At 44.4% G+C, this 1,153,433-nt stretch overlaps 1 protein-coding gene across 1 annotated transcript; it reads right to left on the reverse strand.

Moving 5' to 3' along the window:
- Nucleotides 1-15,913: 15,913 nt before the first annotated feature.
- USH1C (USH1 protein network component harmonin) lies at nucleotides 15,914-914,891 on the reverse strand. Its single transcript, XM_078681063.1, has 21 exons — nucleotides 914,681-914,891; nucleotides 798,458-798,525; nucleotides 770,434-770,577; nucleotides 700,828-700,966; nucleotides 582,757-582,865; nucleotides 582,593-582,617; nucleotides 548,077-548,134; nucleotides 533,613-533,716; nucleotides 507,831-507,915; nucleotides 470,291-470,350; nucleotides 469,366-469,422; nucleotides 459,176-459,318; nucleotides 454,882-454,947; nucleotides 443,271-443,395; nucleotides 395,202-395,278; nucleotides 272,204-272,245; nucleotides 127,395-127,448; nucleotides 114,783-114,882; nucleotides 89,931-90,040; nucleotides 52,248-52,303; nucleotides 15,914-16,749 (listed from the first exon to the last, which is right to left on the reverse strand). The coding sequence occupies exons 1-21, from the start codon at nucleotides 914,714-914,716 to the stop codon at nucleotides 16,737-16,739; spliced, it is 1,671 nt and encodes a 556-aa protein (XP_078537189.1). The 5' UTR covers nucleotides 914,717-914,891; the 3' UTR covers nucleotides 15,914-16,736.
- Between the last annotated feature and the right edge of the window lie 238,542 nt (nucleotides 914,892-1,153,433).

Consider the following 1,153,433-nt stretch of genomic DNA (forward strand, 5'->3'; position numbering starts at 1 on the left):
CCCAATGGGGTCGCAAAATGCGAGGCTCATGAATATTAATGAGCCCCTCGCAATTTGAGCCTCTTATTGAGAATGGCTGGCCCTCCCAGGGATGGTGGACTGCTGGGCTCAGCAGACCTCCATGTTTGGGACTGCTTGTCAATAAAGAAGTTTTTTGTTTTTTAAATGCAGCCTGTTTCCCTTAAAGGAAAACGGGATGCATTTAATAAAAAAAAAATCTTTTTCTTTCATTTTTAAAGGGCAGGTAGTGGTCCCTGGGACCACTGTCTGCCCTTAAAAAATATTTCTAGAGCCAATCACAAAGGGGAAGGGGTCCCAATTCCCACTCTATTTCTACCCTCTTGAAGAGGGTGGGAAATTGTGAGTGTTTTGCGACTGCAATTGCGGTTGCCAAAGAATCATGCATGGCTAGAGAGTCGCTATTAAGAAAGGAACAACCCTTCCTAATAGTGAGTCGCAAAACACTATTGTGCGAGTAGCAACTTTTTGAGACTCGCAAAATAGTGTTTGTGCATGGCCATGTAGGTTTTTGCGTGCGCAAATGGGTCACAAACCCGCACACGCAAAAACTGGTAATAGATCTGGCCCCTAGGTGTTTGCGTGTGAAGTGGCACAGGTGCTGGATGGTTATTTTACTGAAAATTGGAGCAGCGCATCCACCAGCGCTATGGACTGGGTTGCAATGAAGGTTGTATTGAAAGGGAAATGTATGAAAATAACATATGGGGTCTAACAGCAACTCACTAAAACTCTATATGGCCTTGATAAATGCTTGGGCACCCTGGAAAAGGAATTGAATGAAAGGCCCCTCAGCCTGCACGCATGGCAGGATTGTAAAAAGGAATTGCTAGACACCTGGGACAGGCTTGACAAATATGCACGATTGAACTATAGGAAGAGGCTACATAGGGAGGGGGACAAGCTGGATGCTTGCCATGCTCATTTGTGGCGAGAATAGAAGTGCACCAATAGTGGGGCTCCATAACCGTCAGGGACGACTGGTATTCTCGCAACAGGATATTGTTGAGGTGTTTAAGGAACACCTCCAAGAGGTGTATATGGCACTGGATCTCGTGTTCCCTCCAGCAGCAATATCATATCTGGCTATGATCCAAATGCCAATGTTAACTGGCGAAAACAGGGACAATCCAGATGCACCCATTGCTAAAGGTGAGATAATAGCAGCAATGAAAGCGTTCAAGACGTCCAAAGCCCCAGGCGGGAATTGCTTATCAGCTGAGTTTTATCATACTAGACTGTGGGACCTGGCTGAGTGTCTGTTGGAGGTTTACACAGACACATATGAAAGGGGGCTGCTTCCGGAGTCCATGAGGTAGGCACTAATAGTGATGCTGCCCAAGCCCATTATCAATGCTTAATGTAGATGTAAAAATCCTCAGTAAGGTATTAGCTACAAGACTGTTGGCTTACTTACCTCAGCTGATAGCAGAGGATCAGAGCGGGTTCATCCCAAATCAGAACATTCGATTGCTGTCACTGGTACTGCAGTCGCCTACTTTTCAAGATAACCAGTATGAGCTTGCTCTGCTGGACATTGAACGTGCTTTTGATTCCTTATCTTGGAAGTTTCTGTCGGAGGTGTCACACAAGGTAGGCATCGGGGGAAGTAATATAAAATGCATGCAATTGCTGTATAGAGACCCCACGGCTAGGGTGCAAGTGGGGAGGACGGTGTTGCAGAGATTTGTGCTGAGTCGGGGGACCCGCCAGGGGTGCCCCCTGTCACCATTGCTTTCTGCTTTGACTATGGCGCTGCTGGCTTGCCAACTCAGAATGATGCTTCAGGTGTGGGGTGTCCAAATTGGGGAGGCCACCCTCATGGTTTCCTTTACACGGACGACACATTGATATATCTACGATGACCAAGGTAGTCTTTCCCCGTCATTCTGGCAGTTCTGGACGAATTTGGTGAACACATTAGGCTGCATGTAAGCTGCACCAAGTCTAAATTGTTTCTCTTGGGTGTACTGGCAGGGAGGCCAGAACAAGATCTGCCACCTCTTGATCTCCCCTGGGAATTGAGGATGGCCAGGTATCTGGGAATCCGAATTATACACTTGGCTCAGGACTTTGAGGAGGCAAACGTGGATAGGGTAATGGATGGCCTGAAATGCACTATAACATTCTGGAACACCCTTCGATTCTCACTGATGGGTAAGATCGCCCTGGTAAAGATGGCAATACTTCTCAGGTACCTTTACGTCTTCCAGGGAACCCTATTTGCTAGATATAGACAGATCTTTACAGATCTGGATAAACTGATAGTTGAGCAATTGTGGGACACCTCGAGGAAAAGACAGTATGGTGACATTGAAACGCACATGGCGGAGGGGTGGACTGGAATTGCCATTCTTAGAGTATTATTACCTGACCGCGCAGCTCCAACATGTGGTTCACTGGTTGGATGAACATGATAGTTGGGAATGCAATCTGTTGTGGGGCACTTGCAGTGTGTATCCCCCGCCTGAAATTCTCATGATGGGATCAGGGTCGCTGGCGCATTTGCCCTATGTAGTTCGTATGGTCAGCGGGGCAAGGGAATGAGCAGTTAAGACTGTACTGAAGAGGGCTCTGTATGTGCCGGATATGAGTAGCTGAGCACTGCGCCCTTACTAGAATATCGAACCGTCCATGTCCCTATGCAAATGGCATGAAGGCGGCTCAAATTCTTTGGGGGATTTATACCCCAACAATTAGTTTATTACCCTGGCAGATGTAATAGAAGTGTTTCAGCTTGGTGCGGGCATTTCCTATAATTTGCTAAAATAGCAGTAACAGTTAAGGACGTTTGGCTGAGGTTCCATGAGGCACCACGGACCTTCCGGACACTGGAAATCCTGATAGCCATGGCTGGGGCAGGAAACTAGTCTCACACATATATAGGGCCTTGGGGGAGGACGCTCCCACAGACACACAGTCAGTGCAGAGTAACTGGGAGGAACACATCGAGACGCCTATGGCAAGTGCTTGGGAGGCAATACACGAGGGAGTAAAAGCCACCTCCATTAATGAGTAGTTCAAACTGTTATATTGTGATGTGATTCATCAAGTATATCTAGCTCCCAGTAGGTTACATGCCATGAATCCGGAGCAGTCAGCGGATTTCCCTAAGGATGGGGGGGCGGGCTGCCAATTTTTTGCACATAATATGGAGATGTCCCAATATAGATAGCTACTGGCAATTCGTGCTACTTAGACTTGATACTGCCACGGAGTGGGGGATTCCCAGGGAGATGGGCCAGTGCCTGCTGGGGTATATTCCTTTTCGGATGAAAAAAGAATTGAGTATAAAATTCCTTATCCTGGGGCTCAAAGTGGAGGATTTTAATGGGGAGGTGTTCTTCAAGACAACCGAAAATTGATGACTGGCTAAGGGATATGGCTGAATGGATAAATGCTGAGGGGCGCCATATGAAATGATATGTAGGGATAAAAAGCTGGAGGATTATATGAGGGCCAGGGCAGCAATGCTTGCATTACTACTGATGCCACCAGATGAGTTAGCCCCATAGATTAGAGGTACAAAGAAATTTCGGCACAGATATTATGGGGACCCTTTCAAGGGGGAACGTCTGAATTTGATTATCTTCTTCAAGACATGTTATGAATGTAGACCATTGTTCCAGTGCAAATGCTACTACACTAATGTAATTTTGTTTTGTTCCTATATGTGATGATCTGAGTCTGAGGGGTTGGGGGAGGAGGGGAGGGAGTTGCTCCTGTATAATCTGCATGCCGATAAAGTTGGCCCTCTGTACACTTGGAAATGCTAATATAAACTATATTTAAAAAAAATATTATTTATATTGGACATCAATTAAAGACTATCATCAAAGTCATGTACAAACATTAGGACATTGGTATTCCTAATGTATGAAACTAATTGACTAATTGAAACTAATTGACTAATTGAGCAAGACCACTGACTCATTGTCAGTGAAATTGCTCTCCCACCCTCGCAGCTCCACCATTAAGTGAGGTGCCCCTGCCCCTGCACTCTTGAGTGTTGGTGATCGAGGCCCTCCTCCACCCGCAGGTTTCCCTGCGCCTCATCCCTGGTGGTCCAGTGGACCTGTCTCCTTTCTTTCTTTCTGCTCCTTCACTCGTTTTTCTCCCTTTCTATCTTTCACCTTTCTGCACCTCTGTTCTTTTGCGCCTTATTTCTGCCCATTTCCCTTTCTCTCCCTCTGCTCCTTCACTCGTTTTCACTCGTTGTTTTCCCCTTTCTATCTTTCACCTTTCTGCACCTCTGCTCTTTTGTGCCTTATTTTTGCCCATTTTCCCTTTCTCTCCCTCTGCTCCTTCTCTCGTTTTCACTCGTTTTTTTACCCTTTCTATCTTTCACCTTTCTGCTCTTTTCTGCATCTCTGCTCTTTTGTGCCTTATTTCTGCCTATTTTCCCTTTTTTCTTTATCCCTTCTTTCCTCCCTTTACCTTTCCCCGCCGCTGCTGCCCCCGCGGCCCCTCCCCCCCAGCACGACCGGCCCAATCCAGCTCCCCTCCCCGCTCCCGCCTCCCAGCTGTCCAGCCCTCCCCGACTCCTACTTAATGGCGGCCACTGCGGGGACAGGCGAGCAAGACCACTGACTCATTGTCAGTGAAATTGCTCTCCCACCCTTGCAGCTCCACCATTAAGTGAGGTGCCCCTGCACTCTTGAGTGTTGGTGATCGAGGCCCTCCTCCACCCGCAGGTTTCCCTGCGCCTCATCCCTGGTGGTCCAGTGGACCTCTGTCTCCTTTCTTTCTTTCTGCTCCTTCACTCGTTTTTCTCCCCTTTCTATCTTTCACCTTTCTGCACCTCTGTTCTTTTGCACCTTATTTCTGCCCATTTCCCTTTCTCTCCCTCTGCTCCTTCACTCGTTTTCACTCGTTTTTCCCCCTTTCTATCTTTCACCTTTCTGCACCTCTGCTCTTTTGTGCCTTATTTTTGCCCATTTTCCCTTTCTCTCCCTCTGCTCCTTCTCTCGTTTTCACTCGTTTTTTTACCCTTTCTATCTTTCACCTTTCTGCTCTTTTCTGCATCTCTGCTCTTTTGTGCCTTATTTCTGCCTATTTTCCCTTTTTTCTTTATCCCTTCTTTCCTCCCTTTACCTTTCCCCGCCGCTGCTGCCCCCGCGGCCCCTCCCCCCCTAGCACGACTGGCCCAATCCAGCTCCCCTCCCTTCTCCCGCCTCCCAGCTGTCCAGCCCTCCCCGACCCCTACTTAATGGCGGCCACTGCGGGGACAGGCGAGCAAGACCACTGACTCATTGTCAGTGAAATTGCTCTCCCACCAGCCGACACCCATGGACCCTTCAGCTGTCACCGCTGCCGGCACACCTGCAGCACCGCCAAGAACACGGATCCAGCACAACCCGCCCACAAGAACACAACCGAACTGAAGACCCTGCAATGCATCCTCCTCAACGTCCGATCCCTCCACAAACACGCCACAGAAATCTGGGACCTCCTCGACAGCACAACCCCAGACGTAGCATTCTTCACCGAAACCTGGACCAACACCACCTCGGGACCGGACATCGCCATCGCCATCCCCCAAAGATACAAGATCTCCAGGAAGGACCGCCCCATCCACTCAGGAGGAGGAATCGCCATCGTCCACAAATCCAGCCTTCGCATGAGCACACTCCCTGACGAGTCCACAGAACTGATGGAACACCTTCACTTCAAGATACTGGCCAGCCCCACCGCCGCCCTCCGAGGAACCCTCATCTACCGACCCCCTGGACCCCGCGGACCCTTCGCCAACTCCATCACGGACATTATCTCCCCGCAGGCCATCGCATCCACCAACTACACCCTGCTGGGAGACCTCAACTTCCACCTCGACAATCAACTGGACCCCAACACCACATCCCTCCTGGACAACCTCCACAACATTGGACTCCGCCAGATCGTGACCGAGCCCACGCACTCAGCAGGGCACACCCTCGACCCCCTCTTCACTACAGGAAACTCCATCACCTTCAGCCACACCATCAAACTCCCATGGACCGACCATCGTTGCGTCCACTTCACCTTCAGAACACCCACCATCCACAGACACCAGCACCTGCTTCCACAAAGAAACTGGACCAAAATCACCGATGACCAGCTCACCTCCTCACTCAACAACTCCACCCCAACCATCGCGGAAAACGACGACCCCAACACCGCAGCCCGAACCCTGCATAGATGGATCTCGGACCGCACCAACACCATAGCCCCCCTCAAGAAAAACAACAATACCCGTGCCAAGAAAGCCAGATGGTTTACCACCGAACTTCGAGAGTCCAGGCGCACATGCCGCCGCCTCGAAAAGGCCTGGAGAAACACCAAATCCACAGAAGCCCACAACAACTTCAGAGCCGCCACCAACGCCCACCATCAACTCATCAGTGAAACGAGGAAAAAAGCGATTGAAGACAGAATCTCCACCCACGCACACAACAGCAAGGAACTCTTCAGCATCATCAAGGAGTTCGCCCAACCCACCAGCGAGTCTACCGACATCCCTCCCTCACAAGACCTCTGCGACAAACTCAGCATCTTTTTCCACCACAAAATCAAGAGCATCTACGACAACTTCGACGAAGACAACCAACACACTGAACCCTCGCCAACCACCCCCGACACCCGGAAACCAGCGATTGATGACTGGACAGCCCTCACCACCGAAGACACACTGAAGACAATGAAGTCAATCCACTCAGGGGCCCCCACGGACCCCTGCCCCCACCACATCTTCAACAGAGCCGCCAACACCATCGCACCCATGCTCCGCCAAACCATCAACCGCTCCCTGGCGACCGCCTCATTCCCCGACGACTGGAAACACGCCGAGGTCAACCCCCTCCTAAAGAAACCCTCAGCGGACCCCACCGACCTCAAAAACTACAGACCCATCTCCCTGCTCCCGTTCCCAGTGAAAGTCATCGAGAAAGCCATCAACAGCCAACTCGCCACATTCATTGAAAAACACAACATCCTCGACTCCTCCCAATCCGGCTTCAGAAAAAACCACAGTACGGAAACCGCCCTCCTCGCCGCAACAGACGACATCCGCACCTTACTGGACAAAGGAGAAACAGTAGCCCTCATCCTCCTCGACCTATCAGCGGCGTTAGACACAGTCTCCCACCACACCCTAATACGCAGACTCTACGATGCAGGAATCCAGGACAAGGCCCTCCACTGGATCTGCTCCTTCCTCTCCAGCAGGACGCAGCGGGTCAGACTCCCCCCTTTCCTCTCGGACCCCACACCTATCACCTGCGGAGTCCCCCAGGGCTCCTCCCTCAGCCCGACGCTCTTCAATGTCTACATGGCTCCACTTGCCCCCATCGTCAGAACCTACGGACTCAACATCGTGTCATATGCAGACGACACCCAGCTCATCCTCTCCCTATCCAACGAGCCCAACACCGCCAGACGCAACTTTCGAGAAGGCATGGAAGCCGTCGCCAAATGGATGAAAAACAGCTGCCTACAACTAAACACCAACAAAACAGAAGTACTCATCATGGGCCCAAACCCCGACGCCTGGAGTGACACCTGGTGGCCCACCGCCCTCGGAAACTCGCCAACCCCCACAGACCACGCACGCAACCTGGGAATCATCCTGGACTCCGAGCTCAAAATGGACCGCCAGATCAACTCTGTCTCATCTTCCTGCTTCCACACCCTCCGCCTCCTTTGTAAGACCTTCAAATGGATCCCCCTCGAACACCGAAAGACAGTCACTCACGCCCTGGTCACCAGCAGACTCGACTACGGCAACGCACTCTACGCCAGAATAAACAAAAACCTCATCCGCAAGCTACAGAACATCCAGAACGCCGCTGCAAGACTGGTCCTCAACCTGCCAAAACACTGCCACATCTCCCAGCACCTGCGCACACTCCACTGGCTCCCCGTCGAGGCGAGAATCATCTTTAAGATGCTCACCCACGCACACAAGGCCCTCCACGGCACCGGACCAGCATACCTGAACAGCCGACTCAAATTCCACGCACCCCAAAGGACCCTACGATCAGCCCAGCTTTCCTACGCTGTGGTCTCCCGCACCAGAAAGACCAGATCGGGAGGCCGCTCCTTCTCCTTCCTCGCGGCCAAAGCATGGAACGCCCTTCCGCTCCACCTCAGACAGACAACATCGCTCCCCATCTTCGCAAGAAACCTCAAAACCTGGCTCTTTGACAGACCCCTTCCTTGATGGAATGGAACCTGCACCCCCCCCCCCAACCCCCCCCACCCCTAGCGCCTTGAGACCCTTACGGGTGAGTAGTCGCGCTTTAACAAACTCCTGATTGATTGATTTGATTGATTGATTGACTTTCATTTTTGGCATTCCTTGTGGATCACATATAAACCTACCTTATTAGTACTAAAGAGGTAGGTCACAGTTTGAAACCCAATGGAATCACAGGGATGGTGACCTGCTGAGGTCAAAAGACTACCATGTCTATGACTGCTTTTTAATAAACCAATCTTTTTGTTTTAAATGCACCCCGTTTTCCTTGAAGAGAAATAGGATGCATTTAAAAAAGAAACTTGGAAGTTTCATTTTTTTAAGAGTAGGTAGTACTTCGTGGGACCACTGCTTGATCTTAAAAAATATATTTATTTACATTCTCAAAGAGGAAGGGGTCCATTGAGCAACTCCTCCCCTTTGACAATGGGTTAACAGCAGTTTTAAACTGGTAGTAAAGTATTAGTGTTTATTTGTGACCAGAATTTGATTGCAAAACAGTAATGTATGCCATACTGATTTGGTTTTTCGCAAGGACACCCTAAACCCACTCCTTCTAAATACTGTATCACGTTTGCTTTTTGTACATTTGAAACAGCATCTTTCCAAATGCAAGCTACCAGTTTCTACGAATCAGGCCATTTGCAACAAGAAACATGCTTTGTATATCTTACCAAACAATAAATGTGATGGTTCCTCTATGTTATAAATTGGGAAGCTGTATTAATGTCTGGAAGATTAAAATGAAATAAGTATTACAAAATAAGCATTGTAATGATGCATACTTAAAGGTGTACGTAATGTAGTCCAAAACCTTTTCTTTTACTGATTTTATAAATGGTTTTGTCTGCATTGCCTTAATTGACTTAAAACAAACAAACACCTGTGCCAGCTGTTCTACCATCTTACTATGGACTCCTTTTTGGCAGCTGAAATGTACACTTGTAATTTTGGCTCCACCCTCTGTTTTAGGGGGTGGAGGAATGTAAGTCCAAAGTAAGCCTACACTATTAAGTAACTTTACACTTGGATTATGTGACTAGCCCAAAGTAGAAAAGTTTCTCAAAATTGAAAGTACCAGTTTCACAAACTGCATTTTATAGTACATAAATTAGTAAAGTACAGTTGTACTACTTACTACTAGGTTGTGGTTACAACTAGAAAAGCAACAATGACTATTGAACTCATGAATGTTAAACAAGAATAGCAGCAATGAATGTTTTAGTTAAGAATGGATAATATTTATAAAGCACACAGTTACCCTCAGGAAGGTGTCCTGGCACTATGCACACATAATTTGCACAACTGCAAATTTTGTTCCCATCAGGTAGAAATCACAAAAGCAGCAGGCTTAAGTTATGTCATAAAAATGGCTCTTAACCACAATGCCTGGGTAAGGCCTGGATAAGTCTAAAGGCAGATGGAGGGAGGTGAATTAGAAGGGGTTTCGAATTTGGTTTTGCCCAGGTCACTATTTGCGCAAAGTCGTGCCCTGACCAGACCCCTGACCTGCAGACTACAGGGGTTAATGTAGGAGCAGCAAAATGGCCAGTCTGGTCCTAGTAAAGTTTAAAATCCAGTTGAATGTGTATGTTTGATGTTCTGCATAATGTTTCGGCTCCAGGTCCTGCAATGCAGGCCCAAGACCACCCTGTTCCATCGCAATTCATCTTCTGCAAGTCCTTCACATGTATTCCATTTTTGACACTCCATAGCATCAACCAGCACTGGCAGTAGGTACTTACTATAGACCACATTTTTCAGGACCATTCTCAAAAATGGGTACATCTGCATCCAAAAAGGTTGACTATCCATACCAGATTGCTGGTCAGAAAAATATAAATATGATTTAAAGCACTTTGGACCAGTTTGAAGCATTTGACTATGCCAAACGAACAATAAAATACAAATGAGATTAAATATTTATTTATTTATTTATTTATTGACATTTATAAAGCGCGACATATACCCGAAGGTGTCTTGGCGCTGATTAATTTGCAAGCTACAGGTGATACTTAGCTTAAATGCTCTAACCCGGTGCCCCATAAACTGAGACTTATTTGGCAAACAGCCATGTTTTCAGTTTCTTGCGAAATTGGAGCAGAGTAGGACATGTTCTTATGTCCTGAGGCAGGGTGTTCCAAAGTTTGGAAGCTGCTACCACAAAACGGCGATCTCCCCAGGCGACTGTCTTGGTGCGAAGAACCGTCAATTGGTTGCTGTTGGAGGATCGAAGATGACGAGATGGTTGGTATGGACACAGCTGGTCTGTTAAGAAATGCGGGCCTTGCCTATTTAGTGCCTTATAAACTATACAGTGTGATTTGAATCTGATTCTGTTCTGAATCGTCAACCAGTGGAGTCTTGTAATTGCGTCTGATATAGGTGCGAACTTTGGAATTCCAAAGAGCAGGCGAGCTGCCGCGTTTTGGATCGTCTGCATTTTTTTTATGACTCTGACTTGGGTATTTAGGAAGAGCCCATTACAATAGTCCAGTGATGTAAGGACCAGAGAACTCACCAGTGTTTTAATGGCAGTCGTTGGGAGGTAAGGGCTTATTTTCCGAATCATGCGCAGTTTGTAGTGGGCTGTAGAAGCCACTTTGTTGGCATGATCCATGAAATTTAGACGGTCGTCAAAAATAACTCCCAGATTTCTTACTTTAGTCACTGGTTTAGGAGGGGCACCAAACGTTTGGGGCCACCAAGAGAAGGGCCAGTCCGGTGAAAGTTGTCCAAAAATCATAACCTCAGTTTTTTCTGAGTTGAGTTTCAGGCAATTTACAGCCATCCACTCTCCTATCTCTATCATTCCATTTTGGAAGCGTTGGGCGACCTCCCCTCCGTCACCTCTTATGGCCATAACCAGTTGTGTGTCATCCGCGTAGGAGGTTAGGCTCATCCCATGTGCCTTGATGACCTTGGCAAGGTCCGACACATAGATATTAAATAGTGTCGGACTCAGGGATGAGCCTTGAGGTACCCCACACGGCTGTGTCAACTTGGCAGATTGGTAGGGTCCAAGAGTGACGGCCTGAGTTCTATCAAGAAGAAAGGAGGAGAGGAGATCTCTTGCCGTGGAGGAGATGCCTATCTTTTCGACCCGGTCGACCAAAATACTGTGGTCGACCGTGTCGAAAGCCGCCGAGAGGTCCAACAATACCAAGACTGCTGTCCCGCCCTGATCTCTTATTGATCTGACATCATCAGATGCTTTAGTGAGGGCGGTCTCGGTCCCATGGTATTTCCGAAAACCGAACTGAGTGTCATCTAGCAGTCTGTGTGTCTCGATATACTCGGATAATTGTATATTCATAGCCTTTTCCACCACTTTGGCTATGAAAGGAAGACTGGCAATTGGCCGGTAGTTTTTTAACTCGGTCTTATCCGCGCCAGGTTTCTTTAAGAGTGGTTTGAGCAATGTAGTTTTTAAATTATGGGGGTATATCCCTGAAAGCAAGATGGAATTTCATACTTTCGTCAAAAACGGTATAATTGAGTCCATCACTGGTAAAAGAGCCGACAGTGGGCAAGGATCCAACATGGATCCAGTTTTAACTGTCGAAATGATGTTTGATATATGTGGTCTTCGGTTAGTGGAGTGAAGCCAGTGAAAGATGGTGCTAACAGGGATTTTGGGACCGCAGGAATAACGGTGGTGGCCTTTATAAGGGTGGTTTTAGCAGTGAAGGCTTGATAGATGTCATCAACCTTGGAAAAGAAAAAGTTAGCCAGAGCGACGCACATGTCTTGGGAAGGGGGTGGGGTCAGGTCAGGGGTGTTGCCTGAAAGAGATTTATTAATGTCATATAGTTTTTTGCTGGAGTTCTTTGCCTGCTCAATTTGAGTCAGGTAGAAAGATGTTTTCGTCTTTATAATCATGATTTTGTATACCGCCAGTGAGTCTTTATATCGAGTCTTGCTCGCTGGGTTGTAAGTCTTTCTCCATTGTCTTTCCCAATGTCTATTCTGTTGTTTTTGTTGTTTTAGTTCGTCCGTATACCACGGTGCAGTTGGGATAGATCTATTCTTAGATATTGACTTGGTGGGAGCCAAAAGATTCATAGCATGTCCCAACCAGTCCTGGAATAGTTGTGTGGCCATATTCGAGTTAGACGTAATTAGCGGGCGAGTACTGTCCAGCTGGTTTTTTAGGTCTGACTGATTAATATTATGCCATGCTTTAAAAGAAACTGGCCCAGGGGGAGTGGTGACCTTTGTTGGGATTTTATTTATAGCCAAGGTACAGAAAACCGCGTAGTGGTCTGTCCATGGCATAGGTAAAATATCCGATACCTGGAGCCCCTGGACACTGGAAAAAATACCGTCTAAAATGTGTCCCGCTCGATGAGTGGCTGATGTGACCAATTGTTGGAGCCCCAGGGTTTCCATATCAGAGATGAGGGCCAGTGTCTCTTTATGGTTATTATCGTCTAAGTGAAAATTCATGTCACCTAACACTGTGATAGAATCCTCTAAGGCCAGAGATTCTAAAATTGTACTCAAACTGGTTAAGAAGCCTGTCTTGGCTCCTGGGGGCCGATATAAAAGTAGCCCCTTGAAATTAAAATGCGGGTTAAGTTTAATTACAAACATCAGAGCCTCACATGAGGTGTCCGGTGTTTGAGTAACTATGACCTCAAACTTTTCTCTGGCTATAATGGCAATCCCGCCACCTTTCTTTCTGGGTCTATCTTGTCTATAGGCTTTGTAACCACTAGGTGTTGCAATGACTACGTCCGGGTCAGACGATTCGTCTGTCCATATCTCCGTGATGAAGAGTATGTCTAGCTGAAAATCCGTTATTAAATCGGCGATTTCCTGGCTATGTTTACATAGGGATCGTGCGTTGATAAGGGCCATAACAACATTCTTGACTTTAATATGTCGCTTTGTGAGGTTCCTCTCACAATTATTTGATGTCGTGAACTGGCAATGTGGACAGCACCTTTCAGCTTTATTTACCGTGTTACTCAAATCGAATAAGGTACAAGCCTGGTTTACCGGCGGTCTGAGATTGCGCAAAGCAGCATCTGAGTAGACCCTATGGAGCTCTTTAGGACTAGGGCCAGGGGTCGTGGCCCTCGGCCCGGTCCTGGCGCGGACGGGCGCAGACGGGCTTGCCTTTGGCGCGCCTTTGGCGCGCCAAAGGCAAGCCCGCTGCGCTCGCCCGCTGCGCTCGCCCGCTGCGCTCGCCCGCTGCGCTCGCCCGCTGCGCCCGCCCGCTGCGCGGACGGGATGATCCCATGGCTTTATTCATGGTTGGGCAGAGGAGGGCGGGAGGGTTCGAGCAACTACAGCGCTGACCTTCCCTCTCCAAGATGGCGACTGCGGAGAGTCAGGGCGCCTGAATGCAGCGCGCTGTGCCGGGCAGCTAAGCGTGGAACCTCGAGGCGAAGCAAATCTCACCCGCGAGGTAACATCAGTTTAAAAAACACCATTAAAATATTAAACAGTCTTTAAAATGCACGTAGTTCTTAAATCAAAAACGTGCAGTGGCTTCAAGAAATGTGGCAAAGGAAGAGCAAGATTCCCCCGGCTTTCCGCCTCAGGGGAGAAAACAAAAGCAAATTACTCGCGCACAATTCTATCCTGCCTTAAATATCCTGGGAGGGCGGGAGGGTTCGAGCAACTACAGCGCTGACCTTCCACTCCAAGATGGCGACTGCGGAGGGTCAGGTGAGGTCAGGGCGCCTGAATGCAGCGCGCTGTGCCGGGCAGCTAAGCGTGGAACCTCGAGGCGAAGCAAATCTCACCCGCGAGGTAACATCAGTTTAAAAAACACCATTAAAATATTTATACAGTCTTTAAAATGCACGTAGTTCTTAAATCAAAAACGTGCAGTGGCTTCAAGAAATGTGGCAACGGTAGAGCAAGATTCCCCCGGCTTTCCGCCTCAGGGGAGAAAACAAAAGCAAATTACTCGCGCACAATTCTATCCTGCCTTAAATATGCTGGGAGGGCGGGAGGGTTCAAGCAACTACAGCGCTGACCTTCCCTCTCCAAGATGGCGACTGCGGAGGGTCAGGTGAGGTCAGGGCGCCTGAATGCAGCGCGCTGTGCCGGGCAGCTAAGCGTGGAACCTCGAGGCGAAGCAAATCTCACCCGCGAGGTAACATCAGTTTAAAAAACACCATTAAAATATTATACAGTCTTTAAAATGCACGTAGTTCTTAAATCAAAAACGTGCAGTGGCTTCAAGAAATGTGGCAAAGGTAGAGCAAGATTCCCCCGGCTTTCCGCCTCAGGGGAGAAAACAAAAGCAAATTACTCGCGCACAATTCTATCCTGCCTTAAATATCCTGGGAGGGCGGGAGGGTTCGAGCAACTACAGCGCTGACCTTCCCTCTCCAAGATGGCGACTGCGGAGGGTCAGGTGAGGTCAGGGCGCCTGAATACAGCGCGCTGTGCCGGGCAGCTAAGCGTGGAACCTCGAGGCGAAGCAAATCTCACCCGCGAGGTAACATCAGTTTAAAAAACACCATTAAAATATTTATACAGTCTTTAAAATGCACGTAGTTCTTAAATCAAAAACGTGCAGTGGCTTCAAGAAATGTGGCAAAGGTAGAGCAAGATTCCCCCGGCTTTCCGCCTCAGGGGAGAAAACAAAAGCAAATAGAAAACGTGCAACGTTATTCTCTCATTTGGCACTATTTATTTTTAGAACACACAGCTGCAAGGTAAACAAATAAAATGATCTCAATGTATAGATAAACTATTGTTGTGTCATACCTGAGGAATATAAAATGTATTCAATTCAATGACAGTGCAATACAATGGAACGCCTTATTGTGTCTGCACGTTTAAATCATAATCGAAGGACATTTGGTAAGCTTATAATATTGGCAATAGCTCTAATTCATAGAGCCAGCCATTTAAAGGTGTGCAAGCAAAGCAAAGCACGGCCACATCAGGATATGAGGTATTTAATTGCACAGATGAAAACGTATGTTTTACTGAAACAAAACTAAAATCCTGCTCTGGCGTTAACATTCAGACACACAAACACCACAACTCCTATGTAGACCTGCAGTTTACCAGTACAGTTCCTATTGTAACTGGAAATCACCCTGAGGGGGGAAAAGAGTTCGTGGTATTTAAATACAAACTTGCAATTTAAATTAATGTTGCATAAATGTGGATCATTTGTACAAATAGTTTGGTTGAGGGGAATTGTGTGGCAAGGTTGAGTAAATTATGCAGCAAGACAATGTAATTATGCAGCATAATGCAGCACTTTTTGTGATAATATTACTATTTTGTAATTTGTAAACTTGTTAACACCGTCTGAGCATTGGTTGAACCTCATTAGTACCAGTTCATCATGCAAATATAGAAGTAGGCAACAGAAAGGTAACCAGTCAACCTTTACAAAGGGCCGACCGCTGAGCGGCAACATGTGTTGCTGTGTTTTTAGTAACTCTTGAACCGTTTGAGCTAGGTTAACAAATTGTTATTGTTAATGATGGATTATGTGGCAAATGCGGCAAATGTATAATTATGCGAAAATCTCCATGCCCGCACAAGCGCATAATTCCAGTGGCCCTGATTATAGCGTATTTTGGAGCAAAGTATAAGGAGCAACGGTGAAAAATAAGCTTCCTCTGTTCCTAAAACATAATAAAAAAGTATTAATTAACACCAAAAGGACAAACCTTGGTACCCAATTAACTTCTCCTTTATTTGTTTTGGCACATCGTTTTCAATCGTTTGGGGCTTTGGTACATTTGAAAGTCATAGAAAGGACAACATCTGTCTCTGTGACCAGCCCTCATGAAATAACAATCTATTCTATCCAGATTTCAGTTTGAAAATCTCAGTTATGATATTTATGGCGAAAATACGATATTTTTCAGATTTCCATCGAATCAGGCCTCTTGTGATATATTGAATACTTATTACTTAGGAGCACATATGGAGTGAATTATTCCAGAATCCACCCTTGCAAGAAATGCATTGTTAGTTATTTAAAGGGAAGCTATCATTTACCCTCCTGAATGGTTGGATGTACTTGCTTAAGTTTATATTGCCTTCAAAATCAACCGCACCTGCACCATGTCAATCATGATTATTTAATTGTTTAAGCACAAGTTCGCAAATTAGTCAACCATCAATTCAATATGCTGAGAATTCGAAAAAAGTGAATATACAATCTATGAAAAACAAGAATGCCTCATACAATACCACTGTATTAGTATAATGCTTATTCTGGCACTTGGATGTTTGAAAAAAAAAAATGCATAAGCATGAAGCAACATTTGCTTTGATTGATACATTCTAGTACCTCAGAAATAAGTATGTCCTCTTTACATATTAAATGTTTTGCCAGGCAGAGTAGGATCTAAAAAGATCAAATGCTAGCCCAATAGGCTAAAAATATGTTTGATACATTCTCTTAAAGCAAATACATTTTGGCAGTGTTCATTTGTGAAAGGGTTGCTTGTAATCGTTCTTCTTTGTATACGTTGCCTGTTCTTGCTTCACATTAAAAAAATGTCCTGAAAAAAAGAAAAATATATATTTTTAACTTTTGGGTAATTCAAACGTCAACACAATACAAAATGGTAACTGGCTGCACTTACAAAAAGCAGAACTAAAGGAATAGGGCTGCCCATAGATAATATACCATTCACAGGTATTAAGATGTAAACTTGAGGAGATGTTACTCCATATGCTCACCAAGCACTGTGAACTTAATAGTTAGATGTACGAAGGCTGTTTGCAGTCACAAACAACAGATTTGCAGAATCGGGCCATTTGAAATCACCAAAATGCCTTTTGGTATGTACAAACCACATAGTGCGATTCTGTAAAACTTACTATTGAGTCACAATTTGGGTTTGTGACTCAAAACTGATTTGATTTAGAAGGGGCATGTTTCATATAGAATCTGAATGGTATGTATTAATATTTTGTGACCGAAATTTTGCGACCAGTGCTTTGTATATCTGTCCCCAAATCACTGAAAATTTGATATTGTGGTAATCAGTCGCAGCTGGCATGGCTCTCGGGTGGGGGGATGGGGAGTCGCACCAGGAGGGGAGTTTCCGCGGGGAGGGGGGGTTTGCGCGGGGAGGTCACGCGTGGGGGATTCATTTAATAATATTAATAAAAAAATTAAACTTACCATTCTACCGGCCGGGTCACGCGTCTACTCTGCTCCTGCTCTCCTGCCTACGGCAGGAACAGGAAGCAGGCAGCTAGGCTTCCTTCCCTAAGCCAATCACAAAGCTGCATGCAACGTTGTGATTGGTTAGGACGCCGTCCAGCCAGGGGCTTATGGGGAGGCCATGTTCTCCATGCAGGCTGCGTTGCAGCCTGCATGGAGAACGGCAGAGTGTGCATATCTGGTTTGGGTGGCCCGAGAGGGCCGACCAAACAATCTGTATGCACTTAGGAGTAGGCACACCATACCACTCCTCCCCTGCCCTGCTCACAGAGCAACCCCGCCCACAAGCTCGCCCACAGCCAAACATAAAATGTCAATAACTGAAAGTTATTATCATTTTATGTTTCTGCTTCTCGCACTGCGTGGAAGCAGTAGGGCAACGCTCCTCCGCCCTAGTTGAGGAGCTGCCCCTGGTGATAATGGGAGTATACCACGTTCAAATCTATTATTGGAAACCAAAGATTGAAAGTCAAACTGCTGTCATTTTCCCGTGAACACTAGGTGCAAGTGTCTGTGCTGGTAAAGATTGCAAAACTGTTTCATAGGAATTAACATAATTATCGTCCCTTCCGCAATTCAACATATGTGTTTTCCTTTCTTTTCTCTTGTAAATTGTACTGAGATCGTAGAATGGCACATTTGGAAACACTGGAACTTCCAGCTTCAAAAAATCTTAAATGAAAGAGATGGCAACTTTAGAGTTTCATTCCCTGGTGAGTTTTATAAGTTTCAATCAAAGAACAAAATTGAATATATAATATACGGTCGCACTTTAATTACAGACTGGTTGAAAGAAGCATACTGTCTGCCCTAAACCAATCAATTGTAGACAGAGGTCGAGTACTGCAGAAAGTGACAAAAGGCGAAGAATCATAGCGTGTAAGCATATTTCAGCATTTTAAAAAATTGTGTTGTAAAGTGAAGAGACTGAAAAGGGGGGGCCCTCGGCCCCCCCGCACGCATGGCGGCGCGGCGACCATCGCCCCCACTGTCTCCTTGGTCGCCATTCGGCGGTGGGGGCGTGCCCTGGGGGGCGCGGCCCACCGCCGATTGGCTGGCGGCCTCCTTGACCCGGATCCTGGGAAGTGGGTCCGGGTCAGGGGGGGCGGGCTATAGGAGGGGCCACCTGGCCCCTCGGGAATAAAGAGATAGGGAGCGCCCAGGAGACCCTCTTGTCCCTGGACGCTCCCTCGCCGAAACGGTGTGCCCCGCGCTCGGGGCTTCTTTGTTTTATTAATGATTGCCTTTTCTTTTGCAGGTTTTTTACGTTTGGCGTCGTTCGCAGGCTAGCGGTTCCAGAGCCGCTTCGTTCCAGCCGCGTGGGCCCCATCGTGAGAGCGGAGACGCGGGGAAGCATCGCTTCGCCGGTTGAGGAACACCGCGAGGAGACCCGTCTGGGAATCTACGGCGCCAGTGTGCAGAGCGGCGGGGTATCGGGACATGGGACAGCCACGGAGGGCGTCTGAGCACGGTGAGGAAGCCCTTCATAGGGGCAGAGCAGTGGTGTGCAGTGGGAGGGGCGCCTGTGGGTTGCGCAAGATCCTGAGTTCGGATCGGAGGCAGAGTGGCCATGCCACGTGTTTTTCTTTTTGGCCCCATGTGCAGAGGCGTGACTGTGGCTTGGTAGATACGGCGCCATACTGTGTGGGAGGTCACGAACAAGGCAGCACTCTGGCATGTCTGTTGCTTCTGTTCGTGGGAGACTCAGGACTGATTAGAGAGAGCCGTTTTGTATGGGGTAAGAGGCTGGCTCCGTACGTCTCCAGAGTATTCATTGTCCTTTGTCCTTTGTGTGCTTGAGGCTGTCGCGTGAACGTAACTAGCTCGGCTCCTGGAGTATTTACACGCTATACAGATCTGTTAATACAACCTCTTTGCTAAAGCCTGAGGGGGTGATTTTCATAATATGATCCGTAAATTGGAATGTTACTCATATTGTGGCAGGAGACTTTACTGGCAAGGGACGGGATGAGAAAAATAAGTGAGTGGAGGTTAGGAGCGATGTTGATGTGTTTGCCTTCGGGAGCGCTTTAAAACGGGAGCCTGATCAAAGGCAGTAAATGGAGTAAGCAATCATCGGAGGCAGGGGAGATAACAGCTGTTTCTGTGAAAAGTCGGGTTCGGTCTAGTGTGCTCGGGTGTAGGGCCACAGCCTTTGTTTTGAAGTTATACGCTGTCAAGGAAGTGAAGCAGGGTCGTCCAGGGCAGCCCCTGGAGGGGAGACCCCTTTGCAGAAAGTGTACAAATAGGGATAGGTAATTATTATTGCCTGAAAAGTGTAATTTTGTGCTTGAAGAGACGTTTCACGACTGTTTTTTCCCCTTAAAAGAGATCTGTGACATTTTCATTTTTATTGTTAAAGAACAGTGGATTGGCTTTTTATAACTGCTTATGCCGGTTGTGTTAGTAAGTAACAAAGGGGGCAATTGTTGGTAAGAATTTAATTCAATAGGTATTTTAGGCACCCTTTTCGCTGTGCTAAGGAGAGAGTGTTGTGTTTTATCTACACTAAAGTGGTGTACATCACCAGAAAGTTAACGGGGGGGCTTCAAGCCTCCATTATTGGTGAGTTGGGGGTTTAAGCCTGCTGTGTTATCGCAGAAACCGAAAGTTGCGGGTCCTATTTAAAATGCCCCCTTATGTCTCTCTCCTCTGAAGTCAAAGTTGATGCCACTACCTAAACTCATTTTGCATCAAAACGTCTGTCGACGCAAATCTTTGATTAGATGGCATGTTAAGTTACGAATTCTGTAGTCATGCAAAGCTCTCGACTTCCTATCTAGTGTTGAAGCCCATATACCCTGTCAGGATTATATCCTGTCAAAGTGCAGTTTAATAAACTAGTTTCCAGAAGGAGGAAACTGAATTTGTTTTTGAGATAGTGTGTTAGGACCCTCTGACTCCAGGCATACTTAGCGAAAGGCTCTGTTCCGGAAATTCATTGTTTGGCTCTGTCTTACTAAAAATGTTCAAACCTGCTGGTGTGGCTTCTGGGAGGCACTGGGTTCCCTATTAGAAGTGGTTGATCTTGGGAAAAGGGCTATTGTCATATTGCGGATTGCCCTTTATTCTATGTGAACCTTCAAAGCTGGTGTCAGGACATATTGTCTTACCTTCGACTGCTCTGGGGCAGATCCCCCTCTTTAACAGTACGTTAAATTTTGTGAGGAACTCTTTCTAAGGTGCTTTCTGTCTACTGAAGGTCGCCAGGCAGGACGTTACACGAGGAGTGCCCTGAGTGCTGAAGCCCGACCACCACATTTCTCCAGGCTAAAACGGGGGAAATTACGAGGCAATTCTGATTCTGCAAACGTAGAGCTCCGAGTAGGATATATCAGTTGCATCTTTATGTCGGGGAACGTGGGCCGATTTACATGCCATGTTTCATATTATGCACAGGGCTTTAAAACCTGCAGTATGTTGGACTGGTGGCCAATGCAGGCCCTCAACATTAGATGTCCTCTAACGATTGTTTAGGAGGAATGGCTTTGGCCATGGTGCGTCTCGTAAACATGTGCAGGAGCAAAAGGAATGAGTGTGCTTTTGTTGAACTTGCAACTTGACTGTCATTACAGTTTGTTAAATTGGAGACAACTGGTGTTAGCATTTACAATCTGTGGCTGTGGATTTCTCTCATGATAATTTAGGCATAACTAATAGTTTTCAAATTTGATACTGCGGAGGCTGAACTTATCCTGACTTAAGCTAAATAGCAGTATAGGGATGGATAAGGAGGGAGCTTGAGTTCAAAGTAGGGTCAGTGCCTTTCTTGAGTTGCTCCAGATATAGAACACTTTTATAACTCTATTTCCTACGTACATTCTTTATGTGGGTTCCCTTAGCTTCTCATTCCATGCACGATTGGGAGATGGAAACCAATGTTAGTGACAGTGGGAAGTGGGAAATGCCTAGAAGTAGTCGTTGTGAGCGACTTAGCATCAGGAAGGCATGAAAACATAAAGGGTGTTTTCACTCCATATCACCATGATCTGACTGTGTCCTGTATTTGGGGTGAAGCTTGACTGGCAACACGTAATGCTATTGGCGTTTGTTTTGAGTGGGGACTGGCTAAATTAGAAATCTTCATGCCAAATTTTTCACAGCCTTTTAAGGGCAAATGCCCAGTAATCCAGGCAGGTGCAATTTTCTGAACCATAGCATATACCGGACATTTGACTCTTCTCAACTCTGCCCACCTTTCGACATGTGTCAGGGGTTAGGGCTTATTATCCGACAGAGAGTGTACAGCAGGCTGTCCCAGTTCCAGGGTACTCAGTGGGGCACAGACACAGAGCCTGAAAGTAAATGTTAGTAGTAACATGGGATCAGGTCTCTCCAATAGATCACTGCACCGCAGGGGGGGCTAAAGCTATTTAGTTATAATACGACATCTCCACACCAGTGACACGTGAGATTGCAGCACTGCTTCACTTAGGAGCCAGATGGGGATGGGAGAGTCCAAGCAATATTCCAGAATTCACGTCCAGGGATCTCAACAGACCTCTACAGCAGTAGTGCACAGTAGAGGACGAGGTACTGACAAGAACGGTCAATGCCAATAAAGACGCAATGGGTCACGATGCAAAGGTTAATCTACATCTGAGGTGCTGTTCATTATCCTAGGGGGGGACATTGCACCAGTCCAAACGACTCTTCATTGAGGATAGGTTAAAGCCAACTTTTATTGGACAGCTATCCTAGTGGTAGCTGTATTGCGGGCAGCCTCCAGGCTAAGTCTTGAAGGAATGTAGAGCAGCTGGCTTTACCAGTCTATATTGGCATGGATGAGTAAAGGGAAGGGAACAGGTGGATAACAATATATGTATTTGTTTTAAACACATTCCTTTAGTTCCTTTACGAGGCTATAGGCAAGAAATTACAGTCGGTAAACTTATTCTAACACAGGGCATAGAGCCAGTAGAAAGACTACCGGGGGGTCCTGATAATGCTACACACCCTTATGCGCACATCCAGAGGGGAGGCGCAGCTTGTAGGACCTGACACCGGTAGTGACCCTGCCATATGGCCAGAAATGTACAAAAATTCTAGATGAGGATGTTTAGTCTAAGTTAGGAAACAACATGTATTAGAGTTTTGTTAAAGTCAGGCTCTCAAACTTGTTGCTAAGAATTATGTACCTAAATGTCCTGCTGAATTTTTGTATACATTGTTGATTATGCAATTAAAACCTTTTTTAATTTCATACTTTAATAAATACGGCCGGGCGACTAGCGCCCGCCTTCCAAAAAGTAAAGACGTCTCGTGTCCACGTTCCTGGGTATTGGGTGCCGGATTGGGGGGGAGGCGGCAGCTAGTCGCTGACCATGATTTGTAGGTCTCGTTTCAAGTCCCAGAGGGCCTTAAAATGTTTTCGTTTTTTTAATTACCCATGGAAGTGAATTAGAAGTGTGCAATTTTGGTTTTATTTCAGAAAAGTGTTTGCTTCAATTCTACTTGAACTCACCAGTACGGTGCACCCAGAACGATATCCTAACAATGGGCTGGGTAACCAGTACACTATCAAAACCAACAAAAGTGCCCCTCGTGCATCAAACAAAATCTATTAATTAATTTTGCATTTCATGTTATACATTTCACAAACAGAGGAGAGAAATATTTTGATTATTCAATACTTTAATGTAGAACAAAGTTTTAGCATACAAGTCCCCTTTAGGGTGGGACAATTGAACTCCATCACTACTTCCTTATAAAAAAAAGAACTATAAAAATACAACACATATGGACAGTTAAAAAAATTATATATACATATATATATATATATATATATATATATATATATATATATACATACACAAATTAGAGCTTGGAACTCCTCGTTCATTCAGATTCAGTACTGCCCTCCAAAGCTCATATTGTGTTGACCTTTCAGTCTCCCTGAATAGATAATAAGTAGACTCAAACGTCAACATAATACGGTTACTTTTGTTGGTTTCAATTCTACTTGAAACATTAACTTCAGAGTGTACAGTACCTTTTTGGATTACACTGCAAAAAATCCTATCATATATTATTTGTTTACTTTTGTTGAAGAGGTGCCATATACTTTCATTGAACAAAGGATAGACAATGTTACGCAGGAATTCTGATTCCTAAACCAACAGCTGATCAACACTGACTAAACCATTCTTTGAATGAGTCAATGCCTTTTCCGAGGGAAGAGGTATATTTACTGCTAGCATTTTTGGTTTAGACATGGTTCTATCTTGAGTTCCTAAAGGCAATTCATACCTAAGCAACTGGCATAACTGTGTATTATAATATAACATATATGCATGATTCACAAACAAAATATAGGTTTGGAGTTACATGCCCTCCTGAATTAATTTCACATTTTCATTCTAAATTCATGCTAGGAAACTTAGGGGCCAATTACGATGACGTGTGGAAAGCATTCTTACCGAATCAGTCTTGGAATGGCTTCCAACCGAATCAGATTCGAGGAGTCCGATTGACTGATTACAATGGTTTCGGATACCATTCGGTCAGACACCCATTGACTTCAATGGGAGCCTGTATTCCGACTGATAACACAGACTGCCATTGAAGAAAGGGGTGGGTGGTGAAAATTGTGCACCCTGTGGCGAGCACTTCTTGGTGTCTGCCACACTATGCATGGTCTGAATGGGGGGGTCCTTTGGTTACCCCCACAGGCCCCATTCGGAAGGCTTCAGGTGAAGGGGGACCTGCTATGGGCCCCTAAAGTCAGATTCTGACAGCCGATCCTTGTCGGACAAACCAAATTGCAACGGCTGTTTGAATCTGACATTTACTTCCATTGAACAAAGGATAGACAATGTTACGCAGGAATTCTGATTCCTAAACCAATAGCTGATCAACACTGACTAAACCATTCTTTGAATGAGTCAATGCCTTTTCCGAGGGAAGAGGTATATTTACTGCTAGCATTTTTGGTTTAGACATGGTTCTATCTTGAGTTCCTAAAGGCAATACATACCTAAGCAACTGGCATAACTGTGTATTATACTATAACATATATGCATGATTCACAAACAAAATATAGGTTTGGAGTTAGATGTCCTCCTGAATTAATTTCACATTTTCATTCTAAATTCATGCTAGGAAACTTAGGGGCCAATTACGATGACGTGTGGAAAGCATTCTGACCGAATCAGTCTTGGAATGGCTTCCAACCGAATCGGACTCGAGGAGTCCGATTGACTGATTACAATGGTTTCGGATACCATTCGGTCAGACACCCATTGACTTCAATGGGAGCCTGTAGTCCGACTGATAACACAGACTCCCATTGAAGAAAGGGGTGGGTGGGGAAAATTGTGCACCCTGTGGCGAGCACTTCTTGGTGTTTGCCACACTATGCATGGTCTGAATGGGGGGGTCCTTTGGTTACCCCCACAGGCCCATTCGGAAGGCTTCAGGTGAAGGGGGGCCTGCTACGGGCCCCTAAAGTCAGATTCTGACAGCCGATCCTTGTCGGACAAACCAATTTGCAGCGGCTGTTTGAATCCGACATTTAATAGCTCAGTCGGAAACACGGTCCATAGAACAGTACGAGTCAGCTACGAATGACACTGTTCTTTCGAATGCCATCCAGATCCAACTCGGAAAGTCCGACCACTTTCCGAACATCGTAATAGGTCATTCCGAAGGCCTTCTGAATTGGTCGGAAAGACGGGCTCCGTATCGGATTCGGCAAGCCCGAATACGATTTGTAGCCTTTCAAACGACATCATAATCGACCCCTTAGACAGTTTCAGGTCTCTAGGCCTAGTACTTGAAAAGTCACTTGACATGTCTAGCACTCTAGGTAGCTCCTATGTCCCCTATGCAGAAATCTACATAACATATTTTAAAGCACCAGAGGGAATGGAAAAAACTGTGCAAATACACATTTTTCCCTATGGGGAAAACATTTATTTTGTTTTAGAAAACCCTTCCTGTATTTTCTCTCCAAATCTGTGGGGTGATTGATTTCTCTTCTGAACCCAGGAGGAAGGCTGTTCCAGGCCATGACTAGAGTAAATTACATACCTATTCTATGGTGGGAAGGGGTTGATTTTGAGTTTGTCAATTTACTCAGATGTACAGATTTGGGGGTGCTCCAAACTTACAATGCAAACCACATCTTCTAAAGGCCACTTCCCACCCCTTTTGTGGGATTATTTTATTGAGAATGTCTTTGCATTAATAGAGGAGAAATACAGATGAGTAAATTCATTAACACTGGATAGGAATCCTTTTATGAATTTCAGTCAGATGTAAATGGAGAATTTTATGGCTGAAAATATCTTTTGATTCAGGCCCTATTAACTAAATATTGTGACCCTTTTCTGTACTTCTGCATGTAATATTAAACATTACCTTTAACACATATCACAACAAAGGCATGCACAAGAGTGATTTTGTGTATTTCTGCATTTGCATGCAATAGCACGTTTAACACCACATACCTTGCACTCACAAAATCCTTAGTTCTCCCTGTACTCCCACAAAAAATACTGTTCAACCTTCACTCTCTCAGTCATATCCCTCATCCTGCAGTCACATTGAAGCACTACTCACCCAGTTGCGGCCCGTGGAGGGAGTTGCGGTGGGGCAGAGAGTTGGGGCGGGGAGGGATAGAGTGGGGGGTGCTAAAAACCGGCATATGGATATTTGGAGGTAAATAAACAATTTAATTGAAAAAATGAATTTCGTAGCGTGCCCTGCATCGCAAAATGTGATGCAGTGATCGCTACGAAAGTTTTTGGTATTAATTATATTGTCTACTTACCTCCAAATATCCATATGCCAGTTTTTAGCCCACCCCCCCCCCCCGCCCCACCCTGCGCCGCCTCTCTGCCCCACCGCAACTCCCTCCACGGGCCGCGGCTGCATTCACACTATTCTTCTGTAGGAACACTGTTTACCCTCCACTCACAAAGGGCTTCATTCCCCTTTATGACCCTCTGCTCCTTCCTGTCTTCTAGTGCATGAACATTTTTAACTGTTAAATATCCTGTTTATATTCTCCTATGAGGTTGAAATGTTGACGATCTTGATGGCTTTAAACTATTGATAAAATACTGTTAAACTAGGAACCATATATGGATTGTACCTAATATGCCTGGGGATTTTATCTGTGCTTTGGGATCAAGCTTTTCTATTTTACAATAATTTGTTGTCACTTGAGCACCATTCATCTGCACTACATTGCTTCATTTTTGTATTGTTGGAGCACATTTTGTGTATGAAAGGTATGTATCTTTTTTTAATTGCGCATATAAAACATCGAGGGATATTATTCTTAATTAAATAGCACTTTCAAGCTCTCGTTAATATTCTAAACATGATATAAACGAGTTTGCAAGACTTTGATTTGTTTTATTATATGATTACCAGTTTTTTTGTAATAAAGAGCTTACCTGTTTTTTATTAGTCCTGGTGTAGACTAATAACACACTGGGCTCCATTCACAAAGTCACATTTATGTTTGGAGATCTTCACACAGGTAGACTTCTGCCTACACCTATAGAGAGATTTCTGCCTGTATGTTTTTCACGAATCTTTGTGGAAATATCCAACTATGGTAGGATTTACAAGTCTCCATATCTGTAAATACATGGGTGGAGACTCCTATGACTGACTTTATGACTGTACAGTCCCTATTAGTAACTTAGCAACCGTATGTATGCCTCTGTAGTGGAAAACTCTGAGTTGAAAAGCAAGAAGAAACACCATTCCACTGTTGTACATTACACACCTGACAAACAATCCTGCAAGCGCTAAATATAGCCTGCACAAAATCCATTACAAGCCATCAACTTCGGTTGCTGATGGCTTGTAAGAGATAATGTGAAGGATTTCTGGGTATTAAAGTCTCTTGCTCCAGTGGTCCCACCACCCCATTACGAGTTGGGCAGTCAGACTGCCCTGGGACCACTGCCAGGGAAACGCCGTTCCCTGGTAGTGGTGCGGCGGTCCTGGAGCAACAATATCCTTGGCCGGACCACGGTGGTCCAGCCAAGCATATTACAAGTTTCCTCCCTGCCATGGGTTTCACGATGGAGAGAAAATAAAGGGGGGGGGGTAGAGGGCCCCTTGCTGCTTCACGCCATGTGGATGCACTCAGAGGGGCATAACATGTGCCTCCCTGTATGCATGCACAGCAGTTTTTGCATTGGATGGACTTTACAGTCCATGCCGTGCAGGAACCTTGTGTGGCGTTCCCATTGCGGTGCCTTTTTCAAAGGCACCACCACCTTTGAAGGAGGCACGACCGCAGGACCCTACGCCGTCTGCCCGCCAGACTACTTTTAAGTCGTAATCTGGCAGGCGGGTGGTGGTGAGTCCTCGTGGTGTGGGAGCGTGGCGGCCCACCCCTTTCCTGCACCACTGAAACTTGGGGGCATATTACCAAGCAATAGCGATAATTATCGCTATTGCTTGGTTAGAGACAAAAATTTACCGCTGAGCTACGGCGATTTTTATCGCAGATAAACCTTGGTATTACCAAGGTTTATCGCAAATGCGATAAAAAATGTCCGCAATGCATGAATATCGTTGAAAAGTCAGCGATATTCATGCATTACCGAGCTAATGCTCTTAGCCTAGCCATGTTATCCACCTGCCATTGGATAACATGGCTAAGAACTGCTCAGGGCAGGTGTTAGCTTTTGGAGATATTCGCGCTTAGCGCGAATATCTCCAAAAGTTGGTAATAGGAGATAGCGATGTTAGCGACCGTTTCCAGTCGCTAACATCTTGGCACACTTAACTGGTGTTAGCGACAGCTAGGTAATAGGGAGATAATTTTATCTCCGCTTTCTTGGCTTTTAAAGCCAAAAAAGCGGAGATAAACCCCCTTGATAATATGCCCCTGGGAGCCTTGGAGTGCACCCAATGCGGCCTGGTGTCCTCGGGCAGAAGACAGCATTTTTTTGATAACATAAATATAGCCCAAACTTAGGATCTGTCTTCTTGCCTTGAATTGTGTTAGTTTGCTTGTTGACCTTGAACACTTCTACAGCATTCAGGGTACAACAAACGCCACTCATAAGGAAGAGGAACTTCCTTGAGGAGGAGACAGACCTTACAGTTAATAACTTTGATGGTGATAATTACAGGAAACTACATCGCCTGCCTCCATACAAAATCAGTGGAGTAGAGAAGGCGGCCATGTGGCAGAAGGTGATAGACTTTGTCAATGCATTGAGAATGAAGGTAAGCGCAATAGGGACTTTAAACAAAAGTTACAGGACAAGAAGAGGCAGGTGAAGAAGAAGCTCTCCAGGATTCATGGGCTCATGACTCTCCCTGGAGGCGTGTCCTAATTCTGTCTACTTCTCACTCACCTCGATGAATGTATCCTGTCTACCATGCACACTGACGTGTTATATGGCTCACGTATTCTGGGAAATCCCAATGTCAGGCAAGGTAAGAAACAAAACTCCTGTACCTATCTACCATATTACTAATACCTACTTATGTCACATACCTCTCCCATGTTACTTAAACTCAGCTTTACCCGACATGTCTTATATTCTTATGGAACTCTAGATTTCATTTATACTGTATCCATATCAGCATAGAGCTGTAGCAGACGTAACCTCTGCTGTGTCAAGTCGAAAATCAGGCCCCACCTTCAATCATATTCTACCACTCACAATGCCACTACCACATTCTAAGGAACTGCAAAGCTCTTCTTGTTATATGACAATACGGGCAGTAATATCTCATTATTATAAATGCCAAGATAAAATGCTCTCAACATATTCATGTGGTAATTTATAGGCTTCTATATTTGTCAAAGATATCGTCATCTATTGTATTTTGATGGTCCTGTGTTGTCTGCCCATGTCTGAACTGCCACCACTTACTCTTCTGCTCCAACTAGTGTACCAACATGTGGACTGACCAGAAACAACAAAGGGATACAACAGCTGTGTCCGCAGTCAGCTGATGTCAAAATATGTAATATATAATTCCATTACATCGTTTAGTTACCATTTTTTGGATGGTTTAAATACATTTTTTAAAGGTTGAATTTACAAGTCAAATCTTGCTATCTTTGTGTTACTAAATACATCCTTACACTGAGCTGCTTTACATATCTGTAGATGTTCCTTATTAGGAACTCTACCCACTCATGTCCCCATCTGACAGAATTAGTGAGTGAAATTTCAATTTATACTACCCATCATGTAAGTACTCAAAAAACTTTAGCAAAATGATTTTGAGGGGTTTCAAAAATGATTTACCTTAGATGTGGGAAGCCCTTGAGTGTGTGTATATGAGTGTACATAGCACCCCGGAATTACAAAACGTTGTATGGCAAACACTCACTCACCAACCTAGGTGTCTTGCTTCATCGTGGGGCTGCCACATTTGTCAGAAATGGTTAGAGTGACGAATGGGCTCCCTAGTTTACAGGGAGTACTTTTCTGAAAAGAGGTGAGGATGTATGGTCCAGTGTCTGAGCTAAAAATTTCAGGTTCATGCTGAATTATACTTCTTTATTACAGGAGGGCCAAAGAGATGAAAACAAAATGGGGATATTTAGGGTCATTATTCATAGATCGACATGTTATAGTTACAAACTGCCTCCAATCGGCTTTTATTAGTACCAAGACCCCTAGTTTTATATAAATGCCTCACTCGTACAGCATGCAAAAGTCATTCAATATTCATGCAATGGGCCAAGTATACTCGCTCTTATCACGTTTTTGTAAAGGGAGCCCTATAAAGTATAAAATACAATAATCATATCTATGAGACATAAAAGGCAAGTAGCCAAATATCTTATTATTTTATGAACTTGTTTAGATGCCACTGGAAAACACACAAGCGGCGTACACATCAAACTAAATAGCAAGTGTGTGTCAAATGTCGAGAGTCTCAATATATAGTGCAATAATGCCACCTTTATTCTTACCTTATATTAAGGGGATATGTGCCACGTGGAAGAACACACAATTGGGAACATTGTAGTCACACTCTGAAAGGGTGATATGATGGGTTTTCAATGAAGATATTATCAATTTAAAAGTACCCAGTTAAATCAGTGGCCTAAAACGTACTTCATCAAAGATTTCGCCCTGTTCAGTACCTTTACTGCCGTTTGTTTCCTCCAGATATTGCAAACTGGAGGAGCGCTTGAACCTTTATGGAGTCTTGTGAAGAGCAGTGATCCCAATGCGTGTGACGAGATGTGTGCGCAATGAGTCCACATGTTTTATCACGCAGTGCAGGCAACAAGGGATTCGTAGTACAATCCCTGGACCGTACGCCCATGCACAGCATGTGGCAGTAAATGGCAAACATATGTCTAGGTGCAGGCTTGATATGACTTTGCTTTGGTATTAATACATTCCACACTAAAAGGCTCATTAGCATCAGTTGAAAAAAATGTATGCTTATTGCATTAATATTTAGGTATTCATGGGGCTGTATTTATGATTTTATACCTCCAAAAGGAATGTGCGGTTTCACAAAAGGAGTGGGTATTTGGCATCATGATACAAAGGTGCCATGTGAGAATGTAAATATAATATTATTACGCTTATTGCACATGCAACTACAATTCTGATTTCATTATACCCCCTTGTGGATAATGTGCTATCACAAATAGAATGTGTAGTCAAACTGACCTGTCTGGCAGTACAATCCCACAATTACTTTCCAATAGGTGACATGCCTAGGCGCTATTGAGGTGGAAAGAGAAAGAACTAAGTAAACTTGAGTCAAAATACATAATGGAACTGGAGAGCAAGTCCCTGGGTGACTGAAGATTTGTATGCGTATTTATAATGCCATGCCCTTTAATGGACTCCTGTTACTTTGCTGGATAGGTACATGCACAATGTCAGTGTTGCAGTGATTATAAGATATAGAGTCACTGATTTGAAACCATTTGAGATCGAACTATCTCCCACTTTGGATTAATATACTGGTCATACATTGCATAAAAACATTTCACAGTGCCCTTAATGAATTCTCTAATACTTTTCTATTGTTTATTTATCGTCGTCCTATTGTGCATGGTATTTTATTGCTATAGAAATTCTTGCATGATGTAAAATATGCATGAATTATTATTTATTAAATCTAACCGATTGTGAAATGTTGTTTGTATATATTTATTTGATTGTTCGCAATTATCAAGTGCATTGTGCACTTAGTAGTTCTTGGAACTGTAGCTACGTGTAGTATTTATTTTAGTTTCATGGTTGGGCCATCATGTGAGCATGTGTTAGACCTTACCGCCTTTGGGTGGTCTTCCCCTAAAATGTTTGCCCATTCACCTCCAAATTTGCTGAATTATTTTTGTTTACCCTAGGACTCTGAGCACTTTATCACTGCAAGCCAGTGCTAAAGTACTTGTGTTTCTCCAATAAAACATTGTTTGATTGACTTATCCATAATGGGTATATTCAGTTTATCTACAAGTCCCTAGTGGAGTGCACTACCTGTGCCCAGGGCCTATAAACCAAATACTACCAGTGGGCCTGCAGCACTGATTATGCCACCTACACAAGTAGCAGTTTAAACATGTCTAAGGCCTGCCAATGCAGAGCTGATGTATGAAGTTTGCACTGCCATGTGGACATGGCATTTAAAATCCCTTGCTAAGCCTTGAACTTCCCTTTTATTACATGTAAGTCACCCCTAAGGTAGGTCCTAGGTAGCCCATTGGGCAGGGTACTGTGTAATTAAAAGGTAGGACATGTACTTTTAAGTTTTGCATGTCCTGGTAGTGTAAAACCCCCAAAAGTGTTTTCCACTACCGTGAGACCTACCCCTCTGATAGGTTGACATTGGGCATTCCTTGGTATACTTATAAGCTGTGATTCCTGATTGAGAAGAAGTAGATCTGTCATATTTCATATCATTGGAATGGTACATCCTCTTTACTGGTAAACTTGAATTAGTCACTACCCTCTTAAAAATGCCACTTTTAGAAAGATGCAAGACAACAGTTGATGGACAGAATGCAGAACAATGTCATACATTCACCCCAGTACAGGGATCTGGGCCTAAATCCATCGGTTTTTTGCACTCCACACCACCCCAGTTCAGACATGGCCATATGCAAATCAGCCTTGACCCTGTGCCTCATGGGAACAGTCCAGCCCGAACTGCCAAGCCATGTCTTTCCTGGACCGGAATCAAGCATCCTAGGACCGCGTTCTGGCTATCAGCCATCTTCAGCCAGGATAGCTTGACTCCAGTGGTGTGGAGAGCATGGGACTCACGTCTGAGCATACCCATCCCACTCGGGGTGACAAATGCAAAACAACAGTTGCTCACTTTGCCACTGGATTCAAGCAAACAGTTTCCTAAATTCCAGAAGGGGGTGAATTTTTCTAAGATGTGAACGGGAGGTAGTTCCATTCCTTGATAGTGTTAAAGGTAAGACTCCTCCCCCCAAATTCATCTTTTTAATCCTAACTGGCTGCATTAAATGTGCATTAGCTGAACGCAGAGTTCTGTTTGGAGAATACCATCTGAACAGGTCCTCTAAAAATGTTGTCCCTTCTTTGTGTAGTGCCTTGTGTGCCATGCAGAGAGTCTCAAATTGTATCCGTTTGCAGACTGGCAGCCAGTGGAGTTCTCGCAGTGCTGATCTGACAGACTGATATTTTGGAATATCCAGAATCAGTCTTGCAGCCACGTTTTGCACTGCCTGTAACTTCCTAAGGAGGGTGGATTGCACCTTAATGTACAATCCAGTGCAATAGGCAAGTTTAGACACTTTCTGCAAGGTTTGGGAATAAAAGGCAATATTTTCCCAATAGTCTTAATCATAAAAAACGAAGAAAACACAACCTTAGAGACTTGAGCTTTAAAACTAAGCTTTTCATCTATGATAACCCCGAGATTTTTTTGCTTTAACTACCGGTGTAGGGGGAGGCCAAGATTGTCTGGCCACCAAGCTGGGGACCGAGTAGGAAAGAGGTTTCCGAACATAATCGCCTCAGTTTTGCTTGAGTTTAATTTCAAGCAAGGAGTGCTCATCCAGTGGCTTAATGAAAGTATACAGTCATGACGTTTTAACGAGTGATTAATGTCCTTATCCACTGTTGAGATCACCAACTGGGTGTCGTCAGCATAGGATGTCAGAATCAGGTAAAGCTTCTTATCAGTGGTGCTAATTCTGCTACATAGATATTAAAAAGTGTAGGGCTCAATAATGAGCCCTGCGGAACACCACATGGGAGAGAAAAAGGTGCCGACTTAAATTTGCCCAAATGAACTGATTGGGTCCTCTCCGATAAGAACGATGTCCACAGGGCAAGGGCTTTACCTCCTATCCCAGTTTCTTGTAGACGGTGAACCAGAAGAGTATGATCTACTGTATCAAATGCAGCGGATAGGTCAAGCAGCACCAAGGCTGCTGACCCACCTGCTGTCTAGCGAGGAGCGGATTTCTTTTGTGGTCTTAATCAGAGCGGCTTCGGTACTGTGGTTCGCTCCAAAGCCAAACTGGCTATGATCTAAAATCTGATTGGTTGCGATAAAAGTTGAGAGTTCCATTCTCAATTATCTTGGCCGGAAGTGGGATTCTCCAGATTGTTTTTTTTTTAGAAGAGGCAGGATACAGGCCTGCTTTCACACAGAGGGAAAATATCCTTGTTCTATCATCTAATTGAATATCTTGGATAGATGTGGACCAATAAGATTGCAAATATTTTGTAGAATGTTGGCAGGGCAAGGATCTTCCGGAGAACCTGACTTAGCCATGGAGATTAAATTAGTGATTTGCATAGGAGAGGTCAGTGAGAAGTTAAAAAAAGAAATATTTTCACTAATTCCTTGTACAGATTTTTTACCATTTGATGTAGAATGAGTAAACTGATCATAGATTTGGTCTAGCTTTGATCCAAAGGAGAGAGAGCTAAAGCATCAAAAAATTCTTGATTAAAATTCGTAGAATCATCCTTCTTAATTGTGGTTACGTTTTTCATGGTGCAAAATAATTCTTTACTGGAACCACTAGCATTTTCTATTCTATCTTTGCTATGTAGTAAAGAGTTTTCTCTCCAATCAGTCTTTTAAAAAAATCTGAGAGCATGGATTTATATCTATTTTGTTCTAATAGTTCATAATATTATTTTTTTTATAACTCATTTTATTTGCAAAAAGAATAACGTTGGTCATTACACATATATATATTCACAGTCATTGCAGTGTTGCATTCACAGATTCTTGTACAAGTATACTTCTCCAGATATCATTATACACAGGATGGTAGTAGTACCTGGATCATTACGGCGTTAAAGGTTCGTCAAGCAAGGGGATCTCAGGTGGTTCACACAGGTTTCCACGATACTCATTCCATTTTGACCAAATTGCCACCCATTTCCTGGGACACCCCCGGGCCACATAGACTGTCTTCTCTTGCAACATACACCAGTCCATATCATTCTTCCATGCACTTATCTTTGGAGGTGTACCTGCTCCCCATAGGCGTGCTATTTTGCCTTTAGCAATTACCTGTCCGAGCGTCGTCCATATTCTGCCTTTTGCGGACAAGTCTGTGGGCTCCCAGATGTTCAAGAGGCACCTTTTAATTTCGGGTCGCAAGTCGACCCCCAGACAGTCTGCATACAGTTGTGTACCAGCTTCCAGTATTCTTGTATTAGAGGGCATTCCCATAGTATGTGAAGGAATGTCCCCACCTCCCCACACTGTCTCCTACAAAGCCCGTCCTTGCTCCTACCCATCAGTACTAGCCATGTACCCGAGATGTAAATCCGGTGTAATATTTTTTGTTGTATCAGTCTCAGTTTTGCTGATATCGCTACTTCTTTGGGGGAGAACAGCGCCTCCCTCCATTCCTCATCATCAATCTCCAGACCGTCATTCTCCCATTTTCTCCTAAGTGTGAGCAAGGGGTCAGAGGTGTGATGTATGAGTTTTTTATATGTGAGGAAGATAGCCCTCTCCGGCAAATGGGCATCAAGCAGTCTGTCTTCCAGAGAGGAGGCCTCCGGGATAGTTGTTCCAGGTGAAATGTTGGACTGGAGAGAGTGCCTGATTTGTATGTAACGAAAGTACTCTGTTTGTGCTAAGTCGTACGTTTGCTGTAGTGAGGCAAATGTCACCATTCCCTTGAGTCCCCATAGTCTTTTATAAGGGAGATCCCTATCAAATCCCAATTGCGAAACCCTTTTGTATGACCCAGTGTACCCATCCTTTCGGAAACCCAGAGCGGGGTAGCCAACGTGAGTTTGTCCGCCCATCCTAGTTTGGGGCTGACAACATGCCAAAATTGGACAGAGTGCCTTGTAGGTCCCGTGAGGGGGTATTTGTAAGCGTTAGAATAGAGCGCAGCCTCGAAGTTTCCTCCCGGGAGGAGCCACCTCTCCATCCCATACCCGGGGTTGTTCCCACCACTATACGTGCTCTGATTTATGGCCGAGAGGTGTGCTGCCCAGTAGTACTATCGGATGTCCGGGAGTGCTATACCCCCATCGTACCCTCCTACTGTGAGTTTCTGGAGCGATACGCGCAGTGTTCCATCCCACAACAGGTCTCTCTGAGTGGCCTCAATATCTGTAAAATATTTATGTGGGACTAAATCTGGGTAGTTCTGGAGGGCATACAAAAAACGTGGTAGTGCCATCCTCTTAAATAGAGCTGCCCGACCCAGTAGGGACAGCGGGAGCCTTTTCCAAACGGCGGTGTCCCTTTTGAATCTCTGTAGAGGTGGTAAGAGATTCCTCTCATTTCGAGTCATCTCGTTCCTCGAGATAAATATTCCAAAATACTTGAGCCCCTCATAACCATCTTGATCGGGCAGTCACGAGGTATCGACGGGAGGTGCCATGTAGGATGTATAGTAGTGATTTCCACCAGTTGATGCTGTAACCTTAATTTTTTTCCAAAACTGGTAAAAATGTCTAGGCGACTCTTAGGGATTTGGAGGGGAGGCGAGGTACAAGAGGATATCATCCGCATATAGCAAAATCCGGCCCTCCTAGCCATCCGCCCATCTGAGCCCCCGTAATGAGAGGTCCTGACGTATCCAGGCTGCGAGAGGCTTCAGGGGGAGGGCGAACAGCAGGGGGGAGAGAGGGCTGCCCTGCCGCGTCCCTCTTTCTAGTGTGAAAATTTCTGAGATATTGTTGTTCACGACCACCTAGGCTAATGGCTTAGTGTAGAGGAGGCGCACCCACCCAATGAAGTTAGGACCGAAGCCCATCTTCTTGAGGACCGCTATCATATAAGGCCATTCCAGCGTGTCGAAGGCCATAGTGGCATCCATCGAGACCACCACCGCGTCTTCCTGGATCGTGTGGCAGCGTCCTAGTACTCTGTGGAGTCGTTGCAGGTTGAGCACAGTGTTCGGTGAGGCATGAAGCCTGATTGGTCTGGGTGGATAAGCTTGGTAACTATAGGCTTTATCCTATTTGCGAGAAGCTTCCAGAGAAAAGTTCATAATTTTTATGCCAAATCCTTTCTTGCCTTCTGCAAGCCTGTTTGTCTATCCTCAAGGCTTAAGAAAACCAAGGTGCAGAAGGTGATTTCCTATTTTTAATAATATGCATACTAGGGGCTAGATTTGCAAAATTGGTCTCAAGCCAGATGGTATATTTTTGGGCTGAGATTTCTACATACTTCTCTACCTCCTGTTCACTTTTTGCAAGCTCGTTGACCAAAGTTGTATGGTCAATTTTTCCATCTTCTGCCTATAATCTTTAAATTTGCATTATTTAGGCTATTACTTTGTAGAAGCTTGTATTTAAAAAGAATGGCTTGATGGTCCGACCAAATTAACGGGAGAGTAGTTACGTTAGAGATGGCCGGATTATTGGTGAACAAGCCATCCAGGGTGTGACCTGCCAAATGCATGGCACCCCGGCTGAACTGACTGAGGCTATACTCTGATGTTATATCTAGTATTTCCTCAGTGTCTCTGTCATCAGTTGTTTCTTGGTGGAAGTTCATGTCACCTAGAATTGTAAAGAAATTTGAGTAAAGACTAAGCTGTAGCAAAGAGTGGAAGTTAACTAGAAAGTCAGATCTAGGGCTTGCAGGGCGATAGATCAGGAGACCTTTAAAAGAATCTTGACCAGAGGAAGTGATTTTAAAAAGCAGAGCTTCACAGTCGGGTGTGTCTATTTCTGAACAGAAAGAACTTAATTCCGCTTTATGTATCAAAGCCAATCCACCACCTCTTTATAGCTGCCTGTCTAATCTGAAAATACTGTAGCCTTGTGGCGTTGCTATGTTAAAATCAGAGTCTGATGAGTCATCACCCCAAGTTTCTGTAACAAATAATACATCAATTTTATAGTCTGTAATAAAGTCACCAATTTCGTATTTGTGTCTGACTAAAGATCTGGCCTTGATAAGCTCTAGTGATTATTTACTTGAGTTGTTAGGCTTTTCAGGGGGCTTAAGCGGCAAGTCTAGAAAATCAGGTAATTTGCTATCACAACCTGGACATAGGGGGTGCTCAGGTTTTGTTATGTGTTTGCAATTCAACTGATAGCATTTCTTGTGCAACGGCGGACGTAAAAGCAAAAGGCTCTTACCTGAATATGAAATCAAAGCATTATTTAGCGTGTGAGAGGCAGGGTTGCTTGCCCTGGGCCCTGTCCCGGCGCGGACAGGTGCAGACGGGCTTGCCTTTGGTGCGCCGCTGCACGCATCCGCTGCGCATCGGTTCCAGTGTGGCCCTAAATAGGAAACTCCCAAGACTAGAGCGCTAACCGCCGGAAGTGGATAGGCAAAGTGAAAGCCTCGCAATGAATCTGAAATGAGGTTCTTCCCTCCGCAGCAATCGGTACAGACCGTGGCGGACCGGGGAAGCCTCCCTACTGGATTACAGGTGAATTCCACAGGACACTTTTAATAACGCGTTAATTAAAAGATTAAAAACCTTATCAAGAACGTAAAGGCTGAAAATGAATAAAAAACTTTACAGGGTTGAGATATGTGCAAAACAAGCAGGTAGCAGCATTCCAAACATTAGCAAATGATTGGTGAGAGCCCTGTGCGAATTACAGCATGTCGTAGTTTGGCAGCAGTAGTATGAGACTGCTGCGTGGCCATTCCAGTGTGGCCCTAAATAGGAAACTCCCCAGACTAGAGCGCTAAGTGCCGGAAGTGGATACACAAAGTGAAAGCCTCGCAATGAATCTGAAATTAGGTTCTTCCCTCAGCAGCAATCAGTACAGACCGTGGCGGACCGGGGAAGCCTCCCTACTAGATCACAGGTGAATACCACAGTACACTTTTAATAACACGTTAATAAAAAGATTAAAACCTTATCAAGATCGTAATGGCTGAAAATGACAGGTTTTATCCTGTCCCCACGCAAAGGGCTACATACCCCTTGTAGTGATTTTAGAGCCAGACATAGGAGGGGGGGACCTCTGAGCACCTCAAATCCTTTCTGTAACGTCACCTCCACTTCAAAGATACAATTAGAAATAAGCACTGGGTCTCTGACCCCACCAAATCAGACACTATTCTACCTGTAAAGAAATTCTGCCAGGAGGAAGGACTGCTGTGCTACTGCAAAGACAGCCACTCTGCTGGACTGCTGCCCTGGAAGAACTGCTTTTATGCTGTACTTCCCTACTGCCTGCCACCCTCTGCCCTGCTGAGGAACGACTGGACCCATCTCACTTGAACACAGAGTGACTCCAAGGGCATGCTGTTTTGCCCCCAGTTCTAAGTCTCAGGGACATCACAGACTTTTCATCACCCTGCAGCAGCATCTGGATTTTGCTTGCTGCAAATTTTGCCCTGCCAAGTAGTGCTAATTAAGTCCTGGGGCCTTGGATGTGGGTATATAGTGCTGCAACTACTGAAATCCACACATCTTAGCATTGAGCCGATGGGACCGGAACATCTCCCTCGACGACGACGCATCGTCGCAGCTACACAGACCGCGTATCTTGCAGCAACATCTGCGCATTTACTCCAGGTTCTGATGCATCATTTGGTAATGTTCGCATTGCCTACAATCCAGTGGTTCAACGTCAACGTATCACTTCGGTGCTCCTCGCATCTCAACTCTCAACCAATCTTCGATGTTGTGCAGTTTGGACCTGATGCATCGCCTAACACGAAAGAATCAATGACCATGCATCGCCTCCCTTGCTCTTCGCATCATCTTTGACATTGTCACATCCAAGGTACTGTTTTCAAAGGGCCAAGGCTGGTCCCTGTATCCAGCCTGCACTCCATGGTGGTCCAGTGATTTATGCTGGTCAAGCACAACCAAATGTCCCCGGTTGATGCTTTAAGAACTATATTGCAATTTATTCTTTAAAATGAATTACTCCGGTTATACTTATTGGATTTTTGTCATTTTGGTCATATTTTGTTCATAGGAGTGTAAGCGATTTGTCTAACTTTGTGTGGAGTCTTTTTGTGGTGTTATCAGAGTGCTACTGTTTGAACTATTGCACAAATAATTTGCACATTGCCTCTTACGTTCAGTCTGACTGCCCTCTGCGAAGCAACCAAAGGGTGAGCACAGGTTGATTAATGGTGAATCACACATCTTTTAGGGAAGATGGTTTTTAAATTCTAAGTTTGGAAATAGCACTTTTAGAAAGTGGCTATTTTCTTGTTCAGCCTTTCTGTGTGCCTCTGCCTGTTTGTGGATTGACTGTCCGTTTTATGAGTGACAGAGGCTGGGGTGGCTCCAGGAGACTGGCTGAGTCAGCAATAGGCTGAATAGACCTATCTGCATGTAGAGTGGTGGGAGGAGTGGCACCTGGGTCTGAATAGGGCTGTGCCTGACTTGCACAATGCTGGCTCCACCTCCAGCGGTCCGTCTGATGGCTCTGGCCCACACTCACAAAGGAAGAAGATGTGCACTGGCAAGTGCACCCAGAACTGGTTTTGACTGGGTCTAGGACCCCTCACACAGGAAGAACAAAGACTTTTGAGGTACAAAAGTAGAGCTGAGACCCCTGTAAAATTAGATTAGGAAACTTTGTGATCAAGAAGGAATCCCTGCCAAAGAAGAACAGCCAGGAAGACTGAGGAAAAGTGCTGCCATTGCTGAGTGTCTGGGAGCTGACCTGCATTTGCTGTGATTGATGAGGAAGAGGACCAAGGGACTGTCTGCTGTGTGCTGTGTCCCCCTTACTTGAAGAGGAGCTGTGCTGTGTGCTTTGACCCCCTCTGAGGGCCTGGAAAGAGCTGTCCCCCTGTTATCAAACTCAGGGACACAAACGTTTGCAGAAGTAACCATCGTGTTGGTGCTGAGTGCATGTTGGTGCACACTACCTGTGGCCTTGTGAACTCTACGTGTAATTAACTCAGTGTGCTTTCGGCACACAGGGGGCTCTGTGAGGTCTGCCAGGCCTCCTGAACAACTGACCCGGCGCTCAAGAGTGCATGCCTGTGCACTAACCGAGTCTGTCACCAAGGGGCCGAGATCTCCGCTGCCGGCCCGGTGCGAGGGAAAATCACTGCCGTTGGACTGGGAGCCTCGTAAGCATTGTGCCCATTCACCAGCCTACGTCACAGACAAACTGCGCTGGAATTGGCCCCAGCGTCGCGAGTTGCCTTGCAACCAGGAGGCTCATCCTCCTGAAGCCGCATCAAGAAGAAGTACAGCGTAGGCGTCTCCTAGCAACATGGGCTTCCTCACGTTCAGTATCGAGGACGGACCCGGACCGGAAGCCAGGGAGCACCGCCAAGGAGAGAGCTGCCACGAAGGAAGATCAGCGCAGACTGCCGAGCCCCCTCCACATTCAGAAAGGTAACCGGAGCTAGTGCAGAGGGGAATTGTGTTTGAATGCCCTGCTTGGGGGCCGCCTAGAAAGACGTGGAAGTCTGCGTGTGCCTGGCGCGTGCCCTCGCATTGAAGAAGGGGTTGATTTCAAGTGAAGCGGGACAATATTTAAGGACAGCGTCCTTTTTGTTACTAGCACGCATCCACGCATTTGTGAGGGGTGAATTCCTGATTTTAAAGTGGGCACATCAGTACAGCACATTCCCTGCTACAGCAGGGGCGTTTTATCGCCAAGGACAGTGTGTTTGCAGTGATACTCCCTATGCCAGGAGCATCATTATTGAGAGGCACATTATCAATGTTTTTCAAGTAACTGCCCCACTCCAGCCAGAAGGGCTCACAGCCGTACTGAGCCTACAAGTGTTTTTGTGCTTACTAGTACATTTTGAGAACATTACTAAACTGAACTTCTTCCACAAGAAGACATTTCTAAAGACAAGATTGATTGTTTACATGATTTTTATGTTGTTTTGACTCTGCCTAATCCAGATCAAGTGATTTATATTTTTATAAATAACTTATGTAGTGTCCTTTTGTGGTATTTCATTATATTACTGTGAGTGTTGGTACAAATACTTTACACATTGCCTTGGGGATAAGCCTGTCTGCTCTTGCCAAGCTACCGACCGGGTGAGCATGGGTTATCAACAGTGTGTATCCACCTTACCCTGACTAGAAGTAAGGGTCCCTATTTGGAAAAAGGTACTTACCTCTGCCAACTAGAGACCCCCAGATCTAACAGCAGGGGAAAGGGTTCCAATACCAAACTGGCCATCAGGGCACCAGAAAAAGAACTTCCCTGACAAGAGTCAGACAAAAAATCCCAAATATTATGAGTGCTTTGAGTCTGGACATTACAAGGGGGATCCCAAGTGCTCATAAAGAACACAGACTCCCACTGGAGGTAGGACATCAGGGGTGGCAGGTACAGTGTTTATGGAGGATTTTGTTCCAGTAAGTGGTAGAGAGCTCAGTGAGGTCACCCAACTGTCTCTATATGACATTTGTATGACATTGAGATGGTTCCTAAAACCCATGTGCCTTCCAACACTAAAAGGTATGGTGACCATTAATGGGCAAGATGTTGACAATCTGAAGCACACAAGAGGCAGCATGACTATGGTAGGTTGTCTGCTGGTGGCCCCAGAACAAGTTATACCCAATGCCTTGCACCAGGTTGTGGTGGCTGAAAATCATGAGAATCCCTGTCCAGACGCACTTGTTCCATTTGAGTGGCAGGGGCAGTCTCAGTTATTGTTGAAGTTGCTGTGAGACCTGCCATGCTTGTGGACTGTTTGTTAAGGAATGATCTTGAGCACACTTCCGGGAAGGAAGTGGAGCTCAATTCACTCCAGGAAATGTTAGGGTTGCCCGAGTGCATATGTGCTAGCACCAGGTCCATGGCTGCCCATGAAGGGAGTCAAGGAGGTCTGGAGGCTGTAAAAATGGCACAGACAGCTGTCAAAAGAGGGAAGGGCAAGGGGCATGGGAAACAAGTCCCTGAATGTCTGCCTGCTGAGGTGATGGGACATCAGAGGAGGCTGTCCTGGAGCCCAGTGAGGACATGCCTGAACTTGCTGGATAGCATGTGGAGGGAGGACCCAACATGGAGGAGTTCTGAAAGGCACACAGAGAGTGCTCAACCCTGGAGGGCATGAGGCAATAGCCTGAAGCCAACGCAGCACTTGATGCCTCTGGGAATCACTGCATTTACTGGGAGGGAAACCTCCTGTATAGTGGCCTGAGGCACGTGTGCATGAGGCAACAAGGGCACTAGTCATTCTTAATGATACAGGTTCTTCCTACTGGAGTTGGCTCATGAGAGGATTGTTTCTGGGCCAACCGCTACCTTTCTGCCAAATGTGGTGTAATTCCGTCCAGCGGTTCAGGCTGTAGATGTGACTAAAATCTCTATGGAAGTTGACATTGGAGTAAAACTATTAACAGCCCCCTTTTTTTTGGCCCCTTCTTGACGTATCACCCCCAAACAAGAATCACTGGGCAAGTTTTTGGGGAAATTTCATGAAGATTTGTCAAACAGCCCCAAAGATATACACAAGTAAAAAAAACACTATGTATATGTGCATTAATACATATTGATATATATATCCACAAACAAGCTCCTGATTGAAGCAGACACCACCTGTAGTTTACAATATTTCATTGGTCTGCCTTGGTCACATGACATGCACGCATGCTGACAACACATCAACGTTTTTTGAATCATAGACTTTGAAACAAGACTCGCGTCAAGAAGCGCATACATCACATACGCCTGAAAAACACATTATTGCCATAGAATCACTTTTACAGTTGCTATTGATCCTAATCACTCTGACTTTTTTTGCAGTTAATATTCTTGGTTTATATGATTGTTGCCACAATTTTTCAAGATTGTTCTATATTTCCCATCTGTTGTTGACACCAACACGCGTTTGAGATAGCAATTTGTATCTTAGTGCACAATTTGCTCACACCTGGCTGCATGATCTCATTCACACTGCCCATCCAGCTTGCACAGCTTATATTTAATAGTGGCTATATAGGTCTCACAAGTAGTTGGACTACTGTCATTAATGAGCTGAATATACTCAGGGGCACATTCTCAAGAACGTGTGATAACCATTGCAACAGTAACTTAACGCAACTTCCAACATCGCAGTCTATCGCAGGAAAATAACGATGTGTTAATGAAGCATTCTCAACACGTCGGCACCTTGCGATAGTCCCCAAATAACGTGTCAACTGACCACGTTAAAATCAACGCCACGCCGCAAAAATAATAACGCAAATGCAAATTAAGCTGCAATGAGGCCAATTGCGATACAAAAATCATCTTGAACCAGCTACAGGCCTACAATTCACATGCGTCAGGAGGTAAAAATCACCATAAAAGTAGAAAACAAACTGACAAACAAATGCCAGACAACAGCGAAGAACAATGGATGTTGCCGGTACAAGTACGGAGGAGAACCAGAACCCCACAAGCCCCCCGGAGGACCTGGCTGGGACCTCCAGGTCAGGGAAGGCCAAGGAGAAGAGTATGAAGAAGCGCTTCAGTCCGCAGGAAAACAGGATCCTGATAACTGAGATGTTCGAACACCATCAACAACTGTTCGTCACCTCCACTGTGTTATTAGCAACAAAAAATATGGCAGTCTATCGTGGACAAGGTGAATGCAGTCGGAGTGCTGAAGAGGACAATGGAAGAGGTCAAGAGGCGCTGGAATAACGTCAAGCGCAAAACCAAGCGGAAACTTGCCAACAACTGGAAGGCAGCAATGCAGACTGGAGTTGGGAGTCCTGCGCCACAGGATGAGCTGGACGACATGGAGGAAATGGTGTCCGTAGTCATCAGTGGGGAGGCAGTGACTGGAGTCGGGGGACCGGACACTGCTCAACATGACAGGACACAACAGCACCAGGGTGAGTAACGACCAGGGACTGGGGGGACGGGGGAGATGGCCACAATGGCACACATGCACAATTGAGCTGAGCACATCTGCAGACAAACCATGCCCCAGACCCCAACTCCCACCAAGAGACCAATGTACCCAAGTATGCAACATCTCAGCACTATATAAGCACAGAAGTCAAAGGTACATCGCAGAAAATGGATAAAGGGCAGCAAAACAGAGCAGCAGGGGCCACACCCCCAAACTGCAGCACACACACATAACATGCAGAGCACATCAACACTGACAACAATGTGGCAAAAACCGCAACATGTCCACAACAGAACACAGGACACAACTTGTGCCGACTGGGTGTAGACACTGGCAAATCACAAGTGGCATTGCAGGGAAATGTGAGATGATGATGTACGAGTACAAACACACACACGTCTGTTGTCGAAATGTCCACTGTCCCCAATCAAATAGGTAGCTCCTCCCAAACAGCCACGATGTATACAGTCATGCAGTCTGTATGTAAACATGTACAATGCGACAATACACATGTGCACATATTGTTAAACTGCATCTCACCTTCACATTGCAGAGGGACAATCAACACCTCCTGCAGAGCAGCCCAAACCTCTCTTCTCTGATGACGAAGAGGACCACCACAACTTTGACTCCGACGCCATCCAAGAGTTCATTGACAGTCTCCGCAGCCCACCTCCAGGAGCAGGGCAGCCATGCTGCAACAAGGAAACCCCACCCCCTGCACAGACCACACAGCAGGCAGCACCCACCACCACGGCTGCCTCCCAGGACCGCCACAAAGAACACATGGTCTTCCAAAGCGTGTGTTGGGATGCCAGGAGCAGCTGGCTGAACAGGTGCGGGTGGGCTTTGACCGCATGGCAGACAAACTAGATGCCATACGTGGTTGTCTAAGTCCCATCAGGGACCACTCACAGTCCCTAATGGACACCCACAGTCCGCTCCATGCTCTCCAACGAACCATGGCTGACATCGCCTGTCTGTCTAGTCAGAGTGGCTCCAGCGAGCTCTCCCGAGAGGTGGAAAACATGCGGAGGCTCATGGAGACCATGGAGCGGGCCAATGCAGAAAGTGCGGCTGCCATGGCTACACACCAGCGAGTGGTGGCTGGGTTCCTCAATGACCTCAAAACCATCCTCGTGGCACAAGGCCTGGCGCTGATGCATGCTGCTGCTACCACTACATCCACATCTCCGCCCCCGGAAGTGTCAGTGCCACACAGTGCGGCAGACATTCCACCTCTGGCCCCTGAGGTGTCACTGCCATACAGTGCTTGAGAAAGGCTAGCACCACCCACACATGAGGCACATGGAACAGCAGAGGATGAAGAGGCGGATGAAAGCACCATTGTGGTAAGAAGGGCGCAGTAGCATTCATCTGCGCCGTATGGCCGGTTTCAGCTAGGTTCTGCCATCTGCATCATCACCTTCTACTGTCCCCCGATACACTCTGCAACACTCACCTTTGACCTCGCAATGGACTGCCATTTTCTGTTTGATTGCCAATGACACAGCAAACAGACTGCAGACTGAACTCTTCCTCTTCCTTTGGACTTGTCATTCCCTGAAGGACTCTGGCTGGCCCTCCACGGGCCAACATTGTAAAGTGGGATTTGCATGGCCCCTATACTGCTCCAGATACAACACTCCACTGAATGTGCATTAAACATTCTAAATTACACTGTTGTGTTGTGTCTATGGTCTTTCAAGTGTGGTAGTATTGATAAATGTGGGGTCAGTGAATTCCTCCTATGTCCATGTGGCTCATGTCATTGGACTTGGGTCACAGTGTGACATATCGCCGAATGTTGTCCGGGTGGTGCCGACGCAACACCAGCAACACCAGCGACACACGCATTTGTTACTTCCTTGCCCAGCTCCATATGTAACAACGCCCAGAGCCCCGGGGTCATTGTTCAAACCCTTATGCTGGACTGGCATACACCAGGCCAGCCCACTACGCTTACGCTCCATGGGGGGGGACAAAAACGCTACATGTGTCAGGACTTCCCTCTAGTGATCTGCTGCTCACGGGTCTGGATGTCAGCATGCCACAGCCACTCCCTCACGGCTGGTGTACACCCAAATCACACCCATCCAGCACACTCGTCACAGCACATGTGACCCTGCCAATAAAAAGGGCTGAGCGCACGTGCTCGACGCCATTTCCAACCTCTCACTCGGGATGTATCTGTGTGGTATGCATGTAGGCATGGGGGCCCAGGGGCCTGCAACATCACATTCTGCAGGCCCAGAGGTGACATTATGGTGTCCTCACCACAATACCCAATCATAGAGGGTCCATGACTAGCAGGGCAAGACTTGGTGGCACCGCATACACTGCGGCTGGCACAGACACACCGCCACGGGACGGTGACTTTCGGTGCACTGAGGTAGGGGCACTGTAAGTGCTGAGTGGGTGTCAGTCGCGGCTCCTGCAGGTAAGTGAGGTGGGGCGGGGCAGGGCGGGCAAGCATGTCGACAGACGACGGAATAAGGAAAACTAAATCAATAAATAAATCCTATTCCTCCGTCTGTCGACACCCACGCCCCACCACCCTTACCTGCAGGAACCGCTACTGGTGGGTGTGCAGCCTGCTATGATGCCCCATCCCGGTAGCCTGCACTGCTCAGGTTTTGTGTGCCCTGTGGGACCGCAGTGAAGGTCTGAGCCAGAGGACAGCGGGGGCCTACCACCACGTGTCGTCGCCTCGCGGGTCACAGAGTTAGTGGCACCTCAAGGGCTGAGCGGATGTGCAGCCTGCGATGATGCCCTGTGCAGTGGTATATCCTCTGCCATGGCAAAATCAAGACCCCGCATCAAAAGTTAGACCTGGTGGCCTGCGGAGCGGAGCTGCATGATGTGGCGGGGGCCATGTCCACGGGCCCCAGGCTTGTGGCTTGCAGCGGCACGTGGTAGGCCATCTTTTCTACACGCCGGTGGCGGAAGGTAAGCAGTGAGGCCTGGGTGTGCAGGGACGGGCATGCACTGCTGGGCAGCGAGAGGGGCTGGGGTGCAGCTGTGCAGGGGCGAACAGGCAATGATGTTGTGTGCAATTGTATGTACTGTGCCATTCATGTATCTGGACTCTGTTTCAGATGATGGGGCTGTCTCAGATGTGGGACCAGGTGTACTGCACTACATACCTTCACGTGGTTGGAGACACACCAGTGGCAGCAGGTGAGCAGTGTGGCCTGGGTGCGCAGTGTTAGCACTCTCTCTCTCTGTCCCTCTCTTCTTTTCTCTGTGTCTCTCTTCCCCTCTCTGTCTGGCTATCTCTCTCTCCCCCAATCTGTCCGGCTATCTCTCTCTCTCCCTCTCTGTCCGGCTATCTCTCTCTCTCCCTCTTTGTCCGTATACCTCTCTCTCCCTCTCTCTGTCGTCTATCTCTCTCTCCCCTCTCTGTCAGTCTTTCTCTCTCTCCCTCTTCTTCTCTCTCTCTTCTTCGCTCTCTCTCTTTACCTTGATGTGCGCAGGACACACCTTCTCATCATGATTTTTGTCTTGCAGGCTGTGACCTACGCATTGTCCCGAGGGGATCCGCCATGTGTCTTTATTTCTGTTCTGTGTTTGTTTTAATACATTTTCATTTGTTGCTTCGAAGGTGAATGTGTGATGCTCATTTTTGTGACGATACATGCATGTAGCCAGATGTGATTGTGCGAAATCAGGCGGATTATTTGATACATGATTCCGTGTAGTTGATGTGGCATGTCTTTGGCCGAGAGGTGGGGGACCTGGAGAGGGGGGTCCTGGGGGTGATGGCGATGGGTGTTGTGGTCCTGTGGTCCTAAGCTGCATGATCAGTGGCTCCATGGCATCTGTTGCCCTCCAAATGTGGCTCTGGGTTGGGCTCCCTTTTCGGGTGCAGGCTGTGGTCTGACTTTGCACCAGGTCAGAGCAGGTGTTAGTTTCCTGCTGCTAACGCACCTTATTGCATGTTATGTTGTCGTATCACCGATCTGGCTGGTGGCTGAGAATGTTGCGGAGTGGTGTTGTTGCGGCTTTTTGCTCGGGAATGCCTACTCTGCATCTCATTAGCGATAGTTGCGGGGTCTTCTGTGGTGATGTTTTTTTCGGCTGCTATCGCAGGTAAACTGGTGCTATGGCCTGTTAGCACCAGCTTGTGAATGGGGCGATACATTTATTGAGACTTTGGCTTCGATAAAGTGCCGTTAACTCAGCGATAGCTCCTTGAGAATATGCCCCTCAGTGTCCATAGCACTATATTAATCACAAAATTGAGCTTAAGTGGGAAATCACAATAACAGTTTTCCAATGCACACAACCTCTAGTGTAACAGATTATACATTCAGTTCATACTTTGTAAAGAAAAAAAGACAAGAGAAGATGAAAAAAGGAAAAGGCAAGAAAAGAAAATGCAAGAAAATTAAAATGTGAACACAATCTAGGCCATGTGTGCATTTATACAGTCATTGTAATATACTTACTTAGAGGCAGGAGTGTAACTCCTTGCCATGATTGAGACCATTCAGTGCTTTGCTTTGCAATTAAGACTTATTATGTACCTCATCTCAAGTTCCCCTAGTGCTTGAACACAGTCCCCACCTCTCCTGTTCAGAGGCATTGGATCAATCACAAAATATTTGAATTGATTCATGTCATTCTGGTGATGTGTTTCACAGTGTCTTGCAACTGGGTAGGTTTAGTCATTGTTGATAATAGCATGCATGTGCTGTAATATCCTTTTGTAGACTGCTAGTGTACTGCTGCCTGCGTAAAAACAAGTAACATGTGCATGTCAGCATATAAACTGCGTACTCAGTTCTACAGTTATATGCACCTTTGATTTTGAATGAACTAATTATGAAGGGTGATGTATAAGTAGTTGTGTTCTGGCTTATGGTACAGGCCTTACACCTCAAGCATTTTTAAAACACGCCTGGAGCTGCAGTCAGCTCACCTGACGTAATTTCTGGGCTGCTTTGTACAAGGGCATCCTTGAGTGAGGATGCGCATTTGTATGTGATCTGAGGGCTCTTGGGTTTAAGTGTGCCAATTACAGGATCAGCCTTAACAATATGCCAGTTCTTCATGAGTAAGTCCCTCAATTTATTTTCTTGATTGTTGTATGAGGTTGTGAATCTAACTTTTGTTTTACATTTTCTTCACTCATTCCTATTGTTTCTGGCAAATAGGATGGTCTCCCTTTCTTTCTTGTTAGCTGATCTCAGTGCTTCCTCAATCATTCTAAAGCAAAAATTCGCACCTAAAGATGCCTATAACTCGTGCCCTCGCCATGCACTGCTAATTACCTCACATATTACATCCCTCATGTCATCTTCTATGACATCATTGATAATATCACTGCAACTTTTCCAATAAAATTATTGATGAGAAAACTGTGCATAGTGGGAGCACAAGTAATAGTTACCCGAAGGCACACGTTATATTTAATATAGTTAACTGGTGAATTTCTTACATATTTATAAATAATTTAATTAATTCAATATTAGTTCCTTCAGGGTGTTATTTAGTTTCCCTGCCTCTATTGTTTTCCATGTGGGTGTGGTGCAGTGCCTCTAAATTGTCATGTGTGGTGCTTGTCTTACTTCAAGGCTGGGCTGGAGATTTTTTGAGCCTGCTTTGCCGCCCTTATACTAACTTGACAAATATTCCTCATTTTCCAGCCTCTCCTTCTTGTCCCTACCACATGTATTACTGGTCTCTGCCCATAGGCCTGTAAAAACCAAAATTGTGATATGTGAGCAGTACTTCTGTAGTACTTCTTTATCTGCTACAAAATGAAGCTTGGTGATTGGGAATATTGATCTTTGTTCCGCAAATCATTACTGAGCATCCAAAAAAAGATATGCATCAAAGCAGTAATAAGACACTACTGAGCACCATCATATACAATGCAAGGGTCGGATATTTTTCACCAATACTTTTTGCAGTGGTCAATGCTGTTTTGAGGCAGCAAAAATCTATGTGTATATTTTGTTTATGTAAGTAAAATATGAATATTGACTTTGGCTTATGCAAAACAGATCTTACCAACGCAAAAATAAGTAAATCACAAACAAATGATGCGCAGTGACACAAAGGGCCGAATTACGATATTGTACAAACTGACACTTACAGTCTGTCGTGGCAGTCCTCCCATCATCCAGGGATGCGGTCCGACCGCCGGTTTACAATGCGGGCAGTCGGAATGCTGCAGGTCGGGGAAAAGACTGTCACCTTGACAGGATTGAATTTCCCTTCGGGCGGGGGTCGGACAGGTAATCCCTGAATGTCGGCGATGCCTGAGTAGGCACTGACGTTGGGATTGCGATGTCCCTTTCACTGTGCCTTTTCATGGCGATCCAACTGCCATGTAAGGACAGACGAAAAGTGAGTTTGATGTCCCCTAGAAGGGTCCGTGTCCCACCAGGGCCTCCGCTATGAGGTTTGGGGGCCACCATAGCGTCCAGGGGCACCCATGGTGCCCCCTGAAACATCCATGCACCCTGTGCCACACACCATATCGTGCCTGGCACACGGTGCAGGGATGTTTCTAAACATGCCTTTTTCCATGGAGACTTGTGCTGCAGCCCTTTTCTGGGCCGCAGCACAAGCCTCAATGGAAAAAGGCATGTTGCCAACTTCCTACACGGGGGTCGGATAGCAAATCATGGGTCGGGACTGACGCTTACTTATTGGGTGGTCCCAATCCCGAAACAATGGCGGTTGGACGCTCGTCTAACCACCATCGTTATCAGCACCCAAGGTGTTGTTTTGGATTTACTTTCTAGAGCTGGAAAGTTGGACTAAAGTGATCCAAAACCGGCCCCCACCCTTGCGGCGCACCAGGGGATTGCCCGGTGCCCGCAACGGCCAGTCCGGGTCTGGGAGTCTGTGGAGTTTCTCCAACCTGGCTGTTCAATGCAGCTAGGTTGGAGAAACCTAAGTGCGCATATGTATTTGGCCAGTCTAAGACAGCCGGCCAAATACCCATGCACACTTAGAAGTGCACATAGCACTCCTCCTCTCCCCTCTCCTGCCGCGGCCCTGCCTCTATCTGCACGCGCTGGCTCAGAGCCCGCAAATTAAAAATAAAATGATAATAGAAAATCGTTTTATTTTTCACCTGCTGGCCTGATGGCAGTTGGGTGACCATCCTCGCCATTGCGCAGGAGCCGCTGCAGAAATTAGAAATTAGAAAGGGAAATATTGAGGAAAAAATACAAATTTGTGGAGTTTTCTTAAGGAAAGTAAATGATGCATGGACATGCGTGGCCTGTTCTGTACGAGACGCAGTAAGAGGAAATAAATGCAATTCTTCCGTGAAACCGAGCTTGGAGTATAGCCGTGGTAATATCAAACAAGACAGGGGGCAAGGTGTAGTTTTAACCAACATCAGCGTTTCGGGAGCAATGAACGGCAGTACCTTTAATGATTCATGAGACCAAAGGCAATCTATTCCTGAAGCTGGCGATCAAAGCAAGTAGAAGCCGTCAGGCGTCGGAAATGTAGAAGAGAAGGGGAGCCAAGCGAGAACCCTGGAGCGCGAGGAAAACTACAGCATATCCCTATGGGAACCCACGATTTTCACAGCAGGCTGAAGACCCTGGAAGGCCTTTCGCAATGTAATTCATGTACTCTTATTTAAATATATCACACACTTACATTTCGTCGTCATACTCTTTTGGTGGTGACACAGCAATAACCAGATCTATCCAGTCCTGTAAAGCAAACACATGATATCTTGTCAAGCATTCAATGAAACTTGATACATGAAGCAATAGGTGTTTTATTAAGTCAATCATCTCATAGTCGAAAAGAGCAAAATACTGCAAGAATCGCAATAAAAAACAAGCATGGATAAGGCCAATAGGAGTGAGCTTGGCAAGCTATTGCGAATGAGCTTCTTTTTTCTTGCAAATATATGCCACAAAAATAAAAAGAACATCCATCGCCCACCTAAACGTGGTGGCCATATGTTTCTCCAAAAAGATTTGAGGTAAAAAAATAAACATAGCATATCATTTTAATAGTACAGAGCAGGTACTTCTTAGCAGCCAGGTGTACTTAGAACAGGTTTAGAAACCTTTTTTATTTTAATGTACAGCACAGGAAAATGATTCGTTTTGGCTTGAAGAAAAGGTAAGATTGGCTTTGACGTTCTGTAGTCTGAAGACATATTCGAATGTACAGGGATGTCTAAAAATAAAAAAAAGGATGTAGAATGGAATGTCAACACATTGAAAATGTTTTGGCCTACCAGCCCTGGTACTGAAGAGCAGTTCTTTATTTGCATATATGCACACATTATCAGGCATATGCTGTCACTCACAGTACAAGAAAGCCAATAATTAAAGTGAACTGACCCATCTTCCCTGCTGAATGTTGTGGTAGGTGGGATCAATATGTGGATTATTGTTAAACAGACCAATATATGAAGAGGGCTGATCCTCTCTGATTATGTAAATATGTATATATTATTTATGAATTGTTTTGATTACTTGAGGCTGATATGAAAGCTAAAGCTTTTTCTAGTTAAACCTACAAATTCTGTGCTGTAAATCAAACCTTACAGGGTAAAGTCGTAATTTAGAAATCTGATGCCAAGGTGTTTTCTTATGTGCAACACATGTTGTGGCAAAATGAGGTTGATATTCTGTTTCATATGGATGAAAAGTTTAGTAAAACATTCTAGGACTCATGCAGCCCAAAATAAATTGCCTTCCTACAGTGCCGACTCACAACAAGGGTCACACCCTTGATCAGGTGTTTTCCACCATTCCACTTGATATGGCCGGCCCTGTCCCTGTCCTTTGGTCAGACCATTTTCTGATTAGGTTTCAGATTTTGGGTATGAGCCAATCATCTTGTATAACGCTGAGTCATCCTAGCCACACTTGTCGGGCTTTTCATCGGGTGACTCCAGAAAGTCTGGCCCAGGCTTGTTTGGATCCTCCCTGTCTGATGTCAGGAGACCTGGAGAGGGATCTCGATCTGCTGCAGCGGTGGTTAGTGGAGCGATTAGACGAACTAGCACCTGAGATTGCTCCTCAGAAAACATCTAGACGAACCTCTGCTCCTTGGTATACGGAGGCTTTGGCTCGGTCTCGGCGCAATTGTAAGTTGGCAGAGAGGCTCTGGCGCCAGCAGTATGATCTTGGGGCTAAGGCTGTCTATAGGGCGGCCATTAAAGCCTATCATGTAGACATCCTGTCTGCAAAGAAGAATTATTTCTCTACGAGAATTGAGACTGCTTCGAGTTCCTGTAGGGAATTTTTCACCATTGTGAAGGAGTTTGTGACCCCTAATGCAAATGCGGTGCGTCATGAGCTCTCTGAGACGTGGGTGATCTCGCTAGCTAGCTTTTTTAATTCTAAGATCAAGCGGATCCAGGAGTCTTTTTCTTCTTTGGGCCCGAGTGATGCCATCAGTCCGGGAGACCAGCTGAGTCGGATAGCTGGATCTGGACCCATTCTCTCAGAGTTTCCATCTCTCTCTGACTCCGCATCTCAGGACTTCCTGATTAAACTTAAATCGGGCTCACCTTTAGATCCCTGCCCGGCTAAATTTTTGGCTAGGGTGGCGGAGGTTTTGAACCCTTTGATTAATCCCATCCTTAATCTGTCTCTGACTAGGGGTGTGGTGCCTGTGGCCTGGAAGCAGGCGATGGTTGTCCCATTACTCAAAAAGCCGGGTCTGGACCCTGAGCTACATGCCAACTATAGGCCGATTTCTCTCCTGCCTGCTCTCGCAAAGATAGTGGAGAAGCATGTGCACACTGTGCTCTCTACTTTTCTGGAAACTCACAGTTTGCTGCACTCCACCCAGTCTGGCTTCCGGACCAACCTAAGCACTGAGACGGTGCTTTTGGAGGTCAATGATAAATCAGAGGTGCTCTTCTTCGGGTGTCAGTCGGACCCGAATTGGCAGGAGTGGTGGCCGGTGAATATGTTCCCTCCTATGTCATCTTCTCTGATTGCCAAGAACTTGGGGGTCAGGAGTGACAACGGCTTGACACTTAAGTCCCAGATCCTTGGGCTGGCCGGCACCTGTTATGGCCTTCTTAAAATGTTATGTAAGTTCCTTCCCCTGCTCCCGTTGGCGCATAGGAAGATTACGGTCCAGGCCCTTATTGGTTCGCGGCTGGACTATTCAAACGTCTTATATTTGGGTTTGCCCGAATATCTTCTCCAAAGACTACAGGTGGTCCAGAACTCGGCGGCTCGGGCCATTTTTGGCCTGCATCGCCGAGCCAGAGCTTCGGACATTTTACACTCCTTACATTGGCTGCCTATTCAGAAGCGGATTGTTTTTAAAGCACTTACGCTGGCGCATAAGGCATTTCATTCTGTGGGAGCTGAATATATCCAGAAACGGCTTGCCTTCTACAAACCGGCTAGAGCCTTAAGATCAGAATCTCTCTGCCTTGCCGTTGTTCCTGTTATCAGGAAAGTACGGGTGGGGGGACGTTCTTTTAAACGCTTGGCGCCCCAGCTTTGGAATGCCCTGCCTTTGCTGCTTCGCAGTACATCTAATCTGTTGGCCTTCAGAAAGGGTCTGAAGACGTGGCTCTATGGTCAGTAATCTGTTTGCTCTTTCTCTCCTTGTGCTTGCCCTATGCAGTTTGTTGTGGGTTAGAAAGCGCCGGGACACTCTTCGGAGTAGCCGAGCGCTATATAAGACACCCATAACATAATATATCATAACATACAATGCTCTCTATGACAACTTGCCTGGAGCAGTTTCACTCAGTGATATGTCTCAAATCAACTCAGCAAGTTCAGGTCTTTCTACTCCAGAAACACCAGATTCGGTTTTACCTCAGAGGAAAATACTTGGTTGGGAGAGGGGGCAGGTACTGCATCCAGGCAGAGGAATAGCCAGCCCCCTGCAGAACTACAGAGGGAACAGACGGTGCTTACCCCAGAAATGCCAGCCACCTCCCTCATACGGACCCTGCAGATATTTACTACCAACACAGAGCAGATGGCAACTATAATTTGGTTAACTCCTTGGAACTGAGGGAAACCTGCATCAAAATTCTGGTTCTGACTAGCTATACGCCATTCCAGGAAGTTTAACTTGTGATCCCCTTTAACTCCTGAAGAGATACGAGCCGGAATTAGGGGCATATTAACAAGAATGGCGTTAAAAATTATCACCGGTTTAGCGGCAGAAAAAGCGGCGATAATGGGCTTGATAATATGCTATTGAGAATTCCAATAGAAGTCCATGTTCTGGTGTGAATATGGGCTTCTATTAGAATTCTCTAGGGCTTATTATCAAGACCATTATGGCTGCTTTAGCAGCAGTTTTTTGCCGCTAAACCGGCGATAATTTTAACGCTGTTCTTGATAATATGCACCAGAGTCATTCTGGGTCCAGTATGCACCCACGGATTTTAAGAGGAACTCAGAATGAGGGTCAAAGTATCCGTGGAAAATACGAATGCGCAGCCTTTCCTGTAAACTCCATGGGGCATATTAGCAAGGGCTTCATCACCGCTTTAGCAGCACTTTTGCAGCTAAAGCAGCGATTTTTTTATCGCCCTATCAGCAAGCTGTCGCTATCAGGCGTTAGCGACAGCTTTCTGGCAATAGCGCCCGGTTTTCCTATCACCTTGCATGCCAGCGATGGTTATCGCTAATGACATGCAAGGTAGGCATTCCCAACTAGAAGTGACTGAAAAACAGTCACTAACACTACTTCCCCCTATTACCAACACAGGTGAAGCGATAAAAAAAGCTGCGCTAAGAGCGATTATCGCTAGTATTGAAAACCTGCTGAAAACCTGACTTAACTGTATCCTCAATGGGAGGTGGATTCTCAGGCTAAGTCCAACATGGCGCTAATGCGTGAATATCGCTGGATTTCCAGCGATATTCAGGCATTTCGCCACTATCGATAGATCTTTTATCGCACTGGAGATAAATGTTGCTAATAGCATGTTTTCTCCGCTAAAGTATCCAGTGATAGGCAGCGATAAAAATAAACGTGCTAAGCGCGTTTTGCAATAAATATCGCAACTTCTTGCTAATATGCCCTCATGATCTCTGAAAGGGACTGACTCAGCGCGAGAAGGATACTCTCTCGAGCAGATATCTAGACTGTGAAAGTTTAAAGACTTTCAAAGCTACATTGTAGGCTAAAAATGGCTTCAATTTGCATTAAAGTCCCCTCCCCCCTTTCTCTGCTCATTACTGTAGAAGAAATTCAGTCGCAGATATTTTAGTTTAATGGTGGTTCAGGAGCTAAAAGAATCCAGTACTCACCACTCGCTCTCTAAAGTAATTCAATACAGACTTCCTTTGGCGCGGGACACGTAACTCTCTCTGCATAGCTTGTCAAGGCCCTCTGGAATGGAAGGGATGCTGATCACTCACCAACCGCAGTCCCTCCCCTCACACTGGAGATGGCTTTGGTGACTGTCTTGAATTTCACTTCTATTTTATAGGTTAATCAGAAAAGGCCACCTCACATTGGGTGGATGTGTATCCAGATGTCATTGGAATACAACATCTTTGTTAAAATACCCCTCACACACCAAAAGGGCCCTTGGTGTCATGCTTCATCATCGGGGTCTTCCCGTCCCGCTGCGGGGCGGGGCAGTGCTGCGACAAGCGGATACGCTGGAGCACCTTTTAGATGGAGGTGCTATGTGTTAGGAGTGAGTGTCAGTGGGGTCAGGGGTGATATAAGGTGTGAGTTAAAAAATACCTGGCCTAGTGGAAAAAAGAATTTTATTAAACACTGGCTGGTATTATTAAAAGGAAAAAGTGAAGCGGAGAGATGGAGCAGGTTAATGGGCTCTCTCTCCTAAGTGGGTCAACATGTTTCGAGGCGCAAGGCCTCTTCGTCAGGACCTAGGGGAGATCCCCCTGTCACTCACTAATGTTTCTCCACACAGGTAGAAAAAGGTGTATGTACAAAAAGTGAACAAAAAAGGACTATGTGAGTAACTACAATTTAATAATTACAACACATATATGCTACCACACTAATAATGTAGTTTGCCTGCAAGGTAAGAATAATAGATTAAAATGCGCCGATCCCAAGGTGCGCTTAATTCTAATTTACCTGTAATAGAAAATGAGAAACACACAGAAATATACAAGATATGGGATCATGCGTAAATAGTGAGGATTGTTGAAGTATTCCTTCAGAAAACACACAGTCAGTCACACACTTAGTAAGTAACACACAGATATTGAGAATAGCCAGGGGTTAGAGGTATTGAAATGCATACTTATCAATAGGGGGGTCAATGCCTCATGAGCCAGCATAAGACTGAAGGGTATGGTGGGGTCTCAACTGCAGAGAGGGAGAAGAGGGGGTATAATGTAAATCTGTCCCCAAAGTAGTATAGTTTAGCTCAACCAGGTTAGGCTGGGATACAGGCTTCATCTCAGTGGAGACGGCTATGCCGTACTTACTGTGCCCCTAGCACGCTTGTGCTTCCTCCTTCGTCCGCGGCTTCCGTGGATATGAGGGAGGCAGAGGGCGGCGTGTTTATATATCAGGTAGTGATTGGATAATTGATCAATTAAGCGTGGCGAAAAGCCCACCGAATATACAAGGGCCATAATGGTAAATAAAGCGGGCGGCCATGTTGGAGTGTTAGGTAAGACCTATAGATATTGGTTTCTCAGATCGGGTACCCGGTTACTGTCGGTTGTTGACACTCTGCTTAAGTCTGAAGCAAAACATAGCCAGCCGGGTTGACGAACCGGGAAGTTTAATCCGCAGCGGCGCAAGGCGCAGTCCGTTTAGTCACCGCGCATGCGCCGGAGCATCTGCACCTAGCGCATGCGCGTCGGGCAGTCACTGATTCCTGCGCGCATGCGCACAGTGATCTCCGCGTTGTGTCCCCAGTTGACACTTGCGCTAGTACAGACTTGGCAATACCTTCAGGTTAAACACATGATGGCTCGAGAAGCTAATATAGATGGAAATGAATACCTTCCACAATGATATGTAGACTGCATCTAAATGAGTGAATGGAACTGCAAAGTCCATTATAAGAGGACTAGTGGGGTTAGAGTTAAAATGGTGCTGTGATATTAAAGACGAGGATATTAAAGAAAGAGTGTGCCAATCGTTATGATGTATTCATGTATATACACACATTAAGTTACAGGGGGGGGTTGTTTGGAAAGGGTGGGACCTATGGGGAACTTTTGTAGTACATTTATGCTTCAGTGGCCATTCTTTCAAAAGGGAAATTATCTTTTTGGAAATAGAGGTGTCTACAGTGGCATAACGTACAGCGAGCCCTAAGTATTCAATTGGGACCACGGGATGTCATCGTTCAAGCCAGTGCGATGTGTCCCCAAACGGAACACCCAATGTTGTTCTTTTGATAGAAGGTCTCTATCATTGGGAAAGGCCTCAATGACAGTCCACTTAAGGTCATGGACACTGTGTCCTACAGTGGCAAAATGAGCAGACATTTTTGTGGTTGACCTTTTGCAGCGTACATTGCTGCGGTGTTCACCCATTCGAATTTTCACGGGTCTACTGGTCATACCTACATACTCCTTGTCGCACGGACAAGTGATTAAGTACACCACGTTGCGACTGTTGCAATTTGTGAAAGCTCTCTGCTCCCATGTAGACTGGTTAGAATTTCACTTCATCACATTCTGAATTAATGGGATCGTCGTTTGGCCTTCTCAGGTTTTTTGAATGTGTGTGTCCAATGAAAATACAAGACAAGGCCAGATCTGCTAAGGTAGGTGCAGTGGTGTAGCCTACTTCCACTGTTTGCCACATGATAATATCAGACCAATATCCCTTCATTCATTTTTACAAAGTGACTTGCATTGCTCTATGATTATTAAGCATAAATATTTCACTAAAGTGTATAACCTGTAATGTATGAATCATTATTAAAAAATACCTTATGAACACAACTGGTGCTTCCTTAAAGTAAGGCAAGACACCAGCCATAGCTAACTCACAACGAAATGCCAGAGAAATTGTCTTTTTTACTGTATGGGGATCACTGAAAATTGCCACTTCTTTTTTACAAGCAAGAGGCAAAAACATTAGTTTATAATACAGGACACAGCTACTTAAAAAGTGAGGGTTTGTAACAAACAAAATATAAACCATTGTTAGCGATATGAGAGGACGAATAGCCAAAAAGAGACTTGCAGAAATGACCAACGTGTATCAGACAGTGATTATGATGGGGATGAAAGCCCCTGTTACTTACCAGTAATCTTCATTACACCAAGTCCAATGTTTCACCGATACAGTCCTTGCCTGTGAGATTACACCTCCATCCTGCAGAACCTGTTTCCTAGCTGACATCGAAAATCCTCCCAACATGGCTGCCACTACCCATCAGGCAGCAGAAAAGGGAGGGTCTATTACATCACATCCTGTACATTTTACTAGCTTCCTAAAGTGAAACAAATATATAATCATTCCCATCCATATATACAGGACTGTATTGGGGAAGACTTGGGCCCCCTTTAGGATGGCGGGCGGATTGCCCCCGCCAGGCCGGCGGTAGCCACCAGCCCGCCATCCGTGCCGGAATGGCCCCCTGCCATATTATTATGGCTGGGGGATCTGCGGCAGACGGAAAGACCGTCCACCGCTTTTCCGCCCGATCGCAAGAAAAAGATCATCCCAGGTTACCGGTCCAGGTGGGGCTGGGGATCAGACCAGCATCCCTGGAGGGGTCCCCCTGGCTGGGAGGGATCCATGGAACAGCATAGGCAACTCAGGAGGTAGTGATCTCGAGGATCACCTGGGGTCAGGAAGGCGAGGAACAGGAGAGTGTGCCTGTGGTAGAGGGCCTGCGTCCTTGTTCTACCGCCCTAAGCAGGGGAGTCCATCATGGGAATGATTGCTCTTCCCTGGCTTTTGGTTGGGAGGGAGTTGTGTTGGACTTGGCCTTGTTGGCTAAAGTTCACTTAAACGTTTTCCTTTTCCCCTAGACCGTTTTCCTCACAGAGAGATGCTCTAGTTAGAAGCTGTAGGTACTTGCCACTGCTAATCAGTGTGTAAGTACAGATGTTCCCTGTATAAATTGTAGTGGTGTTTGGTTGTCTCTGATTGGTATGTTTGCCTTACTAGCAAGATCTCTAGGTGATGTGCACTGTGTGTACTAGAACTAGGACTAAAGAAACGCGCAGAGAGGGAACACAGGTCCTCAGTGTAAGGTCTGTATGCATTATGCTAAATTAGCATGTTGTCCTGACAAGTGCTACCACTTGTCAGGCTTTACTTTCCCTTTTGCATACACATGGGGAACCCCTGTAGGACGTCCTGGCTAACCCCTAGGCAGGGTGCAGTGTAGGTAAAAGGCAGGACCTGTGCCAGTGTGGGTGCTAGGCCCTGACAGTGGAAAATGCTCCATTTCATTTTCCCTGGTTAAAGGCCATCCTGCCCATAGGACAGAATGGCAGAATGGGGGGGGGGGGGGCTGGGTGTAGTATTGTTAGCCTAGTTTCCCAAGAATTGGAAATGGAACAGTGAAGCTTGGTATGTTTGAACTCACAGCGTCATAACACATCTTTTTGGGTAGATGGTTTTGTCGCTGTGTGTCCAGAAACCACTGTTTGAGAAAATGGGCGAGTTTGTGCTTTAGACCTTTTTGTGTGTCTCAGCAGAATGTGAATTGCCTGACTGGATCTGGGAGAGGTGAGAAAGGCTGAGGGAGGTCATGCCCCAGGGGAGGGGTGGAGATGGCGCCAGGCTCTCCTGCACCTTGAGAGGGGGGCGAAGGAGAGGCTTTGCGAGGTGAAGAGGCCTGGTTCAGAACCATAAAACAATAGACCCATTTCCCTCTGAGTGATTCAAGATCCAGGCCCCCAGTATTAAAGAGAAGATGGAGACACTGTGGGGGAGATATGCAAGACTGATTTAGGGAGGGGTCAGGGCCCCCTGAGCACAAGGAAACGTCAAAGACAATGAGGGATATAACTGGAAGAACTGTAACCCCAAGACTTTGGTTATGTTGATGATGTTGTTGAGAACGGTCTCGGTATCGTTCAGAGAAGTGCTGGGAGCGCTTTAAAGACGCCGTGGACTGGTCGAGTCTCTGGCGGCTTTGACAGGTCTGCAATCGGGAAGAAAACCTATGCCTCAGGAAGAGTTGCTGAATAGGCTACGGGAGACACTTGACCCTTGCTTTGTGATCTGGGGCATGTGGGCAGTTTGTAGCTCTTGACTGAGGAGAGACTGAAGGGGCGCTGCAGTGGGTCATGTCCCCCCTTCTTCCTGAGCATGACTTTGCTGTGTGCTGTGTCCTGTACCCCAAGGGCCCGAGGTGAGCTGGCTCCCTGTTCAGAAACACAGGAACATAAAATTTTCCAGGACCTCTCAAGTGGCGCGTTGGTGGGACCGTGTCGTGGCAGCCTGAGACCTCCGAAGGGGTGCCTAAGGTGATCATGGGCACCCGGAGCGAATCAAGACTCTGACGCGCAGGGTGCATGTCTTGGTGCGGCTACAGGTGTTGGAGCGCCTGTGAATTGTGGGCATCGTGGAAGAGAGCCGAGATTCAGGACGAGCAGGGGATGTGTGTCGCAGTGCAGTCCAGGCACTAGTGAAGAGTGCCGGGACATCGTGAGCACTAAGAAGGAGTGAATCTCTGACACGCAGATCGGCGTGTGGTGGTGCAGCCATGGCGTTACTGGAGAGCGTCTGGTACCTAGTGTACACCAGGAGGAGAGGTGAGACTTAGACGCGCAGTGTGCATGTCGTGGTGCGACCCGGGCGTTAGTGGAGAGTGCCTGAAGACCATGTGCACCAGGAGACGGAGTGAGTTTCGGATGTGCCGGGGGTGCGTGTCGAAGGTGCCACCGGAGGTGCTGGTGAGGAGTACCGAGGAGCGGTAAGCACCAGGGAGTGAAGAAGTCCTAACAGCACTGGTGAGGAGGGCCAAGTGATCAGGCCCTTAAAGGCAACGTGAGGTAGCACCAGCGTCGTTTGGAAGGCTTCGTGGAAGGAGTTTGTGCTGACCGTTGGTGGCCCGGACCAGCAGCCCGCAGGAGCTGAACTACCGGCCCGAGAATGCCTTGCCCCTGGTGACAAGGTTCTGGAGTGAGGCCAAGCCATTGCAGCAGGTGAGGAGAGTGGGGTCGTGCCCCCCAGGTAAAGTGGATCATCACCTGGGGAGGGGTGCGGGCCCGGAGGGACACTCTCTCAGCCTCTCACTGCTGACAGCTGTGTGCGCCTGTTGCTTCGGCCCAGGTCTCGGTCCGTGCTGGTTCCGGACAGGGCAGTACAGGGGCCCTGGCCCGGAGTGGAACTTGGGTGTCATTGTTTATCTGTGTTGGGGTCAACCAGTGCACAACTTCTAAACACAGTCGTATAACACTTTCCATATTTGCTGCTAACGAACTATCGAACTATTGGACAATGTCTGACACTAGAGGTGCTTAAGGAACTCAGGTGTTAGTGCGCTACACACTACGTTATATTTCTCTTGGGGGATACAGGATCATAGCGTAGCGCACTGCATTGGTTGCTTACTGCTCTGTACTGAATTGCACTGGGAAAGTGTTCAACTTTGGAGGGGTAAAATGTACTATATTCACTCCAAACAGGGTGAAGGTTGGGAAAGTGTCAATTTGCAAAGGTTCATTTTACTATTGTGCTGTTTGTAGTGGGAATAGAAAATTTCACCTCCTCCCAAATACAACGCTTTCTGTACCGTTGTGCTGTTTGGAGAGGAAAAAGTAAATTTCACCACTCTGAATTCTAACGTTTTCTCTAGTGTTGCACATACTGGAGTGAAAATAGTAAATTTCACCCCTCCAAAATGCAACACTTTCCCTACTTTTGGGCAGACTGTATAGAAATAGTAAATTTAATTCCTCCGAAATCCAACACTTTCCCTACTGCTGCCCTAACTGGAGTGAGAAGAGTAAATTTTACCCCACCAAGGTCCAACACTTTCCCTACTGTGCCAATGACTGGAGTGGGAATAGTAAATGTCATCCCTCTGCAATCCAAACCTTTGCCTACTGTTGCATAGACTGGAGTGGGTATAGTAAGTTTTACCCCTCCAAAGTCCAACGCTTTCCCTTCGGCTGTGCTGTTCAGAGTGGAATCAGTAACTTTCACCGCTCTGAAATCCAACAATTTCTCTACTGTTTCCCAGACTGGAGTAGGATTAGTTAATTTAACCCCTCCAAATTCCAACAATTTCCCTAATGTTGCACAGACTGGAGTGGGAATGGTACATTTCACCACTCCAAAATCCAATGCTTGTCCTACTGTTGTACAGACTGGAGTGAGAATAGTAAATTATACCTCTCTAAAGTCTAAAACTTTTCCTACTCCTACACTGATTGGAGTGGGAATAGTAAATTTCACCCTTCCGAAATCCAATGCTTTCCCTACTTTTGTGCTGTTTAGAGTGGGAAAAGTAAATTCCATGCCTCCGAAATCCAGCGCTTTTTCTACTGTTGCACATACGGAGTCGGAATAGTACATTTCCCCCCTTTGAATTGTTGTGTTGACTGGAGTGGTAATAGTAAATTTTATTTCTCCGAAATTCAACGCTTTTCCTACTGCTGCATACACTGGAGTGGAAATAGCAAATTTTTCCCCTTTAAAGTCCAACACTTTCCCTTCTGCTCTGCTGTTTGGAGTTAAAAATAGTAAATTTCACCCCTGCTGCACAAACTGGAGTGAGAAGAGTAAATGTTACCCCATCTAAGTCCAACATATTCCCTACTGTTGCATTGACTGGAGTAGGAATAGTAAATGTTACCCCTCCAAAGTCCAACACTTTCCCTACCACGGTGCTGATCAGATTGGAATTAGTAAGTTTCCCCCCTCTGAAATCCAACATTTTCTATACTGATGCCCAGACTGGAGTGGGAATAGTAAATGTCACCCCTCCGTAATGCGACACTTTCCCTACAGTTGCACAGACTGGAGTGGGAATTGTACATTTAAACCCTCTGAAATCCAACGCTTTCCCTACTGTTGTACAAACTGGAGGGAGAATAGTAAATTTTACCTATCTAAAGTCCATAACCTTCCCTACTATTGTGCTGTTTAGAGTGGGAAAAGTAAATTGTACTCCTCTGAATTCCAACGCTTTTTCTACAGTTGTACATACTGGAGAGGGAATAGTTAATTTCACCCCTCCGAAATACAACACTTTCCCTACTGTTGTACAGACTGGAGTGAGAATAGTACATTTCAGTGGAGAAGTGTGGCTCAATGGTTAGAGCGACAGACCCTGATGCAGAGGTCTAGCCTGGGACCAGGGTTCCATTCCCCGCCTCGGCGGGTCTTGAGCTCAAAAATTCCACGGACCTGATAATTCTCGCCTCGGTGCCTATTCCAATCATGGAGTGCAACTCTGGGCAATAGCTTGCTTAATCTCCACAACGGCCCCCACAATGCTAAGGATGCCTGCCCTCCACCTTGGGGGTGCCCAGGAGTGGACACCTCACAGGGAAAGCCAGGATGGGTTCCACAGCGGTATTCGTACAAGCGCCTTGAGACCCTTGCGGGTGAGTAGTGCGCTATACAAGTATCAATTTACAATTTTACACCCGTCTGAAATTCAACACTTTCCCTAATGTGGCACTGACTGGAGAGAGAATAGTACATTTGTACCCCACCAAAGTCCAACACTTTCCATACCCTAGTCAATTTTACCCCTTCAAAGTCCAACACTTTCCCTACTGCTGTGCTGTTTGGAGGGAAAATAGTAAACTTTACCGCTCTGAAATCCAATATTTTATATACTGTTGCCCAGACTAAAGTGGGAGGAACAAATTTCACCCGTCTGGAATCCAACACTTTCTCTACTGTTGCACAGACTGGAGTTGTAAATTTCATCCCTCTGAAATCCAACGCTTTTCCTGATCTTGACCATACTGGAGTCAGAATAGTCAATTATACCTCTCTGAAGTCCAAAACCTTCCCTACTGTTGCGTTGATTGGAGTGGGAATAGTACATTTCACCCCTGTGAAATCCAATGCTTTTACTAGGGCCTTATTACGCTTTCGGCAGTTCTTGGATGGCTGTCCCGGCGTTGGCGGTCTGAAGGCAGCTAGCCGTCCACCGTATTATGAGTTGGACAAATTGGCTTTGCGAAGACCGCACGTGGACCACTGGCAGTGCCAGCACAACTCTGACCACTGGGGTCACAGTCGGGGAAAGGCAGCCTTAATTGGGTGCTACAGAGGTGTAACACTGCCATCCATGTTACAAGTTGACTTCCCAAAAAGCCGACCACTGCGGTGCCTACTCACCCCTTTCCAGTTCTTCCCAGTAGTTTTCGATGTAGATTCATTTCTCCAGGTCGCCTCTACACAGGAGCATCTTCACCCCAAGGAATACAACCCCCGTCTTCGGCAAAAGATAGGTAAGTGTGTTGGTACCATGCACCGATTACCAGGACTGCCCACATATGGGTCAACCTCCAGCAATGGGTAGGTGGTATTTTTCCACATATATCATGCATATGTGTGAATTTGACACAAATGTAGTCAAAATGCACACAAGCATCACTAAATATATGGAACCACCACTGCAAGACCGCCACAGCTACATCCCTGGCCCATGGGGAAACTCATTACATGGTGGTCGGAAGGCCACAGGCACAGCGGACGCGGATGAGGTCCTTTTGGTGGTTGGACCGCCAAACCCGTAATAAGGCCCCTACTGTTGAAGAGGATGGAGGGAGAATAGTATATTTCACCCCTCCAAATTCAACACTTTCCTTAACATTGCATAAACTAAAGTGGGAATACTATATATAACATTCTTAGACTCCACTAGTTTAAATAGTGTTGGTTAATAGCACTAACTGTTTTATTTTTTATATTTGAAATTAATTGTTTTAATTTTTAAATGTATTTTATTGTGTATTATATTTTTAGCTGAGGTGTTTTTTTATTTTTTCGATATTTAGTATTTTATTTATTGTGTTCCTTAATTAGATTACTTCCTATATTTAATCCTATTAATGTTTTTAGTTTTTTGTGGGTTTTATTGTGTATGAATGTTGTGTATATATAATAACGAATTTGTTATATAATTTGTTTCACTATCTGTTTCTATATTTATATCTGTATGTATATATATATTTTTTTCACAGCAGAAGTGGCTCCCTTTAGCTGGATATAATTAGCGCATTTGTGGTGGTGCGGGTCCGTTACAAAGGAAGAGCCATGCTGTAACAACATCACCAACAATGCTTCAAAAGAAGTCGGATCGCGCTCATGCGTGAGAGAGAACATGTGTCCAAGGTCTCAGAGAGACCGAAACACGTAGTTAAACCTTATGGTCCCTAAAATATGATTATTCTGATATCATGAAATTAAGGAATAAAACAATTGCTCACTTTCACTTGTGAGTGCGATCCAACTTCTTTTGAAGGATTGTTACTGAGGGCTCCGGAACAAACACAGGATGGACAATATCCTGGGAGCACTTAAAGGATGATGGGACCTGAGTCATAAATGAAGGGCTGAGATGTAGGAGCACCTTGTCTGGTCAAAAATAAATGACAAGGGAAACTGAAAGTAATGCACCCAGCTCTCCTACCCAATATATATCTTGAACAGATGACAAACAAAAACTACCCCTTTTTGTGGTATCAACTTGAGAAACATCGATTCTATTGGTTCAAACAGGGACAGCGTAAGAGCTTGCAGAAGCATAGGGAGTTCCTAAGGAGGAACTTGGGAATGTACTAAAGGTTGTTGTAGGAAAATACTCATCAATAGGAGTAAAGCCAATGGGCCATCCCTATTGTAACCTTACCCCTAATAGCCTTGATTGCCACCTACTGAGCTCGAATATTTGAGAATGCCAACCCCAATCTGAAACTGTCCTGCAAGAAACCCAAAATCCTAACAGATCACAAGGAGAAGCCTGCAAGCCTTTTCTCTGCCACCATCTCTCACAATTCAGCCAATGTAGCAGGCCTATGAGATTGCTGAATACCACTTGCTACTTCTAAATATCATCCTTTAGCTAAAAATAGTTCCCCTTTAGCAGCCAAACCCCCCGACTCAGGTGACTAAGTGATGCTTGAGACAACTGTGGTTGAGTCAACGGGGATGGTTTAAAAGTAAAAACCTGGGGGCGTGGCCAAGATGGCGGAGTGAACGGACGCTTCTCTCCAGAGCTCCTCCGATCCGACTGGGCCCGATCCTGATTTCTAGCGCTCTCCCCTGCCTTGCCACGGCAGAGGTGGCGGGAGCGTTCTCAACAGCCCCGACGACCCCGCAGCACACCCGGGCACCCGCGGCTGAAACGGAGGGCGAGTACAGGCGATAAGGCGGCCCGTCTCGGTGATCGGAGTCGGAGGCGACAGTTGGGGTGCCGGCCCCGGGGCAGACGACATCGAGTCCGGCCGCGACCCCACACTGTGATACCGAGACTCAGCTGCGGAACACCACCTGACCCCTCGGAGTGGCTTGGCCCGGTAGCTCTGGGGGCCCCGGAGCTTGGCGACTGAGGAAGGCGGAGACAGCCGCCCGGACATCTAATCGAGGCCGCGGCTGCGGCCTACACAGGTACTGCCCCTCCCGCTAGCTGCCGGGACGCCTGGTGGGACGAACGCTGCTGTGCCCGGCCCACCCCCTCGGGCCCCGGCCCTGACCTCCAGCGGCAGCAACACCAGGGGAGCTCCAACTTTGCCAAGAGGGGCCAGGGGAGCGGACGCCGCGGAGGCCTTCCGCCGCCATTGTGCCTCGGCGCGCCCAGGCCTGAAGGCGGCTGGTGTGCCGTAGTCGACCCGGCCCACCCCTCGAGCCCCGACCCAGATTTCCCGCGGCAGCGGCAACAGGGGAGCACCCACTTGGCCGGAGGGGGCCCCGGGGAGCAGATACCGCGGGGGCCTTCCGCCACCATTTTGCTTCGACGCGCCCGGGCCTGGAGGCGGCTGGTGCGCCGTGGACGAGCCTGCCAGAGCCAACGCCCCGCATGGACCGGGTGCCTTAGCGCTGAGGGGGCCCGCCCAGCTGCGGGGGACAGACTGGACGTTATCGGCCATAGAACAGGCCCCCCCACTGGTGCGCTCGCCTACGGGGCCCACAGCCACCATCACCGCCAAGTGCGTGCCGCTGCGTATCGAGCGGCGCGGACTGCCTGCGGGACCACCTGTCTTCTGAGGGCAGGAGGCCCGAGCATCTGCCGCACACGTCGGGCACGGGAGCAAAGCAGGGGCAGTCGCCTTCGAGATGGCCGCGCAGAGAGGGGGGAAGAAAGGCGAACGGACGCTGCCTGAGATGCTGTCTAAATCCCAAGCAAGGACAGACAGGGGACATTCTTCACCGGGTCAGTCGAAAGCCCAGCAGGACGCGGATGCGAGCGAACCACCTATAACCCACTCCTTTCTGGAATCCCTCTTCAATTCCCTCAGGGAGGATTTCCTTACCCTGAAGCAGGAGGTGGCGGGTGAAGTCCGGGAGGTATGAAGAGAAGTCGACAGCCTCGGGGAGAGAGTGGCCGCCATGGAGGGCGCTGACACCGCCAGAGATGAAGAGATCGTGCAGCTGCAACAGGAAGTGATTCGTCTGAAGGACCAGCAATTGGATCTCCAGGCCCACACCGAAGACCTTGAAAACAGGTCCCGCCGGAACAACATCCGTGTCCGGGGCGTTCCATCCAAAGAAGAAGGTACCGATGTGACAGGCTACCTCCAGGACTTGTTCCGGGACATCCTAGGCGAGGCCGCTGACTTCTCCATTAGGATAGACAGGGCCCACCGAGTGGGGCTGGCAAGACGGACCTCGGCTCCGCCGCCGGACATCTTGGCCTTTCTCCCGGACTACCCCCTCAAGGAGCGTATCCGCGGGGAGGCAAGAGAGAAGCAGCCCCTGCAGTTCCGAGGCCACCCGCTGGCCCTATATCAGGATCTCTCCGCGATCACGCTCCAAAAGCGTAAATCCTTCAAGATTGCTACAGACTTTCTCAGAGAACACGAGACGCCGTACGCCTGGGGTCACCCCTTCCGCATCATCTTTCGGTGGAATGGCGCCCTGCATCAACTCCACTCCCTCCAGGACACCTGCGGGGTGCTGGGCATCACAGCGACCGAGGAGGATGCGTCCACCCCACGGCGGCGGCGCTTCACGAGAGATGGCTGGCAGAGGGTTTCGAGCCGTCGTTCATCGGGATCCAATGTGCATCCTGATCCACAGGCTATCAGGGCGGAGATGGCTAACGCAGTGCGAGAGGTGGCCCGCGACACTGCACCGACTGCCTGAGGCTTCTTCAGGGGGAGAACACTTTCTCATTGATCATCTTGCAGGTATTGGACCCCGGGGAGGGGGGGCAGAGGAGAGGAGCCTGGTGGCTGGACGTCCACGCAGGTAACTTCCATGGACTTGTCCCCTAGGGACCGGACTTGGACAATAATGTGTTTTGGGGCTGTTACCGGGATGCTCTTTGGTGGTTTCTTGTTGGGGTTAGGGGGGATCCGGGTGGAGACGGGGGTGTTGAGGAGGGGGTAGGCGGGGGGGTCCAGAGGGGAGGGTGGGAGTTTCCGGGGGGAGTTGGTGGGGGGAGGGGGGAGGAACGGGGGGGCGGGGTGCTGGGGGGGGTGTCCTCCTTGTCCACAGACCTTACACGGAGCTGTTTCTCCTGGTCCGCCCTTGAGGCCCACGTGCGCAACACAGCTTCCTCTCTTGTAGATTTGCCATGACCCGCCCATTGACTATCCTCACTCTCAACGTGCGAGGACTCAACAACCCTATCAAGCGCAGAGCGATCCTCTCACTATTGGAGCGTTCCAAAGCGGACATCTGCCTCCTGCAGGAAACACACTTGCTCTCCAAAGACCACCATAGACTTAAAACACGCGCCTTCCTGTGGCAATTCTTCTCCTCTTCTAATAAGAAAGCGGCTGGGGTAGCAAAACTGATAGCCAAAACGTTCGAGGGATGGGTCCTGCATAAGGAGGCTGAAATCAAATGCAGACTTTTGGCGCATCACTTTTCCATTGCTGGGCAGACACTCTTGATAGGCTCCATTTACGCACCCAATGATGGTCAAGAGGCATTCCTACACAAGGCGTTGGAGACGGTCACAGCCAACACACATGCGCACTTATTACTGGGGGGAGACCTCAATTTGGTGTTTCACAACATCGGGGACCGGTCCGGTCAACGCTCGGGTCAGGTGGGAGCGCTCTCGAAAACGGGACAGTCCCGTCTTGCGGATTTGGGCTTAATTGACTTATGGCGACAGATGCACCCGCGCACCACGGCGTACACGTATTACACGGCGGCCCACAAAACGTACGCGCGTCTCGACTATTTCCTGTGTTCCTCCCAACTGGCGTCTTGCACACGGGACGTCGAGATCCAACCGGCCTCTCTGTCGGACCACTCCCCAGTAGTGGCATCCTTCCTGATGCCATCCAGCCCTAAGCCCCAGCGACACTGGCGAATGCGCGACAGCTTATTACGTAGCCCGGCCGTAGTGGAGCACATTAAGACTGCCCTGAGCCACTTCCTCGCTCACAATGCGAACAGCGACACCACTAGAGCCACCCAATGGGCAGCTCTCAAGGCGGTCCTCCGGGGTGAATTCATCTCCCTAGCCACGGCGAACAATAAGGAACGTGCGCAAAAGAGGGCCGAGATCGCCCAACGCGTGGCAGAGCTGGAACAAATGCACCAACGCACGGGGGCCGCCCGAGGCTGGCGCCAATTATGTACAGAAAGGAAGATGCTTGCGGCCTTAGACCAGGATGTAGCAGAGTACGCAGCCCTTCGGCTGCGCCACGCGTACTATACTGGAGCAGACCGCTGTGGGAGACTCCTGGCAAGCAGGCTGAGGGAGCAGCAACAGAAGCGGCTCGTTCGGTCCATTCAGGTTGGGGATGCCGACCCGGTCGTGGACGATGGAGCGATTGCCGCTGCCTTCGGGAACTTTTATGCCGACCTCTATCAGGCGGACCGCTTGGATCTACAACACGGCCGAGACTACCTCCAAGGCGCGACCCTCCCTTCCTTGAATGAGGCACAGGCGGCGTTCCTGGAGCGCCCCATAATATTGGAGGAAGTGATCTCGGCGATATCCCACCTCAAGTTGGGTAAATCGCCAGGGCCGGACGGATACTCGGCAACCTTTTACAAGGCGTTTTGCCCCCAGGTGGCCCCTTTACTGCGTGATCTATTTAACACCTTCGATCAGCCCGGTGCTGTGACCCCGGATCTACTGGAAGCTGCGATATCGGTAATACCTAAGCCTGGCCGCGACCCCACCCGGTGTGGATCATACCGGCCGATATCCCTTTTGAATATAGATCTCAAATTGTACACAGGGATCATCGCGAGCAGGCTCGCCCCTTATATGCAGCAACTGGTGGATTCCGATCTGGCGGGATTTATTCCGCAGCGGCAAACCAGCGATAACACCAGGCGGGTTCTCCATTTGATAGAGGCCGGGTCTCGCACGAGACCAGGATGCATGCTCCTTACCATCGATGCCGAGAAGGCATTCGACCGAGTGCACTGGCCATATCTCGACCTGGCACTCCAGAAGTTTGGTATGGGGGAGACTCTCCGCAAGCGGATTTTTAACTGTTATCGCCGGCCGGCTGCGACGGTCAGAGTCAATGGCCATACGTCTCCGCGCTTCCCGATTGCCCGTGGTACCAGGCAGGGGTGCCCACTGTCCCCCCTGTTGTTGGCTCTCTATATGGAGCCACTAGCACAGCGAATACGACAACACCGCCTCATTGAAGGTATCCCGTTCGGCGGCGACACACATAAGGTCAGCCTGTACGCGGACGACATTCTGCTTTCCCTGATGTAGCTGATGCAGTCCCTTCGGGCGCTCTTTGTGGAACTCCACACCTTTGCCTTGGCCTCGGGCTTCAAGGTCAATGTGGGGAAGTCAGAGGCCTTGAATGTCTCTTTACCGCCCGAGGTGCTGACGGAGGTCAAAGCTGAATACGACCTGCGGTGGCCCGCTTCCCCCGTTTCCTATCTCGGGGTGTTGTTGGCACCGACGGTGAGAGCTACGGCGGACGCCAACTACGCAAGGCTTAGCGCGCGCCTACACGGGGAGCTCGGATGGTGGAAACACCTCACCCTCTCCTTGCTAGGTCGCATTGCCGCCGTCAAAATGACCTTGCTACCTCAGATTCTCTATGTTTTTCAAACTCTCCCCCTACGCCCCCCGGTGGGGTGGCTCCACAAGACGCAATCCGACCTAGCGCGGTATGTTTGGAACGGCCGGTGGCCGCGCTTTAAGCATGTGATTGCTACACTTCCCCCGGCCCATGGGGGCGTGGGGATACCAGACCTCACCCTCTATTTCCAAGCTGCCCAGCTGCGCACACTGGTAGAATGGCATCAATTAGAATCTAGTAAACACTGGCTTTTCCAAGACCAGGTGGTGGCGGGCATCAATTAGAATCTAGTAAACACTGGCTCTTCCAAGACCAGGCGGTGGCGGGCCGGCCTCTGCAGAGTGTCCCATTTTTACCGCGTCGCTATAGACCCCCTAACCTTTACGCGCCCCAAATCACGAGTACGGTCCTGAGCACATGGGATACGGTGGCGGTACGGCAAGGCCTCACGTCGTTCCCCTCCCCGATGACGCCGATCTTCGGCAACCCGGACTTTTCTCTGGGTCTTGACCCTCAGGCGTTTACGGTCTGGAGGACGACACCCTGGAGAGCGGTAGGTCATATGTTTGACCCCAACGGTATTCTCTCCTTTCCGAGAGTAAAGGAGGATTACAGCATTCCATAATCCGACCGCCTGCCATACCTTCAGGTCCGTCATTGGGTGCTTCATCCGTTCATTCAACCCAGCGCACAGCGACTCCTCACGTCCTACGAAAAATGGCTGTTGACACGTACCTCCAATAAGAAGCTACTCTCAGACTTGTATCAACACTTGCTACTCACTAACATTCACTCCTACAATGCAGGGAGGGCCAGATGGGAGAGGGACCTGGGGAGGACACTCCCTCACAAAGAATGGGAAGGCATATATCACAGGGCCCGCCACTCGGCCTACCATATGGGCCTAACTGAAACGCTGACTAAACTAGCCACATACTGGTATCACATGCCTGAACGCATACACCGCTGGGACTCCCGAGTCACTGATCGCTGCTGGAGGAGATGCGGGGGGCTTGGCACCCTGGAACATCTGCTGTGGAGCTGCACACATCTGCAACCCTACTGGTCTGCCATACTTGACTTAATCGACGCACACTTAGACACCCAGCTCCCTAGGTTCCCTACCTATGTGCTGCATGGCCTCCCTAATGCCTTGATGTACCCCCTGAAATCCTTGAGAGGGAGGCTCATAGCGATCGCGCTGGGTGCGGCAGTACAGAACATTGTGGCACATTGGAGGGACACTCAGCCCCCGTTACAGCTTGGGTGGTTACATAGACTCTGGATGGTTCTGGGGATGGAGAAGCTGTCACTGACAAAAGCTGGGAGGGGGGATGAATTTGCGGAACTTTGGAGGCCGTTTCTGACCCTGTTCACCGGGGAATTCAGGGAGTTGAGCTGCCCCCGATACCTGCGTCTGCTGCACCTGGCGGACACTCCACTCACAGACCCTACCGCACAATCTCGTGGGCCGAGAGCTCGGCGGCACGCAGCCTCCCACAAGGTGATCTAGGACGGCAACAGATGCCTGCAGCTCACACCCGTTGGACAAGGAGGGGGGTGGGATGGGTGGGGTTTTGGGGGGGTCTAGTTGGGATTGTTACTGTTTCACTCTATGGCATACTACATTTGATGGCGGCTCCAGAACCTTAATTACGCGGCCGGCCCAGTTGGGTTGTAGGCGACTTGCTGTGTACTACACTGAATGAACTGGGTGCAGCATGGGCCTCCTCACTTGCTGGTATTACCATGGGAGGTCTGCGCCACTTTCGGCATGAGCCAATGTTCCTGTTGTGATATTTCTTGCAATAAAAAGATTTAATACTAAAAGAAAAAACCTGGTTGGGGATGTAGTCATTGATGTCAATACTGGAAACAATGGCCTCCAATCCCAATGTGGCAAAACCAAGAGGACTTGGGCTTGATCGTCCCAAATCTTTTGTAATGCCCAAGGAATCAGAGGGTTTGGTGGAAAACCATAAAGTAGAACCTGCGGCACCTCACTGAGAATGCATCTATTGCCCGGACTTCCCTGCTGGGAACCAGAGAGCAAAAGTGAAGTAGTGGTTCATTGACCTTGGTCACAAATGAATCCAACCATGGATGTCCGAACCTGAGACAGATTTCTTGAAAGACTGTGTGTAACAGAATATACTGAGAAGGGGAATTTCCTGCTCTGTTGTCTGCCTGTCCATTCTCCCTCACCAGAAGGAGAGATTAGAAATTGGATTCTGTCCACTGTCAAATGTCCCTGGAAATGTGATAGAGAGAAATAACCATTTCCCCTTGGTGATAGATATATGCCACTACTACTTGGTTGTCCAATTGAATGCATACAGCTTGATGATGAATCTGAGGAAGAAATGTTACTAGAGCCACCCTGAGCACAACTAACACTCTCCAATTGGAGAATGACCAAGCATCCTGCCGTGTCCAACTACCCAGAGCTATGGAGGATCTCAACACCGGTTTGCTGACATCTGTTGATATCACTATTGGAGTGGACTGACCCAACTGATGTCCTTTGGCTAGATTCACCGGATTGATCCAGCCAATTTGTGGTGTGATGGGAATCAGCGGCTTGTAATTTTGAAAGAGAGGTTTCCAAAGAGACAACACATGATGCACCATTGGATACAGATGAAGGTTCTCCAGAGAATTATTACTGAAGCCGAAACCCATCTCCCCTTGACTCAGTAAACACATTCTTGCTGAGGCCTGAGGTCATTGCAATATGTCCTGTTGATGTGAGACCAGTCTTTGGACCCTGTCATGAGAAAACATTACTTCCCCTTTGTCCATACAAAAAATGCCTAATAAACCTCAGTTGCTGAAGTGGTTGGAAGTGGAACTTCTTGGTATTGAGGAGAAACCCATAGTCTTGAAGAAGAATGCACACTTCGTGGACATCTTTCTCCAACTTAAAAAAAGAAAGAGAACTGATTAATCAGTCATCAAGATAAGGATACACATGGCTACCTCAAGATTAAAGAATACCCACCAGAAAAGCCAAGAGCTTTTGTAAATACTCTTGGAGCTAATTTTAGTCCAAATGGAAATACTTGGAATTGAAAATGTTATAGTCCCACAGTGAATTGCAGAAGCCTCTGGCAAGCTGGAAAGATGCAGCTAATCATCTTCATATCCAGAGACATCAAGTAAGTCCCTTGTATCAGAAGCAGAAAAATACTTTAGAGTGTTCTCATTTTGAAGGAGCGATGAATGAGAATCTTGTTGAGCATCTTCAGATCCAGGGAAGAACGTAAGTGACCCAAGGGTTTCTGTAACTAGGGTGAGACCAGACAACTGGCATTCTTGGTAGTAGGACGTGAATCCCTTCCATCAGAGCCTGTCGTCTTCTTAAGTCGTGACGAGGAGGTGTTGGCTGAAAATGGTCTGAAGGCACTACTGAAAACTCTAGGTGATACCTTTCAGGCACTAATTGACTGCCCTCATATATAACTGTGTGATTCCAGTAATCCTGAAAAAAGGACAAACCCACTGGCTGCTGTCATTGATGGTTATGCCTTTGAGGGACTTGGGGTAACAGAGGAGCCAGCTGCTTCGGACCAGGACTTATTGATACAACTTTCCCTGCTGCTGGCGGGAAAGCTCTTGTGTAGCCAAATCCCCATCCTTTGGGGTAAGGTTTCACTGCACCACCAGCGTTTTGTTATCCACAATGTTTTTTTTATCATGTCCTCCAACTGTTGCTCAAAAAGAGAACATCCATCAAAGGGAAGTTTCATCAGAACTTCTTTCTGTGAAGAATTTGCCTTACAGTTCCACATCCATAGGTGATGTCATGCTGACACCGCTGCCCCAGATGCCACCGCCAATCAACACAGATTAGCAAAAGACATATTATAGAGAAAACAGACTTGCTGCTCTATAATATTCAAGAGGGACGATGAGTCAGAACCCTCTGCCCGTGAGAGTCACCAGTTGTTGAAACTATTTGAGATGGGACTGCATCGGATTCATAGTATACGCAGAAACCCTCAGTGAGAAATTAGAGGCTGCATAGGCTCTTTTCAATGCACCCTATATTTTTTTATTGACTGGGTCTTGGGGAGGAGCACGGTGCTGCCCTATGAGGAAAGCCCTACCATAAGATTGTCGACTTTGACCACGGCACCACTTACTTCTACACATGCAGCTGAATATTGTTGCTTAATGCCAACCACGGGCCGAGCTGAACCGTCAGTATATATTATCTAATCACAGTGATCTAGAGGCAAGATGTCATTGAGCACACAGTATTCTTGTTCATAATGGAGAAATTCTTGTGTTTGCAAAGTAGGGTTAAAAACATACTCTACATCAATAGCTATTAAAGAGATGGCCCATTTATCCATCTTAGACGTAAGGCTTTTATGTTAGAAATGCCGGCCTTAGTAACAGCTTCTCAGGCTGGAATTAAAGTAACCACAATTATGCGTTTCCCCTGAGCCAATGGCTGGACTGCAGTCAATATTTTTTCCATCCATGCAAAATGCATTTCAGCACTGGAGTATAACTGCAAATTATAAACAATCAGTTCAGCATCACCCTTGTTAAAGGTGACATATGTATAGCCAGTGGATCTCACAACTATGTGGATCACCGGTTAGTCGTGTTGTGCAAGTGTCTAGATGCAACATGTCAGTTTGCAGGGTTCTAAGAATCTGTGTGTGTTCTAATATCCACTGTGTATTGGATAAATAGGGATGAATTAATTCATAAAATGGTTTTACCTGTGGTGCGTAGTGTGGGTTGTATTTTCTACCAAAGTTGAGAAATCCTAAAAAGGCTCGTAGCTTTTTTATGGTGTTTGGTGGTTGCAAGAGAACACATTGCTTAAAGAAATGTGGTGCAAGGCCTTTGCTTGATAACTCTTATCCCAAAAACAGGACTCTGTGAAAAGCAATTTTTGTTTTTGGGAAATTTGAAGTTTTAGCTATGTTCAGCAAATCTCAATCTATGTGATCTACTCTGACTAAGTGAGTGTTTAAGCCATCATCCGTGAGTTATATGTCGTCATCATAGAATAACTTCATGTAGAGTTGACGATACTCTGGCAGTAAACAGACCTGGGCTGTTCTTATACCCCTAAGGAAGTCAGCATAATTTTCTCTGTACTCCTAACATGCTAAAACCTGTAAGTCTCTGCTTTTAGGTGCTATATTTTGGCAGCAAAAGCCATTGGAAATGTCCAATGTGGTTTTGTAAATTTTGAGAACTATGTTATTCATTAGAGCTGCGTTATGTGAATTCTGAATTGCAAAAGTTTGTGTATGACTGTTTAAATGTCTGTAGCCTAAAACTAAGCGATGGGAATGATTCTGTTTTGCTACCAGAAAAAATGTATTGGTAATTGCTAAAAATACAAGGCTCTATTATGCCTTTATACTCTAATTGTAAAATAATTTTCCTAACTGGGCATTTTGCTTCATGTTTATTTGAGTATTATGATTGCACCTTATTGGTATAACCTGATAAGTGAACTCCTTATCCCAGCCTAGATGACTGCGGTATAATGGCGGGACATGTGCAAGAACCCATTCTGTGGCATAAGCTTGTTTGACATCTTCTGGAAAAAGAACAGAGAAGGAGAAGAACGTGTCTCCATGTACTGATACCTATCACGCTTTTTAAGTGTATCACACCTACGTAAATTATACACATTTTCAGTGGGCTCTGGTTGCGGCGATCCGCCCCATGTTTTTGTTCTGTCTTTAATTTTCTGTTTGTCCTATCATTTTTCTTTAGGAAACTCATGTGTCTGCTTGGTATTATCTTCATCAGAATCGCCTTCAAGCTACAGCTTATTAGGCCTGGCTCCCAAATAATCTCACCCTCTAGATGTATAGATTTCAGCAATACTTTGTTTGGTAATTCATGCTATTGACCCGTAAAGGGATCCTGCGCAAGATACTGGCTGCTGCCTCACATTTATTATTACTTAAAATAATTGAGAGAACTACGGTGAAGGTACTGGTTCATTTCATCCCCAAATTAGGGCAAGAGCAGCCCCGTACTCATTTCAAATCTGTTTTAGCACTTTAGGCAAAACCAGCAATATATGGCAGTAAATACTGTGCCCCAAGTTGCATAAACCTCTACTAGGGCAATTATTCCAAGTGGTAGACACATTATGAGAATTCTATGTTTGTCCGGGGGGTCCTGTATGGGGAAACACTGCTTCAAACTGGTTTGTTTTTTGTGCATTCCAAAGTAGAATTTCCTCCTGGTTGGTGGGAACTTTATCCATAAATAATAGTAACTGGACTAATTGCAGGTACATCTAATGGTCTCTTCACAGCTTGAGAAGCCCTATCAGGGGCAGCTGTTGTTGTACGCATAACCAACTGTGTGAGACATCCTAACTAGACCGGTGTCGAGAGCATGGAGGTCTGCAACATTATGGAGCTATATTTGATTATGATGTATAGCCAGCTAGGACTGGTCAGGTCGCCCCATCATTGCTGAGGCGATCCAGTCTTACATTGTTTAGTGGATGTGGGAGGGTGCCTTGGAGCCAATTCTGATGTTCCTGATATGTTGATGGTGGTTCCAAATCTTCAACAGCTCTATATAGACCTAGTATTGCAGCTGGAGTGTGTGTGTGAAATGCCTCTGAAGTGGCATAGACTACAGGAAAGTGAACCCAAGAATAAAATACTCCATCTTTATATGCTTTGTGGACCTCAACCACAAAGGTAACATCGTCACCCCCAACAGAGAGCCCCTGTGCCAGTAACTGTGCTGTAACAGCATGTCTACAGTTAACAGGAATGATAACTGCTATCACTATATTTTAATACATAAAATTCAAAGAAAGGAAAATGCTATGGGAGTAACCCTTTTAAAGGTTGAAGCTTGAACAAACTTCAGGCTAAAATAGGGGTTTCCTATCAAGTTGAGGAAGATTAAAATCTAACATCATGGCCATCTCCATATAAGGTACAAGCAGGAACTACTCAGGATGCCCATTAAATACTTATCTGACCCGGTGCATTGTTCCTACAAATTAACTAGGTCTGTGTGTCTGGACAACATGAACTTCAGAATATAGGGACTCATTTCACAAACATCATCAGAAAATGTTAACCCAATTTCTAGCTAGCTCACAGTGCCCCTTATAAATCCCTAACCTTCTCAGGGTACATGATGGTATCAGCAACCTTGAACATAACCACTTTTATTCCCAAAGGTAATTGTGGGAACAGATCTACCCTTCCATTGTTACTTTTGTATGACCAAGATGTACACAAGAAAGACTCAAAGCTGTCCTTTCATAAATATATTGAAACAATAGTATGCGTTTATAGCAAGCATGAGCTGCGATTATTAGACAGATGAGCCAAAGCATAGTAACCAGCATTATAAGAATGGTGAAAAAGAAGCACAATTCAGCCATGATAACATTACTATGTGATTGTACTCCTATCTAATATTACTTATACTATCAAGAGCATAGTGGCAGTACCCTCTGCTAGATCCATTGAGATAGCCTACCCCTGCATACCTAGGTATTATGTGCCAAGAAGCCGGTCTGATGTACCGCAGGGTAGCGTCCTTTGAAGGATATAAGACAGAGTCAGCAGGGCTGCATCTCAGTCACAGTGCATCGCATTCTAGGACAATCCCACAAGAAGTGTTCCTCTGTCGAATGTAGCACAGAGGCTTTTTGTATAATAAATCTACCTTCAAATTGTACTGTTTCAAAGGTGCAAAGGAGATGCGATGGTTTGTGTAGAGGTCGAAAGCTGTCTCCAATAGGACAATGTAAATGCAAGGGCATTGCGTTGTATGTGCCAAGCCTTGGACAAAGTGTATGAATAACATGATAATAATGCTTACTAAGAAATGAACTTCATGTATAATAGTTTCTCAGTACATTTTAATGTAATTGTAAAGCATGTAAAAAATCACTCCCTAAAAAGAATCCAAGCTAAACGTGAAACTAATAAGCATTTGCAATACAATAGGTTGCGCATTAATTAAGTTTGAACTATTGGCATCGCTAAATATTGCAACACCAATTGCAACAAAAGTCTATCAATTGTAGGCCAAAAAAATTTGTATTTATTTTGTAGCAATGGTGGCATGCTGCGCTTTAGATGAATATGTAAAGTGCGCCATAATGCGGTTGCTACAATAGTTAATTGTGAATGCGTTAACAATTGATGTGTGCACTGATGGATGGTGGTGTGTGTGCCTGTAGAAATTGTGCACTGATGGCTGGTGGTGTGTGTGATTGGTGGAAGTGTGCACTGCCGGCTGGTGGTGTGTGTGCCTGGTGGGAGCGTGCACTGACGGCTGGTGGTGTGTGTGTGCCTGATGAAAGCGTGCACTGACGTCTGGTCGTGTGTGTGCCTGGTGGTAGCGTGCACTGATGGCTGGTGGTGTTTGTGCCCGGTGAAAGCGTGCACTGACGGCTGGTGGTGTTTGTGTCCTATGAGAGCGTGCACTTATGAATTATGGTGTCTGTGCCTGGTGAAAGTGTGCACTGATGGTGTGGTTGTGTGTGTGGTTGTTTGTGTGTGTGTGGTTGTGTGTGTGTGTGGTTGTTTGTGTGGTTGTGTGTGTGGTTGTGGTTGTGTGACCCAGAGCATAAGAATAGTATTGCTTTAAAAAAGGCGTGTGTGCAGATGTGCAAGAAGGCCAGTTGTGGTTGGTTGAGGATAATTGTTACTATTATCAGGCCCAGTTGGCTTGAAGTGGAAAAGGCTACAATCTTTCAAATATTACAGGAGGTAGGGTGTGATGGATGGACAGAGAGAAACAGGGGGACACAAGAGGGTGAAAAGGACAGAGAAATAAAGAGACGTTTGTGAATGTATTGACTATTTAAATACTGTGTTAATGCAACAATGACATTTTAATGACTGTCTCTTGTTGGGCACAGTATAAAGATCGATTGCCATTTCATACTTAAAAAAATAATACAAATAAATTTGCACACTAGCTTGACCACTGCATGTACTAAAATACTCGAGCGCTCCTTTTAAATCAGGTTGCTGGTAGCAGCTCAAGTTGCAAAGTGGAATGAAGCCTGTCGAAAAAGCATGGCTGTGGGTCAGACGCTTCTTTGTATTGGACGCAGAGTCTCAGACTCTCATGCAATATTCATTTCCGGTGTCAGATCTAATTCATGCCGACGTCTGGGCTGTGGGGATGCGCCCAGCGGCCCCTGCTGCCCCAGCAAGCTGTGCGCTCAGCGGTTTTGTGAATGAATGAGTCGCTCTTGCCAGCGCGCCGATCATAGAGCGACGAGCACAACACAAACGTGGTCCAATGATCCGCCGCAGCATCAGCCGAGTACAATGCCGGGGTCAAACAGGAGCTGCCAGTTCCGCACACAGCCTCGTTCACAAGCCGTCACCTCAAAGCCAGGTTGTCGCTTTTTAATTGCAAAGGTTATGGTTCCCAATGGCGCTTCTCTGTTCAGTGAATGGGGAGAAAAGGGAAGAGGTAGACAGAATGAAAGAAAAAAAAACACACACTTCTGGATATTGGGTAGAAGAAAAGCAAAGCGTACACCAATCGAGTTTCCAAAAATACACGGCAAATGAAATTCAATTTTCCCAATGCCAACGTCTAGAAACGTGAAGAAATACATATATCAAATAGCTAGTTAAAGTGGGTGTTTGAATTGTATCAGTGCATCAGAATAGAAATAGGCAGAAATGCCTATTTGACTTTTTGACGTGACTGGTGAAGCACGTGGTGTGCAAGTGCAAGTGCAAGTGCTACCTTGCCGGCGATCAGCATGCTATAACGGGCATGCGCGCGCGAGAGTTTGTGCGCGTTCTAGCAAGCTGATCGCCAGCAAAGTAGCATTTCTCAAAGCCCCACTAAAGGTCTCGGCCGAGGCTAGCGAAAGCGCTGGATCAGGCCGAGACCTAAATAAAGGTCTCGGCCGAGATCAGCGTATGCGCTGGATCAGGCCTATACATAAAAAAACACGAAGCAAGCGGAAATGGTGTCGGAAATACAAAGGGGGTGGAGGAAAGTATTCACATGCTGGATGACAGAAGACCTGGGGTGGTGTGGAATGCAAAAAAACGATGCATTTAGGCCCAGATCTCTGTACTGGGGTGAATGTATGACATTGCTCTGCATTCTGTCCATCAATTGTTGTTTTTGCATTTGTCACCCGAGTGGGATGGGTATGCTCAGACGTGAGTCCCATGCTCTCCACACCACTGGAGTCAAACAATCCAGGCTGATGAAGGCCGATAGCCAGAAACCGGTTCTTGGATGCTTGATTCCGGTCCAGGAAAGACATGGCTGGCAGTTCGGGCTGGACTGTTCCCATGAGGCACAGGGTCAAGGCTGATTTGCATATTGCCATGTCTGACCTGGGGTGGTGTGGAGTGCAAAAAAAACGATGGATTTAGGCCCAGATCTCTGTACTGGGGTGAATGTATGACATTGCTCTGCATTCTGTCCATCAATTGTTGTTTTTGCGGATGACAGAAGAAGCATGCCAGCTGGGGGTAGAGATCAAAGCAAAGGGGAAAAAATACAAAGGGGGTAGAGGAAAGCATTCACGTGCTGGATAAAATAAGAAGCATGCCAGCTGGGGGTAGAGATCAAAGCAAAGGGGACAAAATACAAAGGGGGTGGAGGAAAGCATTCATGTGCTGGATAAAAGAAGAAGCATGCCAGCTGGGGGTAGAGATCAAAGCAAAGGGGATGAAGGGAAGCATTTACGCATGTGCTGGATGAAAGAAAATGCATGTCAGCTAGGAGTAGAAATCAAAGAAGCTGCGACAGCTGTGCACATCGAGCGCGCGCTTGTGCGCGTTCTAGCAAGCTGATCGCCGGCAAAGTAGCATTTCTTAGAGCACCAAAATGTCTCGCACAGAGCCGCGAATGCGCTGGCTCAGGCGAGACCTAAAAATGAATACTCAGAGCGGGACCAGATGTACCTTCAGGAAATGATCTATTACTCACTTAATAGCTGCAGGCATTGGAAGGAATTCTGGCTCAGGGCGCATATATTGGGAAGAAAATCCTCTTCTCCCATTGCAGACTCTGAGGCAGGCAGACCAATATTTTCCCTTAGATTTTGCAATAATTCAGGGAGCTTCACAACTGACTTAATCAGTCCCTTTTTTGTCATCCACATCATTATCCGGATGAACCACATAACTCAAAAGAGGTATTTTGCTTAGTGGAGGGCCTTATCTAGCCCTGAAAACAGCGTCTACAGCTCGCTCAATTATTACCTTGGTTGAAGCCAGGGATGGTGAGCTTGATAAGGGCCCCAGTGCTTCTTCATCTGCCTCCTTTATTCTGACACACACCAGACACAGCTGTAGACTGAACAGCCTTACTTAAAAGTTTTAAAACTGGAAGCGCTTCCTGATCGAGATCATTTTCCAAGCAACTCCTATTCTCACGAGAACACCCGTGAACAAACCATTTAGAATTGGTTCAGAATGCCGTAAACCGGCCCATGTGTGACCGTGCAGATCACGTGCAAGAATGTGCACAGGCACAAAGCCCCAAAGTTTTACAAACTCACCAGGTTACTCAAGCAACAGTCACAAGGGCACAAACAGTCTAGTTTCTCACAAAAGCACTCAGGCTTTATTTAGAAGCAATATTTTAAGTATTTACGCAGCACACAAACAGTAATAAAGCGAAAACACAACACAAGAAAAGTCCCAGACCCATTTAGAAAAAATGAATAAAATGTAATAAATAAATAGATTTAAGGTAAGTATAGAGCGTAGAATAACAAAGCGTGACTCGCAGTTACCTGGCCATGCGAGACTGGGTGAAGTTCACCAGTTCAGCTTCACAATGAAAAATGGGCAGATTCAGGGACCAGGTTAGTCCCTCTAAAAGATGTACCTTCTCAAAGTCTGGCCCAAAGATTCCAGTTCACGGTGGAGGATGCCATGGGGAGCAGGGAGAGCATCGCAGATGGATGTTGCTGTTGCACAAAGAGTAGACCTGGCCTCTTGGGGAGTCGTCGCTGGAGATTTGTGTGAGTGGTCACCGCGGGCTGTTGAAGTTGTAGCGCGAAGAGCAGATCTCACATTGGCGGCAACCGCTGGTGGTCACAGTATCACAAGGAAAGGAAACATCTTGGCACGAATGGGCCTGTTCGTTCTCACAAAAAGCAGCAAACTTCAGGATTACTCCTTTTTGAGTCAGAGGAGTGCACTCTGATGCCAGCCAAGGGTCCAGGACCTGGATGAGGCACCTTTTGTTGATCAGAGACCCAGGAAGGTCAGGCAGCAGGTCAGCTGGGCAAATGCAGGGATGTCTCTGAAGCTTGTTATGCCACTGTAGCTCAGTCAGCTGACCCTTGGAGTCACTTCTGCCTGGGGTTTAGGATGCAGGTGCAGCCTTCCTTCTCAGCAAGCAGGTCAGGCCTCAAGGAGCAGGGCAACAGGGCGTCCCTCTTCAGTTGTATCTAGAGGTCCACGAGTGTACTGAAGAGTGAGTCTGAGCATCCCATTTTTATAATACTTGCTTCCTTTGAAGTAGGAGAAGCTTCTGAAGTCCCTCCCCCAGAAGTGTCTGGAATTCCTTGCCTCCCTCCCCTAGTCTTTCTGTCTGTCTTCTAGTCTAGTCTGCAAGCACAACAGGCTAGTGTGAAGTCCTTTGGGCATGAACGGGGCCAGTGCCTTTTAAGGCAAGTGTGGTAGGTGACAGTTCCGCCCCACCCCATCAAGCCAGGATGGCTCATCCTGCCAGCAGCGAGGCCCTCTACTGTGATGCTGTCTGGGAGAAATACACAATACACCTAGTCATATGATGCAGGAAATAGACTGAAGGCCCCAAATGGTTAGGAAAAAAACATTCCAACTTTCTAAATGTGCAAAAACAACAAGGTGATGGATGGAATGCTTGACGTAATCTCAGCCGCTGGCAATTGCTCAGGGATGCATCCCAGTCTATCGTTTTTCGCCCACCATGCTACCTCAGTTTGGACATAGCCACATGCAAATCAGCCTTTATCATGCTCTTCATGGGAAAAGCTCATCTCCTGCTGGCAAGCCAGGTCCTCCCTGAACTGGAATGCAAGCAATCTAGGATTGGTTTCGCCCTGACAAGGGCTTATCAGCCAGGTATAGCTTGATTCCAGTGGCACCCCTAGCAAGGGACCCATGTCTGGAGATACCCGTCGCACTTAGGACATCAACTACAACATCAAGTTGCGGATGGGATGCTTAAATACATTTCCGCCACTAGCAATCGCTCCGGGCTGCATCCCAGTCCTTTGTTTTTCAACCATGAGCTGAAATTGGCTTGTGAAAGGCATTGTTGGAAAGGGGAGAATATCCCCTTTTCAACAATGCATCCCACAAACCAGTGTTGACCAGTGGCCAAAAGATGCACTTGGGGGGTGGGGGGAAAGAGTGCAGGCATTGGTCATTGGCTGACGCCCATGTATATGGGTTTAATGACAAAGTTAATAATCTGGTTAGCAACTTTAGGGACAAAAAACAAACATTAACATAAGAGAGGCATGTGGTAGACTCCACCCTCTTTTGCAAGTGACATGTCTAATTCAAGGTGATTTTGCATTATCATGGCTCTCATAGCAGCTAATTCCTCATTAATAACTGTTAAGGCACATGCAGTGTTAGTATCACGATTAAAAAACTGTCAACCTTAAATAATAATCATTACAACATTTAAGGCTCCTTCAACAGAAGATATTGTAGAGACAAATATATTTCCCTGCACCTATTCAAAGCAACGCTTATTTCTCCCTAAACTAGGTGAATTCCCTTCATTCAGATTATTAGTTGATATACTTTTGGAAACAATAAAGCTATAAAGCAACTCCCTACCCAATTAGGTGGTAACTGGAAATATGCAGATTTACCACGAACATAATATGTTCCTTTAATATTTGCTTCATGTCCTGTAAATCCTTCACCAAATAAGTCTGGTCACAGTCACTCCAATCCACAATTTCTTCAGTATCATTCCCTTCCCTTTCACAAATGATACCTAGTTTCTCCCTTTTGCCACATCCAAGTTTAAACTCAGATTAATTTCTTTTCTTTAGTCTTTTCGTTGTCTTTATTTACAATTCATTCTTCCACCTAAAGCTTCCTTCTTCTTCCTCATCCTTCCATTATGTTTGTCTAAATTCTTCCAGTATGGTTAATTTTAACAAAAGCTTGCATGCACTTGAGTTAGTAGAATTAGGGCTATTATAGGGTTGGAAATATCTCACCATGCATTTCCTTCTACTCAGCCTTCAATGTGCTTTTGAGTATCTGGAAATAAGGTTTGTCATCCTGGTGTGCCGGTTTGAAGAATTTGTGACAATTCCTTTGTGTTAAGGCAATGTATAATCAGGATATAAAACAGCTTTATTGTGTCCTGGTGATAATGCAGATTAAAACAAAAATACTACAGTAGAACAAATAAGATAATAGTGAGTGAAAGTAAGTGGACCTCTCAGCTGTGGAGTTAAGCTAATAGGAGCAAATAAAACAATTTTCTACTTTATAAGCCTTATATATTCAGCTAAAATTTGATAACAAACATTGTAACCAAAGATACTTTCGGATTTAACTCTAGTTAAGGTTAGAACTGACAATGAGAGGGGCCTTAACCTGTGTAAGAGAAAAGTGCATTCCTGTTGAATTTCCAATAGGGCCATTCCAAAATTGCAGTCTTTCACTATATTCACAGCACTCTCAGCAAACACAAACAGAGTGCCTATTGCTAGTCAAGTCCCAGATAACTGTAATGTAATACTAGAATTGAAGAACATGGGAGAATAACTTGAGTTGATATACATATTGAAAGCGTGATAGACTGATTGTAAGGTTAAAACCTTACAAACAAGGCTAACACAGTCCAACTCTTCTCTGCAAATACCCATCTCTCAGCCTGTTGCAGTCAGTTCTAGAGCAACTGCAAGCATAACTGAGCAAAGGATCTATCTAAGGCATCCATCACTGCTTGAAAATCAAACTCTTTGATTACAACTTCCACAGCTGACAATTCCAAACAAGAGGCAAAAAGAAGTCTAGTTTTGGAAGACTCTGGGGGAGCGAAGGAATATGAACCAATTGGAACAAAACTGTGCAGAGATTCACTGAGAACTAAATTGATCTTGCACCCAATCCAAGATGACACATTCAGGTCTTTTCTTAAAAACTGTAAAAGCATCATCATTACCGGTGTAACCAGGAGGGAGGGCAGGCAGCCAGTTGTATGACAGAGGTAGGCGTGGCTGAACTATGCGTGCCTCCACAACTTGGTCGCAACCATGAATGCGTCTTAGGCATGCATTCCTTTACCAGGAATGCCTTTACAATGATTTTCATCGTAAAGAAATATGTGTGCTAAATTGAAAAAAATCACCGATACACTAGACACCCCTAGCCATCAGTGGCAGTAGCCCATTTCACCTGGAGCAACTCGAACCAATCCCAAAAACATTTCTCCAGAAACTCCAAAATGTGCCCATTGGATAACATTAGACACCAGCACCTCAGAAACAACTGCTTTGCTACCTGTTTCTCTTGACCGATCCTTTTCAAACATGGAGGGACACAAGTCCCACTTGTTCCCGGCTACCTCACCAAGCCCCATCCCAATCGAATCATGGGAAAGGGTATGACATTTACCCCAAGCACACCAAATCGCAGCCAAACCTCACCAACTTCTATAAGCACGAAACTGAAACGAGCCCTGAGACCTAAACTCAGGGAAATTTAGCCCACTCCTACCCTAAGCCCTAGAACTACCCCGCCCCCTGCCCTATGCCCTAAAGCTACCCCCCAAAATGATCCCCCCTCCCAAACTAGGTGCAGCCCCTCTTACCTGTACACATCGAGCTTTCTGTCCCGACACTTCCTGTTTCTCTCCCGCCCTTCAAGACATTGAGATCATTCAATGCCTTAATCATGCATGGTTAAGCCATATGCATGGTTACTGCAAGCGTGGTTCCGCTTGCAGGGAAACCACATACATGCTTTCTCCCATGTTGTTAATGCCGTTATCCCAGGGAACCCAGTAATGGACCATGGAGCAAAAGCCTCCGCTGGCTAAGAGATGCAGGACCGCAAATTTGCAAATAATTAAAATATGGCATGTGGCAGTTGGCTGCATCTAACTGGGCCATGGGAACATTAACATGCAAGAAGTTTAAAGAAAATGCCATTTGGTAGACCCCATCCCTCTACAATAAAACTAGTTGTGTGAAAACATTACCTACTACTCTCAAAGTGTAGTAGAACAAGATTACTTTGAATACTTCATATTTTGTCAAGCAACAAGACATATCACTAATTATATCACTCAGCATTAGATCAACAGTGATTCATTCACAGACATGATAGGTACAACCCAGAGAGTAGCAGGGCAATTTTCATTGACGCACACATGCACAACCTGTACAGCATAGACTTCATTAATGTAACTACACACTCAACCTGTTTGGCATGGATAGAATTAGGTAATTCCTTTCTTACACAGCAGAGGCACAGCAATACAGGAGTAGAGCAAGCAACATTCTCAAGTAGTCCCATGACTGAAAGTAAATAAGTAAACATTTTGATTGATATCTTTCTCACTTCAGTTCATGATCCTGGGAAATAAATACATTGATCTGTTTTTTTCTTTTACAGTATTCCAGTTATTTATTTTATTTGGATGCATCAGAAATCATTAGCAGCAAAACAGGTGTCCTATGGTGCTTAGTTTCATCCAACGTGGCAGCCTCTCCTTTTTCTATAGACTTCAATGTCTTTTTATAGGGTATTTCAGCCCCTAGTCCTCTTGTTAGTTTAACCGACGTGAGGTGCTTGTGTGAGACATACCAAAGGTGATGGCATTCAACAACCAGTTTGGCCAAAGGCAGAAGGGCTATAATGCAATTTAAACATTCTACACAATGAGGGTAACAATCTCAATTAAACCAGAGACACTGAAAGACAAACATTGGAAGGCTGGAGCAGAATGTATTCACCAGCCGCTATTGGCCCTGAGCCACTTTACTATTTTCACTGAAGGTCTCAACATTTCAATGTTCTCAGATATAATTATTAATCTGACAGCATTCCATTGACCACCTACCTCTCAGATCTATCCATAATTTCTCTAATATCCTTAAGTCCAAGGAGTGGTCATAACAAATTTGATACAGTTGATGATGCAACACAGTACAATACTTTTACAAAGAATCAAATACATTACAAAGTAATTAATATCTTGATAAATGTAAATGCTTTTTTAATGACTTATCAAAATCAGTGCAAAAATCAGCTGCCAAAGAATAGCCTACCCCGCCTTTGTTCCAAGCCTTTGTCAGTGTTGCTTGGGCTTCTGTCAGTGTAACATCTGTCAAAATCTTCCCATTGACAGCCATTATCTCATCGCCTTTCACTATTCCACCTACAAGGAAGGCAAGCATCACGTAAAATAAAAATATCATCACCATTTTTATTTATGTGAGCTGAAATGCAAAGTAGATTTCCAGTCAATGGTATAAAAGTGGAAAAATGACCTTTCAAAAGTGTTCTAATACTGTACTGTATTGCTTTTGTTGACCTGATAGAAACCCGTTGTTATGCATATTCAAGTCAAATCTACTGGTTTAGTATGAATACATATTTTTTCAGAACCACTTTCTCATAATCAATATGGCAGATATCATCAGCATTTTTACATGTAATCCATAGCCACAAGAACATATTGCAGCAATTGCTGCTTGTACTTGTATTTATGATATTGTTTGACTCACATTCCCATCAATCAGCCCAATCGACCTACCCCTTTTCAGGTTACTTTGCTATCTTGAAAACAGATTTTGAGTTACTTTAAATCAAAGAAATTGACTTTTTTCTTCTGAATGCTTTTCCTCAAAAAGGGAGTAAATTCAACCTAACCTTTCCTGCTGACACTGGTTCACTTTCCAACATAAACTGGCAGTAGTAGATGAAAGTAAGGGAACTCAATAAAAGATCACTATATGCAATACATAGATTTTTTTCCACTTATTCATGTCTGCATCTACAATTTCAACCGCCTACTCTCCACCTTCAACCCCGAAGAACTCTACCAACCAGCAAATATCTGCCAAACAATTACCACCAGGTCTCTGCTCGTCAATTACGGCAATTACCACCTCAACCATCTGGTCTTCCAACCACGCCAGGGTGCTCACCACTTTTGCCCCACTACCTCTACAACCTCGCAATGAACCCAATCAGTACACAACTCACCAGCATCCTCAACCCATCCATATCCACAGTAACCTTCCCGGACAAATGGAAGCACCCAGATGTCAGACCCCTCCTTAAAAAAGCCTCCGCCGACCCCAGCGATCTCAAAATTTATCTTCCCATCTCCCTGGTCCCCTACTCAGCCAAAGTACTCGAGAAAGCCACCAACCAGCAGCTCATCGAATTACTGGAACAAAATCACCTAATGGACACCTCCCAGTCAGGATCCCTTGCAACCACAGCACTGAGACCGCACAGACATTAGAACAAACCTCGCTAGTGGATAAACTGTGGGTCTGATCCTCCTCAACCTCTCTGTGGCGTTCAACACCTTCTCCCACAACAACCTCCTCAACAGACTCTACAACATAGGCATGCAGCAAGATGCCCTCAAGTAGATTGCCTCCTTCCTTACGGGATGCACGCAGTGCATCTAACTGCCTCCCTTCACCACTGCCTCCAAAAAAATCATATGCGTACCACAATGATCATCCCTCAGTCCCACTCTGTTCAACATCTACATGACCCCCTCGCAGAAGTCATTAGATCCCATGGACTCAACATGATCTCCTAGGGAGATGAAACTCTACTGATCCTCTTGCATACAGAGGTCCTCTCCAGTGCCCAAACAAACTTCTGACCAACGTAGCCAAATGGATGAGTGACAACTGCCTCAAACTCAACTCTGACAAAACTGAAGTACTGAACTTTGGGAAGAACACCTCCATATGGGACCACAGCTGGTGGCCTGCAGAGCTATAGGATGTACACCCACACTGACTGACCATGCTCGCAACTTCGGCATCAACCTCGACAGCCAATTGACCATGAGATGCCAAGTCATAGCAGTCGCCTCCTCCTGCTTTCACACACTTTGCATGCTCTGCAGAATCTTCAGATGGATCTCAACCAACACCAGAAAGACCATCACTCAGACTCTCGTCACCAGCCAGCTCGACTACGGCAACGCCATCTACGCCGTTATCTCCACCGAGCTTCAGAGAATACAGAGCTCCACAGCCAGACTTATCCTGAGTCTCCCTAAATGAACCCGCATCGCCCCCCCCCCCCCCCCCCGCCGAGAGACCTCCACTGGCTCCCCATCCAGAAGAGATGCCAGTTCAAGATCCTCACACACGCATGCAAAGCCTTCCATGACCTAGGACCTGAATACATCAACCATTGACTGAACTTCCACTACCCGTCTAGACACCTGTGCTCCTCTTCACTCGCACCCCCCCCGCATCCGTTACAGCAGCAGCAGTGGCCGCTCCTTCTCCTACATCACTGCCAAGACCTGGAATGACCTTTCCCATCAGCTTAGTACAGCCCCCTCACTGTCAGACTTCAGAAAGAGACTCAAGACCTGGCTCTTCGATGGCGGCATAGCACCCAGGTACCCCTAGGGGTGGCAGTGTTGCACTTTACAAATTTTGATTGATTGATTGATTGATTCTTGCACGCCGTCCAAGCAGAGAGCAGGTTGTACTGTTCTTGATAACTAAGATGCTTCTGATAGTTTGTGTAGGAAATGCCATTGCCTAATTGTTCTACACATAAAGGGCCTATCCACAATTACAAGAACTAGAACTACAGTAGCACTGTTCACATACTACAAACTGGTATTCACTAACATAGGGGTGGAGACTTCTACCTCAAACTCCACCTCTGTTATAATTATTTTCTGGAGATCTTCACCACAGTACCAAAGATTTCTGCACTCTTAAGTCTTTGTTATAGAAGTAAATGAGGAGGGGCAAGAGGTAGTGGCTGGAAAATAGGAAATACTTTCTGCAAAGTGAGAGGGGTTTAGGGAAAAGTAAGCAAGGAATTAGAGAGGGGCAGGCCACTACAAACATGGCACCCATAAAGGAGTATGCCCATTGCTATTCACAAACTACACTTCTAGGTTACTGCAGCCCTAAAGATGACTAAAATGTAGTACATGTATGTGTATGCCAGCCAAGAACTGGGGTAAGAGGCATTGCCCACTCACAGATACAAGGTACCTTTAGTTAGGTATGCTTTTCCATAGAAAGAGCGCTTTCTGGTTTGCTAATAACTTTGGCCCTATTTGAAGCATCTTCCCAAAACTATCCAAAAACAACGTTCACCTACTTCACCTCCATCCTTGAAAGATTTGGGGTGATCCAACAAGTGGGGGCAGAGAAAAAAGGAGGGCCCAAAAAAGCAAAATCCCCATGTATTTCCCATACACTTCTTTAGACAAAGACCGAGCAAAAACTGCTGAACGGAATTAAACCAAATTTGGCAGGAAGCAAAATCTTGTTCCACAGATTGTGCTTTTTGTGATTTGGTGTAAGTGCATTCAGTAGTTTTTGAGAAAAATTAAGGTTAAAATATACGTGCATATCCTGGTGGTAGGTCCATGAGTGTCTCGTGACAGTCTTGTGGGAACATCACTTTAAAAATAGAGCATTCTGATTGACCCAGGGAGCTTGTTTCCCTTGGGCCATCTTGCTCGACTCCTGCAGGAGTGACTGCTCCTATTCGCTGCGAGCAACATGAGAAAAATGTTTCTGGCATACATTTAGGTCTCTGGGACTTACTCCACTGTACTGAAGTTTTAAAAGAAAATTATAATAAAAGGCAGGGTAGGGATTTCCTGAACTCCAAGGCCCAATGGGGAGGATCCAAAGGGACGCCCCCCGGGGCCATAATTTGGAGAAACAATTGTCAATTTTGCCCAGATCGAGCAAGAGTCTTACAGAAATGAGGCAGAAGAAATGGTGGCTGCTATTATACATAAGAGGGAGGACCCATCAGTAGGACCTCTCTTCCCAGCCCATTTCGGTCCTCTGGTACCACATCCGCTAGGGCCGGTATCATTCGAGGGTAAGGGGTACGCAGCCCCCTCCGCAAGTTAATTTCAACTTCGGAGACCCCATCCCTGGGGTCCAATGCTTTTATTAAGGGGAGAAACATGTGGCACCGCTCTCCAAGCTGTTTTTGGCTCCGGGGACACCATCCCCCCATGCCCAATGCATTTATAAAGGTGAGGGGTCAAGCAGACCCCCTGACTGAGATATTTTCAGTCCGGTGGACCTCATCCCCTAAGGCCAAAAGCATTTATTCAGAGAAGTGGGGCATGCTGCTTCCTTCCATGAGCCATTTGCGGCCCCAGGACTTGATCCCCTGGAGCTCAAGTAATTTATTAAGGGGAAGGGGACCATGCAGCTCCACCTCCCCGAGTTTTAAAAAGGCCCTTGAGACCCCATCCCCCCGGTCACAGTAGTTTCCTAGCCCAAGCTACTTCAGGCAGGGAAACGTGTTTGCTCCCATCTGGCAGGAGCATTTTCAAATCTCCTGCCAATGGTGTGCAAACACTCAGGACCCGGGTCAAAGAACTAACTTAAGCCAAAATCCTAAACTTACTACCATTTTGGTATTCACAGAAGACACTTATTCATTTTGATATTCACAGAAGGCACTTACTCATTTCGGTATTCACAGAAGTTAGGACTCCTAACTTTAGGACTCCTAAATACCTACTGTGAATACCGAAAGTCTTAAAATTAGGATTATTATTAGTATAGTAGTAGTAAAGTTAGGACTCCTAACTTTAGGACTCCTAAAGGCCTTCTGTGAATACCGAAAGTCTTAAAATTAGGATTTATCTCAGATTAGTAGTAGTAAAGTTAGGACTCCTAACTTTAGGACTCCTAAATGCCTTCTGTGAATACTAAAAGTCTTAAAATTAGGATTTTTCTCAGGTTAGGAGTAGTAAAGTTAGGAGTCACTTTACTACTCCTAAACTAAGAAAAATCCTAATTTTAAGACTTTCGGTATTCACAGAAGGCATTTAGGAGTCCTAAAGTTAGGAGTTCTAACTTTACCAACCACTAAACTGAGAAAATCCTAATTTTAAGACTTTCGGTATTCACAGAAGGCATTTAGGAGTCCTAAAGTTAGGAGTCCTTACTTCTGTGAATACCGAAATGAGTTAGTGTCTTCTGTGAATATCAAAATGAGTAAGTGCCGCCTGTGAATACCAAAATGGTAGTAAGTTTAGGATTTTGTCTTAAGTTAGTTCTGTGAATCGGGCCCTAAGCCTGCTCCCAGTCGGCGGGAGCTTTAAAAATGCTCCCGCCGGCTGGAGGCAAACTTTTGTTCTGTTTTCCTACCCACACTGATGCTGACAGTGAAAGAGATCAGCAGATTTCTCCTGCATTGAGAGAGCCACATAAATAGCTGCTCTCTCCGGGAAGGGGCAATGCCAGCACTCGCACTATGCAGGGAGCTGGCTGCAGCAAAGGGGGATCAAGGGGCTCCCCCACAGCCCACAATGATGTGCCCCAGTATTTATTATGCACGCCCTGGGAGATAGGGTCCCCGGGGACAAAGTAGGCTCAGTTTTCGTCCCCTTTTAAAAAAGCACCAACGGTCCCAGGGGATGGGGTCCCTGGGGCCAAAATAGGCTTGGGGAGAGAGGCTGTGCACAACTCCCCTTAATAAATGCATTGGTCCAGGAGGATAGAGTCCCTGGAGTGATAACGGTTCAGGGAAGGGGGAATGTGCCCCCTCCCCTTAATAAATGCATTTGGCCCCAGGGAAAGTGGTCCCCTGGGCCCAAAAATGGCTTGGGGACGCTCCCCTTTTGAAAAAGGTACGGCACCAGGGTGTGGGGTTCCCAGGGACTATAAAGGTTCAGGGAGGGGGTGCCACATGGCTCTCCCTTTTATTTACATTTTGGTCCCGGGGATGGGATCCATGGGGCATAATTAGGCTCACAGAGGGGGGCCACTAGCCCTCTTCCCTTTATTAAATATTAAGCCCTGGTGGCTAATGAAGCTTGGAGAGGGGAGCTGTAGCTCCTACTTCCATTGGGTTTGGCCGTGTAGGATGGGGTCCCTGGGGCCTGATAAGGTTTGAGAAGGGCAGTCATGCAGCCCCCTCCCCTTTTAAACAAAAAAAGGTCCAGGGAGATGGGGTCCCCGGGGCGTATGGTGGCTAGGAGAGGGGCCCCCCTTCCCCTTTTTATTGTGATGGGATCCCAGGGGCCTAATAAGGCTCAGGGAGGGCAGCTACATGCTCCCCTCCCCTTAGATTTTAGACTAAGTGGTTGGGATCCCAGGGACCCAAGAAAGTTTAGGAGAAGCGTTGCATTGCCCTTTCCCTGTTTAATTTTATTTGGCCCTGGAGATTGGTGTCCTTGGGGCCTTTTAAGGCTTGGCAAGAGGAGCCATGCTGCACACTCCCCTTTCAATTGGAACTGGCCCCAGGTGATGGGGTGCCCCTGGGGCCAATTAAGGCTTGGGCACGGACTGCATGCCCCATCCCCTTAAAATATATGTTTTGGCATTGGGGATTGGGTCCCCGGAGCCCGAAAATAATTCCTACGCCACACACCCCTAAGGCTGTGTGTGGCGTCAGGTTAGCTTCCTGCTGGGGGTTTGGACACTGGGCTAGGCGGCATGCCAAGCCCTATGGCCAACACCCCACTATGCATAGCCAAAGGCTGCACACAGTGGGGTTGTCACACTGCTGTTGGTTTGGCCATAGTGCCTAGCGTTAGGCCAAGTCCTGTGGCCAACCCCATGCTGCGCACGGCTAAAAGCAGTGCGAAGCATGGAGTTGGCTGTCTGTGTGAGATTGACCTCAGAGCCTGGCAAGCCTGGGTCAGGGACTGTGACCAATCCCCACAGAGAAAAGCCAGAGTCTTTACACATGGCAATAAAATATTACTTTACTTTAAAAAAAATTAGAAATTGATTGAAAAAAATGAAGGTTAAAGTAACGTATAGTTAGGTGTGATGAAAAGATCCATTTTTAAAAAAAAACTCAGATTTCATTGAGAAAAGCAAAGGCTAAAGTGACTTCATAGTTATGTGAGTATGTCAGTCACAACATTAGGGTTTTGCAATCAAATAACCACAGAAATTCACTGGTTATAGTTAGCAGAGCAAACCATAATGTGTGCCCCGCCATACACTGCTTATGGCCTCACATATTACATCACTCATGGCATGTTCTATGACATTGTTTATGACATCACTGATAACATCTCAAATTACATTACCCAATGAGTGTACTAGTTTGTTTTAGAATTTACATAGTGGCGGCAACTATCCTAATACTTCTCTTCCTAATTTTGTGCAGCCAGTGGCCAGATAATGGGTGCACATGTTTACAAAATGCATGTGCGTCTAATGCATCATAGTTTTGTATTGAAGAGTAACTCTGTGTGCAGGTGATAGTTGACAACGTGTGCTCAGCATGTTCCACACACTTTTTTTGGGCTCTAAAAAAAAAGTTTACAACAGGGCAAAGATTCTTACTACTACAAACTAGGGGGCCCATTAGGATGGCGGGCGGACTTTGTTCGCCCGCCATCCTATCTTAAAATGGGACCGCCCGCCATAAGGACGGGGGTCCCATGTCGGCCATTAGGATGCGTCCGTCACAGTGGCGGGCGCATCCTGCATTCCTGTCATTGTGGCGGGCGGTGCACTCAGCACCGCCTGCCACAATGCCAGGAAGGCATGTCATGCACTTCCATGTACCACCACGCGGTGCCTGCCATGTTGTGCATGGAACTGCAGGGCGGTACCATAGGTACCCCCCATGTGCACCTCCCACCCCACAGAGTCCCTGGGGGCCCGTAACAGGCCCCCGCAAGCAATCCCCGCATGCATTTCTGTGGCGGCAATGCCGCCACCGAAAGGCATGTATACATCCCCATCCTAATATGGCTGGCGGTGTCTAACAGGCACCGCCACCATATTAAACTCTTTTCCGCCCGGTCAACTTGTTGACTGGGCGGAAAAGCGGCGGACGGTCTTTCCATCCGCCGCGGTCCCCCGCCATAGTAATATGGCGGGGGTGAAATGGGTGGCAAGCGGGGAAGGATCACGGGCAGATCGCCACCGCCATACGGGCGGTGGCGATCCGCCCGATATCCTAATGAGTCCCTAAGTATTGTTAGCAGATACTAAGTACTGTAAGCAGTTATTAAACAGAATCGCCTCAACATGACAATTTCTCAATGACATAAAAGACTGTGTGCACAAGATACTTACCTATATACGTGTGCTTGTTTTGCTTCAGAAGATGGGTTATCTTTAAAGTTTTCACCACAGTATGAAGTCTGCATATAGTATGATCTTTAGCACTTTCAGACCTTGGTAATCTTTTGTATTTTTTATTGTGTTTATTGGCATTTCAGCATCAATATTCCGGACACTATGGAGTGCACATGAGCTACATTCATCATCAACAGTAGAGCCATGGATTCTTAATTATTGTAGACCTGTTACATATCTACTATCGTCTGGCTCATCCCATATTGTAGAAGATTGGTCTATCCACAATAACAGTACTTTTAGGGGAGGTCAGATCATACATAAACAAAAAGTCTGTTGTTTGTGCAATGCAATACCACAATCCATTAAGCTCCACCCTCCCTAACTCCCCCCATATGCTTCCCAAAGTGAGCACTTCATGAGGACTATGAGGGCTGACCATAAAACTGTGGAAGCTAGGCAGCACTCAACTTTATACGTGGCAATCAAATGGCCATTTGGGGGACTGTATGAGCGGGCTTCAGAGGCTGGAACCCTTTCTGGAGGACTCAGTGAGTTGTTTAACACTGTTGTTAGGGTGTGTGTCATCTCTCCCCAGGCAAGCATCATCTAGTAGTTTGTCGTCTTGTTTAATGAGCTGCATGTGGGCTTATTCGGCTCCTGCCCACTCTACAAGGTCATCCCACCACCTACTCATCTGCAGAGGTCAAGCACTAATTCAGTGTATTTCAATGTGCCGTTTGGCAACAGTGACTCCTAGTATTGTGTACCTTCTGCTTAGCTTTTTTGGGGGTTGTTGAGGAGTGCGCCTAATAGACATATTCTGATTTGTCTCAGAACCATCCAGCCAGTCACCGCTGTGAGATGGATCACCATCTCCATCCCAAAAATTGTCACACCTGGGCATCCCCAGACCATGAGTAAAAAATCTGCATCATATGTACTGCAACGGGCACAAGAAGAAACTCTCTGGGGGCATATGGATTGGAGTTTTTTTGGTGAGAGATATACCATCTGGTCATAGCTATATTGTATTAATTTGAATCATGTGTTAACTGATACTGTCTTTACCGCCATATGTACTTCACCCACTCCTTTGGGGTAATGGGTTCCTCACTAGAGCTCTTCCAGCATTCTGCTACCTGAAGTGGCCCCAGATGCTGGTCTCAACATGCATGATTAACTGCCAACCTCCAGAAAAACGCCAACAAGGTGCCTAGCCGGCGGGCAGTGGTGGTCAATTTTGCCTATTGTAAAAATTATCCTTGTCCTAGTCCAAATAAATGAAAGGTATCTTGAATAGTTCTGAAACGATTGTCCTGGTATAAATCTGTGAACATATTTTAGCCACCCCCTCACCACTTTTCAGTGGACATTATTTGAGCAATTTGGGAAAACGGGGCACAATCTATATGTCAAAAATCCGGGGCATAGGGCATCTGCTGAATCACTTGGCAGACCGCTCAGTCCTACAAGCATCAGGTTAGACTGATCACATGGGTTAATGTATCCGGAAAGTCTCCACCTCTCATCAGAAGTTCCCATGGTTGGTAACAATAATGGGAGCCTGCTGAGAGAAAACTCTCCCAATTATCTTCTCCATCGAGCCAGTGGACAGTATGCTGGAGGCGGGTGGCCATGTAAAAAAGCTCCAGTTCAGGGACCTTAAGTCCCCCTCTATCCCTCTCTCTCAAGCCCGACCCTACTGCGCCTTCCAGCCCATGATAGAAGTGCATAAAGACATCTTGTCAATACCACCATTTTCAGAAGGGCTATCTTCCCCTTTAAAGACAGATGTACTGTATTCCAGAATTCTATAGTGGGATGCAGGGCATTCATCATGTGGCCCAAATTTAGGTTATGAGTTATTTGCTTCACTCGAGTGAGGTAAAACCCCACATAGCATAGCATGTCGCTTTTTCAAGGAATACCCGCCTCTGGCAGTTGTTCTGGTGGAAGCGCACTCAGTAGTCCTATGGGGATCAATGCAGATTTAGTTGTTTTGACCTCTAAGTCTGAGAATGCCCCAAACTCCTGCATCAGATTTAATAGGAGGGGGAGAGTTACGTCAGATTGATGAAGGAATACCAATGCATCATCTACAAAAAGCAAGACTACATGTACTGTTGGCCCCACGGTCACTCCTCACCCTCCAAGGATCTGATGAAGGCGACATGCCAAGGGCTCCAACGTTAAGGTGAAGATAATTGGGGACAATGGGCAGACTTGCCACATGCCATGCTGGAGGGAGATCACAGCAGACACACAGTGTCCAGTGCAAAACTGTGCAATCGGTTGTTTGTATAAAAAGTTCACCCTTATGTAAGTCTGCCCCAGTCTAGCTGCCTAAAATACCTGCCATATATAGTCCCAATTGACTCAATCAATGGCCTGCTCTATGTGTGGAAAGTATTAGTGGAGTTCCTGGATTCAGTCCAGGCTACTGTTGCACTGCTATAATCACTCGCAAGGAGTGTAAATCCAAAATTTCAAAAAGTATACAAACTATTTCATGTTAATTCGTTACTTGTACACATTGTAATCATGCATAGTTTCACAATTTAACTCATTTTCATTTTATTCAATTGATTATTTCTTATATAAATTCACAAGAAAGCGCAATATGTGACGTTGTTGCAAATTCACAAGCATCTACATGTAAACAACAATATGATTATGCGCATCCCAATGCATTTCGGGCAGATAACAGTGCCCTTCATCAGGGGAATCTGTGGAATGATATAACATAATGTAAGTATCTATTGGCGGCAGAATATACAAGGAGACATTTTAGAGATTGTCAGGATTTATCAAGCTCAACTATCTGTACCAAAGTAACTGAAACAGTGTGTGAAAACGTAAAAAATAATGAAGCATGACCCGTTCAATACGTGGTTGGTGATTACTTGAGCATAAGAGCTTACTCTTCATAAACACAACAAGTGTAGTGTGCTGTGTCCTGTGTTAGTATCCTTAGTCAAAGTGTTTAATATGTGCCATGCAATTTCATGCTTCAAGTGGCTAAAGTTTTGTGCCATGCAGGTCTTGACTTGGTTGGAAACGGTGTCAAGCAATTTTGGTAGCCCGAGGTGAGCATGCATGAAGTGAAACTTAGGCGCTTATAGAAAGCCTTACTTCAGTGCGCTAATTCGATTTCCGGATGTCAGGAGATACCCTTCTGTGGTTCCAGCCCTATTATGGGTAAAAATAACCCAACATGTTTTAACTAATAACCATGAGGTGTGCACCCGTATTATTAAAAAACAGACAGACGCGATTACCGTATAGGCAGGTGAACACGATCCTCTGTGAAAAAACGAACAGCACGGATCAGTTAGTTATCGTATGCTGCTAAGGCAGTGCTCGACATATATCGTGTGCCATAGTTGAGCTTACCGTGAATGTTAAACGCGGGTGCTCTTCTGCGTGAACGACGGTGCCGGTATGGTGGAAAACGCTAACAGGAAGTGACTGTATATGTGGTGGATGATAAACATAAATGACGGACCACGGTCGCGCCATGTTGGAAGAATAAATAAGCCTAAAGAAATCTCTACCAAACATACAAACTTGTACTCAGACATCTGATCTGTCTGGATATAAAAACCCAATTGTACACAATGTGCCGGTCCATGTCCAATTCATTGCAAAAAACTTTAGTATAATATCTGCCACTACCAGTGTGCACAATCTACTTAACTAAGTCGAATACTTGACTCTCTGTCAGACAAAGTTAAACATTAATGACAGACTGTAATAAAGGTTGTGTCATCATGGAAGGTGAATGGATGGAAGCATTTTAACCTTTTAAATCATTGCAATACTGTTGAAAAAAATGGTCAGCTACGTTTTTAGTGCAGAAGCTTAAGTGATAAATTAAATTAAATTAAAAGAGTCACAGCAGAAAACGCAAAATTGCTGGTGTAACACTGAACAGTATTAATGTATAAGCACTAGTATGCAGAATGTGTCGATTCATATCTGTTACATTAAAAAACCATTAACAGGTACTATGTAGAGGAATCTGCCACTATTGGTGTGCACAATCTAATTGATTGAATAGAATATGCATGTGGTTACATAAAGCATGACAGTTCAAACTTATCATTGAGCCCTGTCGGTGTCAAGGTTCGTAAAAACCATATCCAATGTGTCTCACGTTGAGACAAAAGCTTCGCTCGGTCATGTCCTGAGCTAGGTTCAATAGCTTGAAGAACCCCGAATCTTAGTTGGGATATGTTGTGTTTGGCAGTAACCCAATGCATGGCCAGAGGAGAAGTGGTGTTCTGCGTGCGTATACGGCTTTTGTGCTCTGTAATTCTTATGCGCACACTGCGTTCTGTTTTTCCAACGTCATATAAGTCGCACGGACATTTGATGTAATAAACTACAAAATCACTATTACAATTTGTAGTGTGTGAAAACGTAATGGTTTTGCCCGATCTTGGGTGGTTCATTGACTTGCCGATTACTGCATTATTGCAATTAGAACAATTGTAACATTTACTGAACCCTCTGTGTGTAACCTTGGGTTGAGATTGTTTTTTGTTCAGGATCTCCTTCAAATTACTTGCCCTTTTGTATGCAAATAATGGGGGAGTGTTAAATATTCCAACGAAATCAGGTTCTGATTGCATCAGACTCCATCGATTAAGAATGATCGATTTTACTTGTCGTGATTGGGTTGAATATGTTGACACAAAAACTTCTCTAGATGAGGACGCAACTATGTGTGGAAAGGCCAGTGCATAGGGATCATTCATCAGTCCTGGGGAGTGTAACACATGCATTAACAGACATTTATTACATAGCATGTTTCTGTGGGGAATAAAGCCTGACTGGTCAGTATAAACCAGACGCAGGAGACATGGGAGGAGCCATGCAACCAGCACCTGACTTAGGGGGTGATTATGATGGCAGTGAACCCGACACCGGCAGTCTGCCAGTGGCGGGTTCACCGCCATCGTGTGGCCAATTACCGCCCGCCAGATCAAGAAGGCAGGTGGTGCGTCTGGCGGGCAAAAAGTGCGTCCGCCACAGGTCTGACAGAGACAATTGTTACGATTGCTTGTCGGACCGGCCCCACATCCTCAAAATGGTGGCGGTGCCTAGCAGGCACCGTCCGACATATTAGGATGCTGGATTCCCGCCAGCCTTTCCATGGTGGTGCATCTGCCATGGAAAGGCTGGCGGGGATGGACTTTGGGGGTCTGTTGCGGGCCCCCCTTGACCAGGGGAACTTTTGTTTTGCACTTCATTTCCCTGCACCATGTGTCTGCCACGTAGTGCAGGGAAATGCAAAACCTGCATTTTTTCCATTGCGGTGGGTGCTACAGCCAGCAGCAACCGCCACAATGGAAAACATGTAATGCGACCACCACAGTGGCCGTTGCATTGTAATTGGGCATGTGGGACCCCAGCACTATGTCGGACGGTCACCATCTCTGTTAGGGTGGCCGCCCGCCATCCTAATCAGGCCCTTAATATTTTCTGACCCACATTCAACAGCGTTATCGAGCGATAAGAACACACCAATATGGGAACTTTCAGAGATTTCCTGATTAGTACTATCATGTCCTCCCGCATGATGTCTGGTAGTATCCCATTGGAGAAGGTCTGCTGATACACTGTCAAGAGCCTATGCACTAAAGCCTACCCACTAAAGCTTTAGGGAAGGCCTTATAAAACTCAGCCAGGAGTCCATTCCTGCTTGGCATCTTTGAAGTTTTTATGGAGTCAATTTCTCCTTTAATCTCTTGTTTGGTAAGAAGGGCTCCCAGCGTTTCTCAAGCCTCACCTGATATTTTGTTAATAACAGCCTTGTTAAATTGTGGATTGTAGTGCCCACAGGGAGGGGGTGGTGTAATCGTGACGCACGTGGTCTTCGAAGACTCTGTTTATCACCTGTTGAGTGGTGACAACCCGTCCTGCACTAGTATTTAATTTCACGACCAGTTGCGTTAAAGTCTGTGAGCATATCAGGTATGCCAACAGGCAGCCAATCTTGTCTTCTTCCATATATCTACTCTGGCTACTGACAATTTGTAAGTTTCTCTAGCCTGTCCCACAGTTGAGAGACTATGGGGCCCATTACGATGTTGAGCGGATCGCCACCGCCATGGTGGAAGTGGCGATCTGCCTGACATTAATGCCCGCCCGCCACCCATTTCCCCCCCGCCATATTACTATGGCGGGTGGACCGTGGTGGACGTAAACACCATCCGCCGCTTTTCCGCCCCTGTCGCCTTGCGGCCGGGGCGGAAAATGTTTAATATGGTGGCGGTGTCTATGAGACACCGCCAGCCATATTATGATGGGCTTCCTGATATGCTTTTCCGTGGCGGCAATGCCGCCATGGAAAGGCATACGTAGACTCCCTGGGAGTCCGGGGGTGGGGGGTGCTACCCCCCCCCCGCATTTCAAAGTGCAACATGGCAGGCACCGCGCGGTGCCTGTCATGTTGTGCTTTGAAATGCACAATGTGTAGTTTTTACCATTGCCGCGGGCGGCGCTTCCTGCACCGCCCGGCGCAATGGTAAAAATACAGGATGCGCCCGCCAGTGTGGCAGGCGCATTCTAATGCCCAAGGCGGGACCGCCACTCCTATGGCGGGCAGTCCCGTTTTGCACGAGGATGGCGGGCGGGCAAAGTCCGCCCGCCATCCTTATGGGGGCCATGGTGTCTTTGTCTGTCCCAGTCAGCTGTTTTGTCATGTGCAAGAATCTTTTCTAGCGAACCATCTCCGTTGCCTCCCTCGTTATATCCCTTTTTAAGATGTGTTTGAGGCCTAGTGAAGTAGGCATACATACCCCTCGCACTGTCACAATGTATTGGTCTAATGTGTCTTTCAAGGTAGGCCAGAACACTGGATCTGTTAATGCCTCCACCTGGAGCTGTCATAGTGTTACTCTATGCCAGATCTGGCTAGTTGAGTACTGTAGCAAAAGCGGGGAGTGGTCCAAGAGGTATCGCCCCAAATATGCTGTATCATGTGACTGTGGATTGGACCAGTAGAAATCTAATCTACAGTGTGTCAGACGCTGGTGTATAGCAGGAATATGTGTGTGGGTGTTGGACATGCCAAATATCCACTTGTCCACATCCTCTCCAAATAATTACCAGTCGTCAACATTCGGAGCGTATATATTAATAAGGCAAAGAGTATGTCCATCAAATGTCCCCTCTAGAATAACGTAACATCCCTCCATGTCTACCTGCACCCTACCTGCCTTTTTAATGGTGTTCCAGGTGCCACCCAGATGAGAGTGCCTCTTGCATAACCCAAAAAAGGATGTGGATTAGAGCTGTCCGTGCCATCTCAGGCGTAATGCTGGCAAACAATCGCCCCAAACATGCATTTCTTGTAATAACACCACTTACACCCCATATCTCTTGAGCTAAGCATGGACCCTATTCCTTGTTGTGCGGTGTTCAAACCTCTAACATTCCAAGTAAGAAATTTGTATGTAGCATCTTTAGTATTGATCGTGTTTTCAAGTAGCGAGCCGTGGGAACCATATAAGTATTGGGTGCCCAAAATCTCCCAGCTGTGCCAAATAAACACGGAAGCATTCCCATTCAACAAAAAACCATGTACCAACATTTTCCATCCCAATCTCACCCTTAGCCCCTTCCACAGGCAGATCAGATGGAGTCCCATGACACAACACCCAGCCAATAGGGCCCTGGCTCCCACCCAGATGCAGCTCATGGAACCACCCCACTAAACTATACTAAAATAAGTTCTGGCCTAGTCGCCTGGGTCCCCTTGAAGCGCACAACCAACGAGGGAGCCGCAGCAATCCTCAGGGATCAGGGCTGCAGGCATTCCTCACCTTGAAATAACTTTCAATAGCATGCAAATGTAAGCATTCCTTGGTCGTTGCAAAAATACTGTCAGCAACGTGCATCAAACATAGCAATAATACCACCAACGGTTTTTGCGACCGCCGTCAGTTTGGAAGCTTTCAGCACCACTCAGATCCAGTCTCTCAATTTACTGCTCTTACCAGATAGTTTTGACAAACCCAGTGATATTGGGCTCTGTATAGTGAATCACTCAGCTCCTGTGCTATAAATCACTGTGTCTAGCTTTCTAAAAGTGGAGAAAAGGAGTTCTGGGTTTGCACTATCACCGCTTCAGTTTGTAGATTGCCGTCTGGGTAGACCAGGATGCAGCACCCATCGCCCCATCTGGGAGCCCAGAAAGGTTCTTTAGTTTAGCCTTATTCCTGTTGGTGCAGCGCAGTCCCAGCCATTTCTGTTCCTCCCATCCTGGGGATCGTCAACCTTTTGCAATGCCCTACACGTCCAACTAATCTGTGGCACCTTGTATCGACTCGAAGAATTGGACTTTACTAATTTGATGCACCCTAAGTTTAGCGGGGTACAATAAACTATATTTAATGTTCTGTTCACATAGATGTTGTTTGATCGGGAGGACATTTTTTTTAAGATTCTGAACCCATCTAGTGTAGTCCAGGAAAATAATGATGTGCTTATCTTTGAATCTTGAGGGGCTGTGAGTACGCATGTGCTGCAATATTGTGTCACGTTCTCTCTGTAATTAAATAACTATGCTGTAAGAGCCCTGGGGGGTGCACCAGGATACGGTTCCATGATCAGTGCGCGATGCACACTCTCAATCGAGAAAAAGGTTGACAAGCGCTTCGGGTTCAAGGTGTTAGCAAACCCGCCCTAAAAAAAGTTCAGCTGAGGGGGCCCGCTCTGGAAATCAAACAAGATGGATGTTAATTTGCCTCAAGCGACCTTCTGCATCCTCAAGTCTGTCCTCCATCAAGGAACCAGTGCACTTAAGATCAGCCACCATGGCCGGGAGTGGTTTTATTTCTTGTTGCAAAGTGGCAATACTGTATTCAGTTCCAGTCACCCGGCCAGCCAGAGGTGATTGACGTCCATAGATATAGCTTCCATCTTACGCTCTAGGGCCTCTCTGGTCTCGTGTATAGCCACCGGTGGAACACTGATAAAATATTGATGTGAAGAATATCGACCTACCAAAATATCAAGCGTCAGAATATCGACTTCCTATCTACAAACAGGCAAGTACAAAAATATTGAATCCAAAATATCGATGTTAAAAATATAGTTTGCAAAAATATTGATTTTTTTTAAGGTCTTAAAGGTAATTTAAAAGTAATTAAATAATAAATATAATTAGGTAAAACATACTTAAAAGTAAAACATTTTTTAACATGAATAAATAATAAATAAAATGTTAAAAAAATAAACACTTTTTTAATACATAACTTAATAATATCATAAAATAATGAATATTTTTCATTTATAAAATGTTAAAAACATAATGTACAATATAATTACAGCATAGCATAGAGTAGAGCATAAAATTACTATTCCTACTCCAGCGGGTGGAACAGTAGGGAAAATGTTGGATAGCGGGTGGGTAAAAATGACTATTCCCACTCAAGTGGAACAGTGGGGAAAGTGTTGGATAGTGGGTGGGTAAAAATTACTATTCCCCCTCCAGTGAGTGCAACAGTAGGGAAAGTGTTTGATAGAGGGAGTGTAACAATTACTATTCCCACTCCAGCAAGTACAACAGTAGGGAAAGTGTTGGAGAGCGGGTGGGAATAATTTACTATTCCTACTCCACCAAGTGTAACAGTAGGGAAAATGTTGGATAGCGGGTAGGTAAAAATTACTATTCCCACTCAAGCGAGTGCAACATTAGGGAAAGTGTTGGATAGTGTAGGGGTAAAAATTATTATTCCCACTCAAAGAATGCACAGTAGGGAAAGCGTTGGATAGCGTAGGGGTTAAAAATAACATACTTATAAATTAAATAATTTTTCTAATTAAATACTTAATTATTAATACATTACCAAAAAATTATATACAAATTCCAATAAATAAAAATTCATAATTACTTTAATAACATTAAATTAATCCCTACCCTATTCCCCAATAAACAAACAACCAACTCCACATACAATTTCACATAATTAATATAATTATCAATTAATCTAATAATATAAAATAATTATCAATTAAAAATTAATTAACAATAAATTAATTATCAATACCGATGAATAGTAAATAATTAAAATGAGTTACCAAATAATAATTAATTAACTATAAATTCATCAATACCCACAAATAAAAATTATTAATTATTTCATTACAATTAAATTACTTTCCACCCTATTCCCCTATAAACCCACAACCCACTCCAAAAAAGTGTACACAATTAACATATTAACAAATTATTCATTAATAATTAATATCAAATTATTAACTAATTAATATTTTTACGCAATTAACATAATTACCACCAAATTATGAATTATTATTATCAATTTCTAATTAATTTATTTAACAACAATGCATATAAATAATTAAATACAGAAGTATTCATTAATTAATTAATTAATTTAAATTAAATTACTTCCCACCCAGTTCCCCTATTAACCCACAACCCGCTACAGAATAAAATTACACAAAATGTAATTAACATATAATTAATTAATTAAAAAAAATCCTAATTAATATTTTATATTTAAATTACTTCCCACTCTATTCCTCTACAAACCCGCATCCTGCTACGGAACTTCGATATTTTGACTGTTCACCCCTTTCCCATAGTATAGAGGTCAGTTCTCAGTTGCCAAGTGGAGTGTTTTCCACTGGTGAACGAGAGGAGGGACACCAGGGGGGCGGTAAAATCATGTGTCTGGTTGATTCCACTTCAGGCTACACTACTGAAGTGGACGTATGATAATGTTCTGCTTCACTTCCCCCAAAAATCTACAACCGCTACCCAATTCCGCAGGTTGTAGGAAAGGAGCTTTGTAGTGCTAGAAAATGCCAGTCCGTCTGCCAGATCTTCTCACTGGTGCAATCAGGGAGGTGTTTTTTTGCCCGCCACAGCCAGACACAGCTGGGCATCACCAGTATCAATTCTTATGCTCCTGGTTCATAGGAGCTAGGCCATGTGACAAGAAAGGCCGGTCTGACTTAGCTCCCTCCTGTGGTGCACCCAGTGAAATCAACACTCACTGTTCAGGGCCGGAAATATCCAAGCAGATGTTTCAGGGAACCAGGGCTGCCCTCACATTTATCTCACAGCAGCCGGGCACATGTCCCCCCCACACGATGTGCCACAGTCCTTCACAGTCGATTGGTAGCTCCAACGGGCGGGACCTTGTTTACTGCCGTAGTACACGCCATCTCCCCAAGGGGGTCAGAGCCCATCTGGTCTCATCAAGCAGTCATCTGGTTAGGAGGGTGTGGCTGCAGCACAAGAATCAGAAAACACCTACCAAGACCTGAACAGAGGGTCCATGGCTTAATATAAGGGCCACCTGGGCCGTCACAGGACAGTCTCAGGAATCCCCCGGTACCAATTCCTTAAACACTCAGACCTGATTGTTGGCTGCAGATGTGTCAGACTTCCCACATCTGCAGGACTCTCTTAGGACAAAGGAGGATCTCACTACTGCGTAGCTCACCTCCTTAAACCAGCCCTTGTTGATGATTACCAGGCAGTGCTTCCATGCATCTCAGGGGGCAGCACCCAGAGTGGACTGCCAGGGACAGGGGGCCACCCCAGCTCATGATCCTCTCTCCCTACACCAAAAGGGCTTTCAGCAGCTCTCGGGCCTTTGCGCCTGCCACATGCGTCACTTCAGCAGTCAGCTGCTGGGACCTCTGTAGTCCTTGTTGTGCTGCCACCGCTGGCTTGAGCCCCCCCAACTTTAATTTTATTTAAGAAAAGGGGGTGAAACTGTAGCTGTGTTGCATTTGCACAACTCGCTGCCCCTGGGCAGGATGTCTGGCTTGGGTTCTCTTCATGCTTGGCGTGGGAGTCACAGCTGCATGCCTTCGACTCTAGGGAAAACGACTGCCGGCAGTGCCCAGTAGTTTAACTCTGGGAACCACAAGGTGCAGGCCAATCAGCCTCAACAAAAGTAATCGGTGGTGCCCTCGGGACTCCCCACAATGCAAGGGATCTGATGAGGGTATCAGATCTGAAATTTGGCGATCGGATTCTGCAGCATGTATAAGGATTATTAGTTTCACATCTGGAGCCCTCAGAAGACGCATCCAGTTTGCCATCTTGATGGCCACACCACCCCAGAACCTGATTATTTTAAGTGAATAGTCTCTCTTTAGACACATTTTGCATAGAGTGTACGCTGTTCTTAATAGGTACGTTTTAATACTCTATAGGGTGTTTCTCATGAGAGTTTCACTGTCTGCAGACAGTGCAGTACAGAGTGAACTCTCTACATAAAGTAAGTACTGTTTACAGTAAACACTTTTCTATTCATATCCACTTTATTTCTAATTGTAAGTTCAGTAACTGTGAGGGGTTTGATACAGGTAAAGACTGCCTCTATTAGGGCATTAGTTATGTAACAAAGCTTGAGTATCTGGAGGTACTTGGTTTTCCCCAAACAGTTCTACACAGATTGAACACTGTGTGCAGTACAGGTTACACTTTTATCTGTGGTGAACAGTCAACATGAACTCGGCTAACCATGAAGTGTATGGTAAAGGGTCAATGTTGGGATAACATCCTATCCCTTTCCACACAGACCCAGCATTATTCTGCGGTCTGGTAAAGATGATGAGGAAATGTATAGACTTCTTGCCTGAGTCAGTGCGTAAAACGGTGGTGCATGCGTTAGTCACATCCCATCTTGCCAACCGCCAATGGACTCTATCTGGGTCTGCCTGGGGTTTGATCTGTAGGGTGCAGACAGTACAAAATGCAGTGGCTAGCCTGGTCCGAAAGGTCTCTCTTCGTCATTATATTTCTCCTCACCTCAGACAACTTCATTGGCTCCCTGTGGTCAAGAGAGTTGAATAAGGCCCTCACATTTGCCTTCTGAGCCTACTAGGCAGGGTCCCTAAGTATCTGAGGTCGAGATTTGCCCTTACCTTCAGGCCAGATCGCTGCGGTCCAACTTGAAGTGCTACCTATGCATCCCCCATTTTGCCAAAGCGAGAATGGTGGACAGAACTTTCGAAGTGGGAAACTCTAAATGCTGGAATGACCTGCCCCTCCAACTTTGCATGATGTACTCTGAGCAGGAGTTTAGAAAGGCCTTGAAGACCTGCCTGTTTACCCGCAGAATCTAGTGGTCTGTTGGGCTTGGCTAAGTTTGTAATCTGCGTTAGCGCCGGGACAACTCAGTTGAGGAAACTACGTGCTCTATAAATGTCTCTTATTATTATTATTATTATTAATGTTGCACATAACACAAGTTTACTTCACCTATGGGGGTGGTATTTATGCTAGCAGTAATTATACTTCATACTATTCTGAGCTATTCTGCACTTATTTTCATAGCTTTAAAGCTACACCTGCTTATAGAGCAATATGTACAAAAGAAGCTTGATTGATGTCGCCAGTGATGTCATCAATGATGTCATTTGAGATGTCATCAGTGAGGTCATAAATGATGTCACAGAATATGTCATGAGTGAAGTAACATGTGAGATCAAAGGCAGTGCATGGTAGGGGTGCAGGTTATAGTTAGCTTTGCTAACCATGGCTGGTGAATTTCTGTGTTTTTTAGTTCAAACAATTAATGTTGTAACTGATATATTCGCCTATCTATAACATCATTTTAACCTTTGTTTTTTCAGTGAATTTCTAAGTTTTTTTTAAACAAAAACAGATTACGGGTGGATGGTGAACTCCGCTCCGACAGCAGAGTTTTGCTAACTCGGCACTCCGCGGGGAGCGTAAAGTTGGCAAAAAAACTCTGATTCTGCCACGTGGTGGAGTTTGCCTCTAACCTGGTCAGACAAACCCTGCCTCTGTCAAGTCCTCCTTACCTGGATCTCAGTGTGGCTTCCTCGGTGCAGGATTCTTCTTCCAGTCCAGCTGTGAAACTTCCTGCTGTCTGCAGGACTCCTAAGGACTGTGCATGCACACGCATGGAGAGTGGAGACCGGGTTAAGGACTCCAAACTCCATGTGTGCGGATGTGCAGTCCTCACGAGTCCTGCTGCCAAAGGAAGTTTCACAAACAACAGTTGATGGAAAGAATGCAGAACAATGTCATACATTCACCCCAGTACAGAGATCTGGGCCTAAATCCATCGTTTTTTGCACTCCACACCACCCCAGTTCAGACATGGCCATATGCAAATCAGCCTTGACCCTGTGACTCATGGGAACAGTCCAGCCTGAACTGCCAAGCCATGTCTTTCCTGGATCGAAATCAAGCATCCTAGGACCGGCTTCTGGCTATCAGCCGTCATCAGCCAGGATAGCTTGACTCCAGTGGTGTGGAGAGCACGGGACTCACGTCTGAGCATACCTGTCCCACTCGGGGTGACAAATGCAAAAACAACAGTTGATGGACAGAAGGCAGAACAATGTCATACATTCACCCCAGTACAGAGATCTGTGCCTAAATCTATCGTTTTTGCACTCCACACCACCCCAGTTCAGACATGGCCATATGCAAATCAGTCTTGTCCCTGTGCCTCATGGGAACAGTCCAGCCTGAACTGCCAAGCCATGTCTTCCCTGGATCGGAATCAAGCATCCTAGGACCGGTTTCTGGCTATCAGCCGTCATCAGCCAGGATAGCTTGACTCCAGTGGTGTGGAGAGCACGGGACTCACGTCTGAGCATACCTGTCCCACTCGGGGTGACAAATGCAAAAACAACAGTTGATGGACAGAATGCAGAACAATGTCATACATTCACCCCACTACAGAGATCTGGGCCTAAATCCATCGTTTGTTTGCACTCCACACCACCCAGGTTCAGACATGGCCATATGCAAATCATTTGCACATGGCCATGTCTGAACTGGGGTGGTGTGGAGTGCAAACAAACGATGGATTTAGGCCCAGATCTCTGAACTGGGGTGAATGTATGACATTGTTCTGCATTCTGTCCATCAACTGTTGTTTTTGCATTTGTCACCCGAGTGGGCTTGGTATGCTCAGACGTGAGTCCCGTGCTCTCCACACCACTGGAGTCAAGCTATCCTGGCTGATGACGGCTGATAGCCAGAAACCAGTCCTAGGATGCTTGATTCCGGTCCAGGGAAGACATGGCTTGGCAGTTCGGGCTGGACTGTTTCCATGAGGCACAGGGTGGAGGCTAATTTGCATATGTACATGTATGAACTGAGGTGGTGTGGAGTGCAAAAAAACGATGGATTTAGGCCCAGATCTCTGTACTGGGGTGAATGTATGACATTGTTCCGCATTCTGTCCATCAACTGTTGTTTTTGCATCAGGACTGGAAGAAGGACTGGAAGAAGAATCTTGCACCGAGGAGGCAGCCCGAAGCCACGAAGGATCAACAGACACCAGGATCACCGCCACGGGTGAAAGGCTGCCCACAGAGGTAAGCTGAGGCGACTGTGTAGGGTTGAGCGGTGTGGAATTACACTGAGTTTTTCGGCAACGACGTGGAATTCCACGTAGTTCCACTCTGCCAGCTTCGCACACCCTTGAAACAGATCTTATTATCACACCTAACTATGACATACTTCAACCTTCGGTATGCATATGTCATTATTGCAGATCCTCTAATTAGCATACTGCTTATTATTATCTTCCAGCTGTCTCTATTCTGTCATTGAGCCACTTGGGAATGATCAGATAATAATGTGGCTTAGTTGGACTATTAGAAATGGAGTGGGATAGTGGGAGTTATGGGTTTGTTATATTTTAAAATGGAAAATAGAAGAACATGACTGTATCCTTTGTACAGCACAATGTGGATTCTTTTTGATGCTACATTTGCAGACGTATCATTAACTCCATGCGTGCGGCGCATTTTCCCGCTGTGCGCTGAAGTTTTAAAAAACCCGCGGTTCATGACGAGCTGAGAGGTGTACCTCATGACGAGCTGAGCTCGTCATGAGCTTCGAAGGGGTTAAAACTGTGGCAATTAAAAAAACTGAAAAATACTAAGTCTAGGATATAACCGAATTCCGCTTATTTATCTAAATAGTCTCAAATCATTTTGACTTAACTGTAGGGTCCGCTTATCAGCTCCGTGATCCATTCCATTTTGAGATTCATTGTTAGCATTAAATTCACCATATATAATATATTTCTATATATTTCTATACGAAATCAATTAAAGTATGCTGTAGTATAAATAAAACATTATAGTGCCTTTTAGTTACTTCGAGTCCATGAATGAGGAACCTGTAAAAAATGCTTTTCAGTTTACATTATCATTATTACACACCTTCCATGCAATTGATCAGTCTTTTGTTGATCTATGTTCTAAATACTCCGGAAATATATATGGATTTATGTGTATGAAAAGTGTTGGGCCTACTGTCATGCAAACGGAACCTACACTCAATGCTCTAATATGTGAACATGATTGGCTATACCAAAAGACATGTATTGCCAATCAGAATTTAAGCGTGATGATTGACAGTCCATATATGTACCGCAGCCAGACACCATGTCACGTTGCTGCAGTATTCCAGGCCCTGCACTGTTAATCACACTATAAGTGTGACACAGGACCTGTTATTGGTTTTGGAGAGATGACGTGCAATTATCTGTTGGAGACATGAGGGTCACTATTTCAGCTCCACCTTTGTAACAGGCATTAGGGCTTCGTTCTCTAAACAACAGAAACAACCATGATTTATGGGAAGAACATGAGCTGCAATCTTTCCGTCAACTGGAAGGGTCTCTAAAGGCACAGGGGGCACTGCAATATGTTAGACCTTTGCAGTGATTGATAGGAATAAACAGATAGGGCAACACCCAAATACACACATGGGCATATTAACCCTGGTCTCCAATCAAAATTGTGAGTGCAAACGTGAATACTTTTCGTGAACAAATACGATGTCTAAATTGTAAAATACGACTTAATGCTCACCATGCTTGTCTGCAGCTCCACCATCGTAAATTGCTGACACAACAATTTTTCCAACTGGGGAATCAATTCCTCCTTCCACTGTGAGATCCAAGGGGCCTTCCTACAATTATGCCAAAAAGGCAAATGATACAGTTTAGCATGTCTAAACGTAGCACTGTCGGCAAACACAAAAATAGGACAAATGTAAATATTGAAGCTAAATCTGCATGTATACCATATATAATTGATAAAGCAACTGAAACAATTTATTTTTTATATCAAGTTATGAATAGTTAATCATTTCCCATCGAACAATGAAGAAAGCACGTAGAATTTCTTCACATGGTCTGGAAAGCCCTTGTGCCAAAGATAAGGGCAATCCCTTCCTATGAGCCTATCAAAAATAATTGACAAGTCTGTTGTTCCAGTGCCACTTCTCAAAATAAAAAGTTAATGTGTGTGCTGTGTTCTTTCAAGCTTGAAATATCACTTGTTAGGCATTAGTGTGGTCTTTCCCAAAAGAATTTGCCATCACCCTCCTATGTTTCAGAATTCGTTATTGCTGGCTTTAGGACTGCTAAACAATGCTAATGTGCTACAACTCATTCCCTAAAACATGGCATATTGAATGTACTTATAAGTCACCAGTAAAGTGGTATACCATAAACCAGTGGTTCCCAAACTTTTTTGACCTGTGGCTCCCTTGACCTAATCGGCAGTTGGCCGTGGCTCCCCACCATTTTTTTACCGGTGGGTGGGTGGTATGTACCTCCTGTTATCTTCCTTAAAGTAATTGGGATGCATTCTTTCACTCATCCAACCATCCATTCACTCATCCAGCCATCCGTTCTCTCATCCATCCACCCTTTCACTTCACTCATCTATCCATCCTTTTGTCCATCTACCCCCTTTCACTAACTCATCAATCCTTACATCCACTCTTTCACTCATACATCCATTCACCATTTCACTTATCAATTCATCCATCCACCCATTCACTTGCCCATCATCTACCCTTTCATTCATCCATCCATCCATCCTTTCACACACCCATCCTTTCACACACCCATCCACCAATTCACTCACCCATCAGCTTCCCTTTCGCTCATCCATCCATCCTTTCACACACCCATCCACACGTTTACCCATCCATCTACCTTTCCACCCATACATCCATCTATTTACCTTTTCTCTCATCCATACTTCCACTCATTCACTCATCCATCCATCCTTTCTTTCATTATCTATCCATTCCCCCTTTCATTCATGCATTCATTCTTTCAGTAATCCATCCAGCCATTCAGACATTCCTTCACTTATTTACTCACCCACCTTTCCACATTATGAGCTGAGCCTTTGTCTGCAGAGTTGCAGGCAGAAGAGGCCTATCAAGAACGAACTACAGCAAGGGTGGGGTGCGGTGGGGGAGAGTTCACTATGCCCCTGCACATAGGCAGACTGAAAACGTAGAAGTCATGCATGATGCACAGTGCCAGGATGTGAGGTTACTGTAACATGGTGTTGTTTCCAGGGCTTTAAGCGGTGTAAAAAAACTGGGGGGTCTCTTCAAAGGGGGTGTTGGATGTAATTAAGAGCGCAGTTTAAAACACCTAGGCTAAAAATCTGCGCTTAGCATAGTGTTGCTCCTGACTGGTATTATGTGATTTCTGTCATTGCATCCAGATATATAATACAGCAAGTATCATTGCACCAACAACAAGCCAGGACTATTGGCTTTGTCAATGGTTGCTAGTTCCTTAAAATAAAAAAGCAGCAACCATGGCTTTGTTGAATACAATATTGAAAATACTTCAGTTAAAAAATGATGAGACAGTGAAAGAACAATAACCTGTTCTTTTTTTGTTCAAATCTGTTTTTATTGTGAACACAGCGATAAGCCTACAACCCCTTTTCGGGGCCGGCCGCGCATGGAAGGGCCCGTAGGTAGAACTAAACAGGGGAGATGGAGTCATTAACACAGCGCCCTGCCTACAACCCCCGGAGGGGGGGCCGGCCGCGTGGCTTAGAGGAGAGCAGAGCAAGAGGTGGCCATGAGCTGGCAATGCGCCGTTGTGTGGGGTAGGCACGTATGTGAGGAATAGCAATGGTGTCACAGTTTCAACAGGCCCAACAGGGACCTAACTGCCCCGGAGAGGGGCGGAGGCCAGAGTGGCAAGTAGGAAGGAAGTAAAGTCAGGAAAGGAGCTAGCAGTGACAAGGTGAAGTGGAGGTAGAGGGGCGCACCCGTGGCAACAAACAGGGAGTGCAGAGCACAAGGCGGCGTTGGGGTTAGCGGTTAAGAGTCCAGTCTGCTGGTAACCTGTTCTTTTAAACTTATTTCACAGGCTTCTTTAAATGAAGTGTTCTCTAACATTGCAGCATGGGCGTTTTACTTTTTATGTAACAGAAGGCCCTTCTGTACACTGAGGCAGGAGGCCGCCACCACATGCTTGAACACCCCTGACTGCCCCATTGTCATTCAGTAAGTGGCAATCAGCCCCATACAGAATTTCAATGGGCGGGAGGGGTTGCTCTTGTGCTCCTGGAGGAGTGCGAGGCGGCTCCATCAGCGGGGGTGAGGCCTCTCACAGGGGAGCAGCGCTGCTCCCTGTGATGGCCAAAATTACAGATAAAAGGCATAGGGAAGGCCCGTGGAATTTACGGACGGTTGGTCACACTAGTGTGCGCGGCGCCCCTGGCACCTCATTACGGCGCACTGGGGAGCCGCGGCGCACAGTTTGGGAACCACAGCCATATACCTAAGGCCCGTAAGTTAAATGCTACTAGTGAGCCTGCAGCACTCATTGTGCCACCCACTTAATTAGGCCCTCAAGACATGTCTCAGATCTGGCATGGCAGCCTGAATGTAGTTTTAAACTGCCACTTCAACTTGGAAAAATAACCCATTTTCCAAGCTGTAAACTCCTGTTTTATTACTTATCAGTCAACCCTAGGGTAGGCCCTAAATCAGCCCATAGAGCAGGGTGCATTGTAATTAAAAGGTTGGATGTGTACTTTTAGGTTTGATATATCCTGGTAGTGAAAAACTCCTAAATTAATTTTACACCACTGTGATGCCTCTGCTCTCATATGATAACATTAAGGGGGTCATTAGGATGACTGGCGGACTTTGTCCGCTCGCCATCCTGTCGGTATTCGGGACTGCCCGCCATAAGGGCCGGGTTCCCGTGGGGGGTATTAGGATGTGCCCGCCACAGTGGCGGGCACATCCTGCATTTTTAGCATTGTGGCGGACGGTGCTCTCTGCACCACCTGCCACAATGCTAAAAATGCATTTCAGCATTTGCATACAAAGCGGCAGGCACCGCGCGGTGCCTGCCGCTTTGTAAATGCAAATGAACCGTGTTCACCCCCCACCTATACTTTACTCAGGGGGCCCGCAGGGGGCCCCCAGAGTGAAGACCGCATGCCTTTCCGTGGCGGCATCGACGCAGCGGAAAGGCACCTAAATACAACCATCATAATAGGGCTGGCGGTGTCTGATAGACACCGCCACCATATTATTCCTTTTCTGCCCCGGCCGCAAGGCGACAGGGGCGGAAAAGCAGCGGACTGTCTTTCCGTCCGCTGAGGTCCCCCCGCTATACTAATATGGCGGGGGGAATACGAGTGAGGATGTCGGGCGGATTGCCCCCGCCAGGCTGGCGGTGGCTAGCGCCAGCCTGGCGGGGGCAATCCGCCTGACATCGTAATGGGCCCCTTAGTTGCTTATTACATGTAATAGGTGCTAACCTTTGATTAGAAAATGTTTAGAAATAAGGGGAAACCCAGTAACCTTGGGACCTGGGTTGGACAAATATTAAAGGCACAAATGGTACCTAGAGGGGAAGTGTAGCCCTTGACTTCCACAGCAATAGGTGTAAAAAAAACTCACTAATAAGGTTTTTAAATGTGATACACACATTTTTATTTCACAATGAAAATGTCTTGTTAATAATAAGAACTACATTTTTTGAATCAATCTTATAGCAAGGTGCTCCTAAAAATGTGATGGTGCAGTGAAAATGAGAAAGTGACTGAACAGTGTGCAAGTGCTACACATGATGCAATTAATTACATGTGACTGACAAGGACATTTAGGATAATAAAGCAACTACTCTCATTTGGGTCTTCTTCAGGATGCAAAATATACAGAGGAGACACCTGGAAATGAAAGAATCATGTGTCACTGTGTGTCAGTTTGTAAGTGTTTGTGTACACTAATGAAGTATATAGTGTGGTCATATGACATTCCATTAGACTGTAGCAAAAGATCTCACAATCAAGGATGTCTGCATCAACTTTTCAGGGATAGCATTATTGTGGCTTGCGTAGGATTTGCAAGCTTCATGGAGGCATATTATGTTAAAATAGTTTGTATGTTTACCTGGGCAAAGTCATGCATCCCCATGAGGACCCTTACTAGATAGTAGTAAAACCAGCACTGACGGTAGTTCATGCGGTTTGGTAAGAGTTTTAAAAGGTGATCTGAAGTCTGTAGAAAGAAATATTGTGGTAAAGGGCTGTATATGGAGTTCGAACAGTTAATCCAGGTCGGATGGAGGAGGGTAGGTTTGACGGCAGTGTCCTGATCAACTATCAAGTGTCACTCACTGTGGTCGGGACCCTCCAATTCACTTAAGATGCATTACCCAACCTCAAATGAGGTGGAATCACTGACCGGAACACTAATAGGGGATAACAGCACACACTAGTGGTCCCCGTCAACTATCGAAGGGACCCTCAGCCCCGATAGGGGACAAACTGACTTTTGGTTCTGACGAAATGCGGCCCGACGATTGGGCACACACTGCACAAAACATGTTGACCTCTTGATACCAGTGACCATTTTCGACTAGTAGCTATATCCTGGTACCTAAGGACCACAAGATAGCACAACTGTTTTTACCGAGTAATGGTACCCTTTTCTCATGAAATCAGTTATTTGTGGGTACCAGAGCCTATTTTATGTCACCATTCACTCACTAAACTCACTTCAACTCCCTCACCTGCATTCATCATTACGGCGTCTTCAGATCAAAATATCTCCGATAAAGAAGCCCCCAGGCCCGTCAGACGTTGCAGCGCCGGCCAAATGAGGAGCGCCCAATGATGAAGCATGACACCCTAATAGGTGTGTGAGGGCATTAGGATCTGATTCTCAGATCTCCTAGCGACACGTACCGTAGCCATCTGGCGCAATTGTCTGTGTCACTTGGCAGAAGAACTACCCTGATGTTGATAATAATTGTTCAAATAGTTAAAGCCAGTTGAATGAAGTAAGTGAAAATCACAGTCTTCAAGTCATTTGCATTCGGCAAGTAACTGAATTTCTAGTGAGGATGCTATTGGAAGGTAGTAGAATGTCTCAGAGTTGCAGAGGAGACTTAGTCATAAATCCTGACTCCAAAATTAATTTAGTAATTTATTTATTTATTATTTTGTAAATTTATATAGCGTGCCTTATCACCTACGAGGGTTTCTGGTCACGAGCGTGGTTCTGATTCCTTTCCTCACGAGCCAACCTTTCTCACAATGTTCCCTTCTCAGGGACACTGCCCTCTGGATATTCTGGCTGGGGATTCTCCCCCTCAGATTCCTCCTCAGAGTCATCTGACAGTGTTGCCTCCCAGCGTGGTATTTCATAGATATAAAAGGCTGCCTCAAGATCCTGCCTTTTGGATCTCCTTTTCACAGGTATCCCCTTCTCTTGCAAAAGTCTTTTAGCTCCCTCATCATGTAGATGTACAGGTGGAAAAAGTTGATTTCCATTTTGACAAGGCCCCACAGGTGCAACAACTAGCCAGAGTTCCAACCACCAGATTCTAAAGGGAAACAGGGAATAAATAGTATGTGGTTGCATAACAGTCTGCACAAGTCCTGTGATGTACACCAATCACTGTGGGTCGAGTACAAAATACAAGTTCAAATCCTCACCGCTGACCACCAATGTTAGAAATGGGGGTCTCTAGTTGGCAGAGGTAGGTATCTTTGTGCAAATAGGGACCCTTGCTTCTAGTCAGGGTAAGGGGGCTACCCACTTTAGATAACCCCTGCTCACCCCGTGGGTAGCTTGGCACGAGCAGACAGGTCTATCCCAAAGGCAATGTGTAAGGTATTTGTACTCAAAACACACAGTAATACAGTGATAACACCACAAATGGAGACCACACCAGTTTGGAAAAATAAAGTATCTTTATCTAAACTCAACAAGTATTAAGAAAAATGACTTTCAAAAGGTTTTAGCAACTGAGTCCATAGAAAACTAAGGATGCGTGATTTCTTGCAAAGTACCTGTCTTCTCAACAAAATTCACCAAGGCAACCAGCCGCAGAGATGGGAAGCGGCAATAAACAAAGAGATGCGTTGTTTCCAGAGACCTTCATGGATGCGATGCGACAGTTCCGCTGGGCACAGGGTAGCGGTGCGTTGGTTCCGGTCTGTAGGGGGAAGCTATGCCTTGATTCTGAGATGACTCCGATCCGCTGGTGATGCATCAGGGAAAACGTGCCACACAGGGACGATGCGTGGAAATCCTGGATGCGGCAGCAAGCGATGCGGCGGCGTCAAGCGGCACTGAGTCAATTTCTTCAGCCGTTATCCCTCAATGCGTTGATTCTTGCAGCAGGTGACAGGCGCTGCATCAGTTTCGGCAGTTGTTCGGCGATGTGGAGAAATTCTTCTTGCACTACAGCCTTGCATCAGAAAACTGTCGCAAAGAGCGATGCTTTGATTTTCTTGTTGTTGTGTTGCTTTCCAGCTCCCAGCAGCAAAATCAACCTCCAGAGACCCCACACAGTCACATGCACTTCTTGGCAGGTCAGAATTCCCAGCAAGGAAGTTCAGGGGAGCTGGGGTGAAGTCTTTGTGTTCCTGAGACTTTACAACAGGAGGCACTCTCTACTCAAGCCCTCTGAGACTTTCATCAAGCAGGGGACACATCAAAGTCCTTCTACTTTCCTTGGCAGAAACAGCAACTGCAGTCCAACTCCAGACACACTGCAGAGGATGTACTTCTCCTCAGTTTCTCCAGCTCCTTTCCTTGTCAAAGGATCCTTTTGATTACAGAAGTAGTCTAAAGTTCAGAAGTTTTAGGTCTAATACTTATACCCCAAAATGTCTTTGTTCTCTTTGTGCAGAGGAGCCCTGTGTCCAGTCAAAACCATTTATGTGGAGGCACTTTGCAAGGGCACAACAACATCCATTGTCAGCATGAGCCCTGGCACCAGAAACACCACATGAGGGCGGAGCCATTATTTTGGAAGGCAGGCACTGCCCTATTCAGGTGCAGGTGCTACTCCTCCCACCACTCCAAATGCAGACCATGCCTAGTCAGCCTAGCACTGACTCATCCTGACTCTCTGGAGCCACTGCACTTCTCCAGCCCCTGTCATTCCACAGACAGACAGCCAATACACATCCTAGATGGATGGCTAAGCTGGAAAAAAACCTACTTTCTAAAAGTGGTATTTTCAAACACAGAATGCAAAAAATCACCCTCACTAAAAGCATGCATTTTAACATTCTGAGCTGAGGCATACTACACTTTATTCTCTATTTTGCTCCAATTGGAAGTTATATTTATAAGATGTTATAAGAAAACTTCCATTCTGTCCTATGGGGCAAGATAGCCTTTCAATAGTAAACAATAAAATTGGCAGTTTTTCACTACCAGGACATGCCACACACATCAGGGCATGTCCTAACTTTCACATACACTGCACCCTGCCCACAGGGGTACCTCGGGCCTACCTTAGGGGTGACTAACATGCAAGAAAAGGAAAGGTTAGGGCCTGGCAAGTGGATGCACTTACCAAGTCGACATGGCAGTTAACAACTGCACACAGACACTGCAGTGGCAGGTCTGAGTTACCTTTTAAGGGCTACTCATGTGGGTGGCACAATAAGTGCTGCAGGCCCACTAGTAGCATTTGATTTACTGGCACTGGCACACTCAGTGCATTTTACTAGGGGTTACCAGTAAATCAAATATGTCAATCATGGATAACTAATCATGATAGCAATTTACACAGAGAGCATATGCACTATGGCACTAATTAGCAGTGGTAAAGTGGTCAGAGTCCTAAAACCAACAAAAACAGGTCCGAAAAAATTAGGAGGAAGAGTTTGGGGATAACTCTGCAAAAAAGGGCCAAGTCCAATAGTATTGAGACGCTTGCCATGGGCACATGGGAGACTAGGTGATTTGCCAAGAATCACAGGATGTTGAGCCGACACTGAGGCGTGAACCTGGATTCAAAGCTCTTAAAATCACCCTTTTATCAACTCTGGGAGAATCACATGGGCATATTAAAAAAATGTACAAGACAAAGGCGAGTTTGTTCTGTCAGTCATGTGCAAGGTCAAGAAAAACTCACCCATGCATCAAATACACAAATATGTCACCCCAGACTGAAAATATTAATGATCTATTGGGCAAAGAAATTCTGTTCCATGTCTGCAGGTGAGTAAAATGTAAAATGTGTCAAAGTTATGCAGACTCCCCAGTGTGTAAACAGCACATGCTATGAATGGAGCCATACTGGAAGTGGGGGAGATTGATAAATCAGTTGCACTTCAACGCAGGGAAATCATTGCCTGTTACATTCCTTAAAAGTCTCGGCACGCTGGCCAGCGATTCGCTTTTTTAAACTATTTTAAAAGGGGAGGAGAAACCAAATAAATCTAATTTGAAATGGGGCAAGTGGTGTTGGAAGCATAGCCTGTCGCCTAAATGAATTATGGAATAACTCGATGGCCAGAGGTTATCTCTTTGGCCAGAGAGCATAACTTGTTAAAGCGGGCTGTCCAAGACCCAGTGTGTACGCGTTCAGAGTGGCACAAGCAGCAGCTCCACAATGCTAAGCATAAATCTTTGTTAGCTTGTACCTCTATTTAGATCTGCAACAATCACACTCACCAGTGTTTCAAACATCATCTCTCATCCAAGGAGCTTTGATTAGGAGAAGGTAGGAAATATATGTTGGATGGCTAAGAATTTGTAATTTAAAACAATCTATAATTATAAAGTTAGATTTTAAGTTACAATTTTGAAAATCCCACTTTTAGAAAGTTGTCATTTTCCTTCCCTAATTATCTTGTTCTTGCAGCCTGCTACTGGGTCTCATGAAGGGTGTAGTTAGCAGTTGGACTTTATTCCTCTGAGACACTTGCACAATAGAGTGATTAGGTGTTTCTAGATGGATCATGACTGGCATGATGGGGGAGCGGAGCTGGGCTTAGCCTCAATTACAAATTAATAGGCTGTGCCTTGCCTTCATACAAAGGACTCCAAGCACTTCAAAGATAATTCTCTAAAACCTTCTCCTACTTCACAGAAGACACCAAGTATAAAAATAGGTCCCTTAACCCCACTCTTCAGTTCATTTCTAGACCTGCGGAAGGACTCTCAGAGGACTGCCTGCTGCTGTGGCTTGCTGTGTACTTCATAGGACTGCTTTGCTCAACTGGAAGGATTACTCTGTGGATACACTACAACAATATCCATGGGTCTATACAAACATGTGGGACCATATCTTGTGTGTACAAGATGATCTCGAAAGTTAGAACTCCTTTTGAAGGCACAGAGGGGAGGTGGAATGCATCCATTGTGTATATTCAGTATCCACCAGTGTTTGCGAACACTTTTTTGAATACTGTTGGACATGGTGCTAAACGTAGTGACAAATGTAAGCCTAGACAGGTCAGGTTTAGGTCCCGAACCTCCCTGTTGTTATTAAATGCCCATTTTAATGAATGACGCACAAGTCTTTTGTGGTACTTCCTTGTGCGTAATTGAGAGGACAATATGGAAGCATGAATCTCAAAACTCTCTTTAGTGGAACAATTTCTACGCACCCGAAGAAATTGACCAAAAGGTAAATTATCCCAGAGTGATTTCGGGTGATGAGGTCCAAACATAGAGCTATCACTACAATCTGTATAGCGATAAAAAACAACTGTGAGCTCCCCTTTCCTTTTGAAAGGGTATAGCCCTTAGTGTCACTGGGAGGAGACCCAGATGATGAAGCATGTCACCATTGGTGAGTGATGGGAATCCGTCCTATTAAATGATTTTTACTTTATTAGTCTCCTGTAGATATATAGACTCATTGGTACAGTTCTGAGGCTTTGTGTGGTCCCACATGTTTGTATAGACCCGTGGATATTGTTGTAGTGTATCTAGTATATATTGGGGGAGTATATCCACACTAGGTATTTAAATATTCCCTTGGGCCCTTCACAGATAGTAGTGTTCTCTCAGGATTACTGTGTAGCCTGAAGCTTGCCCTGAACTCTCAGAGGCCTACCCTGCTGCTTGAGCCTTATTCCATTTCTCAAACCAATGACTTCCTGAGGGACTCCAAGGCCTAGTTGACTGGCCTTCTGATTGGGGACTAGGGACAGAGAAGGCTCCAACTATCTCGAACCGGCACCTGGACCCCGCCTGAGTGAGTCCCAACCCGTCAAGTGGTGCCTCCCTGGTCCTTGGCCCTTGGAAGCGATGCTAAAGGTGCCCAGGACCAAAATCCCAAACTTGGCACTTAAAAACTTTTGGGCTGAAAACATATCTGAGAACCGAGAGGAGACATAGCGAATCCATGTTGCGTCACCGGCATCCTTTTTGTACCATAAATACACATGGAAAAGTAATCCCCACCGCCGCAAGATTTGTGTAGCCACACAGCGAGCACTGTGGTAAACAGGTAACATGGCAGTCGAAGGACGCTGGTGCTGCGGTCTTCTAGAGATCGCAGCTGTGGTGTTTATGTGGTCAGACTGCCAAACATGTAATAAGGCTGTTTGTGTTATTGGTTTTGTTATTGCCAAAAGTTGCTTTATTGTTCATTTTACTATAGATCTGTTTGCTAGTGTTTCTACCTCACATTACACTATAAGGCCTTAGGACCTGGCAGCAGATTCTGTGAATGTTGGGAATCAAATAGCCCAATACAAAAATACTTATTTTTGTCCCATTAAGGCAGTATGTGCACAATGTATATGTTTATTTAAAAGCCTACTATCAGATTATTGATTTGTCGTGCCTTGACATAGAGGCAATATATTTTTCTCAATGACTTCTTTCTATGCCTGTATCACAGCTTCCAGCTAATGTGATATTGTTTCACATTGGTCCCATTGCAAAGCGATGATAAAGGATAGAGAATAACTTCTCAAGAATGTGCAAGCTGTGGAGTGTCTTCTCTCATGAAGATAGACACACAGGCAATCCTTTTTCAAAGCCTCTCAATACCATTATCCGGAGTTTAAATAAGGATCATTAAAGCTATTAAGTGGGCTTTCATGTGAGACATTTTTGGTATTTGGTGAATGTATAGCAGCAGATCCTGCACAGGTGGATTAGCTCTTGATCTATAACAGTGCCTCACAATTTGCTCTTATAATTAAAAACAGTGATTATGGGAAAGAAGACATGAACATTTGATATAGAGGTCAAAAAGAAAATGATAGGCTGTGACAAAGAGGGGCCTGTCGAGAAGGAGCTGGATAGAATGTAGACAAGCTTGTGTCCCCAAAAACACAGGACAGAGAAGGATAATAAGCTAGGGACAGACACAGCCCTCAGACAAAAAACAGGGTGCAAACAAGAGGTCAATATGAGATAGCAAAGTCACAGAACTGTCCCTGGGAGTTACTACACCCCCCCCCCCCCCGCCCCCAGTGGTAGCAGAAAGACTGACCCTAACCAAAGAAACATCACAACAAGGAAAAGAGTCACATGAAGAACAATTCAGTGAGGCCACCATGAATCCAACAGCTTCACAAATGCCTTGCTTGTGTGTTGGGAAAAAATTACAGATTTGGCAAAACTGCAGCATGGAAGATGATCTGGAGATATAAATGTAAGTAAATTAACTATTTTAACAAGCAGGTAAAATGAAGGTATGTTTTAGGTCTCTGATATAGGGACTGATTTGGAGTTTGCCGGACAGGGTACTCGGTCGCAAATATGATGGAGTACCCTGTCTTCCAAACTGAGGGTCCATCTGTCTCATTTAGAGTTTGCCAGCCATCAGTATTTCTATGATGAAACCAACAGGAGCTCAATGACCCAATGGAGTAGGGGTTGCTAGAAAAAGGACATTAGGCTGTCCGCCCTATTAGGGTTGAGAGTGTAAAGCCTTTTTTTCTGTATATCACAAGGAAAAACCTGGTGGTAAGAGATCGGAAAAAAAGAATTATGATCCCCACACCATAGAAGATAACACCCAGGGTGTGGGAGTCATTAGTTTTATATTTTTCAAAAGCAAACTCCCACTCTAGGAGATTGTTTTAGAAAACAAAAAACATTTGACGCGTTTTCCAGACGGCTATCATGGTTACCTGTACCATCTGTCAACCTTTTAATATATTGAGGGGACCTGCTGCAACACTAGTTTCTGTCAATAAACAGGAGTTGTTCCCAGAGCCAGTGGACAACTCAAACTTTGTTGACCAGGATGTTGGTGAGGTGAAAGGAGTATAGAACAGGCACCATGATGGCCATTAATCCGTCCGCCGAACAATAAATCTGGCACAACTGTCATATAAATATTATAAATTTGAGAAGGAAAAAGTGTGGCACATACACAGTGTTACAGGGATAAATACATACAAAAATAACATGTTTACCTTTTTGATTCGTAGAAGTCGGACATCTTTCCCTGAGATCTGGTCATGAGTAAACTAAAAGAACACCAAACAAAAAGTTCAAAAAGGAGAAACAAAGGATGAAAACACTTGCATGCTTTCAATAAATACAGTTTTCAGAATAATCATAACAAATAGAACATCAAATGTACTTCAGTAAAATCCAATTAAAAATTAAATATTTTCGGTAAGCCTATATAAAGGAATTGATTCAAAGATATCTCTTTGTATTTTTAAACCACAACTAATACAACAAGGCAATTTAATTGGTGTATATGAAAGCAACCTATGTTTTATTACACCTTTTACTGACTCTACAGGCAATATGAATATGGAAAATACCGGTGTCTCAGTGTTTAATTTGTAAAAGATTAAGTACTGGTGCCCAAAGCGCTGCTCAGAAGCCCACGGCCAGCTCTATAACAAATAACAAAGCTGCGTTGTCTTAACTCTCCCTCATGCCTTTTTGATCCGCTATCAGACACCCCTGTCCTTTTTTCACTCCGGCAGGTTTCATGTTTCTTCCGTGATGACAGTCTTTCTTTCTATCTTTCTCTACCTCTGTCTTTCTGTTTTGTGGGTTTTTCCCTCTCATGCTTTGGGTCAATGTCTAATGCAGCAAAATAAGTGCAGGTACCAAACAATTAGTGCCTGTGGCACCCACTGGCAACCACGCCCTCAAATTAAGCACTGCCATGTCTTCAGCAGTTTTTAATTCAGCTTTTCACAGAAATTGCAGGGGCGAATTCAATATGCAAATAGAAATTCATTTTTATTAAAAATGTGCAAAAGTAAACTTTTAAATAGTATGTATAATAAACGTAAACTTTGAAATAGGTAATCATAGTTTGATGTTATAAGCCTACAAGTAAAATCACATAAGTACTGACTTAAGTTAGCCTAACTCCTCATGCCATATTAACAGTAGCTTAAACTGTAGCCTGTTTTCATATTGAATTGATTTGCACAAGATGTTTTCTCTTTTGTTACAGGTGCTGTAACGTTCCAGAAGCCATCTATTAGCTAGTAAATAGGCATTCGTTTTGTATTAGATAACTGGTAGTGAGGTTCTCTTTGGGAGGAGAGGATGTAACACGAAGTATGATTCATGAGAAGAACTGTCTAAACTGCATAATCTGGATGAATTATCTTTTCAAGCGCTTGTGTCTGTAGTTCATTGTGCAGATGTGAGAAGATGGTGAGTTAACCAATTACCAGGAGTTTACTACAATCTTATTGGACGCAGTGAGTGAAGAAAAGAAACAGAATGACATCTAGAATATTGTGGGGTTATATTATTGTGTGTTTCTGAAGTAGGGAGAGCTTTTTTTTAAGCTTCTGTGAGTTTCTCTTTTAGAAGGGGGTTTATTTCACTCTGATTTGCTTGCGACTCAACTCAGAGTTTTTTTTAGACTATACCCCTCTACATGGGATGCTGCTTAGCCTATTCTCTGATGTCTGCTGATTTATAGCTAAGAATACTTTCCAGCTTAATATGCAAAAGTTGTATGCTTAGACATTGATTCTCTTATTAGAACTCTTTATTGGTGTAAGGAACTGGGTTCTGTTGCAGTACCTCCCCCCACCTTTTGCCTGATAACTGATGCACTTTTCCTTGGTGTGCCCTGGGTCCCTGCCAATTAGGTACCCAGGGTCTGTGTTCCTTCCCTATAAACTGTACTAAAGCCTAAACCCAATTGGCATCTCTGGCCACATGTCAGCCCTGGTAAATGGTACCCTAGGTACCCAGGGCATTGTGACTAGAGAAGACCCCTAAGGGCTGCAGCACTTATTGTGCCACCCTTAGTGGCCCTGTAGCTTAACAGCCACACACTGCCTTTGCAGGCTGAGTGTCCTGGTGCAGAACTAAACAAAGAGTCGACATGGCACACATCCGTGTGCCATGCCCACAAACACACTGCCCTGACATACATCAGTCACCCCTCTAGCTGGGTGCACTATGCCAGTGGTGTGGGCACAGGTGCATGAACCCTGTGCCCCTACAGTACCCAGGGCCATTCCTGGGCAGTGTAAGTGCAGTCATGCCATTAAGATTATATGGCGCTTTGAGGTTGTCATTACAAAGTCCACAGCACCATGATGGCTACACTGAAGACTGAGAAGTTTGATATTAAACTTCTCAGCACATTAAACCCACACTGATGCCAGTGTGGGATTTTATGCCAAATGCACTACAGAGGGCAACTTAGAATCGCCCCCTGAACATAACCTACAATCCACGCCTTGTCTGAGAGGCTGCCTAGGCTGCCACACAGCATACATGTTGCTGGCCCCCAGGGTAGAGAGCCATCCGCTCTCCAGGGCCTGCAACAATGCACGTTCTGGGCGAGGTGCTAGGTCTCCTTCCCCAAGATGGGCAGGGGAAGCTTCAAAGGCATACCGCATTTTGTGAGCTTCTCCAGGCCACTTTCTGTACTCAGCAACTGGCCCCCACCAGTTCTGACCCCCACTCTGGCGGGAAGACTGGCGGGAAACCCGAAAGAAGGAAAGGGGGTGTGCCAGCCTCTGCCAAACCCACCCCTCAGGTGGGGGAGGCGATGTGAAGCACATGTCTGGGCTCTCACCATCTTGAGGATGGGGAGCTCTGCCCAATCATAGATAGGCTCCTGCTCCCCTCCCACAGGAGAGGAGCAGGATAGGGGGTGTATTCACCCCAGGACAGGGACCTATTGGTCCCTGCCCTTGCCCTACCTGTAACGCCCCTCAATTTAGTATTTAGGGGCACCCTGAACCTTCCTTCCTCAGATCCGATTTGAAAACAAGAAAGAAGATCAAGAAGAGGAAGGCCTGCCGTGCAGCTACTAACAAGTGGACGACACCACCTGACTTGGTCCCAGCCCTACAGGCCTGTTGATCCTTGAACCTGCTTCTGTTAAATCCCAGTGTCTCCTGCAGACAGCAATCTTGAAAACCCTGGAGGACCTGCCTGCCTTGAACCTCTTAAAGACTGGGGCTCCCATGAGCAGTGGTTCTGCTCAAACAGCAATACCCCTGGTGCCAGCCAGGAACCGCAAATCCAGCCCACTCTGCACCCCCCGAGCCTGAGTGGACAAAGACCCTAAGGACGTCCTCCCAGTGATTGTGACCTGAAATCCAGTGGCCAAGGACCCTCCTCGACCGCCCAGAGGACCCCTGCAGTCTCAGAACAGAAGACCCCTCCATCCGCGATCAGCTGAGGGTAAGATTTCCCGAAGTCAAAAGACACCCCTGCACCTGGCGCCCCGGGCCCCATGTGCCCAACTCCTGGGTGTTTACCTATCCTCCAAGATCCCAACTTACCCCTCAAAGTGTTGGTCACTCCTGAAGAGTCTCCGTCCCCGAGCCTGCAGCCTTTGTTCACCTTCCAAGATCTCCATTGACTAACATCGAGCATCCGACGGCTCAAAAGCACCCTGCACCCAGCCGCCCGAGTGGCCCTGGCAGTGCATCCTATGTCCTAATCCACTTCCCCATTTGCCCTGAACAAGTGACCAGGAGCCCAGCTCCCACAGCCGCCTGGCCTGCTAGCCAGCAGCCACCAACAACAGGCCCCCTGCCTCTCATTGGATAACATTGGGCCTAACCACCTCTACACCCGACTGCCCCTGTGCCGCTGAGGGTGTACCAACTGTACCTACTTCACCCTGGGAGACCCTGGGTCTATGCCCAGAACCTTAACTCTGCCAGTTGAGAACTTACCCCAAAGCCAATAACTTACTTTTCTTCCATAGGGTAACATTGACTGGTTTCACTCAGAATTTCTTCTAAGTGTGGAGTTTTGAAACTTTAAAATATTCATCTAAAATAAGCCGAACAACGAATTCCGAATTACTCACCTGTTATCAAAAGACAACCCAGGGCTGCATATTTTAGCCCAGCACTTAACCTGAAAAGTAATTTTAATCGTACTTACCAGTAACTTAAATTTCCTTCCATAGGAATGACGATTCTCCAATTATCATGCTGAGAGAATCTTGATTTCATTAAAGACAACGGAGGCTGACATTATGAAATAACTTTTATTGCTCCCAGGACATGCAGCCCTTTAAAGTGTAACAACAAACATCATAAAGAAACATTCCATAGCAACAAAAAAGCACCATGACGACCAGCTATCTTCCTCTTAGAGCTGCAAACGAATAAAACTACTTCTTCCAAAGTACATGTTCCATAGATTCTTTTATAATTATGAAGATTCTGAAATGGAAGAAAGAAATTTATGGTAAAGACTGATAAAAGAAAACATAAAAGCAGGCAAGGATTAAAGATGTAAGACATCCTGTAAATATGAAAAAAAACACAGAATAAACAAATCAACCACCAGGGAGTGGTGGGGGGGATAATGTCAGCCTCCGTTGTCTTTAATGAAATCAAGATTCTCTCAGCATGATAATTGGAGAATCGTCATTTCATTACAAGACCGGAGGCTACATTATGCATGTTTAAAGCTCTGTAAAGCCACATTACTTACATGTTCGACAGGTTTAAGATAAAACTTAACAAAGGTGGAGGCATTACACCAATCTGCTGCCTTGAGGATATCTGAAATAGAACCACCATTTGATTGCTACCGTGCTGCTTTATTTCTCCCCTGAGGCGGAAGCCGGGGGTTCTTTCAGCTACTTTGCTACTTTATTTACTTTGTTTTCTTTATCACTGTCAGTTTGACATTTTAAATCGCCGCATGTTCGCAATTAGAGTCCTTACTTGTTAGAACTTTTAGAGTACTTGTCAGCCTGGAAAAACCGCCTTACCGATTCCTGCGCAGCCGAGTAGGAGCTGGCGCAGAGAGATCGAAATAGGGCTTACCGCCACTGAGAGCCGCCATATTGAGAGGGGTAAGGGATTACATTCTAGCTGCAGGACGCCTCCCACCCTCCTAAACACCCTATAAATTCCCTATGTCATCTCGTCCGCGCAGCGGGCGGGCGCAGCGGGCGCGCCGGCGGCGAGCCAAAGGCAAGCCCGTCTGCGCCCGTCCGGGACCAGGGGCCACCCCCCCTGGTTGTCCTCAATCACAAAGACTAGTATACAACAAGGACTCCCTATTTCGATCTTGTCCTCCCATTCCCGCTGGCTGCCTTCATCACTTCCCCCCTCTAGAAATCCCTCATATATGCCCTCACTGTAAACTGGAGCTAACTGACCACCTCACTCAACGGGATTCTAAGGACTACCAAATGTTTCTTCTTAACTGTCGATCTCTTGTCAAGCACAGTCTGGAGATGTTGTTGTTGTTGGAGGAACATATGCCGGATGTGGTATTCTTAACAACTTGTCTCGAGCATGTCAAGAGTTGGATGACTAAATCATGTCTGAAGCTCAACGATGACAAAACTGAGCTGATGCTTCTTGGCCCTTCAACTCTCTCCACTTTGGAGATGTCATGGCCTCTAAGCATGGGCACAGCTCCCACCCCCAGAGACAACATCAAAAGCCTGGGGGTGTGGATAGATAAATCGCTGACCTTCGACATGCAGGCAACTAAAGTCTCTGCGACCTGTTTCGGCCTCTTAAGGATGGTAAAAAAAATCCTACCACTCCTCCCCTTTGAGGCAAGACAGATAATCATTCAGGGCCTAATTCAATCCCACCTAGATTTTAACAATGCTCTGTACCTTGGGGCACCGGAATACACCTTACAAAAATTACAACGCACCCAGAATTGTGCTGCTCGCACCCTACTTGGTACCCCTCGGAGAACTTCAATAAAAACTGGCCTAAAAGCATTACATTAGCTCCCCATTAGGGAGAGAGTCAAATTTAAATCTCTGTGCATTGCACATCATCAGGCGTACTGGAAACTGGGCCAGAGATCAACCACTCGCTGGTATCGCCATACGAACCCTCCAAAGCTCTCCGATCCTCACATGCCTTTCTAGCCCAAATCCCAAGAATCTATAGAGCGAGGGCCGGAGGTCGATCCTTCGCATATAAGGCCCCGAAAATATGGAACACTCTACCACTTCCTCTTAGAGCAGACTCAAACCTCCTGAGTTTCCGCAACAAACTTAAAACTCTTTTATTCAATCAATAGTTGACTCACCCCTCCTTTTTCTTTTGAGCACTGATGGTAATTTTAGCGCCTAGACGCCTCAGGGCAGCTGCTAGCGCTTTATAAATATGCTTTTCATTTCATTTCATTCCAAAAAACCTTGCTAGCCATAGCCCCTCGAGAAGAGTAAGCACCAAATTTGGATAAGTCAATGCCAGCTTCAAACATAACAGTTCCCACCCATCTCGAAATTGTAGCAGAAGAGACTGCCCGAAAGGGTTTACCATACAAAATCAGTAACTGATTTTCATTTAAAGGTCTTAGAACACTCATCTTTTGCTCGTATGCTTTGATACAGTTAACAACTCAAAGCTTGGGACAATCCAAAAAGTAAGGATAAAAAATATTTTCAGACATACTTTTAGTTCTTTTCCAAATTTCAAACAACACACCATCAGGAGAATACATTCTATTACAAATTTCTAAAGCCTTAACATCAGAAACACGTCTAAAAGAAATCAGACAAAGGAGTGTAGCTAACTTAATAGAAAGCTGTTTCCTGGAAAGAAAAAGGTTATCAGGCCATGAGGTAAAAAGATCAAAAACAAGGTTAACATTCCATAAAGAATTACACTTAGCCTTAGGAGGACGTTTGAGTCTTATACCTTTCATAACTCTACGAACTAGAGGATCAGTGCCAATAGAAAAATCATTCGATAGAGAGTGATCTGCAGAAATTGCAGATCTGTAACAATTAACTGTTCTATAAGAAAGTCCAGACCTAAAAAGATCTGCAAGAAAATTTGCCACCTCTACATGAGGAGCAGCCACGGGATCCAAATCCCGTTCCAAGCACCAACTACACCACTTTTTCCAGGAACCAATATATCTTCTCCTTTTTCCCGGAGCCCATGACTCATCCAAAAGATCTTTAGCCTCTCCTGAAAGGTCAGAGTATCTTCCCGAACCCCTGAAATCTTCCAGACAAGAAGGTCCATTTTGTCTTCTAAGAGAAGAGGATGAAACTCTCCATCGGGACCCTTAAGAAGATCCAAACTTCCGGGGATAAGGCGAGGAAAATCTATTGTTAATTCCATCACCCCTGGGAACCAAATCTGAGAACTCCAAAAGGGAGTAATTAGAACAGTTTGGCAAAGCGCTCTTCGAACTTTCGAGAGAACTCTCTGAATTAGGGCAAAGGGAGGGAAGGCATAGGAGATCAGGGACTTCCAAGGTTGGAGAAGACCGTCCACTGCTAAGGCTAAGGGGTCCGGCCTCCAACTGAAGAAGCGATTTACCTGAAAGGTAAGTCTGCTTGCAAAAAGGTCTACTTCGAAAGGTTCCCAAGCATCGAAATTTTCTGGAACACTGAAGGATTCAGTTTCCAGTCGCTGGAGTCTCTCAGAAACCTCGAATTCTAGTCCGCCCTCGTGTTTAGAAAACCCGGAATAAACTCGGCTCTCAGAGAAATCTTGTGATCCCAGCAGAAATACCAAATCTTCTCTGCAAGATCCGCTAGAGGTTTCGACCTTGCTCCCCCTAGCCGATTGATATAAGTAACGGCTGAGAAATTGTCTAGCTTGATCAGGACCACATTGTTTGGGAGGATAGACTCGAAGCTCATCAGGGCATTCAAGCACGCTAACATCTCTAGAGAATTTATGTGAAGGGTTATCTCTTCCCTCGACCATTTCCCCCCAGTTTCCACCTCTCCAAGTCTGGCACCCCAACCAAGATTACTCGCGTCGGATTCCAAGACTAAACTCGCGGTATTCCCGAAAATTGCCTTTCCATTCCAACTGTATAAGTTGTTTCGCCACCATAGAAGGTCCTCTTGAGCATCTTGGGACAGGGGAACTACGTCTGAGTACCAAAGACCCCTCCTCAGAACTGAAGCTTTGAGTCTCTGTAAGGCCCTGTAGTGAAGAGGGCCAGGAGAAATAGCTTGAATGGATGAAGATAAAAGACCCACTATTCTTGCTAATTCTCTCAAACTTACCTGGTCCTTGGATAAGATATAAGAAACTCCCTTCTTTATTTTTGTTAGTTTCTTTTTGGGAAGTTGTAACTGGGTTAGGGTTATGTCCACCTGGAAACCTAGAAATTCCAGATTCTGTGAAGGCGTCATAATAGACTTTTCCATGTTGATAATAAAGCAAAGACTCTCCAAGAGACCCACAGTCCAGTCCATGTGGGACAGGAGTTCCTCCTTGTATTGGGACATCAGTAAGATGTCGTCCAGATAGATAATAAGGCGAACCCCTCTTCTTCTTAAAGAGGTGACTACAGGCCTGAGCACCTTGGTGAAACACCAAGGGGCCGAAGATAGGCCGAAAGGGAGACATTGGAACTGGTAAGTTACATTCCTCCAAACGAACCTCAGGAACCTCTGAGAAAAAGGATCCATAGGGATTGCAAAGTAAGCGTCCTTGAGATCCAATTTTATGAGCCAATCTCCTTTCTGAAGAAGATCCCTCAGGAGGAGTATACCCTCCATTTTGAAATGGCGATAAACATGGAAAGAGTTCAGTTCCTTCAGGTGTATTACAGGACGCCAACAGCCCTTTTCTTTTTTCTTCACCAAGAAGATTGTACTCACAAAACCCTGACCAGAATTTTGGACGATGCGGATCGCACCTTTCTCTAACATTTGATTCACCTCTGCATCCACCAAAAACTGACTGTTCTTGGTCCAGTGAAAGCTCCCTGGGTTGTTTGGCCTGAAAAGGAATCGATATGAAGTCTATCTTGAATCCCCGCACAGTCTCCAAAACCCAAGCATCATTTGTTATAGAAGGCCAAACGTGACTGAAGAGGGAGAGTCTTCCGCCTACCTTTGGAAGGGAAGAACCAAGAAGAGGAAACCTTACCTTGTCCTTGTCCTTGGGATTGGAATCTTCCACGACCGGTTCCACCTCTGTTACGATTGTTCCGGCCTCTTTGGGGAAAGAAATTGCCGTTTCCCCGGTAGTTCCTTGAGTAGCCACGCTGATTCTGGTGGTAATAGGATCTGTTATAACCACGGGCGACACCCGATCCTCCCCTGCCGACCCTTCCAAAAAATCTTCCGCCAAACATGTGTCTCATATTTGTCTGTGCTTTGTTAAAAGCTGCAAAGGTAGATACATATTTCCCAAGAGACTTAATAAAGGCCTCTCCGAAGAGAAGACCAATGGGATCCCCTTGCACGTCTTTGTTGGCCAAATCCCCAAACTTGGGATTCATACGCATTAGAATCGCTGTCCTCCTCTCTGAGGTAAGGTTAGCGTTAGCGTTTCCCAAAAGGCAGATGGCACGCTGGCTCCAGCCTCTAAGAAGTTCAGTGTCAACTGGAGTGCCATGCATGGAGGCCTCTTCAGCCATGTCAAGGATCCTAGCCAAAGGACCGAGGGTGTCCAAAAGTTTATCCTGACACTGCTTAAGGCAGCGTTCCAGGCCTTTGCGAGGATCTCTCCCAGTTTTAAACAAGAAGGTCAAAAGTTCAGGATCAAGATTAGGAGTTGATCCCGCTTTGTTATCTAAAAAGGGTTTTGGGCATTCAGATTTCATAAGGTTATGCAAATCCTTTTCAAGTGGTTTGCCAATCCAGGCCTTAATAAACTGAGAGACGTGGTCCAAAGGCCACCAATCTGAACCTCTAGGATGGGTGATCTTAGAGGGATTAAACATCTCATTGCCTGATGGGTCTTTAATAGTTTCAAAATTAGTAGAAGATTGAGCCAGGTCCTCATCAAGGAGGTCGTCCTCAAACTTTTCTTGAGGATCAAATATGTACTCATCAACCCCCTCATCCAAATCCCATGGGGACAAATAATCGTCATCATCATTGACGAGGTCAATTGTGCCGCGATGGACACCCAATCTCTGCGTGCCGCAAGGGACACCTGTGCTCTTTGCGCCATTAAGGCCGCTCGATCTCTTTATGCCGCTCGGGACACCTGCATCACTTGTAGCGCAAAGGCTACCAATAGATAAAACTTTATCAGACGTTCCCCTTGTAAGGTTTTGAGGCTCAATATGTTTAGACTTTTTTACAGCCTTACCGCTCTTAGAGGGGAGAGGGTCCACCTCATCATCATCCGATGAAAAGACCGTTGGCTCATCAGGAGTGTCCCTTTTCCTCTTATTAAGAGCCGCGTCAATAGCTTCATTTACGGAACACTTCAATTGCCTCTCAAAGAGACTCATAAGGGAGGCTTGAGTAAGGGGGTGATCATTAACAGAGGAGGAATCCCCCTGTGACATAATGTAACAAAATAGAATACCAAATAAATAAAAAGGTAATCTGTTCAAAATAATCTGTCTCCTCCTTTTTTTTTTTTTTAAACTTATAATCAAGCAGGTCCCCGCTGGAGAGCGCCAGCTGAAATAATTAATTTAAGGGCCAAAAAACTCGAAAGGTTAATAGGGCGAAGGGGAAGAGAGGAAAAGAAAAGGACCCAACCGAAAATTGGAAGGGTGTCCGAGTAAGGTAGGGAAAACTTACCTTATTATATACATAAAGAAACACACAAGGAAGCTAAGTAACTTGACTAAAGGCATAACTAGTGACAAGAAATCACAAGAAAAGGGCTATGAAAGTTCATCTCTTCCTTTAAATACGAAAAACATATGAAAATGATTAAAACAATGCCAAAAGAGGCAAATAAACCAGCTTAAATATCCCAAAAAACAGAAAGTCATGAGAGACAAGAAGAAGTTGTACTTAACTGTCCGTGGGCAGCGAATTAAAGAGGAAGATAGCTGGTCGTCATGGTGCTTTGTTGTTGCTATGGAATGTTTCTTTATGATGTTTGTTGTTACACTTTAAAGGGCTGCATGTCCTGGGAGCAATAAAAGTTATTGCATAATGTAGCCTCCGGTCTTGTAATGAAATCCATTGTCTGGTTTTCACCAGGAAAGTTTCTGTGTTGATCTTCAAAAAATACAAATATTCCTTAAAAACCACCTGTTTGACTTAAACGCATTCTTTCAATTGTTTACAGGAGATACACCAGTGCTGGATCCAGGATCTAACAGTGAGTAAGAAAAAGTAACGATAACAGTACTTACCTGCTAAGTGAATTTCCTCTCATAGGATAACATTGGTGATTCTATGTGAAAAAGTTTCTGTCAACTTTTAAAATACAATAATATTCCTTAAAATCACTACTGTAACCAAAACGCTTTTACTCAACTGTTTACAGGAGATGTCCCAGGACTGAATCTAGGATCCAGTCCTGTGGTTAGAAAAGTAATCTATAAAGTAACTAATTGCATTTATCTAGAAATTACAATTGAGCTCAATGTTGCATTGTGTTGCCTATTGCAACAATTGTAACTATTATAATAAAAAAGTCTATTGCCTATTTGAAAAGTATTTACCTAAAGTAACTCATTCTGAGAAAGTATATTTTGATAACTTGTTGGTTGTACAATAAAAACAACTATGGGCCAGATGTAGGTAGCCCAATACCGGTCGAAAACGGACGAAAATACCGATTTTCAGCCATTTCCGACCGGTATTGTGCTTTTGGGATGTAGGGGACTGAAAATCGTCCGAATCGGTAAATTTACCGAATCGGTAAAGTTACCGAATCGGTAAACATTCAGAATCGGTAAATTTACTGATTCAGTAATTTTACCGAATCGCAATAGTTTGTGATTCAATCGGTAATTTTACCGATTCGGTGAATTTACCGAATCGGTAAATATACAGATTCGGTAAATAAGAAGTGGTAAAATTGAATATTGAGATGTAGGTAAGCTCTTAAATACCGAATTTGCTTGAAATTCCGTATTTAAGAGTCTGTATTTACCATGGATTGAAATCAGGTGGTAACCAGGTGCAGCCTATAAAAAAGGACCCAAAATGCAATACTTTTTTCACAATGGCGGCATTCTATGTCATTGCAAGGCGGCTACGGCTACAGGAGGAAGGAGAGAGAGAATGGCTGAGACAGGAGCTGGTCTACAGACAGAGGATCACCATGTTCACACTCACAGAGCCAGAGATTCTCCAGAGGTACAGGTTGGACTCAGACACCATCTTGGGCCTCATCAGGGACGTCGACCCACTGTTGGAGCACACTACCCCAAGGGCGCACGCCATTCCACCCCACGTGCAGGTGCTGTGCAGCCTACACCTGCTTGCATCTGGGAGTTACCAGAGTGTGGTTGCTGCGGTAGGTGGGGTGACCCAGAGCAGCCTGTCACGCTTTTTCAATAAATTCCTTGACGCCATGGTACAGAGGATGGACCAGTATATAACTTTCCCTGAAACCCATGCTGAACTGCTCCAAACAAAAACTGACTTTTATCTGATGGCGCATTTCCCCAATATCATTGGCTGCATTGATGGCACCCACATTCCCATTTGTCCCCCTGCTGCCACCGAATACATATATAGGAATAGAAAGTCCACCCACACCATCAATGTGCAGGTGATCTGCAATGCCAAGTGCGCCATCACTGACCTTGTGACAAAATTTCCTGGGAGTACCCACGACTCCTTCATATTTCAAAACAGCGGTATCTATGCAAGGCTGACAGCAGGGGAATTTGGTGAAGGATACCTGCTAGGTAAGACACAGTGTGCGACCCCATTAACACCTATTGAAGAAAGAAGTACATGTATGCATGTGAGTAATGTACTCCCATTTCCTTTTAGGGGACAGTGCATATGCCCTCCGCTCCTTCATCCTCACCCCCTACCTCCACCCCTCAACACCCAGACAAAGGAGATATAACAGGGCCCACAAGAGCACAAGAAATATTGTGGAGCGTACCTTTGGTATATGGAAGAGCAGGTTCAGGTGCCTGCATAAGAGTGGAAGTGCCCGGCAGTATACCCCCATCACCTGCTGTAAAATCATTGCTGCCTGTGCCATGTTGCACAACCTTGCCATGAAGAAGGGCACAGAGGTGGAGTTGTCAGACTTTGAGGATCATGACGACGAGGTTGCTGTGCCTGAACCACAACCTGCTGGAGTGTCAACACCAAGTGATGGCAGATACAGACATGAGGAGATTACACACAACTATTTCTGAGTAAGTAATGAGACACAGACAGTTTGTGTATGGGACCAATGTATTTTAATGGTGCCACAACGTTTAAACAAGTAAGTGCAACATAAAAAAATATACACGTGGGGACTGTATGTCCCGGGTTACTTCACCCATGAACGGTAATGTCACTTGCACCCGCGCTTCCCTGAGCCACTTGGATGTTTTTCGCTTTGTTCAGCGTGCCCTGCAGCCTCAGCTTGGTGCCTGGTACTCCTCCGTGTCTCCACATTAGAGCTGGCTATGCTGCTCCGGCTACTTGTGTCTTCACCCTCTGCCACGTCCAGGGCAGGATTCTGTGCTGTGTGGGATATCAACATTGCCTCTAGAGCACTGGTCATTCTGGCCATGCCCCTGGTGACCTCAGTTGTATTCTGCGTCAATGCCTCCTGCATATTTATGCCTCTCCTGCATAGCAGGGATGTGGCAGTGACCAAGCGATTGATGGCCGTATTCTGGGCACGGGCATCCCTGCGCCATGTGTGTGACACACTGTCAATTTTAGAGCATAGCTGCGTTACTGATTGGCTCATCTGCTGCATCCCTGCTGCAATGTCCCTATTTGTTTGGGATACTCCTTTATTCGCCTCCACTATATCTCTCATGCCCTTCTCTATGTCTCCTATGTGCACATTCAGGGCTCTGATTTGGTGTTGGCAGGCTTGGATTGATTTGCCCTGCATCCTTTGAATGCGCACCATGTTCCACTCCAGCCCACGGAACACAGCCCTCACCACGTCCACCTGCACTGCTGAGTCTGCGTTGTCTTCTGCGAGAAGGGCCCATCTCATTTGTGGACTGCAGTGCTGTTGAACTCTCATCCACAGTGTCTTCAGCCTCCCCCTCACCCTCTGCTGCCTCCATTGATAATAGTGGGGCCACAACACGCCTCCTGGCTGGTGGGGTTACAGGAGTGGACTGGAGCAGAGATGGTGACATTTCTGGTGAGAATTGCAAGTGAGGGGATTGGGAAAGCTGTGGGGAGTGCAGCAACTCTGAGGTCAGTACAGTGTCATCTTCCAGGGACATGCCAGTTGTGTCACCTTTGTCCTGCGAGACTTGACTCGGCTTGGACCTGCTTCCTCACTCTCCTCCCTCTCTGGTGCAGTCCCTTCTGTGTCAGTGGGTCGACTGCGTGATTTGGCCCCTAGGTATAAATGAGCGTATATTAACTGAGTGCTACTGTGTCACGGTCACTACAATAAATGATTTACATATTTCACTTTCATTTATCTGCAATCATTTCACTAACTTGCTGATGTCTGCGCTGTTACACATGGTCTTACATTTGCTGACTACATTTCCCATAATGCATTGCTCCTGTATAGTGCTAGCAGTACTGGACTGGGGTTTGCTTGTCCACAAAAGGTAAAGGGAAGCAGGTTGGTATGGGGTGTCATGCTGCGCATGCGTCTTACCTTTTATTGTTGCACCTCTGGCTGAGCTGTCCACATCTCCCAGTCCGCAGACGCTGGCTGCCTCAATGGTTGAGGCCACCAACTCCTCCAGGTCAGTCAGGGGGGGGGGGGCTGTGTTCCTGCCTCCACCGGTTAGGCCTGCCTGCTTGTGGATTTCAGCCATTTTCCTCTTGGTGAGGCTCCTGAGGTCATAGAATCTTTTTTTAAGGTCCTCAGTGTTCCTGGTTGTGACTCCCACAGCATTCACTTTCTCAACAATTGCCAGCCAGATTTTTCTTTTGGCAGACTCGGCCACAGTGAGGGATTGCCTGCCAAAAAGTTTGTTGTGCACCCTCACTACCTCCTCGACAAGTACCTGCAGCTCCATGCTGCTGAACTTGATTTTCCTCTTCCTGTCTAGCTTTTGGCTTTATCTGCTGCTTGCCATTTTTCAGTTTGTAAAGTTACAAAAAACTCTCCCTGCTGCTCTGTGACCCTGCTCAGCTCTGACTGCCTCTCCAGAACCTTCTAATTAGTTGCAGCTGCCTGGGTAGGCACTTCCTGGTAGGAAGGGGGAGTGTGTTTGCACCTGATTGGCTGCCTTCATATGTTTCACTTTTGTGTTTTTTTTTCTGATTCGGTATTTACCGAATCGGTATTTACCGAATCGGTATTTCCCATTCAATCCTATGGCCAAAAAGGCCCATAGGAATGAATGGGGAATACCGATTCGATAAATACCGATTAGGTAAATACCGATTCGGTAAATACCGAGTCTCCGATACCGAATTTTACCGAATCGGTAAATATTACCGATTTTTTTCCTACATTCCATTTACCGATTCTGAAATACCGATTCGGTAAAATTTGGTATTTTAGAATCGGTAAATACTATTTACCTACATCTGGCCCCTATTTCCTACATTCCATTTACCGATTCTGAAATACCGATTCGGTAAAATTCAGTATTTTAGAATCGGTAAATACTATTTACCTACATCTGGCCCTATATATTTTTGATACAAAACAATTGGCCTAGAGTTCAGTTCTTGAGTGTGTGAAACCATTTGCTGACTGATTGTGTACAACAAATGCTTTGCACTGTCTTCTGATACTGCCTTACTGCTCGACCAAGCTACCACTTTAGAGAGTAAGGTTATATCTAACTTTAGCCTCTGCCAAACCTCTGGGGACTGTGGACTCTGTGTACACTGTACCTTAGTTAAGTCCAGTATATACAGAGCCACTTTCTTACAATTGGGTATTTGAACTCCTTATTCTATCCTACTCCAATTTAATTTAGATCAGAAATGTCCATTTTGGTACACGATTGCTGTAGTATTATAATATTAACTGTCATTTTACCCAAAATTTTATTTTTCCTTATATTGAAATATCAATTATTAGATTACATTAATTTTGAATGCTGATGTCCAAAACCAATGTGTATTGAGTATATAACTATCTTTAGAAGATTGATTAATAAAACCCTTCAACTCACACAAATTCTCTTTATTAACTATACAAAAGTAATTTAATGATTTTTAATCTGAAGGTTTGTGCAGATGATTGCTTCTTTTTACTTGTCCTTGACTAACAAAGGTCCATACGACAGCAGAGGGGGTTGTTTTAAGATTACAGCCGAAGACTCAGACAAAGATAACCCGGCTCCTGGTCAGTGATATTGAAATAGGTAAAGCTTAATAAAAAGAAATATTTTTTAAAGCACACTGTATGTCATCTAGTGGTTGTAACCTCCATCCGTGAGACCTCAAAAAATCTCAGTTTTTAAATGTGGCATTACATAAATCTTTAGTCTACAGGGAGGTTGGCAAAGAAATAATGGGAAGACATGGCATAGTAAGCAATGGCAAGAACATCATCTAGATGTAACTACAGTTGACAAGTCAACTATTTTGCCAAAGGTCTATGGTTACAACTCGTAGAAAAGAGGTGCACTGAATGTTCACTAGCTGTTTAACACCACTCTAAAACATTTAAAAGGGGCATCCACTGAATGATGTCACAATACATCTCAAACCCCTGAAGACATCATCAAAGAATGCTACAATCTAGAATATTTATTTTTGGTGATTGTTAGCAAAGCAGGACAGAGTAAATAGAACTGAACTGTGGGGCATGGCTAGGCCGAGCAGCAAGATGACCGCCTTCTGAAAGGGCTATGATGGCCGGGCACATTATCCTGCATCATCCTCGAGACAACGAGGTGCCTGCACATCCTGCCCTGCTGTGTTCAATCCTGCGCAATACACGGAGCATGCCCATGCCTCTTTTGGGCAGAATGGCAAAACAGAACTGCGGCTACGACTATCGCATAGCGGAGTGATCTGGTGGCCAGGAAGTACCCGGGCTGAGGCGTCCATAGCGTGGCCTCCCATTCCTGCACCCATCCAGCTGGCCACAGCATTGTCCGCTGCGTCTGCCCCTTGGTTGAGAACCCTCGCATTCCGTCCGCACCCATGAGGAAGAGGCACCGGGTGGATCGGCATAGTTGCAGAGCCCTGAGGAGCACGCCGTCGGTCCGTGCTGCTGCTTGGAAGTCATCGCGGCCTGTGTGGAAGCTGACAGAGGCCCTGGCTGCTCTTATCATTGGTGTGCCCCTGAGGCGTGCCCAGGAGGGCACCATTTAACTGCAGGGTCCTGCCGGACTTCAGTGGGTGCGGCGGACGTCACAGCAGGAGCCAGCGCACTCTGCATAAGAGACTGCAAGGGAGCCGGCGGCTGCCTCGGTTGGGCCAGGTGGAGTAACGGCCATCGTACACTACCATACACACGCCTGTGGTGGAGCTGGGAGGCCCAGACGAACAGATCTGTGACCAAGTGTGTAGGCAGTGGGCCCTAGCTCCTTTCATTCCAGGTACTGGCTGGTAGGGGCTCTGCCGTCTGTGGTGACTGCCGCAAGGTGATCCCTTGACACAGCGAGCTGCGTGCCTGCTCTGAATCTGGTCAGGACTACGCAGGCCCTGGGGCATAGCATTGAGGGGTGCTGAGCAGGAGCTGTGGAGGAGCCGGATTGGGGTCAAGTGTGGTACCTTGGGTGGTGTTGCCTTCTGTCGCCCCTAGGGTTGCTGTGCGTCTGTTTCCCCTTCTTTGATGGTACTCCAGCGGCCCCAGCTTGGCCCCTTGAGTGCTTTTCAGCCTGTGAACAGGCCTAGAACTACGGCTGTCTTGGTGCCCCCCTCCTGTAGACGCAACATCTTGCAGCAGCATCAGCACAGCAATTTTGTGCGCACCACTTCATCTGGCCTACCCGCTTCCCACACTCTGCACCATGGGGAAAAATTATCCCAAGGAGTCAAAACTACCATTTGAGAACAAGCGTCTAACCCAAGCAGGAGACACAAACTCTGAACCTGAAAATGAACCATCCCAGGCCAGTGACAAACAAGATGAAGTCCTGCGCGCCATCATGCTGGAGGTCCACTCTAATCTCAGGTCTATGGACCCCAAACTCGATGCTCTAACAGCGGGGCTTGACATGGTAAAGTGCCAAGTGAACACTCACAAATCCAGATTGGATGTACTTGAGAATCACGAGGAAGAAGCCCATGAGTATCAAGTTGACTCTAAAGAGCACCTCCTTAACATGGAGAGAGTTCTCACAGTAATAAAAGCTAAAAACTAACACTTAGAAGCGCGGTCTTGGCGCAACAACTTGCGTATAGCTGGCATTCCGGAAACCACGGCTATTCTAAAAATGTAACCTTTTGCCGAGACTTTGCTCCGCGATCTCTTCCCGACTGAACTCTCTGCAGTCTTCGTAGTAGAACGTGCGCATCGCTCGCTTGGCCCCAGGCCGCTGGTTGGTGGTACACCTAGGCCCATCACAGTGCCTGTACTAAATTACAGCGACAGAGACTCATTCTTAGAAGCAGCCAGAGTACATGGCGCTATCACCCTCCAGGGCATTAATATTTCAATATTTCAGGACTTCACCCCCACGGTACAAGCCACATAGAAAGAACTTGTGCCCGCAAAGCACCTCATCCAACGCGCTGAAATCCCCTATGCAATGCTTTATCGGGCAAAGTTGAAGATCTCTCACAACACAACTTCTTCACTGATGGCAAACCAGCGCTTAAATTCGCCAAACATATCTACCCGGAGCAGACATCGCCAATGTGCACCCATGCAAGCGGGAGCGGCGTATAGACTCAGTGACAACGATTGACCATGGGACCATGCTAGATAGACACATGCTGCTGCACCTTGAGTCCACTACCCCTGCTGTTGACTTTTCGCTACATACCGGTAGCCCACGTACTACCTCTTAAACAATTATTGCTCTTCGTTTGCGACCTCTATTTGCCCTCTTGTGTTGACATGTACACTCGGTCTTGAGCAGGGTAGGACACCGGGAACCCATGTCCCCACAGGGAGATCTCCCATGGTTTATATTGTCTATTCTTGGTTTGGGTATGTTTGGGAGGGAGGAGGTAGGGAACTTTCAACCTAGTTGGGGATTGAAGTGGGAGGGGGGTGAACGGTTTTGTGCATGCACGGTTGGATGTTTGAAGTCACTTTAAGGTCACTTATTCTATCCTCTCCACCAAGTATAAAAAGACACAGCTTCTACCATTTTTTTGCAACAAATAGGATCTAAGCGCAATGCCATATTTCACTTAACCAACAGACCGCTCATCACAAGCTGGTAGACCCCACACTGCGTCACACATCACGCCAAATGACTGAAGTATTGTTTCTAACCTGGAACATACGCAGTCTGAACAACCACAGAAAGGCAAGACTCACACATGCCTATTTGATTAGACACAAAATAGATGTATGTTTCTTGCAAGAAATGCATCTTATGCATGCTACAGATCCCAAGCTACACAATAGGTATTGGGGGGAAATCCATTCAGCCACGTATTCCAACTACGCCGGAAGCAATATCGGCTGGACTACAAATGACTTGTGTGTTGAGCCTGAAGGGCGATACGTGCTGCTAAAAGCTACACTGCACACAACAAGATGACTCTAGCGGACGTCTATGGCCCTAACATTGATGATCTTGCCCTATTTGAAATCATATGGTCCAAGATAACCCTTCTTGGTGAGGATACAATTGTTTGTGGGGGGTCGATTTTAATGCTGTCATGCAGGACTCCTAGGATCGCGTAGGGACCTCCAGGCAACTACATCCCAAAACCACCGAAGTACTCAATTCCATAATGCTGGACTATGGCCTAATGGATATCTGGCGTTCATGGCACCCAGACACCCGCAAGGGCACGTGCATCTCATCTTGCCATAACTCCGAGTCCCGGCTGGAATACTGGTTGGTCACACAAGATATAGCCTTCTGGGCCTCTAGCGTCAAACACCTACCACACACTCTGTCCGATCATGCTTCCGTCCAACTCAATTGGACTGTACCACGAACTAAGCTGTGAGCATTCTGTTGGCAATTCCCACTGCATGCACTGCGAGGAACTGTATTTAGGGAGGAGGTCCTTGAGGAACTCCTGCAATACTTCTCTATAAATGTAAATTCCGTAGATTCCCCTTCCATGCTATGGAAAGCCTTCAAAACTGTCATATGTGGTGTAGGCATAGCCAAGCAATCAGGGGTGCTGAAATCCATCCGTTATACCCTGGAACGGATAGAGAAGGAAATACAACAAACGGAGACACTATACTTACAAACAGGTCTACAGATGCACCACGCTACTATTCAACACAAAATATCAGAATATGACAACGAAGCACTCCGCGAAACAAACTTCCTGGGGAAACATGCCAGAGCCCGCAGGTAGGGGGAGGGTGATCGCCCAGGCAAAGTCTTATCCTGCACACTCAAACAACAATGTACTTCCGCTTATATCACTGAGCTCTTCAAAGAAGATTCTAGTCCTGCAAGTGGGCAGTCTGCCACCCTAGACAGAATGAGGCGATTCTAAGAATCCCTCTATACCGTGACCCAGGACAGCCCTCACTCTGAGCTGCAGACTTACCTAGACTCCATTGAACTGGTCTGGTTAAGTACCGTCCATCGAAAATATTTAGACATGCCATTCACCAAAGAGGACATTATCCAGGTCTTTAACAGCTTACCTGGAGACAAAGCGCCTTGCCTAGATGGCCTATCAGCATCATTCTATACGGCTTATGCTACCGAGCTTGCTCCCCGTCTGCTAGAAGTGTACCAAGAATCCCTCAAAAAAGGCCAGGTTCCCCCGACGATGCGCGAGACTGTGATTGTGACAATTTTTAAGCCAGATAAACCAGCAAACAAATGTGATTCTTATCGCCCGCTCTCCCTGATTAACATAGATGTGAAAATACTGGCCAAACTGATAGCCAATAGGCTGCAGCAGCTCTTACCCCTTGTCGCTAGACCGGACCAATCTGCCTTCATTACCGGGAGATCCACCTCACATAACCTATGCACCTTTTTCTCCATACTTCATCAACTAGACCTCAACCTCCCTGCCCTCTCTGCATTCTTAGATGCCACAAAGGCATTCGATTCCCTTGAGTGGCTTTTCCTTTTCACCATACTACCCAGGATTGGCATAAGCCCAAACTTCCTGAAACGTATTTACTTGCTTTATACTAACCCGACTGCCAGACTAAAAGTTAACGACTTGCTATCAGAACTGTTCCCCGTAGCCGTAGGCACTAGACAGGGGTGCCCCTTGTCCCCTTTACTGTTCGCAATAGCTATTGAAACTCTTGTGGCCAGGATGCGCCAACATCACACGGCTAGGGGACTAGGCCTCACAGGTAGAAGTTTGATTATATCAATGTATGCAGATGACATCACACCATACGTTCACAAGCCTGAAATAAACCTCAACTCGGTGCTGCGCGAAATTCTCCTCTTTGGAGGCATGTCAGGCATACAGGTTAATTGGTCCAAATCGACCCTCCTCGCCTTGGCACCGGCCCCAATTGCATTGGACCTCAAATTTCCGCTCACGTGGGAAGACACAGCGATAAAATACCTTGGGATGTGGCTCTCCAGGGAGCTGCAAGAGATCTGGTGCTTGAATTATGGTCGGCTTATCACCTGGCTGGAAAGACAAATCTTTATTTGGGCTAAACTGCCGCGGTCTATTGCTGGTAGGATAGCAATTGCTAAAATGATAATTCGGCCTAAATTCCTGTACCTTTTTGCCAACATCCCCCTTCTTCTTACGTAGGTCTTCTTCAAACAACTATGCTCTCTTTTAATTTCTCTTTTCTGGGGGAGGTAAACAACCACCTACCTTTTGGGAAGTTCTGCCACTGCCACTTACACAGGGAGTTCTTGGGGCACCGTACTTTGAACTCTATGCTCTGAGCGCTCAGGCGCAATACGTCCACTACTGGGTCCACCACATCCCATTCCAACCCCATGTGGCAGGGGAAAAGGACGTCGCTTTTCCAGCACTGCTACCAGCCGCTATTTACTACACCTATAAAAGACCCAACGCTGAAATCAATACAGTAGAAACTCTACGGTGGGCATGGGAGGAACTTAGATGCCGCGTGAAACTTCCATTACTATACGCCCCATCCATGCCACTAGCTCACCACCCTAGCTTCCCTCCATTGCAAGATGCTGGCTCTAGTCAAAGAGCCCACCGGATGGGGCTATCCGTTTTTGCTGACCTATACCCAGCCAATCAATTCTTACCTCGACCACAAACTCCAGACGGACCACGCACCCCCTCCAGGAACTGCTACTCTACCACCAACTTAAAGCTAATCTGTCGGCAAATACACAGCTCATTTCTCGCTGCACTGTCGCCCTTACTATGGTTGGAAAATATACTCACTGATCCACTGCCCAAGAAGCTGATAACCCGCATTTATAATGCCACACAACATAATAATCCAATCACGACACCCAATGTGCCGGTGCAGTGCTCCTCGGACCGGGACCCACCAACAAACAATGGGCCTACTGTTGTGTTCAACCCAAACGCCTATCTCCCAACTACAAGCTGTGGTTAATACATTTCAAATACCTGCATAGGTTATACCACACACCATCTGAATTACACAAAATGGGCCGGCGACCAGATGCCACATGCTGGCACTATGCGGATACACAAGCCTCCTTCCTACACTTTGAATGCCTCTGCGGCCCCATTTCATTGTTTTGGGGAAAGGTGTTCAATATCATTCACAAAATGACTGGTTTCCAACATGCCCGCACTCCCCTAACAGCTTTCCTGGGTCACGTGGCTGACGCCCCTCCAGGTGCTGGCCGCCTGTCAGCCGTGATGCTCCTCCTCGACAAGCACCGCATTGCAATACATTGGGGATCACAAGGCACGCCCAACGTTACCATGTGGATAAGAGACGTTACCTACTGCCAGGAGATGTTTTCTGTGTACTGGGATCTGATGCCCAGTGCATCACGACCAAAGGACGTCTGGGCCCGTTCATAGCGTGGGCGGCTGCACGTACTTAAATAACAGCTCATACTCTGCCAACGCACATACGTTCACAACCTCACCCAAACAAATTGTTAGTACAATACTTCTCGCCACCATCTCCATTAATTTAGGCACCGTGTCACTATCCCAACGCGCCACGACTTGCATTTTCTATGAACTTGCCCTTCCTATTGCTGTACACACGAGAAGAGAATACAGTAGTTCTGCTACCTTACGTGCACCACTGCCTCAAAGTACCTCGTAGCTGTAATGAAAAACCCCGATTGACCACGATTGTTGTAAACGGTCGCTATAATCTCAATGCTTGTATGTACTTACCTTGCTTCACTATCTGATTCTGCTGTGACCGCAATGTGACTTGTATGTTACCTTTGTGTTGTGCTTTAAAATGACAAATACATTTTTTATTTTTTTTAAATAGCGCTGAACTGTTTTCTTGAAAAGGTTGAACCTGGAGCAAATCTAAGTGGTCTTTTTCAGGACCTGGCAGAAGTCTTTGCAGGAAGTATTTCTAAAGCCTCTACTAGTAAAGCAATGTTGGTAAACTGACAGCAATGAACAGAAAGCATCAGAGATGGCACCAGGGGGATATGAACATATTTCTCTAAATATTTTATTTCTTGATGGGGAGAATAACTATCCAAAAGGTAACTTGGAAGGTAAGAGAGTTGGATTAAAACATGGCTTGTATGATCCAGCTCACAGTGACGTCAGAAATCTAAAAAAAGAGGAATAGAATAGGATTCTAAATCATTTTGAGTTTGTGCTGAGTAGCATTTCAGCCCATGTTCTGTATGTCGATTGACTATAGAAAAGCAGGCAAGGGAAGGTAATCGAACCAAAAATACTACAAATGTATTAAAACAAATAACTCCAAAGAGTGTGCCACATAATTTGGCTTGTTGTCACATAATGTAGATAACCTTGCCTCATAATTTATATAACCCTGCTGCAGAATCCTAGGGGTCCTAACAATGGAATAGCTCTTCAGAATGGTTTGAGGGCTGTCATTATGATGGTGAAACCCGTATCTCACATGGAACTGTAAAATACTTCAATATTTCTTGGTTCTATGCGGAATAAGGGTTTTTATAATAGCATTTTGTGCAATAAAAGCACCGTAACATGCAGACACTTTGTAAAATATCCTAAGTTGCTCTTCAGATTTCAGTTTCACATATTAAAAACACATGAGGCACATAAAGAGCCATTCATGGACATTTATAAAAAATTGAAAAAGAATAGAGAAACAGATCAACAAAATTTGGTATACAAGGGGTCGGCGAGCATGGGGAGTGAGGCTCCGGCCCCCAATCCACTTCTTTTCAATCCTCCTAACACCCCCCATCCATGGTCCGCCAAGCCTCCTGCCCTACTCTGCCCTCCAGTTCGTAGCTTGTAGCCCACACCTGGTTCCTGATCACCAGTTGGCTGGGCTTATGCTGCTCAGTGCTTAGTCACTGTTTGGCTGCACGGGTCATGTAGGGTTGCCCTACTAGACTGCTCGTTCATTGCCATTGAAGCAGGAGCATGCTGCAGGGAAGTGATTCGGAGGCCTTTCAGCTTGGAGTGCTGCGGATAACATTGGGAGCTGTGGTAAGTGGCAGTAGAGTGGTAGCGTAGTTGGATAGTGGCACCACACAAGGTTGAGCCCGGTCACATGAAAACGTCCATGCCAGTTTGGGGTGTGGCTTGTTGGGCGGGTTCAGGCTACCCCATACCATTTCTAGCCCAGATCCAAGGTAGTGCATTAAGGAAACCTTGTCACCTGCTGGCTGTGCTATTAATTTGTACTGCACCCAATTGATGGACAGTGTTAGAACACAAGGGATTATTTACACAGGACAGGGCCACGTGGGCCACTGTCAGGATCAACACTTTAGCAGACATGGGTACAAGTAAAAACAGATCATAAACCTACAACCAGTAGCCACTGGTAATCACTGTACTCCACCTCAATCTGTAACATAACTTTACATTATGCACAGTCACATCAGGCGCGAATTATATCCTGCGCCAACCTCACCAGCATAAACACATTATGCAATCTCTCACTGAGTCTAAACACATTAGACCCTACCTCCTAAGTATAACTCACATTAGGGGTGTAAATCACAGAGTGAAGTACAATCTCACTAACACATATACAGAGAGTGCACATACTTTACACTGGACCACAGTGAAAAAGTCCGCAGAGGCCTAAAATCACCAAAACCAGGTTACAGAAACAGGCTAGGCAAATGCAAAAAGTTTCAGGGTGAACCTGCCAAAAGGGCCAATCCAACACAACCCCCTTCCAGCCAAAACGCAGGGCAGACCAATCACTCCCTTGATGGTCTTCCCTGCTTTGGGCGGTAGAACACGGACACAGGCCCGCACGGCAGGGACACCCTCCAGTTCTACGCCATTCAGAACCCACATGGTTTCCTTTAAACAAGACCTCTCTGGCCCAACTAGGATACCCCACTGGTACTCTCTAGTTGTCCACGGCCAGGACCAGGCCCTAGGCCATCCAGATGTCACAGGTCCTAGCCAATCCACAGAGTGTGGGGTAGTAACCCCTGGCACAGAATAGCCATTCCCCACTCTCCCTCTCGGTGTAGTTCCAAACTACCACTGATCCTTCAACCTAGGGTCTGCACCCTCAGGCTGACCAGAGGTCACGGGCAAGAATGCCCCACCCTACCTCTACTGCTGGGGTTCCGCACCCTCCCAGGGAAGCACCCTCCAGAACACAACTCTCCCACCAGTTCAGGACCTCTCTCCATCACTGGTCTACCGCCTGGGATCTACATTCACCAGATGCACCAGGGTCAGAGGCAAAGACTCCCTCCCTGCACCCCCTTCCAGAGTTCTTCACCCTCCCACTGTAGAGCAGGGGCCCCCTCCTTTAAGATGCTCCTGCACCTGCTCTCAGGGTAGTACTACCATAGTCAGCCAGGGACCCTAAGGATCCCGGCAAGGCCTGTACCACCCCTTCTGGGAAACACAGGTTCCCCTCCTTTCAGATGGATCCTTCCTTTGTTCACAGGGGTACCCTTAAAAGGCAACACGGCCTGGACACTGGTTATAGATGCCCTGCCTTCCAGGTCAGGCTACAACCCGAGCCTGGCCTTCCTCTCCTCTGGGAACGACCTCCAGAGGCCCCACAAATGGTCAAGCACTCTGGACGGTCAAAATGCCCTGCAAACCAGGACTTCACGGGGAGCACGCATGCTCCCCTTGAGGGTGACACATCACTAATGTGTCGTGTGACAGTCTGCGAGTCTCAGAACAGAAGTGGCATCACCATGGTCACTCACGGATGGCTCGGCCCTTCTGGTTGGCTCCTGACCCACTGGCTTTTCCACTGGGGTTGGTTGTCCCCCTCTCACCCCTCTATCAGGACTTCTGCACCCTCCACTTAGGAGAGGTACTGCCTAACACCAGGACCCCCGGAGTTCTGGTTACAGACACTCCCCGTCCTCTAGACACAGGAAGATCCTCCTCAAATGACCTGCCAGTACAACCTAGGCCCCTGACCTGGCGCTCCCTTAGGGAACCCTCCAGGCCCTGAGACAGGGTTTCGGGCATATGGAGACACGCAGTCCCTCCAACTCTTTCTCCTCAGAGACAGGACGTGGGCCCCTACACCCTTCCCATTCTACTGGGACCTAGCTGGGCTACACATGAACCTCTTCCCCCACACAGGACCAGAAGATACAAAAGCCACTCCTTTTGGAATCACTCCCCAATGCCTCTGCAAGACCTCTAGCACACCGCCAGAGGTCCACCTTCTGTGCAAGCTTCTTATCAAACAAAAAACTCACACTCACTCGTCCAGTGCCTTGGCAGGACCTCGAGCACACCAGAGGTACACCTCCTGTGCAAGCTTCTTATCAAACAAAGAACTCACACCTACTCCTCCAGGGCCTCTGCAGGACCTACTGCACACCACCAGAGGTACACCTCCCGTGCAAGCTTCTTATCAAACAAAGAACTCACACCTACTCCTCCAGTGCAACACACCACTCATCCACATGTGCCCCCTCCAGACTGGTGAGGCAGTTCCTCACTGCCCCTGACTCTCAACCTGTACCCCTCTTACTGAGCACCAGGCACCATACTCTGGGAACTGGGAATGGGACTTCACCCACTAGTCAAATTTTTGCTGCCACCACTGGCTCCTACCATACTGGGGAATCAAGACACACACACTACACTCAGGTGATAACCACCCTCTTGAGCTAGCCATTTCTCCGCCACACCCCTTCTCTCCTATCTACCCACACCTCTGGGGACAGGAACAGGGATTGGGCACTGGACCCAACAAGGGACTCCCTATCTATGGGAACCTCCCCATCTACTGGCGTCGCGCCCTGTCATTTTCTCTCTTCTGCCACTAAACATAAAAGCGCAGGAACACCATTTAAAAATGACACTCTTGAGGAAAAACAAAATCAAAAACAATAATCCCCAACATGTGACTATCTAAAATGCAGAGTTTTGTAATGTAGCCAGTTGTCTCTGTGGTACTGCGCAAACACAAGTCCTAATCGTCACCGCTGATCACCAATGTTAGAACTGGGATTTCTGGTTGGCTAAGGCTTGCGCCAAATCCAGGCAGAAACCACCACTCTAGTCAGGGCAAGGGAGTTACACACCAAAGATAACCCCTGCTCACCCCCTTGGTAGCTTGGCACAATCAATTAGGCCTATCGCGGAGGCAATTTGTAAAGCATTAGCGGACGCACACAGCAACAACATCCCAGGCACACCACAAAAGGAACTCCACACAAGGTTATATAAAAATAGCTTTTGTATTCTCATAACACATCAGATAGTAATCACACAATTTACATTGTGCCAACTGGCACGGGAAATATTCACAAGGGATTATTTACACAGGACAGGGCCACATGTGCCACTGTCAGGATCAACACTTTAGCAGAAATTGGTACAAGTAAAAAGAGATCATAATCCTACACTTGTAATCACTGTACTCCACCTCAACCTGTAACATAACTTTACATTATGCACAGTCACATCAGGCGCAAATTTTATCTTGCGTCAACCTCACCAGAATAAACATATTATGCAATCTCTCACTGAGTCTAAACACATTAGACCCTACCTCCTAAGTATAACTCACATTAGGGCCGTAAAGCCCAGAGTGAAGTACAATCTCACTAACACATATACAGAGAGTGCACGCACTTTACACTGGACCACAGTGAAAAAGTGCGCAGAGGCCTAAAATCACCAGCACCAGGTTACAGAAACAGGCTAAGCAAATGCAAAAAGTTTCAGGGTGAACCTGCCAAAAGGGCCATGTCCAACAGACAGTTAGAAAATAATGGTTTAAGCATAATTGCCATCAACACCATAATGAGCTTTCAAGGTTTTATCTAGTCCCCTAAGTGAGCCTGGGGACAAAGATTCTTCTGAGCAGATAGGCAGGGAGCACACTGAGAGACACTACACGCTGTGTAGAAGTCACAGCAAAGAGGGCAGAGGGCGGAGCATGCTGGTGGTGCTTAGGAGGGTCTGAAACGCTGGCCTAGGAAGTGCTAGGTGAGGCCCCACTTGACCAATTCCACAGTAATAGGAAACATTAGCAATAAGTTCCTGAAAGACAGTGCGTATTAACTTAAAAGGTTTTGAACACTTGTTGTTTGTTGGTGAAGGTGGTAATCATTGACATCTGGGGAGAAAAGGCCTTCTTTCTACCACGATGGTAAAAAAGAAAATAGAAATTGATCTGTTGCAATGAAGCAGCAAGGAACAGTGCAAACAGTAAAGAGAGGGAAGTACAAATCTGTGCACATCAGAGCATTAGAAGGTTTAATACCTATAGCCAAATTCTTTTCCCAAATGACCCCAGGCATTATCAGGAAATGAAAATGTCACAAAGGATGGTAACCCAATGATCGCTACTGATCACAATGAAGTCTCAGGGCCTGATTTAGATCTTGGCGGAACTACTTTTGCCACTCCACTGTGGAGTTTCCAAGTATTCAGCGAAGCTGACGGAAACTGGTCTGACCTATTTAGGAGTATGCATGCAGGCTGAATCTCTGTTGGCGTCGACAGAGTGTTTACAGTTGCGTATGCAGCTCACCGCTGCTGATGTGGCAGACTCCTCTGCTGGCGAATAGTACTCTATCGCCATTAGGATGACGGGGGTGAGCTGAGCCCATTTAGATTTCACCATTGTGCTGTAGGGGCCCACGCAGCGATTTCCCGGGACACAGTAAACAATGTACCATTACTGAGGTCATTGGATAGATGATAGCATTAGACACCTGATGTTTTGTGCCTAATTGTTTGCACCTGCATACCACCCTATACAACACACTCCATTTCAGAGCATGATTCTTTGACTTTCCAGCACAGCACAACATTTTCCTGGAGACGTTTTGTCCAAGTAGGGTGGGTTTTTGTTTGTTCCCTCTGTTACGTGTGAATTTTAAGTTTTATTTTCTTTACATTATAATGGCATGGAGGAGAAATCCCTGCTTTCCAAATGGAGAATAGTCAGTCATGGTGGATGAAATTACAAGAGTAGAGCCACAATAGTTTGGAGCCCAAGTACAAAATACAACCATATCTCAGAAAAGGCTAATCGGGGGCAGAATAGTTGACAGAGCGAATGCTGCAGCAAACAACCTATGCACACCGGAGGAAATTAGGAAGAGGTGGAACAACCTGCATGGGGGAGAGTGCATTCCCTGGCCCCCAAGCATCACCTAGAGGCCTAGAGGACTGGTGGTGGTTCTCCCAATCCCCGTTACAACCTTTCCCTGGGAGGAGAAGGTCTTGCAGATCCTACATCCTGTAGGATTGACAGGAATCTCCAGTGGATTACAATTTGGAATGCCACTAAACCTAAATTCCCTTTATCATTTTAATTTAGTTGTTGCTAATGTGCTTTGCACCTTTGTTATGTAAACAAGAACAATTCCCAACAGGTATCATTAAAAGGCAATTTTAACAATGTATGCACTTCGCATTACATAAATAAGCAACAAGGAGTCACTAAGGTTCTTTTTGAAAAAGGGTATTATTCACCAATTGAAAAAAGGGGGGTCTTTCACATGGCAATACAGTTAGACAGCACTGTACAGAACAAATCGTGACAACCCAGTGGCACTTGGTGAGTAGTGATATATACAGTTGGTGACTGTGAAGGTGCAAGTGCTAAGGTGAACAGCGTGATCGGCGCATAGTGACAAATTATGAAACAATAATGGCTCCAATAGATCAAGTTGTAGTCACTTAGAACATGATTGAATGATTTTTAACCGGAGCACAAAACGTAATATGCGCCATATAATTATGCTGTAAAGTCGACGGCGTTTCGATCCCCGTGAGTCGGGATCGTCATCAGGACAGGGTTGTCGATGAGGACAGTGAGCTACGTAGCTCCAGCATTAAATGCGAGCAACACTTGATCCTGAGAGCCCTAATCGCCCACCGCCGCCCTGATTCATACAGGCGCCGCCCGACCCACCCCGCTGATCAGATTCAACTCAACCAACGATCAGCCACTTACTCCTGAGCGACCGCTTGGACCCTAGCCACCCACGCGCCTTCGCTTGAGTGACTATCACTGTCCTCATCGACAACCCTGTCCTGATGACGATCCCGACTCACGGGGATCGAAACGCCGTCGACTTTACAGCATAATTATATGGCGCATATTACGTTTTGTGCTCCGGTTAAAAATCATTCAATCATGTTCTAAGTGACTACAACTTGATCTATTGGAGCCATTATTGTTTCATAATTTGTCACTATGCGCCGATCACGCTGTTCACCTTAGCACTTGCACCTTCACAGTCACCAACTGTATATATCACTACTCACCAAGTGCCACTGGATTGTCACATGATTTGTTCTGTACAGTGCTGTCCAACTGTATTGCCATGTGAAAGACCCCCCCTTTTTTCAATTGGTGAATAATACCCTTTTTCAAAAAGTGTTTAATGATGTATGTTTTTTTCATTTTTGGTATTTTGTTGAATTGATGGTATGTGTTTCACAAATCGAGGATTTCTGACTTACAAATGAGAAAGTATGTAATTTTGTATGCTGAATATAAGTTGTCTTCCTTTTAAGCACATGTAGTCTTGCAATGTTTATATGATGAGTAATCTTGTATATATCATTCTAAATTGCATAAATGTCAGCATATTTGCCTGCTAGACATTGGACTGGTTTCTGTCACATTTCTCCTCTCTACTGTGTTGTGTTGAATCATTGGTATATCTTACATGTACTTTCTATAACTTTGTATTTCAATACATCTTTTTATCTGCTTTATTGAAGTTGTTTAGTGTGTAATGTAAACTGTGTGTGTAATGTATTATAATACCACTGAAAGCTAAATTCATGATCTTGATTACATTTCTCCTTTTGTTCTTCATTTTTAGCTTCAAACTAATTTTACGTATAATCCAAACTTTTAAATCCTTTTTTGTTTCTTTTACATTCATTATAGGTCCATCACCTGGAGTAAGTGGACAGCAATCAGCCACTCTAGACCAGGAACAAGCCATCAGGGAGGAGTCCACTCTTAAAAGTTGGGATGATGAGGAGCAGGTAGGTCCATCTGGTCTGCCTGGGCAGACAGCTCCAGTGAGTCACACTTGGCCCACACAAACATCTCCCACCCCAGCTGTTTCCACCTCTCAACCTATGGATATCTCCAATTTTTGTGGCCACACCAACATTATACTAGTCGTGTGCCCCTAATCCTGGCTGCAGTTGAACAAATACCACCACCACCTACATTTCAGCCAGCAACCAGTGGGATGGGGCACACTGGCTCAGGGGCGCAGAGTACTGGGGGTAGGGGGCATTTGAGTAAATATGTGGGCCAGCAAAATGAATCGACCGGGTTCACTGTCATCCAGGCCACCATCGACCAAGTCTTGTGATCCCTCCATCAGTTTCAAGACATGATGGACTAGGTCCTTACAGAGCTTCAGGAGATATAGCAGGAAAAGAAGGAGCACAATGTACAGTTGGAGAACCTGAACTCCAATTTAGATTCCCTGACTGGGGCGCTGCATGACATTTACATCCATACATGCAGGGCTTTTCCAACATCATCTCCCCCTTTCTGTGGACCAACAACATCTGGGCCAACTATATCTGCCTCAGCCACAGAAAGGGACACCCTGCCACAAGAGGCAAAACCTGAACCCACCCCAGTTCCTGCAACTGTGGATCCACCCCCCCCCCCCAAGGAGCACAAGTTCATCCAGACCACCATGGGAGGATCCCAATACCACCACCAGGAGACGCATAACCAAATTTCCTCCAGTGTGTGACTACCATTTACTCTGTGGACACTTTTCTGGACTCATTTGACTTTCTGATGGCAGTTGTATGTTGGACATTAGATTTCAAAGATTGTTGGCTCTTCAATAATAGTTTCCTTCACCATGATTGACTTTTTAACTTGTTGCCAGTTTTTTTTTTGTTTACATCCTGTTTTAGTTCATTTGGTTTTGTTGTATAAAACAATACCAATTAAGTCAAACACTTCTGTTGCATTCTTTTTCTCAAATTCTTAATAATTTTTCCCTTCCATAACACATATTAAAATATAAATTGATTGTTACTCAAACATAAATGCCACGTAGGTAATGTTTTCACATTCTCCTAAAATGAAAACAAAGAACAAATAGCACAAACCCAACTGATGTATATTATTTAATTGTGAGAAAGAAATGTTTGTCATAGTTTACAAAAAACATTACAACCCATGCATAATCCAAATTACACTTTGGTCAACATGTTTATGACCTGCCCTGCGCTTATGAATTTTTGTTCTGAAATAAAAGAAGGTATGAAAGCGCTCTTTGATTATGATATACAGGTTAGTGTACAATTAGTGTTTTTTTGGAATCCCTTTCAATTATGAGGAACTTCCTCAAGACATTAATAAGTTATTTCTTTATTTAATTATTCTTGCGCGCAGAGAAATATGTAAACTTTGGGTGAGTGCAACTGCACCGCTATATATAGACTGGATTAGAGCAATTAGACATACTCTCAGATTGGATAAGGTGGCTTGGAAGAAAAAGAAACATTTTTTGATTCCATGTATCAACTGGTTGGATAGGTTATGAACGACTTTGTCCAATGATTATGCCTTTTTGCAGAATGGATCACTCTAAGATCAGTCCATGGGTCTGGAAAGTTGGAAGGACTGAGTTGAATATATATCTGGCAGTACCGTAAGGTACGTATTGGGTGTCTGCAAAAAGAGCATCCATAAAGATTCTCAGAGATTAAGAACGGGTACCCCTGCACAGTCCAGGGGTAGGTTGGAACAACTTACTCTGAAAATATCTTTTTTTTGGCGTATGAGGACAAAAAAAAAACCCATGCATAATCCAAATCATCAGTGCCATTTAACATTTGCAGTTCCAGACATTGTCACCATGGAACAATGTAATATAATCCTAAAAATGAGATAAAATAGTATCATACATTTCTGTCATCAACTGGAGCCTGATCCTCTGGCTCAGAATACTAATCCCACATCAATAACACCAATAGTGAAAATCCTACCATTACTTCATTTTGTGGTCACATGGTCATTCCAAGACATTGTTGCAGTATCTGGGGCAATGCCACTACCACATGTAAGTGGTGTAAAACAATAAGTTCTTTCTGCAATGATGAGACACATCAACAGCTTCATAGACTTAACACAAAATGAGGATTTAGCCAATGTAAAGAGAGATTGGTATGCTTTGGGTCAAATATCACATGTGGTTGGAGCAATTTAAGCAGCACATATTGCTTGGTGGTACTATTTGATAGAAAACAAGTCCACTGCAATGTTACTAACTTCAGATCAATAACTGTGCAAATTGTCTTTGTACAATATATGTACACCCAATGCCTGTGTGTGTATTTCACAGAATCAATCTATGCTCCCTTTGTATTATGCAACAGTAGCATGTAAGTGAAAATGTTACAACTTTGAACTCTCTCAATGAAGATGACATGTTGAAGGGTCCTAAAACAGATGAAAACAAAAATATTCGTTAAATTACATTACAAAATGGACTCCTTACAAATGAAGAATTTTGAGGAACTATTTTCTAAGAAAAATAAAAGATCAATAATGTGAGTGAACCCATAGTCAATGTGTCAAAACTTTGATCAACAAACATCTTTGGCCTAGATTTCATCAACTTGCCCTTTCTAACAAATGTCCAACACAGACTGTTAACCTCATTACATTAAAAGATGGTTTAACCGCAATGTCATAATATGTTATTTTATACTTGCACTCATGTGAAGAAGTTGTCAATAACATCCTGTTCACCACTATCATCTTCATTTAACATTTCAACATCCTCACCCGGTGACTCTTCATGGTCTTGATGCTCTGCGATGTACAGGATGTTCCGTCGCAGGGATATGTTGTACAGCATGCAGCAGTCCTTGGTGATTTCCAATACCGTATCGGGTGAGTAGAAGAGGGCTCCACTAGCCTTATCCAGATAGCCTAATCTGGATAAGGCTTGAGGAGCTCATAAGCTGCTCCACTGGCCTCTATGTCCTTCCATGGGCCTCATCAAAGCAGACTTTCCTTGGCATTGTTGGATTCCTCAGCAGTGCTAACAACCATGGTTAGTAAGGACAAGCTGAGTCTCCTATATGAAAGAAAAAAAAAGAACCAAAATATGTAATACAATTTTAGATTAGTCACTTTGAATTTACCCAAACAATAAAATGACAGATTGTACTTACCAGCAAGCCAGGCCCTCTCAGTTCCAAGTTGTGACCTTTGCAGGGGTATGCTGCTGTCCCATAGTACTAAGGAATCATGGGTTGATCCGGTAAAACACGTACACATACTTGTGATGTACAAATCAGGTAAGGTGACAACTTGCACATTGATTGAATGGAAATTCTTCGATTGCGGTAGAATTGTTCTCTGGCGTGTGGTAGCACTAAGGCAATATGTGTGCCATCAATTGCTCCAACCACTTGTGGTAGGTGACCCAAACCATAAAATGTGTCCGTCACACTTGTAAAATCCTCATGTCAAGGAAACTACATGAAGCTGTTGATGTATCTCCTCATTGGAGAAAGGACTCCACTGACATTTGGTTGTAACATTCCACTAGATACAGCCACAGTGTATCAAAATGATCCCGTGGCCACAAAATGAAGTACTGCTATGAGTTTGACAATTGATGTAATAAATGCGGGATTTCAATCGTGAAGCAGAAGATCTGGTTCCAACTGATGACATAGATGCAGTATAGATTGCCTATTCAACCTGAATTTTTTGATAATATCCTATTCTTCCATGGTGGCAAGGTCTAGGAATGGTTAGAACACTTGAGGCTGTCCTCTCCTCACTCTCCCTGGGTTCTTATGTCTGCATTGGATTTTTTTTTAACATTTTGAAACATTTGCAAACTTATTTTTGATAAATAACACAAATGTCATGTTTTGCTAAAAATATATATGGTTTCATAGCATATTTTGACACAACATGCAATATTGACATTTTTCTTAACAAATACATTTTTATCTGTTTATTGTTTAAAAAAAGATTGTGTAAATAATACATTTTAAATGTATTATTTACACATTTAAAACAAAAATCAACCAAAATACTGTCATTGGAAGTGTAAACAACTATTGCATTTAACCTCAGTAGTGCAATACATATAAATGATTATTTTAACTTAATTAGTAACATTAGCATGTTGCATATGTCAATGAACTAGCCACCATTTCGGGTGGTGGTGATGCACTAAACATTCAAATCCAAATCCAAATGGTGGGCGCCTGACCTCACCGTCAGGACATTTGGATTTAGTCAGTTGCAGAGGAAGTTGACCACGTAGTGGGTGGGACACTCCATGACAGACACAGCCATAGGCCAATATGTGTGAATGCAACGTATGTAAGCCAATAACTGTGTCCATCTCCTTGACGATTGAGTATGTTGTGTACATGTATGCTACATTTCGAAAAAAGCTCACTTGCCTCCTAACACTGCAGCCAACAAGACCTCCTCAATTTTTGCTGCTGTTTCTCACCTCTGGGAGCCACAATGTAGGATGAGCAGGTGGCAGTGCCCCAGCCCTCGCCACAGAAGCTGACGTTACTGGCAATGTAGGTTCTGTCCCTGTACAGCCAGCTCTAAGGCTCACCAGAGGAATAGCTACATGTTTAAAATGTATTTGCAAATCCTTCTATTTTTTTTATACACATGCTAGAATATCCCTTTGAGTTCCTGAGTGAAGGGTAGAGATTGAAGTGAAGTGTCATTTATTTTTTTAAATTACATAGCTCAATGATGGTGTGAATTCTTAAGCACTTTATGACAACAACATTAATATGTGGTGTTTGTTTTAATCCCTACATTTTATTCAGTGTGTATTTTAAACTATATCTATGTATATGTACGTATTTAATGTGAAATATAGAAATTTCACATCAATGCAAATTTAGTTAACACATAATATTTCCCTTACATATGTGTGTAAAAAAATACTATATATATATTGGTTCTGCTGCAAAGCTACGCACCACCTACAAGAGCGCCGTCATTGCCTGAACCTGAACCAACCCTGTGTGCCTTGTGAGAACGACAAAGGGTAATGGCCTGCCAGCGGAAACTGATTCCGGTCGGAATCCTAGCAGCCTTGAAAATAGGACTGCCTAAGGAGCAACGTTGCAGGGAAAAGGCTTCAAATCATTTCTAATGAAAAGACCTAATTGATAGCAGTAGAAATATTTGTAACACCTACTGGAGGACTTGAATTGTTACCAGCTGAACGACCACAAGTACCAGCATGCCCCAGCACCTTAAACCCATTGTGGTGTCCACCAGGGGGCAAAAGATACATGATAAAAGTGCAATTGACTGTGTGTGCGTCACCCGGTTTTGCTGCTTGCCAAAGCTTACCTTCGAAATAGGTCAAAGAATGACCGAAACGCGTCAGGACTGCCTGTGCTGCTCGTGAATAAATCAATGCCTGCATCGTAGCGTGTGCGGCTCAATCTTTCCGTGAGGGAAGAAGTTGTTTCATGTCCAGCGGCTTGGTTCAGCCACAAAGCTACGCATCACCTACAAGAGCGCCGTCATTACCCGAACCTGAACCAACCCTGTGTGCCTCGTGAGAACGACAAAGGATAATGTGCTGTCATCAGTGATGTCATTTGAGATGTCATCAGTGATGTCATGAGTGATGTCACTGACCATGTCATCAGTGATGTAATATGTGACATCATCAGCAGTGCATTGCGGGTGCGCGAGGTATTGTTAGCTGAACTAACTATAACGGGGGAATTTCAAAGGTTTTGTATGAGTGAAATGCCCAGCTAACTATAACATGTGTAAAACCTATGGTTTTTTCAGTGAATTTTTTTAATGCTAATTCCTAACTTTAACGTGCCTGAAACCTATGGTTTTTTCAGTGAATTTCTAAGGTTTTTTTAATGCTAATTCCCAACTATAACGTGCCTGAAACCTATGGTTTTCTCAGTGAATTTCAAAGGTTTTTTAAATGCTAATTCCTAACTATAACATGTGTGAAACCTATGTTTTTTTTCAGTGAATTTCTAAGGTTTTTTTAATGCTAATTCCTAAATATAACGAGGCTAAAGCCTATGGTTTTTTCAGTGAATTTGCAAGTGTAAGATACCTAAAGCCTAAGTTTTTTTCAGTGAATATATTACCTACTGGCGGTCGCCAGTAGGTATATATAGTTAGGATTTTTTCTCTATGGGATTTTTGAAAATTCTATGTCTAATAACTTTGGCGTTTGTGGACGGAATTGGCTGAAATTTTCAGGAAAATGGCACATTTTGTTTCTGAGCAGCCCTTGAAAATTTGGGGGGGGGGTTCGTCAAGGGGGGGCAGAGAAAAAAGGGGGGTCCCAAAACGTGTTTTTAACATTGAGTTTTCCATAGGGCGGTTGGCCTCACTTTTAGCCCGAACGGCTGAATGGATTTGCACGAAACTTGGCAAAATTGTAGGGACTGGTAGCCCGATGTGCCTTTTGTAGGTCTCAATATATGTGCTCCAGTGGATTTTGAGAAATTAACGTTTAAAAAAAGATATATATCTGTAACAGCGGACCAGGCAGCGTCCCAGGACGCGTACTTTTCGCGCAACGGAGCTTTGTGAAGCGAAGCTGATTGGTTCTCTGGCGTCTGTCAACATTCCAAAAAGTCCGTAGCGGCCGCCATCTTGTCTCTCGGTAGGATCGAGAGACAAGAGGAGGCCAAAACAAAGGGGGAAATAACCATAAGGGGGCATAGTAGATCCTCGCTGACCCCCTAGGTTTGATGTGGAGGTTTTAAAAGGGCCCCGCGGGGCAAAAAAAATAATAATAATAATAATCGAACGGCTGAATGGATTTGCACGAAACTTGGCAAAATATTAGGGACTGGTAGCCCGATGTGCCTTTGCTAGGTCTCAATATATGTGCTCCAGTGGATTTTGAGAAATTAACGTTCAAAAAAAGATATATATCTGTAACAGCACTCCGCTTCGCGTAACGGAGGTTTGCGAAGCTGATTGGTCATTCTGTCACTGGGCTATAGTTGGGCTACATCTGGCTGATATTTGGGCTACATTTGTTTTTTTGTGTGTCTGGCGGCCATCTTTGGGCTACATTGGGCTACATTGGGCTTCATTGGGCTACATTGGGCTACATTTGGGCTCCAACATATATATAGGCCAATGTAGCCCAATATATATTTTTCAAAGTTAATTTTCGTAAAAACCACTGGAGCATATATCTTGAGACATAGCAAAGGCACACCGGGCTACCAGTCCCTACAATTTTGCCAAGTTTCGTGGAAATCCATTCAGCCGTTCGAGCTAAAAGTGAGTCCAACCGCCCTATGGAAATGAAGGAAATGAATGGGTAATTTGTAATTAGCAAATAGCTAATCGCAAACTAGGAATGGTAAAGAATCGCTATTTATTCCTTAAAGTTCGCTATTTAGGAAATGCAAAAAACTTTGATGATACATATGGCGGTTCATCTCTAACAAGATAAGAAGCATAGGGATACATTTATGATGACTGGCGCATCACCAGGGATGTGTTAGTCATTCTGTGCCGCTGTTCCGTCACCTATGGTGTGCTGCATTTACAATGCGGCGCATCATGGGGCAAAAACAGCACAGATGCGTGATGTATCTGTGCCGTAAAGGTGGCGCATTGCTGGAGTTGTATCGCAAGTGTGATGAAGCTCCAGCAAGGGTCGGGGGTGCCCCTGTCGCAGGGTTTCTGTTCTCACACAGAACTGTGGACAGAGGATTGGAACCTCGGCGAATTAGGGTGTCCCAAAACTCACGTTAGTAATCAAAAACTCCTTAGCAAGCTAGGTACAGTGTCACATTGGATATAACAAACTCTCAATGTTTAGGCAATCCAGAATATGAACTTATAGTACCTCAGGATACGTGGAACTCATGAACAGTCGGTCGTTATATATTTCTTAGAAACCAGAACATGGAGTTAAGAAGAACACATGTGTATCTGAAATGTTTATTTACTAATGCCGTCTTCTCAGGCGTAGTATCTTAGATAATACAAGTACACATATTATCAGTAGCAAAATTACCAGCATAGTTACTAGTACATAAAAAGCGAATGGTGATAGTATGTTAACATGCTGTAAATGAATAAGAGTTAGCAACACTTATAAGCAGCCGCGGGCCGTGGAGGGAGTTACGGTGAGGCAGGGAGGCGGGGAGGGGGAGAAGCAGGGTGGAGAATACAAGTACACATATTATCAGTAGCAAAATTACCAGCATAGTTACTAGTACATAAAAAGCGAATGGTGACAGTATGTTAACATGCTGTAAATGAATAAGAGTTAGCAACACTTATAAGCAGCCGCGGGCCGTGGAGGGAGTTACGGTGGGGCAGGGAGGCGGGGAGGGGGAGGGGCAGGGTAGAGAGGGCTCCACCCTGCTTCTCCCCCTCCCCGCCTCCCTGCCTCACCGTAACTCCCTCCACGGCCCGCGGCTGCTTATATCTCACCCTCCCTAATACACATATTATATTATTTGCTAAGAAGGTCTCTTTGTGTTGGTTTAGGGCGTGCCCATACTTTAGTGTCTTAGATTTGAAGGAATCACATCAGCATACACCAGCTCTCTCTTCATGTGAACCGCATCAACTGTTGTGTATGTGTGTTCGGCAAAGCAATATAAAACCCGCCTCATGCCCAGAATTGGCAGAAGTTGCACTTATGTCATGAGTATGAAGTCGTGGAGATCAGACCTCATAACAATTCTGTATCGTGTTGTTCTTGAAACTTTAGCACTCGCTGTACAGATATAGTTTAACAAGCAAAGCAGATAGTAGAGCAATAACATATTATTCTCATGTAAACCACGATGAACTACTAGGTGGAAAGCTAAAGCAACAACTAAGTGTCGTGTGCAGAAGTTGCAAAAAAGGAAAAATGGCGTTTAAACCGGTAATGAGCCCATGCTAACTTAACACGGTGTAAAGATATCCAGGACCTAGATGACACCTCCCCATGATCCGGAAACGAACTGAATAAGATAATAGAAGTGCCATCTCATGAGAGCAGATTGCAAGTTTATATGTAGACGGTCCGCAAGGTAAAGCATTAAAAACTAGGAAAATTTAATGCTAAAGAAAAATAAAACAGCCAAGTACTTTATCAAGTCTTAAGCCAATAGGCAAGGTAAATAATAAAAACTTGACAAATAAGTCAATGAATTGTCAATGAAATGCTAGTACTCAGCATATCAAACATGAAAAAGGTCTATGACATAACTGTGTATGCAAAATAAGCTGCAACAGCCTCCAATAGGAAGTCACCGTCTTCATCCGAAAACAGTTCAGCCATCCAATTTAAAAGCGGAAAAGAACATACGTGCTCTCCCAGCACCGGATCCTCTATCACCATCAGAGGACAGCTCGGTGGGTTTTCAAGAAAGCTCTGTTCCAAGAAAGACTGTGCTGCCGCCAATAAATTCCAGGGACCAATTAGTCCATGCATCAATGCCACAGCCATAATCCTTTCGCCAGGACAAACCAACTCATGAGTAATGATAGGAGTCATCAGCTGATTAAAGTCGACGTCAGGAGAAACCGGTCCGCAGAGACACAAATCAATGGCCCAATCGAAATCACAGGTCAGGCAGTGAAATACAGGCTGGACACAGGTGAAGTAGGAGAATCGAAAAGATAATCCATATGCCGTGCTTAATATCGCCAACGGCATTGTGCCATAATATTCTAGCATGCGATTGCGGAACAGTGTCAGCAGCTGCAGGGTGGGAGGTTGCATAGGAGGGACATCCATATTTAAAAATGTAAAAAAGCACAAGAGCGTCCGCTGGTAATGCAAGTAAAAATGCCAATCCACGAAGCAGAGTGGAGAAAATAGAATGAAAGAAAGCAGGGATGACTCCAAAGATTTTCTCAAATGAAGTCACGAGACCACTGGTAACAACTTTAAAAAAGTGCGCCAGGGTCTTTGTGGAGGATGCGTTAAAGATAGTCCGAACCATCTTGCTGAAATTGAAAGGCAAATCTGAATTGAAAAGGGTCTGCACCTCTGTACGGGTGTTCGCTATGTGAAGCACGAAAGTTTCACGGGCCGAACTCAAGGCCACCTCTCTCTGAGACAAAAGAGCTCTTATTCTTGCCATGCCGTTGAAATCTCTCCCAAGGTTGGTATTTGTGGCCAGATTGAAAACTCCCTATGTTCATGTGTGGGAGAAAATAGAACATTTCTGCAGCAAATAACCCGTTCACTTACTGTTACGATAAAAGGAATACTTTTAATTAACTCAGAACAATCTTCATTATTGAGCATCAAATAACTACCATTTTCCAACAACTTGAACGTGGGGATGATAGCAGGAACTGGCGTGCCTTGCAACACGCAAGCCATATTTGGTCGGTGTTTGTTGCATGAACCGTGTAACTGTATGTGCCTACACATTAGTGAATGATCTGGCGTCTCAGTGCATTCCTCTCCATTCAGATAAACTTCTTGATCATCTTTGAAACATCTGTATGTGTATGGAAGCGACCAGACCTCATGAAGAAAAGCACTACCTAAAGGTTCATAACGACCTATTGGTATATATTTCATACAATTTGAAAACTTATATAAAGCAAAAGGCAGCGTTATTAAACCGTGGATAAGGCACGTTGCCAAAAAACCCGCAATCCTCTGCTGATGATGTCACTGAGCATGTCATGAATGATGTAATATGTGACATCATCAGCAGTGGATTACGGGTAATAGTATCTCTAGTTTACTCCCCTATAGCTGTCTTTCTTTTAACATAAGTGTCTGTTTCCTTCCCTTATACTTACTGTTTTTGGTTCGCTTCCGGTTCGCGTACCGGCGAGCGAACTGGGAAGCGAACTAAGAGAAATAGAGGTTGGCACAGTTCCAAATATTGTACCAATTTTTTAATAACGGGGAGGTAGTTCTGAAAAGAACTTTTTTTTAAATTGTTTTTGTTGTTTTATATTTTTTTAATTATTTTTCAGAACATTTTTTTACTTTTTTTGAATTTTTCTGAACAGTTTTATATTTTTGGGGGTTTTTCTTGGAGGGGGCAATGAAAACGATTCATTGTAAAGGGCTCAACAGGAGCAACAAAACAAAAAAAAAGTATTTATTATTTTGGGCGTTTCGTACAAACTTGCATATGATAGTCAATAGCTCTGTTGATCAGAGTGATGCTTCTTTCTCCGTAGCAAATGAATCCATCGCAAAATACGCAGATGTGTTTTACTTCACCAAATCTCATTTGTATATTTGGCACCATCTCCCTGCCCTCTGGTCCCGTTACTTCCGGTACAACAGATCTTCTGGCCATAATAGGGAGATTATCTAGGTCGTTCCGAAACTGTGCAGCACTGTAGTTGTTAGGATGCCACCTAGTCATATGGCGATGCATTGTGTAGTTTCCGAAACTGTATTTTTTCTCGGTTCCTCTGGACAGTCTATCTTGACATATAAGGCAAGTTACGTATCTTGCATTTACTTTTTTCTGACCTTTGGGAATTTTAAAAAATTGCCAAATGAAGTTTTCTTTCCGGTGAGACGTCCTGGGTTCCTCAGGCAAAAACTGCCTCTCTTCCTGCTCTTCCTCGTCTTCCTCTTCTTCCTCTTCTTGCTGAATTATAACTTGAGCAGGTGGTCCACTCTTCCTTGGATGTGGTGGAGGTGGTGGGGAAGCACCAGCTGAAGGTACTAAAGAAGCCATTGCTCAGTGATCACAAAGGGTCTTTCTCTCACAATGATGAAAGTCAGAGTGAGGAAAGAAGGAGGGATTTTCATCATTTGGGAAAAACAAGAGTTCTCAACCAATCAAAAGTGTTCATTTTAGATTATATGACCTAGTCTTACATCATTAGGAAACCAAAAGTGAAATGAACCAATGAAAAGTGTTATTACCAAGTCACATGACTTGCTGTGTTTACGTTAAGCGCTTTGCAGGGCCTCCCGGTTTGCTTCCAGAAACCTGCGCTTTGCGACTCGCTTCGCGTACCAGTTCGCTAACGTAGCACGTCATATGACGTATCACGCGACAACGTGAAACGTCATGCGGACGGGAGGCGTCACGATGTTGTTTTCTAACGCGGCACTTGCGGTAAAGAAACGTTTACCGGCTCGCGGTCTATTTCGCGGCATCAAGGTCAGCTAACGGGAAGCTTCCCGATTCGCGAAGCGGGAACGAAGAAAAAAAAATATTAAAAAAAAAAATTATTCATAAACATATAAAATATATTTTTGGATTTAAAGAAGAATACATTTTACAGCTACAGATATTAGCTGTTAAAAAACCAATGAAATTCACTGAAAAAACCATAGGTTATAGACCATATATAGTTAGGAATTAGCATTTACAAAACCTTGAAAATTCACTGAAAAAGCCATAGGTTATAGACCATATATAGTTAGGAATTAGCATTTAGAAAACCTTATTTTACTCACACAAAACCATTGAAATTCCATATATAGTTAGTTGCACTAACTATATATCGCGCACCCGCAATCCACTGCTGATGATGTCACATATTACATCATTCATGACATGGTCAGTGACATCACTGATGACATCACTGATGACATCTCAAATGACATCACTGATGACATCACTGATGACATCTCAAATGACATCACTGATGACATCATGACACACCAATACCAGTTACTACATACGCACTCACTGATTCCTATGTCTACACACACATTCACTCATTCACCCATACAATAACTCATACATACAGTCACTTATTATTACAACACTATCATATGCACTCATACACCTATGCAGACAGTCACACACTGCCACTCATCCATGGCGTTACTCACACACCAAGTCAGTCCTGTAAAGAATCAATCACACTTCCATTTCTTCATCTATACAGTTAAACACAGAACACTATACTTCAGTGACATCACTGATGACATCACTAATGACATCTGAAATGACATCACTGATGACATCTCAAATGACATCACTGATGACATCATGACACACCAATACCAGTTACTACATACGCACTCACTGATTCATACGTCTACACACACATTCACTCATTCACCCATACAATTACTCATACATACAGTCAGTTATTATTAGAACACTATCATATGCACTCATACACCTAGTCAGTCCTGTGAAGAATCAATCACACTTCGATTTCCTCATCTATAGTTAAACACAGAACACCATACTTTTCACACATATACTAACACATACTTACTCTCTTATACAATCACTGATACAAGTACACATTGATATGCACAGAGTCACACACCTCCCAGCCAGCCACACACACACTCAGTCTTCCATACATCCAGTCATTCTTCAATATGTAAAACGTATTTAAACTTTACAAAAACACACATATATATATATATATTCACTGAAAAAACCATAGGTTATAGACCATATATAGTTAGGAATTAGCATTTACAAAACCTTGAAAATTCACTGAAAAAACCATAGGTTATAGACCATATATAGTTAGGAATTAGCATTTAAAAAACCTTATTTTACTCACACAAAACCATTGAAATTCCATATATAGTTAGTTGCACTAACTATATATCGCGCACCCGCAATCCACTGCTGATGATGTCACATATTACATCATTCATGACATGGTCAGTGACATCACTGATGACATCTCAAATGACATCACTGATGACATCACTGATGAGATCACTGATGACAACATCCAGTAACTGTATGTTTCTGTAAAGTTAAAATATGTCTTACATATTGAAGAATGAGTGGATGTATAAGTGTCTGGATGAAGGATTTATTAGGTGCATGATTGACTGTATGAGTGAGTGAATAAATGTGTGTCAATGAGTGCATGAGTTAGTGACTAAACTGTCTTAATTTGTGCATCATTATGTCTGTTGTTCTGTAAACTGCTGCATGTGTTGATCAGTAGCTATATGAGTAAGTATATGGGTTATTGATTGGTTGCCCAAGTATTTGTATGGGAGACTGAGTGTGTGTGTGTGGGTGGCTGGGAGGTGTATGACTCTGTGCATAGATGTGTGAGCAGTTGATTCACTAGATGTATGGGTTCAAAAGTGCATGTGGAAACACCTGTATGGGCGGTTGACTGAGTGCATTGGTGAGTGAATGGATATCTCAGTGCTACATGTCAAAGTAAGTACATATGTAAAACACAGTACATGTGACATTTGACATATATAAATAACTATGCATAAGAGCCAGTGAATGTGTGAGTGGCTGTATGGATCATTGTGTACTTGTATCAGGCATTGTAAAAGAGAGTAAATATGTGTTAGTATATGTTTGAATAAGTAAGGTGTGTATAACTGTATAGTTGAGGAAATGGAGGTGTGAATGATTCTTTGCATGACTGACTAAGTGTGTGAGTAACTCCATGGATGAGTGACAGTCTGTGAGTGTCTGTTTACACTGAGTGTATCTAAGGTTATATTAGAGTCTGAAGAGGTTTATCGTATTATCACATGAATGATGTCATCAGTGATGTGATCAGTAATGTCAAATGAGATGTCATCAGTGATGTCATCAGTGATGTCATTTGAGATGTCATCAGTGATGTCATCAGTGATGTCATTTGAGACGTCATCAGTGATGTCATCAGTGATGTCACTGACCATGTCATGAATGATGTAATATGTGACATCATCAGCAGTGGATTGCGGGTGCGCGATATATAGTTAGTGCAACTAACTATATATGGAATTTCAATGGTTTTGTGTTAGTAAAATAAGGTTTTTTAAATGCTAATTCCTAACTATATATGGTCTATAACCTATGGTTTTTTCAGTGAATTTTCAAGGTTTTGTAAATGCTAATTCCTAACTATATATGGTCTATAACCTATGGTTTTTTCAGTGAATTTCATTGGTTTTTTAAAAGCTAATATCTGTAGCTGTAAAATGTATTCTTCTTTAAATCCAAAAATATATTTTATATGTTTATTAATAATTTTTTTTTAAATATTTTTTTTTGTTCGCTCCCGGTTCGCGAACCTGGAAGCTTCCCGTTAGCTCAATTTGATGCCGCGACCCGGTCCGCGAACCAGTAAACGTTCTGTTTGCGGAACTGCCGCGTTAGAAATCAACATCGTGACGCGTCGCGGAAGCGCGACGTATCACGTTGTCGCGTAATGCGTCTTATGACGCGCCGCGTTAGCACACCCGGAAGTGCTCCGGTACGCGAACTGAGACGCGAACCGCAGCTCCCCGGAAGCGATCCGGGGCGCGTCGCAAAAGCGCGACGTATCGCGTTGCCGCGTAATGCGTCTTATGACGCGCCGCGTTAGCGCACCCGGAAGTGCTCCGGACCGCGAACCGAGGCGCGAAGCGCAGCGACCCGGAAGCGATCCGGGGCGTGTTCCGCAGCGCGTAACATAAGCCTAACAGGTCATGTGACTTGTTAATAAAACTTTTCATTGGTTCATTTCACTTTTGGTTTCCTAATGATGTAAGGCTAGGTCAGGTGACCTAAAAATAACACTTTTCATTGGTTTAGAACAATTTTTTTTCCCAAATGATGAAAGCCTCCACCTTTTTTCTCACTCTGACTTTCAACTTTGTGAAAGGAAGACCTATTTTGCTCATTGGAAAATGGCTTCATTGGTAGCTTCAGCTGGTGGACCCCCACCACCACCACCACCTCCTCATGGGAAGAGAGGACCACCTCCACAGTTCCTTGCCAACACAGAGGAGGAAGATGATCAAGAAGAGGAAGAACAGGCACCACAATTTTTACAAGAGGAGCCCCGGGTTTCTCATCGTAAAATTAGTTTTATTTGGCAGTTTTTTTCATTACCCGAAGGACAGAAAAAGGTTAATGCTCGGTATGTCACGTGCCTCATATGCAAAGAGGACTTATCTAGAGGCACTGATAAAAAGTATAGTTTCGGCAACTATACTATGCACCGTCACATGCAGAGGTGGCATCCTCTAAATTACAGCCGGGCAGAGATGCGTGACCTGCAGGACAACCCACCAACTCCTGTGGCCAGGACATCAACACAGATATGTCTGTCAGGGCCAGAGGCACGGGAAACAGTGCCAAACATACAGGAAAACTTTGTGCACATGAAGATTACCTGTTTATATTGCGGTACCTTACTTTCATGTGCCAATATGAGCATTAACTTAGTAAACAGAGCATTTGAAAATCACAAGTGCTCTAAACGCCCCCAAAAATATTTTTTTTTTTGCTCCTGTTGAGCCCTTTCCAATGCCTGTTTTTTGTTCTTTCCCCTCCAAAAAAAACAAAAAAAACATAAAATTGTTCTAAAAATACAAAAAAAACAAAAAATGTTCAGAAAATTAAAAAAAATATATAAAACAACAAAAACACAAAAAAAAAGTTCTTTTCAGAACTACCTCCCCTTTATAAAAAAATTGCTAGAATGTTTAGCACTCTGGCAACCTCTATTCCTTTTGGTTCGCTTCCCCGTTCGCTCCCCGGTACGCGAACTGGGAGCGAACCCAAAAAAAAAAAAAAAAAAAAAAAGAAGAGTAAGTATAAGGGAAGTAAACAGAGATTAATGTTAAAAGAAAGACAGCTATAGGGACTAAACCAGAGATGCTGTTTAATAGATTTATTTACCGAAGAAAAGATGGAAGAGGATATAATTGTGAAAAATAAAATAGATAAGGAAGTGAAAGAATCAAGCATTGAAAATGCAATAGGTCTCGCAATAGAAGAGTTTGACCTTTTGGTTTTGCAAATGGATGAGTGGCGTTGCGTGTATGAGTGCCGTTGCGTGGATGAGTGGCGTTGCGTGGATGAGTGGCGTTACGTGGATGAGTGGCGTTGCGTGGATGATTGGCGTTGCGTGGATGAGTGGCGTTGTGTGGATGAGTGGCGTTGCGTGGATGAGTTGCGTGTGTGAGTGGCGTTGCGTGTGAGAGTGGCGTTGCATGTGTGAGTGGCGTTGCGTGTGTGAGTGGCGTTGCGTGTATGAGTGGCGTTGCGTGTGTGAGTGGCGTTGCATGTGTGAGTGGCGTTGCGTGTGTGAGTGGCGTTGCGTCGATGAGTGGCGTTGCATCGATGAGTGGCGTTGCGTCGATGAGTGGCGTTGCATCGATGAGTAGTGTTGCATGGATGAGTGGGGTTGCGTGGATGAGTTGCGTGTGTGAGTGGCGTTGCGTGTGTGAGTGCCATTGCGTGTATGAGTGGCGTTGCGTGTATGAGTGGCGTTGCGTGTGTGAGTGGCGTTGCGTGTGTGAGTGGCGTTGCGTGTGTGAGTGGCGTTGCGTCGATGAGTGGCGTTGCGTCGATGAGTGGCGTTGCGTCGATGAGTGGTGTTGCGTGGATGAGTGGGGTTGCGTGGATGAGTTGCGTGTGTGAGTGCCATTGCGTGTGTGAGTGGCGTTGCGTGGGTGAGTGGCGTTGCGTGTGTGAGTGGCATTGCGTGGGTTAGTGGCGTTGCGTGGGTGAGTGGCGTTGCGTGGGTGAGTGGTGTTGCGTGTATGAGTGGCGTTGCGTGTGTGAGTGGCGTTGCGTGTGTGAGTGGCGTTGCGTGTGTGAGTGGCGTTGCGTCGATGAGCGGCGTTACGTCGATGAGTGGCGTTGCATCGATGAGTGGCGTTGCGTAGATGAGTGGGGTTGCATGGATGAGTTGCGTGTGTGAGTGGCATTGCATGTATGAGTGACGTTGCGTGGGTGAGTGGCGTTGCGTGGGTGAGTGGTGTTGCGTGTGTGAGTGGCGTTGTGTGTGTGAGTGGCGTTGCGTGTGTGAGTGGCATTGCGTGTGTGAGTGGCGTTGCGTGTGTGAGTGGCGTTGCATGTGTGAGTGGCGTTGCGTGTGTGAGTGGTGTTGCGTGTGAGAGTGGCGTTGCGTGTGTGAGTGGCGTTGTGTCGATGAGTGGGGTTGCGTGGATGAGTGGGGTTGCGTGGATGAGTTCCGTGTGTGAGTGGCGTTGCGTGTGAAATCAGCAGTGAAAAACGTGTTTATTTGTGAGCAGCTTGAAAGAAGTAAACTTAAAACTTGTCAAACACCATACCTCATAAATTAGGCAAAATAGCTATAACAAGCTGAACTTCTTGCATCCATTATCGTTGCTCGAGTGATGCGCCCAAGATCACACAGAGGCTAGGAGAAAGACGGAGGGCATTGCTGTGGGGAGGGGGGGAGGAGAAATGCACACGGCGGGCAGGGGAGGGGGCGGAGCGGCGAGAGCGGCATGAGGGTGTGAAGCAGCCGTGACCTTTGAAGTGAAGCTAAGCTTCACTTCAAAGGTGTGGGAGGAGTGCGGCTGAGGGAGCAGACGGCGATTTGGTGATGTGCACGTGCATTTTAGGTCAATGCGCTTGCGCATTGACCTAAAAGCCACGGGCACAGCACCAAATCGCCACAGTTAGTTAAACTTTGTTTAAAGCCCTATAGTCTCGCTTCTCTCAATGCGCATGCGCATTGATAGGTCACGAGACCTAAAAAAGGAGAGTAGAAGAATAACAAAGAAGATTCTCTTGGAGAATGTGAGTGAATGTTCAAAATAAGATTAAAACATGTGGAATAACAGAGAGAAAAAACAGAAAACAGAAAAGAAGAAGTAACAGAAAAAGATTAATTGAAACAGCAAAGAAATGTAAATAACATAGGGCCATATCATCAACATAGGCAATAAAAGTTTTGCAGCTTTTATCGGCAGAATTGTGTCGCTAAAGCCGCTTTTGCGGCAGAAAACTGCCGCTAAAACCACTTTAGCAGCAGTTTTCTGCCAATAAAAACAGCAATAATTTTTTTGGCTGTGTTCATAATATTCCCCTTAGTGTGCTTCAACTACACAGAGAAAGCATAATGAACAAGTAGTGAAAGAGTGATCAGTCAAAGACACTAAGAGTAATAGAGACGGAGTGAGTGAACAAGAGTGAGGAACTATGAGAAGAGAGGGACTGAGAAAAGGAATGGAAGGAGTAGAGTAAGTAGGTAATAGAGAAAGGAATGAGGGAAGTAGCAAAGGCAGGAAACTGAGGGTTAAAGAAATGAAGCTGTGGAACTAATAGTAGGTGAATGTGATAGAAATGTAACGAAAAGAGAACAAAACATTTACCTTATAATTGTCGTTAACTTACTCACTTTTTATTTTTATACTTTCAATCTGTGAAAGAGAGAACAAACATTTGAAAAATATTAAAACATGTATTTAAAAATTAGAAAAGACAAGGGAAAAGATTGAAGGACAAACAGTTTTTCAACAACTTTGACACTTACAAAAGCTTCTGCTTCTCCAGGCCCCCTACACAGTCCTAAAGATATACATTTTAAACTAACAGTATCTTGATGCAGATGAAGTGAGGCCTATCTTAAAACATGGTGCATCTTTTGCACTGCTGTTGTCTCACAAAAGTGTCGCAAGACACTAACATTTTAAATGATTGTTTCAGGATGCCAATAAGATGTGTCCTATCCAGAGGTTTGTTTGAGGTGAGGCCTACTCAGGGTTCCAAATGAAATTTCGAGTTGTTGAAGAGAATAGAGGACATAATACATGTGAAGGTCTACCAATGAAGTAAGTCATGTCCACTTCACTCTTGAACAAACGCCAGACCTCTTCTGTGTCCGTGGACAGACCTAAAGTTAATCTGCACAATGTCATTCGTAAACTTAGGAAACACAGGTGATGTAATTGAAAAATGTGGAGTTTCTTTTCCTCATTTCACAATCACATCACCTGTGTTTCCTTTGCTTAGGTATCTCATAGTGCAGATGGAGTCTAGCATATCAAAGAGTACACAGAAGTTGAGCAGTGTATACAACAATTTTCACATTTACAGAAGACTCAGCTTCTTATCTTGTTGGAGATGAAGTGAGGCCTGTCTTGCAACATGGTGCATCTTTTGCATCACTGCTGCATCGGTTTCATGTGGCACGGGTTTTTTACAGCATGACACATCTGCCTAGATGCATCAATTTGTAATTTTGTCGCCTCATAGCAAATCTTTTGCACCGCCACTGCGTCACAAAAGTGACGCACAGTGGCGCAAAAGAGGCATACACCTATCATAAATCTGTCCCTAACATTTTAAATGATTAATTCAGGACGACGATAAGGTGTGGCCTCTCCAGAGGTTTGTTTAAGGTGAGGCCTACTCAGGGTTGCAGATCAAATTTACGCTTATTGAAGAATACAAAGGAGATAATACATGTGAAAGCCTACCAATGAAGTAAGTCATGTCCACTTCACTCTTGAACAAAGGCCAGACCTCTTCTGTGTCCGTGGACAGACCTAAACTTCATCTGCACAATGTCATTCGTAAACTTAGGAAACACAGGTGATGTAATTGAAAAACGTGCAATTTCTTTTGCTCATTTCACAATCACATCACTTGTGTTTCCTTTGCTTAGGTATCTCATTGTGCAGATGTAGTCCAGCATATGAAACAGTACCCAGAAGTGCAGCACTGCATGCAACAACTTTGACACTTACAAAAGCTTCAGCTTCTGCATGCCCCCTACACAGTGCTAATTATATACATTTTAAACTGATGGTATCTTGCTGGAGATGAACTGAAACCTATCTTGCAACATGGTACATCTTTTACACAAAAGTGGCCCACAGCGGCGCAAAAGAGGCGCACAGCCATCATAAATCTGACCCTAACATTTTAAATGATTGTTTCAAGATGCCGATAAGGTGTAACCTATCCACAGATTTGTTTCAGGTAAGTCCTACTCAGGGTTGCAGATGAAATTTAGGTTTGTTGAAGAATACAGAGGAGATAATACATGTGCAGGCCTACCAACGAAGTGAGTCATGTCCACTGCACTCTTGAACAAATGTCAGACCTCCTCTGTCTCCTGGAACAGGCCTAAACCTCATCTACACAATGTGATGTGTAATGTTAGGAAACACAGGTAATATAATTGAAAAACGTGCAATTTTTTTTGCTCATTCCACAATCATATCACCTGTGTTTCCTTTGCTTAGGTATCAGAATTGTGGAAATGTAGTCTATCATATGAAAGACTACGTAGAATGTGAGCACTGTATGCAACAACTTTGACACTTACAGAAGCCTCTCCTTCTCCATGCCTCCTACACATTTTTAATTTAAATCATAAATACAAACAGTACAGAATTAATTATACATGTTAAATGGTTTATTTTTGCTGTTCTCAGAATGTATCAAATTTCACTAAAAAACAGTGACTTGAAGGTATTCATCATATAACAGCGGGGAAAAAAAAACACAATCAAAATGATTGTGTTTAAAAAACCCATACAACATAACAAATCAGAATTCAGAACTCCTTAAAGTTAACTTACTTTCCATGACGTCGAAGGATGTCCTATGAACAGCTTACACTCTGTTTTGCTGTTATTAATTTCAGCCCGCCACTTTCTGAAAGAAAACCTCCATCGTTTTGAAAAATATGTTACATACAATAAATGACTTCTCGCTCTCTACCACACGTTTCCACAAGGCCAAATCATGTAAGAGCCATTTATAACTCTTGGAATTCTTGTAAGCCAATCCCGTCATTTTGTATTTCCGCAACTTTCAGAATTAAAATGTTGAAGATCATTTTCACAATCCTGGACTAGTAATATCTTACCCTTCTTGCTCACTCATGTTCTACATTTCCTATGACACTGATACTGCTTACTATGAAGCAGACTTACACTACCTCAATTATTTAATTCTCTACATCACTTTTAATCACAAAGCAATATAAAACAGTAGACAGCATTGCAGACTTACATTCCCTCTACTCCATGTTTTGATTGGCTGCTTGAATTAGCTTATAAAAAGAAACAGTTTTTCTGAACTCATTCAAAGTGCAGTTATTTTTCCATGACGTCAAGTGTTATGGTAAGAAGTTATGTCTCTGTACTACACTTATCCTCAAGGCCAAATCGTGTAGGAGCCATTAGAACCTCTTGAAATTCCTCAGAGCACATACCGAGATTCTTTCCCTAAAATTTTGGTTTTAAAAACACCAGGTAAGAATTTTTAAGGTCATACGGCAATTTTTTTTTGAAAATTAAAACAGAATCGTTGCAGAATGACCAGCCATTTCTAGACTTTAAATAAGCTGTGTAATGTCCTGATGTTATTGAAGGACCGTCATGATATATAATTGCTGCAGTTACAAAAGTCCTTCCTGATATTGACAACTGTGAAGCCACAAAATTTTTAATTAAAGTTGTCAATTTTGTTCCATCAGGCCTACATCGTTGGAACATTAAAATGACATACTGGCCATATGTCCGTATAAATAATGTTGACATCATTTCAGATTTACATTGGCTACATTCCATGTTGTGATCAGCTGCTTTTACTAGCTTATTAAAGGAGACTGATTTACTGTCTGGCAAAGTTAAATATATAAATCTTTCTGAGTCTACACTACTAGTACTTGATACCCTACAGTTCTCGCAGTCATGATGCCATTGATAAGAAAGCCCAAACAGGTGATCTACATCTACACCTTCAGCATGCAATACATCAAGCATATACATTAAAAACTCCTGACAATCTTGCTGAATATTTTGAGAGAATTGTGTTTGACCTGAACATCTGTCTAATAGATTTCGAATTTCAGACACACTTTCTATTTTTGTTCTATCAGTGCTACATTTCTCTAACACAGAATTCAACAAACTGCAAAATCTTTGATCAGAATTGACCACAATCTCTTCTTTTACATTTTCTAGAGAAAACAAAACATTAACCACTACATTAGCATAGCAGTTGACACCAGAACTGTTTTCAAATTGAAAACCAACAACATCTTCAACAGAATCCTTTTTGTTTCTGCTTATAATTTCAGGTTCATCGAATTTTCGTCTTTTTGCTACAACCTCCCTAGTATTGGTCACATTTCTTCGTTTCCGGCCTACCACACGTTTCTCAAACAAAGGATATTGAGGCAAATGTGGCGCATACTCTCTTCTTAACCTATTGTATTCCTTAACACAATCTAGATCCGCACAAATGTTTGTGACATCACACTCAATCAAGTACAATCCCGATAAAGTTCTAACTCGTGACAATGCCACATATGCCATACCCTCCTTGAACACAGAACTGCCAATATTCACCAATGCACTGTCTACACTTAAACCTTGCGATTTATGGATTGTCACCGCATATGCCAAGCAAACAGGAAACTGCTTACGGCGAACATATAAGTCTTTTACAAGCAAAAATCTAGCAGAACAACGACCAATTAGCTGTACTTCCTCAATGCCATCAAATTTAATTTTCAAAAATTCAATTCCATCTCTATTTCTGTATTTCACAAAATCAACAACATTACCCATTGATCCATTTACCAGACCTCTTTCAACATGTAAATTCCTTCTTAAAATTATACGGCACTTTAAGCACACATTCAGAGTCTTTTCAAAACCTGCAGTTTTAGATATAGTCTTCTCTAATGTATCCAATTTTGTTTTCAAATTCTCAGACAAAATAATTGTTGATCCCATATGCTCTACTCTGTCAATAGCTTCCAGTTTCACAATCTCTTGGTTTTCTAAATGCAACATTTTGTTGTTGAAGATGGCACATTCTGCAAGAGTTGGCATCAAACATATTCCAGATTTCTTCTCAGTAATTTTCTGAAAAATATTCTCAGGCACAACATCTTGTTCTGGATATAAATTTGACAGTAATCGTGCATGTAAAGCTTCTTTCCCATGCTCGGTCACTTTTCCTATTCTAACATCTTGTAGAATAGTCTTGTAAACTTCATCCTTCGCCTGACGCATATTTTCATGCAGTTCAGCATAATTGAAGTTTAACCATATATTGACGTTGCCAATGCTCCCTAGGCACTTCCTGGTATCTTCATGCGTGAGCATTTTGAACACAGGTTGTCCTTTCACTGGTGTCAGCTGCAGAAGATCTCCGAAAACAATGATGTGTTTGCCACCAAATAACACATCATACTCTGTTTTGAGAACTTCTTGCATTCTCAAATGCACAAAGGCAAGCATGACATTGGAAACCATGCTTACTTCGTCAATGATAAGAAGTTTCATTTTCCTCAAGACTCTTGAAACTTCACAACAAACATCTCCAGATAGCTTGTGATATTGTAATTTGTTGTCATGCTCCACTGGCAGCATCAGTAAACGATGTAAAGTAATCCCTTTAATGTTATGTGCTGCCAGCCCAGTTGGAGCGGTAACAACACAAGACAGCGGTGATTCAGTCCTTTTCTGCAGATAAGATGCAATTGCTTTAATCAGAAAACTTTTTCCAGTTCCCGCTTCTCCACTCACGTACAGTCGGACAGGCTTCAACGACGTACATGAGCACTCTTTCTTCTCATGACTTAATCCATGATCAATTTGCTTGGTAACTTCCTCATATATTTTCCTCTGCTCAATGTTGAGTTGTCTTTCCAAGTCTTCTAAGTTAACCGCATCCTCCTGAGCATGTGCCATGGCTCTTTCCACTTCATTCATGGCAGTGGCAGCTTCATTTTCGATAACAGGTCCTCCTAGTGGATCCTGACTCAATGAAACAGAACTCTGACTGTCCTGAGAACTGTCTCTGGCAATCTCGACTGCAATCGATGCTTCCTGCTCGATTTCCGCATTCAACATTTCTACATATTTGGGAAAAGCAGGACATTCTATGGTCTCCTTGGCGGCAGTGAAAGAGTCTTCGTAACAGAGGAAATCTCCAAGCAGTTCCTCTTCTGCACGCCAAGGCTTGAAAAGTTGCAAAAGTGCTAAATAGAAAAACTCCTTTTTTTCAGGAGATTCGCCACTCAAATTTCGATGGTTTACCAAGTGGCATTTTCTTTGCTTGACCAGATTTCCCTCACTTCCAATTACAGCATACACTCCTTTCTCAGTATCTTCTTTGATGTTCCTCTTGAATATGTAATTTTGTAGAACCTCATACAGACAAACATTCTCGAGGTGACTGCTTCGATTTGGATAATATGTATCCAACATGTTGGTCTTCAAAATGTCGGTACTGTTTGGCTCCTTTTCCGCCAAATACTCAATTTCCCGCACAGGTTTCAGAACTCGATTACGCGTTGCAGCAAGACCAAGACTCGCCCAAACGATACTCCTGGATTTGGCATAGAGACTTGCTGAAGACAACTGGTCAGAACATTCGTAAGCTCCGATTTCTCGATGCGACAACATCTTCAGACTGAAACTGTACAACTTCTTACTGAGGCTCTTTTCATGGGAAATGTCCTCCCACATATCCTTCAATTCTGTCTTTTCTTTTTTGGTGATGTAAGATGTCACATACCGAGCCACAGCCATACAGTTATCAGCCACAAACTGTATATCCATGTTAGCATTCCACATGGACAAAATCACTGGGTTGTAGTCGTTGATGTACTTGGACTCTTCGTTCCTCTTCAAATTGTATGTGTTTTTAGGTGATTTCTTCATCACATTATGTCGCAGCGAAGACATCAAACTGTTTACTCTTCCTTTAGAAATCACCGGTCGTGGAAAGCCGAAACGACATTTGGTGTAGAACTTGTCCTTGTTTCGGAATTTACGACGACAGTACTTTCCACAACGATGGCTTTGGAAACGTAGAACTTTTTCTCTTAGGCTTTTCTTCTCCTTTGCGTTTGGAACAGCACACTTAGAATACTGTTGTATGAAACTCATCACTGAGTCTTCTGGATCCGTTCCAAATTTAGGTGCATCCTTGATCCACAGCAGCATATGTATATGAGGAGCACCTCTTGCTTGGTACTCCTTTCTCCAGAAGAAATCCAACACCTCTCCAAAAGGTGGATTCTTCCTATTCATGATGAAAGACATCATAGCTTCAAATCTATGATTGAAGTACCTGCATACATTGACTGGATCCAAAGAGCACAGTTCTCCGGGTGTCTTGAATTCGATGTTTTCAATGTTTCGATTTGCCTCTCGTAGAAATTCAAGTAAGTCTTCCCAGCCATACTCGGCACAGCTCAGAGTGAGGAACCATGTGGGAGTTCCTAAGTTCCTCAGCATACATTTTAAATCACCATGACAACGGTACCAGTACTCATTAGTACCACGCTGACACGCCATGAGATTAATCAGGTGACAATCCAAAATACTGTCTTGGACATTGACTTTATCCATAAAGTCACTTGCCGAGATGTTTTGCATGTGTATAACACTTTTCAAGATGTGGTTCACTGCATATGACAGTCCAGACAGATCGCTTTCAAACAGGAGATGAAACAAATAGGGAATACATTGTCGAAACCTAGCATCTCCTGCATACAATCGCAAAGTCTGGTATTCAGAAGCAGGAATTTGATGAGGTCGCTCATCATATCTTCCTCCCTGACCTGTTGGAAAAAGCTGTGGGAAACACCGAGCTTCCAAACTTTCCTCCCAAACACTAATGGGACTCCCTTTGGCTTGTTTCATTTGAAACAACTCAATAGCATTCCCCATGACTTCCTTGGAATGCAAAGGATGAACACTATAATGTTCATATATTTCTTCACTAGTAGAGGGTTCTACTTTCTCAATTTGACCAGCACACAAATCGCTATCCTCTTCCTCACTTACTTCCTCTTCTGCAACATATACATTCTTATAGTATTTATTATTTTTTTTCAAATACAATGTTGCCTTTTTGACTTTCCTAACATCCACTAAATCTTGCCATATTTTCTTATTCTTTGTCGGAACCCCATTAACTAAGATAACCAGAGGTTCCTCTTCCACTTTTTCTACTCCAATTGTGTTAATGTTTTTCTTCAAATCTAGAGGCAAATAAACAACTCTTCCCTTTAATCCTCTCTGTAAATCTGATGGAGGCAATTTCCCTGTCTTTGGCTCCATTCTTACAATAGCCTGAAAGGGATGGATACTTTGAATCAAAATAGATTCAAAAGTATTTAAATCCTTCAATTCAGAAGGAATCTCAACCAATTCCAGATTATTATGAACTGCTCTAGCAGGCATCTGGTTTTGATTTAATTTGCTACAACAATAAGTACACACACGTTGATCCAATCCCAAATCAAAACAATTTTCTACCATCAAGTATGTTGTGAAATCCTTCCATTCACTATTATTTTCCCTTTCACTTTTAGCATATAAATCCACTAACTTAGTCTGATTCTTATAATAAGTGCGTCGACAACACACACAAGTGAAATTAGGCCTCTCACTTGATTTCACCTGAAACGTCGCAATTTCCCTCTGACAATTATCTGTACTGGAAACCTGTACACTATCTTCCACATTACCCTCTTCTTCTGGGTCAATTTCAACATTCTCCTCTTTACTTCCAAAGTAACAAAACTCAATTTCTTCACAAATATTCTTCACATCTATTTCAGAACCATGCAAAAGAGCAGCGCATAATTGTTTAAGCATAATTGCTGGACTCTTAGCATAATACAACATTCTAACTAATTTCCTCACTTTATTATGATGCACTGCTAGCATCCTGAAATGATGAAAAACACTCTGGCATACTCTCCTGGAAAGACAAGCCAGTGAATGACCATGCAAACCTGTCACTTCTCTCACTCTGCAAGGATCTAATTCTTGCAACAACTTCATTTTCTGCTTCAAACTTTTCTTATTAAATGTCCGTACAAAATCACAAAGCAAATTGATGGAATCCTGTCGCACACTGCAAATACTACTACACTTCCAGGTGTACACAGGACCCTTAGGACGTCTTCCTAAAACCTCATTACCTAACACCTCTTCTGCCTCTGTTGTCACAAGTTTTTCTTTTTCAACTGGACAACCATCTTTCACTTCATAAGCTCGACCACTGGTGTCAACTGCATGCACCAAATCATTATCCTGGAAATAACTCTCCTCATTAAAAAATGCCTCACAACTTGAACTATGCATCCATTCTCCGGAAAAAACTTCACAAAAATTACTACGATTAACTATTTTCTTCCATCTACTATTTCTTTTGAAATCATAAATTGCCTTGTTTAGCTTCCTAATTCTATTGATTATCAAAATAAATAACTTACGTTTAATTTCAAATGCCTGATCAATAACTTTCTCAACTTTTTTTTTTCTCTTATAAAAAACCACTTTCTGTTGACCTTTCTTAATATTTTTTAACAAATTGCCAATTATCCTGTTGCGGAACATTCGTTTACGAATGTCCCTAAACTGTTGTTTCCTTCTACTTTCATTGGCCTTTCCTTTCCGTTTAAATTGCTTCTCTTTTTCTGGACTGAAACATTTTCTGTAGTAATACTTTTTTTACTACAAATATTTCTTATGAATGTTTTCGTGGTCTTACCCGGTGCTTTCTTGGTGACTTGACAAGTTTTTTTGGTAGAGGACTGCTGCATTATTTCATGGACCTGCTGTCTTTGACGTTTTGCAGCCTTTCTAAGTCTTTCTTTGGTTGGCATGCTCAAATCTTGAAATGATCTGCAGTTGAATCTGTGGTAAAATATAATAAAAAATGTTATTAACCACTGTTACCAAACAGTAAATCAATAACAGTCATCAAAAACTTAACACACTACTTGACATTTTTACATAGAACATTTTTTAGTGCTTTGGCAAATTTATAATACACAAATAGCAGAAAAGAAATAGAATTCTTCTTCATTTTACCTGTGCTGTTTTATATGTGAATCTGATCTAATTTTATGAGCATATTTTAATATTTTATTGAAGACACTAGACATAACCTGTTTTTGAAGGTGTCTTTAATTTTAAATCAAACGGTTTACATTTTTACTTTTCATTTATTATAAATTTTAAAAATAAATGTTTATAGTTCCATAGGCTCAAGCACGTCAGCTTCCCACCCTATGTCATACAATTCTGACAAATCGGCATCCTCATCATGTTCTTCATCATCCTCAGAATTTAAATCATCCAAGGGATCTACTTCCACTGACGTTTCAATTACAAGTTCAATGATAATGTCATAATCAACTGATTGCTGATTGTCACTCATGGTTGATGTTGTCGTTATCTTTAAAGAAAGAGAACAACAATGAGATGTTGCAGAGTAAGAGACAAATCTCAGAGATTATAATAGTAAAATTGTTTAACAAGAGTAACATTTTGCAGCTATTCTTTAGCCATGTCCAGCGATGCTGAGGAGGTGAGGCCTATGTCCAAGTTTTCAGTGAACAGGACTCATCTCTTCTTAACCTTGGATAAGCCTCACCAACTCTGTGTCCCCTGCTCATACTTAAATGTAAAGGGGCAGATTTATGTTAACTGGCGCATCCCCAGGGATGCACCAGTTAATGTGCACCGCTGCTCTGCCACCCATGGTGTGCCGCATTTACAATGTGGAGCACCATTGAGTGAAAACAGCACAGATGCGTCATGCATCTGTGCCGCAAAAGCAACACATTGCAGGAATCACGTCGTAAGCGCAACATGTCTACTGCAATGCACAGGAGCAAGCCTCACATTGCATGGTGCATCACTCCTTATGCCTGTTTCAAACAGGCGTAAGGATTTGATTCAGCAATGCTATAAAGCTGACTCAGTGAAATCTTCTAAATTTCACTGTGTTAGTTTTACAGGGCTTTCTTGCAAATTAATGCATACCTTGCAACAAAACACCTATATGAAAACTGACACAGGTTTCATGTGGCACAGGACTTTACAGCATGACACATCTGCCTAGATGCATCAATTTTTAAATATGTCGCCACATAGCAAATCTTTTGCACCGCCGCTGCGTCACAAAAGTGACGCACAGTGACGCAAAAGAGACATACACCTATCATAAATCTGTCCCTAACATGTTAAATGATTGATTCAGGATGACATTAAGGTGTGGCCTATCCAGAGGTTTCTTTAAGGTGAGGCCTACTCAGGGTTGCATATTAAATTTACGCTTGTTGAAGAGTACAGAGGAGATAATACATGTGAAGACCTACCAATGAAGTAAGTCATGTCCACTTCACTCTTGAACAAAGGCCAGACCTCTTCTGTGTCCGTGGACAGACCTAAACCTCATCTGCACAATGTGATTCGTAAACTTAGGAAACACAGGTGATGTAATTGAAAAATGTGGAGTTTCTTTTCCTCATTTTACAATTACATCACCTGTGTTTCCTTTGCTTAGGTACCTCATAGTGCAGATGGAGTCTAGCATATCAAAGAGTACACAGAAGTTGAGCAGTGTATACAACAATTTTCACATTTACAGAAGACTCAGCTTCTTATCTTGTTGGAGATGAAGTGAGGCCTGTCTTGCAACATGGTGCATCTTTTGCATCACTGCTGCATCGGTTTCATGTGGCACGGGTTTTTTACAGCATGACACATCTGCCTAGATGCATCAATTTGTAATTTTGTCGCCACATAGCAAATCTTTTGCACTGCCACTGCGTCACAAAAGTGACGCACAGTGGCGCAAAAGAGGCATACACCTATCATAAATCTGTCCCTAGCATTTTAAATGATTAATTCAGGATGACGATAAGGTGTGGCCTATCCAGAGGTTTGTTTAAGGTGAGGCCTACTCAGGGTTGCAGATCAAATTTACGCTTGTTGAAGAATACAGAGGAGATAATACATGTAAAGGCCTACCAATGAAGTAAGTCATGTCCACTTCACTCTTGAACAAAGGCCAGACCTCTTTTGTGTCCGTGGACAGACCTAAACTTCATCTGCACAATGTCATTCGTAAACTTAGGAAACACAGGTGATGAAAGTGTTTTTTTAAAGCCTTTGCAGCATTTTTGGGTCACTTTTAACATGGCTATGTAACTCAAAGAATCAAAATCTAAATTTGCCAAGCACAGGTGGGAGCATATTTACAAGGAATTTGCACCACGGGGAAAGGTCTTAAATTAAAATGGAAAAATAACATCAGAGACACTCAAATGCCTTATAAAGAAGCAGACACACATGGGGAAATGACTTAAAATGTCCTTAAGACACATGAAAGCGTTTTTTGATTGCCTTTGCAGCATTTTTGGGTCACTTTTAACATGGCTATGTAACTCAAAGAATCAAAATCTAAATTTGCCAAGCACAGGTGGGAGCATATTTACAAGGAATTTGCACCACGGGGAAAGGTCTTAAATTAAAATGGGAAAAATAACATCAGAGACACTCAAATGCCTTATAAGGAAGCAGACACCATTATTTCCTTGTCATAAATTTTAAAAGCATTCCTTTTCCTCAAAAACGATTTTCAAGTCATAATTTGAAAACACTGGACATGGGGAAATGACTTAAAATGTCCTTAAGACACATGAAAGCGTTTTTTGATTGCCTTTGCAGCATTTTTGGGTCACTTTTAACATGGCTATGGAACTCAAAGAATCAAAATCTAAATTTGCCAAGCACAGGTGCGAGCATATTTACAAGGAACTTGCCCCACGGAGAAAGGTTTTAAATTAAAATGGGAAAAATAACATCAGAGACACTCAAATGCCTTATAAAGAAGCAATAATTGCAAACACAACAGTGATGGACAGAATGTGGATCAATGTCACACATTCACCCCAGTCCAAAGATCTGGGCCCAAATCCATCGTTTTTCCACTCCACACCACCCTGGGTTAGACAATGGCGATATGCAAATCAGCGCTGACCCTGTGGCACATGGGAACAGTCCAGTCCGAACTACAAAAGCCATGTCCTTCCCAGAACGGAACCAAGCATCCGAGGATCTTTGGACTGGGGTGAATGTGTGACATTGATCCACATTCTGTCCATCACTGTTGTGTTTGCAATTACCGCTCTAAGTGTACTGGGGATGCTCAGACGTGAGTCCCAGGCACTCCACACCACTGGAGTCAAGCTAGCCGGGCTGATGAGAGGTGTTACCTCGAAACCGGGCCGGTCCTCGGATGCTTGTCTCCGTTCTGGGAAGGAGATGGCTTTTGTAGTTCGGACTGGACTGTTCCCATGGGGCACAGGGTCAGCGCTGATTTGCATATCGCCATTGTCCAACCCAGGGTGGTGTGGAGTGGAAAAACGATGGATTTGGGCCCAGATCTTTGGACTGGGGTGAATGTGTGACATTGATCCACATTCTGTCTATCACTGTTGTGTTTGCAATTACCGCTCTAAGTGTACTGGGGATGCTCAGACGTGAGTCCCAGGCACTCCACACCACTGGAGTCAAGCTAGCCGGGCTGATGAGAGGTGTTACCTCGAATCCGAGGATGCTTGTTTCCGTTCTGGGAAGGACATGGCTTTTGTAGTTCGGACTGGACTGTTCCCATGGGGCACAGGGTCAGCGCTGATTTGCATATCGCCATTGTCTAACCCAGGGTGGTGTGGAGTGGAAAAACTATGGATTTGGGCCCAGATCTTTAGACTGGGGTGAATGTGTGACATTGATCCACATTCTGTCCATCACTGTTGTGTTTGCAATTACCGCTCTAAGTGTACTGGGGATGCTCAGACGTGAGTCCCAGGCACTCCACACCACTGGAGTCAAGCTAGCCGGGCTGATGAGAGGTGTTACCTCGAAACCGGGCCGGTCCTCGGATGCTTGTTTCCGTTCTGGGAAGGACATGGCTTTTGTAGTTCGGACTGGACTGTTCCCATGGGGCACAGGGTCAGCGCTGATTTGCATATCGCCATTGTCTAACCCAGGGTGGTGTGGAGTGGAAAAACGATGGATTTGGGCCCAGATCTTTGGACTGGGGTGAATGTGTGACATTGACCCACATTCTGTCCATCACTGTTGTGTTTGCAATTACCGCTCTAAGTGTACTGGGGATGCTCAGACGTGAGTCCCAGGCACTCCACACCACTGGAGTCAAGCTAGCCGGGCTGATGAGAGGTGTTACCTCGAAACCGGGCCGGTCCTCGGATGCTTGTTTCCGTTCTGGGAAGGACATGGCTTTTGTAGTTCGGACTGGACTGTTCCCATGGGGCACAGGGTCAGCGCTGATTTGCATATCGCCATTGTCTAACCCAGGGTGGTGTGGAGTGGAAAAACGATGGATTTGGGCCCAGATCTTTGGACTGGGGTGAATGTGTGACATTGATCCACATTCTGTCCATCACTGTTGTGTTTGCAATTACCGCTCTAAGTGTACTGGGGATGCTCAGACGTGAGTCCCAGGCACTCCACACCACTGGAGTCAAGCTAGCCGGGCTGATGAGAGGTGTTACCTCGAAACCGGGCCGGTCCTCGGATGCTTGTTTCCGTTCTGGGAAGGACATGGCTTTTGTAGTTCGGACTGGACTGTTCCCATGGGGCACAGGGTCAGCGCTGATTTGCATATCGCCATTGTCTAACCCAGGGTGGTGTGGAGTGGAAAAACGATGGATTTGGGCCCAGATCTTTGGACTGGGGTGAATGTGTGACATTGATCCACATTCTGTCCATCACTGTTGTGTTTGCAATTACCGCTCTAAGTGTACTGGGGATGCTCAGACGTGAGTCCCAGGCACTCCACACCACTGGAGTCAAGCTAGCCGGGCTGATGAGAGGTGTTACCTCGAAACCGGGCCGGTCCTCGGATGCTTGTTTCCGTTCTGGGAAGGACATGGCTTTTGTAGTTCGGACTGGACTGTTCCCATGGGGCACAGGGTCAGCGCTGATTTGCATATCGCCATTGTCTAGCCCAGGGTGGTGTGGAGTGGAAAAACAATGGATTTGGGCCCAGATCTTTGGACTGGGGTGAATGTGTGACATTGATCCACATTCTGTCCATCACTGTTGTGTTTGCAATTACCGCTCTAAGTGTACTGGGGATGCTCAGGCGTGAGTCCCAGGCACTCCACACCACTGGAGTCAAGCTAGCCGGGCTGATGAGAGGTGTTACCTCGAAACCGGGCCGGTCCTCGGATGCTTGTTTCCGTTCTGGGAAGGACATGGCTTTTGTAGTTCGGACTGGACTGTTCCCATGGGGCACAGGGTCAGCGCTGATTTGCATATCGCCATTGTCTAACCCAGGGTGGTGTGGAGTGAAAAAACAATGGATTTGGGCCCAGATCTTTGGACTGGGGTGAATGTGTGACATTGATCCACATTCTGTCCATCACTGTTGTGTTTGCAATTACCGCTCTAAGTGTACTGGGGATGCTCAGACGTGAGTCCCAGGCACTCCACACCACTGGAGTCAAGCTAGCCGGGCTGATGAGAGGTGTTACCTCGAAACCGGGCCGGTCCTCGGATGCTTGTTTCCGTTCTGGGAAGGACATGGCTTTTGTAGTTCGGACTGGACTGTTCCCATGGGGCACAGGGTCAGCGCTGATTTGCATATCGCCATTGTCTAACCCAGGGTGGTGTGGAGTGGAAAAACGATGGATTTGGGCCCAGATCTTTGGACTGGGGTGAATGTGTGACATTGATCCACATTCTGTCCATCACTGTTGTGTTTGCAATTACCCCTTATAAAAAAGCAGACACCATTATGTCCTTGTCATAAATTTTAAAAGCATTCCTTTTCCCCAAAAACGATTTTCAAGTCATAATTTGAAAACACTGCACATGGGGAAATGACTTAAAATGTCCTTAAGACACATGAAAGCGTTTTTTGATTGCCTTTGCAGCATTTTTGGGTCACTTTTAACATGGCTATGTAACTCAAAGAATCAAAATCTAAATTTGCCAAGCACAGGTGCGAGCATATTTACAAGGAACTTGCCCCACAGAGAAAGGTCTTAAATTAAAATGGGAAAAATAACATCAGAGACACTCAAATGCCTTATAAAGAAGCAGACACCATTATGTCCTTGTCATAAATTTTAAAAGCATTCCTTTTCCTCAAAAACGATTTTCAAGTCATAATTTGAAAATACTGCACATGGGGAAATGACTTAAAATGTCCTTAAGACACATGAAAGCGTTTTTTGATTGCCTTTGCAGCATTTTTGGGTCACTTTTAACATGGCTATGTAACTCAAAGAATCAAAATCTAAATTTGCCAAGCACAGGTGGGAGCATATTTACAAGGAATTTGCACCACGGGGAAAGGTCTTAAATTAAAATGGGAAAAATAACATCAGAGACACTCAAATGCCTTATAAAGAAGCAGACACCATTATTTCCTTGTCATCAATTTTAAAAGCATTCCTTTTCCTCAAAAACGATTTTCAAGTCATCATTTGAAAACACTGCACATGGGGAAATGACTTAAAATGTCCTTAAGACACATGAAAGCGTTTTTTGATTGCCTTTGCAGCATTTTTGGGTCACTTTTAACATGGCTATGTAACTCAAAGAATCAAAATCTAAATTTGCCAAGCACAGGTGGGAGCATATTTACAAGGAACTTGCCCCAGGGAGAAAGGTCTTAAATTAAAATGGGAAAAATGACATCAGAGACACTCAAATGCCTTATAAAGAAGCAGACACCATTATTTCCTTGTCATAAATTTTAAAAGCATTCCTTTTCCTCAAAAACTATTTTCAAGTCATAATTTGAAAACACTGCACAGCTCCTATGCACAAAAACCCCCTGTCAGTACTAATACTTCACAGTTTTCTCCAATTACAATTTCTCAAAGAAACAAAATCTATTTGTAAAACACTTGACACAAAGCAACATTTTAAATACACAACTTTCTTCATAATTTTCTCCCTAAACCATACTATTCTCTATCTAAATTAAATGAATCTTTTCTGACCTTAGCAAATACTTTATGAGTTTCAAAACAGTCTCAGAAACACACCAAATTGTCTTTAGCAGAGCAAAAGGTATGCACTCCAGAGTCTGCAGCTATGAAAAGCACAGAAATGCTGTAACCCATCACACATATCTCTCATGTCACCCAATCAAAACTCTTCCCTCACTTTTTTCAAATCAACACCCTTCCCCCCTCTGGCCTCTCTACCTTTTTTGCATAGCAACCACCTCCTGAAAGACCTCTGATGTTTGCAAGTTCACACAACAATGTTTCAATTGAACTCTGAACTCTCAGTGCACCTGCGTATCCAGTGCAATCTTTCATTAAATGATTTTTTCTTGACCATTCAGATTACATATTTCAAAGAACACATCCATGCACCCTAACTTTCTGTTTTCAGCAATCAAAATCCACCAATCACTGCTACTGCTTCCTTAACACAGAAACTCCACATTTTTTTTCATTTTACACTCTTATTTTTCCAACTGCCATTTCATTGCCACACTTCATCTGACTGCAGCAGAACCTTCTCTCACCATGTTTTCTGTCTGGATTGATGGACATAGTTACATCTACTGGGCTCAGAGGTATGCTGAGAACAGAAATTTACCTAACCTCAATTTACAAGATGTGGAAATTAAGTGGTTTGGCCACAGAGGATTAAAATGTCACCAATTGATACCATTGGTGAAAACCTTTATGCATTTGCCTAAACCTGACCTGTTAATTTTGCACTGTGGAGGTAATGACTTGGGTACTTTGACTGGTATAGGTCTGGAAATGCTTTTAAAGGACACCTTTCAGCAATTGATGGCACTTTTTCCTCAAACTGCCTTGGTATATTCAAATATATGCCAAAGACAGAAATGGAGGTGGTCGAACCAATTTTGTCCACAAATTGAGAAATCGAGGAAGCATGTAAACAAATCTGTTTCAGCTTACATGAGAGACCATGGAATGGGCTCCATGTACAACAATAACTTGCGTTACTACATGCAAGATATCTACAGAGGAGATGGAGTTCACTTCTCAGATGAAGGGAACAGAGTTTTCATTCAGAATTTAAGACTCTGCATTGGTACCTACTTATAAGTACCTAAATGTACCATAAACCCAAAAGCTCTTCTCAGAGCTACCCTACATCTGATCACTCACAATGATTATTTTACTCTAACTTTTTTCACTAATTTTCAACAAAGTACGCTCCCCGGGGCACTACCCGGTACGCGAACCGGAAGCTAACCGCGCGAAATGTAATTTTTTTTTTTTTCGCACATATGGGCCTCCTCAGCCATCCTCAGAAAACCTAGGGGGTCAAAATACGTCTACCGTGTCCCCTTCAACCCATTCTGAACATTATTTGCCCTCCATCTTGTATCTTAATTCGACCGAAACTCAAAATGGTGGACTCCCGTAACGCTTCAGGTTCGCGTACCGGGGCTCTCGCCAGTTCGCGTACCGGGTCGCTCCCCGGGAAGCGCACCATCAAAAAAGGTGGGAAAGTAATTTACAGAAAAGCGACTGGAGACACTTTCACCAAATATAGATTAGCTCATACTACATACCAATCCCTACCATTTTCACAAATTTGATTGAAATTCCATTTAGCCATTTAGCCTGTAGACCTCTCTAAATACCGTGAGGTAAATTACTTCACAAAACACATCTGTAGTGTTGGAATTGACAACCAATGAAAATGTTACTTTCATTTTCAATTTTTTTTACCAGACATTTGATTGGTTATATACCTGAATATATATAAAGGAAGAGAAGGAAACACAGCCATTTTGACTACTACTTCCTGGTGTACATTTCAATAGGATTTTCACTAATAACTTCAACTTCTTTGTAAAGGTAAGTTGTTATTTTAAAAACTGAAGTATATTGTGCACTTTAAGTTAATATGGTAAACTTTTTCTGATAGTTATATACTATCCCTCTGTAGTAGTTATAGATTTAGATAGACTTCTCTGTTATAGTTATGGATGGAGTTAGGTTTCTCTTGTATAATTATGATTTTACTTACGTTAAATCACATACACTTTTTTATATTCCTACTTCCACTCTGATACTATACACTGCCCAAAGATAAATTCACTGATAAAAACTGCCTATCTAAAATTAATCCCAACAGTGCCCTATCTGTACTAATATATTTTTTTTTATCCAAATTTCAGGCAACATGGAAGGCGAACAGAAAGTTTCATTTCAAATTGTCCTGCAAGAGAGCAACCAAGAAATAATTGATCCAAATTATATAGAATTTATGGATGAAACTTGGGACCAAGAACTACTGCAATGTGTGCAAGCAGTAGATGTCCTCCTTGAAAATGAGGACATTTTACACACTCAAACATTACAAGCTATGTTCAATGAAAATAACGACATTTCAGACAGTGAAATGTTAGACATTTTATTAAATTTTGAAACACAATCACAATAATAAATAATTACTTAAAAAATAAAGAAATTAAAAAATAATCAACAAAACAAACAATCAATTAACATACAATATTAGAAAAGTCTATCATTCTTTTTTCCTTTTAGTACGCTCCCCAGAACGCTTCCCGGTTTGCGGACCGGGCGCTCCCCACGTGTTTTGGGACCCCCCTTTTTTCTCAGCCCCCCCTTGACAAACACCCCCCAAATTTTCAGTGGCTACTCAGGAACAACATGTTCCATTTTCCTGAAGATTTCAGCCAATTCCGTCCACAAATGCCAAAGTTATTAGACATAGAATTTTCAAAAATCCCATAGGGAAAAAATCCTAACTATATATACCTACTGGCGACCGCCAGTAGGTAATATATATATATATATATATATCAACACGAAAGTTTGCCCACTTGAATGAAGCCACACAGCCACAGGTTAGTTCCAGCCATTTATTCGGGATGAAAAGCTGCAGCCTGCAAGCCAAACCAGAGTTCTCCAAATTTGAACGCCCAACGCGTTTCGTGCTACCTAAGCACTTGATCACGGGCAAATGTTTGTAGGCAGTCCACAGAGTCGATAACTACCACCTGTTTTTCAAGTGAAAACTCGCCGCAGTGGGCGTGGCAGCAGGCACTGCCTGCTGGTCCTTGTAGTGGTAGGCTTTGTTCCTCTAGTGAGTCGCTCATGGGGTGCACTGTAAAAACAAAAATAAAACCCCAGTGGGTTGAGAACAAGTGTCCTGGACTTGAAAAGTTGCAAAATAACACCAGCATCCCAGCTCCTGTGGCTCTCCAATTGCTAGCGTGTTAAACACCAGCGAAGATCCGCAGCGCGGCGGGGCTTCATTCGCGACCGGGCTGGCCGCCTTAATTTCAACACGAAAGTTTGCCCACTTGAATGAAGCCACACAGCCACAGGTTAGTTCCAGCCATTTATTCGGGATGAAAAGCTGCAGCCTGCAAGCCAAACCAGAGTTCTCCAAATTTGAACGCCCAACGCGTTTCGTGCTACCTAAGCACTTGATCACGGGCAAATGTTTGTAGGCAGTCCACAGAGTCGATAACTACCACCTGTTTTTCAAGTGAAAACTCGCCGCAGTGGGCGTGGCAGCAGGCACTGCCTGCTGGTCCTTGTAGTGGTAGGCTTTGTTCCTCTAGTGAGTCGCTCATGGGGTGCACTGTAAAAACAAAAATAAAACCCCAGTGGGTTGAGAACAAGTGTCCTGGACTTGAAAAGTTGCAAAATAACACCAGCATCCCAGCTCCTGTGGCTCTCCAATTGCTAGCGTGTTAAACACCAGCGAAGATCCGCAGCGCGGCGGGGCTTCATTCGCGACCGGGCTGGCCGCCTTAATTTCAACACGAAAGTTTGCCCACTTGAATGAAGCCACACAGCCACAGGTTAGTTCCAGCCATTTATTCGGGATGAAAAGCTGCAGCCTGCAAGCCAAACCAGAGTTCTCCAAATTTGAACGCCCAACGCGTTTCGTGCTACCTAAGCACTTGATCACGGGCAAATGTTTGTAGGCAGTCCACAGAGTCGATAACTACCACCTGTTTTTCAAGTGAAAACTCGCCGCAGTGGGCGTGGCAGCAGGCACTGCCTGCTGGTCCTTGTAGTGGTAGGCTTTGTTCCTCTAGTGAGTCGCTCATGGGGTGCACTGTAAAAACAAAAATAAAACCCCAGTGGGTTGAGAACAAGTGTCCTGGACTTGAAAAGTTGCAAAATAACACCAGCATCCCAGCTCCTGTGGCTCTCCAATTGCTAGCGTGTTAAACACCAGCGAAGATCCGCAGCGCGGCGGGGCTTCATTCGCGACCGGGCTGGCCGCCTTAATTTCAACACGAAAGTTTGCCCACTTGAATGAAGCCACACAGCCACAGGTTAGTTCCAGCCATTTATTCGGGATGAAAAGCTGCAGCCTGCAAGCCAAACCAGAGTTCTCCAAATTTGAACGCCCAACGCGTTTCGTGCTACCTAAGCACTTGATCACGGGCAAATGTTTGTAGGCAGTCCACAGAGTCGATAACTACCACCTGTTTTTCAAGTGAAAACTCGCCGCAGTGGGCGTGGCAGCAGGCACTGCCTGCTGGTCCTTGTAGTGGTAGGCTTTGTTCCTCTAGTGAGTCGCTCATGGGGTGCACTGTAAAAACAAAAATAAAACCCCAGTGGGTTGAGAACAAGTGTCCTGGACTTGAAAAGTTGCAAAATAACACCAGCATCCCAGCTCCTGTGGCTCTCCAATTGCTAGCGTGTTAAACACCAGCGAAGATCCGCAGCACGGCGGGGCTTCATTCGCGACCGGGCTGGCCGCCTTAATTTCAACACGAAAGTTTGCCCACTTGAATGAAGCCACACAGCCACAGGTTAGTTCCAGCCATTTATTCGGGATGAAAAGCTGCAGCCTGCAAGCCAAACCAGAGTTCTCTGTGGACTGCCTACAAACATTTGCCCGTGATCAAGTGCTTAGGTAGCACGAAACGCGTTGGGCGTTCAAATTTGGAGAACTCTGGTTTGGCTTGCAGGCTGCAGCTTTTCATCCCGAATAAATGGCTGGAACTAACCTGTGGCTGTGTGGCTTCATTCAAGTGGGCAAACTTTCGTGTTGAAATTAAGGCGGCCAGCCCGGTCGCGAATGAAGCCCCGCCGCGCTGCGGATCTTCGCTGGTGTTTAACACGCTAGCAATTGGAGAGCCACAGGAGCTGGGATGCTGGTGTTATTTTGCAACTTTTCAAGTCCAGGACACTTGTTCTCAACCCACTGGGGTTTTATTTTTGTTTTTACAGTGCACCCCATGAGCGACTCACTAGAGGAACAAAGCCTACCACTACAAGGACCAGCAGGCAGTGCCTGCTGCCACGCCCACTGCGGCGAGTTTTCACTTGAAAAACAGGTGGTAGTTATCGACTCTGTGGACTGCCTACAAACATTTGCCCGTGATCAAGTGCTTAGGTAGCACGAAACGCGTTGGGCGTTCAAATTTGGAGAACTCTGGTTTGGCTTGCAGGCTGCAGCTTTTCATCCCGAATAAATGGCTGGAACTAACCTGTGGCTGTGTGGCTTCATTCAAGTGGGCAAACTTTCGTGTTGAAATTAAGGCGGCCAGCCCGGTCGCGAATGAAGCCCCGCCGCGCTGCGGATCTTCGCTGGTGTTTAACACGCTAGCAATTGGAGAGCCACAGGAGCTGGGATGCTGGTGTTATTTTGCAACTTTTCAAGTCCAGGACACTTGTTCTCAACCCACTGGGGTTTTATTTTTGTTTTTACAGTGCACCCCATGAGCGACTCACTAGAGGAACAAAGCCTACCACTACAAGGACCAGCAGGCAGTGCCTGCTGCCACGCCCACTGCGGCGAGTTTTCACTTGAAAAACAGGTGGTAGTTATCGACTCTGTGGACTGCCTACAAACATTTGCCCGTGATCAAGTGCTTAGGTAGCACGAAACGCGTTGGGCGTTCAAATTTGGAGAACTCTGGTTTGGCTTGCAGGCTGCAGCTTTTCATCCCGAATAAATGGCTGGAACTAACCTGTGGCTGTGTGGCTTCATTCAAGTGGGCAAACTTTCGTGTTGAAATTAAGGCGGCCAGCCCGGTCGCGAATGAAGCCCCGCCGCGCTGCGGATCTTCGCTGGTGTTTAACACGCTAGCAATTGGAGAGCCACAGGAGCTGGGATGCTGGTGTTATTTTGCAACTTTTCAAGTCCAGGACACTTGTTCTCAACCCACTGGGGTTTTATTTTTGTTTTTACAGTGCACCCCATGAGCGACTCACTAGAGGAACAAAGCCTACCACTACAAGGACCAGCAGGCAGTGCCTGCTGCCACGCCCACTGCGGCGAGTTTTCACTTGAAAAACAGGTGGTAGTTATCGACTCTGTGGACTGCCTACAAACATTTGCCCGTGATCAAGTGCTTAGGTAGCACGAAACGCGTTGGGCGTTCAAATTTGGAGAACTCTGGTTTGGCTTGCAGGCTGCAGCTTTTCATCCCGAATAAATGGCTGGAACTAACCTGTGGCTGTGTGGCTTCATTCAAGTGGGCAAACTTTCGTGTTGAAATTAAGGCGGCCAGCCCGGTCGCGAATGAAGCCCCGCCGCGCTGCGGATCTTCGCTGGTGTTTAACACGCTAGCAATTGGAGAGCCACAGGAGCTGGGATGCTGGTGTTATTTTGCAACTTTTCAAGTCCAGGACACTTGTTCTCAACCCACTGGGGTTTTATTTTTGTTTTTACAGTGCACCCCATGAGCGACTCACTAGAGGAACAAAGCCTACCACTACAAGGACCAGCAGGCAGTGCCTGCTGCCACGCCCACTGCGGCGAGTTTTCACTTGAAAAACAGGTGGTAGTTATCGACTCTGTGGACTGCCTACAAACATTTGCCCGTGATCAAGTGCTTAGGTAGCACGAAACGCGTTGGGCGTTCAAATTTGGAGAACTCTGGTTTGGCTTGCAGGCTGCAGCTTTTCATCCCGAATAAATGGCTGGAACTAACCTGTGGCTGTGTGGCTTCATTCAAGTGGGCAAACTTTCGTGTTGAAATTAAGGCGGCCAGCCCGGTCGCGAATGAAGCCCCGCCGCGCTGCGGATCTTCGCTGGTGTTTAACACGCTAGCAATTGGAGAGCCACAGGAGCTGGGATGCTGGTGTTATTTTGCAACTTTTCAAGTCCAGGACACTTGTTCTCAACCCACTGGGGTTTTATTTTTGTTTTTACAGTGCACCCCATGAGCGACTCACTAGAGGAACAAAGCCTACCACTACAAGGACCAGCAGGCAGTGCCTGCTGCCACGCCCACTGCGGCGAGTTTTCACTTGAAAAACAGGTGGTAGTTATCGACTCTGTGGACTGCCTACAAACATTTGCCCGTGATCAAGTGCTTAGGTAGCACGAAACGCGTTGGGCGTTCAAATTTGGAGAACTCTGGTTTGGCTTGCAGGCTGCAGCTTTTCATCCCGAATAAATGGCTGGAACTAACCTGTGGCTGTGTGGCTTCATTCAAGTGGGCAAACTTTCGTGTTGAAATTAAGGCGGCCAGCCCGGTCGCGAATGAAGCCCCGCCGCGCTGCGGATCTTCGCTGGTGTTTAACACGCTAGCAATTGGAGAGCCACAGGAGCTGGGATGCTGGTGTTATTTTGCAACTTTTCAAGTCCAGGACACTTGTTCTCAACCCACTGGGGTTTTATTTTTGTTTTTACAGTGCACCCCATGAGCGACTCACTAGAGGAACAAAGCCTACCACTACAAGGACCAGCAGGCAGTGCCTGCTGCCACGCCCACTGCGGCGAGTTTTCACTTGAAAAACAGGTGGTAGTTATCGACTCTGTGGACTGCCTACAAACATTTGCCCGTGATCAAGTGCTTAGGTAGCACGAAACGCGTTGGGCGTTCAAATTTGGAGAACTCTGGTTTGGCTTGCAGGCTGCAGTTTTTCATCCCGAATAAATGGCTGGAACTAACCTGTGGCTGTGTGGCTTCATTCAAGTGGGCAAACTTTCGTGTTGAAATTAAGGCGGCCAGCCCGGTCGCGAATGAAGCCCCGCCGCGCTGCGGATCTTCGCTGGTGTTTAACACGCTAGCAATTGGAGAGCCACAGGAGCTGGGATGCTGGTGTTATTTTGCAACTTTTCAAGTCCAGGACACTTGTTCTCAACCCACTGGGGTTTTATTTTTGTTTTTACAGTGCACCCCATGAGCGACTCACTAGAGGAACAAAGCCTACCACTACAAGGACCAGCAGGCAGTGCCTGCTGCCACGCCCACTGCGGCGAGTTTTCACTTGAAAAACAGGTGGTAGTTATCGACTCTGTGGACTGCCTACAAACATTTGCCCGTGATCAAGTGCTTAGGTAGCACGAAACGCGTTGGGCGTTCAAATTTGGAGAACTCTGGTTTGGCTTGCAGGCTGCAGCTTTTCATCCCGAATAAATGGCTGGAACTAACCTGTGGCTGTGTGGCTTCATTCAAGTGGGCAAACTTTCGTGTTGATATATATATATATATATATATATATATATATATATATTACCTACTGGCGGTCGCCAGTAGGTATATATAGTTAGGAATTTTTCTCTATGGGATTTTCAGCCAATTCCGTCCACAAATGCCAAAGTTATTAGACATAGAATTTTCAAAAATCCCATAGGGAAAAAATCCTAACTATATATACCTACTGGCGACCGCCAGTAGGTAATATATATATATATATATATATATATATATATATATATATATATATATATATATATATATATATATATATATATATATATATTACCTACTGACGGTCGCCAGTAGGTATATATAGTTAGGAATTTTTCTCTATGGGATTTTTGAAAATTCTATGTCTAATAACTTTGGCGCTTGTGGACGGAATTGGCTGAAATTTTCAGGAAAATGGCACATTTTGTTTCTGAGCAGCCCTTGAAAATTTGGGGTGGGTTCGTCAAGGGGGGGCCGAGAAAAAAGGGGGGTCCCAAAACGTGTTTTTAACATTGAGTTTTCCATAGGGCGGTTGGCCTCACTTTTAGCCCGAACGGCTGAATGGATTTGCACGAAACTTGGCAAAATTGTAGGGACTGGTAGCCCGATGTGCCTTTGCTAGGTCTCAATATATGTGCTCCAGTGGATTTTGAGAAATTAACGTTCAAAAAAAGATATATATCTGTAACAGCGGACCGGGCAGCGCTCCGGTTCGCGGACTTTACGCGTAACGGAACTTCGCGTAGCGAAGCTGATTGGCTCTCCCGCGTCTGTGAACATTCCAAACAGTCCGTAGCGGCCGCCATCTTGTCTCTCGGTAGGATCGAGAGACAAGAGGAGGCCAAAGCGAAGGGGCAAATGACCATAAGGGGGCATAGTAGATCCTCGCTGACCCCCTAGGTTTGATGTGGAGGTTTTAAAAGGGTCCCGCGGGGCAAAAAATAATAATAATAATAATAATCGAACGGCTGAATGGATTTGCACGAAACTTGGTAAAATATTAGGGACTGGTAGCCCGATGTGCCTTTGCTAGGTCTCAATATATGTGCTCCAGTGGATTTTGAGAAATTAACGTTCAAAAAAAGATATATATCTGTAACAGCGCTCCGCTTCGCGTAACGGAGGTTTGCGAAGCTGATTGGTTCTCCGGCGTCTGTAAACATTGCAAACAGTCCGTAGCGGCCGCCATCTTGTCTCTCGGTAGGATCGAGAGACAAGAGGAGGCCAAAGCGAAGGGGCAAATGACCATAAGGGGGCATAGTAGATCCTCCTTGACCTCTTAGGTTTGATGTGGAGGTTTTAAAAGGGCCCCGCGGGGCAAAAAAAAAATAATAATAATAATCGAACGGCTGAATGGATTTGCACGAAACTTGGCAAAATTGTAGGGACTGGTAGCTCGATGTGCCTTTGCTAGGTCTCAATATATGTGCTTCAGTGGATTTTGAGAAATTAACGTTCAAAAACAAGATATATATCTGTAACAGTGCTCCGCTTCGCGGAGATAAAATTATATCTGTATTACCTAGCTGTTGCTAACACCAGTTAGCGACGGCTAGTAGGAGATAGCGACCATCTTGGGCCCCACTTTGCATGTGAGTGATATTTATCACTAATGACATGCCAAGTGGGCATGCCAAGATGTTAGCGACTGGAAACAGTCGCTAACATCGCTATCTCCTATTATCAACTTTTGGAAATATTCGAGATAAGCGCGAATATCTCCAAAAGCTAGCACCTGCCCTGAGCAGTTCTTAGCCATGTTATCCAATGGGAGGTGGATAACATGGCTAAGAGCATTAGCTGGGTAATGCATGAATATCGCTGAGTTTTCAGCGATATTAATGCATTGCGGTCGTTTATTATCGTATTTGCGATAAACCTTGATAATAGCAAGGTTTATCTGCGATAATTTCTGACGATGCTTAGCGGTAAAAAAAATTGTTGCTAAGCATCGTTAGGGATAAATATCGCTTAACTTTGGTAATATGCCCCAACGTCTGTTAACGTTCGATTCGAAGGAAATCAGGAAGTGTTGAAAAACATTGTCTGCGCCATCTTGTCTTTTTTCAAATGCCACACTTTTGTCGTGCACGCCAGCCATTTTAGATGCTTTGACCAGACCCACTCTGTGCACGCTGTCGATCCTTAGCATGGCTCCCCACCCTCGCAAGCATCTCCCCCAGGCAGTGGTCACCCCCGCTCTCTGTCTTATGCATGGGTAATAAACCTCCCCCCATCTGCGCTGCTCTTCCCTGAGAATCACACCCTGTGCCCGCCCGACACCTCCCTTTCGCCCTATTCACTACCGCACCCTCTGACACTCCTTTTCCTCTGTGTCCGATTGTCCAGGCTGGTCCTAGGGTATCAGCTAGCCCTGCAGATGTAGTTTATGGCCCCAGCTGTAAAGAATCACCCCTCTTCAAAGGAGTTATAGTAGATCAAGGCCCACACTCGATGAGATCCGTCACAGCAGACGCGTTCCTATTATCTGAAAACCATCCTGTATTGTGATTGGGGAGGGGACCGAGCCTGAAGCGGAAGATTCCAGGGATGACTCTTTGTACATCAAAGTTTTTACAATTATGTGTCACATTAAAAATATATAGCACTCCGACAAAGTAGTAAGATTATAAAACTTTAATAACTTATAAATATATACAAGAAAACAAAAATAGTAATAACATATAAACATTTTTAGGGAAAAACAACGAAGTAGCGGTCGGCTGTGCGAATAGTCCCAACGCAGCACAACGTCCAGATTTCCGGCGTGGGGCATCGCGGGGGGTGGGTCATCAGTAGCAAACTGTTGTGCGAATAGTTCCAAGGCAGCAGAACGATGGCACCAAGGTGATGTCCAGTAAGTTGCCGCACTGGTTTTGGTATCCTACAATGCTGCTCCGAATAACGGCGTGGGGCGCCCCGGGGGAGGCGGCGTGAACGGGCCTTTCCAGGTGGAGTGTCATCTGTTGTAGTGGGGCGCCCCTTTACCATTTCAGTTGCCATTCCGTCCGTTTTTGGTCCACTGTGTCAAAAGCCGCAATTCAGCTGAGTTGCGCCCACTCTTGCGGTGCAGCGATAGGCGGCTGTCACAGGACTCTCAAAATGGCGGCAGGCTCTTTCCTTTTTGGGCCTGGTCCACTGAAATGGCCCTGGGACACCTTGGAAATCGGACGCTTGTCTGCTAGGTCTTGGACCCCATTCTCGAAAGCGTCCCCTCCGCCTTGAGGATTCATCAAAAGTTTTGGGGGCCCCCGACTCCTGTAGGCTTCTGGTGGGGAGCGGTTGCCATGATTGCTCGCGGAATGACCACGACGGAGCTACGAGATGGTGGTGCTCTCATGCTGACGCCAGCTTCAGTCTGAAACATCCAGAAACAAGGTGGGGCTTTCATCGTTTGGGAAAAAAAAAAAGTTTTCATCCAATGAAAAGTGTTGTTTTTAGGTCATATGATCAAGCCTTCCATCATTAGGAAACCAAAAGTAAAATGAACCAATGAAAAGTTTTATAAACAAGTCACATGACCTGTTATGCGGCATAGGGTATAAAATGCGGAGAAAATACGTTGGCACGTGAGGCGGCGTCAGTAGCGGACCGATGTGCGAATAGGCCGAAGGCAATACAACGCGCCAAGATGCGGATGGCACCGAGGTGGTGTCCAGCAAGTTGCAGCACTGGTGTGGCCATCCTACAATGCTGAAAGTTGGCGTGGGGCGCCCCGTTGGCCTGTGAGTTTGCGTCAGTAGCGGACCGATGTGCGAATAGGCCGAAGGCAGCACAACGCGCCAAGATCCGGATGGCACCGAGGTGGTGTCTAGTAAGTTGCTGCACTGGTGTGGCCATCCTACAATGTTGAAAGTCGGCGTGGGGCGCCCCGTTGGCCTGTGAGATGGCGGCAGTAGCGGACTGATGTGCGACTGGGGCCAAAGGCAGCGCAACAATATTTTCGGAATAGAAGACAGCACAAGGCGCTGAGATGCCAAGATCCGGATGGCACCGAGGTGGTGTCTAGCAAGTTGTGGCACTGGTGTGGCCATCCTACAATGGTAAAAGTCGGCGTGGGGCGCCCTGTTGGCCTGTGAGATGGTGTCAGTAGCGGACTGATGTGCGAATGGGGCCAAAGGCAGCGCAACAATATTTTCTGACTGACACCACAAGGCGCTGAGATGCCAAGATCCGGATGGCACCGAAGTGATGTCTAAGTTGTGGACCGATGTGCGAATGGGGCCAAAGGCAGCGCAACAATATTTTCTGTATGGAAGATACCACTAGGCGTTGAGATGCCAAGATCCGGATGGCACCGAGGTGATGTCTAGCAAGTTGCTGTACTGGTGTGGTCATCCTACAATGCTGAAACTCGGCGTGGGGCGCCCTATTAGCCTGTGAGATGGCATCAGTAGCGGACCGATGTGTGAATGGGGCAAAGGTAGCGCAAGAATATTTTCTGAATAGAAGACACCACAAGGCGCTGAGATGCCAAGATCCGGATGGCACCGAGGTGGTGTCTAGTAAGGTGCACTGGTGTGGTCATCCTACAATGCTGAAACTCGGCGTGGGGCGCCCCATTAGTCTGTGAGTTGGCGTCAGTAGCAGACCGATGTGCGAATAGGCCGAAGGCAGCACAACGCGCCAAGATCCGGATGTCACCGTGGTGGTTTCATAGTTGAGAGGCACTTCATCTGCAGTGGGGCGCCGAGATCCGGATGGCACCGAGGTGATGTCTAGCAAGTTGCTGTACTGGTGTGGTCATCCTACAATGCTGAAACTCGGCGTGGGGCGCCCCATTAGCCTGTGAGATGGCGTCAGTAGCGGACCGATGTGCGAATAGGCCGAAGGCAGCACAACGCGCCAAGATCCGGATGTCACCGTGGTGGTTTCATAGTTGAGAGGCACTTCATCTGCAGTGGGGCGCCGAGATCCGGATGGCACCGAGGTGATGTCTAGCAAGTTGCTGTACTGGTGTGGTCATCCTACAATGCTGAAAGTCGGCGTGGGGCGCCCCATTAGCCTGTGAGATGGCGTCAGTAGCGGACCGATGTGCGAATGGGGCCAAAGGCAGCGCAACAATATTTTCTGAAGAGAAGACACCAAAAGGCGCTGAGATTCCAAGATCCGGATGGCATCGAGGTGGTGTCTAGCAAGCTATGCAGTTGAGTTGTGTGCGCACTTGCGGTGAATAGGTCGAAGGCAGCATAACAATGTTTTCTGAATAGAAGACACCACAAGGCGTTGAGATTCGGTTACCACCGAAGTGATGTCTAGCAAGTTGCCGCACTGGTGTGGCCATCCTACAATACTGCTCCGAATAACGGCGTGGGGTGCCCGAAGGGGGGGGGGGAGGCGGCGTGAACGGGCCTTCCTAGGTGGAGGCTCGTCTGCTGTAGTGGGGCGCCCCTTTACCGTTTCAGTTGCCATTCAGCTGAGTTTCGGCTGCTCTTGATGCTACAGCGACAGGCGGCTGCAACAGGACTCTCAAAATGGCGGCCTGTTCTTTGGATTTGGGCCTGGTCCACTAAAATGGCCCTGGGACACCTTAGAACTCGGACGCTCGATTTTTTTTTCCTTTCCTGTACATGCAAAAAAAGGTAAATGCCCGGTACGTTACACGCTTCATCTGCCACGATGAATTCTCCAGAGGAACCGAAAAAAAATATAGTTATGGTAACTATACCATGCATCGTCATATGGAGAGGTGGCACCAATTAATTATAGTGCTGCATAAAAGAGAGATTTGGAGGAGAACCCCTGACCTGCTAGTACATTCATCAAAGAAGTGGCACTGACAGCATCAGAGGCAAGGGAAACGGTCCCAAATATTTAGAAGAACTTTGGAAAGATTAAAATGACATGTTTAGATTGTGGCAAATTAATTTCATGTGGACAGATGAGTGTTACTCTAATAAATACAGCATATGAACATCATCATAGTCGATGGTTGGTAGAGACATTTTGACTATATCCTGGACCTGCCCGTCCTCGCCCAAAATGGCGCCGGAATAAATGGGACTCGTAACTCCTTGTTGTGTACTGGTTGCAGAACCTTGAAATCACGAGATACGTATGCAGTTTTGAAGCACATGGCGGGCGGGGACGAGAATTGATTGAATATTTCGACATCCCTATTGATATTAAGTTCTGATGTGTTATTGATTACTGTACTATTGAAAGTTCGAATTAACGTCACCCATGGTACTTGCCCGCAAATGTATATCTAGATAATTTTATTGTAACTGGCCCTGTCGTATTTTAATTATAAAATGTACGTCCACCGATTCCGTAACTGTTAGACACCTTAGTTCTTGCAACCTAATGGCCCGCCCGTTACGTTCCTCTACAGTGTAAATGTCTACTCATCATATACGATTACAGTTTGCTCCGTGGCAGGCCCACGTGGTTATAGGCTCGTATTTGTATAATGAAATTTTCACAATAAAGGTTTTTAAAAGAAAACATGGTAGTAGTATATACATTGGTAAAGTTTTTAATAATAGTCACTGTTTTAGAATCATTAAAAGGCAAGTGAAATAAAGCAGACCAATTACATGAAGGGTAAAAGGTATAATACGAAGGAACGCACTAAAGATAAATGGTCAAGGGCTGTTGTGTTTTCTATTCCTGCAACATAAAGTGATCGATAAGAATCTCATATTCAGGCGTATCGGCGACTAAGACAGCACGTCGACCCTCTTTTGCTCAACGGCTCCGTCATGGGACGAAGAAACGCTCTTTTTCTCGAAAAAAGAATATATTTTACTTGCAGGACAGTTGTAAATTTTCCGGGAAAGTACATTAGCCTGGAACATTATAACATATATTTAAGAAAAAATAATGTTCGGAAGTAATAAAAAGCGTAATTTTTAGGTCATATGACCAAGCCTTTCATCATTAGAATAAGAAAAGTAAAATGAACCAATGAAAAGTTTTATTAACAAGTCACATGACTTGTTATGCTTACGTTACGCGCTGCGCGCCCCAGATGACTTCCGGATGCGCTAACGCGGCACGTCATATGACGCATTACGTGACAACGCAGGTCCAGAATATAGTCAAAATGTCTCCACCAACCAGCGGTCGGAACACAACCCCTTTCAGCAGGCTAAATAGTTCTGTTAAATGACAGCAGAAGGGACAGGCAACAAGAACCATCAGTCAAAGAGGGGAGGGCTAGTTCTTCTCTACCGGGTTACATTGGGGCGCTACCGGAACTGATCGAATTGGTAGTCTACAGTGTTTCTGGATGTTTCAGACTGAAGCTGGGGTTAGCATGAGAGCAGTACCATTTCGTAGCTCCGTCGTGGCCATTCCGCAACCAATCATGGCAGCCGCTCTTTATCGTTATTTTGGGCGGGGTGGGTGGCGGAGCCGAGCTGTTTTGCAGCCATCATTGTGTGGAGTTCAGTTCATTTCACTAGTTTTGTATTTGTCATGAGGGGTTGTTCCTAATGTTTCTATTTTAGCGAGGTCAAAAAGAGATCCCGTTAGTGGCCTACTGATTTTGCTCGATTCCTTTTCTTTTTTTTTTTACACGATTTTTCGTTATCTGCAAAGACTAAACAGAGTATTGCGACTCTGTGTTTGTTTGTAAATAGAGAATGAACCAAAGAGAACCAATTCTAAAACAGTAAATACTTGGATAACAATCAATCAAATGGAGAGAGAAGCAGGCACGACGTATTACAACGGGGGCAAAGGCCTGCGTTAACTACCCTTCACTATGTGCAAAGAGAGAGTACTCCTAATAGAAATGAGGGGGGGGGCACCATTCAAAGCAGATCAGTGTGCATAAACACGAAAATGTTTTCACTTACCACGTACTTGACATTCGACAGCTTATGATATTTGCTATTAAAAAACCATTGAAATTCACTGAAAAAACCATAGGTTATAGATCATATATAGTTAGGAATTAGCATTTACAAAACCTTGAAAATTCACTGAAAAAACCATAGGTTATAGACCATATATAGTTAGGAATTAGCATTTAAAAAACCTTATTTTACTCACACAAAACCATTGAAATTCCATACATAGTTAGTTGCACTAACTATATATCGCGCACCCGCAATCCACTGCTGATGATGTCACATATTACATCATTCATGACATGGTCAGTGACATCACTGATGACATCTCAAATGACATCACTGATGACATCACTGATGACATCTCATTTGACATCAATGACCACATCACTGATGATATCATTCATGTGACAATACAATGCATCTCCTCATATTTTAATATAACCTCTGTTTCGCCCAGTGTTAAATACAGAGTATAATTTTTGAAACCATTAACACACCAATACTAGTTACTACATATGTACTCACTGATTCCTACGTCTACACACACATTCACTCATTCACCCATACAATCATTCATACATACAATCACTCATCTTTACAACACTATCATATGCACTCATACACCTATACAGACACTCACACTCTGCCACTCATCCATGGAGTTACTCACACACCTAGTCAGTCCTGTAAAGAATCAATCACACTTCCATTTTCTTGTCTATACAGTTAAACATAGAGCACCTTATATTTTCAAACATATACTAACACATACTTACCTTGTTATACAATCATTGATATAAGTACACATTGATCTGCACAGAGTCACACACCTCCCAGCCAGCCACACACACACTCAGTCTCCCATACAAATACTTGGACAATCAATCAATAACCCATATAGTTACTCATATAGCTACTGATCAACACATGCAGCAGTTTACAGAACAACAGACATAATGATGCACAAATTAAGACAGTTTAGTCACTAACCCATGCACTCAGTGAGACACATTTAATCACTCAGTCATACAGTCAGTCATGCACCTACTAAATCCTTCGTCCAGACACTTACACATCCACTCATTCTTCAATATGTAAGACATATTTAAACTTTACAGAAACAAAAAATCACTGGATGTTGTTATCAGTCATGTCATCAGTGATGTCATTTGAGATGTCATCAGTGATGTCACTGACCATGTCATGAATGATGTAATATGTGACATCATCAGCAGTGGATTGCGGGTGCGCGATATATAGTTAGTGCAACTAACTATATATGGAATTTCAATGGTTTTGTGTGAGTAAAATAAGGTTTTTTAAATGCTAATTCCTAACTATATATGGTCTATAACCTATGGTTTTTTCAGTGAATTTTCAAGGTTTTGTAAATGCTAATTCCTAACTATATATGATCTATAACCTATGGTTTATTCAGTGAATATATATATATATATATATATATATATATATATATATTCTGCTCGAAACCTCCACACTGCACGTTTTGAAGGAATAACCCACACTCATGGGACTTTCTATTTTCCAAAAGTTGCTTTAATCTTTAAACAGACACGACAGACGCCTCCGCGTTTCGGCAAACAGCCTTTCTCGATGTCGGTAGCCACCGGACATCGGCATGTTTTTAAACAATTTACTCACAATCAAGGAAGGACTATTGGCAGTTGACATTCACCAACGCCATCTTGGAGTGGTGTTTACTTCATATTGATACATTCATCATTATATATGTTATGATATTATTAACCATGTAAGCCACTCAGTTGCACAAGTACATTAAACCTTATGATTAATATAATTCGTGACCCTCTCATATATATACAATTATCAGTATATACGATCGGACACTCATTACTTGTGATTCAAACAAACAAAATTGAGCCGTGGATCGGCTATTATCCTTCCTACGATGTTATCCAAGTCTGTTCATCAGTGTAAATCAACCAATAACAGTTCATAATATATATACACGCTTTAACCTTTATACTTCTTTTTATATAAACACGTATATATGTCGAACTGTATTATTTCATCTATTCTAAATATCATTTTTTCGTTCTTTGTCATTCATTTCTCATTACATTAATCAAAACCATGTTACTCAGTTTGGGGACACTTCACGGTATATTTCCTGACTACAGATTCAAAGTTGTATCACAGTTCATCTTTCATGTAGTCATAAAACCAATCAGAAACCAAGGATGAAAGAATAGTAAAAAGAGGTAATTCATTCAAAATCGAACTAAATTGAATTGAAACTCTAATCCCATTTCTATATACATATATACAATATACAAATATATACCCATATGCCTATAGATTCCGAGATGTTGATTATACCTTTGCAATTTCATCAGTAGCTTTTTTCATTCAGGTGCCAATATGAACCATCAGATCCTCACCACTATTCATACCCCAGGGTGTTTTGGTATGAAGGTCTATTATATACCTCGATTCAAGTCTACGCAGTTTCTTCAATCTATCCCCTCCTCTGATATTATCAGGAACTGAGTCTAATCCATAGCACACTAATTTATTCTGATCGTTTTGATGGTTTTTTGCAAAATATCTAGCGACCGGATAGGCTTGGTCCACATTATCAATTGCCCTCATGTGCTCCAAGATTGGGATTTTAAATGGATGCACTGTGCTGCCTATATATTTCAGCCCGCATGGGCAGACAAGACAGTACACCACATAAGGTGTACTGCAAGTTATAAACTTGCTAATTTTTCTGACCGTCCCAGTATCTTGGATGGTGTAAGTGAGCGTCCTTTTGCTGTTACTGCACGCTTTGCACTTATGACAGGGGAAAAAACCTCTCATACTTTTCAAGGTATTGCCTTTCGGCGGTATCTTCTCTAAGTGGCTCCGTACTACATGGTCACGGATGGATCTGGCTTTTTTAAATGTGACCAAAGGATAAGCAGGGACATCTTCACCTATCACCGTATCTGCTTTTAAAATATGCCAGTTTTTCTTCAGCATTTGTCTGAGGTGATTAGCTTCCGCTCTTCAGTGATGTCATCAGTGATGTCATTTGAGATGTCATCAGTGATGTCACTGACCATGTCATGAATGATCTAATATGTGACATCATCAGCAGTGGATTGCGAGTGCGCGAAATATAGTTAGTACAACTAACTATATAGGAGCAATTTCATTGGTTTTGTATGAGTAAAATGTCCAGCTAACTATAACACCACTAAAACTTATAGTTTTTTGAGTGAATTTCAAAGGTTTTTTTAAAAACGAATTCCTAACTATATAACTCCTGAAACCTATGGTTTTTTCAGTGAATTTCAAAGGTTTTTTTAAATGCTAATTCCTAACTATATAAGGCTGAAACCTATGGTTTTTTCAGTGAATATATATATATATATATATATATTCACTGAAAAAACCATAGGTTTCACACCAGTTATAGTTAGGTTGAAATTTTACTCGCATAAAACCATTGAAATTCCCACGTTATAGTTAGTTGGACTCACTATAACTTGCGCGTGCAATGCACTGCTGATGACGTCACATATTACATCACTCATGACATGGTCAGTGACATCACTCATGACATCACTGATGACATCTCAAATGACATCACTGATGACAACATCCTTGTGACAAAGTGGCAGACCTCCTATCAGCATAAAATAACCTTTGACACACACATTCAAAAATAGAAACTAACATTTTCTTAAAAAAGGAGAAACCAATACCAATTACAACAACTTATTAGGTAATTTCAACATCTACATCCACATCCACTCATTCACCAACAGTTCTATATAGTCACTCATGCATGTACTTACTCATCATATGTACTCATACACCTATATATCCTGTTACACACTAATACTCATCCATATAGTTACTCACACACAAATTCACACATGCAAATAAACTATCAAAAAACCATTTACTTGATTATACTGCTATATACACACCACTACACATACTTCTACAGAAATGGAAACATATTTACTCTCTTAAACAATCAATTATAAAAACACATACTCACTAACCCACCCATACACACAATCATCCACCCATACAGTCTTGCACACATGCTGTCTTCAAAATACATACAAATAGTGAGTCACTCCTCATGCATCTGTGCTCTAAGTAATATCCCCCACCGAACCATACAGACACTGATACTGATACTCAAAAAAACAACTAATAACCAATATACACACTCATGTAGCTACTCACCAACCCATGCAGCCACTTATACACAAAGTGAGACACAGATACAGATATTTAAATATTAAACATTACTCGCTAATATATGTATTCACTAAGATACATTTAATAAGTCAGTTAACCAATCAATTTTACACAAAAAAAATCCATTTAGACATTTATTTACCCATTTATTCTTCCATCAACCTTTAGATATACAGTCCAACTAACTATAACGTGGGAATTTCAATGGTTTTATGCGAGTAAAATTTCCACCTAACTATAACTGGTGTGAAACCTATGGTCTTTTCAGTGAATTTAATAGGTTTTTTAAATGCTAATTCCTAACTATAACTAGTGTGAAACCTATGTTTTTTCAGTGAATATATATATATATATATATATATATATATATATATATATATATATATATATATATATATATATATATATATATATATATATATATATATATATATATATATATTACCTACTGGCGGTCGCCAGTAGGTATATATAGTTAGGATTTTTTTCCTATGGGATTTTTGAAAATTCTATGTCGAATAACTTTGGCGTTTGAGGACGGAATTGGCTGAAATTTTCAGGAAAATGGAACATTTTGTTTCTGAGCAGCCCCTGAAAATTTGGGGGGGTTTCGTCAAGGGGGGGGCCGAGAAAAAAGGGGGGTCCCAAAACACGTTTTTCCCATGCAATTTTCCATAGGGCGGTTGGACTCACTTTTAGCTCGAACGGCTGAATGGATTTCCACGAAAATTGGCAAAATTGTAGATATTGTTTGCCCGATTTGCCTTTGCTAGGTCTCAATATATGTGCTCCAGTGGATTTTGATAAATTAACGTTCCAAAAAATATATATATCTGTAACAGCGCTCCGGTTAGCGCCCCGGTTCGCGTACCGGACGCGTAACGGAACTTCGCGAAGCGAAGCTGATTGGCTCTCCGGTGTCTGTCAACATTCTAAACAGTCCGGAGCGGCCGCCATCTTGTCTCTCGGTAGGATCGAGAGACAAGAGGAGGCCAAAACAAAGGGGGAAATGACCATAAGGGGGCAAAGTAGATCCTCCCTGACCCCCTAGGTTTGATGTAGAGGCTTTAAAAGGGCCCCGCATTTTTTTGCGTGGGGAGTGCCCGGTACGGGCACCGGGAAGCGGTCCGGGGAGCGTACTATGAGGAAAAAAGAATGATAGACTTTTCAAATATTGTATGTTTATTGATTGTTCGTTTTGTTGGTTTTTTTAATTTTTTTTTATTTTTGTGATTGTTTTTCAAAATTTAATAGAACGTCTAACATTTGACTGTCCGAAATGTCGTCATTTTCAGTGAACATAACTTCCAACATTTGAGTGTCCGCAATGTCCTTATTTTGAGTGAACATAACTTGCAACATTTGAGTGTCTGAAATGTCCTCATTTTGAAGGAGGAAATCTACAGATTGTACACATTGTAGTAGTTCATGGTCCTGTGATTCATCCATGAATTCAATGTCATTTGGTTCAATGTTTTCTTGATTGGTCTCTTCAAGGACAATTTCAAATGACACTTTTTGTTCTCCTTCCATTTTGCCTGAAATTTGCATAAAAAATATATATATATCAGTAGAGATAGGGCACTGTTGGGATTAATTTAACAGTGAATTTATCTTTGGGCTGTGTATGGTGTCAGACTGGTAGTAGAAATATAAAAATGTGTATGTGATGAAACCTTAGTAAATTCATAATTATACAAGACAAGCCTAAATCCATCCATAACTATAACAGAAAAGTCTATCTAAATCTATACCTATTACAGAGGGATAGTATATAACTATCAGAAAAAGTTTTCCATAATAACTTAAAGTGCACAATATACTTTAGTTTTCAAAATAACATCTTACCTTTTAAAAACAAGTTTAAGCTGTCAGTGAAAATGCTCTTGCAATGTACTTCAGGAAGTAGTAGTCAAAATGGCTGTGTTTCTCTCTCTTTCTTTATATATATTGAGGTACATAACCAATCAAATGTCAGGTAAAAAAAGTAGAAAATGAAAGTAACATTTTAATTGGTTGTCAATTCCAACACTTCAGATGTGTTTTGTGAAGTAATTTACCTCAGGGTATTTAGAGAGGTCTACAGGCTAAATGGCTAAATGGAATTCCAATCAAATTTGTGAAAATGGTAGGGATTGGTATGTAGTATGAGCTAATCTATATTTGGTGAAAGTGTCTCCAGTGGTTTTTCTGTGAATTACTTTCCCACCTTTTTTCAGCGAGCGCTTCCCGGTACGCGCCCCGGTACGCGAACCGGCAGCGTTACGGGAGTCCTCCATTTTGTGTTTCGGTAGAATTGAGATACAAGATGGAGGGCAAATAATGTTCAGAATGGGTAGAAGGGGGCACGGTAGATGTATCCTGACCCCCTAGGTTTTCTGAGGGTGGCTGGGGAGGCCCATATGTGCGGAAAAAAAAATAATAATTTGCGCGGTTAGCGTCCGGTGCGCGTACCGGGTAGCGCTCCGGAAAGCGTAAATTGTGAAAATTAGTTTAAAAAAAGTTACATTTAAAATTTGTTTATAGTGATCATAGTTAGGGTAGCTCTGAGAAGAGCTTTTGGGTCTGTGGTAGATTTAGGTACTTATAAGTAGGTACCAATACATAGTCTTAAATTCAGGATGAAAACTCTGTTCCCCTCATCTGAGAAGTGAACTCCATCTTCTCTGTAGATATCTTGCATGTAGTAACGCAAGTTATTGTTGTAGATGGAGCCCATTCCATGGTCTCTCATGTAAGCTGAAACAGACTTATTCACATGCTTCCTCGATTTCTCAATTTGTGGACAAAATTCGTTTGACCACCTCCATTTCTGTCTTTGGCATATATTTGAATATACCAAGGCAGTTTGAGGAAAAAGTGCCATCAATTGTTCAAAGGTGTCCTTTAAAAGCATTTCCAGACCTACCCCAGTCAAAGTGCCCAAATCATTTCCTCCACAGTGCACAATTAACAGGTCAGGGTTTGGCAAATGCAAAAAGGTTTTCACCAATGGTATCAATTGGTGACATCTCAATCCTCTGTGGCCAATTCAGTTGATTTCCACATTTTGTAAATTGAGGTGTTATCAGCATACCTTTGAGCCCAGTGGATGTAACTATGTCCAATAATCCAGACAGAAAACATGGTGAGAGGAGGTTCTGCTGCAGTCAGATGAAGTGTGGGAATGAAATGGCAGTTGAAACAGTAGGAGTTTGTAATGAAAAAAACTGTGGAGTTTCAGTGCTAATGAATCAGTAGCAGTGATTGGTGGATTTTGATTGCTGAAAACAGAAAGTTAGGGTGCATGGATGAGTTCTTTGAAAGATGAAATTTGAATGGTTAAGAAAAAATCATTTTAAGAAACAATGCACTGGATACGCAGGTGTACTGAGAGTTCAGAGTTCAATTGAAACATTGTTGTGTGAACTTGTAAACATGAGAGGTCTTTCAGGAGGTAGTTGCTATGGAAAAAAGGCAGAAAGGGTAGAGGGGGGAAGGGTGTTGATTTGAAAAAAGTGAGGGAAGAGTTTTGATTGGGTGACATGAGAGATATGTGTGATGAATTACAGCATTTCTGTGCCTTTGTTGGTTGCAGCCTCTGGAGTGCATACCCTTTGCTCTGTTAAAGAAAAATTGGTGTGTGTCTGAGACTGTTTTGAAACTCAAAAAGTATTTGCTAAGGTGAGAAAAGATTCATTTAATTTAGATAGAGATTAGTATGCTTGAGGGAAAAAATTAGGAAGAAAGTTGTGTATTTAAAATGTTGCTTTGTGTCAAGTGTTTTAGAAATAGATTTTGTTTCTTTGAGAAATTGTAATTGGAGATAATGTGAAGTATCAGTACTGACAGGGTGTGCTTGTACATAGGAGCTGTGCTGTGTTTTCAAATTATGACTTGAAAATCGTTTTTGAGGAAAAGGAATGCTTTTAAAATTTATGACAAGGAAATAATGGTGTCTGCTTCTTTAAACAAATATTTCACTTGCCCCATGATTTAGGGAGAATAATTTGCTTACTTGATGTGTTTAAAAACGTTTCTTGAAGACATTTAGGTTTCTTGATATGTACTGCTAGAGTTTCATAGCCAGCATGGGGCATATTTAGAAGGACTTTGAGCCACTTTCACGTTATTTTCCCCATATTAAAAGTGACGTACAAGTGGTGCAAGGGCCTTGTAAATACACTCTCATGTTTGAGCCACTTTCATGTTATTTTCCCTATGTTAAAAGTGACGCAAAAGTGGTGCAAGGGCCTTGTAAAATATGCCCTCATGTGTGTTAGGGCATTTTAAGTCACTTCACCATGAATCTGGGTGAATAATTTGCTTACTTGATGTGTTTAAGAACGTTTCTTGAAATCATTTAGGTTTCTTAATATATACTGCTAGAGTTTCATAGCCTGCTTGGGGCATATTTACAAGGCCTTTAAGTCACTTTCGCGTCATTTTCCCTATGTTAAAAGTGACGCAAAAGTGGTGCAAGGGCCTTGTAAAATATGCCCTCATGTGTGTTAGGGCATTTTAAGTCACTTCACCATGAATCTGGGTGAATAATTTGCTTACTTGATGTGTTTAAGAACGTTTCTTGAAATCATTTAGGTTTCTTGATATATACTGCTAGAGTTTCATAGCCTGCTTGGGGCATATTTACAAGGCCTTTGAGTCACTTTCACATCATTTTCCCCATGTTAATAGTGACGCAAAAGTGGTGCAAGGGCCTTGTAAATACGCCCCCATGTGTTTTAGGGAATTTTAAGTCACTTCACCATGAATCTGGGTGAATAATTTGCTTACTTGATGTGTTTAAGAACGTTTCTTGAAATCATTAAGGTTTCACAATATGTTCTGCAAAAGTTTCATAGTCAACATGGGGGCAAATTTACAAAGCTTATGAGCTACATTCACATCATTTTCCCCATGTTAAAAGTGACTTTAAAGGTGGTGCAAGGTCCTTGTAAATAAGCCCTCATGAGTGCTTGGTAAATTTAAGTCATTTCTCCGTGGTGCAAGGCTCTTGTAAATACGCCCGCATGTGTGCTTGGCAAATTTAAGTACTGACAGGGTGTACTTGTACATAGGAGTTGTGCTGTGTTTTCAAATTATGACATGAAAATAGTTCATAAAGAAAAGGAATGCTTTTTACATTTATGACAATGACAAAAAGGTGTCTGCTTCTTTAAATAAATATATCACTTCTCACCATCACTCTGGGAGAATAATTTGCTTGTTTGTCGGGTAAAAAATCGTTACTTTAAGACATTTAGGTTTCACAATATGTACTGCTAGAGTTTCATAGTCACTATGATGATAATGATATACATTTAGAACTGTGTAGGAGGCATGGAGAAACTGAGGCTTCTGTAAGTGTCAAGGGAGGTGAGTAATGTACATTGCTCTGTTGCATACAGTCCTCATCTTCTGCGTACTCTTGGATATGCTAGACTACATCTGCACAATGAGATACCTAAGCTGAGGAAATACAGGTGATGTGATTGTGAAATGAGCAAAAATATTTGCACGTTTTTCAATTATATCACCTGTGTTTCCTAACATTACGAATCACATTGTGCAGATGAGGTTTAGGCCTGTCCAGGGAGACAGAGGAGGTCTGGCCTTTGTTCAAGAGTGCAGTGGATATGACTCACTTCGTTGGTAGGCCTGCACATGTATTATCTCCTCTGTACTCTTCAACAAGCCTAAATTTCATCTGCAACCCTGAGTAGGCCTCACCTCAAACAAACCTCTGGATAGGCCACACCTTATCGGCATCCTGAACCAATCATTTAAAATGTTAGGGGCAGATTTATGATGGCCGTGCGCCTCTTTTGCGCCGCCGTTGCGTCACTTTTGTGACGCAGCAGCGGTGCAAAAGATGCACCATGTTGCAAGATAGGCCTCACTTCATCTGCAACAAGATACAGTCAGTTTAAACTGTATACATTTAGGACTGTGTAGGGGGCATGGAGAAGCTGAGGCTTCTGTAAGTGTCAAAGTTGTTGCATACAGTGCTCACCTTCTGCGTACTCTTTGATATGCTAGACTACATCTGCACAATGAGATACCTAAGCAAAGGAAACACAGGTGATGTGATTGTGAAATGAGCAAAAATATTTGCACGTTTTTCAATTACATCACCTGTGTTTCCTAACATTACGAATCACATTGTGCAGATGAGGTTTAGGCCTGTCCAGGGAGACAGAGGAGGTCTGGCCTTTGTTCAAGAGTGCAGTGGACATGACTCACTTCATTGGTAGGCCTGCACATGTATTATGTCCTCTGTACTCTTCAACAAGCCTAAATTTCATCTGCAACCCTGAGTAGGCCTCACCTCAAACAAACCTCTGGATAGGCCACACCTTATCGGCATCCTGAACCAATCATTTAAAATGTTAGGGGCAGATTTATGATGGCCGTGCGCCTCTTTTGCGCCGCCGTTGCGTCACTTTTGTGACGCAGCGGCGGCGCAAAAGATGCGCCATGTTGCGACATATTTACAACTTGATGCATCTAGGCAGATGTGTCACGCTGTAAAGTCCTGCGCCACATGAAACCTGCGTCAGGTTTCATGTGGGCGTTTTGTTGCAGGGTGGGCGTTCACTTGCATGAAAGCCCTGTAAAACTAACATAGTGAAATTTACAAGATTTCACTGAGTCAGCTTTATGGCATTGCTGAATCAAATCCTTACACCTGTTTGAAACAGGCATAAGGAGTGACACACCATGCAATGTGTCGCTTGCCCCTGTGCATTGCAGGAGTCATGTCGCGCTTGCGACGTGATTCCTGCAATGCGCCGCTTTTGCGGCACAGATGCGTGACGCATCTGTGCTGTTTTTGCCCCATGGTGCTCCACATTGTAAATGCAGCACACCATGGGTGGCAGAGCAGCGGCGCACGTTAACTGGTGCATCCCTGGGGATGCGCCAGTTAACATAAATCTGCCTCTTTACATTTAAGTATGAGCAGGGGACACAGAGTCGGTGAGGCTTATCCAAGGTTAAGAAGAGATGAGTCCTGTTCACTGAATACTTGGACATAGGCCTCACCTCCTCAGCATCGCTGGACATGGCTAAATAATATCTGCAAAATGTTACTCTTGTTAAACAGTTTTACTATTATAGTCTCTGAGATTTGTCTCTTACTCTGCAACATCTCATTGTTGTTCTCTTTCTTTAAAGATAACGACAACATCAACCATGAGTGATAATGAGCAATCTGTTGATCTCGATCTTATCATTGAACTTGTCATTGAAACGTCAGTGGAAGTAGATCCCTTGGATGATTTATATCCTGTGGATGATGAAGAATATGATGAGGATGCCGATTTGTCAGAATTGTATGACATAGGGTGGGCAGCTGATCTGCTCGAGCCTATTGAACTATAAAGACTTTTAAAAATAAATGTAAGTTACTGGAAATGAAAAGTAACCATGTTAACCGTTTTATTTAAATTTAAATACAACTTCAACAACAGCTTGTGTGAAGTGTCTTTAATAAAAAATTGAAATATGCTAATAAAATTAGTTCAGATTCACATATAAAAGAGCACAGGTCAAATGTAGAAGCATTCCATTTCTTTGCTACTATTTGTGAGTTTTAAATTTGTCAATGCACTAAAAATTATTGTATGTAGAATTGACAACTAGTGTGTTAATTTTTTGACGACTGTTATTGATTTACTGTTTGGTAATAGTGGTTAATAACATTTTTTATTATATTTTACCACAGATTCAACTGCAGATCATTTCAAAATTAAAAAATGCCTTCACGGCAAAGGAGGAGAAAGGCTACAAAACATCAAACACAGCAGCTTACTACATGCTTGCAGCAGTCCTCTACAATAAAAACTCGTCAACTCACCAAAAAAGCTCCGGGTAAGACAACAAAATCTTTTCTAAGAAACATTTTCAGAAAAAAAAGTATCACTACAGAACATGTTTTAGTCCAGAAGAAGAGAGTCAATTTAAACAGGAAGGAAAGTCCCCTTAATAAAGTTAGTGGTAGAGCAGGAGAAAACTCTGTGAGTGCCGGTAGAAGGCACAATCAATTTAGGGACATTCGTACACGAATGTTCCGCAACAGGATAATTGTAAATTTGATGAAAAATGTAAAGAAAGGTCAACAGAAACTGGCTTTTTATAAGAAAAAGAAAAATGTTGAGAAAATTATTGATTAGGCTTTGGAAATGAAGCGAAAGTTATTTATTTTGGTAATCAATAGAATTAGGAAACTAAACAAGGCAATTTATGAATTCAAAACAAATAGTAGATGGAAGAGAATAGTTAATCGTACAAATTTTTGTGAAGTATTTTCAGGAGAATGGATGCATAGTTCAAGTTGTGAGGCATTTTTCAATGAGGAGAGTTACTTCCAGGACAATTATTTGGTGCATGCAGTTGACACCAGTGGTCGAGCATATGAGGTGAAAGACGGTTGTCCAGTTGAAAAAGAAAAACTTGTGTCAACAGAGGCAGAAGAGGTGTTAGGTGATGAAGTTTTAGGGAGACGTCCTAAGGGTCCAGTGTACACCTGGAAGTGTAGTAGTATTTGCAGTGTGCGACAGGATTCCATCAATTTGCTTTGTGATTTTGTACGGACATTTAATAAGAAAAGTTTAAAACAGAAAATGAAGTTGTTGCAGGAATTAGATCCATGCAGAGTGAGAGAAGTGACAGGTTTACATGGTCATTCACTGGCTCGTCTTTCCAGGAGAGTATGCCAGAGTGTTTTTCATCATTTCAGGATGCTAGCAGTCCATCATAATAAAGTGAGGAAATTAGTGAGAATGTTGTATTTTGCTAAGAGTCCAGCAATTAAGCTTAAACAATTAAGCAGTGCTCTTTTGCATGGTTCTGAAGTAGATGTGAAGAATATTTGTGAAGAAATTGAGTTTTGTTACTTTGCAAGTAAAGAGGAGAATGTTGAAATTGACCCAGAAGAAGAAGGTAATGTGGAAGAGAGTGTACAGATTTCCAGTACAGATAATTTTCAGAAGGAAATTGCAACGTTTCAGGTGAAATCAAATGAGAGGCCTAATTTCACTTATGCGTGTTGTCGACGCACTTATTATAAGAATCAGACTAAGTTAGTGGATTTATATGCAAAAAGTGAAAGGGAAAATAATAGTGAATGGAAGGATTTTGAAACATACTTGATGGTAGAAAATTATTTTGATTTGGGATCGGATCAACGTGTGTGTACTTATTGTTGTAACAAATTAAATCAAAACCGGATGCCTGCTAGAGCGGTTCATAATAATCTGGAATTGGTTGACATTCCTTCTGAATTGAAGGATTTAAATACTTATGAATCTATTTTGATTCAAAGTGTCCATCCCTTTCAGGTCATTGTACGAATGGAGCCAAAGACAGGGAAATTGCCTCCATCAGATTTTCAGAGAGGATTAAAGGGAAGAGTTGTTTATTTGCCTCTAGATTTGAAGAAAAACATTAATACAATTGGAGTAGAGAAAGTGGAAGAGGAACCTCTGGTTATCTTAGTTAATGGGGTTCCGACAAAGAGTAAGAAAATCTGGCAAGATTTAGTGGATGTTAGGAAAGTCAAAAAGGCAACATTGTATTTGATGAAAAACAATAAGTATTACAAGAATGTATGTGTTGCAGAAGAGGAAGTAAGTGAAGAAGAGGACAGCGATTTGTGTGCTGGACAAATTGAGAAAGTAGAAGCCTCTAAAAATGAAGAAATATATGAACATTATAGTGTTCATCCTTTGCATTCCAAGGAAGTCATGGGGAATGCTATTGAGTTGTTTCAAATGAAACAAGCCAAAGGAAGTCCCATTAGTGTTTGGGAGGAAAGTTTGGAAGCTCGGTGTTTCCCACAGCTATTTCCAACAGGTCAAGGAGGAAGATATGATGAGCGACCTGATCAAATTCCTGCTTCTGAATACCGGACTTTACGATTGTATGCAGAAGATCCTAGGTTTCGTCAATGCATTCCCTATTTGTTTCATCTACTGTTTGAAAGTGATCTGTCTGGACTGTCATATGCAGTGAACCACATCTTGAAAAGTGGTGTACAGATGCAAAATATCTCGGCAAGGGACTTTATGGATAAAGTCAATGTGCAAGACAGTATTTTGGATTCTCACCTGATTAATCTCATGGCATGTCAGCGTGGTACTAATGAGTACTGGTACCGTCGTCATGGTGATTTAAAATGTATGCTGAGGAACTTAGGAACTCCCACATGGTTCCTCACTCTCAGCTGTGCCGAGTATGGCTGGGAAGACTTACCTGAATTTCTACGAGAGGCAAATGGAAACATTGAAAATATCGAATTCAAGACACCCGGAGAACTGTGCTCTTTGGATCCAGTGAATGTATGCAGGTACTTCAATCATAGATTTGAAGCTATGATGTCTTTCATCATGAACAAGAAAAATCCACCTCTTGGAGAGGAGTTGGATTTATTCTGGAGAAAGGAGTATCAAGCAAGAGGTGCTCCTCATATACATATGCTGCTATGGATCAAAGATGCACCCAAATTTGGAACAGATCCGGATGACTTAGTGATGAGTTTCATAGAACAGTATTCTACATGTGCTGTTCCAAAGACAAAGGAAGACAAAAGCCTAAGAGAACAAGTTTTACGCTTTCAAAGCCATCGTTGTGGAAAGTACTGTCGTCGTAAATTCAGAAACAAGGACAAGTTCTACACAAAATGTCGTTTCGGCTTTCCACGACCGGTGATTTCTAAAGGAAGAGTGAACAGTTTGATGTCTTCGCTGCGACATCATGTGACGAGGAAATCACCTAAAAACACATACAATTTGAAAAGAAACGAAGAGTCCAAGTACATCAACGACTACAACCCAGTGATTTTGTCCATGTGGAATGCTAACATGGATATACAGTTTGTGGCTGATAACTGTGGCTCGGTATGTGACATCTTACATCACAAAAAAAGAAAAGACAGAATTGAAGGATATGTGGGAGGACATTTCCCATGAAAAGAGCCTCAGTAAGAAGTTGTACAGTTTCAGTCTGAAGATGTTGTCGCATCGAGAAATCGGAGCTTACGAATGTTCTGACCGGTTATCTTCAGCAAGTCTCTATGCCAAATCTAGGAGTATCATTTGGGTGAGTCTTGGTCTTGCTGCAACGCGTAATCGAGTTCTGAACCCTGTACGGGAAATTGAGTATTTGGCTAGAAGGAGCCAAACAATACAGATATTTTGAAGACCAACATGTTGGATACATATTATCCAAATAGAAGCAGTCACCTCGAGAATGTTTGTCTGTATGAGGTTCTACAAAATTACATATTCAAGAGGAACATCAAAGAAGATATTGATAAAGGAGTGTATGCTCTAATTGGAAGTGAGGGATGTCTGGTCAAGCAAAGAAAATGCCAATTGGTAAATCATCGAAAATTGAGTGGCGAATCTCCTGAAATAAAAGAGTTTTTCTATTTAGCTCTTTTGCAACTTTTCAAGCCTTGGCGTGCAGAAGAGGAACTGCTTGGAGATTTCCTCTGTTACGAAGATTCTTTCAATGCAGCCAAGGAGACCATAGAATGTCCTGTTTTTCCAAAATATCTAGAAATGTTGAATGCGGAAATCGAGCAGGAAGCAATAATTGCAGCCGAGATTGCTAGAGACAGTTCTCAGGACAGTCAGAGTTCTGTTTCATTAAGTCAGGATCCACTAGGAGGACCAGTTATCGAAAATGAAGCTGCCACTGCCATGATTGGAGTGGAAAGAGCCATGGCACATGCTCAGGAGGATGCGGTTAACTTAGAAGATTTGGAAAGACAACTCAACGTTGAGCAGAGGAAAATATATGACGAAGTTACCAACCAAATTGATCATGGATTAAGTCATGAGAAGAAAGAGTGCTCATGTACGTCGTTGAAGCCTGTCCGACTGTACGTGAGTGGAGAAGCAGGAACTGGAAAAAGTTTCCTCATTAAAGCAATTTCATGTTATCTGCAGAAAAGGACCGAGTCATCGCTGTCTTGTGTTGTCACCGCTCCAACTGGGCCGGCAGCACATAACATTAAAGGGATTACTTTACATCGTCTACTGATGCTGCCAGTGGAGCATGATAACAAATTACAATACCACAAGTTATCTGGAGATGCTTGTTGTGAAGTTTTAAGAATCCTGAAGAAGATGAAACTTCTTATCATTGACGAAGTAAGCATGGTTTCCAATGTCATGCTTGCCTTTGTGCATTTGAGAATGCAGGAAGTTCTTAAAACAGAGTATGATGTGTTATTTGGTGGCAAACACATCATTGTTTACGGTGATCTTCTGCAGCTGACACCAGTGAAAGGACAACCAGTGTTTAAACTGCTTACGCATGAAGATACCAGGAAGTGCCTAGGGAGCATTGGCAACGTTAACATATGGTTAAACTTCAATTATGCTGAGCTGCGTGAAAATATGCGTCAGGCGAAGGATGAAGATTACAAGAATATTCTACAGGATGTTAGAATCGGGAAAGTGACCGAGCATGGGAAAGAAGCTTTACATGCACGATTACTGTCAAATTTGTATGCAGAAGAAGACATTCTGCCAGAGAATATTTTTCGGAAAATTACTGAGAAGAAATCTGGAATATGTTTGATGCCAACTCTTGCAGAATGTGCCATCTTCAACAACAAAATGTTGAATTTAGAAAACCAAGAGATTGTGAAACTGGAAGCTATTGACAGAATGGAGCATATGGGAGCAACAATTATTTTGTCTGAGAATTTGAAATCTAAATTGGATTCATTAGAGAAGACTATATCTAAAACTGCTGGTTTTGAAAAGACTCTGAATGTGTGCTTAAATTGCCGTATCATTTTGAGAAGGAATTTACATGTTGAAAGAGGTCTGGTAAATGGATCAATGGGTAATGTTGTTGATTTTGAGAAATACAGAAATAGAGATGGAATTGAATTTTTAAAAATTAAATTTGATGGCATTGAGGAAGTACAGCTAATTGGTCGTTGCTCTGCTAGGTTTTTGCTTGTAAAAGACTTATATGTTCGCCGTAAGCAGTTTCCTGTTTGCTTGGCATATGCGGTGACAATCCATAAATCGCAAGGTTTAAGTGTAGACAGTGCATTGGTGAATATTGGCAGTTCTGTGTTCAAGGAGGGTATGGCATATGTGGCATTGTCACGAGTCAGAACTTTATCGGGATTGTACTAGATTGAGTGTGATGTCACAAACATTTGTGCGGATCTAGATTGTGTTAAGAAATACAATAGGTTAAGAAGAGAGTATGCGCCACATTTGCCTCAATATCCTTTGTTTGAGAAACGTGTGGTAGGCCGGAAACGAAGAAATGTGACCAATAGTAGGGAGGTTGTAGCAAAAAGACGAAAAGTCGATGAACCCGAAATTATAAGCAGAAAGAAAATGGATTCTGTTGAAGATGTTGTTGGTTTTCAATTTGAAAATAGTTCTGGTGTCAACTGCTATGCTAATGTAGAGGTTAATGTTGTCTTTTCTCTAGAAACTTTAAAAGAACAGATTGTGATCAATTCGGATCAAAGTTTTTGCTGTTTGTTGAATTCTGTGTTAGAGAAATGTAGTACTGATAGAACAAAAATAGAAAGTGTGTCTGAAATTCGAAATCTGTTAGACAAATGTTCAGGTCAAACGCAATTCTCTCAAAATATTCAGCAAGATTGTCAGGAGTTTTTAATGTATATGCTTGATGTATTGCAAGATGAAGGTGTAGATGTAGATCATCTGTTTGGCCTTTCTTATCAATGGCAGCATGACTGCGAGAACTGTAGGGTATCAAGTACTACTAGTGTAGACTCAGAAAGATTTATATATTTAACTTTGCCAGACAGTAAATCAGTGTCCTTTAATAAGCTAGTAAAAGCAGCCGATCAAAACATGGAGTGGAGCCAATGTAAGTCTGCAATGCTGTCCACATTATTTATAAGAAGTTATGGCCAGTATGTCATTTTAATGTTCCAACGATGTAGGCCTGATGGAACAAAATTGACAACTTTAATTAAAAATGTTGTGGCTTCGCAGTTGTCAATATCAGGAAGGACTTTTGTAACTGCAGCAATTATATATCATGACGGTCCTTCAACAACATCAGGACATTACACAGCTTATTTGAAGTCTGGAAATGGCTGGTCATTCTGCAATGATTCTGTTTAAACTTTGAAAAAAAGATTGCCTTTTGACCTTAAAAATTCTTACCTGGTGTTTTTACAACCAACATTTTAGGGAAGGAATCTCGGGATTTGCTCTGAGGAATTTCAAGAGGTTCTAATGGCTCCTACACTATTTGGCCTTGAGGATAAGTGTAGTACAGAGTGAAAAGTTAATGTGGAACATGAGTGAGCAAGAAGGGTGAGATATTACTAGTACAGGATTGTGAAAGTGATCTTGGACGTTTTCTTTCTGAAAGTTGTGGAAAAAGAAAATGACGGGATTTGCTTAGAAGAATTCCAAGAGTTATAAATGCTCTTACACTATTTGGCCTTGAGGAGAAGTGCGGTAGAGAGCGAGAAGTCATTTATTGTATGTAACATATTTGTCAAAACGATGGAGCTTTTCTTTCAGAAAGTGGCGGGCAGGAAATAATAACAGCACAACAGAGTATAAGCTGTTCATAGGACATCCTTCGACGTCATGGAAAGTAAGTTACTTTTGAGGAGTTCTGATTTCTGATTGGTTATGTTATATGGGTTTTTTAAACACAATCATTTTGATTGTGTTTTTTTCTCCGCTGTTATATGATGAATACCTTCAACTCACTGTTTTTAGTGAAATTTGATATATTCTGAGAACAGCAAAAAAAAACATTTAACATGTATAATTAATTCTGTACTTTGTATAGTGAATTTTAATTTGTACTCGTCTTGTCTCATGCTCACTCGTCTTTTACTACCTTCTATCAATCCTCTTTACATACTCACATTGCCTTTTGTTTTATTCTCTTTCACCCTTGTTCTCTAACTCCACTTATCTTTCAACCTTTGTTTCCCTATTCCAACTCTGCTTTTTTCTTTTCTCCCTTGCACCATTTTCCAGCTTTTAGACCCTCTGCTTCGCTTGTCTTTTCCATCTTTCCTCCCTTTGTTTTCTAAATTAAATATTTTTGGGTTCTCCTTTTTTGGTGCAATCAGTTAGTATAACTCACCCTCACTCATTTATCTTTCTTTGTTGCCTCACTCAGTCTGTATCTGACACTCTTTCCTTCACTTCCTCGGTTTCCTCTCTCCCTCACTCTCTTTTCCTTATTCACCCTTTCCTTATATAGTTTACCTTACTCACTTTCTTTTAGTAGCTTACACAACTTCAATTTAGTTTTCTCTTCTATCCTTCTTTTCTGTCACTGAAAGTATCTTCCTTTTTTTTCTCTTAGTAATTTACTCTATTACAATTTCTTTTTGTCTCTGTCTGTCTATCACCGTTTCTTTCTCTTTTTTTTCTGCATGTTTATCTCTAACTTTATTTCTTTGTAAAATTGGATGATTTTCAATCTTTTCCCTTGTCTTTTCTAATTTTTAAATACATGTTTTAATATTTTTCAAATTTTTGTTCTTTCTTTCACAGATTGAAAGTATAAAAATAACAAGTGACTAAGTTAACGACAATTATAAGTAAAGTGTTTTGTACTCTTTTCGTTACATCTCTATCACATTAAACTTCTCTTAGTTCCACTGCTTCATTTCTTTAACCCTCAGTTTCCTGCCTTTGCTACTTCCCTCATTCCTTTTTCTATTACTTACTTACTCTACTCCTTCCACTCCTTTTCTCAGTCCCTCTGTTCTCATAGTTCCTCACTCCTGTTCAATCACTCCGTCTCTATTACTCTCACTGTCTCTGACTCATCACTCTTTCACTACTTGTTCATTATGCTTTCTCCCTGTAGTTCAAGCACACTATGTTATTTACATTTCTTTGCTGTTTCAATTATTCCTTTTCTGTCACTTCTTCTTTTCTGCTTTCTGTTTTTTCTCTCTGTTATTCCACATGTTTTAACCTTAGTCACTGTCATACATCTTGTTTTATTCCTATTTACTTTTGCTCACTGTTTTCTTAACACTTTCCCTCAGGGTTGTTCTTTTAGTCCGGTTCTATCCCTACCTCTCATTCCACATCCTTTACTGTTTTTCTTCTTAATTTGAACATTCACTCACATTCTCCAAGAAACTCTTGTTTATTATTCTTCTATTCTCCTTTTTTTTTCACTTCCTTATCTATTTTGTTTTTCTCAATTATACCCTCTTACATCTTTTCTTTGGTAAATAGATCTATTAAACAGTATCTCTGTGTTACTCCCTCTAGCTGTCTTTCTTTTAACATTACTCTCTGTTTCCTTCCCTTATACTCATTCTTCCTTCTTTTTTTTTTTTTTTCTGTTTCGCTTCCGGTTGCGTACCGGCGCGCGAACCGGGAAGCGAATCAAAAGAAATAGAGGTTGCCAGAGTGCTAAACATTCTAGCAATTTTTTATAAATGGGAGGTAGTTCTGAAAAGAACTTTTTGTTTTATTGTTTTTGTTGTTTTTATATTTTTTTTATTTTTTTCTGAACATTTTTTGTATTTTTTTGTATTTTTGTAACAATTTTAATTTTTTTTTGTTTTTTTTGAGGGGGAACAACGAAAAACAGGCATTAGAAAGGGCTCAACAGGAGCAAAAAAAATAATAATTTTGTGGGGCGTTTTGAGCACTTGTGGTTTTCAAATGCTCTGTTTATCAAATTGATACTCATATTTGCACATGAGAGTAGGTCACCACAATAAAGGCACACTATCTTCATGTGCACAAAATTCTGTTGGATGTTTGGGACCGTTTCCCTCGCCTCTGGTCCCGACAGAGTTACCTGTGCCGATGTACTGGCCACAGGAGTTGGTGGGTTGTCTTGGAGGTGACGCATCTCTGCAACGCTGTAATTCAGTGGATGCCACCTCTGCATATGACGGTGCATAGTATAGTTACCATAACTATACTTTTTGTCTGTACCTCTAGATAAAACATCTTTACAAATGAGGCATGTCACATGTCGGGCATTCACTTTTTTTTGGCCTCGAGGAAAAGAATAAAACTGCCAAATAAAACTGTCTTTGTGGTGGGATTTCCGGGGCTCTTCACGTAAGAACTGCCTCGGCTCTACTTCCTCTTCTTCTTCCTCTTCCTCTTCCTCCTCTGGGTTGGGAAGGAACTGTGGAGGTGGTCCTTCCTTCCGAGGTGGTTGTGGTGGTGGTGGGGGTCCACCAGCTGCAGCTACTAGAGATGCCATTATTTTAATAAGCAAAAACAGGTCTTCCTCTCACAAAGATGAAAGTCAGAGTGAGGAAAGAAGGAGGGGTTTTCATCATTTGGGAAAAAAAAGTTCTAAACCAATGAAAAGTGGTATTAACAGGTCACATGACCTGTTACGCTTACGTTACGCGTCCCGCTCCGCGCCCGGAGCACTTCCGGTAAGCTGGGCTTCGCGCCTCGGTTCGCGCTCCGGAGCACTTCCGGGTGCGCTAACGCGGAGCGTCATAAGACGCATTACGCGGCAACGCGATACGTCGCGCTTACGCGACGCGTCACGATGTTGTTTTCTAACGCAGCAGTTGCGCTAACGGAACGTTTACCGGTTCGCGGACCGGGTCGCGGCACCAAATTGAGCTAACAGGAAGCTACCCGGTGCGCGGACCGGTAGCGAAACCCAAAAATTTTTTTTAAAAAATATATATACATAAAAAAATTATATTAAATACATATAAAATATATTTTTCCTTTAAAAAAGAATACATTTAACAGCTTTTAATATTTGCTATTAAAAAACCATTGAAATTCACTGAAAAAACCATAGGTTATAGACCATATATAGTTAGGAATTAGCATTTACAAAACCTTGAAAATTCACTGAAAAAACCATAGGTTATATACACCATATATAGTTAGGAATTAGCATTTACAAAACCTTATTTTACTCACACAAAACCATTGAAATTCGCATAAATAGTTAGTTGCACTAACTATATATCGCGCACCCGCAATCCACTGCTGATCATGTCACATATTACAACCTTCATGACATGGTCAGTGACATTACTGATGACATCACTGATGACATCTCAAATGACAACACTGATGACATCACTGATGACATCTCAAATGACATCACTGATTACATCACTGATGACATCTCAAATGACATCACTGATGACATCACTGATGACATCTCAAATGACATCACTGATGACATCACTGATGACATCTCATTTGACATTACTGACCACATCACTGATGATATCATTCATGTGATAATGCGATGATCCTCTTCAGACTCTAATATAACCTTAGATATAACCTTAGATACACTCAGTGTAAACAGACACTCACAGACTGTCACTATCTACAGCAGGCGCTGATGAAGGCCAGACCGGCCGAAATGCATTCGTCATCTTTTGGAAATAAAGAGTGTTGTCCTCGTATCCCGCTGTGGCTTCTGCTTCTTTCTTTGAGAGGAGTTGCTTGTTCTACATTGTCACGCGTGTCCCAGAAGCGCGTTTCAGAAGCCCCCCTTCACAAGTGGCCCGGAGAATCTGGTTCCTGCTTCGGCATAATTCTTTCTTCAAGGTTTGAACATCTCCTGGCTCGCCGACAGTCCGAGCGAATTGAAGCGGTAAGCGAGGCATTGCCTCAGCCAGGGCGGGATGCACTGTCCTCCTGCTCACGACTATTGCAACTCGGACTTATGGCTGATGGGGTCATGGGGACTCGAGGCAGCAAATTTTGTTTTCACAATGCGGGGTTCAAGAACTTATGCAGTTACACCCTACCTTCCGCTATCTTTCCGACCCTGAACATTTCTCACCTGGGAGCCACTGTTGCATTCTGAGGTTCTGAGTCCGCAGCCCGCGGACCTGACGAATCATCATCTGAGCTAATTAGTGTTGAGGGGCGGAGCGGACACTCGCACCTATCATAGTGCCGCTGGGGTGCACTAGAACTGCAGCTTTCCAGGACTTCCTTTCTATCTACCGCAGGCGCTGATGAAGGCCAGACCGGCCGAAATGCATTCGCCATCTTTTGGAAATAAAGAGTGTTGTCCTCGTATCCCCGCTGTGGCTTCTGCTTCTTTCTTTGAGAGGAGTTGCTTGTTCTATATATATATATATATATATATATATATATATATATATATATATATATATATATTACCTACTGGCGGTCGCCAGTAGGTATATATAGTTAGGATTTTTTCTCTATGGTATTTTTGAAAATTCTATGTCTAATAACTTTGGCGTTTGTGGACGGAATTGGCTGAAATTTTCAGGAAAATTGAACATTTTGTTTCTGAGCGGCCCCTGAAAATTTGGGGGGGTTTCGTCAAGGGGGGGCCGAGAAAAAAGGGGGGCCCAAAACGTGTTTTTAACATTGAGTTTCCCATAGGGCGGTTGGCCTCACTTTTAGCCCGAACGGCTGAATGGATTTCGACGAAACTTGGCAAAATTGTAGGGACTGGTAGCCCGATGTGCCTTTTGTAGGTCTCAACATATGTGCTACAGTGGATTTTGAGAAATTAACGTTTAAAAAAAGATATATATCTGTAACAGCGGACCGGGCAGCGCTCCAGTACGCGTACTTTTCGCGCAACGGAGCTTTGTGAAGCGAAGCTGATTGGTTCTCCGGCGTCTGTAAACATTCCAAACAGTCCGTAGCGGCCGCCATCTTGTCTCTCGGTAGGATCGAGAGACAAGAGGAGGCCAAAGCGAAGGGGCAAATGACCATAAGGGGGCATAGTAGATCCTCGCTGACCCCCTAGGTTTGATGTGGAGGTTTTAAAAGGGCCCCGCGGGGCAAAAAAAAAAAATTATAATAATAATCGAACGGCTGAATGGATTTGCACGAAACTTGGTAAAATATTAGGGACTGGTAGCCCGATGTGCCTTTGCTAGGTCTCAATATATGTGCTCCAGTGGATTTTGAGAAATTAACGTTCAAAAAAAGATATATATCTGTAACAGCGCTCCGCTTCGCGTAACGGAGGTTTGCGAAGCTGATTGGTCATTCTGTCACTGGGCTATAGTTGGGCTACATCTGGCTGATATTTGGGCTACATTTGTTTTTTTTGTCTCTGGCGGCCATCTTTGGGCTACATTGGGCTACATTGGGCTTCATTTGGGCTCCAACATATATATAGGCCAATGTAGCCCAATATATATTTTTCAAAGTTAATTTTCGTAAAAACCACTGGAGCATATATCTTGAGACATAGCAAAGGCACATCGGGCTACCAGTCCCTACAATTTTGCCAAGTTTCGTGGAAATCCATTCAGCCGTTCGAGCTAAAAGTGAGTCCAACCGCCCTATGGAAATGAAGGAAATGAATGGGTAATTTGTAATTAGCAAATAGCTCATCGCAAACTAGGAATGGTAAAGAATCGCTATTTATTCCTTAAAGTTCGCTATTTAGGAAATGCAAAAAACTTTGATGATACATATGGCGGTTCATCTCTAACAAGATAAGAAGCATAGGGATAGATTTATGATGACTGGCGCATCACCAGGGATGTGTTAGTCATTCTGTGCTGCTGTTCCGTCACCTATGGTGTGCTGCATTTACAATGCGGCGCATCATGGGGCAAAAACAGCACAGATGCGTGATGTATCTGTGCCGTAAAGGTGGCGCATTGCTGGAGTTGTATCGCAAGTGTGATGAAGCTCCAGCAAGGGTCGGGGGTGCCCCTGTCGCAGGGTTTCTGTTCTCACACAGAACTGTGGACAGAGGATTGGAACCTCGGCGAATTAGGGTGCCCCAAAACTCACCTTAGTAATCAAAAACCCCTTAGCAAGCTAGGTACAGTGTCACATTGGATATAACAAACTCTTAATGTTTAGGCAATCCAGAATATGAACTTATAGTACCTCAGGATACGTGGAACTCATGAACAGTCGGTCGTTATATATTTCTTAGAAACCAGAACATGGAGTTAAGAAGAACACATGTGTATTTGAAATGTTTATTTACTAATGCCGTCTTCTCAGGCGTAGTATCTTAGATAATACAAGTACACATATTATCAGTAGCAAAATTACCAGCATCGTTACTAGTACATAAAAAGCGAATGGTGACAGTATGTTAACATGCTGTAAATGAATAAGAGTTAGCAACACTTATAAGCAGCCACGGGCCGTGGAGGGAGTTACGGTGGGGCAGGGAGGCGGGGAGGGGGAGGGGCAGGGTGGAGAGGGCTCCACCCTGCCCCTCCCCCTCCCCGCCTCCCTGCCCCACCGTAACTCCCTCCACGGCCCGCGGCTGCTTATATCTCACCCTCCCTAATACACATATTATATTATTTGCTAAGAAGGTCTGTTTGTGTTGGTTTAGGGCGTGCCCATACTTTAGTGTCTTAGATTTGAAGGAATCACATCAGCATACACCAGCTCTCTCTTCATGTGAACCGCATCAACTGTTGTGTATGTGTGTTCGGCAAAGCAATATAAAACCCGCCTCATGCCCAGAATTGGCAGAAGCTGCACTTATGTTATGAGTATGAAGTCGTGGAGATCAGACCTCATAATAATTCTGTATCGTGTTGTTCTTGAAACTTCAGCACTCGCTGTACAGATATAGTTTAACAAGCAAAGCAGATAGTAGAGCAATAACATATTATTCTTATGTAAACCACGATGAACTACTAGGTTGAAAGCTAAAGCAACAACTAAGTGTCGTGTGCAGAAGTTGCAAAAAAGGAAAAATGGCGTTTAAACCGGTAATGAGCCCATGCTAACTTAACACGGTGTAAAGATATCCAGGACCTAGATGACACCTCCCCATGATCCGGAAACGAACTGAATAAGATAATAGAAGTGCCATCTCATGAGAGCAGATTGCAACTTTATATGTGGACGGTCCGCAAGGTAAAACATTAAAAACTAGGAAAATTTAATGCTAAAGAAAAATAAAACAGCCAAGTACTTTATCGAGTCTTAAGCCAATAGGCAAGCTAAATAATAAAAACTTGACAAATAACTCAATGAATTGTCAATGAAATGCTAGTACTCAGCATATCAAACATGAAAAAGGTCTATGACATAACTGTGTATGCAAAATAAGCTGCAACAGCCTCCAATAGGAAGTCACCGTCTTCATCCTAAAGAGTTCAGCCATCCAATTTAAAAGCGGAAAAGAACATACGTGCTCTCCCAGCACCGGATCCTCTATCACCATCAGAGGACAGCTCGGTGGGTTTTCAAGAAAGCTCTGTTCCAAGAAAGACTGTGTTGCCGCCAGTAAATTCCAGGGACCAATTAGTCCATGCATCAATGCCACAGCCATAATCCTTTCGCCAGGACAAACCAACTCGTGAGTAATGATAGGAGTCATCAGCTGATTAAAGTCGACGTCAGGAGAAACCGGTCCGCAGAGACACAAATCAATGGCCCAATCGAAATCACAGGTCAGGCAGTGAAATACAGGCTGGACACAGGTGAAGTAGGAGAATCGAAAAGATAATCCATATGCCGTGCTTAATATCGCCAACGGCATTGTGCCATAATATTCTAGCATGCGATTGCGGAACAGTGTCAGCAGCTGCAGGGCGGGAGCTTGCACAGGAGGGACATCCATATTTAAAAATGTAAAAAAGCACAAGAGCGTCCGCTGGTAATGCAAGTAAAAATGGGAATCCACGAAGCACAGTGGAGAAAATAGAATGAAAGAAAGCAGGGATGACTCCAAAGATTTTCTCAAATGAAGTCACGAGACCACTGGTAACAACTTTAAAAAAGTGCGCCAGGGCCTTTGTGGAGGACGCGTTAAAGATAGTCCGAACCATCTTGCTGAAATGCAAAGGCGAATCAGTATTGAAAAGGGTCTGCACCTCTGTACGGGTGTTCGCTATGTGAAGCACGAAAGTTTCACGGGCCGAACTCAAGGCCACCTCTCTCTGAGACAAAAGAGCTCTTATTCTTGCCATGCCGTTGAAATCTGCTCCCAAGGTTGGTATTTGTGGCCAGATTGAAAACTCCCTATGTTCATGTGTGGGAGGAAATAGAACATTTCTGCAGCAAATAACCCGTTCACTTACTGTTACGATAAAAGGAATACTTTTAATTAACCCAGAACAATCTTCATTATTGAGCATCAAATAACTACCATTTTCCAACAACTTGAACGTGGGGATGATAGCAGGAACTGGCGTGCCTTGCAACACGCAAGCCATATTTGGTCGGTGTTTGTTGCATGAACCGTGTAACTGTATGTGCCTACACATTAGTGAATGATCTGGCGTCTCAGTGCATTCCTCTCCATTCAGATAAACTTCTTGATCATCTTTGAAACATCTGTATGTGTATGGAAGCGACCAGACCTCATGAAGAAAAGCACTACCTAAAGGTTCATAACGACCTATTGGTATATATTTCATACAATTTGAAAACTTATATAAAGCAAAAGGCAGCGTTATTAAACCGTGGATAAGGCACGTTGCCAAAAAACCCGCAATCCTCTGCTGATGATGTCACTGAGCATGTCATGAATGATGTAATATGTGACATCATCAGCAGTGGATTACGGGTAATAGTATCTCTAGTTTACTCCCCTATAGCTGTCTTTCTTTTATTATAAGTGTCTGTTTCCTTCCCTTATACTTACTGTTCTTTTTTTTAAAAAAAATTTTTGGTTCACTTCCGGTTCGCGTACCGGCGAGCGAACTGGGAAGCGAACTACGAGAAATAGAGGTTGGCACAGTTCCAAATATTGTACCAATTTTTTAATAATGGGGAGGTAGTTCTGAAAATAACTTTTTTTTTATTGTTTTTGTTGTTTTATATTTTTTTTATTATTTTTCTGAACTTTTTTAACTTTTTTTGAATTTTTCTGAACAGTTTTATATTTTTTGGGGTTTTTCTTGGAGGGGGCAATGAATGATTCATTGTAAAGGGCTCAACAGGAGCAACAAAACAAAAAAAAAGTATTTATTATTTGGGGCGTTTCGTACAAACTTGCATATGATAGTCAATAGCTCTGTTGATCAGAGTGATGCTTCTTTCTCCGTAGCAAATGAATCCACTGCAATGTACGCAGACTTGTTTTACTTCATGAAATCTCGTTTGTATATTTGGCACCATCTCCCTGCCCTCTGGTCCCGTTACTTCCGGTACAACAGATCTTCTGGCCATAATAGGGAGATTATCTAGGTCGTTACGAAACTGTGCAGCACTGTAGTTGTTAGGATGCCACCTAGTCATATGGCGATGCATTGTGTAGTTTCCGAAACTGTATTTTTTGTCGGTCCCTCTGGACAGTCTATCTTGACATATAAGGTAAGTTACGTATCTTGCATTTACTTTTTTCTGACCTTTGGGAATTTTAAAAAATTGCCAAATGAAGTTTTCTTTCCGGTGAGACGTCCTGGGCTCCTCAGGCAAAAAGTGCCTCTCTTCGTGCTCGTCGTCCTGTTCTTCTTCTTCCTCTTCTTGCTGAATTATAACTTGAGCAGGTGGTCCACTCTTCCTTGGATGTGGTGGAGGTGGTGGGGAAGCACCAGCTGAAGCTACTAAAGAAGCCATTGCTCACTGGTAACAAAGGGTCTTTCTCTCACAAAGATGAAAGTCAGAGTGAGGAAAGAAGGAGGGGTTTTCATCATTTGGGAAAAACAATAGTTCTCAACCAATGAAAAGTGTTCATTTTAGATTATATGACCTAGTCTTACATCATTAGGAAACCAAAAGCGAAATGAACCAATGAAAAGTGTTATTACCAAGTCACATGACCTGCTGTGTTTACGTTAAGCGCTTTGCAGGGCCTCCAGGTTTGCTTCCAGAAACCTGTGCTTTGCGACTCGGTAAGCGTACCAGTTCGCTAACGTAGCACGTCATATGACGTATCACGCGACAACGCGAAACGTCATGCGGACGGGAGGCGTCACGATGTTGTTTTCTAACGCGGCAGTTGCGGTAAAGAAACGTTTACCGGCTCGCGGTCTATTTCGCGGCATCAAGGTCAGCTAACGGGAAGCTTCCCGATTCGCGAAGCGGGAACGAAGAAAAAAAAATATTTAAAAAAAAAATTATTAATAAACATATAAAATATATTTTTGGATTTAAAGAAGAATACATTTTACAGCTACAGATATTAGCTGTTAAAAAACCAATGAAATTCACTGAAAAAACCATAGGTTATAGACCATATATAGTTAGGAAATAGCATTTACAAAACCTTGAAAATTCACTGAAAAAAACATAGGTTATAGACCATATATAGTTAGGAATTAGCATTTAGAAAACCTTATTTTACTCACACAAAACCATTGAAATTCCATATATAGTTAGTTGCACTAACTATATATCGCGCACCCGCAATCCACTGCTGATGATGTCACATATTACATCATTCATGACATGGTCAGTGACATCACTGATGACATCTCAAATGACATCACTGATGACATCACTGATGACATCTCATTTGACATCAATGACCACATCACTGATGATATCATTCATGTGACAATACAATGCATCTCCTCATATTTTAATATAACCTCTGTTTCGCCCAGTGTTAAATACAGAGTATAATTTTTGAAACCATTAACACACCAATACTAGTTACTACATATGTACTCACTGATTCCTACGTCTACACACACATTCACTCATTCACCCATACAATCATTCATACATACAATCACTCATCTTTACAACACTATCATATGCACTCATCCACTGCTGATGATGTCACATATTACATCATTCATGACATGGTCAGTGACATCACTGATGACATCACTGATGACATCTCAAATGACATCACTGATGACATCACTGATGACATCTCAAATGACATCACTGATGACATCATGACACACCAATACCAGTTACTACATACGCACTCACTGATTCCTACGTCTACACACACATTCACTCATTCACCCATACAATCACTCATACATACAGTCACTCATTATTACAACACTATCATATGCACTCATACACCTATGCAGACAGTCACACACTGCCACTCATCCATGGAGTTACTCACACACCAAGTCAGTCCTGTAAAGAATCAATCACACTTCCATTTCTTCATCTATACAGTTAAACACAGAACACCATACTTCAGTGACATCACTGATGACATCACTAATGACATCTGAAATGACATCACTGATGACATCTCAAATGACATCACTGATGACATCATGACACACCAATACCAGTTACTACATACGCACTCACTGATTCGTACGTCTACACACACATTCACTCATTCACCCATACAATTACTCATACATACAGTCAGTTATTATTAGAACACTATCATATGCACTCATACACCTAGTCAGTCCTGTGAAGAATCAATCACACTTCGATTTCCTCATCTATAGTTAAACACAGAACACCATACTTTTCACACATATACTAACACATACTTACTCTCTTATACAATCACTGATACAAGTACACATTGGTATGCACAGCGTCACACACCTCCCAGCCAGCCACACACACACTCAGTCTTCCATCCATCCAGTCATTCTTCAATATGTAAAACGTATTTAAACTTTACAAAAACACACAGACACTAGATGATGTCATCAGTGATGTCACTGACCATGTCATGAATGATGTAATATGTGACATCATCAGCAGTGGATTGCGGGTGCGCGATATATAGTTAGTGTAACTAACTATATATGGAATTTCAATGGTTTTGTGTGAGTAAAATAAGGTTTTCTAAATGCTAATTCCTAACTATATATGGTCTATAACCTATGGTTTTTTCAGTGAATTTTCAAGGTTTTGTAAATGCTAATTCCTAACTATATATGGTCTATAACCTATGGTTTTTTCAGTGAATATATATATATATATATATACATATATGTATATGTATATATATATATATATATATTCACTGAAAAAACCATAGGTTTCAGGTCATATATAGTTAGGTATTAGCATTTAAAAAACATTGAAATTCACTCAAAAAACTATAAGTTTTAGTGGTGTTATAGTTAGCTGGACATTTTACTCATACAAAACCATTGAAATTGCTCCTATATAGTTAGTTGGACTAACTATATTTCGCGCACCCGCAATCCACTGCTGATGATGTCACATATTACATCATTCATGACATGGTCAGTGACATCACTGATGACATCCCTGATGACATCTCAAATGACATCACTGATGACATCACTGATGACATCATCCAATGACTGTGTGTTTCTGTAAAGTTTAAATATGTTTTACATATTGAAGAATGAGTAGATGTATAAGTGTCTGGATGAAGGATTTAGTAGGTGCGTGACTGACTGTATGAGTGAGTGAGTGATTAAATGTGTCTTACTGAATGCATGGGTTAGTGACTAAACTGTCTGAATGTGTGCATCAGTATGTCTGCTGTTGTGTAGGATGCTGTATGTGTTGATCAGTAGCTATATGAGTGGCTATATGGGTCATTGATTGGTTGCCCAAGTATTTGTATATTTATTTATTTTTTATTTTAAGGTTTTGTAGAGCGCGTAGTAACCCTAGAGCATCCCAGCGCTTGAACCTGAACTCAGGAGGGGTCAGCATCGGAAGGGGTTAAGGGTCAAGGAAAAAGAAGGGTCTTCAGTGCCTTCCTGAACTGAAGAAGATTAGGTTCAGTTCTCAGTCTCCGGGGGAGGTTGTTCCAGTGTTTGGCCGTGTGGACCGAAAAGCGGCGTCCTCCGGACCGGGCTTTTTTAACTCTGGGGACAGTGATGAAGTTCTCTCCGCTTGAACGGAGGGCCCTACTCGCTTTGTAAGGGATGATGAAATCCTTGAGGAGGGGTGGGCCTTTCGTATGGAGAGTCTTATGGGCCAGACAAAGGGCCTTGAAAGCAACCCTTTCTCTGACTGGGAGCCAATGAAGGAGCTTCAAGGCTGGCTTTGCCGAGGATCTGGCGGGGGTGTCGGTAAGTAGGCGGGCCGCGGCGTTTTGAATTTTCTGCAGGGTATTGAGTGTAGCTTCGGGGGCACCCAGGTAGATTGCGTTGCTGTAGTCAAGCCTCGCCAGGATGAGGCCCTGAATCAGAAGTTTCTTGGAGGTGGCGGGAAGCAGGGGGAAGACCTTTCTGCAGGCCCTGAGAAGGCCGAAGCAGATTCCTGCCGTCTTTTTGGCCTGTGTTCTAAAGCTCAGGTCCTTTTCGAGCCATACGCCCAGGCTCTTGACCTCCTCCATGGGTGCAGGGGGGTCACCTAGACAGTCGGGCCAGATGTAAGGCGGCAGGGAGGGCCCTTTATGTCCGAGCAGCAGAATCTCGGTCTTGGACCTATTCAATTTCAGTGCTGAGGAGTTCATCCAGCTGTGGATTTCAGTGAGACAGCTGTGAAGGTCAGAGGGAGATTGGTGCAGATGTGAGAGGGTTACCACCAGCTGGGTATCGTCAGCGTAATTGATGATCGAGACGGTGAACGGGTTGACCAGTTTCTCCAGCGGGGACATATACACGTTGAATAACGTAGGGCTAAGAGATGAGCCCTGCGGTACTCCACAACGGAGGGGGATAGCGGGGGAGTGGCTGTCATTCTCCCAGACTTGAAAGGAGCGACCATCTAGGAAAGATTTTAGCCACTTCAAGGCCGTGCCCCTTACTCCGATGTCTCCCAGTCGTTGGATTAGGGTGTGGTGGCTCACAGTGTCGAAGGCCACACTGAGGTCCAGGAGGATCACTGCCACTGATCCTCCTGTGTCCAGAATGCTTCTGGCCTTCTCCACTGCTGCCAGGAGGGCAGTGTCGGTGCCCTGGCCTGGACGAAACCCTGTCTGGGAGATCCCGAGTAAGTTGTTGCTCTCAAGGAATAGTGATAGTTTTTTATTCACTAGCTTCTCCGTGATCTTACTGTTTCCTGGGAGGAGGGAGATAGGTCTGTAGTTGGCTAGGTCCTGGGGGTCTAGAGAGGGTTTCTTTAGAAGGCCTTTAACCACTGCCGCTTTCCAGCTAGGAGGGACTAGACCCTGCGAAAGGGAGGAATTGATGAGGGACGTAAGGGGGGGGATGATGGTGCTGGACACTTTTTTCAGAAAATGGAGAGGGGCGGGATCGCGAGGGGAGCCACTTTTAATTGTAGCCAACGTCACGGCTACCTCTTCCGTAGACACTGGGCCAAAGGTGTCAAGAGAGGGTGAGGGGCCATCAGGGGAGTGAGAGCGGTGAAGGGGAGAGTTAAGAGGATCCCCGCCCATGTGGCCGGTAGCGATGGGGGGTAGGGCCGCGAGAATTTTTTGAATTTTCTCGTCGAAGAAGGTGGCAAGTTTAATACATTTGCTTTCCGCTGCTTTGGGATCCAAAGGTTTTGCTGGGGGGTCTGGGGCCTGGAGGAGTTCTTTAAGAACGGCAAAGGTTTCATGGGCCGAGCAGGAGGCATTTTTGATTCGATCTTCGTAGAAAGCGCTTTTGGTATTGAGGAGTTCCGTTTTATAAGATTTTAAGGAGGCCCGAGATATGTCTTTCTTGTCTGCTGTTTTTTCTTTCCTCCATAAGCGTTCGTTTCTCTTGCATTCCTTTCGTAATAGATTTAATTCGGGGGTGTACCAAGGGGAAGGGTTGACTCTCTTGGTGCGTTTAAGGGTGCTGGATTTCGGGAGGATGTCATCCAGAGATTGGGTGACCCATGTATTGAATTTGGTGTCAGCAGTGATAGTGTCTTGAGAGGGGGAAGGGGTATCTTCACTTAGTTTGGCTGCCCATTCATCTGGGACCAGTTTGTGCTAGCGTCTGATAAGGGTTCTGAATTTGGGAGGTTGAGGTGGAGGGATGTTGATGTTGGAAAAGGTGATGGACAGAGTTTCTGAATGATGCAGAATACTCTTACCAAGTCAATAGATCATGGTTTTAATCCATCACTGTTTTTTAGCTCACTGCACCATCCCAGCTCAGAACCTGGCTATATGCAAATTAGTCTGTTCCTGTCCCAGTGCATGATGGGAACAGGGCAAACCAAACTACCAAGCCAATTCTTATACTGGGAAGGAAACAAGCTTCCGGGGACCGGTTTCTGGCATCACAGCCTTCTTCGGCCCGGCTTGCTTGAATCCTGATGGTGCAATGAGCAAGGGACTCACGTCTGAGTATACCCTCCCACACATAGTGTGGATAAAATCGATTTTGGAAAAGGTGATGGACAGAGTTTCTGAATGATGCAGAATACTCTTACCAAGTCATTAGATCATGGAGGGATGTTGATGTGCCATTCGAAGGGGACCAGGAAGTGGTCGGTCCAAGGGAGGGGGACGTGAGGGCGAGTATTCAGATCTTGGATGTTTGCAAATATGGGATCGAGTAGCTGTCCTCTGTCGTGAGTAGCCTGTGGGTTTTTTAGGCCGAGGCCAGTGGAGGCGATATCTTGTAGGAGTTCTACAGCCTGCTTGTCGACCGGGTCCAGAAAGTGGATATTGAGGTCCCCCAGTAAGAGATAGTTGGAGGAAGTCGTGCATTCAATGCTGATATGGTCGATGAGTTTGCTAGGAAATTCGGCGAGTTGGCCGGGGGGGCGATATACAAGCAGTCCGACAAAGATGTTACTGGGGAGATTTGGATGGAGAAGTGGCAGCTTTCACAGCCTTTGATGTTGCCATCAGAGATTCTGCAGGTGAAGACGTCCTTGAATATTATGGCTAGGCCGCCTCCTCTACCATCTGGTCTATTCAGTGAGCAGATTTGATAGCCAGGAGGGAGTGCGAGGACTATGTCAGGGCCATTGTTGTGAGTGAGCCATGTTTCAGTAAGAAACAGAATATCCATAGCGTGGTTTAGGATCAGGAGGTTAATTTCATGCGCGTGTTTAACGAGCGACCTGCAGTTAACGAGGCCTAGTTGAGGTCCACCAGGTACCGAGTCTGTGCCAGGAGGATTGCAGAGACTGCAGCCGGTATAAGGGTTGTCGCCCGTATGGGTGTAATTGCAGAAGGGGTGGTTTTGTGTGTTTAGGGCCAGAAGCCTGTCCCGGGTGTAGGTCGGGCATTTCGTGACAGAAATGGGCAGAGTAACTGGGCCTGGGTCCGGCTGGGCCCGGACGGGCCCAGACGGGCTTGCCTTCGGCGCGCTGACGGCGCGCCCGCTGCGCCCGTCCGCTGCGCTGCCTGAACTGACACATGATTTATGGAAGGAGTTCGGGGCGTTGGAGGGGTGGGCGTGGCCAACAGGGGTGGGCGTGTCCCGTGGCTCCTCGAGGCTGGTGATGGCGGTGTGCGAGCGATTCCTGCCCCTGACAGCGTTTAGCTCGGCTGTTTGGGGAGTATCAGGTAGGTGCTGGGGAGTGGGCGCTAAGTGATTTTAAAAGCAATTTTCACACAAATTAAAAGCAGTAAATATCAATTTTGTCTAGCGTGACTCCCGGCTTTCCGCCTCAGGAGGTTCAAGTACAGTGCAGCTCTAGTGATCAGAGCGTGGTTTTATACTTGGCGAGGGGTGGGCGTGGCCAACAGGGGTGGGCGTGTCCCGTGGCTCCTCGAGGCTGGTGATGGCGGCGTGCGAGCGATTCCTGCCCCTGACAGCGTTTAGCTCGGCTGTTTGGGGAGTATCAGGTAGGTGCTGGGGAGTGGGCGCTAAGTGATTTTAAAAGCCATTTTCACACAAATTAAAAGCAGTAAATATCAATTTTGTCTAGCATGACTCCCGGCTTTCCGCCTCAGGAGGTTCAAGTACAGTGCAGCTCTAGTGATCAGAGCGTGGTTTTATACTTGGCGAGGGGTGGGCGTGGCCAACAGGGGTGGGCGTGTCCCGTGGCTCCTCGAGGCTGGTGATGGCGGCGTGCGAGCGATTCCTGCCCCTGACAGCGTTTAGCTCGGCTGTTTGGGGATATCAGGTAGGTGCTGGGGAGTGGGCGCTAAGTGATTTTAAAAGCAATTTTCACACAAATTAAAAGCAGTAAATATCAATTTTGTCTAGCGTGACTCCCGGCTTTGCGCCTCAGGAGGTTCAAGTACAGTGCAGCTCTAGTGATCAGAGCGTGGTTTTATACTTGGCGAGGGGTGGGCGTGGCCAACAGGGGTGGGCGTGTCCCGTGGCTCCTCGAGGCTGGTGATGGCGGCGTGCGAGCGATTCCTGCCCCTGACAGCGTTTAGCTCGGCTGTTTGGGGAGTATCAGGTAGGTGCTGGGGAGTGGGCGCTAAGTGATTTTAAAAGCAATTTTCACACAAATTAAAAGCAGTAAATATCAATTTTGTCTAGCGTGACTCCCGGCTTTCCGCCTCAGGAGGTTCAAGTACAGTACTATATGAGACTGTGTCTGTGTGTGGGTGACTGGGAGGTGTGGAAACAGCTATATGGGCGGTTTACTGTGTGCATTGCTGTGTTGGTGAGTGAATGTATATCTCAGTGCTACATGTCCAAGTAAGTACATATGTAAAACACAGTGCATGTGAGAGTTGGTATATATAAATGCCTATACATGAGAGCCAGTGATTATGCAAGTGGCTGTATGGATCAATGTGTACTTGTATCAGTGATTGTTTAAGAGAGTAAGTATGTGTTAGTATATGTTTGAATAAGTAAGGTGTTGTGTGTATAACTGTATAGATGAGGAAATGGGAGTGTGATTGATTCTTTGCATGACTGACTAGGTATGTGAGAAACTCCATGGATGAGTGAAAGTGTGTGAGTGTCTCTATAGGTGTATAAGTGCATATGATAGTATTGTATTGATGAGTGACTGTATGTATGAGTGATTGTATGGGTGAATGAGTAGATGTGTGTGTAGACCTAGGTTATATTAAGGTTATATTAGAGTGTGAGGAGGTGCATCGTATTATCACATGAATGATATCATCAGTGATATGATCAGTGATGTCATCAGTGATGTCATTTGAGATGTCATCAGTGATGTCATCAGTGATGTCACTGACCATGTCATGAATGATGTAATATGTGACATCATCAGCAGTGGATTGCGGGTGCGCGAAATATAGTTAGTCCAACTAACTATATAGGAGCAATTTCAATGGTTTTGTATGAGTAAAATGTCCAGCTAACTATAACACCACTAAAACTTATAGTTTTTTGAGTGAATTTCAATGGTTTTTTAAATGCAAATACCTAACTATATATGACCTGAAACCTATGTTTTTTTCAGTGAATTTCCAAGGTTTTTTAAATGCTAATTCCTAACTATATATGGCCTGAAACCTATGGTTTTTTCAGTGAATTTCAAAGGTTTTTTAAATGCTAATTCTATTAGCGGATAACGTTTAAATATATCGCAGCCTCTGGGAATCACTTAGCTGCATATCTGCATATTTTAATCATTTTTAACCTTCTGGGTGCATCTCCCCGTCTCTGAACAGCAAGGACTGGGGACCGAAGCGGACGCGACCGGGGCCGGGACTGCGAGAGCCAGGGTGCACAGCGCTTGAAGATCCCAGCGCACCTGGTGTCTCTTCCCGCCCCCAGCCCTCCGCCCTTGATTGCTCTCATCAGCTTCCACCAGCTACTTAAGGCTCGCGGCCCCCGCTCCGCGGGTGCCGCTCGCAGCCTCTGGGAATCACTTAGCTGCATATCTGCATATTTTAATCATTTTTAACCTTCTGGGTGCATCTCCCCGTCTCTGAACAGCAAGGACTGGGGACCGAAGCGGACGCGACCGGGGCCGGGACTGCGAGAGCCAGGGTGCACAGCGCTTGAAGATCCCAGCGCACCTGGTGTCTCTTCCCGCCCCCAGCCCTCCGCCCTTGATTGCTCTCATCAGCTTCCACCAGCTACTTAAGGCTCGCGGCCCCCGCTCCGCGGGAGCCGCTCGCAGCCTCTGGGAATCACTTAGCTGCATATCTGCATATTTTAATCATTTTTAACCTTCTGGGTGCATCTCCCCGTCTCTGAACAGCAAGGACTGGGGACCGAAGCGGACGCGACCGGGGCCGGGACTGCGAGAGCCAGGGTGCACAGCGCTTGAAGATCCCAGCGCACCTGGTGTCTCTTCCCGCCCCCAGCCCTCCGCCCTTGATTGCTCTCATCAGCTTCCACCAGCTACTTAAGGCTCGCGGCCCCCGCTCCGCGGGTGCCGCTCGCAGCCTCTGGGAATCACTTAGCTGCATATCTGCATATTTTAATCATTTTTAACCTTCTGGGTGCATCTCCCCGTCTCTGAACAGCAAGGACTGGGGACCGAAGCGGACGCGACCGGGGCCGGGACTGCGAGAGCCAGGGTGCACATCGCTTGAAGATCCCAGCGCACCTGGTGTCTCTTCCCGCCCCCAACCCTCCTATTTTAACGCACTGGAGAGCGCGCACGCGGGACGCGCGCGGGACACAGCCCGGGGCTAAGCCCGGGCAAAGGGCGGGCCCTCTGAGGCCCTCCGAGGACCGAAAGGACTGGACTGGCGGTAACCCCTAGCGTATTATCAGACTATTGCTGTTGCTACAAAGCCGCTATATTTGTTTATGTATTTTTGATTAGTTCTTGACGTTTATATTGCATTGGTTTATTGTAGGATTATTGTGATTTGTAGGGGTTAGTATCTAAGTAGTGGTCCTCCTTCATTTTCGTATAGTATCACCGATAGTAAAGTGTTGATTTATTTATGTCTTCACGGACAACTCGAAGCCAGGTGGGGGCAGGGATAAAAATATTAAAACTAAAAAATTGACTAATACACTTGATAGTTTTATCCTTCGTACTAACACCTTAATTGACGAAGGTATTATTTTGATGGAACGGAGGGTTTCCCAAGATTTGCTACATGCCAAAAGATCGTCATTGGGTAATATAGCCCTGGCTCGCACTCCGACTAAAGATTTGCCTTTACCAGTCACGCCACAAACAATATCTACTCATGTGACACCAGTATTGACTTCGGTCCAGCCTCAATGTATAAATAAACCCTTGGTTCCCTTATTACCAGTATCCTCAATCGAGTCTGTTACCCCAACTACTGCACTGGTTACCGATGTTCTTATACACACAGTTCCCCCAGAGTTACAAGGGCTTCCTGTAGTAGGTTTAATATCCTCTCCAAAATTAACCGCCCCTGAGGTGCTTAGTGATATTGTACCCTGTTTGGAGAATATAGCTTGTCTGGGAACCGGTACACAGGTGGGAGGGTTAAGTGTGGATGCTACAGTTGATACAGCTAGGACTCATCGTGTATCGCACCCCCTGCCCCTAGAGTTGCCTGATGTAACTGTATCGGATTCTAGCATAGATAGCATTCTTAATGATGGTAGCCCTGATGTGTCTGCAGAGAGTGAAGAGGATGCGGATGCGCCCTTTTTTGATTCCTTAGCGGATCTTATTAGGTCTTTACTTTCGCCCCTTGAAGTCAGACTCCAGGGCATAGAACAACAACTTGGAATTATATCAAAGGAGTTGGAATGCAAGGGGGGGGATAAAACTCATGTAATCCAGAAGAACACAGTGGTTGAGAAACCTTTAATAGTACCTACCCAGCAAATTAAGACCTGTCCAGCTGCCTCAATGGTAGAGAAGGGTGGTAAAATGGTCACAAAACCAGTTTCTGCAGAAGTCAAAAAACCCCCGGTAAAAGTAGATTCTATCGCACCCAGCGCTACCCCTCTCCTACCTGCTGTAAAGACACCAAGGGCACGGCGGAATATTAGTTTACCATCTGACGCCTGCCCATTTGTGATCGTGTTAACCGGTGTCCCTGAGCTTACCTCTGACACCCCTGAATCATTTTGGGGTCTTAAAAATAAAGTTTGTCACTGGTTGGACAGGAACTTTCCACCACCTCCAAATATTAATAAAAATATTCTTATGGTAGAGAGAGCTCCATGGGTTGGTGAAAAAAAGAAACATCTTAAAGGCGATTGCGTGGTGATCACATTTGAAGACCCTTGCATAGTAGAGTTTATTTCTTTAGGGCATCACCGTAACACTGAGTCCCGGATCCTTGTCAAACCTCTGTCATATTTTTATATGCCTTCGGGTAATCACGATAATAGATGGAGTTGGCTTAAAGCTACCACGCATGAAACTGGTTGGAGGAGACCTGAAATCCAAGGGAATCAGCGCTATAACAATTGGGGAGGGGCTGCTAGTGGCGACTGGCAAGAAGTACGTAGAGGGAGAGGTAGACCTTATAATGGGGGAAATAGGTTCAAGGAGGGATGGTTGGGTCCACAGTTGGATTATCCTATCCAATGTTACAACCGCTTCAATGGCCTGGAGGAAGTCGATTGACTTACTAACGGGTCCATTGAGCGCTTGGGAAGAGGGGTGTTGTATCCCCAGCTGGAAGATCAAGTAAATCTGCCTGTAGATACAGTGGCTAATGCTGGCTTTAGCTCAGATACAATTGAATCCCTGGTAGTAGCTGGTAATTGTACTCAGGATACAGTCTCAACAGGACAATTGGAAATTAAGGCACTGGGTTCTTCAATTAATATTTTATCATGGAATATTGCTGGCTTAAAGAAAAATGTAGCAAATCCCGATTGGAACATCTTTATTAACCAATATGATATTTGTATGTTTCAAGAAACGTGGTGCAAACTCCCTGAATACATGAATGGTTATTCTACCTTCTATGTTCCAGCTGTTTCACTGGGGAGAGGGCGCCCTTCTGGTGGGTTACACATCTGGGTAAAAATATCTCTGAACTGTAGTGTCTCTTCCAATAAGTATGTTTCGAATGATATCTTGCACATCACTTTAAAGAACAGTGTAGGAGGCCACAGATATGAAATCTTTTGTATCTATGCTAGAGGTCTCCAGGGAGGGCTTGCTTCTCCAGTATTAGAACTGTTGGATGTGGAGTTGTCCAAACTCCCGGCCAGATCCAAAATAATAGTCGGGGGAGACTTCAATTGCACGTTCGAACCGTTAGATATGGAAGAAGAATCAGGACCCAATGTAGTTGAAGGAAGATCATTTATACCCCGCCTAACCCTTAGCCCAATTAAGAAATGGTCACCTAGGGTCATTCAGTTGAATGCCTTGGTGTTAGACTACAATCTTTGGGCTCTTAATGGTATATTAATATCCTAGTGGGACCACCTGAGCACCCTAAGGGGTCAGGGTGTTTCTACCCTGCCCCCTTTTTGTGTTCTACACGTTTGTTTTTCTGCTTTTTTGTGCCTCAGTCTATTAAGACCCAAGATGGATGCCAACACTTCCTGGTTAGAAGTGTTGACAGCCAATGAGCATGCAGCTTTCTCGGGAAGGCATGCTGATTGGCTGCCACTGTCTGTCAACACTCAAAACCAGGAAGTGTTGGCAGCCATCTTGTGCCTTGTTAGAACCAAGGCACAAGAAAGCAGTGAAACAAAGGTGTGAAACTCGCAAAGGGGCCAGAGTAGAATCACCCCGAACCCCTAGGCCTGCTCAGGGGGTCCCACAAAGACCCCAAAGGCAAAAAAAATAAATAAATTTTTTGTAAATGTCGGGGTACGCGTACCGTGCGCGTACCCCACGATTTAAAAAAAAAAAAAACTTTTTTTTTTGCCTTGGGGGTCCTTGTGGGACCCCCTGAGCAGGTCTAGGGGGTCGGGGTGCTTCTACCCTGCCCCTTTTTTTAGTTCTACACGTTTGTTTTTCTGCTTTCCTGTGCCTCAGTCTACCGAGGCACAAGATGGCTGCCAACAGTTTCTGTTTTGGAGTGTTGACAGACATTGGCAGCCAATCAGAATGCAGCTCACGCTCTAGAGGTAAGTGTACCGGTAAGCTCACCGGTAAGCTGCTATAGATATATAAATTTTTTTGAACCTAAATTACTCAAAATCCACTGGAGCACATATCTTGAGACATAGCAAAGGCACATCGGGCTACCAGTCCCTACAATTTTGCCAAGTTTGGTGAAAATCCATTCAGCCGTTCGAGCTAAAACTGCGACAGACCGCCCTATGGAAATGAACATGGGGAAAACACGTTTTGGGAACCCCCTTTTATCTCGGCCCCCGCTTGACGGATCCCCCCCAAACTTTCAGGGAAGGACCGGAGTGCCGCGAGGCAACGTTGCTGAAACATTCAGGCAGATTCCTCAACCGGCGCCAAAGTTATTCCCAATAGAATGTTGCAATTTACCTATGGAAATCAATCCTAACTATATATACCTACTGGCTATCGCCAGTAGGTAATATATATATATATATATATATATATATATATATATATATATATATATATATATATTCGGTATGTAGACGTCTTTCAAGCAAGTAGACACTCGAACAGAAGACGATGCCAGACCCTTAGATAGTGCGAGAATATTTTATTTAAAGACCCAACACCAGTCCGCCATGACGCGTTTCGGCTTCTCAAAGCCTTGATCACATGACACTGTCATGGGGGCTGATCGCCCTTTTTAAAGTGCACACAGTTAATTGCGATAATGAACATAGAAGAGGTACTATTGCTCTTTTGACTGTTTGCCACATGTGCTTAAAGGATTAATCCTGACAGTCCAACATAGTAACTAACACAAACGGACATTATGCAAAAATTGAAAAATATTAATTGATTAAACCGTCATGTATGCATATTGTAAAATGAGTGAGGCAATTGCGAATAATGTTAAAACAATTACACTTGCGAACTGTCATAAAACAATAAATATTCCCAGTAACTGCCTCCACTGCTAAAGCATATATTATTATGCATTATTTTCCCTCTGCCGTATACTGATCTAACAGCAACAGGAGAGAAATATTGTGCAACCACATTTTAAATGCTAAAAACATGTCTATACAATATAATACATATTACTAGACGGACCAGCATAAGATCCTGCCCAAGTGGGTTTAAAGTGCTTTCAAATTGGCTATGACTGTGTATGGCATTATAGTGTTAGTCAATCACGCCCAAGTGGGCAAAACACCTTGTGCAAAATTGCGCCAGCTTCATTGTACATGAAGATCAAGACATATAACATTATGCAATTAGATATGAACGTGCTACCAGTGAAATTAAAATCATGAATATGATGTTAACTTTCATGTAATTAAAGTACATGTGGAGGACTTACTCTCGGGGCATTTCACAAAGGTTTGCTGCTAATTACTCAGTATCAGCAAATAACAATATTTATAACTGTTAGTATAATATAATGTTAGACCAATTGTATTAGCAGGCCGCCAATTCATAAATGGGTATAACAGTCCTCACTGTTGTTAAGCCCATTAGGTATCTTTGAATCTAGGAGGATGATATGCCTAGTCTCCAATTTCCTAAGTAGGGCCTCCCTGTCTCCACCTCTTCTCTGTGGCGGTACGGTGTCAATCACAAAGTACAACAGAAGTGAGGCATTTCTACCATGAACCTTGTCAAAATGCCTGGCCACCGGATACGTAGGATCTGCATTGGTGATAGCACGCAAGTGTTGCAAGATCCTGAGGTCTGGTACTGCCCACATACCTCAGACCACATGGACATTCCAGTACATATACAGCGTATTCCGATCTACAATTCAACTTCTGCTTAATTTTGATAGGAGTAGGAAACAGAGGGGACATGTATTCAGATCTGCTAACCCCATTCTTGCAGGCCTTACATGAAGAACAACGTAGAAAGTCCTTGCTTCCATCCAACCACGAGCCCGTGGTTATTTCGGGACTGCTTGAGACCAAGCTGTCCTGCATAGACCTCGCTTTTCTAAAGGTGTTGTTAGGGGATTTACTGATCATTTTACCTATTACTGGATCACTGCTAATTAAAGGCCAATGTTGTTTAACAATTTTATGAATGGCCTGATGTTGGTTGCTGTAGCCCGTGATCAAGCGCACTACATTGTGTGATATTAGTTTGTGGACCCTACCAGGGTTTGTATCTGGGTCCAACAAGATCTTTCTATCACACTTGTTTGCTCTTTTCATAGCGTTGTCAATGCAGGAGTTAGTATAGCCCCTCTCCAGGAATCTAGCCCTGCATGTATTCTGTGCTCTTTCACAATCCTCATTGTTACTGCGGACTCTCCTGATGCGGAGCATTTCCCCTTAGGGGATACTCCTGATCAGATGTGCAGGATGTTGGCTGCTTGCATGAAGTAGGGCATTGCCAGCCGTAGGTTTGCGGTGGAGTCTGATTTCCAACTGACCATTATTGACAAAGAATTCAACATCTAGGAACACAACAGATTCCTCACTCATGTTACTAGTGAACTTGTTCAATCTGTTTACATTGAGTTCCTCTATAAATGCAGATGCATCCTCCATGGATCCCTCCCAGATGCAAAAGAGGTCATCTATATATCTCCACCATGTTTTGACTTTGGTGGTCATGGTCAAGTTAAAATCCACCATGAGGACCTGTTCCTCCCAGTAACCCATGTGTAAACACGCGTAACTGGGAGAGAAACAGGCCCCCATGGCTACTCCCCTAGTCTGCAAAAACAGCAGCTGATTAGAAAAAAGAAACACATTATTTTCGAGGCAAAGTGTGATCATGGCCAATAACATTTTGGAATGTTCCTGATAGCATTGGGGTCTGTTTTTAAGAAAATGCTCAACTGCTCGAATACCGTCCCTATGTACAATACTAGTATAGAGGGATGACACGTCCATTGCCACTAGCAGGTATCCCCGTTCCCACTTGAAATTGGACATCTTTTTAAGCACATCACCAGTATCTAGCACAAATGACGGTAGAGCTTTGACATGTTCTTGCAGGAAAAAGTCTATATATCTGCTGACATTTTCCAAAATACTATTTCGAGCAGATATAATAGGATGGCCAGGTGGGTGTAATGGGTCCTTATGTATTTTCGGAATAAAATATATAACAGGGGTAGTTGGACATTCCACCTTAACATATTTATATTCCTCCAGCGTGAGCAGGCCTATGCTTCTCCACGCCATCAGTTTGGAGTAAATGTCCTTATGTGCCTGCTGTACTTCCATGACATTAGTTCTTTTGTAACAGTCACGATCTGTAAGTTGACCCAACGCCGTTTCCATGTACTGTTTCCTATTCCATAAAACGACATTGCCGCCCTTATCTGATTGGTGTATGATCACATTTTTATTTGCCTTGAGTTTCTTAATCAGTTTATGGTATTCTGCATCCCTATAGTTTCTTCTTCTGGTTGACATTGCCATCTTAACATGCAGGTTTTTAAGGTCCGTTGACACCATGTCATGAAAACTGTCCAAATTGTCTTTCATTAGCAGAGGGCAGAATTTAGATTTGGGCTTAAATGGCGTAGGTTGTAGAGCTGAAACTGGTGCCCAACCTAAAACTGGTTGCGTTGATAACTCTTCTTCTTGTTGGAGTTCCATAAATTCCTCCGTTAGGGCCATCCCCCTAATTGCAGGATAATCAGGTATGAGGGCTGCAGAGGGCTCCACAGGCTTTGTGGTGGCATAATACTTCTTGAGTTTCAATTTGCGGACATACTTAAAAAGATCTATTTTGGTGCTGGCATAGTCAAAATCACCACGGGCACTGTAGGACAAACCTAAAGATAGAATAGAGGTTTCTCCCGAGGTAGGTGCAATGTCTGTTAAATTGATAACTGTCTGCGCTTCAGTTATTGTTGTGCCTGATTGCGCTGCCACCGCGCTCGTTGCCTTCTCTGTCTCACTCCTGCGTTTCCGCCTCTGATTACATTTGCACCTTTCTGCACGTTTCCTGTTGCAGATTTGTTTACGTTTGCTCCCTGGGTACCAGATCGGAGAGTCATTCTTCGGTCCATTTGCATTACCTCCAGTTCCTGTCCCATGGTAAATTTTCGAAACCCCGACCTTTCTTTGCGTTTTTGCTCAGTATCAGACTCACTATCAATTTGCGAGCTCTCCTCTGAGATAGATGAGGGTTCAGCCTGACTGATGTTAGTTGCTGAGCCAGTGGGTTTCTCGCTAACAGAGCTGTTGATCGCCTTGCCTGCTTTCAAACTATCATATTTTTGGGAGAATGTGAATATTTGTCCATTCTCATAGTCGAATATATATATATATATATATATGCACTGGAAAATTAAACACCCACTTCCCATACAAAGAAATGGAAAGTTTGCATATCTGCAGCCTCTCTTATTTTTCACCTTATTCATTTTCCGCTCAATCAACACATCATCCACACATACACACAACTACTTACTGCATACATTAGCTGTGATGATCAACTATTCTTCTATTTCATATACCTATTCAAACTGCAGGCCTTCATCGAACATTTTTATTGTAACAAGTACCCCAGCCGAAGACATTGTAAATTTGCACATTTGCTCCCTTTCTTGGCTGGGATTATCAATTATTCTTCAATTTCATATTCTGATTCAAACTCTAGGCCTTTTATCGAGCCTTTTTGTTGTAACTACTGTTGCAGGAATTCTGCTCCTACACAGAACTGTGCATAAAGACTTAGGACCTCAGTGAATTACGGTGTACCAAAACCCACCTTAGTACCCAAACCCCCAACCAGACTAGCAAGCAGTGACTCATTGGTTCTTCGTCCTATAGCAAAAAACACCAATGACTAGTCAACCCAGAACATGCGACTTAGATTACCTCAAGTAAGGTAGATAAAAAGACCACTCTTTCGATATAATCTTACACCAGTCCAAAACAAGGAGTAAATAAAGACATGTGCAAGTTTGAAATGTTTATTTCTAACGCCGTAATCTCATGCACAGTACCTTAGATAATACAATCAAACATATTATCAGAAACAAGGTTGTCAGCATTGTTACTATTCCATAAAATACAAAGTGAGAAAACATCTTATATTGCTAACGGGAAACAGGTTTAAAATATACCTACATTTCACCCTCCCTACCTACCAGGTTAGTTTATAACTACAGAAGGTCTCATAGGATTACATGGACGGTCCCATACCTCTGGTACTCAGCAGTAGTGGATCACATTGAGTTCTGCACAAACTGTCAGGATACCAATGTTCTCCAACTGTGTCTAATTATGCCTCCACAATGCATTATTAAATGCGCCAGTATCAGAAGTGGCCACACCTGCATATGTGTTATAGGTCGAACGTGCGACGATCATTCCTAATAACAGACACAGTATCCAAGATAACCTTGATGTTCCATGCTCTCACTATACACACTAAACTAGCGAGGCAGTCTAGAAATGAAGCATGACAAATTATTCTCATGTGTATACATTGGTGACTAGGTAACACATACCCAAACCCATATTTCAATGTCCTTTGTTATGCCCAGATGATAAATCAATGATGAAGAAGAAAGTGATACTTAAAGGGAATTTTGCAGATGTAATGTTCTCTTCACGGCTGCTACCGCAAAGTAGTAGTGGTACGGGGAGGGGTCTGCACAGCAGACACACATGCACACCACAGCTCCATCTACGTCCAAAACCCAGTCCTCTCCCAATCCCCTCCTACCCTTTATCCTAGTTCTGCTTTTAATTCTTCTCCGAACTTCACCCCTACCAAAAGCTAAACCACCCTTCACAAACACAAATCTACCCTTCCCAAACCCAGCCCTACCAGCCCTCCCAACCCCACACCGACCACCCCTTCCAAACCCACCCCTCCCAAGGAAGATCCTTGAAGTACCTGCCTTGTCCCCACTAGATTCACCTTCTAGAGGAGGTCCCCTTTGGCAGTCTGCTTAGGACGCAAGTTTTGGGAAACACTCCAACGTCTTTGGGACATTTCATTTTTTACATTTTTTTATGTTGGAAAACACAATATATCTTCATTTAAGGGAAGTATCTCATTATTAATAAAAAATATTTATAATTTCACCAAGTTTGTTCTGGAATTTTTTTTCATTTACTATTCTTTGATTCCTAGAACTGTCAATGATTAAAATGTGGTTTGCATATTTTAACTTAAAATGAGGACAGAAAATGCAACAGTTTTTTAAATTGTCTAATTTGTAAACTCCATACACTAGTAATAATTGTATGTGATGGACATATAAAATTTGGTGCAAACATTCATCATGATGATGGGCACTTACACCAACAAATGGATTAGCTATATTTTTATGTTAAGTGTTAACACAGATGTGTTCATTTGTACTTGATTAGTGATGAAGATAAACACAGGCGTTGCACCTTAAAATAATGATGGCACAAGTAACATTTAATTAAATACAGAAAATGCACTAGACAAGAGGAAATGTTAAATTGATAAATATATCAATTGATAAAACTTTTGAACTGACATTGCTTTTACAGTTCTTTTAAAACAAAATTTCACCTTGTCAAGTGCAACTTCTACATTATATACATTGCAATTATCCCAATGATGTGAAAAGCATATGTTTTTAATTTGACAATTTAGGAAATTTATTTGAACATACCTGCATGGTCATTTTTTAATTTCTGGATTTATGTCTTTTTTGTGTAAGTGTCTATTTTGTGTGAAGGCAACTTGCAACAAATTCAAAAATACAATGTAATCTTACAGGTGTGTTTCTTCAAATTTCTTAAACATCTACATTACTCGCATATGCATTACAAATTGGTATGCTAGTGCTTGTAAGAGAGATTTAAAAATCAAAAAGTCCAGAGCAAATGTCCCCAGACAAGTCAAAAGGTAACAGGTAAAAGAGGAGCTTAGCTTTTATTCCAGCCATGATAGGGTTTGATTTGTCAAGCGGCAGCAGCAGAGGCAGGACTTGGAGGATCTGGTCCATGGCAGAAATGGAAGTATGGAAGTGTAAAAGTGAGAAAAAGTGAGTTTGTTCCTTATATCCCTTCTAATCTGCCAATTTAGGTGTGAAGGTATTGCCGCTACAGTTGTGTCGGCGGGAATGCACATCTTGATTGGTCCGGTGGACAAAGAGGCTGTACTCCCTCTGAAAGGCGCTTTTTCCTATTGCGCGTTGACATGGGTGAGAAATTCTGACAGAGATGGTGGCACTAGACTTGCCAGCATCTAAATAGAGTGGGCGGACCACCTATTAGGCAGTTGGGGAATCCAACGGAAAAGCGACAGTGGGACTATTACCACCAAGATTTAAATCAGACCCTCAGTAAAAAATAAGACTGGTCCAATGTCAAAGGATTCATTAGACATAGAAATAAACAGCATTTGTCTATCCACTGATAAAGTCAAACAGCGGGTAGCTCTTGAGGTTGTTTTAATCCACACACCTCCAATGGATTATACCTTGCCAGATATAGCTTTGAGCCCGGTATCCCATAAAGTAAGTAATAAACCTTTGAAAGAGACATTAGAATTCTTTAATAGTACACCAAGTAATGTCTCTGAGGTTGAGGTGGAATTATCGAGCTCGCCTGACCTTTCCCTTTCACCATCATTCCATCCTACAAAGGATTATGTTCACATTTCTGAGCCCTTGCAGGTATTACAGAGGATACTTGAATTCATTTTAACACTACTGAAAAAAACATATTCAAATTCTGAAAATAAGAAATTCAAACTGCAATATATTCAACCAATCAAAATGTGTTTATATCTGCTGCAAGGTTAAATAATGAAACTGGAGATCAAATATCTAAGGAGCCTAATGGCACAGAATTGCCAACAGATCGAAACGCTCTAAAATAGTTAACTGCAACTCAAACAAGCGATATCAAATGAAATGAAAGAGCCATCTTCAAATCAAGAGATGCATTCGGACTCATCTCACCTTCCCTGCTATCCAATATTTAGCATACACAAATGTTTCAATGACAAATGAAATCCCCCCAAGTTATCTCAAGGCACTCCAACAAGAAGTGAAGTTGCATCAAGAAAGGATGTTGGTACTAAGGTAAAAAGAGTAACAGGAGGAAAAGGAAAAAGGTAAATCGCAGAATCACTAAAAGGCCTCAAAGAAAATGTTCACATGTAGGTGACCACTCTATTTCCGGATTTTTTTTATAATCAATTTTATTGGTTTTTGAACAAAAATACCAGCAATACTCAAATACAGCGTATTACAGCAGTGGTGGGACATCTCTCTCCCACATCTCTGGGGGAGGGTGAATTTATTACATACAATTGTATAGAGCCACACGTGGTGTACACAGCTTTTAGTATACAGCACATTCATTGTATTGGCCCCAGCCATTTACCCCAAACCTGATGGTGCTTAGCCGGACACCCTCTGGTCTCAAACATCGGCTTCTCTTGCGCTGTGCACCAATCCACCCCCTTACACCACATTGCCAAGCCTGGCGACATGAGATTTATCCAGTTAGCAGCAATGTCTCATTTGGCCACCATTATGGCAGTAGTAAGGAATTTTTTATCTCCCGGAGAGCCATCTAACCCATCCATAATTCCCAGCAGTATATGTAGAGGGTTATGTGGGACCTCCTAGCCCAGGATCTCTGTCAGTTCTGTTTCTATGGAGTCCCAATATCTTTCTATAACTGGACAGGCTCATACCATGTGGAAGAAGTCTGCTTGATCATGATCGCAGCATGCGCATAATGAATTAGGTTTTATACCTACACTGGGGAGGCACTTGGGCGTTAGGTTTAGGTAGGCTGCGTGTAAATAGTATCACTGAACCAGGCAGAGCCTGGCTGAGGTGGTGACTGTTTTGGGGGCAATCAGCTTGTCTCTCCACTCTTCTTCTTCAAGTAGTCCTATCCAATGTTCCTATTCATTCCTTGAATGGTCTAATGTGTTTGGAGTGTTGTTAGTGAGGGAGCGATAAATATGAGAGACACTCGCCTTTCCCAAGTTACCTGTCATAGTTTGCGCCTCCGGGGGACTGTATTCCGGGATCGACTCACCTTGTGGTATGTGCATTTAGAGGGCATGACGTAGTTGCAAATATTTATAGAATTTAGAGGGATGTAGGGAATAGCGGGTTTGCAAGTCTTGGAAAGTGCGGATATGGTCGCTTGCCCACATATCTCCGAGTTGTGAGATGCCAATGAGGACTCATGCCCAGAATCCCTCCAATCTGCTGACTTCCCGAAGCCAAGTTCCCTGCCAAAGTGAAGTATATTGGGTCAACGTATTCATCCAGTGGGTATTACGCAGGGAGGCTTGCCAAGCCAGGCGAATCGCCTGCGTCACAGTTGGTAAGGTTCTGTAGATAGTACTCCCATACATCATTGCCTGGATCTTAGGTAAGCCCAGGTTGCCAAGTTCCACTCAGAATGCTGGGTCCAACCAGACACCATTGAACCAATCATGAGCGTAAGTAAGCGGGTTGCCAAATAGTAGAGGTACAGATCGGTCATGCCCATTCCTCCATCAAAGGGTGGAATCCGGCATCAGGACAGGGCTAAGCGAGGTCGTCGCCCACCCCAGAGGAATTTGGTGGTCGGACTGTCAAGCTCTCTGAACCAGGTGCGCAGAAAGTGGAATGGAGTGTTTTGGATCATGTAAAGGAACTTGGGAAGTATCATCATTTTTAAAAGGGCAAATCTTCCCAGGGGATTGAGTGGTAATTTCTGCCATTTGTGGAGGTCATCCCGGGCTTTCTTCACCACCGGGGAGACATTAAGTGACCAGGCGAGATCAGGGAGTGAGGCCACCCAAATTCCCAGATATTTAAAGCACTGCCTTCTAAAAGGGATCGTGGATTACCAGTCAAAGCAGTCACTTGACAAGTGGAGGGGGAACCGAACGGATTTACCGTGGTTCAGTTTCAGGCCAAAGACCTGTCCAAAGAGGCATAGTGCCTCGAGGCAGTGGGAACCTGATTGGGCCGGTTTAGCTAGAAAAATCTAGACATCATCCACATATCAGGCGATTTAGTTTTTGTCAGACTTTGGCCATTCCCATCCTTGAATGTGGTTATCTGAGCGTACAAGGCATGCTAGAGGCTCCATCGCCAGGGCGAATAGGAGGGGTGCTAGGAGGCAGCCCTGCCTCGTGCCCCTCTTAATGGAGAACATGTCCAAGAGTGCCCCGTTGATTAGCACTCATGCCTGTGGATGGATGTATAGCACCTTAACTAGTTTGCAAAAGAGTTGACCCATGCCCATCTTGATCAAAACATCTTGCAGATAATGCCAGTCCATAGAATCGAACGCCTTCTCAAAGTCAATGAGAAGAAGTGCTAAATAAGGGGTCAGTAACTGGCGATGCGCTAAGGCTAGATGGACCAATTTGGAACGATAAGGCTTCAACCTGTGAGCTAGGAGCAAGGCAAATATCTTAACCTCCGTATTTATGAGGGAGAGCGGACGATATTTGGCGCAATTTGAGGAAGGAGGTTGGGTTTTGTGGATTATCACAACAGTGGTGGCATCCAATTCTGGCAGGAATGAGCCAGTGTCAGTCGCCTTGGCGTACACGTCTAGTAGGTGTGGAACAAGTGTACTCCTGTGGAAGACCATCGGGCCTGTGGTTTTACCTGATGCAGAGCATGAAATAGCTTCATGGATTTCTTCCTGGGTGATAGGAAGATAAAGGTCCTTCCCCTCCGCTTGGCTTAGGCAGGGGAGGCAAAGTTTTTTTTGGGCGAGTAGATCCAAGAGAGAGAGTTCAGGGTGTTGCATGGAATAGAGATTAGAGTAATAAGTTGCAAAGGTCTGGACTATCATCGAGGGTATGCGATGAACGGTACTCTCCGGGTCTGTGATCTCTAAGATGATACTATAAGCCATTGGATATGTGGTTAAGCAGTGTTGGAGTCTCCCATTCTTATTCCCCCACCCATATACTCTGGCAAAAGAGGATCTCCTTAGTAGCTTAGCGGCATCCATGAATCTTGCTTGATTTCATCACGCAAGTGCGTGAGTTGCCTCTCCTGAACACCGCCCGGCTGTTGAGCCACCCAGCTTTCAAGGAGAGTCGCTTGGGCCTCTAACAGAGTGATTCGAGTGTCCTTAGCTGGACATTTTAGTTTGAGTTGACCCTTGGCGAAGCCTCGAATAGTGGCTTTACCTGCTTCACATACGGTGCCTGGGGAGGGGACTGAGTTGTGGTTATTAGGAAAGAATTGTTGAAGCTCTGTACCTATGGTTTTCTTAAGGCCTTTGTCCTGGAGGAACCAGGCATTTATCCTCCACATCTGGCAAAGTGTATCAGGGGTGTCCCCCACCCTCAGGAATACAGGTGAGTGGTTAGAAATGCCTCTAGGGAGGATGGTAATATGTCTGACTTTCTGGCAATCTAGTGCAGGCATGAAGATAAGGTCGATCCGTCCATGCGTGTGGTGCGCAGCGGATGTGTGGGTATATTGTTCTGTCTAAGGATGCCAGATTTGCCAGGCATCATATGGTAGGGTGCTCACCCAGTTGGTGAGGAGTCATGCATGGGTGGATCTTGTGCTGGAGACGGAACCTGTGGTGTGCATAACTGCATTAAAGTCACCCCCAATTACCGCCAGCCCTGGGTGTAGTGAGGCGATGAGGTCTGTGGTGCGATTTAAGGTTGAAATAAGTAGTGATGGAGGGGAGTCTATGGAGGCCAGGTTAGTGGCTATTGTGAGAGTAAAGGGAAGGCTGTGTCGCATGAGTATTGCCATGCCCCGTAAACCTCGGGTGAACCACAATTGCCACACTCTTGCATAGCCATAGTGCACTAGGAAGGGGCAGTTATTGCCCATGAGGTGTGTTTCTTGGAGTAATACTACATCCGCTGCTTGACGTTAGGCATATCATAGGACTGCAGTTCATTGAACCCTGTCCAGGAGGCCATTGACATTCCATGACAGTATGCGGTGTGAGTCTCCGCCATTATAAATGCTTGTCATGGTGGAGAAGGGGTCAGGTGGGGCCTGGAAAGCAGGCGGCGGGTGTAAAGCCGTCTATGTTGTGTGCAGGCCATGGAAGCATGTGCACCCTTCTAGGTCGTAGGCAATGTTTGGGATAATTCTGCTGCTGGGTGAAATCGCTGGTGTGGTGACACAATACAACAACTGAAAATTGGGACAGCGGTCCCACCTCCCAACCCTGTCCCCCCCCACCCCCCATATACTTCGATAACGGAAGCATATGAAAGCCCCAACGATCAAAAGAGAAAGAACCAAACTAAAACACTTGGGTGCGGGGTTGCATGGAGAGGACCCTCCTTACATAAGGATTGTATCACTGCAAAGGGAAAGAGTTATACGTCATGGTAAAGGTAATATTTCAGACAATGTTCCATCACTGCGTCTCTGGGAAGTTCACCAGCAGCATGGGTGATCATTCTAAAAGAGCTAGACTCCGAGACAGGTACGAATCTGCGGAGACCAGGTGCGAAGCCCCTGGAGAGACGTCACTGGGATTCCGAGCCAGCCACGGCCCTGTATCTTCCCGGGAGCTGTTCAGTGGTGCTTGGTCTCTAGGATACAATCTGGGGCTGATAGGTGAGTCTGATCTAGCTCGGCACATCTCTTGACCCTTCCGGGAGAGTGTGTGCCTTCCACTCGGCTTGAGTGACGCCGCCTGGGTGTCTCTGTTCTGGGTCCCGGCAGAGGGAGCTGGAGTGCGTGCCCTCAGGGGCCGTTCTTCAGTCAACCAAGTCCAAGCCGCCCCCGGAGAGTCAAAGAAGATGGATTTATTTTGGAACACCACTTAGATGCGAGCCGGGAAGAGCAGCCGATATTGAAGGTTCAAGGGACACAGCTTTTGTTTCACTTCAACAAATGATCGTCTCTGAGTTTGAACCTCCTGTGTGTAGTCTCAGAAGATCATTATTGGCTGTCCTTGATATGATAGGGATCTTTGGGTGCATGCTTCAGTCAGGATAAGATCCCTATCTTTGAAGTTAAGGATCCTGGCGATGATGGGTCTGTGTGGCGCTCCAGGCTGGGGTCTCGGGCCAGAGATCGGTGAGCACACTCTTCCGCAAATCAAGTGAATATTTTATTTTAATTCAATATTTATGTTCCTCCTGGACTGCAGTATAATAATGTATTAAATGAGATATTTTAATTAGTACAGTCTATCATTGAGTCTGGAGTAAATTCTCAAATGATAATAATTGGTTATTTGAATGCAAAAATTACAAATCCCTTCTTAAAGACCCAAAACAATAAGTATCTGTATGAAGCTTGGAGCATCCCCAACTCAAATGAAGAAGAATGCTTTCGGATTTGCGGCACCGAGTAAATGGTCTGATCCTAAATGGAAGAGTTGATGGGGATGTCCCAGCAACTTTTACAAGAGAAGGATTTACTGGTTCCTATATTATCAATTATATGACAATTACTTATGATTTATTATATAAATTCTATTTTTTCATTCTTAGTTTGTGCTTCTACAACAAAGGCCTTCCTGGACTTTAACAGGAAAAAATGGTGTAGCTATTATAGCTCTAAACCAAGGTTGTATCATCTGATATTCTAACAACATAACTAGCATTAATACAGTAGGTATGTCCCTGTGGAATCAACACACATTCAAGATAAGGAATCTCATCCAATATTTGAAGACATATTTTCAGATGCTGTGCAAGAGATTCAGAGGATGTGTAAAACTCATAAGAAAAAGGTACTTTCCACCCAAGATCCTCAGGATGCTGAACTTTCGCAAAACTAAAGAAGCTTAATTGGTACCAGTTTATTAAATTTTCATCACTAAAGTTAAAGAAATTCAAGCTCTACGAAGAAAAAGGAGAAATATTTGTTCAGCAATCAAAAAAAATAATAACGAATGAGAACTGGGGAGATCTGCACCAGGCAGCCTTACAAGAAAACCAGAAAACCTTTTGGCAGTTCATTGTAAAATTTATAGGCAGTATGAAAAATCAAACCGTAATACACATGCCCCATCAGAATGAATTGACTGTCTCTCTGAACTCTATGTGAACAACTTAGTTCCAAACTATTGAGAAGAGTTCCCCATTTTGTCTGATGTGCTAGATTGGCAAATAATACCACCAAAAGGAAAACAAATTGACATGTACATAAGGAAAGCAAGATTCTCCACAACAATGTGTCCCATTAAGATTCCCTTAAAAGTAATGAACAACGATCCAGAAAGATGAAGTAAACTTCTTCCCTTTTCTCATATTGTTATGCTATGGGGCATATTCCAAATTCATGGACAGGAAGTATAGTTGTCCCCTTGCGCAAAAAAGGTTATCGTCTCTCTTTCTGTAATTATCATATCTTTGCCCTGGTAGCTACAACAGGGAAGATCTTCCCCCTCAAGTCTTCTGGACCTTCTTAAGGAATGGTGATACTCGATGGGTGTAATTCCGTTAGTTCAGGTGGGTTTTAGACCCAAGCAGTCAATTTTGCAAAGTCATCCTGTGCCCTGGGCATCCCCATTTTTTTTGCTGACTGGTACTGGAAATAACTGACTCTGACTGTCCCAGGGCTCTGACTAACCAGGGCCAGGGCCAGTGCTATACTAAAACACACATAGAATACAGTGAAAAGACCTACATACACTAGGGTACACTATGGGTTAGGGTACCCCTATGATTGGCATGACCTCCCCTATAAGGCCCTAGTACAAAACCCAACACAGGGGATCAAAACCACCTTTAAATCCCTAGTAAATAATAGGGCAGTTTAGAAGCCAGCAGTCCTTTCTGCACTTGCATGTGTGCACTGCTGAGGTCTGAGGTCAGTTTTAACATGGAAAATGTGCCTAAATTCGACTAGGTGTTTGGTAGACTTAGAAATTAGTAGACTACCATATTTTGGCATATTAGGTACCCCCAGGGTCTCGCCTAGTTGTCCTAGTTCCTAGTGGTGGTGGTCAGGTACTCAAAAGGAGGACCCTTACAAAATAGGTTTTATATGTCTTGGGTTTAGTGAAATTGCATATTTCACGTTCCATATTGTCTTAAAATGCTTCCAAAATTGACTTTTGCGCTAGGAGCACTGTGGAGTGAGGATCAGCAATATTTTTTCATATTCAGAACCCCTAAAGTCTCCTAGGGATGGGGATCCTGTTGCTATAGGCAGGGTCCTTATAAAAGATGTTTTATAAGCCCTGGTGTTGGAGAAAATTGCCCAGTTCATTTTTTGAATTGCAGATACCCCAGCCATACAGATTTACATGGCAAGAAGGTATTAAGTAATAATCCCGCCAGGGAACACTGAAAAATGACATTCTAGGACTTACTAGAATGGTATTGCTAAATCCAAAATTATGCTATTGTTGAATTTATTCTAAAATGTACAGACAAGAAGTTATGAGACTTTCTTGTCTGTAAGCCAAAATTCAGCTTTCCAGTGATCTGCTCTGATTGGTCAGAGTTAAGCGGATTAGCCAGGCTGCTTTGATGAGGTAATAAGTAGCCCCTGGGGTGAAAGAGCCATTCTGGGAGGAGAGGGTTCTGCTGCATAGGAATGCCAGAGCACGGGGAAGGGGTTGTAAACTATGATTTTCAAAAGAGGGAGGAGACAAGCAGAAGAAGCCAGTTTCATTTACACCCCTACTCTTTGATCCCAGCTAGATGGCAGGCTTGAGGAAGGAATGTGTAAATGATAGGGAGAGGGAATCTATGGATATGAGCCATCCTAGAGGTTGGTTTAGCCAGTTCTTGCCTCTCTGCTGATACTTCAGCCATATTGAATTTTGGAGAAATAGTGCTTTCTGGGAGGCCATTGTTCCACACTTTGGAGGAAATAGTCATGCTCTGAGGTGTTGCCCATCACCTCATTGGACAGGAGTGCCTTCGGTGTGACCCCAGAGAACAGTGAAAACAATATCTGAGAGGGGCAGTGCCTCTCAGATTTGCTGCTTGAAACTAAAGAAATAAGAATGGTCCATGATGAGAAGTTTGATCAGCACTAAGCAGGCCCGGCACTCTGACTCACTGCATGTGCTGCACAATATGATACTACAGCCCTGTGGATCAAACCTGCTTCAAAAGGAATAAAGAGTGGACTCCCTAACAGCTACAGGTTAACAGAGCTCACCTGGATCATCACCACAAAGAATCCTCAGCCTGGAGTACTACCAGTGGATTTGTAAGGATTGTGGGTAATGAAGTGCCAAACTTTTAAGGACCATCTTGAAGCTTCCAGGCCCTTGGAGTAGGTTTTGGACACTTTGGGACCCTCAAAGGAACTTCACAATGAAGTTCCAGAAGTTTTGAGAACTTTGGAGCAACTTTGAAAAAAGCTCCATTGGTGGACCGATTCAACCTGGCCAGCCAAGCAGACGACCTTTAACCGTGAGCTGGCCTGCCCTCCAGATTCACCCCACTGAAAGCTCCAGAGGTCAAACTTCCACAGTTTGATTGGTAGTTGGTTGAATCCCAAGCCGACTAACCCGCACCCAATCCGGCCCGGTGAAGAGCATCAAGGAACCCCAGGATAAAAAAATCTCAGTAAAAGTTTCTAAGTCCAAACGTAGAAAAGGTGACCGGGACCAACCATGAGAGTCAAGCCGTCCACCTTCATCCGCAAGCCGGTCTGGATCTCGGGTTAATCCAGGTGGAAAGCTCTAGAGGCCAGACTTCCATAGGTTTAACTGAGAGCTTGTTGCAAAGCAAGCCGGATCGTATCCGGACTGGCTGAGAGCTTTGAGGGACCCCGGGATGGAAAAGCTCCAGAAACGTTTCGTCAAAAGGTAAAAACCTTGACCAGGAGCTACTGCGAGGGGTAGCCGTGCAGGACCCAATCATGGTTGGCCTGAAACTTTTACTTTGTCCCAGGATAGGGTGACCAGATGTCCCAATAGGCGCTTTAGGTTTCTATGTGTTGTACAGTGCTAAATCTTTAGAAATTCATATCTCCGGTTCCCTACATTGGATTCTTTTTGTTTTGGAGTCATTTTAAAGATACACATATTTCCTTTTTTCATAAACTAGTGTTGGATTTCTATTGTGTGTTGTGTCTTAATTATTGACTGATTTTTTTTATTTTTTATTGGTTTACATACCTGTCTTTGAAGTTAAGCATGCCTGTTCACAGGCAAACTACCAAGAGTTCAGCATGGGAATAATTTTCTGAGGCCTATTTGGAGCCCTATATTGTTTTAATGGCATTATTGCCCGTAGTATCGTATTTACCACTACTAATAATCCACATTCCAACAGTCAGTGACTGATAACATTGCAATAGCCCAAACTGTCATCCATAAATATGTGGTATTTAAATTGCAAGTCATACTCTGTGTGTGTTGATTTCTCCACAGCATTTCTTAGGGTTGATAGACCCACATTTTAGAAAAAGTGGTTAGTTTGGCCATTCCAAGTGATTTATTAAGACATATTATTGCACTCCCTGAATCCACTTGATGTAAAGGTATAGACTCCTAAGATTTTAACACAAAATGGATTGAAACAAGGCTGTATTCTAGCTCACATCTTATTTTCAATTTCTTATAGTGATTTACTTACTTGTTTTAGTAATGTTAATCATTTTCCTACTCGAATTGCACTTCAAAACTTGAATGTTTTATTGTATGCTCATGACGTAATGATCTTTGGTTTACTCGTATTGGTCTTCAGTGAAATCTTGACTTCTTATTCAAGTATGCAGGAGATAACTTTATGAAAATAAATGTCGCTAAGAACAAGGTGTTGCCATTTAGAGGAAATAGATGGTATAATCCTTTTAATTGGAGGTTGGGTGGAATGCCCCTGGACATAGTAAAAACATATACATACTTAGGGAGGGTTTTCACCCAGGTTCTTGAAAATACATCAGATCTTTCGCACATTTGTTATAAAGCAATAGATCATACAGGTTCTGTACAAATTGTTACATTTCGATCGGTAGGCGACATTTCAAAACCCTTTTGGATAGTTATCGGGCAGAGACACCCCCCATTTTATCTTATGCCTTAGAATATATTCTAAGGGTGGGCGCCCGATTCGGCTACGCCCACGGAGTAGGCGTAGTGTTGCCTTCTACGCATTTTGCGTAGACAGCGTAGCCGGCAACACTACGCCCACTCTGTGGGCGTAGCCGAGTCGGCCGCCACCCGCCTCCCTCCCGCCCTCCCCTAGATACATTATTTAAGCTATTACAGTGATTAAAACAATATTAAAGCATTTACCTTGTCCGGGGCTCGTCCGGGGCTCCCTCTTTGAATAGCGTCCTTTTCCTGGAAACAAATGCGCATGCGCGGCAGCCCGCGCATGCGCATTTCTCGGGAGAAATGCGCATGCGCGGCTGCCCGCGCATGCGCATTGGTATCCAGGAAAGGACGCTATTCAAAGAGGGAGCCCTGGACGAGCCCCGGACAAGGTAAGTGCTTTAATATTGTTTTAATCACTGTAATTCCTTAAATAATGTATGTAGGGGAGAGCGGGAGGGAGGTGCGTAGTGGGGCTACGCGGAGTGCGGGAGTGGGCGTAGCTTCTCGCCCTCTCCGCGTAGCTCCGCGGAGCCCCACTACGCCCCACTACGCCCAGGGTTAATATATTCCCATAAGCATATGGTCCACTTTAATTGTATTCAAAGGGTAGCTCCTCCGGAAGATAATATCTTGAACTCAAGGAATTCCTGTACAAGCATTATACTTAGAACTTACCCTCTTTAGTGCCTATTCTACATCTTGGGTGAACTTAATTAGATGGGCTTACAATTTATTACATGCACCTGTAGGTACCCTAAGAGACTTCCTAAGGCAGGCACCCTTTAATGGTAAACTCTACCGTAAAAAATTATCTTAATGTTGCATTAGCACAATTATAGTGTACCTTCAGATTTGGACACCAGCACAACTCAAAGTTTTTTTTAAATAATACTACTGCCAGAACAAACTACCCTAGTGATATCACTCACCGTTTGCTATTAGAAATATATAAGCCTCACTCCGACAGTGTATCTTTTAAGTAGAAAAAGGGATATTTAAAGATTTTTGGGAACATAGAGTTAAATGCGTTTTATTTATGTTAAGATTAGGCATCTTACCTTTAAATTACTTTAAATAATACTAGACTGATAAAGGGGATACAAGTACGGTAAGAGCTATAACACATCAGGTAGTTGTTAAATATTTCAATCAGTCAATCAGCATTTGTAGAGCCCATGCCACCCATGGGGGTATCTGGGTGCTGGGGTGTGAGATCTCCATAAAAAATCCAGGTATTCTGAAAATGGCGAAAAGAGGGAAGAAATGAGCAGAAAAAGACAAAAGAGAGGGCAGAAAAATGAGTGAGCAGTAAAGGCAAAACAGAGGGCAGACAAATAAGTAGGGATGGCAAAAAACGGAGGGAAGAAAAATGATCAGGATAGGCAAAACAAAGCAGAAGAGGGAAAAACATAGGGCAGAAAAACAGGCAGAAAAGGCAAAATGGAAGACAGAAAAACGACCAAAAAAAGCAGAACAAAGGCCGAAAAACGAGCAGCAAAGACAAGACAGGGGGCAGAAAAACGAGCAGAAAGGCAAAACAGATCAGAAGATGGCCAAACATTGGGCAGAAAAGGGCAAAACAGAGGGCAGAAAAATTAGCAGAAAAGGCAAAAGAGAGCAAGAAACGAGCAGAGGAGGCACAAAGAGGGGGCAGTAGGCAGACATGGAGCAGAAGGCAGCAGGCTGTGGGAAAGGTGGACAGGAGAACTTTAGCAGGAGGTGTTGGCATGAGGACCTGCTATCTCTTTATATAAATAGCTCATTCAATCTGACCAGCAATTGCAATTAATGAGGATCATCGAAAGTGCACTGCCAACATCGTTTTCAGTTTAAAAATATATTTTACAAGAAATACTCCACTCTATCACATTTCTATATTAGATGAACTACAATGCCACAAACAATGTGGCACTCACTTAAGATTAAATAAAAAAGCACTGTGACAAAAAATATACCAAACATACAGTGTTTTACACGGTCACTTACCATACTATAAGGGTCAAAATCTTCCACATATTTCTGAAAGCCCTGTAAAGAAATAGATAGTGTTTAATAATGTTTGTTTTAGAGTTATATATCTAGTGATAATTTATAAGTGAGGTGGAGAGACATGCAGAGAGGAATGAAAACAGGAAGACAAGCATCCTTTATCCAGATCAGTGGAACTTTTCAGATGATTTCTGAGGGGCTGCTATGGACAGAAGGTCTTTGTGTGTAAACTACACTACACTCTGGCCAACTTACATTGGCGAAGGGAATCTAATTCAACTGAATAGATTTACATTCTCAATTTCAGCTGAGTTTGATATCAATGTCACTTAAAAGGCTACCAGAAGCAAAATTGAGTCCAGCAAGCATGCTGAGGGACCGATGATATCTACTCAATCTCCAAGAAAGAAGTGGAAATTGTCAGGTTTGAAAGTCCAAAAACTGAACAGAAGAGATGTTGAGAAGTTGGCAAAAGGTGGCAAAACCTCATACTTTCTGGTCAGTGATCCTTTCATCAAAGAGAAAAATGAGTTTCAGAATGTATTTAAAATCTGCTTTTTGACTCCCAGTTATCGCCTGCTTGCCAGATTTTTTGTCCTCGCTATTGATGTTAGAACAACATAAGTCTTGGATGTTCTAAACTTCATAGTAAGGGCATATATTTTTAAAAGGCAATATTTTAGGTGGGCTAGACCAGGACTGTGACGCTGGCCGCGCGACGCGAAGGGGAGCTAAGCGAGACAGCATCTTAGTCCCACATTCCGCGCGCACGCCAGCTCTGGCCCGCCCCCTTTCATGCTTGTCCTATGGGCGCGGGCCACCAGGTGCGAGGGGCGGCCCCTAAGGGGTTTAAATCTAGCGCGGCAGCGAGGCTCGGCCTTTCCTGCCGTCGCGTTCCTGGCTGCTCTGCGCTGTTCCCTCCCTGACCCAGACCCAGCGGCAGAGCGGCAGGCAGGCATGTTTTGAATTGTTAACGGTCTAATTTTGTGTTGCAGGCGGAGTCACAGGGCGATCTGGAGGCAGATGGACAGTAAGGGTACCTCTGTGGCAGAAGGACACAGTCAATACCTCTGCCTGGCACAGTAGGGGTGCCCGAGCCAAGAACCTGGAGCCGAGGGGGTTCCAGCGAACAGCGTCGGCGCCCCGATAGTCCTTCGGGCGGTCGGGGGGCCTGAACCGACCGGGGGTGTGCCTCATCGCTCCGCCCTGACAGGGGGGGCGGGAGTGAACGAAAGAAAGTGACAAGGGACTGCACCGTCAGAGCATCGACTCGCCGTGCAAGAATGGCTCATTAGGCATGCGGGACAGCGAGGGGCTGTCGCATTGGATCGCCCGTAAGATGACCCACCTTATGTCCACTTGTTGTGCAAAATAAACCTGCACCACTGCTTTCCCACTAATTTGTCTCATGGTTTCCTTGGTATGTGAGTTTATGGGGCGCAGAGGGGAGTAAGCGCTGGGAGTGTGGGCACTATGAACTGTACTCCACTGAGTACCAAAAACACTGCTAAGAAAAGAGAGTGAAATCCAAAAACCATCAAGTTATATGTTACAGCAGGGATAGGCAGATAGGAGAAATATTTTTTCAACCATTTCACTCCAAAGAATCACAAACTATGACAAGAGAGCATTGTTGCTCAACTTGGTAAATGGGCCAGTGTAAAGGGGGGCATCCATGTCAATACTCTTAAGTGCCTTATTTTCTAGCTATGCAGGCACAGAGCGAAACCATCTGACACCGGCAGATCGCAGTTCAATTATACATCGAACAATTCCAAACTTCAGACCAAGTAGCCTTCAAATAAATATGATCATGATGATGGAACATCTCTTCCACAGACGTTTCTGGATTACAGAGGAAGCTGGTACCATCTGAAAGGTGATAACATCAAGGTGAAAAGATGTTCAATCATCACAGTCATAACTGGAATTGCTTTAGTTGGAATCAATTATTGATGGTGCTGTAATTAAATAGAAAATTAATTTTGATGATTATTTCAGTTTTCAAGATGGGCAGTTATAAAAGTTATGTACAATGATAAGGAAAGAGGAAGTATGTATTTTATGTAATGTACATCGCAGGTGTATTTAAATGAATTTAAAAATGGGATCCCATATCGTCACCAAGGCTTCAGAGGGAGCTGAAATATGTTGATGGGCCCACCACCATTGTTGCAATAACGTTGCTGCACCGCACAATGATCCCTGAGTACCGGCCCAGGAGCGATTTTATATACATACATACACACACACACACACACACACACCCACACACACACATTTATATACAGAATTCAATTCAATCTTTATCTAATCTCGTAAATAGATCATAAAAGATATACAATAGTTCAAAAAATCATAATGAATAAAAAAAGTATTAGTATAAATACAAAAAGAATGGTTCCAAATTGATAAAACACTAAAAACATATCATGAACCTTACTTTTGAAATTTCATCATCAAAAAGGTTCGAGATTTTTGTTATACCTCAGTACAGCAGGCAATGGTGACCCAAGACAGTTAGTACAAATATAGCAGCATAACAAGAAATAAGATGACAATCACTACTGTTGTGCAAAACAAGTGCATATCAGATAACAATCAGCTAGGTAGTTAGTATCGTATACATTAGGTGCACAACCTAGCAACCTTAAAATAACATTTTTCTCCTCTGAGCCGACAGAGTATGATGCATCTGGATGCTTCCAGATACGATTTAGTTGGACTTCCATTGACTTCAATGGGAGCCTATGTTCCCAACCGCATCGTAATCGGGCCCCAGGTCGGAATGCTTTCCTAACCGCATGGTAATTGGGCCCTCGGTTGGAAAGACACATTCCCGATCCAATTTGGACGGAGCAACTGCCGTTAGGAGGCTTTCCTGACCGCATCAGAATCAGGCCCAAAGTGCAGTAAAGACTGAGCTGATTTCTCATCACATGGGCAAGAACATATATCTGAAGAGGAATATTGCCCTAACAGGAAACAAAGCAACCTGCGTATTGAGCCCAATCTAAATATGGTCAACATTGTACATTCATAAACATTCTTTATAAAAGATAAATAGGGGGCAATCCCTTCAGAAATCTGAATTACACAATAGCATCTCACAATTATTTTTTGCAACTCTACTGCCTTCCTAGAGACCTGCCTATGATTTAAAAAACAATTCTGAATCCAGACTTTATCCTTTTTGGTTTGGCCTCAGGGTTCACAAATAAATTGGCATAATCCAGTGCAAGAAAAGAATCTCTAATATACTTCAACCATGGTATTTTAAGACCATGGTCACAAGATAGGCAATCTTTTACAATATCCATATTGAGATAATCTTCACTATTTGCCCAAATAGAGCACCAAAGGGGCAACGGGGCAATGTTGAGGGCGTCTTCAAGATAATCCAGCCCTAATTCCAGGAGTGAGCATGTAGTAATGCAGGAAACAGCTTGAATTTAAAAGGTTTATTCAACAGCACAGCATAAGTTCCTAGTATAGCTGCATCAAGGTTAAACTGCCAGAAAGTGCAGAATGCTACATGAGGAAAACTCTGTTCAGAACATGGAACGCAAGCAGAAACATAACATGTCACATGCAGTTAAAGGAACAGTCTTACAAGACTAAATAATAAATAAAAGCTATATCAGAATGTAACACACCCCCCTCATTAATAAAACAACATACAAATGTATTATACAAAATCTTGTAAAGAAATGGGTCTTCTTCTGACTCGTGTATCATCTTTGACCCTTGAAGCCACTGAGTCATAGAAAGAATCATCGTTTGTTTCAACACTGTCTAAATCACCATTAGACTGAAACTGTACATCATTTTGCATGGGACATTTGGCAACTTTACTCACATTCCAAACTTTGCCATCTTGGGTAATGACAGAATTACTGAAAACCTTTTTAACCTGCATGGATCTGCCATACTTACTCATGCCTTTGCTGACCATGAAAGGTTTCAAGATCCTGACCCAATCACCAACCACCAGATTATGCTCTTTGGTTTTCCACCTTTTCTTGTACCACAAAGCTGACTTGCTTTGCTTGCAACTAACCTTGTTGGCAATTCTTTCAATGTCAACTTCATCTTTTGTTAAATTTTTGCATTTCTCCTTAAACCACCAGGGACATATATCCGAAGCAGGATGTCTTCCCTTAAGTAGTTTGAAAGGACTAACTTCCGTGGTGGTATGACGAGTTATGCGATAAATCCAAAGCTTCTCTCTAAGCACATTCAACCAATTACTTTTCTCCTTAACAGCATCAGCAACAAAACCCTTTAATACTCGGTTAAAGCGCTCAACCTGTCCGTTCTCATGTGGTTCATAAAGAGATGTCCGAATGTGCTTGATATTGCAACCCTTTAAAAATGATTGCATCTCAGCCGAAACTAACTGCACACCATTGTCAGACACTAAAACAGAGGGAGACCCTTCTCTCGCAAAAACTTCTTTGAAAAAGGAAATAACCAGCTCAGAAGTAACTTTAGCCACAATTTCACTTCTGGCCACTTAGAATGATAATCTATCATGACTAGTGCGAAACGTGAAGCCTCTGGCAAAATATGGAAAGGGCCTGAAATATCAAACGCTATTTTATTCCAAGGAAATTCTGGCCATTGCACGACTTTGAGAGGTGGAACATGCAATTTAAGCATTTTGTCATTGACACAGCACTCACTACACTCCCTAACTGTGCGGTCAACAAATCTGTCGATCCCCGGCCACCAAAAATGTAACCTTATTAAACGCTTCATGGCCGAAATCCCAGGATGGGTTTTATGAGCTAACTGAAGTATCAGTTCTTGCATGCCAACCGGTGGGATACATTTACCAGATTTGAAAATCAAAGCTCCTTCGCACCATAACTCATCCGCCACATTATAAAATGGAAGTAAATCATCTCTGACATTGGATTTGTTGGGCCAACCCTCAAGGAGATATTTTTTTAACCAAATTAATTTTTCGTCATCATCTTGACATTTCGACCAACATTGCTCAGTGATGTCCTGATACTGAGGAGAAACAAAATCAGACAAACTTAACACAAAATCAACCTGCCTGAGACAATCAATTTGGTCAACTGTACTTCCGCAAGGCAAACGTGACAAACAGTCAGCAGTAACATTTTTTTTCCCAGGAATATATTCCACTGTGAAATTGTATTCCTGTAATTTTGATGCCAGGCGTGCAATTCTTGCCGTGGAGTTCCAACCTCCACCAACCGATAAAATATGTACAAGCGGCTTATGATCTGTTCTTAAGACAAACTTACTGCCCCATATGTAAATTCTATAATGTTCAATAGCCCAGACACAAGAGAGCAACTCTCGTTCAATGACAGCATACCTGCGCTCCGTCTCACTCAACGTCCTAGAAGAAAAAGCCACATTCCATTCTATGACACCATCTGTCTGAGACAACACACACCCAAGACCATACAGGCTTGCATCAGTGGTAATGATACATTTTTTACCCATTCTAAAACGTTTCAAAGTTGGCGAATTTACAATATCATTCTTAATGTCAGTGAATGCTTTTTCCTCTTCAGCTTACCAAACAAACTCATTACTTTGTCTCAGTAACCTCCTTAGTGGCTCCATTTTAGTAGCGAAATTTACAACAAATTTACTGTAATACTCGCACATGCCCGAGAAAGACAGCAGTTGTTCCTTGTTACTTGGAGAAGGAGCTTTGAGAATAGCCTCCACATTAGATTTTTTAGGAATCAAACCTACCCTCGACAATGTATGGCCCAAGTATTCCACAGATTTACTAAACAATTTGCATTTGTGTGCTTTGAGGGTAAGACCAGACTTTTCCAGTCTATTACACACCTCACTTAAGTGTGAGGCATGCTCAAACTCATCCTTGGAAAAGATCAAGATGTCGTCCTGAAAACATTTAACAAATGAATCAAGGTCTCTAAAAATTTGGAACATAACTCGTTGAAAAACAGAGGCAGCAGATGCTAACCCAAAAGGCATTCTTTTATACTGAAAAAGACCCATGGGAGTGATGAAAGCTGTGTATTTTTTAGATTCCTCAGTGAGCTCAATTTGATGGTACGCAGATCTGAGATCTAATGTGGAGAAAATCTGCGCACCATCAAATAGAGATACAAGCTCGTTTATATTTGGAAGGGGATGACAATCTATAATTATATTGGAATTTAATGCCCTCAAATCAATGCAAACTCTTAATTTTTGATCAGGCTTCCGTACCAAAACTATGGGCGAAACCCATTCTGATGACTCAATGGGTTCTATAATGTTGTCTTTAAGTAAATCATTCAACATTTCCTTTAACTCATCCCTAACATTGAGAGGAACCCCTCTTAATCTTTGTTTAACTGGAAGTGCCCCTTCCTTCAGCACTATTTTTTGTGCACATTTTTTTTAACTTTCCTAACTGATCAGAAAAAAACGTTATCAAATTTGTTGTTCCCAAAGGAAATATAATTTTTCCCTACCTCACTGGGACAAATAGAATTTAACATATCTTGCTCACTACACAGTGAAATGGGGTCTTTAGCACGTGGATTTAACATGATACCCAGTTCCCATTGGTCATGCCAACCCAGCACATTAATACCTTTAACCGCAATATACAGTTTGATATGGGCTAATCTGCCCCTGAAGCTTAACGGAACCTTGAAATATCCTTCAACATCAATTTTGTTCCCGTTGAAACCTTCTGCTAATATATCTAATTGTTGAAAACTAGCAATATCACATACTTTTTGTAAATTTTCATTAAAATATTCTCTAGTAATTATGGCCCAAGGAGACCCAGAATCCACCATAAGTTCAATGGGAATAGTAAAAACATGAAAGATACATTTTGGTGATTTCTTACTGGTTAGCATAACACAACCATTTTCAACAATGGAGACAACATAACCTCTGTCAAGATTTTGTTCTACACACTCACTGCTACTACTACCAATGGATGAAACTTTTGCGGGAGTAATATTTTGAGAGGATGGACGTGTTTGTCCTGTTTGCAATTGACTGTTAAAACGTCTCTCTCTACAGACATTACTAAAGTGTCCTACTCTACCACAAACGTTACATGTTTTGTCAATGGCAGGGCAACCTTGAAAAGATGCGATATGTAATTTGCTACCGCATCTATAACACGAAACAGAATTATTACTAAATTGGTCCTCCTATTATTGATACCATATTGATTCTTAGCTCTCACTTGTGCAGGAATAAAACTTTTGTTGTCAGTTTTGGGTTTTACAACACATACTTCTTCTTCAGAAATGGTTTTACTATGGTTAGAACTTTGTTTGACAACAATGTCCATCCATTTTTCCGACAACTCGGTGGATTTAGCAATGGCAATTGTTTCTTCCAGATTAGGGTCACCCATGCACCATAATTTATCCTGAGTTTTTTGTTCTTAACATGAACAATGATCTGGTCACGAATCATTTCATCAGACATAGATCCGAAATTACAATGCAAAGTTAGAGCCCTTAAAGAAGTGAGGAAGTCATCAAAAGATTCTTCCTGCTTTTGTGCCCTAGTATAAAATTTGAAACGATTTAAGGCAATATTAGCTGTGGCTTTAAATCTTTTTTCCAATCTGTTGAGAGCTTCAGTATAAACATTCATAGTGTCCCCACTACCTGTAGGAACAGACAACTGTGGTAAAGTTCTGAAAATTTCTTGTCCCTCAGAACCTAAACAATGCAACAGAATACTCTTCTTTCTTTGTACACCCATTCGTTCCCCATCAATAGCTCTCATGTAATTGAAAAATTCCTCCTTCCACCTAGACCAAGGCATAGGAGGGTCACCCTTAATCTGTAGGAATTTAGCAGGAGGATCAAACTGCATTGTAATAATAGCTAAATAATAAAATGGTGAGGAAAGAAGGTTAAAAAAAATTGAAGAAATTGCACTGTTAAAGGAATTCACATAAAAGAATAAAACCACAAAAAATATATATATAATTCAGACTGTAGACATAAAACAGTACTTGTAAATGTAAGCGTTGTAAAGAAATGCTTCGATGTCCTAATCAGTTGTGGCTGCCATGAAGTACTTCAAGTCTTGAAGAAAAGGGGTAAAATAAACCCAATGTTGAAATCTTGCAATAGAAGGTGTTAAAGACGCAACAGAAATTGCTGTATTGGTTTCCAAACTTATCGCAAAATAGCTTGGCAACATAAAACGGCAAACGCGATAAAAAGAAAAGCTTCTTGTTGAAGAAAATTCCTTCCAATGCCTGTGGTTGCTTAGCAACGTTGCCGGTGACTTCACTGCCCATGCAAAGAAATGAACGCAGGGATAGGCTGAACGCGCTTACGTCAGCGTCGTCAGCACAAATGAAAAGCCTCCTAACTGTAAACACGCCCTTGCCAGAAAAGCCGAGGAATGAGAAAATGAGCAATTCCTCACAAGTAAAAGAGGGCTTGACAGCTTCAAGAGCGTGCAGGAAACATGATGATTTCCAGAATCACACGAAGGCTTTGAAATAACATGAAGCGCAGGGAGAGTCAAACCGGCACAGAGATGACGTCAGCTCCAGAGCGTTCCAGGTGCAAGCTCGAGCAGAGACAGCGTTGAAGGAAGGTAACCAGGCAACAGCAAATTGAATGATTCTTGTCTTAAAAACACTGGAAATTGAATAAAATGGTCCCAAATCACGCAGAAAGAAATCTAAAGTAGGCAATCTTCAAGTAGGATAAAGTAGAAAGTTTCCTCTTGTATTTGCTATAAGATAACAAATTGAAAAATAATCCAAAATCATAGAAAATGTAGAAAGGGTCCAAAACTCCGCTCCTGTGCTGTAAATGGCTGGAGTAAGGTTGTCTTCGTCGCCAAATTTTGTAGTAATCCAGGAAACAGCTTAAATTTAAAAGGTTTATTCAACAGCACAGCATAAGTTCCTAGTACAGCTGCATCAAGGTTAAACTGCTAGAAAGTGCAGAATGCTACATGAGGAAAACTTTGTTCAGAACATGGAATGCAAGCAGAAACATAACATGTCACATGCAGTTAAAGGAACAGTCTTACAAGACTAAATAATAAATAAAAGCTATATCAGAATGTAACAGAGCAGTACTGTGAAGTCGAAGGGGGGACCCCCAACCGACAAAACATGTTCTCCCTTACCTAGATGGCCCCAACATCGCTTTAGCCCCAAATACCCATACCATATGTTAGGGTTAGTACACTTCCTGTTATAAGTTTCCAATATTGGGGCAACCAGTTTTCATCCAGTACAAGCAGCAAGTGAAAGGAAATGCCAACTGAACAAGTAAAGCGTGCTAACCTGCTTCTAAGGTAAGAAGACCATGTGCAGGAATCACCAAAGTCCAAACTTTCTACTTCCTCCTATATTTAGTAATCTAGTTTTGGTATTTCTAGGGCCACACACCACTGTAAAGGTTTTAGTAAAATTTGTCTCTAAATCAAGCCCCTTCATAAAATTCACAAAACTATAGATTAGAATCTTTAGCCCATTGGCCGTCCTGGCAAGAAGAACTGCATTGTCTGCATATAACAAAGCGGGCACGGCCTTTGACCCCACACATGACACAGCAACCCCTGTGTTGACCAACATATTTTCCAGGCCATTTGTATAAAGCAGAAAGAGAATGGGGGCGAGTGCACATCCTTGGCCTTTGCTATGTCAAACTTTAAAGGATGAAGTGCATTCCCCGCATTCCCAAAACTTACAGAGGCCGTAAGATCCTGATGAAGATGTCTAAGGAGGGAGACCAGCCCCTCCTCGAGGCCCATACCCGACAAAATAGTCCATAATTCGGACCTGTGAACACAAACAAATGTGTTGACAGATCCATAAATGTGAGATAAATAGGGGCACCTTTTGAAAATGTATCTTTGGCCACTATAAGACGTAAATTAATATACTGCTCGATTACCCCATATTGTACCTGAGATAAAACATTTCTATTTATTACCCACGAGTAGTCGTTCCAAAACTACCTATTTTTTCTATTTAGTAGAATCAAGGAGAAATTTAGGGTGGTAGCATCTAGGGTTGTTACTATTACCCTGATTAAGAATTGGAACCACTATTGATGTGAATCATGAAGGCAAAACCCCCTCAAGACAAACTGCATTTAAAACATTAGTAAGTATAGGAGACCAAAATTCAGGATCCATTTTAAACAAGTCAAGAGTTAAACCATCTGGACCTGGAGTCTTTTTCCAGGGACTATTTTGAATAGCTTTAGTGACTTCATCAGCATAAAACTTAAGGATACCACATAAGGAGTAGCCATGCTGACTTTTTTCGGGTGACACATCGCCAATTGTTGAATAGACTGCAGAGAAGTGGTCTATCCATGTCTCAGCAGTAATATGGACAGTAACTTTATCAGAGGCTGATGCTGGGGATACACCGGCTCGCACCACCCTCCAGAAAGCCAGTGTATCTTTTTATTGACAAGCAACAACAATAACTCCCCATTTCTCATCTTTAATTGATACTTTTGTCTTTCTTGTGTACCAACACATATGCCAGTGTCACCAAGGGGGGGAGTCGCGTGGGGGTGTTGAGTGCCCAATATTTAAAAAAATTACCTTGCCGCCGGTCCTGTTTCTCTGCTCCTGCTCTCTCGTCTTGGAACAGGAAGCACAACTAGGCCCCACTGACCAATCACAAAGCTGCAATGCAGCATTGTGATTAGTAAGCACCCAAGCTCCCCTGACCAATCACAACGCTGCAATGCAGAGTTGTGATTGGTCTGAGCACTGTGACACAGCGCTCAGCCAGGGGCTGGAGGGATGGGCATGTTTTCCATGCAGGCTGTAATGCAACCTGCATGGAGAACAGGGAAAGTGTGCATGACCGGTTTGGGTGGGCCGAGAGGGCTGAACAAACAGTCATTGTGCACTCGGAGTGGGCAAACCACTCCTCCCCTGCCCTGCACCGAGAGCAGAGCAGCCCCGCCCACCCGCCCGCAAAGCATAAAATGATAATAAGGCAAAGTTTTTATCCATTTATGTTTCGTGCTTTGCACTGCTCAAAAGCAGTGGGGGATGCACCTCTCCCATAGCGAAAGAGTCGCCACTGGCATACACCAGTCTACAGGCTTGGATAGAACTCTGATCTCTAAGAACTTGCTTGAACACCCTAAGCAAGCTTTCATTAGCTACCCTGCAATCTTTGTCAAACCAGGATTTCTCCTGAAAAGGAACCTTATCTGCTGGTCTAGTTAGTATCTGTTTACATCGTAATAAGAGCTCAGTGAAACAATCTAATACAGTCAGTAGATCGCCAGACCTGCCTACGTCCAGCATCCTTAGTAACTAACACCTGTTTACTCCTAATAACATCCCCCTGATGCTTTAAATGCACTACAATCTGGACAACTAATGGATTCTGATATATATGTGCCTGCTTTTTCCCGACAGAAGGGGCTTTGGAGAAGGCAGGTTCTTGGGATATATATATTCCTATATTGAAATATCCCAGTAGTCAACAAATGTAACTTCCCTACCAAAACTTACAGCTTAAAAGAGTATAGCATCCTCTACAGTAGCAGGACCATGATACTGGAACAGACTTTTCATCAAAGAGATCTTCTCTCCACTGAGCTTTCTAACAGGATAAAAAAGTCTCATCTAATGATACAAATTGAGTATTGTGTATAAAGCGCCCTTGGGACTGCAATCCATGTAATTTGCAAAATCACAGCATTTACAATTGCAAAAAGGTTATTAGGAGGCAACTGAAACTTGTGATTCATAAAGAGGTGTCTCAATGTTTGCATCCACCGTTGTGGTTTCAAACGATTTGAAAAATTACTGACACCTCAAAGGAGCTGAAAACTAATTCTCAAAGGGGAAGCTATTCCTGTTGGACAGCTTCCCCTATCGAAATTGTATTAGCTGGAGAGGCAGTGTTCTTCAGTCCACCATCCTTGTATTGAAAGCAAATCACCAGGAGTCGCAAATTGGGACCTGCCTAACTATCAGTACATAGGTGACATCACAAACTGACAGGGAGGTTGCATAAAGTTGATATGCGATTCTGACCCACTATTTACAATCTGCCTCTATGTATGTGATGCCCATAATTCCTATAATTTGTTCATTGTGATGCCATTTTCTATTACAAATATTTATTGAAAAATATTGACTATTAAAAAGCACAAAGTTAGTTTACAAAGTCGGACCACAACTGCAATAAAAAGGGGAGTACAAATATAAATTCTTCCTTGATTTATTTGTAATTGTAAATGTCTCTACTTTAATGCATCGTAATAACATTCCTATCATCTATTGCCTAATGGAATGAAACACCCGAGTGCCACCTAGGTCAAGTCCTGCCCTCCCACTACCGGAACTAGCATCACCAGATATTCATGTGTGATAGGAAAAGATATGGGTAAACAGAGTCATGCTTATCATCAGATGAAGATAAGGTAGAAAACACTATTAAGTGGATGTTTTTGGCCAATAAGAAAAGTATATGAATAACTAGGCCTGGGCGGTGAGCTCCGTTCCGTTTGTGGAGTTTGCTGAGTTTTCTGCACTCCGCGGAGCCCGTGGAGTGCAGAAAGCTCCGCTCTGCGTAGTGCAACAGAGTTTTTCTCCGCTCAAGCTCGCCAACAGTAAGTTGGCGAGCGTGAGCTGGCGCTCGGTAGAATTTCTACTCGAGCGGCAGGGAGATCAGCGCGAACGCCACTAGCGGTACACAGAGTTTTTTTGTCACTTCGCGGCGTTCTGCTCGCTCAGGCCTATAAATAACTTTTAATTACAAAGGTACACATTTTAGATCTGGTTACTGACAGATTTCCCTGTGTGGGCATTGGTCCAGAGAAATATTTCTCTCTTACCCCATACCTTTGGCTGTTTGATCTACTATTACGCCTCACTTGTACACTCAGTTATAAGACATTCAATTTGGTATGTCACACAGCCATTCTGTGCACACCACCATTACCATTGTGCGTGTGTGCTCTCAGTAATACAACAAGCATTGGCAAGGCCAATAAGTGAGCTCATAATTGAAAATTGCCAATGCATGTAATACAATAGTCTTTAAAATGCGTGTTTTTGCTTTTACATGTAAACAGCTATTCAACTTCATCAGTTCTGTGTTACAGTTATCCTATTCTTCTGCCGCAAGCACACCTGGACAGTGCCTTAAAAACAGAAACAGAGAACTCAATCGATTATAACATAACCATTGTCTGCTTAAAAAAGCATGATCATTTTGCAGCTGCAAGCTTTGTTCCTTATCGTGCAAATAACATCTGAAGCAACCATAAATTAAGCGTTTAAATCCAATTTCGTCTTCATTTTTTTAATGCAATTTTGATAAATTAAGAGGAAAGATAAACATGAGGTAAATGTAATTAGGTGCAGCAAAAAATTGCAAAAGCGTTCCTCAGCACAGCCACAGAGGCTCTGAAAGGCATGGATTGTAATGGGAACATCATGTGAGAGACACTGAATCTATTGATTGAATTCTGCATAATGAATCACCATATTAAAAGGCTAAAGCATGAAAAATGACAAAAAAGACAATCTTTGTTGATGCTATTTCAAGGCAGCCTGTGCTCTTGTGGTGCAGTGTAAAAGGAGGAACGGTTTTTCCTCAATACAGATTAATCCACTTGTTGGAACTTATTGTTAAGATATTTTAACCAGCTAATGTCTTGGGCAGTTCAGCGCTTAGTAAAATAACCTTGATTAAAATGTCATTTAAACATCAGCTATTCTAACCTTCAGAGGCGTACAGAGGATTATTGTTGTCCTAGGCCTACATCTGCACACTGAAGCTGCATGTGAGTCACTATGATAAAAAAAAAACAGCAGCTTAACAACGATTGCCTACTACTGCCCAGAACAATCGCAGATTCGCATGCACTGGACTGTCGGCGAGAAGATAACAATCTTTGGTGATTGTGTGCTCAAACATAACTGACCTTTGAACGGGAATTGAAACCAGTTAATATAATCCTATGTCTAGCTCTTAGGGATAACACACAAATTATTTCATAATCTGGTTCCTCTGTGCTGAAGAAAGAAGTAAGCTAGGTTGAATAAAATGGGCAAATTGTCAGTATGGACCACACAAAGTCCATACATTATCTAATGACCAAAGTTTCCAGTATTGAATAAAATACCTTGGTCTTATCCATCAAACCTTGTATCAGATATTATATTATGGGTTAGGAACCCTGCTATTATCTATGTCCATTTGTAAGTAAATAGAAGAATCTTTTATGCATGTCTTCTATAGGAAGCCTCAATCGTTCACACTAGATTCTAAATCTGGTAAATCACTGTTTTGACGCAGTAACGGCTGATAACAAAACTTGTTGCCCACTGTTACTATGTCATAGGGGGCTTCAAGGCCAGGCTGACAGGGCTCTCTAACAGCTAATCAGCACAGCTCTGCGTGTCTGCCTTGTCTGAAAAGCAGTAAGCATAGCTGAAGTAGGGAGAAACAAGGCAGAGAAGGTGGTGGAGGTCGGATAAAGATGGCAGACAAGGTATTTTTTCATATTTGGGTCAGGGAGGGCTCCCTATTATTCCTCTGCCCCTGTGTAGATTGTGAAGGTAGGGGCAGATGATTTGGTGGCCATACATAACATACCATTATGGATGGATAAATATAAATGATGTGATGATTGTTGCCGTTGGATTCTGAGTGACATCATAGAAACTTGAACTTCACTCTCCTTGTCTATTGGATATCACTCAGAATCTCTCGGTGAGAAACATCCCTATAATTCATTGTTATTCATCTATAACACTATATGCCATGTATGGCTGTCATAGAGAGCCTCCATCATTTATTTTAGTTTCTGAAAGTCATAACTCCTTGCTATGATGTCACAACAGTTGATGACAAAACTGGTTATCAGCTGTTGCAATGTCATAAAGGCCTTCCAGGCCAGGTGACAGGGCCCTCTGACAGAGCTCTGCTTGTTTAATTTGACTGAAAGAAGAAAACACAGCTGGAGGAGGGGGAAGGAAGGCAGGGAAGTAGTGGGCTTTAGTTAAGGATACAAGGTAAGATATTTATTTTTTACATTCATGTCAGGAAGGAGAGGGCATGTTATGTATTGCTCTCCCATTATCCTCTGCCCCTGTGTAGTAGTTGAAGGCAGGGACAGATGATTTTGGGGGCCATACTGTAGTAATGTTAAGCCTGTGATGTCAAGCTGTTCTAACTTTACATATTAAGTGTTCTGTCACCTCCATGGTGATAGAATGTTTGACTCTTGAAGCTCCCAGGGCTGTTGATGTATTTCCCTGGAAGCTGTGAAGACGAATGGTATTAAAAGCACTTCTCATCTACTTAGTGTGGATTGTGGCAACTTCAATTGGAGACAAGGTGGTCCACCGTTATAATATAAAATTATAGATGAGTAAAAAAGTGAATTACGAGGATGTTTTTTACATTAGGGATCTAAGAAGGGGTGGGCTGAACTTGAGGGGTTTCACCATGCGGAATTCCATGGAGTTACATAACAATTCAGCAAGTTTCAGCAGAGTTTCCCCTAACAGGCGAAAAATATGTATGTTGTGCTGCTTGTGCTGCAATTAAGTGCCAGTAGTGCGAGCAGCACTGAAATATTAGAGCGAACAACACCATCCGGTGCACAAGGTTCACATGGCCATTTGAGTTGAATTTGTTGCCATTTAATGGGAAATCTACTTGAGCAGTAGCAAATCTACTACAGAAGCAGCCCTCTGACAGTGACCAGTCCCGACCGCCCGTATTAGATAATTGCACTAGAAGATGTTAAATCTTGTGCTCATATTTCTGGAGCCATGAGGGGAAAAACTACGCCACGCAGCAATTATCGGAATTTGCCTTGATCTCAGAGAGGAGTGGAGTCACCAAATTCCTCTAATTTCGTGGTTGAATGAAACATTCCACCCACCCCTGGTTCTGAGTGACTTTTGAGCCACCTCGAGGTTTGCTCTCGTCGTTTATTTGATGTCATTTAAAACCCCTCAGTGTAAAACATTCCTGTAATTTACTGTTACCCATCTATAATTCTATATGTTATGCACTGTTCTCTAAGAGAGTCATTATTGTGAACGACTGGGTTCTAAGTTGACTTAGCAACTGTGGGTAATATTCTTGTTAGCCACTGATGCTGCTTCATAATCGAATAACAGGCTGTTCTGACAGGGCTCTTTGAGAGCCTATCAGAGCAGTTCTGCAAGGCAGGGAGTACAACATCTTGAGGGAACAGAGGAAAGGTGTTAATGGGATGAGTGGCAGGAGGATATGTACTCTTTTTTACATTTGGGACAGGGATGATAGGCCATTTTATGTATGGCTCTCTCATTACAACACTGTGTAGATATTCAAAGCAGGAGCAGATGATTTGGGGGGCATACATAAATTAAGATTATAGATTGGTAAAAAGCTAATTACTGGGGTGTTTTTGACACCTGGGTATCTGAGTGTCATCATAGACAACCAGGGTTTCACAATTGTGGTCTATTTGATGTCATCCTTCATCCCTCGGTGAAAAATATATCCCCGTAATTCACTGTTACCCCCTCTATAATTCTACTATATTTTTTGGAAACCATATTACTTAACAATATTGGCTTAACACATTTTTCCTTGCTTCTGTGTAGGCAAACAAAAAGGCATCCTAAATGAGTGTCAATTTACAATACAAAGGAGGAGCCAGAATCATCCACACTAGGGGAGCAACTTAAGAATGTTAATGTAATGGGGACATTCATTCTACTTCCAGTTGGATTGTTACTCTCACAATGCAGTTTTCTTTTTTTTAGTGCTCTGAAATGACTTAATTTGTGTGTGCCTGTACTTTATATACCTGCATAAACAAATAAATAAATAAATACATCTCACATTAATTGGGAATCTATTTATTGACTGATCATTATTTACTGATACAGCCTATCAAGCATTAGGATAAATTGGGTTAATTGAAGAGAACTGCAGCATCAAAGCATAGGTAGGTAATGGAGGGATGTTAATGGACAATGGCTGATGCATGCTGTATACTGCTTCTCCAGCTAAAAAGAGCTAAGGACCAACACCAGCCTGCACTGTTGGCTCAATTATACGACATAGTAAATAATTTGTCGACTTCAATTACAGAATCCCCGTTGGTAGGCCTATTCACTTTTGTCTCACAGATCTGGGGTCACAGTAGAAAATGATCTACCAACAATAACCACACAAGCTTTTATCCACGCAGGAACCTCAAACCGGCTTTGAGAAATCTCAGACGGATAATCCCAAACACCTAGTGACACATATCAACTAGAAAGAATCTTAGGGCCTGATTTAGATCTTGGCGGATGGGTTACTCTGTCACAATGGTGACGGATCGCCCTTCCACTGAAATTTAAATCCCATAGGATATAACGGGATTTAAATTTCCGTGGACGGGATATCTGTCACTGTTGTGATGGAGTAACCTGTGCACTAAGAGCTAAATCAGGCCCTTAGTCAAGAGGCTGTATTGAGTTACAGAGACTGCAATATGTGCCGGCAACAATTGTGCAGCAAAGTTTTGTGCCACAGTTAAAAAACAAAATGATGACTAAACTATGTGTAAGTTAGATGCAAAAGTAAGTATTATGAAACACAGTGCTTGATTAGATTAAACAAGAATAAATGTGCTTTGTGCGCTCTTTAGCGCCAAATAACGTACATGCTTATGAAACAAGAAAAGAAAAACAAAACAGTGAGCCCAATGCCTTAATATTCACTTACACATTTTCACCAGAATGCCTATTCCAGGAAATATTCTTCTTTCCCTAGAAATGTTTTGCAGACTGTTATTTCTAGCAGCTTTTTTTTTTTTTTAGCAATTTTCTGTTATTCTGAATTCAATCAGAGATTTTACTTGAACCTTGTTAAGTAAAATGGTGGGTTTTCTACAGTCACAATTTATAAACCTAAACATGTTTTAGAGCATTCATTCTGGGATTTGTTTTTTTTATAAAGAACTGTGTTATTGTGCAAAAATTACAAAATAATGACATAATGCTTTCCAGTAATGTGACATGTGACGAGGCATAATTGGCCTTTTCTCACTACAAATTTATTCAACCCAGCTGCATATTTTGTTCCTCCTCTGTCATATAATTCAAGCAGCCCTGACTATTAATTACATTAAACACTTCAGTGACTGCTTTGTTAGACCCGTTAACCTTAGGGTGATTTACCCCAAACATTTTGCCTTCACGCTTCCTGTTTTGCTGAATTTGTTTTTGTTGAGCTTGGGACCCTGTGCACTTTACCTCTGCTAACCAGTGCTAAAGTGCTTGTGGTCTCTCCATAACAGATGGTACAATTGGGTTACACCCAATTGGTACATTTAATTTACTTGTAAGTCCCTAGTAAAGTGGAACTACATATACGCAGCTCCTGCAAATTAAATGCTACTAGTGGGCCTGAAGAATGGATTGTACCACCTAATTAAGACGCCTTTCAAACATATCTCAGACCTGCTATTGCAGCCTGTGTGTGCAGTTTCAAACTGCCATTTTGGACCCAGCAAAATACCAGGCCTAAACCTGCCTTTTTAATACATATAAGTCACCCCTAGGGTAGACTCAAAATAGTCTCTAGGGCAAGGTGCATATTTAAAAAGTTGGACATCTACTTTTTAATTTTACAGGTTCTGGTGGTGAAAAATTCTCAAATTCATTTTTCGATATTGCAAGGCCTAGGTTTCCTATTGGCTCAGATTGAGTTCCCTTATTAAATCTAATAAGTGGTAAAGTTTGATTGGAAGCAGATAGGAAAGTCATGTTTGGCGTGTGAGGAATTGTAACTTAAAAACCTCTTTAATGGTAATGTTGGATTTTAAGTCACAACTCTGAAAAAGCTACTTTTAGAAAGTTGGCATATTCTTGTCCTAACCATTTTGTGAGTGCAGCCTAAATCCTGGGTCACATTATGTGTAGTTGGCAGTTGGCCTCTGTATTCCTCCTTGATAGCGTAACAAAAGAGGGTCTGGGAGCAGGCAGGATGGGCCATCTCTAACCTGATGGGGTGAAGCTGTCCCCTACCAGACTTCCACTTCAAAGGCACAAGCTCTGCTCACACGCTAAGGACTTCATACTAGCCTATTGTGCACCCAGACAGACTGGGGCCAGGACATGAAGGCAGGAAATTCCAGACACTTCTGTAAGGGGAAACTCCAGAAGCTTCTCCCACTTCAGAGATGGAACCAGGTATGAATATTGGACCTCAGACCCAACTCTTCAGTATACTCCTGGCCCTGTGGATACTACAGAAGTAGATTTGCCCTGCTTTCTTGCAGTTTGAGGCCTGCCCTGCTTGCTGATAAGGAAGACTGGACCAGCACCCTTCGTCCAAGGCTGAGGTGACACCAAGGGTTAGCTGACTGAACACCTGTTAGAGCTACAGTGACATGACACGTTCCAGAAGTCTCCATGCACCTGCCCAGCTGACCTGCTGCCTGGATCTGCTGCCTGGACATGCTACCTGGACCTGTAATTGGACATGCCTGAGCCCTGTTGGCCTCTGCCAGTGTGAGATCCAACCGGATCTTCGCACCACAGAGATGACCATTGGAAACGCCATCCTCCTCTTCATGCTAAGCGACGACCTTCCACAATTTTATAATAGCTAGACTACCATGGAGAGACTAACTCTGATTTTCACTAATCATGTCATTCTAGCTACCCACCTCCACATTTCGCTGCATCAGTGTTAACCTGACATATCAGTGCACACATGTAACATGGACGTTTTTGTAAGCATGGGGCATTAACCCACTCAGTGGCTGAGTTGGCAGTGAAGGCCTTTTGCTTACACAAAAGTAAAATAAAGGGTGAAGACTGGTAACAGGAAGAGTCCTGTACACTACAATGTGCAGATCCTAACATTCCATTTCATAATCTGCAAAGAACAAAACTTCCGATGGAGGCGTTGGAGTTTCGCCTCAGCTAAGGCAGAAGGATTACTAACTACTACTAATTGTTCTGATTTTACCAGTGTTTCCCTCAGTTATGTGTGGGTTCCTTCAGATAGAATGGAGGGGGCTCTAATCCCTCGATACCAACCTCTCTTCTGATTGAAGGGTCCCTGTCTGCTGCACTTCATTAGACTCTGTAGTCTTTCTCCAACCACCTAATCTAAAAGCTGAAGTGATATAGACCAAGGCCACAATTTTGTTTTCATGTATCCCTTGATGTATAGACCTCTCTACTTCCTGAAAACCTGTCTATGATTCTAATTCCTGAGGCCTTGACATGATGAAGGACAGAGTCTCCTGGAACTGTAATGCAGCAGTTCCCTTTACTGGTGACATAAGGCTGCCCACCTGGAAGATTATCAGGCAGCTGCTGTAGGATATCAGCTCCAGAAGCTTCAGATGCTCTACAGACTTTTCAATGCCAGTGGTGGGCAACTTCTAGAAAGCTTTACTTAGACATTGAAAATAGATCCATGGTTATAACTCTAAGAACGAAGAAGAAAGGGGGCAGGGGGCAGGGGTTGAGAGGCTCTCATCCTTGTAATAAATGCTGAGGGTATCCTTGGGGATTTAATCTATTACAGCCAGCATAAAAGAAAGAAGCCTTTTCCCTAGGATCTAGATCAAGGCATGCTACTTTGAGGAAAAAACTATTAACAGATTGGAAAGGATGCCTTAAAGTGGAATGAGGAAAACCTCAACATGTCAATGTACTGACACAGAGGAGAGATGGTCCTTACCTCTGCCTTGAATAAACTAATCAAAACATGCTTTAACCAAAACAAAGATCTTATTTTATTTCTAGCCATTTGTTCTGAAGGCATCTGATATTTGGCAGCCATTCTGATTAACCTCACTGTGTATCTGATATCTGATTGTATGCTCTTAGATGCACAATAGAACCATCTGTGCTTCACGGTATCAAAAGTATCACACATTGAGCTAAGACAAATGAGCCCAGATTCCTTTCTGAACCATTACGCGCAGCTCAAGAAGTAAAAACAGTTATTGTAATATGAGTTGGATTGACACTTGCTACACCATAAAATAGGTCCTTTACCATTACAAATATTTCTACAATTTTACTTTGCTACTGTTTATCCTCAATGAGATAATTTTGCCCAAACTTTCCAATCACTGGAAGTTGCACACTCTGTTTCACCTACTGTGAGTGAAAAGATAACAATGTAATAGTAGATGGACTGTAGAGGATCTGGGAAGAATGAAAATATTGTGAATAAAACAACCTCTGCCAATGTTCAGGTGGGTGAACAGGTACATGTCAATGCTTACAGAAAATAGAGCATCCCAGCTCCACCATCAATTATTACATCACTTCTACACATTCATTGATACTAAGTGCTCCAAACCACAGCCTTGTATACTCTCAAATCATGCCCAAGGTTCCTTCTCATCACCAGTCTTATTCATATCCAATGTATTTAGTGACCTATTGCCTTTATCATGCTCTGTTACCAATTAAATTAGGTTTCACGAGTTGAGTCTGACCTAAACTAGGCTTAATTAGTTGATGTGTTTTGGTGAACAGACACAACTGGTATACCATCGTTATATTGAATGCTTTATATTGCATCATACAACTATTGCATCTACCACATCAACCTAACCACTGCATTGCATGGGAAGTATATGTAAGTAGATATTGAGTGAAAAATAGTAAATATATTTTTACTATGATAATGCAGTGATAGGTGATTTAGTGAAGGAGATATTATTGAAGACTAATATTTATTAAATGCTTCATATTTAGTGTTATGCAACTGTACACCTCTGTGAAAAAGAGGGTTATTTGTGGGGTGGATGGTAATCCACCACAAGTAATGATTTCACTATTCTTTTTTAGGTCAAGTAAAGGTTTCATTAATGTAAAACTGGGCTCAGCCCGGGCCTCTGTGGCACAGAGCAGTCAGGCTCAACTTAACATACTGTGTAAAGCATTTCAAAGTACCAAAACAGTTTAAAAAAATAAAAACAGAACACAATAACTAACTCCAATTTAAAAGAAATTGAGAATATTTTAATGAGCAAAATGACACGGAAACTCGGCGGCGAGCATGGCGGACACAGCCTAAGCGAGCTCCGTCCCACCCATCAGCAATCCGGCGAAAATCCTCCGTCTCCCCAACCCTAAGAAGCCCTAAACGACCTATTTGGCAGTCGGAACGGACTGCGGTACCCGACTGCACTTGGAACGCTGTGGTCGATTACTGAGCGGAGGTTTGAGCTCCGAGGCGGTGCGGCCTGCTGACACGCATTAAGCCGGGACCTCGATTTTGGAGTGGCCGGACAGAGGTGCGGCGCGGCCGGCGTGGCGGAAGGGCAGTGGCGGGTCCCGCGCCTCCGGAGCCTCGGCGGTAGTGGTGTGCTTCACGACACAGCGAGGGACAGGCGCGGAGCCGACGATACAGCTGCGGGGGTCCCCCTCTTCAGTGCCGGCAAGGTGAGAGGTACGGCGGCGGCCAGACGAGCCCCACTCGGCGGTCGAATCGGACCGGGGGGACGCGGCTGGCCCGTGGGGCAGCGGAACACCTCTCCTCCTGGGTCCCCCCCTGCCTTCTCCTAGAACTTGACGTTTAACCCCGGCGCTTGCTGAGGGGGGGGCGAGGACCTTTGGCTGAGGCTAATCGCCGCGTTTGGACAGCGCTTCCCACGCGGCGTACTGGGACCTCCCCCCCTGGCTCAAGGACACTGTGTGGCCGTTGCAGTGACTCTCCTGAGGCGGGGGGCCGAGAATCTGCCTGCCGGTCGTGGAGTGGTGACGGTGGGCGGCAACACGCTGGTGCACGGAGGTCGGGCGTGCTGCCTCTGTAGCTGACTGTATTCAGTGGCATGGCCCCGAGATGATGGTCCTCGGATGCGTGGTGGTGGGGCCCCTGTGGTGAAGCCTTCAAAACGAGGAGACCTAAGCTACCCAGGCCGTGGCACATCTGCTGGACTCGGGTTTGAAGGGGGTGCGAGCCCGGTGCGGTGACACTGGTGCGAGGAGGGGTGACGACGCCGGCGGAGGCGCCCACTGGTCAGGGGGCAGATATCCATACCCCGATCGCTACTCCTGTGACGCCCTGGACCAAGTGCCTCTATCCACAGGCAGCCATGACGAGGGGTGGCAACAGTGGGCACTCGTCTAAGCAAGGCACGCTAGACAAATTCACGGGGCCGGCTGGAGGTGCCGGAGCAGCGGGGGGCCCACCGACATCCGTCCCCGATAATGCTACCCTCATGGCGGCAATAACACAATCCAGGGACATGCTGGATGCTAAAATAGGGGCGGTTGGAGCCGACGTTACATTACTGCGCAAGGATCTGCGCAACGCGGTGGCTCGCATCACGGAAGCGGAGACAAGGATTACTGGAGTGGAAGACGATGTTGCGACTCTAAAAAAGAAAGTGGCCAACATGGAGGGGATCCAGAAGGGCCTGGCACTGAGGGCTGAGGATGCAGAAGGACGGGCTCGGAGAAACAATCTACGCTTTGTGGGATTTCCGGAGGGCTGTGAGAAGGGCGACATGGAGGCCTTCCTGACCCGCTGGCTCGAGGGGTGGCTCCCTCCGGACTCCCTATCGTGCTGTTTTGTTGTAGAACGCGCGCACCGAGCACTGACCCAAAAGCCGCCGGTGGGGGAACATCCTAGACCGGTGATTGCCAAGCTGCTCAACTATCACGACCGCGACACGATCCTGCGGCAAGCGCGTATGAAGGAGCCTCTGCTGTTTGAAAGCCACAAAATCCTGAAATTTCCAGACTATACCAGGCTGGTACAGCGGCAACGCCAATCCTTCACAGAGGCTAAGGCACGATTGCGGGGCCTAAATATCCAGTATGCTTTGCTTTACCCGGCCCGCCTGCGGGTGGTGTTCCAGTCCAAGACCCAATTCTTTAACTCCCCAGAGGAGGTCTTTGCCTGGACGGACGAGACAGTCGGGATCAGGGTGCACACCCCCCCAGGTCGGGATTCGGATACATCATCCACAACTGGGCCCCCTCGAACCCCACGAAGGTCGCGTAGCAGGAGTAACTGGAGAACCCGTCCTAAGAAGAATCCTCCTTTAGAGACAGGAGCGACGGAGGCCACTGAGGATACAGACTCTCAAAATCCGTCATCATAGTCTCCGAGGTGTGCGGCGGGCTTTCGATCAGGATCCGGGGAGGAGACTACGTTCCTCCCGACTATGGACAACTATTGCGGAATGCAGATTGAGACTTCAGCTGTACAAGTAACTTTGTGGTTTGGGGATCCGGGTTGGGGGCGGCACAGGGAGGGCGGACTCAACCCCCCAGTTCGAAAGGGTTCATTAGTGGGGGGTAGGTTGGGATTGTGTGGGTAGTTTTTGGGGATCCATTGGGATAGTGGGTCTCGGACCTCCCGTTGGTGGCCGGCGACGATCTATACCGCGACAGGTACTTCAATGTTGCTGAGGTATGGGGTGGGGGGAGGAGGGGCTGTTCTGAGGGTAGTTAGCTATGGGGTGGTGGAGGGGGGGTGTTTTGTGGGTGAGGGTGGGCAGGGCGGGGGGCGAGAGAGGGGTTTGGATGCGGTTGGGGGGGTAGTTGGGCTCGACACAGTGTCTGCACGAGTTTGGTTGCGAATGTCTGAGTGTGTGTGGCTTCAATGGCCCAGGACCTTGCTCTTTCTTCTCATAGATAATGGCTGACGTCAGGGATACGGGTCCTACGCAGGCGCTACTGCGGGTGATGAGTTGGAATGTCCGGGGAATGTTAGATAAAATAAAAAGAGGGGCGGTATTACGGCAAGGAAAGAGGGAACGGGCAGATGTCCTTCTACTGCAAGAGACGCATCTCCAGGGCACGAAACCCCTCAGCTTGCAGCGCTATGGCTATCATCAAGTATTTCATGCAGGTTTTGCGAGGGGGTCTCGAGGGGTGGCGGTCCTGGTGCATCGCAGACTCTCCTATGTCCATGAGACGCAATGGATGGATGCCCATGGTAGATTTGTGTTTATTAAAGGTATGGTTGGAGATGAGCCGATGGTGTTTGGTAGCGTGTATGCCCCGCCCCCATTGCAAGAGGCACTCATTGAAAAGTTGTTTGAGATATGGGCCGATATTCCAACGGTACTGGCCATCGTGGGTGGTGACTGGAATGACGTGATGAATGGACGGATGGACCGACAGAGGCCTGGGGGGGGCTTATAGCAGACACCTCCACTAGATTGAGCGGCATGGTGCAGGGGATGGGATGGATTGATGCATGGCGGTACCAACATACCAATAACCGCGAGTACTCCTATGTGTCCACTGTGCACCGGTCCTTTTCCAGACTAGACTACCTATTCATTCCATATACCTGGATAGGGAGGGTGGCCTCCACGTCCATACTCCCACGTGGCCTGTCAGATCACTCCCCGGTGGCGTTAGACCTACAATTAGATAGGAAGCAGCAGCCCTTTAGATGGCGCCTGTCTACGTGGCACCTGCAACAAGTCAGCTACCAGTCGCATATACGTGAGGCTATTTCTCATTACTGGGAGGACAATGAGGGGCCCGAAACAGATGCTGTCACCCAGTGGGAAGCTCTAAAACCCGTGATCTGGGGTGTTGACATTGCATGGTGTGCGGAGGCCCGCAGGGCTCGTGGGAGGAGTATAGAGGAGGCAGCGAGGCGAGTCCGGGATCTAGAGGGGGAGAGCAGTACTGGGGACACGACTGAGGCCGTCGGGCAGCTGCTGCTAGCGCAGCAATCTTATACGTCCTTGCTACTGAATGAAGCGCGTCATCTGTGGTTAGCCACGCAGAGTAGAATTTACCAATGGGGAGATAAGTCCAGTACCATGCTCTACAGACTCTGCCAGAATACCTTCCGAGCGCAGTCCCTACCGGGACTTTGCGACGAGATGGGGAACCCTGTGACGGCCCCGGAGGACCTGGCAGCCAGTTTCGCGCAATATTACGCGACCCTGTATGCCCCCCGAGAGGTTCTCCCTGCCTACGATGTAGACAAATTTCTGGCGGACCTTCCGCCGCGCTCACTTTCGGATGAGGGTCGCGACCGGCTGGAACTCCCCATTTCTTTAGAGGAGCTGGAGATGGCGCTTGGGGGACTGAATTCTGGGAAGGCACCTGGGCCTAATGGGTTCCCATGCGAATTCATGAAGACTTTTCATCTCCAGCTGGGGGCACGGTACAGGAAGGCATTGGAGGCGGCCAGGGAGCGAGGTCGCCTTCCGGCGGACTGGCGACATGCCGAGATAGTAGTCTTTTGTAAGCCCGGGAGACCCCCCGAACGCCACTCTTCATATAGGACAATATCGCTCCTCAACTTTGAAGCGAAAATATTGGCGAAAGCCCTGGCCAATCGCATCCTCCCCTATATTACTGATTTAGTTCACCCTGACCAGGCCGGATTCATGCCCCATAGGGCGACGAGGCATAACATCCGTCGCGCGCAAGTGGTGGTGGAGATGGCCCGGGCTGCCAGGATCCCAGCGGCGCTCCTTTTGGCCGACATTGATAGAGCATTTGACTCGCTTAGTGGGGTTTATCTCCGAGCGCTCCTGTCCCGCCTGAATCTTGGGCCTCGCTTCCTTTCCTATCTGCAGTTGCTATACACGGAGCTGACGGCGTCTGTGAGAGTGGCAGGAGCGGTATCAGACCCGTTTTTAATCGGCCGGGGTACCAGGCAGGGTTGCCCTCTCTCCCCCTATTTATTTGCACAGGCCATGGAGCCGCTGGCGGCGTGGGTACGGGTGGACGCACAGTTACGTGGACTTGAATGGGAGATGGGACCATCTGATCGAATCGCACTCTACGCGGACGACGTCCTCTTCTTCCTTACTGACATAAATCGGTCAGGGCCTAGGGTCCTCGAGATAATGCGTATTTTCGGGTAGGTGTCAGGCTTACACCTAAACGTGCGGAAATCCACGCTGTGGGTGCTGGGGGAACGGGAGAGGAAGGGACCCTGGGCATCGGCGCTGCAGGAGGCGGCTGGCGGTATTAAATACCTGGGCGTCTTCTTGACCGATCTACCTGGAGTGGCTTGGGCCCGTAATGTGGTGCCTGTCTGGGACCGCGTGCGATCGGATATGAAGACATGGTCCAGAATGCCCCTAAATATATATGGTCGCTTGGCGATATTCAAGATGGTGGCCCTCCCGCGTCTCCTCTACCAGTTGCAAAATCACCCATGTCCCATTGCGCCGCAGTGGTTTCGACAGGTGAACTCGGCGTTGAGTCAGTTTCTCTGGGCTGGAGGAGTGGCGAGAGTAGCGCTCCGGACCTGCTTTCTCTCCACATACTGTGGGGGCCTCGCGACGTCAGACATCTTATCCTACTATCAAGCGTCCCACTTACTGGTGCTCAATGAATGGTGGTATGGGGACCGGGGTGACCCAGCCTATGCCCTTGAGAGACACATGATGGAGCCCGATATGTTGCACACCATCTTATATTCGGCGACCATCAGGAAGAGGCTTCCCATGGTTACTCAGGTGATTTTCCGAGTGTGGCGTGAAGCTCTACGCCGCATGGGGTGGTGGGATAAATTAACGAAAGAGACTCCGCTGTGGCAGAATGGACGGTTGCCGACCCTGGCTTCCTTGCAAGGGTTCAGGGGCTGGGATGCCATTGGAATATCGGCGTTGGGACATGTCATGAAAGGCACGACCCTCAAGTCGTTTCAAGCACTGAGAGAAGAATACGACATGCTTCGAACCCAATTCTTTAGGTACCTGCAGCTAAGACATGCCTTGTCCCCCTCCCTAGTTGGCCTGGACTCACTGCCCGACTTTAGCCCTCTGGAGGCCAAGGTGTTTATGGGGGAACTGGAGGACAAGAAAATCTCTAACATATATCAGACCCTGGTCACACATTGCTCCTCTCCATTAGATAAATTGCGCACTATGTGGGAGGAAGACGTAGGAGCCTTCGAGGAGGAAGACTGGAGGGAAGCCCTGGAAGCTCCAAGGGGAGCGACGATAGCGGTGCGATTGCGCTTCATTCAATTCAAATACCTACACAGGGCTTATTATACCAGGGACCGACTGTGGAGGGCCGGTTTGATTGCCTCCCCTGAGTGCTTGCGGTGCGAGCGTGCAGTGGGTACATTTATACATACGGTATGGTCATGCGAGAAATTGTCGAGGTTCTGGATGGGTGTGTGGAATTGCTTGTCCGAGGTGCTGGGCTGGGACCTCCCCCGCTCGCCGCAGCTTGGCCTCTTACATATCATGGAACAAGTTGGGGGAAACATATATAAACGCCACCTACTAGTCCTTGGTCTTACAGTGGCCAAAAGAGATATAGCTAGAGCCTGGAAGGACCCCAGGGCCCCCTTGCTGGAAGTGTGGAGGAGGGGTCTGGACTTTTGCATGGGGCTGGAGCGTCCGGTGTTCGAGGCCAGGGGCTGCCCCCGGAAACATTTTAAGATATGGAAGCGGTGGGCGGACTATAGAGGGCTGTGGCTGGAGCCGCCTGCGCAACAAGACGCTGATATTGACCAACTGCTCGTTGAACCTGGGCGATAGAAGTGCACACTGCTTGTGACATGAGCACTGTTATCTTTGGACTGTGTAGACACTGTGCGGGGATGGGGGCGGGATCCGGGGAGGAGGGTAGGGAGAGGGTGGTTGGGGGGGGCTATTTTATTTCAATAATGTTGATTGAATCATCTATATGCGATGACTTGTTTCCTGTTCACTAGTCCTCCGATTTATTGGGGGACAGTGTCCCCTGTATCATTCATCAGCAACATAATAAAATTTTGTTCTGAAAAAAAAAATTTACACGGAAACAGCAAAAATCCAATAAGGGGAATAAGTGATATGAACATTGAAAATGTTAAATAAAAATAGCACCAAGAAACTCAACTGAGCAACCTCGGGGTCAAGCTGAATCAGGACAAGGATATGGTTTGAGGCCAGTGAAGATGGAGGGTGGGTCGGATACTTGGACCAGGTTGGTCCCCGTTATAGGGTTACCTTCGAACTTATGCATTTTCTGTGTTGGTAGAATCTTCAGGTGGGCAAAGCAATTGGCCAGATCTGAAGACAGATTGTGAATGACACGTTGCTGCTAATTTAAGTACTGGTGAAGCCGTCAATGAAGACATAAAAAACTTTGAGCGGGAAATGTCAGGATTTCACGCCCAGGAATTTGTCGACATCAATTGGCTGGAACTTAGCATTGGGCCTGGTGAGCCTTGCTACTTTCAGGCACACTTGAAAAATCGACTTAGCAATCTGGTCCCAGTCATTTGTCAGTTCTCCAGGCAAAATGTTTTGAAAACGTTTCTAAGCCCCCCGTTTTAGGGTTAGGCAGGAGGTGTATATTCTGACAAAAGTCAGGTGTTCCAGGACCTCAGGAACATCACTTGAGGGTTAGCACTCACTCTAACCGAAGCTACCGGCAGGGTTCAGGACAGGTCATGTCGAAAATGGACAGCTGGACTCTTCTAGGAAGGTGGGCTTCCTGCAGCTTTGTGTTCCTGTGGCTTAACTGGAGGTCAGACAACTGACCCTTGCCTTCCACTTATATGTTCTGGATACAAGTAAGAGCTGGTCCAGACTTTAGAATTCTCCTCACAGGTCAAAACAGCAGGTGCTGCCCTTTTTCTTTCTTCCACGGGTCCAGCAGCATTCTGTAGAAGGTACCCAGGGGTGCCACATTTATGCCTGCCACGAGCTTGTGGGTCTAGGTGATTCCTGGCCCATTCCCAACCAAGAGGGCAAAGATCCCTGGGGAAATTCTACCCACTTTTGTAGCAGTTCCTGTTTGCCTAACAGCAAACAACCCCACACTGCACTTCTCTACCCAAAACCACCATGGCAGAACCTTTCTTCAACTGTGCATAACTTCCTGTACTTACCCAGAATTGGCAGGCTTGCAATCATGGTGTGCATTGCCACTTTAGTGGTGGCACAATGTGAACTGCAGTCCACTGGTGACATTTCACTTACAGGCCATGTTACACTTTTGTACCATGTACTAGGGTCTCATAGGAATGTAGATAAACATTCCAATTAGGAGAATAGCCAATTTAAATATGTTTTAGGTGTCAGAGCACATGCACTGGGACCTGGTTAGCTGTGTCCCAATCCAAAGAGTCACAAAAGCAGTAGTATCAGTCCAAAAGAAAATGGAGGTTATCAAGAAAAAAAGAGGCATTTTCTTACCACCCTGTGTTGATTTAAATATCCACTTTTCGACCACAAGGCCAAAGTGTAGATTCATATTAACAGTCAATACTTTAATAACGAGGTGTTTGTTATGGTATTTGTTATTGTAGTAATATTCTCAGCTCATTCCATCTAAAGGGCTTGCGCTGGTACTAAGGACCAGATGTAGCCAAATGGTAATAATTGACAACAAAATGTGTCTGTCATAGATAAAGTGGTTAGATAGCAGGGGCGTAACACAGGGCCCCGCAGCCCCTGCGTTGCGCCCCCCCCCTCCAGGGGCCCCTCGGCTTTGCACGCCCGGCCTCTTCTTAAATTAAATGGTATGCACGCCCTAGCCCTGGAAAGAGTAAAAGCATCGTCGTTAGACGCATTTATAGCGCCTCCTTAGCAGGGCCGGACTGGGAACTGAAAGCAGCCCTGGCAAATTTTGGAAGACCAGCCCCCGTCCGGCGCGTAGCAGACCAGCCCCCATCCAGCACGTAGCGAGCGAGCGCAGCGAGCAAACCCGACGGCCACTAGGGAGGTTTGGGGGGGTTCTCCCCCCAAGAAAATTTTGAAAAAAGACAGACCAAAATGGTGAATTTTGCAGCATATTTTTCATTACATATTTAGATTGTATCAACTTTCAAAGCACAGTAAACAGTAGATGATGACCTTAAAGAACATCAGGTTACCCACCCAGTCATATGTATTCATAGGCATTCTTTCAGAGAGCACCAAAAATAGACACAAGTTTGCGAGAATGTTCTGTACATTGGTCATCGAACGTCACGTCCGGTACATGCTGTGTTTCAACAAGTAACTCCTGTTGTGCACGAATCCTGGACGTTTTTTCTCAGGCAGGAAAATGTAACATGCATTTGGTTAAAACCCTATGGTAGGGTGACCAACTGGCATTGGTGCAAATTCAGGACGGTGAGTGTAAAAATTCAGGACAAAGGGTCAAAATTCAGGACACAAATTCAGGACAGCAGGCCAAAATTCAGGACAAAACTTCAGGACAATAGGTACGTTTTACAGACACATCAGAGGTCGCGCAATAGTATATAAGTAAGCCCAGCCATTTCCAAACATATTCAACCATTTGCAAACCTATCCATCATGTATCCTTCCATCTATCATTTCACTCATCCATCCCTTCATCCATCCCCTCATCCATCCTTTCACTCATCCTCCATTATCCATCTATCCACCCTTTCACCCTATCCATCTGTACACTTATCCATCCACTCTTCATCCCATCCATCCATTCACTCATCCATTCAGCCATTTACCCTTTCCCCAATCCAGCCATCCTTTCACTTACTAATCCTTCCACCCATCCACTATTTTAGTCATCCACCCATCCTCCCTTTCTCTCTCCATCGACCCTTTCACTTAGCCATCCTTCCTTCCATCCATCCATCCACCCATCCATCTATCTACTCATCCACTCATGAATCCATCCATTGACCCTATCACTCATCCATCTATCATTTCACTCCTTCACACATCTATTCATCCTTTTGTCCATCTACCCTCCCTTTCACTCACTCATCCATTCTGACATCCACCCTTTCACTCATACGTCCATTCATTCACCCTTGCACTTATCAATCCAGCAATCCATCCATCATTTCACTCATCCACCTACCCTCCCATCATCCACCCAACCATCCACCCACCCACCATCCACCCACCCACTCATCCATCCTTTCACCCACCCACCATCCAATCCACTGATCCATCCTTTCACCCACCCACTATCCACCCACCCACTCATCCATCCATCCTTTCACCCACCCACTCATCATCCATCCATCCTTTCACCCACCAACTCTCCATCCATCCATCCTTTCACCCACCCATGATCCATCCATCCGTCCTTCCCCTCATCATCCATCCTTCCCCTCATCATCCATCCTTTTCCCTCATCATCCATCCATCCTTTTCCCTCATCATCCATCCATCCATCCTTCTACCCACCCACTCATCATCCATCCTCCATCCATCCATCCTTCCCCTCATCATCCATTCTTCCCCTCATCATCCATCCATCCATCCTTTCACTCACCCATCCATCCATCCTTCCCCTCTATCCATCCCCTCATCCATCCATCCATCCATCCATCCCCTCACCCATCCATCCATCCCCTCACCCATCCATCCTTCCTTCCCCTCACCCATCCATCCTTCCTTCCTTCCCTTCATCCATCCATCCTTCCCCTCATCCATCCATCCTTCCCCTCATCATCCATTCTTCCCCTCATCATCCATCCATCCATCCATCCTTTCACCCACCCATCCATCCATCCTTCCCCTCTATCCATCCCCTCATCCATCCATCCATCCCCTCACCCATCCATCCATCCCCTCACCCATCCATCCTTCCTTCCCCTCATCCATCCATCCTTCCCCTCATCCATCCATCCTTCCCCTCATTCATCCATCCTTCCACTCATCCATCCTTCCTTTCATCCATCATCCATCCTTCCCCTCACCCATCCATCCATCCATCCATCCCATCCATTTATTCTACCCCCTCATCCATCCATCCTTCTCCTCATCCATCCATCCCCTCCATCCATCCATCCATCCTTCTCCTCATCCATCCATCCTTCCCCTCCATCCATCCATCCATCCATCCATCCATCCTTCTCCTCATCCATCATCCTTCCCCTCATCCATCTTTCCCCTCATCCATCATCCAGCTACCCTTCCACCCATACATCCAGCTATTTACCATTTTCTCTCCATCCTTCCCCTCACTCATCAATCCATCCATCCTCTCTCATTATCCATTTATTCAATCTTTCATTCATCCATTCACCCTTTCACTAATTCATCCAGCCATTCACCCAACCCTTCACTTACTTACTCGCCCACCTTTCCATATTAATTTTGAGCTGAGCCCTTTTGAGAAGAGGCCCATCAAGAACGTCACCCTCGCTGCAGGGGCCGTTCCAGGACTGGGACAGAAGCCACCCTGGGCGGAGACAGGATCCACCACAGGGGGGGACAAGAGCCATCACAAGTGGGGGGTGGACTGGAGCCACCACATGGGGGGACAGGAGCCATCACAGGCGGGGGTGGACTGGAGCCACAACATGGGGGGACAAGAGCCATCACAGGTGGGGGTGGACTGGAGCCACCACATGGGGGGACAGGAGCCATCACAGGCGGGGGTGGACTGGAGCCACAACATGGGGGGACAAGAGCCATCACAGGCGGGGGTGGGGGTGGGTGGGTGGACAGGAGCCACCACATGGGGGGGACAGGAGCCATCAATGAGGGGAGGGCAGGAGCCATCACAGGAGAGTGAACAGGATCCAGTAGGGTGGGCACAGGGGTGGGCATGCAGTATTCTAGTATCATCTTGGGCTCCTTGCCCCCTCCTGCACAAGACAACGAGAAGACAGGCTCTCTGTCCAAAATGCCACCCCCCACTGTGATGTACAGTACTTACAGGAGATACTCTAAGAGAACTGATTGAACTTGATTGTCCTCCATACTTTGTTAATCAGTGTGGGTGCGATTGTGCCATTTCTTTATTTTATTACATTATAGACTGCATGTTTGAAGAACCGAGGTTTGCTTACAATTTAGTGACAGTAATTACACTCAGAACCACGTGCTGCCTCGGTGTAATCAGGGGTGTAATCTGCCCGAGTCTCGGATGTTTGGGGCCCTGGGTAGAAATGGAATGTGTGAGCCCCCCTCTAAATAGCAGAGACATGACATATTCAGGGCTGTTTGCATGTGAATAGATGTCGCTGCTTCTGAAGTTGCAGCCCCTCCCTCTCAGTCACCTTGGAAGCACCTCTTAACAGGTCATCAAGGGCTGGAGGTGTAAGGGTTGCCCCCCCTCCCTCTCAGTCACCTTCGAAGCACCTCTTAACAGCCGGTCATCGAGGGCTGGAGGTGTGAGAGTTGCCACCCCGCTGTGCAATGTTGGCTGCAGTCTGATAAATTAGTTGTTTAACTATTATTTCTTATGCTGTGAAGCTAGCAGCTAACGTAAACTCTCTCTTTACTCAAATGATTGTTATTTCTGATATTTATGATTCCCTCTTCTTCACTGCTTTATTTTGTCCGCGAGCAAGTGTCACTCATAGTCGTTGAAATGTCACACATAATTTCAGTGAAATTATCAAAATCCTGGTCACACTCACACATACTAATCTGAAACCTTGGCAGCTATGAGTCAGTCACGTCCACACTGCCACCAGGGCCTGGTGGTCACGTGACGTAGCGCTGGAGAAGCAAACAGCGCAGCGCTGCCTGCTTCTTTACTTTCAAGTTTCTCGGGGGGGCCAGGGCCGGGCAGAAATTAAAACTGACTGACTCACTCACCTCGGCGCTGGCGGCCTGCTATCCAGTGTCTGCTGACTGCTGTTGGTGGTGGGGTCGGTCAGTGTCGGGTCACGGACGGTGGCACAGGCACTGTGGCAGAGGGGGGTCGGGCTAGGCCTAGGCGGCGGCGCTAGTAGCCAGTCCACTGCCAGAAGCCAGCCATTAGAATAAAGTTAATTTATGGGCCTGGGCCTGGGCCTGGCGGGACTCTCCAACTCCGTGCGCGACTGCAGACTCCTCTCGTCAGTCACGCGCAGGCCTGCCAATGCGCATGCGGGAAGGAGGAGAATTACACCAGCCGCACCTAGAGAGGCGCGCCGCGGCCCGCGCACAGACGCGGCAGAGGAGGGGGCAGGCATAATTCTGCGCGCTGCGCACAGGCACCTCCCCCCTCATCCTCCATTTGGTAACGGCCCGGTTTGCATGCACATACTGAGTCTTGCAGTTGCAGCGCTTGCTTGGGGGGGGGGGGTAGTGACAGTGTTCGTGCACGGTGCAGACTGTGACCTGCATGCATAGAGTGAGTCAGACACAGGATGATGTGCTAGTGCGGCCGTGAACAAAGTGAGTGTCGTGACGCACGCTGCCGGGGGCAAAATCGGCCCCCAGACACAAAACCGGCCCCCTTTTCGGAAACCGGCCCCCAAAACCCTCCAGCCGACCGGGGGATTGCCCGGTGCCCGGACTCACCAGTCCGGGCCTGCTCCTTAGCAAGCCGAGGCTAGTACTATAATTACACCACACTAGACAGAGCTCTTAGCAGCTTGCAGTGTGTCCCTGCGCTGCTTGTGACAGGCTTGGGGGCTGGCTTAGATGGTTACAATGTAAAACATTCACCCATCACGTGCATTCGGAGCTGCAGCACATTTTGTTTACTCAGGAAGTCTTCATGAGTTGAGCAAGTTATACCCCAAATCAATAATGTCGAGTCATCCTGCCAGGACAATGTCTGTGAACCCATTCCACTCCAAAGGCTGTGGGAGGGCGAGGGTGTGGCATAGTGTAAACTTTGGAAGCCAGCGCACGCCTCTGCTGCAGCTCCAAGCGCGTTATGCTGAGCGGGGCACGGGGCTCCCAGCGTGGTAATGAACACTTGCTACCACCCCCGGCAGACTCGTGGCCACCACTATGTTGTGGCCTGGTGCCTTAGCATTGCAGCCTGGTCCAGGTATGTAAAGTTAAACTTAAGAGTTCCATGCCAGTCAGACCGTACTATCGCGTTTGAGTGTAAAATTTAAGCATATGCACCGTAGACTGCCTTAAGGTATGAGCGTGTGTGTGGCTGAATTGTGTCTTTTTACACACTCGTGCGGTGAAAGTGTGAGAGTGTCTGTGTACCTAGTGCGCACCTCTGAAAAGATGCTGTCACCACAAACCCACAATGCTAGCATTGGCACTCTTCAGACTGACGCATCGTTAAACATAAGAAAGCAGCGGTGCAGGAAAGAGCTGTTTTAATACAGAGCCAGGATTACCATTGCTAGAGTTGCCTGTAAGAACGGGTGCAAGAGTATAATATTTTTAAAGGAAGTAAAACATCTAGAAAGAAAACAGCAGAACGGGAGGAAAGTAGTTGGAAAATTAGCATGCGGTTCAGAGAGAGAGTACATGTGCATTTGCCTTGTGGCCTGGTGAGGTATTCTCCACGAAATAAAACGTGACCATGGGCCTTTTTTACCCAAAGCCTCTCATTGCCTTACCCAATACCCTCCAAAGGCCCGTAAATCCTGCAGTAGCATCCCCCGTGCAAAGCATGCATATTTGGTCAATAGTGAGGGGGGTTCTTTTGCACAGTGTGCACGCCACGCACGTTAAGTTCTGGTGCTTTGTTTTTTGTTTTAGCTGCAGCCTCAGTAGGCCCCGGTTGTGACTGCGTCAGAAGTAGAAAGAAGAGTAGCAGTGTTCTCTTTGAAGTACAGGACAAACCACACTAGACATGACAGGCACATATTTGCATGCTGTCTGCTCTGACCTCACTCGATGTGTGCATACGGTCACGCTAGGGAGTCATAGGTCTCTGGGGACATCCCACCTTATTATTTCAACACTGTCGCATTCAGGCCAGTGTTTCATGCAACCGTAGAGTTTCATGCCACAGAGCACGACAAGGTGGGTGAAGGAAGAATGCCCCCTACCTCATTTTTTCAGGAGCTTTGACAAGACACTAATACAAAGAGAGAAGGAGAGGGAGAGACTAGTCAAGATAGGAAGAGGAACATTGTATAGAAAGGCAGGGGAGTGCGATGAAGTTGCAGAGGTATCAGACAGAAAAATCGAGAAGCTTAGAGGAAAAAGGGGGAGGCTTGGGAGAGAAGATAGAGCAAGGGAAAGCAGGTATGAGGATGAAACGGGGCAGGGGAGAAACAGGCAGTGAAATATATGGGTCACATGTAGATACATGGTAAGCAAAACGCTGACAACTGAAAAGAGACAAACTGTGCAAGATGAAAATGGTCAGGAAAGAACCAGAGAGCAGAGCAATAAAGATGAGACTAGCACCGATTTAGTTAGGGAGGAATCAAATTATCTTCGGGCACATTATCATATATGCTTTTACATAACATAATGGACGTAGTCACCTTTAGCGAAATATGTCAGGCACGCATTCTCCAATAATACATTTATTGGATTGCAAAATAAAAGGCACACATATTATGCATTATATGACATGATATACAATTGTGGGTATAATCCTTATATGGATGAGTAACTTTATTGTAGTTGCTTTTTATGTTTTGTTTTGGAGGAGCGCAGCGTGACATCAATCAGCCTGTAGTATAAGTAAAGTTACATCTCCTCTGCATTAATTTGAGTCACTGTCTGCCAGCCTGTGTGATGATTATACATTTTGTTTAATAGTAAGACCAGTTTACAAGGGCCATAAGTTAGTGCCCTTCATTTTCTGGTGCTTTTCAGCAGTTGTAAGATCTTAGAATTTCTCGTTGCTCAAATGGGTGTCATTTCTAATAGTTTTATGGTTCCCTTCATTACTTGATTTTGCTTGCAAGAAAGTGTCACTCTTAGGCCTTGACATGTCACTCATAATTACCCTGAAATTATGAAAATTTCCTATGGCGCCCAGGCCTCAGAGGCGGCTTTTCATTAATGAATTCATTTCAGTCTAAGGCCCTTCCCTTCGTAATTAAAGAGGAAATTGTGGTGGCTGCGCTGCACGCAGTTGTCTCCTCCACTCTCCGCGGTCTTCAGAGTGAGGCTGGTCCATTGTCATGCGCATTGCGAAGCGCAATTAAATGTGCGTGTGTCGGACTTGAGGTTCGGCATCCCCAGGACTTAGCCACGCAGCGCCAGAGACTGAGAAGGACCATCCAACCCTGCCTTGCCATAATTTCAATTATTACTAGCTCCAAGCCCAAGGCCCTGCCTGGCTGGCGCTAGCCTTGCCCTGCCCTGTCTTCTATCTGCTGCCTGCTCGCGCCTGCCTCTGAAGCTGCAGGTGGCAGGCCAGGCCTCAGCCCTCAGGTAAGTGAGTCTATCCGAGGCAGGAGTGGTCCGTGGGTGGTGGCGATAATTTGATGGGATCATAATTTGATGATTGATTTGGTGGAGCCCAGCTGGGAATAAAACTAAAGTAAAACATAATATAGTAGGCCCAGACAGTCAGTAACACAGGCCCTGCGTTGCGGGGGGTGGGGGGGGAGAGGGAGAGGAGGAAGCCTCTTCATTAATTAATGGTGTGCACGCCAGGGCCCCGGCTTGGGGCTGTTCCCACACACGTTTATTGCAGTGCACAGCCCCATGCATAGCACTGTATTGTAGTTTAATTGCGTTCATATAGCGCTTACTACTGTTGCAATCGTCTTGTGTGAAAAATTGTAGCGTGATCCCAGTTAGGGTAGGGCTGAGGGCAGCTGTGCATGACTAAAACGCTTAATCAAACACAATGGTGCCACACAGCAGTCTGTGCACCCTAAATACATGGGTTGACAAAACGATTTGTCTTCAAAGTTCAAACTGTACTTTTTTACAGGAAAATTATTTCTGATGTGAGCGCCTCCCAGAACTGGGCTTCTGTATTTGAAGCTGGCACTTCTGGAGCAAATGTGCATTTTTTTATTGTCTCTTTCTTTATAGTTTACTGTTTTATGCCAACAGATCAGCCAAACTTTTCAAAGTTGGGAAATACTTTTGGGACTTTGAGAATTGATGACAGGTGATTACCCCTGAAATCCAAGGATGTGGTAGTAAGCATTCATCTTGGATTCAGGAGCTGGGTCAGATTTTCAACAAAGCTGCTTTTCAATGGTAAGCTTCGTTTACATTCAATGTATCCTTGATATCCTGAAAATCTGGTTTGGATGCCTGTATTGTGGACCTTCACTGGATTCTTATGCCGTTAAGTAGTGCGGCTACCACATCAATTGGAGAAATTCAGTCGTATTCCCTATGGCTGCTGACCAAGAGAAACAAGCAAATGAGAGTGACAATAAAGCCAACAAATGGTAAGCGATGGACAGTTTCTGAGCCCACTATTAGAAGACAAAAGGTCAGACCAGAGACAATTCATGTGCTTTCTTGGATGAGACCTAAAATTATGTTGTTATTATTATGAGTGCACCTGCTGCATCATACTTACTCATGGAGATTGACCGCAGGTGAACAATTACCATGATTATGTAACATGAACATCTGCATTGTACTTTTTAAAACAATATCTCCGCAGAGAAATTCTGCACCCCCTTTAAAGTGGTGGTATTTCATTTTTCTTTTCCACCTCGAAAGCACACTGAAGCCCAAATTCGCAAAGATAAGTTTATATCTGTAGATCCACTCATGTGTAGCTCTACAATTACACATGGGTGTAAATCTGTACTCTTTTTAAGTTTACCATTTCCGAGTGTAGATTTATCCCAGGTGTAGACTTAGACTTAACAGTTTCCGCCCCAGTATAAGGGGTGGGGAAAGACTTCTACGACCGAATTTATATATGAAAGTTACTGTTAGTAACTTTTCTCCTGTTTGTGGAGATCTCCTCTACCTGGCTTGAGATCTCCCTATAGTAAAACACAGGGAGGTTTATTAATCTTAATTTAAGCAAATCAAATTAATGAAACACAAAAATAGAACATACATTTAAACAAAGAATGTTAACCTATGACTACTTAACGGAAAAAGATATAAGCCACTACCTCCTAAAATTAACTCGGTATTCAATTGTAAATTAATTTAAATATATGAATTAATTTTTAAAATATTATTTTCGAACAATACTTTAAAAGTATCATCTATCCTCGCCTGCATTTTTATTTACCGTATTTTCCGGCGTATAAGACGACTTTTTAACCCCTTAAAATGTTCTGGAAAGTTGGGGGTCGTCTTATACGCCGGGTATTAAATTTGACGGTATGTTTTCATGTGTTTTTACATAGCGCGGACTTCACAAGAAGGTGTCAGACCGCTTCTCAATAGGAAATGGTGCATTACAGGAGGAAAAAGTGACATGTGTGCAAGTAGAGGTACAGTATAGGAGGGCACTCAAACACAAGAACTAACGTTACGTAGGCGATGGTGGCACTGTGGAAGTATCAAAAGCAAACCCACTGAAAGCGAATCTGAAAGAGGGAAATAAATTACAGTTACGGTAATCTGCCAAAAACATCAAATTTTCCTTAATGCATCCAGCAGCATATCCACCCTATTTATTGTTCTCGAGACACAGGGGAAATCATCTGGCTCCACCACAGGCTATGCTAATGTACAGAAGTAATTTCTACCGCAAACCACCATGCATATGAGTAACAAAACTACCGTAATGTGGATAATGGCAAACCACCATGCATATGAGTACGTAACAATACTAATGTGGATAATGGCAATGTACAACACAGGGAAGTGGGGGGCACATCTGGTGAGGACATTCTATGATCCAACATGACAGCATGACAGCATTCACGACATTACATTTTGAATTGATTTTGGATGAAATGCCAAAGAATGGATATCAAGTACCGTAAACCAAATATCAGAAAGAACGCTTTGAGTGCAAATCTTATGCACAATTAAATTTGAATCCACGCACTCCACCGTGGTATCCAAAATAGGCTACTCTTTAGCTCAAGGAGATTCCTTAGGGAACTCGAACACAAGAACGAACGTTACGTGGGCGATGGTGGCACTGTGCACTGCGTTGGAAGTCGGGGTAGTCTTATACGGCGAGTATAGCACGAAACCTACATTTTATCAAGAAAAGTAGGGGGTCGTCTTATACGCAGGGTCGTCTTATACGCCGGAAAATACGGTAATTTGTAACACACTCGGTTATAAGTTAAGGTTTTAATTAATTTTAATTTGTTTATTAGACTTTTTAAACGAGGTTAAAATGTAATTTAATTTATTCCAAATGCATGACGTATATTATATTCAAAATAATGAAATGTAGAATTAGCCCTAATGGGGTGATAGTGCCTACCTCTAAAGCTTTCGATGGAAGTGTGTTTGCGTTCCAGAGGCAGGCCACGTGTGGTGCTTGACTTACACCAAGTCTTGGTTGGAGAGCATTACACACATATAACCCTATCGTGTCACTATTAGGGCTGTAGTAGCATTTGAAGTGTATTTTGTGAATTAGCGAATCTCTTACTCTTATATGGCTCTGTGTTCTATATCAGCACTTCCCTCCCTAAACCCTTCTAAAATTTCTGTAAACCCCACCCATTTTGTAGCAATTATCCCTCATTTTCCCACCACTCACTCTTGTCCCTCTCACATTAACTAATACATCCTACACATATGTGTGTGATCATCTCAGCCACCGGGCGCAGACCTATACACAGAAAAGACTGGATAAGCAGGGTTGGAAATCTCTGGCTTTGGGTTTGTGAATTGCATTTTGTAGTATGTGAAGTATATTCCACAATGTCTTTTGTGAATGTGTGTTTACATTACCCTACAAGGCAACAAGGTTAAGCAGTAATCAAAGAGACGGGCACACACAAGCAGTGTATTTAAAATGATTAAACTCCTTTTTCAAAGAGATTTTTACAACTTTAGCTGTCAGGTAGCAGGCAGCACCTGCTCGCAGAGCAGCTGGTATATCTGTGCCTCAATGAAATAGTGCTGGTCACTGTCACTGGTGCACACCAGTGGCATAAAAACAGCACCCGCGGTGCAGGTGGACCTCCCGAGCTCCAGCGTGGCCCCTCCGTCACTGTGGGCTTGAGAGCTCTTCACTGGGTCAGAAGTGTGGAGGGCCCCCTCCATGCACTTTGCAGGGGGGCCCCCTCAGTTTCGTTACGCCACTGCTTCAAATCTATCTTATTCTTACCAGTTCATTGAAAATACATAATGACTGTAGAAGCAAACAATGGCATGGGCACTGTGCCAGCACCATGGGCACTCCATTAGAGTTATAAGCAGAGGGCTGAAAGGTTGAGCGTCTATTCATGCACACAGCAAACGCGTGCATTACAGATAATAAATACAAAGACGTGCACTATCTCATAGCGGAGAGAGGATGGGCGCCTTAAGACAGCCCAGAAGACAGCAGTTGCTCTGCTTTGAGCAATTACGGCTGACCCTGTGCAAGCTCTTAGACCAGGCAACAAATAGTAACAAAAACAGAAGGAAATTAGCGTAGAATATGTTGACAACCCAAACAAGAAAGAGCACCACACACAGGGAACGAAAATATAAGCGTTATTACTTGTTTTTTGTTCGACCTAAATGAGTTATTGTAAACCACCATCCGTTTTAACATCTCCGGTTGCTGCAAAATAAATAGTCGTCCTGGTTACATTGTCTTAAAATAAAAGGACAGTACAATGCATTTATTTATATACACAAATCAAACGACATGGAGTTTCCACTAATTTGTCACTGGCTTTTCGAGCCTCTCTTTAATGTTCATTTATTTGATTTTTTTTGTACTTCTGGATATAAAAGTCACTTTGAAAATGTAATACAAATCCTCTTTCCAAATCCTCTTTCCTTGAGATTTCATGGCTGGTATTTAAAGCACTTCCTTTTATGTCACTCTTAACTTGGTCATATGTTAGTACATTTATCGCTCAAAAACATTCAGTCACAGAGCGCTTATGTGCTTAAGAGGGTTTATGTGCTGAGGATGTGTTCCCGTTTTATGAAAGCTTATGCTAGTATGTCGTTTTATCATAGGAAAGAGTGTTGTGTCCGTGTTCGACGGTGGAAATGTTGCATTTGAGGACAAATAAAAAACATTTTAAAAACGTACTACTGTAAAAGGATCGACAGGGGCTTGAGAGGCTACGGGAATACAGGAGATGTCATAAATGACGTATATACCGTGGTGGTGCTGTGCACGCTACGAATTTCGTTTTATTAATTAAATTGTGTACTTACCTGCAATTATCCATATGTCAGTTTTTAGCACCCTCCACCCTGCCCCTCCCCCTCCCCGCCTCCCTGCCCCACCGTAACTCCCTCCCCGGGCCGCGGCTGACCTGGAGCTATTGTAAGGCATTATGTAATTGTCTCCTAGTAGATGGTTATAAAAGCCTGCACATGAAGGAATGAACCAGATGCAGAAGGTACGACACAGGCACAATGTGTCGGAATATGGTGCAGAATAAAACCAACAGTCATTTTACATTACATACAGTGCACTCAACCAGATACAAATGCACTGTGACAGTGAGCTTCCTGATACCAGCTGCCGTCTCAGAGAGACGTGCTCTTTCTTGTCACTCTGTGTGCTCCATACAGTAACTACGTCAACCTTTTCTGCAATCTGCATTTGGAACATTCCAAAGAAATCTCCTCTGTGAGAGGACCCCTAACATGGCAGCTGGTATTACAGATAAGTCTGGGAGATGAACTCTGCTCTGCTTGCGGAGTTTGCAGAATTTTCCCCACTCCATGTTACGCCGAGCTCACTGTTTTTTTCCTTGCTCACCGTTCGTCAACGTCAAATTGGCTAGTGCGAGTGAGGAAAATCCACCTCCTGGAGAGATTTTCCCTCATTCGCAATCGTCAATGTCAAGTTAGCGAGCGTGAGCGTGGAAAATCAACGTTCCGGCGAAATTTCTTAATGCGGGCGGTCGGATTTCTCATTGCGAGTGGTCGCGATTGCTCGGGGCCTCTCACGTTGAGAAACCATATGCTCGCGTGGAGAAAGCTGCTGCTTGAGTAAAAAATCTCCTTGAGCGGCAGAAAGCAAGCAGCACCCACTTGCGTTGTGCATGATGCCGTTCGCGATGATTGCACAGTGCGGACAAGCACCTGGCGCTGATATCACCATGAATGGTATTTATCTAACGCACTCTGCTGCTTGCGGAGCTCCGCATAGCACGGCAGAGTTTTTTTTGCATTTAGCTGAGTTCCGTGGAACTCTGCGAACTCAGCCTAGGCTTTGTTACAGAAGGGACTATGAGTACCACTTTGCAATACCAGCAGCGTGTGCAAAGCTGTCACAGCAGGTTCTGCAATATGGGACTTTATTAGTCCAATATTGGACAGAAAGATGAATTATTGACCTACCTTGCATGGTAGAGGTCTTATTACACTATAATCCCATCGGAACATATTAGTGACTGATTAGATAAAGAATAATACATTTATTACACAGGAAAGGCATATTTTGTACAGGAAACCCCTGCTTAAAAACTATACACTTTTTGTAGATCGTCTTGTAAAATAAACCTTTATCAATAGATTGTCAAGAACAATATTCACACCTTCACAGCACCCTTCAAAGCACACAGAGACTGTAAAAATGCACATATCTTACCAGATTGTCTGGTTTCATTGCTGGTTTAAGCGTGAAATTAGGGTCAGGGGGCAGCATGACTGGCTTAGACATTACAAGTGGTCGACGTTGGGTAGGAGGACTTGGAGCAAATTGCTATGAAGGTTTAATTATACAAAATGACAGAGGATGTTAGTACAAACACAAATCATGACATGCATAACTGCATAAACAACTGAAGGTGATTCACACAACATCGCCAAAAGTCTACCAGTAAACCTAAATTAACAGTCCAATAGATATAATATAAATCAGGATTACGCAAAATCATTATTTCATTGGCGACCATTGGTAAAGTGGACAAACTTCACCTAAGGTAAAATTTATCGCAAAAAAAGAAAGTTTCTTAAGACATAACGCCAGCCTCTTTTCTGATGTGAATTTTATCACAAAAGAAGTGAGCTTTGATGTTGTCTTTTCACTCCTATGCTACATTTTGAGAAAGTAATTTCTATTTTTTACCAAAGCTATGCAGGTGCTGAAGATTTTTTTTAAATGCCTCAAAGAGGATAACAAAAGTAGCCTTTGGAAATTTCGAACACCACTATTATGAATGACAAGAACAATCTAACAGCTAACATTATTTTTAGATCTTGTTTACAGACAGCATTTCGCTGTCTTTTGTCAAAAGCCATATTTTATTAATTTTCAAATAATTCAAGCTCTATGATACCCAAAGAATTGAAATATATATTTAAGGTTGAGATGCAGAGATACGACTTATGACCTCGAGAAAAAGTTCACTTTCCCAGGGGATCCCAGAAAGTGTGGGAGCGGAGTAGCCGGGAGAGTGTCCATTTTACCCAGGCCTTAAAATGCCTCTGCCTGCCCTGACACACAACCACTTCTTTACAGATTAAATAGGAAAGCCTATCGGCGCGTTCTAGAGGACTGAGAAAATTATAAATGTGACATGAGGGTGTAGTAAAAGTAATTAATTTTCAACCACCACTAAACCACTTTTAAAAGTAAAGAGATGCTAAATGTAGCTTTAACAATGTTTTATTTCAGTCAGACAGAGACTTGGCCTGTTTGTGACAATTGCAGCTTTCATCTGCAGCAGTACTATAAAGCGAGAATATATCCTCCAGGAGAACCTATCTACTGGACTTCTGAAAAATGACTTCATTTATTGATACCCGTTCAAATGCGAAAAATAAATATTTTAAAGGCCCACAAAAGAAAACCATGATGAGGCGGGAACCGCAACAGCATTGTGCAGGAAAAGCCAGCTGGGGCATAGCAATCAATAGTGCAGCAGGTCCAGCGGCACTGTGACTTAGAGGTACAAGGGGCCACCTACACCTAAATAGGGGGCGAGAGGCCCAATTTCGTTGCTTGCATTAGGGTTCACTCTGCACTTGCAATGCCACTGCAGGTTGATGCACAAACGAAAGTTGAATGTAGTAGGGTGCAATGTCATCACATCCCTCATTGAACTACGGTTGCTTCAGCAATGACCAGCGTCACACCTACGTTCAAGCACAAATCTGCCCAAATGGGGAATTTGTGCATATAGCAGTTATAATAGTGAGACAATAGCAATCCTTTTGTTCATGTGGAGTAAGGTATACCCACCAAAACCATCACATATGGCCTGATTATGATTAAGTCGGTTAGTTCAGAGTGTAAACCTCTGTTTACGCATGGTTGGAATTATGAATTCTGTTTGAATGATCAGATGCGTTAAATAGCTTAATCTTCGTGAAATTTCGACAGGTCAAATCTGCAGAAATTTAACAGGGGATATTGTACGGTATTAACGTGTGTTAAACACCAAAATATGCATTGTAGACAATGTTATTTAGCACACACAATAAATAAAGTATCCCTTAGTATCATTATTTATCATGTTTAATAAATAGCACCTAAAAGCATTCCCATAGACTTGCTGATAATCAATAAAGTCATTATCACAAGAGACCTACTGGGGCCTTTCCCAGGGGTCTGGGGGTTCAGAGAGGAAGAGAAACCAGAGTATGTCCTCCCTAGAAATATATATACACAAAAGATACTCCAATTGCACTACAATATAGCGTGTTGCTAAATAGTGCGTACTCAAAAAGAAGGGGATATAAGTAGTGGTATGGATCACGCACTTACCTACCTAGGGTATGTGGATCATGCTAATGATGACCGTGTTTGTTAGGGGGGAAAAACTACTAGTTCTTATTAGTTACCCTCACACACCCTAGTGGTGTCATGCTTCATCATCAGGTCACCCCGATTCCTAAAAGTCGAGGTGGGCTCAACCACAGTGTTGGGTAGCTCTTTAGATAGATGATGGGCGGGGGACTTAAAGATAAAATACCTAGAGCTGACCCCTGGTTTCCCTTTATTCTTGGGTCAGATCCGGTTGTTAAAAGATAAATAAAACGGATCTTTTCTGGATTTTAATGGTCCTAAGACCCTGGTGCCGACATGTTTCAGTCCACGGGGGCCGTTAAGGTCCAGGACTTTCTTCAGTGCAATTGACAAGATCCCCCTTTATGTGTGGGAAAATACAGGATGGGAGTCCCTATCCTATCCGTGTGTGGAGGGAAGAGTAGCCTCTCCTCATGAGAATTAAAATGTTTTGGTATTGCCAGGCTCCATTTGTAAGGCAAGAAAATACAAAGGATCAAATTATGTATCCACATGGTGATAGTGAATAAGCGCGTAACCCATGTATAAGCATGCTGCATTCTGTGTGCATGCCATGAGGGTGGAGTGCTAGACCCCACTCGGTGCCGGACACCCATACGTGCTTGTGTAGGCTCCAAATAAAACGATGTTTTCATTACATTATATTCTGTGTTCTATTATAACATCGTATCTATCAATTAGAGATTTGTGAATAAACCGTGAATTAAAACCAGTGGTCGCAGTCTCAATTGCAAAAAAGGACACATACCCTGTAATCCGAGTACAGGTAGAACTATATTTTCGCCAGGCCTCTCATACATACATGCAACGTGCACGCTCGAATATTAACTGTGCTGTAAGTAATACATTCATGCAGCCATGCATACTTTCGTGCTGTTGATGGCACTTACCCAAACTTTGGGGGCTTCGTGCGTCTCGACGGACCGGAATGGGCATTGTGGTCCTAAGAGTTAGATAATTGCAAGGGATGATTGCAGATAGTCGTATACCCAGATGGCTAAGACGATAATTCGTCGGGAGAGCGGGGGGCCAGAGTGATTGTAGGCATCTGGCAAACCTTGCTCATGTCAGGGGAAGAAAGAATTTAAACGATGACTTACTCAGATAGAGATCTCACCAGTCTGCTGCATCTAGCGGTATCCCGGTCCCCGGCTCTTCGAGAAACGAATGACCAGGAGATCGGACTTAAAAGTTCTATTTGCTAGGTGTATTCACTTCCGGGAGTGACGTCGTCAAAGTGCGTGACCCGGATGTGGTCGGCGCTTCTGATGATGGTTTGACCCTGAGTATCCGGTTCTAAAGCGAGGATTCATGGGATAGGTCGTTCCATAATCACGCTGTTGAAGAACCATATAACTTTATGCATAAGTGTGATGACAAAAACGGCTTGTTAATCTCATGTGCAGTCATTCATAGTTGAATTAAACATCTTTTAAAAAAACACAAGTGCGAAAAAGGGGGTTACTAATTATGCTATTCATGCGATGTCATGGGTCATTGTCAAAAAGTGATCATGATGATGGCTAGAACTACAATGCAGGGTGTGCTATAACACTATTATGGTATGATCATCTTTTTATCTGGCCCCAAGGTATGGAATCATTTAATCCAACTTCATGGGTCTTTAACCGGTAAACCAATCGCTGTTCTTTTTCTAATAGTGTTTTCTGTAAGTTGTTGGTTACCTTCACTTTTTCAATTACAGTCCATCGAATATCAGTATCCTTATGGTGTTTTTCAACATAGTGGGCTGTCAGCCTAGTCGCTGTAATAGCTCTTCTGATCGTGCTCCGATGCTCACAGATCCGGGTTTTTATTTTTCTTGAGGTCATCCCTACATATAGTAGGTTACATGGGCACTTGATAAGGTATATCACCCCCTCTGTATTACAATTAGTGTGTGATCTCTGTTCCCATGGAGTAGTTAATCCTAGATCGAGATGTTTTGTATGTTCCGTGAACTCGCATACTAGGCACATGCCACATGGGAAATGTCCCATCACTGGTTGTGCATTCCAGAGGGTGGGTTGGATACTAATTCTTGGCTGGAAACTGTTGGTATGTACCAGAGAGTCTCTCAGACTCCTGTTTTTTTTAAAGGAAAACATGGGTTTCTCGAAGGTTAGTTGATTAGATGTCAGTATCCCTCATTTCTTGTTGATGATTTTTTTCCCTTCATTAGATGATGAGTGAAATGTGGTGACGCAGATCAACTGTTGCGGTTCGGCTCGTTCATGGGTTTCTAGAAGCGAGTCCCTAGGGGTGTTACGTGCTCTTTTCTTGGCGTTGTTTATAATCCTCGTTGGGTATTTTTTCTCTTGAAGTTTCTGGGTCAGGATGTTTGCTTCTTTTTTGTAGTCCTGAATGTGGGAACAGTTCCTCCTGATTTGTAGGAACTGTCCTACTGGAAGGTTCTCCCTGACGGTGCGTGGATGTGCACTAACAAATCTCAGCAGACTATTCTTGTCTGTTGGTTTCGTGTATAGGGAGCTACTCAAAGTGCCATTTTTGGAGATGATATTGATGTCCAGAAATGGTACTGTTTCTCTGTCTTTCTTCATTGTGAAATGTAAATGGGGGTTAAGTTGGTTGATCCAACTCTCAAAGTTTTCCAGTTCCTCTTCCTCTCCTTTCCAGATCATTAGAACGTCCTCAATGTATCTGTACCACCTGTATATGTTGATGGTATATGGGTTGGGTGTCCAGATGTTTAACTCCTCAAAGTGGCTCATATACAGGCAGGCTATACTGGGAGCAAACGTGCTACCCATCGATGTTCCGTGGGTTTGAAGGTATAACTGGTCTTCAAATTTAAAGAAGTTCTCTGTTAATGCCAAGCGAATTAAGGACACGATCCACTCCACAGGTGCTGACCAGTCCCATGCTTCTTTTTGGAGTATGTTTTCAATCACGTTGACGCTTTCAGTTTGTGGTATACTTGTATAAAGCGCTTCCACGTCAAGCCATACTAATATGCTGTTATTAGGGTCGTATTCAATCTCTCCAATAGATTAAGGAGATGTTTGGTGTCTTGTACAAAAGATTTTGTTTGTTTGACCAATGGGCGAAGGAACCAATCGGTGTATTGGGACAGGGGTTCTAGGGTCGATCCGATCCCGGATACGATCGGTCTCCCTGGTGGGGGCTTTTTGTTTTTATGGATTTTGGGGATTGTATAGAACAATGGAACTCTGGGGTCATCTTGGTTCGGGAATTCGTGTTCTTTTTTAGATATCCATCCTCTATCAAGTGCTTTAGTAGTCACGGTGTTGATGATTTTCTTTAGTCTTTCTGTGGGGTCTTTATTAATCTTTTGGTAGAATTTAGTGTCCCTTAAAAGGTTGAGGCATGCTGATTGGTATGCTCCAGTGTCTTGGATCACTATTGCCCCACCTTTATCTGCCGGTTTTATGATAATTTCCGGTCTTTTTTTCAGGACTTCCAAAGCGGACCGTTCCTTCTTGCTCAGGTTGTTAAAGCTGTTAGTGTTGGGTTGTAGTTCCACAACTTCTTTGATGACAGCGTCCTCAAATGCAAGTACTTCTGGAGGCATAAGATTAGACGGGGAAAGAAACTCGACCTATTTCTCAGGGTGGTGTAGTTGCCTTCGTTAGTTATTTCTTCTTTGTTCATGAAGAATGTCTTTAAGCTGATCTTTCTGAAGAACTCACTGAGTTCACATCTCAAGTGAAATTTGTCCAGATGTGTTGTGGGAACGAAACCCAATCCTTTTTCTAGGACTGACAGCTCGTCTTTGGACAAGGTAATTTTCGATAGGTTTACTATCATTCCCTCATCCCGCTTGTCCCCGGTTGTGGTTGACCCTTCGTGCTGCTCCTTGTGTTGGGCCCCGTTTTGTCTTCTTCCCATTGGATGTTTCTGTTGTTTCGTCTGCCTCGTTTGCCTCTTCTCCCACCCTGTCCTAAAAAATGAGGATAATCTGGTTGGAAGTATGGGCCTGTCGGGTACTGTCCTTGGTAAGGTCCTGGCATAAAAGGACTGGGCCATTGGTACATTTGGGGTGGTCCATAGTTTTGATTAAACCCACCTCGGCGTGGTCTCCTTGATTTGTAATTCCAATTTCTCCTTGATCCGTCATTCGAGCCTCCATCTTGGTCTGAGTCAGAGGATCCTGAACTACTCCCTCGTGAGCTTCCGGTGTCTGATTGTTGTTACCCCTTGTAATCATCCTTAATATAGGGGTAAACCTTCTTGTGGCTGAATTTCTTTAGGTCTTTTTGTAATTTGGAGATGGTATTTTGCATAAGGAAATCCTTATGTTCAGTTATTTCTTTATTCACTTCCTCCAGTTTCTTTTTATATAAAGTCACCTTTATTTCAGTGAGGAGATGGTCTTCACTGGTCTTAATTTTTATCTGTTTGGTCTCCGCTAGCCGCTTTGCGGTGTTGATGATTAGAATCAGCCAATCGCGTGAGCAACGCCATGCGATTAGCGACCATTCTTTTTTGAATAGGGGTCATCCAAAAATATTCGTGGTGCGTTAGTCACCAACAGACCTGTTGGTGCTGCGTTGCCCCTAAGGTACTCTGTCATAATAGCTCCGTGTAGCAGAGTCCTCATCTGACATCGTTTTAGTTCTTTTAGTTCGTCCCAGTTTTGTGACTGGGAAAGGCTTTGATTAATGTTCGTATCTGATAGCAGGGAGGGCCCAGCTAAAATAGCTGATGCATCATCATCTGTGTAGCCAATACCCATAAGTTCAGCCACGGCAATTCTAAAGGTGTGATGCAAATGTATGTACTTGGAATGAGTGCCTAACTCTGCAAGAGACTACTAGTAACTGATGTCATCCAGGTTCTATTCTAGATACTTTTAAAGTGGACCCTAAAAGGTGGTCCAAATAGTTCAACAAGAAACCACAGCTGTGCGCTGCTCAAATATCATTATCACAAGAGACCTACTGGGGCCTTTCCCAGGGGTCGGGGGGTTCAGAGAGGAAGAGAAACCGGAGTATGTCCTCCCTAAAAATATATATACACAAAAGATACTCCAATTGCACTACAATATAGCGTGTTGCTAAATAGTGCGTACTCTAAAAGAAGGGGATATAAGTAGTGGTATGGATCACGCACTTACCTACCTAGGGTATGTGGATCATGCTAATCATGACCGTGTTTGTTAGGGGGGAAAAACTACTAGTTCTTATTAGTTACCCTCACATACCCTAGTGGTGTCATGCTTCATCATCGGGTCATCCCGATTCCTAAAAGTCGAGGTGGGCTCAACCACAGTGTTGGGTAGCTCTTTAGATAGATGATGGGCGGGGGACTTAAAGATAAAATACCTGGAGCTGACCCCTGGTTTCCCTTTATTCATGGGTCAGATCCGGTTGTTAAAAGATAAATAAAACGGGTCTTTTCTGGATTTTAATGGTCCTAAGACCCTAGTGCCGACATGTTTCAGTCCACGGGGGCCGTAAAGGTCCAGGACTTTCTTCAGGGCAATTGACAAGATCCCCCTTTATGTGTGGGAAAATACAGGATGGGAGTCCCTATCCTATCCGTGTGTAGAGGGAAGAGTAGCTGCTCCTCATGAGAATTAAAATGTTTTGGTATTGCCAGGCTCCATCTGTAGGGCAAGAAAATACAAAGGATCAAATTATGTATCCACATGGTGATAGTGAATAAGCGCGTAACCCATGTATAAGCATACTGCATTCTGTGTGCATGCCATGAGGGTGGAGTGCTAGACCCCACTCGGTGCCGGACACCCATACGTGCTTGTGTCAGGCTCCAAATAAAACGATGTTTTCATTACATTATATTCTGTGTTCTATTATAACATCGTATCTATCAATTAGAGATTTGTGAATAAACCGTGAATTAAAACCAGTAGTCACAGTCTCAATTGCAAAAAACGGACACATACCCTGTAATCCGAGTACAGGTAGAACTATATTTTCGCCAGGGCTCTCACACATACATGCAACGTGCACGCTCGGATATTAACTGTGCTGTAAGTAATACATTCATGCAGCCATGCATACTTTCGTGCTGTTGATGGCACTTACCCAAACTTTGGGGGCTTTGTGCGTCTCGACGGACCGGGATGGGCAGTGTGGTCCTAAGAGTTAGATAATTGCAAGGGATGATTGCAGATAGTCATATACCCAGATGGCTAAGACGATAATTCATCGGGAGAGCAGGGGGCCCACTTGTGTTTTTTTAAAAGATGTTTAATTCAACTGTGAATGACTGCACATGAGATTAACAAGCCGTTTTTGTCATCAAACTTATGCATAAAGTTATATGGTTCTTCAACAGCGTGATTATGGAACTACCTATCCCATGAATCCTCGCTTTAGAACCGGATACTTAGGGTCAAACCATCATCAGAAGCGCCGACCACATCCGGGTCACGCACTTTGACGACGTCACTCCCGGAAGTGAATACACCTAGCAAATAGAACTTTTAAGTCCGATCTCCCGGTCATTCGTTTCTCGAAGAGCCGGGGACTGGGATACCGCTAGATGCAGCAGACTGGTGAGATCTCCATCTGAGTAAGTCATCGTTTAAATTCTTTCTTCCCCTGACATGAGCAAGGTTTGCCGGATGCCGACAATCACTCTGGCCCCCCTGCTCTCCAGACGAATTATCGTCTTAGCCATCTGGGTATACGACTATCGGCAATCATCCCTTGCAATTATCTAACTCTTAGGACCACACTGCCCATCCCGGTCCGTCGAGACGCACAAAGCCCCCAAAGTTTGGGTAAGTGCCATCAACAGCACAAAAGTATGCATGGCTGCATGAATGTATTACTTACAGCACAGTTAATATCCGAGCGTGCACGTTGCATGTATGTATTAGAGCCCTGGCGAAAATATAGTTCTACCTGTACTCGGATTACAGGGTATGTGTCCTTTTTTTGCAATTGAGACTGCGACCACTGGTTTTAATTCACGGTTTATTCTCAAATCTCTAATTGATAGATACGATGTTATAATAGAATACAGAATATAATGTAATGAAAACATCGTTTTATTTGGAGCCTGACACAAGCACGTATGGGTGTCCGGCACCGAGTGGGGTCTAGCACTCCACCCTCATGGCATGCACACAGAATGCAGCATGCTTATACATGGGTTACGCGCTTATTCACTATCACCATGTTGATACATAATTTGATCCTTTGTATTTTCTTGCCCTACAGATGGAGCCTGGCAATACCAAAACATTTTAATTCTCATGAGGAGAAGCTACTCTTCCCTCCACACACGGATAGGATAGGGACTCCCATCCTGTATTTTCCCACACATAAAGGGGGATCTTGTCAATTGCCCTGAAGAAAGTCCTGGACCTTTACGGCCCCCGTGGACTGAAACATGTCGGCACTAGGGTCTTAGGACCATTAAAATCCAGAAAAGACCCATTTTATTGATCTTTTAACAACCGGATCTGACCCAAGAATAAAGGGAAACCAGGGGTCAGCTCCAGGTATTTTATCTTTAAGTCCCCCGCCCATCATCTATCTTAAGAGCTATCCAACACTGTGGTTGAGCCTACCTCGACTTTTAGTAATCGGGGTGACCCGATGATGAAGCATGACACCACTAGGGTGTGTGAGGGTAACTAATAAGAACTAGTAGTTTTTCCCCCCTAACAAACACGGTCATGATTAGCATGATCCACATACCCTAGGTAGGTAAATGCGTGATACATACCACTACTTATATCCCCTTCTTTTAGAGTACGCACTATTTAGCAACACGCTATATTGTAGTGCAATTCGATAATCAATAAAGGGCATGGTTTCTTGATGGTGTTCTTCATAGATTATATAATTTCAGTGAAGGCCTCTCCATTAGGGCGAAGGTGCATCACCCCCCTGTTGCCAGTGCCAGAAAAGGTGAAAAATAAAATGGTAATAAAGTCATTTTATTTTTCCCTTTCCCCAGCCTGAGCCGTGTTTGAGGACAGAGCCACTGCTGCTGACTGGTAGCAGGGAAGTGGTGCTCACTTCCCCATTTACACTGCAAATGTCACTTTGGCCGGCTGTCTTACAAAAGCCAGCCTGATATACGCAGTGTAAACATCTCCACCGAGCTGTCTAAGACAGCTAAGCGGAGAGCAGGCCTCCAGTGCATACGGTAGCGTTGAGGCGGCCCGCTCCAGCCATTCCTGGTGCTGCTCTCATGCTGCTAAGATTATCAGCAGCATGAGAGCAGCGTTCAGATTGGTGTGGAGAACTGATGCAGTCTGCAGATCAGACTAGCGCCGAAGGACTGAAGGAGGAGAACTGGAGGCGAGCCAGCGCATGAAGTGAGTGAGTACATTTTTATTTTATTAATCTTAACTCACTGATGCACTGCAAGACTCTGACATGCATCAGAGTAGCTCCCTCATGACCACAAGGACACCGGTGACCACACACATTTCCACACATAAACCTTCGGATTTTCATCAGACCCCCCTTCATGACTACAGACCTTGGAGCCATGGAGAGAGGAAACAGCAAGAGAGCTGAGAAATCAGTCTTTGCAGGAATAAAAGGAAGAGCTGTGGGCAAACTCAAAGCTGGCATGGAGGAAGAGGGCAGAGAGAAGATGAGTAAATCCAAGAAAGCCTCTATTAAGCAATAGAAGCACAGCATTGCACCTAAATCTACAACTAAGAAAGTAACAACGTAGGAATATTTACTGAGACTAAATTAACACCTAAAAGGAGTAGAAGGGTGAAATGATGAGCAAACAGACTTAAGGGCAAATACCCAAAGTTGGTCTAGTAGGCCTAGATTAAGCACAATTAAAATTGCTCCTTAAACTAAAGTTAGAACCAGAAATTGTTGCATAAACTAAGGCTCTGGCTTATTTATTTATTTATTTATAAAGTATCCTGTTGCTTAGCACATGTGTAATATTCGCCCAGAATATGATTAAAACAGCACTAATGCTTGCCACTAATAGCAAGAATCATATACAATTTTTTATCCCGGCTGTAAGTTTATTGGCAACCTAACATCCTAAGGACTACTTCTATGGACTACACTATGACAGCATGTAGTAGTTAATTTGCATCTAGAGTTTCCTGTGATTCAGCCCACTCATACCTGTTTACAGCAAAGAATCTGCAGTTATCAGACTTAGACTTTGGCCGAGAGACAGTGTTCCCTCTTAAGAAAAACACACATCTTTTAGGCTCAGCTCATCGTCTTTCATATTTGGCTCAGTATCAGCTTTCAGCATAGGAATGGATGCTGCAGCAGTATCACAGTCTGTCAGGACCTCTAGCGAGACCTCATGCAATAATCTGGGTCGAAAACCTGTGTCTTTCAGTGGCACTTCATAAGGTTTTTATTGTATTGGTCAGTGACCTTTACTCTACATTAGGGATTTTCCTCTTAATTCCAGACATAACAAGTATGAACCAGTATGGCAATTCAACATTAACCTAAATAAACCAGTGTGACAAAAGTACATAAATTTAGACTACATTGTGTACAGTATACACTCACTGTCTGGTTGGAACATAGATATTAGAGAACGTGTGCCAGACTAACCTCTCCTTAGGCATTTATCAAGTCCATTGGATGATTTGACACTTTCTCAGGCTTCTCAAAAGATAAGGGCATGTTGTGTCTGGGTCAAACATAGGCAAGAAACCTTAACAATTAAGCACAAAATAGAGTCTTGACTTTATGTCTTTATGACAAAATGACTTGCTCGCCTTAGCAACCGGGATACGTTCATATAATAATAATAATAATAATAATAATAATAATAATAATAACAATAATAATATCACAGTAAAGCTTGAGATCCAGAGGAAATTTGCAGCACGTAAAATGTCCAGGACACAAAATATAGGTGCAATAAAAGCACCCCTTCTCTCAGATCCTTTTTTCCGATGGTAAAAATGGCAACAATGAGTAGCTTCAATGAAGGATTGGAAGAACAACTGCTAAGGGTCATTAGAATAGATCCGGAGTCAGAAACTTGGGAGGGAAAGCATAATTATGCTTCCCCTGGCACTGAATAAAACATCAGGGTGCACCAATAAGGCCAATGTTGTGAGCAGAAGAGTACCTGGGAAGAAGGAGGTAGGTAATGCCACTTGCAATATCATGAATAATGCAAATACTGAGAGCAGAGTGGCTCCAGATGTGAGTTTAGAGAAGAAACATTCAGACCTAAATAGACTCTACAGAAGTAAAGACAAGGAGTCAGGAATGCACCCCAATATTGGATTCAACATACATTAACATACATATAAACATGGATTTGTAAATGGGCCTCCCTTACCAACAATATACTGGTGACCATATTAGTAAACGTAACATTTGGGGTGTGTGTAAAACCCTGCACCCTGTGGCAGGCACCCCATGGTGCCTGCCACAGAATTTATAGGGAGGCACCCTAGGTACCCCCTTGTCCCCCAACTGTAGCCAGCGGAGGCAAGGGCGCCCTGCTAGGTGACCCCAAAATCACTTTCCGACAGCCTTTCTGTGTTGGAAAGGCAGGCACGGACAGGCTGTCGGAAACCGGCATCGTAATCCGACTACAGAAACGCTGTCAATAGGGGATTACAGTGTGGGTCCGACCGCCAACATCGTAATTTAATATCGGACCGTAAACCGACAATGTTGGTCAGAAAGCTTCCAACCACGGTTGGAGGCTTTCCAACCGAGATCATAATCGGCCCCTTAGTGTTTATTAATTTTAAGTATATGTTTTAAAAACAATATATTTGTCTTCGATATTAGTGTATAACGATATTTTAATTTCAATAATTTTGTCAGTTACATTATAAGTATAGGATAACAATATTTCTGTGTTAGATATTTTTTACTCAATGTTTTTGTCTTACAATATTTGTGGTTTCGATATTTTAGTGAACCCATTTCCTCAGCCTGCTTCAACACGACCCGCATTCCCCGCAAAGTCTTCAGATGGCTTCCCATCAGCACACGGAAAACTGTGGCACTGGCCCTCATCACCAGCTTACTAGACTATGGCAACACACTCTATGCAGGCACCACCCCCGAATACATGCACGGACTCCTGAAAATTCAGAGCGTAGCAGCAAGATTGATCCTCAACCAGTCCAAGAGGACACACATCATTCAGCACCTGAAGCATCTCCGTTGGCTCCCCGTTCAGAAGAGATACCATTTTAAGCTTCTGACACACGCCTACAAATCCCTCCACAACCAAGGACCAGCCTCCATGAACCACCGCCTGCTCTTCCACCAACCAACCAGAAATATCTGTTCCACAAACTCGCACTTGCCCTGACACCACATATCAGCCGCTGCCACGGTGCAGGAAGCTCTTTATCCCACCTCCCCGCCAAAGCCAGAAACACCCTCCCCCTTCACCTCCACACTGCACCCTCACTGACCCACTTCAGGAAGGGACCTAGGACCTGACTCTTCTACTGATACCTGCATTACAGTGCCTGAATACACACTGGGGTCAATCAATCAATCAAATAATTTGTATAGCGCACTACTCACCCGTGAGGGTCTCAAGGCACTGAGGGAGGTAACAGCTACCGTTCGAACAGCCAGGTCTTGAGAAGTCTCCTGAATGTCAGCAGGTCCTGGGCCTGACACAGAAGGGTGGGGAGGGTGTTCCACGTCTTGGCGGCGAGGTACGAGAAGGATCTGCCGCCGGTGGTGGTTATGTGTATGCGTGGGATGGTGGCGAGGGCGAGGTTGGCGGATCGAAGCTGGTGATTCGGGGTGTAGAAGGCAAGACGCTTGTTGAGGTATGCTGGTCCTGTGTTGTGGACTGCTTTGTGAGCATGAATGAGGAGCTTGAAGGTGATCCTCTTGTTGACGGGGAGCCAGTGCAGGTCCTCCAGGTGGCCAGTGATGTGGGAATGGCGGGGGATGCCGAGGACTAGACATGCAGAGGCGTTCTGTATACATTGACATTTTTTCTGGAGTTTGGTCATGGTTCCAGCGTAGAGGGCGTTGCTGTAGTCCAGTCTGCTGCTGACGATTTGCCCCGCTATACAAGTACTACTTGATTGACCCGATTGAGTGATTGATAGCCATATTCAACATGAGATAGGATATACATCACACAATAAATTGTCAATATCCCAGAGAACAATCCAAGAAGTGTGGCTTATAGATAGGTATGACTAATATGTGATGGAAAAACACTTCACTAACTATATATTGACCAGCTAAACTCATCAAGATGCCATTTCTCCCGAACGTAAAATATCTATTTAATGGTATCTTACAGAAACTCAAGAAAAAAGAAATACAGAAACACCAAAGTAAGATGAATAGCTTTAGATGGCTATGCCTACTGTGAAGGCTAGTGTGAAGATTACATTAAACAACTTGTTAAAAACTAGATTGAAGAAAATACAATTGAAGACTACATTACTTCTATACAATATATATTGTGATATATAGTTATCTCTACGTCTGATAGATGAATATATATAATTTTATTTGGAACTATGGCTTTCTTGGAAGAAACTAATAAAAAGCCTATCTACAGGAGGATTAGGATTACAAAACTTCTAACAGTATTGCTGGGCCTTCCAATTAAAGAGCGGTAGCAAAGTAATATATTGTCCAGCTCGTTTTAAGGTGGGGCTTAGGCTCCAGGAGATTTTGGATTGCATTTGTGGAACACATTTTCCATATAAATTGCTACCCGAAAATACTTTAAAAAGATTGTGTGAAAAGTACTGAATGGAGCAGCTAGATTATGGTATGCAATCAGTAGCCATTTAAGGGTCCCATAATATGACAACTTGGCAATGATTTAGGAATCGCCCTGGACACCAGAATTCTGAAAAGAATACTTGAGTATGCTGCTTAAAAAAGAAGGCATAGTATGAGCGGTGCAACTCATAAAAGATGGAAAGCTGCTCACCAGGGCACTCTAGTACAAGTTAGGCTGTCCGGACTGGGCTGTTCACCACTTGCATCATGGACCTCGAACCGAAAATGCACGTTGGCAGCCTCATCTAAGACGAAACTACAACTACAAAATGTTGCAACGAGAAGAATATTTCAATATGCTACACGGGGCTATGTGATGCAGCCAACATCACACGGAGTGCACCCTACACTATCTGTGAAGGAGACTTAACATTTGAGTACGACTACTAATGGCAAGTACATCTCAGCACATTGTACACCACAGTAAAGTTTGCTTCACTCAGAAGAAACCATTATTCAACTATTCTCAGAATATACTGTTCTCTCATGAAGACTGCCGAGATGTCAAAGCAAACTGAAGGGAGATGTTTAAAATGTGACCAATTACAAGCGATAACATGCATGTGAGTTACCCAAACTATTAGAACTGCGTAGGCAAGAGAATCTCTGAAATTCTTCGGCAAGAGATTAAGGTGATCCCAGTGAATATAATATTTGGATTAATTGATGAAGGGTATTTCAAATATCAAAATAGAAATCATAAAAAGTTGATATCTTTATAATACTCCTGGCCAATATGAGATATCCAAAAACTGGACTATAATGCCACCCCCGCATAAAGACTGGTTAATAACATTACATTAGGTATCAGGGCTAGAAAATAAATGCTTACATAGTAAAAATCACTTCAGACACACCTGAATAACTGACATGATCGGAACTCTGTCCAATAATTACTCCAGACTGAATTCTCTTGGGCGATAGAGGTGGTTCATCTGAGTCAGGCCTTCTGGGGCTAGGTGAAGACATAGAATGGATGCTGTACCAGAGGTAACTATCTTTCGAGAGTCAGTAGTGTGGAGATAAATAGTAATGGTGAATGAGTACCAAATGTAAAAAAGTAACTTACCGAGGCATCGTATTTCGCTTTGAAATCGTACTTATCCCATAAATCACTACTTTCTGTAATTGTGTTTACTGATTGCACACGCAAAAGATAAGCTGATTATAATGAATTGTAGGTCTCCTGAGGCAGTCAAGATCGAAGCAGCCTGTAATTGACTCTCTGATGCTCGCAGGCACTGCATTATGCAGACAATGACACATTCCAGATATTCAGCTTTTAATTACAGGAAATTTAACTTAGGAGATTACTTTGCAATGTACCTACTGATGGTTACATATAGATTTTTTGTAAATGAAACATCAATTAAATAAAAACACACACGTTTTACTGTCGACTGTTAGCTACTTTTCCACAATCAGTTTTCAAAATAAATTGGAAAATGCTGAGTAACATCAAGAATATCTGATGCATTTGAGATTGATCTCGGCACACACTACTCGGAGGACTGCCACACAGCTGTCACCTGGGCACATGATGTCCTTTATTCAAATCAGGACCAAAAAACGTGTAACTCCTGGGATCTGGTGCCTGTGAATAGCTGACATCTCGGAGGTCTCGTTCTGGACTACAGAGGTAAGAGCTAATGTGTTGATCAACTTAAAACATTAATCGTTTATCAGTTCTAGTTCATTTGTTGTTTTATGGTCGGAAAGGATTGTACAACAAATAAGTGGTTAGAGAAATCTGAAAGTATAAGTAAACATACGCATTACGAGAAGCAGATATTGGTGGCTCATTGGTCACAGAGAGTGTATGTAGACGAATAATAAAATAAGAACAGTCTAGATATGATAAATAGGGCTCGAGAAAGGAACAGTATAATTGTATCTGCCAATATGGAAGCACAGAATCGGTCAACGGGCTTAAAACGGCCAACCTAGGTGTGCTGGTCAAGTATTCGCACGCGCGCCTCTAACTAATGCATTTATATTAATCAATAGGGGGATGAGGGCTAATTAAAAGTAGCGTGAATACCTTTCTATTGAAAGCAAAAAGGCTGACAACATCTTCTAGCACAAGTATTTAAAAATAATTTTGACGGTGCCATGAGCATCATGAATGTGATCATCAATCAATGGTCATTATGGATTTTTTCCAAGTGATATGTTTCACTGTCAGATATTCGATCAATCTAAGATTGTGGGTTCAGCAAACAAGACCTTCGTAGCTACGCTAGTTTTTAAGATATTTGAATGATTAATATGTGTGATTCTCAGGAGCATATTTGCACAATCCTGTAAAGGATTGCTTCAGAAAATTGTCTGTTTCTTGATTATCTCTGGCTTGCTGAATGTGGGGACTTTTAGAAAACTGAGATTTCAGATTTGTGTCAAATATCGACACTAATATCTGTTTTTTCTCTGAACATAAAGATTTGCATGGAACTTTACCATCTGTTACCTTCACAAGTCACGTGTCTCCCGTCACGTTTTGGACTCTCTACAAACAGCAAGCAGTCTGCATTATTATTGAGGGGGATTACAGATTTTCCCCAGAAATTCCTTACTGTGAACCCTTGATTGGCTCAAGTCATGTTTAAACAATGCCTACAGTTAACTCCACTATTTACATGGTGTGAGCAGGCCTATGCTTTGTTTTTGACTCTTGCTGCAGGCATAAGTAAACTGGTCATACCATCCTGCCAGGTTTATTATGCATCTCCCCTACAACCAGTAGAGTGACCCTTCATCTAAATTTGGTTAAACTATCAGCATAATGTGACAATTTAAAGAAGCATTTTTGACACTCCTAAGAAACAGGCATAGCTTTGATGTTCAAGCTGGTCCTGTTTTAAGCAGGCTTTGACTATAATTTACTTATACCGAAGTGTTCTGTGAGTGATGTGGCAGTGACTTAATGGCAGACTGGCGGCTGCCCACATGGAGTGCTCACATGCAACCCCAACACAGCACACACACAGTCCCTTGGCAGCAATGTGTCAGGTACCTCTTGATGTAAGAGATGGAATTGGCGCTGCTCCACTGAAATAAATCAATTGGTTGCCCCAAACCGTCTTCAGAGATTCAACATTCAAGCAACCCAAGAAATGTAAACTAAGCTTCATAATAGACACCACACGACTCCAGCAATGCTCCTGATGTACCACTTGAACATTAAGGCGATAGCCAAAAAATGTCACAAGCATCAGCACTGTAGACCGCCTCTGTGCTCTCCAGATGTGATCCTGCCATCTTTGGGGCCCATCGGGAGACGGGGAGGGGAAGAACCGACCGGACACAGGTATATAGTGTGTTAAAGGCCGCTTTTATTGGAAACAGGTGCATCCTGAAAATACCCCAACCTTGGCCTTTGCCGCACAAAACTAGGCCTAACTAAATATGCACATAACTGTCAATCCCCCCACCCCCACCCCTAAACAGTTCCCCAACAACCTCCTAAAACTCCTTGCCATTTACACAAACTCCTGGCTCAATGTTTTTATCTCTGCCCTCTGTACCCTCCTTCCCTTCCAACCAGTAAATCTCCTTCCTCCTATCCTACCCCCCCCCTTATACTAGGGAAAAGCGCCAACCCAAAGAAAACCACCCCCGCACCTGCTCCTAGCGACACACTCAACAACCCTATCACAGAAAGCACCTGAAACCAACAAAAACCCTTACTGTATCCCCCCCCAAACCTAGCTATTATAAAACAGGGAGGGAGGGTGGGACAAAAAACCCCTTCACCGCCCCGGCTGCTGGGTCACTGTCCCATCAAAATGGTGACCAGTGACCCAAAATGGCCGGTTTTATCCCCACCCAGCCCAAAAGCAGCCCAAACCCGCCGACCAGCCCAACTAGCCATTCCCTTCCTGTGTCCTCTTGAAATGCTTCCCCTCCCCTTCCTCCCGGAGCCCCAAATTCCCCGGGGGGGCGAGCCTCCCTCCGGTCGGCCACCCCCCGCAAAGCCCCATTGGGGCCCATCGGGAGACGGGGAGGGGAAGAACCGACCGGACACAGGTATATAGTGTGTTAAAGGCCGCTTTTATTGGAAACAGGTGCATCCTGAAAATACCCCAACCTTGGCCTTTGCCGCACAAAACTAGGCCTAACTAAATATGCACATAACTGTCAATCCCCCCACCCCCACCCCCACCCCTAAACAGTTCCCCAACAACCTCCTAAAACTCCTTGCCATTTACACAAACTCCTGGCTCAATGTTTTTATCTCTGCCCTCTGTACCCTCCTTCCCTTCCAACCAGTAAATCTCCTTCCTCCTATCCTACCCCCCCCTTATACTAGGGAAAAGCGCCACTCGAAAGCCTTTACCGCTTTCGACCCCCCCCCTAGGACCTCTGCACCTTCGGATACCGCTTCACCCCTATCGCCCTGTCCAACGCCTCCTTCAACTGCACCACATACAATTCCATCCCGTATCTAGACAAATGGACACCATCTTCCAAGAAAAAATATATAGCTCCATACGTCAGCTCCGGGTGTTCCATCCTGCCCACCCCTTCCTTCTCACAAAAGGCCCTCATTTCCCTGTTGATCTTCCTCCTGGTTCTGTCAATCGCCCCCGGCCTCACCGCCCCCCTCCAGCATCTCCTCGGAACGAACTCAGACCAGATAATGTAACACCCTGCCCACTGCCTCTTAATTTCCAATATATCCCTCCGCATTTGCTTTACCAGGGCCAAACCCTTACATTGCACCAGGTCGTTTTCACCCAGATGAACTACCAAAACATCCGGGCACACCCCTCCCCGCACAACATTATTTAAAACCGGCACCAACTCGTGCCAACGCATTCCCCCCTTTCCTCTCCAAGGGCATTTAAACAACTGTTCATCTAATTCCAGGTTAAGGCTCCTGCATTTTTCCCATTCGGCCTTTTCTGCTCTTTTAACAAAAGAATGTCCCACCACATAAATGGACACCGCCGCCGCCGTAGGCCCTGCCACTGCACCTGAAAAGAGACACATGTAAGCAACAAGTCCACACCTTCTCATTCCACTCCTACCTCTCTCAACCTGACGTATGTCTTAAAACAATCCGACTTCCAGCGCCCCAACCGCTTTATGTCCTCCTTCCCCCAACCCCGGCGCGCCGCCTCCGTCGCCGCCCCTATGCGGAAAGAATGCGTCCCGAAGTCTTTTGGATCCTCACCCATAGACCGCAGGGCGTGCCGCAGGACCCACAACAACTGCGCGGCCGTCACACGTCCCGCCTCTCCCCTGTCAAAAACCTCCGCACCCGCCAGCGCTCCATCGGCCGCCAACCGCCTCCCCCACTCCACCGGACACACCGCCTCCTTGGCCCCCGGACCCAGTACCACCCACGTGCCCCTCTCCCGCTGGTCGGTCTTGGAACGTCGGAGCCGCACCGCGACCTCCCTTCCCCGAAACTCCACGTCCCCCCACAGCAAACCCGCCTGTCCTTTCAAACCCACCAACTCTGACACCCGAAAGGCCCCGAAATACAACCACGACATCAAAGCAGAGAACCGCACCGCCTCCTCCTGATCTCTACACACCCCCGGCAACCGGCTCAACAACCCCTCCAACATTGCCTCCGTAATGGGCCGCCTCTGCCGTATCCGGGCCCCCTTTTCTCTCTCCCAACCCTCCAGGAGACGCCCTCCCAATTCCCCCGCCGAGGGAGCATAGCCCCACCAAAGCTTGCCCATAAACGCCACACCCGCCAGCTTACCCGCAATAGTCACCCTCGCCAGACCTCTGTCCATCAACCCCAACATGAATTGCACCACCTGTTCCTCCCGTCGCCACCTGTCCCGCTGCCTTACCGCTCCAAAACGCAGAAACTCCAGCCAAGCCTGTTCGTAACTCTTCCATGTGGACACCGCCACGGACGACCTCACCAATCGAACGACCCGCGCTCTCCCACCAACCACATCTCCGCCGGCACCTCCGTCTTGACCGCCTCCGCCTCCGTGGCTAGCCCATGGAATCTCCGCCACTGTTGACGAGACAAAGCATCCGCAATGTCATTGTCCACTCCCGGCACATGTTGTGCCCGAAACAAGATATTGTTGTCCAGGCACCTCAACACAAACACGCGCATCAACTTCAGCACCTGAGGTTCCCGCGCAGACTGCCGATTCACCACCTGTACCACCGACATATTGTCCACCCTGAACAACACGCGCCTGTGCGCCAACTCACGCGCCCACACAGTCACAGCCACCACCAGCGGGAACAACTCCAAAAAAGCAATGCTTCTCCCCCCCGCCTGCCACTGCTCCGGCCACTGTTCCGCGCACCACCGGCCCGCCCAGTAGAGTCCAAAACCGCCGACTCCCGCCGCATCCGAGGACATGGTCACGTCCCACTCCCACTCCTCCGGCGGCGCCATGGGGACACCGTTGAATCTCTCCAAGAAAGCCAACCACATGCACAGATCTTCTCTCGCGCCCGCCGGCAACCGAACGTGGTGATGAGGCATTGACAGCCCAGACAAAGCCAATCCCAACCGTCGACAAAAAGTCCGACCCGCCCGCACCACTCGGCACGCGAAATTCAAGTGCCCCAGCAACACCCGTACCTCTCGCACCAACACCTTCCTTTTTGCCAACATGTCCCTCACCAAAACCACCATCGCCGACCTCTTGTCCTCCGGCAGGCGTGCTTCCATGGCCGCTGAATCGAGCTCTATCCCGAGGAACGACAGCACCGTGCTGGGCCCTTGGGTCTTCTCTGGCGCCAAAGGCACCCCCAGGTAATTCATCAGGTCCATAAAACTACTCAGCTGTTGCTGGCAGTCCGTTGAACCGGGGCTACCTACCAGGAAGAAGTCGTCCAGATAATGCGTAATCGCCTCAGAGCCTGTGCGCCAGGAAAACGCCCACTGCAAGAAAGAACTGAATCGCTCAAACAAGGCACAAGACACAGAGCACCCCATCGGAAGCGCTCTGTCAACAAAAATCAACCCGTCCAGCTGTATTCCCAGCAACTGATGATCCTCTGGATGAACCGGTAGCAACCTAAATGCCGATTTCACATCGCATTTTGCCATGAGCGCCCCTCGCCCCGCCGTCGTCACCAAGTTTCTCGCAACGTCCACGGACGAGTAGGACACCGACGCCAAGTCTGCCGATATAAAATCGTTCACCGACGCGCCCTCCGGCCACGAAAGATGTTGAATCAAGCGAAATTGACCCTGCTCTTTCTTCGGGACCACACCAATGGGTGAAATGATCAGATCCTCCAAAGGTGCCACCGCAAAAGGTCCCACCATCCTCCCCTCCCTTACTTCCTTGAAAAGCTTCTCCCGGACGATGCCCTTGTGCGCGTTCACAGACTTCAGGTTCTCCGCCCAACGAGCAATCCGTGGACCCTCGTACCCCAACCGAAAACCCTCCCTGAAACCCCGACGCAGCACCGACGCATCATCCGCCCGCGGATAAACCTCCAAGAGAGGTTCCAACCGATCCAGCCTAACCGGAGTACGAGCCTTTTCCCAAGGCACTCGCACCCCCCTTCCCCCCCCTCTACCCCTACCGGGCCCGGGAGCCGGGAATTGACCCTGTGAGGGGCCTCCCCAAAGCCCCCAGGAACGCGATTCTGGATGTCGTTTCCCACAAGAGGAGCACTCGTGCCTAAATTTGCACGTCTGCCGGAGACAGGAACCCCTGTTAAAATCCCAGCAGGCCCCCCTACTCTGGACGCTCCCGGCACCCCCCGGACCCACCCCCCCACGGGTGGGGCGAGCCGAAAAGGGTGTGGAAGCCAGTGGCAAACCACTGGGCGTGTAAATAGTGCGGCCAAATTTCGCCCCACTCATCGTTTGTTGATAAAGGTCCGCGTCCAACTCCCCCCACTTAGCCTCCGGATCCGACGCCATACGCGCCCTAAACTCCTCGTCGTAATGTGACCACGCATTACCACCGTACGTCACTTGCGCCCTCCGCACTACATCCATGTACTTGAACAGCGCGACTGCCCTGTCCGGGTACTTCTCGCAGTATACGCTCGCATAGATTAAGAACGCCGCCGACCAGTTCTCAATAGTAACTGGCACCCTCGGTCGCCGCGCCAATTCCTGTTCCTCCTCCTTAGACCCTTCCTTGGCCATCAACTCCCGGTGAAGCAACCTAAAGATCTCGACATACTCCCCTTTCCATATTTTCTCCCTGGTCGCCAATGACAAATGAGCCCCCAATGGCTTCGCTACACCCATGTACGGCAGTTTTTTAACCGGAACGTCGCAGCTCTCTTTCGCCCCGGAACTCGACGCCGCCGCACCACCTAACGCCCCGTCCGTCCCAGCGGTCCCCACTGCCGCGCTCGCAGCCAGACCCTCGCCGCTCCCTTTCGCTCCGACACTCGCCGCCACTAACTCACCAGCGGACCCGCTCGACCTCGCACTCCCCGCCGAACCGCAAACCGCCTCAGTACACACACCGGCATCCATCACATACCTACCTTTCACCAGTCTCACTGTATCCCCACCCTCCGCATCCGTCCCAACCGACACGTGGTGTCCTCCAACACCACCACCTCCCGCCTTGCCTCCTCGAGGCGTGCCCAAGCCACTCCCCGACCCCGTACTGGTCTTACCTGGCGTCAAGGCTGGCGTCCTCACCGGATCCCGCCGCCTAACCAGATCCTCAGGGGGGGCCGTCACTCGCGGCACCACTTGCCGGGGGCAATCCTGCAAAACACTGGCAACAACATTACAAACCTCCCCTGCCTCCCGCACCTCCCCCTCTTCCTCCGACTCCAGCTCTGCACTCCCTGCCCCTGCCACCACAATCTGACTCGTAGATACCCTACTCAACCCTGCTCTGGCCCTACACTCTGTCATCAAGGCTCCTAGGTCCACACTCACTCTCCGTCTACCCTCATGTTGGTAAGAAGAAACCGCTGCCTCGTTGCTCCATCCCCGTCCCCCGGCGGCCGGATCGACCCATCGGGAGGGGGGCGCTGGAGAGCTACTGTCCATCCATCTTCTTTCGGACCACCCCAGGTCCCTCGTTGGAGCGCGACCGCCCGTACTAGGCAGAGCCGGCCCATCCACTCGGCGGGGTGGAGCCGCATGCTGCTCACCCGAGCCCCTCCCCCACTGCTCCTGCCAAGAGAAAAACGGGGAAGTCCAGCAAGCCGGGGCAAAACCATCTCCACTACCCCCCCAACCGCCTCTCCCCCCCGCCGCAGAATGTCCCCCCCGCCACGCCGGTCGACCCCCCCACCCCCCTCTCCCCACCCCCAGCTTCCCACCCCGCCCGAACCGCCCCACGCGCCCCCTCCCATGCCCCCCCACCCACCCCACCCACGCAACTCCCCCCCCTGCTCCCCCCCGCACCCTCAAAACTACCATCCTCTCCGCTGGGTGCCCCAAGAAACCTCCCCCCACCTCCGTCCGCCCCCACCCCCCGTCGCATCCCCCAACCCCCCACCTGCTCCCGTCTGCCCCCTATCGCACTCCCTCCCCCCTGCACCCCCCGCCCCCCACCCCGCGGGGAACCCCTACTGCTAGGCGGAATGGCCTGCTCCTCTTCATACTCCTCTCCCTCCTGTCCGCTCCCGCCCCCCACCCCCTCCTCCTCCTCCTCCTCCGTGTCCTCAATCAGTAATGGGGATTCCCCCCCTGCCCCCTCTAGCCCTCCTTGCCCCTCCCCCCCAGGTCCCCCCCCGCTCCAACAACAAGCCCCTCTCTCCCCTCACCCCCATCCCCCTCCGGGCCACCCCCAACCACATCCTCCGCCTGCCCCTGCCCCCCGGCCCCTCCCCCCTCGTGTCCTTCCCCCACCCCCCCACTCGCGTCCCCAGGCAGCCTCGCACCTCTCTCCAAACCCATGTCCGACCCTCCAGGGCCATTCTCCCCCACCCCTCCGTCATTCCGCCCCCCCCCCGCCCCTCCTCCTCGCCTACAAATTGCAAGGGAACCTTCCGTCCCGCAGCACGCTGCCTCCCTGGGCCTCTCCTCTTCTTCGGCGCCCCAGCCGCCTGTGAGCCGCCACCGCGCGCCGCCCTCTTAACTGCTCCCGCCCCCTCCCCCTTGCGCGCACGCGACCTCGGCGGGTCACATGCAGCCACAGCCGCCGCGGCGCCGTCAGCAGCGCGCCGCGGTGGCCTTACCCGCACGTCGCTGCGAAGAAGATCAGTCCTGCCGGCCTCCCCCAGCAAACGCAGCGCTTCCTGTACCCTCGGATCAGCCAGGGCGTCCGCCATCATCTCCTCAGTCCCTCGCGTCGGCCCGTCGCCTCACCGCACCACAATCACCTCGCGCAGACACCGACCAGGAAAGCACAAGTAAGTTCAAGACGCTATCTCTACTCCGCGACGCTCAAAAGCCCTCTAAACACCCTAACTAAACCTACGACAAAAAACCCCTTCACCGCCCCGGCTGCTGGGTCACTGTCCCATCAAAATGGTGACCAGTGACCCAAAATGGCCGGTTTTATCCCCACCCAGCCCAAAAGCAGCCCAAACCCGCCGACCAGCCCAACTAGCCATTCCCTTCCTGTGTCCTCTTGAAATGCTTCCCCTCCCCTTCCTCCCGGAGCCCCAAATTCCCCGGGGGGGCGAGCCTCCCTCCGGTCGGCCACCCCCCGCAAAGCCCCATTCTTTACTTCTAAAGTATCTTTCTCGTATGAAAACTTTTTAGATATCATGTGCTGGACGTTAGCGAGGTCTCTTTACATAAAAGTTCGCTATGGAATTTACCACCTTGCAGAATTTACAAGTACTTGGTCGGGTAACATTAGGAACCCTGCAGTATGCGGTGTGTGCTCTTGTTATGATGAGACTGAGGATCATTTCTCTCTTTTTCTGCCCAGCATATTAAGTAAGTCACTCTAATTGGATCGTTCTGGCTTGTCAAAAGCTGGGCCTTTTAGATCGTTCTCCGCATTGCTGGCTTTCAAGAAAGGGGAAGACCCATTTGCTGTATTTGCTGTGGGAAGTAGCTCCAAAGTACATGGGGCCTCATTTATGAGGCCTTGTGTCAGTTTTGCGCTGCCGATGCGTCACTTTTTGTGACGCATCGGCGGCGTAAAACATGCCTCCTGTTGCGCACTATTTACAAAGTGACGCATCTAAGCAGATGCGTCACTTTGTAAACCCCTGCGCTACATTATACCTGCGTCAGGTATAATGTATGCAGAGGGGGCGTTCCCCCGCAAAAAGCCTCGTAATAGTGACGCAGTGAAATCTATGAGATTTCACTGCGTCACTTTTAGGACGCTGTTGCGTCAAAATCTTGCGCCTGCCTCAAAGCAGGCGTAAGACTGACGTAAGCCCTTTCACATTGGGCTTTCCCCATGTGAAAGGACGCATTGCTGGAGTTGCGTCACTTTTGTGACACACCCCAGCAATGCGTGACTTTTGCGCTTACAGATATGTCAGAAATACTGACGTATCTGTAACTCCTTGCGACATGATGCGTCATACTGTAAATGTGACGCATCAATCATGTCGCAAGGAGTGCGCACTGAGAAGTGACGCATCGCTGCTTTCACGCAGCGATGCGTCATTTCTCATAAATGAGGCCCATGGTATGAACGAGTAAGTCTTTTAATGCATTCTTCTTAAGTTATATTGATATTGCATTTTCTTGTATTTTGCATATGCACTTGCACCTTAGGCTTCGTATGCTGCTGTATTGTTGTTTGTCCTATGTGATAAACTAATATTGTGTCCTTCTTTCTCCTTTCGGTCCTATCATGTGTTAGCTTTCTATTGCATCTTGCATGTGTTTGATTGCATTGTTTTAGTATGCTCTGTGTACTTTACTGGTTTGTAAAAACTGAATAAAGTTAAATAATGAAATGATCCTGCCATGTATATCGACAAAACATCCTGGACCCTGCTCCATCTGTGTTTTTGCCCTGATTTGTTATTAGGTTAAACCAAGAACTGGAGTGATGCAATTCTAACGCATATGGTATCGTTTGTTCACTTGTTCCCTGCAGTCCTGTTGATTGAATTTGAAATTATTAGGTTCACAGGTGATTGGGCTAATAATAGGGAGTTTGGGCACACCTGCCCTCACGTCAGTTACTAACTTCACTCGGCTCCCAGGTCCTTTTTGATCTAGTGCGGGGCTAAAGTCCATGACACTTAAGTGGGTAAGGCTGTTCTGAGAAGCAATGGCAAAATAGGTGTTTTGGACAGACTTTACTGGGTTGTTAATTGCAGATATCATGATCTGTTTGTGTGGTTGTTTGCCGAGTCTCATAATGCTATAAAAATGGGAAGGATGGGTGTAGGAAGTCCTACTTTATATTCTAATTACCCAAAATCAGGCAATTATCTAAATGTCAGCCACTTATTTGACCTGTTATACAATTTCTATGCACTGCATCTGCTATTCACATTTTAAGGTATAGATCCAACAGTTACATGTTCTTAGAAATACACATATGCATTTTTTTATTCACAATTATAAACTATCTTAAAACAGAAAGGTATGGTAAACTACCAAAGAAACAATGCACTCCATATTCTAAGTACGCATTAGGACATACCAAGGGATTGCTTGATGTGGATGAAATCTTGCTGACATTAGATGTGTTTCTTGCAACCTAAATAATGAAATATGTAGGAATGGATTTTGATATGAACTAGTTGCTCTCGAAGATAATATGCTTTTTATAATACAACATTTCAAGTATTTAGCCAGTTAATAAAAACAACAACCACTATTTTTATATAGTGCTTAATACCACCATGTAGCTTTTGCTCTCCTCTAAAATTAGAAAGTATCACTTCAGGTTTAGTTGCTCTTGTTGGAACCTGATCTTCTGACCTATAGGGCACTTAAAGATGTCAACTCATTGAGCCATCCTGCTGGCTCCATGGTCTGATCTGGTCTGGTCTGGTCTCTAGTCCTGAACTTTTTATCTTCAAATCATTGATTTCAGGTGTGGTAGTCTAATTAGTTAAATGGAAGCAAAACAAGACCACAACAACAAGAATACTTCAACATTTACACAAAGTCCAGGACTGGAAGCAGTGTCCATAACGGCCTGGTAGGAGGTGGTCACCCTGCTTACCATTTTCAGCAGGAGCATAACAATGAATTCTCGCCTGAAAATATTATCATATTTCTAAGTATAAAGTAGTGGTTTACTGTAAAACAAAAAAACATCCCAAGGACTACACTTGTACAACACAATTCCAGACATTTTCTTTATGTGTATTATATAGTGGCTCTACAAGGCCTTGTATTCCACTCTATTTCCCAACACAGTAGCCACTATAGCAAGCCCTAAACAATCACATTAATCTCCATCCTAGTTCCAATCCACGCACTAGACATGCTGGGTTTTGGCATTGAGGAAGCTGTCCCAAATACACAAGTACAATGAGTCGCCTTGAGGTCGTGTGTGAATGGAGTTCAGTCTCCAGGGCTTTTCCTATGGGATGTATACCACTTTCTCCTGCCCAAGCACTGACTGCCCATATAGGGGAGATACCATGGACCTGTGGGCAGTCCTTGGCTCCTGGGGGAGAGTCTGGCCTTTCAATCTGAGCTATAGGGTAGGAAGTGTTGGCTCTAACCCAGGAGGCCAACCAATCCCCTGGACGTTTTGATGGCCTTGCAGCCAAAATGTTGTGGTTGAAACCCTCAATGCTAAAAGGGTTGAACCGGCATGCAGGAGCACTGCTTCGTGAGATTTCAGAGTCTTGGATTGTGATACAAATAGGCATAGATGTAACAGACATGTCCAAATAAGGAATGCCCTTACAGTCATCTTCAGGACTATGCAAGGATATGGCCTTAGTGTCATAATCTGGTCTGCATCATATTCTGGATTCAATGAATATGTAGGAGACATATGTGAGAGATCCTGGCAGCTGACTATTTAATGCGTGGCTGCCAGGGTAAAGATGCCACAACAGCTAGCTCTTTCTAAATGGCAAAATACTATTACGAAATAGTGACTTGCACATTCATCAAAATCCATTCGAATGTGCAGAGCTGATATTTCCCCAAATCTTTATCAATTGGTCCACATGGGCATAGATGCAAAAAACAGTACAATACATTGCCATCTTATAAAATGCATGAGTGACCTTTGGAAAATGCAAAAGTTATCCACGAGGGACACCAACAAAAAACATGGATGGAAAATCCTCTGAATGTTAGGAGACTTGGAGACTCACCATGAGTAGGAAATTATTTCCTGCTGTAATACCAAGCCCAATAAATACTGAAGACATTATGTGGGATGTTTATCCAGATCGGTTTTAGCACACTAGTATGTGTTATTGAGCACACCATGAGGTGCGAAACACAGAACAGGTAAGATGTGCGCCATTTGTTACTTGGCAAAAATTGTATAGGGGAAAAACCTGCAGACCAACAAACAGAGCAAAACCCAGAATCTCTACTCATTCTCAAAATGAGTCCCTAAGATAAGTAACATATTGACCAGTTGACACCAAAAGGCTTCCATGATGACCAAATGTGTGCGAAAACCTATGAACTTGTAAGTAACATTTGGAAATGTTGTGTTGGTTCATTAGAAACATCCACAAGAATCTAGATAGAAGCGCCTTTGTGTTGTTAAGCCATTCAGATATTCTAGGTAATCAGATTAGTTAGAGACCAAATTCTGTGTGCTAATTGCCTTGTTCCAATGCTGCTTCAACCAACTTTAACCATAAGGCCATACTGCAGATGGCTATTATTATACTGCACAGCGCCAGTTCACTTTTCCTGACTGTATCTGTTTTCTATGGTATTCTCTATTGCTTTAACATTGCGTTACCTCGCGGATCCCCCCTCAAAAAACACTTCAACTTTTCAAACCTCTTGACATGCATTATTGTAAAATCCATGCGTGTAAACCACTCCACATACACAGAGAATGCACACACCGCCACAGCAGATGACATTATACCTTCGGACTTGGTGGGTAACCATGATCCCCATTCGATGCATTTGCAGAGCTCATGGCAGGTCTCCCTCTATAGTTTTTCTTTTCCCAGTCATGAAATGTGTCTGCTGCATGACTAGCATGAAAATTCTGGATGACTTTCCTTTCTTCGGAAAAAGTGGAAGGAAATCGAACATTTCCCATAGATTGTGGGGGCAGAGGAGGCGCGGGCGGTGGTGGTGGAGATGGGGGATTGTGCATCCAAGATGATGATGGGGTAGCTCGTGCATTTGTGGACGAGGATGGTGCTGTTCTGGGACCATTGGCAATTGGTATAGTAGGTGGTCGTGAAGAATGGGGCGCTGCTGCCATACGGGGTGAGGGGGGTGGAGGTGCCTTGCGTTTCACAGGGCCATTTAAGTCCTCTATGTTAACGTCATCTAGATCTGTTGTGTGTAACTGAAGACCACCTGCAAACCTCCTTATCGATGTCACTGACTGAGGTGTGGCTTGAGGAGGTGAAGCAGCAAGAGGGTGCCCACCTGACATCTAGTTTGGAAACAGAAGTCATACTTCAAAATAAAACACAATGCACCGAAAAGGAAATATATTCTATATACTTTTCTCAGGACAACTGTTACTGTTTTGAAGGCTAAATAAACGTATACCTGCACCTTCACTATTGCTATATTTATACAAATCACTCCTTAAGAAAAATCAGTTTCTTAGAAAATTCACACTGCACATTCAAATACTGAAATTGAAAAATGACAACGCCTTTATTCCATGCCATACAATTTTGACTCCGAGGACTTCTTTACCAGCCAACTTTTCTTTTTTTATTAGACAATATTTTTACACATTTAACTACTGGTTTGAGGGCACGATAAATATATATATTCCTCTTTATTAAGAAGATCACTCCGGACACGGCGGGGCTTTAAAAACTGGTACTTTAATTAGGATTTCTTAGCAGACCGGTTTCGGCATGTGCCTTCTTCACGTGCTATCATCCTTAAATTGTGAATGCACTTCACTTATACTGTGTTCTGGCTCCTCCCTCCTAGTGGCGGCGGGGCTCACCTGCACAGAATTGCTAATGCTCGCCTTAGTGTTTGGAACTACCAGTCCCGAGATGCAGCAAGCCAGCAACGCAAGCGTAGGTAAATGAGGCTTCACTCTTGCAACACTCTTGTGGCTGTTTTTTCGTCCCCTACTCTCTGCCACAGTCTCTGGGTAACCACAGTGTCCAACTTTGGTCCGGTGGCAAGGTGTCCGGCCCTGATGAATCTGCCAAAACCCTAGTGGCAAAGAAACATGTTGGCACTAGGTAATGGTATGCAGAGCTAGCTACCAGCCTTTTTAGTTCAACAGATCACGCTTGATAAAAGAATAAAAGTTGCGTGGTTGGTGTGACTGTTGATTTTAATCACTGTTTGTCACCTAAGGAGTAAACGTTCAATACTCTTTCGCACTTTACACATCTGTTCTTTTCTTTTGGACACTTTATATTTTTCTTTTTCTGAACAAAATGACTACCTATGATGATAAAAGGGGTGTAACCTGGTGAGTACCTGCCAGTGGCCCCGAGGGTGGTGCGCCCGTGAGGTGTCATTTTATTATTCACACATTTTTTCATGTCTGATTGAGGATGTATTGTGAAAACTGTGAAATCACTCTATGTTCGTGTTGACTGTCCTTTTGAAAGCTCACAAGGAATCTCTCTAGTTTTTAGAATAGGACGCGATAGGATATCACACCTGAATAGTAAACTGATAAAGTCTGGTGACACAATAGTAGATATTGACATATAGCCACTACATTGTTGAAAACAAGTACCTATTTTGAGCGTCCAGGGACAGGGTGTTTTGGAATTGAACTGTGGCTTGACCTGCCTTACTCTCAGCTGCTGGCACTGGCACCAGGCATTGTGACATCAGAATTTACCAGCAATAAGGTATTACAGCTGAGTTCTGATGTCATTTCTTTATGATCGGCGACTCTTGCTATGTGTTTGTGTAACAGTCTGAACCAATTGAGGGCTAAGGGTGGGCGGTAAACTCTGCTCCGCCGGCAGAATTCTCAGAGTTCTGCCACTTCGCACTCCGCTTGAAGCACGGAATTTGGCAGAAAACCCTGCCTGTCGCTGGCACAGCAGAGTTTATCGGCATGCGCCACTCACCCCGAATTTAAATCAAAACACTATAAGTGAGATGCAGCTCCCCCAGCAGCCGGCACTACAACCCGGTGAGAGGCAGCATGGAAGCTCAGAGCAATGTGCAATGCTGCTGGCTCAGTGTGCAATCCCTGCAGGACTGAGCCAGGACGGGGACCTATGGGCAGGGAGCATTGGGCAGGCTGAGGCCCAGAGCCAGAAACTCCAGGACAGAGAGCCAGTTTTACCCAGGACAGGCAGGGGTGAACTCTGATAAGAACTGGAGGAGAAGCAGGCAGCCTGACTCAGACACAACAGGCGGAGTTAGACTGGCACACATGAACACCATCAGCTGCTGAGCTGACCTGAAATATCTGATCCTCTGTCTCCTCCTCACCCGGGCAGCAGTTTGGGAGGGAGCAGGAGAGAGAGAAGCCAGTGCTGCTTCATGCGGCCCAGACGGAGTGGAGGAGGGAAGCTTGGCCTGCTAGCATGGGGAGAGTGCAGATGGTAAGGGGCCCTTTGGGACTCTTTGGGCAACTTTGGGAAGCTGTGGTGGTGGGCAGAGGGAATGGGAGGATGGACCACTTGGCCTGGAGAAGGGTATTGGTAGGGCCAACTTTGCGATGAGGAGAACTTTTCCGACAGTGTCCAGCGAGGCTCATGTTGTACTGTGTACTGGAGTTTCAACGTGGCCACCATTAATACTTTATGCGCTCCCAGACCCTTCTTTGTTTACACTTGTGTTCTTGTTGCATTCATGTGGCTACAGGCCCAGCCAAGTCTTCTCTCTTCCTAAGGCAATTAATTAATGTTTCTCACCAAATTGTTAAAATATTTATATGCAGAGGCTTGAGAGCTTCATTGATGGGTGGCCGAGCAATACTCCGCCCACTAGTCGAACTCCGTGGAATTTCTAGGGGTTTCTTACAACTCCGTGAGCTCCGCCCGGGCCTTCTGAGGGCCTGATTTAGCATGCAACAGACAACCTAAGAAATCAAATAATAAAAAAGAAACTGGCCTTGATATCACCTTATTTCACCACCTTCCTCATCTCATTCCATAATCTATGAAGGTTAAGAGTTCCTCTATGACACATGATTCTAGCCAGTTTCCATATTTTATTAAAGAAACATTCTGTCTTCATCTTAGTGCATATACCAGGCCTGACACTCATAGGAAGAAAATACCCCTTTTGTGTGATCACCACATTTCTGCTGTATTTTAATGCTGGTTTTTGTCTCTGCAATATGAAGAAAGGTTTTCCCATCTTGGATTTTAGTAGTAAGTCACAATGTGGGTCCGGTTGCTTTATACAGCAAACAGGAACTGCTGGAAAAGGTTGTTATGCTGCCTCTGGGAACTTCTACCCTACTGGATGGGAAGTAGCCAGGAGTCACCCCTACCCACTAGCAACTGCCAAACATAAATGTGGCATCTCAAAGCATCCTCCTCAAAACATTTTTAGGCCCTATGGAAGAAGGATGCCTAAATGATCTGTTTGCGAGCTGTGAGGAGACATTAAAGGCTGGACCTGTTCCCACATTTACTCAGGTGAAAGAAGTGGACTCCAGGGGTACGTTGGCTGACCTCTTTTGTTGCTACAGGGACACAACAAGCGGCAAGAGGCCTTTTTAGGTTTTGCCTGTCCTGTGCTTGTTACAGATATTGTATTTAATATATCTTAAAATTGGTTTGTAAGGTGTTGGCTGAGGTGGGGACCCCACTAAACTTATTGGATATTCTGACGACATTACACAAAGCTAATAAGGCTCAGGTTAGGTGGGATAAGGAGGGACAGGTGAAAGTTCAGTTTCTGATTAGGCATGGAGTTAGGCAGGGGTGCTTTTTAGCTCCCACCCTGTTTTCACTTTTTTATAAATTAAGTAGTAGTGTACCTGCATAGGGATGGTTGTGATGCCCCTAGAATCGGAGAGAGAATGTCCCGGCACTTCTCTTTGCCAAAGATATGTTATTGCTATTTAAGTCTCTCACGGGCTCCAGCAGTTATTGTATGATTGTAACCACTTTTGTGATGAACGAGGATTGGAGATAAATGATACGAAAACAAAGTATATAATCTTTTCCAATGGCACCCCAAAGAAATCCAAGAGATGTATTTCTATCAGGGATTACCCTATTGAATTGGTTTACACCTTTGATTGTTTAGGGATATGCTTAATCCCAAACTTGAGCTGGGCCCGCACCTTGAGAAAGTACATCTCTCACTCATCCAACAAACCTCCCAAATAATTAGGATCCCCAAAAGAACTGGTCAGGTAGAGTGGCTTCAGCACTAGAAATTTATAACACTAAAGCCTTAAGCTGAGTCATCTATGGAGGAGAATTGTGGGGTAGTAGGAATGCCTTTCTGTAACAAAACATTGTTTTGTAAGATCTCTCCTCAACCTTCCAGAAAGCTCCCCCCTGATTCTAACTTTCCTCGACCTGACTCACAGAAATATTGCCCACAAAATGGCATGTAGGCTCCTAATGTTTTGGCATTGACTGTGGTCTACTGAAGCGCTTGCGCTTGCTTGCCCCCTATCGGGTAGGCTTACTGGACCTCATGGTATCCCAAACGGTTAGCAAGACCTCTTGTTTTTGGTCATTTAGGGCACTCTTGAGGAAATTGGGGTTACAATCTTACTGGACTGATCCTGAGAAGATATTCAAGATTAAAAGAGATAGGGTTAACAAAGAGTGCTGGGAATTAACCATGATGGAGAGTGTCTAATGTTAGGGGTTCGCTTACTCAGCCGTTTGGTGCTTTTAAAGCTTTATCCCCAATATGAAGATACCATCAACAAGATTTTCCCGCCTTTGGCACAACAATTGTTTCTCAATTTAGCTATAAGTCACTCCCTACCAAGGTCTTCTATAACAGATTACAAAGCAAAGCTCTCCTTGATGACATGTGCCCAGAATGCAAACGAGGTCCTGAATCCCTGGTCCATTTATTATTCTTTTATCTCTACTACAAAAATTTGAGTGCCAAGTGGATTGTTCCTCTATGTAGTTGCATTGGCCGTAGACATTATTTGGAAATGCTTAGAAGACTTAGCAGATACAAAGAGAGTTGAGGTATTTGGTTTAGTAAAATTTCTGCTGCCCATATGGATCAGGCGCTTGAAGTGAACTGTGTGATATCTTTGCATCACTGTTTTAATGGATATACAGCTTTTTAGTATTGTTCCCCCTTCTCTTATATTGTTCATTAATTATTTAACCACTCATAATAAAATTGTCTACTTTTGGCATTTTTATGTATATTTGTGATTAGATTACTGTTTCAATATGCTAAGCCCCCTTGCTAATTGTTTACCAGTCACCGCATTAACTAGAAGGTTACTTTGCAATCCTAAATCATTATTTTATGGTGTTGTATATATATGTATGTATTAAGATCTTTGTGATCAAAAAACGTTGTATGGTGATGATCAAAAGGGGCATACATCCCTCCCCGTTACATTTCATGTTTTGCTTTGCTTCCCACTTATATTTCCACTATTTCTGCTGGCTGTAGCATACTATTTCCTGTTTGTTCCTCATATGTTTCTCTTATCAGTGTCCCAAGGCTGCTTGTGCTGTGCTTGTTTTTATTTCACGCTTGTATAATTCTTTTGCATTCATCAGAATTGCTCCTCACCATTTCCTCTCTTCTTCATCTAATGTTTCATTTTATTAATTTGAATAACCTCTCTGCATTCCAGCATTAAAACGCGGGTCTCAGAATTAAGATACACTAATGCACGAAGCTGCAGTTAATTTGGGGAAGTTTTATTTACAAGTCTTTTGCTGCTGAATGACATGCGAACAGGAGCTGAGACATTTTTCATTGTGCAGGCATATTGTATGCATGCACACCAGAGGAAAAAGGACATTGAAATACAGTGAACTTCAACAGACGTAGCAGGTTGGGCAGCAGAGAAGGACCTCACAGAGTTCATCTATTGCAGAGACTGGTACAAAACACTACTCCCCTGGATCACTCCGAAGCCTGCTGCTATAGTTCACATAAAACCACTCGAAGGACAGTGACTTCTGTCATGTCGCCCTGCCTGACCCTGATGTTGGTACAGGGCAGGCGGAGGTGGAAGGGGAGGGGCTGGAAGTGACAAGGGAAAGTCAGTACGGCGATTGCACCCGATGAATAAAGAAGATGCCATCCACAGCTCCAGAGTGTGAGTCTTCCTTGAAGGGGGGGGGGGCAGAGAATATTACAACTTCCCTCAGTCCTGGGAGTTCTTTCAAATGCCTGACTTGGTCTAGTACTTAAAAACCTCAGGGTGCTTGGGACTCAGCTGGGTACAGAATAATTTGCGGCACGTGCTAGATTGAGTCAACCTGTGTGTATAACAGAGGAGGACACAGGTGCTCTGCAGCCAGTCTATGCACAGCCTGGGTTCTCTTCAAGTTGTGATTTCTGTTGTGCACACTACATTTTGTAATAGAACAACTGAAAGTTTGCATTATCCCCTATGGCAAAAAATGTAATGCAATGAAGATGGTGGTTTCTGTAGGTACTTATGTAGGATTTGTATACATTCTATCAATCATTCAGGCGGTACATATATAGCGCTGCTTATCACCCAAGAGGGTATCCAGGCACTGTGCTGCGGTGTCAGTCAAAGAGCCAGGTCTTGAGTCCCTTCCTGAAGAGGGTCAGTGAGGGTGAAGTACGGAGGTGGAGCAGAAGGGTCTTCCAGTACTTGGTGGCGAGGTGGGAGAAGGAGCATCCTCTGGTGTGGCAGCAGATGTGTGGTATCTGTACGAGGGCGAGGTGAACGGACAAGAGGTTCATAATAGTTAGGTGGAAAATCAGGCGAAGGTTCATGTAGGCGGGTCCTTGGTCATAGAGGACTTTGTAGGGGTGGGTCAGGAGCTCGAATTGGCATCTTTTCTCCATGTGGAGCCGGTGGAGGTATTTCAGGTGCTGGGTGATGTGGGTCTTCTTTGGCAGGTTAAGGATCAGTCTGGCTGCTGCATTCTGGATCATCTGGTGTTTTCTCATGAATTTGGTGGTGGTGCCTGCATAGAGGATATTGATGTATTCCAACCAGCTGGTGATGAGGGCCTGCATCACACTTTTCCTGGTGCTGAAGGGGAGTCACTTGAAGACTTTGTGGAGTATGCAAAGAGTGTGGAAGCAGTCTAAGGAGACAGAGTAGACCTGACATTTCATGGAGCGTTTGATGTACAGAATGATGCCAAGTTGCGGGCATGGTCTTTGTAGTGGGTGTGGGTCCGAGTTCCGATGGCCACCAGGAATCGTTCCAGAGGGAGGTGTGTCTGCCGAAGATCAGTACTTCTGGTTTGTCCGTGTTGAGTTTCAGGCAGTTGTTCATCATATAGTTGTGCAAGTAGATCTGTGTCATGGTAGGGTCCGATGAGAGCAAGAGGACAAGCTGGGTGTCGTCAGCATAGGAGTCAATGCTGATGTTGAGGGTTCTGACGATGACCGCGAGTGGTATCATGTAGATGTTGAAGAAAGTTGGGATGAGCCAGGAGGGATGTCATTTTGTAAATTTGACCGTATTTTTATAAATTGGAGTGGGATTTTTATTGTGTTCTGTTCCTGACTTTTCAACTGCTTTGATACTTCTAAAAGCTTTACTAATTTTGTTTAAAGTTAAGCTTGTCAGATCCATGCCATAGTTACCAGGGGTTGAGCTCCTTAATTAAACCATTACCTTTGGCTGACTGGTTAGTGAGTTCATTACTTGGGGTAGATTGACATCCACCTCAATTAATAATGTATTCCTGATTTTTGCTGTCACCATGGATATAAGTAATTTTTGTGAGTCCTACATCCTTGTGGCTGCAAAGCTCACTGTGGAAGCAGGGAACAATATTGGTGTTAGCAGCCATTCCACCTAACCTTCAACTTGTAGTGCTATTATCTTTGTGAAATGTAAGGTTGTCCTTTGTTCTCTCCAGCTCCTCATATATTACCTGGCAAACAACAAGGTAGGTGGGCTCAGTTCCTCTTCTGCTGAGCAGATGATAAAAAAATCTGGAATTTGAATAGAGCCTGCTCCCTGGTAATTATGGTAAGCAGGGGGCAAGAGTTAGGTTTTTATAGCACCTGAACAAGTTGTGTTTCATTTCCACGTGTCTTGTTATATTGACATCTCCTACTGATGTTTCCTTGTGTCTGCTATATTGACTATTCTAGGAAAGTAACTGTTGGTTTATTTTTAAGGTTGTGTCTGATGATGTGACCCATATGGGTACGTAGACCAAGCATGGGTATCGTTGGTGTGTAGGGAGTCAGGCGCTTAGTGATCTTCAACTCCCTGTCAAGGCAGGTAAGCGTCACCCAGAGAAGGCAAAAGAGGCCATGTTTGGGTCAAATCCCTGAGACCATTAGCGTCAATATCTCAGCCTGAGTGAGCGGAGGGCCAGTCATGCATGTTTCTTCTAGAAAGCAATCTGCCAATCAGAGGTAAAGTACTTGTAATAGGACTACCATACAACAATATACAATGTTAGGGGCCTTCAGGCCTGCTAAGTTGGTTGGAAACTGCAGTTTAGAGAGGGATGTCCGTCTGCGAGAGTTGTGTCATAACAGGCCCCCCATAAGCTTGTATAAATCTTAGCAGAACTTCCAGGAAAGAACAATAGGAAGATATGAGAAGTGATATAGGAGGCAGGGTAGCATCACCATTTTGGAAACAGCAATGCTGCTGTTAGAAAAGGAGGTCTCTAGTTAGCAGAGGTAGGTACCTTTGTCCTTGGCACAAGCAGGCAGGCTTATCTCAGACGCAGTGTGTAAATCATGTGTGAACACATACAGTAACACAGTGAAAACAATACAAAGGGACACCACTCCAGTTTAGAAAATAGTAAATCTTTATCTAAACCAACAAGACAAAATAAGATAACAATCCAACATACAATTCTCTTGAAAAATAGTACTAGTGCAAAATAACCTTTAAATTTCAGGAAAATCAATAAAGCACAGTTATTTCGACTCAGTAGCTCCTCACAATTCTGTGCAAGCAGCGGCTCGTTGACGGAGTCAGTGAGAACAGATCTTGCGTTTAAGGGTGAGATGAGGCTCGCTGCTGTGCTGGCAGGTCACATTGCGGCGATGGTCGATGTTTGGGTCGGGCAGTGACGTAGTCGGTGATGTCCTTGCAGCATGTAGCAAAGCATTGCAGAGTGCGGGTGCCCACAGGATGCCGTGCAAGCAGCAGCTTGTTGACGTACTTAGTAAGACCAGGGTTGCGTTGCGAAGCGAGGCATTGCTCTCGGCAGTGCTTTCAGAACACGGAATCCTGCAACGGGCTCGATGACAGAGTCGGTTACCCTTTTCTTCTGCTGAGATTATCAGAGACAGTGCCCACAGACACGGTGAGGTCTTTGCTGTTCCTGAGACCTCTAGAACATGGGGCAAGCACAGTTCAAGCCCTTGGAGATCTTTTCTTCAAGCAGAGGGACAAAGCAAGCAGCAAAAGCCTTTTCTCCTTCTATTGGCAGCAAGTAGCTATTGCGGGCCAACCCCATACAGCAAACAGCACAGGGGCTGTCTTCCTTCTCAGCTTCTCCGTCTCTTCTCCTTGACAAAGGTTCCTCTTGATTTCCCAGAAGTGATCTAAAAGTCTGGGGTCTTGGCCCCTCTTTTCATTCACATACATCCTTTGTTCTTTGAAGGCAGAGAGGGTCTGTACCCAGCCAAAACCAGGTATGTCCTCACTGGTGCAGCTTCCTGGCCGGAGGTGGAGACAGCATTGTTGAAGGCATACCAGGCCCATTCAGGTGTAAGGAAATCTCCTCCCCTACTCTAAATGCAGCCCAGATCTATTCAGCCTAGCCCTGGCTCATCAGGCTCTCTGGAGCCACATCCCCTCTCCAGCCCCTGTCATCCAAAAGCAAGACATGTAATACATAAACCTGGCAGAGGCACTCTAGATGGTTAGGCACGAAAATACCTACTTCGTAAAAGTGGTATTTTCAAACACAGAATGTAAAAATTACCATCACTAAAAGATGTATTTTAATATTCTGAGTTCAGGCATACTAAACTTTATGTTCCTACCTTGCTCCCAGGGGTAGTTAGGTTTATGAAATGTTAGAAACAAACTCCCCATTCTGTCCTATGGGAACAGGTAGCCTTGCAATAGTGAAAAACAAAATTGACAGTCATTCACTGTCAGGACGTGCCACACACATCAGGGTTTGTCCTACCTTTCACATACACTGCACCCTGCCCACATAGGTACCTTAGGCATACCTTAGGGTTGACTGACATGTAAGAAAAGGGAAGGTTAGGAACTGACAAGTGTGTGCACTTGCTAATTCGACATGGCAGTCCCAGACTGCACACAGGCTCTAAAATGGCAGGCCAGAGTTATATTTTACAGGCTGCTTTTGTTGGTGGCACAATCAGTGCTGCAGCCCACTAGCAGCATTTGATTTACAGGCACTGGGCACACATAGTGCAATGTACTAGGGTCTGACTAGAAAATAAAATATGTCAATCATGGAATCCCTAATCCATCACAACACTTTACAAAGGGAGCACTTGCACTTTGGCACTGTACAACAGTGGCAAAGTGCCCACTGCATCTAGACCAGCAAAACGAAGTCCAACATACAGCAAAAACTCAGGAGGCAAATGCAAGAAATACAGCGGAGAGAAATGCGCATGCGCGGGCGGCCGCGCTTGCGCATTAGTATCCAAGATGGCAGCGCGATTACGAGAGGGAGCCCCGGAGACGCAGCGGACAAGGTAAGTGGTTTTTATTCTTTTTAAAAAGGTTATTTAAGTATTTAGGGAGGGCGGGAGGGAGGCGCGTAGTATTTAGGGAGGGCGGGAGGGAGGCGCGTGGCGCGTAGTGGGGCTACGTGAAGTGCGTAGGTGGACGTAGTTTCTTGCCCACTTCGTGTAGCTTCGCGTAGCCCCACTACGCTTACTACGCCCAGGGTTATACGCCACCCCATTTTGGACTCAGGCATATGCAAATCAGTCTTGACCCTGCTCCCTTACTAGACTATGTAGTGGGTGTACCCATGATATTGATACTGGGGACAGCAACCCTGTCAAGAACATCATTTGCAGGTTGTCTGATAAGGTGAGGGCCAGCATTATGGAGGAGGCCTCTAAGATGCTGGCGTTAGGGGTTATTGGAGCTGGACCAAGGGCACAAAGAGCCCTTGGTCCAGTTCAGTGGGGTGAGTTCCCAAGGCTGCCCCTCCAGGTGTCCTATCTGAACTTCGGTTCTGTGTGGACTACCTTGGGCACAATGCCCTCACCAGGTCTGACACACACTTTAGGAAAGTAGGATCTGTTTCTTATGGTTACACCCACTTTTTGTGGATGTATTACTGTTTTGGCCTAGTCTGACTGGGATCCTACTACCCAGAACCCCTGTCTATCTGCTTTCTCCCTTAAATTGCACGTATGTACTTTAGGTACACTCCAGATTGGATATTGAGGTACCCTTATCTGTCCTTAGTATATGGTACACCATGTACCCAGGGCATAGGTACCCCAGAGGCCTCCCTTGGGCTGAAGCATGTATCATGCAACCCATGAGAGGCCATTCAAAACGATACAACAAGCCTGCTACTGCAGACTGTGGAAGATGGTGCTTGCACAACTTACTGGGATATAGTTTATTTTTTTTTTTTGTATGTTCTTATATAGCGCTCGAATCACCCGGAGGCATCTCGGCGCTTGCCTTGGGAACCCGTCCTGGCTTTTCCCTGTGAGATAGCCCCTACAAGGCATCCCCAAGGTGAAAGCCAGGCATCCCGCCGCGGGGGGGCCGTTGTGGAGATTAAGCAAGCTTAATGCCCAGAGTTGCAGAGTGAGAACCCATGATTAGGGCAGGCACCGAAGCGAGAATTATCGAGTCCGTGGACGTTTGAGCTCAAGACCCTGCCGCGTCGGGAATTGAACCCTGGTCCCGGGTCTGACCTCTGCTCCAGGGTCTGCCTGCTCTAACCAGTGAGCCACACTTCTCCAGGTTCACTATATCTATCTAAATCACTACAATTAAAAACATATCAGTCACCCCTATGTCAGGCCTTATCAATCCTGAAGGCACGGTGCTGGGTTTTACATGAGAGGGTGCCCCTCTATGAGCAGAGCCCCTCTGCAGCCTTCAGAGACCATTCTCCGGGGTTGTCTGTTATGCAGCCAGACCTACATTTTTAAGTGCATTATAACTAGGGCTCCCGGTTTTCCGTTTTCACGGATTTTTACATATAAATACAGACGGAAAACAAGTTTTCCTTTATCTGTATTTATATATAAAAACGGGAAAATACTAGTGGGTTAAGAGGTGTCAGCGCACATACAGAGCTGCCAGCCGCACCCGAGTACTTCACAGGTCTATAAAAGACCATTTACTTGTTGTTCTTTCACCCCTTCTAAGAGCCCCTGCCAGAATCAGATTAGTAGCCTCTATTCACAGCTCGCTCCGGGAAGTGTCTTGGAGGGAGGGCGTTAAACCCCGGGGCACCATGAACACCCTGAGGGCAAAGCTATTGCCTCGTGGGTTGAACTCCAACCCTGAGGCGTTTGCTATGAAGTTAGCCCCAGGCTTTAGCCAGAAGCCCTGCAGTGCCGAGGGCTTTCTGTCAATCAGGGAATTTAACCTCTGTCACGCCGCCTTTTCACATCTCTTTACAGGGTAGGGTGGGGTTAGCCTCACTGCACTGGCCCTTGGCCCCACTTATCCCTGTGACAAATGGTGAAGGGGTGGAGTATGAGGGTGTAGGCAGGAAATTGAGCACTACGTCTGCTGCGTAGTTTACCAGCGCAGGTTTGATGTTGATGGCAGGGCACACTGAACACATTCCAGTAGTGAGCTTTCCCCTCTGTGCTTCGAGTGCCTGCCATGCATTTCCAAGGGCAGTTAATTTACTTTAGTGGACCGATCAATCCTTTACAGGAGTGCGCACTACAGTGCACGTGAGTTTAGCACTGCGTGCACTGAGAGGTCAGCCACTTGTATTCAGAGCGGTGATCTCTAGAACGTGCTCTGTTTACGTTTGCAAAGCTGCTGTCTTTCGGGTAAAAAAAAGTACTACTGAACATATATAATCCATGCTTGTTCAATAAGTAATTGAAAAAAATGTCAGTTGGAATGACAATGTGGTTTATGCAATTAGTACTAATTTTGTACATATTTACTTTTGATCGTGGTGTCTTACGAAAGAAAAATCAACGCCCATTTTGTCTTTATAAATGAATTGGGAACGTTGATTTTCTTTTTTCTGCCGAAAACCGAAAGTAACACAAATCCATGGAAGAAAGAAGCTGAGCAAATTGGCACAGAGATGTGATTTCACGGTTTTCTTTTCGTGCCTTTGCTGTTTTTAAGGCGCAAAACTATGAATTGTTAAATGGCAAAATGCAAGAAATCATTTTGAGTGCCGTAAAACAGCACTGATCACTACAAAGTCCTGAGGATCCCTCATTGTTTTACTCAATTATGTTTCATATGTTACCCTGTACATGCCTTTCCTCTCCCAATAGAATTGTGTTTTTATGTGTTCAATGCCAAGCACAAAGAACAACAATCATTTCACATCTTTGTTCATTTCCTGCTTTGCACATGCTATATTTTTCCTGATCATTATTTTCACACCCTTTCAATGACTGGTCACAGTGCTTTTCTGAAAGATTTGTTTCTCTTAACCTGTAACTATGCTCTTAATGCTTTTGTAGGCCTGAATCTCGGCAGTAAGACGTAGCACTACAAGCTTACAATTCATTGCATTGAATAATAAACACAGCACACAAAGTCAAAATACATTATAAAGGTGAACATATATTCTATCCACAGGGTTTATGATATTTTCCAACTCGTTTTTCTGCTAAGAACTGTAAATAATCGTTATCTTTGTCTACATTGGGCCTCCTGCAAAGGGTGATGGATATTTAAAAGAAAGAGAAACTAATATTATATATTTGTGTACCACAAGCAATTCATGCACAAAAAAGGGCACATGATTGTGTCCTGTGCTTGTACTCAAGACCTTATATGTTGATGCTTGTACTTTATGGAAAGGCTTTGCTGTCCACTGCAGTGCATTCAACTTTTTCCTTAGGTGTACTATCCGAGCACCCATTTAATCATTTAAATATACTCATTATCTTTACCAGCTGGGAGCCCTGCATGAGAACTAACTTCATGTTATGGGGGAGAGGATGTGGCACTCTGCCGATGACAGAAACTGCAAGGCTCTGAGACAAATGGCTTGTGATAGCACTTTTAAGCATATTTTTTTTATTTTATTTTTTAAGGTTTTTATTGAAGAAAAAAAAAACAAGAGAATATACATAAATCGGGTGCCATATTTCGAAAACGATACATCAATAGGTGAGCAAGGACACAATGCGTAAAAAACAATTTTAACGACTGATGCACTTGTTGCAACGATATGTACGTAAAAGGAAATATTTAACAGCAATCCGACAAAACAGTATTCCACAAAGCCCACCCACCCGTGACACAGGATATTAGGAGCCAAAGCAGACACCCGACCAATAGGAAAATCGACCCAGGATGATCAACCCATCTCTTGTGATGGAAGAAAGAAAGAAGAAAAAAAAGGCCATAGAACTAAACTAATATAAAACAATAAACCCCTCCCCAATCCCCCCACCCTACACCTCTGCAATGGCTACGGCCCATCCCCACTAGCAGCGTGCCTGTCGCCCCGGGACTTGTACCTAAAAGAAGGAAAGAAGAAAGCGGAGGAGGGAATATCGTACATGCCCCCCCGGTCCCCTTTGCCCCCCGCCAGCCGCAACCCACCCCATAAGTTTCCAGGATAAGAAAACGTAACAAGTAAAATCCAACAGGGGGGAAGCGTGTAAAAGACCCACCACCCCCCCTCCCGTGCAATCATGAGGTGCAGTCCTGTGTCAAATGAAGTCTTTTTCCAAACCGGTACGGTCAAAGTCAACCCTAGCCGCTACGATCCTTCATGCGAGCCCTGTCCATTCGAACCGCCATCACAGAAAGGATATCCAGAAGTAGAAAAGTTCCAAAGTCCACACGAAAGGGGTAATACAAGGATAGACGTTTACAAAGTCCAAAAGTCAAACAAAGTTCACTGCCCACCCGCAATAAGTCAGCAAAGCGTTCTTCATCACTCTGAGAGAAAAGGGGCGAGGTGGGAATCCGACAGCCATTGGAAAACTCACACTGGAGTACAGGAATAGTTGCATCCATCTCGGGCGATATCGATATAGGGCAAAACACACATCCGATAGTTCCGGGCTCGCTCGCTGCCATCTGGGGGTCACAAACAATTTCAAAGTCCGACTTCCGCACAGGTTCCTCGGTAGCAATCGGAGCTTGCTCTGCGGGTAAGGCATCTCGGTTCACCACCAACAAAGGGTCGGAGTCCGGTCTCCGGCAGATGTTATCGACCGTTACAGCCATCCTCTGGACGGTGGCGGTGACTCGTATGTGGAGCTCCCGAATGGCGGCCATTATAGTGTGCAGCGACGGCGTAATTTCAGCCCGCTCCATCGCCCCTCAGTGAGCGACCGGGCGGGTATCTGAACCCCGGAGGTCGACTTCTCCGGGGCACCAGACAAAGGCAATGCAGATGACAACTGCGGGCACTTCAAAAGCACGATCTCAGCACCGTCGCCGCCAGCGAGGAACCAAGCCCATCGACCCCGGGAGCTCAACGGGGCCTCCGGGCAGCGGACACCCCGACCAAAGCAGTCGATATGTCAAGCCGCCGCAGTTGCGGGGTAAAGCTGCCACCGGATCACCATCCAAAACGGAAAAGAAAGACGCCACTTCGGGAGACCGGAACCACCCACGTCCCGCGGCCGATGTTGTTCAACTCCAACCCGGCTGGGTTGGAACTCGAGGCCCCGGCTTCAACTCCGGGTTAGGCCGAGAATGGCGCACGGCGTATCTTCCTCATTTGAACAGCTAGAAATTCCGGGATCGCACCTTTAGAGTCAGGCGCACTTCAGCTGCACGGGAGTCCGGTGGGAAATCAGGATTGAAGTCAGGATTTATAAGCAACCGGCGGAGGTCGGCGGAGCCGGGAGCTTATGCGGCCATCTTGGTTGCTAGCGTGGCTCCTCCCCCCTTTTAAGCATATTTGGGGCATTCTGCAAATGGCAAAGTTTTCAGATGAATGTATAGTGTTGACCAATAACAGAGCGCATGTGTGCAGTGTCACTTCAAATAAATGTGGAAAAATACTAGCTGTAGCGAAGTATTTTGCTTGTGGCAAAAATAAATGTGGATAAATACAGAAAAAATGTCCAAAAAATAAATATGGATAAATACAGACGGAAATGGCAAAAAAATAAATACGATAAAACCGGGAGCCCTAATTATAACCTTGGGGTAAATGCTAACTTTAAAACGGCTGTTTAGAAACATGTCCTGTCAAACACCTTGGAATCATACCTCCACACCAGTGACTGGTGTGGGAGGTATGATTCCACCCTTCTAGAACCACTACTGTGGGTCACCTGTCTACTTGGTACCAGCTTTCTCAACCTGGGCAGCACAAAATGGATGCTGCCAGCCACAGACACGATTCTGTTCTCCTGCTGCTGAGCCAAGCTCGAGCAGAGGAAGGCATGACAATAGGCATTCTGTCCCAGGTAGGTGTGACCACCTCCCAGACAGGATTTAGTGTACTGGGGCTGGGTTGGTGCACTCTGAGAGGGCCAGAGAGTCTGCACTGGGGGCACAATTGGTGTCCATGTGCATAATCCAGCTCAAACCAGTTCTGGGAGCCATTGGCTCCTGCTCTGGTGTGAAACTGGACAAAGGACATGGGAGTAGCTACTCCTCTGTCCTGCCCCTCCCCTAGTAGGGTCCACGGAATCTTTCCAACCCCTTCCAATGGGTATAAAGTGAGTTATCTGACTACAGGACTTTAGATTTTACCTGGACAAGATTCTGCTAAGAAGAAACCAAGTACTTCGACTGCCTACACTACGATTGCACGACTGAAGAATCTCCCTTGGAGTAAAGGAGTTACTCCCCTGCAGCAGCAGGCACCTAAACACATCTGACCAGTTTGCCTTTCCAGAGCTCCTGCAGACTCTGAAGATTTCAGCAACACAGGAGATGGGTTTCCAAAAGTCCCTGAGGTAGATCTGACCTCTCAGTGATTCTGAGACCAGTATCCCTTGTGGGGGCTGTACAACCCGAACCCCTGTGCACCGCGTACATTTGCAAGTGCATATGCTTTTTGGTGATCCCTGAGCTTGTGCATTTGACTCCATGTCGTCCTGACCCCGAGCAGTATTTGCACTGAAGATATCCTGCCTTCCACCCACTTGAGTACTCTGTGGGCTGGTGCTTTGCAAACTTGCTTGAGCTCCACTCCGATCCTTAGTCCGTTGGTCTGTGGGTCCTGGCAAGGGTCACCTTGTTTGTTCTTGGGCTTACCTGGTTCCTCCAAAGATGCCCTAACTCTATATTGCTTGGTGAGTTGCCTGAACCTTGCTGGTCTACACCGTGACTTTTTTCCTCTGACCATGTGGGTTGCATTTGCCAAGGCTTGTTGGTGCTCCAGCCGGACATTGACCCCTCAGCACTCGACATCATTTGTGGGACAGCTCAACTTCGGATCCTGGTCATCCTCAACATATCCTGGTCCCCGAGGCTGCAGAGTCAAGCATCCCTTCTTTGCACCTGAAGCACCTGACATTGGTGGGCATTCGACTGCCGAGCCCCTGGTCACTTGCCGTGGCCCAGACTCAGTCCCCTCTGCTTTCAGGTTCTGCTCATCTTGAATCCAAGCTTGGATTCCACTGGCCTCTCTTTGCCTTCCTGGCAGCAGTACTTCTTTGCAGCTCTCCATTGAAAACAACGAAGGTTCCCAAGACCACTTGACCCCTATGCACCCGGCTCCTCTGGGATAGGTAACACTGGAACCTCGGTACTCACTGGTGGGTTGTCTTTAGAACCTCCTAAGTTCCAAAGGATTTGCTTGAAGTCCTTGTAGAAGTGTCCTTAAACTCTAACTTTCCAACCGCGACTTTCCCATAGAGTTGTACGGAGCACGCAGTCATGTCTCCTCACCGCACCCGTCCTCCGTGGGCTCCCTGTGTCACTCCACTGGGTGGTTCCTTGGGGTCCCAATGATTTGGCATGCTCTAGGCACTGTGTCTATTGAAGTCGTAATTGTTATACCATTTTTTAGTATATGGTTCGGTCTCCCCCTGGAGCCCACTGTGTATTTTACTACTTACAAATGTTCTATTGTTACAATATTGTGTGCTTTATGTTCTAATCTTGTGTAGACATTAGTAGAGATAGTTATATTAATAAATACATATTTTTATATAACTACTGTGTGGTTCTCCTTTGATTTACTCATTCAGGAGGTGATATTCTGGTAAAACAAGCTGCTTTACATTCCTTCAAGATTAAGTCTGAAGGCTGCTCTCTATAGCTATCACTAGGATAGCTTTCAATAAGGTTATCTTTGACCTCATACATCATAAGGGTCGTGTGGCCTGGTACAAGGTGCCCACTTTATTTAGTGGACAGCATATACCAACCTACCTTCTCACACCCCCCCCCCCCATCCCCTGAGGGTTGAAGAACACCCCTGCCACCTTCCAGAGGCTGGCCAATTAGGTCCTTGCTGGGTTGACACTGCTAGGGGGAATTGGTGGTCACTGCTACAATGCGCATGACAGTTTGGCTGGCCGTCTCAGCGCACTGAAACTCACTCCAGCCCCAGCTGCTTTGCTGGGGCTGGAGAGAGCAGACACAGGCTCAGAGTTTGCCTTGGAGTGCAAGTTGACGGCGCTCAGGCTAATCCTGATGCTGCTTTCCTGCAGCGCCAGGATTGGCCGCAGGGCAGTCTGGGAGCCTGTGCTCGGAAGAAAAAGAAGACTGCAAGAGTATGATGCGGCGACGTTCAAGTAAGTTATTTAAAAAAAAAAGAAATTTGGTCCTGAACCCCACCTCCCTTCCTCTGGCCTGCCCCGCCACTTTGGTAGTGGACTGGCTGCTACTGTTCATCAGTAGAAGGCTACTTCCCAGGGAACAGAGGTGGAGTACAATCAAAAGAGAAGCCTTTCCTGTGGTCTGGGCACTGAAGAAGCTAAAACCATACCTGTTTGGTACTCACGTCCTCTTACGGGGTCAGACAGACCACAGGCCCCTCAGATGGTTAATGCAGGTGAGGGTGAAAATCCCAAACTATTCAAGGGGGTTAATCTCCACTTAGGGAATGCACTTTATGGTGGAACACCGTCCTGGCACAGACCACGCCCCACGCCAATGCCGATGGTCTCTCTGGGTTCTTCCACCTTATTGAAGAGAACTCTGAAGGGGTTGGGTAGCTCTGCTCAATTTCAGCTGCGTGGGACACATGTAAGACCTAGGAGCCGTGGCATGGTTTCCACAGCATTTTTGCCTTCTGACCTCGTGTTTTGCTGACTTAATTTTTGCTGGCTTTACGATTCTTGACACTTTACCACTGCTAACCAGCACTGAAGTACATATGCTCTGTACTCAAAACATGGTAACATTTGCTTGTCCACAATTGGCATATTTAGTTTACTTGTAAGTACCTATTAAAATGCACTATATGTGCCCATGGCCTATAAATTAAAAGCTACTAGAGGGCCTGCAGCACTGATTGTTCCACCCACTTCAGTAGCCTTTAAACATGGCTCGGTTTCAACTGCTATTTTGACCTGGCAAATTAATCTGCTTGTCAGGCCCAAACCTTCCCTTTTATTATATATGCCACCCCTTAGGTAGGCCCTAGGCAGCCCTATGGGAAAGGGCAATGTATTTAAATGAGAGGACGTGAACTTTTGAGCTTTACATGCACTGGCAGTGAATAACTGCTATATTTGTTTTTCACTACTACAAGGCCTATCTATCCCATGGTTAACATTGGGATTGCCTTAAATCATCTTTTAAGTGTCATTACCCATTGGGAAAAGATAGAGATTTCAAGTTTGGTGGCTCTGGACACACAATTTAAAATAACAACTGATAGTGAGGTTGGATTTTAAACTGTAAGTCTGAAAATGCCACTTTTAGAAAGTTGGAATTTTCTTACTTTAACCATGTTGTGCCTCTGCCTGTCTCTGAATACCCTTCTGGGCCGGGTGACAGCTAGGCTTTGTGTATTCTCTCTAGAGAGCCACAAAAAGGGAGCTGGTGTGTGACATTTGCATCCTGATGGGCCTTCCTGAGATAGACTAGGAGGAAGGAGCTGGTACTTACACCTGAATAGGGCTGTGCCTGTCCCCACAAAAAGGGCTGCATACCTCCCTGAGTGAGTCTGCAGTTGTGGCTGGAAAGGCAAAGACCTTTGATTAAGGGTGGGTGGAACTCGCGGTGTTGAATTCACCGTAATTCCGCTGAGAGATATTAAAAACCTCTGTGAGATTCTGCGGAGTTCCACTCACCCCGAAGTTTTCCCCTGCCCAGTGAATATGCCTATAGACTAAGCAACACTCGAACAATGATTGCACAAATCAAAACACCTTCAAATTGATAATGCCAATATTTAGCAAGAATGACGAAATCATGCAATTATATAACTTAAAGCCCCCTTCTGAACATTATGATCTACAGTAATAGTGGGAATCTAACAGCAACACATGTGAAGGGTGCGTACCCCCATATCCCACCAGCAGTAACGCCATTGTTTGTGGTAGAGGGTAATTTATGCGCTGCTGCAGCAATCCAGCATGCCCTCCTGCTCATCCTCCCCGTATCCATGACCCCCTACCTGTTATAGTTAGGCTGGCATTGAGAGGCACATGGGGAGTGTTCACGCAGAGTGGAAGGGAGTAGGTAGCACCCCTCAGTGACCCCAGGTATACTAACACCACCAGCCTGGAGATGATCCGTGACACCATGGCTAAAGGCGCGCATCGCCGCAGTTGCTGTCTTCTTCTTGGGGAGGGACTTCAGTCTCTCTTGTTGCCAAGTTACCTCCAGCAGGAAGGGGTCGGGCTCAGCCATCAGCCACCTCCATGGGCACATGTGTCAGGTGACAGTCCCAGTAGCAGTGGGGAGGAGGGTGGCTGCCGTGATGAGTTGGGATTGCGACACGCAGCTGCTGTCCTTGGCTGCACCTAGGCTGCTACTGTTGCTCGGGGAGTAGGACTCAGATCCCCCTTTTGGGGCTGTGCAATCTACAGGAAACGACCCAGAGGAGAGGAGGAGGAAAATCGTGCTTGCTCTCTCCTCGGCAGCCATCACAGCGGAGCCGAGTTGACACCTGACCAGAAGCGGAACCCTCAGCCTTTTCAACTCCACCGCCAGGTCACATGCACTTGAGGGGATAAAAACTTGAAGGAGAGCTTGATGACCGCATCCCCTGTGGCCGATATATTAATGAAGGGGATGGGTGCATGACACCCCTCCCCAAGCTTTGTAAGGCCCCAGGGACCAGATTCCGTGAGGCTGAATTAATGAAAAGAAGGGGCCCACACAACCCCTCTCCTGAGCCTCTGAGGGACACAGGGACCCCATCACGGAGGTTTAAATAAAGCCAAAAAGGGTGGGGGGCTCACAGCCCCCATCTGTGAGGCTTTATAGGCCCCTGGCACCCCTTTCTCCAGGTCCAGCTCAGTTACTGTGTCCCAGGGAGTCCACCACAGGACACAGTAGTTTCCATTCCCGAACTAGTGCAGACAGGAAAACATGTACATGTTCCCATCTGACAGGAACAATTTTAAAACTCCCACCAAATGGGAGCAAATGTGAAAGTCTGCACCCACCGGTGGAAGATTCAAACATGCTCCTGCTGGCTAGGAGCAGACTTGTGTTCTGTTTCCCTGCCTGCACTCTTATGTGCAGGGAAACAGAACACATATTGCTCCTACCCAGAGGGAGCATGGGGAAACCAACTGCTCCCTTTGGGTAGGAGCATTGCCAGGTCTCACACCATGCAGGGAGCAGGCTTGGGCCACGAGGAACCTGGATCTCCCCCTCAGGCCCTCAACTTGGTGGTTCATGGGTGCACGGGGCACCAACCTATAATAGCCACCTATATACTGCCAGTCCCTGAGGACAGCCTCCCTTGCAGGCAGCCAATTGCCTCAAAGGCGATACTCCCCATGCTGCCTAGCAGGGGTTGATCACATAGCCTGGCCTGCGACAAGGCCCTGTGACCAATTCCCCATGACACAGCCAACACCACACTGTAAACAGGCTTTTGGTGTGTGCAGCAAGAGTACCCCATATCCTGGGGCCATTTTCTAAGGGAGGTGGCATGAGGCCCCTTTCCCACAGCCTTAATAGCACCCAGAGATCCAATTCCATGGGGCTGAATACAATAAAAAAGTGGAGAGGGGGGTCAATTTGGCACACGTTCCTGAGCCTTATTAGGCCCCAGGGACCAACACCCTGGGCTGCATGTTATTACAAAGGTGGGGGGGGGGTGCCACGCAGCCCCTCCCTAAGCCTATTTTGGCCCCAGGGACCCCATCCCCTAGTGCCTGCATTAATTATAGGTAGGTGCCCCGGTGCCAACCCGGGGGTCTCACCAACCGATTATGTCATATAATTTCAGGTCTATTTTTGACCTCAGAGGGACACCAAGTGGTTCATACGCACACATTCTAAACCATTTCTTCTTTTCTGGACCATGGCACAGAGGAGAACCAGATTTAGTATCGTATATAACAGCCTGTAGCTGCAGCAAATAAATTGGTATTTAGCAGGAGACACCCCAATCTGCAGAGGTGAGCAATTAGCTTTCCTGATATTTAGATGAGTACTTGATACCTTGTGTGACAAATATGCATCCCAGCTTTTCTCTACTGGAAAGGCTTATTTTTTGTCAATGTCCTGCAAGAATGAATCAAGATGAAAATTGTTGTTTATAGGAAAGCTAATATGTGTTTATAAAGAACACAAAAACACGTCCACTGGGATATTTGCATTGTTTGAGCAGCTGATGAAAAAAATCAAATGTTTAAATCTAGAACCCAAACATAAAATTAAACTCCTAAATCTTCACTTACCTACCATTCAGTTATAAACTATCTTTGAGCCAGCCCGTTGTTGGATTCTAGGCATGTCTACGACAGGTTGAAGACACATCAGGAGTCAGTGAAATGTTAAATACAACGTCATTTAAAAAAATGAAAAAGGCATGAATTCTAAACCGATTTGCAAGGGGAAAGTCTGAACAGCAGACAGCTGTCCAAATTCAAATCCCTGAGCAATCTTACGAATTCTCCTCATTAACCACTATTTTAAAAAAAAGTGTTTAGATCAAGAAATGTGAAACAGTTTCTACAAAATATGTGCACTACAGTACATTAAAATATATTGTGCGCAGATTGCAGCATCAAACACCAGCCATTATGCCCTCTGAGGGACCTTCATCACAAGACAAAACACTTGGTCCTTTCTTTTCAGTCTAACTTGTTCTGATAGAGCGTTTTGTTTTATCACTGACTGTAACACTGGACGATATATTTCCTTAGCACAGCTTTGCTTTATCATTCTAGATATGATTTTAAGTAAATGTGTACAACTTCTGTCCATTCCCATGCAAATATGTGTAAAATAAAAATACCCTTTCTAAGAATTTAAATTAAATTTCTCTTCGTAATATGTTCATTCCCGATCTAAAGCACAAGTACAAATATTTGCATTTACTTCTCCTTAAATGAACAACAAATGAATTCTTTTACTTTTAAGGTGTGAAGGAATAATAGAATCAAAATTAAATATGAGCTAAATTGCTATGATATTAAACCACACAACGAGGTCATAAAAGGAAAGAAGAGTTTCCTGAAAGATTAATATGAATTACACTCAGATATTTAGGCCCCGTGTGGGTGTCTACATGCATCCTATGTTTGTGGTAGAATACAGCCTTTATATATTTTTTGCATTGTTTTACTTGGTGTTTTTAATTTTATTTGATAAAACAAAGATTAATCTGAAGAGTTCAACTGCCAGTTATCTGTAATTTAGTTATACTCACAGTATATATTGTGAAATTGGATAGTACAGGGATGTTTCAGAATAATTACATGCAGTGTGAGGAAAGATGTGCATTCATTTTGCACTGCCAATGGGATTTGGGGTGAATTATTTTACCTCAGGCGATTCATTTTCTGAAGAGGAGATTTGTTCTAACCGTGTTTGGCAAAGTCTTTCCACCCAATGCTGAACCTTCTCCGATTCTTCCAAATCCTCTCTCTCGGTCTCTGAAACCTTTGTCACATCACCATTGCACATAGTTAATAGAATGGCACAGGTAGAAGCAGAATAGAAATAAAATATTTCTTGTGCAGCAGTGCTATCACTAAACCTCCTTCACTAGATCATGACCACATACTCCTTCATGGTGTACACATTTAGCAATCACACATCCTTTAAAGTCACATTTATATTCATTCTGTTCATGCAAACCTTTCATTTCCTTTCCCCTTCAGATTTTAAATTGTTTACTAACTTTGAATCAAAAACACTTCAAAGACACTGATATCCTGAGTTATATGCACTAATTTTACTGTAGCTATTTGAGGACTACCCAAATTTTATTTGGATATTTACAGTTTTTCCTATGAGTATGAGCCATAAGACACTGAACACTCACTAGTCTATTTTACTTTGAAAGTGTTGCTCTAACATATTCTCCACCATATTCTCCAGTGGTCAATTGGATGGTTAATCTTGGGAAATCGTGGATAATGTTCTAAAGGTTAGGTTTCAAAGCAGCCAGTGTTTTGATCAATTATGCTAATGTTGCAGGATTCTAATGGCCCATCCCACCAAACAAGCAGTGAATATAGGGAGGGGGACTGGCAAGGGCCAGCAAATCACCATGCCGAAACTTGCATTTGCAGACTGTCTACTTTTTATTGCAGGGTCTTATCCCTAAAGGAGAGGCTTTACAATCCAAAAATGAAATAGGCATTTGGCAAATGGAATTCGGGACAACATGCAGGCTCACTTCACTGCCAGCAGCCCACGTCACACAAAGCTGGTTGTCATGAACAACTTCCACTTTGTGAATTGATACCACCCCCTTTTAGATGTTGGCACCCACCAATTGCTTGAAATCGCAATTGTGGTTGCAAACCCTTGCTGTCTGACATTGCAAGTCGTAAGGAGGGGAAGCCACCTTCATGCTACTCCTACCTTCTGATTCGCAATGAGTTGCAAATTCTATTACTGAGTCGGAAAGGACATTTCAGCTCACATTGTGATATTGAGATTTGTGATTTTGCAGTCATAAAATTGAGATCCTTTTAAATCACACTTAATACCTGGGGCCCTTGGTCCAGAACCTGACCAAAATAAAATCAGCTACAAATGTCAAAATATCATAGAACCACAAAGTTGGATTTAGTGCAATGGACGAAAAGAATGCCTGAAGCACAAGAGGCCTTTCCACTATAAAGTGCCCTTCATAAAAACGAAACCAATTGCAACTCCAAATAGGATGCCTCACTCCTGCCAGCACACATTTAGATGAGCTGTATCCCTTGCATATAACAAATGCATGCCCCCTTCCTCCTTCAGTTTCTTCACACGATTATAAAATAAGAAGCTCTCCTGTAGGTGTGGAGGGAACAGCAATTTGGCTAGCCAGTACCCGTGGTTCGAACTCTGACTGTCCTTTTTGGAGACTGGGAGCCCATGAGGTCCAGTTTCGCAATGTCACTCATATGCTCTACTATGGACTAAATTACTGCTACTGCTGACAATATGATGTGGACCCCACTCTGCTTGCTACTACCAGCCTAGAGCTTTTCAGTAATACGCCATCACAGTGGACCTGTATTTTACTAGTAATCCAGGTATGTTCATTAAATAGACTCCCAACTTTACATTCCTGAAATATTTCATTCAAATGTATTCACCATAGGATTTGCTTTTGCATAAACACAGATGTAAGGGATATGTAAAGTGTATGTATAAAATATACCTCTTGCACAAGTCGGTTGATTTTCAGTTGTTTTTCTTTCTCCAACATTTCTTCTTTTTCTATAGCGAGTTTTATCTCGAATTCCATTTCCTTTTTACTTTTCTTTTGTTCAAATAAGCTGTCGGTCTTGGATTTCTTTCTTTCTTTCCCCTTCTAATGTGTTGTTTTTAAAGTAAAATTATAATAGAGATAGCGCACAGATTAACAATCAGCACAAGCACGACAAGCAGTGGGTGTCACTTTTGATGTGATGCAATTTGTGGGTTGCGAGTGGCTGTTTTTTTATTATGTTAAGGGTTTATAGTGCACCATTCATTGAAATTACTGCATGTTTTCTAAATATTCTGGAAGGTATTTCAAAAACACCATCCAAAACGGTAGCCATTAGGAACAGTATTCTTGTTTTCAATTACATGTGGGCTTTGAATTTGCTTTAGATTTTATAATTAAGTCGTTTTTTTTATTAATAATATTAATAATAATAATATTAATAATAATAATAATAATAATAATGAAAAAAACACTCATTCTGCTTATAATCAGGTTTGTCAATATTGAATAACCCGTTGGAAATGCGTGTTGTGGGGCAGATTTACAAGGAACTGACGCATCTGCATAGATGCGTCAGTTTCCTTGCGTCACCTCCAAATGTCCTTGCACCACCATGGATGCGCTGTATTTACATTACAGTGCACCATGGCACAAGGAATTACAGATGCGTCAGAAATTCTGACGCATCTGTTGGAGGAAAAGTGACGCATTGTTGAAGTTTGTCACGAAAGTGACGCAACCTTTGCAATGCGCCAGAAACATAGGTAGGTCCCAAGTAAAATGCCCTGCGTCAATCCTTACGCCTGATCTCAGCAGGCGTAGGATTTTGATGCAGTGAAGGCCTAGGGTGACGCCGTGAAATCTTGTAAATTTCACTGCGCCAGTTCTACGTGGCTTTTTTGCATGGAAACGCCTACCCTGCGGATATTATACCTGGCACAGGTATAATGTGATGCAGGGCTTTACAACGTGACGCATCTACCTAGATGCGTCAAGCTGTAAATGGGCTGCAACTTTTACGCCGCCGCTGCATCGCAAAAGTGATGCAACAGAAGCACAAAAGTGACGTAAGGGGCTTGTAAATCTGCCCCTAGATATCTGCGGACAGACTAGACAGTGTGAGAAATGTCATGAAGCACTGCCATTTAACACATTCTGAATGTAGCATGTTTATGTTATATTATAGCGTAATGTATTGAATGATTGCCTGCAGTTAGTTACTTCAGAGCACCTGTGCTTGCCAGGGTCTATGGTTGTGATGGTTCCAAATGGCTTTTGATACTTTTTAGTCCAAAACAGAATATTGCCATATTCTGGTGTAAATGTGACATGCATTTTGTTTCACATATTTCTCTCTGTGTGCAGAATCTGGCTTTACAGAATAGAGGATTTTGTTGCATCTCTGTTCTCTGGTTCTTTTTCATCTGTGTATACTGAGAGTCAAAAGTATTAGGCTAAATTGCGCCCTCAATTTGTTAATGAACCAGAAGTACATTTCTAAGACTGGAACGTGAGAAAGTACAATATTACAAGTTTAATTTCACACGTTTGTTATCCCTACAAACAAGTTTGTGTGATGAAAGATGTAGAACGGGCATAAGTGAGTAATGTTTGCAAATGTATGTGATTCAGAATAACAATAATGAATTATGGCTATGGATGAGTATAAACTACTCAAGCCATGATTTTAAGTGCTTTGTGAATCGGTTAAATTATGATTTAGAAAACCCATTCACAGTCAGCAATCACCTGTTAGATTTTTGGGATCAAATTGCTGAATATGTGATTCTGACATAACTAACAAAAACACTTCAGGTTGCAGGAAGCTTACTGTCCAAGAGCTGTGTTGCAAGAAAAAATGAACTTTAAAAATAGAATACAGAAAGAAGGAAACTCACTGCAAATCCTATTTCTACTAATGACAAACACTGGCACAGCACTCTTAGCACACTATACCTTTCGGATGGTGGGAAATTTTCCTTCATATCGATAAAACCATCCAAATGGTGAAGCTATATGAAAGAAAAATACTTTGTTAAACAAATGCCTCTCTATCGTGCCAGCTCAGTTGAATAACATTCAGATTACTTTTATGCAGCTGAACACTCGTGAGGTAAAAAAAAATGGCTCTGAATACCAGGCTCATCGATTATACGCACCACAGTGATGGTTCGTGAGTATCCAAAGACCTCTTGTAAAAAAGTTGCATTTGATATCCACTCTTATGCTCACAAAACTATCCAGATTGTTGCCATAAGAACATTTCTATGCAAGAAGCAGAGATGTGAGCATTCTTATTTAATGGAAAGATAGGCACAGCCTTGAAGAGATTAGAAAATATGACGAGGACCTCCTCACAGGCCTGAGGCAGAGGCTTCAAATGTACAAACACTCATGTCTTATTTCTTCCACTACTACTCATGCCCAAATACAGATGCCCAAAGATAAAGATAAAGAAATACAGATGCCTGGTAATTCACCATGCAGATGGTAACTTAGGATACCAATCATACTGTGAAATAAAAGGCCACAGGAAAACCTCACCTCCTGCTTTTTTCATCCAGAGAATATATCTACTCAAAGTAGGCAAAAGGTTTTTAGGGGAATCATGCCCCCTTAATGAGGATAACAAGTAGGAAGCACTGTAGAAACAGAGATTCTGCCATGGTATTGTCAGCTCTTCAGGGACATTATAATTAAAGTGCCAGTATTCCAAATTCCACAAACATCATTGCTGCATTACCACACAATTTGGGATGGAGCCCTCATCAAGTCTCAACCAGCTAGCAAAGAAATCGTGAGTTTATATCAATAGAGATTATATCGTTCTTACAAATAGGGACTACAATTCTGGGAATATCATTTACGTACAGGCAACTCAAAAATACCTCTGAACTAAATTACCTAGGACATCCAGACTACAACTTGCACCGTAATAAGCAAACTAATGGATTTCCCCAACTTATTAATCTCTAGAGCTTGTGGTGAAATGTTACTTATTTAAACATTTTCAGAATATACAGAACGTGGATGGCCGTCTCATCGCTGCCCTTAAAGAAGAGACCGCCTGCATGAATTTTTATTCAGCAACAGGACTGAAATTGTACCTTATCAAGCCGGTCTAAAAGAATCAGATTTTGAAATACACTTTTGCATTAAACATAAAAACTCCCATTTCTGAAGAATGACTTATGACTGATTAACACAGAGGCTCATACAACTTGAGGCCATTTCGAAATCTGTATTGTGAGAGAGAACACAATTTTTAGCGTTTCTCCTAACTTTTTCAGATTTATTTTTGCTAGCATTTTGACCAAATGGTATGAATTATGCTGGATTGGGAAGTGAAGTTTAAATAACACTAATGCATATGTTAAGCACAAATGGGGACCCAAGTTAAAAGAGTCATAGGTTATACTACAATTAGTAAATCAGGACCTTTAGTTGTACAATGTATTGCTCCTACTTTTCCTCATACTGTGACTTTTATATTCGAAAACGTTTTCTTTCAAAATGTAATTTGTTTTAAAAAAAAAGCTCTGTAAATCATGTAGCTTTCTTAGAATTCTTAATAATCTCTAACTTTCTTGTACTTTTCATGAAATGTATATGTTTGCACAAAGGTTGCTTTGCATTCTCATGCATTCTGTCTGTCCCTTCAATGTTTATTTGAATACCTCCATTCCACCATTCGCCATTGTGTTGTTACCTCCAAAAAGATACTTTTTTCGACACACAAATAAGGCCACAAATTCACTTTCACTTTTCATGTATGATCTTTGTCTCGACTGGGCAAAGTGGAGGACATCATTCTTACTCTCAACGATAGTGCTGATGGACTGGGGAGAAGCAACGTGCATTGCAATATCTTTCTTCTAATTCATACTGAACCCAAGGGGGCCATCTTCCTCCATATTTCCTGGCTCTTACAATCATCAGACCCGCTGGCAAAACAGACATGGTGGACAGGGAGCAGTCAAAAATGGAGAAGTTCATCACTAGTGATTATTGAGCTGCAGCTCGAGTCCCACTGTGGAACTGTATTGAATAACTATAGGGCCACAGAGGAAACACACTTTGTCATATATTTATGCTAGTGTGCCTTTGGGCAATAGTGGCATAACATTATCAATTTGACTTCATCTGACTTACATGATAGGTGTGAAGTTGAACAGGGTAGTGTTTTCACTTTTATTGAAATACATTTTTGGGCAAGCTTGTTGATGTTGATTTAAAGTGCAGTACTTCTTGAAAACAGTGAGTTATTGTCCTCAGATCTTATCTTTCATTCACCTTGAATCGTGGTGAGAATGATTAAGTTTAAAGCACAAAAAAGCATTGCTGCAGCATAAATATTCCACTTGATTTGCAACTTACATGCAAAAAGGTGTTAGCAAAAGCTACTTGCTACATGAGTATTACAGCAGTACACAAAAAAAAATCATTTGACTGAACATGATAAAGGTGTAAGAATAGCATTACTTGCATTTTGAGCATTTTGGGAGGGAGTAATACCAACACACCAATCATTGCATTAAAATCAGGGCTGGACTGAGAACACAAACCAGCCTTGGCAATTAAGTTGGACCGACTGGGCATGGGGTGGGGGGCATAGGGGACTACACTGCTGCTGCTTTTCTTACAGGGGGTGATGTTGCAGCACAGCTGCAAAACCGGTCCCCAGTAACGAAAACGGCCCCCACATTTCTGAAACCAACCTCCACCCTTCCAACTCACTGAGAAAATGCTTGGTGCCCGCTACGCCCAGTTCGGCCCTGATTACAATATATAGAAAGATACCAGCTATTGACATATTACAGAATTTTAAATAAGTGGCATGCAAAGACATGCCGTATAGTAAGTAATTGAGCTGAAATATGTGAATGGTAAAAGGATATGTACTGTCTAACACAGCAACACACGGTTATGCACTAGCAAAATAACTTATTACAAAACATCCTATTCTTTCTAAGGTCTTCTTTGTAGCATTGTTAAGTTGATGATAAAGCAACACTACAAAAACAAAAGAGCAATACAAACCCTTAATAAATTACTCTGTGAAAAATGTAAATAATACATGGACTGTGCCTGCAGTGATAGGCACTACTTGTTTTGGATTTAAGCATTAAACATTTAAGCATTTTCATAAGAACACTTGGAGAATTACTTGCTTGTTGGTTTTTAAATATCCTCTAGTGATTCTTAGATTGCATTATACATTTTTCAAAAATTCATAACAAGTTAGAACACTGATACTGATGCTTTAAAGTAGGACATAAAATGCTAGAAGATTTTACCCTAAAATGTTTCAAAAGGCTAAAATATATATTTGTTTGTGCAGTCAGAAACACATTATAACAGTAACGAAAGTGATTACATATTTAAATGGTATAATGTAGAAGTTACAAATCCATTGAAAAAGTTTTGAAGCATATTAATGCGATGTATAAATAAAGAAAACATAAATTGAAGAAAGACGAGCACTGTAAGCAGACGAAATGGGATCAGCAGTATGAAATATAGCTAACCACTTTTATAGAGCTATCACTCCACCTTCTGTTTTAATTTTCTAACATCGGGTCGAACATACGAGGAATAGAAAAAACATATGGGGCCATATTACATAAGGTGTCCCGCGGAACAACAGAAGTGTGCACCCACTTTCTGCACCCCCAAGAACTTTAATTACAGAATGGCCAGCAAACGCTTGTGTGGCACCTTCTGTAATACAGATAGAGCCAGAGCACATGCACCACTGGAGCTATCTTAAAGGGTCTCTCGATCTTCTGCATGTGGTATTACCCCATACAGATGAGGGGCTCACTTTGCTTCTGTGCCTACACGGTATAATGAATGCCGGCGCAGAGGCCATCAGGAGGCACACAGTGATTGTGCCCACCTAAGATACCCCTTTGGATTGGATAAAAGAGATTCAATGGACCCACAGACATCCCCCTGGAGGTGGGTGCAGTTACCTACGCACCTGCATGGAGGGAATATCTGTCAAAGTTTAGGCCGGGTTCTGCCTGCACTTCAAAAGGTGGATGTCTGATTCAATCAGCCAGTCTGTCTTTCACTTATGTGCTACCCTGTGGGCAGCACAATGTTGTGACTGCCCTTAAAGCAGCGCTTCATCAGTCTTGCCTTATCTCTGGCACAGTACTTGGTTTGAATGTATAGGCTTTAGGAAAAATATATGATGAGAGCCAGACCTGCAATCAGAAAGACAGCTTCTTGTTGAACGAATTCTGGAATATGGTGGGTGAAGCGACTTAAATTTTAATAAAGTACTTGTGCAGCAATTGCACTTATCTATACTAATATAATAAAGAGAGAGCCCAAACCTTTGAGGCGGGTAATCTCAGGAACCACAGCAGCAATCACAACACCCAATGCAGCGTTGGAAAGGGCAGTTTCAGCAGAAGGACATAGGCTATGCAGACGCCCACCATATACATTTTATTTTTTTATTTATTTGTTATTTGTAGAGAGCAACACTCATCCCGAAGGATATCACGGCGCTAGTACCAGGTTGATGAATCTGCAGAACTGATGCTAAAGAATGATGCATTATGGATTAGAGAATAAATGTAAAAGAACCGTGCCAGCAAAGTAGTCACTTGTGGGCGTGTCTGCGTTGTGCTGTGGGCGTGTGCTGGGGGCGTGACAAACGCTTGGGGCGTGTGGTACGTTCCGCCCTTCCTGCCAAGTCTCATATCGTGTGCTAATCCCACCCTGCTCCCTTTAAATACCCCTGCACCCCATAATCATAACCCACCCTTACTCCTTAAAATACCCCAACACCTTAAACACTAACCGATCTTAACCCTATAAATATACCCGGTACCCCAAAACCCAAACCTATCCCTAAACCCTAAAAATACCGTTCGCGCCCATCCAAGATGGCCGCGTGAGCACAAGGCTCCCGAGGACCCTCGCTGCCTCCCGCATTTATCCTGTCCAATATCCTGATCTGATGGAAGATCATTGAAGACACAACCCGGCTGATGTACTAGCAGGTTTTTCGATCGAAATCGGACGCAGGGTCCCCGAGCTTTGCCGTCTTGAACTTTGCGGCCTTCTCCATGGACCAGCCTGGACCTTGAGTGGTGGCAGTGCCCGGGTCGTAATTGAACAACAACGGCTCGAGGAGGTCGGCCCACGGCCTCACTTCACTTTCGGTTTCGTTTCTCCGGCGCACTGCCTCATATATGCGGTGTGTCTGTTGATCGGACTGATGCCAACTCATTGAATTTCGAGCAGACGACTGTTTGGCTGTGGTCTCCACTTGGCTCAACTTGGTCTCCTGTGCTCCCGTGTGTGACTTTTTACGGAGCCATTTGGACCAGATCCCAAGCCTCCCTCCGGGGCACCCGACTCGCCATGACGGGCAAGCCTGAGGGTGAGAAACGGAAGGTTAAGACTACCATCCGGGGAGGTTCTACCCAGACAAACGTCATGGATCGCTATACGCTTTCTAAAGGATCCCCCGGTGGCGCACCTAAGACCCGGGAGGAGGTTGTCGACAATCCTGCTGTGTTGGCGGACTTAAGGCTACAAGACGTGATGGGCGGCATTGCTGGGATACAGTCCTCCATTGGCCAACAATATGAAGCCCTGGCTCTGAAGTTGGACACGGTGGCTATCGATGTCAACCTCATTCGCACTGACTTAGCCAATTATTATTATTATTATTAATTGGGTTTTATAGAGCGCAAACAACCCGGAGGCCTCGTAGCGCTAAGTACCGTCATACTAAAAGGAAAGAGAGGTTAACTGAACAGGTGGGTTTTCAAATCCTTCCGGAATTTTAAAAGGTTAGGTTCACTGCTTAGGGAGGAGGGCAGGGAGTTCCATTCTTTTGCGGCGTTCCAGGAGAAGGAACGTCCGCCCCATCTGGTCCGTCTGATTTTGTTGACAGTGGCCAGGAAGGCAGTACTGGATCTTAGGGGCCTGTGAGGAAGGTAGGGTTTTGCCAGGGAACAGATCATAGTTGGGGCATTCTTCCACATGGCTTTGTGCATAAAGCAGAGAGATTTAAACAGCACTCTGGCCTTAACCGGAAGCCAGTGCAGCTTCCTTAAGGCAATGGTGGCTGAGTCTCGTTTATTGAGGCCTAACAGGAGGCGAGCTGCAGCATTTTGAGTCACCTGTAGCTTTTTGATTGTAAAAGCGGGGGCACCTAAGTATAAGGAGTTCCCGTAATCTAGGCGGGACAAAATGATGGCTTGAACCATTATTCTGCGGGCTTCAAAAGGGAGAAGAGGCAACACTTTTCTCAGCATACGCATTAGCCCAAAGCATGTGGCAGAAAGAGTGGTAGCTTGCTGCATGAAGCTGAGGTTGGAGTCCAGCCAAATGCCTAAGCTCTTTATATGGCATTTTGGTTGAGGCGTAGGGCCCATGCATGGTGGCCAGTCTAACAAAGGAGTGGGAATGGTTGAGTTACCTAACACCATGAGCTCAGTTTTCTCGCCATTTAATTTTAAATGCGAGGTTGCCATCCACTGAGCCACTGCTACCAGGCAGTTACTTAGATTGGAAGGGGAAGAGTCTGCCTGATTCATAGATACGACTAATTGCGTATCATCGGCGTAGGTTATTATATCCAGACCGAAAGAGTGCACTATATCAGCTAACGGCTGCATATAAATGTTAAAAAGAGTAGGGCTCAATGAAGAGCCCTGAGGTACACCTTGATCCAGGGGCCAGACTTTTGAATAGGTAGTACCCTCAACTACCCTAAAGGAGCGATTCTCCAGGAATGACTGGAGCCAGAGCATGGCCTTCCCCGAGATTCCCATCTTGTTGAGGCGATGAAGGAGAATGCTGGTGTTGACGGTATCGAAGGCGGCACTAAGGTCAAGCAACATAATTGCTGTGGTGCCGCCTTGATCCATTTGCTTCCTGGCCAGCTCAGTTACCGCCAGGAGGGCTGCCTCGGTTCCCAATTTTGGACGAAAGCCAGCTTGGGAATCATGAAGGAGAAAGTTATTCTCTAAAAATTGAGTAATAGTCGAGTTGACATGTTTTTCTAGAAGTTTGCTGATCCACGGAAGGAGGGAAATAGGCCGGTAGTTGGCCATGTTTTCCGGGTCCAGTGTGGGTTTTTTCAGCAAAGCCTTAACCTGTGCACATTTCCATGCAGTGGGTACTGAGCTAGTGGAAATGGAAGTGTTTAGTATGTTGAGGATAACAGGTTTGACTGTATTCTCAATTTTTACTATCTGACAGGGAGGGGCAGGGTCTATAGGAGATCCTGATTTTATTTTCGTCATGATAGCCACAAGTGAGTTCTCATCCAGCAATGGAAACTCATCTAATTTTGGAGTTGTGACGTTAGATGGACTGGTTCCCATGTCCTGGGATAAATTAGGTGATTGAAAGGCGGAGGCAATTTTTTGTATTTTCCTGAAAAAGTACTCAGCTTGACTCTCACATCGAGCCTGAGCTTTACTAGGGTCAGCGGGAACCAGGGGGATATCAATCAGGGATTTTACTATTTGAAAGATTTCTCTAGAGGAGTTGGAGGCAGTTAAAAAATTTTCCTCGAAGTATAAAGTTTTGGTTCGTCTAATTTCTAACTTATACTTTTTGATGGCTTCGAGATGTGTAGTTTTATCTACCTTACTACAAGAGATCCTCCAATTTCTTTCAAATTTGAAAGAAATTTGAAAGCCAAGACGAATGAGAAAGTGAAATCATTAGACCTGAAGACATCCTGCCTCACCACGGACATGTCCGACTTGCAAACAGAAGTGCGCAACTTAAGATCTGCCAATGACTTTTTTGCTCGTCACTTGGAGGATTTTGAAGGCCGTGCGCGGCGCAATAACGTGCGTATTATTGGGGTCCCGGAAGAATCTAGTCCACTTGCCATTGATCTTCGAGTGGAGGACCTCATCCTAAATCATCTGGCTCCAAAGGGCCTAAGCAAATTTTTTGCCATCGAACGTGCGCACAGAGTGCCAGGGGGACGAGCGAAGCCTGGTTTCCCCCCCCCCGTCCGATTATTGCACGGATCTTTAATTTTAGAGATCGCGACGCCATTTTGCAGGCGACACGGACAAGTGGCCATACGCAGTTCGAAAACGCTGCTGTGAATTTTTATCCAGACTTTCCTCAGTCGGTCCAGAAACAACGTATGGGATTTCAAGGTGTGAAAAGGCGACTAAGAGACATGGAACTAAAATATGCTATGTTATTCCCGGCCCGACTACGTGTTGAGTATGACAATCGAACATTTTTCTTTGTCAGGCCTGAGGAAGTGAGTGATTGGTTGGACACCTTGCCGACTCGCCGCGCTGGCCAAGAACATGCTGGTGGTGCGGAAGGGGGACTGATGGACCAAGAATGACTATGGTGCCTGTGTCCGGAACCATTTTCAGCGTGATCAGCCGGAGTTCACTGACTTTCTTTGATCATTCCATTCGTATCTTCGGAGGTAGCGGGGATGGCGGGACCCTTTCCTCCTCTGGGGTTTTCTTTGTGTAGATTAGTTCATGTTTGTACTTGCTAGGGCGACAGGCACACTGCAAATTGGGGTGGCTTTTGAGTCGGTGCAGGGGTGCAGGGTGGGGGGAAGTTGTGTTGGGAACCTTGGGGGGAGGGAGGGACAAGTTCAGGGATTGTTTGTTTTTTCTTTTTCAAGGCAAGGTACTTTCATTATCGTTGACGTTTGTGTGATGCTCGTTTTGCGATGGGAGTCCATTTCGGATTTGGATGGGGGGTAGAGGGTTGAAGGTATTATGCTGGAATGTGAATGGGTTGGGTGATCGCATAAAGAGAGGGGTGGTTATGCAGCTGTTGCGGCGCCTTTCGCCTGATGTCGTACTGTTACAAGAAACGCATTTGATAGGAAACACTTGTCATGCTCGTAATAGGAAGGGTTATCGTCTGGCTGCCCATTCGGGATTTACGTCTAGTTCTAGCGGAGTGGGTATTTTGCTTAAGGTTTCCCTCCCCCTCGAAGTTGATGATGTGATCCTCGATGCCAGGGGTCGATATGTTGCACTAGTCGGGCGGTGGGAGGGAAAGCCAATCTCGTTGGTGTCAGTTTATGTCCCCCCGGGCTTGCAATCCACGACATTTACGGACCTGGGGCGGATGGTTCTGGGTCCCCCCGAGAGTGGTGATTTTAACTCCGTCATTTCTGGCAGGATCGATCGCTATCCCCCCCGAGATCTTCCTTCTGCACAATCCTGGCTGGGCGACTTCCTGGAAACCCTGGGCCTCATAGACTGTTGGAGACTAATGCACCCAGAGCAAACACAGTTTACTTTCCACTCGGGAGCTCATGGCAGTCTTTCTCGATTAGATTACATCCTGATACCAGCGGCACTGTCCCCCTCGATTGGAGAGGTTAGACACCTGGCCTGGGGCATATCGGACCATTCCCCTATTTGGTTTCATTTTAATCTTAGCATAGGGGCCAAAGGCAGGGTGGCTCCGATTAACCCATGGTATCTTCTCAACCCCAAGACGCGCACTGAATTGATTAAATCATTTGATTTGTATTTTGCTGAAAATGCTGGTTCTGTATCATCACCTGTCTCGTTGTGGGAAGCTTTTAAGACTGTGATCATGGGACAGGCATTGTCTTTGGTGGGGTGTGCTAAGAAATGTAATAACGAGGCAGTTGTTCAGCTCAAAACTGAAATCACAGACCTGGAGACAGCATTGGAGCGGGGGGTATCTCGAGAAGCTTTACATGTCCTCCGCCTTAAACAACTAGAATATAAAACTTTGGTTACTGATGCGGCAAAGACGATGAGTAGGGAACAGCAGGGACGGCTCTATGACGTGGGTGATAAAGCAGGAAAATTGATCGCCTGGCTGGACAGAAAGGAGAGAGCGAATCGAGTGGTTCCTGTGATTGTGACGTGTGATGGTGTGAGTGTAACTGATCCGGTTGACATTGTTGAATGCTTCGCTGATTATTTTCGAGAGGTATACACTTCGGTGTCCGACAGGCCTGAAGGGGATTCGCACTTGTTGCTTCGGGACATAGCGCTCCCATGTTTGTCCGACACGGAGCGTGATTGCCTGGATGCCACGCCCTCGGTGGATGAAGTGGCTCTTGCGCTGCGCTCCCTTCGCTCTGGCAAGGCTCTGGGACCCAATGGCCTTCCTGTGGAACTGTATAAGTTACGCCCTGATACTTTAGCTCCCCATCTACGTGCTATGTTTTTGGCTGCGCGAGACAATGGCTCCCTCCCTAAAGATCAGCGTCTTGCGACCATTGTGGTGATCCATAAGGAGGGTAAACCACGGGATCGTTGCTCGTCTTATAGACCCATTTCGCTCTTAAATGCGGAGCCCAAGATCCTCGCCAAATTGCTTGCTAATCGTTGATTACGGTTATCAGCGACTTGATTCATCCGGATCAATCCGGTTTTATCCCGCATCGTAACACGGCACTAAATTTACGACGTCTGCATGGTGTTCTCGCGAGGGCCCCGACGCTCCGTGAACCGGCCATCTTGGCGTCCTTGGACGCCACGATGGCCTTTGATACAATCGAGTGGTCTTATCTCTGGGCGGTACTCGCCAAGTTTGGTTTCGGCGCGGGTTTTATCGGTTGGGTCAAACTCCTGTATGAAACACCACTAGCCCAGGTGGTGGTTAATGGCCGCGTCTCCGTGCCTTTTGCTCTAGGTAGGGGCACACGACAGTGCTGTCCGTTGTCCCCGCTCCTTTTTGATTTGGCGTTGGAGCCTCTTGTTGCTTGGCTGCGGTGGGAACCCTCGCTAAAGGGTATACGCTGGACGCCGGAATTTGAGGATCGCATTTCCTTATACGCGGATGATATTTTATTGTACCTTACCTCTCCCCAAAAATCGCTTAATGTGTTGTTTGACGTACTTACCTCCTTTGGGAAGAACTCGGGCCTCATCATTAATTGGTCGAAATCCTACATTTATGTACTTGCGGGTGATGTCCCTCGTTTACCACGGGGCTGTCCCATCCAGCTGTCGCAATCTGGCTTTAAGTACCTAGGTGTGTTTATCTCTATGGATCCGGCGGTTCGCTACGAACGTAATTTGCTTCCCCCACTTCAGCGGCTACGCTCCGATGTAGCGTGTTGGCGTAAATTACCGTTGTCTCCACTAGGGCGTGCGGCCCTTTTTAAGATGATGTCCCTACCTCGGTTCCTATATGCCCTCCAGAATAGTCCTGATGTCATCCCGTTGACGTATTTTCGGGAAATAGAATTGTTACAGAGGCAACTAATATGGGACGGACGTTCGCGTATAGCTCTTCCGAAATTGACACTCCCCTGGTATGATGGCGGTATAGCGCTCCCGGATATTCGTAGGTATTATTGGGCTTCCCACCTTGCGGCTATCAACCACGGGATGTATGGCCCGGCGTTGAACCCAGCATTTGAAATGGACAAATGGCTGCTCCCTGGGGGTGATTACTATAGGGCACTTTATTCGGGACCCTCCCGTTCACAACTCATGGGACCTACCGCTATAACTGTACGAGTATGGCATAGCGCAACGGCGGCTATGGGCTGGAGTAATAAATTAACGGGTGCCACACCGCTCTATGCCTCTGCGAAGTTGGGTGGCCTCTGGGGGACGAAGGGATTCGATAAGTGGGACGTGATTGGTATAAGTAAAGTGCGTGATCTCTGGGTTAAAGGAAAGGTTAAGGCCTTCTCTGAACTGCAAACAGAGTATAAGCTGAGTGACAGGGAGAGATTTCGCTACATCCAGGTACGTCATGCTCTGAATTCTGTGTTGCCAGTGGGTAGTGCTGTTCCGGATTCCTCCCCCCTCGAAGATCGTATACTAGACGGCTATGTGCCGGATAGCACTATCTCACTGTTCTACAAAAAAATGATTAATGATAGATCGGGTCTGCTTGATCGCCTTCGTGAGGCCTGGATTGCTGATGGTATTGAACTGGATGATGAGGATTGGCAGTCCGCGATCTCCTCTCCTAAGGAGGTGGCGATTCCGGCCCGCCTCCGTCTGGTCCAACTCAAGATCCTCCACAGAATCTATGTCACTGGTCCCCGTCTAATTCATATGGGCTTTTCTACAGATGGCATGTGTCGGCGTGGGTGTGGTCTCCTTGGCACCTATCTTCACATCATTTGGGAATGCCCTGAGGTGGTGCGATTCTGGAAACGTATACATGAGATTATGGATGATGTCACGGGTGTTGTTATGATGCCGGAAGCCCGGCAATGCTTATTGAATGTATGGGGTCCGAATGATTATGACGTGTCACAGCTTCGGTGGGTAACCGTGGCCAATATGGTTGCGAAGAGAGATATTGCCCAGTTGTGGGGATCCCCGAGGCCGCCTACAGTGACTGCCTGGAAAGAGAGTTTGGACTGGTGCATGTTTTGAGAGAAAACAGTGTATATTGCAAGAGGCAGACCCAAAAAATGGGGGAAGATTTGGACTCCTTGGAACACATACCGTGGAGATATTTGTACGCCCCCGCTCACCGCCTCCCAGAGTCCTCCTAAGTCACCCTGACCTACATCCCTTCCAGCTGGGATATGTCGTACTGCTCCTATGCAACTCTGCCTGTGCCTCCCTCCCCTCATCCGTATTCAAAGAATTTTCTTCTCCTGTTAGCATGCGTCTCCCGTCCTCCGTGAGCACATATCTAATGTCTGTATTCATACTGTACTGCCTTGCTTGTTGGTTTGATGTTTTGTTCCTTTGTGTTTCAAATAATAAAAAGTTACAAAAAAAAAAATAACTAAAAATACCACTGCACCCCAAAACCCAAACCTAGCCCTGAACCCTATAAATACCCCTGTACCTCAAACCCCAAACCTACCCCTGAACCCTAAAAATACCCTTGTACCCCAAAACCCAAACCTAGCCCTGAACCCTAAAAGTACCACTGTACCCCAAAATCATCCCTGAACCCTAAAATACCCCTGTACCCCAAAACCCAAACCTCGCCTGAACCCTTAAAATACTCCTGTACCCCAAAACCCAAACCTACCCCATAACCCTAAAAATACCCCTGTACACCAAAACGCAAACCTAGCCCTGAACCCAAAAAATCACCCTGTACCCCAAAACTCAAACCTACCCCTGAACCCTTAAAATACCCCTGTACCCCAAGACCCAAACCTAGCCCTGAACCCTAAAAATACCCCTACACCCCAAAACCCAAACCTAGCCCTGAACCCTAAAAATACCCCTGTACCCTAAAACCCATACCTATCCCTAAACCCTACAACTACCCCTGTACCCCATAACCCAAAACTATATCTGAACCCTTAAAATCCCCAAACACCCCAAAACATATACCTCAGTACCCCAAAACATATACCCCTATACCCATACTTACCTTATCCAAACATTAAAAACAAACATGCTTTTACCATTCATGTATTTACAACGAATTTCGTTGTAAATGTATGCGTGGTAAAAGCATATAAAATGTAATGTCATGCCTTATAATGGCATTGCAGAGTCATGGTACTTTCGTAATGAAAGTATGCGGAGTGATGGTATGCGGAAAGAAAGTTACGGAATAATGGGTGTTTACCCTCCCCCGGTAAGTACATTGCTGGCACGGCGGCCCACATCTCCAGCAACATACTCATATTTTTTCACCACCCATTTGAAAATTGCACAGGTCTCTCTCATTGATTGGCAGCACCGACATACACTTTTAGACACACCTCCCGCCACAAGTTCTAGAATTGCGAACTTTAGAGCTGGGGAGCTACGTTCGAATCTCAGCATCAGCTCAACATCTTGTGATTCCAGGCAAATCGCTTTGTCTACCCATGCCTACCACAAATGAATGTGTTCTTCTTTAATGTAAATTGTGCTCATGCCATGTTGTCGAGTTCGCGCTATATAATATTGCAAGGAAAAATAAAGTAGGGAAACTCGAGTTCACACACTACTGAAAGCGCACTCTTAAGTGCATCAGCAGTGCACTGTGAATCGGAGGGTTTCACAGGCCTGTCACAGATAAATGAAATGAAATGAAAAATTGCACTTGAATAACGCGTAACTACCCAGAGGCCTCGCAGCGCTTTAGACTGATTACTGTGTCGGGCAACGGGTACTTCAGCACGCTTTTGCAAACAAGTGAGTCTTCAGACCTTTCCTGAATGACAATCGGTTGTTATTTTCTCTCAGGGTTAGAGGCAGGGAGTTCCAAAGCCTCTCCGCTGTGTAGGTAAAAGAGCGACCGCCCCATCGGGCTTTGTTGATTTTAGACGTGGATGCCAGATGCAGTGTACCAGAGCGAAGAGCTCTCGATGGAGTGTAGGGTGACACTGGAGGGTACAGAATGGCAGGGCCAGTTCGATGGAAAGATTTGTGCAAAATGCACATGGCCTTAAACTGCGTTCTGGCAGCCACAGGGAGCCAGTGAAGTTCTTTTAAAGCCTTCCTCGCTGATTGCCAGCGAGGGATGTTGAACAATAATCGGGCGGCGCAATTTTGGGTGACTTGAAGCCTGTTGGTCACTACCGCCGGGGCTCCTAGATATAAAACATTTCCATAGTCCAGGCGAGAAAGTATCAGGGCCTGCACCATGACCCTTCTCGCCTGGAATGGAAGCAAAGGGAGCACTTTGCGGAGCATTTTCATTAGCCCTACACATGTGGAGGCAGTTTTGCTGGCTTGGACTGAAAAATCCAGCGCTTTATCAAGCCAGATTCCCAGACTCTTTATTTGGGGTTTCGGAGGGGGTGGGGCACTGAGACATGAGGGCCAGATGGAAGCCAGGGTGGTCAAGGAGGGGTTGCCCAATAACATGATCTCGGTCTTCTCCCCATTGAGTTTGAGGTGGGAGGATTGCATCCACTCAGCAACAGCCTCTAGACAAGGGCCCAAGGTGTTAGACGAACCCTCAGCGTGGTCCAGAGAGACCACCAGTTGGGTATTGTCTGCGTAGGTGACAATCCGCACACCAAAAGGGTGGACTATCTTCTCTAGAGGTTGCATATAAACGTTAAAAAGGGTGGGGCTTAGGGAAGAGCCCTGGGGGACCCCACAGCTGAGCGGATGCTTAGATGATACCGCCTCGCCCTCAAACACCTGAAAGAATCGCTCATCCAGGAAGGACGTCAGCCAAGCCAGGGCCGCGCCCGACACACCCATTCCCTTCAGACGATGTAATAATGTGGCATGGTTAACTGTGTCGAACGCGGCACTAAGATTGAGGAGTATGATGGCTGTTTTTCCTCCCTGGTCCATTATGTCTCTAGCTGCCTCCGTCACTGCCAGGAGGGCAGTTTCAGTGCTGTGCTTAGGGCGAAACCCCGTCTGGGAGACACGTAGTAGATTATTGGATTCTAAGTAATCCACTAAGATCTTATTGACATGTCTCTCGAGCAGTTTACTCATCCACGGAAGCAGCGAGATGGGGCGAAAATTGGACAGATTGTTCTGATCCAAGTTCGGCTTTTTCAGCAAAGCCCTGATCATCGCGCACTTCCATGGGGCTGGAACGGAGCTTGCGGTGATAGAGGTGTTAAGGGTACCAAGGATGAGCGAGCGGATAGTATCAATCACCTTGACTAGAGTCTGCGGGGGTGCCGGGTCATTGGGAGATCCCGAGGTGACTTTATGGACCATTTTATCTAATGTACTGGAATCCAGAAGTGGAAAAGTAACCAATGAGATAATAAATGCTATCAAAACGAAATCCTACAAAACAATATACTACTGGCCTGCAAAATTCATACCCGGACAACGTCGGGACGGGCTGCTAGTATGTATAATAAACACATTTAGAAACAATATGAAGCATTTATAGAAATACCTAAAATATGCAGCAGTGATATTGCTAAATACCTTGCTACGGTAAGAATGATGTGAATATGTATTTGTTGAGCTGGTGCATGCTATTAAATTGGTGTAGCAGGCAGGAATGCAAATGATCTTCAAGCAACAGTATAATAAATTCAACAGTCAGACATTCATTATGAAGAGACGAACAAGATAGACAATGCAAACACACAGACAATATATACATTTAACAGCTGACAGAAGCACAAAAAAGTGTCATTTTACCCCATGAAACTTCATCATCATCTTCAAAGCACGCGGCTTCTAACGGTGCAAACTGGCCTAGTACACCTGTGAATCCGGCCCAACGCCTCTAGTTACACACCTTCACAAAAGAAAGTGAGCAGAGGCGAAAAATAGCATAAACAGACAAGGTTTCTGAAGCACGTTGTAACGAAAAGGATAACTGCACTGCTGGTAACCAAAGACCTTTAGAACAAGACAAGCTTTAGACATAGTTTATATAGAGAAACTGAGGGTACATATCACTGACACACAGAAAATGTGAATACGAAATTCACCAATATTAGGGACATGCTGATATGTGAGTTATAATTAACAGACTTAAAAAGCACACCATTTCATGATGAAAAATGTGAACCCGTATAAAATTAAACATGGAATGTAAAAATAGCAAAAAATCAGAACATACAAAAACCACGCTAGAGTATTCCATCAATACTGGGAGGTGCCTAGCCCTCGCAAAAATAAAACAAGCATTGAAAAAGCCAATAGATTTCGCCTATCTTCTGGCTCTGTTCACACTCGGGCAGATATTCAGGGCCTCATTTATGAAAAGTGACGCATCGCTGCGTGAAAACAGCGATGCGTCACTTTTCACTGCGCCATCCTTGCGAGACCAATGATGCGTCATATTTACAGTATGACGCATCATGGCGCAAGGAGTTACAGATACGTCAGTATTTCTGACGTATCTGTATGGCTCAAAAGTGACGCATTGCTGGAGTGTGTCACAAAAGTGATGCAACTCCAGCAATGTGTCCTTTCACATGGAGCAAGCCCCATGTGTAAGGGCCTGCGTCAGTCTTACGCCTGCTGTTAGGCAGGCATAAGAAATTGACACATTTGTGTCCTAGAAGTGGCGCAGTGAAATATTATAGATTTCACTGCGCCACTTCTATGACCCTGTCTTGCGTCAGAACTCCCCCCCCTGCATACATTATACCTGGCGTAGGTATAATGTAGTGTAGGGGTTTACAAAGTGACGCATCTACCTAGATGCGTCACTTTGTAAATATGGTGAAACAAGGCACATTTTGTACGCTGCTGGTGCGTCACAAAAAGTGACGCACGGCGGCGTAAAAGTTACGCACGGCCTCATAAATTAGGCCCTCAGTGTGCACGCTCGGGCAGTACACGCTTACAGACACACAGCCAGTGTGTGCATGTCTTATAGAAACACAGTATGCACAGGGCTAGAGAGATGTTAACTTTTAACTCACAAACACAATCGTAGCTAATGTTCATTTAAAATACACCATAGTGTTCATGGGGTTTAACAAAGTTTAGAAAAGGTAAGTTGATACTCATACTTTGGCACTTTTACATATCTTTAAAACATAATACCTTAACAAAGCCTGTAGCCAAGATCTAAAGCACTACCATTGATAAGGGGTCTCGCAGTTCTCTTGATCCCTGATTCATCTTACAAACCCGATCGCATAATGCTGAACTAAAAAAAAGACTAATGCTGTTTCAGAAGGCAGATGAGAATCTTCATTTCAGAGAAACCACGAGGTTTAAGGCTTTAAAAACATTAGAGACCTATCTTATCATGGCTTGCTGCATGAAATGGAAGTCTGCAAATTATCTAACGAGCCACTGATATTCCAAGAAAGCAGCATAACATGGGGAATGACTGGGACTGACGTTAATGTCACAATCTAACAGAAGCAGCACTGGCATCTACATGGCAGGTTAACCCCATGTGATCTTAGATAGGCAAACATTAATTAGGATTGAAACTTGCACAAAACCAATCAATTTCCACGCCAATGGAAGAGCGTGACAAAATTCATGAACAGAGGAGCAAATTAAAAAGGAAACAAAAGGGTTCTCTCCTAGACTCAAATCTTGTTCCCCAGCTTCAAGGTGGGCGACTCTAGCTGTTACACCACTAAGAACGCTGGTGTCGCCAACAGAGCAGAAGCTAATATATCGAATAACACCCTGGAAACAAACTTGCCCGTAGGCAAGCAATATAGGTCCTAAGACTGCTTTCCTGTCAAGTGGCACTTTGATGGATGGAAACATGCAATAAATGAAAGCTAACAAGTTTAGGTCTTATCTTAAGAACCTCTCAGTCAGGAACTGGCTAAGGCTCTTCTGCATTTCTGCAGAGAATTTTCGTTAAGCTGCACTGCAAACCTTCATAAACAGAACCCGCAAGCGCTTAAGAGACTCTGGAGTGCCGTTGTGAATATCCGTTTCCGGCTGGAAACACAAAGCTTAGAAAATGGTTTCCAGCAGAAACATAAGTTGGTGGTAGATAGATAGGACATTGCTTGAAAACAAGGAACTAGAGGGATGCCAAATTGCTGTATTAATGATGCAAGCATATGCAAATCCAGCTTAAAGTAAATCACAACAAAGGACTATGGCACGGCCAGCGCTGACCATGTCATAGAGCTTTGTTTTGATTTACTTCAAGCAAAGGTGCATAGCATCAAACACTGCTGTGCAAAAGGACTTCAAACAGTGTGGGGAGGGGATGGTGGCAACAACAAGGAGGAGGTGGAAGGGAAACAAATAATGTTGTACAGGAGGTGGCAGTGTAGGTTAAACTGAACGGAGGCGGGCAGGGTTGTTTTAAGAAGAATGGGCAGGGGGGTTTAAAAATATCAGATGGGGTGGGGGGAATGTTGGGTTGGAGGTTAGCACCATGGGGAGCAGGATAAGGGCAGCGCTGCGTACAAATCGGATTCAACACCATGCAGTGCCGTGGACGATAGATGTCCCGCAGCCTGTCCCTGAGACAGAGCAGCGCAAGGTGGTGGATGTGCAACAGTCTCTCCTTGCAAGGGACCAGTGTTTACTGGACGCCTGACAGCAGCCGATGCAAATGGCCAGGCTGTGAACATCTAGCCATGGTGGAGGGGGTAGACCCTCCGTCTATCCACTGACACGCAGGCACAGACTGCCCAGAACTGTCTCAGCACCGTAAATCAACAAGTGTTAGGGGATATTCTGGGCTTGGCTTAAGCAGCACAAGGGAACAGGAGGAGAGCATGGAGAATGCATTCAAAAATGGAAACACATCGATTTGGTGCAGAAAATCGATTTGGTGCAGAAAATATGCACTGTGGGAAGAAAGTACATTTTTTAAAAGTATTCCAATAACAGTAATTTAAACAATAATTAAATTACGTAAGAAGCACAGCAGTACAAATCACATGTAGCTGCCAAACAGGCTTGCTCACAAAGAAAAATAATAGGTTGGAAAAAGCGGACTTAAAAGGAGGTACTTGGGCCAAGCTCCACTGATAAGAAAAACACATGAAGAATAACAGGAAATAGCGTGCTACAACCAACAGAAACAAAGGAAAAGTAAGTGACAAGCAACTGAAAGTAAGGGCAGGACTTAAGCCCCTTTTAAGATTTATATTAATTACATTAGATTTCACAAGCACAGTGCAAGCTCTTTGTAGGCAAAACCAGAAAACAAAACAACAAATTGACCCGTTCTTCCAGGCACTGCGAGAACTATATTTTAGATGAAAGTGCTTAATGTACACAATCATAATACAGTCACTTAATATGAAGGGAGCCAATGACTGAAGTGGGCTGAGCCATTCCCACATGCTGTAGGATGAGTAGGATGGCAGCAAAATGTGAATGACAGTAGACCAATGGATAAAGAACACTGAACAAAGACCCCTTTAAGTATGTATGTAACGATTTAGAAAAAACACACACTCCAACTGTAGTCTGGCAAGCAGGGCCGGACTGGCCGTAGCGGGCACCAGGCATTTCCTTGGAGGGCTGCCAGGGCTGAAGGCCGGTTTTGGGCCCCTGGGGGCCGATTTTATTACAGGGCCTTTTTTGCAGCATAGCTGCAATATCGGCCACTGTAACGAAATTGTCCGAAGCCGGCTGTGGCAAATAGCTTGGCCGCACCCCCAACTCACGGGGAGGGGGCGGCCTAGCACTTTGCATAGCCGGTTTGGGTTCCCAGTCTAGCCCTGCTGGCAAGAGAGCGAAAATTGTCACAAAGAATGGACTTAAAATAATATATTAGATTATATGAAGTAGGTCTAACCTCCAGGACATAAAAGAGTGTAAAACTGTTAAAAAACGGTTAAAAATCAGTCTCTGCTGAAGTCTATTAAGCTAAATAACAGCTCTGAATTACAGAATTATCATCTTTTCAGTGAACTTTAAAATCCTTGCTTTTATCAATAAGTTGAGAGGAGTATTGACTCTAACTAAAACCAGTCACGGGGAATGGACAAAAGCCTGGGGAGCGGCACATTATGATGGATGGATTATGCTCCCAGTGATCTGTGAAACAATGAGCGGTAATAGTGAAAACTTCAAAGCGGTCCCATGGTTTTCTCAACGTATGGCATTATTCCAGCAGCATTCATCCCCACTCTCTTGCTCATTTTCGCAGATGCAAAATTATACTTTATATGGATGAATCTGAGCATTCCACAATAAAAGCACATTTTTAGATCAAAGCAATGGATGTTACATTGAAATAGATGTTTTATGGAGTTATCCAGGGTTCTATAACACAGAATTATTGTTGTTGATGAAAAAAAGAAAATAGCCACTGAAAGTGGCATCAGGAAGTTTCTTAATAAAGAACCAATGTTAAGATTATTGAGAAATCAGAAATCGAAAGTTTCTTTTTGCATGGTAATATAGCTAAAATAGGTTCATATTAGTTACATGTATAGAAACCAATGCAAGTCTTTAATTTTTCTCTTCTGCTTATATAAATAATTTCCTTGATGAGAAAATACCATAGTCACGAGGAAACTGCTCAGTAACACCACCTTAATCCGTTACTATATTCCCTCCACCGTGGTCCTCCAGAAGACAGAGTAGGCTGAATAAAAGGTAAATTTGTAGCCACATGAAAGGCCTATTTGTGACAGATACAAGAAAGGAAAGGTGGCGTGAGACAATCATGGATCGGGAGGGAAATGTGCCATGAGAAGTATTGCAAACCTTTCTGTTCTGCTTCATAAGCACGTCATCGTGTTCGTCCTCTCCATGCTGCAAATTATCAGCTCCCTTTCCATCCACTAAAGGAAAAAGGAAGAAGGAAGTGAAGATAGAAATCATAGCAGAATCCAAAGATGTTGAGAAGTGATTCTAAGTGGTGGTGTTGATAAAAGAGATCTTCTAAAGCATGCGCAACGCAGGTTCACAGGGGATGGACCCATACCAGATTTTCAGGCTATCGCTGTATGATACATTTAAGTAAATCAATCTAAATGATACACATTACATAGAGGTTACTCTAAAAATCTGGAGAAAAAAACTTAGACCAATGTTGGAAATTCAGGTTCAAATTCATGAAAAGTTAGTATACTTTTTTGAAGATATTGAAAAACTGTAATCACATTACTGTGAAAATGTTAGGCTTCATTAAATATTTGTAAAATTGCAAGCACTCTGTCAATAATAGTAGAAGAACCCATTCGAGAAGGCGCGGGCATTGGGCATGCAGGGAAAACTGGCTGTCTACTGTGTTAGTTGAGGTCATTTGTCACTCATGTCCCTGGTCTGTCCTACTATGGCTCTGCAAACTGGGTCAAAAACAACCCTTCTGCACTTGAGTCTCAGGGTAGTGAGGGCAAACAACCACAGTCTTCTCAGGCAGGTAGTGTGGGGGCGCGCAAGACCAGAGCTTAACAATCATCCTCCAGCCCCAATATAGCTAATGTCCAGCCAAGTGTTTGTAATAAGAAAGTATTTCAATTACACATGTGTAGTATACAGTACAATAGTCATATACTTAATTAGTATCTCTTGGCACTATCATAGACTGATGCTACACTCACCTGACTCCCTCAGCCTCCCTTACCAGAACTCTTCCCAGTACTGGGAACTCATGGATCTAAGGGCAATCAGTAACAGAGTGAATTTGTCTAAGGTATAGTCTCACTCACCCTCAGCGCGAAGGATACACTCAGTCTGTTTATCTCACCCACCACAGGTAGAAGAGTGTTACACGTTTTTATAGCTGCCACCTTGTACTCCAGGGTACTCGTGTATGCTGGCAGAAGGTCATTAAACAAACTGGGAGGTCTGTGTTGCAGTCTGTTGGGCTCGGCACCGGCTGAATTCAGCAGTGAGTCCAACTAGCCATCTTCGCTCAGTAGCTGTGTTGGCTCTTGTGAGGCTGATCTAGGGCTCGGCCACAGCAAATTGGGTGGACATGATCCGAATTGCATCAGGTGCAGTCCACAGTTTGGTGATCAGCAGTCCTGAAGCATCACTATTCAGACTGAACCATAGGGAGGTGCATTACCAGAGGGGTCCTCCACAACACATAATTTACGCAGATATTCCGCCCAACTGTGGCTCATATTATGCCCAACTGTTGCACAAATATAGTCCCAAATGGCCCTTTAGTAATTCACCAGCTGCAGACACACTAGGATATTCAGCAAGTCGTCGGTTGCTGGTCCGATTGGATTTGTTTTTGTCATGCCACTGTATACCCAATTGGGCCTTCAGCAATCACACCATCACAATATTGTAGTTCCTGCCAGAAAACGGTCTGAGGGGTCCATAGGCACCTGTGTCTTCACAGCTCACTCTCAAGCAGTTGGCCTCTTCCTGGTTCTCCGTGGATAGTATGGACCTCACTCTTTCCTGGACAGTCCCTCATCCTGTGGTGCAAACCAATTTCCTTTCCTTTCTCAACAGGCAGGCATGCTTCGAGACATTTAAGATCAGGCACACAGCTAATTTATCAGAAAACCCAGGCTTCGGGTAATGTTCCCTCACCTGTGGGAGACTCTTTGTCCGGCAGATACAATACTTGGTTTCACAGGCATCCTCTGCTTTGCAGCACGTTCCCTTCCTTTGTCACAAAGAACTTGGAGATGGAATAAAGGAGTGTTTTGGGTCCCACTTTTATATACGACTTTCAGACACAGGGTGTGCATTCACCATCTTGAACTGTAGAACGGGTTCTTCTTTCAAGTGACTTTCCCAGTCTGGTCTCCCGACAATGCCTTTGTGGAAACTGAGATTATACATATCATGTAGCACTGGGCTGTCTCCATCCTGGAAAACCCACAACAGACGTACAGAGAGGTGTGAGGTTGCTGCACTTGGCTGTTATCAGCCAAATTGAAGGCATAATCAGAGAGATACAAAAGGGTGGGCTCCACCTACACACTTCTTCATCTTTCACAACAGAAGATGCAGTCCCACCCCTGGATGTTACCATCCATCAAATGGCAGTCAGTGGTCAGCAAGACTACTCAATAGCTCCTTGCTAACCAAATAGCCTCATAGACTGAGGGATTTCTCCACTCTTCTCTTTTCAGTTCTGGATTTTGTTCCACCAGCTGCAGGAATGGAAGCAATGCTCTTCCAAAATCTGGGAGTAGAGCCCCAAATCTCCATCTTCTGTTTGATCTGGCCATGGGTATCCAAAAAGATTCCACTGGCCTCCATACCCTGACTCATTCAAATGCCATGTAAGTCTTACACACCCAACCACACTTAACAGGCACTCAGGATGTCAGTGAAAGGGTTTGTGCAAGTGCATAGAAGTGGACATTTACACAGCTTGGCCAGTAGTCCTCAATCCAGTGTCAAAGATCAAAAGGACTGGTCACTCTATTGATTCCTTTAACCAGTAGATGATGCCACTTTGATCGATGTTCTTATCTTTTTTAATTTTAGTCCTCATCCAGCAAGACTTTTTGGAGTATGGAGGAGTCAGAGGCCCCTTTATCCGTTCTGTACCAAATTCACTGCGACCATACGCTGTCCGGCAAGGGATAAGTCTAACCTTGTTCACTGGGGCTCCTTTTTGTCCATCCCCAGGCACACGATTTTTTGGGGGGGGAGCTAGTCATTTTGACTACTCTGTTCAAGGCCCAGCTTGAAATCGTTGTTACCTTTGCCTTAATCGTTGGACCCCCTGATATTTGATTGGATGTGTCTTTCTCAAAAAAGACACATTCGATCGATGTTCTTAACCCATTACAGGGATAATACACCACTCTCAATAATTAGGGCATGCTTGGTGGGCCTCCCCGGTAACAGAACAGTTCCAGGACCTTTAACGGTCAAAGACATGCCTAAGCCTCTGCAGACAAACACTTAGACTTGTGTGACACCAGGGCCAGAATAAAAAGTCAGGATACCATATATATATGCAGTGGGTATGTCAAGGCATGGGAATGCAGGAGTGTATTAAGCACGGGACATTCTTATCCCAACAAATAGCTTCCGTAGAAGGGCTGTAAGGCATATTATTTGTCTTTTAGGAAGTTGATATTAATGATAAGTTTTTGCAATATGCAAAGTTGCTTAGGTTTTTACTAAAAATAGAGGTTCTATAAGAAATTATGTATGTTTTTTACAATAACAAAAACTTTAAAAAAAACTCTTTTTACATTTTGGTCTTTTTCACACAACAGCTACCTTGACATATTTGCATTATTTAGGGCAGTCTATAGAATGTTTGAAAGTCGTTACAACCTGGAGCCTTGAAATCTTACATAAGTAGAACATTTGTGGCGCACTATTTTTCCACATGCACCTGTTTTAGGAAACAATAGTCAGTTAGCAAATTATAAACTTGCAGAATCTGGTTCAGACATTTCTTTATTACTTTAAGAGTAGTTTACAACTTGAAAATGCCGAATATCTTGCAGAAACTCTGGGGAATATTTACAAATAAAGTGGCGAAGCGTGGCGTTAAGCCAAGAAGGCTAACGCCATGCTCCGTCACTTTAGAAACGCAGGGCTGCACCATATTCACAATATGGTGCAGCCCTGAGTTTCACCATGCGCTGGTGCTAGAGTTAGCTGCCTAATGCCAACGCAGGCACCCTTGCACAATATTGCAAGGGTGCCTGCATTGAGGGGAGTGATTGTTTTTGTTCAGGAAGGTGTCCCTTCCTCCACATAAACAATCTGAAATGGCGTATTGTAACTTCTAGTTGTGCTGCTTAACCACCTCGCTGAGGCGGGCATTCTGCCGCGGTGCAGAAAAAAATGACTTGTGTGCAGTTTGGACGGCCGATGGCGTCTTCCGCACATGCCCGCCTTGACGTCGGCCGGCCGCCGGCCATCCGACGCATGGAAAAGGTTAATGCAGCACACCCAGAAGTTGCAAAACATAATTTTTTTGAATGATTGTTTATGGGCAGGAATAGTCACCTTCAACACATAAACAATCAAAGGAGTTTTGCTGTTTCTATGTGTGCTGCACAACGAAGCACAAATAGAAACAGCAAAAAACGAGGAGAAATAAAACATTTCTCTTTGTTGCACCAGGGTAAGACCAGGTTTTCCCTGATTTTAATTTTGGCGCTGCCCCATATGCATGCAATCTTTTAAATATGGGGCAGCGTCAAAATCAACGGGTGTTGCAGTGGAACGCCCACAGCAACACCGATTGCCCTCTCATTTCACACTAAGTATAGCGTGAAAGCGGGCCTTATTCACAAGGCAGCGTTAAGCCACATTAAGTGGTTTAACGCTGCCTTGTAAATAAGGCGAAGCACATATCGCGACAGGAACATCACTAAAAGTGACATTCATGTGGCGATAGGGGCTTGTAAATATCTACCAGAGATTTTTCAGTTTACAGTGAGCTTCGAGCATGCCCATTGCTTACCACTGGTTGGATTTAAAGGTCTTTAAAAGTGACACAGTGGTGGCGATAGGGGCTTGTAAATATGCCCCTTCATGTCTTGATCCACAAAGCCGTGATTTGTGTGTACTATAAAGAAGTGACTCCATTTACGGTGGTAGAAGAACCAGATGACATGCAATCTTGATGAAGGGGAAAAGCTTTCCTCACAGGAGTCTCGTGGGAGTGGACACTACCAAGATGTTGGGTATTCAACAAAGTATATAAATCTGTGATGGCTGAGGCTGCACAATGGTGCGTGTTTTTAAAGCATTGCAAGCTTTGCAAAACATGCTAAGTTATATGATAAAATGACACAACTACAACTCATACTACAATTGCATCTGTGTTAGTCATGGATCAGCAAGTAAAAGCCTTGATTTTTCATTTGGAAGGAAAGATATAGGGGCTAAATCATGGATGTTTTGAAATGATACGTGGAAGAAGTACGTCTCTCGGCTGTATACAATCCGGCGGTACATCGGTCTCTGGGCCGTATAGAATTAGGCGGTACAGCGCAACTCTTAATGCGCTTGGGTTTGCAAGGCTACTATTCGTGAACTATTATTATTAGCCATTAACTGTTCACTTGTGATTGCTGGCGTGGTTTACATTGCATGTATATTGAAGCCTTGTTGCGAGTACTCTGCAATAGCTTCCTCAACCAACCCGGGCGATTTACGCTTGTTGGACCACTTTTTGCCCTGAAGAAGCCCGCATGGGTGAAACGCGTTGGCTGTGTTGTATATAAATTATGAATAAAGGATCTATTACATCAAGCCTTACGTGTTCCTGTCATCATCACTCCTCCATGTGTTGTGGACTGTTTCCAAGGATTGTTGTGCATTTGTCTCTTTACATGTGCCTCTCTTACTTTTGTTTATATGTGTTACATTTAAGACCTATAACGGTGGCTGGTCTTTAGAGGTGGGCAATTTGTGAGAGATTGTATAGGAAAACCTTATTAGGGTTTACTTTTCATTATTACTTTTTGGAGAATACTAGTAGTAGTGCGGCACCATATACCCTGCCATCGTGTCTTTGTGTGTTTTTCTTTCAGAAAGCCTTCTAGATCAGCAAAAAATGATACAGCAATGAGCACAACTTTAAAAAAAACAGCCTTATAGAAACATATCTTGTCACATTATGGGATGCCATGAAATCTTTTATATGTAGTACAATCATTTGCATTGCATGGGATTATAATACAAGGAGGAAACAATAAGTATCCTAGATTGAACAAGAGATTAATAAACTTGAGAGTATATCCATATCAGTGAATAGCATGACTACTTGCAACAAACTCCAAAGTTTAAAATATGAATATTATTAAGTCACTAGTAGTGATGCCAGGGAGTGGATAAATATGCCAAAGGCAGAAACATTTTTGTGAAAGTAGTAAAGCTGAAAATGCCTGAAAAGCTAAAAGATCCATGCCAAATATAAATGCAACCAAACTGGTCCAAGGAACTATTGTAATGAATAATGAAGCTATTCTTAAAACATCAAGACTTTTAAGCAGAATTATACTCACCTGATTAATTCTGTGACAGCAAGAACATTAGAGAATATCTAGCTAGTCTTCACCTTCCAAGCTTTTCTGAAAATCATTGTTTGAAGGAGGTTTTTACGAAACACAAAATCTGTAGAGTTATGGATTCTTTCCTATTAGGCAAAGATCTGTAACCGGGTGGCTACCCAAACGTGTTTAACGCCACAAACATTAATCTTGCCCCGCAACTGCTACATTTTGTTTTTTATTTTTCATTCTCTCGTAATCATTAAATATAAGCAAAAACCCTCTTGATCCTCCTGCCTGTCAATTCTAAACAAAATTTCAAACTGTGAGGAGAGGGGTGGGACTTCATGCGAGAAGTGTCTGAGAGGCTCTCAGCCTCACTCCTCTCCAACTCTCACTCCCCTCAAAAAACAAACACTTGACAAGGCTGCAGCGGATGTCCTTGTTTTTTTTCTTTAAAACACTTACTGGGCAATAGCTTCTCAGATCAAGCTGGAGTACCACTCAGTACAGGGGATTCCAGCTTGCCTTCCCTTCAACTGTGTGATATCAGTTTTTCACAAAGTCACCATGTGAAGGGAACAGATATTGTGTGACAAATGGTGGCACCCTGTGGTGAGGATATTTGTGCATTTATATTTTCTAGATTATTAGCAATGTGCAAAATTACGTTTCACATTCTATTGCACATGTACACCCCGATATAATACTTTTGCTTTTAAAACGATTTTCATTTGCTGGAGAGAAGTGTGTTTTCCTGACACTTGTTAACTAGGTCTCAATTTAGGTACTGAAGCCATGTTTTTCTAAATGGATTTCACCTTTTTCATTCCTTTCCACATTTCTATGTTTATTTCTGCTTGAATCTTCCTCGGCTCAGTCACAAAACTGCAACTATTACTTTAAGGTCTTTCCTCCAGCTCACTGTATCCTATTTGTTCACAAAGGTTTGCTGTTGTTCATGTATGTAGTTTGTTCAACCAACTCGAATAGCATTAGCACAGAGAGGGCAGAATCACTATTCATTTAGTGCTATAGTTCTCGATGTCAAAACAATATGATGTTTAATAAGACGGTGCTCTTATTTCCTGAGATTGTAACTTTTGTAATCTGCAGTTTTTGTAATTTCATATGTGAAAATAATGTCTAAAATCCTTTGATTTTGAGGGTGAGCCCAAAATCTATCCTATGCGGAATGCTGCCCATTTCTCTCTTTATTTTGCTGCCCGCTTGAGTATAAAATATATAACATGTTTGCCACTGGGTTGATTGCGGTATTGCCTGACACTGTCTCTAGAGAACAAACTGAATTTATGAAAGAGAGAATCTGGAATAATAACACCACACGTTTGGCTCATTCGATCTACAGGGCAATAAAAGTATGGTTTGGTGGTGAATGTTACTCTAGATGATGAGAAGGCTTTTGGTCGGATGTATGATGTTACAACGCATACTTTTACCACGCATACCATTACAACGCGATTTTTACCACGCATACCATTACAACGCATAGCGCTTTGGGGTGCTGGATAGTGAATAGTTTCATTTACTATTCCAACTCCAGTCCCCGTGGACACTAGGGAAGGTTATTGGATAGTAAATTAACCTATTCCCTATCCTAGAGCGCCCCCCAGCGCAATGCGTTGTAATGGTATGCGTTGTAATGACCGCGTTGTAATGGTAGTGCGTGGTAAAAATTTCGTTGTAAAGGTTGTATACCCTTTTGGTCGGGTGACATGGCCTTTTCTTCAAGCTACTCTGCAAAACACACAATATGGACGTTTCATTTATTAGGGTGGTCGTGGTGCTCAATCATCAACCAAACACTAGCATCAGAGTTAGCAGTACTTCTTCAAGCTTCTTTCAGCTGGCACAGTACACCAGTAAAGGTGCCTATTACTACCTACTCTTTCCACTAGGGTACTAATATCAACGCAAAGGTATAGAAAAAAGGATAAGCCATAAAAAAATCAGCCAAAGCAGGCAACATTATTCTCTTTGAGGAAGACGTTCAAGCTTTCATCCCGATGGTACTAATCACTAGTCAGAATTATTGCAGTAAATCAATGTCCAACTGTTAGACCTAACATACTTGGAGTGGTATTGCCCCAAACATTTTGCCTTCACTCCTGCCATTTACTGAATTTGTTTCGGTTGGCTTTAGGACTCTGTGCATGTTACCACTGCTAACCAGTGCTATAGTGATGATGACCTCTCCCAAAAAGATAGCAAAAATAAGACTACACATAATTGTCACATTTAATTTACTTGTATGTCCCTAGAAAAATGGTGCCACATGTACTTAGGACCTGTACACTAAATGCTACTAGTGGGCCTGATGCTCTCCTCGTGCCACCCATAAAACATATCTCAAGCCAGCTATTGCTACAAAGTCAACCTTCTCCCATGCATAAAACTTCCATTTGAATACATATAAGTTACCCCAAGAATAGGCCCTAAATGCTCAAAGGGCAGGGTACATTATAATTCAAAAGCAGGACATGCGGGTTTAGGTCTTACATGTCCTAGCAATGAAAAACTCCTAAAGGTGTTTTTACTACTTTAAGGCATATCTTTCCATTGACTAACACTTGGTTACCTTATCTCATTTAATAAGTGATAACTTTTGATTGGGAGCAGATGGAAAAATTGTTTTTACACTCAAATATATTGCAATTTAAAATCCTCTTTGAAGGTATATCAAGTCAGTCCCGAAGCAGCGGGGCACTCTGGTAGCAGCAGGGCAGCCATCTTTTGACAGGGCATCCTCCTTCTGTATTGTTTACAGATCTAGCAGTTTACTGAAGAGGGACAATATATATAACTGATGCCAACCTTTGAAGTGGGGGGATTCTCTATACTACCCCCACATCTGCTTCTTAAAATGTCTTCCCTTCCCCTGTCAAGATTCCAAGAAGTTGGGGTGACAAAAGACAAGTGTCAGTGTAAGTGCAGCCCAGCACAGCTCTGCCCCCAGCCATTCCATCAGGTTGGTCCATTCTACCCACATCTAGTCCCCTTTTATGTCAATGTCTGGAAGTAATACACAAATACCAATAGTAGAGCCATTTACAGTCATGTGACCCAGAAATCTGGCAGAAGGCCTGAATGGTAAGAACAAGAAAATGCCAACTTTCTAAAAGTACAAAAAATATATATATGCCAACTCACTCTGTTTAGTTTTGCTCTAAGTCATTAGCAACAGATCAAGCTCAATTTTGATTTGTTAGGTATATTTATTTTTACCTTCTCTTTTAAATGGACTTCATAGAAAAAATCAATTGTTTCTATGTCAGAAAAAACAACACAACATATATAACAAATATACACATTAACTTATACATACCATTTACAAAAAAAAACATATATTTTTTGTATTCATATAAGGTTCAGCCATTCCCATATTTCAAGAACCTAACTCCTTTTCTCCAAAAACTTTCTAAAAGTGGCATTTTCAGAAATGTGGTTTTAAATCCAACTTCAGCCTTAAATAGGCTTTTAAATTACAATTCATTTGAATGAAAACAGAAAATCTCTACCTGCTCCCAATCAGAAGTTAGCACATTATTAAATGTAATATGGTAACCCAGTGTTAGTCTATGCAAGAGATAGCCTTACAACAGAGAAACATGACTGAAGGAGGTTTCCACTGCCAGGACTTGTTACACCAACATGTCCTACTTTTTAAATACCATGGCTTCCCAAACATATTTAACACCACTAAAATATCTCTTGCCACGCAACTGTTACATATTTCTTCCCATTTCTCATTCTGTCTTAATCATTAGAGAGAAGAAAGACCCTTTCGATACTCCTGCCTGTCAACATCAAACACAATTTCACAGTGTGAGGTGAGGGGGTGGGGCTTAATGTGAGATGTGTCTGAGAGGCTCTCTGCCCCACTCCACACCAACTCTCCCTAAAATAAAAACACTTGCTGAAATTGCATTGGATGTCCTTGTTTTATTTTTTTAAACACTTATTGGGCATTAGATTCTCAGAGCCACCAAAGACAAGCTGGAGTACCACTCAGTGCAGAGGATTCCAGCTTGTCTTCCCTATCACTGTGTGATATCAGCTTTACACCAAGCCACCATGTGAAGGTAACATATATTGTGGGACAAATGGTGGCAACCTGGGGTGAGGATTTTTGTGCATTTATATTTTCTATATTATTAAAAATGTGCAGAATGAAGTTTCACACTCGATTACATCTCGCTTCCCTATAGAACTTGTCTTGTGAACTGAGGTTCCACCATGGTGAATCTAGCTCCTATCTAGCATGCACTTGCTTGCTACTATGGCTGTTACTTCAGGACTCATTTGGAGGCTTTTTATGAGCTATATTTCCCTTTTATGACCTTTTCACTAATGTTTTACAGCAAAATCACACCTTAGCCAGTAAAATCGGAGAGCTGTAGGAGACGTGGCTTGTTTATCAACCTGTAAGGCTTCTGAAACTTAAATACACACTTCTGGCTAATTACTATTTAATATCTAGTGTCTATGCCTGGTTTGGTGGAGATCAAGAGGTCAATGTAACTATTTTAAACATCCTATCCATCTCAGTACATTGAGTGTGTTGCAGTGGGGCTGAAACATCAGGAGTGGGCTCCCTGCTGCCCTTTCATCTTCCCTGGCAGGTGCCCGCAGCTGGTGCAGCCCGTGATCTGCAGCTTCCATCCGACTGTGTGGCCCGACCGCAGTGTGTGGATGGGGGCCCGTGGCCACAGTGGACGGGCGGGACAGGTTACATGACCAGGAGAGGGTTTTAATAACAGCGCTCACCCCTTACATATGACGAAGCCGCTAACGCCCCCTTTGGAGAGCCAAGATAGACACCAGCTTTTTGTCGAGCATGAAAGCTGGGTGGAGACCTGGGGATTTATTTTGACACCCCTCCGGCTAATGACACGAGTGGACTGTGGTGCCCAGTACAGGAGCGTGGGAGCATTTAGACCAGGGATCATGTGTGTGCAGCAGTGGTGAAAGTAGGTGCAAATACTGAAGATGCTCCTCCTTTTGACTGTCTGGCTCCTTTTCCCCTCTTGTTCTTCCTCCGTTGGGTCGGCTCCCTGGTTTTCTTTGGACTTGGCCCTCGTAACTTTTGGACTGGAACTTGTGTGCACCCCGCCATTTTGGGACCCTCTCCTGCTGTCGCTCTTGCCCTGGGTGCACCTTGACATGTTGAGATGGTTTCCATCGATGCCCACGACCCAGGTCGGCCATTTTGTTGATTCTTGTCCTTTCCTTTGGTCTCTCGGATTCAATCCTGCTGACCTTCAGATATTTCACTTACGCTGGACTGCCTTATCTCTTTCTCGCCCTCATATCCCCCTCTCTCCTCTAACCAATCTCAGCCTCAAACTCATCTTCCCCACATACCGCTCTCTACCCCTTTTTATTTTTATTTTTTCTATTTGTTTAATTTTTTATTTCTCTTTTCACTCTGTAAATTTGTGATCTATATTTGTCCAAGCCAAATCGCTGGTAAAATGGAATCCTGCGAAAATCTACTTTTTGTATATATATGTATATAGTGATAACTCTAACCACTAGAATATGTAGTAGGCCTTTGTACTCACTACCATTTCTATGTGATTCTTAGAGTTTATCCATTTGTATCTCTTCCTTGAGTGACTTTACAACTTGTACATTTGCAATTTTTTCTATGTGTATATCTTTCCCTGTGTGACTTTACAGCTTGTACATTTTTTTTCCTGTTTGTATCTTTTATGTCATGTAATCCTAAATCCTTATGTATCGCAACTGGTTCTTTTGTGAAGCACTCTGACACCTTCAGGTAATGATCGCGGTATAGAAAATCACATTAAATAAATGGTTTGCAAACCTATTGTTCCCACAACCTTTATGGAGCGCATACCACAATTTGCATTGTTTCGTCATAGTTGTTTTGTGAACATTGTAGTAAGGAGGGACAACCTAGTACCAGGCTTACTCACCCTTAATGAAGAAATGGAATGCAACACATATTGATGTCTATTACATTGCTTAGGTTAGTTTGCTTAGGGCAGCACTGCAAGTCTTCTTGAGGGGCTGCACTACACCAAAGTGAAAGGGTAGGAATGCACCGTATTTATGGAATATTGTGCATTCCTGGCCTTTCCCACCGTGCTGATGCACAATTTGCTGCCAAGCTCCAATATAGGCACCACAGTGCAAGGGTGCCTCCACTGTAGACAGGATTGGTTTTGGGCAGGAAGGGGCACCTTCCTGCACAAAAACATTTCAATGTATAGTGCAGAATGCAGCACACATTGAAATAGGAAAAAACGAGGAGAAATACAAATATTTCTCCTTGTAATGCACTTCTGGAGAGGCATAAGATTTTGACGTTGCCCCAGATTTAGGTGATTAGGTATATCTGAAGTAGCATTTAAATCCATGGGTGCTGCGTGGGATAACCCACCGCAATGCCCATGGAACGCTTCCTTGACACAGAGTAAGGCAAGGCTGCGACTTGCCCTGCTTTGTCTTACTCCATATCTATGAGGCCATGCAAAGCCATGCCAAGGGGCTTTGAGTTGCCACATGGATATTTAGATTTTTCCATTTATAAAGCACAAGGCTACTCATTGGGTTTTCCGGCACTAAGCATCGGTAGAAATGTCTAATTGGAAAATTAAAAATACCCAGGTCTTTAGGTTCTTGCAAAATAACAGCAGAAACGTGCAGTGTCTTAAAGATTTCAGAAGGTATTCCAAAGTTTTCGGCCCAAATATGTGAAGGCGAGACCTCCCATATGCTCCAGATGGATCCTGGGCACAAGGCATAAAGCCTGATTACCTGAACTCAATGTCCGTCTGGGCTGATAGGGTGCCACAAGATGCTGGATATAGCGAGGACCTAGTCCAGCTCTAGCTTTGAAGATATAGCATAGGGCTTGAAATTGAATTCTTTTTTTAATCGTGAGCCAGAACAGCTCAAGAAGAAGAGGCAAAGCCGGGGCATGCTTCGGGTGACGATACAAGAGATATGATTGAGACGCTTCGGCGGCGCAAGCCTCTCATAAATAAGCCCCCATATTTCATAAATACAGTGCATTGCTGTCCACAGTTGTATAGGGCATTGCAGCAAGAAGCCTTTCAGCGATGCCCTAGGCCAGTGCCTCATAAGTAAGGCCCTGTGGGTAGGGGCATTTTCAGTATTTGCATTACGGCTGTGGGCAACCAACGGTGTAAGGCAAAATGATGGCTCTGTGTACATAACACAGTGAGGTGACCCACAGACTTCCATACTTTTGAGACATTCATAGGCTTTGGGATGAACTGGGTACACCGAAGGGGCTGCTGGGGCCAACGCTACACCCCTGTTGGCAACCTTGTTCTGCCACTCATGTGAAGCCTATATATGCCATACTAATAAGTTTCAAACAATAAGTGCCAGGGTCCAGAGTTATTCCCAGAAGACTGCGGCTGGTGCCGTGCTACAAATCTCAGTGGGGGGGGGGGGGGGGGGGGGGGGGGGGGTAGGTAGGTTGAAGAAAAATAAGGCTGCATGGTCTTGATTTATTCTTACGCCTCTTTCACCCAACACCTAGCGCCACTTGCCACTTTATCTCACTCTTGCAGGTTCTTTTTCTTCCCTGCTTCCTCCCTTTGATACTATTATACCTTCGTTCTCTTCCTCTTTGTTTAGCCCTTGTGGGTTTTTCTCTCTCTTACTCTGGGTAAAAATGTGACGAGGAAAAATAAGTTTCTGTTACCAGTGAGCCTCCAGCCACCGCTCTATTGAATTAAGCAGGAGTTTGCAGGTTAATATTTTAGAAGCTGTTGCGACAATACACGGGATTTATGCAGAGAGGGGTAACTAGGTATGCTTTATATAAACATAATAATGTCACGGAGCCAGCGAACAAAATACAATGCGATAAATGTCAAAAGGCTACAGGAGTGCTTCTCGTGATTTTTAAAACAAATGCCACTAGATGGTGCCAGAGGCTAAATCGCGGACATATAACGTCATTTTATCTTCTCATATAAATGGAAGCCAATTCTGTGCTGTCATCGCCTCATGAGACTGTTTTGAAAGCTAATTATAACGCAGTTTCAGATTTTCTATATGGTGAAGGACTGTGTGTCCCCTGCTGGAAGAGTGTGCTTTGTCGACGAGCAAAGATGCATAATTTATTTCTGCCTACTCCTTGGAGATTTCAGAGAAATTGCAATTATTTTGCATTTTATAAGCAGGAAGTTAAGATAACCCGTGACGTTTATTACTAAACATGTACTGTATGGCCGCATTTCTGTAGCGCTTACTTCCACCCTATGTGGGGCGCCAAAGTACTTATACCCCATGGATAGCTAGCTGCAGCATGTGGGTCTGGATTGGAAGTCTGTTGTCTTCGCTTTGATCGTATATGTTGAAAAACGTCCTGCGAGTTGAACTCCGAATTCAGTTTTTTATAGTATACAAATGTCCTGCAACAGTCCATTGGGTCGCTAATTCATGCTAAAAATGCAGTAGAATTCCACAAGGTATACGAAATCGAATTACATTCTGACTCGTTTTAACTTTCCGCTTAAGACTGAGCTTCATGTGAAGCTGGTGCCTGAATAGGTCATTTGGAAAATAACAAGTATACAGAGCTTATTCTCTCACAGTACCACTACTTTTTCCGCCTTGAAGTCGGGGCGCATACTGCCATCATATTTGTAACAAAAAAATGGTGGTTCAAAAGCAGATTACATGGTCATCAGACGAGAAATAACATCTTATGTCTGAGTAAGATGATTAACCTACATTTGACTACAGACTGTGTATTATGGTATTTTAGAGTGACCAGGATGGCTATCTATGAATTGACATTACTATATAATACCTGGATTAACCATTGGTCAGCCCTTCTCAGCTTTCCTGGACATAGAGAATATCTGTAAAGTGCAGATTGAACTTGAAGGTGTGATTATCTTTCTGGTTTGAATTCCAGGGTTGTAGAATGATGTAGCTACCCTTGGAAATAACCATGTTTTCAATATCCTTCTTAAATTTATATGTTCCTAAATGATTTGAATCTTGGTTGGTAGTGAGTTCCAGAGCTTGGCAGCTTGTGCTAAGAAAGCCAAGCCTTCTACAGATTTCCTATGGAAAGTTGGTATGATGATTTGTGGTATAAGCCAGCCTGGAGCGCGGTGCCCTGTTTTGTTTGTATTGCTTCAATTTAACCTGTAGGTATAAGGGGTCATTTTTCTTGGGAGGCTCTGTGGACAATGCAGAGTACTTTCAGCATTTCCTTTCCAGTTATATGTAGCCAGATGTGGAAATTGAGTTCTGCATTCTTTTGGGTGAAGGCGGAGAATGAGTCCTGCAGCAGCATCTTGGATTAATTGTATTTTTTGTATAATTAAAATGTGTGCGTCCAGGTATAGGCTGATAGCATAGTCAAGCTTGGCAATTTAAGAGTAAAATTGGCTTGTAGTTTTTTTGGCATCCAAGGGATGGGAAGATGAAATGCAGTTATTTCATTGTGTAAAAGGCACTCTTTGTGACGTTGTTGACTTATTGTTCCAAACATAGATCTGAATCGATGGAAACTCCTAGGTTTCTTGACATTGTAGGTGTCTCTACTCCTTTCGGCCATTTGGCAGTAGATTGGAATGTATGCTGTAAGCAATTGCATTGTAATTGTATTTATATAGCACTTACTACCCCTAACTGGGTGTTGAAGAGCTTTATTACAGGCAGCATGCTGCTCTGGAACCTATGGTTACTGGATAATCCAGGTTCTAATGACCTGCTGCAAACGCCCGGATTGAGAAATCTCACCAGAAGGTGGTCTAGTGCCCGATTTTCTTGCTCGCCAACTTACTGTTGGCGAGCCGTGCGCGAGAAAAACTCTGTCACGCAGTTGAGTTTTTCCGGAGCTCCATGCTCAAGTGAAGTTTGCGGCCCACCCTTATAAATGACCAGTGGTTGAAGTGGTTTATGAATTGGACTACAATGAGCATTGGCTGGAATGGGCAGTCAATGTCACAATAAATGAATAGTGAATGGAGTAGGCAGAGTGAAAGGCACAATGGACAATGGCTGGAGCAGGCTACGGGACTCAAACACAGGGGGCAATAGCCACCAGGTAGAGCTATGAGGCAAGGGAAGCAATTTACTGACAAAGTCAGTAAGATTGCATTCCAATTCCTATGGAACAGCTAACCCTGCCACAGAGAAAATAGCTTTTATGCCAATTTCATTGCAAGGACATGGGGGCTCAAACACAGGACCTGGAAGTGTCAGGGTGCAAAAGCTACCAGGTAGAACTGAGCAGCGAATAAAGCAATTTACTGTCAAGTTGAGTAAGATCGCTCCTTAATCATGCAGCAGCTGCAATTAAGTAGTGTTGCGGAGGGCTTGACAGCTGGGAGTTGGGAAGTGGGAAAGCTGGGCTTAAGGGGACGGGCCGCAGGGGATAACCACCGGCAGGGACACAAAAAGAGGAAAAATGAAAGAAGTAAAAAAATGAATAATGGATTAGAAAAGCAATAAAAGAAAAAAATGAAGGTGGAGGGAGCAGAGGAGCAAAAATGCAGAAAGCAAAGAACAAGGCAGAGAGCAGCATTAGAGCAGAGATACTCCCCACTGGACCACCAGGGATCAGGGGACTCCAACACAGGGGGCAATAGCTACAAGGTGGAGCTGTGTGGCGAGGGAAGCAATTTACTGACAAAGTCAGTAAGATCGCATTCCATTTTCTATGGACCAGCTCACCCTGCTACAGAGAAAATAGCTTTTGGGCCCATTTCATTGCAAGGACATGTTTACATGTCTTAATTTTAAATACCATGCACCCTGCCTTATGGGCAATAAGGCCAACTATGGGGTGATTTACTAATTCTTAAAAGGAATTATTAAGCCTGTCACAAAGGGTTATTTTCATAGGTTAAATTTGCAGTATAAAACTTCTTTATTCAGGCTACAAATGGTAGGCCTGCAGTCATGTTTGCTATGTCACTGTAGTGGGTGGCATGGTGGGTACTACAGCCCACTAGTGACATTTATCTTAAAGGCACTGAGTACATTTTGAACCCACCATGTACTAGGGACTTATTGTTAAGTAAAATGTGCCAATGAGGGGTATGCCAATTTCATCATGTTAAAAAGAGAGCACAGTCACTTTACCACTGGTTAACAGAGGTAAAGCTCACAGAGTTGGGAAACCAGCAAAAAACGGGTTCAGCAAAGAGGGAAAAAATCTGGGAGGACCCTGCAGTACAGGAACATTTCCTACTGTATATTTATATTTCTACAAGTTAATGCAATCCCCTGATGTATTGCTTTTTCAACGCTTAACTGGATGAGACTTTCAGCATAACTCAAATATCATTCACATCAATATTTAACTAAGCAGCTTGTGTTTTTCACTTCTCTACTGAAGAATATCTTTTGCATACAAAATATGTAAAGCTGAACATAATATTCTGAGTATAGCCTTGTTAGGCCATTGTACAGTGTTAAAATAAACTATTGTGAATAAAGCTTGCGCACCACATCAAATGAAGGATATATTATTCCCACATCTGAAAGTGTGGCATTGTATTGGAATTTGTGTGTTGATGGAGATAACAAAACGTAATGGGAAAGTCAATCAGTAGTGCACTGCCAATGCTGTCAGGCCACTGCTACTGGCCATGACAATAGTAGATTCTTTTGAAATTGTTCGGGCTAGTGCAAGGCCATTATCAGGGACATGTCAACTAGGGAATGTATTTTCTATACCTCCAAGGTGGCTGTGAGATGGAGTGTAGGCACACCATGGTGACTACACAGAAAGAATCGTACACAATATTTGGACATTTTGACAGGTAATCTTTTACACTTTCAATGTAACCACCACATCACATCATGCAGCATGGTACCCACCCTGCCAGGGTGGGTTATATGCCTCCATGATGGTGGCAGGTTGCATCACACCATGTAGTATCACACAACATAGAGGCCACATTCGAAGTGTAAAAAATACACTTTACTATTGACTTTGTCAATATATCACAATTGTAAATGTATTCATGTAAAAAGCTCTAATGGGCTGAATTTCAAAATCCTCATTTAAAAGAATAGGCCACCTAGTTTTACTTACAACATGTATTACTTTTAATTTTATATAATTTCTTCTACCAAAGTACTTTCATATAAAATATCACCAAAGTCTTGTTTTTTCACATTTACTAATCAATATTTATTGAACACTTTGGGGTCGATTCCGATCCGGTAAAAAGCGCTCCGAATTGCTGTTCGGAGCGTTTTTCCCGCATGAATCGTACCCTGCAATGTCCCCCGTACGTACGACGAAGTACGATCCGTACCAGGAGCTGGACTCCGTACGAATCGTACAGGGACTGTACGAATCAAATCCCCATACGAATCTCCCTCGGAACCCGCTGTACGCGAAATCTGTACGGCTCGCGGCTGCTTTTTCTGAACCGGCAAGTACGATTCGTGTTGGGTACGCACCGTACGAGCCTTTTTCTACGGGAGCTGAAAACAGCCGTAAAAGCAGAGTTCGCCCCGAAACAGGTACGGAAGGCCCCCCCCCCCCGGTACGGTGCATACCCCCCATGATCGCAGGGGTACAGTGCTCACCCCTGCGATCATGGGGTGTACGCACCGTACCCCGCGATCTTGGGGTGTACGCACCGTATCCCATGTACGCTGGGTGTACGGTGCATACCCCCATGATCGCAGGGGTACGGTGCGTACCCCTGCGATCATGGGGGGGTACGCACCATACGGTGTGTATGTGAATGTGCGCTTTTCCATACGAATCACCCTTACCTGACGTGGACCGTACGAATCGCGTCCTGATACCCCGGTCCGGATCGTACTCGTCGAGTCGTACGGTGTGTGTACGAGTCGTACGGAAACGGCTCCGGATGCGAATCGTACGGACGAGAATTTTACCAGATCGGAATCGGCCCCATAGTTAATAATGACTATTTTATTTTTCAAAGTTTACGAATTGTATTGAGTTACATACAAAAAATGCATTCAACCGAAAGAAACCAATAGAAATCAATAGTCCTTGTATTTTATATTTTTGAGCATTGCATTTTTATTTCTGACTCAAGGTTCTTAGGAGAGTTGGGTTTTCTCACACCTGGTCAGAACACCAGCATTCTTTATTTTAGATGTAGAGTTTCTAGGATATTTTGACGTGTGGCGGCCTTCTTAAAATATATAGGCCTTTTCTGTAAAAATGCATTGTAAGAAATTGGGTCATGGTCACTAACTTATTCTGTGCCTGACCCTCGTTTAGTTTAGAACAAAAACAGTCAGGATTAACTAAGAGGCAATTTGGAAAGTATTTATGCAGCACACAAATAGCACCAAATTGGAAACACAGCACAAGAAAACTCCACACCAATTTACAAGTGCAGTTCATTTTAATAAAGATAACTATACCAGAACTTCAACAATCCACAGTGTAGAACTGGAGAGATTACATTTCCACTTTTTTAGTGAGCATAGCACCTAAAAGCACAAAGGACCACTTGCAGTTATCTGGTCGCAGCAGACTGGGGAAAAGTGACAAGTTCAGACCCAATGCTATTGACCACGGGTCGCAAAGAGAAACCAAATTTGTCCCGCTGAAGAGTCACCTTCTGTGTCCGGCACGAAGAGTTCCTTTCATGGTGAAGGAGGCAGCAATGACCAGGTAGAGCACTGCAGATGGTTATCGCTGTAACGCAAAGAGCAGGCTGGGTGGTGTGGTCTGTTGTCGCTGTAGCATAAAGAGCTGGTCCAGCATTGTGGACGGTCGCTGCTGTAGCTTGGTGTTGGCAGTTACAGCGGACTGTTGTTGCAGTAGCGTGAAGTGCGGCTTTAGCATTGCCGTTTGTCACTGGAGGTTGCTGTAGCATTAAGATCAGATCACAGCTGTGCTTTGCATTGGGGCTCATTATGAGCGGCATATTTGCAATTATGAGGAACCCAAACTTCAGGATTTTCACCTTTTGGTGTAGAGGAGTACCCTCTGATGCCAGCCAAGGATCCAGGACCTGGGGAAGCACCTCTTGCACATCAGGGACTCACTCCAGTAGAGGCCAGCAAAGCTCAGACAGGTCCAGTTATTGGTCCAGTGCAGCATATCAGCAGGGGAGTTGCAGGAAGGCATCTGGAGCTTGTTGCGTTCCTGTAGCTCACACCAGAGGTCAGCCAACTGACCAGTAGATTCTCTCAGGTTAGCCTGGGATGAAGTTATGTAGGTCCATTCCTCCTTCACAGACAGTATTCCTTCTTCTGTAAAGTCTTGTTCCAGGAGTAATTTGATGAGTGGTTCAGGAGGTCCAATATTTATACGTGGTACCAGCCTTTGTGTGAGGGCTTCCTGTCCTATCCCCATATCTGGTTCTGTGAAGTTCTCCCCCTTCTCATATCAAGGCTCCATACTGTCTGGAGTGGCAAAAGACAGAGCAGACCTGGTCACAGATTTCTTTGTGTGTGCAGGAGGCAAAATCCAGTCCACACAGAAGCCCCCTATATAAAGTGTCATTTTCAGAATTGTGACTTAACATCCATTATAACGAGATTTCAAATTACAATTTGTTAAAGTGTAGACAGTATATTTCTACCTGCTCTCACTATAAAGTTATGAGTCATTAAATGTAAGATTGTAATCCCAGTATTAATTAATGGGAGAGAAAGGCCTTGCAACAATGAAAAACAACTTTAGGAGTTTTTGACAGCCAGGACATGTACAATTTAAGCACACATCCTACTATTTTCTAAATACCAGGCACCCTGTTCTATGTACCTCTAGGGCCCACCTTAGTGTTGACTTATAAGCATTTTAAAAGGAGGGTTTAGGCCTGGCAAAATGTGTATTTTGCCGGATCAAAATGGCAGTTTCAAACAACACTACAGGGTGTAGTTGCAGGCCTGAGGCATGTTTTAAAAGGCTATTTTAGTGGGTGGCTTAATGAGTGCTGCAGGCCCAATAGAAGCATCTAACTCACAGGCTGCAGGTACATGTAGCACCATTTACTATGGATGTGCAAGTCAAGTAATTGTGCTAATTATGTGTATGCCAATTTTGTGTATGCCAATTTTACCAAGTTGAGGTAGAATGGACAAGCATTTGTTTGTATTTGTAAAGTGCACACAGTCCTAAATCCAACAAAAGGTAATTCAGCAAAACAGGTGGAGTGAAGGCAAAGGGTTAACAGTGAACAGTCAAAATAACAACAAAAAATATCGAATTGCCAGAATATCGAGTTTTTTATATAGAATGGACAGAATATCGAATTCCCAAAATATAGTGGTGCAGAATATCGAAAATCAGGTAAGAAATATTGATTTCCATAATATCGAAGTTAGTAATATCGACAGTCATAATATAGTTGTTTAAAATATCGATTTTTTTAATAGTGTTTTAAGTGTTAGTATACGTGTTAAAAGTATGTATTATTTTTTTAATGCATGTTTGAATTTTTTTAAAGTAATGAATTTTTTGTTATTTATTTTTTGCGTAATTTAATTCTGTTACGGGTTGTGGGTTTACAGGGGAATAGGGTGGGAAGTAATTTAATTATAGTAAATTAAAGATAAATTTTTAGGAATTATTAATAATTTTTAATTTAATTTTGTGTTTTAGTTCTGTATCGGGTTGTGTATTTATAGGGGATTAGGGTGGTAAGTAATTTAATTGTTATTAAGTGATTATTTATTTTTATTTATTGGTATTGATAATTAGTTTATTGTTAATTAATTATTAATTGGTAATTATTTTTTATTAATTAGTAATAATTGTTTGGTAATTAATGTTTATTAATTGAATCATTGATCATTATATTAATTGTATTAGTTTATTATTCGTAGCGGGTTGTGGGTTTATAGGGGAGTAGGGTGGGAAGTAATTTAATTGTAATTAATTATTTATTTAAATTATTTGTGTGTATTGATAATTAATTTACTGTTAATTAATTATTAATTGTTATTTTTCATACTTATTAATTGTTGGTATTGGAAATTAATTGGTTGTTAATTAATAATAGATAATTAATTTTTGATAAATACCATTTGCTGGTATTTATAAATAATTAATTAATTATTAAATATTTAGTGATTGGTAATTAAAGTTAATAAATTTTATTTTGGTATTGATAATGAATTAATTTTTATTTATATATTAAATCATTACTTTCCCTACTTTTGCACTCAGTGGAGTGGGAAAAGCAATTTTTACCCTCCCACTATCCAACGCTTTTCCTACTGTTGCACTCACTGGAGTGGGAATAGTAATTTTTATTCCTATGCTATCCAACGCCTTCCCTACTGTTGCACTCTCTGGAGTGGAAATCGTAATTTTTACCCCTATGCTATCCAACGCTTTCCCTACTGTTGCACTCACTGTAGTGGGAATAGTAACTTTTACCCTCCCGCTATCCAACGCTTTCCCTACTATTGCACTCACTGGAGTGGGAATAGTAATTTTTACCCTCCTGCTATCCAATGCTTTCCCTACTTTTGCACTCTCTGGAGTGGGAATGGTATTTTTACCCCTACGCTATCCAACGCTTTCCCTACTGTTGTACTCTCTGGAGTGGGAATAGTACATTTTACCCCCCACTATCCTACGGTAAAAATATTGAATATTTGTTATTAATATTACGTTAATATATGTATATGTATTACAAAATAAAAACGTATGTTTATTTTTTAACTTACATTAATTATTTATTAATTTTAAGGTTATTTAAGTATTTTTAAGTATGTTTTAGGTAATTATATTTATTATTCAATTAATTTGACATTACTTTTAAGACATTTTAAAAATTCAATATTTTGACTAACTATATTTTTTACAACGAAATTTTGGATTCAATATTTTGTACTTACCTGTTTGTAGATAGGAATTCGATATTTTGGCATTCTATCTTTTTTCCTCGATATTTTGGCAGGTCGATATTCTGTCAGTGATCCAGTAATAACACACCAAGGATGTCAGGTCTAATATATGTCCCCCCAGCTGAAAGCGGAAAGAACTACTCACCCTCATGGGAGTTCTCATCGCTAAGGCACAAGACCCTGAAAATACCGTCAGCATTGGCGTGTCAATTCCATGGCGTTGTTCTGCCTTAAGTCCATTCCCTGTAGGGAGATGTACCACCTCAACAGTTTGAGATTTTCATCTCTCATTAAACATGTGAGGGGTCTGTAATCTGTCTCTATGCAGAAGTCAGTCCTAAACAAGTATGGTCTCAACGTCTGCAGTGTCCAGACCACTGCAAAGGTTTCCCTTTCAATTGCAGTCCACATCTGCTCGATGGGAAGTAAATTCCTACTGATGACGACTCCAGGTTGGTCTAGGCCCTCTTTGTGCAGCAGTGCAAGCACAGCCCCTTATGCTATGCTCAGAGGCATCTGTCTGGACAACAAATTCCTTAGAGAAGTAAGGGCCCTTGAGTCCAGGCACGGTGCGCATGGCTTCCTTCAAGGTGTCCAAAGTGTTCTGGCATGCCTCCATCCAGATTACCTGTTTTTGCTTCTTCTTGGATGTCATCTTGGTCAAGGGGGCAGCAATGGTGCCATAACCCTTGACATAACCCCTGTAATAACGGGTGAGGCCTAAGAAGGCTCTCACCTCAGTCTGGGCCTTGGGGGCGTTCCCAAGCCAAGATGGTCTGAATTGTGTCCTGAAAGGGCTATACCTTGACCCACTAACTTGGTATCCCAAGTAGACCACAGATCCATGCCCTATCTGTCACTTTGTGACCTTGATATCAAGCCTGCCTTCTGCGACACCTAAAGCACTTCATGGAGGTGAAACAGGTGGTCCTCCCAGCTGGAGCTGAAGACCGCAATGCTGTTTAGATAGGTGGCACTTAAAGCCTCCATCCGAGCCAGGACCCAGTTGGCCAACCTCTGGAAGATGGTAGGGACATTCATCCACCCAGAGGGCATCACACTAAACTAGTAGTGACCCTCTGAAGTGGAGAATGCAGTTCTATCCTTAGACCCTTCAGTTAAGGCAATTTGCAGGTACCCTGTTGTTAGTTCAACCATACTCAGGAACTTGTCATCTCAAAAGATGAGGTGAACGTCAGTCTTGGTGACTGAAGGGAGCCTTCTGTCATCCAAAAAGAACTGGAGTTTTGGTTTGGCAACCGGTAGGGTTAACTTGAGTACCAGAACCACAGGACTGGACAAGGGGAGAGGGGATGGCCTAACGGCTAGGGCGCTGGACCTCGGACCTGGGGATCTGGGTTCGAGTCTCGGTAACGACGCCAAAAACCTCCTGTGATTCTGGGCACATCACTTAATCTCCCCGTGCCTAAAATGAATGCGTGTCCTCATGTAACGTAACTGGTGCTATGTAAAGCGCTCTGATACCTGATTCAGTTTGGGTCTAGTTCGCGCTATATAAAACTCTGCAAAAAAAAAAGGGGGCTACTGGAGTGCTCAATTACCCCTAACTCCAGCATTTTGGATACTTCATCCTTAATGCCAGCTCTAATTTCATGGTCCCTGGTGTCAATTTTGTGGATGCAACAAGCGGTGAGCCCAAGGATAAGCGAGAAAACTGATGCATACTGCCTCAGCAAGTTCCCACTGCTGTTTTAGGGTCATGGTGGAGGAGAGGAAAACTCCTTCCACTGACCCATCCTGCTCCTTGGAAGATAGGAAGTCGGGGAGATATTCAGTCACCTCTACCACCCTACCATCCGGCACCATGAGCATGGTTACCTTGGACTTCTCAAAGTGAGGCTTGAGGCGGTTGACGTGTAGGACCCTTGAAGGGATCCTGGGAATCTTGAGGTCTACCAGGTAGGTGACCATACCCCTTGCACTCCACACTTTCTAACCAGGCTGAGGTTCAACAAGAGTGGCCTTCTGGTCTCGGGGCGATAGGGTGTACATAACTTGTTGGTTACTCCACAATTGTCCCATATTGATTGCATGTACGGTGACATGTGACCCGGTCAGACACCACCTCTTTGAGGAAACCCACACAGGTAAAGATTTCCATCAGTGCCCTGTCCACTGTGGTTGAAGTCATGGTCCTCAGAGGCATGGCCACCTGTTACCAAGTGGCATAGTCCACCAGGATGAACCCTTTGCCTAGGTCACTCATGAGTTCCAGAGGTCCAACAATGTTGATTCTCACCCTCTCAAAGTGGGTGCCAATAACAGGAAGGTGAACCAGGATAGCCTTCCACTTTCCCTTTGGCCTCCCACTGACCTGGCAGGTAGGAGAAGGCCTGCAGAATGTATCTGAGGTCACTCTCATCTGGGGCCAGTAGAAGCAGGTGACAAGCCTGGCAAAGGTTTTGTCTTGCCCCAGATATCCTACTAGAGGTACATCGTTGGAAATGCCCTTTCTACAGGGTCACCTCCTCCCCTGTTTGCTTAATTTGCTTTAGTTGGCTTTAGGACTCTGGGCACGTTAACTTTGTTAACCAGTGCTAAAGAGCATATGCTCTGCACTCTAGACATGTTGACATTGGTTTATCCAAAATTGGCACATTTGATTTACTTATAAGTCCCTAGTAAAGTGACATAAATGTGGCCTGGGCCTGTAAATTCAATCCAATTAGTGGGCTTACAGCACTGATTTGCCACCCAGTACATTAGTCCTTTAACCATGTCTCAGGCCGGCCACTGCAGAGCCTGTATGTGCAGTTTTAAATAGGCCTGGGGATAAAATTCTGCTCCACTCGCGGAGTCATCCCCATTACCTCCTCGTCCGTCTTTCTGGATGCAGTCTTCATGCATGATACTTCTCCCTTCCGGCAGAAACAATTCCCTAAATGAAAACTCAGAAAGTTCCCCCAAGATGGCCCCCATTACCCATCAGCCACCAAAAAAGGGAGGAACAAGCAACACACTTCCTGTTTTTTTTGTTCTGGAACAGTGGTGCCCTAGTCTGACGCTCATCTACCGGCTGCGGTGAGTATTTTTTGTTTGGTTTTATTTCTGTGTTTTTCACTGCCCTTTGCTCTGCTTTAGCCAGCTGGGCTTGGTTTATGCTTTCTTTTGTTCTCACGCTTTGGCGTGATTTTTTTGCCTCCCTATGGGTCCTGCTCGAGAGAGGCTGTTGGGTCTTTGCGCCGTGCCTGGTCCTGGATCCTCTGCTTTAGCGGGTGGGGCCAGTACATGAGACTTCCCTTTTTTGCCATAGCACTCTGCTGTTAGTGGATGGGGCTTGCCAGTTTTGCATTGTTTCCCCATGAAGCTCTGCCTATACCGGGCAGGGATTCCCTCTTTTCTTGCCTTTAGTGCCCTTAAAGCTCTGTTTATGAGCGGGCGGTGCTTACCAGCTCTGATTTTGGGGCTCGTGACACTCTGTCGGTTGCAGGCGGGAAATCCGTTTTTGGCTTTTTGGGCCTTGGTTTCATGGGCTTTCTTTGTCTTCTTGCGGACTCACTGGGCGTTCCTTTGGGTTCCGGTGGTCCAGTGGTTTGCCCATTTGTTGCATCTGGATTTTATGTGTCTGGCTCTTCCCCATGGTGTTTTCTGTGGACGTTTTTCCATGGGACCTTTGTTCCTGTGACTGGTGTATATATACCTGTGATGTCTTCTACCTGCTCATTGTTTCCACAATTTCAGTTGGTGTTGGTTGTGCTATGGAGCCTGTTGAGGGGGTCACTGGCCCTTCGGTATAGCCCTCTTTGCTGTCCCTGCAACACTTGCAGCTGTGGCTGAGGCAGCTTTTAAGGCCTGGTAGGGGATAGCCTCCGCCTAAACTTCCCAGGCAAGAGCTGGTGGAGCCTGAGGGTGATCCTGATGAGGAGTGCCAGCAGAGGTGGTATGTTCATGGTCCTGAGATGACAGCCCTTTTGCAACATGTTTGGGACAATTTCAGTCTCCCTGCCACTTTTTCCCTTGGCTGATGAAGATGATTTTTTGGCTAATTATCAGCAGGCGGAGCCTGACACTGTGCCTTTGCATAATGCTATCCGTGCAGTACTTTTGCATGAATAGAAAGAAGTGGACAAGTCTGCCTTCCCTCGCTTTCTCTCCCGCTGTTATCCAATTGACAAGTGTACAGAGGAGGTTCCATCGGTTGTTAAGGTGGATAAACTCATGGCTGGTTCTCGTTTCCGAGAACCCCTCCCCCTGATGCAGTGGACAGGAAGGTGGATGGTGCGGGTAAGCAATCTTATGCTGCTGCCAATTTCTCTGTTTGCACAAACAATTATGCTACTTACACTGTGGAATCTTTGCTTAAAGATTTTCAGACCTTGTCAGTACGTATGTCTGAGGGTTCTGTTTATTAGGATCTGCTGGCATTGATAGAACAACAGGTTTGCTTTTTGTCTGCTGTATCCTCCGACAGCTTGTGTGCTTCTGCTGTGACTTCTGGGGCAGCTGTTGCTGCTCGTAGGCATCTGTGGATGCGCAACTGGAAGGCTGATGCTGCTTATAAGGCTATCTTGATGAGGCTGCCCTTTGAGGGCCCTAAGCTGTCTGGCCGGCAGCTTGAGGAGATCGTCAACAATTTAGTGGAGAACAAGAAATTGATGGCTCTGGCTAGGCCTTTCCCAAGAGGCAGGGGTTTTGCGTTTAAGAAGGACTTTCCTTCCAGCTCTATGAGGGGTTTGTCCCTGCCCTTTTGTGGTAGAGGTCATGCCGGACCACCCAGTATCTGGCCAAGTCCCAGTTCCAGTCTTCTTCTTCTACTGAAAAACCCCAGCCTCCCTGCATGACTGCCGGTGTGCCATGGAGGGGCGTCTTCTGGATTTTCATGCCCAATGGTGGAAGGACATGTCAGATGCCTGGGCCTTGCAGATCATGTCTGAGGGTTATCGCTTGGAGTTTTCAGCCAGTCCAGGGTCCTTCTTCTATAAGACTCCTCTTCCACGGGATCCAGTCCGTCGTCTTGCACTGTTGCATGAGATTCAACAACTTCTGGACAAGGGGGCAGTGGTTCTGGTTCCCCTGCCGGAACACTGTCTGTGTTTTTACTTCATTCTTTTTTTGGTCCAGAAGGTTAGGGGGGACCTTCACCCTGTGTTGGACTCAAAGGCATTAAATTGGTTCCTGGTTGCTCGGACTTTCAAGATGGTCGCCCTACATAGAATCTTTACGCGGTTAAGTCCTGGCATGTTCCTCGCATCTTTAGACCTGCAGGATGCTTTTTTGCATGTCCCCATCTGTCCTCTGCATCAGCAATACCTAAGCATTTCAGTGGAGTGCTGCAATTACCAGTTTTCTTCCCTCCCCTTCGGGTTAGCTTCAGCTCGCAGGGTTTTCACCAAACTGCTGGCTCCCCTGGTGGATATTTTGCACTCTCGGGTATTCTGGTGCTTCCTTACCTCAATGATGGTTAATTGCCTCTACTTCTGTTTCTAAGGCTTGCCAAGATGTCGAGGAGGTGTTTATCCTGTTGCGCACACTTGGATTTTTGCTCAACACCTTGAAGTACCACCTGCATCCATCCCTGTCTCTGCAGTTTATTGGAGCACTCTTCCGGATGGACTTGGGTGAGGTTTTTCCTGGCTCCTGCCTGGTGGGACAAGCTGATGTTGCACCGGTCTTCCCTCCTGTCTCTCAGGAGTCAGGGGGAGATGGCATCCACTTTGGCTCTGGTCCCCTGGAACTGGCTGCATCACTATCCATTGGTGCATCATATTCTACAGCACTGGGATCTGGTGTATCAGGATTTTGAGGCCCAGTTTCCTGTTACTCGGTGGGTGGTGCGGGACCTGCAGTGTTACTTTTGGTCTGCCAAATAGGGGTTATTGTCCTTCTACTGCCTCTATTTCATGCTGGATTAAATTTGCCATTGTAAGGGCTTAACATGTGTCTGGGTCCTCCTTTCCCATGCCTGTGCAGGGTCATTCAATGAGGGGGGTGGCTACCTCTTGGTCAGTCTTTCGGGGGGCCTCTCTGTGGGATGTGTGTGCTGTTGCTGCCTGGAGTTCCCATCACACTTTTCTTTCCCACTATTGTTTGCAGTTGGGTGGGATTTTTTTCTCCTCCTTTGGGGATCACGTCCTGTCTGTGGCAGAGGGTAGTTCTGCTCCTTTGATGTCTTGAAATGCATTGCTTTTGTTTGTTGTATTAAACTTTGATTTGATTCATCGTACTTGGTGTTTCACTGATGTGTTTTTTTTCCTGCATTTGTGTATGGAAATAGACACCTGGTTGCTTGGGTATTGCATCATGCGCGAGGACTGCATCCAGGAAGACGGACGAAGAGGTAATGCTCTGGTTACTTACCGCTAATATTCATTACTCTTGATCCTGGTCTCCCTGGATGCAGTCCTGGTCTCCCTGGATGCAGTCCTGAGTCCCGCCCTCCCACCCGGCCATGGCGGTTGACTATTTCTTGTTTTTCTTGGTTCATTTGTGTATGTATATTACAGAAAGTGTGTCGTTTCTTCCTCCCTTTTGTGGTGGCTCATAGGTACTAAAACCATCTTGGGGGGAACCTTTTGAGTTTTCAGCTACGGAATTGGTTCTGCCGGAATGGAGAAGTATCATGCCTGAGGACTACATCCAGGAAGACCGGGGCATGGAGTAATGAAGATTACCAGTAAGTGTAGAGCGCAGAGTTCCCAAGTTTTTCCTCTCTCAGGGCTCACCACATAAAGTTGGCGAGCGAGAGAAATTGTATTCTAGACTACTTCCTGGCAAGATTTCTCTGCACGGGCAGTCGCAGCAGGTCACTAACGATCATGTTGAGAAACCTGCTGCCTCTTGAGTAGGACATCTACTTGAGTGGCAGAAAGGAGCAGCACCCTCTTGCACTACGCATGGTGCCATTCACAGTGATTTTACAGCACAGGATAAATTCCTGGCGCTACAAAGCAGCGCGAGCAGCGCAACATAACTCACTTTGCAGTTTGCAGAACTCTGGAGTGCAGTAGAGTTTTTGGGCACTTTGCGGAGTTCTGTGTACTAAACTCCTCAAGCACAGCCCAGGCCTTGTTTTAAACTTCTGTTTTGACCTAGCCCCTGAGCTAAAGTGAGAGGAAGGAGCTGACACTTGATTAGGGCTGTGCCTGTCCCACATGCTCCCCTATAGTCCGTAGGAAGGATAGGGACCTTCTGAGGTTCAAAGGTCTCTTTCAAGTTTGTCTACTTCTAAGACTAAAATGGGTATAAGGACTGGGCCTCTGACACTGTGTACTCAGTTCACTCTTGTAACCTGAAGAGACTCTGCCAAAAAGCAGAGCTGCCTTGCAGGAGGGACTCCCACAATGCTATCTTCTCTGCTGTGTTGACCTGCTGCCTTTTTGCCTGACAGTGAGAAGGATTGACTGTTCTCAGCAACCTACAAAGACTTAAAGTAACTTTAAGGGCTTTCTGGCTTGCCTCCAGTGTAAGAAGTCTCAGGGCCATAAAATACTTTGGTTTCCTCCTCTGAACTACTGCTGTTATCAGTTGTTCATGAGCCTAGCAGCCCAGTTCCACCCTGGTCAGCAGTTTGCCCGCTGACCTGCAGAGGGGCTCTACAACGGTCTCTCCTGACCTAGAAGCCAAGGATCAGCTCTTATTTTTGTCAACAGCTGAATTGCATTCGACAAGGGCCTTGCAGGCTGTTTGAAATCACTGCCACAATTCTTACCCAACACATTGCCTTGGCAACGACCTAGTCAGCGTAACTGTTCTTCCCAGTGCAGCTCCACCACTTAATGCTGTCCGCTGAGCCCACTGTTGCAGGGTGTTCGAGGTCCTCCTCCACCCGCAGGCTTCTGCCTGTGCATCATCCCTGTTGTTCCAGTGGGAAAGCACTCTGCTCTTCGGCCTCTCTTAACTCTTTCCTCTTTTTTTCTTTCCTTTCCTTCTCTGCCTCTTTCTTATGTGCCCTCTTTTTCTCTTCCTTCTCTTTCTTTCCCTTTTTCTTTTACCGTTTTTCACCTTGTTTTCCCCCCACTGCTGCTGCCCCTGCGATCCCTCCAGTGTGTCCATCCCGCATCCCAAATGACCCGCTCTTCCCCAATCTCAACTTAATGGCGGCCGCAGTGTGGTTGCACAGCTGGTTCTCCAAAGGCATGCCAAAGCCAAGCCCATCTGCGACCTGACCGCGACGAGTGCCAGGGACCCTGACCCGCTTCCACTACAACTCCAGCACCTCCACGATCTAAACCCCAGACGCAACAACAACTGCCACTTCTCAATGCCAAACAACACCCAAGGCCCTCTCTCCTGTCTACACTGCCGCCACATCTTCACCCACCCCAGCAGCATCTCCCAGCCTACCGGACATCACCACTTACAAAACCGCTCAACTACATACTCATCAACATACACTCCCTACACAAGCACGCCATATAAATCCGGGACCTCATCAACTCCTACTCGCTCAACATCACCTTCCTCACAGAAACCTAGCCCAACGCTGACTCTGCACCTGACATCACCACCGCCATCCCCAATGGATACACGTTCCTGGGCAAGTACGCCCCATCCACCCAGGAGGCTTAGCCATCATCTACAAAAGCACCCTCCACATGACCATAGTCCCAGACGACACAACAACCCTCTTAGAGCACCTCCACTTCTAGATTCTGACCAACCCTAAAATGACTCTCCCCGGAACCCTCATCTACAGGCTGCCCACCCTCCTTTCACAAACACCATCAACAACCTCATTGCAACCCACACCCTCACCTCCACAGACTACATCCTACTTGGAGACCTAAACTTCCACCTGAACAACCAGGCCGACTCACACACCGCCCCCCTCTTATAGAACCTCTCCAACATAGGATTGAAACACCTAGTCACTGCCCGCACGCACACGGCGGGGCACACACTCGACCCCGGCTTCGCGGAAGGAAACAGTGTCTCCTACAGCCACACCACAGAACTCCTCTGGACAGAAATGAATGAAATAGGGTTTTATAGAGCGCATTACTACCCGGAGGCCTCGTAGCACTGAGGACGGTTGGGAAACGGTAACCACCAGCTGAGGATTAGTGAAAGAGAAGTGTTTTCAGGTTTTTGCGGAATTTTAGAAGATCAGATTCACTGCGCAAGGTGAGCGGCAGCGAGTTCCAGTCAGAGGCCGCATTCCACGAAAAAGAGCGGCCTCCCCACCACAGATTACCACTGCATCCACTTCTCCTAAAAAAAAAATACTGTACACAAACATGCCCACCTCTCCCCCCTTAGAAGCTGGAACAAAGTTACTGAAGACCAGCTCACCTCCGCCCTCATCAGGACCCTGCCACTGACTATGCCAGATGCAAACACTGCAGCACTCAACCTCCACCACTAGATCATAAACTGCGCCAACACACTTGCCCCCCTCAAGAAAGCCACAGGAAGTTGCATCAAGAAAGCAAGCTGGTTTAACCCTGCACTCCAAGTATCCAGAGGCTCCCGCAGACAACTCGAAAAGACATGGAGGAAAAACAAAACCCCGGAAAAACGCAGCACCTGCAAAGCAGCCACCACAGCATACCACTATCTCGTCAAATCGCGCAAGGAAGAAATCTCTCCAAGACAGAATCCTCACCAACACACATAACACCAAAGAACTCTTCTCCATCATCAAGGAATTCCCCAAACCCTGCAGTGAAACAACAGATGTCCCACCCTCAGAAGACCTCTGCAACAGTTTCAGCACCTTCTTCTAGATTAAGATGATCTACAACAACTTCGACAACAATGACCTCCTCACCGCTCCAGCTCCCCCTTCATGTGTTGCCACCCAACAGATTCTGCTCAAATGGACACCAGTCACGACAGAAGACACCTTGAAGACCATGAAAGGCATCCATTCCGGCACACCCTCACACCCCTGCCCACACCACATCTTCCACAGAGCCTCCTCTGCCATCTCACCCAAACTACGTCAGATGATCCTCCTCTGAGACGCCACCTTCCCTGATGACTGGAAACAGGCCGAAGTCAAACCCTCCTGAAAAACCCCTCTGCAGACTCGATGGACCTTAAGAACTTCAGGTCCATCTCCCTGCTTCCATTTGCAGCCAAGGTCATTGAAAAGGCCATCAACACCCAGCTAACAACATCCAGGACATCTCCCAATCCGGATTACACAGCAGCCACATCACCTAGACCGCCCTACTCACCAGCGCCATCCGCTCCCTCCTCGACCAGGGCGAAATGGCAGCCCTCATCCTCCTGGATCTCTCGGCTGCCTCCGACACTGTCTCCCTCTGCACCCTTGCCACCATACTGCACGACGCCAGTATCCTCAGCAAGGCCCTCGACTGGGTTTGCTCCTTCCTCACCAGCAGAACTCAGTAGGTCAGACTCCCGCGCAACCTCTCGGAACAGACAGAAACCAACTGTGGAGTGCCCCAGGGCTCCACCCTCAACCTCACCCTCTTCAACATCTACATGCCCCCCGCAACCATCATCAGGAACCACAAGCTCAACATCGTCTCCTACGCCAATGACCGCCAACGTATCCTCTCAATCACCAAGTAACCCAACATCACCAAACATAACTTCCAAGAAGGGATTAAAGCCGGCATCACCTGGATAAAGAACAGCTGCCTGAAACTCCACTCCAAGAAAACAGAAGTCCTCATCCTTGGCCCTACCCCTCCACATGGGACAACTCCTGCTGACCCCCGCCCTTGAAAATCCTGATACCCCGACGGACCATGCACAGACCTCTGCAGCACACTGGACTCATTGTTCACAATGAACTGCCAGATCCATGCCCTAGCCTCGACCTGCTTCAACATCCTCCGCATGCTTCGAAAGACATTCAGATATATCCCATCTGAATCTTGCACACTCTTATCAGCAGAAGACTGGACGACGGCAATGCTCTCTATTCTGGAATCAACAAGAAACTCCTTTACAAACTCCAACCCGTCCAGAACACTGCAGCCAGGCTGATCCTCGACATCCCCCGTCGCAGTCACATCACCCAAAAGCTCCACGATCTCCACTGGCTCCCAGTCGGAAGAAGAATAACCTTCAAACTCCTCACCTACGCATACAAAGCCCTTCACAACATTGGACCCACATACCTGATCAACCGACTCTCTTTCTAAGCACTGAAAAAATACCTCTGATCAGCCGATCCCTCTCTGGCCACCATCTCACATACCTACAAGACTAGAACGGGAGGAAAGTCCTTCTCCTACTTCGCAGCTAAGGCCTGGAATTACCTACCCCTCCACCACCTTTAAGCTCCCACATTGCCCCAGTTCAGAAATTACCTAAAAACTTGGCTCTTCGGATAACCCCAGTACTCAACGGGGCCACACTGGTGAGTAGCTGCACTTTACCAACCCTCATTGGTAGATTGATTGATTGAACAACCACACCACAGCCACCTGTCTGCAGGAGGCAGAAACCAACGCTGTGCTCCTGTGTCAAAGCCTCACCTCAACCTTGAGGTGGAGGGACTGATCGGAAAAATAACTGCATCTGCCCTCTTTCAACTCAGACTGCTGAGTCTGTCCCAACCAGACGGGCCAATGGCCACACTTCCTTCCAGCCTGGAGAGTCACAGCAACACGGGCCGAGCTACAAGTTAACATTCCTGCTGCTTTACCCAATCAAGGTACTGTCTTGTGCACACAGGACCCACAATGTCCCTGTCACTGACCTGCGCTCTCGTGGGCGACTGCAATTGCTTAATTACACTAGTCTTGAGGGACCTGTGATAAAAAAAATTATGTTTTAGTGCCTCTTGGAGCATTGTTTTGGCCAGGATACTGTGAGGAAACCAAATAGTAACCTTCCCTACTTTGATTTGTGTTGTTTTTTCCCAATCTAATGTGACCTGATGATCATGAGTGCTGTTTCACTATGGTGTGTACCTGGATACTTTTAAGTGCATATCTCGTGAACTCCTGATTGGGTTTTATGTTCCTTTGGCCTTGCTTTATTCAGTAAAGAGTATACAATTTTTCTATAGCATCACAGAGGCTTTTTGTGGTGTTTTCACTGTATCACTGTATCTAAGGGTGCACAAATACACATTGCCTCTTATGTTAAGCTTGACTGCTCTATGCCAAGCTACCAGATGGTGAGCACAGGCTGATTTAAGTGTGTGATTGACTTACCTTGACTATAATTGCTGTTCCTCCTTGGACAGGTTGCCTACCCCTGCCACCTAGAGACCCAATTTCTAACATACATCATGAGCTCAACCCTGTAGGAAGAACGAAAAGTACTAGACGTGCCCTAGTCTCCGGAACCTTAAGCTTGCAATACAGGAGACCATTCTCCCAATCAACCAGATGATCACCAGAGGTGATGCCAGCAGCTTAGGACATGTCCGATGCCATTGCCCCTCCTTAATAAGGTACTCTTTCTAAGCTTTGTAGAATTCTGCCTGGAAGAGCACTTCAGCTTGCCAACCGGCAGCTCAGGGCCGCAAATGTCTTCTCCTGTAGGTTCCGGGGAGACACACTCAGATTCAGCCTTCTCCCAGACCACGGGAGTCTTTGGCAGAGGTTTCCCATGCCCTCTGTATTTCCTCTTTTTGTCCATTTTTCAAGTCTCCATACCCCCTTGACTTCTCTCTTGGGCTACCATAGACCATGTAGACAGGCACACCCACTCAAACAGCCATAACATCTCCAGGTGGGACTGGAGCTCTACTACCTTCCTGATGGGGTGTTCCACATTGTTACCAAGCAAACAATCCCCAGGCATGCCTGGGCTCACAGCTACCCTTGAGGAACCTGAGACACCACCCCCTTTCAAAGAGGAACCAGAGCCATTGGAGTGTGACTTTCGCAGTTGTCTAAAATGACAACCTGGTGGTCTATGTTAGGAATTATCTGCTCTGAGGGCACTCAGTGACACTTGACTTTAGTCATACTAGCTCCTAAATCTCTCAAAGCCCCCACCCACTGCCCATTGATAGTTACCCACTTCCTATCCTTGGTATTATTGTTAGACATGCAAGTCTTTAGCACCCTCTCTTTGTCACCCAGGGACGCTAGGCTAACTTCTGTACTTCACCCTATGCTATCTGGGACAACCTCCTCCCCAAGATCTACACTGGCCATACCCGATGTCTGCCCACTAGTGGGAGGCTGCTGCTTCTTAGTACAATTGAGGTCCCCCTTGACGTGCCCATACCTGTAGCACTAATTGCATTTGAGGGAACGCCATCCTGAGAACGGTTTCTCAGGAAAACCATGTCAGAGGGTATCCATATCTCTGCTCTATTATTCCTCCTCCTGTTCATCTACATCTCCATTCTCCTCCTAATTCTGTGCTGGAGTAAGCTGATGGTGGGACACTTCCCAGGCCCTGAGGGCTTTCTGGAAATTCTTGTTCATTGATTTCCTGGATGATGTTAGCCCCTCTCCCTTCAAAATCACTTCAACTCTTTTTCTGGTCAAGTTGGGACTGAGACTTTTCCCAAAGAACTGTTTTGTGGCATTTTGACTACTCTTTGCTTATATTTTTCTGTGTACCCCCTTTTCTTCAGTGGGGATCTATCCACTGTTTTGGCGATCACCCCAGGTACCTTCTTGTGAACCCTAATCCTGAGCCAGCAGTATGTCTCCTTGGCAAACTCTCTGGGGTCAGTTAGCCTGATATTGTTGCTGCAGGTCTGGAAAGTAACTACTGAACATGTGCTCTCTTGTAATCAAATTGTACCTCATTGTAATTACTCACATCACTGCTTTTTAACCAACCATCTAGTGCATTGCAAAAATAATCCACATCATTTACCAAAGATTTGTAGGGAAAAAGTTGGCTTACCCTGAACCTCTAACTATACTTCTCAGGGGTATGGCCAGACAAGGGATTCCTTCATCGTGTTACCCTTCCCTAGTGCCAGTACGGAATCCTTCCCCGCACTGGGTAATTGCCTCCAGAAACTGGCTCCCACATTCTCCTCAATGACCCTATGCATCTCAAGAGTGAATTGCTATGCCTTAAAACACTTGTCTATTACATCCCCCATAATAAAGTAAGGTACCAGATTTTTCGGGATGTAAACCCTTCTGCCTCCATTGGACACTGGATTTTCACTGTCACCACTGCTGCTGTACCTTGAGATGTGTTTAACTTTCTGGTTCAGGTCATTCAGTCTTACTTCATGAGCAATTAAAAGTTGTTCCTCCTCTAAGGCACTGTCAATCTCAGCCTTTCTCTTCTCTGCAACTAATTTCAAGTTTACTAGCTGCAAATGAAACTCTGTTTCAGCTCTACTGTCTTAAAGGTCCTTGGGGGACAAGTTGTGGGAGAACACACTGCTTTCAGCTCTGTAAGGGGACCTTAGTCCTGTGTGTAAGTCCTCAGAGGCCACGTTGTAGGTTTTCCATCTTCTCCTCTGTTACTTTCTTCTCCTGCTCCTCAACATCTTCATCTTCCTCCTGCTCCTGTGCTGTAGTAAACCAATGCGGGGCCTCTTCCCGGGCCCTAAGAGCTTTCTGGAGTTCCTTTTTCCTTGAGCTCTTGGCTACTGGTAGCCCCCTCTCCATGCAAAATTATATCAGCTCTGCCACAGTGCAGCATTCCAGGTTGCGGAGATCCATCTTCATGCTTACAGGCAAGAGTTGCAGGTGCACAAACGAGATAGCAATGAAACTTGGAAAAACAAAGACAAATAGCTATTCAAGGAAAATTTCAAAAGAGGTCAATTCCGATGTCAGATTATTTATATGGGATTTTAGTTTTGCACAAAATCACTGAGTGGCACTGCACAAACACAAGTAATGGATCCCACCACTAAACACTAATGTAAGAAATGTGGTTACTGTTTGAGGGGGGAGCTCATCTTAGGCAACAATCACAATCCTTGTCAGAGTGAACCAAAAAACTCACTAAATTACTCTGTGCTTAAGCCTCTGGTAGCTTGGCACACAGCAGTCAGGCTTATCTGAGAGGCAATGTGTAAAGTTCTTATGCAGTACACCAGCAGTTATACTCTTAATCGTGACTCCAGAGGAGGCGGCATCGTTGCCGCGATTAAAACTAGGTATCCATGTACATGGAAGGCCATGGATATCGCGGGATGTGAAAGTGCCTATTTTTCAGTCTCTGTCAATCCGCACTTTACCTTCTCTGGTTTACTTATTTACCGGCCTCCGGGCCCCGATGCTGCTTTTAGAGCCGCCCTTCCCGATGTAGTTAGCTCTCTGGTCTTGAAAACTGCTAATTTTAATATTATCGGGGATCTTAATTTGCATTTTGACTCTCCTTGTCCCTCGGTAGCCAGTAGTACCTGTGCTGACTTGGAGGCTCTCCAACTCTTTCAATTAGTTCAACATGATACACACATTGGTGGTCATATCCTAAATCCTTTTTTTACTTCTATAACATCGGCCAAAGTATTACCTCCTAGACCTATGGCCTGGACTGACCACCACCTAATTGAATGTCATCTTCTCCTTGAAGATCCTCCTGTAGTTTCCTCCACTCCTGCAATTCTCTGGCGCTCTTGGAAAAAGTTGAAACTCAATGATTTTCATCAGTTGTTAGGCGAGGCCCCTTTGGCCCCTTTTACAGATGTGGAATCCGGCTACAACTCCTATTGTAGCTGGCTCACCAACGCGTTGGACAAACTTATTCCCCTCACTCTGACCAAACAACAGCACATCCATTCCAGTCCCTGGTATGATGACGCTCTTCGACTACTAAAAAAATCTTGTAAACAAGCCGAAAGACTGTGGCGTAAGTCATATGACCCGGTCAGCAAAGCTTGGTACCGCGCTACCATCAAGAAATATCATAGAGCCATCTGTAGGGCCCGGGCATCGTATTTCTCTCGTGAGTTCAGTGCTAGCAACAACCCTAGCAAACTTATTTTCAAAGCACTGAAAGATCTTGCCACCTCTAGAACTTCTACTACTGTGATCTGCTCTCCCTCCCATTGCGAGGATTTGGCTACCTTTTTCATTAATAAAGTGGAAGGTATTTATCGTGCTTTTTCCAACCCTACTGGCCCTCGGCAGTGTATTACAGCTACTGCTAAAACCTCCATGTCATTATCCTATCTCCCAGAGCTCTCTATGGAGGAGTTTGATAAACTTGTTATCAGAGTGAAATCAGGCTCGCCTAAAGACCCTCTGCGGCCCTCACAATTCAGGGAATCTCCTTCTTTCTGTCTTCCCCCGCTTTGTGAGCTTATTAATTTGTCTCTGTCTTCGGGTTCTGTACCTTGTGCCTGGAAACAGGCACAGGTAATCCCCATTCTGAAGAAACCTACTTTAGACCCCGAAAAAGCTGAAAGCTACCGTCCCATCTCTCTCCTCCCGTGGGCTGCCAAACTGACTGAGGCTTACGTAAATACCATTCTAGCAAACCATCTCCATTCTGCGAATATTTTAGATCCTACGCAGAATGGCTTTAGGCCCGGTCACAGTACTGAGTCTGCGCTCCTGTACATGGCTGAACACCTTCGCATGCTGGTGGATTCGGGTCACACGGCGGCACTTGTGCTTCTCGATCTAAGTGCCGCCTTTGACACTGTCTCCCATGACACTTTACTCCAACGTTTGGTTTAAGGCTGGGGTGGATAAGTTGGCTCTTGAATGGTTCAGATCCTTCCTATCTGATCGCTCCTTCAGGGTCATCACTCCCCCCTTCGAATCTAAACCACATGCGATTGCCCAGGGAGTACCACAGGGATCGGCTTTAAGCCCCACCCTATTTAATCTTTATGTCCAGCCGCTAGCTGATGTCGCCATGCGTGGGAACCTCTCCATCGTGTCCTACGCAGACGACACTCAGCTGGCGGTTGCGATTAGTGGGGCCTCCGATCTCGAGACAGCTAAGTTCCGTGAGGGACTTATATCTGTGGCCCACTGGATGAATGACAATTTCCTGCAATTGAACGCTAAGAAAACCGAGGTGCTCATTGTGGGGAAACAAATTCATCTGTGGGGCGATAGCTGGTGGCCTCAAGAGCTCGGCCCCACTCCTACCCCTGTTACTGAAGTAAAAAATCTTGGGGTGTGGTTTGACTCCCAATTGAGCTTCTCCACCCATACTAAAAAGACTGCTGCATCCTGCTTTGGGATTTTGCGTCAGCTTCGGTCCACCTTTAAATATTTTGACGCTCCCACTCGTCAACTCATCGTGCAAGCCATGATCCTGTCCAAACTGGATTATGCTAGCTCTCTTTTTCTTGGAGTCAATCAGGCTGAGCTCTTTCGCCTTCAAAGCGTCCAGAACGCTGCCGCCAGGGCTCTGGTTGGCTTGCCCAAATTTTGCTCAGCTAGGAAAACCATTTACAATCTCCATTGGCTCCCAGTGGCACAGAGAATAAAGTTTAAATCTTTGATTTTGACCTTCAAAATCCTTAAACTTTCTTCCCCTCAGATTCTCCAGCACCTTATCTCTCCCTATGTGCCAGCTCACACTCTGAGGTCCTCTGCTCTCCATCTTGCCATAGTTCCTCGTTTTAAGAGATCCAGGATTGGTGGACGCTCTTTTCAAGTCCTTGCTGCCAAGTTATGGAACTCCTTGCCTGCTCTTATTCGTGCCATCGAGGGGCTCTTCGCTTTTAGGAAGGCGGTTAAAACCTTCCTTTTTCCTTTAGCTCCTTAGTTCTGCTGTTGTGTTGTGTTTCTCTCTCTCTGTCCGGTTTTAAGGTTCTGTTCTCGCGCCAGGACGCCCATTTGCTGGGGCATCTGTGCGCGTAATAAATCCGGATAACATAACATAACATAATGAAGTAAACACAAAGCACAAGAAAAACTCCCAAACAATTTAGAAATATAGACTAAATTTAAATTAAAAAAATAATACTAGAATGACAGACATTCAATCAGTAGAACCAGAGAGATTATATTTCATAGTTTTTAGTGAAAATAGCACCTAATAGCACAAAGCCCCACTTGCAGTCATATGGTTGCCCTAGATGGGGGAAAAGTCACATTTTCAGGCCAACCATGATGAATCATGCCTTGGATACAGGCAGCAAGGCATTTCCATTGAAGAATTACCTTCTGAGTCTGGCGTCAACAGTTCCATTCATGGTGGAGAGGCTACAAGGAGCAGGTAGGGCATCACGTATGGTTCTCTCTATAGCACGAAGAGCAAGCTGGGTGGCACAGCCGGTTGTCGCTGTATCCCTAAGAGCTTGTTGTGCATTGTGAACAGTCAAGGATGTAGATTTGCAGTGACAGTCACAGCAGACTATCATTGCTCCAAGCACCAAGTATGCCTCTTGCATTGCCGTTTGTCGTTGACGGTTGCTCGAACGCAAACAGCATGTTTCACTGGAGCTTAATGTTGGCAGTAATCGCAGGTGGCATGAAAGGGCCTGTTTGCGGTTGCATGGAACCCAGACTTCAGGATTTTCACCTTTTCCTGCAGAGGAGTAGACTCTGATGCCAGGAGAGAATCCCGGACCTGGGTAGTCACCTCTTGGGGATCAGGGACTCACTCCAGTAGAGGCCAGCAGGTGTTGGCAAGGTCCAGTGCAGCAGATCAGCTGGGCAGTTGCAAGGAGGCCTCTGGAGCTGGTTGTGTCCATGCAGCTTAGACTGATGGTCTGCAAACTGACCCTTGGAGTCACTCAGGCTACCCTGGGAAGAAGGTAAGCAGATGCAGTCTTTCTTATCAGACAGCAAGGGAGTCTTTAAGCAGCAGGGCAGCTCTCTGCAAGCAGAGCATTCCTTCTTCTGTAACGTCCACAGGTCTGGGTGTATTCCGATGAGTGGCTCTGCAGGTACAATATTTATACCTGGTGCCAGCCTTTGTGTAGGGGGAATCCCTGCCCTACCCCCACATCTGGTTCTGGAAAGTTCTTTCCCTTTCCCTGTCAAAGCTCCAAACTGTCTGGGATGACGAAAGACAGGGTAGGCCTGATGGCAGATTCCTTTGTGTGGCTTGGCCGTGTGGGGGTGGGTACAGCTCTTCCTAGTCTTCCGGACAGAATGGCCCACCCTTTCCACACCTAAGCCCCCTTTGTGTTACTGTCTTCAAGCAATTCACAAACCCCAACAGCAGAGCCATACCCACAGTGATGTGGATCAGGCCTCTGACAGATGGCACAAATGGTTGGTACAGGAAAATGCCAACTTTATAATAGTGGCATTTTCAGAATTGTGACTTTAAATCAGACTTCACCATTAAAGAGAATTCTAAATTACAAATAATTTGAGTGTTAACTGTATAGATCTACCTGCTCCCAATCTAAAGTTCTCACTTATTAATGTAGAAAGGTACCCTTGTGTTAGTCAATGGGAGAGATAGGCCTTTCAACAATGGTAAACGTCTTTCAGAGATTTTCACTGCAGGACATGTAAAAGTTGGGCACATGTCCTACTTTTTAATTACAATGCATTCTGTTCTGTGAATCTTTAGGGCCTACTTTAAGGGTGACTAATAAGCATTACAAAGGTTTATGCCTTGCAAAATGGTTATTTTGCCAGGTTGAAATGGCATCTTAAACGGCACTACCGGCTGCATTGGCAGGCCTGGGGTATTTTAAAAGGCTGCTTTAATAGGTGGCACAATGAATGCTGCAGACCCACCAGTAGAATTTAACTTACAAGCCCCAGGTACATGTAGTACCATTTACTATGGACTTGCGAGTAAATTAAATACGCCAATTTGGTGTATGCCACTTTTACCACATTTGAAGGAAAGAGCACGAGCATTTTTGCACTAGTTAGCAGTGGTAAAGTGTGCAGAGCCCTAAAGTCAACAAAAACGAACTCAGCAAATCAGGAGTGAAGGCCAAATATTTGTAGCAACCACTCTGCCACCTTACTGCAATAGAGTTCAGCATACCATATTCTAAATGAACACCTTAGTGCTCTGTTATAATGTTACCTCAGGAATTCATTGTATCTCTGCCCCTGTGGGTGTTGCTAACTCCAGGAAGGTGGAGGAGGGATTACCAGAGATTAGAAGTGGGACTATGAGGAACCTGTTGTAATCTTAATTTCCTTTTCAAACCTTCTACGTTATACCATGTCTACTACCAGTATGAGCCAACCACCTCCCTTTCTTTGTGAAAAAGGTGAACCACTTCTGCCATGGAAACGCTGGAAATTATTATTTGACTCCTACCTTGTTGCTATTGGAGGGGAAAAATGTTCAGTTTACAGGAAACAAGCAATTCTCCTTCACCATTTAGGAGTCGAAGGACGCGACATTTATGAAAGTATTGACGTAATTCCTATCGGAGAAGGCAGTGGTGATGCTTCTGATGTTTTTGATATGTCCATGAAAATGTTGGAAGGGTATTTTGGACCCCGCATTAATGTTGTCCTGGAAAGACATAAATTCTTTATGAGGATTCAAGAACATAACGAGAAAGTTGGTAACTATGTTGCATCCCTTAAGACGTTGGCTCGCACTTGCGAATTTGGAGATTTGACAGAGTCACTGATTGGTGACCAACTTGTTAGATGTACTAACAACCCTAGAGTCCAGGAAAAACTTCTTTCCAAAAATCCTTCTCTTAAAGAGGCTTTAGCAATTGTAGCTAGAATGGAAAATACTTCTGGTTGGGTTAAGGAAATGCAAACACATAAACCTAATCCTGACGACATTTTAACACCTAGTAGCATTCATGAAGCGACTCATAAGGAACCGTGTCAATGTTCTATTCATTCACATGATGATGTAGACAAAGTTTCTAAAGTTACTCGTGGGCCTAAATCTAAGACTATTCCAGATTTCTCAAAAATGAAATGTTATAGATGTGGTAGTAACAACCATTCATCTAATTATCCTCAGTGCTATGCCAGAAGTACTACTTGTTTGAAATGTGGAATCAAAGGTCACTACGCTAGAGTGTGTAAGTCAGGTGGCAAAATACGCTCTGTGGATGTTTCACAAGAGAACGTTGGGGTTTGTGTTCCTACCAAAACTACTATGCTAAGTGTGAGGAATGATGGTATGGTAGATGCAGAGCAAATTCACATGCCTGAATGTGATGTTTTGATTGGCGAGAAAGCATTTATTGTTTGGCTGACTCTGGATCCCCTTTTACCATGGTTGGAAATGAAATTTGGGACAAGACTTATCCTGGGCTTGAACTATTTCCTCCGGATAATAATCCTGTAAGTTATGTAGGGTCCCGTATTGATGTTACTGGTTATGTCATTTTGAAAATCCACTTTAAAGGCAGGGAGACTATTGGGAAAATGTATGTAGCTAAACGTGGTGATAATCTCCTTGGTTGGAGGCACCAAAAGGATCTTGGAATATTGTTAAATCCTAATGCCAGATGCCCTTCAGAACAGGTCATGCTAGTAGATCACAGTTCAACTTTCAGTAAGTTTTTTGAAGAATTTCCTCAAGTTTTCACAGTTAATTTGGGTTATCTTAAAAATTTTGAACATCGAATTGTACTCAAGGATAGAGCCATACGGGTTGTACACAAAGTCAGAAAGGTTCCTAACATGATGCTTGAACCCTTAGAATGTGACCTTAAAAGACTTGTTTCTCTTAACATCATTGAGGAAATTGAATCCTCAGAATGGTTGGCCCCAGTGGTTTTTCCCCCCAAGGATGGAGGGAACGCCATTAGGATGTGTGTTGATTTGAGAAGCCTAAATAAATGGATATGGGTAGATCGTCAACCACTTCCCAATATTTCCAAATCGATCACCATACTTGATGGGGCGAAAGTTTTTAGCGTACTTGATTTATCCTCAGCTTACCATCAAGTTCCCCTCCATCCAGATTCCAGACATCTAACATCTTTTGTCACACCACTTGGGGCCTTCCGTTTTATCAGAATGCCTTTTGGGTTGACCTTAGCGGCTGCTTGTTTTCAACGCATAATGAAATTGGTTTTAAAAGGGATCCCTAATGTCATGTTCTTTCAGGATGACATTCTAGTCTATGGCAAGGATGACTGTGTTCATGATGCAACTTTGAGAAACACTCTCCGCAGGTTAGCTGACAGTGGATTAACTGTAAATCGCAAGAAATGTAAGATTGGTGTGTCTTCTGTAACATACTTAGGACATGTGATATCGGGGGAGGGCATTAAGCCAAAGTTGGATTTAGCGAAATCTATTGTAGATGCTCCTGCTCCAATAGATAAGGAACAAGTCAGGTCTTTTCTGGGCCTCGCTGAATTTTATTCAAAATTTATCCAAGATTTTGCATCTATAGTTGAACCTATTAGGATGTTGTTGAGGAAAGGTGTACATTTTTCTTGGTCTCCTGAGTGTGCTTCTGCATTCAACGTTGTCAAACAAACCATTGGGAAAATGCCCACCTTGGGTCATTTTGACTCTAAAAAGAAAACTTTTCTCACTACTGATGCCAGTCTGAGCGGTATTGGAGCTGTTCTTTCGCAAGTGGTGTCTGGTGAGGAAAAGGTTGTGGCATTTGCCTCTAGGGCGTTAAAAAATCTGAACAGCATTATTCGTGCATTGAAAGGGAAGCCTTAGCCATAATGTGGGGTGTCAGACATTTCAAGTTTCACTTGTGGGGTATTCCTTTTGTGGTACGGTCAGATCATCGTCCTCTAGTACAAGTGTTCTCCACTACGGAGAGTGAAAGACTCACTCCTAGATTAAAATGCTGGAGTGAAGGTCTAGAGGAGTTTACCTTTTCGGTGGAGTATCTTCCTGGTAAAGCTAACAAGGTAGCAGATTGTCTGTCTAGATTGCCTATTGTGCACACCGAGAGTTTGATTGATGTGGATGCCTGTGGTGTTGCATGGGTTAAGGAATCTTCCATTCCTGAGTGTGAATGGGAAAGTGCTAGGGCAGATGATGTTTTACTTCCATCCTTAAACCGTTGGGTTGGCCAGACAGGAAGAATGTGGACACTGATTTGCTTCCTTTTTGGGTGGTCAGGAATGAGCTTACTCTATCTCAGGGACAACTCATGCGTGGTGAGAGAATAATTCCTCCAGTGGCGTTAAGATCACGGTTAGTCAATTTAACCCACGAAGGTCATCTTGGCAGGAGCCTTACCAAGACTCGCTTGCGAGAAAGATACTGGTGGCCAAGGATGGATGGAGAGGTGGAGGTAGTTGTCAAGGAGTGCAATGAATGTAGTTCTTGTGACAAATCTCGCGTAGTTAGCAATGCTCCATTATCTCCTGTTGAAATTCCCAAAGAACCTTGGGTGAAATTAGGGTTGGATTTAATGGGTCCTTTTGAGTTGTTGGCTCCTAGCGACAGATTTGTAATCATGTTGGTGGATTATTCTTCTAAATGGGTTTGCACCAAGTGTGTCAGTTCAGTGAATACAAGAACAGTGATTGATTTCCTTAAAGTCGAATTTGCTTCAGAAGGAATTCCTAAATACATTATTACTGACAATGGTCTTCAATTTGTCTCACAAGAGATGCTTGAGTTTTTAGCAGAGTATGGTATAACACATCAGAGAACTGCCTTATATTCGCCACAGGCAAATGGACTAGCAGAACGCATGAATAGAGTGGTAAAAGCTTGTGTGCAGAGAGCAGTGATGTTGAGACTTCCTTTGAAAAGTATTTTGAGAGACACATGGTGGGCACATAGCACAGCTGTTAATTGTGTTTTACAGAGGTCCCCTTTCCAGATTTTACGTGGCAGAATTGCTTCTTCTAAACTCAACCCCAGTTGGTAACCTTCTATTGAAGACCCCTTTTTGGATGAGGAGGTAGTTAGTGAAAGAATCAAATCACATCAAGATTCATACAAGCTAAGGTTTGATGAAAAAAAATCTACAAAAAAAATGCAGTGGGAAATTGGAGAATGGGTTTGGGTTAAGAAACCAGGCTGGCACAAGAAAGGTATTTCAGATTTTATTGGACCATTTACAATTGTAGCTGTTTTTAAGAATGTTGTCAAAGTACATGATGGAGGTATGTGGAGTATGTCTCGTCTGGTAAAGTTTCATGGTGTTAAATCCAGGTTTCCATCTTGTCCAGATTTATCACCTTCAGATATTTCACATCCACCTGAAGAACCTCCTAGTGGGAGTTCATCTTCTTCTTCTTCTCCTTCTTCTTTTTCTTCATGTTCCTCTTCTTTGCCTTGTTCTTCCTCTTCTGTTCCCTCCAGATTTCGTCGTCTTCCCAAAAAATATGAGGACTATGTAATGTCATAAGTTTTTTTTCATAGTGGTACTTTTGTCATGATAGTTTTTAGAATACGTTGCTACATGAAATGTTGTAGTTTTCATATTGTTATGTGGTTCCTTGATTTCTTTCAATTGTTGTTATTTCTTTTAATTTCTCTGTAAAGGGGATGTGTTGTAATCTTTCAAAAGCAGCTGCATGCGCTGCACATTCGGTTTCTATGGTTGCATTCCATGCTATACAGTTGTTTCCAGTTTAACTGCAGGCTGGCAGCAGAAGCTGGTGGCTGGTATCTATCTTAATATAAGACTCGTAGAAAACTTACCTTGTCAGAGTCCTTTCAACAGAACCCCTGTGGAATGAAACTGAGTTATGATCAATCCATTCCCCACTCATCAGGTAGTTCTTCATTTTCCCCACATTTCACCCAGAGACTCTACGCAATTTCAACCTCCTCTAGCCACCAGGAAAGATTGCCAGGGCCCTACAGGGCTACGAACAAAAGAGTCTTACCCGAGCCTATAACAGTTTTAATAGTACTAGTTCATTATATCAGTCCTTCAAAATATTTACACAGGCTTTAATGACATACTGTTTTGGTGCAATTCATGTGTCAGTGTTCAAAAGAAAGCATCTTCTTCAGGTCTTCCTCATTCTGGCAACAGCAGCTTCACTGTAATGGGCTGTGCTCAGACCTGGTGGTCTTCCGACTTGGACAACTTTGGCTTCACAAAATCGCGTCAAAAGACTGACTTCACTCAATGCCTGTACTCCCAATCCACCCAAGCTTTCAGCCCCTCACATGGTGACTGTGCACAATGGCAAGGATCGACAGTATCTTCTCCTTCAGGGCACCACAGAATTACAAGTGGGACCAGAGAAATCAGGTTTACCAAAGGAATCTGTCATTCAATTCCTGACTAATTGGTCTACATTGGCCCATTCTTCAGTGCCCATAATTATACATGATCAATTTCAGTTCCATCAATGCTATAATTTAAAAAGGTTCTTAGCTCTAAATTGAGTACTCACTTTTATGCTTGGACGGTGGAGGTTGATGTACATCTGCAGATACCATTTTTGAACTTTTAGGTGGTTCTTTATGGCCCCAATCTTCTTCCCATTGTTTTTTGAACGTTTCTTCCTCTGATGTAATCCTAAAAGTTAAAACCAAGTATGTGCAACTTTTATTCTTCTTTCAAAAAAAATAATGAGAGAGAAACTGCTTTCATGTGTGTGGGTCACTCATACATCGGTCATTAAATGGATGTATATTTTATACCATTAATTATCTAAGCATTGATCTCTTAAATAAATATCTCAAAATATAGTCATCATATTGATTAATCATACATGTCAAGTGCAGAGTTCAATTTATTGAACTTAGATTTTAAAACAACTGACATGTCATTATGACAACCAAAATGTAGACTGAAATCCAGAGAGCAAACGTCTACTCCAGTTCCACTCTGGATATTGTTTCAATTGGCACATAACTGGCTGTCTAAGGGTGTGTTGGAGAATTGACATTCCACCAACGAGAAAGCATGTTCCTCTTTGCGAGACCAGGCTTGGAAATTTCATATTGACAATTCCAAAGCTGTATAACTGCTATACTCATGAACATCCAAGAACTTTCCAAAAAAAGACCACCATATGAAATGAGTTTTCTACAACTATTTATGGTGAAAAACTGCTGCTATGCCAACATAACTTTCACACCTTTCTCAGTATAAAACCCCTAGAGGTCACTGACGGGTGAAAACTTAATATAGCAACTGAAATGCCTGGAACTAGTTTGTTCACTAATCACCTATCTTGAAGGTGATATACCAGTATATTACTGTCTACCATTATTTTTGCCTTTTTCACATTGGCTGTTGTCACAGGGATACTCACGGTGTAAAATTCCCCTTCATTTCTGTGCCTGACACTTCCTCAGTCTAAGCAGAGTAACTCTTGATACCTTACTGTGACAGTAGGTAGCTATAAGAAATACCAAATCAACCACAAGCATGAAAGTATATGTGGATTTATTTAAATAAAAACAAGGATTAGCACTAGAACAATCACACAAGGTATGCGGTTTAGTGTGAATATAAATGAGTGCTTGCAACATATTCTGTAAAACATTTGCTTGTTAATGTACAGTCTTTGCTTTTGCAAAATACTTCTCTTTGCTCTGATTTGGATCCTGCCTTACAGCAGTATCATACATCTCAAATTATTGGTTTTATTGCCCTTTTTCAGCACTCTGAAACAATTCTTGAAAGGTACATAGTGGTGCATTCACAGCCAAATATGGTTCAAGAAAGAGGTTCCAAAGGAACATGCAAAAATGTCATCGTCCATATGACAGATCCTTCTAACCTGACTAAAAAAAACATATCCGCATATTTGCCATCTAGCATGTGTGTCAAAATGTTGTTGTTTTGGAAAGCAAACAATTAAAAATCAAGTTATACCTTTCTTTACATTTGTGCAAAAGGCACCTTTCTGAACATAATCATAGATAAAAATTGGAGAATTCCTATCTCCAAGTTGAAAATCTACCCACATATACTTTCATATGAGAAAACTGCAAATGTACATGCTAACATTTTTCTTATTTTTCCCCCAGGCAGATACATATTTGCATGACATGATATTAAAAAAAAAACGCCTGCTAGTCCATTTTCATGTTAAGAGCCTGATTTAGGTTTCAGCGGACGGAATATCCGTCACCATTGTGATGGAGTAACCCGTCTGCCAAAATCTAAATCAGGCCCTTAATCTTTTAGAGCTGAAACAATGTTTTGGATCACGGTCATTCAATTTTTACTTTCTTGTATGAAATAGCAATGTAACGTTTCCTATTTCTGACAGGGATAATCAAAATCTGAATATAATTTGGGTGACTGTATTTTTTGTATTTTCAATGAAGCACAGACATTGATTTTCTCCTTTTGAAAAGGGCTTAAGAGACTCCCTGCAACAATACACTTTCACAAGAGTGTGTGTGCAAATATTCATTAACAATGATCAGGATTGTCATTTCTATTGTATTTTATTTGCATGCTTAGCAGAGTGCATGCCACACATGTCTGCAAAATGATTTAAAAACAAATAGCCTATTGCACTTGGTACAAAAAGATGTGGAGTTTTACCCTAATCTGTCATAAACAATAGCTCGTCCTCCATTGCATGTAAAAAAAAAATAGTTCGCTGGTGTTATGTTATGTTATGTTATAACAATTTATTATGCGCACAGCGACCCCAGCGAAGGAGCATCCCGGCGCAGAGACAACGGAGCAACATAACATAACAGGTAGACAGTGCCACGGAGAAGAGGCTAAAACAAGAAAGTCTTGATGGCTCTACGGAAGAACAACAGGTCCTCGAGCAGCCGGATTTCGACTGGAAGGGTGTTCCAGACTAACGCCGCTTTCACCCTGAAAGAACGACCCCCCATCCTGCTGAGCCTAAACCTAGGAACAACAGCGAGGGCCTGACCTTGGGACCGAAGGTTGCGGGTGGGGACATAGAAGGAGATAGAGTTGGCCAGAATCTCAGGGCCTATGCCTCTTAGAATTTTAAAGGTCAAACACAGGACCTTGAACAGAATACGCTTCCTGACCGGAAGCCAGTGCAGGGAGCGGAGGACATTAGTCACCGGGCAGAACCTAGGTAAGCCGACAATGGCTCTCGCCGCGGCGTTTTGCACCCGCTGCAGGCGGGTTAACTCAGCCTGGTTAGCCCCAACCAGCAGAGAGCTCGCGTAGTCCAGACGAGAGATGATGGTTGCCTGGACTACAAGCTGTCTGGTAGGGGCATCGAAGAACCTAAGCACTGGCCTTAAGCCTCTTAAGAGTCCAAAGCAGCAGGCAGCGATTTTTTTGGTGTGCCCTATGAATGTGAGACCGGCGTCTAACCAGACCCCTAGATTCTTCACCTCCGACACCGGGGTCGGAGTGGGGCCCAGCTCCGAAGGCCACCACTGATCGCCCCAAAGCTCTACTCCCTTCCCGACAACAATGACCTCTGTTTTTGTGGCATTAAGCTGGAGGCAGTTGCCTGTCAGCCAGCTGGCCACCGCCTTCAGTCCAGACTGAAACCTGGGGGCGTCCTGTTCCGCGTCCCCGCTGAGGGTAACCGCCAGCTGTGTGTCGTCGGCATATGAGACCAAGGTTAGGCCCCACTGCCTTGCGACATCAGCCAGCGGTCTCACTTAAAGGTTAAACAACGTGGGACTCAGCGAGGAACCCTGCGGAACCCCCGAGGCCAGCGGCTGGAACCTGGACTTGAAGGGAGGGATGGCAACACAGAAGGAGCGGTTGTCTAGGAAGGAGCGGAACCACTGCAGCGCCTGGCCACCGATACCAATCTCCTCGAGCCGCTGGAGGAGGATGCTGTGCGATACAGTATCGAAGGCGGCGCTGAGATCTAACAAAATCAGCGCCGCCGTCTGACCAGCATCCAACCTCGCACGGAGATGTTCCACCATCACCAGTAGGGCAGTCTCCGTGCTGTGGCCAGCACGGAAGCCATTCTGTGTGGGGTCGAGGGCGTTGGATCGGGCTAGATGTTCAGACAGGGCCATGTTGACATGGGCCTCTGTCAACTTAGCTGGCCAGGGTAGCAGCGAAATGGGACGGTAGTTTTCCGGTTTAGACGGGTCAAGAGTAGATTTTTTAATAATCGGAGACACCACCGCCTGCTTCCAGCTAGTAGGGACTACCCCCGTCTCAAGGGAGAGATTGACCAGGGAGCGTATAGCCGTACGTCCCAAAAAAGTCTGGTCTCGGAAGAGAGCCGGCCTCACTGGGTCAGATGGGGACCCAGTTTTAACTTGCATAGCAAGTTTGTCAAACCCTTCCTGAGTGAGGGGGGGGAATGAAAGCAGAGTGGTCTGGGGTAGTGTCTCCTTAGGGCTACCCAGCACATTACCAGTACTCGGGAATGTCCGATAAATAGCCTGGACTTTTCCTACAAAATAAGAAGCGAGGGATTCACAGTGTGTGACAGAGCTCTCAGCCGTAACGGTTGACCGCTTAGACATAAGATCTTTAACCGCCCTAAAGATGGCCTTCGACGGGTTAGTGCTGTTCCGGAAATCCTCGGCATAAAAAGCCGCTCGGGCACGACAAATAGCCCGGTGGTAGAGCTTGACGGACGTGGCATATGCAGCTTTTAACTCAGCCCCATATGTCTTCCGCCAAGCCCTCTCCGCCCGTCTACAGGCTCCCTTCAGGGCGCGCAAAGCGTCATTATACCAGGGGCTCGACACACGAGGATTGATCTTCATCGTTACAACTGGTATCAGGGTGTCCAGAGCCCTAGTGAGCCAGGAGCAGAAGAGATCGTACCCTTCTTCTACGTTGTTTAATGGGCCCAAAGGTGCCAAAGACAGAAGATGGTGAAAGTCTTCCAGCCTAAGTTTGCCCCAGGGTCTCCTGGGTACCCATTTGGCTGGAGCAGTAGAGGTCGTGGCTGACATAGGACAGCAAATAGACACCAGAGAATGGTCAGACCACTCTACAGGAGCAATCGACGTGACTTTAGCCTCTGTCAGATTAGTAAAGAAAGGGTCGAGAATATGTCCCCCGGAATGAGTAGGCTGGGAGACCAACTGAGATAATTGGAAGGCCTCTAAGTCTGTAAGAATACTACGTACTGTCAGACAGGATGGGGCGTCGAAATGCAGATTTAAATCGCCCAGAATGGAAAAATTGGCGCAGTCAGTGACCAGAGTGGCAACAGTGTCCGGGAAAGCATTCCTGAACGCCACGTCACTGCCCGGCGGACGATACACCACCATCCCAGAGAGTGTAAATTCTGGGCTGACAGAGACTTTAAAGGAGGCGCTTTCACAGCCCGCAGTCTTAAGGATGGTCCATACACAGGCAAAGCTAGATCTTACTATCAAGGCTATACCTCCCCCTCTAGATAGCCTATTCGCAACGTACATCGAATAGCCAGGAGGGCATACAAGGTTGGGGATGGCAGTGTCGGCTGCCTGAAGCCATGTTTCGGTTAGGGCTAAAATATCCGGGGCTTCATTCTCAATCAGATCGTACACATTTTGCTGATGTTTCAGGAGCGACCTGACATTGAGATGCAAAATCCGCAATGATGTAGGTGTCACCACAGAACAGAAGAGCACTCTTTGATTAGTCAGCGTCCTAGCCGATCTGTGCACAGGAACATATTACAAAATATACTTTTTCTATTTTGGCCATTTATTATGGGGAAATAATTAAATAACCTGGCCATAGGGACCTGAACTAAACACAACTGAGAGACATCCACACTCTGGAGGTAGGGGTGAGCTGACAAATGGACCAATTGACCATAAACCAGCTAATGAAAGAGGCGTTTCCAGGACCTTCCTAAGACGAACAATACAGGCTTATGACAGATGCCACCAAATTAAATGATATAGAAATAATTGTCTCCTTGACACTTCCGCTATGGTTTAGGTGCTATTATGGGGCCAGTACTGCTTGATCGAAGGCAAATCTGGGTACATAAACATGAAGATTATTTCCGATGTACACTGGTGTCTAACCTTAAACACATTTCAATGTTAAAAATAAGATGTTGAAAGAGATCAGTTCCTTTACTGATTGTCTGACAGCATCAAGGAAGCATTCTCGCTCGAGTAACAAGACAAGGTGTCTCACAAAGCCGATAGACATATTGGTTAATTCACCCTCAAACCAGACTGTTAGAATTGGCCGTCTCTAGTTGGCACAGGTAGGTACTTGTGACAAATAGGGACCCTCTCATTTAGTCAAAGTAAGGGGATTACACTCCTAAAATAACCCCTGCTCACCCCCTTGGTAGCTTGGCACGAGCAGCAAGGCTTTATCTCAGAGGCGTTGTAAGTTAGGCATTTGTGACCACATAAAGTAACTCAGTGACAACACTACAAATGGACACCACACAAGGTTTTATATAAAATAAGTATATTTTATAAAGAGTTACCACAAGACCAATAAACGACAAAAAGAATCCACAGTACTATTAGATTTCAAGAGTTCTGGTTAAAAGGCATAATTCAAGGTTCTATGTGAGTCAGTAGCCCGGTCTGGCTACAGCGTTGTTGAAATAACACACAGTCTAGCAAATCCAGCGGACCGCATCGATACGGGCCCACTCAAATGTCGACAGACTCAGTGACAGTACCTTTTACTTGAGGCAACCGGCACGGATGTGCGAGCCGGTTCCGGTGTTCATCGCGGTGCAGAAAAGGAAGCGTTGCAGGACGCGTTGTCCCTCGATGCGGTGCAGGCAGCGGCCCATTGACAGAGTCGGTGGATCGAGACAGTGCTTCGTTGCGGAGCTTCCAGCTTGCGGGGCGGCCACTAAGCCGGAGTTCAGGAGCTGGCATCGATCAGTCCGGACAGCGGTGCGAGTCGGGCGGTGCCTCGCAAAGCATGCGAGGCAGTGCCCAACTCCGGTGCGTTCACGGGACTCAAAGTCAGCAGCAGTGACGGCGTCGGTCAGACCCATACGAGTCGGTGTAGCGAGGCGTTGCACGTCGCTGTGTCCACCAGTCGCGGTGCAGGCAACGGTTCGGTGACGGCGTCAGGACGGAGTCTGTGAGCTCAGAGCTTGCGTTGTTCGAGGCGGACGTTACTTGATACGGTGCCTACAGGACACCGGGCCAGTCGTGAGAGTCGGTCACAGCTCCCTGCCTCTGTAGCCACTGAAACAGCGTTACCAGCAGCAATCCACACAGGCTGGTGAAGTCTACTGGTCCTGAGACTTCGGTCAAGGGGCAAGCTCTCTTCCAAGCCCTTTGAGATCTTTTCACAAGTTGAAAGTAAAGTCCACAAAGTTCTTTCTCCTCTCTTTGGCAGTCAGGCATCCACTGCAGGCCAATTCCCCAAGCAGCACTTCAGCTTGGGAATAGTCTCTCCTCAGTTTCTTCAGGTTCCTCTCCTCAGTCGAGGTTTTGTCTTGTAAGTCCAGAAGTGATCTAATTTCATGGGATCAGGGTCCCAATATTTATACCCCACAATCCTTTGTTCTCTAAGGGGAGAGGGGCCTGTGCCCATTCAAAACCAGTTCCGAAGCACTCTGTTTACCAGACTTCTCCCTTCCTTTCACAGTTCAGGGCAGGCACATCAGATGCCCCACAGGATGTGGAGCCAGCATTGTGGAAGGCAAGTACAGTCCTGGAGCGCTTTGTTGACAGTCTTCATCTCTTCTTTCAGTGTGCATAGCAGAGACATCAGACGCACCACAGGGGGTGGAGCCGGCATTGTAGAGGGAAGGGCCAGCCCTATTCAGGTCCCAGGTGCAACTCCTCCCTTCCAACTAGATGCAGATCTCTATATTCACCACTGGGCTGCCCCAGCCTGTCTCCTGGAATCCCCCTGCCCTGTCACTCACAAAACCAGACAAAGGAATACAATACCTCGCAGAGGCAGGCTTACATGGTTAGGCAAGCAAATACCTACTTTCTAAAAGTGGTATTTGCAAACACAGAATATTAAAATAAACTTCACTAAAAGATGTATTTTATTATTTTGAGTCCAGGCATACTAAACTCAAATTTCTACCATGTACCCTGAGCCTGTTAGGATTATAAACATGTAATAATCTAACAGCCCATTCTGGCCTATGGAGAACAGGTAGCCTGGCAATAGTGAAAAAAGAAAATGGCTGTAAATCACTATTAGAACATGCCGCACACATCAGGGCTTATTCTACCTTATACTTGCAATGCACCCTGCTCTTGGGCCTACCATAGGGGTGACTAATATGAAGAAAAAGGAAGGTTAAGGGACTGGCAAGTGGGTGCACTTGCCCAGTCAGCATGACAGCACCAGACTGCACGCAGGCTCTGCAATGGCAGACCTTAGACACATTTTACAAGGCCGCTTCTGTGGGTGGCACAACCAGTGCTGCAAGCCCACTAGCAGCATTTGGAATTACACGCCACGGGCACACTCAGTGCACTGTACTAGGGTCTGACAAGTAAACCAATCATCCAATCATGGAACCATTAATCAATGCATCAATTTACAGTAGGAAGAGCATATGAACTTTAGCACTGATAGCGTGCCCAGAGTCATAAAATAGCCAACAACAGGTCGGAAAGAATATAGGAGGGAGGCAAAAAGTTCAGGGATGACCCTGCAAAAAGGGCCAAGTCCAACACAGACTTACTCTGGTGCAGATTTACAAGCCCCTTGTGCCTCCTTGCGCCGTCATTGTGTCACTTTTTTTTAATGCAACGGCGGCAAAAACACTGCGGCCAATTTACAATGTGCTGCATCAAGCAGCTGCATCACGTTGTAAAGCCCTGCGTCACATTATACCTGTGCTAGGTATAATGTATGCAGGGTGGGCGTTCCTACGCAAAAAGCCATGTAGAACTGACGCAGTGAAAATCCCTACGCCTGCTCAGATCAGGCGTAAGCAATGACGCAGGGCTTTTTGTTAGAGGATCTGTTGTGGCACATTGCTGGAGTTGCGCCACTTTTATGACCAACTCCAGCAATGCGTCACTTTTGTGCCAATGGATGCATCAGTATTTCCGATGCATCTGTTAATCCTTGCACCATGGAGCACTGTATAAATACAGAGCACTCATGGTGGCACAAGGACATTTGGCCCTGGCGCAAGGAAACTGACGCATCTAAGCAGATGCGTCAGTTTCTTGTAAATCTGCCCCACTGTCTGATTGGATCCGACCTGCCCTCGCTATAGGACCCCACCATCTTGATCGATGCTTTAACAGTGTATTTCCTCTGCCTAATTACTGTAACTGTTCTTGTAGTTACTGCTACACACACCCACCAAAGTAAACGTCTGTGTTTAATTACTGTTAATGTAAGCCACTATAGCCCTTCTCTCCTGCTTGCGTAAGTGCTCTGATGCATTCGGGCCAAGTCTGCGCTATAAAAAATTGCATAAATAAATAAATATTTTGTAATCCAGCATCCAGGTTACGGACGTGCCCTGGAGGCATAATGGTAAATTCCACCCATTTTTTCCACTACTGGCCCACACAATTTGTTATCCCTTTATAATACAGAGCACCTAGGTGCACATTTTGCACCTGCGTGATGCCAAGGGACATTTCCTCATTTGCATAGGGACATTGTTTCATGCAAATTGGGGAATGCCTTTGCCCCTGTAAGTGTGCCTTGTTGCAGATCTGTGCGCGGACAAACAGGTGCCTGGGGAAGAGGGGGGTGCAATTATTGAACCAAATAGTAGTGAAATATAGTCAGTACACCCCCTCCATGGTTGCTGCTTGTGAGTCAATACTTAATGTGTGCTGGTGTTTGACCGTGATCTGCACCAGCATTTAATAGTTAACCACAGCACTAAAGACTGTCTACCACATGGTGTCACGGTCTGCCTAGTTTTGAGGGGGCTCAGCGGTTTAACAATTAATTGCACATATACAAAATAGTTCTAGAACTACCAAGCCATTCTTAAAGCTTTGGGTGGGCTTGGATTGTCCAAATTATCACATTTATATGAGTGTGATGTTTAGTAAGAAGAATTTATACCAGCGGGTGACAGTGATGACGGTTCCAGTCAAGCTTCCTCCTGAGTAATATCCTTGGCCCTGACACTTGTTTATTTACCAAATTATGCTCTGTTCTTGAGTGGCAACAGAGTTGTCATGTGCCAATTAGGCATCGCAGAAGGCAGGTACAGTGCCACCCCACACTCACCTATAGGGCAGTGACACGGTAATTAGTTGGGAGCGGGAGGTGTTGCAGCACCCCATATCGGCCAGCAACCTCACTCTTAAAATTGAGAGGTGTTACAGCACCTCTACTTTAGGGTGTACGTACCGCTTCTCAAAGACCTGCTGGGTACTGCATTGAAAGATAGGCCGGCAGTTCCAAACTGTCGGCCAGTCTTTCAATGTTGCTCTCTTAGCACGGTGGGCACAAGCAGGGCTGGACTGGCTACCGGGCAGTTGTGTGTGCTGCCGAGCTAGGGACTAATTTCTCTGTTGTGGGGGCTTATTTCGTTGATGGGGACCTGCGTGCGATTTGAAATAAAAAAAGCAAAACGAATTTCGTTTTGCACACGCAGGTCCCCATCAACGAAATTAGCCCCCAGCACGGCAGCACACACAACTGCCCGGTAGCCAGTCCGGCCCTGGGCACAAGTTTGTGCTTTCAGTGGAAAGAGCACATTTTGTAACTAAAATAGTGCACTGGCATCTAATACATAATGTGTTGACCTCATTCAATTTGACATTTATCTGGACTTTCATAGCCATTGTGTGTTATTTAAAGGGGAAGTACATCAAGATGTACCGAAAACAAAGTTCCTAGAGCACACCTCACTTCAGGGGAACCACTTCAGCGCTCACTCACAGACTGAGGCAATTATGAGCGGGTGTCTAGCAGGGAAACAGAGCCTCAGACTCTGTAGGCAGCAGACAGGTCTAAAATCCTCAGCCACTTTCAGGACACCATCTGTTATTGTCATCAATGTCACCAGGGGCGGAGCTTGGCTTGGTCAGTAAGACTGGGGGTGTGAGCTTCAGATTTTCTGACAATCAATCTGGCATTTCATATTATTCATTATATGAGAAGCAGCACACGAAGGGTCTTAAGAGCCAGTAGAAGGGGAAAGGATTGCAGATTGTGAGGGGATACTTAAAGCACAGTAGTTTCTAAAATAACTATGTTTTAAAGCTTTCAAAACAGAGACAGGCGTGTGTGTGTGTGTGTATGTGCATGTGTTTTTGTCTGAGGGAGTATTTAAAAATCAGAAGTGAAATTCAGCAGACACCTTACCATGCTCAGCTGAAAGCTCCTGTACCAAATATTTGTTAAATAATACATTTATTAGGAGGGTGCAGCACACATAGAAAGAGCAAATCACCATTAGTGATTGTTCATGCGCAGGAAGGGGTCCCTTCTTGCACATAAACAATCATTAAATAATGACGAGTTGCAACTTCTATATGTGCTGCATTCTGCAGCACACATAGAAGTTACAAATCGCCATTATGGATTGTTTATGTTCAGGAAAGGACACCTTCCTGCACATGAATAATCATTCCCTGCAGGCACCCTTGCACTATGGTGCAAGGGTGCCTGCATTTGCACTAAGCAGCTACATTTAGCACCTGCGCTAGGGGAACCGCAGGGGTGCGCCGTATTATTGTAAATACGGCGCATCCCTGCATTTTTAGAACATCACAGCGCAGCGTTGCCAATTGTCGCATAACACCATGCTCCACCATTACACTGTACATATGCCCCAAAAAGCCTTCTATGACTTCCCGATTCAGAGTTCTGCAGTAAAGGAATGATGTGTATCCCACCTGGTAAATAGCAGTACCCTGGGATGGGCTATTGGCTGGTTTCACCAAATATTTCAGATCAACATGTCCCCCAATTAATTTTGCCAGTTTTTGTTGGCAAAATCTGCGAGGGTAAAACTGCATGGTGTGATAATTATCCCACTAATCGGAAATGTGATCCCTTGATCAGAAAGTGCCCTTCCACAAGGGCCATTTATTTTCAAGTTTGGCAATTTGTAATTTCTATAGAAATTGAAAGGTCCGTGGTGTTCTTCCATTGACGAAAATGCCAGCTACTTTGTCAAATGCATTCATTTTATTCACAATTTAAAAGATAACGTAAACATATAAGCATGGTTTACTTACTTGGTCATTTCCATCCGATACCTTTCTTCTTCCTCCGATGCTTTTTGTGAAATCTCCATTTTTCTTCTGCAATTATTTATATGTAGAGGCACGTGCAAGATATCAGTCGAGGCATGAAATAAATAACACAGGACAAAAGTCGTAGTAAAGTAAGTAGAGCTGACATATTTATAGTGAAAAGCATATGTTTGTTTATTCAATAGATATTTAATGGCAGAATTCTATTGCTCTCGATTTAAGCCTGCAGGGAGATTATTTTTCTACATGGCATCTCACAGATAACTTTAGTAGGTAAGGATTTTGGTACTGACTATCTCCTAAGACAAACTGTAGGAATAGATTGCACTGTAACTGTGATCATCCATATTAGGCCCTCTTAGGAGAGAGTATTTTGCTTTGCCTATCGTAGTTTTGTATACATTTGTAATTTTAGGATTGTATGCCTAATGGTAATTTTGTGTGATGGAGAATAGGAGTGCTTATTTGTTCACTGACAATAGTTATGCGTAATGTTAGATGTCTTACTCAGGGCTGGACTGGCTACCGGGCAGTTGTGTGTGCTGCCGAGCTAGGGACTAATTTCTCTGTTGTGGGGGCTTATTTCGTTGATGGGGACCTGCGTGCGATTTGAAATAAAAAAAGCAAAACGAATTTCGTTTTGCACACGCAGGTCCCCATCAACGAAATTAGCCCCCAGCACGGCAGCACACACAACTGCCCGGTAGCCAGTCCGGCCCTGGTCTTACTATTTTACTGCATTGCATAAATGCTTTTCACAGTAAAAAAGCCAGGCCTACTGCCTTTGTCATAACATTTCAAAATAAAATAATTAGACATCTGGCGTTACGCATAATTCTTTTCTGTGAACAAAGCAGCACTGTAGTCTTTATCACTTGCCTTTCACCATAACCAATACAGGCTGAAACCCATCAAAGACAGAAGAGGCACTTTCATGTATAGGCCAGATATCTTGGCACTGTCAATGCTGGAGACAGAAATTCTCTATCAGAGCACGACTGGTTGCTTTAGCATACAGGGCACGACGCCAGAAGCATTCACCACAAGGTTGTGCTGAAGCATTTTTCCACATGGAAGACAAGTTCCAAGTAGAACAAACCAGGACATCCTGCTGGCAAGGCCCAGCCTTTCTCAGTTAGCCTCTGGACCGTTTCACAGCTCTCCCGACATCGAAGATGCTAAGCCCCAACCATTTTCACATGATGGATCTCTTCTACATGGTCACCCAAAACCTCCCAAACACTTGGGTGAGGCTTCTAGGATCCAGGCCTAAGTTTGCAATGGGAAATCAGATAAACAATTAATCCCAGTCAGGACCCCTGCACAGTGGCGTAGCAAGGAGTGGTGTTGGGGAGGGGCCGTCGACCCCGGGCAGCACGAGTTTTGGGGGCAGTGGCCTCACCCACCGCTCTTTCATGTGGCCGTCGTGGGCTGCCACACAGAGACCACCAGCTCCCCCGCTCTTTCATGCATGCAGCGAACGCACAAGGGCTAGCTACGATACTGCAGCAGCAAGATCCAGTCCAATCTATTCCCAGCTTCTTAGGCGGTTCATCCAAACAAGGAGGGTACTGATTAAGCCTTATCTATCTCAAAGATTAACAGGCGGCCAGCTGGTCTGAATCTTGTGGGCAATTCTAAAGCAAAGGTAAAACAAGAAGTAAGTCCAAGTCTCTGTCCTTCTCCAGGCACACAGCAAGAATATGTTCTCTTCATCTTCTAAGGGTCTCTACCAAGTTCAGTTGTATTCTGAGATGCTCGTGTTGGGCAGACATCCTTATCAGTGCTACTAGCTAGTTATTGCTGACAACCTTTAGTTCAATCCTTAAAAAAATATTCAATGCTCAAACCAGCCCAATTTTTCAATACTTGTAGTTGCTTTCCGGCAAATACTGCCAAGAAACTTTGCTTGAGGGTCTTTCAAAATGGACTTCATAGTCAGTGTGCAGAGATTTGCATCTTCATCCAGGGGATTTCTATTTAAAAAAAGGAAATGCCACCGGAAAACGAACCCTGGCTGGTTCTGAGGCCATGTCTCCTCCCAGTGTGAGTAGAAACAGGTTGCCTGGGATCAGAGCAGTTTCAAATGCACCATACACACCTTAGTAATATCTACTATAAACATTCACATTTGGAAGGTACCTCTATGTTCATTATGAAGGCAAGCTACTTCTTTTTTCAACTTCCTTCCCAATAATTCAAGTTAAGTAGCCAGTGAATACTACTCCCAGACCTTCTTGCCCACAGGCCCAGGTCTACTGTCTTGTTCAAGGATGGGCTTCTCATTCCTTGTCAAAGGGTTAATTACATATAGTGGAGCAAAGACAGCATAGTAGAAGTGAATTCATTCTGGTTTAGGCTCTCAAAAAGCTACCAAGACATTTTATCAAATCACATTTGTGGTATATTTGGTAAAAAAACATTTTTACAGTAGTAAAGTTGATATTCCAACATTAGGCAGAGGATCTCTCTAGCAGTTACCAAGCCTAACTTGTGATAAAACACATTGTTTTACACAATGAGACGTATTACATAGGTAAATCTTCTTTAGCTAATGCAGTGAAAAGACTCAGGGCCAGATGTACAACCATTTTGTGCACTCGCAAAAGGGAAATCAGCCTGTTTGCGACCACAAAATAGGTCTGCCTTATTTATAAACCCTATTTTGCGAGTCGGCAACCTATTACTGACTCGCAAAATAGGGCTTAGGACTCGCTTTTAGGAAGGGGCGTGCCAAAGGAGTCCCTTCCTAATAGCTACTCGCACTTCAATGTAAGATTGTTTTGAGGCTGCAACTGCAGCCTCGAAACACTCGCAGTTTACCATCCATTTCAAATGGGTGATAACCCACTCGCAAACAGGAAGGGGTCCCCTGGGACTAGCACTGAAAATATATTTTAGGTGCAGGCAGTGGTCCCACGGACCACTGCGTACTCTTAAAAAATTAAACAGTAACGTTTAAGTTTTCTTTTTTAAATGCATCCCGTTTTCCTTTAAGGAAAGCAGACTGCATTTAAAAAAAATGCTTTATTTAAAAAGCAGTCACAGACATGGTGGTCTGCTAACCCCAGCAGGCCACCATCCCTGCGAGTGCTGGCCTTTCCTAATGGGGTCGCAAATTGCACCTGCCTCATCAATATTAATCAGATAGGCAATTTGCGACCCCATTAGGAATCGCAAACAGTGTCTGAGACACTGTTGTCTATTCCTATTTGCGAGTCGCCAATTGCGAGTCGCAAAACAATGCCATTTAGGACTCGCAAATTGGTAGGATGGTACATTTCACCCTGTATGCTTGCCGTCACTGTAGGAAGATACTGGAGTAAATATTAGGGATGCCCCACATTTACAGATTAAGTTCTCTTAATTGATTAGTAGATTTTTCAAAATGTCACAATGGTTGACACATGGCTTCTTCAGTATCACGCACAGTAATCCAGGGTTTAGCAAGGGGGGTAGAAAAAGTGTTACCATATTTACGAAAATCGGTGCTAACACTGCGATGATGAATAGTTGTCTCGACGGTGCTCAAAGTAAAAATTATCCGTGTTCCTAGCCTCAAAAAAGTTAAAGAACTGGGAAGAACTTATGAAAAGGTACATTTCTGTTAATTGGGAAAATAGGCACAATCTGTATTGCAGTTCCTGTATGGGGTGGTGTCTCTGGTGCTATTTTGAGTCACTGCTGAAAAACACTGTGTCTTCTTGATGAAAAGACAAATTTCACATACCAACTTAAAGCAAACCTTTTTACAAATGTAAATGATGATGAAAAATAGTAAAAATTCACATTTAAAAACACTGAGGAAGTGCATAAATGTGTTAACTGTCAGGGTGGTCAATCTGCGGCTTTGAATGAAAAGCGAAATACATTAAAATGAAACGTCTTTTTTTTGAAGAAATAAAATAAATATAGGAAAATGTGAAGCATACTCCGTTTCACAATGGAAGAGCAGATCTTGGTTGTAAAATTTCCCCAGCTGATTTGCTGTACCACCACATGAACATTAACAATCCAAAGTGTGACCAATGACTATATGTAAAATAGTCAAAGAATTTGAATGATGGAGTAGAGTGACAAATGGAACAAGTACCCTTCTTTTTACCCAAAAAAATCATACGTTTAAAAAGTATCATCAAAGACAAAGGCAAAAAAGTTGACAAAATATGTTACACTAACAAAGACATTTTAATTTGAAACGCCAAAATATGTCATATTCTAGCTACGTCTGTGAAATGTAATCTTGTTTTTCAAGTAAGATATTTTGAAGACTTACAGCCTTTCTTTCTCCTGCTGCTCCTTAAGGATTTTATTTGTTTCCAGTGCAACCCTCTTTTGATGCATTAATTCTTGACGTTCTAGTTCATGCTGGCGTCTCTCAGTCAGTATTTCATTGTCTGTCATGAACAACTCTCTTCCCTAGCATCAGAAATGAGCACTTTGAGTAAGAAGTACATGAAGAACACAGCAATAATCTACTTTATTTCTCAATTGCCATCAGTGATAAAAGTATATTTGAGTAAAATTCACAAGAGTAAGCCACAAAAAGCCATCGTCTAGTATATCTCTTTAGTGCTTTCATTGACAAAAGTGCATTTATATTCTCATCAATTCATCTTCTTGTCTAACCCAACCGATAAGCATAAAATAGGATACATAAGTATTCTTCAATTATATCAGATAAAATATATTCATTCAATGTGTTTTTTAATGTGAATAACTGTATTCATGCATTTCAATGTCAAGTGAAAACATGTGTACTTCTCACATGCTTCTAAATCTGTAAGTGGTTAGCATGTCTGAGTTTAAACTTCCATCCTTTAGCTCGGGAATGGAAATGTGGTGGACAAGGTGGATCACTGGTCTATCAGAAAGCTACAAATATTGTGTTTGTTAAAGAAAAGGCACCCGTGGCATTTTCTTCTCAGAAGAATATCCTGTTAGAGTTTTAACCCGGCCAGAAGGTGTGGGTTACAGAGCCTAAGAAACCCAGAGCTCTCCAGGATCATTGGACAGGCCCATATGAGGTGAAGGATCTCAAGACCACTAGAAACAAGGGTGCTCCACATGAACAGCCTCAAACCACACTTTGAGTGGTCTGAAGTGAGCATGCTCCTGATGACAGATGAGGGAGTGGAAGAGGAGAGCAAGCCTCTCCCTGACCTCCTGTATGCCCAAGAGCACGATGGGTCAGTGGTGTGTTTCAACCTCCCCTCTAACCTGACCCCAGAGCAGCAGAGTGACTGTCGCCAGTTGCTGGGGCAGTTTGCCTCTATGTTCCCCTTCACCACTGTACTCATACACCTCTGCTTCCATGACATAGACACTAGAGACAGTCTGCCCATTAAATCTAGGATTTACAGGTTGTCAGAAAGGGGAGGGTCAGTATAAAGGAGGAGGTCTGCAAGAGCCTGGCGCAAGGGGTATTTAAGCCTTCCAAATGTCCCTGTTCCAGCTCCATGGTGCTGGTATCGAAAGCTGCCCCACCGGATGCTTCTCAAGAGCTAGGTTTTGGGTGAACTACAGGAAGCCTCAATTACGTCATGAAGACTGATGCACACCCCATCCCCTTAGCTAATGAGCTCATGGACAGGCTGGACACTGCCAAGTTTCTCAGTACTATTGACCTGACATGAGGGGACTGGCAGATTTCTCTGATTGAGGTGGCAAAAGAGAGGTCTGAATTCTCCACTCCAAAGTGCCACTTCCAGTTAGATTAAAGAATGCCCCTGCCATCTTTCAGAAATTGGTCAACAAGGTCCTAGCTGTGAAGGAGGAATTCTGTGCCTCCTTCCTGGTTGACATTGCTGTCTACAGCTCCAGCTGAGATGAACTTCTGTATAGTCATGGTGATGGAGCAAGGACTCGTAGAAAAGAGACTTGCTCAGAAGCAATCCACTTGTTTAACTCATTAACAAAATTATTAATAAGTTTCATGGAAACTAATACGCACTACGCGAACACGCGACTAAGCGAAGCTTCGTATGTGTGTACTAGCGCACATAACAATGTAGAAGGACTAATACCGCTTTAAACGGGGAAATTGTTTTGCGCATGCGTCAACTACATCTACGTAGGATGACGAAATAATGCTTGGAGGGAAATTCTGGCGCATGAGCAGAAGATACTAAAATGGAGTCTTGAAGACTCGCGTGCATGGTATCTGCTTATTTGAACTAAATCGAGTGGTTTTACTAATGCTAATGCGGAACTGGGATAGAGTAGAGGTGGATGATATACAGTGCAAAAACGTTATTTTAGAAAGTAACATCTGTCTTTTGACTTTTATCATTAGTGTGTATTTGGGCCTCTCTTGCATAGCTGAATTAAATGGAGTGACGCAAAGTCTGCGCATGCCCACTGAGTGAAGCCATGAAGGCCATGATTGTGCAGTTGAAAGGGAGCCAAAAGAAAAAAGGTACATCCTGGGAACAAGATGATGTAGAGTTCAATAATGAAGAGAGATATTCATGACCAACTTAAATTATGTTAATAACTATGTTTGTAGCCTTAGTAAATGGGAACGAAACTTGTGAATACAGAATAAGGGGAGGGGTTTGCGAACATTAGTTGAACTGATTTTAATGTCATTTAAGCATGGTGTGATGAAGAACCCCCTTGCCTGACCAATCAGATTCCATATTTTTACAATATTGAAACTTTAGTGGGTCGAACATTCAGAACGAAAGATATAAGTAAGATAGCTTTAGTTAGTTAGAGAGATCTGAGAATGCTGGACCAGAAGAGAGCGTGAGATGCTGGAAGTTGCCGATGAAGAATTGAAGAAGTGCAGTGCAGGGAGCAGGGAGCTGATTGCAGAACCTGAAGCAGAATTTCTATCCTAATTTAATTAGGTTAGATCAGAAGATTGTGGTAGAATCTCGAGGAGGAAGAGAGTGTCAGAGAGGGGTGCGACACAACCGTTGGTATTCTAGAAAGGTCAACTATCCTGTCCTGATTCATGTCCTGAAGTCTTTGTCTCCTGGTCTAACCCAGGGGACCCTTACCAGCCCCTTCGCCAGGGGGTTGGTCTTCCACACCATCCTTGGTAACTATAATTACTCGTTATTAGCTGAATGTTCTTTTCTCTTTGTCCTCTTTTCTCTCTGGGTATTGATTATTGCATCAGTCTAAAGCATATGCATGTTGATTATGAATTGAACTTTCTCTCCAATGAATCAAGGAGACTGAACTGTATTGAATTGTTCACATGCATTTAATTTAGATAAAGATTGAAAACTTCCTGAGTCTGTAGTTCTTTACTTAAATAAATGAAAGTTAAAGTTATGTTAATTATCACCATCAACTAGTTCAACTAAAGGTCTATCGACCAGAGGAAAGAACTTGTTGATCTGTGAAGGGTTAGTTGAATGATGAATGAAAGGTATTGAATAAACTAATCCTAAACAGTTTGCGAAAATTAAACAGAAAACTGTGACCAGTGGCTTTACCATTGACCAGTGGATTTACCATTGTGAGTTTATGGGCCCAGGTGAGTATATGGTAGTAGAGTATCTGTTGTTGGTGAACCGCTGGATCAATGGCTGCTGCCAATATGCAGTGGCAGGGAGGAAGGGCAGCAGCAGCAGGGGCAGCCGGGGGGAGGGCTGAATTAAAAAAATGAAATTAAAAAAACTTACCTGATCATGCAGCCGTCTCGCTCTCTAGTGCTCCTCCGTTCCCCGGCTGTTCCAGGCAGTCCCTGATAAAGAGTCCCCATCCAATTCAGATGCTGCTCCCATGGTATGAGAGCTGCACCAGGATTGGCCTTGTGGAGGCTGGTGTGTTGTTCCGCACAGGCACAGGGAGTCTGTGCCGTTTATCCACCTGGGTTAGAGAAACCTAACTGTGCATGTCTGTTTGGTCGGCCTAATATGGGCGGCCAAACGTATATACAAACTTAGAAGTGCACATAGCACTTAATTCCTACTCCTTCCCATGGCCCAGCCCCTCCCTATGGATGCTGGGTCAGCCAGCAGTTGAACAATAATAATAATACATTATTGTTTTATTTTTTCAGCTCCTGGCTCGGAGTGCTTTTAAAAAGTAGGCATTTTCTTGCCTTTGCCATTTGGTGCCTGTAGTTTGTGCATGGGTCACGACTGAGAGTAGCTGAAAGTTGAGCTTTGTATATTCCTCCTAAACAGCCACATACAGTAGGGAGCCTAGATGGGCCATCACGGGCAGGATGGGAGGAAGGAGCTGGGCACAGCCTTGCTTACACTTGAATAGGCTGTGCCCTGCCTCCAGACAAAGGACTGCATACCCACTGTAGTAAGTCTGGAGCCAGGACAGGAGAGGCAGGATGCCTGAAGACTTCAAAGGGAAACCTCTAGTACGTTCTCCCCCGCTTAAAAAGCACACTAGTATAAATATCAGCCCTCCGACATCACCACTTCAGTATACATCTGGACCTGTGGATACACTGTCAGGAAGAAGGAAAGCTGTTCTGCGGAAGGACTGTCACTGTGCTTGACTACTGCCTTGCTGTGCTGCTGCTTAACTGGGCTGACCTTCTGCCTACTGCCCTCCTGCCTGGGTGAGAAGCACTGGACCCTATATCTTGAACCCAGGACCTCAAAGACAGGGGTTAGTTTGCCGGCCTCTTGACATGACCCTTAGGAAATAAGGGCTCCAACAACGTTGCATCTGCACCTGCAGTCTGCCATCTGTGAGTTCACCCTGCCAAGTGGTGCCACCCCCATTCTAGACCCTGGAAGTGGGCCGAATGTGCTTTGCCAGCCTCTGTGAACCAAGTGGAATGGACGCATCTCCGCTGCTGTGTGAAGCAACCACGAGCAGAACTGATGTATCCTCACTGCTGCATGGATCAGAACTGCTGCAATGACCCGCAGTGCATCACGGCCCCTCGCCACAATGGAACCGCAGCTCAATGATATATCCTCGATGCAGGCCCTAGCATCCTTCTACATCACAGCCTCGCAGCTCCGAGGAACTGATGCATTGCCCTGCCTGTGTGACACATCTACGGACTTCGCATCGCCAACCCTCAATGACATAATCTTTGACAAAGATGCAAAGGGAACTTGCACTGCAGCCTCGCTGCACCTAGGAACCGACGCATTGCTTCGGCTGCGTGATGCATCATTAACGTGGTTGTTTGCAACGCTCTGCAAACCAGGTTTGAAGGTACTTTGTTCAGCGGGCCTAACTGGGTCTCTGTAGCCAGCCTGCGTTCCATCGCAGTCTGCCTGAACTTGTGACTTTTTCTCGGTCCAACATGACAAGATGTCTACAGTTGGTGTTACTTTTACTAAAATCTTTCAAATTGAATATCTCTGGTTTTACTGATTGGGTTTTGTCACTTCGGTCTTGTTTTATTTGTTAAAAAATACTATATTTTCTAAATATGTTCAGGCTTCATTTTGTGGTGTGTTTTCACAGGGCTACTGTTTAAAGTGTGGCAGTTCGGGCTGGACTGTTCCCATGAGGCACAGGGTCAGACTGATTTGCATATGGCCATGTCTGAACTGGGGTGGCAGAGTGGGCTAAAGAACGGTGATGGATTAAACCCAGATCTGTTGACTGGGTGTGAGTGTTTGATTGGTTCAGATGCTCTGTCCATCACCACCCCTTTTGTACCACTGTTTAAAGTGTTGCACAAATACTTTACACATTGCCTTTGAGTTAAGCCCGACTGCTCTGTGCCAGGCTACCTGAGCGCTGAGCACAGATTAGTTTAGGGTTTGCTTGTGACTTCACCCTAGAAGAATTGTGGTTGCTGCTCACCCAACAACCCAATTTCTTACACTCAGCAGCAGTGGGGTTGCATCAAGCATTATCCCTGCCAAGCGCCTCTCTGAAAGATATTCCCAAAATGAAATATGTTAAAGACACTGCATTACTACCGGCTCCACCTGATTTGCCAGAGGACAAGACTCATGGCTGACAGAAAGAATGATAATAGTTAGCTTGCAACCTGCACCCCAATAATAGATAAAGCAGAAGGAAAGGCTTCATCATTCACCCTTGATGGCCACCATTGGGATTTTCCACACAAGAGATAATTTTGTCATGGTGGTCCTCATGTTTTTTTCACCCCTCTATTAAAATACCTCAGAAACTTTCTTTTAGACTTTGCTATAGTTTTTGTTTGTCTGAGGACCAGAAAACGGATATAGACAAGGCTGGCTACTGCTCTGTACATTTTCCTGGTGTATGTTTGTGCTTGTTGGGTGTTCTAACATGTTTCCCTTCCTTAAATTTGCATCCAAACACATGCTTTAAACACTATTTGATGGTCCATTGGGTTTCCAAGGATAGGGCGCTGAGACTTCTCTGGTATCTTGGTCGTTCTGAGGGAAGGGCAATGCAGTCTGATAGGCACCTTGTTCCTTCATGAAATACAGCATTAGAACAATCAGGCATCTGCAGTGAAGGTTCCACAAGAAAACTTAAGAAAACTGGCACAAGAAGGAGCAGTGCAACAGTAGATGTGGGCAGAACTTGGGGAGTTTCACTCTGTGGAATCCTGAGGAGTTACATAAAAACTGTGAGATCCCTCGGAGTTCATTAACAGTTGGAAATCGGTACGACTTCTATTTGTATTCATTATTGGTGTATGGACCTTGTTCCGCCCTACAAAATCAGCATGCAGCCCACCAGAGGGTGCAGCTTCTTTACTATTGCTTGAATAGATTTTCTACTCAAGCGGCAGGTTTGTCAATGAGAATGATTGTAACCACTGGCGTTGAGAAGATCTTGCCAGGTGCTGTTCTAGCAGGTGAAAATCATGCTAGGGATCGCATATTCTCGTTCACCAACTTAACCTTGGTGAGCCGTGGGAAAATAAACTCCAACACGCAACGGTTGGCGGAGATTTACTGGGAACTCTGTGTTATAAGCATAATGTGGAGTGGGCAAAACGCTGTGAACTCTGCTGGCAGAGCAGAATTTATCAACCACCCCTACGCAAAAGGCAAAAACCGGACTGAAGAAGAGAATCAGACTGAAGCAGGAAATGGATTGGGAAAATTGAAGTAGAAAATGAACTTGCACTGCAGTGCAGAGCTTGAATGTCCTTACCTCATCCTGATATACCTGTAAAGACAGGAAATGGCCCATACGAATAGGAGGGAATACTGTCTATTTTTATTCATTTATTTGATTATTCTTTTACTTTAGACATTTGTAAGAAAGGTAAAACCTGGAGATGTTCTAGTGTTAAGTCTGAGACAAAAATAAGATTCAAGATGATATACTGCTGGAGATTTTCAAGGTTTTTCTGAACCACATGGAACTAGTGATGATACTAACATTGTTGGGGAGGGAATTCAAGAGTTAGATCATCTTTAAGGACAAAGGACAACCACCTTGATGAGGCTTCCTGATTTAGGAAAGACTCAATACAAGGCATGAGCTGAATGCAAAGAGCATGAGGAAATATACCAGGTGAATAGTTGAATGAAATAAGGATTGTTCTAATGAACAGCTTTAAAATATATGGACAGACTTTTGACCACAATCCTTTTGCCCAGTGGAAACCAGCAGAGGTTCTTCAGGCAGCAGGTAACTGCGCTTCTGCAAGGAAGTTTAAGCAATAGTCGAGCTGTGGCATTTTGTGCCAACTACAGTGAGTGAAGCACAGAAGTAGGGAGACCTAAATAGATAACATTAGTTGAGTCGAAGTGAGAATCAATATTGACCTAGATAACCGTGAAGGGCCAATGATCAGGAAGAAAAGTAATGATATTCTTTGGTACTCAGAAATAAAAAAAAATGGGGCATACTTTGGACACTTGGTATTTAAATGAAAATAGTGTTTTAAAATAGACACAACATTTTTCATGTTCGTAGGAGATGTCGGACATTGACCAAACATTTTAAGCCACCAGTCCAATCATCAGATCAAAGAGGTAGCCACCAGTACCAACAACTCTTTTTATCCATTTTCAGCTTAAGACACTTATGATTCATCTAAGCTGCAAGCTTAGATGAAGTAAAACAATGGCAAAAGTTATTTCCAAGTGCTTCAGAGCTGCCAATCAATCGCAGGATAAGCTGAGTATGTTCAGTATAGCACAAGCAAAAGAGACTAAAGAAAGAGAAGCAAGCTTTGCCAGAGGAGTCCAAAATCAGATTAAATAAAGTAAGGGTAAGAAAGGAGCCCCAAAGGACTCCACATCCAAATTGTTTACTAAAGAGCAAAGGGTGGCATCAAAACCACTTGTCTATTAGTAAACATATTCATAGAACCCAGTTGAAGGAGAGATGGATATAAGAGCACCTAGAGGATGGACACATTTACATACAATCCTGAACATTTCCTGAGAATTATTACTGGCCTCTTATTAATGTTGTCAATAATCCGAGGAAGATTGGTCAAATCACATGGATGTGAGGAAATTTAGAAAGAAAGCCTGGACTTGTTAACTTTGGAGTAGTTGTGCTTTAGCAGTTGCTATAGTAGGATATGGGGAGGGGGGACAAAAACTAAGGTCACACATATTATGCAAAAAATAATCATTATGTGATCTAAACAGGGAATTGGAAAATAGGCAATATTCTTAGCATAATGCCCAGAGGCAAATAAATAGTCCAGCAAATGCCCAGCCGTATGCGTGGGCTCTGACTTTAGCTGACTGGGGCCAAAGGTAGAACAGGCTTCTAACAGCCTATTGGAGGCAGAGAGATCAATCTGTGGGGCGCCTGGAAGCCCGGGTTCATCCTGCAGCCGGAGTCAAGATTAAGAGTATGGAGGAAAGTCAGTGGCCGGCTGGAGATGAAAAGGACAGAGTAGAGGCAGAGTTGCACTGGCCGGCCATTGCCAGGTAAGTGTGTTAAAAATAAATATCTTTTTCAAATCCCTCCTCCCCACCCCACCACTCGTATCCAGTAGCAGCCACTACTGGGTGGAGGGAGAGATGCGTATACAAAGGAGGAGCGAGGGAGATGGAAGATAGTGAGGTCAAAAGGGAGGAGTAGAAAAGGAGGAGTCAGAAGAGAGAAGCAGCAGAAAGCGGGAACCAGGAAGCAGAGACAGGTAAGCGGTAGATAGGAGGGGAAAGTCAAAGGAAGCAAGAGAGGAGATGTGGAGCGGAACGATGGAAGGCAAAGGGGACAAGGATGGAGGAAGATGATGGGAAAAGAGGGAGAAATGGAAGAGTGGAAGGCACAAAGGGACAAGTACATTTGAGGTGGTTAAGTTTGTATCAGGAACTGAAGATCATTTAGGAATTAGTTACCAAGTATTCAAGTTTTATTTTTTTACATATAGATACTGTCCAAAAACTATCCAATTCCCTGCTTATATTTATTTTTAAATGTGGCTAAAAGTCGAAAATGCATCTTTTTATTTCTTCCCAAATCAGTCAGTTATGCCTACAAGGCCAATAGCTTAGTTTGACAGATTAGATGGTTGAAACACATTAGAATCCATCAGGCAATCATGTATACACTAGTTCCAGTTCTTTATAGCAAACACTAAATAAATATGGATAAACACAGACAAAAAGAGCACAAAATAAATATGGATAAATACAAACTGAAATGCCAAAAACAATAAATACCAAAAAACCAAGGGTTTTGAGTGTGTTTTGGAAAGTGAAGATGTCATCCATGATCCTGGCTGAGCATTTCAGAGGGAAGAGAATTTAACAGGGTCGGAGCTACTCCAGAGAAAGATGACTTGGTTAGTTGCTTTTTCACATTTTGAGTCCTTAGAATGCCTCTGCATCTGGGGTGCTTTTGATTCAGATTAAAGTTAGTTTTGGTGAGAGGGGATGGCTTCAAAGAATATACCTGCTCATTTGAACTTAATTCTGGCCTCAATGAGGAATTAGTGCCGGTCTCTCAAGTGCAAGAGGACAAAGGAGCAGCTAAATAATGGGCGGCTTTGAGCGGGACCAGAGAGAAGTTTGAGTATCCAATGAGAATTGCATTGCTGTACTTAATTTGCAGACTATTTTTGAAGACATAAGGGACTTTCCTCCGATTTACCCTTGTGGTTGACATGTGATGTCATTGATAGGGAGGGATCGATCCAGATGCCTCCTGATTAACATCTTCAACAGCAAGATGCTATTTTTAAACCTGAGTAACCTACTTAAGAGTATAAAGTAGCCAGTTGCAACCCTTGTGGTACAGAGGGGGTAGGGGGACGAAGCCTTTAGAGGGCCCACAAATCTTCAGGGGGAGGGGCATTCAGCCTGAGGCCAATGAATATCTGTGCAATATTTGAGACTCAGGCATTCTGTGCGTGGGGGCGTCATTATGCTGATGGCACTGCACCTAATCTGCTTTGTCTTAAGGCCTGCATGCAACTCGACCTAATGCCTTCTGTCCCCAATGCACATCTTTTCTATTCACCTCTTGTGAAATAGAATATGAATTTTCTCAGCGAGAACTTTTTACTTGTAGTTGTTCCGTGTTGACTTTATAAGAGTTCACAATCCTTGGCAGGATATCTGCCCAATGTTAAACAAAACACAAACGTAAAGCACTTACTGCCCCTGCAACAACTGTGAGCGTCAATGTCCGGCTGCTTTTCAACGCTTTGATGGCCTGTAAAGCAAAGAATACGAAAAACATATTTACGTTATAGCAATTATTTTATTATTGTTAAGCATAACACAACAGGTAGGTATATTTTAGGACTATGATCAGTGAAAAGTGTATATAAACCAAGAGAATCTCTGGCTTTCCGAGTGTGGCACCACTTATTGGCTCCACACACATAATGAAAACTGAACCCACGAGGAAGGATCCTTCCTTGCTCGAACACTCGAAAACGGAGAATCCATCAAGTTCACAAATCGGAATCAATATTGTGATATTTTTGTGCACCTCTTCAAAACGGTAAAATAAAATTCAAGAACATGTGACCAAATCCAAAATCCATGTTAATACCATGATATGATATTCAAAAGAGAAAATAAACCCACGTTCATATGGAACTATGACACCACGCAGATATAATTTAAAATAATAATGCACATATATTGGTATTAATATTATTGTTATTATTGGCACTACTAATAATAGTAATATAAATTCAATGCACTACATGATGTAATTTGAGCTCATTTATTTAAAAGTGTTTACAATTGAGTCATATTTTATACTGATTGCCACAATTGACAGTGTCTTTAGAGTCACTGCATATCTGTTGATGATGAAGTCTCTTAATCTGTTTCTCATATTTGCTTATTCTACAAACTCCGCTCAGAGGCCTTAATCGTGAAAGAGAGTGGAATAAACACGCTACAATACTTTCTTTCCTTGAAAGGCCTGACAACTTCAAACCGCAGAACTAGACAAGTGATGTGATTCATGTCACAGCACAGTCCAGGAGCTTAACGAGACCCACACTGACAGCAAAGCATTCAGCACAGCGCAGACTGCGTGCACGCGCGCTAGTGACTTCACTCACCTCCTTATGCTCCACATTCGAAAAATCCACTCCGTTCACTTCGACGATCTGATCACCGATCTTAAAAGAAACAATGAACAGCTAAATAAAGTGTCTCTTACACGTCACCCCTTGTGTTTTCATCAGTGATACACTTTTCAGAGACAGGAAATAGTTGTATAGTTCTGTGGATAAAACATTAATTAAAGATATTTTAGAGTTTCTTCTGTGGGAGGCCACTTTTCGGTCGGAGGCCGCTGCAACTGGTGCATTCTACAGACAGGACAAAGCGCCCTCTTATAGATGGCTCCCCTGGCCCCGAGGGGCTCCTTTCATTCTACATAACCCCCGCGGCAGCAGGTTCAGGCGCGAGGCTCTCACACACTGACCCACTTTAGAAAGACGCTGATACAGGATGTGTTGTTCTGTGGCTTCAGTGCAGCGCACTGACTGCTCACACTGACATTGAGACATGGGGGGAGGGACATACCGTGGACCGTTGCAGCTCCTGCTTTCCATGGGAGGCATCTGACATTCGGGAGGGGGAAGATATGGAGGGGGAAGGGTGGCACGTTTGTTGGTAATTTGGGTGGCCTCACTGAGCGTCCACTGAGGGAGTTGGTCAGTTACACTGCAGGGAGAAAGGGGACATCATTTTGAATGATACCTGTGCATGTGGGGAATTCACTCAAACTTGCACCGAAATATAGAAGTGAAATCGTGTTGTCGTGTACTAAGGGGCATATTTACTGTAAAGTGGCGAAGTGTGTTGGTAAGCCAAGAAGGCAAACAATATGCTCCGTCACTTCAGAAACACAGGGCTGAGCAATATTTACAAGAATATGGTGCATCCTTGAGTTCCCCCTGCGCTGGGGCTTAATGTTGCTGCCTAGGGCCAACGCAGGGTCACATGCACTTTGGTCCAAGGGTATCTGAGTTGCAGGTGAAGATTGTTTATGTGCAGGAAGGTGTCCCTTCCTGCACATAAGCAATCTTTGAATGTCGTTTTGTAACTTCGATGTGTGCTGCTCAATGCAGCACACATTGAAGTAGCAAAACGTCGACTTTTTAAAATGATTGTTTATGTGCAGGAAGGGACACATTCCTTCACATAAACAATCCTTGGCATTATGCTGTTTCCATGTGTGCTGCACAACGCAGAGGAGAAATTAAACATTTCTCCTCATTGTGCCAGGGTAAGACCAGGTTTTTCCTGGTCTTAATTTTGGTGCTGCCCCACATTTACGCCACCCGTGTAAATATGGGGCAGCATCAAAATCAATGGGTGTTGTGGTGGAACGCCCACAGCAACACCCATTGCCAATAAGGCAACGCCCCTATTGCCACTACAACGTCCTGAAAAGTGACGTGGGGTGGTGATAAGGGTTGTAAATATGCCCATAGTTTTGAAATGTCTAACAGCAATAATCATGACTTTTCAACCTGAAGACCTACATTCTAATTGCAGTTGACCAACTGTGATTCTGGAGAAACCATCAGGGAGTCATGAGAGTTTGGTGGGTGAATCAGCGCAACAGAGCGTTTCTTCTCCACCAAACCTGCTGTCCTGTTACCCCTCCTCTCTATAACAAACAATACTGCTTGTTGTAGCTGAGTCAGAGCCAATCTCCCGCTCATTCTGGCTCTGGATATTTCCCCACATTCTGAGGCAAAACATGATACCTAGTAGCCTGGGCAGGAGTGGGAGCGACCTGTCGGGGTCACTGTCACAGGTTCTATTTATTTCCCACATTTAGTTACCAAGCATTTGCTAATAAGTCTGTTACTGATATTAGTGCTCCCAGAGGGTCTCAGTCTGATGCCAGCTATTGCAGTCACTCTCCCTCTCAAAGGTGGTCTGAACAGGATCAAGGGAGCAAATATAAAAAAAGTTACACTGCAACATATACATAATATACTAGGGTCCTCCATTTACAGTTTTGTAAAAGCAATTAGAAATCCAGAATAGGCTACGAGTGTGGAGGAGAAATAATTATAGCAGCAAATGTTATGTTATGTTATGTTAATCTATATTTGTACAGCGCACGGCTACTCCGAGGAGTGTCCCGGCACTAGAGCACAAGTGTTGACCCCATAACATCAGATCATGCATGACCAACCACACTGAAATCACAGCTGGAATATCCACGTTTTCAAACTTTTCCTAAAAATGAGGTGGTCAGGGCTCTGTCTGATAGCAAAAGGCAGGCTATTTCATAACCTAAAGGCCTTAGAATGAAAAGATCTACCCCCTACCAGGGAGAATTGAACCTTAGGGACGGTAATCAGCAGTTGGGAAGAAGATTTCAGAGTGCGCTGAGGGAGATAAGGTTGAAATCTGTCCCTAAGGTAGGGTGCTCCAATCTTGTGGAAAGCTTTAAAGACCAGGACCAGGGGCTTAAAAGTATTCTTTTCCGCACCGGGAGCCAGTGCAGTGAGAACAGAAGCTGGGAAGTATTGTTTCTGGGCCCAATCATGAAGATGGCCCTAGCTGCTGCTGGAGTCCAAGAGATGATTAATGGCCTTTTGCATTGCCTGTTAGTTTCCTGAGGTGGCAAAAGTGAATGGAAAGTGAGAATTCAGGAGGGTAGGGCCGAATAATTAGAAAGTGACTGTAAAAATATATTAGTATTACGGGAATTTGGCAGTTTGCAATCAGTCAAAAAAGTTAGTCATAACTTTTTACTTCAGTAAAAAAAAAAATATGAGTATGTAATAAAGCATGGCTTTAATTGTTCAAAAACCGAGCCACATCGGCTAAAACGGGAAAACGGTGACAACTAAATGAGACCTTGGGGGTTGTTGGGATGGACGCAAGTGTCCACAGATCATGCCCTCTCATTCAATACCAGTGGAACTTTGTGGTTCATAACAATCAAACGGGCATAACTTCAAGATGTGCTGAGCTGGGTAAAGAAACTTTACTCTTTATTTTCATAACACAACATGTTTTCTTCCTCTCAAGTCCACAATCGAATAGTACACACGCTCGTCCAGGTCTGCCTACCTGCTGCATTTCAGTAGAAACAAAAATAATGATATTTGTGTGCAACGGTTATGCCACAGTTACACAGGGCAGAGAGCTGGACTCATTTGTTAGGCTGCTCATCGTCCTACATTCTCACTCTGCACCTAACGTACTCTCACCATATACGCCCCCTGCGTTCTTCGGTGTAAGCAGAGGTGTACAGCTCGAAAGCAACAAAAAAAATAGCATGCTGTGTTGATGATATGCAGTGCTCATAGGGCCCCATGTATGCAGCACAGTTCTCTGTGCATGTTGGTTATAAAGTGCTGTCCTGTTTAAAAATTACCGTAGTAATTTCCGCAAGCCACGTTTCACCAAGAACCTCCCAGTGACGAGCTAACATGCCATTAAATACACAAGTGCGGTGTACCAGGCTCTCCATTAAGTACATTCCAAAGTGCATCTGTTACAAACTCACCACCTGTGGCAGAAGCACACACAGCAACAACTAACTCTTCAAGAAGCTAAGCTTGGTACATCTGGTCCGATGTGGTACTGCTTCATCAAACACTTGAGCACCTGTGGGCTGAGAGACCCTACCGCGCTCAAGTTTCAGGGAATTGTTTTAGAATAATGGACACTTCAAAGATTGTAGGTTGTATTACATCCATACAGTCTTAGTAATTAAAGGCAGTCAACTGGGCTTTACTGCCCGACAATACAATGAGGTAATTGTAGCACAACACCTCGTTTCTTATAATAAAATAAAAAATAGAATTTCTGCAGACTGCAGATCAGTTTTTGCCATATCTCCCACTGTTATATAGCTGTTAGTAAAATACGGCCGAAAATGAGCGACACATTGTCACATTTGCTAAATATTTATTTCATTTTTATATTATTTTAGATGATGCAATTTGTGGGGCTCTGTAAATTGCTGCAGGCTATGTTGAGGGAGTTTCATAGTGTTTAATAATGAAACATATAAATATAAAAACAAAAAACACGTAAAAATATAAATGACAAGCTAGGGGCCTCTTAGCTAAAGAATCAATTTTGCAGATTGCGCACCTACTTATACTGAATAGTTTTTGATTTTGCGAACCTACCTATCTATGTACTAATGCATCGGTTCACAAAATACAGAATCATTGTGGGTCACAATTTGACCTACTTCATCAATAATCATGAGGTAGGTTGCAAATTGAAACCACTGTAATTGCCCCACAACCACAGGGATGAGGACTGCTGGTATCATCAGACCACCATGTCTGTGATTGATTTTAGAATTAATCATTTTTATTGCGCGGGAATCAGGTTGAGAAAATGCAGCTTCCTGCCTAAATCACTAGGCCGGTGGTGCGGATCGTTACACATTAATACACAGCGTCTGGCCTACAACCCGGAGGCTGGCAGCGGAAGAGGCAATCATAATTCACCATCATACCTTATTCCTTTCAAGGAAGCTACCATACTACAACAATAGCAAACGTAAAAGAAGAACAAACCTCCCTCCCCACCCCTGCCCCACCCCCCTTTTTCCGCACCAGTTACGCTTTACCCTTTAAAACCTTTTACCACGGGTCAAGACAAATACATAGCAAACACTGTATATAGAGCTCTAGATATTAGTAAAGCGTTCTAGTGGTAGAAGTCGAAGCATTTGCAGGTATTTCAGACAGGTCACCTCTCTCATATCTTTCGTGAGTATTTGCAGAAAAGGGGCCCACAGCTTCAAAAATTTGTTGCCCTTACCCTCCACGCAGAGTGAAATATATGGTCCATAGCCAAAAGCTGCCACAAGCGTAGTACCCAATCCAAGCGTTCATCGATAGAGATGTTCCTCACTTCCACAAAATGACCTGACGAGCATCATGCAGCGCCAGAGCAATCGGTCTGCCTCTAGCAGATTTCAACGGGAAAGGTTTAGGAAGTGAAAGATCTAGCAATATGTAATCAGGAGAGCGAGGCAGCGCAATCTGGAATGCTTCATCAATATCATCTAGGACCGCCGTCCAATAGCGTACCAATTTCGGGCAATGCCATAGCAGGTGAACCAATGATCCCGTCGTCCGCATCCCCGCCAGCAGAGATCTGATTTGCTTTTGTCCCACCCGTGAACCAGAGCAAGCGAATAATAACAATACGTAACCCCCTTGAAGGCAGACTCTACCCCCTCTGTATTATGTGCAGTGTGGTGTGCCCTGTAGAATGCATGCTCCCATTCCTTATGAGTAAGTGGGCTGCCCAATTCATTCTCCCAACGTACCTGAGCTTTGGTACAAGTTAGCGCGGGAAGCAGCATAAGCATAGCATACAGTTCCGATATAAATCTGCGGTCGTCCATTTTGCGCACAAGCCAGTGTTCGAATGTCATGAGTAGACGGGACATGCGGGCAAAATTTGGCGGACCGAATAACTCAATGCGAGATCTGACTGTAGGCAAAGGCATCCAAGGTTAAAAAATCGTAATTTCTACGCAACTGCGCCAACTGGATCAGGCACTAAGTATCAAAGAGGGAACCAACTCTTTTACACCACTCCTCCCGCCACTTATGAAACACAACCGACTCTTGACCCAGGGGGAAATCAGGGTTGTTGATGATGGGCGTCATTGGGAAGGAAACATAGTCCACCCGTTCTTTATGGCCATGCCTTGAGGGTAGGTGATGTAACCCGGGAGGATAGAGTCCCCACGCTCTATCTTTGCGAGGTAACCACAGCTCCCGCCAAATGTCGCCTACGCCTCAGATTGATCCATGAAATTTCAGTGTTAGCTGGACAGTGGCCTATTCCATTCCACCAAATAACGCAAACAAGCCGCTTGATAATAGCCATCCACGAGCGGAAGACCCACACCACCCTGTGCTTTCGGGAGCAAAATTTGCGTTAGGGAAAGGCGAGGTTTCCTACCTTCCCAAACAAACTGGGTAATAAGAGATTGTAATTTCTTAAGCGCTACAGGGGGGGGGCGTTGTTGGTAGCATCTGGAAAAGGTATAATATACGAGGAAGTACAGTCATTTTCACAGCGGCTACCCTCCCAAAGCATGCCAATCTGAGACGGGACCAGGCGTCCAGCACCTTAGTCATTGCTACAGCAACATGGAATAATTCAGCAACACCGTACGAGCAATATTCGGAGTAATCTTGAACCCCAAGTAAGTTATATCCGTTGGTGCCCATTCGAAGGAAAAGTCACGCTGCAAAGCCCCCACCTCCTCAAAGGGACCAGAAAGATTCAGGATCTGTGATTTCGCAACATTTATCTTTAAACCGATAGTGCCCCCGAAGGCCATAAGTTCGTCCATCAGAGCAGGCAGGGGCCTCCGTGGTTGAGTCAGCAAGAGGTCAATATTATCTTCGTGCACACCTTAATTGAGTCATAAATTCTTTTTGGCGCTATCCTTGACGCACTGTGTCTGTCAGTGCCTTCTCGTAAATTGTATGCAATGTGTGATCAACAAAACCACTAAGGAAGCGCTCCTTTAACGTGAAACGTGGAAGTTTCTTCACTCACTCATCGTGATTAGGTTACGATATAGTTCAAATCCACAAATTCATAGGTCTTTAGTTCAATGGTTTCATAAATTCTTTTATTAGTTCATTTCTTTTCATCGTATTCAATTTTGTTGCAAAAATTAATTCTATTCATGAATATTCAGTTGCTTATAATGTGCCCAATGCATTTCGGGTTAATGGACTAACCCTTCATCAGGGGCCTGTCAAAAATGAGAAACATACAGGACCTTAGCATTCAGAAAAACACCAGATAAATACATATTTCCAAAATTAACCAAGAAACAATATAGTAACTTGAAGGTGATATTACCATGCTTGCAACAACATTTTAGGAACGAAAAAGTGCATATGCACACTCTTTACCGAATAACATGATACTGAGGCCAGCCAATGTGTATGAGTTTGTTGGAGCGAGCTGGAATAGCGTGCTGCTAAAGGTATACCATCTGAAATTATCGGAATGGGCGACTGACGTGGATGCCGGATAATGACTAATTCGCTTAAAAACTCTAATGTGGAAGGCATAAACTACGGGGATCGAATGCTGCAAGGAAGTAGCACACGTTAATAAAGCTAAAGAACGGCGGAGAATAAACTTACTGGAAGCAACGCGGTGTATTCGTTAGTTTCCGGGTGCAGGATCGAATGGATAAACACGAAGCCAATCACAAGGCTTCTTGTATCGTGAGGCGGGTCACGTGGTGTTAAGAACCCGACACATAACTACACCATGAAAAAAAGGAGGTATTGGCATTAACAAACAAGCACAGCTTTTAGTTAAAAAAATGTAAGTGAAAACGATTTCACCAGACTAACGAGAAAGTAGAGAAAACTTTCGATCAAAATAGCTGTCTTCAAAACCGGACAGGTAGCCATGGAAACTAACAGGACGCTGATTCATTGGTCGGGAGTTCCAATCATGTGTAAGATGGGTGTTGAATATGTAGAGCGGAATAATAAAGTTTTCGGGACACTGCGGATAAACACAAGGAACACATCAATGTCGAAGGGGTTCTGGAATATTAAACATGCAATCAGTTACTGTGTCAGAGGGAGTAGGTGCGATCTATGCAGTGTACACAGTGTTCAAATGAACGGTGGAGCAATCAAACAAATTACATTAATGAATATATAAAATCACATATATGCAAATTTAGAGAATTATGGTGAAATATATAGAAACATGATTTAGCAGTGTTGAGTTTTAATGCTGGCTGGGTTCATGTTGGTTCATACGGTATGAGTCTCAAGCAGGGGAAAAAAAGGGCCCCTAACCCTTCACTGTGCAGCAGTCAACAAGGTTAATAGAAAGCATGTCAGTTCAAGTCTGTCATTCATCCCGATTGGCTGAAGAGAATGTAGTTTTTTAATCCAGAAAAATTCCGCCTGTAAACGTTGTTTCACTGGATCCATGTCGCAGCGTTGTGGGAGTATCTCAAGTATGGTGAATCTTAATTGGGATATTTGGTGGTTGGCTTCCTGCCAATGCATGGCAATGGTGGATTTGTTGTTCAAAGTGCGTATATTGCTTTTGTGTTCAGTCATTCTTATTTTGATTTTACGTTCGGTTTGGCCAACATATGTCTTGCCGCACGGGCATTTAATTGCATAAATGACATTTTTAGAGTCGCATGTTCCTGTGTATTGCAGATCAATCTTATGGCCTTTGGTGGGATGCAAAAATGTTTTACCAGTGATAACGTTATTGCAGTGGGTGCAATTGTGACATTTCGCCATCCCTTTATATTGTTTTTTTTTCTTTTTTAGCAGAGAGAATTTCTTTCATGTTTTTAGATCTTTTGAAAGCAAAGGTCACATGTTCACTGAATAAATTCTGTAGATCAGGTTCTGCTTTTATTAAGGGCCAATGGTGATTGATGGCTTTTTTGATCTTTTGTGATTTGCGAATTTCAACACACATACTGTTTTTTGTTCTGTAGTTTGTTTTGCAGACGCCAATAAACTTTCTCTAGGTAATTTATCTACTTTTTTCAAAGATTCTTCTAGGATCTCTTTAGGGTATCCTCTTGCTAAATATTGTTCTTGTTGCTCCATTAGTGAATCATTAAGAATTTTATTATCAGAGGTGATTCTTTTTAGGCGAATGAATTGAGAAGTTGGTAAGTGTTTCTTTAGAGTATCAGGATGAAAGCTCTGAAAGAGTAGACTTGAATTACGATCTGTTGTTATTTTGTATACTTTGGCGTGTATTTGTTGATTTACCTTTGTGATTTGCACGTCCAGAAAAGATATGGTTTCATTATGTATTGTATGAGTGAATTTGATATGGGGATTCAACTGGTTTAGTGAAGCTAAATTTCAAATGAGTTGATCTTTTTTGCCTCTCCAAATCAAGAATATGTCATCAATATATCTTTTAAAAGTGACTAGATTAGAGGTCCAGTCACTGTTGTGCAGAATGTGGTCAAACTCAAATTTAGACATGAACAAATTCGCATACGAGGGAGCCCCCCCGAAGCCCATAGATGTACCATTGCATTGGTTATAGTCAATTACTTTTCCATTCGAAGTAGCTATGATAGAGTGAGAAGTGCATCAGCTCGATGAGAAATATTTTGTTGGCTTCACAATCGTCATCTCTTAGCAAGTTCCATTCAAGAGCATCCAAACCTTCATTATGTGGGGTCGAAGTGTAAAGTGATACTACGTCCACTGTACATAGCCAATATTCTGTTGCTTCTTCAAGCTGTATTTTTCTGAGTAAATTCAGGAACGCAGTAGTATCTTTTATGTAGGTTTCGCTTTTTTGTACAATGGGTTGCAAATACCAATTAACGTATTTACCAATACTTTCATATATTGACCCACAAGCTGACACGATGGGTCTGGAGGGTGGTTTCGATACGTTCTTATGTATCTTAGGTAACATATATAATTTACGTCTCCGTGGATATTTCGTGTCAAGAAATTGGTAGGTTTTGTCATCTATCCACTTCATGTTCAATGCGTGCTCTGGATTGATTTCAGAATTTTTTGATATTCCTCAGTAGGGTCTGAATCTAGAGGTATGTATATGTCTTGGTCTTTTACATGTTCATTGACGCTTTGTTCATAGAAAGTAGTGTCCATGATTATGAGAGCTCCTCCTTTGTCAACTCTCTGGAAGGTTAAATCTTTGTAATTGGATACATTTTTCAATGTGTTCCATTCAGTTTTGGATAAATTCATTTTGTTGGATTTTTTTAAATTGATTTTCTGTATATCAGCCATCACTGATCTTTCAAATGCTTCAATTGTTTTGTGCGAATAAGGTGCACAAAAAGTACTTTTTGGCTTGAATGTTTTAGTATGGGATACTGTAGTGATTGGTGTATCTTTGAAAAAGTATTTTAATTTGAGTATCCTGAAGAACTTGAAAAGAGCAATTTCGGTTTCTGGCAAATTGGTGTGGTATGTAGGGACAAAAGAAGTTCCTTTATTAAGCACTGCTGTATGTGCTTTAGTCATCACTTTTGAAGAGATGTTAATCACTAATTCGTTTTTGTCGTTTTTTTGGCTCCTGGTTCTCTTTGCTATTTCTTCCTCCGTTTCTTCTGCCCCTCCTGTTGCGGTGGTAGGTGGTGCGTTGGCAGCCGGGCTTACATCTAAAAAAGCCTGTTTTTTGGATGTGCTGGGTTGTTGTTGTTTTTCGATTGGTAATCTAGATTGAGCGATATCTGATTCTGAAACAACGCTTTCTTGCGATGAGTTATTAGAAGATTTGGGTTTAGGTTGTTGCCATTTCTTTTGATTATAAATCTCTGCCCAAGTGTATACTTCATCATACTTATAATCAATTGTGTCCCTTTTGTATTTTCTAACTTTACGATCATTTACTTCTTTGGCGTATTTGTCCAATTTTGCATTAACGTCTTCTAGGATTGTTTGTAAATCTGGAAGTTTGCAAAGTTCCTTTTCCATACCTTCTAGGTTGGCTTCTATTTCTTTCAGGACCTTTGAGAGTTCTTGTATTATCAATAAAATTAAATCAAGAGAACATTGGTGGGGATCTGGGACCATTTTTCTACAAATAATTTGTTGTTTTTGCACAGCATCGGTTTTAGGGTGATTCTTAACCCCCTGGGTATCCTTTTGTTTTTATGGTAATGGATTAATGTTGTGGCATGCAGCCTTTGGTTAATTTCTTTTCTGCTTAGAAATTCAAACTGGCGTATTAATTGTGCGGTAGTTAAAGCATTAGGACTGAATGGTTAATTTTGGAAATATGTATTTATCTGGTGTTTTTCTGAATGCTAGGTCCTGTATGTTTCTCATTTTTGACAGGCCCCTGATGAAGGGTTAGTCCATTAACCCGAAATGCATTGGGCACATTATAAGCAACTGAATATTCATGAATAGAATGAATTTTTGAAACAAAATTGAATACGATGAAAAGAAATGAACTAATAAAAGAATTTATGAAACCATTGAACTAAAGACCTATGAATTTGTGGATTTGAACTATATCGTAACCTGATCACGATGAGTGAGTGAAGAAACTCCCACGTTTCACGTTAAAGGGGCGCTTCCTTAGTGGTTTTGTTGATCACACATTGCATACAATTTACGAGAAGGCACTGACAGACACAGTGCGTTAAGGATAGCGCCAAAAAGAATTTATGACTCAATTAAGGTGTGCACGAAGATAATATTGACCTGATTCATCACTTCTCCAGTCTAAACCAATCTCCCGGTGCACCCAACAAACGATAATGCAATTTGACGATATCGCCCAGATTACTACAAAACAAGCAGAACTTTTAGCATTCTCATCAGAGTCAGTGGAAGAAATCTATGGACTCATCCAGGAGACCAGAGCATTCAGTCCTAATGCTTCAACTACAGAACAATTAATACGCCAGTTTGAATTTCTAAGCAGAAAAGAAATTAACCAAAGGCTGCATGCCACAACATGAATCCATTACCATAAAAACAAAAGGATACCCAGGGGGTTAAGAATCGCCCTAAAACCGATGCTGTGCAAAAACAACAAATTATTTGTAGAAAAATGGTACCAGATCCTCAACAAATGTTCTCTTGATTTAATTTTATTGATAATACAAGAACTCTCAAAGGTTCGGAAAGAAATAGAAACCGACCTAGAAGGTATGAAAAAGGAACTTGACAAACTTCCAGATATACTAACAATCCTAGAAGACGTTAATGCAAAATTGGACAAATACGCCAAAGAAGTAAATGATCGTAAAGTTAGAAAATACAAAAGAGACACAATTGATTATAAGTATGATGAAGTATACACTTGGGCAGAGATTTATAATCAAAAGAAATGGCAACAACCTAAACCCAAATCTTCTACTAACTCATCGCAAGACAGCGTAGTTTCAGAATCAGATATCGCTCAATCTAGATTACCAATCGAAAAACAACAACAACCCAGCACATCCAAAAAACAGGCTTTTTTAGATGTAAGCCCAGCTGCCAACGCACCACCTACCACCGCAACAGGAGGGGCAGAAGAAACGGAGGAAGAAATAGCAAAGAGAACCAGGAGCCAATAAACGACGAAAACGAATTAGTGATTAACATCTCTTCAAAAGTGATGACTAAAGCACAAACAGCAGTGCTTAATAAAGGCACTTCTTTTGTCCCTACATACCACACCAATTTGCCAGAAACCGAAATTGCTCTATTCAAGTTCTTCAGGATACTCAAATTAAAATACTTTTTCAAAGATACACCAATCACTACAGTATCCCATACTAAAACATTAAAACCAAAAAGTACTTTTTGTGCACCATATTCGCACAAAACAATTGAAGCATTTGAAAGATCAGTGATGGCTGATATACAGAAAATCAATTAAAAAAAATCCAACAAAATGAATTTATCCAAAACTGAATGGAGCACATTGAAAAATGTATCCAATTACAAAGATTTAACCTTCCAGAGAGTTGACAAAGGAGGAGCTCTCATAATCATGGACACTACTTTCTATGAACAAAGCGTCAATGAACATGTAAAAGACCAAGACATATACATACCTCTAGATTCAGACCCTACTGAGGAATATCAAAAAATTCTGAAATCAATCCTTGAGCACGCATTGAACATGAAGTGGATAGATGAAAAAACCTACCAATTTCTTGACACGAAATATCCACGGAGACCTAAATTATATATGTTACCTAAGATACATAAGAACGTATCGAAACCACCCTTCAGACCCATCGTGTCAGCTTGTGGGTCAATATCTGAAAGTATTGGTAAATACGTTGATTGGTATTTGCAACCCATCGTACAAAAAAGCCATACCTACATAAAGGATACTACCGCGTTCCTGAATTTAATCAGAAAAATACAGCTTGAAGAAGCAACAGAATATTGGCTATGTACAGTGGACGTAGTATCACTTTACACTTCGATCCCACATAATGAAGGTTTGGATGCCCTTGAATGGAACTTGCTAAGAGATGACGATTGTGAAGCCAAAAAAATATTTCTCATCGAGCTGATGCACTTCTCACTCTATCATAGCTACTTCGAATGGAAAAGTAATTACTATAACCAATGCAATGGTACGTCTATGGGCTTCGGGGGGGCTCCCTCGTATGCGAATTTGTTCATGTCTGAATTCGAGTTTGACCACATTCTGCACAAGAGTGACTGGACCTCTAATCTAGTCACTTTTAAAAGATATATTGACAACATATTCTTAATTTGGAGAGGCAAAAAAGATCAACTCATTTGCAATTTAGCTTCACTAAACCAGTTGAATCCCCGAATCAAATTCACTCATACAATACATAATGAAACCATATCTTTTCTGGACGTGCAAATCACAAAGGTCCATCAACAAATACACACCAAAGTATACAAAAAAACAACAGATCGTAATTCAAGTCTACTCTTTCAGAGCTTTCATCCGGATACTCTAAAGAAACACTTACCAACTTCTCAATTCATTCGCCTTAAAAGAATCACCTCTGATGATAACATTCTTAATGATTCACTAATGGAGCAACAAGAACAATATTTAGCAAGAGGATACCCTAAAGAGATCCTAGAAGAATCTTTGAAAAAAGTAGCTAAATTACCTAGAGAAAGTTTATTGGCGTCCGCAAAACAAACTACAGAACAAAAAACAGTATGTGTGTTGAAATTCGCCAGCGAATCACAAAAGATCAAAAAAGCCATTAATCGCCATTGGCCCTTAATAAAAGCAGAACCTGATCTACAGAATTTATTCAGTGAACATGTGACCTTTGCTTTCAAAAGATCTAAAAACATGAAAGAAATTCTCTCTGCTAAAAAAGAAAAAAAAACAATATAAAGGGATGGCGAAATGTCACAATTGGACCCACTGCAATAACGTTATCACTGGTAAAACATTTTTGCATCCCACCAACGCCCATAAGATTGATCTGCAATACACATGAACATGCAACTCTAAAAATGGCATTTATGCAATTAAATGCCCTTGCGGCAAGACATATGTTGGCTAAACCGAATGTAAAATCAAAATAAGAATGACTGAACACAAAAGCAATATACGCACTTTGAACAACAAATCCACCATTGCCATGCATTGGCAGGAAGCCAACCACCAAATATCCCAATTAAGATTCACCATACTTGAGATACTCCCACAACGCTGCGACATGGATCCAGTGAAACAACGTTTACAGGCGGAATTTTTCTGGATTAAAAACTACATTCTCTTCAGCCAATCGGGATGAATGACAGAATTGAACTGACATGCTTTCTATGAACCTTGTTGACTGCTGCACAGTGAAGGGTTAGGGGCCCTATTTTTTCCCCTGCTTGAGACTCATACCGTATGAACCAACATGAACCCAGCCAGCATTAAAACTCAACCCTGCTAATCATGTTTCACCATAATTCTCTAAATTTGCATATATGTGATTTTATATATTCATTAATGTAATTTGTTTGATTGCTCCATCGTTCATTTGAACACTGTGTACACTGCATTGATCGCACCTACCCCCTCTGACACAGTAACTGATTGCATGATTAATATTCCAGAACCCCTTCGACATTCATGTGTTCCTTGTGTTTATCCGCAGTGTCCCGAAAACTTTATTATTCCGCTCTACATATTCAACACCCATCTTACACGTGATCGGAACTCCTGACCAATGAATCAGCGTCCTGTTAGTTTCCATGGCTACCGGCCCAGTTTTGAAGACAGCTATTTTGATAGAAAGTTTTCTCTACTTTCTCGTTAGTCTGGTGAAATCGTTTTCACGTAAACTTTTTTAACTAAAAGCTGTGCTTGTTTGTTAATGCCAATACCTCCTTTTTTTCATGGTGTAGTTATGTGTCGGGTTACTTAACACCACGTGACCCGCCTTACGATACAAGAAGCCTTGTGATTGGCTTCGTGTTTATCCATTCGATCCTGCACCCGGAAACTAACGAATACACCGCGTTGCTTCCAGTAAGTTTATTCTCCACCGTTCTTTAGCTTTATTAACGTGTGCTACTTCCTTGCAGCATTCGATCCCCGTAGTTTATGCCTTCCACATTAGAGTTTTTTAGCGAATTAGTCATTATCCGGCATCCACGTCAGTCGCCCATTCCGATAATTACAGATGGTATACCTTTAGCAGCACGCTATTCCAGCTCGTTTCAACAAACTCATACACATTGGCTGGCCTCAGTATCATGTTATTCGGTAAAGAGTGTGCATATGCACTTTTTCGTTCCTAAAATGTTGTTGCAAGCATGGCAATATCACCTTCAAGTTATTATATTGTTTCTTGGTTAATTTTGGAAATATGTATTTATCTGGTGTTTTTCTGAATGCTTAGGTCCTGTGTGATTCTCATTTTTGACAGGCCCCTGATGAAGGGTTAGTCCATTAACCCGAAATGCATTGGGCACATTATAAGCAACTGAATATTCATGAATAGAATGAATTTTTGCAACAAAATTTAATACGATGAAAAGAAATGAACTAATAAAAGAATTTATGGAACCATTGAACTAAGGACCTATGAATTTGTGGATTTGAACTATATCGTAACCTGATCACGATGAGTGAGTGAAGAAACTCCAATGGTTCACGTTAAAGGAGCGCTTCCTTAGTGGTTTTGTTGATCACACATTGCATACAATGAGTCAGCAAGAGGATCACATCATCTGCATACAAGCACATTTTATGTACATCTGCCCCAAATTTGAGACCTACCACATTCGTATTCGCTCGTATTCGCTGAGCGAAAGGCTCCAAATAGAGCGCAAATAAGAGTGGGGACAGGGGGCAACCCTGCCGAGTTCCCAGACTAATAGAAAAGGTGGCCGGCCAGCAGCCATTAACTTGAGCTAAGGCCTTGGGGGAAGCATATAAGCACAGTATCCGGCAGAGGAAGTTGGCTCCAATCCCGTACACGTGCAAAACCGCAAACAGATGCTCCCAATTGACCCGATCAAAGGCCTTTTCTGCATCTATAGACAACAGGAAGGCCAGCTTCCGGGAGCGGTGAGTGCTATCAATAAGGTTCAGCAATCTTTTGGCATTATCTCCCCCTTGTCTAGAGGGAATGAAGCCTGACTGTTCGGGATCGACCACGCCCTCCATGAGAGGGCTAAGGCGTACCACCAGAATGCCCGCAAACAGCTTGGCGTCGACATTAAGAAGCGAAATGGGTCGGTAGGACCCACACAAGCACAAATCTTTCCCTGGCTTCGAAATAACTGAAATCGCTGCCTGAGACATCGAAGGCGTCACCTCATCGGTGTCAAGGAAAGAGTTAAACAATCGGGTCAAAAAAGGGGCAAGCTCTTTACAAAACGTGTTATAAAACATAGCCGAGAAGCAATCCGGACCCGGCGACTTCGCGACTTTCAACTTTGAGATGGCAGATATCACCTCTTCTATACGGATACTCAAGTCTAGGTCCTCCGAGACAGATTTAGCAAGCGGGGCGATCTCATATGCTGTCAAGTATAGCGCTGGGTCCTGCGGGGGCCGAATTTGCCCCGTGTAAAGTAGGTGATAAAAGCTATGAAACGCATCAACAATCCGATCGTCAGCATGTCTGATCCACCCCATATTGGTCTCTCACTGACTGGATCAAGGACTCCTGCGTCTGGACTCGCAATCGGTGTGCCAACATCTTCCCGCATTTATCACTGCTCAAAAAGAATTTATTACGCAACAGGAGAAGAGCATGTTCTGCTGTGTCTATGTCCAGGTGTTTTAGCATTTGTCTATGCTTTCCAACTCTCGCCATACTCGCGGGGGTCCGGTACGCTTGTGGATCACTTCCAACTCACCCACCACCCTCTCCAATTTCTCACACTTACCCCTACGCATGGTATTATATGTTGCCGCAATTGCGATAAACTCACCCCGTGCCACCAATTCCAGAGCCTCCCACACTGCTGGAAGAGGAGTGGACCCATTATCATTTGCTCAAAAGTACTGCACTATAGCATCACGCACCCTCTGATCTGCCACCTTGGAGTGAAGCAAGCTATCGCGCAGCCTCCAACCAGGGGGGAAAGCTTGCGAGCGAGGCTCAGGGACCAAGACAGAAATATGGCCATGGTCAGAAAGGGAGCGTGGAGCTATCTCCAAGGAGTGCAGGGTGTTCACAAGAGCGGTAGATGCTAGGAAATGATCAAGTCGCGCATAGGATTTATGCGCCGCAGAATAATATGTGTAGTCCCGTTCACCTGGGTGCTGCATCCGCCACACATCATGCAAGCCATTGTCCTCCAGGCACCCCATCCCACCCACTGACAGAGCCCCAGATTGATGTGATCGCTGCTCCGACCTGTGAAGCTCCAAATTCATAACAAGATTAAAATCACCCCCCACTAGAATTGCCACATCTGGGAAGGTGAGGATTTCTGCAAAGGCAGAAAGCAGAAAGATTCTTGATTCTCATTAATGGCATAGAGAGAGCCCAACGTCAGATGCGCTTCGCCCCACTGCACCCTAATCGCCAACAACCTTCCCTTTATTTCTGCCACTGTCAACACCACCTTGCACAGCCAACGCGCACTCAATAAGATAGTCATGCCATTCCTTTTGGACAGTCCAGCGGACCAGAACTGCTGCGGGAAGTGCCTATCACGCATGCGCACAATATCTTTAGACAACAGGCACGTCTCCTGGAGGAGGCAAATGTCCCCACCAGCATTTTCCAAAAGAGAGAGTATAGCAGGGTGCTTCACAGGATTATTCAACCCCGAACATTCAAACTCACAATCTTCAAGTCTTTACCCATTGGATCTTCAGAAACATATTATTCATCTTGGTAAATCCCCATTAACCGACCCCAGAACCACTCACAATACCCTGTGTTGCCCTGAGGCGCGCCTCCCTGCCCTAGGAACTGATGCGGAGACCCCAACATAAACCAAAAACAAACCCTAGCCCAAAAGAATACCCAACAACACAGGACCAATAAGAAAAAGTTGACACAAGGTACATGACCAATGTTCGTCATATATGTGACACAGCACAGAACCAGAAAGGAAAAGTTCGTCATATTAGGAAAAGTCAAGGGGATCGTGACAGCAACCAATAACCAATTCGTAAATGTTTTCCAGGAACCATATGAACGCATGGGGACCTCCAGCTCACCAAGCCAAACAGTCCCTTCGGTCCCCCCGGCGACTCTCACAACACACCTCACTGGACCATCCATCCTTACCGTCACGGGGGAGCTGGGCTCACCGCGGATTGTGACAGGGAGGAAATCACCGCTTCTCTCTCGTTCTCTATCACAGCCTGGTCGGGTTTCTTGATGGGCGATGCCTTCCCCACTCGCTGCCAACCCGAGTTTAGACGAGCACGCCGGGAGCCACGGTGCTCAGCACCCTCCGCTGGCGTGCCGCCGTAAATGGCCATTGTCTCCGACGCCTCCTCAAGAGATCTGCGCTGCAGGAGCTTTCCCTGGTGCCTAAATATGATGCGGAATGGGGAGCTCCAGGAGTAAGGAATATTCTTCTCGCGGAGATAGTTGGTCACAGGCTTAAACGCTCGCTGTTTAATTAGGGTGGAGGCCGCCAGATCTTGGAAAATCGCAGGTCGATGGCCGAGGAAATGTACAGGCTGTGCCGCACGGGCCTTCCAGATGATTCGTTCTTTCAACTGAAAATCGTGAATGCACACAAGTATGTCTGGAGGAGGAGCTTTGTTGCCACGGGAAGGCCTACACGGTTGACCCGGTCCATCTGGATATCGTTCCCTCATCGTCCCCGAGGAGCTGCTGAAATAAAGCAAGAACGTAAGCGCGAAGATCGTCACCTTGCTCCTTCCATGGCACGTCCCTTAAGCGCACGTTGCTCCGCCTGGAGCGGTTCTCCAGGTCTTCCGCATGGGACTGGAGGTCAATGTTCTTTTCATGAAGACGCAGCACGTCCTGCTGCAGAAGGTGTTGTTCTTCATCCCTGCTTACATCGTGCTCCTCCAGAGTTGCCACCCTCTCCCCTATTTTATCCACATCGCGCCGCATCTCTTTGAGATCTGCAGCTAGCGGTGATTTTAGCTCCTTAATATCCTCCTTTATGGCCGTAAATAGCTCTACCATAAAGGCCTTGGTTGCGGGGGTATCATCACCTTCCGACTGGCCTGCACCCTTCTCACCCTGCACAGAGGAGTGACTGGACTGCTTGAAAAGAAGCTCTTTTAGTGGCTTCTCCTTGCATGCCCTCGCCATCGCCATTTCGGCCCTTTCACTCCACAATGTCAGGGCAGTCTACTGGGCTGACAGAGCTGCATATCACTCTGAGGGTCAGTTATCAGCTTCTCAAAAGAATCTGGCAGACATCTTTTGAGAAGCTGACAACTGCCCCTCAGAGTGATATGCAGGAATCGAAGTAAGAAAAAATCAGGAGTTACGAGCGCCAGCACCGCCGGGGAACTCCCTCCCGGGAGGGGACGCGGTAAATCAGCGTGCACGCCTTTTTGGAAAACTGAGAACGAAAATAAAGCTAGCGTTACACAGAGACCTGCCAGATATACAGAAAACTAGTGAGAGACACATTTATGAAAGAAAGCAGCAACTCTGCTTACAAGAAGGGTGATATTAAACCTGAGGATCAAACAAGGCGGTTGTATACTTAGAGGTGAACCCAGGATCACGAACAATTAAGAAAGACTGCAATTACAGACAGAAGGAAACCAGTTTGTTTTGCATTCAAAAAATCAAGAAAGCCCTGATGAGAATCTGGGTATTTATTTCCCTGGATTCGAAACGCGTCGACATAACAGAAGCATAATAAAGGAGCGTAACAATATAAAGGAACCAAATACTTGTTTTTTGATAGTTTAAATTAATTTGTGCTATCAATGAAATTTGTCATTTCTTTTTGGTGATTGCTCCATTGTTGTCTTATATTTGGATATTGATTCATTCATTCGCAATCCAAGAAAGGTCATGAATGTTTTTTCTTTTCTTGTGTAAATTCTTTTCTTGTGTAAAGTTTTGTACTCTGAACATAGTTTTATTAATGATGTGGACTCGAATTGGTGTTGTAAATAATTGTATACATGTTTGTAAATAGTGCACAGAATAGATCTTAATTCTCCTTTTCATACAGAAAATGTGTTAAATGGAGAGTAAATATTTAAATCAAAAGGTATAAATAAAATACCGGTGCAAACAAAAAGTAATGTGTGTTTGACCAATAAGCAAGAATAACGGCTTATAAATAAGTGTGGTATAGGCATCTTTGTTTTTATTTTTATTTTATTTAAAAAAAAAAAAAACTCATACAAACGGCCTTGCTGCTCTCTACTCATGACCTTGGCGGCATCAGTGACCAATGCTCTATAGTCAGTTTGTTTGAGGCTGAGAAGGTGCAACGCGTCCTGGGTAACATCAGATTCCAGCTCTCTTTCTATGTCTGATATCTCAGTTTCAAGTCGGACCACTGCCTCGCACTTACGTTTCTTAGCGTTATTAATTAACGATAAGGCGTGGCCGCGGATGACCGTCTTATAGGCTTCCCATAGCAAGACAGACGATGACACAGACCCCACATTATCCACAAAATAATGGTCGAGTGATTTGATCAATTCCGTACGGATCTTAGGGTCACAGAGATACCAAGGGTTGATCGGGGCTACCCGGCCCTCAGTTCCCGGCCCTGTTTCCATTACGAGCCATAAGGGGGAGTGATCTGAAATACCCCTAGCCAAATGTCTGATCTCCTCAACAAGGGGGGCCTGTGTTGCGGGCATCAGGATATAGTCAAGTCTCGAGAGACTACCGTGTGCACCAGAGTGAAAGGTGTATTGTAATAGTCCAGGGTGTGGTAGCCTCCAGCAATCTATCAATCCCAGAGTGTCAAGGAAGCCACCCAGCCAGGACTGGGACCTCCCAAGATCCCCAGGTGGGTAGCGATCGATATTTCCGGAGACCACCGAGTTAAAATCGCCACCCACCACAAGGATGCCTTCTGGGAGCCCCAGTATCACCCTCCCCAAGTCAGCAGAGGTCGTAGTCTGAAGGCCAGGTGGGACATAAACGGAGAGCAAAGTGATGACTTTCCCCTCCCATTGTCCAGTAATGGCGGCATATCGCCCCCTGTCGTCAAGAATGACAGCATTGATCTCAAGGGGGAGGGAGACTCTGACTAAGATACCAACCCCCTAGAGCCAGTGGTGAAGCTGGAGTGTGCCAGGAGACGGTAGCCCCTTCTATTCATGGCATGGCATGTATTGCCTATCAGATGTGTCTCTTGCAACAGCACAACAACAGGGGAGAGACGTCTCACGAGTTGTAACACCACACCACGTTTTATCCTGTCCCCAACCCGTTAACATTCCAACACAGCAATTTTAGTCCCCTACCCCCATCCCGAACATAGTCGCAGCATCCACCCCACATTAGTCGCGACAGCCAAGTCCAAAAGTCCATCAATATAGTGCCTTGAAGTGAACCAAACAATAACAACTTCCCCCCTCCTCCCCCCAACCTACCCTCGAAACAAGACCCCCCACCCTGCACCCCTGCGTTAGACTCAAAGCCCCCCCAACTTGCAGTGTGCCTGTCGCCCTAGCAAATAACTAATCTACGAAAAGAAACCCCAGAGGAGGAACAGACCCACTCCCTCCGCCACCCCTGGAGAACCACCTCAATTAAAGCAAGTTAAAGGATCCGCAAACCATGTTGAAAGATCTATATGTAGTCCAGCGAACCAAGTCCCATTACTATTCCTGTTCCATCAGTCCACCCCCGGCTCCACCAGAGTGTTCAGAGTGTTCCTGCTACCTGGGCAGTGTGTCGAGCCAGTCACTTGCAGCCTCAGGGTGATCAAAGAAGAACGTCCGATCTCCATGTTCCACACGTAGCCGAGCTGGAAACAGCATTGCGTATTTCATGTCCCTGTCTCTCAATCGTCTCTTCACTCCCTGAAACCCCATCCTTTGTTTCTGCACCAACTGAGTGAAGTCTGGGTAGAAACTCACCGTCGTGTTCTCAAATTTCGTGGGGCCACCAGAGCGCGACGCCTGCAGGATAGCGTCCCGATCACGGAAATTAAATATCCTGGCGATTATGGGCCGCGGGGTAGCACCCAGCTTGGGTTTACCACCCGGCACTCTGTGTGCCCGCTCCACCGCAAAGAATTTACTCAGGCCTTTGGGTGTGAGATGGTTGACGATGAGGTCCTCCACGATGAGGTCAACATTTAAGTTGTCTGAATTCTCAGGGACACCCACAATACGGACGTTGTTCCGCCTAGCACGACTTTCAAAATCCTCCAAACGGCGGGAGAAGGAGTCATTAGAGGACCGTAGATCGCGGACCTCCGTTTGTAGGTCGGAGACATCCGTCGTGAGGCTAGAAGTCTTCAAGTCCAGGGATTTAACTTTTTCGTTCGTTTTAGCTAAATCCGCCCTGATCAAGTTGACATCGATCGCCACTGTATCCAGTTTTTGCGCCAGAGTTTCATACTGCACACCAATTGAGGTCTTCATACTCGCAATGGCGCGCATAACATCGTGCAGAGTCGGGTCTTCGTACGACGTAGGGTCATCTTCCTTGTCCACCGGAGGCTTGCCCGTTCCACCGGGGGAGCCCTTAGGATGGGTGTATCGGTCCATGACATTAGATTGTATGGAGCACCCACGGTGAACAGTCTTGGTCTTTCGCTTTTCAACCTCGGGCTTGCCGGCCATCTTGGAAGCTGCGCCCCCGAGGGGACCCCGAGATCTGGTGAAAATGGCTACGTCAAAATCACCCAAAGATGCTCAACCAAAGGACAGTGTGTTCCACGTCACACACCGAGCGTTGATATACGGTCCCGGCCCTGAAGTGGGACCACGAAGTGAAGCAGTCCGTGGGCAGTGGGGTTAAATCCGCTGCGTAGAGGGGTCCGGGCCAAAAGCGAAACAGAAAGCCAAGTCCAGGGTCGAGAGTAGGATCAGGGAAACCGCTGTTGTTCAATTACCGTCCAGGCAGATCATCAACTCGAGCCCGGGGCAGATCCGTGGAGCAGGCCAGGAAAGTTCAGGTTTGTCATAAAATAGGTTCCCTTGGACCAAATCAATTTTTGAAAGCAACTATCATATCAGCTGGGTTGCATCTTCAATGATCCGTCCTCATAACCAGGATTATAGTCAGGATAAGTGCCGGAGGTGGCGAAGGTCCGGGAGCCCTGTGCTCAAGCGACCATCGCGGTTGCGCGCGAAGCTCCTCCCGGCATCTTTGTTGTTTATTACTTTTAGGAAGTAGGCATTTTCTTGTTCACCCATTGGGTACCTCTGCCTGTTTGTGGATTGACTGTCTGGATTTGGAGTGACAGGGGTTGATGATGTGCATTTACTGTAGACTGCCACTGGGGGGTTTGAGGTGTGCATGTTCCTTCCTGGATGACTCACAGCTGGGCTGAATGGGGCTTGGCTGCATTTAGAGCAGTGGGAGGAGGTTTTCTTGCACCTGAATAAGGCCTGTCTCCCTTGCACAATGCTGTCTCCATCATCTGTGTTTATACTGCACCAGTGAGGACAGAACTGATTTGGACTGGATTCAGAGACCCTTGCACAAAGAGAGCAAAGACAAAATGGGGTATGAGTAGTAGAGCTTAAACCCGAGAACCTTAGAGCACTTCTGGACTTAAGAGGAACCTTTGCCAAGGAGAAGAGCTGAAGAGCTGTGAGGAGGAGTACTGCCCCTTTGTTGTGAGCTGTGTGGGGTTGGCCTGCAGTTGCTGTTTCTGCCAAGGAAAGGACAAAGACTGGAACTTTGCTGTGAACCTGCTTGAAGAAGAATCTACAAGGGCCTGTGTGTGCAGGCCTCCTGTTTTGAAGTCTCAGGGACACACATACTTCACCCCCAGCTCCCCTGAACTCTGCTGCTGAGATGTCTGACCTACCAGGAGTTGCCTATTCCTGTTCTGGGCCTCTGGAGGTTGTTCCTGCTGAGAAAATCGACGCATTGCTCTTCTTGCAACTGGTTTTCTTAACACAGCACCGCCGTGCAAGAATAATCTCCACTCTCCGCCGTGCCGCTGCAAAGATGACGCAGCACCTGTCGTGGCTGCAAGAACCAACGCATCTTGGGATCGCGGCTGAAGAAATTGACACATCGCTGCTTGCCACATCGATTGCCAGCACATCTCTGATATCCACGCATCGCACCTGTGCGGCAAGTTTTCCCTATACATTATCCGCTGACCAAAACCGTCTTTGAGCCGACGCATCTCTTCCTCCTACAGTCCGGATTCGACGCATCACTTCTCCTGCATGCAGCAGAACTGTCTCATCACCTCCCCAGAAATCAGGTACTGACGCATCTCATTGTTTCCCAACACTTCCCATCTCTGCGGGTGTTTGGCCTTGTGAATTTTGACGTATCTACAGGTACTTTGTGTAGAATCATGCATCCATAGTTCACTATGGACCCACTTGCTTGAAACCTTTGAAAAGTCCTATTCTTGTTACATGTATGTTGGATTTTTGTCATTTTGGTCTTGTTGATTTAGATAAACTGATGTGGTGCCCATTTGTGGTGTTATCACTGTATTATTGTGTGTCTTGAGTACAAATACTTTACACATTGCCTTTGGGATAAGCCTGTTTGCTCGTGCCAAGCTGCCCAGTGGGTAAACAGGGGTTATCTAAAATGTGTATCCCTCTTACCCTGACTGTGAGTAAGGGTCCCTATTTGGATAAAGGTACCTACATACATACCTGCCTACCAGAGACCCTGATTTCTAACAGAAGTGGTGCTCCAAAAATGTCCCCTTCAAATACTGATTCCTTATTGTTTCCTTAACCCATTTAACAATTTGAAAAACATTTCCGAATGGTTAATTGGGTTAAGTACATTTCAAAAAATGTTTTAGTGGTTGCCAACCCACAGATTTACCCAATTTGTGGTTTGTGACCATTAAAACACTTTGTACATGACACCCTATATGAATGAATAACTTGATTTAGAGAAATATGGTTGAAATAGAGTTCTGCATTGGAGAGAGAGTGAGTGTGTGTGTGCACACACATGCGTGCATGTGGGTATCATATGTAGCTTTTTTTTGTATATGTGGGGATTTTTGTTTTTAAACCACTCAGTGGACTGATGGTTTTCTACAGCACGTCACTTATTTATTATTTCACCTTTACTCCGCACTGCTTCATTGCTCAAGAAGGTATGATAAGTGGGAACGGATCATCCACCTATTTATGATCTGGTTACTTCAAGTCTTCTTCCTTCTGTCCCTTCTGATGTGGTTTAGGGACTAGGAACCCACAGGGGGTTTAAGAAGAACACTCACTCACCTACCTAGTAGGCAACATGCTTCATTATTGGGTTCCAACCCTAGCTGCTGAATGCGCCCAGGATGTGCTGTGACACCAGATTACTACATAGCTCTTTTTTTTGTTATTCACAGAATGTGACATGGTGATTTAAAATTGGCTCAGGAATCCCTATGAGCCCAAGTTTCCCAATGTTATTTTAATGTTTTGGCATTCCTGTCAATGTTAAAAACAGTGGTGGATGTGTATGGGCTAATCAGTTGGTCCCATGTATCCTTACTATGGCCATCCTGGGTGTGATCTACATGTTTCAGCCACCTTTGGTAGCTCAAGAAGGTCAACGTAGCTTTATTCAGGACCAGTTTTTTTGTATATGAACGCGTACTAAAGCATGCAAGGCGAGGGTTGTGTGAAGCCAATACCTACAACATCCCTGCAGTGTTTGATTACAATACAGCTAGTATTGTATCCTGTGAAGATAAAAAAGTTAAAAAGAAAGAGAGACACGAGGTACCAATAGGTAGTCACACTTTTTTAGGGCTCAGATGGTATCCCATCGAAGCCCCTTTCATCAATATTTCATCCAATGAACACTAAAGAAACCGAACCTTTTCAATATTAAGGCAAAAGACACTCACATTTGTCTTTTTAAGCCCTTGTGATGGGCTGAGAAGAGAAATTATAAGGATTCACTATTTTCAGACACACATTATTTAGCCAGAACTGGAGTTATTTGGTCCACTCGCATCTGCCAATAATGAGGCTCTAAGGCCTCCATAGGAATTCATAATACACCAAATTCTGTGCACAGTTTGTGGGTCATACCTATTACTTTCTGCTCAGAGAAAAAAGAGGGTCACAAATATTGATCATTCATTCATGCAAACATTGCAGATCGTAATGTATTCTGCATGCAGTGCTAAGCAGGTGGCATGTCTAAAGCACCAGCTCAGTAAAAATGTTTACTTCCAAAGCATGAGTATGTTTTGTGGCAACAAAAAATCTAATTGCCTCAATGTGCAGGGAGTTTGGTTCCTGCACAATGCGTTATTTTTCAATTTCCCTGCCCTCGTCTGCTATAGTTCTCCTGGCGAACATAGGCATATAAAATAGTCACATCAACTTGAACCAGGCGAGATGACCATCACTGTGACAGGCTTCCAGGTAAAAAATTTACACCGAACATACTTCATCATTGGAAGCAATGCCAGAGGCCTAGGCCCAGCCCTGCTCCCACTTACCTGTGACTGGTCCTCTGACCAGTCAAGGCCCTTTCGGACCCGGCTCCTTTGCCTGAGGCTTCTGCAAAGCTCCCTCTGCTCTCTCTCTTCCTCTTCTGTTCAGTACCTTTTGCTCTCACTCTCTCACCCACTCTTTTAGCTTCTGTCAAGCTCTTTTGCTTGCACTCTGGTCTTCTGCTCTTCCAATCCTGTCTTTGACAGCTTTAATTTGACACCTCTTTCACTCTTACCTCTGCCCCCTCAGAACCTTCTTTTACTTTTGCCTCTCATCCATCTTTTTATGCCTGCTTCTTTTCACCCCTCTGATTCTCCTTTAACTCATCTCTCATCCACCTTTTGTGCCTGTTTCTTTTTGCCCCAGAGCCTCTTTTAACTCTGGCCTGTGCTCTGTCATTTACTTTTGTGTCTGTTCATTTCAGTGCTTTTCACCAGTTCTGGGCCTGTTTCTTTCTCATCCCTTTGTGCTTTTGGATCACTTTTTGTGCCTTTTCACCCCATTCAGGACTTCTCTGTAGCCCTACCCACGGCCCCCTTCCCTTCCAATTATTTTTCCTCCTCCCTTGTCCCCTGCTCCTTGCCTGGTCACCTGCCACGTAGCCTTCCTGCCTCTTCTTTCCAGGAGTTGCAGTCCTACCCCTACGCTCCCCAACCCTTCCAAGGATCTACTTAATAGCAGCTGCCGTACCTCCGCCTGCAGTCGGCGCACCACTGGGGTACCAAAGACAATCCTGTCTGTGCCCATCTGTGCCTGGACCATGCCCAGCACCAGTAACGCTGGTCCAATCACTGCGCAGTGATACTACACAGCGCTTCTACAGCTGGCCAACCTGGGGTGCTGCTCCCCCACTGCGGCCGTGCTGCATACCACAGGAGGAGACGTTACCTGCACCCACTGCTGATTCTCCTGCAGTTACCTAATCACACATTCTGTGCAAGCATCATCAATGGCACGAACCACCACCTAACACCACACATCACAACAATCTCACACAACAACACTCACTTGCATGCATGTTAATGAACACACTCCCAGGAAACACATGATTGAAATCTGGGACCTGCTAAGCAACAACGCATCAGAACTCTTCTTTATCATGGAAATCTGGCTAAGCTCCACATAAGCACTCAACATTGCAGTTGAAATCCCAGTGGGCTACAAGTTCACACAACATAAACACACTCACAAGCCAAGAGGAGGACTCGCAGTCATCTACAATGATTCCACAAAGAATGTCACCCCATTCATGTAACATCTGCACTTCAAGCTGAAAACTTCACCCTAAATGGAACCTTGCCTATCGGCCACCCAGACCACCAGCAACCTTCACCAGCCTCATCACTAATTTCATCACCCCTCTAACCATTTATTTGAGAGCCTACATACTCCTCAGCGACCTCAACTTCCACCTACAAGACAGAACCAAACCCTGCTTCACAGCAATTTCAAACAACATTGAACTCACACAGCTCATCTCAGGACCAACATAAATGTCAGGACACAATCTGAAACCCATCTTGATCAAATGTGATAACATAAGATAAAGTTTTACCTCACCACTCACATGGACAGATCACCCCATCATCTGCTTTCGAATCAACACACCACAAGCCAACACACCCACCAGCATCCTTGTACCGAGCCACAACTGGGCTAAAGCTCAGAAGCAGACTTGCTCTGTGCCCTCAGAATGGATCAACCTAATCCCACAGACAACCCCAACAAGAACAAAACAACTACAAGAACTGTGTGGACTCCCTTGCATCCATCAAACACAACAAGCAAAGAAACCAAACAGCACTGCAAACAGCTAGAAAGAAACTGGCAAGCCAGACACAAATCTACTGATAGAACAGGTGCGCCCATGCAGGTGAGAGCGATGGCATGGTGGGCGGGGTGGAGGGGATTCGACAGACAACAACGAGGGAAAATTATTTATTTAATTTTCCCTCTGCGTCATCTGTCAAATCAATACCCCCACCCTGCTCCACCGCTCTTACCTGCATGCGTGGCTCCTGTGATAGACCCACCTATAAGGCTGCACTCAGGCGCAACCACCAGTAACAGCGTGAAAGTAAGAAAAGAGCGCTAGATGAATTCCTCAAAGACAGTGCCAACAGTTCCAAGGAGATCTTCTCAATTTTCAAGGACTTCACCACACCCTCAGCCGCTGTCAACAACATCACCCTTTAGGAAAACTTGAGTGAAAACCTATCAGGTTATTCCACAGCAAAATCACAAACATCTAGTTAGAAATGGGGTCTCTAGTTGGAAGAGGTATGCACCCTGTCCAAGTAGGGACTGCCACTCTAGTCAGGTTAAGTCAAATATACACCCTAATTGAACCTGTGCTCACCCTCTGGTAGCTTGGCACAGAGCAGTCAGGCTTAACTTAAAAGGCAATGCGTAAATAATTTGTGTAACACTTCAATTGAAGTAATTCAATGAAAACACCACAAAAAGGCTAGATGCCAGTTCAGAAAAACAGAGAACATTTATCTGCTTAAAACAAGACCAAAACGACAAAAATCCAATCACGATTTCTCAATTTTATCATCATTAAAACATTTTATCATTGCAGTGCTTTTGCAAAGATGTGGGCACTCACACTAGGGAAGTTACAGTAATAATTGAGCTGGAGTGCTGGAATGAGCACTCACAATGCAGGCTTTCCCGGTAGGACAGTTACGGTAATGTCTGAGCTGGATAGCTTGAATGAGCACTCGGATTGCGGGGCTTCATTACAGTACTAGACCGGTATGTGCAAAACCCCACAATTGTTGAAGCACTCAAGTACTTGTGCAATCACGCACCCCCTTTTGAGACTAGTGAGGGTCAAAACCAATGAAAATGGTCAAGGTCTGCAGTCTTGTTAAGATAAAGGCACATCGCTTAACACTCTACCACTTGGGGAGAACCGCAAGGCGGACACCGAGACCACGCAGGTCTCGCTACTCACAGTTTGTTAGTTATTTGGGCCACTTTGGATGCTGTCGGGGGTGATGTGGCAGCTCAACCGTGACACATTAGGTATGACTCATACCTCTGACTATGTGACATGGCAGTGGATCCCTTCGCATTAATGACGGTGTACTAGGTTGCCTGGCAATGCTCCAACGGGGGCAGGCAGTGATCGGGTTGGGGCGCTGAGCTTGAACACAGGTCTCTGCTGCAGGCACGCTGTTCTTCCTGCAGGGCAAACATGTAGACGCCACTTTGAAGGTGACACGAGCACTCATGCTGGAAATGAGCAGCGCTCCTTCATGCGCTTAACTCAGAGGATATTTTAACAGGTGTGCGGGAACAGTTGGGTTAGTACTCCAAAGCAATGAACACATGGTGGTCTTGTCATAGGCAGGCCATGGAGCTTGTAATTACAACTACTGGTCCCAACACGCTGCTGGGCGTGAGATCATTTATGGCCATGGGATATTGTTACCAGGGGGCAAGCCAACACGCCCCTAAAGTCACCCTAGGGATATAGCAAGTCTTGCAGCAGGGCAGCTCCAACCAACAGGGCAGCAGTTTCTTGAAACAGACAGCTCAGCAAGAGGGCAGTCCTTAAGCCCAGCAGCATTACTATAGCATAGTTTCTTCCAGGTTTAGTAGTGTACTGATTTGAAAGGGCTAGAGCCCTCATACTTATACCCCAAAATGGCTTTGATGTAGGGGTGTCTTCAAAAGAATCTTCACAAGTGCACAAGGATACCTTCCATCCCAGCCCTGACTCCAGACTACCTAGAGGGGGTAATTCATCCTTTGCGTGAGAGCAGGACACAGAATATTCAGATATAAGTGTGAACCAACTCTCCCCCTCTCAGCCAAAGAAGGCTATCAGTATGTATATGAATGCAGATGTAGCCCCATATCACACTCAGCCCTTCCTGTGTTTGTGGCTGTCCAGAGAGTATACACAAAGTCTAGCTGTTAACCAGGCAAGATGTGGATAGAAGACAAGCTGCAGGCACATAGAGCTAAGTAAAGGGTAGAGATTACTTGCTCTCACCCCTGAGGCGGAAGCCGGGGGCATCTCTGTCTCTCTTGACCTTTTTTATATGCAATTTAGCGTGAGTGTGACACAGTTATATTTACGATTGAGATTTTTAATAATTGTAAATATTTTAACCTGATGCTTTTTTAAATCAGCCATTGACCTCCTTGCTTGTTCTGACGAGAGTAAAATCGTCACAGGGGTCCTTGCTCTCTCTCCCCCGGCGCAGCCGAGCACAGCGCTCTCGCCGGCCGGGAGAACGCGGAACCGCCATCTTGGGGGGAGGCAGGGTAGCGCTCCAGCTCCTGGACGCCTCCCGCCCTCCCTCGTTATTTAAGGTTCGCGTTTTTAGCTTACTGCAGATTACTTGCTCTCACCCCTGAGGCGGAAGCCGGGGGCATCTCTGTCTCTCTTGACCTTTTTTATATGCAATTTAGCGTGAGTGTGACACAGTTATATTTACGATTGAGATTTTTAATAATTGTAAATATTTTAACCTGATGCTTTTTTAAATCAGCCATTGACCTCCTTGCTTGTTCTGACGAGAGTAAAATCGTCACAGGGGTCCTTGCTCTCTCTCCCCCGGCGCAGCCGAGCACAGCGCTCTCGCCGGCCGGGAGAACGCGGAACCGCCATCTTGGGGGGAGGCAGGGTAGCGCTCCAGCTCCTGGACGCCTCCCGCCCTCCCTCGTTATTTAAGGTTCGCGTTTTTAGCTTACTGCAGATTACTTGCTCTCACCCCTGAGGCGGAAGCCGGGGGCATCTCTGTCTCTCTTGACCTTTTTTATATGCAATTTAGCGTGAGTGTGACACAGTTATATTTACGATTGAGATTTTTAATAATTGTAAATATTTTAACCTGATGCTTTTTTAAATCAGCCATTGACCTCCTTGCTTGTTCTGACGAGAGTAAAATCGTCACAGGGGTCCTTGCTCTCTCTCCCCCGGCGCAGCCGAGCACAGCGCTCTCGCCGGCCGGGAGAACGCGGAACCGCCATCTTGGGGGGAGGCAGGGTAGCGCTCCAGCTCCTGGACGCCTCCCGCCCTCCCTCGTTATTTAAGGTTCGCGTTTTTAGCTTACTGCAGATTACTTGCTCTCACCCCTGAGGCGGAAGCCGGGGGCATCTCTGTCTCTCTTGACCTTTTTTATATGCAATTTAGCGTGAGTGTGACACAGTTATATTTACGATTGAGATTTTTAATAATTGTAAATATTTTAACCTGATGCTTTTTTAAATCAGCCATTGACCTCCTTGCTTGTTCTGACGAGAGTAAAATCGTCACAGGGGTCCTTGCTCTCTCTCCCCCGGCGCAGCCGAGCACAGCGCTCTCGCCGGCCGGGAGAACGCGGAACCGCCATCTTGGGGGGAGGCAGGGTAGCGCTCCAGCTCCTGGACGCCTCCCACCCTCCTTTCACCCTTAGAAGAATGGATAAAAGTAAGGGGCCATCCCGCCCGCGCAGCGGGCGGGCGCAGCGGGCGCGCCGATGGCGCGCCGAAGGCGCGCCTAAGGCAAGCCCGTCTGCGCCCGTCCGCGCCGGGCCCGCGCCCAGCGCCGGACCCCCTGTCTCTTGCTCCCCAAGTATCTCCTGGTCTATCGACCAACTTTATTTCATTCGCCAAGGCGCCTGCAGCCCTACCACCTGCTGTAATCCTCACAGCCTGGATAATTCCACCTATACTTGCTCACGCTGCAAATTTGTTGTCCCTGCTTCCTCTAAATCGATTCTTCAGCCTAAGAATGCCATGACTCACCAGCCCTCGACCACCTTAAAAGCTGCCCTAATTAATTGTAGATCGCTACCCGCTCATGCCGCTGATATCTGGTTGTCGCTAGATACCAATAACTGGGACTTATTATTTTTGACAGAAACCTGGCTTAAAGATTCAACTAATCCGGACATAAATTTGGCCATTCCATCCGGCTATCATCTATTGGGCATTAATCGTGACAGTTCTAAACCTGGTGGGGGCCTCGCTGTTATTGCGAAATCTCACCTCAAATTAAACATCACGAAAATCCCCAACCTTGGCCTCATTGAAGCCATGTATTTCACAACTATGGATTCCGCAAGCATTATCTTTGCCGGCATCCTGGTTTACAATCCCCCCCCGGCCACCTCCTCGTCCCTAAGTGCCTTGATGCACTCAATCGCAGACTTTTCACTTAAACATTCCCACTTCACAGTGTTAGGAGATTTCAATCTTCACATTGATAACCCTTCCTGTGCACAAGCTTCTTCATTCCTGGAAACTCTACAAGGCCTTACGTTGTCCCAATTAGTTAATGGCCCTACTCATAAAGCAGGCCACACACTTGACCTTATTTTCACTAATCATCCTGGTATTTCCTCTTTCTCCCCCCTCCCCCTCACTTGGTCAGACCATTATCTTCTTCCTTTTGATATTACCTGCCCTGCTCCTCCCCCTCCTGCTTCTCTCAACAGAGCTAGCGGTCGCAAATGGACCAAAGTTACCTGTGAGTCTATCGACTCCTGCTTTCAGTTTCAATTCAAGCAGTCGGGAGATCTTGATAGGGAAACAGAGAGATATAATTCTGCCCTTATCTCTGCTTTGGATCATATTGCCCCGCTAACCCCTCTGGCATCCGCCAGATCCCGTCCTTCTTCCCCCTGGTTCTCCCCTGCTTTACGCGAGGAAAAGAGCAGATGTAAGCAGCTGGAACGCATATGGCGCCAGACCTACGATCCTACTGCCAAATCCACGTACAAAAATGCCCTAAATAAGTTTAAAAAACTCAAACGCTCCTCGATGAGAGCCCACTTTTCAAAACTTATTCATCAGGCGCAAAATTCATCCAAAACCCTTTTCACCATTGTGAAGGATTTTATAAATCCCCCTGCTTTAAAAACTCAATGTGTTCCCACCCAAGCCCTTTGCAACGGTCTCTCAGATTTTTTTCAGGATAAAATAATCAAACTCTCCTCCTCCTTTGATACCTCTGCACTTAGTCCTCAGACCATTGCTTCTCATCCTTCACACTGTTCCTTTACCTCTTTCAATTTACTCACTCCCGAAACAGCTCTGCCTCTTTTTCATAAAGTCAAGTCGGGATCTCCATTAGACCCAGTCCCTGCCAAAGTTATGAGCACCCTCGCCCCTGTTTTAATCAACCCTCTCCTTTCCATCTGGAATTTCTCCCTGGCCTGCGGCCACCTTCCTGAGGTCTGGAAACATGCCAGGCTACTTCCCATCCTGAAGAAGCCGGGCGCTGATCCTGTTCAACTCAGCAACTACCGGCCGATTTCGCTCCTGCCCAAACCTGCTAAAATGTTGGAGAAGGTGGTTCAGGAACAGCTGGCTCAATATTTAGAAACTAACCAGTTGCTGCACGATACTCAGTCCGGTTTTAGAACTGGCTACAGCACCGAGACCGCGCTGCTAGAGGTATCTGAGACTATTAGGGAATCAGTGGACAGGGGTGAGGAGGCCATGTTGGTTCTCCTCGACCTGTCCGCTGCATTTGATACCGTCTCACACGACATACTCACTGCCCGTCTACACCAACTGGGGTTTGGAGGCACAGTCTTAGCCTGGATTAAATCCTTTCTATCCGGTAGAACCCAAAGGGTACTGATGCATCCTTTTGAATCAGAAGATAAACCCCTCACGTGTGGAGTGCCTCAAGGCTCCGCCTTGAGCCCCTTATTATTTAATGTTTATTTGGCCCCGCTTGCTAGGGTAGTTGAGTCCTGGGGGGTCAGAGTGGTCTCCTATGCTGATGATACTCAGCTTGTTTTTTCATTCAGAGACCATTCTGACTCCCTCTTTTCCAACTTCAGAAACTGCCTGGGCAACATTTGCACCTGGATGGCTACCAATCATTTGGCTCTAAATACGGACAAGACTGAGGTCCTTTTTTTTAGCCAGAAGTCTACTCCACCTGCTAACTTATGGTGGCCCACTGTCCTGAACCCCCCTCCTATACCTGTGCAGTCTGCCCGTAATCTTGGCTTTTTATTCGACAGTACTCTTTCCTGTAAAGCCCAGGTTAATAAAGTATCAACGGCCTGTTTCAATAAACTTCGCATGATAAGGAAGATCTTTCCCTATCTTCCTCAGTCCTCCCGCAAAACGATTGTTCAATCACTCATTATGGCACATCTCGACTACGCCAATAGCTTATATGCAGGTGCCCCTCTATATCTTATAGAAAGATTGCAAATCGTTCAGAACGCAGCAGCAAGGCTTATTGGTAACATCCCCGCTCGCAACTCAGTCAGAAGTTACCGAGATGAGCTACACTGGCTGCCTATAGCTAGACGGATTGACTTTAAGATTCTGATCCTTGCCTTTCGGGCTATCCATGGCACTTGCCCGGCCTACCTGAGCAAAAGACTCAAGATATCTTCTTCAGTGAGGCATTTGAGATCCAATAGCCTCCGATTATTGAATGTCCCCCGATTCAGGCTGGCCCGTAGTGGTGGTAGAACTTTCACCGTTATTGCAGCCAGGCTCTGGAACAGTCTTCCTCTGGACCTCAGGTTCATCGAATCGGAACAAGTCTTTCGACGCAAACTAAAAACCTTGCTGTTTCCCAAACGTTAACTTAATTAAAGCTTCCCTGCTGGTCTTTTGGATGGCTCTGAACCTGGTAACCTCTCTTGCGATTTGACCTGTAATCTTAGCGCCGGGACACCCCCGCTGGAGGTAGCCGCGCGCTTTACAAGCTTCTAAAATAAATAAATAAATAAATAAATTGTCCACGTTCTAAAAGTGGCATTTCTAAAATAGTAGGGTTTAATACAACTTTACCAGTAATGAGGATTATCTTTAATATTCCAACCATAACAAACATGACAAAACTACGCCTTTCTAATCAATAATTACCACTAAAAAGTAGATAAAGGAATCCCCAATGCTGACCTATGGAAGGAGTAGGCCTCAAATCCCTGAAAAACAAAGTTAGATTTTTGAACATCTTTAAAACTTACAAGTACATGTTCTGCCTTTTAGGTACACAGCACCGTGCCGTTAGGGCCACTTATGGCTTACCTTAGGGGTGATTTAGTAGTAATAAAAGGGGAGTTTAAGTCTTGGCAAGAGGTTTTAAATGCCAAGTAGAAGTGGCAGAAAACTGCATATGCAGGCCTTGCAGCTGCAGGTGTGGGACAGGTTTGAAACGCTACCTGGGCTGGTGGCACAACCAGGGCTGCAGGCACACTAGTTAGTAGCTTTTAGAGTACAGGTCCTGGGTATATGGGATACCACTTTACAAGGGACTTATAGTAGACTAAATATGCCAGTCAGGTATATACCAATGTCATTATGTTTTAGGAGAGAAGCACCTGCATTTAGCACTGGTAAGCAGTGGTAAAGTATACAGAGCCCTAAGGCCAGCAAAAATATACACTATAAAGTGGGAGGCAAAAGGCAAAATGTTGGGGTAAGACCACCCTAAGGATGACAGGTCCAACACATCTACAGCAACTTTGCACACCAACCTGACCCTAGCATCCTCATCACCAAACTCCCCATCACCAATGTAGAAGGCCACCTTACTGAATGAAAATCCCTTACCAGAGACAACATAGTGGCAGTCATGTAAACTATCCACTCAGGAGCCCTAACGCAACATTGCTCCCACCACATCTACAACCTGGGAACATCACCAATCAGTACTGCCCTCACTCACATCCGCGAAATCTGCATCATGTCCGCCTCATTCCCAGACATCTGGAAACATGCAAAGGTCAATGCCCTCCTTGAGAAACCATCAGCTGAACCAAACCAACTGAGCAACTTTGACCTTTCTCCCTGCTCCCCTATCCAGCCACAGTGATTGAGAAGGCCATCAACAAGCAGCTCACAACCCACCTCGAGCTACATCACCTGCTGGACAACATTCAATCAGGATTCTTAAGGAACAGCAGCAACAAAACAACACTCATCGCAGCCACTAATGACATCTGGACTTACTGGAACGAGGAGAAACAGCAACTCTCATTCTGCTCATCCTCTCTACAGCCTTTGATACAGTCTCCCACAAAACTCTTATCAGAAGACTCCATGAGATTGCCATCCAAGGACTCACACTCAACCGGTTTGGCTCCTTCCTCACTGGAAGAACCCAAAGAGTCAGACTGCCACCCCTCGCATCAGAGATCAAGAAACTGACATTTGGAGTCTTCCAGGGATTACCCCACAGCTGCACCCGGTTCAAGGGCTTTATGACACCACTTGCCAACATAATTTGAACCCCAAGGTACCACCATCATCTCCGTCCAAGACACCAGAATCTTCCTCTCGCCACAGACAAGACAACCACCATCAGAACCAACCTCACCGACTGCAGGACCATGGGAGCAGATTGGATGAGAACCAACTGCTCGAAGCTCAACTCCCATGGAATCACACATGGTGGCAGTCGAAGCTAGGAACAACACCCACTGACCGGTCAAAAAATCTGGGGATCATTCTAGAAAACAAGCTCAACAGGATGACAGAAGTCAATGCAGTGAGAACTTACTGCTTCTGCATCCTACCCATGATACAAAAGATCTTGAAAAGAATGCCACAGAACACCAGACGAACCATCACACAGGCACTCTTCACAAGCAAGCTTGACTACAGCAATGCACTCTGAGCTGGAATCTCCAAGCAAATCCTACACTGACCTCAGACCATCCAGAATGCTTAAGCAAGACTAATACTTGACCACACCCACATCGTATCCCACCTCAGGGAACTTCACTGGCTCTCTATTTACAAGTACAGTCAATTCAAGCTCCTCACGCACTGATACAAAGCCTTACACAATACTGGACCAGCTTACCCGAACAGTCACATACACTTTAACCAGCCTGCATGACACCTATGCTCAACGTCACTCTTGCTCATGCCCCCGCATTCTCAGAAGCAAAACATTAGGTCATTTGTTCTCCTACATCGCACTAAGAACATGGAACAACCTCCCACAACACATCAGAGCCCCCTCCTCACTTCTTGAGTTATGCAGAAGGCTGCCGACCTGGCTCTTCTACTAACTCCGCAGGGACCACACACCTGCACCCCTGTTCAAGCACATGAAAACCCTCAGGGTGAGTAGTGTACTATGAGCTATACATATCGGCATAAGATAACATAACAGAAATTGATTTCTACACAAATGCTCACCTCTAATCCCACTTCTGCAGAAAGCGAGTCTGGTTTAACATTGCTGACAAAAATGCCTGGCTTCTGGGAAGGACCACTGGAAATGCTACAAAGGAAGCACAAAAACCATCAGTAACCATGCAATTAAAAAAACAGATCTACTTAATAGTTATAGCACAATGTTATAATTGAATCCTTCTATATGAGCTGGCCATGGCCGGGTGGGGGGGGGGGTGGAGGGGGGTGAAATACATGAATCAGAGTTACCAAAGCCAACCAGTCTTTCCAGCGCAGTAACCAATTTAACAGGATATTGGAACTGGATTATAAAAAATGTGTGGGTCCTAGAATTATGAGCCCATTCCTGCATGCAGTTCCGTGATTCCCATACGTTTACTATGCACATTTTTCACTTACTTTTAGGTGGTGAAAAATGTGGACAGTAATGTATTGTTTTTTCACAGGGTGCTAAAACTCAAAATCATGCAGAGTGGTATCTTCTGGAGAGATACCTCTCTGTATTCCTAAGAATGAGGACACTTGTGTATTTAAAGTACAATATAATGCAAGACTAGGAGAAAAGCTGATACAATATTCTAAATGGTATTCATGCAAAGTCATGCAGAATAAAAAAAAAAAATCTAAGGTAAAGAAGATGATGAAGTTATGAATCTATATTACATTTTAAGTTGTGGTTCTTGCATTTAGGTCCTCATTATGAATGGCCTGTTGTTCGGGTCGATATTTATCCCACTCAATGAAATCCAACACCACTGGGTCGGATTTGATTGGGTGCAGTGAATAGTACACAATTATCAGGTTGTCCCCGATAAAGGAGAATAACGTGCATTTTTGTTGCTTACTGCACCAAAATCTCCATGTCCTTGTAATTCCAGGCACCCCCCCCCAATAAAACTCAACAGGCTTGACCTGTCAAAATGTAGTTAGCCACCAAACTCATATCCAGTTTGTGGGGAGACATTTGTTATAGCACATGCCGAAATTAAGTATGTCGCTACATTGATTAAGGGCCTTGTTTACGGAAGGGGTACATTATGTTCTGTGCTTCTCTTATTAATTACCTCTGTCCTTTTGATTCTGCTTCTATAATCAAATTATATCAATCACTAGTATGGTTACATTGTCCCATTTTACTATACTGTCATGATAGCATCTTGCTAGATTTACATCTTGAACATGTTACACAAACAACAATGCTAATAATTCTTAGATTCTGTTTAGGTAATTTGCTTTGTTCTTTTCTCGCATGATGAAGTTAACATTTTCAAGCTGCAGCAGGGTAAAAAGAAAGGCTTAAGCTAAAAGTATTTTGACAATGATTTTTAAAAAGCCAGCTTTACACCGTGTTTTTATATCAAAGGCATGCGCTAGAACAGGCTTCCTGAAAAAAAAACACACGCCAAACTGTCTCTTTGTGTGTATTGCTTGTCTTTGCTGTCATAGCCACGTTGCGATTTTACAACTGAAAGCAAAACTAAAGCCAGGTAAGCGGTGTTTCTTGCATTTCTGAGTCTTTAGTTGGGCATATGATAACTGCCTAGCACCAATTGGTTGTACCTAAGTAGGTGACATTTGAACCCTGTTAAGTCATGAACACACTTCTCTTATGTTTTAGCAATCTAGGAAAGTTGTGCAAAGGAACCAAACACTTTTGTGATTTCATGAAGAAGATACTTAGGGGCATATTAACAACAGAATGGACAGGCATGGCGTATTGCTAACGCCACGCTACTCCATTCTGAAAACGCAGGGATGTTCCGTATCCACAAGAATGTGGTGCACCCCTGCGTTTCCCCTAGCGCTGGTCCTGAGTTCAGCTGCCTAGCGGCAACCCAGGCACCCTTGCACCATAATGCAATGGTGTCTGCGTTGGGGGAAATTATTGTTATGTGCAGGAACGTCTCCCTGCCTGCACAACAATTATTCACAGCGTTTGGAAACTTCTATGTGTGCTTCTCAATGCAGCATACATAGAAGTTGCAAAACAACATTTTTTAACATTATTTATGTGCAGGAAGGATCACCTTCTGCACATAAACAATCATAGGCAATTTGCTGTTTCTATGTGTGCTGCGCAAGACAGCACCCATGGAAACAGCAAAAACGAGGAGAATTAAAGCATTTCTCCTCGTTCCGCCTATTTAAGACCAGGTTTTCCCTGGTCTTAATTTTGACAATGCCTCCAATTTACGCCATTCTTGTAAATAGGGGGCAGCGTCAAAATCAATGGGTTTTGCGGTGGAACCTCCGCTGCAACACCCATTGCCCTACCCGTTCACGCTAAGTACAGCATGAAAGGGTGCCTTATTTACAAGGCAGCGTTAAGCCATGGTAAGTGGCTTAACGCTGCCTTATGAATAAGGCAAAGTTTTAATATGCCCCTTGATTTAGGGTTCTAGTGGCTTCTAAGATGTCATTTCCTATGACGTAATCAGTGATCACTGGGAGATAATTACACTTGGCATTCTGGTAAATTCACATCTATAGCGTGGCAGCCCTTTTTAGGTCTTGCGCCTAGCGTTACACTGCGCAGCAGTGTTTGCGCAGCGCGAGTCCTTCTGTCCGAGTTTCAGAAATGGAACCGGGAAATGAACACGCTCATGCGTGTGTTTTTCCTATGGTCCTATCTGATTGGGCTTGGAGTGTGTGTTGTTTTGTTACAGAACACGCAATAGGTGTCTGTTACGCGCACCAAAGCCCATATGTTTTCAATTATCGTACCCAGACACGGGCGCGATAATTGAAAACATATGCCTCGCAGTGGCGCGCGCGCACCAGTCGCGGGCTTATTTTTTTTTATCCATTTCACGGGGAAGCCGTGTTTTGTTCGGCGCCACTTTTACCCGGCTTGTTCATCTTTCCAAAGATTGCTCTCGGGGCTGGTTTTTCTTAGTTCCTTTCATTGCCTCAGTTTTTCTCTATTCCATTTTTAATGTCCTCTTTGTCCCCCTCTTTCTCGCGTCTTTTCTCATTTTTGTTTCTCCTCTTTACCCTTGTTCTTTCCTTTCACTTCTCCCTTTTTTCTGATATCCCATCTTCTTTTGTTCTTTCTCGTGTCATTGCTTTCTCCTCTTCCATCCTGGGAGTCTGCTTCTCTACACCTTTCCTGCCGGATGGGTTTCTTCCTCACACCGTGCCCAGCTCTTCCTCCTCCCGAGGGCTCGGCCCCTGACATGCCACAGGGGCAGTGTTGGCATCTGTTTCCGTTCCATTCTCTGCCTTTAATCTCTGATTGACCTGCATACTTTGCTTTCTTTCTATTACTTTTAGTTGTTTTGTCTTATTTTCACTTCTTTCTCCCTTGACTTTCCCGTTTTTCTCCCTCGCGCTCCTTTTCACCTCTGTTCTGCTCATTTCTCCATTCCCTCCCCCCTTGTACGCGTCATATTTGCCCCCGCCCCCTCAGTCTCTCGTTCTCCTCTGAAGTGCAGGGTGACTGGAGGACAGGGGGGGTGAGGCAGTGGGGGCTGCCAGGTCTCGAGCTCGCAGACGCGGCCCCGGGCTGTATGGGGGGAGGGGGCCAAGTTCATGGTCACCGCCAGCCTGGCCACATGCTCTCTCCGGAGAGCGGCGTTACTTGGCAGCTTCTGATGGGGGTGGGGTAAGTCTTCGCCCCCCCAAAAAAACTGACTTTCTGATGAGAACCGTGAGGGGCTTGGAAGTATAGGGGGTAGGATATCAGAGACGGGCACAGCAGTAGTGTGCAGGGGAGGAAAGGATGCATAAAGAGTTGGAGTAAGGGGGGGTTCCCCCCCTCCACCTTGCTCCCCAAAGGAGACTGCCTTACCCATGAGTACCTTGTGGGGGCTTTGCGGAGCGGGGATGACCCAGAAGTTCAGACCAATAAGGGATTCAGCCCCCCCACCCGCCCTAAAAAATGTGACTTAATATGGCCTCGGAAGAGGTCAGCAGCGAGGGCTATTGGAATGCAATCATTTCATTAAGATTGGGATGTCTAGGAGACCGTCTCTCTCATCTCCCAGGCTGTCTCATGTAACAGCATTCTTATCCAATGCCCATCCCTGGGGCTGTTTCTGTTAAAACAAACACCAACCCCACGCCTCTGGTGACATCAATGTGTTCCCCTGCCTGTCTCTCGTGCAGTGAGTGTCCAACTAGTCTCTTGGGAAATCACTGCCTCTACCTGACGGTCTAATCTTGACTCTGGTGTCCGCACCTTCCCTCTCTTCCCTGTCCACTCCTGGCCCATCGCTGGTGGAGTCGGCGTCCATCTTGTGAGATCACTAACATCCACCCGACTGTCTAACCGTGACTCTGCTGTCCACAGCCTCTCTCTCTCCTCGCATCACTATCCACTCCCTGGCTCTCTCCTTGCATCACTATCCGCTCCCTCCCTCTCTCCTCACACCACTATCTGCTCCCTGCCTGTCTCCTCACACCACTATCCGTTCCCTGCCTGTCTCTTGTGAGATCACTGCCCGCCATCTGACTGTCCGGTGACTCGGGTGTCCGCAGCCTGTCTCTCTCTCTTCACATCACTACCCGCTCCCTGCCTGTCTCCACACACCACTACCCGCTCCCAGCCTCTCTCCTCACACCACTATCCATTCCCTGCCTGTCTCTTGTGAGATCACTGCCTGCCATCTGACTGTCCTTTGACTCAAGTGTCCGCACCCGGTCCCTCTCTCTTCACATCACTATCCACTCCCAGCCTGTCTCTGGTGGAGTCATTGTTCATCTTCGCTCTTTTGAGATCACTGCCATCCACCTGTCTGTCTAATGTTGGCTCAGGTGTCCACATACTGTCTCTCTCTCTTCACATTACTATTCTCTCCCTGCTCAGGGTGGCCTGCAGTCTACCTCTCTCCCCACATCACTATCCGTTCCCTGCCTCTCTCCTCACACCACTATCCACTCCCTGCCTGTCTCTTGTGAGATCACTGCCCACCACTGGCCTGTCTAACCATGACTCGGGTGTCGCACCCTGTCTCTCTCCTCGCATCAATACCCGCTCCCTGCCTGTCCCTTGTGAGATCACTGCCCGCCCCTGGCATGTCTAACCATGACTTGGGTGTCCGCACCCTGTTTCTCTCCTCACATCACTACCCGCTCTCTGCCTGTCTCACAAGAGACAGGCAGGGAATGGACACTGCCTGCCATCTGACTGTTCTTTGACTCAAGTGTCCGCATCCGGTCCCTCTCTCTTCACATCACTATCCACTCCCAGCCTGTCTCTGGTGGAGTCATTGTTCATCTTCGCTCTTTTGAGATCACTGCCATCCACCTGTCTGTCTAATGTTGGCTCAGGTGTCCACATACTGTCTCTCTCTCTTCACATTACTATTCTCTCCCTGCTCAGGGTGGCCGCAGTCTACCTCTCTCCCCACATCACTATCCGTTCCCTGCCTCTCTCCTCACACCACTATCCACTCCCTGCCTGTCTCTTGTGAGATCACTGCCCGCCACTGGCCTGTCTAACCATGACTCGGGTGTCCGCACCCTGTCTCTCTCCTCGCATCAATACCCGCTCCCTGCCTGTCTCTTGTGAGATCACTGCCCGCCCCTGGCTTGTCTAACCATGACTTGGGTGTCCGCACCCTGTCTCTCTACTCACATAACTACCCGCTCTCTGCCTGTCTCTTGTGAGATCACTGCCCGCCATTCGCCTGTCTAACCATGACTCGGGTGTCTGCACCCTGCCTCTCTCCTCACATCACTACCTGCTCCCTGCCTGTCTCTTGTGAGATCACTGCGCGCCACTGGCATGTCTAACCGTGACTCGGGTGTCCGCACCCTGTCTCTCTCCTCACATCACTACCCGCTCCCTGCCCGTCTCTCAGGGTTTCAGTAGCATCCGGATTGGTAAACTTTCAGACTTGAGGAAATAAAAATAAACTGCCAAAGTAGATGGTTCCTGAATTTCTCCTTCTTAGGTCTGGCCGACACTTGTGAGCGGGGGGGGATGCCAACATCTGCTGCGGTGAAACAAAATGGGACCAGGAATCCGCCTGCCCTGTGGTTGGGTCCACCCGGCAATGGTGCCCGCCTGTGGGTCCACTGGCACATGAAATCATGCCGAGCGTTAGATATGTACTGGTTCCTGATAGACCTCTGCATCCTTACAGGCTTCATGAGTTCAATGGACTCATGAGCAGCATAAATGCATGGATGAATGAATAAATAAATGGTCTTTTAGAGCGCACGAATACCTAGGAGTAGGGTCTTCTGGCTTCCCACCAAAGTCCACTGTGCCAGGATCAGGATCTGCCTGAATGGTGCCCTGACAACCTTCTAACCTGGCACCAACAGGATTGAGGCTTTCTCCTTCTGGGGTTCCTCTCTACATGGGCACTTGTACCACACCGGCCAGTGCTTAATTTGTACAATAGTAAATGCTGGTTTTATATTTAAAGCACGCATTTGCAATGCAATAGGTCTCATATTTGTGAGAGTTTAAGCTATTGGCATTGTAAATGACAATGCCTTTTAGTTATCTGTTTTCAAAACAACACATACATAAAAGGCATCATCATTTACAATGCCAATAGCTCAAACTCTAATAAATGCGAGACCTATTGCATTGAAAATGCTTGTTTTGTTTTATAAAGCCGAGTATTTTTTTTAAATATCATCGGAAGTCTCAGAGATTGCATATGGGATGTAGCTTATGCTTACATAATATGAAATTTGTGTATGAGAAAGAAAATAATCTTTATTATAGTAAGGCAACATTCATAATGTGTATGTGTCAAAAAAAGACAGTCTTGCAAGAGGTTGAGGAAAGAGGGTGCAAGGTATGGAAAGGACCGTAAATGGAAGGGAAGCAGGAGAAAGGTGGTTGTTTGAATTAGTCATTTCACAGGGTGCATATTGTGCTTTGCACACCAATGCTGTATGGGTGAAAGAGGGCGCCCAAGAATAAACTGGACATAAAATCAAAAAGATATAGAACCCTGCAGTCCCACGTGCAGTGAAAAGAAATCACCAGAATCAAGGTGACCAAAGAAGTAGTCAGAATCTGGAGCTTGAATTGAAAGTGATGGAGCGAGGTTCAGAATAATATTTTGTTCTGACTCGCAAAGTTAAACTTCCATAACAACATAACTGTATTAATGAAGTCTGTGAATGAAATGTACTAATCAACCTAGATTAATTAAAATGCATACATGACATAAGGGACTAAATATATGTGCTTATATGTTGCATTTGCAAGAATGTTGAAAAATAATAAAACTAACCTTGTCTATTGTCTTTGTCAGTATTAATGCGGCTATTTAATTAATGTCATGTGCTTATTTGTGTGTGCTTATGTTATGTCTTTTTGTCTTTATGTGGCACAAGCTCGAGGAGGAATCCTGTGGTCTAAAAGAAGAAAGTAAATATAAATGCTGCTAAATGTGCTTCAGCTAGGTAACATTAATTAACGGGTTAATATTTAGCAAAGGGGGTGAGTAACAGAATCAATCTTAATTCTTTAATTAATTGAGGTCTTGTGTTTGTTTAAATATTAGTTTTCGAATGGGCCTAAGAAATGGCTGGCAGAGCTGCAGAATGTGAAAACTTGACCAGAGTGAAGCCTTCACTCATGCGCAGAAGAGAAGTGCTTTTTGATGAACAATCAACATTTAATGCAGAAGCAGTTTTGGTCGAGTTGAATGTGTTCTTGGAGACAAGTACAAGGACAGGAAGTTTGAATTACCTGCCAAGATTAGGAAGTAAAGTTTTGTGCTTGGGCGAAAGTAACATTTTCGAGGAAGCAAAAGGATGGAGAAACTAAGAACAACAAGGGCTTATGATGAGGCCCCGGACTTGGTCAGGAGTGAATGACCTAATGGTGGACTGACGGGCTCAGCCAATCACAAGTTTGGATTTTCATAAGGAATGCAAAATTTAGTTACTTTAGCTAGTCAGAAAGGTATAAAAATTGCTCCCGTGGGTAGGAGGGCACTTCTCGCTTTCAAATCCTGATGGGTGTGACGTGCTGAAGAACTTGTTGGCGCACGTAAGGATTAACAGGGTAACTGTTTATTTCTTTAGGTGAATTGAGTTTTAGACAGGGAAAATAGATTTTAGGGAATGAGAACTATTAATTTTTATTAAAAACTTACTGATTGATTTGCTTTGAAATGTCAGTCTAATATGTCTTTCCTCAGTAAAAGCTGCTTATTCGCTAATAAAATAATGATTCAATAAAGAAAATGCTCATTCTTTGAGAATAAAAGTTAATAAATAAGATTCTGAAACAACAAGCTGGTCTTGTTTATTCATGGTCTTGTTATCATTACTTGATCCATTTACCTTAGTGACTTAATTAAAAGTTATATGCTTGAAATCTATGGTAAGATATGATAAACTGCATTTGTATATAAATGTGTAAATAGTTTTATGAAAAGTTCTGATTAATTAGGTCACATGATTCAGCTGCCCAAAATTTGTCTCGGTAGTTTATGGGCCTTGTGAGAGTTATATGATTAATGGTGAGTATCATGGTGTTGGGTAGTATTGTTGAGACAGATTTTCTATAGGGGCGCTGCATCAATTCCTTGGTAGCAGAGTTACGTTTACTATGGTAGTTACATAGGATTCATGACTAAAACATGTTAAGTTTGTCAAGTTGTTATATGTTGTCGAAAAGTTTTTTTTTTTCCAGCAGTGTGAAAATTCCTAGTTGTACCGGTACAAGAGTAGTGTGACAAGTGAAGTTGCACAGTGCATTTGTTCTGTTTCAAAATAGTGGTATTGTCATATATCACTAGTGTTGTGGACGTACAGCACAAGTTTAGGGATTTTTAGGTGTGCTAGGTTAAATGTATAGTGAGGATTGTCTATGAAATTGTAGCTTTCGAGTATAGGGACTTGGAGCCTGTTATAAAACTCACTGTGAAAAGAGTAGTAGAATTCATCCAAGCTTGAGTGAAGGGTAAGGAAGCGTCGTCTATCTTACTGGCAAATGTGGATTTCTATGGTTGGTTAAACTCCTACCAAGATTTCATGTATGTATGGTTAGGGAAAACTTTCCGTTTGTAAGTGCGTAAATGATTTTGTAATTACGATTGAGTCAAACTTTGAATTGCTACCATATGAGCATTCAGAGGGAAACGAGTTCGTTTTTACCTGTTAGAAGGGTAGAGTAGACTTACTTTATCAACGAATCTAAATATTCTGTGAGAATAGCGTTGTCTAATCCATGTAAAGAATACTTGAATGATTGTAAAAACTATCACTTTATTTTAGCGAAACAGACAAATGATTTGTTTTTCTGTAGTCACTAACTGAAATTTCATTGAAAAGAATTGTTAAAATGGCGCTGTGAAAATATTTTGTGAAGGAGGGGTAAGCTCAAGGAGTGAGAGACAGCGAAGCTGCAGCGGCTGTGTACGTCACAGGGTCTGCGCTGTGATTGGCTAGCATACGTCACAGTTAGTGCGCTGATTGGTTCACATGACCAAGACGAGCTGATAGCTGATTGGTTTATCCTGAAAGCAGTACTTCTATTGGTTGAGCAAGGTGGTGACGTAGCTTAACCTGATTGGTTTGTTGGTGAGTTTCGCGCACGGATTGGTTGGTTTTGCGGAACAACAAGGAAACACTTACGATCATTTAGAATTAGGCGGATTTGATTAAAAACATGAGTTATTATTACAGGAAAGAGGAAAAGAAGCCTTCATGGTTTCAGAAATTGAAAAATGTATTTAAACCCGATAAGAAAACAGAAACGCGAGGTGGAAAGTTACTTCATAAGTACAAAACACCAGCAGCCTATATGGAAGGTGAATATGGTTATCATACTTGCCTATGGATGGATAATTGGATGGAATATACCAAAGATGATGGTGTATTAGCATGGCCGGAGGACGGATCATTTAATATTACGGTTTTGAAAAATTTGAGAGAAAAAATGATGGCTCTTGTGCCAAAGCCTACTCAATTTGAAGCTTTAGTTGAATGGGAGGATGAGATGTTTCAACTCGAACGAGAAAACAGAGGTGTAACAAGAGGTCCAAAATTAGACATTAATAGAGAAACTCATGAAGATAGAATGCGACGCTGGAGACGTGGAGATATGTGTGATGGTTTATACCCAGTAAGAGTAATGGTTACTGAAGTACCAGGTCAAAAGAATACCCAAAAGAGAAATAATATTAATGTAGAAAATGATTCAGAAGATGCGGTTTTAGAAGAGATTTATATTACAAAACCGAAACCGCCAGCTTATCAATACCAACCAGCTTGTTCATGGTCTACCCCAAGATTTCCAGTCACACCAAGGGTCTCCCCGAGTGCTCCTCCTCCTCCAAGAGAAATTATTGATAAGGCATCTCCTATGTCAAATCAAAGCTTTGGAAAAACACCTGAAAGAGTAGAAACAAGAACTAACTCTAGTATATCTGGAGAAAATAGAAATTATATTGAAATTCCTAGAAATGATTTTGAAATGTCCCCAGTGCAGAGAAATGAAGCCTGAAGAAATGTAATGAGAACAGAAAGATGTAATGAATTACCAAATTCCTCAGAATATTTCCGATCAAAAGATGAGTTAATACAACAGTTAACTAAAATCATGGAAGCAGTAACAGTACCAGTAACGATTGGTCCTGTTCAACCAGTGTTTGATCAAAGGGAAATTAAACATTCAGCTTTAACTATTCCATTAAATTCAGAAATTCAGAAAGTGGCTGAAAAGTTTTATTCAGATTTATCAGAGATTCATCGAGAAAAAAACAATGCCTGACTTAACGTTTAATCAAGGTTCACCATGTAAAACTCCATTTGGTGCAGAATCTGATACTAAAACTCCAGAAAAGAGCATAAATAAAATAGATTTAACGCATACCCCAAAGACTCCAGAATTTAAATTACTTGATGTCGCAAAATTAAAAGCAGATTTGGAGGAATTAATTATTGGCACAATTGGACCTGACAATTTAAAGGTGTATTAGGATGATGAATTATTATTTATTTGTAAAAGCATACAATGGAAAACTAAAAACAAGTATGAACAGTTAGAAGAATTAGCTACTGAATTAGAAATTGATTTGAGCAGGCAGTAGAATTTGGGAAAACATTACAGAGTAGACTTCACAGAAAAAGACATTGAAAACCTGAATACTACAGGAAGAATAATTCATATAAAATAATTAATTGTGTTCCTAAAAAGATTAGGTGAATTAAGTAAATGGAGAGTAAAATGGACAAAGAAAAGAGAGGAAGAAAGAGAAAGAGGTGAAGTAGCAAATCAGTTTCCAATGAGAGAAATAGCAGGAGGTGTATATGTGCATGTTCCTTGGACAAGACAAGACATCTTATTGTTCACAAATGATTTTCCTCGGCTGAGAGAGAAACCTGTAGAATGGTATCGACAAGTGGATAGATTTATTAAAGTTTCAAAAGTTCTGTGGATTGATCTAGATGGATTCTTTGACATTGTTGTCCCATCGGATCTTTGGACAGAATGTAAAATTTCTGTAAGTTGGCCCAAAGAAGAACCTGCTCGAGATAAAATAACAGGTGCTCCATCACCAGATGTTATGGATTTATATGATAAAGTAATTGTTTGGTTGAAAAACAAAACTGCCCCTAAAGAAGTAGACTGGGTTAAAATTGACAGAACAAATCAAGAGCCAAAAGAATCAGTACAATAATTTTATGAAAGGTTACTGCTGGTATTTAAACAATACAATGGCTATGAAAAATTAAGTGAAAAGGACATGAGTCACTTTATATACAGGTTTGTTTATGGCCTGAGACCTGGAATTGGTGAAATGATTAGAAATGGAATTGTAGGTTGGCAATCACTTTCAGTTGATGACATTCTGAGAAAAGCAAAATACTGTAGTGATGAAATAGATGCAAAGCAGAAAAGGCTTAAAGAGAAAGCTATGTGGGCACAGGTGAAGGTTGTTGAACAACAGATAGCAACATTAGAAAATAAAAATGTTCATCCGAATCAAGGTAAATTTAAGGGTAATTATAATAAGCCAAAATTTATTGTGAATATTGAAGAACTTAAGCAAAAGCTCCCTTGTTTTAATTGTGGCGAAATTGGACACTGGAAGCGCGAATGTAAAAATCTGCCCAGAAATTTTAGAAATGCATCATTAAATCCACAGATGCAGAATGAGGTAAATCTGCAGCAACAGCTACAGCGACAGATAAATGAGTTAAATCAGCAGCAACAGCGACAGGTAGTGAATCAGCAGAATCAGATTCCACAACCGCCACTTCCAAAATGTGTGAATGTACAGAGATATAATACAGAAACGGGATTCTGCGGAGGTGAACAGGTAAACAGACCGCAAAGAGTGAATGTGTCAAATGATTCTCAACAATTATGGATGAAAGAAAATGGAGGGAGTGATTCTGAAGATTACTTATGACGGTGCCTGAGAGAGGAGGAAGAGTGTGTGCTTGGAGCCACTCTTGAGGTAGATCAATCCGGTCCATTTGTAAATGGTAAAGTGAATGATGTAGAAATCAATTTTCTTGTGGACACTGGCGCTACCCGTTCTACTGTTAGATCAGTGGAAATAGAAAACCTGCCTCTCTCTGGGGATTCCATCCAAGTAGTTGGTGTAGCTAATCAACAAATTAAAACAGATTTAACAGAACCAGTCGAAGTTGAAATTGGTAAATTTAAAGACAAACACAGATTTGTAGTTTGCAATAGCAGTCCTCTAAACCTGCTAGGGAGGGACATTTTATGTAAGATGAACTGCAAAATATATTGCTCACCGGAAGGTATAGAGCTTCAAACACTAGAAGAAGATGGGCTGTACAAGTTAACAATGCTAATGGTTGAGGCAGAGGAAAGCAAATTATTTCCTGCATTTGATAAAGATAATATTCCTGAAGAATTAAAAGAGACAGTTAATGCTAACATTTGGGATTTGACAGGAAATGATATGGGCTTGATGAAAAATGTTGATCCAGTTAAAATTACAGTGAAACAAGGAGTAGATCTTCCAAACATTCCTCAGTATAAAATGAAAGCAGAAACTATTGAAGGTGTCATACCTGTTATTGACAAATTCATAAAACAAGGGGTTCTGAAAGAAATTGAAAGTAGTCCATGTAATTCACCGATTATGGGTATTAAAAAGCCAAACGGAACTTTCAGGATTGTTCAAGACCTGAGAAATGTTAATCAAATAGTTGTTCCATGTTGCCCAGTTGTTCCAAACCCAGCGGTAATTTTATACCAAATTCCGCATGATGCAGAATGGTATACAGTCATTGACCTATGCAATGCATTCTTTACTGTTCCATTGCATCCAGATAGCCAGCAAATTTTTGCGTTCAGGTTCCAGGATCGCATCCTAGCATGGTGTCGTATCCCTCAAGGGTATACAGAAAGTCCATCTATTTTTAATCAGTTGTTAAAGAAATCTTTGGAAGATTTAAATCTACCTGGTAAGTCAACATTGGTGCAATATATAGATGACCTCCTTGTGGCTGCTAAAACACGAGATAACTGTGTTACAGATACTATTACTCTTTTGAATCGTCTGGTAGATGAGGGACATAAAGTGTCTCCTGCAAAATTACAGTTTTGCAAACAAGAAGTGAAATACCTTGGCCACAGAATTGCAAAGGGAATCAGGCAAGTGACAATTGAGAGAATTAGAACGATTCAGGGAATGCAACCTCCAAAAACACAGAGACAGGTCAGAATGTTTCTAGGAATGGTTGGTTATTGTCGCCCATGGATTAGTGGATTTTCAGTAATTGCAAAACCATTGCAGAGACTGACAAAAGCAGACATAAAAGATCCAATTATCCTTACAGAAACTTAGTTAGAAGCTTTTGAAAAGTTAAAAAGAAGCCTGTGTGAAACTCCTGCATTAGGTATGCCAGACTATGAGAAGGAGTTTGAGCTGTACTGCAGTGAAAGAGAAGGATGTGCATTATCAGTTTTAATCCAAAGACACTGGAAACTGAGAAAGCCAATTGCATATTTCTCAGCAGTTCTTGATCCTGTTGCAAAAGCATTACCAGGCTGCTTAAAAGCAGTAGCTGCAACAAGTGTAAGTCTTGAGCAGAGGGAGGAAATTATAATGGGATTCCCTGTAAAAGTTTATGTACCCCATTCTGTTGAATTTCTTCTTACCAGAAGCAAGACACAGCATTTGACAAGTAACAGGCTTACCAAATATGAAAAGGTTATTCTGGGATAACGTTTCGATAGCAAGGTGTGTGAATTTAAATCCTTCCACATTATTGCCTGATGGTACTGTAACAGAAATAAGAAACGAAAATGATGTTGATCATGAGTGCTTGGATGTTGGACATTAAAGATGTTCCTTTACCAGAGTCAGATTTTATTTACTTTGTTAATGGTTCATGTTTGAGAACAGCTGAAGGTTTTCTGAGAGCAGCATATTCTGTCTGTACTGTTGCAAATGTGGTAGAAGCTTCATGTCTCGAAGGAATTCGTTCAGCTCAAGTAGCAGAATTAATTGCTTTGATTTGTGCTTGTGAAAGAGCAAAAGAGTTAAAGATCACCATAGTGACTGATAGTCAATATGGATACGGTGTAGTCCATGACTATGGTCCGCTCTGGTCTCAAAGAGGTTATTTAACTTCTGCGGGAACTCCAATAAGAAATGCAAAATTGATCAAGAGATTGATCGATGGCATTCAGCTACCAGAGAAAATTTCTGTTGTGAAATGTGCAGCACATAAAAGGGGCGAAGATTATATTACAAAAGGTAATGCATATGCAGATGAGATTGCCAAATATTGCGCAAAGAACAATTTTTCAATAAATCGGGAAAAAGACAATGAACATGTTTTGAATTTACTTATGCTAACATCTGTAGAGACATGGCAATGAGTGAAAGATTTACAAGATGAGGCAAATGATGAGGAAAAAGATACTTGGTTAAAAGCAGGTTGTAGACAGCGAGAAGAAGATGAGATTTGGGTTTACAAAGATGACAGACCAGTTTTACCAAATAGCATGATTGCTGACATGGCTAGAATGTATCATGGTCCAGGACATATTGGAAGGGATTCTATGATAAGGTTATTAAGGCAAACATGGTACAACCCAAAGTTCAGAATAATTGCAGAATCTTTTTGTCAGAGATGCTTAATCTGTCAACAAATGAAACCAAACAGGAAAACAGTTGTGAGCATGGGAACCATAGGACGGGAGGGTGGTCCTTTCACCAGACTGCAAATGGATTTCATTGACATGCCACCCCATAACAAGTTGAGATATGTACTTGTGATAATCTGTTTGTTTTCAAGATGGGTGGAAGTGTTTCCAACACGTCACAATGATTCAGTTACTGTTGCAAAATTACTTTTAAGGGAGATTATACCTAGGTACAGATTTCCAGTGAATGTTGAAACTGATCGTGGAACACATTTTGAAAACAGATTGTTACAAATGGTTTGTGAAGCATTGAATATAAAACAAAAGTTGCACTGTGCCTACAGACCAGAAACATTAGGTGTTGTAGAGCAAGTAAATGGCACAATCAAAAATAGAATAGGTAAAATGTGTCTAGCTACAGGAATGAAGTGGACAGATGCACTTCCACTTGTTTTGATGTCTCTGAGTAGTACTCCTGATAAAAAGACAGGTTTAAGTCCACATGATATTGTCATGGGCAGAGTTATGAGACAAGCATTTGTACCAGTTGGAAAGTTGATGAGCATAAATGATAGCGTCATTTTGGAATACTGCAGGAATCTTTCTGACGTCGTGACTTCTGTGTTCCATCAGGTGGGAACTGAAGTGATAACAAGAGAAAAGGAGCAAGCTCATGATATGTTACCAGGAGACTGGGTAAGAACAAAAGTTCACCGAAGAAGAAACTGTTTAGTACCCAGGTGGCAAAAGGCCAGACAGGTAATACTTGCCACAACAAATGCAGTAAAGTGTAAAGGTTTGAAAAGGTGGATTCATGCAAGTCACACCATTCGTGTACCTCCACCTGAAAACCCTGATGAAGGTGACACTACAGCTGATTCAGAATCTGAAGAAGAACCTGAAAGAAATCCAGATCCTGAAGATCGACAAGAAAGTCGACATCTGGAAAGTTCAATTGCGAATGAGGCATTGAATGAAAATATTAAAGAAATTGTGATAATAGACTCTGAAAATGATGAAGATCTACTAGAAAAAGAAGTGGAAAAAAAGTCTGAACAAGAAGTGATTCAAGATCAGGAGAGTATTGAAAAGCAGATTAGAAGCTCTGAAAGCAGGAACGGAAGTTCTGAAACTGGGAAGTTAGAAGTAATTCAAGAGGAAGACGAGTTACCGAGTACCAGCTATAAGGATGATGTTCCTAACAGAGTGAAACTGCCGAGTAAAGAAGATCCTAAATTCAGACTTGAAATCTCAGATACTGAATCAGACGAAAGTGATGAAGATATCGAAATAAGAAATTTTAGAAAAAGAGCTTGGAGAACAGAATGTAAGGTGACTGAGCCAAAGAAGAAATTACCAAGAAAAGGTAATAACTGGCCAAGTGAAAAAGAAGGTTTAAAATTCAAATTGGTGAACAGATCAAAAGAACAGGTGAACGAAGTTTCGAGTCAAATAGGTGACTCTGAAAAGAAAGGTGAAGCAGGAAAGAAAATAGAAGTGATTAATAGTAGGGCAAAAAGAGTTGTAAAACCTAATCAGAAGTACAAGTCCCCTGAGTGGACATATATAATCATCCCACCTGTGGTGGAGGAGAATAGTAGTAGTCAGGAAGAGATAGATGACACAAGTGATTGAGGTTTTATTTTTGGCATAAGGCTGAAGAAATTGTGTTAGGTGACACAAGGTCCAAGAAATTGTGTTAGCTGGAAAAACACATTGAGTAAGACGTAAGGTCGAAGAAAAGTTGTTAGAAAGTAAGGTTTTTCTTTAAAAAAAAAAAGTAAAAAAGGGGGGTATATTTAGTAATTTTTTAATTTTTGATTTTTGTTTTTTCTGAGAGGCTTTTGTTACAGAGTAAAGATGCCTTATACTAATACCAATTCTAGATGTTCTATCATCAAGAGATGCTGTAAAATATCTTCTATTTGTGTAATTTTATTAATCTTACTTTGGTTAATTTTAGCTGTCATTTTCCCTTTTGGAATTGACAAAGAAGTGTATAAAGTTAGCATGACAAGTAAAGCTATGGCTAAACAAGATAATCATGGTGCAACAGGCAAAACTAACTGAGTTATTGATCACAAGCCAGAGATCCAGCAAGATAGATCTGTTGGTGATTTTTCTAGTAATACTTTTTCAAGACTTTTAGCAGAATATGTTAAGGTTATGGAAGTTAAAGATTGCTATATTTGTGTAAAATTGCCTGCTTCTGTTTCAGAGGGAGTGACCTACAATATGCTTCCTCTTACTTATGGCATTACGTGCAGTGTAATAGCTAGTTTATTTTATCAAACTGGTCGTCTAGAGTACTACTACTCGAATCATGATGACATTTTTGCAAATTTGAAAATTGATAAACGCTTGAATAAGCATAAACATGCTAAGCAGATGAGGGAATTTTTAATTGTCACTAATGAACTCACTTATGAGTATGCTTTTAAAAACAATTTACCTTGTAAATTGAGAGCTGAAGAAAAGCCCTTTTTGAATTTAGTTGAAGAGAGAAGAGCAATTTATAAGAGAAACGAAATGTTGAAACAAACCAAATCTAAGTTTTGGCAAATTGAGGACGAAAAGCTAAATGGTAGAACAATAGAAAATGTTGCTATTCACATAGATAAACCTGTTAGTGGTAAGCTTTGCATTAGGAGAGACAACACCCTTTCTGACAATTATTTTGTGGGTGCCAGTCAATGTGAGGATACTTATCAAATTTTGGGTGGTTGGGGATTCAAAGGTGGCAAGGATCCAATTTTTCCTGGAATTTATTTTGTGTGTGGGGACAAAGCCTATTACAATCTCCCAGACCACTGGTATGGGACTTGCTTTGTTGGTTTAGTTTTTCCAAAGATTTTTCATGTTGACAGAAATGCAGAAGGTTCATTTGAAATTAGCAATCATCTGAATAGATTTAGAAGAGAAAGCTTCTCAGAAATTTTGGGAGATAATTTTGAAGCAGTAATACCTTTGGTGGGTATAACCCTGAATGCAGTTAAAGTCAGAAATTTATCCACAATAGTTGACAGTTTGTCAACTGATACTGCCAGTGGTTTTCAATTAGTGGATACTGAACCTATTGCTATAAGGTCCATGGTAATGCAGAACCGTCTTGCTTTAGACATTCTGCTAGCAAAAGAGGGAGGAGTTTGTGGAATTTTACATTGCTGCACCTATATCCCTGATAAGAGCAAGAATATTGAGATGTACATCAAAAACATTTCAGAGATACATTAAGAAATTGTACCCTTAGAAGATGAAGATTTTTCAGAACGTTTGAGCAAAAGATTTGCAGCAATCAAAACCTGGTTTCAAGAGATTGGTAGTTCAATCCTAGGCAAAATACTGACACCTTTATTAGTTATAGTCTTTGTGATACTTTTGTTGAAAATCAATGGCATGTTACACAAGAGAAAGAAATATCTAAGGGAAAAGAGGAGGATTTACAAGCTCAGAAAGGAACAAGAAAAGGAAATAGAACTAGAAGAGTTTCGTAGAACACAATATGAGAGTCTCAAGCAGACAGCAGAGTCAAGACTTTAGAAACACTAATACAGTGAAAGTTAAAACATGTTCTGCGGATAAAATTTTGCTAAAATTTGTGGTGTAGTTTGGTGATTTTGAAATCACCAGATGAGGGAGTTGATGGAGCGAGGTTCAGAATAATATTTTGTTCTGACTCGCAAAGTTAAACTTCCATAACAACATAACTGTATTAATGACGTCTGTGAATGAAATGTACTAATCAACCTAGATTAAAATGCATACATGACATAAGGGACGAAATATATGTGCTTATATGTTGCATTTGCAAGTATGTTGAAAAATAATAAAACTAACCTTGTCTATTGTCTTTGTCAGTATTAATGCGGCTATTTAATTAATGGCATGTGCTTATTTGTGTGTGCTTATGTTATGTCTTTTCGTCTTTAGCTAGTCAGAAAGGTATAGAAATTGCTCCCGTGGGTAGAAGGGCGCTTCTCGCTTTCCGAATCCTGATGGGTGTGACGTGCTGAAGAACTTGTTGGCGCACGTAAGGATTAACAGGGTTACTAGTTTATTTCTTTAGGTGAAGTGAGTTTTAGACAGGGAAAATAGATTTTAGGGAATGAGAACTATTAATTTTTATTAAAAACTTACTGATTGATTTGCTTTGAAATGTCAGTCTAATAAGTCTTTCCTCAATAAAAGCTGCCTATTCGCTAATAAAATAATGATTCAATAAAGAAAATGCTCATTCTTTGAGAATAAAAGTTAATAAATAAGATTCTGAAACAAAAAGCTGGTCTTGTTTATTCATGGTCTCGTTATCATTAGTTGATCCATTTACCTTAGTGACTTAATTAAAAGTTATATGCTTGAAATCTATGGTAAGATATGATAAACTGCAGTTGTATATATATGTGTAAATAGTTTTATGAACAGTTCTGATTAATTAGGTCACATGACTCAGCTGCCCAAAATTTGTCTCGGTAGTTTATGGGCCTTGTGAGAGTTATATGATTAATGGTGAGTATCATGGTGTTGGGTAGTGTTGTTGAGACAGATTTTCTATAGGGGCGCTGCATCAAAAGCTACCTTGAAGTTTATCATTGTCTAGCTCATGCTTCAGAAGCATTTGACCTTCCATCATTAATACAGGTAAATGAACTGCACTGTTATCCTATAAAGGGAGATTTGAACAACAGGGTGAGTGCCCCCCAATTTTTGATGTAAAACGTGGCATTCACCAAGGTTGTGTACTTGCTCCCTTACTTTTTTCTCTTTTTATTAATGAGATCGATAAAGTGCTGCAGCTGTAGAAGGTAAGCATGGGCGTAAAATCCGTTCCGCTCGCGGATTTTGCGGATTTTCGGTAAATTCGCAATCCGCGAACTCTCGCGAACTTACCGAAAATTCGTAAATCCGTGCAAAGCGGATTTTTTTGCTTGGTCGCACTTGCCAACTAGAATACTATACAATTTCGCGGGAGTAAACACTTGCGAAAACGTAGATGCGGCGGGCAGCGACAATCTCGCAATTGCGAGATTGCTAAATTTGCAATTTCGCACAAGAAATCCACCAGCAGGCAGCATAAACCTTGAAAATTATGATTTTTATCAGAATAACTCCTCAGGTTGACATTTGCCTGCACTTTTTTTTTGCAAGGAGTCCATTTTGGGGGGGGGGGAGAAGGAAGCGCCCCACTGTCTACAACTTCCTGTTCCTGTCCAGCAGGCTCCTCTCAGTGCTTTCTTCATGTGCTGGTCACTTTGATTTGGATCTTGACCTGGAAGGATTACTTTTTGTGGATGCTGCTGGATATTTGGATTTTTCCAAAACTGAAAGCACTCAGCAGGTGCAAAAGTTAAATCTTATCATTAGTAACCATTCCCTGTAGTGCTTCCTGAGGGGCCCCTTCAGAGTTCATTTGCCTACTTGCAACTATTCTATGACCCTGCTCTGACCCTCACAGCAGGCTCAGAGAATAGCTACAAGTATACAACAAAGGTCCTGTTAAAAAAATTACACTGCAACAGAAAGAAATTACAGACATAACTGAAAGCACTCAGCAGGTGCAAAAGTTCAATCTTATCATTAGTAACCATTCCCTGTAGTACTTCCTGAGGGGCCCCTTCAGAGTTCAGTTGCCTACTTGCAACTATTCTATGACCCTGCTCTGACCCTCACAGCAGGCTCAGAGAAAGCAATTACAGATAAGGAAGCAGGTTCCAGCCAGGAAGTTCAAATTCAGTAACACATTAATCAGCCCCTAATTCATTTATGTCAGTTGAGGCAGGGCAGGTGTGCTTTTCCACCCATAATCTACAGTGATGAACTAGAGGGTGGCATGGGTGAGCCAGAGGGTGGCATGGGTGAGCCAGAGGGTGGCAGTGGTGAAACAGAGGGTGGCAGTGGTGAAACAGAGGGTGCTGTGATGAACCAGATGTAGAAACAACATGTTCGCGACCGTTGCTACCCGAAAAGTAAGTTCGCGTTTGCGAACTGGTACAAAATCCTCGCGAACTGGCAGAAATCCTTGCGAACACAAAAAAGAAAAAATTCGCGAGAGTTCGCGGATTTTGCGGATTGCGAATCCGTAAATACGCAATTTCGCAGATTGCCAATTCGCAAAATCCGCCCATGCTTAGTAGAAGGTAGATGCCCTGTTATTATTGGGCAATCCCATACCAATTTTACTGTACGCAGATGATGCGGTACCACTTTCCAGGACTCCGGTTGGTCTACTACTCATAGATAAATGCAGCAAGTTTATAGGTGAAAGGAAACTGCTAATTAACAAAACAAAAACGTTTACCATGATATGTGGCACCAAAACAATGAAATGTAAAACTTTTTACATTGATAGTACCCCAGTTCGAACTGTTAAACATGTTGCTGCCCAAGGGTAACTTATTAGTATTAGTGGGAAATGGAAACAGGAATTATCTAATGTTTGTTCCAAGATTGTCAAGAACACACATGGGATTTTTAGATTCGTATCTAAACAAGGTAATCACCCTGTAAAGGAAATGCTGACAATATACAAGGCGAGATGCGTTGCTACAGCCTTATATGGTGCAGGGGTATGGGGCAATCATTGTTACAAGGCCCTGCCACAAAAAGAAAATGATTTTTTAAAAGGTCTCCTAAGTCTACCACCTTCAGCATCTACTGAGGTATATCTGACATACCTAGCAGATTTGACCTCTGTTCAGCTACTGCTGATACGAAGATCGATATGGGCTAAAGATGAGACAGCTTTTATTGGATCTATTAATCAAGATTGTTTACTCCTTGAGAAAAAATCACGTATCCCGTGGTTAAAATATATTATGGATACATATAGCAAGCTATTGAATATACAGATTTCTGATAATACGGGCCAAGTAGCTTCCAAAAACAAAAAGGAAATCAAGGATTCATTTTTGTTATACAAAAAGAAAATCGTAAGAGCACCATAGAGAAACAATCAAGTTTTAACTTTTATCAATCAATTGAATCCAAAAGAGGAATCCAAGATTATCTGATTATAGTAAATAAATCCTCACACCGTTCTGTGCTGATGACTGAGATTAGGTATAGTACATCATCTAGTCGCATTTCCAGTTATGAAAACATGCCCCTTGGATTCTACCCCCTGCCCTTGCGACAAGTTCTTCAAACAAAGCACTGTGCACTTCATACTCTTTTGTAAATTTTATTTTTATTTAACATGTTTTTATCTGAAGCCGCTTTTTATTAAAAATTATGTAAGATGTCATCATGCTCCAATGAATCTACTGCTTGCACTAAACAACCCTGGAACTTGCTATTATGTAGCGTTATATGTTTTAAAAGCAATTAATGTAAGGAAAGGAATTGTCTCTGTAAACTGATTAAGAAAAAGATATATGTGAGACCGCATAATGCTGATATGATCAGCCATTGTTTTTAAATGGGTATGGAATTTGGTATCATGTTTTGTTATTAAGTTTGTAAAATATGTTATCATCACTGTCTTTTATGGCTATGGAATTTGCCATCAAATTATATAATTGATTCTAATTGTGTATTTTAACTCTGTAAATGCTTTTATGGTTGTTCTAACAAACCGAATAAAGTATATTGAATCAAATACAGGTAAATTAACTGCACTTGTCTCTTGCAAGTTTCCTAAGTAGTAAGGAAAGGAAAAGCTATACAGTGGTTTTCTGGGAGGGTTGGCAATATGATATAATTTATCAAGGGGCACCAAGCTTACTAACTACCGTAAACCAGAAAGAGAGCTTCCAGGGGTATTGCAAGATGAGGTACAGAAGGAGTGTACCCAAGAGCTCAAACATTCCTGCCCCTGCGTGTGCCCTATTTCATTATGTCCCCTTTTAGACTTGAAATTTAACTTTAGTATTGGGTCCAAAAAATAATAAGCTCTCTTTCCCTTCATGAAGCAACACAGTAACCATCATACATGTAAAGAGGCCTGTTCAGTGGGTCCTGCATCCATTGATCAGGCTTTGATCCTACCAAGACTGGACAGTATATTACACAATGCAAACGTTATAGGGATTATTTAGCCCTTGGTGAGTTATACTCGATTCCACCGGAACAGCGGAGGGATGTGCTCTGCTGCCTTGGCGACAACAGCCCACCACACCTAGAGATCTCTGCCTGCCCAGATCTCTATGTCTTTAGGGGAACTCTGAAGGCACTGAAGTCTTGCTGTGGGAGCATTCAGCACATTCATACAGTTGTTTGTTTTTCAAAAACAAGATCGCAAACTCAGAGTTTGCTTTTAAAAAAACAAATAAAAGTCCCTAATATCCTGGGAGTTTTCTGCCTGTTTTTGTATTTGTCTGTTCTGGACCACCATGTTTTCCCTGGTGATCCCAAACAGGAAAAAGATATGTCAGAATAGAGAGGCTGATGTACTCTGACTGATTGTCTGATGTCAAGTTGAGTTGTCACCACGAGCAAAACATGACAGTTCACCTTACTCTAACTAAAGTGAGTGAACTGGGAGTTTTGCAGACAGGGTACCCTGCAAATACGCCAGTGGACCACCAACTAAATGACTAAATGACCTCCTAATTATGCACAGTATTCCCTTGAATGAGCACACACTGCAAAGTTTACAGGAAATAAAGGCCCACCTTTATTAACTATCAGATGACCACCAACACTGGGAGGATTTTGACCCAAAACAACTGTGTCTACGTAGCTCTAGTTCATTTGGTAAGTTCATCCAACAGCATTTTTTTGGGAGTGCATCTAGTCCTCATGAGAGTTATGGCTGGATGAAGGATTTTATGACAAAATAAATAATATTGCTTAACAGAAATATAATTTACAAAAATATTGTCCAAATGGGTGTAAAATTCCCATTAACTCCAATTGGGCGATATTTTTGTAAATGATGGTGAGGAATTTATATTTTTGTCAGACAATATTTTGGCTATTACATTCTAACACCATACCAGATAAAGTCTTCATGGCCAGCTGGATAAAGTATAGTGTTGGTTAGGTTGTCGCTGGGGGGTGGCAACAGTGACATTTTTGCTTCCTTTGAAAGTGCACCATGGTACATTAATCGTGATATTTTAATTGTCATCTGCAGCCGATGACATTATTTCCTAAATCTTAGCCCATCCTTTTTATTCTAGAGGCAGTTATTGATTTTTGGAGCCTGGTTGGGAATCCTTGGTCTGCAAGAATGTGTGCTTATCAAATTTGTGTTCATTTTTTTATTTGTATATTGGCTTTTCATTGTCATATTTATCTATTGTTTGAAATCAGTGGATTATTTCTTTTAAAATTATTTTATTTATGAAGCTTTTGCAGAACATACAAGAAGCAAGATGTCCTATTCTGAACATTACTAAGTGAGCACGTGGTGTACAATTAATTACCATTAGGCATAATACAGACAGATCAGATACAAATCAACATGTCAGTGTGCACAAGTACAGTTTTCCTTACTGACGACTGTGGTACTAACACTGTCAACATCTCAAGAGCGTAACATTAGAAAACTATGAGTGAGTATGACATCGACTCAACAGTCATGGTATCTACCTAAAAGTGTAACAAGGGGGATCAATCAACAGGTGCTGTGTGGTCAAGGTTTGGCAAGTCACAGTCTGTCTCAGGGTGGTCCGCCCCTCTGGCAGCTATATATGTCGTGTAGAGTCCCCAAACTTTTTTGGGGCGACTCCTGGGGGTGTGTATCCTTGGGCACGACCAGGCTAAATGTAAGATGTCAGCCGTATGCTCGGTACATCTGTCACTGGCAGGAGTTTCCCTCAAACCGTATCTGTGGAGTCTCTCCGGTGTGTAATACACCCTGTTTAAATATTTAAAGTGAATCAGCCATTTAATGAAATACAACGTGTACTGGTGCAACAGTAGGCCCATATGGCATCATCTCTCGGTTGCTGTAAGTCCCACTACCAGTCCAATCTGGCCTTGGAATACTGATTAACCCTTTGGGACATAGCAATCTTATAAATATTGGAAAACATCTTGCGGGGAGATTTAGCTTTAATAGTATAGGTTAGTTCCGCAACCTCCGGAAGCTCCACAAGGTCCTCCCCCAAAATATCTCGTAGGGCATGCCTCGTCTTATGAAATTGAAATCGTTGCAGCAGGGTATAAGGGTGATCTTGTTGTTCAAACTCCTCCCATTTTTTAACCACACCTTTATGGAAGAGATCGCCGACCGTCAGAATGTTCAGAGCTCTCAGTTCTCGTAGCACCCATCTGTCTCTACATGGGGGCAGCCAACGGGCCCAGTCAAGCGGCATGACTGGGGAGTATAATAGAGCTCCGGCTTGAAGTTGCAACAGAGACTGCCAGGCGTGACGCGTAGCATTAATGGAATCAAGTATTCCTGTCCTACGGTCTGTATCCTCAAATATCAAGACAGGGAGTGGCAACAGGTCCGCAACAATTATCTCAATACGGAGAAGGGGAGCGTCCGAAGGGCCATGTATCCAGTAACAAGCGTGCGCACTCTATAATATAAAGTTATGTCCGGAGCACCCAGTCCCCCCATGTGGTACGATCAGTGGATCATTTATTGTTGCCCCACGCCCCTTTGACTCCAGTATCACACCAGAGGAGAAAAAATTGGCTTTCCACTGCTGGTTTCTCCTCCTAAATTGCAAGGGCTAATGTCAGACCTTATAGGGCAAGTTAAAAAGAAATCTCAGCGCATCTGCAAAAGCATATATTTGGTATTCAATGAGCTCATGCACAGTTCTTACCTGCATCCGAGACCTCTTGTGCCCACCAAACTAATGAACACTTTCTTCTCCTTCATTTCTCTTCCACCAACTGATGCAAGACCAGCAATGCTACTTTTCCCATCCTGAAGAAAAAATGCACAACATGATTATTATTACACATAGCATTCGGAGAATTTACAGACAATAATATGCCAATAATTTCAGGCAAGGAATAATTAATGATAGCAATCTATTCAAACCTACTTGTATATTTTGTGGGAAAAGTAGTCTTGCATATAAAGGTATATGATATACTCATTCTTGAGCCTTGCTTTACCCCGAGTTGCTGTTTTTACTTCATCCTTTCCCTCCTCTATCACCTGCACATATGGCACTACCACTACTGCTACACAGGTAAACGCAAATTTAATAAGCTCTACTCCAACTAGTTCAGGTTCAAAGCCACTTCTTTCATTTCTCCATCCAGCATCTCCCCCGCTGGTTCCTCTGCTTCCAGAACATTATATTATCCCTCAAATGAGCATCCTACTGGGGCATTTCTAGATATATTATGTAATTCTAATATCAAACTACAAATCTCTTCACACTGGAAGAGACAATCAACTGTGCATAAACAAATGTGATTTCATCCTTGAGCCTTCCCCACATTCCAAGACTACATGCCAGTCACTGCATTTCAAGACAAATTGCTATCATCTTTGAATATCATCATTGTAATCCTCTACAGACCACCTGACCATCACATTTCTAGCTTCTTACAGTTCTTTCGTCATTTCTAGTCACTAACATTAATTGAAAATATTAAAGCATATGTCAGATACTTCAACATTTGGTTCAACACTCTTAAGCTTTGTTTAAAATCACATTGTCAGTGTAGTCCTCTATTCTATATTTTTTATCCCATTACCACACTATGATCCTTCTCAATCATCTTGCTAATTTATTTCCATTGTTGTCCAGGGTACGGTAACTAAACACCTCTAAAAGGACTTTAAGAAATATTCTTTAGAAATGTAGATGAAGGTCATTCAATCCGTTTGATTAAGATGGATCTCTCAGCTTCATTCATAAAATACATTGTCATCACTCATAGGTAGTCTACACTGTCAGTCATAGACATTACATTTTTCATAGACCTATTAACAAAAACCAGATAGAGGGTCAAATTGAGTTTTAACTTTTGCAGAGTCTCACAAGACTACTCCATGTCAATGGTGCTTTTGAGAAGGTATGGGGCCATCTGGTCCAATTGATTTGATTGCGCTGCTCCCTCGAGAACAGCGTCTCCCCAGAGCACTCGTATTTAGATTCAATGATGTTTCAATACACGTATATAAAGTTCATTGCGTTTTTATTTTTGTTTTTATCTTTTCCTTTTACAGCATGATATTTTTCCGATACCAGCGCAATCAAATCAATTGTTCACAAATCCTGGTACAGGGGGTCTAACCCCACGGGCACCACCCACCAACAAATATTCGGAGTAAACTTCTTGAACTAAGAGTGCGTATCCCAACCACGGCTTTGGCTTAGAGCCATCTGGTCCAAATCATTTATGAATGTCAGATTTTCTGCCTATCATATGCTTATTACGCACATTTCTAGGTATGAATGACATCACTCTACACTGCTGCCTGGAAAAGGGATAGTGTGGGTTTAGGTGATTTACTTTCAACCTCATAGATCCAGAAAACTTTTATTTCTCAAATGTGTCCTGAGTCTACAATCTGTCTTCAAATACCACTTGATCTTGCTCTACCCATTGACAGCAAAATAAAACATTTCAGACTATTGTTTGATTCTGACATGTTTCATCAGCAATGAGTGCAGTTGTAAACATTAGTTTCTTTCAGCTTCACAAAACATTATTGCCTGCTATTTTTCTTCAAGACATTGCTACCATTAATGGGATAGCAATTAATTTAGACTTTACATTTCTAACCTGTTTAATCCTGCATGTCCCAAGCTCTTCATAAAATGGCTACAGGTCGAGCTAATGTAGCAGTGTACCTTGTCTGCTTTCTAGAGAGTGACCTTGTCTGCTTTCTAGAGAAGGAATATATGTCTGAATCTAGCTTTGTGATTCAACAACTTAAATTTTGAATCCTGTGGTATTATTATTCGGCCTTTAAGGACCATTGATATTTTCATGCTACCATTTGAGATATAAAAGCCTCCATTCTCTTTCTGACTTAAAAGGTGAGATATTTAATCACTGTGTATTTTGTCCTAAAGTGCATGCATTGCTTTGGATTGTTTTGTGCTTTCACTTATGCATATTGTTTGGCTCTTTGAGCTTGAATGCATGCTGTGGAGAGCATTCCCACATAAAGCAACTGTGGAGACCCATATGGTAGTCCTGCCATGTTGACTTTCGCAAACCACAACCACACCATTTTCTAACAATTAATATGGCTCTTGGTTTTTCCTCTCTTTCTCATTCTCACCAAGTACCTGCATAGTACGGTGTCAGATCCTCACTCTTCCAAAATACTGGTGGTGTAAACTGAGGTTTTTTTTTTTTAAATGACTCACCAAATTAATAGCATGCGGGACTGCTGAAATTTTATTTGATCTAGCATCTGAGTCTGGAACTTCTAATTAAGGAAAAAGATGGAGCAACCCTGTCTATCAGTGGACCTAGATTGGACGATTCCAAGGCAAACAATGTGGGTCTGTCAAGAAAAGACAGTAAACATATTTAAAAAAAGCAAATCTCTCAGCCAAGATGAAACCAAAATGCCTCTGAGGAAGACACATACCCTTACATTGTGAAGGTTACAATACGTACCTATCGGATGAAAGAAACTGCACTACAAACTACAATGTTAGAACACAAGTCTATTTGGGAAGCAGCCCTACCTACACAATGAAAAGAAATAGACTACTCTGACTACAAGGGAGTTGATATCACCTTCACACCTTACTGGAATATTTTTGGGGGAAGGCACTGAGCTTTTTGAAAGAATGGTTGGTGGTTCTTAGCATGAATATAGTCTTCTAGGAGATAACTACCTGGAGACCTGCAGAACAAATACACCAGTGGGTTTAGAAGGACTCCCACGCATTCAGAACCGTATCAATTGACTATTAATGACCATTTCGTGCCCCTCAAAGTTTCAATCGCTCACCATTAGTCTTCAGCTTTCACAAGAAATGCTTAGGAATCCAGATATGAAAGATCTTCAATACCCATTAATATACAAAGAACACCCAGCTGTACCTTTAAATCACATCTGGCCAGGACATCAGCTAAACAAATGACTGCATCATAAACACCTAAGCATGGATTTTCTCATTTTAAAACAAACAAATTCCAAGATAGAATTTGCACTCATTCCCAATGACAACAAGCAGGCAACACCACAGGAATGAGACTAAAAATTAATCTGTAAACTTTTGTTGTCTCATCAAGTCTGCAAACTCTTGGTGCTTCTCCATTTACTCCAACTACAGCTTCAATATGAACATTGTGCAAAACAAAGACCACTTGGCTCTAGCTGATCCTATTCTGCATGAAGAAGGGAACTGATCTTGTCCCAGATTTATAGTGGTTGTGTCTTGATGAGTGGATTCCAAGAAACCCATCTAGCACCACAGAAGAACTGCATTCATGCTACAGCCAATCTCGTCAAAGGCCTTCACTAATTTGTAAGAATTACCCGGTCTGCGGTCCAAGATGGCGGAGTGAGGACGCGACCGTGCGGTAGCTAATCTGGCGGCTCCCTGCCCCCTCTGATGTGAGCTACTACAGAGAGACTGAAAGAGAACGACTTACTAATTCTACTCACGGATTAAATGCTCTTTTGAAAAATACCTCTTCACTGAAGGAAACTCAAACGCTGAGAGAAGAAGGTGTTCGGCGAGGCTACTGATGCTTTGGCTCCCAGGCTTCCCACGGATTATCCGGCAGGCGATCTGCAGTTTGATCACTGGTTCGGGGTTTGGCTGGTCTGGACTTTCGCCTGCGGCTCGGTTCTGGGTTCTCCGGAGAATGTCTCCAAAAAACCCACCTCGTACTACGCGCAACACAAAGAACCCTGCGGCCGTCCCCCCTCCTCCTCCTCCACCTTCCACGGCTGCAGAGCAAACGACCGCCTCGGTACTCGCGGCGGCAGCTTCCTCGGACCCTACGGTGCTCCAGGATTCACCGGGAGGAGGGACTACATCGAACTGTCCCGGAGTGAAGCCCTCGGCAGCCATGGGAGCCAAGGGGTCGGATCACATAAATGTCGGTAAGCCAATCTTGCGTCCCCCTACAATGACGGCTCAAAGCGTTACTCTTTCTAAACACGCCAATAAAGCTGCTTCAAAATCGGGGGTCAAGCCAAGGGGTGAAATTTGTGGTGCATTGCTTCTGACAGATGAAGCTACTCTAAGTGCAGCAGCAGCTTCGAAGGGTATTGATGAATTGCCGTCTGGCAACAATGTATCTGCTATGACAAAGCTGCCTGTAAAGTCAATACTAGACACTAATATAACTTTAAACTTTTGGGGCTTCGGCAACTGACCCAGGAAGAGCAGGTGAAATGTTAAACACAGAAACCCATCGGGCGGATCCTAACGCCGATGGGACAGACGCTGAGAACACAGGCTCTCCTGAACTATTATTGGATTCAGACCCGGGCGCAGCTATCACCGGAGCGGGTATCAATGTCGCTGGCTTTTCAAATACAAGGGTGAATGAAGGGCTGGCTACCGGCGACACACTCTCTCCTGAACTATTATTGGACTCAGACCCGGACGCTGCTATCATCGAAGCAGCTACTAAAGTCGCTGGCTTATCAAATACAGGTGTGAATGAAGGGCTGGCTACTGGTGATATCTCTGTATAAATGATAGAGGATAATGCTGATCTAGGTTCTTATGAAGATTATGAAGCAGAGACTGAGGAAGAGACGGATAACCCAACTGATAACCCTACAAAATCCCTGGCAGACAGAAGGCGAAAAATTAAAATCAAGCCCAAGTTTAAAAGAGGAGGGAAAGTTGGATCTACCTTAATTCGATCCATTGCAGGCAATATTACGACTGCTAAGAAGACTGTCAATGATAAAAGCCCTCTTAGAAAATGGATTGAGGTAAAGGGGCTTGTTAAAAATATGACACTAAGACTATTAGGGACAAGTCCTACAGACTTTGAGCCTACTTCAGGTACTCTATGCTGCCCTGCCCCCGAGATCAACTTATTAAGCGCATCGTCAAATGTAGCTCCAAATATATCAGTAACTGCATTACTTGATTCAACTGAGCAAGCAGCTGCACTTAGGCTTGGACCTGGGGTGAGATTTCACTGTCTAGTGGTTCGACTATGGCTACCAATCTGAAAGCGCCACTAATTATTACAAATGCTGATAGAGTCCCAACCAGGCCTCACGGACCAGCACCAGAGGGGGAGGATAAACTGGGTACGGATTCTTTTCAACTAGACATTATTCTGCAAATATTAACTAGCCAACGTGAAGAAGCACAGGAGCACTATTTACAGCTTCGGGGAGACAATAACAAACTACAGACCTCCCTATCAGAACTGACCTCTAATCTTAGTGGGGTCTCGCAGGACATTGAGGAGCTACAGCATCGGGTGGTGGGCGTAGAGGAGGTGGCTACGCGTATGAACTCTGTAGTAAGCTGACACGATTCTCAGATGACACTACTTCAGTTAAAAATTGAGGACTTGGAAAATCGGCAGAGTATGTCTAACTTAAAACTCTTTGGGATACCGGAGGGATCTGAAGGTTCCGATCCAAGGGCTTTCTTGGTTAATTTACTACCCCAAGCTTTCCCAGACCTATCAGATTGGGACTGGGACTCCCAAATCCAACGGGCACACCGTCTACCTTTAGTTCAAAAGAACAAAGAGAGTAAATTCCCGCGACCTTTTCTTATTTATTTTGGCAATTTTCTATTGCAACAGGCTATTTGGCAGAAAGCACGACCTAACACCTCTATAACCATAGGGAATCTCTCTTTGTTTACACGATCTGACCTTAGCAAGTCCACCATGGATAGACGGTGGGAAATGTGCAAATTGATTGACCCTATTAAATCCACTGGGGGCAGGCTTTTCTTCAGGAACCCGCCCGTCTTAAGGTCATTAAAAATGGTCGCCCGTTTTTTTTTAGTGATACCCGAGAGGCTGAGTCGTTCCTATCTAGTATAAGTAAGAGCTAATCTCTCATTATGATAGCAAACTCGATTGAAATACCATTAGGCTTACATAACAATATGGGTAAATAAGACTCTAAAAAGTAGAAAGGAAACTTTTGGGGGGTAGAGGTCATCACTGTGGTTATTTTTTTCTTTACACAGCAGCCCTCAGTAACACGAAATGTTATGGGAGGTTTTTTTTCTCTCTTTTTTCAGAGGGGGGGGTAGCACCAGGTATCCTATCGTAGGTGCTGCCACTACAGCGGCAGCGGAAGCTCAAGGGGGGTCTCCTCCCGTGGGGGGTGGGAGATTGGGGGGTGGAGGGAGGGGGTTCTTTGTTCTCCGCAGGGTGGGGGGTATTGGAGTGCTGGGGGTAAAAAATTGAAAAACTGTATTGTCAACCTGATGGGGGAGCATGCTATCAAAGATAAAGTATTGAGTAAACGTTCACTTCTGTGTGGTTTTTGGACAGATGTTTTCCACTTGGCGAATTTCTTCTTTTTTGAATGTATAAACTAAGGTGCTTGGCATGGAATGTTTCGGGGCTAAATAGCAAAAATAAAAGACGTCTTGTATCAGAGGAATTGAGACTACACAATCCTCATCTAGTGTTACTATCAGAAACGCATATCGCTGGCAAGGATAAAAAACTGCTGAACCAACTGGGTTATGATATTCTAACTTGTACCACCATTGAGGCCTCTATCAGAGGGGTAGCTGTTCTTAAGGACAAACGACTAAGGGCAGAAACTTTGCAAACTGCTTACGACAAGGATGGTAGATGGGCTATTGCTCAAATGCTTATTGATAACAAAAAATATGTCATATGTGCAGTGCATGGCTCCAACCAAGATGAACCGAAGGTCTTTGATTACTTAAATATAAAACTCTTGGACTGGTAGGGGGAGCTAATTATAATGGGAGACTTCAACTGTATCTTAGATTACCAACAAGACACCACTAGGCCCGGAAGCTTCCAGCTGATGCGTAAAACTAGAACCTCTAGCTTAGACCTGTGTCGCATCCATAACATCAAAGATGTTTGGCGGTGTTTATATCCAAGTATCCCAGGGTATACATACTACTCAGCACCTCATAAGTTGTGTTCCCGGTTGGATATGGCTCTAGTTAATGATAATTTACTGAACTCTAGCTCAATGATGGTATGCCCTCAAATCTCCTCGGACTATAACCCTATAATGATGATATTTTCCACCTCACACACTCGTACCGGTCCCAGACCATTTTCTTTTCCCAGGTATCTAGTATCAGATTCAGCTTATATTGTTCAGTTAAAAATCCATCTTACTGACTTCATAGAACATAATCAGAATTCTACTACATGCAATATGGTCTGGGACGCCTGTAAAGGAAGCATACGGGGTTTTACTCAGGCTTATGTGCTCAGACAGAACGCTGAGAGACGTAAACTTGATGAAACCTTGATATCTGACATTGCTGCTCAGGAAGCACTGCTAGCGTCAGCACTGCGAGCAGATCTGCCAATGGTAACGGAAATATGTAGTAAGCTAAGCCAATTAAAGTAAAAAACCAAGGCCAAATTTATTCAAAAAAATAGTGCCAATATACATAAATTTAAGATTGCGCAATACGAGGGAGGAGACAAAATCGGAAAAATATTGGCATAAAAAGTTGAGGAGGACAGAGCCAACACTGTGATCACGAATATCCGAGGCTCTAATAACAAGCTTTATGACCATCCATGTGATATATTAGAACAGTTTGTTGATTTCTACAGGTCCTTATATACTCCGGAATCTACACCTAGTGCTGCCACAATACAAAACTACTTAGAAGAGAACTTAATTAACTTTAGTAACTCTACAGAAATCGATTTACTGTCTGAAGACATAACCAAGCTTGAACTCTGTCAAGCTATTACATCTCTGCCAACAGGGAAGGCCGTAGGGGAGGATACCATCCCTCTCGAGATCTACAAAATCTGCTTAGAGGAACTTGCACCCCTTCTACTGCAAGTTATACAAACTATTGGGCTAACTGGAATAGCTCCCCGCTCATGGAATAGGGCCAAAATAATATTCTTCCTTAAAAAGGGAAAACCAAAGGATGAGAGGGGGTCTTACAGACCCATTTCACTGATTAATTGTGATGCTAAAATTTTTGCTAAAATTTTAGCAACAAGGCTGGCTCCTCTGATGCCCAAAATTGTGAACCCGCAGCAACATGGGTTTGTGACCGGGAGAGATACCACCACCCATGTTAATATTGCCATAACGGCTTTTGACGTGGCAGAGACAGAGTCCACCCCACTCGCTATGATTTTGCTGGATGCCGAGAAGGCTTTCGATCGAGTGGGGTGGGACTACCTCTGGCACGCTATGATAAAAATGGGGTTCGGCGGGCACTTTGTAAAGGGGATACAGGCACTGTATGACAACCCCTCTGCCTGTATCAGTTACGGGGGGCTGACTTCGTCAGACTTTCTGATTTCTCGGGGCACCCGTCAAAGCTGCCCCTTGTCACCTTTACTATTTGCCCTCTCACTTGAGCCTTTTTCACAGGCACTTCAGGCACAATCACGAATTATACCCTTTAAGTCTAACACACAGGCACTGAAAATTACGGCATATGCCGACGATATTGCCATTTATTCGTCTGATGTTACAGAGGCATTGAAAGGGATTACCATCGAGGCCTGTAACTTCGGGACAGTATCTGGCTATAGGCTAAACATAAACAAGACACAAATTATAGATAATTATGCACCTGCGGTAGCGACCCCGGAGATCTGTAAAGTCGCTACATATCTAGGCGTAAAAATCTCGTCTAAAATACGGGAAATCAACAACATTAATTATAGTGAACTGATTAAATCTACGACTCTAATTTTGAAGAAATGGCACAGACTGCCCCTGAACTTAATCGGCAGAATCAACTTAATTAAAATGAAGGTACTACCAAAATTTTTGTATTTATTCCTCTCCATTCCTTTAGCACTAAATAATTCTTTTTTTAAACAACTGGACGGAATATTCAGTAGCTTTATCTGGGGTTACAAAAAAGCCAGAAGATCGCTGAAATTTCTCAAGAATGGAACTGACAAGGGTGGTCTCAATTTCCCTGATTTTAAGTTATATTTTTGGTCCTCGTTTATTAGGCGTCTTCGCTCCCTGCTTAACAGAGAAGATACATTTTTTTTTCATTTATTTATGCTAAAAGCTGACTCAAATGTGTTCTTATTTTGGGTAAATGACCCCAACTACTTTAGAAGGGTGAAATTTAAGACTGCAAGGGACATAGTGAGGATTTGGATGAATATACTGGCATTCTGCAAGACCACCATCAGTCATCCGAAACTACAGCTATGGGGTTACACGGGTTTTCCTGGAATCTTTAATGATGGTGCGGCCCTAAGATGGTCTATGCAGGGAGATAATGTTTTGGGGGATTTATACGGCGCACAAGGGTTCCTAGATTTCCATACACTTAAAATCTTGTATGGTTTGCCGGAAACATTTAGGTTTAAATATTTTCAAATTCACGACTTTTTGGTACAAAAAAAACAAATCTATGACCTCTTAGACTGCGATATTTGGAAATGTTTATATGCAACCCAAATAAATTGATTATAAGCGATGCTTATAGACATCTCTGTGCTTTTATATCTGATGACTGTTTAAAACTGGCAAGGAACTGAAACGACAATAAAACTGGCTTAAATATCACTCCAAAACAGATAACTCAATCTTTATCCAATATTAACAACTCAGTAAGATCATCCAGTTTAAGGTTGCAACAGTTTAGAACAACGTGCCTGCTATATTATACACCAGAGAAGATCTCAAAGTGGTCTCTCAATAGCAGTTATAGCGACCGCACCAAATGTCCTAAATGCTCACCGGACTTGGAACACATGTTGTTCTCTTGTCCAACTCTGAGGGGGGGAAGTACATAAAGTTTCGGAAATCAAGAAGATTTATTTACCTTCCATTACTGCGGTTACAGTTCTGCTTGATGTGCACCCTTCCCCCTTACTTTGCCCAGCTCTGGTGATGATCCTTTTATCCTGTTCTAAACTAACACTGGCCAGAGCCTGGACTTGCCCTAAACCTCTTAATATCTCGGAATGGTGGTCTCTAGTAATTGAAATTCACTCTATGGAGTCAGCCCTGGGAAACTTAAGAGGAGCCCATTCGCTAAAAAAAATTGAGAAAATATGGGGAGATTTTATTTGAAGTATGTACATCTATCCTAATAATGTTTACTCGGTTAAAGTCTGGCTGCTTCATTTATTTATTATCTCTCTCTGTTGTTCTTGCCTAGTTGTTTGTTTAACATGAATTATTATTGTTTAATGTACTCCAAGTGGAAACTGAAAACTGAACATGAAAATGTAACAAGCTCTGTTCCGATAATAATTTAAATCTTCTTTTTGTCTGTATAACTTTGGTTTGTTTTTTTAATTTTGTATGTTATTTTTTTATAGGTACTTTGGCATTTTTTTCTCATCAGTTTGTCAATAAAAAAATGAAAAAAAAATAATAATTTGTAAGAATTACACAGTCCCTTAAAAAATTATAATGGATCTTCGTACAAGCATGTATCACATTCAAACCAGTCTGCATCCCCTACAAGGCTATCACTTGAATCAAGAACACCACTCTGTACCTCACATGCAAGATCAAGACTGCAGATGGAAAAAGGAAAACAGACAGCAGAAACGTATCCAGGCTTGAGTTGAAAAACTGAAAGAAAAAAAAATAATAGACACCAATCTTTCTTGTGTTACTCACACAGAATCTGGAACATTGTCCCAGACCAACACCAGCAGGCCGTGTCTCGTCTCCATTTACAGAAAAAACTGTAAACTCTCTTCAAACAATACTCCTTTCACTTATAGTTTCCTCATTGCTTCCTCGAAAGAGCTCTAAAGCCCCTACCCTTTGGTTATCTTCCCATTGTTCTACTCTGGCCCAGCCCACTTGAGCCCTTCTTCTTCACCAAGAAAGTTCTCATAATCCATACCTATACCTATTTTCTAATGCATAGTCTCTCATTTGAAATTGAAAAGGTCACTCCTGTAGAGTACTCTCTTGCTTTGTGGCTAAGTCAAATATTTTATGGATCAAATAAATAAATACATACATAGGCCAGATTATAAAATTGCAGGTAGCTGGACTGGCTGAAGAAAGTAACAGAATGTTCATTGCTTTCAAGAGATATAGTGAAAGGTAAATGAGCATTAGCATATACATTATATCTCAATAACCCTTATTAATTCGATGTTGATTGAGCTCTCAAAATCCTGATTTCAGCTGCATTGTTATTTAGGACTTGGTGGGCGACACTGTTTCTAACCACAGACCTTGCGATACACAAAATGTACCTTTAGTAGTTTATGAGCCAGAAAACAGACTGGTAAAATAGCTTTTGAGACTCTTTCCAATTTGCAAAGGGACATTCCCCTCCTCATTGGAATTCACAATAATTGTTATACATGGTTTGTGCCTGCAGCAGCAATCACAAAACATTGATCAGTTACTGACTCCTGAGCTGGAGCAGTCACTGAATTGCAAAGGAGAAGATTCCCCTGTGGGTATACAGTCAAAATATCGAGTTAAAAATATAGAATTGCAGTAATATCGAATTCAAAATATAGAATGGACAAAATATCGAATGGACAGAATATAGTCAACAAAAATATCGAATTTAATGGACAAAATATCGAATGGATAGAATATAGACAACAGAAATATCGAATTAGAGGTAAGTTAATATCGATTTACATAAATATAGAAAGTCAAAATATCGAAGAGTATAATATAGGTATTAAATATATCGAATTTTTAATAATATCGAATTTTTTAAAGTGTTTTTTAAAGTTAGTATGTGTGAAAAGTGTATATTTATTTTATAATTTATTACAAGTAATGAATTTCATGGTATTTAATTTTTGCGTAATTTAATTCTGTAGCAGGTTGTGGGTTTATAGGGGAATAGGGTGGGAAGTAATGTAATTATAATTACTTAAATATTTAAATTTATTTATTGGTATTTATATTGAATTAATTGTTAATTAATTTTTAATTGGTAATTAATTGAATTATAAATGGTCATTAATTTTACTTAATTTATTAATTGATAATTATGTTAATTTTATTAATTTATTTTCTGTAGCGGGTTGTGGGTCTATAGGGGAATAGGGTGGGAAGTAATTTAATTATAATTGATTAAATGTTTTAATTTATTTATTGGTATTTATCTTGAATTAATTGTTAATTAATTCTTAATTGGTAATTAATTAAATTATAATTGGTAATTAAATTGTATTAATTGATTAATTGTTAATTATGTTAATTTTATTAATGTATTTTCTGTAGCGGTTTGCGGGTTTATAGGAGAATAGGGTGGGAAGTACTTTAATTGTAATTAATTAAATTTTAAAATTTATTTATTGGTATTTATTTTGAATTAATTGTTAATTATTTTTCAATTGCTAATTAATTAATTGTTTATTGATAATTAATTTGTATTAATAGGTAATGATTTCTAATAAATCATTTTATTTTTACTTTTAATTGATTCAATATTATATTATATTAACTTGGTAATTATTTTTAATTAATTTGTAATTGGTATTAATATTTGAATTATTTTAATTAATATATGAAGTATTTACTTTCCCTACTGTTGCACTCACTGGAGTGGGAATAGTAATTTTTACCCCTACGTTATCCAACGCTTTCCCTACTGTTGCACTCTCTGGAGTGGGAATAGTAATTTTTACCCCTACGTTATCCAACGAGTTCCCTACTGTTGCACTCTCCGGAGTGGGAATAGTAATTTTTAGTCCTACGCTATCCAACGCTTTCCCTACTGTTGCACTCACTGGAGTGGGAATATTAATTTTTACCCCTACGCTATCCAACGCTTTCTCTACTGTTGCAATTTCTGGAGTGGGAATAGTAATTTTTAGTTCTACGCTATCCAACACGTTCCCTACTGTTGCACTCTCTGGAGTGGGAATAGTAATTTTTAGTCCTACGCTATCCAACGTTTTCCCTACTGTTGCACTCTCTGGAGTGGGAATAGTAATTTTTACCCCTACGCTATCCAACGCTTTCCCTACTGTTGCACTCTCTGGAGTGGGAATAGTAATTTTTACCCTCCCGCTATCCAACGCTTTCCCTACTGTTGCACTCCTTGGAGTAGGAATAGTAATTCTTACCCTCCACCTATCCAACGCTTTCCCTACTGTTGCACTCACTGGAGTGGGAATAGTCATTTTTACCCTCCCACTACCCAACGCTTTCCCTACTCTTGCACTCTCCGGAGTGGGAATAGTAATTTTTACCCCCACGCTATCCAACACTTTCTCTACTGTTGCACTCTCTGGAGTGGGAATAGTAATTTTTACCCCTACGCCATCCTGCGCTTTCCCTACTGTTGCACTCTCTGTAGTGGGAATAGTAATTTTTACCCTCCTGCTATCCAACGCTTTCCCTACTGTTGCACTCACTGGAGTGGGAATAGTAATTTTTACCCCTACGCTATCCAACGCTTTCTCTACTGTTGCACTCACTGGAGTGGTAATAGTACATTTTATCCTCCCGCTATCCTACGGTAAAAATATTGTATATTTATTTATTAATATTACGTTCATATATGTAAAAAAAATCACATTGTATGTTTTTTTAACTTACATTAATTATTTATTACTTTTAAGGTTATTTAAGTATTTTAAGTATGTTTAGGTTAATTATATTTATTATTTCATTAATTTGAAATTACTTTTAAGACATTTAAAAACATTCAATATTTTGACTAACAATATTTTTTACAACAATATTTTTGATTTGATATTTTTGTACTTACCTGTTTGGAGATATGAATTCGATATTTTTGCACTCTATATTTTTTCCTCGATATTTTGGTAGTTCTATATGTGTGTCATCGATATTGTGTCAGGGATCCTACCCTGTGTGACAGCTTCTCATCTGGAAATCATGTTGGTGTCCTTGGGAGAAGATAACAGTGGTGCAGAGGACAACTACCTGCTCCCCTTGATGTCTTCCCAAATGAGGACATAGGTGACATTGAAAAAGTACAGGCAGGAATAAAAGTCAGTGCATAATTTGCATTCACTATTTGCAACGTTTCGATGTACACTAGGCCCTTAAATATGAAGAACGCAATAATAGAAATCATTATTCAATTACTGTAGAAAGTGTGTAGTCATCTTGAATAACACGAAAAAGCATAAAGGAAACAATATATTCTTGAAACATTCATAAAATGAGAACGTTATTTGTTATAATGCTGCCATGAAAAATAAAATAATGCATCTTACCCCAGCTTCAGACACAAACTGGTCTGCATATTGCCATTTCAGAGGTTCTTCAGTAGAGCTGAAATTAAACATAACTGATAGATACAATAATTCAAAACACTCAAATACACATTCTGTGAAAATGACTAAAGAGAGAGGGAGAACATTTATGGAAAAGTTTTCAAAATTCTTTTCACTGCGCAAATACATTATTCTTGCAGCTGTAACTTCCTACTTCTTACAGGCATATGATTTTTCTAACAAATTCCTAAACACCAATGGAGCATTGCAGAATGGTATACGGGTACATCAAAGTATTGACAAATTGCTCCTCAATATTTAGGTAACAATATTTTGACAGTATAATATTTTTGCGCCAGATATTCCGAAATACAACCAGATCTAGAAGAATAGTTTGGGTAAGGTCAATCTAAAAACAGGCTTTCTTTTGAAATATGTATTGATAAAGAATGCCAAGTGAACTTGAGCACCTGAGTTTAGTTGAACATCCAGGATTTCGGAATGTGGCAAAGGGAACATTAGAACTATTCTATAAAGTACTAGACCCACTGGACCAAAACATTTTGAAGAAGTTTAGCAATCTTTGGATGGGCAATATTCTCTTTTTTTCATCCTATGAGAATACTATTTAACAAAATGCTGTCCTAAACCAAATTAGAAACATCTTATGTGCATAAGGAACACACACCTTTTTTCAACCTTCTGTAGTGATGGCTTTATGTTAAAAATTAAATTCGTTTAGCAAGTCTAATATGTTGTTTAGTATTCCCCACACTCCGTAAAACACAGTAGGATTTTTCAACAAATCGTTTATTATGTGGCTTCATTTAGATTCTATAAAATGTGTTTAAAATATATTTTTCCTTTCTCTATTGTAAGGGAGGCAATACATTTCCTGGTCATCGAAGCAAAGAGCAAAACAGGGTTGTCATTATTTAGAGGTGCCAAAATGTGCATAACTTAGTGGTGGGAGGAGTAGCAGTTGACCAAAGGCCTGAGTAATACATTCAATTTCTACAATTGCCCGGCAGGGTTAGGTGTTACTACCGCCACGTCATCGGCATAGGCCAGTATCTTAGATTCATGTATGCCAACAATAATAGGTTCTATTGCCCGAGATATTATTAATTTTAGAATCAGGGGGTTGATATACATGGCAAACAGTATCGGGGAGCTGGGCATCCCTGCCTCGTACCTCTTAATATATTAATTGACCTAAATTCTATACCCATCACTTGAAGTTTGGCCCTAGGTTCTTGGTATATTGCTTTGATTGAATTAGCAAGCCGGGTCCAAAGTTAATCAGTTCAAGCACCTCCCATAAAAATTTCCAAGAAACTCGGTCAAAAGCCTTCTTGGCATCGAGGAGGATCATCGACATCTGGCCCCCCGTCACCCTCATGATGTCAAAGAGAGAGATGACATTGCGTGTGTGATCCGTAGTACCCTTACCGGGAATAAAGCCATGCTGCCAGGGGGAGACCAGATGTTCGATAACCCTCCCGAGCCGATTGACCAAAATCTTTGCGTAGAGCTTCGAATCGGAGTTAATTAATGAAATTGGGCGCTATGAGGATGGAAGTTCTGGAGACTTTCCCTTTTTAGGGAAGATGATTATATTAGTTTCCTTCCATGACTCAGGTGGTATACTGCTCCATTGTATCCCTATAAATTGGTCTAACAGGTAAGGTATTATTTGTTCTTCGAGGATTTTGTATAATTCTAGTGGAAGTTTGTCTGGGCGTGCGGCTTTCCCTGATGCCAGACCAGAGAGGGCCAATTGTAACTCAGTGATCGTAATTTCTTTTTCCAGATCTTCTCTGGTGACGTCATCAATGGTCCTATTCGACCCAGTCTCAGTTAGCCATGCCCTTAGAACCTCTTTAATTTCATTCGGATCAATCATATCATCATTTTGATATAGATTTTGATAATATTGCCGAAAAGTTTCTACAATATCCCCCGGTATTGTATACTCCTGACCCTCAAATTCAATAGCAGTAATCATATTATAGGACAGTTTCTGGCGGGTGCGTACTGCCAACTGTTTTCCCACCCTCTCCCCATTTTCATAAATGTTATTCTGGTTTGACGGATAGGTCTCTGCTGCTCTCTGGGTAAGCCCAATATTAAGCTCTGTTTTAAGGACTAGCATTTTGCGCAAAGTGGTTCCGCCATCTTCACCCCGCATTATTAGGGTGGTATGCTCTTCTTCTGCTTTAGCCAATTCACGCGTCCGTTGATAGTTGACCTTGTCCTGTTCTTTCTTACGTTTGGCTACAAAGCTAATTGTCTCTCCCCTAAAGGCGGCCTTAAAACAGTCCCATACTACTCCCATAGATGCACTGTATCGATTACAGTCAAAGAATCCCTGGGTCCAGGTAGTTATGCATTTTATATATTCTCTGTTAGCCAAATGTTTTCTATCAAATGACCAATTAGCGCGAGGCCTGTTGAAATTGGCTATATTGATTGGGAGGATCAATGAGTTATGGTCTGAGATTGTCTTGTCTTTGGGCACTTAGCAATTTCTGCTTGAGTAGAGTAGTCTCTAGTTGTCAATATATAATCGATCCTCACATATTTATTGTGGGGATACGAAAAATATGTGTAACCGGGGTCCGATTGGTATTTATAATCCCAAATATCTATTAGATCATAACTACCCCTAAGTTGATAAATAGCTTTGAATACTTTTGGTTTGCGGCCTGTGTATGTATCTTGTTTCTGCCTATTCCCTTTAGACCCAAGGGAAATTTTTAAATTCCTAGAAAGTATTAATGTTCTAGGCCAAGAGGCCTGCTCTAATTCCAACTCTTCAAATATATGTGGGTCGTCCTGATTAGAGCCATACACTGAGCAGATAGTAATACCCAGCTTCAGTGCTATGATAACCCATCTTCCAAGAGTGTCAGTCGCCTTACGTGTAGCTTGTCCAAGGAAAGTTCTGACCAAGATGGCTACCCCACGGGTTTTGAATGTTTGCGTTGTAGACACGAGTAGATTATATCCGGGAACCCTTAATAAATCTCTTTCATCCCCAGGCAGGTGAGTCTCTTGATGGCAGAGTACATCATAGGATCTCTGTCTAATTATTTCATATAAACGGGCCCTCTTACCCCTATCATTAAGTCCTGCCACATTCCAGGAGCATAATTTCAGTCTCCCCATTGTAGTTTTTTTTTCAATTGACGTATATATGATAAATGCTCTTCTCATCGTAACAGTTTGTTAGACCTAGGTTTTTCTAGACTACATAGGGTAGCCTGGTACAGAGCAGCATCAGCTAAACCCCCTCGAGGCTTTGTGTAGTGCTTACAATCTCACCCACAGTAACCCAGTGAATGACCAACCAAAATAATGACACCACACCAGTTTAGAAAAATACCGGTTCCTTTTATAAAATTCTTTGATGTATCTTTCTTTTCTTTAAAGCCGGGTTTCAGTTTCAGATAATTTAACCTTATCACATTCAATTATTGGTTCATCGCAAAATTCATTTGGCAATTTCAGTATTTCTCTACCCCCAAGTATGAAGGTCACGTTGAGAAATCCCTACAACTTAGAGTTGCAATCTCTTACATTCCCCATCTATTCGGGTTGATAATTAAACAGGCTTCTTTACAATAAATCATATCTGGTACATTACATTTCGCCAGGTGCAGCTCCCCCGCACAGCTTCATACAATCACGATTAAGCTCTGGTGCGAGTAGTTGAATTACTGGAGAAGACAAGCAAGATATTACATCCCTGAAGAACAGCTCTCAACACCCTACAAACTTATTAAACCACTGAGCCCATCAGAGTAAACACAGGTGCTGCCAGCCTTTCGGATATCGTGTGCTCCACCCTCCATGATGTTCACCACCAATCACCTTTTGTTCCCCCAGAACTCTCTGGTGATCCCCACTTGGTTCGCTACCTCCCGTTTCCCTGAAGCCCCTCAGCTTTCAGCTTACTCTCCCACACAAGTTCCGTTATGGGCAGGTAGTTTCTCACATGGATCACCCCCTCACTGAGAGGATTGTCTCGGGTTTGCTATATCTCCTAAATGAGTGTCACACAGGTAATTTGCTGTCTCCTTACGTGTCCCCGGTTGTTCAGCTACTTGGGGTAAGTTCCGGCAGGGACTTGTTTGCTCCTCCCCGCCTCTTCCGATGCTACCTCAGGTTCCTCCGGATGGCAACACGGTTCAGCTGGGCTCTTCCTCCTCTTCCGATCCCATGACAGGGATCCCACACGGCAGTGACGCTTCCTTCGGGTAAGGTCAACAGCCGGTTCCGCCGCTTCTCTTCACAATGTGGACTCCGGGCTCATGAGCTGCAGTCGCGGCAGTTTTAACTCCTTGACCCCTGATTCCTTTACCATTCAGAGTGTCACTGTGTCCAGGTTCGCTTCCACTGCACACGTGCCTTCAGGGCAGGTCTTCACAGGTCACTTGAGAGCCACGCTGCGAGAGTCACTGATGGTTATAAAACTTGCCACAGAGTCTTCTGTTTCTTAATATGGTTGCTGTGGCAGTGGGGTTTGGTCAGCCTATGAGGGGTCACTTCCCAGTAGAGCAACAGCCGGCCCCAAAGGTCGATCTTGTCACTACTAGTGTGATATCCTCCTCCTCAAGTCGCCTCTCTCCGCACTGGTCAATTCCAATACTGTCCCAAAATGGCTCCCTGGTCACTGGCCTTTTATAGGCTGGCCTCAGACCCCTGGAAGCTACTAGTTGGTTCTGGAACCTTCCTCATGCTAGCCTATGGGTCTGCCACCCTTAGGTGACGGTTATGGCAGTTAGTAGCCACCATTTTAGGAATCATGTTCTAACAGTTGCTTTCTGTGAGGAAAACTAGGCCTTGGTAAAACAATAGGCCCAAGAAACACCTAGCCCCCACGAGAACACTGGAAAAATTCTGGTGGACATTAAAAAAAAGAAAATACATAACTGGATTCACTGGAATGCCAAAGGGGACAAAATAAATAATAATTGTGAGGGAACTCACAGGGGCAGACAGGTCTAACACGCATCCCCCCCAGCTGAAAGTGGGGAGAGCTACCCAACCCCTTGGGAGTTCTCATCACTAAGGCGGAAATACCTAGAGAGACCGTCTGCATTGGCGTGGTCCACTCCAGGCCGATGTTCCACCCGGAAGTCCATTCCCTGTAGGGAGATGGACCATCTCAACAACTTGGGATTCTCCCCCTTCATCTGCATCAGCCAACGAAGGGGTCGGTGGTCGGTCTGAACCAGGAAGTGCGAGCCAAACAGGTATGGACGCAACTTCTTCGGAGCACAAACCACCGCAAAGGCTTCCCGCTCTATAGTACTCCACCTCTGTTCCCTGGGGAGTAGTCTCCTGGATAGGAAGACCACGGGTTGATCCAAGCCCTCATCATTTAGTTGCGATAACACTGCCCCAATGCCATGTTCTGATGCATCTGTTTGGACAATGAACTCTCTGGAAAAATCAGGAGCCCTAAGTATTGGAGCAGTACACAATGCTTGTTTTAAAGTCACGAAGGCTCGCTGACAAGCCTCCGTCCAGACTACCCGTCGAGGTTGTTTCTTGGAGGTAAGTTCAGTGAGGGGTGCCACAATGGTGCCATACCCCTTCACGAAACGACGGTAGTAACCAGTGAGGCCCAGGAAGGCTCGGACCTCAGTTTGGGTCTTGGGGGCTCCCAGGCCATGATAGCCTCGATCTTCGCCTGGAGGGGCTGCACCGCCCCTCTGCCCACCAAGTGGCCTAGGTACACCACCGACCCCTGACCGATCTGACACTTGCTGGCCTTGATTATCAAGCCAGCCTGTTGCAGGGCCTGGAGAACAGCTTGCAAGTGTTGCACATGATCCTCCCAGCTACTACTGAAGACAACAATGTCATCCAGATAAGCAGCAGAAAAAGCTTCCATACCAGAAAGGACCTTGTTCACCAGCCACTGAAAAGTGGCAGGGGCGTTCTTGAGCCCAAAGGGCATCACGCAGAACTGGTAGTGACCCTGAGGCGTGGAAAAGGCTGACCTTTCCTTTGCTCCATCAGTAAGGGAAATCTGCCAGTACCCGGAAGTAAGGTCAAAGGTACTTAAGTATTGGGCAGCTCCCAGCCGGTCAATAAGTTCATCCGCCCTGGGGATCGGATGAGCATCAGTCTTTGTTACTGAATTTAGTCCTCGGTAATCCACACAGAATCTTAATTCAGGTGTGGCGCCCGGTGGGGCAGCTTTTGGTACCAAAACCACCGGACTGGACCAAGGGCTATTGGAAGATTCAATCACTCCTAGCTTCAACCTCTTGGCTACTTCACCATGGATGCTTGCCTTCACCTTGTCTGACAGCCGGTTGATCTTAGACTTCACAGGTGGGCTGTCTCCTGTGTCCACATCATGGGTACACAGGTGGGTCCTTCCCGGGACAAGGGAGAACAGTGAGGAAAATTGCTCCAGGATCTGGCGGCAATCTCTCTGCTGTTCAGGAGTCAGGGATGGTGAGAGAATCACTCCCTCCACCGACCCATCCTTTTCCTGAGACGAGAAAAGATCAGGGAGAGGATCGCTTTCCTCTTCCTCTGCTCCATCGGTCACCATCATCAAGACGACCTCGGGCCTCTCATGGTGTGGCTTGAGGCGATTGGCATGAAGCACCCGGTGGGGCTGTCTCGGGGTCTTAAGGTCCACCAAGTAGGTGGCCTTACCCTTTTTCTCCAATACCTCAAAGGGGCCTGTCCAACGATCCTGGAGGGCATTTAGCTCTCCAGGTTCCATCACCCACACTTTTTGTCCAGGCTCCAGTTCCACTGGGTGAGCATTGTGGTCATACCACTCCTTCATTACTGCTTGGCTGGCTTCCAAGTTGTCAGAAGCTTGCTTCCACAACTTGGCCATTTGGCTCCGGAAGGCCAGCATGTAGCTCACCACGTCCTGGGGAAGCTTCCTGGGAGTCTTTTCCCATCCGTCCTTCACCAGGCTGAGAGGACCCCGTACAGGGTGCCCATACAGAAGTGCGAAGGGGCTGAAGCCCACTCCCTTCTGTGGCACTTCCCTGTAGGAAAACAAGAGACAGGGTAGGAGGACGTCCCATTTCCTCCGCAGGCTCTCAGGCAGACTTCTTATCATGCCTTTCAAGGTCTTATTAAACCTTTCCACAAGACCATTGGTCTGTGGGTGATAAGGAGTGGTAAACCGGTAGGTAACACCACACTCCTTCCACATAGCCCGCATATAAGCTGATAGGAAGTTGGTCCCCCTGTTGGACACAACCTCCTTGGGGAAACCCACTCGGGTGAAGATCCCCATCAGAGCCCTTGCCACTGCAGGTGCAGTGATGGTCCTCAGAGGAATTGCCTCTGGGTACCTTGTGGCATGATCCACTAGAACCAGGATGAACCTGTGACCAGCTGAAGTCGGTGGATCTAATGGCCCTACAATGTCGATGCCCACCCTTTCAAAGGGGGTGCTAACGAATGGAAGTGGTTCCAGGGGAGCTTTCAGCTTCACACCTGTTTTCCCACTGGCTTGGCAAGACACACACGTCCAACAGTAGGTATCAGACACCACTCTCATCCGAAGCCAGTAAAAGTGGGGGACAAGCTAGGCAAAGGTCTTGTCCTGACCCAAGTGACCTGCCAAGGGTATCTCGTGAGCCAGTTCTAGAAGAAAGGCTCTAAAACATTGAGGGACCACCAAGGCCCTGGATGAACCATGTCCGAGTGCCTTGGGCTCACTGTAGAGGAGTCCATCCTCCCAGTAAATCTGGTAGTTCCCTACAACGTTCCCTGCTGCCTGGGCTTTGGCCTGTTGCCGCAGCCCCTCAAGAGTAGGACACTCCTTCTGAGCTTTGCAGAATTCCTCCCTGGAAGGACCTCCCTCCACATGCCACTCAGCAGGGATGGGTAGGTTCTTCAAAGAAGTAACATTCTCCTCCGTGGACTCCAGATCCACCTTCGCAGGTGGCCTATCTATCTCACGAGGTAGAGATGTTGAGGCAGGTTCCTCCTGCCTACTGTCCTTCTCTTCTCTGGCAGTGGCTGGGCCATTGTTCCAGGCTCCAGCGTAAGCGAACTCCCTCTCCGGGTAGTCGCGGACCTTGTGCTGACACAGGCCCAGTCAGGTGTACCCAGCATCTCAGAATGAGTCCGGTATTCCACCTCCCTCCAAGCATTGTGCTCCATGTCATTCCCCAGCAGACAATCAACTGGCACGGCAGGGCTTACGGCAAATCAAAGTGAACCTGCAACCCCTTCCCACTCAAAGGGAACCTCGGCCACGGGGTAGTGGCCCATTCTGCCGTCAGCCATCGCGGCGGGGTGGAGTACATTGGGAATCACCTGCTCTTGAGACACCATTTGACTTCTCACCATAGTCAAACTGGCTCCTGTATCTCTCAGAGCTTCCCCTCTCTGGCCATTGATGGTGATCCACTGCCCATACTTGGTAGTATTTGGGGGCACCTGAATCTTAGGAACCATCTCCCGTTCTCCCAGGGACACTAAGGTGACACCCGCCCACTCACCCCCCTTATCTAAGGGCAACTCCTCCCCGAGCGCTACACTGGCTACTCCCGGGGCTTTGCCTCCGGTGGGAGGGGGTGGTCTCTTTGGGCATCTGACATCTCCCTTATAATGTCCAACACCACCACACTCAAAGCAGTGGACAACCCTTGGCTGCTGGCTTTGGCCAGGATGAGGGTTTCTGGGCGGGTTAGCCTTAGGGGTGAAACCTGTTCCCTTTCCCTGGAAACTGTTTTGGGGACCTTTAGAGAGCTCCCGCTTTTTATCTCCCCCCTCTTTCTTCTGGGGGGTGCCCTGTCCGGCCCTTTGGGAATCCCCTCCAGTCCCCTTCCAGGACACCCGGGTGCTAGCCCAGATATCCGCCTTCTCAGCAAGCTTCCTGGGGCTGGTCAGCTTGCTGTCCACCAGGTGTTGTCGCAGCTCGGGAAAGCATTTCTCGAGTAGGTGTTCCTTGAGTATGAGGTCATATAAACCTTCATAGTCCCCTACCTCGCTGCCTTTCACCCAACCCTCCAATGCCTTTCTTGCATAGTCCAGGAAATCCACCCAGTTCTGGGTTCTTAACTTGTGGCTCCCCCTGAACTTTTGGCGATACTTCTCCGGGGTTAGCCCAAACTTTTTGATTAACGCCATCTTCATGGTGGGGTAGTGGGTCTGCTTCTCTTGTTCTAGTGCCAATAATGTGTCCCGACCAGTGGGAGGCATATACTTATATAATCCCAGTGTTTCTCCTAAATCCCATGGGCTCTTAAGGAGACCTCATAGGCAGCCAGCCACTTGGCTATGTCATCCCCTTGGCTGTAGCTGGCAACTATGTCTTTAGGTAGGTAGGGTCTGGATTCCCTGGTTAATTCTTTGATTTTGCTGCCACCATTTGGAGTGATGTTAAGGGCTTTGAGGTCGAGCTCTCGTAGCTTGAGCTCGTGTTCCATACTCCTCCCTTCCATCTCCAGTTTGGACTCATGTTCCAACCTCCTCCCCTCCCTCCTTTCTTCCAACTCCATTTTTGCTATTTCCCACCTTAACAGTCTTTCCTCTCTCCTGTCAGCTAACTCGGTTTCTGACAACCCTCTCGATGACACACTGCTGCCCTCCCTTGAGGTTGCCTTGGGGCTGATTGACGTCTCACCCACCCCCGGGGGACATTCCGCAGTCCTATCAATGACAGTACCTCTGTCCGATTCCTCCTCCTCTACCGTTCCCTCCGTGTGCGCTTCCACCCAGGCTTGCAGACTAGTACGGAGCTCTTCTCTTTTGGCCCCTCGCCTAACGAACACTCCCCTTTCCTGACAGAAATCCTTGAGCTGTGCCACAGTATAGGTCTCCAGCTCTGACATTTCGAATTCCATCTTGTCAGTGAAAAGTGTGGACAACCACCCGGAAGTAAGTTACAAGGATAGGAAACTCTGAGGGTCACCTCCACCCACCACCAGGAGTAAATTTGGAAAAAACAAAAGTAGTAATTAGGAAGTCCGCCAGGAGAAAACTCCAGGTGTAGGCCTGTGGTAAGCACTGTGTTACTAATAAGTGGTTGTAAGCACAAACCCGTTATCCCACCGCTGAAGCACCAATTATGTTAGACCTAGGTTTTTCTAGACTACATAGGTAGCCTGGCACAGAGCAGTATCAGCTAAACCCCCTCGAGGCTTTGTGTAGTGCTTACAATCTCACCCACAGTAACCCAGTGAATGACCAACCAAAATAATGACACCACACCAGTTTAGAAAAATACCGGTTCCTTTTATAAAATTCTTTGATCTATCTTTCTTTTCTTTAGAGCCGGGTTTCAGTTTCAGATCATTTAACCTTATCACATTCAATTATTGGTTCATCGCAAAATTCATTTGGCAATTTCAGTATTTCTCTACCCCCAAGTATGAAGGTCACGTTGAGAAATCCCTACAACTTAGAGTTGCAATCTCTTACATTCCCCATCTATTCGGGTTGATAATTAAACAGGCTTCTTTACAATAAGTCATATCTGGTACATTACATTTCGCCAGGTGCAGCTCCCCCGCACAGCTTCATACAATCACGATTAGGCTCTGGTGCGAGTAGTTGAATTACTGGAGAAGACAAGCAAGATATTACATCCCTGAAGAACAGCTCTCAACACCCTACAAACTTATTAAACCACTGAGCCCATCAGAGTAAACACAGGTGCTGCCAGCCTTTCGGATATCGTGTCCTCCACCCTCCACGATGTTCACCACCAATCACCTTTTGTTCCCCCAGAACTCTCTGGTGATCCCCACTTGGTTCGCTACCTCCCGTTTCCCTGAAGCCCTTCGGCTTTCAACTTACTCTCCCACACAAGTTCCGTTATGGGCAGGTAGTTTCTCACATGGATCACCCCCTCACTGAGAGGATTGTCTCGGGTTTGCTATATCTCCTAAATGAGTGTCACACAGGTAATTTGCTGTCTCCTTACGTGTCCCCGGTTGTTCAGCTACTTGGGGTAAGTTCCGGCAGGGACTCGTTTGCTCCTCCCCGCCCGACCACTCTCCCACGATTACTTGTGGTGTCTTGGCTTCTCTGCCCACTTGTGCTGCGTTATACTAGTGTCGGCGGCCACTGTCTCTCCCTTGAACCGCTGCTCCGTTACCGCTGCCTCAGTCCGCCGCTTCGAGCCGCTTCCTGATCCTCGCAGACGCTCTCCTCAGGCACGAAGGCTCCGCCCCCGTCCGGCCTCCTCCTGCAGTCTCCCCTCCTCTTCCGACGCTACCTCAGGTTCCTCCGGATGGCAACACGGTTCAGCTGGGCTCTTCCTCCTCTTCCGATCCCACGACAGAGATCCCACACGGCAGTGGCGCTTCCTTCGGGTAAGGTCAACAGCCGGTTCCGCCGCTTCTCTTCACAATGTGGACTCCGGGCTCATGTGCTGCAGTCGCGGCAGTTTTAACTCCTTGACCCCTGATTCCTTTACCATTCAGAGTGTCACTGTGTCCAGGTTCGCTTCCACTGCACACGTGCCTTCAGGGCAGGTCTTCACAGGTCACTTGAGAGCCACGCTGCGAGAGTCACTGATGGTTATAAAACTTGCCACGGAGACTTCTGTTTCTTAATATGGTTGCTGTGGCAGTGGGGTTTGGTCAGCCTATGAGGGGTCACTTCCCAGTAGAGCAACAGCCGGCCCCAAAGGTCGATCTTGTCACTACTAATGTGATATCCTCCTCCTCAAGTCGCCTCTCTCCACACTGGTCAATTCCAATACTGTCCCAAAATGGCTCCCTGGTCACTGGCCTTTTATAGGCTGGCCTCAGACCCCTGGAAGCTACTAGTTGGTTCTGGAACCTTCCTCATGCTAGCCTATGGGTCTGCCACCCTTAGGTGACCGTTATGGCAGTTAGTAGCCACCATTTTAGGAATCATGTTCTAACAGTTGCTTTCTGTGAGGAAAACTAGGCCTTGGTAAAACAATAGGCCCAAGAAACACCTAGCCCCCACGAGAACACTGGAAAAATTCTGGTGGACATTAAAAAAAAGAAAATACATAACTGGATTCACTGGAATGCCAAAGGGGACAAAATAAATAATAATTGTGAGGGAACTCACAGGGGCAGACAGGTCTAACACAGTTGACCTTAGAATTTCCGTTTTATGCATGTTTTCCAACCAATCTATTCTTATTGTACATTTGCAGTTGCTTTTTTTGTGCTTTTTCCCCCTGCCTTCCCACCCCCTCTACCCCTACCTCCCCAACCTCCACCCCTGCACCCAGAGTAGATTTGCGCCTCCTGACCAATGCTTAATTTAATACACCTACCACAGCAAACTTGCAGATATAGTAAGCTTATATATATATATTTATTTATTTTTTTACTACATGTGCGTGCGGATTAAACCTAAACCCCCATACTATCTAATTTCTCCATCTATGCCCCTAATGATTTATACATGCCACAACGTGTATTTATAATTGTTATCCAGACTTATTAGTTCTGCTCATGCTCATGTTCTAATTGAGCCCATCAAGATATTCTTTTGCTTTAATTTCTGAGATAAAGAATTTCGTTTTGGAGGCGCTAGGGGGCGCACCGCGGAATGGCTGACTACTGAGGCAGCTCTGCCGGACGGAACAATGAACGGGTAAAAACACCGCATCTAAGGCAGTAACCGCGGATCAACAAACACAATCATAGATCGGAACACTTCAGGCAGCGAAGGATCTTACTATAAGGCTGCAATAGCGGACCAAAACGGAGGAATGTGCTGAAACGATCCCCTGCTGCGCCCGGGAGGGTAGCGGGTAAGATGACGGCTATGAAAATACACATCATCCCGGGCAGCAAAGCATTAGAGGTCGGATCCCCTTACGACCTACCGCAGTGAAATCCTGTGACATAGCCAGTGTTTGAGGTAACCCCGCTGCAGGGGTGCACGAGTGAAGACGAAGGGGGTGTAACGATCGGGCACAGAAGCAGTGATGACTGTCCCTAAGATGGCGACCCCAGAGGCACAACGACCGTTACCCGGAGGCTGCAGACAGGCTGTTACTAAACGCGTCAATAACTCTCGCGCTCCATCATATACCATGTTCGTGATGTGGAGCCCTATACAAAGATGGGAAACTGATGAAGAAGCGTACACGCTATAATATGCAAACAAGAGACAGACGGCACTAGTGACCATTTTTGCCCGGTGGAACACTCTGCTCAGTTAAGCGCGGGTCGCTAAAAGGGCACCATGAAGAAGTGCTCTGCCACATACCCACTGATACTGATTCCCCCGACAAAAAACTTACAGTGAGACTTTCCCGCACACCTACGCGGGCTAAATCTGGCAGCTGCAGAGCTATATATTTGCGGATAGGCACAAGTGGGGAGGGAAGCTAGAGTGGCCACACAACTGTAGTACATTGGAGAAGATGGTGGCAGCAAAGAATTTAGGTGCGCAGACATTGGTGAAAGACTTTAAGATGGCGGCCCACTGCAGCATGGTACACGATGGAAGGACACCATCGGGGAATTGAAGAGAGGCAAGTAAGTGGCACCGGCGCACAGTGACATGGCATGATTACACCGCAGGGCGGCCACGTGTTCAACAGCATAACAGCGTCCACGTGCCCGGAGCCAAAACCTGCTGACTACAAGAGAAATCGAGAGGAAGATCACTTTGCTGCACTCCCATTGGTACTGGCCCCTCATAAAGACTATCTGTATAGTACACTCCGAACATGCATGGACAGGTGAAATGCTATCTCTGAGCCGATATGTATGATACTGCGACCGCACCACTATTGACTCCGCTCATGCCAGCTGCTACTGTGTTTATTATGTCACTGCACGTGTAGGGTGCAGAACACTGTGGAGGAAACATAAGCCGCCGAAGACACGTGGGACACACGACCTCGGAGCGATCCACCATACATTGTGGTACAATTCACTCAACGCAGCAGAAATGGGGAAACTATAAAAACAACAGCAACCAAAGCTCACATTTGAACCACGCAGATCAGTGCGCGGACCTTCAAACGCAGCTGAGGATGAAGTCACCTCGGAGGGCGCCACAGAGAATGGCATGGAATCCATACTGAAAGCCATTTGGAATAGTCTCCAAGACATCAACGGCAAACTGGACCATTTAACCTGTCGTATGGATACTATCGCGACGAAAATGGATAAACAAGGCGAGAGAATAGATGAAGCTGAGAAAAGGATATCAGCGGTCGAAGATGAAGCTTACGCCAGCACCACCAAAACTGGGGGGATGGACAAGGTACTAGAAGTAATCAGACACAAAGCCGAAGATTTAGAAGCACGCTTGCGCCGCAATAATATAAGGATAGCGGGTATACCAGAGTCCACAAACACAGGCCGAGTGGAAACGTATGTCGAGGAGCTCTGTAAAGCGGTCTTTGGAGCAGATAACTTATCCTCCATATTCATAGTGGAACGAGCTCATCGCTCTCTGGCGCCCCCGACCTCCACCGCGCGCCCCACCTCGACCTATTGTAGCGAGAATATTAAATTATTGTGACCGGGATGGGATACTAAGAATGGCAAGAGAAAGAAAAGACGTCGACTACCAGGGCAACCAACTGGAGTTCTATCCCGATTACACGCTTGCGGTGCAACAGGCACAGAAAGAATTTGTGAACGCCAAGACCAAACTGCGGAACCTGCAAATAGAATACGCAATGCTGTATCCAGCTCGTTTGAAAGAAACCTGGAATGGTAAAACAACAATACTCCCAACGCCAAAAGCTGCTCACGACTACATTAAGAAAGTTCACGAACAGAGGAAAGAAAGAAAACAAGCAGAGAAAATGCAAGACTCTGAATAAAGTCCAGACAACAAGTGGGACACTCAACAGAGAAACCATGAGCAAAGATACTGATAGAACGATGGGAGTACCAGATGAAACCTGCATTTGGGAGGTAACATATACCTGCTGATTGAGGGTAGCGGAATATATACTAAACTGAACACTGTGAATACTATGCTCTTTCGACTGGACATGCAGGCCTCCACAGTTGTGCTGTAGATGTGGGCTTTGTCTGTCTGGAGCTAATCAATTATATTATGGACCCGGCTGAGTTGATAGCTGGATAAATGTTGATTGCACAATTTGCTAATTCATGAGGAGTCAGAGGTACATTGCAGCTAGTGGTTTCTGGTTATCAATTGACATTCTGAGAATGTAAGCCTTATGTACTAATAACTGCTATAATGTTATCTCCTCCCATTGTGCCTTGTTGTTGATCCTGTTTACAAAGCACCGCACTATACTTATAGACTACATCCAAGTGCCTGTCATACAAACTGTCCCATCCCATTAGTGATGACGCGAGGCATGGTTCGTATAGGCGGAAGAGACTGATTGCATATTCTAGCTCTTGAAGGGTAGGTGGTATAACCAGATTTGGGGTTGTACACTGGTAAAACGACAAATATGAATATGCACTGCGGCTCACTTGATTATATAATGGTTGCTTACTGTTGATCACACTATGCCTAGCTATGGAAACTGACACGATCAGACCACTCGGATAACAGCATAACCTTTCATTTGCACATTGTCTGTACAATGAGGACTGCGGTTGCTGTTTATTATTACGGCGTACTCTGTCCACATCCATTAACTTGGATGGAGATGTGTGCCCTCGGCGGGCTTCCTTATGGGTGCTCCCCGACCTGAATTTTTATTGTTGGAAGTTGTATGTTAGGGGATGGCTTTGGCAGGTTTGGGCTGCTGAGGTGGGTGGGGTGGAGGAGGGGAAGGGGAATGTTTTTTTTTAATGAACTAGAACACTTGAGAAGCATTGCTACACTCTGGGATCTGCGGTATGTATGCGACCTGAAGAAAATGTATATGTATTATTGGCCTAGAGACATGCAGGTAACTGATGAATACAATACACGATACCTTTTGACACATGCGACACTTAAATATGACCTCCAACATGCCCAGTAACACTGCGCTGAACATCATCACGTGGAATATTAGAGGTTTCACAAACCCCAAAAAGATACGACAGATATTTGCGTCTATGGACAGGTGGCACATTGATATTATAATGCTACAAGAGACTCACATGGCCCCGACTGCGTCCCTCAATATAGGCACGAGGTGGGCAGAGGCAGTGTACCATTCCACTTACTCATCATACTCTAGGGGAGTATCCATTATGATTAAGAGGGGTATAAATTTCCGGGTGGAAAATGCAGTCATTGACAAAGAAGGGCGCTTTATATTGATAAGGGGTATAATTAGAGGACAACGGGTAACACTACTCAACACTTATGGTCCCAACATTGATGCCCCAGATTTTTTCCAAGAGATATGGCAACAGTTGCAGGAGGACATAGATACCAGCCTGATTTGGGGATGTGACTTTAACTGCATGCGCGCTGCGGCGATTTTCGCCGTACGCGGCTTTTTTCAAAAAGCCGCATTACATGACGAGCTGAGCTCGTCATCAGCGTGCGAGCCGCGCAACTGATGACGAGCTGAGCTCGTCATCAGCGCCAAAGGGGTTAATGTGGCCCTTAGTAATCAACTGGATAGGTCGGGGTCAACTACAGAACCACATAAGAGAGCGAGAGCCAAACTCTTGGACATAATGGCGGAGATGAAGCTATATGATAACTGGAGAGCTAAACACCCAACATCGAAGGAAGCAACTCACACCTCCGCAGCTAACAATAGCTGGTCCGCATAGACTATTGGCCGGCCTCGGGGAGAGTGCATTACTGTGGACAGTGGGGGTGAAACATTTACCCAAAACATTGTCCGACCACAACCCTGTAACGGTATCCCACCAGATACCTAATTATGCGCCTCCGCCATACAGCTGGAGATTTAATGCTGTAGCACTCACTGACCCGGTGTATGCAGACACCATAGCTAAAGCTATAAAGGACTATTTTACCTGCAATGAAGGCTCCACGGATGACCCGGGCCTGCTGTGGAATGCATTTAAAGCGACCATACGAGGAGTTTGTATAAGCACCTCAACAAGAATCTTACGGGACATACGGGCCCAAATTACGCGCTGCGAAAAACGTCTCAAGGAACTAGAAACCAAATATACTGACACCCAAGACACAGCCATACTGGGGGACATCCGACAAACACTCACAGAGGATCAGTCATTCGCGCAAGATAAGGTAAAATACATACATAAACGCTCCACAGCTAAGAGATTCGGCGAGGTTGGACGGGCAGGTAGTGTACTAGCGCCCAAAATTTGCAAAGGTAAAAAACGACAAACAGTGTTAAAAATAAAGGACGAGGATGGGATCATACATACTGATACGAAAGGAATACTCAGTGGCTTTGTGAAAACTTACAAAACGCTATATACAACACAACTCACCACACCAACGGATGAAATCCTCGCATACTTAGAAAATGTAGCAATTGCATGGCTTTCTGATGCACAAAGAGCATACCTATCCCTTCCGATCACTGTTGAGGAAGTCACCGAAATGATCAAATCCCTACCAAATGGTAAGGCCCCGGGACCAGACGGGTTCATGGGCGAATTTTATAAAACTCACGTGGACCTACTTGCACCCCACTTAGTGGAGATGTTTGGTACAGCATTTGACAATGGCTCCCTACCTCCAACCCTGAGGGAAGCAATGATAATAGCATTACTAAAACCTGCGAAAGACCCTGATAAATGCGATTCCTATAGACCACTGTCGTTAATAAATGTAGATTCCAAAATCTTAGCCAAAATACTAGCTACGCGATTACAGCCCCTTATGACCAATTTAGTCCTCCCCGATCAATCTGGATTCATACCCTCAAGGTCAACATCGCATAACACCAGAACATTGTTTGCACTCTCCCATTACTTGAGGCCCAAAACTAAAGCAGTGGCGGTAATGCTAGATGCCACCAAGGCGTTTGATTCAATCGAGTGGACATATTTATTAGCGGTCCTTCAACGCATGGGTTTTCCTCCAATGTTCATCCAATGGGTACGTCTTTTATATACCAAACCGGTGGCCAGAGTCCATATAAATGGATATGTCTCAGATACTTTTAATATAGAAAGAAGGACAAGACAGGGCTGCCCTCTTTCCCCCCTCCTATTTGCCCTTGCCATTGAGCCCTTGGCCTGTAAGATCAGACAACTCCACCATCCCTCAGCCTTGCAGTTCCCGGGTCGCCCGTTGCACATATCGCTCTATGCAGACAATATGATGCTTTATGTAAAAGATCCTGAAAAACATCTAGCAGCCCTGCTGCGTGAATAGTGATACATTCTTTTTGGCGGACAATCTGGGTTACAGATTAATTGGCACAAATCCTCCATCGTACCGCTGAAAGACTCCACAACTCCGCATGATACAGAATTCCCACTGGCATGGCAGGAAGAACCTATTAAACATTTAGGAGTCTGGTACCATAGGGACCCAGAAATGGTCATTCGCACTAATTATGGGCGGGTGATCTCCAGCACAGAAGAAAAAGTAAATAGATGGATACAATTACCACTATCATTGGCAGACCGCATTGCTATCGTAAAAATGGTGATCCTGCCAAAACTACTTTAATTATTTAATAATATACCAGTATGCCCACCGAGAGAGGTATTTAAGAGGATTACGTCGGTGGTACTGAGGTTGATATGGGCCGGTAAACAGGCACATATTGAATTACACGCACTCACATTACCATACTCTAAGGATTTTTTACTTTATTACTTGTGCGCGCAGGCGCAATATGCTGCATACTGGTACCACGCCATTCCATATTTAACCGACACAGCAATCGAGGAAGGAGATGCTCATCCGATCCCATTAGATGCGATTGTCACATATAGCAGGCCACCATTGCATGAACGTGATATCAACACCATCGATACCACAGTAAAAGCATGGCGTAAACTAGGACACATGGCAAACAAATTGCCTCTGTATGCGGCAGCACTCCCGCTACATCACCACCCTGAGATATCAGCGGCCATTGAAGAGATAGGTATGGAACTGTTAAAACAAGTGGGAATCACCACTCTGGGGGACGGATATACTAATGGTACTTTTAACACAGCGCAAGACCTATCATACATTCAGAATCAATCGCTCCTGTTCAGATTTAATTATTATCGATTACAAGGGGCCATTGAGTACCCGACTTTTCCCCACGAACCTGAACAACTGAATATGCTACAGCTTCTGATCACATCACCCAACACTGCACATTTGGTGTCCAGACTCTATACGGTAGCACAAGATGACATAGGGTACAATAGCCACAAAACCATGGCTAGGTGGAATGTATTCTTAGAAGACCCCCTAACGGAAGTTGATGGTCCACAGCTTGTACACTGACACAACTCCTGACGCCTAATGGTAACCTACGACTGATTCATATAAAGTATCTCCATCAAACGTACTACACACCCGCGAAACTTTATGAATATGGTCTACGCGCAGACGCAAATTGTGCAAGGTGTGGATATAATGATGCTGACTTTCCACATTTAGGGTGGTACTGTGTAAAAATACATGAATATTGGGAACAAGTCACCAAAATTTTGGCTGTAATGGTGAGAGTGCCTGTGGACTGTACTATTAAAGTTTGTTTACTGGATCTGCTGCCAAATGTACGGGCACTAATGCGTAAATTTTGTATGGCGGCGTTACTCCTAGCTAAACACAGAATATCCATGAGTTGGGGCAGTAAAAATGTGCCATCTATCAAAGGTTGGCTTGAGGATATGGCGTATTGTCAAGACACACTGCGCACGTATGAAGAGGAATTGCCCACTAGATCGAGGCCACGGGACTATTGGAAATATCTCGAGGTATATTTACGTGAACACCCAACTGTTGATGATAACGCATACTTCCATAGTATATTGTGATCTGTACTGTATGTATACGAAAGCCTGAACTGTCTCTATGAAAGTATTTAACGTTGTAAACCAGAGAATGAATGCTGTAGTGTAATAGTTCATTTGCAGTTTACATGTTGTTTTACTGAACCCAGAATGCGTAAAACCCAATAAAGAAATTTGTAAAAAAAAGAATTTCGTTTGCCCCCCATATATTACTTTGAGTCGAGCAGGGTTATTGAGGTATGTCTGCACCTTCTTTTCTTGGAAAGGTTTAATCAGCTGGCGGAGCCTCCACCTCCTTTCAACAGTGACGTGGCAGAAATCAGGGCGCACAAAATAAGAGATAGTACCTCTAGCCCGTCTAGCTTCAGGCCTAGCTTTTTGAGATATTGCTTGTCCGAGGAGAAAGTTTCCAAAGTAAACGAGAATAGCCCGTGGGTACCCCCCAGGCTTCACTGGATGTTTTAAGGTAAGGGGAACGCGATGGGCGCGCTGAATTTCAGTGTATCAATCCAGCTGGACAGCTCAGGCAAAGAGTCACGGAAAAGCTGTACCACAAATTACCGAACATCTTCCCCCTCTGCTGCCTCGGAACACCCAGTACGTGTAGATTGTTTCTTCGTAGACGGTTTTCGAAGTCCTCCAACTTCCATCTGACATCCACCAGCTCAGCCTCATGAGATTCAACCTGCTCATGGTTTGCGGCAATCTCAAACTCGTTGGTAACAATTCTGGACTCCAACTCCATCATTCGATCACCAAACGTATTGATGGTTCTCGTAAGTTTTCATACCACCCCTTGCACTTTGCGTAGGGCTGCTTGGGCTTTGCGCCCATCTTGGGATGTCTCTTCGTGGTGCGCGGCAATGGCTTGGAGCACAGTGTCAAGTGTTGGTATAGCTGGATTTGAATATACTGGGCAGTTTGGGTGCTGTGGGAGACTCATCGAGCCAGATGAGGTAGTGAGCTGAGTCGAAGGGGTATAGTCCCATGCTAATTCGGCTGCTCCATGATGGCTCTTTTTCCAATTCAAGACAGTTTTTGGATCCCTCTTGGGATCAGTCAGTTTTTCACCATCATCACTTTCATCTGTTAGGACTGACTTGGTCTCATCAGACCATTCAAGTTCGTCCGAAAATGAAAAAAAGTCACTGGGGTCTTTATCCAGTTCAGCATCAGCATCAAACACTCTCTAAGTTAGTCGGATTTAATATATTAGCCTTTCCGGTGCCCAATGCTCTCCTAGAATCAGCTAGACCAGATTGAGGCGCTAGAGACTCTTCTGCCATTGCCTGGTGCTCATTAGCTTCACCAGCTCCATCACCGGCTTCTGCCCTGTTGCACATGCTGGATCTATTGCTGGATCTATTGCACCTACTAAGCCCCCCCTTCGTCACTCGCATTAGCCCCAGTATCAATGTCTGGCACAGAGTCTGAAACAATATTCTTATCAGTTATTATCATCGGAGGGAGCAATGAGGGGGACATACCTTCCATATTGTCGCATTGTGCATTTAAATCCAGGTTCACATTTAACTCAGTTACCACGCTGCTGGTTTCGGGACTCGCTAGTTCAGGGTCCCCCGGGACGCCGGTACCACCGGGGGCATCAGAGGTGCTGACTGCTTGAGCAGAGTGTTCGTCAGTTGGTGCTATGGCAGAGGCTTGCACGGCCGGATCTCCTGCCTTGCTCTTTCCACTGCGATCCGGAAGGAGTGTTGCTGGTGTTCTCCGAAGTAAATCAGCCACAGATGGGCCGGTCAAACTTCCCTTCCTCATTACTGCTCCTCCGTGCTTTGGGGTTTTGAAACTTGAAGCCGCTTCTAAAGTAGTTCCGCTGCCCTGCTTGCCCACCGGCTCCCCAGCTTCTCGCTGAGCCAATCTTGCCGCTCTCGCTTTGGCAACGTCCAGCGCCGCCGCATTCTTCGGGGCCATTGTAGCGTCTCCGTCGGCCCTCCGCTCTAGGGGTTAAGTGAGGTATGCTTTGCTCTTTACTTCGGTATGTATATGAAAATCCTTAGGTCTTTCTCTCCATAGATAGCGGAGCACCGTGAGGCCAATCAGGGAGCCTAAGGTCACTAGCTGACTTCTAGCCGGATTCTTCCCGTCGGGGCTGGTCTCCGCCACCATCTCCGCTCCTCTTTATATTGTTAAATTGTTATCCATGTTGCTGTAATACCGGGTGTAGGAAATTCTAGCATCATTCTTCAGCGTTTTCTACAGCGTGTTTTCTCAGCAGGCAGAACCCATTTACTTCGGCATAATCTGCATTTCTCTTTCACCTAAGCACTGGTCTGAGCGCACAGCGATCTCACAAAACCGCCATTTGCCCCTAACCGCCCACTATAAGAAATTCCTGATGTAAATTAGGTTAAAGAAATGAGTAAATGTAAATATTTAATTACCTATTTTGCATTTAAAAATAATGTCACAATATATAATTAAATATAAATATATATTCAAATAATACATTTGATATTTTATAGATTTTTTAAACCTTCTATTTATTCATATTTTAACAATTTTAAGTAGCCTAGGTTCTGATTTAGATCTTGGTGGACGGGTTACTTCGTCACAAAAGTGACAGATATTCTATTCGCCAAAATATAAATCCAATTGAATATAATGGGATTTATGTGTAGGCAGATGGGATATCCATTACCATTGAGATGGAGTAACCCATCTGCCAAGATCTAAATCAGGCCCTTAATTCAATTTACTAGAGGTTTCATTTTAGGTCTCTACCTTCTCTAACTCCATTATTTTCTATGTGAGGGTGTTGCACTACCAGTGGTTGGCCATGTGAAATGCTGGGCTTACTATAAAAGTGTAATTTACTGCAAAAGTGGATGTTACTACAAAGGTTAGTTTGTGAATATGAAAGTAGTAAACGTGCTCAAAAGTGTTAAAGTACTCAGCTGTGCAGTTTGTGAATCAGGCCATCAATGTTAGTGTTGAGCTTTATTCTTCATTTTAAATTAGTAATCATTTTATTAAAGATTTATTTTTATGTGCATAATACATGTATTGTAAAATAGTTAAGGAATAATTTAATATTAAAACATTTTATTCACTAATGATTTTTAAAGTAATAAGTATTTTTTTAAATATTTTTTAAAGGTAATCAAGCATACACATATATATATATATATATATATATATATATATATATATATATATGAACTATTGTTACTTACCTGTAAACAGGTGGTTCTCCAGTATTGGTGTCTTTCATAGATTCACATGCTTGAATATTCCCCGTCGTCGAAGTGGGAGTCCCACGGTATATAAAAATAGCAATAATGCTAATATAACATAAATGATAATATCATATAATAATAAAAAATAGAGATAATACACTGTAAAACCTCTAAATGGTAACTTCCATAGGAAGACATTACAAGAGAAAAAACTAATTTGTAACATATCAGTGTCATTATGTTGGTCCAAACTGCAGCCAATCAGGCTAAAGCACCCTCTAGAACCTTCTCCTCAGAAGCTCAAGCCCTCAGATTTTCGTAGCACTAGTAATAATAGCGCATGAGGAGAAGAGAGCCTCTGAGGGGAGGAAGGGTGGGTCGCATGTGAATCTATGAAAGACACCAATACTGGAGAACCACCTGTTTACAGGTAAGTAACAATAGTTCTTCTCCAGTATTAGGGGTGTCTTTCATAGATTCACATGCTTGAATAGAATAGATAGCAGTAACTCCTTAGAACTGGGATTGCTAAGCATCTTCACATGAAGTAAACACATAGCTTAAAAGCATATAGCAATCACAGAAGAAAAAAGGAGGAGGGAACAGAGGCTCACCTTATTTAAAGAGATGGTGAAGCACTGCTTGCCCCACTGCGGTATCCGCCTCGTTGATGGAATCCAAACAGTAATGTCTGGTAAAGGTGTGCCTATTCGACCACGTTGCCGCCCGGCAAATCTGGTGTAGAGGCACTCCGGCAAACAAGGCGGTGGAAGACGCCATCGCTCTCGTCGAATGTGCCTTCACAGGACACTGTAAAGGCTTGCCAGCTTGTTGGTGACAGTAGGATATGGCTGCTGAGAGCCATCTTGCAAGTGTTTGTTTTGTCACTGAATGTCCCCTTCGCATTCTTCCATATGCTACAAAAAGTTGATCTGATTTGCGGAAAAGGGCAGTTCTTGAAATGTAAAACTTTAGACAACGGCTGATGTCTAAAGAATGAAGGCGTTGTTCTGCCGGTGACTGTGGATTCGGGAAGAAAGTCTTCAAGAAGACAGGTTCGTTCAGATGGAAATCTGTAGGCACTTTAGGCAAAAAAGAGGGATTGGTACGAAGAGATACTCCATCGGCTTTAAATTGCAAATAAGGAGGCTTGATTGTGAAAGCGTGAAGATCGCTCACACGGCGAGAAGATGTTAGGGCCAAAAGCAAAACGACCTTCCAGGTAAGAAACTTGTTGTCTGCCCTGTGGATTGGCTCAAAAGGAGGCTTCATGAGCTGTGACAATACCACGTTGAGCTGCCATGCCGGAGGCGGGCGTCTGATAGGAGGAAACTTTCTGAAGAGACCTTTAAAGAATTGTCGGATAATTCTGGATGAGCAGAGAGAGGTTGAGCCATCATGTCTGAAACGTGAAATAGCTGCCAGAAAGACCCTCAAGGTGGCATGAGAGAGGCCAGACTGAGCAAGGCTTAGAAAGAAAGGCAACAGCTGTTCCGGGGCAGAAGTGAGTGGATGGACATTTGCTTCTGCGCACCAATGGCAAAACCGTTTCCACTTTAGCTTGTACGTTTGAACAGTTGAGGAAGCTCTAGCAGAAGCCAGAATCTCTCTGCATTCTTGGGGCATATCTAAGTTCGCGAATTCGAGGTATTCAGGTTCCATGCCCATAACTGAAGAGTGGTCGGGTCTGGATGGCAGACTTGGCCCTCGTCCATTGACAGAAGATCTGGACGTGGATGTAGACGAATGGGCGTGCATTGGGACAACAGAAGAAGTTCTGAGAACCAAGCCTGTCTGGGCCAACGAGGTGCGATCAGTATCAAGTGGCAGGGTTGCCTGCGCATCTTCCACAACGTCCTCGGCACCAATGGTATGGGAGGAAATGCATAGGCGAACAGGCCGCTCCAGTCCATGAGAAGGGCGTTTCCGCTGGACCCCGGATGAGGATGCCAGCTCGCAAAGGCGGGGCACTTCCGATTCAGTGGAGTGGCAAAAAGGTCTATCAGGGGACGACCCCAACGGCGGAACACCATGTCCAGAGTTTGTTGATGAAGCTCCCACTCGTGGGTCGATGATGTGGACCTGCTCAACGAATCCGCTAGGATGTTTGAAACCCCCGGCAGATGGACCGCCGTCAGGGAGATTCGATGACGAAGAGCCCAGTTCCAAATCTTCTGAGCTAGCCGAGACAAGGGCTGAGATCTTGTGCCGCCCTGTTTGTTCATGTAGTGCATGCTGGTTGTGTTGTCCGTTTGAACCAGCACGGACTCTCCTTGCACTACTGGCAGAAAGGATCTGAGAGCAAGGAAGATCGCCAGCAACTCCAATCTGTTGATATGCCATGTTCGTTGTGACGGTGTCCACTTTCCTTTGATTGAAAGGTTCAGGAGATGAGCTCCCCAACCCTCCATGGATGCATCTGTGGTCAGTGTCAGATCCGGAGGAAGGGCCAGAAAGGAAACTCCTTCGTTTAGGTTGGATGGTTCTCTCCACCAAAGGAGACTGTCTTTCATGCGAGACGAGACTCTCACTAGATCGTTGAAGGATCCTGACACTTGGCGCCATTGCAGGTCTAGTTCCTCCTGAATAGGGCGAGTGCGGAGCCTGCAGTTCGGGAGTAGAGCGATGCAGGACGACGCCATCCCCAGAAAGGACTTCAACATGCGCACAGAAACTGACTGTTTTGAACGGATGAGGGTGACCAGACGTACTATCTTCACCTGTCGTTCTTGGGAAACGAAGGCTTTTGATAATTCCGTGTCGAGAATGGCACCCAGGAAGTTTCTCCTTTGTGATGGTGTTAATGTGACTTGTCCACGTTGATGGTCAACCCCAGTGACTCGAAAGTCCGTAGGCAGAGACTTGTGTCGTGAGCCAGCTGTAGAGGAGACGGAGATTTCAGGAGGCAATCGTCCAGATAAGGAAAAATCTGCACTCCTTGAAGACGTAGATAAGCCATGACTGAGGCCAGGACCTTCGTGAAAACACGAGGCGCCGAGCGCAGGCCAAAAGGCAGCACCTTGAATTGGTAATGGACAGTGCCCACCTTGAACCTCAGAAATTGGCGATGCTGTTGCAGAATCGGCACATGAAAATAGGCGTCTTGCAGATCTATCGTGGACAGGAAATCTCCGCTGCAGAGAAGCCGCAAGACTTCTGACAATGTGAGCATGCGGAAAGACTGCTGTTTCAGAAAGAAATTGAGCGCCCTCAAATCCAGTATAGGCCGCCACTCTCCCGTCTTCTTGGCAATGAGGAAAAAACGTGAGTAGAAACCTGTCCCTTGTTGTGATATAGGAACCACTTCGACTGCACCTTTTAGTATGAGAAGACGAACTTGATGTTGCAATTCTAGGAAATGGGGAGGTGGCGGGCCTGATGGCAGAGAATGAGGAGGAATCTCTGTGAACTCCAAGGCATGACCCTTGCGAACAATGTCCAATACCCATTGGTCCGATGTTATCAGAGACCATTGGGAATAAAACTGCGAGATTCTCCCTCCAACTCCTTGTGTGACATGAGAGTCACTGGCGTTTGTTGTTGGCACCCCTATAAGTTGGTTTTCCTTTATAGGGTCTTGACTGATTTTGGCGAGTAGACTGTTGGGAGGGGTAACGTTGATTGCCTTGGTTGAATTGGCGGTACTGAGTGTGTCCTCCTCGAAAAGTTGTGGAAGACGAACCTCTCCCACGCGCGCCACGAAAGGGCTGCTTCTTAAATTGTAAGGAGACTAGCGATTTTGCTGTATCGGTGTCCTTTTTAATTGACTCAAGCGCCTCGTCAATGTGAGCGCCAAAAAGAGATTCACCGTCATAGGGCATGTCGAGTATCTTCGACTGGACCTCTTGCCGGAAAGAAGTGGATTTAAGCCAGCCCTGGCGGCGGAGAGCCGCAGCACTGGCGAGGATGCGAAATCCCGTACTCGCCAAATCAATCGCACAGTCAATCATTTCCTCTGACGCCCTCATGCCATCCTGAAGAACTTGTTGGGCTTCCGCTCTGGACGCTTCCGGTATTAGTGAAACGAATGCGGAAATATCAGACCACATTTGCCTGTCGAAACGACCTAGAATGGCCAATGCATTTGCAGCGCGTACAGACGTAGAGGACATGGTGGAAAATTTCTTCCCAATGGCGTCCAAACGTCGACCCTCTCTATCAGGTGGAGTAGTGAGAGGAGTTGCCGGATTACGGGATCGTCGCTGTGCCGCCTGTGTGACCACCGAGTCAGGTTTGGGATGCGACAGCAAACAAGCAGGTGAACCAGCCGGAGCCTTGTACTTCTTTTCCAGGCGAGGGACTTGTGCAGGCAAGGAGTTAGGAGAGTGCATAATCCTCATCCCTTCTTTCCATACAAATTCTAAGATTGGTATGGTGTGAATTTGTTTGTACGGTTTGTTCTTGAAATCGTAGAGAAAGCAATCTTCTTGCCGTTGTTCTCTCGGCAATTTAAAGCGGTCCGCCGCTTTATTCATCAGCACATGGAAGCTTGCTATATCAACAGGAGGCGAATCACCTGCCTCTGGCTGTTGCGGAGAAGGTGTCTGTATCCGATAGTCGTCGTATTCCGCCATATCTGGATCCTGCTCATCGTCAGTATCCTGGTGTAATTCCCCCTCTTCGCTGTCCGACTCATCCACCCCGTGTGCCCCAGGTTGCGGAGTAAAAGGGGGGTTAGGGCGGGTAAGCTCTGGCAAAACAGGCTGCTCCGAAGACTGCGGATGGGTGGCAGGGCCTGAGTCCTCCGCAGGAGCGTGGCTTGGAGTACCTTGAGGGGTAGGCGGAAACCTTCGATTGTAGTCATCCAGCATATGCTGGAGGTTTGAAAACAAAGAAACTGGGAAAGATGCCATAGGGAACTGGACAAATTGGTCATCCGGTTGGACCACTTCCTCCACCTCCTCATGTTCAGAACTGGAGTCTTGACATTTTATGATTAACTCCGATGGACTGTGAGCTTCATCTTCATCATCGTCCCCCATAGATCCAGTCTCGTGATCAGTAGCCATCAAAGGTGAGGGTAATTGGAGATCAGGAGGTGGCAACTGCAGAGAAGAATCCCTGCCAGAGGTCAAGGAAGGCAGTGGTACCAGAGGCATGGTGGCAAAAGAACCCAATCCTGACTAGGATCCTGAACATGCCGCAGATGATATCGCCATCGTCGACGAGGTAGTGCCCACTGAGGGATTCGTCGTCGACGGTATCGTCGTCGACGGAATGTGCGTCGACGGAGTCTTCGTTGCTGGGATCTGCGGAGACGGCAGCCTCGTCGACGGTATCTTCGTCGACGGTATCTTCGTCGACGATACTTTCGTCGACGGCATCGTCGTCGACGGTACCTTCGTCGACGGTACCTTCGTCGACGGAACCGGCGTTGCCTTCTTCGACGACGACGCCGTCGTCGAGGAGCTGGTCGACGGAGCACTCGACGTCGACGGGACTCTCGTCGACGGAACAATCGTTGCCTTCTTCGTCGACGAAGCCGCCGTCGACGAGGTGGTCGACGGAGAGGCTGACGTCGACGGGACCTTCGTCGACGATGAATCCTTCGACGTCGAAGAGGATTTCTTCGTCGACGGCAATTTCGTCGCCGACGAGACAATAGGGATCGTCGACGGGATCGTAGGAGCTCTCGTCGACGTAGAAGACGTCGACATCACCATCGTCGACGACGAGGAAGCAGACGTCGTCGTCACAGAGGTCGTCGACGAAGACAGCAAAGCCAATCTTGTGGACGGAACGGTCGTCGACGAGCCCGTCGACGACCGGGGTGTCAAGACTGTCAGAATGCTTATAGAGCTTGGACAAGACGCCTGAGAGCCAGGTCTCGTGGGCGTTGACACAGAAGCCATAGAACTTGAAGATTGTGCCACAGGTAAAGCCAGCTTTTTCTTCTTCTTCAGAAAAGGAGAAGGTAAGCCTTGAACACTCCCACGCTTGGAAGGGACAGTGGAACAGCCTGACTGAAGACTTTCTGCGTCTGACAGAACATCCTCTTTATCTTGGAGGCGCTTCAACCATATAAGAAGACGACCTTCCCTGTCTCTGAGAGTCTTAGAAGGAAGAGCTCTACAGAATTTACATTCATCCACCTTGTGGTCAGGGTACAGGCAGTAAATACACTTTTGGTGGGGGTCCTTCTCAAACAACCGTAGTTTCCCACATGAAGAGCAAGCTCTAAACAAAGACTTCTTACTTGACATTCTGGAAGAAATAAGTTTAAGAGACAAACTTTGAAGAAAACTGAGCAGAGCTCAGGGAGACTCCCTTCACACGACGTGCGGTAGAAAATCTGAGGGCTTGAGCTTCTGAGGAGAAGGTTCTAGAGGGTGCTTGAGCCTGATTGGCTGCAGTTTGGACCAACATAATGACACTGATATGTTACAAATGAGTTTTTTCTCTTGTAATGTCTTCCTATGGAAGTTACCATTTAGAGGTTTTACAGTGTATTATCTCTATTTTTTATTATTATATGATATTATCATTTATGTTATATTAGCATTATTGCTATTTTTATATACCGTGGGACTCCCACTTCGACGACGGGGAATATTCAAGCATGTGAATCTATGAAAGACACCCCTAATACTGGAGAAATGTTCAATACACTATTGAAAAATATATTTTTCAATTTTAATAATGTTTATTACAATTAAATAAATATGCTTAGCAATAAAATGTTGGTATTTGAACCGTAATATTTAGGTATTTGTAATTTACATTATATATATGAAAAGTTGATATATTTGTGGTGGATGATTTGACCACAGTGTATTTGTATCACAATAGCATTTTGGTAAAGATTTTGTCATATACTCCATCCTCTGTTTGTAAAGAACTATTTAAGTGGGGCCCGAAGTTTCCCAATCAGATCCAGTTCCTTCACTGACTAGGGTAGGAGGTGCTGTGAGTACTAGGTGGGTATATTGTACAGACAGTTTCCCAGAAATGAGGGACATCACCAGAAGCCTACAATATTGCTGTGGGTTTGCTGAAAAAGGGGAAGAACATGTGAGCACTGTAGAGAGAAAACTGCACTCAGGAAACATTGGGACAACCTCAGAAATCATAGACTATCATTGGCAGGTTATCCGGAAACAACTGAAGTATGAAGGGGGTCTCCTGATATCCCCAACATAACCTTAGGTCACATATTCATCCTACTGCATACAGAGAGCTTTTACTGTTTTGCAAGACCCTGATGTCACCTCAACATGCCCCATACAACACACAGTGTACGAAAATGGTCTCTGAGGAATTGCTCTTAAGTCATCACCTGTTGGTGGGATTACATTTTTCAACAATTAAAGCTTTAAACTAATGGGTAACATAGTACCTTTATCTGGGTTTTTTTTCTTACATAATAGTGTATTTTCTGTTTTTGTATTCTTTATGTATGTGCTGGTTTCTGTATTGGTATAAGTAATAATTGGTCCTGACGTATCTTTTCAGCACACCTAAGGTGCACTGGACTGAATAAATCAATTCAAATGGTCATACCAAGAGTTTTTTTATAGTTGGATTATTGTCACAGAGAGAAAGACCAAAGACAACAATGTTTATATGAAAAAAATCTTATCTTTATATAGTCTTTATAAAAGAACAGTATACAACAATCATTAACAGCAATAGGCGTTTCTCAGAGGAGGAGTGAAAAAGAACGTACTCATGTGCAATGTGATCGTGAAAAAAATAGGAAACAATCAGAAAATATAAGAAGCAAAGATACCCTAATTTATATTATATAACACTGGTTGGATTAGATGATTTGGTCGACCGAACCAAGGTTGAGCCTGTATACAATATCATTTCACTTTCCTGTTCCTTGGATGACCGATGGTCATTGCGCAAGGGTCAAAAAGTAGTAATGCAAGCCAAAGAAAGAGAGTGTTGACTTTTCGATATGTCTACCGCAATAAGGATAATTTCTACCTTCGCATTCCGGTATTCATCAGGACAAAAAGGACAACCGTTACATGAGCCTGGACATATCCATAATGTATATGTTGTCCAAGCCGAATAATTATTTTTTTGTAGAAAACATGGTGAACAGGGTGGTCCCCACGATGCCTCCAAAAATTATTTTCAAAGGCTGCGAGGTCGGTGGCAGGCAAGATCAATTGTCTCTCGTTGCACCGTCAACTTGCCGGATAATTCTTATCAGAACATTGCAATGTAGAGCCCTCCATTGAATACAATTGAGTGCTTCGTGCTTCGGTAAAAGCCCACCGAGCAACATTTCAATGTTTCTTTTGTTTACAGCTGCTGCTGTGAACAAAGGCCTCTTGGAGCCCGAGGGGATTTCAATCCCCTCAGGCTCTGAGAGGCCTTTGTTTTATTTGTTAGAACATTTTGCCCTCTAGTGGCAAAATGTTTTAATAGCCGTATACCCCTTTGTAGCTGGGCTAAACAGCCATTAAAGTTCTGCTCCCTTGTTAATGCTGCAGCGTGCCTTTATTGGCCGGTATAGCCCGCTACAGCGGGCTACAAGGCTATAGCATATACCTCCAAAGGGCCTTAGTCTCACAAATAAGGAGAGGAAAACATTTCTTCCAAAAGGGGCCGAGTGCCCAACACCGTCAGTATCTCAACATTGTAGCGCTACCATATAAATGCTGAGAATCTAGTCCGCATCGAAATTGACAGCATGCTATGTTTTCTTAAGGCGATACTTTGAAGTGCAGCTTTTCAGTCCTCACATGGTCAGGCACAGAGAAAAACAAAAATTGGCCATGCCAGAAAGTCCAAAGCACCAAAAAACAAGCATGTACAAGTGCACTTTTTGCATGCTCGTTTTTTGCACTCTAAAGCCAGACATCCTGGGATATTGCCAATGCCTGTATTACTTTGTAAATCATATTCCTCTTGTACATTTGCATGTTTGTAGATTGAAGTCAAATTACAAGATCTACAAAACTTTGTGATATTGTATCAGAGAGGATGTATAACATTTAAAACATTTACGAAATATCTTACTGTATTTCATTGTTTCAGCATTCAACACTCTTAGGGCCTTATTAAGATTTTGGCGATCCTCTTGTCAGCCCATCACTGCTACGCCAATAGGAGGATCGCCAAGCACTTTGAGCCCCCACCAGGTGGATTACAACTGCAATCAATGAGGGGCCAGTGGTGGTGCTGTGGTTTCACGGGGGCGGCTTTATAAGGCTCATAGGTGAGCCTTAACTGCAGACGCCACCATGACAGCAACTGTAGCACAATCCTGCATGGTGTGGCATGCATATTACACTGTGCAGGAACTGGGGTGCAATTCTAGAGAGGCTTAAAATGTGCCCCCTCGCATGCACCCTCCGGACTTAGGAGCGACAAGGATACCTGTTAGGGCCCTATTAGTTGTCTCTCCACCACCCTTTACATGGCAGCACACCACCATAAAAGGGGCAGTCGACTGGCAACTCGTAATATGCATGGCAGTGCCGTAGAAGCACTGCCAGCATATTGTTTCCCCTTTCGCTGTGCAACCGCTGCAGGATCCTGGCCCCCAGTGGACGTGGAGGTCCTGTGGCGGTCCGACCCCTACACTCTGAATACTGCAGGTGTTCTGGCAGTGGTGGCAGTGGTTGGACCTTCACTGTGAGTGTGACAGTCCTGTGGACCACCGTACTCGTAGTAAAGCCCTCAGTGTTTGCACATTCAATATCATCACTTTCAATTTCATTAAACTCAGCAATACTCATAATTTTTCCGGTGGCCTCTTTCGTGTGCAGAAACTGGGTGCCTAGTCGAAATCTACTAATGAATAGGGGTAAATATGTTCAGGCCAGAGGCGGGGCACTCCACATAGCCTTTATGGACCTCTTGAGTGCCTTCAACCTAGTGTACAGGGGCATGCTATGGATGACGATGGAGAAGGCTGGGATTATTTCTGCCCCTGGGTGACCTACTAAAATGATTGCATCCAAGCTTTTACAAGTGTGTAAGGCAGGGCTGCATTTTAGCCCACTTTTTATTTCTTTTTTATATTAACGCCCTGGAAATGGAGTTAGTGCCAAGAGGAAAACACCTCCCCAGATTTGGTTCCTGCGTCTTCCCGGTTTTCTTATACGTCGATGACGCAGTTTTAATTCCCGGTACAGCAAATATTTTTAATGATTTCATGAGGGGACTTAATCTGAAAATTAATCATGAGAAGCCTTTTATCATGACATGTGGTCCAAAGAGCACGCACTCCTATCCCAATCACATTGCAGAGACTCTCACAGCTAAAGAAACCAATTTTAATTATTTAGGGATTTTGATATCTTCAGATTTTAGTTCGGGTAACCTTTTGTCTCAGAGAGCAGCTAAATTTGAGGGAGCAATTGGTGCAATTTTTAGGTTTTTAAAAAGACTTGGACATAAACCCATTAGAGAGCTTATTTCGCCCTATAAGGGTAAGTGTTTTTTCCAGGGGATTTATGGGGCTGGTGTCTGGGGCTACTCTTGAGCGGACAACCTCCAAACAATGGAAAATTAATTCATCTATAGGTTACTTGCCATGCTGAGGATCATGACAACTTTTAATATTCATTTGGAATTGGATTGGCATTTTTGGAGGATCTAGTTCAGGTTACCCCGCTGTTGCTATGGTTAAAGAGCTGGCACTCACCCCATACAGCATTCAGTCAAATAATTCTTGCAGACTGCCTAAATTAGATCATGCAACCGCAATCCCTTGGTTTGCTTATGTTCAAAAGACTTTCACAACTATTGGACTGTCAGTTCTTTCACAAACCTCAACAAATCAATGGAAGCACGAAAAAATTGGTAAAATCCACTTTCACTTCCCACAGATCACAATCTTGTAATACATCAGTCCATGACCTCAGTCGTGTGTTATTTAGATATGAAGCAGATTTAGGGCCAGGAACAGTAGAGTTTCCCTGGATTACAAATTTGGAAAGCAGAATTTATCTAACCCGTTTTAGATTGGGTACTTTTTATTTCCTCGTAGACCACCCTAAATAGGGTTTGTGGTTCTATTTTTTACCTCTCTGACCTGGTGATCGGTTTTTTAAGCAATCTCTGGACCATTTTATGTTTTTGGTAGTTTTTATTCGGGGCCCAGGGCGTTTCTTTAATGTTCATTACTACGCTCTTTAGGTTCTAGTTCTAGTCTCCAACTGCTAAAATCTGAATTTTGTTGTGCAGAAGTATTGGCTTATATCCGTTAAGCACTCAAAATCAGGAAGCCTGTTACCTCTTATATTGATTAATGCATGTTTGTTCACCTTATATTGCGGATTGAATTTGAAAATGGCATCGTTTATAGCTTGAGATTACATTCGAATATTTCTATCTATTTAAAAAATGTGTATGTATGATATTTATTGTTTTATGGCCTTGTGCCAAATAAAGCTTTGAATCGATCAATTAAGTGCCTAGTCATTCAGCAACACAGACTATCGAAATGGGAAAAGGATCATTTTATATTTAAATAGAAACCCATTGTCCTAAAAACGGGGATTTCTTATCCGTGGAAAATAAAGAAAAAGTAAAAGTAAAAACTGCATTTACCTTTTGACCGGTATCATGCCAACATCTGAAATATGGAGACAAGAAAAACTCAATAAACAATGCTTTGACCAGGACAAACATCATTATATCATGTACATTGGTATACATACTTCGACCATTGAAATCAAAAAGGGTTAACAAAAGCAAGTAACTTTAATACTTACGTCGCACTTTAATGGACACAACTTTCTTTGTGCGGATAAGATTTATAACTTCCTCGTGGGTGCAGGAAGAGATGGAGTATCCATTAATCCGTACTATCTCATCTCCAACCTTAGAAGTAAAAAGAGAAAAGTAAGGAAATCGCATTCAAGTCCACAATGATCAATTCTTTTTTGGAAATGTGTTATATTTAGTAGTGGTCCACGCTGAGATGCTAGGGCGGAATCCCACTATTCAAGTCCTCAGTCAGAGCATTCGGCCCAAGAGGTGCCACTGCCCAAATCCTGACCCTCAGAACAATAGGAAATCTCAAGTTAAAACTATAACCATCCAGTGTTCTACGGAAAAAATCAACACACTCTACCCAGTTCTGAGGACCAAGTTTAATTTCTCACTTGTCCTATACTTCTGCTTGTATTTCTTTGGGGTCAGACCATATCTCCTAATCAGGGTCTCCTTCATGGTGGGCTACATTGTTTTGTCCTCATCTCCTAGGGCCAATAAGGTGTCCTCCCCTCTACTGTAAAATCCTTCCATAAACCTGCACCCCAGTCCCTCTCAGCAATCCTGTGCATCTGCAAAGGTATTTCATAGGCCTCAACCACCGATCTATTTCATGTCCCACTCCATAATCAGGCATCAGACTTTTGGGTATGTATAACTTTCCCTCTGAGTGTACTGAAGAAATCCTGCCACCATCTGTGCTGAATTTATCCCTCTTTTCTTTTAAATCAAGCTCTTTCAAGCACAGATCTTGTGCTAAAAGCATCTTTCTTTCATCCATGGCCAATCTATCTTTCTCCATTCCCAATTGTTGCTTCTCTACTTCCACACAGAGCTTTGCCAGCTCCAACTGGCGTTGTCTTTCTTCCCACCTGTGTTCCTCCTCCTCCACAATGGCATTCCCATCCTCTGGGTGCACAGCTGCATTCCTGGCTGCTAACCAGGCCCTCAGCACCTTTTGCAGCTCCTCCCTTTTAGTGAGCCAGTCTAACGAACATTTGAGCTTCCTGCAGAAACCGTTGTGCAGGGACACCATGTAGGTTTCCAACTTCTCCTGCTCAAACTCCACTACTCCAGGTACAGCTAATGGCTCTCCAGATTGAGACATGGTGCTGCAAAAACTCCAGAAGATGCAAAAACTCAAGAAGTTGCATAAATGAGGAAAAATAACTAATAGTATGTTGGTACGTTGTGGTTTGAGATATGGAATTAGTGTACAGCAATCACTGTATCTAATGCACAATTACAAGTCCTATCCTCGCCGCTAATCACCAATAATAGAAATGGGTCCTCTAGTTGGCAGGGTATGAACCCTGTCTAAGTAGGGACCCGCACTCTAGTCAGGGTAAGTGTAGCACACATTAAAAGTTTACCTGTGCTCACCCTTGTAGTGTAGTACCTTTATTCCCAATAGACTCCGCGCATTGGAATAATATATCCTATAGATTAGACGTAGGACTGAGGTCTACTAGGTCTCTATTGAATATATTAGACTTAATTGTGAGTGCCAGCTAGCTCAGAGGTCACTAGAAACGTTCTCAAATTCACAAGAAGGGATTCGTTTCTGAAAACCGCATAAACATGACAACTTTGTTTCCCCAAGAATAAACTGATCTCCAGAGTCGTGGAAACAAATAGATAGATATTTCACTCAGTCAATCGTGCATGTTTCGTTTCACCAGAGGTGCAGAGAAATAGATAGACGGGCATTTTTCAATAAAAAGGTTTTATTGCACAATCTTCTTTCTCAAGCATAAGAAATTAAGGGCTAGATGTAGGTCGGTCGGTAACGGCCGAAAATCGGTATTTTCGGCCGTTACCGACCGGTAAATGAGAATTGGTATGTAGGGCCCATAATTTTACAGATTCGGTAAATTTACGGATCGGTAAATTTACCGAATCTGTAAAATACTGAATCGGTATTCATACCTATTCGGTATTTTTGATATGTAGGTGGGACTCTTCTGAGTCCCACAACCCTTACCGATTCGGTATTTTACCATCAAATATATTTGATGGTAAAATACCGATTCAGGTGTGCATGCACATGTGTGCATGCACACCTGTGCCATATGACAGGCAGACGTGCCCTTAGGGCAGGTATGCCTGCCACATGGCCCCCGAATCTTTTATGGGGGTGCTAGAGGGTGTCAAAGTGACACCCCCTGCACCCATGGCAAAATCTGTATTTACCGATTCGGTAAATACAGACCGGTAATGCCCCATTCATTCCTATGGGCTTGGAATGAATGGGGCATTACCGGTCGGTATTTACCGAATCGGTAAATACAGATATTTACCGATTCGGTAAAAGGAACATCTGGATGTTCCTACATCTCCACCCCTTAGATTTACCGATTTTTAATTACCGAATCGGTATGATTCGGTAATTAAAAATCGGTAAATCTATTTTACCTACATCGGGCCCTAACTGCTACAATCATCAAGTCAAGTCAAGTCAGAATTTATATAGCGCACTACATACCCAGAGGGTCTCAAGGCGCTTGAGGAAGGGGGGGAGGTTTACTTATCGAATATCCACGTTTTAAGCTGTTTTCTGAAGGCTAGGTGGTTTTGAGTAAGGCGAAGGTGGATGGGAAGGGAATTCCAGGTTTTGGCCGCTAAGTAGGAGAAGGATCTTCCCCCCATGGTGGCTTTGTGGATGCGCGGAACAGCGGCGAGGGCTTGGTTGGACGAACGCAGCTGGCGGGTGGGGGTGTAAAAGGAAAGGCGCGTGTTGAGACAATCAGATCCGAGTTCGTATAGGGCTTTGTGTGCGTGGGTGAGGAGACGGAACGTTATTCTCTTGTTAACGGGGAGCCAGTGAAGGTCTTTCCGGTGAACGGGAATGTGGTCTGTGCGGGGGATGTCTAGTATGAGTCTGGCTGAGGCATTTTGGATGCGTTGGAGTTTTTTCTGCAGTTTTGCGGTGGTACCGGCGTAAAGGGTGTTTCCGTAGTCCAGACGGCTTGTAACCAGTGCGTGGGTGACCGTTTTTCTTGTTTCGGTGGGGATCCAGCGAAATGTTTTTTTGAGCATGCGTAGGATGTTGAAGCAGGATGATGAGACTGCGTTGACTTGTTTGGTCATCGAGAGTGAGGAGTCCAGGATGATGCCCAGGTTCCGTGCGTGGTCCGTCTGTATGGGGGCTTTTCCTAGGGCCGTTGGCCACCAAGAATCGTCCCAGGCGGAAGGGGATGAACCTAAGATGAGGACTTCCGTTTTGTCCGAGTTCAGTTTCAGACGGCTGTGCTTCATCCACTCGGCTACTTCTTTCATCCCTTCATGTAGGTTGGTTTTGGCGGTGGTTGGGTCTTTTGTGAGTGATAGGATCAGCTGAGTGTTATGTTATGTTATGTTAAAATAAGTTTATATAGCGCACGGCTACTCTAAAAGAGTGTCCCGGCGCTTTCCACAGGCAGCTCAATGTAGAATAACATAACAGGGAAAAACAGGTACAAGAAACAGAAAAGACCCACCAGAAAGAAACTAGAGATTAAAAAGCCAAGTCTTCAGGCTCTTCCTAAACTGAAGCAGATTGGGGGTGCTGCGTAGCGCCAGTGGAAGAGAGTTCCACAACTGGGGTGCCTTGCAGCTGAAGGAGCGGCCCCCAGTGCGGGCCTTCCTCACACGCGGAACCACGGCAGTAAAAAGAGATTCGGACCGCAGTGAGCGGACTGGGCGATAGAAGGCCAACCTGCGCCGTAGGTACCCGGCCCCTGAGCCAAACAATGCTTTGTGCATCAGCGTCAGGGATTTAAACATAATCCGCTTCCGTATGGGCAACCAGTGGAGCGTTTGCAGCAGCCCAGAAGCTCGTGCTCGCCTATGCAGGCCAAAAATGGCACGGGCAGCAGAGTTTTGTGCCACCTGCAGGCGCTGGACTAGGTAGTCAGGGAGGCCAAGAAAGAGGGCGTTGGCGTAATCCAACCTGGATCCAATAAGCGCCTGCACGGTAATCCGCCTATGCTCCGCAGAAAACAGTGGAAGGAACTTGCGGAGCATCTTCAAAATGCCCAAACAGGTGCCGGCCAGACCAAGGACATGAGCTCTCAACGAAAGCTTATTGTCCAGTTTAACACCAAGATTTTTGGCGACCAATGATGACTGTGCGGGAGGACACATTTCAGACGGCCACCATTGCCGCCACTCAGGGTCGGTGGCACAGCCGAAGAATAGGACCTCCGACTTACTGGAGTTGGCCTTCAGGCTGTTCCGCTGGAACCAGTCGAAGACCATGCCCAGACAGCCCCGAATACTCTCTCCATCGAATGCCTGATCTTTACCGCATGTGAAGAGGAGTTGCGTGTCATCGGCGTAGGACACGATCTGGGCCCCATAAGCCTCCACCGCCACCGCCAGAGGGGACATAAAGATGTTAAACAACGACGGGCTCAACACAGAACCCTGTGGAACCCCGACTCCCAATGGCGGCATCTCGGCGGAGCTCTGGGAAACCCAGATCTTCTGGCGGCGGCCTTCAAGAAAAGATGTAAACCATTTGAACACCGTCCCCCTAATGCCGATGTCATGGAGCCTGGCGAGGAGCGCCTCATGGGGGACGGTGTCAAAGGCCGCCAACAGGTCCAACATGACTAACATGGCCTTGCCACCGACATCCAAGGTCTCCCTGATGATCTCCGAGACCTCCAACAACGCCGTTTCCGTGCTAAAATTAGGACGGAATCCGGATTGGGAAGGATGGAGCAGATTGTTGGTTTCAAGAAAGCTCGACAAGACGCCATGGACATGTTTCTCAGTGATCTTGGCCAGAGCCGGGAGAAGTGAAATTGGCCTATAGTTGGCCAAAACCTCGGCATCAAGACCAGGCTTTTTCAGGAGGGGGATAACCATCGCCCTTTTCCAGGTGCGAGGGACACTCCCCTCCCTCAGGGAGGCATTGAGGATGGGATTAACCAGGGGATTCACCACCGCCGCCATCCCTGCCAAAATGTTGGCAGGGCAGGGGTCAAGTGGCGAGCCTGATTTGAGGCTGGCCAGCAGCACCCGAGACGCCTCGCTAGTGACAGCAGGAAAATCTGCCAGCACTGCGACAGGCGTGGACGATGACCCATGTCCCGCCCCGGGGCCGCAGCCACCCTCTTCCAAGCTCTCCGAGAAGGAAACCTGAATCGCCTTGATCTTGTTGGTAAAAAAACTGGCGAGATCACACGCCCACGCATCCGATGATACTGGCGGGGGTGAGTGGGAACTGGGGGTCGTAAACTCCTTCACCACGGTGAAGATCTCCTTACAGGAGTTCGCCGCCGCCTCGATCCTCCTAGCAAGGTATTCTTTCTTGGCACCTAGGATGTCCCGGTGATAGGCCTTTACAACCGCCCTATAGGCAAGTTTGGCTTCCCCATTATACTGAAGGCGCCAGGCCCGCTCAGCAGCCTTGCACTGGCTGCGGGCCACCCGCAGCGCCTCCGTGAACCACGGCGCAGATTGCCGTAATACCGTGGACCGAGGGGCTGCCTTTGGGGCAAGATCGTCCAGCCTTTCAGTCAGCCACCGCTGCAGAGCCTCCGTGTCTCTTTCCAGATCACCCGAGAGGTGGCAGGGATGTTCCGTGAGCGCCTGCTCCAACATATCAGGCGTCACTCTATGCAACGCTCTTGAGGCTGGTCTAGGCAACATGGGGGCGCTGTTATCCGGCCGCCCATTCTCCAGCACGGAAAACCTAATCAGCCTATGATCCGTCCAGAGCACCGGCGTCATCAGCGTAGGAGATGATGTTGAGGTTGTGTTGACGTGCGATGGTTGCGAGGGGGCTCATGTAGACGTTGAAGAGGGAGGGGCTGAGTGATGATCCTTGCAGGACGCCGCAGATGACTTCGGTGGCCTCTGACTTAAAAGGGGGGAGGCGGACTCTCTGAGTTCTTCCAGCGAGGAACAAGATGATCCAGTCCAATGCTTTTCCTTGAATTCCGATGTTTCTGAGGCGTTGTATCAGGGTGCTATGGCAGACTGTGTCGAAGGCTGCGGAGAGGTCAAGGAGGATGAGGGCGACTGTGTCTCCGTTGTCCAGTAGTGTTCGAATGTCGTCTGCTGCTGCGATGAGGGCGGTCTCGGTGCTGTGTTTGGCTCGGAAGCCAGACTGTGAGGAGTCGAGTGATTTGTTGGTTTCGAGGAAGGCGGCGAGCTGATTGTTGATGGCTTTCTCAATGACTTTGGCAGGGAATGGGAGGAGCGAGATGGGGCGGTAGTTTTTGAGTTCGGTGGGGTCAGCTGTGGGTTTCTTCAGAAGGGCGCTGAGTTTGGCGTGTTTCCAGCTTTCTGGGAATGTGGCAGAGTTGAGGGAGCAGTTAATGACATCTCGGAGATGGGGTGCGATAATGGAGTCTGCTTTGTTGAAGATGTGATGGGGGCATGGGTCTGTAGGGGATCCTGAGTGGATGGAGTTCATCAGGCGAATGGTGTCTTCTGTGGTGATTGGGTTCCAGTCGAAAAGGTTATTCGGAGGAGGTACAGGTTCGGAGGTGAGTGGGGTGGACTGGTTTACGGGTTGGTTGTCAAAGCTGTTATGAATGTCGGCGATTTTGTCATGGAAGAATGAGGCGAGGGAGTCGCAGAGGACTTGAGAGGGGGTGATGTCGTTAGAGCTGGCGGTGGGGTTGGTGAATTCTTTGATGATGTTGAAAAGTTCCTTGCTGTTGTGGGCGTTGTTGTCTAGTCGGTTATTGAGTGCTGATTTCTTGGCTGTCCGGATTAGTTGGTGGTGTTTGCGGGTGGCGTTTTTGAAGGCGACTTGGGTGATAGTGTTTGGGTCTTTTTTCCAAGTTTTCTCAAGGGAACGACAAAGCTTCTTGGATTTCTTAAGGTCATCATTGAACCAGGGGGCGTTCTTGCTTCCTTGCTTGATTTGATGTTTTTTCAGGGGTGCTAGTTTGTCGACGGTTTGGGTTAACCATTGTGTGAGGTTGATGGCGGCTTGGTTAGGGTTCGTTGAATAGGCAGGGGTTTTTTGAAGAAGCGATGTGGAGATCTGGTCGATGGTGATTTTGTTCCAATTTCTTCGCAGAGTTGGTTGAGGGTGGTTGTGGATCGTGGTCTTATTGTAAATGAAGTGGATGCAACTGTGGTCCGTCCAGTGGAGGGGTGTGGTGTGAGTGTTAACGCGGGATTTCTGGTCTACAGTTATTATTCCAGATCCCAATTCAGGTCGACTAAATCGTTGGTACCTGTCATTGAGTAAAAGGCAATCCACTACTAGGTCAATCAAATAAGGACTTACTCCACTCTGAATAACCACTTACTACAAATAAGTTTTATAAGTTTATTATAAAGCCAAAGTTATCTGGAGATACAAACATCTCAGAATAAGATTCAAAAGATATACGGGAATCAATACAAACAAGAATTCTCTAAATGCTCTTAGTCGGCAGAATGATATCACTAAAACAAATTCAAAAAGCATTAAAGTTGCCAACATAGACACAAGCTGTAGCTTATGCGTCATTTACAGAAAGGAAAAGTTCAGGTTAGACTGTCCCTACACTAGACTAAGTGACATCCCTACTTAACAAGATCTTTACCTAAAAAGGTGTCAGCCGTGGTGATTTCCAAAGAAGATCACATACTTCTCTTAGTCTTCGTTGCAAACCGATCTCTTGCAGTTAACCTATCTGCCTACCCATCCGCTCTCTTAGGCTCCTCAGACCATCTGCTCTAACTCCACCCAGGGGTGCTGTCCCTAATACAAAATCACATTTCCAATAGAAACGCCCTTAGAGACGCCCCTCACGTGGTGTTGGTTCTGGCGGCAATTTCCATGCTGGTACTCCTCTGGGTCCATCGTTAGCGTTGACCTTGCTTCCCAGGCTCTTCTCCTGCTGGACGGTACCCCCCAGGAAATTCCTGAAGCCTCCTACAGGTCTGTGCCAGGCTTCTCTGAACAAAGCCCATTCATCACTTTCCTGATTAAACCCCCTCGCACCTGCAAACAGACACTTTCTCTGTGGGCCCCAAATTCCGGCCTCCACCATATCTCCTAAGTCGTAAACCATGTAACAGGCTCTGTGTCTTGTGCTTTGCTTGACCTCTCTCTAACGAACCCATGCAGATCAAACGAAATGACTTTATCTATTCAGGCCTACTAGAATTACATGAAACAGGCCTCTGCACTCTGCAAACATTTCAATTTCTTTAGTTTAAACAGTATTCTAACTATAACACATTGATTAAATGAAACACTTCTATAAAACATATATTTCAGTTCTATGATCAATAATACTTTGCATTACAACAACATTAGATCCATATTGTGTGGAAATGCATCAGCTTCTTGTATTCTCTGTGAACTGCCATGTGGCCTACACATTTCTACGTTTAGCAGAATTTCATTTTCCCTTACAACAGCCACATAACATGGGATTTCAACATCATTCTAGCATCACTACACAATTCTATATTAACTTTTCACACTAGTATATGTATTATTATTCTAATTAAACACTCATATATATTGCCACTCTATATATTTCACACTCTTATATAATTTCTACTAGGCTGATGCAACGTGCTTGTAAATATGGTGCACTTCTACATTTTTTCTTAAATTACGCTCTCTCAGTCCCCCCTTTGATGACTTTTAGTAGTCATCACAACCACAACACCATCCCTAAGATGTGAATTTTCAAACTGAAGTTGTTGCAGTACCCCCTCGTTTCATCATCTCTAGAGCCCTCAGACTCCTGTACTGATTCTCCTGCATCGCAGCTAATCTCCTTCCCTGCTCCCGCATGGATCTCTGCAACCTGTTTGACCTATACCATTGGTACAGCCGCACCAATCCCCACAAAGTGATTACACAAATCACTATTATGATGATAGGCTTCAATATGTACCAAATGATTCCCTTTCCTAGGTTGGCAAACCAACCTCCAACTTTACCCATTCCTTGACCTACTTTCTCCCACACATTTACCTTCGCCAAATCCTCAATCTCATGATGTATTTCAGTAATATTCCGTATATATTCCTCTAGAGGTTTTGAATTGTCTGGAATGTAAGTGCAACATTCCTGGACCTTCAAAGCCTTACAGACTCCTCCCTCTTTGGCTAACAGAACATCTAGAGCAAGTCGGTTCTAAAGAACCATTGCCCTTATCGATTGCATCTCTCCCTCCACCAGCATTAATGATCTAGCAGTACTGGCGGACAACCTATCTACGACTGTTGCCAATCTTATAATCCTGATGTCATTCAGTATGATTCCCAAAAGAGAAAATGCAGCACCAAATACATCTCCAACTACCTCCTCAGTGCTGACATCTCTTCTTCCTCTAGCTTGAGTTCCTCCCTCTATGATCTCTAAATCCTTAGCATGCTATATTTTGGGGAAGACAATCGCTAAATAGCATGATCCATACCAATTATCTGGTACTTTCACATATGCATTCCTCCCACAAACAAAATATACATTTGGGATCACCTGCATTTCCTTCAAGAAATCCTTGGAGTAGTATTCTAACTGGAAAGCATGTTCACAACTTACTTCTCCCACAAACACATTTTCGTAATAGGTTTGACCCCTATGTATGCACAATTTCCCCTTCTTCTCTCGATCTAAAGCTATTGGACCATTACTACCCTTTCTTTGGTGTGACCTTTCTTCCTCGGTCCAATCTGTTTTCCATTGACCTGAAGATTTTAAAATCCTCTGCCTCCTATATCGAGCATCCACCTGTCCCACAAACTTTCTCAATTTCTGACACTGTACAAGTCAAATTGTTTCTTCGAGCATGTGAAGTATCTAAAGTTTTCCATGGAAGGAAAACTTCTGTAACCTGTCTTTACTCTTGTAATAATCCCATTTATTGAGGTGCTTGTAATTTGGCACCTCTGGTAATACGGAGTCAAAGTTCGAGAAGTAGTACTCGAAACCATCACATTCATAAAATATGCTCAACAACAAACTACATGTGATTCCATAAGTTAATGGAAGATGATGGTACCTAATGCCCTCGTCTACAGATGCTGGCAATTTCATGCAAACATAGCAATCTTTAGCCTCCATAGCATCCACATATTCATAAAGCAATTTAGCATATGCATTTGATTTAAAATTTCCCTGCGATTCATCTACATGTAACCTACGAGTCTCAGCTGCTAGCAAAGCTTTCTCTTTCTCTGTATTGTCCCCCTGTTTACCAGCAGTTGTAGGTTTCTGTGTTGATACACTTTTTGCTTCCTTTGCTGCTTTCACATCATTTTCATGTCCCACTACATATGATATAGTAACCACTAACACTATAAGAGAAATCACTCCCACTAAAAGTGTGCCTATTATGCATTTTGTCCTGCGGTTCGGGTTGCCAGCCTCCATGATCTCAAAACAGTGTAGCTCTGCCTTTTCTGTCACAGCACAAAGTCTCTTTCCTTTGCTTCTTCAGCCTTTTTGAACCACACCTGGAAACTGATAATCCCCTCCGCAAAGGCAGTCTATGAGTTCTGTAACGATAGACAACTCTAGCCCTTCTCCATCCGCTAAAATGGAAGTCCCTAGTTTCTTCCTTTTCTTCCACTTGGCGCTAGGTTATCTCTTGATCAGTTTATTTACAAAGTCCTTTCAAAGTCTTTAGCAATCCGGAATTATACGTGTTCCAACAACTCTCATCACGCACTCTAATATTTCCAAACGAAGAAGGAGTTCCTCAAGTATTGGAGACCTTGAACAACAAGCTGGAAATTCTACTTTGTTTAGAACCAAGTCTCTTATTCCGCTCAGGTAAGGAGGATAAACGATATTGAGTGTCAGCAACCCTTCGACCTCCACTCCTGGTATCAGCAACTTTATTTCCACTATTATGATGGGGTCAGTACTGGTCAGGGTCACTTCCCTCACCCTCCCCGTTCTGCGTGCTTCGGACATCTGCAGCGAGGTAGGTCCACTCAGGAGTAGCGTATCTTCTGCAAGGCACTCGCACACTCCTTGATCTTCTCAGACCTTCCTGTTCCTGTCCTTGTGCACCTTCGTCTGGATCTGAGTCTTCGGATATAGGAGCAAGGGTTCTCTCTGGAGTTGGCTTTAAGTTCGGCCTCTGTTTTCTTTCGGGCCAACTAACTTCTCCATGCCTTGTTCTCCTATTTCTCGTCCTCACACTCTGTTCTTGATCACTCTGGTACTGATCTGTGTCCGAACCGTATTCACAGCAACTTTCTCCTTCAGTGGCAACCTCAGTTTTACTGCCGTCCTGCCTTTCTTCTTCTGGATCTGTAACACTCCCAACTTCTTCTGACACCCCCACAGCTTGACTGATTCCCTCTAGTGGTTCGTCGTCCACAGCTGGATTTTCATCTGCGAGAGGAGCTGTTTCTTCCAGGGGTGCTGGAACTCTTCGAGTATGGGAAGCGTGGATCCAATTAGGCAACCCTCCACATTTCACTGCAGTGTTCGTTGTCAATATAATCTGATAGGCCCCCTTCCAACGCACGTCTAGGCAATTCTTCCGGACGTGCTTTTTGACGAGGATCCAGTCACCTGGACACAAGTCGTGACATAGATCTCTGGAAGATGGGACTTCAGCAGCCTGCACCTGAAGAGACACAGAATGAATGGCGTCAGACAAACCTTTGCAGTAATCCAGGATCAGATCATCTGTAATATTCAACAAAGCAGTGGTTGGGACGGTTGGAAGTCTCATTGCCCCCCCCATTAGCACCTCGTGTGGAGAGAGACCTGTCCTCCTATCGGGTGTGCTACGCATACTCATAAGCACCAAGGGCAAAGCATCAGGCCAACTTAAGGAAGTCGATGAACATACTTTGGCAATTCTGCATTTCAAAGTCCCGTTTATCTGCTCCACGATACCTGAAGCCTCTGGTCGATAGCTACAGTGCAACTTCTGATCAATGTTCAATGCAGAGCAGAGCATCTTCACAATTTCACTGTTAAAATGAGTTCCTCGATCTGATTCCAGGGAGTTTGGCACCCCGTAGCGCGGGATCAACTCTCTAAGTAACAAATTTGCTACTGTGAGTGTATCGCACCTGCGTGTAGGGTATGCTTCGACCCATCTGGAAAATATGCATGCAACCACCAGAACATACCTGAGGCGGTTGACTTTTGGCATCTCGATAAAATCTAATTGCATTCTATTGAAAGGCCCCCCAAACCTCCCAATGTGACTCATCGTAACTGGTGTTCTTTTCCCTACGTTCAGTTGCTGACATGTAACGCATCTCCTACAGTCTGCTTCTGCTGCAACCCTAAACTTAGGACAATACCAAATCTGCCTAAATACCCTCAGCATGGCATCCCTTCCTAAGTGTACTGGACCATGTATCTGTCTTGCCATTGGACTCACTAATTCCTCAGGTAACACTGCCCTTCCATCTGCTGAAACCCAAAAGTCCATTTCACCTTTCACACAACCTGCTGTTTCCCATGCCTTTTTCTCAAAATCAGGTGCATTGTCTTGCATTACCTTCAAATCCTCTCAATTATCCACTGTTTCTAACATCATGTTTAATTCTGTCTTTTCCTGAATCCCACCTACTTCCACCTCCGTGAAAGAATATCCATGCTCCGCGCAGTAACGGGCAACTTCGTCTGCATATCTGTTACCTTGCGACACAAAATCTGTATTTTTGGTGTGGGCTATACATTTAACTATTGCTATTGCATCCGGACCTTGTAATGCTTCAACAGCAGTCGCACAAATTCCCCATTTCTGATGGGCGAACCAGAGGAGGTCATGTAACCCCTCTGAGACCACAATTGCCCGAAATCATGAACTACACCGAAACCATATTGGCTATCGGTATAAATGGTGACTCTAATTTTCCTACCTGCTATGCAGGCACGGGTCAATGCAATGATTTCTGCTACCTGTGTGGAGTGTACTCCTTCCAGGCAAGCGGCTTCCACAACTCCAGTAATGGTGCAAACAGCATAAGCTGCTCTCAACCGACCAGTATCGTCTCTTAAACATGAGCCATCAACAAAGAAAATTTCATCGGGGTCAATCAACGGCTCATCCACAATATCTGGTCTGGGCTTCGTGCATAGTTCAGTCACATCAAGGCAATCGTGATCTTCACAGTCTTCGCCTTCTATATCATTAGGAAGTGGCATCAGTGTAGCAGGATTCAAAACAGAGCACCTCTTAAGGGTCACGTTTTCCGCAGCAAGAATAACTTGCTCGTAACGCGTGAGCCTACTGTTGGTCATGTGCTGTGTCTTGGTCCTGGTCATTAACAATTCCACAGAATGCGGTACATACACCACTAACTGGTGTCCCATCACTATACTCTCACAACGTTCAATGCTGACACCTGTTGCAGCAACGGATTTGAGACATCCGGGCAACGCTGCGGCTACCGGATCTAAAGTAGCCGAGAAATATGCAACTGGTCTACGGGCATTTCCATGAGTTTGTACTAACACTGACAAAGCACAACCTTCTCTTTCGCAGCAGTAAAGTGAAAATCGTTTTTCATAGTCTGGCATCCCCAAGGCTGGAGCACGACACAGGTCCTCTCTCAGCTGTAGGAACGACATCAAACACTCTCTGTCCCATGGTACCGGATCACTCACCTCCTTGTGCGTCAGTTTCTGTAAGGGTTTTGCTTTCAGTGAAAAGTTAGCTATCCACTGTCGGCAATAACCAACCATTCCTAGAAACATCCTGACTTCTCTCTGTGTTGTAGGCGCGTTCATTTTCATTATCGCCTCTATCCTGTCTGGTGACACTTTGCGCTTTCCCTTTTCTATCCGATGACCCAGGTACTGTACTTCGGTCAGACAGTACTGCAATTTGTTCGGAGATACCTTGTGTCCATTTTCAGCTAAATGGTTCAGCAAGGCAATGGTATCTGTCTTACAAGCTTCTTCTGTTCCTGACGCAACAAGTAGGTCGTCTATGTACTGGACCAGAACCGAGTTCTGTGGCAGTACTAGACTTTCAAGATTTTTCTTCAGTATCTGATTAAAAATTGATGGGCTATCTGTAAACCCTTGTGGAATACGACACCATGTTAAAACGCGATCTTCCATTTTAAAAGCAAAAAGGTACAGGCTCTCTTCATCTAATGGGATTGAAAAGAAAGCCTGACAAAGATCTATCACTGTGAACCACTCAGCTTGGAATGGTATCTGAAACAATATCACTGATGGATTCGGTACCACTGGACAACATGAAACAACAATGTTATTAATTTTTCGAAGATCCTGTACTATTCTAAATTTCCCACTAGGCTTCTGCAAACCCATAATCGGGGAGTTACATGGACTACCCACGATTTCCTTCAGTATTCCTTGTTGAATCATAGAGTCAATCACAGGTTTTATTCCTGCTATCGTCTCCTGGGACAATTTGTATTGAGGCGTTCTTGGATAATCGACATTTGGTTTCACCATGATCTTTACTGGTTCTACACCTTTGATCAATCCTATCTCTTCACCAGTAAAATCCCATACCTCTGAAGATACTGCATCACGTAAATCCCAGGGAAGGTCCTCCACAGTCAGAGTAGGATACAGCTCTATGCATGTTCTCGAATTTGTAACTTTAAAGGTAGCATCATCGTCAGTAGTCTGTACCTCCACTCCCTGAGGTGTGCAGTATATTGTGCAGTTCAGTTTGCACAATAAGTCCCTTCCTAACAGACACACAGGACTAGAATCACATACCACAAACTGATGTTCATTGGTGTAGTTTCCTATTTTCACTGACACTGGTTCCGTCAAAGGGCTAGTCATTCTCCTGTTTGCGACTCCTACCACTTGAATTGTTTCCCCCGACATCGGTAGATCTGGTACCACTGCTGATCTCAGAGTTGATCGAGTAGCTCCAGTATCCACTAAGAATGTTGTAGGACACCCTGCCACTTTAGCCTCAACAAACGGTCCTCTTTGATCCACCTCTAGAACTGCCCCGAGGGTACAGTCCTCTTCTCTGCTTACACGTTGTCCTGTCAATGGATCAATGTAATAACATTTTTCTTCATCTATAAAAAGAGGCATTTGTCTATAGACCTTTCCTCCTGTCGCAATCTTTGGTGGCTGCGGGAACTGAGCTCGTGGAGCCAAAGTCCCCCCTTTGGCCACATTACTTCTTGTCACTGTCACCCTTTGGACTGGGACTTCCTGCTCTACCTCTAACTCTCCGTTTTCAGGGTTATAGGGACACTCGCGTCTCCAATGTCCCACCTGGTGACACTGGTGGCACTTTGTCGTTTTCTTCAACGTAGCAATGTCTATTCTAGGTCTCGAGTTTTCCTCGCTGTCTTTATTCTGATTACTCGATTTCCGTCCCATTGTCCCTGTTCCCTGCTGCTGTCCACCCTTTCCAGCTGACTGCATCTGCACCATCATGAGCTTTTACTTTAATTCCTTTGCTTTGGAATCTATTTCATCGCTGCAATACCTTGCGTACCTCAAAATCTCATCCAATGGTTTGTTTTGCCAACAAATTAAATGTTGCTGAATCATCAAACAAATTTCAGGTCTCAACCCCAAAACGAACTTTGATACAAACTGTCCTATATCCTTGGGATCCATTACATCTAGTCCACTGTATTGTTTGAATGCTTTCAGCAATCGCTCATAATACTCATGAACTGTCTCCTTGGGTTCCTGCTTTCTTCGGTCTATTTTTACCCAATCTATATCTTGTGGTGGCACCTTCTCTTTCAGCCAGGTCATCACCCTTTCATATTTTAACATTACACTTTCTGACGGTCCATTAGTAAGAGCATCCCTCTCTGGTTCTGCAGTTGGCCAGTCGACACTAACCTTGCATGTTGTCCACAAGTCCCCTGGAAATACAATGTCAAACAAAGTATTCAAATCAATCCACAATACCTTTGAAATCTTGACAAACCTCTCTACCTGCTTGTACCACTCTATAGGGTTCTCCCTTAACTTTGGAAATGAGTTGGTAAATGCGGCCAAATCTCCTCTACTCCAGGGCACATGTACATAATTCCCATTTGCTATTTCTCGCAAAGGGAATGCCTCCATCTGCATTAGCCTTCCCTCTGGAGACATCGCATTCACGCTCCGTCTGACAGTTCCCTTTCTGGACCATCTCTCTTCCCATTTGTCCAAATCTCTCCATGCTCGTATTCCTGTGATCAGTTCCCTTATGTGTGTTTTTAATCCTGTAGTTCTCTTCTCATCCAAGTCCTGGTCTGAATACTGCAACCTATGGTTACCCTGCAGTGTCTTTGTTCTGGAAAAATCTACCATATATTTTTCTGCTAGTTCAGACAGTTTCTCATGAGCTGCTCTTGCCTTTCGAGTGATGTCCTTTGTCATAAACAGTAGCTCATCTTGCTCGTACGTCTCAATCCTTTCTATTTGCAACGTACCATCTATTATATCTTCCAGATCAGATCTTAAGCTGGACACATCGAGTCTTTTAGCTTTCACCACAGCTTTCAGTATGCCATCTCTAGAGGGTCCATTTACATCTCTCCCACCACAGCTCTGAGTCCTACGTCTGGGCTCAGGCGTGTTATGGGGAGTCCTCCCTTGCTCCCACCTCTCTAGGTCCCATGCAGTTCCATCCTCTCTGGGTGTATGGTGAAACACTTTTCTATTTCCCATAGTCCCAGAGTGTCCATCCTGCCTGGTTCCCCTAGGTGCATGGCAAGACATTTCATTATCCCCCATTCTTTCACAATTTGGCGGTGACCTCTGATCCCTCGACTCATGGCAAGATCCCTCGCTGTTCCCTGTGTTCCCATGATTCAAGTGCTGTACGTTTTCATCAGGTGCGTGGTGAGTGCACCTAAACCTGTCTCTGTACTCTCGTGTCCTTTGGTCTCCCTCACTTTGCATGAGACGAGACATCTCTCCACATCCGGTACTTTTCTCTCTTCGCTCCTGCCCATTTCCTCCATCACTGTATCGTATAACTCCTCTACTCTCCTGACTTTTACCATCCCACACCTGACTGCTTGCACTAGCCCCGCAGTGAGACAATGTCTCTTTTCCTCGATTTCCCCATTCCGCTTCCTCTCTTGACCTGTTGTTCGGTGCTTCTGTGGACCCATCCCATTATCTCAAGTCAACCCTCAACTCTTTATAGGATTTCGGCCGTGGTCCCCTCAGGTCCATCGGTCCTCTCTGATCCCCCTGCTCTGTTACGGGACCCACTGCTGAATCTAATGGGGTGCTCCACGTTATCGGTCCTGGCAATTGCCTCCAGGCATTTGTCGTGTTATTCCTCCTTTCCATCTCGACTCTTTCCCTGTCTAACTGTTCCTGTTCTCCCTCTTTCCCCTTCTCTGGGCGATAAATCGACCGTATGGGACCTATGGTAACGGGTACTTGAAGAGCATCTGGCAATTCATAAGACTCAACTCTCTCTGTTGCTGGCGTCTTCTGTACCACAACCCTTCCGACTACACTCTGTATGGTACTATGTTGGGGTGACCCTTCATCTTTGGTAGGTACCCAATCCGCTAAAGGGAGTGGCCTATACCCTTTTATGCCAACTCTGTCTTCCCTTGGGAGCTCCGTGCCTTCCGTCTCCCAATTGTCCGGGGGTGGTCTATCCATCAACAACCTATTTATTACGTTGTCTTCCGACTCGCTCTCCTCATCCTCTTCCATGAGCCTCTTTTCTCCTGAAACCTCTCTCACTGTGTACAACTTATCCACTTCAATTGCCTGTACCCTCCATCTCTTGGCGTCCGCATCCCATTGGGCATCTCGCACTGCCCTTACTGATCGCCTCACCCTTTCTTGGCGCCTGTTCAGATTCCTGTCGTGCGCCGCCCTAATCCATGCGTTAAGGGCCTCAAACTGTGTTGGTCTAGGCAAAGGTCTCAATGAGGACATAACTGCTTTCAGCTGATGTAATACTTCTAACCTAAACGTTCCGTATTTCGGAAAAATCAATTCCTCATTCCCTTCCGTAATCTTGCTCCAATCACCAATCCAAAGTATAGTATGCAAACCAACGTTCGTTGCCATATAGTAAGCTGGTGTACCCTCTGGCGGTGCTTCTTCCCCATAATAAGAATTTCTTCTTTTTCTCTTATAAATCCCCCTCAAACATTTAAAACACTTCATGTTCAAAACCTACAAAATTTCTATTTTCTCCGCGTTCGCTGACTTCCTGATGACAATCCACCAATCTCAGCGCGGTTTCCGCTAACTGGCCTATCAGAGCGCAGCTTCTCACTGACGTCACACCAACCGCCCTATCCCAGCGCGGCTCTAGCTGACGTCTCACCAACCGCCCTATCACAGCGCGGCTCTAGCTGACGTCACTCTCCCCCTTTCGCAGCAGTTCCCCTCCTTTCTCTGCTCGTCTCCGCGGTCATGCATGCGTCCCATTCATACTCCGAAAAATGATTACTTCCGTCCAAGTGATCACTTTCCTTGACTGTACGTCCACAGTCTAACTGTAATTGTCACCTTAGCCGACGAAATGTCTTTCCGTGTACGTCCAGACAATCGACTTCTCTGATAGGTTACTTACACACGGTAACTTTCGACCTGCGTCCGTTACCCACACTCTCACTCTTGCATTCCCCCTATCTCGGTCCTGCGGCGGTCAATGGTACCTCATGACCTCCTTACTCTGGTCGACAATTACTCTGGATGTTCGATACACCCGAACCACTTAAGCTCTACCTCGAACTTAAGATTTTCACCAGTTCACCCGTTTACCAGGTTACCAGTTTACCAGGTTGCGCGCGCTCACAACCTTCTCTCATTCACACTACAGGCATTCAACTCCGCATGACATCACAAAACAAATACAACCCAAAACACCACAATCTGTCAACGCATGACCCTTGTTATACTCACTCTCGTCTGATTCTGCTGCTTCTCTCGCACCGTCAGCACCTTCTTCGGCACGCGATTCTTCCTCTGCTCATCTCTCGATCTCTAGGGGCCTTGGGATAATCTAACCTAGTCTAGATCACCTTCCTCAAGAAGATAACCATCCTCTGCTACCAACTGTTAACGCGGGATTTCTGGTCTACAGTTATTATTCCAGATCCCAATTCAGGTCGACTAAATCGTTGGTACCTGTCATTGAGTAAAAGGCAATCCACTACTAGGTCAATCAAATAAGGACTTACTCCACTCTAAATAACCACTTACTACAAATAAGTTTTAAAAGTTTATTATAAAGCCAAAGTTATCTGGAGATACAAACATCTCAGAATAAGATTCAAAAGATATACGGGAATCAATACAAACAAGAATTCTCTAAATGCTCTTAGTCGGCAGAATGATATCACTAAAACAAATTCAAAAAGCATTAAAGTTGCCAACATAGACACAAGCTGTAGCTTATGCGTCATTTACAGAAAGGAAAAGTTCAGGTTAGACTGTCCCTACACTAGACTAAGTGACATCCCTACTTAACAAGATCTTTACCTAAAAAGGTGTCAGCCGTGGTGATTTCCAAAGAAGATCACACACTTCTCTTAGTCTTCGTTGCAAACCGATCTCTTGCAGTTAACCTATCTGCCTACCCATCCGCTCTCTTAGGCTCCTCAGACCATCTGCTCTAACTCCACCCAGGGGTGCTGTCCCTAATACAAAATCACATTTCCAATAGAAACGCCCTTAGAGACGCCCCTCACGTGGTGTTGGTTCTGGCGGCAATTTCCATGCTGGTACTCCTCTGGGTCCATCGTTAGCGTTGACCTTGCTTCCCAGGCTCTTCTCCTGCTGGACGGTACCCCCCAGGAAATTCCTGAAGCCTCCTACAGGTCTGTGCCAGGCTTCTCTGAACAAAGCCCATTCATCACTTTCCTGATTAAACCCCCTCGCACCTGCAAACAGACACTTTCTCTGTGGGCCCCAAATTCCGGCCTCCACCATATCTCCTAAGTCGTAAACCATGTAACAGGCTCTGTGTCTTGTGCTTTGCTTGACCTCTCTCTAACGAACCCATGCAGATCAAACGAAATGACTTTATCTATTCAGGCCTACTAGAATTACATGAAACAGGCCTCTGCACTCTGCAAACATTTCAATTTCTTTAGTTTAAACAGTATTCTAACTATAACACATTGATTAAATGAAACACTTCTATAAAACGTATATTTCAGTTCTATGATCAATAATACTTTGCATTACAACAACATTAGATCCATATTGTGTGGAAATGCATCAGCTTCTTGTATTCTCTGTGAACTGCCATGTGGCCTACACATTTCTACGTTTAGCAGAATTTCATTTTCCCTTACAACAGCCACATAACATGGGATTTCAACATCATTCTAGCATCACTACACAATTCTATATTAACTTTTCACACTAGTATATGTATTATTATTCTAATTAAACACTCATATATATTGCCACTCTATATATTTCACACTCTTATATAATTTCTACTAGGCTGATGCAACGCGCTTGTAAATATGGTGCACTTCTACATTTTTTCTTAAATTACGCTCTCTCATGAGTGAAGGAGATATGCTTACTGGAAGTGAAGATATGGTCGAGTGTGTGTCCTGCATAGTGTGTGGGGGTGTTAACAAGTTGTTTGAGTCCGAGATTGGCGAGATTGTCCAGAAGGGTGGTAGTGTTACTGTCGTTGTTCTTTTCCAGGTGGAAATTGAAGTCTCCTAGTAGAATGTATTCTTCCGAGGGGAGGGCGTGTGGGGTGATGAAGTCAGTGATGTCTTCGCTGAATTTTGTACGGGGTCCTGGTGGCCTGTAGAGGAGGGTGCCTCTGAGTGTGGTCTTGGGGTCGGTGTGGATCTGGAAGTGAAGGTGTTCGGCGATAGCGAGATTGTCTTCTGAGCTGGTTAAGACGCGGATGGTGTTCTTGTGGACGATGGCGATGCCTCCTCCTGTTTGAATGGTGCGGTCCTTACGGATGATCTTGTAGCCGTCCGGGATGGCTATGGTGATGTCTGGAGCTGAAGAGGCATTCATCCAGGTTTCTGTTAGGAAGGCGATGTCCGGAGAAATGGTGTCGAGTAGATTCCAAAGGTCGACGGCGTGTTTGTGAACCGAGCGGGTGTTGAGAAGGATGCATTTAAGGTGGTTGGTGTTGGATTTCTGTTTGGTGTTTGTTGGTTTGGTGTGGGTCTTGATGCAGGTGAATTTGCAGGTGTGGCAGCTGAAGGGTCCATGGGTGTGTCCTGGTGCTGCTTGGGCGCAGTTAGGGAGTCGGCCGGGGTTAAGTGTTAGGAGGGTGGATGGGTCGTATGTGATGCGGGAGGGGTGGGCGATGCGGGGACCAGGGGGTCTGGCGCTGGGCGCGGACGGGCGTAGACGGGCTTACCTTTGGCGCACCTTCGGCGCGGCCGCAGCGCGTGGACGCTGCGCGTAGGTCCATCTGTCTTAAATGGATGGTGGAGGGGGCGGAGCGTGGGAGGGTCAGCTGGGAGGCGGGAGCTGGGAGGAGACACGGGCTCACGCAGGTAAACACAAACCTAAAATGGCAGCCCGGTCCCTGAAACGAAACTGGGTCACAGCCGGAGTGGTACAAGTTAAAAACACTCTCCACACAATTTTTTCTTCCCCCCAAAGTAATGCCAATAGTGCGCAGCAATAATGAACTGAGTTAATGCAGGCAAATGAAACCAGGCGCCGAATGCGCTATTACTTAAATTAATGAATTGATAAAATGTCAACAGAACGATACCAGGCGCTGAATGCACTCTTTCAGGGCAGGCAGGCAGCAGCGCGATGTTCTGATCAGTGCGATTCAGGCAGCAGCGAGTTAAAGCGTCTGAAGGGAGGCAGAGGGCGAGGGGAGCGACCGCAAAGGAAAGCATCCACACGGTCACAGATGGTAGTGGGACGGGGCGCCATAGCTGTGCTTGTGGGTGGGAGGGTCAGCTGTGAGGCGGGATCTGGGAGGAGACACGGGCTCACGCAGGTAAACACAAACCTAAAATGGCAGCCCGGTCCCTGAAACGAAACTGGGTCACAGCTGGAGTGGTACAAGTTAAAAACACTCTGGTTGCAAAGTAAAATGCGTACAGTAAGAACAGTAGGATAAAATAATACTGTAAAAGCATTGTATGGTTCCTAAACCATAGATAAATACATACATAAACAACAGAGGCTAAAAGTACTTAACTTATGCTTCTAAAATACGCTTACCCCGATGTACCTAACCTAAGCTTAGTACGAGGGAAGAAGTAAGTGAGGTGTAGCATAAATGTAGTATTCTTTTGCCAAGAATTTGTTTAAGATTTCTCTTAGGGTCTAATCAGCTCTGTACCTTAGTTTGGAATGAAGAAGGTCAGGCTCAGGAATCGATTTCCCAGAAACCCGCAAGGGTAGCTTGGAAACACTGAGTTGGATTTCTCAGCAGGAGAAAAGACAGTGTCTCTCTCAGTGCGTCTGTTGGAGGGTCGGCTTCCTTTGGCACTTGCTGCAGCAGGATGCGTCGGGCAAGTAGATAGTCGAACTGCTCCAAACCACTGTGTGTTTGCTAAGGCAAGTGTGGGCATACTTATACCTTGAAGTTGCCGAGTTTGACGTAAAGGTGGACATAATAACGTCATTAAAGACCCTCAGTTCTTTGAAAACTCCATGAGTTTTTGGACAAATCAGTTCTCGAGCAAGGGAAAGTCCCTAGCTGCTATAGCTGAGTTTTCCAAGAAATCGTTGTAGATTTTCGGAACTAGTGGAAGTAGCCCTGCCGTATTTGGACTGCATGAGCTATGACTAAATATGGTTATGATTCTTATGCCTATATAATGACATAGTGATTTATACCTATATGAGGGCACGAATCGGGAAATTTTCAATAGTGTCCTAAAATGTTTCTCAACACTCTCAGGTAGCTTGGCACAGAGCAGTCAGGCTAAACTAAAGAGGCAATGTGTAAAGTATGTGTGCGCACACACACACACACACAGTAACACAGTAAAAACACCACAAATGTACTCTACACCAAATTAGAAAAATAGCCAGTAGTAAAACAAGACAAAATGACAAAAACCCAGCATACACAAGTCAATATATGAATTATTAAAGATTAAATGAAAATGCAGTGGTTAGAAGTCTCTAGGTCGCAAGGGACTAGCGCAAATCCGAAATTCAGGCTGACCACAATGGACCGCGGACCGGCTACAAGGGCTCACTTTGGCCCACTGATAACAGTACCTTGAATCCTGGGTGCAGTCTGCGCAGCAAGGCTTTGCAAAGCTTCTCATCATCCGGCGTTGTTTCCAAGAAGCTGTGCGGAGAGGCTTTGCAAGGCATTGCGCATTCTGGTGTCTGTTCTGTGGAGCTGTTAGCTGTGCAGTGAGGCTTAGTGGGCTTTCATGTTGCGCTGCACCCGATTTTGCAGGAATCAGCTGCAGAACCCACTTTTGAGGCCCAGGACTAAAGAGGCACCTCAGGCAAGGGTAGGACTCACAGATGGCAGAGTCCAGCAGCACCAGAAGAGATGCAAGAAGTCTTTTGTGTCATCTGTAAAGCAACTGGTGCTCATGTATATTTATTTATTTATTTATTTATTTGTAACATTTATAAAGCGCACTGTTACCAGCCGGTGTCCTTGCGCTGATTGACCGCTCCCATGACTGGGCCGAGCTTATTGCCTGAAAAGCCATGTCTTTAGGGCTTTCCAAAAAGATATCAGATCCGGAGCCTGTCTGAGGTCCAATAGTAGGGCATTCCAGGCCTTCGCTGCTCCCAGCGAGAAACTTCTACCCCCCATCAAGCTTTCTTGATTCTTGGAATTGCAATCCGCCCCAGACCAGCTGACCTGAGTGATCTGCCCGGTATGTACCATTGAAAGTACTGGGTCATACACGGAGGGCCCAGCCTTTTAAGTGCCTTAAATACTGTGCATAGTGCTTTAAAAGCAACCCGTTTGCGTACCGGCAGCCAGTGCAGTTTCACCAGCTCTCTGGAATCGGAGGTGAATTTGGGCGCGACCGTGATCAAGCGGGCCGCTGCATTTTGCAGAACTTGCAATTTATTGAGCAGCCCCTGTTGAGCATTGAGCAGTAAGCCGTTACAATAGTCCAGGCGGGACAGGACCAGTGCAGTCACCACTGTCTTCCTGTACTCGTCTGGTATAAAGGGCAGAATCTTGCGTATGGCCTTCAATATGAAATTGGTGGCTGAGGACAGTGCACCTAGCTCCTCCGGCCAACATCTAGGGGACCAGAAATTTTCTCTGGCCCCAAAGAGGAGAACTTCCGTCTTGGCCGAATTCAGTTTTAGACAGTTCCCTGCCATCCGGTTGCTGACTGCAAGCATGCAATCTTTAAACCTGCAAGCCATATCATCCTCTCCCCCCGGCAGCAGCGACACCACAATCTGCGTGTCGTCTGCATATGATGTTAAGTCGAAGCCATAAGATCGGATGACTGGCGCCAAGGATGAGACATAAACATTGAACAGGGTAGGACTCAGGGATGAGCCCTGGGGAACCCCACATGGGAGCACGAACGGGTTTGACTCTAAGTTACCCAGGGCCACCACCTGACTCCTGTTGGAGAGGAAAGCTTTCAAGATCTTAAGTGCTTTACCCTGAATCCCGCAGGTCCTCAAACGGTCCACCAGTATCGTATGGTGGACCGTATCAAAGGCCGCGGACAGGTCCAGCAGGATCAAGGTGGCTTTGCCTCCCGCGTCCATCACTTTCCTGATGTCTTCCGCTGACTTAATTAGGGCGGATTCCGTACTGTGCCCAGCCCTAAATCCATGCTAGGATGGATCCAGAGCATGCACGGCCCCCAGGAAAATGCTCAACTGAGAATTCATAATTCCCTCTATGAGTTTGGCCGGTAATGGAAGTCTGGCGATGGGGCGATAATTGTTCGGAAGTCGGAAGTATCTAGATTTGTTTTTTTTAGGAGGGGCAGAATTGATGCCTGTTTCCAACAAGAGGGGAATTCCCCACTATCCAGCATATTGTTGAATAATGATGTCAGCGTAATGGTCATCGGGGCCTCTGCTAGCTTTGCTATAGCAGCCGGGCAGGGGTCTTGGGGAGAGCCTGATTTTGTCCTCAGCAGCCATTTCCTTACCTCCTCCTCGCTGATTGGCGAGAAGATCAGGAACCTATTGTCTTGTAAAATGGCCCCCATAGCCACCGGGCTGGCCCCTGGCAAGTTAGTCCTTGCTTGCCCATCCAAGGAATTAAAAATCGTCTCCACTTTGTTTTGGAAGAATCTAGCTAAATCTTCACATAGTTCCTGGCTGGGGGGTACCACAACAGGTTTTGGGGCCGCCAGGGTTGAAACTGTCTGGAAGAGCTCCTTGGGCGAGTTCCTCACTCTTTAATGCGATTAGTAAAGAAGGTGCGTTTTGCTTTCCCTATCAAATCTTTATACACTTACAGTTCCAACTTAAGTCTCTTTTTGTCGGCCTCATGATAGTTTTTCCGCCACACCCGCACTAGTTTCTTGCAGATGATTTTGTGTTCCCTGATCTCCTCTGAGAACCACGGGGCCGATGGAAGCATACGCGTGGAGTGGCAAAGTTTGGCCGGTGCTAGTCGAGTACAGGCCTCGTCCACCCAGTTAGTGTAGGTTGCAGCAGCATGGTCCACATCTACTGGAAGGGGCACCATAGAGGATATCAATAGGTCCTTGAGGGACGTTCCCTCTATCTTATTCCACTCCCTGGTGGTCCTAGCTGGCTTCCTCACCTGCCTTAGTCTAGGGGGTATCGCCATCGAAATTTTAAAGCAGACTGCGGCATGGTCTGACCAGGGGACCGGACAAATTGCGGTGACTCCTAAGTTCGGATGATTGGAAAAAACACCATCCAGGGTGCGCCCTGCCTTATGCGTCGGGCCAATCACCAACTGTTTCAACTCCACCCCGTCTATCAGCTCAAGGAGCTTGAGTTTATCGGGGTCAGAGCAGCAGTCCAGGTGAAAATTAAAATCGCCTAAGACTGTGAAAGTCTTAGCACATACAGCTTCCTCCAGCAGAATACCTAGAGCCGCAAAAAATGGAGCCTTACTCCCGGGGGGCCTATAAAGTAGGCAGCCCCTCAGGGAATGATGATCAGACATGATGAGGTTGAATGCCAGTGCTTCGCCCAGATCTGCCGCTACTGGCTGAAAATTCCCTCTCACGGAATTATGATAGATGATCGCCAGACCGCCACCTCTCTTCCCACATCTATTCTGAACATAGCAACTATAGTTGGGAGGGATGGCCTTGACAATATCTGGGCCAGAGGCTGCATCTGTCCAGGATTCGGTAATGAAAGCTATTTTTACTTCCTGATCCTGTATCAGCCCCGCAAGTTCTATACTGTGTTTAACTAGCGATCTGGCATTCAACAGCAGGCATTTAGCATCAGCGGGTTCGCCCTCTGCCTTCCCTCTATCTGCGTTGGAAATGGCGCTAATGGACTGCCAGGAGATCGTTGGAAGGACCCTGTTACAGTTAGGGCATAGTTGTGCTGCAGCCCACGTACCTTTAATAAGGTTGAGACATACGCATCTTGACCTTCTGCCTTCTCCCCCTAGGGCCCACAGCACGTCCCGATCGTAGGTAAGGCGACTTACTGTACCGAGAGGGTCCCAACCAGGGGTCCTGGCGCTAGGCGCGGGTCCGGCGCGGACGTGCGCAGACGGGCTTGCGTTTGGCGCGCCTTTGGCGCGCCCCCGGCGCAGTCGCGCCAGCCTGACTTTTGTGGTGCAGGGGAGGAGAAAGAATGGACCGCACACCTTGGCCCGCTTCAAAAATGGCGGCCGTCCGGGCGAGCGTCTAGTCGCAGTTCCCTCGTCCCTGACACTAATGCGTCATCGACCTGGGAGATAGAATGGGCACAGAGTCTCTAATTCAGCCTGCCCCTCACCCAGCGCTACGTAGCATATTTTAAAAAGTATAAAATACAATAGCAGCAGTGCAAGTAAAATAAAGCAGCAGCGCTATGGAAATGAATCAGTGCAATCTCAAAAGTAAATAGGCAGTAACGATCCCACCTAGCTCCCGGCTCACGCTTCAGGAGCGATCAGGCCGCGCAGCCGTGCCAGCCCGACTTTTGTGGTGATGGGGAGGAGAAAGACTAGACCGCACACCTTGGCCCGCTTCAAAAATGGCGGCCGTCCGGGCGAGCATCTAGTCGCAGTTTCCTCGTCCCTGACACTAATGCGCCGTGCACCTGGGAGTTAGAATGGGCCCAGAGTCTCTAATTCAGCCTGCCCCTCACCCAGCGCTACGTAGCATTTTTTTTAAAGTATAAAATACAATAGCAGCAGTGCAAGTAAAATAAAGCAGAAGCGCTATGGAAATGAATCAGTGCAATCTAAAAAGTAAATAGGCAGTAATGATCCCACCTAGCTCCCGGCTCACGCCTCAGGAGCGATCAGGCCGCGCAGCCGAGCCAGCCTGACTTTTGTGGTGCAGGGGAGGAAAAAGATTAGAGCGCACCCCTTGGCCCGCTTCAAAAATGGTGGCCGTCCGGGCGAGTGTCTAGTCGCAGTTCCCTCGTCCCTGACACTAATGCGCCGTGCACCTGGGAGTTAGAATGGGCGCAGAGTCTCTAATTCAGCCTGCCCCTCACCCAACGCTACGTAGCATTTTTTTAAAAGTATAAAATACAATAGCAGCAGTGTAAGTAAAATAAAGCAGCAGCGCTATGGAAATGAATCAGTGCAATCTCAAAAGTAAATAGGCAGTAACGATCCCACCTAGCTCCCGGCTCACGCCTCAGGAGCGATCAGCTCTAATACCTGTGGGTTAAGTTTGTGCTATATACAACAACAACAAAAAACGTCCAGTCCCTCGCACTGTCAGGCAAGACGTATCAGGTAACAGGCCAACACAGCAGTGCAAGTTGCAAAGTGGCAGTCCCTCCTGAAGCACAACACTCAGCAGGCAGCAGGCCAACACAGCAGAGCAATTAGCAAGTTGGCCTTTCCTCCTACAGCACAGCAGCTCTACCTCCAGGCAGAATGTCCTTTGTTCCAGAAGAGTATATGGTGCCAGAAGTCCAGTATTTATACCCATTTTTGCCTTTGAAGTACAGGGACTTCAAAGAAACGTCTTTGTAGTGCAGAAGACCATGCTCCCCCTGGCCCTATCTTCAGACACACTACAGGGGTTATGTAGCTCTTTGTGTGGGTACAGGCACAGTAGTACTCTGGTGCAAGTGTCAACTTCTCCCACAACGCTAGCTAAGGAAGACCCATCAGCCTGGCGATGGACCTTCAGGATATGCAGGGCACACTTCAGCTCCCTTTGTGTGTGACCGTCTAGAGTGAATTTAACAAATCCCAGCTGTTACCCAGACGTGTATCTTGGGACAGGCAGAGGCACAGAATAGTTACTGTAGAAAAAGCCAACTTTCTAAAAGTGGCATTTTCAGACCTGCAATTTGAAAACCAACTTCACTAAAATATGTGTTTTTAAATTGTGAGTCCAGAGACACCAAACTCCCATTTTCTATCTGCTCCTGTTAGAAATGGGGATCTCTGGTTAGCTAAGGCTTGCGCCAAAGCCAGGCAGAGATGTCACCACTCTAGTCAGGGAAAGGGAGTTACACGCCAGAGATAACCCCTGCTCACCCCTTTGGTAGCTTGTCACGAGCAGTTAGGCTTATCCCGGAGGCAGTGTGTTAAGCATTTGTGCAACACACACAGTAACAACACACTAGGCACACCTCAAAAGGAACTCCACACAAGGTTATATATGAAAATAACCTTTGTATTATAATAAAAACACATCAGATAGTAATCACACAATATACACTGTGCCAACAGGCATGGGCAATATTTACAAGGGATTATTTACACATGACAGGGCCACGTGGGCCACTGTCAGAATTAGCACTTGGTAAAGAATAGTAAAAGTAAGAATAAATCAGGAACTTAGAATACAGCCAGTAATCACTGGCAGACTCTATACTCAGCATCAACATGTAACATCAATAAGAACAGTACAGTATCACCTCAGGCGAGAACTCTATTCTGCGCCAACCTCATAAGCTAAAAGCTGGTAGACCATAATCTCCTAAACATCAAGAAATACACTTAATAACATAACCTGCAGTAGGGAATACATCAAACCTAGACCACAGTAGAGAAATAAAACAGTAGGTAAAACCTAGCAATCATAAAAGCACATCTACGAGCATAAATCAAGGTGCATAAATCATACTACAAACATTACATTTCCTAGCACCTATAAAAATGACATTAGGGCCTTGCGCCCTACAAACCTAAAGGTCCCCTGGGCCAATTGGCCATCCCTAAGGGGCTCAAATGCCCTATGTCCAAAGTCAGGGCGCGCTGCCAATGCAGCAACAGTCACGGGGGCGCACTTGTCGCAAACCTAAACCTGGCAGCTGCCCACTACTTGCTGGGCAGCTGGGAATCTTCAATGAAGGGCCTAAACATTGCAGCTGGCACTAAGTGCTGCGCTTGCTCACTTTGCCACTGGATTCAAGCAAGCCTGGCTGAAGACGGCTGTAATGCCAGAAACCGGTCCTAGGAAGCTTGTATCCGGTCCAGGGAAGGCATGGAATGGCAGTTCGGGCTGGACAGTTCCCATGAGGCACAGGGTCAGACTGATTTGCATATGGCCATGTCTGAACTGGGGTGGCAGAGTGGGCTAAAGAACGGTGATGGATTAAACCCAGATATGTTGACTGGGTGTGAGTGTTTGATTGGTTCAGATGCTCCGTCCATCACCACCCCTTTTGTATCGCAACTGTGCAGGCAGAGATGGGGCAAAGAAGTGCGTCTCACTCCTGGATTCCAAAGAACATGTCCCCTAAAATAAAAGACCTAAACGGTGCAGCTGCCCACTACTTGCTGGGCAGCTGAGATTTAGAAATACGGCATGGGCTCTCACTGGCCCGTAGAACAAATGTGGCCAAATGTTAGAGCCACGGGGCTCTAGAAATAAAGCAGGTCGCTAGGAGGACTCTGGCTCCTGAACTAATTAGGCGCAATATAGGGTGCAGGAACTGGCCCCCAAAGCGTGGAGCCCGCTGGCGCTTTTCACAAATGTGTCCATGGTGGAGCCATTTAGGCTCTAGGATAATGAGGCAAAAGTGTGGGAAAGAACATGGGCCCCTCCGGACCCCTTAAACAATTATGGTCAAATGCTGGAGCGGACTGGCACTCAGGAACCAAATCTGCCCATCGTTGGAGCGGGCCGCTGCAAGACGGGGCCGCTCTGAAGTGCAAATAGACTTGTGCCTCGATCAGGCACACCACTTGATCTCGCTGCGACCCCCAGCCCTGCCTCACTCACCAAGGCATCATGGGGCTGCGCACGGCGCTCTCCTCTCGAGTGTGGCGGGGGCAGGTTTCTCTCCTCGCCGGTACTCTGCTTCACTCTCTTCGCCGGCGGCAGGGGCAGTCACCGGCAATGTGCCTCGCGTCCCCTCCGCCTTCCACCGCTACTGGCTGGGGCTCTCCCTCAGTAATGAGAGCCCTGCACGGGCAGGCGGCAGCATTCCCTTCCTGGCAGCTTCTTCTCACGACACGGGGCTTCCCTCCACCACACGGGAGCCCGCACAGAACGCAGTCCTCTGGCGCCCTTCCGTCCTGGCTACAGGCCCTGCCCCTGTCACGGGCAGGAGTGCCTGGTTTCCGGGACGGCTGAACTTGGCCACGGCGGTGATTCTTAATTGCGGAAAATGAGGGGTGGGCTCCCTGAAAATGAAAAATACCCCTGGCATGCGGGGTTGGCACCTGCTAAGGCTCTGATAGGCGGGGTGGGCAGCTGCTCGAATCTAAAGAGAAATACAGACAAAGTTGCGGGGTGGTCACCCGAGCCATTTAAATAAACATCAGCATGGCGGCCATAATGCAGGGTAGGTACCTTCTTAAGGAAGTCAAAAAAAAATAGGCGGACATGATGCAGGGTGGGCACCTGCAATGAAGGGGCCATGGGGGGAATCCATGCGCTGGGGATCCCCTCTTACAGGGCCACTAAGGGGAACAGAGCACTCACAGGGCGCTAGGGAGTCCAAGGAGTCCTGGGGCAAGGAAATGGAGCAGGCAGCTCCTTGCAAGAAAAATTCCCCCAGTCATCCTCAGGCAAGGCAGAAGGGTCCCAGGGAAAGGAGTCCTCCTCCAGGCATCCAGGGACAGGGCAGAACCCAGGGAGGGAAACCTTCCCCTAAGCCCCAGCAGCAGCACGCCCCTGGTAGATTCAAGTTGCAAACAAGAACATTTACTTGGGATCACAGCCCCTTATTTATACTACATTTTCTTTTGTCTCAAAGGTGCAGGCAAGGGGAGAACCAGATACAACTGGTTCTGGAGCACTTTGTTTTGCTCAGCCCCTCTCACGATTCACAGAACAGGCCAGAGACATCAGACACACCACAGGAGGTGGAGCCAGCATTGTGGAGGTAAGGCACAGCCCTATTGAGGTCCCAGGTGCAACTCCTCCCTCCCATCTACATGCAGATCTCCCCATTCACCACCGGGCAGACTCACCCTGGCTCCTGGAGCCAAGCACACCAGCCAGCCCCTGTCACTCACAAGCCAGACAGGCAATTCACATCTCACAGCACACAGAAATGCCAACTTCTAAAAGTGGCACTTCGATACTAGACACAATAAATCTGTGCACACCATTGCACAGCATTTATTTTCTCGAGTTTGCACATACCAAACTCGACCCTGCACTCCCCACATATCAAGAATTCCAGCCAAAATGCAGGGTAGAACAAGCATTCCCTTGATGGGCTTCCCTGCTTCTGGCGAGAAAACATGGACGTGGGCCCTCAACAGCAGGGACACCCTTCGGTTTCACGCCACTCTGAACCAATGTGACTTCCTCTGAAAAAGATAACTCAGGCCCAACTAGGCTACGGACTGGTACTCCCTAGTTGTCCAAGGCCAGGACCAGGCCCTAAACCATCCAGATACAACTGGTCTTTGCCAATCCACAGAGTGGGGGGCAGTAACCCCTGGCACCCAATAGCCAATCTCCACTCCTCCTCTCAGTGTAGTTCCAACCTACCGCCTGAGGTCTATAATCACCAGCTACACTGGGGTCGGAGGCGAGGACTCCCTCCCTCTGCACCCCCTTCCAGAGCACTATACCCTCCCAACTGGAGTGGTATCCCTAGAAGGCAAGACCGGTCAGGACACTGATTACAGTTGCCATTTGTTTTAGACAAATGCCCGTAAAACCAGGACTTCACGAGGGTGACACCTAACTAATGTGTCGTGTGACAGTCTGCCTGGCGCAGAGCTCACTACCTCCTGTCCACCTGACAGTGCATGAAGATGCTCCAGGACAGAAGTGGCATCACCATGGCCAATCCTTGGCAATGCAGACCTTCTGGCTGGCCCCTGACCCACAGGATCCTCCACTGGAGACTATTTCCCCCTCTCACGCCTCAATCTGGATATCTGTGCCCTCCACTTAGGGGCGGCACGGCCAGACACCAGAACTGATGGAGGCCTGATTACACGCACTCCCAGCTCACCTAACAAGGGAGATCTTCCTCAGAGAACAGTCCAACAAGACAGACTAGGCTCCTTAGAATCAAAAGAACTTACACACTTCAACAGGGGTTGGCGCGACTCCAGAAAACAATTACGGGGCAGGATCTTGCTGCGCAAACAAACTGATGCACCCTTTAACACCATTCACCGGCTAACCATTCACCCAAATGTCCAGTGCACCACAACATTCATCCACACTCCCCCCACAAGACTGGTGAGACAGCAACTTTACTGCCCCTGAAACACAACCTATATCCCTCTTACTGAGCACCAGGTGCCATACTCTGGGAACTGGGAATGGGACTAACTGCACTGGACAATATATTGCTGCCACCAGTGGATCCCACCCAAAGGGGGAATCCAGAAAACTTAACAATACACTTAGGGGATGATCTACCTGCCTGAGCTAGTTACTCCATGCCAATTAAGTTGCCACTGTAGGCCAACCCAAGAAACAGCAGACAGTACAGGGGCAGTCCCTCCTTCAGCATCAGGCCAACCCAAGAACAGACAGTACAGGGGCAGTCACTCCTATAGCTTGTGCTGCAGGCCAACCCCATAAAAAACAGTCTACACAAGGGCAGTCACTCCTCCAGATTCTGGGCCCAAGTCCATCAGCTCCCAATTGGAAGTTACAATTCTAAAGTGTTACAAGGCAGCTCCAATGCTAACCTATGTGAGAGATAGGCCTTGCTGAATTGAAAAACTAATATAGCAGTTCTTCACTACTAGGACATGTAAAACTCAAAGGCACATTTTCGACCTTTTAAATTCCTCACACTGCCCATGGGGCTACCTAGAGCAAACATATGAGTCCCTTACATGTAATAAAAGGGAAGGTTTGGGCCTGGCAAGTAGTTGAACTTACCAGGTTGACATGGCAGTTTAAAACTGCATGCACAGGCTCTGCGGTGGCAGGCCTAAGACAGGTTTGAAGGGCAACTCATGTGGGTTAAACAATCAGTGCTGCAGTTCCATAAGTAGCATTTGCTTTACAGAACCTGGGCACATGTAGGGCACTGTGTTAGGGGCATACCAGTAAATCAAATATACCAATCATGGAGAAACCAAATGCGATTGCATTTTAAACACAGTGCACAACATGCACGTTAGCACTGGTCAGCAGTGGTAAAGTGCTCAGAGTCCTAAAACCAGCAAAAAGGAAGAAAAAAACAGAAGCGGAAGAAGGCAAAACATTTAGGGTAACCCCCCAAAACGGGTAATTTCCGACACAGTCTGCAGTTTTTGGAAAGAGATAGTTAGCAAGTGTGAGTAAGAATAAGCATAGCTTGTCATGTGGAAGCCTGGTGCAAAATTTGGAGCAGGCCAGAACCTTGTATAAGTGGTGAGAAAATGCAGGTTGGCATAAATTCTAGGACTCATTTTCACTATACATAAAAACATTGCTGATTTAAAAGCTTAAATGGTGAAATGTAAGTTGGTTGGTTAACATAAAACTCAGGCATGATGTATGGAAGAGCATGGACTGAGCCATCTCTGAAGGGTATAAACAGATTCCTCATAGACGTTCTTAAAATGTATATTTGTGTGTGGAAGTATGCCACCAGAGGTTTACATAACTCTGAAGGTTTGTCAAAGTTTAAAAAGATTCTTCAGCAAAGTTTCATTTGTGTTATTTATCCTATTAGTCTTTATCAACTGTTTATAAAGTCTGGCTTTACTAATCCAAGTCAGCCACGTTACATAATTACTGCTTTCCTGATCCCTTCCCCTAATTTTGTTTTATAACTAATTTATCACGGTATACTATTTTGCACCCCTTATACACGTCTAGCTCAGTCCTTCATAGAGAAGTGACAGAAGCAGTACATTCAGATGGTTTTGCAGGTCTGTTAAAAGGGACTGGAGCAAGAGTCATGAAATCCAGGGGCTGTATGAAGCACTTGAGCAAAGGATTACACATACTTTTTTTAAATGTCTTTATTATACATCCCCTACATTTTAGTTTTGCTGTTTATCTCATGATTCGATATCAGACTTTCATTAGGCACGCCACAACAGCCAGCCCAAAATATGCAAATATCATTAGAGACATATATGGTAAAATGTGCATTGAGTATGTATCCACTATCAAGAGTAGTACCTTCCACCAATTGGTCTCTCAGCAGTGCTAAATTATTACTGTCAATCACTAACCGAAATCTGATATCCTACAGCTAATCAATAGACTCTGGTGGACCTTTTCATGAATGGCTTTTTATATAGGAGACACTAGGAGTACATAGGAGAGATATCATACTTCCCTAACTTCTGTGCTGCCCAACAGGAATCCCCTAGAAGGCAAACTCAAAATATCAACTAGAAATAAAGTAGACTGTTGTAGTTCTAATTTACGGAACTGTCTTAACAATAGACATGGGTGATTCTGGCTGCCCTAAATGGCTAACCGACAAAGTATTAACCTATATCAGGTGTGCAGGTGTGCTAAGATTAACTGAAGACATAGAAAATTGCATAATATTTCAAAAGAAGTTAAATGAAAAAACAAAGGTTACAGGGATGTTTTAGATAGGCTCAAATTTCACTCGTACAAACTATAGAAATTCACCAACTACATTTAACTGAGCTAACTATAATTTACGCCCGCAATGCACTGCTTATGACCTCACATATTACATATGTAGAAATATATGAGTAGACAGATAGATAGATATGCTTTTGTACATATCTAACTAATCCCCTCCAAAATAAGTATAAAACACTTTCTCATGCAATGCAAATGGTTTATTTTTTAGATCCCATAGGAAATCCATTGATGGGTAAATGGATCTAACTGTTTCGACTAGCAAAAACAGAGTTGGTCATAGTAGCTGCCACCTTGAACCAGGAAATATGGAAGATATGTTACAGTTCCCTGTGAAATATGGATTTCATTATTATAATGACAGTGCCCACTACCAAAAAAGGGCCGTAGCACATGCCCCAATGTCAACAGGCCTGTTTGCAAACGTTCCTGCACCCTGTGACAGGCACCAGGTGTTGCTTGCCCTGCCACACGATGCAGCATGTTTAGTGAGGCACCATAGGTGCCCCGTCAAGGCCCATAGCGGAGGGTCAGAAGAACCAACGTGAAATGGCTGGTGGAAAGGTGGATCATAATCTCTCAGGCACCGCCTCCAGAGTGGGGAATGTGATCTGACCGGCTTTCTGAGCTGTCAGTCGGTCCCTGTGGCAATGCGGTCCAACTGATCGCATCGTAATGCAAAGGTCTGACCTTGGCTGTAGTCCCCATATCGGGATTCTGTTTATTGTGGTCAGCCCGCCCGGCCTGGAACTCAGGCACGTCCCATGGCCACTGTCTCTGATACATTCACACCGAGGAAGGTGAGACCCGCACTTGGGTCGAACATAGAATCGCGCGTCGGCGTTGAAATATTCTCGTGGACCATATAAAGTTTATGATGAATTCTCTAGCTTGTTCCAACATGCTGATTTGAACTTCATGGTTTATTTCATATATTGTGTTATTTTTGTGTAAAATGATTTGTGTTTTCTAAAATATTTTCATCAGTGTCAATATTAGTTGGCAATTTTGGTCCATTTGTTACTGTACTGCTTTTGGTACTTTGTGTATGGCTGGATTCCTGATTTTCAGGACGAATGAGTATATGTGGGTATGAGTTTGGTTGTCGGAATGGCTGCGTGAGCGTGGGGTGGGACATGACTTGTCTTTATTAATTGTTTATTTAATAATCCAATAATGTGAACGGACTATTATTTAATGTTGATATGTTTTGATACCCCAATTGTGGCATGCTTTTGTCAGTAGGTCAGATTCTTAGGTGTTTATAAATTTGCGACATATAGCGCATCATGATTGATAAAGGTAGAGAGTTTTTGCTTGAGTAGTTTGTTCTTTTCCCCTATTGTTCTCTACCTACAATCGAATAAAGGGGCCCCCTCTGTTAGAGTGGTTGCCTATTGACTGCAAGCACAGGAGGTTGGGGGTCAGGGCACTGGCAAATGCCAGGCACTGTGGCTCTTCATTTCTGCACAAAGCAAAAGGACATTTTCAGCAGTGCATAGGTGGTGGGGCGCAGACCACATTCCAGCTTCTCTGGCAAACCTGTGCTAGCAACAGTGAAAGGCAAACCAAACTGGGTGTTGGACATTCAAAGTAAATTAAGTATATCATTGAAAACAGATATCCTTGAAAAACATTGTTAATCGTAAGTTGTGCTTTAATATGTTCATAAGGCATTAATGTATGTTAAAAATATTTAGGAATACCCATAAAACAAGTCAATTGAAGTCATTGTTACTAAATACCATAAACAAAACCAAACTTCCTATGAAATGGGCCTGTTATGGTTTACATCCCTTCCATATAGATCATGAATTGCACCCGAGATGCATGGTCATACCCTCACAATAATTAGTCTAAAAAGGGAAAAGACAACAACATATCACTATATAACAACACATGTCCAAAGAAAGCAATCGTAATATATCCATAATAATGTTATTTTTAATGTCGATTGTTACACCTCACATCTTTGGTGTGGTATTCACCTATACTGTTTGACTCCACTCTCTGATTTTGCTGAACTCATTTTTGTTGACATTAGCACTATAACTCTGCTAGCCAGTGTATCAGTTTCAGTTTATTTTATTTAATGCACAGTTAACTAAAACCGTTGCACCAGGTGTGAATGGTTAAGAAATAGCTTTCTATTAGAATAAGATCAGAAAGTAAGTTACAAAGAGAGGCAACACATTAAAGTGCTGAGATGTTGAGTGCTTGCGAGAGCTCAATTAAAAAACTTAAATTAAAACCATGTGATATATAAGGAAGAAGATTTCACGAGAGTGATATCAAACAAATTGTGAAACAAGTAGCACATTAAAAGAATGCATGGCGGGGCGTGGCTACCGCGCCACGCAAAATGACAGCTCGCGTCTGAGCTCCGCTGTGACGCAGAGGCAAGAATAGGATTTTGACAGTTGTAGTGTCTCATTGCAGTCACCAGAGGTAGCGGATGTCACCCCCTTTATGGCGGCTACCATTTGGTATATTTTTTGATCGTAAGACACCAGTCCTTCTATATTTTTGGCAACAAATCTTTTTGCCTCACAAACGTGAATGGCCGCCATTTTGTATGCTCGGAGGCCGTCGCGTGTAAGAAAATCTCTACGGGTGGTCTCCGGTAGTGCTGTGGATGTGCTGCTTTTCCGTTTGTGTGCCAGTTCTTCCTCCTCTTCAATCTTCATGTCACCTGTGGAGGAATGGTGGGTCCTATCCTGAATGGATACTATTAACAGTTTGCTGGCATAATTAAAAACTCAGAGCCTCTTTCTTCAACTGCCAATTACAACTGCCTTTATTTACATTATTATTAACATGCTTTGTAGTGACCACCTTTATTATCAGCGCTATCATATATAGGTATGTCTACCTATTGATATGCCATTCAAAGGTTTGGTTGTTAATACTCTATTTGTCGCAACAAGCACTTGCTGATGTGATAACCTCTCGGGACTGGTGTCAATATTCATTCACAGATTATCTTCACTTCCCCTACTTGCCTATGGCTACTGTTGGATGACTTCATATTTTTCTCATCAATTAATTGCCTTCTGGAGGGCCTTGACTGGTTCATCATATTGTATATGAAATAGCTGTTCTCCTGAGTGCTCCCCATAATTTTTGTGTCTCTCATATATGTCTACTTTTTTAAAAATCATCCTACTTTCCGTCGTCAAGTTCACTTTGTAAAGATGGCCAACAAATCCACTTCTGCGAGATCCTCTTCATCTGGCGCTAAACCAAAAAGAGTCAAGAATGACCCTCCATCGCCTACTCAATCATATTCCAATCCAGTCTTAGATTCCATCTTGGAGGAAATGTGTGCCTTAAGGCCATTTATGACTGCCACTAACGAAAATTTACAACTGATTGAAGATCGATGGAATCACATGGAAGGTAAAATGTCCAAAATGGAGCAGCAAATAAGTAACCTTCAAGACGCGACCACTAAAATTCCTTTGTTAGAACAAGAAATGTATAAGCTCAAACGCCAAACCGAGGATTTCGAAAATCGCAATAGAAAGAACAATCTTCGCCTGTATGGCTTACCGGAGAATGTTAAAGGGCCGGATCTCCTTTCCTTTTTGAAGAAATTCTTGGCTGACCTCCTAGATCTAATTAAAGAAAAGAGGATGCCAACGGTATTTTCTTAAGGAAGGTTATTTATCAAGACAAATACTACTAATTATCTGTCTCATCACATCATAAATTGTATAGTATCTATCTATCATCAAATATAACGTTCATCTAATGGCTATTAACAACAACTTAAAAGAAAGAAAAAACACACAACAAAAAAATCTGATTTGTGATTTTCTTTTCGAAATCCTTTTTCATTTTTTACATCATAAATACAAAGCAGCAAATCACGCAATATTTAATCTTGTGTGAAAGTACTTTTCACGATCCAAAGAGGCGAAATATCTTATTCAAGATCCAAGAGGTTAAATATCTTATTTTTGTGGACCCTTAATCCTAGGGTTATGTAAGAAGCCCAATAGTTTATATACAAGGAAAATACTGGCAATGTCTTTTCTTGGCCTTATTTCCTTTTCGAACAACAAAGTAACAAGGAGCATAAGAAGCAAAAAACAGTGTCTTTATGGCTTCTAATCACAATAATGCTCCTAGGGATTATATCCAAGCAATTTCCAAATCAAAAGGGGTGTCGAAATTGGTGATAACTGTCTTCAGTCCTCAGCTCCCCTCAACATCCAACATCCAACAAGCTCATCGTCTTGGTCGTCCACAACCTCATTATACCAAGCCACGCTGCATATTTATGCTGTTCCTTGAATTTACTGACTTGATGCATGTTCTCAAAACAAGAGAGAAACATCGCCCTCATCCTCCTGGACCTCTCAGCAGTCTTCGACACCGTATGCCACCGCACCCTGATACAGCGCCTCAGCAACACCAGAATCCAAAGAAAAGCCTTGGAGTGGATCACCTCGTTCCTCGCCGGTAGAACCCAGAGAGTCTGCTTCCCCCTGTTCCGGTCCACGGCCACCGAAGTCATCTGCGGCGTACCTCAAGGATCCTCACTCAGCCCCACCCTCTTCAACCTCTACATGAGCCCCCTTGCAGCCATCGCACGCCAACACAACCTAAACATAATTTCCTACGCTGACGACACCCAGCTGATCCTCTCCCTCACCAACGACCCCGCCACCGCCAGAGCCAGCCTCCAGGAAGGAATGAAAGACGTCGCAGAATGGATGAAGACCAGCCGCCTGAAACTGAACTGAGACAAGACGGAAGTCCTCTTCCTGGGATCATCCCCCTCCGCCTGGGACGACTCCTGGTGGCCCCCCGCCCTGGGCACTGCCCCCAAGCCAACAGACCATGCACGCAACCTGGGTTTCATCCTGGACTCCTCCCTCACGATGACCAAACAAGCCAACATCAACGTCGTCTCGTCATCCTGCTTCAACACCCTGCGCATGCTTCGAAAGATCTTCCGATGGATCCCCACCGAAACCAGAAAGACGGTCACCCAGGCCCTCGTCACCAGCCGACTGGACTACGGGAACACCCTCTACACGGGAACCACAGCCAAACTACAGAAAAGACTCCAGCGCATACAGAACGCCTCTGCACGACTCATCCTGGACATCCCCCACCACAACCACATCTCTGCCCACCTGAGAGACCTGCACTGGCTCCCCGTCAACAAGAGAATCACGTTCAGACTTCTCAGCCACGCACACAAGGCTCTCCACAACATGGGACCGAAGTACCTCAACAACCGCCTCACATTCTACACACCCACCCGCCAGCTCCGCTCGACCAGCCTCGCCCTCGCCACCGTCCCACGTATTCGCAGAGCCACCGCCGGAGGAAGATCCTTCTCCTACCTTGCGGCCAAGACATGGAACTCCCTCCCCATCCACCTACGACTGACCCAGGACCATCTCTCCTTCAGGAAACAACTCAAGACCTGGCTATTCGAGCAGTAGCGGATCCCTCCCCTCCCAGCGCCTTGAGACCCTAGCGGGTGAGTAGCGCGCTTTACAAATATGCCTGATTGATTGATCGTTGTGTTTGGTCAGGCCACAACATCTTCATTTCACAAGACCTCTGCAATGCTACCAACACCAGGCGCAAAGAATGTCTTGCCCTACAACCTCAAATGAGATCTATGAAGATTTGCTATGGCATCCTGCATCCTTGGTTTTGCAAAATCACGCATGAAGGTGTTTCCCGTACCTTTGAAGGTCCTCTCCAGCTAAAACAATTTCTACATTCTATTGCTCGACTTCCTATGGACACTGCTGTTAAATATATCTGAACTTTTTATGCTCTGATATTATTAAATGGTTCATTGCTAATGTTTTGCACTTGTTACTGTTACCTCTTTTCTATTTCTAATTGTTGCTCATTTATTGGGTTCCTCAGCAGTCAAGCCAAATAATTGCTTTCCTATTATCCTACTTACACTATATTTTATATTATTCTCTCAAAAATGATTTTCTTATCCTCTTCCTCTCCGCTTTTCAGTGTTGTCTGTCTTGCCCTTGAGTGCGGAGATGCATGGTTTCTATTTCTTATTCTGCTTCTTACAGATCTGGCTTTTTGTCTTTGATCTGTCATTTCTTTGTCTCTCTCCTTCTTACTCTTCTTTCCTCCTTGTTTTGTCCCCCTTCCCTCATCTTTCCTATTTGTGTTTATCTTACCTTAATTTTTCTTACATGCATATGAATACTTCTTTCTTGTACTTTTGTGTCATCTTCTTCATTCTGTGCAACTCTTTATCATCCGTTATTTTTTGCAATTTTTTTTATTCCTTTCTATCGATAAATGAAATTAAATGAAATTAATTTTTACTTGTAAAGCGCACTTATACTTCAACTGGGGTTTCCTGGCACTGTACGCATACCGTTGTGGAACCCTTCCTGGCTTTTCCCTGTGAAATGACCACTCCTGGGCACCCCCAAGGTGAAGCCAGGCATCCCAGCACTGTTGGGGCCATTGTGGAGATTAAGCAAGCTATTGCCCAGAGTTGCAGAGTGGGACCCATGCTTAGAATAGGCACCGAGGCGAGAATTATCAGGTCCGAGGAAATTGAGTCCAAGACCCGCCGAGGCGGGAATTGAACCCTGGTCCTGGGCCAGCCCTCTGCATCAGGGTCTGCCACTCTAACCATTGAGCCACACCATTGAGCCACACTGTTTTCATGGTTACTCCATTTATGTTTCTTATGTTTCTTAATTATTACCTTATTATTGCTAAACAGTGTCTTTTTTCCTCCCATTGTTGTCTCTGCAGTGTGTGTGTCATTGCTCCTGTACCCTTGTCTTTAAAGTGATATATGCTTAATGTCGTATGGTGGAACGTTCGTGATCAGGGTCACCCTGTTAAGCGTCAGAAGGTACTATCCGACTTATCAAAGTTAAATTGTCAAATTCCTTTTTTTACAAGAAACCCACTGTAATGATGTTGAGTCTCTTAAACTTAAACGTCAATGCGTGAGCCAATTCTCTGCCATAAATCTTTACAAATTCACATTTCGTCTACTGAAAATGATACAAATGGACGATGGGCAATACCTCAGGCCAAGGTCCATAATAAAATTATCACTTTCTTTAATAGTTATGGACCAGTTAAACCTGACCCTGATTTTTGGAATACAATTAAACTTAAATTATCTTCCATTTCCAATCCCAATATTATTGTTGCTGGAGACTTTAACAATTGGCTTGATCCTTTTTCCGATAGAAAATCAAATTGTAAATTTAAACCGGACAAATCCCATAAATCATTTCCATCTGTTATTGCCTCTCATCCACTTTTGGATGTATGGAAATCCTGCAATCCTGATCAATATGAATTAAATTTTTTCTCTAATGTTCATCATACAATGTCACATATTGATTATATTTTGGTTTCAAAATCCCTTATACCCTCTGTTCAATCCTCAGAAATTGGATCCATCTTTATTTCTGACCATGCCCCTGTTTCTTCATCATTTGATCTCTCCCTTACCAACTCCAAAGATGCCCGATGGAGATTTAACAACTTTCTCCTATCCGACCAATCCTATATATCTGAGGCCACCTCTTTCATAAATGAATTCTTTCTGTTCAACGAAGCCAGTGATACTTCTATCCATAATACCTAGGACGCTTTTAAGGCATCCTTTGGGGCTTTCACCATTGCATACACGGCCAAAAAAAAGAAATTACTAAACTCCAAGTATCTCTCTGCTTTTAAACACATTAAATCTCTAGAACACTCTTTCTTCACATCTAATTCTCCTTCAAACCTTCGCGACCTCATCAAGGCAAAATATGACTTAAATAAACTAGCTACTACTGATGCGTGCAATATTTTACTTGAAATAACATCCAAATATCACGGGGGTCAAAATGAAGCAGGTAAAATGCTGGCTAACTATTTGAAAATCAAAACGGAAAAGAAAGCCATCATCCCTATTCGTAACACTATCACTAATACATTACTTCATTCTGATTCTGATATTGTTAATGCCTTCCAATTCTACTATCATTCTCTATATACGGATGATACTTCTCCTTCTGCTAGTGGTACTCAATCTTTCTTTGATGATCTTCCCTCTTCCCGTCTGTGTCTGATGAAATGTCTCTCCTTGAAAAAGTTACATCTCTCCAAGAGATCCTTTTGGCAATTAAATCCTGGAGGGTGCCAGGATTCCTGGCACTGACAGTTTTTCCATTGAGCTAATCTCTACTTTCTCCTCTATTTTTGCTCCTCGTCTACGTGAACTTTTTAATTCCTTCATCTCCAAATCAAAACCTGAGAGATCATTTTTAGATGCCCTCATTATAATCATCCCTAAACCTGATAAAGACCATACCCTTTGTCAAAATGATCGCCCAATCTCATTAATTAATTATGATTGTAAAAAGTTTATGAAAATTCTTGCTTCTAGATTGGATACCGCTACACCCCTACTAATCAAATCTGAACAATCCAGTTTTATTAGAGGTCGACTTACTTTTGATAACTCTAGGATGTAATCTAATGTGCTTGCATTGGGGAAAACTAGCCTGACCCTCTAGCCGCATTATCTCTTGATGCTGAAAAAGCATTTGTTCATGTTAATTGGCCATTCATGTTCAAAACTCTTCACTGGTTTGGTTCCAGCCCTAAATTTATTTCATTTATTAAGTTGTTGTATCTTGAACCCTGTGCATCTATTGTTGTTAACGGTCTTTTATACCCCTATTTTAACTTACATAGAGGTACCAGGCAAGGTTGCCCACTTTCCCCTCTTGTATTTCTTTTATGTCTTGAACCTTTCCTTGAACACATCCCACATAACACCCTAATAATAGGATTTAAACATAAATATCACAAAATCAAACCATTTGCTTATGCAGATGATATTTTGATCTATCTCTCTAACCCCTCTACCACTTTACCCCCATTCCTACAGGAAATTGATTTATTCTCTAAAGTTTCTGGATACAAATTAAATTTTTCTAAAACAGAGGTGTTATCTTTAAACTCCACCTGTTATCAATACATGTTTTCCGACTCCAATTTCAAATGGTGTCCCTCCACAATTAAATATCTGGGTGTATGGTTCTCCTCTAATACCCCTTATACTCTCGTACATAAATTTAATGCACTAAAACTCAAGCTTCAAAATTCATTTAATTCCTGGTCCCCTCTTTTTCTTTCTTGGTGGGGTAGACTGGATACTATTAAAATGATGATTGTTCCTGTCATTCTTTTTTTAATTTCTGTGTTACCATTCAAAATCCCCAATTACTATTTTAAACAACTTACCGCTCTATGTATTACATTTTTGTGGAATAATAAGCCTTCTCGTATTGCCTAATCTAAAGTAATTACACCAAAAAATGAAGGAAGTGTAAGATTTCCTAATTTAAAATTATATCATACCGCTTTTTTACTTAGACAATTCTACGCTCTAAATAAGCAGACTCACGTCTCACCGATGCCCAGATGGATTGATTTTGAGCGTTCCTTGCTACATGATTTCTCCTTTTCCGACATCTGTTCTATGTCTAATTGTACCTTTATTTCTCATTATCCCATTTTAAAATACTCCCATCATTTGATACACTCATTGTTCACAGAGGGTGACACCTTGCAACAAGAGTTACTTACATCTGGTATAATAAATTCATATAATAAAGTACATTAAGTTCCGACACAAATCGGGAAGGGTATTTTTCATGTTTATCAACTTGTATCTCATAACTCTGTCATACCATTTACTGCATTACAACAACATTGTAACTTACCACTATCCTATGCTTCCCAATACTCACAAATATTCAATGCCCTACAACCACTTTTGTCGTCAAAATTTTCTTCTGATGACACGATTCCATCTAAACCATTTACACCCTTGACCCCTTTCGCCACCATAAATCCTGACTTCACTCTCAAAGCTTCTATTATATACAAGCTTCTGTCCACTTTCACATCTGATAGGCCAAAATCAACTGTTGAATTAGCTTGGGAACAAGATCTCTCTCTATCCCTTTCTAATAACAGATGGAATAAAATATGGAAAAACAACCTCAAAAGCTGCTAACATTACTCACTCTATATTTTTTCCTCTACAACAGAGCTGTTTGCACTCCAGTTCATATTCATAAGATTAATCGCTCTTCCGCTTCCCTTTGTTGGTCTTGTCTATCCTCGGATGGCACATTGTTACATTTAATATTTTATTGTCCCAATGTTCTTAAATTTTGGAAATCCATTTGGTCCATATCTTCCAAGATATTTAATTGTACTATACCATTATCAATTCAAAATGTATTTCTTGGATCTATGTCTACGGATTTTCCTAACGTTACTCCAAATTTGAAACTGTTTGACCTTTTCATTTCCCTTGCATTTAAAGTGGTTTTAACTTGCTGGAAAGATAACTCCAAAGTTTGTACAGTAACATGGTGGAACCTTATTTGTAATGAACATAGAGTTTCTACTGTCTCATCATCAACGTTATCTCAGAAAATCAAATCTGATTTATTTTGGATTCCCTTTAGTTCATATTTATCTTCTCACTCTTCTATACCTTAGTTCTTTATCTCATCTTCCCCTCTTCCCTTTTCTTTTCCTTTTCTTGTTTTTTTATTTCTTCTCTCTATTTCTCCCCTCTCTTATCCCTTATCTTTCAAAACGTTTATTCTAGCTTTCCCCTGTCTTAATATGTACCCTTATTCTTCTTATTCATTTCTTAACCATAAGATGATCTCCTGTCCTTTCTCCTTATTATTTCTGAATCGGTTTGCTCTTTATTATAATATTTGTTGATGTTATACACAATATTATTTTATTGTTTCATCTTATGCTCCACTGTAACTCTGGTACTTTTATTATTACATCAATAAAATTATTTAACTAAAACAAATGCATTGATACTATAGTCTGTATGTCCTTTCTGTGGTACTCAGTCTCTTGTGCTTTTCATGATGGCTGCTGGTCGCTTTTATGTCTGGGGTACTAGGCGAACATTCTGAAATGACACGGTCTGTGATGGCAAGAGGCTCTGCAGTGCTTCCGATTTTCTGGTCAAGTTTATCTAGATATTTTGCAAGCCTGCACCTGAGCTGCATGCCTTTACCGTTAAAGCAAGCTAAAATTGCTAACCAGTGGTAAAGTGTTTATGCTCTCTCCTTAACACATGGTGAAATTGGCCTACACCTAATTGGCACATTTAATGTACTTATACGTCCCTAGTAAATGGCACTACAAGTACCCAAGATCTGTAAATTAAATGCTACTAGTGGGCAGCAGCACACAGTGTGACATCCACTAACGTAGCACTTCAAAACATCTCTCGGGCCTGCCACAGCAGCCTTTAGTGCAGTTTTAAACTGTCATTTGGACCTGGCAAAATAAACCTTTTGCCAGGCCTAACCCTTCCTTTTTAATATTTATTAGTCACTCCTGAGGTGGGCCCTAACTAGCCCTAAGGCATGGTGCACTGTATTTTAAATAGGACATGTGTATTTGAGTTTATGTGCCTTGGCAGTGAAAAACTCCTATAGCCACTTTTCACTGTTGAGAGGCAACTATTCCCATAGACTAACACCAGGTTTCCTTATTACACTTAATAAGTGATAGCTTCAGTCAGGAACCAGTTAAAGAAATGCAGTTTTCACTGATTTGAATTGTAATTTAAGATCCTCTTTAATGGTGAAGTCGGATTTTAAGTTACTATTCTGAAAAGGCCACTATTAGAAAGTTGGTATTTTTCTGCCTAAACTAAACGTGAATTTCTGCTGCTGTCCATGGTCACATGAATGGGAATGGCTCTCGTCTGGTGTATTGTGTATTCCATCTGAACATGAGGACAAAGGAGCCTTAACTATTGTACAAGGTGTTTCTCCTGAGCAGGATGTCCTGGGGTGTTGTGCTCAGCCCTTTCTAAGCATCATAGGGTAGCCTCACGGCTTGCCTACCCCCTTCATGACTTCTAATAGCTGCATGCAGTGGAGACCACTTCTTAAAGGGGGTGGTGGGTGGGGGGGAGGTCTCAAGATAAAGGGAAAAAAATATGAAAACTCTTCCCTGCAGGCAAGCCAGTCTCTTCCTCATGGTTCTCTTTGGCTCCTCGGTCGACAGCAGGAACCAGGAAGCACACTGACTCCCAGACTCCCCTAGCCAATCATGATGCTGCCTTACAGCAGTGCTGTGATTGGTCTGAGTGCTGTGATTCTGTGCCCAGAGAGGGACTGGTAGGCTGTGAATGTTCTCCACCCAGGCTGTGCAGTACTGCCGGTGGAGAACATGTAAAATGCGCATGACGGTTTGGCCAGCCCAAGATGGCTGGCCAAGCCGTCGTGCGCACTTAAGAGTGTGCTCAATACTCCTCCCCCTGGCCAATGCTCTGGCCAGCCCAACCTGCCCCGCACCTAAGCATAAATAGTAAACTAAAATGATAATACCATTCGTTATTATTATTTTAGTTTTCCTTTTTAAACTGTTTGCAGAAAAGTGTGGGGAGACGCTCCTCCACCTTAGAGGAGGAGCCGCCGCTGGCTGTATGCCCTGCCACTAACAAATGCAGCCTGCACCTAGGCCTGCCTGCCCTTAGTTAACCTTGACAGTTTGGAGCCAACTCCAGGAAAGGGGGACGGTTCAAAATTGGTGGCGTCCCACACCCACAGACTGGCAGTGGGTATAAGAATAGCACCTTCAAAATCTCTCATCAGAACACTCCTTGACCTGTGGAAGATTCAAAAGAAGGACTGCCCTGCTGTCTGAAGAAGGTAGACTGGGCCTGCTTGTCTTGAACCCAGGCTCCCAGAAGTGCCTTGTGTGTCAGTTGGCTGGCCTCCTATTTGAGCTGCAGGGACACAACAAGCTTCCCAATGCCTTTCCTGCACCTGCCCAGCACTAAATGGGCCTGCCTGAGCACTGCTGCTGGCCTCTGCTGGAGTGAGTTCTGACCCCCTAGAGGTCTTGAATGGCATCAGAGAGTACTTCTACTCCAGCTCCAGGTGAAGATCCAGAGGTTTTTGAGGTTTTTGGTCTTTTTGCGGCGAGCAACCAAGGAGGCAGTCCACATGACCACCAACATGAAGCTCCAACAACTACTGGCTCTTCCCACCAAACAGTGACTTCCCGCAATATCTAACCTGCTCTTCGTGCTGACAGCGGTCTCCTCTCATCGACCGCGAAGCTTGGCTGGTGCTCCCTGCGTGGACTTGGCCTAAGAAAAGATAAAAGTCTACACCAGGATGATCCCTAAGCAAAGATTTATTTAGTGACTTTTATAATTCACTCTGAGAAGAATTGCGTTTATTATTTGAGTAGGACTTTGCCCTCCCTCAATTATTAACCCAATGTCTCACATCAGCGTTAAGTGATGTCATTGGTGTCATTTGTGATATTATTTAATATATCATGGGTGATGTCATGTACATTGAATTTGGGGCAAGTGTTTTGGTTTACATGGTGGGGGAGTAAGTTATGGTTGTGGCTGCGTAAAAAGTGTGTAATTTGCTTTTGCAGAATTCTGCTAAATTTCATTAAAATTACATGAAATTGCACATAATTAATTGAAATACAATACCACCATTTGGCGTCTGTATTTTAGAGTGAACTGCACCCTCAAGTTTACGTTGGAATGTTTAGCTTCCGAATGCATGCACTGTAAAAGAGCATAACGATTTAGAGATATTTTTAGAAACCGGCTTGGGAAGTAACATTGCGGGAAAGTATTTTGACTTAGATGAATAATCTGGTATCAGATAATCAGTTTCTCGAAAGTTAGAGTGTGATGGACCCAGTCTTTGTCAAATGCACGTCTCATTTTCAATGAAAAATGTATTTTCCATTCACTTTTATCACTGCAGAAAGAAAGTCCTTCAACAAGCATTGTTTCAGTGCCATCACATCAGACTAAACCAGCCCGTTCTCTATTTGGCAGGTGATAAAGGTATTCGAGCACATGAACAAAAGCGTTCATTGTTTTCTCTCTTAAAAAGAAAGAAAAATCTGTTTCGAATAAAAAAAAAACCTTTGAAATATTAAGGCCCTATTACATTTCTTCCCTATGTTTGAAAACTCCATTTGAGAAACTGCGCAATGTGTCAAATACAGAAACATGGACATTAGTGTTAGCCAAAAACTCCAAGACAAGTTCAGTTTATTCATTTGGTGCCCCCTGACCACACAAAACTCCAGCGAATCCGTGGCTGCAGTAGTGTCTCGCTGTGCGCGTCCCACCCCTCTATATAATAATAATTTTTTGGGCTTGCGCATTTTGGAACATCTGATCTTAGCAGCTGGCTTGCAAGAGCGGTTATCAACTTCAAAATGTGCAGAAGCTTTGAGGAGGAGGTGAATTTTGCATTATTGTTAAAACATTTTGCGTTTGCGCAACTCTTATTTAATTTTTAAGAGTGTTATATGGCGGGATCTCGGCTCGAAGGTATCAGAGCGCTTTACATGAGCACCAGTTGCAAAACAGACGGACATATTTTTTTTTAGTAGTCACCGTGAGATTAAGTGATTTGCTCAGGATCACAGGTGTTTTAACGTTCCTGCCGAGACTCGAGGTCCCCAGCTTCGAGGACAACCACTCTAGCCATTAGGTCACATACTAGCCTCTTATGTAGGCGGAGAATATTGGGAGAATGGGCAGCTATATGTATCACTAGTTCACGCAGTAGCGGGCCTGGAGGGAGTGCTGCGGGCGGTGGTGACAAACTAATTAAATTGCGCACGCTGCAACGTAGCAGCGTGTGCAATTGAATTTGTTTTATTTATTTATTTCTTTAACTAACTCCGATCGGACGTATGCCGGAGTTTTCTACTCCCCACCCTGTCCCTCACCCGCACTGCCTCACCGCCTCGCAGCACTCCCTCCAGGAGCCTCTACTGAGTTCACAAAGCGATGTAAATTGATACTTGTATAGCGCACTACTCACCCGCAAGGGTCTTAAGGCGCTTGTACGAATACCGCTGTGGAACCCATCCTGGCTTTCCCTGTGAGGTGTCCACTCCTGGGCACCCCCAAGGTGGAGGCCAGGCATCCTTAGCGTTGTGGGGGCCGCTGTGGAGATTAAGCAAGCTATTGCCCAGAGTTGCAGAGTGGGACTCCATGATTGGAATAGGCACCGAGGCGAGAATTATCAGGTCCGTGGAATTTTGAGCCCAAGACCCGGGAATTGAACCCTGGTCCCGGGCTAGACCTCTGCATCAGGGTCTGCCGCTCTAAACATTGAGCCACACTTCTCCTCCCTATGGAGCAAGCATTTGCACTCGCCTGCCCTGATCCTCTATTCTCTCAGTTGTTACCAGATCAAATATAGATACCGAAAGCACTGGGGCTGCAGCTAGGGTCGAGGAAGGTGCTGTAGCACCAGGGCTTTAAGTGGGCTGCGTCTCACCGGTGCTGAGCACCAGCAGTTTTTTAAAGGGGGCCTCGAAACGGGTCTCTATCGGGCTCTATTTTGTGCCCTGCCACAGGCTTGTGATGTATTCCTATAGGTTCTGTATCGATCCCCCTATTCCTGACCCTGTTCTGGTTAACAAGTTAACTAGCAGCCATCCCATGATGCAGAAACCGTTATCTGATTAAGCCACACTACGGCACAGGAACGTGTTATCTGATTAGGTCATAACGCTTGCCATCTAATTAGACAAGCGATATTCCTCCAGCCCCTGATAAGGCATACGGAGTTCTCAAAACAAATCAAACCTATGACAACCTGGGAAAAACCCTGCGGCCATTGTTTTGATTTCACCGAGAACTTCAGCAAAAGAATGTGCTAACGACCAAGTCGTATGACATCCTTATTGACGTATCTATGTCCATCCTTACGTCAATCTCGGCACCTTACAGGTATAAATATTACCGGTATTGCCTTAAGCAAACACACGCGGTGGTGACGAGATCGGAGCAGCCAGACTTGCCGAAGCCCAGAGCAGAGCAGACCCCGCTGGCGCAGCCCCGCCTTCCTGACGCGCTGAGAACGAGACGCTGCCTTTCTCCTGCCGAGAAATCCAGCTCCGGCGCTTCCAAGCAGCCCTCGCAGGCAGCCTGGAATATCGAGACCAGAGACCAGAGATACCATCCCTCATTCATCCTAAATTCCAGGTACAGAACTGAATAACCCCTCGCAGAGAATTCTTGAGTCAGTCACTTGGCAAAACAAACTTAACTTAAACTGCTACTTTCTATCCCCGCCCACGTATTAGGCTTAGGTCAGGTACACTGGGGTAGGCGTAGTTAGAAACAACAGTTGAGTACGATTAGTCAAATGTATATATGTATATATCTATGTTATCCATTTTAAACCACTATATGGCTTAGAAACCATATAAATGTTTTTACAGTATTATTTTATACTTCTGCTTTTATTGTATGCACTTTACTTAACCATAAGTATTGCGATAATATCGATCCATTTCTCTTGTATGAGAAAAGAGACTGATCAATAAATACCATCTTTTATTGAACACGCCCGTCTCTTCCTTTTCTCTACAATCTGGTGAGACTAAGAATGCACGTACTGACTGAGTAAAATAAGTTGTCTTTTGTTTTCACACGACTCTAGAGATACACTCTTGAATAGGGGAGAGCAAAGTTGTCATGTTCTATGGTTGTCAGAAACTAAATCCCTTCTTGTCTATCCAGGGAGGTTCAACTCCTCCTTGCCTATTCGAGAAAGTTTCTAGTGAACTCTGAGCTAGCTGGCAAACCCAAAACTTTAAGTCTAATATCGACAGTAGAAGACCTAGTTAACGTCTGGTCTAGGCCTATACTATTGAAGGTATTATTCCAATGCGCAGAGCCTATTGGGATAATAGGAACTACACTACATGGCGCCCAAACGTTTGGAAAGGCGATAAAATTAACGCAAGACATTAGAGTAACTCAGTCGTGCTTTTTCACTCAGACCCCTTTTTTCCCATAATACTCCAAAGACGTCTGGAGTGGGTGAAAGGTAATATCCGCCAAACCTCGCAGGAGGAAACTCCTATGTATGGTTCTTGGTTTAGTCAACGTTGAAGGATACACTGTTCCAAAATATTGTGCATCTAATCTTTGTTTCCATAAGAAACCTGATCTGCAAACAAACGGAATAACCTTCTGGACAGTACAATGTCAGACAGTGAAGGAGAAAGAGAGGCAGCTAGAATAGCAGCTGAACTCGTAGCAGCGGATAATGCTATGCGAGAAACAGACCCGAATATAATACTCATCGCGGTCAACACAAGAAAATCTATAACTTTAAAACTTATAGAAAATGGACTGACACCTAGAGGTGGCACAGTCATATTCGTAATAGAGGCACACGAATATCGGCAGACAGAGGTGTTCTATTCATGGATACACTTTCCAGCAGCAAACGCTGTAACAAAGGTCTTCCACTATTACAAAACAGAGGAACCTCCTAATGAGTACACTCCTTTCGAGGAGGTGGAAGTACCACTTAAATTTCAAGAGCACCTGCTCTTGTTTAATGGCGCCCTAAAACATAATAATCACATCACCAGGCTCGGTCCGTTAGGTAGACCAGGAGCAACGTGGCCGGTCCTAGCCGGATACACACCACATCCAGACATCGAAAGAATGTCTGCAGCAGATCTTTTAATACAACTAAAACAATTAATAAAAGTACATAGACAATTAGTCCAATATGTAATGCGGACTTCAACAATCCAACCAGCAATTAAAATTCCACAGCTGACCCCTCATCAGGGGAACACAAATAAAATTACACCACAGAACATACAGTCCTGCCTAGGTAAAGTACCAGCTAAACGGGAACAAATACCATTCTGGTTAGCACAAAAAATCACCCAAATAGAGGCGGTGTTTCCAGACACCACCCCGTTAGAAAAACACAGGATTCTGACTATCTGTCTTCCAATGGGAATCGCACCACACGTGGAGGACTGTGACACTTGGGGTACAGTCTTTGCTTCCATTTACACAAAAACGCATGGCGTTCCATCCATCTCGGTAATACCAGATGTGCTAAAACAAATTCAAGACGAATACAGTCCAGAACCCGCTTTAACTCTTGGTATGAAATTACTGAAAGACTTCAAGCAGGTCTCGGCAATACTATTAGCCAACATAAAGGGAGAAGCAGCAAACGTGGCGATCCGCCAGAGGTTAAAAGAAACAGATATAGCAGACCAACCAGCTGAAATTGCCAGAATCATAGAAAAATCCTATGAGGAACTAGGTAGAGATAGTTTAGGTGGAATACCAGTAAAACCCCGACTGATTGAAAGTCCTGAAAAAGTATTTTTTAATAATAATTTAACATCACAAAAAAAGAGCTGGGATGGAAACAAACAATCCAATCCTAAAGAAAAGAAATTCCAGTCCAGAGGAAGGTCTCCTCGGCGGAGAGAAAGATCTCCAAACCAAGGACACAGGTCTCCCCAAAGTGAGCCCTCTGGGAAAAGATACAACCTTAGAAATAGGGATAATATAAAGAAACCTGATAGATATCAAGAAATTGATACACGCCCCTCTCAATCTTTTCAGACTTCCTCGCAGAAATCGGAATGAAGAGGACGATCAGAACAAAGAGAAGAGCACGTCAAGTCCAAAGACAAGGAACCTGCTCATCTAAAAAAGAAATTACAATTTCCAAAAAAGAAGGTAGCCAGTATTAAAGTAGTTAACAATGCCGAGAATACTGAGGACACAACTGAAAAACGGAGAATGGGCCCAGACAATGCTAGACAGCGCAGCAGAAGTGAGCATAGCTCGCAAAGTCCTTATGAATCATCTGGAGACAGTGGACACGAATGAATACCTTCAAGTGGAAACTGCAGACACCAGAGTTAGCAAACCTCACAAAATATATGAAATAACTTTACGTATAGAAGGGGATAAGACTAGGAAAATAAGGGGACTATTTTGGGATAATCTCTCCAAGGGCTATGACATCCTTCTAGCTGAAAAAGACTGGCCACCAGAGTTTGTCAGGGACTGCCCTCATGGCGAAGAAATAATTATGCCTGCCTTCTCAAATCATATCCCAATTCATAAAAAATACACACTTGCTAGAAAGTGGGCAGTAGCTCAAGCTCCTGCTTTATATAAAAATCATGTAGGATGGGATGAGGACTCTCCTCCTCACAAAATCCAGTTAAAATCACAACCTACTGCACAAAGACAGTACCCAATTAAGCAAGAAGCTAAAAAACAGGTAAAAGAAATCCTAGATCAGCTAGAATACGAGGGGGTGATTGAAACTTGCACCTCACAAATGAACAACCCTTTGTTTCCGGTCTCCAAACAAGACAATTCATATCGTCTAGTTTTGGATTACAGACACCTTAACTCATGTTGCAAAACTTTTGCAGTGCAAAACTCGCATAGTGCTGCACTAATGAATAACATAGTGCGCAAAAAATACAAAACAACATTAGACATCTCTAATGGATTCTTTTGTCAAAACATAGCACCAGAGAGCAGATATTTGTCTGCGTTCTCAATAAATGGCACTCAAAAACAATTCTGTCGGTTAGCCCAGGGGTACAAGAACAGCCCAGGAGTATTCTCAGCGAGAGTAACAGAATTACTACAAACATATGATGACGAAGCATTATCGTATGTCGACGACATATACTTAACAGATGATGACTTGGATACTCACTTGAAGAGAGTGAACACCATAATACTTGGGTTCGCAGCAGAGGGTTACAAATTCAACTTTAAAAAATCTAGAATTGCCCATTTAACAGTCCTGTTCTTAGGATACGAATTATCAAGTGAAGGCAAAAGCCTGGCCGACAATTTCCTAGAGAAATGTGCCGTACTCCAAGCACCTAGAACACTAAAAAACCTACAGTCAATTCTAGGCTTCCTAAATTTCGGAAGAACATACATTGCAAATTACGCAGAAAGGGTCAAACCCCTTTATGATCTAATAAAACCAGATTTTAAAAGAACCAATTGGACTCAAATACACACAGAAATTCTGAGATCCTTACAAACAGACATGTTAATTAAAACAAAATTAGAAACACGTGATAACACACGCAATCTTGTGATTCGAGTCATCCCAGGAAGATGCGGATTCACATACCTGACCTCTAATGAGGGAGAAAAGGTACCAATTGCATTCAAATCACACTTGTACACTAAGCTGAAATGAAATTTAGCCCAACAGAAAAAATTCTTACTGCAACACAGACAGCTATAGCAAAAGAACGAGCCCTGGCACAAGGTAAACGAATAATAATCATGACACCGATACCAGCCCTAGAGGCGGTAACAAAAGCAAGCATTCCGAATGCTAAAGCACTACATCCAAGGTGGATACAGTGGGCTAATTCTCTTGCTGCAACAGACGTGCTATACGAATTTGATCCTAACTTAAAAACACAAGAATTTCTCCAATACGAATTCAAATGTCCTCCGCCGACCGAAATTCTGCCTCTAGAACATTACGGCTGTATAATATATACAGACGGATCAGCACAACCCGCAGTGGGGGGTAAACAAGCTTACAGTGCTGCGTGCGCGATTGTTAAAGGTCGCTGGCACGAAGGGAAATTTAAACCAGCTATCACCAAAACACAATCTCTGGGAGATTGTACAGCTCAGCGAGCTGAACTACTGGCATTCAAGATGGCGCTTGAAAATACCGATCGAGAATTCCCCACACTCATAGTGTGCGATTCGTATTATTGCGTTCAGTCTTACAATGAATACTTGCAGATCTGGCTTCAGAATGGTTTTAAGGATGCAAAAGGAGGCACAATCAAGCATAAAATGCTCTGGGAACAAGTAGTTCTTTTACAGAAAGAACTACCAAAGACTCACGTGATACATACACTGAGTCATCAACGTGATGGCGTTCACGTTGCAGGGAATTCATTGGCTGATGAGGCCGCGAAGGCAGCTGTGCAAACGGCTTCCGTAGCTGCCATCACATGGTCAAAAACAAAAATAGACAGCGAGATATTACAGGCTGTCAGCGCTACAGAAAAGGATTCGATAGAAACACTCCCGAAAGGCTTTCTAGTAAAATACTCACACATAACTGATGCAAACAATGTTCCTTTTGCTCGAATCCCTGGAGTGGGGGATAGGGCAATTCCAAACATGGAACATAGGTTAGAACTAATAATAGCGGCACACGAAGGGCTCGCTTCTGTACATGCTGGCGTCTCAGCCACAGTATCATTGTTAAAACAGAGATACTGGTGGCCACAAATGAGAAGACAAACAAGGAACTATGTTTTAGAATGTGAAATATGTCAAAGAATGAAAGTATCAACGGTGAGACGACCAGCGCAGAGGCCCCTTCTAATCTCAGATAAACCATTAGCCTGTGTTTATCTGGACCACTGTGGTCCCTTACAAAGGGATGGTAACTATAAATATATCCTGGTCGCAGTGGATTCATGCACGAGATTCATATGGATGTGGCCCCAGCGATCGGCTGACGCCAGAACTGTTATAAAAGATTTGCGAGTCTTTATCGGCACATACGCAATTGGCATGCTGCATTCTGACCAGGGTCCTGCTTTTAGCTCTCGAGCTTATAAGGAGGCCATGACCAGCATGGGCATTGCATTGCGGTACTCTTGTCCATTTCACCCTGAGGGGAACGGAATTGTAGAAAGAAAAAACCGTGACATAAAGCAATCTATAACAGCAAAGGTATTAGGTTCGGGAGCTGGGTGGGTCAAACATCTAATAAGTGTCCAACGTAGTCTAAATAACCTGCCAAGAAATTCTCTGAAGGGATTCAGTCCGTACGAATTATTGTTTGGAACTAGGATGTTAGTCTTAGATCTTGACAGTCAGACTTCAGTGGTGAAGGAAAAAAGCTTTGATATCAAAGATAGTTTGGCTATTTTACAGGACTTAAACAAAACAAGAAAAGACCTGAGCAACATAAAGTTGAAACAGCAGCCAACAACCACTGAAGAACCACCACCTGTCCCAGCAAGACCTGTCTTGATTCCAAAAGTCGGGGATCTAGTCAGAGAAAAGATCGCGGTAAAGAAGGAATTTGGGCCTTCTTACAGAAAAGCAGTTCCTGTCTTGTCTATCAACGGGACAAGATCAGTTGTACTACCGCTGCTTGCTGGTAAAAAGGAGAACCGAGTTGTATCCATCGACCTGGTAAAACCACAATCATGTGGCCGATAACAAACAGTAGGCCAAGTGGACTCCCGATAAGTAGTAGAACACCAAGGTTTGCTACTAATACAGAGGTCCTAACTAAGAGGCTAATCACATTCGAAACGCCTACAGAAGAACAACAAGGACTATGCAACAATGCAATGGAACTTAAACCTCTGAAAACCCAAATAAAAACATTTAGCAGAGACACACCAACCTATAATGAAGTAACAAACGAATATGCAAGAAACAGTAATCCTGAAGCAATTGGAACAATTGACAGAACTGCATCCGGCTACTTCATAAACTTCGATGATTCCTCTGAAGACCTCAGTGAATCAAAAACACAGCCATCAACAAAAACCTTTAAAGATAAAGCTAAAGAACTTTTGAAACAACTGAAAGAAACATATCTAATTTCTCCATGGATTGAATTTTGGGTGGCCTTTGGTGCATTTATCCTCATACTTTGGCTCATCATGCTACTAACTTTGGGACGCTTCATTGAGGGAAAATATGCTAAAATGGACACAGCAAGTCAGAAAATCAACTTGATCCTCAAGCCACACACATCTTCACACGTCGAGAAAAGAGAACTTTCTTCAGTCAACTTCACAGCCAATCCTATACCGGGTGGGGTAGCATGGGACAATACTGACTACGAAATTTATGGTCCGGTTGAGATCCTGAAATATCCACACCAAATCAAGATCTCGTTGAGTGATTTTGTAAAAACAAGCTCATTTGCTGATGATTGGGACTTTGAAAGCGTTAATAATATGATGTCTGACTTAGTGATGTCTGCTAAATTTACCACTTATAACACATATAATTATGGGGGACCCTAGGGCTAATTTAATGACCAGCTCTGAGTACATGCCCAATCAAATACTCATCACAAAAAGGGTATCAGAGGGTCATCCTTTTTGTGATGCTAAATTTACCAAACATGATTATTTGCAGGGTTCGACTAATTATGATAGTATGTACTGTTACAACCACTATGGTAACCATTTTTTACATAAATCTGCACAACCTAGAAATGTGTTAAATTATAATCAATGGGAACATTGTGCAACCCCTCCAAAAGGAAGCTCAAGAACCTTTTATGACAAATATTCATACTTTTCAGGGTTCAACACAATTAATGCAGAAACATTTTATTTCAAATTGTCATATAAGACAGGGACAAAGACCATGCTTACAAACACGAAATTGATATATTCAGACTCATTTTTCGAACAAATGAATACTTTTGGTTTTGATTATTGGGACAAAAATGTTGAAGTAAAAAGTGTTTGGGGTACAAAATAATGGCAAGTACAAGGTATAGAATCATTGTTTAGAGCCTGCATGATCCCAGAACAAATTATATTTTTGAATGACACTGTTCAACAAACTACCTGTCTTGGCCTAGCCAAAATCAAAGACTTAAATAAACCGTCTATTCCAAAGCCAACTATGAACAGCAATAGCTCTACAGATGAAGAGATAGACGTAAACTATATATTAAACCAAAACAGAACACATCCTGATTGGAAACAGTGGTTGATCTGGCCCACAGATACTAATAACTGTCAAGACAGATTCCTGAACAAAACACAGGGGTTCAAATTGACCAGGCCAGACCCTAGATATTCCCAAAGACAACACCCAGGGATAATAACCACCTACAGTGTGGGCAAATTATGCCTTCAATGGCTACAAAGTTCCACACTGACAGAAATTAAGCAACACCTAACTTTACTTACTGATGGTGCTGACTTGCGTGATTTCATTATGGGACCACGCAAACAGCGTCAAAAACGCTTCATAGCAGCCTCTATATATGCAGCTTACAACGAGGCCTGGAAGGTGACTCAAATTGAAACAGCAGAAAGTATACGGGAAATTGACTGTATTAATTTCGAAAAATCACTTTCTGTAGTGGACAATGGGTTAATGACTCTGTCCTCCAGAATTTTTTCTCTGGACAGCATTGTGTCTTCAGCAATCGACATAATATCGCAAGACTTACTATTGTTACAACACGGTCAGTCTCAATTGCGTTCTATTGTACAGCTTGGCTGGACGTTACAAAATCTGCGTTCAGGCTATGTGCCTTGGCGTTTAATCAACACAACGTCACTATTCAATATCTTTAACCTTACTGATAAACAAATCAGTATGGCACAGAAGGGTGCTGATTATACAATCCTGAGCATTGAGAAACTCGAGAGATTACCAGTGACAATGTCAGAACGACCTGTCAGTGAATGGATAATACATGGGATAATTAATATTCCAATATCAACCTTCAGGTTTCAATACTGCCAAAAATATATACAGGCTGGCATGTACGAAAAATTGGGAAAAGGGTACATTAAGACAACATGGAACTTGCCCTATTCACATGCATGTGTCAGTAATAAAGGACAGAAAGTGTTTCTTAGTGGCAATAATTGTGCGATGTCACTAAGCGGTACACTTCTGTGTAATGGAATTAGTTTGCATGGAGCCTGTGAAGGGAACTCAAATAACCTTTCATGTCACCAGCTAGGCACACCTGCAACAGAGATAGAACCATTCTTTCAAAGACTCTATAATGGGAGTTACGTTCTAATTGTGGACCGCAGATGTTGTAGTCTTATGCCCGGGACTCCTTATCTCGTAACTACGACTGCGAAGGTCAAGTGCTGTGGACGCTTATTGTTCCCCAGCTCCTTTCCAGACAGGGAGGCAAGGGCATGGCCTAACTTGAAAATTACTTCTATTCGAATAGATACTTTAAGCAGAATGAAAACAGTGCTTCTTCAGACGCCGACCAGACTCACGCCATCAAAAGAAACGTATGATCTCCTAGTCGCAAGGACGACTGCAGAGATTCACTCATTATTATCAACTAATTCCCTCATACATTTCGCAGAAATCCTGAATGAAATCTTAAATATTTCTGATACCAGTGGAGTCTCAAAAGTATTTAAGACAGCATTTTCAATGGCATTAACACCATTCAAAGCCATACTGGGTATTGTTCCAGATTTCTTCCATTCGATTTTTGGCGGACTTCCCCTCATTTTGGGACTAATTGCAGGAATCCTATTCTTGGTCCTAATATTTCGTTATGGCAAACCGTGTCACAGACAAAACACCTGCGACAAGGGAAGAAACAATCCGAGCCATTGGATACCGGGACCGGATATCAAAAATCCTGGGTCTATCCCGGCTTAGAGACCTGAACATGACTTGGTTTCTTTCATTTCGACCAATGTGGCATCGATGTGTTTTACCTGTATTAAGGTGCTTGCTATGCGGAGAAGAATGCGTGTTGGACACTTGTCTGACGCTACAATCGGATGCGCCTATGGATGCAGAAACATTGTTGAGTCCAATAACGGCTCATGCTTTGTGCTGCCCTCAACGGCTACCAATCCTGATGACGGCATTCGTGGAAACTTCACCACTACGATTGAGGGGTAGTGAAGTTCAAGGTGAAAGCAGCATCGATCAGGTACGACCTTCTGTCAGCAATAATAATCAAAACGTCAATGGAGACAATCATGCGCACGAATGCATGGTTACACCTTTTTCCGAGTTAGTGGAACTCTCCCAGGAAGCTGTTGACAGCTTTTTCGACAGTCTAAATGATATGATGTTCTCACCAGAGCAGAAATAGAGACTTTTGAGCAAGCTAGCACACGGCGTTCCCAACACCCTGAATTTGGTCTTCAACTCTAATAACAAAATAGCATGAACAATTTCCCCTCCAGTTCACGGACAGCAATTTTTTTCAGCAGCCCCAAAATATTTTTACGATTTTTCGGGACACTTATCTTCTGCTTAAAGTAAGAACTATTCTTAGAGAACAAAAATTTCTATTTTTAGATACTTTATAGACATTAGCTGCCCGCTGGTATGTTCATAATTATTTTATTGTGTGATGGAATGGTCTCGAACTTTTTCTTCTGTATTAAGAGCCATTTCATGTGTAATTCTCATATTCGATTAGTGATAATGTATACATATGCTTGATTACTTTGGCATTATTCTACAGCTTGAGTGCATATAGTACATGTGACTATTTTTTCGTATATTAGATAAATTCGAAATGCATTATATGTATTTTGGGGTGGTAAGGTATACACAATACTCTACAGTATGTTTTACTATGCCTAGATTCGTAAACATGGCCATAGTTAGCGTGGAGTGGGTGTGATGTATTCCTATAGGTTCTGTATCGATCCCCCTATTCCTGACCCTATTCTGGTTAACAAGTTAACTAGCAGCCATCCCATGATGCAGAAACCGTTATCTGATTAAGCCACACTACGGCACAGGAACGTGTTATCTGATTAGGTCATAACGCTTGCCATCTAATTAGACAAGCGATATTCCTCCAGCCCCTGATAAGGCATACAGAGTTCTCAAAACAAATCAAACCTATGACAACCTGGGAAAAACCCTGCGGCCATTGTTTTGATTTCACCGAGAACTTCAGCAAAAGAATGTGCTAACGACCAAGTCGTATGACATCCTTATTGACGTATCTATGTCCATCCTTACGTCAATCTCGGCACCTTACAGGTATAAATATTACCGGTATTGCCTTAAGCAAACACACGCGGTGGTGACGAGATCGGAGCAGCCAGACTTGCCGAAGCCCAGAGCAGAGCAGACCCCGCTGGCGCAGCCCCGCCTTCCTGACGCGCTGAGAACGAGACGCTGCCTTTCTCCTGCCGAGAAATCCAGCTCCGGCGCTTCCAAGCAGCCCTCGCAGGCAGCCTGGAATATCGAGACCAGAGACGAGAGATACCATCCCTCATTCATCCTAAATTCCAGGTACAGAACTGAATAACCCCTCGCAGAGAATTCTTGAGTCAGTCACTTGGCAAAACAAACTTAACTTAAACTGCTACTTTCTATCCCCGCCCACGTATTAGGCTTAGGTCAGGTACACTGGGGTAGGCGTAGTTAGAAACACCAGTTGAGTACGATTAGTCAAATGTATATATGTATATATCTATGTTATCCATTTTAAACCACTATATGGCTTAGAAACCATATAAATGTTTTTACAGTATTATTTTATACTTCTGCTTTTATTGTATGCACTTTACTTAACCATAAGTATTGCGATAATATCGATCCATTTCTCTTGTATGAGAAAAGAGACTGATCAAGAAATACCATCTTTTATTGAACACGCCCGTCTCTTCCTTTTCTCTACAATCTGGTGAGACTAAGAATGCACGTACTGACTGAGTAAAATAAGTTGTCTTTTGTTTTCACACGACTCTAGAGATACACTCTTGATTAGGGGAGAGCAAAGTTGTCATGTTCTATGGTTGTCAGAAACTAAATCCCTTCTTGTCTATCCAGGGAGGTTCAACTCCTCCTTGCCTATTCGAGAAAGTTTCTAGTGAACTCTGAGCTAGCTGGCAAACCCAAAACTTTAAGTCTAATATCGACAGTAGAAGACCTAGTTAACGTCTGGTCTAGGCCTATACTATTGAAGGTATTATTCCAATGCGCAGAGCCTATTGGGATAATAGGAACTACACTACAGGCTGTCCGTTTTTTTCTGGACTGCAGTAACAGAAGGCACATCGATGTGCGCCTGCTCACTGCTCACTTCTCACTTGTGGAGAAGTTACAGCATGACCTCATGCCAGGTGAGCGTTGTAGGGGAAGGGAAATCCTTTAAAGAGTCATTTTCTCTCTGGCTCTCCCTTCTCCTTTTAAAACTCAGGAGCAGCAACGTTGTCGTGGTGTCACTAGAGATTAAAGTATACGCTTTTTCAATATTATAGACAAGCCATAGTTGCTGCTTATTTGCTTATGGAAATAACAACCATTGACAAAGCCAAAAGTCCTGACTTGCTGTAGGTATGATGTTACTTGTTGTATCATATATCTGGATGCAATGACAGAAACAGCAAAATACAAGTAGGGTGGCATACTATGCTAAGCACAGGTTTTTAGTTTATGTGTTTTAAAGCCAATGCCTTAATTACATTGGCCACACCCCTTTGAGAGACCGCCCAATATTTTCATCTCACTTAACCCTTTAACCGCGGCGGAAATTCCGCCGCGGTGGGGGCGAAATAAAAGGTGGGCGTGGTTCGGACGGCCCCCGGCCGTCGTCCGCACACGCCCACCGTAACGTCGGACGGCCCCTGGCCGTCCGACGCATCGAAGGGGTTAAAGCCCTGTATAGCACCCCCATATAACACTTGAAAGAGTTTAGATGGAGAATGAACAATAAAGGGGACATTCAAATGTTTAGCTTTTGTCGTGTTTTCAGAGACAACCCTCATGTCTTTAGAGAGGTGCCGTTCTTTTAGGCATCTCTGCATGGCCGTTATTGCACCCGATTTCTTAGAGATATAAAGGAATTCGGTGGCATTTGAGAAGATAACGTTTTAACGCCTGTTCTATGAAATTTGCAATTTTTTTCTAAAATCACCAGGTTCCTGGCTCTCCAACCAGGTGGGTGCAAGATTCAAATGCAGGATAAAGTATTGAGCATGCACCACAAGTTTTGTTTGTAACACCTGGAGCAATAGGCTCCCTGGTGGACTACCAGCACAATGAGATTTAAATCAGGCCATATGGAGTTTTCTATTACGCTTACGAAATGTGCCTAATTCACACAATGTTCTTGCTGCAGAGGACTGGTTGGAGCGGGAATGGCTGGTAGTAAAAAAAATATTAGCAGAAAATGTGTCATGAGAGTAATTTCCCTACAAACCAGCTCCCTTACCTCTACCTCAAGTGACTGTAGAACGCAAATTTTGCACCCCGTTGCATTTTCGCTCGAGATACAGTCAAGTATTTTTTGCCTAATTTCGAGGATATGGATGTAGAAGATATTCTTAATTCAATATTTTAGAGGAAACATATTTCTGTTGTTGATATTCTGGCATGCAACCATCCTTCCCCCTCTGCTCTCCCACAATATGCAGACCCGATATGCGACATGCATTTACTTACCTCTTGTGAATCTACCCTTTACTTTGTAAAATGCCAAAGCCCCTCCTGGACGTGACGTAAGATCAGTATTTACGTGTATTTGAAACAATTAGGTACACTTCTTGACCTCGCACATATGCATGTTAAATAAATAGCTACCTTTTTGGCCACAAAATTACATATAACATTCTCTGCAGCAGATGCATATTCTGCTCTTAGTGTAGAATCTATTTTATAGGTGCATTTTGTCGTGCGGCAGAGAATTAGAGATAAGGCATTATATTTATAGTGTGGGAGGTAGAGATCCTTAAGCAGGAGCATGATTAGCAAGGTGTCATGTTGTCCCTTTAAGTATTTGCTCCTAGAATTATCTGTACGCTGTGTTCTGTTGTATCTAGGATTCCTTTCTTAGCATCTGTTGTCAGTTGCTGAGGAAGAAGTCCTGTGTAGGATGTTACCTACCTTGCTACTGTGCTTCTTTCAATAAACTACACTTTACTCATCCTTATGTGTGTAGTCAACTTTACAATTTTGGTGACGATCTTTACAAGAAGCACTAGGAAACTCAAGAACCTTATTCTAATTTTGGAAGAATTCATCGTTTTCGTGATCCTAAGTAAATGGAAGAAAACTTTAAAAGAATTCTGTGCGTGTAATTGTGAGCCTTTATATCAACTTTTGAAGAAACCTACTCGACCTCCACTTAAGGTTTAAGATAACCTTTTCAACTTTCACAAAGGACTCCTCGTCGTGAGTAAAAAGCTCTTTTCATCATCCATTTGTGCTCTACCTTCTGCGCATAACTAAAGCGATTTGTAATTAATTCCGCTTGCGTTTTTGCTCGTAATATCTTTAAAAAAGACAAGGAAGCTTTAACAGACTGTGCGTGCATCTTTTGAATCATGAACAGTTACCTTCAGCGCGCTCCATTCCTCTTGCGCTTTTGAGTTGCTGCATCTGCCTTTCAGCGCGCTCCTTTCTTTACGCGCTTCTTGATTGCTGCATGTGCCGCTTATGATGTCACTCCGTCTTCAGGCTGAAACGCGGCGCACCATGTAATGCGTATTGACGTCTACGCACAGCAGCCATTTTGAATCACCATAGCAACAATTCTAGCTTCCTTAACGAGCGGAGAGCACGGATTTCATCGTTTAGTTCATTTTCTTCACAAAACGTTCGTTTGGCTGCCAGTTTCGATTGATTTTGTACATTAATTAATTTAAACCATAACATTTCATTTCTTTTTTCGTCAAGTTGGCTATTACACCAGATCTTCAAGTCGACTTCAAGTAAGCTTATTCTTCATCCTGAAACCAAAGTTTTCTTTTAGCTTTTTCAGTTAATTAAACTTTATTTCAACATGTCTTTTCAAAATTTTACTATTCAGTCTCCACAACCTTTTTGGCCATCGGGTTTGGAACCATGTATGAAATGGCTTCAATGGAAAGCATATTTTATGAACTTTATTGATACCATCGATGAAGACGGTAAAATGAAACCAGAAAAGAAAAAGAAATTATTTTTACACTCGTTAGGTTCTGGTGGACTCAAAGTTTATGAAGAAATGTCTAAGGGTAGTGGTGGTGGTGATTCTAATGTTTTTGATAATATTTTAAAAGACTTTGACAACCACTTTTCTCCTAAAGTATGTATAGGAATTACTCGCTATAAGTTTTTTCACAGGAAACAACGACCTGGAGAAAACATTGATGTATATATTGCTGAACTTAAAAAAATAGCAGAGGACTGTAAGTTCGACCATCTTCAAGAACAGTTTATAAGAGATCAGGTAGTGATGCACGCTTCAGATCCTTCTATTCAAGACAGACTTTGGATAAATGGCGACTCAGACCTTAAAGATATTTTAGCCATTGTTAGGAAGGCTGAGCTATCAGGCCGTAGTGCAAAAGCAATTAAAATGGAAGAGAAAACTATTCTTGAACAAAAATCCACCATTGATCAAACTGTTTCAAAAGTTCAAAGCAAATCTAATTATAAACAGAAATTTAAAACAAAATTTAAACCTACTGATGTTAAAAAGAAAGATAATTTAAGATGTTTCCGATGTGGTAGCAACTCACATTTGGCTAACTATAATCTTTGTCCTGCAGTTAAGGAGAAATGCTCGAATTGTGGGTTAATTGGGCATTATTCAAGGGCTTGTAATAGAGTCAAGAGTAAAAAGGTTAAAGTGGTTTATGATTCTTCTTCAGATGAGGAAGAGGATTTATCTAACAAAGTCATGCATTGTTTTGTAGATGATAATTGCATTAAAAATGTAATACCTTGTTCAATGGAGGATGATTGCATCCCTAAACCCATTGAAAAAGTTTACATATTTAATATTAATGATTCTTGTAAAAGAAATATTCTCAAAAAACCTATTTGCAATATGCTTATTGGTGGTGTCCCTATTGATATTTACGCTGATTCTGGTTCTCCATATACCATCATTAATGAGAATGTTTGGAATTCTGATTTTGCCTGTTATCTTGGAAATGATCTCAATACACCTGATATTTCTCCAGAAGGTTTTTCTGGTGGTAAGATTGACATGATTGGCTTTAAACCTTTGAAATTTAGGTTCAAGGGTAGAGAGTCTTTCGGCAAATTATATGTAGCCAAACTTGGACCTTCGGTTCTCGGATGGAGAGACCAGAGGGATTTTGATATTATATTGAACCCTAACAGTCCTGATCCTGTTTTAGTTGTTAATGAAGGTGTGGAGATTGGAGAAGCTATGCTTAAAAAAATTCCAAAAGTCTTTAGTGGCAAAATTGGCAATTTTCAGGGATTTTCCCATCACATTGTCCTAAAAGATGATGCTAATCCTAAGACTTTCAAAGCTAGGAACATTCCTATTTTGGTTCGTAGTGATGTTGAAAAAGAATTAGAAAAACTAGTTAAAGAAGACATTATTGAGCCCATTGAGTCCTCTAATTGGATTTCGCCAGTTGTCATCGCAAGGCGTGCCAATGGCAAAATCCGTCTTTGTGTTGATCTTCGTCATTTGAATGAGAATATCGTAATAGATAAACTTCCCTTACCTAAAATTTCTGAAATGTTATCATCAGTTAATGGTGCACAGTTTTTCTCAGCAATAGATCTTTCTGCTGCATATCATCAGATTTCTCTTGATATGGAGAGTAGGCAACTTACAGCGTTTATTACTCCCATGGGGTGTTTCCAATTTAAGAGAATGCCGTTTGGCTTAGCGTCTGCTGCTGCCATTTTCCAACGCATAATGAATCAATTATTTGGAAAACACTCTAAAGTTAAATTTTTTCAAGATGACAAAGAGGAACACAATTTGATCCTAGAAGAAGTGTTAGGTATTCTTGAAGAAAAGGGCTTGACCATTGAATTTTCAAAATGCAATTTTGCAGTTAAATCTGTAACTTTCATTGGTCATGTTTTATGCTGTGATGATGTTGCTACTAAACCTAAACTGGTCGATGCTATAAAAGAGGCTCCCCCTCCTACTAGTAAAGATGATGTTAGATCATTTTTAGGAATGGTAGAATTTTATTCAAAATTTATTAAGAATTTTTCGAGCAAAGTTTTTAACATTAGGCAGCTTTTAAAGAGTAAAGTCAGATTTGAGTGGTCTGCTTCATGTGAAAATGATTTTAATGGTATCAAGCTAGACATCATCAATGCTCCTGTTTTATCTCCTTTTGATTTAGATCTTGATTCTGTAATCACATTTGATGCCAGCAACAAAGGGCTGGGCAGTGTTCTCTCTCAAATAGATAGTCAAGGAAAAGAACGGATTGTTGCATTCGCCTCAAGAGCACTTTCTGTTCCTGAGAGCAAGTTCTCCGTCATAGAGAAAGAGACTCTGGCAGTAGTCTGGGCTCTTGAGCATTTTCGTAGTTTTGTGTGGGGAAAAAAATGTGTAGTTAGATCTGACCACAAACCTCTCACCAAACTCCTTACCACTGAAGGTCTTTATAATGCCACAGCTAGAATAGCTAGAATGTCTATGCGTTTGCAGGATTTTATCATTAAGATTGAATACTTTCCTGGGAAAAGCAATGTTATCGCTGATTTTTTTTCTCGCATGCCTACTGACTTACAAGAGTGTGAGATGAATGAATGGGACTCTTTCCACATTGCTCTTATTCTTGATTCCAATCCTTTCTGTATTGAGAAAAATATATGGAGAGAAGAATATTTGAAGGACAAGATTTTAATCTCTGTAATTTCATTCATTCGAGAAGGGTGGACAGAGAAGAAAGAGTTGTTACCTGATTTCAAACCTTTTTGGGAGGTTAGGAATGAACTTACTGTTTGTGAGGACACTATTTTTCGGGGTGACAGGGCGGTTCCTCCTTCATCATTAAGGAATAAAATTGTTGAGTTGTGTCACAAAGACCATTGTGGCATTGTCAAGACTAAACAAAATGTCAAACAATGGTATTGGTGGCCAGGAATTGATGTACTTACAGAAAGAATCGTACGAGAGTGTGTTACATGCTCTAATTCGGATAAGGTACTCAATACTCTTACACCTGACATGTGTGAACCTTTAATACCAGAAGGTCCTTGGCATACTGTTGCAATGGATATTATGGGACCTATTGGGGATAGTCATAAATTTATAATTTCTATAATTGATGTTTTTTCCAGGTGGCCCTGTATTACTATAGTTGACAAAGTTGATTCCTCATCTGTTTTAAATTTTATTGATAAGGTTTTTATCGAAGAAGGCCTCCCTAACCAGATCATTAGTGATAATGGTGTTCAATTTACATCCAAATTAACTCAATCTTACTTTGACAGAGTTGGTATTGTTCATAAAACTACCTCTCTATATAACCCCAGTGGTAATGGGCTATGTGAGAGATTCAACAGAGTTCTGAAGAATGCCATTCAAATTGCTAATCAAAAAAATGAGGATTGGGAAACTTCTGTCTTCAAAGCTATTTGGTCTTATAGAACCAATATTCATGATGCTTTAAAAATGTCACCTTTTGAAGTCATGAGAGGTCGTGTTGCAAGAACCAAATGTAATCCCAATTGGTTGCATAATAAATCTTGTTTAGATATATGTATGAATAAAGTCAGAACCAATGTAATTGATAAACATCTTGAATATAAAAGGAACTTCGATAGTAAATGTCGTACTAACACTGTGAACGTTGATGTTGGAATGTGGGTTAAAGTCAGGAAACCTTGGAAAGTTCGCAAGGGGGATTCCCAATTTTCGGAACCTCTAATGATCAAGAAAGTTTTACGGAATGCGGTTCTTTTAAGCGATGGTAAGGTGTGGAATCTTAAAAGAATTGCTATTTACAGAGGGAAGAAAAATTTGAAAGAAAATTCTATTGTTCCTTCCCATTTCTCAAACAATACACCTGTTTCTCAATCTGTTCATGATGAGGATCATGGTGGTTTTACTGTAACAGAAAACCTTCCCAATTCTGATTTATGTTCCAGTTCACCTGATGTTGCTAGTGATATTGATGTTATTGGTTCTCCTACCAACATGTCTGATATGTGCACTTCACGTGATGTTGTTCCATCTGATCAAGTTTCCAATTTTACATCCATTGAAGAATCCAATTGTAATAGAGATACAGTTGTGAGCCAGAAACGGGTTTGTGCCAAACCTAAGTGGTTGCAGGATTTTGTTTGTTAATTATTTTTTTTTTTTCTTTCATTTCTTTATTTATAAAGGGGAAGATGTGTCATGTTGTCCCTTTAAGTATTTGCTCTTAGAATTATCTGTACGCTGTGTTCTGTTGTATCTAGGATTCCTTTCTTAGCATCTGTTGTCAGTTGCTGAGGAAGAAGTCCTGTGTAGGATGTTACCTACCTTGCTCCTGTGCTTCTTTCAATAAACTACACTTTACTCATCCTTATGTGTGTAGTCAACTTTACACAAGGGGCATATCAGAGAGTAATTCGAATTATGAAGGGGTCAAGTGCTGCCAGCAATTTCTTCCCAGCACCTGACAGCATTTCTGTAACGTGGGCTTTTCATCTGCAGGGAGGGAGAAAAAAATGACATCACAATGAATTACATTTGCTGGCAGGCAAAGGGGGACGTGGGCGGTGTGTACTCTTGTGTAAGCCTGAAACAAAAGTTGTTAACTTCTGGCTAGGATTCATTCTGTTATTAAAATACTTTTCATAACGTGGAATACAGTGGGGTTTGAGCAAAATTAGTTGGTGAAAGATAGAGAAAGGTCTGGGAAAAGTTCACGCAGTTGTTCAAAATCGGTATTCGCTGCCCAGGGGCGTAGCCTGGTCAGTAAGAATGGGGGTAGTGAGTGTAAGCTTCAGATATTTTGACAATCACGCTGGCATATCAGGTTATTCATTATATGAGAAGCGCACATGGGGGCTAAAGGGCCAGTGGAAAGGGAAAGGAGTGCGAGGGGGTACTAAAAACACAGTATTTTGTCAAATAAGAAAATAACTTTGTTTTAAGACCTTCAAAATGGAAATGAGAGAGAGTGTGTGTGTTTTTGTCTGAGTAGTTAAAAAAGCCCAGGCGAAACCAGACGGAGACCTATTATACCAAACTGAAAGGTACCGTACCCAACTATTTTTTAAACAATAGATTTATTCGGGGGTGCAACACCCCAAACACCCCCCTTCCGCATAAACTAGACTGCCCACTGCAATACCGCATTTGCATTGTGTTGGAAAACGAGGCAGCATCTGTGAGGCCTGCACAAATACCATGACTACATTTGTCCTTCCCTGGGAACCAAACACCCAATTGTAGCGCCTGACTCACAGAGGGTAGCGTTGCAGAGCAGTCGAGGCTTACTCAAGAGATGTGGTGTGGGCTAGTAATCGCCATTTGCAGGTGCGCAGAAATAACACTCAATAATTGATTGTCCAGTCTGTACTTTGTTTTATAAAAGTAAGAGTTCATTTATTAAACACACACTACTCAGTACTATGCACCAATTTACAAATATACATAAGCTGTTAGAATTACTTTGTGACATTGTATAACATCTAAACCCCTGCCACAGGGTGGTGGGGTCTAGTGCCACCACCCCCATGTATGCACATCATCTTGCCCCCAATGCCGTTAGTTGAACATAACCTGGAGCGAGGGCCCTGCGCACTGGCACCATCCCAGTGGCGACCTACCCCATTATCTCAACAAGCATTTAAAATATGTAACCCTACCTTGGTGACACATAACCTTGACTGAGCATTTCCTACTGACCATGAAGTATACACCTCTACATCTTAAGGGCTAGCAGTCTGGGTTCTTCACCTAAGCGGAGCAGCAAGAATACATGTTTAAGCATCACTTTAGTTCAACAGTACTCATCACATTTGTGGATCATTTGAATGCATTGCAATTACAGTCCCAAAAGGCATCACCAATGAAATCACATGATTACGAATATACAGCCAGACACCCCAGCAGGAATGTCTTGCAACATAACCCCACTTTGCTTATGACATCACCTTAAAAAGTACTTCACTTTACACATGTGGCCTTCAGTCCCTCTTAAGGAAATAACCTCAGTAAATGCATTTCTGGTGCAATTACACCTCTTCCCCTCCAGGGGATGCCCTAAACTCTGTGATGCACGTCTCAATACACCCTCAGCTGTAGAACAAAAGTTCCAGCCTAGAAGTGTTAAATGCTGGCTAAGCCCTTGAGGGGTTATTCCTTTCAAGTCCCCATGTGACTTAGGGAGTGACTTCTCTTCCTGCTGGGGGGGGAGACTGCGCTTCTCCAGCAGCTCCTCCAGCACCTTTGCACTCACTTGGTGGTGACCCCGTTTTCCTGGTGCCATCATAAACAGAGAAAACGCTGCTTTCCCTTGCAGGCCAGTCAGGGCCTGCAAGGCATTATGGGGTGCTTCTGCTATTTTCTTGTGCATATTATAGCAGCGGCTCCCCTGCTGCTTTGGGGAGAGCCGTGATCGTGCTGCTGGCAGTTTTGCCTGATATTCGTCCTCGATGGGGGGCCAGGTCCCACCCGGACCCCCGCGTTGCCCAAATTGTTGGAGGACAGCCCAGGGAGCCCACCCCTTGCTGCCTTCGCCAGCTCCCTGGCCGGCCAGCACGCTCGCGTACTGCCGCGGGAGCCGGCACCAACGTTCTGTCGTCCTGCTCCTGCTAGCAGACGCAAAGTCCCGGACTGGTCACCTGGGAATCGGGGGATTGTGGTGGCACTCCCCCCTCCTTCTCCTGGACATCGGGGCCCGCGTATGGGGTCCCAGGCCCCCGGCCAGCTTCACAGGGAGCTCAACGGCGCTCCCTGAGCCACTCATGTGGGGGCCAGGGTGGGCTCCTGGCATCCCGCTTGAGCCTCCTCCTCTTCTTCGGGGGATAGGTCCCAGGTCCCTTGTGCATATTCTTCACGGGGGTTGTGTGACGGCGCACCCCCCTTTGCTCTCATTTTGGTGGGGGCTTGCATGGGCTTCTGGCACCCCATGGGGCATTCTTCACGAGGGGCGTAACAACGCTCCCCCTTATTTTCGCAGCGACAGGGCCCGGAGTTGGGATTGCTGGCCCTGGGGGAATTCTTCGCGGGGAGTGCGAAAGCGCTCCCACGGCTTGTTCTCTCCCGTGAGGGGGGCACAACGGTGCTCCCCTCCCTCCAGTCTTGTCGGGGGCCATGGTGGGCTCCTGGCACCCCTTTTGGGCACTTTCACGGGGAGTGCGACGGCGCTCCCCGACCTTACTTCCTTTTGGGGTCAGCTCCCGGGACCTGACCCACCCCAGGGGCATTCTCCGAACCGGTGGCAGGGCCACATGTGCTTCGTCGTCGGGTGGCCACAGGTCAAAGGTCGCTCACCTTCTGGGGGGCATTTCTCAACCCCCAGAGGTCTGATCTTCCTGATTTTGGCCTCGTCTTGCTCCTGATGGTGCTCCCCAGCCACTGGGAGCACTCTTCTTCGCCCTCTGGGTCTCTGAGTGGGGGGATTCATCAGGGAGCTGTCTTGACTGGCTCCCTCTACCAGCCTTTCGTCTGCTCTCCTCCTGGGCCTTTCTTCTCCCTGCGCAGAGGCCCCTATTTCTGTCCTGGACTCTTCTCCTGGCGCTGTTCAGGATCCTGGGGGCAGTCAGGGGGTTCCTCCTTCCAAATGCCCATTGCGCCAGGCTCCAGCACCTTTTGCCTCAGCAGACCACACCCAGGAGAGAGCTTCTCTTCCTGTGCAAGCACTAAAAGTTGAGTAGGGGGCTGGCAGCATGTCTCTGTTTGTCCTATCAAACAGGGACACATCACTTCACTGCCCCTGCTTCCTCCTTCCTGCCCAGCCTCTGGGTTTGTTCAAAATGGCATGATCCAGGGTCTCTTGCCACATGGTCTCTAAAAAAGCCCCTTCCCCCCTTGCTGCCTTTCCTCCTTGGTGCAGCCTGGTGTCTGGCACCCAGTGATAGCTGCTGATGTAAGAGCCTATATCCTCACCCATCTTCTCTTCGTGGAGAGGAGGCCTTAGCTTGTGGAAGAAAGGTTATCAATCCATCATGCTGAGGTCAGCCCCCTGCCAGTCCCTGGTTATGACTGACTCAGAGAAATGTGAAATTTCTGGGTGACCCAAAAACAGTACAAATATGACTCTGAACTCTGCAGAATACTCCTTCTCACATCCGTTAAAACTAGCACATGTGCTCCCTATCCCCATAAAGGAATAATGGAATACACCTTGTAAAGCACACTGACTTTCCCTGGCATGTTTCTTCCCACTGTATAACCACCCCATTCTGTACAAGTCCTGCCACACTACTTTATCTGTACCTGCTCCTTGGCTGCGCACGCTAGGAATCTCCCCTGTGCAGCCCCTACACGTGTGCACATGTATGTACACATGTGTCTGCATGTAACTAGCCTGGTGTCCCTTACTCCAGCTGCTGCACAGTGGTCTGGTCAAGCCAGGGGGACACAAGTTAAATCTCCATGCAGTCTCTTTCATTAAGAGTCCACTGTGGGTGAGTCCCCACTTATGAGGCTCCCCCACAGTAAAAGTTCAGCAATTGCTCAAAAAGCAAAAAATCCAGGCGGCCCATAGTATCAGAACCACCTTCTAACACATTGCAATTGTCGTTTCCTCACAAGCCGGTCATTGCAAATGTAATTTTGTACTAGTTGGTTGGTGGAAATGCCCGGAAACTTGCACTTCGACAATATAATATGGCCCCAGGTAGAAACAAAAAATAGTGGTGGACAATGAGTTACAAAAGTTTCAATACGTTGAAGGTGTCAACAAAGCCATAGATATTTGGAAGGTTTGGGTGTATCCAGGGCTTTACGTGGGCCGGGTCTCACCGTTGCCGAGCACCGGCAGTTTTTTAAAGGAGGCCTCGAAACGGGTCTCTATTGGGCTCTGTTTTGTGTCCTGGCACAGGCAATCCGCTTTTTTCTGGACTGCAATGACAGTGTGCGTGTGCTCACACTGCTCACTTCTCACTAGTGCAGACATTACGGCATGACGTCATGCCAGTCAAGCTTTGTAGGGGAAGGGCTATCCTTTAAAGAGAGTCATTTTCTCTCTGGATTTCTCTTCTCTTTTTGAAACTCAGGAGCAGCAATATTGTTGTGCTGTCACCAAGTATTTAAATGAAAGCTTTTTCAATATTATATACAAGCCATAGTTGCTGCTTATTTATCTTATGCAACTAACAACCACTGACAAAACCAATAGTCCTGACTTGTTGTAGGTATGATGTTACCTGTTGTATCATATATTTGGATGCCATGACAGAAACAGCAAAATACGAGTTGAGCGGCACACTATGCTAAGTACAGAGTTTTAGTTTATGTGTTTTTAAGCCACGTCCTTAAGTACAAAGGCCACGCCCCTCTGAGAGACCCCCACATTATTTCTTCCCACTTAAAGCCCTGGGTGTATCTTTAAGGATATGTGTTCCAAAGGAGCTCAAAATCCCCTTAGAGTAGCAAACTGAGTACTCTGTTAATGAAGTAGTGTTCACTGTGAGGACACTGCCTTGCTGAGAAACAAAAGTCCACAGCAAATGTTGTAAAAAAACTGAGATTGCCAGGGTATATTTGCAGTCTACTGAGCACACCTGATACATATATATTATTAACTATTAGCATAACAAGTAGTGTTTCACTGATGGGACAAGATTACTGAGGGAGAATAAAGCATTGCCTAGAAGTGAAGCAAAGATACTCAGATTAGTACATGTCTAAACCCATCTCCTTTAAGGTACGTGCAGATCTTTGTAGAAACCTAACCCACAAAAAAGTGAGTGAAATAACACAGGAAAATACAGAATAAAACACGCCCTGGTGACCCTCAAAAGATCCATACATGCCATCTGTCACAAATAGGTGCAACTAATATATTTCCACATTTATGTTACTGTCATAACCTCTTTCAGAGGGCCATGGGGCACACAGGAGCTACTGGGCCTAACCGTGGGGGTTGAGGCCTTTTACTCCTGAATGCCAGACGCCTGAACTACTGATCCAAGTACCCTTCTGTACTTGATTCCCAGTGGTAGACGTGAATGAACAGTATAAGGCTAATGGCTCACAACTGAAAGAGCATGAAGCAGCAACAATAAATCGACGTCCAACCAAATATTTAATTTTAAAACAAAAAGAAGTATTCTATTTCTAACTCTACTCAGTTAAAGGAAAGTTCTGGCATTCACAGACAACAATACATTTCTCCCTTAAGGTCAGGGCTCTAGTGTTTCCCTGGCAAGTTTCTGTCCCATCCGCTTCTCGTAATGAGATCAGGATTGTTCCCCATTCACTGGTGGCCACATGCAGGGAATGCTCACTAGTAGGTCTTAACTCAAGAGTACACTCTGACGCTTTGATTACAGTCAAATCTGTCTTAGCATGGTGCACTCTTTGCAGTGAGTCCACTAGGGTCTAGAAAGGATTGTGACAAATCTTACCCGCTCTGGCAGACAGAAAATGTGCAGCACCTTCAAGGGTGCCCCATCTGTGGGCACTCTCAATAGCTTTGGTCCTGCTGAGGTGAGTCAGCTGCATGTGAGCATCAAGGCAGCACTCCTCTGATGGCACAGTCTCTCCTCTGAGCCTATGTGATCATGCTCCAGCAGTGATCAGATGTGTTTCTGTGCTACTCCTGCAAGGTAAGTGTCAACTCTCCCTAAGGGGGGATTCCAGTGCTCCTGATTCAATACTTTTAAGGCAGTGATGCTTTCACAGCATCCTCCATTGATTCATGCAGTCATCAATAATCAATACTCTTGGTGACCTATGGGTCACTACTGCTCACAGTTTGCAGCCTTGTGACCAATCCACATGACGGTTATTTATGACAGGCACTCCTGGCATTCAGGGTTGCTCCATCATACAAGGCTTAGATGTGCCTTTAGCACACAACAGACCTTAACACGGTAGCCCCTCCTAGCATAAGGAGTCACAGCTATAGTGTTGCACAGGTGTTGGACCTTCTCTGTAAGGGAGTCTTTTCCACTGCAGCACCTCTTGACACACGGGGCTGCTGCAACGGTGCTGTGCAGGCTTCCGTTAGTACCACACAGCAATCTTTATATGGCTATCTTCACTTTTGCCCTCTCCTGGCATATAGCAGTCATCAACTCAAGTCTGCACAGGGGCAGCAGTCGTCTCCTCAAACCTTGCACCGGGAGTAAACTCAACAGGGCTCCCCACTGGACCTCACTCTCTCCTATGCTCTACTCTTCCTCACAGGGCACACTGGTCTTGGCAAGCAGGCAGGTGCTGGTGCTCCAGGCTTCATAGTAGGTGGGCTTGGATTTCGTGGGTGATTTCCCTTCTCCAGCATTGAGACTAGTAGGCCTTGGCCCCCCAGTCCTGGTCACAAACTGAAGTCTTGCAGAGCTTCCCATCCTCACACAGCCTGTCTGGCTGCTTGGCAGAGGACAATCTTTTGGGTCTCATTCTCCCCTTCCTATAGTTCATTTACAAACACCAAATGTGATTTAGGGTCTGGGTCTTTGAAGTTTCATGTTGGTGATATGCTTGGGGAAGTACACACTTCTCTCCCTCTTAAAAAGCTGTTCATCACAGCAGGAGAAACTCAGATGATGATGTTCCACAGCACAGGCTGTGGGAGTGACTAGGATTTGGACTTAGATATCAGCCAAAGTAATATGTGTATCAAAAGGTTAATTGCAGGCTGACAGCCCCACATGTATGATTCCCTTATCAGCCCCATCTCCTCCTTCCTTTTGACCTCTCACTGAATCAAAGAGCATCCTTCGAAGTCAACAGGGGAAGCCTCACTCTGCCTCTCCAGTGTATTCCACTGAACTCACAGAAATGCAGCAATACACCAGTCAGAGTGACTTCATCATGCAGATCTAGGTCTCCCAAAATGGAACCCAGAGTACTCCAGGTAATGTACCTTTACAGGCACACTCGTACTAAGTGTATGTACAGAGAGCACATACTATCCAGCACTGTTAATGTTATGTATTGTGCCACCACAGACACACAGACACTAAGTACACACACTCACTCTGCACATGATGCTTAGTACTGTAGCCATTCCGTGTTGTTACTTGCAGGCACACACACAGCCAGCACATATTCACACACTGCACAACACTACACTCTTCATACACTGTACAACTCCTCACAAGCACACATACACCCAGTACAGTCACTTGTCATGTATGCATTGCCCAGCACTATACCCTTCAAGTACTGTACTCCTAACAAGTATACATACACCCAGTACATGCACTCACCATGAACGCACTGGACAGCACTGCTCTATCCCTGTACTGTACCCTTCCCAGACACACATACAAACAGAAGAGTAATCTCTCCTGCACTGCACAGCACTTTACCTCCTACTGATGTAGGCCAAAAGGCAAATTAAGCACACAGCAGCAGAACTTTAAAAATAGAGTAGGCTCACTCCAGTGGCACAGGTTAAAAAGGACCTGTTCACTACCACTGATCACTACAAGGTATGCTGCCACCACCACACTGGTGCTGCTTGACTCCTTGTGAAGGTAGTACATTGCACCACTGGGAGCATAGCTCTTTCGGCACCCCACCTGATCCAACAAGACTGCAATCCATAAGACAATCCTATGTCTTGGTACACATGCATGACTAGTGTTTGAATAAACCAACAAAATCAGCATTAGGGTTCCAGACTAGAGCACATTTAGGCACTCAGGTCAAAGGTACACATCCATTACCACGCAGAAGACTTTTCCATTACAGCAGTCACTGATTTCATTAAACCCTCTTACAATGAGCAAACATCTGAGCTATGTAAGATACTCAAAGTCTAAATTCAAAATTGCCATTCTAGTCATTAAAGAAGAAGCACTAAGAATGGTTGTGTTTTAGACAAATGTAAAGATCATCATTTGTAAAATGAGAAAGAGATGCTAATTAACACTAATCTCAAAGAAATATCAGATATAAATATCGCGCGCTGACGTCAGTTCTTATACACAGCTTTTCCGCGCCAGAAACGCAGAGCCATGACAAAAACCAACACTGGTGCCATGAAACTAGGGCCCTGGAAGGGGATGACCTTAACCCTAGATATCGGTTCGCAGAACGGGGAGGATGGGTGGGGCGGTAAGGAATCTAATACTAAATACTGTTTCAAACATATATATCGTTACCGAAGGTAAGTAACTTGTGCATCTGAAAGAAACAGGTTAGTATTAGATTCCTTACCTTAGAATAGATACCCCAGCAATACCAACCCTGATGGTGGGTCTGCGAACCAATGATCACACCAGAAAGTCCTGGAGGACAGAACGGCCAAAGAAGCCATCCCTCCGGACTTGGCTGTCCAGGCAGTAGTGTCTTCCGAACATGTGCAGCGACGCCCACGTAGCTGCCTGACATGTGTCCTGCAAGGGGACTCCCCGGCCCAGGGCAGTAGTAGCCGCCGTGGCCCGAGTGGAATGGGCCCTCAGCCCAACAGGAGGCTCCTTCTTAGCCAAAGAATAGCATGCCTTGATGCACAACACGACCCACCGAGAGATGGTCCGTTTGTGCACCACCCGCCCCTTCTTAGCGCCGACTTAACCAACAAAGAGTTGTTCATCCACCCGGAACTGGCGTGTGCGATCCAGATAGTATGACAGCGCACGTTTTGGGTCCAGACGGTGGAGCCGCTCTTCCTCTTTCGAGGGATGCCGAGGCGGAAAGAAGGTGGGCAAGGTGATGGAGTGCCCGATGTGGAAGGCTGTGACTACCTTGGGCAGGAAAGAGGGTCTTGTCCGCAACACAACCTTGTCTGGATGGACAGAAAGGAAAGGAGGTTTAGAGGAAAGAGCCTGGAGCTCACTCACTCTCCTGGCAGAGGTGATGGCAACCAGGAGAGCAGTCTTAAGTGTAAGAAGACAGAGAGGACAGTTATGAAGCGGCTCAAAAGAAGCGCACATCAGGTAAGTTAGAACCAGGTTCAAGTCCCACTGGGGCATCACGAAAGGAACGTGGGGAACATATGAGTGATGCCCTTCAATAATCTGTTAACAATCGGGGACTTGAACAAAGAAGGCTGATCAGGAAGGCGAAAAGGGCAGAAAGGTAGCCCTTGATAGTGCCCAGAGCAGAGCCCTGCTGGACAAGAGAAAGAAGGAAGAGGAGAACCTCAGAAAGGGGAGCAGAAAGTGGATCCACAGCCTTTGCGGTGTACAATGCCACAAATCTGTTCCACCTGCAGGTGTATACCGACTTTGTGGAGGGACGCCTCGCTGCCAGAATCACATTACAAACTTCAGGAGGCAAGTCAAATGGCCTCAACTGTCGCCGCTCAATCTCCAAGCATGGAGGTGGAGACTGGACAGGTTCGGGTGGAGGACCGTCCCCTGCTGCTGTGACAGAAGGTCCTCCTGAAGAGGCAGACGAATCGGGGGATCGACTGACATGCTGAGTAGCTCGGGATACCAGTATCGTCGTGCCCAGTCCGGAGCCACAAGGATGACTTGGGCCCGGTCGCGCCTGATCTTCTTCAGCACTCTGGGCAGAAGTGGTATAGGCGGAAAGGTGTAGAACAGACCTCAGCTCCACTCGCGACGAAAAGCATCTCCGAGCGAGTGCCACCTTGGAAATTCCAATGTGCAGAACTGATGACATTGCACGTTCTCTTCTGTGGCGAATAGATCTAACCAAGGCTCTCCCCACTGCTCAAAGAGACCTTGCGCCACGTCCGAGTTCAGACGCCATTCGTCATCCATCATGCACCGACGGCTGAGTTCGTCCGCCCTGGCGTTCAGGGAACCTGCCAGGTGTTGAACCACCAGGGTCACGCCCAGATGTTTCAGCCACTGCCAGAGGCGCAGAGCCTCCAGGCATAGGGTCCACAACCCCACCCCGCCCTGTTTGTTGCAGTACCACATGGCGGTGGTGTTGTCCGTGAACACCTGCACTACACACCCCCGGTCAGAGGGGAAGAATGCCTTCAGTTTAAGCCGGATCTCCCTCAGCTCCAGAAGGTTGATTTGGAGCCGGGACTCCACCGGAGACGAGAGGCCTCTGATCTCTGCCTCTCCCATGTGGCCCCCCCAGCCCTGGAGGGGCGCATCCGTCACAACTACGTGCTCCGGTTGGGGTAGGGAGAGGGATCTGCCACTGACCCAATCGCGGTCTTTGAGCCACCACTGCAACTGTCTTGCAGTGCCCTCCGAGATCAAGACATGGTCGGACAAGTTGCCATGATGCTGGGCCCACTGAAACTTCAGGGCCCACTGCAGAGCCCGCATCCGCCACCGGGCGTGATGCACCAGAAGGATGCAGGAGGCCATCAGCCCCAGAAGCCGCAGCGTCAACCTGACCGAGACTCGGGATAAAGGCTGAAAGATCGGAATCAGAGCCTGAATATCCCGAACACGCTGTTCGGGAGGATAAACCCGAAACTGCGCCGAGTATAGAACCGCTCCGATGAAGAGGAGCTCCTGAGAGGGACACAGGTGTGACTTCAGCACATTGATGGAGAACCCCAGCAGGTGAAGGAGGCCGGCCGTAGTCTGGAGGTGGCTGATGACTGTCTGGGGCGAGCCCGCCTTCAAAAACTGTAGCGGGAATTCCGTTCTCCTACAGAACTGTGCATAGAGATTTGGAACCTCGGCGAATTAGGGTGGCCCAAAACTCACCTCAGTACCCAAAATCCCCTTACCAGGCTAGCTACAGTGTCTCATTGGTCATAACAAACTCCCAATGTTTAGACAAACCAGAACATGAACTTACGATACCTCAGGTCACGTGGAACACATGAGCACTCTTTCGTTACACAATCATTTCAAACCAGAACGTGGAGTAAATGAGGACACGTGCACATTTGAAATATTTATTTACTAATGCCGTTTTCTCAAACGCAGTATCTTAGATAATACAAGGAAACATATTATCAGAAGCAAAGTTATCAGCATAGTTACTAGTCCATAAAAAGCAAATGGGGACAGCATACTATAATGCTGTAATGAATACGGGTTAACAACACCTAATTCTCACCCTCCCTAACTAGCATATTATATTAATATCTAAGATGGTCTCTTTGGGTTTTAGCAGGGCGGCCCCATACCTCAAGATCCTAGTATGAAGAGATCACATCAGCTTCCACCAGCTCTCTCTGCATGCGAACCGCATCAAGTATGTTTGTGTGCTCTAAGCAAAGCAATATAAAACGCGCCTAAAGCCAGAATTTGGCAGGAGCTGTACTTATGTTATGTCTATGAAGGTGCGGAGATCAGACCTCACAACAATTCTGTGTCGAGTTATCCTTGAAGCTTCAGCACTCTCTGTACAGACATAGTTTACTAAGCAAAGCTGATATCAGAGCAATAACATATTATTCTCATGTAAATCACAACGCTCTTGTAGGTTGAAAACTAAATCAACAATTAAGTGTCGTGTGCAGAAGCAGCACAAGGAAAAATGGCGTTTAAACATTTAATAAGCTCATGCTAACTTAACACAGTATATAGATAAGCAGTAACTATATGACACCCCCCCATGATCCGAGCACGGATAAGATAAGATAAGATAAGGGCCTCCTCATGAAAGCAGAGTTCAAGAACGATGAGCATTATTTATAATTCAGCAATCGATGGAAAAAACATTTTTTTATGAAGTGTTCACTTTTACTCAAGCCAATAGTTCTGGGAGGTGAAAAATTCAAGCAAAATTTGTAAAAAGTTATGTCAGTAGAAAATAAGGGGCCGTGATCTGAAACTCGAAATTTTTTTAGGGAAAGACCGAATATGCAAAATATGCAGCAACAGCCTCCAACATGAAATCACCGTCTTCATCCGAAAACAGTTCAGCCATCCAATTTAACAATGGGAAAGAACATACGTGCTCTTCTAGGACCGGAGCCTCTATCACTATCAGAGGACAACTCGGTGGGTTCTCAAGAAAGCTATGCGCCAAGAAGTCGAGCGCTGCTTCGAGAATGTTCCAATGACCCATTAGTCCATGCATCGCTGCCAAAGCCATAATCCTTTCGCCAGAACAAACCAACTCGTGAGTAACGACGGGACTCATCAGCTGATTAAAATCGACGTCAGGAGATACTGTCTTGCAGAGACACAAATCAAGGGCCCAGTCAAAGTCACAGCTCAGGCAATGAAACAGAGGCTGGACACATGTAAAATAGGAAAATCGAAACGGTAATCCATATGCCGTGCTCAAAGTCGCAAGCGGCAAAGTGCCATAGTATTCAAGCATCCTGTTGCGAAACAGTGCCAGGAGGGGCTGCGCGGCTTCTTGCACAGGAAGGGCATCCATGCTTAATGAAACAAAAGATCACCAGAACGCCTGCCGCCAGTGCCAGTAAAACGGGGAATCCACCAAACAGACTTGAAAAAATAGAATGGAAGAAAGCAGGAATGCCCCAAAATATTTTTTCAAATGAAGTCACTAGACCGCTGCTAACTATTTTGAAAAAATGAGCCAGTCCAGTTGTGGAGGACGCGTTAAAGATTGAATGAACCAGTTCGCTGAAATGCAACGGCAAATCAGTATTTAAAAGGGCCTGAACCTCTGTGCGGGTGTTAGCTATGTGAAGCACAAATGTTTCTCGAGCCGAACTCAAGGCCACTTCTTTTTGGGACAATAGAGCTCATATTCTACTCATGCCATTGAACTCCGCTGTCAAGGTTGGGATGCGCGGCCAGATGGAAACATCCCCTTTCCCATGCGGGGGTGGGTCAAGTACATTTTTGCAGCAAACCACACGCTCTGATACTATTACTACATAAGCAACACCTTTAATTAACCCACAACAATCTTCATTATTCAAAAGTAAATAACTACCGTTTGTCAGTAAAGTAAAAGTGGGAATGATTGCGGGAACTGGTGTGCCTTTCAAAACACAGGCTAAATTTGGCCGGTCCTGATTACAAGAACCGTGCAATTGAATGTGTCTACACATTAAGGAGTGATCCGGAGTATCTGTACACTCCTCCCCATTCAGATAAACTTCTTGTCCGTCTCTAAAACATCTGTAAGTAAAAGGGAGGGACCAGACTTCATGAAGAAATGCATTACCTAACGGTTCATATCGACCTATAGCAACATATCGCATACAATTTGTAAACTTATATAAATCAAATGGCAATGTTATCAAACCGTGGATAAGCCACGTTGCAGCAGTGGCTTCTGCCACAGAGAATGGCAAGGATTCTAACCTTTCAATATGTAACATAGAAAAAGAGGCATCGCGCATGGAAAGCAGGCGCTGCTTGTCAGTTAAATTAAAGGGGGCAAAGAGAGAGGAGACATTCATGTAGGTCCATGGCACCTTGCCAGATTTCAACGTCTGCAGGGTCCACGCAAATTGCATGATAGAACACAACTGATTCTGACCATGGTACAACACAGATACTTCATCCTGCACAATATCCACTACAGAGGACGCAATATTATCTAACGTGTAAATGCGGGAAGAAAACATGTTAATACTATTATCGACCACTGCAAGCACTTTTTCTAGATTAGCTTGATCAATAGCTCTAAGGCGTGTCGCCGCCTCAATCTGTGATGTCTTCCAGATTTCATTGTAAATAGCATATATCCATCTTTGTGATCTACCACTAGCCGGGCCTTTTATGAAATCATTTAAATCCACATCTTCATTCAGCTTGGACAGATGTAATTTAACCGCAGCCAATGTAGAATGTTTCAGCCAATTTTGACATAATATGCCCACTGAATAAATCGTGACAGAATGGTCAGTGTCAAACAGTGGATCAGGTCCGACCTGCTTAAAGCCATCAGATAAACCCAAAAAACGGTGCTGGTATGAATCAGCACTTCTGTGCCACATCAGCCACCCTTTTGGATCCAAACTGGATATGTTAAAGGATGAATTAAGCAAAAGGGTCTGCAAGTCCCTAATTGAAAACTGAGTATAATTATTCCAGCCAGAATAGTCTTCCAACTCAGGGATGGTAGGTGTATTTAATTTTTTAGAAGTAGCCAATCCAAAGCATGTTGTTTGCCAAATAGATAAATTCAAAAACAACATATGATTCGGGATGAGGCATGCTCTGTGCAGAGCCTCTGTGCCTTGTACCTGCCAGCTTTTAGAACCCCAAACAGATTTAAGGTCAATAGATTCCTTCCATAATTTGTAGCCGCCAATTGCCAGCTGATCAAGAAAGGACTTCGAGTACAATAATTTAGTATCGGTAAGTCTAACCTTGGACATTGGCTTCTGTGTCATTTTAAAATAAAAGGACTCGGGATTGGACTGATTGAAGTCAGTAAAATAAGTGTACTTTTTCAAAAAAGTACTGGAACTGCCTTGTTTCGGGGCTGGGCAATGCTCCCATTGCGTGTAATTTACGGTATTCCTTCTGGAAGCAGTTTTATGTAAGAAGTGATTGCCAAAATGTTCAAAGCAAAACAAATCACCATAATTAGCAGATTCTAAGTACAAATCTTCAGCATCAAAGGCAGCATAGTATTTCAAATCAGAAAACAAAGCTTCTACGGCCTGAACATCCCAATCATCAGAACGTATGTTTTGTTTCACTACATCCCCCATGTTAACTCTAAGCACATTAGGGACATTAACAACTTCTGTAGGGCCATGAATTTGAAATCTAACGGCATCCCACACTATCCCATCAAGGACAGGCCAAGCAGTGATGTTAACAAATGTCAAGTCTCTTTTCAGTCTGTGTGCAGAATGCGATGAGGAAAGGGGGGCCAAAGTTCCATTGAGATGTTATTTTTTTTGTTAATGTCGGTTTATATAGCGCCAAATCACCGACAGGTCTCAGGGCGCTTTTGACCGCAATGACATAACAGCCCGGGCAGCAACAGGAGGCGCGTTGGATCTATACTGAGCTCAACGCTGTTCTAAATAGAGTTGTCTTTAGGGCTTTCCTAAAGCGAAGCAGGTTTCCATCCTTGCGAAGGGCTTCAGGCAGCTCATTCCACATTTTGGGCAGTAGGACCGAAAAGGATCTCCCTCCTTTTGTGGCTAGCCTGAACCGAGGACATACAAGCAACTGAGCCTCGGAGGACCTTAGGCTTCTTTCGGGCCTGTAGATGACTAGTCTTTCCTTGATATAGGAAGGGGCTTGCCCGTAGATAGCCTTGTGGGCTATACAGAGACTTTTAAAAGCCGACCTTTGCGTCACTGGTAGCCAGTGAAGACTCAGCAACAGCGGGGATGCATGTGATCTCCTTGGAAGTCTGAATATTAGTCTTGCCGCATCATTTAAGACTACCTGCAGTCTGTTTGTTAAGGCTTTAGGTAAGCCCAGGTAGAGCGCATTTCCGTAGTCCAGCCTCGACAGTATGGTGGCAGAAACTATCGTACGGAGCGTGGGCTCAGAAAGAAGTGGAACAAGTTTGCGCAGTTGTCTTATGATGCCGTTGCAGGTACCCACTGCCGCAGAGATTTGATTGGTCATTGAGAGGGCGCCGTCTATCTTAATGCCAAGACTTTTGACCGCGATTGCTGGCTTAGGGGTGGGCCCTAATTCCTGTGGCCAGTAAAGGTCACACCAGGGGGAGCAGGTGGATGACACAATTAACACCTCCGTTTTCTCGGGGTTAATCTTCAGGAGGTTCCTGGCCATCCAGTTGACTGTGTACCTGAGAATCTCCTGGGCCAGCAACTGGGCCCGTACGGTGTCATCTATGCTCAGCAACAACTGGGTGTCGTCTGCATAGTTAAACACCAGACAGCCCATCTCAACCAAGGTGCTTATTAGTGGTTGCAGGTATAGGTTGAACAGTAAGGGGGACAGGGCGGAGCCTTGGGGTACCCCACATGTCAGGTCTCCTGCTCCTGATACCTCCTCTTCCAGCTGAATCCTCTGGGTTCGCCCCGACAGGAAGGATTCCAGCCAGAGGTAAGCAGAGCCCCGAAACCCAAACCCGGCCAACCTATCCATGAGTATGGTATGGCTGACGGTATCAAACGCCGCTGATAGGTCTAAAAGTATCAGGGCGCTTGGTTTCTTTCGGTCAGCCAACCCTCTAAGGTCGTCCAGCACCGAGAGCATGACTAGCTCGGTGCTATGGTGGGCACGGAACCCTGCCTGCATCTCATGGAGCAGATGGTTAGACTCCAGGAACGCAGCCAGGGACTTCAGAACATGCTGCTCAAGCACCTTGGATAGAAATGGAAGCTGGGAGATGGGCCGATAGTTTTTTAATACTTTGGGATCGGCCCCTGCTTTCTTGATTAGGGGCTTCACTCGGGCCTCTTTAAAGCTAGCTGGCAGCTGCCCCGTGTTCAATGACCTATTTAGCATGGACAGAATGCGTTCCTCTAGGCTGAGGCGGGCTAAGCGAAACACACTTGGAGGACATGGGTCGGCTGGGGAGCCTGACTTTGTTTTCCTCATTAAGGTTTCTAGGCTCAATGAATCAATCGGGGGAAAACTAGACAAGTACATTCCACCTGGAGTTTTAGCAGGATATAGTTCAGTAGAGCCAACTCTGGTACTTGTTATTTCTTGTAAAATAGTCTCAACCTTCTCTAGGAAATATTTCAAAAAAGTGTCACAATTGAAGGTGGTCTCTATAGGTTGAGTTCTTTTACTTAGTTCCGTGAGGATTTTAAAAGTTTCCTTCTGAACGTTATCTGCCTTATTAATGCGATTTTCGTAGAATGTCGCTTTAGATTCCTGTATATGTTTTTTATATGCCCGAAACAACTGCCTATATTGTTCACGGGATTCGGGGTCTTTTTTTCTCCTCCAGTTTCTCTCAGCATTTCGCAAATCTTTCCTATGCTCTCTTAGAGCTGGTGTGAACCAGGGGGCTCCCTTCCCACCACTAATTATTTTCTGGGACTTCACTGGTGCAATCTGATCAATTGCCCTTATTAGACCACCCATTAGATCTTTACACTCTTGGTCTATGTCGGCGCCTGGCGCCGTGGGTTGAGTGAATTCCCAGAGCGACAAAGTCAATGTTTGTGCATCAACATTTTTCCATTGACGAGTCTTTTTAATTTTTGGTGGGGGCTGTGGGGGTTTTGCGCCAATAGGGACATCGCAATATATCAGGTGGTGGTCTGACCAGATACAAGGGAGAACTTTTACTGAGGTGATCTTAGGATCCAACACCCAGACCAGGTCAAGGATGTGGCCCTTTATGTGCGTAGGAGAGTCTACCAGTTGCCTGAAACCAAGCGAACACATTGTTGTCTCCAAAGAGCTAGCTGCTGGCTCCTTTTTCTCCTTGTCCCAGTGTAGATTAAAGTCTCCGGTGACTACTATGTTCTTATAACGTGAGCATATATCCGATATGCTAGCCATAAATAGATCGTTAAAGGCCGAGGTGGAATTTGGCGGGCGATAGACAGTGAGGATGATTAAACATAAATTATCAAACATAATTTTCACTGCCAACATGTCGGCCAGGTCCACTGTTTCTGTCAAGATTTTAATTGCAGCTAGATTTTTCTTAAAGAGTATAGCTACTCCTCCCCCACGGGCATTCCCTGCGCGATTATGCCAGTGTATGTCATAACCTGATGGAACTGCTGCTATAATGTCTGGTAGAGAGTTTTCCCCGAGCCAGGTCTCAGTCAATGTTAAAACATCGATTTCTCCAGCTTGGAGTAAGGTGAAAATCTCAAGACTATGGCACTGCAGTGATCTGGTGTTTAAACTAGCCAGATTCAGGGTATGAGAATGGGAGGTGGACTTACTGCTGCATGAACCGCGAATAGAAAGTTCTTCTAGTAAGGCTAGCGTAGTTCCATCCAATGAATGGGTTCCCTTCTGTAGATGGTATAGTGCATCCCGTGTGTACGTAAGTCTGCAGACAGGAGCCCCAGCCCCTGCACCCGTTCGTGCGCGGATGGGCGCAGATGGGCTGGACTCTGGCGTGACTCCGGCGCGATTCAGGCATGCCCGTTGTGCGCGTCCGCTGCGCGGAGTCATGACTAACCGTTTTTATACCTGAGACTAGAGCGCCGAGTCAATGTAGCCCTATCAAAGATGGCCGCCGTCAAATTGGCCGAGCAGAATGAAAGAATGGCCCTAGAATCGGCCACAGGTATCGGAGTCACCCCCAAGACAATAAAATGCCCCAAAATGCTAGGGAGGGATCGTGTGTCTGTCCTAGATATTGTAGGTGTATATGCTGGCTCCGATGTGAGAAAAACGGGGGGGTCGGACACAAAGGAACAACAGTACAATGCAATGTAAAATAGGTAAAATCACAGATTAAAAGTTAAGCAGCCAACCGGCTGTGGTGTCAGTGCAAAAGTCAAGTTATCTCGCGAGCAGCGTTTTGCCTCGGCTTTTATACCTGAGACTAGAGCGCTGAGTCAATGTAGCCCTATCAAAGATGGCTGCCGTCAAATTCGGCCGAGCAGAATGAAAGAATGGCCCTAGAATCGGCCACAGGTATCTGAGTCACCCCCAAGACAATAAAATGCCCCAAAATGCTAGGGAGGGATCGTGTGTCTGTCCTAGATATTGTGGGTGTCTATGCTGGCTCCGATGTGAGAAAAATGGGGGGGGTCGGACACAAAGGAACAACAGTACAATGCAATGTAAAATAGGTAAAATCACAGATTAAAAGTTAAGCAGCCAACCGGCTGTGGTGTCAGTGCAAAAGTCAAGTTATCGATGTCAAATGCATGTTCTTTCCTCGACATAGTGTCCATTCACAATTCGAAAAAATATAAAACACAAACCCAATTGACATAAAAAGGTAAATTGAAAAAAGCACCACCCAAATATATGTCCAAGGGGGTATCAAAAAATGTTTTTTAAATAAACTGGCATAAACTGCAAACCGTGAGGGTCTCTTCGAGGCATTGGAAACAGAGTCAAATGAAAATCTGGATTCTGTGGCCAAACGTGTCTGCAGATCTGGCCTAGATAAGTCAGTGGGGTAAGTGTAGTCAATTTCATCATGGTCTGTACCAGGCAAAGTACTTAATAAAGGACTGGAAATTGTAGGTAACTCAATGGCCACTTCTGGTTCAGGATTAGAAGCGGTGGCCAAAACCGAATTTCTCACAATGGAAGGACAGGAGACTGCCGGTGTCATACTAAGAAGAATCGGCCACTCTGTGTATCTTGACATTGTCAATGGAGATAAACCTGTTTTCCTTTCGACCTGGAAGCGGAGGTAAAATGACTGTTCTTGTGCCCTTCACTCCAAGGACTGGAACCGGAGCCCGATAGGAAGGTCCAAATTCTTTCTTGTTATCGATCTTTTCGCGAACCAGTTCTCCAACTTGGGGTAGCCAGCCAAATACCGGGATCTGCAACGCATCATCCGATGTGGAGGGCAAATGTTCCTTTGCAAGACTGTCTCTGGTCTTTTGTAGATCCTGTAAAACATTGCAATGTTCATCTACGTCAAAGGTTGTGGCGCGAACCACGCAGTCTAGACCATCAAGGTCAGGGGCGTACATCTTGATGCCAGGCAGCATTTCGTATGGGGTCCGCCCACCCAGAGACCTTCTAGGGAGATTATTAAGTGCACGCTGCACGCCATTGAGGTGGGCCAGCCAGTTTCTGCCAGTGCCTATAACTCGAGCCATCAAATATTGCTTTAAATCACAGGTCATTCGCTCCACTACACTATTACCCAAAGGCCTGTAGGGAGACGAAAACTTGACTTGGACCCCCATCGAAGTCATGGCATCCTTATACGCCTTAGAGGCGAAAGCCGGACCCTGATCCGAATGGAAGGTACCACAGGCAAAAATCCCTACAAAGACACGCAAATCTCTAATGACAGTCCGTGAATCAGCGCTGCGATGGGGCCAAACCCACACAAAGCGTGTGCATGAATCAACTGCTACTAAGATGTACTTATACGCAGTATCAGAGGAAAAAGGACCGCAGTGATCTAAATAAACACAACCGAGTGGTTTATTAGAAATGTACAACTGTGTCTGTGGCGGACGCGCAGCAGTCGAAGGTTTAATCTGCTGGCAAATGTCACATTGAAGGACATAATCTCGGGTCTGCTTGTACAGTCCCCGCCTGGTCCATTGGGAACTAAGACCATCCAATCTATGGGCATAAAAACCGTTGGAAATGTCAAGCGTGGTCTTAAAACGCTTACGCACAAGACTATCCACAAGAGCAGAGCCGTGTGTATTCTGTACCGCGCAGTTACGGCAATGCGAGTTTAAATGCCGGTAATCCAATACCAAACGATATGAACCGTCAGGCTTGGTTACAGTAAAAAGAGGGTTATTCATCGGTGACACACATGTTTCAATAACTCCCTGATATTCCAATTGTTCAAGGATTGCCGCGACGGAAGCTTTTGCTTCACGCCGTATGGGATATTGAGGTTGAGGCTGCGGCTGAGACCGTAAAGGAATCTCGTGGCATGGGGACAATTTATACCACAGCTAGTCCACAATTCAAGAATATCATCAAAAGACATTGGCGCATGTTACAAACTGAACCTGATTTTAACAATATTTTCACCGAAGAACCAATATTTGCGTTCACGCGAGCCAAAAACATAGGAGAAATCATCAAGAAAACAACAGCGACAAAAACTAGTACAACATTCAAAGGAACAATTCCATGCAAAAATTGCAGTAACTGCAACAACATTATGGAAGGTAACACGATTACCCACCCAATGAGAGGCAATAAAATCAAGTTACAAGTCAATGGCACATGCGACACTAAAAATATCATATACATGATAAAATGCCCATGCGGACACGCTTACGTTGGACAGACAGAACGAACACTCAAAATCAGGTTAACTGAACACAAGAGCAACATAAGAACCAAGGTGTTAAAATCAGCCCTAGCTACCCACTACATTGAACAAAACCATCAAATCAATCAAATTAAAGCTTGTATACTAGAAGTGGTGGAAAAAAACGAAGAGACGGACAACAGAAAAGCCTTACTAAAACGTGAAAATTACTGGATATACCATCTACAGACTCTACGTCCACATGGAATTAATGAACGGACGGAATTTAGTTGCTATTTGTAAATTGTGTTTCATTAACATATTAAGTGTATTGTTATAGTGCTGAGCATGTTTCTGACAGTTTACCCACATAGCTCCTAATCCGCTTTTTGAGATTCATACATTTCACCTAGACCCCTTGAACTGACCTTTAACACTGGCCCTTTAAGGGCAGCGCGCGATATTTTATAGCTCAACCCACTCCACATACGTCACACGCCAACATTGCAGCGGTGAGAGTGGTCGTCCTCATTGCTGGCTCGAAACTTGAATACAGTGTATCCCGGTAAGAACTTCCACCGCGCTAATTGTATCCTAGCAGGAGTTAACTTTTAAACGCGATCTACTCACAAGTAAATCCCGTATATTAAACACCCATGCGACGAGGTATGTCAATGTAAAGCTGTTTATGCCTTCACGGGTAGAAATTTCACTGCGTTAAAGTTTATTTATGCCACAGTTAATCTCCGATGTGATTAGCCCATATATGAGCCACTCAGTCGATACCATTGGTTAACGTGTTTAAGATTGCCGACGTTATCATGGATAACACAAATGATAGATGCACAGTAGACATTTTACAACGTGTAAATGAAGGACAACGTCAAGGTTATCATTAACTTTGTTAGACGTTAGTAGCACGATTACGGATATTTGGTGATCTATGAAGTATGTAATCTATTAAGTTAGCAAATTGTTATGTTGTTATCATGTCGAATATTGAATTACATAGTGATGGATACAATCTTTGTTCCACAGATTTCCCTGATGAAGGCCCCCTGGCCGAAATGCATTGGAATATATTTTCTGTATATTTGAAAAACAAATCGGATGTAAAATATACATGTTGAATATATGCAAATCCAGAATGGAAAAACGTACATTTACAAATGGAAAACTCGAAGAGTATGAATAAAATACCTGAGAGAATTGAAAAAGAAAACAGACTTTATTGAAAACTTTATTGTTTCTAACTTTGCTGACAAATTCAGCACACACCAATCAGTGCCCTAGGAGACACTTGCACTAGTCAGTGCCAGTGCGACCTTTTGATATTTCACATACTCTCGAGCGGGGAGTACCCATAGGAGCACGACCTACGCCTTAAACATAAAGAAAAGCTTAAAGCAGTGCACGGCCACTATCCTTGACAATTTATACCAACCACATTGGTTGCGGTACAGAGCCGGTGCTAGAGCCCTAGCCCACTCTTCTGCAAAACGCTGCGCATGCTCCTTCGAGACAATGTTCGCGAAACTCGGGAGGATTACCTCCTCCCCTCGCGGCGCTGCGAGCACAAAATGTGGGGCCAGTCAGCCTCCGAAAGCAAAATGTCATACGTAGATGAAAGATTTTCCCAAAATACCCCTTTGATGGTACGTTGTATGTCACCTACCAGGACAATTTCATAAAGTCTATCAGGGGGAGCAACTCTTGTATCGGCTGTTTCTATCACAACATAAATATCAGTCGCTGTCACCTTCAGTAGTGGACGCAGGGCCTCTCTCACAATGGTAATCTCCGCCGCGCTGTCCAGCAAAGTCAGAGCCCATGTCAGATTCCGATGCCGCGTTCTCACTATCTGTGGCATATCGATGCGCTGTTAAAGCCGCGACTTTCTTTTTGGCAAATTGTGGTCTCTTCGGTGTTGAGCCGTCCTGCTGTCCTGTGACGTCTGTTTGGCGGGGCTGGTCACGTCATTGCTGACCACCCCGACCCCTTCCGCCTTCTCCACCACCAGTCTTCGGGGCCGATGAGTCCTGAAAGGAACGAGGAGAGCGTTGATCAGAAACCTGAAATCGATCAGGTGATTTAATCGTCGCGCAATCGCGCAAGTCATAAACACGTTCTGTCTACACAGGCATCTGAGACGCAGGGTGAGACTCCTGTTTTTGTTGCTGTTGCTGTTGCTTACCCTGTTTCTGTTTCTTAGGCCAATTTTGTTTTTTGGACTGGGGCTGAACTTCCGTTTCTGAAGTCTGCCCTTGGGGTTGCTTCTTCTCTTTCACAGAAAAAGGCTTTAGACCCTTGCTATTGCGACCCACTTTTCTATAAGCAGCCACAATAATCCTCGCCAACTGCCTGGGTTTATCGGCATCGGGAATCGCATCCAAAGCATTAGCTACTTGAAAGTTCACTGCATCCCCCTTGACATTAGCAAGAATGAGATCGCAAACTATTTCAAAGGAGCCACACAGGCGCATACCCAATTCAACCGCTGCCTCCGGTCCGTGATCATCTTGAACACGTTTAATGATCGCAGGCAGGACAGCCATAGACGGAGTGCTGAAACACCTCACATAGACCCCCGCAAATGTCCTTCCCCAGGTTTCACAGGCAACGAGTTCGGGGGCCAAATCCTTCGGTAAACTAATCATTAAGATTCTATGTTTATCTCCAGGAGTTGTATTAGGAAATTCTGCTTCCAGCTGGTCAAATTTCTCGGCAAGCCAGAAAGGAAAATCATCCTTTTCCTGGGGACGCTTACCCATCACTGCATTGACCATCACAGGACTGAGCTTCAAACTGCCCTGTTCCGCTGGAAGAGCCGGACCCCCCGGGTGCCCACCCGGGAGATGACGACCTATGTATTGCACTAACGCACAAATCACAGCAATAGAAACTACATGTAGTCTACGAACCTCCGCTAAGGTACAATTGCCGTGTTGAGGATGAGGAGTAAATCCAGCCAAAACAGGCAAATTTGCGCCTGGAATGGACAAAGGACCTAACCTCGTAGCGGTTAAAGAATGGGGTAGGGCGCCACCAAACCAAACGCGATGCTGCCAATGATCGATAGGTACTTCCAGTGCCCTGTATAGAGTATATTCATTCGGCACAGGTGAAGGAGTGTAAGTGTGGAACACACCAGAATTAGCATCCACAGCCGGAAACGTCACCCACAGAGTTCGTATGGGTAAGCTGCTTCCGCACTCACCACCAAAATCACAGCCAAGCCATTAAACGGGCACATTGTAAGTTTGCAAATGATTGCGCACCGCAATGCGACTATGCTGCGGAATGTCCACAGGCTGGGCCATGACTGCACAGGAACGTAGAAAAACAAGGCAAACTTTGTAGCACAACTGGGTAGTAATTCAAGGAAACCCTTTTAGAAAGATTCAAGCTTGAAAAGACCTATTTCAAAAATAGGTAGGTTTTTCCGACACCACCGTTTTCCGGAAACGACGGTGAAGGGGTTAAGGTTTGAATGATATACTACTCGAGTGTCATGATATAAGACCACCAACGGTTGGGCGCCATGTAGCGGGAATTCCGTTCTCCTACAGAACTGTGCATAGAGATTTGGAACCTCAGCGAAGTAGGGTGGCCCAAAACTCACCTCAGTACCCAAAATCCCCTTACCAGGCTAGCTACAGTGTCTCATTGGTCATAATAAACTCCCAATGTTTAGACAAACCAGAACATGAACTTACTATACCTCAGGTCACGTGGAACACATGAGCACTCTTTCGTTACACAATCATTTCAAACCAGAGCGTGGAGTAAATGAGGACACGTGCACATTTGAAATATTTATTTACTAATGCTGTTTTCTCAAACGCAGTATCTTAGATAATACAAGGAAACATATTATCAGAAGCAAAGTTATCAGCATAGTTACTAGTCCATATAAAGCAAATGGTGACAGCATACTAAAATGCTGTAATGAATACGGGTTAACAACACCTAATTCTCACCCTCCCTAACTAGCATATTATAGTAATATCTAAGAAGGTCTCTTTGGGTTTTAGGGCGGCCCCATACCTCAAGATCCTAGTATGAAGAGATCACATCAGCTTCCACCAGCTCTCTCTGCATGCGAACCGCATCAAGTATGTATGTGTGCTCTAAGCAAAGCAATATAAAACGCGCCTAATGCCAGAATTTGGCAGGAGCTGCACTTATGTTATGTCTATGAAGGTGCGGAGATCAGACCTCACAACAATTCTGTGTCGAGTTATCCTTGAAGCTTCAGCACTCTCTGTACAGACATAGTTTACTAAGCAAAGCTGATATCAGAGCAATAACATATTATTCTCATGTAAATCACAACGCTCTTGTAGGTTGAAAGCTAAATCAACAATTAAGTGTCGTGTGCAGAAGCAGCAAAAGGAAAAATGGCGTTTAAACATTTAATAAGCTCATGCTAACTTAACACAGTATATAGATAAGCAGTAACTATATGACACAACCAGTCGTCGAGGTAGGGGAAGACTGAAACCCGTAACCTGCGCAGATGAGCAGCGACCACCGCCATCACTTTCGTGAACACCCGTGGGGCGCTGGTAAGGCCGAAGGGGAGCACGGTAAACTGAAAGTGCTCGTGGCCTATCGTGAACCGCAGGTAACGCCGGTGGGCCGGCAGGGCGGGGATGTGAAAATAAGCGCCATCCAGTCTCCAGGGTCCAGGGCAGCTAAGACCTGAGCCAGTGTCAGCATCTTGAACTTCTCCTTCCGGAGGAAGCCGTTGACGTTCCGTAGGTCCAAGATAGGGCGTACGCCCCCTTTGCCCTTCTTGGGTACCAGAAAGTAGTGGGAGTAACAACCACACCCTACTTCTCGCCCAGGAACGCGCTCGATGGCCCCCTTGGCCAAGAGGGCCATGACTTTCTCTTGTAGAAGTTTCAAGTGATCCCCCGACACATGGTGGTACTGCGGTGGCATGGCTGGAGGGGATGCCTCGAAGGGGAGGGAGTAGCCCCTTCAGACGATTTGCAGCACCCACCTGTCTGATGTGACAGTACGCCAGTGGTGGTGGTGATGGCGGACCCTGCCCCCCACTGGCGTCACATGGGCCTGAAAGCACGGACTAGGAGGGTTTTGAGGTGGATTCTGCAGGGGTAGGTGTGGACTGGCCTCGCCGTTGTCCCCGACCGGCACCACGGCGGTTTCCACGTCCGCCACCACGCTGGATGGTAGTCTGCGGCCCGTGGCTGGCCGGACATGTGGGGGCGCCCCTTCCTTGGCCATGAAAGGGGCAAAAAGCAGCTGTTTGCTGGCGTGCGGCCGAGAGGCCCAAGGACTTGACCGTAGCCCTGGAGTCCTTAAAGCGCTCGAGCGCATGGTCTGCCTTGTCGCCAAAGAGGCGACGGTCATCAAACGGCATGTCCATAAGGGTGTTTTGGACATCAGCCGAAAAGTTGGCGGACCTCAACCAGGCGTGGCGACGAATCGCCACCATCGTTGCCATCGCTCTGCCCAGTGAGTCCGTGGTATCCAGCCCACACCGAATGGAATACCGCGCTGCATCTTGGGCGAGTTTAGTCCGGGCCTCCATCGGACATTGTGGCAGCACGTCCGCAACCGTATCCCACAGAGAGTGGGTGTAACGGCCCAAGAGGCATACAGTGTTGACTGACCGCAATCCCAAACTCAGGGAGGAGAATACCTTCTTCCCGTATTGCTCATACCTCTTGGATTCCCGATCGGGGGAGCCGACGGGAATGCGGTCTGGGAGTTAGAGGCCTGGATGACCAGGCTCTCGGGAGTGGGGTGGGTGGACAGGAAGCAAGCGTCACCCGGAGCCGGGCGTTGGCACCTGGCCACGTTCCTATCTACAGGCAGACCCTGTAGCGGGCTTGAACCAAGTGCCCAGAAGAACGTCTGACAAGGCCTCACTAAAAGGCAGCAGAGGCTCGGCCGAGCTTGTCTGTGTTTTAAGGACCTCTGTGAGGAGGTTAGTCCTCACGGCCGCAACGGGGAGCCCAAGACCCAAGTCCTTGGCAGCCCGTGTCAGCACCACACTATAGGCAGCCCCCTGCTCCGTAGCCACGGTACGAGGGGAGACAAAACCAGTGTCGGGCAAAGTGTCCAGACCACTGGCCTCCCCAAGCTCACCTGTCCAGTCCTGAAAAGACTGACACTCATGTGTCAGAGGGTCCTCGTCACCCGTCGGCTGGTACTCAGGCTCAAAGGACGGGGCCGGGTTGTAGAAGTAAAAGTCTCCCATCGGCGTCAAGAGCGGTGCCGAACGGCGCCGCTCCGGCGCGGACCTGAATTGAGGGTAAGACCAGGGACGGCATCGTCCTGGGACACCCTGAAGGCCGATGCCGGCGAGGTCGTAAGGTCGACCGGCGGCGACCAGGATCCGGATCCAAGTCCAGCTGGGCCCTGCGGCGTCGGGACCGAAGTCGCCGACGTCGCCGGGGGCGAAGCACCCGGCCCGCTTGGGCTCCCAGTCGGGTCCGCTGGGCCCGAAGGTGCCACGGAACCCGACGGAGGAGAGAGCGACCTCATGGCCGCGAGGAAGGCCTCGAACTCCTCCGGCGTCGCGTGCTGCCCAGGGACCGGTGGGGCCGCGGGGGCGGTGTCGCCCGAACCCCCGGCCACGTCACGCGAGCGTCGGGGGGAGTCAAAAGAGCGATGTCATCTCTTCGACTTCTTGTGCCTCTTACCTGAGGACTTCGAGCCCGAAGACTGATGACGACTCCCAGAACTGTGGTGACTCCGGCCCCGTGACCGGTCCCTCGGCCTCCTTCCGGACCAGAACCTCGAGCGGCGCGGGACTGACTGCTGGAGCTCGAGTCGCTTGTGGGACCACTCTCGTCTAGCTTTAGACGTCAGGACCTGGCAGTCGGAGCAGGACTTGTCGTCGTGGTCAGGGCCCAGACAGGGAAGACACCGGCGATGGGGGTCGGTAACCGACATCAGTCGGTTGCAATCGAACCCGGGCATCCCTACCGGCACCGTCGGAGTCGGGAGACTCGAAAGATGATCAAAAAGGATCGAAAAAGTTAGCCAAAAATTGACTAGGGTACAACTTTTTCCAGATTGGCGCTTGCTGGCGCGGAAAAAAGAAGAACTGACGTCAGCGAGGGCGGCATCTAAGTACTCCGGCGACGTCAATCAGGCGCTAACGACGCCGACGACAGACGCGGAGCCGCAGACGACGCCTACGGGTACTGCTACGCAAAAATTTCCGGATCCAGTCTGACGCCTGGGGATATTCTAAGGTAAGGAATCTAATACTAACCTGTTTCTTTCAGATAACCAGCACGAGCAGCACGTCATTCCAAATTCCACCCGTTCGCAGAGCTCTACAGAATCTCACTGAGTTTTCATGTAACTCTGCAGAATTTCACCCACCCCTAGTTTTAATTTCTATACTGAAACCACTCATGGCAACACTACAGCTTACATAATAGATGGATGCCAAAAGTTACTACCTCATAAAAATGATAATATGCTGTTAAATTGCCTCTGCCTGACTAAACTGTTTGTTATAGTACAACTGCAACATTTTTATTATTTGCAGCTGTAACACCTTTGACCCAATCAACTAGATAATTGATCATACAATCTCTCAGAAGGAACATTATCCAGGGTCTGTTCATTAACATGTATGTATGTGGTGTTACCTGTACAGCACAATCCTATTTGGAAGCACTCGAAAAATTAGCTATGGGTGAGAGATCAATTGTATTACTGAGGTTGTTTACCAAGAGGCGGCAGCAGATAAGTATTATTTGTAGCAGATGTCAAATCTAAATGTTACAAATGTTACTCTTCTAATCGATATGATGAACACTTAGGGGCCAATTACGATGGCGGGCGGATAGCCTCCTCCCGACAGTCAGAATCTCCTCGACCATGTCAGAACTCTTCCAACCGACTCGGTCAGTTTACAATCCGCCCGACCGATTACGATGTTTGCGGTTGCAATGTAAACCGCGTTGTCATTACAAATTGGTGCCAAATGGCTCTTGGGGAATTAGTGTCGCTCGGAACTGCATCGTACACTTCTATGGACAGCGTTTTTGACCTCGCGATTACGATGCCGATTTCCAACAGCCTTTCCGAGTCGGCCTGTCTGACACAAAAAGACTGTCAGGAAGTGACTTTGGGGCCCCTAGAAGGGCCTCTTTCATCCTGAGGCCTCCGGTTGGGGGTTGAGGGGATACCTAAGGCACCCCCTGTAAAACCCTGCACTGTGTGGCAAGCACTGTGGGGTTCCTGCGACAGGGTGAAGGATTTTTTTTACACACACACACACCATTTTTCTTTAGGAGCCTGTGTTGTTGGGCGGAACACAAGCTCTCATAGGAAACAATGGGATTCCGACCGAACCGTCGCATCGTAATCGAGTGGGCAGAACCGCAAGTCGTTCGTCCCGATTCTGAGATGGTGTCGGAGATAATTCAACAGGATTCTTGATAATTCATATGCTAATCAATGTCAGATCGAATACTGTGCATCACAATATATTCATTGGATTCAATACCATATGTGACAGGCTATACAATAACTAGAACAGCTTAATCAGAAATCAATCTTAAACATTAAAACAATGTTTATAACAATGTTTCTGGTAAAAACTGCTCCAAGATTATTATTATTATTAACGATTTGTAGAGCGCCTGGTGACCCAAGGGCATCCCCGCGTTATAGTGATTGTGTTATCCGGAGGGGAGGGAGGAAAGGGGAGTGACTTTATTTAGGGAATAGAAGTGTTTTGAGTTTTTTTCTAAAAATCAGATAACTGGGTTCCAGCCTAAGGGTGCGGGGTAGAGAATTCCACCCGGTAGAGGCCTTCACAGAGAAGCGTCGGCCTCCAGTACGTGTCCTTTTGTATTTGGGGATGTTGGCCAGATGCTCATTCTCAGACCGAAGAGATCTGGGGGCCTTATAAGGAGTTACCAGGTCCCTGAGGATCGTAGGGCCAGCTCCATTCATCAATTTGTGTGCAGTGCACATGGCTTTAAATTCCACCCTTTGGCGTACTGGCAACCAGTGCAGGGCCTTAATCGCTGGTTTGGCTGATACTCTGGAGGGAAGGTTCATAAGTAGTCGGGCTGCTGCATTCTGTGTTCGTTGCAGTTTATCCATAGTGGCCTCTGGGGCTCCCAGATAGACCATATTGCTATAGTCCAGCCGTGTCAGTATTAACCCTTGGACTGAGAGTTTTCTGGAAGCGGGCGGGAGTAAGGGAAGAATCCTGCGGGTGGTGCGCATAAGCCCAAAGCAGGTGCCTGCTGTTTTGGCCGCTTGCGTCTTCATAGAAAGCTTGGGTTCCAACCAGACTCCTAGGGTCTTAATTTCTTGTTTCGGGGTGGGAATTTCCCCGAATACGTCTGGCCAGACCGATGGGGGGATAGTCACCCATTGCTTTCCCATAAGCATAACTTCGGTCTTAGACCCGTTTAATTTGAGTGATGATTCACACATCCAACTGTGGATTTCCGTGAGGCAGTTTGCCAGATTGTCTGGGCGGTCTTCCAGTTGGGATAGAGAAACGACCAGCTGTGTGTCATCAGCATAACTCACTATTTTAATCCCGAAGGGTGTCACCACGTCTTCGAGGGGGGCCATGTAAGCATTAAAAAGCGTTGGGCTCAGAGATGACCCCTGGGGAACCCCGCTCGTGAGGGGGAGGGTAGTCGAATGGTGATTACCATCCCATACCTGGAATGAGCGCCCAGCAAGGAAGGACTCTATCCACCTGAGCGCCACCCCAGTGAGCCCTGCAGCCGCCAACCGCTGGAGAAGGACACGATGGTTGACTGTGTCGAAGGCTGCACTAAGATCCAGGAGGATCACTGCCACTGACCCTCCTGAATCCAAAATGCGCCTTGCCTCCTCGATGACGGCAAGAAGGGCGGTATCTGTGCCATGGCCCGGGCGAAACCCAGTTTGGGATTGCCGTAAGATGTTATTTACCTCGAGAAAGTGCGACAGTTGTCCATTGACCAATTTCTCGGCTACCTTGCTAATGCCAGGGAGAAGTGAGATTGGCCGGTAATTTGCCATATCTGCTGAGTCCAGCTGGGGTTTTTTTAGTAGCGCTTTAACCACTGCACTCTTCCAGCTAGCGGGGACAGATCCTTGGGCAAGTGAGCTGTTTATAAGCTCTGTGACCGTTGGAACGATAACAGAGGCTACGGTTTTGAGAAATCTAATAGGTGCGGGATCCAGAGGTGATCCGCTTTTCATTTTGGCCATGGTTGCATCTACCTCGTTACAGGTTACTGCCTTAAATGTCGCTAGTTGGGGGCGCATACTGCTTCCTGTCTGACTGATAGGTGTTTTATTGTCCATGTGGCTTGCTAGACAGGAAGGGGGAAGGGATGCTAAAATGCGGACGATTTTGTCATTAAAATAGGTAGCTAGTTCGTTGCTACGGTCTATAGGAGGGGTGTTGGAGGATGGAGTGGTTGGTATTTTTAAGAGCTCTTTTACGATAAGGAAGGATTCCCTTGTTGAGTTAGTGGATTCTTTTATCCGTATATCGTAATGGGAAGCTTTAGTGCGTTTAAGGGCAGATTTGTATATTCTGACTGAGTTCTGGTAAGCTTCCTTGCTAGCGTGTTGCCAGTGTTTCCTCCAAAGCCGCTCAGCTTTCTTACAATTTTTGCGTAGCAACCGGAGTTCCGGGGTATACCAAGGGGCGGATCCTGGTTTCCCGTTTTTGTCCTCCCGAGTTCTAAAAGGGAGTACGGAGTCCAGGGATGTAACAATCCACTCTCTAAATTTGCTATCAGCGATAGCTGGATCTTCTGAGTAAGTAGGGATGGTTGACTCTAGGGTCCTGGCCCAGTCTTCTGTGGGGAGCTTGGACCAAGCCCTGTCCCTGGTGTAAGTGGGAGGTTTTTGAGGTTTCTTGTAAGCTCCTGGTAGTTGGAAGGAGATTAAAAAATGGTCCGTCCAAGGGAGGGGGAGGGATTCACTAGCTTGCATAATGGGGGTGCTCGTGAACACCGGGTCCAGCAGGTGACCTTTGTTGTGTGTGGCTCCAGCGTTTAAGAGGTGGAGATCGTAAGCCGCCAGGTCTGTGATCAGGTCGGCTGCCCCTGCATCTAAAGGGTCATCAAAATGCATATTCAGGTCTCCTAGTATCAAGAATTTGGTGGAGGAGTGGGCCTGTGATGCTACCGTATCCAGGAGAGCACTGGAAAAAGAGCCCGGATGACCAGGAGGGTGATACACTAGGAGGCCTGTAAGTGAGTTTGTGGGGTCCAACTTGATTGTGAACTGAAGGCTTTCAGAATCAAGGATTTGCGCATCGTTAACTTTGCAGGGGAAATGATCCCGATGAATGATGGCAACACCACCACCCCTACCTGAGGGCCGAGGTAAGGACTGAATAAGAAAGCCCGGTGGGGTGGCTAAGACCATGTCTGCCTCCGAGTGCTTGTATTTTCAATGATGATTGAATTTCGATCCACAATATATGCTGGTGACAGAAGAAATTATTTGTTTACAGAGTTGAAGAAGTCATTCGGTGAGTTCATGTTGTGCTATTCTATTCAAGTTTGATATTGGCCTGAACTATGTGGCTGTGAACATTTAATCTCTTTGTGACTTTGGAGACATCATCAAGATTGAATGGGAGTAGAGTAATTGTGCTACATAATAGCAGAAAAAATGGTCAGCTAAAAAAAAGATCACAAAGGTATGTAAAATGTTTCACGATGCATCAGGCACATTGAACTCCAATAAATGCATTGCAAACGTTCACTGCCAGGCAAGCTAGGGAAAATGCCAATGTGGGCCCTCATACGCAGTGCCCATTCAGTGCCTATGGAAAGGAAGAAGAAAATTGTTCATACGTCTTGTAACCAAATTACACGTAAGTAAGCACACTACACATTCTAATAGATGATAAAAACTAGGAACGAATGTGGAAAATCTCAAAAAATAATTTGCCAGAGTGCCAGAAGATAATATAATAAACTATTTAAGAATGGAAAATATTTCATAGACTCACCCAAATTACTTTGGGGTACCTCTAGCCAGCCTGTTAAAGCTCCAAACAGTACAATATACAGAGAGTTCAAAATATTTGCCATCTCAGGAACTTTAATCATGCGTACTCTGACTGCTTCTGTGCCCTTCAAACTTCTGTTTTAAATTACCTCAAAAAATGGTATAATGGAGGGACTTACTTATAGGCTTCCAAATTATGGAATGAACTACTACTCCAACTCAGAGAGCATGAATAAGTGTTTACATTTGGCAAGGCTTTTGAGACGTAGCTTTTTACTAGGTTATTTCCATAACCTATCTGTACAGGAAATTGCATTAATGGATTCCCCATTATCCATTTGCACAGGAAGTGACCACTGGATTTCCTATTTAGTATCTGTCTGCACAGGAAGTGACATCACTAGTTTCCTGCCAAAACTATCTTTAAAAGAAGAAGCAAAGCAAGAGGACTAATGTCTGTCATGCAGCTGCACAGGAACTGGACATCACTGGATTTCCCTTCACCCATTTGCACAGGAAGTGAAATCACTGGATTTCCCATCATCCATGCGCAGGAAATGACCACTGGATTTAATATTAGCCATCTGCACAAGCAGTGACCTCTCTGGTTCCCTGTCAAAACTGACTTTAAAGGAAGAAGGAAAGCAAGAGGAATCATTTCCATCATCCATCTGCACAGGAATGAAAATCACTGGATTTCCCATAATTTATATACACAAGAAGCAATATCACTCCTTCATCTTCCCAGGACCTATTTGATGGCAGATGTAGCAGACGCCAAAGGCAAACCTGTCTATGCCCATCTGCACCTGGTCCGCGCTCATCACCTGGAACCCTGGTCCTCACCCTTTTTGCCGCTAAGTCTGGCTGCGACTCTCCATGCCCTCAACCCCATCCACCACTCCCCATGCTGGCACCTCGCTGCACCACACAACATCAAGGAAGCATTCTCCTGCGCTAACCGTAAGTTTTCATGCACTTACCCACACCCAAAAGTCACCACCTGTACCGACAGCACCCACCACTCCCTATTCTCACATCTCACAGCCCTGCAACACCCACACAACAAACTGCATTCACATGCATGTTTCTTAACACTCACTCACCAAACATGATACAGAGATTTGGGACAGGTTGCATGAAAACACCATAGACCTACTTTTCCACACGAAAACCTGGCTGAACCTGGCATCGGCACCTGAAATCGGCACAGCTACAAGATCACCACGCAACACAGCTGGACTGGCCGTAGCGGGCACCAGGCAATCCCTCGGTGCGCCACACAGGTGGGGGTCGGTTTTGGGCCCCATTTTTGTTACAGGGCTAACAAAATTGGCAAAGAGCTCGGCGGCACCCCCAACCCCAGTGGGCGAGCACTTTGCCAGGGCCGGTTTTGGTTCCCACTACGGCCCTGCCAGGTAAGACACACTTCACAAGCCTGGAGGCGTAATCCCATCATCCACAAGCATGCCATCAGCTGCACCACCTTGATGGACTCCAACATGAAACACAGGTCATTCAAGCGCCATGTCACAGCCATCCTGATCTTAAGTGGCACTTTCATCTACAGACCACCGACGCTAACAATTACATTCTACTCAAAGACCTGAAGTCCCATCTGAAAGATCACACTGACACCAACTCAAAAGCACCCATCAAAGACCATGGAAGCCCTTGGAAGCCTAGGCCTCACCCACCGAGGAAAGGGACCTACCCACATTGCTGCACACCTCCTAAACCCTATTTTCACAACCTTTGACAAACATCTGAGTTGACGGGCACACACAGGTCTCTTAGACAGATCACAACCTCGCCAGGTTCCGCAGCACCAGACTAGCCACTGAAACTGGGACAGCATCAGTGACAAGAACTGGAACCCTGCTCTCAACACCCACCGACTCGAGCGTAGACACAGCCTTCCCAAAGTCATCAAGAATGTCAACAATTGGATCACCTCCTGTGCCGAATCCCTGACCCCCCCAAAAAAACAGCAATACAACAAGATTTAGATCCCAAATCAGCTTGTAAATGGAAAAACTCAGACTGATGAAGCAGCACTACAAACAACTGTAGCACAAATGGAGAATGAGGCAGAACAATGAAGCAAGACCACTGACTCATTGTCAGTGAAATTGCTCTCTCTCCTTTGCAGCTCCACCATTAAGTGAGGCCATCCCCCGAGCCCCTGCACTCTCAAGTGTTGATGTTCGAAGCCCTCCTTCACCCGCAGGTTTCACCTGCGCCTCATCCCTGGTGGTCTAGTGGACCTCTGTCTCCATTCTCTTGCTCTGCTTTTTCGCTCGTTTTTCACTCGTTTTTTCCCTCACTTCTATCTCCCCCTTCACTCTCCTTCTGGGTCTTTCCTTTGTTTTTCACTCGTTTTCCACCCTCATCTCAATCTCCCCCTTTCACTCTCCTGTGTCCTCTGTGTCTTTCCTCCACTCTTTCTTGCACTTTTACTGTCGTTTTACCTCATTTCAAGCCCCCCCTTCACTATCCTTCTGTGTCTTTCCTCCATTTTTCACTGGTTTTTTACCCTCATCTCAATCTCCCCCTTTCACTCTCCTGTGTCTTTCCTCCACTCTTTCTTGCACTTTACTGCCTTATTTGCACTTTTCTCTCTCTTTTTGCATTTTTCCTTTTGCCTTTTTCAGCCAGTTTTTCCCTGCTGCTGCTACCCCACTCCCCGCTACCCACCTCCCAGCTGTCCAGCCCTTCCTAACCCCTACTTAATGAAGGCCGCTGCACGGCTGCACTGCCGGGGCAACAAAGGCATGCCCCTCTGTGCCCATCCGCGACCCGACTGCGACCAGCGCCAGGAACCCTGGATCTCTGCAACGCCAACGCTACGACCCAGCGGCACTCCACGCTCTAAACCCAGGCCGCAACAACAACTGCAAGCTAGCATCACCAGCCGACACCCACGGACTATTCAGCTGTCACAGCTGCCGGCACACCTGCAGCACCGCCAAGACCACTGACCCAGCACAATCCGCCTGCAAGAACACAACCAGGCCGAAGACCCTGCAATGCATCCTCCTCAACGTCCGATCCCTCCACAAACACGCCACCGAAATCTGGGACCTCCTCGACAGCACTAGCCTGGACATAGCATTATTTACCAAAACCTGGACCAACACCACCTCGGAACCGGACATCGCCATCGCCATTCCCCAAGGATACAAGATCTCCAGGAAGGACTGCCCCACACGCCCTGGATGAGGAATCGCCATTGTCCACAAATCCACCCTCTGCCTGAGCACACTCCCCGACAAGCCCCCGACAAGCCCACAGACCTGATGGAACACATTCACTTTAAGATACTTGCCAGCCCTACCTCCACCCTCCGCCGAGGAGCCCTCATCTACCGACCCCCTGGACCTGGCAGACTTTTCGCCATCGCCATCATGGACATCATCTTCCCGCATGCCATCGTGTCCATTACACCCTACTGGGAGACCTCAACTTCCACCTCGACAACCAATTGGACCCCAGCACCACATCCCTCCTGGACAACCTCCACAACATTGGACTCCACCAGATCGTGATCGAACCCACGCACTCAACAGGACACACCCTCGACCTCCTCTTCACAACAGTAAACTCCATCACCTTCAGCCACACCACCGAACTCCCATGGACTGACCATCGATGCGTCCACTTCACCTTCAGAACACCCAACATCCACAGACACCAGCACCTGCTCCCAAGAAGAAACTAGACCAGAATCACCGACGACCAGCTAGCCTCATCACTCAGCAACTCCACCCCAACCATCACGGAAAACAACAACGCCAACACAGCAGCCCGAACCCTGCACAGATGGATTTCTGACAGCACCAACACCATATCCCTACTCAAGAAAAACAACAACACCAACGCCAAGAAAGCTAGATGGTTCACCACCGAACTTTGAGAGTCCAGACGCACTTGCCACCGCCGCCTCGAAAAGGGCGGGAGGAACACCAAATCCACGCAACAACACCACCAACTCAACAGAAATGAGAAAAAAGTGATTTAAGATAGAATCTCCACTCATGCACACAACAGCAAAGAACTCTTCAACATCATCAAGGAGTTCGCTAAACCCACCAGCGAGTCCACCGACATCCCTCCCTCTCAGGACCTCAGCGACAAACTCTGCATCCTTTTCCACCACAAAATCAAGAGCATCTACGACAACTTCAATGAAGACAACCAACACACCGAATCCTCACCAACTACCCACGCCAACCTGAAGCCAGCGATTGACAACTGAACAGCCCTCACCACCGAAGACACACGGAAGACGATGAAGTCAATCCACTCCGGGGCCCCCAAGGTCCCCTTCCTCCACCACATTTTCAACAGAGCCACCAACACCATCACACCCATGCTCTGCCACACCATGAACCGCCTCGTTCCCTGACGACTGAAAACACGCTGAGATCAACCCCCTCCTGAAGAAACCCTCGGCGGACCCCACCGACCTCAAAAACGACAGACCCATCTCCCTGCTCCCGTTCCCAGTGAAAGTCATTGAGAAAGCCATCAACAGCCAACTCGCCAAATTCATTGAAGAGCACAACATCCTCGACTCCTCCCAATCCGTCTTCAGAAAAAAACACAGTACGGAAACCTCCCTCCTCGCCACAACAGACAACATCCGTACCTTACTGGACAAAGGAGAAACAGCAGCACTCATACTCCTCGACCTCTCAGCAGCGTTCGACAGTCTCTCACCGCACCCTAAAATGCATACTCCATGATGCAGGGATCCAAGACAAGGCCCTCGACTGGATATGCTCCTTCCTCTCCGGCAGAACGCAGCGAGTCAGACTCCCCCCTTTCTTCTCGGACCCTACACCTACCACCTGCGGAGTCCCCCAGGGGTCCTCCCTCAGCCCTACGCTCTTCAAAGTCTACATGGCTCCGCTCGCCCCCATCGTCAGAACCTACAGACTCAACATTGTGTCATACGCAGACGACACCCAACTCATCCTCTCCCTATCCAATGAACACAACACCGCCAGACACAACTTGGAAGCGGTTGCCAAATGGAGGAAAAACAGCTGCCTACAACTAAACACCAACAAAATGGAGGTGCTCATCATGGGCCCAAACCCAGATGCCTGGAAAGAAACCTGGTGGTCCTCCGCCCTTGGAAGCCCGCCCACCCCCACGGACCACGCACGCAATCTGGGAATCATCCAGGACTCAGAGCTCAAAATGGACCACCAGATCATCTCCGTCTCGTCCTACAAAAGACCTTCAAATGGATCCCCCTCGAACACAGAAAGACCGTCACTCACGCCCTGGTCACCAGCAGGCTCGACTACGGCAATGCACTCTATGCCGAAATAAACAAAAAACTTACAAATAAATGAAATGTTCCAAATGGGTATACGCCAATCTATCATGTTTTAAGGAGGGAGCTCAAGCATTTTTGCTCTGGTTAGCATTGGTAAAGTGCACAGAGTCTTAAGGCCAGCAATAACGAAGACAGCAAAAAGGTCTGAAGGCAAGCTACAGAACATCCAAAACGCCGCTGCAAGATTAGTCCTCAACTTGCCAAGACACTGCCACATTTCCCACCACCTGCGCACACTCCACTGGCTCCCCATCGAAGCTAGAGTCTCCTTCAGATGCTAATCCACGCTCACAAGCCCCTCCACGACACTGGACCAGCATATGTGAACAGCCGACTCAAATTCCATGCACCCCAAAGGACCCTACGATCAGCCCAGCTCTCCTACGCCGTGGCCCCCTGCACCAGAAAGACCAGATCGGGAGGCCGCTCCTTCTCCTTCCGCGCGACCAGATGCTGGAACGGCCTTCAGCTCCACCTCAACCAGATAGCATTGTTCCCCATCTTTGCAAGAAACCTCCAAACCTGGCTCTTCGACAGACCCCCTCCTTGATGGACTGTAACCTGCGAACCCCCTCCCAAACCCTCCAGTGCCTTGAGACCCTTACGGGTGAGTAGTCACACTTAACAAACACGTGATTTGATTTGAATTAAAATAAGAGCATGCTCAAATTTCCTCTGTGACGCTACCACTAAATGACTCGGACCACCAAATGCACCTCTGGTGGATCACATTGACACCAGTACCAGCAGAAGAAAAGAAATCTTCACCAGTGTAAAGGATTTCACCTCATGCTGCCTCCAACTAGGCCACCCCCTCGCAGGACCTCTGCAACAATCTCTTTCAATTCTTCAGCAACAAAATAACCGTCATTTATAGCAACTCAACAAGCAACCAGACCCAACAGACCTTGCAAAAATACTCCAGATCTTATCCAAAGAGCCAATGCTGAACATATGGCCCGTCATCCCCCAAAAAGAAACAACCACCACCATGAAGTCCATCCACTTAGGGACCCCAACAAACCCTCTATCCACCAAGCCTACTCCAGAGGCCTTCAAACAATCAATGCCCTGCTCATACCCATCCTGAAAGCCTCCACGTCTTTCAAGACCTTCCCAGATGCTTGGAAACATGCAACTTTCCTCTCATTGCTGAAGAAACCCTTAGCGGACCCTTCAATGCTTGCCAACTACTGACCGATCACTCTGCTACCATTTCCAGCCAATGTCTTAGAGAAAATCTTTAACAAACAATTCAACAAACACTTCAATGACCACCTGCTCTTCAGTCTGGTTTAACACCCACTCCCAGCATGCAAACTGCCCTCATCGCCGCTACGGATGACATCCACATGACTCTGGACGAAGGAGACATGGCGTCCCTCATCCACCTGGACCTCTCTAAAGCATTTAGCATGGTCTCCCACCCCATCTTCATTCAACGTCTACACAAAATTGAATAAGCATTAAAGAAGAACATTAACCAAAGCATGTGATGGAATTGGCGCATTTCGCAGGGGTGTCCCTAAACTTCTTTCCTTTTGCATGCTAATTTTCTGACCCTGTTTATTTTGGTCATAGGACTCTGGGCACTTTACCACTGCTAATCAGTGCTAAAGTATATATGCTCTCTGTGTATATTGTGACTATGATTGGTTATCCGTGATTGGCATATTTTATTTGCTGGTAGCCCCTAGTAATGTGCACTGAGTGTGACAGGGCCTGTAAATCAAATACTAGTGTGCCTGCAGCACTGGTTGTGCCACCCACATGAATTGCCCTGTGAATGTGTCTCAGAGATGCCACTGTAGTGTCTGCGCTCGCAGTTGCAAAATGCATTGTTGCCCTGGCAAGTGCACCCACTTGCCAGGCCCCAAACCTTTCCTTTCCTTACATGTAAGGCACCCCTCAAGTAGGCCAAGGGTACCCGCCATGGGCAGGATAAGGTGTATGTGACAGGTAGGACATGTACTGGTGTGTCTGTGACATGTCTTGATAGTGAAATACTGTGTGTTTCGTTTTTCATTATTGAAAGGCTATCTGTCCCATAGGCTAACATGGGAGTTGCTTTGTTACATCTTACAAGTATACATTTTCATATGGAGAAGACAGAGAAATGGAGTTTAGGCTCTCGGAACTCAGAATTTATTAACACACCTTTTGGCAAAGGTGGTTTTTAAATTCCGTGTTTCAAAATGCCACTTTAAGAAAGTGGCCATTTTCTTACTTTACTATCCTGTGTGCCTCTGATGGCTGTGTATTCAGCATATGGTGTTGTAGTGCCACTAACTGGGGATGTGCATTCACTCTAGATAGTCACTGGGGGGTTTGAGGTGTGTCCTGCCTCGCCTGGGTGACTCATTGCTGTCCTGAAAAGGCCTGGTGTGCATTTAGAGTGATGCTTGCTCCTGAAAATACTGTGTCTCCTTTCACAATGTTGTCTCCACCCCCTGTAGTCATGCTGTACCAGAGAGGACAGGACTGGTCTGGACTGGGTTCAGCAACCCTTACCACAAAGAGAACAATGACAAAATGGGGTATAAGTATTGGACCTCAAACCCCAGGACTGTAGATTACTTCAAGAAACACGAAGACCCTGCCAAGAAGAAGAGCATAAGGACTGTGCGAGGAGAGCTGCCTCTTCTGTGTAAGGGTTGGATTGGCCTGCAGTTGCGGCTTCTGTCTGCAGGGATACTTTATGTGTACGGGGTAATTACCATATGAAGTGTTGTAGGAGGTCCGAAAAGCTGGCTCTTATAGGTTCATAGGGACATCCGGTGATTTATGTGGATCTAACTCTGCATTTTTATGCCCTAATGTTATAATGTAGGCCTTATACTCTTCAGAGTAACAAGTAGTATGTTCAGCAAAGAGTCTGTGGACTAATATACTTTACATACTACAAAGGGGTATATGGTCTGTTTGATGTCATGACAATTGCCTAGTGGCAAAGTGATTTATGTGATTGTGGTTGATGTGTTTTATGTATAATATATGTGATATCTTTATACAACCTTGTGTGGAGTCTCCTTTTGTAGTGTGCCTAGTGTGTCACTGATGTGTGTGTGTATTACGCAAATGCTTTACACATTGCCTCTGGGATAAGCCTGGCTGCTTTGCCAAGCTACCAAGGGGGTGAGCAGGGGTTATCTTGTGTGTGTAACTCCCTTTTCCGGACTAAAGTGGCGGTTTCTGCCTGGCTTAGGTGCATACCCTAGCCAGCTAGAAACCCCATTTCTAACAGACAGCTTTAATTAGTTTGCTGTTTATTTGTTAAGTGGATCAATGCAGTGCAAAGTGCACGTTCGCTAAGAAATACACCAAACATTCTAACATGCACTTCAATGACAACAAAATTGTACCATACTAGCAAGAATCTGTTAAATGGGACATTTTAGACCCATCGGATGGTGCACCTAGATTGCGAAAATTCGAACATAAAAATGTAAATAAGTTGTTAAAATATTGTAAACATAATTATTAATATTGGAAGGAGGCAACATTGCTGTAGTTCTTTTTTTTTGCGCGATAGCATAAAATGACCATATTTTAGAAAAATAATTTATGATTAGAGGAAAATGTACATGCTATGGATTTGCAAGTAAAAGAACATTTGTCAGAAATGTTTAATTATATTTTAAACTGCCTCCAGAATAGGTTTAATTAACGTAATTGTTCTACCTCTTCTGAACTACCTTCTATGCATGCTGGAAAAGTGAGCTGCACTAGAGAGTAACAAAATGCTAGACAGCATTCAGGCAGAACAGATTAACATAGCTCCAAATATCTGAAATATTTGTAATCTTGTGTTGCTTTTCCATTCATGCTGCTCCCTTTTGTCTTCACCATAAGCCTCAGAGGTAGGTGTATTGGTCCCAGCTTAGAGGCGTGAGAGACACGGATTCACATCCCTAGCGGTACAGTAATGAACTCGGTCATTTAATTGCAGCCTCGCAAATATTTCTTTACATTTGAACGCAGATGTTCATCAGATACAACCTCCTGAATTCAGAAGGACATTCTGCTGAAACGACACCGGCAGGAGAAATACATCTGTACATAAAACCGGAGCTATGATATTAGAGAACCACAGGCCTTGTCTTGCTACAGTTTGAAGCTTCAAACTTTGCTGAGATTAGTGAAAAACAAATTCTGGCGGATGAAATTTCAGGAGCTGTTGGATTGAATATGAGACAGCAATTTAGAACAATGAATTGCCTGTCAACTCTTCTTATTCACGTGGATTTAAACAGTGTTTAGTGCCATCCACTATTAAGGCATGCCAAGTTAATCCCAGCGCCGCATACCAGGACACCCTGGCTAGACAGCTTTATTTAATGCAAGGCGCTAGGGTTGGGGGAGCTGGTGGGTATTAAAACTCAAGCTCTCCATCCTCATGGAGCAGGAATAACTTTGGGCTCTCTCCACTACATTCCAGCCCCTCATCTCTGACCTCTGTGAAATGGAAGGAATGAAAAGACTTGCCTGTCAAACACCATAACATAGTCATAATCACACTTTCCCCATTAACCTCCGTTTGTTAGGTTAAGCCTGTAAAATTACACAAAAACTAAATTAAAAATATGAAGTTACTAATCAAAAAATATTTCTTGATTTTGAAGACCACGATTCTTCCCCATGGTGTCCACTTAACTTTACAGTTAACAATAAACATGAAGACCAAGGTATCTGAATGAATTACATGGCGCATTGAGTAAATTGACTAAACTAATGCCACTGTGAGAGAGCGACAGACAGTCCCAGGTAGTGACTCTGTCGGGCTTTCATGTTTGGGATTTGATGGCTATGTCCAAGATGAGGTGATGTATGGGGAAATTATCATGTCAAATCATTTACTTATTCAGCATCCAAATTTGATCTTCATAAGTCACAACCCCATATGTATTTCCTGCTCTAAAACACCCTTGGGATACACTTCCAAACCATAAATGCAGTCCCAGATTTAGTGCACTCAAAGCACAAGCGATTATCAAAAGCCCTAAAGGTAAGGAAGTGTCCTGGTTATACTCTTGACACCCCGAAAGAACAACTGGGAGTGAGACGTGGGTCCCTGACAGAGAAGGAAAGTACAGAAGATAAAATGGCCCCTTTGAAAATGGCTAGTTCCACCTAATCCAACTCAACTACTTACATAGGGTTTAAAATCAATCAAATGCATGTGGCACATGCATCCCCCCCAAATTGCTTACAATGTTTTCCTCCTGTAAGTCACATCCGTCATACAATTTTAACATGCTCAGAGATACAAAAATTTTTGGAGGAAGTTATGTGGGCTCTTGTAGAAGTGTCAGGTATGGCAATTGCTTTTGATCCTAAGGCAGCCCTACTTGGACTGGACAGTAATTTGGACCTCGTTAAGTATACGAAGATGTTGATTAATCTTGACTTTCCCTTTGCCAAAAGAGATCTGGCAGAAGGTGGGCTGTCCAAGGAGGCTCCATAGGAGGGGAATGGCCGAGAGGAATACATACATGCTCAATTGATCGAGGCTTCAATATATTAAATGAAGAATGCCCCAAGTCTGAAAACGTTTGGGGCGAGAAATCTTTGGCATAGAACCTTCTAGCACCCAGCACTTGCATTTACTAATAATATTTGGAAGTATGGTTGTCCACATATCTTGTACCAAATGTTTGCCTATACAAACTTTGTGATTTTGTGATCATGTTTATGCTGTAAGAGAACATTTTACTAATCACAATGTAGTAAATGATGGCTGGATATTAACATCTCTTCGAATTTACGGAAATTGTTATGCATTTCAGGCTGACTCCGTTAATTCTGAATGCAAAGTATTTAATACAAATTATCATCAGAGGTTTATTGAGATCCTCAAAATGTGCATGGGTTTTAAAGTCATGATTGGTAATCAACTCATCTCATTCATCAACAACTGCAAAAAGCAGGTGAGTATGGAAAATACTTGTTCTGGCTCTTTAAAGGCCTCTTGTGATGACCCCTAGATGCCCAAGATCTCTATTCCTATCCTCACTTTGTTCAATTTGTACATGAAACCACTGAGAGCCATGATAGAGGTGTGTTCATCCATCAATAATTGGATGACATTCAACTGTAACAAAATTGTTTCCTTCACTGACTTCATCACTGTCAATCTTTGATTAGCCTCTTCACGAGAGCATACATTGTGTACCGTGCAACATAAGCCAGAGCTGTTCTCATCTGGTTAAAAGGATACACACCAACAGTACAAATACTGATGTCTGGACTGTATTTCAAGCCAGTATTATCTACAAAATAGATGGGAGCACATAAAAATGCCGTGCCTCTCTGAAAGCACCAGTACGTCACCAGCCAGGCTCACTGTTGGGTTTAAAGACTACGAGCATGCTTCCAGCACTGAAAGAACCACATTAATTGCCCCAGAGGCAACAGTTAGCCTGAAAGGTGGGTCTTACCATTAAAGTCTTACAAAATTGACAACCGGTATACTCCCACTCCTGCATAAAGACAAGCAGTGATGGTAAAAGCCTCAGAAGCAAAGAAATTGTTTGGCTTGTATCATAAAGATTCAAATGAAGGTCCCACCCTGTGGAACTTCCTTCCTCTGGATTTTAGATGTTAAGAAAACATTCTTCAGATCCCATCAATTCTCTGCTTGTTGTGCGGTGCAAGATTGAATCTCTTTGGTGGAAATCAAAGCTAGAAACGTCAGGTTCCTTTCATTATCACAGAGAGTGCATTAATCTTATGAGCTATTTTAACAGCAAATTACGTAAAGGATTTAGCACACTAAGTAAGTGATTGAGTTTGAGGGTCATTAATATTTATCAAACACTTGACAACAGTAAATTGATACTTGCATAGTGCACTACTCACCCGCAAGGGTCTCAAGGCGCTTGTACGAATACCGCTGTGGAACCCATCCTGGCTTTCCCTGTGAGGTGTCCACTCCTGGGCACCCCCAAGGTGGAGGCCAGGCATCCTTAGCGTTGTGGGGGCCGTTGTGGAGATTAAGCAAGCTATTGCCCAGAGTTGCAGAGTGGGACTCCATGATTGGAATAGGCACTGAGGCGAGAATTATCAGGTCCGTGGAATTTTGAGCCCAAGACCCGCCGAGGCGGGGAATTGAACCCTGGTCCCGGGCTAGACCTCTGTATCAGGGTCTGCCGCTCTAACCATTGAGCCTCACTCAATGGGTCTTGTCAGTCCTCACTGACAAGAAGTCAGTGAGGACTGACTTCTTGTCCTCTTTGATATCTTGCAGATTTTGACAAAATTGATTATTAAGTCATAGAACAACTCGTTGATTAAATATAACTGATGGTTTGGTAGTAACAACTAAATAATTTTAGGGAAATTAATGTGCTGCGCCTTCGTGTCAGAAACATAGAATACAGTCAGCTTAATATGCTCCTTGTACAATGCAATCCAATGGGAAATGCAGTGTGAACATCTGTGACACCTGCCATTTAAACATGCAGAACAGTGTTAGCTATTGTTTAGCAACCCACAAGGTATTATAATTATATTATTATTAATAGTAGCAGTAGTAGTAGTTGTAGTAGTATTGTACTTCACTGTAAAACAGAGTAAATGTATGTGAGCTCAGGTGCTTAATGTTATATAAACTACTTCCAATCGTATTCTTTAGTTTTTTATGAAACCTACAAGCAGACTGTCTTTAGTATCTTTATGATACATTATATAACACGTTCCACATCACCCTCCTGCTCCCACTTCAGTTTATGATGTGGCTCTTTGTGTATTCGTTCAGAAATGACTGTGATATATCTCCCCCACCCCGTTCCAGATCGGGTGGTAATCTTGATTTGACTGTTAACAGAAGTTGCTATAGCCTTATAGCCCGCCGTAGAGGGCTATACCGGCTATTAAAGGCCCTCTCCAGCGTTTCGGCGAGGGCCTTTAACAAGGGAGAGGGACTTTAATAGCCGGTATAGCCCAGCTACGAAGGGCTATTAGGCTATTAGAACATTCTGCCACTAGAGGGCAGAATGTTCTAACAAAAACAAACAAAGCCTTTTGGGAGCGTGAGGGGATTGGAATCCCCTCAGGCTCCCTGAAGCCTTTGTTCACAGCCAGAGCTGTGAACAAAGAAACATTGGAATGTTGGAGCTCCAGGCTTATACCAGTCATTATAAGCCCAGAGCACTCCATTGTTTTCAATGGAGCTCCCAACATTCCAATGTTCTAATAATGGTTATAAGTAATGTGTAAAACTTCAGTGACATGTTTTTTCTCATGTACATTTCACCAGGAAAACCTGGAGAAACCGTACAGATGAAATGGCACAAAAGGCCAGAAAACGAGTTGGGAGTCGATGGGAATAACACCGATTTCCACATGTATTCCTCATTCCACTTTTGAATGGTGTGATAATTCCCACCCCAAAACTTATCGCACTCTGCAGTATTGGGGATCTCTGAGAGCAATATTACAGCATAGGGAGTCCTTCCACTTCCATTATTGAGAACATAAAAAAAATTATATGACCAGAAACCACTAGCATCCTAATAAAAATATAATGTAAGCAGCAATTTTATCTGAAATGTTTCTTGGGTGAAGTTTGTGCCCGTGCATGCAAAATCAAAACCACCAAGCATAAACTAGCCCCATGTGTAGGGTTACCAATTAATGCAGTGCCCCATGCAAGCTGAATCTACCCAAATGCACACGTGAGAAAGTGAAGCACAGTCACAGAGCTATGGATTCACCGGCCCTCTGGCAGTATGTCCTGCTCATAAACCCTTGAGAAGGACCTGAATGTTTAAATGCAGTCCCAGAAGCTATAGACTTATGGGGGGCTCAGAGTTTCCTCTATTAGGCTCTGTGTGTGACTAAGGCCAGGGCGGAGTTCATTTAACTCCGCGAAGGGACCAAAAAACTCTGCCGGAATATCAGCGGGGTGCGTTTGGTCATGCCATTCACTGTGATTTTAAGCGCTGGGTGTTTGTCACGCACTGTAAAATCAGAACAAATGACATGATGCGCAGAGCAAGAGGGCACTGCTTCTTTTTTTGCAGCTTGAGTAGTTTTCTCAATGTGAGCGGTCATGACCATCTGCGACTGCACGCATTGAGAAATCTGACTGCTTGCGCTAAGAAATCTCACCGGGAGGCGAGCTAGGAAAACATTCCGCTCCGTGTAACCTTCCGTGAACGGAGCAGAGTTCACCGCCCAGGCCTGGTGTGGGTCCAAGCCCCAGTTAAAGTCAGTGTAAATGCTGACCCCCTTCCTTACCCAGCTACCTCGTGAGCAGAAGACAACATGCCCCATAGGAGCTAGTTGGCCCTTGCACTCGTCTGCATAATGGAAAGCTCTCCTTTGAATGATGGGAAGCTTCGGTTTTATTTTCTTTGTAGTTTTATACTGCGCAAACTCGACAAAAGGTATCAGAGCACTTTACATGAGCACCAGTTGCATTACAGACAGACACATGAATTTTTAGGCCTGGGGAGATTAAGTGATTTACGAGAAGAACAGAATATTTGAACTTCCCGCCAGATTCGAACCTAGTTCCCCAGCTTCAAAGGCGTCTCTGTAGCCCATAAGTCACATCCTCTCCATCCTTGGCACCACTGAATTTTATATTATGCTTCTGTAACAACAATTTTTTTATCAACTGCAGTGGAAATGGCATTTATGGGTAATTTTGCCATATATCAGTTTGAATTCGAACATATATTTTATAATCTGTATTTAATGCCTCTGTAGCTGGTAGCTCAACTTCTCACCTGAAGGCCGACATTATCTGCTTGTCCTTCCTTTAGAATCTGAGATATGAAAAGCCCGGAGTTAAATTCAAGTCCTCCTCTTACACTGAGTCCAAGTCCTTCAGGATGCAGCCGATCGAGCCTCACCTCCTTTAACTTTCTGCAAAAAGTACAATGTTTCATGAAGTCTAGCTGTAACACATACATTGTTCCTGCAAGTCGTAGATGGATATTTTTAAAGGATGAGATCCATATGAAGATATGAAGGTACAGTTGCACAAAAATATTTTGGATATTTCCTAACCAACTGTTTTATTCAAATGCAGATGTCTTGTAATGCAAATTACACACTGACTGGCATAACATAACATTATATAAACGTTACCTTTGTAAACAAAGAAACATTTTTGCTCATGGAGAAAAAGAAAGATAAGTCACTGCTATTTCACAAAATGTGTTTGATTACTATTTTGGATACTGAATACGCATTCTAAACCACTTAGCAAAATAGATAATATATATGAATAGTTTATAAAGGATGTAAGTCATGACAACGCAGGCTTTTACACCGTGCTGCCATTACGACGCATCCATTACAACGCAAGTCGTTACAACGACTTGCGCTGTAGGCGCTGGATTTGGAATAGTATGATTTACTATTCCAACTCCAGCCTACGCAACAGTAGGGAAGGTATTGGAATAGTAAGTCTACTATTCCTTAGTATCTAGCGCCATCCAGCGCAAGTCGTTGTAACGTTTTGCGTTGTGATGGCAGCGTCGTAATGGCAGCGCGGTGTAAAGCCCGCGTTGTCATGGCTGTCTCCCGTTTACAAAATACAACTGAAACTCAATGGAACGTATTTATTTAGTTTACATACCACCACATTTGCAAACCCATAAATAAAAGCATTATCAAAGGTTTAATAAATTATACTGCCGCTAAACACAGTGGGACATATTTACAAGGACGGCGATAAATAAATGCAAATCGCGCTTAGCTTTTTAAAATTTATCGCTGTATTACATTGCCCTGTTAGCGCGTTAATTACAACGCATTTCCCCAGGGCGATATAATTACCAGCGATAGCGGGGAATTCGCCGTTTTGCAGGGAACATCGCTGTTTTTCCAGCGATGTTCCCTGCAAAACGTCGATAACCTTGCTGATACGACCCTATGGTCATATCAGCACAATCCGCCCCCTATGTTAAGCATAGGTAGGTCAGGATTTTAGCAGACGTTAGTTTTTGGTGAAAACCGCTGTTTTCTCTAAAATCTAACATGTGCTAAAATCATGTGGGCTGCCTTGTAAATATTGCGATGTGAACATCAGCGATATTTGCAATGATACGCCCAGTGATGCCTACTTTGCATCTCATTAGAGATGCAAAGGGAGGCGTTGGGAAAAAGGGTGCTAACATGCGATTATGCATGTTAGCACCCTCCTGTAAATAGGGCGATAGTTTTATCTCTGCTTTTTTGGCTTTTTAAGACAAAAAGGCAGAGATTTAGCCCTTGTAAATATGCCCCAGTGATGTTTATGTAAGAAGTTACAAGGAAAGAGTAAGCGGAGAAGTAGAACGGAGATCTTCTGAAATAATACAAACATTTTCTGTTCATGAAACCAAGACAGTCCCTATCAGTCCCTTAGGTATAGGTGTTATCTGGCAAAAGGGATGGTAATTTTCACTGACGTGCAATTAAGTATCATATTTTATAGTTTAAATCGTGTGCATATTTTCTCTATTTAATTTTGTGTTTGTGATTGCTTTTTTCCAGCAGCAAAAATCAATGTTTATATTTTGTTTATGTGAAGACAAAATGCGAACATCGGGGCTTGAGGAAAGGCCTTCCGAATTGAGCAGTGCTTAACTTGTAAAAAAAAAAAAAAAAGTACGTGCCTGGCCCTTGTCAGGCGGCCGCCACTAGATAGTTATAGTTAGGTGGTCTTTTTCTCCAAAGGATGTATATATATATATATATATATATATATATATATATATATATATATATATATATATATATATATATATATATATATATATATATTTTCACTGAAAAAAACATAGGTTTCACACATGTTATAGTTAGCTGGACATTTCTCTCATACAAAACCATTGAAATTCCCGTTATAGTTAGTTCAGCTAACTATAACTCGCGTGCCCGCAATGCACTGCTGATGATGTCACATATTACATCACTCATTACATGGTCAGTGACATCACTCATGACATCACTGATGACATCTCAAATGATATCACTGATGACATCACTGATAACATCATCCAGTGAATGTGTGTCTTAATGAAAAATAAATATTTTTTATATATGTATATGTAAAGGTTGTTGGAAAAATAAATGGGTAAATAAACGTCTAAATGGATGTTTTTTTGTAAAGATGATTGCATAACTGACTTATTAAGTCTATCTTAGTGAATACATGTATTAGCGACTAATGTTTTCATATGTAAATATCTGTATCAGTGTCTCACTTTGTCTATAAGTGGCTGGATGGGTTGGTGAGTAGCTACATGAGTGTCTGTAAGAGTTATTAGTTGGCTTTTTGAGTATCAGTATGAGTGTCTGTATGGTTCGGTGGGGAGTATTACTTAACGCATAGATGCATGAATGAGTGACTCACTGTTTGTATGTGTTTTGAAGACCGCATGTGTGCAGGACTGTATGGGTGGATGAGTGTGTGCATGGGTGTGTTAGTGAGTGAATGACTGTCTCAATAGTACCTTTATGAGTAACTACAAATGTTTTAATCTACTATATGTGAGTATTGATGTATATAAATTATTATATGTGTGAGTGTGACAGAATGGAAGAGTTCCTGTATAAATAAGTAAGTGTTTCTATAAGTGATTGTTTAAGAGAGTAAGTATGTGTATGTTTCTGTAAAAGTAAGTGTAGTGGTGTGTATATAGCTGTATATGCAAGTAAATGGATGTTTGATAGTTGATTTGCATGTGTGAGTATGTGTGTGAGTAACTGTATGGATGAGTATCGGTGTGTAACAGGATGTATAGGTGTATGACTACATATAATGAGTGAGTACATGTATGAGTGACTATATAAACTGTTGGTGAATGAGTGGATGTGTATGTAGATGGTGGAATTACTGAACAGGTTGTTGTAACTGGTATTGGTATTTCCATTCTTTTCAAAATTTTAGTTTCTATTTTTGAATGTATGTATCAAAGGTTATATTCTGGTGAGAGGAGGTCTGCCACTCTTTCACAAGGATGATGTCATCAGTGATATCATTTGAGATGTAATCAGTGATGTCATGAGTGATGTCACTGACCATGCTATGAGTGATGTAATATGTGACGTCATCAGCAGTGCATTGCGGGCACGCAAGTTATAGTTAGCTGAACTAACAACGGGGGAATTTCAATGGTTTTGTATGAGAGAAATGTCCAGCTAACTATAACATGTGTGAAACCTATGGTTTTTTCAGTGAATTTGCAAGGTTTTTTAAATGCTAATTCCTAACAATCACATGTGTGAAACCTATGTTTTTTTCAGTGAATTTCCAAGGTTTTTTAAATGCTAATTCCTAACTACACCGTGTGTGAAACCTATGGTTTATTCAGTGAATTTGCAAGGTTTTTTAAATGCTAATTCATAACTATAACGTGGCTGAAACCTATGGTTTTTTCAGTGAATATATATATGCCCTGGAAAACTATACACCCACTTCCTTTACAAAGAAATGGAAAGTTTGCATCTCTGCAACCTCTCTTATTTTTCACCTTAGTCATCTTCCGCTCAATCAATACAACAACCACAAACACACACACCTACTTGCTACCATTCTTTGCTGAGCTTATCAATTATTTTTCTTTAATTCAAATTCAAAGTGCAGGCCCTTTATTCAGCCTTCTTGGTAACTACTACCCATGAATAGCAGTGGGTAATTTGCACACTTCCGTCCTTTCTTGCGTCTTTTCTACCACACACTGAGGCAGGTTTACAAGCCCCTTGCGCCACTTTTGCATCATTTTTCCCACGACCTTGTAAATCTGCCCAACTGTGTGTACTTCATGCACTAGCTTTCTTCCTTGGATGTGGTACTAGTTCCCACTGCGGAATCCAACACCCTATCTGTGTAATGACCTGGAAATCCAAAGATCCACTTCACTGACAATGCAGTGGGTAGTTTGCGTCTCTCCAGCCTTTCTTATTTTTCACGTTTTTCATCTTCCACTCAATATACACATCATCCACACATCTAATTGCTGCATTCCTTAGCTGTGATTATCAACTATTCTTCTATTTTATATTCATATTCAAAGTGCAATCCCTTTATCGAGCCTTTTTGTTGTAACTACTGTTCCAGGAATTCTGCTCATACACAGAACTGTGCATAAAGACTTATGACCTCAGTGAATTACAGTGTACCAAAACCCACCTTACTACACAAACCCCCTACCAGACTAGCAATCAGTGACTCATTGGTTCTTCGCCCTAGAGCAAAAACACCAATGACTAGTCAACCCAGAACATGTGACTTAGATTACATGAAGCAAAGTGAATAACAAGAGCACTCTTTCATTATAGTCTTACACCAGTCCAAAACAAGATGTAAATAAAGAAACTTGCAACTTTGAAATGTTTATTTCTAACGCCATAATCTCATGCACAGTACCTTAGAAAATACAACCAAACATATTATCAGAAACAAGGTTGTCAGCATTGTTACTATTCTATGAAATACAAACGGAAAAAGCATCCTATAATGCTAAAGGTAAACAAATTTAAAATATACCTACATTTCACCCTCCCTACCTAGCAGATTAGTTTATAACTACAGAAAGTCTCATAGGATTACATGGGAAGGCCCATACCACTGGTACTCAGCAGTAGTGAATCACATTCAGTGTTCCACAAACTGTCAAGATACGAATGTTCTCCAACTGTGTGTAACTTTGCCTCCACAATGCATTATGAAACGCGAAAGTATCAGAGGTGGCCACAGCTGCATATGTAGTATGGCTCAAACGTGCGAGGATCATTCTGAATAACAGACACAGTATTCAAGAAATCGATACAAAAGGGGATGATGGACGGAGCGTTTGAGCAAATCAAACACTCACCCCCAGTCAACTGATCTGGGTTTAATCCATTACCATTCTTTAGCCCACTCAGCCACCCCATTTCAGGCATGGCTATATGCAAATCAGTCTGACCCTGTGCCTCATGGGAACAGTCCAGCCCGAACTGCCAAGCCATGTCTTCCATGGACCGGAAACAAGCATCCTGGGACCGGTTTCGGATTCATAATCCTCATCAGCCAGGCTACCTTGAATCCAGTGGCCAAGTGAGGAAGGGACTCACGTCTGAGCAGTATTCAAGAAAACCTTGATGTTCCATGCTCTCACTATACACACTAGCAAGGCAGTTTACAAATCGAGCATACCAAATTATTCTCATATAAAGCAAAATATACTCAGCCTTCTCTAAACAATATCACAAGTACGTGTAGTGTGCAAAGCAGAGCAGGAAAGCAAAAATAAATAAACCCATGCTAACTTAACAGGGTGTGAGTGCAAGGCTCAGTCCCACGGCACCGTTCCTTGATCAAAGCACGTGATATAAACGTGGGCAAATTAGGAACGCAGAGTCCAAGCCTAAAAAGCAGAGTCAAGTTCACATTTCCAAAAAAAAGTTATTCGCTCTTTGATAGAAAGCAGTAGCTAAATAATAAAGAATACGTAGAAAACTCAAAGAGTCTTAATCCAACAGCGTGTAAGCACAGTATGTAGCAACAGCCTCCAAGAGAAAATCATTGTTCTCATCTGAAAACATTTCAGCCATCCAATTCAATAGTGGGAATGAACATACATGTTCCCCAACGACCGGAGCCTCTATCACCATCGGAGAAAAACTCGGGTCATCTTCAATGCAACTGCGTGCCAAGAGCTCAATCGCCGCTGCAAAAACATTCCAACGTCCCATTGATCCATGTATCGCTGCTAAGGCCATAATCCCGCCGCCAGAACAGAGCACGTCATGAACCACTACGGGGCTCATCAGCTGTTCATAATCCGCATTGGGAGACACCGTACTGCAGAGACACAAATCCAGGGCCCAGTCGAAATCGCAGCTCAGCCAATGGAACACAGGTTGAACGCATGTCAAAAAGGAAAATCGAAACGATAATCCATAAGCTGCACTCAATGTAGCCAAAGGCAGCGCTCCGTAATAACTAATCATTCTGTTGCGAACCATCAACTGCCGGGACATATTGTCATCTGCTGCAGAATGTGCATCCATATTTATGTACACAAATTAATAAAAGCACACCGGCAACTAATGCGAGTATTGAGCGCAATCCACCAAACATGCTGAAAAAAATCGAATGAAAAATTCCCGAAAAGACACCAAATATACTTTCTACAGAAGTCACAAGGCCACTGCTTCTAACTTTAAAAAAGTAAGGTAACCCCATTGTCAAGGACACATTAAAGATACTCTAAATTAACTCCCGAAAATTCAAGAGCACGTCTGTATTTAATAAAGCATGCACTTCTGTGCGGGTGTTTGCTACATGAAGGACAAATGTTTTTGTAGCAGATATAAGAGCGACGGCTTTTTGAGACAATAGCGCTCTTATACGACTCATTTGGTTGACTCTGCTTTCAAGGTCGAATCGACAGCCAGATTCGAAACATCCAGCTTCCCATGCAGAGGAGTTAACACCACTTTTTTTTAATAAAACCACACGCTCAGTTACCGTAATCATGTAAGCGATGCCTGCTAACATTGCACAACAATCTCCATTATTTCAATGTAAATAACTCCCGTTTCCAATAAACTGAATGTTGTTATGATAGCAGGTGTCGGACTACCTTTCAAAACTCAGTCCAAATTAGGCGCATCTTGTATACAAGAGCCATGCAATTGTATGTGTCTACAAATTAAGGAGTGATCTGGAGCTATTGTGCAATCCTCGCCATTCATATAGACTTCTTTTCCCTCCCTCAGGCACCTATATGTAAATGGTAATAACCAAACTTCATGGAGATAAGCGCTGCCTAAACATCCATATCTGCCTATAGCATAGCATAGTATTTCATGCAAACCTCAAACTTAAACAAGTTAAAAAATAACGTTATGATACTGTGGATAAGCCACACACCTGAACTGGATCTCCAATAAGTGACCACTTCTAACCATTCTCATAGCGCGACCTGTGCTCTGATTTGACAGTGAGAGAGTGATCGCACCATAGTTTGTACTGATAATCATTTTCAGCATATGCTACGAATACCCTTTGATGTTACGCGTCGCATCAAAGGTTCCGTGTGACGTCATGTACGGTGCCCCGTACAAAAAAGACGCAAATGTTTTTAATTGTTTAAAAACATATATTCATGTATTTAATGAACATACTAACAGAAGACTTAATCTAGGATAATTGTGGAATAATTATTTTTAAGTTTTAAAAATCCTATATTACTTCTATATTGTATGAGTGGAGCTGCGTGGCCCTCCGCCTGGTACCCTAGACTCCACCCCGCCCAGACCCGGTTCATAAGCACGCGTGATCGTCACCACAAAACCATTAGCACGCATATCGTTTTACCACACATGCTTTTACAACTAGTATGCATTTACCACGCATGATAAACGCATAATCTTAATAATGTTTTTTTGTTGGCGAACATGTGTTGTAATGGCTGTGGCTAACGTCCTTCAAATTAGTTTCTAGGTATACGTGTGACCAAGTCTGATAAGAACGGAGGCAAAGGACAAACACCATGGAATCTGTGGCACGAAATCTCATCGATCACAGAGAAAATATGCGCAGGGTAAATGAAAGTTAAAGGTATAATAAAAATAACGGCGGAAAACTACTAAAATGGCGGTTGGACGGAGTATGTAATCAACGTTTGGCGCCTTGACACTACATTTCAAATAAATATACATACAATATGTTTATTAATATATTACAAAAGTATACCACCGGATGACACACACGACCCGGGAAAAGAAAGCGGCAAATTTAATACTTAAAATCAGGAGAGGTTTGCTTGGCGAACTTGAAGAAAAAGAAAAAAATTGCACTTGCAAACAAGGCTGCTCAGGCGTAGAGAGTACAACTGATGAGGAAAAAAAAACGGAAAGTTTTACATACTGTCATGGAAATATAGCTCTAAAAATAGCCCCGGGAATTTGCCCCCCGAGACCTAATGAATAAAACGGACTTCTAGTTTTTTCCCTTTTCAACCGCGTACGAGTACCATACGCTTACGCCGTGATTTTTTATTTAAAAAAAAAGAAATGGACCCTAAAAATCCATGTACGACCCCCTGAGCAAGCCTAGAGAGTCAGGATATTTCTACCCTGCCCCTTTACTTATTTCTCAACTTTGTTTTACTGTTTTCTTGTGACTCGCTTCTAGCAACCAACGAAATGGCTGCCCACACTTCCTGGTTTGCAGCGTTCACAGACAGTTGACATCCAATCAGCATGCAGCTCGTGCTCGTAATATACAATATGTTTATTAATATATTACAAAAGTATAGCACCGGATGACACACACGACCCGGGAAAAGAAAGCGGCAAATTTAATACCTAAAATCAGGAGAGGTTTGCTTGGCGAACTTGAAGAAAAACAAAAAAGTGCACTTGCAAACAAGGCTGCGCATGCGTAGAGAGTACAACTGATGCAGGGAAAAAAAATGAATGTTTTACATACTGTCATAGAAATATAGCTCTAAAAATTGCCCCTGTAATTTGCCCCCAAAGGACCTAATGAATAAAACGGACTTCTAGTTTTTTTTCACCTTTTCCACTGCGTACATGTACTGCACGAGTACCCCACCGTTTTTTATTTATTTTTTAAATAAAAATTGAGCCTAAAGATCCATGAACCACCCCCTGAGCAAGACTATAGGGTCAGAATGTTTCTACCCTGCCCCCTTTCCTTATTTCTCAACTTTGTTTTACTGTTTTCTTGTGACTCGGCTCTCGCGACAAACAAGATGGCTGCCAACACTTCCTGGTTAGGAGTGTTGACAGCCAATCAGCATGCAGCTCATGCTCGTAATTGTACGTATTTCTGTACACGTACGCTGCGATTTTTCTTTAACATTCTTTTTTTTAAAATATAGAGCCTAAACATCCATGTACAACCCCCTGAGCAAGCGTAAAGGGTCAGAATGTTTCTAGCCTGCCCCCTTCCCTTATTTCTCAACTTTGTTTTACTGTTTTCTTGTGACTCGGTTCTACCGAGGCACAAGATGGCCGCCAACACTTCCTGGTTTTGAGTGTTGACAGACAGTTGACAGCCAATCAGCATGCAGCTCGCGCTCGTAATTGAACGGATCTCCGTCCGCGTGTAGAACTCCATCTCTAGATATCGCTATGATTTTACTTGTAATTTTCTCAGAAACTACTGAATGGATTTACACCATTTAACAAAAAGCACAATCTGCGAACCAAACTCTACCTCTCTGCCAAATTTGGTGTAATTCCTTTCAGCAGTTTGGGCTGTAGCCCTGGCTAAAGGTCTCTATGGAAAATTGCATGGAGAAAACACGTTTTGGGACCCCCCTTTTTTCTCGGCCCCCACTTGACAAATCAACACCAAACTTTCAGGGAAGGAGCGGAACCAAGCAGGCCATTTTCTTGGAGAAGTTCATGAAGATTCGTCAGCCGGCGCCAAGGTTATTCCAAATAGAATGTTGTGGATTTCCTATGGAAAGTAGGTCCTAACTATAACTACCTACTGGCGACCGCCAGTAGGTTTTATATATATATATATATATATATATATATATATATATATATATATATATATATATATATATATATATATATGAGAAAAACAAAAAGCTTCTTCTGGAGCACTTGGAACCCGTGGAAGGTGGCGCAAATACCGGCGAAGCAGTCCGGTAAATTAATGTAACTGGAGTCTTTCACGAAGTGAATTGCATGCGCTCTCGGACAAGAAGGCAAGAAAAGGGTCAAAATAGTTGGTAATGCAGTTTAATGCACAACGCGTTTCAGCAAAGAAAGCCTTGTTCACGTGCAACCCCACACTCACAGACACCAAGTATAAATAAAGTTTTTCTAAGCTGTAGGCTCATAGTCAACAACAAAGTAGGACTGGCAAACAGGTGGTTATGTGGCAGACATGTTGGAATGGTCAAACGGAATATACATCGTTCTACAATGTCTTGCTCGTATTCGATGAATAGTACACACAATTAATTGATAATTCATGCAGTTTGCAAATCAGTAATTATAAAGGTGTAACTTGTAAACAAAACATATTTTGCGGAAAATCCCATTTTTTAGAAAAAATATATATACAACAATATCCGAATACCGGCTACTCAGTTAGCCAAGTGGCATGAAAAGGAGAAGTTGAAGCACATAATTTGCATCTATTGCCAGGAAAATATTTTTCAGCACTTGTCCCATTAGCTATGCTGTGACAAATATATGTACATGCAAACAGCCCACGACTGCGGAGCAATCTCTGCGGTGTTGAATTCAGGCTCAATGCGCTGGAGAAAACAACACACAGCTCAAATCAAAGCTAACAGCACCCAATGCTGCATAGCTTGTAGAAATGATGGTTCAGCCTAAAAAGTAAAATACACTTTCGTAGCGTGGATCTCTTCCACCAAAAATTATATAAATATATGTATAATAAAAGTTTGTAAAGTCCATCAGAGGCCTCTCTAATAGGCATAGATCCGGGCAACGGCTAAGGAGAGTTTTGCTAAGTCAGTGTCACCATCAACCCAACCGTGAAATTCAAACAATGCCTGGTAGTTGTATCTGCCCAATGCTGTGGTTTTCTCTCTCTGCAATGGACCAAAATCTTATATAACTGGAAAGGTCAAACCTTAAAGCTATGGTGTCTGGACGTGTGGTACAAACTCGAGCAGTGATTCCAGGAGTGCAAAGGTTGGGTGCGCCCGTGCAGGTGTGATCCAGTGGTGGGCCCCCTCCTTTCCTCCTAAGGAATGAAACAGAACAAAAAATAAAATTAAAATTAAAAGTGAAATGTGACTAATCAATGACATGAGACAGACAAATGAGAAATATATGACTAGACAACATAATAGGAATAACAATTATGTTAAAAACATGTCAGAAGACGATGAGCGGAGTCGGTGCTTTACATCATAACAAACTATGCTGAGAAGGTCTAGACAATACTGGCGATTAGCGAGGTTGATAGACACTACTCTCTCAGGTGAATAGCCAGTTCCTCATCCATGTTGAGGCCTCCCGGGAATCTGGTTTGGAACTCAATTATGAGTTTAGATTCACGTTGTCTCAAGTTGAGTACCCTGTCACCCCCTCTCGGATGTTTGGGGACCTGTTCCAATATGAAGAAATTTAATTCAGAGGTATTGGAATAGTGTTTCTGTTCAAAATGACGTGCCACAGGGTATTTGGGGTCCTTGTTGGTAATGGCCCTGAGGTGCTCAAGGATTCTTTTTTTGGCAGCACAGCTGGTACTGCCTATATACCACAATTTACAGGAGCATTCGATGACATAAATCACAAATGTGGTGCTACAGGTAAAGAAAGAGGTCAGATTTTTGATGATGTTATTGTATTCTACAGATCCTCTGTATTTACTGTGCTTGCAAGCTTTACAATGGCCACATGGGTAAAAACCCACTAGACCATGTTCAGAGTTAGTTTTACTGTATTTTGTAATGTCATTCCTGACCACTAAGTCACCTATATTCCTACATCTTTTGTAAGTGATGGCAGGACGATCAGGTATACTGTTACCGAGAATGGAATCCGTCTTCAGAATATCCCAATTTTTGGATAACAGTTTTTTGACTTGACTAACCTCTGAACTGTAAGTTAAGATGAGTCTGGTGGATTCATCTTGCTCCACAGTGTCAGCAGTCTTCTTGTCAGTTAATGTTTCAGGTCTTGTTATTTCATCTGCTCTCATTTTGGCTTTTTTAAGGACCCAACTAGGATAGCCTCTGCTTTTAAACCTGGTTATGATGGTTGCCTGCTCTTTCAGGTAAGCATCATTAGTGTTACAATTTCTTTTGGCCCTGAGCAGTTCCCCGTAGGGGATGCTCCATTTTAGAGCCTCAGGGTGGCTACTTTGTGCGTGAAGCACACTATTCCCCGCCGTGGCCTTGCGAAACAAAGAGGTGTAGATTTTATGGTCTCTAATCTCCAGTTTGACATCCAAAAATTCAGTTTGGCTGTCACTAACGTTGCCAGACAAAAAGATGTTATAGCTGTTACAATTAAGTTTCCTGACAAACTCTTCAGCTTCAGATTTAGTACCACTCCAGATGATAAAAAGGTCGTCGATGTAACGGAGCCATGCGACGACCTTCTTAAAATCCTCTGCCAGTGTGATACTACCATGGATTTCCTGCTCCCAATAGCCCATGAACAGATTCGCTAAACTAGGAGCGAAGCAAGAACCCATGGCAGTACCACTGACTTGCCTGTAGAGGGCGCCATCAAAGGAAAAAATGTTGTTAGTTAAACAAAAATTCATCATTTCCATTATCATTTTGGAGTGTTCACGATAACATAAGGGTCTGTGTTTCAAAAAATGTTCACAAGCTTGAAGACCATGTTGGTGATTAATTATCGTGTAAAGAGATTGCACATCCAAAACAACAAAAATGTATTCGGGTTCCCACACAATTTCTTCAATGTGACACAGAAAGTCTTTAGTGTCTTTTATGTAGCTTGGTAATGAGATAACATAGTCTCGGAGAAAATGATCTACATACTTGGAGATACTTTCACTGATACTCCCGATAGAGGACACTATCGGGCGTCCTGGAGGAGCTGTTGCATTTTTGTGAAGTTTGGGAAGTAGGTACAGAATGGGAAGTCTAGGGAAATCTTTTTTCAGGTAACGATATTCTTCCCAAACCAGGAGCCCCTTATCTTTCCATGTCTCCAATTTCTCCCAGATTTCAATGATGCTCGTATTATAGGCATCGATGTTGATCGGGATATAGAACTTGGTGTCACTAAGTTGTCTGAGTGCCTCATTGACATAGCTTTCGCGGTCCATGATAACGATATTACCACCCTTATCAGCAGGACGTATTACTATGCTGTCATCTTCATATAGAGCCCTGAGTGCTTTCCTTTGGGAAAAAGATAGATTATTGTTCCAACCTCTTTTGTTGAATGTATGTTTCTTTTTCCTAAGGCCCACCAACCCCTTGATGACGCAGTCATGAAAAGTGTCTATGTTGTCGTGTGGAAGTGTGGGCATAAATGTAGACTTGGCTCTAAAGGTGGTTTTTGCATGTGCATCTTGTATTAAGCTCATCTCATCGAGGCACTGTGTGATAGGCATCGGTAGGTCATTGTTACAAGTGTCAGTATTCTCATTAAGATCTACCATAGTAGCTAATGTATCTGCATCTCCAATTGTGAAATCGGAAGTGATGGTGTTATTGCTGTTGCCGGTGGAGTAGTTTTGACCTAATCTCTTGAGTTTATGCCATTTGCGTAATTTGAGTTTACGTACAAACTTAAAAACCTCAATCCGTGTATCAGTGAAATCGAGCCTGGCACTAGGGCAGAAGGAGAGACCTAAGCATAGAGTCTTTTTATCATTAGCAGAGATAGTTCTTTTAGACAGGTTAATAACAGTGTCATTTACCGTTTGTGCATCCATTAGTAGTTTTTGTTGGAGCGTGTCTTTCTGGTTCCCACTGCGCCCTTTGTTTTGTCGGTGTTCCCACCGTTGCCTGAGTCGTTTTTTCCTGTTTCTCCTCTTCCTCGGCCTCTGCCCCTTCCACGTCCCCTTCCTCTCGGGTTTGGCGATGGAAACTCCTTCTGGCTGTGTTTCTCTTTGTGGCGATTTTCCTTCATCACCCGGAATTCGTCTAAAAAATTCCTCCTGCGTACTACTTCTTCGCTGGACACACTGCCTAGTGTTGCGTCAGATTCCGTATCGCTCACCGACGGATGTTCTTCCAAGACCCCACTGGTACTGCCTGTACTTCTGAAAACATCATCTTTTTTGTAGAGATGGTCATACTTCCGGCTAAAGGTGAGTATTCTTCCACAGTCATAGTCAGCATAATCCCGATTCATTTTGCGTTGTTTTCGCAATTTAATTTCTTCCTCGTGCTTAATCAGACGTTCTTTCATAGCATCTAGAGTTTTTTTCAGGGTGTCCTCATCCATGAGTGTTGACAAATCTGATATCGAGTCCCCAATCTCTTTCAGTAGCGTTTCTCTATCGATCCAGGCATACTGGATTAAAATCTCCAGCATTCCCTTGGAGCTTGCAGCTGAATGTTCAGACCAGGCTTTAAGCATCAACGGGTTAGGCGCCTCATATGTGGGTGTGATAAAAATTCTCAAACCCCGGGGTACCATGGATTGGTCTACATAATTTTGCAGGGAAATAGCTTCCCACCATTTGCCGATTTCTGCACGTTTTAGTTTTTCCAATTTTTTGAGCTTTGTTTCAGTTGTTAAATTCGTTGATTCAGTTGTTTTTATATTACCAGTGTTTCCTGCAACACCTGGTTTTCTGGAAAAGAGAGCCAGAGCAGCCGCTCTTCTCATTGTTTCCTCTTCCGACATAATGAAGCTCGAAATAAACTGCTGTTGAGATTTTGTTAACTGATCCCCCTATGCCGACTGCCCCTTCCCTCATTGGGAAGTTCCTTCTGCCACAGAGAATCAACACACTGCCCTGCCCAAATCGCGCGGGCAGATCACGTACTCGATCTTAAATCGATGAGTACTGATTAACATGTGACGTACAGGCAGTACCAGTGGGGTCTTGGAAGAACATCCGTCGGTGAGCGATACGGAATCTGACGCAACACTAGGCAGTGTGTCCAGCGAAGAAGTAGTACGCAGGAGGAATTTTTTAGACGAATTCCGGGTGATGAAGGAAAATCGCCACAAAGAGAAACACAGCCAGAAGGAGTTTCCATCGCCAAACCCGAGAGGAAGGGGACGTGGAAGGGGCAGAGGCCGAGGCCGAGGAAGAGGAGAAACAGGAAAAAACGACTCAGGCAACGGTGGGAACACCGACAAAACAAAGGGCGCAGTGGGAACCAGAAAGACACGCTCCAACAAAAACTACTAATGGATGCACAAACGGTAAATGACACTGTTATTAACCTGTCTAAAAGAACTATCTCTGCTAATGATAAAAAGACTCTATGCTTAGGTCTCTCCTTCTGCCCTAGTGCCAGGCTCGATTTCACTGATACACGGATTGAGGTTTTTAAGTTTGTACGTAAACTCAAATTACGCAAATGGCATAAACTCAAGAGATTAGGTCAAAACTACTCCACCGGCAACAGCAATAACACCATCACTTCCGATTTCACAATTGGAGATGCAGATACATTAGCTACTATGGTAGATCTTAATGAGAATACTGACACTTGTAACAATGACCTACCGATGCCTATCACACAGTGCCTCGATGAGATGAGCTTAATACAAGATGCACATGCAAAAACCACCTTTAGAGCCAAGTCTACATTTATGCCCACACTTCCACACGACAACATAGACACTTTTCATGACTGCGTCATCAAGGGGTTGGTGGGCCTTAGGAAAAAGAAACATACATTCAACAAAAGAGGTTGGAACAATAATCTATCTTTTTCCCAAAGGAAAGCACTCAGGGCTCTATATGAAGATGACAGCATAGTAATACGTCCTGCTGATAAGGGTGGTAATATCGTTATCATGGACCGCGAAAGCTATGTCAATGAGGCACTCAGACAACTTAGTGACACCAAGTTCTATATCCCGATCAACATCGATGCCTATAATACGAGCATCATTGAAATCTGGGAGAAATTGGAGACATGGAAAGATAAGGGGCTCCTGGTTTGGGAAGAATATCGTTACCTGAAAAAAGATTTCCCTAGACTTCCCATTCTGTACCTACTTCCCAAACTTCACAAAAATGCAACAGCTCCTCCAGGACGCCCGATAGTGTCCTCTATCGGGAGTATCAGTGAAAGTATCTCCAAGTATGTAGATCATTTTCTCCGAGACTATGTTATCTCATTACCAAGCTACATAAAAGACACTAAAGACTTTCTGTGTCACATTGAAGAAATTGTGTGGGAACCCGAATACATTTTTGTTGTTTTGGATGTGCAATCTCTTTACACGATAATTAATCACCAACATGGTCTTCAAGCTTGTGAACATTTTTTGAAACACAGACCCTTATGTTATCGTGAACACTCCAAAATGATAATGGAAATGATGAATTTTTGTTTAACTAACAACATTTTTTCCTTTGATGGCGCCCTCTACAGGCAAGTCAGTGGTACTGCCATGGGTTCTTGCTTCGCTCCTAGTTTAGCGAATCTGTTCATGGGCTATTGGGAGCAGGAAATCCATGGTAGTATCACACTGGCAGAGGATTTTAAGAAGGTCGTCGCATGGCTCCGTTACATCGACGACCTTTTTATCATCTGGAGTGGTACTAAATCTGAAGCTGAAGAGTTTGTCAGGAAACTTAATTGTAACAGCTATAACATCTTTTTGTCTGGCAACGTTAGTGACAGCCAAACTGAATTTTTGGATGTCAAACTGGAGATTAGAGACCATAAAATCTACACCTCTTTGTTTCGCAAGGCCACGGCGGGGAATAGTGTGCTTCACGCACAAAGTAGCCACCCTGAGGCTCTAAAATGGAGCATCCCCTACGGGGAACTGCTCAGGGCCAAAAGAAATTGTAACACTAATGATGCTTACCTGAAAGAGCAGGCAACCATCATAACCAGGTTTAAAAGCAGAGGCTATCCTAGTTGGGTCCTTAAAAAAGCCAAAATGAGAGCAGATGAAATAACAAGACCTGAAACATTAACTGACAAGAAGACTGCTGACACTGTGGAGCAAGATGAATCCACCAGACTCATCTTAACTTACAGTTCAGAGGTTAGTCAAGTCAAAAAACTGTTATCCAAAAATTGGGATATTCTGAAGACGGATTCCATTCTCGGTAACAGTATACCTGATCGTCCTGCCATCACTTACAAAAGATGTAGGAATATAGGTGACTTAGTGGTCAGGAATGACATTACAAAATACAGTAAAACTAACTCTGAACATGGTCTAGTGGGTTTTTACCCATGTGGCCATTGTAAAGCTTGCAAGCACAGTAAATACAGAGGATCTGTAGAATACAATAACATCATCAAAAATCTGACCTCTTTCTTTACCTGTAGCACCACATTTGTGATTTATGTCATCGAATGCTCCTGTAAATTGTGGTATATAGGCAGTACCAGCTGTGCTGCCAAAAAAAGAATCCTTGAGCACCTCAGGGCCATTACCAACAAGGACCCCAAATACCCTGTGGCACGTCATTTTGAACAGAAACACTATTCCAATACCTCTGAATTAAATTTCTTCATATTGGAACAGGTCCCCAAACATCCGAGAGGGGGTGACAGGGTACTCAACTTGAGACAACGTGAATCTAAACTCATAATTGAGTTCCAAACCAGATTCCCGGGAGGCCTCAACATGGATGAGGAACTGGCTATTCACCTGAGAGAGTAGTGTCTATCAACCTCGCTAATCGCCAGTATTGTCTAGACCTTCTCAGCATAGTTTGTTATGATGTAAAGCACCGACTCCGCTCATCGTCTTCTGACATGTTTTTAACATAATTGTTATTCCTATTATGTTGTCTAGTCATATATTTCTCATTTGTCTGTCTCATGTCATTGATTAGTCACATTTCACTTTTAATTTTAATTTTATTTTTTGTTCTGTTTCATTCCTTAGGAGGAAAGGAGGGGGCCCACCACTGGATCACACCTGCACGGGCGCACCCAACCTTTGCACTCCTGGAATCACTGCTCGAGTTTGTACCACACGTCCAGACACCATAGCTTTAAGGTTTGACCTTTCCAGTTATATAAGATTTTGGTCCATTGCAGAGAGAGAAAACCACAGCATTGGGCAGATACAACTACCAGGCATTGTTTGAATTTCACGGTTGGGTTGATGGTGACACTGACTTAGCAAAACTCTCCTTAGCCGTTGCCCGGATCTATGCCTATTAGAGAGGCCTCTGATGGACTTTACAAACTTTTATTATACATATATTTATATAATTTTTGGTGGAAGAGATCCACGCTACGAAAGTGTATTTTACTTTTTAGGCTGAACCATCATTTCTACAAGCTATGCAGCATTGGGTGCTGTTAGCTTTGATTTGAGCTGTGTGTTGTTTTCTCCAGCGCATTGAGCCTGAATTCAACACCGCAGAGATTGCTCCGCAGTCGTGGGCTGTTTGCATGTACATATATGTGTCACAGCATAGCTAATGGGACAAGTGCTGAAAAATATTTTCCTGGCAATAGATGCAAATTATGTGCTTCAACTTCTCCTTTTCATGCCACTTGGCTAACTGAGTAGCCGGTATTCGGATATTGTTGTATATATATTTTTTCTAAAAAATGGGATTTTCCGCAAAATATGTTTTGTTTACAAGTTACACCTTTATAATTACTGATTTGCAAACTGCATGAATTATCAATTAATTGTGTGTACTATTCATCGAATACGAGCAAGACATTGTAGAACGATGTATATTCCGTTTGACCATTCCAACATGTCTGCCACATAACCACCTGTTTGCCAGTCCTACTTTGTTGTTGACTATGAGCCTACAGCTTAGAAAAACTTTATTTATACTTGGTGTCTGTGAGTGTGGGGTTGCACGTGAACAAGGCTTTCTTTGCTGAAACGCGTTGTGCATTAAACTGCATTACCAACTATTTTGACCCTTTTCTTGCCTTCTTGTCCGAGAGCGCATGCAATTCACTTCGTGAAAGACTCCAGTTACATATATATATATATATATATATATATATATATATATATATATATATGTATATATATATATATATATATATATATATATATATATATATATATATATATATATATATATCCACTTCAAAGCAAAAAGTAAGCGCACTCTCAGGAATGATAGACTCTGTACTCGTTGGGGTTGGAAACCTAACGAGTACAGAGTCCATCATTCCTGAGAGCGCGCTTACTTTTTGCTTTGAAGTGGATGTCTACAGCCGGTGTGCTCCGCCGGCGTGCGCGTCACCCTCCACGGGTCCAAGAAGCCTGGAAGGAGTAGTTTTTCGTTTGGATATCTATATAAATATAAATGTAAATGTTCGTTTGTTCAAAATCGCAAATCTCCGAAAGTTCTTCACCGATTGCTTTGAAATTTTGACACAACGTTGGATTCCAATAGGGGCATGTTTTTATATACACAACGTTGGATTCCAATAGTAAGATTAATAGAGGTTATGCTGACTACGAGAGTGGAAGAATCCTCACCTTTAGTAAAAAATATGACCATCTTTACAGAGCGGAAAGAGCCGAAAGAAATGACAAAGTCGGAGCGGCAGCCTCTAATATATCGATGGAGATTCCAGTAATAAGTGACACTGACTCGGATGCTTCACAAGAACAAGCATCAGGACCAATGCCTAAACAGGTGAATTTTTTAGACGAGTTCAGAGTAATGCAAAAAGACCGACAAAAAACAAGAGCAGATACCCCACAGAAACCCAGGGGGAGAGGTCGGGGACGAGGCAGAGGCCAAACATCGCAACAACAACAACAAAGGAACAAAGAAACCGCAAGAAACGACTTCAACAACGCTGGGAAGACAGACAGAAGAAAGGGAGCCAAGGCAAACTGATGGATGCGGAAATGGTAAATCGAACAGTGATTAATCTTTCTAATAGACCTTTCAGTGAATTAGAAAAACGCACTCTATGCCTAGGCCTTTCTTTTTGCCCTACAGCTAATTTTAATTTCACTGAGACACGTATAGATCTTTTTAAATTTGTGCGTAAAATCAAATTGAAAAAATGGCACAAACTTAAAAGATTGGGACATGGGCCCAATACGGATCAATCACAGAAAAACAGCTTCAACGACTTTATTGTAGGAGACGTTGATAGTCTTTTAGCGATTGCTGAATTAGATGAGCCATCTGAACGGGATAATACACAGCCAGCATCAGTTGATACACTTAGAGATGCAGGCTTCGAGATAGGAGCAGCTGCTACAACTGATTTCAAAATACGCTCCACATTTATGCCCACACTCCCCCATGATAATATAGATACTTTTCATGAGTGTACTGTCAAAGACCTGACTAAACTGAGAACGCAACAGGGAGGTAGAAACTATTCCAAGGCAAATACTCCCAACAATTTGACATTCAAACAAAGACAAGCCCTCAAATCTTTGCAGGAAGATCCCTCCATTGTCATACGCCCTGCAGATAAGGGGGGCAATATTGTGATCCTCAATAGGAATGACTATATTTCTGAAGCAATGCGCCAATTAGGTGACAGCAAATTCTATGTACAAATAATGAAATCCACCTATAGTACAAGTATAACAGAAATCTGAGACAAACTCGTCATGTGGAGAGACCAAGGACTGCTCACATGGGAGGAATATTGTTACCTAAAAAAGGATCACCCGATTTTGCCTATACTGTACTTGTTACCAAAACTTCATAAACATAAGACACAACCCCCCGGTCGTCCCATAGTCTCTTCTATAGGCAGTGTAGGTGAACACATTTCAAAATATGTAGATCACTTCCTTAGAGACTATGTAGTACAATTACCTAGTTACTTACGGGACACCAAAGACTTTCTCAGTAAAATAGACAATTTGAAATGGGAGACGGATTTGAACTTCATGGTGCTTGATGTACACTCTCTGTACACCATAATTGACCACCAACAGGGACTTGAAGCATGCGAATTCTATTTACGTAACAGACCCATGAGGTTTTATGAACATAATGTGATGATCATGTCCATGATTGATTTCTGTCTCAAAAACAATATTTTTTCATTTGATGGCGCCCTCTACAGGCAGATCAATGGGACTGCCATGGGTTCTTGCTTTGCTCCCAGTTTCGCTAATTTATTTATGGGATACAGGGAGCAGGAGATCCATGGCAGTCTCACCTTGAAAGAAGATTTCAGAAGGGTGGAGGTATGGCTCCGCTATATAGACGATTTATTTATTGTCTATAGGGGGAGCAAAAAACAGGCCGAAACATTTGTTGATAATCTTAATATCAACAAATATAACATCAAACTATCAGGAACCATCAGCAATATCATTGTCGAGTACCTAGATGTTAGACTCGAGATTAAAAACAACCTAATCTGTACTTCCCTTTTCCGCAAAGAGACAGCAGGAAACAGTGTGCTGCATGCCCTCAGCAGTCACCCCGAGGTGCTTAAATGGAGTATACCTTATGGAGAGCTGCTGAGGGCTAAAAGAAACTGCAACACGACTGATGCATACAATACAGAGAGGGATACCATAGCAGACAGATTTAAGGAAAGAGGATATCCTGACTGGGTTATCAAACGTGCAATGGAAAGGGCCGAAAAAGTGGACAGAAAACAAACTCTGGCAAATCAAGAAACTAAAATTGATGAGGTGGAGGACACTACAAGAGTGATACTGACCTTTAATGGTAAAGCTGAAGGGGTTAAAAGAGTCATTCCCAAACATTGGGAGATCTTAAGACAAGATAATATCATAGGCAGTCAAGTACAGAAACGACCTAGTATCACGTACAGACGTAACCTCAATATCAGGGATCTAGTTGCTAGAAATGATGTCACGCAGTATCAAGACAATACTGAGCATGGTCTACAGGGATTCTACCCGTGCAGTCACTGCAAAGCTTGCAGCAACAGCACATACAAAAGTGAACTTATATACAATGGAGTAAAGAGAAGGATTACACAATTTCTAACGTGTAGTACCAGCTACGTTGTATACATTATAGAATGTCCCTGCCACCTATGGTATATAGGGAGCACCAAGTGTAGTGCCAAGAAACGAGTACTCGAACACCGTAGGGCGATTGTCAACCAGGACCCTAAGTACCCGGTGGCACGGCAATTTAAGGACAAGCATTACTCTGATGCGAACTTATTGAGTTATATGCTGATTGAACAAATCCATGCTAGTCCGAGAGGAGGTGATAGATTGTTATCCCTCAGACAACATGAATCCAGGCATATAATCAACTTTCAGAGTAAATACCCGGGTGGTCTCAACTGGGATGAGGAACTAGCAGTGCATCTGAAAGAGGGCTCGTAGAGACAATATATCGATCTAGTCCTACCTCTCACCTGTGTTGTCCCGTCTAATTCTAAGCACTCTGGGTACGCAATAATGACACCAACATTAGTATACAGTGGATGCTTTTGATGTAATTCTTAACAAAGATAACTAATATGCCTCTATGTACATGTTCAAAGTTGTGCTAGAACTATATTTTATTCATTTATATTGAATTTTGGTCTTTTGTGTATTTTCTTTTGCAGGAGAACAGGCAGGGTTTCCCAGCATGAATTGATTCACCACCATGGGCACCCCATCCTCTCTCATCCATTCACCATCACGGGCAATTTTATCCTGTTTTCATCCTTTCGTAGGCACATAAGGACACGGTCAGCTATATAATTTTTTTCATTCTCACTGTGAAGCACAAAAGAGGTTACTTGAATCTAAAGGTAGAGCCTTAAGACTGTCGGCTAGGCAGACACAAACAATTTGATTGGAGCTTTCCTGTTGGTCATCTATGTGTACTCATACATATGATCTGGACTTCTGACACTTGTCAATAAGGTTTAAGTACGATATTTAGAATCCAATATATCTCAACGTGTTATTTTACGTTAAAGGTGTATCAAGTTGTAGGTATGAAATACCCTGGTGTTATACAGATTATGTTGATATTGGTTTCTTTATCCACATTGATTTTACTGACACTTGTCAATAATTTTCTTTTGCGATATTTGATAGCACGTGAATGCATGGTGCAGGTTTTTCAAAATGGTGTGGAGGGCGTATTGTCCTATGAATTCATAGATCATGCCTAACGCTATAACTCAAGAGGGACTTCGTCCTAACCATCGTTTGTCGGACATTGATTATCGTCAAGTTCGCTATATTTCCAACATAGGATGAATAATACGGGGTGCTGAGAATATATACACTTCGTTTCCTAATATGTGATTATTAAATGCTGGGATTGAAGACTATTTTATGTCACACTGCATACAACCATGGTCGCATTTACAAATGTCAATGTCTTGTATATTAGCTATATAGTGTGAAAGCTCACATTGCAACATGTACAAAGTAACGTCACAAGATGGCCGACATGTTATGTTATACATTTGTATGTCCTACCTTGATTTCGATGTATGTAACTTTATTTAAAATAGCACTTTCACTCACACAAACTCATCACACGTGATCAAGGCAAGTCGCCGAAACGCGTTGTGTGAATAAACCGAAGATTTAATACTTCTGGATTGTGTTTGTGGTTCCTGAGAGCGTACAAGATACTGTTATCATTGTTGGACATATATATATATATATATATATATATATATATATATATATATATATACGCTCCACTAGTGCTGGTGAAGGGGTCAGGCTGTCACGGGCGGTCCTGCTACAGCTACCAGCAGGCTCGTAATTCATCCAAAGAATCTCCAATAAATGTTGAAGACAACAGGACACCCAAAGTTCAGATATTCAGAAATGTATTCGGCAGATGAAAAAATCACGACGCGTTTCGCCATTACGGCTTGATCACGCTCATCTCGTGGTAGTATCGGCCATTTTTTAAACATACCGCCACCCAAAGTGCATAGATTCTGACATGGAGAAGTAGAAGACATCTTTGAATGGGTTTTATATTACGGCAACAATCAATTCTCAGCGCATAAATAATGATATTCTGTCTTACATTTCATATCACACAGAGTTAACGCTCAGTACAAAAATATTCATAATGTATGACATCATAGCATAATTTCATATCGTTATCCATAAATGCTTGTCAACATAGTAAGTTTGTAAAACCCATAACGTCCATACAATCGCATTAACTTGTTACACTAATCCAAACTCAATTACGGTTTGTCAATCAATTTCAACATCAATATACAACGAGATAGGACATATGTAAGCGCTGTCTCCTCATTGGCTCCTCAACATCCTAGCGTGCCATTCGTTGGATGTTGCTACGGCAACTCGCTATCAACTAAGTCAATACATAACGACTATTCAATCTTGAATGGATAGTTGCTTGCCTGAAACATACATACAGTACATTATGTGGGCATGCCTATATTATCGGCATTTTAGTTCGTAATAGGAGAAATACAGCTCGCCCAAGTGGGCTTATAGTCCTGATATCAGACAAAACCGGAACAATGTGTCCACATCATGCCCAAGAGGGCAAATATATTCATTAACAAGTAGTGCACAAAATTATACTCCCTGTGATATGATCCACTTTCTTCCGCTACCCCATGTTGTGAGAAATCTAAAAGTAATAGAAATAAAACATTTAAAAACAAGGAAACTGCAGATATACTATTCAATACAATTTCTTTGAAATATTTAATTCATGTAAATGTATGGATAGTTCTTCACTCATGTTAAATCCTTTCGGAGTTAGACATTCAAAGTCTACAATGTATTTGGACTCTAGCTTCCTGAAGGACAGTTCACGGTTGCCACCCCGGATCCCCAGATCTACACAGTCAATCACAACCAGCTTAACCAGTTTTTCATTCTGCATATGCTCTGCAAAGAAATGTCTCGCTATAGGATATTGTTTGTTGTTGTTATGTATGGCACGCAAGTGTTCCAGCACTCTTTTTTTAGCTTCATGTTTTGTGCTCCCTACGTACCATTTGTTGCACGGACAGATTAACACATATACACTGTAGGGTGTATTACAAGTCAGATGTTTGCGTATCGTGAACTCCTTATTAGTAGTAGGAACAATGAGTGTTTTGCAATCCTGGCTAAATTTGCACGCCTTGCATCTACGACAGCACTTAAAACCAATTTCTCGATTTTTCAAGCCAGGTGTTGACGTAACATAATTATGGCTTAACTCGTCTCTCAGTGACCTCCCCTTCCAAAATGTGATTTGTGGATTGTCACTGAGATATTTCTTGAGATGTATGTCAGTGTGCAAGACGTGCCAGTGTTTTCTAAAGATTTTACGCACATCATACTGGAACATACTTCTAAGTATATTGACCACTATTTAAGACCCTTTGTGGTCGCTCTTCCGTCATACATCAAAGACGCCACACATTTTCTCACAGTCATCAATGGAATGCATTGGGAAGATCAGTATATCCTGGTCACACTAGATGTGACTAGTTGCGTGCCATACATAACAACAACAAACAATATCCTATAGCGAGACATTTCTTTGCCGAGCATATGCAGAATGAAAAACTGGTTAAGCTGGTTGTGATTGACTGTGTAGATCTGGGGATCCGGGGTGGCAACCGTGAACTGTCCCTCAGGAAGCTAGAGTCCAAATACATTGTAGCCTTTGAATGTCTAACTCCGAAAGGATTTAACATGAGTGAAGAACTATCCATACATTTACGTGAATGAAATATTTCAAAGAAATTGTATTGAATAGTATATCTGCAGTTTCCTTGTTTTTAAATGTTTTATTTCTATTACTTTTAGATTTCTCACAACATGGGGTAGCGGAAGAAAGTGGATCATATCACAGGGAATATAATTTTGTGCACTACTTGTTAATGAATATATTTGCCCACTTGGGCATGATGTGGACACATTGTTCCGGTTTTGTCTGATATCAGGACTATAAGCCCACTTGGGCGAGCTGTATTTCTCCTATTACGAACTAAAATGCCGATAATATAGGCATGCCCACATAATGTACTGTATGTATGTTTCAGGCAAGCAACTATCCATTCAAGATTGAATAGTCGTTATTTATTGACTTAGTTGATAGCGAGTTGCCGTAGCAACATCCAACGAATGGCACGCTAGGATGTTGAGGAGCCAATGAGGAGACAGCGCTTACATATGTCCTATCTCGTTGTATATTGATGTTGAAATTGATTGACAAACCGTAATTGAGTTTGGATAAGTGTAACAAGTTAATGCGATTGTATGGACGTTATGGGTTTTACAAACTTACTATGTTGACAAGCATTTATGGATAACGATATGAAATTATGCTATGATGTCATACATTATGAATATTTTTGTACTGAGCGTTAATTCTGTGTGATATGAAATGTAAGACAGAATATCATTATTTATGCGCTGAGAATTGATTGTTGCCGTAATATAAAACCCATTCAAAGATGTCTTCCACTTCTCCATGTCAGAATCTATGCACTTTGGGTGGCGGTATGTTTAAAAAATGGCCGATACTACCACGAGATGAGCGTGATCAAGCCGTAATGGCGAAACGCGTCGTGATTTTTTCATCTGCTGAATAAATTTCTGAATATCTGAACTTTGGGTGTCCTGTTGTCTTCAACATTTATTGGAGATTCTTTGGATGAAATATATATATATATATATATATATATATATGCACCAAACAATTCCCACCACTTCCGGCTCCCGGCGAAGAAGGAACTCAGACCACCACAGCAATTCAGGCAAGGTATACGTTTATTTGCGTTTCCCACGCAGCCTGCAACGACGCGTTTCGGGCTTCAAGAGCCCTTGATCACATTCAGCAAAAAAATTGCGTCACTTGTACTTTTTATACATTTTTTTTTTACCTCAGTGTGCACACCCCCTTGTTTGTGTGGACTACAAGTCACGTGATGAATGAACATGAAAGAAAGACTACTAAGTACCTATTGATCTTTCGAAGTTGTGCAAAAGTGCTAACTGCTTAAATGCATTAATAAAATCTTTTTGAAAAATCAAACATTTGATTTAAATCAAAGGCAAGATTGTACCAATTAATTAAGTTGAACAATATCTGACAGGATTAATCCTTATTTCATATATTTACACCGTTGTCCTTTTAAAATATATGTTATAATTCAACCGTGAACACATTTGCCAAGATTTATATTGATTAAATGATGTCTAATATACATTAACAGGCACCTTCGTTCAGACAATCGCTTAGAGTTCACTTGAGTCCTACTTAACTATGAATAGTGCAAAATTATCAGAAAGTGCTGAATACTGTGCAAAGGTGCAGGGACAATAAATATAAAGTGTACATTGTGCAGAATATATCAACATAATCAACAAATTTAAAGTTCATAGCAGGTCAATGATATATATACACATGAATGTTTTTCGTCCAGTCGGATATCAAAACCAATATTACCCATGTCGATAGGACGTATGCAAAATGCCATGAAAGATATGTTTTGTTATCATAGTCAATATAAATTAAGTTAAAAACAATGAAGAGAGTCATAAGAGTAAAAACGGCAAAAATGGCAGAACTGCTATATGGATCTGTGGGCTACAGGTAAAGTGCAAATGCAAAGTTTCTGTCACAAGCATCAATACATACAAATAAGAATACTATTTACAAGTATGTATACATATCCTCCGAGTTATTTAGACCCCTTGGCCACTTGCTATCTAGTTCTAAGATAAACTTATTCTCCAGCTGCCTTAGTTTCTTTTCTCTGTTGCCGCCCCTTTTGGATTTTGGAACTACGGCAATGACAAAATAGGAGAGGCAATTGATGTCTTTATTGTGTCATTTCGCAAAGTGCCTATCCACGGGGTAGGCAGCATCATTATGGAGGATAGCTCTTAAGTGTTGTAATATCCTGACATGTACCTGTAGTTTTGTGCTTCCCACATAATTTAAACCACAGGTACATGTCAGGATGTAGACAGCAAAGTCCGTTTTACAATTGAAACTTCCCTTAATAGGGATAAGGGAAGTATCAAATGGGGTCTGATAAGTTGACTTATTACAGCCGAATTTACAAGCCCGACAAACAGTGCATTTTTTGAAACCCTTTGCGGATTGTAACCACAGTGTCGGTTTTCTTGTCTCAGGAGAATTTTTGTCCAAATCGTTGCCCATGGATCTGCCTTTTCTGAAAGTTACAGCAGGGGGAGTGGTCAGTCGTTCTCCCAGAACATTGTCTGTGAGGACGATAGGCCAGTGTTTTTGTACAATGGCTCTAATTTTCCTTTCTTGTCGGGAGTAGGTCAAGATTAATCTGGGGTTATCTGAATTAGTGTCTTCAGATGTAGATTGTATGGGCCCCTCCTTGAATAGACTAGTCCTTGGGCGTGTGTCAGCCTTGTTAATAGCCGCATTAATGATTTTATTACTATAGCCTCTCAGCCTCAACCTAGTACACATGTCGTCAACACACTTCCGAAAGTCATTCTCATCACTACAAATACGTTTGAGTCTGAGGACCTCACCGTAAGGTATGCTGGCGATGAGGTGCCTAGGATGTGAGCTATTGGCGTGCAATGTGATGTTGCCAGCCGTGATTTTTCTGTGTAGCATGCTTTGTAAGCTGTCGTTAACAACCTTGAGCTTGACATCCAAAAACTCTATTTGAGTGGTGTGTATGTGGGAAGTAAAAGTTAAATTTAGATCGTTATTATTGATGTTATCGATGAAATGTTGTGCGGATGCTATGTCGCCACGCCAGATGATAAAAACTTCGTCGATGTATCGGAGATACAACGCCAAATGTTGGTCACATACAGCCCTGTATTGACGCCTGAGGACCTGTTCCTCCCACCAGCCCACGTGTAAACACGTGTAGCTGGGGGAGAAACAGGCCCCCATAGCGACTCCCCTCCTATGTTTATACAGTGTGTTGTTGAAAAGGAAAAAATTGTTGTGTAAACACCAATCAATCAATTCCACAATCATTTTGTTGTGCGCGTACAGTTCAAGAGGTCTGGTGGCTAAGAAGTGTTTAACCACCTCTAATCCTTGTGTATGGTTGATACTTGTATACAAGGATTCTATGTCTAAGGTTATTAGACACAGGTCATTAGACCACTCTACATCTTGTATTTTTGTAAAAAAATCCCCAGTGTCCTTTACAAAACTTGGGAGGGATTTGACCAAATCTTGTAAGAAGTGGTCGATGTATTGACCAATGTTTTCGCTAGCACTGTCTATAGCAGAGATGATGGGCCTGCCAGGTACTGGTACTACCTGTTTATGTATCTTGGGGATAAGATACAAAACAGGCAGCACTGGGTGTTCTTTAAATAGAAATTTACTTTCCTCATTGGATATCAGGCCTTCCCTTCTCCACTGAGCTAACTTTTTTTGCAAGGTCATTCTAGCATTCTCATATTCTTTAGATGTGGCTTTTTGATAACATTGTTCATTGCCTAGTTGTTTCTCAGCTTCAGCTATATATTGTTTTTTAGGCCATAAAACAAGGTTTCCCCCTTTATTGGATTTTTTAATCACGATATCACAATTTTCACCAAGTTTTTTGACCAATTTGTTATATGCTAGTCTCCTAAACACAGAGCCCCGCTGGTGTTTGTTTTTCTTAGTACTTATGTTCAATTGCTTCAAATCCTTTATGACCATATCATGGTAGGTATCAATCGAATCTTTTGGCATTAGTGGGACAAAACTGGATTTATTTTTTAAAGGACTTAACCCCGCCCCTTGTTGGATGAAATCAATTTTGCGTAACCTTTCTTGCGTGGAAACATCAATTGGATCTATTGCTTGACTGTCACCAAACTCTACTTCTTCAAGGAGGTCATGCATGGTTACTACCCCAGAAGCGTCAGCAGCTTGTAAAGATGGAGTATCCTCATAGTTATACACAATATTTTCAGACGCATTTGTTAGGTTTTTGTCTGCTTTTAATGCGAAGTATTTTTTCAGTTTTAATTTTCTTATAAAACAAAATACATCAATTCGAGTCCGTGCATAATTAAAGTTTTTACCAGGACAGAAGTTCAAACCTAGTGCCAGAAGTTGTTGCTCTGCTTTCGTGAGAACTACGTTGGTAAGGTTGATAATACTGTTACCTAGTTGCGTTTCTTCTTTCTCCAAAACGTTTTCTTTTTTGTGGCGGTTTTTGAGCCTTTTGCGCTGCTCTCTTCTGCGCTTGTTCCTATATTTGCGTCTTGCTTCCTTTGTATTCTCGGACGCAATGTTTTGAGTCTTTCCTCAACTAAATAATCGAGCTCCTCACTCATGTTTAGAATTGGTCGTTTATAGGAAATAGTTTCCCCTGATGCACTTGAGATACTCGAACCACTAGTTATTGACAACGTGTCATTGGAAGCATCTTCATTAGTACTTTCAGTTTGCTCTGCGCTTTTCGTTGCGGTTGAGGTTTTATCACTATATTGTTTCCTTTTGGCCGAATCATATTTCCTTGAAAACGTGAAGATTTGACCGTTTTCATACTCGGCCAAGTCTCTAGCAAATTTGTGGGCTTTTCTCACTTTGATTTTATCTTCATGTTTTTTGAGTCTCTCAGTGATGGCTGCTTTGGTCTTAGTGATCTAGTCTGTTGGTGGTAATTTGTCAAGTTGACTCGTTATATCTTCAATTTCTTTCAGAATTTCTATGCGATCTATTTTACAATATTTGCATAGAATTCTCACCGAGTTCATCGACGCCTGAAGGTGGTTTTCTCCCCATTCACGGAGCATTTCCGGATTCGGTCTATCAAAGCTGGGGGCCAGCAGAATCCTTAACCCACGAGGGACTCGCCCCACTTTGCTATATTCGGAAAGTGATTTATTCTCCCACCATTTTGTGATTTCCAATTTGGATTTAGCCTCGCAAAGTTTTAGGAGCGTTTTTGCATCTTGGTCTTTGTCAAGTTCTGTGGCCGGCGGCTGTGATGTGTTGCGTACCCCTGTTGGTTGGATACAGAACATGCTTTCTGCCGCTAACTCTCTCTCTTGTTCTTTCTCCGCTGACATGGCGGGCTGCCGTACAAACGCTGGGATGTTATACAAACTGACAAAAGTCAATTTTTGTTCCTCGTCTTGTCTGTTGCTGCTACTCCCTTCCTGATATTCAGAGAATGCCCCCACTCACCGGCGTACCCAGTCTTCTTACGAGTCCTCCGACTCGATCGAACACGTTCCGACGCCGGTCCGTTACTGTGGCAATAACTGTAATCAGGGGGAAGCCGCCGAACAAATTCCACCACGGATCCAAAAAGATGCGGTTGAGGGCAGCTTCCGGCTTGTAGGGAGGCGGTCTGGAGACAGAGGCAACCGACCTCTGTAACGATATGCACCAAACAATTCCCACCACTTCCGGCTCCCGGCGAAGAAGGAACTCAGACCACCACAGCAATTCAGGCAAGGTATACGTTTATTTGCGTTTCCCACGCAGCCTGCAACGACGCGTTTCGGGCTTCAAGAGCCCTTGATCACATTCAGCAAAAATTACGTCACTTGTACCTTTTATACATTTTTTTTACCTCAGTGTGCACACCCCCTTGTTTGTGTGGACTACAAGTCACGTGATGAATGAACATGAAAGAAAGACTACTAAGTACCTATTGATCTTTCGAAGTTGTGCAAAAGTGCTAACTGCTTAAATGCATTAATAAAATCTTTTTGAAAAATCAAACATTTGATTGAAATCAAAGGCAAGATTGTACCAATTAATTAAGTTGAACAATATATATATATATATATATATATATATATATATATATATATATATATATATATATATTCTACTGGCAGTCGCCAGTAGATAGTTATAGTTAGGACCTATTTTCCATAGGAAAAGCATTTTTTCTTTTCCCAATAACTTTGGCGCCGGTTGACGAATATTCGCGAAATTTTCAAAACTTGTGGCCCGGCAGCTCCTATCCTGAAAGTTTTGGGGTGATTCGGTAAGTGGGGGCTGAGAAAAAAGGGGGGTCCCAAAACATGTTTTCTCCATGTTATTTTCTATAACTGCTGAACGGAATTATACCAAATTTGGCAAAAAGGTAGCCCTTGTTTCAGAAAGAACTCTTTTTGTTAAATGCTGTAAATCCATTCAGTAGTTCCTGCGTAGTTAAAAAAAAGGTCAGAAAATCAATTTCCCACACGAAACTTTAGACACGGCTACAGCTGGAACTGCTGAACGGAATTACACCAAATTTGGGAAAAGGGTAGTGCTTGGTTCAGAAAGAAATCTTTTTGGTAAATGGTGTATATACATTCAGTAGTTCCTGAAAAAATCAAAAAATAAAAGTTTCGATATCTATGGCCGCGGTGGATCCACAGAGCCTCCCGACCACGTGCTTCATTCTAATTGGCTGTCAACACTCCAAACCAGGAAGTGTTGGCAGCCATCTTGTGACTCGGTAGAACCGAGTCACAAGAACACAGAAAATCAAACGCGTAAAACAAGAAAAGGGGCAGGGTCATCAGTGATGTCACTTAGCATGTCATGAGTGATGTAATATGTGATGTTATCAGCAGTGCATTGCGGGGGCGCGAGTTATAGTTAGGTCTACAAACTATAACAGACAAATTTCTATAGTTTTATACGAGTGAAATCTCCAACTAACTATAACGTCCTTGAAACCTATGTTTTTTTCAGTGAAAAAAAAATGTATATATATATATAAATATATATATATATACAAAAAACTTCAAAAAAGAAGAGTCTGAGGCCGCTTGGGGGGAACAACGGAGAACCTTTAATGCAGCAGAAGCGGGCGGGCGTATGCATTTCGGCCGTGTATGGCCTCCTCAGCGCCCAGCATGTCAACAGGAAACGCCTCTCACAGTTCTGCCCCACCTATTGTAGTAAGTGCAAAGTCCAGCTCCTCCCCCCAGCCATGATCAATGTCACCTGCTGAGGTAAACCAAGTGGGTAGGAACTGCAAATCCCAGCATGCAGTGTTCTGCTGGGTTTGTCGTGTCTTGGCGGGGAATGGCAGGGCTGAAAGAAAGCGCTGAAACCGATGTCCCACGTAGCCTGCCACAAGAAAAGGGCTCCTCGCGCCCCCCAAAAGACGCACAACCAACTAGTCCAGGTTCCTTGATTCACGGGGACCCGTGCGACAGTGCGCCAGGCCCGGGGTAGAGTGCAGTGACTCAGCCACCGTGTTTCTTCCTCCCAGATGCGCTGGTGGGCTTGATCCAATCCGAAGCCTCGGAGACAGGGTCAGATGCGCCGGAGCACATCGCAGCCAGTGGGAATCAAGCCAGCAAACGTGCGTATATATATATATATATATATATATATATATATATATATATATATATATATATATATATATATATATATATATATTACCTAATGACGGTCGCTAGTAGGTAGATATAGTTAGGACCTAGTTTCCATAGGAAATCCGCAACATTCTATTGGGAATAACTTTGGCGCCGGTTGATGAATCTTTGTGAATTTCTCAAAGAAGATGGCCCGCTCCGCTCTGCTCCTTCCCTGAAAGTTTTGGGGGGATTCGTGAAGTGGGGGCTGAGAAAAAAGGGGGGTCCCAAAACATGTTTTCCCCATGTTATTTTCCATAGGACGATTAGACACGGCTACAGCCCGAACGGCTGAACGGAAATACAAGAAATTTGGCAAAATGGAAGAGTCTGATTCGCAGATCACCCTTTTGTTTAAATGGTGTAAATCCCACTAGTAGTTGTTGACAAAATCGAATTTGAAAAAATGTATATATCTATAGGCGCTCCGTGCGCGCACCGTAAGCGTACCCCACGATTAAAAAAACAAAACAAAACATTTTTGGGGCCTTGGGGGTCCTTGTGGGACCCCCTGAGCAGGCCTAGGGGTCAGGGTGCTTCTACCCTGACCCCTTTTTGAGTTCTACACGTTTGTTTTTCTGCTTTCTTGTGCCTCAGTCTACTGAGGCACAAGATGGCTGCCAACAATTTCTGTTTTGGAGTGTTGACAGACAGTGGCAGCCAATCAGCAGGAGCTGCATGCTCATTGGCTTTCAACACTTCAAACCAGGAAGTGTTGGCAGCCATCTTGTGCTCGGTAGACCGAGGCACAAGAAATCAGAAAAACAAACGTGTAGAACACAAAAAGGGGGCAGGGTAGAAACCCCCTGACCCCCTAGGCCTGCCCAGGTGGTCCCACAAGGACCGCCAAGGCCCAAAAAATGTTTTTTAAAAACCCAGTCTGTTTTTTTTCAAATTACCCCCCGGGGGGACCAAATCGCAGGGGCATAGTGATAAAGAAGTGTGGGGGGCCCCAATCCCCCCCACATCACCGTCCCCCGGGGCAAAGCAACGCAGCCCCCTGGCGCATACTGGAGGCTCCTAGTGGGCTAGTTGGCACCCAGGGACCCTCAGTATGCAAGGGGAATTAGTTCCCCCTCTGCAAACGTGCCAGGGGGCTGCGTTGCAGAGAGGTGTAAAAAGGGGCATAGCCTCATTACACCTCTCTGCAATGTAGCCCCCTGGCGCATACTGGAGGTTCCAGGTGGGCTAGTTGGCCCCCAGGGACCCCCAGAATGCAAGGGGAATTAGTTCCCCCTCTGCAAACGCGCCCGGGGGCTGCGTTGCAGAGAGGTGTAAAAAAGGGTGTGGCCTCATTCCACCTCTCTACAATGCAGCCCCCTGGCACATACTGGAGGTTACAGGTGGGCTAGTTGGCCCCCAGGGACCCCCAGTATGCAAGCGGAATTAGTTTCCCTTCTGCAAACGCGCCAGGGGGCTGCGTTGCAGAAAGGTGTAAAAAGGTGCATAGCCTCATTACACCTCTCTGCAATGCAGCCCCCTGGCACATACTGGAGGTTCCAGGTAGGCTAGTTGGCCCCCAGGGACCCCCAGTATGCAAGGTGTATTAGTTCCACCTCTGCAAACGCGTCAGGGGGCTGCATTGCAGAGAGGTGTAAAACATATTTTTTTCAATTTATATTAAAAATATGTAATGTAATTAAAAAAATAAAATATCTAAAAATAAATCATTTAAAATAATGTAGTAAATCAGTATAAAGAATATAACAATTAATACATTTAAAGATTATCATGTACAAAACCATTGAAATTCACTAAAAAAAACATAGGTTTCAGCCACGTTATAGTTAGGAATTACCATTTAAAAAAACCTTTGAAATTCCCCTGTTATAGTTAGTTGTACTCACTACAACTCACGCGCCCGCAATCCACTGCTGATGATGTCACATATTACATCGTTCATGACATGGTCAGTGACATCACTGATGACATCTCAAATGACATCACTGATGACATCACTGATGACATCATCCTTGTGAAAGAGTGGCAGACCTCCTCTCAGAGTAATATAACCCTGGATACACACATTCAAAAATAGAAACTAACATTTAAAAAAAATGGAGATACCAATTCCAGTTAGAACAACCTATTCAGTAATTCCAAAATCTACATACACATCCAGTCATTCACTAACAGTTCTATATGGGCACTCATACATATACTCACTCATCATATGTATCATACACCTTTACATCTTATTACACACGGACACTCATCTATAGAGTTACTCACGCACAAACTCAGAAGAATCCTGTGGCTGCTGTTCTGCCATTTTGAAATGAAAAAAGCTGGAACAAAGCAGAGATCCTTCTCTCAGGAAACCAAAAGAGATAGTGAGGGAAGTGGGTGGGGTTTTTCAAGATTCTGGAAAACAAACTACTTTAAACCAATCAAAAGTGTTGTTTTCATGTCACATGACTTTACGTGCGCGCAACGTGTGCGCACGCATGCGTGCACGTTGCACGACAGTCGTATATAAATTACGTTTTACCCGATTTTCATAAAAGCTTTTAAAAACATGAAAAGGAGGCAGGGAAGAGACTCCCAGACCCTCTAGGCCTTCTCATGGAGTCCCCGAAGCATCCCGAAGGGCAAAAAACCTATTTTTTTATTTTTTTAAAATCGCGAGGTGCGCGCACTTTGCGCGCACCCTCGAGGCAGAACTGAGTCAATAACAATAGTGGAGAATGTGAAAAGGGGGCAGGGTAGAGACTCCCTGACCCCCTAGGCCTTCTCAGGGGGTCTCTGAAGGACCCCGAAAGGCAAAAAAAAAGTGTTTTTTTTTAATTACGAGGTACGCGCACGTTGCGCGCACGTTGGAAAAAAAATAAAAAATTAATTGAGAAATTTGACAGGATACAGTCAATGTATTACAACATACAAAGGCAGTTTGTTGGAAAATAAATATATAAAAAATATAAAAATTGATACAGAAATTAGCATTTTAAAAACCTTGGAAATTCACTGAAAAAAACAGAGGTTTCACACACGTTATATTTAGGAATTACCACTTAAAAAACTTTGTAAAATCACTGAAAAAAACATAGATTTCTCACATGTTATAGTTAGGAATTAGCATTGAAAAAACCTTAGAAATTCCCAGAAAAACCATAGGTTTCACACACATCATAATTAGGAATTAGCATTTAAAAAACCTTGCAAATTCACTGGAAAAACCATAGGTTTCAGACCTGATATAGTTAGGAATTAGCATTTAAAAAAAACTTTGAAATTCACTGAAAAAACCATAGGTTTCAGGCCTGATATAGTTAGGAATTAGCATTTAAAAAACCTTAGAAATCCACTGAAAAAACTGTAGATTTTAGGGGTGTTATAGTTAGCTGGACATTTCACTCATACAAAACCATTGAAATTCCACAGATATAGTTAGTTGTACTAACTATATCTTGCGCGCCCGCAATCCACTGCTGATGATGTCACATATTACATCATTCATGACATGGGCAGGCCACACTATATTCCATACGAAAATGCCCAGCAATTGAAGACACCCACTCAGCATGAGTTTTCACCTTTTAATTCCAGTTTGCAGCAGCATTAGATGGCACAGGATTCAGAGCGTGTTTTCGCCGTCTCGCCTTACGCGTTTCTGGGATCCATTTCCCCTTGTTCACAGGCTAAATATATATCCACAATACTTCGCCACCACAATCACCAGGAAGGACGAAGGCAGAACCAGATATCGGTGCATTAAGATTTTATTGTCAGATGCCCTGCACCACTGCCATTATACATATATATATATATATATTCACTGAAAAAACCATAGGTTATAGACCATCTATAGTTAGGAATTAGCATTTAAAAATCCTTTTTTTACTCACACAAAACCATTGAAATTCCATATATAGTTAGTAGTACTAACTATATATCGCGCACCCGCAATCCACTGCTGATCATGTCACATATTACATCATTCATGACATGGTCAGTGACATCACTGATGACATCACTGATGACATCTCAAATGACATCACTGATGACATCACTGATGACATCTCAAATGACATCACTGATGACAACATCCAGTGACTGTGTATTTCTGTAAAGTTAAAATATGTCTTACATATTGAACAATGAGTGAATGTAGAAGTGTCTGGATGAAGGATTTAGTAGGTGCATGACTGACTGTATGAGTGAGTGGTTAAATGTGTCTCACTGAGTGCATGGGTTAGTGACTGAACTGTCTTAATTTGTGCATCATTATGTTTGTTGTTCTGTAAACTGCTGCATGTGTTGATCAGTAGCTATATGAGTAAGTATATGGGTTAGTGATTGGTTGCTCAAGTATTTGTATGGGAGACTGAGTGTGTGTGTGGCTGGCTGGGAGATGTGCGACTCTGTGCATAGATGTGTGAGCAGTTGATTCACTAGATGTATGGGTTCAAAAGTGCATGTGGAAACAGCTGTATGGGTGGTTGACTGTGTGCATGAGTGCATTGGTGAGTGAATGGATATCTCAGTGCTACATGTCAAAGTAAGTACATATGTAAAACACAGTACATGTGAGAGTTGGCATATATAAATAACTGTGCATAAGAGCCAGTGAATGTGTGAGTGGCTGTATGGATGATTGTGAACTTGTATCAGGGATTGTAAAAGAGAGTAAATATGTGTTAGTATCTGTTTGAATAAGTAAGGTGTGTATAACTGTATAGTTGAGGAAATGGAGGTGTGATTGATTCTTTCCAAGACTGACTAGGTGTGTGAGTAACTCCATGGATGAGTGACAGTCTGTGAGTGTCTGTTTACACTGAGTGTATCTAAGGTTATATTAGAGTCTGAAGAGGTTCATCGTATCATCACATGAATGATGTCATCAGTGATGTGATTAGTAATGTCAAATGAGATGTCATCAGTGATGTCACCAGTGATGTCATTTGAGATGTCATCAGTGATGTCATCAGTGATGTCATTTGAGATGTCATCAGTGATGTCATCAGTGATGTCATTTGAGATGTCATCAGTGATGTCATCAGTGATGTCACTGACCAGGTCATGAATGATGTAATATGTGACATGATCAGCAGTGGATTGCGGGTGCGCGATATATAGTTAGTACTACTAACTATATATGGAATTTCAATGGTTTTGTGTGAGTAAAAAAAGGTTTTTTAAATGCTAATTCCTAACTATATATGGTCTATAACCTATGGTTTTTTCAGTGAATTTTCAAGGTTTTGTAAATGCTAATTCCGAACTATATATGGTGTATAACCTATGGTTTTTTCAGTGAATTTCAATGGTTTTTTAATAGCAAAGATCATAAGCTGTCGAATGTCAAGTACGTGGTAAGAAAAAACATTTTTCGTGTTTATGCACACTGATCTGCTTTGAATGCTGCCCCCCCCCCCTCATTTCTATTAGGAGTACTCTCTCTTTGCAGATAGTGAAGGGTAGTTAACGCAGGCCTTTGCCCCCGTTGTAATCCGTCGTGCCTGCTTCTCTCTCCATTTGATTGATTGTTATCCAAGCATTTACTGTTTTAGAATTGGTTCTCTTTGGTTCATTCTCTATTTACAAACAAGCACAGAGTCGCAATACTCTGTTTAGTCTTTGCAGATAGCGAAAAATCGTGTAAAAAAACAAAAGGAATTGAGCAAAATCAGTAGGCCACTAATGGAATCTCTTTTTGACCTCGCTAAAATAGAAACATTAGGAACAACCCCTCATGAGAAATACGAAACTAGTGAGATGAACTGAACTCCACACCATGATGGCTGCAAGACAGCTCGGCTCCGCCACCCACCCCGCCCAAAATAACGATAAACTCTATGCAAATATTACAAATATATACAACACACCAGCAAAGTAACAGGGTAAAACATTTTATTAAATAACTATTTACATAACTATTTTATACTTTTTGTTGCCCGATCCGGCAAGCTCAATCGATCGAGCATGAAACTCATGCACTCTGATAGTTCAAAGTTTTGAGGAGTGCTTGTAACACTGTCTGAAGCCTATTTGCACTTGCTACAGCTTCACTATTCTCAATGTAAGTGGGGGCTGTTTGAGGACGTGACTGCATTTGAAAACAATGTGATGCGGTGCCACCCTGAACCGCTTGACGGAGGCCCCCGAGGGACGGTGTCATGGCGCGGACTCGGAGGGGGCGCTTGGCTCCGGCCCCCTCCGCAAGTCGTGTTGCCCTGGTGTGGCCTGAGATCGCCCCCGACATAGGTGGCCGGCTCCCGGGGTCAAGCGGAACTTTTTGCCTTTTGGTGACTCTTCCATTCTTGACCTTGTCCCACAATCCGTTTCACCTAAAGACACGCTGTAGTGGGGCGCCCCTTTACCGTTTCAGTTGCCATTTCGCCCGCTTTTGCTACACTGTGCCTCTTCCGCTATTCAGCTGTTTACCGCCCGCTCTTTCGACTACAGCGTCTCGCTCACCATGTACTTGAGTTGCTCCCGCTCTTGCGGTGCAGCGATAGGCGGCTGCCACAGGACTCTCAAAATGGCGGCCGGCTCTTCAGATTTGGGCATGGTCCACTAAAATGGGCCTGCGACACCTTGGAACTCGGACGCTTGTCTGCTAGAGCTTGGGCTCCATTCTCGAAAGCGTCCCCTCAGCCTTGAAGATTCTACAAAAGTCTTGGGGGCCCCCGACTCCCGCAGGCTTCTGGTGGGGAGCGGCTAGCATGATTGCTCGTGGAATGGCCACGACGGAGCTACGAAATGGTGGTGCTCTCATGCTAACGCCAGCTTCAGTCTGAAACATCCAGAAACACTGTAGACTACCAATTCGATCAGTTCCGGTAGCGCCCCAACGTGACCCGGTAGAGAAGAACTTGCCCTCCCCTCTTTGACTGATGGTTCTTGTTGCCTGTCCCTTCTGTTGTCATTTAACAGAACTATTTAGCCTGCTGAAAGGGGTTGTGTTCCGACCGCTGGTTGGTGGAGACATTTTGACTATATTCTGGACCTGCGTTGTCGCGTAATGCGTCATATGACGCGCCACGTTAGCGCATCCGGAAGTGCTCCGGTGCGCGAAGCGCAGCTTCCCGGAAGCGATCCGGGGCGCGGCGCGCAGCGCGTAACGTAAGCATAACAGGTCATGTGACTTGTTAATAAAACTTTTCATTGGTTCATTTTACTTTTCTTATTCTAATGATGAAAGGCTTGGTCATATGACCTAAAAATTACGCTTTTTATTACTTTCGAACATTATTTTTTCTTAAACATATGTTATAATGTTCAAGGCTAATGTACTTTCCCGGAAAATTTACAACTGTCCTGTAAGTAAAATATATTCCTTTTTCGAGAAAAAGGGCGTTTCTTCGTCCCATGACGGAGCCGTTGAGCAAAAGAGGCTCGGTCTGCTGTCTTAGTCGCCGATACGCCTGAATATCAGATTCTTATCGATCACTTTATGTTGCAGAAGTAGAAACACAACAGCCCTTGACCATTTATCTTTACTGCGTTCCTGCGTATTATACCTTTTACCCTTCATGTAATTGGACTGCTTTATTTCACTTGCCTTTTACTGATTCTAAAACAGTGACTATTATTAAAAACTTTACCAATGTAAATACTACTACCATGTTTTCTTTTAAAAACCTTTATTGTGAAAATGTCAGTATACAAATACGGGCCTATAACCACGTGGGCCGGCCACGGAGCAAACTGTAATCGTATATGATGAGTAGACATTTACACTGTAGAGGAACGTAACGGGCGGGCCATTAGGTTGCAAGAACTAAGGTGTCTAACAGTTGCGGAATCGGTGGACGTACATTTTATAATTAAAATACGACAGAGCCAGTTACAATAAAATTATCTAGATATACATTTGCGGGCAAGTACCATGGGTGACGTTAATTCGAACTTTCAATAGTACAGTAATCAATAACACATCAGAACTTAATATCAATAGGGATGTCGAAATATTCAATCAATTCTCGTCCCCGCCCGCCATGTGCTTCAAAACTGCATACGTATCTCATGATTTCAAGGTTCTGCAACCAGTACACAACAAGGAGTTACGAGTCCCATTTATTCCGGCGCCATTTTGGGCGAGGACGGGCAGGTCCAGGATATAGTCAAAATGTCTCTACCAACCATCGACTATGATGATGTTCATATGCTGTATTTATTAGAGTAACACTCATCTGTCCACATGAAATTAATTTGCCACAATCTAAACATGTCATTTTAATCTTTCCAAAGTTCTTCTAAATATTTGGGACCGTTTCCCTTGCCTCTGATGCTGTCAGTGCCACTTCTTTGGTGAATGTACTGGCAGGTCGGGGGTTCTCCTCCAAATCTCTCTTTTGTGCAGCACTATAATTAATCAGTGCCACCTCTCCATATGACGATGCATGGTATAGTTACCATAACTATATTTTTTTTCGGTTCCTCTGGAGAGTACATCGTGGCAGATGAGGCAGGTAACGTACCGGGCATTTACCTTTTTTGCATATAGAGGAAAGGAAAAAAATTCGAGCGTCCGAGTTCTAAGGTGTCCCAGGGCCATTTTAGTGGACCAGGCCCAAATCCAAAGAACAGGCCGCCATTTTGAGAGTCCTGTTGCAGCCGCCTGTCGCTGTAGCATCAAGAGCGGCCGAAACTCAGCTGAATGGGAACTGAAACGGTAAAGGGGCGCCCCACTACAGCAGACGAGCCTCCACCTGGGAAGGCCCGTTCACGCCGCCTGCCCCCCCCCTTCGGGCACCCCACGCCGTTATTCGGAGCAGGATTGTAGGATGGCCACACCAGTGCGGCAACTTGCTAGACACCACCTCGGTGCCAACCGAATCTCAGCGCCTTGTGGTGTCTTCTATTCAGAAAATATTGTTGTGCTGCCTTCGGCCTATTCGCCGCAAGTGCGCACGCAACTCAGCTGCATAGCGAGTGAAACACCAAGGGGCGCCCCACTGCAGCCGAGGAACCTTCATCTTGGGGGCGACGCACAGCATCACATTGCTTTCCAATGCAGTCAGATCCTCAAACAACCCCCACTGACTGACGCGAACTCACAGGCCAACGGAGCGCCCCACGCCGACTTTCGGCGCAGCATTGTAGGATGGCCACACCAGTGCGGCAACTTGCTAGACACCACCTCGTTGCCATCCGGATCTTGGCGCGTTGCGCTGCCTTTGGCCCTATTCGCACATCGGTCCGCTACTGACGCCATCTCACAGGCCAACGGGGCGCCCCACGCCGACTTTCAGCATTGTAGGATGGCCACACCAGTGCGGCAACTTGCTAGACACCACCTCGGTGCCATCCGGATCTTGGCGCGTTGTGCTGCCTTCGGCCTATTCGCACATCAGTCCGCTACTGACGCGAACTCACAGGCCAACGGGGCGCACCACGCCGACTTTCAGCATTGTAGGATGGCCACACCAGTGCGGCAACTTGCTAGACACCACCTCGGTGCCATCCGGATCTTGGCGCGTTGCGCTGCCTTTGGCCCTATTCGCACATCGGTCCGCTACTGACGCCATCTCACAGGCCAACGGGGCGCCCCACGCCGACTTTCAGCATTGTAGGATGGCCACACCAGTGCGGCAACTTGCTAGACACCACCTCGGTGCCATCCGGATCTTGGCGCGTTGCGCTGCCTTTGGCCCTATTCGCACATCGGTCCGCTACTGACGCCATCTCACAGGCCAACGGGGCGCCCCACGCTGACTTTCAGCAGTGTAGGATGGCCACACCAGTGCGGCAACTTGCTAGACACCACCTCGGTGCCATCCGGATCTGGGCGCGTTGTGCTGCCTTTGGCCTATTCGCACATCGGTCCGCTACTGACGCCGCCTCACGTGCCAACGGATTTTCTACGCTTTTTATACCCTATGCCGCATAACAGGTCATGTGACTTATTTATAAAACTTTTCATTGGTTCATTTTACTTTTGGTTTCCTAATGATGGAAGGCTTGATCATATGACCTAAAAATAACACTTTTCATTGGATGAAAACTCTTTTTTTTTTCCCAAACGATGAAAGCCCCACCTTGTTTCTGGATGTTTCAGACTGAAGCTGGCGTCAGCATGAGAGCACCACCATCTCGTGGCTCCGTCGTGGTCATTCCGCGAGCAATCATGGCAGCCGCTCCCCACCGGAAGTCTGCAGGAGTCGGGGGCCCCCAAGACTTTTGTAGAATCCTCAAGGCTGAGGGGACGCTTTCGAGAATGGGGTCCAAGACCTAGCAGACAAGCGTCCGATTTCCAAGGTGTCCCAGGGCCATTTCAGTGGACCAGGCCCAAAAAGGAAAGAGCCTGCCGCCATTTTGAGAGTCCTGTGGCAGCCGCCTATCGCTGCACCGCAAGAGTGGGCGCAACTTGCTAGACACCACCTCGGTGCCATCCGGATCTTGGCGCGTTGCGCTGCCTTTGGCCCTATTCGCACATCGGTCCACTACTGACGCCATCTCACAGGCCAACGGGGCGCCCCACGCCGACTTTCAGCATTGTAGGATGGCCACACCAGTGCGGCAACTTGCTAGACACCACCTCGGTGCCATCCGGATCTTGGCGCGTTGTGCTGCCTTCGGCCTATTCGCACATCGGTCCGCTACTGACGCCGCCTCACGTGCCAACGGATTTTCTACGCTTTTTATACCCTATGCCGCATAACTGGTCATGTGACTTGTTTATAAAACTTTTCATTGGTTCATTTTACTTTTGGTTTCCTAATGATGGAAGGCTTGATCATATGACCTAAAAATAACACTTTTCATTGGATGAAAACTCTTTTTTTTTTCCCAAACGATGAAAGCCCCACCTTGTTTCTGGATGTTTCAGACTGAAGCTGGCGTCAGCATGAGAGCACCACCATCTCGTGGCTCCGTCGTGGTCATTCCGCGAGCAATCATGGCAGCCGCTCCCCACCGGAAGTCTGCAGGAGTCGGGGGCCCCCAAGACTTTTGTAGAATCCTCAAGGCTGAGGGGACGCTTTCGAGAATGGGGTCCAAGACCTAGCAGACAAGCGTCCGATTTCCAAGGTGTCCCAGGGCCATTTCAGTGGACCAGGCCCAAAAAGGAAAGAGCCTGCCGCCATTTTGAGAGTCCTGTGGCAGCCGCCTATCGCTGCACCGCAAGAGTGGGCGCAACTCAGCTGAATGGCGGATTTTGACACAGTGTACCAAAAGCGGGCGGAATGGCAACTGAAACGGTAAAGGGGCGCCCCACTACAGCAGACGAGCCTCCACCTGGGGAGGCCATTTCACGCCGCCTCACCCCCCCCCCCGGGGCGACCCACGCCGTTATTCGGAGCAGCATTGTGGGATACCAAAACCAGTGCGGCAACTTACTTGACATCACCTGGGTGCCATCCACATCTCAGCGCGTTCTGCTGCCTTGGGACTATTCGCACAACAGACCGCTACTGACGAGCCACCCCCCGGGACGCCCCACGCCGTTATTCGGAGCAGCATTGTAGGATACCCAAAACCAGTGCGGCACCCAGGCAACATCACCTGGGTGCCGTCCAGAACTCAGGACGTTGTGCTGCCTTGGGACTATTCGCACAACCGACCGCTACTGACCATTGTTCCTTCTTTTTTCCTAAAATTTTTTACATGTTTTTACTGTTTTTGTTGCGTTGTATATATTTATAAGTTATTAAAGTTTTATAATCCTACTACTTTGTTGGAGTGCTATATATTTTTAATGTGACACATAATTGTAAAAACTTTGATGTACAAAGAGGCATCCCTGGAATCTTCCGCTTCAGGCTCGGTCCCCTCCCCAATCACAATACAGGATAGTTTTCAGATAGTAGGAACGCGTGTGGTGTGACGGATCTCATCGGGTGGGGGCCTTGATCTACTGTAACTCCTTTGAAGAGGGTGATTCTTTACAGCTGGGACCATAAAGTACATCTGCAGGGCTACCTGATAGCCTGGGACCGGCCTGGACAATCGGACACAGAGGAAGAGGAGTGTCAGAGGGTGCGGTAGTGAATAGGGCGAAAGGGAGGTGTCGGGCGGGCACAGAGTGTGATTCTCAGGGAAGAGCAGCGCAGATGGGGGGAGGTTTATTGCCCATGCATAAGACAGAGAGCGGGGGTGACCAGTGCCTGGGGGAGATGCTTGCGAGGGTGGGGAGCCATGCTAAGGATCGACAGCGTGCAGAGAGTGGGTCTGGTCAAGGCATCTAAAATGGCTGCCGTGCACGACAAAAGTGTGGCATTTGAAAAAAGGCAAGATGGCGCAGACAATGTTTTTCAACACTTCCTGATTTCCTTCGAATCGAACGTTAACAGACGTTATCTCTCCCACACTACCGGTCCCCCTGGGCTTAAACGCCGAGATGGTAGGGACTGCATCCCGTGGAGATAGGCCGAGACGTCACTCAGCAGAAAAAAAAGTTTAAAAAAGTCTATAAACATACAATAAGTTAAAAGTCAATCATTCTTGTTTCCTTGTAGTACGCTCCCCAGTCCGCTTCCCGTTACGCTAACCGGGCGCACCCCACCAAAAAAAAAGATTTTTTTTTTTTTTTGCCCCGCGGAGCCCTTTTAAAGCCTCCACATCAATTCTATGGGGTCAGGGAGGATCTACTATGCCCCCTTATGGTCATTTGCCCCTTCGCTTTGGCCTCCTCTTGTCTCTCGATCCTACCGAGAGACAAGATGGCGGCCGCTCCGTACTGTTTGGAATGTTTACAGACACCGGAGAGCCAATCAGCTTCGCTTCGCAAAGCTCTGTAACGCGAAAAGTACGCGAAACGGAGCGCTACCCGGGACGCTGTCACAGATATATATCTTTTTTTGAACGTTAATTTCTCAAAATCCACTGCAGCACATATATTGAGACCCAGCAAAGGCACATCGGGCTACCGGTCCCTACAATTTTGCCAAGTTTCATGCAAATCCATTCACCCGTTCGATTTTTTTTTTTTTTTTTTTTTGCCCCTTTTAAAACCTCCACATCAAACCTAGGTGGTCAGGGAGGATCTACTATGCCCCCTTATGGTCATTTGCCCCTTCGCTTTGGCCTCCTCTTGTCTCTCGATCCTACCGAGAGACAAGATGGCGGCCGCTACGGACTGTTTGGAATGTTTACAGACGCCGGAGAACCAATCAGCTTCGCTTCGCAAAGCTCCGTAACGCGAAAAGTACGCGAAGCGGAGCGCTGCCCGGAGCGCTGTCACAGATATATATCTTTTTTTGAACGTAAATTTCTCAAAATCCACTGGAGCACATATATTGAGACCTAGCAAAGGCACATCGGGCTACCAGTCCCTACAATTTTGCCAAGTTTCGTGCAAATCCATTCAGCCGTTCGAGCTAAAAGTGAGTCCAACCGCCCTATGGAAATTAACATGGGAAAAACGCGTTTTGGGACCCCCCTTTTTTCTCGGCCCCCCCTTGACAAACCCCCCCCAAATTTTCAGGAGCTGCTCAGAAACAAAATGTTAAATTTTCCTGAAAATTGCAGCCAATTCCGTCCACAAACGCCAAGTCCCGTCCTCATCCATTGGACAGGCAAAATGGGGTAAGGGAAGACAGACTTTAATTTCATTCAATTTGTACCTTTTTCATGTCCGCCATCATAGCATGAATATTTGACTAATAATCTCTCAGTGAGTTTGGTGGCATGATCGATTGTCCATATTAATAAAGACTTTTCACTCCGTGTGAACGAACATGGAAACCAACAATATTTCTCATGCTTCGTTTCCACTCACCAAACATGGGCTGATTGAAGAAGAGAGTTACTCGCCCTGTTGGTCTCCTACCCTCATAGGTGTTTTACCCAGGTACCGGTTTAGTAACCGAATTCCATGCATTGTAGTATTGACGACATTGTGTATATGTATATATATATATATATATATATATATACACACACACACATATAAATCTATATAATCTATATCTATAGATATATATACAGATATGCACACACACATCCGCAGGCCCCCCACGGGAAAAAAGCACACTTCCAAAAAACAATAAGGGCCGAAAAGGGGGTCAGCCCATGCCCCAAGATGGCCGACCCCCCAAAACACTGGTCCCTGGTGCTTCTTGACAGTAGTTTGATGTATTTTGTAAGACCTGTTGTTTTTGTAGTCATAGATAGTTTTTCATCTCCTTCAAATTAGTTTGTATTTTCTTTTCTGTGAAACAAATTCATTAGTGGAGTTTTGTGGGCTTGCGATTGACTGGTGGATGTGTGGACTGGTGCTTGACTGGCAGGTGTGTGGACTTTTTGCTTGGTTGGAGGTGTGTGCAGACTGGCTCCTGGCTGGCAGTGTGTTTTGACTAGCACTTAGCTGGTGGTATGAATGGACTGATGCTTGGCTGGCGGTGTGTCTGTTTGGTGATGTGTGTGGGCTGGCAGTGTGTGTAGACTGAAGCCTGGCCAGCAGTGTGCATGGTCTGGTGCTTGGCTGGGGGTGTGCATGGACTGGCGGTGTGTTTTTGGCTGATAGACAGTATGTGTATTGACTTGCCTGAGGTGATTTTGTCAATTGTCTGATGTTTGTGTGCTTGGTGGTGTGATTGGTGTTAAAGTCCTGTTGGCGTATGAGAGTGATAGGCCCGTGAATGGAGCTGTTTGTAAATGTGAATGTTGTATTTTGTGGGAACTGCAGCTGGCAGTGTGAATGGTTTTCTGTGTGTTTTGCATGAAAGGCATGTGAATGGACTGTAAAGTGGTCGGAGCCTTGCCTTGCCTTTACAGCTCATGAGCTATAACACAGTGGTTCTCTGATATGATGTTGAAATTATTAACAATAGCTTTTTGGATTTTATTTTGTAAAATCATTGGTAATTAAAACATTTTTTATAAAAACATTACTAACCCTGGTGCCAAATCCAACCAGTACGCCAGTGATTGGCTATCTGCCTATTCAAGACCTAAAAAGGGTTCAGCACTATGTTAGAAATTGTGTTTGTGGTTGGCAGAGGTATGCACCCTGTCCAGCAGTAACCACAATCCAAGTATGCGTAGAGAACTGGAGGCGATGCACTGCGCTGTGGGTGATGCAATGTCTTTATTCTTTGCGGCACTGGGGATGATTCAGCATCGATGGAGATGTGCCAGTTCCGAGTGGCGCGAGTGGTGTTGATGCATGAATTTCTGCTGGAACAGCACTTCCTACCCATTTCTAAGGGCCCAGGACTGAATTGGCACCACTTGGCAGGGCAAGACTGAGTAGGGTTATTGGAAGTCTTTGAAGTCCCTGAGACTTCAGAACAGGAGGCCAGCAGACGAGCAGTTGGAGGCACTCTGGGTTCAAGTGGTGTAGGTCCAGTCCTTCTCACCCAGGCAAGGAAGGCAAGGAGGGCAGCAGGTGGGTCAGCACAGCAGAAAAGTAGTTCTTCTTAAACAGCAATCCAGAAGAGAGCCCTTCAGCAGCCCAGCAACCCTTCTCTCTGGCAGAGTATCAATAGGTCCAGAAGTGTTCTCAGTTGGTAGGGTCAGAAGTCCGGTTTTTATACCCAGTGTTGCTTTTGAAGTGGAGGAAACTTCAAAGGGAGTCTTTGAAATGCAGAGAGATCCTCCCTTCCTGCCCTGGTTCCAGCCTCACTACAGGGGGTAAGGCAGCCTTTTGCGTGGGGACAGGACACAACCTATTTAGAGGTAAGTGTGAGACAGTGTCCAGCTCTTCTCTCTCATTCTGCTCAGGGCGGCCCATCAGGATGTGGATGGCCCATCAGTCACACCTAAGCTCCCTTTGTGTATGGCGGTCTAGAGGGAATGCACAAGGCTCAGCTGTCACCCACCCCAGACGTGTAGTGGAAAAGGCACACAGTGTTTAAGAGCAGAAAAGGGGCAACTTTCTAAAAGTGAAATTTTTTAAGTTGTAGTCATAACTCCAACTGTGACATTAAAGAGGATTTAATATTACAAGTCCATAGGAAAAAAACACGACAGATCTACTCCCTCTCTATCAGGAATTATAACTTATTAGATGTAATAAGAAATCCCACATGTTAAATTACAAGAGGGGTAGGCCTCACAGTAGTGAAAAACGAATTTGGGAGCTTTTCACTACCAAGACATGTAAAACTTAAAGGTACATATCCTACCTTATAATTATGGGGCATCTGCCTTATGGGCTTCCTGGGGCCTACCTTAGGGATGACTTAAATGTAATAAAAGGGGGTTTAAGGCTTCTCAAGTGGTATTAAATGCCAAGTATGCATGGCAGTGCAAGCTGCACACACAGTCTCTGCAGTAGTAGGCCTGAGACATGTTCTAAAGTGGGTGGCACAGCCAATGCTGCAGGTCCACTAGTAGCATTTAATGTACAGGCCCTAAGCACATATAGTACATAGGGACTGATAAGTAAATGAAATAGGTCAATTGTGAATGAATCAATCAAACCATGTTTAGGGAGAAAGCACACACACTTTAGCACTGGTCAACAGTGGTAAAGAGCCCAGAGTCCAAAACTCAACAAAAACAGATCAGCAAAAATTGAGGGAACAGGAAAAACATTTGGGGGAAGGAGACCCCCCCACCCTAGCCAGAGCCTTCCACAGCGAAAATACCTTTCGGTGAAATGTCACTTTTGGAACAAGGCAACATTAAATATCTACATGTCCTACTTTTAATTCCTAGCCACCCTATCTTGTAGGCTACCAGAAAGGTTTTCTCCTATCAGACAAGGTTATTTTGATTGGCTGATCTGCAGATTTAAACTGCATCGATCAATCTACAATGGTATGTTCTCCATGTTACACTAGTATCTGGCACAATAAATGTTACAGTCCACAGATGACAATTAACCTTCCATGACACGAATGTGGTGTCCACACCATTTACAATATATAGCCTTATAGGAAAGTTAGCTATGCCAACCAGGGATTATCCAATTTTTACATGCTTTAAGGATTAGAACATTTATAGTGGGCACTGGACAGCAGTATCCCAGCAATAAAAGTCAGCACAAACATGGGGGTGACCACGCAAATATAGACATTTTCTCATAGCCATACAGTCTGTATATGTATTGATGGTTAGCAATGGCACAGAAATACTTGTACATGAAGCAGAGTGAAAAATCAGTCCACTCTGCTGGTGAAGTATTTCAGTATGCCAACAGGAACATAATAAGCTTGCAAGTGCAATCACCATTTGATCTTTAATGATCTTCAGGAGAGATCCAGTGGGCTGTTAGTGGAGAACAGCAATTATTTTTACATGTGCAGGTATAGCCTGGGAACAGGTGGTAGGTGAATTGATCTTCTGCGCCCAGTCTGAAACCATGTCATCGATCACATCAGGTTAGAAGTGGACTATAACAATGACTGCTTCCCTGCACATGATCTTTTGCTTGTATCTCCTCTCTCCTACTCAAATAATTATTCCTCAAATTGAAGACAAGGCAACAAATATTCTCACCAACTTGGTGAATACAAATGATGTTATTGCTATATGTAGGCAGGTTGTGGGTGATTAGTTGGTTTAGTAAGGATTGTGACGTGTGATAGGCTATCAACCAGCACTGCTGCCATCTCTCCAGGTGCTGGGCTCGAGGGGCGCCGTTTGTCAGGACCAGACTCGCACACGGACCTAGTTTGTGGAATCAGAGGATAAAACGTAAGGAGACAAGGGGAGAATCAGCTGGGCAGACAGAAGCCGCGTTATCCCCATCGATACACGTGCTGTGGTGAGCTGCAGGTTGTGCCCTGCGGGGATGAGAATAGAACACATTCTATGAACAGAGCAGGCATCTCTGTGAAGCTCTGTAGCTGTTCTTCCCTACAAAGAGGTCAATCCATGGGTTAATACACCTACTAGTAGGATGGAGCAGTAAGAGAAAGCTAGGCTCGGGGTCCGAAATACACAAACACACACGATCTCACTTATGCTCACACAATCATGATCTCATGAGCATACATACAGATATTATCCCAGATGTACATAAGTTCAAACACACCCACACAAAAGTGCTTGGTTGAACAAGAAAATATGTTGATTAATGTGTCCACAAAGGTACACAAACAAACTACCAAGTACACAGATATACAGGAAGACGAGTTGTGCCAACTTAAAAGTACACAAACTATTGTGTTGCATGTCTGCAGATGCCTGGTGCTCTTTCACGTGCACACAGACACGCAACAGAGTAATTTGCTGCATTCGGGCATGTATGTAGCGCTGCATACCCCACTGGTAGATTGTTGTGATTCAAGTCAAATGTGTTCTGGTGTTGTGTATGAGTAATCAAAGAAGTGCTCTTACCTTGTCTTGGGATTCATCATCTACCAGTGTGATGGAGACGGAGTTGTGAGAGGCAGAACATTTTAATTATCCCCACACACACACACACACACACACACACACACAAGTACACACACCTCTTTATTTTCTGTGAGTAGAAATGCCTAATCTTTCCAGCAATGTTGTCTTCTGTCATAGGGTTTCTTCTAAGTGTGTAAACATAGAGAATTATTATATTGCAGATTACTGAAGGATGGTGTGTCAATCAATACCCATAATTTTGAATATAATGACATGCAAAATGAGTGTTTTATAATATTTTAATTTGTAGAATCAGGTTGGTGAGCCCACTTCTGGGTTCAAATTTACATGTTCTGTATTGTCCCCACGTATTGCACGTACAGAGGTTTGTTTCCGCAAACACCTGATAGCTCAGATCATTGAGGATGAGTTCACCAAATATAACCAAGGGTCGCCTGAATTTTGCTCGTTGAGAATTTAGCTTCACTGGCGAAGTACAGAAATCCTCAAACCGTAAAGTTAAATGTTTCTCTCCTGTGTTTAAAAATACAAAGACACAAACACCAAGAACATACACATGCCCTCTCATGCACAAACACACGCTCGCACACACACACAAACACATTCCCAAGTATATACACATGCACACCCACGCATGCGTACATATCCATGCACTATGCAAAAACATTCAATCAACATAAAAACAAGTGTGTGTTTGGGAGAAGGGCGCCAACAAATTATATCGCACCAGGCATGACCAACTCTAATGCCGGCTCTGCTCCCAACTGTTCAGTTCCTCCCCCGATGAAGTAGCAGCTCTGCTACATGTGTTTGAAGCCCTTTTGGAATATGTCTAGGCTTTACTATTTTCAGTTTTTATTTGTTGTGGAATTTAGTTTACATTTTCTCAGAGGTTTCCAAACTTTGAAATCAGTGCGTATTGGTATTCATTCTACTGCCTAATCACCAAAGTAGAAAAAAATTATTTTCCTGTGTCTACAAAACATATTGCTTGTGAGAGAGCGCAAACTGACTTAAATGTATGAGTGCACCACACTTACCTGTAGTAAGCACAAATCATGAGGAGAAATGCCATGAGTGCTAATAGTACCTGCAATTATATTCTAAATGTATAGCTAATGTAGAGATTTAAGTAGAAGTGGAACTAATACAGAAATGTGTGACATTATATGATTTTATTAGATGTGATTACTTTTGAATCTATGTCGTGTAGCTGTTAAAATGTAAGATGGTCTGTGGTTAAACGCAGAATGTGGTAGGCCTCAGGGCCAGAGCTGGAGCTAAAAGAGAAGGTGTTTCTTTTCACGACACAGATTGTTTTAATGTTTGGTCATTGCATTAAATGGGCCATGATTTATAAAATGTTTATTGAATAATAGAATAAGAGTATTAACATGCTTTAATTAAATGAAGAAGTTGAATGCTATAATCATAATGAGAAATATTGTAGGTCTGAAATGTTTTAGCATTGATTTACACGTACATGTCTGGGCTGAGAAATGTTGCAAGCCTTTTTAGAAGTATATGAGAGTTGGGTTCTTGGCGGCAGATATCTGTCTGCAACAGGAAAGGGGGGATCCAATTATAAATGAATGAATAGAGGTCTGTTCAGTGGACGGCCCAGACATGGAGGAGGGTTCTGGAATGTTTAAGGGGTATCAGCGGGCCGGAGAAGAGCCTGAGAAGCAAGGTCAACTCTAACGTCTGAGGCCCAATACAAAGCATCATGGAAAAAGCCTGAAGCTACACCACGTGAGAGGCGTTTCGCAAGGGGCGTCTCAAATGTTGTTGACTGTTTTGTATTAGGGACAGCACCCCTGGGTGGAGTTAGAGCAGATACCTGAGGACCCTTTAGAGAGCGGATGGGTAGGCAGAGAGGGGTCATGACTGGAGAACTATAGGTTTTCACCAAGAGACTTAGAGTGGGTGACTTCCCTTGGGGGTCATTCACTGCTGACACCTTTGTTAGGTTGGGATTTGGTTAAGTAGGGATACCATCTAGAACAGGGTAGGGACGCCTAACCTGTGTGTTTTCCTCCAACCTAAATGAAGGAGAGATATGCGTCTATGCTGATAGCTTTATTATTCTTAGAACTTGTGTTAGTGATTTCTGTTGCTCGTTTGAGGGCTTTTCGAGAGCACATGTATGTAATTGGACCTGTGTATCTCGTGAATCTCATTCTGAGATGTCTGTATTTGCAGCTTATCATTTCCTTACAATAAACTTTTGAAAGCTAGAAGTTGTCTGTGATCTTTGGGAGTAGAGTCCTTTATTGGGTGAACTAACTTGCAGATGGGTGTACTGTTTTCCTCCAAGACAGGCAACAAAGGTTCAGTCGACCAGATCGAGGTTTAGATCAATAGATATAAGGTATCGATCAAAATCTCGCCCTTTCAGTTGGTAGCAGAGGATGGTTGCCTTCTTGAGGACGGTGACCTAGGCCAGGTTAGCTTACCCCAAGGCCCCTAGAATTCGATGATTGGAAGAACAGCCCGCTGAAGAAGATCCGGATGACGTGAGACAGAAAAAGCAGCAGTATCGGTCGAGAGTGAGTATAAAGGGTTATGCGTGTTAGATTGCGGTGTTTGTATTGTATCTATGTTGTAATGTCTGGCGGAGTTGAATGTCTGTAGAGTGACTGTGGAACAGGTTGTGAGCGCGCGCAACCGGTGGAAATCTTAAGTTCAAGGAGAGCTTAAGTGGTTCGGGTGTATCGGACACCCAGAGTAATTGTCAACTAGTGTGAAGGGGGTCATGAGGTACCATTGATCACCCGAGAGACCGAGATAGGGGGAACGTAAGAGTGAGTGCGTGAGTAACGGACGCTGGTCGGAAGTTACTGTGTGTGTAAGCAACCTATCAGAGAGACGATAGACATCTCGTCAGTTGTGTTGACAATTACAGATAGACTGTGGACGTACAGTCGAGAGAAGTGACCGCTTGGTCGGAAGTAGTCATTTTTCAGTGTATGAATGGGACGCATGCATAACCGGGAGACGAGTTGAGAAAGGAGGGGTGCTGCTGCGAAGCGGAGAAAAGTGACGTCAGGTAGTGTCGCGCAGAGATTGGCCGACCGGAGAAAGACCGCGCTGTGATAGGCCAGTTAGCAAACACGTCAGACAAGGTCGCGACGTGATTGGCCGACCGGAGAAAGACCGCGCTGCGATAGGCCAAGCTAGCAAAGCCGCGACAGGATTGGTGGATTGTCATCAGGAAGTAAACAGAGTAGCGAGGCTGGATTTTGTGCGCATAATTATGAAGTGTTTTAAATGGTTGAAAGCGGTGTTTAAAAAAGAGAAGCGGGGATCGTATGAAGGGGAAGAAGCCCCGCCGGAGGGTACGCCAGCTCGTTATATGGCAGTGAATGTTGGGCTGCATACGATCCTTTGGATATCAGAGTGGAGTAAGATTACTGAAGGAAATGAGGAACTGACGTTCCCGAAGTACGGGACGTTCAGATTAGAGGTGTTACATCGATTGAAATCAGTCATGACCTCAAAGAGACCCTTGCCTAGACCAACCCAGTTTGAAGCTCTTGATGCATGGATTAGGGCAGCGCATGAAAAGAATATGAACAGACGACAAGAAAGGGTGAAACGATCGGTAAGGGCAGTGCAGGATGCCAGGTGGGATGCGGATGCTAAAAGATGGAGAGTGCATAACATGGAAGTAAATAAACTGTACCCAGTGTTAGAGGCGCCAGTAAATAAAAGTCCCCTAGAAGAAGATGATGAGAGTGAAACAGAGGATAGCCTGATAAACAGATTATTGACAGACAGGCCACCCCCGTATAATAGAGCAGGGGGAGAGGTCGAGCATACTGAAGGAGAAAAGGGGGGCAATGCAGGAGAGCATAGACCGCTTCCCAGTTCAGAGTGGGATCCTGAGGCAAAGAAAGAGCTGTCCCAGCCTAGTCAGGTGCAACAGGTGGTCGGTAGGTTTGTGGTGCAAAGAGCGCCGGAAACGGAAAGCGCCGCATCCTACCCATTACCAGATGCACTACAGGTACCTGTTACCATAGGTCCTATAATATCGATATATGACCAAGAAAGAGCAAGAGGGGAAGAACGGAAACGGAAAGACAGAGAAAGAGCAGAGGAGGCAAGGAGGAACGATACCACTAATTCCCCAAGTCAGATGCCGATACCCAGAGAGTGGAGCACCCCGATGCACACAGTAGGGGACCCAGGAGGAGATCCTGGGGGCCCTAGATGGCCAATGGATCTGAGGGGATCTGGACGAAAATCCTTTCAAGAGCTAAATGAGTACATGAGGCAGTGGGATGAGGCAGTGAAGGCTCAAAAGAGCATCAATGCTGCGGAAGCTGAAAGAGAAAGTCAGGACAGCAGAGCACAGACTCACTGCGGGGCTGGGGAGAGTAGCCCGGAGTGGGACTGTAGAGGGAGTAGGGGAGTCACCCATTGGGCCCGGAGTGGAGGTAGAACAGACCTGGAAAACGGGGGCCCCGGGAGTGGAGGGGTGGCGTGCCCAATACTCAGTGAAGGGGAGAGGAGAGCGCAAGAGTACAGAAACAGCTTTAAGTGTCCACACTGTGTACCCGGCACCAGAGAACAGAATGGGAGTTGTGAGAGGTCGCACCATAGTCCCTGTGATGACAGAAATGAGCGCAGCCAAGGGAATATGGGGAACCAGGAAGGATCGTATCGGATACTGAGCGATACGAGGCAAAGGGAGAGTAGCGAGCAGAGGGAAAATAACAGAGAGGTGTGTGGTGAGAGGAGAGAAGAAGAAGAGAGTGGGGGTAACAGGCCCGTGTTCCATCACCTTCCAAGATCGGATGGCCTAGCATGGGACCTGGAGAGATGGGAGCAAGGGAGGGCACCCATTAACTCTCCCGAGCCCAAACGCAGAGCTCGAAGTTGGGATGGTAGGGAGACCAGTGAGCCCCCTTCGAAAGACATATTGCGAGCTGAGATAAAAGCCAAGAGACTTGATGTCTCCAGCTTAAGGTCAGATCTGGATGACATGGTAGATGGTACCCTGCCTTTAGAAAGAATGGAAATGTATGAACAGGATGAAATACTGTATATGGCAAAGGACATTACTCGAAAAGCGAGAGCAGTCCATGAGAAGTTAGTCGAACTAGCAGGCAAATATATGGTGGACTTGTCAAGAACCAAAGCATTACAGGGTAACCACAGGCTACATTATACAGATCGAGACCTAGATGAGAGGAGAACGATTGGGCTGAAAACGCACATAAGGGAACTGATTACTGGAATAAGGACATGGAGAGCACTAGATAAGTGGGAAGAGAGGTGGTCCAAGAAAGGGACCGGCAGGAGAAGCATGATTGGTATGACACCAGGACAGCAGGGAATAGAAGCTTACCCTTTGCGTGAAGTTGCAAATGGGAACTATGTACATGTCCCTTGGAGTAGGGGAGATTTAGCTGCTTTTACCACCTCTTTCCCCAAGTTACGAGAGAACCCTGTGGAGTGGTACAAGCAAGTCGAGAGGTTTGTAAAAATCTCAAAGGTCCTTTGGATAGATCTGAACACGCTGTTTGACATTGTAGTACCAGGAGATCTGTGGACAGCATGCAAGGTTAGCGCTGAGTGGCCCACAACGGAGCCAGAGAGAGATGCTAAGACTAATGGGCCGTCCGAGATTGTGATGGCAAAATTCGAGAGAGTGATGACTTGGCTGAAAGAGAAGGTGCCAATGCAAGACATAGATTGGGTCAGAATAGACCGAACAAGACAGGAACCCAAAGAGACAGTTCATGAATATTACGAGAGATTGCTGAAGGCGTTTAAACAGTATAGCGGCTTGGATGTAATGGATCCAAAAGACATAGGGCAATTTGTGTCCAAGTTCGTCCTGGGACTGAGACCGGATATTAGTTTAATGATTCAGCAACACTCGATTTGTTGGCAAACTAAACCCCTAGATGAAATACTGAGATATGCCAGGTACTGCTGTGATGAGATAGACTCTAAGGCTAAGAAACTAAAAGAAAAGTTGATGGTGGTACAGATGCAGGCAGCAGGGAAAGGGGGACAACAGCAACAGCAGCAGGGAACAGGTACAGGAGGAAAGAAGCAGTACAGTCAGAACAAGGGTAATGAGGAGAGTTCCACCTTTAGACCCAGGATAGACATAGCTACCTTGAAGAAAACGACTAGGTGCCACCAGTGTAACGAGCTGGGGCATTGGAAACGCGAGTGCCCCTACAATGTAGAGATAGGAGAGCAAGAGATAGAGGAGGAAGAGGTCCAGAGCGCACCTACAAGAGGGGTGATACCATACCAAGGAAAGGTGCTCAAAGGGGGGGGGGCTCCTCCCCGAGCCCAGTTCCCGCAACCTCCTCGAGTAGGGAGTATGGGTAAGACCTATAGACAAATGCCCCTGTTTGTGGAAGGGGAAGAGTGCTATTATGTGGACCCATTAACCGGACAGAGAGTGGAAAGAGAAGACTGCACCCTCGGGGCAGCCTTGGAGGTGGACCAGAGGGGACCCTATGTTGAAGCAGAAGTAGCAGGGTGCCCTACGACATTTCTGGTGGACACAGGAGCCACTAGATCCACGATCAGATCAGCTGCAGTTCCAGACCTGCCCATGTCTGGAGAGACCATACAGGTGGTAGGGGTCGCAAACAGGAGAATAACCAGCCAATTGACAGAACCGGTACAGGTGAAAATAGGGAAGTACAGCGATGAGCACCAGTTTGTGGTTTGCGATTCAAGCCCTGTGTGTCTGCTAGGAAGAGACCTGTTGTGTAAATTGAATTGTACTATATATTGTACACCTCAGGGAGTGGAGGTATTGACCAATGATGATGACGCAGATTTCAAAGTTGCAAACTCAAGAATATGCGTGGAACTGTACCCTACTTTGACAGTAGATGAGCTCCCCTGGGACTTGAGAGAGACAGTGGCATCAGAAGTATGGGATTTCACTGGGGAAGAGATTGGATTGGTCAAAGGGGTGGACCCAGTGAAAATTGTAGTGAAACCGCATGCTGAGTTCCCAAGAACACCCCAATATAAATTGACTCCAGAAACGATTGCAGGCATAAAACCCGTGATCGAGTCCATGATTAAACAGGGAATACTGAAAGAAATCGTGGGTAGTCCATGCAACTCCCCGATTATGGGTCTGCAGAAACCAAATGGGAAATTTCGGATAGTACAGGACCTTCGAAAGATTAATAACATAGTCGTTTCGTGTTGTCCAGTGGTACCGAATCCATCAGTGATACTGTTTCAAATTCCATTCCAAGCTGAGTGGTTCACTGTGATCGATCTTTGTCAGGCTTTCTTTTCGATCCCTCTGGACGAGGAAAGCCATTTTCTTTTCGCATTTAAGCTGGAAAATCGCGTCCTAACATGGTGTCGTATCCCTCAGGGGTATACAGAGAGTCCATCGATCTTTAACCAGCTGTTGAAGAAAAATCTCGAAAGTCTAGTGCTGCCCCAGAAGTCAGTTCTGGTCCAGTACATAGACGACCTTCTTGTGGCGTCAGAAACAGAAGAAGCTTGCAGGGAAGACTCCATTGCTTTGTTAAATCACCTAGCTGCCAATGGGCACAAGGTGTCCCCGGGAAAATTGCAGTACTGCCTGACAGAAGTGCAGTACTTGGGACACAGAATAGAGAAAGGCAAACGAAAAGTGTCACCAGACAGGATAGAGGCGATCATGAAAATGAATGCGCCTAAGACACAGAGAGAGGTCAGGATGTTTCTAGGGATGGTGGGTTATTGCCGACAGTGGATCGCGAACTTTTCACTGAAAGCAAAGCCCTTGCAAAAACTGACGCACAAAGAGGTGAGTGATCCGGTACCATGGGACAAAGACTGTTTGATGGCATTCTTACAGCTGCGAGAGGACCTGTGTCGTGCTCCGGCATTGGGAATGCCTGATTACAATAAACAATTTTTTCTTTACTGTTGTGAGAGGGAAGGTTGCGCGTTGTCTGTGTTGGTCCAAATCCATGGGAATGCCCGTAGACCAGTTGCCTATTTCTCGGCTACTTTAGACCCAGTAGCCGCAGCGTTGCCCGGATGTCTCAAATCCGTTGCTGCAACGGGTGTCAGCATTGAAAGATGTGAAAATATCGTCATGGGGCACCCGTTAGAGGTGTGCGTGCCCCATTCTGTTGAACTGTTGATGACCAGGACCAAAACACAGCATCTGACCAACAGCAGGCTCACGCGCTATGAGCAAGTTATTCTTGCTGCAGAGAATGTGACCCTCAAGAGATGCTCTGTTTTGAACCCTGCCACCTTAATGCCACTTCCAAATGATATCGATGATGATGATGAATGTACAGACCATGACTGCCTCGATGTGACTGAACTATGCACCAAACCCAGACCCGACATCGTAGATGAGCCACTGACTGACCCAGATGAAGTTTTCTTTGTCGATGGCTCATGTGTAAGAGACGAAGTTGGGCAGTTGAGAGCAGCTTATGCTGTTTGTACAATTGAAGGAGTTGTGGAAGCTGGGTGCCTGGAAGGAGTACACTCCGCTCAGGTAGCCGAGATTATTGCCCTGACACGTGCTTGCTTAGCAGGCAATCAAATTCGAGTTACCATATACACCGACAGCCAGTATGGGTATGGGGTAGTTCATGATTACGGGCAGTTATGGTCTCAAAGAGGGTTCATGACCTCTTCAGGCTCTCCCATTCGCAATGGAGAGTTTGTGCGCCTGTTGTTAGAAGCATTGCAATGCCCAGCAAGTATCGCAGTTGTAAAGTGCACCGCACACACCAGAAATGAGGACTTTGTTTCGAAAGGCAATAGATATGCTGATGAAGTTGCGCGGTATTGCGCGGAACAAGGGTACTCTTTCACAGAGGTGGATGTGGGTGGAATAAATGTAAGAACTGAATTAGCCATGATACTGGAAACTGTTGATACTTGGGATGAACTGTCAACCATGCAAGAAAATGCTCCTGATTCTGAAAAAGAAACATGGGAAAAGGCAGGATGTGTAATGGGTGAGACCCATTTTTGGGTCTCAGCAGACGGCAGAGCAGTGTTGCCCAATGAGATGGTGAGTCCAATGGCTAGACTCATACATGGTCCCGTACACTTAGGGAGAGATGCTATGCTGAGAGTGTTTAGACAGACTTGGTACAATCCTAAGTTTAGAATAGCAGCAGAAGCAGTGTGCCAGCGTTGTGTGACCTGCCAGCAGCTGAACGTAGGAAAAAGAACACCAGTTGCATTAAGTCACATAGGAAGGTCTGGAGGTCCATTCAATCGAATGCAGATAGATTTCATTGAAATGCCAAGGTGCAACCGCCTCCGCTATGTCCTGGTGGTTGTTTGTGTGTTCTCCAGATGGGTTGAGGCATACCCTACACGTAGGTGCGACACCCTCACAGTGGCCAAGTTACTGCTTAGAGAACTCATTCCTCGCTTCGGGGTGCCGGCCTTTTTGGAATCAGATAGGGGAACACATTTTAACAGCGAGCTTGTGAAGATGATCTGTGTAGCACTAAATATTGACCAAAAGCTGCATTGCAGTTACCGACCAGAAGCCTCAGGAATTGTGGAGCAGATCAATGGCACTATCAAGGCCAGAATAGCCAAAGTTTGTTCCTCAACGACCCTGAGTTGGCCTGATGCCCTGCCATTGGTCCTCATGAGCCTTCGTAGTACCCCAGACAGAAGAACAGGGTTGTCACCACATGAGGTGTTAATGGGGAGAGCAATGAGGCTGCCATCTATTCCAGCTACTGCACTGTTAAATATCACAGATGATATGATCCTGGACTATTGTAAGGGGCTGTCTGACGCCATGCGTTCTGTGTCCCTTCAGGTGCAGGCTGCCGAGGTTCCAGCGTGCCAGGGCCCGTGCCATGACCTGTACCCTGGGGACTGGGTCCTGGTGAAGAAACATGTGAGAAGAAGCTGCTTGGATATTCGTTGGCGTGGGCCCTTCCAGGTCATCCTGATCACAAACACAGCTGTAAAGGTGGGAGGCCTGCCCAATTGGATCCACGCGTCACATACGCGAAGGGTTCCAGCACCTCTGGAAACAGCTCCTCTCTCGGATAGACGTCCAGCTGAGGACCGAGAAGCCATAGAGGGGGCTAGCCAAGCTGTAGAGGTGCCAGCGGAAGCAGGGAACGAGTCTGACCAAGCTGAAGACGGTCAGTACAACAGTGAAACTGAAGACGCTACAGAAGGAGAAAGTAGCTGGGAGTACGAGTCAGACCCTGACAGGTCTGAGAGAGAGCGGGAACAGACAAGAAGAAGAAGGAGTAGAAGGGCACGTGGAGAAGCAAATTGGCCGCAAAGAAGGAGCTCTAGCCTGAGGTCAACTCCAGAAGCAACCCTTCCTCCGATATCAGAAGACTCAGACCCCGAAGAAGGTGCTCAGGGCGCTGAAGCACCCGACCGAAGAAGGTCAAGAAGAGTGCGTGTGCCTAACAGAAGATACTCCACACCTGAGTGGACATATCTGGCGACAAATGTCTGTGAAACCGGAGACAGGGAGGATCCGAGCGGTGGTGGTGTCCAGTTCTGAGCCCATTATCACCGTGGAAATACGACTGTTGGTACCCGGTGTCGAACAAGAAGGGTCACTAACATTCATGCTCCCCAGACCTCCCCGCCTCAGCAAGTTAAAACACATGTTTCTTACAGAATTGCAATTCCCCGACTTTGGTACAACGATAACAGCACATGAAGAGCACAATCTTCGTTTGGAAATATTGAACTATGCTATTGAAGCTGCAACCACAAATCTGATAGTAGACTGTTAAAGGACTTTGTAAATAAAGCAAACAGAAAAAAGAAGATTACCTAGCGCCCAGGAAGCAGAGAATTTTAGGGAACTTCCCTTGAGTTGATGGAGAAGGGCTAGGGTTGTCTTTTTTTGAACTGTTAAAGGACTTTTGCGAAGAAGGTTGTCAGCCTCCAGCTGTGTGGATTCTAAAGACAAAAGGATTGAAAAGAGACTGTAAAGGAACGAGAGGAAAAGAACTTTTTGCAAAGATAAAGAGAGAGCTATATTGTCTGACGAAATGGAGGCCGGCACCCCGAACCGCAGAGCTAAATGTATAATAGGTACACTAATAGTAGGAGTAATAATATTAATAGCTTTAGTGGTAACAATTTCTTATGTAAAGGGACATGAGGAAGAGGCAAAGGTAACTGATGTGAAATCTGTAGAAACGCTTACACCTACTGTTGCTGGTGAGAAAAGGGAAAACACTCAAGAGAAGGCGTTATTAGCTGCAGAAGCCCGCAGGTTACACGTAGACGAGTCCCAAGGAGACTTTAGGTCAAATGCTTATGCTAAACTTTTATATGAATACGTGGATGCCATGGAGGTTAAGGATTGCTACGTCTGCATGCAGTTGCCGGCGTCTGTAGATGAAGGAATTCGCTATCATCACCTCCCGCTGACATATGGCATTACATGTAGCTTATTGCTTAGTATATTTTATGAGAGAGATAGTTTTGAATACTATTTCTCCAATTATGATTCGGTGTTGCCAGAAGTCCCAAATTATAAGCAGATGAACAAATGGGATTACTGGAAGAGTGAAGACAGATTGGCCAAGTTCTTCATTCCTTGGATTACCTTAGATACTTCACATGCCCGTAGAAATAATCTGACATGCAAGGTGTCAGAAGTCGAGAAGAAGTTCATAGGGCAGGTGGATGATCGATACAGGAGACAAAAGATTTTGAAAAAATCAGGACAAGGGAAAACAGATTGGACCGAGGAAGAGAAGTCACACCAGAGAAAGGGTAGTAGTGGTCCAATAGCTTTAGATAAAGCGCAGAGAGGAAAGTTATGTCTTCACAGAGCCAAAACGTATTATGAAAATGTATACGTTGGAGAAGTTGACTGTGAACATGCTTTTAATTTAGAGTACTATACTAAGGATTTCCTGAAGGGAATGCAAGTGATTCCAAATGTGTATTTTGTATGTGGAAGAAATGCTTATGTGAGACTACCTGACAACTGGTATGGATCATGTTACTTGGCAATTGTCTTCCCCAAAATATATCATGCACAAGACTTAGTGATCATTGAGGGTCAGACATCATCGAGGGGAAGGAGAGATGTAGGTGATGCCGAAATGGTTGGAGATGTCTTTGGAGCTATGTTCCCTCTTTTGGGAATAATCCTTAATGATGTTAAAATTAGACGACTGGCAACAGTTGTCGACAGGTTGTCTGCCAGCACTGCTCAGTCCTTAATGCTGGTAGAAGGAGAGATGCAATCGATAAGGGCTATGGTTCTTCAAAATCGTCTTGCATTAGATGTCCTACTAGCAAAAGAGGGCGGAGTCTGTAAGGCTTTGAAGGTCCAGGAATGTTGCACTTACATTCCAGACAATTCGAAGCCCCTTGAGAAGGTTATTAGGAACATAACTAATATTCACAAGGAGATCGAAGACTTGAGTAGAGAAAATGTCTGGGAAAAGGTGGGCCACGGAATAAGTACAGTTGGAGGGTGGTTTTCCACCTTAGGCAAAAGCTTTGTTTGGTATATTCTAAAGCCTATCATCATAATATTGATCTGTGGGATCATATTGTGGGGATTGGTGAGGATATTCAAATGGTACAGAGCAAGAAGGTCAGAAAGGGCCCAAAGAGAACAGCTGCAGAGATTGGCTGCCATACAAGATAATCAGTACAGGAGTCTGAGGGCTCTGGAAGCGCAGAGAATGCTACCAATAACTGCAGTTTAAATGTTAGTGATGACCCCGAGAGGTCATCAAAGGGGGGAACTGAGAGAGCGCAAACTGACTTAAATGTATGAGTGCACCACACTTACCTGTAGTAAGCACAAATCATGAGGAGAAATGCCATGAGTGCTAATAGTACCTGCAATTATATTCTAAATGTATAGCTAATGTAGAGATTTAAGTAGAAGTGGAACTAATACAGAAATGTGTGACATTATATGATTTTATTAGATGTGATTACTTTTGAATCTATGTCGTGTAGCTGTTAAAATGTAAGATGGTCTGTGGTTAAACGCAGAATGTGGTAGGCCTCAGGGCCAGAGCTGGAGCTAAAAGAGAAGGTGTTTCTTTTCACGACACAGATTGTTTTAATGTTTGGTCATTGCATTAAATGGGCCATGATTTATAAAATGTTTATTGAATAATAGAATAAGAGTATTAACATGCTTTAATTAAATGAAGAAGTTGAATGCTATAATCATAATGAGAAATATTGTAGGTCTGAAATGTTTTAGCATTGATTTACACGTACATGTCTGGGCTGAGAAATGTTGCAAGCCTTTTTAGAAGTATATGAGAGTTGGGTTCTTGGCGGCAGATATCTGTCTGCAACAGGAAAGGGGGGATCCAATTATAAATGAATGAATAGAGGTCTGTTCAGTGGACGGCCCAGACATGGAGGAGGGTTCTGGAATGTTTAAGGGGTATCAGCGGGCCGGAGAAGAGCCTGAGAAGCAAGGTCAACTCTAACGTCTGAGGCCCAATACAAAGCATCATGGAAAAAGCCTGAAGCTACACCACGTGAGAGGCGTTTCGCAAGGGGCGTCTCAAATGTTGTTGACTGTTTTGTATTAGGGACAGCACCCCTGGGTGGAGTTAGAGCAGATACCTGAGGACCCTTTAGAGAGCGGATGGGTAGGCAGAGAGGGGTCATGACTGGAGAACTATAGGTTTTCACCAAGAGACTTAGAGTGGGTGACTTCCCTTGGGGGTCATTCACTGCTGACACCTTTGTTAGGTTGGGATTTGGTTAAGTAGGGATACCATCTAGAACAGGGTAGGGACGCCTAACCTGTGTGTTTTCCTCCAACCTAAATGAAGGAGAGATATGCGTCTATGCTGATAGCTTTATTATTCTTAGAACTTGTGTTAGTGATTTCTGTTGCTCGTTTGAGGGCTTTTCGAGAGCACATGTATGTAATTGGACCTGTGTATCTCGTGAATCTCATTCTGAGATGTCTGTATTTGCAGCTTATCATTTCCTTACAATAAACTTTTGAAAGCTAGAAGTTGTCTGTGATCTTTGGGAGTAGAGTCCTTTATTGGGTGAACTAACTTGCAGATGGGTGTACTGTTTTCCTCCAAGACAGGCAACAAAGGTTCAGTCGACCAGATCGAGGTTTAGATCAATAGATATAAGGTATCGATCAAAATCTCGCCCTTTCACTTGTTTGCATTGATTGTTATAAAGTGCCTATTTAATTAGAAAGATGAGTATTGCAAGGTCCATGGCGTCTTCCCGCTATCACTATGTAAAATGGGCTTACGTTAGACAATGTTAAGCATAGAAGTCTGCGCATTTCACTCTCACATGTCCTTTCTCACATCTCATTACCTCTTACATTCTCTGGATTCTGTCTGCTTACCAGAACAATTAGTGGATTAAGACAGTAAAATAGTGTTAGATTCAAATGATTTTGATAAACAAGTCTCTGGACATAGTTGGTGGCGAAGGTCATTCACCTACTCCTCGTTACATATAATGGCAATCGTGAAACTTAACATAATTGTAATTAAAATCGGTTAATTTGTAGCCAGTAATCTAAAACACCTGAAACCTGATGCTTTCAGCATGCTTACCTCTGCTTTTCTACACTCTTTACCTAACTACATGAAAGTAATGGTACTGTTATTGTGTAAGATTCATAGCTGCCAAGCGTCCCTGTGTCAGTACTTTTAACCAACATTAGATTTTTGTGTTTGTATTAATAGAGCATGCGGTTGACCAAGGGCGTCATGGCGTTGGGTTAGAGCAATAATACCAATGATAACAAGGAGAATAGCCAAGATTTAAGTTAATTATGAATGTCAATAAATCAGTTTTCCTTTTTAGATCTAAGGAAATTTAATGTAATCCTGAGCTGATAATCATCCTCCTTGCCGCATTCTCTTTATTCTTGGTGTGCAATAGAAGATCACAGTGCTCTATAAATATGTGGTGTTTACTTGTTTAACAAATTCATCCCCCTCATTATAGCGAGGTTTAAACCAATATACAGGTTTTTAAAGATTAAGTTTATCTATCGACAACCAACCATGCAATGTCAGAAGGTGATCTGAAATGTGCGTCTATCGCAGGGGGCTAGCAGTAGCCGTGACACAATGTTTTGCATCAACTGAATTCATGATGAGAAAAACAACTTTTTTTATATTTGTGGTGCCAGAAATGCTTTTCATGGCACATATTTGATTTGACTAGAATGGTATATGCTGCTTGTTTTTCTTTTCTTTATGGTTTAGCTAATGACCTCGTAGAACATCGAATTCTGAATGGTGCTTGCTGGATACAAAATGTGTAACTTTCTTTTACAGGTCTCTCAGATATGTACTGTTCATTTTTTTAGCCTCTTTATACATACATTTCAGTGCTGTGAGGTGCTGACAAATAGTTTAAAACAGTCCAAGTTGTAGAATAGGTGTACCGTTATCACAGAAGTCTTAATCTAAAGTTCTGGCGATTCTCTAGCAAAGATGGGCATTTGCCAGGTATGCCCACAAAGTGAGGTTTGGGGAGACCAGTAGGGAGTGAGCAAAGAGAGCGACATTGTGTGAAGCATAGTTTTTGGGCACGTAGTTTTTCTTCTGTGCTCATACTATAAGCTGAAGCATTAAGTGTTGCACAGACACTCTGAAGTATGGTAATTGCAGGTAAAACACCTTATATTTACTCTTTATTATAGCACTTAACGAACGGGTAGGCCAGTGCTACGTCTTGATTTTGAAAGGAGTACTTTTTTTGGTTGCATATTTTCCATATATAGTTTGACAATGTGGTGTCCTTCACCCTCCCCTCCTCTTTCCCACCTTCTTTACCTGTCTTCTTCCCCAGCTCCTTCCCCCTCCGCTGTATATTTCCCTCTGCCTGCTTTTCCCCTTTCGTATTTGTGCTAATTGTTTATCTCGGCCATGCAAGTAACTATGTTGCCATGCACTAATAACTGTGTAACCTTTGTAACAATGTAATCTGTAACTATGTTCTGATTCTCATGTAAAGCGCTCTGATACCTCCGGGTCTAGCCAGCGCTATATAAAACCTTTTAAATAAATAAATAAATAAATAAAATAAAACTACAGTGCAACTGAAAGTGCATTTGAATAGCCTAAGCAAAATCCAAAAATGGCTTTTCTGATAGGATAATGGGTCTCTTTAAAGGATTTTTGTTATGATCTTCAGATAATAAAAGCAAGAAGCAGTGACTTTGTTGATAAGTGGAGGAAAGGTAAGGTAATCATCAGAATTTACCCCAAGCGTCCTTACTAGTCATACAGGGGTCAGACACATACTCCCAGTCAGCTATCTAACAGGATGTCACAGGACCCCCTATGATCACAACCTCCATTTTGTTGAAGTTTAACTATTGGCAGTTCTTGGCCACCCTTTCTGCTATTGCTTCGGCTTCTGTTACTGCTACCTTCTAAGTAAATATGCCTTGCCTCATCCCCAACTCCATCCAAACTTAATTAGTTGAATATCATCTGCATAGCAGATGGATGAGAGCTGTTGCTCCTGAATTAGATGTGCCAGGAGAGCCACTTACAGATTATAAAGGGTGGTGTTCAGTGAAGAAATGCCACGAGACACCACATTGTGAAACTTTAGCAAGTGACCTGTATGGCAGCCTGACAAATGATTGACTATTGTTTGAAAGAAATGATGAGAGCCATTTCAATGTACAGCTCCTTATATCCACTTCTGCAGTCTTTCCACTAAAATCCAGTACAGACAGTATCAAATGTAACTTTTGTGAAAAACTATTGGCTTACTCTTTCGATGATGTGCTTTGTATTACTTGCATGTGCCTCCTTAAATATGCCGTAACTCCATCCACTCTTCGGAAGAGGGCCAGGCGGCTGTGTGAGCGCGGCTTCTACTAGCAAAAAATGCGGGCCTGTTGTTGGATATGGGGCTTCTTCGCAAGGTTACCCACTGGCTAAAAGACGCTGCATTCCCTAGAGAACGGGCTGAGAACACTGCACCGCAACATCTTCACCCCCACCCGCAAGGCCTTCTGGAACCCTCGGAAAGCTGAACATAGCGATTTTTAAAACTATCCATTCTTATTACTGCGTCTACCATGCCATTATTGATGCTTACACCTATTCAAAGACTACCTAGACAGCTGTGTAATGCTCAAATGTATTACTGTTTTATGTTCCCCTTTTTGGAAAGATTTTGCCGCCACTTATTCTGTAATGTTTTGAACTGATAGGCTACTGGGCTTACGATGTGTGTTGGTTGTATTGTCTAAAACCGGAAATTAATCGTCTAAAAAACAGAAATTCCACCATGCATGCTTGGTCATAGTTACTTACTGCTCTAGCGGTTTCATCATGTTTCTTGGTAGCTTGGCACGATATTTTCATTGTATTAAACTGAGGTTTTAGACTTTAAGATTAGTGGGCCCATTTCACAAAAGTAATCTGAGACACAATCCTAACTTTACCATTTACGGTATTCACAAAGGGCATTTAGGAGTAGTAAAGTTAGGATTCCTAACTTTACTACTCCTAAATGCCCTTTGTGAATACTGAAAGTTGTAAAGTTAGGATTTTGTCTCAGTTAAACTTAAGTTTTGGTCCTAAGTTAAACTTAAGACAAAAACTTAATTTTAACTGAGACAAAATCCTAACTTTACAACTTTCGGTATTCACAGAGGGCATTTAGGAATCCTAACTTTTTAGTAGTAGCAAAGTTAGGATTTCTAACTTTACCACTCCTAAATACCTTTTGTGAATACCAAAAGTCATAAGGTTAGGATTTGGTCTCAGAATACTTTTGTGAATCTGGCCCGTTGTATCATAAAGGCTGCCTGCTCTTAAATCTTTTAGGATACTACAATGTGAGTTTAAACTCTGCTGTTTCAGCCTTCGTAAACACTGTAGTCTAAGGGATAGCTATGATGTCTCAGGCGTGATATTGTCATTTCAGTATAGTATAAGCCAAAAAAAGAAGAACCATTGCTACAGATTGAAAATTGATAGGAGCACCAATTGACTACAGATTTTATCCAATTGTGCTACCAGATTATTCAACCTGCCTGTTTGGTTCAAGTTTTTCAAACTTTACTTGAGGGTCCATGCCAAACAATTATGCTGTGTTCTTCAGAAGTCAATCAAATACCTATCATAAATGCCTTTTCAGAAACGCCTGAAAGTCCTTTGCATTCTTAGCAATTTTCTAGGAGAATTTTGCAACAAAAAAGTTGTGTGGAGACACTACTGGGCAGCCCTGGGAGTCAGCCATACACCCTGCTCCCGATTGCTGCTATTTGGCCATAGCACTTACACCACATGCCTTAAAATGTTTAACTGCCGTGACTGTGGCACACATTGGTCAACACTTACCTTGATCTTTTAGGAGTGAGCTGATCATATTCAACTTGATGCTTTAGTGGTATTAAAGGACGAATAGCATCAAACAGCGGTAAACGAGTTGGATCATTAATCACTAATTTCAAGTCTCCCACGAACACTGGTAGATTCATAGCCCTGAAAAATATCAATACAACCATATAAGGCTGCTGCACAAAACTGCTTAATTGAGTGAGTTCACATATTAAAAAGAAACTTAGTCATAACATAACTGTATGTATCATGTATTAACACTTTTTCTGTCTCCAATATTTCCTTACTGAAATAAATCTACTTAGGACACTGAAAAAGCAAATAAAGTAGCAAGAATCATTACATTAGCGATTCCCAGTTTTTACTAAGACAAAGTCACAAAACTCTAAATAAAAACAACAATCATATTTTTCTGTAATGCAATGTTTCAATCTAATCTTTTGTAACTACAAACCAGAGGAAAATAAATGCAAACAATCAGGAATACTGCTTGCTCATATAGCACTGACCGCAGTGCATACTTTTAGGTTTGGAGTTAGCTTAGACCTTTTGATTTTGCTAAAATTATAATCATATCTATTTACTTATCCAATTATCGGTGCTTTCAGCTGCTCTTTTTATCATCCACTGAAAGGTTGCCGTATCATTCGCATTTTTCATCTGCCTACTGCACCATACACCATTGGACAATGTGTCGTCCCTCTTCAGCCATTAGCTAGCCACACTGTAGTGAAATAATTCTGCTCTTTCACAAACAACACACCAGCGCACAATGTAGCTTCAATGCCGGAAACTACTAGAGCAATATGTGCTTTTTGAGACCAGTATGTGTGCAAAGGTCCAGCAGCTCCCTCAACAACAAAGTTTTACAAAATCCCTGACAAAACAAAACAAGATATGATAAAGCCAAATGGCTGAAAGCCAACGCCAGACCTATTGGCTTTATCAATGCTTGTTTCAAGTGTTGTCTCAGTTTGATGATGTAGCATTTTAAAAAAGACCTAAGGCGTAATATGAAATTTGTGCTGGGTGAGTATTGCAATGGCGCACCAAACAGAGACCGCAAGCTTCTATCTGAAGCTTCATCAGGGAGTCAATCATTGTTGTATAAAAATGACTAAGCTGGTAATGAAGCAGGTTGTGTAGGAGATAATGTAATTCACCACAGCTAAGCTCTGTGTAATTTTAAACTGATCAACGGTGTGCTGCAGTAAAATGATAGAAGCCACCTTTGTCCTTCCCTTAATTAAATGTAATGAGAGCTATAGAAAGGTCAGATAGAAAAAGTCTGTATTAAAAAAAGAACTTGATGATTTCATTTAGATGGAGGCCACCAATGAATGGATTCACTGGGGGAACTGTAAATGCCATGATTTACAACTCGACCCAAGGAGACCACCAACATAGGATGCAACCACATATCCTTAATTTAAACCCCCATTTGACAAGCAGGTGCTTTTCTCTAGAATGATTGAAAATTCTTTGAAAAATTCTTTTTAAGTTTATGATTAAATTTTGTTATTTCCAACTATAAGTAACAACATTTGAGGAAAACATGACTATGTTAGAGAGCTATTACGATTGTAAAACAATTACATATTGTTGGAAAACGAGGCAGTATCTGCGAGGCCTGCACAAATAACATGTCAGATTTGTCCTTCACTGGGAACCAAACACCCTAGGGTAGCGCCTGACTCTCAGAGGGTAGCCCTGCAGAGCAGTCTAAGGCTTACTCATGGGAGGTGGTGTGGGCTAGTAATTGCCATTACAGGTGCCCAGAAATAACACTCAATAATTGATTGTCCAGTCTGTACTTTGCTTTAAAAAAGTAAGAGTAAATTTATTAAACACACACACTACTCAATACTATGCACCAATTAACAAATATACATAAGCTGTTGGAATTACTTTGTGACATTGCATAATATCTCCGCCCCTCCCGCAGGGGGTTGGGGTCTAGTACCACCACTCCCATGTATGCACCTCATCATGCCCCCTAATGCAGTTAGCTGAACATAACCTGGATTGCGAGCCCTGCGCACTGGCACCATCCCAGTGGCATCCCACCTCATTATCTCAACCAGTATTTAACCCCTTCCATGCTGATGACGGCCCCCAGCCGTCATGCATCACGGTGGGCGTGTGCTGATGATGGCTGGGGTCAATGGAAGGTTACCTGTAAAAGTAAGGCTGCAAGTGGGGACAAGTCCGGCAGAACCCAAAAGGGGCTCGGCTCTTGAAGGTCTCTCGGGCAATGGGGTTAGGGTGCAGGGGTGTTTTGCTCGGCGGTCGCTTGCATTGGAGGCTCTGATTTTACTTGGGTGACCAGGAGAGGGGAAGAAAACACGACAGTAGAGGCCACTCTTGGTGCAGGTCTTATTGATCCTGAAGTCCCTCATCAACAGGTTGGCATTGGCATCAATGGTGTCCGGGCAGAACACTCACCAAGACTTGGTTGTGACAAATGTTCTTATATCCAAGGTTTTGGTGCCGGGAGGCTCCTGGAGGATCTAGCATCTTATACCAAGCTAGAGAAGTAAGACTGACCTCCTAGAATCACAGTGACCTCCCCCTGGTGAGATGGTCCCTCGGTTGACCTGGTGGTCAGCAAAACGGAGTACCGGACAAATGCTGTCAGTGCCTGCAGCTGCAGGGAAGTGGCTGCCACACCCCAAGGGAAATGCTGTGAGGTTTTTGAAGTATTGGACACTCCTCCCAGACGTTAGGAGGATGCACAGCTTCTGGACGAGTCAGGTCTTCACACTTGTGGGAAAAGCAGCAGCCAGGCTGTGTTTGGAGCCAGTTTTGGAGATGGTCCACAGTTCTTGTGATGTTGGCTCTCCTTCAGTTCCCAGGTAGAAGAATCTGAGCTTCTAGTTCAGGGGGACCCCTAAATACTGAATTTAAGGGCATTTAGGGTCGTGCAGGGTAGTAGCCAATGATATACTTACTCTTCGGGTGACCACACCCCCTATATAACCACCTCCTGTGGAGAGTGGGTATAGTCCTAAACCCAGAGTTCCTAGTTTCACAATATTCGAAATGGTGAAACCCTTTCTTGGCTGTCCACTTCAGGTAGCCCCCCTTAGGAGCGTGCCTAGCCTGAAAGTTCAACTGACTATCTTATTTCTCGCCTGTTCTAGTGCCAAATGGCCCCAAGGGCAGAGGGTGATGTTCCCCAGGTCTGGGGGGAAGCCATTGTTGCATATCAAAAGCAGCAGAGGCTTTGAAGCTTTTGGCCTTGACATGCTAAATCACTAGCAATCTGGCTGTAAGAGGTATCCCTACCTTCCTCCAGAGCAGGCATTGTTTCTGGCCTCTGAGAGTGTGGGCTCTCACCTGCAGGGTTTCAGAAACTAGTCTTGTTGTATGGTTTTCACTTTCTCTATAGGAACTGTTCATTTGTTAGACAACATAAACGTTGGAAAGGTGCCAGACTGATCCCATGCACCCCCTGAGGATATGTTGGCCTATAGACCTGCTAGCTCCATTGCCTCCACATGAACCCCTAAACCTAGTAAGGTAACAAATGGTTGGGGCTACCTCAGAACACAACAACCCTGACTTTCCAAGCAATCGTGGTGACAGATCTAGAAACTTTCCACTCAGTCCCTTGTGCTTACTCAGAAAGGTACACAAGAAATACACAAAGGGGCGATTCAATATTTATTGATCCATTGTGATTCTTGTATAAAATATATGTGCTGCAATGATTAATAGGCAGAAGCACATAAAAGTGATAAGCAATATAAGAACAGTGACAAGGATACACAATTCCACCATTGTGCTAAAACAGTGTATATATGTGGTTACATATACATCCTGGGTATAGTGTACTCTTACTATGCGCTCCATAACCTAGTTGCCTAAGGTTGGTGTTCTGTCAAGAATCCCCTACTAGATGCTCTCAGTCCCCATCACCTGAAGGCAAGGTGTGTGGGTTCCCATCTTGGTCACAAGCTGGACATCTCTCTCCGCAGAGGGTGAACAGGTATTCGGTGGGCTGAGACTCCAACACAGCGACAATCTCGCAATGACAGCAGAGTGGCCTTCTAATTTGAGCATGGAAATGCATGTGTATTTATTATAACATCATCCATGCTCCCGTGTCAAGGCTTCAGCCGGACCAACATTGTTTATTGTCTTAGTGATAGCCATATAGCCTCTTGGATGAATAACAAAAAACAACACTTGCAAAATGTGAGTTCAGGCCTTGTACATTTATAAATGTTCAAGGTGGTGTGATAGAGTAATTATGAGATGGAATTGTAAGCAATCTGGTTTCAGTGAAACTAATCCTGCTCTGTCCCACAAGCAAATGTGTGTCAAAAGTCATTGTGTTAAGAAGAACGCAACTTAAGAAAAATGCACATGTAAAATGGCAGTGTTTCTTACTGGGTCTAATTTAGCCATGTGACACCCACTCCTCGGACATGTGTCGAATAAAACTATCTAATAATAAGAAAGCTATCCAAAGCAATGCTACAGGGTATGTTGATATAAAAGAAGCTAAAATTATTAAAAAGGCAATCATACAGTTTGAAAACCATACAGAAGCCATTATTGAGAATATAAAAGTGAATAAAATCAAATTTAATAGGAATTTAGAATGTTATATACAGACCAAATCAAAAAGGTTCCCCCCAAACGGAATAGCCCATTTTTTATGTGCTCTGAGCGGTAGATGAAAGATTTCTGTTCACAGCAACTGCAAATGAGGATCCCAGAGTAAGACCTTAGAGCAGGTTTATCCAGCAAACATGTTAACATCCTACCCCCACAGCAGCCACTGAAGGAGTGACCACAGCCGATGAAAAATCTGCAGCACCAAAGTCAAGATCCAGCTCTTCTGGAGCAGAAGCATCCCAAGAAGGCTCATAGAATACATTCAGAAGCAATGGTAAATGCAAAGGACAGCGAGAAAAATGGGCTTTTACGGGATAAACCAGTACATCCATGTCCAGAGGCTGAACCGATTGCATTCCTAGGCACAAGTCCAAGGCACACTCGAAAGTGCACAGCAGACAGAATTTAGGTTGAATGCAGTGAAGCGACACAGACCGAGAACCAATGCGAATTTAATTCCAAAAGGAAGGGTGTGCCAAAACATTCAACCATGCATTCATGGCACAAGGAGCACATGGGGTAGTGCCAGTTCCCTTCAATATCAAGATGGGACATCCATTACGGAGCAGAAAAAATAAAATTACAGTCCCGACAATCAGAAACAGGACCAGAGGAAAACCTCCAAAGACACTTCCGAGCACTAGGTGAATGAATGATGGAATGATGGAAAGACTATCTGGAAGGTACTAACAAAAACAGAGCCTAAGATTTAAAAAAGTGTGCACCCCACAGTATGAGACATCCCCTAAAATGTGGTGAACATTTTCTTCAAAATGTTGTGGGAAATGATTGCAGAGTAGCGACTGCATCGCTGAAGTGGACCTTACAGTAAGGCTTTCAGTCTGCTCCGGGCATCAAAGTGCACATTTGAAAACTAAAGTGTCACCTCACTAACTGTACAGGCAGGTAGAAGCCATACTTGAGTACAGCAAGTGACCAAAGATGAAACCGTGACAAGATAGGCTATACCCGGTCGCATACCATAGCAACCTTGATCAGTCAATGTAAAAAAACTCCCATTCAAGGGTAATCTGAAACCGGCCGAATCATGGCCGCTGGGCAACCGTTCAAGTAGCAATATATGTTTACTACGGATGCGGTAAAAGCCCCGTGGTGCGAAACTTCCTTGCACACCAAACAACCATTAGAAAGCATTCTCGAAATAGTAAACACTGAGAAAAACTTCAGTTTCCTTATTATGACACCAGAATTTAAAAGGTAATTCCCATTACTCATGTACCTACCAATCACCTAATCTTCATATCTGCCCCCTTGGTGGTGTTCTAAGCAGTACTGGAAATAAAATGTCGAAATCGGATGAGTAATGAACCTGTCAATGATCCAATACGCCAAAGGAGTCTCAGCAACAGTGAAAGACAGCTTCTCTAATTTTTTGTTTTGTAAGTTGGTATGGTGAAAAACAGGCTTGTGAAATGCTTAATTTGAGCTGGTGGTTTCCAGTGCTCAGAACCGGCACGTAATCATCAACACCAGTGCTTTTTATGAGCACCAGTTAAGGAGACATTCATTTATGGTAGGCACAGGGAGATTAAGTGATTTGCCCAGAATCACAGAATGTTGAGCTGAGACTCGAACCTGGTTTCCCAGTTCAAAAGTCAGCAGCCCAGGTCATTACACCACATGTGTACCCCACTTTCATGGTTACTAGTTGGTTCTGTTTTAGGTGCCGCTAACAGGAGAAATGGACTGGTGCATGCTGCTTCCTGACGAGAGCCCCGACACTTATTCTTTAACAAATTAACCACTGGGCTTGTGGCATTAATATGTTGCCATGGTACACGACCAGAACGAAGTGTCTTAAGTAACCAACTCAATAGCAGGATGGATCTATGTTGCGACTGCCCATGTTGCAATGAAGGTATGTCATGTTGTATATTGTCTAATGCTGACGACACTGTGTTACTGATCCTAGAACTTCTAAGTCTGGTGTCCCGGGACTAAGCGCCGCTAGTTCTCGTCACTTTCTAGTTGCAGTGTGATTTAGCGTAACATGACCAGTCTGGCTTGTTTCTCCACATTATGATTAGGTCTGATTTTTGAGACACATGTTTTTGTGCAGCTATTCTGTTCTGAAGATGGTCCCAAGGATCTACTAGACCACCGGGGGACCGAAACGTCGACGCATAACACCGTTTTTGCATAAATGTTTAAATGTGTTTGACTCTAATTTAACAACATATTGTGTCTTATTCACATTTATATGGTTAAATTGAATGTCCATATTTGATGCAAAAGGTGTTTTGTTTACTACCACTGAATGTCACATGATTAGATTGATAGTATCTTGTTGCCAGACATTCATTTTTGAAAAATGTTAGAGAACATAACGATTAAAATTGATTATTTTTGATAGATTGTGACTGTCATTTAGTCCCTGTGATTACTCTAAATAAGTGTTCATGTAGGTGACACTAAAAAATATTTGAATTATCATATGAATGTGTCCTTCGGGGACATCTTTGCTTGTGTTATTACTGTGTTACTGACGTATACATTCTAGAGGACAAAGTTGTCATGCCACTGTAAACTACTGTTAGTGCCTTTTCTAGATTAGTCCTATCAAGCTTGTGCAGTCTTTCAGCAGATGTCTGCTTAGAAACTTTCCATATTTCATTGTATATTGCATGCAATAAGCGTTTTTGACATAGTTTTTGAGGACCTAACTAGAAGTCCCATAGTTCCAGGTCATCAGAAAGAAGGGACAAGCGTTGTTTCAAATGGGAAAATGTTGAGGTATTTAACCAATCAAGGCACAACTTCCCAACACTGTAAGTTGTTACAACCCTGAGTGTTCTTTCTGAACGCAACGCAGGTCAAGCCTGCTGATCTTGAAGTCCTCAGTGTTACCCAGGAACTGTGCTTGATATCTGTTAGTATCTGTTAGACCTGGCTTGTCCAGTAGGTTTATCACCAGACTTTTTGGCCTCCTGTTTTGGACGCTGTTTTTGTTGGTTTTATGACTCTTGGCACTTAACCACTGTTGATCTGTGCTAAAGTGCATATGCTCTCCATGTAAATTGTGTTCATGGACTGTTGATTTCGTGATTGGCATATTTGATTCACTGGTAAGTCCCTAGTACAGTGCACTGTGTTTGCCCAGGGCTTGTAAATCAAATGCTGCTAGTGGGTCTGCAGCACTGACTGTGCCACCCACATAAGCAGCCTGTAAATGTAACTCAGACCTGCCACTGCATTGTCTGTGCGCAGTTTAGTACTCCCATGTTGACATGGCAAGTGCACCCACTTGCTAGGCCTTAACCTTCTTTTTTCTTACATGTGAGTCACCCCTAAGGTAGGCTGGTGGTACACCTGTGGGCAGGGTGCAGTGTTTGTGAAAGGTAGGACATGCCCTGATGTGTATGGCATGTCCTGATAGTGAAATACTGCCAATTGTGTTTTTCACTATTGAAAGGATATCTGTCCCATAGGATAGAATGGGAGTTTATTTAGAACATCTTATAAATATAACTTCATATTGGGACAAGATGGAAAGATGGAGTTTAGTATTCCTGAACTCAGAATGTAAAAATGCATTTTCATATTGTGTGTTTAAAATACCACCATTAGAAAGTGTATATTTTCTTGTTTAGCCATCCTGTGTGCCTCTGCTGGTTTGTGGATTGACTGTCTGGCTTTTGAATGACAGGGGCTGTGGATGTGCATTCTCTCAGACGGCAACCGGGGGGGGGGGGGGTGATGTGTGTCTTGCCTTTCCTGGATGACTCAGGGCTGGGCTAGATAGACCTAGACCTGGGCTGCATTTAGAGTAGGGGAAGGAGACTTCCTTCACACCTGAATGGGCCTGGTCTGCCTGGGACAATGCTGTCTCCACCTCCTGCCAGGCAACTGCACCAGAGAGGACAGAACTAGTTTTGGCTGGGCAAAGAGCTTCTCTGCCACCAGAGAACAAAGGGATTTGTGCTGTAAAAAGTGGGTTCCAGACCCCTCAATGTTAGATTACTGTTGAACTAAGGAACCTGCCAGGAAGCTGGACCGGGAAAGCTGAAGGAGGAGTTCTGCCCATGTGCTGTGTGCTGTTGGGGTTGGCCTGCAGTGGTTGCTTCTGTCATGGGCAGGAAAATGAATGGACTGTTCTTTCATCATTCTGCTGTTAGAGTTTTCTCCAAGGGCTTGAAATAGAACTTACCTTCTGTTGGAAGTCTCAGGGATAGAAAAGACTTCAAATATCACTTCTAGGAATCAAGAGGAACCTTTGCCTAGGAGAAGAGCTGGAGAAACTGAGGAGGAATACTGCCCCTGTGCTGTTTACTGTCTGGGGTTGGTGTGCAGTGGCTACTTTCTGCCAAGGAAAGGAAAAAGGACTTTACTGTGTGCTGTGTCCCCTGCTTGAGGAAGATCTCCAAGGGCTTGAAGAAGAGCTTGCCTCTTGTTCTGAAGTCTCAGGGACACAAAGACTTCCCCCCCAGCTCCCCTGAACTTCCTTGCTGGGAGTTCTGACCTGCCAAGAGGTGCCTGTAGCTGTTCTGGGCCCCTGGAGGTTTTTCTGGCTGTGGGAGATAAAAAAGCAATGCAATGACGAGAAGCGCAACGCATCCGTACTTGTTCCCCACGCATCGCTGAAGAAACCGACAAATCGCCTGCCCTTGGCTCGAGAAATAAACAACTGCCGCCTCGAGTGCACCAGTCTCAAAGTCCGAGATCACTGTGCAGCTAGAAGAATCCATGCATCATCCTGGATCATCGCATTGAGGTGCCAGTTCTGTCGCATCATTGGGGGATGCATTAAAAAATGGATGCATCACCTCTCCACGCAGTAAGAAACCGACACATCACCTCCTCTCCGATAAGGAACCGATGCATCACCTCCCCTGTGCAGCAGTAAGGAATCAAGGCATCACCTCCCCGGAGCAAGGAACTGACACATCTCCTTCTCTGAGTGTAAGAAACCGATGCATCACCTTCCCTGCGACCTTTTTTGTATGTGTGTGCGACGCCTCAAAGGACTTTGTATCAAAAGTGTTGCATCTGCAATTTGCTTTGAACAGAACTGTTTTTACCTTTTAAAAGTCATATTTTGATTACTGTTTTGTGGATTTTTTGTTGTTTTGGTCTTGCTTGGTTTAGGTAAAGATTACTTATTTTTCTAAACTGGTGTGGTGTCCATTTGTAGTGTTTTCACTGTGTTACTGTATGCATGCACACATGCTTTACACACTGCCTCTGATATAAGCCTGTCTGCTCGTGCCAAACTACTAAAGGAGTGAGCAGGGGTTATTTTAGAATTGCATCCCCCTTACCCTGACTAGGAAGAAGGTTCCCTACTTGGACAAAGGTACCTAACTCTGCCAACTAGAGACCCCTATTTCTAACAGTATCTAATGGCCAAACAAACCCTCCCCTCCAATTGGTGTCTGATGAATTGCATGTGCCATTGAGTAGCATGATGTCTAATGTTTCCACCTTGTATTTTGTAGAGTGCTGCCAGTTTTCAAAATGTGTGAATGTGAGAACGCACGGTGTGTTCAAATCCTTTGCCTTAGCTAAACCAAGACATGGTGTTTGTTGCAGGAAAATGATCTGTTGTGGTATAAGGCATGCTCTAAACAATTCCTCGTTTCCCTGAACTTGCCAGTCCTTCATCCCCCAAATTGATTTGACGTCAATGGTGTCCCTCCAAAAGTCGAACCCTTGTGTGGACAACTGAAAAAAAAATAAGCTTGGTGCTTGTTAACATATTTTTCTTTGCAGGTGATGGTGCAAGCTTATAATAATAGGACACCTGGTCTAATGAATCATAACCAGAAAAATAAATAAACTTCTACACAAATGTTTTTGAACTACCCTGCGGTGGTGGAGGGCAATGTTCCCATTTTGTGTAATTAAAAACAACATGTGGAGTACTTCCTTTATGCAAAAAATGACGACCATAATGTTGAAAACAGAACATTTCATCATAATTAGATGTGCCTTTGTACAGTTCATCCAACGAAAAAACAGCAGAATGCCCTCGGTCATCTAGCATTTCATTACCAGTAATCAGAGATAGTACTAGGGGTGATGATGTTCTTCAATGATAATTTAAACAAGTATGTCATTTGTAAAATTTCTGAAGGGCCAAGCACATCATGTGATACCCTGTCCCAATCAAACCCATCAGGAACTGGAACAGCTGACATTTTCACCAGGAAAGGTCTCTTCATTATTTGTGTGATGAAGAACCAAGTTCACCAGTTGTACAGCAGAGTAGCCATTTAAACATGTCTCGGGCTTGCCATTGCAGCCTGTGTGTTGATTTGTTAAACTACCATGTCGACCTGGCAAGATAAGCCTTTTGCCAGGCCCAAACCTTCTTCTTTAATACACGTAAGTCACCCCTATGGTTGGTACTGAATAGCCCAGAGGACAGGATGCTGTGTATTTAAAAAGTAGAACATGTACTTTTAAGCTTTACATGTGCTGATTTTATTTTTAAAACTCCTACATTTGTTTTTCACTACTGCAAGCTCTATCTCTCCCATGGGATAGCATTGGGGTAACCTTTTTACATTTAATAAGTAGTAACTTCCAATTAGGAGCAGGTGTCTAAGGAACTGTAATTAAAAGCCCTATTTAATGGTATAGTTGGATTTTTTAATCACTACTCTGAAAATGCCCCTTTTAGAAACTTGCCTTTTCCTGCCTAACCATTTGGGGTCTGCAGCCTTATCCTGGGTCACACGATTAGGTGTAGCTGGCAGTTGGTCTTTGTGTGTTGGTTCCAGACAGTAAGACAAAGTGAAGCTAGGTGTTGGCAGGATGGGCCACTATAAGTTAAAAATGGGCAGAAGCTGTCACCTACCACACTTGCACATCATAAAGGCTCTACCTGGGCACTTTCACAAAGGGTTTGCCACTAGTCTTTTGTGAATCCGGACAAGCTGGGCTAGGACAAGGAATATGTGGATGGCTGATACCTCAGGGGGAGTTAAAACCTCTAGAAGATTTCTCCACTAAACAGTCGGAACCAGGTATTATTGGACCTCAGACATAAACTCTTTAGTACAATTCTTGACCATTGGACTCTGCCAGGAAGAAGGACTGCTGTGCTGCTGAAAGGACTGCCATTCTACTGGACTGCTGATCTGTAGTGTTGTGTTTCTATCTAGGACCCTAATTCGATATTCCCGATTTATGCCCTTATATGGTTATAATAAATAATATCCTTATAAAGGCATAAGAATCATATCCATATTTAGTAATAGCCCATGCAGTCCAAATACGGCAAGGCTACTCCCCTAGACTCCTAGAAAGTACAACGCTTTCTTTAAACAAACCAAGCCTCCAGCAGCCCGGCAAATCCCCCTGCTTTTGTTTTGATTGCACAAGAACTCCTGGAGTCCAGAAAGAACTGTTAGTTCTTAGTGACGTCTTATGTCCAACCTTACGCCAAACCCGGCACCTTCCAGGTATAAATATACCAACGTTGCCTTAAGCAAACACATGGTGGTTTGGAGCAGAGAGGCTATCTACTTACCCGAAGCCCAGCTGATGCGAGAAGCCGAAGGAAGCCGCCCCTCCCTTTTGACGCACTGAGAGAGACGCTGTCTTTTTCTCCAGCCGAGAAAATCCAGCTCCTGTGTTTCCAGTCACCCTTGCGGGTTGCTTGGAGATCGAGTCCTGAGAGAGAGATACAAGACCTCCTACATTCTATTACCAAGGTACGGAGCTGACTAAACCCTTAATAGAATTCTTGATTCAGATTCTTGGCAAAAACCAACTTAACTTAAACTGCAACTTACTTACTCCTTCCCAAGTATTAGGCTTAGGTCAGGTACACCGGGGTAGGCATATCTTAGAAGCACCAGTTGAGTACGTTAGTCAATGTTTTTATGTATGTATATATTTTATCCATTTTAAAGTATCATATGGCTAAGAAACCATATCAATGCTTTTACAGTATTATTTCATAATACTCCTTTTACTGTACGCACTTTACTTCATGATAAGTATTGCAATTGTGGCAATTCATTTCTCTTGCATGAGAAAGAAGACTGCTCAATAAATAACACCTTTTATTGAAAACGCCCGTCTCTCTATTTCTCTGCACTCTGGTGAAACTATGTATGCACGATTGACTGAGTGAAATAACTGTCTATTGTTTTCACACGACTCTAGAGATACACTCTTTATTCTGAGGGAGCAAAGTTGTCATGTTTATGCGGTTGTCAGAAACTAATCCCTTCTTGTCTAAATCAGGAGGGTTAACTCTTTCCTGAACATTCAAGAAAGTTTCTAGTGACCTCTGAGCTAGCTGGCAAAACTAATTAAGTCTAATATAGTCAGTAGAGACCTAGTCGACCTCAGTCCTACGTCTACACTGCTGTTTATATTATTCCAATGCGCAGAGCCTATTGGGAATATAGGAACTACACTACATGGCGCCCAACATTTGGTAAGGCGATAATCTAACGCAAGACATTAGAGTAACTCAGTCGTGCTTTTTCACACAGACCCCTTTTCCCGTAAAAACTCCAAAAGACGTCTGGAGTGGGTAAAAGGTTAAAATCCGCCGGAACTTAGTAGGAAGAGATTCCTATGTATTAGTTTTTGGTTTAGTCAACGTTGAAGGATACAGTGTTCCAAAATATTGTGCACCTAATCTTTGTTTCCTTGAAACTTGCTCTGCAACAAAAAACTTTCTGTCAGTAAAATGCCGGACGGTGACGAAGAAAGAGATGCTACAGCGTCTCAACTGTTGTTAGATGATACAACTCTCCAACAGAATGACCCGAATATTATAATCATTCCGGTTAATGTAAGAAGAACTATAACTCTTAAACTTATAGAAAATGGACTATCATCGAGAGGTGGTACAGTCATATTCGTGGTAGAGGCCCATGAATATCGGCAGACAGAGGTATTCTATTCATGGATACATTTTCCAGCAGCAAATGCTGTGACACACGACTTCCACTATTACAAAATAGAGGAACCTCCGAATGAATACGCTCCTTTCGAGGACGTTGAAATTCCACTAACTTACCAAGAGCACCTGCTCTGGTTTAATGGCCCCCTAAAACATCAAAATCACATTACCAGGCTCGGTCCACTAGGTAGACCAGGAGCTACGTGGCCGGTTCTAGCCAGCTACACACCACATCCAGACATTGAAAGAATGTCAGACCGGGAACTTTTAGCTCAGCTAAAACTACTAATTAAAATACATAGACAATTGGTTCGATATGTCATGAGGACTTCAACAGTCCAACCAGCAATAAGAATTCCACAACAAACCCCTCAACAGGGGAACACAAATAAAATTACACCACAGAATATACAATCAGCGATTGGCAAAATACCCGCAAAACGGGAACAAATTCCATTCTGGTTAGCACAAAAAAATAACTCAAATAGAGGCAGTATTTCCTGATTCTACGCCTCATGAGAAACACAGAATTCTGACTATCTGCCTTCCAATGGGGATCGCACCACACGTGGAGGACTGTGACACTTGGGGCACAGTCTTTGCTTCAATTTACACAAAAACACATGGTGTCCAGTCTATGGCGGTTATACCAGACGTACTAAGACAGATTCAAAATGAATACGGTCCAGAACCTGCTTTAACTCTGGGTATAAAATTACTGAAAGACTTCAAGCAGGTCTCGGCTATATTATTAGCCAACATAAACGGAGAAGCAGCATCTGTGGCGATCCGCCAGAAATTGAAAGAAACAGATATAGCAGAACAACCTTTTGAACTTGCCAGAATTATAGAAAAATCCTATGAAGAACATAGGAAGAGATAGTTTGGGTGGGAAACCAATAAAACCCCAACTAATTGAAAATCCTGAAAAAACCTTTATTAAAAATAATCTAAACACTCCAAAAAAGAGGTGGGATGGTAATAAACAATCCACTCCCAGAGAAAAACGTTTTCAGTCCAGAGGAAGGTCTCCTCAGCGGAGAGATAGATCTCCAGAAAGAGGAAACAAGTCTCCCCAAAGGGAGCCCTCTGAGAAAAGATACAACCTTAGAGATAGGGATAAATTAAGAAAACCTGACCGATATCAAGATATTGATACACGTCCCTCTCAGACTTCCTCACAGAAATCGGGAAAGAAGAGGACGGTCAGAACACAAGGAAGAGCACGTCAAGTCCAAAGACAAGGAACCTGCTCATCAAAGTAAAAAGTTACAATTTCCAAAAAAGAAGGTAGCAAGTATTAGAATAAAACATGCCGAGGATACTGAGGACACAACTGAAAAATGTAGAGTGGGCCCAGACAATGCTAGACAGCGCAGCAGAAGTGACCATAGCTCGCAAGATCCTGATGAATCTTCTGGAGACAGTGGACACGAATGAATACATTCAGATGGAAACTGCAGACACCAGAGTTAGCAAACTCCATAAATTATACGAAATAACATTGCGTATAGAGGGAGACAAAACTAGGAAAATAAGGGGTCTCTTTTGGGATAACTTATCTAAAGGCTATGATATCCTGTTAGCTGAAAAAGACTGGCCACCAGAGTTTGTCAGGGAGTGTCCTCATGGCAAAGAAATGATTATGCCTGCCTTCCCAAATCATATTCCAATTCATAAAAAATACACATTAGCAAGAAAATGGGCAGTGGCCCAAGCTCCTGCATTATATAAATATCATGTAGGATGGGATGAGGATCCTCCTCTCCACAAAATCCAGTTAAAATATCAACCTACTGCACAAAGGCAGTACCCAGTTAAACAAGAAGCTAAAAAGCAAGTCAGGGAGATCTTAGATCGACTTGAATATCAGGGGGTGATTGAAACATGCACCTCACAAATGAACAGTCCTTTGTTTCCTGTCTCCAAGCCAGACGATTTATATCATCTAGTTTTGGACTACAGACACTTAAACTCCTGTTGCAAAACATTTGCAGTACAAAATTCACACAGTGCAGCACTAATGAATAATATCGTGCGCACAAAATATAAAACGACATTAGATATCTCCAATGGATTCTTTTGTCAAAACATAGCACCTCAAAGCAGGTATTTGACCGCTTTCTCAATAATGGGGTCGCAAAAACACTTCTGTCAACTCCCACAGGGATTCAAGAATAGCCCAGGATTATTCTCAGCAAGAGTAACAGAGTTACTACAAATATATGATGATGAGGCATTATCCTATGTCGATGACATCTATCTGACAGATGATGACCTGGAGGCACACTTGAAAAGAGTGAACACCATAATACTTGGGTTCGCAGCTGATTCAACTTTACAAATTCAACTTTAAAAAGTCACGAATTGCTCATCTAACTGTCCTGTTTTTAGGATATGAATTATCAAGTGAAGACAAAAGCCTGGCAGATAACTTCTTAGAGAAGTGTGCTGTACTCCAAGCACCAAAAACGCTGAAGAACTTACAATCAATACTAGGTTTCCTGAATTTCGGAAGAACATACATTCTAAATTATGCAGAGAGGGTTAAACCCCTCTATGAATTAATAAAACCTGATTTCAAAACAATCAATTGGACTCTGAAACATACAGAAATTTTTAGATCATTGCAAACAGACATGTTAGCTTAAACAAAATTGCAAACATGCGAAAATGTACGCAACCTTGTAATCCGAGTCATCCCAGGAATTCACGTACCTGACCTCTAATGAGGGAGAAACGGTACCAATAGCTTACAAATCACATTTGTACACACAAGCTGAAATGAAATTCAGTTATACTGAAAAAATTCTAATAGCGGTTCAAACTGCTGTAGCAAAAGAAAGAATCCAAGCCCAAGGCAGAAGGATATCTGTTTTAACAGCAGAATCAGCCCTTGAGGCGTTAACAAGCCCACGCAATCTAAATGCTGTGGTACTAGATCCAAAATGGATACAATGGGAAAATTCTCTTGCTGCAGAAGACGTGAAGCACTATTTTGACCCAAAAATGAAAAAACTAGAAAGTCTAGAATATGAAGAAGAATATCCTCTGCCAATCGAAATTCTGCCTCTCGAACAATGCACATGTGTAATCTTTATGGACAGATTTGCACAACACTACGATGTGGATAAAAAATCCTACAATGCAGCGTGCGCGATTGTTAAAGGTCGCTGGCGCTTTGGTAACTTCAAACCAATAATCACAAAAACTGAATCACTCAGAAATTGCTCAGCTCAGCAAGCTGATATAAGATCTTTAAAGATGGCGCTTGAAAATGCCGATCGCGAATTCCCCACACTAAGTGTGCGATTTGCATTACTGCGTCAAGTCTTACAATAATGACATGCAGACATGGATCAAAAATGGTTACAAAGATGACACAGGAGCCACAATAAAGCATAAAAAGCTTTGGGAACAAGTAGTTCTTTTGCAGAAAGAACTACGAAAGACTCACGTGATACATACACTGAGTCATCAACGTGATGGCGTTCACGTTGCAGGGAATTCATTGGCTAACAGAGCCACAGTGGAAGCGGTTCAACCGGCTTCCGTAGTTATAAAAAAAGCGTTAAAAAAAACCACATAGACGGAGAAACCATGCTGGCGGTAAAAGCCTCATTAAAAGGCGACTATGCAGCATTACCTCTCGGCTATCCACTCAGTAATACATACATAATTGATGCAAACTCCGTTCCATTTGCTCAAATCCCTGGAGTGGGGGATAGAGTAATTCCAAACACGAACAGGAGAGTCTTCTTGATTTAAGACGCAGACATGGGATTGGGTCTAAGGCACCAAGAGATCGTGAAATCTCTAAAAGAATTACAATCAGAATACTGGTGGCCGGGGATGAGCCTGCAAAATTACAAATTTGCAAAGGATTGTCCAGACTGCAACAGCGATCGCAGTTGTGAACCGGACCAGACTACTGCCAGGACTCCATTATTAGAAAGCATCAGGCTATCTATACGCAGAAATCCAGCCGGAGAAATGCGTTCCCATAAATATTAAGACTAGATTCACTTAAAATGTAGGCCCCAGCGCTCGGCTGACGCCAGAACTGTTATACAAAGATTTGCGAGTCTTTATCGGCACATACGCAATTGGCATGCTACATTCTGACCAGGGTCCTGCGTTTAGCTCTCGGGCTTACAAAAAGGCCATGGCCAGCATGGGCATTGCATTGCGGTACTCTTCCCCCTTCCATCCTGAGGGTAATGCGGTAGTGGAAATAAAAAACCGGGACATAAAGCAATCTATAACGGCGAGGGTATTAGGTTCGGGTGATGGGTGGGTCAAACATTTAACAAGTGTCCAACGTAGTCTTAACAATTTGCGAAGAAATTCTCTAGAAGGTTTCACTCCGTACGAACTATTGTTCGGTACTAGAATGCACATCCAGAACTTAGATAGTCAGACTTCAGTGGTAAATAAAAAATCCTTTGATATCAAAGATCGTTTGGCTGTTTTACAGGACTTAAATGAAACAAGAAGAAGTCTGAGTAATATAAAGTTAAAGCCAACAGCCACTGAAGAAAAACCACCTGTCCCAGCAAGACCTGTCTGGATTCCAAAGATTGGGGATCTACTCAGAGAGAAGATCGCGGTGAAGAAGGAATTTGGGCCTTCTTACAGAAAAGCAGTACCTGTCTTAGCTGTCAGCGGAACTAGATCAGTTGTACTCCAGCCCCTTGCTGGTAAAAAGGAGAACCGAGTTGTATCCATCGACCTTGTAAAACCACAATCATGTGGCCAATAATAAGTAGTAGGCCCAGTGGACTCCCAAGAAATAGCAGAAGACCAAATCTTGCTACAATCCAAGAGGTTCAAACTGAGAGACTAATCACATTTAATAAACCTGCAGTGAATAAAAAAGGACTATGCAACAAAGCCATGGAACTTGTGCCTCTTGAAACCCAAATTGCAACAGTTCGCCAAGAAACACCTGTCTACAATGATGTAGCTTCAGACTATACTAATGTAACAAAGAAAGATCCAAAGACAAAAGAAAATCTGGAAGCAATTCCAACAATTGACAGAACTGCATCTGGCTACTTCATCAATTTCGATGACTTTTCTGAAGACCCAAGCGAGCATGAAGAAACGCCAGCAACAAAAACTTTCAAAGACCAAGTACCAGAACTTTTTCACCAACTAAAAGAAACATATCTTATTTCACCATGGATTGAATTTTGGATTGTGTTAGGTGTACTTTTCCTCCTACTTTGGCTCATCATGGTTCTATGTTTGGGAAAATTTTCATTGAAGGAAAATATAGTACAATGGACACAGCAAGTCAGAACATCAACTTGGTCCTAAAGCCTCACAGATCCTCTCACATCGAGAAAAGAGAACTGTCATCAGTGAACATCACAGCCAATCCAATACCCGGTGGGGTAGCATGGGACAAAACTGACTATGAAATTTATGGCCCGATTGAGCTCTTGAAATATCCACACCAGTTTAAGGTTTCCTTAAGCGACTTTGTAACATCAAGTACTTTCTCTGATGATTGGGACTTTGAAAATATTAATAATATGATGTCAGATTTAGTAATGTCAGCTAAATTCACAGAACATGATTATTTACAGGGTTCGTCAAATTATGAAGAGTTATATGTTTATAATCATTTTGGTCATCACTATTTGAATAAATCTGCTCAACCTAGAAATGTTTTTACTTATAACCAATGGGAACATTGTCCAACTCCGCCAAAAGGCAGCTCAAAAACATTTTATGAGAAATTCCAATACTTCTCAGGGTTTAACAACAGTGATCCAGAAACGTTTTATTTTAAAATGTTAAAAAAGACAGGAATGAAAACAATGTTGACAAATACTAAATTGATTTATTCTGAAAATTTTTATGACAAAATGTCTACATTTGGTTTTGAATTTTGGAAAAATAACATTGAAACAAAAACCATCTGGGGTTCAACAGAATGGCAGGTACAAGGTCTAGAAGCATTATTTAGAGCCTGCATGATCCCAGAACAGATAATATTCCTGAATGACACAATTCAGCAAACAACTTGTCTTGGTTTAGCCAAGATAAAAGACTTAAATAAACCGTCTATTCCGAAGCCCATACCTGATAGTAATAGCACTACAGATGAGGAGATAGACGTATCCCATATTTTACACCAAAACAGAACAAATCCTGATTGGAAAAAATGGTTGATCTGGCCCACAGACACAAATAACTGTCAAGATAGATTCCTGAACAAATTACAGGAGTTAAAACAGAACAGGCCAGACCCAAGATACTCCCAGAGACAACATCCAGGGATAGTTACAACATAAGTGTAGGGAAACTATGCCTTGAGTGTCTACAGAAATCCACACTGGCTGAAATTAAGCAACACTTGACTTTACTTAAAGACGGTGCTGACTTGCGTGATTTCATACTGGGACCACGCAAACAGCGTCAAAAACGTTTCATATACGCCGGTATATACGCTGCTTACAAAGAAGCTTGGAAAGTAACACAAATTAAAACAGCAGAAAAAATACAAGAAATTGATCGTATAAATTTGGAAAAATCACTTTCTGTAGTGGACAATGGGTTAACGACTCTGTCCTCCAGAATATATTCACTGGACAGCATTGTATCATCTGCTATTGGTATAATAGAGCAGGACTTGCTAATGTTACAACATGGTCAGTCCCAATTGCGTTCTATTGTACAACCTGGCTGGACGTTGCAAAATCTGCGTTCAGGCTACGTGCCATGGCATCTAATCAACATAACGTCATTATTCTCTATCTTTAACCTTACTAATAAACAAATCAGTTTGGCACAAAAAGGAGCAGACTATATGATTCTGAGCATTGAAAAACTTGAGAGATTACCATTGACAATGTCAGAGAGACCTGTCATTGAATGGATAATACACGGAACAATTACAATTCCGATAACAACTTTCCAGTTTAAGTATTGCCAAAAATATATACCAGCAGGCCTGTATGAAAGGTTGGGTAAAGGATACATCAAGTCAACATGGAATTTACCTTATACACACAAATGTTATAGTGAAGGAAAAAGGAGGTATTTCTTAGTGGTAACAATTGTAAAAAATCACTAAGCGGTACACTTCTGTGTCAAGGTATTAACTTGCATGGAGCCTGCGAGGGTTCATCAAATAACCTTTCATGTCACCTGCATGGTACTCCTGCAACACAGATAGAGCCATTTTTCAGACAGCTTTCCAATGGCAGCTACGTTCTAATAAGTGACCACAGCTGTTGTGGCATGGTGCCAGGAAAAGCCTATCTCGTGAGCGTTACTTCCATGGTCACTTGCTGTATGCAAGTATTGTATCCAAACAGCAATCCAGACATGGAGGCGGCAATATGGCCTTCTTTGAATATCTCTTCTATTCGAATTGATACTTTAAGCAGAATGAAGTCAGTTCTTTTACAGACAACTGTGCCTTTAACCTCGTCCAAAGAAACGTATGATCTGCAAGTTGCAAGCACAGCGGCAGAGAAACATTCCCTATTATCAACAAATTGCCCCGTGCATTTCGTAGAAATGTTAGGTCAAATCTTAAACATGTCTGATACCAGCGGCCTCGCACATGTATTTAAGACAATTTTTTCGGGACTGTTAGCACCCTTTGAAACAGTTCTGGGCATTTTCCCGAATTTTGTTCATTCATTTTTCGGCGGTCTGCCTCTTCTTTTGGGACTCGTAGCAGGAATTTTATTTTTGATCCTTCTGCTCCGATATGGCAAGCCAAGCCACACACAAAGCTCAAGCTACAATGGGAGAGACGATCCTAGCTATACGCTACCGAGACAAAATCACTAAAATCCTCGGATTAGCCCGGCTAAGAGATCTGAGTGCAACCTGGTTTCTTTCATTCAGACCAATCTGGCAAGATTGCATCTTACCTGTGCTTCGATGTATGCTATGCAGAGAAGAATGCATGTTGGATGTCTGTCTTACACTACCATCAGCAGTACCAATGGATATAGATACCTTGCTAGGTCCGGTAACGACTCATGCATTGTGTTGTCCCGAGCGGCTATCTATTCTGATGACGGCATTCGTTGAGACTTCACCACTACGAGTAGGTGGCGGTGGAGTACGAGATGAAAGCAGCACCACACAGGTACAACCTTCTGTGAGCATTGCTGATCCTGACATCGATGATAGCAATCATTCTCATATGTGCACAATTTCAACTTTTTCGAACTTGGTTGAACTTTCACCTGATGTTGTAGACCAATTTTTTGCAAGCCTGTCTGAAATGATGTTCTCTCCAGTCAACGAGAATAACTTTTAAAACAACAAGCACACAGCGTTCCCTGAACTCTGAATTCAGCCTTCAGTTTTGATAAACAAAACTACTGCAAAACATTTGTAACTATTTTTTCCCCTGAAAGGGAAATAATTTTTTTTTCACCTCCAAAATATTTACCTTTTTCTGGCACATGGTAATCTGCTTAAAGTAGAACTATTCTTAGAGAACAGAGCTTCTATCTTAGAGATACTAGAGACAATATTTTACCTCAGCCTCTAGCACATGTACAGCATTTGTATAAATATGTGATGAAATGGTCTCGACCTTCTGTTCTGTATACAGAGCCATTTCATGTGTAATTTTCGCAATTCATTCAGCTGATATATATGTGCATTTAACTGAATGATACCACTGCTTGAAAAACGTACAGTACCAATACTAATTTTCGTGTATTTACCATACACCATTTCAAATGCGAATTATATATTTTGGGGTGGGTTGGAATACACACATGCATCGTTATATGTTTAATATTGCTTAGTTTTTAGTAATGATGGACATTAGTACGTGGAGTGGGTGTTGTGTTTCTATCTAGGACACTAATTCGATATTCCCGATTTATGCCCTTATATGGCTATAATAAATAATATCCTTATAAAGGCATAAGAATCATATCCATATTTAGTAATAGCCCATGCAGTCCAAATACGGCAAGGCTACTCCCCTAGACTCCTAGAAAGAACAACGCATTCTTTAAAGAAACCAAGCCTCCAGCAGCCCGGTAACTCCCCCTGCTTTTGTTTTGATTTGCACAAGAACTCCTGGAGTCCAGAAAGAACTGTTAGTTGTTAGTTCTTAGTGACGTCTTATGTCCAACCTTACGTCAAACCCGGCACCTTCCAGGTATAAATATACCAACGTTGCCTTAAGCAAACACACGGTGGTTTGAAGCAGAGTGGCTATCTACTTACCCGAAGCCCAGCTGATGGGAGAAGCCGAAGGAAGCCGCCCCTCCCTTTTGACGCACTGAGAGAGACGCTGTCTTTTTCTCCAGCCGAGAAAATCCAGCTCCAGTGTTTCCAGTCACCCTTGCGGGTTGCTGGGATATCGAGTCCTGAGAGAGAGATACAAGACCTCCTACTTTCTATTACCAAGGTACGGAGCTGACTAAACCCTTAAGAGAATTCTTGATTCAGATTCTTGGCAAAAACCAACTGAACTTGAACTGCAACTTACTTACTCCTTCCCAAGTATTAGGGTTAGGTTAGGTACACCGGGGTAGGCGTATCTTAGAAGCACCAGTTGAGTACGTTAGTCAATGTTTTTATGTATGTATATATTTTATATATTTTATCCATTTTAAAGTATCATATGGCTAAGATACCATATCAATGCTTTTACAATTTTATTTCATAATACTCCTTTTACTGTACGCACTTTACTTCATGATAAGTATTGCAATTGTGGCAATTCATTTCTCTTGCATGAGAAAGAAGACTGCTCAATAAATAACACCTTTTATTGAAAACGCCCGTCTCTCTATTTCTCTGCACTCTGGTGAAACTAAGTATGCACGATTGACTGAGTAAAATAACTCTCTATTGTTTTCACACGACTCTAGAGATACACTCTTTATTCTGAGGGAGCAAAGTTGTCATGTTTATGCGGTTGTCAGAAACTAATCCCTTCTTGTCTAAATCAGGAGGGTTAACTCTTTCCTGAACATTCGAGAAAGTTTCTAGTGACCTCTGAGCTAGCTGGCAAAACTAATTAAGTCTAATATAGTCAGTGGAGACCTAGTCGACCTTAGTCCTACGTCTACACTGCTGTTTATATTATTCCAATGTGCAGAGCCTATTGGGAATATAGGACCTACACTACAGTAGGACTGCTGCCCCGCTGTTTAGATCTGCTGCCCTGGTGCCCTTCTTGCCTGGGTGAAAAGGACTGGCACTGCATCTCTACACCCATGGCCCCAAAGTGACTACAAGTGCTAGTTTTCTGGGCTCCTGATCAGGAGCCTTAGGGACATACAGGCTTCCAACAACCTTGGACCCAGCACTTGGACTCTGCCATCTTTGAGTCCTTCACCTCCGAAGTGGTATCACCCAGTCCTGGACCCTTGGAATTGGGCCTGAAGTTGCTCATCTCCCTCAGAACTGGTGCATCGCCTATGCTGCTCAACCCATCACCCTTGGAAACAACTCATCATCTCTGCTGTGCTGAATGTCGAGATGCAAGGACTTTGCACCGCCCATCGTAGCTCACTGGAGCTAATGCATATTCACACAAGGATATTGCCTTGCCCAGCGCTGCTCCTTGGAACCACCGCTATGCAATGAATTTCCATGCATGGACATTGCACTTTGTATATCACTAGAACTGCCGCTATGTGGTGCACCTCCTCACCTGGACTCTGCAATAGCTCTGCTACGCAATGTATCCTCGACACAGGACTCTGCATCTCTTCACAACCTGGATTCTGCATTCAGCTAGCCTAAGTGGGTCCCAGTAGCTGGCCTGCGCTCCATTGCGGTCTGTCTGAACTTGTGACTTTGTCCCAGTCCAGCTCGACCAGATAACCACAGTTGGCCCTTTGTGCTTTTTGGGTCTATTTTCACTTAAATCTTTAAAACTGCATATCTCTGGGTCTACTGATTTTTTGTCATTGTGTCTTGATGTAGTTATTAAAATGTACTCGATTTTTCTAAATTGGTGAGGGATTTTTCTTGTGTTGTGTGTTCACATTATTACAGTTTGAAGTGCTGCAAAATACCTCTAAATTAAATCTGACTGCTCTGTGCCAAGCTACCAGAAGGTTGAGCACATGTTAATTTGGGGGTGACTTCACCCTCACAAGGATTGTGATTCCTGTGATAGTAGGGTTTCATCCCCCTGAGCCAGGGCCCAGTTTTTTTCAGAGGAGTAAGCCATGACAATAAGAAAACCTATAACATAGACGCTAATCTTTCTGTGTACCCAATACTTGCTCATGTGAAGTGTGTGCTTTTGCCCCTTATTTAGGGTAACCAGATCTGCATTACTTTTTTGACACAAAAGTAGAATTCATACACACATTTGCACTACCTGATGATTGCTTTGAAATAAAATACATGCGTACAAGTATTAGAGATATTATAATCTCCAAAAGGTATTCAATGTTTATTACAGCAGCAACTGAGTTGACTGGGGGTGGTATATGTTGAATTATAGATGCTAACTGTGAATAAGAGTTTTTATTTCACTTTGTGGTTCTGACTGACATCAAATAGACAAGGAGGGAGAAGTTTGAGTTGTCAATGAAATCATTCAAAATCCCTGTGGTGAAAAACAACCCCCTTAATCAAAGTTTTGGCATGTATAATTCTTTGTTTTCTATGTCACCCCAAAAAACATAAGCTCCAACTTACAAAATGTACACAGCAACTCAATATTAATGGGCAACCATATTTAACATCCAAAGAATGTATACAAGTAAACCTGGCCTCCTGCTACCCACCCCTGTCGACAATAATCCTCGTCCTGCCTCAAGTTAAAAGAAAAAGATCTGTCAAACTTCCACCCACACCCACCACCCCCTAGAAAAGAACTCTCCCCATGCTCCTCTTCAAAAATGAGACAAAAACGAGCCTCCTGCCACCCACCTACCCACACCACGCTCTGCAGATTGGCATCCTCCAACCCACCCCACCACCTTGGCTTGCACTCAGAACAAAGAGCTGGCACCACTCAGACAACAGCTCTATGAGAGCTGCTGATCTGCACAGCTTCCTTTTCCCGCTCAACATGGGTCAGCAGAGACCCGACTACAGAGAAGGCATTTGGTGTATGCACACCACTGCCCATGTTCTCCTATCACCCTCGGTCTGTAGCAGTGCTTGAAATGGAGATATAGAAGTGCAGGTACTCTGTAACAGAGTACATGCTTGTTTCTGAGAAGTGCCGGTACTCTCCAATTAAAAGTATTACTTTTTTCTTGAGAAGTGCAGGTACTCTCCTTCTCAAAATAAATAAGTGCTGATACTCAGTACCGGACATTACCGACCCATTTAAAGCATTGGTCTGTAGAGTCCCAGAGGGTCTTAACAAAAGGGAAGAGAGGCTTCTCTGGGGTGATGTCACAGCCATTTCCAGTAACAACTACGGTGATATCACTGCAGAGAATATCCGAACTTTGGCCTGGTTATTCATGATTAAGGCTACCTATGCAAGCCACACACCAAGTGTTTCTCCTATATAGAGTGCAGAAAAAATAGGGCAATTGTAATATTCCGATTACAACAGATTCCACTCCAGAAAAGTGCTACTGTTGCAATATGTCACAGAAATAAAGTGGCTGTCTACCACCAGCCAAGAGGCTGTATACACAAACACACACACACACACTCACTTAAGGGCAAAACATACTAAATCCACCGGAATGCCATACGTTTTCACTGTGATAATATTGGTACCACCTCTAGGAATTTCCCTGATGTTTTGAGTGACCACCTTCAGCAAGGATCATTCAGTGTGTTTCTAGTTCTTGGATGTAAATTTCACAAATGGACAAGTCAACCAGCAGAATACAATGATATAAGAGAGCTACAAACATCTAATTTACTTTATCCCTTGTCATGACATCTCATACTTGGGACCAGCATTGTGAAGTCTAATCTTCACACTATCGCCTCTCTTATTGGGGGCAGAAAGATCAAGCTATGAAAACAGTCATTCGATTCTCTAAAAACCTTTCAGCGTTTAAAAGAAGCATTACATGAAGAACTGTAAAAAGACCTAAGACTAAATAGCCTGTTAGTGTTGGAATACATGTTCCTTTTAGATTCACACAATGGTTGTAAATAATTAATAATAGGTTCTTGCTCGCTACACCAGCGATGGGCAGTGCTTTATGAATGGAAAAGCAATTAGAGAGACCCAGTGAAATCTGAATCGGATGCATAGAAAAAACTGTGCTCACCACAAAGGCAGAGTGGAAACTTCCAAGCGCATGCCCTTAACTCGACTGTGACACCACTGAGACGTGGAGAAACGCAGTTTCTATTTAGACAGAATGGAAACGTGCTCATTGTCCGGGAAAATAAACATGGTATTGATACTTGTTTTCCCACAGAACATTCTTACACAAAGGCACAAACATATTAGCCTACATGGCTTCATTTCTGCTCCAATAAAGAAAGCTGATTGGGAATCTTTCAATAAATTGACAAACCTACTGATATATCATGAAATTAGATTTTCAAGGATACCATAAAATTGCTTTGAACATTGTCAATCACCCGCCACCAGAAGTGGTGTAAAAAGCTAAGTACAGAGACCCACAATTTTCTCAGGAACCCAATACTGATATTGCCGATGCCGGACCTACCGACCACCAAGGCTGCCTGGTCTTGCCTTGATCGCAGCCTCTTTCTTGGTCCATCCTGCATTTCCTATCATTTTATCTCAATCTTGAAATATTCTTTTCACTACAACCTTTACCCATTGTTTTACTACTTTCTGTTCCTTCCCGTTTCTACCTTTTCGGCCTTTGTCTCTTGCTATGGGTCAAAACCTGAGACGAAAAATAATTTCTGGTTCCTAAAAACGAGTATTGGTGCCCACCCACCACATGCAACCCAGGCACAAATTAGGCATGGCAGGAGAAGTCACTTTTATTGAAAATCAATAATCTGAAAATGTTGGGGTATAAAATCTTGTTTCGATCATACAAGTATTATGACTGCACCAGCATCCTATTATCTACAATTGTGAATCATTCCGAATGTATTTCATATTTCAGTGCAGCACAGATGCAATTATATTGCCATATTCAGAATATATACATACAACCTGGAGCCGCTGACACGTCAACATAATTCACTTGTATTTTACATGCAGGCTGGAAGCAGTTAGAACTCCTGTTCCAGGTTCCCTGAACTTGAAATTAAGTTTATGCGGCAAAGACCTGAGCACAGCATCGAGTTAGAATGAGAGCGTTGCGGCTTTTAAATATTCAACCCGTGTTCAGTACATCTGTATGGCTTATTAGAGATTGACCCAAATCACAAAATATAGCTAGCCTCTTTTAAAGGTATTCTGCTGTGTAACGCTGATGAGACAAGGAGCATTTTTTTTTAAGTATGGTGGACGTTCACAAAAAAACGATTTACTGTACAACATTACATAGGGCACATAGTGGTAACGATAAATAAATAATTTGATATGCTCTCAAAGGAAGTACATATTTATGTAAAAAATGGTGGCACCCAGTCACTTACTGATGATACATTCGCAGCACGTCATATAGATAATCTTTTTCGGCTTCATTGTCAATCAGCAAGTCAACCTGTAAATAAAACACATATTTGCAAATATGATCACTACAATGAAAGACAATCATATAAACGCAGGCAGATAACCAATTTTAGTCGCATTTGCAAGCGCTATTGAAGCGAAAGTGAGTTCATGTTCCATTGCGAACCTGCGCTGCGCCCTACCTGACGCGGACTGTGATGGTGAAGAAATGCCTTCAGGAACAGTTTTGGGCATTCATTAAAGTTGCCCATCCTCTCAGCGCGGAGATGCCACTGGGTGCTGCGGCTGCCACACATGCCTTGGACCTGCAGCTCTGGTCGCGTGCAGTCCTGTACCGCAGAGTTCTCGCAGCGGGGACATTTAGCTGGTTTGCTGTTACTATTTCTTTCCTCACTCCAGAACTCCAGCATTCATGGAGAGGCGTGTCGAGTTACGACACTTTGGCACTGTTGCTAATTATTCAATAGCAACCGAAAAATGACAATATGCTGAAAATCGTTAACATTCCTCGTTTTTATGAAAAGATGAAACACAGATTTAGCGATGGTTTTAGCAGTATATTTTATGAAGCTGACGTATTTACAGTTTAACCAATTTCCTTTTAACGTTATCTGTTTTAAACAAACAGTTCCCTGCTTTCCTTCAAATAACCAATGATTATTGTCCAAGCAGAAGAGTAGTTAGGAAAAAAAATTGCAAGATTTACTAATACAGAAAAGAACTGCTTAATCCAGTGTACGCTTTGAAATAATTATCTTCCAACCACTCTGTCTCTTTTTCCATTTCATTCAAATAACGGAAGCGAATACTACAACTGTATACATTTAAAAAAAACAACTGATTATGCATTTGTGGACTTATTTTCCACAGCTAGTGTTCACAAATCGCATCTATCATATGTATTTTGAAATATTTTTTTGCAACTAAATCTGCACTATTACCTTCTTTTGCAAAGCAGGAAGCATGATCGCTCGGTGCACAAAATGGAATACAATTGCAAAAAAGGAAAATGCAAACATTTGATTACATATGTGTAATCTTGCGTAGATCCCTGTGACAAAGTGATTAGCTAGAGTGGATGTTGTTCCACCACAACTAATAGGGGCACTCTTTCTTTTGGATCAAGTAAGGTTTCAGTAATTTAAACATGATCTTCACCCCTGGTAGCTAAAGCACACAGCAGAGTGACTTAACATAAGAAAATATGTAAAGCATTTAAAGCTACCAAAACAGTTAAAAAGTTGAAAAAACAGCATAATAAATAAAAATTCCACTCCAATTTTCAAAAATAGAAAATAATGTAATGAACAAAATGACAAAAATCCAAAGAGGGAACCCAGTGATATCTATTTTTTGATAATGTTAAATACAAATAGTGCCAAAAATAGTTCTGTACCAATGGCTGCCATCTGGTTGTGCATGACCAGGACCTAGGATTAATTTAAGGTTGACCCTGATGGATTGCGGGTCAGATGCAGAAATCATGTTTGACCCAGTCAGAAGTTTTAATTTCCCAACTGAGCTTACAGAATGGAAGCAAAACATCATCAGTGGGGTAATGCAACTGGCTGAGGCCCAGAAGGACTCCATTTGGCTGGAAAGTCATCAGACGAAGTCCCAGTGAAGCTTTTGGCTTTTAGCAGGAAAGCCCCGAGCAGGAGAAATAAAAAAATCGCCCCCATTAAAGGTCCCATGCTAGATGGATACTTTTGATGCTTTTTCCCTGTGAAGACTTCTACCTTGAGACATAGTCATTATTTTGGACCTCAGATTCCTCCCGCAGGGAAATGCTGAAAGCTGTTGCCAAACAGTGCTCAGCGAGCCCAGATGCACAGTATACAACTTGCACTTTAGTCACCCCATACTTATCAATAGCAGTTTGCACTATCGAAATATTATCAGTCACTGAGTGTTTGGGTCTAAAGCTCGCTTGGATGAGCGGTATCACACCCTTCGAGAATGCCTATATCTTGAGGTGTCCCAAAACACTTGAGGCAAAGATCTTCCTTGTTGTACTGAGTAATGCAATTCGATGGTAGTTACAGGGAAAAAGGCAGGAGTCTTTTTTGTGCAGGGGACTACTACACTTCCTGTCCAAAAACTTGGTATTTGTCTCATTGCATAGCAGTGAGAGAAAAGGGTAGTTAGGAGCCTACTCTATCCTTCTGGGTCGCCCTATAGTACTTTTATGGGAATCTTGTCAGGACCCATCCCTGCAGCAGATCTTGCTTTCCTTATCTGTTTCTCCTTAGGAGATGTTAAAAACCGATCAATCTCGGGAATAGGCTTAGCGAACTCCTCACAACTCACTGAGGCAGTGTTACTCGCATACAGTTTAGAAAAGTAATTGATCCATTCTTTATGAGAGATGGAAATAGGAGCTGAGTTTTTTCCTACTGTCTGTAAACTTAGAAATAAGCTGCAAAAAGATTTTACAATTCTTCTTTGTAGGGCTGCTTGCTGCAATTCTACTCAGTTCTTAACCATGGTGATCATACTATTTACCAAGAAAATGTCCTCCTTTTCCTTGGTAGAGCTTGAATTTCTGTACCCCTTGTGACAGAAAAAACAATAAATTGATGACGAACGAGCAGAAAGCTCAGCTTCCTTTGACTCTTTTTTGAGAAGTGCCAACTCCTTACGAGTTATACTCCTCCTCTTAATCTCATGGACAGCACTTGAGATTATCTCTTCGAATGTCAGAATGAAATTTCTTTCTTCAAATGGATGGTGTAGACGTGATGACAAGACTACTACATTCATCTTGGTTATGTTTGTAGAAATGAAAAAACAAAAATAGTCCACTCTGAATTACAAAATTATTATTATTATTGGTAGCTTGTAGAGCCCACAGCTACTTCCAACGGAGGTGTCCCAGCGCTAACAGCGGATGCAGAGAGGTAGGGGCAGGTTACCAAGTGCTAAGGGAGGCCAAAGAACCAGGGCTTCAAGATCTTCCTGAATTCCGATTCTGACTTGGCCTTCCGAATGTGCTCAGGCATGGAGTTCCAAAGAGAAGTGGTTCTAACGGGGAACGATCGGCCACCAAGCCTGGCTTTTGCAAAGCGGGGAGTGACTAGGAGTTCCCGATGATTGGACCTCAGCACCCTCGTCTGATGATATTTTCGGAGTCTCTTCATCAGATATTGAGGGTCAGTGTCTCTGACTGCTCTGTAGGTGAGAGTCAGTGCCTTGAATTCTATCCTCCTTTTAATGGGCAGCCAGTGCTGGCTGCGTAGGTGGGGGGAATATGTGGTGTTTGAGTGGTGCATTTCTGATGAGCCTGGCAGCTACGTTCTGTATAGTTTGTAGTTTCCTGATCAAGTAGGCTGGCAGAGCCAAATACAGGCTGTTAGTGTAGTTCACCTGAGCAGTGATCAGATCATGGACTACCGTTTTCCTGCAGTCCATGGGAAGGAAATGAAGAAATCTCCGTAAGGGAGCACTTTGAAATGAGGTGAAGTTATGTGTATTGGTGTGAGAGTGGAAGATTCAGGAAGGAGTGAATTCAACAATACCTGGCTTTACAGAAAAACGAAACTTTAATGCTCCCTATAGCTGGTATTGTTAAACAAAAAGTGTGGACAGAGGAGGGAAAAAGCATTAATAAGCGTCTCCCTCGCTGGTCAACATGTTTCAAAGCCTACCCCTAACCTTGTTCTTCAGTACCAAATACAATGATCCCTGTAACCACTCTGACTGGTGCCTAGTGCTGTTAGCTTGTTAGGTGTTTTGAATTAATAGACTTCTGTGCAAAACATTAATTCAATACCTACTTGGTAATATTCTTAACAGAATGAATAAGCAATTTCTTAATTGACAATCTGGAAGGATAGAGGAAAAGGAAGTAGTAGTCTAGACGTACTACGAATGCTCTCATTATATATTTTCACCTTAATAGTGTGAGGAAAAAATGTGACATATTTTTTCATGTGATATATTTTTCACTTTATGCACGATATCGCGTAAAATAATACATGTGATTCGTGCTGCCCTCCGTTTTTAAAAACGACATACAAAACACAACAATGCATATAACATTTAAGCAATCACACTCTCGTAGTATTATCAGTTAAGCAGAGACCAGGGCCTTCTTTCAAAGCCCATATGCTGTGTGCCTGTAAAAAACTGTATGGGTTTGAAGGTGGTGTTTTCACTCCTCAGTATGATGAAAGAAAATGAAAATGGCAGAGAAAAGTACATTTTAGGTTTTCTTATTGGACACCATGAGCTTCAACATGTCAAACACTGTAGGTTGAATGAAAAGTTCAATTAGAAACTAGAAATGAAGTAATGGTTTCCTATACTGATGTTATGGTAGTAGAATCCAGTACTATGGTGGCCTAGTCTATCGGCTCTACCGTACTTCATTTGTCAAAGCATCTCGCTCTCCCTAGAGACAATGCCTGCCCGTGGCTCTGTTGAACACTGAATGCTCGCAGAGTGCTGTTATTTGTATCCGTAGTGAGCTGCAATCAGTGTCATGGAACTCTGTACAGCCGCGCCAATGACATGTTTCCGGGTGCTAGAAAGACTAGAATGTTAATCTCCCCAAGATGGCCGCCTCCAAATTGCTCAATTTTCTGGTTGGAAATATTCTAGGACGTGTGTTCGCGGCTGCTATTGGAACACTGATGTGCATACCCATTAAATCCAAAAACAGTGTAAGGGTGGTTTTGGCATAAAACAAAATATATTTATTATTATTGGGATCAATTGGAATGCACTATTAGTTCCTTGTGGGGAAAAGAAGGGAGTATTGTCACTCACAGTGAAATATGCTAGTTGCTGACCTATGCAACTCGCTCCCTTTGTGCATTCATTCTGTTCCAGTTATCTAGGGTTGGCATAGTGCATGTGGATTAATGTGTAAATGAGTACTACTAGATAGTACTATGGCCAAATCAATACCCACGCTCCCAAATGTTCAAAAGAGAGATGTATGTAAAGGGCAATAACGTTGCAGGGTAATGCATGAAACCCTAGGGTATATATATATAAGTCTGTAAGTACACGTATGATAATAGATGGTGCTTCATTAATTAACTCTTCCCGATGTATTTAAGAGAATACTTGCACATGTTGACGTTAATGCAAGTCAGTGCTTATACATAATGGCACCATCCGGTTATAGTGTCTATATCTTGTGGTGGTCTTGGGTCATGTGACCTAGTACAGGTTTAAGAGAATTATCTTATTTGGCCCTATGGTATGTCATCATTTAAGCCCCCTATGTGGGTGCCAAGGCGAAAAACCCATCACTGTTCCTTCTCAAACCAAGATCCTTCTGAAACCATTTGTTCAATAACTGTCCATTGCAGATCTAGTGTGGTGTGGTTGGTTTCTATATAATGCGTGGACATCTTGGTAGTGGCTTTTCTGCATTTAACCTTGCTCATGTGTTCGCAGATGCGTACTTTCACAGGACGCTTGTTCATCCCAATGTAATGGAGATAGCATGGGCAAGTGATCATGTAGATCACATTTTTACTGTGGCATGTGGTGAACCTCCGTGGCTCCCAACTGGTGTTGTTGTTAAAGACAATGTTTTTTCTTGTTCTTGTTAGGTGGCTCACGCTGCACTGCCCAAAGGGGTGATGTCCTTTGAGTGGGGGTAGGAGCGTGGTTGATAATGTGTGTACTGTTTGTTTGCATGGTCTTGTGTGTACCGTTAGATCCCGTACACTTTTCCCTCTTCTATGTGATATATATTGTTGTGTCTTGTATGTCGTTTTTAAAAACAGAGGGCAGCACAAATCACATCTTTTATTTTACGTGATATTGTGCATGAAGTGAAAAATATATCACATGAAAAAATATATAAAAATTTTTTCCTCACACAATTAAGGTGAAAATATGTAATGAGAACATTCGTAGTACGCCAAGAATACTAATTATTTTTCCTCTATCCTTCCAGATTGTCAAGTAAGAAATTGCTTATTCGTTCTGTTAAGATTATTACCAAGTAGGAATTGAACTAAAGTCTCGCACAGAAGTCCATTAATTTAAAACACCTAACAGGCTAACAGCACTAGGCACCGGTCAGAGTGGTAACGGGGATCATTGTATTTGGTCCTGAAGCAGAAGCTTATGGGTAGGCTTCGAAACATTTCGACCAGCGAGGGAGCCGCTCATTAAAGCTTTATCTCTCCGCTTTCCCCTCTTTTTTAACAATTCCAGCGATAGTGAGCATTAAAGTTTAGTTTTTCCATAAAGCCAGGTACTTTTTAATTCACTCATTCCTGAACTTTCCACTCCCACACCAATACACATAACTTCCCTTTACTTCAAAGTGCTCTCACGTATCCATCAGTCGTAGCACGCCCGTCCCGCAGCGGGGCGGGAAGAACCCGATGATAGCGCATGCCACCAAGGGACCTTTTGGTGGCTGAGGGTTATTTTAAGAAACTCCATTTCTTTTCCATGCTAGTAACCAAATGGTTTGCTTAGGTTTAGTCACTTTTTGAAAAGTTAGCACTTCATTTTGTAACTCAGAGTGGACTCTTTTTGTTTTTTCATTCCTTACAGAGGAGATTGATTCCAGGACTGATATATCTCTTCACTCCCTTCTTTGTTTCTTGATATGTTTGTAGAAATCCAGATAATTCATCTTTGCTTACAGGTTATAGAAGCATACCCATTTCCTACTGTTAGTGATCATAACGACGTAGGATGTAACTGTAATTTGAGTTAAGAATATAATATGGCGTGGTCGCTGACTTGAACAAACTCATTTTAAAGAGCAAAAATTTCTGAAATAGGTCATAACTGGTTATGATGTAATCAATAATAGAGAAATCAGTAATCCCCTTTTTTGGTAAAGGCAGCAAGGATATACCCATTAGTTTTTCCATTTAAAATCGCACCATTTATTCCGTACAATGATTCCAATAGCATTCTTCCACATTTGTCAACCTTTATCTTAGGTGGAAAGACTGGATCAGGAATGGACCAAGCTTCTTCCAGATCTTTGGTTTTATATGCTTTTATCAAAGCATTTGAGATCTGTGAGTTAAGGTCGCCGATTATTACCATTTGAGAATTCCCACCAGACTCAAGGAGGGACTCTATAAGACCAAATATCTCATTCATCAGTAAGTTGAATTCCAGGCTGGGTGGAATGTAGATGTTGAACAAAAACAGGCTATTAGGAGAATAATCACTTATTTTGTGAAGTTTTTTTATTTTGATGCATTGCATATTATTGCAAGGAAGTTGTATTATTTCAAAGTCCTTATAGCAGGAACAACAATAACAAAATAATTGTCCCAGTCAAATATAGCTACAGGTCAAATCTTGTAGAGATAAATAATTACTGGGCAGAATCTCATTAGGCTGTGTAACGTCAGTATTTCTAGTCCAGCTAGGTTCTAGGAGATAATTGCCAAGTTATTGGTAAAAAGACAGTTTGGAGTTACTGTTTAATTTATTTTCATTTACCTTCCTCGAAAGGCAAGACCAAGAGACATCCATTTTTGTATTATCCACTTTTGGCAAACTTTGGCTTCATATCCATCATTCTCCTTTATCAATATATACTGTAAGTGTGTGCACAGATCCATTATCGCGCTCATGGCCCTTTCTGTTAGGTGGAGAAATCAGGGTTTTTCCCTACCGTGTCAAGTGCTAGCATTTGGAACAGCAGGGCGGGAGACTTTTAGTGAATTCCCACTAAGTTAAAGCCATTCATGTGGAGCCGTCACTTTCCTAAAGCACTATTGAGGGAATCATGCTAGACCAAAATTTTACCTACGCTGTGGAAAAATCTTGACTTTTAGGAAAAGATACCAGTTTTATTTCAGAGGAAGTGAGGGACTTGAGTTTCAGGACGTTATGCAATAGCCTTAAGATTCTTTGTCTATTTAGAGGATCTTTCCCATTTGCAAACAATCTTATATCTTGAGGACTTGATAATGATTTAGTAATGGCTCTGCTGCTGAAGTCCCGCAGTGAGAGCTTACTGCCAAAGCTACATGCGAGGGAGACCTGCTTTCCGGCTGAGGCATAAAGCTTACAAAGTTAGGGGCCAGTGGGTTTAGTTGCGCTAGTGCTTCTTTTCTTTTTCCGGTGGGAGGAGGGACACAATTGATACTTGCACTAACTGTGAGTTTGCATTTTTAGTTGTGCTGTTGCTTGCACCGCTAACCTCAGCATTAGTCAGGGCGTCTATTAAAGCAAATTTTACTAAATGGACTTCCCCATAGTAAATCTGCGATTTGCTTTGTTCTTCTTCCTCACAGACTTCTTCGCTTTTGCCTTCTCTCTATGAACCTTCTTTGGACCTGATTCTTGTATTGTTGAAATGATGGTGGTGGGGGGTGGGGAGTGGGGGTTTCGAGTATCTTACTCCATTAGAACATTTAAATACTGGGTAAGAAGGAGGAGCAGCTGTCTCAGTACTGGTCTCCTGAACAAGAGATGATTCTGCAAATAAGCAGGGACTTAACTGTTCCTGTACCTTCCACATTCTCTTTTTTAACTTTCTTTATATTTTTGCTTCTTTTAGTTGCACTTGACATTTTGTGAATGTTCCATGAGGATTGTGCTTTTTAGCCATTAATGTGTTCACTTGTTTGAACTCCCACTCCAATATCTGCCCTTCCGGCAGTGGACATATCATTTTGATTAATTAAAGAATTTAGTATTTTAGTTTGGATTTCTAGTGTGTGGTCAGAATTAGATGTTGCTTTTTCCAGCAGAAGTAGTATAGATTTGAATATCCTCTGTAATGACTGTAAGGACCTAGAGAGGAATGTATGATCATTCACGGGTTGAAATAATGTTAATAGAGGAAAATCTGTAGAGCAGGATAGATTCCCTTCAATCTCTGTTTCATTGTTAAGTGTACTATTAAATAGTTCCAAAGTCTCTTTCTGTAGTTTGCTTCCAGCCATATAATGGAGCTAACTCCGATCTACCTCTGGTAATATATAATCCCTTGGCGAGGCATGGATAGAGACAACATCTGACATTATCTGTTGAATACTTGATTCAGTAGAAAGGGTGGTGATATTTATTTCTACATTTAATTACACCTTATGGCTTTGATCTGCTATGCCGTTTGCTGTGTTGTCACTGAATTCTGCGTCGATCATTGCATTACCTCCTTTTGGTGTTTTTTCAGTTTTCTGGTGTTGTAGGAGCTAATTTAGGGAAGGATTCAGGTATTGATGTTAATCCTTCTAAAGCACCTATCTGCACGGACTTTTCTTGCCTCTCTTTACTGTTCGTACCTTTACTTGCCGCTTCATTGCAAAGGTGTGAGTTCTTAGCTTTTTAATTGGCATATTAGAGCGACAACCTTTTCTCCCCTAGATGTGATTGATCGCCGCCTTCACCCACTACAGCAAAAGTTTGAGGTATCCTAGAATAATACATACGGACTTTCAAGGTTCGAAAACCGAGAAGTAAACCTGTGGGGGTAAACTAGAATCAGTGAACCGGCATGAGTATGACCACAGTCAATGATTAAAAAGAAATTGTATGAAAATTAAATTATGATTTAAGTTGAATTAAGTTGAAGAAAGACAGTAGGCAGGCAGAACGGTGTCACTTCTACTGATTCCCCTGCAGAACAGAGAGTGTACAGTGGGTGCCGGAAGTGCTAGTACTCCTCCTCCTCAAGCTGCACCCACTACTGGCTGTGCCGCTTCTGCGGATGCAGGGACTCGCCTTTTGCTGAGTACTCTATGCCTACAGCTTATCCCACCACCCTGTGCCAAGCCACAGTGCAACAATGCAGACCCGTAGTAAGACACACAGTAAATCGTCCATCTTGAAATACTGTTGTCTCTATTGCAATCCAGGATGAAAGTCCTTCAATTTATTGCAGGTCGCTGGCTTGCTCAAATCTTGTATATTAATATAGGGGTTGAATACACCAAGCAGTTTGCCACAGTCAAAGATTTTACTTTCGGATTTAGTCTCAGAAACAAATGTCAAAATCTTCCAATGGAACAAGACCGTGGCTGGCAAAGATCCTTCAAAATAGGATATGTTATCATCGAGCTCTCACTGATGGTTTTGGCGACTGTAAGCTGTTGCTAGGCAGTGCTCCACAAGGCCAATTACCCTTCCTGGCAAGTACAGTGTTGTAAATGTAATTCTATGTTGCCCACAATTCTTATTAGCCCTTCCTTTATGTCCATCCTTTTACCTTCTTATTAGAATCCCTAAATGTTCCTTCTTGTGTCATCATTGATGTAGCATTCCAGACTTGCCAGTTGGGGTCTGGTCAGCTGGAGAGATGTAGCGTTTGTCTGTACTCTCTGAATAAAGTATTCCTGGTTACCTGAGAAATATCTCCATGAAGATTTATTTAACTTACTACAATTTGGCGACGATCTAAGAGGGCTGACCAGACTCAGAGGAGATTTTTGGAAGAAATTCGAAAGAAGAAAGGTTTCAGAGCAGTAGAAGTCAGACGCGATCTCCCCGAAAAGAACCTAGCAGGCGCTTTGTGATTTGAAGAGGAGCAGGTGTTTTGCTACGATCTCTAGAGGAATTTGCTGTGTTGTTGGAGGCTGTCCCGAGTGGTGATGACATCATCGCATTGGCGGGGAAGCAGGCTTGGGTGAAGTCATGACATCAGAGCTCCAACGGTGAGCTTTTCGAATCATCAGCTGATGGTTTCAAGCAGCGTTTCCAAGTGGTGACGTTTGACAAAGGTACGGAAGAAACTGGACGCAAGAGCGTGTGTCGTCAACACGCATTCACGTAAAACGTGGGCGGCCATTTTGAGGAGAAAAGTACATTCACGACTGCATAGTGGTTGCTATAGCAACTAGCAACACGATTGTTGGAACACAAAACACGGCACGATGGTAAAGAAAGGATTAGACTTTACTGAGAGCGTATTTACTTTGGTGACACGCTCAACTTTTGGTATGTACCCGTGGATTCCTTAATTTGTTTACACACTTATATTATTGTGCAGATACAAACAACGATAAAAAAAAAGAAGGGAGCGTGTTAGTCATCGGTGATACGCTCACCATTTACAGCAGACAAAGGGAGTGTGTCAATCATCGGTGATACACTCACCATTTCTTTATTACATCCAGATGTTTATTTTGGTAAAAACATTGTAGGTGAAGGGCATTGTTCATTTATATTCAAGTTTTCGTAATGGACGTATAAATAATTATTTCTTTCTATTATTTAGTCATTTTAAGAATAAATTGTCTGTAGATTGCCAGCACCTTCTACAGGAAGAAACAGTAACAACACACAGAAGTAAGTTAAAAAAAAATGTTTTTAAGCGGTGCTCCAGAAAATTTAGAAGAAAAGTGAACACTATTCTGAAATGATAAGCTTAGTTGGGAACAATGTACATATAATGTGATGGGTTCTCGTACAATTAAGTATACTTCTCCACTGTTTTCGTATTTAAGGAAATAATTAATTTTAATTGAAGCAAAACTTAAATGATTACAGTGTGTTCTTATAAAAGTACATAGAGTAACAGGTAGAGTATATTTAGAATTGTTCTTCTGTCAAAAATATCTATAAATATTGAGATATGGCCCAACAAGTCAACGTAACTCTCCCACCACAGTTTTTGAGTGAACCTGGAACACCACCAATAACTTGGGAGGATTGGAGTGTAATGTTTGATAATTATATTGAGGCACTTAATGGGCAAGAATTTACAGCTAAGAGGAAAAAAGCATTGTTGTTAACAGCTCTAGGTAAAGAAGGACAACGTGTCTTTAAGTACCTTCCTCAAGTGTTACAATCTAGAAGTGAATCTTGATTGGATGAATACAAAGAAGCGATATCAAGATTAGAGATTAGATTTGCGAAAGAGGAAAACATAGTTATGAACAGATATACATTTTATAAGAATAGACAATGGAGTGAGGAGTTAATAGATGACTTTGTAGCACAATGGAGTGAACTGTCTGTAAAATGCAATTTTGGTCAAATGGCAGATTAATTAATCCATGACCAATTAATTGTACAACGTAATAACAGAAAATAATAAGAGAGACTTTGGGCTGCAAAAAATCCATCTTTAAAGTTGGCAATTGATTTGGCAAAAGTTGTAGAAGGGTCGGAGAAATGTATGAAGGAACTACAGAAAAACAGTTCACAGCAAGAAATTTCAGAAATGTCTGATAAAAATTGGAATGAGTGCACTAACAGTGAGAAGGGTGCAATAGGTTTTGTGAAGCAAAGAGGAAATAGCTTTAAAAGAAAGACTTTTGTCTCCAAAGGGCAGAGCAAATTTTGCACAAGGTGTGGGATCAATACCCATATGTCTGATGCTAAGTTTTGATATGCAAATAAGGAATGTTTGAAATGTGGTAAATTGGGACACTTCTCTAAAATGTGTAAAAGTAAAACAAAAGGGAAGGTTGCTTTTATTGAAGACGGAAATATTGAAATTAAGAGAGAAGTGAACAAAATACTAGTTGTTAGTGAATCTGATATTAATTCAGGTAATGAAAAGAGAGAGAAGGGACCTAAAGCAAGCAGATTTTAAAATAGATGGTCACTTTGTAACTCTCATGGTTGATATGGGTTGAAAATGGACTATTATTCCGGAATCTATGTTCAGAGGAATATGGGTAACAAGTCACTTCTCAAAAGTGATATAAATCCTACAGGTTATCAAGGGGAAACCATAGAAGTTTTGGGCTATTTTGACACTGAAATATGTTTCAAACATCGTTCAACTAATGGGAAAGTGTATATTTCAGCTGATGGTCCAGCGATCTTAGGATGAATGCACCAATATGACTTGAACATTAGAGTTAATCCAAGAGCAGATGTTCAAGTGATGGTGGTGGATGATCACAGTATCAGTGACATTCTAGAAAATGCAATGTGTGTCTTTAAAGAAGAATTAGGTGAGTTGAAGGGGTATGTACACAAGATTTTGTTGAAGGAAAATGCAATCCCTGTACAACATAAAGCGAGAAGGGTGCCACTGGTGGTAAGGGAGGAATTTAAAAAAGTAATTGAAGAAATGTTGCAGGGAGGGATTATCGAACCTGTTGAGGCCTCTGACTGGGTTTCTCCAGTCGTGATCACACAGAAAGCAGACAAAAGAATAAGATTCTGCGTTGATCTCAGATCGTTGAATAAAAGCGTGGTAGCTGGTGTCTTCCCTCTCCCCAACATTGGTGGGTTAGTTTCAACTTTACAGGGTGCAAAATATTTCACTAAGCTGGACCTGAAAAGTGCAAACCATCGAATACACCTCCATCAAGATTCAAAACATCTAACGGCTTTCATTACGAGTGAGGGCACTTTTCAATTTACAAGATTCCCTTTCGGCCTTATATCTGCTGCAAGTGTCTTTCAGAGGATGGTAACTGAGATCTTCAAGGGTATTAAAAAGCTATATTCTTTCAGGATGACAAACTTATTTTTGGAGACACCATTTCAGAACACAATGAGACTTAGATGTGTATTAAATAGACTTCAAGAAGCTGGTTTGACCTTACGGAAAGAGAAGTGTTTGTTTTTAGTAAAGGAGATAGAATATCTTGGGTATGAAATATCGGCTGAGGGCATTAAGCCTAAAAGAAATCTTCTAGAGGCAATTGAATCAGCTCCTTGTCCTTCAGACAAGGATCAATTAAGATCCTTCATGGGTCTTATAGAATTTTATGGAAAATTTGTGAGGAATTTTTCAGAGAAGACGTCAACTTTAAGGAGTTTATTAAAGAAAGGGGTGAAATTCATTTGGAAAGAGGAGCATACTGTTTGTTTTAAGGATATCAAGAAAGAACTTTGTGAAGCAAAAGTTTTGACTCCTTTTGACATAAAACGAACTTCAATTTTGATGGTTGATGCGAGTAATATAGGTATAGGTGCTGTATTATTGCAAAAGCATTCGTATGGAGATAAAACAATTGCTTTTGCTTCTAGACCTTTGTCGTCGTCAGAATATAATTATTCTGTAATAGAAAAAGAAGCTTTAGCCAAAGCTTGGGGCGTACACTACTTCAGAACTTAATTATGGGGTACCAAATTTAGAATTTACACTGATCATAAACCCTTAGTCAGTATATTCGCTCCAGGTGGTGCTGGGAAGAGTTCACCTAGATTGACAAGGTTAGCCTCAAGACTTCAAGAATATCAATTTGAGATATATTATATTCAAGGGTGGAGAAATGTGCAGGCAGATTGCCTATCCGGACTTCCTGTTTGCGGTGGTACTGCAGAGTTTGGTTTGGATGAGAAAAATGCAGCAGTTGCCTACATTCAGGACGTTTTAAATTTGGGAGAAGGTACATTTTCAAAAGAAGAATGGTCTTCTGCAATGAAGGAGGATTTGGTACTTTCAAAGGTCATAGATCTTGTGAAGATTGGCTCTAAGAGAGACAGTTGTGTTATACCTTCCGTTCGACCTTTCATTAAAGTTTTAGAGAAATTGACTGTTTTTAATGAGGTGATTTTGATGAGAGGTGACAGATTTATTCCATCATTTTTATTAAGACCAAAATTATTGAAGTTAGCTCATGAGGGACACTTAGGACAGACACTAACACAAAGGAGGATTAAAGCAAATTTTTGGTGGCCTGCTATCGATACAGAAACAGCATCCTGGGTAGAAAACTGTTTGTGCTGTAAGGAAGGTGAAAAAAGACTACAAATTGCTTCTGGACAAGATATGGGTCACATTGTTGCTGCAGATAAGCCTTGGCACAATGTGTGTTTAGATTGCATAGGACCCATGAAAGAGCTACCTTACAATTGTCGTTTTGCTATTGTTTTAATTGACGCATTTTCGAAGTGGTTAACTGTTAAGTTTGTTAAATATATCACCACTGAATCCACAATAGGATTTCTCAAGAATATCTTTAATGATGAAGGGGCTCCATCTGTCATTATTATGGATAATGGAACGCAACTTATCTCAAAAAGAATGCAAGAATTTTTGACAGGGTGTGGGATAAAACATCATCGCACAACTCTATATATTCCACAAAGAAAATGGTCTTTGTGAGAGAGCCAATAGAGTAATTAAGGGTATCTTACAAATGTCCATTTCTTTAGGGTTTTTTTCTGATGAAACTGTCCAGGAAATGGTTTGGGCTTACCGCAAAACCACACACAATTTAGATACAAAATTTCCCTTTGAAATCACGCGATGAAGAAGTCCTGGAACAAAACTGGTTCCTTCTTGGTTGAAGAACTATAATATTGAAAATTTCAGTAGTAGTACTCAAAGTGTTTACTCTAATTCAATATCTGTGGGAGATTTGGTAAAATCAAACCGGGTAGAATCTCTAAAGGACTCTCAAAATACAGAGGACCATTTTTAGTTGAACAAGTTCATCCACACTATGTGGTTTTTAAGAATGGTGAAAAATTGAATTACAGAAGAATTGCTCTGTATCAAAAGGGAAACACAAAAAATGTTGAGAAATGTGGGAGTTCAATGTACAATAGTGGCTATATGTTTTCCACACAAGAAGATCTTAGTAGTTATAATTCCAAAGGTGTAGGAGGGAGGAAGGTGATGGTGATGCTTCACATCATCTTAATAGATTGGTTTCACATACTCATGATTTACATGCAAATGATTCTTCTGTGTCTGACAATGTTAGGAGTTTACGGTCTCGCCGACCACCTGTTTATTTGAGTGATTATTTGTGTTAAATATTCATATTAATTTGACATCATTTTTCATTCACTCCAAGGGAAGGAGATGTGTTGTACATGTAATTCCACAATTATTATTAGCCCTTCCTTTATGTCCATCCTTTTACCTTCTTATTAAAATCCCTAAATGTTCCTTCTTGTGTCATCAGTGATTTAGCATTCCAGACTTGCCAGTTGGAGTCTGGTCAGCTGGAAAGATGTAGCGTTTGTCTGTACTCTCTGAATAAAGTATTCCTGCTTACCTGAGAAATATCTCCATGAAGAATTATTTAACTTACTACATACAGCTGAATCAATGTTCACTGTGGCAAAGACCTGTGCAAGATGTACCTGGTTTTCTCTCCTACTTTGGGGGGCACATCCCTGGACAACCCTTAGCACCTTGATTCAATCCTCGGGTAGAAGAGAAAGATCTTCCTGAGCAATTCTTGAGCCCTCAGCTCCCCAGGACAGGTTTCAAAGCAACACATCTCTCTCCAGCCCATTTGCAGGTTTTAGTCCACTATGATCAGCTGAGTCTTCTTGGAGTTAGGAGTTTTTGAGGACCTGAAGCAGGCAAAGAGGAGGCCAACAATTAGACTCTTGGAGAGCAATTTCAGCCCGGGTTCAGGAGGTGCTCAGAGAAGTTCACCAGGGAGGTTTCTTCTTTCAGCAGGAATAAGAAATGATGCGTCTTCTTTCTTTCAACAGGTGCTTCTTCAGAAGGAATATTTCCAGGCCCAGGACTACTACTACTACTGAGTAAGTGGTGGTTTAGGAGCCAAATCATTTGCACTAGGCTGTGATTGGAGATATTCTCTCACCCAATCTAATATTATCTCTTCCCCACCTCTGTTTAGAGCACTTCCTCTGCATTCCTGTAAAATAAGCCAGGAGCCCCTATTTTAAAATCACATCCCCACCTGCCACCAGTCAGGCCTGTCTTCAGCTCCGTAGACACTGCCTATTTAGATGGTATCTCCTCTAACCTGCCTGATATAAATTGTTTTTCTCCCCCACTGGGACAGGAGCCATCCTGGCTAGGAGGATCTTTGGAATGAATAATAGAACACCTCTCTGTTGAAGCTCCATTTGTTCTGCTAGCTGCCCTGCACCCCTCCCAGGTAATTATTCCCCGCTAAGTGGTAGCAGTTAATATCGCCCTGACATTCCTAGGTTCAGGGCCAGGCTGTTGTTTTCTAAGCCAGGCTTATTACCTCTCCCAGCAAAGACTGTGTATTCCATCTCTGGAAATCTGACAAGTAGCAGAACTAGTTTTAAACAAGCTCATGCAGTCTAAAGTACATATTAAAAAAAATATTTGTCCACTAACGTTACTGAAAATCAGATACAAATCAGACTGTGAAAATTAAGTGGGAAATAACTCTGAATGACATTCTAGTACTTTTTTAGCTACAGGTGTAGAGTTATTATTTACACGTAGCCTGTCTTATAGAAACTGCAGCTAAACATGCACAGCAAAATACAATACGTTTTAGGTCTTCAGTCCCCCCTTGAGGGCACATTTTTAGAATACATAATGCACCACTTTTTTATATTAGGCACAAATGCAAGGTACACTTTAAATGTGAACTATTGATATTTAAAAATACATTTTCCTAAATGCCAAAGAAACTTCTCCTTGTTATATGTTATTGTAGAGCTTATAAACGTCAGCCCAGCCAGAGCACAGAGGTACTCCCAGCAGACATACATTTATATGCCAGGCCAAGCCATGTAACGCACTGGTGCTTATGTAAAGCGCTCTGGTACCCAATACCTTCGGGTCAAGTTCGCGCTATATAAAACTCGGTAAAAAAAAAAGGTCCTCCCTGAACCAGAACACAAGCAACCTACAAACAGCAATTCGGACTGGACTGTTCCTAATGGAGCAGGGTCAAGACTAATATGTTTATGGCTGGGTCCAAACTGAAGTGGCATGGTGCCACCATTCACCTGTACAGGAAGTGACATCACTGAATTTCCCCACTTCCATCTGAACAGGAAGTGACATTACTAGTTCTCATGCAAAACCATAGCTAAAAGAAGAAGCCGAGCAAGAGGACTTCATTTCCCAGCACCTGTCAGCACAGTAAGTGACATCACAGAATTTCCCCGCTTTCATCTGGACAGGAAGTGACATTACTAGTTCTCCAGCCAAAACCATCTTTAAACGGAGACGCCAACCAAGAGGAATTCATTTTCCATCACCCATCAGCACAGGAAGTGACATCAGTGGATCAACCCATCATCCACTTGCACAGGAAGTGAAGTCACTGAATTTATTATCATCCATTTGGACAGGAAGTGATGTTACGGGTTTTCCTGGGGAAACCTTCTTTAAAAGAAGAAGACAAGCTTGCACATCAGCACAGGAATTTACTTCATGGCACCCTGCACTCCTCTCCCCTTTCTGGACCTAATTAACGACAGCTGCAACACAGATGCACAGTAGATGGCTGAAGGTATTCCAATGGCAAGCAAGCCAGCGCCTGTTTGTGCTTAGACTGCACCTAGCGCTAGGAACCTTGGTCCGATCACCACCAAGCAATACTCCACAGCACTCCTTAGATCTCTAGACCCCAGACACTGTTCTCGCAATGGCTGCTGCAGTGTACCGCACACCATGATAGGAGTTTTTATCTGCACCCCCTGCCGGTTCTCCAGCAGCCATGCACCCACACCCCATACAAATAGCAACAATGCCCTCAACACCCCTGCCACGGCAAACCTGCAAGTTAGCACCCACTCGCAAACATGCTTCTTAAAACACAATCACTCAGCAAACACACACACAAAATATCTGACATGCTGAGCAGCAATGCACCCAACATCCTCTCAATCACAGAGATCTGGCTCACTCCTTCTCAGCTCCTAACATCGCCACAGCAATTCCAGCAGGTTACAAGGTCGCTAGACAGGGCCGTCTTTGACAGCACTCCTTGAAAGCTTGCGCAACTTTGGACTCACTCAGTCCATCTAAGAACAACCAAAACACACCCCAGGCACACACTGGACCTCATCCTCACCACAAGCAACGAGACCAAGTACAACTCCATTGCACCACTCACACATATCAACCACTCCATCATCCACTTTCAAGTCAACATCCCTACCAGGTTCAGCATTACAAGTTGCAGCTGAAGCAAAATCACAGAGCAGGCAGATACAGCACCCTCAGCACGATCAACCTAGATCCACTGACAACCCCAACAAGAACGTCAACAACTGGATCAAGAACTGCATGGACTTCCTCACACCCAAACCCAACATGCATAGTAGATCAAATAAGCAGGCCAGCTGCTACACAGAAGGCCTCTGAGACATCAAATAACACTGTAAACAGCTAGAAAGGAAATGGAGAGCCAGCTACAATACTACTAGCAGAACTACCTACAAAGCTGAACTCAGACACTATTACTAGCAAATAAGAGATACCAAGAAAGAAGCTTCAGTAAACCGTCCCAGTTGAAGCTCCAACAGCTTCAAGACTTCTTCTCGATCATCAAGGATTTCACCTCCCCGTCGGCCATTGCCAACTACATCGCTACCTCCCAAGAACTCTGCAACAGCCTATCAAGCTTCTTCCACAGCACAATCGCAAACATCTACAGCAACTTCACACACCAACTCAAACTCAGAGAACTTATTTCTAACCTACCAATCATCAGTCAAGATGGCTAAATAACCAAATGGTAACCCCCACCAGAAATGACACAGTGGCAATCATGCTGACCATCCACTCAGGGGCACCAGCGGATTCAAGCCCCACATTTTCATCCTGGGAACAACACCAATCAGCACCACCTTGACCCATATCATCAACATTTCTATCACATCTGCCACTTTCCCAGATGAATGGAAACTTGCAGAAATCAACACCCTCATCAGGAAGCCCACAACCAACCTGAATCAACTGAGCAACATCCAACCTGTTCAGCCAAAGTGATTGAGAATGTCTTCAATAAGCTACTCACAACTCACTTTGAACTTCTCCATCTTATAGACAACACTTAGTCAAGATTCAGAAAGAATCACAGACCTAAAACAGCACTCATCGAGGCCATCAACGATATGTGAATCATCCGGGACCAAGGACAAACAGCGGCCCTCATCCTGCCCGACCTCTCTGCAGCCTTTAATACTGTATCCCACAACACCCTCACCAGAAGACTTTACGAGACTAACATACAAGGACCCGCTCTCAAATGGATCTGTTCCTTCCTAATGGGCAGAACCCAAAGGGTCAGGCTGCTACTATGGGTGGGTGGAACTCGTGGTGTTTTACGTAAAAACTCAGCGAGATTTCGCAGAGTTCTATGAGTTGCAGAATTCTGGTCTGTCGTGCTGCTCGTGCTAATTTGTAGTGCCGTGAGCTTGTCCTGCACTGAAAAAGCCATGCGAATGGCATTACGTGGTGCCCCAGAGGGTACTGTTTCTTTTTGCTGCTCGAGTAGATTTTCTACTCAAAAATAATCGTTCGCAACGCGAGTGCCAACTTTCTCAATGCAAGTGGTAGTGACCTGCAGTGACCACTCGCATTGAGAAATCTTGCCAATAGGGAGTCTAGCTCTTGTTTTTCTTGCTCACACTCACCAATATAACAGCATAACATAACAAAGTATTTATGCAGCAATTTAAACAGTAATAACATGAAAAAACCACACAAGAATGATCCCACACCAAATTAGAAAAGTTTAATAAATAAAACAGACCAGATGACAATAATCAAATCAGTAAAACTGGAGATGTATAATAAACATTTTTTAAGTGAAAATAGCACCAAAAAGCATAAAGCAACAACTGTGGATATCTGGTTGTGCCGAGACAAAGTCACGAGTTCAAAACAACTGCAATTGAGCGTGGGCCCGCTGCAGGGACCCAGTCAGGCTAGCAGAACAAGAGTACCTTACATCCTGTTTGAGGAGCATTGCAAGGCCTCGAGCTGAGGAAGCATTGTGCAGCCAAGGAGATGAGAGGTCCAAGTCTGAAAAGCGTCACGCATCATTGGTTTTGGGGAGCTGCAAGGCTGTGATGCAAGGGCCTGCATCATCGTCAATGAGGCTGTCAACCAGGGAAGCTGGTGAAGTCCTGCGTCGAGGATGCACCCCAAACCAGGTGTTCTGTCAAGATTGCTAGGCTTGTGATACGAGGTCCTGCATAGTCATCGAGACTGCCGTCGACAAGAGGCTTGTGATGTGAGGGCCTAAGTCGGAGATGAATCAAGTAACGGCAAATGTGATGAGGCTGCGAGGTTGATGCAGAGTCCTTGTGCTGAAAGAATCCTTATAGCAGAGGCGATTTGTTGGTACTACTCTGGGTTGCGGAGCACAGCAGAGGTGATGCATCATTTGTACTGGAACCACAGATGGCCTGGCATAGAACCTTCTGGCCCACTTCCAAGGGTCCAAGACTAGGGTGGTACCTCTTGGTATGGTAGTACTCACAGCTTGAGTGTGTAGGTGCTGGTTACAAGAAACTAGCCTTTGGAGTCACTCTGGTGGTCCTGGGTACAGGTTGCAGGTCCAGTCCTTCTCACCCAGGCAAGAGGGCAGCAGGCAGAAGGGAAGCACAGCAAGCTGCAGTCTTACAGGGCAGCAGCCCAGAAGAGTGCCAGTCCTTTCAGGAGCACAGCAGTACTTCTTCCTGGCAGAGTCCTACGCAGGTTAAGAAGTGTATTGAAGAGTTGATGTCTGAGGTCCAAGATTTATATCTGGTGCCTTTTTCAAAGTTGGAGACATATCTAGAGGATTCCCTTTGAAGTGCTTAGGTTTCCTGCCTCCTCTGCCTTGGTTCCTGACTAACTACACAGGGCACGTGGAGGCAGGACAGAGCCTTTTTATGTAAGTGGAGCTGTGCCTAACTCTGCCCTCTCATCCTGCCAGTAATGACTACCTAAGCTCTCCATTGTGCGTAACAATCTAGGAGGAATACACAGCGTTTTCTTTTTAAGCTTTAAAACAGTTACAACAGAGATTCCATTACACTCCCAACTGTAATAGATAATACATTTCAAGATGTCTATGCCCATGTACCATTCCCATATTAAAATGTCAAGCAATATTCAAACCAAGTCACCAGCTGTAGTTGTTAGCAAATAAGATGTGTAAGGATCCCAACATTAATTTGGTCTTGAGGCCCATGGGAGCTCTTCTGCATAGGTATCTAAATGGATTTTACAATATGACATATCTTTAAGCCAGTCTGCAAGTTTAGGAGCATGTCTCCCCTAGGGAATAGACACTCTTCTTTTTGGAAGCAACAGTGTCACTGACACAAGTTTCCAATTGGCTGGTTGAAGAGATTTATTAATGCTCAGGAGACACACCTGGGGGCGCATTAAACACACTCCATCACCATTTCAGATAGTGCCTGCGTTATCTGCGTCCACTAATGGTAAATAGGGTCACAGGACCAGGCCAGATGTAGAAAATCTGCAGCGGGGGTCACTGCAGTGTGTGCATGTCCCACAGACCCCTAACCCATATTTTTTTAATTGAAGAGGAGAGAAGCATAGCTGCTGTAGGTATTTGAAGTGTATAATTCACAAATTACAATTTGGCGTTAGTCTACTCAACAGGGTACAGCAAAATTCCCAATCTGCTAGTGTTAGTGGATTTTCTGCTATGGCAATCCATTTACCTAATGAGAAGTTCGAACTCTCAAGTTGCTCATGCTGAGAGGTGTTGTATAACTTGGTAATGAGTTTCTTGCGGTTAGCACAGGTGAGGAGAATCCTCAAGGACCCCAGAGTGGCCGGGTCCAGTAGAAAGGAGGGATAAAAGCGCTTCATGGTTAAATATGAACATTTGAAGGGGTGTGTGTTGTTGAGTACCCAGGAAATCATCAAGTGCAATAAAGGTCTCCGCTAGAAATGCATCACCGATCGTCTTCATACCTGCCTCATTCAGCATAGAAAGCACGTTTGAATGGCTGACAAGGCTGGACGATGTCATCCGGCATCGCCGAGGTGTACAATAGGGTCTTACACGCTTGTGCATAAAGTGCCTGCCAAGTTCTCATTGTGCTATGGATATCGTTTATTTCTGTAGATGCGGTATCAGTGCCTGTATAGGATAGCGTAGCCCTGAGGGGATAGGACGAATGGTATAATTTTCGATCACTGTATGGGGTGTATGTCATTGGGGGTGATACAAGTAATGCGTAAAGTGCACTTGTGCGCACAGATAATATAGGTAGATGTCAGGTGCACCAAACACCCCTTGGTTGTAGGGGTGCGTGAGGGTTTGCCAGTAAATTGTAGTTTCCTTCCCAGTCCAGGCAAGGATTGTCATACAAGATTTAAGAGTTTGAAGAAGGCCTTAGTCAGGGGGATGGGGGTATTGATGAATAAGAATAAAAACCTGGGTAATACAGCAATCTTCATAATCACAGATGTATCAGTCAAGGACAGAGGAAGATGTATCTAGTGGGTCACCTGGTCCTTTAGTTTTGAGATGGCAGTACCATAGTTTTGTTGGATAGCGAGCTCAGGGTCCCTGTGCATCCACACCCCTAGAATTTCATAGAATCTGCACACCATTCTAGTGGGTACTCCAGGACGTGGGGTTTTGTGGACTGGGTTAAGGAAAAAGTAATTGATTTAGACCAGTTTATATTCAGTCCAGAATACCATTTGTATTTTATGTCGTCGCTGATCGCTGGTGCCACATTAATGTCTGGGATGCGTACCTTTATCACCATGTCATCCGCATATAAGGATACGGCTAAAGCACATTGGCAAAAGAGCAATGTGGTTTCAGCATGTCTTTGCCTTATTACCCAAATCGAATTGCTGATAATGGGCAATCCTGCCATGTCCCTCTATAGATGTGTAGTGCTTTCGACATAATGCCATTTACGTGGATTTGAGGTACTAGGTCTGTGTACAATAAACAGATCCATCATAGGAATGCCTGTGGCATACCCATATGGGACAGAACCGAGAACATATAAGATCAATGTATAGAATTACATGCCTTAGTGGCATCAAGAAATACCGCCACTGCCTGCAGTGAGGGGTCCAATTGATGGAGGACTGCGAGAGTGTGCATAGATTGTGAGTGGTGGATCAGAAAGGGGTAAAGCCTCACTGGTCTGGAAGCATGAACGAGGATAGCAGAGGTTGAAGTCAGGCCACCAGGATCTTAGCAAGAATTATGACATCTGTATTTATTAATGACAATTGTGAGGTTTCAAAATTGTTATTATTAGAGCTTCCCTTAATGAGGGTGGCAGCGTGTGTTTATCATAGGCTTCCTGATACATAGCTCTAAGGTGGGGCACTAGTAAATCTGAATACATCTTATAGAACTTGCGAGGAAGCTTGATGCTCCAGGGACCTTCCTGTTCAAGAGTGTATGAATGGCATCTTTTATCTCATCTTCAGAAATCTGTTGGAGGAGAAATTCTCTCCGACTGGGTGACAGCCTGGTGAGCGCAACATCATTAAAATGCAATGCTATTTCTTGCTCTGTTGCTGATGTGTGGGCACTGTATAGTTCAAAGGTAGAGCTCCACAAAGTGCACTAGAATAGATGGATTATCATGGTATGTATTACCGATAGGGTAAGTAAGGTCACAACATGAGTGTAGGCCCAGGGGTCTTTGATCTTGATTGCTATTCGACGTTCAGGGCGACCTCCCTCCACTTATGCTCTTGCCACCCACCTTCTGGACATATGCTGAATCTCTTGGTCTGCTGTGTCATTATATTCTCTAAGTCGTGTTCTAATAGCTGCTAACGCTGAGGGGTGAGGCTGGGCTTCATTGGATTTTTCTAGGTTTTTCAAGGTATTCTCAAGAAATTGAAGGTGAGAGCAGATGGCCTGCAGCACTCGGGCCTGAAGTCTAATACATGCCCCCCACAAATAGCAGTCTTAAAAGCTCCCCTAATGTGCTCACCTCCTCCACCGACCCATTGTTTGTTTTAAAGTATTATAGAATTGCTGTACACACAGCATTGCAGAATACCGCATCCAGAAGTGCTGAGGCTTGGAGCCTCCATTGGTATGGCCTAGGTGTGCGTGTTGGAAGAATGAGTGACAGCACAAAAGGGGAATGATCTGACCTCATTCTTGCCAGGTTGCATACCTTGATGACCCATGGGCTCACCTCACTCGTCACTAACAAGTAATCCAGATGAAACCACATATTGTGTACGGACAATATGAAGGTGCCCTCTTGTTCCTTCAGGTGACATGCGCGTCATATATCTATGAGGCCACAGACTTTCATACCGTCCCTCAGTATTTGAGCAGAATGTGTATCTTGCCAATCCATGGTAGCTGACCTATCTAATGCAGACTTTAAATGAAGTTAAAATTCCCCCCCTAAGAATAGCAGAGGGCTTCAGGTCATGAAAGCGGTTCCATATTTTAATGAAGAAGACAGGGCGACCAATGTTGGGTCCGTATAAATTAACAAAGGTAATAACATTGCCACCTAAGTTACCTACAATAGCATATCTACCTTGATCACCTATCTCGGAGTGTGCCCCGGTATAGATGATCAAATGGTGTACCTTTGTTAATTAGAAAAACAAGAATAAGAGGAGGCTATTCCCACAGCTGCTCATCTAGCTTCCAAACGGTTTGCCGCCTGCACAGTGAGGTGCATCTCTTGGGAGAGTGCCACCTGCAACTGGTGGTGGTCTAAATAGGCAAATACCTGTCTGACTTTTTTGGGGTTATTTAGACCACGTACATTCCATGTCAGCAGATTGATCTGTCCTACCTGACATGCCATTTTATTCTAGGACAACCATAGGATGATACGTACATGATCAGAGGCATGTAGGGGCTTGCGCATGGGACAATGTGACTGTTTATTGTTTGAGATCCCATTCACATGCCGCAATGCACCATGTCCCTGACCCACTTCAGCATTGGACCTATGCCAAAGCCATCCTAACTCTGAGAAGAATAATCAAACATGCAGTCAAAATACTAATTAGTGCAATCAAAACTAAACTTTTAGACTTTGTTGTAGTCCGATGGGGTACACCCTCAAGGGCTTGCTAGAGGCGGAAGAACCCTCCGGGAGGATGGAGGTGGCCAGGAATCTGACTGGAGGCAGACATCTCACTTATAAACTGTTTGGGGTACAACATTCGAGGGCACCAACATTTTCAAAACATCCCTAATAAATCAGGTTGCATGAATATACATTGTAATTCGCAACTTTGGTGGTAAAGCATAACTTTGGTGGAAAAGCAGAGTGAGTGCTACATCAAACGTACGCACTGATGCACTGTTGAAAGAACATTCGGTCCAACCTGTAAGGGAAGCACAGCCAGCAGTAGTAGATGTGCCCTGCAAAGCCCGCAAAGATAAATTAATAGACAACATAGTCATGATAACTCTCAAATATCCTCGGCATCTGGTTCAGATCTCAGTGAGGTGTGTTCAAATCTAGTGAGGGTTTTAGAAAAGTCCATGGCTGCATTCGGCAAAGTAAAGCTCTTCAGCGTGTCAGCATGATCAACTCTTAGGTGGGCGGGGTAAAGAACGGCATATTGTGCAACCGAAGATATTCTCGCCTAGCTGACTACACTGCCACAGTAAAGTCAGGGTAAAATGCGATATAATTGTCATTTTTCTCTGGAGAGGTGTAGTACTGTAGTGCGCACTCAGTAGTTTAGTAGCTTTGCAATAATCAACCTTGCTGCTGTTCCAAAAGGAGGCCACTCCTGCAGGGTTCTGTGAGTAACCCTGGGTGGTGAACTCCGCTCCACTTGCAGAGTTTGCAGAGTTTTCTGCACTCCACATTCTGCAGAGCTCGCAGAGTTTTGAAAAACTTAGTTGAGCAAAGTTTTTTACCTCACTTACGCTCATCAACATCAGGTTGGCGAGCACGAGCGAGGAAAATACACCTTCCGGTGAGTTTTCCCTCGCTCGCACTTGTCAATGTCTAGTTGATGAGCGCTAGCGAGGAAAATCAACATCCCGGCAAGATTTATTAACACGGATGGTCAGATTTCTCAATGTGAGTGGTTGCATATGCTCGCGATCATGTTGAAAAACCTTACGTTTGCATTGAGAAAGCTGCCGCTTGGGTAGAAAATCTACCTGAGCAGCAGAAAGAAAGCAGCGCCTTTTTGCTCTGCGCATGGTGCCATTCACAATGATTGTCCAGCGTGAGACAAACACTCGGCGGTGAAATTCATCATGAACGGCATGACCCTAACGCACTCTACCGCTTGCAGAACTCCAAATAGCACGGAGGAGTTTTTGGGGCACTCCACCCAGGCTTAGCTGTGAGCTCTCTCCACAATTAGCACTCAGGATAATTGCTTGCATCCAAATATGTCCCTCAACATGGATTCCAGGTATTGTTCTAGGCACCCAGTATTGGTAGATTCTGGGATGCCAATGACACCAAGATTGCTGCAGCATGAGTGAACTTCTAAATCTTCATTCTTAGCATGGATTATTGCCAATACTTTGTCCGTGTTAAGTTGTTTGTTGGTAAGTGTATTTATATCATCTACTGCAACAGATATGCGCTGCTCTGCCGTGGACAAGAGTGATGCATGTTTATCAAGTTTGGTCGTAATATTGTCTATTTTAATATTGAGAGTATCAATCTTTCCATTAATCGATTGTAGACTCTGCTGCATGGCGAGCAATGTGGTCGCCAGGGAGGGAGTGATCTGAGGCCACGGCCCTAGTTCAGAGTCTGTGTGCATGTGTTGTGGTCGTCTGGTCAATTCAAACGTGTCAGCCCTGTTGTTTGTCTGTTTTCCCCTTGTTGATCGGAGGTGTGGATATGGCAGTAACTAGAATGAGCAACTTATGTGATTCCGCCATTGGCAAACACGTGTCTAGGGATGGCAAGCACATCAAGTGAATACCCTCAAGACTCAAGACTTGGGTAGAAGCGCACCCGCTGATACCTACTACATCGACCATCATGCTCCGGGGTCACACGCTGATGGGACGAGCAGTGTGCGACCTCATTCGGAATTACAGTCATGGACCTGCACCTAACATATCGGCCTCCACAGTCCACACTCAGCATGCATGTCGTTCCACCAGGCCGGGCACCAGGCACTAGAACAGGGTCCACAGGGAGTAGTAGCATAGTTTCCTCTCACTTCTGCTTGCGAGATTTTCACCCAACAGGGGGCTGTGGGTTCGATCACAATGATTTTATAGCTGGGTGCCGCCATTTTATCGGCACTGGAATGCCTAGTGTAGCTGGCACAATTTCTTCAGACCCACAGGCACAACCCAGCCATCTGCCACATCAAAATAATGGAGTGTGTCCCACAGAAGATATGCCCCTCTAGAGAAGAACGGATGTCAGTTTCAAATAGTTTATTGCATATGATTACTTAAAATCGTTACAATTTACACTTTAAGAATATATTAAACTTAATCTTCCATTAAAGACTGCATATCAGCAATGAACTTGCCAATATTTAAAATCTGTATAGCGTTAAAAAAGCGCGTAAAATGTTAGCTAACCAGTTAAATGATCTGCAACAGTTCAATGTATTCACAACTTTCCAAAGTGCTCAAGTGATCGAAATTGTCTAAAGGTTAGATTATTTGAAATAAATGTCCATAAAATGCCAAACTTTACAATGAGGTTTGGTCAGCTGCCGTTTTTCTTTATTGTTCCTGTTATCCTGTGGATTAGGATTTCAGACCACTTGCAACTTGGGCTAGTGAAACCGCCCTATTCATACTTAATCAGTGACCTCTAAATCTGCTTGCTTTAAAAATTCCCTTACTTTTGCCGGGTATTTTACCCCTCGGCAAGCCAAGATTATAGAGGAACCTTCCAACCAACATATCACTGCTTGCCTGCATGAGCGAATGTTCAATTAGGTAAAAATTGGTCTTAAAAGCCTCCTTCTTATTTCCTTAACTACGGGCATGCACACAGCAGGTGAGTTAACGTTTCATTACAAAGACCACATAGGAGACAGTGTGCTGCTTGTTGGTTGCTTTTCCAGGACGGTTGTAGATCTTTCGAATCATGCATGACCAGCCGAAAGTTGGTGAAACTCTTTTTTAACTCTGCACTAAAATCAGCTACTAAGTAGGCCTGTAGCTTTGTTGATATGAAGAAGTTAATTACAGTCCATCCATGCCTGCGTTTCGAGATAGTTATTTTATCTTCTAAAAAAGACTTCCTCTTCGCTGTCTTATTTGCCAAATACCGCCCGGTCTATCTGGCTATCCCATATAGTTTGAATGTCACGTTCTGCCAATGCTTTATTCAGATAGGTTCCCCATGAGTGTGGGATATCTTGATCCATCTGGATTTGGATTTCTTTCCAGCATAGATTATTCAATGACCCCAGTTCAGATGCACTGAATGTATGGCATAGTTTCACGAAGCTGCTCATGCTCCGGAATTTTTGATTTTGAAGGCCAAATTCCAGCCGGACCTGAGCTGGTGCAACGGACCGTGGTAAATTAAAAACAGCTTTATAAACCTTCGTCTGAAGGTACTATTTGTGCTGCCATCACTTTTAGGAGGTGTGCATGGTTCGGGCAACCCAGTTTTTTATTCAACAGACTGTACGCAAAGATTAACGATTGCGATTTTGCTATTAGGTCTATTTTGTGTTCTTTGTGTGTTGAGCCTCTCCCCACATTTAAGCCTAGGTATTTGTACGCCGCTTTTTCTTCAATTATAGACCCTTTTACGAACCATTTCAACTTTTTTAGGATCCACCTTGGTTTTGTCCTTATTTAATTCCATGCTGTCTCCGTCCAGATAGGTGACTAGGTTGTTTATCGCTCTTGGCAGCCCGATGGGGCTTTGGCTCAGAACGAGAGCGGATGTCAGGAATTTCCAGGTAAATGACTGATTGGAGTTCCCGACCGGCAGAGCTACACTAACATGCTGCCATCTTGTTGTGGGCTCTCTAGCCCCATACACAAAGTCTGACTTCCAACTCCACCCAGTCATGTGACCCAGAGACAGACTGCAGGCACAAAGGGCTAGATGTAGGTAATCCGAAAATACCGATTCTAAAATACCGAATTTTACCAATTCGTATTTCAGAATCAGTATTTGGGATGTAGATAATAATTCGGTAAAAAATAGTGAATCGGTAAGATTCGGTATTTACCGAAAAAGTCAAGGGTGGCAGGGTGTCACTTTGACACCCTGTTGCACCCCTGATTAGTGCTTGTGTGCCATGTGGCACACATACATGCCCTAATGGCATGTATGTCTGTCACATGGCACAGGTGTAAATGCACATATTTGCATTTACATAGGAATATGTTATTTACCACCAATTAATAGTTGGTGGTAAATAACGAATCCTTAAAGCCCTGTAGCACTGTTTACAGTGCTACCTACATTTCAAAATACAGATCGGTAAATTAACTGATTCGGTAAATTTACCGATTCGGTAAAATTACCGAATCTGTATTTTTTAATGCCCTACATCTCAGTATCCAAATACCGGTCGGTAACGGCTGAAAATCGGTATTTTCGGCCGTTACCGACCGGTATTTGGATACCTACATCTCGCCCTAAATGACTAAGGCAGGAAAATGATTCAGAAAAGGGGGTGGTGATGAACAGAGTGTCTGAATTAAGCACACCACTCTTACCCAGTCCAAAGATCAGGGCTTGATCCATCACCGTTATTTAGCTCACTGCCCCATCCCAGCTCAGAACCTGGCTATATGCAAATTAGTCTGTCCCTGGCCCAGTGCATCATGGGAACAGGGCAGACCAAACTACCAAGCCAATTCTTCACCAGAAAGGAGACAAGCTTCCGGGGACCGGTTTCTGCCATTTCAGGCGTCGTCGGCCCGGCTTGCTTGAATCCTGATGGAGCAGTGAGCAAGGGACTCATGTCTGAGTATACCCTTCCACGCTTATGGTGGACAAAATGATTCAGAAAAGGGGGTGGTGATGAACAGAGTGTCTGAATTAAGCAGACCACTCTTACCCAGTCCAAAGATCAGGGCTTGATCCATCACCGTTATTTAGCTCACTGCCCCATCCCAGCTCAGAACCTGGCTATATGCAAATTAGTCTGTCCCTGGCCCAGTGCATCATGGGAACAGGGCAGACCAAACTACCAAGCCAATTCTTCACCAGAAAGGAGACAAGCTTCCGGGGACCGGTTTCTGCCATTTCAGGCGTCGTCGGCCCGGCTTGCTTGAATCCTGATGGAGCAGGAAAATGGCAACTTTCTAAAAGTGGTATTTTCACTATTGTAACCATGAACTCTGACTGCACCATAAAAGAGGATTTTTTATTACAATTTCAAAGACACTAAACATGAATTGTTTACCTGTTCCCATTTGGAAGTTACAGCTTATTAAATGTAACAAGGTAACTCCAATTTTATCCAATCAAAGAAGGCTGTGCATGAATGTAAGAGTTTTTCACTACCAGGACATGTAAAACTTAAACGTACATGTCCTACTTTTTAAACATTCCAACCTGCCCTGTGGGCTGTTTAATGCCTACCTTAGGGGTGACCTATATGTTTTAAAAGGCAGAGTTGGGCCTGGCAAAAGGTTTATTTTGCCATGTTGAAATGGCAGTTTAAAACTACAAATGCAGGCCTGAGAAAGGTTTGCAAGGCTACTTAACTGTGTTTCACAAGTGATACAGCTCCACTAGTAGCATTTTATATACAGGCTCTGGGTACAAGTAGTACCACTTTCCTAGGGACTTATAAGTAAATGTAATATGCCTACTGGAGACAAGCTAATGTTACCATGTTTTAAGGCGAGAGCACATGCACTTTAGCACTGGCGGTTAGCAGTGATAAAACACAGAAAACCTTGAGGCCAACAAAAACAAGATCAGAAAAATTAGGATGACTAAGGCAAAATTGTTTGGGGAAGACCATCCTAAGGCTGACATGTTTAACAGTTTGCAAGTGCCAAGGCACAGTGTAACAGAAACAAGTTACATTTTGAGGTTACAAGATTTCAAATGTTATTACTTTTACCTATTTTGTCCCTTGAAATGCAGGAACACAGTCTAAAATTATTTTTCAGATGAATTAATAAAGCTGGCAGGCTATATTATATTTGTAAATGTTGTACATCTTTGTTACTTCATTTGTTATTCTCCATTATAAGCTATTTTTTATGACAGGCTTATCAACTGATGACAATGTAATATTAACTGATGTCTATTATTCATTGCAACCGCTATCTGCTTACAGCCCTTACTGCAATTATCTAATGCTGGTGCTACATTACATCAATCAGAGCCTGTGAACTATTATGTTCAAAGTTAGTCAAAAGGCGGCAATTTGCCAACACCTTATATTGCCCCATAACAGTCAAACTGAATCAAGCTCACAATGTGATTTAGAACTTGGTTTTCCTCCGGACAACAAGGAAAGGCTACACGCTTAAAAGCCCTTTAACAGTGAGTGGAGCTACTAGTATAGATCCTTCGTCCAAGTAGGTATGCAGAACAGTAACCATCTGCTTTACCGGTATGTAATTAATGGAGCAGCCGGCACTCATTTTTGGGGACTAGCACTTACTCTTCCTCATCTGATATTTACTGAGAGCTAAAGAGGGCAAAACAAGCAAAGTGGAAAGTTGGAGGAAGAGAAAGGCGGAAACATCATCATAAAAGAAGAAAGCAGGAACCTACTAAAGTGAGATAACGAGGCAGGCAGTGCCTGGTACTGGTACTGGAATAAAGAGGCCTGAGCTGGTATCAAGGCAACGCAGCCTTGGTATTGAGCGCGCTGACTTTTAATAGAGCTGGCTGCTGCCTTCTGAGCAGAATTGTGGGTACTGGCACTCATTGTATTTTAACAAATGAAGCACCAGGCATGGCTGTTCAATTTTTTTCTATACTTGATACATTTTGGACTACCAGGCGCCAATTATTGGTGAGACCACCCTCTTTATGTCACCACACATACAACATATAGGACAAGAACATTATTGAAGATACAATATAAACAATTATATATTCTGCTTTCAAAAAGAGACACTTTAGTATAATGCATGGTAAACTGATAAATGGCGTGTGACCTGGTTTGGAGTTTAATTACAATGAACATTTTCCTTCCCTCCTCATTATTCTGCTGCCCCGTTTTTAGGGTATTTGCAGGAGGTGTTTGCAACAGCTAAGTTTTCCCAACGTTTTATCCCTTTGAGGAACTACTTGCTGGTGGTGGCAATGCTACCAGAATGGATAGCGGTACATTTTTCCTACATTACTGACATCCTGAACTTCACACCATAGACATTACTGACCCAAATCTCTTCTTGCCACTCAGACTGGCGCTACTTTAAGGGAAATAGTTCCATTTCTGAGGTTTCAAATTGGATCTGAAACCTAATCCCCCAGATGCTTAGTGCTAAGACTTCTGTTAGCAACCTTATCATTGTTCCCAGCTGCCAGGCATTCCACCAGGTAAGAAGTAGGAGGTGCACATTATGATTTCAAACAATTCGCACACATTGTGGGGGCTTCTTTTCCAAAAAAAAAATAGATGGGCCATATGGAACATTTTTAATCAATAAATCAATGTTTCCTGTGGCAGCTCATAACATAGGATAGTGTCTAGGATGTCAAAGCCCGCTACCAATGTGACCCAAGATATAATTTAATAGTGAATCACAGCCAGGAGAGGAAGGCATGTAGAAATTTATGGATGCAGAATGTGCGACCTGGCATCCTGGGTGTGATTTTCTTTGACTTTTTTACCTTCTGTTTTGCTAACTTCGTTTTTGCTGGTTTTAGGAATCAGGGCACTTTACCACTGCAACACCAGTGCTAAAGTGCATGTGCTTTCTACTTTAAACATGATACATGGCATTATTGGCTTCTCCGCAATTAGCATACTCAATATGTTGATAAATCCCTAGTAAAGTGCACTACGTGTGTCCAGGGTATGTAAATTAAATGCTAATAGTGGTCATGCAGCCCTGATTTTACCACCCACTTGCAGAGACTGTGTGTGCAATTTTAAACTGCCATGTGGACCTGGCAAGTTAACCCTCTTGCCAGGCCCAAACCTTCTTTTTTAATACATATAAACCACCCATAAGGTAGGCCCTGGACAGCTGCAAGGGCAATGTGCAGTCTATGTAAACAGTTGGATATGTACTTGTAGTTTTACATGTCCAGGTAGTGAAAAACTCTTTAGATTCCCTTTTCACTACTGCAAGGCCTATCTCTTCCACAGGTTAACATTGGGATCATCTTCTTACATGTTCTAAGAGTAATTTCCAATTGGGAAGAGATAGGGCCCCCAAGTTTGGTGTCTCTGCAATCAACAATTAAAATACTAACTTTTGGTGAAGTTAGATATTTGAATTGTAATTCTGAAAATACCACTTTTAGAAAGTTGCCATTTTCTTACTTTAGGTGTCTTCTGCTTGTCTCTGAATACACGTATAGGGGATATAGCTAAGCTGTGTGCATTTCCTCCAGGCAGCCAAACACAAAGGGAGTTTAGGCGTGATCGATGGGACATCCACATGCTGATGGGCTATCCTGGGCAGGGTGAGACGGAGAAGCTGACACTTACACCAAAAAGGACTATGTCCTATCCCCACACTAAGGGCTGCATATCCCCCTGTAGTAGGTCTGAAGCCAGGGTGGAAGTGCATGGACTCCGTTTACTTCAAAGGCCGCCATTTGAAGTCTCCCCCACTTCTAAGGCACAACTGGAAATACGTAGTGGACCTCTGACACCATTAACTCAGTACATTTCTGGACATGTGGATACTCTGCCAAGAAGGACTGCTGGGTTGCAGAAAGGACTGTCACTCTGCTGGAATCTGCTGGACTCCTGCTCTGCTGTGCTGACCTGTTGCTTGCTGACCTGTTGCATCGAAATGAGAAGGACTGGGCCTGCGTCTCTCCACCACTTGAACCCAGATTTGCCTTAAGGGCTTGTCTGCTTGCTTCCTGTCAGAAATCTCAGGGACATCAAAGACTTCACTCCATTCATCAACAGCACCTGGACTCTAACATCTGAAACTATTGACCTGCCAAGTGATGCCAATCCAGTCCTGGGCCCTTGGAAGGGAGTTTAAAGTGCTCCAACTTCAAAAACGCACACATCGCTGCCGTTGAGTGGCTTGGATCCAGTGCCTCTCCTTCGATGTTGCCAGGATCGTAGACATTGCTTCGTCAGCTGTGTGGCTCGATGATGATTCATCACCTACATCGAAGGGATTCGAAGATGCATCTCATTTGTGCGGCTCAGAACCGATGCATCACCTACATCTCCAGGATCAACGCCAACGCATTACCTACCTTGTTCCTAACATCTCACCCTCAGCGTTGACGCAACCTCAATCCAAGATACAGTTTCAGTGGGCCATGGCTGGTCTCTGTATCCAACCAGCACCTAAATATAGTTGGCCAGATCTTTTGGATGTGTCCCCGTCAAGCATGACCAGATAGCCCTGGTTGGCGCTTTAAGCTTTTAAGCACTATATTTTTATATATACTTTAAAAATTCATAACTCAGGTTCTACTCATTGGAGGTTTTCCTTTCGATCTTGTTTTGTTCAATAAATTAGGATCAATGATTCTAAGTGGGTGTAGTATATTTATGTGTGGTCATTTGATGGTTTTACTGGTTTATGTGTGGCACAAATACTTTACACATTGCTGCTTGGGTTAAGCCTGACTGCTCTGTACCAAGCTACCAGAGGGTGGGCACGGCTTTATTTATTTATTTTAAAGTTTTATAGAGCGCGTACCAGAACTGTGAGGGTATCAGAGCGCTTTACAGGTTTGAGGGTGGTATACAAAGCGTTAGGAAGGGAGGGAACAATTGGGTAAGATGGGGGATACATTATACAATATACAAGAAAAAGCACACAGTCTAAGGTCCCAGCTACAAGAAGGATAAAAAGTTAAAAATAGGTAGAAACTTATAAAAGACTTAGGGTTAATCTACGGTCTGTATCTGACTTACCCTGACTAGGATTGTGGTTCCTGCTTAGACAGGGTACATAAGTCTGTCAACCAGAAACTCAATGTCTAACAGTGAACCTACTTTCTTACAGCATATGTCTACTGCATTGCCAAGTTTGAACAACAGCTTCAAAACCCACTTGCCATAGGGCAGATTTTTAAATCTTAGGGCAGTGAGGAAAACTGACATGGGGGGGGGGGGTTGGGGTATTACAATAGACTGTGTGTTCTCTATGGCTTGCAAAGCAACAGAAGAAGAACCTAGTATTCTTTGGCACTGTTACTGGACCTCTAGCTGGAAAGGGGGTTGGATTTGTTGCTCAACATAATATGTGTGCCTAGCTAGGAAGTTATATTCGTATACTATAACCCTATTCCTCTAGTAGGAGTATAAACATTGTGTTGCCCAAATCCATCTGCTTTGGAGAAGATGGTACGGTTTCAGAGTCCATACGGAGTATTGGGCTGGTGAAATGGGTGGCAGCCAGGATACACCTGTGAGGTGGAACTGCCTGCTTGCATGTAGGTATATTTAGCATGGCGAGTAGGTGATCCGACCAGGAAGGGTCTTTATCCTCTCCTTACTTGCCTAATTGTGGGGTGGCGAGAGACTGCTGCTACTTGCTTGGAGCATTGAAGAGGATAGTGTTGGTACCCTCTCGTAAGTGATTAGTTTATCTTCGGCTGAAGACAGAAAGGAAGGCAGTGCTTTCTGCTTTGACAGCTGGCACTCCTTTTACTCTCTATTTAGTGTGTTGAACATATCAGGCAGATAGAGCGGTAAGTGGGCTACCAACTTTTACCCCTATGTGAAAAACAAGCAACATATAATTTGTTCTTACACTAGAATGTCTTGGGCAAGAGCTACACTGGTCTCCAAAGATATTGAAAACACTAGGCTCAGTAGGCCAGTACCTAAACAGATTGATACACCTATAGTTTCAGGTTTACGTTTTATAACTTTAAAGGTCTTATCAGCTCATGATCAAGTGAATGTTTGAGTAAAAAAGGTTTGGTGTAGCAGGGACTGGACTTCTGTTTGGAAGCTCTCTATTCTAACTTTCAGATGATTTCTGAAGAGTTCACCTTCACTTATTCATAAGGGGAATGACAAAAATGTGTGTTATGGGAGTAGTAGGGCCACAGAGAGTAAAAGGAGCAACATGTATGGAAGGTCCAGTTTCCCTTCAGTGGGGAGAGATAATGAAATAAATACAACTAACAAGTGACTACTTTTACTTATAATTAATTATTAACAATGTATATTCTTAGCCTGGCAACTCATGTACATAAATGGAGAATTTTGTGATACAAGGAGTTGAACAGAAGAATAAGAAATAGATCTCATCAAGAGGCAAGCCGCTGCAGGGAAGAAATATAAACCTGCTGTTGTGCACGACATTAAGCAGCTGTCATGCTTTGTACAATAGAGCTGCAATCCAACTATAGGACTAAAAACAGGAAGTTGCGAATAAAGCAGAGGTGTAAAGATAGACAACGTCCTTTAATCAAGTCATAGACCAGGACGAAAGGAGATGCAGGCTACAATACGACAAGGTAAAGCTACTTCATTACCAAGTCTGCCAGTGGAATCAGCAAGAATTGCACAGCTTGTCTGATGACCAGTAAGGGGCACAACATTATACAAGGACTGTAATATCATGGCACGTCACACACACCATTGTAGGGAAACGCCACGGAGAAGGAAGTTTGATCTGTGGGTACATGAGCTAATTCATTAAAGCATGAGTGGCAATTCTGAGAAATTGGATTGTCGGCCGACTGGGGTGTGAGCCCTGGTCAAGCATGACTTATAAGGTCCCAAAGGCGAGACCTATCGGCTATGCCAATGCTTGTTTGGTATGTGGCTCATTTGTAGGTCCCGCCTAAGACAGAGCATGTCTCTTGTGAAACATATTATTAGCTTACAGTGGGAACAAAGGCCAAGTATAGCTTACCATTGTTTAGCATCATTGTCACTCAGTTGCTGGATTCCTATTCTGAAGCTTCCATAGTCTCTTTCCTCTTCTTGTGTTTGCATGCACTGAAAGGCCCAGTAACAACAGCAGACCTCTCCATGCCAGGTCTGGTGGCTTGATGGACTAATGCATCCCCTTCAGGGATCTGCGTTTAACCCCCTGGTCACTGTTCAAATCTCAACCTGTCCACTCAGCCTTTCGTCCTTCAAAGATCAATAAAGTGAATAGCACCGAGTTGAGTAATATATATCTGTTACCTGACAGTAGTGCCAAGAGACCCTCTTAGGGATAAACATTGCATTCTACAAATACACATTATGCTATGCATCTCACCAAACTTAAGAGCTGCAGCTGAGCATGGTGCCATAACCAATGAACATACCATTAATCAATTCACAGTCAACCCCTTCTTTCAATCTCCTTTGTTCCAAGTCAACACGGTGCGGAAGCTTTATGGTGACATATTGTGCAATCAAGAAACCAAACTAATTTCAGTTTTAGTGAAGGCTGGAGCTAGCTCTAGCAAAGAATTCAAGGCCCTGAATTATATACAGACAGACTAGCGGGGTGGGGGTGGTCCTGCCTGCCTCCAGGCAACTGGTCAGGCACTTGGATTACATGAGGTACAGATCAATTCGCTTTCCTTCCACACAAGCAAAAAAGATGCTTGTTGTAATTTACTGCTTCTTATAGTATCTCCCGTCACCCCCACCCTCTCCTTCCACTTGGTTTAACCCTCTACCCTCGGTGAAGGCGATGTTAGAATGTTGACAGATTGATCTCCTGTGAGAGCTCAGGCAAGCCGGGGGCACCGTTTGTTTATACTGTCATAACAATAAAGTAATTACTTCACCACCCTATGGGACTCTCATTACTACATTTTGCTGGCGACGAGGTCCGGAGGCTGTGTCAGGGACAGCTTGATGAGTGCCCTTCCCTGGAGTTATATGAAGCTTGACCGGAGGATAAAAAAAAAAGCCATAAAGTGACTGAATATTTGAGAAAGATAGGATCGGCACTGCACGGTGAGTGCTGGTGTGCTGCAGGTGTTTTGTATGCGAGTGATAATAAAAAGCACGAGGGAAGCATAAGGAAAGAAAGAAGATTACAAGCATAACTTACTTTTGAGAGCTGAACCTTTTGCCCCCTCGTGACAAAAGGTTATATTTTTGGAGAGTGCTTGGGTCCCTGTCTGCCATATTAAAAGTAAAAGGAAGCTCTCCCTCATTTGCGAAATAATTTCCTCATCAGCGCACCGTTTCTCTCATCTAAAGGAGAGCATTAAGAAGCCTGCGTTTGTGGTGTCCGGTTCTGTTTAAATGAAGCGCTCGTCGTAAGAAATAGCGACGTAACCCCTTCAAAGTCTCGATGATTAACTAGTAATAAAGGGGACCGTAGGAAAAGTTGAAGTGGTTCAGACGCTCCTGGCTCATCATCTGTGTCATGGATTTATCTCCAGCAGCGCCCCTCGAGCCAGTTTGAAAGTGGAATTCCAGTCAGAGTTGGTCGCTGTGTGGAATGAAAAGGTCTGAGGCAGCTATTCGACGTCTATTTGTGAAGATGTGCATTAAAATGGGTGTTTGACAGTTTTAGTGCACCTGTTCAAGGTCTGAGTAAGAAGAAAAGAAAATAACGCTTACGCTGCTTAAGTGAGCACAGTTCCCATGATCGTGACTGAAATCATTTACTACAGGAAGTGGCCCCCCCCACTGGCGATAGACTGAACTGATCTGCTCGTGAAACTATTAAAACCAGCTATAAAAAGAGGACTATTCATTCCAGCCAGAGGGAAAGAGGACTTTATATATCCTTTGTTGATCTATTTGTAGTTCGTGATTGAAAGTGAACTACTACATTTTCATTATTCTTATTGTTCAATGTATGGTGTGAAAAGGATGTTAGCATAATAATATGAAATATAGCTTGTGATTAGCAAATTGTTGAGAGCATAACGTAAAATTACAGTTAGCTTGGCTGAGTAAAAGTCAGGAGGGAACTGTTTTGGCCATTCTTGGTGTGTCAGGTCTCCATCCTTAGGATATTGTTTTTATTTTCCCACGCAATATTTTTTCAAAGGAGAGTCTATTAGAGGTCGTTTTAATTTCACTCCTCTATTTTTTTTTTTGGTATCCACCGGGAAAGAAGTGCCTGGTTTTTGGGTGTTTATCTCCGCATGGCCATGGCGGGAGCAGGGATGAGTCAACCACCACCTTTTCTAAATGAATTAGGTGAGCCGGATATCCCCTGGAAGAGATGGGAAGGCATTTTTAAGTCTTACCTCATAGCTATTGGGGGGAGCAATTATAATAACGTAAGGAAACAGCACATATTGCTACATAATTTAGGCAATCAAGGAAGGAAGGTTTTTGAGGACATAACAGGTAGAATGGTTGATGATGAACAAGAAGAGGTGGAGGGTACTAATGTATATGAATATACTCTAAGGAAATTAGAAGAACATTTCAAAGTTAAGTTGAATGTGGTGTTGGAGAGACACAAATTTTACAAGAGGGTGCAAAAGAAAGAAGAAAAAGTAACGTCGTATGTGGCAGTTTTAAGGGGTTTATCAGCCACATGTGAGTTTGGGGCACTTACTGACTCTATGATTAGAGACCAAATAGTGAGGTGTACCAATGATTCTAAAGTTCAAGAAGAACTGCTCACTAGAAATCCTGACCTAGAGGAGGCTCTTAGTATAGCAAAGGGATTGGAACACACTGCGTCATGCATGAAAGAGATGAAAATAAGGGATGGATTAAATAGTGAAATGAAAGAAGGAAAGGCTAATGAAGTTGGGGAAACTGTTTGTAAGGTGGGTGAAAAATTCAAAGGTAACCAACGTGGAAAAAATGAAGGATTTCATTGTTTCAAATGCGGTAGCCCAAACCATTTGGCAAACAACTGGAAGTGCCCAGCTAGAAATGTTGTGTGTAGAAAATGTAATAGGAGGGGGCACTTTTCAAAAGTATGTAAAACCATGGGTCAAAAAGTAAATGCTATTGAAAATGTTGAAAGAGAGGATGAGTGTGAGAAAACATACATTTTTCTAGTAGATGATGAAGATGTCAATGAGGTTAACATTTACCCTACGTGTGATATTACCCTGGATGGAGAAAAGTTCAAAGTTTATGCTGACTCATGCTCACCTTTTACTCTTATTGACAAAAGTATTTTTGATGAGAAATTTGCTAGACACCAAGTAAAACTAGAAAAAGCTGACATTTGCCCATCCGGCTACAATAAGGGACGGATCCCCTTAGAAGGCATGGCGAGAATGAGGATCTCTTTCAAAGACAGGCATACAGTTGGCAAGGTTTATGTAACTACTAGGGGTTCCAGTCTGCTGGGGTGAAAGCATCAAAAGGAGTTAGGTATTAAATTAGATCCCAACAATAGAGAGCAGGTACTCCTGGTGGAACCTCCCAAAATTGCTGAAAATCTAATCTCAGAATTCAAGGATGTGTTTTGCGAACAGCTGGGGGTGCTAAAAAACTACATGCACAAAATTGTCCTTAAAGAGGGGGCGGTACCTGTTGTACACAAGACCCGATCTATTCCTTTGCGAATGAGGGAGCCATTAAAAAAAGAATTGGAGAAGCTGGTCAACCAAGGTGTCATCACTGAAATTGAAAGCTCGGCATGGTTGGCCCCAATTGTGATCACGACCAAGGATGGGGGAAGTAACATAAGACTCTGTGTCGATTTAAGAGACTTAAATGCCAACATCCAGGTGGATAGATATCCCTTGCCAAGGATAAACGAAATGTTAAGCACCATCCAGGGGGCGAAGTTTTTCAGTGTCCTGGATCTGTCTTCGGCATTGTAAAAACCTTTCCCTTGGTTCCAACCACGTCAACTGTCCCTTCACAGAGAGAGGCGACAAGGCCTACCGCATATCTGGAAGATTTCAAACTGGTCTCTTTGGAGGAGACCTTTAAGGCTATTTTAGCCATTAAATCCGGATCACCTCTGGACCCCTGTCCTCCCCTGGTCTTACATACCCTAGTAGAGACGGTTAATCCCATCATAAATGGGATCATAAACTCGTCTCTAATCACGGCTGATATTCCGAACGAGTGGAAGTGTGCGGCTGTTAAGCCCCTCCAAAAAAAAGCATTGGCCGACCCCACCACCCTTTCCAACCTACGGCCCATTTCCCTGTTGCCTATGCTGTTTAAACTGGCTGAAAAGTTTGTCAATATACAATTGACAAACTTTTTGGAGACGAATAATATCTTCCATCCCAACCAGTCAGGGTTTCGTTCACAACACTCTACAGAAACAGCCCTGCTTTATACAGCAGAGACCCTTCGTGCAGCTATGGACCAGGGAATGAAAGCTGTTTTAATTCTACTCGACCTGTCGGCAGCCTTCGATACGGTCTCACATAACATCCTAGGAGATCGTCTGGCTGCCGCAGGCGTAGGAGGGAAAGTCCTAGCGTGGTTGACGAACTTTTTGAGTAATAGACGTCAAATCACAGTATTAGGCCAACACCAATCTGAAGCAAAGGTCGTCAGCTCAGGGGTCCCTCAGGGCTCGAGCTTAAGCCCAGTACTGTTCAATCTGTACATGGCGCCCCTAGTAGAACTGATTGCGTCATTCCAGATCAGTTAAATTTCATACGCTGACGACACCCAGCTCATTTTGGTGTTGGATGGGGAGCGACCAAATGCTGAAGAAAATCTCAAGGATTGTCTGGCAGCAACATTCAAATGGATGACTGAAAATCATTTGAAATGTAATGCTGGTAAGACTGAAATCCTACCGTTCGGAAAAAACAACCTATTCTCCCCTGGAGTATGCTGGCCAGTGGATGCGGAAACACCTCCCAAGACCATTACATCTGCCCGTAATTTGGGCATTAAATTTGATGACCAACTGTCTTTCAAAAACCAAGCAGTGACAGTGGCCGGAACTTGTTTCCAGATAATAAAAGCTTTGAGGAAATTTTTTGATTTCCTCCCACTGTCGGCCAGGAAGACAGTAGCAGTGGCGTTAATAAACTCCAGGTTGGACTACTGCAACGGGTTATATGCTGGAGTTAACAAAACTGTCCTCCATAAATTGCAAATGGTCCAACATGCAGCCGCTCGGCTTGTGTTGCGTTGGCCTCGCAGATCCTCAGCCTCAGCAGCGCTTAAGCTGCTTCATTGGCTGCCCATAGGGAAAAGAATTCTGTTTAAAATCTTAATAATTACGTTCAGAGCCTTTCATCAACAGGGCCCAAAATACCTATGTAATGGATTTGAGAGGTACCACCCCACCCGCTGTTTAAGATCTGCCAGCCAAAATCTGCTTACAATCCCTCGATTTAGGCTGGCTACAAAAGGTGGTAAATCATTCTTTGTTTTGGGCTCCAAGGCCTGGAATAAACTTCCACCTTATCTACGTTCACTCTCTCAAGAGTCACACTTTAGGAAAGCACTGAAGACGTGGATTTTCACCCTGTCTGATGCGACGTGTGGGGAACTAGTGTAAAGTGGTGTGTAGTACAGTATCTAGGTCATTTCTTTTCCTCCAGCCCCTTCATCTAGGCTGGATAGAGCGCCAAGATACTCCTTGGAGTGAAAGTAGCGCTATAGAAATGCCCTTTACATTACATTACATTACATTACATATTATCAGATCAAGCTACATCCGGAGTCTCAGTCCCTGACAGCTTTCACGACCCCATTTGGAAATTATAAATTTCAGAGGATGCCTTTTGGCTTGGCGTCTGCTGCTGCAGCCTTTCAAAGGGTGATGCAACATATCCTAAAAGACTGTATAAAAACAATGTGCTTTCAAGACGATATCCTAATTTATGGATCAAATGAAAAAGAGCACATTGACAACAATGCTCTCCCTCAATCAGCAACCATCGTCCTAGAAACTCCAAGGAAGTCCCGGGACAGACTCAGCGCATGTATAAGCAAGTGAGTGGTAGCCTTTACATTTCATGGATTGAAAACGACGGGCACCCTTATCAGATTGGTGGGGGAGTTGCAGGACACTCAATCAAAGGGTTTCAGGAACAGTGCACAGTAAAAGGCGCACGTTTGCTCACACAAATTGGCTGCGCTAAAACTGTAACATGTTAAGATTAATGGCAGCGTAGCTGCAAACTGTTAAGTTCTGGGTGATTTCCTACATGCCTGTACAGATTTAGCCGAAATGACATCCATTTGACTTCGGTACGCAGGGTCAGATCAGTTCAATGTCCCGTTTTGTTTGGATCCGTAGGAGCACCCCAGGCAAAATGTCATGCGACTGCTGCCATGGAACCACAGGACCCCGAATCTGATTGACAAGCAATATTGCAAAACTATGAACTGCAAGGCGTTCTGAAATGAATTAGCAGTGTGGCCGTGTTTCATGAGATTGTCAAATTCAGTACTGATCTGGTACAATTACTGCTAGCGCAGGAAAAGGTGCAGTCGAAGGCCAGCATGTTAGTGCTTGGTGGTACCGCGGCAGGGAAGCTTTAGCATGTAGGTCAGCTGCCACCTGTGACAGGTTCCGAAGGCTGCTCCCAGATGAACATATTCGCGCTCGTATCCAGTATCAGTTTGCAAAAGCTGAGACTGGAGTCCAAGTGGTTAAAAATCCTTGGCCTAGCTATACTGTGCTCACGCTACAGTAAGAGGCTACAACCTAGGCTACTTAATAGGTTGGTGGGCTCCAGAAGGAGGTAAGCCAGTAGCAGCTAACTGAAATGAAAGCCTTTCATTTACTTTATAACACCATCATTAGTCATAAAAATGCACCACAATCAGAGCTTTCAAAGCAGAAAATGGAAGATCAGCTGAAAAACAAAGCTCGTAAATTGAAGAGCTCCCGACTGCAGGAGAAAACTCGCTGAAAGACATTTAAATGCTAAAATGACTTCCTTTGTTAGGCCTTATGGAGTCTGTGCACTCAGAGGAGGCGTGGAAGGCATTTATTTCTGCATTGAAAACATGGCCTAATACTAACTGGAAGCTCTCTCTCTGTATGGTGAACTGGATGAGGAAGTGAGAGCAGCATTGAGGATTACTCAGATGAGGGCTGTGAGAACCTCTTGGAGGACAAGTAGGTTATGATCTGATGCGGACCACAAGTCTGTCTGACATAAGGAAGCATCGCTGTAAAAGGTACTGCCAGTGCAAGGAAGAACTGGATGTCTAATATAAGGGGGAAAAGGCTTCTAATTAATTCAGTGCAGGCATCCACAGACAACACGACTAATACACAGTTAATGAGGAGAAACTGGGAAGCTAGATTCAGTGGAGCGTAGCTGCGAGCACAGCACAGCACGCATGATGGGAACTGCAAAATGCCGCTGAACGCGCGACACGCAGGGGAGCATGGGCAGGCAGCGCCCTAGTCCCATACGACGGGCGAGCAGAGCCCTTTGCGCAGCACCCCTCCCTGAGCCTACCTCCTACGCAAGCAGCCAATAGGGAGGGGTCACCTGGGAGATGGGGGCGTCCCCTATGTTATAAAGAGGCGCAGCAACTATGCTCGGCCTCTCTTTCCCGCCAGGATTCCTTAGGCTCTGCGCTGATTTCACGTCGTGTCGTCGAGCCCGCCTCTGCGCTGTTTTCACGTCGGGTCATCGAGCCTTGTTCTCCTGCAAAGGAAGGTATGTGCCGCTCTCCTGCCTCCCCCCCGGCCATGTCCCTGGGTATGACCAGGTTGCACGTGGCCCCAGTGGTGAGTACCACGGGGGAGGGGGAGGCGGCCACGCTAGTCGTGTGTGCGGGCGGGCGAGCTTCAGATGAGCGTGGGATCGGCCGGTTGGGGGAGGTTCAGCCGTCGGGCAAGCGGGTAGATTAGAGGTCCGGAGGTCAACCCGAGTTGGGGGTCAGAAGCTCTGATGACGTTGCTTCCAGACGTTGCTTCCAGACGCGGGTTAGTTACCTTTGTCTCCGAGTGTCCAAGGCATAATGGTGCGGGGGTCTTGGCCCGTTGGCGGGAGCAAGCAAAAGGGTCTAAGCAATGGGCTTTCCGTGTCTGGTGCCAGTTCTGGAGAGCCGCGCGAAGCAAAAAAGCATCATTTGCATAAGTGCTCGCTTCCAAAGGTCAGCCGCGCGAAGCAAAAAAGCATCATTTGCATAAGTGCTCGCTTCCAAAGGTCAGGCGGTGCGGCCCAGTTAATAGCTGCCCTGCACAGATACTTTTATGTTCCTGTGCTTTTCCCCTGAGAGCTAGAGAGTCCTTTTATAGAGAGGCAATATTGGCAACATTGACATTTAATCCATCGCCACCTGGCTCACCAAGCTTTGGAGCTGACGGAAAAAAATCACCGACTGCTAAAACAGGATCAATGTTTTCTCCCCCGCGCCAAATTTCAGCACACACGTAGGATACGCAGGCATGCAATCGTCAGCGGTTTTGAATGTATAACTCCATGTCCATATGAGAGCGCCTTGCAGCGCGAGCTGTACAGGCCGGTCTCAGGCGCTGCGGCTCTCAAAGGCGCAATCATGCTCGATGTCATTCCACTGTGTGAGAATTCAGGGCGGGAAAAGGGTAACATATTTACTTTTCGAGCCTCCTCGGGTCTCCCTCTAACCTATTTCCCCTGCAATGTTTGGTAGATCCCGTACATTTTTACTGTACTCACGTTTGTAATAAAGGCTTGCAATGTTCGGTAGTTCCCGCACATTTTTACTGTACTCACGTTTGTAATAAAGGCTTCACGCTTGTAAGGTATTAGAAGGCAGGAAACACAAAATATAATTCTAGAGCACTAATCGAGGCGACGCAGTGGCTACGTTGACTGATCATAACAATTTGGGACTAGCGACGTAGAACTCCATGTCCAAATGAGAGCGCCTTGCAGCGCGAGCTGTACAGGCCGGTCTCAGGCGCTGCGGCTCTCAAAGGCGCAATCATGCTCGATTTCATTCCACTGTGTGAGAATTCAGGGCGGGAAGAGGGTAACATTTTAATTTTCGAGCCTCCTCAGGTCTCCCTCTAACCTATTTCTTCTGTAGTTCCCGCACAATTTTGCCGTACTCACGTTGGTAATAAAGGCTTCACGTTTGTCAGGTATTAGAGAGTAGGAAACACAAAATATAATTCTAGAGTACTAATCGAAACGACGCAGTGACTACGTTGACTGATCATTACAAGTTGGAACTAGCGAGGCCGTGGCATAGCCTGTTGGAGCAAGTGGAGTGTCGTAGAGCAGAATAAAGCATAGTATGGTAGTGCACTGCCATGACAGGCAACACAAATTTTATTAAAATGACTATTACATTTTCACAAACAAAAGCTGTCTGGTAGGCTTCGAGTACCTTCATTCCAGCCTAAAATACGTTATGCAGGAAGGGCCAGTTGTAGTGCTGAATATGTGCCGGTGGGTGCTAAGGGCTTTCAGTAGGCGCTTTTTAGTGGTTAATTTGAATCATATAACTCGGAGAACAGGCGCTTTCTGTCCCTCCTGCAGGGACCAGTTAAGTGGCAGTGATTTAAAACACTCAACTAGGCGTTCGTTTCTAGGCATGTCCTTTGTTGCTTGTAATTATGGAGGATAAACGTAGAAACATTCATGCCTCCTACGGCCCGATGACAATGGCATGAGTAAGACAGGTTAGTTGTCATGCACAGCTTGTGTTTCCTATCTATTATTAGATGATGGAGCAACAAGATAGTCCATTAATCTATGCACAGGAGATGTTTTTGTTCAGTGCACGTGCCGAGCTGATGGACTTCAAGTGCCCTAAAATGTGTGGCTGAAATAAAGTAATTCTCTAAAATCACACAATTTGGTCGAAGGTCTTCCGGGATTATCATTGCTCAATTCAGGCACTAGATGGCGTCTCTGATCTCCCCTTTTACAGTAACAGGTGTTTCATTGTGTTTCATTCTTTGAGGAGCTACATCCGTACACTTTGTTAAACAGATACCCATATTACACGTTAAAAGACGTTAAACTAAAGAATACGAAGTTCTGCTCCCATGCACTAGAGGACAGTTTATTTGCTAAAAGTACAGAGTAATCTGCTTATGAGGGAGCACGGAGAAACCCCACACTTCAAGGGTGCAAGTGCTACTGAAATGACGGGGGTGTTTGAATTAACGCACTGAAGGGTGCTTAAAATGGAACACATCTGCCCGTCACTGCAAGGAGCAGTGCACGACCCCTGATAGCGGGAACGTCATGGCGGGCCCGCTCCGCCTTCATTCTCCCAGGGTGTGGTGGCTCAGCGAGTCGATGTGCCCACTGCAGGGATGTGTGGCCCCCATGCGGAAAATCCGAGCCTGGAAACTGAGGGAGAGCTAATGAGTACTCCCAGGTTGGCAGGGAAGGGTCGCCATCATACTCATAGGTTATGAGATGTAGATAAGGTGCGATCCGTGCAAAGGAAAGCAGAAATATTCGTGTGTTAGAACCAACACAGGGCTTCTTCTTCTGACATTGTCAATTTGACATGGTCCTGCACTACGGCAAACAGGGATGGCATAACGGCTAGAGCTGCAGACTTTGAAAGGTGGAGACCAGGTTCGAGCCTCCACGTGGGCTCATTAGCATGTGATCCGGGGCCAATCACTTAATCTCCTCGTGCTACCACAAATGGATGTGTTCAGATGTAACGTAACGGGTGCACATGTCAGGTAAAGTGCTCCGATACTATCCGTCAACTTGCGTGTAGGAGGCAGGCATCAATTTCAGATTCACAAGAAACCGTGTGTCACTAACCTCACCTCAGGCTACGTAGTAGCCAATGAATGTGGCCACACTGACTCATGGCTGTTTTCTTTGTATCCGATTACATGCCCCGGCCCACGTTGTGTGTTGGAGGGGGAGTAAGGGGTACGTCCTCTGACGCAGCTTCGCGTTTTGCCATATCTGGCCGCCATTACCGGCCATGCGGCATTTCTGGGTCTTTGTTACCCTTTTAGGCCTTCCCTTCGATACGGGTTTCTCTGCGATACGGGTTCTCCCTCCATTGTGTTGCGTGTTCTGGGACCCGTACTTCTGGGCTCCAATGGCGCGCACGAAACGGTGATGGGAGGGATGGATACGGTCAAACTTGGGCAGATGTGCGAGCGGCAAGTCCTGTGCGAGCGGCAAGTCCTGTACATTATTGGTAAGCCCATAATGCACCTGCCATGAGCAGGATGCGGCTGATCCGCTGTTGCCCCGCATCGTCTGTTGCCTCGCGTCGTGTTAACGTCGGCCGATCGCGTCTAAGGTATGTGGCTTCCAACTAGCCTCCTTCGCAGAGAGCTCGACAGCGAAGTCCGCGAGGCTGCTATGGGGTGGTGCCGGATCCGGTCGCCATTACCGGCCATGCGTTTTGCCATATCCGGCCGCCATTACCGGCCTGCGGCATTGCTGCTCCTTTGTACTCTTTTTGGCCTTCCCTTCGATACGGGTTTCTCTTCGATACGGGTTCTCCCTCCATTGTGTTGCGCACTCTGGGACTCGTAGTTCTGGGCTCCAATGGCGCGCGCAAAACGGGGACTGGAGGGATGGATCGGTCAAGTGTGCAAATGTCGGTCGGCAAGTCCTGTATATTATTAGTAAGCACATAATGCATCTGCCACGAGCAGGATGCGGTTAAATTTGTATGGAAGCCTCCAGCTAGCAGACCACCAAAACAGATGTTCTGTGGGCCTGAGGTGATTTGGGCGATGGAATGCACATTCTCATGGGCGAGTTGTAACGTTTAAGTTATATAGTCTGAAACTGATCGAGTGTAAGAAGCGAATGGCCAAATAATTCATGGGCAGGAGCACCAAGCGGCGTTTTAAACTCCTGAAACAGCAATACATATGGCTGGTGTTTGCCAAGGAAGCTCACCACAGGGATCACGTTAAATGAGAGTGTTCACTGCAGTTTTCTCATTATCCAGATGAACCTGGCAGGCGCAGGACAGCCGCTTACAGAGAAGTAATTGTTTTAGCTCATGTATGTTTCAACTATGGTAGTTGGTTTCGATCCTGAAAACAAAGTGCTCTACCAGGAGCCACAGCCACTTGCGTGCATGGTCGGCAGTCTTTCAATTGCTAGAGGTCAGCTTTCATTCATTTAATTATTTAGGCGTTTTGATATAGCGCAGACTTTACCCGAAGGCGTGAGAGTGCTTCACAATAGGAACTGTAAATGACTGGTGCAAAAGTGGAAAGTGACGTGGGCAAGTTACAAATGAGTACCACACTCAGGTGCAAGGATAATACGGCAATAAAGGGCAAATTCCGCACAGGGACTGGTAAGAGGCATGCCTGTGACTTTGTTCACTCTAGACATAGTGCAGGCACTGTAAGATTGCCAGATGTCTTTTTCTGTCCCTGTACTTACCCATATAACGATTTGATTAGCCCTATGTCATTTTCCACAGCAACACTCTTTCCAAGGCAGGATGGCAGAGCGCTTGGAGGTAACATGCACACGATACATGGACATACATTGCGCAAGTGGGTAATTACAGCAGTATACATGATGGGTCACATGAGACGGCGAGGGTTACAGGGGATAGGAGTACCACTACCGGTGAGGTGTATCTGCCAGGCCATGCTATAACCATCCCAGGTAATGACCTTGCAGTGATTTGCCAGGACATCATTCCGGACACTTGCTCCCCGGGAGCGATGCAGTTTAGGGGCCACATGCAGTAGGAGCGTGCAGGGAGTAGCTACTTGCTGCGGTGCGGGGCACGGAGACAGGGTCAGGAATAACAATCCGACTGTAAAACATATCTGTTAGGCTGTGCTTCAACTATTCCAAATTTGACCTGGCAGGGAATTGCTAGAACATTCACTGTAATAAGTATTACAGCTACGGTGGTGAATTTCAAAGCACACCACTTTACTTCCTTGGACAAATATCACTGGTTGTCCATGGCAGCTGTTACAATGAAGCGAAGAGTCGTTGCCGGTCCCGTGCTTACTGTTGCCAAATGAAAACAGCTAACTGAGTGCATATTAAGCATAGGAAGGTGAACAAATACGAGACTTTGGATAACTTCCTTATGTTTGTCAGAGGAGGAGGAGTGAGCAGTCCTCAGGCGACTGAGTAATAATGTCTGGAAAATAGCTAAAAGCGAGTCTCAAATTTGCAACTTAGTCAAGGGATGAAGCTAGGATTGGCCCAGGTTGTGGTTGGCTTGGGCACCCTGCCTCGGAGGCCAAAATTCACGGCTGATTCCAGTGACCACAGGTTAACTTCCATATGCCTTGCTTGCTTGGTCGCATATCACGGGTTTCCAGCATCAGATACAGTAATGCAAATAGTCACTGGCCGGAAACAGCATAGTTGCTCACTAAGCAGAAATTCAGAGAAGGGTTCTAATATGACAGTCATATTTACTGCTATGCTGTGCTCGTACAGCAAGATAACGGTCTGACGACGGGTAACGCTCCCATCACTTTTGTTCCTGGGACTAATATCACTGGTTATCCATATCCATTATGTAATAGAGCAATTTGAGGCTCTAAACAGCGACCGGAAGTAGCTAGGTGGGTGGGGGGCTCTTTCATTGACGGGGGCCTCCTCCAGAGCTGTGGCGGAGTACAGGGCGATCTGGAAGCAGATGGACAGTAAGGGTACCTCTGCGGCAGAAGGATACAGTCTAGATACCTCTGCCTGGCACAGTAAGGGTGCCTGAGCCAAGCACCTGGAGCCGAAGGGGGTTCCAGGAAACAGCGTTGGCGCCCCGTTAGTCCTTCGGGCGGTCGGGGGGCCTGAACCGACCGGGGGTGTGCCTCATCGCTCCGCCCTGACAGGGGGGGCGGGAGCATAACGAAATGGTAATTTACTGCACCGTCAGAGCATCGTCTCGCCGTGCAAGATGGCTCCTTGGGCATGCGGGTCAGCGAGGGGCTGCCGCATTGGATCGCCTGTAAGATGACCCACCTTAACTGCTACCTGTGTTGTACGAAATAAACCTGCAGCACTGCTTTCCCCACAAATATGTCTCATGAGTTTCCTTTGGTATGTAAGTGGATAATGTGCAATGCGGGGCGAGCACTGGCGGTGTGGGCACTATGCCGCTGAACGCGCGACACGCAGGGGAGCATGGGCGGGCAGCGCCCTAGTCCCATACGACGGGCGAGCAGAGCCCTTTGCGCAGCACCCCTCCCTGAGCCTACCTCCTACGCAAGCAGCCAATAGGGAGGGGTCACCTGGGAGATGGGGGCGTCCCCTATGTTATAAAGAGGCGCAGCAACTATGCTCGGCCTCTCTTTCCCGCCAGGATTCCTTAGGCTCTGCGCTGATCCCACCCTGAACCCTGACCCAGCTGCAGAGCGGCGGGGTAAAAGTTGTGAAATTTTAATGGTCATGTTTTGTGTTGCAGGCGGAGTCACAGGGCGATCTGGAAGCAGATGGACAGTTAGGGTACCTCTGCGGCAGAAGGATACAGTCTAGATACCTCTGCCTGGCACAGTAAGGGTGCCTGAGCCAAGCACCTGGAGCCGAAGGGGGTTCCAGGAAACAGCGTCGGCGCCCCGTTAGTCCTTCGGGCGGTCGGGGGGCCTGAACCGACCGGGGGTGTGCCTCATCGCTCCGTCCTGACAGGGGGGGCGGGAGCATAACGAAATGGTAATTTACTGCACCATCAGAGCATCGTCTCGCCGTGCAAGATGGCTCCTTGGGCATGCGGGTCAGCGAGGGGCTGCCGCATTGGATCGCCTGTAAGATGACCCACCTTAACTGCTACCTGTGTTGTACGAAATAAACCTGCAGCACTGCTTTCCCCACAAATATGTCTCATGAGTTTCCTTTGGTATGTAAGTGGATAATGTGCAATGCGGGGCGAGCACTGGCGGTGTGGGCACTATGAGAGCGTCATTTTAACAGAGGCTGCCGCAGCCGAAGTGGTAGTAAGCAAAAGACGTAATGCATGAGAAAGAATAAAGATATCTTTACTGAAGGTCCTTGCATAGGATGAAAACAGGACATCACCCCACTTTACTATGGAGGGGAGGAAGAGAAGCAACAACAAAAAAAAAACGAAATTCATTGCGATCACGATCGCTGTGAAAGTGAAAGTGATCGCGATGACGCTCCAAAACACGCAAGGGATGCGCGTGCAATCGCGCGTCCTTGTGCGCGTTATAGCAAGCAGGTCGCCGCTTTCGGATCACTGACTCAGCGAGACCTAAAAAAACATTGCAATACAGAAACTTCAATTAAAACCGTAAGAACATAATAAAATGTAAGGTGCACATTTATAGTATCCATAAGCATTAAAAAACGTTAAATAAGTTGGGTTACCAGCAGTTAAAAAAGCACTTTGGTGCAACTGCAGATTGTTACTGGTGTAAGGAATGCAGTCAGTGCTGTGTTTGTTGCCAAATCAACTGCTGCATTCAGTGCAAAAAGGTACTGTACAGTGTTTCTAAGCTGCTAACCACAATGGGGGCTTCACAGTTCACCCTTAGTTGGAGTGGCCTCTGATCTTTTAGTTGAGTAGATGGTGCTAGGATAGACAGTGTACAAAGCTGCCGGCTATTCTTAATGACTAGGCCTATGTAGAGTGATTACTGGCAGGTTTGCTCTGAATCCCAGGTAAGGTGTGATCTTATGGTGACATTTTTATCTCGACTACTGCAAGAAATCTTACTAGTCTGTAATTTAGTTCTGAATCAAAGCATGCCAGAACTGCTAGCCTTGAGCGAATTCCCCTTTGGTTGAAGGGGATTTTTAACAACTGTCTCCTTTCCTGCCCCGTCTCTGTACAGGAGCATAGTAGATGGATGATATCTCCCTGGCCATTTTTGCACAGGCTGCAGGAAGTTGGGGATGAAGCCCACAGCCATGGTGGAAGGTTCTGAGTACATGGGAGCATGCCAAGGCGAAATGTTAAGAATTTATTTTTCCTTAATTTTGGGTATCCCAGTTTGAAGTATTTTTGAGGAGCTAAGATCTCATAGTTGGGGCGTGGCTTGGCGCGTGGCAAGATGGCCGCACAGTAGTGTAGGTCTGCCGGCCGCCGCAACAATCCTGTCATTATCCTGCTTCTAATTTGCCGATCAACAGTGATCTTTGAGCGGAAGTGAATGCTGATGCCAGGGACGACCCAGCGGTAAAGTCTGTGGCTGCAGATTCGGCCTCGGAGCCAGTAAAATGTTCGCTGGACGCCCCGCCCAAGGCCATGATGGCGGCTGGATGGCTGCAGACGAGCGACTCTAGCTGAACGCTAAGCCCGGGGTGCGGAGCCCACAACTACGCCCTGTGACGTTCTGAGACCCGCGGCGGCCGCCGCTGACACGGTGAGCTGTGCACTGCCCCTTCCAGCAAATGTATTCCCGTCTCTGTCTACACGCGTCGGCGGACCTGGGGGCGTGCGCACGTTGGAGCCAGAAAGAGCATCGTAGGAACTGGCATGCGAGAGCCCGGCTTCAAGCTGCAAGGTAGCCCTGTGTGGGAATGCGGCTGTTGTCCTCTGTGAACATGAGCCATCTCAGACCTGGGCGGCAGACAGACATCTTACAGAGCTGAGTCCTGCATTACATAGCGTCCACGACATTGACTGCTGCGGTGGGGGACACCACAAACTGCGTTGGTGCAATAGGCGGCGATTGAGCTACTCGACCATATCTATCAACACGGCTCTGATACCTCATCACCCCAGATAAACCAGCCTGCATTATTTGAGTGTGTCCTGTTTTTTCCTGCTGCTAGGGCACTAAACCTGTGCGTTCTTTGGACCTTACTCGACCCCACAGCTCTTTAAGTGCTCGTGGCCTGCTATTACTGCATTAGCATACTGTATCTCAGCCCTGAGTCACTGTGTGGGTGTGTCTAGGCCTCTCTGCCATTGCCAGGGTCTGCTGCGACGCACTGTAGCTGGCAACCGCGACATATGATATGTCGGACGGAATTAAGTGCTGCAGTGTGCGGGTAATAGAGGGCGCATTTCCACATCTCCTCATTCCAAGACTTGCGAGGTGTGCTTGTACCAGTGTAAGCGCTAATTTGGTTTATACTGGCGCTGCTGCAGGGTCATTGTACATTTCGAGCTGGGCCATCCTACAGCTCGTTCCGCATGCCGGAGCCCTTGCTGGCCACAGTCTGGGGTCCCTTGCTACTGTTCACCATGCGACAGAACGCCATTCGGCCTTAAAGCCCTCTGGAACTGCAGCCGAGATTGCGGTAACGTGTCTCTCTCCCTTCAACACCATGGGCAAACCAGAGAAAAATCAGCCCAGACTGACCTTTGACCTACGCAAGGGCGGTAAGTCCTCACAAACTACTGCCTTGGACTCGGAGCTGGACTCTGCTACCCAGGCCCCTACCACTCTGGGAAAAACTCTGACCGCAATCCAGGCCAGTCTGCAGTCCATTGATGGCAAAATTGAGGCTCTCAATGGGCGTATGGACCACTTCTCTTCAAAGCTAGACAAACAGGCAGCGAGGATTGGAGAAGTTGAACAACGTATTTCAGATACAGAGGATGGCCTGCAACAAGTAGCCGCCAAAACCACAGACATTGAAAAACTACTGGCGGTAATACAAGCAAAAAATGAGGACATTGAAGCGCGCTCTAGGCGCCATAATGTGCGTATTTTAGGCCTGCCGGAATCCACAAATATCGGACGCCTGGAGGACTACGTCAAGACTATGTTCAGAGATATCTGTGGGGCCGAAAACCTTTCCAATATGTTTGCCATCGAGGGGGCTAATAGATTACTGGAGGCGTGTCCGCCGCCCGGTGCCCCCCCAAGGCCGATCAACACACGACTATTGAATTTCAGAGACCGGGATACAGTATTGCGTATTACCCGTCAGAAGCATACCATAAACTATCAAGGCAATGTCTTATCATTTTATCCCAATTTCATGGCCACGGTCCAGGCTGCGCGGAAGGAGTTTCAGGTGGTCAAAAAACTGCTAATGAAAGAGCAAATTCAATATGCCATGCTCTACCCGGCTCGCCTACGTATAGGTGCAGAGGACAACGCCAAGACTTTTACAAATCTGTAGCTGGCAATGGACTACACCAAATCTCTTCAACGCAAACAACACTCTCCAACCAACACCTCCGATGTTGATGAATTATTAACAGTCGCACTATGGACCCTCGATGACCTATTCCGCTGACGAAGGCACATTACTAGTTAATGTTATTATGGTATACTGATGCAAAGCTTGATAGATTTGATGAGTCTGACCTGGACTCCTGTCAGTCTATACAACGCAATGTATGTCTGTAATATGTTATTCCAATGGTGATCTAATGTACCCACATATTCATGTCGTCCCACCGCAAACACGCAGGGTGGGACTCCTTTATTTTTCAGGTTTGGCTGAGCTTGGTATCTTTGGTTCAATGCAGCTCCTATTTTCACTATATTGGTGTCCATTTCCTTAATGCCCTTGCTTTCCATGCCGCTTGATATGTCTCTCCTTTTTAGACCTGACTAGATAGATATAGGAGCTTTACAAATTAAAACGGCGGCCCCCTCCCGCCTTTATCTGGGAGTGGTCTGTGCAGCTACGTCCCCAAATGGGTGTACCCCTCAATAAGTTCTATTGTATTTTTTATTTTTTGGGGCTGTTTACGTTAGTGGGGTGTGTCTTTGGCAAATTGGGGTTGCTAAAGTGGGTGGAGGGAGGGGAAGGTTCATTGTTTTAAATAGTTGTAGGTACTGTGATCGGATTGCATGCCATAGTTAGAGTCCTCATTAATGTCCGCATTGACCATTAACAGTCGAACACTCAGAGTATGTTGAAAATTCCCGGGGCTGACAATGGGGGAAGCGTATAAATGCCTAACGTGGAACAACTGTGGTCTTAACACCCCCAAGAAAGTCCGTCAGGTGCTAACATAGCTAGATAGACATGCTGTCCAAATCGCCTTACTACAAGAATCACATTTGAGTAAATTACACAAGCTAAAATAGCGCACAAGTGGGCAAGTTTCCGTTTGGCATCATCCTACTCTAACTATTCCTGAGGGGTGCTCATTCTAATAAAAAAAGGCCTATACATACTTACACAGATAAAGAGGGCTGCTGGGCCATGGTACAGGGCAAATTAGGAATGACAATGCTAACAATTATTAACATATATGGTCCTGAGGTGGACGACCCAACACCCTTTATACACATGCTTAATGTTCTACAGTCATGGCCTGAATCTGCTGTCCTATGGGGAGGCGATTTCAATACACACCTTAACCCCCAAGTTGATAAATCTAATCCATCAGGCGCACGTACTGTCAAGGTAGCTCAATGTATTCGTGAAGCCATGGCGGAAATGGGTATGGTAGATGTTTGGCGCTTGCGTAATGCAGAGGTTCAAGAGGGTACACATGTCACCCCTGCGTACAATAGCTGGTCCTGCCTGGATTACTGGCTGCTGAATGAAGAAGCTAACGGGGGGGTCATACAAGTACATAACCTACCGCGCACTCTCTCGGATCATAACCCCGTCTGTTTAAGTATTTGGATCCCTGCAAACCCACACCGCCCCTTCACCTGGCAATTGCATGCCAAGGCATTACTTGATCCTATATATAATGAGGCCATCATAACAGCTATTAGCCAATTTTTCAAATTGAATGGGGACTCAGTAGAAAGTCAGGCCACACTTTGGGAGGCATTTAAAGTGACAATAAGGGGGGTGTGTATCAGTACCACATCGGGGATTCTGAAAAACATTAGAGGTAAACTATCTAATACAGAGAAGGCTTTAGGTGAGCTCGAGAAACAGTATTTGAACACACCATCTGCAGAATCGCTAGCTCGTGTCCACAAACTCCTGGCAGAATACGATACATTGGCCGAATCAGAGCAAGATATATAGCACATCGCCATGTGGCCCGAGCATATGATGAAGGTGGCTGACCTGGTAGGAATTTGGCCTCTAAATTGCGATTCCGGTCCGAGCACCATCGGATTGTTAAAATAGTTGAAAACCACGGTGAAGAACATTTCACTCCTAAAGCAATAGTTGGTCGATTTAGAAACTGCTACGCAGCCATGTACACCACATGGGGTGGGATGGATGACACAGCACTAGACAACTATTTATCAAACATAGCCTGTGCATGGTTGTAGGATGCCCACCGAGAGTATCTGAGTCAGCCCACAGATGAAACTGATGTTAGAGAAGCAGTTCTCTCTCTTCGTAACAACAAGGCCCCAGGGCCAGATGGCCTCACAGCAGAATTCTATAAAACCTATGCAGATCTCCTTGTTCACCATCTCTTAGAAATGTATGCTGAGGCTCATGAGTCCGGGATTTTACCCCCATCTCTTAGACAAGCCTTGATCATCACACTTCTTAAAAAAGAAAAATCACCCACGCTTTGCGAGTCATATCGTCCCCTATCACTGATTCATCTGGATGCTAAAATATTAGCGAAGATCCTGGCCACAAAAATCAGACCCTTAATGCCCCTTCTTGTGCTCCCTGACCAATCCGGGTTTATCCCAGAACACTCCACCTCCCACAATCTACGTACCATATTTGCTATGTTTCACATTCTTAATCCCGAACTATCAGCGGCTGCTGTCATGCTCGACGTGGCTAAACGGTTTGACTCCATTGAGTGGAGTTATATGCTTCGCATATTACAAAGAACAGGGTTCCCGAGCGTTCGGACGAGGTGGATACAGATCGTATACACAGACACATCACCAAAGGTACGAGTGGGCAGACTCACCTCGGAGCCTTTTAAAATGCCCCCTGTCCACCCTCCTATTTGCCCTGGTGTTTGGGTGCACCGTCACCCCGACATTGTTAGTCAAAGAGAATTACGGACGAGCCTATAGCACTTTAGTGCAACAAGTGGATAAGTGGTTACATCTCCCGCTATCCCTGGCGAGTCGCATTGCAGTAATTAAAATGGTCATCCTTCCCTGTTTTTATATCTTTTTTGTAACATCCCGATCAAACTCACCGAGCATTTTTTTTAAGACAGTGATAACTCAACTCTTGAGATTGGTATGGGGCGACAGACAGTCCAGAATTAGCTGGTATACACTAACGCTCTCCTATGAAAAAGGAGGTTTTGCCGCACCAGATTTCTATGTGTACTATCTCTGCGAACATGCCCAGTACACTTACTATTGGTTCAGGACACACAACTACATACCACACATCGCAGTAGAAGATGGGGCTGCGCATCCCATACCACCTGCGAGCATCCTAACACATACTCACAGAATCACGCCAAAAATAGAAATCAATACCATTGACACTACCATTGCAGCATGGCAGGCGATTGGTAAACGTGCACACAAACTCCCCCTATATGCGCTTGCCCTGCCCTTGGCCTATCATGCGTCCCTATCCTTCACTCAGGAAATAGGGCTTGTGAACTCTTTAAAAGATGCTGGCATTACGCATATGCGCAATCTCTATCCTGAGGGCAGTTACATTACAGGGAGCGATCTTGAATATATTCAAAATCCCACTTTACTTTTCCAGTATTCATGTTACCGCCTGAAACGTGCGATCAAAGCTCACTATCCCGATTTACCTGCTGAGCCCACTACACTTCACTCACTACAACTACTATTAGTAGCCCCAACCAGGAAAAAGCTGATTACCAAGTTATATAGGGCTGTGCAAGTGGAAATAGTGCGAGGGCCGGACAAACGTTTTGCGCACTCGAATACTATATTAGATCCCCAGAATACTTTGAAAGAATGGGAACAAATTTGTATGCTACCGTGTCGCCTCACACCTAATGGTAATTTGGATATCATTCACTTTAAATGTATCCATCAAATGTATCACACCCCCATCAAATTATACAAAAAGGGCCTCAGAGAATCCGATCAATGTAAGCTTTGTGGGCAATCTACTGCCAATTTTCTCCATTTCGCATGGCAATGAAGACTGGTGGTGAAATTTTGGAAGGAGGTGGCGGAACGCATACACGTTATGACAGGAAGCGTTCTACATTGCACACCCCTGGAGTGCTTACTTGGTTACGTCCCTCAGCTGAAAGCCACTCTGGGCAGGTTTGTTAGAGTGGCCCACTTGCTCGCCAATCGGTGGATTATGTTCACTTGGGAAAGTAAACTTGCTCCGAAAATTGATGAATGGATCAAGATCTGGTGTACTGTTGTGAAAAGTTGGAATTGTATGCTGAGGAACTGCCTGTAACATCCAGGCCTAAATATATCTGGGAACCGCTAAAGCACTACCTATCACTCCAAACCCACAATGAAAATGTGTGACCTGATTGTCCATCTGTAATATTGTATTATCATATGACTCTGAATGCATGAAGCGACTCGCAATAGTAGGACAGTTATACCGCATGTACTGTAAAATCTGATCACAGAATTTATATTCAATTTTCTTTGTTGCTTTCTTTTGTCTATTATTGCTCTAGTTTATACTGCCCTGTGTGGCAGTTCTGTACTGAGAAAATTCAATAAACAGAATTTAAAAAAAAGATCTTATAGTTATTCAAAGTCATCCATGCATGAGATCTGGCCAAAAAGGCAGCTTTATCCCCCACCAATTACAGTTGTTTTAGGGATTTCCAGACCAGCTTTTTAAAGCATGGGTGATGGATCTCCGTGTTCCAGAGGACGGAGAGCCCAGTGCTTGCAAGAGCCTCCTGAAGGTAGCTTCTTGCAAGGAAATTCTCCCTCTGTTGGAGGTCTTGCCATAAGAGCTGGTTCAGAGTGTTTGGGGCCGATAATCTGATCTTATTCCAGCAGATGATGTATGCGCCGTACCAGGCCCATGATTGCCAAACTCGAGCCTTAGTTGCACCGGGGAGGTGTAGTTTGGGAGGCTGAACATGGTTCTGTATGCTTTGACTAGAGTTTTGTACAGTAACTTGGCGTCTCTGCCTCGCATTATTTCGCTGCCTTAGATTATAGAGGGTAGAAATTTTGCCTGTGCTACTTTAAGGAGGGGGCTTAGAGTCGGACCAGTTAGTTTTGATGTTAGATTTTTTTAATGTTACTGCTAGCACCTACCCTTTTCTTTTAATCCCTTCTTGATGTTGTGTGAACGATACTTCTTTATCTATGTAAACGCCTAGATACTTATAAACAGCCGGTGGTTCTATTTGTGTGCCTCCCAGGTACTAGGACCTAGCGCCTTTCCTCTTCTTATTAATGGTCATTTTCCTTGTTTTCTTCAAGATAAAATCATATTCCAGCAACATTTTGGTGAGCCAGATATGAGAGATTGGTTCTTCAAGCTCAACTGCAGTGGAAGGAAAAGGACCCCGCCCAAACGGATTCACATCTGTGTGACAACTAAGGTGGGCAGACACCGCAATTGATTGAAAGTTCTGCTAAATCTGCACAGTGGGTGTCCATTCTGAAGCTGCCGTCAGTGGGTAAGATACAACATCTGATCCTTGGTCCCAACATTTGTTATATGGCAAACTAGACTGAAGCGCGAAAAATATCCTGAGCGCCCTGCCACTAACAGAAATCTGACATCTTGCACACTTCATGTGTCCGAACTGAGCAGTTGCAAGGCGGCCTCAGAGACGATCCCGCGGATGTCACCTTTCTTCTATAGCCAACAGGCTAGGAAAGGTGAAGGTTGCTTGTCGCTTGAATCGCTAAGCGTGACATAGTCGGTATGTTTGTCCCCTGGGGGTTGATACAGGGGCTGGGCATCATCGCTGGTACCTATGGGAATAACACAGAAGGTAGGCCCTGGGTGTGATAGAGGCCCAAAACATCAATCTTATTTTTGAGTCTAAAGGGTTTTTTCAGTGCTGTCAGTTTCTTAACACTGGTAGTATCTGAAAGAAGTGAGAGGTGTCATTCACTTGGACCACCGGGTGTGACACAGCCGGTACGCATGAACACTGGGTGTGGCATAGGGTGTAATTCGGACGTAAGGGACAATTTGGATCTTGGAGACTGGGTGTTTGGCCAAAAAGGGCCTGTGATTGTCAAGTGTTCCTTTTTCTCCACGTAAATTGCTGCTATCTTTGTCCCAGAGCCGATATTGACAGACTATCAGGCTCACTTAGTCCCGTGTATCGTGGCAAGCCTCACCTGGGCATTGGGAAGCCTGTGCTAGGAGTGGGCTAATTTTTTTTGTTGACAAATTCCCCTTTTTTTCTGTCAAGTTTTTATTGCTCTCTCTCTCTCTTTTCTGTTATTTCACTGTTCAGACATTGCATTCACGATGTTTTGGGCATTCTTGATGTGATGGTGCTGGTACATTATTGCAACTGTGTTTTATGTTGAATGTTGCATCTTGTTAGTGACTTAAATGTATTTATGAAGAGGTTAGCATTTCTGCAAACTGTCATTCCAAATCCGCTGCTGAAAAATTCTGTTTTGAATTTAACCATTGCACTTTCTTTCAGGTTGTGACCCTTCATATGCATTGTTGTTTTGTTTTTATGAAACGTCTGTTTTCAATGCGTCTTTGTCTAAGCTGATCTCATAGTAAATAGTTAATGCAATCCACGCGATTAGAGTAGAAATTTAGGATTATTGTAACCCAGGAAGTTAGAGTATACTGTTCCCTTAAAAAACTCCCAACTAAATCATGGAGTGTTATCTAACCCTCATGTAAACTAAGTTCCTCAGCAAGGCTGAAAAAATAGATATGTTTTGCCGTGAATAGAACGCACACACTAAGGAATACGGGTGTCCCTGGCCAGAGGGGGGAACATGTGGCACCAAAATATTAGAGCACACGAGGGCACACATTCAGACCAAATATAGAGTACAAACGAAAGCTAAAAGAGAGGCACTGCTAGAACTGTGGGCCGTTTTCAAGATGGCCCAGGCTGACAATCCTGTCTTAGAACATGCAAGAAAGGCATCCGCATCTCACCCACCATAAACGAGATCGGAGGTGCCGCCTCTGATACCTGCCATCTCAGCCACTCCTGCAGTATGATACACCAACCTGCCAGTTGTGGGAGCAGGAGGGCCCTCCACCACGCAGCAAGCCGCTAGATTTATGACTGGGAGGCTATCAGATTTTTAGGCCCAGGAGATGCCAGCCTCACCCTGGCTCGGTTCTAGGGTTCCCTGAAACTCGACCCCCCCCCCCATTCCATCTCATTCAACATCAAGTCTAGAGGCGTGGAGAACCTACACTCAAACCCATTCATTAAAACGTTGCAGTGCTACATGCAACCATTTGTATTAGGAGCACGTGATGACCTTTGACTACCATTGTTTTAATTGACACTATGGGGTATATTTACAAAGATTTAACACCACTGTAGCGTAAATGTTTTGACCCTACTGCACCTTTTTTATCGCCATATTTACAAGTTGCCACAAAGTCCAGTTAGCAGCATTTTTTAAGTGTTAACGTTAATTTTTCAAAGTCTCACTTCACTCAGTGTGACTTACCGAAAATGAGATGCAAGTAGATGTTCCGGCGAAAAAACTCATGCAAAACACACTGCGCAATATTTACATGGATTTCCTTGTACATCGCTACAAAAGAAAATCTGCCCCTAAGTCACATTAGTGGCAGTTTCTTACAGCTAGACAGTACCTGGTCTTAAAAATAACTTTAACACACTTGTATAATAGGGCATCATTTATGAGGTATTGGCGCAGGGGAAAGCTGCAAGGAATCTTGCTGCTCTGCGCCAAAAGTAAAGGATAGGAATGCACTGTATCTAAAAGATAGGTGAATTTCTGCCCTTTTACCCATTGCTGGCCCATAATAGGGTGCCACGCGCCAACGCAGACACCCTTGCACTATTGTGCAAGGGTGTCTGCGTTGTAGGGCTGATTGTTTCAGTGCCGGAATCAATCAATCAAGCAGAGGTTTATGAAGCACAGCTACTCACCTGTGAGGGTCTCAAGGTGCTGGGGGGGGGGGGGGGGAGATGCTGACCTGTCTGGGTATGGAAGTTTCAGTCAAAGAGCCAGGTCTTGAGGTCCTTCCTGAATTAAGTCAATGATGCGGATTGCCTCAGGTGGATGGGCAGGGAGTTCCAGGTCTTGGCGGCGAGGTAGGAGAAGTATCTTCCTCCAGTTCTGGTCTTGTGGATCCGTAGGACAGAGGCCAGGGTGAGTTGGGTGAAGAGGAGTTGTCTGGTGGGTATGTGAAAAGTGAGGCGGTGGATCAGACATTCTGGTCCTGTGTCTTGGAGAGCCTTGTAGGCATGTGTGAGGAGCTTGAAGGTGACTTGCTTGTTGATTGGGTGCCAGTCGAGTTGGTGGAGATGTGTCATGTGGCTGCGGCAGGGGATGGCAAGGACCAGTCTGGATGACACATTTTGGACCATCTGTAGTTTTCTGAGCTGTTTCTGGGTGATGCTGGTGTAGAGTGCATTGCTGTAGTCGAGTCTGCTGGTAATGAGTGCATGCATGACTGTCTTTCTGGATTCTGTGGGGATCCATTTCAATGTCTTGGAGTGTGTGGGAGCAGGATGAGGATACTGTGTTGATTGGTGTTTCATTGTGAGCGTGAAGTCCCTTATGATGCTGAGGTTTTGTGCATGGCCAGTTGAGGTGGGAGGGGTTCCAAGTGCAGCAGGCCACCAGGAGTTGTACAAGGCTGAGGGGGTGGATGGTCTTGTGTCCGAGTTGAGCTTGAGGCAGCTTTCTTGCATCCAGGTAGCGACGGCCTTCATTCCGTTGTGAAAGTTGATTCTGGTGTCTGTGGGTTCGTTGGTGAGTGTGATGATCAGCTGGGTGTCATCTGCATAGGATACAATGTTGAGTCTTCTGATGATGGCTGTGAGGGTGGCCTTGTATACGTTGAAGAGGGTTGGGCTCAGAGAGGAACCCTGGGGCACTCTGCAGCTGAGCTCTGTAGGCTTTGAGAGGAACGGCGGTAGTCTGACTCGCTCTGTTCAGCTAGTTAGGAAGGAGTGGATCCAGTCCAGTGCCTTGTCGCAGATGCCGGTGTCGTGGAGTTTTGTAATTAGGGTGTGGTGGGAGACTTTGATGAAGGCTGCCGAGAGGTCCAGTAGGATGGGGGCTGTGGTGTTGCCCAGGTCGAGGAGGGAGCGAATGTAATCGGTGGCGGTGAGGAAAGCGGTCTCTGTGCTGTGGTTGCTTCAGAAGCCAGATTGGGAGGTGTCCAGGACGTGGTTCTCTTCGAACTTGGAGAGTTGGGCACTGATGGCCTTCTCGATGACCTTGGTGGGTAAGGGAAGTAGGGAGATTTGTCTGAAGTTCTTGAGGTCTGTCAGGTCCGCGGATGGTTTCTTAAGCAGGGGTTGATCTTGGAGTGTTTCCAGTCATCAGGGAAGGTGGCAGTTTCAATGGCGCAGTTGATGATGCGGCGAAGCTTGGAGGAGATGGAGGTGGCTGCTCTATAGAAGAAGTGGTATGGGCAGGGATCCAATGGGGCTCCTGAGTGGATGCTCTTCATAGTCTTGAGTGTGTAGTCTGTGGTGAGTGGAGTGCCGCTGAGCACGATTTGTTGGGGTGCAGCATGGTTGCATGCATTGGTAGAGGGCGTAGTGGCAGGGTCTTGGGTGTCAAAGGTGTTGCAGATCTGCCTGATTTTGTGGTGGAAGAAGGTGCTGAGTTTGTTGCAGATGTCTTTTGGAGAGTGGGACGTCTGTGGTCTCGCTGTTGGGCCTGGCGAACTCCTTGATTATAGCAAAGAGTTCTTTGCTGTTGTGTGCATTGACGTTGATTGTCTTGGATGACCATTTTCTTTGTGGTTTTGAGGAGAAGGTGATGTGCGTTGACAGAAGATTTGAAGGTTGCATGTGTTTCTGGGATTTAGTCTTTTGTCAATCAATCAATCATGGGGTTGGTGAAGGGCAACTACTCACCCGTAGGGTCACATAGTGCTGGGGGGGTACAGCTCCAGGATGTTCACTCAGGTTCATCGAAGAGCCAGGTCTTTCATGAACTTGGAATGTTTTGTTGTTTTCCAGAGGTGGCGAGGGAGGATGTTCCATGCCCTGGCCGCGAGGAAGTAAAGGAACCGCATTCCTGTTCTAGTTTTCTTGATGTGCGGCACCGTAGCCAGGGAGAGCTGGGCTGAGGGGAGGGATCTCTGGGGTGTGTGGAACGAGAGATGGTGGTTCAGGTAGGCTGGTCCGGTGTTGTGGAGGGCTTTGTGGGTGTGGGTGAGAAGCTTGAAGGTGATTCTCTTTTCGACAGGGCGCCAATGTAGTGTCTGTAGGTCTACGGTGAGGTCGCAGTTGCGAGGTAGGTTGAGGACTAGTCTGGTGGAGGCGTTCTGGACATTCTGGAGTTTGCGAGTCAGTTTCTTGTTGATCCCGGCTTGGAGTGTGTTGCCGTGGTCCAGTCTGCTGCTGATGAGAGAGTGGGTTATGGTTTTCCTGTGCTTGAGAGGAATCCAGTTGAAGGTATTTTGTAGGAGACGGAGGGTGTGGAAACAGGCGGAGGTGACGGCGTTGATTTGACGGTTCATTTTGAGTTCGGAGGTCAGGATGAGTCTAAGGTTGAATGTGTGGTCACTGGGGGAGGGCGGGGACACCAGGTGTCATTCCAGGCATTCGGGCCCATGATGTGAACTTCAGTTTTGTCCGTGTTGAGTTGTAGGCAGCTGTTCTTCATCCACCTGGTGGCAGATTCCATTCCTTCTGGGAAGCTGTGTTTGGAGATGTGGGGTTCATTGGATAGAGAGAGCATGAGTTTGGTGTAGTCTGCGTAGGATATCATGTTGAGTCCATGGGATCTGATGATGGGTGTGAGCGAGGCCATGTAGACGTTGAACAGGGTGGAGCTGATGGAGGATCCTTGGGGTACTTTACAGGTGGGCGGTATGGGGTCCGAGAGGAATGGTGGGAGTCTGACCCGCTGTGTTCTGCCAGATAGGAATGAGGGGATCCAATCTATGGCCTTGTGCATGATTCTTGTGTTGTGTAGTTTCCCGGCTAGGGTGGGTTAGATACAGTGTCGAAGGCCATGGAGAGGTCCAGGAGGATGAGGACCACAGTCTCTCCTCTGTCGAGGAGGGAGCGGATGTTGTCTGTCGAGGCAATGAGGGGGGTTTTGGTGCTGTGGTTTTTCCTGAAACCGGATTGGGAGGAGTCTCGGATGTTGTTTTCTTCTATGAAGGAGGTGAGCTGGCTGTTGATGGCTTTTCAGATGACTTTTGCTGGGAATGGCATTAAGGAGATCGGTCTGAAGTTTTTGAGGTCGATGGGGTCCGCCAAGGGTTTTTTCAGGAGAGGGTTAATCTCGGCATGTTTCCAGTCATCGGGGAAGGAGGCGGTCTCAAAGGAGCAGCTGATGATTTGTGGTTTTGCTGTTCCTCCATCTCTTCTCGAGTAGTCTACAGGTGCATCTGGACTCGTGGAGGGTGGGAGTGAACCAGCTGGCTTTCTTGGAGTGTTACTTGCCTGGTATCTTCTTGAGGGGTGCCAGAGTGCCACGGCAGTTGGAGATCCATCTGTGAAGGTTGCGCACTGTGGTGATGGCGTCAGTTGGTGTTGGCGGAGTGGTCGTGCAGAGGAAGTCAACGAGACATTCTTCCGTGGGCTTGTCCAGCTCCAACGGTGGGGCGGTGAGGGCAGCGGTGTGCGGTGGGCATGGCAAAGGTGACATTACTCAGTGGTGGTGTATTAAGAAGAGTTCAGTGGTGTGGCTGTAGGTGAAGTTCCTGCTGGAAGAGAAAACGGGGTCGAGCATATGTCTGGCTGTGTTGGTCATGTGGTGGCTAGTTGCTTGAGTCCGATGTTAATGAGGTTCTCTAGTAGGGATGCGGTGTTCTGGTCACTGGGGTTGCCCAGGTGGAAATTGAGGTCTCCAAGTAGGATGCGATCGGTAGATGCAAGAGCCCGGGGAGCGATGAGGTCTAGGCTGGCGTCGGTGAAGGATGGGCAGGGGCAATAATTTCCCACAATGCAGGTACCCTTGCAGTACCAGTAGTTAGTTATAATTAGGACCTATGTATTTATTTATTTTTTGTATTTATTTTTGTAAAGCGCATAAATCACCATTCGGTCTCATAGCGCTGACAGAGGGCAAAAAGAGAACAGAACGGATGGGAGCTAAGTCACCGATTAAAATAACCACGTCTTGAGGTTTTTACGGAATGGTTTATGGTTGGGGTCTGATCTTAGAGCCAGTGGTAGGGAATTCCATGTGAAAGGGCATATCTTAGAGAAACGTCTATCCCCGTTTCACACTGTCCGAACCTTTGGGATTTTTAGAAGGTGTTTATTAGATGAACGTAAGGTTCTATCTGGACAGTATCCCTGCAATTTATTCTTCAGGTATATGGGTCCTTGTCCATTAATTGACTTATGCACCAGGCAGCATATCTTAAACCTAATGCGCTTCCTAATTGGAAGCCAATGTAGTTGTTTCAAACATGGAGCAGAGGGGGTGCGCGGTGGAAGGTCCAGAGTCAACCTTGCTGCTGAATTCTGAAGCGTATGCAACTTGGTCAATGCGTTTTCATTTATGTCTGCTGTTGGACTTGGCCCTTAGGGCAGGTTCACCCCTAATCTTTTTGCTTTTATTTGTGACCCGGTGTTAGTGATTTTTGGGTCTCTGCGCACTTTTTCCCTGTGTCCCAGAGTAAAGTGCGTGCGTGTAGTATGGGTGGCCTGCCCTCCCATAGGAATGCATGGGGAATGTGTGTGTCCATGTTAGTTCCTGATGTGTGGGGAGTGCAGGCTCGAGTTTGGTATGTGTGAACTCGTGAGAATGAATGCTGCGCTATGGTATGTGCGGCTTGTATGTGTCTAGAAGGGAAGTGCTACTTCTGGACATTGATGTATGTGTGCAGTGAGGGTGCTGGAGCGTGATTGGCTGGAGCTGGCTGGCATGCCAGGCTCCAGGAAGTCTGGATGGGTCTGCCCGGTGGTGAGTGTGAGATTAGCATGAGTGATGTGTGGGAGGAGTGCACCTGGGACCTGGATGGGCTGGGTTTTTCCCCACACAATGCTGGCTCCGCCCCCCTGTGGTTTTTCTAACGACCCTAGCATCCCCAGTGAATGAAAGGGGTGGTTGGGCCATCAAGGGTACTCCCAAGCCAGCTGCAACTGGTTTTCCCCCCACCCTGCACCCTGAAACAAAGGATTTTGTAGTATAAGAAGGGGCTGTGTCCCCTTACAATTTGTTCTCTGTTCTACTTTGGGATGCTGCCAGAGGGGGCTGCTGCCGCTGCTGGGGCCAGGAGGACCGCCACTTGGACTGTCTCCCTGCCTGGAGACCCAGTGTGCTGGCTCTGGGCGCAGCCTTGCCCCCCTGCCTGCCTCCAGACCCTGCTGGAGCTTTGCTTGTGACCCCTAGCGCTGGGGAGCGCTTTACTTTTGCTCTTGGCGCTTAAGAGCGCTTTATTTCTCCCTAAGCGCTGGGAGCGCTTTATTTTTACTGCCCAGCGCCTGGGGGCGTGTTATCCTTGTTGCTAGCGCTGCTAGCGCTTTATTGCCAAGCCGGTGCCCACCCGGCATTTGCTCCGTGTTCACGGAGCCCTTCGAGTGCCCACCTCGAGGGATTGTTTATTTTAACCGAGCCGGTGCCCACCCGGCATTGCCCCGTGTTCGCACTGCCGAGGAGAAGCCAGAAGGAGCCGCCAGCGTCATCGCCAGGCCGCGCTGGGATTGGCCCAGCCAGCCAAGCCTCCCGCCGCATCACCGGCTGCCGTGTCCACGAGGCTCCCCGAGTGAAGAGGAGCCCCGCGCTGCCCAGAGAAGGTGAGCCAGCAGTGTTCCTGCCCTCGCAGCTCCAGCGAGGACCCGGTGAGTGCGAGGCTGATTCATTGTGTGCAGAGCGGCCCCGGTTGGCAGCGGGCCGCTCCGCAGGAGAGAAGGGGCATTCCTTGGAGATTGGAGCCACGAGGCTCCGTGGGGCATTATTTGAGTCTGAGTCCCCTGTGAGGGACTCCAACGTTCCGCCCCCAATTGCGAGGGAGCCCAGAGAGGCTTCAGGGGCACATCTGCGTTTCGAGCCCACGAGGCTCCGAGCTTCCCATTGTCCTGTGAGCCCTGAGAGAGGCTCTTGAGCGCCCACATTTGTTTAGAGCGCTGAAGCTCTTAATCCCAGCCCATATTTGTTTTGCGAGCCAGAGAGGCTCTAGGGGGACACAGCCAGTTAGTTGATCAGAGCCCCGTGGCTCCCACGCTGTGTTCCCTCACCTGTGTTCTTGAGCCCACGAGGCTCCAACGTTGCCCATCTGTAATTTACAACTGTCCAGCACTTAGTGGACAGTTGCTTTGTTTAGGCTTTGTGTTCTTGGCTGCCTGCGCAGCCTTCCCTGACATTAGACTCAGGGCATTTCAGCCCTTGCGAGGCCGGTTGGCCTGAGGGACAGTTCTAGTGTTGTGCTACATGCACCCTGCGCAATTTATGATTTACTGCTTATTTGATTCCTGCGCAAATGTTCTACCTGCACCTCTGAATGTGTTTTAATACCTCATGTGCCATGTTCTTTATGTTTTATCCCCTTTGCTAAAAGTGACCTGCTTAGAGGATTGTTGATGTCCCATTACCTTTGCTAAAAGTGACCTGCTTAGGTATTTTATGTTTTATCCCCTTTGCTAAAAGTGACCTGCTTAGAGGATTGTTTATGTTATTACCTTTGCTAAAAGTGACCTGCTTAGGTGATTCTTTATGTTTTTATTCCCCTTTGCTAAAAGTGACCCGCTTAGAGGATTGTTTGTTATTACCTTTTGCTAAAAGTAACCTGCTTAGGTAATTGTTTATGGTTTATTCCCCTTTGCTAAAAGTGACCTGCTTAGAGGATTGTTGATGTTTTATTGCCTTTGCTAAATGTGACTTGCCTAGGTGATTATTTTAGGTTTCCTTCCCTTTGCTAAATGTGACTTGCTTAGGTGATGGTTTTCCTTCCATAGGTCCTGATGATAAGGTCCTAGTTCCCTGTGTGATTTTCCTACAGTGTTTAGGGTTGCGTGGGAGGTATTTACCCTTTACCAGGAAGTCCTGGTTGTGTGCTACATGTAACTATTTTGTGTGCTACATTCATTATATGTTTATGTGCTAAGTGTTTTACCTACAAGTATTATTTCTAAAAAGTGCATTCCCCTGACAGTGGTCCAGGTGGCCCTGTCCTGTACATAATCCCTTGTAAATCTTGCCCGTGCCTGTTGGCACATTGTAAAGTGTGTGTCTTATCTAATGTGTTTTTATTATAATACAAAGGCTATTTTTGATATAACCTTGTGTGGAGTTTCCTTTGTGGTGGGCCTAGGGTGTTGTCGCTGGGGTGCGCGCGCAAACGCTTTACACATCGCCTCCGAGATTAGCCTTGCTGCTCGCGTCACGTTACCTAGAGGGTGAGCAGGGGTTATCTTGGTGTGTAATTCCCTTGCCCTGACCTTAGAAATGGTGATCCCCGACTGACCTTGGCGTGAGCATTGTCCGGCCGGAGGTCCCGTTTCTAACATCTGCCAATAATGCATTGCCGTAATCCAAACGGCTTATGATAAGGCCTTGAATCAGCGGCTTCCGATATATCAGAGGTAGCCATTTGAAGATCTTTCTTAGGCTTCTCATAATGCCAATACTCGTATGGACCACTTTGTTTGTATGAGGGGCCATGGTCAGTTTGTCATCTAAAGTGACGCCGAGATTCCGGACAGTGCTTTTCGGGGCTGGGCATAGGCCCAGTTCCTGTGGCCACCATTCCTCAGACCAGATTTTATTGGCTGCGCCGTAAAGCATTATTTCAGTTTTGCTGGCGTTCAACATTAGGTAATTGTTGGTCATCCATTCCTTTATTGCGGACATGCATTTACGGAATCTCACTTTGGCATCTGAGGGGTTTGAGTCCAGGGTGATCAGGATCTGGGTATCATCGGCATAGGATACCGTGTCAAAGCCGAAGTCCCTAATTATCTTGGCCAGAGGTGACAGATACATGTTAAATAAGGTAGGGCTCAAAATTGAGCCCTGGGGGACACCTTTATCATTTTCAACAACCACTGAAGAAAATGGTCCTGTTTTAACCCTGGAACGTCTCCCTGCTAAATAGCTCTGAATCCATCTGAGGGCATGACCTCCGACACCAATCCCGGCCAGACGTTCTAACAGGACGCCGTGGGATATGGTGTCGAAGGCCGCCGAAAGATCTAAAATAATCAGAATAGCAGATTGTTTTGCGTCCAGAGCCAACCGGATGTTGTCAACCACCTCTAACAGGGCGGTCTCGGTGCTGTGGGAGGCTCTGAACCCCGACTGGGCGATGTCCAAGAGCATATGCTCTTCCAAGTGTTTCACTAGCTGCATGTTGATTATGGATTCCATAGTTTTCCCAAAGAGTGGTAACAATGATATGGGGCGATAATTTATTAATTGATTAGGGTCAACTTTATTTTTTTTTAGAATTGGCCTGACAATAGCTTCTTTCCAAGATGTAGGGAAAGTAGAAAGTGCTAGTGATAGATTAAAGATTGAGGTTAATACTGTGGCCATGGCTGGGGCTATCTTCGCTAGGATCTGAGCCGAGGCTGGATCGTCTGGAGAGCCAGATTTGGCTTTCTTCAGTTTATCATTAACCTCATCCTCTGAAATAGTACAAAATTCTAGTAGGCTGTTGTGTGAGCCAGGTGGCTTTGGGGGGGGGGGGGTCGGTGCATGTGGCTGAGGTCCTTGGTTACATCTGCTTCTTTAGGGAAAGATTGATGTACAGTGTTTATTTTATCTTTGAAGTAGATGGCGAGCCCAGTCCTGTGATTCCAGTGTTGCTCCTTGACATGCAAGGGGGTTAGTGACCTCTTTTACAATGGTATAGAGTTCTTTGGGAGAATTTCCCGCTAGTTTGATTTTTTCACCCAAGTAAGTTTTCTTTGCTGTGGCTATTTTACTCATGTAATCTTTATGCGCAATTTTATACCTTTGTTTATCCTCTATGTTTTTAGTTTTACCCCATTGTCTCTTCTGCGGAGTTTTAACTCATCTGTAAACCAAGGAGACTTCTTGTTCGGGCATTTAGTTAGACGCTTGGGGGCTATAAGATCTAACGCCCTGCCGATTGCTGTATCTAAATCTGCTACCGACTTATCTATCTCTGCGCCTTGGTTTAACTGGGGCGGTACAAAGACCTTAGTAAAGGAGTCTAAGTTAATCTTTTTCCAGGGCCGGCTAATTTTTTTCCCCTTTAGGAATGGTCACATTTGCTTTGATGGTGAATTTTATTATCATATGATCTCACCATAAAACAGAGGATAATTCAGTTATAACAATTTCCTGGGAGTTGGTGCATATAATGTCTAAAGTGTGGCCCGCTATGTGGGTGGGGCTAGTTTCAAGCAGCCTTAGGTCCAAGGAGTGGATACTATTGATCAATTCAGCAGAGTAGGGCTCCTCATGCTTTTCAATGTGATGGTTGAAATCTCCTATTAATAGAAAGTTCTTGCAGGCTAATACATGTCCACTAGCTGGGCGGCGAAATTGGCTTTTCTTTCTGGGGGTCTATACACCAGGGCTCCTTTCCATGATTCCCTATTATTAAGATTAAGCGAGAAGATTAGGAACTCGCCCCAGGTGGCCAGGTGCGTGTCAATAATGCGAATTTCTATGTCTGTTTTATGAATGATTGCCGTTCCTCCCCCTTTTTTAGAAGTTCTATCCAATCTGGCTATTTTATAGTCTGTGGGCAGGGCTACTGCTATATCAGGAAGAGCTGTTTCTTGCAACCAGGTCTCTGTTATAAAAAAGAGGTCGGGTGCACCTTTATCCAACAGAGCCCAAATTTCCAAGGCGTGTTTGGGGAGAGACCGCACATTTCCGTATAAGCAGGTCAGTTGCTTGCGGGGGGTGGGGGAAGGTACTGAACGGTTTGACTTTCCCTCACCTGCAAGTCAGGATTGAGTGCTAAGAGCTCAGTGCGGTTATATCTAATCATCTCCATGCGTCTATACCGGTCCGGTAGATCCGGGGGTGGCGGCTGGCGTCGGTCTAGCGCGGACAGGCGCAGACAGGCAGGGCTTGACTTTGGCGCGACTTAGGCGCGCTGCCTGCACGTCGCTGCGCGAGTCCGCTCCACGAGTCCGCTCCGCGCTCAGCTTTATGCTTGAGTGGGCGGGACCGCAGTCAGTGGGGAGTCTAGAGCACTAACCGGTGTGGGCTACCGGAAGTGCTGTTGTTCACGGTTAGACCCCGCCGTTCTAGCGGCACAAGCCGTGACGGATCGGGTGACCAAGCAGGTTCGACTTTTAAAACAATTTCAAAGTGCAATAGTTATTAAAGAGCGCTAAAGAGCTCCCCGGGCTCTTGCATCGGTAGATGCAGAGCCCGGGGAGCGATGAGGTCTATGCTGGCGTCGGTGAAGGATAGGCAGGGGCAATAATTTCCCACAATGCAGGTACCCTTGCAGTACCAGTAGTTAGTTATAATTAGGACCTATTACCCATAGGAAATCCGCAACATTCTATTTGAAATAACTTTGGCGCCGATTGACGAATCTGTGTGAAATTTTTCAAACTTTTGGCCAGCTCCGGTTCGCTCCTATCCTGATGGCACGATGATTCATCAAGCGGGGCCGAGAAAAAAGGGGGGTCCCAAAACACGTTTTCCCCATGCAATTTCCCATAGGACCTTTAGCCACAGCTACAGCCCGAACTGCTGAACGGAATTACACCAAATTTGGCAAAGAGGTAGTCTTTGGTTCAGACTCGTGCCTCTTGCTTATTTGATGTAAATCGGTTCAGTAGTTCCTGAGAAAATGACAGTTAAAGTTGTTTATATATCTATGGGCTCGGAGGGTGCGCGTACCCTAAGCGCAGCCTGCACACACCCTGCCGTGCACGAGCTGTATTTTAATTGGCTGTCAACACTCCAAATCAGGAAGAGTTGGCAGCCAAACCCAAACAAACGCCGCTAAACGCAAAAAGAGGGCAGGGTAGACACACCCTGACCCCCTAGGCCTGCCCAGGGGGTCCCACAAGGACCCCTAGGGCCCCAAATAAATTTTAAATCGCAGGATGCGCGTAGTTTCCGTGCATCCTAGCGATATAAAAAAAAGAAACGCGGTCTCTCGCAGTAAATATTTTAATTTGCCCCCAGGGGGGGCAAATCCCGGGGGCATTATTAAAAACAAAAGTGTGGGAGAGTCCCAATCCCCCCCACACTGCCCAGGGGACTGCCACCCCCCAGGACTCTAATTTAATATATACAGGGGGCTCACGGGGCCCCCACAGCCCCAGGGACCGCCACCCCACTGGGCTTCTAATAAATGGGTGGGGGGGCTCTCAAGCCCCCCTCAGCCCCGGGGACTGCCACCCACCTGGGCTTAGTAAAATTGGGTGGGGGGCTCTCAGGCCCCCCTAGCCCCGGGAACCGCCACCCCCTGGGGCTTCATAAAAATGTGGGAGGGGGGTCACACGCCCCCTCTTGGAGCCTTGTACAGGCCCTGGAGACCACCACCCCCCCAGGGCCGGCACCTGCAGTGTCCCGGGGTGCCCACCCCCAGACACTGCTGTTTGCAATGACAGGGTGGGAGCCTCGCGGCTCCCACCCTGCCATTGCAACCTGCTTCGCTTCAATGAAGCAAAGCAAATTACTTTTCCATATGGGGAGCAGCATGTTAGCTGCTCCCCATATGGAAAAGCAATGCCGGCTCCCGCAGGAGGCGGGGAGCCGGCGGGACTGTGGGGGATTGAGGACCCCCCACGGTCCCCAACAGTGAGGGCCAGCCCAGGGGGATGGGGTACTTCAGGCTACCAGTGGCCCAGGAGGGGGGCCACGTGGCCCCCCTCCCCATTAAAAAAAAAAAAAGGCCGGCCCGGGGGATGGTGTCCCTGGGACCTGGAAGTGGCTTGAGGAGGGGGGGGCTATGCAGCCCCCTCCATAAAAAAAATGAATTGGCCGGCCTCCTTCCCGTAAAAAAATTGAAAAAAAATGTATATTTGGGGCCAGGCCCTGGGGGATGGCATCCCCAGGGCCCAAAAAAAGTAAAAGGAAGGGGAAGCCACACAGCTCCCCTTCCAATTTTTTTTTTTTTTTTAAAGACGCGATCGTCCTTAGGCCCCGCTGTGAGAAGTTGGCCTGGTATATGATGTTCACTATTCTAGTGAGCACCTTGCACCAGTCCAAACAACCCTTATGGTGATGGTTGTAAAGTCAACCTTATAGACCAGCTATCCTAGTGGTAGCATGGACAAAGCAGTCGTAGGCTAATACTTCAGAGAGCATGTGAAGCCAATTGTTTTACCAATTATAATCCCTTGAATACCAAATGAAAGGACACCACACAAGGTATATATCAAATATATATGTACTTATTACTAACACAACCCCTCTGCACTCTTTATGAGGTCAGAGTTCGAGATACAGCACAAGTTACTCAATAAGCATACGATAAGTTGCACAAATAGAATTCTGCCCTAGGGGCCTCACAAACCATATACTAAAGAAGTGGTAAAAGAACCACTTCAGGAAAGGTGAGTAGGCCTAAGGCCTAGGAAATCGCTGAGGCTACACTGATCAACCAACAGATTGGAAGTAGGAGACCCACAGGATGCGTGTGCAGTGTCTAAACACACACGCGAGTTACCATAGAGAATCAATGGGAACGTAAAAGTTACAAAGTAGTTGATTTCGGACACTTCCGGGTGGACTACGGGAAAACCCAGTTAAACTAGGACCCTTGGATAGTTGTTACCCACGGGAGCACCGGAGTACTCGAGTTACCTCACCCAGGGAAGCCGGGTGCATAGGTGTTCTTTCGTGTCGGGTTCCGTCGATCAATCCTATGGAGAGCTGCAAGAAAGTGCTGCAAGCGACCAGGAGGAAGATGTCCGGATAGATCCAAGGGTGGATCGGAGAAGTGAAGAACCTGAAAGCAGAGTGGACAGAATCTGGGTCACTAGCCAGTGACCAGGAAGGAACCAGGCGATGTCGAGATGCAATCAGGTGAGGATGTGAAGCTTGTCTCTGCAGCCACGTAGACCAGCAGGCGTCGACAACAACGAGGAGCTGGATACAGACTGTCCCACAAAGGATCTAGCTGTTGGCGGTGTCGGTATCCGGATCGGACCCAACAAGCCTTGGCAAAGGCAACCCACGTAGGAAGGGAAGATCGGCTTCTGTTCAGACCAGCAAGGTCTGGGGAGCTTCCCCTTTACAGGAAAGCATGAGCAAGCCCAGTGCAACCAGGCAAGTGGTGTTGTTTTAAAAGAATGTCTTCAGGAGGGCCACTAGCCAACGGGCTAGCAACCGCGAAGACACGTCGAGGAGAAATGCAAGCACAGGCCCCACGCGGCACTCGTGGAGTGTGGAGGGCTGAGCTTCGGTGCACTTATTGCTCGGGGATGGGGCTTCTCAATCCCCAATGCACAACTTCGAGGACACCTCAGAAGCTGCAGAAGTAGCAAAAAGCAGGTACTGCAGAATGTCCGGTCCCACGTCTCTCGTGTCCGCCACGGGTCTCAGCTTTGCTGTGGATGTGGGTCGGAGTCAGAGAAGTCTGGAAGTCTAGAGGCTGCATCACTAAGTCTTTGGGATCCGGCTGGAGCATCGATAAAGCAAACCGGCAAGTTACTGTTGGTGTAGGTTTGCACAGGGTGGTCACTCCGTGAACACAAGGGAGATGTCTTCAGTCTTCCAGTCGATATGGAACGTCGAAGGTCCAAGAGTTTGTGTCAGAGTTTCTTTCCAGGATAAATCTAAAGTCTCTAGACTCAGCTCCTATCTTTATACCAAATTAAGGGGCTGGATTACCTGCTAGGTCCCTCCTGTGGGTGGAACCTGGGAAGGGGGTGGTTACACCCCTTTCCCTTTGTCCAGTTTCGCGCCAGAGCTGGGGCTGGAGTGCCCCAGCAACTGGCTTGAACCGGGCTATGCATGGAGCATCTTGTGTGCCCCAGGCAGTGCCTCATTTCTTTCAACCCACCCTGCCCCAATACACTAAAGTCTGTCTGGGGAGGTGCTAGCAACCTATTGTCCAGGCCTCCCCTGCCGGAGTTTCGTTCAGCAGCAGGAGGTCAGACTCATGTCTGTGGCACGCAGCATCCATTTTGTGATGCTGAGGCTCTGTTTAACTTTAACCGGGTAAAGTCGAACTTACATATCTTCTCCCTCTAGAAGGGTGGAATGCTACCCCCCCCGGGGGGGGGGGGTAGTATTCCAAAGTGTATGACAACTTACACAACATGTTTTGATAAAGCCAAACCAAAGTTAGCAATAACCGCGAGGATTATAATGCACTTAAGAGTATATGGTATGGCTATATCATAGAACAGCTATAAGGACATGGTTCCGAAAGCTGCAGACAGGCTCAGCTCATGCTAGAGCACCATCTCACATAAAACCAAGCACTCTGCCTCCAGGATTGTTAACGTCTTCCATAGGAGGGACTTAGAGGTATATATGTGTCTATATATAAGGGTAGATATAGGAATACTATACCTAAGCAAGGGGTGATTACACGACCTTGCCCAAGCTGAGTGATCAGCCTGTGGTGTCAGTTTGGATGGCCAGCCAGGGGTGGCATAATACATGCTGCAGCCCGTGGTAGGCCTAGGATGCACCTATACCCTGGGTACCTATGGTACACTATACAGGGGCTCACAAAGGTGACCCAATACCCAATTGGATATGTACATAAAGTACATGGTATGAATTTAGAGAGAGAACAGCTGGGCTGTGGGTCTGATTAGCAGGCCCACAGCCACACTAAAGTCGAAAAACCAGGGAATCAGAGCAAAAAGTGGGGGTGACCATAGGAAGCAGACCCTATTCTCCTACACCCTAGTTGGACCCGAGGGACCCCCAGGATTCAAAGGGACTTAATTCCCCAACTCAAAACGCGCCACATGGTGCGTTTGCACAGTGGTGAAGGGAGGGAACCTAGTGCTGCATCTTTTAGCCCAGCACTGACCCTGAAAAGTAATTCTAAGCGTACTTACCAGTAACTTGTATTTCCTTCCATGGGAATCCATTGTGTGGTTTTCAGTAGAAAAGTTTATAGTGTTGATTTTTGAAAAATACAAATATTCTGCTAAAATCAGCCAAACTACGAATTTGGATTTACTGAATTTCATGAATGATGTAATATGTGACATCATCAGCAGTGGATTGCGGGTGCGCGAGTTATAGGGTAGCACAACTAACTATAACAGGGAAATTTCAATGGTTTTATACGAGTGAAATGTCCAGCTAACTAAAACAGTTGTTTTTTCAGTGAATATATATATTTACATTTGCATGTTGTTTTATTTGATTCATTTGACAGCTGGGAAAGTCTTTCTGTTAGAGAGTGTTGCACTAATAAAACCCCATGTTTTATTATGAAACTGTCTTTTTACTTGCCTTATTTGTGGAGCCCCCACTTTCCAGGTGTTTTCTTTCTTTACTGAATGTATCTGCTGGGGAGTGCTGAATTTCTTTTATTTGGGAGTTTAAAGCAAGACAAATGCTCTCAGGTGACTGGGAGGTTCATATTGATTCTGGATAGCGTCACGACTAGTGAAAGTGAAGGTGAGGGGCCCAGTCCAAAGGGATCCAACAGCGTAAGTGATTTTACAGGGTCAGCCCACCAGACCAGGGGGGATAAAGACCTATGCCAGAGGCCACCAACATCCCTGAGAACACACCAATCCTATTATTCACCCCAAACAGGTCATGAGGAGACCCCATGGTCACACCGCTGAACAAAATGCCTTACAATGTCCAAATAGATCCTGGGGCGACTGCATTGTGCCTACGGGAAGGGGCAGTCCCCCTATCAGAGTACACTGCAACTATACAGGGAGTCTTGGGTACATTGTCTGGGGTCCTCATTAGAGAACCCCTAGAGTTGGAGATAGGGGGGATAGGATGAGGTAACAAGTACTATACTATCCCTCAACCCCAACTAATATCTTAGGTCGAGGCCTGCTCCTCCAAAGAATTCCCACACTGCATGTATATAAGCAAGGACATTCCCAGCCAACCAGACCCCCTTCACTGAAGCAGTCATGGAATATGCATGGAGTTTCCTCGAACCATGTGGTTTAGGCTGACAGTGGTCATTTCGCACACACCATCTCCTAGTTGAAGCAGCCAAATTAATGAAAACCTTCATAACCAACAGGGTTTGCAGGGAGGAAGGGAGTTGAGACCGCGAAACAGGCATGCCTGTTGCCCCCCGCCCTCAAGACTGAGTGGGGAGCAGGGCTATGGAGCACAGGGGCAATGGAGGCAACAGCCTGAGAGCCTCTGAGATCACTTAGCTTAGGCCCTATTGCCACCACAGCACTTCCTTGCGTAAAGAGGTAGCACAGACTTGGTAGCCTGGCACTATGTGGTGTGTGCCACATGCAACAAGAGTTGGTAGCCACACAGATCTTGTGCACAACAGTCCACTGGGAGAAGGCAGGACCAAGCCCGATAAACCGCTAAGTTGATCCAATGCAAATTAATAAAGACCGACATCGAGGGGGCCACGTTGGTAGGGGTGGTCGGTGAATTCCGCTCCAGCAGCAGTTTTTGGAGTTGTGCCAACTCCATGCTCCACAATTTGCCCCGTCACCCATCCCTACTCAGCACTTGTTTTCAGCATGGGCACACCTATGGACCAAAAGCTGCAGCAACTTTTGGGCAGAGCATTGTAGATGAAATTGATGGCCCATGTGGTGACATCACAAAGGGCAGTTCCGGGTGCCCGTCACTCATGGAGCTCTCCAAGACAGTAGCCACAAGGGAGATTCACTTACAGCAGTAGGGCAGGGGTCCAGTGGTCGCCGGGCACTTGGTGCAGGGCAAAGGGAGCAGGAATATAACCAGGCGTGTCCACAACACCTAAGAGCATTGGAGAAAGAGGGAGAAAAACAATTAAAGAGCTGGGGACAGGGAGGAAGAGGTGGGTAGAGGCAGTGGGTGTCCCGCTGCGCACATAGTAGCTGAGGAGCCTGCCAGCTCACTTTGAGAGCCCACCCCTCACTGTTAAAGAGTCTTTTCTTTTGCCAAGGGGAAGGCGATATCTGACACTTCCAGCCTCGACCCCAGCATGTGACATCCATCTAGTCTAAGGGGAACATCATGGGATTTGGGAATGCAAGAGTGAGACCAAAGGTGTGGGATCTAAGTCCGGGCTGCTGCAGCAGTCTTTTGTGTGCACAAGCTGCATAAAAGGTGAGCAGTACACCCTTCATTAATTGCCTATCCGTAATGTAATGTAACATTTTACTGTACAATTCTGTTTTTATGGCACTATGTCTGTAACTAATATTCAAGGGGTCGGCAACACTCCACCTTGGGAAGAAAAAGCACAGTCAGGGAAGGGAAACACACTAAAGGGATTTACATATAGATGTTATGGGAGCAGGGTTGAGACTAACTCCGTGCAGTACAGAGTACAGACAGACTATAACTTTCCCCCAAGCATGCCTGGAGTCCCACTCAAGTGCTGAAAGATAAGGAACTGTCTGCACACTGGTAAGGAGGAAGCCTGGCAGTAGGGAGCAAAGCTAACTGAGATGAGATGCCAGTGAGTCATAGTAACAAAAAAAGGTGTGGGGCACAGAGGAGGACCAAGAAGGGGAAAACAGAAAAGGTGAGGTGACAGATAGACTGAGTGCAAACTGAAGCATAAGCAAAATAGTCTTAACAGCTGCTACTGCCATACAGCTTGCCTCTTCATACATTAGGTCCTTATACTACTTCTGTCCCTAGTGATCTGAAATATATTATGTTTACTGGGATTTGATGAGACACATGGCGAAAAGCTGGCACAGGATAAGAATAGGGTTGTCTCACCAAATGTGGTCATCCTTCAGTGGGTTTGAGTGTCTCCTACCTATCTTTCCCTATTGGTCAGTCCACAGTTGGTTTTACTCAAATCTGTATGTCTAAATTACTGTCTTGGGTACCGCCTTGTGGCACCTCTGATGTATATGGTCAGAGGTACATCTGAGTAGCCCTGCAACCATGTCTCAGACCTGTCACTGTAGTGTCTTGGACTGCATTTTTCAACTGCCATGTCGACCTGTTGAGTGCACCCACTTGCCAGGTCCAAACCTTCCCTTTTATGACATGTAAGGCACTCCTAAAGTAGGCCCAAGGTAATCTCCTGAGCAGGGTGCAGTGTATTTAAAAGGTAGGACATGTACTGGTGCGTTTTATATGTCCTGATAATGAAATACTGCTAATTTAGTATTTCACTATTGCAAGGATTATCTCTCCTATAGTTATCATTGGAACTGCTGTGTAACCTCTTACATGTGTAACTTCCAATTGGGAAGAAACAGAGATTTGGAGTTTGGGGTCCCTGAACTCACAATTTGAAAAGACATCTTTTAGTGAAGTTGTTTTTTAAATTGCGTGTTTGAAAATGCTACTTTTAGATAGTGGGCATTTTTTTGATTTCTGTGCTTCTGCCTGCCTATGGAATCCACATCTGAAGGAGGGTGACAGTTAGGCTGTTTGAGCATTCACTCTAGACACTCACACAAAGGTCGCTGAGGTGTGCCCTGTATATTCTGATGTGTTTTTCTGAGCTAGAGTGGTAGGAGGAGTTGTCACTGCCACCTGCATAGGGCTGTACCTGTCCTCACACAAAGCTGTCTCCACACCCTCTATTGTGTCTGGAGCCAGGTCAGGGAAAGGAATAGTCTTATGCACTACAAAGACTTTCCTTCGAAATTTGCCTACTTCAAAAGCAGAAACTGGTATAAGTACTGGAGCTGTGACACCATAACGTCAGAACTCCTGGACTAGGAGGACATTCTGCCAGAAAGAAGAGCAGAATGCTGTAGGAGGGAAACTGCCACTCTGCTTGTTGCTTTGTTGGGCTGGCCTTCTGCTTGCTGCTTTTGTCTTGGGCAATGAAAGGACTAAACATTTGCTTTCTACATCCTGCTTGTCAAGGTTCTACAAGGGCTTGTGTGTGCTTGCCTCCTGTTAACAAGTCTCCGGGGGGAAACATCCTTTACAACGCAACTTTTACCACGCAGTGCCTTTATGACGCAATTTTTACAACGCAAACCAGTACAACGCATTGCGCTGGGGGGCGCTATAGGATAGGGAATACATTTCATTTACTATCCAACACCTTCCCTAGTGTCCACGGGTACTGGAGTTGGAATAGTAAATTAAACTATTCACTATCCAGCACCCCAAAGCGCTATGCGTTGTAATGGTATGCGATGGTAAAAGCATGCGTTGTAACGTCATACATCCGTCTCCGGGTCACCAAGGATTCATCTGCATCTCCTGAACTCCTCTGCTGGGAGTTCTAACATGACAAATGGTGCCAACTCAGTTCTGGGCCCTTGGAGGTGCTTTTGCTGCAAAGGACTCAAGAAAATCCACTCATTGACATCCAGCACATGTTTTTCTTTACGCAGTACCTCCCAGCAACTGAACAAATCAATGCATTGTCGCGGAGCAGCCAAAGAATCAACACAGAGCCTGCCGTGTAGCTGAAAGTTCGCTGCAGCCCGAGTCCTGAGCACTGTGTAACCGACGTCAGTGGCACCCGCTCTGACTTAGACACAGGCCCTGCTGTGTGGCTGAAGAAATCCATGCATCACCTACTTTGAGCCTGGGAAATCGACACAGCGCCTATTCCACTACCGCCACATTGGCCCAGCGTGTCTGGCTTTTCAACATTGCCTAGCAGTAAGGAACCAAGGCTGTGTTTCGGGAAACTGATGCATCACATCCCCTCACAGGAAGGAACCTAATATATCACCTCTGCTCCCAGTAAGGAATTGATGCATCACCTCCCCTACTCTGCACAAAGTAACCAACGCATCACCTTCCCTGGCAGTAAGGAACCGATGCATCACCACCCTTGGGAGTAAAGATGCACTGCTTTTCTTTTCTCATCTCCCCTGCGCTTGTTTTCGTCTTTGATTTTGAGACATCCCAGGTACTTTGTGTTAAAAGTGAAGCATCCATAGCTTCCTGTGGACTAAACTATATTGAACCTTTAAAAGTGATATCTTTACTTGTGTATGTTGGATTTTTGTCCTTTTGGTCTTGTTTTATTCCTATAAATATTATTTATGTTCCTAAACTGGTGTGGTGTCATTTTGTAGTATTTTCAGTGTGTTACTGTGTGTTTAGGTACAAATACTTTACACATTGCCTCTAAGATAAGTCTGACTGCTCGTGTCAAGGTACTACCAAGGGGGTGGGGACGCAGGCATTATCTTGGGTGTGCAACTCCCTTACGCTGACTAGAATAAGGGTCCCTACTTGGACAGGGTGCAACCCATTGCCAACTAGAGACCCCTATTTCTAACAATGAGAAAAGGACCCAGGCAATCCATGAATAACCATTCACCACCAAATTTCTAAATAATTACCATAATTTGGGCCACCCTCCAGAACCCTACTAAAAGAGCGGGAATAAAATAAAAAGAGAGCAAAACCCCAAATAGGAATGGCACAAGAAACCCCAAGGTTGATTCAGAATGATATATAAGGAAGTATGTTTTTCTAAACTAACCTATAAACAACAGCTCTCTTCTCCAACAGGTCTACAGTACGCCAACCAGGCCCAAGTGCGCAGGTCATAAACCACAGACTGTTTTTTTAATAGACATTTGCACACAAAATATCTTTTTAGCACTTTCACCAAACCAAACAAAACCCCCGGTTGCCAGAAGACTGTAGATGTCTCCTCCGGAAATCAGCTCAGGGCCTGCAATATTTCAAAAGTTATGTATTATTGTACCTTTGTACACCCTCTGTTTAGTATGGGTGTGACCGCATCCATCTGCAGCCAGAAATCTGGCTTGTCAAATGGACCCTATCCCAACAGTTCTACAGCACTTGAGCAGGGGCCTCTCCCACATCACTTACAATTACTCTGAACCCAATACTTGTATTCCACATGCACTACACAGTGCACTGTTTCACAACACCTGATATCAGCACCTGACCGCTGAGGCCTCCCAGACATTAGCCCGGTCGTGTTATATATGCTCACTGATACCACATGCAGTAGGCGCAGACCAGCTTTATCTCAAGAGGTAGCCCTCGAAAGAGCAAAACACCTCCTCCACCTGTACCTATTTAGGTTTAAGACATGGCTATATGCAAATCAGTCTGATCCTGTGCCTCATGGGAACAGTCCAGCCCTGAACAACGATCTGGTGACTGGGTGTGAGTGTTTGATTGATTCAGATGCTCCGTCCATCACCACCCCCTTTTGTACCGCTTTTGGCTGCCATAAGTGTGGCAGGGTATGCTCAGACGTGAGTCCCTTGCTCACTTTGCCACTGGATTCAAGCAAGCCGGGCTGAAGACGGCTGGAATGCCAGAAACCGGTCCTCGGAAGCTTGTTTCCGGTCCAGGGAAGACATGGCTTGGCAGTTCGGGCTGCACTGTTCCCATGAGGCACAGAGTCAGACTGATTTGCATATAGCCATGTCTGAACTGGGGTGGCAGAGTGGGCTAAAGAACGGTGATGGATTAAACCCAGATCTTTTGACTGGGTGTGAGTGTTTGATTGATTCAGATGCTTCGTCCATCACCACCCCCTTTTGTACCGCTTTAGACATGCAATGGGGCACCTCTACGCAGATGGATCTGTACTGGCAGTGTAGGGAATTTGTATATGCACAGCTTGTCCCAGGATGGCATGGCCTTTGCTTTCTAATCACCATACACCTCCCGACCCTGGTCATCCCTGGAGAAAATCTGTCAGAGTTGCACCAGCATCTGCTACAGAAGAAAGCAACTCTAGTGCATCAGGCGCGAGAAAATAGAAACGCCAATTATTTTGGTTGGGCTCAGTACAAGGACATTCCAGAAGGATTTGGACTGTTTTCTGACACACAGCTAAATGCAGAAGGGTCCGTACCTTTTTCACTATGCAGATTAAAGCAAACGTCTGCTGATTACAAATTCCCAGATGAGAGCTGCTGAAAATGATGCAGAGTACTGAGCTCAGCCTTAACGCAATCAAGGAAGAACTAGGAGCCATCCTCCTCATGGTGATGCAACACTGGTATGTGTTGGACTCAATAACCATAATGGAGGGAGGGGTGTGTGCTAAGATTGGTTATGGCAGCAGAAGAGCTTCAGACAATATTGGACATGGGTGCCAGGGCCACCTTGGTCCTTTTGGGTCTGTCGGCAGCTTTTGACACCGTGAACCATGATATCCTTAAATCAGTCCGCTGAAGCCAAGCTCGTAGTTCAATAACACGTGCAGACTTGCCCATAAAGCATTGGTGGAAGCTATAAAATCGAGATCTCAGGGTACCATCAAGCAGTGCAGATCTAATTATAAAACAGCACTAAGACAAGCCAAGAGAGACTGGGAAGAGGATCGATGGAAGGATCTGTTACAGCTTAAGTTAGAGAGAGAACAACTAATGAATAAATTAATGGATGCTGAGGAGCAGCATAGAAAGGATATATCCCAGGGGAGGCAGGGCATAGAAAGTTTAGAAAGAGTGAGCTCCATCAAAGCAGAGATACAGAAACAACTAGCCAAAAAAGAAGCTGCGGAATATCAAACACAGAGAAGCAGGCTGTATGAAATTGGCGAACAAGCAGGGAGGGCACTCGCACTCCAAATTAGACAGGCTGCCTCTAAAAACAATATTACACATACAGAAGAGCAGGGCCGGAGCTATGAGGAGCCGATGGAAATCTTAAAAGTCTTTAAAAGATATTACCAAATGTTGTATCAGGAGGAATCGGTCACAGAGGAACCAAGGGCAGAGTGGATGGGAATGGGAACTAAAGTGGCCTAGGGGGACAGAGAAAGCCTCGAACAAGATATTACCCTAGACGAACTGTCGGAGGCCCTACAAGACCTAGCGGCAGGTAAGGCGGCGGGCCCCGATGGCTTGCCCCTCGAGTTTTATAGATGGGTATCTGAAGAAACTTCCCCACTTCTTTTGGATTTGTTCAATGGGATCATAAATACGGGCCTAATTCCGGAATCATGGATGACCACTAACATCGTGGTGCTTCATAAAAAGGGCAAGCCCAAGGAAAATCCAGGCTCATATAGGCCCATATCCCTGATAAATGCGGATAATAAATTATATGCTAAGATCTTAGCTACCCGCTTGGAGCAGATCATCGGGGCCCTGGTTTCTCCCTGGCAGCATGGATTTATGGATTTATCCCCGGCAGGGGAACTACGGACCACATCAAATGGGCCAAAACGCTGTCTGATATCCATGCTTTCGGGGAGGAGGGGGTCGCGATGGTCCTCCTCGATGCGGAGAAAGCTTTCGACCGCGTCAGGTGGGATTTCCTGTGGAGTGTGCTAGAGGAAAGGGGGTTTGGGCTAAGATTCTGGAAGGCTATTCAGGCAATGTAGTCTACCCCAGTTGCCAAGATCCAAATGATGGTTGAGAGCTCGGAGAAGATCTATATCACGAGGGGGACGAGACAGGGGTGCCCATGCTCACCCAACTTATTTGCGTTATATATAGATCCTCTAATACGTCAGATAATGAACAACACTGTAATTAAACCGGTAGTCACGAAGGGATTTCAAACAAAAATTCTGGCATATGCCAACGATCTGGCCGTCATTACCACCGAACCTGACACGGCTCTGCGGGAAGCGGAGGGTATTACGAGTTTATTTGGGAGACAGTCAGGGTATTGCCTAAATGAGGGAAAAACCCAGGTGCTGTGCTCTAAGAATATAATTAAATCAGACTCTAGATTAGTTGACTCGGTGGTGTATCTGGGGATAACGATTAATGCACAGCCGGAGCATATCATCAGAGATAATTGTATCTCTCTTATGAAAACAATGGTGGTGGATCTAAAAAGGATGGATACATTGCACCTCTCAATAATGGGGTGTGCTAATGTTATCAAAATGACCTTGTTCCCTAAAATACTATATTAATTTCGTGCAATTCCCTTTAAAATAGAGGAAAAAATTATTAAAGACATAGAAGCTATTTTTATGAACTTTCTGTAGAAATATGGAAAGGTTAGAAGATCTATCAAATATATGTCTTTGCCACAGGAAAGGGGAGGCTTGGGTTTGCCGAACCTCAGATATTATCACTGGTCTTGTCTCCTCACGCAGATGGCTATATTATTTGACCCCGTGGGAAACAGTGTAAATATTTCTAATAAACAAGATGGTATTCCCTCTATTTTTGAGCTGGTGTTAGGTAGTGAGGCAAGTGGGGTAATATTAAGGAGAACGGAAAGAAGATACTATAAAAAGTCAAGATATAAAATACTGGAAAGGATATGGGGGGACTGGGTGACAGTCCAGAAAGTTCTGGGAATACCTAGATATAAACCCCATACTCCACTTTGGCACTCTGGTCTCTTCCCTAATCTGTGTAACGACGGGTGTTGGAGACACTGGGAGCGACAGGGTATCATGACACTGGGGCAAATCATGGTAAGAGACGAGTACAGATCTTTAGAAGATCTGAAACAGAGGTATTCCCTCCAGGGCAGCCAAGATTACAAATACGCTCAGGTGGTCAATATAATTAAATCAAAGAGACCTCGCATCACTCTAGAAAAAAGGTGCAGCATTTTGGATTATTTGAATGGAGGCGGCCGAAGAATAAAGGGAGTATACAGGCTATTTATGGAGGGATCCCAGGATGATATGGGTAAAACAGAGACAGCCTGGGCCTCCAAATTGGAGGATCCGGACACCGACCTTGACAGAGCTCTTTTAATGGATAAAAGATTTTTACGTTCTTCTAATTTAAGAGCTCAACATTTCAAAACATTATTTAATTTATACTACACCCCTTTCAAGCTATATGACTGGGGCAAGAGGGAGGATAACAACTGCCCTAGATGCTCTAAAGGTCCAGCTGATATTATCCATATGTTTTATCACTGTGAGAAACTTGAAGTAATCAAAACAGAGATTGAGCTATTCTGGGAGGGGCTGCTAGATGTTAAAATAAATCTATCCCCAACACTCATGATAATAGGATGTGAAAGCAAATTGAATCTAAATATTGAGACCGAAGCCTTAGTCTTTATCGCTACAGCTGTACTTCGCATACTAATCTCAGCTGCTTGGAAAGACACGGAGGCTCCAACCTTTCAAATGTGGATGTCTAGATTGTTAGGCATGCATAATGTTGAGGCGGCCCTGTACGAACCTAAGGGTAAAAAAACAAGAGAAATGGGATTGAAGATCTGGGCACCAGTGGCTGCTTGGCGGGCCACCAGATTGTAGCAGGATTATTTTGGTGCTAAAAATGGCATAGGATATACGATATTGTATATAATTGTTGTTTTCTTTTGCTTTTATCAATCTGATATATCTCATTTTATTTTAGAGATTTTAAGCATCATGTTTTATTAGCTGCCCTACCGGGTCTAAGGCAGTCAGCCCATTAATCAATTCTTGGAATCAATTGATCTTTTTGTATCTCCTCTGTTTTATATACCGCTGGAAGATCGTATTTATAATGTATTTATAATGTATTTGTATTTTTTGGATAATATGTATAGTGCTGTGTACGGTGTCTAATGAATTCTCAATGAAACTTAAAAAAAAAAAAAGGAAGGATATGTTACATGTCTGTAATGGGAGAAACATGGTCCAATTCTGAGATCTATATAAGTGGGGGAATAGGCCGCAGTCAAAAACTCAGAGTAACTACGTTGAACCCCAGCAATGGGTGTCATTTTTTGAAGCACAGTTTAGGGCATCACATAGTAGCAATGGAGCCGCCCCGCCTAATCTATTTGATAGTCCATTGGAGTTTACTAATAGAGAAGTGGAGTCTGTGTAGAAAACAATCCCGAGTGATTGTGTTCCTGCTGATTTATTCAAGCAGGACCATGATTTATGGGTCCCATATATAAAGCTATTAGTTAACGCTATTACTCGTGGAGCTCCGATCCCTGCATCCTGGTCCGGAGCAGAGATTATACCGATCTATAAGAAGGGGGACCTCTCTGCTCTGGCCAACTATAGACCCATCAGTTCAATTGATGCTGTGCAAAAGATTGCTGCACGATTGGTATTGGGCAGGATACAGGGATGGATGACTGAAGTGGACATCTTGCACCCTTACAGGCAGGGTTTCGGTCTCACATAGGTAACCTCGACCAAGCCTTCTGATTTGTATTAATTTATTGGAAGGAGGTTACCCTAGGCGGGGGTTTGCTTTTTGCAGCATTTGTGGACCTAAAATCCGCCTTCGATCTTGTCCCAAGGGTAAAGTTGTGGGAAGTACTACTGAAAATTGGGATGCCCAAAGAGTTGGTTGACATTTTGGTCAAATTGCATGAACGCACCAATGCGCAGGTCCGCTGGGGCAAACCAGGTGAGGTTACCGAAAAGTTTGAGGTGAACAAAGGCGTCCGAAAGGGGTGTGTGCGGACTCCCACCCTGTTTTCTTTATTTATTAATGGGGTGGTCCAGTATTTTACAAACCACTCAACGGATGCGCCAATGTTAGTGTCACTGCTCATGTTCGTGGACGACACCTTGTTAATATCCAAAACGAGACAGGGATTGTAGTTGGCACTGTCTTGTTTTGAGGTGTTTTGCCGCGAACATGAGCTTGTGGTCAATATAGGCAAAACCAAGTTCATGGTGCTCCATGGGTCAAAGTCAGTAAAAGCACGCGTCTCCGTGGATGGCGTATCTTTGGAGCAGACAAATGTTTTTACCTACTTGGGTGTCACATTTAACGAAAAACTGAGTTGGAAGCCCCAAGTTGACATCCTAGCGCTAAAAAATGCTCAGCTAGCTGGTGCCCTGCTTAAGGAGCACAGGTTGTCTCTTTCCAAGCCCGTTGCCCCTATTGTTAAAATCTATACGACCAAAATCTGCCCAGCAATCCTATATGGTGCCGAAATTTGGGGTTTTTGTAACGTATCCTCACTTTCCACAGCCCAGAATAAATTCATGAGATCTATAGTGGGTCTGCCCCAATCTTCCCCTCGAATTCCACTGCTATTCGATCTTGGTTGTCAGGCACTTGAAGATGTCGCCCACTATAGACCGTTGGCATTCTGGAGGCGTCTCTGGATTACTCTAGAGCTCCACCTGTATGCCAGGGCGTTGTTGGAAGTAAGGGGCCTAAATAGTTCTTATAAGATCCCATGGTTGACTGGTGTTAAATCCCTGTTGATTGATATGGGGATGAGGAATCTCTGGGATCACCCCGAGACTGCGGAATTTCCATCAAAAAGGTTTTACAAAGCAGCATACTGGGAGTTGATTAAAGTTAGGAGATTCTTCTCCCATATCAGCCCGTCCTTGTCGAGGGACTACCTTGACATCAGGGATGAATCCCACCTGGAGGGCTATTTGGACCTTATAACGAAATAACTTGATCGCAAGCTCTACCACCAGTTTAGGGTTGGAACACTACCCCTGCGATGGTTAACAAGCAAATGGAACTCTCTTTATAGTAATAAGTGCTTATTCTGCCAAGACCATATAGAAGATATAGATCACTTTTTATTTGTATGCCCGGTTTACCACAAACCGAGGATTACCTGGTTGAAACCAGTATGCCTGCTCATGGGAACCAGATCAGCAATGGTTGCGAAGAGAATACTGAAATCTGACTCTTCCAACCGCGCTGTAATTGGAGTTGCTAAGTTTTTGAGCTGGGCATGGGTGCTACATGATAAAATTGGGGGGGGCAAAATAATTATGTAAAGCTCTGGTCTGTGCCCTTGAAATAGGAATTGGAGCTGGTTTTATTAAACAGAATTTACAACTACGATATTAACATATGCTCAAAGTCTTTATGCTGGGTTATATATTTAATACTTTTTAAGAACTGGTTTTAAAATGTATATGTACTTATTTATTATCTATGTTGGTGTAATATTTGTAAGTTTTAGATTTCCATTATTTTGGAGTATTCTTTTATGGATGAAACATGTAATAATGTAATAATTTGCTATTTATTGTCTTTTATGATGAAGAATCGCAATAAAGACTTAATGAATGAATGAATGATATACTTATCAGAAGGCTCCAAATGGGGGTCAAGAACTCTGCTCTAAATCTGATCAAATCTTATTTGAACAATAGGTTGCAATATGTTCAGATTGGTGACTCCTGTTCTGAACAGTTCACACTTCCATGTGGGTTGCCGCATGGCTCCTCACTAAGTCCTACTATGTTTAATTTATATGTGACTCCCTTAGCTGGCATCATCAGGCAGTTTGGCTTCTTATTAGTTTCCTACGCGGACGACACCCAAATAGTGGTATCCATCTCAAGCAACTCGGAGGAAGCCACTGTTTGTTTTAACCAATGTATGTCCCGCGTACTCCAATGGATGAGTGCAAACTGCCTAAAGCAAAATGGAAACAAGACAGAGGTTCTTCGACTGGGATCTGACACCTCCTTTTGGTCACAGAACTGGTGGCCTCTGGATATGGGAACCGTTCCAGCCCCAGTTCATAAGGTTAAGAATCTGGGCATCATTTTTTTGTGACAGACTAACCTTTCAACATCAGATCAACAAGGTTGCTTCTCAGGTCTTCTTAACACTGAAGTCAATCCGGGAGGTGCATGCATTTATTCCCCCCGATGCAGTAAAAACACCTATGACGATTCTAGCTATGGCCAGACTGACTACGGAAATGCGCTATATTTGGGCCTCCAAAAACAGCACATGCTAAAACTCAAGCAGGTGCAGAACGCAGCCGCCAGAATGCTGCTGGATATCCCCAACCTGCAGTCTGTTTCCCAAAGCTTAAAAAAACTCCACTGGCTTCCTGTAAAAAAGAAGACGGAATTTAAATCTCAATGTCTAGAGTACAAAGCTTTGCATGGAACAGGACCTGCGTTCCTGTAACAAAACTTCTCCTGGTATCATCCAGGCAGAAAATTACACTCCGCTCAGTGCAAACTTCTCCAGACACCCAAATTTAACCAGTTGACCGCAGCGTGAATTTTGCTGCGGTGCGGTTGATTTATTGAGTGGGCTGGTTTTGGACGGCCAAGCACCCACTGTGACATCAGACGGCCGGGGGCCGTCCGACGCACCGAACGGGTTAAGAAAGCTCACTGAGGAGGAAGCAGTTTTATCCTGAACACAGTGAAACTGTGGAACACGCGTCCATAAGATATTAAAAATTACCCAACGTTACTTTCCTTTAGAAAATCTCTGAAAACCTGGCTGTTCTCAAACAAATTCCTTTTTTCTTCCTATGCAATTCTTCCAGATTCCTCTGTTGCAGCACCTGGACTCCCCCAGGCATTCGAGCACTATATAAATTTCACAATCAAATCAAATCCTGCTGTACTTTCATCCCAGGCAACAACATGTATAACGGAACAATTACACTTGCCATCTAGACACTGTATCGATTGCAAACAACCATCCATAAGGAGGGAGGTGCCCCAAAGCAGGAATGGGATGAGGGCTGGTTTGCCTGGCTTTGCGGGACTATGTGCATGATTGCTGCCGGTTCTCATTCTTGTACTGTTTTTGTGTTGTTTCCTACAATTGGCGGTTTCCTGCTGTAAAATGCAGTCCTCAAATTGGGTAGAATGCAAACAAAATGGAGCAGAGGTAGAAATTTAAACTGGAACTCAACTAGCCCCCAACTAAGCTACTGTAATGAAGTACAGAGTAAATGATGTAGTTGAAAATTCAACTAGTGGGGGGAATGTTAATAGGTATGTCAATGTACGCAACAATACATGTATATTCAAAAACTAGATTGAGTCACTGTTGTCAAATTCCCCAGAGTTGACCTCTCCATTAACTCCAAGTGAGAAACATGTGGTCAGGCAGGGCTTACAACCTAGACCTGAGGCTACTGATTCACAGATCCAAGTAGGGTACCATGTAACCAGCTATACAAACACACAAATTAAAGAAAAACTGATTAGTACCACAGATAAGACACAACACCACAGTGGTCCTAGGAGATTGGCCACAATAAAGTACATATGGCAGCAGGGGTGCCATGTTCCCATAACACAACAAAGTGAGATGCCTCATGAAGTTAGGAACACTCAGCCAATCAGCACACAGCATCCACAGTGCATGCAGAAATCACGTGCTCCCCATACCGGATATCTGGACACTTCACCCACAGGCCCTCATAGTGTCTTTGCAAGGTCGAAACCGAACTGCATTCACCACAAGGTAGCTTGATTTACAACCCCATGACTTGGCCTGCATTCCTTTCTCTAAAATAAAATATAGATCATTTTACGATGCTCAAAATACTGTATATAAATGCACTCAGAATAAATGTATGTTGAGACAGTCCTCATACATGTTGCTGTGGTTGTTTCCCAGCCGAAGTGTTTAATTAAACCAACTATTCCTGTTTTGCCAAACGCCTGTTGTCTTTTGTTTTTCCAAGGTAAAATTATATTCCAGCAACATCTCCATGCCCATTCAGATACACAAGGGTGACTTGAGTCCAGTCTGTCCTGATTTTCCTCAGAACTCAAGGCAGGAGTGCTATCGGCGGGAAGGCGTACATGAATCCTCAGACCCACTCAAGCCAAAATGCCTCTCAGAGCAAGAGCCGCCTTTGAAATTCCAATGCGCAGAAGTGCTGCCATCGCGTGTTATTGATGGCAGCGAATAGTTCTAACCAATGTTCTACCCATTTGTGGGAGAGACCTGGCACAGACTCCAGGTGGAGACGACATTTGTGATCTGCAAGGCACCGACAGCTGAGTTTATCCAGTCTGGTGTTCAGGGAGCCTGCCAGGTGTTATACGACAAGGGAAATGTCCTGACATTTCAGCCGTGTCCAGAGAAGCAGTGCCTCTTGACACAGGGTCTATGATCCCACCTCGCGCTGCTTGTTGCAATACTACATAGTGGTGGTGTGGTCCGTGAACACCTGAACCAGCCTACCCTTGATGGAAAGTAGGAAAGCCTTTAGCACTAAGCAAATCACTTTCAACTCAAACAAGCTGATGGGAAGTTGACACTCCGCAAGAGACCAGAGTTCTCTGATCTTGACCTCTCCAAGATGTCTGCCCCAACCCTGAAGGGATGCATCTGTCACCAGTGATAGATGTGGGTGGGAAAGGGAGAGGGGTCAGCCGCTGACCCAATCGCGGTTGTGAGCCACCACTGCAGGTCTTTTGCAGTTCCCTCAAATGTTTGGCCCAGGCCGGAGAAATTCCCCTGTTGCTGTGCCCACTAGTATTTGTGGTCCAAGTGCAGAGCTTGCACACGCCAGTGGGCATGCTTTACCTGCAAGATGCAGAAGGCCATGAGTCCCAGCAGCCTCAAAGTTAGTCTCACCAAAGTCCAGAATAGAGGCTGAAACATCTGATTCATAGCCTGAATATCCTAGACTCGCCACTCCAGAGTGTAGGCATGGAATAACGCTGTGTCCAGAATGGCTCTGATGAAAGGTAGTATCTGAGAGGGAATAAGCATTGCCTTCGGCACATTTATAGTAAACTCCAGCAAATGCAGAAGGTCTACCGTAGTCTAGAGGTAGGTGACAACTAACTGGGACAAGCCAGTTTTCAACAGCCAGTCATCGAGATAGAAGAACACTGGAACCCCTTACCTCTGCAGATGCGCTGCAACCCCCACCATCACCTTCATGAACATCTGAAAGGTGCTGGTAAGACCAAAAGGAAGCACAGCATACTGAAAGGGCTCTTAGCCCACTGTGAAATGCAGGTAACGCCTGTGGGCCGAAAGGAAGAGTGCTGGCTGTGGTGGCTAAGTGAGAATGGATGCTGCTGGTAGCCCGTACAATTACAGTAGAAGGGGCAGAAGGCAGAATGGGGCTGGTATGGGGCCGAGGAGATTCCCAAAGGCCAGGCTGTGGCCCTGCTGTCCTTAAAGTGCTCAAGCACCAAATCTGCCTTGTCACCAAACAGGACAGTACCATCAAAGGGCATGTCATAACAGCCGCTTGGACATCCCCCAAAAATCCAGATGACCACAGCCAGGCATGGTGACAAATGCCACAGATGAAGCAATCGCTCCAACTAGTGAGTCTGCCATTTCCAGTCAGCAATGTATTGTGAACTTTGCAGTGCCCCCGCCGTCAGCATTAGCCTGGGACAGGATAGCTCGAGCCTCCTCCAAGACCATGGGCACCACTGACACAACTGATGCCCAAACTTTGTAAGAATACTGGCCCGTGAGGAACGGAGTATTCATTCACTGACTGCAGTGCAAGTCTGGTGAAGAAAATCCTCTTGCCAAAAGTGTCCAGCCTCTTGGATTCCCTATCCGATGGTGTGTTAGGGAATGTGGCAGGGTTATCTTTATTCATGAAGGCCTGGACGACAAAGCTCTCGGGGTGGTGTGCTCGATGAGGAAAGCTGGGTTCCCAGGAGCCTACTGGTGGTGGTAGGCAATCATCCTGTGCACAGGAGAGCTTCTGCAGGGTTTGGTCCAGCAGCCCGATCAGGAATCTGAGACTGCTTTATTAATGGGGACAATAGGTGCCGTGGAGGCTACCCCAGGTTGAAGCACCTCCCCAAGACATTAGTCTGTGGGAACCGTAAATGCCAGGACCTCCGCTGCCCTGCTCACTACCTTGGCAAATGATACCCTTTCCTCTGTAGCCACATTCAGAAAGTCTAGACCAGTGTCCGTAGAGGTGTGCGTACCACTGGCATCCTCCTGTTCCCTTATACCAGCTATACTCGGCCAAGAGCTCTACCAGAAGGTTGGGATAACCATAAGGCTCCTCAGATCCACCCCAATCATATTCCCCACAGGCCCTGTCAGTAAAGAAAGGCGATTTCTTCGACCCAGAGAGTCTTGACCTAGTTAGCGCCAGAGTCGACATCAGACTAATCTGGTCTGGCTCCATATTGGAGTTGGTTAAAACGTAGGGTCCGCACAGCCAAAACAGACTCCTGGGAAGGTTGCAGACTCGCGACTAGAACTGATCCAGGAATGGTTCCTAAGGCCCTATTGATGCCGAGGGTGACCATGACAGCAGGAATCCAGTTGGGCACCCGCTGAACCGATGGGGCCCAAAGGCGCTCCAGAGGGGTCGGAAAGCAAAAATATGAGATACATGGCCTCATAAAATTCTTTCAGATGGAGGGAGGCCTCCTTAGCCTCAGGAAATTCTGGGAGGTGAAGTGGACTCAGCCTCAAGCTCTGTAGCTGACGTGTGTGAGCGGGTCCTACATTTGTGGCAACGTTTCCAAGCCTTGTACGATGACTTGGACCCATGCTATGAAGTCAAAGAACGATTTGACTTCTTGGATTTGTTTTTCTTGCGGGACTTACCCAAGAAGGATTTTGAAAGTGAGGATGACCAATGGTAAAGACCCAAGAGTGGATCTAGACCCTTTTTCATGACTGGGACCTGGACAGGTGCAGAGTCGTCTGGTGTCAGGTGACCAGGAGCCTCAGGGCACACTTCCGGACTACCTTGGTTGTTCATCACTCTGCAGTCTGAGCAGGCCTTGAAGTCGTGGCCCAGCTCCAGGCACCACAAGTAAACCAAGTGGGGTTCCATCACAGACATCTGTCTTTGACAGGATCCCCAGGGTTTAAACCTGACAGGTTTTAGTGGAGATCCCTAGAGCGCTCTGGGAGGGAAGTTGAACATTTTTTTGACATACACACAAAAAGAAAAAACTGTCCGAAAAAAGACCAAGGTAGCTTCTCCAGATCTGTGCTGATGGACTGGAAAGAAAAGGAATTATTTCAGCATGCTGGGTTGCTGCCTATCTAGGTACCGCACACGTCATGTCTGGTGAGGACGCCGCTGTTGTAGCCACCGACACAGAGCCAACTGACACCACCATCAGGCAAACAGAGATACTGCTCCAGATTTGTTGAATCCAGTCTGGCATCTGGGGAATATTCTACAGTAAGGAATTTGCGTCTAGTTGTCTCAAACAGATGCATCAAATTTACAAGGCAATACATGGAAAGGAAGGAGGGCAATTGTGACAAGTGGCCAACATGAAGACAATTTTCATCCACATGAACAGGCAGGACAAAGTGTGAATGTTTTTTTTTTTTATTGCTTCCTACAGACTCACTACCTTTTCTTAAAAAGCAAGTGTAATGGGCAGAGGGAAGTTTGAGTAGGTTTTCCACGGGTGGCTTGAGGGTGTGAACTAAAAAAGCCTACAGCTTACAAGCCTGTGCTTTGCGGGTTAACCTTTTTCAGAAGAAGTGCAGCAAAAGCTGAGAGAAACAGGTTGCACGCTTTGCAAGGACAGATTCATGGATCCATACTAACCACAATTGTGCTACAATTATAATGCAGGGCCCCAACAATCTGCAAGCAATAATACTGCTTAGATGCAAAAAGAAAACAACAACAGAAGAAGAAGACTGGTGCTGGAGACAATTCTACTCTGCCTGAGAAAACAAATGTTACACCTTGTTCCTTGCTAGGAAAAGGAGGGCTCAGGACTGATCTCCGAGTGTTCCCATTGTTGTGAACAGTGCTTAATTTGAGTCAGTGGTTGCAAGTGTGACACTACAGCACTCATTTTTAGAAACAAGCACTTAATTTTTCTCATCCGATTTTGAGCCAGCGCAAACAAACGAGGCGGCAATTAAGAAATAAGGGAAAAAGGAAAAAGGGAGAAACGGGCAGGCAATTTCTGATAGTGGATGAAAGAGGCTTCAAGTAGATTTAACACTAAGCAGCCTTGATGTTCAGCACTCAGCAGACATTTAATAGCATTGTCCCCTAGCTTTTGAGCAAAACTTCAGGCACCAGCACCTATTCGTTTACAAATCAAGCACTGGTTGAGAAGAAGGAAGAGTGACCCATGAACAAAATGTCCTCTACTTACTGTACTACCTCAGTGAAACCCAGTATGATTAGTTGAAACTGGACTTTTTGCTGTGGTTTTAAAAACAGTGGTAGGGATGTCTGTCTCCAATTGAAATCCATATCAGGTGCCCTGGGGAGAGTACCTAAAATTCTTAAGCATCAGAAGTGAGATATGTGATGTTCAGTAATGCTGATTCTTGGATTTTTAGAAACGTTTTAACCTCTAGAGGATAAGATTGCAGGCTTGTACAAAGAAGACATGGTCCCCTTTTCTAGGGTTGTCTCCTCTGGCATTTTTGATTGCACAATTTGAGGGTACTGAAGGACCATGAAAAGGTTTCCAACTAAAATCTCGACTTTCCATGCTGAATTATTTCGAGTTAGAAAAGATTCTTTAAATCTGAAAACTGTTAAATCAGCCACTAATCCTTACCCAACCCTTGATCAATTGTCAGCTGTAAGAAATTGGGTTTTTAGTTGAGAGGGTTGGAAGCTCCACTCAAATAATAAACACAATTCTTGTCATGCTGAACCACAAAAGTCATTAAATAAACCTCTGCTTAAACCTCTAGTAGCTTAGCACAAAGCAATTAGGCTTAACTCAGAGGCAATGTGTAAAGTGTTTACTAGGGGTGGCTGGAACTCAGGGGACTTGACTCTGCGGAATGCTGATGAGTTGCATGAAATCTCTGCAAGATTCAACAGTTATGTGAACCGGCGGAAATTGGTAAGTTGCACTGCTCGTGCTGATTTTTAGCATTGGGAGCATATTCCATGATGCAAAACCAGAGGGAGCAGCACTGCGTGATGTGCTAGAGGGTGCTGCTTGTTTGCTGCCACTCGAGTAGGTTTTCCACTCGAGCAGCAGCTTCTCACCACAAATGGTCACAACCGCCCTCATTGATAAAATCTTGCTGGGTGTCCTCCTTGCGCCCGAAAATAGCACTAGTTACCCCAATTGTTGCTCGTAATCACCAACATACCATTGGCGAGCTACACGTGTGAACAAATTCTACCATGCTGCAGTTGGTGGAGTTTGGTCGGAACTCTATGTTACAACTGTAACACAGAGTGGCCAAAACTCTGTGAGCTCTGCCAGTGGAGCAGAATTTTTTGCACACCCCTATTATTTATTCAGACAGTAAGGTGAAAACACAGCACAAAAAAAGTCCAAAACCAATTTAGAAAAATATGGTAACATTTAATTAATCAATGTGTAGTGATATATTTGTATTATTTGTTTTTTAGTGGTGAAAGAATAGTGAAAATACTCTCTCTTAGGGTAGTAAAGATGAGAGCGCAATGTGCTTTTTAAAATACCCCTCACACACTAAAAAAATCCAGTAGTGTCATGCTTCATCATTGGGGTCTTCCCGTCCCTCTACGGGGCGGGGCGTGCTACGACCTGACCGACTACGCGGGAGCACTAATGTGGTGACAGGACTATGTGATGGTGCAAGGTGGGTGGTGTCAGTGAAGTGTAGGGACCTAACGATGTGTGGGAATAAAAAAGTTAAAAATCCTCTGGCTAGTGGAAAAAAACAATTTATTCACTTCCCTAGCTGGGGACGTTAAGAAGGGGGTTTTGGGGTTGAGCTGATCGCTACAACCTGGTCTACATGTTTCGTAGGCAGTCCCCTACTGCCTACTCATCAGGACCTTCTAATGGTCCCTACTGGAACAAAGCTCAGTTGCTAAGTATTGTCAGCCTGTCTTCCTACAAACTAGCAGTAAAAATCCACTGTTAGTTTATGCTTCAGGGCATGAGCTGGCCCCAGGGAAGCAAAAATATCAAAAAATGTCAAAAAATGATGACCTGAATGCGGTCTCTGTAAAGAAAATAGGAAAAAAGAGAAAAACACAGATATTTACATTTGTAGCTGTGGTTTTTTCTGCGCTTTCATCATTATTTGCGCCACAATTCCACTCATCATATCCATTTACCCATTACATAAAGAATAAACTAAAGACTTTATGGACAGAGTGATGGTTCAATCTGCCATCCCCTGGCTGTCCGTGAATATAGCCGAACATAGGAGAAAAACACAGATGTTCATATTAGTAGCTGTGGTTTATCTCTGCGCTTTCATTATTGTTCTGTGCCACAATTCCACTCATCATATTTCATTTGCCCATTGCCTAAAGCCTAAACTCAAGACTTTATGGACAGAGTGATGGTTCAATCTGCCATCCCCTGACTGTTCGTGAAAAATCTCAGAACATTGCGGTGCCCCTTGTAATTAGGGCTGTTTCAATCTCTACACACACACACTCTCATAACTCAATACATACAGCGACACCCCACAGGGTTAAAAACGAGGAACCCGATTTCTTATACTGGTCTTAGAATTAGTCATTGATTCAATAAAACCCCCCAAAAAACGGGGCACACCCCAACTTTTGAATGATTAACGATACATACTGCTGTGGCAAGCGTGATAAGCCCCATGAGCTGACAATCGGTAGGAAATCACCGCGGCGCTCTGAAAGAAAGAAAACCACGCCCTTAGCGTCGTAAACAGACACACTCTGCGAGGAGTGGAACTCATATCTCGAAAACCCAATAGTTTTGAGACCTTGGGTGAAAGTCTATGACTTACATTGTCCGCATAGTCCCTAAGTCTTACTTCTACCCGTGTTGCCGCTCTGTAGATTGCTCGCGTGTGGGGAGCGGTGGAACATTTAAGCTGCACTGCGCGCTGGTGAAGTCTTTCCTGAAACACTAGCGCGCTAACCCAAAATGGCCGCCCGCAATGGAACGCGGGTGTGCTATTGCGGAAGTCTTGCTTCCATGTCCATTGTTGCTCAAAATTGGACATCACGGATTAAATAGCATTTAATTGTCAGTGATGAGATCGCTATAATATAATATAATAGTAATGATTCTATATCCTTTATATTATGAGAAGGCCATTATAATGTGAAAAGGTCGTTGTTGAGGACCTGAACTGAGATATTGGTTGGGTTGCCAAATACGGGGAACAGATATATCTAGTAATAGGACCGCTGCCCTATTTGTGTTGCCGGTTTACTCCCGTAATTGGAGAAAACAATGTTGGGTATATAAGCTGGACAGCGGGGTTAGCTGATAGCATGAGCTTTGGTAGACACAGTTTATTGGGGTTTAAAGTATGACCACTATGAGGATATTGTACACAATAGTTATACCACAGTCACACTGTGTTTCGAAGGGGGTAGTCTCCGCATGCAGGTAGTTCTGGTATCGTGGTGGGGACATATATTTTTAAATTAGCCACGGATGGGGGGGGTGCCTCTGAAAGGGGGGTAGGTACAGGTGTTCTATAACTGACCCCATGGAATTTCGTCGTTCAACCCATGTTTGTTGGACTGGACACGAAAAACCCATCTCTGTTCCTTTTCCAGGAGATGTTTTTCGTTGTCAATCTGTTCAATTATAGTCCACAGTATGTCTTCAGGTTTGTGGCCACTCTCTAAGAAATGGTTTGTTAGTTTAGTGCTGGACTTCTTACACTTGATTGTGCTTTTGTGCTCACCTATTCTCAACTTCACCGCCCTGCTCGTCATGCCAATATATTCGAGCTTGCAGGGACAGGTGATGAGATACACAACATTGGAACTATTACAGTTACTGAATGTTCTTTGTTCCCATGTTGTCCCGTTGTTGAAGGTCAGTTTCTTGCTTTTTCTGGTCAGACAGCATACCTTGCATCCGCCGCACGGGTAGTGCCCTTGTACAAAGTTTGGATTGCCCAGGTTGTTGACCCTGTTGTCCTTGGGTCTGGTATATACCAATATATCTCTGACACTCTGTGCTCTTTTGTGCGAGAACATAGGTTTTGGAATTTCCAGACCCCCGCTATTCAGGATCTTCCAATTCTTGTTAATGATTTTACTCACTTGGTCAGAGTTGGTGTTATACGTGGTGACACATATTGGTCTCTGCTCTTCCACTTTTTTTACTTTTTCTTCCAGGAGGCTCTCTCTACAATTGTTCCTTGCTCTCTTATAGGCTTGATCGATGATCTTTGGGGGGTAGTTCCTCATTTGCAACTTTTTCCGCAGATCTTCTGACTGTGATTTGAAATTGGCAACTTCCGTGCAGTTCCTACGGAGTCGCAAGAACTGGCCGTAGGGTAGGTTGTCCCTCAAATGTCTCGGATGAAAGCTCTGGTACATCAAGAGACAGTTCTTAGAGGTGCTCTTAAAATGGGTTGTTGTCATCAATCTGCCATTCTTGGGGAAGATGTTCAGATCCAGAAATACCAGATTGGTTTTTGTCGTGACACTGGTAAATTTGAGGAATTCATCCTGATAGTTGAGCCATGTCAGGAACTGTTGGGCGGTCTTATCATCTCCATCCCAGATGATAAGGATGTCATCAATGTACCTCTTCCAGGTCAAAATCTTTTGCCGGAATGGGTTGCTGGTGCTCAGTATCTTCGTTTCCTCAAGGTGGTGAACATAGAGACCAGCTATGCTTGGAGCAAATGTGCTTCCCATGCTGGTCCCATGCTTCTGGAGGTACAGAGTGCCGTTGTACTCAAAGAAATTCTCCTTAAGGGCCAAAGCACAGCATTCCATCACCACGTTTCGTGGGGTTTGGTACTCCCAATCGTCTGCGAAGAGGACATCTTCAATTATTGCCAGTGTTTCGTTGTGAGGCAAGCTCGTATATAAGCTTTCCACATCGCAGCTGATTAATAGCTGTGTATTGGGGTCAAATGACACCTCCTCGAGTAGATTTAACACATCCTTTGTGTCTCCGAGGTATGTTGATGTGCTTTGTACCATGGGTCTTAGGAATGCATCCGCAAACCTAGAGACTGGTTCGAGGACTGACCCAATCCCCGATACGATCGGTCTGCCCGGTGGATTCTCAAGGTCCTTGTGGATCTTGGGTAAGATGTACAAGTAAGGGGTCCTTGGGTTCTTTTGGCACAAAAATTCCCCTTCTTTATTGGTAATCCAGTTGTGCGACAGTGCCTCCTCTACCATTGTCCTGATTTTGATTGAAATTCTCTCAGTTGGATCTGATGAAAGTATTTCGTAGTTCCTTTTGTCTTGTAACAGCCTGGTGCACTCCTTGTCATATTGTTCTCTGTTCATTAGTACAGTTGTACCCCCCTTGTCCGCTGGTTTTATGACCAATTGTTTGTTGTTGCTTAATTCACGGAGTGCTTGTCGTTCTTCGTTGGAAACATTTTGGAAGACTCGTTTCTGCATTGGGTCGAGAGCTTCCAGATCTTTCATGACTGCTTTCTCGAAGGTCAGGAGTTCTATGGGGAGGGTGTTGTTCAATGGAGTGAAGGTGGATCGAGGCTTGAGTCCAGTATCTCCTTTTTCTTGGGTGTCCATCTTATCTTTGAAAAAGACCTGTAACTTGAGTCTCCTTATAAATTCCTGTACTTCCTTGCATAGGTGGAATTTATCCATGTTGCCAGTGGGGACATATCCTAAGCCTTTCTCCAATATTCTTTTCTGTGGCTCAGATAGTTCGTTGCCCATTAGATTTACAACCAGGCTCATTTCTGGTTCTTCGATGCCCCTGTCATGCTCCTGGTTGATACTCTTGGAGTTCCTTCTTCTTCGTTGCTCCAGTGGACCGAGTTGCCTCTCCGATTCCTTCCCTTGGTCTGTCCTCGGCGCGCCCCTAAAAAAGGACCCGAGTTGTCAAAGTATCCGTAGTCTTGTTGGAATCCCCATGGCGGAAAAGGGACATCTCAAAGTCATTCAATGTTTTGATATCTCTCAAAGACAGTAAATATGAAAAACTTCAGAAAGATACTAGTAGGTGGAGTAAAGAAAAGATCTACCCCTATATCAAGGAGAATTACAAACCATCAAGCGACAATGCTTCCAATGACGGTTCATCGGATGCCGGATCCAACAGCTCCAACTCGAGCAGTAACAAAAGCCCCAGATACCAGGGCGCACGAAGGAATTTCCGACGACCCAACAATCGGGGAATGAGGGGATGGAACAGCTACCCCCAGCCAATGATGTACCCCCCACAACAGTTCGGCCCACCACCCTTCCAACATCCGAATGCCCCTTTTCCGCCATGGGGATTCCAACAAGACTACGGATACTTTGACAACTCGGGTCCTTTTTTAGGGGCGCGCCGAGGACAGACCAAGGGAAGGAATCGGAGAGGCAACTCGGTCCACTGGAGCAACGAAGAAGAAGGAACTCCAAGAGTATCAACCAGGAGCATGACAGGGGCATCGAAGAACCAGAAATGAGCCTGGTTGTAAATCTAATGGGCAACGAACTATCTGAGCCACAGAAAAGAATATCGGAGAAAAGCTTAGGATATGTCCCCACTGGCAACATGGATAAATTCCACCTATGCAAGGAAGTACAGGAATTTATAAGGAGACTCAAGTTACAGGTCTTTTTCAAAGATAAGATGGACACCCAAGAAAAAGGAGATACTGGACTCAAGCCTCGATCCACCTTCACTCCATTGAACAACACCCTCCCCATAGAACTCCTGACCTTCGAGAAAGCAGTCATGAAAGATCTGGAAGCTCTCGACCCAATGCAGAAACGAGTCTTCCAAAATGTTTCCAACGAAGAACGACAAGCACTCCGTGAATTAAGCAACAACAAACAATTGGTCATAAAACCAGCGGACAAGGGGGGTGCAACTGTACTAATGAACAGAGAACAATATGACAAGGAGTGCACCAGGCTGTTACAAGACAAAAGGAACTACGAAATACTTTCATCAGATCCAACTGAGAGAATTTCAATCAAAATCAGGACAATGGTAGAGGAGGCACTGTCGCACAACTGGATTACCAATAAAGAAGGGGAATTTTTGTGCCAAAAGAACCCAAGGACCCCTTACTTGTACATCTTACCCAAGATCCACAAGGACCTTGAGAATCCACCGGGCAGACCGATCGTATCGGGGATTGGGTCAGTCCTCGAACCAGCCTCTAGGTTTGCGGATGCATTCCTAAGACCCATGGTACAAAGCACATCAACATACCTCAGAGACACAAAGGATGTGTTAAATCTACTCGAGGAGGTGTCATTTGACCCCAATACACAGCTATTAATCAGCTGCGATGTGGAAAGCTTATATACGAGCTTGCCTCACAACGAAACACTGGCAATAATTGAAGATGTCCTCTTCGCAGACGATTGGGAGTACCAAACCCCACGAAACGTGGTGATGGAATGCTGTGCTTTGGCCCTTAAGGAGAATTTCTTTGAGTACAACGGCACTCTGTACCTCCAGAAGCATGGGACCAGCATGGGAAGCACATTTGCTCCAAGCATAGCTGGTCTCTATGTTCACCACCTTGAGGAAACGAAGATACTGAGCACCAGCAACCCATTCCGGCAAAAGATCTTGACCTGGAAGAGGTACATTGATGACATCCTTATCATCTGGGATGGAGATGATAAGACCGCCCAACAGTTCCTGACATGGCTCAACTATCAGGATGAATTCCTCAAATTTACCAGTGTCACGACAAAAACCAATCTGGTATTTCTGGATCTGAACATCTTCCCCAAGAATGGCAGATTGATGACAACAACCCATTTTAAGAGCACCTCTAAGAACTGTCTCTTGATGTACCAGAGCTTTCATCCGAGACATTTGAGGGACAACCTACCCTACGGCCAGTTCTTGCGACTCCGTAGGAACTGCACGGAAGTTGCCAATTTCAAATCACAGTCAGAAGATCTGCGGAAAAAGTTGCAAATGAGGAACTACCCCCCAAAGATCATCGATCAAGCCTATAAGAGAGCAAGGAACAATTGTAGAGAGAGCCTCCTGGAAGAAAAAGTAAAAAAAGTGGAAGAGCAGAGACCAATATGTGTCACCACGTATAACACCAACTCTGACCAAGTGAGTAAAATCATTAACAAGAATTGGAAGATCCTGAATAGCGGGGGTCTGGAAATTCCAAAACCTATGTTCTCGCACAAAAGAGCACAGAGTGTCAGAGATATATTGGTACATACCAGACCCAAGGACAACAGGGTCAACAACCTGGGCAATCCAAACTTTGTACAAGGGCACTACCCGTGCGGCGGATGCAAGGTATGTTGTCTGACCAGAAAAAGCAAGAAACTGACCTTCAACAACGGGACAACATGGGAACAAAGAACATTCAGTAACTGTAATAGTTCCAATGTTGTGTATCTCATCACCTGTCCCTGCAAGCTCGAATATATTGGCATGACGAGCAGGGCGGTGAAGTTGAGAATAGGTGAGCACAAAAGCACAATCAAGTGTAAGAAGTCCAGCACTAAACTAACAAACCATTTCTTAGAGAGTGGCCACAAACCTGAAGACATACTGTGGACTATAATTGAACAGATTGACAACGAAAAACATCTCCTGGAAAAGGAACAGAGATGGGTTTTTCGTGTCCAGTCCAACAAACATGGGTTGAACGACGAAATTCCATGGGGTCAGTTATAGAACACCTGTACCTACCCCCCTTTCAGAGGCACCCCCCCCATCCGTGGCTAATTTAAAAATATATGTCCCCACCACGATACCAGAACTACCTGCATGCGGAGACTACCCCCTTCGAAACACAGTGTGACTGTGGTATAACTATTGTGTACAATATCCTCATAGTGGTCATACTTTAAACGCCAATAAACTGTGTCTACCAAAGCTCATGCTATCAGCTAACCCCGCTGTCCAGCTTATATACCCAACATTGTTTTCTCCAATTACGGGAGTAAACCGGCAACACAAATAGGGCAGCGGTCCTATTACTAGATATATCTGTTCCCCGTATTTGGCAACCCAACCAATATCTCAGTTCAGGTCCTCAACAACGACCTTTTCACATTATAATGGCCTTCTCATAATATAAAGGATATAGAATCATTACTATTATATTATATTATAGCGATCTCATCACTGACAATTAAATGCTATTTAATCCGTGATGTCCAATTTTGAGCAACAATGGACATGGAAGCAAGACTTCCGCAATAGCACACCCGCGTTCCATTGCGGGCGGCCATTTTGGGTTAGCGCGCTAGTGTTTCAGGAAAGACTTCACCAGCGCGCAGTGCAGCTTAAATGTTCCACCGCTCCCCACACGCGAGCAATCTACAGAGCGGCAACACGGGTAGAAGTAAGACTTAGGGACTATGCGGACAATGTAAGTCATAGACTTTCACCCAAGGTCTCAAAACGATTGGGTTTTCGAGATATGAGTTCCACTCCTCGCAGAGTGTGTCTGTTTACGACGCTAAGGGCGTGGTTTTCTTTCTTTCAGAGCGCCGCGGTGATTTCCTACCGATTGTCAGCTCATGGGGCTTATCACGCTTGCCACAGCAGTATGTATCGTTAATCATTCAAAAGTTGGGGTGTGCCCCGTTTTTTGGGGGGTTTTATTGAATCAATGACTAATTCTAAGACCAGTATAAGAAATCGGGTTCCTCGTTTTTAACCCTGTGGGGTGTCGCTGTATGTATTGAGTTATGAGAGTGTGTGTGTGTGTGGAGATTGAAACAGCCCTAATTACAAGGGGCACCGCAATGTTCTGAGATTTTTCACGAACAGTCAGGGGATGGCAGATTGAACCATCACTCTGTCCATAAAGTCTTGAGTTTAGGCTTTAGGCAATGGGCAAATGAAATATGATGAGTGGAATTGTGGCGCAGAACAATAATGAAAGCGCGGAGATAAACCACAGCTACTAATATGAACATCTGTGTTTTTCTCCTATGTTCGGCTATATTCACGGACAGCCAGGGGATGGCAGATTGAACCATCACTCTGTCCATAAAGTCTTTAGTTTATTCTTTATGTAATGGGTAAATGGATATGATGAGTGGAATTGTGGCGCAAATAATGATGAAAGTGCAGAAAAAACCACAGCTACAAATGTAAATATCTGTGTTTTTCTCTTTTTTCCTATTTTCTTTACAGAGACCGCATTCAGGTCATCATTTTTTGACATTTTTTGATATTTTTGCTTCCCTGGGGCCAGCTCATGCCCTGAAGCATAAACTAACAGTGGATTTTTACTGCTAGTTTGTAGGAAGACAGGCTGACAATACTTAGCAACTGAGCTTTGTTCCAGTAGGGACCATTAGAAGGTCCTGATGAGTAGGCAGTAGGGGAATGCCTACGAAACATGTAGACCAGGTTGTAGCGATCAGCTCAACCCCAAAACCCCCTTCTTAACGTCCCCAGCTAGGGAAGTGAATAAATTGTTTTTTTCCACTAGCCAGAGGATTTTTAACTTTTTTATTCCCACACATCGTTAGGTCCCTACACTTCACTGACACCACCCACCTTGCACCATCACATAGTCCTGTCACCACATTAGTGCTCCCGCGTAGTCGGTCAGGTCGTAGCACGCCCCGCCCCGTAGAGGGACGGGAAGACCCCAATGATGAAGCATGACACTACTGGATTTTTTTAGTGTGTGAGGGGTATTTTAAAAAGCACATTGCGCTCTCATCTTTACTACCCTAAGAGAGAGTATTTTCACTATTCTTTCACCACTAAAAAACAAATAATACAAATATATCACTACACATTGATAGAATCTCTTTGTTTATGTAAATCAGTTTGGAGGGTGATTCTGTCAACACCTCTGCACTTCCTCTATTGTTTTGGAACATTTAATTAATACAATGACACTAAGATGACCAAAAAACAATCAGTACAACAGCAGATAAGAGTTTTTTTAAGTTTTAGGTGAAAATAGAATAACACCAAAAAGCAAAAAGAGCCACTGACAGTTATCTGGTTGCTCTGGACTGGATCAAAGTCTCAAGTTCAGGCTGACTGTGATGGAGCGCATGTCGAATACAGGGACCAGGTTGAAGAGTTTTCAAGTCTCAAGTCTGTGCAAGAAACTGCCGTTAGCCTTGGTTGGGGCCGCAAGGAGGTTATTGTCTGCACAGGTCAGGCAACACGGATGGTTGCTGTTGTAGCACAAAAAGCTGATTGTTGCTGAAGCTTTGGTTGTCAGACAAAGCGGGCTGTCACTTTTAGCTAGAAATGCAGGTCTTGCTGGAACTTCACAGTTGCGGTTGTTGTCTGCGTGAAGTGCAGGTCCTCCTCGAGCTACGCATTGGCGGTCATTTCTCTGCACAAAGCGATCACTTTGCGGTCGCAAGGAGACCAAAACCTTTGTATCTTCATCTTTTTTTCAGGAGGAGTACACCTTGATGCCAGTTGAGGAATCAGGACCTAGGGGCACTTCCTGGTATCAGCACTCACTCCAGCAAAGGCCAGCAGATAGGTCCAGTTGGTGCTCGTCAGCTGGGCAGTTGCAGAGAGTCCACAGGAGATCAGCCAACTGACTCTTGGAGTCACTACTAGGAAACCTGGGTTCAAGGTAAGCAGTTGCAGTCTTCCTTCTTCAGACAGTAGAGCAGTCCTCCTGAATCTTCCACGGGTCCAGGAGTGTTCTGGTCACAGTTTTCAAAATATGCCATTTTCATTCTGAGTGCCATTCTGTGGGTGGGGGATGACCCTTTGTCTAACCTTCCCCCTTTCCTGTGTTTTGCTCCAAACTGTTTAGGGTAACAAAGGGCAGACATGCCTAGCTGTGAGCTGTGTTTGTTAGTGCTAGGGCAGACAACCCCTAAAAACGTCTAGAAGGGGGTGGGCAAGCCCTTAGGCTACCCTTTGATGCTCAGGAAGGCTGAGTTCAACCTCCTAGATTATCATGCTCAGTTGGTAAACAGCCAGCCCAACACCCCACCCCTTTTGATTCCATGTCTGGAAGGAATATACAAAAGACCACAGAAGAGCCATTCACAGTCATGTGACCCTGGACAGTGCCAAAAATTGGTTTAGGCAGAAGAATACCATTTATAAGGACTTTGAATTACAGCTCATTAGAGTGGAAACAGCATTTCCCTATCTGGTCCCAAATGGAACTTATCACTTACTCACTTATCACTTACTGGCATCCTTAGTGTGGTCTACCTCCTACCTTTTTGCCTGCAACCCTCTTGTTTTGCTGACTTTGGTTTTTTTTGGCCTTAGGACTCTGTACTCTTTCCCACTGCTAACCAGTGCTAAAATGTGTGTGCTCTTTCTGTAAAAACATGATTGTCTAATACACAATTGCCATATTATATTTACTTGTAAGATCCTTGTGATGAGGCACTACCTTTGCCTGTAAATAATATGCTAATAATGAGCCTGCAGTGCAAATTGTACCACCCACTAATGTAGCACTTTAAACATGTCTCAGTCCTGCCATTGCAGTCTGTGTGTGCAGCTATAAACGGCCATTTGGACCTGGCAAAATAAACCTTCTGCCAAGCCCAAACCTTCCTTATTGATGCATATAAGTCACCCCGAGGGTGAGAAACAGCGTTTACAACGAGATTTTTCCTTGTTGTGCCTTTACCAAGAATTTTTTTGCAAGCAATTTTTACTGCGAATATGCATTTACAATGTATGCCAAAACCACACATTTAAGGAAAGTTGGAGGGGTTGAGGGCCCCCCCCCACAATTTTTTTTTTAATCTAAAAACCATGTGTGGCATTGGCATGTGTTGTAAATGCATTTTCACAGTAAAAACATATGTGCTAAAAAATGTGTGGACAAGGCATATGATGTATTTACCTCCATTGTACCATTGTACAACCCTTTAGAGTAGGCCCTAGATAGCCCAGAGGGCAGGGTGCAATGCGTTTAAAAAATAGGACATGTACATTTAAGTTTTACATGTCCTAATAGTATAAAGCTCTTGCACTAGTTTTTCACGACTGCAAGTCCTACCTCTCCCATAGTAAAATATTTGAGTTACCTTGTTACATTTAATAAACTGCAATTTCTAAATGGGAATAGATTACCATTTCATGGGTGGTGTCTTTGTAACTTTAAGGAAAAATCCTAACTTGTGGTTAAGTTCAATTTTAAACTACAACTTTGAAAATGTCATTTTTAGAAAGTTTGCATTTTCCTGCTTTAGTCATTTGGTGCCTGCAGTCTGTTTCTGGGTCACATGATAGGGTGTAGTGGGGCTTTGTGTATTTCTCCTAGACAGCCACACACAATAGGGAGCTTAGGTGTGCCTGGAAGGGACATCACTGTCAAGATGGAAGGAAGGAACTGGGCATGGCCCCACTTACACTTATATAGGCTGTGTCCTGATCCACACAAAGAACTGCATACCCCCGTTATTGAACCTGAAGCCTGAACAAGGGAGGCAGGGCACCTGTACACTTCAAAGACATGCCTCTAGAAACCTTTCTCCACTTCAAAGGCCCAATTGGCTATAAATCCTGAACCTCAGACACCAACTCTTCAGTATACTTCTGGACCTGTGGCTATTCTTCCAGGAAGGAGTACTACTGTGCTTCTGAAAGGACTGCCACTCTGTGGCACTACTGATCTGAATGGACTTCTTGTCAAGATTCGCTCTGTGCTCTTGAGCCCACCACCAGGGGATTACCTGTGGCACTTTCCAGTGTTCTAATAAGGTTCTGTACCGTCTACTGTATGTATATACTGATTTCCTGGCTCTTGGACACTATTCAGAAATCCCCATCCATTCCTAGTCCATGCTGGATTTTGTGGAAGCCAGCCTGCTCTTGCTAAAAACTCCATTACCTAGAATTCCATGCACACTGCTTCGTCTCCATCCCTGCAGATCAAGGATGGGTGGATGAATTCGGCATACCTGCAGCTGTCAGGTGCTAACCTGCTCACACCTGAAGCATGTGATCACATTGAGCTTTTTTAAACCTAAGTTCCCCGCAGCACAGCATTGACCATTGTAGCAGTGTTCCTGTTTGGCCAGACCACTTGTTTCCTGAGCTTTGCTATCCTTGTTCCCAGAGTTCTTAAGCTATAGTTATTCCTTGTCTCCTGTTCTTAAGCAGTAGTTAATTTTTTTGTTCCTGAACTAGCACTGCCTTCAGTGCTCCCTTGCATTCTGAGTCAGCACTTTATTGCACCCATGAACTCTTGCTTTCTGTATATGCCATTTCCCTATGCCAGCATTCCTTCCCTTCTTTCCAGTTTCTGGGTTGCTTCCTTCCTGTTCCTGCGGTCTTAACTTCAATTTCCCTTGTGTGGTTTGTGCTTGCTTTCTGCCAATGTGGCCTTTGTTTTTTCATTTCTTTCCTGGTAAGCTCACCTCCTTGTTTGCTCCTTTTCCATTTGTGGCTGTGTATTTAGTTCTACACTCTTGATGTTACTTCCTGTTTGATCACCAGAATCCGTGGGTGCAGCTGACAACCTAGGTGGTGTTTCTTGTCCACTGTGAATATTGTCTTTGAGCTACTTTTATAACATTACCATATGTATCAGCTCCACATACCCTGACTTTACATGTATATTTGATATGTGGGTATTTGCAGTCAGTATCTTGAACAGCTATTATGGGATAGGAACTTACTGAGCTTCAGTCTTACTGTGTGAAGCTTCTGAGTGTTTTACCCCACATTCCCTTCAAAGTTAAATGTTGTTATATATAAGTCTTGTATGCCTGTCATGGGTGTTAGTTAGTCTAAATGCCAAATTTCTTCTTAAGTATCTGTTCTTTCTGAGCTGTGACCATCTTGTTTTCTTGGACAGAGCTTCTCTTTTGGATCCCTTTTCTCCTCTGATCCCCATGTGATCTTGGACATCTCTGTAGCCAATAGTCTATTAGTTTGTCTATCCTGCCACTAGTCATTGCCTGAGGCGCTGACACTGATGCCCTGCTGTGCTGACCTGCTGCCCTCTCGCCTAGGTGAGAAGGACTGGACGGGCATCTCTTGAACCCAGAGCCCCAAAGTGACTCCAAGTGGTAGTCGGCTGGCATCCTGAGCTGAAGCCTCAGGAACACAACAGGATTTGAACAACTCTGTGCCTGTGCCTGAACTTTGCAATCTGTGAGTCTACCCTGCCAAAGGGTGCCACCCCAGTCCTGGACCCTTGAAAGCAGGCCTAAGGTGTCTTGCCAGCCTCTGTGGACCCAGAGGAACAACGCATCTTCTCTGCTGCGCAACCCTGAGCAGAACCAATGCATCGCCAGTACTGCATTAACTGGACTTGTCACAAAGAGCCACATAGCATTCGCAGACTCTTCAGACCCGCTTATTTGCAATGCATCCTCTGCTCTGGTCCTCGCATCCCTCGCCGATGGCAGCCTTGACAACAATGATGTTTTACACTACCAGGACATGTAAAAACGTAATCACACATGTTGTGATCTTTAAATACCATGCACCCTGCCCTATGAGCCTTTAGTGTCAACCTTGGGATCAGTGGGGGCTCGTGGAGAGAGTGCTGCGGGGCAGCGGGGTGGGGCGGGGGAGGGTCAGGTGGAGGGTAGTAAACTCCGGCTCACAGCCAACCAGAGTAATGTAAATAAATAAATAAATAAGACAAATTTCATTACGCACGCTGCAACGCATTTGACGTTTAAGTGCGCGCAATAAAATTTGTTTTATTTATTTATTTATTTACATTACTCTGGTTGGTCAGCCGTGGGCCGGAGTTTACTACCCCCACCCTGCCCCTCCCCTGCCCCGCCCACCACCCAGCAGCACTCCTTCCACGAGCCGCTACTGCTTGGGATGACTTATAAATATTAAAATGGAAGGTAAAGGTCTGGCAAAAGGTTTCTTTGCCCACACTCAAAATTGCATTTTAAATCTGCAATACAGGTTTCAGTGGCAGGCCAGAGCAAGGTTTTTCATTGTTGCTTTAGTGGGTGTACAATGGGTACTGCTACCCACTAGTAGCATTTAATTAACAGGCCCTGGGTACATGTAGTACCACTTACTAGAGACCTAAAAGTAAATGTGCCAATTTAGTGTAGGACAATTTTACCATGTTTTAGGGAACACGCACTTTACCCCTTGTTAGTAAAAGTAAAATCAACACAGTCCTAATGCAAAAAACGAGTTTAGAAAAACAGGGGAGTGAAGGCAAAAAGTCTGGGGGAATACAAGGCCAAGGATATCAGGTTTTAACACCACCAAAGTATGCATACGTTCTGATCCTCTATTTGTATTTTGTCGGATCAACCTTCAGACTCTACACAATCTCCATCCCTCAACAGTTAGCCAAAGAGGATGAAGTCCTTGTCTCCTATACCAATTGGCCGAGATTGGATTTCAGCCCCTGTTGTTTTCGATTGCCATTTTTTGACATGTTCTTAAAAATTCGTAACTCTTATCCTTCACTGATTTTTGTGTTTTAATTATTGTTTTTTTTCTCCTTAAATTAGTTTGGGGATTTTTTCTTTTTTTTTTATTTCTCAATATTAATATTGCTTTGGTGCTACCAAAATATTTCATGTGTATTTTCGTTGACGGAAGCCTTTCGCTTTTAGCCACAAAAGAAGGACAGTACTCCTCATTGAAACCTGTTTAAACTCATTATGCCCTAAATTGCATATTTTGGCATGCATTCACGTTTGTCCCACCTCCATCCTAATCATTAAATAGTGACTAAGGATTGGATTATAAAAAATAATGTAACTTTGAAAATGGGCGACTTGTAGCATTTTTGCTCAACTGTATATTTTTTTAAATTGTGCCTTTTGAAATATGAAATTAGTTCTTCTGTTTAATTACGCGTGGAATTTTACAGAGGAAGTAATTTCCACATTTGCAAGAGATGCAGTATCATGCAAATGAGTAATGTAGCTGTTACCCATGCCGCGTGCCAAAACAGGGCAGGCACCAAGGCAATAAGCCACATCCCCATAATGCACAGATGAAAGGCGCGGACAAGGAACGGATAACGGTGCTCTGCTGCTTGTGAGCACACAGTGTAAAAGAGGAGAAAGATCATCGCTGGTGATAGACAGCGAGCTTTACAAATGCAAATAACCTTTGTGCAGATTGTTGCCATCTGTATGATTGCATAATATGACAAGTTTTCTCCTCTCGGCGCGCTCATAGAGATGACATTTAAATGCACCACAAACGATGCTAGTATTGTTTACTCAGTTCCAGGCCAAGGACTAAGTATGACATGTCTCGTAAACTCAACGTCTACAAAACATTGGTGAAAACATTTTAAGTTAGAGAAGTCGTTCAATGTACTGCAGGCTCAAGCCACACGCAGCTCAAATGCTTAAAAGCAATCATTTAAATATTGCTTTATTCGTGCAAAGCAGCACGTGCCACGGCAGAGGAATAGAGACCTCCAGGACCCGAGACGAACGTCAGAATGCCATCAAGAGTGATGTACTGCTCGATGCTGCATTAGCCTCAGATGCACTAAACCAACCTTCAATTAAAACCCAATAAGCAATCGAGGGCCCTGGTCGAACGACCATCTGCGTCCCGCTGCGCTGCTGTGTAGCAATTGGTCCCACCTTAAAATAAAGTTGCATGAAGTGCTCCGTTAAGGGGTCAAAAGTCAAAGGGTTAATATGTAACAGGTTTTATTACCTTTTTCCAGAAACAGCCAACGCCATAAAATAAATGCTATCAGGCCGCATGGAGCGGCGCCTCGGTGCTTGAGGGAGGCTTACAATAGGATCTGTTTTTGTAAAGACGCATACATTATTTAAGAGTATCATGTGCCGTTGGCAATAGGATTTCACAGACCTAAGCCGCAAGACAGAGAAAAAGAAAACATGCATTTGGCGGGCGGGCGAGCGAACGTATGTTTCTTGCTTGTTTGGGTAAAATGAGTTTTAAAAAGAGAATGAGCGAAGGTGTCCATAATTCAGTTGCTTTGCTTCACTGCCACAACCACCTGCAAAATGTAGGTTGTAAATTGAATACTTCATATATAAATTAGGTCTCTGAAGCTTTCACACAGTGGGCGACTACGCAGACTCCATGATCAGAGGTTAATTTCATAAATTCGCCATTGGGCTTTTTTATTTAACAGTACTAGGAGGAGTACACGAGGAGCCAGAGTTACACTTCACCCAGGTGCCTGTTACATGGCCTGTCCAAACCACCGCGCCCAGTTTGTAAATAAGTACATTCGAGAGTTTAACTTGCTGTGATGAGACATTCATTAATATAATCCGTCGGTTAAGTGGTGGCAAACGCTCGCACACGCACTGACTCGTACGCTTTCAATTTAAGCCAGAAACCTTGGACATAGCTTGCATAAATAGGAAAGAAGCGTGTTTTAAACCGACAAACTGTCAGATGCCCTCTAAATCCCCAGTAAATTAGCCATTTACACCAGAATATACAAACAGCGCCAACAGCAGCACCCGCCTTCCGTTCCCTGTAGTGTCAGCCATGAGTCGCGTCTCTGGGTTAATAATATTTTCTAAAGTCCATAGTCTCAGCACCTGGCATTTCCTCCAGAAAACAAGACGCGAACTAAGTTTTTTACTTTGCCAATTGCTGTCAGGAGATTTACATGTGAGGGTCTGTCATCAATCGCGAGTTCTTACCTTGTGTCTGAATTCTCTCGCCACTTTCCTCTCCATGATGCCCGCTGCTGGCCGAAAGGTACCACAAATTGTCCCTGACACTGACAGGAGGACGGTGCTCCTGAAACTCGAGATGCAAAGCAGGTTCCAAAGTTGAGATGTAATCGGCAGCTCGATTGGATAAAACGGAAAGCCTGCGACAAGCTACAGCCTGCTGCTTTCCAATTGGCTGTTACTGCTTTTCTGCTCACCCGGGTTACTTGTTCTGTCATTAATGAAGAACTATGTGACAGCTCCATCACTGGTTAACACCTTTGTTTATTGGGGGCTGTGGGTCGAGCTTCGTGCTTTAGAATGAAAATCCTTCCATGATGGCTCTCTTTGCATGGAAATACATTGCCTCATTATGAAAACAAATATTTGAATACATAACAATTTTGCTGTTTCTATCTTTGAAAATGCAACATATTTCACAGAATTATTTGTAATTTTTGTGACACATGGCTAGTTTGGTTTCATTGCAAGTGCACTGCATATAAACTATTTATATATTCGTGCCAAACATACATTGTTGCACATAGCTCGTTTGAAATTCTCAGCAGGAATTTCATGAGGGTGTGTAATATCCATGCCCTTTGCCTCTTCGGTTGGCACTTTCACGCTTGGCAAATCCATTAGCTGAGCCCTAAATCTACCGAACGGATTAGTGAAGCATGAAAATAGACATGCCGAAAGGGACTTGTGAAAATATCGAAATGTGATTAATGAGCTTCTGACTGCTTATTGAGCGGCATCCCCTAAAATTAGCTAGAACAGACTAATTTCATGAATGCGGGCGAAATCTACAGTAGTTTATGTTGTATGGATGGATAGATGGATGGATTGATAAACGGATGGGATGAACAACTGTGTACATAGAGCACCACAAAGAATGCAGTTAAACTCATTAGTGCAGTGCAGTGAGTGCAGTGGCACCTACGTGTTAGAACACGGCTAGACCCTGGCGAGAGACGTAGTGATTTACATCAAAAGGTAACATGGTAGAAACTTGCACACCATCTGCAGATGGAAGAGAAATGGCACAATAGTGAGATAAGTGAGAGCTATACATTTGTGGTTGGCATCAGCATGACCGTGGGACATTTAAAATATATTTACAATTGTAGGCGGCAGTAGTGAAATCAGCAGTGCTATAGTAAGATGAGTAAGATATAAACATTTGTAAAACATACATTTGTAACGAGAAGCAGGTGTGGGAAAACCCGTAGTGAGGATGTGTTTAGTACATACACTGATGATGGTGTTCACATCATCAGTGAGATTAACATAAGAATTTGATAAAATATTTCCAGTCGTGGTGCAATTGTCTGGTTTTATGCATTTGAGGTCAGAAGTGGTACAAACGTAGTGCAACAGTGGCAAGTCTGTAGCGTAAGGTTGTTTAGTTGCATACAGAAGGTGAGCAAACTTAAGCAGATATATTAAGCGTTCCTTTATTTTGGACTTTCTAGATTTACAATGGGAGAGTGAGTCTTATATGTGTTATATGGACATCTACATCCAAGTTGAATTCCCTAGGAAAGTGTGCTCAATCTTGAATTTATTTTTAAAGAAGGCGTTTTAAGTTATGTTATGTAGTATTGATTTGTATAGGGCACTAATCACCTGAGAGGGTATCCAGAGGCTTGGGCAGGTGTTTAGGTTTGTGGTCTCCAAGATGCTTATACGAAGAGCCAGGTCTTTAGATTCTTTAAGAACTCAAGAAGTGAGGAGGAAGCTTTGATGTGTTGAGGGAGATCGTTCCATTTTTTGGGTGCGATGTAGGAGAATGAGCAACCTCCAGTTTAGGTTTTTGTGGATGCAGGAAATTTTCTGAGTGTGAGTGAGGCAAAGCATAAGTGTCTGGTGGGTTGGTGAAAGTGGATGTGGCTGTTCCAAGTATTCTGGTCTGTGTTGTGCAGGGTTTTGTATGTGTGCATGAGAAGTTTGAATTGGCTGCTCTTGTGAATGGGAAGCCAGTGAAGCTTCCTGAGGTGCGGTGTGATGTGGGTGCAGTGTGGGAAGTCAAATATGAGTCTCACAGCAGTGTTCTGGGTGGTCTGGAGTCTGTGTAGGAGTTGTTTGGTGATTTCGGCATTGAAAGTGCTGTAATATTGCAGCCTGTTGGTGATGAGTGCTTGGGTGACCGTCCATCTGGTGTTGAGAGGCAACAATTTGAAGATTTTTTGCAGCATGCGTAGGATGTGAAAGCAGGACATGCAAACTGCTTTGACTTGAGAAGGAGTTTACAATTGCTTCTTAGACTTTACCAGGGACGGCTCCTCCAATAGGGCGGAGGAGCATCGCCCCACTACTTCCTCGCAGTGCAAGAAGCAGAAACATAACATGGCATTTTAAATACCATTTATGTTTCTGCTTCTCGCACTGCAAGAAAGTAGAGGTGTATGCCTGGTTGGGGGCGGGCGGTTGGGCAGGTCGGAGAGGAGTGGCTTGCCCAGTGCTGTGGGCTCTGACTGTTTGGTCGGCCCTCTGGGGCTGACCAAACCAGTCATGCGCCTCTGGACTTTCTCTATGTAGGCTCCATGCAGCCTACATAGAGAAAATGGCCTCCCCATAGGCGCCCGGCTGGGCGCCAACCTCACCAATCACAACGCCGCCATTGCAGTGTTGTGATTAGCTTAGGGGAGGGAGGCTGCCTTCTTCCTGTTCCTGCTGGAGGCAGGAGAGCCGGAAAGCAGCAGGGAGACACAGGACCCGGCCAGGAGTGAAGGCAGCGTGGGACCAGGTAAGGTACGTTTTTTAATTTACCCCCGTGCAAACCCCCACACAACCACCTCAACCCGCCTCCCACCCCCGAGTCATGCCGGCCGAAATTGCACTTTACTGGACAGTTCCAGCTTTTTGTGTGAGGTGGAAGTGAGGAAAATTAAGATGCTACTCCAGGAGGGCAGCAGTATTCAAGTATGATCCATTTCAGGGAGTTGGAAAAGGAATAATTCTGTTGAATTTTCTCTTGTCAGTGATCCGCCGGAGGATGATATTCAGAGTATTTAGACACGTGACTTAGGTAGCCCAGTTATAAGAGTGTTGCTGTTGCCTGTGCAAGATACCAACATTGCTGTACAGTGGCTATAAAGTCATGTTTGAGGGGGAAGTGCAGGATGTTACAGAGAAGCTTCAGGTAAAATCTAGCATATTTAGTGATTTCTTTGATATGAAGGAAAAAAATGAGGGAGATATGCATCAGTGCTGGATGGTGTTTCTGCCATTCTTGGATTCACCAGACATATACAATCTCTGTTATATTGTTATCTGCATCAGTGAGAAGTATTTTGAGTTCAAACCTTTTTTTTTCATATCGTTGTTTGCCTTCATAAATGTGCAGTCGACAATGTGAGTTAATGCATTCTGAGTAGCAAGGTGAGCCTAATCAGGACAGGAGGATTATAGTATTGCAGGTGTAATTAAAAATTGAAGGGGGGCTGTAGAAAAGCAGGTTCTACATTGTGAAAACTCCCAGCTTTTTCCTTATGGGCCTATGGCTTTTGGATTGATGCACTGGTGTGGGACCTTCTAATCAAGCGTCACCCACTGTAACCTCTATGTTAAAATGGGTTTTGAACTGTAACTTCCAGTGCCCACCTTTTAAAATTAGGTCTGCTGCTAGGCAACCGTCTTAAGATTCTCTCTACAGATTACATGTGAACATAGGCACACACAAACATGTGATTGTTTGTGCGGGCTAAGCGAGGAAGACTTTTGCCTGAGGGACATGGCCTGGACGGCGATGGTGGCGGCCGCATTACTCAGCGCTCCTGCACCGGAGTCCCGACAGACTGGTGAATTTACAATCCCCAAGGTCCTGGGCCGACACTGCTGGGACCAGGAAGAATACTCCAGGGCCGGCTTTAGGGTGGCACAACCAGTGTGTCGGCACTGGGTGCTGACCTGGAGAGGGGGCACTGACCTTGGGGGGGGGGGGCGCTGTGTTTAGCAATAATTTACAATTTAAAAGCACCTACTGCAGAGTTCCTTGTGCTTCCAGCTTTCAGGCAGCAATAAAAATGTCAAGATGTCTCTTGGGATTAATGTTCCTGCTAGACAGAGAGATAGGAGTTTTGTCTATTGGTAGTTTTGATTTGCCATAAAGTAGTGTAGAGGGTTAATATGCCTGCTGCAAAGAAAAGATCTGTATTTTACATGGATCACTGAGTGGATTAGTAAAGCCAGCCTTTACTAGTGCGTTAAAAGAAAAAAAAACTATGTGAGAGAGGGGCTTTGGAGAGATGGGGAGCAGTTTTGCTGGGTAGGAGTGATGGAATCCAAGAAAGAGGTCATGGGGAGGGGGGGTGCACTGTAATATATTGTTACTCCATGAGCCACCAGCTCTAAAGCGAGCCATGGGAGACCCTGCCGGGGAGGATTCCTGCAACCGGAACTGAGGCCACCTAGGGCCCCCAGGATGGCCACAAAGGAAATGGGGTCCCACTCGGCTGGAAAGTTGGCCGCAATCAGAGGTAATTAGTCAAGCGGTCCCTCATTGCACAACCATGCCCTATGGCCCACAAATGAGGCAACAGCAGACCCCCAGGACCAATGCTGATTTATCCACCTGGGATGGGCCATTTGGTAGCTGAATCCTCTCACCCCTGCTTGCTACTGAGGATGCAAGGGCTGGGTGTGCCCAAGGAGTAAGCAGCCCTGGACAGGTAGCTCTGCAGGGCAGCGGGTTCGTGAGCACAGAACTCAGAGATCTGCTCACACCCTCACCCATCTCCCTGATCCTGGGGCCCTTGAGACTGGACAGTCATAAGTGGGTAAAGACAAAACCCCTCCACCTCGGCTGCCTCTACTGCTCGCCGGAGTGGCCCATCGCTGCTTTGGTCTGCCCAAAGATAGCCAGGTTGCTGACAGATATGGAACCCTTGTAGATCATGGGGGAGGGACAGGAGCAGAGCCCAGAAACCATGAACACTAAATTAGAGGCACAAACCAAATCCGCATTGTAGGCTCAGTTGGACACAGTGGCTCTAAACCTAAAAGTACTGCGTGTGGTCCACAAAATAATAGCAGGTAGTGGAACAGATGTGGAATTCACCCTTGAAATGATAAGTCATACTGTGCTGGAGAATCAGGCCTAAATGGCTGGCCTGCAGAAAGAGATGACCTTCCTCAGAGTCAGTTTGGATGAAGCAATAGCCTGCGCATAGTAGGGGTGCCATAACATGTGGAGGGCCACAGTATGGAACTGTTTTAGAGGAGAGGCTTCTGTCAACACTGCTAGGTGGCAAGGTATCCAAGCCATCTACATTGAAACAACCGCACAGGGTCTTTGTCACATCACCTGCCCCAAGGGCAATGCCGCGACCAATATCTCATCATCCTCACTAATGCTGTGCGAAGGCAATGAAGAACTTTTTAATGTTGAAGAAACACCTACATCAGTTGAATCTGAAATATGCACTGCTCGTCCCGGCAAAATTGGAGATCATCAGCCAGGAAGAGTTTTTCTTCTTCACCACTGCAGCCAAGGTTTGGGGCTGATTGGAGACAAGGGGGCATGCCTGGCTAGAGAACAGGCGATCACTCTCCAGGCTGGAAAATGGAAAGGCTATGCTGCTGCCCTCGTAGATGCACAAGGACTGGCCCCACAAAAGATCAGGTGTAGTTTGAAAGGGTCAAGGTAGTGACAATCATCACAGACCATCTGTTATAGCACCCAACAAATGGCCAGGACTGGATGGAGACTCTAGGAATTCTGAGGAGGAGATAAGTTGTTCCACAGGGGAGTCTGATTAGCCCCAAACAGTGGTCACACTGATGATCTTCAGACTCCATTATTTGACTCCCTACTTGGGCAGCCATATGGGGAATCTGAGACTTTCGGGAACTATAGGGTGGGGCCGACAATAAGTGTGAAGATAATACACAGTGTATGCTAGTTTGTGGGGCCATGCCCCAAAGGCTGTGCAACTGCATTAGTGTTTTCCAGGGAGGCATCTTTCAATAGTTATGATGGGGGTCAACAGATTCCTCGGGCTTTGGGATGGTGGGTAGTTTTAAACCGATGGCATGAGGTAGTAAGGTGGGGTGGTTCATTTGGGACACTGGAGTTTTGAATGGAGACATGAACACACAGACGAGCTAAGCTGAGGGAGAAGGAGGGTCCCCTCGGGACAGACAGGAACCCAATAATGGATGAGACATCTTGCCCTGACCAGTGCACTCAGCCCCTTACCATTCCAGATACTCTCCTGGAATGGTAATGGACTGGGGAATAAAGTGAAGTGAGGGGTAGTGATGCAGTATCTCACAGACATAATCTGGATGTGATTCTCCTACAGAAGACTGTTCTAGTTGTGTTCCGCCCAATCAGCATACTTTGATTTTTTGGATCACCCGATTATGGACTTTTTACTGTGGGTGAGTCTCACTAAATGTGTCTTACCTATGGAAATCACATGGCAAATGGACTGCATGTGTTCACCGCCAGTGTCCACCTTCTAAGATAAGGCAGCAGTGATGCAGCAAGGGCAAGGGGCAGTTGACTGGCTACACCTAAATACATGTGCATACACATCTGAACACTTGCAAGGAACGTGCGTGTGTGCCTACTGTTGTGCATGATTAGCAACCACAGGGGCAGCCCTGTACACCGAAACCAGGGGCAATCAATATTTAGTCCAAACAACGGTTCAAGGTATTGAGAAGTTTCAATTTCGCAAACAGATAATAACAATGCTCAATTGTTCACATAAAAAAGTGGGAATAGGAAAAACAAGAGAAAGGCCCATATAAGAAATACTTAGAAAAATATACAAAATGTATTCAATATATAGATAAAAGCAAGTTTATGACATTGAGCCCAGGAATGTATACTGGTACAAAACATTTGTTATAAAATGCAAAACCAGACAAGTGGCGAACAGAAGGAATTACATAGAGAAGGGAGTTTCAGAACAACACTGAAACAACAACAAACAAGACAATGCGTCATGCATTAATTAAGCAAAGACTTAAATGAAACAGCTAACAAGGAGAGCAAGGATATTTTAATGACAGAAGAGAGAACATACCATCACTAGATTCAGGTAGACGTTGAAACCACTCATACTGTAAGAACTACAAAAAGTAGCTACCAGCATAAGATCTATACAAAATTCTCATTTATGAGGGATGCGGGGGGCAGCCTTCTGCTCAAACAATGAAAGTCTCAATGGTCTCCCTCCCCCCTATGCCCAGTGACAATAGCCCATCAATGCCTCAAAGTAGACACATCAGAACAAGGGAAAGAAGAGAACAAGAACAGGGCTATAAACGCTCCATGTTCAGAAGGCCATCAAGGACGGACAGCCCCAAAGGAAATATACGTTGACTTAATAAATGGAGACCCTCACCATATCTATCCAAACAACCACAAAGTCAGATGCACCTATGGTAAATCAGACAACATTCACAGGTGCATAATGTAGTGAATCAGCCACTTTAGTGGTCTAATGCCCTGTGATGACCCTCAATCACCACCATTGTGTACTGACTTTAGTGTGCTATGTTACCTTAGCCTTAATGTAGGATGGTCTTGCATTAGAATAATCTTGCCAAAGAATAGAAGGTATGGGATGTCAAGGTGCATAGTTGTTGGTGATGGTGCACACATGTGCTCCATAGAGGATACTGAGGGATTAAGTGCATAGTGTTATTTGAGTTAGGTGAATTATGACTTTAGCCTATTGGCTTTAACGTGGTCTAATATCATTCTGTTTTCCAAGTAGTAGAGGCCTATGCTTGAGCAACTCCATATTCTAAACTGCAGCCATCTTCTGAGCCTCTTTAGGTGAGAGGTTATATTTTAGTTTCCATGTGTTGTTCACCAGCAGTGAACTAGAGCGGAACGGTTCTTATCGGAAAGAATGTGCTCTCTCGATGCCGAAGTCATAGCAAAACGCTTGGCCAGCTGCTTGTTGTGCTCTTGGTATGAGGTGGTACAGGAATCCAGTGAGAACTGTAGGCGGAGTTAGCTAGAAACTTCGATGGAGAGCTGCATTCTATATTAGAGAAAGGGGGTCCGAGAGAGGGTGAGATGCTGGTCTGGTGGTTTGGCAGTCTGATGATACATCAAGGTGGAGACGTGCAGACGTGTTTGTGGAACAGAGAGTCCTGACCCAACCAGAGAGAGAAAGAGAGACGGACCCTTCTTCAGATGCTAAGACGCCTAAGATTATGGTGATGTGTTCCAGGTGTACTTATTGCAGCTAACTAGATATTTTATTTTCAGGCTCTATGTATGTGTTGATGATTGCTACTAATGTTTACTGTGATGTTTAGTTATTTCTTCCTTTTGTCATCCTATTATCATGTAATAAAGAAACCCTAGAGCATATCATTTGTTTGTATTCCTTGTGAGGGAAGGTCTGGACCCTTTTTTACCAAGTCCTTACAGAGGGATGGGCGATTCCCCTCTAATAGGTAATTGTTGATACGGGAGGGAAATCGGCTCCCATCAGGGATGTCTAAATTCTAATTATTCTATCCAACACATTGCTAGGAGGAGCATGCACTGTGTACCCTCTCAGATGGGGAGGTATTGTGATTTGTTGTTATTTGCGAGCTCCTCAGCAAAGGTCTTATATGTTGTCAGTGTTTATTCCTTTCTTGGGTAAGTATTGTGAAATGTGGTGTCTTTCTGGATCCTGAGAAAGGATGTGGTAAGTAATGGCCTGGTAACTGACAGAAGCACCAAAACATACAGAGAAGTAGGTCATTACACATTCTTCACTCGGACTGAGCCTGGCACAGGTCTACAGCTCGAACTAAACCAAGAAGAACAAATTCCACTCCCGACAGTAATACTAAAAAACCTCAAAAAGCTCAAACGATTGCCTCCACTTCAACACTCTCACCTATAACTCATAATGAGGCACTCGCAGAGTCTCCAGTAAGCCAGGCCCATGGCTCCATGTTACCACACACCGAAGTCACATATAATGAATTACAGAAACAAACCAACCATCCGGTTCAACAGCCCCAAGAGGCACAAGAGTTGAATGACCCAAGTCACCCCAGGGCAGAGATGGGTCTGGAAACACAGTGCACCCTAATCAGCCGAATAGGATACGTTACAACGCAAACATTTACAACGCATGCCTTTACAACACAGTTTTTACATCGCAACATCCATTACAACGCATGATTTTACAACGCATGCCATCACAACGCATTTCTAGAAACTACATTTACTACCCATTCCATTACAATGCATACCATGACAACGCATACCATTACAAAGCATAATACTTTTAGGGCAACAGTAGGGTAAGTGTTGGATAGTGTAGAGCAGTGTTTCCCAAACTGGGGTCCGTGACACATTCCCAGGGGGTCCTCAGGCAGCCGTTTTAAAAGCACTACAACATTCCTTGTAGAATTAGCAGTTTTTGAGCAACAATAAAAGTGTCAAGTTAACACCAGTGATTAGTGTACCTGCTGGAGAGAGATGAGAGTTTTGTCCAGTAGCAGGTTTGACTTATCTAACGTACCACAGAGGGTTAATATGCCTGCTGCAAAGATTGCGCATCATGCATTTTAAAAAAACAGTATTTTATGTGCATAGGTCAGTGCATTACTTCCTTGTCACAGAGATTCTTTTGTTACTCTTAAGCTCATAAGAGACAATCATAATCAAGCACAGTGACCTATAAACTGTCATCAAAGAGCTGCTTACACACTGCATGGTACAAGTTAGTAACTTATGCTTTTTCACAGTCTTTCATTTTTCTGATACTGCTAAGGGGGTTTATTTGGATGGAAATACATTTTTATTGTTAAAGTCAATGCTAACCACTGTGTTAGGTTCTGAATCCTAGGTTTGTGCTATTCCAGACCAAGCACTCTTTAAAAATGCCTACCAGTATGAATGACAGGTGAATCCTACACCTTGTAGCCTCCTTTGCCTGATGTAACATTTTCTCTACACTGATTTACAAATATGATTCATTGTCTCTATATGTGTGTGATGTAAAGTGTTCTGACATCCTACAATGGTATGAGAGATACTATAAAACAAATGAAATACATGTGACAGATGTGCTATGGAAAAATGAGAGGCACTGTTGAAGGGTGACAATAAGGGAATCATTGAAGAACCCCTACAAAGATTGTTGTATCCTGGTGCATAGTAATGTCATCATTTACTATTCTTTAAAAGCTAATACAATTCAATATATAATGATACATGTGTTGTAGAATGCACCATTGTATTCTAAATTTTCTTGGGGGGGGGGCTTCCAAAGCGCCGTTTGCAGTGGTCAGCCTCACTCAATGCACTTGGTGTGCACTCTATGGGGACTGGTCTGAAAACATTTGCCAGGGCTGCTTTGGGTTTCCACCACTAGAGAAGGAGCCTTGTACTACAAAATAAAGGTAACCATTCAAAAGGTAATCACAGAAATGCAGCACCAACCTTTCCATTAAAATGTTCAGTTTTTTGCAAACTCTTTCAATATAAAATACTAAAATCCTAAGTAATTCGAGTTTTTGTTTTGTTCGCACGTGTTTTTATATTTTTTAAATACTCTTTTAATGTTATAAATTAAAAATCGTACAAATTGCAGTGGGGTCCCCGGCTTCCAGTGGTGAGTCAATGGGGGTCCTCAGGAGTCAAAAGTTTGGGAACCACTGGTGTAGAGGTAAAAATTACTATTTCCACACCAGTGAGTGCAACAGTCGGGTAAGTGCTGGATAGTGTAGGGGTAAAAAATACTATTTCCACTCCAGTGAGTGCAACAGTAGGGGAAGTGTTGGATAGTGTACGGGTAAAAATTACTATTCCCACTCCAGTGAGTGCAACAGTAGGGTATGTGATGGACTGTGTAGGGATAAAAATTACTATTCCACATTACTTACCTTATAATGCGTTATAATGACATGCGTTGTAATGATATGCGTTGTAGTGACATGCGTTGTAATGGCATGAGATGAAAAGGCAGTTGCATTTTAATGACTGTGTTGTAAATGTAGTGTGTTGTAATGGTTGTTTCTCAATCAGCCACAGCGAGGCAAGGAACTCACGGAGTAACAACAATAGAGGAACACAGTGGGACAAACCACCCATAACCAATAGCTTCAACTTTGGTACTCGCTGCTCTCTCGACACATCACTCAATCAACCTCCTAACTGCTCAGCAGTCAACAATAGGGACTCAGAAATGAAAAGCACAGAGGATCTCAATGGTGAAACAGCGGTAATCTGTCCCCAGCAACTCAGAAACAAGATTGGCACAAACTTCCCCATTCCTCTGGCACCAGGCAGGCAGAGGCCAATCCCACCCACCAAATCCACACCTAGGGAGCGAATTGAATAGACACAGGAAAGCTCTGGTAATCTTTATTGGAAACCATTGAGCCATCCATCAAGTCAATGCAGTATCACTCAGACATGAAGGACATTCAACTATCTATCCTTAATATAATTGTAATTCTGAAGCTTATAAAGCGCATGGTTACACTTACCAGTGTGTCCCCGCGCTGAATAAACAGCTGAGGAACCCCTCCTGGCCTGTTCCTGTGAGGCGCCCAACTCCTGGGCACCCCCCTGGTGAAGCCAGGCATCCTTAGCGATTAGGGCGGGTGTGGAGACTAAGCAAGCTATTGCCCAGAGTTGCAGCGTGGGACCCCATGATTAGAGTAGGCACCGTGCCGAGAATTATTGGGTCCGCGGACATTTGAGCTGAAGACCCTGCCGCGACGGGAATAGAACCCTGGTCCCGGGCCAGACCTCTGCATCAGGGTCTGCCGCTCTAATCAGTGAGCCACACTCCTCCACAGATGATAGCGCAAAGAACGCAAGTAGCAATAACTCGGTCATTAATTTGGTGGCCATTCATGTCTCAAATTTCGACAGCAGACTAGCAGACATGAATAATTTGATCAAAAGGGTTCAGGCAGACATGCAGCTAACCCAAACACACTGTACCTATATCGCCATAGTCTATAAACTTTCCACCCTCTCAGCGGTAATGGGGGATATCCTAAGCAGACATCAAGAAAATATCATATAGTCCAAGTATAATACCCAAAAAGACTCGAATAAATGGCCCTACAGAGGGAGCAACCTGCAGCAAAGAGAATATGACCAACAAAGGATGGAAAAAAAAACCCAAAGGATTCCCACAATGAAAAATGGATACCCAACTGCTCAAACGCCAGATTGACAAGCCCCGCTAACATAACTGATCTAAAAAGCGAGGAAGATAGGGACGAAAGATACAACAAATACTACAATGCAAAAGAACAAAATAGAGTCCCAGAATACAGACATCACCTTCAACAACTGGAGGAACTTTCAGCAACAAAATCCAAAATAGAACCATCGGAGTTATTTAATGTTGCAAGAAATGAGGATCCGAAACATAGTCGCAAGCAGAGGAGGAAAGGAAGAAATAAGAAGAAGAACTTAAAGGACTATTTCCAAACAGGTAGTGCAAGATTTGGGACAAAAAGCCCAGCTGATAGTAAAACATCGGAAGTATCTTCTCCAAAAGGAAACAACAAAACAAGCCATCAGGCCACATCAATCTCAAGGGGACAAGAATCTAAACTGGATAGCGCAGAGGATGATCTGCCGGAGCCATCTAATAAAGCATCAGATGATAGCGCAAAGAACGCAAGTAGCAATAACTCGGTCATTTTACCCAACAATAGACACGCTGATCTAGCCTCTTCAACAAAAATAATTACTACTGCCAGGGAAGACTTCCGAGTTCAATGTTGACTCTTCTAATCTCCACCTTCAAGAGGAATTGGCCATCCAGGAAAAACTCAGAATCACCAATCATCCACAACTTAAAAGTCGCAAATCCTCTTTATTCCTGGATTCAAGACTAGAGGCTTGGGGGATATCCTCAATGGAGGAAACATCTTACGACTAATTCAATCAATCAAAAGCTTGGCGGATATAAGTTCATATGACTATGAAAGGATAAAGTTCAAAAGCATGAGAGAACTCAAGCCGAGAAGTAACAAAGGCAACTTGGTCCTTAGAGGAAACAGCGAGGAGGATTTTGGATGAAGAGGCCCAACTAAAAGCCTGAAGAATTAAAATACTCCTCTATCAAATGCCGGGCTTCCCAGATCCCCTGATACCAAACAAATGTGAGCAAGCACCTCCATCTACTACATAATCCGGCACGCAGCCACAATCTGTGCTTAAAGGTACCTGCAGCACGGAGGTACTACTAACAGAACGAAAAAATCAGCACTGAACGACCAGATTGGTGGACTGGACCTGGCTAGCAAGAATGATGAATCAAGACGGTGAGAGTACTTGACTCAGAACAAAAACACTTCCACCAGGCGATCACCAGTTACAAATTTGCTCTTGGAATATAAATGGCTTAGGTAATAAAACATTGGATAGAGACCCAAGGCTTCGACCTCATCCTACTACAAGAGACATGGCTAGAAGAACCCATTAATCTAACTGGCTTTAAAACCGATCACACTCCAGCAGTAAAAGGTGCCAAATTTGGGCACCTAAAAGGCGGTCTAACAATTTAATTACAACACCCCCCATAAACCAAAAGTGCCTAGTGAAGGAAAAAAGTTTTCTTTTATAAAAGGACCCTCACTCACCACTAGTTGGTGACATGCTTCATCATTGGGTCCCCGCTGGGGTGGCCGAATGCCTCCCCAGCGTGCTACAACGCCTGTATTACAGCGGAGCTGGATGTGTTGAGTGCAACAGTGCTCAAAATGAATTGTGGTTTTAACTGTGAGTGCAAATTAAAAAATACAAGGTTGAAACCCAAAAAGACTTTAATGTAGGCCAACCCGTATTATTAAAAACAGTGAAAGCGGACCAACAAGGCTTTAATTTAGGAAAACCTGTGTCCTTTGGTCAGTGGTCAACATGTTTCTGCTGTTCTATATGCGTATTCGCTCAGCATTCGTCAGGACCTAAAAGTGATAAGTAAGGCCACCGGTGGTGTGTGCTCACTAAGGCGCACCCTCCCGTGAGGCTCTGTATGTGAAAAATTAGAACAATTCTTTGTTAACTCACGGTTTTTATCCGTGGCAGCTCACTGAGTTTCACAGGAGCGAAAAAATCTGTAGAGAAATGGGAGGACAAAACACCATCACATATAATGACATACATACACATATAAACATTGATTATACTTGTATTGCATTATGCTTGTTGCCAAAAGTTTGGTGTTTAGTAACATAGACACTCCAATGCTTTTGGAGAGGTAAGTAATATCTCTTATTGATATATTCAGGGATAAACCAGCACAATATTATCTGGTTCCAGTGATGTTAAATTGAACACAGGCAGTATATCAGTCATGATTAATTTGTACTGAACTGCCTCTTCTAAAAACAAGTAGAGCTATGAAATTTAAGAAAAACCATCTATAATTGGACTACCAGTAGCGTTTCAAAAACCAGAGGTCCATGATCGTTAAAACGATATAAGCAGACACACTCACGTAATGACCGGGAGATAATTACTCCATGGAAACTGACGGTGCGGGAAAACCTTCACGCGATGTCAGATCTGCACCAGGAAAAAATTATTATTATTGCCATTAGTTTCTCACCTTATCAGAGTATCTTAGGAACCGCTCGGTTTGGTCAAACGGCAGGCATTTACTTACTCAGATCAACGCGACTCCCCGCCTTGCACCTACACTCACGGCTGCCTTCAGTCCGGAAGTGATTTGCCAATGGCTGGGGTCGCGTATTTCTTTCGGCTGGAGCCCCGATCACGTGCTCTTCATTCTACCAGAATTTAAAGGGGCAGTGACTCAATAACTACCGTGATGTCAGGGTTCGAATCCCCTGCGGGGATCCAAATCGTTTATTGGAGTTTAACAATTTTAATTTTAGCAATGTAGTTTTATAGGTCATGTACTGCTTAGATTAATTCTTAAAGATTGAAAATGAAAGTTAAATCCTTAAGAAGTGATCACGTGCTCCTCGTTCTACCAAAAGTTTTTAAACGGCAGTGGCTCATTAACTACCATGAGGTGAGGGTTCGAATCCCCTACTGGGACCCAAATCGAAATTTAGAGTTTAACAATTTTTAATTCCGCCAATGTGGATTAATAGGTCTTATACTAGTTAAGAAAATTCTTGAAAGGGGAAAAATAAAGTTATAACCTTAAAACGTGAGGGCAGGTCCCAATGATCATAATATGATGTGTTTTAGAGTTTAGAACTAGTGTTTTGGGAGAACTTAAAAGGAATTCAGGGTCTGAGGATACCAAGGTGCCAAATTTCTTTTTTCTTTGGGAGTTCAAGTATCAATTTGGGCGTCAATATCTAGCAGTAAGAGAACATGCACAGTTAATGTCGCAGAATTGAACCCCAGGGTATATCATCGTTAAGTCCTTCTGAATACGTGGCCAGACGATATATCCAGCGTTGTTCTTTTTCGAATAGCGCTGATTCAGAGGCTGCTTCCAGATGTTCAATGATTGTCCAGTGTAAATCATTGGCAGTGTGGTTTTTCTCCAGGAAATGCGCTGTCATTTTAGTTGCAGATCTATGGCATCGAATATTACTGCGGTGTTCACCTATCCTAGTTTTAATACGCCTGGTGGTCATGCCCACATACTGAAGATTGCAAGGACATGTGACTAAGTAAACAACGTTACTGGTGTTACAGTTTGTGTGGTGGCGTTGTTCCCATTGTGTACCATTCCTCAGGTTCAGCGTTTTTGTATGGCATGTTAGGTGGCAGACATTGCAATTCCCGCAGGGGAAGTGCCCAGTTACCGCAGGCATGCCCCATGCATTCAGTACCGATGCTTGTTGTTTTATAGCTGTCAGCTTCCTGGGACGAGTATGGACCAAGGAGACTTTAAGACTTGCCGCTCTTTTATACGAGAAGAGGGGTTTCTCCCATTTGAACTTATGACTGTTGACGATTTTCCAATTTTTTGATATGCACTTACTGACAGCATTCGATAATGAATTGTATGTAGTTACGCATGTTAGAGGGATTTCATTGCTGGCAATCTTGGGATGATCATCCAAGAGGGTATCACGCTGCTGGTTTCTCGCTCTTTTCTGGCTTTTACTGATGACACCTTTTGGGTAACCTCTGAGTTCTAGTTTAGTTGTTAAATCACCTGCCTGTTGCTTGTAATCAACAAGGCTACTGCAATTTCGGCGTATCCGAAGAAATTGCCCATACGGGAGATTCTCCCGTAGGGCACGGGGGTGGTAGCTCTTGAAATGCAGTAGATTGTTTTTGGTCGTTGGTTTATAATAGGTTTTTGTTTCCAAGAGGTCCTCCTGCCTGTTGATGGTCACATCCAGAAAAGTTATTGACTCTGAAGAGTGTTCATGCGTGAATTTAAGATGTTGATCACATGTATTCACCCAGTCAAAGAATTGGAAAAGACGGGTCTCCTCGCCTTGCCAAATCATGAACACATCGTCAATGAATCGTTGCCATACGATTATGTTGGTTGAAAAGGGATTTGAGGGATTGAGAATATGATTGCTCTCGAAGTTGAATACATACACTCCTGCCACCGAAGGGGCAAAAATACTGCCCATCGAGGTGCCAGTCACTTGGAGGTAGATCTTACCCTCGTATTCGAAATGGTTGCTTTTTAGTGCCAAAGTGGCGCAATCTCCCACGAAGGCACGAGTTGTTTCAAAATTCCATGGTGCTCTTTCCAAAGCCTCCCTTAATACCCTGATGGTTTCATCCTGTGGGATGCAGGTATAGAGGCTTTCGATGTCCATGGTGACTAGAAAACAGGGTTCAGCTGGCATCTTTGTCATTCTGAGTAATTGCAACAGACTCTTTGTGTCTTTCAGGTAGGTGCTTGTGGATTGAATGATGGGTCTCAAGAAAAAATCGCAATATTTCGAGAGAGGTTCAAGGAGCGAACCAATCCCTGAGACGATGGGTCGACCAGGGGATTCGAACCCTCACCTCATGGTAGTTAATGAGCCACTGCCGTTTAAAAACTTTTGGTAGAACGAGGAGCACGTGATCACTTCTTAAGGATTTAACTTTAATTTTCAATCTTTAAGAATTAACCTAAGCAGTACATGACCTATAAAACTACATTGCTAAAATTAAAATTGTTAAACTCCAATAAACGATCCGCAGGGGATTCGAACCCTGACATCACGGTAGTTATTGAGTCACTGCCCCTTTAAATTCTGGTAGAATGAAGAGCACGTGATCGGGGCTCCAGCCGACAGAAATACGCGACCCCAGCCATTGGCAAATCACTTCCGGACTGACGGCAGCCGTGAGTGTAGGTGCAAGGCGGGGAGTCGCGTTGATCTGAGTAAGTAAATGCCTGCCGATTGACCAAACCGAGCGGTTCCTAAGATACTCTGATAAGGTGAGAAACTAATGGCAATAATAATAATTTTTTCCTGGTGCAGATCTGACATCGCGTGAAGGTTTTCCCGCGCCGTCAGTTTCCATGGAGTAATTATCTCCCGGTCATTACGTGAGTGTGCCTGCTTATATCGTTTTAACGATCATGGACCTCTGGTTTTTGAAACGCTACTGGTAGTCCAATTATAGATGTTTTTTCTTAAATTTCATAGCTCTACTTGTTTTTAGAAGAGGCAGTTCAGTACAAATTAATCATGACTGATATACTGCCTGTGTTCAATGTAACATCACTGGAACCAGATAATATTGTGCTGGTTTATCCCTGAATATATCAATAAGAGATATTACTTACCTCTCCAAAAGCATTGGAGTGTCTATGTTACTAAACACCAAACTTTTGGCAACAAGCATAATGCAATACAAGTATAATCAATGTTTATATGTGTATGTATGTCATTATATGTGACGGTGTTTTGTCCTCCCATTTCTCTACAGATTTTTTCGCTCCTGTGAAACTCAGTTAGCTGCCATGGATAAAAACCGTGAGTTAACAAAGAATTGTTCTAATTTTTCACATACAGAGCCTCACGGGAGGGTGCGCCTTAGTGAGCACACACCACCGGTGGCCTTACTTATCACTTTTAGGTCCTGACGAATGCTGAGCGAATACGCATATAGAACAGCAGAAACATGTTGACCACTGACCAAAGGACACAGGTTTTCCTAAATTAAAACCTTGTTGGTCCGCTTTCACTGTTTTAATAATACGGGTTGGCCTACATTAAAGTCTTTTGGGGTTTCAACCTTGTATTTTTTAATTTGCACTCACAGTTAAAACCACAATTCATTTTGAGCACTGTTGCACTCAACACATCCAGCTCCGCTGTAATACAGGCGTTGTAGCACGCTGGGGAGGCATTCGGCCACCCCAGCGGGGACCCAATGATGAAGCATGTCACCAACTAGTGGTGAGTGAGGGTCCTTTTATAAAAGAAAACTTTTTTCTTTCAATAGGCACTTTTGGTTTATGGGGGGTGTTGTAATTTCTATGAAACTAGAGACTAGCTCAGTTACATTAGTATTTTCTAAGCCACTCCTTAGTTGTTTAAAAAAATAAGTTACGGCGTATAGGAGTGTCTACTCGAACCCTTCCTCTCTTGTTGGTTTTTGGATTATTGTGCAGCGTGCAGCTGTGAGAGTACTAAGTACATACAAGTAATAGCTATTTTTACCGTCTATCTTAGAGTTTAAAATGGAAGACCAAGGCCTATCCTTTTCAAGAGAAGAAGTAGATACAATATTTAATGACAACACCTTATTTTCTGATCCCTTACTAGCTAACGCTATTTCACAAACTGGGGATTGGGAAAAATTGGGCGAACTAAAACGAAGCAGGATCAGGGCCATTTTACATGGGACCATGATTAAAGAGTATCTTAACAACAATGCAGCTCCTAAAGGGCTGCTAGTTACAAATGCTCCTAGGATATTCCTAGATGATGCAATATTCCGGAAAGAGTGGGCACAGATTGCGTGGCACTGTACACGGGATTGGGGAATCCTAATTATAAAAACTGCTCTAAGATTATCTGAGGCACTCTTAGTAGAGATACAGACTACGGAAACTTATTTTAAAACCACTATCACAGGGTACAAAAAAAGACTTGATGAATTGAACAAGGAACAGAATGAGTTTAAAGAAAATTTGGCTCAATCAAAATCACAGAAACTACAGAAAGATCTGAAACGATGGTCGTATGCAAAAACCTACCCCTACTCCTGTCCAGAGTACGTACCGTCAATAGGTTCTGTGTACAATTCAGATTCCTCTGCGGATTCCAATACAAGTGGTTCAAGCACTGATAGTATGAACAAAAGAGGAAGAGGGAGGGGTCGTGGTAGAGGAAGGGGATACCAACCTCCACAACAACAGTATCAGTTTCAGAGCTGGCAGTCTCCTTTCCCACAACAAGGGATGGGACTATGTCACCAAGCTGGTTTTCAGTCCCCCTTCCCTCCAATGATGGGCTGGAACCCACATTTTATGCCACATCCACAGTACAACCAACCCCCCTTCGCGCCTCCTTTTTTAAGACAGAGGCAGACGGGGCAGGGGGAGACAGAAGAACAACACCCAGGTCCACTGGGAACAACCCGAGGTGGTCGGGGACAACACCCGGAGCAAAGCAGGGGATCAGAGGCCAGGCCCAAGCAACATGAAACCTTAATAACTAATTTGTCTTCATACAATCCTACGGTCGCTAAGAAAGAAGTTCTTAAGAAAGGCTTGGGTTTTATACCTACACCTCGACTTGATAAATTTAAGTTGCAATGTGAATTGAACGGATTCTTCAGAAAACTGAGATTTATTATTTATTTTAATTATTTATATAGCGCAGCTGATACCTTGCAGGCTTCCTGGCGCTGGAAATACTTTACTGAAGAAGATACCGAAGTATGTAAAGGCGGGGAGGTCTAGGGGAAAAGCCAGGTCTTAATGCACTTCCTGAATGGAAGCAGGTGAGGGATCTGGCGTATGTCAATGGGCAGGCTGTTCCACAATTTGGCAGCTGCGACCCTGAAGGATCTACCCCCAGTTCTGGCTTTGTTGTATCTGGGCACCCTTACCAGATAGGCCGAGGATGATCGCAGATCTCTGGTAGGAGTATACCACAGAAACAGGGCTTGCAGGGGCCTGGGCCCGAGTCCATGCAGAGCCTTGAATACGATGCAAAGGGACTTGAAAGCCACCCGCTGCTTTAGGGGTAGCCAGTGCAGTTCGGCCAGTGCCGCTGTGGCCGAGGACCTTCTCGACCAGCCCAGAGCCAGCTTGGCCGCGGCTGATTGAATTCGTTGCAGCCGGTCCAGCAACGTAGCAGGGGATTCAAGGAGCAGGGCGTTGCAGTAGTCAAGGCGACTCAGAATCGTACACCTGACTACCAACGCCCGGGCTTGTGCAGGGAGAAGTGGCATGATTTTTCGCAGGGAGCGTAGCAAAACCGTGCAGATCCCCACTGTTTTTGCCACCTGGGTTTCCATACTCAATTTGTTGTTGAGCATGACCCCCAGGTTGCGGACCGAGGAGACAGGTTTAGGTTTCTCCCTTGTCTCAGGAGGCCAGAAGTCATTCGGGAACTGGCGAGGTAAAGTAGTGCCAGCACAAAACAGAACCTCTGTTTTGGAGGCGTTAAATTGAAGGGAGTTCCTATGGAGCCATCCAGCCGTTTCTCTAAGACACTCATGAAAGGAGGTCAGAGGGATAGAGTCTTCTCCTTCCCAGGAGAGAATGAGCTGGGTGTCGTCTGCGTAATTAATTGTTTTTAACCCGAATGACTTAATTAATGTGATCAGTGGTTTAAGATACACATTAAAAAGGATGGGACTAATGGAAGATCCCTGGGGAACTCCCTGTGGCACCGAAGAGAAGGCGGATTGGAATGGGGGGAGGGAGACAGCCTGTCTCCTGTCCTGTAGGTAAGAGTGGAACCAAAGTAAAGCTGTGCCTTCCACACCAGCTTCCCTGAGTCTCAGCAACAGCGTCCTATGGTTGACCGTATCGAATGCGGCAGACAGGTCCAGCAGTATTAATACTACTGGCTGGCCCCTGTCTGCACGCATGCGAAGATCCTCCATGGCTGTTAAAACCGCGGTTTCGGTGCCGTGGGCAGGGCGGAAACCGAACTGTAGATCGTCTAGAAGGTTGTTCTGCTCAAGATGAATGGAAAGGCAGGAACTGACCCAACGTTCCACTACCTTCACAGGGAAAGGCAGTAGGGAGATGGGTCGATAGTTAGAGAGACAATCTGGGCTCAGAGAGGGTTTCTTCAAGAGCGGAGTGACCAGCGCCTGTTTCCATGGAGTTGGAACGTAACCACATAGTAGAGATTGGTTACAAATTTGGCGCAAGATGCCAAAAAGTTCTGTTCCAGAGCTTTTCCAAATTTTTGGAGGCAGAGGGTCGAGCGGGGAACCCGAGGTGATTCCGAGTGCCAGCTTTTCAAACTCGGGTTCAGAGATCTTAGGAAAATCTCGCAGTCTAGCCGTAGAGCTGGAGGAGCGAGGTGACACGTCATAAGGGCCAGTGCTGGCTCCCTGAGTGTTGGCATCTCCCAGTAATGGGGGGGTCTTCAAGTTTTGAATAATGATATTGATTTTATTAATGAAAAAAGTTGCCAGATTATCGCAAAGGGCTTGGGTAGGAGGCTGCGTCGATGTGGCACAGTCTGGGTGAGTTAGGTTTCTAAGTATTTGAAAAATACTTTTTGAACTGTTGGTGGCGTTGGTAATAGTAGAACAGTAGTAATTGGCCTTTTCTTGGACAATGGCAGTTTTATACGCCCGAAGGTTGTCTTTCCAGAGAGTTTTGTTGGAGTCAAGATAACCTTGCCTCCATTTTCTCTCTGATTGTCTGCAGGCCAGCTTAAGGGCTCTCAGTGAGTCGTTAAACCAAGGGGCGGCTGCTCTTCTCCTTGGTTTGCATTTTTTCAGAGGGACGAGACGTTCTGAGGTATTGGTGATCTTAGTGCAGAAGGACATGTAGTTGTCCTCCACCGACCGGGCGGTGGAAAAGCTGTCTTCCACCTCGAATACGGGGCCGGCCAGTCTCCGTTTATCTAAGGCTTTCCAATCTCTATACAGATGGTCAGGTGCGGCACTGAGTGACGGTTTGTTGGCTCTGCCGCTGGCTATGTGAAATTTGATAAGTGCATGGTCGGTCCAGCACATAGGCAGGATGTCGCTCAGGAAAACTAACTGGGGGGAGGAAAAAATTAGGTCAAGCTGATTTCCAGCCGAGTGTGTGGGTTTCCTGACCAGTTGAGAGAGTCCCATGCCTTCGCAGGAGAGTAAGAGATTGTTTAGAGCAGAGTCCAGACTGCCGTTGGGCCAGAGGTTAAAATCACCCAGAACAATCAACTTATTGTGGGAAGTGGCCATATTGGTAAGGGTCATAAGGAGCGACTGCTGCTGTGCGGAATTAAAAGCTCCCGGCGGGCGGTAACATATTACAGCCGTAAAGGTTGTTCCGGAGAGACAGTTGATCAAAAGACCAAGTATTTCCGTACCAGCCACTGGGTCCATGGCAAGTGTTTTTATGGACCAGGAGGCTCTGTAAATTATGCCAACTCCACCACCCCGACCCTTGGGTCTAGGGAGATGCAAGATTTTAAAATCTTGTGGACATGCCCATTCTAGATCTATATTACAATCGGAGTGGGTCCAGGTCTCAGTCATGAACAATACGTCAAGGTGGTGATTCTCAATAAGCTGAGAGATTTCGTTGGCGTGTTTAGGCAGTGACCTGACATTCAGCAGGCCGCCCATCAATAGACCTTTACAAGCAAAATCATATAAAGGAAAGGCAGTGTCTGCGAAAGAGAGTTGGCCTTCATGAGCAAAGTCTCTAAGAAAGAGTAGAGACTCACGTGTCAGATACGGAAGGCTGGTAGTGGGTGAGAGGGCAGGAGCATCGGGGATCGCTGCGATCACTGCCGAGGCGCGGACGAGCGCAGACGAGCTTGCCTTATGCGCGCCTTCGGCGCGCATTCGTCGCGCCCGCTGCGCTCGTCCGCTGCGCTTCCGACAGAGGCTCATGATTTATAGACGGTGTCGGTACGTGGGGGGGAGGGCGTGGCCAGGCGCGGTAGGCGTGTCTGGCGGCGACCAGGAATGGCGTCAGGACGCGATGTGCTCTACGAGCGAAGCGACAAGCTGTCTGCCGCTGAGCTGAAGCACAGGTAGGGCCAAGGTATTTACACAGTGCAAAAGGTTTTAAAATCACACAATATACACAAAAATACAATTTTAAAAGCAAGTGACTACCGGCTTCCGCCTCAGTAGTATTTCAAGTTGTCAATGAGCGCTGGCGCTTTGGCGCGTAATTTATACCAATTGGGCGGGGGGGGGGCGTGGCCAGGCGCGGTGGGCGTGTCTGGCGGCGACCAGGAATGGCGTCAGGACGCGATGTGCTCTACGAGCGAAGCGACAAGCTGTCTGCCGCTGAGCTGAAGCACAGGTAGGGCCAAGGTATTTACACAGTGCAAAAGGTTTTAAAATCACACAATATACACAAAAATACAATTTTAAAAGCAAGTGACTACCGGCTTCCGCCTCAGTAGTATTTCAAGTTGTCAATGAGCGCTGGCGCTTTGGCGCGTAATTTATACCAATTGGGCGGGGGGGGGGGGCGTGGCCAGGCGCGGTGGGCGTGTCTGGCGGCGACCAGGAATGGCGTCAGGACGCGATGTGCTCTACGAGCGAAGCGACAAGCTGTCTGCCGCTGAGCTGAAGCACAGGTAGGGCCAAGGTATTTACACAGTGCAAAAGGTTTTAAAATCACACAATATACACAAAAATACAATTTTAAAAGCAAGTGACTACCGGCTTCCGCCTCAGTAGTATTTCAAGTTGTCAATGAGCGCTGGCGCTTTGGCGCGTAATTTATACCAATTGGGCGGGGGGGGGCGTGGCCAGGCGCGGTGGGCGTGTCTGGCGGCGACCAGGAATGGCGTCAGGACGCGATGTGCTCTACGAGCGAAGCGACAAGCTGTCTGCCGCTGAGCTGAAGCACAGGTAGGGCCAAGGTATTTACACAGTGCAAAAGGTTTTAAAATCACACAATATACACAAAAATACAATTTTAAAAGCAAGTGACTACCGGCTTCCGCCTCAGTAGTATTTCAAGTTGTCAATGAGCGCTGGCGCTTTGGCGCGTAATTTATACCAATTGGGCGGGGGGGGCGTGGCCAGGCGCGGTGGGCGTGTCTGGCGGCGACCAGGAATGGCGTCAGGACGCGATGTGCTCTACGAGCGAAGCGACAAGCTGTCTGCCGCTGAGCTGAAGCACAGGTAGGGCCAAGGTATTTACACAGTGCAAAAGGTTTTAAAATCACACAATATACACAAAAATACAATTTAAAAGCAAGTGACTACCGGCTTCCGCCTCAGTAGTATTTCAAGTTGTCAATGATTGAAGAGCTTCTTTGAAAACAGGGAGAAGGATGAGCCTGATGCGATTAAAAGTGACACCGATTTCAGGTTAAAATCATCTTTTACTCCACCATTTCACACTGTCCCTCCAGAAATACTTGCCTTTGAGCAAGCTGTTTTTCAAGAAGTGGAACAACTTCAGGAACCTGTTCCCTACAGAAATATGACCTCGGCTGAGTTTCAAGCCATACAAACTTTGAGGGACAACAAAAATATTTCTATATACTACCTAAGACACATAAAAATGTGCTGCCGCCACCTGGACGACCCATCGTCTCATGAATTGGTTCGCTCCTTGAACCTCTCTCGAAATATTGCGATTTTTTCTCATTCAATCCACAAGCACCTACCTGAAAGACATAAAGAGTCTGTTGCAATTACTCAGAATGACAAAGATGCCAGCTGAACCCTGTTTTCTAGTCACCATGGACATCGAAAGCCTCTATACCTGCATCCCACAGGATGAAACCATCAGGGTATTAAGGGAGGCTTTGGAAAGAGCACCATGGAATTTTGAAACAACTCGTGCCTTCGTGGGAGATTGCGCCACTTTGGCACTAAAAAGGAACCATTTCGAATACGAGGGTAAGATCTACCTCCAAGTGACTGGCACCTCGATGGGCAGTACTTTTGCCCCTTCGGTGGCAGGATTGTATGTATTCAACTTCGAGAGCAATCATATTCTCAATCCCTCAAATCCCTTTTCAACCAACATAATCGTATGGCAACGATTCATTGACGACGTGTTCATGATTTGGCAAGGCGAGGAGACCCGTCTTTTCCAATTCTTTGACTGGGTGAATACATGTGATCAACATCTTAAATTCACGCATGAACACTCTTCAGAGTCAATAACTTTTCTGGATGTGACCATCAACAGTCAGGAGGACCTCTTGGAAACAAAAACCTATTATAAACCAACGACCAAAAACAATCTACTGCATTTCAAGAGCTACCACCCCCGTGCCCTACGGGAGAATCTCCCGTATGGGCAATTTCTTCGGATACGCCGAAATTGCAGTAGCCTTGTTGATTACAAGCAACAGGCAGGTGATTTAACAACTAAACTAGAACTCAGAGGTTACCCAAAAGGTGTCATCAGTAAAAGCCAGAAAAGAGCGAGAAACCAGCAGCGTGATACCCTCTTGGATGATCATCCCAAGATTGCCAGCAATGAAATCCCTCTAACATGCGTAACTACATACAATTCATTATCGAATGCTGTCAGTAAGTGCATATCAAAAAATTGGAAAATCGTCAACAGTCATAAGTTCAAATGGGAGAAACCCCTCTTCTCGTATAAAAGAGCGGCAAGTCTTAAAGACTCCTTGGTCCATACTCGTCCCAGGAAGCTGACGGCTATAAAACAACAAGCATCGGTACTGAATGCATGGGGCATGCCTGCGGTAACTGGGCACTTCCCCTGCGGGAATTGCAAAGTCTGCCACCTAACATGCCATACAAAAACGCTGAAGCTGAGGAATGGTACACAATGGGAACAACGCCACCACACAAACTGTAACACCAGTAACGTTGTTTACTTAGTCACATGTCCTTGCAATCTACAGTATGTGGGCATGACCACCAGGCGTATTAAGACTAGGATAGGTGAACACCGCAGTAATATTCGATGCCATAGATCTGCAACTAAAATGACAGCGCATTTCCTGGAGAAAAACCACACTGCCAATGATTTACACTGGACGATCATTGAACATCTGGAAGCAGCCTCTGAATCAGCGCTATTCGAAAAAGAACAACGCTGGATATATCGTCTGGCCACGTATTCAGAAGGCCTTAATGATGATATACCCTGGGGTTCAATTCTGCGACATTAACTGTGCCTGTTCTCTTACTGCTAGATATTGATGCCCAAATTGATACTCGAACTCCCAAAGAAAAAAGAAATTTGGCACCTTGGTATCCTCAGACCCTGAATTCCTTTTAAGTTCTCCCAAAACACTAGTTCTAAACTCTAAAACACATCATATTATGATCATTGGGACCTGCCCTCACGTTTTAAGGTTATAACTTTATTTTTCACCTTTCAAGAATTTTCTTAACTAGTATAAGACCTATTAATCCACATTGGCGGAATTAAAAATTGTTAAACTCCAAATTTCGATTTGGGTCCCGGTAGGGGATTCGAACCCTCACCTCATGGTAGTTAATGAGCCACTGCCGTTTAAAAACTTTTGGTAGAACGAGGAGCACGTGATCACTTCTTAAGGATTTAACTTTAATTTTCAATCTTTAAGAATTAATCTAAGCAGTACATGACCTATAAAACTACATTGCTAAAATTAAAATTGTTAAACTCCAATAAACGATTTGGATCCCCGCAGGGGATTCGAACCCTGACATCACGGTAGTTATTGAGTCACTGCCCCTTTAAATTCTGGTAGAATGAAGAGCACGTGATCGGGGCTCCAGCCGACAGAAATACGCGACCCCAGCCATTGGCAAATCACTTCCGGACTGACGGCAGCCGTGAGTGTAGGTGCAAGGCGGGGAGTCGCGTTGATCTGAGTAAGTAAATGCCTGCCGTTTGACCAAACCGAGCGGTTCCTAAGATACTCTGATAAGGTGAGAAACTAATGGCAATAATAATAATTTTTTCCTGGTGCAGATCTGACATCGCGTGAAGGTTTTCCCGCGCCGCCAGTTTCCATGGAGTAATTATCTCCCGGTCCTTACGTGAGTGTGCCTGCTTCTATCGTTTTAACGATCATGGACCTCTGGTTTTTGATACGCTACTGGTAGTCCAATTATAGATGGTTTTTCTTAAATTTCATAGCTCTACTTGTTTTTAGAAGAGGCAGTTCAGTACAAATTAATCATGACTGATATACTGCCTGTGTTCAATGTAACATCACTGGAACCAGATAATATTGTGCTGGTTTATCCCTGAATATATCAATAAGAGATATTACTTACCTCTCCAAAAGCATTGGAGTGTCTATGTTACTAAACACCAAACTTTTGGCAACAAGCATAATGCAATACAAGTATAATCAATGTTTATATGTGTATGTATGTCATTATATGTGATGGTGTTTTGTCCTCCCATTTCTCTACAGATTTTTTCGCTCCTGTGAAACTCAGTGAGCTGCCACTGATAAAAACCGTGAGTTAACAAAGAATTGTTCTAATTTTTCACATACAGAGCCTCACGGGAGGGTGCGCCTTAGTGAGCACACACCACCGGTGGCCTTACTTCTCACTTTTAGGTCCTGACGAATGCTGAGCGAATACGCATATAGAACAGCAGAAACATGTTGACCACTGACCAAAGGACACAGGTTTTCCTAAATTAAAACCTTGTTGGTCCGCTTTCACTGTTTTTAATAATACGGGTTGGCCTACATTAAAGTCTTTTTGGGTTTCAACCTTGTATTTTTTAATTTGCACTCACAGTTAAAACCACAATTCATTTTGAGCACTGTTGCACTCAACACATCCAGCTCCGCTGTAATACAGGCGCTGTAGCACGCTGGGGAGGCATTCGGCCACCCCAGCGGGGACCCAATGATGAAGCATGTCACCAACTAGTGGTGAGTGAGGGTCCTTTTATAAAGGAAAACTTTTTTCTTTCAATAGGCACTTTTGGTTTATGGGGGGTGTTGTAATTTCTATGAAACTAGAGACTAGCTCAGTTACATTAGTATTTTCTAAGCCACTCCTTAGTTGTTTAAAAAAATAAGTTATGGGGTATAGGAGTGTCTACTCGAACCCTTCCTCTCTTGTTGGTTTTTGGGGCTAACAATTTACTCATCGATAAGGACCATAATGGCAACCAAAGATGTTGACACTATTACAACTCCTACACATGCAATTAAAGCCCTTAGAGTGAATACATGGGAAGGCAATACAAAACAACAAATAATACTGCTAAACATATATATATATACATGGACATGACAAAAGTCAAGGAGTAAAACTGGTGGGATCTGTAATAAACCGATTGTTCTCAGAAGACATCCAATTTACTGCTGAGGCGACTTTAATATGCACCTATTAGGTCCTCAAAACTGGGACGATTTACTGGAGGAACAAGATATGTCCTGGAATATCCCTCGACAGGAGCAGAGTAACATGACAAACCAACCAGCACTCGTCAGATGAAACAATGGATAATTTTTTTTTTCAATATTAATCGAGGGAGTAGTAGTGTTGGAGGAGTGTGGGACTGTTTTAAAGCCGCCTTTCGTGGAGAGGTACTCAGTTATGGTATATACAATCAAAAAAAACAGACAGCCAGTACCAAAAAACTATATCAGGATTTGATTACAGCTGAGGAAAACCTCATGCAAGGTATACAGGCTGGAAGAGACCCATCGGATCAGGTTACAGCAGTGGCACGGCTAAAAGCAAGACTACATTTGATCTGGGCTAAAGAGGCAGCAAAAAAGTTTTTTGTTAAACGGCAAATCCATTATGAGTACGGTGAGGAAAGCGGCAGATGCCTCGCCCAAAAAATGAGATCAAGGGAGACCGCTCAGCGTATAGATGAATTATTAGATATGAAGGGTGATTCTGTTAAGGATGATCAGGGAATTTTGGAGGTATTTAGACAATTTTACGAGATTTTATACAAAGATGAAGTATATGATGAGACAGCGGCTATTACTTTGACCAATCAATATTGTACCCGAGATCTCTCGTCTGAGGAGATACAATTAATGGAGACTCCCATCTCATTAGAAGAACTCGAAAAGGCAGTAAATGGGTTAGCATTAGGGAAGGCGGCAGGGCCGTATAAGCTGCCGCTGGAAATATACAAAACGTTTTTCCCTGTTCTGAAGACTGATCTATTGTCAACAATGTTAGAGGCACGGAAAGGTGCACCCCCTAAAACATGGAGGGAGGCGTCGATTGTAGTGTTCCACAAAAAGGGTAAGCCGGCTAATATTCCTGGATCATATAGGCCCATCTCGCTTTTAAATGCAGATGGGAAAATATATTCAAAGATTTTAGCCAATAGACTTTCTGTAGTTATAGCAGGATTAGTATCATCAGTACAACATGGGTTTATCCCTCAACGCAGTACAACAAACCACGTTAATCAGGTGATTTCCTTTTTGGATTATGTTAAAGCCACTCGGGAACCATTTTGTTTAATCTTGCTTGATGCCGAGAAGGCTTTTGACCGTGTTACATGGCGGTTTTTATGGGAGGTGATGAGGAGACGAGGTTTTGGGCCACAGTTCATAAAATCAATCCAGACACTGTATTACCGACCAGTCGCACGTATTAACACTATGGGACTCGAATCGGCAGATGTAGAAATCAATAGAGGTACAAGGCAAGGTTGCCCCTGCTCTCCGCTGCTATTCTCCTTATTTTTAAAGATGTTAGAACTAAGTGTGCATATACCCCCTTTACTTATACAGTCCTATCAATTCAAAGTATTGCCATATGCGGATGACGTGGCCGTGGTCACGCCGAATCCAACAGTAGCGATGCCAGCAATTGAACAACTGGCCACAATTTTTGGTAGGCTATCTGGCTATAAGTTGAATTCTGCCAAGACTCAGTTGCTAAGTATAAACATTCCGAAATTTACTGATCCAAGGCTGTGTCAAGAAGTTATATACTTAGGGGTTAAATTACGAACATGTACTACCACTTTGGTTAAAGTAAATTGGGATCAACTATTGGCTGGTGCTAAGAAACAATTAGATCGGGCTGAATGCCTACACCTTTCCCTAGTAGGGCGATGTAATCTACTAAAGATCCTGATATTGCCCCAAATATTATATTTTTTTCGTTGTATACCCTTGGACATCTCTAAAGTTAGATTGGCACAATTACAAGCAATTTGTATGAGTTTTATGTGGTCAGGGAAAAAAGCACGACGGGCTAGGCACTTCATGACATTGCCGAAAAAGCTAGGAGGATTTTCGGTACCAGACTTTGCACTGTATTATTATGCGTGTAGGTTACAAGGGATGGGTATTTTGTTGACAGGAACAGCACCAGAGCAGTTGGCAGAATGTCCCTCGATATATCAAATGGTATTGGGTATAAAAGTAAAAAATCTCTTATTCCTCTACCTAGAATGGAGCTAATACAAACGAACACGGTTTAAAATTTTAGAAGCGGCATACAAGGTTTGGCGAGCAGCTAGAGAAATGTTTGGTTTTGTGAAAATCTCTTATTACACACCGTTGGTATCGCCAATATTTTTACCAGTCGATCTATGGGATAGAGTGGTGTATAATAGGAGGGGGAGAGCAATAAGAGTGGTGGGAGATCTGTATTCTGATGGTGCTCTTAAATCTTTTGAAAAGCTACGTATGCAATATCAACTCCCCAGAGAGCATTTTTCTAAATATCTCCAGATTAGGGAGTTTTTAGAGAAAAGTGGCATTATCTTTCAACTAAATCCCTTGATTAAAGCTAATACAAGAAGAGCAAAGATAGGTATTTTATATAATTTGATGTTAAACACAAAAACCAACGATATTGAACAGCAGAATCTTAAATGGGGGACTAAATTAGAAAGACAAGATATTCAAATTAAAATCTCTCTGGATATGGCAACAGCCTTATTTCTATCTGCAAAGCTCCTTGCTCAACATTTCAAATCCCTCTTTAATTTATATTATACACCCGATAAGGTTTCTAAATGGTCTTGGGATGCTATAGGGAAATGCTTCCGATGTGGCCACATTTCTGCAAATGATGTACATATCTTTTTTATGTGTCCATCATTGGCTCCCCTTCTGTTACAGATAGAACGATTTTTATCGGGAATTGTAGGATGTCAAATTCAATTATCTGCAACTCAGATTCTTTTGGGGGTAGAAATGGGATTAAAGGATACTGGAACTGCAAAGCAACATGCTAAATTAATATTTGTTGCGACTGCTGTTTATAGATTGTGTATCGCTTCGTACTGGCTACAACAGGAACCACCCTTATTTGTGGAATGGCGGTCCAGATTCTTTGCTACTCATAATATGGAGCACAGTCTGTATGTGTTGAAGGGCTTACGTAAAAAGAAACTTGGCGCACAAATATGGGGTAGAGTCACACAGTATGTGGAGTTATAAAATAGGGTTATATCTCTCTATTAGTGCCTGCCCACAGAATTAGGCCAATGTCTGGATTTGTTTTTCCTTCTCTTTCTTCTTTATCTTTTCTAATAGACTAATGTGTTAAGTGAATTTCTAGATATTGCTTTTTCCTCTTTGTTTCTCTATTTATAATTATCAATCTTCTCTTCGCTGACTATTCATGACAAGTTATGTAATTTTTGCTTGATTTAAAAAGCGATGTTATTATTTGTGCAATATGCTAATAAGCGATGATCTATGCTGTACTTATTTGTATTGATCGGAATGACTCATACCAACCGCTTCATGTATCAAAAAAAAATAAAAAAATAAAAAAAAGATATGTCCTGGAATATCCCTCGACAGGAGCAGAGTAACATGACAAACCAACCAGCACTCGTCAGGAACTTCATAGGAGATTTGGAAAATGTAAGCTTTGTGGCAATAAACGGGCACTTCCCGTGAGACCAGTCCCCGGTGGCAACATTCCACAATGAAGCTGCCAGTATGCTAATGTTATGTTATGTTATGTTAATAATGATTTATTAAGCTCACTAACACCGATTGGTTTCCTGGCGCTAACAAAAGACAGAGGACGTGACTGCCGGAGGGTTTAGATGCAAATTATTGGTATGCTTGTATGTAAAGCCAGGTTTTTAATGCTTTCCTAAATGACAAAAGGTCCAGACAGGACTGGATCTCCAGGGGAAAGGAATTCCACAGTGTTCCAAATCTACAGCCACCAGAATGTTTGCGTTTAAACGGCGGTGTCTGTAAGAGGCCCAAGTGGGCAGAGCGCAGATTTCGTGGAGGGACATGCTTGATGATTAGTTTGTCAATAAACTTGGGGCTTTTACAGTGGAGGGATTTAAAAATGATGCAGCCTGTCTTGAAGGTACATCGCTGGATCACCGGAAGCCAATGAAGTTTCATCAACAATGGGGTGGCAGGTTGCCATCTGGGTTTGCTCAGAATCAGTCTGGCAGCATAGTTCTGTACCATCTGAAGGCGTTTCAGGAGTAAGAGGGGTAGACCCAGGTAGACAGAGTTCGCGTAGTCCAGGTGGGATATCACTGTTGCGAGTACCACCTCGGTAATGGCTTCCGGTGTTAATAGATTATACCTTTGTAACTTGTCAGCTTAGCAGCAAGATTTCAGGTTTTCAGATAGGGACACAAGACCAAAGTGATCATCTGCCACAGGAAATCAAGATGAGAATATCCAGACCGACATTAGATCAGCCTGTGGTGGATCCATAGTCCATACACACTGATAACTTCAGGAGGATAAACTGCAAAACCAACCAACCAACCAGAAAAAACTACTGGCCTCAGCTGGGATAACAAGGAAGAGACAGACACAAACGCAATAATGCGCTGGGACTTCTGCATTAAAAACCTAGGAGAAAAGTACACAGCAAGCGCCGGTTCAACGTCTAGGGAAACTCTTCAAAAACAGACACCACATTGTTCATCAGACTATAAAAACACCTTTTCATCTCTAAAATCTGTAACCTTTGGGAGCTCAAGAAAGCAATTAACAAAGCATTACGCATACTTTGGTGAACAGGACAGGATCCCATTATTCAGAAGGAGCTAACGCAATTAAAAGCAAAAAAGAAAAAAGTAATCTGGCAAGTGAAAAGGGAATCAGATGATCTGTGGGCCAGGCTATTGTACGATTTAAAGTCCAACAATAGCGGAAGATTCTGGTGCACAACAAACAGCTTAGCTAACCCAAATGTACAAAGAATTACCTCACTTCTGACAGAAGAAGCTTGAGCCACCCACCTGCTGCAACGTTTTAACTCAGAACAGAAGCAGAGCCCCGGCAACCTCTCTGAGGCAACTCTTGCCGACCAAACTTTCCCAGCGGTAAACAATCATCTTTCATTCACAACTCATCAGATCAAGAACAGGATAGCTAAAGGCAAGCTGGAGGATGATCCGGGCCCTAATGGGATTCCACCGTTGCTATTCAAAAAAGATCCGGAATATTGCGCTCACGCACTATTATCGCTGTTTGTACAAATTTCAGGAGGAGATAGTATCCCTGACTCCTGGAGGGGGTCTATAATTTCCACAAAATACAAGAATAGGGACAAGAACAAAGCAAACATCTACAGGCTTGTAGCTTGATATTTAGGCCAAATACTATGCTGGCCACCTCCTGGATGACTTTAAAGCCTGGGCAAACGAAAAATCAATTATCCCCATCAACCAGGCGGGCTTTTGCACGAGAACAACAACAAATATACTTGCCTGGTCTCTATTAATAGACGGCGCCAAAGCAGCAAAATTCCCACTCTTTCTATGTTTAATCGACTACTCATCAGCTTTCGATAAAATTGACAGGAACAAACTCTGGTTCAACTTGAGGAAAAGAAAATACCATCTGCTCTTTTAAATTGGTTAATACTCCTACATACTAACATGTGGGTCCAAGTAAAGCTAGGAGATGGAAATTTCCTGTCCAGAAAAATTCCAATAACAAAGGGGCTTAAAAAGGGGTGTGTGCTGCCCTCAACGCTCTTCAACTTGTATATTGTAGACCTATCGATGGAATTGAACATTTGTAATTCACATGCACCAAGGATGGGACGACTCCTACTCTCCAATCTGCTGTAAGCAGATGACCTTGTGTTGATCAGCCAAACCCCCATTGGTCTTCAACATTTACAAGATACAAACAGCAGATACACAGCTACCAACGGTCTAATTATCAACAAAACAAAGGTAATGCGAATAAATACAAAAGAGATAACATCCAACTACATTTGGCACTTGGCTGGTACAACAATAGAAGCAGTTAAAGAATATAAGTACTTGGGAGTGATAATAGACAATAAAGGTACATTTAATACACAAAAAGACACCATCAAAAATAGAGGCAATTCAATTGTGATAGCTTTAAAATCCATCAAACACAAGCCTTCTCCCACTGCTACAGGTTTGGTAAGCAAAGCTTATTCCAGGTATTACTTACAGGAACAAAGTCTAAGGGAAAGAGATGTGGCTATTCGGACAGAACAGTCTCAAAAGCAGCAAGAATGACATTCAACATACCTAATTATGTCTCCCATGCCCAAATAAGGCTAGAATTTGGCCTGCAGACCCAAGAAATCGCCCACAAAGGTGCCTATGCCAAGTGCTGGCACAGAATTAAAAAGGCCAACCTAGGAGCACTGACTTCCCATCTATGGAATGAAATACACTTAAAAAAGGAATGTGTAGCCATGGGTTACTTGACAGCATCAATAATCCATCTGGGACTTAAGGAACTCTGGGCGGCCTCAGGGACTCATAACTGCTTAAAACAACTCGTAAACAATACAGTGAAAAGGCTGTCCATAGTGGAAGACAAGGCAGCGCTCAAAGATAGTTCGTTGTGCGTAGCTACGCCAGGTCCAATCTTGTCAAGGCGCGGGAATTAATAGGAGAATAAAAGAAAAATACCTTCACTTCTGAATGGGCATTTTACCAACCCAGCTGCATCCCCCCCCCCCGGAAACGATCTCTGACTCAGACTATATGTCGCTTACGTGGGGAAGTCGACGAGACTGTCTTACACTTACTGCGCATCTGCAGAAAACTGCAAGTTAAACGGCGACTGCTGCTGAAGTCCATCTTTTTAAGCAAGGGGATAAGATCCAGCAGACAAACAGTGAAGGCATGCTTAGGAGGTGGAGACGTACAGTTAATTGTGTCAACTTGTATGATTTATTCAAGCGGCAGGGGAAAAAGTTCTGGCATTAAGCAACCTGCAATTTTTATCATTGCAACCAAAGGACTTTGACAGCCCCACTTCTTCGTGAACTAGAAATACTCAGGTCAACCTTTATCCGAAAGTCATAAGCTGGAGCACAACACTGAACAATAACACACCATTCCCGCTGTTTACAGATCAATTGAGCATTGCACAGACGTCCTTCTACAGTGACCCAAATATTGACTTTTCAACTATTGGAATATGTTCCCTTGTTACCTATTCCCTTGTCTATTCTTCTTTAGGCACTTTATGTGACTAAATCACAAAACTCTTTGAAAAGCGTTTAGACCAAGCACGGTCCCTGTACATACCTTGCTATCGTTTGCACACTGATCTAGCCCTTTGAGAATGCATTCGCTAATTTTCTATGCAAGACAAATTAGTGTTGGACAACTAAAATTTTTAGGTACCCAGGGCTACAGTCTATTACCCCAGGACCTAAATTTCTTGTCTTGTATACTGAATGTACTGCCAAAACATTGCACAAGCACCCAACTCATCAGAATTTTTAACATCCAATTAGCTGAAGAGGAACAATTTATGTTCGATCTCAAGATCAAAGACTTCGTCAACTCACTGTATTTGATAACAACTACTGATAATTGTTTCGACTATTTTGACATAAAGAATGATTGTTTTAGGATGTGCTATTCACATTTTTTAAATATGAATTTTGCTGTGTTATGCTTTTTTTATGCAAAAATTGTCAAGGTTTTTGTTTTCATTAACCAAACAATAAATTACTTACTTACTTAATATGGCTGGGTCTAAACTGGGGTGGCATGGTGAGCAAAAGAACAATGGACTAAATCCAGAACTTTGTGACTGGGGGGTGAATGTTTGCACTGTTCAGCATTCCGTCCATCTTTTGTTCTTTTTGCTTTTGTCACCCTTAGTGGGAAGGGTAAGCCCAGATGTGGGTCCCGTGCTCACTGCTCCACTGAATTCAAGCTAGCCTAGCTGATGAGGGGTGATACCAGGGGTGTTTGTCATTGTGGACTATATGTCACAATTGCAAAACTTCAGAGAATACATTCAGACTGTTCTACAGATATCAAAGTCAGTATGCACCTTGAAAAAACTGCACATTGTCTTTGACAGTTATCTTGAACTATGTGTCAAATAATGTGACAGAATCAGATGAATGTCTACAAGTGGAACAATTGACCTTGCCTGCATAAAAAATGTGATCTCTATACCTGTGCAACTTGATAAATTATGGTCATGAACATCAATCAAGTTCAACTTGGAGATGTTAACTTGCCAAAACATTGCTGATCCTTCAGTAAATACTGAGTTTCCAAATATTGCAAATGGAATTATTGTAAATGAAGGGTCAGTGCCTGCAGAGATATATTCAAGAGGTACGATCCATATTGTTCAAGAACTTAACAGCATGTTGGAGGAAGCTGACCTTTGTGTTGTGCCACATGTAGTGGGCTGTTTGAAATAGTTTAAATCGAGTCATTGTATTGTCAAATGACACAACTGTTATTATTGTGCTGCTTAGATTTGTCGAAATGTTCATAGGTCAAGGCTTGTCAGAGCAATGGATACTTTATGGAACAGGCGAGAAAAGACACTTTATCCCGCTTTATATTCTGTATATGAAACTTGATCCAGAGATGCCCAGTGTTCTTATCGAGGCACATATTCCTACGGGTGATAAAACTATGAGCAAAACTGGAACAAAGCTTGGAGCTTTAACTGCTGAACCTGTGAAGTTTCTAAACGGATTTGCTGAGATAGAAGAAGAATGTGACTTTAGAGACATAAAAAAATACCCTGTGTATTTGTGGAAAACGAGTTCTGATTTTCACACATTTGACGATCTTCAGTACAGTGAGTTCACGAGATCAGCCCCACTAACTGACCTTCCACCAATGTCATTTTCTGTGTGTGGACACATTAAAAGAGAGTTCTACTTGATCAGAAGATGTATAAATCTTTTGGATCATGCATATGTAGAGAAGAATCATGTGACTTTGGTTGGGAAGATATTGATGGGGTGCTAAAACCTGCAAAATCTTGAATGCCTTTACCCACAGAACTTACACATACATGTACTTGCAAAACCTGTGCTACAAAGAGATGTCCCTGTCGATATGCTCATCTCAAATTGTCACCATTTTGCAAGTGTACCACAAATGATTGCCAAAATTAATAAATGAAGTGAACTTTGAAAATGTGTCAAAAACAGGAGTGATAAGACATTATTTTCTTTCATATTCAGATCATAAACATTGTTTGCTGTATACATAAAAGGATTAAAAACCATCATTTGTTTAATTTCTATATAGGTCTTTACTTCCTCTATTTTATCCGCCATTTTGGAAAATGGTGGAAGCGTTGCTCTGAAGAGTTATTTTCTGTCTCTATAAAACTGCTTGACCCCCAAAACCTATCTTTTGACACCAACATTAAGTATATAGTTCTCATAGTCTCTGAAATATTACATCATCACTGCAGCACATCTCCCATTTTTAAAAATATCGTCTAAATAAATTCGGCCCTAATCAGCAATTTCGACCAAAGTTAATTTACATCTCAAAGGATCCAAAATACAAATCAAGAATGAAAATCTCTGGTCAATAATTTTTTCACGACAGTATATCAGGTGGCCGGGATTACTAGGGGAAAGGTTCCCCGCTCCTTGTCTTTGCAGCTGTGGATAATGCTGACGAGGCCCAGGGAATTTGGCAAAGGGGAGATGGACCCACTCCCTTGCATGGGTAGACTATGGCTGCATGGTCTAGATTAGAGGGCTTCCTTTCTCTGGGCCTCATAGCACTATTCCATTGTTGGAAGGCCTGGAGCATGGTGTTGAATTCCCTGGTCTTATGTGCATTCATAACATTTTAGAAGAATAGCCATCAATAGTGCTGCAGAAGCGGTAGCATCAGGTTCCAGGAACATATGGTGCCAATGCACCGAAATTATGGCTGAATGTCAACTGTACAGCCAGTGACCCGTGGGGCACATTTACTTTGCACTGCATCTCATGGCATCACTGCTATGCTACTTGGCCCTGCTCCATGGGCTTCAAAGCCATGTTCCAGCTGCATGAACCTTCCTCCACTGGGCCTCAAAGCCATGATTGAGCTCTGCGCAGCTCACGCAGGTGGCATCCTCCCACAGGCTTCATAGTCCTGGACCATGGCTGAACAGCTCTTTGGACGGGGCCTTTCTTGCTCGTGTATATTTCAGTAGTGCAGCAGGTACAATGGCACCAGGGCTCACGAATGCTACGGACACAATACACTTACAGGAGGACTGTGTTTTCCTGACCAAAAATTCAGTGAGGAGGCTAATTTACTTTGCATGCATCATGGCCCATGGTGCCACTGCTACGGCACTGGCCCCCCTACCAAGGTCCTCATTGCTATGATCTATTGCTGTGAGTCCCAGGAAAGGCCCATCCTCCCCTAGGCCTCAAAGAACTGGACCATATGGGTCTCCTTCGCTGGGCTGGTAAGCCCAGGGTAGGAGGCACATATGAAGGGCATAGCTATCAATAGTGTAGCAACTGCAGCTATGGCATGTGCTGGTGTGGGTCCAACACACCTAAATTATGGTTGCATTTTCTACCCACCCATTGGACATGGGGGACAATTTACCTTGCATACACCATTTCTATGCCTTTGTTCAATTTTTCATCTGGTGTAGATTTGAAAAGAGTAGTGAGCCTGTTAATTACTGGCTAGGTGGCAATCCTAGAGAGCCTCCCCTGGCCTTTGCAGCTCTAGTCCAGCACAGTGATGTCCAGGGAAAGAAGCTAGATAGTGAATCAGCTACACAGCATCATTTAATTGCATTTAGACATGTGCTTTCTAGGTGTTTGTGTGACCCCGCCTCCCCAAGCCATTAATGGCCAAGGGAACCCCAACCCCTTGGGCCGGCTCACATGCTATGTCCTGGCGAGCCCATCCCTGGACATAGCGGTTTCCCTGCCCGCACCAGGGCTGGCAGGGAAACCTGTGTTTGCTCCTGCTTGGAGGGAACATTTTTGAATCTCCCGCCAAGCAGGAGCAAATACAAACATAACATTTGTTCCCAGCCAGCAGAAGCTTTGAATATGATCCCACCGGCTGGGAGCAGACTTTTGATCTGTTTCACTGCCCTCACTGATGCGGACAGGGAAACAGATCAAAATATTGCTCCCACCTGGAGCAAGCAGCATTAGTAGCTGTTATTTTGGTGGGAGCAATTGCAGCTCCTGCTGGATGTGGAGAGCTGGCTGGGGTTGCGGGGTCCTTGAAGCTCCCACCGCAGCCCCCCAATGAGTATATAGTGGGTGCCCTGGATAGGCACCCGGGCACCCACCTTTAACACTGTGGGCCCCAGGTTATTGGTTCCCAGGGCCGGAAAAGGCTTGAGGCATGGGACAATTCTCCCCTTTCGTTTTAGCAGTGTGTTTCCCTTTAATTTATTTTAAAAATGGCCCTAGGAGATGGGGTCCCCAGGGCCTATCAAGGCTCGGGGAGGGAGGCTTTACTTTTAAAAAAACGGCCCTCAGGGATGCGGACCCCAGGGACTAATAAGGCTTGGTGAGGGGGTTGCCCCCTCACCATTTAACAAAAGCGACCCTGGAGGATGTGGTCCCCAGAACCTAATAATGCTCGGGGAAGTGGCCCCCTCCCTTTAAAACATACAGTTGTATGGCCAACCCTTCTGCCATGCATGGCAGGGGGATGGCTTTACGCATGGTAATGAAATATTACTCCACGTTTAAAAAAAATTTGAATTTCACAGAAAAAAGGGTAAAGTAATGTATATTTATTCACTGAAAAAAACAAAGGTTAAAGTAACATTATAGTTAGGTGTGATAAAAAGTTCTATTTTTTTTAGACTTAGAAATTCACTAAAAAACAAAGGTTAAAGGAGCTTTATCGTTAGGTGACAATGTCAGTAACAACATTAATGTTTTGAACTCAAAAAGCCACAGAAAATCACCAGTTATATATAACGTGCCCCCCTGCCATGCACTGCTCATGACCTCATATATTACATCACTCTTGGCATGCTCTATGACATCATTTATGATATCACTGATGACACCTCAAATGTCATGAGTGATTAACATGTGAGGTTATAAGCAATGCATGGTGGAGCACAGATTATAGTTACCTCTCCTAACTACAACTGGTGAATTTCTATGTTTATTTTAGTTCAAAATGTTAATGTTGTCACTGACATATTCACCTAACTATAACGTTCCTTTAATCTTTGTTTTTTTACAGTCATTTTAAAAGATTTTTTTAAAAAGAAAACAGATATTTTCATCAATCCTAACTATAACGTTACTTTAACCTATTTATTTTAGTGAATAAATATATATATAGATGTGTATGTGTAGATATATATATAATAAATATATATGTGTATGTGTGTGTGTATATGTGTATATATATATATTACTTCCAATTTGGGAAGGATTTTTACCATCAGGAACGCGGGGTGGCAATGGGTTCATGCTTCTCCCCCAGCTATTCATGCCTCCATGTTGGCTGGTGGGAGAAGCATGTTCTTGGCGTTACCCATGCACATTGGCTTCCCCACTTAGTGCACTACTGACGATTTATTGACGACATTTTTATCGTCTGGCGGGGCACTAAAGAACAAGCTGCTTCTTTCGTCAATGATATCAATATCAATGACAGAAATCTTAAATTTACTGCCAATATTACATCTGATTCTGCAGATTTTCTGGATGTCCAGGTTTACATTGATCATGATACCGTACAAACCAAACTCCACAGGAAGAGCACTGCGGGCAATTCCATCTTGCATGCCCGTAGTGCCCATCCTCCACACACAATCAATAGCATTCCTTTGGGTGAATTTATCCCGGTCAAATGCATCTGTAGCAGTCCTGATATCCTAAATCAAAGCTTAAGTGAATCCGGGGCAAGATTCCTCAGGCGTGGCTACAGCAAAGTTATTTTAGATCAGGCTCTTACTAAGGTACTTGCTCGCCCCCGTGAGGAACTCCTAATTCCCAAAAACAAAGAGATCCTGAAATCCAAAGAACAGGGCTCAATTCGCTTTATCACCACCTACTGCTCTCAAACGTCTAAGATCAGCAATATTATCAGATCGGAGTGGCCAATTGTACTAACGGATGTGATTCTTGCCCCATTTTTACCCAAATCACCAGCCATTACTTTTAGGAGGGCTCCTTCTATGAAAGATTCATTAGATAGAACCCAACCTGAACTTTCATCTAAAACTAATTGGCTTAATAAACCTGGTTTTTTTAGGTGCACTTCCTGTCGTGCCTGCACTTTTGCGGTTAATGGCACACATTATACATCAGCTTTCAATGACAGTTTAATTCCAATAAGAGAACATCTGACATGTCGCAGTGATTTTGTAGTCTACCAGCTAACCTGCACATGTTCACTATCCTATATTGGAAGCACCAAATTACCAGCGAACCAGCGTATACTGCAGCACATCCGGGCCATAGTTAATTCCGATATGAATTACCCAGTGGCTCGCCACTTCAAAGCTGTACACGAGAGGAAATTAAAAGACCTTACATATACCCTTTTGTGTTCCGTAGCCAATCCAGGCAGAGGAGGTGACCGTGAAAAATTGTTGCGTCAACGGGAAGCATATTTCATACTTTTGCTTGATACCCGGTCCCCCAATGGGTTAAATGCTTTTGATGAATTACATCATTTTCTGTAAATTGTGTGTGTTTTGGCTTGACCTATTTGAATTCAGTTGTCTCTCAGTTTGATTTATATTCCTTGGAAAAAAATCTATGTTTCTGATTAATTCATGTATACATGTTACATTTGATTTTTGAACTATGCCTTTTTGGTTCTCATTTGCAGGTTTTCTAAATGAGTCCTCTGTAGCCTAAAAAATATTTCATCTAAATATGAAATTCTTTTAAAGCATTTGCACTTTAGCACTTAGGCACTTCTTTGACACATGGACATTTAATACATCAATGATAGGGGATGAAAAAACTTTTTGTCTAGGGAGTATGATTTGTCTGTCCAACCATGGAAAAGAATTTGTTGGTGCACTTGCACTGGACGTTTTGAGCACATGGTGTATTTTCATTATTATTTGTGAAAGTTTTACCTAGTGTTTTTCATCATGGTTTTATTATTCATTTCAATGGATGTGTTGATCATGACAATTTCAGTCTATTACAGTTGATTTACTTATTTAGACTGTTTTTTAGATATATCGTTTGATCCTTTCCCTATATGTCATTTGAGCACTATGCTCTAACTGTGTCTTTATGTTTATTTACAAAAAACATAATCTTTTTGCACTATTGCTTTAATTGTGAAATGGTGGCTTATCTGCTTTGTTGCAACCCTTGCGTCCTGTTTCTTTAGGCGCTTGGGCTTTTAACCTCAATTTATTGCACTGCCTACTCCTGACGCGTCATGTGATCAAGCTCCGCCTGCGGAGCGAAACGCGTCAGGGAGGGCACTCGCTCTTGCACTTTGTCGAAATAAATATGGATTGCTGGCACTGGAACTAGTGATGTGGCTTCTTTGGTGTTTGATATTGTACTAAACATCGAATTCTGGAGTGGAGGTCTACGCCTGCTGAAAACCGCTACGTTTGGCGGTCAGGACTCTTCTTTTAATATATATATATATATATATATATATATATATATATATATATATATATATGTGTGTGTGTGTGTGTGTTCACATTTATGCACTTACCTGATATATGCTTAACATTTCACTGGTAGGCATGCGTGGCAAAGGCATATGCAGGGAAAAGATGGTAAAGGCCTGTCATAGGCAATTCTTAGAGAAATGCATTGCGTGCTAAAGGATTCATGGTGAATGCATTGCATGTTAAATCTGTGTTGTAAAGGCTATTTGAGAAATGTATACTTATAATTATTATCAGAACTATTAAAGGCTGTTGAGGTTGTTTATAGGGGTTTTGTAACTATGGTTCATGACACATGCCATTGAAACATTTTAGCATAATATTATTACATTTCGGTAGTTTCATATTTAACAATGTAAATTTGGGCTTTGAAATCTCAGAATGCTAATGTTTGTAAGAGAACACCATCTATAAAATGCTTTTTTGTGCACCACTCTGAAGCTGGCTGTTTTCCTAGCTCTGACCTGTGATTTATAATATTTCAAACAAAAAGATAAATGTATCAGAATTCAGATATATCTCACTAAATCCCATGCTTAGTTTTAAAGCGACTTGAGTAGTACCCAAATAGAAAGTCAGCAACTGTTTTATTTGCTTCAACATCTTTTTGGCTCAAAGATCATGCCACACACCATATAATCTGCAATGGATATCTGGGAAACCATCTTGGTATTTTAATTTACAGTAGGCTCTCTTAAGGTCATCCTACATGCTGCAGAACAGCACATTAGGCATGACGAATTATGACCATATCACCCAAAGACAATTCTTGCCAGCCCTCATCACTTTAAAAAAACAGCTGCATCATCTACAAAGTCATCATGAGTGGCATCCCTGCCTCCTTCAACAAGCTTGATACCCCCAGGTGGCTCTCTTCACAGCCACAGCCAGAGCATTTTCAGATGGGGATAAACAAGTGCAGAACATACAAACAAGACAAAAGGCCTTCTTCCTCTATGCACTGAGGTTCCAAAAGAATATCCCTGTATCAATCCAGACAGCCTCAACCCAGCTTCACCTTAGGAAACAGCTGAATAGTCACCTCTTTAAAGGGCAATACATCATGCCACCAACCAGATACACCTCCTAACCATGTTGAATGCATCTTTTCTATAGACCCTAAACAGCTCTCTGGTGCCTCTTGACTAGAACTGTGCTAAACAAATGTCACAGACATAGATAACAGTGTGCTAATCTGGAAAACATTTGTTAACATTGTAGCAAATGCATGAGTTGTGCACAGACCTGGGCCAGGTTGTTTCACTCCGCGTGAAAAAGATAATGAATGTATGTAATGATTAACCGATAACTGCTTCAGGAAAGTTGCTTCTTACAAAGCAATCATCTGTTAAATTCTCTTCTTAGTGACCTTTGTTAAATAGACATGCAAACCATGTTTCATGTGCTGCATACAAATCCTGCTCTAAGGGCAGCTCAAGTCAGCTCACATGCATATAAGTGTTACAAGCCTCTTTGCTTTATGTGGCTTCTAGTCTTCATCCTACTTTTTATGCTTGCAATGATTAACAAACCTACATATCTTAGGATGCAAAGGATACATATGGGCTGGTTGAGCTATTCACTCATAGACATGGCACACTTATATGCTCAAGAAGATACAAACTTTAACATATAGTTAATCACAAAAGCTTTCAAAACAATGTTGTAGGAATTGGTGGAGAGAAATGGCCACCACGATTGTACCTTCCACATTCAAGGTTTCACATGGTACGCTTACATCAGTATGGTAAGTTTCTGCTGCTGAGATGTTGACATCAAACTCCCAGAGACTCCGAACACTGACGTAAGTTAGACACTGGCTTCTATTTACTTGCCAATGGTTTCAGGTATGTGTGGCTAAAGCCTGTCGTCACCTGCTGATCTGCTCACAGATCAGACTTTGTTCATTTATCACCTCCAAAGGATCCAGTGAGGTTGCCAGCTGTGCACTGAATATTCCGTGATATATAATTTTTAATTAGATGTCTTTCATCATATTATCTGCAGGTTGAAAGAGTTTGTCTAGAACACAAGCAATGTTTACGTCAGCACTTCAGTTTTCAGCACATTTGCGGTACTATCGGAGTCGAAAATGCTGCCAGTGTACAATTTTTTTGTCACAAATATTGTAAATATTAAGTTAAATACATTTAGAACCCATTATATTAGGAAACATTCCTTGTTGCCATACCTTGCTCATCTCAAAACAGCTGAGGTACACAAGAGTGTTATAAACCAAAGAGGAGTTTTAACTGGATCACATCAATATATGTCTTCACTGAAAAAAACAATATTATAGTTAAGTGTTTTAATAATATAAAAACTAACATTTGAAAACCAAAAACACAAATGAAATTCACCTGAGTTTACGGAGCTAACTTTAACTCGTGCCCCTGTCATGCAGGTCATAGAAGATGTCATGACTGATGTAATATGTAGGATATTTAGCAGTGCATGGTGAGGGCATGAGTTATAGTTACCTAGGGCACGAGTTAAAGTTTCTTGAGATTACTAAAACTGCAGAGGTTCCATGGTTTTGTGTGTGTAAATTCCCCTGTAACCTTATTTTAAGTTTGATTTCCATACAGCCAATAAAATAATTATATTTATCTGATATATACAAAACAAGCGTGCAGACCTTATTCACAAGTAACACATTCCATTCCATACTAAATTCCCACCAATGGAACCAACCAGTTGTAATACTTCACTTAGAATTAAATCAGTCATGACTCTCAAAGGCAGGCATGTAATCAACCTCTTAAATTTTTTTTTTTGCATTTGATAGTATATCCTAATCTGATTTTACACCAAGTGTTGAATATGATCTGACAGTGCTAGACTGGAGAGCAAGCACAATTTTTTCTAGTCCTGTAGTGCACTTAGTAGGAGAAGATGGTACACGGAACAAGACAGTTCCCTGTGTCTATTACAGTGTGAACCATCTGGGAATGCTCAGCACTTCTGGGTCACTATTACTCCAGCGAGAACTTTGACCAAAACAACTGACACAGTTTTTTAAAAGTCCCCTAATGTCTCCCCAGCTTTACGTTACGGTCTTGTTCCTCCACAATGCCACACCTGTGCTATAATGCAATCTCCGGTGTCGGAAGTTAAAACTGGAACAGGGTGTGGGGCTAGGGAAGCGGCCTGGAAAGCTAGTGTCTGTTCTTTAGTGCTAAGAATGCTCTTGCTCAAGCTGTACACAAGGGATCTTCACGCACCCTTCAAGATCAGGGATAGACTCAATTTTTCACTATCCCTCTGATGGGTATGCCTCAAATATAATCCAATTGGGCAATTCCCCCACCACTCATTCCTTCACACACTGTAACTATGTAAGAATTCAATGTCGATTTGTTTTAGCGGTATTAACATATTTCAATCCTTCAGGGATAATTTGGGGCACTGAAAGGCAATGAAGTTTTTATATGCAAGTGGTACCGCCCAATTGTTTCCTTCATTTGCTGTTGAATAAGTTTGATGTCAGTATAACTAGTTAGTGTAGCTGCAGTGGACTACATTGAGCTCTGTGTGTGCTGTATGAGACTCTGAAGTTCTAGCGGTAGCCAACCCTCCCTTTGGGCATCTGGACTTTTTAATTTGAACTGCCAGATTTTGAAACTATCTAATTTAGTAACCGTTTAAGGTTTATTTATCCTGTCATTCTAATGGTGTCGTGAACCATTATCGCCATGGCAGGGCAGCAATTATCCAACCTAAACTTACCTCCATCCTCTCCTTTTGATCTGATGCTGCCATAGTGTTTCAAATTATAGATGGTGTCAAGATGTTTTCCCCATAGGATTTTTCAGAATGAAAAATGTTTGCTTGACATTTTCTGGGGTACTTGAGTTTGGGATCAATTTCATTAGGGCAAATGGTGCTGCGCAAACCGCAGGGGGGAAGTGTTGTACTTTTGTTCCCCCATGCCAATAGGCAGTCTTTTTCGCAGACGACCATCTTTACTGACTGCCTGCCCAAGTCATCAAGGTTAATTCTTAAATCTTGCTATCTGTTGATCCTACAAATTTGATTGATTCTATTTCGGCTGAGGTTATCTTGGTAAAGGAGGTAATTGCGTGTAGTAATTGGAGTATATTCCCTCGACTGAGTATTTCATGCTTACTTCTCAATTAATATGATGGAATAAAAATGGTTTTAGCTGGAGAGTTGCAAATTTGTAATATGTGGTCGCAAGGAGGCCTGGCTATTTTGCTGTTTGCAATTTCCTCCTTAGTTGGCGACTAATTGGTTGAAGGGATGATTATTTGTCAGATATCTCTAAATTTGTATTTCTCAGGTCCGGATTCGGGTTGGGTTGGTCATCGCTAGTATTTTAATTTAAATTTGCAAGTACCCTTATGCAGGGGAGATTACTGGTGTTGCAACCTCTCTCTAAGTCCTATTATTCTCTTTGACTGTTTGCTTATAGTACTTCCATCTTTATGTTCGAACAAGTTTGTCTGACATTGCAAATTTATGGTTTATATCAGCGTGACAGTGTGTTATTAACCCCTAGTAACCGTGTTGATCTCGGTTGACACAGTTATACGGCTTGGCCACAATTCATTCCCCAGATTTAAAACTTGTGAAAGTGTAGCAATAGGTTTTTTATATTCTATTTCCTAACTATAATGTCCCTAAAACCTGTTTTATTCAGTGAATTTTTAAGGTTTTTGAAATTGTATTTCCTACTTGTAACCTGTAACCTTTGAAAATGAGTGTGTTAGTAAGTGCAAGAGTGCAACAGTGGGTGTGTGGCTGAGTGTCTCAATGGGAGTATGACAGGGTGTGTGTGTGTGTCTCAGTAGGTCTGGGACTACCTGCATAAGTGTCTCACTGGGTGCGTGACTGAGTGGATCACTGACTGAGTGATTTTCTGACAGTTTGCATAGATGCCTAAGTGGATGCATGAGTGTCTGAGTGGGTCAGTGACTGGGTGCATGGGTTCTTGAGTGGATTTGACACTTGAGAAAGACCTTTGCCATGCCAAGTGAAGCTTACAGTAAGAGAGCACAGACCGGATCTGCACTAGTAGCCATCATCCATGTTTCAAGGACTATTTGTATAGATGGTTGAGAAGGCTGTGTCAGTACTTCCCTACATATCTTGTAGAAGCCTACATATAATCAAAGACAAAACTCATCTGATCATACAAAGAAATAAAGGTTTATTTAATGTGGCGCCGGAGCAGTTGGCTATCAACCAAATGAGAACCAAGTGCACAAAAAGAGAAGTTACTGAAAATGTTTTATTTACTCAACCACAAAGGGTTTAACTAGGAGTTCATTAAATGTCCAATAACATATCAAGTATATGATCATTTCCCAGCAACTGCGGCCTAATACATCACATGTCCAGTAACTGTCAATCAAGATTTCACTATATATATATATATATATTTAACCCCTTCGACGCTCATGACGAGCTGGGCTCGTCATGCAGTAGCCTCCTGCTACGCTGATGAGGAGCCCAGCTCGTCATGTAAAGTGGTATCTGCGGATTCCCAGCACAGGAGAAAAATCCCCATAGCGTTCAAGGTGTTAATTAATGATCAGGAGGATTGATTTGGTGGTTAGTAACAGCTATTACCATATTATTCGTATGTATGTAGACCAGTACTTCTGTGTGCTTTTACTACATTTTTATAATGATGCTGTTCCTGGAACATTTGAGAAATTGTCTCTAGATTTAAGTCAGGATATGAATAACTTGCAAGGCTGGAAAATCAGATTGTTTCGTTATTTGGGGGTGGGGTTTAATTGCTCTCTATGTCAGAAGGGAGATAAATGATTAAAGAACAAAGTGGTTCTGTTGGGTGGCAGAATACATTACTTCAAAGACAGGCAGTATTAGCTCATAACACAATAGACGAATCAGGTTCAATCAAATTCAATAAAACCTCTCTGAAAACAAACGAAATTCAAAACTTTTATATAGTAAACAGTCACAGATGCAATATAGAGGAATTACTTCATTCCATATGCGTTTCAGTAAATGATAAAAACAAGTGAAAAGTGACTGTTGGTGAACAAAGTGAAAAGTACAATAATATTCAGTGACACTTATATACAACTTTATACAGTATTGTACACGAGGGGGGAGAGAAGGGAGGAATGTTTTGTAGTTTAACGGTCAGAGTTCTGAGTTAATGCTCCAAGGAAACAGATGGTTACTGTGCCCGTTCCTGGAGGATACTTGACCAAAGTTATACGTCGACGTTATACGTCGACCCAGGTTCTGAGGGACACAGGGTTACCCCTTTTTTTGTTAAACAGAAGGGAGATAAACGCTTGTGTGGACTGGATGATGGAAAAGATAATAGTTTGCCACACTTCTCCCATTCGCTTTTTGGTGAGTTCTTGGATAATACTGTATTCACCAATGACATGGGGTTTGCAAATAGCCTATGCTCGCCCGAGGTTCCACTTAGACCAACTTTTAAGGGTCGAGTTTTTTTTTCGATAATTGAGTATATACTGATATCTAGCAGACATTCCTCCCGTATTAAGAGTTTTACAACCCATGATATTTCCCTAAGGGACCATTTTCCGCAAAGCATTAATATCCAGGTCCCTAGCAAAGAACTTAATAGCAATAGAAGAAGCAAGGAGTTTATAAATGATATTGTGCTGTGTAGGCAAAATGGGAATGCTCTGAAGCGGACCAAGGTCAACCCTGAGGATTTTCTCTCGAAGGTTGTCAAGAGATGCAAACAGAGCTTCCTTGCTTGTCTTGATGAGAGTTCCTCACATTCAGTGGTTGTAGAAAATGTTATGGTTATTTTAGCCCATATAAAAGATGCACTCTGGATAAATACATAAACCAATGTTAAACATAGTAGGGGTCGGTTTGATTCTATATGTACTAAGGCACATACTAAACTTCAATATGCCCTAAAAGTTAGTCAGAAATCACGATCATATTAGGGAAGCCAGAAAGAGTTATAAGACGGCACAAGTAGCAAGGAAGAATGCACTTAAGGAGGAGGCACATGAGGCTTCATTAAATCATGATTCTGCTGCATTCTGGAAGGCGGTGAATGCACCGTTCTTCTTGGATAAACCTAAAGCAACTATAGAAATTTCCATTACAGAGGAGGAGTGGGTCCCGCACTATTCCAAACTCTACTCTATCCTGACAGTAGATGAACAAACATCTGAAGACTCTGAGGTAGAACAGGTGTTCTCTCCTACTGCTCATAATTTTAGTATGGATTTTTCGCTGAGTGAAGTGACCAGGGCTATTCAATTCAGTATGGGAGGAAAGGCACCTGGTCCGGACGGTGTCCCAGTGGACCTGACCAAAAATAACGAGGCATTATGGGGACCCCTTTTACCTCAACTTTTTAACAAATGTTGTTCTTCGGGGTTCTTAGTGTCTTGGTATGAATTCTTAATTATCCCTATTTTTAAAACGGGCGATAGGGCGAATCCAACCTGTTATCGCCCTATATCCTTATTGGATTCTACTGTAAAAATCATGGGGCGTATGATTTTAGACAGGCTTCAAACATGGGCGGTGGAGCACTAAATTATAATTGATATCCAGTATGGTTTCCGTGAGGGTTTGGGCACCATAGAGCAGGGTCTGAACCTTCACATCTTACTGGATAAATACACAAATGCAAAAGGGAAGCGCCTGTTTTTAATATTTATTGACTTAACTTCAGCATTCGATTGCGTGGTACATGAGAAACTTTGGGCCATTATGGAAAGCTTGGGAGCCGAGGAATCTATAGTTATATTTTTAAGACAGTTGTATTTGGGAGCAAGGGCAACGGTTCGTTATGGACAGGGCGGGGACTGTACTAGTAATTTTGGAATTAAGAAGGGGGTCAGGCAAGGCTGCGTCTTTGCACCATTTTTATTTACGTTAATATGAACTTGATAAAATACTAGTCAAGGAGTGCAGGGATCTTCCTTCGGCAGCAACACGCTTTATCCCTGCACTCCTTTATGCGTATGACGCGGTCTTGATGGCCCATACACCAATAGGCCTGCAGAGGGTGGTAACTTCCTTAACACAATATATGACTAGCTTAGGCTTAACTATTAACTGTTCTAAAACATTCTCTATGAGGTGTGGACCTGGGGCTAGTAAAAAGAAAACTCCTATTTTTATCAGGTCAAATCCCATTGAGAACACAAATACATTTTCGTATTTAGGATTTTAATTGACCATTCAGGTAGTTGGTGTAGTGCAATTAAGGCTAGAAGGCTTTTGTTCTGTAAGTCACTAATGGCAGTAACTAACTTTAGTAAGAAATTGGTTAAACCTTCCCCAGGTGAACTTTGGGTAATTTCGCGTTCTCCGAGGAACGCGAAATTACCCAAATTCCACGAGCAGAACGGAATTTACCGCCCAGGCCTAATCCATACATATCATGTTTTTCTGCAAATTTTACACTATTCCAAAAAAAAGGTGGATTGTCCCAGTGCTAAAAAGAATGGACCTGCGACGATGTTATCCAGCCTTTTTGGTGATACAGAATGTAGACAATGTATTCTTGATTGCCTCTGTTACTGCCTTTTTAAAGAATATTTTTAAATTGCCTAAATCAATCAGAAAATGAATTTAATAACCTTTCTTATTCATTAATATTTTTATTCGTAATTGTCTATTCTGTTTTTTTATATGTACTTTTATGGTTATCTTTGTGTTATAATCGAATAAAGTTCTTTGATTGATATATATATATATATATATATATATATATATATATATATATATTTCACTGAAAAAACCATAGGTTTCAGGCATGTTATAGTTAAAAATTAGCATTTAAAAAACCTTAGAAATTCACAGAAAAAAAACATAGGTTTCAGGGACGTTATAGTTAGTTGGAGATTTTACTCATAGAAAACCATAGAAATTATATATATAGTTATAGTTAGTTTAGCTAACTATAACTCGCGCCCCTGCAATACACTGCTGATGACATCATATATTACATCATTCATGACATGGTCAGGGACATCACTGATGACATCTCAAATGACATCACTGATGACAACATCCAGTAACTATGTGTTTCTATACAATGTAAATATGTTTTATATATATATGCCATGGTGTATTGAAGAATGAATGGGTGTATAAGAGTCGGAATGGATGATTAAGTAGGTGTGTGACTGACTGTATAAGTGAGTAAATAATTGTGTCTTGCTTAATGCGTGTGTTAGCGACTGATACAGACATTCACACAGTGTAGGTTGTCAGTTTGTGTGTAAGCGGTTGCATGATTTGGTTAGCAGCTAAATGAGAAGCTATATGGGCTATTGATTGCTTGTTTGAGTATCTGTATGGATGCCTGAATGTCTGTGTGGGTGGGTGGGGGTTGTGAGTCTGTGCATAGATGTGCGAGTAGATTATTCACTGCGTATATGTGTTCAAGTCTGTATCTGTGAAGGGCTTTATGGCTGGGTGAGTGTGTGTATGGGTGTCTTGGTGAGTGAATGGATGCCTCAGTGATACATGTGTGAGTAACTGCATATGTGAAAAGCAGTATATATGACTGTTGGACTTAATAAATGACTATATGTGAGAGTGAGTGATTTTGAGAGTGCCTGTATTGATCAGTGTGTCCTTGTATCAGTTATTGTATTAGAGTGTAAGTATGTGTTAGTATATGTTTAAATAAGTGAGGTGGTATGTGTATAACTGGACAGGTGAGTAAATAAAAGTGTGATTCATTATTTCCATTACTGACTAGGTGTGTGACTAACTATGAATGAGAGGAGGTGTGTGAGTGTCTGTATAGGTATGTGACTGGATATGATAATGCTGTATTGATGGCTGGCTGTATGTATGAGTGACTGTATGGGTGAATGAACGGATGTGTAGACCTAGGAATTAGTGAGTGGATATGTACTAACTGGTATTGGTGTGTTCAAGGTTTCGAAAATTATAGACTGTATTTTAGAATGAGTTTATCAAGTGTTATATTAGGGTCTGATGAGGTGCATCAGATTTTCACGTGGATGATGTCATCAGTGATGTCATTTGAGATATCATCAGCAATGTCAGCAGTGATGTCACTGACCATGTCATGAATGATGTATATGTGACTTCATCAGCAGTGCATTGCGGAGGCGCGAGTTATAGTTAGCTCAACTAACTATAACAGGGGAATTTCTATGGTTTTCTATGAGTGAAATGTCCAACTAACTATAACGTCCCTGAAACCTATGTTTTTTTTCAGTGATTTTCTAAGGTTTTTTAAATGCTAATTGCGAACTATAACCTGCCTGAAACCTATGTTTTTTTAGTGAATTTCAAAGGTTTTTTAAAATGCTAATTACTAGCTATAACATGCCTGAAACCGAAGGTTTTTTCAGTAAATTTCAAAGGTTTTTTAAATGTTAATTTCTATTTATAATGTTCAATAAACTTATCATTTTTCTGTGTTTTTTAATTATCATCCCATTCTCAACCTGGTGAAAACTGCAAATCTCACCACTTTTCCATCGTTACCTTCGGCAAATAAAAACGCCACAAATGAGAGCCACAACTAACGCTAATGATATGCAATGTAGGTGTTCCCGTGCAAAAAAAACACAAAAACACCACTTCCCCATATTTTCAACCACCAGCCAAATCTGCAATGCGATCCAAAAAGCAAGCAAAAGCCGAGTTATGAAAAACAAATTAACATCAACTTTTAACTGGTGTAACAAGGTTGACTATCTACTGCTTGAATTGGACCCAACTCCCAGCCACATTTAAAGACCAACACGTGATAGAGCTACTGATCATGCAGCTCCGACATCCAACAAGGCCACAACACCCAGCGCCACCACCACCAGAACCTCCCCCCCCAGACAAACCCCCTACTACCATAGAGGCAGCGCAAAACAGGACAACGGCCCTTCCCAAAACACCATGGCCCCTCAGCCACACAATAGCTGAATGTTGGGAGATGTGGCAAGCAACTATATATAAAGGAGGCAAGTCACCCATCAATAATAATGCACACAATGCCAAGTGTAACACTGATGTGCTGCACAGACCTCACTATACAAAGAACAAACCTCTACATGTGGAGATATGGTATTGATACTTGTAGTATAGTGCACAGTGTTACATCAGGCAGTGGCGGAGATCTCGGTCATGTAGCTGTGATGTCTCCCCCTGGAAGCGGAAGCGCAGTGGGCTGGTCCAAAGTACACCACTCCAGCACAGAAGTATGAATAAACAGGCCAGGGCGTGGTTCACTTGTGGGAAGACCAACGAGTCTGCAGAGTGGCGGCCCTCACCATCGCACATGGCTGCCACCATGACCACGGGCCTCCTCCACACAAGCCCCCTGCGAACCCAGCGGCCCAGCACTGCAGACTTATGTCTGTACCGAAAACTGCCTTCGATCTACACTGCGGACAGCAGGGCTCACAATACAGATGCAGTGGTAATTGCAGATGACGAACTCCAGTACGGAAGACACGTTGCTCCCAGTGCGGCCAGCACAGGCCATGCATGATTGCAGGCTGCGCACACCCTGTGTGCTTCAGGTGCTACTAACTCACTGCACCATAAGTCATCGCACGTGGCCTTATCAAGGCAGAATTCATTAGAGAAAAGACGTTGCTCCCAGTGCGACCCATCTGGACCACATATCATCGCAGGGTGCACGCACGCTGTGTGCTGCAGGTGCTACTAACTCACTGCACCATAAGTCATCGCCACGTGGCCTTACCAAGGCAGAATTCATTAGACAAAAGGCATTGCTCTCAGTGCGGCCCGCCAGGACCACGAATCATTGCAAGGTGTGCACACACAGAGTGCTCCAGGTGACACTAACTGTGCAGCTCAACTCAACGCCACGTGGCTGTGCACCCATCCTGACCGCTGCCTCCGCCCTACACTGGGGTTAGCACGGTTCACAATTCAAGATTAGTAGTGACACAACTTGTGTAAGAGACTATACTGGGTTAAGAAGACCAAATGCTCCCAATCTGTGCAACTCAAGTCAACGTCACATGCCTGTACGCCTTTGCTGACCGCTGCCTCCGGCCTACACTTTGGAAGACCGGCGACATGCAGTGCCAACTAACCCTGTTCAACACAAAGCGATCCCTAATGTGTAACTGTGTCCTGCGTCCTGAATGGCAGCGACCCCAACTTCATGGCAGCGAGCATAGCACCAGACTCCCTTCAATCAGTGAGGGATATTTGCACATGGAAGGCCAGAGACACGTAGTGCCATTAAACCTGCCTTACGCAGGCCTGTGGGGCCGCCAATGTATACACGTGGCTATGGGCCCTTGCTCACTGCTACCTCTAGCCTATACTGTGGAAGACTGGAGACACATGCTGCCACTAACCGTCTTCAACACAAGCCGATCCCACATGTGGAACTGGGTCCGGAGTCGTGAATGGCAGTAACCCAAACTCCATGAGACAACCACGGCAGCAGACTCCCTTCGATCGGTGAGGCATATTTCCATATGGAAGGCAGGTGACAGCTGCCGCCACTAACTCTGTTCAACACAAGCCGATCCCACATGTGTAACTGTGTCCTGAACGGCAGTGACCCCAAGTCAGTGGCAGCGACCAAAGCACCAGACTCCCTTCAATCAGTGAGGCATATTTCGATATGCAAGGCCAACCCTGTTCAACACAAGCCAATCCCACATGTGTATCTGTGTCCTGAGTCCTGAATGACAGTGAACCCAAGTCTGTGGCAGCGACCACAGCACCATACGCCCTCTGATACGTGAGGCATATTTCCATGTGCAAGGCCAGCGACATGTACTCCCACTAACCCTCTTTAACACAAGCCGATCCCACATGTGTAAATGTGTCCTGAGTCCTGAATGACAGTGACCCGAACTTCGTGACAGCGACCACAGCACCAGACTCCCTTCGATCAGTGAGGGGTATTTGCATATGGAAGGCCTGCGACACGTGGCGCCACTGAACCTGCACTACGCTGGCGGGTGGGCCCACCAACATATGCATGTGGCTGTGGGCCCTTGCTCACCGCTACCTCTTTCCTACACTACGGTCAGCACGCCTCCCAATTCAGATAGAGTCCTGATTCCACATGAAGCAGTCCAGCAGTCAACACACATTGCTCCCAGTGAGGCCGTCCACACCAAGCACTATCACAGACTCATACAGCCTCAATGCTTCTGGTGCCACTAACCCTTGTTAACACAAGCCAATCCCATATCTGTAACTGTGTCCTGAGTCCTGAATGGCAGTGACCTCAACTTCGTAGCAGTGACCACAGCACCAGACTCCCTTCAGTCTTATTTGTTGTTCTTTTCTTTAAATAATTTTTTTTACATGTAAATCTGTCCATGACTAAGATTCTTCTTTGTCCAACCGCACAGGGACACTTCTGGGCCCAAGAAGGTTGTTAGGGGTATGTTGGTAATGTGGGAAGAGGGTACGTTGCCTGCTGATGTGGGGAGAGGAAGCTTCAAAGGGGTATCTCTCAAAGAAAGAACTCTGGTGGCTCTGGGAGGCTCAAATGAGACTGTGTATTAAGGGAAGTGGTGGGTGTGTCATATGGAAAATGGAGAAGTGGGTTAGCGGTTGCGCACACCGCTTCCGTTAAAGCCCCTGAAGAGAAGCATATGGAGCTTCGAAACGCGTCGGGCAGATCCATTACGGAGTGGCATCTTCAAGCGGATCCCCGTCCTCACCTACACATAAATCAAGCTGCTGCTCGTGTGCTACTCAAAGGTGGACAACCTTGGAGCGACAATATATATATATATATATTTATATATATATATATATATATATATATCATGTAAGAGGTGCTCAGATACGAGGCCGCACTCCACGAAACAGGCTGGTAACATACCACTTTATTAAAATCATGCAGCTTCCCTTCTCGTCACTCTGTCCCTCGGCCTGACGCATTTCGAAGCCTTTGTGCTTCTCTTCAGAGGCCACCGCCATGATTCACAGTTACTTGCCGTTCACGCTGCCCCTCTGCATGCTCTTTAATTACTTCCATTCGCCTCCGGTGTGCGTTCATAATCAATTAGTTCTCATGTTGCATGCTGGGGCACGTAGTTTTTTGTGGCACATTCTCACCCTCCAGTGGGTTTGATTCCTGCCGGTTTCAATTTGGGACCATTTTTCAGCCCTCCAGTGGGCCCCAGATGAGACTCTGCATGATTGATTTATTTCGCCTGCAGCGCCGATAAAGAATGAATGTTGTCACTCCTCCGGACCTTCCCTTGATTTCTCGGCGGTGCGTTGCCCCCACGGCCGGAGCCGCCGTGATTACAGTTCATGTAAGAGGTGCTCAGATACGAGGCCGCACTCCACGAAACAGGCTGGTAACATACCACTTTATTAAAATCATGCAGCTTCCCTTCTCGTCACTCTGTCCCTCGGCCTGACGCGTTTCGAAGCCGAGAAATCAAGGGAAGGTCCGGAGGAGTGACAACATTCATTCTTTATCGGCAGGCGAAATAAATCAATCATGCAGAGTCTCATCTGGGGCCCACTGGAGGGCTGAAAATGGTCCCAAATTGAAACCGGCAGGAATCAAACCCACTGGAGGGTGAGAATGTGCCACAAAAAACTACGTGCCCCAGCATGCAACATGAGAACTAATTGATTATGAACGCACACCGGAGGCGAATGGAAGTAATTAAAGAGCATGCAGAGGGGCAGCGTGAACGGCAGGTAACTGTGAATCCTGGCGGTGGCCTCTGAAGAGAAGCACGAAGGCTTCGAAACGCGTCAGGCCGAGGGACAGAGTGACGAGAAGGGAAGCTGCATGATTTTAATAAAGTGGTATGTTACCAGCCTGTTTCGTGGAGTGCGGCCTCGTATCTGAGCACCTCTTACATGAACTGAGATATATATATATATATATATATATATATATATATATATATATATATATATATATATATATATATATATATATATATATATATATATATATATATATATATATATATATATATATATATATATATATATATATATATATATATATATATATGTTTATAAAAAATAAAGTTTGAAAAAAAGAATTTATAAAGTTTTTGGTTGTTTTCTTAACTGCTGTGTGACTCTTTCTTGTTCTTATTACTGTTATTTGGTGGTGTCCACCATGGTGTTAAATTTTGGGGCACACATCGCGGGAATACTGGGAATGTCTGCAGCTTGCACCAACTCCTGAATAGTGTGTTAGATTTATCTCAACTTTAGTTGCATTAAAGTGCTGATAATCAAATGCAGAGTAGCCGTTCCCGTGCAAAAAGACACGAGGCGCACCTTTGCGATTCATTCTAAATACTAAATCCTGTATTGAATTGGACTGAGGTAGTGGCTGCACTTACAGTGTACACACAAAATCAATGAAGAAATCTCATTGTATTTATATTGATTGGGAATAGTGCGTCAGGTGCAGGATCTTGACGGGATACACTGCCCAATTTGTTTATTGTTTTGAACACGAAAAAAATCACCTCACAACTTTCACAACAACGGCAATGCAAAACAAATTCTGTTAGCAACAGGGAATTTACACCTGCTTTCTGCAGGTGGTAAGCAGGACGACTACCTGCAGCATGAAAAGGAACACAGCCAAGAGCCATACCAGAACACCCACAGGTGCCATAGAGTCAATGACATGTTACAGGGATATCCATGAGGGTCACAAGACTCATCACAACAACCCCAAGACCGCCAACCCCCCCCCCAAACTGGCATCTGAGCAAGTGTGTCCCTGTGGTCATTGTGTTACCATGATAGGCATGGGCACTGCAACATCACAGTGTGCTGTCTTCATCAGACATTACCACGTCACCTCAGCGTTGGCAGTGACCCTGGACATGTAGCTACGCACACATCCTCCTGCATGCACAATCGGCGTGTGCTGGTCTGGCGTACACAGGTCACCGCAGGGTTGTGCCTATCCGGCAAGGAGAACGGGGTGTCTCGGACATGTCCGTGTGTAGGAAGTGCGGTAAGTGTGTCTCTGTGTTCTGGTATGGCCTGCAACAAGGGCCACAGCAGTCGATGTTGTAAACTGGCATACACCACCTCCAGACGGCACTGCCATGGTGTAGTTGGAATGCCGCAGGACATGCACGAATAGGCATTACAATGGGGTGCAGTATGAGTGCACGGGATACAACAGCGCACCGTACAAAAGTGTGGGGGCTTGTGGGAGGGAGTAGCAGCTGTTTGGCATCGTAACAAACAGTGATCCCGCCTATGTGCCACATGCTGGGCATCTCATCCATGATGACCAGGGTCACAGACATCCCACAACACCCACGACCGGCCTTTGCACACATCCTGTATGAATGCAGCTGGAGAAGTTACTGTAGGGATGAAAGGTTCTTTGCCTGAGATATCTTGCGCTAGCACATCTGCTGCTCCGAGAAGGAACTTGCAAGTGACAGATACGATAATATTGGCATCCGTATCCCACACTACGCACTCCCCAATTTGAGAACGAGTGCACAGCCCACACTCAAAAGTACTTTGTCGTAGTTAGCGTGCGTGAAATGATCTTCACATGTACTCCCACCACACCCCTGCCCTGCACCCATTGCAAAAACACCCGGTTCATTGCCCCAAGCTGTGCCATTTCATCCACAACACTAGCACACGGCAAGCCAGTGCAGCTACAAGCAGAGCCACTGACGCAACGGCAGCGCATCTCGAACACATGGTCAACTCCATTCACATCCACCTATACTTTGCACGTTTGCTGCATGTCCTGGGTGCACTGCCTTTGGCAGTACTGCGGATCACTTACCGGCTGAACTTCCGCATTGTGGATATCACCTGCGTTCAACCTGTATTACAATGTTGCACGTGCCTATCCGAGTGGTGCATGAACGTGTGCCTCTCCAAAGAGTGGGTAGCTGACATGGATTACGACGGGTTTATGTTCCCCCTGTTGCCCACGACCAGGAGTGTCATGGTGATGCCCGTTTATGGCATGCATTGATTTTTAGCATGCATGTTGGGAACTGGGCCTGGGAGATTGCACGTGTTGTAGTATGCAGTGACCAAATTGACCCACTTCCCGATTCTGCTTTGGTGCACATTGGGTACAGTTGTTGGAGTCAGCCCATCTGTCCCAGTCACCTGATGGATTACGTTGACATGTCAAATATTGTGGCCAACCATCACTCATTAGAGATAGTGGCTTACGCAACTGCACTCGCGTTCATGGACGAGTGACAAGGTACCTGCAACCACGACGCGATGTGCCACATTGCACGTGTTCCGCCGCATCATTGCACATTGTACATCTGCTCACAGGCCTGGCTTAAGGGCAGTGCGACTGGTGCGGCCGCACCTGGCGCTGACCTGTGGAGGGGGAGCTGATCTCAGGAGGAGCACTGTATATAGTAATAGGATATGATTCGAGAGACGACGGGCACTTTTGCCTGGTGGTAGTAAGAGAATTCGAGGAGGCGTCATAGGGTATGGGGGAGCTAAAAAGGATTGTCGCACTGGGCGCCACCAGCGCTAAACCCGGCCCTGTCTGCTCACATGTCCCAATACAACAGTGGATTTGACTGCATTGGCGTCGAATTATGTCCGAGGCGCGGACAACCAGCGCGGCTTGACCCTGACGTGTATTGGTGATGTACTACCCCGAGGTGAACATGGACGTTTTCCTACGTTCATTATTCAGGCATGCTGCTACATTTGTCTTCATATCGTGGCACTACTCTTGGCCGCACTGACACACTTTCTTTTATATGGTTTCCACATTTTTACTTGTCCCCAAATGTGTTGTGTCTGGATTTGCATGCCAATGTGTGTGTCACGCAATCTCTGGCTGCCTGCCATACGTGAATTGCTACCCCATTCGGGCTTTGGGTTTGTACCTATGCGTTTTCATGTGCCTCTTTCGTACCGACGCTTTTGGATGCTTATCCGCCACATGCAAGTGCATTTCTCTCCTGTGTTCAATTGTATGAATGTTTGTGTTTGGACAACATTGTGTTGGATGTTGATGTACTCTACTTCGTATGCGTGTGTGCTGCATTATGTATGAGATGTCCCTTCATGTGAGTTTTTGTTCACCCTTCTCCCTTTCAGGCAGTGTGGTTTTCACTTCTATTCTCTTTCAGTGGTATGATGTTGGCACACTTTCTAGAACATTCTACAACACCTGCAGGTTACAAGGTCATCAATTTTTTTAAACCTAACAATATTTTTTTGCGACATTTTCTCAAACATTTAACGGCATGTGCAGGTTAAAAGTTCACAATTGTTTTAAGTTCGAACAGTGCCTTCAAAATGCAAGTAGCAGGTGTGGTTGAGTTAAGCAAATTTTATCCTATGATATGTACTCCACTTTGAAACTGCTTTTCCACAAAACAAATGTACACCCTACTTTTAAAAAACAATGCTTTTCATCTCCCAATCAGGTATCGATTTTTATGGCAAAAAAATATTTCCCCATCTTTAAACTCTTATTCTACGAAAGAACTGCATGAGCTACAGATATCATTCCATACCTTCCAGCCATACCTTCAAAATGCTGGTGTGGATCGTAGGACATAGCTATATTTCCTGGTGCAAAAGGTATGCAGAACAGAGACGTATTGACTTAGACCTAGGTTTACAAAATGTGGACATTAAATGGTTTGCACTGGGAGGATTGAAGTGGCACGAATTGCTACCTTTGGTGGAAACCTCTATGCATCTTCCACACCCTGACCTCATGATTGTGCATTGTGGTGAAAATGACCTAGGCACATTGACTGGAGTAGCTTTGGAAATGCTTATGAAGGACACCTTTGTACAATTATGTTACTTTTGCCTCAAACTGTCTTTGTATATACCAATATATGCCAAAGACAGGAGTAGAAATTGTCAAAACAATGTTGTCCTCAGATTTAAAAATCTAGGAAGAATGTCATCAAAGCTGTGTCTGCATACCTCAGAGACCATTGAATGGGGTTGATCTACAACAACAACAACACACATTTTGATATGCCTGATATCTAAAGAAGTGACGGAGTACACTTCACAGATCAAGGAAACAGAGTTTTTCTGAATAACCTGAAGTTGTGCATTCGCACCTACATATAGCTCCAACTAAGGAACACAAGGGCTCCTTTTAGAGCCACCCTATAACTGACAACTTAGGCCTGCTATTTTAGGGCCAGGTAATGGCAACTCCCTGACCCTCGCCAAAAGTTATTCTCCACACAGCTGTGGTTCAGAGTCCAGACCATCTGACTTTGCAGCACAGAGCTCTCGCTTTGATCACCAGCTCCAGCGACAGCGCAGGATAGCACCATGTGACTCTGGGCAATCGCTCACTTAATTTCCACGCTGGCCCACAGTGCCTGCAGACCCGTACGAGAGAGTAATTTGCACTTTACAAATACCGGATTGATTTGAAACGGTAGAATTGAACTTCACACTCCCCCTGTGGCACCCCCCAATCACCCTACAGACGTCACACTGTTTAAAACAATTGTTCCTCCTAGTACGTATGCATTCATGCGGACACTACTTTGTACAGGTGTAACGCAGCGGCCAGAAAACATGAGTTCAGAGCACATGGCTTACGGTTTAATCCCCTGCTCTGGCAGCAGCTCAGCTCAGCACCATGTGACTCTGGGCAATAGCTCACTTAATAGCTCACATAATTTCCACACCAGCCTCCAGGGCCTTCAGACCCATAGGGGTGAGTAGTTTGCCCTTTACAAATACCATATTGATTTACCTTCGGACACTCTGTATAACACCACCTAAGCACTAGATACAAGTTACCGTGTTCCAAACAAAACTTCCTCCTACTACGTATACAATATTTCTGACACCACTTGGATAGGTGTGGCACAGCGCCCAGAGCACATGACTTCACAGCATAGGACACACAGTTTGGGCTCACGGTTTCATCCCAGAGTCCAGCAGCAGCTCAATTTAGCCGCATGACACTCTAAGCAATACCTCACTTAATTTCTGTACCCTGTACTTTCAAACCGGTAGGGGTCAGTGGGCCAGTAGTTCAGAGGCTTTAATCCTAAGTCTGGCAGCTGCTCAGCTTATGCCCCCAGCACCATCAGACCCGTAGGAGTGAGTAGTTTGCACTTTACAAATACAGAATTGATTTGATACACACAAATTTACCTTCGCACTCCCTGTATAACACCCCCTAAGCACCATACACAAGTTACAATGTTCGAAACAAAAGCTCCTCTGAGTAGGTATAACTACATGCTGACACTTCGTGGACAGATGTGGCACAGCGGCCAGAGCACATGACTTCACAGCATATGACACACAGTTTGGACTCACGCTTTTATCCCGGAGTCCGTCAGCAGCTCAGCTTAGCAGCATGAGACTCTAGACAACACCTCACATTATTTTCCGTACCCCAGGTCTTTCAGACCAGTAGGGGTCAGTAGCTCGTCCTTGTAGGTATAAACACATGTAGACACTACTTCCCCAGGTGTGGTGCAGGGGCCAGGGCATGTGACTTCACAGCATAAGACACACAGTTTGGGCTCACGCTAAGAGTGGGTGCAAAATCCGTTCTGCTCGCGGATTTTCCGCAATTTTGCGATCCACGAATCTCGCAAAATTGCCGAAAAATTCGCAAATCCGCTCGCGGGTGTATTTTGGGCAGTTAGAGGTATCACACAAACCGGTGGCGTCTTCTTGGATAAATATGAAGGGCAGGGTTCATTCGGGAAACATCACTTACAACGCAACTTTTACCACGCAATGCTTTTACATCGCAGCTTTTACAACGCAAACCATTACAACGCATTGTGCTGGGGGGCGCTCTAGGATAGGGAATAAGTTTAATTTACTATCCAACACCTTCCCTAGTGTCCACGGGGACTGGAGTTGGAATAGTAAATTAAACTATTCACTATCCAGCACCCCAAAGGGATATGCTTTGTAATGGTATGCGTTGTAAAAACCGCGATGTAAAAGCATGCATGGTAAAAGCATGCGTTGTAATGTCGTACATCCGTTCATTCTGGCACGATGCTCCTGTCACAAAAATTAAACCTCAACAGGAAGCACTTTCAGCAGGTGCCCGAGTTGAAGCTCAAGTCAGTAACGCATTCATCAGCCCAAAAACAATCGTGAGCTTTGTCGAGGCTGGGCAGGTGTGCTTTCTCCCTATATCTGGCGTTGAAAATTAGCTGTGATGCTGGATAGAGGCCTTTGCATCCTTCACTTTAGCGCCAAGACACCTCCGGGTAAACGTGCGCTCTACAAATTTTAATAACATAACATAACATAACTTTCACAAGCGCAATCGCCGGGTAGTTCCTGTGACCAGGAGCTTCTTTCTCCTCATCTGCTGCTCTGATCGGTCTCTGACCTTGTATACACACAAGAGGCATGTGAACTGGCATAGAAGGCCTGCCCATTTGGCCCCGTCCACACACTCGCGGTGTCACCATCTTCCCATCATTTACTCACTATGATGGACAGCTCACTCAAGGGACCCCTGCACCCTTTGGCGCGATGGCATAGTTTCCATAGCCCAGCACTTTCACACCGGTAGGGGTGAATACTTCGCTTCACACACCCTGTATAGCACACCCTAAACACCCCACAGAGGTTACAGTGCTCCTACCCTCCTGTTTCCTACTTTTTCACCCTTTTTTCCCCTTACTCACTTCAACGGAATCACAAAATGGCTGCCAACACTTCCTAGTTGCAACCGCTCGCAGCCAATAAGCAGCAAGCTCGTGCTCGTAATGCCTCAGCCAATCAGATGGCAGAATTCCCAAATATCGATATCTGTAAATTTCGATACTTCTCCAAAACTACTAAACGGATTTACACCAAATAAACAAAAGCGTGCTTTCTAGACCAAGACCCTTCTCTCTGCCAAATCTGGGGTAATTCCGTTCACCCATTCAACCTGTAGCCTTGTCTAAGGTTTCCTATATAAATTGCATGGAGAAAACACATTTTGGGACCCCCACTTTTTTCTCAGCTCCCCCTTCACAAATCACCCCCAAACTTTCAACATAGGAGCGGATATGAAGAAAGAATTAATTTGGAAAATGTCATGAATATTCATCAAGCGACGCCAAAGTTATAGCAAAAGAAGACATTTTCTTCCTATGGAAACTTGGTCCTAATTATAATTATCTACTGGCGACCGCCAGTAGGTGATATATATATATATATATATATATCCTTTTTTGCATACCTACAGCACATCTTAGAAGTGTATTATGTGCACTAAAACATGGGTTTGCATGTTAAGAAAGGCCTATAATATGCCAAGTGAAGGGTTGGAGTAAGAGTATACAGACAGATTCTGCGCTAGTAGCCATCACCCATGATTCACAAACTATTTCTATGCACGGCTCAGAAGGTTGTGTCAGTACTTTCCTACATATGTAACTGAGTGTACCAGTACATATGTAGGAGTGCCATAAGATGTTTAGGTACATGTGTTGGTATATGACTGTGTGTTTTAGTAGCTCTATGGCTGTCTGAATGTGTATGTAAATAAATGCACAAATACTTTAGTGCCTCTGTAGGGGAATAGGGAGTGATGAACGTGTGACTGCAACTACCTTTGAGTCGGTTGCAGGCATAAATAGGTTCTAGTAAGTGTCTGAATGTATATGTGATTATGTGACTGACTGATTAGGTTGCAGAGAGAGCTTATGCTTTTGTGAACATGTGTATCAGTTGCTTAGGGGTGCATACTCTATTTAGTGCTTCACATAGGTGCCTACAAATGCTTCAGTAACGTATTCAGCTCAAATAGACATCTGTCAGTTTCTTAAATAACATAACTGCAGCCTTTATGGCATACATTCAGCTTAATTTAGAAATGTGTTATGTGCACTAAAATGTGGGTTTGACACTTCAGAAACACCCATAACATGTAAAGTGAAGCTTCCAGGGCCAATGCACAGACAGGGTAGCAGTAGTAGCCATTACCCATTTTAAAATACTATTTCTCTGCATAGTTGAGAAGATTGAGAAGATTGAGTCAGTATTTGCCTACGTATCTGAGAGAGTGCAGAAGTACACTTCTATCAGTGCCATGAGATGCTTAAGTAAATATGATGGCACGTAACAGCCTGCTATAATACCGCTATGGCTGTCTAAAGGTGCAGGTAAGCGCCTACAGAAATAGTAAATTGCCTTTGTTAGGAAATACAGAACTACATAGGTGTGAACTTCAAATACCTGTGAGTCTGTTGTATGTGTAAATAGTGTCTGGTGAGTGGCTGAATCTATAAGTGCTTCCGTAGCGGTCTACAAATCTGATACAGAGGTTTTATGTTTTTCTGAACATGTGTGTCAGTTGTTTTATGGATGGCATATTCTATATAGAACTTGGCATAGGGCATGCAAGTGCACAAGTAAGTGAACTGAAAATAACTCTCTAATCTTTTAAGCACAAACCAGCATGCTTTACAACATCTCTCACATGAAACTTGTGCATACTGAAACTTGAATTTAAGACTTGACAAACAGCTTTTACATGACAAATCAATCTGCAAGTGAAAGCGCACACATAGGACCTGTACTACCAAGCATCATCCATGTTTGAAAGAGTAGTTGTCTACATGAATGAGAAGGCTGTGTCAGTATTTGCCAACATAACTGAGAAGTTGTAGGAGTACAGCTGTAGCAGTGCCATGAGACGTGCAAGTAAATGTGCCGGTATATGACTGTCTATTTTAGTATCTCTATGACTCTCTAAATATCTATGTAAGTGGCTATAAACAAACACCTCAATACCTGTGTTACAGAAATGAGAGCAATATAGATGTAACTACAACTATGTTGCTTGCACATGTAGTTTCTCGGTAAGTGACTGAATATATATGTGCTTCTGTAGGTGTCTGACAAAGCAGTGTAACAGAACTACAACACCCAGAATTCAAAGAAAGCACTCTTTAAGAACAGTACATCATATATACATGTGCAAATATTTCCACATCTTCTAATGCCTTGCTAACTAAACGTTTAACTCTTAATCTACAGTTTTTTTACTACCAATTATACCATGTAGTAGACAGCAAATGTACAACAAACTAATTCAAAGCAAAAGATTGTGAGCCAGCTAATCACAAACCTAGTCTGCAAATCAGACAAACTGTCACATTCTCATACAATGATAAAGTGTCTTACTCACCTGTTATTAAACATACAGACACTCACAAAACCACTTATACATTACCTTATTTTGTTCCAATATTTTCTCAAAAGATTTTGATACTCTCTTATAACATTCTCACAAGCATACCTTTTCAATCATTTTATTCTTCAAATGAAATGCAATTCACATACCTGAAAATTTAGCTTGCTGATCAAATATTATTTTTGTTCTTATCAGATAGATACAATGCTATCAGGAAATGTAAAAACTAAGCATAAAATGGCTCACCATTCTCACACAAAGCAACCTTTAGCCCCTTCACTGCGGGGTATTTTCCCCCCGCTGTGCATGGTGGAGGGGGGCGCCGCACGGCGCCGCTGTGCTTGTGACGAGCTCAGCTCGTCATGAGGCAAAGTGGAGCTGCACTCATGACGAGCTGAGCTCATCACAGCCACACCCGTTTTTGGAACGTTCAGCACAGCGGGGAAATTATCCCCACGTGCGAATGTTCCAACGGCCGTGACGAGCTCAGCTCGTCATGAGTGCAGCTCCACTGTGTCTCATGACGAGCTGAGCTCGTCACAAGCACTCAAGGGGTTAAGGGCAGCATTTACAACTTTGCTCCCTTTGATAGTGCGGAAGTCAGCAAATAAAAAAATATCTTTCAAGTTTTAATTTTGACACTTCATTCCTGAATGGTTAATATGTGTTAACCATTTCATGCACTTTTATCAAGAAGCCCAATTTGTGTTGGTGTTTTGCACACTTATGACATTGATCTATAATTGGTCTACATTTGGGTGATATTCGTGCTACATATGGGATCTTTTCTCTCTGGTGGCCATCTTTGGAGACTTATTTGTTATGAAGCTCTCTAATCTCCTCATTCAATGTCAGGACAAGAGGCGAGGATTAGGCATGCATTTCTTTCTTCACACCTTATTAAACGCACGTTTCGAAGAGAAAGTAAAACACAACATGCCACTGAACTACAACTCCAGTGAACATTAGGAGTAGCCATGGCCACCAACAGTCCAATCACAATGCATTCCGCAAGTCCGTATAATAAAGCGGGTGTTGTAATCCTTCTTCTTACTTCGCTGGAGGAAGTTAAGCCCACTGTATCCTATTCGATCTTAGGATCTGAACCTGGGAAGATATGAAGGAGGTATTAAGAACTCCCCTTTTTTTACTGAAAAGGTTTGTGGCGGGGCCAGAAGAGGCAGGGGTCGCTCCTCCGGCGGCCAATCCTATCATGGCCCTAACAGAGCCCAGGTAAGACGAAACAACGGATGGCAGGACGGCCGTCAAGGTTCCCTCTACCCCTCCCAGGGTGGGAAAGGAAAAAACCGAGGCTGTGGATACAGTGGTAAATGCCATTCTGTTAACTCCCCTTCGGTTAGGGGGAGAATAACCTTGTTTTTTCAAAAGTGGGCAGAGATCACCTCAGCCCCTTGGGTGCTGGAGACGTTCAAGGGGTACCAATAGAGTTCTACAAAACTCTGGTTCAACCGGTCAAACCCTGTCCGTTGGTTTACTCCTCTCAGGAAGGATCTCTCATAGACCTGGAGGTTCAAGACCTTCCAACCAAGGGTGCAATATGCCAATCACAGCTTCATCCCAGGGGATTCTTAAGCAACCTGTTCTTAGTGGAAAAGAAGGACAAGGGCTTTCGGCCCGTCATCAACCTCAGGTCTTTCAACGAGTGGCTGGTATACTGCCACTTCTAGATGGAGGAGATCCACCTCCTCAGAGACCTTCTGCTACAGAACGACTGGTTGGCGCGTCTCGACTTCAAAGACGCCTACATATCAGTTCCCATTTTATCCCCGCTCGGCAGGTTCCTCCAATTCGAGTGGAGGGAGCAGGTCTTAGAATTCCAGACCCTCCCATTAGGCCTGTCATCAGCACCATGGTGCTTCACCAAACTCCCCAAACCAGTGGTGGAACACCTACGGACCATGGCCATCAGACTGATCATTTATCTGGACGACATTCTGTTGATGGATCAGTCCAGAGTACAACTGATCACAAACTTGATTATCACTATACATCTGCAACAGAGTCTGGGGTTCACCATCAACCAACAAAAGTCAGACCTGGTCCCACAGCAGAGCATGATATCTTAGGGCTCCAGGATAGATTTCAGGTCGGCGACACTGAATCTTCCTGAGCAAAAGATAGTCAAGATCAAGAAAGAACTGAGGAAGGTCCTCAGGTGGGACAGAATCTCCTTGCGTCAGCGGGCCAGGATTGCTGGTTTGTTATCTTCCTCGATACAAGCCATCGTCCCAGGACCACTACACTACAGGGCCCTGCAGAGACCGAAGGCATCCTATCTCCAAAGGGGACTCACTTATTCCAAACTAGCCTCTCCGACACAGGAAGCAGGATGGAGCTCCAGTGGTGGACTGAGCACATGGAAGTATGGAACGGCTCTCAACCGGATCTGGTGATAGAGTCGGACGCCATTCGCATGGACTGGGTCGCCAGATGCGAATCAACCTCCACTGGAGGCAGGTGAGTGGAGGAGGAGCTAGCTCTCCATATCAATTGTCTGGAGCTACAGGCGGGCTCTTTGCTATTCGGTCTTTCACGAGGGACAGAGTGTCATGCTGGATGCTCCTACAGATGGACAACACGACAGCGGGGCAATACATCAACCGCCTGGGTGGTACCCGATCTAGAGTCCTAGCGGAGCTTGCCAAGGACTTTTGGTACTACTGCCTCCACCACCAAATCTCAGCGATGGCAGAGTATATACCTGGAACCCAGAACTCTGCAGTGGACTGGAACTCCAGACACTTCAGAGACGCCAGCGACTGGAGACTTGACCCAATGGTCTTTCAGACACTAAGGACTATTTGGGGTCCCTGTCAGGTGGACCTTTTCTCTTCCAGATGGAACACCCAGCTGCCCCGATACTTTAGCTGGAGACCGGGCAGCGAAGGCAGTGGACGCCTTCCTTCAGGACTGGTCGACCAACCTGGCCTATGCCTTCCCACCTTTCCTATTCATCCAATGGGTGGTGGCACAAGCGCAGTGAAGGAGGCGTGGTTCCCTTCTCTCCTAGAGCTGGCTTGGGACACCCTGATAGGACTTTCATTGTACGAAGAAATCCTGATTGACACCCTGGGCAATCCTCATCCTTTGGTTCTCCAGGGCCATTGCCATCTTATGGCGTGGAGGATTTCAGGTGATGCTTGATGGACGTCAAACTTTCGCAGGGGGCTGAGTTACTTATCCAGCAGGCATGGGCCCCAGGGACCATCAAGAAGTATAGATCGGCTTGGAGATGATGGGTATGTTGGTGTGGAGAGACACTTGGATCCCGTGGGCATCACTGTTACGGATATAGTCAACTTTTTAGTAGAGCATTTCCAAGAAGGCCTGGCCTATTGTACCATCAACTCCTTCGGATTGGCCATTTCAGCAGGTCATACACCGGTGAATAGTGTTCCGGTGTGGGAACACCCCTGGGTGAGTAAACTCCTCAAGGGCATCAGGATATGGGCCTTTGGACGTCCATCTGGTGCTCTGCTTGTTGTCATATGTAGTGTTCTTACATGCTGTTTTATTCCCTATGTTTCTCTGCTCTAGCTGCTCAGTCCCTCTCACCAACTTGTTTCCTTCATCATTGGTTTGTGGACTATTTATTATTGCTGTATTTTTAGGTTTATAGTTTATGCATTGTTTTCGTTCACTCTTCTGTTCAAAAGGGAAGAGATATGTAGTGTTCTTATATGATGTTTTATTCCCTATGTTTCTCTGCTCTACCCTGCTCAGCCTGTGTGTGTTTCTTCTGTATGGAATGTTGGTGAGTGGACCTTCAGTAGAATGCCTGGGTGACTGGATGAGGAGTGAGTTGGTGAGAGGGGCTGAGCAGCTAGAAGGCTGCTCCTGGTGGGGCTGTTGATAATAACCTACAGACTGCCTACAAGACTTATACCTGCTTTTTATGATGATCTACAAGTTACCTGTCAACCTGTACAATAGACCTACTTGGTTACAGCATACCAGTGTGTCATCATTACCACATTAACTTTGCAGGACAATCAATACTAGTCTAGAAAAGAAATATCAGCTAAGCTGGCAATGTGGCTCTGCCTCATCTCGTGCAAGAGATCTTCAGACGTGAGGGCCATCAACCTATCTGTCAGAATTTTTACCCCAGAGGGGGTCCCGTTCAACATATCAAGGAGAACAAAAACAAGTACCAGGTCGGTATCCTATCCAGCTTTCCCCGAATCTCGGAAGTTGTGTGTGATCAGATGCCTAAAAGCCTAGAAAAGATATGTCATTGGAGGTACGGCCTCCAGGGGAACAGCAACTGCTGATTGCCATTAAAAAAACATTCAAGGTGGTGACATCCCCGACCACAGTCGGGTGGGTGAGATGGATCACAGCAGAGGCTGGCATTGACACTAGCGAGTTTGGGGCACATTCCACTCAGGGGGCCATGGCTTCCAAAGATATCCAGGTATGGGGTGGGTTGATAGATATTATGAATGCAGCGGATTGGTCATTTGATTCAACTTTCAAAAAGTTGAAATTTTAAACCAGGTAAGTAAGCTTTAAAAATGCATAATCCCCAGCAGCCAACGATGGCGGCGGCAACCTAGAGGGGCTCCCGATGTAGGGCGGCATCCCACATTAATCCGCAAGTGAATCCGATGAATATTTTGCTCGGAAGAGGCGCACCGGGTCTGGTGACCGAGCGGCAACCGGAGGAGCAGTTCTGAGCCAGCGGCGCTCCGGCAACCTACGGAGAAACGACGCAAAGGGAGAGGCCCAGTGTCATCCGGCGGACTGCGGGATGAAGTAGAAGCGTAGCCCGGGCAGAAGTAAGGCATCGGTGGGTGCCGATTACCGGAAGTGGAAGACAATCGGCGAACATCGCCAAAAAGCCCGGGGAACCTCGCGATCCACCAGAGTGATCTGCGGGAGGTCGAGCTGCTGCGAACAACTGCGGGAGGCAACGAAGGGACAAAGCAGCAGAAGCCGCAGCACCGGTGTTGGCGCCGCCATTTTACGAGACTGAGACGTCCCGGGAAGGATAACGAGTGAAGGCGACTACTGGAGCCCCGCGTTGGTGACCCTGCGGTGGCACAGTTCGAGAACTCGTCGGCTATGGTGGCAGGACTCAAGGTGTGTACCCCCAGCTGAGGGCCTGGTTACATCATCTGCTCAACATAGATTGGGCGCGGCGGACATTGAACTGTCTGCTGCACACAGTGAATACAGGCGCCCCCCCCCCTATTGGTGTAAATGCGGCGGCGCTCGGCCGCATGATAGCAGACGGGGCGGATTTGATGAGGCACGTACTGGAAATACGGAGTAGCGGCCCACAGCGCATCTGCAGGCACCAGCAACTGGTAAGTACATCAGCTCGAGGGTGCAACTGGATGGACGAGAGGTTGGTGGGACATCGCACATCCTCCTCCTTTGGACAGCAGGCCTAGGGCCCCCCCGGGTCGCACTGAGAAGCAGTGGGTGGGGTGCATTACATCAGGCACGCCATTGGGGGGGGAAAAAGCCGCCCAGGCGCCAGGAACATCTCGAGGGGCCCTACAAGAACAGACATTGACCACGGCTGTTAAGTCGGTAAACGTGCGCATACTAGGGGATGCTCTTGGCACCCAACACTTAGGGGTGGATACGCATGGACCAGAGGGTAGCGCAGAACCCAACCAAAAGGCGCGAGTGGTATCCCACCTCCCGTCGAGCAGCACGCCCCTTGGTGACGAGTAGCATCCTAGGCCATAAACATGGCGGGCAGAGGCCCCAAACATAACTCCACACAAGCCAAGCTTGATAAATTCGCCTATGAAAAGCAGACTCCCCCCCTGACAGAACAACGCAAGTCCACGGGGAAAACGGCGCAGATCGAAGGGGCTAAGAAGGCCACGCTGGAGGATGTACTAAGCGCCCTAGCACAGGTACAAGCGGCGGCGACCGAAGTAACTCATATTCGCGCGGAACTACAAAAGATGAACGAAAGAGTGAAGCAAGTCGAAGTTGTGACTAAATCCTTAGTGGAAGACGTGTCTGAGCTACAAGTGGAAATGGGAAAATTGCAAGCGGATAACAAAACACTTAGAGAGAAGCTGGACGATCAGGAAGGGCGCTCCCGGAGGAACAACGTCCGAATATTAGGAGTACCGGAGTCGGAAACCACAGGAGCTATGGACCTCTATGTAGAGGATATGATCAAAAACCAGCTCCAACCCAAAGGTCTCTCACACTTCTTCTCTGTGGAAAGGGCCCACAGAGTGCCAGGAGGGAAGCTGAAACAGGGGGGCCCGCCGCGGCTGATATTAGCGAGACTCTTTAACTTCCATGACCGTGATGCCATTTTGCAGGCGGCTAGAGTGGCGCCGGCCATCCAAATTCAGAACTCTAAGGTATCCTTTTTCCCAGACTACACGGCGGAAGTATCGCGGAGAAGGAGGACTTTTCTCGAGGTTAAAAAGACGCTGCGAGAAAAAGAACTGCCCTACTCAATGTTGTTTCCGGCCCGGCTTCGGGTAGTAGCTGACAAAAAAGTCTGGTTCTTCGACACCCCGGATGCGGCCAGGGACTGGCTTGAAGGATGGCGCACCGCAGGACCTCCACGCAGAACTCATAGACCGAACCACGGACACCGCGACGACAGCAGGACCGGATCACAGACGTCAGGCAGAGGAGACGCGGGCAGATCACCGACACAAGAACTTACTGAGGCCGACGGAGGAGAATAAATCGGAACGTCCGGGGCGACAATGGCCGCTGTCATTTGCTAGTTGAACTAATTACTTTGCAGTCGCGGCTGGACGCTGGCCTGGGTGGCCCGGAAGAGTGCAGGGATGCCGCCTGCCTGGGGAGACGCTCTCCCCCAGCACGCAAGTACTCTGGTTTGGGATGGGTAAAGCACTCTGCTCAGTTGGGGTGGCGGGCAGTTGAAAGTCCGTTAAGCAGGGAGGCAGGGAGGGGGGAGATAGGGGGGGTTGTTTCGGAATTATTAGAAATCCACATGTAAGGTCAGGATGTACTGTTTTACTTCTGAGCTGCTTAGCAATAGTAAGGAATTCACAAACAAGGTCGAGGTATGATGTTTTACATTTGCGCCACTTAGCTGATAGGAAGGAGCAAAGAGTTCAGGTCACGAACCATGATGGGCGCACACACATGACTACATAACTACATATGGCGGACGACCCAATACGTAGTGCGGAGGGGGTAGAGCCACGATCACAAGGCTCCCCCCCTACGAATACTGACGTGGAATGTGAGAGGCCTGGGAGATAAGGTGAAACGCGGACTGGTATTGACCGCACTGAAGAGGCAGAAGCCTGTCCTAGCACTCCTGCAAGAGACACACTTGACGGGGGGGCATCCAAAGCCCTGGATAGGAGAGGGTACAAAATGATAGTACATTCAGAATTTACTTCAGGATCTCGGGGTACTGGCATTTTAATTCAGAAATCCTCACAATTCATTCCACTAAGCACCAAGACTGACGGACAGGGGTGTTTTGCGGCCCTGCAGGGACAGTTGGAAGGGAGGCTCATGAACCTAGTTTCAGTATACATCCCCCCGGTGCTCCACTCAGTGACGCTCCCGGTACTAGGTGAATTTTTATTGACCCTACCCGAGGGAGATGTCATTCTTGGAGGAGACTTCAATGCCACAATAGATACGCAGCAGGATAGATTCCCGGCAATGACACTCACTGGGGGACCTTCCCGCCTCCAACGATTCTTGACAGCTATGGGTCTGTAACAAGGCGAGGCTGAGTGACAACGAGGAGTGGTGGACTCCCGGAAATGACCCCGTACTGCCTCCTTCCTTACAGACGGACTCCTGGTATTCAGGTCAGGACGGACTCGAAGAAAAGGAACACGGCGCCTTTAATTGGGAATTCACGGAGGAGGAGGACACGCCTTCGGCATACGTCAGGGACGCCGGATTGGATAAACACCAGGAAGTGATGTACGTGGCGTGTGACATCACCCCGGAGGAGAAGGCGAGGAGCGCTGTTGGAAAGCGGAAGACCGAAGAGCAGAGCCACGAAGAAGTACGAGGAAGACACGAAGAAGTACACCGAGGAGGCGGAGAAGAGACCCACGGAGAGCCAGGAGGCCAACGACCCCGTGAGCCGCCGTGCCACTCTCCCGGGGGAGGAGCGTGGCTATCCCAGGTACGGGAACGTATGGCGGCGTGGGTGGGAAAGCGTGTGTAAATAGTGTACAAAAACCCCGTGTTTGTTCTTCCTCGTCTCCCCAACCTCTCATTTCCATTACCCCGCGTTTACCCCTCACTGTCTGTAAGAACCGCCCCACTTCACTGACCTGTATAGCTGTGCGTGTTCACCGGTGATTCCCTCCAGTCACTACACACGGTCCCTAGGGTAAACCCCAGTAGACAGTAGAACTAACGGCTTCCTCTCTGTTGGTCTTCTTTTGCATGGGTCACCGGAGCCAAGAGATTTGCCACATTGACCAGACCTTGATGTTCCCATAACAACAAACCGGAAAGACGAACAGTCCACTACCCGAACGCCAAAACGGATCCCAGTCAGTTTGCAAAGGAAAGACTTACCTTTCGAACCAGAAGAACCTTGATGTTACCATCGAAACGTTTGATTCCAATAAAACCGTCTTTACCCACACGACCCGGTGTTTCTCTCGTTCCTGACCCGCAGCCTGGTATAGCAGTCACCCCAGAACCCCAAGCCCAGGTCACAGTGGTGTCAGAAGTGGGATCTACTCCCTCAGAGCAAGACCCAAACATGGAACAAGTCATCCAGACATTGATTGATGGACAACAGAAACTGGAATGGGCCGTCAACCAACAAATCAGCACCGCAGACGCAGACAGAGCGCTCTTCCGCAGCACAATGACGCAGCAAATGGACAATCTACACAAAGTAGTGCAGGCTCCAGGGACCGCCGTTGCAATAGATAGACGGCCTGCCGGACCTCATCCTTCTGGAGTGGCCTTACAGAAGTACGTCATAGGGGAAGATCCGCATGCCTTTCTAGTCAATTTCGAGAGAGCAGCCCGCGCCTGTGGGTGGCCGGAGGAGAAATGGCCCTTCTTCCTAGCGCCCTTGTTGACGGGCGAAGCCCAAACAGCGTACCAGGTCGCGAACCATGCGGGTACATCCACGTATAACGAGATCAAGGGGGTGATATTAGATCACCTGGGCATGGATACAGAAGCATACCGACTCAGGTTTCGGAAGGAGAAAGGAGTCACTGGGGAAAACCCGAAAACATTATATCTGCGACTCAAAATGGCAGCAGAAAAGTGGTTAAGACCTGACATAAGGAACAAAGACGACGTAATGACAAGCATAATCCTTGAACAGTTCATGGAGGCACTGCCCTATGGTACTCAACGGTGGTTGAGACAACATCCAGGACTGACTGCAGCTCAGGCGATTGAGATGGCGGCCAACTATACGAGGGCAGCACCGAGAACTTTTCCGTGGGACACATAAAAACCCTCAAAGACTCTAGCCCCTCCCGCTAAGACAGAGAAAAAGAAGGCCGTCTATGAACCCCTGAAAATCCGGCCCTTCCGCCCGGATGTGACACCATTAAAAGGACCCCAGTGCTTCGAATGCGGGGAGTGGGGCCATATAGCACGGTTGTGCCCCCGGAAAAAACCCATTGAGGAACCCATGGAAGTTGGGTACATACCCAAAGCCGTGATGTACACCGCAGAAATGGGGCCTTCCTATTATGTAAGGGTACGGGTGAACCACGTCATGGTAAAAGCTCTCCTAGATTCAGGGTGTAGACAATCAGTTATACGGGAAAAACTACTACATCCCTCTCAGATAGGGCAGGAAGGGGAAGTACACATCCGGTGTGTCCACGGGGACGTCAAGACCTATCCCATCACTATACACCCCATAGGGAGGGAACCGTGCACAGTGAGAGTAGGGGTGTTGGGGTCCCTGCCCGAAGAACTGATCTTGGGGGTAGACAATCCACATTTCCTGGCCTTGTTTAAAAGAGAGTTAGACAGTCATCCTGCGGAGGCATACTTGTCCACCAAACCATGGGTTTTAGATAAGGTGTTCAAGTTTGCACAAGCTAACGACCCTACCCTTTTGAATGCGTGGGAGGCCGCCCACATTGCACTAACAACCGCCACTTCACAAAGGTACCCCCGTTTTAGTATTGTGAACGATCTGCTATATCGCGAAGGAAAGGAGGGAGACCAGAGACAACTGGTGGTGCCAAAAGACTTCAGAGAACAGATATTGTTCTATGCACATACTCACCTGACAGCAGGACACAGCGGGGCAGAAAAGACCACCCAAAACATACTGCGTCTGTTCTTTTGGCCAGGCATATATAAAGAGACGGAGGCCTACTGCCAGCACTGTGAGGTGTGTCAGAGGAGAAATCTGACCAAACCTCCATCAGTACCATTACAACCCTTGCCCATTATCGGCAAACCTTGGGAACGCGTGGGGATGGATCTAATAGGGCCCCTACCACGCACCTCCAGGGGACACACCTATGCCCTAGTGGTGGTGGACTATTCCACCAGGTTTCCCGAGGCGTTTCCTTTAAGTGCCCCAACCACCAAGAACATAGCTGAGAAGCTAGTTGAACTGTTTTCAAGAGTAGGGTTTCCCCGGGAAATCCTAACAGATCAAGGGACACCCTTTGTGTCACGGATGATGAGGGAGGTTTGCAAAACACTGGATCTCCAACACATCCGCACTTCTGCGTATCACCCACAAACGGATGGTTTAGTGGAAAGATACAACAGGACATTAAAGAACACCCTAAAAAAACTGCTGAGTAAAGAAAACAAGGACTGGGACAAAATGCTCCCGTTAGCGCTATATGTGGTAAGAGCACAGTGTGGTATCTATGGTTTGGAGTTTTAGGCTATCTATATTCTCCACTTGTCTCTATTGTTTAGAATGCCTTTTGGGTTCTATGCTTCATGTTCTATCTGTTGTCAGTTACTGCCTGACTCCTGTTCCTAGCTGACGTGCTTCGTGTATGCTGTGAAGGATCTACATTAAAGAACCTTTATTCTTTACCAGTCTTCTCTCCGCTTTTCATTGAAGACAGGATTTAACATTTGGCGACGTTTGGGATTTTTCCTTCACATCACCAGCCATCGCTGAAGCACTGGGAGACCTTCTCAACTACCCGAGTGCGCTTGAACTCTTCTTTGAAGAAGCGCTCATTCTCTACATAAGGTCGTATGAAAATTTTAATTTTCTGACAGTTCTTACCTGTCCAGCGCCACTAAATCTTCATTGCGCATTTCAATTTCTTGAGCGAGCTTCCGCTCGAGCGCCATAAAGACTCCACGTTCCTGCCGCTCGAGCGATTTACGGCTTGAGCGTTCCATCGAACGTACTCCTCTGAGTCTTCTCTCCCTGCCATCTTCGTCTCCTCCTCCCAGTCAGCTTCTGTCGTCACAATCCTCCGCCCAACCTGTGACGGAGTGACGCCTTTCACGTTTGTGTCACCTACGTGCCTCCATCTTGGTACAGTTCACCCAAGTTTATCCAACCTAATTGGCATGCGCAGTCAGTTTCATGCGCTCGTTTTCTCAAGATCATTTCTCATCGCATGAAGACTAATTACACTTGACAACGTTTTCTTCATCAATTTCACAACGTTTTTCATTTTTACCTTGTTTTTCACTGCGCTGTTCTAGACTTCAAGCAATTTAATCGTCTTCAGGTTTGGATTCTGTTTTATTTAATCGCTTTGGCTCTGCATCCTACACGGCACATCTCTTTGAATTCTACTCGATGATGTGCACATCTTACAAAGTACTTTAATATTCTTCTGGAAAGTTAATTGAGAGAGACAATTAATTTTTGTGTTTTCCTTACATTTGATTTTTCATTGTACTCATTGTTCACACTTTGTACTAAAATGTCACAAAATATTGTCACTCCTCCTTATTTTCTTCCTGATCCAGGTGTACCTAAAACTAAATGGAAACAATGGTTCAAGGGTTTTGGTAGTTATATTATTGCCTTAGATGGTCAGAAATTTGATCCAGACAGGAAGTTAGCCTTACTATATAACAGTCTTGGAGCTGAAGGCCAACGCATTTTTGATCATTTACCTGTTTCTCCCCAACCTCATGAAACTGATTGGGATGTTTTTCAAGAAGCTGTTTCCAGATTAGCTAACTATTTTATTGATGAAACCAGTGTAGTTGTGGAACGTCACAAATTTTATACCAGACATCAGTTTGAGTTTGAGTCAATTGACACTTTCTTAACTGAACTTAGAGTTTTGATCGCAACGTGCGAATTTGATGGCAACATTGATTCTTACCTCAGAGATCAAATAATTGTTAATTGTTATAATAAAAAAGTCCAAGAGAGATTGCTATGTTGCAGGGATCCATCTCTCAAAGAAACTCTTGAACTTGCTAGAGGAATTGAGAGATCTGTCTCTTCTCAAAGAGTTTTGAACAAAAATAAAAGTGAAACTTTGGCTGAAACTGTCAATGCTTTAAGCATTAAACCAAAGTCTTTCCAATTTAAAAACAAAGATTCCAAAGAGCCTAGGAAAAATTTTGCGTGTTTTAGGTGTGGTTCCTCTTCACATCTAGCCAATTCCAAAAGTTGTCCAGCTCTTAGTAAAACTTGTCTTAATTGTAAACGAACTGGTCACTTCACCAGGGTGTGTAACAGAAACCCTATAAAAGTTAATACGATTGAAAATGTTGAATTTTCTGAACCTGAAAATGTATGTACAGTTGTCTCCTCTAAAAAGATTGTTTTGTACATTGATGCCGAGTTGGATGATGGTGGTCCTATTTGTGACATCACCATTGGTGATATTATAATTCAGGTGACGGTGGATTCTGGATCTCCAATCACCTTTGTCACTGACATCTTATTTAATTTGCACTGGAAATCTTCCCAACTATTTCCTCCTGATATACACACCATTTCATTTGGTGGTCATTCCATTGACATGTTGGGATTTTTCAAAGACACCATTAAGTTTCAGGACAGGTGCATTGCTACTAAAATATACGTAGCTAAAAATGGATACAACATCTTAGGGTGGAAAGATCAAGGCAAATTCGGCATGGTTTTAAGACCAGGCACTTCTTGTCCGATCTCCTTGGTTGATGTCTGTTCTTCCACTAATATTGCCTTACACCAACTTCTTGCCAAACATAGTGCTCTCTTCAAGGACAAGCTGGGTCTTGTTCATGATTTTGAGCATCGCATTGTCCTCAAAAAGGATGCCATTCCTGTTGTCCATAAAGTAAGGAATGTCCCTCTATCTGTTAGGTCTCAACTCAAGCTACACTTAGAGCAGCTATGCCTTGACAAAGTTATTGAGCCTATAAATTCGTCAGAATGGATTGCCCCCATAGTTATCGCAAAGAAAAAGGGTAGCAAAGACATAAGATTATGCATTGATTTAAGATCTTTAAATAAAAATATTTTAATTGATTGTTTTCCCCTTCCCAAGATTCAAGACATGTTAGCCCAACTTGGTGATTCTAAAGTTTTTTCGTGTCTGGACTTAAGATCTGCCTATCACCAGGTTGAACTCTGTGAAGACTCCCGTGATTTGACATCTTTTAATACACCTTTTGGTCCCTATAGATTCCTACGCATGCCTTTTGGGCTTGCGTCTGCTGCCTCTGTCTTCCAGAAGCTCATGTACAAAATGTTTAGTAATTGTAGCAATGTGTTAGCTTACCAAGATGACATTCTGATTTATTCCAAGTGTGATGATGATCATCTAAAGAAACTTTCTGAAGTGTTGAACATTCTTGAAACCAATGGTTTCACTGTAAAAAAGGAGAAGTGTAAATTCATGGTTGACAACATCGATTACCTTGGTCATCACATTTCCAGCAGTGGCATCTCTCCCAAACAGGATCTTATTAAAGCCATTGTGGATAGTCCCAGTCCGGAGAACAAAGATCAACTTAGGTCTTTCGTCGGTGTTTGTGAGTATTACTCAAGATTTGTGGATTGTTTTGCTTTGCAAACTGAACCTTTAAGAAAATTGCTCAGGAAAGGTGAAAAGTTTGTTTGGGATGATTCTCTCAACAAAACTTTTGTGCATTTAAAGAAACTCATTGTACAAGCCCCCTCTCTTCATTCTTTTAGAGATGACATCCAATCAGTTGTCACGGTGGATGCAAGTGGCGTCGGGTTAGGGGCTGTTTTGTCTCAGTTAATTGAAGGTGTAGAACAGACTGTTGGTTTTGCTTCCAGGTCCCTTTCTCCTGCAGAACGCAGATACAGCACTATTGAGAGGGAAGCTCTGGCTTGTCTTTGGGCCACCAAGCATTTCGAAACTTACCTTTGGGGTCGAAGATTTATTTTGGTGACTGATCATAAGCCCTTAGTTTTCCTTTTGTCGAACAAAGATCACAATAGTCTCAGTCCTCGCTTAGTCAGGTTACTCTCAAGGATGTATGAATTTAACTTCTCTATTACACATATCCCTGGAGGAAAAAATACTCGTGCTGACTTCCTTTCTAGATGTCCCCTTAAGGATTCTGAAGGTTCTTCTTCTCTTTGTGAGGACTCTGAGTGCGTTGTGGGTATGGTTGATGGTTTGTTGTTTTCTGAGAGTATCATCAGTAAGGATGAGTGGTTAGATTATGTTAAATTGGACAAGGTCCAAGACATAGTCAAGGGTCATATAATCAAGGGCTGGCCCGATGATAGGAATCTTGATCCTGGGTTACGGTTGTTTTCTAAAGTCAAAGATGAACTTACTGTAGAGGATGATTTTTTGATGAGGGGCTCCTTGTTAATTCCTCCTAATAAACTCAAAGTGAAATTGTTGAATTTGGCTCACCTTGGTCATTTGGGGATCACCGGTACCAAGAAAAGGTTAAGACTTTACTACTGGTGGCCAAATTTAGATGTTGATGTAGAAAATGTTGTTGGTAGGTGTTCTTGTTGTTTTGAAGCTGACAAATCCCGTAAGCTGCGGAATACCCCGCTTCTTCCTGTTCCTTATCCTCAGGGCCCCTGGAAGAAACTCATCAGTGACGTCAGGAGGCGAACATTGGTCCGACAGCAAGGAAGAAGGACCAGGACGTTCCAAATCATCAGCTCCAGAAATAAAGGAAGAATCTTCTTGAGAAGAAGACGTGGAGAGCTGCAAATCCGGAGATAAACAGACTGAGAAGTTGCTGTCCTTCAGGCCTTTGCAGTCTTTGAAAACAGGGGGATTGACAACCACAACATTTCTTTTGCTCCACCATTTCCCATTTGAAAGTAACACAGCATTCTTAGAGACTCCGATAACTTTTGAAGCAGGATAGAATTTAGATGTCTGACTACTGTTTTTCAAAGGTCTTTTGACTTTAACGAAGTCACCCACTTTGAAGGGAACAATTTTGGTTTTAAACTTGTCATCATAAGCAACTTTCATTTTGTTTTGCATAGAAACAACTCTGTCACGAACATGATCAACATTGGGTAATTTTCCATCAACTTTTGTCTTGTCAAGGACCCAGAGAGGACTAAGTTTGGAAGAACCAAAACGTTTCTTTAACAAGACAAAAGGGGTAATACCAGTTGTGGAATGGGGCGTATTATGATAACTCCACAACCTTTCTTTGACAGCTTTAGAAACATCCAAATTTTGCATGCAGGCTAACTGGATAGTGTCTTTTAACATCTTGTTAACCCTTTCGACCATGCCATTTCCTTGCGGGCTGTACAGGGCAACAGTCAAGTGTTTGATGTCTAGATTAGATAGAAACTTTTGAGTGACATGGGACTTAAACTGGACACCATTATCAGAAACTAGATATTTGGGAATCCCTTCTCTATGAAAAAGGTCATCCAAAAAATCAATAACACCGACAGTGGAGGGATCAGACATGAACCTGCACTCAACCCACTTAGAAAAATAATCCACAAGGACTAAGGCAAATCTTAAATGAGGCTTTAAGTTATACATGGGACCGATAAAGTCAATGCCCAGTTTCTCCCAGGGGCCCTGAGGATAAGGAACAGTAAGAAGCGGGGTATTCCGCAGCTTGAGGGATTTGTCAGCTAAGTGGGTTGAGTGCAGGTTCATGTCTGATCCCTCCACTGTCGGTGTTATTGATTTTTTGGATGACCTTTTTCATAGAGAAGGGATTCCCAAATATCTAGTTTCTGATAATGGTGTCCAGTTTAAGTCCCATGTCACTCAAAAGTTTCTATCTAATCTAGACATCAAACACTTGACTGTTGCCCTGTACAGCCCACAAGGAAATGGCATGGTCGAAAGGGTTAACAAGATGTTAAAAGACACTATCCAGTTAGCCTGCATGCAAAATTTGGATGTTTCTAAAGCTGTCAAAGAAAGGTTGTGGAGTTATCATAATACGCCCCATTCCACAACTGGTATTACCCCTTTTGTCTTGTTAAAGAAACGTTTTGGTTCTTCCAAACTTAGTCCTCTCTGGGTCCTTGACAAGACAAAAGTTGATGGAAAATTACCCAATGTTGATCATGTTCGTGACAGAGTTGTTTCTATGCAAAACAAAATGAAAGTTGCTTATGATGACAAGTTTAAAACCAAAATTGTTCCCTTCAAAGTGGGTGACTTCGTTAAAGTCAAAAGACCTTTGAAAAACAGTAGTCAGACATCTAAATTCTATCCTGCTTCAAAAGTTATCGGAGTCTCTAAGAATGCTGTGTTACTTTCAAATGGGAAATGGTGGAGCAAAAGAAATGTTGTGGTTGTCAATCCCCCTGTTTTCAAAGACTGCAAAGGCCTGAAGGACAGCAACTTCTCAGTCTGTTTATCTCCGGATTTGCAGCTCTCCACGTCTTCTTCTCAAGAAGATTCTTCCTTTATTTCTGGAGCTGATGATTTGGAACGTCCTGGTCCTTCTTCCTTGCTGTCGGACCAATGTTCGCCTCCTGACGTCACTGATGATGTTTGTGCCTTTAACGTTTTACCTGATTGTTCTGCCTCTGCTTCAAATGTCATTTCTGATTGTTCTACCTATGCTCCAAATGTCATTTCTGCTCAAATTGATCTTCCACCTGTTCTTAGGCGGAGTACTCGCAACACCTGTACTCCTGCTTATCTCAAGGATTTTTATCTGTAATTTTGTTTTGTTTTGTTTTGGGGAAGGGAGATGTGTGGTATCTATGGTTTGGAGTTTTAGGCTATCTATATTCTCCACTTGTCTCTATTGTTTAGAATGCCTTTTGGGTTCTATGCTTCATGTTCTATCTGTTGTCAGTTACTGCCTGTCTCCTGTTCCTAGCTGACGTGCTTCGTGTATGCTGTGAAGGATCTACATTAAAGAACCTTTATTCTTTACCAGTCTTCTCTCCGCTTTTCATTGAAGACAGGATTTTACACACAGGTCCAGAGTAGCCTCGGATACTCCCCCTTCGAACTCCTGTATGGCCGGCAACCGAGGTCCCTACTCGAGATAACCAGAGAGACATGGGAAAGAGAGGAGGCTAATGAGCAGCGCTCCCTGCTAGACTACACCCAGCAGTTAAGGTCCCGCTTAGGTAAACTGCGAGATTCAGCCTATTCAAACCTGAAGTCGGCCCAAAGCCACCAAAAGCGTAACTACGATAAGGGGAAACGATGGAGAACACTGAACAGAGGGGACTGGGCTCTGGTATTACTCCCTTCCACTACGCAAAAGTTCAGGAGCGAATGGAAGGGACCGTACCAAGTGCTTGAGAAGTTCGGCAGTACCACCTATAGGATACAAATGTCGCCCAATCGCAAGCAAACCTTCCACATAAACCTCCTGAAAAAGTGGTTAGGACCAGTCCCACGATCGTCTAATCTGGCGCTACCTGAAGATAGCGCCAAGTCAACCCTAGCCTCCCTACCCATCAATCCAGAGCTCGTCGATTCAGAGAAACAGGAGTTGCTTAACGGACTCCGCCGATATTCTCACTTGTTTTCAGACACTCCTGGGTGCACCCACCTGGCAGAACATGAGATTCATACAGCCAAAGGGCAAATGGTAAAACAAAGAGCATATCGCATACCAGCCGCAAAAAGGGCAGACGTAAGAAAAGAAGTCGCTAGCATGTTAGAACTCGGTGTCATCAGACCATCAAAGAGCAGCTGGTCATCCCCCATAGTTATGGTCCCCAAACCAGATGGGTCCACCCGGTTTTGCATGGACTTCAGGGCGTTAAACGCCATATCCACATTTGATGCTTTCCCCATACCCCGGGTGGATGAATTGATTGAACGAATAGGGGAAGCCAAATACATAACGACTCTGGATTTGACGAAAGGATACTGGCAGGTACCCCTAAGGGAGGAGGACCGCCACAAAACAGCGTTTGCCACCGAGGACGGACTTTATGAGTTCAATGTCCTTCCTTTCGGCCTCCACGGGGCACCTGCCACGTTCCAGAGGCTTATGAATAAAGTATTGGCTCCCCATAACAGATATAGTTCAGTATATCTTGACGAAATCGTCATCTTCAGTCACACCTGGAAAGAGCACCTAGGACACCTAACCGAAGTAATGGCGTCTTTGGAAAATGCACGGCTGCATGTCAACGCCAAGAAATCACGAGCGGCATTCTCCAAGGTGAAATATCTCGGGTTCATGCTAGGAGACAGAGTTATTGCACCACAGGAAGAGAAAATAAAAGCGATCACAGAGACTCCCTTTCCATCCACAAAAAGGGATCTCAGGGCATTTCTGGGCCTTATGGGCTACTATCGTCGGTTTATAAAGAACTTCGCCGAGATAGCCAACCCCCTGACTAATTGACTGCAGAAGAACGTCAGAAACACACTACCTCATCCTCCTTCCAATGAAGCCGGGAAGGCCTTCCTCCTATTGAAGAAAGCCATTACCACCAGTCCTGTGCTTATGCCACCCGACTTCGAAAAACCCTTTTCACTAGCGACAGACGCATCAGAGACAGGTATAGGAGCGGTTCTGTCACAAATAGGGGAAGACAATGCAGAACACCCAATACTGTACATAAGCCGTAAACTCCATCCTCGGGAGCAGAAATATCCCACCGTAGAAAAGGAGTGCCTTGCCATACGGTGGGCTGTTGAGAAGTTGCGATATTACCTGGAGGGGAGGGCGTTCACACTCTACTCAGATCATGCCCCTTTACAGTGGATGCAAAAGAACAGGACACAGAATGCCCGAATACTGAGGTGGTTTTTGTTTTTCCAACCCTTTGCCTTTACGGTGGTGCACAGGAAGGGGAGGGACAATGGGAACGCTGATTTTCTCTCTCGCATGCCCATTCTCCCCAATCGGGAGAATCCAGGGGGGAGGAGTGTAACAAGGCGAGGCTGAGTGACAACGAGGGGTGGTGGACTCCCGGAAATGACCCCGTACTGCCTCCTTCCTTACAGACGGACTCCTGGTATTCAGGTCAGGACGGACTCGAAGAAGAGGAACACGGCGCCTTTAATAGGGAATTCATGGAGGAGGAGGACACGCCTTCGGCATACGTCAGGGACGCCGGATTGGATAAACACCAGGAAGTGATGTACGTGGCGTGTGACATCACCCCGGAGGAGAAGGCGAGGAGCGCTGTTGGAAAGCAGAAGACCGAAGAGCAGAGCCACGAAGAAGTACGAGGAAGACACGAAGAAGTACACCGAGGAGGCGGAGAAGAGACCCACGGAGAGCTAGGAGGCCAACGACCCCGTGAGCCGCCGTGCCACTCTCCCGGGGGAGGAGCGTGACTATCCCAGGTACGGGAACGTATGGCGGCGTGGGTGGGAAAGCGTGTGTAAATAGTGTACAAAAACCCCGTGTTTGTTCTTCCTCGTCTCCCCAACCTCTCATTTCCATTACCCCGCGTTTACCCCTCACTGTCTGTAAGAACCGCCCCACTTCACTGACCTGTATAGCTGTGCGTGTTCACCGGTGATTCCCTCCAGTCACTACACACGGTCCCTAGGGTAAACCCCAGTAGACAGTAGAACTAACGGCTTCCTCTCTGTTGGTCTTCTTTTGTATGGGTCACCGGAGCCAAGAGATTTGCCACATTGACCAGACCTTGATGTTCCCATAAAAACAAACCGGAAAGACGAACAGTCCACTACCCGAACGCCAAAATGGATCCCAGTCAGTTTGCAAAGGAAAGACTTACCTTTCGAACCAGAAGAACCTTGATGTTACCATCGAAACGTTTGATTCCAATAAAACCGTCTTTACCCACACGACCCGGTGTTTCTCTCGTTCCTGACCCGCAGCCTGGTATAGCAGTCACCCCAGAACCCCAAGCCCAGGTCACAGGGTCTAATCGATATATGGCGACATGCTCACCCTCAGGAGAGACAGTACACCTTCCACTGTCCATGGCAGCCTGTCGAGAATCGACTACTTCTTAGCACTGGGCGATGGTATTAAGCATGAGCGCAAAATCCGCTCCGATCGCGGATTTTGCGGATTTTCGGTAAATTCGCGATCCGCGAACTCTCGCGAATTTACCGAAAATCCACAATCCGCGAGCGGCGGATTCCGCGGTCAAAAGTTCAAGCCTAATTTACGATGGCGCCGGCAAGCTGCCAGCGCCATCCTCAAATAGTTACTTAATTAGCTTCAACAGGAAGTTCTAATAGATAAGATAAAGCAGGGACTCGAGCGCCTGCTTTGTTTTAACAATTGAAGCTTCCTGTTGAAGCTAATTAAGTAACTTTTTTACGATGGCGCTGGCAGCTTGCCGGCGCCATCGTAAATTATTTACAGCAGGGGCACCAACGGTGGTGTCTTCTTGAATAAATATGAAGGGCAGGGTTCATTCTGGCACGATGGTCCTGGCACAAAAATTAAACCTCAACAGGAAGCACTTACAGATATCAATACAGCACGTGCCCTGGTTGAAGCTTACATTCAGTGACTCATTCATCAGCCCAAAAACAATCGTGAGCGTTGTGGAGGCTGGGCAGGTGTGCCTTCTTCCCAAATATACAGTCGAAAATCAGCTGTGACGCTGGACAAAGGCCTTTGCATCTTTGACCTTCACGAGCGCAATCCCCGTGCTGTTATGTGAAGTGAAGTGTGCAACGTGAGAAAGTCAATTGCTGAAAAAGGTTGCGTCACATTTATAAGTGTAAAAATATGTTTTCTGTGACTCAACATCAGAAATAGTCAAATTAACGTTGGCAGTAAATTTTAAAATGTTCCCTTCATACTGCATTATCAGCAATTTGTGAGGTGAACCTTCCGTTTCATAAGAGAAACACGGAGTAAGTTGAAAGTAAACAAAAAAATGGCAACCACGGTTTAGTTGCGGGGCGCGTCGCAGCTTTAAGACAAAAATGTCAAAGATGCGGGCTTACCGCGTGCATCAAAAAGCATCTTTGGTACCAGTAGAGGTTCCAACACGTATTCCTTGGAAAAAGCAGATGTTATAAGGCTTCCACCAGGCTTAAAGATTAAAAACCTCGGCACTTAACGCGGAGCAGCTTCAGCCAGCCGCCATCCCTGTCGGCGCCTAAGCCGTGCCCCTTTGATCAAACTTTACCTTTGTGAATCTGGTCCCCTGAAGGTAAGAAGCCATCCCTTCTTCTTACACAAGGCGGGTGTGCCAGTATTGTAAACTCCATATTCGCCTGCTAATAAAGTTCTTAAACTCTACCAGAGTTTCAGAGAAGAAAGGGCTGCACTGGCTTTAAAACGGTCTTACCCACCATAAAACATAAAACTCATTACAACCAACACTGCACTTACACGAAACCGGATCAGACTCTGGTGTAAGACGCACACATGTTACTGTTATGTGACCACTGAGCTTCTGTCTCTACATCTACTGCTCTGATCAGTCTCTGACCTTTAATACACACAAGAGGCATGTGCACTCGCATGGAAGCCCCGTCCGTTTGGCCCCGCCCACACACTCGACGAAGCCCCGCCCCCAAATCCGCCGATCCGCAAAATCCGCGGATTTTGCGGATCCACGATCCGTGAATTCGCAAATTCGTGAATCGTGGATCCGCAAAATCCGCCCATGCTTAGATGGTATACAACACGTAGACGCCATAGACATTCATCCAAGGGGTATATCAGATCATTCCCCAATCACCCTCACAGTTTCCACCCAAGAGCAGTCTCGTACACGAATCTACCCCATACATGCCGCGTACTTTAAGGTCCCTGAGATTAGGAGAGCCCTCAAAAAGACGACAACACAGTACTTCACGGAAAATGTTGCCTCGGTGCGCTCCTCGGAGGTGCTATGGGAAGAATATAAGACGGTACTGAGGGGCCAAGCCATAAACTCGATCACGGGCTACAAAAGGGAAAAGACAGCCAAACTAACCAGACTAGAATTGACACTGCGAGATATGACAGCAGCGCATGAGGGACACCCCACGCCAGACACGTCCCACGCACTACACCTCCAACAACAAATGTACACGGACCATGTTCGTAATCAAGTTAAGGGGCAAATAACTGACACACAGAAAAGGATTTATGATGTGGGGGATAAGGCGAGTAAGATGTTGGCATGGCTGGGTAGGAAGGGGGGGAGTTCCAGAGGTATCCTACAAGTGAGGGATGGACTAGGAGAGGTACACACGAGCCCTGAACGGATAGTAGAGGCACTCGCAGCACACTTCGAGGAGGTCTACACCCCAGAGCGGGAAGTATCAGCAGAAATGGCTAGGGCGGCTTTAGAGCCGATCGAGATTCCGGCACTGCGTCCTGAGACAGCAGCTGAGTTAGATGCAGACATAACAACGGAAGAGGTCCACATGGCTATACGTACACTGAAGCCCGGCAAGGCACTTGGACCAAATGGAATCCCTATAGAGTGGTACCAGACAACGCCGGAGAGGTTAAGTAAATACCTACTGGCTATGTACAAGGAGTGTTTAGAGAAGGGCGTGCTTCCACCAGATCAGAGAATGGCCACTATAGTAGCAATCCCCAAACCGGGGAAACAACCAGAGGATTGCTCCTCATACCGCCCTATCTCGTTACTTAACGCAGAAGTTAAAATCCTGGCCAAAATCCTGGCTACCCGACTTATGCCACATCTACCCGACCTCATACATCCAGACCAATCCGGATTTATGCCTCACAGAAATATGGTGCTGAATCTACGCCGAGTGCATGGGGTGCTGGCAATCGATCCCTGAGCAAGCGGTCATACTGGCCTTGGATGCGAAGATGGCCTTTGACCTCGTAGAGTGGAACTATCTGTTTGAGGTCCTTGCCTGTCTGGGTTTTGGCTCCAAGTTTATAGCATGGGTTAGACTATTGTACACTGACCCGGTTGCACAGGTGGTGGCGAATAGACACATCTCGCGAACTTTCCCTTTGGGGAGAGGCACTCGCCAGGGCTGCCCCCTCTCACCGTTACTCCTTGCAATCGCATTGGAACCATTAGCTACTTTGATACGAACAACGCCACTACTGAAAGGAATACACTGGGCAGAGGGCTGGGAGGACCGGCTCTCCCTATACGCGGATGACATGCTGGTGTACCTAACAGACCCAGAACATGGGGTGCCGGCGCTCCTGACTCTCTGTGATAACCACGGCAAGATATCGGGCTACACGTTAAATTGGAATAAATCGGTGATGTATGTTTTGAAGGGCCCTGTCCCGACACTGAGTGCAGATTGCCCCCTTAGGGCAGCTGGCTCTTCCTTTAAATACTTGGGCATCCATGTTACAAGGGACCCAACGGAATTTAAGCATATGAATCTGACGCCACCCCTGGAGCGGCTTAAGCAGGACGTTAAGTTCTGGGCGGGGCAGCCTCGAACGCTGTTGGGTAAAGCGGCACTTTATAAAATGATGTCTCTGCCCCGCTTCTTATATATACTTGAGAACACGCCATATCCGGTGGCACCAGGATACTTCAGGAAGATACCGGCACTGGTGTCAAGCCTTCTATGGGAAAACCGCCCGGCATGCATTGCGCAGGCCAAATTACATAGGGGATGGTTCGACGGGGGAATTGCGTTGCCTAACCTGAAATTGTACTACTGGGCAGCACAATTGAAACCCATTAATCAATGGATACATGCTCCGCAAAATGACCCGGCATTCCAGGCAGATAGGGCGTAGATAGGCACAAATTGTCTGCTGGCCCCGATGTACGACCAGCGAAGAGTGCGTAAATTGAAGGGACCCAGGAGACTCACTGCAGCGCTATGGCACGCAGCGACAGCGGCGCTAGGCTGGAAAGGGAAAATAACTAAACTTACACCACTGTGGGACTCCCGAGCCCTAGGTAACCTGCGTAACAGCAGAGGCTTCTCCCATTGGGATACTATAGGGATATCTACGGAGGGTGACCTATGGGAAAAGAGTGCGGTGATTCCATTTGAACGATTGAGGGAACTATACGACCTGGGGGTGAGGGAGTCGTACCGATATGTTCAGATACGACACGCATTGCTCGCTGCCATCTCCCCTGAAATGGAGGTGCCAGAATCCTCCCCGCTTGAGGATCGCCTCCTCACATATTTCATGACTGAACGTGCGACTTCACTTACATACCGCAAAAACAACTTGTCGGACCCAATGACTCCATTGAAGGAGAAATGGGAGGGTGACGTCAATGCTATGGACGAACACGAATGGAATGAGGCGATGGCGTCACCGAAAGAAGTTGGCATCTCTGCGAGACTAAGACTCGTACAGCTTAAAGTCTTACATAGGGTATATTACACAAGGACGACACTGCACCTTATTCACAGAGCACAACACCCCTATTGCCTTCGTGGATGTGGGGAGGAGGGCACATTCTTTCACACAATATGGGATTGCCCACGTATCCAGGAATACTGGAGACAAATAATGCGGACTATATCGCAGACATTATAGACCTCCCTGGTTCCCGAGCCACGAAGATGCCTGCTAAATATATGGGACCCCAATGATTTGTCAAGGCATGGTCAACTCTGGGTTACTTTAGGCATGATGATAGCTAAGCGAGACATTGCGCAGCGCTGTGGGGCGGCGGAAGTACCAACGAAAACACAATGGTGCTTGAACATGGACAGGGTGACGGTAACGGAAAGGGCGGTATACTTTGGCCGGGCCTGCCCAGGGAAATGGAATAAAATTTGGACTCCATGGAATGTATACAGAAGGGAGATCTGTGATCCCTTAATGGAGGACGATCAACCAACGTCGGATGAGGAGGGGGAGGAGGACTAGCATACTCCAAAGGTGTCATAAGGGTAGGGAGATCACGGGTCACGGGGCAGACCTAGGATTTAGATGAAAAGGAGTGCAGGGAATAGAAGGGGGAGACACCTAGGGAGCTACATCCAGGAGAGCCAACTTTCTCCTATCATTACGTTTCTGTGCAGACTCTGAGGGAATTGATATAGGTATACGCGGTGGGAGCACTAGCTTGACACAGCTAATGCGGACAATGGCTGATAATGGACGACCGCAATGTGATTTCCTAATGTTTTTTGTTGTTGTTTTTGTTTAAAATTAGAAAAACAAAATCTGTATTGATCGGCATACTATCGCGACCTGTGTGCCTTTTTTTTATTTTTTTTATTTATTTTGTGGTTACTACTGCCAAAGCAATACACCTAGTTTCCAGTTTTACCCTGTTGAACTGTAACTATAAGAATGTGATGGCGGCCGGCCCCACGGGTTGTAGGCCAACGGCTGTGTGAAACTGAAAGGTGCAATAAAGGTTTTTTTAAAAAAAATGCATAATCCTCGCCTCCAGTCCGGACATAGAATTAAACACTTCCTAGTTAACATAAAGGAAAGTTTAGATTTCATAGGGACGCGGAGGCAAGGATTATCCCCCCCGGCACTCTCCACCTATGCCTCCCTCCCTCAGAGAGAACACATAGCGACATTCACAAGGCTACAATGGACACATGTTCTGGTGATTGGCAGGAAATTAATGCTTTTTGTTCTCATGTGACTTATGACTATGACTGTATATCATGTATTGGCGTTGCTGGCTACAGTTCACAGTGCCTCTGATATTCTCTAATGTTTACCATGACACTGCAGTATTCCTTGAATTCTATTGTTATAATGCCATGTTAATCTTATGATAGTATTTGTTGGTTCGTTTTTGATTTGCTTTGTCTTCGGATTACACTGATTAAAGGTTAAAGGAGAGTTCTTAATACCTTATTCATATCTTCCTAGGTTCAGATTCTGAGTCGGAATAGGATACAACGGGCTTAACTACCACCAGCGAAGAAAGAGGAAGGACTACAACACCAGCTTTATTATATGGACTGTGAAATGCATTGTGATTGGACTGTTGGTGGCAATGATTACTCCTAATGTTCATGGGAGTTGTAGTTCAGTGGCATGTTGTTTTTTACTTCATCTTTAAACCATAACTAAAGTGTGAAGAAAGAAATGCATCATCCTCGCATCCGCGTCCTTAACAAAATTGAAACTTTCCTTCATGTTAACTAGGACATTTTTCATTTACTGCAGCATTCTCAGTAGAAAATGCTTTCAAGTTTTTCACTTCGATTCCATCAAGATGGTGGTCAGATGTGCCTCACTTTTAGCATAATTTCAGAATGTTAGCATGCTAGGCGCTCTTCAGAACACTGTAGCAATCTGCTGATCATCAGGGAGTTAAATGGCAGTCTGCTGCTGGTGTTGAAAATGCATATTTCATTCTACATTTCAGAATGTTTTAATGAACTAGAAGATAGTCAAAACATGTCCTCATTTTTCTTTCTACAGCACTAACCACTAACCATAATTTCTATGACAAAATAAAACCCCTCATTGTGTTCCTTTCTAATTGGAATTTTTTAAGTTTTACCCAGTTCATAATTACTACGGCAAAATGAACCCTCTCATTGTCTTTCTTTCTAAATTAAAAGTTTTTCCAGTTTGATTCGATCAAAATGGTTTCAGTGTGCCATAAGTAAGACTGTTAGCGCTCTAGTTGTACTTTAGAACACTCTGGTAGGCTGCAATAGAACACATGGGAATCAACTGACAGGCTGCTCCTGTTGGAAGCGTTTTACTAAGAATGTCAGACTTCATTCTCATATGACTGTGAAAAATAGTGTGAATTTACTGAAAATGTGCTCTCATTTTAACTTCTGGAGCACTTTCTATTACCCCATGGGAAAATCATGAGAAAACTGTTTTCTCTCAAACATGATTGATGTATCACCAGTAGAAGGCTTTTACACAGAGTACAACCATCTTAGAACACACCACAATTTCTAAAATTAGGATGGTACCATCAACAAATGATTTCTCCTTTTTGTGACCCTTAAAACCTTCCATTCACTAGAATGTTTTTCAATGGGATGTTATCATGTATATTGGTCTGGTTGAAATGCTGACAGCCAAGCAGATCTTCCCATGATATCTGTGCTTGGGCTCTGCCTACATATCCTTGATTCCCTTACATTTCTGAACAACTACTAAACTGATTTAGACCATATAACTAAAAGCATTATCTGCAAACCAAAATCTACTTCCTGCCACATTTGGTGTAATTCCGTCTAGCAGTTTGGGCTGTAGTCGTCTTCAAAGCTCCAGTTGGAATAAACATGGGAAATCGTATTTGTTTCAACCCTCCCCCCCTTTTTCTCGGCCCACACTTGACAGAAAACCGTGAAACTTTCCATGCACAACAAAACTCTCTTTGGATGAAATGTTCCAACAAACATGGTCCTCTTTTCTACAAGATACTTGAACAACAACTGTCCCTGCCCTCCCCTATTTTGCCCCTTCCCTCTTCTTCCTCTCCTTCCTTTCCCCCTCTCACATTCTCCACCCCTTCTTCTTATCCCCTCCACTCCTCCTCCCCTTATCTATCTGACTTACAATGCATGTGACTTCCCTTTCTCCCCCTTACCATCCTGTCTCCCTCAACGGCTCCACCCTACCTCTCTCTACTCCTCCCCTTTTTTCTTCTCCTTCCCCTACCCTATCCCCCCAACCTCTTCCCCCTCCTGTTCAGAAGATCCGTCTCTGTCACCTCACTCATCTTTCACTAATATTGAATCACTCTGTGGGTGCTAGACACTATACACCGTATGATCCTTACCAGGTCTAGTTCTATAGTATGTCTGTCTACACCCTCACTTCTGAGTGTTTTTACCACTTTAACCTACTGTATCAATGTATAGCATCTTTGGATGGAGGGAGATTCCTTCCACTGATTCTATTTAATTCGAAAACTATTTTAGTCTTTCCCGAAATCCCATTTATAGAGGATTTCCTTCCCGGTATACTATCTACCTCATGTTTACATTCTAAGAACAATGTCTATTTGTCCGATCTTGATATGTAATTAATTTTCCCCTCCTCCTTATCCTTCCTATTCTCCTACCTTCTTCTTCTACTCCCCCTCTCTGCAATACCCCAGCTCCCTCACTCCCTTCCCTTAATTTGATTATTTTTTTCTTTTAATTACACACAGGTATATGTAATGACAATAGGCCGTGAGTTTGCCATGTTGTGTGTTGCTCATATTGATATGTTCTTCTTTGATACCTAATAAAGAATTATGAAAAAAAGACTCACTGTGGAAAATTGTTGTGAAGAGGTAGTTATAGTTAGGAAATAGTTTCCATAGGAAAAGCATTTTTTGACTTGCCTATAACTTTGGTGTTAATTGGCCAATCTTCATAAAATTGTCCCAAAAAAGTGTCATGGTAGGTTCTGGTTGTCATGGAAACTTTGGGGGTGATCAGTGCAGTGGGGAATTTGGGGTGCAAAAAAAGGGTGCCTTTGTAATGTTAATTACCATAGGACCCTTTAGCCACACCTACAGTCCGAACTGCTTGACGGACTTACACCAAATTTGGCAGGGAGGTAGATGTTGGTTCAAGGAAGTGCCTTTTGCATATTTGGTGTAAATCAGTTTGGTAGTTTTTGTGAATTTTAGGCCAAACATTATAAAGACATCTCTGGTAGTGGATTTTTTTGTGATGGTTTCGTGATTACTGGCGAATGCTCAAACCAGCAGGAATACTCTGATTGGCTGGACGGAAAATGAACAGAAAGCTGCGGCCACCATTTTATTGATCGAGAATAGTTCACGGGCTGACAAATTCTGGAAATCTAAAATAAGGGGTCAGATTAGAAGTACTCTGACCACATCTTTGAGAAATAGGGGTGTTAGTGATGTGTCCAAAAATGGACAGTGCAGCAACCCCCATGTGCCATCGCTGGGATGTCGCGACTATGGAAGCATCATCACGAATATTGGTGAAAATATCTCAGTGAAGTGGGTGCAGCTGGGTTGTAGTATTGGCAGTTCAGAGGTCCAGGGTTCCTGGCGCTGGTTGCGTTCAGGTCACGGATGAGGGCAGAAGAAGTTTGCCTTTGGCGTGCCAGTGGCTCACTTGCACAGCGCCCGCCATTAAGTAGGAGAGAGGTGGGATCGGGGAGGGGAAATGGCTGAGCTGGTCGCGTTGGGGGTGGGAGGGGCCGCGGGTCAGCAACGGCAGGGAAAACGGATGCAAAAGAGTGGAAAAAAGGAAAAAGGGCAAAGTGAAGAAAAGTGAAAGAAAGAACAGTAAAAGTGAGAAAATAAAAGTAAAGGGTGAAAAACAGGAAAAGGGAGCAGAAAGAAGAAGGATAAAGCGGACTGAGAGAAGGAGTCAGAGGTCCACTGGACCACCAGGGATGAGGTGCATGTATCACCTGCGGGTGGAGGAGGGCCTCGAACACCAACACTATGGGAATGTAGGAGATCCGGAAAGGCCTCACCTAATGGTGGAGCCGCGAGGGTGGGAGAGCAATTTCACTGACAATGAGTCAGTGATCAGTGTGAAGGAAAATTGACATCAGTTCTACAAAGGTTTCTTTCATTAGGATTTCAAGCCCAACCCCAGTCAATGTGCCTAGGTCATTGCCACCACAGTGTATAATAATGAGGTGAGGAGCTTGGGAATCCACAATGGTTGTAATCAAATCCAGCAATTGATGACACTTTAATCCTCTCTGGCCAAACCAAGTAATCTCTACATTTGGCAAACCCAAGTCCCTGTCAATATCTCTCTTTTTTGCAGCATCTTTACCCCAATACATATAGCTGTGGGCCACAATCCATACTCTAAGCATTTTGAAGTGAAGAAGCAATAGTAGTAAGGAGAAAGCTGGAGCTGATTGAGGTAGTTTTCCAAAGGAAAAGCTGTTAAAATGGAGGTGTTTTATAAAAAATAAAAAAATAAAAGATATATTTAATTGGATGTTGTCAGCATGAAAGTGAATAAAAGTAGGTAGTGTGTTGGATGTCCTAGTAAGAAGTCTTATTATGAGCTGATGTTTGAAAAAAGAAATATAATACAGACCTGGATATGCTTTTAAATCTGTGGAGTAAAGCACACCTGATTTATCTTATTGGGAAGTAGCATGTTCCTTCTAGAATGTGCTGTGAATGTGTGACCTACTGGTTCTACTGGGTTGCTAGGTACACTAAGCTAAGAGTGTATTGGGGGAAGGGTGTTAAAGAGACAGAACATTTTTGTTAAAGTTGAAGAGTGATGACACAATTCAAGTAATGGCAAGCTTTAATTTCCAACTCAGGACTGTGTAATAAACTGTTGTTCAATTTTTTTTTAATTAAGCTAGGAACTTCATTTTGAAAGAGGGAAAGGGTTGAAATATGCTAACCATTCACAAGTGGAGATGCAGTAGCCTACAATGAAAGGCATGATTTAATGTGCGGCCTTTCTCATGATGATAGAGTGGAAAGTAGAAGAGGTTGCCATTTTAGAGTTGCTTTCTATGAGAGGTGTGTATTATTCGTGTGCTTAGCTTTTACAAATCTTAACAGTCTCAAAACTATCCAGAAAGAGCTAAAACACAATTCACTGGCACGTATATACCTTTTTAATTATATAAAAAATGTACATTACTAATGAAGATGTATATGGGAGTTTGATTGAAAAGAGTATCACAGTGAGTTGAAATAAAATATATCAGATGAACGATATCTGACATACAGAATTTGTTTAAGATGTTAGTACTGTTGAAAATTACCATGAGCAATGCCTTTAACAATGACAATGTTTTAAATGTCTAAGCATTATGTGCAGAATCAATACATCTATCGTATTTGCATTCTGGGGTTATGGTAGTTTTAGTCACAATAAAAAACTGGAGTACTGTAGTCATGAATAAAACATAAGCAAATGTGCTGTGCCTGTATATAAGTGATAAAGTTTGTCAGTGTGTGTTTTACTTATAGGATTGGTTTGCATATGTTTAAATGGGGAGATATGGTTTTTGTGGTTGCAGATGGTTATATGTATGATGAGACTGTTGAGTTTATTTAAAGATGCAGAAAACGATATATTTTTGGAAAGATGGCCTGTAGGTGTATATCTATTATGAAATCACAAATATGTTTACATGGTGATCTATGTTCTTCAAGGCTGTTGAAAATGTCATGTATATTGTAAAGATGGTGCATTTCTTTCAATATGCTCTATTTAAAATTGGTAATAAGTTTAACAGAGACAAAATCCTAACTTTAAGACTTTTGGTAGTCACAAAGGGCATTAAGGAGTAGTAAAGTTAGGATTCCTAACTTTAATACTCCTAAATGCCCTTTGTGAATACCTTAAGTCGTAAAGTTAGGATTTGGTCTCATATACTTTTGTGAATCAGGCCCCATAGTTTGTACATACTCAGGGAATCATGCAGGCACTACTTATATTCTGGCACTATCTATGCACTCATCCAATCATCCAGGGAGTATTGTTGTACCCAACTACAAACACTTGTACTTACAACTTTTAGTGAGGAATGTGTACTCTTTTAGAACCATCTGGTGAATTATATATGTAACCTGTCATACACTGTTTGAATGTACTCTGAAGAATTGTAGAGCTATAGGCTGTGATACAGATTAATGTGCAGATTTTTATATGCAGTGCTTCTAAATATATAAATCTGACACATCTAAGTAGAAAAGTACTAAAACATTAAATCTACAAGTGACACAGTGGTAGAGAGGCACAGAAATAGCTCTTATGTTGTGTTTTCGGATTTAGAGTATTGAGACACTGTATGTACTTTTACACTTTGATTGATATTTATTTTAAAATGTACTACAAAAGTCATAAAGTGTTATTTTACCGTGTATGAGTTAGAACTGAGATATGGTGGGTTTGTGTTGTAGGAGAGGGTGCTATAATATTAAAAAGTAATGATTACATTAAGTTTTGTGATTTGGCTTGGGATTGGTACATTGAAGTAAGGGCTTATAGTTATGTCGGTAGGGTAATTTGTAGATTTAAAACTGCAGCATAACATAAAAACTATTTTTGTATATTGTGTAAGCCAGCAGTAAAGTAGCTGGTACATTGGCTAACAAAAGAATTCAAATATAGCTTTTTTTTACAGAACAATATCTACTGAATTACCAAAAGATTGCCTACGAAAGCTTGAAGGGAAAAGGGCCAGAAGCAAGTACAGTATCTATGCAGAAATGAGACTCTAGAAGACAAACTCATTTAAATAGATATACATATATATATATATATATATATATATATATATATATATATATATATATACATATATATATGTATGTATGTGTATATATATATATATATATATATATATATATATGTATGTATGTATGTATGTATGTATGTATGTATATATATATATTCACTGAAAAAACCATAGGTTATAGACCATATATCGTTAGGAATTAGCATTTAAAAAACCTTATTTTACTCACACAAAACCATTGAAATTCCATATATAGTTAGTTGCACTAACTATATATCGTGCACCCGCAATCCACTGCTGATGATGTCACATATTACATCATTCATGACATGGTCAGTGACATCACTGATGACATCACTGATGACATCTCAAATGACATCACTGATGACATCACTGATAACAACATCCAGTGACTGTATGTTTCTGTAAAGTTAAAATGTGTCTTACATATTGAAGAATGAGTGGAAGTATAAGTGTCTGGACAAAGGATTTAGTAGGTGCATGACTGAATGTATGAGTGAGTGATTAAATGTGTCTCACTGAGTGCATGGGTTAGTGACTAAAGTGTCTTAATTTGTGCATCATTATGTCTGTTGTTCTGTAAACTGCTGCATGTGTTGATCAGTAGCTATATGATTAACTATATGGGTTACTGATTGATTGTCCAAGTATTTGTATGGGAGACTGAGTGTGTGTGTGGCTGGCTGGGAGGTGTGTGACTGTGCAGATCAATGTGTACTTGTATCAATGATTGTATAACAAGGTAAGTATGTGTTAGTATATGTTTGAAAATGTAAGGTGCTCTATGTTTAACTGTATAGACAAGAAAATGCAAGTGTCATTGATTCTTTACAGGACTGACTAGGTGTGTGAGTAACTCCATGGATGAGTGGCAGACTGTGAGTGTCTGTATAGGTGTATGAGTGCATATGATAGTGTTGTACAGATGAGTGATTGTATGTATGAATGATTGTATGGGTGAATGAGTGAAGGTGTGTGTAGACGTAGGAATCAGTGAGTGCGTATGTAGTAACTAGTATTGGTGTGTCAATGGTTTCAAAAATTATATTCTGTATTAAACACTGGGTGAAACAGAGGTTATATTAAAATGTGAGGAGATGCATTGTATTGTCACATGAATGATATCATCAGTGATGTGGTCATTGATGTCAAATGAGATGTCATCAGTGATGTCATCAGTGATGTCATTTGAGATGTCATCAGTGATGTCATCAGTGATGTCACTGACCATGTCATGAATGATGTAATATGTGACATCATCAGCAGTGGATTGCGGGTGCGCGATATATAGTTAGTGCAACTAACTATATATGGAATTTCAATGGTTTTGTGTGAGTAAAATAAGGTTTTTTAAATGCTAATTCCTAACGATATATGGTCTATAACCTATGGTTTTTTCAGTGAATTTTCAAGGTTTTGTAAATGCTAATTCCTAACTATATATGGTCTATAACCTATGGTTTTTTCAGTGAATTTTCAAGGTTTTGTAAATGCTAATTCCTAACTATATATGGTCTATAACCTATGGTTTTTTCAGTGAATTTCAATGGTTTTTTAATAGCAAATATCATAAGCTGTCGAATGTCAAGTACGTGGTAAGTAAAAACATTTTCGTGTTTATGCACACTGATCTGCTTTGAATGCTGCCCCCCACCCCTCATTTCTATTAGGAGTACTCTCTCTTTGCAGATAGTGAAGGGTAGTTAACGCAGGCCTTTGCCCCCGTTGTAATCCGTCGTGCCTGCTTCTCTCTCCATTGGATTGATTGTTCTCTTTGGTTCATTCTCTATTTACAAACAAGCACAGAGTCCAATACTCTGTTTAGTCTTTGCAGATAGCGAAAAATCATGTAAAAAAACAAAAGGAATCGAGCAAAATCAGTAGGCCACTAATGGGATCTCTTTTTGACCTCGCTAAAATAGAAACATTAGGAACAACCTGTTGAAAATAGCAATGTGTATGTACATAAGCGGCGTTCATTTGTGTTCACAGTACCCCTTATTGATTGTTTGAATCGAGCATTGAATTGTTCGAAGTTGGTTCTCTTAAGGATCTTCTCTGCCTGCAAACGAGGAAGAATAGGAATATTCTCTCTCCCTTTGCAGATAGTGAAGGGTAGGTAACGCAAGCCTTTAACACGTCGTACCTATTTCATTCCTCATTGATTGATTGATTGTCCGAACATTGACTGTTTGGGAATTAGTTCTTTTTGGAGGTATTCCCTGTTTGCAAATAAACGTAGGAAAATCTTTGCAAGTAGTGAAAGGGTACGTAATGCGGACCTTTCTCCCCCGTTGTAATCTGTCATGCCTATCTACTCCCCACTGATTGATGCACCTGTTTCACCCGGACCATTTACTAGAGATAGGTCATCTGGCCCAACAAGAGAGCACCCCTAGTGAAAAGGACATATGCAATAATAACGAAGTGATCACTGTATCCTGTTAACAGAAACTTTAGCATGAAACAACCTGGAAAGAAAAGAATAGGAAAACGAAAATCAGTAGGCCACTGATGAACTTTTTATTAAATAACAAACAAAGAAACGATAACAATACGTAATGATAAAACCTATTATTGTCCTAGAAACAAGAAACGTTAGAAGTAAGCCCGTAATAAGAAACCTGAAAACATCGCCCCTCACTGCCCCAAAACGTGTCTGTCCCACCGCCTGCCACGGCCAAATAACGGCAAACTGGGAAAGATAGAAGTCAGCAGACATCCGCCCCATTCTAGAAACTTCCAAAGGGCAACAGGTTTTCGGCTACGCCCAGCCGGAAGCAACACATATAAGGCGGGTCCTGCTGCCACGCCTCGGCCAGGAGATCATCACGTAGGGTGTAGCCGGAGGAGAGGCCGAGGCCAGCGGGACCCGGCCAGGGGGATTGACAACACTGGAGAGTTTTAGGGGGGGGAATGTCCGTGTCCTCGACCCTCCCCTCTCTCTCCCAGTCCGGCCGCGGTGGCCCTTGAGAGTTGTAGGTTGTCCCTCTACACTCTCTCCCGGTCCGGCCACCAACGGCCGGGGGCTGGGGCCGACGGGATCCGGCTGCAGCCGATGAGCCAAGGAACCCGTTCATGGGGCCAGAGCAAAGGGCGTCCGGCCGCCATCCACCGGAGGTCCGGCCCAAAGACGGACGGGACATTTCTTCTTTCTTGAATAATTGCTGCAACAACCCTGGGGGGGGGATGTCTTGCACATGCCTCCGACCCCCCCCCCCTCTCGTCCTCATCGCCTGGTCCGGCCATAACAAATCTCAAGCGAGACGCCGTGGGGTGCACTGGGAGGGAGAGACGGTGCGAACAGGCCTCTCCCGCCTCCCCAGGTGGAGGCTTCCCACCTGCACCCTCAGCGCTCCAGGCGCCCGGAAAAGGGTTCTTCCACTGTGGCGATGCTGCAACGTCTCGCCCGGCAGGGTGGAGCCCGTCCGCTCATTTGACCCCGCGATCTCCAGTAGCTACCGAACTCTCAAAATGGCGGTCGACCTGGCAAGAGCGGGCCCTGCATAAAGAAATGGCCCGGTCACTGGTTGACTCACCACCGTAGTCCTCCACGACCTTGAAGATTCTAGAGGAGCCGCGGGAGTCCCCGACCCCCGCAGACACCCCCGATGGGGAATGACTGCCATGATCGCCCGTGGAGTGACGAAACTGTAGCCGCGGGACGTCGGCGCTCCCATGCTGGCGCCAGCCTCAGTTTGAATGACTAGAATCCTGCAGACCTCAGTTCCGGTGAAAGCACAGTGTGACCCGGTAGGAAAAATTGTTGCACCCCCTCCCCTTTTTGACTGATGGTTCAAACCACCGATCCTTTCCTTTGCCCTTTTAACGGAACTTTGGACTGCCCCCCGCCCCCGCGGCGCCCCACACCGTTATTTGCTGGGCGGCAACTTACTAGACATCACCTTCGTGACATCCAGATTTCAGCACGTTCTGCTGCCTTGGAACTATTCGCACAACAGACCGCTACTGACAACCCACCCCCAGGCAACATCTTCTGAATTTTCATAATTTGAAAGAACTAGTAACATGTCCTCATCAGGAATTTCCTCTTCAATCATCTCATCAGGAATTTCCTCATGAAAAGTCTGCAATGATGATTCTTGTAACTCTATGGTCTCCAAACATTCGATAAATTCGCCATCAAGACATTGATCAAAAAAATCATTCAAGTCATCTCCTCCTTGTGAGAATATTTCATTATTGGTGCTGTCAATTTCAATAAATGTAGTGGATAATTCAAAAGAAATTGCCACGGTCTCTTCGTTGTTTAAATGTTTTTACTGTTTTTGTTTTGTTGTATATATTTATAAGTTATTAAAGTTTTATATTCCTACTACTTTGTTGGAGTGCTATATATTTTTCATGTGACACATAATTGTAAAAACTTTGATGTACAAAGAGGCATCCCTGGAATCTTCCGCTTCAGGCTCGGTCCCCTCCCCAATCACAATACAGGATGGTTTTCAGATAGTATGAACACGTGTGGTGTGACGGATCTCATCGGGTGTGGGCCTTGATCTACTATAACTCCTTCGAAGAGGGGTGATTCTTTACAGCTGGGGCCATAAACTACATCTGCAGGGCTAGCTGATAGCCTAGGACCGGCCTGGACAATCGGACACAGAAGAAGAGGAGTGTCAGAGGGTGCGGTAGTGAATAGAGCGAAAGGGAGGTGTCGGGCGGGCACAGAGTGTGATTCTCAGGGAAGAGCAGCGCAGATGGGGGGAGGTTTATTGCCCATGCATAAGACAGAGAGCGGGGGTGAGCAGTGCCTGGGGAAGATGCTTGCGAGGGTGGGGAGCCATGCTACGAATCGACAGCGTGCAGAGAGTGGGTCTGGTCAAGGCATCTAAAATGGCTGCCGTGCACAACAAAAGTGTGGCATTTCAAAAAAGGCAAGATGGCGCAGACAATGTTTTTCAACACTTCCTCATTTCCTTTGAATCGAACGTTAACAGACGTTGGTGCATATTGCCAAAGTTAAGCGATATTTATCGCTAACGATGCTTAGCAACGAATTTTTTTACCGCTAAGCATCGTCAGAAATTATCGAAGATAAACCTTGCTATTATCAAGGTTTATCGCAAATGCGATAAAAAACGGCCGCAATGCATGAATATCGCTAAAAAGTCAGCGATATTCATGCATTACCGAGCTAATGCTCTTAGCCATGTTATCCACCTCCCATTGGATAACATGGCTAAGAACTGCTCAGGGCAGGTGTTAGTTTTTGGAGATATTCGCGCTTAGCGCGAATATCTCCAAAAGTTGGTAATAGGAGATAGATATCTTGCATGTTGTAGTGCAAGTTATTGTGGTATATGGAACTCATACCATAATCTCTCAGGAAAGCAGAAACTGATCCTTTTGGGACCGCCTGAGAAGGCCTACGGGGTGAGGGGTACTCTACTTTGCCCCCTTTTCACGTTCCGAACTATTTTATTTTACTCTCTTCTGTAATTACACAAAATGGCAGCGATAAGATGCATCAGAGACAGACAGTGAGAGAAAGGAGGCCGGAGATGAAGAAGAGATGTCAAATACACATTGGAGATAATATAGTGGAAGAAGGGAAGTAAATATGAGTAAACTTACCATGTAACATAAAAATGTTCCACTCTATACTATAAGTCTCATTTTATACTACAATCACTTCGCTACAACCTCATAAATTAAAAATGAATAATGTCTCAAACAATTTTTGTATTTCTAAATATTAATTTATTCTTCTGAATTTTCAAAATTTGAAAGAACTAGTAACATGTCCTCATCAGGAATTTCCTCTTCAATCATCTCATCTGGAATCTCCTCATGAAAAGTCTGCAATGATGATTCTTGTAACTCTATGGTCTCCAAACATTCGATAAATTCGCCATCAAGAGATTGATCAAAAAAATCATTCAAGTCATCTCCTCCTTGTGAGAATATTTCATTATTGGTGCTGTCAATTTCAATAAATGTAGTGGATAATTCAAAAGAAATTGCCACGGTCTCTTCATTGTGAGCCATTTTATTTTGAAATTGCTTGCTGTAAATTGCAGAAAAAAATTATCACTTTCATTTATCGTTTTTAGTAATACATAATATAAAACTAACTTTATCAAGTATTTAGTATAACAGAAGGACTGTAAATAAATAACAGAAAACATTTTTCAAATTATCTTAAAGTGTACAACATAGTTCCCCTTACAAATTAACAACTCACCTTTTTAAAAGTAGGAGAAGTGTTAGTACTGTGTAAACCAAACACCAGAAATTGAGCACCAAAAATTCCTCACAAATGTACCTCAGACAGTAGTATCACAAAATGGCTGTGGTTTCCTCTCATTTTAGATATATACATAACCAATTAACTTTCATCACACACAAATACAAAACCAAAGTAACATTTTAATTGGTTCTAAATTTCAACACTTTCAAATGTGTTTTCCCCATGCAATTTTCCATAGGACATTTACATACGTCTACAGCCTGAATGGCTGAACGGAATTACACCAAACTTGGCAAAATGGTACATCAAACCTAAGAGGTTAGGGAGGATCTACTATGCCCCCTTATGGTCATTTGCCCCTTCGCTTTGGCCTCCTCTTGTCTCTCGATCCTACCGAGAGACAAGATGGCGGCCGCTACGGACTGTTTGCAATGTTTACAGACGCCGGAGAACCAATCAGCTTCGCAAAGCTCCGTTACGCGAAAAGTACGCGAAGCGGAGCGCTGTTACAGATATATATCTTTTTTTGAACGTTAATTTCTCAAAATCCACTGGAGCACATATATTGAGACCTAGCAAAGGCACATCGGGCTACCAGTCCCTACAATTTTGCCAAGTTTCGTGCAAATCCATTCAGCCGTTCGATTATTATTATTTATTTATTTTTTGTCCCGCAGGGCCCTTTTAAAACCTCCACATCAAACCTAGAGGGTCAGGGAGGATCTACTATGCCCCCTTATGGTCATTTGCCCCTTCGCTTTGGCCTCCTCTTGTCTCTCGATCCTACCGAGAGACAAGATGGCGGCCGCTACGGACTGTTTGGAATGTTTACAGACGCCGGAGAACCAATCAGCTTCGCTTCACAAAGCTCCGTAACGCGTAAAGTCCGCGAACCGGAGCGCTGCCTGGTCCGCTGTTACAGATATATATCTTTTTTTGAACGTTAATTTCTCAAAATCCACTGAAGTACATATATTGAGACCTAGCAAAGGCACATCGGGCTACCAGTCCCTACAATTTTGCCAAGTTTCGTGGAAATCCATTCAGCCGTTCGGCCTAAAAGTGAGGCCAACCGCCCTATGGAAAACTCAATGTTAAAAACACGTTTTGGGACCCCCTTTTTTCTCGGCCCCCCCTTGACGAACCCCCCCCAAATTTCCAGGGGCTGCTCAGAAACAAAATGTTCCATTTTCCAGAAAAGTTCAGCCAATTCCGTCCACAAACGCCAAAGTTATTAGACATAGAATTTTCAAAAATCCCATAGGGAAAAAATCCTAACTATATATACCTACTGGCGACCGCCAGTAGGTAATATATATATATATATATATATATATATATATATATATATATATATATATATATATATATATATATATATATATATATATATATATATATGTGTGTGGGAATTTCCAAGATTATGAAGTCATGAAAATAAAATTCAAACTTTGCGAAAGAATAACAATGGAAAAAATCTATACAGCAAGAACAGGAGAGAATGTAACAAAGATGTATACCCCTTAACCAGAAGACAGAAGCAGTTTAAGTAAATCAGAGCTAGTATATTTCGTAGTAGTCTAGTTATAAATCTGAGAAAACGGGCTGCTGCACGGACGGTTCAACCTACCTGCTGCCTTTCCTTTGGACCCTGACCCCACGCCTCGCGGCCCCCGCTTCGCGGGAGCCGCTCGTGAGCCTGTGACTCACCAACTGTGGGGACCTGCACGAACGGCGGACCAGGGAGTGAAGCCGTACTCCACCAAGGCTTGTTGCGGGACTGCGAGGACCAGCGAGCAGTGCGCTAACCTGCCACAGCTGGTCCTCTTCCCGCCGACTCCTCCCTGGCCCTTGAAATTGAGGCTGGACTTGGGCTTTGTGTGTCCCTGCTTTGAGAAAACGGGCTGCTGCACGGACGGATCAACCTACCTGCTGCCTTTCCTTTGGACCCTGACCCCACGCCTCACGGCCCCCGCTTCGCGGGTGCTGCTCGTGAGCCTGTGACTCACCAACTGTGGGGACCTGCACGAACGGCGGACCAGGGAGTGAAGCCGTACTCCACCAAGGCTTGTTGCGGGACTGCGAGGACCAGCGGGCAGTGCGCTAACCTGCCACAGCTGGTCCTCTTCCCGCCGACTCCTCCCTGGCCCTTGAAATTGAGGCTGGACTTGGGCTTTGTGTGTCCCTGCTTTAAGAAAACGGGCTGCTGCACGGACGGATCAACCTACCTGCTGCCTTTCCTTTGGACCCTGACCCCACGCCTCGCGGCCCCCACTTCGCGGGTGCCGCTCGTGAGCCTGTGACTCACCAACTGTGGGGACCTGCACGAACGGCGGACCAGGGAATGAAGCCGTACTCCACCAAGGCTTGTTGCGGGACTGCGAGGACCGGCGGGCAGAGGGCGCTAACCTGCCACAGCTGGTCCTCTTCCCGCCGACTTCTCCCTGGCCCTTGGAACTAGGGGCGTAGTTACACCCACAAGAACTACATAGCTGGATAACCATCACCGGCCCGCGGGCCGCGCGCGGACGCGCTCAGGCGAAGACCGGGCAAAGAGCGGGCCGTTTGAGGCCGTTCGAGGTCCGGAGAGACTGGACTGGGTCCCATCCCCCTGGTTCTCCAGTTTTCCAGTTAGTTTACCTTCCATCCACATCTTTTCTTTGTTTAGCAAGCCACACCAGAACTAACCTAGCACTATGTGCACACGGGCTACCCGTAGTAAAGCCGTTAAGGGTGGGAAGATGGTTAATGGAACCCTGGACGACTTTATTACTAGAACAAATATAGCTATCGATCACGAAATTTCCAAAATGCATAAACGGGTATCTCTGGATCTAGAAGCTGCTAGAAGACTGTCCCAAACCATTGCAACATCTAAGAAATCTTCCTTAGGTCACATAGCAACAGTTAAGAGCCCCGAGCACCAATTTATTCCTCGACTAATCACAACCCAGGCTGAGGTCCACCAAACTCCATCCCTATCGCCCGGGCTGTCTATGACCTCAAGTTCCTCCCAAACGCAAAATAGTCATATCTCCCCTTTGCATGCTAGTGACCCGGGTCTTGCCACTCATACTGACACAGCCCCTACCTCGATCTCTCCTAGCACCATTGAGGAGTATGTTAATTCCCAGGGTTCCCATCAAAAGGGTACAGTTCACAAAAGGAAACGCACTGCAAAGTCTGCTTACTTGCGGAAGAAGGCCAAAATTGCTAGGGTACACTGCTCAACCAATGTCAATCCACCTAATCAGGGAGTAGTAGTAAGTTCTGTTGCCCAAGACTTGGTCCTTCCAAGCGTTGTTGAGAACTGCCCAAGCCTGGGCCCTATTGATATTGCCACCATACAGGCGAATATTGGGGTGGAATCAAGTGTAGTCGGGGGAAGTGATGAGGAGTTCCTAAAAATAGTTTGGAACTCCTTAAAAAACTCCTTACCCCGCTAGACCTTAGACTCTCCCGCATTGAAAACCACCTTTTAGAGGTGGAAAAAAGCATTTTAAATCTAGCAAGCCTTAGTTTCCAAAATATCAAAGGGGCTGCCATAGCCGAAGAGGACACACCCATCATTATGCCAATTGCACCGCCCCCCAGTAAGCCATTACCCAAACCACGTACAAAGGGCTTTGAACTTAAATCCACCAATCACCCTGTCAAGCCACCTTCGCAGTCTTTACAACAGTCAACCAAACCTACTAAAGAGGCAGTTGCCCAAAGGGTGAACGCCACCAATTATAATCAATCTACCAAGCATGGCCCACGGAATGCCGAAAACTTTCGCGGGGGATATATAGATCTACCCCCGGACGCAAGGCCCTTTGTGGTAGTATTAACGGGTGTTCCCGTATTGGGGAGTTCCAACCAAGAAAATTACTGGTCCCTCAAAAACAAGGTTATCCACTGGTTGAACACTAATAGGCAGATCCCAGGGCACCTGAGAAGCAAAGTCCTAATGGTGCGCAGAGTTCCCTGGATAGGACCCTCACGCAAAACTACCCAAGATGACTGCATTGTAGTCTCTTTTGAGGATCCACTGACAGCACAATATATTTGTTCTTGGAACACTGGAGAGGACAAATCATCCATTGCTGTAAGACCCTTAACTTTCTTTTACCCCCCGCGTCCTGCTCGAAATTATGAGGGTGATTAGTCACACCCCCGCTACCCGGCTCGTGGAGGGGAGAGTGGAGATTGGCAATGTCCCAGTAGGAGGTGGCCTGGAGCAACAATCGCAAATAGATTTGGCTGTTTAGAAGAGGTAGACTGACTCTCTCTGCCTCTCACTTTAGCCCATGACGCCAAGATCAAACTGCCACCAGTAACCTTGGCTTTACCATTTCCTGAGAGCAGCCTATTTGGGTGTAGCTCTGTCTCGCGCGAACTGGAGAAGCCCGTTGGGTCATTGCCCAGCACTCCAATTTTCCACCTTCCCATTAGTCATCCATCTGACTACCCTATCCTATATGCCGAAGCTGACACGGGGCTGACGAGTAATGCCACTCACGAGGTAGCCCAGCAACTAGCTATCTCGTCCCAGTCTAACTTACCATCATGGTCACCCCCATTCACACCAATTTACTGTGATAAGGCAGTTCCTGTATTAGCTCCCACGGTAGGCAAACCTATATCTGGGGTGGGGTCACATCCTAAAGTGGATAATCTTATAGTGGATGTTATGTCGCCACCTGCAGACAGGAACCCTGAGCCTAAACCCCTTGTAAATGATCCAACTTCGGGAACGAGGGCTACTGGGAACACTGCACCGGGTACTGTGCTCCCGATCCTGAGTTGGAACGTAGCAGGCCTTGTACGTAATCTTAATATCCCCGATTGGAATCTCCTTGTTGAATCCTTCGGGTTCTGTTTATTGCAGGAAACTTGGTGCGTTGAACCTCGCCATAAAGTGGGTTATACCACCTACTTTGTCCCTGCTCTACAACCATCTGGATCTAAAGGGCGCCCTTCAGGCGGCCTTTTAATCTGGGTTAGAATTTCTCTGGGCCTCTCCATCAGGCACTTACCCACAAAATCCCCCGATCTACAGAGACTATTAGTTAAAGGTCTGGGGGGGAAAAATTTGGAAATATTTAACGTCTACCTAAGGGGGGCAAGGGGTGGTGTTTCCATGTTGCCACAGACAGGCATAAAAGAAGAACTTGGAACTTGTAATGCTAACTCTCTTGTCCTACTCGCAGGGGATTTTAACTGTTCCTTTGAGCCTCTTTCCAGCGAGGACATTTTAGACACCTGGGAGGAAGACACTAGGAGAGGTATCCCCTTACTAACACTCAACCCTATCAATAAATGGACACAGGGGGCCATAGATCTTAATGCCCTCTGCATGGAATTTGGCTTAAGGGCAACTAATGGCAGATCCAAATCCGATCCCAATGGGGCACACACCTACAATAGGGTCGGTTACACCTGTCGGATCGATTACATTCTCCTCAATTACAAGCTTTGGGCTTACCTGCTCGATATGGAGGTTTTAACAACGATTGATAGTGACTACAACCTACTAGCATTGTCACTGTCTTCTCCCTGGAGGGGCTCGAAGCCAAACCCTCCCCCTCACTTATGGAAGTCAACTCATGAAGTGTGCCCTTCAATCTGTGCAAGGAGGCTTAAATGGAGTAAAGTTGCTGCGGACGAAAGGAAAACGTCCTTAGCAAACTCCATAATGTCCAAAGCCAAAGCAGGGCTTGACGCCACGAGCCCCGGTAATGCGGATCCTTTACTACTTTTCGTTGAAACAACCAAAGCTCTGGGAGATTTGTTCACTATCGCCCCAGCAGATGGGAGACGGAAGGGAAAAAGCATTCCAAAAAGTGGAGCATCCCGGTTCACCCCTGCCTGTCGCTCTGCAAAATGTGAACTTATCAGAACAGTGAAATCCAAGGATGCTAACCTCATAAAATTTGCCAGGAAAAGTTATCGGAAGGCATTATCTACGGCTAGGGTTGAGCACGAAACGCAATTCTGGATTGACCTAAAAGAGGCGAGTTCCAGGAAAGACTCGAAGGGCTTTTGGGATCTGGTGAGATTGAAGAATAAACCCGATGACTCCCTTTTGAATTGTAATATTACTGGGGAGGTGCGGTTTGCTCATTTTTCCCAGCTCTATTCCCAAACTGGGGGTTCTACGTCCAGCCCCACGATCCAACTGCCCGGCGTTCGCTCCCTCTCCTACAGCACAGTTCACATCGAGGCTGATCTTTTTACTACCAAGGAAGTTGAGGGGGCAATTAAATGCCTGGTCCCGAATAAGGCTGCGGGGCCCGACGGAATCCCAGGTGACATATTAAGGGTCAACACACGAGAATGGAGCAGTCTAATTGCTGCACTTCTGAATGCTGCTTTGATGGATGGATCACTCCCTGACTCATGGAAGGGAGGGGAGGTCGTCCTTATTTTTAAAAAAGGGACCCGGGACGACCCCGCAAACTATCACCCAATCAGTTTGCTTGATTCCACGCAGAAGATAGCGGGTAAAGTAGTCCTGGGAAGGATTCAGCAGTGGATGGAAGATGAGAATATTCTTTCGGACTATCAGGTGGGGTTTAGATCAGGCACTGGCACCACTGAGCAAACATTCCGGCTCTTAATGATCCTTTGGAAAGTGGTCGTCCTGGGAAAGAGCAGCCTGTACCTTGCCTTTATAGATCTACGCACCGCATTTGACTTAGTCCCACGAGACCAACTGTGGCGCATACTGGACACAATGGGCATTCCCCACTACTTATTAAATATGCTCATTCAACTACATGAGGACAATTTTGCTCAGATCAGGTGGGGTGACCAGGGCCAAAAAACACCTCGCATCCCTGTGAATAGGGGAGTCCGCCAGGGTTGTGTGCTTGCCCCCACTCTATTCTCTTTATACGTTAATGGAGTGGTGGAGCATCTTCTTAAACATCCTGCCGACGCACCTTCCCTGGCTGGTAGGAAAATTCCTACTCTCCTCTTCGCAGACGACACCCTCCTGATCTCAAAAACACCAGCAGGTCTGCAACGCCTACTGACCGGCTTTAAGGACTTCTGTGACGCAAGGGGTCTATCAATAAATGTCAACAAAACCAAATTCCTGGTCCTGAACGCCCGGAAGAAATCTGTTATCCCACCGTCTCTGGATTCTATCCCACTTGAAAGGGTAAAGGAGTTTGACTATTTGGGCATTCGCCTCAGTGATTCAATGAGCTGGCAACCCCACCAACAAAAGGCATCGCTGGCCCATAAGAAGGTGGTAGGGGCACTTATGAAAGAACAACGGGCCTCAGTTCTCAAACCCATTGGTCCTGTATTGGACATCTACAGGGCAAGGGGGGTGAGTGCAGCTCTCTACGGATCCGAACTATGGGGCATTCAGAACACAGACCTTTTGACCAGAGTGGAAAACAAATTTCACAGAGACCTTATGGGACTGCCGCTTAGTACTCCTGCCCTCCCAATCCTCCTAGACGCAGGTACTCGTCCTATAGGAGATCAGGCGAGGTTGCGCTCCTATCTCCTCTGGGCACGCATCTGGAGGGTACCTGAATTGTCTAGCTATGCTGATGGGCTAAAGGAACTGCTTTTAACACCAGGTTGGTCCAAAATCCGCTGGCTTAAGGAAGTTAAGCGTCTTCTTATTGAATTGGGCATTGAGGATGCGTGGGCTAATAGATCTGCCCCGCCTAAACAGACACTAAAGACGCTATATTGGTCATGGGTGACGAATGCCAGGAATTGTAATCCCACCCTCTGCAGATCCTCTGTCGAATTTCTTTTGCTCAAGGATGTCCCTTACTACGAACCATATCTAGACCTGATTAGCAAATCTTGGGACAGGGCACTTTATATTAAATTCAGGTTGGGTTTATTGCCAGTGGGTAGACTGATTGCCAGCTGGAGGGCATCATCGTATTCATCTTTATTTTGTCCTTTTTGCAACAGCAGGCCAGAGTCTGTGCCCCACCTACTTTTTGAGTGCCCAGCTTATATTGCCCCGCGCCGCACCTGGCTAAAGCCTTTGTGTAGGAGTCTCGGAACCAGATCACACCTTGAGGCCCTACGTATCTTAAGATCTGACCCCCGCCCCTTGTTTGCTTTCTGTCTAGCTAAATTCTTGGCCTGGGCATGGCGGATTCGATCTCTTAGGCTAATAGCAGTACCTCATTAGCCAGTTGCATATCTCGTACCAATGCCCATATTGGTTGCATGTAATTCATGAAATGAAATGTTTTTATACTGTATTCACTTTTTTTAACATATATATGTCTTTTTGTAATGCTTTTTAAGATATGTGCAATACATCGAAATAAAGCTTGTTTCAATCAGTAAATCTGAGAAATATTAAGAAGTATAGAATAAGGGGACATGCAGTGAGACAGAAATAACGAGTTGAGAGAGTAGCTGATAAGGCCTTTGCTTTAAAGGTGAAAGTTTTTTATTTGATTATAAATAGAATGAAGACTCTTGACAAAATGGTGTTGTACTGGAGGAGAGAAACCCAGAAAAAAAGATTAGTGAATAGAAGTAACTTTTGCATAGTTTTTAGTGGAGAATTCATACATACTTCCAGTACAGAGTCTTTCTTTAATGAAGAAAGCTATGTCAAGGATAATAAATTAGTCCATGCTATTGACTGCAGAGGATGATGTTATGTAATGAAGAATGGTACTCTACAGAGGTGATGGTACCAACAAATGTAGAACAAGTAATTGGAGAACAGGTAGAGGGAAGGAGGAGTCAGGCACCTGTATAGAAATAGAATTGTAGTAGTGTTTATAGTATTTGACAGCCATCCATTGATATATAAAGGACATTTCTTTATGTCTTTCCATGGCGAAGTTTAAAACAGCAAATCCTTGCCAGATTAGAAAGCATACAGATTTGCAGGGACACTCACTAGCTTTTTTATCAAACAAAGTGTGCCAAACACCTTTCATCATTTCTAGATATTATCTGTACACCACTCACCAATGCAAACTTTAGGTAGGAAGCTATACTATGTGAAAACCCACGCTTTATGTTTGGGAGCAATGAATAGAGCACTTTTGCATAGTACTGTGGCAGATGTAGAAAAGGTTTGTGGTGATGTGCAGTTTCATTTATTTGGTCTTGAGCAGGATTCTAGGGAAAATAAAAAGTTGTTCAGAGGAGGAGTTTGTAAAGAGGGGTTCCACACAGTCCAGTTAGTAATAAGTAATTCGGTTTATTCAGCATATATGAAGAGACCTCCAGCTCCTTCTCTATCTTCTTCTTACTGGCATATTCTCAAGACAAAACATTCTAAGCATCCTAGCAACTAACAGAGAGTTCTATTGAGCACAGATCTATTGAGTATAGATCCCAACACATCTCCCCCATTACAATTAATAAAATAAATACAACATGAACAAAAATAATGCAGTTATTTTGGAAATACAAAATATATTAAGGGGCAGAACACTTCGCAACATTACCACAGCTCCAAGCAGAACCATCTGTTAAAATGAGAATATTTCTTTTGACACATTTGATTTGCCTTGGTTGAGAGAATTTGCTGTCACCTTTAACCACAAATCCTTCCTTCTTTGTTACCACCCAATCACCCACTTTGAAATCATTCTCACGTACTCTCATTCTCAAGTTATACGACAGGGCATTATCACCTTGCTGTCTGTCAACATTATGCTTTACTTCTTCACGATCGACCCACACACACTCCTTGCTTCTCAACCAACCTGGAACTTCTTTCACTCCAGGTTCACGACCTTTAAGAGAAACGAACGGTGAAACACCAGTAACTGAGTGCGGAGTGACTCTGTAGGACCACATCATCTTTTTTAGTTCGTCAGACCAAGTCAAACCATTGGTAAGAGATAATTGGATATTTTCCATTAACAATCTATTCACTCTTTCCACTAGACCGTTAGCTTGTGGCCTGAATAACGCCACCCTTTCATGACAAACTCCCATCCCATTCAGGAACTCCCTCATCTCCCTAGAAACCAGTTGCACACCGTTATCCGACACTAAAGTTTTCGGAATCCCTTCACTCAAGAACGCTCTTTCCAAAAACCCTATAACTCTCCTGGTATCTATGAACTCAGTCGACTCTACTACAAACCATTTAGAATGGTAATCCACTAGTACCATCAAAAATGTGTTGCTCACACCTAGTCTGTGAATTGGACCCAAAAAATCAATAGCCAATTTCTCCCACGGATGTTCTGGAAACTTAACGCATTGGAGGGGAGGCTGTCTGACTATTTTGGTCTTGTCACTACTTGCACATGCGTAACAATTCTTTACGATTTCGTCAATTTCTCCATCCATTCCTGGCCACCTGTAGGATTCTCAAATTCTTCTTTTTGTCATATTGCGACCCAAATGGCCTTCGTGTGCTAAGTTCATTATTTTAGTTCTAAGACTGCATGGTGGAACTAATCTATTTCTACGCCACAACTTTCCATCCGTAACACTCAACTCTCCCTCCACATGAAAAAAACCTTTTAATCGAATATCACTACTAGACTCCTTAGACCAACCACCAGACACATTATCCATAACTATTTTCAATAGATGATCATCACTCATAGCACCTTCCCACTCAACTCTATCAAATGCCAAAATTTCATTGCAACTGGCATTAATCTCCTCACCTACAAACTCCTCTGACACCACTTCAACAGGCATCCTAGACAAATAATCTGCTACAACATTTTTCTCACCTTTGACGTATTCCATATCAAAATTGTACTCAAGAACTGACAGAATCCACTTCGATATCCTAGGGGTAACATTCCCTTCTAGGCCTCTACCACCTTTGAATAAATGCACCAGAGGCTTATGATCTGTCCTTACTCTAAAAGGCAAACCCCACAGAAAATATCTAAAATGCTTGATACCCCAAGTACAAGCAAGAGCCTCCCTCTCAATTACTGAATAAGAAGTTTCCGCTCCCTGAAGTCTCCTGGATGCAAAACCAATAATCCTCTCAATGCCACCAGAAATTTGGGTCAACACTGCTCCAAGCCCCACACTACTTGCATCTGTAGTTACTAAAGTTTTTGCTCGAACATCAAAATGACCCAAGGTTGGCGCATGCAATATGCCATCTTTCACACTTTTAAATGCCTCCTCACAGTCTTCACTCCATTTAAATACAACACCACTCTTCATTAGCAACCTCCGGGGTTCTACAACATCAGCAAAACTTTTTATAAATTTTGAACAATATTCGGCTAAGCCTAAAAACGATCTAAGCTGATCTTTGCAAGTAGGTATAGGAGCATTGTTGATCGCAGAAACTATGCTTTTCTTAGGTTTTATTCCCAGACAAGTTATATCATGACCTAGGTCACACAGTCACGTTTAAGTTGGCACTTTTCTTTTTTTATAGTCAATCCATTCTTTTCCATTCGCACCAATAACAATGTCAAAATTCTATCATGGTGTTCACAATCTCTCCCAACCACCAACACATCATCTTGAAAACACAAGACATTCTCTACACCATCCAAAACCTTCTGCATTACCCTTTGAAACACTGCTGAAGCAGATGCCAGGCCAAAAGGCATTCTGCAATACCTAAAGGCTCCCAGCGGAGTCACAAAGGAGGTAAGGTGACGCGACTCTTCAGCTAAATCTATTTGGTGATATGCAGCTGACATGTCGATCACACTAAAAATTACACCACCTCCCATTGCACTCAGCATTTCCGAAATATTGGGTAAGGGTTGCCTGTCTACGCAGATATTCCTATTCAAGTCGGGTAAGTCCACAAATAGACGAATTTTTGTTCCTCCATCCTTCGGTGCGACCACAATGGGCGCAAGCCACTCAGAGGCTTCAATGGGCTCAATTATTTTCAAATCCAACAGTTTATCCAGTTCATCTTTAAGGGGAGCTCTCATTAGGTGTGGAACATTTCTAACTTTATGAACTACAGGCACTGCGTTTTTCTTGAGAATTATTCTGTGCGAGAACCCTCTTAACTTACCCAGTCTATCAGTAAAGACATCTGGAAATTTTTTCATGATATCAACTTCAAAACCATCAATGTTGAGAACAGTGAAGGAGGATACTGGTTCAGGTGCATTGGGATTTAACACTATACCCAGATCTTTTTGGTGGCGCCACCCAAGCAAATTAGAAACTTGTTTGGTCAAGTAGACTCTTCCAAACACTTTCTTAGAGGAAAAAGTTATCACCATCCATTTTAATCCCAAAATGTCTATGGTCTTGCCTCCATATCCCACAGCTTTGATGTCTGGAGCCCCCCAAGAAGAAAGATCACTATTCTCGGCCCAAACATTTATGTACATTTCTTTAGAGAGTAATGTGTAAAGACTTCCATAATCAATTAGCATGTTAACATCCTTGGACCCAGGACATTTGGAATCTCTGCAGTCAAAACTGATTAAACTATGTGGTTTCTCCAACTTATCTGTACTCTCAGTGGGAACGTCAATTAAGCACACAGGATCCTGAGAAGACTTACCACTCTTCTCATCTATTCCATCAATACATAACATTAACTTTTGAACATCCTCACAACAGTCATCAACCTCATTAACAAATTGAGATTTTACATTACAAACTTTAGCTAAATGTCCCCTTTTTCCACAGTTTCTACAAATGGTATTTCTCGCCATACAACGTGTACTTGAGGCTATATGTCCCGGAGCCCCACACCTATAACATTTCACTTGGCGAAAGTTTCCTTGCTGTGAAGAAGTCACAGGATTTGGATGGGAATTGTTAGACGATCTATTACTATATTTGGAATTAAATGTTCCTAGAGGTTTAACAAGCTTAGTTTCATTAACACTAGTTTGAACAAGAGAAGATTTCTCGTTAGCTTCAGATTGTTTCGCAGAGCCTTCTGTGGACGTCACTGAATTAGTGCACTTGTCCATTTCTTTAATCCACAAGTCAGTGTTTTCAAGCCCTTTGGCAATCTGAATCGCCTCTTCCAGTGTACATTCTTTTATAAGTAATTTTTCTCTAATTCTTTTGTTATTGGTGCATCTCACTATTTGGTCGCGGATTAAAGAATCATCTAAATCCTTGAATTGGCAATTGATAGACAATCCTCTTAAAGCTGCCACATAACTTGCAATATCTTCCTCATTTTTTTGTGCACGACAAAAAAATGTATGTCTTTCCAACACAGTATTAATTTTTGTCATAAACCTTTTTTCAAGCATTTGCATACTCATTTCGTAGACGTGATTAGGCTGTCCATTTCCAATCCCTAAAGAAATCTCGGGTAAATCTTCATATAGTCTTCTACCTTCTACCCCTAAATTGTGAAGCAGAATTGCTTGCTTGCGAATAGGCCCAAATTTGTCTGATCCTGTTGCAAGAATATAAGTTAAAAACAATTTCTTCCATTCTTTCCATGGTATTGTAGGTTCCCCAGGGGTTGGAAGAAAAGCAGGAGGGGTAGCAAAAGTTTGTTCAGCCATAGCTAGTTCAATGTGACAGTAGAAAACGAAAAGAAGTAAAGTACATCGAGATTCCAACAACAATAACCCCAAAGTTGATTAAGAATAACCAATTAAGTCACCTTTGATGTTGCACAAGCTGTTGCACACGCTCCATAAGATAATTCAGACGATCGCTGAAGAAATCGTCAAGATTGCAGGCAATTGAAGCGCAACACTTCACTTCGTATGATTGATTTTTACCGGCAGGTCGTTCTCGGGTAGGTTGCTAGGCAACGTAGACAACAAAAATGGCTGCAGGGTTACGTAGCGTGAAAGCGTGCAAGCGCGATGACATCACAGGGTCATCGCATCCATTGATGACGATCCGGTAGACGGAAGATGCCGGATGCCGGATTCCGAAGAGAAGACTCCAATGCAGAGCGTGACGGTAAGCGCGCTGCAGTTAAGGATTTTCAAATAATGCACATCAATCTGCACATTAAACAGTTAGGTTTTCGAAGGAAATTGATGAACTTTGGGTTATAAGAAAACACTCACGCGTGGCTGGTAACTTGAAGGTGGCAATAAGTAATTTCTAGTAAAAGTAGAAGTAGAAGGTTCAAATCCAATTGGAAGGAGTAAATGTATACTACCAGCTCCAGGTAGTATCGTCCAGGGATGAAGGTCCAAGGCACTCTGTTCCCTGCCAGAGCTTCTCCACCTCGTCGCCAATGTAAAGAGGGGTTCCACACAGTCCAGTTAGTAATAAGTAATTCGGTTTATTCAGCATATATGAAGAGACCTCCAGCTCCTTCTCTATCTTCTTCTTACTGGCATATTCTCAAGACAAAACATTCTAAGCATCCTAGCAACTAACAGAGAGTTCTATTGAGCACAGATCTATTGAGTATAGATCCCAACAGAGTTGCAGAACAGGACACATATATTACGGTTGATCATTTTAAAGAAGAGATTATAAAATTTAACACAGTGTGATCTAAAAACCTAGAACATGTTTGTATGTGTTGTTGTTTCCTGCAGAAAGAGTACTACACCACTAGAAAAGATCAGAGATGGGACAAACCTCAAAATACTAGACAAATATACTCCAGGGGAGGAAATAAAAGGATTACATTTTCAGAAACCTCAGAGTCAAGTGAGGATGAAGACCAAACCAGTGAACACACAGGAAGGTCCGCCTCAATCTACCAAAAAGAACCCCAGCCTTTTTTAGGGTGTCGCCCCTACACGGGGCAAAAAGGGTACCGGAATGCGAGGTACTGGAGGTAAATGATTTTCCCATCATTAACCTCTCAGACAGAATATTATCCACAGAAGAACTAGTTGTTTTAAGGTATGAGTTCAGTTTTGCCCCAACTGTCCCACCTAATAAATTTGAATTAGAAAACGACTTAAAACGTTTTTTAGAAAGGTCAGGTTAAATAGATTTTTCGCAGATAGAGAATATGAACCAGCCCCAAACATAACCGGTTTTAAACCTAAATCAATATTCACCCCCTACTTAAGCCAGGTGGAAAAAAATGTCGAGCTTTTTTAAAGGATTGTTGAAATTGAAGTTAAGAACAGCTCAGGATTGTATCAGGGATACAACAACAACCTAACTAAGAGCCAGAGGTATGCGCTCAAGAGCCTGCAAGACTGCGATCAAATAATCATCAAACCCGCAGACAAGGGGGGAGGTGTGGTGGTCTTCAACAGTTCAGACTATGAAAATAGGATGAGGTCATTACTCAATGTTGCAGACCACTACACCCCGGCCTCCTTTAATATGAAAGACTCAGGAAAGAAGTTTCTAACTTTTTAAACTTGGGCAGAGAAAACAACTCGATAGGTGAGGATGAGTACAGGTTCATGTTCAATAAAAACCCTTTAATTCCAGCGATTTACGGATTACCAAAAATCCATAAAAGTACAGTTAATCCACCAATGCGACCTATTGTAAGCAGTTTGGGGTCACTGTTGGAACCACTCAGCAAGTATGCTGACTTTTTTCTGCGGCCATTAGTTCAGGATCAGAGGTCATACCTGAAGGATACAACACATACCATATCTATATTTGAGGGGCAGAGCTTCGACAAGGTGACCCAGCTTCTGGTCATCTTGGACATCGAAGCTCTGTATACAAACATTCCCCAGGATGACACAATTGCAGGGATATCTTCTATTTTAGAGGAGGTCAATCTCAATGGGGGAAACAAGGAATTCATTCTCGGTTGTGTTCAGCTAGTCCTCAAGAATAACATCTTTTTATTTGGCGAGGAGCTGTACAAACAGGTTAAGGGGACCAGAATGGGGGCCACTTGTGCCCCCAGTCTGGCATGCCTTTATGTTGCTAATTTCGAGCAGAAACACATCTACAACGAGGTGGCACCATACTTTGAAAACATCTCCCACTGGCACCGTTTCATTGATGATATTATATTTGTCTGGAACGGTGCCAGTGAGGATCTTGTCTCCTTCTTGGAATGGCTAAATCTGGGGGACAAAAACCTAAAGTTTACAGCCCACTATAGTACAAGTAGTGTAGATTTTTTAGATATTACAATCAAGGAATCGGACGGGAAACTTGAGGTTGAGCTTTTTACGAAACCGACTGACAAACACACTCTATTACAATACCAAAGTAATCACCCCCGATCACAAAAGGATAACATCCCTTTTGGAGAATTCCTGAGGTTAAGGCATAATTGCACAACCCTGGAAGATTTTTATTACCATGCTGAGATCATGGACACAAAATTACGCGAGCGGGGATATCCTAGGAAATTAGTAAAACGGTCCCTCAAACGGGCAAGATTTTACGATACAGATGCTCTGCTAGATATGAACAAACAAAAAGAAAATAGAGCACAGGATAGAATTGTTTTTGTGAGCCAATACTCAGGAATCAGCAACAAAATAAAAAACATAGTGAATCGCAATTGGAAACTCCTTAATAGTGGTACAGAAACATCGCTCCCTAAACCACTGTTTTCGTACAGGCGGAATAAGACAATTAAGAATACATTGGTACACACATGCAAGAATCCTGCCACTGCTTTCCAGACCACCTTAACTGGGACAGGAAAGGCAGTGGGCAATTATAGGTGTGGGTCATGTTCCATCTGTCCAAACTGTATTGAGAGCAAGACCTTTAGTTTCAATGGAAAAACGATTGCTTCTAAAAGTCTCAATAATTGCAGAAGCAAGAGCGTAATTTATCTCCTGGTCTGCCCATGTGGCCTAGCCTATGTGGGGGAGACAGGTAGAGAGCTCCGCATCAGATTATTAGAACACAGATCTGCAGTAAAAAACCATAAGTAAAATGCTCCCCTTACTGATCATTTCAAAAGGAACAACCATGGATGCAATCAGTTCACATGGTTCATCCTTGAGAAAGTTAATATCAGCAGGCTAGGCGGAAACCTTGAAGCACTCAGAAAGTCACGTGAACAGTGGTTTATGTGTCATTTTGACACAATCAACAAAGGCCTCAATTCCAGGGAAGACTGGATGAAAATAGTAGCGAATCTGTAGAATAATATCATGGTTTAAGATTAGCGAAATAGGACTAGCGACAGCAATAAAAACATTAATATTGGACCAACATATTTTAAAATCTAGGAATGAGTCCTTTTTAAAAGAATAATAATAATAAAAAGAAATAGCAAATGCACATAAAATCACAGTGGAGTATTTATTGGATCGCTTAAAATGAATAGGAAGGATATCTTTAAAATAAAAATAAAAACACAAGATATGTCATCTAAAATTAAAACATTAAGGGGCCGATTAGGATGGAGGATTTTCCGCCTCCTCCGGGCCGGCGGAAGCCACCTCCGGCCCGGAGGAGGCGGAAAATCCTCTGCGGAGTCACCAAAGAACCACCGCCGCATTACGATGGCTGGTGGGTCTTGGTTTCTGTCCGCTGGTTTTCCACCGCGGTCGGATTACAACTGCGGCGGAAAAGCTCTCATTTGGCTGGCAGTGTCTATCAGACACCTCCAGCCAAATTAGGATGCATTTGTAAACATGCTTTTGCGCGGCGGTTTTTCCGCCGTGGAAAAGCATGTGTACTTTTGATTTTGGGGGCCCGTTGCGGGCCCCCAGGGTGTAGGCGGGTGGGGGGTGCACATGGGGGGTACCTATGGTACCCCCCAGTATATACATGCACAAAGCGGCAGGCACCGCGCGGTGCCTGCCGCTTTGTGCATGTAAATGTTCAACATGCACTTTTAACATTGCGGCGGGTGCTTCTTGAAGCAGCACCCGCCGCAATGTTAAATATCCAGGATGTGACCGCCAGGGTGGCGGTCACATCCTAATTTGCACGGAGGGACCGCCGCAGCCCATGTGGACGGTCCCTCCACCTCTGGGATGGCGGACGGACGCAAGTCCGTCCGCCATCCTAATCGGCCCCTATATACGAGAATGAGGTTGAAATGCGGTCGATTACTGCTTTCAAAACGAGGCTTGAATGGCAATATGTCACCGGCGAGAAAACGAGGCGTGCAACTAGGGCGCCCATGTTAAATATATGGAGGCGTGGACCGCATAAGATAGAGTATGCGGCATGTCCGCAAGTGACAACGAGGCGTGATACTGGGTGCCCGTGTTAAGCTGATCGAGGCATGGACCGCAGAATACTGAGTACGAGGCGTGGAGGAACAACGCCGGTAAATCTAATTAAGCGCACCTGGGAACAACTAAGGGCAGCCAATAACAGCAGGTTGGAATACATTTAAATAGCTATGTAATTATAGCAAACGGTCTTTTCGGTTTGAGTCGAAAAAGAGGAGCACGCAAGATTCAAGGCTACCGGGAGTGGGAGACTTTTTGGACTGTTTATCATTAGGTAAGGAAAACCTTCCACACGTAAAGCCTCCATGCGGTGCGGGCATAAGTTAGAATAGAAAAATAACAACCTGTTCCGTCTCGCTGTTTACTTTAACTTGCAGAAAGACGAGACCTATGCCATAAGAAGATCCTACCCCGCAATAGTCTTACTCTTACCCTTACAGAATCACGGTAAGATGCGTGAAACTTCTGTCTATAAAGCAAGTGCAAAAAACTATTTAACTAAAATCGAGGCACTAAGTGTTTTCCGCTTTTCTCAGAGATTGAGATTTGGCAAACAGTTATATTTCGGGGTAACTAAAAAGGATTAACAGACAGTCTGCATACACAAAAGTTAAAGGAAGAATCGCCGAGGGCAGTGTCCATTTTTTAAACAAGTAGGTATCAGTTAAAAAATAACGTTGTCAGAGTGAAAAGAGTGAGGGAGTGGCACTATATATCCCCTATACATGAGGGTAGCAGTTTCTCTCTTCTTCCATAGGCAAAAAGGTGAAACCTACAGTCAAAGAAAGAGCGGCTCCTAGGAGAAGTAATTTTAAAATTAAGGTAAAGGAACTAGACCAGGTCAACACAATATGCTAAATGCTAATGAGATATACCAAACAGAACAATGAAGGCATTTGTTTGTGTTATAGAAGGAACGCTTTAAGACTCAAAAGATGACGCGAGAGAAATCCTAGAGATACGACCAAGGGTGATGTAACCAGGTAAAAGATAAGAGGGTTAAAAAAATAACCTGTCTTAAATCCTATAGACATCCCATATTAGGCATGACAGTACATAGGAATTGGTAAACAGGGGAATAAGGACAGAGAGGCCTTTGAGATCATATAGCCTTTTCCCCAGTTAGAAACCATGCGTGTTTCAATACAAGGAGGATGTTAAAAACAATCTTTTATATAACACCACTTAGTTCAGTGGCGACAAGCTATGGATATCCAGAATGCATAAGCCATAGAACAAATTTGAATATGAAATTTTATAAATTTGCCAATATGACTTTGATGAGAAAGGTCCCATATCAAATTGTGGCAAAAAGAACAGGATGTTACAATATAGTATTCGGTATTAAAATTAAAATGAGAGGAATTCACCTGTGGTAGAACAATGCGCTGATCCTGATAGCAACAATGTGTAAGATATGTACATAGAAGCAAGATGACACCTATGTAAGATATTTACAAAAATATGTTTATCTGCAGGAAATCTCTTTGCAAGTGGCAACCAACCAGTGCCCAGTAGCAGGAGAGACTGATCATTTAGTCTTGAAAAAGATGGCAGAGTATCAATGAAGGCCATCGAAACGTGTCGACGCCATTGTTGCACAATCAAGAAACCAAATCTATCCTGTAGACAAGATATAAACGGGTCCAGGTTTAAATTCTGTGAATACTAGGTTTCCAGATGTGCTAAATATAAAGACCTATAAGAAGTGTCTGTTTGTCTCTCCCCCAATGTGTTTCTTGTTTCTCTTTAATCAATTCATGTTGATGAAAATTATTTGTGATTTAATGTGTTTTTAACTATTATGTGTATTAAATGACGTTAATGAAATTGTAAACTGTTTTATGAAGGTGCGCAATGGCTTGTTTTTAAGCAATGTAATATATAGAAACATTTTTTATTAACTACAAACACTTGTACTTACAACTTTTAGTGAGGAATGTGTACTCTTTTAGAACCATCTGGTGAATTATATATGTAACCTGTCATACACTGTTTGAATGTACTCTGAAGAATTGTAGAGCTATAGGCTGTGATACAGATTAATGTGCAGATTTTTATATGCAGTGCTTCTAAATATATAAATCTGACACATCTAAGTAGAAAAGTACTAAAACATTAAATCTACAAATGACACAGTGGTAGAGAGGCACAGAAATAGCTCTTATGTTGTGTTTTCGGATTTAGAGTATTGAGACACTGTATGTACTTTTACACTTTGATTGATATTTATTTTAAAATGTACTACAAAAGTCATAAAGTGTTATTTTACCGTGTATGAGTTAGAACTGAGATATGGTGGGTTTGTGTTGTAGGAGAGGGTGCTATAATATTAAAAAGTAATGATTACATTAAGTTTTGTGATTTGGCTTGGGATTGGTACATTGAAGTAAGGGCTTATAGTTATGTCGGTAGGGTAATTTGTAGATTTAAAACTGCAGCATAACATAAAAACTATTTTTGTATATTGTGTAAGCCAGCAGTAAAGTAGCTGGTACATTGGCTAACAAAAGAATTCAAATATAGCTTTTTTTTTACAGAACAATATCTACTGAATTACCAAAAGATTGCCTACAAAAGCTTGAAGGGAAAAGGGCCAGAAGCAAGTACAGTATCTATGCAGAAATGAGACTCTAGAAGACAAACTCATTTAAATAGATATACATATATATATATATATATATATATATATATATATATATATATATATATATATATATATATATATATATATATATATACATATATATATGTATGTATGTATATATATATATATATATATATATATATATATATATATATATGTATGTATGTATGTATATATATATATTCACTGAAAAAACCATAGGTTATAGACCATATATCGTTAGGAATTAGCATTTAAAAAACCTTATTTTACTCACACAAAACCATTGAAATTCCATATATAGTTAGTTGCACTAACTATATATCGTGCACCCGCAATCCACTGCTGATGATGTCACATATTACATCATTCATGACATGGTCAGTGACATCACTGATGACATCACTGATGACATCTCAAATGACATCACTGATGACATCACTGATAACAACATCCAGTGACTGTATGTTTCTGTAAAGTTAAAATGTGTCTTACATATTGAAGAATGAGTGGAAGTATAAGTGTCTGGACAAAGGATTTAGTAGGTGCATGACTGAATGTATGAGTGAGTGATTAAATGTGTCTCACTGAGTGCATGGGTTAGTGACTAAAGTGTCTTAATTTGTGCATCATTATGTCTGTTGTTCTGTAAACTGCTGCATGTGTTGATCAGTAGCTATATGATTAACTATATGGGTTACTGATTGATTGTCCAAGTATTTGTATGGGAGACTGAGTGTGTGTGTGGCTGGCTGGGAGGTGTGTGACTGTGCAGATCAATGTGTACTTGTATCAATGATTGTATAACAAGGTAAGTATGTGTTAGTATATGTTTGAAAATGTAAGGTGCTCTATGTTTAACTGTATAGACAAGAAAATGCAAGTGTCATTGATTCTTTACAGGACTGACTAGGTGTGTGAGTAGCTCCATGGATGAGTGGCAGACTGTGCTTCGGCGGTTCGTGTTGCTCCAAGGTATTGGATTCCCGGTACCCGCCTCCTTTCACTACTGACTCCAGAGCGGCTGCAAAATGGTCCGTGACTTCACGGAGGTTCAGGAATGAACTGTCTCCCTGACCCCTGCCTGGCTGCTTGTTTGTTTCTGGAGGTGAGAACGTCTGGGGACTGGAGGAAGCTTTTAAAGATCTTATGTACTGGACATTGACATTGTTTACAGCGTTTCTTTGCCTGCTTATCGCAATCCACATGGACTCACCCCGCCCGCAGCACTTACCTGGGAAATGCATCCTGGGTCTTGTGGTTCCGATGAACTGCAAGTCGTGAGCAATTGGTAATGAGGGGGTGTGGCGAATTCCAGCAAATAGGAATGCAGCACTGACAATTTTAAAACAGCAAGCAAGTCTCCAGAATATTGTTTGTTGGCATCTGAAGAAGACCGATATGCGGTCGAAATGCATTATGCCCTGTGATCAAATAAAAAAGCTTCCAACAGATTCCCCGCTGTGGCCCCTGCTTCTTTGGTTTCCGGAGGAGTTCGTTGCTATACATTCGCGCAGTGTCCAGTGGCGCGCTACAGGGGTCCCGTTCTTCAAAAGGGTCCGGGCTTTGCTGGTGTCTGCTTCGGCGGTTCGTGTTGCTCCAAGGTATTGGATTCCCGGTACCCGCCTCCTTTCACTACTGACTCCAGAGCGGCTGCAAAATGGTCCGTGACTTCACGGAGGTTCAGGAATGAACTGTCTCCCTGACCCCTGCCTGGCTGCTTGTTTGTTTCTGGAGGTGAGAACGTCTGGGGACTGGAGGAAGCTTTTAAAGATCTTATGTACTGGACATTGACATTGTTTACAGCGTTTCTTTGCCTGCTTATCGCAATCCACATGGACTCACCCCGCCCGCAGCACTTACCTGGGAAATGCATCCTGGGTCTTGTGGTTCCGATGAACTGCAAGTCGTGAGCAATTGGTAATGAGGGGGTGTGGCGAATTCCAGCAAATAGGAATGCAGCACTGACAATTTTAAAACAGCAAGCAAGTCTCCAGAATATTGTTTGTTGGCATCTGAAGAAGACCGATATGCGGTCGAAATGCATTATGCCCTGTGATCAAATAAAAAAGCTTCCAACAGATTCCCCGCTGTGGCCCCTGCTTCTTTGGTTTCCGGAGGAGTTCGTTGCTATACATTCGCGCAGTGTCCAGTGGCGCGCTACAGGGGTCCCGTTCTTCAAAAGGGTCCGGGCTTTGCTGGTGTCTGCTTCGGCGGTTCGTGTTGCTCCAAGGTATTGGATTCCCGGTACCCGCCTCCTTTCACTACTGACTCCAGAGCGGCTGCAAAATGGTCCGTGACTTCACGGAGGTTCAGGAATGAACTGTCTCCCTGACCCCTGCCTGGCTGCTTGTTTGTTTCTGGAGGTGAGAACGTCTGGGGACTGGAGGAAGCTTTTAAAGATCTTATATACTGGACATTGACATTGTTTACAGCGTTTCTTTGCCTGCTTATCGCAATCCACATGGACTCACCCCGCCCGCAGCACTTACCTGGGAAATGCATCCTGGGTCTTGTGGTTCCGATGAACTGCAAGTCGTGAGCAATTGGTAATGAGGGGGTGTGGCGAATTCCAGCAAATAGGAATGCAGCACTGACAATTTTAAAACAGCAAGCAAGTCTCCAGAATATTGTTTGTTGGCATCTGAAGAAGACCGATATGCGGTCGAAATGCATTATGCCCTGTGATCAAATAAAAAAGCTTCCAACAGATTCCCCGCTGTGGCCCCTGCTTCTTTGGTTTCCGGAGGAGTTCGTTGCTATACATTCGCGCAGTGTCCAGTGGCGCGCTACAGGGGTCCCGTTCTTCAAAAGGGTCCGGGCTTTGCCGGTGTCTGCTTCGGCGGTTCGTGTTGCTCCAAGGTATTGGATTCCCGGTACCCGCCTCCTTTCACTACTGACTCCAGAGCGGCTGCAAAATGGTCCGTGACTTCACGGAGGTTCAGGAATGAACTGTCTCCCTGACCCCTGCCTGGCTGCTTGTTTGTTTCTGGAGGTGAGAACGTCTGGGGACTGGAGGAAGCTTTTAAAGATCTTATGTACTGGACATTGACATTGTTTACAGCGTTTCTTTGCCTGCTTATCGCAATCCACATGGACTCACCCCGCCCGCAGCACTTACCTGGGAAATGCATCCTGGGTCTTGTGGTTCCGATGAACTGCAAGTCGTGAGCAATTGGTAATGAGGGGGTGTGGCGAATTCCAGCAAATAGGAATGCAGCACTGACAATTTTAAAACAGCAAGCAAGTCTCCAGAATATTGTTTGTTGGCATCTGAAGAAGACCGATATGCGGTCGAAATGCATTATGCCCTGTGATCAAATAAAAAAGCTTCCAACAGATTCCCCGCTGTGGCCCCTGCTTCTTTGGTTTCCGGAGGAGTTCGTTGCTATACATTCGCGCAGTGTCCAGTGGCGCGCTACAGGGGTCCCGTTCTTCAAAAGGGTCCGGGCTTTGCTGGTGTCTGCTTCGGCGGTTCGTGTTGCTCCAAGGTATTGGATTCCCGGTACCCGCCTCCTTTCACTACTGACTCCAGAGCGGCTGCAAAATGGTCCGTGACTTCACGGAGGTTCAGGAATGAACTGTCTCCCTGACCCCTGCCTGGCTGCTTGTTTGTTTCTGGAGGTGAGAACGTCTGGGGACTGGAGGAAGCTTTTAAAGATCTTATGTACTGGACATTGACATTGTTTACAGCGTTTCTTTGCCTGCTTATCGCAATCCACATGGACTCACCCCGCCCGCAGCACTTACCTGGGAAATGCATCCTGGGTCTTGTGGTTCCGATGAACTGCAAGTCGTGAGCAATTGGTAATGAGGGGGTGTGGCGAATTCCAGCAAATAGGAATGCAGCACTGACAATTTTAAAACAGCAAGCAAGTCTCCAGAATATTGTTTGTTGGCATCTGAAGAAGACCGATATGCGGTCGAAATGCATTATGCCCTGTGATCAAATAAAAAAGCTTCCAACAGATTCCCCGCTGTGGCCCCTGCTTCTTTGGTTTCCGGAGGAGTTCGTTGCTATACATTCGCGCAGTGTCCAGTGGCGCGCTACAGGGGTCCCGTTCTTCAAAAGGGTCCGGGCTTTGCCGGTGTCTGCTTCGGCGGTTCGTGTTGCTCCAAGGTATTGGATTCCCGGTACCCGCCTCCTTTCACTACTGACTCCAGAGCGGCTGCAAAATGGTCCGTGACTTCACGGAGGTTCAGGAATGAACTGTCTCCCTGACCCCTGCCTGGCTGCTTGTTTGTTTCTGGAGGTGAGAACGTCTGGGGACTGGAGGAAGCTTTTAAAGATCTTATGTACTGGACATTGACATTGTTTACAGCGTTTCTTTGCCTGCTTATCGCAATCCACATGGACTCACCCCGCCCGCAGCACTTACCTGGGAAATGCATCCTGGGTCTTGTGGTTCCGATGAACTGCAAGTCGTGAGCAATTGGTAATGAGGGGGTGTGGCGAATTCCAGCAAATAGGAATGCAGCACTGACAATTTTAAAACAGCAAGCAAGTCTCCAGAATATTGTTTGTTGGCATCTGAAGAAGACCGATATGCGGTCGAAATGCATTATGCCCTGTGATCAAAAAAAAAAAAAAAAAAAAAAGCTTCCAACAGATTCCCCGCTGTGGCCCCTGCTTCTTTGGTTTCCGGAGGAGTTCGTTGCTATACATTCGCGCAGTGTCCAGTGGCGCGCTACAGGGGTCCCGTTCTTCAAAAGGGTCCGGGCTTTGCTGGTGTCTGCTTCGGCGGTTCGTGTTGCTCCAAGGTATTGGATTCCCGGTACCCGCCTCCTTTCACTACTGACTCCAGAGCGGCTGCAAAATGGTCCGTGACTTCACGGAGGTTCAGGAATGAACTGTCTCCCTGACCCCTGCCTGGCTGCTTGTTTGTTTCTGGAGGTGAGAACGTCTGGGGACTGGAGGAAGCTTTTAAAGATCTTATGTACTGGACATTGACATTGTTTACAGCGTTTCTTTGCCTGCTTATCGCAATCCACATGGACTCACCCCGCCCGCAGCACTTACCTGGGAAATGCATCCTGGGTCTTGTGGTTCCGATGAACTGCAAGTCGTGAGCAATTGGTAATGAGGGGGTGTGGCGAATTCCAGCAAATAGGAATGCAGCACTGACAATTTTAAAACAGCAAGCAAGTCTCCAGAATATTGTTTGTTGGCATCTGAAGAAGACCGATATGCGGTCGAAATGCATTATGCCCTGTGATCAAATAAAAAAGCTTCCAACAGATTCCCCGCTGTGGCCCCTGCTTCTTTGGTTTCCGGAGGAGTTCGTTGCTATACATTCGCGCAGTGTCCAGTGGCGCGCTACAGGGGTCCCGTTCTTCAAAAGGGTCCGGGCTTTGCTGGTGTCTGCTTCGGCGGTTCGTGTTGCTCCAAGGTATTGGATTCCCGGTACCCGCCTCCTTTCACTACTGACTCCAGAGCGGCTGCAAAATGGTCCGTGACTTCACGGAGGTTCAGGAATGAACTGTCTCCCTGACCCCTGCCTGGCTGCTTGTTTGTTTCTGGAGGTGAGAACGTCTGGGGACTGGAGGAAGCTTTTAAAGATCTTATGTACTGGACATTGACATTGTTTACAGCGTTTCTTTGCCTGCTTATCGCAATCCACATGGACTCACCCCGCCCGCAGCACTTACCTGGGAAATGCATCCTGGGTCTTGTGGTTCCGATGAACTGCAAGTCGTGAGCAATTGGTAATGAGGGGGTGTGGCGAATTCCAGCAAATAGGAATGCAGCACTGACAATTTTAAAACAGCAAGCAAGTCTCCAGAATATTGTTTGTTGGCATCTGAAGAAGACCGATATGCGGTCGAAATGCATTATGCCCTGTGATCAAATAAAAAAGCTTCCAACAGATTCCCCGCTGTGGCCCCTGCTTCTTTGGTTTCCGGAGGAGTTCGTTGCTATACATTCGCGCAGTGTCCAGTGGCGCGCTACAGGGGTCCCGTTCTTCAAAAGGGTCCGGGCTTTGCTGGTGTCTGCTTCGGCGGTTCGTGTTGCTCCAAGGTATTGGATTCCCGGTACCCGCCTCCTTTCACTACTGACTCCAGAGCGGCTGCAAAATGGTCCGTGACTTCACGGAGGTTCAGGAATGAACTGTCTCCCTGACCCCTGCCTGGCTGCTTGTTTGTTTCTGGAGGTGAGAACGTCTGGGGACTGGAGGAAGCTTTTAAAGATCTTATGTACTGGACATTGACATTGTTTACAGCGTTTCTTTGCCTGCTTATCGCAATCCACATGGACTCACCCCGCCCGCAGCACTTACCTGGGAAATGCATCCTGGGTCTTGTGGTTCCGATGAACTGCAAGTCGTGAGCAATTGGTAATGAGGGGGTGTGGCGAATTCCAGCAAATAGGAATGCAGCACTGACAATTTTAAAACAGCAAGCAAGTCTCCAGAATATTGTTTGTTGGCATCTGAAGAAGACCGATATGCGGTCGAAATGCATTATGCCCTGTGATCAAATAAAAAAGCTTCCAACAGATTCCCCGCTGTGGCCCCTGCTTCTTTGGTTTCCGGAGGAGTTCGTTGCTATACATTCGCGCAGTGTCCAGTGGCGCGCTACAGGGGTCCCGTTCTTCAAAAGGGTCCGGGCTTTGCTGGTGTCTGCTTCGGCGGTTCGTGTTGCTCCAAGGTATTGGATTCCCGGTACCCGCCTCCTTTCACTACTGACTCCAGAGCGGCTGCAAAATGGTCCGTGACTTCACGGAGGTTCAGGAATGAACTGTCTCCCTGACCCCTGCCTGGCTGCTTGTTTGTTTCTGGAGGTGAGAACGTCTGGGGACTGGAGGAAGCTTTTAAAGATCTTATGTACTGGACATTGACATTGTTTACAGCGTTTCTTTGCCTGCTTATCGCAATCCACATGGACTCACCCCGCCCGCAGCACTTACCTGGGAAATGCATCCTGGGTCTTGTGGTTCCGATGAACTGCAAGTCGTGAGCAATTGGTAATGAGGGGGTGTGGCGAATTCCAGCAAATAGGAATGCAGCACTGACAATTTTAAAACAGCAAGCAAGTCTCCAGAATATTGTTTGTTGGCATCTGAAGAAGACCGATATGCGGTCGAAATGCATTATGCCCTGTGATCAAATAAAAAAGCTTCCAACAGATTCCCCGCTGTGGCCCCTGCTTCTTTGGTTTCCGGAGGAGTTCGTTGCTATATGTATATATATATATATATATATATACCCCCGAAACGCGTCAATGCCCATGGTTGAAAACTGAAAATAAAGGATCGAGCGAACCTCGAGTGCCGCCTCAAGTCTTCTTTTGTGGCAGACTTTCTTGGGAACTTGTGGCGTGTTCAGCTACGCGATCCTCAGTGTGGCTGCGCGCTGGGCTGGCACCCCCCGCAAGTGTTAAGGGGGTCGCTACATGGAAGACCCTCTGACTGCCCCCGCACGAAATCTGAACTGGATGCAGCTGCGGATGCGCAGTCCATACCTTAATGGGACCACACCTTTACTTTAACGGTGTTCTCTGCCCCACAATGGATGGAAGTGCATGGCAGGGGGAGAGGACTGTGATTGACTTTGAAAATGCCCAGAACAATTGCTACATTCCCTGCCTACCTACACAGCCTATCGGTCACTTACCTGACAAAATGCACCGATGGATGGGGTCGCCGCCAGCATGAGAAGGACGCTGCATGCTGGGAAATGTGGTTCACTTGTGAGAACAGAGGCAACTCCAGACCGTGTTTTTGAGGCAGCCCACACTACTTCAGGCGGTTGGATGGATACACTCTCTTTTAAAACGGGATTGTTAGCAACAGTGGCGACCTACCAACCAGGGGGGCATTTTGATAAAGGAAAGCAAACCCCCAAAACGCGTCAATGCCCATGGTTGAAAACTGAAAATAAAGGATCGAACGAACCTCGAGTGCCGCCTCAAGTCTTCTTTTGTGGCAGACTTTCTTGGGAATATATATATATATATATATATATATATATATATATATATGTGGGAATTTCCAAGATTATGAAGTTATGAAAATAAAATTCAAACTTTGCGAAAGAATAACAATGGAAAAAATCTATACAGCAAGAACAGGAGAGAATGTAACAAAGATGTATACCCCTTAACCAGAAGACAGAAGCAGTTTAAGTAAATCAGAGCTAGTATATTTCGTAGTAGTCTAGTTATAAATCTGAGAAATATTAAGAAGTATAGAAGAAGGGGACATGCAGTGAGACAGAAATAACGAGTTGAGAGAGTAGCTGATAAGGCCTTTGCTTTAAAGGTGAAAGTTTTTTATTTGATTATAAATAGAATGAAGACTCTTGACAAAATGGTGTTGTACTGGAGGAGAGAAACCCAGAAAAAAAGATTAGTGAATAGAAGTAACTTTTGCATAGTTTTTAGTGGAGAATTCATACATACTTCCAGTACAGAGTCTTTCTTTAATGAAGAAAGCTATGTCAAGGATAATAAATTAGTCCATGCTATTGACTGCAGAGGATGATGTTATGTAATGAAGAATGGTACTCTAAAGAGGTGATGGTACCAACAAATGTAGAACAAGTAATTGGAGAACAGGTAGAGGGAAGGAGGAGTCAGGCACCTGTATAGAAATAGAATTGTAGTAGTGTTTATAGTATTTGACAGCCATCCATTGATATATAAAGGACATTTCTTTATGTCTTTCCATGGCGAAGTTTAAAACAGCAAATCCTTGCCAGATTAGAAAGCATACAGATTTGCAGGGACACTCACTAGCTTTTTTATCAAACAAAGTGTGCCAAACACCCTTCATCATTTCTAGATATTATCTGTACACCACTCACCAATGCAAACTTTAGTTAGGAAGCTATACTATGTGAAAACCCACGCTTTATGTTTGGGAGCAATGAATAGAGCACTTTTGCATAGTACTGTGGCAGATGTAGAAAAGGTTTGTGGTGATGTGCAGTTTCATTTATTTGGTCTTGAGCAGGATTCTAGGGAAAATAAAAAGTTGTTCAGAGGAGGAGTTGCAGAACAGGACACATATATTACGGTTGATCATTTTAAAGAAGAGATTATAAAATTTAACACAGTGTGATCTAAAAACCTAGAACATGTTTGTATGTGTTGTTGTTTCCTGCAGAAAGAGTACTACACCACTAGAAAAGATAAGAGATGGGACAAACCTCAAAATACTAGACAAATATACTCCAGGGGAGGAAATAAAAGGATTACATTTTCAGAAACCTCAGAGTCAAGTGAGGATGAAGACCAAACCAGTGAACACACAGGAAGGTCCGCCTCAATCTACCAAAAAGAACCCCAGCCTTTTTTAGGGTGACGCCCCTACACGGGGCAAAAAGGGTACCGGAATGCAAGGTACTGGAGGTAAATGATTTTCCCATCATTAACCTCTCAGACAGAATATTATCCACAGAAGAACTAGTTGTTTTAAGGTATGAGTTCAGTTTTGCCCCAACTGTCCCACCTAATAAATTTGAATTAGAAAACGACTTAAAAAGTTTTTTAGAAAGGTCAGGTTAAATAGATTTTTCGCAGATAGAGAATATGAACCAGCCCCAAACATAACAGGTTTTAAACCTAAATCAATATTCACCCCCTACTTAAGCCAGGTGGAAAAAAATGTAGAGCTGTTTGAAAGGATTGTTGAAATTGAACTTAAGAACAGCTCAGGATTGTATCAGGGATACAACAACAACCTAACTAAGAGCCAGAGATATGCGCTCAAGAGCCTGCAAGACTACGATCAAATAATCATCAAACCCGCAGACAAGGGGGGAGGTGTGGTGGTCTTCAACAGTTCAGACTATGAAAATAGGATGAGGTCATTACTCAATGTTGCAGACCTCTACACCCCGGCATCCTTTAATATGATTGAAAGACTCAGGAAAGACGTTTCTAACTTTTTAAACTTGGGCAGAGAAAACAATTCGATATGTGAGGATGAGTACAGGTTCATGTTCAATAAAAACCCTATAATTCCAGCAATTTACGGATTACCAAAAATCCATAAAAGTACAGTTAATCCACCAATGCGACCTATTGTAAGCAGTTTGGGGTCACTGTTGGAACCACTCAGCAAGTATGCTGACTTTTTTCTGCGGCCATTAGTTCAGGATCAGAGGTCATACCTGAAGGATACAACACATACCATCTCTATATTTGAGGGGCAGAGCTTCGACAAGGTGACCCAGCTTCTGGTCACCTTGGACATCGAAGCTCTGTATACAAACATTCCCCAGGATGACACAATTGCGGTGATATCTTCTATTTTAGAGGAGGTCAATCTCAATGGGGGAAACAAGGAATTAATTCTCGGTTGTGTTCAGCTAGTCTTCAAGAATAACATCTTTTTATTTGGCGAGGAGCTGTACAAACAGGTTAAGGGGACCAGAATGGGGGCCACTTGTGCCCCCAGTCTGGCATGCCTTTATGTTGCTAATTTCGAGCAGAAACACATCTACAACGAGGTGGCACCATACTTTGAAAACATCTCCCACTGGCACCGTTTCATTGATGATATTATATTTGTCTGGAACGGTGCCAGTGAGGATCTTGTCTCCTTCTTGGAATGGCTAAATCTGGGGGACAAAAACCTAAAGTTTACAGCCCACTATAGTACAAGTAGTGTAGATTTTTTAGATATTAAAATCAAGGAATCGGATGGGAAACTTGAGGTTGAGCTTTTTACGAAACCAACTGACAAACACACTCTATTACAATACCAAAGTAATCACCCCCGATCACAAAAGGATAACATCCCTTTTGGAGAATTCCTGAGGTTAAGGCATAATTGCACAACCCTGGAAGATTTTTATTACCATGCTGAGATCATGGACACAAAATTTCGCGAGCGGGGATATCCTAGAAAATTAGTAAAACAGTCCCTCAAACGGGCAAGATTTTACGATAGAGATGCTCTGCTAGATATGAACAAACAAAAAGAAAATAGAGCACAGGATAGAATTGTTTTTGTGAGCCAATACTCAGGAATCAGCAACAAAATAAAAAACATAGTGAATCGCAATTGGAAACTCCTTAATAGTGGTACAGAAACATCGCTCCCTACACCACTGTTTTCGTACAGGCGGAATAAGACAATTAAGAATACATTAGTACACACATACAAGAATCCTGCACTGCTTTCCAGACCACCTTAACTGGGACAGGAAAGGCAGTGGGCAATTATAGGTGTGGGTCATGTTCCATCTGTCCAAACTGTATTGAGAGCAAGACCTTTAGTTTCAATGGAAAAACGATTGCTTCTAAAAGTCTCAATAATTGCAGAAGCAAGAGCGTAATTTATCTCCTGGTCTGCCCATGTGGCCTAGCCTATGTGGGGGAGACAGGTAGAGAGCTCCGCATCAGATTATTAGAACACAGATCTGCAGTAAAAAACCATAAGTAAAATGCTCCCCTTATTGATCATTTCAAAAGGAACAACCATGGATGCAATCAGTTCACATGGTTCATCCTTGAGAAAGTTAATATCAGCAGGCGAGGCGGAAACCTTGAAGCACTCAGAAAGTCACGTGAACAGTGGTTTATGTGTCATTTTGACACAATCAACAAAGGCCTCAATTCCAGGGAAGACTGGATGAAAATAGTAGCGAATCTGTAGAATAATATCATGGTTTAAGATTAGCGAAATAGGACTAGCGACAGCAATAAAAATATTAATATTGGACCAACATATTTTAAAATCTAGGAATGAGTCCTTTTTAAAAGAATAATAATAATAAAAAGAAATAGCAAATGCACATAAAATCACAGTGGAGTATTTATTGGATCGCTTAAAATTAATAGGAAGGATATCTTTAAAATAAAAATAAAAACACAAGATATGTCATCTAAAATAAAACATTAAGGGGCCGATTAGGATGGAGGATTTTCCGCCTCCTCCGGGCCGGCGGAAGCCACCTCCGGCCTGGAGGAGGCGGAAAATCCTCTGCGGAGTCACCAAAAACCCACCGCCGCATTACGATGGCTGGTGGGTCTTGGTTTCTGTCCGCTGCTTTTCCGCCGTGGTCAGATTACAACCGCGGCGGAAAAGCTCTCATTTGGCAGGCTTTTGATTTTGGGGGCCCGTTGCGGGCCCCCAAGCTGTAGGCGGGAGGGGGGTGCACATGGGGGGTACCTATGGTACCCCCCAGAATTTACATGCACAAAGCGGCAGGCACCGCGCGGTGCCTGCCGCTTTGTGCATGTAAATGTTCAACATGCACTTTTAACATTGCGGCGGGTGCTGCTTTAAGCAGCACCCGCCGCAATGTTAAATATCCAGGATGTGACCGCCAGGGTGGCGGTCACATCCTAAATTGCACGGAGGGACCGCTGCAGCCCATGCGGACGGTCCCTCCACCTCTGGGATGGCGGACGGACGCAAGTCCGTCCGCCATCCCAATCGGCCCCTATATACAAGAATGAGGTTGAAATGCGGTCGATTACTGCTTTCAAAACGAGGCTTGAATGGCAATATGTCCTCGGCGAGAAAACGAGGCGTGCAACTAGGGCGCCCATGTTAAATATATGGAGGCGTGGACCGCATAAGATAGAGTATGCGGCATGTCCGCAAGTGAAAACGAGGCGTGATACTGGGCGCCCGTGTTAAGCTGATCGAGGCATGGACCGAAGATTACTGAGTACGAGGCGTGGAGGAACAACGCTGGTAAATCTAATTAAGCGCACCTGGGAACAACTAAGGGCAGCCAATAACAGCAGGTTGGAATACATTTAAATAGCTATGTAATTATAGCAAACGGTCTTTTCGGTTTGAGTCAAAAAAAGAGGAGCACGCAAGATTCAAGGCTACCGGGAGTGGGAGACTTTTTGGACTGTTTATCATTAGGTATGGAAAACCTTCCACACGTAAAGCCTCCATGCGGTGCGGGCATAAGTTAGAATAGAAAAATAACAACCTGTTCCGTCTCGCTGTTTACTTTAACTTGCAGAAAGACGAGACCTATGCCATAAGAAGAACCTACCCCGCGATAGTCTTACTCTTACCCTTACAGAATCACGGTAAGATGCGTGAAACTTCTGTCTATAAAGCAAGTGCAAAAAACTATTTAACTAAAATCGAGGCACTAAGTGTTTTCCGCTTTTCTCAGAGATTGAGATTTGGCAAACAGTTATATTTCAGGGTAACTAAAAAGGATTAACAGACAGTCTTCATACACAAAAGTTAAAGGAAGAATCGCCGAGGGCAGTGTCCATTTTTTAAACAAGTAGGTATCAGTTAAAAAATAACGTTGTCAGAGTGAAAAGAGTGAGGGAGTGGCACCATATATCCCCTATACATGAGGGTAGCAGTTTCTCTCTTCTTCCATAGGCAACAAGGTGAAACCTACAGTCAAAGAAAGAGCGGCTCCTAGGAGAAGTAATTTTAAAATTAAGGTAAAGGAACTAGACCAGGTCAACACAATATGCTAAATGCTAATGAGATATACCAAACAGAACAATGAAGGCATTTGTTTGTGTTATAGAAGGAACGCTTTAAGACTCAAAAGATGACGCGAGAGAAATCCTAGAGATACGACTAAGGGTGATGTAACCAGGTAAAAGATAAGAGGGTTAAAAAAACCTGTCTTAAATCCTATAGACATCCCATATCAGGCATGACAGTACATAGGAATTGGTAAACAGGGGAATAAGGACAGAGAGGCCTTTGAGATCATATAGCCTTTTCCCCAGTTAGAAACCATGCGTGTTTCAATACAAGGAGGATGTTAAAAACAATCTTTGATATAACACCACTTAGTTCATTGGCGAGAAGCTATGGATATACAGAATGCATAAGCCATAGAACAAATTTGAATATGAAATTTTATAAATTTGCCAATATGACTTTGATGAGAAAGGTCCCATATCAAATTGTGGCAAAAAGAACAGGATGTTACAATATAGTATTCTGTATTAAAATTAAAATGAGAGGTATTCACCTGTGGTAGAACAATGCACTGATCCTGATAGCAACAATGTGTAAGATATGTACATAGAAGCAAGATGACACCTATGTAAGATATTTACAAAAATATGTTTATCTGCAGGAAATCTCTTTGCAAGTGGCAACCAACCAGTGCCCAGTAGCAGGAGAGACTGATCATTTAGTCTTGAAAAAGATGGCAGAGTATAAATGAAGGCCATTGAAACGTGTCGACGCCATTGTTGCACAATCAAGAAACCAAATCTATCCTGTAGACAAGATATAAAACGGGTCCAGGTTTAAATTCTGTGAATACTAGGTTTCCAGATGTGCTAAATATAAAGACCTACTAGAAGTGTCTGTTTGTCTCTCCCCCAATGTGTTTCTTGTTTCTCTTTAATCAATTCATGTTGATGAAAATTATTTGTGATTTAATGTGTTTTTAACTATTATGTGTATTAAATGATGTTAATGAAATTGTAAACTGTTTTATCAAGGTGCGCAATGGCTTGTTTTTAAGCAATGTAATATATAGAAACATTTTTTATTAAATAAATAACAAAACTATACTGTTACTGTTTGGGTGAATTATAGCGTACAAAACATATTTACTGTGTTTAGTTAACCTAGACAACTGTTATATCTGTGTAACTTCAGTTGCTCGCCAAGGGAAGAAATCCCCCCCTTTTTTACTATGTTATTGATGCACTTACTAGAAGATTTTACCACAGACTATTGACTTATGTTTAAAAAGTGAAAAAGTTAAAAATTATTACTGGCAAAAACTAGCTGTGTATTTATTTGTAGAGGAACACATTGGCAAGCTTTATGCAAGTAGTTTACAATGAATTAGAAGATAATAAAATGAACAACACATATATCAGATACCCATTTTATAAGACAATAAAATGCCTGCCAAATGTGGAACCAAAAATGAAAAAAAAAACAAGATTTATGATTCTTTGCAGCATTGCGAAGGGGTGTTATGGACTGCTCTTCAGCACTCACTACAACTCCACAATCCATGCAGTATGATGCCACCCAGGAAAACTGTGGAGCCAAATCTTGGAGTGGAGATTGGACCTCTGAATGGACTCCCTGGCTTGGTGTTCTTGAGGCTGCTACTAAAGTTGAGGGTTCTTCAGTCTTGCGTTGCTTTCATGGTGCTTTTACACTATTGCTTTGGTATGTTTTTAGATGGTAAAGCATGGATGTAGTCCTGCAAGAACATTTTTTGTTGGTGCCCCTTGACAATGTCTTATTACATATTGTGCATTGCAACAATCTGCTCACTGTGAGCTCATCTTAAACAGTGTTCATGATAGATAAATGGGACATGATTTTCTGTTTTGTTTTTTAAATTTTATTTTTGGGGCGGTTTATGAAAGCTCTACAAAATGTTCTTTTTTTTAATGGTGACAACAATTTCAACTGGGACAGTCAGAATTTGAAAAATGGACACGGAGAAATGTGCAAAAAATATAAAAGGGGAAAGAAATTACATGTATGATTTTTGCAGTATTGTGAATAGCTGTAACACACTGCTCACCAGCAGCTAGAACAACAGTACAGTCCATGTAATAGAGAGCCATTCTTGAAAACCCTGGACATTATCCCACATAATTATTTTTTATTTGCCTCTCTGTAGTGGATCTTTTCTCAGAGTGTTCATTGTACTAGTTTTGGAACAGTTTTTGATTCCTGTTGAGTTTGGGTAAGAATGGGTAGTTTTATGGGTGTAGTTATTTGTGAGTTCAGATGTTGTAAGTTATCTTTTGAAATTTTGTTTTTTGTTAACTCCTTGAGTGCTCATGACGGCTCCCGGCCATCATAAGTCACAGTAGGCGTGAGCTCATGACGGTCGGGAGCCCTCCGAACATTGCCTCTCTGCCGACGGGGTATTAATTCCCTGCCAGTGCGTGAGAATTAATCAGTGGGCAGAGTTCAGACGGCTCCCGGCCATCATGAGCACATGCCCACCGCGTTTTATGACGGCCGGAGTACGGGAGGGCCATGCCCAACCCCCAACCCCGCCCCCCCTCGCACAGAGGTGGAATTTACCCTGCGGCGAAGGGGTTAAAGGTATTATTAAAATAAAAGTTAAACAATAATGTTACAAAACAGCTAGACTCAATCTTCGTGTAAAACATAGTTAAATATCTGTTTTATATTTTGTCATTTGTATTTGTGACTACTGATGTCATTGCGACCTTAAGTGCTGCTGTGAAGAAGGAAACTGCATTTTTGATGTCGTTATTTTAACAAATGTATACAAAGGGGAAAGATAAATTTGTATCTTACTAAATAGATACAATGAAACTTCATGTAAAATAGGTCTACATATGTGTTTTACACTGTGTTAAAACACTCGGTATTCACAATGGCACTCATAGAATTATACAGGCACTACCTGTGCAATCATCAAGGATGTCCTTTCTCCACCACTCTGCAAATGCACCTTCTGGCGTAGCAATAGTTGGAGGATGAAGTCCCAGTGGTGATTGAGGGTTGTTGAGGGCCAACTACACATCCTGTTACCTACAGCAACACCCACACAGTCAGTTTGTGAAGAGGTCTGTGGACGCCACTCCCCATTCTGCACCACCTTGCAAACGCGCCTCCTCACACACTACTAGTTGGGGAATAAAGTTCTCTTGGATGCTAAAGGACCTTGGGGACCAAGAAACACTCCTGGAACTTTCTGTAAGACCTACACAGTGGGATTCCTGAGAGCAGGTCAGAGGTCCCGCCCCTTTCCACACCATTCTGCAAACACCATTGCTACTTAAATAACTATAGAAATTCACTGAACAAAACAAAGGTTACTGGGAAGTTCCATTTAGCAATTAGCATTTAAAAAACCTGAGAAATTCACTGAAAAAAACAAAGTTAAAAGGCTGTTATAGATAGGAAACAGAATTTTTAAAAAACTTAGATATTTACTGAAAAAAACAAAGGTTACAGGGACGTTATAGTTTGGCTGAGATTTCATACGCACAAAACCAGGGAAATTCAGCGGTTATATTTAGCTGAGCTAACTATATTTCGCACCCCGCAATGCACTGCTTATGAACTTACATATTGCATCACTCATGACATGTTCAATGACATCCCTGATGGCATTTTCAGTGAACATCTAAGGTTTTATAACCTCTATTTCCGAACAATAACAACTCTGTATCCTTTGTTTTTTTCAGTGAATATCTGTCTATATATCTGTCTATCTATCTGTCTATCTGTCTGTCTATCTGTCTGTCTATCTGTCCGTATGTCTATCTGTATGTCTATCTATATGTCTATCTATATGTCTATCTATTGATAGATAAACTATCTGCTGGCGACTTCCAGTAGGTAATATATCGTTAGGACCTACTTTCCATAAGAAATTATTACTTTTGACTTGCCTATATCTTTGACGCCATTTGCCGAATATTTACAAAATTTACCACAAAAAAGTGCGCAGGTGATTCTTGTTGTGCATGGACATTTTCAAGGTGATCCATGAAGCGTGGATTGAGAAAAGGGAGGGGGGGTAAAAAAAAGTGGGTTTTCAATCTTAATTCCCATAAGAATTTTAAACACGACTACAGCCCGAATGGCTGAATGGAATTTTCCTAAATTTGAAGTAGCTGTTGGTCCAGAAAGTGACCTTTTGGTAAATTGGTGTATAAACTTTCAGTAGTTTGGGAGCTATTAAAAGAAATCCAAGTTTGCATATATAGTGGTGCAGATCCTCATAGGATCCGATAGTCCCCATGGACAAATCTGATTGGCTGCCAACACTTCAATCAGGAAGTGTTGGCAGCCACTCAAGGACATAAATGAGCAGAAAAAGGCATGATAAAGGGGAGAATCTAGTAGAAAGAGGTAGAATAAAAGGTCAGCAAACATGCAGAAGGAGGCAAAATAAAGGTGATAACCTAGCAGAGAAAGGCAGAATAAAGTTCAAAACAAGCAGAAATAGTCAGAATTAAGGTCAGAAAAAAAGCAGAAAGAGTCAAGATAAAGGTGAAATACTAGCAGAAAGAGGCAAAGTAGAGGTCAGAAGCATGCAGAAAGAGGCAGAACAAAGGTCAGAAAGAGGCAGAATGAAAGTCAGAAATGAGCAGAAAGAGGCAGCATAAAGGTGAGAAAGAGGTAGAAAGAGGCAAAATAGAGGTCAGAAACCAGCAGGAAGAGGCAAAATAAAGGTGAGTAATGAGCAGAAGGAGGCCAAACAAAGGTGAGAAATGTGCAGAAAGAGGCAGAATAGAGGTCGGAAACAAGCAGAAAGAGACAAAGGAGGTCAGAAAGGAGCATCAAGAGGCAGAACAGAGGTCAGAAACTAACAGAAAGAGGCAGAATAAAGATCAGCAACAAGAAGAAATAGGCAAAACAATAATGAGAAAGGAGCAGAAAGAGGCAGAATATAGGTCAGAAACAAGCAGAATGAAGCAAGGTACAGGTCAGAAATGAGAAGCAAGAGGCAGAATAAAGGTCAGCAATGAGCAGAAAGAGATAACATAAAAGTGAGAAACAAGCAGAAAGAGGCAGAATAAAAGTCAGCAAGTAGCAGAAAGAGGCAGAATAAAAGTCAGAAACGAGCAGACGGAGGCAAGATAAAAGTGAGAAACGAGCAACAAATGGCAAGATAAAGGTAAAAAACAAGCAAAAAGAGGGAAAACAATGGTGAGATCCTAGAAGAAAAGGACAGAATAAAAGTAGAAATGAGCATAAAGAGGCAGAATTAAGGTCAGGAAAAAGCAGAAAGAGGGGAGGTAAAGCAGAGGTCAGAAACATGCAGAAAGAGGCAGAACAAAGGCCAGAAACAAGCAGAAAGAGGCAGAATAAAGATCAGAAGGGATCAGAAAGTGGCAGAATAAAGGTGATAAATGGGCAGGAAGAAGCAAAATAGAGGTCAGAAACCAACGGAAAGAGGCAAAATAAAGGTGTGAAATGAGGAGAAAGAGGCAAAATAAAGGTCTGTCACAAGCAGAAAGAGGTAAAATAATGGTGAGAAATGATCAGAAAGAGGCAAAATAAAGGTCAGGAATACGCAGAAAGCAGCAAAACAAAGGTGAGAAACAAGCAGAAAGTGGAAGTGGAAGAAGAAAGGTCAGAAGGTAGCAGAAAAAGGCAGAATAAAGGTCAGAAATTAGCAGAAAGAGGCACGACAAAGGGTTACAAATGAGCGGAAACAGGCAAAGTAGAGGTCAGGAGTGAGCAGAAAGAGGCAAAATAACAGGCAGAATGAGCAGAAAGAGACAAAATAAAGGTGAGTAAGGAGTAGTAAGAGGTAAACTAGAGGTCAGAAATGAGCAGTAAGAGGAAAGATAAAGGTCAGGAGTGAGCAGAAAGAGGCAAAATAAGGGGCAGAACAGAAAGAGGCAACATAGAGGACAAGAGTGAGCAGAAAATAAGCCGAAAATGAGGAGAAAAGGCAAAAAACTGGAGGCAGCAGAGAGTAGCAGACTGCAGCCAAACTGGACAGGAGGATCATCCAGGGGGAGCTGGCATGAGGACCTGCTCCTGTGCGCCCTCCTACTTTTTTTTTACTGCATTCCCGCTGACAGAACCACTGATACACTCAAGCACCCACTCACGGACCCACTAACACAATCATGCACCGACTCACAGAACCACTCAGACTCACACACCCAATGACAAATACATTCAATCACTCATGCATCCACTCATAGATCTTTTGAAGCACTCATTCACCCACTCACAGACCCACTGAGACTCACAAACACCTACTCCCAGATCCACTCAGACACTCCCTCACCCACTCACAGACCCACTCAAAATCTCTTGCACACTCTTACAGGCCCACTCAGACATTCATCAACCGACTCACAGACTCACTCAGAAACTCATGTTCCCATTCACAGACCTACTCAGAGACTCATGTACCCACTCAAGGAGCCACTCAGAGACTCACATACCCACTCCTAGGTCCACTCAAACACTTAGGACCCGCTCAGAACACTCACACAACCCCACACAGGCCTACTCAGGTACTCACGCACCCACTCACTCAGAGAATCACACACCTATTCACCTACCTGTACAGCCACTCACGCACCCACTCTCAAAGGTGACAGGTTACAGTTAGGAAATGAAATATAAAAAACTGTTGAAATTCACTGACAAAACAAAGGATACAGGGACATTACAGGTAGGTAATAGAATGTTTTTTTAAAGTAGACATTCACTGAAAAAACCAAAGTTTCCAGGTACATTATCATAGTAAATAGAATCAAAAAACCTTGGAAATTCAATGAAAATATAAAGGTTACAGAGATAATATAGTTAGGCTCAGATTTCACTCGTACAAAATTATTGAAATTCAGCAGTTATAGCTACCTGAGATAACTCTTGCTAAGGACCCCACAATGCACTCACCCATAGAGCCCCCCAGAGCTATTTACAGAGCCACTCAGTGACCCATAGAGCCGCTCACACATACTCACTCATCTACCCATAGAGCCACTCATACAGCCACCACAGTAAACAATGCAGCCACGCAAACATACACTCACCCAGCCATATAGCCATTCACACAGTCACTCACTAACCCATACAGCCACTCACACACACACACACACACACACACACCCAAACAGCACCTCAGACACCCACTCCACTCCCACACTGATACAGTCACTGTGCCACTCAGATTACATACATTAGGACAAGTATTACTCATTTGTAGTACACAAAGAATAGCAATTTAACTTATGCATAAGCTTAGTATATATATTTAACTCTCAGAAACGTTTACGAAACACACTTGTTGGATGATGGCAGCAGTAATGTCATTTGAGATATCATCAGTGATGCTGCTGGCCATGTCATGAGTGATGTAATATCTGAGGAAATAAGCAGTGTATTGTGGGGGCATAAGTTATAGTTAGCTTAGGTAACTATAACTGCTGAATTTCAAAGGTTTTGTATGAGTAAAATCTGAGCCTAGCTATAACATCCCTGTAACTTTTGTTTTTTTCCAGTGATTTTCTACCTAATTTGTTTACAACTCAGTTTCCATAGAATTTTTTTTTTTACTTACCTCTAAGTCATTAGACCAAATGTCATGGAATTTAAAAAAAAGTGTCAAGGTAGGTTCTGGCGGTCATGGAAAGTATGGGGGTGATCCGTGCAGAGGAGACCAAGAATTTGGGGCACAAAATAAGGATGCATTTGTGTTATTAATTTCCATAGAACCCTTTAGCCACACCTACAGTCCAAACCGCTGAACGGGTTTACAAAATATTTGGCAGGGAGGTGGATGTTGGTTCAAGGAAGTGCCTTTTGCTTATTTGGTGTAAATCCATTCTGTAATGTTTGCTAAATTTAAGTTTAAAATTATAGTGATAGCGCTGGCTGCGGATGTTTCGCTGTGGTTTTGCTATTAATTGTGAATGCACGCCCCAAAGGGAATGCTCCGATTGGCTGTATGGAACAGAAAATTGCGGTTTTATTGCTAGGGAAAGGTTTCCGGGGCAGATAATTTCTGAAAAAGCATATGTATGGGGCAGAGTAGAGGTACTCTGCCGATGTTTGAGAAATGGGGGTGTTTATGACAAAAGTTATAATATGTCTAAAACTGATTTTTTTTATTGCGTGCAATATTTGTGAGGACACCGTGAGTGCCAGCGCTGCCCCCTGTGTATCACCACAGGGACATAGTGACTATCAATGTCGTTGTGAATATTGGTGGAAATAAAAAAATATATATTACTGAATCATTAATATGGATTCTTATAGAAATATTGAAGTTTTGATAAATGTTTTATAGAGTTATTTATATAGTGCACTATCTGCTGTTATAGTTAGATTTAATTATATAGTTATAATTTTTTTTATGTGGTGGTGGCTATTTAACTCCTACTTCTGCTTTTTTCTTTCACGTCGTAACCGCGGGCTGCGCGACAACCAATATCATCGCGATCTCCGGCCTCACCGCGAAAATGGAAAATAGGTTGTAGAGATGTTTGTTCTAGAAATGCACTAGTGTACAGTGATAAACCCTAGTGTGTAAAATACTTTAATATGGGTGCACATATGTGTTTTCACTTTATGGAAACGGTGCAACCTTCGTGGTTAACAACGACGTCGTGACATCCCGAATAACTGCAAAGATGAAAAATAGGTCTGAAAGAAGGTTTTTAAAGAAACTTAGTAAATAAATATGAGTTTAAACATGCTTTGAAAGAAGTATGTATATAGTAATATGTGTAGGGCAGTGTTCAGATTGGATTTTTTAAAATTTTTGGATGTGTTGGTGGTCATTGAATGTTTTCTTTTCTGTTTTTGCAGCGTCACCACGGATATCGCAACACTTGCAAATATAAAATATGAAAAGAAAAAAAAACAAAGCTTATTAATCCACTGAAGAAAATACAAGCTTATAACAATTACTCTTATAGAGCCATTTTAGATAGAAAATATAATTTAAAAAACAGAAAATATAATTTAAAAACCTTAAAGATGTAATTAAAAAATCATAGGTTACTTGGATGTTATAGTTGGGAAATACAATTTGAAAAACCTTACAAATCTACTGAAAAATGCAAAGGTCACACAGATGTTATAGTGAGGATTTATCATTTAAAACACTTTAGAAATTCCCTGAAAAAAAACAAAGGATACAGGGGCGTTATAGTTAAGCTGACATTTTACTCGTACAAAACCAAAGAAATTCATTAGTGATAGTTAGCTGAGCTACCTATCACTTGCGCCCCCACAATAAACTGCTTATGACCTCACATATTACATCATGCATGACATGGTCAGTGACATCACTGATGACATCAGTGATGACATCTCAAATGACATCACTGATGACATCATTCACATAATCTCTCACACACCCACTACCTTCCACACTACCATTCTCAAAACCATTTACACAACCATACCAGTACGTACACACCTATACAGCCACTTATACACCAACTCACTCACTTATACAGCCCCTGATATATCCACTCATATATCCATACAGCAACTCACACACTCTCAGTGACCCATGGAGCTACTCACATACCTACTCACTCACCCATAGGGTCAATCACAAAGCCAATTACTCACGTGTACAGTTATACACACACCAACTCACTTATTCATAAAGATACTAACACATACTCACTCACCTATACAGTCACTGACACAAGTACACATTCACCCATACAGCTACTCCCACAATCACTCACACAGTCATGTATATACTCCAACACTCACCTATACTGTCTTTCACATATGCAGTTACTCACAAATATACCACTGACACATCCATTCACTCATCCACACAGCCATATGTGCACTCACTCACCCATACAGCCCCACACAGACGCATTCACGAATCCCAACAGTTAGTTATTCACCCACTCACTCATTCATGTAGACAGTTACATACTCCCTCACTCACTCACACACCCAGACAGGTATTCAGACAACCAAATCAATAATACATACAGCCACTGATGTACCTACTCACCAACCCATACAGCCACTTACACACAAACTGACAGACTGATACAGACATTCATTTAAATTAGTCACTCACCCGTACAATTCACTGAGACATGTATAATCACTCACTTATACAGTCACACACCCACTAAATCATCCATAGACACTCATACACCCACTGATTCATCAAGACACCTCAGTGTATATATATTTAACACTCATAATTTTTTTATAAGCACTCAGAGTCACTGGATGATGTCATTAGTGATGTATTTTGAGATGTCACTCGCCATGTTAGAAGCAGTGCATTTCAGGGGCATGAGTTATAGTTAGCTCAGCTAACTATAACTGCTGGATTTCTCTGGTTGTGTACAATTGAATGTCAGCCTAACTATAACGTCCCTGTAACCTTTGGGTTTTTTCAGTGAATTTCTAAGTTAAAAAAAAATTCTATTGCCTAACTTTAAAGCCCCTGTAACATATGGTTATTACATATAATATATATATATATATATATATATATATATATATATATATATTACCTACTGGCGGTCGCCAGTAGGTATATATAGTTAGGATTTTTTCTCTATGGGATTTTTGAAAATTCTATGTCTAATAACTTTGGCGTTTGTGGACGGAATTGGCTGAAATTTTCAGGAAAATGGCACATTTTGTTTCTGAGCAGCCCTTGAAAATTTGGGGGGGGGGGGGGTCGTCAAGGGGGGGCCGAGAAAAAAGGGGGGTCCCAAAACGTGTTTTTAACATTGAGTTTTCCATAGGGCGGTTGGCCTCACTTTTAGCCCGAACGGCTGAATGGATTTGCACGAAACTTGGCAAAATTGTAGGGACTGGTAGCCCGATGTGCCTTTTGTAGGTCTCAATATATGTGCTACAGTGGATTTTGAGAAATTAACGTTTAAAAAAAGATATATATCTGTAACAGCGGACCGGGCAGCGCTCCAGTTCGCGTACTTTGCGCGCAACGGAGCTTTGTGAAGCGAAGCTGATTGGTTCTCCGGCGTCTGTAAACATTCCAAACAGTCCGTAGCGGCCGCCATCTTGTCTCTCGGTAGGATCGAGAGACAAGCGGAGGCCAAACCGAAGGGGCAAATGACCATAAGGGGGCATAGTAGATCCTCCCTGACCGTTTAGGTTTGATGTGGAGGTTTTAAAAGGGCCCCGCGGGGCAAAAAAAAAAAAAATTATAATAATCGAACAGCTGAATGGATTTGCACGAAACTTGGCAAAATTGTAGGGACTGGTAGCCCGATGTGCCTTTGCTAGATCTCAATATATGTGCTCCAGTGGATTTTGAGAAATTAACGTTCAAAAAAAGATATATATCTGTAACAGCGCACCGCTTCGCGTACTTTTCGCGTTACGGAGCTTTGCGAAGCGAAGCTGATTGGCTCTCCGGTGTCTGTAAACATTCCAAACAGTCCGTAGCGGCCGCCATCTTGTCTCTCGGTAGGATCGAGAGACAAGAGGAGGCCAAAGCGAAGGGGCAAATGACCATCAGGGGGCATAGTAGATCCTCGCTGACCCCCTAGGTTTGATGTGGAGGTTTTAAAAGGGCCCAGCGGGGCAAAAAAATAAAATAATAATAATAATCGAACGGCTGAATGGATTTGCACGAAACTTGGTAAAATATTAGGGACTGGTAGCCCGATGTGCCTTTGCTAGGTCTCAATATATGTGCTTCAGTGCATTTTGAGAAATTAACGTTCAAAAACAAGATATATATCTGTAACAGCGCTCCGCTTCGCGGAGATAAAATTATATCGGTATTACCTAGCTGTTGCTAACACCAGTTAGCGACGGCTAGTAGGAGATAGTGACCATCTTGGGCCCCACTTTGCATGTGAGTGATATTTATCACTAATGACATGCAAAGTGGGCATGCCAAGATGTTAGCGACTGGAAACAGTCGCTAACATCGCTATCTCCTATTATTAACTTTTGGAAATATTCGAGATAAGCGCGAATATCTCCAAAAGCTAGCACCTGCCTTGAGCAGTTCTTAGCCATGTTATCCAATGGGAGGTGGATAACATGGCTAAGAGCATTAGCTCGGTAATGCATGAATATCGCTGAGTTTTCAGCGATATTAATGCATTGCGGTCGTTTTTTATCGTATTTGCGATAAACCTTGATAATAGCAAGGTTTATCTGCGATAATTTCTGACGGTAAAAAAATCGTTGCTAAGCATCGTTAGGGATAAATATCGCTTAACTTTGGTAATATGCCCCAACGTCTGTTAACGTTCGATTCGAAGGAAATCAGGAAGTGTTGAAAAACATTGTCTGCGCCATCTTGTCTTTTTTCAAATGCCACACTTTTGTCGTGCACGGCAGCCATTTTAGATGCCTTGACCAGACCCACTCTGTGCACGCTGTCGATCCTTAGCATGGCTCCCCACCCTCGCAAGCATCTCCCCCAGGCAGTGGTCACCCCCGCTCTCTGTCTTATGCATGGGTAATAAACCTCCCCCCATCTGCACTGCTCTTCCCTGAGAATCACACCCTGTGCCTGCCCGACACCTCCCTTTCGCCCTATTCACTACCGCACCCTCTGACACTCCTTTTCCTCTGTGTCCGATTGTCCAGGCTGGTCCTAGGGTATCAGCTAGCCCTGCAGATGTAGTTTATGGCCACAGCTGTAAAGAATCACCCCTCTTCAAAGGAGTTATAGTAGATCAAGGCCCACACTCGATGAGATCCGTCACAGCAGAAGCGTTGCTATTATCTGAAAACCATCCTGTATTGTGATTGGGGAGGGGACCGAGCCTGAAGCGGAAGTTGCCAGGGATGACTCTTTGTACATCAAAGTTTTTACAATTATGTGTCACATTAAAAATATATAGCACTCCGACAAAGTAGTAAGATTATAAAACTTTAATAATTTATAAATATATACAAGAAAACAAAAATAGTAATAACATATAAACATTTTTAGGGAAAAACAACGAAGTAGCGGTCGGCTGTGCGAATAGTCCCAACGCAGCACAACGTCCAGATTTCCGGCGTGGGGCGTCGCGGGGGGTGGGTCATCAGTAGCAAACTGTTGTGCGAATAGTTCCAAGGCAGCAGAACGCGCTGAAATCTAGATGACACGAAAGTGATGTCTAGTAAGTTGCCACCCAGAAAATAATGGCGTGGGGCGTCGCGGGGGGTGGGTCATCAGTAGCAAACTGTTGTGCGAATAGTTCCAAGGCAGCAGAACGATGGCACCAAGGTGATGTCCAGTAAGTTGCCGCACTGGTTTTGGTATCCTACAATGCTGCTCCGAATAACGGCGTGGGGCGCCCCGGGGGAGGCGGCGTGAACGGGCCTCTCCAGGTGGAGTGTCATCTGTTGTAGTGGGGCGCCCCTTTACCGTTTCAGTTGCCATTCCGTCCGTTTTTGGTCCACTGTGTCAAAAGCCGCAATTCAGCTGAGTTGCGCCCACTCTTGCGGTGCAGCGATAGGCGGCTGTCACAGGACTCTCAAAATGGCGGCAGGCTCTTTCCTTTTTGGGCCTGGTCCACTGAAATGGCCCTGGGACACCTTGGAAATCGGACGCTTGTCTGCTAGGTCTTGGACCCCATTCTCGAAAGCGTCCCCTCCGCCTTGAGAATTCATCAAAAGTTTTGGGGGCCCCGACTCCTGCAGGCTTCTGGTGGGGAGCGGCTGCCATGATTGCTCGCGGAATGACCACGACGGAGCTACGAGATGGTGGTGCTCTCATGCTGACGCCAGCTTCAGTCTGAAACATCCAGAAACAAGGTGGGGCTTTCATCCTTTGGGGAAAAAAAAAAGTTTTCATCCAATGAAAAGTGTTGTTTTTAGGTCATATGATCAAGCCTTCCATCATTAGGAAACCAAAAGTAAAATGAACCAATGAAAAGTTTTATAAACAAGTCACATGACCTGTTATGCGGCATAGGGTATAAAATGCGGAGAAAATACGTTGGCACGTGAGGCGGCGTCAGTAGCGGACCGATGTGCGAATAGGCCGAAGGCAATACAACGCGCCAAGATCCGGATGGCACCGAGGTGGTGTCTAGTAAGTTGCCGCACTGGTGTGGCCATCCTACAATGCTGAAAGTCGGCGTGGGGCGCCCCGTTGGCCTGTGAGATGGCGTCAGTAGCGGACCGATGTGTGAATGGGGCCGAAGGCAGCGCAACAATATTTTCGGAATAGAAGACACCACTAGGCGCTGAGATGCCAAGATCCGGATGGCACCGAGGTGGTGTGTAGCAAGTTGCCGCACTGGTGTGGCCATCCTACAATGCTGAAAGTCGGCGTGGGGCGCCCCGTTGGCCTGTGAGTTTGCGTCAGTAGCGGACCGATGTGCGAATAGGCCGAAGGCAGCACAACGCGCCAAGATCCGGATGGCACCGAGGTGGTGTCTAGTAAGTTGTCGCACTTCTGTGGCCATCCTACAATGTTGAAAGTCGGCGTGGGGCGCCCCGTTGGCCTGTGAGATGGCGTCAGTAGCGGACCGATGTGCGAATGGGGCCAAAGGCAGCGCAACAATATTTTCTGATTTGAAGACACCACAAGGCGCTGAGATGCCAAGATCCGGATGGCACCGAGGTGGTGTCTAGCAAGTTGTGGCACTGGTGTGGCCATCGTACAATGGTAAAAGTCGGCGTGGGGCGCCCTGTTGGCCTGTGAGATGGTGTCAGTAGCGGACTGATGTGCGAATGGGGCCAAAGGCAGCGCAACAATATTTTCTACAATATTTTCGGAGTAGAAGACACCACAAGGCGCTGAGATGCCAAGATCCGGATGGCACCGAGGTGATGTCTAAGTTGCGGACCGATGTGCGAATGGGGCCAAAGGCAGCGTAACAATATTTTCTGTATGGAAGATACCAGTAGGCGTTGAGATGCCAAGATTCGGATGGCACCGAGGTGATGTCTAGCAAGTTGGTGTGGTCATCCTACAATGCTGAAACTCGGCGTGGGTCGCCCCATTAGCCTGTGAGATGGCGTCAGTAGCGGACCGATGTGCGAATAGGCCGAAGGTAGCACAACGCGCCAAGATCCGGATGTCACCGTGGTGGTTTCATAGTTGAGAGGCACTTCATCTGCAGTGGGGCGCCGAGATCCGGATGGCACCGAGGTGATGTCTAGCAAGTTGCTGTACTGGTGTGGCTATCCTACAATGCTGATAGTCGGCGTGGGGCGCCCCGTTGGCCTGTGAGATGGCGTCAGTAGCGGACCGATGTGCGAATGGGGCCAAAGGCAGCGCAACAATATATTCTGAATTGAAGACACCACAAGGCGCTGAGATGCCAAGTTCCAGATGGCACCGAGGTGGTGTCTAGCAAGTTGTGGCACTGGTGTGGCCATCCTACAATGGTAAAAGTCGGCGTGGGGCGCCCTGTTGGCCTGTGAGATGGTGTCAGTAGCGGACTGATGTGCGAATGGGGCCAAAGGCAGCGCAACAATATTTTCTGACTGACACCACAAGGCGCTGAGATGCCAAGATCCGGATGGCACCGAGGTGATGTCTAAGTTGCGGACCGATGTGCGAATGGGGCCAAAGGTAGCGCAAGAATATTTTCTGAATAGAAGACACCACAAGGCGCTGAGATGCCAAGATCCGGATGGCACCGAGGTGGTGTCTAGTAAGGTGCACTGGTGTGGTCATCCTACAATGCTGAAACTCGGCGTGGGTCGCCCCATTAGCCTGTCAGATGGCGTCAGTAGCGGACCGATGTGCGAATAGGCCGAAGGTAGCACAACGCGCCAAGATCCGGATGTCACCGTGGTGGTTTCATAGTTGAGAGGCACTTCATCTGCAGTGGGGCGCCGAGATCCGGATGGCACCGAGGTGATGTCTAGCAAGTTGCTGTACTGGTGTGGCTATCCTACAATGCTGATAGTCGGCGTGGGGCGCCCCGTTGGCCTGTGAGATGGCGTCAGTAGCGGACCGATGTGCGAATGGGGCCAAAGGCAGCGCAACAATATATTCTGAATTGAAGACACCACAAGGCGCTGAGATGCCAAGTTCCAGATGGCACCGAGGTGGTGTCTAGCAAGTTGTGGCACTGGTGTGGCCATCCTACAATGGTAAAAGTCGGCGTGGGGCGCCCTGTTGGCCTGTGAGATGGTGTCAGTAGCGGACTGATGTGCGAATGGGGCCAAAGGCAGCGCAACAATATTTTCTGACTGACACCACAAGGCGCTGAGATGCCAAGATCCGGATGGCACCGAGGTGATGTCTAAGTTGCGGACCGATGTGCGAATGGGGCCAAAGGCAGCGCAACAATATTTTCTGAAGAGAAGACACCAAAAGGCGCTGAGATTCCAAGATCCGGATGGCACCGAGGTGGTGTCTAGCAAGCTATGCAGTTGAGTTGTGTGCGCACTTGCGGCGAATAGGTCGAAGGCAGCATAACAATGTTTTCTGAATAGAAGACACCACAAGGCGTTGAGATTCGGTTACCACCGAGGTGATGTCTAGCAAGTTGCCGCACTGGTGTGGCCATCCTACAATACTGCTCCGAATAACGGCGTGGGGTGCCCGAAGGGGGTGGGGGAGGCGGCGTGAATGGGCCTTCCTAGGTGGAGGCTCGTCTGCTGTAGTGGGGCACCCCTTTACCGTTTCAGTTGCCATTCAGATGAGTTTCGGCTGCTCTTGATGCTACAGCGACAGGCGGCTGCAAGAGGACTCTCAAAATGGCGGCCTCTTCTTTGGATTTGGGCCTGGTCCACTAAAATGGCCCTGGGACACCTTAGAACTCGGACGCTCGATTTTTTTTTCCTTTCCTGTACATGCAAAAAAAGGTAAATGCCCGGTGCGTTACACGCTTCATCTGCCACGATGAACTCTCCAGAGGAACCGAAAAAAAATATAGTTGTGGTAACTATACCATGCATCGTCATATGGAGAGGTGGCACCAATTAATTATAGTGCTGCATAAAAGAGAGATTTGGAGGAGAACCCCTGACCTGCTAGTACATTCATCAAAGAAGTGGCACTGAGAGCTTCAGAGGCAAGGGAAACGGTCCCAAATATTTAGAAGAACTTTGGAAAGATTAAAATGACATGTTTAGATTGTGGCAAATTAATTTCATGTGGACAGATGAGTGTTACTCTAATAAATACAGCATATGAACATCATCATAGTCGATGGTTGGTAGAGACATTTTGACTATATCCTGGACCTGCCCGTCCTCGCCCAAAATGGCGCCGGAATAAATGGGACTCGTAACTCCTTGTTGTGTACTGGTTGCAGAACCTTGAAATCACGAGATACGTATGCAGTTTTGAAGCACATGGCGGGCGGGGACGAGAATTGATTGAATATTTCGACATCCCTATTGATATTAAGTTCTGATGTGTTATTGATTACTGTACTGTTGAAAGTTCGAATTAACGTCACCCATGGTACTTGCCCGCAAATGTATATCTAGATAATTTTATTGTAACTGGCCCTGTCGTATTTTAATTATAAAATGTACGTCCACCGATTCCGTAACTGTTAGACACCTTAGTTCTTGCAACCTAATGGCCCGCCCGTTACGTTCCTCTACAGTGTAAATGTCTATTCATCATATACGATTACAGTTTGCTCCGTGGCAGGCCCACGTGGTTATAGGCTCGTATTTGTATAATGAAATTTTCACAATAAAGGTTTTTAAAAGAAAACATGGTAGTAGTATATACATTGGTAAAGTTTTTAATAATAGTCACTGTTTTAGAATCATTAAAAGGCAAGTGAAATAAAGCAGACCAATTACATGAAGGGTAAAAGGTATAATACGAAGGAACGCAGTAAAGATAAATGGTCAAGGGCTGTTGTGTTTTCTATTCCTGCAACATAAAGTGATCTATAAGAATCTCATATTCAGGCGTATCGGCGAGTAAGACAGCAGGTCGACCCTCTTTTGCTCAACGGCTCCGTCATGGGACGAAGAAACGCTCTTTTTCTCGAAAAAAGAATATATTTTACTTGCAGGACAGTTGTAAAATTTCCGGGAAAGTACATTAGCCTGGAACATTATAACATATATTTAAGAAAAAATAATGTTCGGAAGTAATGAAAAGCGTAATTTTTAGGTCATATGACCAAGCCTTTCATCATTACAATAAGAAAAGTAAAATGAACCAATGAAAAGTTTTATTAACAAGTCACATGACTTGTTATGCTTACGTTACGCGCTGCGCGCCCCGGATGACTTCCGGATGCGCTAACGCAGCGCGTCATATGACGCATTACGCGACAACGCAGGTCCAGAATATAGTCAAAATGTCTCCACCAACCAGCGGTCGGAACACAACCCCTTTCAGCAGGCTAAATAGTTCTGTTAAATGACAACAGAAGGGACAGGCAACAAGAACCATCAGTCAAAGAGGGGAGGGCTAGTTCTTCTCTACCGGGTTACATTGGGGCGCTACCGGAACTGATCGAATTGGTAGTCTACAGTGTTTCTGGATGTTTCAGACTGAAGCTGGGGTTAGCATGAGAGCAGCACCATTTCGTAGCTCCGTCGTGGCCATTCCGCAACCAATCATGGCAGCCGCTCTTTATCGTTATTTTGGGCGGGGTGGGTGGCGGAGCCGAGCTGTTTTGCAGCCATCATTGTGTGGAGTTCAGTTCATCTCACTAGTTTTGTATTTGTCATGAGGGGTTGTTCCTAATGTTTCTATTTTAGCGAGGTCAAAAAGAGATCCCATTAGTGGCCTACTGATTTTGCTCGATTCCTTTTCTTTTTTTTTACACGATTTTTCGTTATCTGCAAAGACTAAACAGAGTATTGCGACTCTGTGTTTGTTTGTAAATAGAGAATGAACCAAAGAAAACTAATTCTAAAACAGTAAATACTTGGATAACAATCAATCAAATGGAGAGAGAAGCAGGCACGACGGATTACAACGGGGGCAAAGGCCTGCGTTAACTACCTTTCACTATCTGCAAAGAGAGAGTACTCCTAATAGAAATGAGGGGGGGGCACCATTCAAAGCAGATCAGTGTGCATAAACACGAAAATGTTTTCACTTACCACGTACTTGACATTCGACAGCTTATGATATTTGCTATTAAAAAACCATTGAAATTCACTGAAAAAACCATAGGTTATAGACCATATATAGTTAGGAATTAGCATTTACAAAACCTTGAAAATTCACTGAAAAAACCATAGGTTATAGACCATATATAGTTAGGAATTAGCATTTAAAAAACCTTATTTTACTCACACAAAACCATTGAAATTCCATATATAGTTAGTTGCACTAACTATATATCGCGCACCCGCAATCCACTGCTGATCATGTCACATATTACATCATTCATGACATGGTCAGTGACATCACTGATGACATCACTGATGACATCTCAAATGACATCACTGATGAGATCACTGATGACATCTCAAATGACATCACTGATGACATCACTGATATCTCAAATGACATCACTGATGACATCACTGATGACATCTCATTTGACATTACTGATCACATCACTGATGACATCATTCATGTGATAATACGATGAACCTCTTCAGACTCTAATATAACCTTAGATACACTCAGTGTAAACAGACACTCATAGACTGTCACTCATCCATGGAGTTACTCAGACACTTAGTCAGTCATGCAAAGAATCAATCACACCTCTATTTCCTCAACTATACAGTTACACACACCTTACTTATTCAAACATATACTAAAACATATTTACTCACTTATACAATCCTGGATACAAGTTCACAATGATCCATACAGCCACTCACACATTCACTGGCTCTTATGCACAGTTATTTATATATGTCAACTCTCACATGTACTGTGTTTTACATATGTACTTACTTTGACATGTAGCACTGAGATAGCCATTCACTCACCAATACACTCATGCACACAGTCAACCGCCCATACAGCTGTTTCCACATGCACTTTTGAACCCATACATCTAGTCAATCAACTGCTCACACATCTATGCAGAGAGGCATACACCTCCCAGCCACCCACACACACACTCAGTCTCCCATACAAATGCTTGGGCAACCAATCAATAACCCATACAGTTAATCATATAGCTAATGATCAACACATGCAGCAGTTTACAGAACAACAGACATAATGATGCACAAATTAAGACAGTTTAGTCACTAACCCATGCACTCAGTGAGACACATTTAATCAGTCACTCATACAGTCAGCCATGCCCCTACTAAATCCTTCATCAAGACACTTATACATCCATTCATTCTTCAATATGTAAGACATATTTTAACTTTACAGAATTATACAGTCACTGGATGACGTCATCAGTGATCTCATCAGTGATGTCATTTGAGATGTCATCAGTGATGTCATCAGTGATGTCACTGACCATGTCATGAATGATGTAATATGTGACATGATCAGCAGTGGATTGCGGGTGCGCGATATATAGTTAGTGCAACTAACTATATATGGAATTTCAATGGTTTTGTGTGAGTAAAATAAGGTTTTTTAAATGCTAATTCCTAACTATATATGGTCTATAACCTATGGTTTTTTCAGTGAATTTTCAAGGTTTTGTAAATGCTAATTCCTAACTATATATGGTCTATAACCTATGGTTTTTTCAGTGAATATATATATATAGATACATCCACTGAAAACATCAAAGGTTACAGGAACAGTACAGTTAGCTTCAGATTCTACACACACAGAACCATAGAAAAGGTTATTTGAGCTAACTATAACTCATGCTCCCCGCAATGCATTGCTCATGACCTCACATATTACATAACTCATGAGATGGTCAGTGACATCACTGATGACTGCACTGATGATATCTCAAATTACATAAATGTTTGAGTGGTTGTGTGAGTAGATGTATGAGTGGCTGTGTTGTTCTGTGAGTGGGTCTGTGAGTTGTTTGTGGGTCTGTGAGTGGGTGTATAGGTAGCTGTATGGATGAGTGAGTGGTTGTATGGGTGTGTAAGTGGGCATGTGAGTGGCTGTATGGGTCTGTGAACTGGTGTGTGAGTGCTTTTGTGGGTATGTGAGTGGCTGTAAGAGTATGTGAGTGGTTATATGAGTACGTAAATAGGCATGAGAGTGGTTGTGTGGGTCTGTGAGTGTGAGAGTGGTTTTGCGGTTCTGTGAGTGGGTGTGTGAGTGGCTGTAGGTCATGAGAGTGGGTGAGTGGGTGAGTTAGTGGATGTGTGAGTGGTTTTGTGGGTCTGAGCGGGTGAGTGGCTGTATGGGTGTGAGAGTGGTTTTGTGGGTGCGTAAGTGGGTGTGTGAGTGTGTGTATGAGTGCATGTGTGAGTGGCTGTGTGGGTCTGTAAGTGGGTGTCAGTGATTTTTTTTACTTTATGAATAGGTGGCTGAGGTGCTTTATGGGTGTGTGAGTTTCTATGCGGGTCTATGAGTGGGTATGCAAGTGGTTTGTTGGGTCTGAGTGGGTGTGTGAGTGGCTGTATGGGTGTGTAAGTGGGTGAGTGAGTGATTGTTTGGCTGTGTAAGTGGGGGTGTGTATAAATGGTTATATGGGTCAGTCAGTGGGTGTGCAAGTGGTTTTGAGGTCTGTGAGTGTGTGTGTGTGAGTGGCTGTGCAAGTGTGTGAGTAGGTGTTTGAGTTGTGTGGGTGTGTGAGTGAGTGTATTAGGGTATGATTGAGTGTGTGAGTAGCTGTGCGGGTCTGTGAGTGGCTGTGTGGGTGGTTTGTAGGTCTGAGGAGTGTAGTATGGGTATGTGAGTGGATGTGTGTGTAGTTGTGTGGGGGTGTAAGTGTGTGTGTGAGTGGGTGGATGAGCTGGTGTTGAATGGCTGTGTGGGTCTATGGGTGGGTGAATGAGTTGTTTTGTGGGTCTGTGAGTGGTTTTGTGGGTCTGTGAGTTGGTGTGTGAGTGGCTGTACGGGTGTGTGAGTAGATGTGTGAGAGGTTGTGAGGCTGTGTAAGTGGTTGTATGAACATTGGCTACACCGCTTCTCTCCACACTGCCTTCCTAGACCTCACCCAAAAACCTAGAGCACTGGTCCAACTTCAAAGTTTACGAGACACATTCTGTTTAAAAAATTCTGGCTTCCTTAAACCCGAACAATCACTACAATGATCCTCTCCCCTCTAGCTGCCTAACCGCCACCTCTCAAGCTATCACCCCTTCTTGGCCTGCAATAATCAACGGATCCCTCCTACAGGGAATGATACCTGACTCTCTTAAAGCCAGCCAAGTCTTCTCTATCTTAAAAAAACCTACGCTGGATCCTGCTTACCCTGACAACTATAGACCTATAATCAGCATCCCACTCTTAGTGAAAGTTCTTGAGAAATGCGTACAGCAACAGTTGAGCCAACACGTCACCAACTACCACCTTCTAGATGACTTCCAATCCGGTTTCAGACCTGGTCACAGCACTGAAGCCACCATCTACACATCGTGGATGATGCCTTACAAGCCCTTGGCCAAGGCAAAACATGTCTCCTAATCCTCCTTGACATTTCCTCGGCTTCCAATACGGTTAACCACGTAACACTCCTCAAACGCCTCAAACTCAAGAAGGGACTGCATGGCACAGTTCTAGAATGCTTCAGGTCCTTCCTCCAGAATCGTTCACAGAGAATCCTAATCAACTGTACCTTATCTGCTCACACTTTAATCAACCCTGTCCCCAACCCTCTTCAACCTTTACCTTGAACCCCTCACAGAGGTGCTTCGTACCGCCAATATCGCCTATCACATGTATGCCAATGACACACAGATCTACATTAAAATCTCTTCTCCTGAGGACATTTTCTCCCTGAATGAGGCCTTGAAGCTGACTGTGCACTGGCTCACCTCATCAAACAAAAACAACCCCGACATTCAAGAATGGTTCAAGGCTATCACAGCGTTAAACTGCACCCCTATCATTGTAGACTCTGCCAAATCCATTGGAATAACCTTTGACAGCAGCTCGAATATGCATGGCCATATAAATTCGATGGCCAAAACTGTCAGATTTCAACTGAGCTACCTACGAAACTTGAAACCCTTCCTCGACACTCCCAACCTAATAATGGCAATCCAGGCGCTAGTCATTTCCAGACTGGAAAATGGATGTTCCGGCCTCACAGGTCTACCCAAGAGCTTGTTGGCCCCACTGAAAGCTTGCCTCAACGCCGCCACAAGACTCCTTACTGGTTTAAAGATTTTTGACCCACTTGAAAGCTCTAAAATGGCTTCATCTCAAGGCCAGGATCCAACTTAAGCAGGCTTGCATCACCCACAAGGCTCCATACTTTAATTCCCGAGCATATCTGGCCCAGAAACTTGTGATATCCGGAGGAGCCAGAAATTCCCGATCTGCCAGAGACCTTTTGCTCCAGCCGGCACACTTGTGGAAACAAGCATTTGCATTGCAATAGGTCTCGCATTAATTAAGTTTGAGCTATTGGCATTGCAAAATATTGCAACACCAATTGCAACAAAAGTCTATAAATTGTAGGCCAAAAAATTTGTATTTATTTTTGTAGCAATGGTGGCATGCTGTGCTTTAGATGAATATGTTTAAAAGTAAAGTGTGCCATACTGCAATTGCTACAATAGTTAATTGTGGATGCGTTAACTATTGATATGTGCACTGATGGCTGGTGGTGTGTGCCTGTAGAAATTGTGCACTGATGGCTGGTGGTGTGTGTGCCTGGTGGAAGTGTGCACTGCTGGCTGGTGGTGTGTGTGCCTGGTGGAAGCGTGCACTGACAGCTGTGGTGTGTGTGCCTGGTGAAATCGTGCACTGATGGCTGGTGGTGTGTGCCTGGTGAAAGCGTGCACTGACGGCTGGTGGTGTGTGTGTGCCTGGTGAAAGCGTGCACTGACAGCTGGTGGTGTGTGTGTGCCTGGTGAAAGTGTGCACTGATGGCTGGTGGTGTGTGTGTGCCTGGTTTAAGCGTGCACTGATGTCTGGTGGTGTGTTCCTGATGGAAGCGTGCACTGATGGCTGGTGGTGTTTGTGCCCGGTGAAAGCGTGCACTGATGGCTGGTGGTGGTGTTTGTGCCCGGTGAAAGCGTGCACTGACAACTGATGGTGTCTGTGCCTGGTGAAAGTGTCCACTGACGGTGTGGTTGTGTGTGAGTGGTTATGTTTGTGTGTGGTTGTGTGTGGTTGTGTGTGTGATTGTGTGTTGTGTGTGTGTGTGGTTGTATGTGTGGTTGTGTGTGTGGTTGTGTGTGTGTGTGTGTGGTTATGTGTGTGTGTGGTTGTGTGTGTGTGTGGTTGTGTGTGTGGTTGTGTGTGTGTGGTTGTGTGTGTGTGGTTGTGTGTGTGGTTGTGGTTGTGTGTGTGGTTGTTTGTGATGGTGTGGTTGTGTGTGTGGTTGTGTGTGTGTGTGTGTGGTTGTGTGTGTGGTTGTGTATTGTGTTTGTGTGTGTGGTTGTGTGTGTGGTTGTGTGTGTGCTTGTGGTTGTGTGTGTGTGGTTGTGTGTGTTTGTATGTGTGGTTGCGTGTGTGGCTGTGTTTGTGGTTGTGTGTGTGTGTGTGTGGTTGTGTGTGTGTGGCTGTGTGTGTGTGTGTGGTTGTATGTGTCTCTGTGTGTGTGGTTGTATGTGTGGTTGTGTGTGTGATTGTGTGTGTGGTTGTAGTGTGCGTGTGGTTGTGTGTGGCTGTGGTTGTGTGTGTTGTGTTTGTGGCTGGGTGTGTGGTTGTGTGTGTGTGGTTATGTGTGTGTGGTTGTGTGTGTGTTTGGTGGATCCCTGGCCCAAAATGGAGGTGTAGTCCAACAGTGGCGGTGGTGAGGTGGGTGCTTGGTTCAGGGGTTGATGGGGCGGTGGGCAGGGCTGTTTGGAAGCCACATCCCGCCGTAGCTTTGTGGCGTGCTGGAGGGGTTGCCGCCCGTCCCCAGGGATTGTTTTGTTGTGATGTCTGTTTTTGCTTCACCCCACCAAAGCCTCAGGTATTGGAATAATCTTGGCACCCATTGAGAAATCCCTGTGGGCATCCTCTGTCAAGTGCCTCAGTAAGAAGGCCCTCCCGCCAGCAAGTGTTTGTGATACATGTGTCTGTATATTTGGTTGAGAACAAGTTTGGAAAACATGTCTGTAGAGCATCCTTTCAGCTCTGCTGTAGAGTACCGGCAGCACATGCACTTTGTGGAGTGGATACGCTGGCCCGTTCCCTCCTCTCAGTGCTGTCAGACTGTTTCCTCTCTGAGGGGTGGATGATGCCCTCCGAGCTCCTGCTGCTGCAAACGAGTTGCGCGTGCGTCATCTGACTGCCCATTCTCATCACAAAGTAATTACATCTCACGAATATGCTAAGGAAAAACTGTATACAACCAGCTTTGCCAGCACTTGTGTATTTAGTAATGCCAATAGATGATTACTGCTTTGTTGGTGCAGGGGGAGAGAGGGGAGTCGCAGGGAACTGCCTCTCTCCTGGTGCCTATGATCGAACAAACACAGGCAGTACTTGTAGGAATAGGATGGAGGCTGTATGACAAAATTAAGTGACCCCTGCCTCGCGAGGGATGCATACACCTACAACAGTCTCTCCATACCTCAGGTTCGCAGGCTATACTGTTCTTGCTGATTTTAGTTGCTCTAAACATTACTTTACACCTCTTATAGTAACAATCATCGAAAATTGTTGTATTTTAAACATGTATATTCATTTATGTGGTAATGATCTTAATTTGTATTTATGAAATATTTATGGTTATTTATGTAATATGTATTCATTTTATCTTATTTATCTATATATGAATTTTAAGATGTATCACAATATGAATTGTATCTGTTATTTGATAACTTTCTAAAATCATTACAATACTGTTTGGAGATATATATACTTTTTTTGATATTTTAGTATTTACTATCTAGGATGTCTGAAAATAACCATATATACCAATATAATCTGGATCTGCCACTGAATGACAACATTACATGTATAGCAACTTGTCTGGTATAGTTACAAGGGGCACTGTATTCAACAGCTAGTAATTTTCTGTGCCCCAACCATCTGGCACTCCTCTCCTGATTTGGCCGACTACTCCCCACCTTATTTATGAAGTTAATTGTATTGGGGCTCCAATCAATTATGTGGGAAAATAGGGCCCATAAGAAACGCCGAATGCTCTGGTATTTATACCGTTATTTTTCTATTTTCTAATAGTTGCTTCACTTTACAGAATCATTAAATGAATGAATATTTCAAATAAGCTATGAGATTGGGATCAATCTCCTTTAGATTGTCACGCTGCAGAAAAAGTAACGTTTTGCACTTTGCACTTTCACTCTATTATTTTTTTATTTCTTTGCACCTAATATTTTTAACATTGGTTTTACTCTAATGTAAAATGTATTTTATCTACTACTTTGTAATAGGCTATATTTATCTATATGTGCCTATTATTGCGATGTGGTTGAAAGAACTCTTTCATGTCTATGAAAGTTTTGAATTACACACTATAAACAATTGACGTCACCCATCTATGTAAAGTATTTAAACCAATGTAATCGTTTCCACTGTGTCATGTGATCAAGGTCCGAGGCGGGGCCGAAACGCGTCATGATGTCCATGCACTGAATTAAACACCAAGAAGCACCAGAACTGTGGTACGTGTCCGTGTTTTAAATACTTGGATTGGGTTTGTTTAAATACGGAAATTCCGAGACACCTACAACAGTGCTGCCCTTTTCGGAGCTGCCACCCTCTGGTTCATCACAGCACCTCTGGGTCATCACTGCCACCCTCTGGTTCACCACTGCCACCCTCTGGTTCACCCCTGCCACCCTCTGGTTCACCACTGCCACCCTCTGGTTCATCACAGCACCCTCTGGTTCACCCCTGCCACCCTCTGGTTCAGCACTGTCACCCTCTGGTTCACCCCTGCCACCCTCTGGTTCACGACTGCCACCCTCTGGTTCATCACAGCACCTCTGGTTCACCACTGCCTCCCTCTGGTTAACCACTGTCAACCTCTGGTTCAGCACTGCCACCCTCTGGTTCACCACTGCCACCCTCTGGTTCACCCATGCCACCCTCTGGGTCATCACTGCCACCCTCTGGTTCACCACTGCCACCCTCTGGTTCACCCCTGCCACCCTCTGGTTCACCACTGCCACCCTCTGGTTCATCACAGAACCCTCTGGTTCACCCCTGCCACCCTCTGGTTCAGCACTGTCACCCTCTGGTTCACCCCTGCCACCCTCTGGTTCACGACTGCCACCCTCTGGTTCATCACAGCACCTCTGGTTCACCACTGCCTCCCTCTGGTTAACCACTGTCAACCTCTGGTTCAGCACTGCCACCCTCTGGTTCACCACTGCCTCCCTCTGGTTCACCCATGCCACCCTCCGGTTCAGCACTGCCACCCTCTTGTTCAGCACTGTCACCCTCTGGTTCATCACTGCCACCCTCTGGTTCAACACTGCCACCCTCTACCGAGACCTTTTGTGACGCAGCGGCAGCACAAAAGATGCGCCATGGTGCTGGGTATTAACAACGTGACGCATCTGAGAGATGCGTCACGTTGTAAAGCCCTGCGCCATCAGGAGGCGTTCCGGCGCCGGGGAGGGCGTTCCTGCGCAGGAACGCCTCCTAAAAGTGGCTGAGTGAAATCTACAAGATTTCACTCAGTCACTTTTAGGCCAATGCTGCGTCAAAACCCTGCGCCTGCTTGAAGCAGGCGCAAGACTTGATGCAGCATTGGGGTGATAGGGCCCCCCAGAGCATTGCTGGAGCTGCGTCGCAAACTCCAGCAATGCGCTGCTTTTACAGCACAGATGCGTGACGCATCTGTGCCATTTTTGCCACATGGTGCGCCGCATTGTAAATGCGGCGCACAATGGGTGGCGAGCTGCGGCGCACAATAACTGGCGCATCCCTGGGGATGCACCAGTTATTGTAAATCTGCCCCTATACATTTAGCCAACGAGGGAGCACTTACTGATTAGACAGTAGAAAGTACTCCAGTTGAGTAGAGGTATTGCACAAAAAGGTGGCATCTTCGTGGACAAACACGCAGGGCGGGATTACTCTGCCCCCTGTTAGACTCGTTTTTTGTGCCCTTCTGCCCTCTGTTGGACTCTTTTTTCCCTTGTTTTTCTGCCCTTCTGCCCCCTGTTAGACTCGTTTTTTGGGCCCTTGTGCCCTCTGTTAGACTAATTTTTCCCTTGTTTTTCTGCCCTTCTGCCCTCTGTTAGACTGGTTTTTTGTGCCCTTCTGCCCTCTGTTATTCCCTTGTTTTGGTGCCCTTCTGCCCTCTGTTAGACTCGTTTTTTGTGCCCTTCTGCCCTCTGTTAGGCTCGTTTTTGTGCCTTTCTGCCCCGTTAGACTCGTTTTTTGTGCCCTTCTGCCCTCTGTTAGACTCGTTTTTCCCTTGTTTTTCTGGCCTTCTGTCCTCTGTTAGGCTGGGTTTTTTTGTGCCCTTCTGCCCTCTGTTAGACTAATTTTTCCCTTGTTTTTCTGCCCTTCTGCCCTCTGTTAGACTCGTTTTTTGTGCCCTTCTGCCCTCTGTTATTCCCTTGTTTTTGTGCCCTTCTGCCCTCTGTTAGACTCGTTTGTTGTGCCCTTCTGCCCTCTGTTAGACTTGTTTTTGTGCCTTTCTGCCCCATTAGACTCGTTTTTTGTGCCCTTCTGCCCTCTGTTAGACTCGTTTTTCCCTTGTTTTTCTGCCCTTCTGTCCTCTGTTAGACTGGTTTTTTGTGCCCTTCTGCCCTCTGTTAGACTAGTTTTTCCCTTGTTTTTCTGCCCTTCTGCCCTTTGTTAGACTGTTTTTTGTGCCTTTCTGCCCTCTGCATCACCACATCATCACTCAGCGCTACCCCAGCATCACTCAGCAGCACCACAGCATCACTCAGCAGCACCACAGCATCAGTCAGCACCACCACAGCACCACTCAGCACCACCACAGCATCAGTCAGCACCACCACAGCATCACCCAGCACCACCACATTATAACTCAGCACCACCACAGCACCACTCAGCACCACCACAGCATCACTCAGCACCACCAAAGCATCACTCAGGACCACCGCAGCACCACTCAGCACCACCACAGCACCACTCAGCACCACCACAGCACCACTCAGCACCACCACAGCACCACTCCGCGCCACCACAGGCAGAGCGTTGAGGTAATAAATTCACTAGAACACGAACCAAGCTTCCAGTGCACCTACCTCGCCCTCAGGCTGCTGACATCACCATCACGTCACCGAAGGCAATCGCGCACACTTCCTGCACGTTAGGCGTAAAACACGCTCGCCCTTCTTCTCAGTACGCCAGGGCGGAGCGCCTATTTGGGGGCAGGAGGCAGCCAGACGCATTTCCTAGTTTTTTGTTGCGGGGGCTGCACCTGCGCCCCCGGGGAGGCAGTGCAGGCACGCATTGGCCCACAGTTTGTTTGCTCTTCATTAGACGCAGCTCGGGGCAGCATGAGAAAACCAGGAGTATGGCGAGAGAAGCGGAGGGGGCTCGAGGCACATTGCCGGTGCCTACCCCCGCCGCCTACCTACTAAGTTTGGGCGAAATTTGCAAATTTGCGTTCAACGAATTCGCAAACCGCAAAATCCGCGAATCCGTGCGAATTTGCGGATTTTTGTTTTTTTGCGTGTTCGCGGGGGTTTTTGCGTGTTCTCTGGGTTTTTTGCGTGTTCGCGGGGCTTTTTGCATGTTCGCGGGCCGCTTGCATGGCGAAGTTACCCATGCGGTCGTGTATGGGCACAGCACCCTCTGGTTCACCACTGCCGCCCTATGGTTCATCACTGCCACCCTCTGGTTCACCCCTGCCACCCTCTGGTTCACCCCTGCCACCCTCTGGTTCACCACTGCCAACCTCTGGTTCACCACGGCCACTCTCTGGTTCACCCCTGCCACTCTCTGGTTCAGCACTGTCACTCTCTGGTTCACCACTGCCACCCTCTGGTTCACGACTGCCACCCTCTGGTTCATCACTGTCACCCTCTGGTTCAGCACTGCCACCCTCTGGTTCACCACTGCCACCCTCTGGTTCACCACTGCCACCCTCTGGTTCATCACAGCACCCTCTGGTTCACCCCTGCCACCCTCTGGTTCAGCACTGTCACCCTCTGGTTCACCACTGCCATCCTCTGGTTCACCACTGCCACCCTCTGGTTCATCACAGCACCTCTGGTTCACCACTGCCACCCTCTGGTTCACCACTGCCACCCTCTGGTTAACCACTGTCAACCTCTGGTTCAGCACTGCCACTCTCTGGTTCACCACTGCCACCCTCTGGTTCACCCATGCCACCCTCTGGTTCACCACTGCCACCCTCTGGTTCACCCCTGCCACCATCTGTTTCATCACTGCCACCCTCTGGTTCACCCCTGCCGCCCTCTGGTTCACCCCTGCCACCCTCTGGTTCAGCACTGCCACCCTCTGGTTCAGCACTGTCACCCTCTGGTTCACCCCTGCCACCCTCTGGTTCATCACTGTCACCCTCTGGTTCATCACTGCCACCCTCTGGTTCACCACTGCCACCCTCTACCAAGACCTTTTGTGACGCAGCGGCAGCACAAAAGATGCACCATGGTGCTGGGTATTAACAACGTGACGCATCTGAGAGATGCGTCACGTTATAAAGCCCTGCGCCATCAGGAGGCGTTCCGGCGCAGGGGAGGGCGTTCCTCTCTGGTTCACCCCTGCCACCCCCTGGTTCAGCACTGTCACCCTCTGGTTCACCACTGCCACCCTCTGGTTCACAACTGCCACCCTCTGGTTCATCACAGCACCTCTGGGTCACCACTGCCACCCTCTGGTTCACCACTGCCACCCTCTGGTTCACCCCTGCCACCCTCTGGTTCACCACTGCCACCCTCTGGTTCATCACAGCACCCTCTGGTTCACCCCTGCCACCCTCTGGTTCAGCACTGTCACCCTCTGGTTCACCCCTGCCACCCTCTGGTTCACGACTGCCACCCTCTGGTTCATCACAGCACCTCTGGATCACCACTGCCACTCTCTGGTTAACCACTGTCAACCTCTGGTTCAGCACTGCCACTCTCTGGTTCACCACTGGCACCCTCTGGTTCACCCATGCCACCCTCTGGTTCACCACTGCCACCCTCTGGTTCACCGCTGCCACCATCTGGTTCATCACTGCCACCCTCTGGTTCACCCCTGCCACCCTCTGGTTCACCCCTGCCACCCTCCGGTTCAGCACTGCCACCCTCTGGTTCAGCACTGTCACCCTCTGGTTCACCCCTGCCACCCTCTGGTTCATCACTGTCACCCTCTGGTTCATCACTGCCACCCTCTGGTTCACCACTGCCACCCTCTACCGAGACCTTTTGTGACGCAGCGGCAGCACAAAAGATGCGCCATGGTGCTGGGTATTAACAACGTGACGCATCTGAGATATGCGTCACGTTGTAAAGCCCTGCGCCATCAGGAGGCGTTCCGGTGCAGGGGAGGGCGTTCCTGCGCAGGAACTCCTCCTAAAAGTGGCTGATTGAAATCTACAAGATTTCACTCAGTCACTTTTAGGCCAATGCTGCGTCAAAACCCTGCGCCTGCTTGAAGCAGGCGCAAGACTTGATGCATCATTGGGGTGATAGGGCCCCCCCAGAGCATTGCTGGAGCTGCGTCGCAAACTCCAGCAATGCGCTGCTTTTACAGCACAGATGCGTGACGCATCTGTGCCGTTTTTGCCACATGGTGCGCCGCATTGTAAATGCGGCGCACCATGGGTGGCGAGCTGCGGCGCACAATAACTGGCGCATCCCTGGGGATGCGCCAGTTATTGTAAATCTGCCCCTATACATTTAGCCAACGAGGGAGCACTTACTGATTAGACAGTAGAAAGTACTCCAGTTGAGTAGAGGTATTGCACAAAAAGGTGGCATCTTCGTGGACAAACACGCAGGACGGGATTACTCTGCCCCCTGTTAGACTCGTTTTTTGTGCCCTTCTGCCCTCTGTTAGACTCGTTTTTCCCTTGTTTTTCTGCCCTTCTACCCCCTGTTAGACTCGTTTTTTGTGCCCTTGTGCCCTCTGTTAGACTAATTTTTCCCTTGTTTTTCTGCCCTTCTGCCCTCTGTTAGACTCGTTTTTTGTGCCCTCTGTTATTCCCTTGTTTTGGTGCCCTTCTGCCCTCTGTTAGGCTCGTTTTTGTGCCTTTCTGCCCCGTTAGACTCTTTTTTTGTGCCCTTCTGCCCTCTGTTAGACTCGTTTTTCCCTTGTTTTTCTGGCCTTCTGTCCTCTGTTAGACTGGTTTTTTTTGTGCCCTTCTGCCCTCTGTTAGACTAATTTTTCCCTTGTTTTTCTGCCCTTCTGCTTTCTGTTAGACTCGTTTTTTGTGCCCTTCTGCCCTCTGTTATTCCCTTGTTTTTGTGCCCTTCTGCCCTCTGTTAGACTCGTTTGTTGTGCCCTTCTGCCCTCTGTTAGACTCGTTTGTGTGCCTTTCTGCCCCATTAGACTCGTTTTTTGTGCCCTTCTGTCCTCTGTTAGACTCGTTTTTCCCTTGTTTTTCTGCCCTTCTGTCCTCTGTTAGACTGGTTATTTGTGCCCTTCTGCCCTCTGTTAGACTCGTTTTTCCCTTGTTTTTCTGCCCTTCTGCCCTTTGTTAGACTGCTTTTTGTGCCTTTCTGCCCTCTGCATCACCATATCATCACTCAGCGCTACCCCAGCATCACTCAGCACCACCACAGCATCACTCAGCACCACCACAGCATCACTCAGCACCACCACAGCACCACCACAGCACCACTCAGTGCCACCACAGCACCAGTCAGCACCACCACAGCATCACCCAGCACCACCACATTATAACTCAGCACCACCACAGCACCACTCAGCACCACCACAGCATCACTCAGCACCACCAAAGCATCACTCAGCACCACCACAGCACCACTCAGCACCACCACAGCACCACTCAGCACCACCACAGCACCACTCTGCGCCACCACAGCATCACTCAGCGCCACCGCAGCATCACTCAGCGCCACCACATTATCACTCAGCACCACCACAGCACCACTCAGCACCACCACAGCATCACTCAGCACTAATACAGCATCACTCAGCACCACCACAGCACCAATCAGTACCACCACAGCACCACTCAGCGCCACCACAGCATAACTTAGCACCCCCACAGCATCACTCAGCACCACCACATTATCACTCAGCACCACCACAGCACCACTCAGCACCACCACAGCATCACTCAGCACCACCACAGCACCACTCAGCACCACCCCAGCATCACTTAGCACCATCCCAGTATAACTCAGTACCACCACAGCACCACTCAGCATCACCACAGCACCACTCAGCACCACAACAGCACCACTCAGCGCCACCCCAGCATCAATCTGCGCAACCATTCAACAACAACTGCTTCAAATATGTTCTCTCAATGTTTCAAACTTTATTACAAATGTCACAAAAAGATGTTAATATTTCACTTCTGTTCTTGGATTTTCGTCACAATAAAATACACTGAACATAATCTTCAAAAAAGTTATTTACAAAAGTTTAAGCTATTGCCATTATAAATTAATATCACTTTTATTTAAGTATTAATTATTTAAAAAATTAAAAGCCATTGTAATTTTTGATATCAATACAACTAAGTCACGTAAATACAAAACATGTTGCATTACAAATGCCATAGGTGTCACATTTACGAAAGGTATAACTATTGGCATTGTAAATGACAAAGCTATTAATTTAGCTATTTTCAAAACTAACACATAAATAAAAAAAATTGTCATTTACAAGACCAATAGCTCAAACTTTCCTAATGCGAGACCTATTGCATTGCAAATGCTTGTTTTTATATCTGTCAGTGCTTCCTGTTGAGGTTTAATTTTCGTGACAGGCGCCTCATTGCCTACTTGTAACTATTCTCTGACCCTGCTTCAAGGGTCAGAGCAGGGTCAGAGAACAGTTGCATGTAGGCAACGAGGCGCCAGGAAGCACTTACAGGCTTACAGCAGCAGGTGCCCAAGTTGAAGTTAATTTATTTGTAACCCTTTTGTAAAAGGTTACAAAAATTAGCTTCAACTTTTGCACCCGCTGCTGTAACCCTGTAAGTGCTTAGCTGAAAATTCGTCCCCGCTGATTCGCGAGATTCGTGGATCGCGAAATCGCGGCAATCCGCAAATTCCGCGAGCGGAACGAATTTTCAGCCCATGCTTACTAACTACCTGTGCAGCCGCCACCACCGCGGGACGAGAGGACTCAAGAGACCCGGCGAGTGGGATGGGGAGGCTGTGTGTGTGCGCGTGAGCCCGTGAGTGGGGTGGGGGTGTGTGTGTGCGTGTGTGCATGTAGTGTGTGTGTGTGCCTGTGTGTGTGTGTGTGTGCGCGCACGCAATTCTGTGTGTGTAAGCAGTGATAACTGAATGCTGGTGTGCCTGCGGGACAGGAGATGTGCGCGCGCGCGTGCCTATACGTGCGCGTCCACGGTCCTGAAACGCTGCGCGTGCCCCCGTCTGTCTCCCTTGAGAGGCATCTCGGCAGCAATAGGTCTCAAGGACGAGACCTAAAAAAAACTTACAAGCGGGCCTTCTCCGGGGCCGCACCTAGAATATGAGACTCACTCCTGCCAGCCATCAGAAGACTTCCCCCTCTGGCTCACTTAAAAAAAAAGAGGCAAATTGTTTCCTAATGGGCAAATTCCTTCCCTAACGCTGGCATTACGTGCACCTCAGTGGCCCTGTTCCACCTACTATCTCGGCATTATCCTTCCTGGATGATACTCACCCACACTGAGACTGTTTTAAATGTTTCCACCTGTTTTTTTCCTCACAAGTATCCTGGGACTGAAACTGCCTGCCTCTTTGTACAATGTATCTCCCTGTTTTTATCCTAACTGTATCCTCCCCCCCAAAGTCCTTTGTTTACCTCCTATCTATCCAGTAAAGCGCTCTGATACCCTCACAGGTCTGGTTCACGCTCTATAACACTCTAAATCAATAAAATATAAATAAATATGTGTGTGGGTGTGTGAGTCTGAGTGGGTGTATGATTGGGTTTGTGGGTCTGAGAGTGGGGGTGTGAGTGGCTGTTCAGGTGGGTTCCATGTTTAAATATCGATAACAAAAATATAGTTAACAAATATATAGATGTAAAAATATCGACTACAAAAATATCGAATCCCTATACTTAAACAGGTAAGTACAATACTATTGACTCAAAAATATAGATGTAAAAAATATCGACTTTAAAAAATAATATAACTTAAATTAAATAATTAAATAATATTAATATTATTAACAAAATAAATTAAATTACATTTACATTTTAACTATTTATAACAAATAAACTTAATTTAATGAATATAAACACAATAAATGTGTACATATACATATATTTTCTTAATTACATTTTATTATTATCTTTATTTAATTTATAAACTTTAATAATAATATAAAAATAAACACATATATAAAACATTTTGAATAAAAAATAATATTCTATATTTAATTAACACATTAAAGTATTAAAAAATAATAATACATACATTTAATAACAAAATACAAACATTAGTAGTGAAAACATTTGATAGCGAAGGGGTAAAAATTACTATTCCCACTCCAAAGAGTGCAACAGTAGGGAAAGCACTGGATAGCGTAGGGGTAAAAATTACTATTCCCACTCCAGAGCGTGCAACAGTAGGGAAAGCGTTGGATAGCGTAGGAGTAAAAATTACTATTTCCACTCCAGACAGTGCAACTGTAGGGAAAGCGCTGGATAGCGTAGGGGTAAAAATTACTATTCCCACTCCAGAGGGTGCAACAGTAGAGAAAGCGTTGGATAGCGTAGGGGTAAAAATTACTATTCCCACTCTAAAGGGTGCAACAGTAGGGAAAGCGTTGGATAGCCTAGGGGTAAAAATTACTATTCCCACTCCAGTGAGTGCAACAGTAGGGAAAGCGTTGGATAGCGTAGGAGTAAAATTTACTATTCCCACTCCAGAGAGTGCAACAGTAGGGAAAACGTTGGATAGCGTAGGGGTAAAAATTACTATTCCCACTCCAGAGAGTGCAACAGTAGGGAAAGCATTGGATAGCGTATGGGTAAAAATTACTATTCCCACTCCAGAGGGTGCAACAGTAGGGAAAGCGTTGGATAGCGTAGGGGTAAACATTAATATTCCCACTCCAAAGGGTGCAACAGTAGGGAAAGCGCTGGATAGCGTAGGGGTAAAAATTACTATTCCCACTCCAGACAGTGCAACAGTAGTAAAAGCGCTGGATAGCGTAGGGGTAAAAATTACTATTCCCACTCCAGAGAGTGCAACAGTAGGGAAAACATTGGATAGCTTAGGGGTAAAATTTACTATTCCCACTCCAGAGAGTGCAACAGTAGGGAAAACGTTGGATAGCGTAGGGGTAAAAATTACTATTCCCACTCCAGAGAGTGCAAAAGTAGGGAAAGCGTTGGATAGCGTAGGGGTGAAAATTACTATTCCCACTCCAGAGAGTGCAACAGTAGGGAAAGCGTTGGATAGCGTGGGGGTGAAAATTACTATTCCCACTCCAGAGAGTGCAACAGTAGGGAAAGCGTTGGATAGCGTAGGGGTGAAAATTACTATTCCCACTTTAGAGAGTGCAACAGTAGGGAAAGCGTTGGATAGCGTAGGGGTAAAAATGACTATTCCCACTCCAGTGAGTACAATTGTAAGGAAAGCGCTGGAACACAAAACAATAAAAAAACTAACTATCAAAAAAAAATGTTACTTTAATTTCCAATATAAACATAATTAATATATACATTTAAATATATTATTATTAACAAAGATAATAAAAATTAATTAATTACACATTATTTAAAACTATAATATCCACCACACACACCTAAAAGTAATTACACAATTACATTTAATATTTACTAATTAATTAATGAAAATTAATATATTTTTTAATGAATTAATTAATTAATTACCAGCTTTCACACCATATACACTTAAACACACCACAACACACACCTAAAATAATTACACATTTACAATTAATAATTACTAATTAATTAATGGTAATTAATTTTAAAATTATTTATTAATTAATCAATAATAAATTAATTAATTACCACCCCTCACACCATTTACACGTATAAACTCCCCAACACACACCTACAATTAATTAAACAATTAACATAATTAATTATTAATTGACTAATTGAAATTAATTAACAACTAATTATTACACTATTATTAATTAATTAACACATTAATTAATCAATTAATTTTATATAATTAAATTACTTCCCACCCTATTCCCCTGTAAACCCACAACCCGCTACGGAAGTAATAACACAAAATTAAACATAAAAACGATTAATAACTAATACAATTCCAAAACATATAATAAAATAACAAACAATTCTCATTTAAAACACTAAAATACATAACATTATTAATAAATCGATATTTTTGTAAACTATATTTTTGTAAACGATATTTATTACAACTATATTATTGTTATCGATATTACTTACCTGTCAGTCGATATTCTGGTCAAACTATATTTTTGTTGTCGATATTTGTTCCACTCGATATTTCAGCGGAGATATTAATGTCAGCCGATATTTCTACGTCGATATTCGTACTCTACACCGTTCGGGTGTGTGAGTATGTGAGTGGTTGTATGGGTGTGTAAGTGAGTGTGTGTGTAGATGTGTGGGTCTTTGAGTTGGTATCTGTGTTTTTTTTTTTATTTGGGTCTGGATCTGCGGATCTGCCGCAGAACGCGCAGGGTATAGCACTGAGCACATGGTGGATCCGCAGAACATAGAAAACTCAAACTATTTCTTGCCTATGAGGGGATCCTCACAGTCTCCTCCATCAGTTCAATGGGGTCAAGGTACCTCTGCTCTCGCAAGTAATAAAATAGAGCATTCTGAACAGCCCAGTGTTTTTTCCCTTGGATCAACTCATTGCCACAGAAGTAAGGCTCCCATAGGAGCGAGTCTTCCGATTGGCTGCCTGCAAAATGAGGAAAGATTTTTGCAGGAAGCGGTTACAGCACTTGGGACTTAGTCCCCAGTCCTGATTTAATGGAAACAAATATATAAGGGGGCAGGATAGATATACCCTGCTCCTCTAGGCCTTGTGGGGGAGGAGGGGGGAATGATTTTTTTTAAAGTTGCAGTCCCACTGGAGTCCCAAAATACCCCTGCAAGATTGCAGCTTCGGAAGAACTAAAAAAACACCCGACAGCATTTAAAATTAAATTAATTTTACCCCTGGAGTGGATGAGGGCCCAGGTGCCTTTATTTACAAAATGTGGGGAGAGTGCTTGAGTGGGGCCCCCCTTCCTGAGCCAATCCTGGCCATGGGGAGCCCATTCACTGGGGACAAATATACATCAAAAGGGAGGGGTCATGCACTCTCCCTCCCAAGCCTCTATTGGAACCTGATGGCCCTATCTCCCAGGGCTAAATGTCTTTTATAAGGGAGGGGGCATGTGACCCCCCCCCCAAGCCTTTATTGGGCCCTTAGGACCCTATCTCTCAGAGCCATGTTCTAGGTAGTGAGGGGGCATGCTCCTCCCCCTTCACTTAGCCTCATTTGGGGGTGGAAGCCTCCAGGCACTTCTCCTACTTCAAAGTGGGTACCAGGTACAAATGTTGGACCTCGAATCATCAGTACACTTCTGGATCTGTGAACTCTGCCAGGAAGAAGGACTGTTATGCTCCTGAAAGGAATGCCACTCTGCTGGACAGCTCCCCGGATGGATTGTTGGCCGGTTGTGCTGGCCTGCTGCTGCCTTCTTGCCTGGGTGAGAAGGATTGGACCTGTATCTCGAATCCCAAACTCCCAGAGTCACTCCCATGGCTAGTTGGCTGCCTCTTTATCAGAAGCCTAAAGGACTGGACAGGCTTCCAACAACCTTGAATCCAACACATGGAATCTGCCATCCGTGATACTCTGCCTTCTCAAGAGGACCTGTTTACACTTCACCTGGTCTCTGGAGATTTACACTTTCTAACAGTGCCACCCCAGCGCTGGACTCTTGGAAGTGGGCCAGAAGGTGCTCTGCCAGCCCCTCTGTGGATTCAGTAGAACTGATGCATCTCCTCAATGGAACAGCACATTCCTGAGAGGATGTAGCCTCAGGGCTAGAGCCGTCGACGTGGAAGCTGGGTAAGCGGGTTTGAGTCTCGGCAACTACCCTCAACATCCTGTGATTCTGGGCAAATCACTTAATCTCCCCGTGCCTAACAAAAATGAATGTATCCTTATCTAACGAAACTGTTGCTATGTAAAGCGCTCTGATACCCGATATCTTCGAGTCTAGTTTGCGCTATATAAACCTCTTTAAAAAAAAAAAAGCACTGGCGCATCGCCTTTGCTGCTTGACTCATTGCCCCTGGAACCTACACAATGCATCTGCTGTGCAGACTTCACACATGCAAGAACTTCTCCTCTCCCATCGGAACTGTCAGTGAACACCACATCTCCACACAAAGACATCGCCTCGCCCAAAGCAGCCCATCTGAATTGTGCAACTCTTTCCACATAAGGGCACAGCATCTCACTTCACAGCTTCCCGGATCTGCTCGGTGCGACTCATCTCCTCACCCGGACCTCACATCACCTCTGCTGCATGACGTTACTCACCATAAGACTCCACATCCCTTCACAACCAGGATTATGGGTCTGAGTTCAGTGGACTCTGTAGTCAGCCAGCAGTCCATCACAGTTGCCTGAATTTGTGACTTTGTCTCAGTCTGACATAACCAGAGAACCATGGTTGGTGCTATGTGCTTTTTGGAGCTATTTTCAACGAAATATTTAGTCTTGCATATCTCCGGTCTGACGGATTCAATTTTTGCTGTTTTGATCTTGATTTATTTGTTAAAATTTACTCGATTTGTTGTGGTGCTGGATTTTTCTTGTTTTTAAATTTTCACTGTTTGAAATTCTGCATAAATACTTTGCACATTGCCTCTAAGTTAAGCCTGACTTTCTGGGCCAAGCTACCAGGGGGATGGGTGCAGATTAATTCAGGGTTTGCTTGTGACTTCACCCTGACAAGGATTGTGGTTGCTGCTTGAGTATGGTTGCATGCCCCCCAATCAGGAACCCAATTTTACACAACCTGCCAAATATCAATGCTGATTCATTAACCATCTCCACATGTATTAGAAAATATATATTTTGTTACCTATCCTTTTTAATTCTGCCCCTCTTTTGATAGCTTACTTTGAAACTCAATGCATCAAGTGTAAGCTAAATATCATAAGGGCTTGCCACATTTCCTGCAGATCTGTGATAAACCACCAAAATATTAGCATATCAAAGATTTTTATCGCCCCCTCCTTTATATTTTCTCTCTGATTGATCTGCATACAATTTGACATACCAAGAGAAAAATAAACATACAAAAGCTTTGTGAAATTTCATGGAGATTCGTGAGGTTGAATGTAGGGATCTCTTAGCTGTGGAATATGATCAGAACCACCAAACATTAACAGAAAAAGCTAAAGTCAAAGTGAGTTTATGGTTTGCATTGGTTACAACACCTTAGCATATGTTTAAAAATACTCATATAGTCACATAAAACACAATTGAAGTGCAGTCATGGTTACAAATGAAAACAAAAAAACAACTAAAAATCACAAATTATGGTTAGGAGCGTATTCCATAACACTTGGAAGGGCTGTGCAAACATGACTCGTGCACCAAATTGAATGCTTATGAGCTCACAATATATGAACACCAATAAACAACAACATACATCTAAAAGTAAAATGTAAATAAATAATAACACATAATCATACCATTATATTTATCGTCATCTCTATCAAAGTAGTAAAGTGAATGCTGAGGGACCAACTCCCTGGAAACCCCTCTCCGCCGCCCGCCTCAACCCCCCCCTCCCCTCCCAGGAAGAATTACATTAAATATACATTAAAGGAAAACAAAATAAACACTTACCTTGACTGCGGCGTCCTCGGGCTGCAGTCCTCTTCTTCCTCGGTTTCACAGTGATCTGCGCATGCGCATTTCTCGCGCGTGCATGAGAGTGGTTCCACCGGCTCCTGTCCACTGTGCCAGATCATCACCTTGAAGATCATTTATCACCTTGACTGCCTCCAGTTCCTTGTACTCCACTGTGGTTGGAACCCCCGGCAACTGACAAGACCATTGTGCCTTCGCAACACCTTGCAGATTACCTTTCCCCTTGATGGCCCACCGGTATGTGCTCTGCCACCGGTAAGGTGCCTCCGCGATCTCGCCCTTATATTTACTACAGGGACCGCTACATCGTTACCGTTCTTTCCAGCCGGCTGACACTGGCAACTTCTCAGGTATTCATCACTCGCTCCGTCCTGATGATGAGCCCATAACCTTTGTTGGGGATCGAAACGTCGTCGACACCCACATCTTGACTCCTGCTGCAATATAATATTAATCGGAGCATAAGATGGTATTGTGTTATTGTGACTAATTTGACTGTTTACTCTCATCACTAAGTCACTGTTTACTTTATGCCTGAGGTAAGGAAATTGGCTGATTTCCAGTTACCCCATCACCTTCAGCTCACTTCGTGTTTTTCGTATTTTTTGGGGGGGGTTTCTCTTGTTAATAAATTGTACTATTTTTTGCATTAAATGCGTCTAGACCCAATTCTGATTTCAGCATTGTGGCTATACCTTTGTATTCACTCTTTCAAGGGACCATTTTTTCTAATAACTCACTACTACCCTTGGTCCCTTTCGACCATAAGGGTCCACTTGTTTTTTGTTAATAGCCCTGAGCACGTTGGGCACAGGTCCTGGAGCCAGTCTCTTTTGCACACAGCCAAAGCCTATCTGCAGTGACAGTTAGCTGTAAACAGGTGGGGTCCAGAAAATATGTAGAATATGATAAAGAAAACACAGAAATAAAAAAAACAAAGGTTAAAGGGAAATGATGGTTAGCTTTGCTTATTAGACCATAAGATCTGTTTTGTAAAAAACTCTGAAGTTATGGTAACACAACAAACCCTACAAACCATTGATTTTCACCAGTTATGATTTGGTAAACTTTATATGCGTTACTTGCTCACATGTCATGCATTGCTAATGACCTAACATATTACGTCACTCATGAAATATTCAATAACATTGGTGATGACATCACTAATGACATCTCAAATGTTATCATTGATGACATCAATGATGATATCAACGTCATAGCGGGCACATGGCGGGTTGGAAGCATTGCCTTGCCCTCTGTTCTCAACCCCCTGTGTGCACTACTGATGGCTGTAGCTTTGGGGGTATGCCACTCTCATACAATTGGACTAAGTGATATCATCATTGGCCATCAAGGTTCACCCTTAATGAAAAAAATGTAAATACAAATATTGTATATCACCTTACAGAAGTTATTACATATGAATGTAGTATGTTTAATTAGTTTCATTCTGTGTTTTTGTTTATTTACATTTCACTTTCAGGTGTTGTGTTTTATAGTATAAATATTGTGATGTCATACGCATTGCATTCGATATGTGAGTTATGGTTTTCATTGCTTTTATGTGAGTTATATATGGTGCTCGTAACCACAGCTTGCACTTTTAGTGATTTTTGGTTTTAATTTTAAACCATAACTGCACTTTAACTGTGTTTGAGGTACATTTCTGAGTTATTTTTTTTACCATAGGTTGATGAGTTATAACCAGAGCTAATAATACCTTCATGTTAACCTTTGCTTTTTCAGTAATTTTTTGGTATTTTATTATTAAATATAACATCTAACAGATCTCTACGTCTAAAAATAATTCGCACCAACCAGCATCAAGCACCCCCACTGCTTTCACTCTTCAGTCATGAGCCTCCTGCACGGCCCTGCATCCAGCAAAAAGAGCAGCCAAATCCATTGCACATGGCTATGTGCAATAGGGTTGGAAGCATGGCCTGGCCTCTAGTCCCTGCTACCAACCCTCCACTGGTTGGCTACATGGCAAGTACCACCCATCAGTACACCACCTCCGGGTGCAAGTTTATTAGTCTCAAGAGCACTAATGAGGTGCCTGTACCACCTGCCTGATATACTACTACTGACCACCAGGTGCAAGTTTCACAGACTCAAGGGGCCCAGCAGTGTGGAGGCCAGTACCACCACCCAGTACACCACCATCAGGTGCATGCTTCACTGACTCAATGGCATGGCTGCGGGGGGTCTAGTCCCATCCTCCCAGTGCAGCACTGCAGAGTGTAAGCTTCACAGACTCAGGGGGGCCAGCTGTGGAGGCACTAGTAAGGTTCACTAGTACGCCAAACACCTGTTCCAAGCTTCACAGACTCAAGGCCCCAACTGCGGAGGTGCTAGTACCACAAGCCCGGTACACCACTATGGGGTTCAAGCTTCACAGACTCAAAGGGGCCAGCTATGTATGTGCTGGTATCTCCCACCTCGTGCACCAACATATGGTACTAGTTTCACAATCTCAAGGGGTCTGGCTCTAGATGTGCTAATACTGCCCTCCTGGTACTCCACCAACAGGCGCAACCATTATGAACGCAAAGGTCTTACCCTGGTCTCCCTTCTGAGTAAGGAGTAGTAGCTCATGCATTGAATTTCCACTCATGGTGTGAGGAGGGGCCTGATGACACAGCATGCCAACTCAGGGTGGGTGAGGGTCCTTGTCCTAAAAAGAAATATTTTTCAGGCATAATACAATTTTGGTTGGAACGACGACGCACTGTTTCCAAGCACCAAATTGCTGACTGCATCCTTTTGTGTTTCGTAATTTTATTTTCCAAGGGAATTGTTGCATGCTATGGTCAAAAGACTTTCCCGGGACCCTTTTGTGTTGTAAGTTATATGGTGGCCCAACCCACCGACCATGCCAACACCAGGACAAGATTCACTGATAGAGCGGCACGGATTGCACCTGGACCTGCAGCGGACCTCCCCTTTGTACATTCAATTGTTGTGAATAATGGAGGTGAGGGACCTTTGTAGGGTGGTTCACAGAGCCTGTGAAGATGCCAGGCCCAGCCGGCAATTAACTCCCACTGCACGTGGTTGTAGATGTTTGCAATGGAATTGGAATGGCCACAGACGTTTGGGCGCAGCGCCTGGCCAGAGTCCTGGCTATGCAATCCACCCTTAATGTAAAGGAATAGCCTACTTTCTCTGGAAGCAAAGCAAGATGTCAGAAGGTAACTAGAATCGAGTAGTGCTCCATAAAATGTCCAGCAGGAAGAAAAAAAATGAAAAAACCTTCCAGCTGTCCAAGCCAACCAATATAGCAAAGAACAAGAATAATAAACAGGAACAGAAAAAAGTGGAAAATTAATGAAGCCCAGTGATCAGACAGCTACCAAGATGGTTAGTGACACAACTGGCCTTAAAATGTAATATTGTTTTACAGTGCAAAGCAGGATTTGATTTAATGCAGGAAAAGGTTCAGTCATCTGTGATTGGGAAACAAAAAGATTTGTAAATACTCAAAACAACCAGCAATAAAAATATATGTTTCAGGAATTATGTTAGTAATATTAAGATAACATATAAGAGAAAGTTTGCAAGCCGAGGAGGCCATATTTCTAATATTTCTCCTGCATGTGGTGTTATGGACAAGCATGCATGCAGAAGTGATTGCTTGACAATGAGTTTGAGTTTAGTTTGAGTTTAAAATTATTTATAAAAGCTCGCATACACCAGCGGTTTCTTGGCGCTACAACTAACAGAGATCCAGGGCAGGAAACGGGGGAAACTGCGAGGGAATTATTCAAAGAACTTCATGAATAGGTGGGCCTTGAGATGTTTCTGAAATTGTGGGTACAGGGTAAGGGTTCGAAGTTCTAGGGGAAGAGAGTTCCATAGGGACGGGGCAAGGGTGGCACATTTCGAGCCTCCCCACTTCTTTCTCCGGTAGCGTGGGATGGTGAGGAGGGACTGGGAAGACGAACGTAGTTCTCTGCCGGGAACATAAGGGGTAATCTCAGATGAGATGAACGCTGGGGCTAAGCCGGAACGTGCCAAGAAGGTAATGGAGGCGATCTTAAATTGGACCCAGGCTCGCACGGGGAGCCAGTGTAGAGACTTCAAGAGGGGTGTAGAATGGTGAAATTTCGGGAGTTTGAAGACCAGGCGGGCCGCCTGGTTTTGTATCAGTTGCAAACGCCGTAAGCTATATGCAGGGATACCTGCATATAAGGCGTTGCCATAATCCAGGCGGGACACCACCATGGCCAGGATGATAAGTTTAAGAGCGGTGAAGGTAAAAAAACGGGACACCCTGCGTATAGTACGCAGTGAAAGGAAAGAGGAAGAAACCACAGAGCTAACCTGGGAGTGAAGGGAAAGTTGAGAATTGATTTTTATACCAAGAGTTTTAACAGAGGTAGAGGGGACAGGAGAAGGACCAAGGGAGGGGGGCCAAAACAAAGGGGACCAGGGGCTGGATGAACCACCCGTCAACACCAGCTCGGTCTTATCGGGGTTGCGTTTTAAGTGGTTGTGGTTCATCCAGTCCCGGATGTGAAGCATGATAGATTGAAAGTTAAGAGCAGAAGAGGGAGAAGAAGGCAGATTAAAAACAAGCTGGAGATCGTCCGCATAATTAAACACGGCGACCTCCATTTGTTGCAGAGAAAAAATCAGAGGGGCGATATAAAGATTAAATAAAAGGGGGGAGAGGGAAGAGCCTTGGGGGACCCCGCACTGAACTTTCCGGACGTCCGCTGTAAAATCACCCAGGCGGACGGCCTGGGTGCGGTCACTCAGGAAGGAGGATAGCCAGACCAGGGCGGTCCCCCCGATCCCCGCCGCCTTGACACGGGAAAGTAAGATGGTATGATCCACCGTGTCAAAAGCGGCTGAGAGATCGAGGAGCACCAGGGCCTGGCGTTGGTTGGTATCCATACCCTCCCTGAGGTTGTCCAGGACCGAGATGACAACGGACTCCGTAGAGTGTGCGGGGCGAAAGCCAGCCTGGCGGGGGGCAAGAGCTCCATGCATCTCCACAAACGAGCTCAGGGCGCAGGTGACGTGGCGCTCGAGCACCTTTGCTAGGAATGGCAAAAGGGAGATGGGGCGGAAATTAGCAGGAATAGAGGGGTCCGCACCGGGTTTTTTCAGGATAGGCACAATAACCGCCGATTTCAGGGGGTTAGGTACCACACCTTGAGCAAGCGAGCTATTAAGGAGATGGAGGGGGGGGTCTGGACAGGTGACAAAAATGTGGCGGAGGATGTGAGCAGGACAGGGATCCAGTGGGGAGCCAGATTTGATCAAAGGTACTAAGGTGGTCAGAGATTCCCTAGTTATGAGGGGGAGGGAAGTGAGTACTCCCTTAGGAGAGGGACATTGGGGGTCAACAAAGGAAGGAGAAGGGGGAGGGATGTTAGCTTTAATGGTTGCAATTTTGTGAATAAAATAATTATTAAGGGAGTGACAAAGTTCTTCGGACGGAGCGGGCTTGAGAGTAGATCTGTCAGAGAACGCCAGGTTATGGACAATAGCAAATATTTCCTTAGATTGGTTTTCTGCAGCCAGGATTTTGGAGGAGAAGTAGGTGGTTTTGGCCTCCAAGATGTCTTTTTTATATTGGGTCAAGATGTTAACAAACTCCAGTCGTAAAGTGGGGCAATAATTTCTCCTCCAGGCCCGCTCAGCGCGACGTACTGCTAATTTAGTGGCCTTAAGCTCTTTGTTGAACCACCGGTTGGCGTCCTTTTCACGCTTAGAGGTGATACGTTTAAGCGGGGCAACAGAATCGCAGCCTGAGGAAAGCCACTGTTCTATGGTCTTAACCTGGGAGAAGGTGGATAGGCCCTGCAAAGATGGGAGGGAGGTGGTAAGAAGGGAAGAGAGATCTTCCAGGTTTGCTCGGCCCCAAGCTCGAACCCAGATGTTTTTAGGGCGAGGGGGCTTAGCTGGGGGGTGAATAGGTAGGGAAAATGAAATAATATGGTGGTCGGACCAGGTGCAAGGCGAAATTGAAAGGGATTCCACAGGACAGTTCAGGGACCAAATCTGGTCGAGTGCGTGACCTTTAATGTGGGTAGGGAAGTGAATATGGGGTGTGAAACTAAGGGATTGAAGGGTTTCGGAAAGCTCCTTTGAGGATGAACATTCAGCAGGGTCAGAAGGCCAAAAATTGAAGTCGCCGAGAAGTAAAATGGAGGAATTATTGACTGTAGTGGTAGCCAGGACTTCCAAGAAGTCAGGAAGAAACTGTAATGGGGATTGAGGAGGACGGTAAGTGAGAAAGCAAGTGAGAGGGGGAGTAGTGGAGGTAGTGCGGATAACCAGGTACTCAGTAGTCGCAATGTCTGGCAGGGACAAGACTTGAAAGGGAAGGTCTGTACGTGCGATAACCGCTACCCCGCCCCCGGCTCTGCCAGTAGAGCGATCTGCTCGAAGGGCATAATATTGGGCCGGTAAGGTGGCTAGAAGGGCAGGGAGGGAGTCATCGCGAAACCAGGTCTCCGTTAAGAAGAGAAGATCTGGGGCATGAAGGTCTAGCAGGACCGAGAGTTCATGTGCGTGAGCGACTGCAGACCGGGTGTTAAGATAAAGAGCTGTGAGAGCTTTGGGGGTTGTCGGAGAAGCAATGTCTCCAGGCAAGAGTAGGGGACCAACAGTGGGAGAGAGAATGTGAGGGGGGGCGGCTAGGGAAAGACCAAGAGAGGAGATGTGGGAGTGAGTGGAAGCTGGGATGGGCCATGGTCCCTGGAGGCCGCATAGTAGGTCAGGGGTATAGGTGATATGAGGGGCAGAGTGACATGCCCCTAGCCCCGGACCGTCGCGGACGGGCGCAGACGGGCTTGCCTTAGGCGCGCCTTCGGCGCGCAATCGTCGCGCCCGCTGAGCTCGTCCGCTGCGCTTCCTAGGAAAGCACATTTTTATAGGGCTGTGACTAGCATCAAGCGGGGGGCGTGGCCTCGAGGGGGCGTGGCCTTTCGCGCTCGAGCAGGCAATGGCGGCGGTGTTTACCTAGGTTTATTGGACCGCGGCAGCGTTAAAATCGGCTGCGCGGCGTCACCCCAGGCAAGTGGAAGGTCCTGAGGTCGTGAGGGAGGGGGAGAGGAAAAGTGGGTATTTTAAAAACAAGAAAACAACAGTTCAATATTAAAATTCGGCAATTCTCACTCCCGGCTTCCGCCTCAGGAGGTCTGTCAGAATACAATCAGAGCGCTAGTAGTCAGCGCTTAAATACTGATGCGGGGGGCGTGGCCTTGAGGGGAGCGTGGCCTCCGCGCTCGAGCAGGCAATGGCGGCGGTGTTTACCTAGGTGTATTGGACAATCCATTGCACATGGTTAGAACAGCCGATCCATGTCAGGGAAAACAAGATGACGGCCATGTACACCATGGCATATGACCTGGAGGAAAACTATAAGTGGGTGCGAGCCAACAGAAGAGACATGTCACCACAGAGCCCACATCCGGCCGTGGTGGAGAGCAGGAAAGGGAAAAGCCCATACACACGTATGCAGTGTACATCTTTAAGATTGGTGGTCTCATCTCCCCTGCAGGAAATCAAAAACCATCCACAGTGCACGTTAGATGCCCACAAAGTTGTATTGCTAGGGTTGGTGGGAGGTTGCAGCCTACACTCCACCTTTGCTGCGCACAGCCAAAGACCATCTGTTGATGTTATTGCTCAGAATCTAGCCTGCGAGGCCCTGTAGTCCTCCCCTACTGTGAACAGTGGAAGGTAGTACACAATGTAGATATCCATTTGCATAGGTCTGAGAACAGTTCCTTCATACACAATCCCTGCTATAGTTAGGATACAGGGGCTTTCTATAAAAACATGGCAAGCAGTCAACCTCTGCTTCAGATGTGTTACAAATGGGTTCCGCCCTTTGTCACCGGGTTTTTGGGTTATTACTGTGGATGAGTCTCACTACCTGAGGCTCACTCACTGTAAGCGACCCATGCTCTTTTCTGGGGGATGGGTCATGTCGATCCAACAATAACCAGACACTTTGAAATTAATTATACATTGTAGATAGATTAATTAATTAATATATATTTAAGTAATTTCTCTTTTTGGTACAATAAATATACAGAATCTATTTCAATATCTGGGTCATTTCAGGTCATCAAGTTTCGATGCCCCTATTTGAAACAGCACATTTGAAAAGTATAGTTGCGTAAGTAATTTTTAAGACAATTGTTCTTCCATCCCTGGCTTAGGAAATTAATTCATTGTCAGAGGAACCCCTTTATACAAATTTGTATTGATGGCAATGTTTACATTAATATTGAGGGCATTTGAAAATCGTTCTCGATTTTACATCTTCTTATGGTAATATTGTTTTTATTAGTGTAGAGACACCTTGACAATGCCAGTAAGCCTGCCTTAGATGTGTGGTGACGCCTTGACCAAGCCAGTAGTCCTTATACAAAATGAACCCCATTATATTATGATGTTGCATCTGCTATAGGTGGGAGGTATTGTGATTATGAGGTTTATGATCCTCTAGTTGTGAAATGTTATCTAAGGGTATCACCAAATGTGCTTCAATCTGCCTAATTTATATATTAGCAAATTGTATGCATAGTATTTAGTAGTGGGTATGTAATAAATGTACTTTTCCTTTTTCAAAGAAAATGCATTAACTCGATGTTAGAAATGGGAGTCTCGAAGTTGGCAGTGGTTTGCACCTTTGTCCAAATAGGGACCCTTGCTTATAGTCAGGGTAAGGGAGCTACGCCCTTAGACAAACCCTGCTCACCCCTTGGTAGCTTGGCAAGAGCAGTCAAGCTCATCTCAGAGGCAATGTGTAAAGCATTTGTGCAAACATAGAGTAATACAGTGAAAACACTACAAATGGACACCACACCAGTTCAGAAAGATAGGAAATCTTTATCTATACCATAACAAGACCAAACAACAAAAATCCTAAGTGATTAAAATAACAGATGTGCATGGTGAAGCATAACATACCCCCAAATCGTACATATTTTACCTAAAACCTGCAGGAGGGCACAACCCGATGTAATCCAAAATAAAGTATGACAGCCACGCTGCACAAACATGAAATAGAGATTATAAACTCTGTGTTGCCTTCCATTTTAAAACAGGTCAGTGAACTTTTAATGCAAAAAAACTCACTGACACTAAAAACAGCATGAGACCTAGCCAGAGAACAAAGCGTTTCCGAGTAGGTAAACAGTTTCCAAGTAGGTAAATCAAGCCAATGGTTCCAAATCAAAACGTGTAATGACCCACGAGGTTAGTACCAACTACCAAACGTGATCAACATCCTGAATAAACAAAAAAGATCCCAGTGTAACCATGCAGAAACTCAACCAGACAAAATAATGCCAAACAATACTATGAAGCCAAACCCACACTCACCAAAGAATTTGCACAAGGCAACACCGTCCACATTGCTAGATCTAAGAGTCCTGAATCTAACCAGTACCAGAGGTCGACGCGCCAAGTAATCACGTTCCGAAAAATACCGTGATATCGAGTGACTCCGCGCGCTAGAGTGCTGCCCGGAAGTTTATACACCATGGGCCTCATTTATGAAGGCCTTGCGCCGCCGATGCGTCACTTTTTCCCATTTTAAAAGTGACGCACCGGCGGCGCAAGGCCTTCATAAATGAGGCCCCAAGTCCTTCACCAGCTTAAAGCCACAGTGCAAGCTTATTGTAAAACGGTGAACAATAAAGAACGCGAAGATAAGAAAAAACAAACAAGCAAAGCTTGTCAAAAGTGCTAGCTACTTAACAGACGTGTGAAATAAAACCAAAAATAAAAGTAATGCAAGAGAGGCAAGAAAGTTCAAACATTGTGACAAAAGTTATCCGATGAAAACGTAACACTAAGTTAAAGTGTGAGGTGACCGACCTAATTAGGCACAATATTAAGATCTACAGCATTGAGAACAATGATTACACATTGTCATACAAGCAAACGGTGTAATGATTATATGACTGTAACCTGTTATTACAAAACATTCATACATAAGTGACAACGCTTATGCACATGCTTGTTCACAAGAGCATACATTAATGGTCATAATAATGTGACTTATAAAGCCTACATCGAGTACAGAGTAACAGTGGCATTAATGTAGTAAAATCACTAGATAACATAACAGTCGCCTATCTGTCCTGTAGGTGGGTAGAAATGTATAAAGTCCACAGTGATACGTGGAAGTCATAAACCCAATCGCATAAATAAATATATATGTCATGTGCAATATGCATTGGTCCAATAGGCTTCTATGCGACTCGTTTTACTAATGAGACAATCTATGATGAAAACAAGACACTGGCTCAAAACAATTACAAAAACATATAGAAAAAACATTGTGACACAAACAGAACATGTGAGTAAAAATTGCAAACAAATATTAGACTTGGAGAAAACGACATAATTTCAAAAACCACAGGAAGTCAGAGAAAACAGGAAAAATCAAGTTTATCATTTGACCCTTTGGGCATAAGTGTCCAAATAGCGTATCCAGTATGTCTCGCGTTGAGGCAAATATTTAGACATGTCCATGTCAACTTGTGTCATCACCACTTATACATGGGTAGAGCGAGCCAGTCCCTTGGATCTGTGCACCTTTTACTAAAACAATGAGTTTCTTAAGTCGATTCCATTATTCTCAATCAGAAAATCAAATACTTGTTCGTTTTACATTACTCCATGAATGTATTCATTCATCTGTTAGATTATAGTTCATTAGTTCAGGATTCCATCATTTTTAGAGGGCTGAGAAAGTGGGCAGTCTAGTGGGTCAAATGGTCTTTAGGAACCTGCAAATTATTTTTTTTTACAACTTAAGCACTGATCTGAACCTTTGGATCACAACACTTCTTAACTTGCTCAATGTCAGAAAAAAAACTATTGTAATGATCAAACATTTCAAAAGTGAAGGACAGGTATACTCGGATAAGTGTGGCTGTCTTTCATTCATCCCCTTCTCTATGACCCTCACCTGAGGGTTAGCACCCTGCAGGTCTAGTTTTGGAAATATTTTTTGGCTGACTTCACTTGATCCAAAAGGCCCAAGATAAGATTCTCCGTAAGCCACACGAAGACAGCTCTGATTGTCTGGCTTAGGGAGGGAACATATTAGTGCCACAGAAAGGGAAACTGAATGACATAAAATTATTTTGCAAGGTTCTACTCAGGGTAAACCATCAACACTGCAGCTTCATTAGGATCATTTGTCAGTACTTCTGTATTAACTCTCAGTGCATCTGGAATACGTGCTAACTTGGCCTTCATGCTCAGACGGAGCAAACTAAGTCAAGTGGCAACATCATCAATAAATACCGAGAAAAGCCCGAGGCTAGTGCCGCAACTCTAACAAAATACATTTAGGGAAACTATTGAAATAGAGTTTATTTACTTCATTAGGTCTCGCCTGTCGATGCGCATGCGCATCGAGCAAGCGAGACTATAGGGGCTCATCCACACTTTATCTAACTTGCAAGGAATCGTGGCGATTCCTTGCAGTGCCCGTGACTTTTAAGCTCAATGCGCATGTGCATTGAGCTTAAAAGCGCGTGCACATGCACCCAGCCGCCTACTCTCTCTCTCAGCCTTCCCACAACTCCGCCCCCTCACTACTTGATTGCACGGCCGCTAGGCCGTGCCTCCCCTACTCTCCTCCCCCCTCCTCCTCTCCTCCCATGCCTGCCTGCCTCAACTCTCCGCCTCCCGCCCCCTCCCCCTAGCACCCCCAGCCCGAGGCAGCTTCCCCTGCACAGACCTGCTCTCGGAGGTTCACGACGAAACCATAATGTTATTTGTTCCTTTACACATACTCTCCTCCCCCCTCCTCCTCTCCTCCCATGCCTGCCTGCCTCAACTCTCCGCCTCCCGCCCCCTCCCCCTAGCACCCCCAGCCCGAGGCAGCTTCCCCTGCACAGACCTGCTCTCGGAGGTTCACGACGAAACTAACACAGGTACGTGAAAAAACCAAAAATTTACTTAACGCTACCCATTCGACAATCAGACGGAGCAACTTGGGCATTAGAACGGCAAAAGTATGGATCGCTTCTTCAATTCTCCTCATCCACCCCCACCCTAGCCCCTTGCCTTGATAAAGCGGACTATTTCTGCCAATATTTCTGAAGATGATAGAAGCTGCGGCCAGAGTTCGCCACAGGTCTATTTTCTCCCTTTCTCCTGCCCTCTCTCTCTCTCCCCCTCCCCATCCCCCCCCCCCCCCACCAGCACCACCTGCTGCTCTGTGCTCCGGTAAGGTCACCCCAATGCAATGTAACACCCAATGCAATTTAACAGGTGCGCTCGTCATGCAGACGAATTAATGGCTGCATGCTTATGAACAGCTCTAATGTCTCACACCCCCTATTCTTTCTCCCCCCTCTTATTTTCAACAACCCCCCTTTCCATTGCCCATTACTGCGTACTCCGTGTGGAGAGGCATGTAATGGCTGCAGGTTTATGAATCTCTCTCCTCACCGTATTCCCCTTTGTCACCCCCCCCCCCTGCCCCCAGTAATGCCTCCATGACAGGTGCTCTTGGTGGAATGATTAAAGCGGCGGCTGGTTTAACCAATGCACTTTCCGGATGGTTAAGTTAACGAGCCTTGAGAAGATACATCTCCTGGCCTGAAAGCTTCTATTAAATAAAGAGATTTATGCACATAACATGCAGCTATAAAGGTTTATCATGGGGTGAGCAGTGGAGGGCAGAGATAGACATAGCACTCCAGTGCTCCATGTGGGAGGATTGCACACACTAGCTTCGATTTATTGTGTTTATATTGCACCAAGTTGTAGCCTTATGGTCCCTCTCGTGTACCATGCAAACAGTTGAGTAACAGCCTTGGCAAATACAATAGATCTGGATTGAATTTGCTAACACAAGCAGTGTTCGCATATTAGAGTGAGCCAGCAGGAGAGAACAGAGAGGGCAATAGTTCTAAAGTACTGCCACATGCTGTTAAATGCAAAAACTTGCTTGGAGGTGGAAGGATACACACAAAAACCCAATAGCATCAAGTGAGAGATAATAATTACTGGATTGAGCCAAGAGAGACTGACAAAGAGGCAAACTAATAACTGGGGACGCGCTGCCACCAGATACCTCACCGCTGCCAGTTGGGACTCCAAGTCCCAGGGTGCTGCTTTGCCCAGAGGGAGGAGCCTGCCGTCACCGCCACAGTCCATAGCGCCCTGTAACACCACAGCGCAGGACGCACTGCCACCAGACACCACACAGCTGCCAGTGGGGACTCCAAGTCCCAGGGTGCTGTTTTGCCCAGAGGGAGGAGCCACCCGTCACTGCCGCGCTTAATAGCGCCTTGTAACACTGCAGCGCGGGCCGCACCCTCACTCACCCTCACTCACCCTCACTCACCCTCACTCACCCTCACTCACCTTCACCCTCCCTCACTCACCCTCACCCTCCCTCACACAGTGCAATAGTTCTCAGACCATTTCAGTTAGAGCTTTTAGAAATGTTTATGGCTTTTTTTATTTGTAATACTTTACCATTGGCTACAGGAAACAAAAATGCTAAACATTTACAAAAAAAACCCATAAACAATTCTAAAAGCACTAACTCTAATGGTGCGAGACCTATTGCATTTCCAATGCTTGTTTTTTTGAAGCAAACATGGAGGGAGCCTTAGAAATAGCGAAACATGATTTATGCTCCTCATTCTCTCCAAGGGTGGACGCTCCCTAAAACTGCTGCACTTGACAAGGGTTTTTTTTATTTTTTTTTATTTATTAAAGTGTCTGTCCACTGTCCCTCTTGCTCTTTCTCTTAGTAATTGAACCATTAATATCAGCGTTCAGAAACAACCCTGAGATCACAGGCATCCACTTCAATAGGGATGTGGTGGCCGCATATGTGGTCGATGGTCTGTTATTTACTGTGGATGCCTCTCGTGCCATTCCAGTTATTATGACACAAATAGATAGATACTCACAGGTGGCAGGATACTCCCTAAATAAAGATAAGACAGAGGTGTTTTCGTTAAATATACACAGCTGCCGTCAATGGGGATCTGGGTCAAAAATGGCAAATGTCCACCATTAAATACATAGGCATCTGGTTCTCTTCGGACCTCAAAGATTCGGCTGCCCTTAACGAACAAAAAACTCTCAACTAGATTAAAGAACTTCTTTCCACATGGTCTCCTAAAAACATCACATGGTGGGGATGTGTGAGTACAGTAAAAAATGATAGCCTCACTGATCAATGTAATCTCTAGCATGCTCCCATTATCTTTATCTGTCACCTTCTTCAAATGTATAGATATTGCCGTATCTGAATCTGTCTGGAAAAAGAAACAAGCATTTGCAATGCAATAGGTCTCGCATTTACGGGAGTTTAAGCTATTGGTATTGTAAATGACAATGCGTTTTATTTGTGTTTCAAAAAGCCATTGTCATTTACAATGCCAATAGCTGAAACTCGCGTAAATGCAAGACCTGTTGCATTGCAAATGCTTGTTATTTTAGTTAACAAGTGTAAACTGAGTTTTTATGTATTATCAATGATTGCAACTGTTAAGAAGGGAATCAAGTTGTCAGCAGAAGTAATTCACGGGGTTCCCAGTAATCGGGATGACAATGCTTGAGCAGTGCAGCGCGCTGTCCGGCCGTGTCCCTGGGTCCTGAGGTACCGCAGGTGTTGGGTTTGCCATAGTGAGTGTAACCTCTTCTCTTGGGGGCCTGCTGTCCCGTCCTTCAGTCTGGCCATCGGAAAGCGAGATTCTGAGTGGAGGGGACAATTGAGCATCACGGTTTATTTCAGTGACAGAGACAACCCATTGGTAGGGCAAAAACGGTCATGTTTATTAATACTAAGTATTATTTATTTATTTATTTATTTTCTTGAGGGTACTCCTGCACCGAATGTTTCAGCGAGCCCAGCTCTGCCTCTTCAAAATGATGCTCAGTATGTAATTTTGCTACGCAAACAAATGATGAACAGAATGCTGAATAAATCATACATTCACCACCAGTCAAGAGATCTGGGTTTAATCCATAGTTCTTTTGCTCACCATGCCACCTCAGTTTAGACCATGCCATATGCAAATCAGTCTTGACCCTGTGCCTCATGGGAAAAGTCCAGACCGAACTGCCAAGCCAGGTCCTCCCTCGACTGGAAACAAGCATCCTGGGACTGGTTTCTGGGTATTACCCTTCATGAGCCAGGACGAGTATGCCCAGACGTGGGTACCGTGCTCTTCATGCCACTGGAATCAAGCTATCCTGGCTGAAGAGGGGTGAAACCCCAAAACCGGTCCTAGGATGCTTGTGTCCAGTCCAGGGAGGACCCGGCCTGGCAGTTCGGGTTGGACTGTTACAATTGGGCGCAGGGTCAAGACTGATTTGCATATGGCTAGGTCCAAACTGGAATGGTATGGTGAGCAAAAAAACGATGGAGTTAGGCCCAAATCTCTGTACTGGGGTGAATGTATGACATTGTTCTGCATTCTGTCCATCAATAGTTCCTTTTGCAATTGTCACCCCGAGTGGGATGGGTATGCTCAGATATGAGACCCGTGCTCTCCATGCCACTGGAATCAAGCTATCCTAGCTGAAGAGGGGTGAAACCCTGAAACCGGTCCTAGGATGCTTGTTTCCAGTTCAGGGAGGACCTGGCCTGGCGCTTGGGGCTGGACTGTTCCCATTGGGTGCAGGGTCAAGTCTGATTTGCATATGGCTGTGTCCAAACTGGAATGGCATGGTGAGCAAAAAAACTAAGGATTTAGGCCCAGATCTCTGTACTGGGGTGAATGTATTACATTGTTCTATATTTTGTCTATCAATAGCTCTTTTTGCATTTGTCACCCTGAGTGCGACGGGTATGCTCAGACGTGAGTCCCGTGCTCTCCATACAACTGGAATCAAGCTATCCTGATTGAAGAGAGGTGAAACCCCGAAACTGGTTCTAGGATGCTTATTTCCATCCAGGGAGGACCTAGCCTGGCAGTTCGGGCTGGACTGTTCCCTTTGAGCGCAGGGTCAGGACTGATTTGCATTTGGCTGGATCCAAACTGGAATGGCATGTTGAGCAACAAAACGCTGGATTTAGGCCCAGATTTCGGTACAGGGGTTAATGTATGACATTGTTCTGCATTGTGTCAATCAATAGTTATTTTTGTATTTGTTACCCCAAGTGGGACGGGTATGCTCAGACCCGACCTGGCAGTTCGGGCTGGACTGTTACAATTGGGTGCAGGGTCAAGACTGATTTGCCTATGGCTGGGTCCAAACTGGAATGGTATGGTGAGCAAAAAAACGATGGATTTAGGCCCAGATCTCTGTACTGGGGTGAATGTATGGCATTGTTCTGCATTTTGTCCATCAATTGTTCTTTCAATTGTTCTTTTTGCAGTATGTAATTTTGTCACAAAATGCAACATTTGCAGGCCACCCCGTGACACGCAGGCAGGCTATTGGCTGAGCAGCACCACGGGGGAGGCGGATATGAGTCACACAAATCTGCAGATGTGGGTAAAGGGGAAAACAGCAGAGGCATGCATGGAAAAATGTGTGTGTGCATGTAGCTCTAGGGGCACCACTCTTTGTCATAATCATCCTACTGTCAGTAAACTAGCATGGTCTATGGCCCACAACCCGCCAGGGGCCCCATGACTGGTGTCGGGCGTCTGTGTTTGTAGCAGAAGTCGGGAGGGCTGAGCAGTCCAGGATCTAAGTTCAGGGCGTAGTCTCTGCTGGAGGTATTGTTTCAAATCCCACTTCTGACATGCCTGTGGACTATAATCCTTTTTGTGTACAGGGCGCGGTGGGGCCTTTTGCTTTCAAAGCATGGGTCGCCCAATTGCGGACAGCTGCTCCTGCTTTGATTTGGTGTGGAGATGAGGTAGTTTTAAAGCCAGCGCTGCCGCCCGGCTGTTGCGGGTTGGGCCTGCTTCCCTACGTTGGCTTCATTGGGTAGGACGGAGGTCTGAAGGAGAAAGCGCATGTTGTCTGTGTGGGGTCCCATTGTCTGCAATTGCGAGAAGGGCAACTCTCTGCTCCCTCTCCCGTCTAGCGAGTTTGCGCCGGCATAGAGAGGATGTTGTTGCAACCAGTGCTGCCGCCACAGCTGCGGCGGGGCCAGATCAGAGTCCCATCGCCGGCCCTACAGTTTAGGGATGCCCTGACATGATGTACGACTGCATCACACCTTGCCCTTGGTTGGGACGGGCTGGTGAGCTGTGCCCCGTGGGGGGCTCACAGGCCCGCTCAGACCACAGTGTATGGGTGGACAAGGGGAGCAGAAATAGCCTGCACATATGGAAAGTGAAAGCGACTGGTTCTGTCTGTGCTCCAGGCACGTTGAGTGGGTGAATAAAGTCGAGCAGCATGCTGATTTCCCAGGAGCGGAGCTCTGATGAAAAGTTTACCAATGGCTGCACGGGCCCCCTAAGGTCTCCTACTTTTAAGTATATCAAATGACAAAATACGGCTGTAAAAGTGAAAGCGGGCACAGCGCGCTGAATGTAGCCACAGTACGTCATTGTGCCTGATCTAGAAGAAACTCAATGACGAAAATAGTACACTGTCTAACAACCAAATAAAGGGGGCAGTATCCATGGGAGGATGCAAATGACAAGATGGCCATACTAAGGAGGGACTAATAAGCCTCATAATGATTCAGACGACAGCACTTACAAAGGACAAACACACAAACCAATGAAAAATAAGGGCGGGGAGTGGGCGAAGCTTCGCTCCGTACTGAACAACCACAGATCTTCGCAGAGCAGCGCTTGCGCGCTGGCTCACTCTCGACCTAAAAGGCAAGAATTTCCATGAAAATCCTAAAGAGGAACAAATGCTCTGGAGGCATGAATATTCCAGACAATGTCATCTTTCAAAGAGCTTTCCTGTTTGCCCAGGACTCTGGTGACTAAATCAACATGACCCGAACCCACCTCCTTGGCTCTCCATTGTGAGAGGTCTTACAGCGCCCTTACCTCTTAGCTCCATTCATACTATCCAAAACATAAGGGAAACTACTGCTAGATCATTCTAGATCAATGTAAATGGACACAGCATCCTCCCTCTTCCAACTCCATAAATGACTAACACACAAGTTACAAGGCTCAACACCTCGCTTTGATTTAACCGCAGGATGAAGCTCGAGGGAAGACAGTATTATGCCCCTCCTGGGGCTCACAGAGGAATAAACAACATAAAAAGCCTCAGTTCCTCAGTCAACCCTATCCGCTTTTTTAACCTACAATCATCATGTTATTACCTCTCTAATATTAAATACTATAAATGTCTATGCCTAAAAGGTACTTAGAGTAAGCTGAAGACCCCACATGAATCAGACCTCCCGAACGTACCAAGCACTCTTAAAAAACAGAGCCCACACTCTCTCCCTCCTATTCAAACTTCTTGACCTATATAACGGCCAATTGTTGAAACTATTCATCAGAAAATGGGGACCATACACTTCACCTTCCAACAATCTACACATTAATGAAAAGAGCTGGAAAAACCATTGGAAATCTCCCTTTGACTCGAAAATTTCTCTCACCAAAGTACAAGCCAGGTTCTGATCTATCCATAAAACCTACTGGTCCCCAGATAGATTACACAGTCTACGACTGAGGGACTCCCCCTATGTTGGTGATGCGGAGGAGAGACAGGGAATCTTCTTCACATGTTTTTCACATGCAAATTAGCACGTCCACTCCAGACAAAAATTCAAGCTCTACTACAGCAGCTCACAAAGAGCCAAATAGTAATTGATTTCCTTACAACCGCACTGGGACTTCATGCTAACCATCACGCACTGCTCTTAGACTCACACACAGCAACATTAGTTGACCTCCTCTCACCCCTAGGCACAAAAACAATTCTTTCTGATTGGAAATCCTCTTCCACTACTGCCTCTGACAAGTGTTGGAACTTACTTTTCTCGATGCACTACTACATACATAGCTCTTCAAGCCCAAGACGACTTTGTGATGCACTTTACTTGACACATTTCTACAGGAACACAGACCCCATAGGCCCCCCATGTAGGACCTTGCCCGGTGCCACACCAAGTGAATAGTCCACATCTGCCCAGAGTAGTCACCTGGTCTAAGTTGGCAGGGTATGCCCAGACATGGGTCCCTTGCTCACTTTGCCACTGGATTCAAGCTAGCCTGGCTGGTGACGGCTGATTAGCAAAGCTCTGTCCATCATCCCCTTTGGTTTTGCTTTGTTTGCCCTAAGTTGGCAGGGTGTGCCCAGACGTTAGTCCCTTGCTCACTTTGCCACTGGATTCAAGAGAAGTCAAACGCACAAGCCACAGAGTGTGGACACCAGCCTCGAGGTGAAGGAGCAGCGGTCTGTTCGGCTATCGGCGTTCCCCGAAGCTTCCTGGAGCCACGAGCCGAGTGCCGTAAACTGTAACAGGGCGCAGTGGGCCGATTGCACAGGCAGCGCGGGCGCCATCGCCATCACCATTACCATAGCCACTGCCGTCACCGGTGTTGTCGGTGTTGTTGGTGTTTCTGCAGAGCTCGAGGCTCGAGGCTCGAGCGGAGGTCGAGCGGAGGCGGAGTGCCCGCCCCTGCCCCCTGCCCCCACGGGAGTTACGGCCCATGGTGTTTGGACAGGGCTACAAGAACAATCTGCACCAGCCTCCCGGTGAGATTACCGCGGAGATTACCGCGACGCCGACAACTGGTGTCTGCAGGTCTCGGAAAAAAAAAAGCTACGGAGGAGAACTTTATCCACGCTGGAGGCAGAAGTGTGGGGACCTGCTCCCCGGCATTATTGGCCCCCGCCTCGGCGCTGCCTGTGGGGTTTACCCACAGCGCCACCTGTGCTACCCGGGAACCTTAACCCGTGCTGGTGGCAAAAGTGTGGCGAGAGCATCACAAGCGGCGACGGTGACATGACAACCTGGTAGCTGCAGGACTCGGCAAAAAATCTCGGCAAAAAAGTGACGGGGGGCTCTTTAACTTATGCTAGCGGCAGAAGTAAAGCCGCCACTTGTGCGATCCTTGGCAATAAGCAGCCAGCAAGCAGCAAGCAGCAAGCAGTAAGCAGCAACAAGTGGAAGCCTAAGCTGACCCGACCTGTCGACCCTCTAAACTGCCTCATCAGCGGCTGATCAGCGCTCTAAGAACTCACAGAGCGGTGCAGCACCCGGACTTGGATCCGGACCTGGTTCTGCAGTGGTGGTGGTGGAGAAGGAGGAGCGGCGACGCAGGCACAGTGGAAAGGTGAGCTGCTGTACCCTTTTCCTCGTCCCCCTAATGCCCAACAAGAACAATCTAAGTCAGCAGGCGTACCAAAAACTCTGGTCAGTACAGTCAGCGCACGTGCCCGAGGTCTCATTGATGTCTCATTGCTGTCTCTGCCGCACCACTGCCGCACCACTGCCCCTTGTGAGTCCTTCGTCTGTCTGTGTGCTCGTTCACGTGCTCAACAAGGCTTTATGTAACGGTTGAACTGTCACAGTACTCACAAATCCAACACAGTCACCAGACACTAAATGAACAGGCGGCCCTGTCAGTCAACCGCAGCAGGGAACAATCGAGTCACTGACGCAGCATGCTGCAGACACAGCTGCGTCACCTTTTGGGCAGCTTAGTGAAGAGCAGTGACCGGCTCTGAGTGATTCTGGGACCCGTTCTCTCGTCCCTCGTCCCTGCGAGTACAACCTTTGATCAAGCCCCCTCGGAGCAACAGGTAGCAGCAGTCAGCAAAGCTAAGCGCGCTTCTGAACCCATTGGCTTAAACTACTGCTTAATCTCAACATGAGGTCAGGGAAAAAAAGGGTACACATTGAGAACAAGCCAAAGAGCAAGGCAAAAGCCAAAGCAAAGCAGAATGCTGTAGCAACTGTAGCAACTGCCAACATAAAGGACAACGCACCTGGAGTCAGTGGTAGCTGGGATCTTTCTCTAGGAGAAAGTGATGCGGCTTGCGATCAAGTTCTACAGGTCGCGAATCCTCGCCCCAACCTTCGGCAACCAAAAATTACATCAAAATTCTACTTTCTGAAAGATCCACTCTCCACCATCTTCTCGTCCAGTGGGAAAATCCTGGGTCTCCAGAACTCACTACTCCCACTATTTCCCTGTGAAGCGCAAAATGACCAACCCCTGGGCCATGGAAGTGGTAGTACGAACAGCTCTTCAACAGCTGGCGGCCAATCGGCATCGCGCGTCTCAGCGGAGGGGAAACTATGTCCCACAGGTAAAGGCAATCTTACAGACATGCCCATCTGCAGCCCACCAGTCCCACGGTTGGACGACAGCGGGGCCACGTCTGACCCACAGTTATCTTCATCTCTTATGTGTATCAACTCCCGTCCATTACCAACTACCTCACCTGCACTAGGAACCAGTCAGAACTCAATCTATGTTCCGCACAACCTTACAATTTGTAGCGGTAAGGATCACTCCCAACGGCAAGAAGCCTTAAGCAGCGATAACCCACATAATTCAAACAATTCTCTAATCACCGATAAAAGTCTTCTGGACCAACTGGTCCACCCGGACAGCTCAAAACCTCATTCAATGCCAAAGGAAGATACTGGGAAAGACCAGATCTCTGAAGACCACCTAAAAGAGGACAGGGGTAACACAAAAAATCCTGGGAGCGACAGCCCCGCCAACTTAACCTACCTGGGCTCTCAGGAGTGGGCCGAACTAGTTGCCTCATATACTCCGACAACATTGGCGAACCCATCCTCGCCCAAAGAGGTACCACTCAATAAAAACCAGCGAACAAAAAGGGGTCACGAATGTGAGGGTGTCCTCACGGATCTAACCACCTTACCGAATTCCTCTCTGTCGTCAACCCCCAACAAAAGGACAACCCAAAAAAGCCCTCCACCAAGGACTCAAGCATCAGATATGGCAAACACGTGGGACATTTTGCTAAATACCTTCCAACGAACCGTCGACACTCTTCATTTTCAATCTGACAAAATGGACTTGCAGCTGACCCTTCTTGACACTCTGGCTGTTTTTGTTGGGCGAATAGATGAGAAACTTGGCCAACTCAATTCGTTAATCATCAGAGCCCAGCAAGAGGCAAAGCTAGTGTGCAGCTGTGGGCCCATTATCGACAAACTGTCAGCCCTTCCCGAAATAGTATCATCTCTTATTGAAGGGTTGCCAAAAGGGCAAAATGCAAGGCCCCAGCACATTAATCCCAGTGAAGCAGTCTTCTTCGGACAATCAAACAGAGCGTCTACAGCAGCCAGTTCTGCCGATAAGGGGGCCTCGACACCGCCATCAGGTGATCAGGTGCTACCAGAGGGCCACCTGATAACAACTACCACTCCTCCCCTAAAGAATAACATTCTGCCCCCGAACGCGAAAGGGCGGCGGCAGCAAAGGAGGAAAGGCCGCAACAAACTGATTACCACAAGCATGCCAGAAGTGTATCCGCTCTTTAAGCCAGGGAGAAAGCAGGAGCAGCAAGCCCCTGGCTCGATGCCAGGTCCAGATATCAGCGGAAAATCTACCTCTACGGGGCCCAGATCCTCCGTAAACGGACCACATGCAGCAGATCCAACCGGGGTTCTCCCACAGGAGGAGGGGTCGGCCCCGCCTGGCACCGACACGTCAACCAACGCACGCCGGAAAACTGCTGCCTGAATAATGAAAAAGATAACAGTCCCATCATACCATCTTTAACATCTGAAATTAGGGGGGTACAGTCTAAACACAGCTCGGACCCGGCACAAGCAGGACCCATCAGCACCTACCGAGAAGGAGCCCATGCTCAAGAACGGAGGACAACAGCACTCCCGTGCCCCCAAATTCAGCTATATTCCACCATAGCGCGCGCCCCTACAGTTCCACCTGCTCCCGTTTTTAAGAATTGTCCCTTCGGGGGTACTCGTCCAGGGAACTTACCCCAGCCTGATAATAGCGTCGTAGGGACCCATATTCATCCCCACCAGCCAACCGCTCGGGTGAATGATCCAGGCAAGACGCCTACCACTGTTCTCTTCACCCCAGAGTATGATTCAAAAGGCTCTTTTGATATTCTGAATAGAGGTAATCTCTTACGATTACTCAGCACAATACCAGCATTAAATAACATATCCTCAGCCGACCTTCTTTCTATAGAATTTATAGAATCTGACAGACCACATGGTAAAGAAGCGACAAAAGCAACATGGATCTCATCCGAAATTGCTAGCAAAATAATAGAAGAGCAAATTCTCCTAAAAAAATGGGGGATTAAAACTGCCCTTTATCACACCATCGGATACCCGCTGCCCCTGCTTGAGAGACCCAAGGAGGGAGTACCAACAATAACTTCGAAAACAAGGTCGGTGCTGAAAGGCGCATTGGGTCGATCTCCAACAACCAGCCAGGCGTCAGGGTTTAAAAACGGCTCATTGACGGTAAATTCCCACAGCACGGTAGAAGACCGACTTTTCAGAATATGCAACACATCATATAACCGCCAATGACAAGGACACTTAATGGAGTCTGGCCTGTGCCCGGCTATACCACGTTTGGAGCTACGTTCGTGGAACTTAAACGGCCTTAACAACAAAGCAGCGGACACCAACTTCTTACAATACGTGAAATCGTTTGACATCATTCTCCTCCAGGAGACATGGCTGGAGGAGCCGGTTCACCTAGAGGGCTATACCTGCCATCATTCCCCAGCCACAAGGAGAAGTAAGTTCGGTCGTTTGGCAGGTGGTCTAGCAACTTACATTAAAATCTCAACTGTTGGCAACGTACAGGTGCTCACTTCCAATTCTCCATCTATAAATACTGTTGAGATGGTATTAAATCTTGGAGGAAACAAGAAAGAGTTCCAGCTGATCAACACCTACATCAACCCAAAAAAGAAAAAACAAGAGGCAAAGCGTTTAACGGACCATTTACATCACGTCTTGACAACGCAAACCTCACCCTACTTAATTGTTTCTGGTGACTTCAACCAATGTATTTTAGGGTCATCCTTGAACAGCGACATTCAGGCCCAGTCTTACCATTGGAACATCCCAAATCAAACTTGGTGCAGCCAAGGTAAAACCGCTAAGCTGGCAAAGGGCCTGTTGGAAGACTTGGAACAAATGGGCTTGAGGGTCTTAAATGGAAGATTTCCTGAAGATTCCCCACCCATGGCCACGTTCAACTAAGGTAACATAACCTCGACAATAGATTACACGTTGGTCTCTCTCCCTCTTTTACACAACATCCTGGGCTTTAACCTAGGGGACAAGGGAGACAGTGACCATCGCCCTCAGGAAGTCTCTTTTTGTGCCCTCCCGGACCCAATACCTTTAAATCCAATAGGTCCACATGCTAGCCACACCATTGACCTTAAACGGATCAAAACCTCAGTCGCTAACACGCCGGAGGTATTACAAGCTGTTAAATACCAACTAAACAGCTTAAACTACCCCTCAAGCAATCCAGTAGCAGGTTGGGAACAATTTACGGCTAATTTTTCAAATCAATATTCATCTATCGTACGGCACAGTTCATCTGCTGGCTCTGGTGCCCTAAGGAAGATCTCAAGCTCCCAGAAATCAGCCCTAAAAACCCACAAAAAAGAGATCACCAGACTGTTAAGAATGCTGAGAAAAAGCCCGGGGGACAGGGTCCTTCTTGCAAAACTTCAGAAGGATCGGTCGGCCCTAAAAAACTGAAATGGTCAGTTAAAAGATCCAATGATGACGACCTCTGGGCAAAACTACACTTCGACTTAAAGGGTAATAACAGCGCCCAGTTTTGGTCTACAATAAACAAAATCATAAATCAAAAAAACTGCGGAATAACGTCCAACATTACAAAATCTTCTTGGGAATCCTTCTTAGACTCGCACTTTAACCAGCAGGTCGCCACTATAAGTAAGCCCCAGGAAGCCCCAGAGGGCCAACCGCTACAAACAATAATTACTTGGCTAGAATCCAAACCTGGAATCCCCGCGGTTTTGCTTAACCTCATTGCGAAGGGAAGGAGGGATGGTGCAGCAGGGCCACACGGGATTCCTCCGGCACTGTTCAAACTTGAGCCAGAATACTGGGCAGAAACGCTGACCCCTCTTTTCACGTCTGTGAGCCGATCCAGGATTCTTCCTGCCTCATGGAGGGGCTCAATCATTTCACCAATTTACAAGGCGGGGATAGAACGCTGCCAAAAAACTATCGGCTGATAGCACTCCTGGACATCGAGGCTAAATACTTTGCTGGGCTCCTATTGACCCACCTGTGCGAATGGGCAGCCGCGGCCCGTGGAGGGAGTTCGGTGGGGCAGGGAGGCGGGGCGGGGGAGGGGCAAGGTGGACAGGGTAAACACCGGAATAAGGACAATTGCAGGTAAGTAAACAATTTAATAAATAAAACGAACTTCGTAGCACGCGCTGCATCGCATTTTGCGATGCATGGTGCGCTACGAAATTCATTTTATTTATTAAATTGTTTACTTACCTGCAATTATCCATATTCCGTCGTTTACCACTGTCCACCCTGCCCCTCTCCTGCACCGCCTTCCTGCCCCACCGAACTCCCTCCACGGGCCGCGGCTGCGAATGGGCAACACACCATAATATAATTCCGCCGAGCCAAACTGGTTTCAGCAGAGAAACGGGAACAACGACAAACTTGCTGGCAATTTTGCAACTTATCGACAAAGCAAGGGTGACTAAACAGGCTCTTCACCTTTGCTTTGTCGACTTCAAGGCGGCGTTTGATAACGTCAACCGGGGCTACCTCTGGAGAAAACTGGCCTCCTGGGGGATCCCCGATCCCCTATTGAACCTTTTGGTCGAACTGCACACCAACACGTGGGTCCAGGTAAAGCTCGGCAACGGCACACACCTTTCTAGGCGCATTCCGACCACCAACGGCCTAAAGCAAGGGTGCGTCTTAGCACCGACCCTTTTCAACCTATTTACAGCCGATTTACCACCTGCCCTAGAAACCTGTAACGCGCATGCTCCACGCTTGGGGGGCAAGCGCTGCCTAGCTTATCCTACGCAGACGACGTGGTCCTGGTCAGCCACACTAAAGTAGGTCTCCAAAATCTCATTAATGCACTGCATGGATATGCCGAAGCGAACCTGTTAGAAATAAATATTGACAAGACTAAAGTTCTGTCCATAAATGGGAACAAAAAGCTGCACACTTGGTTCCTTGGAACAAAGGTTGTCGCAAACTGTTCAGAGTACAAATACCTTGGAATATTGTTCGATAAAGGAGGTCGCTTCTCGAACCAACTAGAGGCAATCAAGAGGAAAGGGATGCTGATAGCTACCACGCTTAAACAACTAAAGTTCAATCTGAATGGTCCCACTCTTCTTCCATTGCTTCGTGTGGCACAAGTTAAGCTAGAGTCATCAATCACATACGGCAGTGAGGCTCTAAAAGGCATAGATGAAAAACTGCTGGACACAACCATTGCAAAGGCCTACCGACTTCTCTTTAATCTGCCAACCTACACCTCACAAGCCCAGATCCGGTTAGAGTTTGGACTGACCTCCCAAAAGCTTGCTAGAAGAGGTTCATACATAAAGTGCTGGCAAAAAATAAAGAACTCGCCAGAAAATTCACTGAACCATCTGCTATGGCTAGACCTCAGCAGCTCCCTTCGACTGCCGGCGAAAACTTTTCTAGAGGAATCCCTGACTGTCACAGGTCTAAAAGAACTATGGGAAACTCCTTTATCGCATGTGCAATTCAAGCGTGTCGTAAACAAGAGCATAAAAAGTCAATCGCACTTGGAAGATAAAGCGACCTTTTCACAAAGGCGACACGTGCGGATGACTTTGTCCACATACAAATCGCCTGGGCTACAAGCATACTTTGGTCTGGGGTACGGCAGGAAATCAAAAGAAGCCTTCTTAAAACATAGGCTAGGAATTCTACCCTGTATTCCGCATCTGCAACCATGGCTGAGAAGGGACTGGGGGACAAAATGCAGGCTGTGCGGGGCAGAGTATGAAGACTTCGAACATCTACTATGCACCTGCCCAAGGCTGAAAGAGGAAAGAGTAGCCCTGTTAAAAACTGCCTTCAATGAACTAAAAATCCGCACACGCAGACAAGCGGTTCTTGCTTGTTTCGACCCAGGCCTTCCCACATTAAATGGGAAGTTGGTCAAATTCTTGAAATGTCTGGAACTGAAACTAAAAAATCTGGAAGATCAGACTGGATTAGTTGAATATTGGCCAAGACATCACACTCGGACCTCACACCTGTACCAAACTGTTTTTATCAAAGTTCTTTTGTTTTAAAAATAATATATTTTTCTCACAATTTTTTATCCGAAGGTATGAGCTATCAATGTATTTTTGTAATGGTTTTAATTAACCTAAAACAATAAAAATTACTTACTTACTTACATTGGATTCAAGCTAGCCTGGCTGATGACAGCTGATTAACACTCCGTCCATCATCTCCTTTGGTTTTGCTTTAGTCACCTGGTCTCTGCCTTTCTTTCTGTCTCCCAATGTCTCTCTTCCTCTACTTCCATCTTTAGACCAGTGGACTAATACATACGGTATACTCCATCCTATAAGTTCAGAATCTTTTTCCTGGCAGTTGTACTTAAACTCTGTTCCACCCATCTATTCATCGTTCCTGAGCAATTTATATTATTTGGGAACCACCGTATTTATTAGCACGGCCTCACAGGCCGCATTGTCATGCAGATGTTTCTTTCTCTCAAATTTACAGGCCCTATCAATACATTGCGTTTTATGGCGCCGGGTTTTGTGGATCTTCAGAATTTACTGCATATTTTCATTTTTCTTTTTTTGTATTCTATCTTTTTGTTTTTCTTTGTCGCGTGGCTATTTTCTGTTCACTTTTCATAAAATAAAAACTATCTGCAATCAATAAACCGCTGTATGGGAGAACAGTGCTTGCTACCCTGAATACAGGAGGGCAGATTTGTTCTTTAATCCTACGCAATACACGCTCCATTCTGTGGGGGGCTTTTGAAGCTTGACCCTACCCCACCCATCAAGGTAAGAAGCAGTGGCGTCACGTCGCACATCACTGCTCAGGGAGGGTGCAGGTGCGCGCGGGGGGAGGCCTGGCACAGGATAACTGCGCAGACCTTGCTGTCGCTCCCACGCCCGCCTCGGCTCACCTGTGACGCGCCCCCGCCTGTGAGAGCGCTCTCCGCCCTCCCTCGCCACTGCTCTAAGTGAGGTAGCCGCGTTCCCACTCAAGCTGAGAGCCACATCTCCCCTCATGGAGCCGCAGCCCGGGGCACGCCTGGCTCCGCTCGTCTTCCCGCTGCTGGTGATGTCCTGTCTTCGGCCAGGTGAGTGCCGCGCGCCCGTCCCTGGCTTCAGCCTCGTGACACGAGGGATTCTGGGGAGATGGAGCCCGACAGGTGTTTCTTCCCCAAGCTCTGATTTAGCCTACCGGAAACTTCTCGGGTCTCTGCCGGTCTCTAATTAAGTGCTCGCGCGAGGCTCAGCAGGGAACATGGAAAGCCCTGCACCTGCACGCCTTAATGTCATGTAACTGATGCTCATGAAAAGCGCTCCTGAAGTACCTTCGGGTTGAGCTCGCGCTATATATAAGCTGCAGAAAAATCTTTTTATTAAAACGCTGTAGGCGCCGGCAGATTTGTAGGAGCGCTATACCGCACCTACAATTGTATTGGGATGCTGCTGCACGAGAAAGAGCCACTGAGAGCAGCACAGAGATGCTATAACAATACGCCGTGGGCTCGACTTCGAGCTCTTCTCTAGAGAACGCTAATGCCCCAGTGTACCGGGGATTGCAGGAGGTGGCAGAGTCGAGATTTTCAGGGTAAGTGGAGCAAAAAGAGGGCGCTGACCAGATTTGTTTTCTTTTTCAGTGCAACCTTCGTGGACGCTTTCGCCCAGGCCAGAGGGGGGTCCCTTTGAAAGGTAAGAACCCCATTAGCAGGAAGCGTCCACAATAAAATGTTATTAATTATACGTACCACCTTATGTCCTTTTATCTCGATGGGCACCCTCTCCCGCAATGTCCACCCTATCTTCCAAACTCCAAAATGCACGCTGCCTCCTGCCCACAAAAAAGTGGTTAATATTTTCTTCGTAATGTCTTTGAGATCATGGGCTCCTTGGTTCAGAGACAAGAATGCCAAATTTCTGCACAGCAATTTACTCCGTTTTTTTATTAGCTGTACACATTACTTTTACAGTTGTGGCATAATTATGCGATTGTCACAGAATGTCCGACATTTGCCCTTTCCCATCCTGGAATGGATGCTCTCTCTGGTCCCCAGCGCTCCTGTGGTCTAGCCAGCTGAGTCTTCGGACATTGACTTTAAATGGGTGCCCATGTCCAATAAATGTGCCCTCTCTGCAATGTTGTTTACGCTGGTAGATTTTTAAAACTCGCTTTACCCGATTTCATGCTGTTGTCTGGTAGCCTCCACGTTAAAGGCAGCGCGCCCAATTTCAGTTCTATACTTCTAAGCACAGCCTCGTGTTTCTAGTATAACATGTGGAATGCGTGAGCAAAAAAGGTACAGATTACCCTCATGGAACAAACGGTGCCTTGTTCTTTCTCCCTCAGTAACAACGGCAGTGTAATGCTTCCGAAAGGAGACACCACTTCCCAAGGAAACCAGGTAGGGGGCGCAGAACTACTGACTTGTGACAGCATCTATAGGTCGCAGCTTTACAGATCAAGTGAAACTATGTATCCACTACTGAGGCCTGATCTTTTTTTTGGAGGGGGGGGGCGTTAGGGGGGGAGTTCACCAGCAATAAAAAATGCTCGTGCACTTTTATACTCGATACTAATAAACGTTTATGCGTAATTAATAATTTTAAATAATATGAATTTTCCAAATATGTGCATAGTTCAAAATGTTGTATGTGTTCGTTCCATGGCCCTTAATCATGTTTAAATACCCACACTGGGTGCATTGCACCACTGCTGGATTCCTGCCCTAAGCAGCTCAGGCATTCCATTATGGGACACAGAGGCGGGCTATTACTGCCTGAAGCAATTTAATAATTAAATGAAACTAGATAATAGTCTGATCTGCATCGATGTAAAGCACCTAATAAGGGTGATGAATGAAAATGACCGCATGGGGTAACCTGATCTCCACGTCCACACAATGTGGAGTTTTTATACTATGTTACGTTTTCACAGAACTATCCGTACATTCTGCAGCCATGTTTATTTTCAATTAACGGTAAGCTTCCTTCTTTAAAAGCCAGTTTTATTTCATTTGAAAAAGTACACTGGTGTCTACTACAGCGTTTGAAATCCTTTTCAACTATCAACAATCTTGTTATCTTCTAAAACATGGAATTACACAACACTCACAGACTTTGACTCCGATTTAATTTAGATGTGTACGTTTTAATCAGAAGAGAACAAAGTGTGGTTTATTTTGTGTTTGCTGTAAAATCGTTTTAAGCACACGTCATGGCCTGGTTTTTCAACAGTGAAAAGGAGCCCTTTGTTTGCACGGCGGTGTTTATTTCTTCCCTTTTCAAGTCAGCGATGTCCCTTTGATCGAAGCCCTACACTGTTATATTCGGATGCCATTTAAGATCTGTGGTCCTGCAAGAGATAGTTATCTGTTTGTAAAATGGTACAAATTACGTTTTTCAAATATCAGACACAATTTATTGTGGTCTTTCTGGATTAGAAACGAGATGGTAGTCAGGGAAACTTTTTGAGGTCAGAAAATATAAAATTAAAAATTGTCTATCAATCAATGGATTTTAATTTGTAGTAAAGGGAATTTTCTAAATTGAATAGGCCTTACCATCCATCCCTTCACTGCAGGATTAGATTCTATAGGTGGGTGAACATAAAATATAGGCCAGGGATTCACGAGGTGCTCCTTATCTTCAGACACCAATAGAGTTAAACATGGGAAGAGGCGGTCTTTTGATTAAATGGAGAAAGGCCTTGCTCTGCAATATGAATGATCTAGTTACTGCTTTCTCTAAGTGATCTCCATTCGCAGGGACCAGGTTTAGCCTTTTAACATTTGTGGTCCATGGCATGGCTTTTTTTGTGGGAGCATAGGCACCCCTGCATATGACAATACAGTGCTGGTACATCAGTTGGTAGTTAGTTTCAAATGTCTTGAGTGAAATATTCACTTTTCCAACCAGAGCGATACTTTTTCCGCTTCAAAATCATCTTCTCAGCCTTCGTTTAGTTGTTCCTTACGTCGTTGAGCTCATATTATGTGTTCATTTTGTGGAGGAATTTGGCTGTATACATTTAAAATTTGACTTTAAAGAAGTGAACAATAAAAACTCATTAAAACTGCATGATACAGCACAGGAGCATTATTGAAGTTTTATCCTTGGACAGCTGTAATTCAAGTACTTAGCCCGGAACATTTTACCTTGTAAGGAACTAAAATACACACACATACTAAGACGACGTGTAAAATAATAAAAAAACTATATGAACCCACTGAGTTTAAACAAAAATAATGCAACCTAAAAAGTCAAAATGTTATGTTGTCATTCTTTGTTTAAAGCCTTTTGAGACCATTGATGTACCAAAATGGTTGATTAGACCAGATTTACAGAAAATATTTTGATGATACTATCATAACTTCTAATTGGAACTCCCTTTTAGAATGCGTTGGTTTTTTAATTAAATGCCCTTTCATGATTACGTGGTGTAGTACATGAATTTTGTGAAGCTTTATAGATCAGTGTTACTGCGAGAAATGTAGCAGCAGTTGATCGAGCATATTTTGGTTCCCACACTGACTGACTTTAGTTATTTACCATGTAGAATAGATGCAAGTAACATTTCGATTAGAAAGGTTGCACAAGTTTCATTCAAAAACCAAATTGGTTGCAGCTGGTATTGTTTGCAAAAATGATTGTATGAAATGATTTCGGGGAACAACAGAGAGACATCCCACATTATAACACAAAGAAATCATAATGGAGTCGAAGACTCGGCGTATAGCTCCTCACTAAAGGTTTGTGTAGAAAACTTACAAATATAGATTGTTTAGTCACTCTTTGTGGTAAGCGAACTTATTTCAAGAGGTAACGTGTTAGTGTTGTTTTAAACACCTGAAGTGTGGAGTTGACTCTGAAGGGCTGGACTGTTCCCATGAGGCACAGGGTCACGACTGATTTGCATACAGCTGTGTCTGAACAGGGGTGACGAAGGGAGCTAAAGAACTATGATGGATTCAACCCAGATCTGTGACTGCGGATAAGTATTTGAATATTTTCAGTACTCCGTCCATCCTCTCCTTGTGTTTGCTTTTGTTTGCCCTAAGTTGGCAGGGTATGCACAGACGTGGGTCACTTGCTCACTTTGCCACTGGATTCAAGCCAACCTGGCTGATGAGGGGTGTTACCCCAAAACTGGTACCAGGATGCTTGTTTCTGGTCCAGGGAAGACATGGCTTGTGATTTTGGGCTAGACTGTTCCCATGAGGCACAGGGTCAAGATTCAGTACTCCGTCCATCATCTCCTTGTGTTTACATCCCTTTTTGTGGTAAGCCAACTTATTTTAAGAGGTAAAATTTTAGTTTTGTTTTAAACATCTGTAGTGTTGAGTTGACCATAAAGGTCAATGAAAGCACATTCTAGTGTATGGTGCAAGAAGTCAGAAATACAGAAATCTACATGGTGCACGGAGTGGTTTAGGTATAGTTAGACCGTGTTTAGTTTATCTTCAGTTGTGTGAGGATTACAGAGTCGAGCTTTGCTAAGATAGCGCCCCAGGCGTGGACAGAGGTAAATTTGGCACCTAGGCTAATGGTAGTGAAATAAATGAGGCAGCTGGGAGTCCCTTTTGTGTTCACTGGTCAGTACCTGGATGTTCAGGGACTGGCCCCCCCAACACATATATCCCCTGACCTCCCCCAGCTCACCAAAACCACAGATAGCTTATCTGCCTCAGGCAGATAATGGTTTTGTTGATTTGTGCCAGCAGGGGTCAGAGGGTGAAAGACAGGGAAAAAAGGGGGCTAAAGGGGTGTTATAAACATCGGCAACCATATGATAATGAAGGACTAAAACCATTTGAAACTGGCAAATCAGACAGAAACAAACAGGCAGGGACAAGGTCAAGGCTGGAGCAAGATGAGAAGGGTGCTGCTGCTGGCATCATCTTAATGCCCATAGCTCCATGTGCCCATTGGAAAATTGGCCCCCTGGGCCTGGGCCCAACTCACGCATTGCCTGGGAGAATATACAACTAAATATGGTAGAAGGAATGTGTAGTAGACGAGTGTTAGACGTTTTTAGGGGGGCCTGTTGTTAGCAGAAAGCCAGCCAGTTTGAGGATGACAGTGTGAGGTAGTGATGTTTCTAGGAAAATTGTATAGTCTGTTAGTTGCAAAGTTTGATAATGATAAATAAGACAGTCAGAGATAAAAGGTTATTGATCAACTGAGAAATTTTGAAAGCAGAAGATGTGTGTGTCATCTGCAAGTAAGTGTTGTAATAGACCCAAGGAGAAGATAATGTCACCAAGTGAAGTAGAATATAATGAAAATAGGAGAGTACCTCAGACAGAAGCAAAAGCAGTTGAGTTGAGAGCTTGCAATGTCAAGGGGCCTTAATGTGCAAATTAAGGTATGGTGTTAGTGGGTGTTTATGGCTGCAGATAAAGCAAACATATGGCGATGGAGGTAGCAAGCTGAGGTAATGAAATGTGCTAAATGTGTGTGGGCTGTTTTAGTGGAGTTGAGGGTGGAGAAGCTTAATTGGATTGAGGTTGAGCAGATTGGTAGAGTTGAAATAAAGAGTCTGGTGCTTAAGGACAAGGCATAAGAGCATTTAGGAGAAGAACTAAATCTAAGATACCCAGCAATAGTTTTATTAGGAGTTGGGTTCCCGCACATGTAGAACCACTATTAATTTAAAGCATGAGCCATATGCTCCTGAGGAGAGTAAGTGATTCATTAGGAAGTTTAGGCCATGCATTATCTGGTACGTTAGAGCTAAAGGTTTTATGGTTTGGGGACCAAGAGTTAGATGTGGCACAAGAAGTGTTAGCAGAGTTGAATATTGGGATAAGCTGTGTGGGTGATGTGGAGGCAAAACTAGTAAGCATAGTAGAGTGATATTCAGAAGTCGGGTATGTAAGAGTTAAAGTTAGTAGTGAGGGACAAGTTAGTCTAATTATAGTGATTTGAAGAGCAATAGGATGTAAAACATGTTGCAGAGCAAGAACATATGGAGCTTATTGTCTGCGGCAGAGCAGGAAACTTTATATAGGTTGTGCAAGTGATGATAGGTTTGGTATTCATTCAAATGGGATTAGGAGGTTTTGAAAGTAGACAGATTTATTGTTAACTGAGGCTCTTGAAATGATCTAATTAACTTGGAGTTTAAGACTCCAACAAAATGATTAGATAATCCATGATACATAATATGTTATGTTATGTTATTGACATTTATAGCGCGCCCAGCTACTCAAAGAGTGTTGCAGCGCGAGCCACGTGGAGGAGGAAATGAGAGGACCGTTAGATAAAAAGAAAAGTTTTCAGTCTTTTTCTGAAGAACTTAAGGTCCTGGATACTGCGGAGGTCCAAAGGAAGCGAATCCCAGGCCGAGGCTGCCTTGAATGTAAGAGAGCTTCCACCAATTCTCTTGAGGCGAAAGCGGGCTATGAGAGCAAGAAGCTTGCTGCTGAACGCAGCTGTCTAGCAGGGACATAGAACCTGAAAGGGTTCCTTAGGCAGATTGGACCAAGTCTGTACAGGGAAGAGTGAGCCAAAACAAGGGCTTTTAACTTTACTCTTTCTGCCACAGGTAGCCAGTGCAGATCACGCAGGTGTTGCCTGCGAAGTCATGGACGTCACACCTTCCCAGGAACTCTGTGACAAGCTCAGCTCCTACTTCCACCTAAAGATCAAGGCCCTCTACGACAACTTTAGCATACAGACGCCAGACACCACCCCCTCGTCACCGCCGCGTTAAGCCAACCATTCAGACGTGGAATCCCGCCACCGTCAAACATATCACCATGACCATGAAGAAAACCCACTCAGGAGCCCCTATGGACCCCTGCCCACCACACATATTCCACGGGGCGCAGGCGCCATTGCATCCGAACTTCAGATCCGGCATCTTCCCGGACGACTGGAAGCGGGCAGAGGTTAAACCCCTCCTCAAGAAACCAACGGCCGATCCAACAGACCTAAAAAACTAATGACCCATCTCCCTCCTCACATTCGCAACCAAAGTCACTGAGAGACACGTGAATGCCCAGCTGACAGCCTTCATCGAAGAAAACTCCACTTTAGATGCTTCCCAGTCTGGATTCTGCAGCAACCACAGCACCAAGACCGCCCTCCTCGCCGATCTATCGGCTCAATCTCCTCACCGTCTGTCCGTTCATCACAGGGTTTCTCTCAAGCTAAGAGGTTCCCTCAACACCTACAGTCTTCTCGATTATTAGACATTGCCCCTTGCCCCATCCCTATAACTTTGCCACATGCTTTTCCATAATCTGGGCAGTGATCCTCCACACACGCCTCAACTGGCTTACACAGATGCCCCCCGTCCCCGCTCGTTTTTCCCTCACACCATCCACCTCTAGACTAACACTCAGACTTGGCTGTGCGCCTTGACCAGATATCTCAACAGTTGCACCTTCTCACTTCTGAGCTACATGTCCTGAAAGCCCTCTCAAATGATCTTTGCCCCGTGATCAGCTCTCTCCTCACCTCTGCGTATTGGCCCAGTGCGTCCACCATGGAAAGCGACCACATGGATCAGCCTCTAGCCCCCTCCATTTCGAAATCCATTCCACTACCCAATGCCTCCGCCAGTCCCAGAGGATGTGAGACACACCCGGCGTCCATTGATCTCCTTGACAATCACAACTCTTGCTCTTCTTGGTCCAAATCTAACGTGGTCCAGCAGAGACAAATACATTTCATCCTTTCTAACCCGAACAGAGAACCTCCTCGCAATCCTAGATGCAGCAATTCCGACAACCTCACCCGTGTGAAAATCACCCAGACACCTTCCCCTCAATCCACTACACTTAAATGTGTACTATGTAATTGCGTATCAGCCAGTAAACACGCTCGATATATTCAACCTCATCCAACTCAATGATTTAGATATTATTATCCTCACTGTCACTTGGCTAAATCCTGCTTCCACTCCTATCTTAGACCTCCTAGTTCCTCCCACTCATGACATAATTAGGCTAGACAGAGCTCTGAAGCTGAGTGGTGGCCTAGTCTGTATTCTCAGGAACACACTCTTGATTTCTCACTTGGAGTCCTCTGCGCCTTTCTCCAGTGAATACCTGTGTCTCAACATCTCAAGTAAGAACCTGTCGGTTTGCAAACTTCACCTTTTACCACCCCCAGGTGACAATCTCCCCTTCATTGAGCAACTAATGGAAATCATCACTAGCAATGTCGACTCAGCGTTGGCTTAAATCTTCCTTGGGGATTTCAACCTTCGCTGGTATAACCCCAACGACTCCGCTGTATCTTGCCTTAAATCATTCTGAAATAAGGCACCCTGTTTTCCGTTTTTACTGATTTTTACAGATAAATACAAACATTTATTTTCTTGTCTGTATTTATTTTTAAATATGTATAAAAACGGATATTGGGTTGCTTTTTAAGTAATTCTAAATACTGTCTGCCAGGCCAATAACTGCATGGATAGATAGGTAAGGAGGCAAAAAAAGAAAGGACTTTTAGTAAAGAGGCTTTAACAGCAGGAGGTATGCACACGATTGATACTGAAATGTACATATTTTCTTAGAAGTACATTGATTTCGCTTCTGCAGGTGCTTACAGCACTGAAACCTAGTAGGCATTCAAGCATGAGTGCATATTTACTGGTTAAATATTTGTGGAAATATACTAATTTCAGCTTTGTTTTTCCACAAATCCAAAATAAATATGGATAAATGCCGATAAAATTATCAAAAAATAAATATGGATAAATGCAGACAGAAATGTCAACAAAATAAATATCATAAAACTGGGAGCCCTATTCTTAAATGATCAAGATCTGACTCAGCATTGCAACCAACCAACTCATATTAAAGGAGAAACTCAAGACCTCATCATCTCTAAAGGGCAGACCATCACCTAGATTCCATTACCCCTTGTGATTGGTCCGACCACCATAGCATCCTCTTTTACATTAACAGGGAGGTGTTGATGAGGAAGGCTCGACCATTAAAATCAAAGATATGGAAAAGAGACCTTAGATCAATAAACTCTGACGATCTAGCTGCCCAATGTAAATCTGCCCTCTCTGCCCAAGCTGACTTGATCGAGGTGCAATCACTCACCAACGCCTACAATTCAACAATCACCAACATCATGGATGACATTGCTCCATTCAACCTAAAAATGCCTCAACAAAAATATCCAAAATATGGTATAATGACAACTTAAACACAGAGCCACACAACCTTAGGGCAGTTGAACGTTCCTGGCGATACAATCCCTCTTTGGACCAACTAAAACTCCTCAGAGATGTCAGGAGCCTCTACAACAAACAAATCATGAATGCCAAGGCTGACTACTTCAGACACCAACTGGATCAAGCGGCAAACCTCCCAAGAAACTGTTCGAATTGATCAAACAGCAATCAGTCGTTGGTCCAAACCACTCTGAACCTGGTGGCAGCCCACCCTGATGCGAGGAACTGGTCGCATTCTTCTCGGAGAAATCAAGACTCAGATCTGCTGAAGTCGCCTCTAAGAAGGCTCTATTGCCTTCCTCAAGTGCCGCCTCCCCTCTTGACCCCCTTGAAAAGGGCAAATCAACCAGCAAGAACACTGCCTCATGGGGCAACTTTACCCCATTTAGTGAAAATGACATCCACAAGATTCTTCAGAATATCAACTCTTCCAACCACTTTGGTGACCCATTGCCCCTGGTCATCTTCAAAGAAATCAAGAATGCACTCATCCCCATCTGGACAAGGATTGTAAACGCTTCTCTTTCACAAGGCACAATCCTCAATTGCCTAAAAGCAGCTCAGGTATCACCTATTCTAAAAAAAAATGAATGCTGACAAATCTTATCTCAATAAATTCCGCCCCATTTCCAACATCCCCACCCTAGCGCAACGTCTAGAAAAATGTGTACAATCTCAGCTTTGTGCTCACACAGAGAATTATCAACTCCTAGACCAACATCAATCTGGTTTTCGGAAGGGGCACAGCACCCAATCGGCTTTCACTCACGTTATGGATGACATTTTAAAAATGCTTGCCAAAAACGAATCCTGCCTCCTGATTCTCCTTAACCTTTCCTCCGCATTCAACACGGTTAATCATGACAACCTCCTATCCATCCTGCAAAGTAGAATGGGTTTTGCTGATTAGGTGCTACAATGGTTCTCGTCATTCCTACATCACAGATCACAAAGAGTCAAGGCAAAGCACTCTCTCTCCCAGCCCTCTCCTGTACTCATGTGGGTGCCCCAAGGGTCCGCTCTATCTCCTATCCTCTTCAACCTTTTCCTGGAACCTCTCACTAACTCATTAAACTCCATGAACATTCTCTTCCACAAGTATGCGGATGACACGCAACTCCATTTGAAAATCTAATTCCTGGAAAACATCATCTCTCTCAACACCACCCTAACGTCTACTCAAAATTGGTTAACGGAGAACCATCTCCTGCTTAACACTTCCTCTACGGAATTCCTGCTCATCTCCCCTCTGAACCACATCCCCAAGCTAGATCTTTGGCTGAGTCACTTCACTGCTTTCAATTGTACTCCTCTCATCGTAGACTCAGCCAAGTCTCTCGGAGTCACCATGGACAAGCACCTGAATATGAAAAGTCATATCAGCAATGTATGTAAGGGAGCAAACCACTTGTTGAGATCACTCAGAAATATCAAACCTTTCCTTCCACTAAATGATTTCAAGCAGGTGGTCCAAGGGCTTGTCTTGGAGAGGCTAGACTACGGCAGTGCTACCCTCTGTGGCCTTCCAAAATATGCCCTTGCTCCACTAAAGTCATCACTGAACACGGCGGCTAGACTGGTCACAGGCACCAAATAATACGAACATATATCCCCAGTCCTAAAATCTATCAAATGGTTGCCCTACGAAGCACAAATTCAGTTAAATATTGCCGTTCTGGCGCACAAAGCCCTTCACTTCAATACTCCCACCTACCTTGCGCAAAAACTTGAACTATCCTGTGGTTTAAGAGCCTTAAGAAGCTCCCCTACCTTCCTCTTGAAACCACTGATCCCTAACAAAAAAATAACTTGTCACTGAGCTTTCTCCAGCGCTGCCCCAAAGATATAGAACTCTTTTCCACCGGAAGTACGCAGAATCTCTTCAACGAATGCTTTAAATTGGAAGCTAATGAATTCCTAATGAACAAATTCTTACCCTAAGAGGGATAGGCTCACTTGCTCATTGACATTGTTCCCACTATCATGGTACCTCCATTTATAACGGCTCTTCTTTAATGCACACTGTGACCCCACTCGTTGCCTGTGTACACCTGCTTATTGTATTACCCTCCTAGGTGCAATTGTCCCGCAGTCTGCGCCCATTCCAGTCTTTCTTTTTTTCCTGTCTCTCTCTCTCTCTCTCTCTCTCTCTCTCTCTCTCTCTCTCTCTCTCTCTCTCTCTCTCTCTCTCTCTCTCTCTCTCTCTCTCTCTCTCTCTCTCTCTCTCTCTCTCTCTCTCTCTCTCCAGGTTGTTGATATTGCATTTATGTTCTTCCTCCCTTTATTTGTAAAGTGCTCTGATATCCTTCGGGCACTTGTTTGTGCTATATAAAACTTTATAAATAAATAAATATTACATATGTCCCTATAATTCTTGAAGGTAGGAAAGATTATTTGAGAATGGGGTGTAGAGTAGCTCCAGAAGGGCTGGATCAATCCCATATTTTCAGTATACCATAAAACATATATATATACATATGACCAAATAAAAAAATAAAGATTCCAGGCACCATCCCTCCAAGTGGATACAGATGTGAGAAAGCACAATACATGTTTTGCCTGAGAAAATGCATTTTCCCAGTAGTTACTAAGTTGTGAAGTTATGTCACTGGGTTTTGACACAGTGCAATATCCACCATTTCCATTGGCTCCTTAGTGGGCATTATTATTAAAGACATTCATGCCACAACTGGTGCTTTAGGGAGTAGAATGCAAGCCTATATGAAGTGTGTGTGTGAGGGTCACAAAAGCGCGTGATGTCCTTATTACAGATAAGTGGAAAATCATATCTGTCTTTAGTCAGTTGTCCTGACCTCTCTAAATCCTATGCATATTTTGGGGAGACGATCGCAGTGCCAGTGGCCCTCTCTCTGAAGGTGCCCTGACCCTTGATAGCATTCAATGTGGTGTGGAAATAACTAGCTGTCACTTAGATTGCACGGAGAAGACGAAGTTAGAAGTGTCGCATGAGATGGTCTGAGCCAGATGACAGTAAATTTAACACCATGGTCTACCTTGGAAAACAGAGTGTGATATTTGTGTAGGGCTTGATTAAAAATGGATGGTCAGATGATGATGAATGTAAATGGACCTTTGAAGGCATGGCAGAGGTTAATAGAGTGTGTGTGGCGTAATTGGGAACTGTTGCAATTGGGAGGAAGGCATAAAATGGAATACGAATGAATAGGTGTAAGATATTGAGTTATTAGTTGAGAGAGGTGAGAGCTCTACTCAAGTAATAAACAGAATCCTTGTCAGGGTGAACTACAACAGTCACTAAACAAATCTTTGTTTAACCCTCTGGTAGCTTGGCATAAAAGCAGTCAGGCTTAACTTAGAGGCAATGTGTAAAGTTTTTTATGCAGCACTCAAACAGTAACAAAGTGAAGACACAACATAAGAAAAATGCCAAACAAATCTAGAGAACTAGAGTTAATTTCAATAAATTAAATGACACCAAAACAACATAAATCCAATGAGTAGAACCGGTGATGTGAATTTTTTTATTTTTCAGTAGAAATAGTACTAAAAAGCACAAAGCACCAATCGTGGTTATCTGGTTGTTCTGGATTGGGTCACACTCAAAATTTAAGGCCAACTATGATGTAGCGCGAACGGATACTAGGACCAGGTTTGTTTTTGTGGAAAGTTTACCTTCTAAGTTAGTCTAGTTTTCTCATGAGGCGTACTAGTCGACGAAGAGGCAGCAGGTGGGCTACAGGCTGGATCTGGAGAGGGGCTCGCTGAAGGCTGGTAATTGAAGTCCCAGGCTCCAGTTAGAATCTCGGGTTGGAGCAGCAGTCAGTGTCGGTGCAAAGAGCTGGTCGACAATGGTAACATTGAGTTGGTGGGAAACTTACAGGGTGGTCGTTGTCAATCTGAAGAGCTCTGGGAAGTGAAGTACGGGTTCTGTGTCCGGAAGTTCACTTCAGCAGTAGTATGTGGGTCTCGTATTGGCCTCGGTGAAGTCCACCCACATTTGTGACGAGACTGCGGAAAATTTAGGATTGGCGGAGAACATTCTATCACCAGCCAAGGCTCCCATACCTGGGGGGCACCCCTTGGGTGTTTGGATTCACTCCCGCAGAGGACAGGAGCAGGGTTCAGGAAGGTCCAGTTGGTACTGGTTGGCTGGACAGATGCAGGGAAAGGCCTCTGGAAGTTTGCGGAGTCCCTGTAATTAAAACAGGAGGTCAGCCTAGTGACCCTTGTAGTCACTTCCACCGGGTCAACGTAGGCCAGCCCAGTCTTCATTCAGGCTTCAGACAGTAAGGCAGACCTTCCTCTGAGTCAGCACAGGTCCAGGAGTGTTCTGATGAGAGGTTCTGAGGGTGGCATTTTTATACTCATTGCAAGCATGTGTGTGGGGTACACCCTATTTGTCTAAACCTAAGCCCTTAACTGGTTCTGGTCAATTCCTTGGCTCCAAACCGTCTAGGGGAACATAGAGCAGCCAGACCCAGGGATAGGCTGCATTTGCCAGTGAAAGGGCTGGCATTTTCTGAAGTCAGGAAGGGCCTGCCTACAGCTCGCATGCTGCCCTCTGAAGAACAAGAAGTCGGAGTACAATCCCCTGGCCATCCAGCTCAAGAAAAGAACACCCTTCCCTACACCCAAGTCACTTTTGTCCCATCTGGAAGAGATATGCATAACACAACAGGAGAACCATTAACAGTCATGTGACTCTAGACACTGGCAGAAAAGCACACATGATGTAGGCAGGAAAACACCAACTTTCTCAAAATGGCATGTTTAGAATAGTAATTTAAAATCTGAATTTACCATTAAAGAGCATTTATAAATTACAATTCAAATAAGTGGAAGAAGTATTTCTCTAGCTGTTTCCTAAATAAATGTGATAAGGTACCCCATTCTTAGTCTATATAGCACACAAGTCCTTCTATTTAAATGTCATGCATCTTCTCTATGAGTCTTTAGTGCCTACCTCAGGCATGACTTGTAAGAACATAAAATGAAGGGTTAGGCCTTACAAAAGCATTATTTTGCCAGTCGAAATGGCTGTTTAAAACTGCTGTACAGGCTATAGTGGTAGGCGTGAGACAGGTTTTACGCTGCTACCCAAGTGGGGGCCTCAATAGGTGTAATGAGTGTGGTTAAATTACAATCCCTGGAAACGTAGCACCGTTAACTGGATAAATGAAATAGACCAATCAGGTGCATACCAATTTCACTATGTTTAAAAGGGAAAGTACAATCATTTTATCTCTGGCTAGCCGGAGTAAAGTGTGCAAAGTCCTAAAAGCCAACAAAAATGGGTTCAGCAAAGAAAGGCAAAAGTCTGTGTCTGACTCTGCAAAAAGTTCCAGGTCCTACAATTGTCCACTGGATAAGGGAACTTTTGGTATGGTCTACAATATTCATATGATCCTTCTCCGAGTGTAATGAAAGACAGGGCTCTATAACTGGATATTGAGGAGCTGGAAGTGAGTGGTGCTTTAGGTGATGATGGAGCAAAGGAACAAATGGCTCAAGAAAATATACCAAGGGTTGATAGTAGACAGAGAAAGCAAATGAGATCAGTGAAGATGATGAGGGGGCCAATAGTTTTTCAATGGCTGAGCATATTAAACAAATAAGTTCACATTTGGATAAGTAAAGCATACGCTATTTCGGAGTTATCCAATGTAATTGACAGTGATACCTGGACAGTTTGGTCTGCATATGAGGGGGTAAAGGAGGGGAAGGAACAGACCCATCAGTAGGTGGAATAATAGCTCACTGAAAACTATTACCCACTAGGTAAATGGTAGGCGAGAAGATGAGTGACCACAGACAGTCCTAAGGGGAATATCCACATGAAGAACATGAGAATCATAGCTACAATGCTGTAGTCGGCTGATTTGAGAAGTGGAAGACCATTTTGGTGGAGAGTATCTCTTGAAGCCCAATGGTAAAAGGGGAGGGGAAAGAGATCCAATGTTGAAAAGGAAGGGGCGTCTTTTTAAGAAGAGCAACGTTTTCCAGGTACAACTGTGAATAGTGTAGATAGAGGAAAAGACTTGTCTGTCTAAAAATATCACAATGAGATTTTTGAACAAGGCGAAAATATTTTGGGTAGTAATTAGGATTGTGCAGTGAAGGAAGGAGTTAAAGCAGGTGCATTCCAACAGCTCTTTTGTGGCAAGGAGGATTAATGATTAAGTGTAGTGATTAGTTAAGAAAAGTGGTTGCTAGACAGAAAACAGCTCGGGACACTGTGATCTTAGTGAAGGCGGTCCGTTGCCAGGCTACACAAATAATGCTGCCAAATGTTGTGCGGACGTACTGACATAGCTATGGTTATCTGGTGCAGGCTTTTAGGTGGAAAACCATAGACATCTCCTGGTTTATGGTGGCAAACATTTTTCACCTAAACAAGGAAACAGAGGAATCCAAGGTGACCCAGTTTAAGTCCCCATGCAGAACATACAGCAGTCTACTTTTTCTGCCTGTATGAGAGAAAATTGTAACTGGTTCCCCACCTCATGCAATCAAAAAATCATAAATACAAAATGCATACAAAGTAAGGCTTTGTGCCAGTACTCATTATTTATTAGTCTGTTAAATTGTCATTCGTTTTTATTTCTACCCACCACTACACACAACATGTCATAGTGTTCAAACCACTTCAGCCATTAGCTCCTTTGCACTGTGAGTGACCACATTGCCTGATCACATGTGCACATTTACCTAAAAAATATGCAGTTTGGTGTTTAGCCGGTTGGCTAATATTTCACTTTATTTCCCATTCGCCAATTTTTAAAGAAGGAGATAAGGATAAGCCACAATCCTACCGTCCTATCTCCCTTATTAATGCTGTAGTTAAGGTCCTGGGTAGGGTACTTTTATCTAGACTGTCTTTGTGGGCCACAGATAACCAGATCTTATCGAAGTCCTATATGGTTTTTGTGAGGGCTTGTCAACATCGGACCAATGTCTCAATCTCAACCTTCTGATTTCCAAGTATACTGTGGCCCAACTGGGCGCCATGTACTTGGACTTTATGGACCTTATGTCCGCATTTGACCCGGTAAACCGGTCTAAGTTGTGGGACATGCTAACCTCATTGGGAGTGGATCCTGGTATTGTAATCTACTTATATCACTTCATGACCATACATCGGCAGCAGTAAGAGTCTCACACAAGGGAGACATTTCCAGTCATTTTAATTGTATACGGTGGGTGCACCAAGGGTGCATTTTAGCTCCTTTTTTATTCTCGGTCTATATCAATGGCCTTGAGGTGGCACTCTTGGCACTCCAGTCAGACTTCCCTAGAGTAGGTAGGATAGTTCTGCCAAGCCTACTATATGCAGACGACGCGGTGCTCATGGGCCATACGGGCCGGGGCCTGCAGGTTTTAATATACGGTTTTGTGGCATTTATGGACAAGCTGGACCTGTCGGTGCATTACACCAAGTCCTATGTACTAGTGGTGGGCCCACTGGGTCTACGGACAAAAAGTTTTATTGCTGGCAATCATATTCTTGGAAAGGTCCTGGCATTTCCATATTTGGGAGTGCTATTTGATGAAAAACTACAGTGGGAAGCCCTCTTAGAAGGAAAGCTGAACAAGTTGAATAAATCCATGGGAGCCTTTACTAGTTATACAAGCAGATTGGGGTCATGGGCCCCGGAGGTAATTTTAAAACTGTATAAGTCCAAAGGCATCTCAAGAGTAGTATACGGTAGTGAAATCGGGGAGTATGTGCCCTCACACAGGTTACAGGTGGCGGAAAATAGAGTACTGCATCGGATACTACTAGTCCCCAAGATACGCCAGTTTGGTCTGTGCATGAAGAGATAGGGGTGGCTTTCTGGTGGACCTAGTGGCAATTAAACCTTTAGTGTGCTGGATTAGGATATGGACTTCCGATCTTAAGAATTTAAATCACATGATTGTATCGGATTGCCTGAAATTGGAACATGGTAACAAAATACCTTGAATACAGTACGTAAAGGAGTCTTTTCAGGCTGTAGGCAGGCCATATATCTTTTTTGCACATGACACTTAAAGTAAGGTGGACGTTAAAATCATAAAAGACCTACACCACAAATTTTTAACCGCGAATCGGGAAAATCTTGAGCTCAGTAAACCCTCAGTAAGGGCAAATAATGTTAAAATCAGTTCCGGGCATCAAACTATACTTATTGGCCCTAACTGGAGCTCACAATAGATTTTTTGTTACACGTTTTAGATTCAACCAGTTCCATTATCTTTTAGCATCCCCCGTGGGTTTTCTTCTCTCACCAGATGAACGAAGTCACTGTGGCTGCGATCTTCAATCTCCTCAGGACACGTTACATTTTATACTATTGTGTAAATATTTTTAATTCCCCAGAAAACGTTTCCTCCGGCCCTTGGTAAAAAAAAACTAATATTTAGGCATGCCAAAGTGGCCCTCTTGCATTTACAGTTGCTACCGAATCCTCGTACACTCTGTGCAGTGTTGAGTTTCTTGCGGTCCGCTTACAAATCTAGAGTATCCAGAATCGATTGATTTTGGAGAGCTGGTTTTTACTCATTTGTATTTCTTTAAAGTTTTATTGTGTATCATTATAAACTGTTTACTTATTTATTATATGATGTACTGTATCTTTTATGGTTGCTTTGCAACCGCATAAAGAAAATATATTTATATTACTTCCCTTGCGTTGTCCTTTTTTAAAACGTTTTAGTCATCTTTGTGTCTTTAAGCTGTGTCTTCAGGCTACAGTAACTCAAAGATAATAGTAATTTTTTTTTGCACCAAAAAGCATAATATTTTCCTGCAATGTAGCATACAACGAAAAAGATTTTTATCCCTTTTCTGAGTACACCTCCCTGTTTAAAATTAATATGCAATTCTTAATAAGTTTTTTTATGTAAAATGTTGATTGTGTTCATTATGATTATTGCTGCCACATTTAAGCAGCGGGACATTTTCTTTTTATTTTTTGTGGAAAATTCTTGTAATGATAAAGATATATCCATTGCACCAGTTTGCCTAGCAAGACCTATTGTCTTTGACAATGTTTTTTTCTAATCTGTACCCAACACACCTAGGGGCCGATTAGGATGGCGGAAGGACCAACCCCGCAGGGCTGGTGGTGGTGGTCCTTCCTCTATCACACAGCGATTTACCCACCACCCAATTAGGATAGTGGTGAGTACTGCGGCGGACACAAAGCCCGTCCGCCACTTCACCACCAAAGGCGGTTGTTCCGATTGACTGGCGGTTGGTGCAGGGTGGCTAAAATTGTGATGATGCCTAGCAGGCACCGTCCACCAAATTAGGATGTTGGTTAGAAACGGCCTTTCCATGGCGGCGATGCTACCATGGAAAGGCTAGCAGGGATTGGGGGCTCGTTGCTGGAGAGGTTTTGCTGCACTGGGGTGGGGGGGTACACATGGTGACCTCCTACATTTCCCTGCACTGCGTGGTAGGCACCACATGGTGCCTCCTACGTAGTGCAGGGAAATGCACAGCATCACATTTTAACAGTGCGTACGCTGCTGCAGCCAGCAGCACCATTGGCAATATTAAATGCCCATTGTAATTGCAGTGGTGGGACCGCCGCAGGACTGGCGGGCGGTCCTACACACCGCAATGATGTCAGGTGGACTTATGTCCACCCACCATCCTAATAAGCCCCTTAGTGCAGAACAGGGTCACCGGTTTCCACCAATCTGATCAGCAAACGTTGTCTAAATTACATTGTTTAAAAAGCATTGCAGGTTGTTCCTCATAGGCTTTTAAACCATTAGGTGTAGGCCATGGTTTCCCCCCTGGCCAAGATATCACCCACACAAGTAGGCATCTGGCCCCTATTACACCCTCCACCTCCCCTCGTCTAAATTTTATGAATTTCGCCTTCCTCTAGTCGAACCATGAAGCAAATTTGTCCAATGGCGTTTGTGCTAAAGACGTTTTATTTTCGTACACATAAAAACTTACCAGTTCAATTAAAAGAACCCTGACAAGACTGTGAAGGAGTCGTCTTCATTTTGGAAAAAAACAGACCCACTGATGAAATGGATATTTGGGATGAGGTCACAGTCAATTTTAGGAGATGTCTGTGTGTCAGGTGGCGTACATCAACATAGCTTTGTGCAATAGGACGTCTGAATGTCTGATATTCATTTCTGATGAACACTCCTAAGATGTGGTTCAGGAACTGAAAGCAACTGGCATATTTTCAAAAAGACAAATGAAAAGGTGATAGCAAACTGACAGGTTACGATTGCCAAGAGGAGAAAGTTTTCAGCAGTAGACAATATTGTTCAGTCTCTTACATATCTTGCTATCCCATCACAGCAACTGAAACATTTCTAATTCTGTTGTATGCAAAATACAGAGAAGCTCACATGCTCTACACACTAAACGTCTTCTGTTAAATTACGCAATAGTTTAATGATGGTGCTAACGACCCTAATATAAGCAAGGAAAATGGGTCCATGTCTCCTGGGTGGGTGGTAAAAAGAGTGTTATAATCGGTGAAAAAAAGAGAGCCATAATTAAGATGTGGTGGGCCATTCACACTCTTGGCCTGGTGCCACTACACTTGCAACACTGTTGATAGCTAAGGTCCTGATTTTACTTGGGGACTCAAGGCAAAGGTCAAACTTCTCCCAAAAAATGTTGTATTGAGTGTATTGCCAGATATAAAAACGAGGAATCATAAATCTGCCGCACAAAAGTGACAGGAATAAATACTATAAAGACAATCATTAACAAAGCCAATTCATCCAGCCTCAGCAGGTTGGTCAGATGGTTTTTATTTTTATCCTAAAATTATGCCACAAAAATAAAAAATAAACACACTGCTACATAAACATGGTTTCCATATGCCTGATGTGGCGGTTTTAGTAGTAATAGTTTAAAATACCAAATCTTGCAGTTGTGCAATACATGTTAATATTTGTGAATTAGACTAGAAAAATATCACCATCTAACTGAGCACACAAATTGCAGGCTGCTACCAAGTGTACTGTTCTGGATTTATTTCTCTTTAACAGCACTGGCAAGTATAACACTGCATAAAAGACAGCACCTGGCATAAGGCTATTAACTTACCTTTATTAATTCCTCAGCACTTATACATGGCCTACTGATGTGGAGCTACTCTCCAAACGTCTTCCTCTCTCTGCTTCCCCTGATGTAGTGAGAGGAAAACCAGTGTTTTCTGTCTCCTCCCAGGAGGTTTCTGGCATCTCACTTCTGCCTGGAGCAGCTAGACTGCTGGCCTACTTAAATAACAATTTCCTTTCCTAGAAGACTTGACATCCCTCCCCCCCCCCACACACACAAAGAAATTCAGTCAATCTCTTCAGTGCATCCTTTGTTCACTCTAGTTGGTTTCTTCGCTGCAAATGTTGAGAGTGGTTCTGCGAATGTTGAGAGTGATGTCTGCTGTTGGGTGTGTTTGTTGGTGAGGTGAGTATCCGTTGGGCTCCTTGATTGGTTTCTTTCCTCTGTGGATGTTTAAATTTGTTTCTGTTGCGAAATGTGTTTGCTGATCAGATGAGTGCTGTTCTCTTTCCACAGCTTGACAAGAGCCATGTTCTTGTCTTGCTCGTATGTATGTATGTATGTATGTATACTTTTATAGCGCGGTCCTGTCACCCCAAGGGCATCCTGGTGCTTGAAATCAACAGTATCACCACATACGCTGCTCAGACAACCCTGGGGAAGAGATGGGTTTTCAGGGCTTTTCTAAACAGGAGAAGGTCCCTTTGGCTTCTTAGGGATGGTGGTAGCGAGTTCCAGAGCTTGGCCTCCGCGACACTAAACGAACGGCCCCCCATCCTCACTCTCTGGAATCTCGGTACCACCAGCATGTGATCCGAAGAAGAGCGCAAGGACCGCGCAGGAGAGTACCAAACAAACATGTTCTGCAGTGGAACCAGGCCTTGTCCATGCACCGCCCTGAATACTAAACATGCAGCCTTGTAACAGACCCGCAGGTGCACTGGCAGCCAGTGTAGATCTCGTAGGGCTGCTGTTGAAGAGCTGTGAGTGGGACGTGAAAGAGCCAGCTTGGCGACCAAGTTCTGTACCCGCTGCAGCTTCCCCAGCAGTGTTTTTGGAGCCTCCAGAAGTAGCGCATTACAATAGTCAAGACGATTCAAGATGGTACCACGCACTACTTCGGGCCTAGCCTGCTCGGGGAGAAGGGGCAGAACTTTACGCAGCATACGGAGCAGCATCATGCACGTGGATGTGGTCTTATTCACGTACATATCCAGCTGCAAGTTGGGGCCAAAAATCACCCCCAGGTTGCGTGCCGACTCAGCAGCAGACACAATCTCGGGGAAGGTCGGGGGCCAGAAATACTCCGGAAGTTCACGAGGAATCCGGTCCATAGAACAGTACAACACCTCGGTCTTTGTACTATTAAACTGCAAGGAGTTGGACCGGAGCCAGTCTGCTGTGGCCGACATACATCGGTGAAAAGCCTCCAGCGGAATTGCGTTCTTCCCTTCCAGCGAAAAGACCAACTGGGTGTCATCCGCGTAATTAAATGCGGAGATACCAAATGATTTAATTAGTTGGACCAGAGGACGGAGGTAAAGATTGAAGAGTATCGGGCTGATGGCCGAGCCCTGCGGTACCCCCTGCCCTACTCTCCGCACCTCCGAGCTGAAAGGAGGCAACGTCACCACCTGCTGCCGATTGTTCAAATAGGAGACCAGCCAGTCCCTTGCACCTGCCGTGACCCCGCACTCTTCCAGTCTCCTGATGAGGGTACGATGGCAGACCGTGTCGAACGCGGCCGACATGTCGAGCAGCACCAAGAAGGCTGCCCGTCCACTGTCGACCCGCGAACGTAAGTTGTCAAGCACGGTCACCAGCGCCAATTCCGTCCCGTGTGCTGGGCGAAAACCAAACTGTACCTCATCGAACCAGATGTTTTCTTCCAGGAAACCAGACAGAGAGCGGGTCACTAGCTTCTCCATGATCTTAATGGGATAGAGGAGCAAGGAAATCGGTCTGTAGTTAGACAAGCAAGCGGGGTCCAAGGTGGATTTCTTCAGGAGGGGGGACACAGCTGCCAGTTTCCAACACTCCGGAACCGTTGCGGTGTCAAACGACTGGAGGCAGATGGAGTACAAAGGCTGGAAGAGTTCGTCCTGAGATATTTTCCAAAATTTTGGTGGCAATGGATCAACAGGAGAGCCAGATGATACCATTTGTGCTACACTACAGAACTCCTCAAAAGAGGGGGTAGGGACACGACTCAACTGGGGTCGACTGGGCACAGCGTCCGGAGCTCCCAAACTGAGGGGATGTCCACTCAGCTGGGGTTGACTGGGCGAAGTGCCCGGAGCTCCCAGACCAGAGACAGGCCTGCTTCTTCGGGGTCGACTAGGTGACTCGTCCGGAGCTCCCAGACTGAGAGCAGTGCCACTCGGCTGGGGTCGACTGGGCGAGCCGTCCGGAGCTCCCAGACTGAGAGCAGTGCCACTCAGCTGGGGTCGACTGGGCGAGCCGTCCGGAGCTCCCAGACTGAGAACATGGCCACTCAGCTGGGGTCGACTAGATGAAACCACCGGGGCTCCCAAGCTAAGAGCACGGCCATTCGACTGGGGTCAACTAGGTGACTCGTCCGGAGCTCCCAGGCTAAGAGCGGTACCACTCAGCTGGGGTCGACTGGGCGAGTCATCCGGAGCTCCCGGATCGACGGAGGTGGATGTTGGGCTCTGTAAACCTTCCAAGATTTTAGCAATCTTCTCTTCAAAGGCATTCGCCAAGGAGTCACATAGAGCCTGCGACGCAGGTACATTATTGGTCGCACATGAAGGATGAGTCAGGTCCCTAACAATTTTAAACAATGCTTGCGACTTGTTGGAAGCCTGATTCAAGGTGGCTTCCAAATAGGACGCCTTAGCCACCTTGATCTGTGCCTTGTATTCCTGCAGTGACTGTTTGAAGATGGCCTTCAACGAGTCAAAATACTGCTTCCTCCACGCCCTTTCGGCGCATTTACAGCTCAGCTTTAACTGCCGCAGGTCGTCCGTGTACCAGGGGCAGGCCCGATTCAGTCTCCCCCTAGACCTGCGGAGTGGTGCCACCTTATCCAAAGAGTTCGAAATGGATCGACAGAAGGCAGTATAGCTCTCCTCAGCCGAATCACTCAGACTAAAATTGTCCGATAGTAGGTTTGGCAAGGGCGAGGATTTTAACAGGCGGGACCAGGGCCTGCTCAACTTGGCCTGTCTGGTCCCAGCCTCCGCCGAAATACACTCCTCCACATAAAGGGAGAAGGCAACCAATTAGTGATCCGTCCAGCACTGACAAAGGATGTCATTCACCGTCACTAGTTGAGCGTCTGCAAATACAAGATCCAAGACGTGACCCTTCCGATGTGTGGCAGAGCGAACAAGCTGTTGCAGCTGAATGTTATTGCAGGCTTGGCACAAAGTAGAAAAGGCACTGTCCAATGGACCACCCGGCCACAGGTTAAAGTCTCCTAAAACCACCAACTTAGAGTGGGTATTAGAAAGATCATAGATCAGGTCAATGAAGTCGGGGAGGGAGGGTGCACTGCCCGGCGGACGGTAGCACAGGACCCCTGAGCAGCGTGTCTTCTCATGGCCTTTAAAAGCAAACCCCATCAGCTCGAAGCCCGGTACCTCTCTAATCTTGAGCTGGGAGAGAGCTAGCGTGTCTCTAAAAATGAAGCCAATCCCACCTCCCCGGTTCTTCACACGAGGGGTATGGTTGATTTTATAACCTGAAGGACAGGCCAAGCCCAGCTCGACCTCACAGTCCTCCCGGGTCCAGGTTTCCGTTAGAAATAAAACATCAAGGCCAGTGGACTCAATGAGAAGAGCAATCTCAGTGTGGTGCTTACAAAGCGAACGGACATTAAGCAATCCACATGAGATAGGGCTAGGCTTGGAAGTAATAGCCTGCCGACTAACGGACGCTTGACTTGGTCTACAATCTAATAATTCGGACCGAGAGTAGACTATGCGTTGAGGATGCGAGGGGCCAGAGGTAGCGGCCCTAAGCGCGCCCGTAGCGCGAACGGGCGCAAACGAGCTTACCTCTGGCGCACCTCCGGCGCGCCTACGTCGCGCCTACGTCGCGCCCGCTGCGCGCGGACGCTGCGCGCCTGTGTGTCCATCCTTTTATGGTATTACGCCGAGCGGAAGTCCGCCTCCTGAGCCCCTTCCCTACGCAAGATGGCGCCCGATGTGCCTCTCGCCTCAGAACCCACCCAAGATGGAGGTCGGACCCGCTAATGCTGCCTATGTCCCGCCGAATGCGGGTGAAATACAATTATAATGCCAGTGAGCCTAGCTGTTCCCCGGCCTAAGGAGCGACGATGTCCAAGGAAAGTTAAGGTAAATTAAATGCAAGCGCAATGCCAGTAGCGCCGAGTTAAAATCTTACACCACACAAGTTTAAAAAAGCGCAGCAGCAGTATGCGCAATAGCGATGAAATCTGCACTGACTTCAGCAGGGTGGCTTATGTAAGCTCACCAAATGCGGAAGTCCGCCTCCTGAGCCCCTTCCCTACGCAAGATGGCGCCCGAAGTGCCTCCCGCCTCAGAACCCACCCAAGATGGCGGTCGGACCCGCTAATGCTGCCTATGTCCCGCCGCATGCGGGTGAAATACAATTATAATGCCAGTGAGCCTAGCTGTTCCCCGGCCTAAGGAGCGACGATGTCCAAGGAAAGTTAAGGTAAATTAAATGCAAGCGCAATGCCAATAGCGCCGAGTTAAAATCTTACACCACACAAGTTTAAAAAAGCGCAGCAGCAGTATGCGCAATAGCGATGAAATCTGCACTGACCTCAGCAGGGTGGCTTATGTAAGCTCACCAAATGCGGAAGTCCGCCTCCTGAACCCCTTCCCTACGCAAGATGGCGCCCGAAGTGCCTCTCGCCTCAGAACCCACCCAAGATGGCAGTCGGACCCGCTAATACTGCCTATGTCCCGCCGAATGCGGGTGAAATACAATTATAATGCCAGTGAGCCTAGCTGTTCCCCGGCCTAAGGAGCGACGATGTCCAAGGAAAGTTAAGGTAAATTAAATGCAAGCGCAATGCCAGTAGCGCCGAGTTAAAATCTTACACCACACAAGTTTAAAAAAGCGCATGCGCAATAGCGATGAAATCGTCTCACCTACACCCAGTCACCTATGAGAATATTGCAGTCTTTGGCCATCTAGGCATCTGCATGTTCTTTTCTCATCCCCTTTCCCTGAGAAAGACATGTCTCTGCTAACATGTCTCAATCTTTCTTACGGAGGAAGGAGGCAACATTTCCTCCAACATTTCTGGGAAATTTCCAATACACTTGTTCTTATTCTGCAAATTCTTTGAGTGAGCAGGGCTGCACCCATCCCAGGTGAAGGTGTAATGTTAATTTCTTGATGTGAATATAACTGACATGACAGGTTGTGTTGCAGGGTAGGTGACTATTCTGAGTCATCAGCATGTGATGTGTCACTCTGATCCGGGAGAAAATTCTCTGATTCCACTGTGCATTGGAGTGATTGACAGCATGAGCGTTTTCTTGATCTTCTTGTGCCAGATGATTCAGTTGAACTGATTGTGCTGACATGCTTTCTGAATCAGACGAGTCTTCTGGAGGTTTCCTTTGAGGAAGTTCTTTTGGGTGTGGTCTGACTGGTGAGTCCCTTGAGCTGATGGACTGTGATGCACTGCTCCTTGAGTTGGAGATATCTTTGGGATGATCCTTTGGGTTAATCTTTCGGAGTGTCTTATGGGCTCTTGCACCGGGGGTGTCATTTGACAGATGTGTGTTTTCTTCTTTTGTTTGGGGTTATGTCTCTGCTTCTTCAGTGTGATGTCAACTTTCACAGCTCAATTTTCTCCTTATTGATGAGGGTGTCTTGGGTGTGTTTGTATAGTGGTTTCAGGAGTCTGTATGAATTTGCCCAATATTCTGTAGTTTCTTTCATTTTTCTCGCTTGTTGGGTGCGTTGTTGTCCGTGCCTTTTGTGTGATTTGTCCTACTGCTTATAGCTTCTTTGGAAGAATCTAAGAAGCTCGATGAATGGTGGGAGTCTTGGGTGTGTTTTTATATTGGTTTCTGGAGTCTGGGTGAATTAGCCAATCTTCTGTAGTTTGTTTCTTCATCTCGCTTGTTGGGCATGCTTTATCTATGCCATTTGTATGATTTGTTCCACTGCTTGATGCTTCTTCAGAATAGTCTGGGAAGTTTGATGAATGGCGCAATGAAGTTATTTCAGTTTGGCTGTCAAGAGCCCTGTTTGTTCAGGCCTTTTGTTTGTCATCTTCCTCAGCCGAGTGTATTGTTGAATCTGAGTAACTCATGTCATGTCATCTATTGTGACATCTTGTCTCTAGTCTGGCTTTGCCATCTCTCTTTCCCTCGCTTTCAGTCTCGGGATTTGCTCACTGACATGAGAATCATCTAATTTCTCTTGTCCTCTCTTCTTGCATTGAGGTGCAATTCTCTTGCTTTGGCCCGCTCTCCTGCTTTGGCGGTTCTGATGATTTCCTTTAGTGAGAGCTGCTTTTGGAGGATCTTGCTCTTGATGTCTGGTGTTGAACAGCACTCAACTACCCTGAGTCGAATTGCGTTCTCATTTGTGATGTATTGAAATTGCAGTATTGTACCAGACTTTGTAACAATGCAAAAAAATTTGATGAGGATTCACCTTGGTCTTGGAATGCTGAGTTGAAAATGAGGCCTTCTTAAGCCACATTTGTCTTTGTGTTGAAATGGGCACGTAGTGTCTCTTTGACGTTTCCATGCAGCTCTGCGTTTTTTTCTGAAAAGGTCCTTATTAGGCATCGGCCTTCATACCCCACCAGCTAAAGTAGTAGCTGCTGCCATTGTTTGTCACTTTTCTCACCGGCTGCTTTAAGAAATGCATCCAGTGACTACAGCGACCGGTTTCATTGGGACCCAAACTCTGGGGGCCTGTTTGTGCCACTGGGAGTGGCACTTTAATGCAGTGGTTCGCTTTTTGTGTTCATTTTCCTACTGGCATGATGGTGGAATGTGCTAAAAGGATGATATCATACGACTGCTCACTATGATGTTTGTCATGTGTGCACTTTGGTTTTTTCTTTGTTTTTTTTTTATTAGTTCAGTTCAAAGCCAAGTACAGAATACAGCAAAGCAAAAAGGGACGTTAATATACAAAGCATATTATACAAATAAACAAAAAGGATAAAATACAATCATAAACAATCAATCAGATAATCATTCTACCGGGCCCAAATGATCAATCATTGCCTGCCAAATTTTAATCCCCCTTTGCATTTTCCTAGGGGATTTAATGCGCTATAGATTATATTCTAAATAAAAAACATTATAGAACCACATCTCATATACAGGTGCTTCCAGTTTCAACCACATTGAGGAGATGCATAGGCGAGCTACAGCCATAGCCATAAATATAAGATATCTATTTTTATAATATCCTAAGAAAAGATTAGTGTCATTAGATAATCCAAACATAATCAACTCTCGAGAGATTAGCACATCACAATTTAAAATATGCGACAGAAAATTCTCAATAGATGTAAAAAAAGGTTTTAAAACTGAACAATCAGAAAAAATATGTACAATATCTGCCATATCAGATTGACACCGAAAGCATTTCCCTTTATTTGCATTGCCCCATTTCAGCATTTTAAAAGGTGTATGATAAAGATTGAATAGAGTTTTATAATGCTGTGATCGTAGATTGGCAGATAGAATGATTTTAGCGGCCATATTAATAGAATCTTGCAAGGGTACTACAGGAGTACCCAATCTAATACACCATTTAGACTCCTGTAACCCCATATCGTCCTGATATGTATTCAGCAAATAATTATACAAAGTCCCTATCCGTGACGGCTTTTTTAGAATTTCCATAAAATCGTTAGAACCTAAAGGTAGAATACTTTGGTGTTTAAAGATGAAATCACGTAGCTGTAAATACTTAAAAAAGTCATGTTGAGGGACATTATATATGTCTCTCAACTCGTGAAATGAGACCATTATACCATCTTTAAACATAGAACCAAAAGATATGATGACTTTCTCACCCATATGCGCATCGTACGATCCCAGAATATTGGCGGAAATAATTCTGTGGAGTTGCATGGAGTAAAAAAGTTAATACGTCCCAGGCCAATGATTTTGCGGGTGGAGCGCCATCCTTTAAAAGCCGCTAATACAAGTTTGAACCTGGTTCTTTTGTAATAGCTAGGTTCTAAAAAACGAAGCAGCATTTGTCGTGGTTGAGGACCGAGTAGAAGGGAGAAAATATCTGGGCTCTCAAAAACAGGTGGAGTCCCCCCAGTCACAGAGTATTTAATATTTTGCAAAAGACAAGCCAAATAATATAATGCAAAGTTTGGAACTCCCCACCCACCGCGAAGAAGCGGAAGTGTCCTATATTTAGAAGCCCTGCGCGAAGATTTCCAACCCCATAGAAACCTATCCACTATGGATTGAAGTTTCTTCAATTGTATAGCAGATACCTCCAATGGTACTGACCGAAAATAGTACAACACTTTAGGCAAGATAGACATTTTAAGGACGTTACATCTCCCAACCAACGACAAATGCAGACATTCAAGTTTTTCAAGCTGATTTTTAACAGAATGTAGCATGTCTATCCAATTCACCGTAACCAACTCTTGAAGTGACAACCTGATTTTAATGCCAAGATATTTAGCCTCGGGAGTAACACGACAATCATTAAGACAAAGCCCTGTTGAAGAGATGACCTGAGTTTTCAGTGTATTAAGTTTGTACCCCGACACATTACCAAACTCTAGTGTTAAATTTTCAATCTCGAGTAATGCTGATTCGGGATTGGATGATATAACAGCAACGTCATCAGCATATGCTAATACACGAATACTACCCCCAGGCAGTACCATAGATTGTATACGCTGAGATGTCATCAGCATCTGTAGGAGTGGTTCAATATAGATAGCAAATAGTAATGGCGAACATGGGCAGCCCTGCCGTGTACCCCGAGTGATATTGACATATGCAGATTCCTGACCTGACAAGCAGATCTTGGCCCTTGGGCTTCTATACATAACTTGCATAGCATGTATGAAACTAGGTCCAAACCCCATTTGAACCATAATTGCCCATAAAAATGCCCATGCGACGCGATCAAAGGCTTTTTCTGCATCTAGAAATACCAATCCAACATTCTCATTAGTGACCGCGGCATAATCTAAAACTGCGACAACACGGTGTATATGATTGATCGTGCCACGTCCAGGAAGAAAGCCATGTTGTTGATCAGAAACTAGTGCTGGTACGACCTGGATTAACCGATTCGCAAGAATTTTAGAATATAATTTCGCATCTACATTGATAAGCAAAATAGGTCGATAAGACCCTGGAAGATGGGAGGGTTTGTCTTTCTTTTAAAATACAATTATACTTGCATCATCCCATGAGGGAGGAGGGTATCCAGCCTGAGCAGCAATGAATGTTGCCAGCAAGTCAGCCTTAATAATAGGAAATAACAGATGATATAGTTCTAACAGAATTTTATCAGGCCCAGAAGCCTTCCCAAGAGCCAGATCTTTAAGTGCAGTCTCAAGTTCTTGCATTGTAATAGGTGCTTCTAGCTCTTCTTTATTTATAGATCCCAACCGGGGTAAATCAAATTTAACAACAAACTGATCAATCAGATCAAGAGAGAGGTCTTCCTGGGTATAGAGTTCCCTATAATAGCCATGAAATACTTGAAGAATGCCCTCGGACGATTCTACTAATGTACCTGGGCTGTTTTCTATAGATACTATACGCTGCGCAGTCTGTCGCCCCCGCATTCTTTGGGCTAGGCATCTTCCCACAGTCTCCCCATACTCATATCCTTCTGTTCGGTGGATTTTATATTGACATGCTATATCGTGAATCCACACCCCATTGATCTTAGCCTTCCATCCTGCAACTTTATCTTGTGATACACTACTATCTCGATGCATGTTAATATCCGATATCAATTTGCGCTCTGCATTTGTTAAATCAAATAGAAGTTGCTCAATTATAGTTTTATGTTTACGTTGCAGAGTCCAGCCATAGCTACATGTTTCCCCACGTAGCCCAGCTTTAAAGC

The sequence above is a fragment of the Lissotriton helveticus genome, chromosome 3_1, assembly GCF_964261635.1.
Source record: "Lissotriton helveticus chromosome 3_1, aLisHel1.1, whole genome shotgun sequence".
Classification (NCBI taxonomy): Eukaryota; Metazoa; Chordata; class Amphibia; order Caudata; family Salamandridae; genus Lissotriton; species Lissotriton helveticus.

What these genes read in the sequence shown, in the direction of transcription:
- USH1C (XM_078681063.1), bottom strand. Translation starts at nt 914,716, where the DNA reads ATGGAGAGGAAAGTGGCGAGAGAATTCAGACACAAG. An exon ending in CAGATAATGTCGGCCTTCAG is followed by an intron (nt 582,866 to 700,827) that starts GTGAGAAGTTGA and finishes TTTACTTCTAAG; the next exon opens with GTTGGAGATGAGATAGTACG. An exon ending in AGGCTTGGAACAAAGGCGGG is followed by an intron (nt 52,304 to 89,930) that starts GTAGGCTATTCT and finishes TTTGCTTTACAG; the next exon opens with GACTGGATAGATCTGGTTAT.